A 1125204-nucleotide genomic window follows, 5' to 3' on the forward strand; every position below is an offset into this window, starting at 1 on the left:
ATCAAAGCAGTCTTCCCAAACGAACACCGAACACGTTGGTTCAGACGGTTTCGTACCCTCCTTGCACTCTGTTCTCGTGTGCAAACCCAAACGCTCGAACCTGAACCTTAACCCAAACATGTGTAAAGTGAACATTGGTTCAAACGCCGGTTCGAAAACCGGACCATTTATACCTCGTATGCAATCGTGGTTCAAATTTTGGTGCAAATCTTCGGTTGCATGCAAGGTTCAGAACGATATCCACGCTTAGCAATTTCTACTTATCGTATCTTGTTGTTTGATATAGTAAAATCCTTGGATTTTTCATTAAGTTACCGTCAAATGATATTCAAATTATTGATTTCCGTTGATCTGCTTAAATAAAACTTTTATTCAAGCCTTAAGGTTCTTGCGATTTGATGCAAGAAGTTCCATATATGATCGTAGAAATTTATCCGCGTGTATGTCAACCGTTCCCTGTCTGTCTTCTTTGTGCCATTATTTGAACCTTCATTTGAACCTTCATTTGAACCGAAGTTTGAACCGAAGTACACAGGTACCGGGTTCGGTTTGATACACTGGTGCAGAGACGAAGCGAGTTTTTGGTTCAACACAAGTTGCAAGGTTCAAACCAAAGTTGCACATCGGTTCTGTTCATGGGAAGACTGAATCAAAGGCAAAAATTTACATATAAACGTTTTAGGGGTTTAGGGGTATGCAATTCCCCAAGTACTTTACGTAATCCATTCGATTTTGTTCGAATTATGCACTGCCGTGAATCGCAAGTCAGTCCTATCTGTAAAACGTAGGCATTGAGAAAATGGACTCTGAAATTTTCAAACGCGTTTTTCATACGAATATTCAAAAAAAAAATCCAGGGGATTGGAACATGTTCAAATATTGATAAAACTTTCACAGTTTGCTTTTCATCACAATATCCTTCCAAGAAAAATATAAAGATGATAAAAATACGCATTATTTTTATGTGACACGGTGCGGAAATCTGTAGAGTGACTGATATGCGGTTACTTTTCATTATGGGACAATTTGACTTGCTGTTTTTTTTTTTTTCCTATTTTTGAGAATAAATCATATTATCTCATTAGGGCAGCTGAAATAGCATTAAAACAAAATTAAAAGATATGTTGAAAACTGAACTCAACTCAATTTCAACGAAAATGCAGATGGGACTGACTGCGCAGGTATTTGAAAGAAACAGTTTCGTTAGAAGAGCCTTGGGTAACGTCCATGACTACAGAGCGAGTTTGAAATTATAAATGTATTTAGGAAAACATCTAAACTCTCAGTTTGATTTTCAACAAACGATTTATACCGATTTGATTGTTGCAAGCTAGACTGTCTTTTCTCCGTATAAAGAAAGGGAAAGAACAAAATGCTGAAAATTCTTGAGAAGCCAAATATTTCAAGTCGTTTGCCATATTCCATCCGGATCCGAATGAAATTACAAATTGGGTTCATTCATTTATTTCATAACGCTGAAATTGGCCATTTTGGACACCCACCCACCCCCTCTAGCGTTATGAAATTTGTGAATGGGCCCATTATACAATTCTAAAAACACAATCATAAATTGTATTGCTGCCCACTGTGGTGCACGTTATGTTCTGGTCGCATTGCGAACACTTGTACGGTTCACCGAATTCGTAACGCCTCTCGGCTCGAATCTGACAGCCGAGCGTTATGTTTGAGACGCGACTAAAAACCAGCTGTGCTGTGCAAACGTAAACATCAGAAACTGCATTCAGAATTCAAAAAATAGTCATAGAAATTGCAATTTTTCAAAGCTTAATGCAAAATTAATCGCGTTTAGTTGTGTTTATCGCCTCTCGAGTGTAACTGTGACTAAAAATGGTGCATTACTGAGAATCGTCTTCGTGGGGGAAGGAAAAATCCGCACTACAGTTGGAAAGCAGCTTTTCCTGGTTAACGAAAAGAGCGGAAACCGAAACAGGGCTCCCCAAACAAAACGCACATACCCCGATTTCCGAGATATAGGAATAGGAAATTCAAGAAGCAATACGGATTTACCAATCTCAGACAGCCGAAGATGATTACCCTGACGCGGAAGAAAAAGGAATCCAGCAGCAACTCGATAGCCGATTCGACGAAACGCATTTCGATACGGGAATTTCTACTGGTGAAGGAAGTGCAGGAACTGGAGCAGAACCTACCGAGCACCTGCAAGATCAGCTTTCAGGATCCGAACGTGCTGAGTGATTTCACGCTGGTCATCTCGCCGAACGAGGGCTTCTGGCAGGGTGGCCGGTTCAAGTTCAGTATTCATGTGCCCGAGGAGTATAATATGGCGGTGAGTAATGAGTAGGATAGCTCTTGGAATAGGGACATTGGGTTGAAGGAACTTTGCAACTGATAAGAGCAGTGCTTTGCACTGTTTGCTGTTCTGATCTTAGAAATTCTTTGTTATAGGGTGAATGTACCATTATTGGTGCACCTAAGGGAAAGCAACAAAAATATGTTATGCCAAACACTGTCGAATGCATTTGTCCATGTCTAGAAGAGCAAAACCAGTAGAATAGCCTTCAGATTTGTTGGAACGGATCAAATTTGTTACACGTAAAAGTTGATGAGTGGTCGAATGTCCATGGCGGAATCCGAACTGTTCATTGGCAAAGATTGAATTTTTATTGATGTAGACCATCATTCGGTTCAAAATGACCTTTTCAAAAAATTTACTGATGGAGGGAAGCAAGCTGGTTGGAAAATAGATAAAATCTTCTGCAGGATTTTTGTCTAGTTTTAAAATTGGTACAACTTTGGCATTTTTCCATTTGTCAGGAAATATGCCAACTGAAACCATTTGATAAATGTATTAACCAAGAATGATAAGCTGCTATCTGGAAGTTTTTTGATAAGGATGTAAATAATCCATCATCGCTAGGGGCTTCCATTGTTTTAAATTTTTGAATAATAGTTCTCACTTCTTTCAAATCAGTCTCCCAGGAATTTAATCCTGAGTAACTTGATTTTCTATTGGACTAGTAAGTCCTAAATTGAAATTGTGCGCGCTTTCAAACTACATAGGACACTAACAGCCTTTGTTTTATGAGCCATACGGACCATTTGATTTTGCTGGGAAACGTTTCGTAACATGTTTTTCGTTTCATACCGTTACCTAGCAAAATCAAATGGGGCCGTTGGGCACACTTCTGTTTACTATATGCGCCCTTTAGCATTTGAGCTATTTTTTGCTATTAGTTAGTAATACATAATTTGTTTTCCTCTTTCAATGCCGGAAGTGGCTTCTGAGTTTTTTTTAAATTTTAGATAAGGTACCGTGGGGCAAGTGGGTAATGGAATTCGCATAGTTGAGATTCTTCAAATTCTAGAGACTTTAAATTGAAACAAATGAGGTTGTGTATATTTTTTAGTTTGACTCCCACCAAATATAAGCAGCATGCTGAAATTGATTTTTATGAAAAATTGAAGAAAAAATCAGTGGGGGTTGTGTACAAGACACGACCGCATGACGTTAACTACGCCATGTAATTTGCTGCATTTGTATTATAGTCAAATGTCATAATTGCAACCTTCCTTTAGTTATAATCCAGAATTTATCATAGACATTATGAAACAAGATTATTTTTGCTGCTGTGAAGAAGAAGAATTTACATCTTGTGATATTAGGCAAATTTTTATCTTGGCTTTGGCAATGATGGTGCATCACAACGGAAATTGGAAAAAATGCGTTCAAATATTACGTAACTCAACAGGGGGAGGGAGTGTTAACATAAAAATTTAAAGTCTTTCATTACATGGGGAAAGAAGGGGAACCAAAGCTAGAAAATTTTGCGTTACGTAATATTTGAATCATTCCTTAACAATAGAAAATATATTGCATCCCAACGGCACAGCAGCAGCGTCCTCGGAAACATCCTCAAATTGCCGTATTGTCAATTATTCGTAATAAATCAATTGTTGTATGCTGCTATGAGATGAATTAAGAAATTATAGCAAGTATGTGGTAAACACATTAGGGAATATTACACAATTAACTCTTTAAAACACATTTGTTGGCTCTGGAAAGGGCCGATTGAATTGTTGAATTTGCGTAACACGGACACATTTTGGCGGCTTTGGTCGATTTTCTTCAGCCATCTCGAACAAATTAAGGAATATTACACAATCAACTCTTTAAAACACATTTGTTGGCTCTGGAAAGGGCCGATTGAATTGTTGAATTTGCGTAACACGGACACATTTTGACGGCACACTGGTAGAAATCCTCCTCGCCCAATGAGGTTTGCGGTGGCGATGACGATGGGCGGTTCAACAAGCGGCTTCAGTCGTGGCGGCGTGTTGTTGTTCCATTCACGTTCCATTGAAAACTGAGATGAGAATGCGAAAGGCACTCGAGACTTGCTCGCCGACCATGTTCACAGTCTGACGGCAAAAAGAAGAATGAGCGAAGAAGCAGGAATCGGTCTGCTTTTATAGTGCGAAGCGGAACGCAAAAGAAGCGTGGAAAACTGCTTGTACGTGATTGGTTGCGTAAGAAAGGGGTGGACATTTTCCAAATTTCCAATAGTTTATTGTCGATATTCAATAGTTTTCTCCATTCGAGGAAATTGCTGTATACATCTCCGACCGATTGGTGGGAAAATTTTTAAAATCTATCGATAAATGACTGAGTTATTAGCGTTCAAAATCTTTCATAATTTCGTGACGGTCGCAAAGTTTTAGATTTTCAATTGGGTCCTAAAATGTTTAATGAAATCTTGTTTTTATTTAATGACACGAAAGAGCATGTTACTGCAACTTTTTTAGCAATTTTTCCCGCTCAAATAACGGCTACATCATATTTAAACTTTAATTTAAAAATTTGGTCCATAAATGAACCTTGACACTTTTGATCATGTTTGACGTTCGCTTAATCGACAAAAACACCACATGGCTTTTAGTTTTAACACCGGGGTTGTTCTTCTCTGACATTTTGGAAGGGACACGGAAAGAAAAATACACCCAAAATTTAAGTTTAAGCCAAGGAATGTGACAAAATCTGTAAGGGGGATCCTGGAAGGGCCTCTAAGATCTAGCTTATGCGCCAGATGACATTAGTCATCTGCTAGAACTCAAGATCGGTTTTGCCCTGCTAGCCAAATTTTCCCCAACGCTTCCTATGAATCCGCCTTAATATAATTCCCAACAACCTTCCAGAAAACTCCGTTCCCAAGCAGGTAAAATATCTTCCAAAATTTCAGTAATTCAAATCTACTTATTCCTTAGTATTTCCAAAAGTTTTATTCAACATTTTATACTCGTTTATTGCAAAACCAATTTAAAGTAATTTTATTGCCTTGTTGGCGATTCCTTTAAAAAATAGAGAAATTATTTAAAAACTATTTTCATTTCTAAGCCGAGGTTTTAATTGAGTAAAACAGATTTTGCCTAACGCTATCTGTGAACGGATCCGTTTGTGGAAATAAGTTAAATATATCTAATCTGATCTGAGTAGTGACGTCACTCTTTTGAGTTTTCATAAAATCTTGAGTACGTGAGTTACTTCTCATTAGCCTATACCCTACTAATACAATTCGAGATCATTTCTCCAGAGATTGGTGTAAGGGTGCTCATGCTCAATAAGTTTGGCCAGGTACTTCCAGTCTTGTCTCGGTGAGTTACCTGGTCTACCGGCTAGCCGACGGTCTAGTGGCCGGCAACGGCGTCGATCTTCGTGCTGCGACCGACGGGCTTCTGGATCACAATCGGCTGATGTGATGGTCTTCCTGGTGGTAGTTGACGAGAGCGTAGCTTGACCAATGCCTCCTGAACAGGGATCGGTGCGACGCCGGCGTGGTGTTGGATGCAAAACACGACGCTAACTCTTGTGGTATCTCTCGCGTGTGGAGAGCACGAATAACACCAATGCTGTTTCTCCGATGGTGGGGTGGGAGTAGGAGACGATCGGGCTATTGTTGACCATGGACCCTTTGAACCCGGGACGTGAGTGTGGGGCGAATCTCGCTGGCTGTGGTTTTTCTTCCCCAGGTAGACCTCTCGCGTTCGTACAGAACCACGTGTAGCGATGTGGTTCACGCGAGGCCGAATCCTTCCATCCGTTGACCACGCACTCTGGGGACACCCTTAGCGGCACGAAGCCACGAGACGAAGAGTGCCTCCAGGGGATCGCCCTAGTCCGATCGAATTAGGCACCAATACTGAGAGCGTCAGGTGCAAGAGCTGCTCGTGCACTAAGCGAGGTTGTTTGGCAGCTCTCCTCCTCTCCGAAGCTCCGAGGCTAATCCACAACCCCAATGCTCCACGCGGTCACATGCGGTGACTGTGAAATAAACACTATTAGCACCCCCAACACACCAAATGATTTTCCTGAATTTACCTCACGTTACTGCTTTTCACTTTTCAGCTAGTTTTCTTTAATATTTTTTTAGGTTCACACTCACGTACTTTTCCTACAGAAATTCATAATTAGCTTTCATATTTGTTATTCTGTTTTTTTTTTCAAACAATATGCTTACAATCAATAATTTTCCCGTACAACTTCACTCACGATTTTAAATGAACTGGTTTTAACCCTCAACTTATTTCTGTAAATAGCTTTTAAAATAAATTAAATTAATTAACTTTTCCTTGTTGTTTTCTTTTAAATCTAATATTACTAGCAATCACTTTAAATAGGTTTTAATCACTTGAAATAAGTTCACTTTATAACATTATGCTTCGGCGGTCTGAACTGGAAAGAACTGGTAAAGATCTTGTCCAGACCTTCAGACCTCTGATTTCCAGAAATTTCCTTTTAATTCCGGTCCAAAACTTTCTTGAAAATATTGTTTTTGTTTCCAATTTTCTTCCTATTGATCGGCTGAATAATTTCGGCTATGAAACTTTTTCACGAGACCCTGATTCGAGCACGTACACTAGGTTGCCTACCTAATAGGCGCGAAATTATTTGCAATTTAGGGATGTCTATGAAACGACGATCAGACGCCCGTTTCAAATCTAAATAAATGTTTTTTGGACCTGAACAAAAGAAAAACATTTGAAAAATGAGTAAACATGTGTTTTTAGCCTAAACTTAAGAATTTGGCATTGAAATCTGGACAGGCCTTTAGGACCCTATTGACACCCAGTATATTGCCGTAAGACGTAGTTAACGTCAAAAATATAGAAAAAGTTTTTGAAAAATGTCTCCTTACTTTTCACTTGCCCCTAAAGTGGGGCAAGTGAAAAGTTTACCGCTTTGAACAATAAATTCAAAAACAAAAAGTTATATTCACGATTTCTATTAGCTTTAACATTTGTTAAGGCTTCCCAATGAACAATAACATAAGTAACATGTAAACAAAGAAAATGTTATTCTTTTCACTTGAATTTTCTTCTGTTCAGTTATGTTAGTTGAAATGATTCGACAACATTATGACTGCAACATTTCCAATGTTAGTTCTTACATTATAGGACAGCAATTGCATTTCTGCTCTGTAGAATTTCCACCGCTCGTTATTTGTTTTTGAGAAAGTCGAATATGACGTCGGATAACTCTTCGGGAGAAATCAAATGGAATCCTTCAATAACGTATTTAGAATATTTTTTATGTGGATAGACCTATACCCCATTTTTATGTTTTGAACTAGCTTTACATAGACATTCCACGAGATTTCCGTGTGTTCTCTAATATTGCAACTTTTCAGTCAAAGTCTTCCTTTTGATTGGCTGCCCGAAGTAGACATATTAATATTTTAATGTGTGGCAACATATTTTAGAGAAGTTCCATGATTTCTAACAGCTTTTAACGCTTGAGTATAGTGTTTCTTGAATTATCAGCACGTTATGTTTTTCTATGATAATTGCGAACCATGTTTACTTATGGCTACTTAAAGAGAAAACACAAATTCAATCTCTAATGATAAACTTTTCACTTGCCCCACCTGATTAGAAAATTGACGGTGTTTCAAGTTGGTTATTTTTAAGTCTATGTCGAATTAATTCTAATAAGGTACCGTGGGGTAAGTGGATACAGAAAAATCAATAGTTAGCTTCAATGTTATGTACAGCTAACGTGAATAATGTAACTCAAACTTTTTTTCTGTGGATAACAAATGAGGGACTATTATACTCCAAATCGTCATTTATTCCGATTTTTCTGATTGTTATGTATTGAGTATGAGAGACTTAAAAATTTGCGCCAAATGATCCACTTGTGGGGTGGGGTGGGGTAAGTGGATCACCATTAAAAAAAATCTGTTCTCGAAACAAATGTAGTGTGATTATGTTTAATAAGAATCATATAACCCTCGTTTTTGTTATTAGTGCTAGTAATGTTACATTTTAATACTTTAAAATTAAAAAGTATCTTTATTTTATCAAAATATAACAACAAGTATGTATATATTAGCTCATACAAATTTGAACAAAAAATAATACATTGTAAGTAGAAAAATTGGGAGAAAATACATCCATTTATACGCATAAGTTATACAGAAGTATTGTAAAATAATTCCTAACGATATTTTCGAAAAACATTCTGGGTTTAAAAATATTAGTTACATTTACTTTTGAATAACAAACTGAAATCGTTCTATTTTATTTATGAATATATGTGTATCATCTGTCTAGAACAATTTATATGGTCAAATAAGGTACGATACTATGCTTTCGATTGGAAAATTAGTATATTTTGCTCTTTTACAACTCAACTTAGATAAACCACGTAAAGTTTCGTGTAAATTTTGAAATTATTATTCTTTTTATATTTTTTTTTATACCAGAAAGGTTAAATAAACTTTTAGGTGGATTAATTTAAATTTTCTATGGTCAATTTGACAAATTCAAGCTGGAAATGGAACAAAATGAAGGAAAACAACATATGCAAATATTAAAGGCTAAAATATTAACGTCCCATAAAAAAATAAAATTTCCATAAAAAATGCAAAATTTGCCAGTAAAGAAACAAGGGTAAAATCAACAGAAAAGTTAAAATTTTACATAAAAAAAATAAAGAAGTGCATAGAAATAACAAAATTTTCCATAAATAAAAAAAATTTGAGCAATGAATAGATTCAAAAGTGCAGTAGAATCGACAATAATCTCACTAAAAAATATCGAATTTTACATTTAAAAACCTCAAAATGTCCCTATTGTATTCACAAAAACAAGAAATAATTAAAAATTTTCCACAAAAAAAGCCAAAATTTGCAATAAATAAATAATTATTCGCCCACAATCAATCAAAAATTACCATTCAAAAAATCAAAAAGAGCAATAGCAGTAAATGCAAAGTTGCAATAAACAAACCCAACTGAGCAATTCAAAATGACAATCAATACATGAAAATGATGTAGAAAATTCCAATATTTAAGTAAAACTTACCATAAAAATAACGTAATTTTCCAATAATGAATAATAATGTGTGTAATGGATTTCATAAATTTTCAGTCAAACTGAAGCATTGTTTTCACAACTGGAGCTAATCTGTCGTCGTATGTAGATGTAGTAATTGCATTTTAGAGTTCGATAATTAATTACGTAAGCATTTAGGGGAGGGGTGAGCGGGGAGATTGGCCGGGTTTGAAAAAATATTTCTTGCCATATAGAAAAAAATAATGTTTCATACAACTACTGCACTTTTGAATCTATTTATTGCTCAAATTTTTTTTATTTATGGAAAATTTTGTTTTTTCTATGCACTTCTTTATTTTTTTATGTAAAATTTTAACTTTTCTGTTGATTTTACCCTTGTTTCTTTACTGGCAAATTTTGCATTTTTTATGGAAATTTTATATTTTTTTATGGAACGATTAATTGACTGCCGAATATTAAAGCTTATTAAAATTCTCGTAAGTAGTCTGCCAATAAATGATAATTATTCTTGATCCACTTACCCCACCCCATTAAAAAGTAGGGGTAAGTGTACCATGTCCAATATATTTGTATTTTTTATAAAAATGACATATTTTTCATTGTGATTCATTCAATTAGAACTGAAATGCTCACCATGTGTCGAAAAAAATAATTGAATTCGTTTTTAGATAGAGATACAATGGATGTTTGATTGATGGAAAACAATTTTCAAATTAATTAGTTTTTGCAGCTAACAAGTTTGCTTGTGTTAGTGTACGTGTAGTACCAGTTTTGCAATAGTATCAGTGTGGGCGTAATAATATAACCTAAAACGAAGCAATGGTGCGAAAACATTCAATATATTCAAGTATTTATGCTTTATATTGACAAATGATCCACTTACCCCACTGATACACTTCCCCCACTGTACCTTACTTTTTTTTATTGCAGTTTGTACTAAGTAGTGGTACAGGAAATTATTTTCCGCAACTTTTTTCCACTGAAAATATTAAAATAAGATTGTACGCCGCCAACTTGTTACGGAGTAACAGTTGACAGGTTAACAATTTTTCGCTCTATTATGCAATAATGGCTGAAAAATTTCAGAAATTTCTTACCTATCGTAATGTTCTCAATTGTCTCGAAGGTTTACGCATGAGTTTGAAACGTTAATTCACATATTCAGTAAAATATATCATTTTTTTTTCACTTACCCCATTTACCCACTTGCCCCGCGGTACCTTACAGTTAACTCTCCCTTACTCGATATTCCGTATCTCGATATCGAGTTAGAGAACCATAGTAAAAGTTGCTTTTCGTGGCTAACTCGATGGTTCCTTGGAACGCAATTGCACTGTTTCTGTGTTCTGTAACTCGATACCTCCCTAACTCGATGGTCCCTTCAATAACGAATAAGGGAGAGATGACTGTAATTTCCAAAAGGGCTTAGAGCCAGGGTCCAATTGAGAAATCTGAGTGTAAGATCATCGTCTACAATCACGGATTCAAATTTTACTTCACATTTTGGTATTGCAATGCCCATGGCTTCAAGAATGGAATTTGTTAAAGTTTCAAGAGCATTGTCAATATTAAATTTTGTTTGTAAAGAAATGTTAACATCAAGATAAGAGTCAATATATGTTTCATATATATTCCAGTCGGCTCGAAAATAATCAAAAGTTGAGCTGATTGGATTGAGAATCGCTTCATGGGATATTTGAAATGTAACAGAGACATGATCAGAATCAAAATCAGCATGAGTAACTAATTGCTAACAAAGATGACTAGAGTCGGTTAAGACCCAATCAATCGTAGATGGATTTCTAGAAGAGGAAAAACACGTAGGGCTATCAGGGTATTGAATTGAGAAATATCCTGAAAAGCACTCATCAAATAAAATTCTGCCGTTGGAATTACTTTGAGAATTATTCCATGACCGATGTTTGGCATTAAAGTCACCAATGACAAAAAGTTGACTTATTGCGAGTAAATTTTTGCAAGTCAGTTTGGAGCAAATTATCTTGCTATTCAGAGCATTGAACTGCACATAGGTAGCTATAAAAGTATATTTACCAAGCTGTGTCTCAATAGAAGCACCTAAAGCTTCAAAAATTTCAGTTACAAATGACGAAAAAAGTTTACGTTTTATACGCCTGTGAATGATGAATGAAACTCCCCCACATGCCCCATCAAGTCGATCTGGCTTTGTACATTGCATCAATTATATTCAATTGCTCAGTTAGAAAATTAAAATCAGAGGCAGACATATCACTTGAAGTGGGTACATTATCTGATTATTTTCCGTTAGAACTTTCGGTAGACGAAGAGGCGGAGTGGAAGTTTTATGTGGCGGCAGGGTTTTTTTTCATTTGATTTGAAACAATTGGAACGGTTACTCGTAGTATGGAAAGGCGAGGAGTTCAAATTACCTGCTAAGATATCGGCAAAGGATTTTCCGTGGGTAGATACATTCGAAATCAGAAGAATCGAACAACTACTCGACGGATTAAAATTAGTTTGTGTATGAGCGTGATTATAATCTTCCTGATGGGTATGATTCCTAATCAAGCGATCGTTAACTGACAAATGAGCATTGTTCGATACCCTACTAGGCGAATTCCGGAAACGACCGTTATCGTAACAGATATTATCTTCCATCTGTCTGGCACGAGGCTCGACGATTCTCCTTCGCGAAGGGCAAGCCCAAAAATTGGACTTATGATTGCCCCCGCAATTCGAGCATATAAAATTGGTGGTATCTTCCTTCACTGGACAGACGTCCTTAGCAAGAGAAGAACCTCCGCAAATCATACATTTGGAATCCATGCGGCAATTTTTTGTTCCATGACCCCACTTTTGACAACGACGGCACTGAGTGGGGTTCTGGAAATTTTCTCCAGGTTTCTGGAAATGTTTCCATGTCCAGGGTTGGTAGTAGGTCACTTTTTAGTGACTTAGTCACTTTTTTCAACCTGGACACTAAAAAGTCACTATTTCCAGCAAAAAGTCACTATTTTAATTTTACCACTAATGCAAAAGGTTTCCATATGTCATACAGAAAATTATATTGGACATATGGTTCCGGAGGTATTTCGGGGTAGGTTTTTTTCCCGGATAATGATTCACTTATAAAATGCTTCAGAAACCTGGAATTCGACATGACATTCTTCATAATTTATCAAAAAGTGGTCACTTTGAACCGCTTAGGAACTTTCTAGCCACTTTAGCTGCCTGTCGGTAGTCTTCCGGACACTTGGTTCCCCTGGGGAAGTGGCCATTTACGGACTGGCTATGAAGCAGGGCTTGCGGCATATCAATCTTCAAGATTTTACGAAGCAAGTATGTTGAAGATTATATCAATTGATTTATGCCACATCGGCCACGTTCCGGAAGTCTTCCGGGCAACTGCTCCCTCAGGAAAGTGGCCATGTATGGACCAGTTTAAAAAGCAAGGCTTGCGACATACCAATCTTAAAGATTTTACGAATCAATTATGCTGTGTTAAAGCCAAAATATCAGCTAGTCCGGTCTGTCTGAACACCGACCATTTGCAAATAAAAAACCGAATTTAGTACTATACCATTTAATTCCTCTAGAGTTTGTATCCTTTGACAGATACGCGTATTTCCACCTCAATTGTGAGGCTGAACTGAACAGTTGTCTAGAACACGTGTCCTGTTACATCTCTTCAAAGCTCTATGTGGTCATATTGACCCCAGAAAACAGACAAAGGGCGTTAACTGCTATTCGTGATCAAATGCTTGATATGCTCACTATGTCTCGCATACACCTGTATAAAGTACAAAATCAGATTTTTGTATGGTTATCTTGGTTATTTTAAGGCCCTAGGGTTTTAGAAGCTGTTGCCAAGCCTTCCCTACCTACTCATATGGCATAATTTGAACGATATTATCAGAAAACATTGGAACAGTTGAATATAAGGAGCAGTATCCTGTTCGTGAAATTTTTGATTCACGTCGGCAACGGACTATTTTTTTTATCTATTTCGTTTATTTGAGGCTCAAATGCGTTTAACGCTTTACGGAGCCGAAATTCATTTTTTTGTATTTTTATTACATACAATTAATTGGCTTTTTCAGTTCAACATTAATATGGGATGGGGCCAGGGTACTCGTGGCAACTCGAGGTTAGTGGTCACATTTTTTTTAAGGAAGGACATGGTAGGGATTGGGATCAGGGTTCTCAGCAGCTCATCCGGGAGGTATAACGTGGACTCTTGATTTTCGTTTCATGGCGTTGGTAGCGATTTCTTGCCGGTATTCGACTGCCGGATGGCCAGGATCCTCAATCCAACACAAAGGGGACAAAACACACAAAAAAACTGGGGAAGAGAACACAAGAGAATTAAACTTTTATACAACACAAGCGAAGGAAATCGTAAATTGCGACCATTTAAATAAGATCGCGGGTTCCCAACACATCTCTAACTGGAACATAGGGTTGTCTACCTCGGGCCGCAAGGGTATCCAAAAGTTGCGCTCTGGAGGCGTCCATATCCGAGCACTGCCAAACTACGTGATCGGTGTCATCATAGTTCCGGTTATGAATATTGCTCAGCGCGAGGTTAATTCTGTGTAGATGTGCATCTAGCGAGTAATGGTTAGACATAAGTCTTGACATCACGCGAATGAAATCTCGACTTACGTCCAAGCCTTTCCACCAGGCTCGCAAGGAAACTCTAGGAATTATGGAATGTAACCACCGTCCCAGTTGGCCATTTAGCCAATCGCTTTGCCAACCGTGAAGAGAACTTTGACGTACTAAATGAAAAAATTCATCGTGTGAAATTCGTCTATCATAAATCTCACCTTCCTCAGCGCCCACCTTTGCGAGAGAGTCCGCCTTCTCATTGCCATAAATTAAGCAATGTGAGGGGACCCATACAAAGGTAATCTTATATGATCTTTCGACCAGTGCACACATTTGCTCTCTTATTTTTGTAAGAAAGTAAGATGCATGCTTTACAGGTTTCATCGATCGGAGTGCCTCAATAGAACTGAGACTATCCGAGAAGATGAAGAAGTGGTCTGCGGGCATGTTAGAGATCATCCCCAAAGCGAAGTTGATTGCTGCCAGCTCAGCAACATAAACCGTGCAAGGTTCTTGAAGTTTTCGGAAGGCGGAAGAATTTTCATTGAAGACACCGAAGCCAGTGGATCCATTTATACGTGACCCGTCAGTGAAATATCTCCTGTAGGAATCGACATTCTGGAACTTTGCGTTGAAAATACGTGGAATAGTTATACATCGAAGTTGATCTGGAATTCCATGAATAGCTTGTTTCATGGACAGATCATATTCAACAGAGGAACTGTCATTGGTGAAGCGTACACGTGGAGGGTTATAACATGGAAGGCTAATGTCAGATGACATGTAGTAGAGATAAACTCGCATGAATTTTGACTGAGTATTCAGTTTGAGCAATTCTTCGAAGTTTTCGATGACGAGTGTGTTGCTCACTCCACACTTAATAAGTATTCTTAGCGAGAGCTCCCAGAGTCGGTTCTGTAGCGGTAAAACCCCTGCCAGAACCTCTAGGCTCGCATTATGTGTCGAGTGCATACACCCTAAGGCGATACGCAAACAACGATATTGAATTCGTTCCAATTTGATAAGGTGGCATTTTGCTGCTGAGAGAAAACAGAAAGAGCCATACTCTAGAACAGAGAGAATTGTTGTTTTATAGAGTTTTATGAGGTCTTCCGGGTGAGCACCCCACCATGTTCCGGTAATTGTTCGTAGAAAATAGATCCTTTGTTGGCATTTTTCCGTTACATACCTAATATGGGTTCACCAAGTGCCTTTTGAATCAAACCAGACCCCAAGGTATTTTGAAGTCAAAGACTGGTCGATGTCTATTCCCAAAAGCTTAAGCTTCAGTTGGGCTGGATTCCGCTTCCTTGAAAATACAACCAATTGAGTTTTTTGCGGCGCAAACTCGATCCCTAAATTTCTAGCCCAAGATCTAGATAGATTATCAAGGGAATTTTGCAATGGTCTTTGCAGGATTTCTGCTCGTGGGCCCTTCATAGAGACCACAGCATCATCTGCAAGTTGTCTAAGCGTGCATGGTTCTTCCAAACAGTTGTCAATATCTTTAACATAAAAATTATAAAGCAAGGGACTCAGACATGAGCCTTGGGGAAGGCCCATATAGCTAATTCTGGAAGTTGTCAGTTGACCGAGAGTGAAGCTCATGTGTTTTTCTGACAACAGATTGTACAAGAAATTATTCAATATTCCAGGTAGTCCACTATTGTGCAAGTTTGCTGACAATATTTCTATGGAAACTGAATCAAAAGCGCCCTTAATATCCAAGAAAACCGAAGCCAATTGCTCCTTGTCAGCAAAGGCTAGTTGAATATCTGATGAAAGCAACGCTAGACAATCGTTTGTTCCTTTGCCCTTGCGAAAGCCAAATTGAGTACTGGAAAGCATGTTGTTTGATTCGACCCAGTGATCGAGTCGGGATAGGATCATTTTTTCTAACAATTTCCTTAAACATGATAACATAGCAATCGGGCGGTACGAATTATGATCAGACGCTGGTTTCCCAGGCTTTTGAATAGCTATTACTTTGACCTGTCTCCATTCAGGTGGAACAATGTTGTGTTCCATGAAAGAGTTGAACAGGTCAAGCAACCGTCTTTTAGCGATATCAGGGAGATTTTTAAGAAGATTGAACTTGATCATATCGCGTCCCGGAGAGGAGTTGTTTGATGAAAGAAGAGCCATAGAAAATTCCAGCATAGTGAATGGTCTGTCCAACGCATAGTCTCTCTGGGTTTCCCAGAATGGCGGTTGAGCTGGAACTGAGTCTGGACAGACCTTTTTTGCGAAGTTGAATATCCAACGATTGGAGTATTCGTCACTCTCATTTGAGGATGAGCGGTTTCGCATGTTGCGAGCCACTCTCCAAAGCGTCGTCATTGAAGTTTCTCGTGAGAGGCCATCGATAAAACGTCGCCAATAGCTACGCTTCTTCGCTTTAATAAGATTCTTCAGTCTTTTTTCGAGCTTCGAGTACTCTAAATAAAGTTCTGAGGTACCATATCTATGAAAAGCTTTGAAGGCATTAGATTTTTCTCGATACAACTGAGTGCATTCATCATCCCAACCAGGTGTGGCTGGTCGTCTTTTGAAGGATGCACTTGGAACTCGTTGTTTTTGGGATTCTAATGCACTTTTATAAATCAATTCTGTTAGGAATCGATACTCATCCAACGGTGGGAGTGTGTTGAATGTTTCGATACCAAAAGTTACCGCTGATGCAAATTTTTGCCAATCGATATTCCTAGTGATTCTGATAGACGTTATTATGGGCAAATGATCACTACCATGGGGATCATCAATTACCTTCCACATGCAATCGAATGATAGTGAACTTGAACTCAAAGATAGGTCAATGCGGCTTTCTTTGCCGTCGGATAAAATACGTGTCACTTCACCTGTGTTCAAAATGTTCAAGTTGAAATCGTCGCATAAGTCATAGAAAATAGCCGCTCTATAATCCTCATAAGATTCGCCCCATCCAGTACCATGTGAGTTCATATCACCCAGTATTAAAACTGGGGATGAGAGCATGGAAACTGCATTCCAGAGATGATGGCGGTTTATTGAAACTCTTGGAGGAATATAAACAGAAGCTACGCAAAGATCTTTACCCTTTACGTTTATTTGGCAAGCAACGATTTCTATGCCTGGATGAGTCGGGATGGGGATTCTGTAAAATGAATGGCACTTTTTGATCCCTAAAAGCACACCCCCGTAATTATCATCTCGATCCTGGCGTATAATGTTAAAATCGTAGAAGTTAAGATCATCTTCAGAAGAAAGCCATGTTTCACAGAGTGCAAATATATCACAATCGGAATTGTGAAGCAAAAACTTAAATGTGTCTAATTTAGGTTTTAGACTATGACAGTTCCACTGTAACACAGTGATCATATCTTGTACCTCACTCGATGAATTATCCATCGAAAGATATGATCGAAGCAAGGAGGGGCCACGAGATAGTCAATTTCCTGAGATACTCTTCTATTGTGGGGAGAAAAAGGTCGAGTATGCCTCTGAATGAGTCTGAAACTCCGAGGGCATCAAATATGCGATCCACAAGGGCCGTAAAAGTTATCAGTCCTCGCTTGGCCCGGGGGTTTTTTGAGGAAGAGCAAGGTACTTCAATAGCTTTTTTCTTGCTATCTTGTCTAGAGCTTCTTTTCGAAGTATATTTAATCGGTGGAGGCGGGGGCGGCAGATCTTTGCTGCAACACGGAACGGAAGCATCAAGGACCTGTTTCTTCGGCAATTTCAAATTTGCCTCACCTCCTTTGGAATTAGGCAAACTTTTGAGGGAAGATTCCATTACCTTACGGCGCAGTCCCGGAGAAGATGGAGACTTTCGTTTTCCGGGTGCGTGTACCTCCGAAGAATCTCCCCCATCAGTTTCGTCGTCGTTCGCTTCGTCGGAAGACAACTCTTGAAAAGAGTTACCAACTGGGATGGCTGATGAAGACTCTTTTGCAGGCGGATTTAAAGCTTTCACCATTTCCGCATACGTCTTCTTGGAGCGCTTCACAATGGAGCGACTCTCATTTCGAATGCGCTTTTTGTATGCCGGGCATTTCTGCAAGTCATGAAGATCCTCACGACAGTAGCTGCATTTTTCAGCTTCCTGTGTGCAATCATCTTCCAAGTGAGCTTGGTTGCATTTACCACAACGGGGCTTGTTGTCGCAAAAGCTAGCACTATGACCAAGCTGCTTGCAGTTGGTACAATTAAATACCTTCGGCACGTAAAGGCGCACTGGGTAAAAAACACTATCAATGCAAACAAATTTAGGAAGAACGGAACCAGGAAAAGTTACACGAAACGAGGCTGACGGCGAAAACACTTTCTTATTGCCTTCCATGGAAACTGATTGTAATTGTTTACAATCCAGTATAGCCACATCAGGAATGGACCGGTTCTCAAAAACGCCTTTGCCAGTGTTAATGTCTTCGCATGTCAGACTCGCGTCGATGATTTTTCCTTCCACCTCAACCTCTCTGGCCAAAATATACACATAATATTCCACAGTAAAAGCCTCATGCTGAGCAATTTCATTCGCTGCTTTGTAACTAGGTGCAGTTACACGCAGCTTGGATTGCTTCACTTGGTGAATAACGGTCCCAGGATATTTACGCGTCAGCTCTCTAGAGATCGAGAGCACATTCAAAATCTTATTTTTGCGCCGGAAATAGACAACCCAAGGCCCAGCCGAAGGTTGATAAAACCGCGTTCGAGCAACGAGATCTTTAGGAGGCGTATCGCCTCCATCCGATTCGTCCATGCGGGAAAAAATATAACCGCAACCGAACCGACAATAATAATAATAAAAAAAATGTAAAGAAAAAAAACAAAAAAAAAATAAAGCGATTGGAAAATATTAATCAATAAGTGGACTATTTTGTACACACCTCCCCTATAAAGAAAAAATATAATAAAAATAAAAAAAAACTTTTGAAAAGAAAAAAAAAATCAGTCAGTGGACTATTATGTACACCCTTCCCCTAACCCTGCAAACAAATTTGCATCGGGAGAGAGACAGAGGAGAAGCGAAAAACAACCTTGAACTCAACACTGTTTGTTCGGGAGATGCGAAGGCAATTCAATAGAGTATGGATAGGTATAGAATAAGTATAGGATAAGTAGCAATCCGTTCCCGTTTGATGACGGCACAGCAGCTAGCCTTCCACGTCGAAGGTAGGCAAATATGTCTCGCCGTCCTCGCAGCAGATGTATGCGGGGGAACAATTATCGGTGGTACGATACCCGTTGACCCTTGCCAACCTGGTTCGCTTCCTTCGATGCGCGCGGTTTTAAGCACTAGAGGCACAATTGGTAAAAACCACACGGGCGGTGGAAGAAATAAAAAAAAAAACAAAAAAAGCTGCCGACTGCAAAAAACTGAACTAACTTGTTCAAGCGCACAACAAGGAATGCAACGGACTATTTTGAAAGCATTTGGGCTCATATTTGACCACAATATGCGTTAAAAGAAAACTAATTTCTACATTATCGTTCTTCTGCAGCCCCCGAAGGTGAAATGCCTCACAAAGCTGTGGCATCCGAACATTTCGGTCGAGGGAGACATCTGCCTATCATTGCTCAGACTGAACTCGATAGACGGGCTCGGGTGGGCCCCAACGCGGCGGTTAAAGGACGTCATTTGGGGCCTAAATTCACTATTCACGGTACGTGTTTGATGTTGTTTGTAACAAGCATTTGAATAACATTGATTCCTCCTGACTATATTTTCCCAGGACCTGCTTAACTTTGACGACCCGCTCAACATCGAAGCAGCGGAGCAGTACTCCAAGGACAAGGACAAATTCCAGGCCAAGGTGCGGGAGTATGTTTCGGCGTACGCGCGGAGATAATCCAGCAGAAGCGGTGGGATTCCAGACGAGGAGTGTGTGATAACAAAGCAACATAGACATGCGACGGCGCAACGGTAGTAAGCTAAGAGTACCTACCTACTACACGAACGGGAGAATTGAATGCGATATAACTACGGCAACCAATGGAGAACACAATAGAGAGCCACCAGCAGAAACAGTCAAATTCTATCTCTGTCTTCGATTTTATGATTTACTGGGAAAAAATAGAAATTCTGTGTTTCGTACAGTTTTTTTAGGAAAATTTTATGGATTCATCCAGAACCCTGGTGGGAGATTTTAATTTCATTGGCTTTACAGGAAACAATTTTATCAAAAGTCATTTCCAAATGTGTTGAGCATGTTTTATTTTCATATTGTAATTACGTATACTCATTCTAGCGATCTAACTTAATCGAGAAACTGATATAGATTAATAATAGCTGTAATAAACTATTTCAAAGATCAATCATTCTTGGTAGTAATCGATTCTATCACAGCTCCTTCCCCGACATGAACAAATCTCACTTGTTCGATCGGCAATCGATGCCGGAATTTGGCAAACTTTTCCCCATCCATTTTGAGTGTATAGTGAGATTTCTTCACTTTAATTTCCAGTCGAAATTTTGCCCCCGCCCGGATGCGACATTTACCGTCCCGTTCCTCCTGCTGCCAGGCCCCACCGACGAAGCTATTGCGAACGATTCTCTTATCACCCGGCCGGATACTGATATGCAGTGGTGTGTCATCGCGTGGTTTCACAGCCGCACCCGATTGGAGATTAATGTTAAACCTGTGCCGTTACACCGTTTTCAGTGTGGAAAGAATTTTCAAAATCGTGACTCATTTTACTCACATTTCAGCACCAGTAAGTCGACCCCGAATGAAGAGGCGTTGCTTCACGGAAAGGCCGCCGGGAATCTCGCCGAGAAATGGGGTTGACTGTCGAAAGTTGTCATTGAAAAAACATTTCGATTGGCACAAATTATAGAACCGCAAATTACCGGATTGGACACGGGTATCGTTGCCATCTGGATTCGATCACCTAAAACTTCAACTGTGCAACTGAATGAATGTTTACTCAATAAACGAATGTTAAACACAAACCATTTTTTTATGGAACGAATGATATCTTATCAATTTTTGATAGAAATAAAAGCGCGCTGACTAAAGTATTTTATCAAGAATTTTATGATGCATGTTTAATTTGTTTGCCCTATTTCGTTGTTGAACAAAGATGGCGACTTATCATCTCTTATCCCGACCCATTAGGTATATTTCATGCTGTATCCTGTCTCACCTTATAGCCAATATTTGGCTTGAACTATCATTTTTGGGATTGATCAGAGCAACGATGGATGGTGTGCAAAACTGCGTGAAGATCTCGGGCGACCACTCCAGTTCGTTCGAGGCTCGGCGACGGACAGAGCGACGGACTTAAGGTAAAGATGAATCGAAGCCAAAATTCAAATTTTCAAGAGCACGGATCTGGAGAACCAAACCCCCGTTTAAACTGAAAACCTAATCGATTGGTCACCACCAGCTAGTGACCAATCGATTAAGTTTTCAGCTTAAACGGATGTTTGGTTCTCCAGATCCATGCTCTTGAAAATTTGAAGTTTGGCTTCGATTTATCTTTACCCCTAACAGTCGAGGTACGATTTTCACGAGATCCAGACAATTTGTTTGCTTCGCGGACGACATGGATATTATTAGGAGAAAATTTGAAACGGTGGCCGATTTGTTCACCCGCCTTAAACGCGAAGCAACAAGAGTCGGGCTAATGGTGAATGCGTAGAAAACAAGGTAGGTACATGCTGGTTGGCGGAACTGAGCGCGACAGGGCCCGCCTAGGAAGCAGTGTTACGATAGACGGGGATACGTTCGAGGTGGTGGACGAGTTCGTCTACCTCGGATCTTTGTTGACGGCTGACAACAATGTTAGTCGGGAAATACGAAGGCGCATCATCAGCGGAAGTCGTGCCTACTAGGGGCTCCAGAAGAAACTGCGGTCGAGAAAGATTCACCCCCGCACCAAATGTACCATGTACAAAACGCTAATAAGACCGGTGGTCCTTTATGGACATGAAGCATGGACCATGCTGGAAGAGGACCTGCAAGCACTTGGAGTGTTCGAACGAAGGGTGCTTAGGACGATCTTTGGCGGAGTGCAGGAGAACGGTGTGTGGCGGCGGAGAATGAACCACGAGCTCGCTAGGCTCTACGGCGAACCCAGTATCCAGAAGGTTGCGAAAGCCGGAAGGGTGCGCTGGGTAGGGCAGGGCATGTTGCAAGACTACCGGACAACAATCCTGCAAAGATGGTGTTCGCGTCGAATCCGGTTGGCACAAGAAGGCGGGGAGCACAGCGAGCAAGGTGGCTTGATCAGGTGCAACAAGATCTGGAGAACGTGGGCCAAAATCGAAGTTGGAGAGACACAGCCATGGACCGAGTAAATTGGCGTAACATCGTTAACGAGGTTTTATCAAATTAATTGATGTAACACCAACTAAATAAAATAATAACAAGCCGCTGGCGGTTGATAGATTATATATGTTACGTGTCGCTTGGATATAAACCATGTTCAATAACCATAGAGGGATCACTGGTTACACTTGTAGTTCTGAAGATCTACGTGCTTATTCTGCGCGGCGTGTGAGTCGAGACGACTCGCTCTCACCGCGAGTGACGTGAGACGACTAATGTTAATCAAATGGGAGCGAGTCGACAATTGTCACCTCATTCGACTCGTGTCACCTCACACGCCGCGCAGAATAGGCACGCTAGACTCAACCGTTGAATTCGAAACCTGATAGGATCTATATGATTTGCCCAGTTTAGTTGAAACTCATATTCATTAGTTATATGGGATCCACACATATTGACCTGAAGACTTATATCTAAAAAAGTTCTTGGATAACCTTACCTCAGATTGGCGTTGAAAGCATACAATTAACAGTTAATTTTAGTCCTTTAGTCATGTCCACATTCTGTTACCGTGAATGATGTAGAAACATGTAGATAAACCGAGTAAGCAAATTACAACGAACTCTTTTACTCATATGCACTCATTCACCAATGGTGATTGAGCCTTCCGATTCGTCAACGAATTGATAACTGTTATCGCGATTGTTTATCGTCGATAAAACGAAAGAAGGTTTGCAGTCTATATCAGTAAATTCCGGTCGCTCAATCCTAGTCAGTGTCAGTCGTCGTGGTGCAGCGCGTCCCCAACCTGTTATATTATACTGCAGCTTTAAGAGGCTTAGGTCCCAAATCAATTCAAAATGTCCCAACTGCCAGTGTACAATCCAGTGAGTGTTAAAGTCGACAATTTTTTGAGTAATCCTTGAAGAGTTTTCTAACCGATGACCGTTCGTGTTTGAAATTTTACAGCCATCGCCCTTCCTCGGATTTATGCCAGCCGGGCTTGGCCTGTATCGCAAGGTTGTCATCCGTGGCAAAATGACTCATGACCAGTAAGTATTGAAATTTGAAATCAATCATTGCTTTGCGAGTGGAATTTGGTACAATGCTACAATGATAAGGACTACCTTTATGAAATGACCTTTGTTTACCTTGAGCAATTACTAATCTGGTGAAAATACGATGAAGCATATTTCGAACAGTAACATTGCGCAAAATTAATTACTATGGGATTGGGGCCTTCCTTAGCCGAGTGGTTAGAGTCCGCGGCTACAAAGCAAAGCCATGCTGAAGGTGTCTGGGTTCGATTCCCGGTCGGTACAGGATCTTTTCGTAATGGAAATTTCCTTGACTTCCCTGGGCATACAGTATCATCGTATCTGCCACACGATATACGAATGCGAAAATGGCAACTTTGGCAAAGAAAACTCTCAGTTAATAACTGTGGAAGTGCTCATAAGAACACAAAGCTGAAAAGCAGGCTATGTTCTAGTGAGGACGTTAATGTCAAGAAAAAGAAGAGAAAGAATAAGGGATTAATAATTTTTAATTATGGGAAGTATACACTTCAACAGAAAAATAATCGCCTATCTCAATGCGTGGAAAGTTTCTTACAAGAAATGCTCAAGAAAAGCATATTTCTTTGGTCGCAGTACGCAGTTAAAATGAAATGTCATTTCAAATGGAGCTCACTATAGAAAATTTCTTGACCATTTTTTCCGAAGAAATTTTTACTTTTCTTGAGCGGAACAGCATACTTAGCTTAAAAGTATTAGCATACTTAGGATAGTGGGAATTGGAAAAGCCCAAATTTGACGGCTACGACAAAATTAGTTTCACCCTAAAGAAGACACTAATTCTGTGTAGGTCTGAAAAATTGCCAAATTCGTTTTAAATTTCCTTATAATCAAAAGATGTCAATAGAATTTTGCACATTCAGCTAATTAATAGTTTGCTACAATTTCGATCTTTCTCGCTGGAGCACTCAAATCTGATTCTACCCCATTACCCCGAATGCCCTTTCCCCGAATGACATCACCCCGAATTCCATTACCCCGAATGTACCATTACCCCGAATGCTATTTCCCCGAATTTACAAATATCTTGACATGATGATATTAATGACATTTCCCCATGATATTGGAATTCGGGGTAATGTCATTCGGGGTGATGGGTCGTTCGGGGTTTTGGAATTCAGGGTAATGGCGTTCGGGTTAATGGCATTCGGGGTAGTGGGATTCGGGGTAATGGGGTAGAATCCTCAAATCTACGGTAACGATTTCAAGTTACAGTTTGGAGTTCAACATACCGTTTCGCTTCAAATTCTGGATACTCTATTTTGTATAGGAAAGGTTTCACTTGAAATCGTTCAAATCACCTTACCTTACCTTGATGGCTACGGCGTAGCGTCACGCCATTACCGGGCGTTTTGTAGGTAGAGCTCCAAGTTCGTCGGTCTTAGGCGATATTTCAGCAGTTTAGATCAGTCAAGCCGTTTTATCGGTCAACAAATTCCCATCTCGATCATTGCACATGGCGGGCACCTGAGACGAGACTCGCAAAGACGGTCTTCTTTTTCTGTGATTGCAGAGTTTTTTTCTTATTCCACTTTGTGTTTATACCAATCACCCGTTCAAACTCTCACATGAACCCCTCAGCAAAAAATGATTGCGTTTGCATCACACCGAATCATAAAAAGCCTTTTGAGTAAAATTTCGTGCCAGCAAACGTAGCAGACATTCTAAACAACTAATCTTGTATTTAGATTTATCAGCAACTTTGGAAAAACTGCTCCGACGACTGAAGTTTTTAATAACAGGTTATTTTGAATACAATACTTTTCACTTTTGCAGCCATAAAAACGGCGGGCTGCATTTGACGTTTTGTGACAGCGAAATCTGGACTGCATATGACATTGATATTTTTCCTCTTCGCGAGTCTCTTAGGCGGTATTGTGCCATGCACCGTTGACCGTTGCATAAAATCTCCGCATATCGTTCCGGTACTTGCTATCTTGAGCTTCAGCTACCAGACTTTCCTTTTTTTATGCGGTGGATTCGCTTTTTTTCAGTTCTCGTACTGCTCTCTGTTCTGTCAGGTACCGGCCACAAGCATTTGGCTTCTGTTGATATTCTTCACGTCTGTCAATCTTCATCGAAACAGTCGTTTCGCTTTCGTCGTAGACCAGTGCCATACCGTTGTGGCCACAGCTTCATGGATAGGGTGCTATACCCAGGTAACAAATTCAAGCTGGTCAAGCGCTTTTCAAAACTAATTCAAATCAGCCTTGCTTTGAACAAAAGCTGTTCATAGCCTCCACACTCTCTTGTTCAGCTATTGAACATCTAATTCTGGCGATTTTATTCTGCCTTAAGCTTAATTGAAGCTATATGGAAGGCCGAATAAGGGTTTAGCATGCGGTTATTCAAGTACCTTTCAATAACGTCATTTAAAAAAAAAATATGTAAAAATATTTACAGGTTCATAGTTTTGGGTTTTATTATCGCTGCTAACAATTTCAAACACGTAGTGGAGACGTGTGCTGGAATTTTAAGATGAAGATAAGTAAATATGAAAATTGAGAATTGAACTGGGATTCACTAATTCATAACCACTTACCTTGACATCTGCTCCACATGAATTGAAAATGGACGGCCCTGCTTCCTAGGCGGGCCCTGTCGCGCTCAGTTCCGCCAACCAGCATGTACTTTGTTTTCGACGCATTCACTATCGTGTTGATACGGAGATCAATTGAAGTGAAAGTATCAACGAAAAATATTTGTTTTGCTCACATTTGTGCATGATCTTCATTTGACCACCAACAGTTGTTCATTTTACCGACATTGTGCAGGTAAAATGAACATTTGAATTGTTTTTGCTAGCTACTAAAATATGTGAAAATTGAGCTTTATTAGTCCGAATTCGTGTCGCTGTTATAGATAACACCCATCCTATGTTTGATGTTGAGTGACAGAACAATACAAATTCCTTGTTTTTCTATCAAAAACAAGATGACATCCTTGAGGTGTTCATTTTACAACACTTTCCTGTATTCATGAAATTTAACCGTTAAGCTGGTTGAATCTAGCTGATAATTTTTGCTCCTTTGCACCTATAGTGGTGCATCGGCATCCATAGGGGAGGGTCCCATAAGAAATCAATGGTTTGCGCCATTAAATGAACCATTATCAAAACATACCTTCACTAAAGGAACAGTGTTTCTATAATTGGTGCAAAGCTTTTTGTAGAGAAATTTGAAATCAATCGTGATTTTTGTACATTTGAATGACAGAAGAATTTGAAATCTATATCTGCCGTTAAAGATACATATCTCATGATTTTATCACCATGTTTTAGCAGTTTTCCCTTTGATGCACCATTAATGGTACATTTGCCCTATGTCTATCTAAATATTATGGTTTAACTTTACGTTTTAGACCTTATTAAAATGCACGAAATCAACAAAATAAAGCACTGCGTGTAATCTCGACTGTCATTTACTGTACATTCTTCACTATTCAGGTGTTTATCGAAGCATTGCAGCCATCTTTCGATCACCTCACGTTTGTCCGTCAGGATGCTCCCATACTTATCTTTGCATATCTCGGCTCACGGCATTAAGCCTTTGGGTTCAACTTCTGATTGAACTTACACATTTCTGTTCTATCTCCTTATCTGATATTTCGCTCTATGACGCTCTACATTCTGTTTTGTCTCTTCATGCTTTTCCATATGCGTGCAATCCTTGTCGAACAAATCGTTCCTTCGATTCTGTATCCGACGTTGCTTTCAACTGCACCGTTGATGGCTACTCTCACTATACTCCAGCAGTTCTCAAGATGGACTACATCAAGCTCACCTTCCTCCGGTATTCTCCTAAGTAACCAAAAGTTCAGATAGAAGGGTATTTTGGAAACTAAGCACCCAAGTAACCAAAAGATCGGTTTCCCACGATAGTCTATATTTTCCAATTCAAAAAACGTCCGAGCGGAACTTTCTAGTTGTTTAACAGGCTCAAGTATGCTCTTGCAGAACATCAGGCTACTTTCAAGTTCCGAGGAGCATTTCAACAGCTTTCAAGCTGAATTAGAGCTCCACTGTGAACTTCTCCGGGACTTCGAGGTAAAGTTCCTAAAAAGTTTGCTATGAGCTTCTTAAGGTAAAACAGCTTGAAATCCAAATTCAATTATACACCAGAACTTCGCGAAAAAAGCATCAAGCGACTACAATTTCTTCTTTAGCTTTGTGCACTATCAGAATGTGTAAAATAAGAAGATCGACTTCGTGCCATCGTTATTTCTGGAGATTAGATACTTTGAAATCGTTTCACCCTAGGGGGTGCGGACTCGAACATTTCGGTTGTTCAAATTGAACAGAAACTTTTCTACTTTTTTTTTGTTTGTTTGGTTGTCTCGCAGGAAACCACAGTAAAAGTTCACCCATAAAATACTTCACACAAATCTCCATCATTTCAGTGTAGGCAATAAACCCAATAAATATACTAAATCAGAAAGTTGCTAGCCGTATGTTAGTTAGAAACATATTTCAGAAAAGTTGTAAAAATCTCATGCATAATTTAGACCAAGTACAACTTTTCTTAACAGTTGGTGGTCTTTGTGTTATATAAATTATATAACATTTTTTAGCGTGACGAAATCATGGTCATACATTTCTAGGCACACTCAGATCATATTTACTAAAATTTATGATTCTGCTGTCAACCTGGCTGCTTGTTGCTTTCCATTTCGCATCCCCCAGGTTTCACCTTAAGCAGCTGTCAAGCAGACATCAAGACAAGATCAGCTTGCCATGAGCGCACAAAAATATCCACGCGCTTGGGCACGTGCTATAGTGAGACACATTTTTTTAGATCTCATGTACCACCAGTGCATCACATTCCGCTACAATAGCTACTACTGCAATAAAGAAGGCTGTATACTAAAATCGACATTACTTTAAAATTTTGTTTAACTGGAGTGTTCGCCCGAGATCTTCACGCAGTTTTGCACACCGTCCATCGTTGCTCTGCTCAATGAGCTTCCCGGGAAAGCTGTTCTCGTCCATGATTTTCCATAGCTCTACACGGTCGATACTATCGTATGCCGCCTTGAAATCGATGAACAAATGGTGCGTAGGGACTTGGTACTCACGGCATTTCTGGAGGATTTGCCGCACAGAAAAGATCTGGTCCGTTGTCGAGCGGCCGTCGATGAAACCTGCTTCATTACTTCCCACGAACTCGTTTGCTATAGGTGATAGACGACGGAAGAGAATCTGGGATAGCACTTTGTAGGCGGCGTTTAGGATGGTGGTTGCACGATAATTTTCACACTCCAGTTTGTCGCCCTTTTTGTAGATAGGGCATATAACGCGTTGCTTCCACTCCTCCGGTAGCTGTTCCGTTTCCCAGATTCTGACTATCAGCCGATGCAGACAAACGGCCAACCTGTCCGGGCCGATCTTGATGAGGTCGGCTCCCATACCATCCTTGCCAGCGGCCTTGTTGTTCTTGAGCTGTTGAATCGCATCCTTAACTTCCCCCATCATGGAAGCTGGTTGGTTTTCACTGTCCGCTGTGCTGACGTAGCCATCGCCTTCGCTGTCCTGACCTTTTTTGCCTATGTTCTCTGCGCTATTCAGGTGTTCATCGTAGTAGGGGAAGACGGGGTAAGAGCGCCCGCCGGGGTAAGACGGACCACCTTCAGTTTGGCATGAAAATGGCAATTTTCTTAAAAGTTCATCAAGCACTTTCCATGAACACAAGATTTTTGACATTCCGGAGCATTTAGTGTGATATTTACATCAAATTTTCCATAACAAATGTCAAAAACAAAGTTTCTGCTTGTCGATAGTGAATTTGATCTAAATTTAATAGATGCTCACTTAAGGATTTCGGAAGGGATTTTTTGGAAAAACATAACAAATTACCCGTCCATGCTTTAACAGAAATGTGAAATATGCTTCGGTGAAGTGAAATATGAATTGTAAATATTAAGCTTTAAAATAAGGCCATAGTTGTGAAAATTGCGCAAGCGGGGTAAAACCGACCACTGTTGACGGGGTAAGACCGCCACCCCTGATTTATACCAAATAACTGTGTAAACCATTTTAAAAGTTGTAACTACGTTGTACATTACTGTTCAAGTGAAATGAAATCAATTTTGTAAAAAATACAAGCCAAATCCGCATAATTTTTCCAAAATATGGGTGTTTGAAGGTACTTATAAGTATATATTTAAGTTTATTGAAATAATTAACCCTAGAAATGATTAAATATTCACGTTTATCAATGTAGAATTCATAAAACATTATACTTTTTAGAATCACAGGGAACTGATATATTTTTTTGCAAAATTGTGTACGAAAATCGTGGTGGTCGTTCTTACCCCGTGGGTGGGCGGTTTTACCCCGTCGCTAAAAATAATCGTGATAAGACATCACTTTTTTGGAGCTTCAAGAAATAAATATTTTTTAGGAATACAACACATGTGATATTTTTTGATCATGCCTAAGGCTTCACAATACGATATGCTGCGTCGAAAAAGGATTTATTGATTCTTGATTTTGACATATGAATTAAATTGCTTAGGCGGGCGGTCTTACCCCGTCTTCCCCTACTGCTTTCACCTTTCGATCACCTCGCGTCCGTCCGTCAAGATGCTCCCATCTTTATCCCGGCACATCTCAGCTCGCGGCACGAAGCCTTTGCGGAATGTGTTGAGCTTCTGATAGAACTTCCGCGTTTCTTGAGAACGGTACAGCAACTCCATCTCTTGGCATTCCACCTCTTCCAGGCGGCGCTTTTTGTCCCGGAATAGGCGGGTTTGCGGTTTCCGCTTCAGTCTGTAATCGTTCCACGTTTTGCCGCGTACCATGCTGCAGCATTGCAGCCCGCGCTGCATTCTTCTCCTCTGAAACCTCCAGGCACTCCTCGTTAAACCAATCGTTTCTTGAGCTCCGTTCCACATATCCGACAACGCTTTCGGCAGCGTCGTTAATGGCTGCTTTGACTGTCCTCCAGCAGTCCTCAAGAGGGGCCCTATCGAGTTCGCCCTCATCCAGCAACGCTGCCTCAACATGCTGCGCGTACGCATTGGCGACATCCGGTTGTTTCAGCCGCTCGAGATTGTACCGGGGCGGGCGTCGGTACCATTGATACCATACCATACCACACACTCAATCTTAGTTTATCTGTTCGGTAATATTTTTTACGGTGTCCGAACCGTAAATTACAAAAAATACCGAACTTTCAGCTTTCTCATTCGAACTTTCTGATGTTCAGCAAAAAATTTATCATTTTACTGAATTCGGTAACTATTTTAGCTGATCTTTCAGTGATATTCTAAAAATGCAGTACGAAGTCAGTAAGTTTAAAAAGTCAGTAAAATCAAAGTACCGATTTTCAGTGATAATTATTTTTTACCGAATTTTTCGTTAAAATGCGAAGAAAACAAAAAAGCGCATGGGAGAATTTGACACAAAAACAATTACAGATATAGATTCTGCATCAGAAGTTGGTATGTGCGAAGCTGATGAGCTGCTTCCAAACGAAACGCAGTTTTACCGTTTTACTTTCTGAATGCTGATTCCTGTGGGCTCGGTGCAAGGTAAGGAATCGATTATCGGCAGTATATTGTTTTATATCAAGATAATAGACATCGAATGTATTCAAAAAGTCGTGAATTACGGAATCGAATCACAGCACCAATTTGTTGAGGTTAGGTAAGAAGCCGGAACTATGCACAACCTAAGACAATCAATTTGTTGCCGATATTCAATTCCTTTCAGAAGTAACGAGCTTAAGGAATTCCTCATATAAAATCATAATGTAAATGGTTTGGATGTTCAGGGTGATGAATTGGGATTTGATAAACAAAAATATGGTTTCCAGTCCAGCTCTCATTCAAAAAATCAGCAAATTATGGTAAACAAATAGGTTTAGTTTACCGAAAAATCCAGTAAATGGCTGTAGAAAGTTTTTACTGACTAAACCAGCATTTTTTATGACAGTATGCATACCATTGATGACGGATAGTTTTGGGCGCAGTTTCACCATCACCAGGTAGTGGTCGGAGTCAATGTTAGCGCCACGATCAGGTATCAGAAGGCCGGCTCCTCCTCCTGGCCAACCTGAGCGTTCAAATCTCCTATGATGATCTTGACGTCGTGGCTTGGGCAGCGGTCGTACTCGCGTTCTAGCTGCGCGTAAAATGCGTCCTTGTCATCATCAGTGCTTCCGAAGTGTGGGCTATGCACGTTGATTATGCTGAAGTTAAAGAATCGGCTTTTGATTCTTAACTTTCACATTCGTTCATTGATCGGCCACCACACGATCACTATGAAAGCAGTTCCCAGTTTTTGGCTGCTCTAGCTGCCTCTAAATAACTACACTAACAACCATACACTCAATTTTCTGTTTCACCTGTTCCCTCCCCCTTCTTCCAGGTTCAACATCAATCTCCAGTCCGGCCCTAACGTGAATCCCCGCGACGACGCCCCCCTGCACATCAGTATCCGCCCGAGGGATCAGGTCATCGTGCGCAACACCTACCAGTTCCGCAGCTGGGGCATCGAGGAGCGCCACGGCGGATGCCCGGTCCAGAAGCGGTCCTACTTCGACATCCAGATCACGGTCAAACCGGACACCTACAGCATAGCGGTCAACGGGTGCCACTTTGCCGAGTTTGCCCACCGGCAGCCGTATGCCTCGGTGCGATTCGTCCACATCGGCGAAGGTGCCCAGGTGGATGCCATCGTGATGGAGTGAACCGGCGGGGTCGATAAATTATAAGATGATAAGATTGCCGACACGAGTGTGTAAGCGATAAGCGATAAGAGAATCATGAAAGCCTAATCCCCGTTTGACAGGGACTTTTTTTTAGCAGGTTACAGTATTTTAGCACTTCTTAGAAATTTCAATGATTGATTACGATAACGATTAGGATTTACTACCATGGATATGTCATCGACAATAAAAGCTCTTTGATAAAGTTCGTCTATAAAACTGTTTCAGTGTAATCATTTCATTGTGGTAAATTTTTGTTTTTGCATGTTTCAGAAATCAAAGTATCACCTGTTACGCTACAGAAATAAAGTTCCGTAATTTATCCATGTAATTGTGTCTGTTTATCTTTGATCTCGCTTAATTAGTCGATTTACTTTTCTTTAATCAAAGTGTTCCTGGTGCCCTTTCTTTTTGTGCTTTCAAATTGATGGTAGCTGTGTGATGCAAGTTTATCATTTTGTTATTATCATTTTGTGTTTCTTGCATGATATGGCACTTTTCGTTTACGCCTGTTTTTAAATATTGAAAAATGAATACAAATCTACTAACAAATTTTAATGTTTGGATTAGATAATTCTAATCGAGATGATATTTCGTAACGCAGAGTCTATACCTGTCTACGGGTCATAGTTGGATATCTTTTAATATAAATTTGAAACGCTTTTAAAGACGTTTGACAGTGTAGATGTTGTTTAACAACTTTAAGGGCGAAATTTTGAAAATATTGCATCAATTTAAACTGTGGTAGATTTTGTATGGTATTATTTTATTAACTGTATTCTTTAGGAATTGAGTACTGGAAACACTGTTTTATTTCTTGTGCGATATTGTCATTGGGTAATACTATGCAATGATGATTGCTGGTTTAACTTTGTTTTAACTGGTTCTATTTATAATGGAATTGAACTGAAAGCACTAGAGTTTTGTTTTTTTTACCTGTGGAAGTTACCTGCAATTTAACGAATGGCTCGATGCACTAGAAATCAAAAGAGATTGAAACATTTTGATTCGTCACAGTTTAACGTAAATGATTGTTTTTCTACCTACGAAATAAATAAATCCTTCAAAAGACAAACGTGTTGAATCTCTAATAATGAGTAAATTTTAAAATGCAGATCGTAAGTAACAGCGCTTTCAAATTACGTTCTTTACTGATAGAAATTAAATGTATGAGAGTATCAGCGGATGGAGAGTAATACAGCGGTACGGATATTTTGATGATAATTAACAAAAAAAAAGTCTGGACAAACAATTGGCAACACTGCTATTCTCGTTAGCAAAACAACTTTCCAGAAAAGCCTTGTCTTGTCAGATGTACCGAAGATAACTGGAAGAATTGGCGAATAAATGTATTCGAGAATTACTAGTTGAATCCCTGTAGGTTTGCTTGAAATCTTTCACCAAACTCCTTAAAAATTCTTAAAAATACTTAAAAACATTTTTGGAGTTTTTTCTTAAAAATTCTAGAGAATTTCTCCAACATTTCTTTACAGATTTCTTGGAGGCATTGTTGAATCCATCATATCTTTATACAATTAGACAATTTGAAAATCGCAAGCAACTTACACCGAAAAGACTCCGGACTTAAAAAAAAAAATGGTGCGGAGTGTTTGACAACCATGTTTGGATTCCGACAAGTACCTAAATCAGAGATGCAAATTCATATTCCAGTTAGAATAAAAAAAATAGGAGTTCAAGATAATTCAACATATTTGTCTTCATGTTCAAAAATCGTTCAACGTAAACAGCATGTAGCCATATTGTCAGTGAAAGTTAAAAAACATCATTTGAAATTAAAACCAAACTAACAATTCAATAATTATATTTTTATAAATTGTTCTCAACGATAGACTCATACATTCGATTTGCTACTGTTAATGTGTCCACTTGATAAGGTGTCCGCCAGGGTAGGCGCGTCACGCGAAGCGAAGCGAAAATCCTTTGGAGTTTGACATTTCATTATTGATAATTATTATTCTTCCCATGCGATTTTCGCTTCGCGTTTCGCGTCTACCCTGGCCGCACCCTAATACTTTTATTACACAAAATTAGGTCTCGAAATGTCTTGGATGTTTTATATGCAGCGCTGATTTTTTTGTCCTAATATTCGAGTTTACGTTTAAATTGGATGAACTGATTACAAGTTTGTCATTTAATAATCATCGTTACTCAAATCGGCAGGACGGAACTAAAATTTCACTATTTGTTTCCCGAAGTGGAATCGATCAATCGACATAACTCAGAACTGTCGTATGAGATTGTTGTAAGTATCAATTAAAGCGATTTTTTGGCTTACTAGAACGGTTGATTGACAAACAGTCTTCGAAACAATTGCATTACTATTATTGGATAATTTGTGGCGTTTGAATGTGAAGTCGCTTGGCGATAACTAGTCAAATGTATTTTTTGTTGCGACAGTTGCTGATTAAAACCATCTTGAAGCTTTGATTTCTGTTCTACTTTAATATCTGCTCGCGCAACGAGTTCATTTTAGTCCCATTGAATGTTTACCTAGTTGTTCGGGTGTTTTGCAAAAATCTACACACCCCACCTATTGTCTTCAATAGTACAACTCACTAGCTGAATGCTTCGCGTTTAAAACCCGGTTTGATCTCCTAACAGTTTTATCTAAAACACTCTTTGCTTCATTCATTTCATAATGATGAAACTCCTCTTCATCTAAATTAAGTAACACAGCTGCCTAATAATATCTTCTCACTTTGAACTTACACTCCTAGTAAATTTTTACAACTTTCACTTCCTCAACACGTGAACACCAGATCAACAAAAAGACAGATAAAAAAAACGAACTACGCAATAATGCTACCTAATAATATAAACTTACAAAGAGTAACGAGGAGTACAATCAGATCTTTGAAGGGGAGGAGATTCCGTTCGTTCCGACGACTTTGGTCGGGAGTAGTTTTGGTTTGGGCTTCCTATTCGAAGGTTTTTTCTTTTGTTCACTTACCGCACATCAGCATCACTGCCATGCTACATGGCGACCGTGTTAGCGGCCGGGGTTGTTTGGTTTCATCCTAGCCAATTCGGTAGGATTGACTGTCATCAGCTGTTCTGAAATGGGGAGAAAATCATGAAAATTTAGAAACCTAGAAATGCTGATGATTCTATAACATTGCCCCGAAAATCGTTCACCAGAGTTCTGTTCCCCAGAATGTACACTGCTCACACTATTATGGGTCACCTAGTCACTATTATTAGTTACTTTGTTCCACATGCAATTTAGTTGATATGTCCCATAACATAAAAGTGTATCGTTTTCGCAGAGTTTCGATTCCTAGAAGTAACCAATCCCCAGAAACAGCTATGGTAAAGTAGGGCGATGAAGCCGAATATTGATATCCGGCCAAAGAAAAATACTTTTCTAGTAATCAAACCTTTTCCGACCTCATATAAACCGAACATCATCTTAAAGCATTTTTTGCGCAGTTAACTATTCGGACGAATAATATTCGATCTAGGAGCATGAAGTCAGAATTCTTCGCTCGTTAGAAGCTGTGATCTATTCAAGATCCTTACTCAGCTTTCATGTTCGGTACACCTTTAGTCTAGTCACTAAATGGTCCTTATATCGAATGGTCACTCCATGTTCAATATAATTATAGGAAATGGGTGTGCATCAAACAACTTTATGGCGTGAGGGCTTTCCCTTGGAACATTTGGCCTCTAGCATTAATAAGCTAGGATTGAAATAAAGGTACATCTTTGGATACATCACTATATTGTGTAAAATTGAACATATCGTTTGTTGAAATGTTCGCATTTGACTGAAAAGGGATGTATTATCGTGCTGTGCATAATAGTGATGGAAACCGATTTATTTTGTCAAAATTAACAAAATATAATATAGCTTAGGTATTCGGCCATTTGGTCGAACGCCATTTGAGCAAACGACATTCAGCCAAATGGGCGGATACTACAACGATCTTGATTCGATTCCAGAGCTTAACTGATACAAGGTTTCTACTCTTTTACAGAAATTAAATTCCCTGATATTTCCAGGCTTTTTCTGGCCTTAAAAAATAATTCCAGGATCAAGAAATTCCAAAAAAAAAAAAATGAGAATTACACTCAGACATATTGTATTTTTTTATCATAAATAATATCTTGGGAAAATCAGGACTAATAGTGACTATCCGTCAACTTTAGACTTCTCTTAGCTGAAAACACAAACAAACAAAAAGGAACCTAACAGGAACCACCACATGAGAGCTTGATTCCTCATTTGAACATGCATTTCTTAAAGCATATTTCTACACAGCTAAAAATATGTTGTAAAATTAAGTTTATTTTCATGCACATATTTGAAGCATCAAAATAAACCTAAATTTAAACGACCAATCCATTATTTTTCAATCGAATTCGATTTAAATTTACACGATTATGTAATATTCAACCATTTTTAGTTGAAAATTAAATGTATATTCATTTGAATTTACATGATGCTGTAACAACACACGAATTTGATTTATTTTTACAGTAGACTTCAGTTTACATCACATTGAAAATTAAATATTTTTTTCTGTGTAAGACTTTTTTTTTAATTACTCGTGACATTACAACAAGTATAACTGCTCATTTTGCTGTAGACTTCATTTACATATTACTACCAAGATCTCTTTAGGAGTTGGAATTATTTTTCACGAGCTTTCTAGGTAATTCTTCCATGAATTTCTTTTTAGATACCTTAATGAATTCAAGCTGGAATTTGTCTAAGAAACGGGAATCCCTCCAAAGATCGTTTCATTTTCAAGAAAATACCAAGTTTTCCTGAAACCTATTCATTGATTTCCCTATGTCTTTCTACAACATTTCCATTTAAGGCATATTCAATAATTCGAAATTCCTTCAGGAATTGATTTTTAAATTTATCAAGGAATTCTTCAATGATTTTATCCAGCCCTTCATAAAGTAATATATCCAGAAAATGTGGAGGGAATTTTTCAAATTTTTTAGACAAAATGAAAAAAAAATCCGCGAGGAATTTCTACAGAAAATTCTTGAGTATAAACTCTTAGTATGCCTTGAAGAATTCCTACGATGATCTCTAAAAGAATTGGAATTATGATGAAACTCTTTTTTAGGATTTTCTTAATAAATTAGAAAAAAAAACGGCTGAAAAATCTCAGAATAATGACCTACAAGTTTTTTTTTTTTTAAGAAAATCTTCGACGAAATTCGGACAGAATCGCTGAAGAAATTTATAATTGAATTATTGGAGCAATAACTGTGATATTTGACGTAGTGTTAGCTGACGTGGAACTTTGAATAAAGTTGTAAAGAATTCATTGTGATTTGGAAATTTGATCCGCAGCAATATTATTTTGATGAAATGCTGGAGAAATGCCGATTTTGGAACATTTCCTGAGAGAAATAAATTTGTAAAATAACCTTCATGAAAATACCAGGCATAAAGGAATAAAAAAATGATGCATGGATAATTATAATAATCAGGGTTTCTTAAAGAAATGTCGAAAAAAAGTTAAAAAAAATGAATAGACCTTTGTGGAAGAACTCCTGTAGCATCTGTGGTAAATTTTCTAGAAGTAACAACTAGATAAATCTACGAAAGAGTCTATGAAAAAACATCTGGAAAAAATCCTGGAATAATCGTTAGGGTGTCTGTAGAGTAATATATGTGTAAATTACTAGAGGACGTAGCGTTAACAGGATTTTCTGGACCAAATTCTTAAGAAATTTATCTAAGCATCCCTTGAGAAATCGCTGGTAGTATCCCTGGAAAAGTTCCTGAAAGTATTCGAGAAAGAATATCTAGAGAAATTACTAGAACTCCTGAAGCATTCCTCTGGATTTGAGAAAAATATCATTAAGAACTAGTGGAATAGTTGTATAAAAAAGTCGGGAGGTGTCTCATAGCCTCTAGAGTTTTGTATCAGCATTCACTACAAGCGGAGTAAGGTAATACAATTGAGTAATACCTAGGTAACTAGACTTTTTGAAGACCTTCATGTATAATAGTGATCAAGACTCTAAACAGTGACCAACCTACTTGAGAAATGTATTATTTTTCGTACCTCTTGTAATGTTTGCTCTTTTCCTAAAAGGTTTATTATATTTGTAAAATAGGCGAAAAAACACTTTGGAACTGTACCAACTTGGCAATCTTAAGTTCTACTTCATTGTCCAAAAAAGTTTTATGTTGAATAAATAAATATGATCAAAAAATTAAAGTACACCTTTCCGGTGGCGGAATTTATTTTTTGATTGTAAAGATTTTGTGTCACAAAAAGGACATATTCTGAGTGATTCCAAGCAACAGCACCAAAATTTGGTAAATTTTTTAATTCATTTTTTCTATTGAGCTGAAACTTTGCACAGTTTTTCAGTTCCATCTAAATCGTCATTTTCCGATATCAAATTTTCAAGTTGAGTCACGACTAACTTTTCAAAAGGGTGTATGTGAAAATGGTTCAAAAATATTCAAAAAGCTGCACAGCAAAAACGGTTCGTTCGATTGATAGACAACTAAAGAAACAAAGTTAGACAACTAAATAAAGATTCCAAAAAAAATACACACAGTAAAAATTTTTTTTTTTTGCATTAAAAAACATCATTTTTGTCACAAAAACTCAAATATCTCAAAACCCTATCGGAATACCAACGTAATTTTTTGAGGGAAAACGGTCCATTATATTAGCTATCTACCATAAAAATTTGGTGATGGTAAGCCAATAAACAAAAAAGTTATGACATTTCAAACATGTCACAATTTTCACATTTAGTAGAAAAAACAAAATTTTTTCGGTGTAAATTATTACGGGAACCGCAGTTTGTTGCTGATTTTATTTTTAAGGGCCTTGCGTGAATTAAACAAGTCGCTTTCATGTATTCATTAGTATTATGTATATTATATGTATAAATATTATGTATATGTATAAATATTATATGTATATGTATATATGTATAAATTAAAATGAATTAACAGATTACACGAAAATATTTTTTTTTCTACCAGGATATTTTTTTTAGAGTATGATCGATGAGTTTCTAAATGTTATATATAAACTTTAAAAGTTTTGGATTTGGGTATGCGTTATGAGATCATGAAAACATTTTATTAATACTTATTTATTTATTTATTGTTATTCAATTTTTTTACAATATCGAACACTTTTGCATCATTATCAGTACAGTTCGAGTATAGTTTTGCTTTAATTTTATTTTCTGACAATGGAATGAAACAGTGAAATTTTTGGGTTCCTTGGATCGTTTTCGCGTTATTATATTGCTCGCTGAGCTCTGATGCCGTTAATTCGTACTTTTCAGTAGTAGTAAAACAAAATGATAATTTTGTTAAATCTTCTTCTTTTCTGCGATTCGCCCAATCAAATAGTTCTTTTGCAGTTTTAATTGGATGCTCACGTTCTTTGGCTAAACTTGCTCTTGTGGCCATGCGCTTTATGGTTCCTCCAATAGCATCACAAGGACCTTTGCCATGTGACGTAGCAAAGAAATGCCATTCTGCATCAATTCCGTACTTTGATTTAAATTGACATAGGCTCGAAAAATTCTTACGGTTTTTGTACTGCGATGCTGCTCCATCAGAGATGAAATATATCTTTCTGATTTCTTTATCCTTATCAACGCGTAAAAAGTTAATCATTTTGGCAATGAACAAATTTACAGATACTGAGTCGTGTCTTAAATCTTCGGAAATTACAATAAAACTAAAATGTTCAATTTGCGTACTTCCATTGAAATAAATAACGAATGGATGAATTGTAGCTTGTTGTACGTTCCAGTGATGGGACTGCACTTCATCTTGCAATACAAAGCTATAGTTTTCAGAAAAATCACAAATGACTAAAAATTCACCATCTTGTAATGTATTTTTCGTATTTTTTAAAAAGCGGAATTGCTCTGTTTTAATAAAGTCGTGAGGAATTAAACTTTCTAATTTCAAGCAAAAAAATGACACAAACTCATCTACAGGTTTTACAATAGTTTCTAGGTCACACCTATCCGTGGTCACCCATTGCTCAAATGATAACTGATCAATATAATTTTCTTCAAACTCAGCGAATAAAGTATTTTCCAATGATGAAGAATCTGGACAATCCGAACAAGATCGTAGATAACAATTTGATGTTGTATTTTCACACAAAAGACTACCAGTTAACATTTTAATATCCTTTGATAAATTGATTCTTTTCAAACTATGTAAGATTAGGTTAATATTTTCGTGTGTTGTGCACACACAAACATTATGTGTTCCTGAATTGGATAGAAGCTTGCATTGCCTTGCACGAAGGCTTGCAAATGAGGAAAAACCTACCTTAACATTTTCGTTAATTTCCTTGAAGCGTGTATACGCTTCTTTCAAAGTAGTCATCATTAATCGTTTTTGGATTGCTTGACGCTTTCCATCTTTTTTTACAGATACATAATCTTTTTGGCCAGGCATAGCTCTACTTACTTCATCGTCTTCAAAATATTGAATTATTTTTTCTTTTGTCTCATCTGTTAATGAAGTACTCGACCTAGCATTTTTGGTTGCAAGACAGTTATTTTTGAATTGTTTTGCCTCTTTTGCTGTATTTCTATTGGTTTTGAACTCATCAATGGCGCCTTGAATAGACCACGAGCTTGGCAGCATCGACAAAATCAATAATTTTTCTTTCCTTGTCGTGGCTAGATTCGAGAACCTTTCCTTCATATTCATAATTACCTCATCGTAGTCTGTATTTTCCACATCCTCAGGTTTCAGGTGAAGAGGTTTCTTCGTACAGCTTCGTTGATTTCACGGTATTTTTTCTCGGGATAATTGACGTAACCCATCTTCGTCCATTTAATCGGAGTCACTTTTATTCCAGCTATCCCTTCGTTGAAGCGTTCGATGTTGACCTTCTGGATGCACTCATCTTCTGATTGATTTGTTGAAACAGATGTCGCTGATGGTACCGTGGCAAGACTATCTGCACTTGGTACTTCTGGTAACTCCTCAGTTGTTGTCGGTGCATCTAGTAATTCCTCAGTTGTTGTTGTTTTCGAACTTCCTGCAACCTGATCCACCGATGATGTACAGATTGCCTGTTTGTCAACGTTTAAACGGCAGGACGTACAAATGCGTAAATTTGTATTCAATGTAGACATTGGAGCATAACCAGCCGCTTTCAGTTTATCTATGGTGCTTTCGGTGAGATTTCGTAGCTCTTTCGAACACTTTTTTTCTGCAAACGGCCTGCAACAGTTGAGAAAGCGACTACTCATGTTGCTCGTTAGATTTTAATAAACAAAATCACTTTTAAGTTTTTACTGACTAGTTTGGTGTCGTTTGCTTGACTGAAGAAAAATTTTACAATTAAATCTTTTATAACCATAGTGGTAGTATATTTTTAGCTTTTTCGTGAGTATTTTCATGATATGTACCTATCATGTTTTTGATGTTGTTGAAGTTACTCGCTTTCTCCCAAATATGATTAACAAAGTCTATTCTCTACCAAGGCGGGTCTATACCCAGGTGTAATCAGATTTTAACTTTGTGGAGAAAACCAGCGCCGAGAAAACCGACCTGCTTTACGTATACTAGATCACCTGGGTATAGACTCGCCTTGTTCTCTACGAGGTAAACTTTTTGCAGGTAAACTAGTCGTATACCTGTATAGACAACTTTTTTTGTAGCTTTTGTCTTCAATATTAGATTTCTTATAGGTTTCTTTCATCAAAAGGTTTCAACACTATTGAGAGAATTTTCTTCAGTTACGTACAATAAAAAATATGACACTATCAAGACTTTAGATCACAACACTGGATCGCGTTTAACTTTCTAATAGATGCTATAATAGTTATGAATAATTAAATAAAATATCATGAAAACAACTTGTTAACCTCATGTGGTACTCTTAACAAAAAATTGAGCAACAAACTGCGGTACTAAAAAAATTAACAATGAAAAAAAAATTTCACTAAGTGTCAAATTTGTGAAATATTTGAAATGTCATAACTTTTTTGTTTATTGGCTTACCATCACCAAATTTTTATGGTAGATAGCTAATATAATGGACCGTTTTCCCTCAAAAATTTACGTTGGTATTCCGATAGGGTTTTGAGATATTTGAGTTTTTGTGACAAAAATGATGTTTTTTAATGCAAAAAAAAATTTTTTTTTACTGTGTGTATTTTTTTTGGAATCTTTATTTAGTTGTCTAACTTTGTTTCTTTAGTTGTCTAACAATCGAACGAACCGTTTTTGCTGTGCAGCTTTTTGAATATTTTAAAACCATTTTCACATACACCCTTTTGAAAAGTTAGTCGTGACTCAACTTGAAGATTTGATATCGGAAAATGACGATTTAGATGGAACTGAAAAACTGTGCAAAGTTTCAGATATTTTTGAAATGGTCGATCAGAATCGACTTGCATGCCTCCGTGGAATCCCTCTTCTACATTGTATTACTACTTCAAAATAATATCCCTGATTGTGGCCGAAAACCCAGGTTTTTCTCAGCTTGAAAAAAATTCCCTGATAATTACAGGTTAGTGGACACCCTGTGATATGATAACAAACGACTTTATGCCATTTTCAGAGCTAGTAGCGACTCAGTTTTTGAATAAAAAGGTACTTTAGAGGCCTCTAGCCTGAAGAAAGAGACCAAACAAGAACCAAAGAGAAACCGAAAAGAGACCAAAAACGGATCAAGAATACAAAACGAAACCGAACAGGAACTAGGAGATGAGAGTATGATTTCATAGAATCAGACCAGACATTAACCTTGTATTTACCGTTACGACAAGTAATACTGCTCGTATAAATATGGCATTTTTTATGATTTTCCTAGGATATTTTTTCATAAATTAATTCAGCTATTTGCCCAATCATTCATATATTATTACGAAGATTTGAAGACTCCAGTTCAGAACATCTGAAAATCAACCAGAAACTTCTCTAGCAATGCCTCTAGGTATTTCTTAGAATTTCGTACAAAATTTTCCTTCAGGAATTCTTTAAGATTTCAACTGGGAATCTCTCTAGGGATATATTCAGCAGTTACTCCACAAATTCCTACTATGACTTCTTCAGGAAGTCCCAGTAAATTTTGAAAAAAAAACCCTTGAGGTATTCCCAAAGAAAATTTTAAAGTAACCTCTGATAGAACTTATGAAAGTTCTAAAGACACTTGTATAAGGATTTTTGAAAGAAATATTGGACTATTAAGGAAGTTTCAGAATATTTTCTAGATAAATTACTAAGATAATTGCAAAAAACCCAGAACAATATCCAGCAGGATTTTCTTAAGGAGCAATTGCTAGGGGCAACCTGGATGAAAAGGTGTAGGAATTCTTGTAAAGTTTCTAGGATAAAATCTTGAATATGTTCATCAAAAACTCTGGAATAAACCTTTGAGAGTTGGACAAATTTCTGTAGAGATCTTTAGAAGATCTCCTAGAGCAACAACTGAAGAATTCTGTTGGTTGATTAGTAATGGAATAATATCTCTAGGAAATCGTAGTAATGCCTGGAGATAGTAGCGTTGATATGCTGGAGGAGCATATGGAGAAATTCCTCTAAGCATCCTTTGAAAAATCGCAGGAAGAATTTCTGTGAGAATTGGTAGAAAACCTAGAAGAATTTCTGGAGAGATCTTTGTAGTACCTAGTCAAAAGGTATTTCAGACGAAATCGTTGAAAACACCACTAGGATAATTTATGAAGTTTTTCCTCTAGGAATCTGAGAAAATATTCTAAAAGAATCAATCAAATAGCCGCGTAATAGTCTGATGGTTTCTCTGAAGCTTGTGGAATTTAGTATCACTGCAAGCTGAATGAGGAAAAAAGAGACCAGTTTGGTTCAAAAAGATACTTAAGAGACTTGCATTGCATTGTAATAGAGAGCAAGTCTCTAAAAAAGACCTGATACCAGCCCATTTGGGGTAGCCCCGGTTATTCGACAATAGAAATAGGTGGTAAGCATAAAATGTTCCGGAGGGAGTCCATATGACATACATTTGTTTGGCATAAAGTTATTCGGCATGAGGTTATTTAGCATAAGACGGTTTGGCATGAAGCAAAAATTAAATGATCAAAGGTCATTTGGCATGACATGACGGACAGCCTACTTAAAAAGATCATGACTATGGAAGGGATAGTAAAGACTGAGTGTCTTAAAATAGGAACTTTAGAGATCTCATGCTTGAAAAAAGATACCGATTTGGAACCAGAAAGAGATCATTAAGAAACCAAATAGAGACCATAAAAAGCATAACATACATTTATAGAAAAGCTGGCTAGACATTTCTCTATGGAATTGCAACAAGTATTACTCGTGATTCGACATTCCGACAAACATTAATGCATGCATTTTTTTTAAAGAATTTTCCAGGAACTTTTATCAGAAACTAATTAGGTAAAAACACAGGCGTTAGCTCAAAGTTTCCTCCAGATACTTTTTAAAAGATTTATTAAGGAATTAATTTATTGATTGTTTGATGGCTTTTTTTAATGGAAATCCTCCATGACCTTTCTTTTAAAATAGTTTAAGAATTCAGCGTGGAAATTCTGTAACGATGCTCTAACCTCAAATCTACCTGCTCTGTCAGTCCGCTTTCAGACGGCCGTGATGTTGGACGGATGGGCTCGTGTTGTTATTGAGCGGACTAACGAAATGTTTTGATGAGGGGGCTGGAAATGAAGCCCATGACGATCCGCTTATGAAGCAAACGTGTAGCCAACTACGCCATGTTGCCCCCTTGGCTCGATTTGATGTAAACGTAAAATTTCGTGCGCATTTTCCCACTAATAAAAACTACCGCTATGTTTGCAAAAGAAATTCGAAATATACGTAAAAGTGATAATTCACAACGTTGAGCTGACGTTTTTATGTTCTTGAAAACGATTTTTGAAATTTTTATAAAGCTTCAAATATAAGCTGATATAGTAACATTTTATTTATTTGGATGTATAAAACTTTCAGGGAAATTGTACATACTGGGAAATGACATTCTCGGGAAAGGTTTTCGTGGGAATGGTTTTCTGGTAAATGTTAAACAATCAGTTTTGATGCTAGGACCACTCACCTCTTGTGAAATTTCCACGTGGACCCAGGTGAACAACGGTTTCCGGATCAGATTGATCAGTTTATAATGGAGCGAATTCAGTCCATCACTGTCGAACCGCTTCGCACCGGTAACGAGCTTTTCGTACCTGGGGAGAAACACGAATATGGCGGGTAAAAATCACGTGAATTAATGGTAAACAGTTTAACCCCCTCTGTTTTCGGGTGAACTCCCTAATTATTTTATTTCCCTCGCTGCGGTTTTTACCTTTTGGGGTTGGCCTTTTCCTTTTTGTGGCTCAGCATGGTGTAGCGTGCGATATTGATTGGATAACGTGCAATGTGGAACCCTACGTGTTTCAGCCTGCCGAGAAAGAATAACGTTGTAACAGCCAACAATTAGATAAAATGTTCGTGATTCGGTGCTTTGGGAGGTCTCACCTATTGGACATGTCATCGTCCTCGCCACCCCAGCCCCAGAACGAATTGGAGAAGCCATTCACCGTACGAAACTGCTTGGCAGTCATTGCGGATACACCGCCGAAAATTGTACTATAAGGCAGCTTGAAGCCAAACGTGTCGACGGCTACAGACATGTGCCGCGGTTGATCCGGACAGGTGTACAGATTCCGGTCATCCATTGGCAGTAGATCCACATCGTGGAACACCATGCAGTCCCAGTTTTTCTGCTTCATCGCTTCGGCAAAACCGACGTTCATTAGGGATGCTCGATTGAACTGCGACCCGGCGGCCTGTTCAACAATGTAGATACCGTACTCGATCTGCTGCTTCATCAGGAATGGGTGGAGATTCTTCAGAAATACGGGCAAGTGCTGTTCTCGATCCCGGTAGGGTACAATCACTGCCACCCGGTCGTGAGCTGTGCACTCACGGGGAATATAATGCCCGCCGGGAAGCAGCTTGGTGGCCAGCTTTTGCTCCACGGACGAAAGCGTTTCGAAGGTGGCGTCCACTTCGACGGGACCATCTGGAATATGCATAACAAAATATTGTACCTACACTGAGTTCATGAACGTGGAGGGTTTGACGTGTTTCAATTCAGATGGATTGTACAAAAATGTATAAAATTGAATATCGATTAAATCTATGTTTGATTCTACAATATGCATTTCTATCAGATAGAACCGATTCCGCTCCATGTCGATATGTATTCAAAAGCAGGCAAAAATTTAATTTTCTGATTTCTCGCTAATTCGAAACAGATGTCTTTCTAAAGTTTATCGGCTCTATAAGTTTTCAAGCAGCTTTTTCTTCTATATCTTCGACGTATCGGTGTTTATTTCGCCATTTATACATGTTTTGTGTTATGTTTCATGCTGTAAATAACGTCAGATATCAATTTTAATCAGCTTAAGGTGTTGTTCAGAAACAGAAGAAGTAATCTTCAATTTTTACATGGCAACGAATATTAATTTCGTCATCTATGCGTAAAGGCCGTTTTTGGAAATATGTACTCATATTTTATAGGTATTGAGTAAGTTTCTCAAACAGAAAATCTATTTTGAGCATGAGCATGAGCATTGAAGACCGTAAAAGTCGTAGTTGCTACTCCGTGATTGACCAGAATAATCGAAATTGCACAAAAAACCAACAGATGAAGCTTAAAAACCCAAAATTTTGGTTTAGTTCATAAATGACGCGGATATGACTTTTCTATTAGAAAACAATTATATTCATCATATGAGTTTCATACGTTTCAATTTTTCATTAGAAGAATTCCCTATCTATAGTTCAATGACGAAGCTAAAGTTGACGAACCATCACAGTTATACCAAGAGCATATACACCAAGCGTGCTCAAAGATTTAAAAGATGTGTCCCACCACACTTACCTACATAATAAACGTAAAATAGCGGAATTTGGGGCAAGTGTGCCACCTTAAGCAAATTGTTCTCTAACTTTGCCCAAAGCTTATAAAATAGACCAATTTAGCCTCATGATGTTAGTTTCACATCTTTTCATAACCACTGTGCCATTTGAAAAGAAAATAATTTCAAAAAGTATTAGTTTTGGAGCTTCTCAAATATCATCCAAAATAACCTATTTTTCGACACCATGGGGCAAGTGTGCCACCCACATGGGGCAAGACGGCCACCGAATGAACATCGCATGTAATTCGACTTATCATGAAATTTTCTTTGTTTCCTATTAATATTACATACAAAGCAGACGCTAATCGATAATTTAAAAAATAATTTTAAGTTTACCGTAATAAGATGGTGCTTTATAACAAGGTTCAAAACATGCGTAACTCTCTATTACTCAATTCGAATAACTAAAATTGTTATTTTTGTCTCCATTCAATACAATATAAGTAGTACCCTTATATTACGGCGAATATGTATAATATTACACTAGATCAGCACCAAATAACGGTAAAATATTGATGTAGATATGTAAAACGGTACTTAATAAGTCGAAAAACATGTTATTATTGAATATTTTGAGATAAAATTACTTTGTGGGGCAAACATGTCAGTTATTCCCCTACTTTACTTCAGAAACCACTACCGGTGCCTCATTTTAGTTTATTATTATGATTTTTTTGATGATGTTTACATTTTTATAAATTTCACTTGAACAATTTCTGTTTACCAAATAGGTGGCACACTTGCCCCAATAAATATACATTTCAACCAAACTGGATTTCGTATGTAAAATTAAATACTTTTTTCGTTCAAATGCCACAATAACTTACACATTTGAATAGTTTCACGATGTACAGCACGTTAGAAAAATCTGTTAATAATTTACTTTTTACCATGCTATTTACAAACAACGAAATCTTATAAAAATCCACTCAAATTTGGTTGCATTTGTAAAAGTCGATGTAAAAACGTAAAAAATAGAGCAATTTTCATCATGTTTTGATCATAGTATTGTGAACTATAAAGGAACATATTGTTAAGCTCAAAGAGAAAATATATATTGTAGTTTTTATAAAAAGCAGGAGTGGCACACTTGCCCCTATGGCACACTTGCCCCAAAGTCCGCTACTCTTTGTTTGTCATTGCTCTGAGGAGATTCCAATCCGAAGAGAGCCCTCAATGACTCCTTAGTCTGTTTAATTTTGTCAGCGAACACTCTGAGAATTAAAACAGCGATGTTACATGTATTCCTTCAATATTTGTTCAATATCAACAAAGGGACTGTCCATTAATTATGTAAGACAATTTTGACGATTATAAGAACAAAATTCCATTTATATAAAATTACAGGGGTCTTTTTTTAGCTGACATACTCAAAAATCACTAAGCATATTTCAGCTGGATAAACTCTTATCCAGCTTATAATGTTATTTGGGTATCTTGTCTCGTTTTGCCCTACTATAAAAATGTCCAAAATATAATAGACAAATGTGTTGAATGTTTATTGTTAAACAAAAAATCGGCTCTATGTGGTTCTGGCCTTTTGTGATTCGGCCTTTTGTATGTGTTGGCTTTTTGTGTTTTCGGCCTTCTGTGAATCAGCCTTTTGTGGTAGACCCAATTTGGCCATCTGAATTTGGATCTGGTAGTACTTGCTTGAATTGATGAAATTATTGATTTTCATTAAAATACACATCGCATAAGCAAAATATGCTTACTTTATAAAATGAGCGTCATTTTAAGAAACCATTGTATGGATATTGAGATAACGCCCTATCGAAATTATATTCACATTAGGGTGTTCAAAATGTATGATTGATATTCCTTGAAGAATCATTCCTGAACTTAATTCAGAAGTCTCTTCACTAGCTCCAGGATACTTCTAGAATTACTCTAAAAATCTATCTGAAATTATCTACCAAACCTTATACGATAAGCAACACAATTTTTAGGAACCTGAAAGCTTCTCTGGAAATTTCTCTAAACTCCTTCAAGAAATTCTCCAAGAATTATTTTCAGGAACACCACAAGGAATTCTTCCAAAATTTCTCCATGATTTTTCCCCATAGATTTCTCCAAGAAATCATTTTTCCAAATATTTCTCCCAGAGATTTTTCAACAATTTTCTGCAGGAATTCCTACAAATAGCCTTCCAAGAATTGATTGAAATTCATTTCAAGTCACAGGAATAATTCCAAGAAGCCTTTCTTCCACAATTGTCTCAATGATATGCAGAAATGATTTCACCGACTTTTTCAAACTACTGAACAATGTCTGCAGGAATTCCTTCAAGTAGTCCACCAAGGCTTACACAAGAATTGTAGCCATTTTGGAAATACTATCAAGGATTCTTCTAAGGTTCCATCAGCGATTCTTTCAAAGGATTTCTTTTCGAGTAGGGTAATCAATGGCTTCGACACCACTCGACTATTCAACGTTTCTAGATAATTAAAATTGAACCATTCATTTCACAGTTCTTTTCTGTAAGACACTTCAATAAACACATAGTTTGAAATAAATCGAAAATATTCCCGAAGATGTCCTCGGAACCTGTGGCAGGTGCTCAATAGCGGCCGCATCAACTGATACCGATTTCATTCTTCAATTATTGACATGTTCTTTAGAATCCACGAAGATTGAAACGTCACGTCGAACATAAATCGGAAATGTTTTCAGAAAGGCCCTGGCGAAACCGGCAACAGTATTCCGGAACGGCCCACTTATTCAAAATATGTTTAAATGATAACAATAAATCATTTTCTTGTGTTTTACACAAAAAATACGATTTTGTTATTGTAATACTAGTAAAAAATAATCACATTTATCATATTTGGTACTGCCGTGACCCCAGTGCAAACCTTCATTCAATTCCTCATATTATATAGAATCTGATCATACATTTCTCCTAGAAAAAATCTAATTCTAGAATACCTCATGCCATTACGACAAATATTACTGAGTGTATTTTTTCATTATTTTGTTCAGCAAATTTGTCAGAAAATAATTCAGGTATTTTGCAAATGATTTCTTCATGTATTACTACGAAGATGTATTCAGGCGTTCATTTAGTTATTCCTTTACAGAGAATTCTCCCAAATGTCCATTTAAACAATTCTCAAGAAAGTCCTTAGTCCTCCAGTAATTTGCCCTTCGTTTTCGTTGAGGACATTTTCGAGAATTCAACCAGAATTCCTCCGGAGATGCCTTCACCGATTTCATGGCATTTCTTTAAGATTTCAACCAGGAGTTTTTCTTCGGGAATAATTTGAGATAATCTTCCAAAGATTCCTTCAGGATTTCTTCCAGTTATGTCATGAAGAAATTGTCAAAAAATTGCAAAACTATTGTAGTAATTTCTGATAGAACTGCTGGAGATTCTTGATAAATATTTGTAAATAAATATTTGCAAAAACTGGAGAAATGGAGTTTGAAATACAGGAGAGATTCCTATAGATTTTTGATTATCAAATTAAATTTTTGATTATCAAATTAACGAATTATTTAAGCAATTCGTGGGTTATTTTTCGAGAAAATTTCTATGAAAATCGTTGGAAATTACTAGAACTAAATTACATCGAAAAAACCTAGGAACTACTAGAAAAATCAGCTTGGGAACCTGCTGAAATTCTTGTAAGGGTTGCTGTAAAAATCCAACAGGCATTTCTTTGAAACCGTGTATACATTTCCATACATTTTTTTCCGTCAAAACCTTATTTTTGAATGAAAATGCGTCGAGAAATGGTGTTACTTTTTTTGCACGGTTTTTGAAATTTTGAACCGAAAACTTTTTTTGCACGGTACGCATCCTCCGTGCAAAAACAGAATCGGGTGTAATTGACCTTTAAGGGTTTTCTTGGAAGAACTTCTGCGATACTGTGAAATCGGTTAAAGGATTAGTGGACAAATGTAGAAGAAATGCTGGAATATTTTCTGGGAAAGTTTTCATAGTAATCCCTGTTGAAATAGTAATAAATAAATCACTGGATGTAGTAGCGGTGGAGTGCTCATGGATGGACGAATTTCTGAGATAGTTGGCGAAGGAATGACTAAAGAATTTTCATGAGGCATTTTTAGAACAATCCCTAAAATTTTGCACAAGGATTGACTATAAAAAGTTATTTTTACCTGTTAGACCTTTGGACTTGGTTGATTGGTAAATGCTGGGCATGGCGTACCATTGGTACCTCGTGTACCTGAAGGAATAAAATGACCCTCTCTGTGTAGTCCTTGGGGCCTTCCTTAGCCGAGGGGTTAGAGTCCGCGGCTATAAAGCAAAGCCATGCTGAAGGTGTCTGGGTTCGATTCCCGGTCGGTCCAGAATCTTTTCGTATTGGAAATTTCCTTGACTTCCGTGGACATATAGTACATCGTACCTGCCACACGATGTACGAATGCGAAAATGGCAACTTTGGCAAAGAAAGCTCTCAGTTAATAACTGGAAAAGTGCTCGCAAAGAACACTGAGCTGAGTAGCCGGCTCAGTCCCAGTGGGGACGTTAATGCCAAGAAGAAGAAGAAGTGTGGTCCTTAGCCTCCTGCCCAGCAACACCTATCCCTATTTTCTCGCGGTACTGACCAGGGTACGAGCAACCTTAGGGAAGACCCGCCTAATTCGGGAGAAAAAAACCTCGCCTAGAGGAGACAGAGTGCGAGGAGATGGAACAGCTAAGCCGGTCTCAAGAAACACGTAAGTTCTATCAGAAGCTCAACGCATTCCGCAATGGCTGCGTATCGCTGCAAGCGTCAGGTGATCGAAAGGTGGAAGCGGCACATCGACGAACACCTGAACCTGAACGTTGAGAGCACAGGCAATGAAGGTCAAGACAACGGAATAAATGTCTTCGTCTAATTAGCCCCCACTTTGAGGGAGGTTAAGGATGCCATTCACCAGCTCAAGAACAATAAAGCTGCTGGTAAGGATGGGGTCGGAGCTGAACTCATAAATATGGACCCGGAGATGCTGGCCATTTGTCTGCACCGGCTGACAGCCACAATCTGGGAAACAGAACAGTTACCGGAGTAGTGGATGTCCTGTAGTGCCCCATCTACATGAAAGGCGATAAGTTAGATTGTGAGAACATTCGAGCGATCACAGTTCGAAATGCGGATAACAAAGGATTATTCCAGATCATTTTCCGTCGTCAGTCATCGACAACGAACCAGATCTTCACTGTGCGGCAAATTCTCCAAAAATCTCATGAATACCAGGTCCCAACTCATCACCTCTTCATCGATATCAAGGCGCAACACTTTTTTTTGTGTGAATTATTTGTGGCTTTATTTGTGTGAATTTTAGCTCATCGATAGTATCGACCGCGTAGAGCTATGGAAAATCATGGACGAGAACAACTTTCCCAGGAAGCTTACGTGACTGGCAGGTGTGCAAAATTGTGTTAAGGTTTCAGACGAACATTCCAGTTCGTTTGTATCCCGCCGGGCACTATGATAAGGTGATGGAATTCAGTGCCTATTGTTAAATATTGCGATAGAAGGTGTTATGTGGAGAGCCGGGTTTAATAGCCGAGGTACGATTTTCACGAGATCCAGTCAATTTGTTTGCTTCGCGGATGATAAGGACATTGTCGCCTGAACCTTTGAAAAGGTAGCAGACCTGTACACCTGCCTGAAACGCGAGGCAAAAATTGGACTGGTGGTGAATGCGTCCAAGACAAAGTACATGCTAGTAGGTGAAACCGAGCGCAACAGGGCTCGCCTAGGTAGCAGTACGTTCAAGGTGGTCGACGTCTACTTTGGATCCTTGCTGACTGGTGGTAATAACGTTAACTGTGAGGCGCATCATCAGTGGAAGTCGGGCTTTTTATGGCCTCAACAAGAAGCTACGGTCAAAAAAGATTCACACCCGCACCAAATGTACCATGTACAGAACGCTTATAAGAGTGGTAGTCCTCTACGGGCATGAAACGAGGAGGATCTGCAAGCACTTGGAGTTTTCGAACGCCGAGTGCTAAGGTGTGTAGCGGAGAAGGATGAACCACGAGTTCGCCCATCTCAACGACGAACCCAGTATCGTTATTATTTCTCAATATCCTAATCAATAATCCTTAGGAGAATGCATAATTTGTTGTGATATTCTGAAAAGAATGAATGGAGAAATAATCTCTGGGGGAGAAATACCAGGAGGAATCCTTGAATGATTTTCGCAAGAAAATTATGCAGGAATATATAGAGTATTTTTTAAATATTTCTGAAGGAATTGATTGTACAGTGAAACCTCCATGAGTCGATATTGAAGGGACCATCGACTCATGGAAATATCGAGTCATGGAACAGCAATCCTTTGGAAAGTGGCTTCTAGGGACCATCATAGTAACCATGAAATTCTGTTTTTAGTTTTATGAGTCGATATCGAGTCATGGAACATCAACTCGTATCACTACAATGCACTAACGTTCGCTCAAAAAAATTCGTTCGATATTCGCGTGAACTGTTCGAGGTTCTGTATGAACGAACTGTTCGCCCATATATTACACGGTTCGAACAAACACGTCTGTGGTTCCATGACTGATGGTCGTAGCAACCAATGTGTGGTTTACTTATTGATCGTCAAAATGTCACTGCTGATGTTGCTGTTATCAAAGTATATTATTATAAACGATTTCCCTCAACTAAACTTTTTTTATTTTCAGATATGAATTGAAAATATTTCTCAGGAATTTATAAGTGATGTTAACAGGAGTATTTTAGAGGAATTCTCCCATCATACGAGGAATACAAAACCTACCAAAGATCCTTCCAAAAATCCATGCAAGAATGTCCTGGATTGTCTTCAGGAATCACCCAAGAGAAATGTCAAGGATAAGATTTCATCGGAAACTCAAGAACTTCACGATTTATAGAAATTCCTTGAGGACATCGTCAATGTTGCAACATATCGTTCCATTACCGTATACAGATTGCATGCTCAAATTTATTAGCGCTTCCTTCAAGGTTTTACTGAGGAATTTACATATTTTATGACAATCTTTCATGAATTTTCAGGAATTCAGGAATTCAGGAATCGATTCTTTAGAAATTACTCATTAAACATTTTTCGTATATTTTTAAACATTCTAGCTTTTACTTTAAGATTTTGTATCAGGCTCTATCAGGCTTCTATTCAAAAATGTAATTTGTATCTGGAATAGAGAATCAAGCATTTCTGATACAGATTTGTTACGAAATTATGAAGAAATCTTCCTTGAAGCACTTCTTTATAAATTTGTAAAAGTATTTGTTCTAATACAAAAATTATACTCTATAAATTTCTTAATATATATTTCCCCGAATAAATCTACAATTGTTTCCTGGAAGCCTATAGGGAATTCTTCGTTTCATTAGTTGTTCCAGGAATTCTTCCACCACTTTCTCAACAAATTATTCTATACAATCTTTGAAGATTTTTAAACAGTTTCTCGAGATTCCTCAAGCAATGTTTTCTGGCACATATAAGATGATTTTTTCCAATACTTTTTTTAAATCCTAGATGAATAAATCAGAGTTGGAGAAAGTATTCGCTGGAAGTATTTTAGGAAGGACTCATAATAAATTTCTGGAGTTATCCTTCTAGATTAAAAAAAAACAGGGAAAAATTCTTTTAGAACTGTTGAAACAACTCTAAGATGAATACTATAAGAAATTAAGAGAAAAGGTCCTGGTGGGATTCGTAGTGAATTACCTGAAAACTACCAGCAACCATCAGGATTGTTTTTATTTTCCTTGATTTTGAGTTAATTATTAATGAAATCTGAGAAAAATATTTTGAATGGGTTCTTGCAGTAATACCGGAAAATAATCCATAGGAGAGAAATTTCCTTAAAAATCTTTTTCTTAAAAATGTGCTTTAGAAGGAATATTAAAAAGAAGTTTTGAAGGAAGCCAGTAATTACTTCCTGGAAATTTTCATATTATTTTTTTAAACGAATTATACAATCAAATAATAGAACGGTTTATAATTATAAATCAAACTACCAAATAATTTCATATTTGAACATTGAATATTCTCAGTTCTAGTTTTTTATTGAATGTTTTCGTTGAAAATGTCTACAGGTTTTTTTTTCAAAAAACTATTTCAGACATTGCTTGAGATTTTCTTCAAGAAATTCTTCAATTCTCGCAAACGTATTTCAATATCAGTTTCGATAGGGTTTTTCACTCCAGAGATGTCTGCATGGATTCTTTCAGCAATTTATCGAAATTTCAACAGGAATATTTCCAGAGATTCCTCTTTACAAATTTCTCCAGAGATTACTTCACAAAAATGTCTACATAAGATCCTCCAAAAAATGTTCAAAGGATATTTTAGGAATTCCTCCAGAGAATCCTGCAATTGACTTCCTCAATGAAAATTTACAGGGATTTGGTATTTTTTCTGGAAAAATCTCCCTACAAAAAATACAGGTAGTAATTCCTGTAGCGATTTTCGATTTCGAGAAAATTTCTGGAGGAAACTCTTGGGGAATCCTTTGATGAATTGTTTAAGTAATTTCTAGTAGAATCCCTAGAGGTGGCAAGTATGTTTGGAAAAATTTCTGGAGTAATCATTGGAGGAGTTCCTGGACAAATCAATGGGGACATCATAATAATTTACCAAACATAACCAGAAAAGGAACCTTCCTTTGCCAAGTGGTTACGTCCGTGGTTACAAAGCACAGCCATGCTGAAGGTGTCTGGTTTCGATTCCCGATCGGTCCATGATCTTTTCGTAATGGAAATATCCTTGACTTCCCTGGGCATAGACCTGTACACGATATACAAATGCGAAAATGGCAACTTTGGCAAAGAAAACTCTCAGTCAATAACTGTGGAAGTGCTCATCGAACACTAAGCTGAGAAACAGGCTCTGTCCCAGTGAGTAGGTATTGCCAAGAAGAAGAAGAAGAAGAAGAAGAAGAACCAAATAATTTTAAATTTAAAAATTGTAGGAACGTTTTTCAAATACACATTTTGAATAAACATTCTATGTTTTTTTTTTTGAATGCTTCATGGGTTTCATTTGGAAACGTTCTTTACTTAACATGATATAATTTTCAAAAACTCTTTTAAAAACTCATTGAAATTCAATTAATGAAATGTATCTAGAGATTTTTTCACGAATTCCTCCAAATTTATATTTAGTTTATAATTATGATTTTATCAGGGAATTTTGCATTGTTTAGTAATTCTCCCAAATTATTCCTAATAATTCCGGCAGGGATTTTTCCAGGAACTCTCTCAGATCCCTCCAAATGTTTCTACAGAAACTTATTGTATAACGTTGTATTGCCACCCAGTGGGTCCCCACTGGGACAGAGCCTGCGTCTCAGGTTAGTGTTCTTATGAGCACTTCCACAGTTATTAACTGAGAGCTTTCTATGCCAAAGTTGCCATTTTCGCATTCGTATATCGTGTGGCAGGTACGATGATACTCTATGCCCAGGGAAGTCAAGGAAATTTCCATTACGAAAAGATCCTGGACCTACCGGGAATTGCACCCAGACACCTTCAGCATGGCTTTGCTTTGTAGCCGCGGACTCTAACCACTCGGCTAAGGAAGGCCCATCATTCATAATATTCTCAAAATCTCTACGGTATCTATTTTTCCAAGGACTCTTCAAAGAATTTTACAAGAAATTTTTCTAAAAAAATTCTCTAGGAAAAAAAATTTCTTTTGGAAAAACTTTGGCAATACGCCAAAGGATTATTCCAGGGATTTTTGCAGAAAAATATAGACACAGCATTCTTCAGCAAAACATCTACAGTAATTTTTCCAGAAATTTGTCCAAGGATACTTCAGGCGATTTCTCCAGGGATTTCTACAAAGATGAGCCTAGATATATCTCCAAGGACTTCTTCAGCAATTTATCCAGGCAATGCTTCCGAGATTTTTCCAACAGTTTCTTCAGGAATTTCTCCAGAGGTTACTCCAGAAAACCCTTTTTATGGGTCATCCACAAGTTGTTCTACGGATTTTTTCATTCTCCGTAGATTTTTCCGGGTATTCCTCCAAAAACTCCTGCAAGAATTTCTCCAGGGATTTTTCCAGAGATTTAACCAAATATTCTCAAAGAATTTCCTCTAAGGATTCCTCCATAAAATACTACAGGGATTTCTTAATATTTTTGCTACAGGTTCCTATTGAGTCTACTCCTGGAATTTTTCCAAGTATTTCTGTAGGAATTTATCTACGGATTTTTCCAAAAATATCATCATGGAAGGAGTTACAGGAAAAATGCTTGAAGGAAACCCTGGAAAAATTCTTGGGATTATTTCTGAAGAAATTTCTGGAGGAATTCACGTTGGAATTTGTGGAAGAATTTCTAGAGGAATTCTTGTAAAGATCCCCGAAGGTATTTTTTGAGGCCCAGAACACTCCTCTAGATATACTTCTAGGTGAATCCCTGAAGGACTTGTAAAAACAGTTGTGTAGTTGTTAAAATCCTTAAAGTATTTCCTATAGCGATTTTGCGGAAATTATCTCTAGGAGATTTGCTGGAGAAAACTCTTGAGGAATTCCTTTAGGAATTAGGAAAGTAATTGCTTGAAGAATCCCAGGAGATATTCTTGCTGGAATCCCTACAGGAATTCCTTAGTATTCCCTGGAGAAATCCGTGGAGACATCACTGCAAGAATCCCTCCAGATATTTCTCTGGCGTAATGCTTGGAGAAGTCTCTGAAAGAATGTCAGGAGGAATCTCTCAAGAAGCATCATGAGAAACCGCTTGGAAATACCTTGAAGAATCTATGGACAAATCCTTGAAAAAGTTCATGGAGAAATTTTTAAAGATATTCCAGGAATAATCTTATTAAAAATTTTACCGAAGGATTATATGGAGAAATCACCGGAGGAATTCTTTAAGAAACTCGTTGCGAAATCTCTATAGGAATCCCAGTAGAGATTTTCCTGGAGGAATCCCTGGAATATCCCTTGCAGAAATCCCTGGAAGAATCTCTGGAGGAACTCCAGGCAGAATTTCTGGAGGCATAGCTGAAGGTACACCTGAAGCCCTATCTGATCGGGTCTGAAAATGATCGGGTTGCGATCAAAACTTCCCCGTGAAGGAATCTCTGGCGAAATCGTTGTATGTATCACTGTAGAGATTATCTTGGATAAATTCGTGGGTAAATACATGGAGGAATCTTCAAAATCCTGGAGAAATCTCTGGAAGATCCTTTGGAGAAATCCTCTCCCAACACCAATGTTTTCATTATCAATGTGATTTGCTTTCCTTTCATACTACACAACTTTCTTCAGTTACTATGCAACGCAAGTTCGACGAACCAACATGTTTGAATGCACGAATATGTTCCCACAAAATGTTTGCTAGTAGTTCGTGCATATATTACACAGTTCGCGCAAACATTCGTGCAACTTGCACAAATGTTCGTGCATTGCACGCACTGTGTAATCAAAGCTTGAGAGTTATCCATAACTAAAAGCAAACTGCACTTACGTATGAGATTTTGCTCTTAAGAGCTCAATGCACAATGGCTTCGTTATCACATCCCAATAAAAAATCGATACTCACCTAAATTCGGCGGAATCGGTGGACAGCTATTTCCTGCCAGCTTTCTCACCAGGCTATCGATAAGCCGAGTGCCATTGCCACCACCGCCGCTACCATCAGTCTGTATTGTTTCGTTTGGTTGCTGCTGACGCTGTGCTTCAGGAACAATTTTCTTACCGCTACTATTGGCTACCTGCTCTTTACTACTTACAACTTCTACGAGATTCTCACTGTAGTCGCTAATGCTAGTGGAATTTTTGCTACTTAAGCTAGGGTTAGTATCGTTGCTGCTGCTGCTGCTGCTGTTACCCGCCGTCGTCGGTTGAGATTCGTTGAACTTTTGAGATTTTGACGATTGATTAACAGGAATATCATTATTGTTGAGGGATTTGTTTGGCTGCCGGGGCGCGGACTGATTGTTGTAGTTAGGGTCATGGTTCGCATGCAGCTCACGCTGGTGGGAACCGTTGACGTTGTTGCTGATGTTTCTGCTGTCGATGCTTCGGTTCTGATGTGGCGCGTGGACCTGAACAAACCGATCGGAACTGGTCCTTGTGCGTTTCGGCCATTGGGTTGTTCTGTGAAGCGGAAAGGCAATGAATTTAGTCTAAATGGTAATTGGCAACATGAGTGTGTGTGGTTGAACTTACCCCATTCGTGGCAGACCTATCGGTGCGGAGTCCCATCGAGAGCCGAGCAGATTGAGCAGTATCAGCAGAAATCCAGCCACCAACACCGCATTGATGGCGTGCGCACGGCTACAGGACGCCATGGGGCCATTTAGGGGGTGGTGGGCCTAACCTTGAGGGGGAGAACGTGCTGGGCTACGAAAATTGCACTGCGGGCGCCAGTTTTGCTCGGCCGGTAGCGTGTACTTAAAATTCCTTCCTGCTACGGTTGCCTCTGCGGTTGGACATGGTCTGAAAAGGGAATTCGAAACAAAACATTAGCACCGGTTGGATGAGTACCAGGTCGTGGTAATTTTGTATGTATAAGGGCACCACAAAATGCAGACTAATCAGTGGCGGAGCTAGGGTTTTCAAACTTTGATGAGGAATGAAAATTAAGGGTTCTCAAGATAAGGGTGTGTGCCACTCATCCAAAATAAAACCGAGATGTGACTATTCATGTAATCAATTAACCCGTATCCACCCAGCAAATGATAACAAATGTCCAACTTTGTTCTCTATAAACTCATCTTCCTTATTCATCAACATTTACCCAATTAATTGGAATGAATCTGATTTCAAATACGGTTATTGTTAAAGTATCCAGCACATACACAGTGTGGCCACAGAGAATCAGTCTCTTCGTAAGCCCACTTCAACATTGATTTTGAGAAACTTATTCTAACAGAGAAATTATATAACAAAAAAAAAATAATTATACAAAAAGCTACATTTTTTATTATTAACAGGGTTCCACAGACAATAAAGGTTTTATTCAGAATTCAAAAAAGCCTACATGTCGTTTACATGATAAACTCATCGAGACTTATTGAAATAATAAGGTGCGTTACAAAAAATCGCTTTTTTATCAATTTTTGAGCTCTGCCAAAAAAACCTTCAATGAAATAGAGTACCATTTTCTGCATACGTTACTTTACAATTATGTGCCTGTAGAAACTTTTACAATGAGAAAAAAAGGTTTTGTTCGAATCGGTCGATATTGTCTGTTAATGACATAAAAAAACAAGGTACTCAAAAATGAATTTATTACTTTCGCTGCCAATTGGTAGAAGCCTGATTTTCACTGGTATGAGAATTTCTTACCACGATTTTGGGGCCTCTAGCTACGCTACTTAGACTAACGATGAACGGACGTTGGGGAAAGCGGGAGCTGAACAGGATATGAGAAATTCATTAGTGTCTGGTTGTGAAAATGAATCGACAAAGGGCAACTGTCAGAGCACGCGCCACTGTGTGGGAATAGATTGGTGTGTCCAGTAGGGGGGGAGTAGTTGAAGGACACCAATGAGGGTACGGTAAAAAACAGAACATCGTTCTACACCCACCTTTCAACCATGTGGTGGTATCAGATGTCAACGGAGTTGCTGGTCATCCAATGACTAGTGTCGCCCGCTATGTTATACTGAATGGTAGGAGGCAGCCAAATTAACAAGCTTTTGAAAAAGGCAAACATCCCGCGTTTTATTGAAAAGCTGCCAATAGGACATAATAAGCAAACGTTTGAAAATAATGTACATTATGAAAATTAAACAAGCGCTTATTTTCAACCATAAATCTATAAAACTATATGGAACAAAAAAAAAAAGAAAAAAAAACTAGCAACAATAAAATGAAATTAGCAAAAATAAAAAAAAAAACGATGTTTCTGTAAAACGTTGAAAATTAGCAATAGAAAATGGATCATTGAAGGTTACTCATTTGGCACTCACCGCATCATAGCAGCGGCGCCACAGTATATGGGATTTAACATTGCGACAGAATTGTTGTTCTGTCAAACACACACGTCTACGGTGGCGCTATCTATGCATTTCATAGCGGCCGTTTTGGTTATTTTAATTATCCTTTAAAAACTAGAACCAAAGAATTTGAAATTAGCTTTGTTTTGCTATTTCAAGTATTACAGTTTGGTACGTGGAACTGTAACGATAAATGTAGGTATTCTTAAATGTTGTTTCGAATTATTCAAATGATAATTTATACCAAATACTTGCTTTTCGAATTATCTGATCGGCTGCTTTGGTGCTGATTTTTTTTTAATTTCTTTATTAGTATCATTTCAAACATTACACTCATTTATTAGATCTAGGTGTTCTGTGTTAGACAACACTATCATCCTAATTTGGTAAAACAAATTTAAGATTTTATTAACATTATGATAACAACATATTACATTTCGTTTGCCGTAGCAGTTCAGATTTTTCACAGGTGAGTTGATTTCACGTTTTTAATTTACTTAACCAAACTTAACCTAAATATATAAGGCATTGATCGTGACAATAGAAGATTGTAACGATTTTTGCCTTAAATTATTAATTATTTTATTTGACATTTGTTCCAATGTTTCAACATTGGATATTCTATGTAACTCATTGGTACTATACCAGGGAGGAAGCTTCAGAATCATTTTCAAAATTTTGTTTTGAATTCTCTGCAGAGATTTACACTTTGGTACAGCATACAACAACATGGCTGGCCTGAAAATTTGTTTGAATATAAAAAGCTTGTTCTTAAGACAAAGTTTTGATTTTCTATTAATAAGTGGATAGAGACATTTTACATATTTATTACATTTGGCTTGAATGCCCTCAGTGTGATTTTTGAAATTTAAATTCTTATCTAGGATGAACCCTAGATACTTAACTTCATCTGACCAATTTATTGGATGCTTTTGGTGCTGATGGTTATCTTTATCTTAGGGCATGAAAATATGTTCCCCAATGGTAGGATGCCCACCCTTTTACGATAATTCCAACTACGCACGCAAAACAAATGTGACAAACTGTACGGTAGCTGCTCAATTACCCGGTTGATTACTACAGGCCACTTCTTACCGGTACGTACCAGTACAAAATATTTTATGTTTCAGTGGGAGGTCCAGTCATTACCGGCAGGTGTTCCGATTGATGATGGAATAAACCTTTTCGGTCACTCGTGTAATTTATGTATTTCCTTCTAACGCAATTTGCTACGAGCATCGACGACTGGGAGGCAAACATTTGATTGACGTATGTGTTTGGACAATGTGCTTTTTTTGAATATCCAAAAATATTGGATAGGTACCTAACTAAATACGAATTGTGACGTGTTCGGATGATTGACTGGTAGATTTTATTGGCCTGGTAGATCATTCTGATACAAACATCATCTATTATTTGGATTTTATGCCAAACATAGATCAAGTAGTGTATCCACAAATGGGAAAGCAGTGCGTATGAATGACGCATTTATTTCGTCACCAAGTAGAATTTATTGTTACCATGTCTGACCGGAAGGCCAATAAGAATAACATTTTTACATTTTGTGGAGTCCGACTGCATCTACGCCAGTACATGCGGGAGTGTATATATTGGGAGAAAGGCATGGCAGAGAGGTTTGCCTTTGTGGTTAGCAGGCTGCCTATGTAAGTATTAGGCGTAAGGGAAGGCGTGCTATAATGATGGAAGAATGGAAACGTTAGGGAAACGGTTTCTTGTCCGTCCCTAATTGCTTATATTTGACAGATACGCGTATTTCGACTACTATTTGCACTATTTCTCCTTCAATGTCTGTTACTTGTTTGTTTTTCTATTGAGATTCTGCTCAGAGGATTCAAATATATTAATAAGAACTATATTTTATTGCAAGTCACTAAAAAGTATCTATTTTTAATGGAAGGCCTCTAAAGTATCTATTTTAACCAAAATGATCTCTAAAATATATTTTTTCCTTATTCTGCTTGCGTTGAATCCTGATGCAAAATTGTACAGGCTCCAAAGAAAATATAACAAGTTTCAACAAGCTGTTCAAGAGCTTTGTCTCAGATTCCCCGAGGAAAGGCTTCAAGAATTATAGTGATTTTAATTATAATACTTACAGAGCCACCAACAGGGATCCAGAAATTCTTATAGAGATTTCTCTACCAATTCCTCCAGAATTTCTGGCAATTTTTCAAACAATGCTTTGAAGAATTTTCCAGAATTTGCTCCCGAAAATCCAAAGCTGCTACCTCTAGTAATTTCCTCAGGCATTACTCTGCTTTTTTCTAAAAAAAATCCTAGAAATATCTCCAACTATTTTTACACTAGTCCTGCAATTAAATTCTCCAGTTATTATTCTAGGAGATTTCTACAGAATTTCTTCCGAGGAAATCCACAAAGGGTTTTTGAAAAAAAAAAATAGTTTAAGAGTTCTTGGGGGGTTCTTTGAACAAATCTATTTTTTCTAGGAATTTTCCCACCTTATTATCCAAGTATTACTTCTGCAGTTTTACCCAACATTTCTTTAAAAGTTTCTCAAAAAAATCCCAAGCAATTTTCAAAGGTTTATTTAAGTTTTCACACCAGATTATTCCTATTATTTTTTCCAATAATTCATCCGATCCTTATTACACAAACTTATATAGATTTTCTGTTCAATGTTTTTTCGAGTAAATCCCGAGATTCGAATGATTTTTTTTTGATTATCTTTGCAAATTAGCTAGAAAATCTTCTAAAACTTTCTCAAGAGTCCAAAAGTATTTTCAAACATTCTTGTTCATTAAGAGTGACCTTAAAACTAACACAAGTTTTATATGAGGTTACCTTAGGATTTCCTTCAGGAATACCTTACGAATTTATCTGTCAGAAAAATTCCCCTAGAGACATTCCTAGAAGAATTCCGGAAAAAAATTTCAGGATTTACTTGAGAAAATCTCTAATTACTGGAGGAATTTTTGTAGAAACCTTAGAAGATGAAGAATTGCTGAAGGTATCTCTCGAGAAATCCCTAGTTGAAATCTTAGAAATGTTTGTAAAAAATATTGATTATATTTTGGAAGACGTTTCGATCTGGAATCCCAAGGAAATCGATAGATTAATTACTGGATAAAACCTTGGACGAGTCCAAAATAATGTAATATAGCAAAGAAGTTGAAAGGTTTTGTCCGCTTAAAGTTTGAAACAGCGTCTGCTTGTCGTATACTATGTTGATAATCTTTCCACCTTCGAAAATCACACTTTATTGTTGAAAACAGTAGTTTGTTTGTATCAGAGGATGGAGGAGTTCTTAGAGAACGTGTTTGTCATGGTCACTATAAAATATTTTGCCTAGCTCTTATGTTTGAGGGCATTTGCGTCTTATGGGTTTGATATGTCTTAATTTTTTGTTAAAATTTAACAAAAAATAAATACAGAGGTCTATAACAGTTTTTTGAGGAAGAAATTTGTTCCTTCGGTTAGAGACAACTTATATCAATACAAGCTCATAGGTTTTCAGCAAAACAGAGCCGCTTATCACACGTATACAAAGGTTCAATCATGGCTCTTCAAAATGAGCCGTTTTTTTTCTTCGAAAATAGGTTCATAGGATCCTCATATGAATCTATTCTATCATTTGGTATGAGCGAATGCTGGAAACAAGACCTGCACGCTCAAAAAAGAGTTCTGGAAAACGTGAACTGTCAAAAATACACCATGAACTACCACTAACGGTCACATAAACATGATCTAGTTCATGGTGTATTTTTGCTTGTTGACGTGTTCACGTCTGCTGTTCACGGATACGAGAACGGATTTTTTTCTGTGTGTGAAGAACGTCACCCCGTCGTTGAGGTGTTAGAAGCTTTCATCACAAAGATATTTAACTCGATGACTGCATGATAAATTTGAAGGTATGCTTCCAACTCCTCTCTAGTAAGGAGAAAGTAACAGATAAAAATCATGTTCAAAGTGAAAACCTTTGTTTAAACAGATTGAATAATACAAATAATGAATAATATTTACGTTTCGTTCACATTTTCCTCATAAAAATTACCATAAAACATGATATGACGATTTTCGCATTTTTTTATGGGCCATACTGTACGTGTCGTAAAGTTACAAGGAATTCTCCAAAACAAGTCTTAGATCTTAGAGAAATCTCTGCTCTGAGGCTATGACGAATCAAACTCTTATCTCCTGGCTCACATTAGGCTTCGTTTGTTTTCTTGGTTCCTGTTGGTCTCTTTTCGGCTTCTTTTTTCCTCTTAGGGTTTTTTGCTGGCAATGAGTGTCTAATGTCGTATATTTAAATCACTCAGTCGCTACCAGTCTTGTGGTAACGACTGGCATGAAAATAAGGGTGTTGGAAACAAAGAGATTTGAGTTGAGAAGTTTTGAAAAAATCTCCTTTGAAGTTTTTTCGGTAATTTTTCATTCTAAACTAATTATATGTTAGTCAAAAAACAAGCCAGTCTTCTTATAATTCTGTTATTTTTTTTGTTGTGCGGAAGTTTCACCTGAAAAAGTCGTTAGAACGCTTGAAAAGAATTTCCTCAACTCAATTCAAAGCCGACACCCCTTTGCGTTTGAGCTCCTCAAATAAATAAATATTCAATTTTCCGTCTCGGATTCCATAGGGTTAAAATTTTTCTTAGCTTCGAACGTGAACGCGCCTCTGATTTGAATCAATCGTGTTCATATGAAATAATCTATACACAATCAAAATGTGTGCTCTGAACCGATTTGCATTGGTTTCGAATGACTTTGGTGAATAAAGATCTGTTTTCTTAGAGTTTTGCATAGAACAATCTTATCAAAGCAAACGGGTGCAAACTTACTCTACTTACCTAACCAGTTCGCATTTGTTTGTCATTGCGTTGGTTTACACTTGTGAGCTGCTTCGTGATGCCGAACTTTTCCATCACTGGTCTCCAGAAGAGTTTTAGAGGAAATAATGACACACATTTTTGCTGGACATTTAATTTTGCAGTTGTAAACAAAACTAAATGAAAAGTATGAAATTCTTACATGCCCAATAACGATTGTACTACGCCAAATGCCGTTTCCCTGAATGACCCGTTTCTCCGAAAACAATTTCCCGGAATAACCCGTTTCCCCGAAAAGTGATGCAATTCAAAAAGATGCAAGAATTGTCTTTAGTGACAGGATGTTGAACAAGAAAGAACGATAAGCAACCAAAAGAAGAAAATGTATAATCACTCTCGACGAAATAAATATTGCATCCTAAGCATTTGATGGTGAATCTCGAAAGAACCGCCAATCAATTAAAGAAGGGTGCATATCTCGTGTAACCGGTCACACCTTGAATTGCAAAAAGTTATGACCCTTCTACGCCTACTTGTTGCGTCGAACGGCAGTATGAGTGCTAAACATGTTTCGGGGAACTGGCATTCGGGGAACCGACATTAGGGGAAAAGTAGCACAACCGCCTATAACTCATGGAGTTGGTTTGATGAAAATTTTCTTTTATCGGCTTTCGAAAGGCCATAAATTAGGCAATTTTTGCTGCAACGTAGATTTTTCAAATTGAGATTTTTTTTTTTTTGCTGCAAACGTAGATTTTTCAAATTGAGAAAATTCTCTTCAAAAACACCCTTAAAATCTAGAAAATGGCCTGTAACACACAAGATTTCAAAACTATCGGCGTGCTGGCTTCATCAAAGTTGTAGGTTCTAACTAAATCTACAACTTTCGCATATATAACTTATTAGAGAAGAGTATTAAAAGTTTTAGGAGATCTCCACTGCTACGCACGTTCGTGTGATTTACAATAGCACAACAATTATATTTTTACGTAACATTCACAATGCGAGTGATCTGCAGCGAAAGCAATGTGATAAGTATCACGATTTATTTTGCTATGAACCCCGCAATTCAGTGTGTTATTGTTGGAAAACAATTTAAATCGCAGTTCCTCTTCCTCCCCAAAACCGATTTCAATCTCCAGCCAGCGTAAAAAAACACCAATAAATTACATACCACTTGCAAAACTATCTCCCAGTTGCTGTAATAGTGTGGCAGAATCAATTATTAAATTTCAATTCCATTACCTCCGTATCGTGTCATCGCAGGACGTTCGAATTGCTGTGCACAAGCAGTGCAATCGAGCGCCACCGGCTTGTTCAGTAGGGTGCGGCTTATTTTTCGAAAGTTCTCGAATCCAAACGGTCGTGTGCTGTTCTGAACTTAAATCAGTAAAATTTACGTAACTTTGTAATTTTTAACAAATTTCGATGCCTTCTCTTCGAAATTGAGCTATCAAACAGTTAGTAGAACATCTTATTTGTCTAAAACAATAACTATTAATAAAAAATCTCGATATTTCTCCCTACGTCGATGATTTTTTCGGTTCCTTCATTTTGCATACATTTTCACTTTTCATATCTCGGTATCCTCCTTATCTCAATATCTCCCTATCTCGATGTGATTTTCATTCCCAATTTTCCTTCCGTATGTCGAAATGACCATTATCAAAGGTTTTTTTTTTTTTTACTTATCTCGTTTATTTGGCAGGCTCAGGTGCCGTAGGGCATAACAGAGCCGAAATCTTTTCTTTTTTTACATTATTTACATTTTGAAATTTGAACTTATTTAACTTATTTTAAAAACTATGTTAGTTTGCGGAAGTTTTAAGGTTAGTGGGTACATTTGAAACAGGGAAGGAAAGGATTTTTTGGAATTTCTTAAGCTACTTAGACTACTAAGCTGATGAAGCTTGAAGGGACAGGATGTCCAGATCTGTAATGAAACTAAACAGAAACGGTTTGTGGGAGACACGACGAGAAGAGGACAATTTGAATGGGAAAAAGAAAGACAGGGAACGAACACAATCAAACCCGGATATTGATACGCTTCAAAAACAGATGGATTAAATTCATATATTCTAAATCAAGGCCCGCCAACACCTCCCTGACAGGTTTCTGCTGTTTTCCTCGGATCCGGAGAGTTTCAGTCAGCTCAGATCTGACGCCACGATGCTCAACGCATCCCCACACAACATGTTCGATATCCTGGTAAGCCACGCCGCAAACACAGAGATTGCTTTCTGAGATCCCAATACGGTGAGTATGCGCGCTTAACGAATAGTGATTGGACATAAGCCGACACATGACACGAATGAAATCACGGCTCATGCCCAACCCCTTAAACCATGGCTTTTTCGACACCTGTGGAAATATGGAATGCAGCCATCTACCCATTTCTCCGTCTCTCCATTTCTGTTGCCAGCTGATCAAGGTCTCCCGACGGGCCAATGCAAAAAATTCTTCGAAGGCGATTTGACGCTCGTAAACATCGCCTTCTTTAGCGCCTACCTTAGCCAGAGAGTCCGCTTTCTCATTGCCAGGAATGGAGCAATGCGAAGGGACCCAAGCTAGGGTAATAGTGTAAGAGCGAATTGACAAAGCACTCAATGCCTGGCGTATTCTATTCAGGAAGTACGCTGAGTGCTTCACCGGCTTCATTGACCGAACAGCCTCCAGAGAACTTAAACTGTCGGAAAAAATGAAGAAGTGCTCGGGTGGGAGAGAACTGATGTACTCTAAGGTGTAATGTATAGCTGCTAGTTCAGCAACATATACAGAACATGGTTTTTGAAGCATGAAGGAGGCGCTATGAGAAACGTTGTAAACACCGAAACCAGTGATATCATCCATTTTTGACCCATCAGTGAAGAACTGTCGGCTCTCGCTGACATGCCCGAATTTACTTGCAAACATGGGAGGGATAAACTTTGAACGAAAGTGATCTGGTATACCATGGATATCTTGCTTCATGGACAAATCAAATACTACAGAGGAACAGTCGAATTCTAGGAAGTTATCACGATTGGTGTTAACCGAAGATGGGCTAACCTCCAGCGTCATGTACCAGTAGTACACACTCATGAAACGAGTTTGAGGGTTATGTTCAAGCAGCTTTTCGTAGTTTTCAATAACCAATGGATTGAGAACCTCACAACGGATGAAGAACCTGAGTGTTAACTCCGCGAAACGATCTGTCAGGGGCTGTACTCCTGCAAGTACCTCTAAACTCATTGTGTGAGTCGAGTTCATGCAGCCTAGCGCGATGCGAAGACAGCGGTACTGAATCCGCTGTATCTTCAGCATATGTGTTTTCGCCGCGGATTGAAAGCAAAAGCTACCGTACTCTAAGACCGACAAGATGGTTGTTTGGTACAGCTTGATCAGATCTTCCGGATGGGCTCCCCACCATGTTCCGGTTATAGTTCGCATGAAGTTGATTCGTTTTTGGCATTTCTGTGTCAGATACACAATGTGTTTCCCCCAGGTGCATTTGGCGTCGAACCAGACCCCGAGATATTTAGAAGACAAGCTATGAGTGATTGTCTTACCCATGAGTGTAAGCGGAAACTTGGCAGGTTTGTGTTTCTTTGAAAAGACAACCATCTCAGTTTTCTCCGCAGAGAATTCGATACCCAGCTTTAAGGCCCAAGTAGACAAATTGTCCAGAGTATCTTGTAAGGGTCCTTGTAGTTCGGCTGCTGTTGGTCCTGTGACAGAAACAACACAGTCGTCTGCAAGCTGTCTTAACGAGCAATTTTCCATGAGACAGTCATCAATGTCTCTCACATAAAAATTATAAAGAAGGGGACTCAGACATGATCCCTGGGGGAGACCCATGTAGCTAATTCGTGAAACTGACAAGTTGCCATGAGTAAAACTCATATGCTTCTCGGACAACAAATTGTACAAAAAATTGTTCAAAACTGATGAAAGGCCACTTGCGTGGAGTTTGTCTGAAAGGACATCAACACAAACTGAGTCAAAAGCACCCTTAATATCCAAAAACACTGAACCCATCTGTTCCTTTTGGGCAAAGGCAAGTTGAATTTCTGAAGAAAGCAGCGCAAGACAGTCGTTCGTTCCTTTGGCTCTGCGAAAACCAAACTGTGTATCTGACAGCATGCCATTCGATTCAACCCATTTATCCAGCCGAAAGAGAATCATCTTCTCTAACAACTTGCGAATACACGACAACATCGCAATTGGGCGGTACGAATTATAGTTCGACGCGGGTTTCCCGGGTTTTTGGATGGCTATTACTCTCACCTGCCTCCAGTCATCCGGAACAATGTTACACTCCAGAAAGTGATTAAACAAGTTCAATAGGCGCCTCTTTGCGACGTCAGGTAGGCCCTTAAGCAAATTGAACTTGATTCGATCCATTCCTGGAGCGGAATTGTTACATGAAAGGAGAGCAAGTGAGAATTCAACCATCGAAAAAGGTCTATCCATGGCGTTCCTATCCACCGGAATATCTCGTCGCACGCGATCAACAGGAACGGAATCCGGACAAACTTTCTTAGCGAAATCGATAATCCACCGAGGAGAGCTCTCTCGATCTTCATTAACCGACGATGTATTACGCATTCTTCTTCCGACGGTCCAAAGCGTTCTCAACGAGGTCTCACGTGATAATCCTTCCACAAAATGACGCCAATAACCGCTTTTCTTCGCTTTGACCAAGCTTTTAAACTTGCGTTCAAGGGAAGAATAGCGCTCATAGTTGTCAATTGAACCACGTTTCCGGAAGTCTTTAAACGCGGCGGATTTCTCGCGATAGAGTGCCTTACACTCTTCATCCCACCACGGATTGGGAGGCTTCTTGCGAACCGACGGACCAGGCACAGGACGGCGTTGGGCTTGAAGAGCGCTGTTGAGAATCAACTCGGATAAAAAGCGATACTCTTCCAACGGAGGAAGTACTTCTACCGCTTGTTCTCCATCAATGATCGTTTCCGCGTACTTTCCCCAGTCTATGTGCTTTGTGAGGTCGTAGGCGAGATCGATGGATGAAGACTGTTGTGTTCCATTGGAAATTGAAACTACGATCGGCAAGTGATCGCTACCATGGGGATCCTGGATTACCCTCCATGAACAATCCAGCGATAACGAGCTTGAACATATTGAGAGGTCTAAACGGCTATCCCTAGGACTTCCATCTTGAGCTGGAGGTGCCACTCGTGTAACTTCCCCAGTGTTGAGAATTGTCATATTGAAGTCGTCGCAGAGGTCATATATCAACGTTGATCGGTGGTCGTCATACAGTTCCCCCCAGCCTGTTCCGTGGGAGTTGAAATCCCCAATGAACAACCGTGGTTCAGGCATAACAGAGCAGATGTGAGAGAGATCTCTGCGAGATATCGCCGATCTCGGAGGAAGATATATGGAGGCGACACTGAGGCTTTTGCCTCGGATAGTCACCTGACATGCAACGACTTCAATGCCTGACATCGGCGGCAGATCGACTCTGTAGAACGAGTGATGCTTTTTGATCCCCAAAAGCACTCCTCCATATGAGTCGGATCGATCCAGGCGAATAATATTAAAATCATGGAAAGGAAGGGTCACATCAGGTGTTAGCCATGTTTCTGATAACGCAAAAACATCGCACTGTAAATTACTAACTAAAAATTTAAAACTATCTAATTTAGGCATAATACTACGACAGTTCCAGTGTAGAACAGAAATCATATCTTCGACCTCTGTGGATAATTTATCCATCAAAAGATATGATCGTTGCAAGGAGGGGCATTCTAGAAGCCAGTTGCTTCAAAAGAGGAGTCACACATGGAAGCAATCCTTTGACAATGTTCTTCACTGGGTCAGAAGCATTGAAGAAATTAAGGATGATATCTACAATGCCAGAAAGCGTAAACATTGGAACGCCCTGAGGTTGCCCTAGGGGCTCCGAATGCGAACTTTCTTTTGGCTGAGCAGTTTGAAATTTTGGAATATTTGGGATTTTAGATTTTCCCGGTAGTGGCGGAAAGTCTCTTTCCTCTTGGAGTTTGAATCCAGGAGGTGAAAGCTTTGAGACTTTCGCGACAGGCTTAGTATTTTTCATGGCTGGTGGGTCATCACTGCTAGACAGATTCCGAGGCTTTTTTGTGGGTCTCTGGAGTCTCACACGCTTCCTCGATGAACCCTTGAAAACGAAGGAAATTCCTTCACCAACCTCAGAGTCGGAGCCCTGATCATCAAGAGACAGAGAAGAGTAGATATTTTGGGATTCAGCAGACGGAGCAGCCTTTTTCAACATCTCGGCAAAACTACGCCGAGAGCGCTGCTCTAATGATCGTCGCTGATGTTGCTGCCGGCGTACGTACGTCGGGCAGTTTTCGAGGGCATGTGGTGGACTTTCGTTGCAATAAACGCATTTTGGCGGTATACTACATGCACCATCCACATGTCTCTCCCCGCAAGAAGCACAGCGAGGTTTATTGCAGCAATACTGGGCAGTATGGCCCAGCTGCTTGCAATTTGTGCAATTCATTACCTTCGGTACGTACAGCCGCACAGGTAAACGAAGTTTGCCGATTACAAGAAAATTCGGCAAAGCAGATCCGGAAAAGGTCACACAGAAGGATTCAGAATGTGAATAGATCTTCTTTTCTCCCACCAGGGATACGGAATGCAATTGCTTGCATTCCAGTATGGGGACAGATGGGAGAGAAGGGTTTTTGAAGCGACCACAACCCTGCATCAATTCTTCGCAGGTCATACTGCCTTCGGTGACCACTCCCGCAATCTCAACCCGATGGCTTGGCAGATAAGTTTGGTACTCACGAGTAAAGAGCTCACAGGCCACAATCTCATTGGCCTGTTTACGGTCACTGACGGTGACGCGCAGCTTACCAGAACCCACTGTGTCAATGGCGACAACGGAAGAGAATCGCTTAGTCAGATCCTTACTAATCTGAATAGTGTTCAACCGTTTGCCTTTGGATCGAAAGAAAACAACAAAAGGCCCACCAGAGTCGGGCGGGTAGGCCTTGAGGCGAGGGGACGTCGGAGATGGTAGAATATTGGTGTCCATTTGAGACACATCAGATTGAGGGGACACACATGGATTGGGCATAGAGGTGTTTGTGTTTTGTTGGTTCAACACATTCGAAGACTCAGTGAGGGGATACGACGTTCCCCCGCCATCATCATCTACACCCATTGCGGTAGCTTAACACCGCAAAGGGCGCACGAATAACTCAAACTAACACTATTCACAGAAATGGAAATTGAATCAAACTGAAAAAAAAAAAACACATACAAAGGGGAAAGGGAAGAGGGAAAACTTTCACACGCAGTAAAAACTAATCAAAAAAGACGTGAAGAGGAGAAGAACAACGAGAGGTACTTATCTTTTACTCTATCCACGCTGGCGTCGTCGTTGCTGTAACCGATGGGCGTCTACGCTTGGGGAGAGGTAGCAAGTAACGTACGATCATTCGCTGGGACGCGTAGATGTGTGGTTGATCTCCGCTGTCCACGCTATACGCACACCACAGACGATGCGCACTGATGAACTCTGCACTGCACACAGGTAGCACACGGGACGGGGTGCGAGCTGCCTTCGATGATACACGTGATCAAAATAGGACGGTCTGGTTCCTGGTTCGCTGGTACGGTGTATGTGTGGTTGGTCTCTCACTGCCTGCCACCAACCAACACAGGCGTCGATAACGATGGTGACCACTGTCGGTGTGGAGAGCGCACCGCTGTGCACGCTATATGCACACCACAAACGATGATCACTCAGGTAGCACACGGGACGAGGTGCAAGCTGTCTTCTACGATACACGTGATCGGAAAATAACCACGCAATGGCGAAAACGTTCAATACTTTTGCGCAACACTCGATTAATCGGCAACACAATGGCTTCGCCAAAAGTGTTCCGCTTCCAAGCCGAACTAAGGCTCTTCACTGCCTAAAAACACTTTGCAATAGGCGTCGAAATACCAAAGATTTGGAAAAACGGGGGTGAACCCGGACACACGAGAACTATCGACTGTCTCGCACGGTAGCTCAACAAGGAATCCCATTATCAAAGGTTACTAGACTAGATTTTAGGGATTAAAAACAATTTGCGAAGACGAAATGACGTCTGTTTGTTGTTAATTTTCCTGATAACGGAGTTATTTTCAATCTAGTAATCATTAAGGCTAAGTAGCCCGTCATTCGTTTTGGCAACAATGATGACTTTTCTGCTTGCATTTCAAAGTGATAAAAACAGTCTTGATAGTTTATATTGACTTGAAAAACTATCACTGTGTGTTCAACTTATTTGTTGAACAAAAACAACACACAGGATAAAATTGAAATTCCTAAACTCTTGAAAAGGTCTTAGCAATGATTTTCATTTAATTTTCAAACGAAATTGTTTTTGCATATGATGAAATTAATATCTTATATACTAGTAAAACCATAATTTCGTTCAAAACCATAAAAACTCACAAAATAAAACGATGTTTTAATTATATGATTTATTTACACTGTTTTTAAAACAAACATCTTTCGTTATTTTCAGAAGAATGTATAAAGATTTGGAATCGGTTTTGAATACTAATGGAGTTATGGTTAAACAAAGTTCAATTTTTAAAATGAGATAACATTTTGAGAAAACTACTTTTTTAATATAAGTTACAGTTTTAGACGAACTTGATATTTTGAAGAAAATGGTTATGTAAGATTTACTGAAGATCATATTTTATAAATTGAAGGTCCATTATTTTTGGCTCAAACTTCGAGGTTCAAATCTTAAAGTTCACAGAGAAAAGAAGTTATGAAAAATAAGATGCACCCTAACACTCAGTCATCCGACCGGGTCGTTGTGTCGTGCACCAAAAAGCCTGCTGACCTGCTACCGACCCAAAGCAAGCACTGAAAAATTTATGGATGGCATTTTCGAACACCGATTTAGATGGGACACGTTCCGCCACTCTATCTATCTATACAAGGGCTGGGTCGATTTCACTGGGCACGTATAATCTAATTTACCTACATTGAAACATTTTTCAACCCCTGTTAGACCGTGGATGTAAAACAACGATGTCTACAATGGCGGGGGTCAAAATTCATAATGTGCTGCAGTTGAATGCCTTGGGGGAAGCCTCCGAGAGGGACATTCTGACTGAAAAGCTTTAGATTAACGAAAGTTTTTCAATTGCATGCTCCCTTTTGCTCATACATAACCGTTTTCTCGGATCAAGCATCCACTTCTACTTTACACCGGGGGCGCACAAAGGAGTGACTAGAACAAATTCGTGATAAGTTTTTCAAATTAAAAAAAAGAGAATTTACAAGATGTAAACGCAATGTAAATTCCGCCCATAAAATTCGATTTGATGTTAGAGAAAGTTACAGTCAATTCCCTATAAATCGATATGAAAAGTCTAAATTTTCATCAATTATTTGACCCCTTGATGAAACAGGGGCTTGCCAATTTGTTCCCAACAAAACCGGTATCATCTGTTGTAAGCTATTTTAAATTATTCCTAATTAAGATATAACAATGTTTTAGTCAATATTCGAGCTTAAGGAGACCACTAAACGTAGAAAATATTTTTGGCCTTGATTGACCCAAATTCCTCCTGTGAGCGGCGGTCGTTCGGATAATTTCGATGCTCTTACTATAAGAGATTCCCTCAGTTGAGTCGACATTTCAGTCCTAATGAGCCTGGGCCACTGATGATGTGAGGTGGGATGTGCATTTTTGCGGTGGTATTCATCCTTTCCGTTAGGTTCCATTCATGTCCGTGCTCTTGAATCCACAAAATCAAAAAAAATCCACTTGAGCACGCCTCAATGAGTGGCAAAGTGGGTCAAATCGGATCCATTAGATACAAGGATTCGAAAGTTGAAGAAGGAAACGTGAACACACAAGAATCTTTTGATGGTCGGAGCGAAAGAAAACCGTTTAGTTTTCATAAGTGCTGCTTTTTGAAACTGTTGTGTCAAGCTATTGAGCAATAAATTAATGCAATGCTATTGCACAACATGATAGTAATAAAAACGCTGAAGTTATGGTAATAAAACTTCGAACAGTTTTGTGGAATATCTGTAAGTATTCCCTGGTCAAATTGAAAATCAAGTTTCTCTGAATTTGGAAAGCATTCTCAATCATGAGAACTTTTTCAAAATTTCTGGGAGACTGACTTGAAAGAAGTGAGAATAATTATTAAAAAATCCAAAAAATATGAAAGCCGATGATGGAATTTTTTTCATTTTCGTCAAGAAAGTTGTAGAAAGTAGCTTATCATTCTTAGTTGATATATTTAACAAATGTTTTCAGTTGGCATATTTTCCTGACAAATAGAAAAACCTCGGTTGTAACAATTTTAAAACCGGACAAAAACCTGCTTCTACCTATCGTCCAATCAGCTTGCTTTCCTCCATCAGTAAACTTTTTAAAAACGAACAGAATGATGGTCCACATCAACGAAAATTATTGTTTTGCCAATGAACAGTTCGAGTTCCGACATGTACATTCGACCACTCACCAACTTTTACGTGTAACAAATTTGATTCGTTCCAACAAATCTGATGGTTATTGTATTGATCTTCTGACATTGAAAAAGCATAATACTAAAGGTTTCTGTTCCGTACGAAGTGCAGTAAAAGAGTGAGACTGAAATCATCCACGCAGTTTCCAATTCATCGCAAAAGACACGCCATTTATGATTCAAGATTCGTGACACTCACCCGAGGGCAGCTTCCAACACGACCCACCCTGCCGACGCCTTTGTGGTCGAGAGTTCCCACAGCGAGCGAATGAACCCCGTAAGTTACCGAGTGATCACTCGTGAGTTCCAGTACCCCGAGTGAGTGACCGCGCAAACCGCACAGCGCGACTATTCTACGAGCTTCTAGAACATTCCGCGTACTTTTACAACACGTGGCATGGTGCTATAAATACGCGACACCTTTGCGTGTCGAGCTAGTATTGTATTTTATTAACCGCGTGATTATATCCGAGTGAAAAGTGATCCCAGTGTTAACTTAGCTTAGCTTAGCTTAGACTGACTACACATATCAATGGTTGCTATTCCGTGATTGACCGAAGTCAGTGAAAATGCACAAAGAATCAACTAGAAGTTCAGCTGGGATAGGCCATAATCTTCTTCAGTGTGCATAATTCAGTGCCTCTATTTATACAAGGTTAATAACGGCGCCGGCCACGTCCTTGCAGTCAGGTGGGATTGAGGGAAGGAATGTTAGTGTGTAACCTTTGCTATTTGGAGACCGTGTTTGCCTCTGCATCTCCACAAAGGTTACTGGGAGGGATGTTTGTTAATGGGGAGGATCGTTGGGTCAAAGGATTCACTTTGATAAGCGATTAGACCATGATAAACAATGATTTGTGAGATATATACATGCTTATACGTAAATATAATTGTTCATATAATTTCTATGTAGAGGAAAATTATGCCGACACTTGAGGTGACGAACCATTCAAAGTTTGTTGAACAAATACCTAAATGTAACATTCCTACAGCTGTCAGTACGAAAGCATGTGTTATTATATTTTACTCATTTGAAAAGAAACAAAAGACTCAATTGGTTGGGACATCATAGAACACTCTTATTCTTATGCCGACACTTACAGTGGCGAACCATCCAAAGTTTGTTGAATAAAGTGGACCTTTCGCAAGTCTACACTTGTAGTGTCGAACCATTCAAAGTTTTTTTAATTACAAAAATAAAGGTATATAAGGGGTGTTCTGAAAAAAAAAAAATGTTAAACATAAATAAATCATGAATCAGAGTTTGTGTCGACACTCACAGTGACGAACCATCCATAGTTTGTTGAAACATCATATTTACATCCCACCATTGTAACGATTAAATGTGCAGTCATACATATTTTATAGATTAGAAATAGTAGCATGAAACGAGCTCACCAATTGATCCGTTATCCTTGACTGAGCGGCCACAATCCATTTTCAGCTTCACTCGTTTGCTCGGCTAGCACCCAGAAAAAAAAAAAAAAAAAAAAAAAAAAAAAAAAGGCGCGCGACTCGAAAAAAAACACGGACGACAGCTCGGGCTTTCTTGACGCACTGCCCAGGAGCAAGCGTCAAGGTCGTCGAAAGATCAAAAAGAACGAACCGATCGCGGCACTTTTTAACTTACTCCAACCGAACTCCCCGATCACGCCACTTTTTCACTTACGAGACCGACGCGCGACATGTTTGATCCTGCCCTCGTCGCTCGCTCCGGCAAAAGCAAGCGTCAAGGTCGAAAGATCAAACAGAACTAACCGATCGCGGCACTTTTTCACTTACTCCAACCGAACTCCCCGATCACGCCACTTTTTCACTTACTAGACCGACGCGCGACATGTTTGATCCTGCCCTCGTCGCTCGCTCCGGCAAAAGCAAGCATCAAGGTCGAAAGATCAAACAGAACTCCCGAGTGAAAAGTGATCCCAGTGTTAAGTAGTGAAAGGAAAAGTGGAGGAGTGCAATGAGGAGTGTTGAATTCTTTCATTCGAAAAATACAATCCATCGCGACCCGACCGGAGTTGGCCACGGTTAACGCGCCAACAGTTTCTAAAACCATAATAACAAAATTCAAGGGTTCTCAACTGAGAAGCAAGGAAAATTTTTGTCGACAATATCTACAACTGAATTATCAGCAATTCAATACACAAGTTTTTGAAATATTCAACTCATTATGTCCCGTCAGTTGCCAACAATCGAAATAACCAGACATGTATCGCAAAGGCTACTTATTAAACAACTTTACTGAAAACATCAACATTCTTACTGATCTGCATCGGCAGATATAAAAGTTTAATATTTTCAAATCTCACACGCTCCACTTCCTTGTTAGGTTCAGAATTTGTGACATAATTTCGTAATAACAAATAGAAATGAATCTAACAAACATTTTTTCTGAGAACATAGTCTTTATACCTGTTTTGCATCGTGAGAAATGAGTTAAAAATATTTAATGCTCACTAGCACCTCCTAGCGGTAAAATGTTTAACATGTTAGGCATGCAGTATATAGCCGTTGATCTAACGTACAACTTTACCGAAAACAACAGCCTTATATCGAAACTACATTAGCCAATATTCAAATTTTAAATTTTCAATGCTCACTAGCGCCTCCTAGTTACAGAATTCCTAAGCCTAACGAACTTTGCCGACAACGCCGTCTTTCTATCTGTTCTACATCGTGAGATATGCGACTAGCGCTTCCTAATTGTAGAATGTTGAACTAAGCAAAGATGTAATGTATAGCCTTTAGAATAATGAGCAACTTTGCCGAAGACATCAATAATTCAAATCATCAGCAGTTAGAATCATCGTAAGATCTAGTTACAGATCGTCATAATAGCTTAGGGGAATCAGAAAACCGTTTTTCAGTTAGCGCCATCATGCGGTGAAATTCGCAATGCGAATATAGTAGCTCTTTCTCTTTTCACAGAAAAAAAGTATAATTTTATATAGAACTCCTTCTGAGATATAAGCGTCCAAAATTTAAAAAAAATGTTTTTACCCCTTTTTTACATTTTTTACATTTACATTTATTTTCTTATATTTTTTAGAAAAACTTAATTAATTTTAATTTCCAAAACTGCAGAAAAATTGAAAATCCGTTCGAATTTGGCGAAGTTATCAATATCTGTATTTGGGGGCAATATGACCCAAAAACACAAATAGCGTAACTTTTTTTCGCACAGACATAAGGTTAATAAGACAATATTTTCTAAGTTTTACTTCTGTTTGTTTGCGGAAATGTTTCAAGTCACTGACAGGCCCTTAACTTAAACTCAAAGACTGGTTGACTAAGATATATGGCTTAGAAAATCTTTTTTTTAATTAATCGTGATTTGTTTTCTGATAATTTTACCTAAAAAGACAAACAGGATGGAAATTTAGCATTTCTCGTAGGTTTTCCGATAAAAGAAATTTTGAGTGTAAACCAAAATTTATGTTTTGCTCAAACATGTTCACTGAACACATTAAATATATTTTATGCCGAAAAACTACATGTTATCATTTTGAAATTTGATTTATGTACAAACTGATTAAAAAATTAGGATTTCTTGAAGTTTTTTTTTTTAAGAAAAATAAATTTTGATATGATAAATCGAATTTCTACTTCTAATCAAAAATGTTCTCTGAACTACTGCAATCAAACTGATGTCAAAAAACTACATGGCATATCTTTATATTTGGGCAAACAGTTAAGAAAAAATGTATTTATAACTTCTTTTCTGCAATATATATTTTGAGTGTAATCATAAATTTAGTTTCCTGCTTAAACACGTTGACTGCACTTATACAAGCAAATTTATATCCAAAAAATATCAAAATTGTCTCATTGAACAACATTGCAGAAGGAAATTTTGAATTAGGACGTTCATAATGAGCAATTCTCGCTGAAACCAGGCCACCATCGGCACACATCTTTAGAATTCCAATATTATGTCACTGATCGCTAGTATATGCTAAAACTAAAGGGTGGTCGTTTCGGTTTTCTCAAATTGGCTACATAAATTCGAATTCTAACGATGTGTGCCGATGGCGGCCTGGTTTCAGCGAGAATTGTGAACTTGATTGGTCGCTCGTGGTTGCTATTCCAGTATCGCCAGATCAGCTGCACTTACACAAGGAACCAGATGACTGCTTGGGACTACCAGACAACCTTAGTGTATAACGGTTGGTGATCTATTTTTTGGCGATAATGGCGCCTGCCACGTCAGAATGCAGACCAATGAGGGGAAGGGGGAGGAATTGATGATGCATTAAACTGACTCCCACAGTAGACCGGATTTACCACTGCGTCTACGCCAGTTCATGCGGGAAAGTGTAGGGCTGGTATATTTTCTATGGCAGAGAGGTTGGATGTTTGGTTAGCAGACTGCCTATGTATCAGGTTCTAGCTATGAACTGTGATAGAGCAACTGTGGTATATTAAGAGTGGAAGACAGAGGAAAGGGACGGGCGTGGAATTGAACCCATGAGCTACTGCTTATGAAGCAGAAGCGATAGCCATTGGACCACCAACCCCGTTTATGATTTCAGCGAGAATTTCTCAATAAAACATAAAAATAATCTAGACCAAAACCAAAGGGATAAAAATGTAGCGCAACTTACCCATAATTTGTCCATTTTTTCCACGCATAATGAGTTAATTAATTTAATAACTATGCGGATTGGATTACCGAAAAGCTCAATATAAGCGTCAATTTATATTAGAGTGTTACTGCCTCTCTGTAGTAGTCATGTCGTCACTTGAGTGAGAACGACACGTTGATAGCCTTCCCGCATCTTTACTCTTCCACAATACAGTTCAAGAGGGATTCGCGATAAGAGCCTGTCTGACAAATCAATAACAATGAGAAAATAACCAATGAAATTTTCATGTGCAATTTTTAATCCCAATTGGAGAAAATATACTCCAACTTTAACTATTTCACTTTAATACACATTTCATAAACCTAGTTTTAAAATCCTCATCAATACCACACACATCTCCTTCAGTTTTCCTAGCTATTTCGTAATAAAAAAATATTATAATGTTTCGCCTTAAACGCACTCAAGAATGCCAGTATCGCCCAATGTTATGAGCCTGTAATCGATATTATTTTCAGTGTCGCCTATTACTTTTGCGCCGTGTTTTCATTCTGGTTTCAATTAAGCCCGCCATGTACGCCTTGTTTATTTTTTGTTTCCATTGTCGCCGTTTACTCTCGCCGTGTTTTGATTTCGATTTCAGATTATTATTATCTTTATTAACGAGATTTGCAGTCGATTTCAGATGCGCCCATCACTTTGATAAACAAAAACACAGGCGTAATCAATACAGTGTGTGGTTTTGCATGAGGTGAAGTTTCGTCTTCTACAAATTTTCGTTTTTTGAATAGTAAAATTATCGAAAGGGGAAAAGTTCTAGTGCAGTGAATAGACAATCAAGCTACAATTTCACCGCTATAGTTTCTTAAATTGTGTACATTTTGTCAGTTTCACCTAATTCGCGAATCTTTCTAGAGTTGTTGTGGAAGCGATGTAGGTATGATAGGCAAACAGTTTCAACACCAAACAGCCCAATTGAAGAAACTATTCCTAGGGGTGTTCAAATTTCTCCTAGAGCAATGAAAACAATACATTTTTTTAACTGAAACTACATGAGAATCGTATAAAATCTTTTCGAAAAAGTTACTACTTTAAGTTGAGCAGATTCAAAAAACCGTGAATGATAAGAAGAATAACACATTAGGGCAATTCAAATTTTAAAAATGTTTGAAAATCCAGTCTCCCATATGCTTTCTACTATCCTTACCATAAAAATAGTGTTCTGTGAAATTTGCAGCTTTCTAAGTGGTGATTTAAAGGTGGCCCAAAGACAATATAGGTTTATATGGAAATTACTATGGACAAATTTAGAGAAATGTTCCAAACACTCTAGTACTGTAATGTAAGTAGAAACTTATCATCCCATATTGAAAACTCTTTCTTCAAATCTTAATGAAGGATGTTGCTGAAGAAACAAATCCCTTTTGAGCTAATTTTGTTTGGGATTTTTGTACATGTTTGCAGGGCTATGATCCCATATTAAGCTTAATAATAGCAAACAAACTCGTGGATATCTCTTCTGCTATCCTTCGGATTGAATTTCTTCTCTTCGATATATCAGACATCTGAAATGCTTGATTTGTTCGGAGGATCGTGAACTGCAGTATGTGATAGGGAATGTCTAATAAAATAAAGTATTGTGCAGTCTAGATATTGAAATCGATTCAAAAATGTTTTGTTCAAATTTTATAGGCTAAATACATTAATCTACAAAACTATGAAACAATACTAAGATAAATATGTGAGTAACCTAGAAGATAAGTATATTTAATTGAGATCACAATGTAGGCAACAAATCTTGAAAATTTTATCTAGATTTCGAGTTTTAATATTTTTTATGGAAAAATTCTGTTTTTGAAAATACGTGGGGCGTTAAGGGATTACCTTTTCTACTTTTTTCAAGTTACTAAACTCATTCGATTTATGCTGTAATATATTTCAATATACTTTTGCCTTACTCCGTGAGGTAGAACTACATTGTAAAAGTTAGGGACCCTGTTTTGTTTGTTACTGAATATCTCCAAAAATGTCTAATCTCAAAAATTGGTTAAACTGGTTGGAAAATCTTGTTAACTACGTATTAAAGTAAATGTAGGATTTTTCTAGATATTATTTCCAAAACTTGTTCGAACTTACTGGTAAAATTTTTGACAAGTTAGAAGGATTCTTTCACTTGGAAATGCAAAATGGTTTTGCAGCCGTTGTTTCTATCAGTGGTAATCCTATGAAGTGGTAAACAAAAATAATATTTTGTCATTTCTCAGAGTCTATAAATGAGAAGTTGCGCGAAGAGTTAAAACAAATCTATCGAGCTTTCAAACCGTCCAGCTATCAAACAGATCAGCAAAACAAATAAAGGCTTTTTTTCAAAGACGAAGGAGAACAATCATTCAAAGAAGCATCTTCGCGTTACTCTCTGTACATAGACTCTGTCATTTCTGAGCTCTTTTTGAGAAACTTCGCGGCCTCGTCGGGTACTTAACGTGTTATATAGTGAGCGTTAGATTTCCGCTCCATACTGGAACACTTTTTTTCTTCGGTATTTTTCGACCATGCCACTGGGTGTTGCATACAAAGTATTTATTGTTATATTTTCAGGACAAATTGACCATTTCCCCTATTAAAAATAAAAGCTAGTTGAAATTATCCTCATACTATAGATTATTTAAGAAGTTGCTCTGCATAGCTTACAGGATTCGTAAACTGCAAATATTTAGGTTATGATCCTGTTGCCTATAAGTATAAAAATCATTTCAAGACAATTTTATGATGTTTTGATAGTTCCTGTGAAAACTGTGAAAAATTTAGCAGTTAAAATGAAGCGGTTTGCGTTTGCAGGAGTTCCAAGTTCAATAATATTGATGTATTATCTGATTAAGGTTGAACATAACTTATGAAATTGAATGAAAGCACCAAAGTTATTGACCAAAAAGATTATGTTTTGCTGTTTGAAAAATATTGTTTTATTTACGAAACTCAAATTCATTAACACCCCATTTAGCATTTCCGTCAAAAATCACTCATTTTCATTATTATCTCAGAAATCTGTCATGGGATCCTTATAATTCCATTTGACTTTTGATATACACGACGAGAGAATGGTAGGGCAGTACTTTGTTCAATTATTGACATACTAGAAGTTGCTTGAAATTTTTTTTCATCCCTTAACACCCCATTTACGGTTTGTATTAATGTTACATGTTTGGAACATATCTCAAAATTTCTCCATAGTAATTTCCATACAAACCTATATTGTCTTTGGGCCACCTTTAAATCACCACCTAGAAAGCTGAAAATTTCACAGAACACTATTTTTATGGTAAGGATGGTAAAGAGCATATGGGAGACTGGATTTTCAAACATTTTTAAATTTTGAACCGCCCTAATAACACATGTATTAAAAAAAAAACAAATATTTCGAGCATACCTAAGGAGCCAAATTTGAAGAGGTTGCATATTTCGACAGCTAAACCTATAGTGTTTTGGATCTGTATGTTAGAAATTTGATTTTAACTATTAAACAACCAAAAGTATTTTGATAAAAAAAAAATGTTTCAACTGAGTAACAAACTCTGCTATACTTCTGTTATAATCTACTGGTCGGTCACCGAAAACATTGTACTGGCGTCAAAGCAATAAAATGTGATGATTATTGAGGCTTTCTTCATTTCGCACTGTGCTTCGATATTCTCTAAAACGCAAACAAAGCCGATTTTGTCACCAAGTGGTATAGCAGTTTAGCTCAAATAGTTGAATGCTGGAATCGGTTGAAGTGTTTCGTATGGGTCTGTACTGCTTATAAATACATATAAGTCCCATGTTTGCTACATTTCATAATCACATGGGACAATCTTGAGTTCATAGGCAGTGTATGGATCCATAGCTTCTTATGCCATGCATATTTTTTTCCATTCCTTTTCATGTGGTCAAGCTTATTACATTCCACTTATTACGTAATACAAAAGCATAGTTTCCACGAGGATACAAGGTTGAATTAGTGATTTAAGATAGAACCCAGAGTCTATGAATGAAGAGTTGCGCGAAGAGTGAAACCAAGTCCGCGCAACTCTCTGTATATAGACTCTGATAGAACCCAGTATGGTTAACGTAATTAATGGAAGTCACTTTTGCTGATCATAAGACTCAACATTTCCATCGGTCAAAGTACCTGCTTTCCATGTATTGGTTTGTAAAATGAGTAACTGCAAAGATGCTTACTGTCGCATCAGCTAGGTACCGTTTTGTCTCAAATTCCGAACAGACTCATATTCCGAACACTCAGTTTTTGTATGGCGGTTTGGTTGAAATGTTTCGCTAAAATATGTCACCAAATAACAAGGAAATGGCAGTCAATTGCAATTCAATTTTCACGTCTCCAATATAATTTATACCGCGGCAGTAGTGATGATTCTCTAGTTTGAGACCAATAGAACAAGCTCAGATGAATTTATTTGCGAAATTATCCATTTGGATACGATTTATTCGTGCTGTTCGGAATTTGAATCAAGGTGTTCGGAATATGAGACAGAATGAACACAGTGTTCGGCATTTGAATCAAAATGTTGTTCCATACTTTTGCGTGAAAACAATACTAAAACTAACTAAATCAACATTATTATTGGTACACCCAACAGCTAACAGTTAGGATTTGCGAAGGAATTAAAATTTACACTAATATCAGTCAATTTATGCCAATCAGATGCATTTGAAGTCCCTGTTGGCCTTAAGTGTTCGGAATATGAGTCAAAACGGTATGTAGAGGCACGAAAAATAAGTTCTGTTTTTCTGTGCATCCGAACTACCAGCAGTCAAGTTGGAGTTGTTGAAAGTGCCTGATCAGAAGAGAATTAATCGAAATATCTGCTCATAATAAAAATGAATAGAATACATCCAAGTGAGTATGAATGCCTTGATAGATGACTAAAGAGTGCACATAATTTTAATTCGCTTCTTTTTCAAACAGGGATTACTTGCGATGTTTGCGGCAGGGTCAACATTGTCGGCACTCGATATGCTTGTTTGGTGTGTGAAGAGTACGATATGTGTGAGATGTGCTTCAGCTATCGCTGCCGCAGCCACCAGCATAAGCCCTACCATCCGATGCAGGCGATCCTCCCGGAGGACGAATTCTTCGACAGCCTTCGCAGAGTCGGTCCAAATGAACTTCGCATATACTGCTGCCCTTACTGTGGCGAGAAAGGTCTGAGTGTCACTGGGATGATCAAGCACCTACAGCGGTTCCATCACTTTGGAGGACATCCGGTCCGGTGTCCAATCTGCTTGGTATACAAGATGAGGAATAGACACTTGCTCAAGACTACATTGTTGCAACATTTGCTGGGTCGGCACAAGGAAGAATGTGTCCCCAGGAGGGGTCCACCACAGGCGCAATGTGCTCCGGAGTGTTCAATCTGCATGGATCCAATGACAATGATGAGCAGTGTCAGAAATTTGCAGTGTGGCCATCAGTTTCATTCCGGTTGCATCTCGAACTGGCTGATGAACAGTTCGAACTGTCCACTTTGCCGAGCGAATGTTGGTGCTCGTGGTCACACTATTGCTACCATCGGATATCTAGAAATGTTTTAAATATGGTTTTTATCTAAAATTTCCATTAAAACAGAACTTTAATTCGACGAAATGACCTATTTGTAAACATTTTTTGAAACACAATAAATAAATCCGAATATTTCCCTCCCGATCAAAAGAGCAAAACAGAATAGAAGAACAATGGAACATTGAAATAACCAAAACGGCCACTATGGAAAGCAATGCTGTCACAATGTTAAATCCCATATACAGTGGCGCCTTAATTTTGATGCGGTGAGCACTTGCAAAAACTATCTTCAATGATCCATTTCGCGACAACTCGAACTGATATTGGCAGCATCCTCTCAGATTTAAATGAAACTTTCTGAATGTATAAGAACTTTGATCACAGACAAACAGACGTCACACTCTCATCATTGTCCATCGACCACCTTTTTAACGTTTGATTAAAAAATATGGTAGGTGGCCAATCCGCCGCCCACAGCGCTCGCATCGTTTTTGTTCGCGTTTGACGTTTACACACTAACGCCATCTGTTGGCCTGTCGGTCAAACACACCGATTTTAGCATTGGGCGAACATGTCCTCGTGACTATGATTTTGATCGCGATTTGTTCTAAGTGTTACGTCTGTTTGTCTGTGCTTTGATTTTCCTCCTATTTGTTGGAGTTCTATAGATGACTTGTAGATAACTGTCTAAATTATTGAATAAAAATACTTCAAAAAAATCACATTTGTGCCCTACGCAGAAAAAAAATTGAATTGAAAGTTGATTAAAAATGGCCATTTTTTATTTGAATAAAATTTGTTTCAACACTAAAATCTGTTCCACTTAGAATTTCGCCGCACAAAATGAGTGATTTTTCGAAGAGGCAGAAAGCACAAAAAATCTTAGCGTATCATTTTGTAGCAATTTTGTAAAGTTTCGAGGAAAATATATAAGAAAAAATATTTCCCAGCTTTTCAGTTGACTTTAATACTTTTTGCCGAATCCCATCCATACATTATTGCACAATACCACTGAATTATAAAGCGTACGCCATATCTCTGAAGGTTGCAAACTAGCAGGCTCCTCACGATCAGGAATTGTTCTATGTGACTCCATTCGTAAGAGAGCAAAACGAAGAAGAAATAAAGCAGTATGTCTGTGAAATTTCTAATGTCCACTCTTCTTCAGTTCATGTGATTAATGCGGAAAGAAGATCAACGACCTTTCCTTCGTATCATTCAAAGATTTCACCAGGACTTTTCTCGAAGCGTTGGACTCGTCCTAGGACTCCTTATTAAATTCCACCAGGAGTTGCTTCAGAAATTCCAAAGGCATTTCTTTAGCGAATCTTTCTTGTAATTTTTCTACAGAGTCCTCCGGGGATTTATCCAACAACTTCCCAAGGGATTTCTTCGATGATTCATCCAATGCTTCTTTCAGTCAATCCTCCATAGATTTACTCAGGAAACCCTTCTGGAATTTCTAAACAGATTCTATCAGGATTATTTCCTGCGATTCCACCAGAAATTCTTAAAGAGATTGCTCAATGAATCACTTCCAAGAAATTAATAATTAAATTAAGCAATTAATCCAAACATTCTTGCAAGGATTGCTACATCCTACACGACTTTTGCTAGAAAAAATCCTACAGAAATATATGCAGAGTTTACTCCAGGAACTCTTACAGTGATTCTACCCAAAATTTCTCCAAAGATTCGTCAAGGAATTTCACCAGAAATCCTTCAGGGATTCCACGAGAAAAACTGCAAAGAATAAAAAAAAATCCTACATGGGATTCCACCAGGAATTCCGCTTGCATTTTTTTAAAAGGTTCCCCCAGGCTATTCTCAGGGGATTCTTCTAGGGAATCTTCAATAAATTATTTTATAAATTCTTTCAGTGTTTCATTCAAAGAATCTCCCCTGTATCCCTGAAAGGACCCTACGATGCATTCGACCTGGGAGTTTTGAATTCAAGAATCCCTTCAAAAATTTCTCCGAGGATTCCTAAAGGAATTTATCCATCAATTCCTTCCAGTATTTCTTGAACGATTTCTTCTAAGGAATCCACCAGGAATTACCTTTGACATTCCTGTATGAACTTCTTCAGCGATTGCTCTAAAAGTTCTTGAAGAGATATATATTAAGGAATTTCTTTAGGTAATTCTTTGGGAATTTCTCCAAGGATTTGATGATAAATTGTTCCATGATTTTTTTCAGAAATTTTCCAAAAAAATCTTCCCAGGGATTCAACCTGAAGACGTTCAAAGAAATGCTTTGCTTAATCCTCTGAGTAAATATCAGTGCACTCCCTGGAGGAATAATATTTTGGAATTTTGTAGATACCTTCTTGATGGAATACCTAGAGTAGAGAAAGGAGGAATATCTAGTATTTTCTGGTAGTACTTCTGGCGAAACTCAGGTAGATTATGCCGGTGGAAATTCTAGCGAAACTCTGGTGATATTCCCAGTCTTAAACCTGGAAGAATTCGTGATAAATTTCCTGAAAAAAACTCCTCTCTTGAAGACTTTTAGAAGATTTTTTCCAGAATGTTTTGGAAGAACCTCTGGAGGATTTAATGAGTTCCCGGTAAAATCACCGGAAAAAATATTAGTGCAGTTTGTGCAAGAATTTCTAGTTTAATCCCAATGAGAATCTCAGCTAAAATCTTTGTTTTCCTGATGGAAAACGTGGAGAATTATTTGGTTGAGTTCCAGATGCATTCTATGGAGGAACCTCTGGTGGAAACCTTAGAGGAATTTCTGGAGGATTTTTAGTTGGAATCCTTAGAGAATTTTTAGGGGTATTTGTAGTTGGAACCCTTTGGGGAAATTCTGGCAGAATTCCTTTTTTTAATCCCAGGAGGAACTCGTCATAAAGTCACTGGAGAATATACTGGTGGATTCCCAAATTACTTGTAAAATTCTTGAGAAATTTTTGGTACAATTGCTGGAGGAATTCCTGAATACCCCCAAGAACCTCTGAAGATATTCCGCGAGAAATTTCGGAAGAAATCTTCTGAGTAATTCCGGTAATAAAATCCTTTGAAAAAATTCTGGTATAACCCCAGAAGGAATTCCTGATAACCCTTGGAGATCCTTGGCGATATTAATTCCTTGAAAAACTTCAGAAGGCATCCCTTGATCAATTCCGGGAGGACTCCATGAAGAATTCCTGGAAGAATCCCTTGAAGAATCTCTAGAAAAATCCCTGGAAGGAAATTTTGGTAGAATCTTTTAATGAATTCCTGGAAGGATCCGTAGTAATAGCCTGATGGAACCCAGAATAACCTTAGAGGAATCCCTGATGGAAACTCTAGAATAATTCCTGATCGAATCCCTGACAGAACTTCTGATGGAATCCCAGAAAGTGTTCATAATGGAGTCTCAGGAGGATTATACAATAAAATCTTAGAAGTATTTCAAGCGGAATCCATGAAAGAACTTCTGATGGAATCCCTGCAGGTTTCTTTCCCTAATGAAATCTATTGAAAGACTCCTGATGAAATCCTTAGAGAAACTTCTGAACTTTAAAGAACTTCTGATAGAATTCCTACAGAAATTATTGATAGAATTCATGCAGGAATTCCAGGTAGAATCTCTGAAGGAACTCATAAAGGAATTCCTACAAAAAGTTTATATCCTTGAAGGAACTTCTGATGAAATCATTGGAATGAACTCCCTGATGAATTCCCTAGAAAGACTCCTAATGGAATTCCTAGACGAATTTCTGATCTAATCCCAGGAGGAACTCCTAATGGAATCCTCAGAAGAACTATCAGAGGTACTCTTGATTGAATCCCTATAGAAACTTCTGATGAAATCCCTGGAGGAATTCCTGATGGAATCCTGGGATATTCCTGAAGGAAATCCTGATGAAATTTTTGTAGGAACTTCTGATGAATTTCCTAGAAGAATTCCTGATGGAGTTCTTTTAGGAACTCCTGATGAAATCCCTAGAGGAATTCCCGATAAAATTCCTCATATACACTACCCACCATAAGTATGGAATCGCATAATTTAGTATTGCAACACCCCAATTGAATATTGCAGCACCCCGAAAAGTTTAGCATCACCCGTAACTATAACACTAATAACGCAATATCTTGGAAACCTTACTTTCTAGAAAGCTGCGGTCTTCAGCAAAGTTGTTCAGAAGCCTTACAGCGTTCATCAGCTGAAATTTCTAATGCGCCATTTTGCCGCTACGTGGCGCTAGTGTGCATGTAAATTGGTCATATTTTAGATGGCTCTAGCTCATGAACCTGACCACTTAGAATATTCGTGTCTTCAGCAAAGTTGGTCAGAAGCTTAAAAGCAATGTGAGGCAGCACTGATTGATTAACAATTTAGCCGCTACGTGGCGCTAGTGTGCATGTAAATTGGTCATATTTTAGATGGCTCTAGCTCATGAACCTGACCACTTAGAATATTCGTGTCTTCAGCAAAGTTGTTCAGAAGCATAAGAGCAATGTGAGACAACACTGATTGGTTAGCAATTTTGCCGCTACGTGGCGCTAGTGTGTATGTAATTTGATCATATTCTAGCTGGCTCTAGCTCATGAACCTGACCACTTAGAATATTCGTGTCTTCAGCAAAGTTGTTCAGAAGCTTAGGAGCAATGTGAGACAGCACTGATTGGTTAGCAATTTTTCCGCTACGTGGCGCTAGTGTGTATGTAATTTGATCATATTCTAGCTGGCTCTAGCTCATGAACCTGACCACTCAGAATATTCAGATTGCTTTTAAGCTTCTGAACAACTTTGCTGAAGACACGAACATTCTAAGTAGTCAGGTTCATGAGCTAGAGCCTGCTAGAATATGACCAAATTACATGCACACTAGCGCCACGTAGCGGCAAAATGGCGCATTAAAAATTTCAGCTGATGAACGCCGTAAGGCTTCTGAACAACTTTGCTGAAGACCGCAGCTTTCTAGAAAGTAAGGTTTCCTAGATATTGCGTCATTAGTGTAATAGTTTACGGGTGATGCTAAACATTTTGGGGGGTGCTGCAATATTCAATTGAGGTGTTGCAATACTAGATGATGCGGTTCCATACTTATGGCGGGTAGTGTAACTACTGATATAATCCTTAGAGCAACTCCTTATGATGTCGCTAGAAATAATTCTGATGGAATTCCTCGAAGAACTCCTGATGTAATCTCCGGAGGAACTCCTGATATGATCTCTAAAATAATTTCAGGTCGAATCTGTCAAGGAAGTCTTGATGGAATCCCTGGAGGAACTTTGTTGGAATCCCTATAGAAACTCCGGATGGAACCCCTGGAGGAACTCCTGATGAAATCTCTTAAAGAGATCCTGATGGAATCCCTATAGAAACTCCGTATGAAATCCCTGGAGGAATCCCTGATTAGATTCCTGATGGAACTTCTAATAGAATCCCTTGAGGAACTTCTTATTATATCCCTGGAAGAAATCCTGATGAAGTTCCGTGAGGAACTCCTGATAAAACCTTTAGAGGAATTCCTGATACAATCTCTTGAGGAAGAAACTCTTGATGGAATCCCTGGAGGAACTCCTGGTAAAATCCCCTGAAGGACTCTGATGGCAGCCCTAAAGATACTCCTGATAGGATCCCGATAGGAACTCCTGATGGAATTTCTAGAGGAACTCCTGATAGAATCATTGAAGAAATTCCTAAAGATTTTCTTGAATGAACTCCTAATGAAATCATTGGAGAAACTCTTGATGATAGCTCTATAAGAACTCCTGATGGAATCCTTAGAGAAACTCCTGGTAGAGTCCCTGGAGGAATTCCAGGTGGAATCTCTGAAGGAACTCCTGGTGGAATCCTGATGGAATTCATAGAAGAGTTCCAGGTGGAATCCCTGCAGGAACTTCTGATGGAACCTTGAGAAGATTATCTGATGAACGAACTCATGATGGAATCCCTAGAGAAACTTCCGATGGAGTCCCCAGAGGAAATTCCGATGGAATTTATAGAGAAATTCCTAAAGGATATCCTGATGCAGCTTTGGCAGTACTCCTGATGGAATTCCTGGAGGAAATTTTGATGGAGATCCTGGTGGAATCTCTGATGGAATTCCTGGTGTAATCCTTACAAAAACTTTTGATAGATACTGTCCTGATGGAATCCCTGAAAGAACTTTAAAAGAAATCTCTCCTGGATGAATTCCTGGTGAGGTTGGGGGGCGTGTGAGTTGATGTTGGTCAAACCGTCTGTTCGTCTGTGGGCTGCATTAGCTACTCGTGAGAGCCAACCAACGAAATCCTGGTTGATTCCAAGAGAGAGAAGAGTTCGGTGGAGAAACTCATGAGACCCACGATCCATGTGAAGAGAGATCAATTTATCTCTCTGTTTGCTTGCGATTAGCCGAGCAACATTGGTCGGTATTGGCTCATTCCTGTGCATCGCTCAACATTCGATGAGATCGAAGAATCCGGGCCTTACATCACTGAGGATTTTGTAGTCCACGTTGAGAAGACTGATTGGGCGATATCCTCTCGCTGTACTATCACCACCTTTGTGTTCTATCAGCACGATTAAGCCGTTGGTAAATTCCGGGAGCTAGTCTGTCGTCATAGCTTCATTCATTACGAGATATAGCTCTCTATATATTACGTCGAAAGTTCGATGGTAAACCTCAACCGGTAATCCATCGGAGCCTGGTGATTCCCGTTTTGCGACGTTCCGATAGCGTTTTTTTAATTCACTGATTGTTATCTCTGACATTACAACAGTGTTGAGTTTATCGTGCTCGGGAACCGTTTTTCCGACTTTTAATCTTTCTGCATTCTCTGCTTTTGAAAACAGATTTTGGAAATATCGGAACGTGTGCTGTTCGATCTCCAAACCCTGTAATTCATCTCCTTGATCGTTTTGCATCTTTGTTAGCGTTGTTTTTTTCCGTCGTCTGTCTCCCAATTGAAAGGTGATAGGCTCTCCCCCGCGACAAACGTTTCGTTGATGTGGATGAGATTTGGGGTAAACTGCCGCTGCAGCGTTAACATTTTTACGGTTATATGGTTGATGGATTATCGCAGGGTTTCGATAATAGCTGCCGTATGCATGTTTCAGTTGCGTGTAGCCGTTGGTGCTCTGCGTGGAAAATGTTGAACGCTTCTTTCGATTTCCATCGGAAGAAGGCTTCAATTTTTGGTTTCGCAAACGATATTCAGAATCATGAATGATATGTCGAAATCCTGAAAATTTTCTTCTAGTTAATAAATGAAAACTATTTGGGTTCTACAGAAAAGTTGTCTTTCTTGAACGAGTAGAAAGTAAAAAACTTTTAAAAATAAACATAGGGGAAATGGGGGCAATGTGAACATACGGGCCACCCCGATTTTGACCTCAAAAACAGTGTTTTAATGTCTAGTGTCATTATGATCTGCTAAAGGATGCCTCAATGTAGCCACCACAATAAAAACCGTAAGAAAATTCGTTTGAACACTCAAGAAATTTACAAAAATCTAAAAATTTATCCTTCGTCATGAAAAGCTTATAATTTCTCAAGTTTTTAATTATGTTGAACGTAAGTATCTTTTTACCACAGGGGCGCTGACCCACTGAACTGGAAATAAAGTGTAAACCCACCTTGTGTTATTTCCGTTGTTACCTCTCGTTCTCAATCGATCATTAAAGTGAACACGTTTGTAAACGCAAGTCACGTCGTCGCGAGTTAATTTTTCTCCGAATCACAATTTCCCCACGCAGTAATCGATTCCCTGTGTTATTCTCTGCTCTGGTGGTCAATTCCTTCCCACAGGTTATGTGCCCAGAGAGGAATCGTGGAAATCGGTCGGTTTAATAGTGAAATTCGCGGAAGTTCGTCCGAATAGTTTTGGCGTTGTCGCGTGCATCGAATTCGGCTGGTTGTTGCCTGGTGGTGATTTGCCGGTGGGCACAAAATGGCGGATCCGGGAAAGTTTGCGATCAGCAAACTTGGAAACACCAACTACGCTAGTTGGAAGTTTCAAATGGAGATGTTTTTGATCCGGGAGGATCTTTGGCATGTCGTGGCGGATGCCAAACCGGAGCCAGTAACCGACGCCTGGAACAAAGCTGACCGGAAGGCCCGTGCTACACTAGGACTGTGCATTGGCGAAAGTCAATATGTGTTAATCAAGGATAGTGTTAGTGCAAAGGCGGTATGGGATGCTTTAAAAGCATACCATGAGAAGTCGACAGCATCGTCGCAGTTGTCACTTCTAAACCGGCTATGTGATGCGAAATTGAGTGAAAATGGAGACGTTGAGAAGCACTTGTTGGAATTGGATTCGCATTTCGAGCGCTTAGTGAATGCGGGATTAGAGTTGGCCGAGAAACTGAAAATCGCTATGGTGCTAAGGAGCATGCCAGAATCGTACCATTTCTTGGCATCTGCTCTAGAAGCACGCCCCGATGCGGATGTTACGATGCAGTTGGTGCGGTCCAAGCTCATGGACGAATATCACAAACCGCAGGAGCAGAGCGGAAAATCTTCATCCGGTGAACAAGTGCTAAAAACGCAGAAAGTAAACAAAGAAAAGTTGTGTTTTTTCTGCAAGAAACCGGGACATTTTAAGAACGATTGTCGGAAGTGGCAAAGTGTAAAAGAGAAGAACAGCGGCGAAGGACTATCCGGTGTGAAATCTGGTGGCAGTGGCCAACAACCGGCGAAGGCTAAGCAAGTGAAAAATCCGGAAATCAACAGTGTTTGTTTTTCTGCCCATACTGAGGGTGAAGCCATCTGTGCAGCGGCTAAAGTGGATCGTTTGTGGACGATCGATAGTGGGGCTTCGTGCCACATGACCAGCAGTGAAGGGTTTTTCAATGAGCTGGAGAAGTCGAGTGTTACGGTTGTGATGGCGAATGGAAATTGCTCAGAGTCTGGTGGTATTGGCTACGGTTCGTTGAAAAGTGTTAACGGTGCCGGCGAACCGGTGGATATCAATCTCGATAAAGTTTTGTTCGTGCCAAACCTCGACGGTGGATTGTTATCCGTGAGTAAAATGGCAGATAAGGGTTACAGTGTGCTCTTTACGAAGAACAGTGTTGAAGTGCGTAATGCGTCGGACACGGTCGTTGCCTTGGGTGAGAGGCGCGGCGGACTGTATTTTTTGAAAGAGCCGGAACGTGTTGCGGTTGCAAATATCCAGTGCCATACAGTGAACTGCCAGCATACATGGCACCGAAGATTCGGTCACCGTGATCCGGCGGTGTTTGAGAAGATTCAGAAAGAAGATCTGGCTACTGGTATGAAGCTAGTGAACTGTGGTACCAAGATTGTGTGTGAGCCGTGTATGGAGGGCAAGATGGCTCGGTTGCCATACCCGCAGCAAGCTGAGCGGAAATCAACACAGCCGTTGCAGTTGATCCACACGGATCTGTGCGGTCCAATGAGCAATGTGACACCCGGCGGTAAGAGGTACTTTCTAACCCTCATCGATGACTTCAGCAGGTATGTCATAATGTATTTGCTTACTGATAAATCTGAAGCGAAACACTGCATCATGAGTTTCGTTCGGATGGTTGAGAACAAGTTTGGGAGGAAGCCGCAGATCATACGATCTGATCGTGGCGGCGAGTTCGTCAACCGTGAGCTTGAACAGTTTTATCGGGAAGAGGGCATTCAGATGCAGCTGACGGCAGGATACGCGCCACAACAGAACGGCGTAGCCGAGAGGCGCAATCGCTACCTGCAGGAGATGGCGGTATGCATGCTTCTTGATGCGAACTTGGATAAGAAGTATTGGGGAGAAGCAATAGCTACTGCAGCTTACATTCAGAATCGTTTACCCTCACGGTCAGTAGCGAAGACGCCGATGGAACTATGGTGTGGAGAGAAACCTGATTTAAGCCGCCTGAAAGTGTTTGGGTGTGAGGCATTCGTCTACATTCCGGACGCAAAACGAGTGAAGCTAGACAGCCGAGCGAGTAAGCTCTTGTTCGTTGGATATGCTTGTGGCTCCAAAGCGTATCGTTTTTTGGACAAGCAGACGAATAAGATCGTTATTAGTCGGGATGCCAGGTTCCTTGAACTCGGATCACAACTGCAGGAGGAGTTACCAGCTGGAGCGAAAGATCAAAAGCCTGCGGATTCGGAAGTTGTTCCGCAGAGGAACACGGATCGGCTCGTGTCTATCGAATCGGTTTCCGCAGAGAATGAAAGCATCGACGAAGAATCGGAATGTGAAGGTTTTGTGGAGGAAGATTCCGACGATGATGTTTTCTATGGTGCTGATGCCGAAGACCCCGATGGAGATCAAGCGGAGCCAGGTAGACCTCAGCGCGGAAATGCAGGAGTGCTGCCGGCAAGATATCAGGATTTTGTAGTCGGTGTTGCGAAGATGGACGATCCGGAACCGAAGAACTACCGTGAAGCTGTGAATAGTGCGTGTAGTGATAAGTGGATAAAAGCGATGAACGATGAATATAAATCGCTGTTGTCGAAGGGTACGTGGTCGTTAGTTGAACTACCGAAAGGGCGACAAGCAATAGGGTCAAAATGGGTCTTTAAGAAGAAAAAGGACTCTAGTGGACAGGTGGTGCGCCACAAAGCGAGGCTCGTTGCCCAGGGATTTGGACAACGGTACGGCAGTGACTTTAGTGAAGTGTTTGCGCCGGTTTCAATGCCGTCGACGTTCAGGGTGCTCCTGGCGCTAGCAGGGCACAAGAAGCTTCAAGTTCGTCACATCGATGTGAAAAATGCGTATCTAAATGGAAGACTGAGCGAAGAACTCTATATGCGGCAGCCCCCGGGATACGCGGTACCCGGTAAGGAGGAGCTGGTGTGCAGACTGCACCGAAGTTTGTATGGACTCAAACAGGCAGCCCATGTCTGGAATGCTACCATGAAGAAGGTATTGTTGAGCTTAGGATTTAAGCAATCAGATTCGGACGCTTGCCTGTTTGCGAAACAGTTGGACAATGGTGAGTGGATTTATCTCTTAATATATGTGGATGACATTGTCGTGGTTAGTGGTGATGAGCGTCAGATGGATCTCTTGGAGAATCAATTAAGTAAGCATTTTGAAATCTCGTCGTTGGGGCCGATAAGTCAGTTCCTAGGCATCAAGGTTGAGAAGAGCAGCGATGGATTCTATTCGCTGAGCCAGAGAGCGTTTATCAACGAAATCACGGAACGCCATGGACTGGACAAAGCCAAGACATCGAAATACCCTCTAGACACAGGGTACATGAAGCAGGCTGACAGTGAGCCACTGGCTGATAACGTGCAATACCACAGTCTTGTTGGTGCGTTATTGTACTTAGCCACTAACACCAGACCAGACATTGCTGCAGCCGTGTCGATTCTCAGTCGTAGTAGCAGCCGTCCTACGCAGCGTGATTGGGTCGAACTCAAACGCGTCGTTCGATACCTGATCGGAACGGGAGATTTGGTTTTGCGACTTGGGCTCAAGCGTGGAGATGGATTGACACTGACTGGATACAGCGACGCAGACTGGGCTGGAGATACATCGGATCGTAAGTCCACAAGCGGATTTGTGTTTATGCTAGGTGGTGCGGCGATCAGCTGGGGCAGTAGAAAACAGAATTGCGTATCAATGTCCACCATGGAAGCTGAGTATGTCGCTCTGTCAGAAGCGGCACAGGAAGCAGTGTGGTTGCGACGCTTGTTGTGTGAGTTAGGAGCCGAGCAGCGACAACCGACGAAGATCAACGAAGACAACCGTAGTTGTATCGATTTTGTTTCCCTCGATCGGCAAAACAAACGCAGCAAGCACATCGATACTAGACAACATCATGCGAAGGATTTGTGCTCGAAAGGAGTGATTCAGCTGGGCTAAAGCTGGGCACTGAACTGGAAATAAAGTGTAAACCCACCTTGTGTTATTTCCGTTGTTACCTCTCGTTCTCAATCGATCATTAAAGTGAACACGTTTGTAAACGCAAGTCACGTCGTCGCGAGTTAATTTTTCTCCGAATCACAATTTCCCCACGCAGTAATCGATTCCCTGTGTTACTCTCTGCTCTGGTGGTCAATTCCTTCCCACAAATTAAGCCTATAAGACAATTATGTTCATAATTTTGGTAAATTTTACCAATCCATTGAAACTTCTGATCATAATTAACAGTTCGTGAGCGAAATTAGATTTGTTCGTAAACAAAATTATTGAAAAACAATATATTATTTTTAGTATGAATGGGCGGGGCAAAATGAGCCACATATATTTAAGATCGATTTAAGATTTTCTTTGACGAAATGTGTTGGCTTCGTGGCCGTGCGGTTAGTGGCGTCAGTCGTTTAGGCGTATTGTGTCACGGGGTGTGGGTTCGATTCCCATTCCGGTCGGTGGAAACTTTTCGTCAAACGAAAAATTCATCACTGGGCTACTGGGTGTTATGTGTTGTCCGTTGCCTAATGTTAGTGATCGTTCAGTCTGTGCAGCCTTTGGCTGAAGACGGTGTAAATTGTCTTTTTTTGAAATGACAGTTAGAAATTTTAAATTTTCAGGAAAATTGTTTTTTACATGAAAAAAATCAAAAATTTTCGTTTTTTGAAGGCCTCGGGACCAAAGGGGGCTATTGCTGTTCTCATTTTTCTAGGAAGTTCAAAAAATTTTACGTTTACTGTCAAATTTTCAGCGATGTGTGTTTTTTAGTTTTCAAGAATTATTTGTTTGAAAATAAAAAAAAAACAGTAATTTTTTATCAACACACACTGTAGGTCTCAGCGCATTAGATTTTTTATTTAAAAAAATCATAACTTTTGAACAGCTCAACCGATTACCGATATTTTTTTTTTGAAATAAAAGCGCAAGATTTCAACTTTTCAGAAAAAATATAAACCTCAATAATAATTAATAATAAAAAAAAAATTTCTATATTCTTTCATGTAATTTTTTTTTCAGAGGTTTTATTTTGTGCATTTTACAATAATTTACGAATTCTGCCAGTTCGGGTGGAGGTGCTGTATCCCCATCTCCAGGGAAATAAGCAGAAGCTATATAGGCTTCTGCTTTCCCCCCCGGATGTAGGAATCTCCAATCGAATCACAACTATCCCAAGTAACAATTTCAGTGCTTTTTGATCTTAGATGTTATTTATGGAGGTTTTATTAGAGATGTATCCATTCCTAACAGATTTAATAAAACATTGCAAAGTGCCAAACGTTCTTTTCGGTAAAACCCACTTTAAAATGCTTTGTAGATATCTACAAGAGCTCCTGTTAAAACCTATTTGCTGGCCACATTTTTTGATAATAAATTGTATTTTGAAGGAGCTGTGTAGTGTCTATTAAAACCTATACTTAAAACCTTATCTTGCTTGTCTTGTCAAGGCATAAGTAAAACTTCTAAGACTACGCTAAGTCATGTTACAGCCTTCTTAAATCTCAACTGTCTGATGTATGTTATTGGAATGCAGTCTGCGTGTGGTTATCAATATTATTATGTTGATAATGATAATCACGTAGTGAATAATGGATGACTCAGAACGCAAACATAGAAATAACAAATATTCCTCTCGAAGAATCAACAGAATATCGCATATTTTTCCCACACTTGCCTGAACTTCCCGTTCTAGTGGGACAACTATGCTGCACACAACAGCTGAGCTACACGAAAAAAGCTTTCATTTTTCAGGCTCTTATCACTTACCGTTTTCTGCATCAATACAACCGATCAAGCACGACAGGCTTTATTACAACAATTTATTCCAATAAAACAGTTAGATACATAATCACAAATTTAATAAAATGAATTACATTACAAAATTGTATCTTCCGATTTATTTACCTTTTTGACAGCACTAGCTTTCCTGAGTGCATTAAGTTTAAGTCAAGGATCCCAAAAAACCAACTTGTCTTAATGCAGAACAAATATTCTGATTTAGGAATGTTTTAGCCAGTGAGGGTTTTGCGCACGGGTTCTTAAGATCAAAAGCGTTTATGAATGATTATATTGTTCGGAATAATCACCAATTGATCTTAAACCATCCCAGACAAGACCAGCAAGATTTAACTGAATGGAATCCATTTTTATTGTCGCCGTTTCGGATTGATAATTACAATATGCGTGGGAAATTCCAATTTATGATTGAGATGAGCATGAAATCATTCTGAAAATGGAATGGAGTAAAATATTGGATAGCCAATAATGATGTCGTAATTGTGGCGCGTTGCTGTAAATCGAAAAATTTTATGTCATTCCACCAGTAAATTTTTGTTGGCAGGAATTTCACACGATAGTAAGGAAATTTTCTGCCACGCAAAAAATGATTATTTTAATTTATTATTATGAGTCGGCAGACATCATGATGGGTTCAATATCAAAAAAAGGTTATGGTTTATAAACAAATTATTGGTTGATGTTTGTTCAATCATATGCTCTTAACATTGGTTTTATTCTGTGTATTAGGATATCGTAGAAGATTTAATACCGCTAGTTGAGCTCAATAAGGCTATACAATAGCTCTTATGAATGTTTTATAGCATACTACAAGGGTAGATATATTCTTACGATACAAAACTAAGAAGTTTAGAAACGGTTTTAAGATAAAGTATTAACAACCTCCTGTAGTGTGGGCCTTTTCGGGCTTAACGGAGTTTTATCAAAGGTATATTAAGGTTATTAAGACAAATAAGTTCTAAAATGAGTTTTAACGATATAGTGGTAACAACAGCTTGTAGTAAATTAAAAAACTAAAATGTTACTTGGGATATCTTTGGTAATGAATTGTATTATAGGTACGAATTTGATTCCCCCTTTTATTAAAACTGCTGTTCGCGGTTTGAATTATTTTCGTCATAAATTAGTTTTCCTATCTGACTAGCGATTCTAAGAACTCGGCTTTTATGTGTTTTATATGTTTTTAAATCTTTGACGGAGTCCTTTGTTGCTCCTTTGGCATGGTGAAGGATTATTTGAATAAATTTGATGTTACTATTCATTTTGTTTTTACTTTTATAAGATATATTCAATGTTAAAATTGTCTGTGAATCTGGTCTTTTAATGATCCAGATTGTTCTGATTCGTTCTAGATTCTGCTGAGTTCCGGTTTTTTGATTGCCCAGAACGATTCTGTTCCTTCGACACATTCCCAGGGCTGGTAGCAAGAATTGGTAACAAAAAACAGTTATTTTAGTGACCAAATTTGAGAAATAAGTGACTAAAAAGTGACTATCTATTCTCGAAAAAGTGACTAAAAGTGACTTTAAAAGCAAGCCGTAATCAATTTTATTTCAATTCTAGTATACTGTTTTACGATCAATATCAATCATGAAAGGGAATATTCCATATGATCTTCTGCAGGTAGTAGGTCTAGTTGAGTACCATATTTGGACATTTTTATTGTGCTTCCAAATTTACAAGATATCGCCTAGAATTTTTTAAACAGGTTATTGTATATTTATGTAAATAATCCTTTTTAGTAGATTTTCAATATTTTCAAAATGTTGTGTCTTTTATATTACAAAGTATTTTATATTGTAAATTTTAATGAGAATTTGGAACATTTGTAAAATTAAAATTTTTGTCATTTCACATTTCTATTTAAACTCCAGTAGAAGACTACCTAATAAGGTCAATATTTTTATGCATTAATCGATATTTCAAATAAAAAATGATGACAGAAGATCGAATTTGATTGGAATATTGTTTAAATCGCGTCCTTTAAACGCCGACTAAGGAAGAAATTTGCCATCAGTAAGTTTAATGGAAGGTATTCACATTCTAAGACTTCCTCGTAAAATTACGACAAGTAACTTTTCGTTTTGCCGTAAATTATATACCTTCATGTATTCAATCTGTTTTTTTTTTTCTTAAATCACGAACGAAAAAAAAAATAAAAAAAATCATATTTTTTGTGAGAAATTTTGAAAAATTTACAAGGAATTTCTAAAAAAGATCCTAGAGTAATTTCTGATGAAACTTGTGTGAGTTATAATGATGAATACCTACAAGGATAACTGAAAAATCTCTCGAATTCTTGATGAATATATTTCTTGATAAATTTCTATGATATTAAAAGCATATTAATCCATCAATGGTCGGAATAATAACTGTAATAATTGCTGTAGTATTAACTAGTGTGGAACCTTTAATGAAATTTTAATGCAGGTCTTGTATTTGAAAAAAATATATAATATTTTAATTTTAATATTTTGAAGAAATGCTGGACAAATTTCTAGAGGAATCTAATGAGGAATCCCAGATGCAATTCATCGAGCAATTCTTGGAAAAGATTTTATCCAATAATACCTTAACTATGTTTTGAGAAATTCCGGAGAGTAATTATGGATGAATTTTTGAGATAATCCTTATAAAAAAGGCCTGGATTAAATGAAAAATGCGTAGAAATAAGAAATTTCTTGTAAAAATGTCGATTTTTTTTTTCGAAAACTCTATAATAAACCTTTGGGTAAAAACTTCTGTAGGTCATGCGGGAAGAATCCTAGAAGTAGCGATTGAAGAAATTTGTGAAAGAATCAGTGATCTGGAGGAAATACTGAGATTTTTTCTTCAGAGTAATCTCTGTTTAAATTACTGTTGTAGGTAGTAGCGTGGGAATGCTCTAAATTTTTTAGTATAAAATTGAGAAGAAATTCCTCTGAGCTTCTATTGAAAAATTGCTGGTGGCATTCCTGGTGGAGTTCTTGAAAGTATTCCAGAAGAAATCTCTGGATAAATAGTTACGTAATAGTCTCTGAAGGTTTCTCTGGAGCCTCTAGAATGTTGCACCAGAATTCATTGCAAGCAGATTAACCATCTATTTCCGACGACTTCAATCGACAGTTTCTTTATGAAAAAGCGTTTTTATAAAAGGTAATTCAAAAAACAACATTTCAAAGGGTCTACTTTTTTCAAAATCAGTTTAAAATTTGTTGGTTGTTTTACAATAGTAAACTGATTGACTTTTGGATTAATTTGATAAGTATAGAATCTATCTAGATTATCCGTTAACTCTTCCTTACTCGATATTTCGTATCTCGATATCGAGTTAGAGAACCACAGTAAAAGTTGGTTACTGCGATGGTCCCTCAGACCGCATTTGCACTGGTTTTGTGTTCCATAATTCGATACCTCCCTTACTCGATGGCCCCTTCAATATCGAGTTATGGAGAGTTGACTGTAGAAACTAATGCATAGTATTCCTCTGGTTCGGTTTGCCTCATGTTCGTCAAAAACTAATTGAGCTCTGGAGCTACCATGGGAAAGAGAGGGTTATGGCAAAAAAGTGACTTTAGATACCATATTGATTATAATGTCTTTAGAAACCTTAACTAAAAATAAACACTTTTTAGAGATATGCATTGAAATAGTATCCAAGCCTTTAAAAAAGATCTGCTTACCTGAAAATATACTATTTTTACTAGCTTTAATCTTTTCCTACAAATATTATTTATTTCATATGCTCATGAAAGATACCCAACTAGAACTGGGAATCGTATTTGCCTTTCTCATTTTAGCAATCCTAAGCCCTACTCCTTATTTAAACAAGTTATTCGGAATATTAAAAATAATTTCAAGTGAATTGACTGGATTTCCGGCGCAGCCGAAATTTTTTTTTGATTGAAGAAATGTTGTGTTACAAAAAGGACATATTCTGTCATATTAATTACTGGTTCGAGGTTTTTTTTTCTGCGTATAGCCGAAATCCTCTGATAATTCCAGGTATTTTTCCAGGTTGAATAAAATTCCCGGATAATTCCAGGTTTTCCAGGATTTTTTAGGTAGAAGACACCCTGCTAACTTAAAACTTAGCCTAAATTAAGAAAGCCGATTCAAAATTTTCTCCCGAAAATTTAGCTCAAAATAGTTGAAAAAAGTGACTTATTGACGAAAAAAGTGACTTTAGTTGAAATGGCTTCAAAAAAGAGACTTTAAAGTGACTGGCCTCAAAAAAGTGACCAAGTCACTAAAAAGTGACTCGCTACCAGCCTTGCACATTCCGGACTATTAGAAGCCCAGAAACAGAGCGATCCTTCGAAGGTTCAGATATAATCGGGTCCTTTTTTGACTAAGAGAAGTTCCGATCCCTTGAAAGGTCAGAGACGTCCTGGTACTTTGAAGTCGCAGGACAGTTATGGTTCTTTTGTGGCCCGTTTTATTTTTTCTTTCGCTAGCCCAGAAGTATTTCGGTCTTTTGAACCCTCTGAGGAATTTGGAGTACTGCTGGTCTTTTGAATGCACTTCCCAGTCACTGGATGCTCAAAATAACTTGAGGTCCCTGGATGGTTCTGGCCTTCTGGGATCCCTTGAGGAATTTGATCCTTAGGAGGTCCAGCATTTTGATGAAGATTCCCAGAACACACGCTACTTACCAGCTCTTGCCCTTTGGGATCGTCACTTGATTTAGCCATTCCATCTGAATTATATTTGTACAGTCGACTCTCCACATCTCGATGTTCTATACCTCGGCATCTCTCCCTATGTCGATGATTTCTTAGATGCCTTCACGAAGAAATATGTTTACCTAATTTTTGAGTTTACTTTACCCAAAATTAAGTATATCAATTATAGTTTCAACCCAAAATCTCTCGGTTTTCTCTTTCTCCCACACGAATGTTGTCAAAAATAGAGAGAGCTGCATCTACCCAATGGGGGTACTTTGGCCCAATAAGCCAAATTTGGGTAAATGCAACTTTTCTTATGTTTGGGTCGAAAGAACTCAATTTTGCGTTAAATCAACCCAAAATTGAGTATATTTTTCAAATGGAATTAAAGCCAATCTACCTAGTGGGGACCTTGGAAATTTAGCCAAAATTGAGTTATTGGGCTCAACTACGAAATTGCGTTGAAACAACCCAAAATTGAGTTTAATTCCGTCTCCGTGTTCAATTTCTCTCTCCACATCTCAATATCCTCCTTATCTAGATATCTCTGTTTCTCAATGTTCCAGATTTTCTCTCTGTAGGTAAGTCGATATGCGAAGTATATTGACAGCTATAGAAGGTATGCTATTCACGACTGTGCATTAGTATTAGTAGTTAGTTATGAACTTTTTCGGGATTTGCATAGCGTTCGTTATATTTTAATGCAATTTTAGTAAATCTAGGTATTTAGGATAACAAAATATCGATGGATTAGCAGAATAATTTGTAACGTATCCGATTGGAAGGTTATTCAATGCATTTTTTTCTATTTATTTTGAGTATTTTCCATGTTTCTCGTCAAACCCATTACCTTCCTCAGAAATAACTAGCCGTGCAATTTGTTTTTATTTTACATACAAGAATATATTTACTAAATGTACATAGAAAGGCCTTATTATACGGAATGCAGGAATTGAATTCAGGGTTTCTTCGAATATAATTTGTTCCTGCATGTCGAAACATGACAATTCCACATTATGATGGTGAAATTTAAGCGACGTTATAAATTATTAATGAAGATTTAAATCTCTAGACTCAATGGCATTTCGATTTATATAATGACAGCTCGTCCCGTAGTAACATTTGCCGAGCAATGATTCAAAAGCGATTTCCACACTAGCTTCAAATGTATTTTAATAGTAGTTCCAGGGCACGTAAGAATATGAAATTTTGGGTTCTGTCTCAATTTTTATCGTAGAATCATGATATGTAAAAACCTGGATACCCCTAAACAATCCGATTGAATAAATTGAATTTTTGATCCGATTTCAGTACAAATCTGAAGAATTTTCATAACTATTTTATCTGTGTGAGTATTTTCGTGTAAGATATACAAAAATGCAGCGTACCTTTAGTAGCTGTCAAAATACGTTGTGTCGATATGACCAATATCAAAGGTTACTAGACCAAATTTTTGGGGTTCAAAACAAATTAGGAACGCGCAATGACGTCTGATTGTTTATTATTGTCTTGGTAACGGAGTGTTTTTCAATCTAGTATTCAATAAAACATTGTTCTTTGTCTCGATCTCTCCCTATCTCGATGGTCCCTTCGATATCGAGATGTGGAGAGGCTACTGTACCGTGTGGGAAAGAAATCCGTACACACTTAAATTTTGTTCGCGAGCTCGGCATTTAAAAATGCTGAGTCAACTCGGCTTCTGCATATTTTGCTGAAAACTCAGCTGAAAAAAATGTTAACCGAGGTTCGGCAACTTCTGAAACTGAAATCTCGGTTAATTCTACTTTTTACCCGTATCTCGGCAACTATGTAAGCCGAGCACCAACGTTAACAACGTTTTCACCGAATTCAGTTGTCTCGAATGCTGATTAATCGGTTTCCACCTAAGTTTACCGAGATTCTCAGCATTTTGTTTTACCATCTGCCATCTTGTTTTCATTCACATCGGTTTTGTGTATACGTGGAAAAGTAGTGTAAATATCGTGGAAAAGTTCTTACAATAAACCAAGTGCTGGAAATTATGAAGCAGGAGGGAGTTAGATTATACAAACTCTTAAGTAAGTACGCTCAAAGTTGTTGTTTTCATGAAATTCAGTGCTCAATATTGGATATTACGTGCTTTTTCTGCCGAAAAGTAATTATGGAATAATTAGTCTAATTTTATCAGGGGGGTGAAATGAGCCAATAATTAGCTACCCAACATTGATTCAACATGGCGTCCAGTGTCTTTGTTTTGATTCTTTTGGGACTGACAAAACATGTGATTGTTTGGATAGGAGACATCAATGATGCCTCACTGGCGCGTAAAACATTCAACAAAATGTTGAAGAGGGAAAGCGTCATCAAATACGACGATTCAAAGCAAAATATTCAATTGGCAGAAACTAGCACTAGCAGCACACGAGCCATCTACTCGAAAATCAGGAGCAAGTTAGGGCAAACCGACCAGAAAGTGGGTACCAAAACGCGAATTTACCAAAAACGATGTGAGAAAGAGCCGAAATGTATGCAGGATGACAGCCGTGCCAGTCCTCTGAATTTTATAGACACATCATTAATATTCTGCGTCTAAAAGCGCCTCAACAAAGTTTGTTTTTCATTTTTGCTGAGATTTCAGTTTGTGAGATGCCGAGATTTTCGGTTAAACACGGTAGCTAAAACCTTTCACAGAAACCGAGTTAATTAGTTAAAACTATTAAGGCTAAGTAGCCCGTCATTCGTTTTGGCAACAATGATGACTTTTCAGCTTGCTTTTCAAAGTGATAAAACTTAGTCTTGATAGTTTATATTGACTTGATTATGTATCACTGTACGCACTAACATGCATAAAGTATGCTGATACTTTTTCAGCTGTGTCAGTGCAAAACCAACTGATTTTCTTTGATTCGAAATCGTTAGATGAATTAGCAACAATCATCAACGACGGGTACAAATTTCAATGACGGCCTACTTCGCCTTAAGCCGAGATGACTGCCGAGCGCTCGGCTGTGCGGATCTCGGTTTCCAAAAGCCGAGATTCGGCATATTATTCTAAGTGTGTACACTTTATTGAATTTTCATTATTTTTATATTAAAATGAATAAATACACAGTTTTAAAATTACACATCAAATTACAATAAGTTATAAGTTGTTGTTCATGTTAAGGTGAAGATGAATCGAAGCCAAAGTTCAAATTTTCAAGAGCACGGATCTGGAGAACCAAACATCCGTTTAAGCTGAAAACTTAATCGATTGGTCACTAGCTGGTGGTGACCAATCGATTAGGTTTTCAGCTCAAACGGATTTTTGGTTCTCCAGATCCATGCTCTTGAAAATTTGAACTTTGGCTTCGATTCAATTGATGCCTATAGTTGGTCTGAACATTCTATTCAACGCAACTAGGATTGTCATATGTTTTGAAAAAAAAAACTGAAGTTCGTAGACACAAAAATCAATTTGGACAAATTGAGATGTAAAATTGTGAATAGTTCTGAGTGGGCTTCAATCCCACAACTCCCAATACGCTAGACTGGGCGCGTTCATCAACTATTCTATTCAAAATTAATTCAAAACCCTAGTTCGTGACGTGCCAAAATACATTTAATTCTATATTTAAGGGTTCATTTTATGAGATCAAACCGGGTTCAAAATCCGGCACTGATTTTAATATTCAAGGCTGATATCTACTCACGCTCGAGTGACCTACCATAAATTTTGGTATTTCTTATCGAGGCATATACATGTATAATTCGCAAGAGATAATAGCACAGCAGTAGCCCGATGAAGTAATTCCACTCAGTTTGTATTGAACCGGTCGTACAGGATGAGCCAAAGACATGAAGGTTTGATTTTAAAAGTGGTAAGAGATATGCAGTAATACACAGTTTTATTTTATAGGGATTGAATGTGACGTTTGCAGCACTGGGAACTTTACCAGCAATCGATATGCTTGTCTGGTATGCGAGAACTATGATTTATGTGAAAAGTGCTTCGACCGACGATATTCCAACTTGCATCACAAGCCATACCATCCAATGCAGAAAATTCTATCGGAAGTAGATTTTTTCAAAAAACTTGATGAAAGTGAATCGGGCGAAGTGTACCTATTTTGCTGCCCTTATTGCGGTGAAAACGAATTTACCGCTAGTGGCCTAATAGCGCATTGTGGCATTTATCATCGCATTGGCGGGCACCGAGTGCGATGTCCAATATGCATCCTTTACCAGAGGAATCACGTACCACTTCTGATCGTTACCTTACACCAACATGCACTAAAAATGCATAATGAATACTGCACTCTAACAAACGTGACTACTAAAACTCTAGATACACAGGAGTGTACCATTTGTATAGAGAAAATACAGCCAAATTGTGATATACAATTTTTACCTTGTTCACATACGTTTCATTCAGAATGTATAAAAGCATGGCTGCGAAATAGTGCTACCTGTCCAGTGTGCAGAGTTGAGATAGATAATAAAACTTGAGTCGAATGATCACAGAAATAGCTTTTTCTGACTTTCTGAGATAACCCATATAGGAATACTTAACGGATTTCAATCAATTTTTGTCAGTAGATATATTAGAAATGACCAAAGGATCTCAGAAATATTCCTGTGGCCAGAGTTATTCCGGTGGGTCTTTGGTCGGGTGAAAATGGTGCTGTTCTTTTTTTTCCCCCTAAAGGTAGGCAAATTTCAAGTCACAGATTGTTTTCGGAATAGCTTATAATGTGGCCACCATATCAAAGAATTTTTAGAAAAACGCATCAGTGTTAACCTTTTGAAAAACGATTAATTGGATAACAACACCGCTCATTTGATTTTGAATCAAATTGTAAGTGTCCTCCCAAAGTTTGAACTCATTTGGATGAAAGTTGAGACTGCACAAGCCCTTTAAAGTTTGTATGGAAATTACTATGGGAAAAGCATAGAACATAGAAGTAAGTGATAGATGTGTACACAAGTGTATTCGCAGGCTCAAATTCTGATCGTGTTTTTCAGAGTGAACTTCGATAAGAAAAATAAGTGAATTGTGGTGCAAAAGGCTCTTCTGCTGCTGCTTTTCTGTTTTCTTGCGGGTGTACAGGTAGGAAACCGTGCAAAAGTGTAATTTCCTTGAATTGTTTTTTGACAATAGTGGAAAGTTAAAAGACATAGTAAACGGCCATCATGAATGACGACGATGAAGCTGCAATAATTTTGTTGTAGAGAAAATCGTCATTGCTTGTCTGGAAACTTGCATGAAATATTGCATGTGGATCGCTAACATACAACCGTCCCGAAAGTTGCATCAAAGCAGTGATGCGAGTTTCACAGCAAAACTGCGTGTATGAAGTGAACAACAAACATGAAATGACCTGAAATGAATTTAACTACATATTTCACAAGTCAAAAATAAATAAAATACATGACATTGTTATACGTAACATAATTTACTCTGATACATAATTCAACTTAAGGAACCATTTATTCGAATTACTACTGAATTCGATTATTCAATAATTTATTTGTTTAAATAGTTATAATTATTATTATTCTTGTTGATTTTCTTTTTATTATACTATATTATTATTATTATTATTATTTTCAGTTACTATATCGCTATTTTCAAGAAATTTTCATTCATTCACACTATATCCTGTTCTGAAACCATAATGGATTCCTCCAACAACGCTGAAAACTCAAGTAATCTGCATGGGGTTGAACATATGGACACAGAAGTGACCGACGGTATCGTAGAAGCTGGAGAACAACTTTTTTCGAGCGACTCCGCTACAAAAGTTCAATCATGTTCCTCGTCCATTCTCAATACCCCAAAACACGATGACCCGATGGATAGTGATAGTGATGAAGATGGTATCAACGTCACTATCAAGCCTGTCATCGTCAATTATCCTGTTGAGCCTAGTATTGCAGGTGAGATTGGTACCGAACAATCTCAAAATAAAATGGCGCAAAAATCTCTCAAAAGATCAAAGGAACACAATGAAGAAATGCCTTGAATCCGGGCTAACAAAGCTAGAGGCTCGGAAACAAGTCTTTTCAAATGATGTTCCTCAAACTCCTAGTTCTTCTAAGCGTACCAGAGATGGTAATCAAGGCAGTAGGGAAAAAAATCCGGCTGTTAAGAGGACGAAGGCTAATCTTTGTCCAAAATTGCGCGCTGGATTATTCAATTCTGATAATCAAGCCAAATCGAAGTTGGAGCACGACCGTAAATCCAGAAAAGGTGATGTAGGAACTGGTATTCTGGTGGCTCATCAAATGTTTCTCGGTCAAATGGTCGCTCCTATAGTGATACGGCAAAATTGGTTAAAATTGGAATAATGTTGACAAATTATCCGAAAGTTCAGATGTCGACAGAGCAGCTCGATGCCTTACAAGAGGCTCTTCTATTGAAAATAGAAATGCAAAGAAACGAGGACGTAAAACCAAAGTTTGCAAAATGTAGTTACAAGCAAGGTTATTTGGCCCTTGACTGCAAGGATCAAATTACAGCGAACTGGCTAAAAGATGTAACTGGGTCACTTTCTCCTTGGGACAATGCAGAGCTAATAGCTCTGGACGTAAAAGACATTCCTCGTCCGGACACGTTCCATGCGTTCTTCCCACTAAGTGCTGGTTTCAGCGATGAGCGGCTTAAACAGCAGTATGCGGCGCCGCCATCTTTTCGAATCCAACATGTTCTAAGCAACCGTTGGATACTCAAATGCATTTCAATGCGGATACTCAAATGATCTTGGCTGCTGTCAAATCCATTAGGTTGGATTGGAGTTGCCATATACGTGGGCTTAAAGGACTCATAGAGAGTCAGAATGACGGTTTACTAATACTGAATCGAACAAATGCAAATAAAAATGCTGAATGGTTGCTGAATGTGGATGAAGATTCTTTAGCAATATTATCGAAAAGAAACTTTGTCCTGAACTTCCGGTTTGGTGAAACGCAGCTACGAAAAGTAAAAAATCTTGGGCAGCGTAATTCGGATACTGAGACAAATTCACGACAGAAAACGATCAATCCTTCCGCTAACAAAAAATCACAGGCAACGGAAATTCCTAAAACAAATGGAAAATCGGGCTACAAAGAAAGTCTATCGTCAACAAACGATAGATTGCCAATAAGGTTTCCCGAAAAAGCTACAAGCAGTAAGATTTTCACTTGTGAAGAAAAAGATGGGTCTCTCGCTCCCCGTACAAGCCAAGTAGAGCGCGCCATCAATAGCAATGAAACTCATTAAGTTCCTGCAAGTGAACCTCCATCATGCAAAAGGTGCCTCTGCTGTTATGAGTCGGAGGTTCAAAAAGAAGGGACTAAGCGTGGCACTACTCCAAGAGCCATGGTCTAATAAAGGGAAAATACTAGGTATACAAACGCAGAACTGTAAGTTGTTTTTTGCAATTTCTCATCGTAATAGGCTGTTTTTCATCACGCCAATCTGTCATGAAACGGCCTACTTTCCTACACTGAAGTATGCAGTGCGGGAATAGTCATTACCTAACTGAAACCAGTGCTGTAATGGTTCATTACGCAACGCTTTCTCATTACGCAACTGTTTTGAGTTGCGTAATGACTCATTACCCAACTATTTTCAGAAATTGCAAAATGATGGTGCAAGCATCCAGATGTTATTTCTGATACCCTCCAGTGGTGTTCTACGAAATTGCAAAAAATGTTGTACGCAACTCGTTGCAGAACTTGATTTTTTCAGCACTCGTCGTAGTTATCCAACTCGGCAAGCCTCGTTGGACAAATGTACAACTCGTGCTGTAAAAATCGTCATTCTGCAACTTGTTACGTAAACTACTATTATGATGAGAAGCAGAGTTCACCTAGAACTGCTGTTTTAATAGATAAAACACTAAATTGCTACCCCATTACAAAATTCTTCAAACGGGACATGATTGCGATTGCGAAAACTGAGGTCGTTGTGGCTTCAGCTTACTTTCCGGGTGATACTCCTGAGGTGCCTCCTCCTGAGATCGATTCTCTTGTTCATTACTGCAGAGCAAACAACAAATCATTCATCATTGGCTGTGATGCCAATGCGCATCATACCGTGTGGGGTAGTACAAACATCAACAGACGAGGTGAGTTCTTATTAGAATACCTCTCATCTAACAGTATAGCTATATGCAATAAGGGAAACGAACCAACTTTCTTAAATGCAATTAGACAAGAGGTCTTAGATTTGACACTGTGCAACGGTGCAATTTTTGAACGAATAGCAAATTGGCAAGTCTCTGAGGAGACATCATTGTCAGATCATAGACATATTGTAATTGAATGGAATGGGGGAAATCGTCCAACAAACTTATTCAGAAACCCAAGGAAAACTAACTGGGATCAATATCTCCTACACTTGAATTCGAATTTATTTACAGAAGGTGGAAAGATTGATTCAATTGAGAAATTGAATTTGCTTTCCCAAGAGGTAAATGATCAGATTTAAAACTCTTTCAACTTAAGTTGTCCTATCAAACAATCATCCTCAAATAGGGACGTTCCGTGGTGGAACTCTAAATTGTAAAATCTACGGAAAACTTCTCGTAAGATGTTCAATAAAGCTAAAAGATCAGCAGATTGGACTTCTTATCGGAGAGCACTAAATGAGTACAATAATGAAATAAGAAAATCTAAACGCAGATCTTGGATTCTTACATGTGAAAATATAAGCAACACGCCGGAAGTCGCAAGACTTCAAAGGGCTCTTGCAAAAGATCACACGAGCGAACTTGGAAATCTAAAAAAAGAAGATGGAGCTTTTACAAAAAGAAAAAATCCTAATGAAACGTTAAAATTGATTATGGAAACTCATTTTCCAGGATCGATTTTGTGTGCTGATCCAAAAAACGGTGGATCAGCTGAAGGTGAAAGATGTTTTACACATACACCTCAAGAATCTGATGAAACAGCAAACGCTGGACCAGACCTGGCTGACAAAATCTTTACGAAAGCTAGAGTAGTCAACGCAGTGAGATCTTTTCAGTCTTACAAATCTGCAGGACCGGACGGGATATTTCCAGCAATGCTTCAAAACTGCGAAACTAAGCTGATTCCGCCAATAATTGAAATTTTTAAGGCAAGTCTAAGACTCAACTATTTTCCAAATACGTGGAGACAAGTAAAAGTCAACTTTATTCCCAAAATAGGGAAACGAGATAAAACGCACCCTAAATCATACCGACCTATCAGTCTTTCATCAGTTTTACTGAAGACTATGGAGAAAGGTGCTTTCGACAATGCATCCTATTCGTCTATGGCCCGTGCCATTAAGAAAAGAAACATCAATACAAGTTTTTTTTTTAATTATTAGTATCATTCCAAACATTACATTCATTTCTTATATCTAGGTGTTCTGTGTTATTAGACAACACTATCATCAATTTCGTAAAACAAATTTAAGATTTTATTAACATTTTGTTAACAACATATAACATTTCATTTGCCGTAGCAGTTCAGATTTTTTACAGGTGAGTTGATTTCACCTGCTTTAAATATACTTAACCTAACTTAACCTAAACATATAACGCATTAATCGTGGCAATAGAAGATTGTAACGATTTTTGCCTGAAATTATTGATTATTTTATTTGACATTTATTCCAATGTTTCAACATTGGATATTCTATGTAACTCATTGGTACTATACCACGGAGGAAGCCTCAGAATCATTTTCAAAATTTTATTTTGAATTCTCTGCAGAGCTCTCTTCCTGGTATTACAACAGCTAGTCCATATTGGTACAGCATACAACATGGCTGGCCTGAAAATTTGTTTGAATATCAAAAGCTTGTTCTTAAGACAAAGTTTTGATTTTCTATTAATAAGGGGATAGAGACATTTTACATATTTATTACATTTGACTTGAATGCCCTCAATGTGATTTTTGAAAGTTAAATTCTTATCAAGCATGAGCCCTAGATACTTAACTTCATCTGACCAATTTATTGGAACCCCTCTCATCGTGACAAAATGTCTACTTGAAGGTTTCAAATAAAGAGCTTTTGGTTTATGTGGGAATATTATTAGTTGAGTTTTGGAAGCATTAGGAGAAATCTTCCATTTTTGCAAGTATGAAGAAAAAATATCCAAACTTTTTTGCAATCGACTACAGATGACACGCAGGCTTCGACCTTTGGCGGAGAGGCCTGTGTCATCCGCAAACAATGATTTTTGACATCCCTGAGGTAACTCAGGTAAGTCAGATGTGAAAATATTGTATAATATTGGTCCCAAAATGCTGCCTTGAGGAACTCCAGCTCTTACAGGAAGTCTTTCAGATCTGGAGTTCTGATAATTAACCTGAAGTGTACGATTTGACAGATAACTTTGAATTATTCTAACAATGTAAATTGGAAAATTAAAGTTTTTTAATTTTACAATCAAACCTTCATGCCAAACACTGTCGAATGCTTTTTATATGTCTAGAAGAGCAAGACCAGTAGAATAGCCTTCAGATATGTTGGAACGGATCAAATTTGTTACACGTAAAAGTTGATGAGTGGTCGAATGTCCATGACGGAATCCGAACTGTTCATTGGCAAAAATTGAATTTTCGTTGATGTGGGCCATCATTCTGTTCAAAATAACCTTTTCAAAAAGTTTACTGATGGAGGAAAGCAAACTGATTGGACGATAGCTAGAAGCTTCTGCAGGATTTTTGTCTGGTTTTAAAATTGGAACAACTTTAGCATTTTTCCATTTGTCAGGAAAATATGCTAATTGAAAACATTTGTCAAATATATCAACTAGAAATGATAAGCTACTTTCTGGAAGTTTCTTGATGAGGATGTAGAAAATTCCATCATCGCCAGGAGCTTTCATGTTTTTGAATTTTTTAATAATAGTTCTCACTTCTTCCAAATCAGTCTCCCAGGCATTTTCGAAAACGTTCTCTTGATTGAGAATATTTTCGAACTCCTGAGTAACTTCATTTTCAATTGGACTAGTAAGTCCTAAATTAAAATTGTGCGCACTTTCTAACTGCATAGCAAGTTTTTGAGCTTTTTCACAATTAGTTACTAATAATTTGTTTTCCTCTTTCAATGCCGGTATCGGCTTCTGAGGTTTTTTTCAAAATTTTAGATAATTTCCAAAAGGGCTTAGAGCCAGGGTCCAATTGAGAAATTTTATTTTCAAAATTTTTGTTTCTTAATTGAGCAAAACGTTTCTTGATTTCTTTCTGCAAATCCTGCCATATAATTTTCATAGCAGGATCGCGAGTGCGTTGAAATTGCCTTCTCCTCACGTTTTTAAGACGGATCAAGAGTTTAAGATCATCGTCTATAATCACGGATTCAAATTTTACTTCACATTTTGGAATTGCAATGCTCCTGGCTTCAACAATGGAATTTGTTAAAGTTTCAAGAGCATTGTCAATATCAAGTTTAGTTTCTAAAGAAATGTTAACATCAAGATTAGAGTCAACATACGTTTCATATATGTTCCAGTCGGCTCGTAAATAATTGAAAGTGGAGCTGATAGGATTGAGAATCGCTTCATGGGATATTTGAAATGTAACAGGCACATGATCAGAATCAAAATCAGCATGAGTAACTAATTGGCTACAAAGATGACTAGAGTCTGTTAAGACCAAGTCAATCGTAGATGGATTTCTAGAAGAGGAAAAACATATAGGGCTATCAGGGTATTGAATTGAGAAATATCCTGAAGAGCCGTTGGAATTACTTTGAGAATTATTCCATGACCGATGTTTGGCATTAAAGTCGCCAATGACAAAACATTTTGACTTATTGCGAGTCAATTTTCGCAAGTCAGTTTGGAGCAAATTAACTTGTTGTCCAGAGCATTGAAAAGGCAAATAGGCAGCTATGAAAGTATATTTACCAAACTGTGTTTCAACAGAAACACCTAAAGTTTCAAAAACTTTAGTTTCAAATGATGAAAACAGTTGATGTTTTATACGCCTATGAATGATGATTGCATCTCCCCTACATGTCCCATCAAGTCGATCATTACGATAAACAAAAAAGTTAGGATCTCTTTTGAGTTTAGATCCAGGTTTTAAATACTTTTCGGTAATAACTGCTATATACACGTTATTAACCGTAAGAAAATTAAACATCTCGTCCTCTTTACCATTCAGAGAATGAGCGTTCCAATTTAAAATATTTAAATTATTATTTGGATCCATTAGAAAAACGTAATCCAATAACAATTTGATTTGTAAATTTTACACCTACTTGGACTGCTTCAGTCATAGTGGTGGCTTTGAACATTGCATCAATCATTGAATTCAATTGTTCAGTTAGAAAATTAAAATCAGAGGCATGTGATTTCCCATTAGAATTTCCGGTAGACGAAGATGCGGAATTACCTGTGGCGATAGGGTTTTTTCCATTTGATTTGAAACAAGTAGAATGGGTACCCATGGATCGAACAGGGGAGGAGTTCGAATTTCCTGCTACGATATCGGTAAAGGATTTACCTTGGGTAGATACATTCGAAATTGAAAGATTCGAACGGCTACCCGACGGATTAAAATTAGTTTGTGAATGAGCATGATTATGATCTTCCTGATGGGTATGATTCATGATCAAGCGATCGTTAACTGAAAAATGAGCATTGTTCGATACTCTACCAGGCAAATTCCGGAAACGGCCGTTATCGTAACGGATATTATCCTTCATCTGCCTGGCACGAGCCTCAACGACTCTCTTGCGTGAAGGGCATTCCCAAAAGTTAGCTTATGTTAGCTTAGTTATGAGGGCCCTTGCAATTGGCGCATTCAAACTTTCTGGTATCTTCTTTCACAGGACAGTCGTCCTTAGCGTGAGAAGAACCTCCGCAAATCATGCATTTAGCATCCATGCGACAATTTTTTGTACCATGACCTCACTTTTGGCACCGACGGCACTGAGTGGGGTTCTGGTAATTTCCTCCAGGTTTCTGGAAATGTTCCCATGTCACACAGACATCAAACAAAAGTTTTGCTTTTTCTAAAGCTTTAATATTATTTAGTTCTTTTTTGTTAAAGTGAACTAAATAAAATTCTTGAGAAAGCCCTTTCCGAACAATGCCAGATTGGGTTCTCTTTTTCATAATGATTACTTGAACTGGGGAAAATCCAAGTAAATCATTTATTCCATTTTTGATCTCTTCAGGTGACTTATAGTGACTTGAGAGACCTGACTTTGAACAAACGTTCAGTTTTGTCGTCATAAGTAAAACATTTGTGCTTCTTCTCTTCAAGATGTTTGAGAAGAAGTTCGCGATCTTTAAGAGTTTCCGGCAAAACGCGACAGTCTCCTTTCTTTGCGATTTGGAAGGAAACCTTGATTCTCCTAATGGAGTTCAAGATCTCCTGCCTAAATCCCCCAAATTCGGAACAACTGACCACGATAGGCGGCACTCTTTGCTTCCTCACTTGAATCAAAGAGCCTGGGCTAGAGGCTGCTTCGATTTGGTGTTCGGAAAATTTGTCTAGAGCATCGAACTGATTGCTCATTTCGATACAATTATTCATTTCACCCTTGGAAGATAGTTCGCATTCCGGGGAAACGTCCTTTCTAGTCTTCCATTCTTGCCACGTTTAGTGACAATTTTAAATCCCACTTTTTTGAAAGGAAGTTGTGAATTCAGAGATTCACCCTTCCTTTTGTTTGTTGTTGATACCATGTTTAATTAATAAACGAAAGAAGACGTGACCTTCGAAAGGTTTTTTCCCAAGACGGTGTCCAAGAAGGATTACCACCGCTAGCTTTCGCCAACGGGTCCAACGAAAAATCGAAGGCACGGGTCCAAACAAGGATCGTAAAGGGATCAATAGTAGAAAAAATAGTACTGAAAAGTACTGTTTTAGTAGCACTGAAAAGTACCGTTTTTAATTTTAGCACTGAAAAGTACTGTTTTATTGCTTTAGGTAGTTTTTAAGAAAACTTCCAAGAGCAGAGAGAATTCGTGTACGCACAGCACGAAGGTACGATGCGCACTGCCAACGGGAGTGTTGCTTGAATTGAGCTGTCGGTATTGGTTAATTTCTGTGCATCGCTCAAAATTTGATGAGATCGAAGAATCCGTTCCTAAAGGGCCTTCAAATTCCGAGAGTACAACTTGCAGATTCATCACCTGTTTGTAAATTTCAAAGCAGTGTACGATTCAGTGAAGAGAAAGGAGTTGTGGCAAATTATATCCGAACATGGCTTTCCGGCGAAGCTGATTAGATTAGAAGCTTGATGGATCGAAATCAAGTGTACGGGTGGTGGACGAGATTTCGTTATCGTTCGTACCTCGATGGATTCAAACAGGGTGACGCTTAGATGGATTCAAACAGGGTGACGCTCAACATAGCGCTCGAAGGTGCTATTAGAAGAGCCGGTGTGCAAAGAAGCGGTACCATTGTCACAAGTTCTCATATGCTCCTTGGCTTTGCCGACGATATCGACATCATTGGGATTGATCGTCGGGCAGTGGAAGAGGCCCGGACTAGGCCTTCGACTTCGTGGTAGACCGCGCACACGCAGTTGAGGAGGACTTAACGTTCAGGGCGACTGAAAGCGATTGGCCCAGGACCGAGCCCAGTGGAGAAGACTCATCCATTCGGCGCAGATTCATCGTACAGAATTGTAGCCCATCAAGTATCAAGTAAGTAAAGATCTGCCGTGACCATCATACTTGAAAGAACTGCTGATCAATTAGGGAAGGATGCATAACAGATAACACAGCGTAACAAAAATGACATTTTTGCGTGTCTCAAGGATCAAATTATGTGTCTCTAGTAGATTTGGGGTTGCTGAATCTGGTGCCATTTTCAGAAATGTTCCAGCACGTCACAATTTTTAGCTACAGGTCACCAAAGTTGTATAAAACACTGGTTTTATTCATGTTTACATGAAATTTAAAGTATAATTTATCAATTTTTTTTGTAATCTAATCCACCAAACATGCAAAATAGAACTTAAACTTTCATTTCAGACAAAGTTTGATTGAAATTGTGCGATTAAATTTCGATTAAACCGATTTTTTCAACATGCTTGCAGTCTCCATACAAAATTCTTCGTTTCTTCTATATGGTAAAATACAAAAATTCTCTAAACCATTAAATAATAACATTTCCGCATCGAAAGTATTACAAACTTTGATAATAAGTATTGTTATACACATAAAGTTTGAGTTCTGTGGCAAATTAAGCCAATATATTACCTTACAAGTTGGCAAACTTGCATGCAAGTTGGCTGAAATAGTCATTTTTTGCATTTTAAACAGTCAATATCTCAAAAACTAGACGTGCTATGATATTTATGAAAACGGCAATGGATTCAGCAACCCTTAATTAAGTGAATAGCAGTATTTTGGTGCTGGAGACAAAAACGTGTTCCGCAGTGTAATTGATTAGTTCGGCATCTTGAAAAATTTGAAGCTGTGATAATCATGAGATCTAGAAACCTTTCTGGAATTTGTCTGTTCGGGGAAACGGATTATTATTATTTGGCGTTCGGGTAGAAGTTGCCCGCCTGTCGGAAACAAAGGTGTTGATTTCTTGATAATAACTTCATGATATAAAGTAATCCGTTTCTTCTTCTTAGATGAATTTGAAAGTGGCAATTGTTTATATTATTATTGATTCATGTAGTTGGTCTGAACATTCTATTCAACGCAACTAGGATTGTCATACCTATTACGGCTTAAACCAGCTGACGGTGTTTTGCAAAAAAAAACCTGAAGTTCGTAGACACAAAAATCAATTTGGACAAATTGAGATGTAAAATTGTGAATAGTTCTGGGTGGGCTTCGATCCCACAACTCCTAATACGCTAGACTGGACGCGTTAATCAACTACTCTATTTAAAATTAATTCAATAGCCTAGTTCGTGACGTGGCAAAATACATTTAATTCTATATTTAGGGTTCATTTTATGAGATCTAACCGGGTTCAAAATCCGGCACTGATTTGAAGGTTCAAGGCTGATATCTACTCACGCTCGAGTGACCTACCATAAATGTTGGTATTTCTTATCGAGGCATAATAATTCGCATGTATAATTCGCAAGAGATAATAGCACAGCAGTAGCCTGATGAAGTAATTCCACTCAGTTTGTATTGAACCGGTCGTACAGGATGAGCCAAAGACATGAAGGTTTGATTTTAAAAGTGGTAAGAGATATGCAGTAATACACAGTTTTATTTTACAGGGATTGTATGTGACGTTTGCAACACTGGGAACTTTACCAGCAGTCGATATGCTTGTCTGGTATGCGAGGACTATGATTTATGTGAAAAGTGCTTCGACCGACGATATTCCAACTTGCATCACAAGCCATACCATCCAATGCAGAAGATTCTATGGGAAGTAGATTTTTTCAAAAAACTTGATGAAAGTGAATCGGGTGAAGTGTACACATTTTGCTGCCCTTATTGCGGTGAAAACGAATTTACCGCCAGTGGCCTAATAGCGCATTGTGGCATTTATCATCGCATTGGCGGGCACCGAGTGCGATGTCCAATATGTATCCTTTACCAGAGGAATCACGCACCACTGCTGATCGTTACCTTACACCAGCATGCACTCAAAATGCATAATGAATACTGCACTCTAACAAACGTGACTACTAAAACTCAAGCTACACAGGAGTGTACCATTTGCATAGAAAAAATACAGCCAAATTGTGATATACAATTTTTACCTTGTTCACATACGTTTCATTCAGAATGTATAAAAGCATGGCTGCGAAATAGTGCTACCTGTCCAGTATGCAGAGTTGAGATAGATAATAAAACTTGAGTCGAATGATTACAGAAATAGCTTTTTCTGACTTTCTGAGATAACCCATATAGGAATACTTAACGGATTTCAATTAATTTTTGTCAGTAGATATACTAGAAATGACCAAAGGATATCAGAAAGACTCCTGTGGTCAGAATGATTCCGATGGGTCTTTGATCGGGTGATAACCGTGCTGTGCTTTTGTGCCCCTGAAGGTAGGCAAATTTCAAGTCACAGATTACTTTCGGAATAGCTTATAATGTGGCCACTATATGAAAGAATTAAAAAATCGCATCAGTGTTAAACTTTTGGAAAGCGATTAATTGGATAACCATTAAGGTAGTTCAAAAAATCGTGTTTGCTTCACACCGCTCATTTGATTTTAAATCAAATTGTGAGTGTCCTCCCAAAGTTTGAACTCATTTGGATGAAAGTTGAGACTGCACAACTGTATGGAAATTACTATGGAAAAAGCCAGCAATTCGTTCAATCGGTCGTAGTGTTTGCCCATGTGCTCTTGAGGGTTATAGCTATGCTGATACTGTTAGATACATACATCAGGTACAACTTTGCTGAAGACCGTTTTCCAATCGGACATCTTAGTAATTAGCTATTATTGAGTAATTAGGTAATATTGATCCCGGGACGCCTCAAATTTACTAATGAAGTGGACAATTTGTATCTAAACATCTGTGCCAAGCTTATGGGAATGCATTTTTGTGAACTATTATGTTTGATCTCTATTTTTCGAGAATTGAAACGGTTTAATATCCAACAATCAAACAAAACTCTTCATTTATAATGTTGAATATCAGATCCTAATAATTTATGAAAATTACATATAACTGTTGTCCTTCCTTAGCCGTGTGGTTTGAGTCCGCGGCTACAAAGCAAAGCCATGCTGAAGGTGCCTGGGTTCGATTCCCGGTCGGTCCAGGACCTTTTCGTAAATGAAATTTCCTTGACTTCCCTGGGCATAGAGTATAATCGTACCTGCCACACGATCTACGAATGCAAAAATGGCAACTTTGCCAAAAAAAGATCTCAGTTAATAACTGCGGAAGTGCTGAAAAGCAGGCTCTGTCCCAGTGAGGATCCCAGACAACCAAAATGTACGTATAATGAAATGACCTGGAGGCTTTGTATGTGCATAATTTCACTTATAAGATGTCGCGAAAAGGCATTCTACGTACAAAAGTGGAGGCGATATGCGTGCATTTATTATGTGATGAATAATAACATACAATGCGAGTGTATAAATATTCTACCGAACTAACCTATGATCTTATGCGACTTAACGTATGATAATAAATGTTGATTTGACAGCTGCTACGGATTAATTCAACTTACTTTGTACGAGTGTACGGGACGAAACAAAAGGTACAAATGAACTCAAAAAAAAGTGTTTTGTGCGAGGAAACTCATCAATCTGACGAGTTTATCCACGGTGTTTTGCGGATTTGATGTAATTAGTATGAATAAACGAGTTATAACGTGATCTTTCGTGCGATTTCTGGTTGTCTGGGATGTAATACCAAGAAGAAGAAGAAGATAACTATTGTCACTGCAAAATGAAAAATATTTAATTTGATTACTTGGACTGGGGAAAATCCAAGTCAATCCAAAACATTCTTTTAACTCGTTAACGCCCAAGGTATCCAACAGTGGTCTTAGTCCCATAACACTGCGGAACACGTTTTTGTCTCAAGCACAAAAATACCACTATTTACTAAATTAAGGGTTGCTGAATCCATTGCTGTTTTCAAAAATATCGTAGCACGTCTAGTTTTTGAGACATTTACTGTTGAAAATGCAAAATTTGACTGTTCGAGCCATCTTGCATGCAAGTTTGTCAGCTTGTATGGCCATTTATTTGCTTAATTTGCCACAGAACTCAAACTTTATGTGTATAACAACACTTATCAACAATGTTCATCATACTTTCGATGCTCAAAAACTTTTTTGATTGTTTAGAAAATTATTTCACATTGCCATATAAGAGAAACGAAGAATTTTGTATGGAGACTGCAAGCATGTTGAAAAAAATCGATTTAGGGTAACTGGGTGTAATACGCCCCAACGGGGCAATACGCCCCTCTTCATTTTCACGGGATTGAGGCTTCTTTCACACGTAAATATGATTACATATCTTGAATATTCGCGAAAAAATGATGTTACGCATATATGTTCTTTGAAAAGTATAAACAATCGATAGAAATTCTAAAAATATCGAAAATCAGGTTTTTGGTTTAAAAATTTGCTTTTGATAAGCAAGCCTCAGGGGGGATGAAGCCCATCCTTTAATATTGTACTTAATACCAAAACTTTTACCGGAAGACGACTGCTAATGGACCCTTTTAAGATTAGCAGGTGGTGGAATTCTCCTTGGAAACATTTCTATTACGCTGTGGACCTTTTTTCTACGGGAGGGGCATATTGCCCGGGTTGTTTTGAAACGTAAACATTGGAACCGTTTACAGAAAAACATCTTGTACACTTTTTTTAAGCAACCTGGAAAGAGAAAATTGCGTGCAGAGCATGGCCAACTAAGTAAGCAACACATTGACATAGAAAACTGTAGAAGTGATGCATTTGCTATTGCGATGGGGCAGTTTTTCCTTAAGGGGGGCCTATTACACCTTTTTACCTTAATCTAAATTTAATCATGTAATTTCAACCAAATTATATCTGATATGAAAGTTAAATTCATATACTGCATGCTTGGTGGATTAGATCACAAAAAAGTTTGATAAATCATTCTTTAAATTTCATGTAAACATCAATGAAAACAGTCTTTTATACAACTTTGGCGACCTGTAGCTAACAATTGTAGCGTGCTGGAATATTTCTGAAAAAGATACAGCAACCCTAAGTCTGCTAGAGACACTTATTTTGATCCTTGAGAGACGCAAAAATGCCATTTTTGTTGCGCAGTGTAATTGTTAATAATAGTTGTGTTCCCATAAAATAAACACAGTTTCAGTAAAAACGTAAAGTCTATGGTGAGGATCCAAAAACACAAATCCTGAAAGTGTGTAGTCGATAACTGACAGTCATGCTAGTTGGTTCTTTACTTACTGTGTCTAAAAACTGATTGCGGATAGAAGTTCAGCTTTTATACATCCAATGGGAAGAAAACTTACTTCAAAGGGCCCAAAAATGTGGAAAGTCCAACTTTGACAATGCATATCTCGTTTTCTAAGCGATTTTAATTTTTTTTGCAGTCATGGAATCAGACACTATTTAAGATCAATATCCAATTGAAAGTTATTTTAATAGTTAGTGAATAAAAAATTTGTTAGATAAAGGTACTTTCAAGTTTTATCTGGTACGGATTTCTGGCAGAAATTAAACAATGTTACAATCTGTAAAGGGGTAAGTTATGGTTTTCTTGGTGAAAAATAAGTTCCAAACCCCCAATTAACATGTTTGGATTGAAATATTAATTTTTGATTACACTAAGAGTTTGATTTATTTAAGAAACCCAGAAACTCTATAAATTCTACATTAATTTGATTGTATAAGACCAGCGGAAATGCTTGGGCAGAAATAGAAATTTTTGATTACACTCAAAATATATTGTGATTGAAAACCTACGTAAAACTTTTTTTTCCCGACTGTTTGCCTAAAACGCAAAATTTTAAGCGATAACTGGTGATTTTCCAGACTGAAACATGACTTCTGCAGTCTAGCGAATATGTTTGTGCAGAAATATAAATGATTGATTACACTTTGAATTTATCTCATTTTAAAAACTACGAAAACCCTATTTTTTAAATGTTTATACATAAATCAAAATTCAAAGCTATGACATCAACTTTTTTCGTCATAAATTTAATTATTTAAAACTAGTGAACATGTTTGGGCAGAAATCAAAATTTTTGATTGCATTTAAAACAATTTTTACTAAATCCCTTTTTATTTTTTTTTAGTTGTAATTCAAAAATTGAAAAAAAAGACATGTATATTTTTCAACGTTTAAGCCGTTCTCAGCCGTTTTAAGTCGTTCTAAGCTGTTTCAACCCGTTTTAGACTGTGTTTCGCTGTTTAAAGCCGTTTTCAGACGTTTTAATCCGTTTAAGCCGTTTAAAGACATTTTAAGCTATTTTACATAGTTTCAAGCCGTTTTAACCCTCTAATACCCAACCCCGCCTTTAGACGGGGTACACTTTGAAATTTTGTGCATTTTTTGTAGCTCGGAAATCAAAATGATTTTATTCTTGGCTTAAGCCTTAACTCATAACACGCATATAAAAAAAGTTCTCTATGACTTTTGAAACTTTTTTGTATTTATGAAAATTGTTTGAAAAAATGTATTCTTATATAACCTACAAATGCCTGGGGCTCATTTAACGCGTAATATAAAAAATCATACCTTTTATATTTTTCTACTATCAATCTATCACAGAAGAAGAGCTTGGTGGTATTGAAATAATTTCAAATCTGTTTTTCCGCTAATTACACGGAAAATAAAAATATTTCCAGAGAAATATTAAAAATTTAATATTTTTAAAAGTACCGTAAAAACTTAAATTTTTATTGTTGCCAAAAATCAGTAGCTAGAAGAGGCTTCAAGAAAAAATGAAAAAGGATAGGGATGTTCAAAAATAAAAATTATAAAAATAAAAAAACCAAAATTCATATATTTGCGAATAAAAATAAATCATTGCCCAAAACGTGTTAAGAATGATGTTAGATAACTAAAAATGATATTTAGATCGAAAATAAAAATTTGGGTATTAGAGGGTTAAGCCTTTTTAAGGCGTTTCAAGCTTTTTAAAACCGTTTTATGCGGTTTTGAGCCATTTTGAGCCGTTTTAAGCTGTTATAAGCCGTTTCAAGCCGGTTTAGGCGGATTTGAGCCGTTTTAAGCTGTTTCAAGCGGTTGTAAGCCGTCTTAAGCCGTTTCAAGCCATTTTGAGCCGTTCTAAGCTGTTTCAAGCCGTTTTAGTTTGAGTTTTGCTGTTTTCAGCCGGTTTAAGCGCCGGTTTAAAACATTTTAAGCCGTTTTAAGCTTTTTAAGCTGTTGCAAGCCTTTTTAAGCCGTTTTAAGCCATTTAGCCGATCTCAGCTGTTTTAACTCGTTTTTTGCTGTTTTTTACCCGTTTCAAGCTGTTTTAGGCCATTTTTGGCTGTTTTGCAGTGTTTTAAGCTGTTTTATGCGGTTTAGAGCAGGTTCAAATTAGTTTTAAGCCTTTTCAAGGCGTTCTAAACTGTGTCAAGCCGTTTTAGGCTGTGTTTTGCTGTTTAAAGCCGTTTTAAGGCATTTTAAGCCATTTTACACAGTTTCAAGCCATTTTAAGCCATTTGAGGCCGTTCCAAGCCTTCTATGTATCATCGAAACTTCTCAATGCAGCCAAGCCCTCTTTCTCCGCTGCATGATAGTTGAGCTCATCACCTTTCAACTTCTCTGAGTTATATGCAATGACTCTCTCGACCCCGTTCTGCTCCTGGGTGAGTACACCAGCCAGAGCATTATCACTCGCGTCGGTTTGCACAGAAAACGGTAAGCTGAAATCGGGATTTGCCATCACTGGGGCTACGATGACCCTCACTTTGATAGCTCTAATGCATTTTCTGCTGCCTCGTTCCACCGCACTCTTTTTAGTTTTTTTTTTCAACAAGCTCATCGCACCGCTGAGAGTTCTGTTTGATTTTTCGACCTTGACGCTTGCTCCTGCGGGGGCAGGATCAAACATGTCGAGCGTAGGTCGAGTAGTGAAATGAAAAAAACGCCGCGGATCGTTTGTAGTGTTTGATCTATTGATCAAGTCGCTTGCTCTTGCGTGGGAGTACAGTGCGTTTATCGAATTATTTCGCGAATCCGATTAGGCGTGATTATATCATGGATCGCTTCACCAACCATTGGTGACTCCCACTAACCCAATATCTTTTCCATGACAACTGTGGAGATGCAGAGGTATACTCGGTCTCTAGTAACAACGGTTGTCTAACTAACATTCCTTCCCTTCCCCGATGACCGTAAGGACGTGGCCGGTGCCGTTATTGACTTTTAAAATTTGAGCTCTCGACTTGGGCGGCATCCATTTATTACGTAACGCTAAAATTGGAAATTTTTAATTTCATCTATCTCTATCGTGTCTTTCCGTGTAAACCTGGTCTCTTTTCTCTGGTACATGTGCCATGCCAATTAATAGAGTCAAAATGTTTCCCATAATCTCTCATTTTAGGAATCAAGTCAACGTTTGCCGCCAGCATTGCTATGCGACAGTCTTCTCGGGTGTTACGAAAGAGGACATCAAATTTCCGTTTTTCATACCACGGGGTTGACATGCTACGGAAAATCCGGACCATGTCCAAGTAAAAGTCCTGGAACTTCTCCCTGGCACCTTGCTTACGGTTTCCAACTTGCCGTTCGTAGACATAGTCGATGTCGGCAGGTAAAAACTTTATCTTCAACTCTCTAATCAACTCTCTCCACGATCCTATCTCACAACAGACTTCCATGTACCAAGATCTCGCCTTCAGTGTGAACAAATGGTGAGCACCCTGGAAGAACTCATCTTCTGAAAAACCTTCAGACCTAGCGTTAAATTCCACCTCCTTTAGAAACTCATTTAACTTTCGTCCATTGTCCATTCCATCGTATGTACTGCCCATTTATGAATCGGAAACCTGCTCTCTGATCTGATTTTTCCTATCACATTCTGACTATTTTCGTCCACCTTACACCCTACTCTCTTCAAAGTAGTGTTTTAATAATCAAGGAAGTTTCAAAATTTTCGTCAACAATAGTACGACAACAGTATTTACAACTTGCCCCAAACACCTACCTAGACCTACATTAGCTTTTCCAAGTAGCAGGGTTTTTTTTTATCAGAGCACAACTTTTTGATGTTGATATTTCGGTCAGAGCTGTTTTCTGCAAATATTTGATTAGGGCCAGTCACACTTTTGTACACAGGTGGTGCGCCGCTCACAGTCCGCAGTTTGAGATGGATATAGTGTCCCTTCAGCATCATTATCTCCATCTAGGACCCATATATCATCGGAACAACAGAGCAGAAGCAGACACGTCCAGATATGGTGTTTAATTAGGTCTTCTTTCTAATCTCCTTCCGCCACGTCGTAGACTACCGACTGTATAACTGTGTAACAAAAGAGCGAAGGCTGCTTTCTCCCTGATAAGGAATGATAAATGAGGTTGTCCTACTGGGGAAGCACTCCGGCAAGCTACCGTATGTTGCGGCTTTTCTTTTTGTTGGTGGTACATTTATTCTATATCCTTAAAAAACCGTGACTAGCCTTGGAATTTTTTATTTTTTATTTAATTGTGGATTTCAAAAGGTCTATTTGAACGATTTTGGAAAGAATTCAGCGATAGACTTTGTTTTTTTTTTAAATAGTACCGATCGGAAGTTGAGTTTATTAAACAGAGACCTTGACAAAACAATTTTGTTTTGAAACTTGTCTATCGGGAAAGCTTCAAGTACATGGTTGAATGATATTAATAAGAATGCAGGTCTGATAGCAACTGTGTGTCTAAAAAATAGGGAAATATGGTCAAAGCTTAAAAAAAGAGAAAATCGGAACCATAAAAAAAAAACAAAAGACAAACATAAAGATATGCTGAAACTAGAGTGGTCGTTTTGATTTACTCAAATTGGTGGATCCTTCGTATGCCAGCGAAAAAGTTTATTTTTTTGATAAATCACAGGTATTTCTATACGTGATTTGTATCATATTTCCCTGCGAACACAAAGCAAACTTAGTTGCATCGTAAAGCGGAAAAATGTAGCTTTTATTTGAAGCCTTTTTTAGTCTTTTTCAATTAGGCTACCATTTTGAAATTCGTCAGAAAACCCATTCACCATTGTATCACCATCAGAAAGGTGAGAAAAAAACTGAGTAAGAGCAGTCACACAAACTAGGTGAGCAATGGTATGTATCCTATGAAATGAACGATTTTCTAAATTAGACTCCTTCTGACGTCAGCTAGAGTGAGGGGATGCCAGGAGGGAGCTTGGGACTATTGCCTACTCCAAGCGAAAGTCATCCATACAGACGTACGGAATACCACCTTTTGTACTTCCTCCGGGAGGTGGTCGAGCGTCTGGTCCATCAGACCAGGGGCTCCAGCATGGTCTAACTAGGATGTGGCGGGGGTTCATCGGTGGGCTCTGGTGAATCTCTACAAAATTCCACATATCTGCAAGTAGCCCTGAACAAGCGACCTGGTACCGCTTTCAAAGTATCTTAGCCCTCTGGAGTGGCATATGCCAGTAAAATCCTGATTATGGTATACTGGTCGCAACCAACATGGACACGACTACGGAATACGTGTAGACACCGATGATGCAAAGCTGACAGCCATGCTATTCCACTTTCCTAGTAAGCATGGATGACACCTGCCCGAAACGGCGAGTGGGCTAATAGTGCGGTTGCCCCCGTCCCGTTAAAACTTTGGCAAGTCTCCGAGTACGTTCCAAATCCGCCACCCTAGCTGGTGGAAGTAGGCAATTCGAAGTTAATGAGGAATTCGAAGTTAATGGAGGTCAAAAAGAAGGTCAATGAACTCTACGAGTACATGAAGGACAGGACTAATGTGCATCACAAGATTAGGAATCTAGTAACGAGCATAGAAACCGCCACAAAACGCAGCCGAAAGCGAACAGAAAGTGCTAAAACTGAGAGCCGAGACAGCCTAAAAGGCTCTACAAAATGCTAAGGAACAAACAGTGGCTGACACGCCTAAAACCCCTAAGGCACTTGCCAACAAGCCGTCGAAGAAGCGTGATAGAGACTCGCCAGGAGAAGAAGCTTGCTCGAAAAAACAGAAAAATGAGCAGAGTAACTACCTGTTGAACGGAGCAGAAACGATGAAGAACAGAGGGAAGACACATAGCGAAGGAAGAGAAAAGAAAAAGGAGGGTACGAAGAAAGTGACTAGCCGCCCACGGCGTGAGTGGTCGAAGGGGGACGCCATACTAGTTAAGGCAAACGACCAAACCAGGTACGCAGCGATTTTTCGTAAGATCAGAGATAATTGAGGCGTACTCAGAAAGGAGAAATGCTCTTCGAGCTGAAGAACGATCCGGTGATCAAAAGCTCGGCCTAGCATTGATTGCTGAGTCGTTGAACAACGAGGCAAGCGTAAAAGCCTTAACTCAGGAGGCAGTAATTGAGTGCAGACACCTGGACGAGATCACACCCAATGATGATCTGCAATAGGCCAATAGGAGTTGCGATCACAGTGCGATATTGGAGATGTGGCCATGACAATCCGACTTTCAAAGTCGTACGATGGCACACAGTTAGCGATGATTCGGCTACCAATGGCCGCAGCCAACAAACTATTGGTAAAGGAAAGGGTGAAAATTGGATGCTCGGTTGTCCGCTAAGACTAGTCTCCCGAGCCGAGAGGCCACTGTGGCCAGGTGTTTCAAGTACATGGACTTCGGACATCAGGCGGCAATCTGTAACGGTCCCGACCGATCCGAGTTGTGCAGGAAAATGCGGGGAGAAAGCGCACTTCGGGAAAGATTCCACGAAGCGACCAAAGTATTTACTCTGTAAACCGGAGGAAGGCAACGCCCATGTAACGGGCGGTTTTAAGTGTCCTGCGTATAAGAAGGCGATCGCAACACGACAATAGTGGAAGTAACGCAGATAAACTTGAATCATTGCGACACTACACAGCAACTGTCGTGGCAGTCAACAACGGAAGCAAGGTGCGACGTTGCGAATATTGCTGAGCCGTATCGAGTACCGCTCGATAATGTTGACTGAGTGGCGGACAGCACGGGAATAGCGGCAATACAGGTGATAGGTAGGTTACTCTTCCAAGAAGTGGTTTCTAGCACCAAAGAAGGATTCGTGATCGCGAAAGTCAATGATGTCTACGTAGGCAGCTGCTACGCTTCTCCGAGGTGAACGCTCGACGAATTCAGGCGGATGCTAGAGGAATTGACCAGTGAATCAAATTGTCATCTAAACAGACGAAAAACAAACAGCAAAGCAAGCTCGCTCACAAAACCGTGTGTCCCAACTTTTGCGGATAGGGATACAATCAAAAGCAAAATTGTCATGACAATCACAGGTCGCAACATTGTTGCTACACTTTCAACTCGCGATTAATCAGTAATTTTAAACACAAACCCAAATTTGTTTTACGGATGCTGTTCGATAATGTGTCAATGCTTACCAACACGGAGAAAGTTCTCGAAAATTAAAATGCGAAGCCCAGAAAATCGCTGCGCACGTGGTGAGCGATCATTGTCATATTCTGTTCAAGTGGTGATAAACTGATGTTGCGGAATAAAAATGTTGCAACATGAATAGGAGATGACAATGCATTTGTTGCTCCGTGTTGGGTGACAATTGATTCACTGGAATTAACCGATGAGCTTGTCGGTCGGAAGCCAGTAGAATAAGGTGGGGCAAAAGTTCGACCTTAGTGTTATAATCAAAGTTTCCAGGAAAACAATAGCAGTTAAAACAAAACAAATACCATACAGTGAACCTTCAACATATTGGCTATAATTTTGCTGAACAAACTTGTGTCAAAATATTTACAGATTTTTAGTTATAACAGTTTCAAAATCGATTGTCTTATTCGAACTTTTGCCCCACTGGTGCTTCGAATCTAGTGTGGGGCAAAAGTTCGCTGGCTAAAACACAAAATATCGATCCATTTATGACAGGCATACTTTACACCAGCCGTAAACTTAAGTTTGACGAAAAATACACACTAAATTTTCATCGAAAAATTGCCCAAAACCGGGTTAATTGTAATACACTCAAAAATAACAGTTTTTGCAAAACTAAGTGGAAATGTAAAATTTTGGTGACAATTTTCACACGATCAGACAAATTTAACTAAATTTGAAGATAATATGTGGATTTTAGGCAATTTGCAAATTTTTCTGTGAGTTTATACATGGGTCGAACTTTTGCCCCGCTGATTCGAACTTTTGCCCCACTATGGGCCAAAAATTGTTTTCAAGCATTTATGCAAAAACTAATACACCTCAAAGCAACCTCATGATAGGCCTAAAAACGCCCTTACATAAAATATTGAAAAAGATTTTATCTTCAATTGGTTCAATGCAACGAAAGTTTGACCAAAAATTACAATATTCACGTCGAAAAACATTGGATTGAAAGTCTCTTACTTGAATAGCATTCGAACCACCATGACATTTATAAGATTTGTTTTAAATTGAGCTAGAAATCTTAAAAAGAAACTCTTACCCCACTCGAACTTTTGCCCCACTTTACTCTACTGCTTCGAGGAGACTTCAATGCATGGGCCGTGGAGTGGGGTAACCAATGCCAGGGGTTATAGTCTGCTGGAGGCCCTTACAAAGCAAGATCACCAGCTGTGCAATGAAGGTACCGTTAGCACATATAGGAAAAAAACGGACGAGCATCGATCATCGATCTTACATGGTATAGTCCATCGCTGGCGGGCACAATGGACTGGAGGGTAAGTGAGGAGTGTACCCATAGCAATCACCAGGCAATCCGCTATATTATTGGCCGACGGGACTGCGCGGCAACGCCGAGAACCACAACTATCGTACAGCAGTGGAAGACAAAGGCCTTCGACAAGGACCTTTTCGTCGAAGCACTCCGTTTAGACAGCAATATCACGCATCTCGATGTGGTAGAGCTGACAAGGGCGATGGTCAGGGCGTGTGACATAACAATGCCAAGAAAACGGAAGCCATAAAACTTTCGGCGTCCCGTATACTGCTGGAACGAGGTACTCTGCACTCTTCGCGCCGCTTGTCTTAAAGCCAGGAGACGATGTCAGAGAGCGAGACATGAGGAAGTCCGAGAAAAGCGGAGAATTGTGTCCCAGCAATCCAGAACGGATTTCAAACGTGAGATTAAGCTGAGCAAGTCTAACTGCTTCAAAGAGCTGTGCCGAGCAGCTGACGCTAATCCTTGGGGGGATGCCTACCGAGTAATAATGGCGAAAATCAACGGCCTGTCGACGCCGGCCGAAACATGTGTGGACAAACTGAGAGTCATCGTCGAGGGTCTATTCCCAAAGCATGATCCTACGATGTGGCCGGCTACACCATATGGCAATGAAGAGGTATGAAATGGCGAAGCTCGTCAGATCTCCAACGAGGAGCTTATAGCAGCTGTGAAAGCGCTGAAGCTGAACAAGGCCCAGGGTCCGGACGGAATCCCCAGCGGTCCTTGCGTATCCAGATATGGTAAGGAAGGTTATGTATAAATGTCGGGACGAAGGTCAATTTACAGATATATGGAAAATTCTGAAACTGGTATTGTTGCCGAAGCCAGGATTTTAGTGAACGGATCCGATTCGAATCACTCATTTTAGTAAACCGGATCTTTTGAACTGTTCAGTGGCTAAGCGGCTCGCCAAGGAAGAACGAACTGAACCGAGCGAACGAAAAAAAGAGCGGTTCACTTCTGTTGCGCGACTTACGTATCTCTCGTATCTTATGCTCTCAAACTCTCGATACACACGACCGGTTTCTCCTACCCGAACCGAAAGAAGGAAGCAAAATGTGCTGTGCCATTCACGTGTGTACTTTTTCTCTCATTTTTCATATGCTTATATGAAATGTGCGGGTCAAATTAGTTGTTTGGCTGTGTATGCTGAGAGTGCGAAGCTGCAGCATACTGTACTTGCATGTGTGCCGTGCCATGCAAAGCAATGCACGTGCCAAGCGTTATACTAAAGCCGAGATTCAAACGAAGGAAAATAGGAGAAAATAATCGAATTATTCATTTTCCGGGTCACTTTTTGTCTGATCCATGCTGATCAAATGAACCGACTCTCGCCAAAAAAGAGCCACGGATCACTCGTTCTTTTGAGTGATCCGGATCTTTTGAACGGCTCCGACTCTTTTTGCCCATCTCTAGTTTACGGGATACACTCGATAAACTCTTGGAACGGGTTATCCTCAGCAGGGTGATGCAATGCACAGAGAGCGAGAACGGGCTATCAGAAAGGCAGTTTGGATTCACTTGGTTTCGCAGTTTGCTACAGGATAATCTATGACGAACTACATCCCCGTAACTTCGATATCGTAGCGCTGCAGGAACTTTGTTGGACTGGACAGAAGGTGTGGAAAAGTGGGTATCGAGCGGCTACCTTCTACCAAAGCTGTGGCACCACAAATGAGATCGAGACCAGCTATGGCAGATTATGCACGATTACGTTTTCACGTACATACTGATAAGATTGATCAAGGCGACGATGGAGCTAGTGATGTGCGTAGTCCGAGTATCAGGGACACTCTCAAGTCCCTTCGAATCTCGCAGAGGGTTACGGCAAGGTGATGACCTTTCGTGTTTACTGTTCAACATTGCTTTAAAGGGTGTGATAAGATGAGCGGGGATAGACACGACTGGCACGATTTTCAGAAAGTCGGTCCAGCTACTTGGCTTCGCTGACGACATTGATTTCGTAGCGATGGACCCTACATGCAGTGGATTAACGCGCCCCTGGTGTTTTCGAACGGAATGTGTTGTGGACCATCTACGGCGGAGTGCAGATGGAAGGCGGACCGTGGGGAAGGCGGGTGAACCATGAATTGACAGCTGCTGGGAGAACCTACCATTGACAACCTCGCAAAAAATGGGAGGTCGCGGTGCGCCGGGCATATCACAAGAATGTCGGAAAACCACCCGGTGAAATTAGGTTTTTTTTTAATTTATTTATTAGTATCATTTCAAACATTACATTCATTTCTTATATCTAGTTGTTCTGTGTTATTAGACAACACTATCATCCTAATTTGGTAAAACAAATTTAAGATTTTATTAACAACATGTTACATTTCATTTGCCGTAGCAGTTCAGATTTTTTACAGGTGAGTTGATTTCACCTGCTTATGAGAGAAAAAAAAAACGCTTTGAATAAACTTAACCTAAACATGTGTATAACGCACTAATCGTGGCAATAGAAGATTGCAACGATTTTTGCCTGAAATTATTAATGATTTTTTTTGACATTTGTTTCAAGGTTTCAACATTTGATATTCAATGTAACTCATTGGTACTATACCAGGGAGGAAGCCTCAGAATCATTTTCAAAATTTTATTTTGAATTCTCTGCAGAGCTCTCTTCCTGGTATTACAACAGCTAGTCCATATTGGTACAGCATACAACATGGCTGGCCTGAAAATTTGTTTGAATATCAAAAGCTTGTTCTTACGACAAAGTTTTGATTTTCTATTAATAAGGGGATAGAGACATTTTACATATTTGTTACATTTGGCTTGAATGCCCTCAATGTGATTTTTGAAAGTTGAATTCTTATCTAGCATGAGCCCTAGATACTTAACTTTATCTGACCAATTTATTGGAACCCCTCTCATGGTGACAATATGTCTACTTGAAGGTTTCAAATAACAGGGTGTCTACTCATTTACAGAAATGAAATTCCCTGAGATTTTCATGTTTTTCCAGGTAAAAAAAATGCAGGTTGTATAAACTCTCCAAAATGCATAAATGATTAACGAATAGTTCATTTTACATGACTAAAATTTATTTTTAAAATGTATTTTTCATTTTATTAAACAAAATTTTTATTTTCGGTTTGTTCTAAACGTGTAAACAGCATCAGAAAAACAAAATTAAATTTCGATGATTTTTTTTTATTTCCACAAAAAAAAAACAATTATTTTTATCAAATGATCTAAAAATACCTCAAAAACAGAGATAAAGAAAATCGTCTATCCGAACTTAAGGGAAAAAATCTTTCCCTTGAAATGGGATTTTGAATTATGGACATCAGCGATACACCCAAAATAGTTCTCTAGAGGGCTTTTTGTTTTTTTAGATTTTGTCTTGGGGAAATTGGATCTGGTAGCGTTTGATCGTCTTGGAAATAGAATTTTAAATACCTCTTGCCTGAAAAAAAAACAGACATGAACCAAAAAGAATATAAAACAGTCATGAATCATGAATACGAAAAGAAACCCAACTTGAACAACGTCATGAGATTTTGGTTCCTCATTTGAACGGACAGTCCTCTAAGAATGAATTTAAGATTTTTTTGGGAGTCCTTTGACGTTACGACAAGTTATCCTGCTTGTTTTACTGTGGATTTTTTTCACATCTCACTCCAACAATCTCACGACAACTTTTTCAAGAAATTTCTTAAAAGCTTTTCCAAGAATTTAGTTTTGGATACCTTCAAGAACTCAATCTGGAGCTTTTCTGGGAATAACCATAGAAATTACTTCGGAGATTCCATCAGGACTCCCTCCAAAGACCGTTAGAGGAATTTTCAAAGGAAGTCTGAGGTTCTCAAGAAAAATATTCATTGATTTCCCTAGGACTTTCTTCAACATTCCCGTTTAGAGCATCTTCAAAATTCAAAATTCATTCAGTAATTCTTGTTATTTTTTTTATTTCCCAAAGAAGTCTGTTTTCCAGAAATTTCTCTAGGAAAATGTGAAGGGTTTTAATCAGATTAGTTTGGAAGAAATTTTGAGAAAAATCCGCATGGAATTTCTAAAGAAATTTTTTGTTTGTTTTCTAAGTTGATGAAATTATTCTTAGGATTTTCTAATACGTAACCTTGAATGAAGTTTTGAAGAATCCATGGAGATTGGAAATATTATTTGAAAAATTATTATACAAATGTTTGAACCTCATCAATAATAGTTCATAGAAATGCTGAGAGAAATTTCTGGAGGAACTTAATGAGGAATTCCAGGTCAAATTTTTTGAGGAATTCTTGGAAAAAAATCATATAATATTTCATCAGATAATGTCTGAAAGAAACAATTCTAAGCAATTTTATAGAATACATATGAAAAATGAAAAAATCGGCGTTATTGAAACTATGAAAAAAAAAACTTTGTAGAAGAACTTTATTAAGATATGTGATAAATCTCATAGAAGTAACAACTGAAAAAATCGCTGAATGAATCAGTGGAAAAACCTTTGAAAGAAATCCTGAGATAATCACTGTTATTTTTTTTTTAGAGTGATCTATGTGAAAATTACTAGAGGTAATAATGTTGCAGAGCTCTACGATTTTCTTGACAAAATTTTTGAAGGAATTTATTTGAGCATCCCTTGAAAAATTGCTGATAGCATCACTCGAGAAGTTTATAAAGATATTCCAAAAAATAATTACTAGAGTGCCTGAAGCATTCCTGTAAATTTCCTTCAGAATTTGTGGAATAGTCGAAAAACATTTTTCTGAACAAATTTAGATTGTTTTCAAACAAGTTTCATATGCTCATGAACAAAACCCAACTGTAAATGGGAACTGTACTTGCCTTTCCCAACTTTCTAATCTTAAGTTTGGTTTAGAGGTAAGCAAGAAGTTAAGATAAGGATGCAATTATCTACGCATGTTTGTCGGATAAATAAAAATCGTTAAACAAAATTTGAGGACTGAATATATCTAGTAGCTTCTTGATAGCGGCGCAGCCGAAAATTTTTATGATTGAAAAGATTTTCTTTCACAAAAAGGATATATTCTACCTTGTATCACTGATTCAACCAAATTTCACTGATTATGGCCGAAATTCCCTGAGAATTCCAGGTTTTTCCAGGTTGAAAAAAATTCCCTGATAATTCCAGGTTTTCCAGGTTTTTCCAGGTAGTAGATAACCTGAATAAAGAGCTTTTGGTCTATGTGGGAATATTATTAGTTGAGTTTTGGAAGCATTAGGAGAAATCTTCCATTTTTGCAAGTATGAAGAAAAAATATCCAAACTTTTTTGCAATCGACTACAGATGACACGCAGGCTTCGTCCTTTGGCGGAGAGGCCTTTGTCATCCGCAAACAAAGATTTTTGACATCCCTGAGGTAACTCAGGTAAATCAGATGTGAAAATATTGTATAATATTGGTCCCAAAATGCTGCCTTGGGGAACACCAGCTCTTACAGGAAGTCTTTCAGACCTGGAGTTCTGATAATTAACCTGAAGTGTACGATTTGACATTGACATTTGAATTATTCTAACAATGTATGTTGGAAAATTAAAGTTTTTTTAATTTTACAATCAAACCTTCATATCAAACACTGTCGAATGCTTTTTTTATGTCTAGAAGAGCAAGACCAGTAGAATTGCCTTCAGATTTGTTGGAACGGATCAAATTTGTTACACGTAAAAGTTGATGAGTACTCGAATGTCCATGGTGGAATCCGAACTGTTCATTGGCAAAAATTGAATTTTCGTTAATGTGGGCCATCATTCTGTTCAAAATAACCTTTTCAAAAAGTTTACTGATGGAGGAAAGCAACCTGATTGGACGATAGCTAGAAGCTTCTGCAGGATTTTTGTCTGGTTTTAAAATTGGAACAACCTTAGCATTTTTCCATTTGTCAGGAAAATATGCTAATTGAAAACAATTGTTAAATAACATCAACTAAAAATGATAAGCTACTTTCTGGAAGTTTCTTGATGAGGATGTAGAAAATTCCATCATCGCCAGGAGCTTTCATATTGTTCATTTTTTTAATAATAGTTCTCACTTCTTCCAAATTAGTCTCCCAGGCATTTTCGAAAACGTTCTCTTGATTGAGAATATTTTCGAACTCCTGAGTAACTTGATTTTCAATTGGACTAGTAAGTCCTAAATTAAAATTGTGCGCACTTTCAAACCGCATAGCAAGTTTTTGAGCTTTTTCGCAATTAGTTAGTAATAATTTGTTTTCGTCTTTCAATGGCGGTATTTACTCCTGAGGTTTTTTCTAAATTTCCATGATTTCCAAAAGGGCTTAAAGCCAGGGTCCAATTGAGAAATCTTATTTTCAAAATTTTTGTTTCTTAATTGAGCAAAACGTTTCTTGATTTCTTTCTGCAAATCCTGCCATATAATTTTCATAGCAGGATCGCGAGTGCGTTGGAATTGCCTTCTTCTCACATTTTTAAGACGGATCAAGAGTTACAGATCATCGTCTATAATCACGGATTCAAATTTTACTTCACATTTTAGAATTGCAATGCTCCTGGCTTCAACAATGGAATTTGTTAAACTTTCAAGAGCATTGTCAATATCAAGTTTAGTTTGTAATGAAATTTTAACATTGAGATTAGAGTCAATATACGTTTCCTAAATACTCCAGTCGGCTCGAAAATAATTGAAAGTCGAGCTGAGTAACTAATTGGCTACAAAGATGACTAGAGTCGGTTAAGACTAAGTCAATCGTAGATGTATTTCTAGAGGAGGAAAAACATGTAGGGCTAACAGGGTATTGAATTGAGAAATATCCTGAAGAGACTCGTCAAATGAAATTCTGCCGTTGGAATTACTTTGAGAATTATTCCATGACCGATGTTTGGCATTAAAGTCACCAATGACAAAAAAAATTGACTTATTGCGAGTCAATTTGGAGCAAATGAACTTGCTGTCCAGAGTATTGAAAAGGCAAATAGGCAGCTATGAAAGTATATTTACCAAGCTGTGTTTCAACTAAAACAACTAAAGTTTCAAAAACTTTAGTTTCAAATGACGAAAACAGTTTATGTTTTATACTCCTATGAATGATGATTGCAACTCCTTCACATGCCCCATCAAGTCGATCATTACGATAAACAAAAAAGTTAGGATCTCTTTTGAGTTTAGATCCAGGTTTTAAATATGTTTCGGTAATAACTGCTATATGCACGTTATTAACTGTAAGAAAATTAAACTGCTCGTCCTCTTTACCATTCAGAGAACGAGCATTCCAATTTAAAATATTTAAATTATTATTTGGATCCATTAGAAAAACGTAATCCAATAACAATTTGATTTGTAAATTTTACACAAACTTGGACTGCTTCAGTCATAGTGGTGGCTTTGAACATTGCATCAATCATTAGATTCAATTGTTCAGTTAGAAAATTAAAATCAGAGGCAGACATGTCCCTTGAAGTGGGTACATTATCTGATGATTTCCCATTAGAATTTTCGGTAGACGAAGAAGCGGAGTAGGAGTTACCTGTGGCGGTAGGGTTTTTTTTTTTTTTCATTTGATTTGAAACAAGTAGAATGGGTACTCATAGTACGAATAGGGGAGGAGTTCAAATTACCTGCTGCGATATCGGCAAAGGATTTTCCGTGGGTAGATACATTCGAAATTGAAAGATTCGAACGGCTACCCGACGGATTAAAATTTGTTTGTGAATGAGCATGATTATGATCTTCCTGGTGGGTATGATTCCTAATCAAGCGATCGTTAACTGAAAACTGAGCATTGTTCGATATTCTAACAGGCAAATTCCGGAAACGACCGTTATCGTAACGGATATTATCTTTCATCTGCCTGGCACGAGCCTCAATGACCCTTTTGCGTGAAGGACAATTCCAAAAATTGGACTTATGATTAGCCCCGCAATTAGAGCATATGAACTTTGTGGTATCTTCCTTCACTGGACAGACGTCTTTGGCGTGAGAAGAACGTCCGCAGATCATGCATTTAGCATCCATGCGACAATTTTTTGTACCATGACCCCACTTTTGGCACCGACGGCACTGAGTGGTGTTCTGGTAATTTCCTCCAAGTTTCTGGAAATGTTCCCATGTCACACGGACATCAAACAAAAGTTTTGATTTTTCTAAAGCTTTAATATTATTTAGTTCTTTTTTGTTAAAGTGAACTAAATAAAATTCTTGAGAAAGCCCTTTCCGACCAATGCCAGATTGGGTTCTCTTTTTCATAATGATTACTTGGACTGGGGGCGATCTTTAAGAAATTCCGGCAAAACGCGACAGTCTCCTTTCTTTGCGATTTGGAAGGAAACCTTGATTCCCCTAATGGAATTCAAGATCTCCTGCCTAAATCCCCCAAATTCGGAACAACTGACCACGATAGGCGGCACTCTTTGCTTCCTCACTTGAATCAAAGAGCCTGGGCTAGAGGCTGCTTCGATTTGGTGTTCGGAAAATTTGTCTAGAGCATCGAACTAATTGTTCATTTCGATGCAATTATCAACATTATCCATTTCACCCTTGGAAGAAAGTTCGCATTCCGGGGAAACGTCCTTTCTTCCATTCTTGCCAAGTTTAGTGACAGTTTTAAATCCCACTTTTCAGGAAGGAAGTTGTGAATTCAGAGATTCACCCTTCTATTTGTTCGTGAAAGCAATCATGTTTAGTAAATAATTGAAATAAGAAGTGGCCTGATAAGAGAAAACGACTGTGACATGTATGTATTGAGAAGCTACCGTTGAAGATAGAGGAAAAATGTTGTATTATACAGTAAGTGTAATTCATATTAAAGAAGAATACCACGACATAAATTGTATGTTAAAGCTTTAATCCTTTAACTTCATACCAATGAACTTACGCCATATTAATATAAGCTTCGACAAAAAAACGTAGAAGCAATAATTTACGCCTGATTAGCACTAGATGAGTAATTAATTATCGCCTAATGGTTTTCCTCAGAACGTCGTTGAGGATTACCTTGCTGAAAGGATTGATAATGCCAGTGGTAGCAGGTAAACGCACAAGTGACTGTAAAAGTCGGTCAACTATTTTGCAATCCAGCAGAGTTGCACCTTTCCCCCCATGGCCAGCCCCATCAAAACGCGCCCAGATGAAAATCAATCGCACGTTGCGGTAAGATTACAAGCTGACGGTAAACAGACAAGTGGCAGAAGCACCACCAGGGATGACATAACCGATAATGATGATGTTCTTTTGGAGGGAGGGGATCAGAAGATGGCATCAGGAGAAAACCAGCAGAAAGCGGATTGCTGCATTGGATCGATTTGTATGTTTTTCTATACGCTTTCGTTCCCTTCCCATCTCCATTCGTTTCTGTCTTCAATCTCAAGGTTTTTCATCTTTTTCGGTGTGACATTTGAGTTACAGATTAAAAAGTGACTTACCTAGAGGGAATTATTCCTCAGGATTCGTCCGGATTGCCTTCTTATCCAATCTTGTACTAATCTGTTGATGGAAAATGTTATCCTTTCTTCAGATGAGGCGCAGATTGCAGTTCCGTTCAGCAATTTTCTCGTCACGAGACCGTCCACCAATCAAACTTGATTCACAGCATCCACAACCCTCGATTATTCACACCCACTTCCGTCAGATCCGGATCTCCACCATTTGAGATTCTTGATTACGAGATTCACTTTTGAACTGCACTTCCCGAAGGAAGATATTTTTCCAGAAGACAAGCACTCCTCACAGCTTCAAGGTTTTCCTTTGGATCCAATAAACTCACCCCCCTTTAGTCAGGATCACGAGACAGCTTCCCTCTCTTGATGCACTTCCCGGAGATTCGGATTCGGATGACACGTAGCAAACAAACCAATTTTCAATGTTGGAAAATTTTGTTGGGCCTAAATTATTTTGAGATTCACTCCCGACGAAAACACACCACGTTTCGATACGCGACGGGAAAGTTACTTTAACCGTCCGACCATGACGACGTTTCACCAGTTATTGAGAATACTCGCGAGAAGAGATTGAAGCTGTTTGAATCCTACGCCACTAGAACACAGTGTTTAGGTTCGCGACGAGACGTGATCCGGGCAGCAGAAGTAAGTAGGGAAAAATCTGCTGGTTTTGATATGGCATGATTGTAAACAACGAACTGCTGGCGACTGCGAGCTGAGAGAGGAAACAAACACGCAAGCTGTCAAACTTGAAGGAGAGAGAAACGTCAAAGAATACGGGGGAGTGACCAGTAGCACTGAGCCTTTGCAATGTTCACAGTTGATCGCATAATGAGAGTTTTAAGGTGACACGGGATAAGCAAGATTTTACTGTTTTTTTTTAGTAGAAGCATTAACCTAAGAATGCTAATGTCGCTGCTGTTCGTGTTACCAACATCTAGTTTGCCACGAATTGACAGCCTGAGTACCGGGCATCAAAGTGTCAAATCAATTATAAAAACATAAACAACAACAAGGCATTCATTCCTCGTCGTGCGCTCTATCGAGACGGTCGATATTATTCCGTGCTCTTACCTTTCGTTATTTTGCGGTAGAGTTTTTTCTCCACATGCAAGTTTTCAGATAGTGGAGTTTTTTATATCATACGCTCATCCTACCAGTGAACGAAAATTGGTATTTCGCGCAACACGTGGAAGCAGCTAGTCTTGGCATAGTCCAACGGCTAGACTGTGCATCATCTAAGGGCAAACCGGGGGTCCCCCCTTCCCGGCATCTACCATCGTGCTCATCGCAGTCATACATCAGCGGGCTTTCATCGTAGTACCCAGCTCCAGTAGATCGAACGAGCCAAGGTCATCAACGAGCAAACGCCAGTTGACTACCTACAATAAGCAGATAACACGCGGTGTGTGGTTAGGTAAATTGTTCCTCCTTCCTTTGGTTGCATTGTTTGCCGTCGGTCGGTCAATTTCATATTCTTTGGTCGAATAGTTACACAGTGGTCTCGCAGTATATTTTTTCTCAACTAAAATAGAACCCAATTTTTTTTAATTTTTTTTTTGTTGAATTATTTTTTATTATAAATTGATATTTTCGTGTCGCATTAATAGCGATTAATTCACTTAGCAGTACAAAACCGTATTTTTTTTATTAATTTTTTTTGCATATATATACAGTCTTTTTTTTTTGCACGTTTTTTATTATTATTGATATTGGAGTTTTTCTCGAAGCGTAATACAACGCTACATTTCTTGAGTTTTGTGAGCTAAATTGATAAAAAGCTCCTTGCAAATATTGGTTAGGTAATTGATTTTCCTGCGCATTCTTCCTCTGAACATCAACGGCAAGCGCTCCCCTCCACCTCTGGTAAAGCGAACCCCCGCCAGAAAGCTTACCCGCCTGGATCTATGAGTCCCTTTCTGTTTTTTTCCGGCCCAAAGGTAAACCGTTAAACAAATTGCAAATCGAAAAAGATTTGGCAAAGTCGTTTCGGGGCATCGAGTCTGTAGATGCACTCAGCCGTGACATGCTCCGAATCACTGTCAGTAATCGTGAACAGGCAAATAGAATTGCTTCCTACGAGCTCTTCTCGATGGAGTACAGAGTATACATACCAAGTCGAGACATTGAGATCGCAGGGGTTGTCACCGAACCGCATTTGAGTTGCGCTGACATCAAAGCTGGTGCTGGAGGGTTTAAAAACCGTGCTGTTCCCCCAGTCACTATCCTTGATGTCAGACAAATGAATCAGGTGGCTCCTGATGGCACAAAATAGCCCTCAAATTCCTTTTGCGTCACATTCTCTGGATCGGCGCTTCCGGACTACTTGGTGATCGGGAAACTTCGGTTACCCGTTCGCCTCAATAAACCTACGGTCATGCACTGTGATAAGTGCCAACAGATTGGTCATACCACACCTTTCTGTTGTAACAAACCTCGATGCGCTAAATGTGGTGAGCAACATGTTGAGGGTGCCTGCAGTACAGAACCTAAGTGTACATGTTGTGGTCAAGCTCCACATGAGCTCACCACATGTCCTAGGTATATAGAGAGGGAGAAACATCAAATTCGATCTCTACAGCAGCGATCGAAGCGTTCTTACGCAGAAATGCTGAAGAAGATCGCCCCAGCTGTTGCTCCGCCAGCCCAACCGATAGCTAGCAACAATATCTTCACCTCCCTAGCTGACGATGAGCAAGGTTCTGACTCTGAGGAGGGTGAAGAGTATACTATTGTGCAAACAGGATCAAAGAAAAAGCGAGCTGTTGCTAGACAGCTGCGACATCGTCAGCACATTTCTCAAAACGCACAGCACGAACTCCGACCCTCCCTGAAAAAGTCAAGAAGTGGCGGAAATGCTATTAAAGCGAATCCACCAGGTTTCAGACTTATCCCTGGAGACTTTCCGTCACTTCCGGGATCATCTAAAACCCCAGATATCCCAGTTTTTCGCCCAGAAAGCCAACACGCAAATATTCCTTCGGCTCGACAGGAAAGTGTCGAAATTTCCGACAAACTAACACTTTCTGGGATTGTGGAAATCATCTTCAAAATATTGGAAGTTTCTCCCGCAACAAGAAACCTCATTAACATGACTCTTCCTTTCGTAAAACCTCTTCTGAAACGTCTGTTTTCACAATGGCCGATCCTTGATTCGTTCATATCTCTCGATGGATAATTCAACCAACGAGGTCGGGGATATGATCGAGATCCTACAGTGGAATTGTAGAAGCCTTCTTAAAAATATCGATGCTTTTAAATTTTTAGTCCACAGCACGCGCTGTGACGTATTCGCCCTTAGTGAAACATGGCTCACTTCTGATAAAGATATTTCTTTCCACGATTTTAACATTATCCGCCAGGATCGAGGGGACGGTTATGGAGGGGTGTTATTGGGGATCAGAAAACTCCACTCCTTTTATAGAGTTGACTTCCCTCCGATGACTGGCACCGAAGTAGTCGCATTGCAGGTCACGATACGAGGCAAAAGCTTTAGCATAGCAAGTGTGTACCTGCCGCCGAGCGCCAGGGTATCTCGCAGGGACCTTGCAGCCATCTGCGGCGCCATGCCAGCTCCAAGGTTAGTCGTTGGCGATTTTGATTCGCACGGTACAGCCTGGGGGTCAATGTATGACGATAACCGTTCGTCCTTGATATACGACTTGTGCGACGACTTCAACTTGACAATTTTAAACACTGGGGAAGCAACACGAGTAAAACCTCCAGCTCCACCAAGCATGTTAGACCTCTCAATCTGCTCGAATTCGCTATCATTGGATTGCACGTGGAAAGTGATTCAAGATCCCCATGGTAGTGATCACCTGCCTATCAAAATTTCTATCACCAATGATTCGTGTCAGGCCCGCCAGATCGACTTAGCGTATGACCTCACGAAACATATTGACTGGGGAAAGTATGCTGAGTTGATCATCGATGGCGAGCAGTCGGTCGAATTACTTCCTCCGTTGGAAGAGTATCAGTTCCTATCCGAATTAATCGTAAACAGTGCTCTTCAAGCACAGCGTCGACCAATACCGGGATCGAAAGTTCGACGTCGGCCACCCACCCCGTGGTGGGATGAGGAGTGCACCGCAGTATATCGGGAAAAATCCGCCGCGTTTAAAGACTACCGAAAACGCGGTTCTCGGGAAAACTACGAGCGCTATACCTCTCTTGAACGCAAGTTTGGTAGCCTTGTCAAAGCGAAGAAACGAGGATATTGGCGAAATTTCGTAAACGGTCTTTCGAGGGAAACATCGATGACAGCATTATGGTCCGCCGGGAGAAGAATGCGCAACGCGTCGCCGGTAAATGAAGATAAAGAACATTCTTCTCGGTGGATCTTCCAGTTCGCTAAGAAAGTGTGTCCTGACTCCATTCCCGTGTACAGGACGGTTCGCGCTTGTTTGCCAGAGAGAAACGAAGTTGATAGACCCTTTTCGATGCTTGAGTTCTCACTTGCTCTCCTTTCATGTAACAACTCCGCCCCAGGAATGGATAGGATTAAGTTCAACTTGCTCAAAAACCTCCCAGACGTCGCGAAGAGGCGCTTGTTGGACTTATACAATCAGTTTCTTGAAGGCAACATTGTTCCGGATGATTGGAGACAAGTGAGAGTAATTGCCATCCAAAAGCCCGGAAAACCCGCGTCGGATTACAACTCGTACCGCCCTATCGCGATGCTGCAGTGCTTACGCAAGCTGTTAGAGAAGATGATTCTTTATCGGCTTGACAAATGGGTTGAATCGAACGGCTTTCTCTCAGATACGCAATTTGGTTTCCGCAGAGGCAAAGGAACGAACGACTGTCTTGCGTTACTTTCAACAGAAATCCAACTAGCCTATGCTCAAAAGGAGCAAATGGGCTCAGTATTTTTGGACATTAAGGGGGCTTTTGATTCAGTATGCATAGATGTCCTTCCTGACAAACTCCATGATTGTGGGCTTTCATTATTATTAAACAACTACTTGTATAATTTGTTGTCTGAGAAACGTATGAGCTTTTCTCACGGTACCTCGACAACTTCACGAATAAGTTACATTGGTCTCCCCCAGAGCTCATGTTTAAGTCCCCTTCTTTACAATTTCTATGTCAAAGACATTGATAATTGTCTCGTGGAAAATTGCTCGCTAAGACAGCTTGCGGATGATGCCGTTGTTTCTGTAACAGGACCAGGGGCGGATGATTTGCAAAGACCACTGCAAGATACTCTAGACAATTTGTCTACTTGGGCCTTGAAGCTAGGTATCGAATTCTCCCCGGAGAAAACTGAGTTGGTTGTCTTTTCTAAGAAGCGTGATCCTGCAAAGGTAGAGCTTCAACTCATGGGTAAGGAGCTTGCTCAGGGTATTTCACACATGTATCTAGGGGTCTGGTTCGACTCTAAATGCACCTGGGGAAAGCACATCAAATATTTGTATCATAAATGCCAGCAACGAATCAACTTCATGCGTACCCTCACTGGAACATGATGGGGAGCCCACCCGGAAGATCTGATAAAGCTTTATCGAACAACGATTTTGTCGGTCCTCGAATACGGTAGCTTTTGTTTTCAATCCGCCGCGAAAACACACATCCTGAAGCTGGAGCGTATCCAGTATCGTTGTCTTCGGATCGCGCTAGGATGCATGTCCTCAACTCATACGATGAGTTTAGAAGTTTTAGCAGGAGTACTGCCTTTATCAGATCGTTTCGCGGAATTATCGCTACGCTTCCTCATCCGATGTGAGGTGTTAAATCCATTGGTGATTGGAAATTTTGAAAAGCTAATCGAACGAAATCCTCAAACAAAATTTATGACACTGTACTACTGGTACATGAGTCTGGAGGTTAACCCTTCATTGAATGCTCCAAATCGTAGTTGCTTCCCAGACTTCTCCAGTTCTACTGTAGGTTTTGATCTGTCCATGAAGCAGGAAATCCATGGAATTGCAGATCATCTCCGATCGGAGTATATTCCACTAATTTTTGCAAACAAGTTCGGTCATGTCAGCAGCGACAGAACGTTTTACACTGATGGGTCAAAAACAAATGATTCCACTGGATTTGGTGTTTATAACGAATTTCATAGTGCCGCCCACAAACTTCAAAACCCTTGTTCGGTATACGTCGCAGAATTAGCGGCTATACACTATGCATTAGAGCGAATAACCTCTCTTCCCTCTGATCGATATTTCATTTTTTACGGATAGCCTCAGCTCCATTGAGGCTATACGTTCAATGAGGCCGGTAAAGCACTCCTCGTATTTCCTTCGCGAAATACGATCTTCACGGAGTGCTTTATCGAATCACACCATCACCTTGGTATGGGTCCCTTCACATTGTTCGATACCGGGCAATGAGAAAGCAGATTCACTCGCCAAGTTGGAAGGCTATATTTATGACCGTCAAATCGCCTTCTATGAATTTTTCGCTATTGCTCGTCAGCAAACCCTGCTCAGTTGGCAACAAAAATGGGACAATGGTGACTTGGGTAGGTGGTTGCATTCCATTCTCCCTCGGGTGTCCAGGAAGCCGTGGTATAAAGGGTTAGACATGAGTCGAGACTTTATCAAGGTAATGTGTCGGTTGATGTCCAACCACTACTCTTTGGGATCGCACCTCTATCGAATAGGGCTCTCAGACAGTAACCGTTGCGGTTGTGGTGCAGGATACAGAGACATCAATCACGTGGTGTGGTACTGTTCCGAATACGGCATTGCCAGATCCGATTTATGTGAATCCCTCAGGGCCCGAGAGAAACCAGATAAGGAAGACATTAGAGATGTTCTGGGCAGGCTGGATTTCGATTACATGATGCTTATTTACAAATTTTTGAAGCAAAATGATGTCATTGTTTGATTTCCCATTCTCGCTGTCCACATAGTCCCCTTTTTGGTCTCGTTTGTCCACCTTGTCCCCTCGAAATACGTTTGTTTGTACCGTTACAGGTTGTCGTCATGTCCACTCAACGGTTGACCTGCAGCAACAACGATACTCACTACCACGCTGAACGTCAACATGTAAACCTTAACCCTATCCTCTCCTTCATTTTTTTGTTATCCTTAACCTCGGCCAAACCGCGAGTTTTACGGTTCCCCAAAACTAATATAGATTATTAAGAAGCAATTATGAATTTGTAAAAAAAATAATCAATTGAATTCGGCTCCGTTATGCCTAGTGGCGCTTGAGCCTGTTAAATAAACGTTTAAGTAAAAAAAAACAAGGCATTGAACAAACAATGAAAAACCATAATTAAAGGTAATAATAATTAAAATCAGTTTTGTGACATCAGCGCTACCAGCGTTCTACTACTAATATTTCTATTGTTTTTTTTTTTTCGAGAATGATTAGGGTGATCAAAGTAATTTGGACAGACCGTTACGCGTATATAATTTGGCCATTTACGGCAAAATCAAATGGAGGTGGCCAAATTATATACGCGTAACGCTCTATCCAAAATACATAATACACCCTACTACACATCAAAATAAGTTATTGAATATTACATTGGAACCGCTGCAATAAGTCAATTCGTCGGGCGTGTCATATTACACAACCAAATGTAGTCCACTTTTTGATGTGATGAGAGTGATCGATGTAATAGATAAGTGCAACGTGCACAGATCGATGTAAACCCCAGCGATAGGCCTATTCACGAATTGCATAGGGGACAGACCTGGTGTTATGGTTATAACACACGCCTTTCACGCCGAGGACCTGGGATCGAATCCAATCCCCGAGAGAGTCACTTATGACGTAAAAAGTTGGTTTCGGAAGGGAAGTAAAGCCGTTGGTCCAGAGATGAACTAGCCCAGGGCTTAAAACCTCGTTAATAAAGATAGAAAAAAAATCATTACGCTAAAGGGGGTGATCTAACGGCTTATACAAAATTTGTAGAACATTCATACAAAAAACCGTTACAAAGGGGTGTGTGGGTGTCAAAAATAGCCATTTTCAGCGTTATGAAATATGTGAATGAATCCGATGTAAAAGGATAATATAGACCTAAGACATCTAGACACTCGAAATTTGTGATAAACATAGTTGATTTGTAGTTGAATATTTAACGAAATCTTGTTTTTATTTCATAACACGAAAGAGCATGTCACTGCAACTATTTTAGCTATTTTACAGGCTCAAATAACGGCTATATCATATTTAAACGGATTGACAATTAAAGCTTCGAGCGAATCTCTTTCAATCGATCTGGGCTGCATCTGTTCCTGATCCGAGCGCAACAGGTCCCACTGGTAGTTGCTGCTATCCTGGTTGGTGGAAATCGCGCCATTTCTCATCTGCTCAGCCCGGCGATGTTTTTTACAATTTTCCGGATTCACAAATCCTGATATGCTTCATATCACTGGAAGATTTTCATCCCAAAGCGCGTATTTTGTGTTCCTCTACTTCTTCGTCCATCATTCTGCTGCAAAGAAATAATAAATTATTTAGAATACCTGCTTAAAAATACAAAAACTTTCCTAACACGGCCTGCACCGTGTAAAAATGGCAGCTAATTGCTATGCCGAGCGCAACAATATCGGTGCAACATTGCAAGATTCAATATCGTATTTCAGAAGAATGCGTAAATGGTAATGGCAAATTGAGAATTGTGTGTAATTTCTAAAGGATGTAATTTAGAATCGAACCGATGTGATTGTGTATCTGACAATAGGGTCCTATATGTTGAATGAAATCTTGTTTTATTTAACAACACTAAAGAGCATGTTACTGCAACTACTTTAGCATTTTTTCCCGCGCAAATAACGGCTATAGTGGTTATCACGTTCAATGGTATGGGTGCCCTAGTGTAGATGTAGTTGTGAACCTTAGAGGAAAACAATATGCACTCTGTCTCGAAAAACACCCAGAATCCGGGTATATTTTTTGAAAATTGGGTAATATTTCCATATGCATTTTGATGAGTCTGGAAAGTGTGTGCAAGTTTCTTTGAGGAAAACAAAAACAAACTGTGTATTACGAGCGTATGCTAGTCTTTTTTTTTTTTTTTTTTGTTTTTTTTTTTTTGTTTTTTACAAGGGGGAAATCTGCAAACAGATCCCCTGAGAAGATAACTCAGGGAATGCGGGGATGACGCACCAACGACGACCCGCTAAAACCAGCCTATGCACTGTGCATGAGCAATTCATTTAGAATTGCTCAAGTGGTGAACAGTGCATCGACATGACCCTTGGACTCAGACCCTCATCTCCCCGGAACCACCTTACGGTATTTCTTCGGGAAGGGACCAGTGCATATAGCACAACACGTGTAGCAGAAGTAGCCTAGGCAAACTGCTTCTCCTAGCCGACTTAAACAATGTTACAAGGGACCAGCCTCGGCAGGGCTAATCCTCTGCAGCCAACTCTTGGTCGGCGCGCCATAGACGCTGCAATTCTAACATAATGTGAGTGACAGCCGTAGTTACTGCATTCCAGCACTCGGCATCCGCACACATTCTCTCTATAATATTGTCGGGGGACGTGTCCCCTCCGCATGTAGTGAGCATGCGACCTCTCACAACAATGAAACGGGGGCAATCGAACACGACATGCTCCGCTGTTTCCTCTACACCAGCACAATTGGGGCACGCAGGAGATTCTGAGTGCCCGAACCTATGCAGGTACTGTCTATAGCAACCATGTCCTGACAGAAACTGCGTCAGGTGGAAGTTCACTTCCCCATGGCTTCTACCATACCAATCTGACACATTTGGTATTAGTCGATGGGTCCATCTACCCTTAGTGGAGTTATCCCATTCCTGCTGTCAGCTTCTGAGCGTTTCCTCTTTACACGTGTCGCGGACTCCTCTGGTACCCCTTTGGTTGAAGCATTGAACATCTTCCTTGATGATGAGCCCGATGGGCGTCATCCCGGCTATGATGCACACGGCCTCTTTAGATAACGTCCGGTATGCACTTGCTACTCTTAAGCACATTATCCTGTACGTGCTTTCCAACCGCTTTAGGTTTCTGTTCGTTCTAAGCGCTTTTGACCAGATTGGTCCTCCATACCTTAGTATGGATAGCGCCACGCTTGCCAGCAGCTTGCGTTTGCTGGCAATTACAGCAGAGCTGTTAGACATCATCCTCGAAAGCGCCGCTATAGCCGTAGATGCCCTTTTACAGGCATATTCAACGTGGCTAGCGAAGCTCAGCTTGTCATCGATCATTACCCCAAGATGCCTAAGGGATCGCTTGGACTCTATGGTGCAATCACCTACCGAGATAAGCGCCCGTTGCTCGGACTTGCGGTTGTTGACCACCACCACCTCAGTCTTGTGACGGGCCAGTCCTAGTTTCCTAGACTTCATCCATTCCTCAACCAGGGAAATAGAGTGCGCTGCTGTCAACTCTACTTCCTCCATCGATTCACCATAGACCACTAGGGTGATATCGTCGGCGAAGCCAACAATCTTAACACCCGTCGGAAGGGGCAGCCTCAGTACGTCATCGTACATCGCATTCCATAACAGCGGGCCCAGGATTGAACCTTGAGGTACTCCCGCGGTAATTCGAACGCTTTTCTGCCCCTCCTCTGTGTCATACAGTAGAATCCTACCATCAAAATAGCTTTCTAGAAGCTTACACAACTGCACTGGTACCTTGAGGCGGTGAAGCGCGTGTGCTATTGCTTCCCAGCTTGCGCTGTTGAACGCATTCTTCACATCCAGAGTGACAACCGCGCAGTAACGGATGCCGCTCCTTTTATGCTCGATTGCCACCTCAGCTGTTTGAACGACCGACTGGATGGCGTCCAGAGTAGATTTACCTTTTCTGAATCCAAACTGGTTGTTGGACAGGCCGTCCGCACTCTCCGTATACGGTACTAGTCTGTTGAGAATCAACCTCTCCAATAACTTGCCCGTCGTATCTAGTAGACAGATAGGTCTATACGCCGACGGGTCACCTGGTGGTTTCCCCGCCTTTGGTAGTAGCACCAATTTCTGTCGCTTCCATACATCCGGGAAGATTCCTTGATCAATGCAGCGTTGCATCGTGGTTCTGAACATGTCCGGATCCGTGTTCACTGCCGCTTTTAAGGCAACATTCGGGATACCATCGGGTCCCGGTGCCTTGTTTGACGCGAATGATTTCACGACTTCTGCCAGCTCTTCGTTCGTCACTCTCGCCACTTCTTCTCCTTCATCTGCCGCATACGGCGCTGGGGGCCATGGGCTTATGGGATGGTGCGGGAAGAGTACATCGATTATCGATCGCAGCAACTCGGGCGATTTCTCTTGGGGCGCTATGGCTCCTTTGGTCTTAGCCATTACCACTCTGTAGGCGTCACCCCATGGACTAGAATTGGCACTCTCGCATAGACTTTCAAAGCATGCCCGTTTTCGACTCTTGATTTCCTTTTTGAGAGCCAACTTTGCCTCTCTGAATGCTGCACCGCGTTCCTCTCTTTGTGCTTCTGTGCGTGCGCGTTGCATTCTTCGTCTAGCCCGAAGGCAGATTGCTCGAAGATTTGCAATTGATTCGCACCACCAATACACTGGCGGCCTGTTCTCTCTAGGAGGGGCTTTTCTCGGCATGGAAGCATCACACGCTCGTGATATCATAGCAACTAGCTCTTCACCGTTTAGGTCCAGAGTGTTTCGTTCGCGCCTCAGGGCTTCAGTGAATACTTCGACGTCGAAGCGCGCTGTTTTCCATCCTCGGGCTTGGGTCGAGTTACATCGCGCTGCCTTCTGCCCGCCTGGTATTATACTATAGCGAATCGATTGATGATCGCTATGAGTATAACCGTCATCAACGCGCCAGTTCATGGTACCTAAAAGGTTAGGACTACAAAACTGTTGGAGTATGCAATGATTGTGCCTCGTATGCAAAGCAGCAGCACTGGATGTGTGTTGTTGTATTAGTGAAGAAGGCAGTCGCAGCGGCGGCAGCGAGCGCGCCAAATAGGATGAAGAAAGGGAGAATGGAAAGTTTGCCATTCATCCGTAAAGTGATGTTCAATCCGTTCAGACGTGTTTATTAAAGCTTTCTCGTTGCGTACAGTAGTCAAGTTGTAGTTGTTTCTTTCCTACCGAAATCCTGGTTCCGCGTTCCGCTTCGGTGACCCTGTTCTGCGTTGTGGTGTGTCCACCTCTGCCCAACAGGTTATGGGCCCAGCAGTGCCGAAGGGAAGGTTCCGGATTGCGTAGGAAAAAGGTTCCGAGAGAGCGAAAGTGATCACGCCGTGTGTGAGTGTGTGTGAGTTGTATCTCCGCGGTGGTGATTTTGCGTGGACAAAATGGCGGATGTTAACAAGTTTGCGTTTGCCAGGTTGAGCAACCATAATTGGCAAATATGGAAGTTCCGGATGGAGATGCTCCTGACGAGGGAGGAGCTGTGGTATGTGGTCGGTGATGCGAGGCCGGCTGTAGTGACCGATCAGTGGACGAAAGACGATAGGAAAGCTCGTGCCACTATCGGACTGTGCATAGACGACAATCAGTTCGGTTTGGTGAAAGAAGCGGACAGTGCGAAAGCGTTTTGGGATCAGTTGCGTGCTTATCACGAGAAGAACACGGTAACGTCACGTGTATCTTTGCTGAAGAAACTGTGCTCGTTAAATCTCGCGGAAGAAGGTGACCTTGAGAGTCATCTGGTGGTGTTGGACGATTTGTTCGACCGTTTGACGAATGCAGGCCAACAGCTAGAGGAATCGCTGCGGATTGCGATGATCCTGCGTAGCTTGCCTGATTCATACGGTGGTTTGGTCACGGCATTGGAGAGTCGTGCGGATGTGGACATCACGATGCAGCTTGTGAAGTCGAAGCTGATCGATGAGTTCGAGCGTCGGAGGGAGCGTTCCGGCGAAATGAGTGTAACGAAAGCGATGAAAAGTGTGATAATGCAAAACGAAGTGCAAAGCGTGGGTGGACTCGGCAATAGAGCGCCAGTGAGGAAATGCTACTTTTGTGATAAACCCGGTCATTTGCGTCGCAACTGTCGATTATTTTTGCTAGCGAAGCAGGAGCTAGAACGAGAGTGCGAAGATAAGAAGAAGCCGGACGACAGAGTGCGTGTGAATCAAAATGCGAAACAAGTGAAGGACGAAAATTGTGGTGCCAGTGTGTGTTTTATGGCTGGAGTGGATCAGCAAAAGTGCTGGTACATAGACAGTGGAGCGAGTCGGCACATGACGAATGACAGGAACTTTTTCAAATCGCTGAAAGAAGAGAAAGGCCCAAGTGTAGTGTTAGCGAACGGTAAAGTGGTTACCGCCGCTGGTTGTGGCGAAGGTGTTGTGTATGGTGTGGACGGAAACGGAAGCAAAGTGGAGATTAAGCTCACCGATGTGTTGTACGTTCCGTCGTTGAAGAGTGGACTCGTTTCAGTGGACAGACTGACGGCAAAAGATTTTTCGGTGAAATTTAAGAAGGATGGTTGCGATATTTGTGATGCATCCGGAAAGAAAGTGGTGATCGGAGAAAAGTCGGGTTCGTTGTATCGGCTGAAGCTAACGAAGGTTGAGAAGAAAGTGGAGGGCCAGCGGCCGATAATTGGCGAGAAGAAGACAACGAAGGGAAGAAGTTCACCAGTCGGTGTGGTGAGCTGGTATTCGGAAGTGAAGCCGAATAGAGCCGACGATGATGAAGAAGAATACTTCGATGCGGACACTTCAAGCGAGGAAGTGGAGCCGCTGCATGTGGCGAAGTCCAACATTGGAAGCCCAGATTCGGATGCTGATAACTGGAGGGAAGTTCGGCGATCCAGGAGGAGCAATCGAGTAGTCCGACCAGCCGGTTGGTTGATTACGTTGCTTGAAGCAGGAGGAGATCAACCCGGCAAGAAAGGCAGAGAGGATACGGACGAGTACGAGGACAACATTGAGGAGGAGTGTTGGAGTATGCAATGATTGTGCCTCGTATGCAAAGCAGCAGCACTGGATGTGTGTTGTTGTATTAGTGAAGAAGGCAGTCGCAGCGGCGGCAGCGAGCGCGCCAAATAGGATGAAGAAAGGGAGAATGGAAAGTTTGCCATTCATCCGTAAAGTGATGTTCAATCCGTTCAGACGTGTTTATTAAAGCTTTCTCGTTGCGTACAGTAGTCAAGTTGTAGTTGTTTCTTTCCTACCGAAATCCTGGTTCCGCGTTCCGCTTCGGTGACCCTGTTCTGCGTTGTGGTGTGTCCACCTCTGCCCAACAAAAACGTCACGTCGATGATCGATTCTGCACCATTTCTGCGGAAGGTACTCACTGTACCCACATTTGCCAACTCTACATTTAATGCGGCCAGGGATTCCAACAATAGCTGGCCTCTTTGATTGGTGCAGCGGCTACCCCACTCCACTGCCCATGCATTAAAGTCGCCAGCTATCACTACTGGCTGCCGATTAGCTAGTTCGGCCATCATCCTGTCAACCATGTGGGAAAATTCCTCAATCGACCACCTTGGGGGCGCGTAACAACTGCAATAAAACACGCCGTTGATTTTTGCTATCGCAAAACCGTCATTTGAGCTAGAGACTACTTCTTGGATTGGGTATCGTCCTGTCGTCCCTATAGCTGCCAGCTGTTGAGACCTATCCGCCACCCAGTTCCCGTTGTTGGCTGGTATGCGGTATGGGTCCGATAATAACACCACGTCAGTCTTGGTTTCCGAGACTGACTGCCAAAGCAGCTGCTGGGCTGCATCACAGTGGTTTAAATTTAACTGTGTTACTTCCGTTTTGGCTGCTTTGATACTCCGCTTGTGCCCGGACATTTGGGTCCGCCCGTTAAGTGTCCGTTGTCTGCTCTGTCGACACATATTAGGCACTTAGCGATTTGCTTACAATCGCTTGCCCTATGGCCTTCCGCGCCGCATTTTCTGCACATCTTACTTCTGTCGGGACCATTGCAATTCCACGACTTATGGCCCTTCCCGAAACACTTGAAGCAAACTTCAGGAGGCTGTTGTATGCTCAGCCGGCAAACAGACCAGCCTACCTTGAGTATGCCCAAGTTCTTCGCTTTGTTGGCCTCTGCGACCGACAGCCTGATCGCCGCCACCTGGGTGCCCTGCGGGCCCTTTCTAAGGTGGATGGCCTTACTGGCTACGTCGATGTCACACTGCTCTTTGAGGGCAGCCGAGACCTCCGCTGCATCGGTGACCTCATCCAGATTTTTACACTGGAGAGTCGCTTCAGCAGTAAGGGATCTTACATCAACCTCGTCACCAAGTACTTCTTGTGCCAGTTGCTTATAGACTGCACCCTTTTCCTTGGCGTCCTTCTTTAAGACTAGGATCATTTCACCAATCCTAGTTCGCCTTATGCTTCGCACGTCTGCGCCCAATGGCGATAGCTTCTCTGTGCTTCGCATCGCCTTCAGAACCTCGGCGTATTTTGCTTCCTCCGTTTTGATAACGAGGGCTTCGCCTAAATTCCTACGTTTCGCTGTTTTCGGTTTAGCGCTCTCCTTGGGCTCCGTTTTCGGTTTCCTCTGTTTTTTCTTATTTCCAACTCGTATCCACGGGTTGCTGTTGCCTTGCGCCCGTGGTTCCTGTGGATGCACTGCCTGGTTCCGGTTAACCCGTGGCTCCTTTTTCTTGGCTTTCTTGGCCTTAGGATTGGTGTTGGCCTCTCCTTTGTTGCCATGTCCTCTTGATCGCGGGGCTTGGCTCGTGCCAGCTTTTCCGCTTTGGAGGACGGCCGCGTAGGTTACTTTTCCCTTAGCAACCATACGTCTTTTCGCCACGTATTCATCCCCGGAAGCTTCCCTCTTCCGCATCGCGTATCGAATAATATCATCAGATATATTCGCGTTGCCTGTGAAGGAAAACACTTCGGTCTGACACGACCTAGTGTCTTTTTGGCCTTCTACCTTGCCCAGTTGTTCCTTGGCTTTCTCGTAGTCCTGCTTTGCAGCTAGGACTGATTGTCGCAATTTCAGTAGACTTGTTTTCAAGTCTTTGCTGATATTTGTTTTGCTTTTAACATATTCGATGATGACATCAAGTTGCTCAGCAGCTACCTGCATTTTTGGGAGGTACTCCCTATTGCGATCCATGGCCTCGATTAGTCCCGGGCCATCGGTCACCACACATGTTGCACTGGAGCGGCCAGTGCCTGCCGTCGTCACAGTATCTAGGCTTTTGCCCACACTGTTTTCAATAAAGTTGGTCGCCTCCTTCCTTGGCGGGAACCTTAGCCGGTTACTGATAGGTCCAGAAGCCTCTCCTTCACATTCCGCTAGTTGTTTGTTTTGGTTGATCATCTCTTATGGGTCCCCCTAAGAGCCGCTATCCATCTCCGCTGGAATAGTCGCCTTTATAATCCCATGGTTATCTATGCAAGCAGGGAGGCCATGCTAGGGTTGACATAGTCCTTTATGGGGTACTATGTTCAGAGCCGGATCGGCGCAGGTCAGGTAATGGCATCTGAGCCTACTCCCGCCCAGTTGGAACAACCAGGCGACGGATTTGGAACGTACTCTAAGGCCTGCCACGGTTTTACGGGACGGGGGCAGCCTGCGCCATTAACCCACTCGCCGTTTCGGGCCAGTGTCACCCGACCCTACTAAGGGAGTAGAATGTCGCCGCTGTCAGCCTCAAAGCATATTATCCAGTACATATACCGTTACTTGTCCTTTGTCGTGCGCTGCCAGTATACATAATTGGGGCCGTACTGGCGTTGGTCCCAATGTGCTCGAAGCACTCCTACTCGTAATTCCATGCCTTGTCCGTTTGTATCGCGACCAGTATGCCATAATCAGGATCTCACTGGTATCAATCCTGATGTGCCGGTTGGCACTCCTGTTAGTTTGGGCTAGGGTACTTTAAGCGGCACCGGTCGCTGTGACAGAGTTGCATTCGGATTTTTGTGGTTTTTATGAAGGTTCATCAGAGCCCACTGCGAACTTCACCACATCCTGGGCAACTCCCCAACTCGCAGAGGTCCTGGGGGGGGGTCCGTTAAGCCCCTGGACTGTCGTCCCTGCTGCCCCACGCGTATGCTAGTCTACATGTGTTCAAATGTCACTAAGCTCTATATTGAGCATTTTGCCCCTTATTAGACTACTGTGCAGAAAATTTTTGCACACCTCACACATTAGTTTAGCACTCAATCTGAGCCCGAGTGGGACGTACTAACTCTTTCGTTCTTTGTTTTGATTTGAAATTGACTCATCCATCGGTGAATTAAATTCATTCAGTCCATCAATGGCAATGTTCGGAGCCAGAAACGCTACCGAAAGAATGCTACAGTGTCCAGTGCAGAATGACGAGTTGCAGAAGTTCATTTCTCAACGTGGAGTACTTGGGTGAACCGTTATAGAACGAAGTAGATCAAGTTGCTGAAAGTTCTTCCGTTAAGCTAAGTATGCTGTTCCGCTCAAGAAAAGTAAAAATTTCTGCGGAAGAAATGGTCAAGAAATTTTCTACGGTGAGCTCCATTTGAAAAGACACTTCTTTTCAACTGCGTACTGCGATCTAAAGATAATGCTTTTCTTGATCGTTTCTTGCAAGGAATTATCCACGCATCGAGATAGGCGACTTTTCTGTTGAAGTGCATACTTCACATTAGGAGGAATGCTGGATCGCTAAACGATTACGTCCTGAATCTGCGGGATATAGATCTGATTCTGGAGACGATTTGGATGACTCAATTATTATGGATCCAACAAACTATATCTTCTACATCAATGGGAAGGTTTATGGAACGGCCCACACGAACTCTACACACTTAAATTATTTCACCGACCTCAGTAAAATTTTTTGCCGAGAACCCAACAGCTGAGAATTCGGTAATTTTTAACGCCGAATTTCGGTACTTCCCAAGTAACCAATAAGCCGTAAAGTTTGGCACCAAGTCGGTTCTATAGTCGAATAAAAGACATGGCTATCAGAGCCAATAGGAACTATATCGTAATTAAAGGCTGTTAAAAAGCCACTTTTGGCGAATTATTTGGCTTATATACTGCCTACTCGTACCGAGTATCTGAAGCGAGAGACGTCAAAATTTTATAGCAAGTTGGTTGGAGAAAAGAGAAAAAAAAAGTTTGTTTATCTCCTGTATTTTTCTCTCTTTCTTTGACCTGTTCCAAGTTAATTTTTTTGTTTAGTATCTTAGATTCGAACTGATGTTTTCCAGGCTCCTATTAGATGATTCGGTCCCCTTTTCCATCTGCCCCATCTATGCTTTTCTGAGTTGCTTTGCTCAGCATCGTTCATAAGGCAGAGGATTATTGGAGGCTGGAAATACCAGGCTTTAATTTGGAATAATTTGTACTTCATTGCGAAGGGAGTCCAAAAGGATTTTAAAATGAAGTATGAGGAATGTTTGGGAGAATAAAAACATCGAAAAGACCGTAAAAGTATCAAGAATAATTGCTTGGGGCTTATTCACAACGCTGTAGGGGTGGGTGGGTGGTTGTCCTCGTGTTGTTACGACTCATACAAAATTGGTATAATATTCATGCAAAAAGCGTTACGAGGGGGTGGGTGAGTGTGAATGAACCCTTGCATTAGGCGTCGTAAAGTGGATCACAATTCCTGGAATCCAGATGGCCTCCGGGACCAATACAGCTTGAGTTTCGTATTGTTTCGCCTTCCCGCTCCCGTCGTTTCGGAGACCATCAGGAATCAGAAGATCACGAACATACGCAAGTATTTTTCGATAATCATCCATAGCAACGATTATCCTGCTACTCAATTTGTATCAGCATTTATTTTGTAATTCTGATTGAAAACAATCATCACGGGATTTGTTTTGGGTGAAGCCATATTTGATCCCATTGACATAAACGTCACGTATACCAGCCTTTCAACAGCATTGACAGCCGTTGTATGCGGCTTGTGGGCACAGGGCTTACAAGCACTGCGGTATGGCGTTATATACGCATATACGGCTTATTTCAGTGCTCGAAGGTGACAGTGCCTAAAAGCACTTGAAAATGTTATATGAAGCCTGTTGGCACTGAAAACCTGTTGAGCGGCTCATATGCCGCCTATGATAGTGCTTATTGGTTACCTGGGTTATTTTACCGAGATTTCGGCAATCCGAATTTTTTGCCGAGATCTCGGCGAACGTTACCGTTGGGTTCTCGGCGAAACCGTTTAAGTGTGTAGACAAGACGGGAACTTCGATACGGAGCGTCAACGGTTGTGTACGGGACCCGGATAAAAAATACAATACAAAAACAATATAACGTATTGAAACAGTACCATTCAATATATTGGAAATACAATACAGTATATTGTAAAATGACAATACAATTACAGTACGATATATTGTTTTGAAGAGTTCACTGTATTGTATATGAGATTTTGCCAATATAATGTATGGGTGGTTACCCGGATAAAAAATACAATACAAAAACAATATAACGTATTGAAACAGTACCATTCAATATATTGGAAATACAATACAGTATATTGTAAAATGACAATACAATTACAGTACAATATATTGTTTTGAACAGTTCACTGTATGGTATATGAGATTTTTGCAATATAATGTATGGGTGGTTAAGTATCGTAACAATACAAATATAGATATTTTCTCATACAAACATTTTGAAAATACAATACGATATATTGTTCATGTATTGTCTTGATAAGCAATTCGTGTATTGTTGTACAATACAAAAACAATTCAACGAACTGTATCATGGTTGCATTCGTCGTTACAGCTAATGTCAAGTGACTTCTAAAAAACTACTTATTTTTACTTTTTGAATATTTTTCACCCAACATTTCTTGCTTTCTGAACTTGTTTTGTTTATTTCTTTCAGTAAAGCTACATAGAAAAAAGCAACAGTTGTTTTACGCGAAAATAGGAATTTGACCAAAATTGTAAGGTATAAAACCAATTAAAAACAATACAATGTTCTGTTACAATATATTATATTGTTTTTGAATTGTATATTCAAACAAGAATAATATTGCTTCGACATTCAATTACAATACGCTGTATTGTATCCAATACGTTATATTGTACATTAATGGTTTATTCCATTCACTGAATGATACGTTTTTATCCGGGTAAGTATCGTAACAATACAAATATAGATATTTTCTCATACATGCATTTTGAAAATACAATACGATATATTGTTCATGTATTGTCTTGATTAGCAATTCGTGTATTGTTGTACAATACAAAAACAATTCAACGAACTGTATTTCAATTAGTGGTGAAAAACATAGAATATGTACACGCTAAGAAAATAAAATACTAGATATGATAAATACCATTCTAAAACCATATTCGGTCTATTTACTCATTGTGATGCATTTTAATGTATTAAGCTTAGCTAGTATAAACGTATTTTATATCGCCAAATGATTTTTTGAAAAATATTTATTTAATGCATATAGTTCTAAAATTCCAGAAATTGAATAAAATTAGCCATTTTTATTGGACTTTTGTAAACAAGAGCTAAGAAAAAAGAAAGAAAGTGAACTTTTGCATGTCCTTTATTTATTTTCAGATTAATCATGTTCAGATCTAGTATATAATTCCAAATAGGCTGCCATTGCCGTCCATCATTCAAATGGGTGGCAATACGAGTGAGATTCTTTCCGGTTTCGGTTTCTCCGACGTCACCGATATTTCTTGCTGGCATATCAAAAAATCTGCTGAAAAAAGGTTGAACATTTTGATAATTGTATTCAGTTTAAGATCATATAGAAATTACCTCCTTGTTGTTATCAATGCTGTCTTTGTTTAAATATTACTTTCGCGTATTTTGAGAAACCCGTATGGTGGCAACTTGCCTGCAATTCCAAAGCTTGCAATGAAATACAATTCAGATAGATGATGATGGATTCTCTAACAGGCATCTTTCACATTAAAACGGTTCCGAAAGTTTTATTAGAAAAAATGGAACGCGGAACTAGCTTAACTTAGCGATATATCTTTTAGGAAACACGCCGTTGCTTGTTTCTTAATCTGAATTGGAAACTGTAATGAATCTGTTTGTTAAGTCTCAAGATTAGGTATCGGCTACTCATAAGCATAGTAAAATATTAATCACCGATATGCACTACAATGTATAAAATAAAATAATCCGATGCATATTTGATAAGCATCGCGACGCATACCCGCATAGAAAAACACAGTTCGTCGTACATTGCCAACAATAAATTCCCTCTAACCGTTATAGTCAGCGTACCACAAACAGTCGATATTGTGTTAAACAATATGAAGCAAACAGTTTAGAACGGTTTTAGAAACAAATAGCAAACAATTACAATAAAGAATACTGTACAAACATTGTGAAACAATATTGGGCGGAAATATGATGAGAAATAGTGGAACTGTGTCATCACAATTTGCGGAACGGTCTTTGTTCAAACACACTCATACCTGCGCATTTCAATGTAAAATATCAATAAATAACAGTTTCGCAAATTGTTGCACATGCTAGTGTTTGTAAGATATTCGTGCTTGCAAATTTACATCGTTCTATTTATTTTGTTTGTGATTAAAGGTGAAAATTGATTTGTGAAAAAAATTTTAAAGCAATTTGAACAATGAATTCATTATCATAATCGTCGGCATCGGAAAAAGATGCAGCTGCATTAAACGAGCCGGAATCCGGAACACGTCCAACTACCAATTACGACCCAGTTGTGCTGTAATCTCTGCACTCTAGTATCCGGCAGACGAAATTTTGCCCCCGGAAGCCTGATCGCTGTTAGGACCCGGTTCATTCCCAGCGGGAAGATTAATATGTATGCTGTCACTGTCCGAATGGCAAATACGAGCCACAAGAAAAAACATCCGAAGTGCAAATTGATCCCGCTGTCGAACAGCGGAGGAGCAGTGTTGGATCACGAGAAGAAGCGGTAAGTTGAACAAATTCTTGTGATGTGTATCGAATCTTTTAAAATATATGTGCTTTTTTTCATCAGGATTCGTAACCATCTGGATGTCCAATATTCTCCGTTAAACAAATCCGATTTATAGCATAGCGTCAACAAGAAATCTCGCAGCAACTCCAAACTAGTTATTCTGGATCATAATGTCGCTGGATGGAAGTGTTTGTACTAGAACTAGCTGGAACAGCAAGGACGTATTGAAGAAGCAACGATCGGAGCGAATGAATCTATTTCTCTTTTTTTCCCCATCTGGCTAACTTGTGCAATCCACGTAGGTGGTGAAATAAAGAACTACAGACTAGGAAAGTTATATCGAACCCTCATATGATTTTTTCTAAATTATACATTAAGTGTGATATAATTAAAGTGTGTATATATAACAAGGTGGATTTTGAAATAAAAAATTTTTACATTTACATTCTTAGCTGAATATGAAACAATGAAACAACAACTACGTTTATGAAACATATATTACTTCAGGTAATCATTAGATAACTGTGTTAACTGAAGTAAGATGGTTTACACGAGTTCTTTGTTGCATTGTTTCAAATTAAATGAGGCCAATTATTCGATGATCGAAAAATAACCGAAAAGAATAGTATGTTGTTTAAATACCATAAAGCAATGTAAATCAACCAAATCACAAACGTTATTTATATTTATTACGATTTTATTGTAAAACTGTTTTTGTACTGCTTGCGTTACAGTGGATTGCACAAAAAGTGGATAGTATATCTACCACTTGGCAAACTGTAAACGAAAAATTTTGTTCGAAAAAATTTCGGTTTTTGAATGGTGACATAACTTAACCGCCTATTCCTCATATTGTTATTTTTCCAATAACAGTTCACGAAATTGTTAAAACCGTTTGCGAAAGTGTTGTTTTATTGTTATTTTGGATGATGAACGAAATTATTCATATATTGTCGTAAATGGTTGGGAACAGTTTGTGAAACAGTACACATATAATTCATAATTATGCGGGTATATATTAAATATATCGAGAATATATTAAATATCACACTAAATAGTATTTTCGATTTTTACCGTGTATTTTGAATGGATTCCCAACTAACAATTCAGAGCCACAAACAAGCATGCATGTTTAATTATTGTTCAATAATGGTAATGGCAGCTGAATAAAAAATTTGCTCTATAAAGAGCTGAGAAGGTGCTTTTTTAACACAAACTAAGATCAATGTTCAACGTTATGCATTAGAATGAACAAAAGTTGAATCGCCACTTATTAAACGTTTCCAAAGATTCTCATTCGACTAGTCAAGATTGTTCTACAAATGAGCTGAACAAGACATGTTTCCCCCAATTAAAAAGCCAATATTCCACTAAACAAATGTATATGTATAAAAGGATATTCAGAAGACGAACTAACGTTTTACTTGCATCGCACTTCAGCTATTCCCACATGTTTAACATAAGCATGAATAAGAGCTGAATAAGTATCTTATAAAATCCTAATTCAGCTTCAGTATATTATAAGAACAGTTGATCCAATAGAGGCCAAAATGACGATTAACAAACACATTGTTCAGCAATAAATAAGCCTTGTAAAAGCGATCACACTATAGCTGAATTTCATAAAATGGACAAAACATCCGAAATTCGTGTTGAATTCCAAATGCATTTCAAAGCTCATAAATTATGCTTTCTTAAAATTTTGGAAATAGCTGTTCAGAAAATAAACATGGTCAGTCTCCAGAAATGCAGAATTATTGTGAAAAACAAAAATAAACATTTAAGCTAAGTAGTCCGAGTAAGAGCAAAGTACTGACAAACAAAGCGTGATATTGACTTGATTGACATAAGAGATAAAATATCTGAAGACAATATCAAAATTTTGTTCCTGGAACTTCTAAACCTATGAAAAATTTGATGTACGCAGACCTAATGAATAGCTCGCAGCTATTGGTAAAATCTTGCAGAATCTAAATATGACATGCCAATTCTGTTCTAGCAGTTTATTTTAGATATCATTTCCAGATATTTTATATCATATATCTATCAAGTTAATATCACTTTTAGCTATCCATATTATATTTTCTATTGCTAAGCTTTTTTCGCCTGCTCGGGATGTATTTCCGTACAAGAAAAATGGAAATTTCTTTGACGGAATTGATTTAATAAATTTCTATAGCCAGCTACATTTGAAATGACATTTCTTCACAACTGAATAAATACTGATTTACTTGGCCATTTCCGAAAAAAAATCGCATCAAGATAATCGAATATTTTTCTATTCAGGTGGGTTCTGAGGACTAACCCTTCAAATGATTCAAATATATTCATACAGAGAATTTTTACTTCAATGCATATGTAATAGTTTATGAAAAATACAAATAAAAAAATAATCAAACTATAATTTATAAAATTATTTAAATTAATTAATCAGTTTTGAACAAACTAAAACTTATTATGAAATAACATTAATCATTTCAGACTGTTTTTACTTTGTGTTAATATACATTATTTTGACCAACATCGACATAAATTTTCTCACTGTGCGCTAAAAATAGCCGACTGAACTCAGCTTGGATCAGCACTAAACAGCAGCTGAATAATATGCTTGTTCAGTTGTAGATTAGCGTACCATGTGTTGATGAGAAGTTGTCGAATAGAAGCTCGAACGTGGTCAATATTCAGCTATGAGAAGTTTATATTTTGCACTGGACGGTATAATCATCAATTCTAGGATGGCGCAGATGGCAAGGCATACCGCTGACGATTGGAAGGTCTCGAGTTCGAATCCAGTATTCAGGCGATTTTTAAATAAGATTGATTTACTTTCATAATAATAGTGCACACTACATTTATAAAGTGCCTAGAAAAATATTTTTTTGTTTTTATTAGTCTTTAATTATTTTTAGACCAGCCGTATAAAAGCTGAACTAAATGCTTGTAAAACGTTTTTAAAGCTGAAAAATGAAGTTGGTATTCAACGACATGCTTTAAAGTTTCTCCAAATTTGTGTGAACAATGCTTTAACAAAGGTTGGCCATGGAAATTATTAAAATGTTATAAAACATGATGCTGGATAAAACTGCCATAATGGTGTTTGTTAAATGAGTGAATGTTAGTTGGGTTGTCTCCCAACTTATCGGATATTCGTGCCAACAGTAGTAAAATAATTTAACTCCTATAGAAGTAAAGATATTTACCATGGTTGCATTCGTCGTTACAGCTAATGTCAAGTGATTTCTACAAAACTACTTATTTTTACTTTTTGAATATTTTTCACCCAACATTTCTTGCTTTCTGAACTTGTTTTGTTTACTTCTTTCAGACAAGCTACACAGAAAAAAGCAACAGTTGTTTTACGCGAAAATAGGAATTGGATCAAAAGAATATTACGACCGAAGCACAGATAAACAGACGTTACAATTTTTGTTTAATTCAATTACTAAACGCAAACATTATCACCCAATGCAAAAATAATGTAACGCGATATCCAGACAACGTAATCGAATGAAAAAGATTCCTCTTGCCTAAGTTTGCCTAAACTTTAGTTTTTCGAAAAAGTTGAGAGCCTAAAAATGTATGGAAAACATACATTTTGTTCTACGAGAACCAAAAATTTGTAAATATGCCCAAAAAAGAGTCTTCGGTCTCCATAACCTTCCGAAATTAGCTTTTATGTCCAGTTAAAGCAAAGTATGCACTTCAACAGAAAAGTAATCGCCTATCTCGATGCGTGGGAAATTTCTTGCAAGAAAGGGCCCATTCACAAATTTCATAACGCTAGAGGGGGTGGGTGGGTGTCCCTACGATGTTACGGCCCATACAAAAATTGAATAATATTCATACAAAAAGCGTTACAAGGGGGTGGGTAGGTGTCCAAAAAGGCCAATTTCAGCGTTATGAAATAAATGAATGAGCCCAAATGCTAAAGAAAAGCATTTTACTTTGATCGCAGTACGCAGTTGAAAAGAAATGTCATTTCAAATGGAGTTCACTGTAGGAAATTTCTTGACCATTTCTTGAGCAGAAATTTTTACTTTTCTTGAGCGGAACAGCATACCTAGCTTAACCCTCTAATACCCAACCCCGCCTTTAGACGGGATACACTTTGGAATTTTGTGTACTTTTTCGTAGCTCGGAAATCAAAATGATTTTATTTTTGGCATAAATTTTGACTCATAGCACGCATATAAGAAGTTTTTTATGACTTTTGAAACTTTTTTGTAGTTTTGAAAATTGTTTGAAAAATTGCATTCTTGTATAACCTATGAATGCATTCATATTTCCAGAAAAATATTTAAAATTTAATATTTTTAAAAGTACCGTACGGCTCATACAAAATTTGTAGTATATTCATACAAAAAGCGTTACGAGGGGGTGGGTGTGAGTCAAAAATGACTATTTTCGGCGTTTTGAAATAAATGAATGAACCCTAACGCATTTTATTCGAATATATTTTTTAATTTTTTTTATGAACTGTAACAACCTAACGAGACCAAGGGGGAGGTCACTCTACGCACTTCATTCGGCACAGTTGTGCCCTCAGAGCACCAAGGTGTGCCAAGCGTGCCAAACGTGCTATAATACTACATGTCATAAAAAACAATGAACTGAAATTATGGAAAAACCGTCTCAGCAAGCTTTGACATGTTTAATTGTCTTCTGGTTTGCCTTTCAAATTTTACATTACTTACCCGTCATTGTTTTTCATGGGCGGTAGTTATCCGGGATACATTTTACTAACATTAAGAACCGTCCATAAATGACATAGCAATTTAGGGGGGAGGGAGAATTCTACGATTTTGTAACGAACCATGTAATAGGTATAGGAAATAGGGGCTGCGATAGGGGAGGGGTGTCATAAATCTGCCAAAAATGCTACGTCATTCAAGGACGTTCCCTTATCGCAGGGGAAATAAACGAGAAAGCCAAAACAAGTATACGTAAGACTTCAATGGGAAGGTGTATAAAAAGGCCCATATGAATTCCGAGACAACATGGAAACTGTTGCACGGAGCTTCAACGGTTATGTACAGAATCGTGGGGCAAGGGTGAGGGTGCGAAAAGTTGAGAGATCATTACGGTGAAATCATCCCAAGTAACATTGATAGCTGAAAAACAGTTTACTCAGCTAAAATGTTGTTTATACAGCCTCTTTTCAGCTGAATAGGCTGTTATTCAGCTACCCATGTTACCTGGGATTGCGATGCAGTAAGACGTATGCCATGTGTGGGTATGACCGTGTGGGTTACTGGTATCCTCTGAACACACGACGACGATTATGTCTACGAAGATTCCCAACACGTTTTACCCATTTCTCCGTCTTTGGAAGTGAACCCGAAGCCAACGCAAAAGTTTTATGAATTTCTTGTTTGACAAATAGCAAACAACTCAGAAAACTCAATGGTTGCTAGGACGAAAAATTCAGTTCGTTGTGATTTTTATAGTAACCCACTTCAGCAAGGTGTGCCAGTCAGTGCGCCGAAATGTGCCATAGCTGCGCGAGGCACAGTGCGTAGAGTGACCACCCCCTTGAACGAGAACCACCCACTTCAGCGTTATGAAATATGTGAACAGGTCCTTTATGAATCGGAAACGTTCACCATCGATTTTTTTTTATAGGCGTCTCTAAAGTTCGACATCCAGCTGTTTATTAGCGCTGCTGCGAACAAACTCGATTTTTTGGTAGGGATCAGTTGATTTGACGTTTGGTTTGGGTTTCATATTGAATGGACCCAAACCAAACGGCAAACCGTTTGATCCCTTACAGGAAGCGAGTCTGATTGTGGCAGCCTTTATCGTTCGTAAGAAGCTGGATAAAGAGATGCAGAAATTCAAGGAAATCTCGCATAATTTATGATCTCACCGGCCTTATCAACGTTTCATGAGCGCCCATTCTGCCTTCGTAAAGGGCACGGTTCGTAGACAATGGAAGAACGATGCAGCACCGAGGGTTCGCAACATGAACATGTTTGTCACACTATGCGATATGTTTCAATACAAATTGCAAAAATCTATGTGTAAGATAAATACCAACGATATGAGGAGTGTTATCAGTGTACTTGATTATGTGCAAAGCCCAAATCTCACCCTCTCTATTCACTGTTACATAAACTTCAAAATCTCAATATCTCATACTGTTACATAAACTTCAAATCTCATACAAAATCAAAACAGTGCGGAGGCCTATGGCTTCTAGGGCGTGATCATAAAATAAGCGAGAAATGGTTGGTATTATTTATGTTTCGCCTTTATCGCGAATCACTCCCGAGATAAACTGTGGTACTTTTTAGCTTTCTTCGTTCTCTCGCGAGAGAGGGTTTGTTGACAAATAATGAGAATTTTGACAACCAACGGCGACAGACAGAAAACAACAACAAAACTTTTCTAACAGTGCTTTCGCGTTTTCGGTTGTGTGAATCATCTTTTCTCCGGTAAAAAGTGCAACTGTTCCCAAAATCGAGCATTTTCCGGTGTATTTCTGTTGCATCCCAGTGAATGATGGTGGAATCCGTTGCGGACGACTGCAAAAACCCCGACGATGGACCGCAGAACGTTTTGGACGCGTTCGACAGCCAGGATAAGGCGAGAGTGCTGGAACTGATTCAGCAGTTGAAGGGAACCGGAATAACGGAAGATCGGTTTGAGGAGGCTTACGAAGAGTACTCGGAGCTGCTGGCCAAGTATCAGGAACAGCCCCATTTGCTGGATGGTAGTCTGGAGGAGCTGGTGGGAATGATTCTGGGGTATATCTTGGACGGGGAGGAGACTCAGCTGGTGAAACATCGAGCGGCCAAGTATTTGTATCAGATCAGTAAGGTGCGGACGTTTAAAGCGTTTTTGAAGTATTTGCCCCACGAGATTAGGCACCTGAGCTTCGTGTTGGGGTACCTCGAGCAACAGGACTTCGAGGACTGGAAGAACTGGGAAACGAGATTCGTCTGCTTGCTGTGGCTTTCGATTCTGGTGCTGAATCCATTCGATTTGAGCAGATTGGACAGTAATGAATGGGAGAAAAGTACCATGGAAAGGATTTACGAAGTTTGTAAGGCAAATTGCCTGAAAGACGACAGCTGTACTCCGGTGGGAGCATTCTTGACCTCGAAGTTTCTCATTAGGAATGACGTGAAGAAGGTCTATTTGGGAGAGTTCCTAGATTGGGCGACCTCCTGTGCGGACATAATCGAGGATCCCAAGATTGGTCCCTTGGCAGGAGTGGCCTGCGTTCTGAAGCATGGAAAGCGAGAGGATCTTCTTCCGTATGTCGAGAAACTCGCAGAATGGGTGCTCCACTTAGATTACGACAAAATCTACAAAAATTTCAAAGTCTACAAAATCTGCATAAAAATTAGTCAGAGAATCGGATTGGTCCTGCTGCCCCCCAGAATAGCCAAGTGGCGATATCAGCGAGGAGCTCGATCGCTGCTGGCTAACGTTCAGAAAACCGTTACAACTGCTTCGCTGCAATCAGAAGCGCCAAAACCGGACGAATCTTCGCCGGATGAAGCCGAAGATGAGGACGACGACGAAGTTCCGGCGGAAATCGAAGAAATCATCGAGAAACTCCTCTCCGGATTGAAGAGCAACTCGACGATCGTGCGCTGGAGCTCGGCCAAAGGTAGGTGCTTCGCGAGGCCAGCCCTCCCTTATCACCGTAAATTTATCTAAATTTGTTCAAATTATTCTTTGAGCATCGTACTCTCGTGCTGTGTGTACGCTAATTCTTTGTGCTGTAGGTGTTTCTCTCACCGGAATCAATAAAACTGCGAGAAATTAACTATTATTAACCGAACGTGTTTATTACGATTCATTAACTCTCGACGCGGTGACAATAATAATGGCGAAGACGTTTTCTCTTAGGGTGGTCCAAAAACATATACTGTTTAGGGTTGTGCGACAAGCAAAGGGTGTCTCCACAGTACTCCCCTCCAGTCACACCAGAAATCGGATACGGTGTCCTGATGGAGTGACTTTTGTCTTGCTATCTGTATCTTGATCATGATCCTCGACTAGCACAAACGCAGGTTTTATGCGATCGATGGAAATTCGTTGCTGCTTTCCGGAAATCAACAAGTCGAAAAATTTCTCATGTCGCTTGATGATCAGGTAGGGTCCTTCATACGGTCGTTGCAGTGATTTCTTAACAGCGTCGGTTCGTACGAAAACGAACTTAGTGTCAGTTAATGCAGGTTGCAGAAACACTTTTGGCTTACCATGGTGGTTGACTTTTTTAGCACTCAACTGATCGAAGATCTGATGTAACTGTTGAGAATAATCGCAGTGATTGACATCCTTTATTTGCGCGTCGAAAAATTCTCCAGGAACGGCCAACTGTTGTCCGTATACAAGCTCCGCAACAGAACAGTTGAACTCAGATTTCAATGCCGATCTGATTCCTAGCAATACTAGTGGAAGTTTATCTGCCCAATGTTTCGGATCGTTACACATCAGCGCACTTTTTAGTGTACGATGGAAGCGCTCAACCAACCCGTTGGACTGTGGGTGATAGGCGGTCGTTCGAAGATGTTGTACACCCATGATCCGATTTAGTTCATTAAAGAGTACAGATTCAAACTGCCTCCCTTGATCTGTTGTTATTTGTTGTGGTACACCGAAACGAGATACCCAGGAAGAAACGAAAACACGAGCAACAGTTTCAGCTAGGATATCCGTTAAAGGAATTGCTTCTGGCCATCGTGTAAATCGATCGACCATAGTTAGTAGGTACCGAAATCCATTAGAGGTAGGTAACGGGCCAACAATATCCACATGTACATGTTGGAAACGCTTTTTGGGCAAATCAAAATTACTCAACGGTGATCTAGTATGTCGTGTCACTTTCGATTTCTGACATTCAATGCAATGCTTGACGAATGTGTGAACGTCCTTATTCATAGCACTCCATACAAAACAATCGGCTACTAACTTACGGGTCGCGCGGATACCTGAGTGCGATAATCCGTGCAGAGTATGCAGGACACGTTGACGTTGTTGCACAGGAACGTAAGGACGAATCTTACCTTGAATTGAAACATCGCAGTAAATCGGAGTTGAACAACCCACACAATTTCGCTTTTCCAGTTTAAGGGATGATGATCGCAGTAAACGTTGAAGCTCCATGTCATTTGTTTGATCCACAGAAAAACCGCTGACATCAATATTGAGTTGCGCAATCGATTCCACCCGAGACAAAGCGTCGGCCACCACGTTGTCTTTGCCACTAATATGGCGAATGTCAGTCGTAAACTGAGAAATAAACTGCAAATAGCGTTCCTCATGTGGTAAACGAGATGTTTTTGAAGATAAAGCGTTGGTCAGTGGGTGATGATCGGTGTAAATGGTGAATTGGCGTCCTTCTACTAGATGACGGAAGTACTTTACAGCCATTTTCATGGCCGTTAACTCTCTTCCGAATGTTGAATATGACTGTTGAGATTGCGAAAACTTTTGCGAATAGAATCCAAGAGGACGCCAACCTGCTGCTGTCAGCTGCTGGAGTACGGCACCCGCTGCAGTGTTCGATGCGTCGATCATCAGTCCAAGCGGCTTAGTTGGATCAGGGTAACACAGTAGGGCTGCTTCCGATAGAGATTTTTTGCACAGCTCGAAGGATTCTTTGCCCGTTTTGGTCCATTGCAATCGTCTGCCATCGTTTTTCTTATTTCCAGGAATCATTTGAAGCAATTCAGCTTGAAGGTCGCTTGCTCGTGCAACGAACCGTTTATAACCATTTAATAATGCGAGGAAACGACGTAGCTGCTTCACTGTGGTCGGTAGCTCGTAACGGCAAATTGCTTCTACACGATCCGGCAAGGGAAGAATTCCATCGCTACTCAGCAAGTATCCCAAAAACTTCACCTGTTTCTTGGCGAATCTACACTTGTCTACGTTGATTACCAGGCCATTGTCCTTCAGCCGTTCGAACACGATTTGAACATGCTGCCGGTGCTCCTCTTCTGACGATGACGCAACGCAGATGTCGTCAATGAAGATGATCACGAAATCCAAATCTCCGAACAACCGATGCATGTAGCGCTGAAAGGTTTGGCTGGCGTTGCAGAGTCCATTTTGCATCGTCAAAAACTCGAACAAACCGAATGGAGTAATTACCGCCGTTTTTTCAATGTCGTCTTCGTGGACTGGTATCTGGTGATACGCTCGCTCCAGGTCGATTGTAGTGAAGATCCTTTTTCCCTGAAAAGCATTCAATAAATCATGAATGTGTGGGACAGGATATCGATCTGGAGTGGTTACCTTGTTTAATGCACGGTAATCACCAACGAATCTCCATTGTCCATTCTTTTTTGGCACACAGTGCAGCGGACTAGCCCAGCAGCTACTAGACGGGCAACAAATTCCCAATTCGAACTGAACTGAAACTCTTTTTTTGCTGCATCTAACTTGTCAGGAGCCAATCTTCGTGGTTTGAACGCAACTGGCGGGCCTTTCGTTACGATATGGTGTTTGACCTCTCGTTGTGGAACAGCTGTTCGCATAGTTGATGGTAGGGTTATTTCACGATATTGAAGCAGCAAATCCTTATATGGATGACTCATACCAATGGTTGTTACGCCATAGATATCGGTGGCCGTCAATCCGCCGAAAGAATGCAGTTTTGTTTTAGCGTCGGTCAATTGTCGATGCTGAAGATCAACCAGCACACCGAAGAATGACAAAAAATCTGCACCGATTATCGCTGTTTTCACATCTGCAACGAGGAAATTCCAGCAGAACCGCCGACGTAAGCCCAAATCAGTGGCAACAAGACGAGACTCGTAGGTTTTAATTGTAGTGCCATTAGCTGCATGCAGTCGAAATTATGTAGGCGGTTTACGACGATCCTTAGCCGTTGCCGGAATAATGGAAAAGTCCGATCCCGTATCAATCAAAAAACGAAAGCCACTAGTTCTGTCATAAATATGTAAACGGCGACTTCCAGAGAAAACATCCACCTCCGCCGTTTCAGATGGATGTTCGCTTAGTTTTTTGAAGCGTTGTACGAGCAAGGCTCACGACACTGGTGAGCATTCGATCCGAATTTCCGATGGTACCAGCAGATGGTTGGACCTGAACTGGAACTGCGTCGTGATCGTGAGACGGAACGACTTCTTGGAGCTGCTGTTTTCATTCGACGAATTTCAGCTGTCAGGCAAGCAATTTGCTCTTGCAAACTGCTCATTTCTATTCCTGGCACAACGGATGTAGATACTGCTGCCACGACGTGGGGGGTTATCTCGACCATCTTATCGGCCATCTCCGCCAGCTTAGCAATCGTGCCGTCACTGATCGACAAAATTGGCTTGATTTTATCCGGCATCCGCTGTAGAAACAAAACCTTCATGACGTCATCGCTGATGTTGAGTCCTGCTGCTAGCTCTTGCATACGTGCTAGTAGGTGTGTTGGCCGCATATCCCCGAGGTCACAGGCATTCAACAGACATTCCAGCTTGCCCTGTGCGGAAATTTCGAAGCGAGATATCAGCCGATCCTTCTCCTGTTTATACTTGTCGTTAGCCGGCGGGTTTTGTATTAAATCTGCAACATGGCAGATGACAGACTGGTCTATCTTGCTGATGATGTAGTAGTATTTCGTCTCATCCTTCACAACACCAGCAAGCGCGAACTGGGCTTCCGCCTGGGCAAACCACATAGACGGGTCGCTCTTCCAGAAATCTGGAAGCTTCACGGACACCGAAGCAGTAGTAACAGCAGCAGCCGCTGCATCAGCGAGGTTACGTTCCTCCGTCATGTTCAACAAATATGGCTGCTTTCGGTGGAATGAGTGGAAACAATTTTTCGACTGCGGAAACGATTTTACGACCGGTTTCGCGATAAAACTTCGAAACGATAACTGTCGGAACCGTCGGGGTCACCAATGTAGGTGTTTCTCTCACCGGAATCAATAAAACTGCGAGAAATTAACTATTATTAACCGAACGTGTTTATTACGATTCATTAACTCTCGACGCGGTGACAATAACAATGGCGAAGACGTTTTCTCTTAGGGTGGTCCAAAAACATATACTGTTTAGGGTTGTGCGACAAGCAAAGGGTGTCTCCACAGTGCTCTCGGAACTTTTTAAAACTGCCTAAAGCAATAAAACAGTACTTGTCAGTGCTATTGTTTTCTACCTATCGATACTTTCTAGATCCTGGTGCCTTCGATTTTTTGTTCGACCCGTTAGGGAAAGCTAGCGGTGGTAATATTTTTTGGACACCATCTTGATAAAAAAAACTGTTAGATTTCCCTTCCTCTTTCGTTTATTCACTAAACATGATTGCAATCACGAACAAAAGGAAGGGTGAATCTCTGGATTCACAAAATCCTTCCAAAAAAGTGGGATTTAAAACTATCACTAAACGTGGCAAGAATGGAAGAAAGGACGTTTCTCCGGAATGCGAACTTTCTTCCAACGGTGAAATGGATAATGTTGATAATTGCATCGAAATGAACAATCAGTTCGATGCTCTAGATATATTTTCCGAGCACCAAATCGAAGCAGCCTCTAGTCCAGGCTCTTTGATTCAAGTGAGGAAGCAAAGTGTGCCGCCTATCGTGATCAGTTGTTCCGAATTTGGGGGATTTAGGCAGGAGATCTTGAACTACATTAGGGGAATCAAGGTTTCCTTCCAAATCCCCTCTACCGGCAACTTCATTTTTTACCGCAATAAAAATAGTCAAACCTTAATAAATAATTTAATTTCATCACAAGTTCTCAAAAAACTCTTCTAGTTTAAGAATACACATCGATATCTGTCATTAGTGATCTGGTTTTAAAGATATTCAGATATTCCTTGGGGACCGACATGCTCCATATAAAATGTCATTGGCGGCCATTTTGATTTACGTCAATTTATCTACCCGGCGTGGTATCAGATACATGACTGCTCATTTCTCAAAGACGGCTGCACCAAATTGCTTATTTTTTTCACACCATACCCTCATTAATGTATTGTTCCGAAGAGTGAATATCCGAATACGACGAAAATTCTGTGGCTTGAGATATTTACGTGTACATTTACATGAAAAATCAAAATATTGGTTGACTGAGGAACTTCCAGACATTTGAATAGGTCTAGTGTACATTGAAGAGGATGATCTAGAGATCATACTGGCAGAATTTTTTGATGAGCATTCTGATGGCAATTCATCTTTGACGAGTAAAAGTAATTCGACATTCGCTCAAAAGCTCAAAGCGCTCGAGATGAGGGAGAAGGTACCCATACTTGGAACCTGGGCCGTCGAAAAGCAGTGAAAACTATGATAGTTTTGATCTGCTAAAGTACTGGGAAGTTAAAAAATTCAGTAATCCAGAGCTCTACATAGTAGCAATGATCGCTCTCAGCTTCGGCAACACAGGTTTCGGTCGAACGTAGTTTTAGCGCACTGAAACTGACGTTGAACGATCAAAGGATGCATTTAACATCCCAAGCAGTCGAGAACGCTTTGTTGCTTAGACTAAATGCTGATCTTCTTCCTAAGGTCGTGACAATGATTGGTGGAGATGAACTTTAATTATTGATTATCATTATAGCTTGAATTGTTTTCCACTAATAATCAATGTGAAATAAAAAATATGAATAGATGATGTTTTTTTTCGATTTACATACATAGGGTAATGGTCATACTTATAGTTCGATATTTCTGTAGATTTTTATTGTTTGTACAGTTAACTCTTCCTTACTCGATATTCCGTATCTCGATATCGAGTTAGAGAACCATAGCCATAGCCATTCATGGCTAACTCGACGGTCCCTTCAATATCGAGTTATGGAGAATTGACTGTATGTTATTGTAATATGATGTCAAATGTATCTCGTTAATGAACCATTCTGAACGACTCAAAGCTAGGATTTTCGGGGAGAATGGGATTACATATGGATCAATGAACTTTTATATGGAATTGAAACTTTCATCGAGCTTTAGACCAACTAAACTGTCTTTCACAATGATTACATTTAAAAATAATGTACCCTAAAGAACAAAAAAAATTAAAAAAAAAAATGTTTGGGATCCCTTGGTGGATTTTTTTAAGGAACACGTCAAATGGAAGCTAAAAACCTATGTTTTTGAATGGTGAAAGATTTAGCGATGCCTATTTTTTTGTAATAAACCTTTCCCATATAGGGTCGATGTACCAATAGCCGCATAGCTAAGAACAAAAATTCGTATAAAATCGAAAAATAACGCTATCGTAATTATTTTTTCATCATCTGAAAGCTTTTTATCTTGGTTTTGTGGGAAAAATATGAAAACTACGAAAACCCAAATGTTTGCATTTATTATCGCGTGTGCCACTATAGGAATACATGTGCCTATAGTAGCACTATTTCTAATTTCTGTTCCTATAGTAGCACTAGCATCCCGGCGTTGGCAAAATACTTATCAAAACCGTATGTTTACAAAATTTTTATATTTTTCCTACAAAGTGTGGATCAAAAGCTTTCGTTTGATGTAAAAAAAGTTCTTAATTCATCAATTATTTTGTAAAATAAAAAATAATTTCTCTCAGTAGTGCTACTATAGGAACAATAGGTTTACTATAGGCGCAAGGGATCTCAAATTTTAAGCAAAACTAATTAACTAGACCATTTTTTGAACAAAATCAAGCTGTGTATCAATGGTACTTAGATAAATAGCTCCTGACCTTCATGTCAAAAAGTGTTTTGAAAAGGTTTATAGCAAAACGGCCGTAAAAAGCCACTAGTGCGACTATAGGGGACTGTCCACTAAGGGAACACCGACCCTACACGCCGTGAGGATATTATAGTAATCAAAGCAACATTTTTTAGGCCTTGTTACATTTTTTAAACCTTGTTGAAAGTGACAAGTCTCGGTTTTCCCAGTTGCCGAGAATGATCTTAAGACAAGGAAAAAAATGAATCGAATACTACAATTTGTTTTATTTATTTAGTTCTCTAGTTTGAGGAAAAAAGGACTAGGATTCTGATGCAGGGACAAAATCGGTGTAATTTCTTGGCTTTATTAAGGGATTATTTTATGAATGTTCGAATCCTCTGAGCAGAATCTCAAATAGAGAAACTCTAAAGTAGATGGAGTACCGTGTACCTTTTAATTCCGCTCCTAAATGCTTATCTTTGACAGATACGCGTATTTCGACTACCACTTGCAGTCTTCTTCAGTGTCAGTTACTCGTATCCACTGCAAGTGGTAGTCGAAATACGCGTATCGGTCAAAGATAAGCATTTAGGAGCGGAATTAGAATTAGAATCCTTTCCTGCGATCAAGTTAGGAATTACAACTGTAAGAAAACCGAATACTTTATCACTTCTCAATAGTGATAAGGTAACACGACATGCACTAAACAAAGGACACGGGATATATGTACTACAATAGATCAAATATTGGTCGCAGTGGTTTATGTTCCGAAAAGAAGGAAAGAGTTTGATTTAAGTAAGTTACGACTTTTTCAATATGACCGAACTTTGTTTACATGGGTGATCAATGTTACCCCATATCAGCAAAATCAAAAAATCACTTAAACATACTCAAATCTTTGGAAAACCAAAATACAGTATATAGTCACAAGCGGCGGGTACCAAGACTTGATTTAAAATATGCAACTTACGACATTTGCACTTCGAAATGAGAAATTTAAGAAGTATCTTAAAAAATATCAATGTTACCCCGGATTACGGTAGTGGGATATAATTTCCACTGATTTTAACTAATAATATCCATGTGCCCATGATGTTAACATTGATTGTAATTCCAAGGCTTTTGGTTGAAAAGGCTACTCTTACTTTCAGTCAATCTTAGAAAATGTCTTTATCAAACATTATTTCAGAACGCGTTCTCAAACGTTCACGTGAATTATTTTTCAAAACAGCTTTATTTTTTGTGCGTGAAGAGGAAGTGATTCGGTAGTGCGTGGTATTTTACAACACAAATCATAGCAATAACTACGTGTTTGCATTCAAAAACTGGTAATTTGTGAAAAACACATTATGGAATGCTTTCAGTTAAGAAATCACCCCTCTACAATGAGGTTAGTCACTTCAAGTAATCATTTTTTGTGATCGCTCTCGAAAACCCTGTGAGAAGCGTGGGAGGAGGGAGCGGAAAGTGAAGGGGGGAGTCAGGTGCCATATTAGAGGCCATTTTGGTACTCAAGGAGATATGTCCTTAATGGCCGCAACAATCAGGCTCGCTTTCTGGTAGGGATCAAACGATCTGACATCTGGGTTGGGTGGCTTGACAGCTAATCGATAAGTTTTTGATTGATCTTCGCCTAGTCCTTACCAGAACACGAGCATCTTTGTGGTGGCCATTAGCGCTCGTAAAAAGCTGGATAGGTTTTAAAACAGATACGTCTACCCAAAGTTATTAAACAAAAGGCACTTCCTAGTTTTTTTTAAACGCATTTTTTCACAAATTCTAAATTAAAACTAAATTCAAAGCGATTACGTGTAGGTTTTTCAACATTAAATTGCTTGTTTGAGTGTAGTGAACACTTTTGAGCAAATATTGAAACTCATTTTTTTTTACTTAAAATATTACGACAAACCCTAGTTTTTGGACCCGTTTGCCTGTAACTCAAAATTCAAAGCGATGACGTATAGTTTTTTCGGCATGAAACTGATTGTGAAAGTCAAGTGAACATGTTTGAGTAAAAAATGAATTTCTGATAACACTCAAAACTTCGAAAGTGTGAACTTTTGAACGGCAAAAATTGAAACATTACATGTGAAATGTTTCCCATACAAAGTAGAGTGTCCGGAATAAGAAGCTGTCCGTAATATGATACAAAACGGTATAACTTTTAGCTTAACGATCATCCACCATGCGTTTTTAGTGGAAGAAAGTAATCCTGAAATAAGGCTATTTCTTCTTCCAGTAAAAATTCTAGCCATTGCTGAAGAACTTGCTTCAAGAAATTCCACATAGATTTCTCAGTAATTCCTTTTGAAATTCTTAACACATTTTTCCAAATATTCCTTCAATACTTCTCAATGAAAAACTGACACTTATATTGAGCTATTCGGTAATCCAATCCGCATGTCCATCTTTACCACGCGTAATGAGTTAATTAACTTCTCAATGAATTTTTCTAAGATTTCATCATTCATCTCGAGGATTTTCTAAAAACTGTTGGGGAATTTCTTTCAATCTTGAATTTCTTCAAGAATAGCATTTCGAATTCCTAAGATTATTTTAGAAATACTGTTAAGGATATTTTTAAGAATCACATTCAATTTTTTCATTTTTCCTTAGAATATTTTCAATAATTATTCACGTTGATTCGTAACAGATACTTTTTTTTGGTTAATATTTTAGGATTCCGCTAAAAATTCCCAAGAAATTCTTCTAAGAGCAGATTATTTCAAAGAATATGCCTAAAGTTCAGCTTTTAAAAGATGTTGTGGATTCCCAAAAAAATGAGGAGTTCTGAGAGGTATCCTTAAAATTTCTGAAGAATTTCCTGGGTATATTCTTAGAAAAAAAAACTGGGCATACCTATAAGAAAGCTACTGATAAAAATCGTGAAGGAAGGGTGTATTCTTGTGGAAACTTACAAACAGAAGACACATTGTGTGTTTGTTTACAAATTATAAATTTCCAAAAGTATTCTTCAGATATACCAGCACATTTGTTCTATGCCAATAGGCAAACATTTATTAACGTAAAGGCGGTATTATCTAAAGAAACTGTTCAGAAACAACCTGAAAAAATAATCGGGAAATATTCTGTCCATACCCTCATATCTGAAACATACGTATTTTCGATAACATTTTAGATTTTTTATTTATTTTCTTTTGCTTTTGACTATTTTGCATAAAATATACAAGAAGTGAAACTGTCCAAAACATTCAACCGAAAAATGTACCACCATCAAGGGCACAAATGTAGAAAGCCAAAAAGTGTTCAAAGCTGAAAAAATGATCGATTGATCACCATCCGCGAGTAACCAATTGATTTTTATTTTATTTTAATATAAATGATTATTTGATATATCAAATTTGTACTCTTCAAAATTTGAGATACGGCTTTTATTCGTCTTCACTTAAATAAGAAAATCCTCATTGTTTTTTTTGTGTAAACATAATTTTACCAGTCTTACTTGGACAGTTTAAGCAAAGTTGCAAATACTGACATGATTTAAAGTAGTGAAATCCACATTTTTCAAGAATTTGAGCAAAATGTGCGGAACTAGGCAATGGGTTGATCTAGGAAAACTTAGAACAAAATACTTTAAAGTAATACACGCCAGCTTCAAAGAAGTTTTTCGGAGAGCACTGTTGATGCTTTTTTATTTCAGAAAATTTGACTTCTGAGGATAATTATAGGCAATATGGTACAAGTAGATGAAAAAAACCGAATTTAGTACTATACCATTTAATTCCACTAGAGTTTGTATCCTTTGACAGATACGCGTATTTCGACCTCAACTGTAAGGCCGTCTTCAGTGTTGTGTACTAGACTCGACTCGAAGAAGTCGGAGTCTAGTACACGACACTGAAGACGGCCTTACAGTTGAGGTCGAAATACGCGTATCTGTCAAAGGATACAAACTCTAGTGGAATTAAATGGTATAGTACTAAATTCGGTTTTTTTCATCTACTTATAGGTATTCTACTAAACAGCTCGAAGATTTATTATCAATATGGTACAGTTTAAGAGCATTTTCTCAATGGTGAACTGTTATTTTGAAAGATTGATTACTTATTTTTCTGTATATCATATTGAATGTAAAAATCATGCTTATCAACTGTAGTATTGTATTGCTGACTTAGCTTGATCGATAACTTTGCTGACAATCAACTTGCATGATATTATAGTATTGATACTTTTTCCCTGACCTCAAGTTAAATTCCCTGACTTTTTCTGACTTTCCAGGTCAAAAATTGAATTCCCTGACATTCCCTGACATTCCAGGGTTTTCCAGGTAGTCGACACCCTGGATTGCTGGTATTCGGGAAATTTCGACTAAGATGGAGCCCTGGAATGCGATCGGCGTTAAGCTGACCTGGCCTCAAAGGTTTACGCATGAATTTAAAACGTTAATTCATATATTCAGTAAAATATACCAACTACAGTCGACTCTCCACAACTCGATGTTCTATAACTCGATATACTCTATAACTCGATGGATTTTTCAGTCTCTTCAAATTTCCATACATCGCGCTCTCCATAAGTCGATATTTCTATAACTCGATATCTCCACTAGTCGATGTCACGTGAGAGGAAAATTTGTCTCCATAACTCGATATCTATTTTAAAATCTTTCTTTTTTGGGGAAACGTGGTCTAATTCTTGTTTGGAGATGAAAAAATACTTGCAAGTTGTAATAAAAGTAGAAAAACATTAAAATAAAAAAAAATATTGTCAGTCAAAATAATGAGATTTTTCGAGCATTTCGAAAGATGTTTTCAAATAATAGTTTGTAAAGTACAATCAACAAAATAATATTATTTTCTTACAGAGGTGATCATTTATGCATTAGAAATACATAAATTTGTTCCTGCGATTTTGTGAATTTTTGTTTCGATACATTCTATAACTCGATAATTCTATAAGTCGATGGTCCCTTGAATATCGAGTTATGGAGAATCGACTGTATTTCACTTACCCCATTTACCCACTTGCCCCGCGGTACCATACTGCGGATAATCGAGTCCGACCTGTAATTTGTTTTCCTCCTTCAATGCCAGAATTGGCCTCTGAGTTTTTTTTTAAATTTTAGATAATTTCAAAAAGGGCTTAGATGCAGGGACCAAATGAGAAATTTTATTTTCAAAACTGTTGTTTCTTATTGAGAAACTCGTTTTTTATTTTCTTTTTGAAGAACATGCCATACAATTTTCATAGCAGGATCGCGAATGCGTTGAAATTGCGTTCTCACGTTTTAAGACGAATAAAGAATTTAAGATCATCGATTAAAGACGGATTACAATTTTACTTAACATTTTAACTTAGGTTTTGCAATCAATGTTGGTATACTCACACTCAAATATCAAAAATCAAATCAATATCAAATATCAATCATTGAGTTCTCTCGAGAGAGTAAACTCATTTGAGATCTGCTTCGCGAAACTCACGCATGAGATTTTAATGCAAAATCATTTGCTCAAAAATGATTCAATCATAAAACCCATCGAAAATCTGTCAAAACCAAATGTTATTGTATATATTAGAAAAGTTTGTTATATTTCTAGCAGGAAAACAAGGAATATATGCTTTGCTTTCAAAAACTGTGGAAATACAAACCAATGAGTTAAACGGATGAGCCAAATCAAGCATGATTTTTTGGCTGTTGAGTGAGTGAGTTACAACTATAGCGTGAAAAAACTCATGCATGAGAAATGAGAATTTGAGATTTTCGCAACGCTGTTTACAATGCCCCTTGCTTCTACAAAGGAATTTGTTAAAGTTTCGAGAGCATTGTCAATATCAGGTTTTGTCTGCAATGAAATGTTAACATCAAGATTACTATCGATATATGTTTTATATGTATTCTAGTCGGTTCGAAAATAATTAAATGTGAATCTGATAGGATTGAGAATGGCTCCATGACATATTTTAAATGTAACAGGGACATGATCAGAATCAAAAACAGCTGGCTACAAAGATGAGTAGAATCGATTAAGACCTAATAAGTCGTAAAAAGGTTTCTAGAAGAGGAAAAACAAATAGGACTATCAGGGTATTGAATTGAGAATTTCCTGAAGAGCGCTCGTCAAATAAAATCCTGCCGTTGGAGTTGCTTTGAAAATTGTCCACGTGCGATGTATGGCTTAAAGCCTCCAATGACAAAAAATAGAATTATTTCGAGTCAATTTCTGCAAGTCAATTACAAGCAAATCGACTTGCTGTCCAGTGAATGGAAAAAGGCAAATAAGCAGCTATGAAAGTATATTTGCCAAGCTGTGTTTCAACAGAAACAACCAAAGTTTCATTTGACTTTCACTAATTTGAAGATTATTGAGTAGGTATACGGGCGTATACCTATATAGAACAAAAAAAAAATTAACACTTGAATCTGTAAAATAAAATACTTAAATTTTTTTAGTAAGACGATAAAATTCCGGTAATCTCTAATATTTCACTTATCTTGTATTTTTTCTTTCAAAGGTATTGGCCGCATCACGAATCGCCTCCCGAAGGCATTAGGTGACGAGGTTGTTTCCTCAGTCATCGAACTCATTAACCCTCTGGAGCAGGACGATGCCTGGCATGGGGCTTGCCTGGCGCTGGCTGAACTGGCCAAACGAGGACTTCTTCTTCCGGCACGTCTCCCGGAAATCGTCCCCCTGCTGTTGCAAGCGCTGGTTTACGACGAAATCCAGGGCTACCGGAACGTTGGCCAGAATATTCGCGATGCTGCTTGCTACATGAGTTGGGCCTTTGCCCGAGCTTACCATCCAGCGATTCTGCAACCGTTTGTGGAGCGAATCGCGTCTGCTTTGTTAGTAACGGCCGTTTTCGACAGGGAAATCAACTGTCGGCGAGCGGCATCGGCCGCTTTTCAAGAAAGTGTTGGACGGCTGGGGAACTTTCCCCATGGGATCGATATCCTGACGATGGCGGATTTCTTCTCGGTTGCGGTGAGGAGCAATGCCTTCCTGCAGATCAGCGATTTCATCGCCCAGTTTGAGGAATATCGACGGAAGTTGATAGGTGAGTTCTTTAATTGGATACTGTGACCAGTCGATTTACTCCGTTCACTGCTTGTTTGACATTAGGTCCATAAAGGGTAAATTATACGGAATAACTTTAAGAGGTAAAACCACAAATATACAAAATAGCTAGTAGGGAAGATATAAAATACTATGCAAACCAATTCTACAAATAAATAAATAAAAACTAAGTTGAAGCTAGAACTTATCAAAAGCTAGATAGATGGATGGCATAACGTTTAAATTGAATAAACACCTAGGCATTATATACAGTAGGTAACACTATACATAATGTCAGCACTGGTTGACAGTGTGAACGAGGCTAAACAGTGTTGGCCAAATTTCTCCGTTTGGGAGGTTCCGGGTGGATTACACCTATACAGTCTCAAAGGAACGCCTTCGAATGGGCGGTCGAAGGTCCCAGAGCCAGGAATTGAAAAACCACTCGGTCACTTAGTTCGAGAACGCGAAGCCAATCAGAAGTGTCCGAAAAGGATTATAGAAAACCCAATTTCTGTGTAGAGTGACCACAAATCTCAACCGTAGAACCGGTTGTAGAAGTGTTGTATTCCCGGTATTCTGTCACCATTCCGGATTACCACTTCAAGGCCGGACACCTTGTGTACCGAGAAGGCGCCACACGACACCACGAAGACGGTTGTGTAAGCCGAAGCAAGAAGCCTGCTGTACCGAATACGGGCTAGTTCAACCCAAGGCCGACGACGTGTGCAAGCCCGTTTTGGGAGAGGGTTCCGAGCCGGAAGCCTGAGACCGACCCCTGGTTCCGAGATATCCCTGAAGCGATCCAGAATCCGAAGAAACGTACCATCCAAAATCGCACGAGGGAGGACAGAAGTCCGGACTGACCGACGATCCGCCAACCGGAGTGCAGCGTACGGGCCCCAACGAGACTACACCCACACACACACACCCACACCACGTGAGTACTCTGTACCTGGTAGGTTATAGCTAGGGAATTAGGTGGTTAGGGCCGATAGGGCAATTACCGCAATAAACGTGCCATCACATTATTTCCTGTGGTTTTCCCTCTTAGCCGCGTCTCTTCAACGGCAAGGAATTGAGCCGACCCTGAGTGTTCCTTAAGGTTCATGCGAGCTAGCGGGCCGTGTAAAAAGGCAGTTACAATACTATAACATCCCCCAGAGTTCCTTTTCCCAGAATGAGCCATTCCCCAGAAAGCCAAGTTATTAAAAGTCATTATAAAGACCTCACGGAAAGTCATTGTAATCAGCCTATCCGTTTGAAGAAGCAAATATCAAGTACCACGTACCACTACGACGTTTACAAGAAATCATTATTTTCTTCATTTTAGACCATTTAATCGCGAAGAAGATCAACCACTGGGATACCAACATCCGAGAACTATCCGCCCAGGCCCTAAGCAATCTGGCCAAGCGTGATCCGGTCTATATGAGGGATGTAATTCTCCCCAAACTGTTCGATCTAACTGAAACGACGGATCTGAATGCCCGTCACGGAGCTACGCTGGCCATCGGTGAGATTATTCTGTCGCTCAATCGATTGCAAGATGACCAACGACGAGAGGGGAGCGAAACTTTGATTTCACCTCCGGTGATCGAACGAGCCGGGCAGCTGGTGATTAAGTTTCGACAGCGAGGGCAGTTCAAGGGGATGAGTGGCACCTACATGAAGCATGGCTGCGCAAGTTTTATCAGAAACTGTAGCGAGGCGGAACTGCCGCTGACGCCGGAACAGATTGGTAAGTGGAAGTAGAAAGTTAGTGGACGATTTCCAGAGCACAAATCTTATCATCTTGAAGAACTACAAAGCTGCGTAGGAATGTTATATAATCCAATTTCGTATTGGCATTGAAATGAGGCTAAAAAAGTAGACACCAAAATTCTATAACCCAAGTATTTCGTCATGCTTTCAACCTTTCTTAGCACTTTAGGTTATTTTGACTCAAAATATTGAACAATCCGATCCGGATTTGGTCACTGTGCTTTGATCACCGGGAACCTGCCACATCTGGTAAATGTCAGTTGGAGAACACAACTTTGATCATGAAAAACTTTCGGGAGAATTCTTGAAGTATGGAGTCCAAATTATAATTAGTCTTCTCCCGAAGATCTTATCGGGAATCAAATGTTCCTCTACTAATTATTTAGGGTTTCCTCCATTGATTTCTCCAAAGATCAATCCACAAAAATCCTCAAGTGATTTCTTCAGTCTTTTTTCAGAGCCAAGACTGCCTCCAAGAATTCCTCCAGAGATTGCTATAACAGTTTCTTCAGATACCTTCAGGAATTCCTCTAGAAGTTAGTTCCGAGAATTCCATCATTGCACTATTTCAGATAGTTCTCAAGAAATTTATCACCAGAAATTCCAAGAATTTCATCAGGACTTTTCTCAGGGCTTCCTCCTAGGACTCCTCCTTGAATTCCCCCAGGAGTTGCTTCAGAAAATCCAAAAACGAATTTCATCAGCGATTCTTTCTTGTAGTTTTTTTACATAGTTCTCCAGGGATTTATCCAAAAACTTCCCAAGAGATTTCTTCAGTGATAAATTGCGATTCAAGAATTCCTTCAAAGAACCTTTAAAGATTTATTTAGGAATTCCTCCAGCGAAACTTCAGAAATTTCTAAACAGATTCTAGGTATAAGGATTCTTTTCCTGCGATTCCACCCGGAACTTTTTCTAGAAGTTCTTAAGGCGAAGTAGTCGTCGTTGAAACTTGTATGCGTCGTTGATGATTGTTGCTAAATCATGTCACAATATCGAATTGAAGGAAATCAGTTGGTATTGCACCAACGTAGCTGAAAAAGTATCAGCATACTTGCTACAAGTCAGCGCATATAGTGATACTTTTCCGGATCAATTCTAGCTATGAGACCTGAGTTTTATCACATTGAAATTGCGAGATGGAATGATGATGGTTGTCAAAATAAATGACGGGCTACTTAAAGATATTGCTCAATAAATCCCTCTTAAGAATTTGATACAGGAACTTCATAAAAAAAAAATCACAAGGAACCGTTCCTATCAAAAATCTACCAGTGATTCTTCTACTGATTTCCCTAGGAATACCTCCAAAAAACCCTTCAACTATTAATCCATTAATTCATTGTTCCAGGGATTGCTTCTGGGATTCCTTCACGATTTTTGCTAGGAATTCCTTCAAAAATTCCTACAGAAATACATGCAGAGATTTACTCCAGGAACTCTCACAGTCTCTCTTCTACCCAGAATTTCCCCAAGGATTCTACCCAGAATTTCCCCAAGGAATTCCTCCAGGGATTCCACCAGTAAGCTTTCGGGAATTCCACAAGAAATACTGCAGAAGAATTCCACCAGGAATTCCTATAGAGATTCCGTTTGCATTTTTGAGATGTTCCCCCAGGTTATTCTCAGGGGATTCTTCTAGGGAATCTTCAATAAATTATTTTATAAATTCTTCCAGTACGTTCTAAGATTCGTCCTTGTATCCCTGAAGGGACCTTGCGAGGCGTTCGATCTGGGATTTTTGAAGGGATTACTTCAAAAATCTACCAAAAACTTCTCCGAGGATTCCTAAAGTAATTTATTTAATTCCTTCCAGTATTTCTTGAAAGGATTGTTTACAAGAGATCCATCAGGAATTACCTTAGAAAATCCTGTAGAAACTCATTCAGGGATTGCTTTGAAAGTTCTTCCAGAAATATGTTAAGGAATTTCTCCAGGGAATTCTCTGGGAATTTCTTCAGTGATTTCTGTGGTGATTCCGCCAAGGATTTCACAATAAATTGTTCCATGATTTTTTTCCAGAAATTTCCAAATAATACTTCCATGGATTCAAACTGAAGACATTCAGAGAAATGCTTTGTTCAATCCTCTAAGTAAATATCAGTGTAACCCCTGGAGGAATGATCTTTTGGAATTTTGTAGATGCTTTCCTGATGGAATACCTAGAGTAGAGAAAGGAAGACATTCTAGTTCAATCCTTCGCGGAATTCCTGGTCGATTCTCTCGCGGGAATATTTGTAGTTTTTCAGAAAAAGAATCATAAATCTTGTAAGCTTGTGGAATTTTTTGATTAATTCCCTGAGAAAATTCTCATAACTTTGAAAAATTCTAAGAAGGGAAATCCAAGTAAAACTATTGAAGTATTTTCTGGTGGAGCTTCTAGCGAAACTCTTGTAGATTTTTCTGGTTTTCTCATGTTGAAATTCATAAAAAAATTCCTCTCTCGAAAAATTACTGGTGAAATAACTAGAGAAAATACTGGTGAAGTCTCTTAAGGAATCAGGTGGAATCTGTACAGGAAATTGTGATCAAATCCCCTAAGAAATTCGTTATGGGATACATGGAGATCTTCTTGGCTGAACCCTTGGAGGATGTTTTCCAGAAGGTTTTTCGAAGAACCTCTCGAGGATTTTTTGGATTCCCGGTAAAATCTCCGAAAATATATTGGTGCAGTTTCTGAAAGAATTTCAAGTGGAATCCCTATGAGAATTTCAGCTCTAATTCTTTAAGGTTTTCCTGATGGAAATCATGGAGAATCACCTGGGTGAATTCCAGATGCAATCCATGGAGGGGAGGACCCTCTGGTGGAATCCTTAGGAGAACCCCTGGAGGATTTTTAGTTGAAATCCTTAGAGGATTTTTACTTGGAATCCTCAGAGGACATCCTAACGGAATTTTTGAAGGAACTTATGGTGGAATTACTGAAGGAATTCACAGAGGATTCCTTTTTTGAATCTCAGGAGGAACTCCTCATAGAGCCGCTGGATGATATACTGGTGGAGACCCAAATTACTTGTGAAATCCTTATAATTTTTTTTTGGTATAATTGTTGTTAAAATCTTAGAAGAACTTTTGCAGCAATCCCTAGAAGAACTTCTGATGTAACTAGAGTAACTTCTAATAGAATCTCTGAAGGAACTCCTGACGGGATCCTTATAGGAACTACTGATGAAATTACTGGAGGGATTGCTGATAATATGCCTGGCGGAGCTCCTCATAAAATCCCAAGAAGAAATCCTGATGGAATTTTTCGAGGTAATATAATCTCTTCTCCACATAAATTCCAGCTGCAATCTACGAAGGAACTCTAGAGAAACTTCTGAAAGAACCCTTGTAGGAATACCATGTGGAATCTCTGAAGTAACTTCTGATGGAATTCCTTTTGAAACTTTTGATAGAATCCCTGGAGCAATTCTAGGTGGAATAGTTAAAAGAACTTCTAATGAAATCCCTAAAAGAACTCCTGATTTAATCCCCAGAAGAACTCCTGATGTAATCCTTAGAGGAACTTGTGATGTAATCCCTGGAAGAGTTCCAGGTGGAATCTCTGAAGAAACTTCTGATGTAATCTTTGGAGGAACTCCTGAAGAAATCCCTAATAAGATCCCTGATAGAATCCCAAGATGATCTACTTATGATATACCTAGAAGTAATTCTGATGGAATTTCTCGAGGAACTCCTGATATAATCTCTGCAGGAACTCCTGATAGAATCACTGGAAGAATTCCAGGTGAGATCTCTGAAGGAACTATTGATGGAATCCCTGGAGGAACTCCTGATGAAATCCCCAGAAGAACTCTGATAGAAGCTCTAAAGGTACTCTTGATAGAATCTCAGTAGGAACTCCTGATGGAATCCTTGGAGGAATTCCTAAAGATATTCTTGAAGGAACTCCAGATGGAATTATTGGAGGAACATACAATGTTAAGAACTTCAAAGAATCCTCAAAGAAAATGTCAAGGAAAATGTCTAGGAGCACTTCCAGATTGTTTAGGAAAAACTTCAATTCCTCTAAAGGTTTTTAAGAAGATTCCTTCTGGGAAACTGACACGTTTCCTTCTGGAGAGCTTCAGCCCCAATTGTTGCCACTCAAAGCTATTTTGGAACGTTTCAAGAGCCATCATATTTCGAACTCTAGGAAATCAGAATTATGATTATGAAAAGTATTTAGTACGTACACTGATCAACTTCTCAATATCCTTTCAGAATCATGGCAGTTCCTGTTGGATGAGTCGATCATAGACGAAAAGACAACCACTCGTGAGCTAGCCATCTGCGCCTTCTCCTCGTTCTGTTCCACATACTACCGCAATGAGGACCCGGCCAAACTCGTCTCTCTAATCGATAACTATCTGAAGGATCTGCGGGACACCCAAATGGAGCACAAATCCCAGGGCATTGCAGCCGCCCTCGGATCCTTACCGAAATTTATGCTTCTGCTGCGATTGAAGGAAATCCTCGGAACAATCGACGACAGAACCGTCCTGCCGGAGATGTTCGCCGTTGGGTACAATCATTCCGAAATGAGGCGCGATTGCATCAAGGGTTTGGCGAATATTGTACAGACGGTGGGCTTCGAGAGTGGTGCGTTGGATTTGGACAAGGTTTACAGCATCTATTTGAGAGCCCTGGAGGAGTACGCAATTGATAACCGTGGGGATATCGGATCGTGGGTTCGTGAAGCAGGAGTCAATGCTCTGTTCCAATTTTTAACAACGTGTCCTCCGAACCTGCTGAAACCGGAACAAGTCCAGAGGGCTTTGGTTGCAATTGCCAAGCAATCCGTGGAGCGAATCGACAAAATACGTGCTGTGGCCGGAAAGATATTCGTCTCTTTGATCTACCACGATCCGGAAATTCCACACATCAATCACAGGGAAGAACTCAAAGCAATCTTTCCTCGGGATACCACGGAAATTTTGTGGCTGTTCCCGCACCATACATTCCCGCTGTTGATCCAGCTCCTAAACTTCCCAGAATATTTAACCAGCATAGCTGGAGGACTGATTCTATCGGTAGGCGCTCCAACGGAGTCCCTTCACAGCTGTGCTTCGAAAGTGATGAACGAATATCTCAAAACCCATCAATCGCTTGTCCCCCAATTCGGAGCCACGGTTCAGAAGATCCTTCAGGAGAAATCAACTAAGGACCCTCTCGTCATGTCGTCAACCTTCCAGTTCATCTCGGAACTCCTTTCCTCTTCCACGAACTCGTCCATACTACTCGCGGATGACCCATCCTCCGAATTCCCGGAAGCCATCTTCGCGTTGATGAACGATCTCATAGCGCACAGCAAGAAGCACCTGAACTCCATTCCGGCTTACTGTGCGCTCATTTTGGCCCCGCGGATTTGCAAGCGTGTCCTCAGCAAGCTGGTAATGTACTTGGGCATGCTGTGCGTCAACATTCGGCGCGAAACGGCCCTGAAGATGTACGAGACGCTGCTGGTCTACGGGGACCAGACGTGCATTCCGGAGGATAATCTGGACGAGGTGTTGGCCTGTCTGAGCGAGGAGAAGTGGGATGGAGAGCTGGAGGAGGCCCGGAGGATTCGCAACCAGCTGTGTGTGCTGATGGGGATCAAACCACCGGTGGCACGAGTGAAGAAGTAAAGTGGGGCGGATGTCGATGGAACGTTATCATTTGCACAATGCATTTAGGTATTTATTAACAATTGATTTAATGCTTCTAAAACCTATTAGGTAAATGTTTTCTGTACGGAAAGCGCCTTTCGACACCCAGTGATGATGCATGCTTGAATGAAATATAACCACGCCTAAACAGTTGAACTTTTTCCATGATCTTGAACATATTCGAAAAACCTGTTGTTTTCATAACATAAATTGCGTCATGGTAAAATTGTGCTTGAGGATTTCTTGGAGTAAGGTACCGTGGGGCAAGTGGGTAATGGAATTCGCATAGTTGAGATTCTTCAAATTCTATAGACTTTAAATTGAAACAAATAAGGTCATGTATATTTTTTAGCTTGACTCCCACCAAGTATAAACAGCATGCTGAAATTGATTTTTATGAAAAATTGAAGAAAAAAATACAGAAAATGTTTTTGAAAAATGTCTCCTTACTTTTCACCCCAAAGGTGGGGCAAGTGAAAAGTTTACCATTTTGAACAATAAATTCAAAAACAAACAGTTATATTCACGATTTCTATTAGCTTTAACATTTGTTAAGACTTCCCAATGAACAATAACATAAGTAACATGTAAACACAGAAAATGTTATTCTTTTCATTTTAATTTTCTTCTCTTCAGTTATGTTAGTTGAAATGATTCGACAACATTATAACTGCAACATTTCCAATGTTAGTTCTTACATTATAGGACAGCAATTGCATTTCTGCTCTGTAGAATTTCCACCGCTCGTTATTTTTTTTTTTTTGAAAAAGTCGGATATAACGTCGGATAACTCTTCGGGAGAAATCAAACGGAATCCTTCAATAACGTATTTAGAATATTTTTTATGTGGATAGACCTATATCCCATTTTTATGTTTTGAACTAGCTTTACATAGACATTCCACGAGATTTCCGTGTGTTCTCTAATATTACAACATTTCAGTCAACGTCTTCCTTTTAATTGGCTGCCCGAAGTAGACATATTAATATTGTAATGTTTGGCAACATCTTTTAGAGAATTTCCATGATTTCTAATAGCTTTTTACGCTCGAGTATAGTGTTTCTTGAATTATCAGCACGTTATGTTTTTCTATGATAATTGCGAACCATGTTTACTTATGGCTACTTAAAGAGAAAACACAAATTCAATCTCTAATGATAAACTTTTCACTTGCCCCACCTGATAAGAAAATTGACGGTGTTTAAATTTAGTTATTTTTAGGTCTACGTCAAATTAATTCTAAAACTTTCTTTATTGCAGTTTGAAACTGTCACAGATGACAACTAAGAAGTGGTACAGAAAAATATTTTCCGCAACTTTTTTCCACTGAAAATATTTAATTAAGATTGTACGCTGCCAACTTGTTACGGAGTAACAGTTGACAGGTTAACAATTTTTCGCTCTATTATGCAATAATGGCTGAAAAATCTCAGAAATCTCTTACCTATCGTAATGTTCTCAATGACCTCAAAGGTTTACGCATGAGTTTAAAACGTTAATTCACATATTCAGTAAAATATATCAATTGTTTTCACTTACCCCATTTACCCACTTGCTTCGCGGTAGCGGAATTTGGGGCAAGTGTGCCATAGGGGCAAGTGTGCCACCCCTGATTTTTGTAAAAACTACAAACTATATTTTTTATTTGAGCTTAACAATATGTTCCCTTATAGTCCATAATATAATAGTCAAAATATGACGCAAATTGCTCTATTTTTCACGTATTTACATCGACTTTTGTGAAAACCATAAAATTTCAGTGATTTTTTATAAGATTTCGTTGTTTCTAAATAGCATGGTGAGAGGTAAATAATTAACGAATTTTTCAAACGTACTGTACATTGTGAAGCTATACAAATGTGTAAGTAATTGTGGCATTTGAACGAAAAAAATATTTAGTTTTACATACAAAATCCATTTTGGTTGAAATCTATACTTTTTGGGGCAAGTGTGCCACCTATTTGGTAAACAAAAATAGTTGGGGTGAAATTCATAAAAATGTAAACATCATCAACAAAATCATGATAATGAACCAAAATGAGGCACCGAAGTGTAGAAAAGGAATAGCGAACATTTTTGCTCCCACAAAGATTTTGTTCTCCAAATATTCGATAATAACATGGTTTTAGGCGTTTTAAGAACTATTTTACTTATTTTCATCAATATTTTACCTTTATTTAGTGCTGATCTAGTGTAATATTATACAGATCCTCGATAATGAAAGAGTAATTCATATAACGCATTGAATGGAGACAAAAAAAAACCGCTTTAATTATTCGAATTGACTAGTAGAGAGTTCCACATGTGATGAACCTTGTTATAAAGCATCCCCTCATGACGGTAAACCTAAAAATATTTTTAAAATTGTCAATTAGGCTCTGCTTTGTTAGCAATATTAACAGGAAATAATGAAAATTTCATTACAAGTAGAATTACATGAATGTTCATTCGATGGCCGTCTTGCCCCATAAGGGTGGCACACTTGCCCCATAGTGTTGAAAATCAGGGTATTTTGGATGATATTTGAGGAGCTCCAAAACTAATACTTTTTGAAATTATTTTCTTTTTAAATGGCACAGTGCTTATGAAAAGATGTGAAAATAACATCGTGAGGCTGAATTAGCGGGTTTTTTAAGCTTTAGACAAAGTTAGAGAACAATTTGCTTAAGGTGGCACACTTGCCCGAAATCCCGCTACCTTACACAAAAAAAAATGATTCTTTGATAAAGATCTTAACGGATCTCATTCAGAGGCACCGTCAAGTGCCGTAATTCAGCGCAGGTAACGAATAAAACATTTCAAATGCCTAATTAAAAATTAGTATTGCATCAAAAAAAAAAGCTTTATGGGTGGATCGCTAGCAGATCTGTTTTAGATTATGGCAAAAACATAAACTAGACTGTATTCACACGTTACTATTGTGATTTTTTTGAAATAGTTCACTTGTTGAAATTGCTTAATTCCGCGCATTTTTTTAACGCTTTTCCATATTCCGCGCAGAAGAATGCCTAATTCCGCGCACTTGCAAAACAATCAAATTAACATTAATTTGGTATAAGGCAGCATCCATTCATTACGTAACCCCCTTCCACAACACTTTTTGTATAAAAAAAAAGTAAAGTTTTGTATGAGCCGTAACGTAGACTTTTTTATTTCACATGAAATAAGGATAAACATTTGTTATAGTCTTTTCCTAAGACGAGACTCGAGAAGACGGTCTTCTTATTCTGTCATTGCTTAGTTTTTTACTTATTCCTCTGTGTTTGTATCAATCATGCGCAAACCCTCACATGAACATCCCAGCAAATCTGCAATTGCGATTGCATCACACCGAAACATAAAAAGCCTTTGAAGTGAAATTTTATGCCAGAAAAAGTTGCAGACATTTGAAATAACTATAGTCTTGTGTTTAGATTTATCAGCAGCTTTGGAAAAACTGCTCCGAACACTGAGGTTTTTATAACAGTTTATTTTGAATACAATACTTTTCAATTTTTCAGCATTTGGACGTTTCGCGACTGCGGAGACGTTGATATTTTTTCCTTTTCCTTGTCAGCTTTGGGGTTGCATGTTATTCCAGAAGAAATTTCAAAAAAATATGCAGTTTGACGAAATCGCCCCGACTACCTCTACACACTTAAATTATTTTACTGTAATCCGTGAATTTCACCGTAATCTCAACAGCTGATCAGTTCGGTAAAATAAAACACCGTAATTCCGTCGAAATTCAACGGATTGCGGTGAAATTTTACCGAAAACTTTAAAAATTTACCGTACTCCGTTAATTTATTTCACCGAAATTTTCAGCTGTTGGGATTACGTTGAATTTCACGGATTCCTGTAAAATAATTTAAGTCTGTATATTCGTATTCTGCACTGTTCATACAATAACAAATGTTTATGGACCTTGGTTTTGGACAAACTTTTCCTCCCACCATGAATGACCACGTGGTTTCTGAACGCCCGCTAGTTTCCCTGTAAGTGGGCTTTCCCGATATTCCGGTTGTTTGCGAAAGGTATTTATGCATGAAAATACTTCCTCAGATACAGTTGTGTTCAGAATAATAGTAGTGAAAGCCAATTTTCATACAAAATGCTCAACTTTGGCATGCTGTAACTTTGTTTCCATATGAGCAATCGGCATGAAATTTTGGCAGTGAACTACAAATATACTCAATTACATTATGACAAAATTTGAAAATTTTCACATTACCGGCTAAAAAAGTAAGCACCAGGTGAAATCGCTCAAAATAATAGTAGTTTTTCTTTTGTAAATTTTTGTTCAGCAACAATTTTGTAAAAATTGGCTTGTTTATACATTCATAGCTTGGGTGGAAATGGTTGTAACGATGAATACAAAAATTATCAAAAGCTCAAAATACAGCAGATATTAAAATTATTAAAACTACTATTATTTTGAGCGATTTCACCTGGTGCTTAACTTTTTAGCCGGTAGTGTGAAAATTTTAAAAACTTGTGATAATGAAATTGAGTATATTTGTAGTTCACTGCCAAAATTTCATGCCGATTGCTCATATGGAAACAAAGTTACAGCATGCCAAAGTTGAGCATTATGTATGAAAATCAGCTTTCACTACTATTATTCTGAACACAACTGTCAATATTCAGCTGTGAAGACCTATATAGCATGTTTTACTTTAGTCCATCTAATCCAATTGCAAATTATATGTAATGTTTAGCTTTTCGGTAGTTGTTAAACTTCCACTCGGCTGGTTGGCCGTAAAACCACGATTCATAATTAAAACAAGTATGTTTTACTTGTTTGTTGTTCTGTAAATAGCAGTGCGCGGAATTAGGGACATATGAAAAATGACGTGCCCTAATGCCGCGCAATACTTTTTGGAATAAATCTCAATAATTATGCTAATATTTGATAAGATTTCATAGAAGCATCATGAAACACATCTGTAGCAAGTAGTTTCATAGAATATTGCATAAATAACAAAACATTTTCAATATAGAAATCACGTTTGTTTGTGTCCTACAGTCTTAGAACGGACGCTAAGGAAATTGAAAAAATGGCGTCTACTCAGACGGGCCTCCACTGATTATTTTTTTACGCCGCGAAAAATTGCTCTATTTGCTTTTATTTGTGGTTCAAACTTATTCTAAATCAAAGTAGCATCAAATGGCGTTAAAAGTTGCTGCAGTATTGATGTGTATTTCCATATGTAAATAATTTTGTATGAAATGCGCGGAATTAGGCAATGCGCTGAATTAGGGCACTTTACGGTATATCGAAAAGTATGCGCAACGGTTTTTGTAAAACTCCTTAAAAATTTTCAGAGTGTCTTAAAACAAGGAAGGAATTTCCAAAATCTAAAAAGAATTATCATCAAAATTATTTTGAGAAATTTTCCAAAAATTCTAGCAAATATTCTTTTTAATATATATGGATTCCCAATACATTTTTAAGGACTTATAAGAACCAGTCTAAGAATTCCAATTACATATAGTATTTACAAGGAAAATCTCATCATGTGATCGCAGTAGGCGCTACCCGTGAACGGTCGTGTTTTGTTTTGCTCTACGTTATTTTTTGTGCTCTCGTTTTCCGCGATTTTGCCGATGATTTGGCTGGTGCTGGCGCCATCCGGATTTCAATTCGGAAGTGATTTTTTTTTGGGAAAACATCGATATTAAACAGGTGCGATGTGGATATCGTTTCAGTTGCGTTACGTTTGATGTACTTTTGTCGTTTCTGATTGGATTTGTTAATACTTGTGCATCCACGTGTTTTTTTTATTGCATTTTTATTTTTATGATTATGTTAAGCGGTTACGCTACGTTAAATGCGTGAAAGTAAGAATTAGAAATGGTATACAATAGGGTGATCAAATTATTTTGGACAGACCTTTACGCGTATATAATTTGGCCATTTACGGCAAAATCAAATGAAGGTGGCCAAATTATATACCGTAATCCGGGGTAACATTGATCAGTTTTTAGGATATTTCTTAAATATTTCATTTGAAAATGCAAATGTTGCAAGTATTATATTTTTAAAACAAGTACAGCCACCAATAGCTCGTGACCATATACTGTATTTTGTTTCTTGAAAGATTTAAGCATGTTAAAAAATATGTTTTAGGCGATTTTTTTTTATTTAGTTGATATGGGGTAACATTGATCACTATTGTAAACAACGCTCGGTAATATTGAAAATGTCGTTACTTACTTAAATCATGGCTTCTGAAGCCGATTACGGTGGCCAAACTCTTACAAGTCATTTACTTTTTGAGTTATTTTAAAATTAAAAACACCTCGAACCGCGGAATACGCCTAAAGGTAGGCAATTTCCTAAGGAAATTTTGAATTCCTAACAGTAATTCGTTAATGTTGCCTAATTGAACATTCTTTTGAAAGTTTGGACAACGGAATCGTTTTTGGCGATGCCATTTTTAGCAAGAATAACTATTCCCTTGCTCATATCGTTTGCACAACTTATGTGAGGCATGAATCTTCGGTAGTGTCATCCTTAACCATTGAAATCGTTGTTTCAAAAAGTTGTTAAATTTACGCATGAAGTAAATGCAATTTTCGAAAGAATCTTAATTTTCATTAGCTCATGAATATAAGAAGAAGAAGGGTAATTTATGCTTTGGGAATATTTCATCAATAAATAATGACACGAACTTTTTACGAGATGTGTCATTCCGATCAATGTTACCCCACTGATCAATGATACCCCGGATTACGGTACGCATAACGCTCTGTCCAAAATACATAAAACACCCTATGGTCTAGCAATGACAAATGGTATGTGTCACATAGAGAGAGGGATATAGATATCCAATCGATTGCTGATTAGTTTTGATGACAACGCCGCCTTGAATGGACTTTGCTGAGATTGATTACACAATTAGTTTCATAGTAAAAACAGTTTACACAGTTTAATAATAAATATCACTATCCATTTGATAACGATTATGCCTACATGCGAAACTTGTTGTGGGTGGAAGTGATCTCTGAATGGACGTGTCTCTTCAGCTATTCTGAAATGGGAACCGGATCTGCAATAGAGCTATCGCCGTCCAAATCATGGAGCTTTTTCAAAAATGCTATATCAAAGCAGTTTTGTTGAAAACTTTTTTTCCTTAAGGCCGGTTTGCTACTGACAAGAAAAGGAATCGCCTATCTCGATGCGTGGAAAATTTCTCACAAGAAATGGTCAAGAAAATCACTTTTTTCTGATCGCAGTACGCAGTTGAGAAGAAATGTCACTTCAAAGGGGGCTCTCTGTAGGAAATTTCTTGACCCTTTCAGTCAAGGAATTTCTTTACTTTTCTTGAGCGAAACAGCATACTTAGCTTTAAGCCTGATTTGCTGCTGAACAGGAATCGCTAAAGAAATTTCTCGCCGATTCCTTGCAGAAATTTTCTACAGCGACTCCCATTTGAACTGACATTTCTTTTCAACTGCGTACTGCGATCAGAAAAAAGCAAATTCTTGATCGATTCCCGGCAGAATTTTCCCATGCATCAAGATAGGCCGAGAAATTACTGGTCAGCAGCGAATCAGGCTTTAAGATGGATCACACACACACACACATAAAAGGAATTTTTCCAAAAACTGCTGCGGGGATTTCGTCCAGGAATTCCTCTTGAAATTTCGTCTAGAAATTCCTTTTCTCCAGAAATTCCTTCGGAGACTTTTTCAGACAATTTATCCGAAGATTTCTTCTAGGAAAATCTCTGAGGATTTGTACTAGGAATTTCTAGAATTTTCTGAATTTTACAGGAATTCCTCCGCGAATTTCCAAGATTGCTCCGGCGATATGCCCGGAAACTCCTAGGGGAATTTTGTCCAGGAATTTCTCAGGGGATTTTCAATAGCTATTACTCTAGGGATTTCGCCCAGAAATTTTTCCGGAGATTTGTTCCAGGAATTGCTTCGTGGATTTCCTCAAGAAGCACCTCCGAGGATTTCTCCCACGAACTCCTCCGGTATTTTCTCTAGGAATTTTTAGGGGATTTCCAATAGCAATTCCTCCGGGAATTTCTTCCAGGAATTCCTCTGTGGATTTCATTCAGAAATTCTTCCGGGGATTTACTCTAGAAGCACCTCCAAAGGTTTCTCCAGGGATTTCATTATGAAATTCATTCGGCGATTTTCTTTAGAAATTCGGTTATTTTAGAATTTATCCGGAGATTTCTCTGGGGATTTGCACCAGGAACTTCTCGGGAGATTTCCTCTAGGAGTTCCTGCGGAGATTTCATCAAGAATTTTATCTAGGTATTTCGTCCAGTAATTCATCAACAAATTCCTCTGGGGAAACACAAATTATTTCGGGTAGTTTTCCAGAGAACTTTTAGAAGATTTCCTCCAGGAAGTTCTTTGGGGATCTGCACAAGGAATTGCTCTGGGGATTTCTCCGAGGATATCCCCCAACATTCCGGGGATTTTCTCCAGGAATTCCTCAGGGGATTCACAATAGCAATTCCTCCGGGGATTTCTTCCAGAATTTTTTCCGGGGATTTGCTACAGGAATTCTTTCGGGAATTTCTTACCAGGAATTCCTCCGGAGAATTTTTCCAAGAATTCCTCCGGAAATTCTCCACCAGGAATTCCTTCGGATTTCCTCCATAGTTCGTTCTGGATTTGTTTTCGAAAAATCTCCAGAGTTCCTCAAATACAATTAGACCACCGTGGGTCCATATCTGAAGGGACCATCGACTCATACAAATATTGATTCATGGAACAGAAATCCTTTAGGAAGTTGTGTTTGAGAGGACCATCATAGTAACCATGAAATGTTGTGTTTTGTATGGTCTCTGACGGATTTTCAAATCTTAAAACTAGGTATGCTGTTTCGCTCATGAAAAGTAAATAAATTCCTTGATTGAAAGGGTCAAGAAATTTCCCTTTGGAATGAAATTTCTTCTCAACTGCGTACTGCGATCAGAAAAATGTGATTTTCTGGACCATTTCTCAGAAGAAATTTTCCACGCTTCGAGATAGGCGATTCCTTTTCTTGTCAGTAGCAAACCAGCCTTAAGCCTGGTGAAAAGGAATCGCTAAAGAAATTTCTCGTTGATTCCTTGCAGAAATTTTCCACAGCGACTCCTATTTGAACTGACATTTCTTTTCAAATGCGTACTGCGATCAGAAAAAAGCGTATTCTTGATCAATTCCTTGCAGAAATTTCCCATGCATCAAGATAGGCCGAGAAATTACTGGTCAGCAGCGAATCAGACTTTAAACAACAACCACAATAACTTGATTAATTCAAATCCATTTTTTTCGTGTTTTTTTTTTCGATCACGCACTTTTGAAGCACAACCACCGTCAAACACATCATTCTTCAAACCAAGGTGTGTGCATTTTACTCTGTATCCAGAGTATGATGTTCCGCTCAAGAAAAGTAAAAATTTCTGCCCAAGAAATGGTCAAGAAGTTTCGTACAGTGAGCTCCATTTGAATTGACATTTCTTTTCAACTGCGTACTGCGATCAAAGAAAAATGCTTTTCTTAAGCATTTCTTGCAAGAAATTTCCCACGTATCGAAATAGGCGATTACTTTTCTGTTGAAGTGCATACTTCACTTGAAGCCTGATTTGTTGCTGAACAGGAATCGCTAAAGAAATGTCTCGCCGGAATTTCCTACCAAGATAGGCCAAGAAATTACTTGTCAGCAGCGAATCAGGCTTAAGGTGTTATCACTTGGCGAAAGTGGCTAGGAGGCCATCTTTAACTTGCTGGCCGTTTTGTTTACAAACATTACTGCCTGGCCTGGATGGTGCTGAAACTGAGACTAATCGTGCTGCCAATAGTGCGGACAAAAATGTAAAAAGAGAAAGAAAGGAGTAGAGCACACAAGCAGGAGTAGAAGTAGAGGATTTTTTGGAGAATATCTCCGGAGGAATTTCTGAAGGAAATCGCTGAGGGAAATCCTCGGGCCCTAGAGGAAATCCTTGTGAAAACATTAAAAGGAGTTAAGTGTAGAACTAGCCCTCGTGCGTTAAAATACACTCAAATAAAGTTTAAAAAAAAAAAAAAAAATAAAAATTAAAAGGAGTTCTAGGGAGAAATTTGCACCAGGAATTTCTACAGAGATTTCCTCAAGGAATTCCTCCTTGATTTTTTCAGGAATTCCTCCGGGTATTTCAAGGATTCCTCCGGTACTTCAAGGATTCCTCCGGCGATATCCCCAGAAACTCTCCGGGGAATTTTCTCCAGGAATTTCTCTGGGGGTTTTCAATAGCTATTATTCTAGGGATTTCGTCCAGAAATTCTTCCGGGGATCTCCTCCAGGAATTGATTCGGGGATTTCATCAAGAAAATCCTCCTGGATTTTCTCCAGGAATTTTTGAGGAGACTTCCAGTAGCAAGGCAATTCTTCCGGGGATTTACTCTCGAAGCACCTCTAAATGTTTCTTCAGGGATTTCATTAAGAAATTCATCCGGCGATTTTCTCCAGAAATTTCTTCGAGTATTTTTCAGATAATTTATCCGGAGATTTCCTCTAGGAATTTCTCTGGGGATACCCGGGGCATTTCTGGAGGTAATCCCCGGAGAAATTCATGTCGCAAATCTCCAAAGAACTTCCTGGAGTAAATCTCCGGAAAAAAATTATGAAAAACATCCCCAAAAGAATTTTTTGAGAAAATACTCAGAGGAGGATTTGCTATTGGAAATCTCCGGAGGAATTTCTGGAGCAAATCGCCAGAGAAGTTTTTGTAGGAATTCCTGGACCAATGCTTCTGGAGGAAATTCCCGGAGCAATTGCTGGAGGAAACCTCGGAAAAATTTCTGGACGAAATCCTCGGAGGGATTGCTACGAGACATCCCATGGAGAATTCCTGGAGAATATTCTCGGAGGAGCTCTTGAGGAATATCCCCGGAGGAATCCTTGAAATTCTCCGTGGAATTCCCGGCGGAATTGCTATTTGAAATTCTCGGAGAAATTCCTGGAGGAAAGCCCCGGAAAAATTCCTGTGGAAATCCCCGGAGGAATTTCTGGAACAAATTCCCGGAGAAATTGCTATTGGAGATCTTCTAACGAATTTCTGGAGAAAATACCCGTAGCAATTCTTTGAATAAACCTCCGGATGATTTTCTGGAGCAAATTGCCGGAGGAGTTTCTGTAGGATATCCTCGGCGGAATTCCTGGATACCCGAAGGAATTTCTGGACGAAATCCCCGGAAGAATTTCTGGAGGAATTCCTGCTGCAAATCTCCGTAGGTGTTCCTGCAGCAAATCCCCTGAGGAATTCCTAAAGAAAATCCACGGAGTAATGTTGAGGAGTATCCCTGGAGGAATCCTTGAAATCCACGAAAGAATTCCTGGAGGAAATGTTCGTAGAAATTCCTGGTGCAAATATCCAAAGAGTTTCCCGGAGAAAGTCTCTGAAAAAATCCCTGAAAGAATTTCTGGAGAGGGAAATTCCTCAGAGGAATTTTTTAATGAATTTCTGGATGAAAATCCTGGCCCAAATCCCCGAAGGAATTGCTATCGGAAATCCTCTGAGGAATTCCTGGAGGAAATCTCCGGAGGAATTCCTGGTGCAAATCCCCAGAGAAAATTCTGGACGAAATGCCTGGATTGATGCTATTGAAATTCCCATGAGACATTCCTGACGAAAAACCCGGAGGAGTTCTTGGGGAAAATCTAATGGGGAATTCTTGGAAAAAAATCTCCCGAGGAATCTCCACTGGGAGCTCATCCGGAAATTTATTTAGAGCTCCACAGGGAATTTAAAAAAATCTCCACCGGGAATTCCCCCGGGGGCTCATCCGGAAATTTATTTAGAGCTCCACAGGGAATTTAATTGGAGTTTCTCTGGAAATCCACCAAAAATTCCTCGGAAATTCCTGAAATTCCACGAGGAATCCTTCTGGAGTTACTTCTAGGATTTCCCTAGATTTTCTACGTAAATCCTCCAGAGTTTCTCCAAGAAATTCTCCAAAATATCTCCAGGAATTTTCTTACAAATTTCTCCTAGAATTCTTTCAGAGTTCCACCTGGAATCTCTCCAGATTCCTTACTTCCAAAAACCCTCCGGAGTTCCACTAGCAATTGCTTCAAAGTTCTTAAATAAGTTCCTCCGCAATTTCTTCAGATTTCCTTTATGAAGTTACTCTAGGATTTTTTTAGATATCCTCCAGAAATTCCTTCAGAGTTCCTCCGGGAAATCCTTCGGAGCTGCAACAGTGATTCTCTCATATTTTCTTCATGGTTCTTTCAGCAATACCTCGGGAGTTCCTCTAGTAATTTCTTCGTAGTTTCTTCAGAAATTCTTCCGGGGCTCCTCCAGGAATTCAACTGGAGTCTCTCTTAATATTCATTTAGACTTCCTCCGAGAAATAAAAAAAATATTATTTTTTTCTATAACATATTTTATTTTCCGGCGTGGTAAATGTCTGGGCATGGCGTACGATTGGTACCTCGCGTACCTGCAGGTTCTTAGCCTCTTGCCCAGCAACTCCTATCCCTACCTCCTCGCAGTACTGGCCGGGGTACGAGTACCCTTAGGGAAGATCGGGTAACCAACCCCAGTGGGAACTTATACGACTTATACGATGGTCATCCGGAAATCTAGGGGTTGGTGTCAGGCAAGCCATCCGCACAATTGGCGTACAATTGGCGCAGCCCACAGCGACGTAGAGGGACTAGCGATTGGAAGCTCGGTACGTGGAACTGTAAATCTCTCAACTTCATCGGAAGCACACGCATTCTCGCCGACGTGCTGAGGGACCGTGGATTCGGCTTCGTAGCGTTGCAGGAAGTGTGTTGGAAGGGATCAATGGTGCGAACGTTTAGAGGTAACCATACCATCTACCAGAGCTGCGGCAACATACACGAGCTGGGAACAGCTTTTATAGTGACGGGTGATATGCAGAGGCGCGTGATCGGGTGGTGGCCGATCAATGAGAGAATGTACAAGTTGAGGCTCAAAGGCCGGTTCTTCAACTTCAGCATAACAAACGTGCACAGCCCTCACTCCGGAAGCTCTGATGTTGATAAATACGCTTTTTACGCGCAGCTCGAACGCAACGTCAAAATCGTCATAGGAGATCTAAACGTTCAGGTTGGCCAGGAGGAGGAATTCAGACCGACTATTGGAAAGTTCAGCGCTCACCGACTGACGAACGAAAACAGCCTACGACTAATTGATTTCGCTGCCTCCAAGAATATGGCCATTCGTAGCACCAGCCTTCCATACCGATACACCTGGAGATCACCACAGCAGACAAAATCACAAATCGACCATGTTCTGATTGATGGACGGCACTTCTCCGACATCATCGACGTCAGGACCTATCGTGGCGCTAACATCGACTCAGACCACTATCTGGTGATGGTTAAATTGCGCCCAAAACTATCCATAATTAACAACGTACGGTACCGACGGCCGCCCCGGTAGGACCTAAAGCGGCTTAAGTAACCGGATGTCGCAAATGCGTACGCGCAGCACCTCGAGGCTGCACTACCGGAAGAGGGTGAGCTGGATGAAGCCCCTCTTGTGGACTGCTGGAGAACAGTGAAAGCAGCCATCAACAGCGCAGCTGAGAGCAACGTCGGGTACGTGGGAAGGATTCAACGGAACGATTGGTTCGACGAGGAATGTAGGCAGATCCTGGAGGAGAAGAATGCAGCGCGGGCGGTCATGCTGCAGCAAGAGACTCGACAGAACGTGGAACGTTATAGACGGAAACGACAACAGCAGACCCGCCTCTTTCGGGAGAAAAAACGCCGCCTGGAGGAGACGAAGTGCGAGGAGATGGAACAGCTGTGCCGATCTCAAGAAACACGTCAGTTCTATCAGAAGCTCAACGCATCTCGCGAACTGAGATGTGCAGGGATAAGGATGAGAGCATTTTGACGGGTGAGCGTTAGGTGATCGAAAGGTGGAAGCAGCACTTCGACGAACACCTGAATGGCGCTGAGAGCACATGCAATGAAGGATGGGACAACGAAGGAAATGCCTTCGTTAGTAATGCGGATCAGTAAATCAGTTCACGTAAATCAGTCCCCAGAAGATGCTTCAAGAGAAAATGAAAAAGGACAGGGTTGTCCAAAAATAAAAAAGAAAAACCGAAAATGATATTTAAGTCGAATATAAAAACTTGGGTATTAGAGGGTTAAAGTGCGCGAACCGCGATTTGAATTTGGAGTCAATATGATCTCAAAACACAGACAACGTACTATTTTCAAGAAAATTTCTCCAAAAAAACTATTTTTCTAGATAATTTCGCGAATCAAAAAACTGGAATCGCATCAAAGCGTGGACAAATTGCACAAATCGGTACACTAACAAAAAAGTTAGCCTTTCAAAGTGATTTGAGGTCATATTGATCTCAGAACGCAAACAGAAGGGTCAAATCTCACCAGGGACTACGACAAGATAATGGATTTTCGTGCCTATTGCGCCAGAAGGTGTTTTGCAGTAGGCCTGGTTTAACAATCGGATTACGATTTTCTACAGATCCAGTCATTTTTTTTGCTTCGCGGATGACATGGACATTGTCGGCCGAACATTTGAAAAGTTGGCAAAATTATACAGTGTACACTTGCCTGAAACGTGAAGCAGAACAAATTGGACCTTGGATCCTTGCCTACGGCTGATAAGAACGTTAGTCGTAAAATACGGAGGCGCATCGTTTGTGTAAGCTCCAGAAGAAGCTGCGGTCCAAAAAGAGTTACTCCCGCACCATGTACAAAACGCTTATAGTGGCATGAACTGTGTACCATGCTCGAGAAGGACCTGTAAGTTTTAGGGTCTTAGAGCGCCTTAATGTATATTCACTCATCTGGATGTCATCATTTTGCGTGAAGGAAGAAAACTCTGCATCATAAGAATATAGACAGACTTTTTCGTATAGGGAAAGTGTACCAGTTATGGCCATAGTGGTTCCCTATTTGGCCATATGTGAAATTTCGATGACCTTTACATTTTTAATCTTTTCGAATGTTTCAACATCAAGATACATCTTATATCTTACTGCTAAAACACACGAAACCTTTCAGAATGTGGAGACATTCAAGTTATCCCATATGGCCAAATAGGGAACCACTATGGCCATAACTGGTACACTTACCCTATTTGTTCAAAATAAAAATTCACCAACAAAACAGGTTCACAAATTGCTTAGCATTCAACGGATCAAATAGTGTATCTGATTTCTAATTCGATTGAAAGAAGATTTATTAAGTTTTTTTTTCCGTGCTCGGTCAAGCACTAACATACTTAGGATCTAACTTATCATACTCTATTAAATACTCGAATGTTCCGCTTGATTACAACGATTTTAGTAATCGCACAAAAACAATACTTCTACTGATTCGCGATTCAAAACGATTAAGTTCAAGTAAAAATCCTTCATCACATGCTTCACTCGCACCGTAGGTAACAGTTTCCGTTGCCTTAAAGCTCATTTAGTATAGTTTACCTTCCGGTTTGTTTCGTTTCAATTCAACTTCTTACGGACTAGTTAGGTAGTAGTTTCCACGCAGCTATTCATCAGAGATAGGAAAAAATATTTACAGTTTGTGGCTCGAGTGCCGTGCATTGCATTGCATCGTGCTGTTCTTGAGGTGTTTCGCAATGTAATACCCTGGGAACTAGGGTGAGGCCTATTTTTCGAAAGTTTCCAAAACCAAAAAAGACGTTTGCTGTTCTGAGTCCGAAATTGAGTTCTTTGAAAATGATTTGAATGATAAAGAGTACACGAGTTTTTGATAACGAAAACTTTAGAAACATAAGCCGCACCCTACTATAGTAAGAAGATGCGAGACGGAAAGGTAAGCAGACCCTGGAAAAACTTTATCCAAACGCATTACAGAGTTTCACTGTTTCGCTATAGGTAGATGATTTTTTTCCTACTTTTGCAAAGCAGAAACTGTTGGATGGAGAAATGTGGAAGAAGATACGTATCTAATTAAAACTAGTTTGTCTTACGGTGTCTATACTTAACAACAAGGAGTTTGGTTTTCCTAACAACTGCGGAAATGTACACTATTTACAACACGGTTGATTTGAGAGGCATTATAGCTGTTGTTACGACAAAGTACTCTTATCTGCACATTTTTTTTTCTCAGAAGTCTAGTGATACAAGTATACCCACTGTTTGATTCTGCTTTTTATCCTAGTTTAACTTCTGAGTAGGTCAGATAGCAGCACACGTTCTATCATTGCATTGGGATAAAAAGCAGATCTGACAGTGGAATTCAGTCCGCTGGAAAAGCTGTCGTTTGGGTTCATTTTTATTCTGTCGTCGAACATATTCTTCACAGACAAGCAGACGCTGAAATGCTTTAATTTTTTCAACATTCAACGGACTTATTCATAACTGATGATCGTTAGGGTATTGTGTCTGTTTGTCTGTGAATTTGGTTCAATACTTCTGGTTGTAAACATATATATGTAGTGTTGCGTCATTGACGGTAGGATTGTCCTTTTCTTCCGTTTTGCACGTTTTTAGTTGGTCTAGTTTCCATTGTGTGGAGTTTTCCCAGTAGCAACGAGAGATAGAAAGTAAGCCGATGAAAGGCTTGGCATGCGGTGGACATTTTTGGGAGTATGCTTCGTGGGGTGTATGCATTTCATGTGAGTCTCCGCTACAGTTTTGTTTGAGGTTGAATCTAAAAAAATCACCCGTAAAATATGATAGAATAAATGTACAATGGGTTACATTGATCTAATGTAATCTTTGCATGGAACAAATTGATCAGTTTGGGACCTTCCTTGGCCGAGTGGTTAGAGTCCGCGGCTACAAAGCAAAGTCATGCTGAAGGCGTCTGGGATCTTTTTCGTAATGGAAGGTTTCCAGGATCTTTTCGTAATGGAAATTTCCTTGACTCCTCTGTTTATATAGTATAATCGTACCTGCCATACGATATACGAATGCGAAAATGGCAACCTCGGCAAAGAAAGCCCTCAGTTAATATCTGTGGAAGTGCTCATTGAACACTAAGCTGAGAAGCAGGCTTTGTCCCAGTGAGGACGTAATACCAAGAAGAAATTGATCATTTTCATTATGCATACAACTATTTTAGATATTGCGGCGCTCATTTTAAATCCACATCCAGCGGCGGCGGTAACGCGCAGAAGATATGCGCGCAATTCAATCGCAACGTCTAGTAGGCTTGGATTTTTTCGTTCTTCAAGGACGCAAATGTTTCAAATTTGCTAAATATGAAACATTTGGTGAATTTTATTACCACTGCGACGGTATATCGACATTTTCAGATAAACGCATTACGTGGATTTATCTTGCAGAGCACAATATATAGCCTTTAGACACGAAGGAACAGACGTGATACTTCAAACCAGTTTTATTAAAACCCATCACCCAATAGGGTAACGACTATTTTCATCGTTCTGAAATGCTAACAGTTGGTGTCATCTACCAAAAGTACAGACAACAATCTTTCGAACATTCAATTTCTAACACTGAAAGCTGAGCGGCGACACTGTTGTTTGTATTCCACTCATTCAGCATGCCACACACGATTCTCAAGTTTTTTAAACTTTCAATGCAAGCTATTAGAAGAATGGTAGTCGAGAACTGTTAGAACGTATGCTGCCGTGAATCGCAAGTCAGTCCCATCTGTAAAAAGTAGACATTGAGAAAATGGGCTCTGAAGTTTCCAAACTCGTTTTCCATACAAATATACAAAACATTCCTGAGAATTGGATCATGTTCAAATCTTAATGAGACTTTCACAATTTGCTTTTTACTACGATGTCTTTCCGAGAAAAATATAAAGATGATCAAATACGGTTCATTTTTGTGTTACACAAATCGGAAATCTGTAGTGGGACTGACATGCGGTTCCTTTTCATTATGGGACAATTTGACTTGCTGTTTTTCCTATTTTTTTCCGAACAAATCATATTATCTCATTAGTGCATCTGAAAGAGTATTGGAAGATATAGTGAAAACTGAACTCAACTTAATTTTGACGAAAATGCAGATGGGACTGACTTGCGATTCACGGCAGTATGGAACATATTGAAAACGTAAACTACTTAAAATTAGGAAACTGTATCTTAAAAGGAATGTTGTTTAGAAATCAAGCGTGTTAAGTTCATTTCTTTAGCAAGGTACATTTGAAATGACATTTCTTCTCAACTGAATACTGCGATCTAAGAAAAATTATTCACTTGGCTATTTCTGAAAAAAAAAATCCCACGCATTAAGATATTCGATTATTTTTCTTTTCAGGTGCATAGTCCTCACCTGAGAGAGACTCGCGAAGAGAAAAAATATCAACGTCATATGCAGCCCAGATCCCGCTGTCACGAAACGTCAAATGCAGCCCGTCGTTTTTATGGCTGAAAAAGTGAAAAGTATTGTATTCAAAATAAACTATTATTAAAAACCTAAGTCAGCGGAGCAGATTTTACAAAGATGCTGATAAATCTAGACACAAGACTAGTTATTTATAATGTCTGCTACATATGCTGGCATGGAATTTCACTCAAAATGCCGTTTATGCTTCGGTGTGATGCAAACGCAAAAGTTTTTTTGCTGAGATGGTCATGTGAGAGCTTGAACGGCTCACGCAAGATTGATATACACAATAAGTGGAATAAGAAAAAACTTAGCAATCGTAGAAAAAGAAGACCGTCTCCGCGAGTCTCGTCTCAGGTCCTCACTACTCTTCAAATGATTCAAATATATTGATACAGAGGATTATTTCTTCAATGCTTAATTGGTTCATGAGTACAGTCGACTCTCCACATCTCGATGTTCTACATCTCGATATCTCTCTCTATGTCGATGATTTCATAAATCCCTTCAGTCTGCATACATTTTCACTCTCCATATCTCGATATCCTCCTTATCTCGAAATCTCCATATCTAGATGTGTTTCTGTTGATTGTTTGTTATCAATTTTCTCTCCGTATGTCGATATGACCAATATAGAAGGTTACTAGACCAAAGTTTAGGGATTCAAAACAAATTAGGAGCGCAAAATGACGTCTGTTTGTGTAGTACTTTCTTGGTAACGGAGTGCTTTTCAATCTAGTGGGGGGGCTGGGGGCAAGAAGGACACCTTAAGATATATAGGTTCAAATCATGGTTGATTAGCACAATTTTTGAAGATTATTGCTGTGTAGGGGTAAGCTCACCTCTTGTTCTAAATGATGTTATCGATAGATTTCAAAAATATAAGAAATACATGATGATTTGAGATTTTTGAAAATGTCCCTTCTTATGAGGTTTTTAAACGAGGGACGGGGCCAGAATGCCACTCGTATGGGGCAAGAAGACCACCAGAGCAAAATTCCACAAATTTTGTATATTATTATTTCCCCGCCTTAACGATAAATGCTAGAGTAAGTAAAGATAAAAACTGAGGGATAAAAGTTGACTTATAGTTAAAAAGTAATTTTACGAAATTAATTTAGTTCTCATCTTATTTAACTGTAACAATAATAGTAAAAATTTTCAGAAACCATTTTGAATGTCCAAAATGGTTTATTTTGATTTTATTTAGTAGGAAACATTGATTTAATGCAATATTAAACATGAAAAATAAAAGTTCATTTGATTTTATATGAGAAAATTGCGGTGTCCCTCTTGCTCCATAATACATACTGATTTTATATATGTAAAACTTAATGTCAAAAGGACTTTTTCGAAAAAAATTCCTCACAGCTATATTAAACAATTGAAAATTATCAATACTGTGCGGGAAAATCAATATATTTTGTATTTATTGGGAGTCAAACCTTGTTTTCCAGCTTTACATTCTTATAATATTTCGCATTTTTCGCGTTGGTGAGTTAAAGACATTTTTCTTATATTTTGTACTAAACATTTTTAACTGTAACATTTACACAACCCTCAATTATGTGATGTTCATAAATTACATATTTATGGGATCGAAGCGAGTCTCTTATTACTCGGGTCAAATCGATATCAACTGTGATATCAACACTTATCCAGTGGTCATTACTATTGTTCGTACCCCTATATAAACCGTTGCAATAAAGCATGAGTGATCAGTATTTACAACTAAAGTCTAGACGTGTGCTATTTATTTATCGACTGAGAAAACCCCATATTGGGTACATTATAGTGTCGACGAGGATAAAACGGTATTTTGACTCTCTTTGAAAGTGATACAGTGCCTAGTGTTATCTTTTCACAGCATCTCGTTGATTGTGAGTAACGAACAGATAGGCATAGTGTTGGATACTCTATGTGTATTATTTGCAATAGAGCACACTTTAGTTGGCTTTCGCGAATCGATCTCGTTGGTTGTGCGCGCCGGTACTAAGGTCGATCACGTGGTAGTTGCGGTTGTTAGTAGTGCTAAAATCTGATTCTCGTAAGGTGGTGATCACTTGCCGGAGATAAGTGGAAGATTTCGAAATTGAAATTTGGGAAAGAAATCGTGTTAGGTTGTTGTATTGTGCCGGTCGATTTGCGACGCCGTCCGCCATCTCGCAGTGAGCTACGATTGCGCTTATGTAGCGTCGTTTGTGAGGCAAAAAAGTGCCTGTAGGAAATCTATTGATCGAAAGTGCATGGTGTATAGATTTGATATTTTTGAGCAGTGATATAAAAATAAATTGTGTGGGAGAGAAGATCTACAGCAGTAATTTAGTAAGCATTGTGAGTCCCAAGTGGAGACCCGAATTGACGGCTAGTTGTGGTACTCCGTATACGATCCTGACGTTGCTCCACCGTCCGACCAAGCCATCCACCACGCCACCCGCCCGTCGCCCAACCCCGCCACCCGCCTCGCCGCTCGTCACGACAGCCCAATAGTAGCTTGGAAAGCTCGTTGCAGAATAAAAAGGTACGTGGATTTCATTTTTTTTTGTTCTATCGTCTATTGAGTAGTGATTTGACCTCTGTGCACTCTGTGATTGTATTATCAGGTGCAGTAGCAATGGCGTTAATAGGAACCGTTGATCCGTATGTGCCAGGCTCGTCTTTTACAAATTATGTGGTAATGGTTGAGCATTTTTTCTCATCTAACAATATTGATCCAAATCGTAGAAAAGATATTTTCATCACGCTTGCCGGTTTTTCTGTATTCGAAGAGATAAAGCTTTTATACCCTGCCACAGACCTAAAAACCTTGTCATACGAAGACATTACCAAAAAGTTGAAAGAGAGGTACGACAAAATCGATTCTACCATTGTTCTCCGCTACAAATTTAGATGTAGAAAGCAGAGTCCATCGGAAACGGGTGAAAATTTTGTGCTTGCGGTTAAATTGATGGCTGAATCTTGCGAATTCGGCGCCCATCGCGATGAGGCTATCCGTGATCAGTTGATATTTGGAGTATACGACCGCGAGCTTCAAAAGCGGCTTCTAAATGAAGAGAATTTAACTTCTAAAACTGCTGAACGATTAATTAAAAATAGTGAGATTGCCGTTTCTCAAGCGCGTGCTATTAATTCTGACGTACCAGTAAATTCGGTAAAACATCGGTTAGGTCAAAAGGACAGCCGTAGTGATAGGAACCTTGATAGATTTCAAAATCGCGACAGAGAACGCAGTAGAAGTCGCGATTATCGTGGAGGGCGTAAAATGTATCGAGGAAGGTCACGATCTGGTGATAGGTCATCCAGCCGCGGAAGATATGCAAATTTTACTTGCCATTTTTGTAATATGAAAGGGCACATACAGAAAAACTGCTACCGTTATAAAAACAGCCAGAAAAATGCGGTCAAGTTTGTAGAGGACAGCGCCAAGCCAGCAGAACGAGTTCACGACTATTTCAAGCGACTGAAAATGGATTATAGCGGCGAAAGTGACGATTCAGGTGAATACCCTTGTCTAATGGTGGCGTCCATCAATGGGTGCACGACGTTAGGCATAAATACGTTAGGCATAAAGACGTTAGGCATAAGTACGATAGGCATAAATACGATAGGCATAATGGACGTTTGGCATAATAGATGTTGGGCATAATGGACGTTAGCAATAATGGACAATAGGCATAATATTCAAAATGAAAATAGAAATCGTTTACTGGAAAAGTGTATTGACTTTTTTGATATTATTTTTCCTATCTTCATTAACGAGACTTTTAGCCCTGGGCTAGTTCATCTCGGGACCAACGGCTTTACTTCCCTTCCGAAGGAAGTCGTAACTATGCCTTTCACGTCATAAGTGACTATTTCGGGGTTGGGATTTGATCCCAGGTCCTCGGCGTGAGTGGCGTGAGTTCTAACCATAGAGCAAAGCCATGCTGAAGGTATCTTAGTTCGGTTCCTAGTCGATCCAGGATCTTTTCGTTTTCTTCACTTTCTTGGCCATGAAGCATAATCGTGTATCGTGCACAAATGAGAAAGCCAAGAATAAGAACGACGCTCTACATAATCTGTTGCTCATCTTTTGGGTTTGGTTCTACACATATAACTGGCAAATTTCTCATCAGAGATTATCCCTTCTTTAAATTGAAGGCTGTTCTTTATAGTTTTGATGTCAACAAAATTATTGGAGTAAGTGCTGCTAATGTCTAAATCCGAAAATTTCCCTTCTTCTATAAATAAGCTGTTCTTTCGAGACATTAATTTCATTATTGCTTTTAATATTTCCATCATACATTTTCCCTTCTTTGAATCATAGGCTTTTCTTTATACTTATACGGTTAATTAAATGGTTGGAGGAAAAGACTGTTTGAGAAATCACCTTCTTCCAATATATGTTGTTATTTGTATTTTTATTTTTCTAATAGTTTTTGGAATTGTAGATGTAAATATTTTCATCCGAAATTTTTGTTTCGACTTGCTGTTGATTGATTATGAGTAACACTGGGTAATCAAATAAGTTGTTGGAGTTCAATGCAATAACATTGGGAATATCATTTTTCTCCCAAATGCACGCCATGTTTAATGCTGGATAGTGTGCTATGTTGAATTTGAACTTGACTTTTGTAACGAAAATAAATATCTAATCAAATTTTAATTTTAAAACTCGATGAATATCGAGGAAATTCATTGAAAATCATCGAAAATTGTTTGCACAAGTAGCAAAGGAACCGTTCTCACTACATTTAATTGACGAGCAGACTCGAAGTAGCAATGTAACGCCAAGAAGATAGTTGTCATACTACCAGAAAATTATTGCTGCAGATAATGTCACCTATCATAACATAAATTCTTGACTTGCCTATCGATTATTGTCTTCAAGGTACTAATTTACACTAAAAGTATTAATATTTATATGGAAAATTTCCCTTCTTTAGAATTAACTCAATTATGTATGAGAAATATTACAAAAATGTCATACACTCATTAAAATAAACATCTTTAGAAACAAATAACACTTTGATTGCACATCGCAAATTTAAATTGATACTTACAAAAATGGATTGAGCTGGATTTTAGAATGATAACATTAAAAATGACAACCAATTTTCCTCCATATCTGTCATTCGCTTCATGGTCACATTTCATAGCACCGAAAAAAGTAATTTAATACCAGCCAATCAATCCACCCTTTCGTAACGCTTTTTGTATGAACATCGCACTTTTTTATGAGCTATCACACCTAAAGGACAGATACCCGAAAAATTTTCGATATAAGGTGAGTTTTAAATGATACACGCGCAAGTTATTTTATGCCAAACGTCCATTATGCCTAACGTATATTATGCCTAACATCCATTATGCCTAATGTCTTTATGCCTAACGTCCATTATGCCTAACATCCTTATGCCTAACGTCCTTATGCCTAACGTCTTTATGCCTAATGGGGTATACTCTCCATCAATAATGTTAGTAAGCCTTGTCTCCTTGAAGCCAAAATTGAAGGTAAAAGGGTTCCAATGGGGGTCGACAGCGGTTCGGCCGTATCCGTAATAAGTAAAGTTGAATTTATGAGAAATCTTAGCCATGTCCCATTAAGAACTTGTAAAAAAAAGTTAGTGGTGATCAACGGAACAAATCTTAACGTTTTCGGTAAAGCTTATGTGAGAGTATCTTTAAATGCGAAAACCGTTCCAGCGGAACTCATAATTTTGGATGGCGCCCATAATTTTATTCCATTGATTGGCAGGGATTGGTTGGATGTCTTTTGTACTGGATGGAGAAGTAATTTTTCCATTGGTTTGTCTGTTAATAAAGCTGTTGTTCAAGATAACAAAGACACAATTGTAAGTCAGATAAAAGACAAATATTCTAACGTTTTCAAGCGAGATTTTTCAAAGCCTATCGTTGGTTTCGAAGCAGATTTGGTGCTTCGAGAGGACAGGCCGAATTTCAGAAAAGCCTACGATGTACCGTACCGTTTGCGCGAAAAAGTACTAAATCACTTGGATATGCTAGAAAATGATGGCATTATTACACCAGTGAAGACGAGTTTATGGGCTTCCCCAGTGGTAGTAGTTATAAAAAAAGATAATGATATACGATTAGTCATAGACTGTAAAGTGTCTATCAATAAAGTACTAATTCCAAACACATACCCTCTGCCTACCGCTCAGGATCTTTTCGCTTCCTTAGCGGGGTGCAAGGTGTATTGTGCGCTTGATTTAACTACTGCTTATACTCAGCTTAACCTTTCCGAAAAATCAAGAAAATTTGTAATAATTAACACGATTAAGGGACTATATTCGTATAATAGACTTCCACAGGGGGCTTCATCCAGTGCTGCAATTTTCCAGAAGATCATGGAAACAATATTAAAAGGACTTGACTTTGTCTATTGCTATCTTGACGATGTGTTGATTGCTGGAAAAGATTTCGAGGATTGTTATAAAAAGCTTCTAATTGTGTTGGATCGTTTGAACAAGGTGAACATTAAAGTGAATTACAAAATGTGTAAATTTTTCGTAGAACAATTGCCTTACCTGGGTCATATTCTCACAGAGCAAGGGCTTTTGCCAAACCCTGAAAAAGTTCAAACAATTCAGGAAGCTAAGTCACCAACCAATACAACTGAGTTAAAAGCTTTTCTCGGATTAATTAATTTTTATGGCAAATTTCTCCCAAATCTGTCATCAGTCTTAAGTCCATTGTATAGGTTGTTGAAAAAAGACATAAGGTTCGAATGGAATGTGTCATGTAATGAAGCTTTCAATGAAAGCAAGAAAATGTTACTCAATGCGGACGTTTTAACCCTTTATGATCCCAAAAAACCAATTGTGGTTAGTAGTGATGCATCGTCTTATGGACTTGGAGGAGTGATTTCTCATGTGGTGAATGGAGAAGAGAAGCCTATTAGCTTCACATCATTTTCTCTCAATAATGCTCAAAAGTCGTATCCCATACTTCACCTAGAAGCGTAGGCTGTAGTCTCGACAATTAAAAAGTTCCATAAATTTTTATATGGGCAGAAGTTCACGGTTTTTACGGACCACAAACCATTAATTGGAATCCTTGGGAAACCTGGGCGAAATTCAATTTTTGTGACTAGACTGCAGCGTTATATTATGGAATTGTCCATTTATGATTATGAAATCATTTATCGACCGTCACAAAATATGGGCAACGCAGACTTCTGTTCGCGATTTCCATTAAAGGTTGAGGTCCCAGGTAACTATGAGAAATATTCTATTAAAAGCCTGAACTTTTCTGAGGAGTTTCCATTGAATTTCTCGACGATAGCGCAAGAGACTGTGAACGATTTATTTTTGCAACAAATAATGTTTTTCATAAAAAATGGATGGCCAGAACGCATTGATAAATGCTTTAGAGACATATATTCTCAACAACAACATTTAGAGGAGGTTAATGGATGCCTGCTCTTCCAGGATCGTGTGATCATACCGGGATCTTTGCAAGGAAAACTTTTGAAACTTCTTCACGCAAACCACGATGGAATAGTGAAAATGAAACAGCAGGCTAGACGACATGTGTATTGGTTTGGGATAAATAACGATGTAGAATCTTATGTGAAACGATGTGACATTTGTATGAAAATGGCAGTCATTTCCAAAGACAAATTTCTTACTGAATGGACCGCGACAAATAAAGCTTTTAGCAGAATTCATGCCGGTTTTTTATATTTTGAAAAAAAACTTTCTTGTTAATCGTCGATAATCATTCTAAATGGTTAGAAACTGAGACGAGACTCGCGAAGACGGTCTTCTTTTTCTGTGATTGCTTAGTTTTTTTCTTATTCCACTTTGTGTTTATACCAATTATGCGCATGCGGTTCAAACCCTCACATGTACCTCTCAGCAAAAAAAAATTTAGTTTGCATCACATCGAATCATAAATAGCCGTTTGAGTGAAATTTTATGCCAGCAAACGTAGCAGACATTAGAAATAATTAATCTTCTGCTTAGATTCGTCAGCAACTTTGGAAAAAACTGCTCCGCCGACTGAGGGTTTTAATAACAGTTTACTTTGAACACAATACTTTTCACTTTTTCAGCCATAAAAACGGTGGGCTGCATTTGACGTTTCGTGAGAGGGGAATCTGGGCTGCATATGACGTTGATATTTTTCCTCTTCGCGAGTCTCTCTCAGGTTAGAAATAGACTGGATGAGATTTGGAACAGATGCCGGAAAGGTTATTAAGAAATTCACTACCTAGTTGCCTAACGTCTACGGGGGAATATCCGTCTGAAAAGGTATTAGGGTACAAGCCTAGGACATTATTAGACCTCGTGAATCCTAAAAATGGTTTCAAGCATCAGTCTACAGAAACTTCACACTCTAATGTTTTAATGCCCATAGAGCCTCTAGAGCATGAAAACCTGGACCCTTTTGCGAAGTTGGCAGTTGGGGACAAGGTATATTATAGGAATTTTAGAGATAATGAGTATCAGCGATGGATTGAGTCAAAATACATTAAAAGAATTTCTAAAAATATGTTTCAGATCGCGATCGGATCTCACCCAGTTTCGGCACATGGGGCAACTGAGAGTGCCTGTGAGGACTGAACGGCGCAGAGTGGCGCTTCAGTCGGTACCAAGGCGTGGAACGAAGAGAGGCAGAAATAACTCCGAGGAGGATACGGATCCTCCGATGCTAGACTCTTCCTTCGAAGCTCCTCCACCGTCTAGAAGCGAAGTCCACCCCGAAGCGCTACGTTCGTCACCATTGCAGAGCACAGCTTTCTCAGATCGAAATGATGGATCTATCTTAAGACGATCTACTCGAATTAAGAAGAAAAAATTGGATAGTGATTTTGTGTACCTTTGAATTTGGAAAATCATTTAATAAGCATGAATAGATAATCATAGAAACCATTTAGGATTCAAATAAACAAAAAATGAAATAAGTTTAAGCTTAAGAGGAAAGGTATTGTGATGTTCATAAATTACATATTTATGGGATCGAAGCGAGTCTCTTATTACTCGGGTCAAATCGATATCAACTGTGATATCAACACTTATCCAGTGGTCATTACTATTGTTCGTACCCCTATATAAACCGTTGCAATAAAGCATGAGTGATCAGTATTTACAACTAAAGTCTAGACGTGTGCTATTTATTTATCGACTGAGAAAACCCCATATTGGGTACATTATAAATTATTACTCATTTTTTTCTTATCCTGAGTTTAACATCAAAAAATTGATTTGAACTACGTGAAATTAGAGGTGGCACTATTGCCCCGGGTGTCGCTCTTGCCTCATGCCCCCCTATTCATCAAAAATTTGTTCTTTGTCTCGATATCTCCCAATCTCGATGGTCCCTTCGATATCGAGATGTGGAGAGGCGACTGTATAAGAGAATTAAAAAAATGTAATCAATGTTTCCGGATCCAGATGACCAATAATCAATATCGACACATATTCTTAAACTAGAAGAGTTTTTGAGGGCTGGAGAAAAAATGGTGCAAAAATATCAAGCAACAAAAAAGTTATCGCGATTCGAATATTTTTTTAGCGGTGAAAAATGAAGCTGCCGGTAGAGGGGTCACCTAACGCATTGACGGCCCCCTCGTTGAAAACATAAGTTGTTCGTTTAGCCGATTTACTCGACTCATCATCGGAAGCAAACAGGGAGCGAACCAAATCAAGAGTGAGAGATTGCCCGAGTGCGCATCGTACCTTCGTGCTGTGCGTACACGAATTCTCTCTGCTCTTGGAAGTTTTCTTAAAAACTACCTAAAGCAATAAAACAGTACTTTTCAGTGCTACACAAACAGTACTTTTCAGTGCTAAAATTAAAAACGGTACTTGTCAGTGCTACTTAAACAGTACTTTTCATTACTATTTTTTCTACTATTGATCCCTTTACGATCCTTGTTTGGACCCGTGCCTTCGATTTTTCGTTGGACCCGTTGGCGAAAGCTAGCGGTGGTAATCCTTCTTGGACACCGTCTAGGGAAAAAACCTCTCGAAGGTCACGTCTTTCTCGTTTATTAACTAAACATGGTATCAACAACTAACAAAAGGAAGGGTGAATCTCTGAATTCACTACTTCCTTCCAAAAAAGTGGGTTTTAAAACTGTCACTACACGTGGCAAGAATGGAAGAAAGGACGTTTCCCCGGAATGCGAACTTTCTTCCAAGGGTGAAATGAATAATTGTATCGAAATGAGCAATCAGTTCGATGCTCTAGACAAATTTTCCGAACACCAAATCGAAGCAGCCTCTAGCCCAGGCTCTTTGATTCAAGTGAGGAAGCAAAGAGTGCCGCCTATCGTGGTCAGTTGTTCCAAATTTGGGGGATTTAGGCAGGAGATCTTGAACTCCATTAGGGGAATCAAGGTTTCCTTCCAAATCGCAAAGAAAGGAGACTGTCGCGTTTTGAAACTCTTAAAGATCGTGAGCTTCTTCTCAAACATCTTGAAGAGACGAAGCACAAATTTTTTACTTATGACGACAAAACTGAACGTTTGTTCAAAGTTGTCTTGAAAGGTCTCTCAAGTGACTATAAATCACCTGAAGAGATCAAAAATGGAATAAATGATTTACTTGGATTTTCCCCAGTCCAAGTAATCATTATGAAAAAGAGAACCCAATCTGGCATTGTTCGGAAAGGGCTTTCTCAAGAATTTTATTTAGTTCACTTTAACAAAAAAGAACTAAATAATATTAAAGCTTTAGAAAAAGCTAAACTTATGTTCGATGTCCGTGTGACGTGGGAACATTTCCAGAAACCTGGAGGAAATTACCAGAACCCCACTCAGTGCCGTCGGTGCCAAAAGTGGGGTCATGGTACAAAAAATTGTCGCATGGATGCTAAATGCATGATTTGCGGAGGTTCTTCTCACGCCAAAGACGTCTGTCCAGTGAAGGAAGATACCACCAAATTCATATGTTGTAATTGCGGGGCTAACCATAAGTCCAATTTTTGGAATTGTCCTTCACGCAAAAAGGTCATTGAGGCTCGTGCCAGGCAGATGAAAGATAATATCCGTTACGATAACGGTCGTTTCCGGAATTTGCCTAGTAGAGTATCGAACAATGCTCATTTTTCAGTTAACGATCGCTTGATCATGAATCATACCCATCAGGAAGATCATAATCATGCTCATTCACAAACTAATTTTAATCCGTCGGGTAGCCGTTCGAATCTTTCTATTTCGAATGTATCTACCCACGGTAAATCCTTTGCCGATATCGTAGCAGGAAATTCGAACTCCTCCCCTGTTCGATCCATGGGTACCCATTCCACTTGTTTCAAATCAAATGGAAAAAACCCTACCGCCACAGGTAACTCCGCTTCTTCGTCTACCGAAAATTCCAATGGGAAATCATCAGATGATATGTCTGCCTCTGATTTTAATTTTCTAACTGAACAATTAAATCTAATGATTGATGCAATGTTCAAAGCCACCACTATGACTGAAGCAGTCCAAGTAGGTGTAAAATTTACAAATCAAATTGTTATTGGATTACGTTTTTCTAATGGATCCAAATAATAATTTAAATATTTTAAATTGGAATGCTCGTTCTCTGAATGGTAAAGAGGACGAGCAGTTTAATTTTCTTACAGTTAATAACGTGCATATAGCAGTTATTACCGAAACGTATTTAAAACCTGGATCTAAACTCAAAAGAGATCCTAACTTTTTTGTTTATCGTAATGATCGACTTGATGGGGCATGTGGGGGAGTTGCAATCATCATTCATAGACGTATAAAACATCAACTGTTTTCATCATTTGAAACTAAAGTTTTTGAAACTTTAGGTGTTTCTGTTGAAACACAGTTTGGTAAATATACTTTCATAGCTGCCTATTTGCCTTTTCAATGCTCTGGGCAGCAAGTTAATTTGCTCCAAACTGACTTGCGTAAATTGACTCGCAATAAGTCAAAATTTTTTGTCACGTGTGACTTTAATGCCAAACATCGGTCATGGAATAATTCTCAAAGTAATTCCAACGGCGGAATTTTATTTGATGAGTGCTCTTCAGGATATTTCTCAATTCAATACCCTGATAGCCCCACATGTTTTTCCTCTTCTAGAAACCCATCTACGATTGATTTGGTCTTAACCGACTCTAGTCATCTGTGTAGCCAACTGATTACTCATGCTGATTTTGATTCTGATCATGTCCCTGTTACATTTCAAATATCCCAAGAAGCGATTCTCAATCCTATCAGCTCCACTTTCAATTATTTACGAGCCGACTGGAATATATATAAAACGTATGTTGACTCCAATCTTGATGTTAACATTTCTTTAGAAACTAAACTTGATATTGACAATGCTCTTGAAACTTTAACAAATTCCATTGTTGAAGCCCGAAGCATTGCAATTCCAAAATGTGAAGTAAAATTTGAATCCGTGATTATAGACGATGATCTTAAACTCTTGATCCGTCTTAAAAACGTGAGGAGAAGGCAATTTCAACGCACTCGTGATCCTGCTATGAAAATTATATGGCAGGATTTGCAGAAAGAAATCAAGAAACGTTTTGCTCAATTAAGAAACAAAAATTTTGAAAATAAAATTTCTCAATTGAACCCTGGCTCTAAGCCCTTTTGGAAATTATCCAAAATCTCGAAAAAACCTCAGAAGCCAATACCGGCATTGAAAGAGGAAAACAAATTATTACTAACTAATTGCGAAAAAGCTCAAAAACTTGCTATGCAGTTTGAAAGTGCGCACAATTTTAATTTAGGACTTACTAGTCCAATTGAAAATGAAGTTACTCAGGAGTTCGAAAATATTCTCAATCAAGAGAACGTTTTCGAAAATGCCTGGGAGACTGATTTGGAAGAAGTGAGAACTATTATTAAAAAATTCAAAAACATGAAAGCTCCTGGCGATGATGGAATTTTCTACATCCTCATCAAGAAACTTCCAGAAAGTAGCTTATCATTTTTAGTTGATATATTTAACAAATGTTTTCAATTAGCATATTTTCCTGACAAATGGAAAAAATGCTAAGGTTGTTCCAATTTTAAAACCAGACAAAAATCCTGCAGAAGCTTCTAGCTATCGTCCAATCAGTTTGCTTTCCTCCATCAGTAAACTTTTTGAAAAGGTTATTTTGAACAGAATGATGGCCCACATCAACGAAAATTCAATTTTTGCCAATGAACAGTTCGGATTCCGCCATGGACATTCGACCACTCATCAACTTTTACGTGTAACAAATTTGATCCGTTCCAACAAATCTGAAGGCTATTCTACTGGTCTTGCTCTTCTAGACATAGAAAAAGCATTCGACAGTGTTTGGCATGAAGGTTTGATTGTAAAATTAAAAAACTTTAATTTTCCAACATACATTGTTAGAATAATTCAAAGTTATCTGTCAAATCGTACACTTCAGGTTAATTATCAGAACTCCAGATCTGAAAGACTTCCTGTAAGAGCTGGTGTTTCCCAAGGCAGCATTTTGAGACCAATATTATACAATATTTTCACATCTGACTTACCTGAGTTACCTCAGGGATGTCAAAAATCTTTGTTTGCGGATGACACAGGCCTCTCCGCCAAAGGACGAAGCCTGCGTGTCATCTGTAGTCGATTGCAAAAAAGTTTGGATATTTTTTCTTCATACTTGCAAAAATGGAAAATTTCTCCTAATGCTTCCAAAACTCAATTAATAATATTCCCACATAAACCAAAAGCTCTTTATTTGAAACCTTCAAGTAGACATGTTGTCACGATGAGAGGGGTTCCAATAAATTGGTCAGATGAAGTTAAGTATCTAGGGCTCATGCTAGATAAGAATTTAACTTTCAAAAATCACATTGAGGGCATTCAAGCCAAATGTAATAAATATGTAAAACGTCTCTATCCCCTTATTAATAGAAAATCAAAACTTTGTCTTAAGAACAAGCTGTTGATATTCAAACAAATTTTCAGGCCAGCCATGTTGTATGCTGTACCAATATGGACTAGCTGTTGTAATACCAGGAAGAAAGCTCTGCAGAGAATTCAAAATAAAATTTTGAAAATGATTCTGACGCTTCCTCCCTGGTATAGTACCAATGAGTTACATAGAATATCCAATGTTGAAACATTGGAACAAATGTCAAATACAATCATTAATAATTTCAGGCAAAAATCGTTACAATCTTCTATTGCCACGATTAATGCGTTATATGTTTAGGTTAAGTTAGGTTAAGTATATTAAAAACATTTTTTTTCTCTTATAAGCAGGTGAAATCAACTCACCTGTAAAAAAACTGAACTGCTACGGCAAATGAAATGTAATATGTTGTTAACAAAATGTTAATTAAATCTTAAATTTGTTTTACCAAATTAGGATGATAGTGTTGTCAAATAACACAGAACACCTAGATATAAGAAATGAATGTAATGTTTGGAATAATACTAATAAAGAAATTAAAAGAAAAAAAAAAAAAAAAAAAAAAAGAAGAAGCTTATGACGAACAAAGATAAACCTCTACAATCTGCTGCGCTGTAGTCATTGATGGGCATCCAGGTTGACTCAGTGTTTTTATGAGGAGTTTATAACGGAAATTTTGAAAAAGATTCCAAAGAAAAAATACATTTTGAAATTCCTTGTGAAACGTTTCCAAGAAGTTCATTTTCAATTCAGATTTTTTCAAGTAGAACATTCAAAATTTTGTTTTGAGATGCTACAAGATATGTATTTCCAGTGAATCCATAAGGATTTAATCCCAAAATTACCGAATGTTTCCTTCTAACAGTTAGAAATAGATGTCCTCAAAAACATAACTTACCAGAAACCAAAACATGACTTATTTGTGTTCTCGTTCTAACTTTTCTCAGGAATCTTGTTAGCTCTAAGCGTTCTTTCAAACGTTTCACCAACGATCCCTATAATGGTTGCATGCATTTCTCGATGAATTCAATTCAATTTCTTCATATCTCGATAAACATATGTATTACTTTTCAATCGTCAACCCATTCATCAATCCAACACCTATTGAATTGACCAACGATCAATCTTAATCCGATACGGAAATCCATTAAACGTTGCATTTTCTCTCCCACGCAAGCCACCCACCGACCGTCCACATGCAATCCCCATCGCCTCTGGCAATTACTCATTACTGCCCATCGTTGCAATACTGTTTCCAAAGATAAACGGATGTAACAGTGTAACACATGTATCTTTGAAATCCATCCATGTTGCATGAAATGATCGTTAACTGAATGGCCGATGGAAATTTCGTCAGTGTTACGCCCGTTTGTCTGTGCTGTTTCCTTTAATTACTCTCTGCCCGCAATGGCCGTTCAACCCATTAATTTAACTGCATTCCCACCCGTGGCCCTCCCGTTGGCCGCTCGCTGCACTCGTTGTTGCCGGGGGTGCGATTCTTTCGCCAGGAAACGTGCAGCTTCGCGCGTCAAGTGCCATTAATCTTACAATTGCTCGATTTATTCACAATCATTAGCATGGAACTGGATCCGCCGTTGGTGGGAGGTGCAGTTCCGGTGGTGGTCGCCGGGGCATCCGGTGTCGATCCGTTGCACGCTGGAACGAAGATATACAAGATTGAGTACGGTTCGCTACAAAATCTAGCTCTTCTGGACCAACACATCAGGTGTACCTATGGTTTTAACACATGCTAAAAACCTGCTCTTGGGATGATTTCTTATACTAAGAAGCTCCGTAATATTAAGAGCCAGTTCGCGAGAGCCGCAACCCCCTTTCCAAGGGAAGTTGTATTGATGTTCTCCGATCAGGCTGAAATTTTCAGGGATCGTTATTCTATATAAAAGAGGATGTTTTGCAAAATATTAGATTTTTATATTAGGGGGAAGTGGGACAAAATGACCCCCAATGATTTCATGTCACTAAACATGCAAAATCACAAAAACTGATATAACTTTAGTAAAAGTGCACGGATTATGTTGAAATTTGGCATGATTACTCTACGCCATATAAACTTTAAGATAAGCATGGTATATGAATTTTGAAAGAACTTCAAATCGAGAAAAACAAGTTTTTCATAAAAATTTCAGTGATTTTCAAACCGATTTTTTTCTTACCAACCGAACTAGGTCAAAAAACTAAATATGACGTTTTGTAGGGCAACTCATGGGCTTTCATTTGAGGTATGATTCAAACATGCCGTTCCAAAAAATTTCGAAAAAAAAATTTTTTTCGGGCTAGTGTCTTGAACTTGGGCCATTTTGCGAGTACCGCAACCTCCTTGCCCAGAGAGGTTGTATTGATGTTCTCCGATCGAGCTGAAATTTACAGGAGTTGATTTCCTATATAGAAGAATAGATTGCGCAAAATTTCAGATTTTTATATTAGGGGTAAGTGGTATAAAATAACCACTAATGATTTTTTTTAAATATAAAATCAATTAAACTGCTTATAGCTATAGTAAAAATGTACGGATTTATATGAAATTTGGCATGTTTACTTTACGTTATAGAACTTGAAAATTAACATGGTGTTTGAATAAAAAAAAACGTTTTTTTTTGTACAATAAGATTTTTTTCAAATCGACTTATTTTTTGTCAACCTAACTAGGTCAAAAAATTAAATATGAAATTTTGCAGGGCAACTCAGGGGCTTTCATTTGCGGTGTACCGTGGTGAATAGTAATCCGGACGGTATGAGCAGCGTATGGAGGCCTCTTGTCGGTAGTGGTAATACCGATTATATCATACCGTGTTGCCGCTGCCACATCTGAAAGAAATGTTACTTCCTTGTAAAAGTGATTATGTGGATAACAATAAGGCATTGTGCCAATATTTTTTAGTTAGCAGCCTCGGCGGTTTAGTAATAAACGTAGTTTCATCTCACGCTGTTTGGTTGGGAATCAACTATCGCATTTTTTTTGGGTAATGTTTTGATAGGATCGATTGGGAGGGCCACATGAGTGTGTACCTTATATGATGATATTTTTGCTAGAGATCATTTTATAAATAATTGAGTTTAGCTTAGTTTAGACTGACTGCACATATGGCTGCTATGAGGCACTGTACTGTTTATATCTTGAAAGGAATTTTGACTTTTACCAGCTTTGATGTTTAAAAATTTCACGAAAGAGTGTAAGAGAGAGGAAGATTGTTAAAAATTGCATTTTTCACGAAAATGGTGTATTTTTACAATAGTAAACATATTTTTCAGTAAAATCCGTTTATACGTTACAGTAGTTCTTGTGATTTTGTGTATTTTACGGGTCATTTTGACTCACTTTTTCCTTATGAAAGGTATAGTTCTGCCAAATAGTTTCTTTTTGAATAGTAATAAACACATCTTGCAAAACTATAGATTATTATGAGATAGTTGACAAGGTATAAATTTTTGTTGTTGTTGCTTGATGAGGGGGACTTTAACCCGAGAGTCGTTTGCCCTTAAAACTATAAATTGTGCTAATTGTAACTTGGTTACCTGATTAAGAGAAAAAAAAACTACTAATTGAACTTTAAGACTACACTTTTTGCAAAAGAAAAAATAAAATACTAAAATCACTAGTAAGGCGAGCAAATACCTTTAAACTCTAATATGTTGCTTATCTTGACAGATAGGTCTATTTCGTCTGCGACTTACAGACTTCTTCAGTGTCGAGTGCTCGTATACACTGTATTTACAAGTAGATGAATAACAGAATTTATTACTATACCATTTAATTCCACTATAGTTTGTTTCTTTTGACAGATACGCGTATTTCGACCTCAACTGTAAGGCCGTCTTCAGTGTCGTGTACTAGACTCGACTTATTATTATTATTTACAGCATATTTTTGCAATGTGGTGTGACTAAACTTTTGAACTATAACTTTGTATATTATTATGTTACAATCATTATATAAAAATCATATTTTTCATTCAATAAAGTTGTATATACGTTGTAGGTGTATTCATCGACACTATCACAAATATAAGTTCACCACGGAGAAGGAGGGACGGACCTGGTGTAGTGGTTAGAACACACGCCTCTCGCGCCGAGGACCTGGGATCGAATCCCATCCCCGAGATAGTCACTAAAAATTTCAGTGGCGACTTCCTTCGGAAGAGAAGTAAAGCCGTTGGTCCCGAGATGAACTAGCCCAGGGCTAAAAATCTCGTTAATAAAGAAAGAAAAAAAAACAAAAAAACACGGAGAATAGAAGTCCGTCTGGAGTAACTTTTTTGTTTTTGTAAATTAATTGTCAATGGTAACTGAATTATATATCAAGGAAAGAATTGAAATAAACATAGTAACCTTCAATTAAGCATTTTATTGGTAAATATTATTGTGTATTTCTTTCACCACTGGACTGCGAAGTGCGGCCTCATAAGTGCGAAAAGTGAATAAAAGTGCGGGTATGCATCGAATCACGTTGGTGTCTTCAGAGCACTTATTCTCTGATTTACAAGGAATAAGTCCCCTCACTTTTATTGGCGTTTCCGCAACTTATAAAAACTTCTGCGATAGTCCAGTGGTGAAGAAATGCTCAATATCAGAGTGTCCGGTACACCGTGAATGAAAGCTCTTGAGTTGTGCTACAAAACTTCATAAAGTAGTTTCTCGATTTTATCACTGCTCGTTTTAATATCGCTTCATTATATCACTCTAGATTTTAACATGGTTTTCTGTTCGATTTTATCACGCCACAATAATTGTATGAATTTCATACATTTTAAATTGATAAATAATTCCAAACAACCAACAAATATCTTTTTGATCCATCTCTTACGTGCTTTTCATCTCATTCGCTCTAGTTGCAGAACTTTGAGCTCAAATTTTGATGAAAATTATATGGCAGAAACAACATTTTCATTATATCACGTTTCAATATATCACGCCAAAATTTTTTGGATCCGTGATATAATCGAGAAATTACTGTATTCAGTTTTATTAACCTAGTTCGGTTGACAAAAAATAAGTCGATTTGAATAAAAAACTAATTTTGTATAACAAACAGCTTTTTCCGATTTGAAACATTTTTTTAAATCAAAATACCATGTTCATTTTGAAGTTCATAGAACGTTACTTTACGCAAAATTTTATACAAATTCGTGCATTTTTACTATTGCTATAAGCAGTTTAATTGATATTGTATTTGAGAAAAAAATCATTAGTGGTTATTTTATACCACTTACCCCTAATATAAAAATCTGAAATTTTGCGAAATATATTCTTCTATATAGGAAATCAACTTCTGTAAATTTCAGCTCGATCGGAGAACATCAATACAACCTCTCTGGGCAAGGAGGTTGCGGTACTTGCAAAATGGCTCAAGTTCAAGGCACTAGCCCGAAAAAATTTTTTTTTCGAAATTTTTTGGAACGGCATGTCTGGATCATACCTCAAATGAAAGCCCATGAGTTGCCCTACAAAACGTCATATTTAGTTTTTTGACCTAGTTCGGTTGGTAAGAAAAAAATCGGTTTGAAAATCACTGAAATTTTTATGAAAAACTTTTTTTTTCTCGATTTGAAGTTCTTTCAAAATTCATATACCATGCTTATCTTAAATTTTATATAGCGTAGAGTAATCATGCCAAATTTCAACATAATCCGTGCACTTTTACTAAAGTTATATCAGTTTTTGTGATTTTGCATGTTTAGTGACATGAAATCATTGGGGGTCATTTTGTCCCACTTCCCCCTAATATTAAAATGTAATATTTTGCAAAACATCCTCTTTTATATAGAATAACGATCCCTGAAAATTTCAGCCTGATCGGAGAACATCGATACAAGATGGGGTTGCGGCTCTCGCGAACTGGCTCTTAAGCATCTCTGTGCGCCGTAAAATTTGAGAAAATGAAGCAGAAGTCAGCACAAAATCGATTTTTGAGGAAATGTGACAAAATGGTTGACCGGCATGCTGTGTTGGTCCAGAAGAGCCCGATTTTGTGTAACTTTTTTTTAGAGAGTCCTACCAACGCCATGATGATGCAGATGATGATGATTGGTGTTGCTGTTGGCGCCAACGTGACCACTACTGTTGCCTTCCGCTCGACTGGCAACACTGGTGGCAGTTCCTGCCATGGTGGGGTCACCGCAGCCAATGTTGCCGTCCATGTTCTTGGTAAGGGCCATCCGCTCCTCGAAGGACACCGGGGAGATCTGCGGAGCGCCGGTCAAACTGCCCGGATGATTGATGCTGTTCCGGGCGTGATGATGGCGACTGCCATTGTTGAAGGATGTCTGCTGCGTGTGCTATTGGGAGGAAAAAAGGAAACGGAAAAGGTGCAAACGGTGAGATAAGACGGGCGGGAGTTTTAAATTACTTTTCCGGGTTCGGATCAAGTGTGGGTGAAGCTGAACAACGAAAGCAGATTACAAAAAAGAAACCGACACGGATTTGCAGCGGTTAAATACTATGGTAACATACAGAGCAGAAAAGTGCGAATTGAATCAATAAAAAAGCAAGGCTAGGTGAATGATGCTAATTTAATTGGATTAAATAACTTATACATATAGGGTAGAAGCACCGGTTTTGGCCATACGCCAATTGTAGCCATAGGGGATTATACACTGTTTTACATAGCCAATCAGCATGAAACCTTTTGTGTCCAGTAGATCACATTCACTTGATAAAGCTACATTCATTTACTCGTCCAAATTGATTCAAAACATAAGAAAAACAATTCATTTTCCTTATAATTTTAACTCTTATACACCTAATTTGGCCAGGGCACTCTTAATTTGGCCACTCTCATGAGAAATCAATGCGATTGGCCAATTTAGGAACCGAGGATAAATCTCCGGCTGAAACTGGTTCCGTTGACCTATATTGACCAACGGGATTTTCAAAGCAAAAAAATGGTTATAGCTCAGTTTTGATATTTTACCCACATGATATGGATTGAAAGCTTGCATTTGACATATTTTTAGTATAAATATGGCTTCCCATTTAATTTTTATTGAAATTTTCTCTTAGGCTGGCCAAAACCGGTGCTTTTACCCTACCAGTTTTTTTTTTATTAAGATGAATTTTCGTACGATCATATTTTTATATCAAGTGCACAAATCTGAAGAATCTGACAACAGTACGCGTTGAAAATCAATCAAATTGCTTGCTTGCTGGTGGTGACCAACGGGAGCGTTGCACAGTGGTTCCATTTGTTCTACGAAGCGGTCATAAATTATTTTACTCCATATCCAGTGGCAAATACCATGAGAAATCGCCAAATTAATTATTTTTGACTGTTTAAACTCCGTCGATGTTGATGTCGTAATTCATATCACTTCAAAAATTCTGATTAGGATGCGGAGATCATAATGCGAAGGCTCTGTTATATGAATGATTATATGTGCATAAAACCGACTTTGCAATTATATCTCCTTCCATGTCCAAAATTAACTGAAGTACTGTATATCTTGATAAGGACCATGAAATCTCTACATTGAAAGTAATATATCAGGACTATTTTTATTCCAACTTGAGAAGATTCTCTGCTCAGAGTTGGTTCACATGCTCAAAAGCCTTGTTTTTAGTATGTGGATATAAAAAGCTATCGAACACTATTCTGAGTGCCGGAGATGTAAATACTAAATAAATACTTGAAATATTTATTAATTGATAAAGCCAGTTTCACATCAAATTTCTACCAAAACCATATAATGAACATGCCACCTAATGTAATTAACCTTATGTTTCAAATACTTAAAACTAAGAAATAATTAATGAATTATTTGTTAATATATTGCTGCTTCTTAATATCTTTTTTATTTTCACAGTTTTATTTTTTAGCGCTGGATCTATAGATACTGGAATTTTATTGAAGATCTTGTTTTGATGTACAATATAAAAAAGATTTTATCATTGCCATTATTGGTAAAACTAACAACTTTGAAGGCACGCTGCTAACTTATTTGCAAATATTTGCAGCTAGAACCTTCACAGGTTCATTTTCCTACTCAAACATGATCATGTGATGGCAGAAGTTTGATTAAATGTGATTAAGAACATATTCAAAAACGTACTTCAAAAAAAGTGATGTAGTTACCAAGTGAGTATATTTCTATTCTCATTACTCACATCAATACTGACTCCTAGATGTCACATAACACTCTAAAATGTATTGGAAGTGATAGATATACATCTGTACTAAGGTTCTGTAATCTAAACTGATTGAAAAATCAATTCATTTCGATTTGCGAAGTATGGAGTTGTCAGAAGAAGGGTACTTTTCAGTGACATAAAAATGGGTACTTTAGCCTCATTATGAAGTATCATTCCTGGTAATATTAGTGGGTACATAGTACACATGATATAGTTTGCAAGGCAATAGCGCCATTTTTCATTTTCATTTTTTTAGCGCTCGGTGTTAATGAAAAAAGTCAGGATTTTCTTATTGTTCGACATTCAATTATGGAGGAGAAAATGGATACTTCTCAGTAAGTAGATATTTTAACAATCGGTTTTTCTAATTGTAGATTTTTGGATGACTGCAGCTGAGTTTAATGCCGACTGAAGCGATTTACGTAAAGCCTGGGTTGTCTGCGAAATGATCGTATACGTGTTGAATTTTTGTTTAGTTAAATTATGAAATAAATGTACGTTGTATTTTATTTAGTCCCTTATTTATGCTGATATTCTTTATATGGATTTTTTTTAAACCAAAACTTATGTCATAACCTCAATCCGCTGCATCGCTCATAAAATAATGGGGTTTTATTACTCATGTTCATATGAGCGGTCAAGAGTGAAAAATACCCATTATTTGAAGTTCGATGCGAATACATTTTAATGAGTAAGTCGAGTTTACTCTTTAAATGAGTTAAGCCACTTTACATGGAAATGGGTACTTTTTTACCCATTAATGGGTACTTTCATGTTAGCGTGTAGGTACGATGATACTTAATACCCAGGGAAGTCAAGGAAATTTCCATTACGAAAAAATCCTGGGACCGACCGGGAATCGAACCCACACACCTTCAGCATGTCTTTGCTTTGTAGCCGCGGACTCTACCCGAGCAAAGTCCAACATCAAAAAGAAAGCAAGTAGAAAACATATTCTGTTTCCAGCATCAAGTTGATATCATAATTTGATATAAATTTGTCATTGAAATATTCGATATCATATTTTGTTTTCGTTCTGCTATCATTTCAATTTTTTTGCTAATAGGGTAGGTGTACCAATTATGGATGCAATATGTCAACAGTAGTGATAAAAATCAAGTTGTAGCCGCGTTTCTAAAACGCAAGCATGACTTGTTGGTGTCAATTGCTAGTTTAAAGCCCTGCGAATCTGTTGATTTAAACAGTTTTAGTAATAAATTGACTTCAAGCTTCTAAAAATGGATTTTAAAAAGCGTTGTCTTTGTACCAATTATGGCAATAGGGTTCCTAGCATTCGACATAAAAGTGTACCAATTATGGACTATCGAATATTTGCACGAAATGAACTCAAACGCCATGAAGAGTGAATGATAATGCAACGCTAATATGTAATAAAGATATCGATCATAAAATTTTCCAAAAATGTTGGGTTAAATAGATTTTAAATCAATTTTTTGCAATGGGTTCATAGGAGAAAATTAATTTTCGAAAAAGAAGTCAAAATTTAGTGTAAACGCAAATTATGATACAAAACAGCATTAATGATCTCACATTACCTTTCCAGTGCCAATTTTTAACGGAAAAAGAGAGAAAATTCAAAAATCGAGTGTCGCTGAAAACCCATCTCTACCATGAAATTACCATCTTCCGCTCGCGAACATTTTCGAACGTGTGATTGAAAAATCTTAGTAATTGAGTACAAAACATAAGGATAATGCCTTACCGAACCGTCCCGTCGTGGAAGTCACCCGTAGAATAGCTCCACTTCTTTTATTTCACTGATCAAAAAATGTAAACAAACCGCCTCCAGAGTATTGCCATAATTGGGCTCTCATACACTCTTTGTACCAGTTATCGACATAGTGGAAATAACACGATTTCCAACTTAAAACAGTAGAATTGATTGCATACCAGCTAAATTTATTCATTTGTTCTCACTAGGCAACATACGTTCATCGGTTGAAATAGTTTATCCGGATGAAAACATACATTTCGTAACGGTGGTCCCTTAGCCAACTGCTAAGAAGGTGACAAATATGTGAGGCAAAATTTTCAAATGTTCATTTTTCGAAGCTTATTGCACGAATGTTCTTTTCAAGGTTTAGTTACCATGGCGCGGTAAATGGCTGGGCATGGCTTACCATTGGTACCTCGTGTACCTGCAGGAATAAAATAGACCCCTTTGTGCGGTCCTTAGCCTCTTGCCCAGCAACTCCTATCCCTACCTCCTCGTGGTACTGGCCGGGGTACGAGTAACCTTGGGGAAGATCGGGTAACCAACCCCCGGTGGGAACTTTGGTCGTATGCTGACAGGGAAGGGGGGGTTTGCTTTTGCAAACCTGGAGCGTCTGTACTCCACGTTAGGAGCGGCTCACAACAGCGTCTGTTCCCCATGTCAGGGGCGGCTGATCATCGTCCGAGTGCCAGAGAAGGACTCTAAGCTAAACTGCGCACTATGGCCCTCCGAACATTTAGGGGGAATGGTCCTCCGGAAATCTAGGGGGTTGGTGTCAGGCCCTGCAAGCCAACCGTAAAAACACATAGCACAGGAACGTCAACGAGAGAATACGGACCGGAACAATCGGCAAAGACCACAGCGACGAAAATGGACTAGCGATTGGAAACTCGGTACGTGGAACTGCAAATCTCTCAACTTCATTGGAAGTACTCGCATACTCTCCGATGTACTGAAGACCCGCGGTTTCGACATCGTAGCGCTGCAGGAGGTGTGCTGGACAGGAGCATTGGTGCGAACGTTTAGAGGTAATCATACCATCTACCAGAGCTGCGGCAACACACGCGAGCTGGGAACAGCTTTCATAGTGATGGGTGATATGCAAAGGCGCGTGATCGGGTGGTGGCCGATCAATGAACGAATGTGCAAGTTAAGAATCAAAGGCCGATTCTTTAACTTCAGCATAATCAACGTGCATAGCCCACACTCCGGAAGCACTGATGATGACAAGGACGCATTTTACGCGCAGCTCGAATGCGAGTACGACCGCTGCCCAAGCCACGACGTCAAGATCATCATAGGAGATTTGAACGCTCAGGTTGGCCAGGAGGAGGAGTTCAGACCGACGATTGGAAAGTTCAGCGCCCACCGGCTGACGAACGAGAACGGCCTACGACTGATAGATTTTGCCGCCTCCAAGAATATGGCCATTCGAAGCACCTATTTCCAGCACAGCCTCCCGTATCGGTACACCTGGAGATCACCTCAGCAGACAGAATCGCAAATCGACCACGTTTTGATCGATGGACGGCACTTCTCCGACATAGCCGACGTCAGAACCTATCGTGGCGCCAACATTGACTCCGACCACTACCTGGTGATGGTGAAACTGCGCCCAAAACTATCCGTCATCAACAATGTACGGTACCGACGCCCGCCCCGGTACAATCTCGAGCGGCTGAAACAACCGGATGTCGCCAATGCGTACGCGCAGCATCTTGAGAGGGTCCCTCTTGAGGACTGCTGGAGGACAGTCAAAGCAGCCATTAACGACGCTGCCGAAAGCGTTGTCGGATATGTGGAACGGAGCTCAAGAAACGATTGGTTCGACGAGGAGTGCCAGGAGGTTTTAGAAAAGAAGAATGCAGCGCGGGCTGCAATGCTGCAGCATGGTACGCGGCAAAACGTGTAACGATACAGACTGAAGCGGAAACAGCAAACCCGCCTATTCCGGGACAAAAAGCGCCGCCTGGAAGAGGTGAAATGCCAAGAGATGGAGTTGCTGTACCGTTCTCAAGAAACGCGGAAGTTCTATCAGAAGCTCAACACATCCCGCAAAGGCTTCGTGCCGCGAGCTGAGATGTGCCGCGAGCTAAGGATGGGAGCATCTTGACGGACGGACGCGAGGTGATCGAAAGGTGGAAGCAGCACTACGATGAACACCTGAATGGCGCAGAGAACACAGGCACAGAAGGTCAGGACAGCGAAGGCGATGGCTACGTCAGCACAGCGGACAGCGGAAACCAACCAGCTCCCACGATGGGGGAAGTTAAGGGTGCCATTCAACAGCTCAAGAACAACAAGGCCGCTGGCAAGGATGGTATCGGAGCCGAACTCATCAAGATGGGCCCGGACAGGTTGGCTGCTTGTCTGCATCGGCTGATAGTCAGAATCTGGGAAACGGAACAACTACCGGAGGAGTGGAAGCAAGGCGTTATATGCCCTATCTACAAAAAGGGCGACAAACTGGAGTGTGAAAATTATCGTGCAATCACCATCCTAAACGCCGCCTACAAAGTGCTATCCCAGATTCTCTTCCGTCGTCTATCACCTATAGCAAACGAGTTCGTGGGAAGTTATCAAGCAGGTTTCATCGACGGCCGCTCGACAACGGACCAGATCTTTTCCGTGCGGCAAATCCTCCAGAAATGCCGTGAGTACCAGGTCCCTACACACCATTTGTTCATCGATTTCAAGGCGGCATACGATAGTATCGACCGCGTAGAGCTATGGAAAATCATGGACGAGAACAGCTTTCCCGGGAAGCTCACAAGATTGATCAGAGCAACGATGGACGGTGTGCAAAACTGCGTGAAGATCTCGGGCGAACACTCCAGTTCGTTCGAGTCTCGGCGGGGATTACGACAGGGCGACGGACTTTCGTGCCTGTTGTTCAATATTGCGCTTGAAGGTGTCATGCGGAGAGCCGGACTTAACAGTCGAGGCATGATTTTCACGAGATCCGGACAATTTGTTTGCTTCGCGGACGACATGGATATTATTGGGAGAAAATTTGAAACGGTGGCAGATTTGTTCACCCGCCTGAAACGCGAAGCAACAAGAGTCGGGCTAATGGTGAATGCGTCGAAAACAAAGTACATGCTGGTTGGCGGAACTGAGCGCGACAGGGCCCGCCTAGGAAGCAGTGTTACGATAGACGGGGATACCTTCGAGGTGGTGGACGAGTTCGTCTACCTCGGATCCTTGTTGACGGCTGACAACAATGTTAGTCGGGAAATACGAAGGCGCATCATCAGCGGAAGTCGTACCTACTATGGGCTCCAGAAGAAACTGCGGTCAAGAAAGATTCACCCCCGCACCAAATGCACGATGTACAAAACGCTCATAAGACCGGTAGTCCTCTATGGGCATGAGGCGTGGACTATGCTCAAGGAGGACTTGCAAGCTCTTGGGGTTTTCAAACGCCGAGTGCTAAGAACGATTTTCGGTGGCGTGCAGGAGAACGGCGTGTGGCGGCGAAGCATGAACCACGAGCTCGCTCAACTCTACGGCGAACCCAGTATCGTGAAGGTAGCTAAAGCTGGAAGGATACGCTGGGCAGGGCATGTTGCAAGAATGCCGGACAACAACCCTGTAAAGATGGTGTTCGCCACGAATCCGGTCGGAACATGAAGGCGTGGGACGCAGCGAGCTAGGTGGATTGACCAGGTACACCAGGACCTGGAGAGCGTGGGTCACAGTCGAGGATGGAGAGAAGCGGCCATGAACCGAGGGAATTGGCGAAATATTGTTGGCGAGGCTTTATCAAGATAATTGATGTAAAGCCAAATAAGTAAGTAAGTAATACCTTCCCACCCACGATTTTTTTTAATGTTTTGAATGGCAAGAAACGCTTAAATAAAGTGCTGGAACAAAAGTCAAACCTGAATTTATAGAAATCGTAAAAACATATTTTTATTTAGCGATTTGATTGTTTATCAATAGTTACACGAGCAAAGGATCAAACACCCCTACCTGTTTCGCGATCCGCGACACTATTTTATCATGCCACGCGAGCGACGCGCAACACGATTGATCCTGCTGCGATCAACATTCTTAACGCAGCCTATAAAGTGCTTTTCCAGATCATCTTCCGCCGTCTATCGCCGCTAGCAAGCAGATTCGGAAGAACGTTCCAGGTGGGTTCTGAACAGTATACTAGGTAGGAACGTGAAGCAGAACGGGTTGGATGGAAAGTAAATACTTCGTAGACGGAATATCTGCTGGATAGAGGAACCGAGCGCAATAAAGGACAAGAATGCAAAAAAAATCAATGGTTTCGGACTCTCCCTCCCTACCTACATGATTCGTCACAAAAGTTAGACTCATCCCTCCCCCTAAAACACTACGTCATTTATGGACGGTCCCTAAGATAACTATAGAAGCCGAGATCTAAGCCTCTAAACTTGACCATTTTGTACGAAAAAATACCAATTTGTAGGCACTTTGTTATGTCCAGTACTGTAACAGTGAAAAACTTAAATTCTCTCTACGTAGGATCCATTTTTTTGTCGAAAAATCACACATTATTCCTAAGAAGTACTCAACCTTTGAAGGTTATGCCAACTTGAGTGAGTTTTCAACAACGATAGATCAAAGCATCGAAATTCGCAAGCGAATAATTAAAAGCCAAACATCAAATAGCAATTTTCAGCCACAAGCACAGTCAGGGAAGAACAGTGTTAGAACGACATCAAACAAAGATAAAAGAGAGTGGGAGAGAGAAGAAAGAAAAAAAGTTCATCTACCTTAATGCTAATGTTTCTTACACTGGTCAGGTGGTAGTTGCTTCGACTGCTGGGGCTGGCATTCATACGGGTGGCCGTGTGGTACATCGAACGGTCATCGTAGCCACCGACGCGTCCTCCCAGCCCTCGCGGATTCCGCAGGCAGTGGCACTTTTCCAGCGCATTTTTGAACTCCCGACGGAACTTGCCTGCAACAGAAACGTGCGTGGAAATGTTAAATGTAAATCGAAGATTTAATCTTAATAAAACTGGAACATTCTTGTGTCTATAATTAGGCCGATGGTAGTTCTACCACTATGTAAATTTCAACTTTATATTGTATGGTATAGAAGAATAATAAAAATACGGTTTAACGTTATTATTTCAACTTACATTAATAATTCTTACTACGCTAAAATGCAAAATAAGTGAATATATGACGGTTTTTTTATTATCATATGACATATGGTTTATAACATTATATCATATAGTAATATTATCGTTTTGTATGTTTACAACAAAGATACAAGTTATCATCATTATATCGTAGTTATAAACTTCATTATAATGTTACAAGCGCAATTTTTGTAAGTGATACTGAACGTAAACGTTACGCTAATTTGACTTTAATATAGTCAGGATTATATTTTGACACCCTCATCATTTTGTGTCAAAAAATTCCCATCCTGGCCGTTTCCAATCTGAACTAATGTTGCGACCGACGACGACGACGACGAAGGTTGGGTCGAATGCCCACCAGTAAAGGAGGCCAGAATGTGAAATGTGTTTAATATTCAGCGCGTAGCTTTGTCCCAATTTGCTAGAAATTAGTTCTGGGAAATGGTTGACAAAATTTCAATGGAAGTGGGAACCCACTTGGCATGATGAAATTAGCACACATACCTACCGACCGTTTTTGGGAAGCTCAGTGACTGTAAATTGAATTACCACAGAATGTCTGTTGACGAAGAGTTGGTATCTGCCTTTGAAAATTTGTAGGAATTCAGTGGTGTTGTTGCCGTTTGTTCGAAACACGTGACTTCCGGGAAGGTGTGTCCAAGCGATGAGATGAGCCCGTTTTTCCCCAGATTGCTCATTTTAGACAATTAATAGGTGTTTGTCTACTGTTTATCAAGGCTAAGCAAACGTTACAGAAGGACGATGAAGCAAATTAGTGGAAATGGAAGACTCAGAAGAAATGAGCTATCATGGCAGTCATTAGAACCATTTATCACATTAGAACTGGACGTTAATTTCCATTTTAGATGGGATAAGATGTGCCATTTAAGCCTTTTTCACACGATAATGTGTGACGATCAATCTTTAAGTAATTTTGCTCTGATTTAATTAACACTGTGAAGGAAGATAGAATTTCGGTTTGGAACCATTGGTACAGATTTTAAAGCCACTTCAAACATATTGATTGAGGCTGATATAATCCTACCCTACATCACATGGTTCTGTAAAATCAATTGTATTATGAACGAATAACGAATTGCAAATCCAAATCAATCCAAATCCAATCCAAATCCAATCCAATCCAATCCAAATCCAATCCAAATCCAATCCAAAATCCAATCCAAATCCAATCCAAATCCAATCCAAATCCATCCAAATCCAATCCAAATCCAATCCAAATCCAATCCAAATCCAATCCAAATCCAATCCCAAATCCAATCCAAATCCAATCCCAATCCAATCCAAATCCAATCCAAATCCAATCCAAATCCAATCCAAATCCAATCCAAATCCAATCCAAATCCAATCCAAATCCAATCCAAATCCAATCCAAATCCAATCCAATCCCAATCCAAATCCAATCCAAATCCAATCCAAATCCATCAAATCCAATCCAAATCCAATCCCAAATCCAATCCAAATCCAATCCAAATCCAATCCAAATCCAATCCAAATCCAATCCAAATCCAATCCAAATCCCATCCAAATCATCCAAATCCAATCCAATCCCAATCCAAATCCATCCAAATCCAATCCGAAATCCAATCCAAATCCAATCCAAATCCAATCCAATCCAATCCAAATCCAATCCAAATCCAATCCAAATCCAATCCAATCAATCCAATCCAAATCCAATCCAAATCCAATCCAAATCCAATCCAAATCCAATCCAAATCCAATCCAAATCCAATCCAAATCCAATCCAAATCCAATCCAAATCCAATCCAAAATCCAATCCAAATCCAATCCAAATCCAATCCAAATCCATCCCAATCCATCAAATCCAATCCAACCAATCCAAATCCAATCCAAATCCAATCCAAATCCAATCCAAATCCAATCCAAATCCAATCCAATCCAATCCAAATCCAATCCAAATCCAATCCAAATCCAATCCAAATCCAATCCAAATCCAATCCAAATCCAATCCAAATCCAATCCAAATCCAATCCAAATCCAATCCAAATCCAATCCAAATCCAATCCAAATCCAATCCAAATCCAATCCAAATCCAATCCAAATCCAATCCAAATCCAATCCAAATCCAATCCAAATCCAATCCAAATCCAATCCAAATCCAATCCAAATCCAATCCAAATCCAATCCAAATCCAATCCAAATCCAATCCAAATCCAATCCAAATCCAACCAAATCCAATCCAAATCCATCATCCATCCAAATCCAATCCAAATCCATCCAAATCCAATCCAAATCCAATCCAAATCCAATCCAAATCCATCCAATCCAATCCAAATCCAATCCAAATCCAATCCAAATCCAATCCAAATCCAATCCCAAATCCAATCAAATCCAATCCCAAATCCAATCCAAATCCCAATCCAAATCCAATCCAAATCCAATCAAATCCAATCCAAATCCAATCCAAATCCAATCCAAATCCAATCCAAATCCAATCAAATCCAATCCAAATCCAATCCAAATCCAATCCAAATCCAATCCAAAATCCAATCCAAATCCAATCCAATCAATCCAAATCCAATCCCAAATCCAATCCACAATCCAAATCCAATCCAAATCCAATCCAAATCCAATCCAAATCCAATCCAAATCCAATCCAAATCCAATCTAATCAAAATCACATTGAATGTCTGTTTCACGTTTCTTGCAAATTTGTTCTCAAGCTCAAGGTGGAAAACGAAGCTCTTTGATTGGTATTTTTGTAATCCTTTAAAGGTTTTAACATTCAAGATTTTAATTAGATTCACCCTGAAGCGGGATCCGATTTATTAATAGCACCTGTTTGCAATCTCTTTTCTCGTCGAATGGTTTAACCTTCTGAGAACACTTTTGACGCATCCTCTTTTGGAAGATCCGGATAATGCGGTAGCCTCGAATTACCCCACTGAATGGATAAAGGGTCGGACTCTTGACAAAACAATTCCGTGCAACGTCTTCGAGGAACCTTCGGAAATCAATTCATTCATTAGATTAGAGAAAGGGATCGGACCAGTTTTCCGGAAGGTGGTTGATTGAAATCCACCACTTCAATTAGGCTAATCGGCTCAAGGTAAAGTTTACTTAGGAAAGGTCGAAGCAAAACTTTACTTAGGGAGGCACATTGCCATGGGATGAATTAATTACAGCGCGAAAGGCAAACCGTAATCGTGTTTGGATGAGTAACTAATTTATGGATCAGTCTGAAACAGGGAGCTTTCGTGTTGGAATTCATCGGTGTGCAAAACTGTGACGATGTCAATCAACAGTTGAACCGTGACTTTGTAACTTGTCTGGAATGCCATCGAAACGTACTTTGAAGATTTCGGCGAGATGGTTTCGAATGGTTTTCCGAGGATTGCTAATCTCAGCTAAAAGGAAAGCTTAATTGAATTGAGACGATATCGTCGCGTGTCTCCGTCAGGTCAAACGGCTCTATCCGATGACGTCAATCATTTTTCCGGATGCTGCGAATGTCTGGTCTTTTGAAGTTGAAAGGTTATCAGTAGCGGAACAAGTCAATCAAATCCGGCGATTGATGTATCTCACGGTGGACTGTCGGTCATTTTGAATGGACGCTGTGAGGTAATGATCAGGCAATTGGAATACGTATAATTATAGAAGTTTCATCATTATATCCAAAAATATGCTTCATTTGCATGTTTTCTTTAAGTGGTCATTGTAAGCCATAAATAGCCATAAATTAAATGAAGCTGTATTGTTTTTTTTTTTCGTTTAAGCTAGTAATGAAGTTCAAATCAACGATTTCTGATATATTCTTTCTGGTCGTGATATTTATTGGGCAATCTAATGACTTACGTTCCTTGCCGACAGGGGCCTTCCTTAGCTGAGTAATTAGAACCCGCGGCTATAAAGCAAAGCCATGCTGAAGGTGTCTGAGTTCGATTCCCGGTCAGTCCAAGATCTATTCGTAATGGAAATTTCCTTGACTACCCTGGGCATAGAGTATCATCGTACTTGCCACACGATATACGAATGCGAAAATGGCAACTTTGGCATCGAATGTTTTCAATTTATAACTGTTGAAGTGCTCATAAGAACGCTAAGCTGAGAAGCATGATCTGTTCTAGTGAGGACGTAATGTCAATAAGAGGAAGATGCCTGCCGACAGGCCCTATCAGCGATGAATACGTTAATACATTTCTATCAAAAGTCTTTATTTCGAATGTCTATCGTTCCCATTCCAGCTGACTAACCTACAAATCACTTCTCATATGAAATTACATCCTTAGTGTGAAAACAAAATGATCAACCTCCTGCTGGTTCAATTACATCGAGTTCATCTTCTAGGAAACCCATTTTTAGTTGCCAACAGGTGGTCTGGAAAGTTGGAGAGCTCCGGCCAAAGAACAACGCATCCCCCTTCCTGCAGCGAGACAGATGATAAAGAAGTTTATATTTTTTGTCATCGAAGTTAAGCCTATTGTGGAAAGAAGCTTTCGTTTCTCGGATGTCTAATAATAGGTCCACCTACGTACGGATTTACGCAGGGGAAACAAACAAGGATGAAGAGATTTTTTCTGTAAGCTCTCTGTCGTCAATGAAGTTATTCTTAACCTGCATTTCAGAGCTTTGTAGAATATAGTTTTTAGATCTTCGAGCGTGATCAATGTTTTTTAAAGTACTACGCATCCTGCACTTATGTACCTATACATGTATCCATATAGTTAGATTAACATGTAAAATATGCGAAACACCTTTGAAATCTGATGTTTCTCCCATCCACAGAAAGTACAATTCATATAATTATAGAAAATTGTCACTAATGACATAGAGATTTGACTTTTATCTACCTGTTAGTGCGATAAGTTTACAATAAGGGGCCGTCCATAAATGACGTAGCATTTTTTGACAATTTTTGACCACCCCTCCCCCATCGTAGCCTATTTTCCCATACCTTATGTATGGTTAGTAGCAAAGTCGTAGACTCCACCCCCCACCCTAAAATGCTACGTCGTTTATGGATGGTCCCTAATTGGTCAAAATATACCTGGGGTACACGTGAGCAGCAACGATTTACAAAGTTTATTCGACCCTTTTCAGATGTCTAGATGTCGGGGAATTTTTTTAATGCAGTTCATACTCTGAAGGTTTAAAAGATCATCGGCACAATGAATTGACTACAACGGTTGTTTTCGGTCATCTGAAATATAAACAGGGCATGTTGGTTTGAAAGAAAATTCAATCCCAAAACTCATCCGAGCGGGACAGACTATTTTGTAGGCCGAACAGTGGCGCAGCCAGTAGCGTAGCTAGGGGGTGCGGTGGGTGCGGTCCGCACCGGGCCCCAAGTTCATAGGGGCCCCCAAATTGTGGCAAGAATTTCATTTAACGTTATGATACTGATTCCCAGAGAACTAACACGAAAACAAGCAAATACAAATTCAGTTTGAAAGTGACCTTGATCGACAATGTCTAGGGGCCCCATGATCAATATTATTAGTTATTAGACTAGCCTAAATACCTATTCAGAATTAATTCTCGATAACTCGGTTTAATTTTGTAATTTTGACGGATCTACCAAAAAGTACGGGGCTCATAATTGTATATGGAACTGATTTGGAGGTATGTTACAGACCATGTTCTTAAACTAGCTGATTTTTATTTGAATTATTGTTGGAAAAATAAAATAGTTCCCATCTTCAGGACATGGTTTGCACACAGTAAGGACTGGCAGTGGATCTCGTTTTAGAAGTTTAGTCTCTATTTTAATGCAAGTCTCTATATTTAACGGAAGGTCTTGAAAGTCTCTTTTTAGGCAAAGTTGACTCTAAGTAACTTTTTTCTTTATCTTGCTTGCAGTGAATCTTACTTCTAGAAGTTCCAGAGATACCTTCAGAGACTATTACGCAATTTTTATCACAGGTTTTTCAGGAATTTCTTTTCAGATTAATTCAAAGATCTCTGCGTGTATACTTCTGGGCAGTCTTCTAAGAGCATCCTTTCACTCTCAGATTTAAACAAGCATGCTTTGAATCCATCTTTATGAGCGGGATCGTTTTGAATCCTTATTTTTCGATCTCAGCGTGCGTGATTTGTGCTAGGATTCAATCCAAGGATTGAATCCCTGTCATTTAGCTCATAATCAATCATTCGGATGAAAATAAAATGCTCCTCATCTCGAACATGAACATTTCATAGGGGATTAGGACAAACGAAAACTGCTGAACGTGAAGCGTTAAGGAAGGCAATGTTTCTGTCGTGTGAGATGTCTGAAAATTGTATCCAACCTCTGCAGTGTACTACAAGTTTGATGGCACGTCTGTCAGTCTTGTACACTCATGTTGAAGTAAATTGAGTCAAAGATTTGACCGTCACAGCACTATATTTGCTAAATCTAGACATGCTTTCTCGAGAGTCCATTACAAAATTCCTGATTGCATCTGTTTTAGAGGAAGCATTCTGATAGTCCGTTATAGTTGAGAATTCATTACATACAGGTCAAAATGCTACCAAAATGTATCTACAGACTTCCCGCTCACTGGAACCATTGAAATCTTTTAGAAACTTCCCAAGTGTCAGAAAATTTCTACCGAAGCTAAAGAAAATATCGATGCTAACTCGATTTATCTTACCGACAAACAATCGATCAAGGATTGAATCCTGGGATTAAATCCTCTCATACACGTGGCGTGATTCATTGCATGCCGGGATTTGAACAAAAAATGCGCTCGTAACGAATCTCGGTCTGATGGTTTTGAATCTCAGCAGCTCTTGGAGTGAGATTTTTTGAAGACTGCTTCTGGGATCTCCTTCAAAAATGTCTCTATTGATTCCACCAACTAGCCTTCAGAAAAATATTCCAGCGTTGTTTCAAGGGATGGTTAAAGGATATTTTTCGTAATTTGCTCCAGAAAATCCAACGCTTTTTTTTGACTATTTTGATTTCCCCAGATGTAACTATAAAAGATCTTTCGAAGTTTCCTACAGGAGTTATCTCAAGAAAGAAAAAAAACTCTACAGTCCTTAAAGAAATTTATTTGGGATTTTTCCAGGAAGATCTACGAGAATTCCTATGCCAGTTCATCCAGTTATCCTTTCAGGTATTATATGGATTACTTCAAGCGTTCATCCACATTTGCCCTAGGAGTTGATTCTAAAATTACTCCTGAGATTATCCGAGGATATATAATTCATACCATTCCATAATTTCCGTTCAAATTTTACCTAGGATTCCTTATAAAGCTCCTTCAAAAATTTTATATCTAAAGATTTCTCCCATATTTCATGCAAAATTACTCCTGCAGTTCTTTCAGATAATTTCTCGTGTATTTTTTCAAGTAAAATCTTCACGACTTCTTCAAAAGTTCATCTGAGGTTCCACACTACAGCTAACACAAGTCGGACTGGATTATCCGGAGTATCGATTTTTTTTCACTCCGGGTAATCGATTCACTAAAATAAAAATTGCGATAAAAGAACTTAAATATTATCTTTTTTCGTTGTTTTATTTATATGATGCGGTAGCTGGAAATTATTTCTAGGAGCATAAGGTGTCATGAGAAGAAAAAAAATTGACCAGCATACACAAAAAACCTCTTTTTCAACCCCCCTTCCTTTCTTACCTGCATCCAAAACTGTTAAACCATTCATATAATTATAGATTGCAATACTAAATTATCTAAACTAAATTATTAATGCATAAAAACTGAAAAACAAGAATATAAAAAACATACTCCGGTAATCTAGCCCAAAATTATGGATATTCGAATCCCGGATAATCGAGTTCGACCAGTACTACAGTAAATATTCAAGTAATTACAATCATCTTAGCAATTCACTTACGAAATCCTTCGAGATGTTCTCAAGAGTTCTTTAAGAGAACTTTGTGGGAGTTCATCAAGAGTTACTTTCAAACTAAATCAAGTTTCATCAGATGTTACTGTGAGATTTCACCATTTTTACCAATAATTTCTGAAAAAAAATCCTTGATTTGTTTCCGGAGATATTCCTGAGGAAATTCTTTGAAGACATCTTTGAGAAATTTCTTTATAATTTCTAGACTAATTCCTGAAAAAATATTAACGACAATCACTGGAGTAATTCTTGAAGGAATCCTATAGTTGAAATCTGAACGATAATTTAGAAGGAAGTTATAGAAAATTCCTGAAGAAAATAATAGTTGAAATCTCAAAGATGTTGTAAACGAAAAGCTTGATGGAAGTTTTATGAAAATGATGGTAAAATCATTGGATATATTCCTTAATGACTTAATATTTTCTTGAAAAAATTCTGAAAGGATCTTTGAAAGAATTCATGGTGGAAACTCTGAGGAAACTTCTATGATTACTCTTAGCAAAAATCGTACATACGTGAAACTCTGATCATTTGAGAAAGATAAGGATCTATAATACCATCTAAGAGCTATTCGATTGATCTATGATCAATATCTTTGACTCATTTGATGCTAGTTGAAATCATCCTAACACAGTAATCAGTATGGTTATGGGAAGAAGTTTGGATGACGTCACTGAATGTCAATGAATTTAAAGTGCAAACATGGAGGTAGGAATATTCTAATATCTAACAAAGAGGATAACATTAATAGGAAAACAATCAACGGAAGTAAGTAAACGGAATAGATTGATAAAAAAAGAAGTCCTTCATTTCATTTTTTTTTGCAGGAGTTCCAGCACGTTACAGCAGAGAAAATATGGTTCGATGTGCGTTCTACCCAAAAGTTACGTGTTCATCTTATTTTAAAAAAAAGGGCACACATCCTTGGACATGCAGGACGTTTAATTTGAGATGGATTTTAACCATGCCCCAATAAAATGTTTATTTTTAAGCAAAAACTGCAATGAATTATTTGTTTGTATCGGTAAGCATGTAAGACTCTAGGAAAGGCTTATATTGAGATGAACGCATTGTGGAGGAATATTTCAAGCACCTTTGGCAATTCTACTCACTAAGCTTATATTACGAATTCCGATGAATTTTCACTACAATCTCAACATATGAACAGTTTGGTAGTCCAAATTATCATTGATCCGCAAAATTTCACAGATTCCGCTGAATTTCTCAATTTGCAATACTCATACGATACAACGCTGCCTTACGTGTTCAAGATTATTGCCTTAACAAAAACCCTATGAAATAAGAATTTTCGTTTGACCTGTTTTATAGGAACCAGTCATTTTCGCCACCATAGAGAAGTTTATATTATAGTAATTAAGCGAAACTTCACCTCTTTTTTCACTATTGTTGGCTTTGAAATTCACCAGCATTCACGAATCTTCATTTCGTCATTAGTAAAGTTAGTCAGAAAAAATTGCTTATATCTAATTGCGTTAGAAAATCATCACTCAATCTCACGATATCAATGATCTCAAGATGATCGAAAATTAAATCTTTCCAACACGCTCTTGGATTGATCTTTCCATCATGTGAGGATGATCTCTTTGATCAGATGAGATTGTAAAGCCTGCTTTAGTCATATTACTACATAAGTTGTTCGTTCAATGTTTATTTCAACAGTCGGTTTCAAATTAGCATCTTACATTTATACGGCGTTCACCTTAATTTTGAGGGCCCCAAAATCGAACTCCGCACCGGGCCCCAAAAACCCTAGCTACGCCACTGGGCGCAGCTATTGTTTTAGGGGCCCGGTGAGAAGTCAAATTTGGAGGCACCAAAATAGGAGTGAGTGCCACTACATCATACGGAGGTTCAAGTAATCATAATCATATTATTCTTAGTTTGTTTTGTAATTAAAAAGAATTAACATGTATGCATCTACTGGTGATGCCATTTAGTAGTCCGAAAGTCAATTATTGAAGAGTAACATACCGATCGGTACCTTTAGGCCATTTGGATATGTCGATATTTCTCCGTAATCACAATCACAAAGGCTCTGTATCGTTTGAGGAATTAAATTTAGTCTGAATTTAAACGGAACAGTTCAGAAATTATTTTCCCTATGATTTCGATCTGTCAAAAATAAGTCTGCTCCCGAGTAGACTTATTTTTGACAAATCTGTGCTACCTCATTCGGTCCAAAAATTTTGACTCTAGAGCGGGGTCATGACACGAGCATAAGAAGCGTGCCCCATTCATTTAATTTATTCAGTTAACATCTACACAGATAAAACTGAATCAACAATTTCACGCCACAATACTAGGTTCGTGGCCGCATCTCTCCATCCTCGGTTCTGCCCCACGCTCGCCAAATCGATGCACACTTGATCCGCCCACCTAGCTCGCTGCGCTCCACGCCTTCTTGTACCAACCGGATCCGAAGCGAACACCATCTTTGCAGGCTTGCTGTCCGGCATTCTTGCAACATGCCCTGCCCATCGTATCCTTCCAGCTTTGGCCACCTTCTGGGTTCGCCGTAGAGTTGGGCGAGCTCGTGGTTCATCCTTCGCCGCCACACACCGTTTTCCTGCATACCGCCAAAGATCGTCCTAAGCACCCGACGTTCGAAGACTCCAAGTGCTTGCAGGTCCTCCTCGAGCATCGTCCACGTTTCATGCCCATAGAGGACTACCGGCTTTATGAGCGTTTTGTACATGGTATATTTGGTGCGGACGTGAATCTTTTTCGACCGCAGCTTCTTCTGGAGGCCGTAGTAAGCCCGATTTCCACTGATGATGCACCTCCGTATTTCACGGCTAACGTTATTGTCAGCCGTCAGCAAGGATCCAAGGTAGACGAACTCGTCGACCACTTCGAACGTATCCCTGTCTATCGTAACACTGGTACCTGGGCGAGCCCTGTCGCGCTCGCTTCCACCAGCTAGCATGTACTTTGTCTTGGTCGCATTCACCACCAGCCCTACTTTTGCTGCCTCGCGTTTCAGGCGGGTGTACAGGTCTGCCACCTTTTCAAATGTTCGGCCGACGATGTCCATATCATCCGCGAAGCAAACAAATTGACTGGATCTCGTAAAAATCGTACCCCGGCTGTTAAGCCCGGCTCTTCGCATAACACCTTCTAGCGCAATATTGAACAACAGGCACGAAAGTCCATCACCTTGTCGTAGTCCTCGGTGGGATCCAAACGAACTGGAGTGTTCGCCTGAAACCTTCACACAATTTTGCACGCCTTCCATCGTCGCTCTTATCAGTCTCGTGAGCTTCCCGGGAAAGCTGTTCTCGTACATAATTTTCCATTGCTCTACGCGGTCGATACTGTCGTATGCCGCCTTGATATCGATGAAAAGGTGATGCGTTGGGACCTGGTATTCACGACATTTTTGGAGGATTTGCCGTACAATAAAGATCTGGTCCGTTGTCGATCGGCCGTCAACGAAGCCGGCTTGATAACTTCCCACGAACTTGTTTACTACAGGTGACAGACGACGGAAGATGATCTGGGATAATACTTTGTAGGCCGCATTTAGAATGGTGATCGCTCGAAAGTTCTCACAATCTAACTTGTCGCCTTTCTTGTAGATAGGGCATATTACCCCTTCCTTCCACTCCTCCGGTAGCTGTTCTGTTTCCCAGATTGTGCCTATCAGTCGGTGCAGACAAATGGCCAGCCTCTCCGGACCTATCTTTATGAGTTCAGTTCCGATACCATCCTTACCAGCAGCTTTATTGTTCTTGAGCTGGTGAATGGCATCCTTAACCTCCCTCAAAGTGGGGGCTGGTTGGTTTCCATCTTCCGCAGAACTGACGAAGGCATTTCCTCCGTTGTCCCGTCCTTCATTGCTTGCGCTTTTAGCGTCATTCAGGTGTTCGTCGAAGTGTTGCTTCCACTTTTCAATCACCTTACGCTCGTCCGTCAAAATGCTCCCATCCTTATCCCTGCACATCTCAGCTCGCGGCACGAAGCCGTTGCGGGATGCGTTGAGCTTCTGATAGAACTTACGCGTTCCTTGAGACCGGCACAGCTGTTCCATCTCCTCGCACTCCGTCTCCTCCAGGCGGCGTTTTTTCTCCCAAAAGAGGCGGATCTGCTGTTGCCGTTTCCGTTTATAGCGTTCCACGTTCTGCCGGGTCCCTTGCTGCAGCATGACCGTCCGCGCTGCATTCTTCTCCTCCAAAACCTCCTGGCACTCCTCGTCGAACCAATCGTTCCGTCAACTCCGTCCCACGTACCCGACGTTGCTCTCAGCTGCATCGTTGATGGCTGCTTTTACTGTTCTCCAGCAGTCCTCAAGAGGGGCTTCGTCCAGCTCACCCTCTTCCGGTAATGCAGCCTCGAGGTGCTGCGCGTATGTCGCTGCGACATCCGGTTGCTTGAGCCGCTCTAGGTAATACCGGGGCGGCCGTCGGTACCGTACGTTGTTAACGGCGGAGAGTTTTGGGCGCAGTTTGACCATCACCAGATAGTGGTCAGAGTCGATGTTAGCGCCACGATAGGTCCTGACGTCGATAATGTCGGAGAAGTGCCGTCCATCAATCAGAACGTGGTCGATTTGCTATTCTGTCTGCTGTGGTGATCTCCAGGTGTATCGGTAAGGAAGGCTGTGCTGGAAGTAGGTGCTACGAATGGCCATATTCTTGGAGGCGGCAAAATCTATCAGTCGTAGGCTGTTCTCGTTCGTCAGCCGGTGGGCGCTGAACTTTCCAATCGTCGGTCTGAATTCTTCCTCCTGGTCAATCTGAGCGTTTAGATCTCCTATAATGATTTTGACGTCGTGGCTTGGGCAGCTGTCGTACTCGCGTTCGAACTGCGCGTAAAAAGCGTCTTTATCATCATCAGTGCTTCCGGAGCGAGGGCTGTGCACGTTTATTATGCTGAAGTTGAAGAACCGGCCTTTGATCTTCAACTTGCACATTCTCGCATTGATCGGCCACCACCCGTTCACGCGCCTCTGCATATCACCCATCACTATAAAAGCTGTTCCCAGCTCGTGTGTGTTGCCGCAGCTCTGGTAGATGGTATGGTTACCTCTAAACGTTCGCACCATTGATCTCTTCCAACACACTTCCTGCAACGCTACGATGCCGAATCCGCGGTCCTTCAGCACGTCGGCGTGAATGCGTGTGCTCCCGATGAGGTTGAGAGATTTACAGTTCCACGTACCGAGCTTCCAATCGCTAGTCCCTTTACGTCGCTGTGGTCTTCGACGATTGTTCCGGTTCGTATTCTCTCGTTGATCATTCGTTGCTTGATTTTTTTACGGCTGGCTTGCAGGGCCTGACACCAACCCCCTAGATTTCCGGAGGACCATTCCCCCTAAATGTTCGGAGGACCATAGTGCACAGTTGAGCTTAGAGTCCTTCGCTGGCACTCGGACGATGAGCCGCTCCTAACATGGAGTACAGACGCTCCAGGTTTGCAGAAGCAAAAGCAAACCCCCCTTCCCTGTCAGCATACGACCAAAGTTCCCACCGGGGGTTGGTTACCCGATCTTCCCTAAGGTTACTCGTACCCCGTACTTCAGGTACGCGAGGTACCAATGGTACGCCATGCCCAGCCATTTACCAATCACGCTTTTCGCAAAAATTTTATGTATGCTCCATATGTACAAAAAATCTGATCCAAAAATTTGAAGATATCACGAACGGATTATTTTGATTTTCGATATTTTTTAAATGTGAATCGCATCAACAAAACTAGGAGTCAGCTTAAGCCCATCAGTCTTAAAATTTTAATAAATAATAATAAATAATAATTAATAAAAGTATACGAATATTCTTAAGAATTCTTTCATAATTAGGTGAAAATTTGACAGTATAATTGGGTAAACATTTTACAGTTGGAACAACACCTTTTCCCACGTCTTTGACTATTGTTGGATCGAGTATTGTGAAGATTTTTTTTGCGTTGAAGAATGTTTATTTCTATAAAAATAATGTAAAATTCAGGAATCACGGTACGATATTGACACAAAAACATCCTGAAAGTTTGTTAGGATGCCTAAATTACATCTCCTAACTAGAAAAAACTCACAATAATCGCATTGACAAGTGGTATTTAGTATTTAGTTGTTTGGCATTGTCAACATTAAAAAGAACAGATAACAAACCGGGAATAACTATCCAATTCAATCGAAATTACGATATTTCTGAAAACCTGTGATGTTGCTTCAAACTCTGCATTACATAGTTTTATAGACCTTCCTTAGCCGAGTGGTTATAGTGCGCGGCTACAGAGCAAAGCCATGTTGAACATGTATGAGTTCGAATCTCGGTCGGTTCAGGATCTTTTCGTAATGGAAATTTCCTTGACTTCCCTGGGCACAGAGTATCATCGTACTTGCCTCACAATAAACGAATGCGAAAATGGCAACTTAGCTCTCAGTAAATAACTGTGGAAGTACTCATGGAACACTAAGCTGAGAAGCAAGCTCTGCCTCAGTGACGACGTAATTTCAAGAAGAAGAAGAAGAAGCTCAAAAGACATGGAGTTTTAAACCATAGCACCATTGTGTCTCTTTCAAGGCATTTCTATTTATTTAAAAAAATGCAAAATCTGATTTGGCGAGGTCATGTGTAAAAACTGTGATATACGTTATTTATAACATAAACAACTTTACTTAAGTCAGTTATTCAAATAAAAGAAAAATGTTCAGATTATAATTATCTCGGACATCACATTGAACAAACGCATTAAGAACATGCACTTTAATTGATTAGGGATATAAGGTTATTGAAAAGCGGGCTAAAAACATTCGAAAAAAAAAAATAAACATAATAATTGATATTTTCTAAAGGCTTAAAATTTCAAGTGCGGAAATATGCGGAAGAGTTTTATGCTGTAACTGATAGATTACATATGTATGTTTCACACTATGGTCGAAACTTTGCCGGATATTGCCGTATAAGGTAACTTTTTCAATACCGAAAATTACGAAAAATGACTAAAAGTTTGTTGCGCAAAATTGCCTTGAAAATAAACAAATAAAAATATATATTTTGGAAAACTTTATGCAGAAGCTCTTCTTGTATTCATAAACATAAAGTTCAGTAGAAAATATATGTTTATTTTCAAAAAATGATCACATGGAATCAATAATTCTGATTACATAATATAAAAAAATGAAAACATCATTAAGAAAACTAGTAATCCTATATAAATAAAGGATAAAGGATAACTATAAAGGATCACTAAAAAAACCTGCTTTTTTGAACTCTTCTAACATTTTTTCAAAGTTATTTGACTTCTTTTCAATGTAACCACAACATGCGGCATACTATTAGCTATGTTTAAAAAATATAGGGGGGTCAAAAATCTCAATTTTTTGAGATCGAAATTATGGCCATGGATTTGTTCTATGTGCTCCTCTGTGCGACGTTTCGGCCGCGGATTTTGTTTTTTTTTTCAAGAGAAAAGGCCAAAATCCGTGGCCGAAATATCGGGCAAAATAAAATAAAATCGTGTATAACATTAAGACTGAAATAGCCGAATAAATTGTTAACAACATTAATGTGTATTAATTTACAGCAGATTTTTTGTGCGATTGTGGCATTTTTTAAATTTGAGGTATAAAAATTCAACAAGATTAACCCTTTCTATAGTTAATGGACAAGAATATTGTTTACTGTATTATTTCAAATTTGGACCTTACTAGAACATTAAGGCATGTATATGCTAATTAAATATTATAAAATGAAAAAAACACGTTATTTTTGGTTTTCTGCCATTTTATGTCATTTTGTTCATTACACACAGAAATACAGACCTCCAATCATGATAATTTTGTTTGTAAATCGTATTTTTTTCCCTTTTTAATTTTCATCACTATGTGAGTTGTGTGTGTGAAATTGGTTTCATCAGGGCAGAAGTAGTTCACTAGAAATGTATTTGACCTTTCCTATATTTGCATTAGAATATTAGAATATCATTCGATTCATAGAATCATTCGATATTCCACGTATAAGACATCCTAACAGTTTAATGTACATTGAACAATAAACAAACAATAGAACATTCACGCCATCAACCTATTTTGTCCTAAACCCAAATTGTCTACCTTATGAGCTGCCAGTAAGATTCACATATGGGTATAGAAAACCGGTTGATTCATCTTCCTTTCTATATTTAACACCCGACTCAATCACACATTCTGCAGTGTAACTTACCGAAGGATACCGTTATAGGAAAAATGGCAATCCAATAAAAAGACAGCGAGAGTCTGACTGGCAGACCGGCGAATCAGCAATCATCATCAATCATAATGCGTTTCCATCAATTACGGAGCCATACATTGTGCCTTACGCACAGTTTCCACGGTTCGTATATGGGAAAAATATTATCACACCCTAGGAAAACGATAATTTCAAAATACTACGAAAGAAGCACAAATTAGATACAAATGAGCAATAAAAAAAATTAAAGTTTATTTTTGACGAAAAATTAGCAACAAAAATCGAAAATCAGCATGAAAAAATTAAAAACCTTCCAAGTAAAAACTGAAAACAAGCTGCAATATTAGAATTTTTTCTAATTAAACAATAAAAATTGCACTTAAAACCTTAAAAAAAAGCAATCAGTTTTTACAGTTTATGTTGGTAAGTTTTTGTTATTTTCATTTTTATTTTTCTTCTTCTTCTTGGCATCAACGTCCTCACGGGGACAGAGCCGGCTACTCATCAGCGTAGTGTTCTAAGAGCACTTCCACAGTTATCAACTGAGAGCTTTCTTTGCCAAAGCTGCCATTTTTGCATTCGTATATCGTGTGGCAGGCAGGCTTGATAGAAACTCCTCTGCGATGCAAAGAGGAGGCGATTTTGCCGTTTTTCTGAGGAGAAAAAAATAAACTCAAAATTTTCAACACAGATCTTCAAGCGATTCGAGTGAGAGTGCAGAAAAATGCGAGGATTTTTTCATACACTCTCTCTCTCTCGTTGCGATGCTCACCATCACTCACACTTCAAACGAACTCTCGAGTCTGCCGCCCGAACAGACAGTCCTCGGGGAGTTGTGAGAGCACCCTTTTTTGATGGAATTTAACTCGGTTTTTTTTTTGTGCTGCATCTTCCTCGCTCATTTTTCGTTGCCTCGCTGCTTAGCATTTTTTGGCTCCCTCGCAAAGAGGCACTGGCAGCACGCTGCTCTAGAGTATGTCACCGAACTCTGATGATGTTGAGGAGAATTATCAAGCATGGTGGCAGGTACGATTATACTCTATGCCCAGGGAAGTCAAGGAAATTTCCATTACAAAAAAATCTTCGACCGACCGGGAATCGTACCCAGACACCTTCAGCATGCCTTTGCTTTGTAGCCGCGGACTCTAACCACTCGGCTAAGGAAGGCCCCTCATTTGTATTTTTATTTTGTTTGATTTTATTTTTTTGCTTCTTCTGATTAGAACGTTGAATGTTCCTATTCTTTAAATGCTTGCCAATTCGACTGATGTTCATATATCTTTTCCTTATTTATTTTGCTACACCGCCGTCCATCGTATACCCACCAAGATGAGAAGAGTCAAAGCTACAGTCAGGTCTCCTATTAGACACATGGTTGGGGGGCGTAATAGGAGTCTACGTTATAGGAGACCCAGGGCTTATGGGATTTCATCACTTTGGGGGTGTTGTTGAATATCTCGTATGCCAAAAGAGATGGCGCAGTACTGTCTTCGGCGAAGTTTCAGTGCTAAGTACGATCTACCTTTAGGAGTTGAGGATCATCCTTTTAGTTGAGAACTTGGCCGGTAGGTGCGCTTTTTCTGATTTGCACTATATGAACCATGAGGGATAAGAATGCAAAATTGTGTAACATATGATATCTCTAGATCCTGATGTTTTGGAAGGTTGGTGTCTTCGGAAGAGTTGTTCAGTAGTTCAAGGGCTGACATGCGGTGGTAATTCTGATACGGAATTACGCCACCAGGCGGCGCTAGTGGGCATGAAATTTTTGTTTTGCGCATAGCTCAGTTGCCTGACCACTTAGAAAGATGGCGTCTTCGGCAAAGTTGCTCAGAATCTCAAAGGCTAACATTATTTGAACCGAAAATTTCAAAATTTTGCCACTAGGCGGCGCTAGTGAGCAAAGAATTTTTGTTTTGCGCATAGCTCAGTAGCCTGACCACTTAGAAAGATGGCGTCTTCGGCAAAGTTGCTCAGTATCACAAGGGCTAACATTATTTGAGCCGAAAAATTCCAAATTTTGCCACTAGGCGGCGCTAGTGAGCAAAGAATTTTTGTTTCGCGGATAGCTCAGTAGTCTGACCACTTAGAAAGATGGCGTCTTCAGCAAAGTTGCTCAGTATCACAAGGACTAACATTATTTGAGCCGAAGGTTTCGAAATGTTGCCACTAGGCGGCGCTAGTGAGCAAATACTTTTTGTTTCGCGGATAGCTCAGTAGCCTGACCACTTAGAAAGATGGCGTCTTCGTCAAAGTTGCTCAGTATCACAAGGGCTAACATTATTTGAACCGAAAGTTTCGACATTTTGCCACTAGGCGGCGCTAGTGAGCAAAGAATTTTTGTTTTGCGCATAACTCAGTAGCCTGACTACTTAGAAAGATGGCGTCTTCAGCAAAGTTGCTCAGTATCACAAGGACTAACATTATTTGAGCCGAAGGTTTCGAAATGTTGCCACTAGGCGGCGCTAGTGAGCAAATACTTTTTGTTTCGCGGATAGCTCAGTAGCCTGACCACTTAGAAAGATGGCGTCTTCGTCAAAGTTGCTCAGTATCACAAGGGCTAACATTATTTGAGCCGAAAGTTTCCAAATTTTGCCACTAGGCAGCGCTAGTGAGCAAAGCATTTTTGTTTTACGGATAGCTCAGTAGCCTTACTACTTAGAAAGATGGCGTCTTCCGCAAAGTTGCTCAGTATCACAAGGGCTAACATTATTTGAGCCGAAAGTTTCGAAATGTTGCCACTAGACGGCGCTAGTGAGCAAAGAATTTTTGTTTTGCGCATAGCTCAGTAGCCTGACCACTTAGAAAGATGGCGTCTTCGGCAAAGTTGCTCAGTATCACAAGGGATGATATTATTTGAGCCGAAAGTTTCGACATTTTGCCACTAGGCGGCGCTAGTGAGCAAAGAATTTTTGTTTCGCGGATAGCTCCGTAGCCTGACCACTTAGGAAGATGGCGTCCTCGGCAAAGTTGCTCAGTATCACAAGGGCTAACATTATTTGAGCCGAAGAATTCCAAATTTTGCCACTAGGCGGCGCTAGTGAGCAAAGAATTTTTGTTTCGCGGATAGCTCAGTAGCCTGACCACTTAGAAAGATGGCGTCTTCGGCAAAGTTGCTCAGTATCACAAGGGCTAACATTATTTGAACCGAAATTTTCGACATTTTGCCACTAGGCGGCGCTAGTGAGCAAAGAAGTTTTGTTTTGCGCTTATATCAGTAGCCTTACTACTTAGAAAGATGGCGTCTTCGGCAAAGTTGCTCAGTATCACAAGGGCTAACATTATTTGAGCCGAAGGTTTCGAAATGTTGCCACTAGGCGGCGCTAGTGAGCAAATACTTTTTGTTTCGCGGATAGCTCAGTAGCCTGGCCACTTAGAAAGCTGGCGTCTTCGGCAAAGTTGCTCAGTATCACAAGGGCTAACATTATTTGAGCCGAAAATTTTGACATTTTGCCATTAGGCGGCGCTAGTGAGCAAAGAATTTTTGTTTGGCGCATAGTTCAGTAGCCTGACCATTTAGAAAGATGGCGTCTTCGGTAAAGTTGCTCAGTATCACAAGGGCTAACATTATTTGAGCCGAAAGTTTCCAAATTTTGCCACCAGGTGGCACAAGTTAGCAAAGAATTTTTGTTTGGCGCATAGCTCAGTAGCCTTCAAATTTCCAAATTTTGCCACCAGGCGGCACTAGTGAGCAAATAATTTTTGTTTCGCGGATAGCTCAGTAGCCTGACCACTTAGAAAGATGGCGTCTTTGGCAAAGTTGCTCAGTATCACAAGGGCTAACATTATTTGAGCCGAAAGTTTCGAAATGTTGCCACTAGACGGCGCTAGTGAGCAAATACTTTTTGTTTTGCGCATAGCTCAGTGAATAGAAGTGCCTAGAGAAAAATATATACATTATTCTATACAATCGGATAAAAGTGTGGCTAGTTATCCTAGTATCCTTAGTAGCATGAACTTAGGTTAGGTTGGAATGTCAGTCAATACTAATCAATTGGAAAATCCATTCGCTAACAATCTCAATGAGATAACTAGGATTGGCCTTATCTCTTTAGTTACACGACACTCTTGTTTGAATATTTTTAAAATATAAACCTTCTTTTTTATAACGATAATTCAATCCAATAAAAAAAACTTTTTCTCCCGATTTCTACGTATATATAAAATTTCGAAGCTCTCGGGTCAAATAATGTTAGCCCTTGTGATACTGAGCAACTTTGCAAAATACGCCATCTTTCTAAGTGGTAAGGCTACTGAGCTACACGCAAAACAAAAATTCTTTGCTCACTAGCGCCGCCTAGTGGCATAATTTCGAAACTTTCGGTTCAAATAATGTTAGCCCTTGTGATACTGAGCAACTTTGCGGAAGACGCCATCTTTCCAAGTAGTCAGGCTACTGAGCTATCCGGAAAACAAAAATTCTTTGCTCACTAGCGCCGCCTAGTGGCATAATTTCGAAACTTTCGGTTCAAATAATGTTAGCCCTTGTGATACTGAGCAACTTTGCGGAAGACGCCATCTTCCTAAGTGGTCAGGCTACGGAGCTATCCGCGAAACAAAAATTCTTTGCTCACTAGCGCCGCCTAGTGGCAAAATGTCGAAACTTTCGGCTCAAATAATATCATCCCTTGTGATACTGAGCAACTTTGCCGAAGACGCCATCTTTCTAAGTAGTCAGGCTACTGAACTATCCGGAAAACAAAAATTATTTGCTCACTAGCGTCGCCTAGTGGCAAAATTTGGAAACTTTCGGCTCAAATAATGTTAGCCCTTGTGATACTGAGCAACATTGCGGAAGACGCCATATTTCTAAGTAGTCAGGCTACTGAGTTATCCGTAAAACAAAAATTCTTTGCTCACTAGTGCCGCCTAGTGGCAAAATGTCGAAACTTTCGGCTCAAATAATGTTAGCCCTTGTGATACTGAGCAACTTTGCGGAAGACGCCATCTTTCTAAGTAGTCAGGCTACTGAGCTATCCGGAAAACAAAAATTCTTTGCTCACTAGCGCCGCCTAGTGGCTAAATTTGGAAACTTTCGGCTCAAATAATGTTAGCCCTTGTGATACTGAGCAACTTTGCCGAAGACGCCATCTTTCTAAGTAGTCAGGCTACTGAGCTATCCGGAAAACAAAAATTCTTTGCTCACTAGCGCCGCCTAGTGGCGAAATTTGGAAACTTTCGGTTCAAATAATGTTAGCCCTTGTGATACTGAGCAACTTTGCCGAAGACGCCATCTTTCTAAGTAGTCAGGCTACTGAACTATCCGGAAAACAAAAATTATTTGCTCACTAGCGCCGCCTAGTGGCAAAATTTGGAAACTTTCGGCTCAAATAATGTTAGCCCTTGTGATACTGAGCAACATTGCGGAAGACGCCATATTTCTAAGTAGTCAGGCTACTGAGTTATCCGTAAAACAAAAATTCTTTGCTCACTAGTGCCGCCTAGTGGCAAAATGTCGAAACTTTCGGCTCAAATAATGTTAGCCCTTGTGATACTGAGCAACTTTGCGGAAGACGCCATCTTTCTAAGTAGTCAGGCTACTGAGCTATCCGGAAAACAAAAATTCTTTGCTCACTAGCGCCGCCTAGTGGCTAAATTTGGAAACTTTCGGCTCAAATAATGTTAGCCCTTGTGATACTGAGCAACTTTGCCGAAGACGCCATCTTTCTAAGTAGTCAGGCTACTGAGCTATCCGGAAAACAAAAATTATTTGCTCACTAGCGCCGCCTAGTGGCAAAATTTGGAAACTTTCGGCTCAAATAATGTTAGCCCTTGTGATACTGAGCAACATTGCGGAAGACGCCATATTTCTAAGTAGTCAGGCTACTGAGTTATCCGTAAAACAAAAATTCTTTGCTCACTAGTGCCGCCTAGTGGCAAAATGTCGAAACTTTCGGCTCAAATAATGTTAGCCCTTGTGATACTGAGCAACTTTGCGGAAAACGCCATCTTTCTAAGTAGTCAGGCTACTGAGCTATCCGGAAAACAAAAATTCTTTGCTCACTAGCGCCGCCTAGTGGCTAAATTTGGAAACTTTCGGCTCAAATAATGTTAGCCCTTGTGATACTGAGCAACTTTGCCGAAGACGCCATCTTTCTAAGTAGTCAGGCTACTGAACTATCCGGAAAACAAAAATTATTTGCTCACTAGCGCCGCCTAGTGGCAAAATTTGGAAACTTTCGGCTCAAATAATGTTAGCCCTTGTGATACTGAGCAACATTGCGGAAGACGCCATATTTCTAAGTAGTCAGGCTACTGAGTTATCCGTAAAACAAAAATTCTTTGCTCACTAGTGCCGCCTAGTGGCAAAATGTCGAAACTTTCGGCTCAAATAATGTTAGCCCTTGTGATACTGAGCAACTTTGCGGAAAACGCCATCTTTCTAAGTAGTCAGGCTACTGAGCTATCCGGAAAACAAAAAATTCTTTGCTCACTAGCGCCGCCTAGTGGCAAAATTTGGAAACTTTCGGCTCAAATAATGTTAGCCCTTGTGATACTGAGCAACTTTGCGGAAGACGCCATCTTTCTAAGTAGTCAGGCTACTGAGTTATCCGTAAAACAAAAATTCTTTGCTCACTAGCGCCGCCTAGTGGCAAAATGTCGAAACTTTCGGTTCAAATAATGTTAGCCCTTGTGATACTGAGCAACTTTGCCGAAGACGCCATCTTTCTAAGTAGCCAGGCTACTGAACTATCCGGAAAACAAAAATTATTTGCTCACTAGCGCCGCCTAGTGGCAAAATTTGGAAACTTTCGGCTCAAATAATGTTAGCCCTTGTGATACTGAGCAACATTGCGGAAGACGCCATATTTCTAAGTAGTCAGGCTACTGAGTTATCCGTAAAACAAAAATTCTTTGCTCACTAGTGCCGCCTAGTGGCAAAATGTCGAAACTTTCGGCTCAAATAATGTTAGCCCTTGTGATACTGAGCAACTTTGCGGAAGACGCCATCTTTCTAAGTAGTCAGGCTACTGAGCTATCCGGAAAACAAAAATTCTTTGCTCACTAGCGCCGCCTAGTGGCTAAATTTGGAAACTTTCGGCTCAAATAATGTTAGCCCTTGTGATACTGAGCAACTTTGCCGAAGACGCCATCTTTCTAAGTAGTCAGGCTACTGAGCTATCCGGAAAACAAAAATTCTTTGCTCACTAGCGCCGCCTAGTGGCGAAATTTGGAAACTTTCGGTTCAAATAATGTTAGCCCTTGTGATACTGAGCAACTTTGCCGAAGACGCCATCTTTCTAAGTAGTCAGGCTACTGAACTATCCGGAAAACAAAAATTATTTGCTCACTAGCGCCGCCTAGTGGCAAAATTTGGAAACTTTCGGCTCAAATAATGTTAGCCCTTGTGATACTGAGCAACATTGCGGAAGACGCCATATTTCTAAGTAGTCAGGCTACTGAGTTATCCGTAAAACAAAAATTCTTTGCTCACTAGTGCCGCCTAGTGGCAAAATGTCGAAACTTTCGGCTCAAATAATGTTAGCCCTTGTGATACTGAGCAACTTTGCGGAAGACGCCATCTTTCTAAGTAGTCAGGCTACTGAGCTATCCGGAAAACAAAAATTCTTTGCTCACTAGCGCCGCCTAGTGGCTAAATTTGGAAACTTTCGGCTCAAATAATGTTAGCCCTTGTGATACTGAGCAACTTTGCCGAAGACGCCATCTTTCTAAGTAGTCAGGCTACTGAGCTATCCGGAAAACAAAAATTATTTGCTCACTAGCGCCGCCTAGTGGCAAAATTTGGAAACTTTCGGCTCAAATAATGTTAGCCCTTGTGATACTGAGCAACATTGCGGAAGACGCCATATTTCTAAGTAGTCAGGCTACTGAGTTATCCGTAAAACAAAAATTCTTTGCTCACTAGTGCCGCCTAGTGGCAAAATGTCGAAACTTTCGGCTCAAATAATGTTAGCCCTTGTGATACTGAGCAACTTTGCGGAAAACGCCATCTTTCTAAGTAGTCAGGCTACTGAGCTATCCGGAAAACAAAAATTCTTTGCTCACTAGCGCCGCCTAGTGGCTAAATTTGGAAACTTTCGGCTCAAATAATGTTAGCCCTTGTGATACTGAGCAACTTTGCCGAAGACGCCATCTTTCTAAGTAGTCAGGCTACTGAACTATCCGGAAAACAAAAATTATTTGCTCACTAGCGCCGCCTAGTGGCAAAATTTGGAAACTTTCGGCTCAAATAATGTTAGCCCTTGTGATACTGAGCAACATTGCGGAAGACGCCATATTTCTAAGTAGTCAGGCTACTGAGTTATCCGTAAAACAAAAATTCTTTGCTCACTAGTGCCGCCTAGTGGCAAAATGTCGAAACTTTCGGCTCAAATAATGTTAGCCCTTGTGATACTGAGCAACTTTGCGGAAAACGCCATCTTTCTAAGTAGTCAGGCTACTGAGCTATCCGGAAAACAAAAATTCTTTGCTCACTAGCGCCGCCTAGTGGCAAAATTTGGAAACTTTCGGCTCAAATAATGTTAGCCCTTGTGATACTGAGCAACTTTGCGGAAGACGCCATCTTTCTAAGTAGTCAGGCTACTGAGTTATCCGTAAAACAAAAATTCTTTGCTCACTAGCGCCGCCTAGTGGCAAAATGTCGAAACTTTCGGTTCAAATAATGTTAGCCCTTGTGATACTGAGCAACTTTGCCGAAGACGCCATCTTTCTAAGTAGCCAGGCTACTGAGCTATCCGTTAAACAAAAATTCCTTGCGCACTAGCGCCACCTAGTGGCAAAATGTCGAAACTTTCGGCTCAAATAATGTTAGCCCTTGTGATACTGAGCAACTTTGCGGAAGACGCCATCTTTCTAAGTAGTCAGGCTACTGAGCTATCCGGAAAACAAAAATTCTTTGCTCACTAGCGCCGCCTAGTGGCTAAATTTGGAAACTTTCGGCTCAAATAATGTTAGCCCTTGTGATACTGAGCAACTTTGCCGAAGACGCCATCTTTCTAAGTAGTCAGGCTACTGAGCTATCCGGAAAACAAAAATTATTTGCTCACTAGCGCCGCCTAGTGGCAAAATTTGGAAACTTTCGGCTCAAATAATGTTAGCCCTTGTGATACTGAGCAACATTGCGGAAGACGCCATATTTCTAAGTAGTCAGGCTACTGAGTTATCCGTAAAACAAAAATTCTTTGCTCACTAGTGCCGCCTAGTGGCAAAATGTCGAAACTTTCGGCTCAAATAATGTTAGCCCTTGTGATACTGAGCAACTTTGCGGAAAACGCCATCTTTCTAAGTAGTCAGGCTACTGAGCTATCCGGAAAACAAAAATTCTTTGCTCACTAGCGCCGCCTAGTGGCTAAATTTGGAAACTTTCGGCTCAAATAATGTTAGCCCTTGTGATACTGAGCAACTTTGCCGAAGACGCCATCTTTCTAAGTAGTCAGGCTACTGAACTATCCGGAAAACAAAAATTATTTGCTCACTAGCGCCGCCTAGTGGCAAAATTTGGAAACTTTCGGCTCAAATAATGTTAGCCCTTGTGATACTGAGCAACATTGCGGAAGACGCCATATTTCTAAGTAGTCAGGCTACTGAGTTATCCGTAAAACAAAAATTCTTTGCTCACTAGTGCCGCCTAGTGGCAAAATGTCGAAACTTTCGGCTCAAATAATGTTAGCCCTTGTGATACTGAGCAACTTTGCGGAAAACGCCATCTTTCTAAGTAGTCAGGCTACTGAGCTATCCGGAAAACAAAAATTCTTTGCTCACTAGCGCCGCCTAGTGGCAAAATTTGGAAACTTTCGGCTCAAATAATGTTAGCCCTTGTGATACTGAGCAACTTTGCGGAAGACGCCATCTTTCTAAGTAGTCAGGCTACTGAGTTATCCGTAAAACAAAAATTCTTTGCTCACTAGCGCCGCCTAGTGGCAAAATGTCGAAACTTTCGGTTCAAATAATGTTAGCCCTTGTGATACTGAGCAACTTTGCCGAAGACGCCATCTTTCTAAGTAGCCAGGCTACTGAGCTATCCGTTAAACAAAAATTCCTTGCGCACTAGCGCCACCTAGTGGCAAAATGTCGAAACTTTCGGCTCAAATAATGTTAGCCCTTGTGATACTGAGCAACTTTGCTGAAGACGCCATCTTTCTAAGTAGTCAGGCTACTGAGCTATCCGGAAAACAAAAATTCTTTGCTCACTAGCGCCGCCTAGTGGCAAAATTTGGAAACTTTCGGTTCAAATAATGTTAGCCCTTGTGATACTGAGCAACTTTGCCGAAGACGCCATCTTTCTAAGTAGTCAGGCTACTGAACTATCCGGAAAACAAAAATTATTTGCTCACTAGCGCCGCCTAGTGGCAAAATTTGGAAACTTTCGGCTCAAATAATGTTAGCCCTTGTGATACTGAGCAACTTTGCCGAAGACGCCATCTTTCTAAGTAGTCAGGCTACTGAGCTATCCGGAAAACAAAAATTCTTTGCTCACTAGCGCCGCCTAGTGGCAAAATTTGGAAACTTTCGGTTCAAATAATGTTAGCCCTTGTGATACTGAGCAACTTTGCCGAAGACGCCATCTTTCTAAGTAGTCAGGCTACTGAACTATCCGGAAAACAAAAATTATTTGCTCACTAGCGCCGCCTAGTGGCAAAATTTGGAAACTTTCGGCTCAAATAATGTTAGCCCTTGTGATACTGAGCAACATTGCGGAAGACGCCATCTTTCTAAGTAGTCAGGCTACTGAGCTATCCGGAAAACAAAAATTCTTTGCTCACTAGCGCCGCCTAGTGGCTAAATTTGGAAACTTTCGGCTCAAATAATGTTAGCCCTTGTGATACTGAGCAACTTTGCCGAAGACGCCATCTTTCTAAGTAGTCAGGCTACTGAGCTATCCGGAAAACAAAAATTCTTTGCTCACTAGCGCCGCCTAGTGGCAAAATTTGGAAACTTTCGGTTCAAATAATGTTAGCCCTTGTGATACTGAGCAACTTTGCCGAAGACGCCATCTTTCTAAGTAGTCAGGCTACTGAACTATCCGGAAAACAAAAATTATTTGCTCACTAGCGCCGCCTAGTGGCAAAATTTGGAAACTTTCGGCTCAAATAATGTTAGCCCTTGTGATACTGAGCAACATTGCGGAAGACGCCATATTTCTAAGTAGTCAGGCTACTGAGTTATCCGTAAAACAAAAATTCTTTGCTCACTAGTGCCGCCTAGTGGCAAAATGTCGAAACTTTCGGCTCAAATAATGTTAGCCCTTGTGATACTGAGCAACTTTGCGGAAGACGCCATCTTTCTAAGTAGTCAGGCTACTGAGCTATCCGGAAAACAAAAATTCTTTGCTCACTAGCGCCGCCTAGTGGCAAAATTTGGAAACTTTCGGCTCAAATAATGTTAGCCCTTGTGATACTGAGCAACTTTGCGGAAGACGCCATCTTTCTAAGTAGTCAGGCTACTGAGTTATCCGTAAAACAAAAATTCTTTGCTCACTAGCGCCGCCTAGTGGCAAAATGTCGAAACTTTCGGTTCAAATAATGTTAGCCCTTGTGATACTGAGCAACTTTGCCGAAGACGCCATCTTTCTAAGTAGCCAGGCTACTGAGCTATCCGTTAAACAAAAATTCCTTGCGCACTAGCGCCACCTAGTGGCAAAATGTCGAAACTTTCGGCTCAAATAATGTTAGCCCTTGTGATACTGAGCAACTTTGCTGAAGACGCCATCTTTCTAAGTAGTCAGGCTACTGAGCTATCCGGAAAACAAAAATTCTTTGCTCACTAGCGCCGCCTAGTGGCGAAATTTGGAAACTTTCGGTTCAAATAATGTTAGCCCTTGTGATACTGAGCAACTTTGCCGAAGACGCCATCTTTCTAAGTGGTCAGGCTACTGAGCTATGCGCAAAACAAAAGTTTCATGCCCACTAGCGCCGCCTGGTGGCGTAATTCCGTATCAGAATTACCACCGCATGTCAGCCTTTCAGTTACTGAACAACTCTTCCGAAGACACCAACCTTCCAAAACATCAGGATCTAGAGATATCATATGATACAAAATTTTGCATTCTTATCCCTCATGGTTCATATAGTGCAAATCAGAAAAAGCGCCCCTACCGGCCAAGTTCTCAACTAAAAGGATGATCCTCAACTCCTAATGGTAGATCGTACTTAGCACTGAAACTTCGCCGAAGACAGTACTGTGCCATCTCTTTTGGCATACGAGATATTCAACGACACCCCCAAAGTGATGAAATCCCATAAGCCCTGGGTCTCCTATAACGTTCTGGTGTGTCTAATAGGAGTGAGCGTAATAGGAGTGCACGTTATAGGAATGCGTTTAATAGGAGACCCGACTGTACTTTCCTGTCCCATGGGGACCAATAACGGGCGCTTTCTTGCAGGATCAATATCGGCGTCTGATGGCGCGTCATGTCATTCACGGTGGACGTGACCGAACGGCTCGTAAACTCAAATCAAAACCGTTGACAAATTGATCTTTGTGTAGGGAAAATCCATGACGATATTAAACGTAATTGTCGTTTTCTTAAATATCAATCAAAAAAGTTGTCGTCATCAGAGGGTGGATATTTGTGCACGAATTTGACCGAAGGAACTATGAAAAATATCATTATCGTCCGCCCACCGTTTGCTTGTCGTTAGGGCGAAATGGGATTCTGTATAATGCAATGTTCTTATAATAAGGAGATGTGATAGCTTAGAGCCCACTGACTGAGTATATGCAGATTGAGAGTAGTAGTATACGCAAATTGTAATTATTATCAAAGTTATCAAATGTACTCGCAACCCACCATACCATTATTGAAGATAATCGAAAGGCCAAATGGACGACACCAACTCTCATCTACCTGAAGAGCATTCTTCATGTGGTTGAACAAGATAATAATGCACATACTAAGTAACAAAGTCGTCGAAAAATCCATAAGTTGAAAAACTGCTATTATTAAGTTTTATAAATAGCGTATCTGCTACGAGATTATGTTGATATGGAGTCCCCTTGGATCATGGCCATGATTAACTTCCGCAATTGTTACCGTAATCCGGGGTAACTTTGATCAGTTTTTAGGATATTTCTTAAATATTTAATTAAAAAATGCAAATATTATGAGTTTTATATTTTTAAAACAAGTAACTATATAATGTATTTTGGTTTTTGAAAGATTTAAGTATGTTTACAAAAATGTTTTATGTGATTTTTCTATTTAGCTGATATGGGGTAACATTGATCATCCATGTAAACAACGCTCGGTAATATTGAAAATGTCGTTATTTACTTAAATCATGGCCCCTGAAGCTGAATATGATGATGTCCAAACGCTTACATCCCATTTATTTTTTGATTTTTTTTTTAAATTAAAAACACCTCGAACAGCGGAATACGCCTAAAGGTAGGCAATTTCTTTAGGAAATTCTACATTCTTAACAATAATTCGTTAATGCTGCCTAATTGAACATACTTATAAAAGTTTTGACAGTGGCATCGTTTTTGGCGATGCCATTTTCAGTGAGAACCGCATTTTCCTTGCTCATATCGCTTGCAGAACTTATGTGAGACATGAATCTTCGGTAGTGTCATCCTTAACCATTGAAATCATTGCTTCGCAAAGTTGACAAATTTACGCATAAAGTTAACGCAATTTTTGGAAAAATCTTAATTTTCAATAGCTCATAAATATAAGAAAGAGAAGTGACATTCATGCTTTGGAAATGTTTCATCAATAAATGATGATACCAACTTATTAAGAGATGAGTCATTCCGATCAATGTTACCCCGCTGATCAATGATACCCCGGATTACGGCACCCCGTTATTGCAAGAACCCTCTACTTACACAGGGAATCAACAACCAGACGATACGCAGGATCATTGTGTAAGTTATGGTGCTCCCATTATTATAACAAACAATAACGGCGCCAGCTGCGTCCGAATGAAGGTCAATTTGGGAATGGGAGAGAAACGTTAACGTGTTACATGCTTTATGAAGGCCGAGGAGTCCTCTGCACTTCCTCAAGAAAACGCTGGGAGTTTGGACATGGGAAAGAATTCGTTTTGGTAAACGATAGATACAATTTGAAGTGAACACGTGAATATACACACGGATGACCAATACTGATGGTGCAGTTACTATGCGAATCGAACACGATCTTGATTAAGTTTAGAGATCCACAGGAGCATGCAACCAAGAAGCGTAAAAGTAGGGTAGATGTACCAATAGTGGAGGTACTAAGCACGATTGAACTTTATTTAACCGCCAAAATTCAAGAAGCGCAATTAACGTACATGTTAATGTTGTAACGGGAAGTAACGGTATTTGACTTGATGAGAAAAATGATTTCATCGCAGTAATCCACGGCATGTCAGTGAAAAATAATACCTCCACTATTGGTTCACTGTTCCTATAGTTGCGGTATCCGTTGTTTTCTTATGGGATCCTCCACTATAGGAACACTTTACCGCAACTATTGGTACAAGTAAGAAAAAGTTTAGCAATTTTAGTGATGTTTCATCAGTTTTAAAGAAATTTGAACGCTCTTTTCAACTATTCCGTATATCAACAAGCCAATACATCGATTAGCAGTGTCGGTGCTGTGAATAATATAATAAAATCAGTGAAAATGACACTACCGCAACTATAGGAGCACCCACAACTAAGGGAACACTTACCCTACAGAATACACAGTGTAAGTTGCATTATGCGGCGCCATATAGGAGATTATTCAAGTTGAATAACAGCGTAGTCATAATCCTACTCTTATTTTGCCTTAGTGTTGATGCAGAAGTAGGGCAGCCGATTATTTCTAAGAAACAAGGTTTTTGCAAAATATCGAAGACTTGATCCGATTTATTTGCTAGAAATCCAGCTTATTCAACGCTACATTATCTTGATTGCTGGCTGATCCAATTTCAACCATGAATTCGATTCATCCGACATGTGCCTCAAAAAAAGGTTCGCTTCCGAATTGGGAAAGGAGTGCCTTTAAATATGTAATCACCCTTCAATTCTTACAACTGAAAGAAAAAATCCCAGGACAATTATACATCCCGAACACGTTCTCATACTTACCACTCATAAAATTATAAATCACAGGATTGACGGCGCTGTTGGCGTAGCAAAGCCAATGGGAAAACAGCGACAGCACGGCCACCACGTCGCTCTGCCCGATGTCGAATGTGTATCTGCGGAAGATGGGTTGAGACACGAGAATAAATATTATATGAGAATCAAAAAAATCTGACTGGCTGTATTACATTATTGATATAATGGCAAGGATGTCGTTTTTATTATTTCGATTGTGTGCGGCTTATAATAAGGTTTTGTCTACTTTGCTGTCGTTTGGAATTGGCATTTGCGTGTTTGTTTGCCCGGATTTTGTGGGTGGATCTGCTGCTTGACTCTGAATGGTTATTGTTCCAATCAAATAAAGTGTATCAATACGGGATGATGATGATAATATGACGACAGATAAAACAGCTTTTTTTGTCATAGAAAAGGCGAAGGATGTGCCATAGCGAAGAGCTGTGGAAAAGCCTTTGTGGGATCGGATGAATCATGAGCAAGCCAATTGAAATCAATGGTCGTCCTTTGGGAATTAGTAATTTGATGTGACCTTTAGGATTTCTATGTATGGCTTTCTTAGATGCAATGGAGAAATAACTATTAGGGCAAGAGGGCCATTCTGATTTTTGAAATTCCGGAAAATGAATCTAGAAAGCTGCTTATGTTGCTCATCGAGACTTGATTGGATCTTTTAAGTTCCAAAGAGTTCCTTTAACTTTAATAAGCCTGACATTCAACATGGAAAAGCTTTACTTCTTAATCTTATTGCTTCTTGGCATTACGTCCTCATTGGGACAGAGTCTGCTTCTCAGCTTAGTGTTTTTATGAGCACTTCCACAGTTATTAACTGTGCCAAAGTTGCCATTTTCGCATTCGTATATCGTGTGGCAGGTACACACTTAAAAAAAATTACGGATTACGGTGAAGTTTCACCGTAATCTCAAAAGCTGAAGGTTCGGTGAAAAATCACCGAACAATCTGTAAAATCGTTGAACACAATCATAAAGAAAAACAAGAAAATGGTTCAACCGGGAATCGAACTCCCGACCTGCCGATCAGGAAGCAGGCTTGCTACCACTAAGCCAGCTTACACTGCATATAAGTGGTGTGCAAAAATTGAAACAAAAGGAAGCTCATGCCTGCTAGAGCGGCTGTCACACGATTTCACAGAAGTTCGGTGAAAATAATGCTTTTACCGAACTGTTCGTTAGTATTTCACAGGGTTACAGTAAAATGGTTTGTTTCACGGATTTTTTCCGGTAAAATAGTAGATTTCACGGATTTTCTCCGGTAAAATAGCTGATTTCACGGATTTTGTCGGTAGAATAGTAGATTTCACATGGGGACGGACCTGGTGTAGTGGTTAGAACACTCGCCTCTCACGCCGAGGACCTGGGATCGAATCCCATCCCCGACATAGTCACTTATGACGTAAAAAGTTATAGTGACGACTTCCTTCGGAAGGGAAGTAAAGCCGTTGGTCCCGAGATGAACTAGCCCAGGGCTAAAAATCTCGTTAATAAAGTCAAACCAAACCAACCAACCTAGATTTCACAGGAAAATCTGTATTTTTACTGTTTACAGTTCAATTTCGATGATTTATTTCACAGGATACTGCGATTTATTTTAAGCGTGTACGATGGTACTCTATGCCCAGGGAAATCAAGGAAATTTCCATTACGAAAAGATCCTGGATCAACCAGGAATCGAACACAGTTACCTTCAGTATGGCTTTGCTTTGTAGCCACGGACTCTTACCACTCGGCTAAGGAAGGCCCCTAAGATGCTCTAAGAATCAAATTAGAATCGGTTTTCATTATTTATTCCCATGTAAGATACGAATATGCAGTGCGACGGCTCAAGCTTCTGGTAGAAATTCGCCTAGGGATTCCTCCATAGATTCCCCAGTGATTTCTGCAGAAACTTATCAGGGATCTCTCCAGGAATTTTTCGAAGGAACTTACTCCAGTGATTTCAGGGTTTTTCAGAGATTTCTCCATGAATTCTTTCAAGATTTTTTTTTCATGAAATTACTCCGAGGAATAATACATGAATTCCTCAGGTTTCAATCCAAGAATTCCTTCGTCGATGTTCCAAGGATTTCTCTAGAGTTTCGTCCAAAGATTCATCCATGGAATCCGCAGGAATCCTTTCAAGAATTTCTTCACGGCTTTAAACAGACAATTCTTCTAGCAGTTCCTTTAGAAATCCTAGTCGGAATTTCCCAAGGGATTCCTCCAGGTACTACTTCAGACATTCCTCCACGAGCAGTAAACTGAAGTATCGAGATTCGTACATTTTCCCTAATGAAAAACGATCATTGCGATATGAACGTCACATAATTATTCGTCCCGGAAGTCCTCCAATGATTTCTCCTGGAAGTCCTTTAAAGATTCTTTCAGGCATACCTTCAGGAATTAATGTCCGGATTCCTCCAAGCATTCTTACAGAAAACCTTCCACTGATATAACTTAAAATGTCTCCAAGAATTCCAGGAAGTTTCTCTGGGACTCGTTGAGGAATGCCTGGAGGAAGTTCTAGAGAAATCATCGGAGATGCACTTCTGGAGGAATTCCTGAGAAAATTTCTGAAGCCCTTTTGGAAATGGTTTCAAAAATCCTCCTGTATGAATTTTTGGATGAATTGCTAGAAGCATCCCTCTAAGAATTCCTGGTGGAATCCTTAGGGACCTAGAGAAACCCCTGGAGAAATCACTGGAAAAAATCTGGAGGAACTCTTGAAAGAATCCCTGAACCCAAAAAAAAACCAATTGTAGACAAAAGAATCAAATCTAGTCAGCGGTTTTTATCAGTTATAAAATTATAAACTATGACTCGCCGAAGGATACTTTTGCATTATTTATATAATCATTTTTTACAAATATGGCTGTATCGGGAGCGGTTCAGAGTTATATTTGGATATCGAGCTGTCCGAAACAGGGGGACAGTTACGGGTGCTCAATAAAAAATGGGATTTTTTTCAGTCACATAGTAAAATCATTTTTTTTTCACTGGACGGCACTGACGTCCATATTCCGGATCCTTGTGGTCAACTGCTTGATATCGTTGATACGCCAATTATTTTTGTACACTGCCCTGATCTGCCGTGAATCGCAAGTCAGTCCCATCTGTAAAAGTAGGCATTGAGCAAATAGCCTGAGAAGTATATAAACTCGTTTTCTTCTCGTTTGCTTCACACATCGTTATCTTTTCGAGAAAAAATATAAAAAGACCCATTATTGTGTTACACAGTGCAGAAACCTGTAGTGGGACTGACTTGCGGTTACTTTTCATTATGGGACAATCCGACTTGGTGTTTTTTTTTCCTAATTTTGACGCCATTTTCGATTGAACTGACAGCAACGGATCAAGAAGTAATTCTCATTTTTTAATGAACACTTGTTAGATCAGGGTTCAGATTGGGTACCACTTCTAGTACTGCATTTGGACCCTTGGTACTGCAAAAGGTACCCAAGTTTGACAGATCGAAGTACACTTTTCACGGCATTCTAGATTTTGCTCTATTACCTTATGTGCCATAAAATTTTGTAAAACTGCAAGGGACATGGAGGTTTTAATTTCGTCTTTGGTTAGATGTAAGATCAAAATATTAATTTGTCCAAATTTAGAGCAAAGCATATGCAAAACATATTAAAACTTCCAAAATATGACTGTTTATGTGATCTAAATAATTGCTTAAGATTAAAAATCTATCTTTAAATAAGTTCAAGTCAAGGATAATAGATCTATTTCTTATCGGTTTCCATACATCTCTATTTACAAAAAAAAAAAAAAAGATTTGCATATTTAATTGCTTGTTATTCTACGTAAACACCACTATAACTGCTTTGTGTTCTTCAAATACACTATCTTGATGGAATTATGACTTTTCCTGTTTTTCAACGATGCACACAAGAGTAATTTGAGTAAATCATGGCCAAATTTTTTATCTTTAATGGCCTTTTTATGCCTTTATATAGATTAAAACAGTTTTAGTTTAAGGGGGCCAGATCCGTCATGGATTTCAGACGGTTTTTTTTATTCAAAATCAAGAAAATTTACATGAAAATGTGTTCACTGTATTCTATTCTCCAACCGAAAAACAGTGAACACATTTTCATCGAATAATTTTTAGCTCTGAACAGGAAAACTGCTCTTGAAGTTTCAATGATGACGATAATTACGATGACGGATCCTAGAACCTTAACTATGCTTAATTTGCAATCCCAGTGGATAAGTACCCACTTATCAGTATGAAATTGTTCATATTTAACAGTTCGTTCCATGTCTATGGTATAATTTGTATGTACACCAAATCGAAACATCTTTAAATAAAACATAGATCGATAAATTTCATGATATGCATATCGGATGTTTTTACTTTTTAGGTTTTGCAAATATCAAACACATCGATTCAAACAAGGACCCAGCAATCATATTCAATTTTAGTACCCCGAAGTGTTCAGATAACAAACGCCAATTTTTGCCGAAATGTTTGAGTAAACATAAACATCACTGTTATTCCAAAAGCTATATGCAGCTATGTGTCGACAAATATCAGAGAACCACGTTTATTTATCGTTTGGTTCATATATGGTCTGCGAAAACAGCTACAACTTATTCCCAATATCTTTCATCAGATGTTTTTTTTTGACAAAAAAATGTTATAAAAATTCGTATTCCAAATCTTAAATATTTTTAAGAAAGATTTAAAGAAATAATTATTTATAAGAAAGATATTTTAGAGGAATGATCTGAGAAATAAGTACAACATATTCCGCCAAGAGATTCAATATTTTCTCACCAGGTGGCACAAGTGGGCATTGAATTTTTGTTTTGCGAATAGCTCAGTGGCCTGACCACTAGTGTGGGACAAAATTAAGATTCTCGCTCCAGTCCATTTTTATTATTTTAGCGCCAGTCGTTCAAAGTTTGTATGGGATTTACTATGGGAAAACTTAGTTTTGCAAAGAAAAATCGCCAGAGGGCGCCCATTGACCTCTATAAAAAATCTGAACACAGACCTCGGTATTTTTACGATGAAGAATTTTGCCGAAGACCGCGAAACAATCCGACACTTGTGAAAAAAGTTATTCAATGAAAAACTATTGGCAATGCGACGTTGATTAACACGTAAAGGAATAACAAGAATAACAAAATCGGGCAAAATTTCGGAATAGTTCATGCTTAATAACTTTTTTTACATGCATCGGATTGCTTTGCGGTCGTCGACAATGTTGTTCATCGTGAAAGTACCTATCTTGATTTGTGTTGAGAATTTTTATAGAAGCCAATGGGCGCCCTCTGGCGATTTTTCTTTGCAAAACTAGGTTTTCCCATAGTAAATCCCATACAAACTTTGAACGGCTGGCGCGTAAATATAGTTTCATCGATAGAGCTGAAATTTTGCACAGTTGTTATAGGGCCAAAATGCAATAAAAAAAGTGGACTGGAGCGAGATTCTAAATTTTTCATATAACCGTGTCCCAGGCTACTGAACACTTAGAAAGATGGCGTCTTCAACAAAATTGTTCAGTAGCACAAGTGCTAGAATTATTTGAGTTAAAAGATTCGATATTTTCTCACCAGGTAGCGCTAGTGAACATATTTTAACAAATAAGAAAGTTTGTTGTGGTGGAATTTTATATGAAACTGGCAACACTGAGTGGTAGAAATAGCAAAAGTGAAAAGTAAACTCCAATTGTTGCGAGGCCGCATCTTGGGAAGCGATCAATATATACCAAAATGTATGTATAATATTAAGTTATAAAATAGTATGATATTAATAAATGAATTACAGCATTGAAGTTGCTTAAATTGGTAAAACACTGATTTATCGATGTAATGTGTGATAATGTGATATACGCCATTCATTAAATTTTTGATTTACGAAGGCCAGTTATTCAAACAATACGAATATTTTTTTATAATTATTTTCTGGAACATCTCATCGAATAAACACATTTGAGCATTCACTTTAATTGATTAGGGATTCAAGGTTATTGAAATACACACTACTAAATGATATTTTTAAAAGGGTCTAAACTCCCAGAGCGGAAAAATTCCGGTAGAGTTCTATGCTGTAACTGCTAGACAGCATCTCGAAGTTTCACACTGCTGCCGAAACTTTGCAGGATCAGGCCGTATAAGGCAACTTTTTCGTTATTTTGAAGTTGTTAAAAATTGCGGAGTGTAAACTTTGTTCAAAAGATAAATCGAGATCAATAATTCAAATTTTGAAATTACAAATTATGGCCACGAATTTGTTCTAGTTGCTATTCTGTACGATGTCCAGTGTTGAGCGTAATTTATCGTGCAAAGCTGAACTTCTGGTGACTTGGATAGAATGCATACATATTATTGTCACGTCATGTTTTTAGCTACGCATTGCATATTAACGACAAACCGTTTTTCGGTGCTAAAAAAGATAATTACAAAGGTAAAATCGCATCTCAGCATTCTAAGTCAGTAGAATCCTAATAAGTCTATTTTGGTATGGCAGAGTTTTCCATTTCGGAACTACCTTCCTGGCTGTTGGTACAGACCGTGGCGGCAAGTCCATTCCTGTAGCTATGTGCAACTTAAAGTAAAGGAATAAATTCATTTTCCATTTGTACAGGTGTGTTGCTTTCCCCCCATTCAAGAACGGTGACAGCTGCTGTATAATGGGGAAAACAACGGCCAAGAGTGTACATTTTTTAGCATCAAAACGGAACAAGGCGAACTTTCTCGGATAACGAACGGGATAGTTTGGAAGGACAATTTTGTTTGACATCCAGCTGCTACCGGGACGCTTATGCTCCTCCCGTTTCGTTCTGGAACGTGACTAGCTAAACTGACTACAGATGACAACCTTCGGGGTCAAACATCATGGTTGGTCAAAGACAGAGTAAATGAACAGGTAGAAAGCTTACAAATATTATGCAAACTTTGCTTTTCAGGGAAGTGAATTGCAATATAAAGTTTCTTACTTTTGCATGATATGAGATAAGTGAGAGTTTGCATCACTAAATGGAGATATAAATGTAACGAATGCTCATTAGCATAACAAATTTGACGTCAGACACTAACTAACTACTGTTTTACTTCTTTTACTCGTTGTTCGAACAGAGTAACATTTCAATTCAACAAACTGTTGACTCGACACTAAACATCTAAATTTCAGCATAGGTATATATTTTTCGCTACGATTTTTTATTTTTTCGCTGAATATTTTTTCATTGTCAAATATAAAATCTTTTATCTGTTGTAGCAAATTATACTTGGAACGAAATATAGGGCAAATATAAACGAGTTGCTTGGCATTTAGAGGGAATGCCAATAAAATATTGAAATGCATTATAAATCATCAATGAGTTAATGATTGTCTTACGAAGGAGCATAGAAGCCCTACGCACGGTGTCTTTTTCATGTAACTTTATAGCAAAAAATTCGGCATGTCTCAAATTTTAACCAATGAAAGACAAGACCTTCCTCTTTCATTTGCTGTTAAAATGAAAATAATCCATCGGGGGGTCTAGTGCAATTTTTTTTTTGAGATTTTGTTATTTGTGATATTATTTGAAATGCACCGTGAATTAATAAATTTTGGTGAGGTGAATTGTTGAAACGGATTCAGATGAAAATGTTGCAAAAATCTAGTGTCAATATCTTGTAGATTATATTCTAGACAGCTCTAGACCTAAAAATGTACAGGCCGAGGCCGAAATTTAAATTTTCAAGTTGCCTCTCTTTTGCTTTCATCCATTGTTGAAATTTGCATTGCTTTTAAAACTAAGTATGTCAAACAACCTGTTTTCAATTTTTATTTGTAACTCAAGAGCAATATTCATCTTCCGAGGTCGAAAGGACAATAAGTCGAAAGATAAAAGGAAGACAAGACAAATGGTCGAAAATGCAAAAGTTCAAAACGACCAAAGGTTGAAAATGATTTGCATTAAGGGAAATTAAATAATTTTTGAAAGAAGATTTTTGACCTTTTATCCCCTTTTTATTCCTCCTCGAACTTTTGCCCTTTCGATTTTATGTCATAGATTCTAGAAAATTAACAAGTTCATCTTCTTCTTTCTGGCATTACGTCCCCACTGGAACAGAGCCTGCTTCTCAGCTTAGTGTTCTTATGAGAACTTCCACAGTTATTAACTGAGAGCTTACTGTGCCAATGACCATTTTTGCATGCGTATATCGTAGGGCAGGTACGAAGATACTCTATGCCCTGGCAAGTCGAGAAAATTTCCAACCCGAAAATATCCTCGACCGGTGGGATTCGAACCCACGACCCTCAGCTTGACAAATTCATATTTGTGCCAATGACAGACGCAATATAATATTTCATAAATCCAATATTCTAACCCAATTGCAATAGCAATGCAATGTTGACACTATTGTCCATGTGTTTGTTGTGAGAATTGACAGAACATTGCTTTTGTTTGCAATGGTAAAACAAACAGAATTGCTGACAAATATTCTCAGATTAGCAGCCAGTCTAGGGCTGAAAATCTCTTGAATAAAGATAAGAATATTAAAAATAATGCTGACGAATATACACTTCCTTTTTAAATAATGCAAATAAATTCATACAAACATCGAAGGGTTTTATTCATAACAAATCTATCTGTGTTCAGTTTTAGCTTAGTTTTATTAGAGTTGCACGTAATTCTATAGTAATTCATAAAACAAATACATTAAATCAGCTTTGAAAATGTTACTCAGTAACTTTACGATTTTGCTAGCTTTATAACGAAATCATACGAAGCTTACGCAAAAATATCAGGTGAATCATAAAAGTCTCCGATTACACCAAAAAAAGAGCCTTAAACGGTGATCTTTAGTGTATACAGACTTGTTTGCTATTTATATCCAACAGATCTCAAGAACCATGTTTCGTATAGCTTTCTTGTGTTCAAAACTTCTAAAAGCGCCAGCTCGAACGACTTTTGATACTAATCTTCCATCGAAAGACGTTCGAGATTGAGCTATAATTGAATTAGAAGAGTTATAGGGATTCAAAATCATGAAGTTTGAGCCGTCACATGCCTAGTTTTGGTACTAAAATTTAGTGGTCCCATATTACGGATTTTCCGGTGGTCATTTCGGTACCCAGAAGGACCAGAATAACCACCAATTCATCCTTTGGGAAAATACATTCAAACATAATCAACCGTTATGAATTGGACACAAGTCATTTGGTTTTTTGGCATCAATCCGAGTAATTTCATCGAATTGTCCAGATTGGGTACCTTCCGGGTCTCCAGGAACCAGTTATGTATGGACCATACTGGACCGAGTTTTTCAAGGGATGTGCACCGGTAATTGGTTCCTTATTACAGAGAAATTGTCAAAATATCCATCAACCGAATAGTACCAATGTGAATTACATACACAAAACTACGATGGAAACTTACTTTTCGGATGTTCCGGGTTTCCGGAACCGGGTATGAATAACTAAATGATTTGAGAATCTCTTTTTATAGTCCACGTAAATACCTATTCAACAATATGAGGACGGTTCAGATCACTTGTTTAGTTACGAAACTACAGGTTGTCAAAGTAAGGGTATCTAGAGGGACTTTTTTTTCAGATGTGGCAGGTTCCCGGTGGAAACAGTGACGCAATTCCGGATCTCCGGTTGGTTTTCCGAAAATCAACATGTGTACCTTTCATTTCAGCCCAACAGAAATAAATTCGGTCAACACACTGATTTTTCGAGCTCTTTGAGTTTTTGGGTCAAAAACGACCCTAAGTCACAATTTGTAACTTTTATTTATGGAAGCTCCCTAAGGGGGCCATTCAAAACTTTTGTCTCCGAAAAAATAAATGTTCCCACAAAAAATACCTAATTGTCAGAAAACGTCAAATTGCAAGGTTATTTTAATGAAAAGTTACAATGATTTGAATTTTGAAATGGGTCGAAAACGACCTAGTAAGGACTTACTAAGGTTAAGTTATATACCAAACTCGGTAAAAAAATTGAAAAAAAAAATTGTTCTAGACCCCCCGACCGATTATTTTCGTTTTGGTCGCAAATGAAAGGAGAAAATCATGGCTTTCTTGTGTCAAAATTTCAGACATGCCGAATTTTTTGTTTTGAAATTGCTCTACGAAACACACCGTGCTACGACCTTCAGCTAAGCAATTTTCAATGTAGGCTACTGTCTTAAGAAGTAGCGTCAATTTTGGGAAAGCGATTTGTTTACATCCCTTCAGTTCATAAATCATTCGCAGACTCAATTTGCTGTTGGTGCCAAGGGTTTCGACACTCCCAATTTCAGTTTGGACAAGCATTTGCACTGTTGAAAGCTGTGATGCCACGCATTAAATATTTATCACTCTTCGTTCGGATTTCATCGCTCAGTGAAGGTAAAGGGTGTCAAATACTCTCGTGGAACAAGTTTTCAATTGAATCTGTTAATTTGTGATTTTTGAAATTTAAATTTTTATCTTTAAGATAATTTACTTCATCAGACCAATTTATTGGAACCTCTCTCATCGTGACAACATGTCTACGTGAGGGTTTTAAATAAAGAGCTTTTGGTTTATGTGACTAATATTATTAGTTGAGTTTTAGAAGCATAAGGCGAAATCTTTCATTATTGCAAGTATGAAGAAAAAAATATCCAGACTTTTTTGCAATCTACTAAAGAAGATTCGTTCTTTTGTGGAGAGGCTTGTGTCATCTGCAAACAAAGATTTTTGGCATCCTTGAGGTAACTCAGGTAAGCCGAATGTGAAAATATGTTATAATATTGGTCCCAAAATACTGCCATGAGGAAGACCAGCTCTTACAGGAAGTTTTACAGACCCGGACTGCCGTGAATCGCAAGTCAGTCTCATCTGAATTTTTGTTAAAATTGAGTTGAGTTCAGTTTTAAACGTATCTTCCTATGCTCTTTCAGCTGCACTAATGAGATAACAAAATTTATTTAGAAAAAAATAGGAAAAAAAAAACAACAAATCAAATTGTCTCATAATGAAAGGTTACCGCATATCCAATCCTCTGCAATATTTTGAATATTCGTATAGAAAACGAGTTTGGAAACTTCACAGCTCATTTTCTCATTGCCTACTGTTTACAGATGGGACTGACTTGCAATTCACAGCAGTGGAGTTCTGATAATTAATCTGAAGTGTACGATTTGACAGATAACTTTGGACTATTCTAATTGATGAGTGGTCAATTGTCCATGTCAGAATTGTAACTGTGCTTTAACAAATATTGATTTTTCTTGTATTAAATTTTTGAAGTCACCTTTCTTTGCGATTTGGAAGGAAACTTTGAATCCACTGATGGAGTTCAAAATCTCCTGCCTCCTGACCACGATGAATGACGGGTGCACGACGTTAGGCATAAATACGTTAGGCATAAGGACGTTTGGCATAATGGATGTTTGGCATAATGGATGTTTGGCATAATGGACATTAGGCATAAGGGACGATAGGCATAATTTACAAAAAGAAGCTTGAAATTGTTCGCGTGAAAAGGGAGCTGACTTTTTTGCTAATTGTGGAGGGCTTCAAAGATCAAAAAATGTCATTTGAAATGCGATTGCCTTAGTCTTCCTATAGTAGTGAATCCTATGATGTCAATTTCTTGATAAATGAAAATGCTGTAAATTACCTTTATTAGCTTTGTAATAACTTCTGCGACCATAGAGTTCCAAGTCGATCCAGGATCCTTGGCCATGAAGTATAATCGAGCTCATGCATCATGTAAAAATAAGAATGCAAAATGGAAACTTTGACAAAGCAAACTTTTGGTTAATAACCGATGAAGTGCTCTTGGAACACTAAGCTAAGAACTTGGGTTGGGGCGTAATACCAAGAATAAAAACGACGCGGTAACTGAAACTCATCTTTTGAGTTTGGTTGTACACATATTATTGGTAAATTTTTCATCAGAGGCTTTATAGTTATACTGGCGACAAAATTATTGGAGTTTGTTCTGATAATGGTTTAATCAGCAAATTTTTCTTCTTTTTTAATTAAAGTGTTCCTTCGAGTCATACTTATTCAGTAATCAATGTCATTATTTCTCTTAATACTTCCATCACACATTTTTCCTTCTTTGAATCATAGGTTATTCTTTATACTTATGTGGTCAATTTAATGAGTGGAAGAAAGGAGCCTTCTTCCAATAATATGTTGTTTTGTGGATTCTTGTCGTTCTAATTATTTTTGGAATTGTAAATATTCCCATCAAAAAATGGACGCTATGCTAAATACTATGCTATGTTAAGTTTGAGCGTGACTGATAATTTGACTTTCAAATCAAATTTTACTTTTCAAATATTTTCAAAGTGCTTTCGAAGTTCAAAAATTTTAAAGGTGCTTTCGGCAATGTTTACATATGTGGCTGATCAAAATTTATTGGAAATCATCGAAAATTGTTGGCAGAAGAGGTCATCGAACTGTTTTCACTATATTAAATTGATGAGCAGACTCGGAGTGGGAATGTAATGGTTTTCTTGGCGTCACACTACCAAAATATTATTGTTGAAGATTATGTCACCTATTATAACATGAATTTTTGACTTGATTCTAGATTGTTATCTTTAAGTAAATCATTTGCATTATAAGTACTAATAATTAAACGTAAGATTTTCTTTCTTTATAATTAAAATAATAGTGTAAGAAATACATAACAAAATATGTCATATATTCACCAAACTAAACATCTCTCGAAATGAATAACACTTGCAAATCGCAAACATAAATGGATACTTACAATAATGGATTGAGCTGGACTTTAGAGTGATAATTATGACTATGATAATAATCGTCTTCCATATCTCGCAATAATTTATTTATTGCCTAATTTCATAACACCGAAAATAGAAATTTATAACCAATTAACCCACCCCCTCGTAATGTATGATTTTTTCACTATTTTTTAAGGACACCCATCCACCTCTATCAACGTAATGGCACACATGCAAGTTTGTTTTATGCTAAACGTCCATTATGCCTAACGAATCCCAACACGTCCATTAACGCATAACACCCGTTATGCCTAATGTCTTTATGCATACCGTCCATTATGCCTAACATACTTATGCCTAACGTCCTTATGCCTAACGTCTTTATGCTCAATGGGGTATACTCATGAATGACACCCCTTCAGGAAAAAGAAATGGCATGAAGTTTGCTTTCGCTCGAACATGTTTTGATCTCAGGTCATTTCGAAACTAAATAGTGCATTCTGTACCAACTCCTCTCACAGCAGCAGTTGCTGGACTCCCGCGACTTGACAAAGTGAAACAAAACCCTGCAGTTAATTGACCAAAGCTCCCCGTCCCCACACCACCAGAAGGAGATCCACGGGGTATCGTAGATGTTGATGTCCGGTTTTTATAGTTTTCTTTTTCGGTAACACTTTTACGAGACACGCGATATCATCTGTGCAGCGACGAGTAGGTACAAAACCACATCATCTAAAGCATCTTTTCGTTTGGATTTTACGACTGCCCCGGCCCATCCACTGGCATGGTTTGGGTGGACACTAGGGTGTGACTTATGCTTCGTATGTTCTCAAAACCAAAGTCCTTTTGAATTTAAATCACATTGGATCATAAACCTCAAGGTTAGAGTCAAAAATATTATGATTTAGAGGTGGTACAGTAGGGCGATTCAAATTTTAAAAATGTTTTAAAATCAAATCCATATGCTCCTTAGCATCCTTACCATAAAAATAGTGTTCTGTGAAATTTTCAGCTTTCTAGGTGGTGATTTAAAGATGGCCCAAAGGCAATGTAGGTTTATATGGAAATTATTATGGAGAAATGTTCTAAACACGTTAGTACTGTAATGTAAGTAGAAACTTATCATCCCATATTGAAAACTCATTCTTCAAACTTTAATGAAGGATGTTGCTGAAGAAACAAATCTCTTTTGAGCTAATTTTGTTTTGGATATTTGTGGATGTTTGCAGGGCTATAATCCCATATTAAGCTAAATAATAGCAAACTAATTCATGAATATCTCTTCTGCTATCCGTCGGATTAAATTTCTCTCTTCAGCAAATTTCTTTATCATGGTTTGATGAATGAGTTTTTGCTTTGGGATAACAAGTTTGTACTTACATTACAGTATAAGCGTGTTTGGAACAAATCTCAAAATTTCTCCATAGTAATTTCCATATAAACTTACATTGCCTTTGGGTCACCTTTAAATCACCACCTAGAAAGCTGAAAATTTGACAGAACACTATTTTTATGGTAAGGATGGTAAGTAACATATGGGAGATTGAATTCTCAGACATTTTTAAATTTTGAACCTCCCTAGTGGTAGGGTGCAGAACCACTTTGGCACTTCCATGATTCACTTTGGCATGGGGGGTTTTTCTCGGCCGAATTGCCTGAAACTTTGCAATAAGCAGTACTTCACTACGTCGCATGTTGTGGCCAAATATGAGCTTTGTAGCTTTCAAAAAACCCCACTGCCGAAGTGAATCAAAAGTGCCAAGAATTGGGTCCGGCTCCCTACAGGTTATTTACAGGCGATTTTCCAAGTTAGTAGAGGTAACACAACTTTGTTTTTCAACCATTTTTTAAACTTTTAGCACCCTTGTCTCAAAAATTAAATAATTGTAATGGTTATACATGATTTTTTTTATTTTTTTTTTATTTGATTGTTTTACACCAACAGTCAATTCGTCCTAATGATGTATGGTGAATTTTACATTGATATAGGTCAAGATATACCTATAAAACAAAATATAAATCAAACAGTTCTTTGAGTGAGTATTGCCGCTTAATTAGGGCGGATTGTATGTCTTGGAAGATGAAAGTTGAACGCTGATACTATTCTGTTGAATACGTGTCGCAGTCCATTCATAGCTATATTTTGTCCAAAATTAGTTCGTCGTAAAGGTGGTCGCAACATAGTATTAAATTCCGGTGGCGATACATCTACTTGTCCAAGAATAGCGGGGCATCCCTTGCAACTATGATCGCTCTGTTTATGTCTCGGCGTGACTGTAACGTTTCAAGGTGGATCAATAAGCCTATGCATGCTATAGAACGTTTGACTTTTACTGTGCGCCCTGTTTTCTAGTTTTCCGTGAGAGAGAGCGAGACAGCACCAACACACGGCGCACAGTAAAAGTGAAAAGAACAAAAGAATTTATGGCACGTACAGAGGCTCATCGGTATCTACTATAGGCCTTTTCATGTGACATGTCCGTCTATGCATTTGTTTACATCAGTGGAGGACCGGTGCTAACACGAGGCTGTCATTTCCATAGAAGAACTGTCAAAGTGCTTCCCGATCAGCTGATTCGGAACGTCATGTGAATAGGCCTATGAGCCTATGGTTGCTATAAAACGTTTGACTTTTGCTGTGCGCCCTGTTTTCAAGTTGCCCGTGACAGAGAGCGAGACAGCGCCAACAAACGGTACGCAGTAAAAGTCAAAAGAACAAAGGAATTTATGGCAAGTACGGAGGCTCATGCAGCCTCCTGACACCGCCCACACAGCCCCATTGAAAAGTAACGAGAAAACATATCTTTTTCCCACTGGTAAATGGTTCCCACTGACAGCTCAATGTTTGTAAACAAATAACCGTTTGAGGAATAACAATCGATGATGGCGAAATCTTTTTCTCCGAAAAATGTCTTTTCCCACGTAACAACAGTTATTCGAACAAACAAATGGTTGCAAACTATTGGATTGCAGTACAGGCTGTCAATGGGTTGGGTTGATGTGATTAGCTAGAAACTCATTTTAGTTTTGGAGGAAAAATTCCCTAATATGATTAGGCCAATCTACGTTGTTGCTCTTGAGTTTGATGCTGACCACGAAAACATTGCTGCCTAGCAGCGGGTTGGGCTCATGAGCCTCAAAGCGAGCAGTAGAGAGATTTGAGGCAGTACAGTGGGATTCCGTTTTTGGCATGCTCCGTTTTTGGCATGCTCCGATTTTGGCACCCCCCGATTTTGGCAACAAAATGGATCCGTTTTTGGCAACATTTTTCAATACCATTAAAATTTGTATTTTTTTGTAAATATTATCGTGTCTGTTGCTTAAGTCACTTGAATAGCATGTCAACTCCACACCGATTACATTCCAGATCTCCATTTTCGTCGATGTTTCCCCAAATCTCACCAACTACTAAGGACTCGCGTACGCGCTTATTTACTTCAGAATGGTCATTGGTCATACATAGGCAACGTTTCATGAGACCAATAATCTCCACCAGTATCTCAACTTAGGACCATTCTTTTTTCATAGGCATTCATATTGAGTGACCAGCCCACTTGAGTCTGCCAGTACACAGTTCGAACAAAACGTGTAAATTTCTGAGACATATAATGCACATAATCGGAGCGTGGTATAAAATGGACATTTATATGGTATGTCATGTAAACTTCAATTATATGACATGTAATCCGGCAGGATTCTATGTGGTTACGTGACATATAACACAAATTTACATGATTCAAGACTTAAATTTACATGACGTCGTGTTTACATCACATAAATAAAGTTTACATGACGTGTAATCTTCATTATTTTTAACTATGTAGGTGATACAATAAAAAAAAACACTGTTCTTTAGATTTGGAACAGCTTGTTCGAACAAAGCACCAGCACCGACGTAAGAGCAACGAAAAATCTATGACTCACACAGAGTTACAATCATAAATTTTGTCTCGCTGTCTTTATTATTATGGATTTATATACATTGCGTATGTAAAAACACACCGCAATAATAGATACAAATATGTACAGCAAAATGTCGTGTATCATAACTTTTTTTAAATTTCATCAAATAACATGACAAATGTGACTACAGTCCAAACTACAATTTATTTTCAATAATACCATTGGAGCGTGCGATAAATACGACTGAGAGTGTTTTTACTTTTTGTCTGTGGTATTGGTGTGTATATTGATCTTTCTGCGTCAACTATTTAAAGCTACGTTCTCTCTTTTCTATAGACTCTATAAGGCGTTAGATTTGTTAAGAGACGATCCAGAATTCTCTACAAGATTGTTAATCAAGGATACGGGTCTCAACGTCATCAAAATGTTCCTTACGAGCTGAGTCTATGAGTTTCCTACCTGTACCCTGGAGAATCCTTAAGGGATTCTTCGTTCTTGTGGGACTTTTCAGAAATTTTAACGAATTCATGAGGATATCTGCAGATTCTAAGTGGACACTGAGAGCTTCTTGAGGGATCGTTAGAGTCCTACGGATGCTTGACAAGATGCTTTAGAGCTCAAGCGTTTTTTTCTGTAGATTTCTTATGAGAACGTGAAGATTCCTATAAGGTTCTTGAGGTTTCATAACAGGATCCTGTAAATTTCAGTTGATTTCATTAGGCAGGTGTCAAACATATATCAAGCTGAATTAAAAATTATTTCAAGTAAAAATTAAATTCTACACAATTACAAGACATGTTTATGTTTGCCCTTTTGATACAGTCAACCATTCATTATAAAATGCTTTACTTTATCAGAAACATAAATTTAAGGAGCAATTCTAAACTTACCGAATATTTCAGATTTTATGCTAAAGTCCAAAAGTTAAACTGATTTTAAATGTTCTTTTAATTAGAAAAAAAGGTCATGTCGTTTTGCAATACCCAGCGCTTTTGATTCGCAAATACGTCTTTAAAAGAAAACAGTTTTGTTTTCGTTTTCTCTCATAGTTTTAAGAAAATGTCCAGTTCTTCGATAAAAGTCACTTATGCGATTATTGGTTTTAGAAGGCCCTCTCATACAAAAATTATGCATAGAGCTTCTAAAAAATAATTGAAGACGTTGAGGCGTAAAAACGCGACCAGAAAATCGTTTGCCAGATTATATATTACGGAGCTATAGATTCATAGCATAGTATAACCCTTCGAGAAAATGCATCGAAGTGAACCTTTTCGAAGTTTCAACGCCTTCCATAACAATGATGTATTAACATTGTAATGATGTATTAACATTGTAATGATGTATTAACATTGTAATGATGCTTTCAAAACCAATAGTTGAAAAATAAAATTTGAAATATGGGTTCCGATTTTGGCACGGTTCCGTTTTTGGCAACTGAAAATTTCAACTTTGTTGCCAAAAACGGAATCCCACTGTATACATAGGTGAATTCCTTAGCAACGCGGAAGATAAATCCTAAAGTTCTTGGAGCTTTCGCGATGACGTAGGACATATGATACATGAATGTTAGTTGGGCATCCAGAATGACATCTAAATCCTTCACGTGATCAACTCGTTGAAGTATTTTTCCAAACAACTAGTAGTTGAAATAGACAGGCTTATTTCTCCGTGAGAACGATATAACATTACACCAGGTCCGTCCCACTCGGGCTCAGATTGGGTACCACTTCTAGTACTGCATTTGGTCCCTTGGTAGTGCAAAAGGTACCCAAGTTTGACAGATCGCAGTACACTTTGAACGGCATTCTAGATTACCTTATGAGCCATAAAATTTTGGGCAACTGCAAGGGACATGGGGGTCTTTAATTTGTCTTTGATTACACTTTTCAGGATTCACCACCATGCGGTTCAAACTACACTATTCTGCAAAAGCATCCACATTGTTTTGTAGAGACACAGACACAGACACAGATGTAACGGACACGGAAATACATTTTTAAATCATCGGCATAGCTTAGTTGTGGACCTTTAATTACATAGTTGACATCGTTAAAGTACAATGGTAAAATCACAGAACCCAAATGACTTCCTTGAGGTAATCCAGGAGTAGTCATGGATGTTTCGGAAAAATGTTCTTCCAGTCGGACCGTCAGCTGTCTTTCTTTAAGGTAGTTATTAAACCAACGTAGCATTTGTCCGGTAATTCCAAACCTTCCCAAGCAGTCAGATCCGTATAAACAACATCTGTTTGAGCACGTTCTTTTGCGCCCACTACTTTGACTGAAGGCTTGAATGCTCCAAACCCAGTTCAAATTAATAATTTGACTAACTGTATTATTATTTTTTACCAAAATAAATAGGAAATGATTTGTTAATTCAATTAAATAACAACTTTTTGAATTCTTTTGAACTCTCCACTAATAATGATAACTATACAAATCCCAAGAACGAAAATTCATAGATTTCTCCACTTTTCTATGAATTATAGTTATTTGAATCACATGTGCTTCAACGTTACTGAAAAGCATTGCGTAATGAGTTATAACCATACGCGGTAAAGAAGATCATTCCATGACTGGTTGGCGTGATGATATATTGCAAAAAAAATTAGGTTTCGTCTTGAGGGTTTGCTGAATGTGCTGCTGATATCGCCTTAAACAACGCCGGATTGTGCTTTTAAGTTTGTTGTGTACACTCACATAGTGATTACGAGACTGCGTTCTGTGCTTAGAGTATAGCCTGAGGGCTGCTCTCTTGGAAGTGTTGAAGTGATGGAGATCTTGAGTTTTCCAAGGGGTACAATGGACTTTTTGAGCACATGTCTTTCTATTACATGCCTTAAGATATGCGAGAGAGTTGGGGCAGCATTTTCAACGTCTTTCGTATCTAGAGCTTCAAGCCTGTCTACAGAGGCTAAAAATTCAGGTATTACTTGTTGATTGAGTTGGCACGGTAAATGGCTGGGCATGGCGTACTATTGGTACCTCGCGTACCTGCAGGAATAAAATATCCCCAGTAACACACATGTTATAATGGATCAATGCACGAGTTCACTAATTTGACGTTTGAGCGGTGCCGAATTCACGCGTTGCCATGGTCACGTAAATAACACGGCACCGCTCAAACGTCAGATAGTGAACTCATGCATCGGTCCATTGTGTATTATCAACTGATATATGACCAAAATTAGTCATATATAAGTTGATAATACACAATTATAACATGTGTGTTGCCTGGGATACCTTTGTGCGGTCCTTAGCCTCTTACCCAGCAACTTCTATCCCTACCTCCTCGTGGTACTGGCTGGGGTACGAGTAACCTTCGAGAAAATCGCGTAACCAACCCCCGGTGGGAACTTTGGTCGTATGCTGACAGGGAAGGGGGGTTTGCTTTTGCTTCAGCAAACCTGGAGCGTCAGTAATCCATGTTAGGAGCGGCTCACAACAGCGTCTGTTCCCCATGTCAGAGGCGGCTGATCATCCTCCGGAAATCTAGGGGGTTGGTGCCAGGCCTTGCAAGACAACCGTAAAAATACACCAGCGCAGGAACGTCAACGAGAGAATACGGACCATAAAAATCGGCAAAGTCCACAGCGACGAAAATGGACTAGTGATTGGAAACTCGGAACGTGGAACTGCAAATCTCTCAGCTGGAGGTGTGCTGGACAGGTTCGTTGGTGCGAACGTTTAGAGGTAATCATACCATCTACCAGAGCTGCGGCAACACACGTGAGCTGAGAACAGCTTTCATAGTGATGGGTGATATGCAAAGGCGCGTGATCGGGTGGTGGCCGATCAACGAACGATTGTGCAAGTTGAGAATCAAAGGCCGATTCTTTAACTTCAGCATAATCAACGTGCATAGCCCACATTCCGGAAGCACTAATGAATTTTACGCGCAGCTCGAACGCGAGTACGACCGCTGCCCAAGCCACGACGTCAAGATCATCATAGGAGATTTGAACGCTCAGGTTGGCCAGCAGGAGGAGTTCAGACCGACGATTGGAAAGTTCAGCGCCCACTGGATGACGAACGAGAACGGCCTACGACTGATAGATTTTGCCGCCTCCAAGAACATGTCCATTCGTAGCACCTATTTCCAGCACAGCCTCCCGTATCGGTACACCTGGAGATCACCTCAGCTAACAGAATCGCAAATCGAACACGTTTTGATCGATGGACGTCACTTCTCCGACATAACCGACGTTATATATCGGTTAATTTTTAATTTGAATGTTGGAAATTACAGAACACACCACATTAAACGCCTAAAGGTATGCAATTATCTTTGAAATTAGCAACTCGCGCACAAAAAAGTACATTTTTTACTCAGGAAATGATTGTTTATCAACAATACAAATTCAAAACTGGATTTACAGAATATATCTGCAATGTAAGAAACAGTTTATTTAAATGTAGTATTTATTTGGCCTTGTCAATAGTCGATTGTTTGGAGGAGAACCCTTTAACAGTTCATCAAACATCCCATAAAAAATCTGTTTTCCCATAAATAAATAAATAAATAAATAAATAAATGAATTACGGTACTTGACTGAAGCAGGAATCTACAAGATCTCGTCTCCCAACTCAAATGCAGGACCGGGACGACTGTTGATCGCTGGCTGGAGGGGCTCGACTGTAATAAGAGGGATAGAGACTTCTTACAGCATGTGGCAAGTGTGCGTCCCGGTGTGTTGAACATTTGCTAGCTGCTCACTCCATTTCTATGACTTCGACGATCGGAAAGTTCAGCGGATCGTCGGATACGTGGACAATTTCCAGCCGCCAGTTCCGAGCAATAGCGCTTACTTTACTTTCGGAAATACATCATCTGTCGCGCTGAATAATCTACGACTCTTGGTAAACCATGTATTAGTTCCTATGTGTTTAGAGGACTTCAGAGTGAAAGAGCTAGAGTTGATAAGCCTGGCAAAAGTAGTTCTGATCTCATGCTTAAGTTCATCCATGATTTCTGATTTCAGGGTCTGCATTATATCGCTATGCGAGTTTAGAACCTGATTTTGGCCAGCTTCGTGCGGGAACTTTTTAAAAAGTGAGCCGCACCCTAGTGGACGCTAAGGTCGTGTCCAGGAGAGTCGAGTTCAACAATGAGAAGGGAGAAAGCCAACGGGTGGTGTTGAAATGGTAAATGTGTATTGTCTGCTAACGCCTTGGGGGTAATTTCTGTCAAGGGTCATTTCAGTCGGGCGTCGGGCAAAGTCCGAATCGGAGGAGAAAACTGAAAAGGGTTTCCAGGAATGCTTACCCACGCTAATGGCGCCCAATTAATAAAGGCACCGGACGTCGGTGATGGTGATTTACTGGAAAACGGAATCCTAGTTCGGCGAAAATGATTTTGATGTACAATTTGCAATGGAATGAATGACTGAATGTATTTACTATAATTTAAATTCCAAACGTTAATGGAAGGTAACATGGAGTAGGTGGCCCTTCGCTCAGAACTTTCAATGAGTTTTCAGAAAAGTTCGCTTTGAAATGATTATCCACGCTCGTTTCGATGAGCATTCGCTGGTAATGAACGTTAGAAATGTACTATTCAATCAAACCACGTGGGAGTTGTACGACGCTAGTTGAATTATGTGAAGTGGTGGATTCCTGATTGAAAACTCGGTTGGAGCCATTTCTGAACTAGAGTGAAACTAGCATTACACATCGGCGTACCAATAAATGGATAACACAGCCATTCATTCGCGTGCATTTTCAGCATACACACATTATGGCATTGATAGATGAGTAGTGTCATTACGGAGTATGTGGCCACATACAAACATACTTCAAATTTAGTTAATTCTATAATGCATATGGGGCCTTTCTTAGCCCAGTGGTTAGAGTCCGCGGCTACAAAGCAAAGCCATGCTTATTGTCATATTATATACGAATGTGATAATGGCAACTTTGGCGAAGAAAGCTTTCAGTGGATAACTATGGAAGTGCTCATTGAACACTAAGCTGAAAAGCAGGCTCTATCCCAGTGAGGACGTAATGCCAAGAAGAGGAATAACCCATTACGTAAATGGAGCTTTAAGTGTACATCCGCCAATCTATGAACCCTTCCTCGATTCGGATTGATCAAATTACATCATTCAACCATTATAAAAAAAACATGTACCTACGTCCAGCGAATTCCATCGCAATGAAATCCAACAAATGTGAATGAAACCTGGTCAAAGGGATTACATGGATAGTTGGCTTACCTGGCCACATTCAGCATGTGCACCGGAAAGTAACAGCTGGCGAACATGACAACGACCGCCACCAACATCTTGGCCGCTTTCCGGCGAGCTCGCAGCTGGCCCATGGTGCTCGTGTTCCCAACGCAGTTCAGCGTCGTCCGGGTGCTGTGGACTGTGAGAGGGAAATCGAAACGAGTTACATAAATGCATAAGTGGAGTTGATTTAAAATGGGTTTTGTGTTGATAGAGGAATGTAATCTCTGATTGAGTTATGGATTTATAATGGATTCAATAATATTAAAGGAAGATGATGTAATAAATTAGAGTAAAATGACTGAAGTTGTTACTAAACACAGAAATATGTATATCTTCTTCTTGGTTCTGCTCAGTTTAGCTGATTGTAAGAGCCTTCCTTTGCCGAGTAGTCCACGGCTACCAAGCAAAGCCATGCTGAAGGTGTCTAGGTATTTATTTTCCATTCAATGGCTGATACATACTTCATCAGTTTCGATTCTATCGAAGTTTTTCGCAAACAATACTCTCATCCACCATTGAGCTACTGAAGCTCAATCCAAACTATGTCACATACCACCCATGATAGAAATAAAAAAAAAAAAACTATCGTGATATACTTACTGCCGTAGGGTTGCGTCCGGGATTCCCGATGGCCCGGAATGGTGTCGGACCGCCACAGAACTCGTACAATTTGAAAGTACGCTATCGTCATAAACAGAAGCGGTAACCTGAAATGAAAGAAGAAGAAGCAACAGACCATCATCAGCGATTACCAGAGCCAGACCGTGAAAATCACGAAATAAGCACACGAAAAATTGACAGCCACCGGCGGAGGTGTCACCGAAAGTTCCCATTTTATACAGTATTCCCTTTATTTGGACGGTTGAAGTATAATGCGGGATATTGGGATTCGCTAATCCTTTTCTTGAATGAAGCTTGAATTTATTTAAATTGCTCGAGATTCCATCTTAGAATGTTAAATGCAGAATGTTTGCTAATAGAGTGCGGTTCCCTTCTTCATTCCGTTTGCGCGCGAAATGCTGGTGAAATATGTTGGAACCACTGATGAAGAAGCTGGAACCTGCGTACCACTTTTGGCTATACTTACGAACCGAACACTACAGTCGGACCGTGGACCTTATTCACTAATTGGCAGTGATATAGATTAAAAACCATTTGGTTGGCATTGGTCCGAAGACCTGATAGAACTGCCTTCCTGCTGGTGCAGAAGGCGCTTTTATTCACACATTGTCACCAGCAGTGCTGGGAATGGTAATAGTAGTAGGCTTGAATTTTTGCGAAAATCACGTGGCTCTCCTAATACAGTACTTCAAAATTGTGAATCTCATCAAGTAGCCTATGTTGGGTACATGCATTTTCTAAATCAGGAGTGTCATTGAAGGCTGCAAATGCGGGAAATGCAACGGGCAAGGATGGAAAAAATCAGCTCTAACGACAAACAACACGGTATCTGAATGGTCCAAGAGGGCCGTCGCTCTTGTAGCAACATGATTTCAACACCTCACCACGCGCGATGATCATAGATATATCGAGCATCCGATGAACTGTTTGTCGTAGGACAAAGGGTTTGTCGGATATTGTAACATGTTGCGATTAATGCGAATCAAACCAAAATTCACGGATAAACTTTCTCACATACCACGCACGATTGACTTTCAGATGATAAACGACAAGCTAGGAGACTAATCGTGGAGTGCAATCAGAAAAATCCTCCAAAATTATGACTTTGATTCGCGAACAATTGATCGTCAGCTCACAGGCCGAGCGATTCATTTTTCGCGGAGCAGAGTTTGTTGTGATGGCTTGACGACTAAGGGTTTGTCGTTGTTGCTATGATCGCATGATAAAGAACAACCACGATGCATCATTTGTTTTATCATGATCACTAGATTTCCATCCTTGGCAACGGGAAATAGAACATTTTTCTACAGTAGTTTTGGGTTGCCCTTAGCAACGGGTGTTTTGCTATTTTCAAGGCATTTTGCCTACAGCAGCGATACGCGTGAGTTTCACTGGCTCCGGTGACTGTGATTCGCTACGCTTGCCTACTGTAGTGTGAATATCAGAACTTTTCCCAACTCTGGTCACCAGTCATTACTATCAACAATGATGATACATTTACGAATTTGCCTAGACCTTATGGGCCAAGACCTTTGGACTCGGTTACGATCGATGATGGTTTAATGATTGGCACCGCGCGAAATGCCACTGAACAGTCGCCAACAGGTGCCTGCAGTTCGGCCGGACATTTCGCGTGTGTAATCAAAACAATTTCGTTGATGCTCCAAGTGAGCACCGGATTAATTAAATTTGCATGGGCACGTCTTTGATTGTGCACCACACTGGGCAGTGCTCCGGGGAAAACCCAAGCAAACGTTTTTTTTGTGGCATCATGGGCGCAATTTGCTGTGCGGTGGGGTAACGCGTGGTCCTTTAATTGTGTTCCATGTTCCTGTGCAATCAAGGACAATCGTGACCGGTTCAAGTTGCACGAGTGCGAAAGATGTTCGTGTTCGGTCGAGGATGGATTGCCAACTGGTGAGCTCGTTTCATGCTTATGATTAAACATTTATATTGAGTCAATCTTACGTTTATGTATTTTTCAAACAAACTATGAATGGTTCGTCACCAGAAGTGTCGGCATAAACCCTTATTCTGTTTTAAATAATGTTAATACACATATACCTTTCTCTTTTCGTCATTACTGAAGATAGCTTTTGAAAAGTTCGACATTATGAATGTCGGCGTACTACAAGGTAACGTTTTCTTAAATATGTCATATACGGTTTCTTCTATAAAATATTTATGACTATTTCACTTAGTTTCATCAAATTGTTTTAAATTAAGAAGATTTAATAGTGTTATAAATTACTTTTATTCATACCTTTATCATTAAGGTTCTTGTATTTTTCAAACAAACTCTGCGTGGTTCGTCGTTTTAAGTGTTGGCACAAACCCTTATTCTTATTAAACATAGTTTTATCACACATAGCCCTGTTTTTTCGTCATTACTGAAAAAAACCTTTGAACAGTTCGACATTTTGTATGTCAACGTATTTTCTTAATATTGTACATTAAAATATCTTCACATCGCGAGACAAAATGCAAATATAGTTTTAAGTAAAAATCGTATACTTTCCCCTTATCCATGGATCGCATCATCGACCAAAGATGACTCCTAGATCTGTTTCCTTCCTCACTAATAAATACCCTTCCCGAGGTGATTGTGGAAATGCAGAGGTATTCTCGGTCTCTAGAAGCAACATTACATTACATTAACATTCCTTCCCCATCCCAACTGACTGTAAGAACTTGGCCGGCGCCGTTATGGATCAATAATATGAAATCTGCTAAAATTGCACTTCGAGAGTAGGGTTTTGTTCTACTTCGTCGTAAACGCTACTATTCGTCATATCAAACTTTAAATGCTCCACTACGGAGGATATTCAAACTTACCTGCAACATAGATTCATTATCCAAGTGTAATTTTGTGAAAGCTGATATGGTTTGTACACTTCTACACCAAAAATGCAATAAAACTACTGTATTTCGGTAAATAACTTCAGTTCAATTATCCACTTTGCACTTTTTCACCGAAATCGCATGGACGAACACGATTTGAGAGAAATGCTTAGCGATCGACTGAGCCACAAAAGTTTCTTCCCGCCCCCGTGGGTGACTTACTTCGCCGGGCACTTATTTTCACTATGGAAAACTTTCGTACTTCTTCACTGAAGGATTTCATTCCAATCACACGCCGTAAAACTTCAATAAATCACCAAATTTTACGAAATTTCCTCAACCGCCGCGTATAATTGAGAATGTAAACAAAGTTCAATCCGTTGTACTGAGAAAAAAAAAAGCTTGTGCGCATCAATGTGTGCGCGATGCACGACGTAAAAATACGCTTCCTTTGATTGTGTTGTTTTCGCTGTACTGTGAGCAAATGCCATAATTGTACGGTCAAAAGGAATTGTGTTCATATGTTTGGGCTGAATTTTGATGACAAACAATTGATTTTAAAGGAAATTAGTATATTCCATCATGCTGAAGGAATGGAGGGAGATGCCCGTAGATCTATATATTCTAGTAAAACATTTTATTATAGCGTTGAAATGTTGTGTTTTAACCACTCAATACACACAGTGAGCCGTAAGTTGTGAGACGAATCTGGAAACTGATTGCGACTGAGTTGAAAACGATACGACGGATTGAGAATACGGTGAGATACATTTTCTTTGCATTATTTCCAAAAAGAGATCAAGATTTATCAAAATGTTATTGTACAATGCTAAAGCCGTTTTGAGAAAGATTTGTTTGGCATCGGTTTGTATCAGCATCATTCACTGCAATACTGGGGAAATTGCAGTTCTCACTGATCAATGCTTAATACGATGGCTACTAGCACATCACCCTATGCGGAAACTCTCATCCCATATTCATTTGGATCGAAGTGCAGTTCTTACCAGTTCCGATCAATCACGGATTAGCAACAATTGACAACATTCAGTCTATGCTATGCTATGTTAGAATATTAAATGCAGAATGTTTGCTAATAGTTTTACAATTAAATCAGTGTAAATCAACCGATATTGATTTGTTAGGGCATTACTTGTTCCGTCATTTGTTTTGGCAGCCATGATGACATTGCAGCTCGTAATTTCAATGTAATAAAACGCAGTTCTCGTTGCTTATATTGATTCAGAAAAGTATCACATCATGTGCTTTTGTGAATTAAAGGGTTTATTCACAAATTTCATAACGCCAAAAATGGCCTTTTTCGACACCCACCCACCCCTCGTAACACTTTTTGTATGAATATTTTATAAATTTTGTATGATCCGTAACATCACGAGGACACCCACCTACCCCCTTTAGCGTTATGAAATTTGTGAATGGGCCCAAATGTGCTAGTACATAATGATAAATTTAAAAAAAATGAGGTTTTATATTTTGCAACATTTTGTAAACATAGCTGCCGCATTTTGTGTTTGAATGGAAGAGACGCTAAACAACATTGTAAAAAAAAATTCAATTATTGTTAATCCAGTTTTTATATATTTTTTATTATTGTTATTTTTCGATGAATTTTCTAGAGTTGATGTTATTTGTTTCATTCATTTTAAGTTTATGAATAGAAGAATGGCTTTTGCATAAAGTCTTACACAAAATAATGTTTTATTTGTGTATCTCCAAGATTTTTTTGAATAACAAGAATGACTTATTTATACCACTTTAATATTGAAGAAGTTACCTTATATGACACAATCCGGAAAAAAATCGGTCGCATTGTGAAACATTAAAACTACACCTCTTCAAAGTATTTTTTTTGTAGTTTTCAGCGTGTTTTTCAATAACATTGACTACCTTATGTTTCCGGAAGTTCTTTGATAACTTCTGAAGAAGTTCTGTTGTGTTTATCATGATATTCAAGCAAATTCGTTGAGCTTTCCTGAAAATTATCTAATGGATAAGAAATTTCAAATTCAATGTATAAAATAGTTTTTGGAAGTCTCAGATCGTACACGAACTTTTTTTTACCATTGAATTTTACCTTGATTTCACAAAGTTTACTCAACCCCATAATATGACTATGTACTGCAATACAATATGTCACCTTATATATTTGCAGATATAAAGACATACATTCTTGAAAGTTTTTGTTTGAAAAAAGGGTACACGTTAAACTCAACAATTTATCCACTTTAAACACACTAGCCTACTGAACGTATACCGCTTTTAAAATATATCAAACATTCAATGATGATGCTAGTAGATCTTGTAGATTTGCAGGTATCAGACCGTCAGCTCAAATGACACGTTCCTCTGCAAATATGAGATTTGTGCCTATAGCTTTTATAACGCCTTTCTCATCGTTTACCTGCAGGGAAATGTCGGGGAAAAGGGAAGTAATAGATACATGAAGGTGAAATTTGAAGAAAGGGTGAAGAGTTTGTACAAATTCCTCCGAAAAGGCATCCTATGACGCCGAGGCGTTAACGAATAAAAGCCTAAGGAACTCTAAAAAGATAGAGCAAAAAAAAAAAAACAAATGGTCGGTCTAAAACCAACGCAGTGCGAATGACAACCAAATCCAAATGACAACTCAATCAAGAGAACGTTTTCGAAAATGCCTGGGAGACTGATTTGGAAGAAGTGAGAACTATTATTTAAAAAATTCAAAAATATGAAAGCTCCTGGCGATGATGGAATTTTCTACATCCTCATCAAGAAACTTCCAGAAAGTAGCTTATCATTTTTAGTTGATATATTTAACAAATGTTTTCAATTAGCATATTTTCCTAACAAATGGAAAAATGCTAAGGTTGCTCCAATTTTAAAACCAGACAAAAATCCTGCAGAAGCTTCTAGCTATCGTCCAATCAGTTTGCTTTCCTCAATCAGTAAACTTTTTGAAATGGTTATTTGGAACAGAATGATGGTCCACATCAACGAAAATTCATTTTTTGCCAATGAACAGTTCGGATTCCGCCATGGACATTCGACCACTCATCAACTTTTACGTGTAACAAATTTGATCCGTTCCAACAAATCTGAAGGCTATTCTACTGGTCTTGCTCTTCTAGACATAGAAAAAGCATTCGACAGCGTTTGGCATGAAGGTTTGGTTGTAAAATTAAAGAACTTTAATTTTCCAACATACATTGGTAGAATAATTCAAAGTTATCTGTCAAATCGTACACTTCAGGTTAATTATCAGAATGCCAGATGAGTTACCTCAGGGATGTCAAAAATCCTTGTTTGCGGATGACACAGGTCTCTCCGCCAAAGGACGAAGCCTGCGTGTCATCTGTAGTCGATTGCAAAAAAGATTGGATATTTTTTCTTCATACTTGCAAAAATGGAAGATTTCTCCTAATGCTTCCAAAACTCAACCAATAATATTCTCACATAAACCAAAAGCTCTTTATTTGAAACCTTCAAGTAGGCATGTTGTCACGGTGAGAGGGGTTCCAATAAATTGATCAGATGAAGTTAGGTATCTAGGGCATTCAAGCCAAATGTAACAAATATGTAAAATGTCTCTATCCCCTTATTAACAGAAAATCAAAACTTTGTCTTAAGAACAGACTATTCAAACAAATTTTCAGGTCAGCCATGTTGTATGCTGTACCAATATGGACTAACTGTTATAATACCAGGAAGAAAGCTCTGCAGAGAATTCAAAATAAAATTTTGAAAATGATTCTGAGGTTTCCTCCCAGGTATAGTACCAGTGAGTTACATAGAATATCCAATATTGAAACATTGGAACAAATGTCAAATAAAATAATTAATAACTTCAGGCAAAAATCGTTACAATCTCCTATTGCCACGATTAATGCGTTATACGTTTAGGTTAAGTATATTCAAAACGTTTTTTTTTTCTCTTATAAGCAGGTGAAATCAACTCACCTGTAAAAAATCTGAACTGCTATGGCAGATGAAATGTAATATGTTGTTAACAAAATGTTAATAAAATCTTAGATTTGTTTTACCAAATTAGGATGATAGTGTTGTCCAATAACACAGAACACCTAGATATAAGAAATAATGAATGTAATGTTTGAAATGATACTAATAGAGAAATTAAAAAAAAACAAAGATTAAACAAGCATTGATAATCTTCTAATATTTTCAAAAAAATTAATGGCATTACACTGTTCGACAAAAAATTTTTTTTGGATGGATCAGGGACGCGTTTATATGGGTCTTGAAGTGCAAGAAAAGTATAGAAAGAGGCCGTTTTCAAATGATTTGCAGCACCCCTGGATTATTTTTTGATAAAGCTTGAAAATTTGGCATTTTTAATCACAAAAAGTGTAATAAGCAAAATATCAATATCTTTTTAAATTCAATTATACAACCATTGCATTTTTCAAATCAATATTTTTTAGCACTGGATGACTCCAGGGAAACGTGCACTATTTCAGAAGAATATTGGCATCTATTTTGTATATGAATTTGGAATGTTAACGACCATTAAGCAAGTACGTGAGGATGTGCACCATATAAATACTTCTTTTTTCTATTTCACACATCTGGTTCATTATATAATAATTATTATAGGTTCAAGAAGAAGCTTGATTAGGATTTGATTCTTTGCTCCATTAGATAAAGCAATGAAGAATCCAGTATCATTTGATTTCAATAAGGATACGACCACTACGGAAAATGTATGTGTCTGTTATATTTATATGGGCTGGTTGGTCTAATAAACTTTCGGCAGAAATACAAAATTGATATAGGTTGGACACTGACATGTAAGTGGTCTTACATGCGCTAGCTGGTTTATCAGGAGACGATGTCTGTAAAAAATGTGATAACATTGTTATTTGCGATTTCTAAATATTTCGATAGGTTCTCATTAAAAATAGTTTACTTATCGTGAGATTGATTTTCATCAGAATATCCCTACAAAAATTACAGAATAACAGAAAATAGCAATAAATAATTTAGTGATCAACATTGTCACATTTTTTTTTGCAAAAGCCGCTCAGGCAGGCATGAGCTCTTTATGATTCAGTTTGTGTACAATACTAATCAGTTGTGAAAACTGATTCAGTGGTAACATGCCTGCTTCTTACTTGAAAGATGAAACAATTTCTGGTTAAACCATCTCCGATATTTTTTTTTTTTTGATTCTACATTTCACATATTTTTCGGCAATTTTAATCAAACTCTCAGTTTAGAGATTTAGAATAAATTTCACAAAAAATTGTGATATAATCTACATAAGTAAAACACTTTTTTTATATGTCTTCCTGTTTAAAGAAAGAAAAACATACATTACGTGAAGTTTCGCAAAATTGTTTATCATAAGTGTATTGATAAATTGTTTCTTCACTTAATCGAAAAGCATTTTGACTCATTTAGAGGATATGGCAATGGGGGTTCATAAATGGACACGTTTGGCCTCATAAGGGAAACGAGTTTAAAATTAATTTTAATGGTCGACTTCTTTATGTTTCCAATATGCTTACAACTAAACCCATTTGAAGAAAACATTCCATTGAACAAGAAACCAACGCTCCATTTGAAAGTTTGATTAAAATTGCCGAAAAAATGTAAAATGTGAAACCAAAAAAAAAAAAAAAGATTTGGAAATGGTTTAACCAGATTTTTTTTCATCTTACAAGTAAGAAGCAGGCATGTTACCACTTAACGATCAACGCTCCGTCAGCGTAATCATCGTCATCATCAAAACTCCAGAAGCAGTTTTTTTCAAAACTAAAAATTATTCGATGAAAATGTGTTCACTGTGTTTCGGTTGGAGAATCGAATACAATGAACACATTTTCCTGTAAATTTTCTTGATTTTAAAGAAAAAACTGCTTTTGAAAATTCCGAAATCAATGACGGATCCTGTCCCCTAACCAGTTTTCACAAATGATTAGTATTGTGCACAAACTGAATCAAAAAGATCTCATGCCTGCCTGAGTGGATGTCGAGTGGTGTCACAACAAAGGTGAAATTGTTGATTACTGAATTGTTGGTTGCTATTTTACGTTAGTCTGTAAGGGATATTCTGATAACAAATGGACCTCACGATAGGTAATCTATTTTTAATGAGTACGTATCAAAATCTTTGGAAATCGCAAATAACAATATTGTCACATTTTTCATAGACTTCGCCATCGGTTCCTGATAAACCGACTAGCTCATGTAAGACCACTTACATGTCAGTGTCGAACCTAATTTTGTATTACTGCTAAGAGTTTATTAGACCAACCAGCCCATATAAATATAACAGACACATACATTTTCCGTAGTCGTCGTATCCTTGTTGAAATCAAATGTTACTGGATTGCATTGCTCATTGCTTTATCTAATGGAGCAAAGAATCAAATCCTAATCAAGCTTCTTCTTGAACCTATAATAATTATTATATAATGAACCAGATGTGTGAAATAGAAAAAAGTAGTATTTATATGATGCACATCCTCTCGTACTTGCTTAATGATCGTTAACATTCCAAATTCATATACAAAATAGATGCCAATATTCTTCTGAAATAGTGTACGTTTCCCTGAAGTCATCCAGTGCTTAAAAATATTGATTTGACAAATTCAATGGTTGTATAATTGAATTTAAAAAAATATTGATATTTTGCTTATCACACTTTTTGTGATCAAAAATGCCAAATTTTCAAGCTTTATCAAAAAATAATCCAGGGGTGCTGCAAATCATTTGAAAACGGCCTCTTTCTATACTTTTCTTGCACTTCAAGACCCATATAAACGCGTCCCTGATCCATCCAAAAATTTTTTTTTGTCGAACAGTGTTATTGCAACAGTAGTACAATATTGAAATGACTTTCCATGTCATTAAAATCCTTATCCACAGCGAAACTAAAACTTCAGCATAATTTGGGAATTTAAATAGAAATACAGTCAACTCTCCCTTACTCGATATTCCTTATCTCGATATCGAGTTAGAGAACCATAGTAAAAGTTGGTTTTCATGGCTAACTCGATGGTTTTTTGGAACGCAGTTGCACTGCTTTTGTGTTCTGTAACTCGATACCTCCCTAACTCGAAGGTCCCTTCAATATCGATTAAGGGAGAGATGACTGTACTAGAAAAAATTGCTACTGGAACGTTGAAAATTGCAATGTTTTGAGATAACGAAGAGTTGAAGAAACTTTGGGTTATCGGGCAAAATAAGAAATCGATTAAATTTCCCTTAGTTTGTCGATATCCACATAGGAAAGAAAAAAAATCTGAAGACTAATCGAATGGACCACTACAGAAAAACGTTTGCGAAATTTTACAGAAGATAAATTTTTAACTTCTGAAATCACAACGTCCCGCATGCACTAATTCAATATTCAAAATCACTCCGCGGGCCGCACAAACCTTGGCCTAACTGATTGTTTTGATCATATTGGAGATAGTGGCATTGTGGAATAGTTATATAATCTCTGTGGACTTGCGCTAATCATTGCACCAGGAGCGAGGGATGAGTAGGGTTTGTTGATCGTAGACAGAAGATTAGGGCCGGTATAACCAAGCTAGTACACCCCAACCTCTTTTTACGACCGTTATCGGGGGGTCGTAAAAAAATCGGTCGTAAACAAATCATTGTTGTAATTATGGTTTTGAAAAATGCAACGTCTAGATGCGGAAATACTGATTCGAGATATTCAGCAAAGTTGAAGCATGGTTTGAGAACTTTCCAAAATGGCCGTTCAAGTTTTCATATTTTAGTAATAGATGGCAACACTGCTCGATTGTTATCAAAAGAGCCAATTTTATGGGGGTGTGATATGCAAATACCAAAAAATTTTAAAGATAACGATACCGAATGTTCACCAAAATTGAAGAAAGTGTTGCGTGCCATACAGTCGGCCGAATCACAAATGTTCATGTGGCTGGCAACACTGTTTAAGAAGAATAAAGTAAAGATCAAAACCATTAAACGGAACAGAAAAATATATTGCTTAGCAACATAGCAATATTCTTCAACTGTAATCCAGTTTTTCATGAAGGGTACAACATTTTTTTCGTAGCTGGCAACACTGCTTAAGTGAAATTGCGCCACCAGGCAGTACAAGTGTGCATTAGGCCGTCCCTTATTTTTCGAAAATGCGAAACATTATATGTTCGTCATTGTAAAGTGCTCGTTTTGGTAAGAAAAAAATCAGATAAAAAATTTGAAGTCCGTACGTGGACGCTAAGTGGTCCCCCAACGGCCCCGAAGGTATTAGGTGTAGATGACCCCGTGCGCAAAATCGAGCTCGCTGCTCTAATGCACGCAGCATGAGAACGAAAAACCACCAGTAACAAATAATCCTGCGCGCGTTGATAATCAGCATAGAAGTTTGTTTTCATTGGGATGATTCAAATATTACGTAACGCAAAATTTGTCAATTTTAGACCCCCTCTTTCCCCCACATTGCAGCTTTTGTACGGAAAAAGTTAAAATTTTTGTGTGGACCGTAACACTATGGAAGACCTCCTCCCTCCCCCTGTTGCATTACGTAATATTTGAACGATTCCTTTGTAGTTATGAATCTTATGTCAGCGTGCAGTGTTATGAAGATATTCACAGCGTAAAATATTATTTATCTTAAAGTTCTATGCTGATTATAAATTTGTTACTAGTGGCTTTTCGTACTCATGTAGTGTACACTAGAGCAGCGAGCTCGATTGGGCGCACGGGGGCCATTTACACCAAATACCTCTAGGGTCGTTGGGGGACCACTTAGCGTCCACGTACGGACTTCAAATTTTTACCTGATTTTTTTCTTACAAAAATGAGCACTTTACAATGACGAACTTATAACATTTCGCATTTTCGAGAAATAAGGGACGGCCTAGTGTGCATGCAACTATTGTTTTGCGGATATCTCAGGATCCTGACCACTTAGAACAGTGTTCACCAAACTGCGGCCCGCGGGCCGCATGCGGCCCTCGTGAAGCATTTATGCGGCCCGCGAATGGATTTTAAATATTAATGTGATGCGGCCCGCATGTTATATTTTTTTATATATTAAGGTTCATAATCTTTTGCTCTTGAAACTTTGTTCTTGAAAAGTCAATTTTCGAAATCACACATTTGATAGTATCTGCGTTTATCCATCTCTATGACATAAGGAGTGACATGAAATTGACTTTTTTATCAATTAATTATCAACTCACAATCATTCAAAGATTCAAAGTTTCTAAAATCCTGAGATTTTCTTGAATTTTTAAAGAAGTTCTGGTAAATAGCAGCCTGCAAAAAATCTTTAAATCCCCACTCTTCTGAACATACTTTAGTTTACAAAATTATGCCATTTGTGCTTATTCTGCGCGGCGTGTGAGATGAGACGAGTCGAATGAGGTGACAATTGTCGACTCGCTCCCATTTGATTAGCATTAGTCGTCTCACGTCACTCGAGGTGAGAGCGACTCCTCTCGACTCACACGCTGCGCGGAATAAGCACAATTATCTTAGTCTTTTAGAGGTGTCCACAGAATTATGTTATTCGTAGTATTTCAAGATTAAAGTCTTTTTGAATGTTTCCAACTGTTTCGATCTTCCATAAAAAAATGTCAACTTTGATGAGCTGACTGAGTATACTTATGTTGTATTATATTTTTTTGTACAGAATTTTCAAACTCAAATAATGGCGCGTACATGGTTGGTTTGAGATTTCACAGAATTTTCGTGTTTAAGGGTGAACCCAAACTTTTGCAAGATGACTTGAATGACTGCTTCATTGATTTTGAATAGTTTTTAGATTTTACGCTAAAGTTTTGTGAGTGCTCAAAGAATATATGATTATGATTTTAAAGAGACTTTGATTTAAAATTCTAGTCAATCCAATGCTGAGAAAATCATCCATGTTTTTAGTGTTTTTTGAAAAAATGTCACAACTTTAAGTAAAAATTTAGTACACAAATCTCAAAATGAATTTTCATGAATTCTGTTATATTACCTAACATAATTTATAAAAAAAATGGCCTTGTTTCTCTGACACTTATTTCCTTTGCTTCCAAACCCCTCTGTTTTGATTATGAGGTTCCCAGAAATGTTTATCCATTTTCATCGAAATAGGGATTTTTTTGCAATCACATTAAAAGCTGTTAAAATTAATCCTTACAAATCATGCGGCCCGCGACTCATTTTGAAAGCGGTTAGATGGCCCGTGTAGTCGGTTAGGCTGAGGACCACTGACTTAGAATGATGGCGTCTTCGGCAAAGTTGTTCAGTAGCTCAAGGACTATCATTATTCTAGCCAAGATATTCGAGATTTGGCCACCAGACGGCGATAATGAGCATAGAATATTTGTTTGCCGGATAGCTCAGTGTGGGATATAGAATCCACTGCGTTGGGAAGTGATAATAGGATTGATCACAGCAAGCGGTTTTATATGTTCAAATTTAATGCACACTGTCATGTTGGCGAAATTGGTCTCCCTTAGTAACACGCTCCTGTCACTTGCATACTAGATGCATGCATGCTCTGCCCAGGGTGGGTGTACGGCTGTCAACTTCAAACAAAGCACGCCTAACAATCATCACTCGGGCGGGCCGTCCCAAACAGTATCATCTCTCACGCGGGCCGACCCAAACAGCACAGGTCGAAACGCGGGTCATGCCAAACAGCAAATGCTGATGCATTTCAACACTCAAAAAGCGGGATGCCTAGCAGCGTTGTGAGCCGTTACACCCACAAAACATGAACGGTAGGCGAACCTCGTTGCGTAAACCCCCCCTGGCTCTGCCTCACTTGAGAACTGACACTTGTCCTGGTAAGTTGCGTGAGCATTACGTGGAGGGTGATTCCTTTCCCGGTGATTGTCGAAACTCCACACTCAGGATCCTGCCCACTTAGAAAGATGGCGTCTTCGGCAAAGTTGTTCAGTAGTTCAAGGACTATCATTATAAATGCTATTAGATTCAAAATTTTGCCACCCGGCCGCGCTAGTGATCATGAAACTTTTGTTTTGCGGTTATCTTAGCAAAGTTGTTTAGTAGCTCAAGGAGTATCATTATTCTAGCCAAGAGATTCGAGATTTTGCCACCAGGCGGCGCTAGTGAGCATAGAATGTTTGTTTTCCGGATAGCTCAGGATCCTGACCATTTAGAAAGATGGTGTCTTCGGCAAAGTTGTTCAGTAGCTCAAGCGCTATCATTATAAAAGCTATGAGATTCAAAATTCCGCAACCGCGCAGCCTGACTATCATTATTCTAGTCAAGAGATTCCAAATTTTGCCACCCGGCCGTACTAGTGAGCATGAAACTTTTGTTTTGCGGTTATCTTAGGATCCTAGCCACTTAGAAAGATGGCGCCTTCGGCAAAGTTGTTCAGTAGCTCAAGGACTATCATTATTCTAGCCAAGAGATTCGAGATCTTGCCACCAGGCGGCGCTAGTGAGCATAGAACTTTTGTTTTCCGGATAGCTCAGGATCCTGACCACTTAGAGAGATGGCGTCTTTGACAAAGTTGTGCAGTAGCTCAAGGACTAACGCTATGAGGTTCAAAATTATGCCACCAGGTGGTGGTAGTGAGCATGAAACTTTTGTTTTACGGATATCTCAGGATCCAGGCCACTTAGAAAGATGGCGCCTTCGGCAAAGTTGTTCAGTAGCTCAAGCGCTATCATTATAAAAGCTATGAGATTCACAATTCCACCACCAGGCGGCGCTAGTGAGCATAGAACTTTTGTTTTGCTGATAGCTCAGGGTCCTGGCCACTGAGAAAGATGGCGTCTTCGGAATTTTGAATCTCATAGCTTTTATAATGATAGCGCTTGAGCTAATGAACAACTTTGCCGAAGGCGCCATCTTTCTAAGTGGGTAGTATCACAAGATAACCGCAAAAAAAAAGTTTTATGCTCACTAGCGCTGCCTGGTGGCAAAATTTTGAATCTCATAGCATTTATAATGATAGTCCTTGAGCTACTGAACAACTTTGCCGATGACGCCATCTTTCTATTGTGGCTAGGATCCTGAGTTATCCGGAAAACAAAGGTTCTATGCTCACGAGCGCCGCCTGGTGGCAAAATTTCGAATCTCATAACTTTTATAATGATAGCGCTTGAGCTACTGAACAACTTTGCCGAAGGCGCCATCTTTCTAAGTGGCTAGGATCCTATGATAACCGCAAAACAAAAAAAATCATGCTCACTAGCGCTGCCTGGTGGCAAAATTTTAAATCTCATAGCTCTTATAATGACAGCCCATGAGCTACTGAACAACTTTGCCGAAGGCGCCCTCTCTAAGTGGTCAGGATCCTGAGCTATCCGCAAAACAAAAGTTCTATGCTCACGAGCGCCGCCTGGTGGCAAAATCTCGAATCTCTTGGCTAGAATAATGATAGTCCTTGGGCTATTGAACAACTTTGCCGAAGACGCCATCTTTCTAAGTGGCTAGGATCCTGAGCTATCTGGAAAACAAAAAAAAATCGATGCTCACTAGCGCCGCCTAGTGGCAAAATTTTGAACCTCATAGCGTTTATAATGATGGTCCTTGAGCTACTGAACAACTTTGTCGAAGACGTTATCTTTCTAAATCCGCAAAACAAAATTTCTATGCTCACTAACGCCACCTAGTGGCAGAATTCCGCAATTCAATGACCACCATATGTTAGCCCTTGAACTACTGAACAATTTTGCTGAACATCATGATCCTCTATTTTGAATACTTTTTAAGATAATGATCATTTATAAAAACGGTCGTTAATCTAAATTTCGGTTGTAAAAAAGTGATCGGAAAAAGAACCGTCGGTAAAAAAAGGGTCGTAAAAAGAGGTTGGAGTGTAATACATATACTATTCTATAGGTTAAACATGTCTGGAGTAAATAACAAAGCAATAGGTTAGAATATATCACATTATCTTTGAGATGAAGAAGACAAAAAAAGAGGAAAAAAAAGAATGGGAATAGGAAGAAACGTACGTAAACTTTAGGGGAAAGTGGGGCAGTTTGGCCACTCTAAGGAACAGTCGATAAAAGTGCTGAAAATATTATGAATTTTTCGAATGTTTGTATGATTTCCAACAATTTTCAGATGAATGCACTAGATCCGCATGATTTCCTTTGTCTTATAAAATTCACGGATGAATGATTGATTTTTCAAAATTTCTCATCTTTCGAGTCGATTTTTTACTGATGGGGTGATATGAGCACCCCATTTTTGACTGCAAAATAATCTCATGTAATCTAAAAATTGAATTATTTTGTTACCACAATTGAAAGTTATTAGTATTTATAAATACTCCGTGCAGGAAGATATAATTTTTTAAAAACATTCTAACAGTCAAACATCATAATTCTGAAAATGATGAAATTTAAAAGTGTCATTCGGGGCGATATGGGCAGTTTTTTCGAACATCATTTATTTATTTTTATTTGAGTTTTGAACATTGACTTATAACATGCCTATTGCTTTATTTCCTCATCAGCTTTAGGGTTGCATGTTATTTCAGATGAAATTTAAAGAATTTATGCAGTTTTAAGGGGGTGCTCATTCCACCCCATTGACCAAACCACCCCGTCTACCCCTATATGAAACTAGATCTAACTTTCAATTTAGGAGCTTCCACACGGTAACCATGCGTCTCCATTGAAACCAGATGATTTTCCACATCTTGGTTTTGCAAATAGGGCAGATAAGCCATGCTTTATCCTACAACCAAGATTCATGTCATTCTATGATTATCACAATCCTATTTCGAATGTAGTGTACACTTCTGGCATCCCAAATCGCCTTATTCGAAACCAACCTGTACTGTAGTGTTACATGAACTGTGCTGACTGCGTAACGACAACGTGTCAGGCACTGTGAGAATCATCAGAGCTTCAAAATTCTTAGCTCCCGTGTACAATGTGCTGGAGGAAGGCACTGCCGAATGGAAACATTTTCCAGGACAAACAACAATAGCAATCGCACTTTGGGCCATTATTTCTACTCCCCATAGTAGGGAATGGGAAGCATTGAGCTGACAAATAAAGATATCGTGGGAGGTTGGGGGGTACCACACCGACACTTCTTCTCTAATGATTATTGTCAGGATGGGAAAGGATTCGTTTCTCCGTTAGAGTTTCTGGATGAAGTTGAGTTTCGGAGGTGTGATTGGTGGCTGGTGGGAGAAAATGAGGTGATGATAAAGAAACCTCAGTTGTTTTCGGTGTTGGCAGCGGTTTTGGTAGCTGTTGCTACTACTACTGAAGAGACGATGGTTAGGTACCTATCCTGAAGACAAAATAAGACGATTCATTGAAGCAGCGACGTGAATGGCAAAAGATGGGTGTTATTGTATTGAAGAGTGTTACTTTAAGCTGTTTGGAAACGGTCTATTAATGATTATGACACTGGTAATTATCGTTGCCAGAACATATTGCCAAATTGTGCTCGTGAAAATCTAATTAGCGTAGCAGATTGTAGCATGGTTAGTCATTATTTTGCTTTCAGGAAAATTAGTCGCTGTTTTCTTCTTCGAGGGATTTGAATGTTATTCCCTACCTTTTTATGCAATCGATGGTAATTGTTGTCATTTTCGAGTTTTATATCGGATACGATTTGTTAAGTATACGATAATTGTGGTACGGCTAATTTCAAATATTGTTTTATTGACTTGTATTCCTTATCTGAATTTTTAATCTAATGAAAACTCAAGAGTAGTCTCTTTATGTGACATTTTATTGAAGAGTGTCTTAACCACTGATCCACTTGTAGAAATGATTAAGAAATCGATTGTAAGGGATGAAAATTCATCCCAAGTGCGTCAGCTCAAGTGGAAGCCCAACAAAGTGGAAAAACTCTTGCAATCATCGAGCAGAATGAATTTTCAGATAAATAAGCACCGCTCAAAAGTAGCTGCAGCGTCTGTTTTAATTATACGCACTTGACCACAAAAGTGCACAATTTCTACGATAGCCATCAAGGGAAACGAATGATGATAAAACTGCGTTGGAAAAAGGGTTTATAGATCTCCGTGGAGCTGGTCTTGACCCGACATCGGATGCTCAACAGTGCAATAAAACATAAAATTAAAAGGCGAAGCAGAAATTATTATTGCGAACGAAGATTCAATGTGGTGATGGTTACTTTCAAACTCCTTTGATGAGGTTACTGCTTAACTCGTTGTTGGATTGGTTTCGAGAAGCTGTTGCCGTCGATGATGGGTGGTTAAGCATTAAGCAGTAAGCAGCCCTTGACTCAATTGCTTCTGGCTCAGATCAAAGCACTTGTGAAAGTTGAGTTTGAAAGTTTCATTTCTCAGAAGACACTCCCGCATCCGAATCGAATCAGGGAAAGGGAAATCGATTTTTCAAACTGCCCCAAATGCCATGATATGTCACATTACATGCATTGAGATGACTTTTCTTTTCCGAAAACTGGTTAAGTAAAAAGACCATCACACGACTACGACCACGTTCGTAGCCAGGGATTGTGAAGGGGAAATGGTTTCACGTTGGAGGAATTTTTCACGAATATATTTTGGGATTCTTCGACGACGTGTGCCCTCAGATAGCGTGAGTATGTTTAGAATTCTTCAAATATTTTTTTAAAGATTTCTTCCTCGGATTATTCTAGGTTTTATTCTAGAAATTTTCTTAAGCTGGCATTGCAAAATTCGCTCTCATATGATTTTGGAGCACGATCGAAGCAAGCGAAGAAAACATCACATCTATATTGGTCCATGATCGACTATGTTTCGTAAGTTGTAGCAAGTTTGATAAACAATGACAGTAAACGAGAGCCCAGAAGAAAGAGCAATGATTAAATCCACATTTTACCATTGAGTGTAGGCGTTTCATTTTACTGACAAGATAAACAATCTCATAACATACGATAGCAATACTGTTCCCCACGTTTGGTGCTTCTTTAGATGGGTTTTATCATGCACTGTTATCCTCTGATTTTTTCTGAGCTGTAGCAGAGATCATCTTCTGCTACAGCTCTGAATAAGGTACAGTGGGGGAAGTTTATCAGTGGGGTAAGTGGATCATTTGTCCATATTAAGCATAAATACTTGAATATGTTGAATGTTTTCGCGCCATTGCTTCATTTTAGGTTATATTGTTACGTCCACACTAATACTGTTGCAAAACTGGTAATACGTGTATACTTACACAAGCAAACTTGTTAGCTGCAAAAATCAATTCGTTTCAAAATTGTTTTCTATCAATCAAAAATCCATTGTATCACTGTCTAAAATCGACTACTATTAGTTTTTTCAACACATGGTAAGCATTTCAGTTCTAATTGAGTGAATCACAATGAAAAATATGTGATTTCCATAAATGAATACAGATAAATTGGACATGGTACACTTCCCCCTACTTTTTAATGGGATAGGGTAAGTGGATCAAGCATTATTACCGTATATTAGCAGCCTGCTTATACGAATTGGAATTAGTTTCAATATGTTCAAATGGTGTTTTCCTTTAACTTTTATCATTTCTGTCATCTGTCAAAGTTCCATAGAAAATTTGAATTAATCCGCCTAAAAGTATTTTGAATCATTCTTTCTGGTATAAAAAATATAATAGAATGAATATTGCAAAATTCAAACAAAACTTTTCGTGGTTTATCTAAGCTGAATTACGAAAGAGTAAAATAAACAAATTTTCCAATTAAATGCATATTATCGTACCTTTTTTAACGATATAAATTGTTCTAGACAGATTATTTTTAAACTACGAGTGTTTTGCGAAAACATCATAAGGAATAATCCTACAACACGTCTGTATAACTTATGAGAATAGAATAGGTTAATTTTCTCCAAATTATTTTGGTTACAACATTTTTTTAGTGCGAATTAATGTATAAATATTTTTTAAATATTTTGATAAAATAAAGATTCTTTTTGATTTCAAGAGTATCAAAATGTAACATAACTGGCACTAATAACAAGAACAAGAGTAATATCATTCTTACTAAACATAATTACACCTCATTTGTTTTGAGAATAGATTTGTGAGAAATGATTTGTTTTATTGGTGATCCACTTACCCCACCATGGTGGGGCAAGTGGATTATTTGGCGCAAATTTTCAATTCCCTCATACTCAATACATAACAATAAGAAAAATCAAAATAATTGACGATTTGAAGTATATTTGTCCCTCATTTGTCAATCACAGAAAAAAGTTTGACTAACATTATTAACGTTAGCTGTACATAACAATGAAGTTGACTATTGATTTTTCTGTATCCACTTACCCCACGGTACCTTAAATCAGAGGATAACAGTGCATGATAAAACCCATCTAAACAAGCACCAAACATGGAGAACAATATTGCTATCGTATATTATGAGATTCATGAGATCATGAACAGACTCTCATGATGTGCTGCGGATCGTGATTGTTACAGAGAGTGATAAGAGAGAGAGAGATACTCTCTACAATTTAATTAGCATTCAATCACAGTACAGATTAGTACATTGATCCATTTGCTTATATGAAGATTCTATGGTATATATAAGTATCATCAATATAAAACTACTTGCGTTTGTAGATACTTAGGCCTACATTTCGTGGAGTCCTTGGAAGTCCAAAAACATCGACACAACTCAAAACAATACTTCGTTTGCTAATATGGTAAGTAAGGGACCTTTGAAATATTGTAAACTAACTATTGATAATTGGTTACGCTTGTAGATCTTAATGCCTGTATTCGATAGAAATCTTGGAGGCCTAAAAACATCCACAAACATTAATTAAATACACCGTTTATTCACAGGAATGGTTAGGGCCTTTGTAGTATTTGAAAACTTACCTCTTATCACTTATTAAGGTCGTAGATCCCAAGGCCTATATTCAATGGAGTCCTTGAAGAAGCAAAAACATCCGTACAAACCAATAACCAATTCCGATGACTTAAATGAATGGAGACTGCGCTATATTAAAAAAAAAACTGTCGATAGACCATTGATCACGTTTGTAGATTCAAAGGCCTATATTCGGCGAAGTCTTTGGAGGACCTAGGATATCGGTACAAATCATATCAAAAAAGCATCCATTGATAATTGGTTACGCTTGAAGACCCTATGGCCTATGCGATATAGATCTTGGAGGACCGAGAATCCGCACAATTTAATACAATACACCGTTACTCATAGGAATGTTTGGGGTCCTTTGGAGAAAACTAATTTCTGAACAATTATTACGGTCGTAGATGCCAGGGCCTATATTCTCTAGAGTCCTTGGAGGACCTAGGGCATCCACACATATTATTACAATACACCGTTTACTCACAGGAATGTTTGGGGGCATTTGGAGTATTTGAAAACTAACCTCTGATAACATATTACGGTCGTAGATCCTAAGGATCAATGGAGTTCTTGGAGGAAAAAGGACATCCACAAAAATTATAACAATACTCATTCTACTGCTTTGAATAGATAAGGGCCTGTGCCATATCAAAAACAGCATCCATTGATCATTGATTACGCTTGTCGATCCTAAGGCCTCTTCTTTTTCTTTCTAGCGTTACGTTCCAACTGGGACAAAGCCTGCTTCTCAGCTTAGTGTTCTTATGAGCAGCATTTCCACAGTTACTAACTGAGAGCTTTCTATGCCAATTTATCATGTACGCATGTGTACATCGTGTAGCAGGTACGAAGATACTGTATGCCCTGGGATATCGAGAAAATTTCCAACCCTAAAAGATCCTCGACTGGTGGGATTCGAACCCACAACCCTCAGCTTGGTCTTGCTGATTAGCTGCGCGTTTACCGCTATGGCTATCTGGGCCCCTAAGGCCTATATTCGATATAGATCTTGGAGGACCTAGGACATCCGTACAAATTAATACATTACACCGTTTACTCACAGGAATGGTTGGGGAGGGGTTTGGAGTATTTTAAAACTAACCTCTTATCACTTATTACGGTCGTAGATCTCAAGGCCTATATTCTATGGAGTCCTTGGAGGACCAAAACATCCGTACAAACAAATAAAGTAATCCGGTGACTCAAATGAAGTCCTTGGAGGACCTAGGATATCGGTACAGATTTTAACAATACTCATTTTACTGCATTGAATAGATGAGGCCATAACAAAAAAACATCAAAGGATTGTATTTAGCCAGTACATCGCAGGTATATATTCCAGGAAGTTTTTGGACGAACTAGAACTCCTGTTGTACTCACTTAGTTACCAAACTTGGATCTGAGAATACAAACTCTTTTTCAAAATATAACAATCTTCTAGAGTTTACTATTGTTAAACGAGTTTCTTCATAGAAATGATAAATTGATCTCCGTTAAGGGGATTTTTTTTTATTTCCGTACGGGTTTGGGCCGAAGGGTCTCAGATTTTCATGAAACTTTTTCCACAGGCAGGGCTCATCAATATATGAATAAAAAAAATTGAGAAAAATTCAGGGTCGCCTATTTTCTCAGAAAACTAAGTTGGAAATTATTTGTTTTCCCCTGACACTACTTACTTTGAAAAATCATAACTCAAGAACGAAGCATCATAGAAACAAAGTTTTTTTTTATGAAAATGATAGCAAATATTCTCAGGAATAAAATAAATAAATGGAAAAAGTTTTCCAAAAAATTTTCCACCGTTGAGAAAATTCGTAAAGAAAAGCCGGAAAAAACTAAGTTCCAATTAGTGGAAAACTTTCAAAAATATATTTTTGAGAAGGTGATTTCATAAGCTAAAATAAAAATGCATTTCAAAAATTTCAGCGATTAAAGCTTATGAAATTATCTTCACAAAAATATTTTTTTGAAAATTTTCCACGAGTTGGAGCATAGTTTTTCCGGCCTTTCATTACGAATTTTCTCAACGATGAAAAAATTTGTGGAAAAGTTTTTCAAAGTTAATATTTTTTTTTATTCCTGAGAAAATTTGTTTTCCTTTTCATAAAAAAACTTTGTTTCTATGATGCTTCGTTCTTGAGTTATGATTTTTCAAAGTAAGTAGTGTCAGGGGAAAACAAAAAATTTCCAACTGAGTTTTCCGAGAAAATAGGCGACCCTGAATTTTTCTCATTTCAGTCGTCGCGCTGTTGTATTTTGTACAACAGTGGTGAAAAAACCTCGCTTACCGTACACGGCATCAGCGTGGTGGTTCGGACGGCGTCGAACCGCGCGACGCCTGAAAGGTTAAAGAAACCCAAAACGACAATGTTGATGGAAATTCTTTTGAAGACATCTCTGTAGAGATAACTGGTTAAATTCTTGAAGATGTCCTAGGCAAAATTTCTGCAGGACCTACATTTTTTCCTAGAAATTTAGAAAGGGAAGTTTATGAGGAATTTCTAGTGGAATCTCTGGAGTTTTCCTCAGATAAATGCCGGGATAAATTCATAGAGGTATTTAGAATAAAATTATTGGAAAAATTCCATAGAATCGCTGTTATAGAACTGAGTGAAATTAAGAAACAAACTGAAGGACTATGAACTATGAAACATACCTAAATTAATGAACGATGAAAGTTCTGGAGAAAATAAAGAAAAATATGAATTACGTGATGGCATGGCACCAAACAAAATCATAGTGTCTTTGTAATAGGCTGTCTAATATTCACGTAAGACGAATTTGGTGGTAACTCGACCGCACTCCTCTTATAGCAAGATTCTTTATATGAATTGAATTGAAAACAATTTGTACATGGATTTGTGTAACACGGAATCTGGAACTCGAACCGCTCTCATAAACTGTAACGTAATTAATTGACGGCCCTCAATGGTAGATAGGAGAAAAACATTTTTGTTCGATATTTTGAACAATCTGACAAAATCGGGATGAGACAACATGAAAAGCAAGTTTCTTAGGATTTTGAAAGCATTCTCAATGAAGAAAACGTTTTCGACTATTTCTGGGAGACTGATTGGTAAAATTAGGAAAAAGTGGGGCCTTCCTTAGCCGAGTGGTTAGAGTCCACGGCTACAAAGCAAAGCCATGCTGAAGAAGTCAGGGTTCGATTCCCGGTCGGTCCAGGATCTTTTCGTTATTGAAATTTCCTTGACTTCCCTGGACATAGAGTATAATCGTACCTGCCACACGATATACGAATGCAAAAATCGCAACTTTGGCAAAGAAAGCTCTCAGTTAATAACTGTGGAAGTGCTCTTAGAACACTGAGTAGCCGGTTCTGTCCCAGTGGGGACGTTATTGCCAAGAAGAAGAAGAAGGAGGAGGAGAAGAAGAAGAATAAGTAGAATAATAAGAAGAATAAGAATGATCAATGATTCCGAAGCTCCTTTCCTGATGTGGTACTAATGAACTACAGTCGCCTCTCCACATCTCGATATCGAAGGGACTATCGAGATAGGGAAAGATCGAGACAAAGAACATTAATTTAATGAACACTAGATTGAAAATCACTCCGTTACTAAGAAAATAGTAAACAAACAAACTTCATGTCGTGTTTCCAAATCGTTTCGAATCGCTTAAATCTGGTCTAGTAACCTTTGATAATGTTCATATCGACAAATAGAGAGAAAATTGGGAACGAAAAATCAACAGGGCTACATCGAGATATGGAGATATCGAGATAAGAAGGATATCGAGATATGGACAGTGGACAGGGAGAGATATCGAGATGTAGAACATCGAGATGTGGAGAGTCAACTGTACATAGAATATCTAATATCGAAACATTGGACCAATTCTATATAAATAAAAATGGAGTTGTGTTTGTATGTCACTAAACGGCTTGGAAACGGAAGAACGGGTTGAAGTAAGTTTTTCACTGTTGCACTCGACGTGACGGTGCGATGAGAAAGTTTGAGATAGTCTCAGGATTAAACGGAAAAAACGGGAGAAGACTAATGTGTCATTATGGGGGATTCCATGACGTTTTACAACAGCCTTCTTTATGGCAAAACAAAGTTTGTCGGGACCACTAGTGTCGAATAAAATTATTAATCATATAAGACAAAAACTGTTGCAATCTTCTATTGCCACGACAAATGTTTTATATATTTAGGTTAAGTTCATTGGTTTCGGGTCATTTGGCCGAATGCCATTTGACCGAATGCCGTATGGCCAAACGCCATTAAGCCGAATGCCGTTTGGCCGAATTTGAAAACAGTAGTGAACTACAATTAGCACGAATTTTGTAATTAATTTCAAAGCTGAATTTCAAAGAACAGTTTAGAGGAACATCCTAGATGTAAGCAATTATTCACTTCAATGCTAGCGGAAATAGCCAGCATAGGTTTTCGCATCGCATTTGTAGTCAGCTTTTGCGGTTACTAAAACTGTTTACGACTCATTCGTCCTTCTGTCGGTTTGCTTCAATCATTCTGATCATACTTAGTAAATTAATTAATTCAAAGCAATTACAAGTTAGTATTTACCGAGTCGTCCGGTTTACTGATATACGCAATCAACGGCGCAGATTTCAGTTAACACTTTGTAATATTAATCTTGGTGGAGAATGACATCTCATCTAAGTTATCCCTTGTGCTATAAAATATATGCTCTTAATAAAACGCTTTATGAACGTTATAAGACTTAATTCCAATAACTATGAAAAATATTTAAATATGAAAGAACAGCATATGATCATAAGAAGGAAAAGTCTCTTATACAGTTTTAAGCAAATGTACTGCAAATAATTGTTATATCAGTATTGCCGTGTGCATTTGAAACGCAAATATCAAATGCGGGAACACCAAATGCGGTAAGATTTTCTAAAAGAAATGCGATGTCAAAGATTGATTTTTCATGCTAGGTCGGCGGTGATTTTGGAAAACGTTGCTAGGTGTCCTTTGATTGTTTTGTTTTACCGCATTTGGAGGACGTTTAGTCAAAATTTGCATCTGAAATGCAAACAGCAATATAACTATAAAGAACTGCCGATGATTTAAAGAAGGTAAAATTTCCTTTGAAAATATATGCTTAATTATTGCCAATAATAATGAAACCAGTACAAATCGAAAGAAAACCCTATGTTTGAAAGAAGGAAAAATTTCTGATGAAAATATAAAAAAAAAACATCAAACCCAAGCACACCGTTGGCAATCCAGAGCTTAGAGTCTCGACGCGAGTTCACAACTTCGTCCTGAATAAACGGATCGTATTAATTACATATGCTCTTGGAGCATTTTTATATCGACAAACATGACATCCCGCCTCATCGTAAAGATCAACAAATTAATAAATTGATCAGTTATTGGGCTACACATCAGTGTAAAAAAAGGATTTTTTTGCCCGTAATCCGGCCAAACGGCATTAGAACAATTGACCCGTTCGGCCAAATGGCGTTCGGCCAAACGACGTTCGGCCAAATGGCCGGACACCAAGTTCAATGACAAGCAATTTTTTTTCTCTCAAAAGCAAGTAAATTCAATACACCTGCAAACATTCTGAATTGCTACGGCAAATGAGATGTAGGGGGAGATCCCCCAGTGCCGGACAGCACCCAATACCGGACAAAGTTGAAACATTGAGAAATCATGGTCCAATCAAGATGGTGTATTAGTAGAAAAGAAAGCTATTATGTAGACTAATGTTTGCGTAGAATAACACATCCCGTAATCCGGGGTAACATTGATCAGCGGGGTAGAATTGATCGCAATGACCCTCTTCGTAAAAAGCTCGAATCAACATTTGTTGATGAAATATTTTCAATGCATGAATGGCGATTCTCTTTCTTCTAATCATGAGCTAATAAACAATAAGGTTTTTGCGAAAATAAAGTTGTGTTCATGCTTAAATTTTTCAACTTTTGTAAACAATGATTTTCATGATTATGGATGACACCATAAAAGAATCATGTCTCACATGGGTTCTGTAAACGATATGAGCAAGAGAAATGCGGTTGTTACTAAAAATAACATCGCCGAAAACGACTCCGTTGTCAAAATTTTCATAAATATGTTCAATAAAACATAATTCACAAATTATTATAAAGCGTGAAGAATTTCCTTAGGAAATTGCATACATTTAGGCGTATTCCACAATTCAAGGTGTTTTTAATTTTAAAATAACTCAAAAAGTAAATGACTTATAAGAGTTTGACCTTCATATTCGGCTTCAGGGACCATGATTTTAGTAAGTAATGATATTTTCAATATTACCGAACGATGTTTTCATGGTGTGATCAATGTTACCCCATACAGGTCGGACTCGATTATCCGGAGTATCGATTTTTTTTTCACTCCGGATAATCGAATTTTCCGGATAATCGAATCACTAAGAAAAAAATTGAAATCTTCGATAAAAGAAGTTAAATATTATCTTTTTTCATTGTTTTATTTATATGATGCGGTGGCGTAGCCAAAAATTATTTCTAGGAACAGTAGGGGTCTTCTCAAGAAAAAAAAATACCTTCAAAACTGGAAAACCATTCATATTATATAGTGCAATACCAAATTATCTCAGATTTATGCATAAAAATTTTAAAGCAAGAACATCAAAAAACAAATTCCGCATAATCGAGTCTAAAATTCCGGATAATCGAATCCCGGATAATCGAGTCCCCGGATAATCGAGTCTCCGGATAATCGAGTCCGACCTGTATCAGCAAAATCAAAAACTCACTCAAAACATTTTTTTAAACATGCTTTAAACTTTCAGAAAACAAAATACAGTACATAAACACGAACAATGGGTGGCAGTACTTGTTTTAAAAATATAAAATTTGCAACACATGCATTTTCAAATCAAATGTTTAAGAGAAATTCAAAAAAATGATCAATGTTACCCCGGATTACGGTCCTTGAAATATGCATCCCTTTTTAAAAAAGTAGAAAAGTTTGAAAATCTTTAAAAAATTGACGTATCTTCTTAATTTTGAGCCTATTTAGTAAGTATTTTGAATATGAAAAAATTCTTTGGATCCCGCAAGCATGATCGAACATAATCCTAATTTGATATTATGAATGTGTTTTGTACCATAATTGAAGTAAATATGGACAAATTACAATTTTGGTTAAGCACCTCCTGTCCCTCAGTTTTGGACAGCTTGATTTGTTATATGATATCTTAGTAATTATTGCATCAGTGTCTCAAAATACTTTCATTTTTCATGGGTTCCGTCGACCATGGTATCAAACATGCAATAAAATTAAGAAGAACGAACATTCATAACAACATCGTAAAATGTGCTATTTTTCATCATATATGAAAGAGGTTTTTGATAGGCATCTTGCAAACTAAGAAAAACTCAAATTATTTTTGTAAATGTTGCAATTGCATTGAATATGTAATTATAAACTATTTCTACAGTGTACACATTCAATGATGTTCAAATTTACAGAATTCGAGGCACTTCCAGATCGTGTCCGGTATTGGGTGCCACCTTTCAAGATCGATCAATTTGGTACTTAAACACATCATCAAAACACAATGTCAAAATTCATATTTATATTTTCAAATATCTTTTTGTACACTATAAAAATGATAATATTTATCATAAATGGGTAACACGAGTCCATAAAATCAATATTTTTCGAATTATGAATTCAGTAGCTTAAGTGTCCGGTACTGGGGGATCTCCCACTAAAATGTTGTTAACAAAATGTTGATAACAGCTGATAAGTTTTACCGAAAATCGGACGAGAAAATGTTTTTACAGTCGTCAAAGTGAAAAAAAAAAAATTACCCGTTTCGATATCCAGTTATATACGAATATTAATTTAATATTCGGAAATGTAATAGTGAAAAGTGAAAAATGAAAAAGTGATTTGGTTGATTTGTGTCCTCAGTACTGAGAAACAGTTGGTTTTTGGCTGCCCCGTGTTCACCGAACCATCCGGAAGTTAGTTGAAGTGAAGTTGATTTGAGAGAATCAATCCGGTGAGTTTGTTCCAGTATGATACTTTTTCTTTTGTAAGCCTTCCGGCCCGTTTTTGCGTTCCGGGTCGTGGATCTTCTGGTCGTTTCTTTTGTTCAGATTGCGCGTTCTGCCCGGATAGGTGTTATGCAACTAACAATCGGTTGTGGGTGCTTATTAATCGTTCGATGACCCTGGAGGGATCGATTCTGCTTTTCGTAGAATTCTGTGTGTGTTCAACATCAACATGTGTGTTGGTGCATCATCCGCCAATTTGCAGCCGCTGTCGCAAAAACTTGACCTTGAAAAAAGGGGACACGCAACACAAAACACTGCCTATCGGGTGTAATCGCAATTCCAACACTCACGTATTAAAATTTATACTAGAACATCGAAACGCGAAACCGAAACAAAACGTGGAGCGAATTCAAAAACCATTCTGCTTTTCGTAGAATTCTGAGCAGAAAAAACCGACTGTGTTAACCTCGGGTGTTTAGTTCGAACACGCTTCCTTTCTTTTGAAATGTTTGAAATGTTTATTTTTACAATCTGGAGGGATCAGTTTTACTGGCTATTGAGCAAAAAATATTACTGCAAAATCGACAATCATTACGCGAAATACTATTTATACAATGAATAAACTATTGTTTTCTCTTTTGACTGCCGGCATTCAAAAGATTAAAATGAAAACACTTGAACAACAAATGCTCACGGTCTATCGCCAGCTTTTTAGGCGAATCCTGATCATATACCTTCCCCAACCTCCAACTCCGTAGCACTAAAGAGGGTGTTGTTGAGTCGGTGGCCTCTCATTAAGTAAGTGCTACATAAACAATTCCTTCCCCTATCCCAAGTTATGGTAAAGACGGACGTGGCCGGGAATAGCGATATTCATGCTTTTAGTATTCTTGTTTATGATTTGAACAAGGTATACTCCCCTGGGCCCAGATAGCCGTAGCGGTAAACGCGCAGCTATTCAGCAAGACCAAGCTGTGGGTCGTGGGTTCGAATCCCACCGGTCGACGATCTTTTCGGGTTGGAAATTTTCTCGACTTCCCAGGGCATAAAGTATCATCGTACCTGCCACACGATATACGCATGCAAAAAATGGTCATTGGCATAGTAAGCTCTCAGTTAATAACTGAGGATAATTGTGCTCATAAGAACACAAAGCTGAGATGCAGGCTCTGTCCCAGGGGGGACGTTATTCCAGAAAGAAGAAGATACTCCCCTGCCTTGTTCCTGAAAGCAGTCAGGATGAGATTATTGAAAAGAAACATGAATGTTGCTAGTATCCAATCTACGAAGTATACCTTAACTACGCTAAAGCTAACGCTATAACAGCTTAATTAAGTTTTACCAAACTGTGATGACAGATTGTGCTTAAACAGAACACATAGATAAGATTTTGATGTAATATTTAAATTGATAGTATGAAAGGGCTTAAAAAAACAAGAATCAAATCACGTTGCTGGCTTTTGCTCACTATGAAAAATAAATGTTCTCCATAGTTTAACTTTTCTTTCAAAAATGGTGCATAGGTTGTGTATTATAATCGTTTTTGCATGAAATTCATAAATCAATTTCTAAGGTCACTCGAATATATCTCTCTCCCTGGTGGAAATCCTAGCTACCCCCATGTCTCAAATTGTTGGATTATCGTCGTTGACGATATTGGATCCCAGAAGTTGTATACTGCGGAATTCCATCACTTTGGGAGACACACTCGAGGCGGCACAGAAAAAACTTTCCATTCTTCGATGATACCCTACATTTCTCTCTACATATGTACAAACCATTCGGGCGATTTGATGTGGAAAAATAAAGAAAGCCATACTTACGAGTAAAGGAACACGAACTTGACGATGTAGAAGGTTTTCTCCTTCTCGTTGTCCCAAGTGGACACACACTGTGTGAAGAGCTTGATGTCGAAGCGTAGTTTTTTCCGCCGGGTCGTCAGCACCAGGAACTCCGGAAGGTCTGCAACGAGGGAAAGAATCACACTTGAAGTGTTGCCACAGGGATGAAAACTCGATTCTCGAGTGCCAATGTGTCCGGATGTGGAAAATACTGGGATATAATGTGTCCGGGGGAAAATGGTCAAATCATTGAGCTAACTGTTGTTAGAAGTTATCTGTATGAGTGATCGCGTAAGTACGCTCCGGTGCTGGAGAATGGCTTTCCTGATTGACAATGTTCAGAAACGGAAACGAAAATTCATGCTGATTCGAGTTGATATGGGTTTAATGTAGAGTAAAGTGGGGCAAAAGTACAAGTGGGCAATAGTTTCATTTTAGGATTCCTAGCTCAATTCAAAACATGTTATGGTGCTATCAAGTTAGAAACTACCACTCCATATATTATAGAAATCGATTGATATTTGGCAAAGTGGATGTGAAAATTTTTATTTTCGTCGAACTCTATTGCATAAAAAAATAAAATCTTATTTTATGTTTTATGTAAGTGCTTTTTAATACTTATTATAAGGTGCTTTGAGGTGTATACTCGCTATGTCTAAACCAGCAGATTATGCAAATCGAATATACCTCGGATTTTTTTTGCTAGAGTTCAACAATTGGGTTATATTTTCATAATCGAAAGGTTTTAAAATATTCCATCGGTGAAATTTTGTTTTTTTCCACTTTTTAATTATTTTTCCATATACAGACTATGTAAATCAAGATTGTACCCCGTTTGGCATAAAGTCGTATGGCATAATGATAGACTTAAAATAAATATCGGCATTTTTCAAGCTTTTACCGAGATCAACACCACCGAGCCCATAGCAAAAAAGATTGGTAGGTTCTGAACAAGCGTGGTGTTCACTCAGAGATTTTTCAAGCTAAGAATTTCAAAAATTGTTGTGATGTTAGAGAGCATTACTAAATAAAACTCGTGACGGGTCTCTAACTCTCTACATCTCAGAACAATTTTTGAGCTTGTTGCGATATACATATTTGAAAACAGTAAATTGGCAAAGAAATTTCGCAGTTATTCATCAACGGAACGCTCATAGAATATTTCGCTGCAGTTCAAGCTCTGTTTCAGTTTGGACGTAACACTCGATGAATGAAATGAATGAAAATTACTTGATAAAATATGGATTTTTTTTTTGCAAAATATCAAAAGCTCTAATCCAAAGATCTATCAATGCGACTTAATGCAAAAATATCCTATATACGAGAGCAGATTATTTTTCGTTTTAAATTTTTAAGGTGAAGATGAATCGATGCCACACCTCAAATTTTCAAGAGCACAAATCTGGAGAACCAAACATCTGTTTGAGTTGAAAACTTAATCGAATGGTCACTAGCAGGTTGGGACCAATTGATTAAGTTTTCAGGCCAAACGGGTGTTCGGTTCTCCAGATTTGTGCTCTTGAAAATTTGAGGTTTGGCTTCGATTCATCTTCACTTTAAGGCTCAAACACAAAAATCTTTTCACATCATAGGTCAATTGAACAACACATCTTTAAATGAAAATATTTGTGGCAAAACTTTTCAACGGTTCAATATGAAGTCTAATTTTGGAAGTGTACATCAAAAACACCGTCTATTATCGAGAGAAGGGAAAATTTTTTATAGAAATAATATTTTTTCCAGCATATCTCGGAAGGAGATCGTTTGCCCTAAAAAAAGTATATGTTGTATATTGGCAGGTTCGAAAGTTATAATCAGTCTAACAACACATCTGGCGAGAATTAATAAAACAGCATAATATAAAAATGGTTAACATTTAGCTTCACTAAATAATAACATTTGAAACAGTATAAATATAAAGAACAGCTTATTTTTAAAAGAAGGCAAAATTTATAATTAAACCAATAGAAGAATGGACGCCAAAAATTATTGCGGCATAATAAAACGAAAAGACATAAAAAAGTGCGTTCAGAACCATCGAAGTAATTGTGGTACTTCCCCCCGAATGACTGGTTTCCCCGAAAAGTGGTGACGAGAAAGAACGATAAACAGTCAAAAGAAGGAAGTATTCTACACATGTTCGCAAAAATGCTGAGGAAGGTAAAACTCGGAAGAAACGCCAATTAAATAAAGAAGGGTGCATATTAGATGGTCAGTTCGTTCAACACCCTGATATGCACACTTAAATTATTTTACGGATTCCTGTAAAAATCTCAACAGCTGAACAGTTCGGTGAAATAAATTAACGGAGTACGGTAAATTTTTACAGTATTCGGTGAAAACCCACCGGAATCCGTAAAATTTCGACGGAATTACGGTGTTTTATTTCACCGAACTGTTCAGCTGTTGAGATTACGGTGAAATTCACCGTAAGAGCTTAGTGTGTGTATAAAGTTACGGCAATCATGAGTGCTAAAAACTTTTCGGGGAAGAGGGCTAGTCGGAGAAACGGGATATTTGGGGAACATGCGATCGGGGAAAAGTAGCACAACCCATCGAAGTAACTGCAGTAATCGATTTCTCTTATCACTGATAATTTGAGCAGATCAATGTTATCGATTGCCGCCCTTTTGTCAGTTGGAAGCAAAAAAATACTTAAACAATATAGCTCCAAAGAACAGCCTATGCATAAAAAAGGAGAAATTTATTGAAATTTTGAATCAACAGTTTTCATACCTATGATTATGGTTACATCACATTAAGAAAAAAAAATAGAACAATAAAAAGAAGGGTAAATTAGTGCTGAATATATAAAAATCTTCAATGCAAAATTTTTTTCCCCTAGCGAAATTCAAAAGAAGGGTAATTTCTGGATCAGAAAGTTTCAATAGAGAAGAAAAGAAGCGAAACATTGAGAAATTCTTGGTTTGAGACTCATTATGCCAAACGACTATTATGCCAAACGAACATTATGCCAAACGACTTTATGCCAATTGACCACTATGCCAAACGACTTTATGCCAAATGACCTACCACCGTAAAAATTTACCCCTTTTGGCATAAAGTCGTTTGGCATAAGGTCATTTGGCATAAAGCCGTTTGGCATAAAGTCGTTTGGCATAATGGTTGTTTGGAATAATGGCCGTTTGGAATAATGGTCGTTTGGCATAATGATTGACTTAGAATGAATATAGGCATGTTCGAAGCTTTTATCGAGATCAGCACCACCGAGCCCATAGGAAAACAAATTCGTGGGTTCTCGATAAGCGTGGTGGTTGTTCAAAGTAATTCCAAGCTATGAATGTCAAAAATCGTAGTTTCTTCACATCCCAAAACAGCTTGTTGCGATATACATATTTGAAAATAGTAAATTGGTAAAGAAAGTTTGCAGTTATTAATAAAAGGAACGCTCATAGAATATTTCGCTGCAGATCAAGCTCTGTTCCAGTTTGGACGTAACACTTAATGAAAATTTCTTGGTAAAAAAAAGAGAAAATTTATTTGCAAAATATTAAATCTCCTATCCAAAGATCCATTATTGCAGCATAATGCAAGAAAAGCCTATCAATTTTCGATTGAAATGTTTAAGGCTCTAACGCACAGCATAGCTCAAATGAACAACACATTTTTGATAGAAAATATCTGTGGCAAAACTTTGGAACGATTCAATATAAACTTTAATTTTGGAATTGTACATCAAAACATTATCTACCTACTATCGAAAGAAGGGAAAATTTGTGATTGAAATAATATTTTTTCCAGCATATCTCGAAAGGAAAATATGTTGAATATTGGCAGGTTCTAAATTATTTATCATTCTAACAGAACGTCTTGCAAGAATTGATAAAACTGCAAAATATAAAAAAGTCACCATTTTAAAACAAATTTAAAATAGTATAAATATAAAGAACAGCCTATTTTTAAAAAGAAGGCAAAATTTATGATTAAACCATTAGAAGATTTGACGCCAAAAATTAATGCGGTATAATGAAACGAGAGGACCGTAAGACCCGCCAATCTAATAAATAAGGGTGCATATCAGATGGCCAGTTCGTTCACTACTCTGAAATGTATAAAGTTACAACAATTATGAGTGCACAAAACTTTTCGGGGAAGTGGGCTATTTGGGGAACTGGCATTCAGGGAATAGTAGCACAACCCATCGAAGTAACTGCAGTAATCGATTTCTCTTTTTTGCTGATAACTTGAGCAGATCAATGTTATCGATTGCCGCTCTTTTGTCAGTTGGAAGCAAAAAACAAATTCTAAAAAATATGGCTTCAAAGAACAGCCTATGCATAAAAGAAGGTGAAATTTATTAAAATTCAAATCAATAGTTTTATACCTATAATTATGATTACATAATATTTAGAAAAAAAATAGTTATGCTTTAGTTTATTCAAGAGTATATGATTGTTGAATAAAGTGACATTGACATTGTATCAATTGACTCCACAACAAGCCTGATGTCATCAGATATATTCAATACAAACGTAATAACCAATGTCATCTTAAGAAATTCTTGATTTCAGACTCATTATGCCAAACGACTATTATGCCAAACGATCATTATGCCAAAAGACTTTATGCCAAATGACCATTATGCCAAACGACTTTATGCCGAATGACCTACCACCGTTGAGATGCTTCCAATAAAAGTTCTTGCTGGCTTGTTAATAATATTCACAACAGTACAATGAATGAAGTATTGTTCGAAATCCAATTACTAGACTTGAAAGATTTCTTCAAAATCAAGCTTTCGATCATAATCTTCGACATTTTCGCCAAGATTTTTTCCCAAAGAAAGACAAGCTGCTTAGAATAATTTCATGAACCTGTAATAAGCATTTTAGAAGCCAACTGAAGGCCGTTGCAGTAGTTCGTTAAAATTTCGCCAGTCTATGAAAGTCTTGTCAGATCAAGAATCTTTGCAGAAATCTTTATAGGATCACTACGGCAGTAATTAGTCAAACTTATGCTAATAAATTCGAGAAGATTGGCATGATTATTTATAGGCATAGAAAATTTTCAAATTTCTTCAATTCCCTCAATAGTTCGCTAAGAAACTTTCAAGAAATTTTCCGGGATTCTCGCCAGGTTGCTGAATAACCTGCCAATGGTTAAGCTAAAACTATGTCAGGAATTTTTTTATGAAACGAGATTAGGTTAGTTGTCAGACTTGAAAAAAATATCATGGAAAGTCAGTGAGGTACAATTGGGATTGTAATCTCTTATTGGTAGAAAAACATTGCAAGTATTGATCAGTCATTGTGTACATAAAAAATATGAATAAGTCTATTTTTCATATTCGTTATGCAAAAAATCTGGGGCTAGGCAAAACAAAAGATGTAGAGATTCCTTGAAATTTTTTATCAATCATGAAAAATAACACATGATGGCTTCGCGGACCCCCTGAGAAGTCGACAAGGCCCTCTAGGGGTCTGCGGACCACCGGTTGAGAAACCCTAATTTAGGCCTCGAAATTGAAGATTAACTAAAACATTGCTAGCCCTTGAGCAAGGTTGCGTATCATCACAACGAAACGAAAATCGCTGTGTTGCTCCATCGTCGGAGATGGAGAAGTACTACAAGGTAGCAGTTCTCTTTTCGTACGCAAGAGCTTCTCTCTCGCGAAAGGGAAACCATCATTCTGTTTTTTGCATCTTTCACATTCTCCTGCTGCTCTTTGAGTTACCGCCGTTGGCGAACCGAACATGCGTCACTCAGCGTGCTGCTCGTTATTGCATGATTTTTACTATGACCGATCTACCCGATGACTCCTTATGGAAGAGTTCCGTTTGTCAGGAGTGCAATTTACCACTCGCGACGAGCGTTCACTGATATGCGGCTAGTCGTTCGAATGGTTATAGGTTTGAGGCGTTATATAAGAAGTCAACCAAATGATGTCTGTATGATATGCTGTAAATTTGTTAGTAGAAAATTGGGATGAAATTTTTATCACAAAACAACACATTTCATGGTAAATTTTGTTATACCTTGAAGATAGAAGGACCGGGAAATAAAACGCCAGGTGAATTCGTTTCCGTTTTGAAAATTTTTATTCAGCAACAGTTCCACAAAAATTGGTTTATTGGTTTATACACTTATAGCAGTGACAATGTGGGGTGGTAAGGGGACGGACCTGATATAGTGGTTAGAACACACGCCTCTCACGCCAACTTATATTGATTTGAACAACCGATACCGTCGAATTACATACATTACATTCGTTACCGTCGTTTTTCTTGTCAAGATCGAAACCGCTCGGTTTACTGTATTCCCTAGATATATAGTACATTCTCAAAAATGGTGGTAAGTCATTTGGCCTGATGTCGTTTGGCATAAGGCCATATGCCATGAAGCATATTGGAATAAAGGTCATTTTTCGTAATAGTCGTTTGGCGTAAAGAGTCTAAAAAAAACAGTTTTTTTTAGGTGGAATTCATTTCCACGTTTCTCTTGAACTCTACTGACGATTTCAGGCTTATTTTGGAATGAATTGGTGCAAAAAAGATACCTTATCTCATAATCCTATTCTCTAAAATTATCTAAGGTATGCTTCGGCTTATTTAGTATGCACGGAGATAGGACTCAACTCAATTTTGGGTTGTTTCAACGCAATTCCGTAGTTGAGCCCAATTACTCAGTTTTGGCTAACTTTCCAAGGTCCCAACTAGGTAGCCTTTATTTCCATTAGAAAAATATTCTCAATTTTGTGTTAATTTACCGCAAAATTGAGTTTTTACAACCCAAGCTTGAAAAAAGTTTGTTTTGCTCAAATTTGGCTTACTGGGACAAAGTATCCCTATTGGAAGAAAGAGAATTTTAGGTTTAAGTATCATCGATATACTTAATTTTGGGTAACGTAAACTCAAAATTTAGGTAAACTATTTTTCTACGTGTAAACTGTCCTCGTAATTATAGCTATGGAAGGTTTTAATCTGATTTTTTTATTTCAAACAAACATAAATTGTTCTCTCGAGCTGTTATGCTGCAAACATTATGGTCGGATTTTGTTAAATATTTTAACTGTACACATTCCTTCTTTTATCACATTCAGTATTGTATTCGTATATCGTAACTGTAGTGATCGAAAAGACTTAACCGATTTTCTCTTTGGATAATCACTCGAAGCACAGTCTATTGTTGGATTTCCCAATGCATTATGAATAAATTGTGGTCTTTATTTAACTTCCTTTTGAAATAATGATGACAAATTTACTTGTCCAGTTTATTAGCAAAACAAACTAAATGAAAGAAACCGATAACTTCAGCTACTCCAATGGTTTTAAACATCACATTCGATGTTTTAAGTTTCTTTATGTTGCAATATTTTTGGCGGTCCGTCTTTTACTGTTCAAATTATATATTTTGCCTTCTGTCAAACACAGACTGTTTTTTGTTGTAAAATACCTAATATTTAGTTAAGCTTTGTTGTTAATTTTCATCAATATTGCTGGTCTATAATTTCATTCAAGGCTAGGAAGCGAAAAAAATAAATAAAAACGACACGGAAAAATCCTGACCGTCAAAGCTTTCATAAAATTTTGCATTTAAGCCTGATTTGCTACTGAAAAGGAATCGCTAGAGAAATTTCTCGCCGATTCCTTGCAGAAATTTTCTACAGCGACTCCCATTTGAACTGACATTTCTTTTCAACTGCGTACTGCGATCAGAAAAAAGCGCATTCTTGATCGATTTCTTGCAGAAATTTCCCATGCATCAAGATAGGCCGAGAAATTACTTGTCAGCAGCGAATCGGGCTTTATAGTGAACTGTTTTAAACATTGGTTGTGTTTATGTATTTTCAATTTGGTAAAGTTAAATCATTATCTATGTGGAGCTAGGCATTTGTACCGACTTGTGCTCGACAAATCTCTGAAAATAAACCACGCTTGGAATCTCGTCAGAAATGTATGCGTAGGTGTCAATATCGTCAAAACGCATTGAAAAAGTGTGTTAGTTATTGAAAGTGCAGCATAAATGGTCGGAGTTCAGATAGACACGCCTAGATGATATCACTGCGGAACACGTTTTTGTCTCAAGCACCAAAATACCGCTATTAACTAAATTTAGGGTTGCTACATCCATGGCCGTTTTCAAAAATATCGTAGTACGTCTACTTTTTAAGATACTGATGGTTGAAAATGTGAAATTTGACTATTTCGGCCAACTTGTATGCACTTGTATGTTTTCCAGCTTGTATGACAATTTATTTGCTTTAATTTGTCACAGAACTTCAATTTGATGTGTATGACAATACTTATCAACAAAGTTCATAATATTTTCGATACTCAAAAGCTAGTTTTTGATGATTTTGAAAAGTATTGTATTTTGCAATATGAGAGAAACTAATAGTTTTGTATAAAGACGGCATGTCGAAAAATCGTTTTTTTTTTTTAATTTAATCGTGCAATTTCAACCAAATTAAATCTGGAACGAAAGGTAAAGTTATATCTGGAGTGCTTGGTGGAAAAGATCACTAAAAATCTTATTTTAAATTTCATGTAAACATCAATGAAAACAGTGTTTTATACAACTTTGGCGACCTATAGCATAACATTGTGATGCGCTGGAACATTTCTGAGAACGGCGTCAGATGCAGCAATCTCAAATCTAGAGACACATAATTTGATCCTTGAGACACGCCAAAAATGTCAATTTTGTTGCGCTGTGTATTTTGGCCTTCTAAAGATACGTTCATCTTCTTCTTCTTTCTGGCGTTACGTTCCAACTGAGACAAAGCATGCTTCTCAGATTCGTGTTCTTATGAGCACTTCCATAGTTATTAACTGAGAGCTTTCTTTGCCGATTGACCATTTTTGCATGTGTATATCGTGTGGCAGGTACGAAGATACTCTATGCCCTGGGAATCGAGAAAATTTCCTTTACGAAAAGATCCTCGACTAGCGGGATTTGAACCCACGACCCTCAGCATGGTCATGCTGAATAGCTGCGCGTTTACCGCTACGGCTATATGGGCCCCGTTCATGACTTTATCAATTCTGATTTTTATGATGTTCTTTCGATAAATATGTGTCATCAAATAAGTAAGTTCCATTATCACTGCAAATGATGCAAATATTTAGATATTTCACTTGCCTGGGGTATGTTGTCCTGAAACCTTTAAAAAACACTTAGTCCAGTCTGTCTGAACACCGATCAAATAATTTTTAAATAAGTAAAATATTATGTTTTGATCTGGTGGTGATTTAATAACTCATCATGAAAAACGACCATTATGCCAAACGACCTTATGCCAAATGGTCGTATGCCAAACGACTGTATGTGAAGCGAGATATATTCCACAAAACTTGCTGTCCTTTTCAATCTTCCAATAACACGGCCTTGCAATAAAATCCTGGCTGCGCTACTGTTTATCCTGAGTGTAAAATGAACAAACAATAAAGCGAAGTATGCACTTCAACAGAAAAGTAATCGCCTATCTCGATGCGTGGGAAATTTCTTGCAAGAAATACTCAAGAAAAGCATTTTTCTTCGATCGTAGTACGCAGTTGAAAAGAAATGTCAATTCAAATGGAGCTCACTGTAGGAAATTTCTTGACCATTTCTTGGGCAGAAATTTTTACTTTTCTTGAGCGGAACAGCATACTTAGCTTAAGGGAGGAAATATTGTAAAATGAAAAATATAATAGAAATTGAAATTGAAATTTGTTACAAATGCCATAGTGCAGTGTAGGAGTCTCAAAAACGCTGGTCAAGAAAGAGTCATCATGATTGCTATCGAGGTTGCTACGGTGCATGGTTCACATTGGTACCCCCTCCTATCCCCTATTTATTCATTTTTCATACTAATAATCAAGGAAATACCCATTTTGACGCATTTCACCGATAGAATTTTTGATTTCTTCCGATCATGAAAATATGGCCCATATATTGATCTCTAGCGAGAAAATAATCCGATGTGTGACTAATAAAAGATTGCTGTGAAAAGTAGGACTCAGTATGCCTCATACTGGTTTAACATAATGCTGACTTCTCTCCGCTACATCGTTGAAATGGTGTGCTGTGCACTGATTAAATTCAGACATTTGTTTAGCAGAACCTGTTGAACAAATTGGAGTTTTAGAGGCTAACATTATAATATTATAGAGTGCGGAGCACGCTATGTCTGAGTCAGACGATAATAAAAATCTAATGTACATCGAATTTTTTCTCGCTAGAGATCAGTATTTGGTCTATATTTTCACGATAGGAAGGTTTCAAAATATTCTATCGGTAAATTTGTTTCCATTCATTTTGTATGGGCTGAAATGCGTCTAAAAACGGGATTTCCATGGGTTTTAGCATGCAAAATCACTAAAAAGTGAAAAAAAAAACCGCCGGTGGAATATTTTAAAACTTTTTGATTATGAAAATACAACCCAAACACTGTGCTCTAGTGAGAAAAAAACCGTTGTACGTTCGATTTTTATAATCGAACGGTTTAGACATAGCGTGCGGAGTTGATAAAATTGCGGAATCGCATCGGTTTGGTTTCCTCACCGTACCTATTTGTCATCTCATGTTGAACAAGTGCGGTGAAGACACCAAATCCGACTAGGCGTAATCCCGCACGTTTAATCACATACCAGCATTTCTACCCACACGCAACGTGCGCAACGCGCTATCCTTCATTCCACGGCAGCAACAATTTTTCTTTCCAAGATCCTACTAGCCGGTCCCCAACGACTCGCGGCGAGCGTTAGTCAAAACTCGCAGTGAGCTTTCATTGCTGCTTGCACTCTTCCCCGATCGCAACATTCCCCGAAGAGTTGTTAGAATCGAGCCAGACTGAGTGGCAAAATGCGCAAACACTCTCCCCGCAGAAGGCTCTCACAAGCCTCCCGACGATGCTATCGGTTCATTCATTCGGGAATAATGCTTTGCTCTCGTTTTTCCGAACGCGTTCATAAGCGGCAAGCGATTTCGAGTCGCACGAGGCGAGTATCAGTAACCTTGCCCTTGAGCAACTTCGCCGATGACGCCATTCTTCTAAGTGGTCAGGCTCTTGAGATATCTGCAAAAAAAAAGCTGCATGCTCACTAGCGCTACCTGATGGTAAAATTTTGAATCAACTTGCTCGAAAATCGTTAGCCCTTGAGCTCCCGAGGAGGAACAAATAACTCCCCAATAACTTATGCATACCATATTTTGGTATCATACCATAATTAGGTATTGTTCAGTTGTCAATACCTCATTTTGGTATTATACTGGTATTTGAAAAACAATTAAAAATACTTCATTTTGGTATTCGATAGCTATTGAGGACTGCTGGAGGTATTGAAAAATTTCACTTTTATATGAAAATCCATCAAGTATTATTTAGGTATTACAATACCTGATCTAGTTATCAGCTTGGTATTTGTAGAATATGCATAAGGTATTATTTGAGGTATTTTACCTCTTATGCAGGGCTCATTCATACCTCATTCAGGTTGTAAGTATTGGAAATTGTCTGGTATGGAATACCTCAATTTGGTATTCAGTAGTAATTTTCTTCTGCTCGGGTTTCTGAACAATTTTGTCGAATACGCCATCTTTCTAAATGGACAGGATCCTGAGATATCTGCAAAAGTCAAAGTTTCAAATACACTAGTGCCACCTAGAAGCCAATTCTAATGCGCTGAGACCTACAGTGTGTGCCTGATTTTTTATTTTCAAAAAATATATCTAAAAAAAAAACAACATCGCTGAAAATTTTACAGTTAACGTAAAATTTTCTGAACTTTCTAGAAAAAATAAGAACAGCAACAGCCCCTTTGGTCCCGAGGCCTTCAAAACACGAAAAAAAAACGGAAATTATTTATTTTTTTATGTAAGCAAGTTCAAAAGTTATGATTTTTTGAAAAATAAAAATTTTGGGAATGGTCACACTAATAAAAAAAATCCAAAAACACGCGTATTCTTATTTCGGATAAGGAACAAAATAGCAAATTTTCACGGAAATCGATGATCCACTAGATCGGTTTTTCATGGAATGGCTGTATATCGATTTCAAAATGTAGTCTACTCGAACTGTATGTAGTGCATTCATTATTATGCAACTTCTATGTATATTTGTTGATTATACCGCATTATAAAGAACCATACTGTAAACTAAAGTTGTTGAATATTGTTCTTAAGAAGATTTTTGAGGAATGCATTTTGGTTTGGTGTCGATAGATATCTTTGTTGTAAAATGATTGCATATAAATCACAGCTGTTGTACAAAGTACAACAGCGCGACAGCCCGAAGGTAAAAGAGTTCAACGAAGCTCTTATCGATGGAGTTATTATGACCTTTATAAAACTCCCAAGAACCGCGAATATATCCAATCAGTTTTTAAAATAATACTTGACATGGTAGATATACTGAATCTATGACAAAAGGTCGAAAGACAAAAGGTCGAAAGGACAGAAGGTCGAAAGACAAAAGGTCGAAAGGACAAAAGGTCGAAGAACAAAAAAGAAGGGACAAAAGGTCGAAAATCTTTCTTCAAAGAAGGAAAAATTTCCCACCAAACAAATCACTTTCGACCTTTTGTCCTTTCGACGTTTTGTCTTTCGACCTTTTGTCCTTTCGACCTTTTGTCTTTCGACCTTTTGTCCATAAACCGATATACTACGTATCCGAAAAGCCGAAGTGTGAAATGGCATGAATAAATTTTCTGCGATGCTTGATTTGTTCCGTAGAAGCACGCAATGCACCAGAAAATTTATTCCGAATCCATCAAAATAAGTGTTTGGCGAAAACAAACGCACAGAGATTGGAATCGCACCCTATTTGAACAACCATCATCACAATAGAGACAGTTGTTCGATGCTTGGTAAGATTCACGTCATATAGGGCAAATTTCTATTGTATGATTTACCCTGATGGAGGGTATCCGAAAATGGTAAAAAATATGTCACCCAATTCATCGCTGCAGGGTGCAGAAACTATCAATCGGGCGACACATACGAAAAAAAAACTGAACGAAAACATGTATCTATGCAAATTTATGCAGAAACCGATCTTTGTTTTCACATTCACCAGGTTTTCGTTGGAATCATTGACATGCAGGATCAGAATAAAAAAGAGCCGGACCAATCAATATCGACACGATGGTATGATACTTCGCTAAATTTACTTTTTGGTATCATGGAAACGTGGACGAAAGGTTTTATTTCAGGTTTTTATTGATGTTTAAATGAAGTTTAAACTTTGACACAGTTTGAATAAAATTGCACGATTTGATATTGATTTCATTGAATTTTCGTGCATGATTGTACCATTAGGGCGATTCAACTTTTAAAAATGTTTGAAAATCTAATCTCCCATATGCGCCTTACAATCCTTACCATAAAAATAGTGTCCTGTGAAATTTTCAGCTTTCTAAGTGGTGATTTAGAGGTGGCCCAAAGGCAATGTAGGTTTATATGGAAATTACTATGGAGAAATTTTGATAAATGTTCCAAACACGCTAGTACTGTAATGTAAGTACAAACTTATTATCCTATAGTAAAAATCATTATTCAAACCATAATAAACAAATTTGCTGAAGAGAGAAATTCAATCAGACGGATAGCAGAAGAGATATTCATGAGCCTTGCAAACATCTACAAAAATCTCAAACAAAATTAGCTCAAAAGGGATTTGTTTCTTCAGCAACATCCTTCATTAAGGCTCGAAGATGGAGTTTTCAATATCGAATGATAAGTTTCTACTTACATTACAGTACTAGCGTGTTTGAAACATTTCTCAAAATGTTTCCATAGTAATTTAGCCGAGTGGTTAGCGCCCGCGGCTACAAAGCAAAGTCATGCTGAAGGTTTCTGGGTTCGGTTCCTGGTCGGTCCAGGATCTTTTCGTAATGGAAATTTCCTTGACTTCCCTGGGCCTAGAGTATCATCGTACTTGCACACGATATACAAATGCAAAATGGCAACTTTGGCAAAGAAAGCTTTCAGTTAATAACTGTGGAAGTGCTCATAAGAACTCTAAACTGAGAAGCAGGCTCTGTCTCAGTGAGGACGTAATGCCAAGAACAAGCAGATCGAGAGCAATTCGTCGGACCCTGGGGTACAAAGTAATGGCACTATCATAGTTCTGCACTTCGTTCGTCTGAAGAGGGAGAAAAAGGATTGTTTTATTAAACAATAATTCCACCACCGAAATACATTGTTGCAGATAGAGACAAAGGCAGAGAAAAAATGTGCTAAGATATTGCTTGACGTTAAAGCATTATGATAAAGCAAAGCAAGAACACCCAACGGGTGGATATGTCAAAGTTCGTCAAAGAGCAGCCACGAATGAAAAATCAATCGAAGTTGCTCTGCTGATCTGAACAGAACATCAGGCAGTAGCGGTATTTTTCCACCTCTTACCATCTCTGAAACAATATTGTCCACGTCGATGACGTTCGTCCCAGGATGGCCAAGGCGGATATGCCAAGACTGATGCGCGGTGGCAAAAGTTTTCCAATTTCTGGTCTCGGTTCGGTTGGTTTACTTTTTCCCGGTTGGTGTGTCTTCCTTAAGAGCAAATACCGCACGGAATTTTATTTCTCTTCGAAGGAAAAGCGTTACTACCAGCAGCATCTGCTGGCAGTCCAGCGTGCTTTGGGAAGTGATATAGCTTCTTACACTCGAGATGCTGCTGCTGATGCACTACTTGTTCGAATGGAAAGTGGAAAGACTGGTGAAGTGATTTAGGTGCTTTTTGTCTCGTGCTGGCGATGGCTGAATCTTGAAATGGATACAACAAGAGACAGTGTTTCCACATTCCGCTTCTGATTCGGAAGTAGGTAGGAATAAAAATACTTATAGTAATGGAGGAAGGTGGTATTTGCTAGAACAAAGATATGCGTTCCAGTATTGCTCTCAATTAGAGTTATACAGGGTTTTTGTCGACTGAGAGCATTGGAGATTTTAGCACATTTCTCGTTGAATAGCGCTGTGTATATGTTGGAAAAGAGGTGATATTGCTATTGCTAACACTGAAACGAGATTTTTGTATCGCTTTGATACTTACTGAAGTAGTTCTTTTCAGATCAACCTCTCTTCGAGAAAGGTCTTCTTGGTGTCCATGGTATATATATATTCCTAACTTTGTATGTTGCTTTGATTCACAAAGTAATTAAACTTTTTTATTTGGTCCAGCATTGTGTAACATATGCCGTTTTTTATTGTTGGAAAAAGAAATAGAGTTCAATGAATTCAATTCGAAAAACTTTTGTCTTATCAGAGAAAATAGGGAATTGCGCTTTGCCAGATTGATAATTGTTAATGATTCTTTTTTTTTTTACATTTCAATTAGAACTGCGAACATTGTATGCACTAGTTGGTAAATGGTGGGAAAGGTGTGTTATTGGTAGTTCGCATATCTTAAGGGATTCAAATTAAATAATAAACCAAAACATTGAACACTCAAATCTTGCGAAAGAAACATCATACGTCATTGCAATTTCTATTTTAGCTTTGAACACTAGCAGAGAGTTTAAAACAAGAAGATTGATTTCGAACATTCATTGTTATGTAGATTAGTGCTGCGGTTTCCAGATCGTGCTTCGCGAAGCCTTGGCAGGTAATCCGCGATACTTTTAAACAGTTGTCAGCCGACACAGTCGTCTTTTGCATTGTTCCGTACTGTTAATATCAATTAACAGCGCATCCTGTCGAGGGGGCCCAGATAGCCGTAGCGGTAAACGCGCAGCTATTCAGCAAGACTAAGCTGAGGGTCGTGGGTTCGAATCCCACCGGTCGAGGATCTTTTCGGGTTGGAAATTTTCTCGACTTCCCAGGGCATAGAGTATCTTCGTACCTGCCACACGATATACACATGCAAAAATGGTCATTGGCATAGTAAGCTCTCAGTTAATAACTGTGGAAGTGCTCATTAGAACACTAAGCTGAGAAGCAGGCTCTGTCCCAGTGGGGACGTAACGCTAGAAAGAAGAAGCGCATCCTGTCACTGTATGTCGCCAGTACTCTGCTGGTACTGCAGCTCATCATTCCATAACTCCGAAATATACACTACCCGTCATAAATACGGACTCACTAAAATAAGTAGGTATTGCAACACTTAGCTGAATAATGAATCACCCCCAAAAAGTTTAGCATCACCTCAAAACAGGTTAATTCACATTACTATATCTCGAGATCCTTACGACTTGCAAAGAAGCGATCTTCAGCAAAGTTGTTCAGGGGATCAAGGATATCCGAAAAGCAAACAGTTAGGTTCGCGTTTTTGCCGCTAGGTAGCGCTAGTGAGCATGTAAAACTGAGCATTTTGAACTAGTTCTAGCTTGTGGTCCACAAGAGATAGAAAGTTCGAGTTGTCGGCAAGTAAAGAACAGAAATAAAGTAAAGGACATCCAGATATCAAATTTTTTGGTTCCTAATTTTGCCACTAGGTTGCACTAGTACGCATATTTAATTAAATATATGAAACAAATTCTATCTTTTGAGCTAGATGAGATAGAAAGTTTGAGTCTTCGACAAAGTTGTTCGGAAAGTCAAGGGCATCCAGGAAACAGGATGACTGTACCTAAACATTATGAATTTGATAAGATAGAATTTCCAGAATGCTGTTCAGAAATCCTTTGGCATTTGGAAGTTGAAGTGATTAGGGACGGAATCATATTAAATTAAAGTAATTCAGGTCTGATCAAATGTATATTCAAGTGTATCATAACTGATTCATATCCTAGTGATTCTGGTATGACTTACTCCATGTGCGAGTGACTCAGTCAGGACTCATATTCATCCTATTCAAATTATTAAAGTCAGTGGTTCAAGTTTGATTGACTTTATATCCGAGTGATTGATGCCTGATTCTCTTTATATTCATGTCTTTCGGGTTTGATTCACTCTATATTCAAGAAATTTAGGTTTGACTTGAATATGTAGTAAACAAAAATCATGTCAAATTCACTCCATGTTCAAGTGACTCAGTATTGATTCAATTTATATTCAATAGATTCAAGTTTAGTTTTCTCCATACCCGCAAGTGTTTCACGTCAGATCTTCTTCTTCTTCTTTCTGGTGTTACGTCCTCACTGGGACAGAGCCTGCTTCTCAGCTTAGTGTTCTTATGAGCACTTCCACAGTTATTAACTGAGAGCTTACTATGCCAATGACCATTTTTGCATGCGTATATCGAGTGGCAGGTACGATGATACTTTATGCCCTGGGAAGTCGAGAATATTTCCAACCCGAAAAGATCCTCGACCAGTGGGATTCGAACCCACGACCCTCAGCTTGGTCTTGCTGAATAGCTGCGCGTTTACCGCTACGGCTATCTGGGCCCCACGTCACGTCAGATTCACTCTATTATTAAGTGATTCAGAATTGATCAATTTCATATTCAAGTGATTCAGTTTGCTCCATATCCTAGTGATTCTAATCTGATTCACTCATATTCGACTGTTTTAGGTTTGATTCATTGATGTTTAAATGATTTCAAGTGATTCACTTCATTTTCAATTGTTTCAAGTTTGATTCACTTTATGTACAAGTGATTCAGGTCTGATTGATTTCATATACAAGAGATTTAGGATTTATTTCCAGTGATTTATCTTTGATTCGCTTCATATCCAAGTGATTCTGGTTTGATTCACTTTATATTCAAGTGCTGCAGGTCTGAAGCACTTCATATTCACCTATTTCAAGTATGAATTACTTGATATTCAAGTGGTTCAGGTTTGATTCATCTAGAATTTTCCACTTTTACAGGTATGACTTGATGTTCAAGTAGGTTAGGGCTGGTTTACTTCATTTTCAAGTGATTCATGCTTGAATCACTTTATGCACGTATTTCAGGTTTGATTAGTTCAATATCCAAGTGATTGATGTTCGATTTATGAAGTAAATTTAAGGCATTCAGGTCTCATTCACTTTATATTCAAGTGTCTCAGATTTGATTAGCTCCATATCCAAGAGACTCTTGTTCAATTCACTTCATATTCAAGTGTTTCAGGTGAGAATCACTTCATGTGATTCATGTCTGAATCACTTCATAGTCAAGTGTTTAAGGTAATATTCACTTCATATACAAGTAATTCAGGACCTATTAACTTCTTGTTCAATTTATTCAGATATGATTCGCTTTTATATCCAAATGATTCATGTCATGTGACACTTCATTTTTGAAGAATGCAGTACTGATTCATTTTATATTCAAATGATTCAGGTCCGATTCACTTCATTTTCAAATGTTTCAAATTTGATAAGCTCATATTCAAGTGATTCACATCTATCAGTCCATTCATATTCATCTGATATCAAAATTCATCTTCATATTCAAGTGAGTCAGATGTCATACACCCAGACTACAATTATTCTGGTTTGTTTCGTCTCGTTATTCAATTATTAAGAATTATTTTAGCTCACGTCTCAGTAATTCAGAGCTTATTTACTCATTTTAAAGTGGTTCATGTCTGATTAATTTCATATTCAAGTATTTCAGGTTTGGTTCACTTAATACTCAAGTGATTCAGGTCTGGTTCACTTAATGTTGAACTAGTTTGAAATGCTCACTAGCGCCAAACCAAACTGTTTGTCTTCCGGATGTCCTTGACCTTCTAAACAACTTTGCTGAAGACCCGAGCTTTCTATCTCTTGTGTATCACAAGCTAGAACTAGTTTTAAATGCTCAATTTTAGATTTTACGCCACCTAGCGGCAAAACCGCGAACTAAACTATTTACTTTCCGGATGTCCTTGATCCCCTGAACAACTTAGCCGAAGACCCGAACTTTCTATCTCTTATGGATCACAAGCTAGAACTAGTTTGAAATGCTCACTAGCGCCACCTAGCGGCAAAATCGCGAACTAAACTAAATGTCCTTGATCCCCTGAACAACTTTGCAAAAACTCCGATTCGTTTATTTAATTTAGGGTGATTTGTTTGTTTAATTCATAGTGAGAATATAGCTTGATTTATCTACTGTTAATAATTTCATTTGCTTATAAAATCATAGGTAAAACACTACTACAGGTACTACAGGTACTATTTTGTGACGATTTGGCGCAATGTATTTGTTGGTGATGCCGTCCCTCATTTGGAAACCTTGCCGTCTATTAACAACAGCCGTTTGACAACTGACCAACCGATTTGTCAGAGAAGAGGAGACATTGTCAGATCAAGTGAGAATAAATGAAAACGTGTAATAAACCGCATATGCAGTTTAAGGCGAAGTAGGCCGTCATTGAAATTTGTACGCGTCGTTAATGATTGTTGCTAATTCATCTCACGATTTCGAATCAAAGAAAATCAGTTTGTTTTGCACTGACATAGCTGAAAAAGTATCAGCATACTTTATGCATACTAGCGCGTACAGTGATTCTTTTTCATGTCAATATAAACTATCAAGACTGAGTTTTATCACTTTGAAATGCATGCTGAAAAGTCATCATTGTTGCCAAAACGAATGACGGGCTACTTAGCCTTAATATTTATTCCAAAATTGGGTTCTGATGTGTGTCATTGGATTATTTAGAGAATTGTTATGAGATATATTGAGGATAATTTTTCTTAAGATAAAACTATATATCCACGGTCATCTCAGAAGCATTTAATTGATTGTGACTAATTTTATCTTTTAAACTCTAAGTTTGTGTGAGGTAAACAATTCGTAAACTGTGTTTATTTCCTGACGCTAATTTTATGTTTTTTTCTACGTTATCGTGAACTTTTCCGTGCGATTTTCTACTATCTGGACGCATCTTTTATCGTACCACCGGCGTTATCTGGAGTTCATCAAGTTACGTCCTCATCTTGAGCTATTACCGTCAAAAATTGTTACACCACCGAAACGAAGATAAACTTCAGCAACAATGGAGTCTATTTGCTTTGCTTGTACGCTCACCGTGAAAAATGAAAACGAAATTGTGTGCAATGGCTTCTGTAAGTCATCATTTCATCTGGAGTGTGTGCATCAATCCATCGAAATCCGCAACACCATAGCTAGCAGTTCACAGCTCTTTTGGATGTGCAAAGCCTGTTCGAAAATGATGGCCAACGCTAACTTTCGACAGGCTATCTCGTCCACCAACAACGTACTGGAACTGATGGCTGAGCAATATTCCATTACCCTGAATGAATTGAGGAAAGAGATCGCCCACAACACTACCAAAATAAACACAATCTTGCAGCGTACCCCGTCACAAGCTACCCCGCAAATTCCGAGATCGCAGCTTCCAGTATCGTCTCGAAAACGACCCCGGCTTCTTGTTGATGCGCCTTCCCATCATGATGATGCATCCGTTGGTACCAAAGAAATTGCTCCGGACGAATCAATACCGTTGGCTGCTGCTCAAAAAGAAGATACGTTTTGGTTGTATCTTTCCGGGTTCGACCCGCAAGCCACAACCCAACAGATTGAAAAACTCGTCAAGAGCAATCTTAACACAGACAAGATACTGGACGTCGTTAAATTGGTTCCGAAAGGAAGGACACTGGAAGAACTTACGTTTGTGTCATTCAAAGTGGGTCTGGAACAGCAAATGAAAGAAGCTGCCCTATCTGTATCATCGTGGCAGAAAGGTATCATCTTCCGTGAATTCGACTTCAGTCACACTACATCTTCTCGTCAAATTTTTCGTTTCCAACCATCACCAGGAGATAGTCGTTCACAGTAATCTTCGAGCAACAAACACTACCAAAGTTTTGGCTACGAAAGACGAACGACAAACAACACTGATCCGAAACGCACAACAGCTACTTGTTTCTTCTGTAGACAACCACACTATATCGCAAAATCCAGCAACCACACTCGAAACTTTTACGCTCTACTATCAAAATGTTCGCGGATTACGTACCAAAACAAATGATTTGTTTTTGGCTCTATCCGACAGTGACTACGACGTTATTGCATTCACGGAAACCTGGCTCAACAACGATGTGAACAACTCCGAACTAACACGAAGCTATACTATCTACCGCTGCGATAGAAACGCCAACAACAGCTGTTTTCAGCGTGGTGGTGGTGTATTGATTGGCGTACGAAATGGACTGCAGAGTACATCTGTTTGCCTTGCTAACAGTGATCGGTTGGAACAGATCGCCGTTCGTATTACTCTGCCTGATTTTGAATTGTATGTCTGCACGATCTACCTACCGCCAAACAGTGAAACGATTCTGTATGAACAGCACTCTGCTTGTGTTCAACACTTGCTCGATCTTGCTGGTGATCGCGGGCGTGTAGTAGTCATTGGTGATTATAATCTTCCCCTTTTATGCTGGAAGTACGACGATGAAATAAATTCATTCATACCGGTGAATGCGTCGTCTGAGCAAGAGCTTGCCTTGATTGAGTCTGTGGGATGTTGCGGGCTTCATCAAATTAATGATTTTTCGAATGCGAATGGAAGACTTCTTGATCTAGTGTTTGTCAATGAGGAAAAGTACGTCGAACTATTCGAGCCACCGTTGCCCTTGTTGAAAGTTGACCTCCATCATAAACCTTTCGTTTTGAAATTTGAAATCAATGTAATGTGCGATGATGATAACATTTCAAATCCCCTCGATTTCGATTTTCACCGGTACGACTTTGCATCGATCAACACTGCAATCTCGGAAGTGAATTGGAATGAAGAGCTAAACGAATGCAGCATAGACGAAGCTCTTTCACGTTTCTATCAGCGGGTGTACTCGATTCTTCAAAATGCTGTTCCGATGAAAAAGCGACGTCGAATGTTGGGGAGAAGACAACCATGGTGGAATAATCAGCTGCAGCGACTACGAAACCGTTTACGGAAGGCGAGAAAGCGGTATTTTCGTTCTAGGGATGAACAGCGAAAAGTGGAACTGCGTGTTATTGAGAGCGAATACAACTCTTTGCATGCACAAAGCTTTCGCTGCTACATTCACCGGACGGAAGAGAAAATAAAAAGGGATCCCAAATCATTTTGGTCGTTCGTGAGTAGCCGCAAGCAGGTGAATGGAATTCCTCAGCGAGTTCATTACAACGATGTTGAAGCCGATACTTCGTTCGATTCGGCGAACCTGTTCTCGTCTTTCTTTCGAAGTGTGCTAAGTAATAACCTATCACCTTCGTCTGATGCATACTTGAACAATTTGCCGCAGCATGATTTCAACGTAGCACTTTTCAACTTTTCTCCGGAGGATGTGTTGACTAAAATGCAAGGATTAGACGAGTCTAAAGGCGCTGGACCAGATCGACTTTCTCCGGTTTTCATCAAATACTGTGCCGATTCGCTGGCCGCTCCTACTTCCATTATGATCAATAGATCGATTGCGGAGAGTGTTTTTCCAAGCGCATGGAAAATCGCTTCCATAACTCCCATACACAAAGCTGGTAGTATACACAATGTGGAGAACTACCGTGGCATCTCAATTCTAAGCTGTTTGCCAAAAGTTTTCGAAAGCCTAGTCCACGATTCTCTCTATCCACATGTGCACCACATAATCTCTGAATTTCAGCATGGGTTCGTGAAAAGACGCTCTACAACTACGAATTTGATGACGTATGTATCCACGCTTATTGACGCACTGGAAAAACGGCAGCAAGTTGATGCAATACATATCGACTTCACTAAAGCATTTGACAGAGTACCTCATGTTTTAGCAGTGAACAAATTCAACAAGATGGGCCTGCCTGATTGGCTGACTCGATGGATACACTCTTACCTCACTGAGCGGAGTGCCTATGTGCGAATAAACGGAACCAGCTCAAACCCGTTTGAAATAACGTCTGGTGTGCCTCAAGGAAGTCACTTGGGCCCTTTATTTTTTCTGTTGTTCGTCAACGATCTTTGCGAATCGATCAAATCCCAAAAGCTTATGTTTGCAGACGATTTAAAATTCTTTCGAGTTGTTTCACCGCTAGTGGAGTGCTGTGCCATCCAAACGGATATTGACACGTTACTAAACTGGTGCCTGTTAAACGGAATGGAAGTCAACACCCGAAAATGCAGCGTTATTACTTTCAGTCGAGTGAGAAACCCAACCAACTTTGAGTATAAAATGTCATCAGAGATTATCGCCAGAGTCACCACAGTGAAAGATTTAGGTGTGCTACTCGACAGTAAGCTTAACTTTGCTCAACATATTGCTTCAACAACGGCGAAGGCGTACGCGGTATTGGGCTTCATTAAACGTAATGCACAGCAGTTTGAAGACGTTCATTGTTTGAAAACACTCTACTGTGCTCTGGTACGCAGCATACTAGAATATGGTGTGTTGGTGTGGGCACCCTATCACGCTGCTCAAAGCGCTAGGATCGAGCGAATTCAACGGAATTTCCTGCGATTTGCGCTAAGACGGTTGCCATGGACTGATCCTATCCGACTGCCGCCGTACGAACATCGCTGTAACCTGGTGCACCTGACGACGTTGGCTAGCAGGAGGGTTCTTTTGCAACGGCTTTTCGTTTTCGATATTTTAAAATACAATATTGACTGCTCTATGCTATTGTACAAAGTTAATTTTAATGTTCCAATCAGAATTACTCGACACACTGAATTTCTACGTTTACCTGTTCACCGTACGCTTTATGGTCAGAATAACCCGTTTGATGTTTGTTGTCGTCGTTTTAATGAAGTGTTTGTAAATTTTGATTTTAATGTGTCGAAACCCATGTTTAGAAGTAGAATTAGTTTTTAAGTGTATCTGTCTGTACGGTTAAAATCGAAGACAAGTAAATAAAATAAAAAAAAATAAATATACCCAACAGTAAGATTGTTTGTTCGCGGAATATATAGTCCTTGAGAGTAAACCTATTTTGAGAATTATGATTGATTAAGTGAACTGAACTCATTTCTAAGAAATTTAAACTTTTTTCAAACCATTACGCAAAACAGTCGATGTTTTGTTCACATTGTTTCATTTCCGAACAGTATTCAAGAAGAAGGCAAAGTACATTGCTTCGAAACGTCAGAAAATAGTGACTCGCTGATTTTCCTCTGAATAAATGAGACTGGATGCCAAACCAAAGCAAATAAGATAAAAATGAAGGCTCGTTTTCGATATGGTAGAACTTTCCCAGGCAATACAAACACATTTTATTTTCATTAAACATAAGATAACAGATTGTTAAGTATTGAATAACAATGTGTCTAAGATCAGGAACCGTTCCATAAATCCCATGAAAATTTCAAACGATTCATAAAACCAGCCTTGCTACAGGGTTGATGCTTTTGTTCGAGCATGACGCCAATGTCGTATAAATGCACGTTGATGAAACATCACGTCATTTTCTTCCGGAAATACATTTGAAACGGATTATGACTATACAATAAAAGATTATATTAACAACTTAAGACACTTGGACGAATCAATAGATACCAACCAACAGCTTCAGGAGAATCACTTAGTTCACAAAAGATCGTTCACCATTTAGAGAAGCAGGTATTAGTAGTCTACGGAACAAGTTGTAGAATGATGATTTTTACAGCGCGAGCTAAAATTTCTGTATATGCAACGATCTATCTATGACTATGTCGGGGATGGGATTTGATCCCAGGTCCTCGGCGTGAGAGGCGAGTGTTCTAACCACTACACCAGGTCCGTCCACAATTTTTAGATAAATGATTTCACCGAAATGATTGGAGCAAATCAAAGCCTTGTTGGATTGGAAAATAAGGATCGTGCATTCTCTTTCTCCTTGTTTCTTCTTAATTTATCAATCAAAGCAACGCAATCTTCTTCTTTTTGGCATTAACAATGGATCAATGCACGAGTTCACTAATTTGGCCGAATTCACTCGTTGCCATGGTCACGTAAATAACACGGCACCGCTCAAACGTCAGATAATGAACTCGTGCATCGGTCCATAGAGATTCAAGTACACGCAGCAAACTGGACTATCGAATTTCATACATTTTGCCTTATGAAAGGTGGAACGATTACTGCAATACGAACGCTTTATGTATCGTTTTAGCATCACTCCACATCAGACGTCGATAGGCGCGTGGTGTACGCTCGGGCATATCGATCGCAAGGTTCTTGGTTCGATTCCAGGTTGCCGCGTAAACGTTTTTAGTTTTCAAATTCTGGTTTCATAAGGCAAATTTATGAATTTCAACCCGATTTCTTGTGGCGAATTTTCATAAGGGATTCCTATGTTTATCGATAGTCCATTTGCCTGAGTGTAGTAGAACGCTCCACGCAACCCGAGCCTGTAAGATTTCATTACAATTCTGCATGATTCTAATACAGAAATTGTATTAGATCGTTGCATATACAGAAATTGTAATGGTTGACAATACAAGGCATTGTATAACGAAGAACATGGAAAGAAGCGAAAGAAATAGGAAAAATACGCTTGTGTCCGCGCCGAGTTCGAAATGCATGAGAAAAAGGTTGGCTGCGTAATGACGCAATGAGGCGTTTAAATTATTTAAAAAAGATTTAGATGTCGCGGTCGGGAATCGATCCGGAAGCTTAGCTTTGTCATCCATCATATGGCGCCCCATCTATCACGGCTATATCAGTCTCTTAACGAGAACAAGTTTGAAGACTATTATAAACAACACCCGGCTGCTGTTGGCGAAATCTGAGAGTGGAAGTAACTACAGTCAGGTCTCCAATTAAACACACGGTTGAGGAGCGTAATAAATATCAGCGTTATATATGGGATTTCATCTTCGACAATATTCCCAAAATATCTGATATGTATTAGAAGATAGTTCAGTACTGTCTTTGGCGATGTTTTAGTACACGATGCGACCTACCTTGAAGACTTGAGGATAATCCTTTTAGCTGAGAACTTGGCCAGTAAGAGTGCTGCTTCTAAATAGATTAATATGAACCTTACAGGCGAAGTATTTTCTTCTTTTTTCAGTTTGAAAAATTGCCAAGCACACGGAGTTCCATAGCCCAGCTTAGTGAGTATAGATATTATATGTTACATACATGTCCCATACTGCCCATAACTGCATATTTACAACATTCGATAAAAGTAGGCATGGAGTAAATGGAATACCAAGTGTGCATTATACGGCAGTATGGGAGGAAACTTCAATTCATAAAAATTACCATGAACTCAAAAGTGCTTATTCGAGGCTGAAATGTTGTACATTTCATATCGTATACTAGGTGAATAGTGAAAAAATAATTCTGATTGAATTTTCATTGCTACTACATTATGAGGTTCATTATAATCATGGGCAGCATAAGAATCTTATAAAATCATATAAGGCCAAGTTCTCAACTTAAAGGATGATTTTCACTCTTAAAATTAAAACGTACTGATTATTGAAACTTCTCAGAGATAGTACTGTGCTATTTTATATCACATACGAGTTATTCGATAATGAAACCTCTGAAAACCTCCGAAACGATGAAATCCCAAATTCACTGGTTTTGAAGTTCGCGTTGTGAGAATGCGGTAAATTGGAGGCACGACTGATTTGAAAAGCGGAGCGGAGTTATTTTTAGATATGGATTCGTGCGTTCCACGCTGTAAGGGAATGTTTGCATGTTAGCGATGGACGATTTTGAATCGATGTTCCGAACATCGATTTTTTCGTTTCGATTAATCGATTTTTTGAATCGATGTTAGGATCACTCAAAATCGAATGAATCGATTTTCTTCATACGATTTTTTGTTTCGATTCAACAAATATGAAATTGATTAGAATTTTACAATGAGTTGATAAATCTTAACCCTAGTTTTGAAGCATTGAATGTATAATCTTTAATTTCAAACGTTATTAAACTGAAGGAATTAAATACTCAAATACAATAGCATTTGGTCTTATTTTAGGAGCTTTTTTTGTAGATTTTCATACGAGCTTTAAAATTGAATCGATTTGAAAATATCGATTAAAATGATTCGATTAAATCGGAGAATCGATTCGTCATATCGAATTTGAAACGATTCAGTAACATCGATGTTCTGGTTAAATTTGCCCAACGCTATTGCATGTATTGGATAAAATGGAATAAAACTTCAAATATGAAGAGCTACCGGAGGACACAATACATTTCTTGTGTAATTCTTACACACTAAGGAAAAATTACCGACTTCGGTGATTCGTTTACCGAAATCTCAACAGCTGAACTGTCGGTAATCGTTTCGGTAAACAAAAAAATTACCGACAAGACTGTAAACTAGGACAGGAGCAGCCACTGTCAAATTCACCGACTGATCGGTAACATTTACCGAAAAAATGTGTGGGGTTTGTAATTTATTTTACAGAATAACTGTATTTCTATTGTGAATTATTTCCACGGATTCCTCTTTAGAAGAAACAACAAAAATCATGTTTTCTATTTCAGTTGATATATTTGATTGTTAAAAATCATCCTCGCCTTATTGTAATCTTGCTCTCGTTGATGCTCACGGTATTCCAAAAATCTGGATCCCGTGCCCAATAATCCTTCTGCTCGTGCTTCAGCTGGGATCAAATTTACGTTCTACAGTTGCCTGTTGAATGATTCCGTTTCTGGAGCACGATATGATTTAACGATAGTTGAGTAGGAATCGAGCACTTGAATTTGGTTTTTCATATACGTAACTATGTATTAAGCCAGCGCCTGTCGAGTGCAAGTACCCAACTACTTGCCATCTGAAAAAACATGTTTACTTCGTGTTGGCAACACGGATCAGCGCGTTCAGCACCGCCCTCATAGAGATACCACAGGGAAGCAGACCGAGTGACATACGAATGATGTTGCTCTGATAGGGAGCTTAGGTAGGACAGCTGTCATTAAAAAGTAAGAAGTCATGCTTGCATGATAGCTGGTAGAGTGCATCAATTTGTTACTACTTAAACTACTTACGAAAATCTATAATTTGTTATTCTAAATTAATCCTAACTTTGTTAAATTACATGAATTGTGAGTATGAAATGAATTCCTTAAACTAAATATATTCTAAACACAATTTATAATACATTTAGCCTAAACATAAATTGCAACAAACCCTACTGTTACAAACGACGGACAAACTAAAGTTGAGGACAAATCAATGTAAGTTAACCTATAAAAAGAAATGTACAACATATGAACTAAACTAATGATACAATTACAGCTTAAAGCATACTCAACCTAAAACTACGAGTTTGCTCTGAAGACGTCCGAAACTGGTCCGCTCACGTAACAACAATCTTTAAGATTGATTTACTGAGATCGCTTGCAATCTCGTAGAAACATGCCGAGGTCTCAACACATCCCTCATGAAGCATCTGCTGATGCTCAGTGCATTGCATGTAGGAAACCAAATTCGGCCGAAGCCAAGATGGTCCAGTGTGATGGATGCCACCGATGGTACCACTTTTCGTGCGCCGGCGTCGGCGATAGCATTGAAGCAGAAGATCGTAGCTATCAGTGCGCGCTTTGCCGACCGAGGAGTTCTCGAGCGCCGTTATCGGAAAAATCCACAGCATCGACCAGTGCAAGTGCAATTGAGGCAAGGTTGCAACTGGAAATGCAGCATCTGGTTGAAGAAAAGGAACTACAAGCCAAGTTGATGGCTGAAAAGGCTAAACAGGATCGGGAAATGCAGGAGAAGGCTCTGCAGCTGGAAACCGAAAGGAGGGCAAAAATGATGGACGATCTGATGAAACTGGAAAAGGAGTTTTTGGACCGTAAGTTCCAGTTACTTCACGCCCAGCTGGATGAGGGCGCGAAGACGAGCTCGAGAGCGAGTGTACACAGCGGGGTCAGCGCAGCCGGAAGTGCCGATAAAGTTCGGAGCTGGATCGACAACCACCAAGTGATCCTGAGGGCCAATTCTGGAAAAGATATTTCCACTGGACTCACATCACAGGCCGGTGGCCACGTCGTGGCAACGAGATCGACACTGGTAGATGGCGCAGTAGCTCCAGTCGCAGCAGTTAGCAGCCACGAAGTCAGATCCAGTCAGGCAGTGACCCAACCAGGTGTGTTTTCAAACTCGTTCGACGACGTCATCTCGCCTATAGCGACCGTATACCAAGGAGGTTTCACCAATACCGCCAATCCAGTTCCACCAGTTCTACAATCAACGCCGCGGACGGAATCCATAACGCTGTCGAGTATTCCAGCCGTGCACCCCACTGTATCGTGGCAGACCGATATTCATCCGAGTTCGTGTGCAGTTAGCCAGCCGGCTCCGGTTATTGGTTCAACTGTCGGCGGCAGTTCAATGCTTCCTCGGGTCCCGGCACCGGTATCGTCATTTGGGAGATACGATCAATTACAATACGTCAGGCGCACGTGGATGGATCCTCATGTTGGGCAGCATAATCCGTATGTACTACCTAGTTCGACTGTGGTGAGTACTACAAGTGCAGAAGTCATTGCAGGAAAAATCGGTGAACCAATCACACAAAATTGTGTCCAACCATCTCACGTTTTCCCCTCTACGCTAGGGCAGTTAGGGTACTCTCAAATATCTAGGAACGAAGCTAACATGCCTCCTGATTCCGGTAACTATTTCTTAAGTAGAAACCAGCCCGTAGATTTGAATCCCATAGTGTCACAGAATGCTCCCTTTCCCGTTTATCATATGCAATCCGAACCAATGTCGTCAGGGGGGGAATCTCGACCGCCACTTCGTCCTCCTGTAGTGAGTGTGTCGAGTTATCAAACACCCATACCAGCTGTTCAAAATCCGCAGTTGCAGTATGGGGGCTTCCAATCACCGTACGGTCCGAATGCGCAGCAGCTGGCGGCCCGCCATGTGGTTCCCAAAGACCTTCCGTGCTTTTCTGGGGACCCTACGGAATGGCCCCTGTTCTGGAGCAGCTACCAGACGTCCACGCAGATTTGTGGGTACAACGATTCGGAGAACCTGATGCGATTGCAACGATGCTTGAAAGGGGATGCGAGGAAAGCAGTGAGCAGTTTTCTCCTTCATCCGGCGAACGTTCCTGAGATAATCAACACGTTGCGGATTCTATATGGACGCCCAGAAGCAGTCATCAGTTCTCTGCTGGCTGAAGTGCGCGCAACTCCGACACCGCGACCAGAAAAACTGGGAACGATCATCAGTTTCGGCTTAGCTGTTAGGAATTTCTGTACGCATCTAGTTTCGACTGGACAACAGGTGCATCTGGCTAACCCGATCTTGATCGAGGAGCTAGTTGAAAAACTGCCGGCCAATATCAAGCTAGATTGGGCGATACATAAACAGCGAGTGCAGAACGTAGATTTGAGAACCTTTGCGGACTACATGAACGTGATCGTGACAGCAGCTAGTAGTGTAACACCAACTATCGTCAAACACGAGAAGCCGAAAGGGAAAGTCGAAATACACACGGTGAATACCAAGAATGAGAAACCAGAACCATCCAGCCAAACGAGGACAGAGCGTCCTTGTATGGTTTGTCAGAAACCCGGACACAAACCAAAGGATTGCAGTAGCTTCAAGTCGAGGACCTTGGAAGAAAAGTGGAAGGTGGCCCAAGAAGTGAGCCTATGTAGACGCTGCTTGTATCCGCATGGTAAATGGCCGTGCAAAGCCTCGAACTGCGGAGTAAATGGCTGCCAACAACGACATCATCGGTTGCTTCACCCAGGAGATCCAAGAGAAACAAGACCAGAAGGATCGTCTCAGGTTTCCGGCGTAATCTCCGTTCATCGGCAGCAACAGGAAATCTTATTTCGTATAATTCCGGTTATCCTTCACGCCAACGGTCGATCGGTGCAAACCTTTGCATTCTTGGATAGTGGTTCCGATACCACTTTGTTGGAGCGATCTTTAGCAGAACAGTTGGGTGTGCAGGGTCCAACATCTCCGCTTTGTATGAAATGGACCAATGGAGTTGAGCGAGTGGAAGAGGAATCCCAGAAAATTCAGCTTGATATTTCTGGATTAAGTACGGATAGGAAGTTTACTATACGCAGAGTACAAACCATCGAAGGGCTAGAGCTTCCTCGACAGTCTGTGAATTTCGAGGAGTTGAGGTGCAAATATCCGCATCTGAGGGGTCTTCCAGTGCAAAGCTACAACGACGCAGTTCCAGGTATCCTGATAGGCTTGGACAACACTAGATTGAAGACTACGTTAAAATTGCGGGAAGGCCGAGAACACGAGCCGGTTGTAGCCAAAACTAGACTGGGCTGGGTTCTTTACGGCCGATCTGGTAACGAAGTTGGAAGCTCGTCACCGCGGGTTCTGCATATTTGCACCAAATCGCGCGACGACGAATTGCACGGACTGGTGAAAAGTTTTTTCTCCATGGAAAGTGTCGGCATTTCGGTAACTCAGGTGAAGGAATCAGCAGATGACAAGCGGGCTCAAGAGATTCTCCAAACAACCACCAACAGGACTGATACCGGCAGATTCGAAACCGGTCTCTTGTGGAGATTTGACAACGTTGAGTTTCCCAATAGCAGGCCTATGGCTGAGCGGAGACTAAAATGCTTGGAACGTCGTCTTCTTAAATCACCAGCATTATATGCCAACGTTAGGCAGCAAATCGCAAGCTATGTATCTAAGGGATACGCACACAAAGCCACTCCTCGAGAATTGGAGACGATGGATGCGAAACGTACGTGGTTTTTACCCTTGGGTGTCGTGGTGAACCCAAAAAAGCCCGAGAAAGTCAGGGTCGTTTGGGATGCCGCCGCATCGGTGGAAGGCGTATCGTTAAACTCCGTTCTCCTAAAAGGACCTGATCTGCTAACCTCTCTGCAAGCCGTCTTGTGCCGTTACCGACAGAAAGCAATCGCCATCAGTGGCGATATAATGGAAATGTTCCATCAAGTGCTTATCAGAGTGCAAGATCGAACAGCTCAGTGGTTCATGTGGCGAGAAAATCCATCCGATCCTATTCAAGTATTTGTCATGGACGTTGCAACATTCGGGTCGACGTGTTCGCCAAGTTCAACCCAATATGTGAAAAACCTGAATGCGGAGGAGTATGCGGCGGAGTTCCCGAGGGCGTCCGAGGCGATAAAGGAAAATCACTATGTGGACGACTATCTGGACAGTGTCGATACGGTCGAGGAAGCGGTACAGTTAGCATTGGATGTCAAGGAAGTCCACGAGAAGGCAGGATTCCTTATTCGGCACTGGATGTCCAACTCCCCAGAGGTACTGACACGCATTGGAGAACAAAACACGAAGTCAGTGAAGAGTTTTACAATGGATAAGGGCAGCAACCTGGAACGAGTCTTAGGGATGGTGTGGCGACCACAAGAGGATGTCTTCGTATTTTCGATGGCTTTCCGAGAAGATCTACAACGTCTACTGGATGATTCCGTCGTGCCAACCAAGCGTCAACTACTGAGCCTCGTCATGAGCGTTTTCGATCCATTAGGTATGGTCGCTCCTTTCGTGGTACATGGCAAGACGATCGTTCAGGAAGTGTGGAGATCCGGAATAAGCTGGGACGAGCCACTACCAGCGGATATCGTACACCGATGGGAGCAATATGCCAAATTGCTCGGAACGATGCATACTGTGAAGATACCTAGATGCTATTTTCCCGGATACAATCCTGAAGCGTATGATTCGCTTGAACTACACGTTTTTGTGGATGCTAGCAGCTCAGCATATGCCGCCGTAGCTTATTTCCGGATTGTGGACTGTGGAAAAGTACGCTGTAGCCTGGTATCTGCCAGAACCAAAGTAGCGCCGATCAAATTGCTGTCAGTTCCACGGTTGGAGCTGCAAGCCGCTGTGATCGGAGCACGCCTCGCAAAATCTGTCATTTCAAAGCACTCTTTGAAGATCAAGCGCAAAACCTTGTGGAGTGATTCCTCAACAGTGCTGAACTGGCTACGATCTGATCCACGGAAATTCAAGCAGTTTGTAGCGTTTCGGATAACAGAGATCCTGGAGGAAACAGAAGTCACCGAATGGAGGAAAGTCCCATCGAAGATGAACGTAGCTGATGAAGCCACCAAGTGGGGACATGGGCCATGCTTCGATGAACAGAGCAGGTGGTACAAGGGCCCAGCATTCCTATATGAGCCGGAGGTTGATTGGCCAGAGGAAGTGATCGAACCAATTACAGCGGAAGAATTACGAGTGGTTCATGTGCACCAGCAACTTCCGACGGAACCGATCATCGAGTTTGAACGTTTTTCAAAGTGGGAGAGGCTAACCCGCTCAGTGGCATTTGTTCTGCGCTTTGGTTGCAAGAGGATGCGACGAAACGGAACGAAGGACGGAAAAGCAACCCTAGGCAGCGCGGAATGGAAACGAGCTGAGTCGGCTGTGTTCAAGTTGATTCAAGCGAACGAGTATACAGAGGAATGTAGTATTCTTCAAAGAAACCTTACGTTGCAGCCAGATAAACGTGAAAGAATCCAGAAGAGCAGCCGAGTGTTCAAATTATCTCCGTTTTTGGACCTTGCCGGAGTGATGAGGATGGGATCCCGCATCGCAAACGCGGAATGTGTTTCGGACGAGAGCAAATTTCCCGTCATCCTGCCTAAAGATCACTATGTCACGAAACTAGTGATCGACTGGTATCACAGGAAGTATCGACACGCCAACAATGAAACGGTGGTGAACGAGATTCGCCAGAAGTTCCACGTTTCTGACTTGAGGACATCCGTTAAGAAAGTGGCAAACGGCTGTAACTGGTGCAGAGTTTACAAATGCAAGCCACAGGTTCCTCCAATGGCTCCCTTGCCCTCTGCTCGTCTCACGCCGTATGTCCGGGCCTTCACCTTTACGGGGCTGGACTACTTCGGCCCGATTAATGTTCGCTTTGGACGAGGTAGCGTTAAACGATGGGTAGCACTCTTTACCTGTCTGGGGACCCGAGCTGTGCATTTAGAAATTGCTTATAGCCTATCATCTGAATCGTGCAAAATGGCAATACGCAGGTTCATCGCCCGCCGAGGTGCGCCGCAGGAAATATACTCGGATCAAGGTACCAACTTCCAGGGGGCTAGCGCAGAATTGAGACAACAGATCGAAGCGGTAAACCGAGGTCTAGCGGAGACGTTTACGAACGTCGAAACTCAATGGAAACACAACCCTCCGTACGCCCCCCATATGGGAGGTGTGTGGGAACGGCTAGTACGTTCAGTCAAGTCAGGTTTAGCGTACATGGGGATGCCGAGGATCCCGAAAGAGGAGACGTTCATAACGGCCCTTGCGGAGGTTGAATCTACGGTGAACTCGCGACCTCTAACTTACCTTCCGCTGGAAAGTGAGGAATCTACTGCCCTAACGCCGAACCACTTCCTATTGCTGAGTTCCAGCGGAGTCGTCCAACCATCTGTCCGGCCAACTGAGGAGGGTGCGGCGTTACGGTCGAACTGGAAACTTGCTCAGGTTATGTTGGACCGATTCTGGATGCGATGGATCCGAGAATATCTTCCGGTTATCGCTCGACAGCCGAAGTGGTTTGGAGAGGTTAAGGCGATCAACGTCGGTGATCTGGTCATCGTCGTAAACGAAGGAGTGAGAAACAGCTGGATCAGAGGAAGAATCATCCGGGTGTATCCTGGACGTGATGGACGAGTTCGCAGCGCGGATGTCCAGACTTCTTTTGGTATCATGCGACGACCGGCGACTAAGCTCGCTGTCCTAGATGTAGCCAGGGAAACTGGTACAGCTTAAGGACACTTGAAGCAGTACGGGCGGGGGCGTGTTGGCAACACGGATCAGCGCGTTCAGCACCGCCCTCATAGAGATACCACAGGGAAGCAGACCGAGTGACATACGAATGATGTTGCTCTGATAGGGAGCTTAGGTAGGACAGCTGTCATTAAAAAGTAAGAAGTCATGCTTGCATGATAGCTGGTAGAGTGCATCAATTTGTTACTACTTAAACTACTTACGAAAATCTATAATTTGTTATTCTAAATTAATCCTAACTTTGTTAAATTACATGAATTGTGAGTATGAAATGAATTCCTTAAACTAAATATATTCTAAACACAATTTATAATACATTTAGCCTAAACATAAATTGCAACAAACCCTACTGTTACAAACGACGGACAAACTAAAGTTGAGGACAAATCAATGTAAGTTAACCTATAAAAAGAAATGTACAACATATGAACTAAACTAATGATACAATTACAGCTTAAAGCATACTCAACCTAAAACTACGAGTTTGCTCTGAAGACGTCCGAAACTGGTCCGCTCACGTAACAACACTTCGTGAATATAGGACACCGAATAAATTCTTTCAAGAAATCTTACCTTATAGCGTAGCTACTCATATTTAGCATGTATTCTCATGACCATTTTTATTAAAGTCGCCTCTAACACCTGGTTTTACCACTCAAAAACGTCGAATCGGAACGCAAAAGCTGAATGGAAACATAATATGGCGGAGTTGACGTTTTCGCTGCCCATGTTACCGATCTCGGTAATGACGGACATGATTTACCGAAACTCAGCTAATAGTTTTACGGATTTCGGTAATATAGCTGATTTACGGATTAACCAGTAAAATATTTCACCGTGTTCGTTAAATTTGCGAGAATTCACAGATCGTTCGTCTTTTTATTTACGGATGTCGGTAATTAGGCTTTAAAATACCGAATTATCAATAAATTTCTTGATCACCGATTTATTCCGGTATTTTTTTTTACCGGACTACGAGTGTCTGTTTAAGTGTGTATGCAGGAATTGTAGTAGATAGGACCTTGCATCTTTTGTAAGCTACCGCGAGGCAAGTGGGTAAATGGGGGAATTGACATTGATATTTTACTGAATATGTGAATTAACGTTTTAAAATCATGAGTAGACCTTTGACACCATTTATATAATTACGATAGGTAAGTGATTCTTTAGATTTTTCAACCATTATTGCATATTAAGAAAGAATTGTCTACCTGTCATCTATTACTCCGTAACAAGTTGGCATCGTGCAATCTTATTTTAATATTTTCAGTGGAAAAAGATGTGGAAAATAATTTTCTGTACCACTTTTAAGTTGCCTCTCTGACAGTTTTAAACAGAAATAAAAAAAAGTTTTAGAATTAATTTGACGTTGAACTAAAAATAACTAGATTAAAACACCGTCAATTTTCTAATCACTTGGGGTAAGTGAAAAGTGTAGTATTAGAAATTGAATTTGTGTTTGCTCTTTATGCAGCTATAAGTAAACAAGGTTTGCAATTATCATAGAAAAAAAAGAACGTGCTGATAATCTAAGAAGCACTTTACTCAAGCCTTCAAAGCTTTTAGAAATCATAGAACTTCTCTAAAAGAGGTTGCCAAACATTACGATATTAATGTGTCTACTTCGGACAGCCAATTGAAAAGAAGACGTTGATTGAAAAAATCCAATATAAGAGAACACATGGAAATAACGTAAAGCTGTTTCAAAACATAAAATGGGGTATAGATCTATCAATATAAGAAAGGTTCTAAGTACTTTATTTAATGATTCCGTTCCAAGAAACGAAGAAACGATTTCTTTCAAAGAGTTATCCGACGTCAAATTCAACTTTTGTAAAAACAATTAACAGATAAACAAAAGTTTACAGAGCAGGAATGCAATTGCTGTCTCATGATGTAAGAAATAACATTGAAAATGTTGTATTAATGTTGTCGAATTACTTAAACATACATCATAAAACAGAAGAAAACTTAACTGACAAGAATAACATTACATAACATCTTTGTTTACAAGTTATTAATGTGATTGTTCATTTGGGATTCCTTAACAAATGTTAAAGTTGATAGAAATCGTAAATATAACTGTTAGTATTTAAACTTATTGTTCAAAATGATAAACTTTGAAATTGCTCCATTTATGAGACAAATGAAAAGAAGGGATACATTTTTTAAAAGCTTTGTCTGTATTTTTTTCAATTTTACATAAAAATCAATTTCAGCATACCGCTTTTATTTGGTGATAGTCAAGTTAAAAAATAAACACGACCTTATTTATTTGAACTTCAAGTCTTTAGAATTGGAAGAATCTCAACTATACACTTTCCATTACATCACTGACCCCATGGTACCTTATTAGCTTTTTATTTTGCGTCTACATGTTCCTTTCATTATTTCCTTGCTGACATTACGTCCCTGCTGGGACAAAGCCGGCTTCTCAGCTTAGCGTTCGTATGAGCCCTTTCACTGTTATTAACTGTGGAGGCCCCATACATATATATTATAGTTATATAAATTATGTTGGAAACAGTACCCCAAAAGACCAAGTTCTCAACTAACAGGATGATCATTAACTCTTTAAGATAGATCCAAAGAGTACTGAAACTCCATCGAAGACAGCATTGAGCTATCTCTTAGCACGTACGAGATAAAATTAATTCTCATAAGTTCTAATGTTCGCGTAGTAGTAGTGCGCTTAATTGGAGACCCGACTGTATTCGAATGTCAACGAGACACGAAAGAAGGAAAGCAAACTGTGGAGCTGATGTATCACATAATGCTATGCCACTTCGTCCTGAAGAGAATCGAAGTTATTTTTAGACATGGCTGTGTGCTTTTAAGTTTAATGGGGGATGTTTGTATGTGTTGGATAAAATGAAGTAAAACATTATAATACAATGAGCTGCCGGTAGGCACATTACAATTATTGTATTGTTCTTATGCAGAGGTTGTATTAGGCGGGAGCTTGCAATTTTTGTAAGAAATTTTTATTTTGCGTGTAGAGGCGCTGTTATCACAAAATATAATTATTTTATTAATACTTACTATTGAAGTTTTTGATTGTTTGTTTATTGCCATGTTGTAGAAAATGTTTTATTATGGTTTAAAAATTTGATTTGACACTTATAGACCCGGTACTCAGACTGTCAGAGCGTGGCAAACTAGATGTCTGTCACACGAACAGTCGTGACATTGGCCTTCAACGGCTAATGCTTCTACTGCATTAACGTTCTCACTGGGACAGAGTCTGCTTCACAACTTAGTGTTCTTATGAGCACTTCCACAGTTATTGACTGAGAGCTTTCTTTGTCAAAGTTGTCATTTTTGCATTCCCATTTGGGGCCCAGATAGCCGTAGCGGTAAACGCGCAGCTATTCAGCACGACCAAGCTGAGGGTCGTGGGTTCGAATCCCACCGGTAGAGGATCTTTTCGGGTTGGAAATGTTCTCGACTTCCCAGGGCATAAAAGTATCATCGTGCCTGCCAGACGATATCTTCTTCTTCTTTCTGGCGTTACGTCCCCATTGGGACAGAGCCTGGAAAGGAAATTTCCATTACGAAAAGACCCTGGACCGACCGGGAGTCGAACCCAGACACCTTCAGCATGGCTTTGCTTTGTAGCTGCAGACTCTAACCACACGACTAAGGAAGGTAGCAAGCAACACAATACAAAGGCAATTGCATTTGGCGATTGGCGATTTGGCGAGCGTGGGAGAGAACCAGTGCTGTAAACATTCGACATTTTTCGTGACTTGCTCGGGCTTCCATTGTCAACAGTCAAATCAGGTCCGTCGCACTCGGGCTCAGATTGAGTACCACTTCTAGTACTGCATTTGGTCCCTCGGTAGTGCAAAAGGTACCCAAGTTTGACAGATCGCAGTACACTTTTCACGGCATTCTAGATTACCTTATGAGCCATAAAATTTTGGGCAACTGCAAGGGACATGGAGGTCTTTAATTTGTCTTTGGTCAAATGATTTCTCTATATTCATTCGCTGCCGTTACCTCTCATACATAGCACGAGCGGTAGAATGAAAATCAAGAAAAACAAAAACTGTGTAATGAAAGCCATCTGACATGATGTAATTTTCTTAATTCATGAGTTTAATTTTATTTTTTATGTCGAATGTGATGCATATACAATCAAAGCAGCACTTATTGCGAAAAATGAAAGATAAACCGTACAGTTTTCTTCTGTCGCCGTCGTGGTCAACTGCATTCAATTGACATTTTTCTTTCGATCGTCCATTTGATTACTTGGTATGCAATTGACCATTATCGGGTTTACTTTGCATCTTCTAGTTTTCAAAGTTGCTGATAGTTCGGGGATATCCATAAATTCAAATCGAATACAATATACACGTATAAATCGGTTAATAAAGTCACTAAAGAAGTTACAGTATAGGGAATAACGTAATCCATTGTGATTACAAAGTCCACCTCGATTGCAACCTAGCTTCCAGGCAAGGAGTAGTGTTTGACAATTACAGTGACCATCCTGTTGACTTAAATTTTCCGCTATACACCTGATTCAAGTGCGATCCGGAGACACTTCAGAGTTTTTTTTTATTACAAAGTTCCAGAAATACATCATATGCTAAATGTTTTACCTGATTCAAATGATGCCATGATTCTGGTAACCCTAATACCGATGCATCTGTTTCTGTCACGTACGACTTAGTAACGGGGAAGGAATAGGAAGTCTTTTCGCCGCCGTCGGATGTGCAACTTCCAAGAAACACGCTTCAGCAGTGTATCCCTGATTCAACATCCAAACACCCGTTGATTACGATTGATTCCGCTGGAATGTACAGAAGGCGACAATCTTGCCCAAACTCAAATAAGGTCACAGGGATAAACGACGATTTCATACGTTGCTCGTCCTGAAGCGTTGCAACACAGGCAAACAGACGTAACACTGACGAAATTTCCGTCGATCACTTTTTAAACAATCATTTTAATTTCGCTATGTTACACTATTCCGTGCAAAATGCTCACCAGATGATGATGATAGTGTGAAGTGGGGAATAGATTTTGTCTGTTTATCTGCGGTTGCAATATTCCCATCACGAAAAGACACCGTCTTACCCGCATCAACCGGCGAACGTCGAAGTTTAAATTCAAATATTTTTTTTTTTACTTAAGCGTTTATTTAACAGGCTCAAGCGCCACTAGGCATAACGGAGCCGAATTCAATTGATTTTTTTTACAAATTCATAATTGCTTCTTAATAATCTATATTAGTTTTGGGGAACCGTAAAACTCGCGGTTTGGCCGAGGTTAAGGATAACAAAAAAATGAAGGAGAGGATAGGGTTAAGGTTTACATGTTGACGTTCAGCGTGGTAGTGAGTATCGTTGTTGCTGCAGGTCAACCGTAGAGAGGACATGACGACAACCTGTAACGGTACAAACAAACGTATTTCGAGGGGACAAGATGGACAAACGAAACCAAAAAGTGGACTATGTGGACAGCGAGAATGGGAAATCAAACAATGACATCATTTTGCTTCAAAAATTTGTAAATAAGCATCATGTAATCGAAATCCAGCCTACCTAGAACATCTCTAATGTCTTCCTTATCTGGTTTCCCTCGGGCCCTGAGGGATTCACATAAATCGGATCTGTCAATGCCGTATTCGGAACAGTACCACACCACGTGATTGATGTCTCTGTATCCTGCACCACAACCGCAACGGTTACTGTCTGAGAGCCCTATTCGATAGAGGTGCGATCCCAAAGAGTAGTGGTTGGACATCAGCCGACACATTACCTTGATAAAGTCTCGACTCATGTCTAACCCTTTATACCACGGCTTCCTGGACACCCGAGGGAGAATGGAATGCAACCACCTACCCAAGTCACCATTGTCCCATTTTTGTTGCCAACTGAGCAGGGTTTGCTGACGAGCAATAGCGAAAAATTCATTGAAGGCGATTTGACGGTCATAAATATCGCCTTCCATAGCGCCCACCTTGGCGAGTGAGTCTGCTTTCTCATTGCCCGGTATCGAGCAATGTGAAGGGACCCATACCAAGGTGATGGTGTGATTCGATAAAGCACTCAGTGAAGATCGTATTTCGCGAAGGAAATACGAGGAGTGCTTTACCGGCCTCATTGAACGTATAGCCTCAATGGAGCTGAGGCTATCCGTAAAAATGAAATATCGATCAGAGGGAAGAGAGGCTATTCGCTCTAATGCATAGTGTATAGCCGCTAATTCTGCGACGTATACCGAGCAAGGGTTTTGAAGTTTGTGTGCGGCACTATGAAATTCGTTATAAACACCAAATCCAGTGGAATCATTTGTTTTTGACCCATCAGTGTAAAACGTTCTGTCGCTGCTGACATGACCGAATTTGTTTGCAAAAATTAGTGGAATATACTCCGATCGGAGATGATCTGGAATTCCATGGATTTCCTGCTTCATGGACAGATCAAAACCTACAGTAGAACTGGAGAAGTCTGGGAAGCAACTACGATTTGGAGCATTCAATGAAGGGTTAACCTCCAGACTCATGTACCAGTAGTACAGTGTCATAAATTTTGTTTGAGGATTTCGTTCGATTAGCTTTTCAAAATTTCCAATCACCAATGGATTTAACACCTCACATCGAATGAGGTAGCGTAGCGATAATTCCGCGAAACGATCTGATAAAGGCAGTACTCCTGCTAAAACTTCTAAACTCATCGTATGAGTTGAGGACATGCATCCTAGCGCGATCCGAAGACAACGATACTGGATACGTTCCAGCTTCAGGATGTGTGTTTTCGCGGCGGATTGAAAACAGAAGCTACCGTATTCGAGGACCGACAGAATCGTTGTTCGATATAGCTTTATCAGATCTTCCGGGTGGGCTCCCCACCATGTTCCAGTGAGGGTACGCATGAAGTTGATTCGTTGCTGGCATTTCTGATACAAATATTTGATGTGCTTTCCCCAGGTGCATTTGGAGTCGAACCAGACCCCTAGATACATGTGTGAAATACCCTGAGCAAGCTCCTTACCCATGAGTTGAAGCTCTACCTTTGCAGGATCACGCTTCTTAGAAAAGACAACCAACTCAGTTTTCTCCGGAGAGAATTCGATACCCAGCTTCAAGGCCCAAGTAGACAAATTGTCTAGAGTATCTTGCAGTGGTCTTTGCAAATCATCCGCCCCTGGTCCTGTTACAGAAACAACGGCATCATCCGCAAGCTGTCTTAGCGAGCAATTTTCCACGAGACAATCATCAATGTCTCTGACATAGAAATTGTAAAGAAGGGGACTTAAACATGAGCCCTGGGGGAGACCCATGTAACTTATTCGTGAAGTTGTTGAGGTACCGTGAGAAAAGCTCATACGTTTCTCAGACAACAAGTTATACAAGTAGTTGTTTAATAATAATGAAAGTCCACAATCGTGGAGTTTGTCTGAAAGGACATCTATGCATACTGAATCAAAAGCCCCCTTAATGTCCAAAAATACTGAGCCCATTTGCTCCTTTTGAGCGTAGGCTAGTTGGATTTCTGTTGAAAGTAACGCAAGACAGTCGTTCGTTCCTTTGCCTCTGCGGAAACCAAATTGCGTATCTGAGAGAAAGCCGTTCGCTTCAACCCATTTGTCAAGCCGATAAAGAATCATCTTCTCTAACAGCTTGCGTAAGCACTGCAGCATCGCGATAGGGCGGTACGAGTTGTAATCCGACGCGGGTTTTCCGGGCTTTTGGATGGCAATTACTCTCACTTGTCTCCAATCATCCGGAACAATGTTGCCTTCAAGAAACTGATTGTATAAGTCCAACAAGCGCCTCTTCGCGACGTCTGGGAGGTTTTTGAGCAAGTTGAACTTAATCCTATCCATTCCTGGGGCGGAGTTGTTACATGAAAGGAGAGCAAGTGAGAACTCAAGCATCGAAAAGGGTCTATCAACTTCGTTTCTCTCTGGCAAACAAGCGCGAACCGTTCTGTTCACGGGAACGGAGTCAGGACACACTTTCTTAGCGAACTGGAAGATCCACCGAGAAGAGTGTTCTTTATCTTCATTTACCGACGACGCGTTGCGCATTCTTCTCCCGGCGGACCATAATGCTGTCATCGACGTTTCCCTCGAAAGACCGTTTACGAAATTTCGCCAATATCCTCGTTTCTTTGCTTTGACAAGGCTACCAAACTTGCGTTCAAGAGAGGTATAGCGCTCGTAGTTTTCCCGAGAACCGCGTTTCCGGTATTCTTTAAACGCGGCGGATTTTTCCCGATATACTGCGGTGCACTCCTCATCCCACCACGGTGTGGGTGGCCGACGTCGAACTTTCGATCCCGGTATTGGTCGACGCTGTGCTTGAAGAGCACTGTTGACGATTAATTCGGATAGGAACTGATATTCTTCCATCGGAGGAAGTAACTCGACCGACTGCACGCCATCGATGATCAACTCAGCGTACTTTCCCCAGTCAATATGTTTCGTGAGGTCATACGCTAAGTCGATCTGGCGGGCCTGACACGAATCATTGGTGATAGAAATTTTGATAGGCAGGTGATCACTACCATGGGGATCTTGAATCACTTTCCACGTGCAATCCAATGATAGCGAATTCGAACAGATTGAGAGGTCTAACATGCTTGGTGGAGCTGGAGGTTTTACTCGTGTTGCTTCCCCAGTGTTTAAAATTGTCAAGTTGAAGTCGTCGCACAAGTCGTATATCAAGGACGAACGGTTATCGTCATACATTGACCCCCAGGCTGTACCGTGCGAATTAAAATCGCCAACGACTAACCTTGGAGCTGGCATGGTGCCGCAGATGGCTGCAAGGTCCCTGCGAGATGCCCTGGCGCTCGGCGGCAGGTACACACTTGCTATGCTAAAGCATTTGCCTCGTATCGTGACCTGCAATGCGACTACTTCGGTGCCAGTCATCGGAGGGAAGTCAACTCTATAAAAGGAGTGGAGTTTTCTGATCCCCAATAACACCCCTCCATAACCGTCCCCTCGATCCTGGCGGATAATGTTAAAATCGTGGAAAGAAATATCTTTATCAGAAGAGAGCCATGTTTCACTAAGGGCGAATATGTCACAGCGCGTGCTGTGGACTAAAAATTTAAACGCATCGATATTTTTAAGAATGCTTCTACAATTCCACTGTAGGATTTCGATCATATCCCCGACCTCGTTGGTTGAATTATCCATCGAGAGATATGAACGAATCAAGGATCGGCCATTGTGAAAACAGACGTTTCAGAAGAGGTTTTACGAAAGGAAGAGCCATGTTAATGAGGTTTCTTGTTGCGGGAGAAACTTCCAATATTTTGAAGATGATTTCCACAATCCCAGAAAGTGTTAGTTTGTCGGAAATTTCGACACTTTCCTGTCGAGCCGAAGGAATATTTGCGTGTTGGCTTTCTGGGCGAAAAACTGGGATATCTGGGGTTTTAGATGATCCCGGAAGTGACGGAAAGTCTCCAGGGACAAGTCTGAAACCCGGTGGATTCGCTTTAATAGCATTTCCGCCACTTCTTGACTTTTTCAGGGAGGGTCGGAGTTCCTGCTGTGCGTTTTGAGAAATGTGCTGACGATGTCGCAGCTGTCTAGCAACAGCTCGCTTTCTCTTTGATCCTGTTTGCACAATAGTATACTCTTCACCCTCCTCAGAGTCAGAACCTTGCTCATCGTCAGCTAGGGAGGTGAAGATATTGTTGCTAGCTATCGGTTGGGTTGGCGGAGCAACAGCTGGGGCGATCTTCTTCAGCATTTCTGCGTAAGAACGCTTCGATCGCTGCTGTAGAGATCGGATTTGATGTTTCTCCCTCTCTATATACCTAGGACATGTGGTGAGCTCATGTGGAGCTTGACCACAACATGTACACTTAGGTTCTGTACTGCAGGCACCCTCAACATGTTGCTCACCACATTTAGCGCATCGAGGTTTGTTACAACAGAAAGGTGTGGTATGACCAATCTGTTGGCACTTATCACAGTGCATGACCGTAGGTTTATAGAGGCGAACGGGTAACCGAAGTTTCCCGATCACCAAGTAGTCCGGAAGCGCCGATCCAGAGAATGTGACGCAAAACGAATTTGAGGGCTGTTTTGTGCCATCAGGAGCCACCTGATTCATTTGTCTGACATCAAGGATAGTGACTGGGGGAACAGCACGGTTTTTAAACCCTCCAGCACCAGCTTTGATGTCAGCGCAACTCAAATGCGGTTCGGTGACAACCCCTGCGATCTCAATGTCTCGACTTGGTATGTATACTCTGTACTCCATCGAGAAGAGCTCGTAGGAAGCAATTCTATTTGCCTGTTCACGATCACTGACAGTGATTCGGAGCTTGTCACGGCTGAGGGCATCTACAGACTCGATGCCCCGAAACGACTTTGCCAAATCTTTTTCGATTTGCAATTTGTTTAACGGTTTACCTTTGGGCCGGAAAAAAACCAGAAAGGGACCCTTAGATCCGGGCGGGTAAGCTTTCTGGCGGGGGTTCGCTTTATCAGAGGTGGAGGGGAGTGCTTGCCGTTGATGTTCAGAGGAAGAATGCGCAGAGGATGTTTCCATTGGTACTTGTGTACTGACCAATGTTTCATACGATGGAGATTCTATTGATTCTTCCTCAGAAAGATGGGTAGTGGGCGTATGGTTTTCAGGGAACCTAACTGGAGTTTGTACTTGGAGCGCTGGTGGTAGTGAAGAAGTACTTGTTTCAGCAACTTCGCTGGTCTCCATAGAGGTCCAATTTTGAGCATGATTAGTGTTTGATTCATCTTCGGAAGATATTAGGAACTGCGAATTGCCCCCGCCTTCATCATTTGGATCCATTGTGCAGTAATTTTAGACACAAAGGAAAAATCAATTACCTAAACAATATTTGCAAGGAGCTTTTAATTAATTTAGCTCACAAGACTCAAAAAATATAGCGTTGTATTACGCTTCGAGAAAAACGCCAATATCGATAATAATAAAAAGCGTGCAAAAAAAAAAAAAGGTTTTGTACTGCTAAGTGAATTATTCGATATTAATGCGACACGAAAATATCAAATTAATAATAAAAAATAATTCAAAAAAAAAAAAAATGGGTTTTATTTTAGTTGAGAAAAAATACACTGCGAGACCACTGTGTAACTATTCGACCAAAGAATATGAGATTGACCGACCGACGGCAAACAATGCAACCAAAGGAGGAACAATTTACCTAACCACACACCGCGTGCTATCTGCTTACTGTAGGTAGTCAGCTGGCGTTTGCTCGTGTGATGACCTTGGCTCGTTCGATCTACTGGAGCTGGGTACTATGATGAAAGCCCGCTGATGTATGACTGCGATGAGCACGATGGTAGATGCCGGGAAGGGGGGACCCCCGGTTTGCCCTTAGATGATGCACAGTCTAGCCGTTGGACTATGCCAAGACTAGCTGCTTCCACGTGTTGCGCGAAATACCAATTTTCGTTCACTGGTAGGATGAGCGTAAGATATAAAAAACTCCACTATCTAAAAACTTGCGTGTGGAGAAAAAACTCTACCACAAAATAACGAAAGGTAAGAGCACGGAATAATATCGACCGTCTCGATAGAGCGCACGACGAGGAATGTAAATTCAAATATAATATAAGAAATTGTAGGAACTTATCGGTTCACATGTTCGTGAAGTTTGGTTTGGGGAATTACAAATACGGATCGCTTCGGGGGTGCGCGCGCGAGCAAACGAGCAAAGTTGTGTGCCATCGATTTAGAGCATCAGAGGTGTTCCCCGAAGCCGAGACCAGGAGTTTATCGTCTGTTTGAGATAGATGGGATTTTCTTCTTAAAAAAAGGAAAACATGGAAATGCAAATATGAATGAACTTGGAGAAAACTGGAACGGGAGTATTGGGGATATCAGGTGAACGGTAAGCTAACTTCTTGAGTAAGTTTTTCTTGATTTGATTAACGACTTCTGACGAATTGAGAATTTCTATTGAGAATGTCTGATGAACGGGGATCGCCCATTCAAGAAAGTAGATTATTCTTCCCATAATATTATCATGGATTTCCACGTATCGAAAATAGAGCATTCGGTTTATTGAAACAGCTTCTCATCCTTCCAGATTGAAATGACAAATCAAAACGGTTCGTTAAATATCTGGTTAACACTATGATTTACTATTTTGTTCATCTGTGATTTATGGGACTTGCTCATGGATCAATCCGAGGTTGCTGAATCCATCTCTGTCTTCCAAACTATCATACTACGTCAAGTTTTTGGGATATTGGCTGATGAAGATTCATCATTGGACAATTTGATCCAACTTGGAAGCAAGTTTAACAGCACATCAGCATTAACTCAAAAAGAACTGTTAAGTACTGATAATTCAAGGACTCACAAGAATTCTGGTTACTAAACAAATTTTTTAGCTTGTTTCGGTTTTGCTGCTAGTAAAAAACCCCTTTTTCTAGTACTTTTCTGGGACTAAACTAAACGCAAAACAAGGATGGGACTAGAGTTTCGTTGCATGGTCAAATATCAATAGTACCGATTTGGTTCCTCAGAAATTAAATCGAATATGTTTGCTAAGGGGCGCGCCTTCGCTGAGATGCAAGTCTTTACGAAGGGTGTAAATAGCGGGACCTTTTCATCATATTCTATTTTTATCAATCTCTGAAGAATCAAAACAAGAACTGTACAGAAATCGATGCTTCATTACCTATCAATGGAAATAGAGAAATGCGACATGCACTATACACTAAATATGCGGATGCGGGTAATGCCACAATAGATCCCAAATAATGGTCGCAGTGGCGCATCCGAACAGAGAGAAAAAAAAAAATGGTAAAATTTGTAATGTAACATTTTATTGTATAAAAATTACTTTGAAAATTTTTGAGGAATTTCTAAAGGACTTCCAGAAAATGTAACCTTCCAATTCATTGTGAGTTACAATTATATCCGTTTTGTGCATTTTTTTGTGGTGTGTAATTTACACCTACTTTTACCCATTGTGTTTCCGTGTGTAAATGTCGCACAGTGAAACCTAAGACAAGACGTGTCAGGTCAAAGTACAAAAACTAAACCACTTTCCTGTCAAAAAAGACCACTTCTCATTGGTCGCATTGGCAAAGGCCTACTTTTACATCGTTGAGTTGGATTGCAACAGGGCTCTTTGTTGCTAGCCCGGCCGTGTTGCTAGTTTATAAATTAGTGTTGTTATCAAAAGTTTGGAAATTTTTCATGAAACTTTTTTGCTTCAAATCTAGTTATATTCAATGTTAAGTTTACCGCAAGTGCTCTTACAATGCTGAAATAAATGAAAGACCTTGATTTAGACCAATATAGTGGAAATTGTACCTATTTTCTCTACAATTAACGCCAGTTTTTGATCTTAAAAAAAAATGAACCATGATATTTGAATTTGTTCACAAGATTTGCTTAAAAAGAATACTGGTAGCACTGGCTTCTGCATCGTCAAGGTTAAAAACTGAAAAACAACGGGGAAGTCTTAGTTGAGCTGTCACGTCCTGTCCTAGAGTGAAACCATGTTAGCGTGTTGTGTAAAATGTCAAAATATTTTGGTTTGTTTTCGCATATTTTTGATGTACTAGTTGGCAACATAAACCACCACTGTGTTGTAATTTATTTTAACTTGTTCCTTTTTACATTTATATTTATTTGAATCGTTTATTAAGGGTAGTTAGAATATAGGGAAAAACTTATCGTTTGAAGTGTATCGGTGAGCCGAACACAGATAGGTCTTCATCTCCTCCCGTATAGGGTTACCATATTTGCTCTCACCGGAAAGAGTACATTTTTTCAATTCTTTAAAAGAGTACTAAAGAGTACGCTTACCCTTAATGCTTAAAATTTTGAAAATGTACTTTTTACTTACGTGTTTGCTATAATTTGTGTTTTCATAAATTTTGTGTTTTTTTTTTAATTTTTTGTTGTTTTTCGCATCAACTTTATTGGCGGAAAAATATCTTTTATATATATAGAAATGGAGTGGTGTTTGTATGTCACGAAATGACTTGCGAACGGATGAACGGATTGACTTAAGTTTTTCACTGTTGAACTCGACAAGGTATGCGATGTGATCGCGTGAAGTAAAAGTTTGGGAAAGTCTACGGCATAATAGAATGAACGGGAGAAGACTATCTGTCATTTTGTATGGGAAATACATAACGTTTTATAACAGCCTACTTGATGGCAAGACAAAGTTTGCCGGGACCTGAGAGAGAGGAGACAGCTGGCTTAGATTTCGAGCTCCCAAAAATCGTAGGAACCTGTCACCAATTGTCACTGGAAAACCGCACATTCGAAGGGCAGAGCGTGAAAAACCGTCAAAATTCAAGTAAACCTAATTAAAATTTCTAAGTCTTTTTCGATAATTTCAAATTAAAAAAAGTTGAATTATGGTGATGTGCTAGTATCCATCGTATTAAGCATTGATCAGTGAGAACTGCAATTTTCCCAGTATTGCAGTGAATGATGCTGATACAAACCGATGCCAAACATTTTTTTCTCAAAACGGCCTTAGCATTGTACAATAACATTTTGATAAATCTTGATCTCTTTTTGGGAATAATGCAAAGAAAATGCATCTTACCGTGTTCTCAATCTGTCGTATCGTTTTCAACTCCGTCGCAATCAGTTTCCAGATTCGTCTCACAACTTACGGCTCACTTTGATGTATTGAGTGGCTAAAACACAACACATCAACGCTACAATAAAATGTTTTACTAGAAAATATAGATCTACGGGCATCTCCCTCCATTCCTTCAGCATGATGGAATATACTAATTTCCTTTAAAATTAATTGTTTCTCATCAAAATTCAGCCCAAACATATGAACACAATTACTTTTGAATGTACAATTTTGGCATTTGCTTACAGTACAGCGAAAACAACACAATCAAAGGATCCGTATTTTTACGTAGAGCGTCGTGCACACATTGATGCGCACAAACTTTTTTTTTCTCAGTACGACGCACAGTGCGTTGCTCCATAGACAAAAATCAAATTTCAAGTTATTTTATTCTGCGATAATAAGTATCCACAAGTGTTTATAAATAGCATCCGCTATTGAAACACAAAGCACTAAAACTACTACAACAAGCTTCGAAAGCATTCATTGTCGGAGTAGCAGAAAAACTAAATTTTGTCGCATGTTTTCAGCATTTCTTTCAACTAGTACGGAGAGTTTTGAAACCAATGTATTTAATCAAAATCCAAAAGAGAACATGGCTGGAGGTTGGTAAAGTATATTTGATGGGATAATAACACCAATTTTAACTTTGAATATGAGAAATCGACACGTCGAGTTGGCTATGAAATCAAACTTATGAAATACTAACATGCAACTTTGATAATCGATTCAAAAAAAGTTCCAACGAGTTCCACCGTAAATCACTCACAGACATGTTTTTTAGAGTATCATGTAAAAGGTCTGAAAGATACAGCTGCAACTCCCTGCAACTCTTCGAGATTTTTGACTTTTTTTAGGGGTATTCCTTAACCAGCACATATATGAAAATGAGTTGTTTGTGATGGAAAATCCGAAAATCTTGCAACATTATGTGGTCTCGGCTCAACCAGCCATTACACCAGAGCAAGTTTATGCTTAAAATAAAATATTTCAAATGTAGTTTCCAAGATTTTAATCAAATTTCATATAAAAAACTGAAAAATTAAAAAAAAATGCGATTTTTTGCATAAAGGCGTATAAGCCACTTTTGCAGCTACGAGTGATAAGAGACATATTTGCAAATAACTTCTTACATCATTATGAGCAATAAAAGTACAAATCGCATGGTTTTTCTTGGGAAAAATATGAATTGGCGCTTGGGACAGTTTTGCGATTATGCGTATATTATATGTCATTTATGCAAATTGTAGCTCTTTTGACCAGAAACAACTTTCCCTTCCATACCAAGGTGCTCAAATGGCTTAATCTTCTAGTTTCGATTTTTGTCCCGCAGCTCCATACATTCAACGCACTGTGCGACGGATTAAACTTTGTTTACATTCTAAATTATACGCGGCGGTTGAGGAAATTTCGTGAAATTTGGTGTTTTATTGAAGTTTTACGGCGTGTGATTAGAATGAAATCCTTCAGTGAAGAAGTACGAAGGTTTTCCAATGTGAAAATAAGTGCCCGGCGATGTAAGTCACACAGGGGCGGGAAGAAACTTGTGTTGGAAAGTGGTGTGACTGATGTCGATCGCTAAGCATTTCTCTCAAATCGTGTTCGTCCATGCGATTTCGGTGAAAAAGTGTAAAGTGGATAATTGAACTGAAGTTATTCATCGAAATACAGTAGTTTTATTGCATTTTTGGTGTACAGGTGGACGAATCATAAAAGCTTTTACAAAATTACATTTAGAAAATGAATCTATGTTGCAGGTAAGTTGAAATATCCGCTGTAGTGGAACTTTTTAAGTTTGATACGACGAATAGTAGCTCTTACGACGAATTAGAACGAAACCCTACTGAATATAGCTGTTTGTTGGCAAACCGCTATTGATTTTTTTTATACTCATATCCTTTTTTATAGTGAACAACAAGAAGTGAATGTAATTTTGATCAAAATAACTTCATCTGACCGTTGTGCACAACACAAAAATAAGAGAAAAAGGTCAGAGAAAGCAAGAAACCATGCCAACTGTCTGAGAGCTGTCTCCTCTCTCTCAGGCCGGGACCAGCAGTTTTCAAAAAAATGGAAATATTTCCTAATAACGCCTTTTTACCTGACTAAAGCAAACAATTTCCAGATTCACATTCACAGCCATATTTTGTACATTCCCAGTTAACTTTGTATTATCTTTTTATTATGGATTTCACGAAATATAATTTCAATTTAATTCTCTAATCCTATAATACGCTTTCTTACTAATACAGGGCATTGATTGCCGCTTTCAAAAATATTCTAGCACGTCTAGTTTTTGAGATATTGACTGTTGAAAATGCAATATTTTACTATTTCAGCCAACTTACATGCAAGTTCGCCAGATTCGCTTAATTTGCCACAGAATTCAAACTTCATGTAAATAACAATTGTTATCAACAAAGTTCATAATACTCTCGATGCCCAAAACTATTTTTTCGTTGGTTTCGAAAAGTATTGTATTTTGCCATATAAGGGAAACGAAGAATTTTGTATGGAGACTGCAAGCGTGTTGGAAAAATCGATTTAATCTAAATTAAATCGTTCAATTTCAATCAAATCATATCTGAAATGAAAGGTCAAGTCGTATAGTACAAGATCACACAATCAGTTTAATAAATCAGTTTTAGTTTCATGTAATCATAAATGAAAACAGTGTTTCATACAACTTTGGCGACCTGTAGCTAAAAATTGTGACGTGTAGGGACATATTATTTGATATGTTCGGCAATCGTCAGTAATAACTAGAAAAGAGTACATTTGAGCTTATTTATCAAAAAGAATAGTATACAAATTTCTAAGACAAAAAAGAGTACGTCTGGTAACCCTACTCCCATAGCGGAAATAGCGACAACCAACATAAACAGCATACACAGATAAAAATATTTAAATTTCAATATAGCGTAAACAGAAGAAGATAGTAAAAGTAAACCAAATTCATTTATTGTTACAGCATTTCAAGCATCTTTAGTTGAAATTCAAACGTGATATTTCAACTAAAGATGCTTGAATGTTACATGATCGTGTAAATTTAAAGTGTATTCGATTGAAAACTAAGCGACATTTCAGTTCATTTTGATGCTCCAAATATGTGCATGAAAATAAACTGAAATTTTCAACATATATTTAGCTGTGTAACATGTCGAGCTCAGTGGCACGGGATGGGGGTTTTGTTGTGTGTTTTGGTCGTGGTGATGACGTTAGTGCTTGTGAAAAGTGCTAAAGGGTACGGACCATCACCATATTGGAAAGCTAATCGCAAAGGATATTTCGCTTCCCGGTCTTTTAGTCAAGTGTCTAAAAACCCACCGTCTTCGCTACACCACTACCGCTACACGCTAATCACCAAGGGAGACGAAGACAGGTGTGTATAAAGGGGCGTACCACCTGTGGTAGAACTCTGCGGAATCTACCGGAACTGTCTACGGTGAGTAGGCAGGTCAGTGTTTTGACACCGTCGCTATGGGAGGGTTCGACAAAAGAGTCAATCTCCTCCCGCTAGCTAGTAGTAAAGAATCGTCACTTAGGCCGCGTTTTTTTTCCCATGGAGAAGGAGAAGAGTAATCCGACGATCACCGCTGCTGAAAGTGCCTCAGCAAGTCGACCAGTGCCGTAGCAAGGAGGAGAGGAGAAACTAAGGTCAGAAGTAGATTATAGAGTTTTAAATTTACATATTCTTCCTTTTTCCCCGTAAGTCCAGATTTAGTGTAAGTACCCTGCTCCAGGCCGCCTTGCCGGGTTGTCAAATTCTGACAAAACTCATACCATACGTATAAGAATCCTGCAATTTTCAAAGCTACTAGAATATATTTTTTTAGATTCCTTAATATGTTGCTTTTTCGGGTATTTTTGCACGAAGTTGCTCAAGAAAGCGTCATGTGAAGGAAGGAGAAACAACAAAAAAATGAAGCAAGTAGATAAAACAGATGGAAAATGGAACAACTTGAGATAAGTTATAATTTATAATCTTTTGTCTAGAGATGCACGACTACAAGATAATTAAAAACTGTCCAATGAATTGAAAAAAATCTTAAAAAATTGCGTCGGAATCTTTTTGAGAAACATTTTTTTAAACCTTGAATAATTCCTTCTTTGACTTCTAGATTTCCCAGAATTCTGTCAGATATCCTCTAAGAATTGCACAAGAATTCAATTTCAGAATACGGATTCTGCCAAGAATTTGTAAAACTATTTCTAATGTTATATTTTAAGGAAGATCCTCACAAATTTCTCAATAAATCCCTTCCCAGTTATTTAACTAAATGTTTCTCCATAGATTATTTAAGCGCTATGCTAATTTTGGAACCAAAAGTATGTCTGAGGGTTTCCATCAAATTTGCTCTGAAGAAACGAAGGCAAAAGGCATTCCAAAAATACTTTTTCGTAGTTAATTCCTGCATAATCCGGGGATTTGAAGTAGAATTCAAAGGAAAAAAGACGAGGGGAATTTGTGATTCATTTTGAAAATGTTTCTGAAGGACTTTTAGTGAAATTTGCGAATGAAGTTGTGATACATTTTACTTAAATTTTCAAGAAACATCGAACGGTGGATTCAAGGTTTTTGTTACTATTCTGTTGGAAAAAAGTCAAGTAATTTTTGAAAAAAAAAAAACTGAAGAATATTTTTTCAAACGTATTTAAAAAAAATGAAGCGAAGCTTATAGCGCAAAAATGAAAAACTACGGCCGATTTTGTTGGACTTTCTTAAAAGCTTTGGCCAGGTTGAAATCCCTTGGAAAGATCTGTCTTATATTTCGTCAAAAAATCTTACAACGTTCAGAGTTTTGAGGTTGGAATCCAAGGCATAGAGAATTTTCGATATACGAATGCAAACATGATCTATTGGCAAAGAAAGTACTCAGTTAATAACTGTGGAAGAGCTCAAAAGAAGCCTTAGTTGAGAAGCAGGCTCTGTTACATTTGAGACGTAACGTCAGAAACAAGGAGAAGAATAGTATTTTTGTGTCTGCCATGCAGCTTGTCAGTCTACTAAATCACTGTATGAGTGCTTCTATTTCACCAATTTTAAAACGTACAAAAATCCTGTAGAAACTTCTAGCTATCGTCCTATCAGCTTGCTTCCCTTCATCAGTAAACTTTTTGAAAAGGTTATTTCGAACAGAATGATGGCCCACATCAACGAAAATTCAATTTTTGCCAATGAACAGTTTGGATTCCGCCATAGACATTCGACCACTCATCAACTTTTACGTGTAACAAATTTGATTCGATCCAACAAATCTGAAGGCTGGCCTTGCTCTTCTAGACAAGCATTCGACAGTGTTTGGCATGAAAGCATGATTTTAAAATAATAAAAAAAACTTTAATTTCCCAACATACATTATTAGTATAATCCAAAGTTATCTGTCAAATCGTACACTTCAGGTTAATTATCAGAACTCCAGGTCTGAAAGAGCTCCTGTAAAAGCTGGTGTTCCTCAAGGGAGCATTTTGGGACCAATGTGATACAATATTTCCACATCTGACTTACCTGAGTTACCTCAGGGATGTCAAAATAATTATTTTTCGGATGAGCTTGGATATTTTTTCTTCATATTTGCAAAGATGGAAGATTTCTCCTAATGCTTCCAAAACTCAACTAATAATATTCCCACATAAACCAAAAGCTCTTTTTTTGAAACCTTCCAGTAGACATGTTGTCACGATGAGAGGAGTTCCAATAAATTGTTCAGATGTATCTAGAATTCATGGTAGATAAACATTTAACTTTAAAAAATCACGTTGAGGGCATTCAAGCCAAATGTATCAAACATACAAAATGTCTCTATCCACTTATTAACAGTTTGCGGTTTACAACTACCACGTATCACAATTTATCGATGAATTTGTTGATAACAAACCCTCAATTTCTACCACCCGGGAGACCACAGATTCAGTTTTTTACTTTATGGCCCCTTTCACCTATGACGGGCCATCGAATTGGACATTACACGTACACACAAGATCATTCCAACCCCAACTCAATCCTTTCTTGGAATTCAGTCGGTTTGCGGTGCTTTTGTGTCAGCATTCACAGCCCTTTTTCACTGGATCCTTTTTTCCGAATGCTCTCTATCACACATGACTGCCTATCATCTCCATGTCCTCCGGCATAACCCCCCTTCATCGGGAGGCTTATCTCATTCGATTCGATTTGGAAGGCAGATTCTATTATCGCCATACAATGGGCAGATATGGTGATGAGCCAATATTTTCGAAAGTGGATGTCCATGTGTCCCGAACGAAGGGAAATAACTGTGATTTTTACTACCAAAAATTCGTTAATCCAATCCAATCCAATTTGTACAGCATACAACATGGCTGGCCTGAAAATTTGTTTGAAGATCAAATTCTTGTTCTTAAGACAAAGTTTTGATTTTCTCTTAATAAGGGGATAGAAACATTGTACATATTTATTACATTTGGCTTGAATGCCCTCAATGTGATTTTTGAAAGTTCAATTTTTATCTAGCAAGAGCCCTAGATACTTAACTTCATCTGACCAATTTATTGGAACCTCTCTCATCGTGACAACATGTCTACTTGAAGGATTTAAATAAAGAGCTTTTGGTTTATGTGGGAATATTATAAGTTGTGATTGAGAAGCATAAGGAGAAATCTTCCATTTTTGCAGGAAGGAAGAATATATATTCAAACTTTTTTGGAATCTACTACAGATGACACGCAGGCTTCGTCCTTTGGCGGAGAGGCCTGTGTCATCCGCGAACAAAGTTTTTTGTCATCCGTGAGGTAACTTAGGTAAGTCAGATGTGAAAATATTGTATGATATTTGTCCCAAAATGCTGCCTTGAGGAACATCAGCTCTCACAGGAAGTCTTTCAGATCTGGAGTTCTAATAATTAACCTGAAGTGTACGATTTAACAGATAACTTTGAATTATTCTAACAATGTAGGATGCAGAATCACTTGGGCACTTCCATGATTCACTTTGGCATGGGGGGGTGTTCTTGGCCGAATTGTCTGAAATGTTGCAGTAAGAAGCGCTTCAATATTACGCATATTATGGCCGAATATGAGTTCTGTAGCTTTCAAAAAACCCCACTGCTCAAGTGAATCATGCCAAACACTGCGCCTTCATGCCAAACACTGTCGAATGTTTTTTTCGAATGATACAAAAATTTGACTTATTGCGAGTCAATTTTCGCAAGTCAGTTTGGAGCAAATTAAACTATGAAAGTATATTAACCAAGCTGTGTTTCAACTGAAACACCTAAAGTTTCAAAAACTTTAGCTTCAAATGACGAAAACAGTTGATCTTTTATGCTTTTATGAATGATGATTGCAACTCCCCCACATCGATCATTACGATAAACAAAAAAGTAAGGATTTCTTTTGAGATTGGAATCTGGTTTAAAATACGTTTCTGTAATACCTGCTTTATGCACGTAATTAGCTGTAGGAAATTTAAATAGCTCGTCCCCTTTCGAATTGCAATAGCTCGTCCTCTTTAAAACGAGCATTCCAATTTAAAATATTTAAATTATTATATATTGGATTCATTAGAAAAACGTAATCTCTGGTGAACTCGCCAAGGGCAAAAAGCCACTCAAATAAAGATAAATAAATAATAAAAACGTAACCCAATAACAATTTGATTTGTAAATTTTACACCAACTTGGACAGCTTCAGTCATAGTGGTGGCTTTGAACATTGCATCAATCATTAGATTCAATTGTTCAGTTGGAAAATTAAAATCAGAGGGAGACATATCACTTGAAGTGGGTACATTATCTGATAATTTCCCATTGGAATTTTCGGTACACGAAGAGGCGGAGTAGGAGTTACTTGTGGTGGCAGGGTTTTTCCATTTGATTTGAAACAATTAGAATGGGTACTCATAGTACGGATAGGGGAGGAGTTCAAATTACCTGCAACTGAAAAATGAGCATTGTTCCAAACTCTCCAAACATTACCGTTCATCTGCCTGGCAGGAGCCTCAACGACTCGCCTACGCGAAGGGCAAGCCTAAAAATTTGACTTATGATTGCAACCGCAATTGGCGCATAAGAACTTATCGGTATCTTCCTTCACAGGACAGACGTTCTTAGCGTGAGAAAAATCATGCATTTAGCATCCATGTGGCATTTTTTGTTCCATGACCCCACTTTTGACACCGACAGCACTGAGTGAGGTTCTGGTAATTTCCTCCAGGTTTCTGGAAATGTTCCCATGTCACACGTACATCGAACATAAGTCTAGCTTTTCCAAAAGCTTTTATATTATTTAGATCTTTTTTGTAAAAGTAAACTAAGTAATATTCTTGAGAAAGTCCTTTCCGAACAATGCCAGATTGGGTTCTCTTTTTCATAATGATTACTTTGATTGGGGAAAATCCAAGTAAATCATTTATTCCATTTTTGATCTCTTCAGGTGACTTATAGTCACTTGAGAGACTTTTCAAGACAACTTTGAACAAACGTTCAGTTTTGTCGTCATAAGTAAAAAAAATGTGCTTCTTCTCTTCAAGATGTTTGAGAAGAAGTTCGCGATCTTTAATAGTTTCCGGGAAAACGCGACAGTCTCCTTTCTTTGTAATTTGGAAGGAGACCTTGATTCCCCTAATGGAGTTCAAGATCTCCTGCCTAAATCCTCCAAATTCCAAACAACTGACCACGATAAGCGGTGCTCTTTGTTTCCTCACTTGAATCAAAGAGCCTGGGCTAGAGGCTGCTTCGGTTTGGTGTTTGGAAAATTTGTCTAAAGCACCGAACTGATTGCTCATTTCGATACAATTTTCAACATTATCCATTTCACCCTTGGAAGAAAGCGTGCATTCCGAAGAAACGTCGTTGCTTTCATTCTTGCCACGTTTAGTGACAGTTTTAATTTTCACTCTTTTGGAAGGAAGTTGTGAATTCAGAGATTCGCCCTTCTTTTTATTTGTAGTTACAATCACGTTTAATGAATAAACGTAAGAAGACGAGACCTCCTAAGAGGTTTTTTTTTTTCTCAAGCCGGTGTCCAAGAAGAATTACCACCGCTAGCTTTCGCAAACGGGTCCAACGAAAAATCGAAGGCACGGATCCAAACAAGGATCGTAAAGGGATAAATGGTAGAAAAAATAATTATCAATTTATGTTGCATATGTATTCCAATGGAAACGGAGCTGATAGGATTGAGAATCGCTTCAAATAAACTGCTATGAAATTTTATTTACCAAGCTGGGTTTAAACAGAAACAGGAGATCGCAGCAAGCCATGCGCGCGGGCGGCTGCGTTTTGAATTTTCTGTCACTTTTACTTCGGTTCCGCGTTTTGGACGGTGAAAAATAGATTTGGCTGATGGCGCTATGCCACCTTCAAAATGTTTTGTGTTCTCGTTGTTCCAGAATCCACCGATATTAACAGGTGCAACGTAATCCGGGTTGTAGTGCTTTGTACAATATAACAGCTGCAATAAAACTGGCTGATGGTGCAGTGATTTAAGTGTTATTTTTTATTTGTGAATATTTTAAAGATGGTTAGTGTTACGCCACCCAGATAGTTTTTTTTGTTTGGAATAAGTGTGACTTTGACAAAATAAGATAAAAAAGCATACGGTTGTGAGATTTTCCTCATTTTTAATTTTATGCTTTCTGATAATAAGTTTTGAAAACCTGTGTAAAGTATGAAAGCCGCCTTCGATGATGATTATTGTACTAAGCAGAAATTAGTTCAAACCAAATTCAGAATAGAAACCATTCAGAGGATGTCGATTCAAATTCCCAACATATTAATATTAAAGTTTTTGAGGAAACGTGTTTTTACTCGGCGTTTCGATAAATGGACGGTTTTGGTGAGTTTGTTTTGATTTAACCGCTATTATTAATTGTGGGCTATTTCTGTAGCATGGGGTTGGGTCATTTTATCTTCTCGTTTCAGAGAGCGAGTGACTTTAACTTTCTTAGTAACGTCACTCCCAACGATGATGAAAACATTACATTCACACTTACACTCAATTACAAAAAGTATACTGAACTACACATACACTAAATTTCAATCCGGTCGCATCACTCGCTTATTGTGAATCCTAGACCATTACCCTTCCCATCATCCAACTCCTTGACATCTATGAGGGCGTCGGTGAGTCGCTGGCCTCTCTTCACGTAGGTGTCATATCTTAATTTTCCTTTCCTTTCCTCGTAACGGAGAATGGGCGTGGCCGGCAATGGAAATTATCATGTCTTTGCATCTCTGACTTCCGATTGGATAACTATTTGATCCAAAATAGTTTTCCATGAGCAATTGGAATAAGTGTTGTTAAGTTTATAACATGACAGTTTTCAGTATGCAATCTACGAAATACTCCGTTACCACGCAACGCAACGCAAGTTGTGTTTAAACAGAAACACCCAAAGTTTCAAAAACTTTGTGTAGCATCCACCCTAGCTACACCACTGGCTGTCTGGTACAGCAGTGGAGATCGTTTGAATAAACTATCAGTTTATCTTCTGACTGCACAGCAGTGCTGGAAAAGTTCGCATCACGAAGCAGCTCACGAGTGTATACCAACGCATAACAAACATCACAGACTCGGGAACTGGCTGGGTGTGAGTGAGTCCGCACCCGTCTACTCGGGAGAACATGTCAAAAGAAGTAGCAACAAGCTCGGGAGCGTTTACTCGCGAGTAACCGAGTAAGGTGTGATTTATTATGGTTTTGACAGACAAATTAATTGTATAACCATCAAATCGACAGTAAACTACTAGTTTGTAGTCAAAAGGCCTTGCAAACCATAAATCTCGGAGGGGAAACAGCTTTTTTCCCCTGAACAGCTCCGAACACGTTCGCGAATCACTTTTAGCTTCAGTTACTCGGGAGCCGACAGATGCGAGTAAACCAGCGCTCTGACGCTCGGGAGCGTTTGGTTTTGCTTTTGTTCCAGCTCAGAAGAAATGTTCGCCACTTTCCATCACTGCTGCACAGTGTGCACACCCGAACAGACGCGTGTTTGACTACTTATCATTGCACCGTATCACAGTCTCGGTCATAAGTAATTAATTAGTGTTTAGAACCCAATCTCCCACGAGATATTACAGTGGCGACGAGGTGGAGATTTGTTTTCGCGTCCCGGGAAGTGCAAATCAGTGCGAGTTTTCCGGTTTCCCAGTGATTTTTTGATGGATTTCACCGGGGAGAAACAGTTTGTTTGCTGCTCATTCATCCCGTTGGGCAGTTTTTTGCTGCCGACGGAGGGAAAGCAACAGCTTGCGCCACGCAGTACCTACACTGCAGGAGTTGGTTTGGTTTCGATCACTTAACACAGGTTTGCTGCAAAAACCGTAAGTTTTTCTCGAAAAGTGGAAATAAACGAAGAAAAAGTGTTTCAATTTGCATGCGTAAAGTGTTAAAAGTGAGTTCATGAGCCATTTTCTTCTGCCTAGCAAGCAAAGAATTTGTGTTTCATTTTGTTTTCCCGTACTGTGACCCGGCTTTGTGTGTACATAATAAAAATTAAATCAATCACAGCCGAAGTGTTTGTCACGTACGAGGAGTTTGTTTCGCCAACATTGTAGTGTGTTGCGCCAAAGTTTGTTTGCGACAAAGTTTGTATCGCGAGAAATTGGTTTGTAGCGAGAGATTGTTGCACTTGTATATGCTCATGTTTAATAGCAACCGAAGTTTATGCTAGTGTTGAGCAACAACATTGTTTGGTTTGTTTGTGTGTTTCACGTTTACGTTTCGTTGATAAAGTTTGTCGTTGCATGTTGCATACGATCGTTTCGAAACAGTTGAAAAGTGTTTAGTTTGACACAGTAGCAGTTTATTTTTTGCACTGTGGGGTAAATTGTTTTGAAATTGGACAAAACAAAAGTTTTGCAAAAAAGTTTTTTTAATTTTTGCGTTCGTTTAGTCAACTGTTTGTTTTGATCAAGTTTATTCGATTGTTACACTGAAAGAAATTTATAGGTAAATTTCGTGTTATAGTTTGTCGAATCGTTTTCAGTTTTTCGTCGTTTTTCATCGCTGTCAGTATGCCGTTGGTGAATCATATCGAGCCGTATGTACCCGGCACGATTCCGTTTAGCCAGTACTTGGAGCAGATGGAATGGGTGTTCATCGACAACAAGATGGTGGATGCGAATAAACAGAAAGCATCGTTTCTCGCGGCATTTGGAAAGGAGGTGTACAGCGAATTGAAGCTTCTGTTTCCTGGAAAGGACTTGAAGACGGTGTCATTCAAGGAGATCACCGATTCATTGAAGAAGCGATACGACAAAACTGAAAGCGACATGATCCAACGTTTTAGGTTTTATCAACGAGTTCAAGGCCCTACTGAAAATAAGGGGAGGATTTCATCCTAGCTGTGAAGCGATCCGGATGTGCAACAGCGTTTGTTTGATGAGGAAGCTTTGACACTTGCGAAAGCGGAGAAGATCATTATCAACAGGGAGCTAGCTGGAGCGAACCGAAAGCTAGTTTCTCGTGAATCCGGTCGAGTGAGTGTGTTGAACAGGCTCGGTAAGAGGCAAGAGCCAACAGTTTCACGTGTGAGATCCCGTGGTAGGAGTCGTGAACCAAGTAATCGGTACAGGAGCCGTAGCCAATCAGTTTCGTTTGACAGTAGAAATCGTTCTTCATCACGATCACGGAAGTTTCGCTGCAATTTCTGTGGCAGAGTTGGTCACACGCGTCGTTTCTGCTACGATTTGAAGAGCAAAGAGGAGAAATCCGTGAAGTTTGTCGGTTCTCCAGCAGCAAAGCCGAAGATGACGGAGTTTCACCTTGCGTCGTCGGTTGAACAGATCTGTCTCGGATGACGAGGATATGGAGTGTTTATTGATCTCTTCTATCGGAAACATCAACGAACCGTGTTTCCGATCCGTTTTGATCGAGGGTATCCGTGTCGACATGGAGATAGATTGTGGAGGTACAGTTTCTGTCGTCAGTAAGGAGACGTACGAGGGAGAATTCGACGATATACCATTGCAGAAGTGTACGAGGAAGTTAGCGGTGATCAACGGAAGTCGTTTGGTGGTCGAAGGACAGATTCCAGTGCAGGTGGAGTTGAACGGAAGACGGAAATCCGTTAAACTGGTTGTTTTGCGTTGCGAAAGTTCGTTTACACCGTTATTTGGACGTGATTGGCTGGATATCTTTTTCCCTGAATGGAGGAATGCGTTTGGCAGTGGTACAAACCTGAACCAGCTGTCGTTGCCGACTTCAGAGGAGCGTGTCGTGAATGATATTCAAAGTTTCCGTTGGAGGGAGAGTCTACTCCGCTCACCGAAATCAGCTCAAGCTGATTGGCACCCCAAAGCGCCGAGGTTTGTTCTTGGGGAGGAGCGAGAGGAACCAACGCAGAAAACGTACTAGAGAGGACGATGACGATGACGATAGGTTTAGCGACGACGATGAAGAGGACTTTTACGGTTTTTCTTCGGATTCTTTCATCTATAGTGACGGGGGCGGTCGTGCAGGGGTCGCAAGCCGAGGTCCTGAGGCGGAAATTGGTGTTCCGCGCCGTCGAAGTGCGTCACACGAAGAGGAAAGCCTTCGAAGATCGTCGAGTTTGTCGGCTGAGGAGGTTGAACCGCAGGCTGGTCCGTCGCATCGAGCTGTGTGCCAGTCGTCACCATCGAAGAATCGACAAGAAAATGTCAGGCGTTCTAAGCGACCTAAGCGTCTGAAGAAGGATGTCGATTATGAGTACTACTGGTTGTGTTGTGTTTGTTTTATGCCATGGAGGCGTTTTAATGAACTAGTTTATCGGCAGTCATGTTTTGTAGTTGTTGGTAGTTTTTATCGATCTGATTGTTTAGACGGCAGTGAAGTTTAGCCGTAGTTTTGTTTGAAGTGTCCGGCAGTCAAGTTTTGCCGAAAGTCAGTAGAGTGGCAGTCAGGTTTTGCTGCTTATTCATTGTAAATATGTTTTGAACTAAAAGGGGGAGAACTGTAGCATCCACATTAGCTACACCACTGGCTGTCTGATACAGCAGTGGAGATCGTTTGAATAAACTATCAGTTTATTTTCTGACTGCACACCCGAACAGACGTGCGTTTCTTTACGTATCGATTATCATATCACAGTCTCGGTCGAAAATCGTTAATTACCGTTTAGAACCAAATCTCCCACGTTATATTACACTTTGGTTTCAAATGACGATAAAAGTTGTTGTTTTAAATGCCTATCAATGATGATAGCAACTCCTCAACATGCTCCATCTAGTCGATTATTACGATAAACAAAAAAGTTTGGATCTCTTATGAATTTCGATCCAGGTTTCAAATAAGTTTGAGTAATAACTGCTATTTGTATGATTTTAGTGAACATTTGATATCCTTATTGAATAACGGTCTTCATTAGAAGTAGGAAGGTAATGAAAACTGTTTTAGCAGGATTGTTCAACAATGAGAGTTGATATATTAAAAAAAAATCTTGTATACTCATCGCCAGCTTCTCGAGTTACGCTCACAAAGTCGACCATTCCCCATCGTTCACAGTCTGACACAGCCGAGCAGCAGGTATGTAAAAGGTGTATAGGTTTGGATGATAGTTGTGGGTTGGGTACTCACCTGATAGGAAGCCAATCAACCAGATAACGGCAATGAACCGCCAGGCACGTTCCGGCCGAGGTTTGTACCGTAGCGGAAAGCAAATCGCATACCACCGATCGATCGAGATGTATGTCAGCGTCAGGACCGATACCGTCACCGAAACCGTCTGAAAGGACAGAAAAAAATAAGAAGAGGAAAAGATGAAGGCAAATGGTGACAGGCTTTTGCTTCTGCTAAGGTAGATGTACCAGTATTCACCACCTTGATGAATTTTTACATAACCTTACTTATCCTAGATATATAAGGCATTTATCGTGGCAAAAGATGATTGCAGCGGTTTTTGTCTAAAATCATTAATTATTTTATTCGACATTAGTTCCAATATTTCAACATTGGATATTCTATGTAACTGATTAGTACTTTACCTGGGAGGGAGCATCAGAATCATTTTCAAAATTTTATTGTGAATCCTTTGCAGAGCATTCTTCCTGGTTATACAACAGCTAGTCCATATTGGTACATCATACAACATGGCTGGCCTGAAAATTTGTTCAGAGATCAAAAGCTTGTTCTTGAGACAGTTTTGATTTTCTGTGAAGCAAATTTGGAGATTGCTAGGAATGTTTCTATATAACTTTAAAGCATTAAGATGAAAACTAAACAATATATGTCTATAATCCGTGGTAGTCAATACTGGTGCTATGACGAATACCGGTACTTCTACCCTACAGAGAACTGAGTGGGACGCATGTTTCTGTGGCACATTTCTTCACCAAAATGGTAATAGCCACATTCCTAGGCGGACATGTGTTGACAGCAATGAAAGCGATTATTTTTCCTTACTATGCGGCGATACCAGGCTTGGTTGATGCTACTCTGGAAAAGGGTTTCGAAATGATATTGCTTCTTGGAAACATCGGTAGTCATTAATTTCCCATGGCGATATCATTTTCGAGACATCGATATTTGATGAGGGATCACAGCATGATGTCTTAAATGAAGTGGTTATTATGCCATTTTCAAATCAACTCGAAAAGTATTTCATTCGAACAATATGTATTCTATTTGTTCATCACAATTAACCTTCGGTGGCTTCTGAGCGATTACGCTGGTAGAAAAAATCAATTATTTGTGCTAGCTTATATACACTCCCGTGCAAAAGTTTGGGTTCACCCCCTAAAAAACATACAAAAGTGTTCAGTCCATATCTCTGTGATTACGCGTCCGATTGAAGCTCTCTAAGCCGCATTCGAAAGGCAAAGAGTTATTCTTACTTCGTATGTATTTTTCCAAAAACATTTTTTTAATTTTGTATACTAATTTTTTACTTAAAGTTCCTAAAAATTTGTGTATAAATTCCATTTTCCGTAAACAAATACGTACACTACAAAAATTATGAGAATAGATGCGAAGTCAGCGTATGAAAATCTTTTGATGCCATTGTAAATGACCAAAGTGCGTGGAATTGATGTTGGCTAGTGTTAACCGTCAACCAGTGAGCAAATTACCACAAGCGTCAAACACAGCCACTAATTGCATCGAGAATCGATCGATACGCAAATCCCGCCAGTCATTCCCACGCCGAAAACTGTCCCGAAAACGCCGCAATCCGTATTGAACGTTGACAAGGGTTCGGAAACCCTCAAATCCCCCCACCTATTATATAATATCTCCAACACAATGGAGTGCTGCAATGATTGATTGGAATCTCCACTCTAGATGTTCGTTCAGATTCGGCAGAACACGAGCTCAGCGCCCTGGAACGAGAATCTACTGACCCTTGCCTTGAAGGCATATCCGATTTCTGTGTCCCTGTTCCGAGAGGAAAGTTGTACTTCAACTACAACTACCACGCATTGTTGTTTATAATAGGAAGCGGAAATTGAACAATTCGGTGAAGAGGCGGGAAATTAGTTCTGGTTTAAATTATTAAAGTTGAGTAGAGATAATGAAGAGGAGAATAATATAACATTTGAATTGAAGGATTTCAATGGAGACTATTCATAGGTTCCGTTTTCTATAAATGCTCTAGTGAACAATTGCTATAGAGGAGACGCATGGTGGCGCACTATATATTACGAGGAGACAGAGTTAGCTCGAATCTCATATGGATAGGTTGGTTTACCCATGACTATGTATTCTCTTAAGACCAACATAAATAATAACCTAGATTTAACTTGCAAGCTGACAGGACGTGTATTTTAAGTTCCTGTTTGGTAATATTTTTATTTTTCTATAAATGGGTCATTTTCTTCTTGGCATTACGTCCTCACTGGGACAGAGCCGGCTTCTCAGCTTAGTGTTCTAATGAGCTCTTCCACAGTTATTAACTGAGAGCTTTCTTTGCCAAAGTTTTCATTTTTGCAGTCGTATATCGTGTGGCAGGTACGATGATACTCTATTATTATTATTATTATTATATATTACACCAACAGACAACAATTGTCCCAATGATGCCTTAACCTAAACATAATTTGTTAACAATAAAAAATATAACACAATAAGGATATCACTAATCGTCATTTAAATTGGAAAATAGTACATAGAAATTACGACGAACAGTTTCACGAGACAAATTAAAATCAAACACAGAAGCGGCCCTATTGAACGTCCTTTGCATGCCTATTATTGCGCTGTTCTGTCCGTAATTAGTGCGTTGAAAAGGTAGTCTCAATAACAAATTATTTCGAAGCGTTCTAGGACGAACGTTCAAGTTCACCGCCCGTAGAATATCAGGGCAATCAATCCGGCCTTGTAAAGTATCGGCTACAAATAGAGCTCTCGAAACGTCCCTTCGCACTTGAAGTGTGTCGATATGTATTAAACGACATCGACTGTCATAGCTCGGTAGATGGAATGGATCACGCCAAGGAAGTCGACGAAGGGCGAACCGTATGAAGCGACGTTGTACTGATTCGATCCTCTCTATACCATTCTGATAGTAAGGATGCCATACGACCGAGCAGTATTCGAGATTGGATCGAACTAGCGAACAGTACAACGATTTAACACAATACACATTCGTGAAGTCCTTTGCGATGCGAAAGATAAACCCTAACGTACGGGATGCCTTCTCTACGACATATGAAACATGCCGTTTGAATGTTAACTGGTTGTCTAAAACTACACCTAGATCCTTCACATGATCTACTCGCTGAATTACGGTATCATGCAGCTTGTAGTCAAAAACTACAGGATCGCGAATTCTGGCAAAAGAAATAATGCTGCACTTGTCAGGGTTAACAACCATACAGTTCAGGGTACACCAGTTCTTGAAGTTGTCCAAATCTTGTTGAAGCCGAATTGCATCGGCTTTAGAACGAATCCTCGAATAAATCTTCAAGTCATCAGCATAGGATAAGCGAGGGCCATGGAGCACGTAGTTGACATCATTGAAGTATAATAGGAATATTAGCGGTCCAAGATGACTTCCTTGTGGGATTCCCGATGCGGCGAGAAAATCTTTTGAACGAAAACCTTCTACTGTAACGGAGAGTTTCCGTCCAATCAGGTATGTTTTGAGCCAACGCAATAAATTACCGCTGACACCATATTTTTCCAATTTGGCAATCGTAATGGCGTGATTGATCTTATCGAATGCCGCAGACAAGTCGGTATAGATGACATCCGTTTGACCCTTATTCGCAAAACTCTCTGTGACATGCGACGTAAGGCACAGGAGATTTGTAGTGGTAGATCTTCCCGAGATAAAGCCATGTTGTTCATTGCTCAGATACTGCTTACTGTGAGACATCAATGCATCCAGGACTATGAGTTCAAACAACTTGGAAATGGAGGACAAAGACGAAATGCCACGGTAGTTGTTTACGTCCTTTCGATCTCCTTTTTTGTGGACAGGAAACATGATGGCGGTTTTCCAAATAGACGGGAATACACCACTAGATAGTGACAGGTTGAATACATGTCGAAGTGGTACGATGAGGTTATCGATGTATTTTTTAACGAAAACGGCTGGAATGCCGTCTGGTCCGAGGTTTGTAGATGATTTTAACTGCGAGGCAGCTCTAAATATCACGGCGTCATCGATGTCGACTGAGCTTAGAGTGCTCCCTACCAGCAAAGGAACATTGGATGCAGCTTGGTTGACTTGTTCATCGGAAATTATTTCATCGCAGAAAGTACTCGCAAACTTGTCAGCAAAAAGTTGACTGACTTTTTGTGGCTCTGAGGTAACTTCACCATTAAGAGTCATGGTTGAAGGGAAACCTGACTCCTTCCGTTGAGAATTCACATAACTCCAAAAAGATTTTGGCTTTGCCTGCAGGTTTCGCTGGATTCCGTGTTGGTAATGTCTAAAACTCTCACGAATTCGCAATTTGTATTCGGCGTTCAAACTCCGATATTGATCACGCAACGGAATCGTGCGGTGCTTACAATAATGCCTGAGTGCTGCTCTTTTTGCGGTTTTCAATGAACTAAGCTCACGTGTAATCCATGGTTTCCTAATACCATTGAAAGCTTTCTTGGGCACATGCCGATCAATAACATGCCCAATTATGTTTGAGAGAGTCAAAGCCGCCTCATCAGCATCTCGCCCATCCAGAACGTTTAACCAATCGATGGAGGCAAAATATTCTGCAATTCCACCATGGTCAGCATTCGGAAAGTCGTAGGAAACAGGAACAATTCCTTTCATTTCGATTGTATGGCGGTCGTTCAACGTAAGAATTAACGGAGGGTGATGCCTTGCTTGCTTGACTAACGGCAAGGGGGCGATCGAAACTGTCGGAGCGACATCCTGAGCGCTTACAAAGCAGAGATCAAGGGAACGATTGTTCTCGTTGGTCAAGTGGTTAATTTGACGTAAAGTGGCTGAACAGTAGCAGTCGAGTAGTTTAGTTGCACCAACGTGCATTGTAGAGCGGTCAGGATCGGGGTGAAGGAAACCGTGATGAGATGGTTGCCACGAGATGCCAGGTAGGTTGAAATCCCCAATGACAATGATTTCATCACACGCCGACGTCATTTCGACCACCGACATGATCGATCTAGTATGACGTTCGATCAAATCGTCGTCACGTGTTCGATCAGGAGGGACGTAAATACCGCACAAGAAAACCTTGCGATTCGTGAACTCAATGCACACCCATACCTGTTCGATACTGCTCCACTGGTCGTTTTCAATCACCTTAGATTTGCGCTTCTTGTTAACCGCAACTAGAACACCGCCACCTGTCGATTTACGGCTATTTCTAGGCCCGCGGTCGCATCGAAAAACGTCGTATTCGGAATTGAACACTTGACTGGAGATGGTCCGTGAGTCAAGCCACGTTTCGGTAAGCACAATTACGTCATAGCACTCGTTGGATGTTGCCAGCAGATAATCGTGTGTAGTGCTGTTCATCCCACCAGCATTTTGGTAATAGATGAGAACGTCGTCATTGTCAGCGTGCTGAATTGTCGATGTGCTTGACTGTCCGTTTGAGGTCCTGAAAATTGATTCATCGGGTATCGATATTCCATTACGTGAATTGTACGAATACTCGCCTGTGGTAACGGATTGGAAGACTCCCGCACCACAACCAACCACAGGACCGGGGCGACTATGATGAGCGGTGACTGCGATTTGCTCGACTGGGTTAGAAGGGTCGGGAGCTTCCATGAGGCTTTCCACAGTGCGGCCCGGTAGCGAGGTTGATGATAAGGAAGGTTCGTTGCGTTCAAGATTTACGACGTGAATGGTTTTTGAGGGAACAGAGCTGAAATTGTCGAATTCATCACCGAGGGAAAGTCTTCTACTACACGCATACTTGCCTGAAGGTGCAGGCTGGGAGACTCCTTCCAAACCACCGTTAACAGGACCAGGACGACGATGATGGCAGGAAACGGAATCAAAAGCGTAATTCGATAGATATGCAGGAGATGATGGCTCGACTGTTACGGGGTCAGAAGGAGCTCCCCTAATGCCTCGTTGCGTGCGTCCTGGTGGTCCTACACTGCTTACACTATCATACTCGAAGAAGCTCGCTCGGAAGGATCCTCTGTCCCAGGATGAATCGTGGAAGTTAGACTGACCACCTGGGGCAAGTTTTTTGAACGGTTGTCCTCGAATTGCCGGAATCGGATGTTTTCAGGCCACGAATCACATGAAAGCGCTTTATCCCTGAATTTGTCGCTCAATCCGACTTTGAATGATACGAAATTGAGCGTATTCGGATCTTTTCCCTTAGGAACTAATTTGACCACTTGAGGTTCGATGTTGGTAGGCAACTCCAAGCACTCAGTGACAAATGAGGTGATTTGGCTCTCAGACGTATCTCGGTGAAATGCTGATAAATATATCCAAAACAAATCATCATTGGATCGCGGGGCGAGGCGAACAGATGATAGTGCGTCTAAAGCTTTCGTACCCGTCTTAATGGATCCACTGTCAACTTTAATGGAATTACCGTCAATATCACGGAGGCGTTTTGCGGATTTCACGGAGCGATTGATGCGATGGATAGCGGGCCAAGGGTTTGGAGTAGAGAATGGCGTTGGAGTTGAGGGCATACCATCGACTTTGGCTGATAAATTGTTCAGACAGTTATGAAGCTTTTCGATTTCACCTTTCATGGTCTCGATAGCTGCTGGCATAGCAGAAATCTTGTCATCAAATCCCGTCATCATAGTACGGAAATGCGCATTAGTAAAGAGGTTGGCACATCCATCGCACATCCAAAACACATTGTTACGATAGTGTTTCAGTTGCTTGCGTAGGGGTTCATCAACATTGACGCAAACTGCATGAAACGATGCGCCGCAGTATCCTCGACATACGACAATTTCATCATCGGAAACCTTCTTTTGACAGCGCTTACAGGCCATGTTTGCAAACGATCAATTTGGTGTGCGGCTATCCAACAATAGATGGAGCTTAGAGCAGATAAAATCGGTGTGCGGGGTAGGTGGAAATTTGGTTGCAAATTCGATCGGGCACCGACACTTGTTGTTGCTGCGAGTTGACAAATTATCAAAGTACACGAACTATATCGCGATGAATCGCGCGATTTTTATATTCCAGCGCGAAGGTTCGATTAACTAATCGGTGAATACTAAAACGGTGGTTTAAGGCACTTGACTGCACCACAAAAAAGGATAAAAAGCACGACGAACAATAACAAACTTGGAGCACAAGTAGACAATGTTGCCAGGGAAGTCAAGAAAATTTCCATTACGAAAAGATCCTCGACCAGTGGGATTCAAACCCACGACCCTCAGCTTGGGGCTCTGTCCTGTCTGGGGTTAAAACCCTACTATAAAACGGGTTTCTAAAATCGTGTTTTTGTTTCCTTTTGTCGTGGCGTCGTGTGTGATTCATGTTGTGTGAGTGCGAGATGATATACGTATTCAGTCGAGGATAGATTACCAACTGGTGAGCTCGTTTCATGCTTTTAATAACGCATTTTTTTTTATCGTCACAACGTCACATTAGTGTAATTTTCAAACAAACTATGTCGGCATTAACCCTTTTTTTGTTTGTTTCATATAGTTTTGTTATATATAGCTTCTTATTCTTTTATTACTAAAATAACCTTTGAACAGTTCGATATATTGAATGTCGACGTATTTCTTCATACTTCAACAATTATATCTTCATCACAAGACAAAAATGCAAGTTTTAAGTAAATATCGTATTTTTCCTCCCTATCCATGGATCGCATCACCGACCAAAGGTGACTCCCAGTTTTTTTCCTCTCACTAATAAACACCCTTCCCGAGGTGAATGTGGAGATGCAGAGGTATTCTCGGTCTCTAGAAGCAACAATCATTACGCCCTAGCATCCTCCCCATCCCAAGTGACTTTAAGGACTTGTTCGGCGCCGTTATTGATCAATAATATGAGATCTGCTAACATCGCACTTCGAGAGAAAGCGGGAACTCCCATCCCTTATTCATTTGGATCGAAGTGCAATTCTTACCAGTGCCGATCAATCAGGGAGTAGCAACCATTGACATGTACAGTCAGTCTATCCTATGCTTTGCTATATATTTTAGATAACGTGTATTATTTGTTCAGAAATGTTATCATTTTGTAAACCTTTTTTTAATTCGGATCAAAACTTAAAAAAAAAAACAATACGTTTCCCACTAGGTAGTCAGAAAATAATCAAGTGTACTTTCAAGCTGTACATCTAATTATTTAAACTTAAAACTACTATTGAACAGAAGCTCATACCTGGCTTTTTGTCGAATGACTTTTGGTTGAATGCCGTTTGGTCGAAAGTACATTTGGTCGAATGGACATTTCGTTGAATGGACATTTGGTCGAAAATAATTTAATTGCTCCAAGAAACATATGACATTTAGTTGAAAGGTTAGTCGAAAATTTAGTCGAATTGGAATTTCTCAGAGTGTCACGTTAATACACAGTGATTGAGTCATTTAAAAGGAGGAAAGCATGTACTGGAGGTCGCATATGCTAGAACAACATGTTAGAGTGCAAGAAATCTGCATTGGTGTTTTTTGAACAATTTTCAAGCCTTCTATATGCGACGACTAATATTTTGGGATTCCAGTAACCCAGACTCCCCTGCATAACCAAACTTATTACCAATCGAAGTCATTGACTCCATTATCGAAGCCACATGTTTGTCCAAGGAATGTAATCTAGATGGAAGTCACAATCAAAACAATAATTCACTATGAATAGGAAAACATATCGCATTTACAAACTTTTGATGCACTTCATTTTTTTTTTTTTTTTTTTTTTTAATTTCTTTATTAGTATCATTCCAAACATTACATTCATTATTTCTTATATCTAGGTGTTCTGTGTTATTAGACAACACTATCATCCTAATTTGATAAAACAAATCTAAGATTTTATTAACATTTTGTTAACAACATATTACATTTCATTTGCCGTAGCAGTTCAGATTTTTTACAGGTGAGTTGATTTCACCTGCTTATAAGAGAAAAAAACGCTTTGAATATACTTAACCTAACTTAACCTAAACATATAACGCATTAATCGTGGCAATAGAAGATTGTAACGATTTTCGCCTGAAATTATTTATTATTTTATTTGACATTTGTTCCAATGTTTCAACATTGGATATTCTATGTAACTCATTGGTACTATACCAGGGAGGAAGCCTCAGAATCATTTTCAAAATTTTATTTTGAATTCTCTGCAGAGCTTTCTTCCTGGTATTACAACAGCTAGTCCATATTGGTACAGCATACAACATGGCTGGCCTGAAAATTTGTTTGAATATCAAAAGCTTGTTCTTAAGACAAAGTTTTGATTTTCTATTAATAAGGGGATAGAGACATTTTACATATTTATTACATTTGGCTTGAATGCCCTCAATGTGATTTTTGAAAGTTAAATTCTTATCTAGCATGAGCCCTAGATACTTAACTTCATCTGACCAATTTACTGGAACCCCTCTCATCGTGACAACATGTCTACTTGAAGGTTTCAAATAAAGAGCTTTTGGTTTATGTGGGAATATTATTAGTTGAGTTTTGGAAGCATTAGGAGAAATCTTCCATTTTTGCAAGTATGAAGAAAAAATATCCAAACTTTTTTGCAATCGACTACAGATGACACGCAGGCTTCGTCCTTTGGCGGAGAGGCCTGTGTCATCCGCAAACAAATATTTTTGACATCCCTGAGGTAACTCAGGTAAATCAGATGTAAAAATATTGTATAATATTGGTCCCAAAATGCTGCCTTGAGGAACACCAGCTCTTACAGGAAGTCTTTCAGATCTGGAGTTTTGATAATTAACCTGAAGTGTACGATTTGACAGATAACTTTGAATTATTCTAACAATGTATGTTGGAAAATTAAAGTTTTTTAATTTTACAATCAAACCTTCATGCCAAACACTGTCGAATGCTTTTTCTATGTCTAGAAGAGCAAGACCAGTAGAATAGCCTTCAGATTTGTTGGAACGGATCAAATTTGTTACACGTAAAAGTTGATGAGTGGTCGAATGTCCATGGCGGAATCCGAACTGTTCATTGGCAAAAATTGAATTTTCGTTGATGTGGGCCATCATTCTGTTCAAAATAACCTTTTCAAAAAGTTTACTGATGGAGGAAAGCAAACTGATTGGACGATAGCTAGAAGCTTCTGCAGGATTTTTGTCTGGTTTTAAAATTGGAACAACCTTAGCATTTTTCCATTTGTCAGGAAAATATGCTAATTGAAAACATTTGTTAAATATATCAACTAGAAATGATAAGCTACTTTCTGGAAGTTTCTTGATGAGGATGTAGAAAATTCCATCATCGCCAGGAGCTTTCATATTTTTGATTTTTTTAATAATAGTTCTCACTTCTTCCAAATCAGTCTCCCAGGCATTTTCGAAAACGTTCTCTTGATTGAGAATATTTTCGAACTCCTGAGTAACTTCATTTTCAATTGGACTAGTAAGTCCTAAATTAAAATTGTGCGCACTTTCAAACTGCATAGCTAGTTTTTGAGCTTTTTCGCAATTAGTTAGTAATAATTTGTTTTCCTCTTTCAATGCCGGTATTGGCTTCTGAGGTTTTTTCAAGATTTTAGATAATTTCCAAAAGGGCTTAGAGCCGGGGTCCAATTGAGAAATTTTATTTTCAAAAGTTTTGTTTCTTAAATCTGCAAAACGTTTCTTGATTTCTTTCTGCAAATCCTGCCATATAATTTTCATAGCAGGATCACGAGTGCGTTGAAATTGCCTTCTCCTCACGTTTTTAAGACGGATCAAGAGTTTAAGATCATCGTCTATAATCACGGATTCAAATTTTACTTCATATTTTGGAATTGCAATGTTCCTGGCTTCAACAATGGAATTTGTTAAAGTTTCAAGAGCATTGTCAATATCAATTTTAGTTTCTAAAGAAATGTTAACATCAAGATTAGAGTCAATATATGTTTCATATATATTCCAGTCGGCTCGTAAATAATTGAAAGTGGAGCTGATAGGATTGAAAATCGCTTCATTCGATATTTGAAATGTAACAGGGACATGATCAGAATCAAAATCAGCATGAGTAACTAATTGGCTACAAAGATGACTAGAGTCGGTTAAGACCAAGTCAATCGTAGATGGATTTCTAGAAGAGGAGAAACATGTAGGACTATCAGGGTATTGAATTGAGAAATATCCTGAAGAGCACTCATCAAATAAAATTCTGCCGTTGGAATTACTTTGAGAATTATTCCATGACCGATGTTTGGCATTAAAGTCACCAATGACAAAAAATTTTGACTTATTGCGAGTCAATTTTCGCAAGTCAGTTTGGAGCAAATTAACTTGCTGTCTAGAGCATTGAAAAGGCAAATAGCCAGCTATGAAAGTATATTTACCAAACTGTGTTTCAACAGAAACACCTAAAGTTTCAAAAACTTTAGTTTCAAATGATGAAAACAGTTGATGTTTTATACGCCTATGAATGATGATTGCAACTCCCCCACATGCCCCATCAAGTCGATCATTACGATAAACAAAAAAGTTAGGATCTTTTTTTAGTTTGGATCCAGGTTTTAAATAAGTTTCGGTAATAACTGCTATATGCACGTTATTAGCTGTAAGAAAATTAAACAGCTCGTCCTCTTTACCATTCAAAGAACGAGCATTCCAATTTAAAATATTTAAATTATTATTTGGATCCATTAGAAAAACGTAATCCAATAACAATTTGATTTGTAAATTTTACACCTACTTGGACTGCTTCAGTCATAGTGGTGGCTTTGAACATTGCATCAATCATTAGATTCAATTGTTCAGTTAGAAAATTAAAATCAGAGGCAGACATATCATCTGATGATTTCCTATTGGAATTTTCGGTAGACGAAGAAGCGGGGTAGGAGTTACCTGTGGCGGTAGGGTTTTTTCCATTTGATTTGAAACAAGTAGAATGGGTACTCATGGAACTCAAATTACCTGCTACGATATCGGCAAAGGATTTACCGTGGGTAGATACATTCGAAATTGAAAGATTCGAACGGCTACCCGACGGATTAAAATTTGTTTGTGAATGAGCATGATTATGATCTTCCTGGTGGGTATGATTCCTAATCAAGCGATCGTTAACTGAAAAATGAGCATTGTTCGATACTCTACCAGGCAAATTCCGGAAACGACCGTTATCGTAACGGATATTATCCTTCATCTGCCTGGCACGAGCCTCAATGACTCTTTTGCGTGAAATGCATTCCCAAAAGTTAGCTTTGTGAGGGCCCTTGTAATTGGCGCATTCAAACTTTCTGGTATCTTCTTTCACAGGACAGTCGTCCTTAGCGTGAGAAGAACCTCCGCAAATCATGCATTTAGCATCCATGCGACAATTTTTTGTACCATGACCCCACTTTTGGCACCGACGGCACTGAGTGGGGTTCTGGTAATTTCCTCCAGGTTTCTGGAAATGTTCCCATGTCACACGGACATCAAACAAAAGTTTTGCTTTTTCTAAAGCTTTAATATTATTTAGTTCTTTTTTGTTAAAGTGAACTAAATAAAATTCTTGAGAAAGCCCTTTCCGAACAATGCCAGATTTGGTTCTCTTTTTCATAATGATTACTTGGACTGGGGAAAATCCAAGTAAATCATTTATTCCATTTTTGATCTCTTCAGGTGACTTATAGTCACTTGAGAGACCTTTCAAGACGACTTTGAACAAACGTTCAGTTTTGTCGTCATAAGTAAAAAAATTGTGCTTCTTCTCTTCAAGATATCTGAGAAGAAGTTCGCGATCTTTAAGAGTTTCCGGCAAAACGCGACAGTCTCCTTTCTTTGCGATTTGGAAGGAAACCTTGATTCCCCTAATGGAGTTCAAGATCTCCTGCCTAAATCCCCCAAACTCGGAACAACTGACCACGATAGGCGGCACTCTTTGCTTCCTCACTTGAATCAAAGAGCCTGGGCTAGAGGCTGCTTCGATTTGATGTTCGGAAAATTTGTCTAGAGCATCGAACTGATTGCTCATTTCGGTACAATTATTCATTTCACCCTTGGAAGAAACTTCGCATTCCGGGGAAGCGTCCTTTCTTCCATTCTTGCCACGTGTAGTGACAGTTTTAAAACCCACTTTTTTGGAAGGAAGTAGTGAATTCAGAGATTCACCCTTCCTTTTGTTAGTTGTTGATACCATGTTTAGTTAATAAACGAGAAAGACGTGACCTTCGAGAGGTTTTTTCCCTAGACGGTGTCCAAGAAGGATTACCACCGCTAGCTTTCGCCAACGGGTCCAACGAAAAATCGAAGGCACGGGTCCAAACAAGGATCGTAAAGGGATCAATAGTAGAAAAAATAGTACTGAAAAGTACTGTTTTAGTAGCACTGAAAAGTACCGTTTTTAATTTTAGCACTGAAAAGTACTGTTTGTGTAGCACTGAAAAGTACTGTTTTATTGCTTTAGGTAGTTTTTAAGAAAACTTCCAAGAGCAGAGAGAATTCGTGTACGCACAGCACGAAGGTACGATGCGCACTGTGATGATGCACTTCATCAAAATCCTTTCCTAAAAGCCATGTGCATCAAAATTTGTTTTTTATTCTACGTGAATAGTGTATTAAATGCAGACACTTCAAGGTCATCAAATTATTCTATTCCCAACTGTATCAGGTCTGATTATCGCATTTCTTACAAATTCTTACCCACGGTCATGCTGTAAAACTTGATAGGTAATAAAGGTTCCGAACTCTCACTCTGGAAGATTTCATTGGATACTTTGGATAAAAATCAGCAGATTTATATAAAGAATGTTGAATTTTTGAAAGAATAATAAATCCATCAATGTTTAATATACCCAATAGAGCGACGAAAATATTTAGGAACAAAAAAACCAAAGAATGATGATATTTTGAAAGAATACTAAATTCAACAGATCATTATGTTGCCAACGTTTAGCAATGAAAGATTTTAAACTTCTACGAAATTTTGGTAAAATAAAACGTCCCGTCTTCCAATCCAAAAATGTTTGAAAAATTGATTTTTTTTTTTAGGAATAACTTATCCTAAATAAATTGTAGTACCTATTATAACCAGGGCTTTAGGACATTTCGTCGAATGACATTTGGTCGAATGACGTTTGGTCGAATGACATTTGGTCGAGAGTACATTTGGTCGAAAGGACATTTAGTCGAATGGACATTTGGTCGAATTGCTTTGGTACATTTATTTTGGTCGAATGACGTTTAGTTGAACGTAAATTTGGTTGAAAGCTGTTCTTCAAATGGTTTATCATTTGGTAAAATTTATTATTTTTCAGTAAGTTTTGCAAAGTTGATAAGATAATGTATTCTTTTAAATAATCTGATTCACCCACTGTTGTTGAATAAAAAACGAGACATTTAAAGTACTCTTATTTTTTAATTTCACACATCCTTTTATTTGTAATTTGAAGTTATGTCAAAATCTAGGATTTCAATAATTATTCAATTGAACTTTTTAGAAGTAGTTTTTTGTACATTGACTGAAATTTTTAGCTCTAGTGAATTTATTATTCTTTCAAAATATCCTCATTCTTTGAAAAACTGCTCAACAAGTTATTTTACTATTCAACTGTGTGAACATAATGTTTTTATCATTTATTATTGTTTTGAAATGTCATCGTTCTTCGTAATGAACTGCTGATCTTCATCCGACGGAAGCATGCAAAGAGAGTACTCTGAATCTTTAATCTTTGAATTCCGAGTCTTACAGCTCACGGACGTGGGTAAGATTTTTGAATGCGGAAATCAGAATTAAAATGGCAGGAAAAATTTGCTTCTTGTGAATGTTAGGTGTCGGTAACTTGACTTATGGCCAATTGGCTCATTGTGACTTCCATGTATGTAAGGAAAGACGAGTTGACTGTGGCATCAAAAGTTGGCTTGCTTCCATTTATGATCAGCTTATCTCGAATCGCAGTACATGCCTGAACGAAAAAGTAGCATGAAACAGCTAAAACGCAAAAAGCTGATCAATATGTTGGGAGAGCTTCCATCAAATTGAATAACAAAATTTTGCTAATCGCATAATAGATTGTTTTTGAAATGGCCGATACTTTTTCAATTATTCCATCACTCTTGTATTAGCGAAAAAAGCTACCGTAATTTCGGGTGAAATTGATCACTTTTCAAGGTTTTCCTTGTCTGATATCTATAATGTTGACAATGCCAAACAACTGAATGCAGGAAAACAAGTATGAAGGTGAGCCTCATCGACTCAAGTACCGAAATTTTCTAACAAATGTAATTTTAGTGCTAAAAATATGTCTAAAATAAAAAAATCGGGAGATCTCATTTCGGGGTGAAATTGATCACTTATCAATGCCATTATTGTTTGGTTTCAAAACAACTTTACATAATAAATTTGAGCTCCCTGAATCCGAATATGCTTGCCAAATTCTTAACAATACAATATTTATAGAAATAATGAATGTTTAAATTTCAAGAATAACGCAGAAAACGCCTAAATGTATGCAATATCCTAAGGAATTTCTTGATATATTACAGAAATTCAATTATTTCAACCAAATCAACGAATCGGTACGAGTTTTGGTTATGAAATCTAGTTTGGGGATATATCTTTAGTATCCTCACAAACTTTCAGGATTATACCGTGTCCAAATCCTTGTCTAGAACTAGAACTTTATTGATGTTTGTCAACACTGCACCGTACAAGATTTTGAAATTTCACATTATTTTCATATAAATAAACATTTTTGAACGCAAAAAACTTCACAACACACAATTTGGACATACTTACGACAAACAACGTTCATTCACTGCAGGTTACATTGATATTTGTGCTCCATTAGGAAGAAATAAAATCGTGTGACACAGTGATCAATTTCACCCTACTGATCAATTTCACCCGAATTTACGGTACTCTCGACAATATTCAGGCTGAATGTAAAACTTTGTTCCATACTATTTAGATTCGACCCCTTCCGCGAAATGTAGGTTCGACCAAATATAATATGCATTTTGTTGCAACTAAACCTTTTCGACCAAATGTCCATTCGACTAAATGTCCGTTCGACCAAATGTACTTTCGACCAAATGTCATTCGACTTAATGTCATTCGACCAAATGTTTTTCGACCAAATGTCATAGATTCTATAACCAGCATAGGAAATAATTATTATACAAATAGATTCTATTTTGGTTCTGTTGTTTGCCCAAAATAATCTTTAAGCTCATCCAAAAAATTTTAATTGTTTTTATAGCTGATGAACCGAACGATTTTTCGATCAACTATAACTAAATAATTTTTCGACGATTTTTTTTAGTTATTCGACCAAACGTCCATTCGACTAAATGTCCCTTCGACCAAATGTACTTTCGACCAAATGACATTCGACCAAACGTCATTCAACCAAATGTCCTAAAGCCGTTTACGCCCATGAGAACGTCTCGAATCTCAGAACAAGCCTGAATCAAAAAGCAGCCTGAAAGGTCAAACACCCAAAGAGTTGATCAACATGTTGAGTACGTTTACGTATGGTTTATCTAATGATATTACAAAATATTACTTACCACCTATCAATTATTGGTAAAATTGTTTTTTTTTTTTTTATTATTCAATCTCTCTATGTAGTAGCTACAAAATGCTGCTCTTGACGATAGTAAGATTAAACATAAAACTTTAGTCCATACTATTTATATTCAATCAAATAATCTTTCAAGTAAATGTTGGTTTGACCAAATGTCATACGCTTTCTATTAAAATTAAACGGTTTCGACTGAATGGCATTCGACCAAATGTCATAGATTCGGTCAATTAGGCCAAACTTTGGTTTCTATCGAAGGCACCATCATTTAGATCGTATATCCCAAATTGAATGTCAAACAAGGGTTAAGTATTTATAAGGCCAAAATTTATAGAAAAATTCTCAATTATAATTGATGAATCAAAACAAGTTCAACGAATGTCAAGCAAGTTCAAAAATTTCATTTGTACAAATTTCAGTTTTGAATATCTGAGTATAGATAAACTAAAAACTACCGAAGATATAACAACAAGTCTATAACATTTTAGTTGACTGGATTATTCTCCAAGAAACCCTAAGAAATGATTGATATCCAACATAATGCTCGACGTACTTTCAACAATTAAATTAATTTGGCAGAAATATTTTCCAATAAATCCTTAACTTTCACCAATAAACGGAAGTGTTCTTCAAAGTACATAAAAAATGTGAATATTTTTTGATTATTCATTCTGATCTTTTGCCATTTTTTAATATATCTATAACTTGGAAAAATATGCAAAATGATTGTTAAGATCGCAGTCATTCTCAAATTTTCAAGAGCACAAATCCGGGAATAGAACTTCTGTTTAAATTGAAAACTGCAAGTCACCAATCGCCTTCAGCCTGAACAGATGTTTGGTTCTCCAGACTTATGTTCTTAAGAATTTGAGATTTGACTTCGATTCATCTTCACCTCAAACATAAAACTTTAGAAAAATTGAAATCCTTAGCTTTGTTCAACAGTTTTTGTTTAGTGGGTCGTGAAAAATGAATTTGACGGTTAGATGGGTCGTCCACCCGGAAAGTTTGGCATCCTAACTTGGTAGATTAGTAAAATTAACGTCCAAATGGATCTCATACAATATCCGTTTTAATTGATAATTTATTTACATATCATTAATCATTATATAGTCATAATTATCCTAGTAAATCTCAAGTTAAAAGTTTAAGTCAGTGATTTTGGAAAAAAAAAACAAAAAAATCGAATCTAAATCTGAATGTGTTTAAAGTTTCACACCACACGATCTTTGTTTTCCCCTCAATTTCAGGATTAATGATTCTGTAATAATTTGATTGTTGAAAATCGATTGATTTGATAATAAAAATTTTACTGTAATAAATGTTATAGGGCCCAAACGCGCAGATATGCAGCATGACCATATGAGTCGTGGGTTCGAATTCACTGATCTGGGACAAAATTTACTAAAGAGTTTTAAGTTTCCTTTGACAGATAGGTGTATTTCGACATCAACGGCGTATACAAGACTCGACTTCTTCTATAAGAGAAAATACACCTTAAGTGAATGATGTGGTATTGAATGAGTATGCATTTTTTGAACGGTTGGCTTACAACCTGAAAAAAAAAACTGCGTAACAACTTTCGAGTAATCAGCGATCCGAAAAAAAATCGGCGGCGGCGGCTTGAAGAAAAAAACGGTGGCGGCGCACACCTCTAATTGTAAGCAACATAATGGTCTTTATTTCGTCGTTGGTTCTTATTTTCATTTTGACTTAATCATTCTACAATGAATATAATATAATATAATCACTAAATTTTACATTTGCAGGGGTATGATTTACAATTCCTGATGATGCCCCTCCTTCTTTTTCCTGGCTTCACATCCCAAATGGGAAACAAAACAACAAAACAACGTCTCCTTGGCGTATTCTTTCATTCTACAGTTTCATGATTGCTCTCTTTGCATTCCTAAAAATAAACGCAGAGAAAGCTAAAGTTTTTTTTTTGAATTCAGAAATTGGTACAGGAGTATCAATACGAAGGAGCGTACAAACAAATGTAAATCGTGAAAATTCTTGACAGCTCAATCAACAATCTTAAATCAGACTACTAAGAGCAAGCTATAAAATTTGTACGCAAGAAATGTCAAATTCAATTCACCCCTCGTAGTTTTATGGCTAGCGTGAAAAGCTGGATAGCTTGCTTCTCAGCCTGTGTTCTTATGAGCACTTCCACAGTTATAAACTAGGACGTTTTTCTGTCAATTCATCATTTTAACATGTGTACATCGGATGGACGGTAAGCACGAAGATACTCTATGCTCTGGGAAGTTCAGAAAATTTCCATTACGAAAATATCTCCTACCGATAGGATTCGAACCCACGACCCTTAGCTTGATCTTACTGAATAGCTACGAGTTTACCGCTCCAACTATCTGGTTCCGGGGATGTTGTTTTTTATGCTGCTATTTGCTCTTTGAGTTATTTACCACGAATTGAATTAATTTGATTAACTTTATCGAAGGAGTCCAACAGATTTCTCAGATCACACGGACACATTAACCGGATTAGAAAACATAACCACTGGTCTTCTGATTAACTGGAGTACCGCAATGATTTAATTGCTGTTTGTGTGAAGTTCTCAACAAATAACCACAATAATGTAGCTAATTACCACAGTGGCCACACTTTGACATCTTCCAACATCGAAAGAGCAAAATTCTGGCATCAGCTTATAAATAAGCAGTTTAATGTACGCAAATTGCAAATAGCACCCAACTCTGGCCGAAAATCGATGTATCCGGAGCAGACGGATGTAACTTGGCTCTTGATTGGCTCAAAATTTTCCCTGGCAACACTAATTTCCTAAAAGTCGCAGCGACAAGGCGGATGTGCCTTAATCTACGTTGATTGCTTTAGCACATTTCGGCGATGAAATTAGCAACTCCGTCACGTAGTTCCGTCTTGTGCCACGGTATAAAAATTAATGAAGGAACGGTTTTATTATAATTGTGATGGCTATACATTTTAATTTCTCATTGCAATTTATTTTAAAATTTTGCATTATACATAGTTTTTATTTCTACTGTTTCCCTTCTTTTCGCATTGATTATTCAACTCAATCGTTAACTAGGCCCCGCTATTCCACTGGAAACAACGTTCGACTGAACCAAGGAACTGCATTATCCTTTCAGAGGTGATTGATCGTAAATAATTCCTGCACAATCGATTTACCGTGTAACACTTTCTGAGAAGGCATCGCACAGACGTACCTGCCTGCCTGCCTGTGCTATGAGTGATGGCACACAGCTTATCCTCTTTGAGCAATCTTGTGCTGTTTACCAATCACTTATCGGAATCTACACCCAGATTGGATCTGTACCTTGTGACTGCATTACGGATTTTTCGAGAAGCTTTCCACATTTGGGGGTTGAAATGTTTTTCCAATAACTCATAGATATGTAATTATGTAATTGATTCTAATGCACTGAAAAGCGACGTTATAGGTTTTTGCTTGATGGAAAATATGAATATTAGTTTCATTCAGTTGCCTCTAGCTTCATACCTTAACTAGATTATCCCGAGATTATGCCGTATACACAGATTTTGGTTGAATCCTGGTTTCCGTGTACCTTTCAAAATGTCAAATAGGAACAACCTCAGTGTTGAAAAGAAAAATTTGCAATGTTTTTATGTTGGCGAAGTGAACGTCAAACATAATTAAAAGAGTCAAGCTTGAAATATCAATTTTCTAAAATTGAAGTTCAATTTTGAATTTGAACAGGAAAAAATTACAAAGGAATAGCAAGAACATGTTTTAGGTGTTATTAAATAAAAACAACATTTCATTAAAATAGGATCCCGTTCTGCACATTTTCAAACTCTTGGGTGTACCGAGCTTGATGACGAACTGCCAACGGTGCTCATTCTCGGAGTTCCGCAGCAGTACTTAAGGGGGTAAATTGAAATTTTCTGCTGTATGTAGAGCTACATATACCAAGCGCGAGCATAGATGAAGTTCAAGTGGAAAGTGTGGAGTGACAGTTTTCACCGAGTTTGCCAACAGAAACAGGATGGGGATTATCGGATTGCAATCGCGATACAAAATTGACTCTGTCTGTTTAACCTCGTTTGGTCTTATTGATCACACAAATCGGCGGATTCATTCAATTACTTAATGAGATAAGACACTCATCAGTGTGTTCTGTTTGATAATTTGATGTTTGATTATTGGCTTGGAGAAAAAGGAAAAAACGATAGTTCAAACAAATTGTTCAATAAAATTTTAAAATGTCAATATTTTTCAAATCCAACAACACAATCACGTTTTGGCAACATATTTGCTGGTGTGTGCATGAAACTAATCGAAAAATTTCGAAATTGGGTCCTAAAATTTTTAATGAAATCTTGTTTTTATTTAATAACACGAAAAAGCATGTTACTGTAACTACTCTAGCATTTTTTTCCCGCTCAAATAATGGCTATATCATGTTTAAACTTTAATTTAAAATTTGGTCCATAAATGAACCTTGACACTTTTGATCATGTTTGACGTTTGCTTAGTCGACAAAAACACCACAGGGGTTTTAGTTCGACCACTGGGGTTGTTCCTATCTATACATTTCGTAAGGGACACGGAAAACAAAATACACCCAAAATTTGAGTTTAAGCCAAAGGATGTGACAAAATCTAAAAAAAAAAATGTTTTTTGGGCTTAAACCAACGGAAAACATTAGAAAATTGAGTAAACATGTGTTTTTGGCCTAAACTTAAGCGTTCGGCACTAAAATTGGGACAGGGCTTTAGGACCCTATTGTGAAAACCTTGGAAGAAAGTTTTAGAATGAGCCAATGAACGCAGTTACCTCGCTAAGCGGGGCAAGTGGGACACATCCAGTTTCATGCGTTTGGGCAACATTCGTGCAAGCTACCGCTCTTCGGTGCCTTTGTGGACTTCGTTCGGATCAAGTGGATAATTTGTGCACAGCAGAGGCATTTTCGTGGATGTTGGTGCCGTTTTGTGGAAATTTCGCCGTGGTGAATGCAAAATTGATTTCGACTACATTTGCGAATAGCGGGGACGACACTCGAGCTGCTGCTGGTAGAGGATTTTGATTAACTCTCAAACCCCCAACGTCTGACTTAAAAAAAAAATGAACTTCAAAAAATTATAGCTTGGCCAGTTATGGACCGATGTTGGATCTTTTGGTCTCAAACGAACCGCATACTCTTCAAGATTTATTATGTTTCGGAAGAAATGGGATTGGCCACTTGGTTCCGGAGTTATTCCGGATTTAAATGGGGTATATTCGTTCCGGAAGTGATGGTTCACGTAGTTCTTAGATTAGCGGTAAGAAAATTATTCCTTGTGTACTTTCTAAGAATAAAAAATGCCAGAAAGTCGAATGACAATGGTTCTCATTGATTCTGGCCATTTCGGGTACCCGGTCACTTAGCACCGGTTCCTGAATGTACCATAAGAGGACATTTTCTGAAACTTTAAGAATAGTGGATAGCTTATTTTCGATACACTCCTTAATCGTCGTCACCATAGCCTACTGCACACCGCAGCTTCAGATAATGGTCGTAGATCTTCAAACGGCAATGCAGCGACAGTTTCAACAACATCCACGACGACAGTGATCGATTTCGCTCCGTCTTCTCCAGCAGAGAGATCCGAACAATCTCTGGTCATAGCCTAAGACAAGACGTGTCAGGTCAAAGTACAAAAACGAAACCAATTTGCCTATCAAAAAATACCACTTCTGATTGGTCGTTTTGACAAAGGCCTACTTTCACATCGTTGAGTTGAATTGCAACAGGGCACTTTGTTGCTAGCCTGGCCGTGTTGCTAGTTCATGAAGTAGAGTTTTTATCAAAAGTTTGAAATATTTTCATGATATACATTTGTTTCAAATTTATTTATATTCGATGTTAAGCTTACCCCATGTGCTCCGACAATGCTAAAAAATACTTAATTGAAACCAATATAATGGAAACTGTGACAATTTTCTCAAAAAATATCACCGGTTTTGAATATAAACCCGATTTTTTAAATAAGCGAGTATTCTCTATTGCTCTGGATGAATGGAACATGCCAGAAACAAGCAAATTATGAGCCTTGCTATTTGAAACTGTTCACGAGATTTGCTCAAAAAGGATACTGGTAGCACTGGCTTTTGTATCGTCAAGGTTAATGACTAAAAAACAACGGGGCAGTCTTTGTTGAGCTGTCACGTCCTGTTCTAGATCATAGCAACCGACGTAGCTCCAGTTATTCAAACCAGCGTTCCTCTTCAACAGTCAAAGGAAAATTTATTTTATTTGTAGAAAATCTACTCGTGTGATTAAGAACCCTATTAAAGTTACACACATTAGTTCTGTCAAATCTATTTATTGATTTTATGACACAAACGTCAGCTAAATCAAAATGTCAAATCTGTCATTCACACGTAGGTCATTTTTTATCGTTCATCTGTAACAAACATACGTTCAACCGTATATTACACGCGTGTCCTTGTAGCTGCAATAAAAAGTCCCCATTTCGCTCATTTACGATTGGCCAGCCCCATGGGGCAAATGAAGAGACGCAATAGTCCTTTAAATGGGCAATCGTTCACACCCCCTAAAACCATGCTGCAAATGGCAGTTGCCGTATGATTGGTGATTCCATGTGTTCGAAAGGCCAGACAGATCAGCACTTTCAATGGGATGAGTTTCGGCAGCGCCGCAGGCTCCAATAAAAGTGGCAATATTAATCGCAATTTCATTCTATCCACGAATCTCACAGCCGACCGTCCGGATGGGATCCTGGTCGCTATTTGGAAGGCGTGGACGCGTGTCTGTGCCACCGGTTACTGGGCGACAATATGGTCTCTATAGCCATATTAAGGGGTTGTGCACAAAATAAATGCAAAAATCGGGTGGGCAATTCAACCGTTTGGGAATTTGAGTGGAAATATAAAAGTAACTAACAATTCAATTATTAAAAAAAAAAGAAATATACAGTGAGATTCCGTTTTTGGCACGGCCAGATTTTGGCCACAAAATGGATCGCACCAACTACAAAGAGTACCGTACAAGCTTAATTAATTCTAGGTGGTACAGTCGGGGTCCGAAAACCATAAACTTTATCACATGCGTTTTGTATAGTGTTTTTATTTTTTTAATAGTACTGTTACAATATGCCATATCGTCGTTGTATATTTTGTTTTCGTGTAAGCATCCAAAACTCAAAATTTCGACAATATTGCTTCCGATCACAGCCGTATTGATAATGTTTAACCTCCACCAGAAGGTTTTGTATCGCTTGCACGTGGAACGACCTCCGTTGCCTTCGCTGCGGCGGACACAAAATGATGAATTATTAATCGCAGGCTGATGTGAACTTTATTGGCAAAGTTATTACCATTTATTGCCATTCATCCTGCGACAACAACACACAAAGATAGATTGCGTCCTCGAATGGCTGCTGTCTGCCGCCCCCACTTCTGTCCTGTGTCTGAGTTTCCGTCCCGTCGAAGCCTGCGGGGAGCCGTCGGTCGGAAAATTGGCAGCTATTATTGGGAGCTCCAAATTGAATTAATGAACAAAGCTCAGGAGTTTAGGAAGAAAGCTACCGCCACTACCAACAACACAAGAGGGAGAGTTATACCGAAAACTATTCTTCTTGAGAGAGAAGATTTACTTTCGATTTGGAATTAATTAAGCATAACTCATAGGGTTTAAGTGAGGTTAGATTGAATGGTATGCTGGATGGGAATACAATGGCAAAAGTTTGTCCATTTGTATGGCAAGGAGGGAAGTGTAGGTTGAATTATTCATACGAGCAAGGAAACTGATTTTGGTCTCTATCAACTTCATTGTTGGGAAAATTCATTGCAACAGTATTTGACATGGTACGAAGCGCTTGGAAGAAGTGAACAGATCTAATGTGTGATTCTATTTTTCAAATGTAGGGTAGGGCAGCTCAAAATTTAAAAATGTTTAAAAATCCAATCTCCCATATCTTTCTTACCACCCTAACCATGAGAATAGTGTTCTGTGAAATTTTCAGCTTTCTACGTCGTGATTTAAAGGTGGCTCAAAGACGATGTAGGTTTATATGGAAATTACTATGGAGAAATTTTGAAATATGTAAAACAAACACTACTAGTACTAGAAGTAGATGAAAAAAAAACGAATTTAGTACTATACCATGGTATAGTACTAAATTTGTTTTTTTCATCTACTTATAGGTATTCTACTAAACAGCTCGGAGATTTATTAACGCTAGTACTGTTATGTAAGTACAAACTAATCATTCCATAGTGGAAACTCATTCTTCAAACCGTAAAAAAGAAATTTGCTGAAGAGAGCTATTCAATAGGAATAGGAGAAGAGATATTCATTTGTTTGTTTGTTATTATTTAGCTTCACATGGGAATATAGCCCTAATATTATTTACAAAAACCCCAAACAAAATTTGCTCAAAAAGCATAGGTTTCTTCAACATTGTCCTTCATTGAGGTTTGAATAATGATTTTTCACTATGGAGTGATAACTTCGTGCTTACGTTATAGTACTACCATTTTTGAAACATTTTTCAAAATTTCTCCATAGTAATTTCCATATAAACGTTCAAGGTTATCTTAGGGGTTGTCCATATTCCACGTGGTCATTCTTTAGGATTTACAGAACCACTCCTTTCCCCTCGTGGTCTTTTGTCCATATCCACCTATATGACCACGTGATTAAAAGATAAACTCGTATGAACTGTGATGGTGAATTGGACTGCCAGGAACATATCCAATGATCCCAACGGTTTAAGGTCGGTATCCCTAAAGTCCATGAGATGCAGAGGATTTCTTGGTTTCATTAGCATTCTAATCTGAATTTTGACCCGATGGAAATGAATTTCTTAAACATGTTTTAACTGATTGTACCCCGTTTGGCATAAAGCCGTTTGGCATAAAGCCGTTTGGCATAAAGTCGTTTGGCATATTGGTCGTTTGGCATAACGATTGACTTAGATTGAATATCGGCATTTTCGAAGCTTTTACCGAGATCAACACATAACTAAATAAAACTCGTGACGGGTCTGGTGGAAGATCTTTTTGGAATAAAAGTGGGAATTTTGCCCTCCAATAGATTCACACCTAAAAACATTTATCCCACCAAAATATTCTCACACCGTGTTTGTCATATATTGGATGACATCGTAGCTAGAACAAACAACACGTAACGCATATGTAATCCACACTGATGGATTGTGCATTAAATGCAAGGAGAGTGCTTCTGCTAAATTGTCATAGAAAGTGAAGTGTGAGTATTTTTTTCCCCATGTTGAAAATTTGCATTTTGCAATCTATTCGGCAACAAAGCGAACAATATTTTCATCTACATTCCAGAATATAGAGTATCTTAGAGCTTATTGCGATATACATATTTGAAAACAGTAATTTGGCAAAGAAAGTTCCCAGTTATTAATATAGGAAACGCTAATAGAATATTTCGCTGTAGATCAAACTCTGTCCCAGTTTGAACGTAACATTTGATGAAAATTACTTGATGTATTTAGAGATTATTTTTCGTTTGAAAGATTTAAGGCTCTAACGCAAAAAAAAATCTGCTCGCAGCATAACTCAATAAATATTTGTGGTAAAACTTTCGAACGGTTCAATATAAATTTTAATTTTAGAAGTGAACATCAAAAATACCGTCTACAGTGAAACCTTCATGATTCGATATTGAAGGGACCATCGACTCATGGAAATATCGAGTCATGGAACAGCAATCCTTTGGAAACCTGTTTCAAGGGACCATCATAGTAACCATGAAATGTTGTTTCCAGTATAGTTCCATGAGTCGATATCGAGTCATGGAACATCGACTCATGGAGGTATCACTGTATTATCGAACGAAGGGAAAATTTTTGATTGAAATAATATTTCTACCACCATATCTCGAAAGGGGATCATGTGTTTAAAAAATATATATGTTAAATATTGGCAGGTTCTAAAGTATTATCGTACTAACAGCACGTCTAGCAAGAATTTGTAAAAAAGCAAAATATGAAAATGGTTAACATTTAGCTTAACTAAATAGTAAAATTTGAATTTACTGTTAATATAAAGAACAGCATATTTTTAAAAGAAGGCAAAATTTATGATTAAACCTATAGAAGATTGGACGCCAAAAATTATTATGGCATAATAAAACGTTGCGTTCAGAATCATCGAAGTGATTGTGCTACTTTTCCCCGAATGTCGGTTCCCCGAATGAACGGTTTCCCCGAAAAGTGGTGCAGTTTAAATAGGTGATATAATAGTCTTCAGTGGTTGGATGGTGAACGAGAAAGAACGATAAGTAATTGAAAGAAGGAGGTATTCTGTCATTCCCGGCTATACACATGTTGGCAAAAATGCTGAGGGCGGTAAAACTCGTAAAAACCGCCAAATACATGAAGAAGGGTACTTATTAGATGGCCACTTCGTTCAACACCCTGAAATGTATATAGTAACGACAATTATGAGTGCCAAAAATTTTTCGGGGAAGTGGGCTGTTTAGAAAAAAACGGGAAACTTGTATTCGGGGAACTGGTATTCGGTGAAACGTCATTTATGGAACCGTACATACCAATACACCATATTTAGAAAAAAAATAGAATGTTTAAAAGAAGAGTGAATTTGTGCTAAATATATCAAAATCTTCAGTGCAAAAATTTATTCGGACAGTGAAACTTTTGAGTTAAATTTTTGCACTGAAGATTTTGATATATTTAGCACAAATTCACTCTTCTTTTAAACATTCTATTTTTTTTTCTAAATATGGTGAAGAATCAATATTTTTTAGTTCGGTAATTTCTGTATATATATTAAAAAACTATTGACAACACCTTTCATTATATGCTTCAGTTTATTCAAGAGCATATGATTGTTGAATAAAGAATCATTTTGCATCAATTAACTCCAAAACAAGCCTGATGTCATCAGAAAGATTCAAAAGAAACGTAAAAACGAATGTCATCTTAAGAAATGCTTGGTTTCAGACTCATTATGCCAAAAGACTATTATGCCAAACGACTTTATGCCAAATGATAATTTTGCCAAACGACTTCATGCCAAACGGCATTATGCCAAATGACCTACCTCATACCTAATACGATAACTGCCGTGAATCGCCAGTCAGTCCCATCTGCATTATCGTCAAAATTGAGTTGAGTTCAGTTTTCAACATATCTTCAAAAGCTCTTTCAGCTTTCCTAAGGAGATAATAAGATCTGTTCGGAAAAAGTAGGGAAAACAACAAGTCAAATTGTCACATAATGAAAAGTAATCGCATATCAGTTCCACTACAGATTTTGGCACCATGTAACACAAAAATGAAGCGTATTTTGATCGTTTTTTATGTTTTTCTCAGGCATATATCGTAGTGAAAAGCAAATTGTGAAAGTTTCATTAAGATTTGAACATGTTCCAATCCTCTGGATTTCTTTGAAGATTCGTATGGAAAACAAGTTTAGAAACTTCACACCCCATTTACTCAATGCTTACTTTTTATAGATGGGACTGATTTGCGATTCACGGCTGTTAAGCTGATGCAAATTTATAAATTTTGGCTTTGATGAGCTGAAATGTTATGTATTATGCAGGGCTGGTAGCGACTGAGTACCATAAAACGAGGAATTTTCGATAATGCGGGTAACTTTGATAGAGCTGGACCCGCAACATTTAGAATGAAATAACATAATTTCTGTTAATCAGTTTGCTTAAATATAACAGTCAACAGTAATAGCATAACTTTTTTTTATTCAAATTTAGAGTATTTGAGGCTTTTTATTTAAATATTAAAAATTGATGAGATTTTAGCATTTTTAAAACGTTCACAAACCATCTGTTTTACGTACACTATTTCACTTTTTCTTGATAACGAATCTATGACATTTGGTCGAATGACATTTAGTCGAATGACGTTTGGTCGAAAGTACGTTTGGTCGAACAGACATATCGTGGAAACAAAGTTTTACAAGAGTGATTGAATAATTAAAACAAGTATCAGCCCTTTTATCAACAATCTATATGCAGTTAGTCAATTTGATGGACGCTACTCACCCAACTGTTTTTTTTACGTTTCATTCAAGCATGTTCTGCGAGTCGACATTAACGGCTTTAGGACATTTCGTCGAATGACATTTGGTCGAATGACGTTTGGTCGAATGACATTTGGTCGAAAGTACATTTGGTCGAAAGGACATTTGGTCGAATGGACATTTGGTCGAATGGACATTTGGTCGAAAGCTTATTTTGAAATGGTTTATTGAAAGATCATTTGATAAAACTGATTATTGTTCTCTAAGTTTTGCAAATTTGGTAAAATAACGTATTCTTTTGAATAATCTGAATTCTGAATGCTATTACCTGTTGTTGAATGAAAAAACGGGATATTTATTTGTAGTCATATTTTCAATTCCATACATCTATGTATTATTTAGTGAGTTATATCCCGATATCTAGGATTTCGATGATTTTACTGATGATCTTTTTGGAATTAGTTTTTTGTACATTGACTGCAATATTTAGATCTAGTGAATTTATTATTCTTTTAAAACATCATCATTCTTTGTCAAACTGCTCAACGATGCATGATGATTTGTTAAATTAATTACTCTTTTTAAACGTCATCGTTTTTCGTAATAAACTACTGATAATAAACTTCATTTGATGTACCAAATTTTCTGAATAAGAAAATTGTGTTTATTCTATATATCGGGTAAGGAAAGACGAGTTGGCTGAGGAACAAAAGTTGGCATGTCTTCATTTAAGATCAGCTAATCCCAACTCGCAGATCATGCTTAAATGGAAAAGCAGCAGTGAAATGGCTGATACTTGTTTCAATTATTCAATAACTCTGCATATTAGCGAAAAAATGCTACTCTCGACGATAATGAGACTAAACGTAAAAATTTGCTTCCATCCTGTTTAGATTCGAACACATGTTCTTTCCCCGATATGTCGGTTCAATCAAATGTCTTATGGTTTCTGTTACAATTAAACCTTTTCGACAAAATGTCCATTCGACGAAATGTCCTTTGACCAAATGTACTTTCGACCAAACGTCATTCGACTAAATGTCATTCGACCAAATGTCTTTCGACCAAATGTCATAGATTCGACATTAACTGATCTTGAATGGAACCAAATCAACTCTTGTCACCGCAGTCAACTCAACCCGGGTAGAGGTGAATAAAAAAATAACGGTAAATAAGAACAAATTTTGCAATCATATCTAGTTTAACCATTATTAGGTTATCAATATATGACATTGAATATCTCATCAATAGCAAAACATACAATAATAGCAAAATTTGTCATTGGTCTGTTATTCTTGAAAGTCATGTAATCATCAATAACAAAACATACTGTCATAGTTAAATTTGCTATTTGTGCAAAAATACAAAAAAAAAAACATTAAATATCTTAAGAATAACAAACATCGCCATCACAGTAAAATATGAAATTATTTTGATATTTGAAGACTTTATTTAAATAATTCTTGAAGCTAATATCAAATTTTGCCATAAAGCTCATCTTACTATTCGTATGTATTTTTTAAAGTTAAAAAAGCAAATGGTTTTTGCAGGAAAGCAAAAAGTTTTTTTTCAATCATGCTATATTTAGATATTATAGTCAAAGAACTAAAATTACCATTACTTTGATCTACTGGTGAATAGCTTATTTAGTTATTATTTTGTTATCAATATCTTAATAATAACATATTTTGTTATTTACGGTTGCCTATATTTTTGCTACTATTATGTTATTAAAATGATAAAATACGATATTATTTTGTTTTTATACCATACAAACTTAGTTATTATTTTTGTTATTTTATCTCTGATTTCAAACAAACAAAGAACAAATTTTGCTTTTCAAACATTCTATTTAAATGGTAAATATTGTTATTCTTTTGCAATTCTACTCTACCCGGAAAAGACAACAGCAGCCTTCCCGACTATGGGTACATAACAAAATTATATCAGTTTATATTATTATGATATGAAGATTTTATTGAACATAGGTTGTTAAAATTTTGATGCAGGATGTTGTTAAAATAGCTAAATTTATAACAAAAAGTTCTATGAATTGTAACATAAATATAACAAAATGTGTTTTTAATCTATCAAAAACATATCAAGTCCAGTTATAATTTTTGATACAAAGTATCAAAATTATAATACTGTATGATATACGGGGTAACTCATTAAGTTACGAGCTTTTTGATCAATTATATGAAAATTCTAACAAAACATGATATTCCGTGCAATAGACAGAAACATATATGGCTATAACTAGTTTTTTTTATCAATTACATATATATAAAAATTCTAATTAAACTTCATATTCGGTGCAGTATATAGAAAAAATGTATGTTTTGATATAAAACAAGCAATTTAAAGTCGCAACAAGTCACTTTTTAATCACTTGCAATTAGTCAATAATAAAATTAAGATCATAACATTTTGTTACCGCTTGGTTGGTTTTACAAACCCAAGAGATTTTTCTCTCATTCTTCTCAAATAAAAAATCAGTTGGACTCCAAATATGTTTTAATATGTTTGTTCTAATCTAATCATACTCAAATGAACCTTATTTATAAATCTCCAAAAGATCTCTGGTTACGCCTTCACTCAAAGAAGTTTTTGTATAATCACAATCAGTGGTTGATGTCAAAATTCGATGAAATATATTTTATTGAGGCTATTTCGGTCATTTTTTCATTACGTGACACAGGTTACTGGTTTGTTGTTGGTTGCTGTTGATTTGATGTCATGTACTCAACGGAGAACTTGTAAAATCCTTAAATGACGTTAGACTCCAAACTTTTATCACGTGTTTATTTGAATTATTTGTTTGGGGCTGCTTGGGTATGAAACTTATTCATAAACCTGCGAAAGATCTCTTATACGCGTGTAGATACGACGGCCTTCATCCAAAGGAATTTTTAGAAAAATGTGAATAGCCGTTGATTTCCAACTTCTATAGAACATATTTGGTTTTTTGGATGAGCTTCGACTGAGGTTATGTTATTGAACCAATGTGGGCTCCGTTTCCCAATGTTTCGGTCCGTTTGGGATTGAACCCTTGAAAAAGGTCCCAAACAGACCGAAACGTCGGGAAAAATAAAAATAGCGTTTTCAATTCCCTGAAGACTGCTCTGCCAACATTGGTTCAAGATCATATTTGGTTTAAGGCTCAAGACTCCATCATTCAATTGAAAATTTGACAAACGACCATAATCGTATTTTCCTCTTAACTTGTTTGGGTGTTACGTACGGTCCTGGTTATGCGTGTGGACTTGAATTCCAAAATTCAAAGAAATACTTCGATAATCTTAGATATGCGTTGAACTGAAAACATAATAGATCATTGTTGTTTGATCTTTCGTGTGCTTGAATTTATGTGATTGCTCCTAATAACCACTGGTTACCTTTTTAAATTTGTATTCCTATATTTCAAAAAGTTCATGAGCTCAAGAAGAAAAAAATGTCACAGAATTCTTGTAGGTCGAAAATTAGTGCCTTTTCCCTATCACGTAAATGGAATTTATGTACAAAAGGGGTTTGGGTGTAAACCTTACCAAAAACTGGACACATTGTCACTTACTTCTCTTTTTGCGTTTATTTTGAAAATCTTACTGTTTCATTTCAATCATCAAGTAGAAACTAAGACTTATTTGAACATACCATAAAAAATCTTAAATTAATAAGTAGATGAAAAACCTATTTTAGTACTAGACAATTTAATTCTACTAGAGTTTGCATCTTTTGACAGATACGCGTATTTCGATCTCAACTGTAAGGCCGTCTTCAGTGTCGTGTACTCGACTTGAAGATACCCATCGTAGCTTCGAAGCAAAGCCACGCTGAAGGTGTCTGGGTTCGATTCTCGTCGGTCCAGGATCTAGTTGAGTAGCCGGCTCTGTCCCAGTGGGGACGTTTATGTCAAGAAGAAGAAGATGCACACATTATATATTTAAACTAGGTTTTATTCAAGTCGAGTCTAGTGCACGAGGTCGAGGTTGAGGTCGAAATACGCGTATCTATCAAAAGATACTACCTCTAGTGGAATTAAATGGTGTAGTACTAAAATCGGCTTTTCATCTACTTACAGGTATTCCACTGAACTGCTCGAAGATTTATTATCTTAAATTAATGTTAGTTGAAGTCATCCATGTTGCTCAGATGTTAACCAAGATGTATTTTATATTTTCATTTCAATGAAAATGTAATAAATCTTACCGGAGTTAGGGGTCTATTTTATAAGTCGAGTCGATCAAAATGACTCGACTGGAGTCACTGTCGACCGAAAAATTTGCTCGACTCAGCTCTGTCACTCGAGTTTTTCGACAGTTTTCACTCTATGTGACTGGATTACTATGGGAGTCGACGGGTGACATCTGAAATATGCATGCTTTCTTTGATCGACAATGATTACAGTCGAGTCACATGAATCTGCTCGATTTACAAAATAGGCCCCTTAATGATTACAACGTATCAAACCCCTTTCACTCAACTTGGAAGACGCGTAGTCACTACCGACCCGGAAGTGCATTACGCTTCACCTAGCTTTCGAACATATTATCGTCTAATGAAATCATCTCGAGAGGGATTCGCGATAAGGGCCTATCTGACAAATCAATAACAATGAGAAAAAAACCAATGAAATTCTCATGTGCAATTTTTAATCCCAATTGGAGAAAATATACTCAAACTTTAACATTTCCACTTTAATACACATTTCATACATCTAGTTTTAAAATCCTCATCAATACCACACACATCTCCTACAATTTCCCTAGCTATTTCGTACTAAAAAAAATATTATAAGGTTTCGCCTTAAACGCACTCAAGGATGCCAGTATCGCCCAATGTTATGAGCCTGTAATCGATATTATTTTCAGTGTCGCCTATTACTTTTGCGCCGTGTTTTCATTCTGGTTTCAATTAAGCCCGCCATGTACGCCTTGTTTACTTTTTGTTTGCAGTGTCGCCGTTTACTCTCGCCGTGTTTTGATTTCGATTTCAGATGCGCCCATCACTTTGATAAACAAAAACACAGGCGTAATCAATTAAGTGTGTGGTTTGGCATGAGGTGAAGTTTCGTCTTCTACAAATTTGCGTTTTTTGAATAGTTAAATAATCGATAGGGGAAAAGTTCAAGTGCAGTGAATAGACAATCGAGCTACAATTTCAACGCTATATTTTCTTAAATTGTGTACATTTTGTCAGTTTCGCCTGATTCGCGAATCTTTCTAGACAGTTGTTGTGGAAGCGATGTAGGTATGATAGGCAAACAGTTTCAACACCAAACAGCCCAATTGAAGAAACTATTCCTAGGGGTGTTCAAATTTCTCCTAGAGAGATTCTAAAGAATGTTCGCGCATATACAAGAGAAGATGACTGATCGGAGCTGGAAACTTTCCACTACTATAAACGAGAATTCCTGTTTACAAAAGTCTGGCGCAGGGTGGAAATATTCTGTTGCTTCCACTTCACTTCACTTTCCTTGGGCTAGGGCGCTCACGAAGGGTGTCTCGTTAGTTTGTGAGAATTGCATTATCCATCACCGATATGACAATTTATAATTTATTCATCTTGAATATGCTGTCGGAAAATTGATTTTTATTCCACGGAGGAAATCATCCTGTGATACGTAGAGCTCCCGCAATCAGAAGTTATTTTCATCCGACGAAGTGATTTGCCCGAGTCATAAACTATGATCCTGAAAGTGCATGGACAAAAGGTTGAAAGATAAAACGAAAAATGAAAAATGAAAAAAAAGTCGGAAGGTCGAAAATGATTTGCTTCGAAGGAAATTCTTTTTTGTTCTTCGGCCATTTGTCCTTTCGACCTTTTATCCGTTCGACCTTTTGTTGTAGATTCAATCCGGGAAAACCCCCTCTTCATGAGGGAATCGCAACCATGAAAGACGTTGTTGCATCGAGTCGAAAAGGTGAGCAAGCAAATATGCACACCGATGTTCTTCGGTGCATCTCGTCAGTGCATGCAAGCATACGAGGATTGCACGAAACATGCACATGAGCTCCTTATACTCCCTCATCCATTTGGAAAGTTTGCTCAGCCGATTTATCATCAACGTTCACACCTGTGCGAGCTTTTGGCCTTTTCGTCGTCGTCGTCGACGTCATCTTCATCGCTGGTGTCGTCTTCGTTCGGTTTTTATTCCCGCCCGGAAGCGGAAGTGCAGTGCGGTGCACGCTGAAGCATCACCGTGTGAAAGTCATGGTTAGACTGCGGAAATTAATGTTGCTCTTTGACTGCGTAGGTACACTACCTGTCGTGAGTACGGAATCGACTGAAAATTGCATTCGTTCTGTCAGCGAAGTTATTCAATAGGTAGAACGCAAATAGTTTGGTTTGTAATTTTTGACTGAGTATGTGCACTAGATGGCGTCTGTTTACATATTCAGGGGAACTTACGTATTGTCGGCAGCCCAAGCAGCTGAACTTTTAAGAGGGCAATTTTACGCAACAATAGAGCACAACAATTGGCAGGAGACACCTTAGCTACACTTGAGCACTCTTTTATTATTAAATATTATGCACAAAACACTATTTTATTCTCTTAATCTTCTATTTTTCCTCGCCAAAGTCACGAGGCACTTGTTCTTTTATCGGAAATGCAATTACTATTGTCGGCAATAAAAATGTTCACTTCGGCAATCCAAAACTGCACAAAAACTAGTTTATGTATTGGTAACATTTCGTATTTGTTGACAAATCCCGAAATTTAACGTCACTCATTATGTTCTACTCGTTGAAAGGGCCAATGTAGAATAATACAGACTACACTGAGAACATAATTGCAGTTATAAATAGAATAGCAGAGAGTCAAATTGAATACACAATGCCACTAAATTTATGCAAACTAAGGCGCCGTTCACAAATTACGTAACGCTCTAGGGGGAGGGGGAGTAGGCTGAAATGTTGCGGATCAAACACAAAATTTATTTTTTTCATGGAAAGACCGTTGCGGAGAGGGAATGGTCGAAAATTGTACATTTTAACGTTATGTCATAAATGGACGCTGCCTAATTTCGTTTTCATTTATTTTATCGAATATTTTTTGTATTCAATCTCACTATGGCAGCATTTCGGCTGTAAAAATTGTCATGTCATGGTCTTACAGCAAGTGCGAATCCAGCCTAGAAGTTGCAGCGTGACGTCATGGTTAATTGAGTCATAATATCGTGTTCTGCAAGAAAAATCCACGGAACACGATTATCGGATTACTTGAATTTCAGAGTTTCGTTTGAATGGGTCACATGTATGTCCCTATTCGCTAGGCACACTACTGTTTATTAGGGTGCGGCTTATTTTTCAAAACCTCTCAAAACCAAAAATTTTTGTACTCTTATGAATTCGAATCATATTAGAAGGGAAACCTCAAAGTTTGAGCCAAAAATATTAAGATTTAGAGGGGGGCAAGCGTCTTGAAGGTAAATTTTCAAATTATAAAAAATGGCCTTCAGTGAAGTCACCATAACTTCGGTAATTTCTAACCAATCTTGAAACTTTCAGCACCATTATCTTAAAAACTAAATTTATGCAAGCTTTGTAGAATATCAAATTTATGTTAAATCAAAACTAGTTTCAATAAAAAGTAGATTACTCCAAATGTTTCCTCATTCTACTAAAATAATATCTTTGTTTGACCATACTTCATGAATACTCAAACGATTCCAAATGTTTTTGCATGGTTTAGAAGCTCACTCAATTAATTTTATACTTTTTATTCGACACATTTCACTAAAAAAATGATTTGACCAAGTTATTCTACAAAAACTGCACAAGACCTCATTTCTTAACGAAAAACGTCAGTTTTTTTTTGAATTTTTGTCAGTTAAACAATATTTTTAAAGCTGAAACTGGTTTTCCTGGTTTGCTCGACCGCAAACTCCAAAGGAGATTCGCAGGTTCTTAGGGATGGCGGGATACTACCGCCACTTCATCCCGAATTTCAGCGGTATATCAGCACCTACCTCTGACTTGTTAAAAGGCAAGCCCAAGAGAATTAGGTGGAATGATAAAGCAGAACAGGCATTTATCAAACTAAAAGAATGTTTGATCTCGGAGCCGGTCCTAGCCAACCCAGACTGGACAAAAGAATTTACTATTCAAACCGATGCCAGTGATGTGGCAATAGCTGGCATACTGACGAAGGAGTTGGATGGTAAAGAACACATTATTGTCTATTTTTCACGGAAGCTGAGCTCTTGTGAAAAGAAGTATGGGCCCACCGACAAGGAAGGTTTAGCTGCACTCGAAGCAATCGAGCATTTCAGAAGTTATGTGGAGGGCACGGTGCTCCCCTGACCGTTATTATCAGAAAAAAATCTCCATGGAATCTGTGCTCACCAGTGAATTTATATAGCTTAGCTGCATGTCTGGACAAAATTTAAAAAAATCGTAGGGCCCGTTTTGAAGTTACGCCCTTTTGAAAGTGTAAGTCCACTAATTCTAAGGAAATCTGAGATATTTAAACGAGTTTTCATTGGTCGTGATTATCAGAATAGATATAATATTAACATTTGAATCAAAAATGGTTTATATAGTTTTTTTTTAACTTCTGGGAGGAGTTTTGAATGAGAAGATAGACAAAATTTGGAGTTACGTCCCTTTGGAAGCGTAACCATTGAAAACACTAATTTCCAATAGATTAGTTAGGTATTATTTTAAGCAGGCATTCCGTTAAGCATGTTCAAATGTTTTCAATGACAAATTGCACTTACATGTCGTCAAAGTCTTTCACAATTGATTATTTTTTCAAAGGCTCAAGCGCTGTAAGACATTACGGGGCAATTTTCGTGTCATCATAAAATATTGTTATGGTCCAACTAGCTACCTTAGCCGAGCGGTTAGAGTCCGCGGCTTTAAGGCAAAGCCATGCTGGAGGTGTCTGGGTTCGATTCCCGGTCAGTCCAGGATCTTTTCGTAATGGAAATTTCCTTGACTTTCCTGGGTATAGAGTATGTTCGTAGCTGCCACACGATATACGATGCGAAAATGGCAACTTTGGCAAAGAAAGCTCTTAGTTAATAATTGTGGAAGTGCTCATTGAACACTAAGTAGAAAAGCAGGCTCTGTCCCAGTGGGGACGTAATGCCAATAAGAAGAAGGAGAAGCTACCGGCTATTGTGGCCAATTTTGTACTGCCTCAGAGCATAAACTTCAACTGCTGAGTAATGCACAATTGGCCAAACTATAGAGCTCTAGACCACTGTCCATAGTTTTGTGATCATTTGTAGCATACATTACTAGGTTTATATTTTTCAAAAATCTACAATTTTACCTTTGGGTTTCTCCGGTATTTTCGATTACACAAGCATGTTACACAAGCATGTAAGAGCTCAGACAAATGCAATAGTGAAAGAATTGTATAAATCAATCAATCCATTCTCATGCTAACTCGTGAAGAGAAAGCCTCAGTATTTGAAATACGCTTAAGAAAAGTAAGAAACATACATTATTTGGTTTCATTGAATTTAAAATCATTACACTTTCAGAGCTTCATGTTACATGTCTCCCTTGAAAATCAAACTCTCTTGAGAAGATTCTATATCTTAACTCCGAATTTCATTAACCCGAGTGTCATCACCCTGAACGCACTATTACGCTGAATGCTATTGTCCAAAATATATAATTACCTTGCATGACATTGTCCCGTTATAATGGTGATGCCATTCTAGAAATTGGACCTTGCGGAGATGGTCTTTGGGTATTCGGGGTAATGGAATTAAAAGTCAAGGGGTATAATTTTGAAAAGATATATAAAATATGGTTAAAACAGAGTTGTTCATGGATTTTACGTAAATTGATGACCGGAAAATCGTAAATTGTTCTGAGACCCTGTTGATAACCTGCTGGTCTACCTACCATAATATGGTTTCAATCCTACACAAACTGAGATTTCCATGTAAATTTTTCTTTGTTTTCGATCGCAGACTGTGCTTGTGAGGTAAAGACTCACCAGCTGCTATGACCCATCACAAAAAAATCATACTTTGGGAGCTTCACAAAGTTTTCCAAATTGGCAAAGACGAACATTTTAAATTAAGCTCTGTAAATGCTACAATTTTGAACTCCATTAAATAAAATAACAACGGATATTCTAAACTGCATTGTTTTCTTCCATTTTGTATCGCTGCTTTGTACGTTGTTAATTTATCGTGGACAGGCTTTAAAATAATCTGAATCGTGAGTACATGGCTTCACCAAACTAGCCAGAATATTGTGCTATAAGCAACTAATATGGTTATATGATGAAATTAGCTCCGTAATGCCTTCAAACACTTGAGCCTAAGGAAAATCAGTTGATTGTGAAACACTTTGGCGGCATATAAGTGCAATGTGCCATTAAAAACATTTGAATATGTTCAAAAGTATAAGAATGCCTAATTAATCAATTGGAAATTACTGTTTTCAGTGGTTACGCTACCAAAAGGACCTAACTCCAAATTGCGTCTATCTTCTTATTCAAAACTCCTCCCAGAAGTTAAAAAAAAACTACATAAAGCAACTTTGATTTAAATTTTTATATTATATCTATTCTGATAATCACGGCCAATGAAAACTCGTTTAAATATCTCAGATTTCCTTAGAATTAGTGGACTTACACTTTCAAAAGGGCGTAACTTCAAAACGGGCCCTACGATTTTTTTTAAATTTTGCCCAGACATGCAGCTAAGCTATAGAAATCGACTGGTGAGCACAGATTCGATGGAGATTTTTTTCTGATAATAACGGTCAGGGGAGCACCGTGGAGGGTGCACACTTTACGCTGGTATATTGCCAAAATGATCACCGTATTTGGGACTCTGGGATCCCTGAAATAGAATTTGCGATCAATAATACCAAGCATTCATCGACGGGATTCACATCTTTTTTCCTAGTGCATGGTTATGAATCGATAGTTGATGGAAGGGGACCATCTCCAGGATAGGTACACTTCTGATCCATCATCAGATCAATTCATCCAACGCAGGAATGAAGTTATGGGCACCGTGTATGAAGAGGTAGTTAAAAACAATAAAAAAACAGTTTGAAGAGTATGAAAAGAACTACGACAGCAAACACAAAGGTCTGCCACCCACTTTTACCATTGGTCAAAAAGTTTACAAGACGAATTTCAAAATTTCAAGTGCTGTTGATCACTATTCAGCCAAACTTGGCCTCGTTTATGTCCCTTGTAAAATTATAGCTAGAAGAGGAGCAACATCATATGAGCTAGAAGATGAGGAAGGAAGGAATTTAGGTGTGTTTGCGGCACAAGATTTGATTCCTGAATAGATTGTATGAGAATAAGTTCGAGAAGTATGTCTTACTGAAATTAGTATGTTAGTTCGTGTAATGTCCGAGTAATCGTTGAATAGTTTGTACAAATGAAATTGCGTGCGTTTGAATAATTGAAAAAAAATTGGTAAAGGATGCTCGAGGAATTGGTGATCACCGAGAGTTTGCGTAGTTTAAGCATAAAAAAATTCGTGTAAGTGTAGAAGTTTGAATTGAAAGAATATTTGCGTAGAATAAACCGAGAGTTCGTGTAGCCTAAGCATAGAAAGTTCGTATTTGAGAGTTTGAGTCAATAAGATATTTGCGTAAGCGTAAACGAGATTTCGCGTAGATTTAAGACAGTGTTTGAGGAATGTTAATTTGAGTTGATCTGTTATTTGCGTAAATGTTACTGAGAGTATATGTTTGAGTGAAACTCAATTAGATTGTATGACCGTGTTTGAATTTGTTGTGTTATAATGTATTGATAGGGAAAATGTGTGGATAGTTATGATCAATGAATGGTAGAGTTGCTTGTACGATTTGTATTCTTAATAATTTTCTTTGCCCAATGTTTGAAGCTCCTCAGCTAAGCCAGAAACACCTTCAGTTATCTGTGCAAAACAAAATTAGTTGGAATGTAATCAAACTCTATGTACACACAGCAGTTCATCGCGAATGATCGTTGATCTGTTCTTGGACCAAGAAAGTCCCTGTTCTTAAAGGGCAAGTTGAGCTGAAATCGAGCCAGTAAAAATAAGCATATCTATATACAGCATATATATATCTACACACCAAAATTTATTGATGGAAATCAGCAAATTTTTGCTGATTTTTTTTTGTACTGTAAGTCCAGCAATCCATCCAGCAAAATAATAAATTACTGATCATCCAGCAAAGTGAATTTCGATGAAAGTGACAGTTGTTATGCCTAATATTCAGCAATTCAATTTGCTGATCGATCAGCATTTGATTGTTTTTTTGCTTTCCAGCAATTGAAAATTCAATTCGTTTTTTTATGATAGTAGTTGGTAATTTCCATATAAAATATTGTAAGACGGTTTGTTATTACACATGTAAAACACTTTTATTATTATTCAATAATTGAACACTTACACTCCCGTGCATAAGTTTGGGTTCACCCCCTAAAAAACAGGCAAAAGTGTTCAGTCCATATCTCTGTGATTTCACGTCCAATTGAAACTCTCTAAGCCGCATTCGAAAGGCAAAGAGTTATTCTTACTTCGTATGTATTTTTCCAAAAACATTTTTTTAAATTTTGTATACCAAATTTTTTATTAAAGTTGTTACATTTTTCAAAAAACACCCTGAAAAATCATATCTAATTTCCTCAGCATTGGGTCGACCAAAATTTTAAATCAAAGTGTCATTAGAATCGTAATCTAATATTCTTTGAAGAGACCCCACGAAACATTGGCGGAAAAATCTGGAAAGTATTCAAAATCAATGAAACAGTCAGTCAAGTCATCGTGCAAAAGTTTGGGTTCACCCTTCAGTATGGTGTATCGTGCAAAAGTTTGGGTTCACCTGAACTTACTTAAATCTGTGAAATCTCAAACCAATCATGTACGCGCCATTATTTGCGCTCAAAAAAGCTTTAAGATATTAAAATCGGTTGAAAAATAACCGAGATATTGACAAAAATTATGTGCGTGCGGATCAGGTGAACCCAAACTTTTGCACGATTTGCATCATACTGAGGGGTGAACCCAAACTTTTGCACGATGACTTGACTGGCGGTTTCATTGATTTTGAATACTTTCCAGATTTTTCCGCCAAAATTTCGTGGGGTCTCTTCAACGAATGTAAGATTACGATTCTAAGGACACTTTGATTCAAAATTTTGGTCGACCCAATGCTGAGGAAATTAGATATGAATTTTCATGGTGTTTTTTGGAAAATGTAACAACTTTAATAAAAAATTTAGCATACAAAATTTAAAAAATGTTTTTGGAAAAATACATACGAAGTAAGAATAACTCTTTGCCTTTCAAATGCGGCTTAAAGAGTTTCAATTGGACGTGTAATCACAGAGATATGGACAGAACACTTTTGTATGTTTTTGAGGGGGTGAACCCAAACTTTTGCACGGGAGTGTAAATCGGAACAACAAAAAATCATGCGCTGGGGGAAAGAGATAGAGGCGTTCCAAATATCGCTTGTCCAATACTGTCACCATCCTAGAATACGATTGCAAATTAATATTAAGCATTATTAAAATGTTCCTTACTTACCAGATATCACCTAGAATTTAGATATGTACCACAAACAAATTCAAATAAATAATGGAGTAAATAAATTTCAAACAAGAACGAACAAAAGGAGTGATAGAAAATCTCCGGTTGTGCGTTTGACAGATCGATCTGTTTGCTGGTTTACAGCAAAAAAAAGATTACTGATGTTAAATCAGTAATAATCTTTACTGATTTACGGCAAACATTCAAATCTGTCAAATGAAATACTGTAAATCAGCAAAACTGAAAGCTTTGACAAGTATTCAGCAAATCATATTGCCGAATTTCAGTAAATAAACCGAAAAGTACTGGTTACCAGCAAAACTATGCATTGCTGAAATGATTTCAGCAAACGAAATTGCTGAAACATGGATAGGAAATTTGGTGTGTAGTAAACAAACATCCTTTCACATATGAGAGTTGAAAGTTTTGCCCAGACAAGAATGATCTTCGTGTTGGAAACCAGATAAAACTTGACGACACCTTACACTACTTTACTTTGTCGATATTTGTCGATCGTATGAGTGGATTTGCTCATGGTAAGAAAAGACCACTGCTATACAATAATTCAATCCTTGTATTGCAGTCTGGTGTGGGGGTATTGTAACCTTACACATGACCGTCACTGTTATGTCGCGTGAGTACTTATGGAACTCAAGGTCTACCACAATGAATGAGAGCAAATATTATCTTACCATGTTCAAAACCTCATCACACTCACAACAGAACAACACAACACATCTTCCGATCAGCGATAATCGACCATAGTTGATCATGATCTCCGTCTCCTCTGGACTTCAACACCACTGACTGATCTGTGTAGAGGTAAGGGAGAGCACAGCATCCGAGCCCGATTGTTGTTTGGCTATCACCACACAGCCAACAGATAATCGAACTGTTGTCTATCTACGCTCATATATGGTCTTGAACCGCAGTGTCTCGATCAGTAGCCAGTTAATCCCAAAGCAGGCAAGTCCTAGGCAAAGTCTAAAATAATTACTATTGCGCCTGACTGGCATTTTGTAATTTGTAGTGAGTATTAAGTGACTCTGTGGTGAGAAAATCTAGAAGTGCGGGCTGGAAAGGTAAAACTCGTCGATGAAGTTCTGCAGGTGATACATTAGAAGTGCTTGTTTTCTACAGCCGCCTAAATGCCCAGAGCACCCAAGTTAACTGCATGTCGGTGCATGCCATGATGGAGTAGTTCGTATACGTTGTTTTGAGATCGGTAAGCGTTGAAGAAATTAATTCTACGGCATATCCCGAATTGTGCTTCTAAGCCGAAACTTATGTGCTCCCCTCCTCAACTACCTCTATTCAGGCCTTTCTTTTCAACCCCTAAATCGATGGCGGTGGTGGCCATCAGCCTGGCTCAGTGCTTGGGCATCCCAGACGAACATAGTGGGCTTTGTCGCGGAGTGGTTGCTGTCCTACCGGCAATACGGTTTGTCCGGACAAGCTCCTGGTTCTACGGTCGCCGAAGGATACACCGAACACTGACGCTCACTTCATCTAGGTTTAAGTACACACCCTAACCGTAAGTAATAAAACCATTACTAATTTTACTATGTTAAATTTATGCTTTGATTTTGTCATGGAATTGCTCGTAATGATTTCAGCGGGTTTCCTTGTATTCGAACCCAGTAGTAAGGTTGATTGGTTCATGGGTTTAGGAACCAATGTCTCTGCTTCTCCTTTCTACCATCTTTGTCTCCGTCTCATGCGACCTTTCCCCTGGGGAGGGGACAAACTTTTGGAAAATAAGCCGAACCCTAGTGTATATGCCAAAAAATCGCTAAAAGGTAACGCGAAATTGAAAATTCTACAGGCTATTTTTACATTTTTTTACATTCATATTATTCTCATTGTATGAGAAAATCAGAATAGGCCCTTTGCAAATCAATGCACTTATGACTTGACACAAAAATATCATCCTCTGATTGCCTGTAGAACAACATGAGTGTTGCCAAAATAGTTTACCTATTGAAAGACGTATATTTTATATGTTTCTCTGTATATTAAAGTTTATTCGCTACAATCTTCAGATAAGGAAAGTATTGAAAGGCTCAATTATTATCAATGCATGCTATGTTGCCTAATTCCAATGCATTAATTAGTTCAATGAAATTAAATTGGGGAAAAAAATACACCGCAATTGAATATGGTTTTCTGGCAACCTATTCCCGTAATAATAAGTGATTGCCGAGGAGAGCAAAGTGCATTAATTTTAATTTGTGATTTAAAGCCTAAAAATTCAGTATTTTTGAGTGCTTTATAGACAAATCAAAAGTTTAATAGTACATGAGTGATCGGTGCGTAGCTTTTGTGACAAACTGGTATTGGAGCGGAGAATTGGACCTTTCAAAGTGGTGAGTTTTTCTTAAGCTGTTCTTGTGTTGTTTTATTCGGCAGAATGACGATAATTTCGTAAGCATTTATTTCATTCAATGATAAAACCCATGTTATATAATATTTTTGTGAAAGATGAGGTTTACATGGAACATTATAGTTCAAGGAATATATTGAGTACATTGAAGGTAACTCTTGTTCCGTAGATAAATTTTAACAAGGACGATAAGTTAGTGCTGCCGAAAATACCCTCAGGATGCCGAAGCCATCATTTACCCTAGCAAGATATAAGTTCTCCTTACGTAAATTAGGTTCTTCGGCGATATTCAAAACAGAACAGGCTCTTTCTCAGTGGTAGTACAAACGAAATCCTGAAGCAAAGAAAGTACATGGATGATTAACTGAAAACAAAAAGTTTTCTATTCACATTACGCTTGATTCCAAATCACTACTTTTCCGATCCAGTTTCCTAATTGCTAGTAATTTACGTTTTTCATTATTTTCCATACGTTTTGACAGCTCTCGACTACCATTCTTCCATGCGCTTGTGTTGGAAGTTTGAGAAATTTGAGAACCTTGCGTAGCGCGATCAGTGAGAGGAATACACACATCAGTGTCGCCGCTCGGCGGCCAGTGAGAGAAACTTCATGTTTGAAAGGGTGTTGTCTGTAATTTTTGCCGCTAGCGCCAACTGTTAACGGTTATGAACAAAATAAACAGTCGTTACCCTATTAAAGACACTTGGACTATAGCATTTTGTACTACCCAAGCTAGGTAGGATTGAGCTCTCTGTAATCTCAGCATGAAAAAGACCAGCAGCAAAAAAAAACAGATCGGTATATAATAAAATTAGCCAAAAGCTACTCTAGTCGATATCGAATCACGGAACATTGACTCATAGAGGTTTCTAATGCTAAAGTTCTCATTATAACTGGCACCATCTAGTGGCAAATTTACGAACCAAACGGATTGCTTTTCAGTTGCCCTTGACCTTCTGAACAACTTTGCTGAGGATCGCTTCTTTGAAAACGATCAGAATCCCGAGAGCAATGTGATTTTTTTCTGTTTCAAAGTGATGCTAAACATTTTTGAGGGGCGATTCAATATTCAACTGAGTGTTGCAATATTTTTTGAGTCTGCACTTATGATGGGTAGTGTACCTGCTTGTGCTCGGCGAAGCCATGGAAAGACAACCCGTACCCATCCGCCGAAGACGACGCATCCAGGACGAGGAAGCGGAAATGTATGTTGCTGTTGCTCTTCACTCCAGTTCAGCTGCAGAATACCAAACCAACCACCGACCACTACACACACCGGGTTACTTATGTTTGCAGCGTTGAAAGTAATTTAATTAAATTCCGCGTGCGAAGTTGGTCGACTGTGCGGTAGACGGATGGATAGAGGCTAAACCTGCGAATAGGGTTACCATCCGTATTGATTTAGCAGGACATGTTCTGGTTTTGTGATTTTTATGCTTGTCGATTATCATGAAGTGTTACATGTTACATAGTCTTAAGGTGATTATAAAACGAAGCCAAACTTTGAATTTTCAAATGCACAAGACTGGAGATTCTGACAACAGTTCGCGTTGAAAACCAATCAAATTGCTTGCTTGCTGGTGGTGATCAATGGAATGAATTTGCAACGCAAAGCGCTGTTTCGTTCTCAGGTCTTGTGCTCTTGGAAATTTGAAGTTTGGCTTCGTTCTATAATCACCTTAAAAAAATGTATTGTTACCTTTTCGAATATTCCGAACATGCATCTATAAAAATTTATCAAGAAAATCACTTTAATTTCTCCACAGGATGAACCATTTATTTTCCATCAGAAGTTCTCTACATAAACATTAAAAAATGAAATCGCTGCTGTTCGGAATGTTCGGTATTTCAGACGAAACAGAACTTGCATGTAAGTTGTCAAAATTGCAATTTTTCATCACCACAAGATGGTCACCATATACTGCGAAGACGACGACGATGATGACGGCGAAGTGGTTTTTACGATGATTGCTCGTAAATTGCCTTCTCCACTGTTGTTGGATTTCGTGGTTGGATTGCGGAAATGCATCCTCTTGCCGTGATGTTTGCTGATGTTTTATTACGGTGATGTTGCACATTGATGGGATTAGCGTATCCCATAGCCTCTAACCTTTGCTCCCTACACAAGTATTCGGAGCTTCGATGGAAGCTTCCGGGTTGTTTCTGGAATGATGATGATGAGTCTGGATTGCAATTCAATTAATTTGTCGGTGAAATTGAATAATTTCATTCCTTACTAATTGGATTTCAATGAAAAGTTGGAAGATTGAGGGAAATTTGAATAAGGTGTCTGCTTCAACATAAAAATAGCTTTTACCCCTTATTTTAGAAAAACATATTAGTGTTCTTAGGAATTTATGTTTTCCAATTTTGTTACGTGTCGTTAAATTGAGAATAATTCGTCGATATTTTTCGGAATCCCACGATATTCGAAATTTTGCAAAATATCTAGTAATATTGTAATGCGAGATTAGGCAATTTTATGGTACAATAAGAAAACGTTATATATGCGAGTTTTTTTATTTGGTGATTTGTAGCACAACAAGGTCTAGTTCCCAACTCACGATTTTTTAGCATGAAGATTTCCTCGACTTCCCTAGGCATAGAGTGAAACTGCAAAAAGGATAAATTTGACAAAGAAAGTTCTCATATGATAACTTTGGGAGTGCTCCTAGAACACTAAGAAATGCTTTCGACAAGAGCTCTTCAAAGAAAAAATTTCATTTAAAAACAAGACAAGATTCAAAGTTTACTTTCAATTTATTAAAGCCAACAACCAATCAAAAGTAATGGATAATGCCAAAGTTCTGCTGAAACCCCTTGCGGCAAGGCTTCATCTCACCTTCTTGTCACCAAGAGAGAGCTTTAATCAATGATTCATGTTCCCGTCAATCCTGTCACGCGCCGAATGGTCCTCAGTTCTTCGCCACGTGCCCTCGGAGGAAGATTCAATTGAACGAAAGCAAGCAACACAGTGTGTAAACATTTCTGGTTCTGCTCTCTTTTCGATGAACCACAAAAGTATCGCTTTCATCGCCGGCACCCGAGAAGGCCTATGTCACCGAAGCGGGAAATTCATCACGTCTTTTGCATTATCCGTTTTCCCATTAGATCGAACCATTGTGATAGGTGTGGGTACTCGAGCTGGAAGGTATAACAAGTGGCAATCATAGCATACCATATTTTGGTACTGGCCAGGTATTTACCACATCTCAATTTGGTATTGTAATGGTATCAACATAGTTATTTATGCAACAAGTTGCTATAAGAAGATTTTCTCAGCAGATAATGAAGATTGTACGTATAAGGCCACTTTTGTACGTACGAGGGCGACATTCTACACGTGACATGTTACACGTGAAACTTTGCACGTATAAGCACACGGTGTGCTGAAACACACATATTATCGTATGTTTACCTTAATAAATTTATGTAAAAATGCGACGTCATTAATAAACGGCATACCACCATGGGCTGGTCACATTGTGTGAATGTAGGTAAAAATTATACTCAATCAAGACGTTTCAATCTTGTAATCGATTTGTGATCAATGTATATCAAATAAGTCTTTGAGCTATTGCAATGCATTAAAATTAGTGAAACTCTAATATTCTCCTATGAACTCATATATGGGAGAAGGGTAAAAATACAAAAATCGCCGTTTTTCAATTTTTTGCCGATGAAAGATTTTTTAATATTCCGCAAGCTTTTTTTGACTATCAAGGCTAACTTTTAGTAAAAAAAGATCGGAGGTTCATGCAAGTTCGATAATATGTGTGTTCCAGCACACCATGAAGCATTGCATATCACAAAATGTGATTTCTAGTTGATGAAGGTATGAAACATCTCAAAAATCTATAGTGTAGAAATTTTCTCCCGATCGGGTTGGTAGAAAGGTGAGAAAAGCCTCGACACGGTTGGGATCACTCTGATGAGATGCCCTTCGATGATGGCGCTTGCACGGAAGTCACATTTCTGAGCGCACGCATTTCAAGTTGAGGTTTCTTAAGCTCTGCGACCAGGGCTGATGAGATGGGAAAGTGGAGCTATTCTTTATCCACCCGACAAAGGGTCGGTCGTCACCAGCGTTGCACGACACTATAGGAAAGAAATCCAACTTCTGGTCTTAAAGTCATTTTTTTCTTCTACAAAATTGACTACAGTTCTGATTTAAGTTCCGGACACTGTAGTTTGTACAAGAAACTTTGAACTTGAAATGTTCCCAAGTTTGCAGATCAATTGTTTTCACTTAACCCATTAACGCCTGAATTATTTCACATTTGTAGTAAACACTTGATTCTTTCTGGAGTATCGCAATAGGATAAGAGAATGCTAAAACCGTCATTTAAATGAAAATCTACGGTCACATTTTGTTACAGTACACAGTGGGTCATATGTACGCAAAATATTGAAAAATTAAAAATCTTTGATTATTTTCACAACTGTTTGAAGGTGCATCCAAAAGTGACAAGATATTATGACAAACATAATGTAAACGGTAATAACATGTTACCATTAATATAAATAACAAAAAGAGGTTTATTTGAAAACTACATCACAAAATGATGCTGAATGTGACATGTGTACAAAGCACACACAAGGACATACACGTACATGCACAACACATACTAGTTTGCACATTCAAACATACGAATACACATCACGGAGAAAAAAATGGTTGAAATTCAAACTAAAATTTTTGTTGTTTCGAAACTAACACTTGTTGTTTGTAAACCAAAATTTTGTTTGAAACAAACTATCTACATTATGTGTTTCCAACTTATATTTTTCTGATTGAACAACAATGATCAACGTTGTATCAAACTAATATATTAGTTGTTAGCAAATAAAATTTTGTTTATTTTTACCAAATTTCAGTTTGCACGAATTTCTTGAATCAAACCAAAAAATAAGATTGATTCAAACAACACCACACATCGAAACAAACTGATTTTTTGTTTGTAGAAATAACAACCTAAGAATTAGTTTGAAAAAAAGCAAGATTTTTAGATTGTTTGCGAGCTCAAACTCTGGTTCGAGAGTTAGCCATGTTTTCATTTTGTGTTGTGCCTGAAAATAAACTGTCATGTAAAAATATGAAACTTACTTATAAAATAATGCAACCAGAGTCTAAATATTATAAGATGCTGAATGTTCTGTCAATAATTCATGTTGGTACTGCGCTCAACTATTCGCAGTCCCCTTGACCTCGTAACGGACAGATGAAAGGAAAACTGACTACCCTATTGCTGACCGTCAACGTGACAGCGACGAAAATGTCAAAAGACACGATGATAGAAGAGAAAAGCTTGTTTATCAGTTAAACGTGTGCAGAAATCGTATTGCTAAAATTGAATTACAAAAATATTATTAAAAACTATTGAAATTTGCTTAAACACTAAATGTGAGTACTTATACCTACTATATACATGCAACCTAAACTGAATAATAAAAGTTTACAGCTTAAAGCTAGTTAAACTACGCTAAACAGAGGTGTTTTGATTCCTAACCCTAGTTGCAGCGGCAACATTCTTTAAGATTTACGGAGTCAAGTGGGTTCGATAGTTTACACCGATCAACGAGAATGCCGAAGAATAGATCGTCGACACACGCGCCGGCATGTGGCCTATGCTCGGACTCCGAAAATGATCAAATGGTGGCTTGTGATCTGTGCGATAAATGGTACCATTACAAGTGTGTACATGTAGTAGATTCAGTGGCTGATCAGTCGTGGTCGTGTCCCGCATGTCGAAATGAACTGCTTGCTGCAAGTACTCCAGTCGGTCACGCTGCCAAATCCGTTATCTCTCACCGCTCCGGGATAAGTTCTTCATCGTCTATCCGAGCTGCCAGAGCTGCTCTAGAGTTGCAACAGCTCGAAGAAAGGAAGCAACTGGAGCTTAAGCGTGTCCTGGAAGAAGAAGAGCGTCGAAAGCAAGAAGCAGAACTCGAGAAGGCGCGGATCGAGCAACAGAAACTGCAGTGTGAAATGGAGGCGGAACTAGAGCGCAAAAAACTGGAGAGACAACGACGACAGCATGAAGAAGAACAAGCGTTAGCGAAGAAGAAAATTGAAGATGAGAAGCTTCGTACGGATCTGCTTCGAAGTCTGGAAGAAAAATATCTAGCTGAAAAATACCGAATATTGAATTCGCAGCTAGAGGTTACATCGACCAATCCCAGCTCGAATAGCAGCGTATCTTCGGTACATACAGCAAACATGAAACAGCAGAGGCCTAGTGGAGAAGTTGCGAAAGATGCTGAGGAGGTACGTAATAAACAAACCGATAACCGAGTACAGGATGGAGTTGACACGAACCGTGAACGTCTGAATAAGATGCGGTATGAAGAGGACAAACGTCGAGAAGAATCACGAAGAATGCTGGAACAGATGGGATTCGCGGAGAAGTTCAATATGCTGTACGGACCGCGTATGCAAAATGCTGCGGAATGGGCAATGAATCTTCCATTAGAAGAATCCGTCCCAGGTGGAATGCCGCCATTCCCTGAACCGATGAGTAAATCCGGCCAAGGGAAGTATACCGGTGCGTATCCCAAGGCGAATCAACAAGCAGCTATAGATCGAGATCCTGTTTCGGTATTTCCCAGCGTGAAGAGAGTAGAATGTCCAAACACCCAAGTCAACTGGTCGGGGTCTGGCGTCGACCGATCCAGGCAACAAATTATTCCTCCGTCCAGTTTTCCGTCGCAACCGTTACACCTACCTACAGTTCCTGAAGAAAGTTGTTCATATCCCGGTCAACGAGCCCTGAGGAGTGAACCAAATCCAGGACAAGTTCAGGCAGCTTCACATATCAACCCAGGCTTACCTGGTCTGACGAATTCGCAATTGGCTGCTCGACAGGTGTTGCCGAAGGATCTACCCAGTTTTTCCGGGAATCCGGAAGACTGGCCAGTTTTCATTAGTAATTTCGAGAACTCGACCACCGAATGCGATTACTCCAATGCGGAGAACCTTATCCGCCTGCAACGTTGTTTGCGAGGTGATGCGTTAGCGGCAGTTCGGAGCCGGCTATTACTTCCAACGTCGGTTCCAAGTGTGATCGACACGTTGAGCATGCTGTTTGGTCGGCCCGAAGTTTTAATCAATTCTCTTCTGGAACAAATTCGGTGCACACCTTCTCCAAGAGAAGGAAGACTGGACACTCTTATTGCATATGGAATGGCGGTCCAAAATTACTGCGACCATCTAGTGGCGGCGAAGCAAGAAGTGCATCTTTCCAATCCGACTATGTTACACGAACTGGTTGAAAAGCTGCCATCGGAGATCAAGCTCAAGTGGGTTGATTTCAAAGATACCGCACCTGTAGTAAATCTCGCAACCTTTGGGCGGTTTATGACGCAAATGGTTCGGAAAGCCAGCGAGGTGACGACGTATCGACCAACATCGGCGGTGAAGGCATCAAAAGACGAAATTCGAAAAGGAAGTTCTTCTAAGGCAAAGGGGTACGTGAATCACCATAGCGATCACCGTTCGTCTAGTGATGACAAAATGAAGGCGTGGCCGAAGGTGTGTCCAGCATGCAGTAAGTCGGGCCATGCGTTGGATGGTTGTGGAGCGTTCAAATCGTTTTCCGCGGAGAATCGTTGGAAGGTAATTAGAATGCATAACCTGTGCAGAACGTGTTTGAAAAATCACAATCCGTTTCCCTGCCGGCGACCTAAGGATTGTCCTGTTAGTGGATGTAGGCTACGTCATCATCCTCTTCTTCATGCTTCCGAATCAAAACCCAGTCCACAAAACTACCATTCTGGTCATCATGGCGTAATTTACCGCATTATTCCAGTCACGGTGTATGGTACGCTAGGTTCCATCAATACATTTGCTCTGCTTGATGAGGCATCGGAAGTAACAATGATTGAAAAGAATCTGGCTGACAACTTAGGACTAAAAGGGGCACTTGACCCACTGCATCTTCGCTGGACTGGGAATGTGACCAGAGTTGAAGAGCATTCATGTGTTGTGAAGCTAGAAATATCTGGTACGAGCAACAAACTACGTTTCAACTTGGTTAACGCACGCACCGTTGAGTCAATGGAACTACCTGTTCAGTCTATCAAGATGGATGATCTAATTGAAAGCTTTCCGTACCTCAAAGGGCTCCCCATCGAAGGGTACGAAGAAGCTCGCCCGCAATTGCTTATTGGACTAGAGAATTTGTATTTGGCGGCTCCGCTGAAGATTAGAGAGGGGAATCGTGGCCAGCCAGTCGCCACAAAAACCAGATTAGGATGGTGCGTATACGGCGGTGTGTTAGCTAAATCTGAGCCTACCCGAGCATTTTTTCACATCAGCCGTCCATCGGAAGATCAGCAGCTCCATCAATTGGTAAAGCAGCATATCCTAATGGACAGTCTAGAAACATCGCCTTTGGGAACCAAGCTTGAGTCTACAGAAAACACAAGAGCCAGACAGATTCTGGAATCAACTACTCGGCGTGTACCAGGAGGCTTCAAAACTGGATTTCTTTGGAAGGAAGATGAGGTCAGGTTTCCAAATAGTTACCTCATGGCCTTGAGCCGTTTGAAGAGCATGGAACGAAAGATGCAGAAGTCACCCGGACTGGTTCAACGAGTGCACGATTTAGTGGACGACTATTTGAAAAAGGGGTACGCACGAGCAGCGACAGAGGACGATTTAGGTACCAATGATCAAGATCGGAAATGGTACTTGCCATTGGGCTTGGTGATCAACCCAAAGAAACCACAGAAACTGCGTTTGATTTGGGATGCCGCCGCTCAAGTGAATGGTGTATCACTTAACTCGAAGCTTCTATCAGGCCCTGATATGTTGATGCCTCTAACGAGTGTGCAATATCGATTCAGACAGCGACGGGTGGCAATAACTGGTGACATTAAGGAAATGTATCATCAGTTCAAGATCTTACAACAAGATCAAAAATCACAGATGTTCCTGTACCGTAAAGATCCATCAGAAGAGCCGACCGTTTATTTGATGACCGTGGGAATTTTCGGAGCCGCATGTTCACCATGTTCCGCTCAGTACATCAAAAATCTAAATGCGAAGGAATACGAGCAAGACTTTCCAGACGCAGCCGAAGCAATAATTAAAGGTCACTATGTGGATGATTTTCTAGACAGTCGAGATTCTGTGGAGGAAGTCCTACGTTTGGCAGAAGATGTGCGATATGTTCACCAGCAGGGAGGGTTTGAAATAAGAAACTTTTCCTCCAACCGCCCGGAAGTAATCTCTCGTTTGGGAGAGCAATGTACGTCAGCTGTTAAGATGTGGAGTTCAGAGTCTGATGTGGCAGAATCAGTGTTAGGAATTCGCTGGCTGCCAAAAACCGATGAATTAACTTTCTCTGCATATTTGCCCAGTGCCTTTGTCGATGAGGAAGGATTGGTTCGAATGGATGGTCGTATCGGCACCGCTCCCAATTTGCCGACTGAAGCTAAGTATCCCGTTATACTAGCTCAGAACCATCCAGTAACCTATCTTTTCGTAGATTACTACCATCGCCGATATCTTCATCGAAACCAGGAGACTGTTGTCAACGAACTTCGACAGGTGGTCTACATACCCGGCATTCGACGTTTGGTTCGCAAGGTGGCTGCAAGGTGCCAGACGTGCAAGGTATACAACGCATCGCTGAATTCTCCAAAAATGGGTCCACTTCCGAGGGCCAGAGTTGAAGGATTTGTTCGAGCATTCACCTATACAGGTCTGGATTATTTTGGACCGATGATCGTGAAGGTCGGTTGCAGACATGCGAAGAGATGGGTGGCCCTCTTCACGTGTTTGACAACCCGAGCCATTCACATGGAGGTGGCCCATAGTATGTCAACGGAATCCTGCAAGATGTGTATTCGGAGATTCATCGCGAGGAGAGGTGCTCCGGCGGAAATTTATTCCGATAACGGCACCAATTTTCGCGGTGCCGCTAACGATCTCCAAGAACAAATTCAACGGGCCAACCAGCAATGCGCAGAGACGTTTACGAACACCACAACAAAATGGTATTTCAATCCGCCAGCGGCACCCCATATGGGTGGGGTGTGGGAACGACTCGTACGGTCAGTTAAGGTTGCCCTACAGTCGTTGAACTCCGCGCCAAGAGTACCTGATGATGAAACTTTTGAGACGATGATCCTAGAGGCTGAAAGTATGATCAATTCCAGACCTCTTACCTACATTACATTGGATTGGTCCGGTCAAGAAGCATTAACACCCAACCATTTTTTGTTGGGCAGTTCAAATGGGGTGAAGCAACCACCTGTAGAGCCGACACCGTCATCTGACTGTTTGCGAAGCAACTGGAACTTGATTAGGCATGCCTTGGACGGATTCTGGACCAGATGGGTACGCGAGTATTTGCCAACCATTACCAGACGCACTAAATGGTTCAAAGATACAAAACCAATAGAAGTCGGTGATCTGGTCTTCGTCGCTAACGAGCAGAAACGGAATACCTGGGTTAGAGGGCAAGTCATTGAAGTCATCCGAGGTAAGGACGGGGTTACCAGACAGGCAATGGTGCGTACAGAAGCTGGAGTCATTCGACGTCCGGCAGTGAAGCTAGCCGTAATCGAGGTAACTGGAAACGGTAAGGTAGCAGCCTGTGAAGATGGTCAGTCTCAACCTTACGGGTCGGGGAATGTTGGTACTGCGCTCAACTATTCGCAGTCCCCTTGACCTCGTAACGGACAGATGAAAGGAAAACTGACTACCCTATTGCTGACCGTCAACGTGACAGCGACGAAAATGTCAAAAGACACGATGATAGAAGAGAAAAGCTTGTTTATCAGTTAAACGTGTGCAGAAATCGTATTGCTAAAATTGAATTACAAAAATATTATTAAAAACTATTGAAATTTGCTTAAACACTAAATGTGAGTACTTATATCTACTATATACATGCAACCTAAACTAAATAATAAAAATTTACAGCTTAAAGCTAGTTAAACTACGCTAAACAGAGGTGTTTTGATTCCTAACCCTAGTTGCAGCGGCAACAATTCAGGTAATTAATACTTTGTGTATAAAGCTCAAACAAATTATTTTGTTTGCAGAACTATTCGAATAACATGTACGCGAGCCGACAAATGCTGAGATTTCAAGTTTTTAGAGGTATTTCTTTCATGAGTTTTCGTTTACGTTTTGTAAAATAAATTGGTTTTCCTATAACAGTATTACTGTTGATAAAATGTCTACTAGTAGCGGAAGATTTGGCGTGGAGCTCAGTGGCAAGCATTAGCGGCATTATTGATTAGATGGACGAAGTCGCCGGACGCAATCCCGGAATTCTAGTGAACTTCGATTTTGTCAATGATATTAAATTTGTTTGATATATTATTGTACTTTTTATAAACAAAAGCAAATATATAATATGTAGTTGCGGTTTGGATATTTAAAATTTTTGCTTTAAAATGATTAAAACAAAACATGAAAGAATATAGCCAGAACGTGATTTTAATACATTTGTTGTTTGTTTCAAACTGCACCTCTTGTTTGTTCCAAACTAATTTTTGGTGAATTCAAACTAGAAATAATGCTCGATTCAACTATTTTCTTCATTTGTTTTGAGAACTGTCAAAATCAAACAACCTATAAATTAATTATTTCTAACAAATGTTTGTTGATTTCAACTAAGACGGCGTTAAATATTTAACGTGGAATGTTAGTTTATTTCAAACAACGCGATTAGTTGATTCAAATTGATTTTATGTTTGTGCAAAATTCAACCTAAAGTTTTGGTTGAAACAAACCAAAATTTGTTTGTAATTACTACATTTTTTCTCCGTGATATAGCCGCAGTAGTCGCATTCTCCTCCTATATTTTACGCCAGCCTCGTTAGTATCAAATGGTTACGGGATCTACACTGGAAATGCAAAATACTCACTGGGGCACAAAAATCTACACTGAAATCCAAAAATTGGCACTGAAATCCCAGAATCCTCACGGGATTCCCAGAATCCTCACGGGATTCCCAGGATTCTGCACTGGAAATCCTCGATCAACATTGGCATCCCAAAACATATTCTGAAATCTGCACTCTATAATCCCGGAATCCACACTGACTTTCGGCACAGGATCCATTCTATAATTGTTCAGGAATCTCTGATTTGCAAACCACGCTTATTACAGTATATGACGAGCGTGGTGATGCCGATAAGAGCTGGTGGCAAAACAGATATGTTTTATGCTGACAGCGCAACGTAGTGGAAAAAATCTGAATTAAAAAACTTGTCATTGGACTACCCTTTAGGTCTTGCACAACTTTGCCATAGATACCAACCATCCATTTTGTCTAAAAAATTAACTGTATTCAAAAATGTTACTGATTTCAAAATAGATCACTAGGCGTTCGAGGCATCTGATCTTAAAATAGATCACTGGGCGTTAATGTGTTAAGAAGCTCCGTTTTGATTCAAATTCCGGACTGTTTCAAACTACACTCGAAAACATTCTTATTTGTATGGGAAACATTTTAGAAGAAATATTTCAATATTTGAAGCTTATAAGTTCCCACTTTAGAAGCTCGTTCAACCCATTAACGCCCAAGATATCTTACAAATGGAATTCAGCTCCGTTTTTTGTTAACGATATTTGTATGTATTAATATTTAATATTTTGCTTTTGCTCTTGCTTCTGCAAACCTTGAGCGTCTGTATTTCATGTTAGGAGCGACTAACAACAGGGTCTGTTACCCATGTCAGGGGCGGCTGATCATCGCCCGAGTTCCAGAGAAGGACTCTAAGCTAAACTGCGCACTGTGGCTCTCCGAACATTTAGGGGGAAAGGTCTTCCGGAAATCTAGGGGGTTGGTGTCAGGCCCTGCAAGCCAACCGTAAAAACACATCAGCACAGGAACGTCAACGAGATAATGCGGACCGGAACAATCGGAAAAGACCACAGCGACGGAAATAAACTAGCGATTGGAAACTCGGTACGTGGAACTGCAAATCTCTCAACTTCATCGAAAGTACTCGCATACTCTCCGTTGTACTGAAGACCCACGGTTTCGGCATCGTAGCGCTGCAGGAGGTGTGCTGGACAGAAGCAATGGTGCGAACGTTTAGAGATAATCATACCATCTACCAGAGCTGGGGAAACACACGCGAGCTGGGAACAGCTTTCATAGTTATGGGTGATATCGACTCTGATCACTATCTGGTGATGGTCAAACTGCGCCCAAAACTCTCCATCGTTAACAACGTACGGTACCGACGGTGGCCCCGGAATGACCTAGAGCGGATTAAGCAACCGGATGTCGAAGCTGCACTGGAAGAGGGCATGCTTGATGAAGCCCCTCTTGAGGACTGCTGGAGAACAGTGAAGGCAGCCATCAACAATGCAGCTGAGAGCAACGTCGGGTACGTGGGACGGAGTCGACGGAACGATTGGTTCGACGAGGAATGTCAGAAGCTCAACGGCTTCGTGCCGCGAGCCGAGATGTGCAGGGATAAGGATGGGAGCATTTTGACGGACGAGCGTGAGGTGATCGAAAGGTGGAAGCATCACTTCGACGAACACCTGAATGGCGCTGAGAACACAGGCAATGAAGGTCGGGATTACAACGGAGGAAATGCTTTCGTCGGTACTGCGGAGGATGGAAACCAACCAGCCCCCACTTTGAGGGAGGTTAAGGATGCCATTCACCAGCTCAAGAACAATAAAGCTGCTGGTAAGGATGGTATCAACGCTGAACTCATAAAGATGAGCCTGGAAAGGCTGGTCATTTGTTCGCACCAGCTGATAGGCACAAACTGGGAAACAGAACAGCTACCGGAGGAGTGGAAGGAAGGGGTGATATGCCCCATCTACACGAAAGGCGATAAGTTAGATTGTGAGAACTTTCGAGTGATCACCGTTTTAAATGCGGCCTACAAAGTATTATCCCAGATCATCTTCCGTCGTCTGTCACCTATTGTAAGCGAGTTCGTGGGAATTTATCAAGCCGGCTTCGTTGACGGCCGATCGACAACGTACCATATCTTTACTGTACGGCAAATCCACCAAAAATGTCGTGAATACCAGGTCTCAACGCATCACCTTTGTATCGATTTCAAGGCGGCATACGATAGTATCGACTGCGTAGAGCTATGGAAAATCATGGACGAGAACAGCTTTCCCGGAAAGCTCATTTGACTGATAAGAGCGATGGAAGGTGTGCAAAATTGTGTGAAGGTTTCAGGCGTTCGTTTGGATCCCGCCGGGGACTACGACAAGGTGAGGGACTTTCGTGCCTTTTGTCCAATATTGCGCTAGAAAATGTTTTTGCAGAGAGCCGGGATTAACAGCTGGGGTACGATTTTTACGAGATCCAGTCAATTTGTTTGCTTCGCGGATGATATGGACATCGTCGGCCGAATATATGAAAAGGTGGCAGACCTGTACACCCGCCTGAAACGCAAGGCAGCAAAAGTTGGACTGGTGGAGAATGCGACCAAGACGAAGTACATGCTAACTGGTGGGGCCGAGCGCGACAGGGCTCGCCTAGGTAGCAGTGTTACGATAGACGGGGATACGTTCGAGGTGGTCGACAGGTTCGTCTACCTTGGATCATTGCTGACGGCTGACAATAACGTTAGCCGTGAAATACGGAGGCGCATCATCAGTGGAAGTCGGGCCTACTATGGCCTCCAGAAGAAGCTGCGGTCAAAAAAGATTCACGCCCGCACCAAATGTACCATGTACAAAACGCTCATAAAGCCGGTAGTCCTGTACGGGCATGAAACGTGGACGATGCTCGAGGAGGACCTGCAGCACTTGGAGTCTTCGAACGTCGGGTACTTAGGACGATCTTCGGCGGTGTGCAGGAGAATGGTGTGAGGCGGCGAAGGATGAACCATGAGCTCGCCCAACTCTACGGGGCGAACCTAGTATTTAGAAGGTGGCCAAAGCTGGAAGGATACGATGGGCAGGGCATGTTGCAAGAATGCCGGACAGCAACCCTGCAAAGATGGTGTTCGCATCGGATCCGGTTGGTACAAGAAGGCGTGGAGCGCAGCGAGCGTGGGGCAGAACCGAGGATGGAGAGATGCGGCCACGAACCGAGTAGAGTAAGGTGGGGCAAAAGTTCGACCTTAGTGGTATAATCAAAATTTCCAGGAAAATAATAGCAGATGAAACAAAACAAATACCATACAGCGAACCTTCAACATATTGGCTATAACTTTGCTGAACAAACTTGTGTCAAAATATTTACCCATTTTTAGTTATAACAGTTTCAAAATTGATTGTCTTAAACGAACTTTTGCCCCACCGGTGGGGCAAAAGTTCGAATCTAGTGTGGGGCAAAAGTTCGTTGGCTAAAACACAAAATATCAATACTTTTATGCCAGGCATACTTTATACCAACCGTAAACTTATGTTTGCTGAAAAATACACACTAAATTTTCATCAAAAAATGCCCAAAACAGGGTTAATTGTAATACTCCCAAGAAATAGCAGTTTTTCGCAAAACTAAGTGAAAATGTAAAATTTTTGTGACATTTTTCGCACGAACAGGCAAATTTCGCTGAATTTGTAGATAATATGTAGATTTCAGGAAATTTGAAAAATTTTCCGTGGGTTTATACATGGGTCGAACTTTTGCCCCTCAGATTCGAACTTTTGCCCCGCTATGGGCCAAAAATTGATTCCAATTTTTTATGGAAAAACTAATACACGTCAAAGCATCCTTATGATAGGCCTAGAAACGCCCTTACATAAAATATTGAAAAATATTTTATCTTCATTTGGTTCCATGCATCGAAAGTTTGACCAAATATTACAATATTTACGTCGAAAAACAACAAATTGCCATAACTTTTCCAAATCTCAATCGATTATTATGATATTTGGAGTGAAAGTCTCTTACTTGAATAGCATTCGAACCACCATGACATTTCTAAGTTTTAATTTAATTTGAGCTAGAAATCTTAAAAAGAAACTCTTGCCCCACTCGAACTTTTGCCCCACTTTACTCTATTGTGGCGTGAAATTGTTGATTCAGTGTTATCTGTTTAGATGTTAACTAAATACGTGAATGAATATTTTTAAAACATTACTACATACTTCTGAAAACATTTCCAAGTACATTTTTTTGAACTTTTTTCAGGTTGATATTTGTTCCTCATGTTTTGTCGCGAAATTCTTATTTCTTACCCATAGTGCACGAGGCGAATTTGATGAGTTGTTTTTCTTCATTTTTTGCCTCGGCGCATTACCACACACCGATCCGTTCCGGAGAGATCTGTTTGGATTACCCCGTGGAATTTATTATGCATAACGAGATAAAGAGAAACTGAAGCCCGCGTTCTTTTGTCGTCATCGTCGTCAGAGCGAAGGGAGCGAGGGAAGCAGCATTGTCACCGCTTTTCTCTGATTGTGATGGAATTTTCTTGCACATTCAGTTTTCCGTTCCTATGAGAGGAAAGACGCTTGATGGATTTTCGTTGGTTCTCGAGAATAAGTTAGCAAGTTTCAAACCCGGGGCAAATTGGGATTTGCTGCTATTCAGAACGAGCCCGGGAAATTTGAATTCCAAACAAATAGTTGAGTAAATTGCGCTCTTATTGACTTTTCTGTAAGCGTAAGGTTCACAAAGTTGCAGCAAATTGTTTAGTTGGATTCCATCTACATGATTCCGAAAGTTATCGACGAGATTAAATTAGAGTCAGAAGCTGAAACAATTGTATGGCTATACAGTTGAAATGATTTATTTGCAGTACGCGACTTTGGATACTTTTGCTGATGACAAATAAACTTCAAGTAAGGTGAATTTCAGAATAATTTTCAATATTTTATTTTGTATCCTATGCAGAGCTTGCTTCCTGGTATTACAAGAGATAGTCCATATTGGTACAGCATACAACATGGCTGGCCTGAAAATTTGTTTGTAGATCAATAGCTTGTTCTGAAGACAAAGTTTTGATTTTCTATTATTAAGGGGATAGAGACGTTTTACATATTTATTACATTTGGCTTGAATGACCTCAATGTGATTTTGGAAAGTTAAATTCTTTTCTAGCATGAGCCCTAGATACTTAACTTCATCTGACCAATTTATTGGAACTCCTCTCAACGTGACAATATGTCTACTTGAAGGTTTTAAATAAAGAGCTTTTGGTTTAAGTGGGAATACTATTAGTTGAATTTTGGAATCATTAGGAGAAATCTTCCATTTTTGCAAGCATGAAGAAACAATATCCAAACTTTTTTGCAATTTACTACAGATGACACGCAGGTTTCGTCCTTCGGCGCCTTCTTGTACCTACAGGATCCGAAGCGAACACCATCTTTGTAGGGTTTCTGTCCGTCATTCTTGTAACATGCCCTGTCCATCGTATCCTTTCAGCTTTGGTTACCTTCTGGATATTGGGTTCGCCGTAGAGTTGGGCGAGGTCGTGGTCCATCATTCGTCGCCACACACCATTTTCTTGCACACCACCAAAGATCGTTCTTAGCTTCCGACGTCCGAAGACTCCAAGTGCTTGCAAGTCCTCTTCGAGCATCGTTTACGTTTCTTGCCTGTAGATGGCTACCGGCTTTAATAGCGTTTTGTACATTGTACATTTGGTGCGGGTGTGAATCTTTTTTGACCGCAGCTTCTTGTGGATACCATACTAGGCCCGACTTCTACTGATGCTGCGCTTCCCAATTTCACGGTTAACGTTATTGTCAGCCGTCAGCAAGGATCCAAGGTAGACGAAATCGTCGACCACCTCGAACGTATCCCTATCTATCGTAACCAGCTAGCATGTACCGTGTCTTGGCCGCATTCACCACCAGTCCAACTTTTGCTGCCTCGAGTTTTAGGCGAGTCTACAGTTCTGCCAACTTTTCAAATATTCGGCAAACAATGTCCATCCGCGAAGCAAACAAATTGGCTGAATCTCGTTAAAATCGTACCCCGCCTGTTAATACCGCCTCTCCGCATAACACCGTCCAGCGCTTCCTTATCAGTCAAGAGAGCTTCCCGGGAAAGCTGTTCTCGTCCATGATTTTCCATAACTCTACACGGCCTATCGTATGCCGCCTTGAAATCGATGAAAAGATGTTGCGTTGGGACCTTGTTTTCACGACATTTTTGGAGGATTTGTCGTACAGTAAAGATCTGGTCCGTTGTCGATCGGCCGTCAACGAAGCCGGCTTGATAACTTCCCACGAACTCGTTTACTACAGATGATAGACGACGGAAGATGATCTTGGATAATACTTTGTATGCCGCATTTGTTCTTGCAAGTCCTATTGCAAGACAATCTAACTTGTCGCCTTTCTTGTAGAAGGGGTATATTACCTCTTCCTTCTATTCCTCCGGTAGCAGTTCTGTTTCCCAGATTGTGCCTATCTGCCAGTGCAGACAAATGGCCAACCTCTCCTGGACCATCTTTATGAGTTCAGCTCCGATATTATCCTTACCAGAAGATTAATTGTTCCTGAGCTGGTGAATGGCATCCTCAACCTCCCTCAAAGTGAGGGCAGGTTGGTTTTCATTGCCCGCAGTACTGACAAAGGCATTTCCTTCGTTGTCCCGTACTTCATTTCCTGGACTCTCAGCGCTATTCTGGTGTTCTTCGAAGTGCTGCTTCCACCTTTCGATCACCTCATGCTCGTTCGTTAAAATGCTCCCATCCTTATCCATGCACATCTCGGCTTGCGGCACGAAGCCGTTGCGGGATGCGTTGAGCTTCTGATAGAACTTACGTGTTTCTTGAGACCGGCACAGCTGTTTCATCTCCCCGCACTTCGTCTCCTCTAGGCGGAGTTTTTTCTCCCGAAAAAGGCTGGTCTGCTGTTGCCGTTACCGTTTATAGCATTCCACGTCGCTGTGGTCTTCGCCGATTGTTCCGGTTCGAATTCTCTCGTTGATTATTCGTTGCTTGATTTTTTTTACGGCTGTCTTGCAATCTTCTAGATTTCCGGAAGACCATTCCCCCTAAATGTTTGGAGGACCATAGTGAGCAGTTTAGCTTAGAGTCCTTCTCTGGCACTCGGACGATGATCAGCCGCCCCTGACATGGGGAACAGACGCTGTTGTGAGCCACTCCTAACATGGAGTACAGACGCTCCAGGTTTGTAGAAGCAAAAGCATAAGCAAAAGCAAATCCCCTCCCCCCCCTTCCCTGTCAGCATACGACCAGAGTTCTCACCGAAGTTAGTTACCAGATCTTCCCTAAGGTTACTTGTACCCCGGCCAGTACCACGAGGAGGTAGGGATAGGAGTTGCTGGACAAGAGGCTAAGGACCACACAAAGGGATCTATTTTATTGCTGCAAGTACGCGAGGTACCAGTGCACAGTGGTCCAGGAATCAGTTTTACGCGGAAAGATGCATTTTGAGCTTTAGAATGAAACATTAGACAAAAACGGTCTTCTACAACGTGATTTGTATTAGTTAAGCCCTTTGTTTGGTGTTATTGAAAATTAGGGTGGACCACATTTTCATAGAAATTGAGTAACTAACTTTCTTATTTGTAGAAATTATATTATACATGCTTCAGCAAAGTTATAGACCATTCAATTTCAAGCAACTTTGCCAAAAAAAAATTTTTTGTATCTCTTAAATTGACCGATTTAGAGCTTTTTTCCTGCAGTGACATAGGGTGGTCCGAACAAAACTGGTTTTCTGGCTCTAGAGTTTTCAATTCAAATTTCTCATCAAAGTAGTCTATGAAACACTTTTAGAGCTTTAAAAAATGCGTTATTTGGTTAGTGAAGAAACTAGCTATCTCCTTCCGTTTAGGAGTTATTGTTGTTTTTCTCTCAAAAACATGCCTACTTTGTGAATATTTCTGATTGGGGCAAACATAAAAAATATCTTTTGACGGCATTCAAAAGACAAAATAAAATTGTATATTATGTCAAAAAATTACAGATGTGTTTTTTTTGTAACTCTAATAAAATGCCTTGAAAAACAAAGGATTTTAAGCAGAAAAACTTTAATAACTTATGAACTAAAATAGATATCATCAATATTTTTGCATGCAAATTTGCGTTTTGTTAATTTCTTAAAGTCGTTCATAGAACGCTTTGACGAGAAATCTGAAATAAGAAAGATAGGGCTCTAAAACTATTTTGAAGATTTTCATGGTATGTATTTCTTTATTATTTTGCATTTTGAGCATGAAAATGAAATTTTAGACAAAAATTATCTTCCACAAAATTGTTTCTAAAAATGTAAGCTTTCATACTGTGTGATTTGAAACTAGGGTGGTCCACAATAACACACATATCATATAACCAACTTTTTTATTTGCAAAAATACTGGTATATGCTTTTAAGTAAAGCGGTAGAACTTGAAATTTTGATCAACTTTGCCAAAAAAAGGTGGTCCAACAAAAATAAGTTTTTTAACTCTAGTTTTTTTAATATTATTTTCTCGTCAAAGTCGTCTATGAACGACTTTTAGAACTTATCAAAACGCAAATTTTCATGCAAAAAGATTGTTTACATCTATTTTAGTTCAAAAGTTATTAAAGTTTTTGTGATAAAAAATGTTTGACTTTCAAGCCGTTTTATTAGAGTTACAAAAATAACACATCTGTATTTTTTTTAATAATATACAATTTTATTTTGTCTTTTGAACGCCGTCAAAAGATATTTTTTATGTTTGCCCCAATCAGAGAAATTCACAATCAAAGTAGGCATGTTTTTGAGAGAAAAACAACAATAACTCCTAAAAGGAAGGAGATAGCGAGTTTCTTCACTCATCAAATTACGCATTTTTCAAAGTTCTAAAAGTGTATCATAGACTACTTTGATGAGAAACTTGAAAACTCTAGAGCCAGAAAACCAGTTTTGTTCGGACCACCCTATGTCACCGTAGGAAAAAAGCTCTAAATCGGTCAATTTAAGAGATACAAAAAAACTTCTTTTGGCAAAGTTGCTTGAAATTGAATGGTCTACAACTTTGCTGAAGCATGTATAATATAATTTCTACAAATAAGAAAGTTAGTTACACAATTTCTATGAAAATGTGGTCCTCCCTAATTTTCAATAAAACCAAACAAAGGGCTCAACTAATACAAACAACTTTGTAGAAGACCGTTTTTGTCTAATGTTTCATTCTAAAGCTCAGAATGCATCTTTCCGCATAAAACTGATTCCTGGACCATAGTGCAGTAGTACGCCATTCCCAGCCATTTATCGTACCCCTTCCGTAGAAAGTCGTCACTGAAAATTTTTATAGTGGTTTTCTCGGGGATGCGATTTTATCCCAGGTCCTCGACATGAGAGGTATGTGTGCTAAGCACTTCACCAGGTCCGTCCCCTGATCCTGAGATATTCTTATTACTAAAAAATATTACATTTTTGGTAGTTGTTCATCGGCAAAGTTGTTCGTCACCTAAATGCGAGAGACCTCAAGATTTAAAATTTTTCCAACATATGGCGCTAGTGAGCATTAATATTTTTGATTGCTAATATCTGAGAATCCCGAGTACATAGAAAGATGGAATTTTCAGCTAAATGGTTCAGTCAGGCAAGTACAAACTTAAGATGGGCCACCATTGGTTCGAAATTCATCCACTAGATGGTGCTATTGAATATTGAATTGCTTATTCATGAAAATGAAGTCTTCAACAAAGTCGTTTATTCTGTTCAAGGCTAAAGTATGTTTAACATATAACGATCCATTTGATTTGAAATTATTCCACCAAACGGCGAATTGTTTCACTGAGGTCGGTAATATAATTTAAGTGTGTATGCATCTCCGTTTACCCGGTTCACCGTATGATGGGATCAGCAATCAGCTTCATAAATTGTTTAGAAAATTAAATGCTCTCTGGCGCCAAATATAACTGCCCATAAAATGTCAGCACTTTGCTTACTGAATAACTTTGACAAAGACGTCAAGTTTAAAAAGAAATCGGGAACTCGAGATTGTGTATTTTAAAAACTTGAATCAGGAGCTCTAGCGTAGCCTGGTGAACTTTTTTGAAATCTAGCGACACATTGTGTTTTAAGTTACGGCATTAAGGCGACTACGGTCAGGGCTATCCATAACTTTGATATTTTTTGCGACACTTCAAAGACACGAACACAATAATGCTTCCAGTAGACATAACATTTGAAGGAAGCATCACACTAGACAACAAACTAGCATGCAACGACCAGTGGAACAGTCGGAAAACGTTGCTGACGAAAAGTTTTCGGACTGAAGCTGGAATCGAACCCACACTCCTTGGATCGATACGGCAATATGCTTGGTAACATTAACCGAACGGCTAAGAAGCCCACACGAATACGTTCTTCCGTTATTATGCGAGTCACTGGTCTGCGGTTGTTCCAATTTCTAAGTAATCAAGTGAAGTACAAACCGAGTTTCTTAAAAAAAAAAATGAAATGCATAAAAATACCATAAATTTTTAATTATTAATGAGATACAACACTCTAACTTCAGAAAAACAAATCCTCAGAACTTTCTTTTACTACTAGACTACCACAAAAGTTTTTACAAGTGCGGATACGCTATCAAAAGTTCGCATTGGCATCAAAACGGATAGGTGTCTTCGGGGGACTTATTCTTCGTAAAAATCAGAGAATAAGTGCTCTTAATATACCAAAATGATTCGATGCAATCTCGCACTTTTATTCACACTTTCGTCATAATAAGACCGCACTTCGGAGCCCAGTAGGGAAAGAAATACACAAGACGATTATTGTAATTTCTTCAAACGATTTTAAAAGCTCAATAAAACGATCATTCCGTCAAATTCTTCACCTTGGCAGCAATTCCTATTGAAAAGAGTAGCTTTTTTTGTAGATCAAAATTAAAAATATAGTTTTCGGGAAATTGCACGAACATATGGGTGTTATTCGGTCAAATTTTAAGGTTTCATTTGGCCGAATATTGAGTCATTATTCGGCCTTATGTTCGGCCGAATATTCGTTTGGCCGAATAATATTATTTCAACTATTCGGTATTCGGCCGAAAGCCGAATAGTGCTATTCGGTACATCTCTAGTATTGGCGATTGTCGATGAAGCGATCGCTTTTGAAAACGTTTCCGAACGAACCGCGTCATCGACAATGTTCGTACACCGTGTGTACAAAAGTACAAATCTCGCGGAACATTACTAAAGGACCTATCTAACATTGAGAGGCTCTCTTTGTTTATTTTCTCTTTCATTAATAACTGAGTCACATTAACCTCTTCTGTTGCGTTTTTTGTATGAAACGCTAGTCAAGGAAATTGACTCTCGATCTATAGTAAAAAACTTCTCAAAATCTCTAGTATTCCACTGTTATAATCGAAAGAGAACGAGAGAGGAGAGAATCTCTCATTTGTACATAGGTCCTTTAGTAATGTTCCGCGAGAAATGAACCGTGTACAAACTCAATAGGCCAGGAGAAGTGGATGAACTTGTCATTCATTTTTCTGTCAAATCTCATACAAAATCTACTTTTTCTTTGACAGAAATTCACTCTAGGTGAACCACTTCCCCTGGCCTATGTTCAAACCTGTGTACAAACTTGAGCCACGCTCTTGTGTACAATACAGGTCCATGATGTTTGCGTTCATCTTGTACCTGTGTACAAGCTGGTGTTCAAGTTCGAAATAAACTTGCACACAAAGAACTTGTACTCAAGTTGGACATGGTGCATGTTCACTTGAAGACTGGTTTTAACCCGTATGTCAGCTCCGTAACATACAAATTCGAATTGCTCGAGCATAAATCTCTATATTTATTGACATTTTGAGGATTGGTTCCCTATTAGTTTTAGCTTCATGAGTGATGGGAGTTAAGGGAAGGTATAGTTTTGGGGTATTGTAGACAAAGTTATTCCAGAACATCTCTGGGTCAAGTAAAGTAAAAATCACGCAAACTTCCTTTTAGAATTCATTTATATTTTGGAAACGAAATGTTTTAATACAAAAAGTGAACAGACCCGTTTTTTGTAATAATTTCCGATGGACCAGAATATTATTTTTTTTAATTAACCTAGAGTAAGACTAAGGCCTCCAGAACATTCTGTAAATTTTCCCAAAATCAACACAGGTTCACACATTATTTTCAAGCGACTGATGTCTACATTTGGTGGTTTACAGCACTCACTAAGTTTGGAAGTCTTCCAAATCGTCCTGGAATTCAAGTCCTTATGACATACCAAATCTACCACAGTCTATATTTACCCAATTATCTTGAAACTCTCTCGTTCCTATTCACAAAGCTTCATATGGCTAGAAGAGAATACTGGTATGCATATTGAAGAGTTAGATCAAAATTGTCTTCGACAAAGTTGTTTGAAATGACATTATTTAGAAGTTTGCAAAAGAGCGCAGAAACAAAATTCTTCAAACAGAAAAATTTGAGTCAAAATTTTTACCCAGATAAGGACCACCTTATTAAACTTGTTTCTTAGAAGATGCAAAGGTCAATTGTGAATAACTTCTCTGAAGATATCGAACGACTGAAATCGACGAGAACAGAGAAAACACTTTTTCCTGCTAAATTGTCAATCCGGACCATTATGTTATTTTTAGTACCATGGCCCCATTTTTAGAACCGACAATACTGAGTAGAGTTCTGGAAATGTCCCCATGTCACACAGACATGCCTTGCTTTTTCTGAAGCATCAAAATCATTCAGATCTTTTTTATTTAAGTGATCTTAATAATATTCTTCAGAAAGTTCTTCTTTTTTGATTACGTGGACTGGGGAAAATCCAAATATCATTTATTACATTTTTGAACACTTCAGAGAGCTTTCAAGACGACCTTGAACAAACGTTTAGTTTTGTCGTCATAAGTAAACAAATGTGCTTCTTTTCTTCAAGATGTTTGAAAAAACAGCACGCGATCTTTAAGGATTCCGGCAAAACACGACAGTCTTCTTTCTTTGCAATTTGGAAGGAAACCTTGATTCCCCAAATGAAGTTCAAGATCTCCTGCCCAGTTCCTCCAAATTCGGAACATACTGATCATGATTGGCGACACTCTTTGTTTCCTCACTTGAATGAAAAAGCCTGTGCTAGAGCCTGCTTCGATTTGATGTAAGGAAATTAGTCAAAATCAAGGTTTTTATAATGACAGGTTTACAAATCTAAGCAGTCATTGGGTGCGCGGTGTGATTAGCTGCAGGGGAGATGGAAGTGACAGCTGGCGAGTTGGCTAGCTGGCAAGTGTGTGTACACTGTTTTTCACTCTACCGTTTCTATGGGGTTGTTAGGGAATGTTTACCCTAACAAACATAGATATAGTGAAGTGGATTTTTTTCTCCAGCGTTGATGAGCTGTTTTGTCGCGAATCAAATTTTCGTCAATAATGTAGTATTTCGGTGTTTTGAGTCGTAGAAAAGTTGATTACAATCTTGAAAAGTTGCATGTAATGCATGTAAATGTGGAAATTTCGAATAGTTCGGCGGGTGAGAGCCACAAACAACCAACGGTCCACCGATGAAAGAGAGGATGTGCCACGGTGTTGCCGTTTGACAGTGACGGTTGTATTCTTGTTACTTTAACTCGTAAGTTCATAGTCATTCTACTATCAGTGCATTACACAGTAAAGGAAATTCAGATACTTTGCCGCACAGACATGGGTGTAAAGAAACATTCTATATCTACTTTGTTACGCCATGCACCTAATTCCAAAAAACCAAAACAAACTCGCCAGCTGTCACTTGGCATTTCAAAATGGTGGAATGGGAAATCTGACATATTGGACTATCTCTTTTCTAGATACCTTGGTCTAAATCATCGAATTGAATGCTCATTCGATGCAACTATCAACATTAACCATTTCACCTTTGGTAGAAAGCGTGCATTCTAGAGCATCGTTCTTTCTTCAATTTTTGCCACGAGTGACAATTTGAAAACCCACTTCTTGGAAGCTCTCCTTGCTTCAATCCGTCTAAAGTCACATACGAAGTTGACACTTTGCCTGTTATCCGTGTCGTATGTCCAGTTTACCAAAACATAACTTGATTAACAACAAATGGTAGCTGTCAAGTATCTTATTTTTTAGTTTTAAATGTAAAATCATAGTAGGCTGCTCAACAATACACGTACAATGCCTTAATTATACAGCTTAAGCGATTTCGTTCAGTTTTCTGGTACATGTGAATGAAATCATGTTAATATAAGTTAAGCCGATACATGGAGGGTTGAAAACCTTAGCACCTCCCCCTCTTAGCAGATAAAATGCTTTGCATATAGAACAATAATACGTATCAAATTGCAAGAATTTATGACTTTTCATTGGCTGCCTTGAAATCAACTGATTATGGGTCTGTAATTTATTATCTCGGAATTTATCTAAGATCATTCGTAAGGTTTCCGATTTATCCATATGGGCTAACGACTTTATTTTTGTGTTAGACGCCATTAATTTTCTGTCCTTTTATTGTAGTTCCCCAACAAACCTTTAGTTTTTGTTTTCCCCTCTTTTATCCTATCGACATTTCTTCAACAGCCATCTCATTGCATTGTGTATTTCAAACGCTTTTATTTTCGTTGCTCCGTTTATTGCGAAATTGGGAATTAACAACGCATTCAGAAATCCTCTTCATACCGTTTTGTCTCAAATTCCGAACAGACTCATATTCCAAACACTCTGTTTTTGTATGGCAATTAGGTTGAAATGTTTCGCTGAAATATGTCAACAAATTACCAGGAAATGACAGTCAATTGCAATTCAATTTTAACGTCTTCAAATCAATTTTATACCTCGGGAGTAGTGATGGTTCTCTAGCTCAAGACCACATAAACTAGCTCAGATAAATTTATTCTCGAAATTATTCATTTGAATACGATTTATTCGTGCTGTTCGGAATTTGAATCAAGGTGTTCGGAATATGAGACAGAATGAACGCAGTGTTCGGCATTTGAGTCAAAATTTTGTTCCAAACTTTTACGTAAAAAAATACTAAACAAGTTTAAATAAACATTTTTATCAGTACATCCAACACCTAACGGTTAGACTTTGCGAAGAAATTAAAATGTTCACCTACAGTCGATGCGCGTTATAACGACATTGCAAGGGACCGTCGCAATAGAAAAAAGTCGTTATAGAGAATAGTTATGACATCGAAATGTTTTTCATGGGACCGAAAAATGTCGCTATAGAGAGCTTTTGTCGTTATAACGAGCTTCGACTGTATATCAGCTAATTTATGCCTATCAGATGCTTTTGAAGTCACTGTGAGGCCTTAAGTGTTCGTAATATGAGTCAAAACGGTACTTTCATTGTCTATCAGCTCTACCGATACCCCATGGCGACGTTCGGATTGTTCGTTTTTGGAAAACAATTTCGGAAATTGGAAAAATCAGAAGATCCATCTCTTTTGATCTGACCATTCACCATCTCAGTGCTCCTCCCACGACGACATGACAACAGGCGATTCAAGGAAACTCAACTCCCCTCCCACAATTTCCTCGTCTCGTGGCTATCACAGTAGGATCATCTCGCAAATTGGGCTCCAGTGCGAAGACAGCGACATTCACAACTTTTTGCTGTTACAAGAGAACGTAGGTATATATTTACGTATTCAATTGGTTTTCGTTTCGTGTGCAGTCTAGCAAAAAGCGATATTATTTTTGGATCACACTCTAAGGCACATTTTGGAAGCTGGATGTTTCGCCTTGGCCATGCGATAGACTTCCGATGAGAAGGAACTACTACAGACAGACAGACGTAACATAGGAAAAATTCCCATCGACAACGCTTTAGTCAAATTTTAAATTAGAGTAATTCTAGTTGAAACTATGTAGCCATCGGCATATAACGTTTGAATTGAAGCTTCAAAGTTTGAGCTAGCGGACGTACGAAGGGACCACTCATTTGAGTTATCAAAAACGATTCACTTTTATCAAACCGCGAAAAAAAAGGAATTCTTACTATACGTGCGATGGCGGCCTAGTTTCAGCGAAAAATCTACGGTTTCATACCTCACAACCAGAGGCGCGCGCATTGTTTAACGTTTCACAGTAGCGTCGTCCATAGGCCTTGTTTCACACAATCATAATTTTTAGTGTAACATGGTTAACAGATATTGATTCCAAATGTGACGTCCGTTTGTCTATAGAACTACTATGCAACTGGCTAATCTCCATCTGTACGCCTTGAGCTCGTCCTCGACTTCTTTCGCAATCGGTTGAATGTGACATTGACATTATCCGTTCCAATGAACAGGAGCAGCAGTGAGCGAGGGGTAATCAGAGAAGCGAGACAAACTCGATTCGCAAACAGAACTTAGTTTTCGGTTCTCGGTTGGCGTCGTCGGTCGTCGTCATTTCCGGCATTTAGGTCTGACGAATGCGGGCGCCAACATTTTTCCACGGAATCGAATTCGGCACTTCTGCTCCACACACAGAACGAATCTAATCAAGCTGAGTGTTGGATTTCAGTTCGTTGGTGGCGGTGTGCAACGGAAGAAAAAGAATTGACAAAAGGGAAATTGAAGGAATTACACGGTGTCGATCGCAGTGACGATTGATGTAAATTTTTGTTTGCCTAGGACACGTCAAAAAGGCTAATGATTAGGGAGCTGATTTGTGCCAATATTTGGAATACGATTAAGAATTTGAATATATCCGGCTCGAGAAAAATAAGTACTCAAAGTTCAAAGTGAGGATGAATATTATTCACTGAACAAGGGTTTAGTTGGTAAATGAAGCTTTTTATAACACATACATTTTGTACTCTTCGATGATAAGAATACCTTTCCATGCCATAAGATAGAACGAATCTGGTTTTTAGTCATACAGTGCTGTTCTGAATAATAGCAGCGCATGTCGATTTTCATACAAAATGCTCAACTTTGACATGCTGTAGTTTTGTTCCCTCTCAAGCAATCGAGTTGAAATTTTCTCCACAGAACTACAAATATGCCCAATTTTGTAAACACAAAATTTCAAAATTTTCTAAGCCCCTGCCGGAAAGTGAGATACTAGGTGAAATTGTTAAAAAAAATAGCAGTTTTAAAAATTTGAATTTTGGCTTGACATTATAGTTTTAAATTGTATATCACTTACCATTGGAACAATCTCCTCCTACTTATCAAACCTACACCTAAACCGAAAATGTTTAAAATATTTGTAGAAGAAAATTTTTAAAATGAAAAACTGCTATTTTTTCGAAAAATTTCACCTAGTGTCTCACTTTTCGGCAGGGACTCAGAAAAAACTGAAATTTTTTAGTTACAAAATTGATCATATTTGTAGTTCTGTGGAGAAAATTTCAGCTCGATTGCTTGAAAGAGAACAAAACTACAGCATGCCAAAGTTGAGCATTTTGTATGAAAATCGACATGCGCTGCTATTATTCAGAACAGCACTGTACTTCAAATCTCGTTTGTCGTCAGAGGAAACCACATGTTCCGAAATACGTCTGGCAAAGTGGCCCTTTTTGCGAATCTGAATTTTGCAAACAATAGAAACCGCGAAAAATTACCTTAGTCTAACGAATGTGTCGCACCTGTGAAGTAAAAACCCAATTTAGGAATGGGTAAGTGCTTCTGAAAGCGCTTCATACCGTCTACTACGGAGCCGTCGTCATATTGAAACGTTCCTACAGTCGATTACCTACCAACTTTCCCAGCCTTGAGGCGGCACGTCTGAAGTACCAGAATGGAACCACAATTTGCGTCTTTCCTTTGAGGTTGAAGCAGCTTCATGTTTTCTTCGGAAGCTTTTTGTTGGTCTTGCCAAATCGTGCAGAACTGAAGGCAAGCATTGGCCACGGCATTGAAATGTGACATCGTATGGTTTGATACCAAGCATACGGTTTGGTAGCTCTTTAAATTGTATGAAAAATTAGGTTCTGTCTTTTTTAAGATGAAGAAGACAAATCTTCTGTTCATTTTTCATTACGTATTAGTACAAGTATGTATGCTATGTACATTTCCATCTGGTTCAGGAGAACCATGTAATTGCTTCCCATCTTGGCGTGCTTGTCATAGCTTACAAACAATGCAATCTCTCTCTCCACAAATCGGCACTTAATGGAAATCTTTTTTTTTCCTCAATCCCACCATCATTATCTGCAGGGCGGAGAGTATCTTCCGAGAAATTTTCATTCCTCCGTGGATGCTATCTAAGCATATATGTATGAGCGCAGACATGCGAGTATCAGTGCTTGAGCCCTAAGGATTAAAAACAGTTTAAAAGTGGTTCCGACACGACTGGCACTGTAGATATGAAGGAGGAGTACACTGTCGGAAAAATGTCTGAAATGAGTAGAATGAATTCCCCTAAGCGTATAAACCATATTTATTACGCCACGACAGGGCGCAGAGCTTTGAGAGATGGTACCTTTTATATTGCGGAGAAATATGCTTTACTTTAACCGTGCTCCATAAATCAGCATAAAAGTGAGTCTCAATGATACTGGGTCTGAAGAGATTTCTGACTCACTAACTAACATTACAAGAAAATATCTATGTAGGGCTTTAACTTGTACTTCACTGATAGCACTTTCCGGATAAAATCTTTTGCTCGTCCAAAGCCCCAATTAGTTTTTGGTAATCTTAGTTTTCTACCTCTCAAACACTCTTATTTAAGGAAGTACCCAAAATTGCCTATGGTCGTCACAAACTCCTCGGAGTGTAGGTATTCAGTTTTATAAATGTAACTGATGATCAGCAGTAGCTTTATCATTGCAATTGATACTCTAGCAGGATCACCAACTGTGATATATTATGCTTTGAGTTCAACACTCATCTATCTTAGAATAATTGGAATATTGGCCTTTAGCGCAACACATGTAACAACAGTGACCTTTCTGTCGTTAAAAAATATGGTTTACATAAAAAAAAGCTCAACATTTTCAAGTTTTTGTCGAGGCGTAACTAGCATTTTTTCGGAGGTTTATGAATAAGGTTCATACACAAGCGAACTCAAACATGTTCTATCAAGTTTTGAGTAACTAGAAGTGACAGGTGACTAGAGTTATATCCAATAACTCCGTTGAGTGTTAGTCTTTAGATCAATAAGCGTGATCAATAATTTCTAGAAATTACGTAAGGCTTAGATACAAATATGTTAAACCAAGTATGAGCTCCTAGGTGATCTGGTGTAGTGTTTAGAACACACGTCTCTCACGCTGAGCACCTGGAATCTAGTCCCATTCCAGAGAAAGTCACTTACCTAATAGATTATATTGCCGAGGGGGCAAATGCCCCGGGCCCCCCGATGAAGGGGACCCTCCGAGGGCCGACAAAAGGGAAACATTATTCAATGAATTATTTTTACATTAATTATTTTAAATTTAAAATACAATTCTGATACCATTTCTAGCAGAGATATTATGGCATAAGATTATGTTTTTTTTAAAGTGAGTAGCAAATTCGATACGATGTGTATTTCAATTTTCCAGTTCCAATGAAAATCCTTCTATTGACTGTTTAACGATAAACTTGCGAAGATCGACGCGCCATCATATTTCATATAACGGAGGGTATTAGAACTAACTTGGAGGTTATTTGGCAATTTGAAGGTTAAAATCCCCTCCAAACACTAGCGATTTTGCGGTGGGATGTTGACGTTTGATGACGAATTCGCTAATGAAATTAACCAATGTTATATCAATAACTTTAAAACTTTTCGAGGGTTAATAATTTATTTATTTATTTGTTCATACCTCAACTGATCGATCTCTTCGATCGATCGTTTCGAATCAATCGATGATCGATGCAAACTTTCGCAACTTTTTGGAAAGATACTGCCAAAACTATAGAGCTCTTTGTCCTGGAATGATCTTGAAAAGACGATGATACTCTATAATTAATATATTTTCTTGATTTCACTATCACGATACTGAAGCTACTTTTCTATCAAACACATCTGAAATCCTACCGGAATTTTGATATTTCCATATTTTAGTGTCTTTTCCATTTGTGCCAGATTTTAATAAATTTGTATTAATATTTTCATAATTTTGTTGTAATATAGCAAATTTAACTAGGAGCTTGAAATTTACTACAATTTTGATCCAAATCCACATACAGTCGCCTCTCCACATCTCGATATCGAAGGGACCATCGAGATAGGGAGAGATCGAGACCTAGAACATTTTTTCAATGAATACTAGATTGAAAATCACTCCGTTACTAGGAAACTCAAAAACAAACAGGTGTCATTTCGTCTTCGCAAATTGTTTTGAATCCCTTAAATCTAGTCTAGTAACCTTTGATAATGGGCATATCGATGTACGGAGAGAAAATCGGGGAGAAAATCGGGACCTGAAAAATCATCGACATAGGGAGAGATATCGAGATGTAGAATATCGAGATGTGGAGAGTCGACTGTAATTTGTTTGAATATTGCAATTTTCACTAAGAGTTTAGAATTTAATATTACAGTCGACTCTCCACATCTCGATGTTGTACATCTCGATATCTCTCCCTATGTCGATGATTTCATAAGTCCCTTCAGTCTGCATACATTTTCACTCTCCATATCTCGATATCCTCCTTATCTTGATATCTCCATATCTCGTGTGTTTCTGTTGATTTTTGTTCTCAATTTTCTCTCTGTATGTCGATATGAACACCGCTAGCGCACGACGGCTCACCATAGTAGCATGTCCGAAAGAACTTGAAACTATTGAGAACCAGAGCTACAGGTCCAAAGCTCTGATAAAGGTGGATGGTTGTGATGGCTATGACCGTGGTCATCATGTAAAGAACAAGCGGACGATGCTGTATTGTGTCAGCATCTAGGAGGCAGCCCCTCTAGCACGATGTAGGTAGCGCAACCCTGGTTAGGTGGCCTATCGAAGACTCTTCACCAACCAAGAAAGGCAAAAGTAGAGCAAACGGATTGATTTTACGGCAACAGACCCGGCAACGAATAAAGGACAACGATTGGAAAGTTGGATCTTGGAACGTGAGAACTTTGAATGAACCCGCGCGTGTTGGGCTCCTGGCTCGTGAACTGCGGAATGTCGGCGTGAACGTGGCAGCTATCCAGGAAATACGCTGGCCGAGAACCGGAGAACGTGAATTTCGAGCGGTGGACCCCATCGCCAACACTTCATTCAAGTACCACATCTACTACAGTGGTGGGGACAGAGCAGAACGTGGAGTTGGCTTCATAGTGATTGGGAAGCAGATGAAGCGAATTATTCGGTGGAAACCGGTAAGCGACCGAATCTGTGTGTTGAGAATGAAGGGCAAGTTCTTCAACTACAGCCTGATCAGCACACATGCGCCAACGAGCGATAAGCCCGATGACATGAAGGATGAGTTCTATGAGAGCCTGGATAAGGCCTACGATGAGTGCCCAAAACAAGACGTCAAGATAGTCATCGGGGACGCAAATGCACAGATCGGGAAAGAAGATTTCTTCCGACCCGTCATTGGAACGGAAAGCCTTCATTCCGTTACCAATGATAATGGCCTGGGGCTTGTAACCTTCGCTGCTGCTAGAGGGATGGCAATCAGCAGTACATACTTCGCGCGAAAGAATATCCGCAAACACACCTGGCGACACCCGAGTGGCGATGCCTGCTCCCAAATAGACCACGTGCTGGTTGATGTGCGACATTTCTCAGATGTCATTGATGTCAGGACCTTCCGAGGCCCTAATGTCGACTCGGATCATTATCTCGTTGTAGCTGAAATTCGGGCGCGGTTATCCAGCGTCACGAGTTCCGCAACACACAGAACGCTACGCTTCAATATACAACGCTTGTCGACTAATGGGGTAGCTGCGCAGTACCGTCAGCAACTAGACGAGAAGTTGGGAAGAGTCAACGTTGCTGGAGACGTCGACAGCCTGTGGGACCCTATCCACGAAGCTGCGACAACAACGGCGCGGGAAGTGATCGGCACTGGTCAACGACGAAGACGGAACGACTGGTTCGATGAAGAGTGCCAGAGGGTGATAGACATGAAGAATGTCGCCAGAAGCCGTATACTTGTGGCCGGTACCCGACAGAACAGAGAGCGGTACAGGGCAGCGAGAGCCGAAGAAAAGCGAATCCACCGCAGAAAGAAAAGGCAGCACGAAGAAAGTGTGGTAGCTGACGCACAAGAAAGTATGAACCGGAATGATTTGCGGAGATTTTATGCAACGGTCAATGGTGCGCGGCACAATACCGTAGCAGTGCCCGCCATGTGCAATGACCGAGAAGGGAATTTGCTGACCGATAAAACGGCGGTGGCTGCCAGGTGGAAGGAGCACTTTCAGCAATTGTTGAACGGTGAGAATGGAAATGTAGCGAGAAACAGGATGAACATAGATGATGACGATCAAGCTGTGGACCCACCGACCATAGGAGAGGTTAAAAAGGCTATCAGCGAGCTGAAGAACTGTAAGGCTGCTGGGAAGGACGAGATCCCGGTCGAGCTTCTCAAGCACGGAAGCGAGCAGCTTTACCAGTCGATCCACCGAGTACTTCTGAAGGTATGGTAGGACGAAGAATTGCCCACCGGCTGGTTGGATGGCCTCATCCGCCCTATCTACAAGAAAGGGCACAGACTGGAGTGTGCCAATTACAGAGGAATTACCCTACTGAATTCGGCGTACAAAATTCTGTCGCGCATCCTGTTTAACAGACTGAGACCGCTCGAGGAGTCCTTCGTCGGCGAATACCAAGCTGGTTTTAGTGAGGGCCGTTCGACAACGGACCAGATGTTTAGACCAGATCCTAGACAAATTCCGGGAGTATAACTTGCAGACTCACCATCTGTTTATTGATTTCAAGGCGGCGTACGACTCAGTGAAAAGAAATGAGCTTTGACAGATAATGTATGAAAATGGTTTTCCGGCGAAACTAATTAGGCTGATACGTGCTACGCTGGATGGTTCGAAATCAAGTGTTCGGATCGCAGACGAGGTGTCAACCTCGTTCGTGACGTTAGACGGATTGAAGCAGGGAGACGCACTTTCGAATTTACTGTTCAACATTGCACTTTAGGGTGCTATTAGGAGATCTGGCGTGCAAAGAAATGACACTATTATCATAAGGTCGCACATGCTCCTTGGCTTTGCGGACGATATAGACCTGATTGGAATCGATCGCAGGTCAGTGGAAGAGGCCTTCGTGCTTCTGAAGAGGGAGACAGCGAGGATAGCCCTGACCATCAATTCTACCAAGACGAAGTACATGGTTGCAGGTAGAGATAGAGTCAGGCATGGTGGTGTAAGTGCTGAGGTAGTGTTTGATGGGAATGTGTTTGAAGTTGTTGAAGAATTTGTTTACCTTGAAACACTTGTGACATGTGACAAAGACGTTTCCCGCGAAGTGAAAAGACGTGTTGCGGCTGCGAATAGGGCCTTTTACGGACTACGTAACCAGCTTAGGTCCCGCAGCTTGCAAACGGAATCAAGATTCTTCCGGTGGCTCTCTACGGACACAAAGCGTGGACTTTGAAAGAGTCAGACCGGAAAGCTCTCGGTATTTTTGAGCGTTAAGTGCTGCTGACAATACTCGGTGGGAAACTCGAAAATGGTGTGTGGCGCAGACGCGTGAATCACGAGTTGTATCATGTGTACAAGGATGCGAATATTATCAATCGTGTAAAATACGGCAGACTTCAGTGGGCTGGTCACTTAGTGCGAATGTCGGAAGAAAGAATTGCGAAAATAATATTCAGCATGGAACCTGGTAGAGGTCGGCGGCTTCGGGGAAGACCACGAATACGCTGGCTGTACGCAGTGGAAGAGGACCTGGCAACCCTAAACGTTCCGGGCAACTGGAGAAGTTTCGCCCAAGACCGACGAAGATGGAGCTCTACAATACGCCCGGCAATGGCGTGATGCTACGCTGTAGCCATCAAGGTATCAAGGTAGGTATGTCGATATGACCAATATCGAAGGTTACTAGACCAAAGTTTTGGGATTCAAAACAAATTAGGAGCGCAAAATGACGTCTGTTTGTGTATTATTTTCTTGGCAACGGAGTGTTTCTCAATCTAGTATTCATCAAAAATTTGTTCTTTGTCTCGATCTCTCCTTATCTCGACGGTTCCTTCGATATCGAGATGTGGAGGGGCGACTGTATAACGATTTAAATCTACAGAATTTTTATACAATTATGCTTTCCTCGATTCCTAAATTACAAGCTTAAATGGATAGATTATAGAGGTAATTTTGCAATGGTCTTTACTCAATAGGCTATTTTCAGATACTAGAGCATCATCTGGAAGTTGTCTAAGTGTATATAGTTTTTCCAAACTGTTGTCAATATTGGGAACATTAAAATTAGAAAGCAAGTCCGACTTATCCTTGGGGACGGTTCATATTGTTAATTCTGGAAATTGTAGTTGACAGCGATAGTGTGCTTTTCTGAAAGCAATTGCTTCTTGTCGACAAAGACTAGTTGAATGTCTGATTGAAACCACGCTAGACAATCGTTTGTTCCTTTATATCGCTACGAAAATCAAATTGAGTATTTAAAAGCATATTGTTTCATCCAGTCGCGATAGATATATTTTTTAACAACGATAGTACGAAATCAGAAAATGTCTACAGAACGAAATAAAATACTCAATGATTTGCTTATCGCTTCAATAACGACTGTCGTTCAAGAAAAAAATGTTGCATAACATTATACAAACAACAACATAATCTTTGTTATTGAGTCTCGATGAATCATATAGTCTTTATTTCAACTGGAACATTTTTTATTTTGGACTTGATTGAGGACGATTAAGTCAAAACTCAATCTGAAGAATCCATGACTTCTTGTGTATTTTATACAGATTACGCAAATTATAATATTATAACATTTCCTTAGTTTTCCGAATATCTTACATTCATTATACTAAGCATTTCCGGTAATTTTGTACCAAAGGCCCGGGCCCCCCCAATCTCAAATCCGGCACTGGTTACGCCCCTATGATACTGAACGCGAGATCTTTTCTTTACCTAAAAACTCATTTGACAAAGGATTTCCGATCTTCACGTGTAACTTAAATGAACAAGGAATACATTCAAATAGGCTCAATGAGATTTGACCAATCAAGTTTAGAATTCAAGGTTTGTATCTGGTTAGCCATACATTTCTTTAATCCATGGACATGACCAAAGATTTCTTGGAAAATTTAGGAATCAGGTTCGTACTTAAGTAGCCTCGAGCCAACGCAATCTACAAAGTTCGGAGTTCAACGACTGTCTAGGGTTATCCAACAACTTCGTTAGTTACAAACCTTCGGGTCAACAACTAAACATCTTTAAAGGGCAAACCATCAAGGATTGTACTTATGCATGCTCATACTATCATTTTCATGCTCGTTTTGATTGCAAATACGCTTCCAAGCTATCCATTTTACTTTTTTTATTTTCTTTATTTGTATCATTTCAAACATTACATTTATTTCTTATATCTAGGTATTCTGTGTTATAAGACGACACTATCATCCTAATTTGGTAAAACAAATTTAAGATTTTATCAACATTTTGTTAACAACATATTACATTTCATTTGCCGTAGGAGTTCAGATTTTTTTCAGATGAGTTGATATTACCTGCTTATAAGAGAAAAAAACGCCTTGAATATACTTAACCTATCTTAACCTAAACATATAACGCATTAATCGTGGCAATAGAAGATTGTAACGATTTTTGCCTGAAATTTTTAATTATTTTATTTGACATTTGTTCCAATGTTTCAACATTGGATATTCTATGTAACTCATTGGTACTATACCAGGGAGGAAGCCTCAGAATCATTTTCAAAATTTTATTTTGAATTCTCTGCAGAGCTTTCTTCCTGGTATTACAACAGCTAGTCCATATTGGTACAGCATACAACATGGCTGGCCTGAAAATTTGTTTGAATATCAAAAGCTTGTTCTTAAGACAAAGTTTTGATTTTCTATTAATAAGGGGATAGAGACATTTTACATATTTGTTACATTTGGCTTGAATGCCCTCAATGCGATTTTTGAAAGTTAAATTCTTATCTATTGGCCCTCTCATCGTGACAACATGTCTACTTGAAGGTTTCAAATAAAGAGCTTTGGGTTTATGTGGGAATATTATTAGTTGAGTTTTGGAAGCATTAGGAGCAATCTTCCATTTTTGCAAGTATGAAGAAAAAATATCCAAACCTTTTTGCAATCGACTACAGATGACACGCAGGCTTCGTCCTTTGGCGGAGAGGCCTGTGTCATCCGCAAACAAGGATTTCTGACATCCCTGAGGTAACTCAGGTAAGTCAGATGTGAAAATATTGTATAATATTGGTCCCATAATGCTGCCTTGAAGGAACACCAGCTCTTACAGGAAGTCTTTCAGATTTGGATATTGATTTGGAGATTTGATAATTAACCTGAAGTGTACGATTTGACAGATAACTTTGAATTATTCTAATAATGTGTATTGGAAAATTGAAGTTTTTTTTTTAAATTTTACGATCAAACCTTCATGTCAAACACTGTCGAATGCTTTTTCTATGTCTAGAAGAGCATGACCAGTAGAATAGCCTTCAGATTTGTTGGAACGAATCAAATTTGTTACACGTAAGAGTTGATGAGTGGTCGAATGTCCATGGCGGAATCCGAACTGTTCATTGGCAAAAATTGAATTTTCGTTGATGTGGGCCATCATTCCGTTGAAAATAATCTTTTCAAAAAGTTTACTGATGGAGGAAAGCAAACTGATTGGACGATAGCTAGAAGCTTCTGCAGGATTTGTGTCTGGTTTTTAAATTTGGAACAACCTTAGCATTTTTTCATTTGTCAGGAAAGTATGCTAATTGAAAACATTTGTTGAATATATCAACTAAAAATGATAAACTACTTTCTGGAAGTTTCTTGGTGAGGATGTAGAAAATTCCATCATCGCCAGGAGCTTTCATATTTTTGAATTTTTTAATAATAGTTCTCACTTCTTCCAAATCAGTCTCTCGATTGAGAATATTTTCGAAGTCCTGAGTAACTTGATTTTCAATTGGACTAGTAAGTCTTAAATTAAAATTTTGCGCACTTTCAAACTGCATAGTAAGTTTTTGAGCTTTTTCGCAATTAGTTAGTAATCATTTGTTTTCCTCTTTCAATGCCGGTATTGGCTTCTGAGGTTTTTTCAAAATTTTAGATAATTTCCGAAAGGGCTTAGAGCCAGGGTCCAATTGAGAAATTGTTTCTTAAATCTGCAAAACGTTTCTTGATTTCTTTCTGCAAATTCTGCCATATAATTTTCATAGCAGGATCGCGAGTGCGTTGAAATTGCCTTCTCCTCACGTTTTTAAGACGGATCAAGAGTTTAAGATCATCGTCTATAATCACGGATTCAAATTTTACTTCACATTTTGGAATTGCAATGCTCCTGGCTTCAACAATGGAATTTGTTGAAATTTCAAGAACATTGTCAATATTAAGCTTTGTTTGTAAAGGAATATTAACTTTAAGATTAGAGTCAATAAATGTTTCATATATATTCCAGTCGGCTCGTAAATAATTGAAAGTGGAGCTGAGAGGATTGAGAAACGCATCATGTGATATTTGAAATGTAACAGGGACATGATCAGCATCAAAATCAGCATGAGTAATCAGTTGGCTATAAAGATGACTAGAGTCGGTTAAGATCAAATCAATCGTAGATGGATTTCTAGAAGAGGAAAAACATGTAGGGCTATCAGGGAATAGAATTGAGAAATATCCTGAAGTGTTGCTCAGACTCATTTCCCCGAAAATAACATTTTCCGAACTACGAAGCCACGAACTATTACAACCATGCTCTATCCTCCTAAGATAGAAAAGCAGATGGTTAAGCTTGAGTACTGCACATAAAATCGATCAATTTTGATCCCAGAGAACCACAATTCAAGTTTCGGTGAAATGAAATGAATGAGTGAGTGAGTGCGAATCATTTCACCGAAACTTGAATTGCGGCCCACCGAGATCGAAACTGCCGGATCCCATGTGCAGTACTCAAGCCCAACAACCTCCCTCTCCTTCTCAGGAATACAATGCACAGTTATAACAGTTCATGGCTTCACTATTCGAATTTCGGGGAAATGAGTCTGGTCAACACTGCTGAAGAGCACTCATCAAATAAAATTCTGCCGTTGGAATTACTTTGAGAATTATTCCATGACAGATGTTTGGCATTAAAATCACCAATGACAAACAATTTTGACTTATTGCGAGTCAATTTTCGCAAGTCAGTTTGGAGCAAATTAACTTGCTGCTCAGAGCACTGAAAAGGCAAATAGGCAGCTATGAAAGTATATTTACCAAGCTGTGTTTCAACAGAAACACCTAAAGTTTCAAAAACTTTAGTTTCAAATGACGAAAACAGTTGATGTTTTATACGCCTATGAATGGAGAAATAGAGAACGAGCATTCCAATTTAAAATAATTAAATTATTATTTGGATCCAGTAGAAAAACGTAATCCAATAACAATTTGATTCGTAAATTTTACACCTACTTGGACTGCTTTAGTCATAGTGGTGGCTTTGAACATTGCATCAATCATTAGATTCAATTGTTCAGTTAGAAAATAAAAATCAGAGGTAGACATATCACTTGAAGTGGGTACATTGTCTGATGATTTCCCATTAGAATTTTCGGTAGACGAAGAGGTGGAGTAGGAGTTACCTGTGGCGGTCGGGTTTTTTCCATTTGATTTGAAACAAGTAGAATGGGTACTACTCATGGTACGAATAGGGGAAGAGTTCAAATTACCTGCTACGATATCGGCAAAGGATTTACCGTGGGTAGATACATTCGAAATTGAAAGACGGATTAAAATTAGTTTGTGAATGAGCATGATTATAATCTTCCTGATGGGTATGATTCCTAATCAAGCGATCGTTAACTGAAAAATGAGTATTGTTCGATACTCTACCAGGCGAATTCCGGAAGCGACCATTATCGTTACGGATATTATCTTTCATCTGCCTGGCACGAGCCTCAACGACTCTCTTGCGTGAAGGGCAATTCCAAAAAAATGACTAATGATTAGTCCCGCAATTAGAGCATATGAACATGGTGGTATCTTCCTTCACTGCACAGACGTCCTTGGCGTGTGAAGAACCTCCACAAATCATGCATTTAGCATCCATGCGACAATTTTTTGTACCATGACCCCACTTTTATCACCGGTGGCACTGTGTGGGGTTCTGGTAATTTCCTCCAGGTTTCTGGAAATGTTCCCATGTCACACGGACATCGAACATAATTCTTGCTTTTTCTAAAGCTTTAATATTATTTAGTTTTTTTTGTTAAAGTGAACTAAATAATATTCTTGAGAAAGCCCTTTCCGAACAATGCCAGATTGGGTACAATTATATTTACGTTCACGGCTTTTGATACAAAGAAAACCTGCCTTCAGCGAAAAAAGCTAACTCTCATAAAATTGGATTTCAAAAGTAGAACTCCGCCATGTACCCGCTAAACCACCTCCAAAAGCTTTGATCACAATATTCATAGGTAGTAGATTGGCAATATGGTTTCCCGTTTCCGACGGCAGCCGGCAGATATGAACGGAAAACGTCTTTATGAAGGTATTATCGTTTACCGGAAAACCGACACCGATGACGATGGGAAAATGTCACGCAGGCAGCATATCTCCCACATTGCCGCCTGGTTTGTTCCAAGAAAAGTAAATCCACCTTCTTTTCACCAGAACCGCTCCGAAGTGATTTGCATCCAAACTGCGTATTATTGCAAATTAAGATGACGCGCGCGCGAGTGGCGTGGAGCAAAGATGTTCGTTGACTTTGAAAGGAAAAAAATGTATAAGATTAAGGAAGGGTACGTGGAGGTGAAACGAAATTTATGATATTTATTCGAAAAAGAATTGAAGCAACAGAGGGTACGTTGCAGTAAGACGGTACCGTTTTGATTCATATTACGGACAGCTTCAAATTCCGGACACTCTCGTTTGTATGGGAAACATTTCACACGAAATGTTTCAATTTTCGCCGTCCAAAAGTTCTCATTTTCGAGGCTCGTTTTATTAGGTTTTTTTCCATAAATATCATTGCAAATTCTTAATGCCCAACTACCTTAAACGTCTCTTAAGTGGTTGAACGATTTCAATTGATGATTTGACTGTTCCATTGATGATTATCATGAGCTGTCCGTAATTCGAATCAAAGCGTCCGGAATATGAGGCAAAAGTGAGGGAGCGTCCGGAATAAGAATCATGAAAAGGCCACACGTTTTGATTTATTTAAAATTATTCAAGTTGCGGACGCGTATTCTTTACCCCCCATCCGAAAGTTAAGGGCTTCCGACGCTCGATAACGCTAAAAAATCATACAGAATGATTTATTTTGTATGGTCCATGCTGGGTTATACTTCACTGAGGCCTTAAGTGTCCGTAATATGAATCAAAACGGTACATACAGCAATCGGTATTCACAATCCGAAAAATTATACTCAGAAAAATGTAAATGTGTCAATGATCAGATGTATGATTGATTACACAGTGCGTGTAATGCACGAACATTTGTACAAGATGCACGAATGTTCGCGCGAACTGTGTAATATGTGTACAAACTACTAGCAAACATTTTGTAGGAACATATTCGTGCAGTCAAACATGTTGGTTTGTCGAACTTGCGTTGCATAGCAACCGTAGAAAGTTGTGTAGTAAGGAAACCACATTTTTCGTTCGTCCTGGTCTAGGACAGAACGTGACAGCTCAACTAAGACTGCCTCCTGCCTCGTTATTTTTCAGTCGATTACTTTGACAATACAAAAGCCAGTGCTACCAGTATCCTTTTCAGGTAAATCTAACAAACAAATTCTAACATCAAGGCTCATAATTTGGTTGTTTCTTGCACGCTTCTTTAATTTAGTGCAATAGAGGTTACAGGCTACAGTCGACTCTCCACATCTCGATGTTCTACATCTCGATATCTCTCCCTATGTCGATGATTTTTTCAGTCCCTTCATTCTGCATACATTTTCACTCTCTATAGCTCGATATCCTCCTTATCTCGATATCTCCCTATCTCGTTCCCAATTTTCTCTCCGTATGTCAATATGCCCGTTATCAAAGGTTACTATACTAGATTTTAGAGATTCAAAACAAATTGCGAAGACGGCATGACCCAATTTCCATTATAATGCTCTCAACAAAATATTTTAAATGATTTTAGTACTGTAGGAGAACATGCGATACGTTTAGGATCGAATATAAACAGATTTGAAATAAAAAGATTTCATGAAAAAATTCCAAACTTTTGGTAAATAATCTAATTTATGAACTGGCAACACGGTTGAGCTAGCAACAAAGTACCCTGTTGTAATCCAACTCAACAATGTGAAAGATGGCCTTTGCCAAAAAGTCCAATGAGAAGTGGTCTTTTTTGGAAGGCAATGGTTTCGTTTTTGTACTTTGAACTGACACGTCTTGTCTTAGATCCTGGTCAAATTGATAATGACACATTGGTGTTGAAAGAAAATTTCTCCAAAGACTCTTCATTAGATTTCTCCAGGGTTTTTTTTTTTAAGGAGTTCTCCTAGGGTTTTACCACAAATTCATTCAAGATAATCCCTACAGTGATACATACAAATGTTTCGACAGATATTCCTTCACGAAGAAGTTTTGATTGCAACCAGCTTTTTTTGACCGGCCTCCAGGAGCACCTTCGGCAATACCTTGTAAAAATTCTGCCTGGAATTCCTCCAAAGAATATTCCAGGAATTCCTCTAGAGATTTCGCAACGAATTTCTTCAAGAGTTGTCGTAGGAATACCTCCAGTGATTTTTTCATAAAATCCTTCGGTAATATTTTAAATAAGAATCCTCCAGGATTATCTCCAATAATTCTTTCGATTATTCAAGCGATTCCTCATGATGTTTCTTCAGTGATTTCTCCATAAATTCTGCCAGAGACTTCTCTAAGCATTCATCCATAAAAAAAATCTACTGGGATTCTTGCAGAGATGTCTCCAAGGTTTTCCCAAGGATTCCTCCAGAGGTTACACTAGGACAACTTCTTTTGGGATTACTCCAGATATTTCTCCGGAAATTCCTTCGAGGATGCATTCATTGTATTCCACAGGTAGTCCTCTCGGAATTCCATCAGGAATTATTCCGGAGTTTTTTTTATCAGGGATTCTCAACGGATTGCTCTAGAGATTCTATCAGGAATTCCTGAAGGGATTCCACCAGGAATTTTTCCTAAGAGCTTACAGGTAATTACTTCACGAGTTCCTAAAGGGATTCTTCAAGAGTTTTCTCCACAAATTATTCTAGAAATAGCTTTAGCAAAATCGGTACAGAAAGTAATTTAAGGATTTTTACAACTACCCAACTATTTTAACGAATTCGCCAGAGATATACCTAGAAGTTTAGCTAGAGAATTGTTCTGGGCCCCAAAAAACACCTTCAGGTTTTCTTTTCAAGATTTCGCCTTTAAATCCTTCCAGAGATTCCATCATGAATTCCTCTAGGAATTTCATCAGAAATAATCTCAAGAATTATTTTAGGGATTCATTCAAGGCTTTTTGCAAAAACTCCTTCCATGAAGAAATTTTCGGAGAAATCCGTAAATAAATTCTTGGAGAATTACTTGGAAGGATTCCAGGAGCAATTCCAAGAGGAACCAATGGAAAAAATGTTTAGAAATCTCTGTAGGATTTACGGAGGAATCCATAGAGAAACTTCTGGTAGAAATCATGGAGCAATTTCTGGTTAAATCTCTGGAAAAAATACCAGGAGAAATTCTTGTTGGAGTTTTTGGAGGAACACCCAGAAAAATCTCCGAAGGAACTCCTGAAAAATCAATCTCTTGGACAACTTTTGTAGAAATGGGTTGTCTAGAGTAATATCTGGAGAAATTCCTGAAAAAATTGCTGGAAAAATCTCAGAAGGATCACCTGGATAAATAGTTGAAGGAATCTTTGGAGACATCTTTGGAGAAATCCCTGGAGATAATTCCTGGAGTACCTTTGGAAAATTTTCTAGAAGAATAATTGTAGAGATTTTCGTGGAGAAATCTCTGTATATATTTTACTGGAAAAAATCCCTGGAATAATTCTTCGATGAAGTACCATATTCATGAAGAATTACCTGGAAAAATCTCTGGAGGAATCACCAGTGGAGTCTCTGAAGAAATCTCTAGATAAATTGGTTCAGAAAATACGGTTGTGATTAAAAGTTCTTTCTGAGGGAATTCCTAGAGATTTTTTTTTGTTTTTGAAGAAATTTCTTGCAAAATTATTTGAAAAACCCCTGTAGAAATAGATGTTATAGAGGTTTGGAAAAAATATGAATAGTAAAACGACTTACTGGTTGGCAATACAGTTTTTTTTGTGAAAGTCCTCAATAAGTTTCTGAAGAGACATTGGAAGGGGTCTGAAAGAGTTCCTTAAAAAATCCTTTCGAAATATCTCCAGATACTCTTCCAGAGATGCCTCCAGGAATTCATTCGGAAATTCTTCCAGGGATTTTACCAGAAAATCCTTCAAGATAATCTCTCCCGTAATCTTGATAGGGATTCCATCAGGGCTTTTGTCAGAGATTTTGCCATGGGGCACCAGAGTTACCTGCTGCAATTCCTCAGAAATTACTCCAAGAATTATTCCAGGATTTTTTGCAGGGGTATTTTTACAGGGATTTCCTTATTTAGAGATTTCGTAAGGAGTTCCTGCAGGAATGTCTCCAGGTATTCCTTTATAGATGCCCCCAGCAAAATCTTTACTGGAATTCTTCTGGGAATTTCCCCAACTTAGATAATCGATTCTATAGGAGTTTTCCAGAGACTCCTCCAGGGATTACTCTAGGAAAATCTCTACAAGGATTTCCGCAGATATTTGTTCAGGAATTTTTCTAAGGCTCCAGAAAATCTCTTATTGTTTCCTCTAGAAATTGTTCCAGGGATGAGCTGGTAGAGAATCGACTGTATATTTTTTCATGAAGTCTACGCAGTTCTTATTATAAAAAAAATAAAGACTGCGTAGACGAAAAGCATGTTTTATGTTCCAGAGATTTCGTTGGGGATTCCTTTATAGGGTCATGCAAGAATTTTTCCAGGATTTTTTCAAGCAATTTCACTGGGGATTCTAGAGATAACTCTAGATTTTTCAAGAGGTTCCACCAGGGTTTGCTCCAGAAATCCCTGCAGGAAGATATCCAGGGATTTCACAAAAAAACTTCTTCAGTGAAGAAGTTCCAGGAAGAATCTCTTTAAATAAAATCGGGGTGGAAACCTGGGAACTTCTTATTCTATTTGATTAAATCCCTGGAGAAATTTATGGGTTAATCTCTGTAGGAATTAAAAGAAGAGCTCTTAGAGCAATCCCCGGAGGATTTTTGGAGGCCCAGAACGAATCTCTGGCGAAATTTCAAAGGGAATCCCTTAAGGATAATCTAGAAAAAAATATAATAATAATGCATGCAGTGAATTTCCTGGGAGAATTCCTCTTGAGGAATCTCTACAGGAATGTATGAAGTTGATTCTGGTAGAATCCTTAGAATAATTTTCAGTGGAATCTCTAGAAGAATTCCTAAAGGGATCCCTGGGAGTGATTCCAAGCAAAAGCACCAAAATTTGGTAAATTTTTTAATTCATTTTTTTTCTATTGAGCTGAAACTTTTCACAGTTTTCCAGTTCCATCTAAATCGTCATTTTCCGATATCAAATCTTCAAGTTGAGTCACGACTAACTTTTCAAAAGGGTGTATGTGAAAATGGTTCAAAAATATTCAAAAAGCTGCACAGCAAAAACGGTTCGTTCGATTGTTAGACAACTAAAGAAACAAAGTTAGACAACTAAATAAAGATTCCATAAAAAATACACACAGTAAAAAAAAATTTTTTTTGCATTAAAAAACATAATTTTTGACACAAAAACTCAAATATCTCAAAACCCTATCAGAATACCAACGTAATTTTTTGAGGGAAAACGGTCCATTATATTAGCTATCTACCATAAAAATTTGGTGATGGTAAACCAATAAACAAAAAAGTTATGACATTTCAAACATGTCACAATTTTCACATTTAGTAGAAAAAAAAAAAATTTTCGGTGTAAATTATTACGGGAACCGCAGCTTGTTGCTGATTTTATTGTTAAGGGCCTTGCGTGAATTAAACAAGTCGTTTTCATATATTCATTAGTATTATGTATATTATATGTATAAATATTATATGTATATGTATATATGTATAAATTAAAATGAAATAACAGATTACACGAAAATAAATTTTTTTTTTACCAGGATATTTTTTTTAGAGTATGATCGATGAGTTTCTAAATGTTATATATAAACTTTAAAAGTTTTGGGTTTGGGTATGCGTTATGAGATCATGAAAACATTTTATTAATACTTATTTATGTATTTATTGTTATTCAATTTTTTTACAATATCGAACACTTTTGCATCATTATCAGTACAGTTCGAGTATAGTTTTGCTTTAATTTTATTTTCTGACAATGGAATGAAACAGTGAAATTTTTGGGTTCCTTGGATCGTTTTCGCGTTATTATATTGCTCGCTGAGCTCTGATGCCGTTAATTCGTACTCTTCAGTAGTAGTAAAACAAAATGATAATTTTGTTAAATCTTCTTCTTTTCTGCGATTCGCCCAATCAAATAGTTCTTTTGCAGTTTTAATTGGATGCTCACGTTCTTTGGCTAAACTTGCTCTTGTGGCCATGCGCTTTATGGTTCCTCCAATAGCATCACAAGGACCTTTGCCATGTGACGTAGCAAAGAAATGCCATTCTGCATCAATTCCGTACTTTGATTTAAATTGACATAGGCTGCTCCATCAGACATGAAATATATCTTTCTGATTTCTTTATCCTTATCAACGCGTAAAAAGTTAATCATTTTGGCAATGAACAAATTTACAGATACTGAGTCGTGTCTTAAATCTTCGGAAATTACAATAAAACTAAAATGTTCAATTTGCGTACTTCCATTGAAATAAATAACGAATGGATGAATTGTAGCTTGTTGTACGTTCCAGTGATGGGACTGCACTTCATCTTGCAATACAAAGCTATAGTTTTCAGAAAAATCACAAATGACTAAAAATTCACCATCTTGTAATGTATTTTTCGTATTTTTTAAAAAGCGGGATTGCTCTGTTTTAATAAAGTCGTGAGGAATTAAACTTTCTAATTTCAAGCAAAAAAATGACACAAACTCATCTACAGGTTTTACAATAGTTTCTAGGTCACACCTATCCGTGGTCACCTATTGCTCAAATGATAACTGATCAATATAATTTTCTTCAAACTCAGCGAATAAAGTATTTTCCAATGATGAAGAATCTGGACAATCCGAACAAGATCGTAGATAGCAATTTGATGTTGTATTTTCACACAAAAGACTACCAGTTAACATTTTAATATCCTTTGATAAATTGATTCTTTTCAAACTATGTAAGATTAGGTTAATATTTTCGTGTGTTGTGCACACACAAACATTATGTGTTCCTGAATTGGATAGAAGCTTGCATTGCCTTGGACGAAGGCTTGCAAATGAGGAAAAACCTACCTTAATATTTTCGTTAATTTCCTTGAAGCGTGTATACGCTTCTTTCAAAGTAGTCATCATTAATCGTTTTTGGATTGCTTGACGCTTTCCATCTTTTTTTACAGATACATAATCTTTTTGGCCAGGCATAGCTCTACTTACTTCATCGTCTTCAAAATATTGAATTATTTTTTCGTTTGTCTCATCTGTTAATGAAGTACTCGACCTAGCATTTTTGGTTGCAAGACAGTTATTTTTGAATTGTTTTGCCTCTTTTGCTGTATTTCTATTGGTTTTGAACTCATCAATGGCGTCTTGAATAGACCACGAGCTTGGCAGCATCGACAAAATCAATAATTTTTCTTTCCTTGTCGTGGCTAGATTCGAGAACCTTTCCTTCATATTCATAATTACCTCATCGTAGTCTGTATTTTCCACATCCTCAGGTTCTAATTTGAAGTGGTTTCTTCGTACAGCTTCGTTGATTTCACGGTATTTTTTCTCGGGATAATTGACGTAACCAATCTTCGTCCATTTAATCTTAGTCACTTTTATTCCAGCTATCCCTTCGTTGAAGCGTTCGATGTTGACCTTCTGGATGCACTCATCTTCTGATTGATTTGTTGAAACAGATGTCGCTGATGGTACCGTGGCAAGACTATCTGCACTTGGTACTTCTGGTAACTCCTCAGTTGTTGTCGGTGCATCTAGTAATTCCTCAGTTGTTGTTGTTTTCGAACTTCCTGCAACCTGATCCACCGATGATGTACAGATTGCCCGTTTGTCAACGTTTAAACGGCAGGACGTACAAATGCGTAAATTTGTATTCAATGTAGACATTGGAGCATAACCAGCCGCTTTCAGTTTATCTATGGTGCTTTCGGTGAGATTTCGTAGCTCTTTCGAACACTTTTTTTCTGCAAACGGCCTGCAACAGTTGAGAAAGCGACTACTCATGTTGCTCGTTAGATTTTATTGAACAAAATCACTTTTAAGTTTTTACTGACTAGTTTGGTGTCGTTTGCTTGACTGAAGAAAAATTTTACAATTAAATCTTTTATAACCATAGTGGTAGTATATTTTTAGCTTTTTCGTGAGTATGTTCATGGTATGTACCTATCATGTTTTTGATGTTGTTGAAGTTACTCGCTTTCTCCCAAATATGATTAACAAAGTCTATTCTCTACCAAGGCGGGTCTATACCCAGGTGTAATCAGATTTTAACTTTGTGGAGAAAACCAGCGCCGAGAAAACCGACCTGCTTTACGTATACTAGATCACCTGGGTATAGACCCGCCTTGTTCTCTACGAGGTAAACTTTTTGCAGGTAAACTAGTCGTATACCTGTATAGAAAACTTTTTTTGTAGCTTTTGTCTTCAATATTAGATTTCTTATAGGTTTCTTTTATCAATAGGTTTCAACACTATTGAGAGAATTTTTCTTCTTCTTACGTACAATAAAAAATATGACACTACACTGGATCGCGTCTAACTTTCTAATAGATGCTATAATAGTTATGAATAATTAAATAAAATATCATGAAAACAACTTGTTAACCTCATGTGGTACCCTTGACAAAAAATTCAGCAACAAACTGCGGTCCTAAAAAAAATTAACAATGAAAAAAAAAAATTTCACTATCTGACAGATTTGTGAAATATTTGAAATGTCATAACTTTTTTGTTTATTGGCTTACCATCACCAAATTTTTATGGTAGATAGCTAATATAATGGACCGTTTTCCCTCAAAAAATTACGTTGGTATTCCGATAGGGTTTTGAGATATTTGAGTTTTTGTGACAAAAATGATGTTTTTTAATGCAAAAAAAAATTTTTTTTACTGTGTGTATTTTTTTTTTGAATCTTTATTTAGTTGTCTAACTTTGTTTCTTTAGTTGTCTAACAATCAAACGAACCGTTTTTGCTGTGCAGCTTTTTGAATATTTTTGAACCATTTTCACATACACCCTTTTGAAAAGTTAGTCGTGACTCAACTTGAAGATTTGATATCGGAAAATGATGATTTAGATGGAACTGAAAAACTGTGCAAAGTTTCAGATATTTTTGAAATGGTCGATCAGAATCGACTTGCATGCCTCCGTGGAATCCCTCCTGGAGATCTCGGAAATAATTCCCATAAAATATCGAGACGACTATATGAGGAATTTCTGGAGAAATATCTTAAGTACTATCATAAGTAATATCTGAAGAAATCCTTTCAGAAATTGACCTAATACCCTGGAGAAAGCCACGAGAACATCTCTGCAAAAATTCCTATAGAGGTTTTCTTAGAGGAATTCTTGGGTGCTTCTGGAAGAATTTGTTGGAGGAATATAAGAAGAAAACGCTTGAAAATTTTTTGGAAGAATCTCTAAATGAGTAATAATACTTGGAAAAGTTTTCTGTCCGAATTCTTTACTTCTTTTCTGTCCAATACTGTATTACAATTTATGTTTCGCTGTGAACATGATTCAGAAATAAATATTTTTCACGCAAGTTAAAATTACAAACATAGTTTTCATGGGTTTTGCTATTTGTGAGCATGATTGTGCCCGCTATCAAATCAGACGACATTGCACCGCAGCAACAATTCGAAAGTTTCGAAGCAGCTTTCGGTTGTCATTAGAGTTATCCCCATCAACCGAGTGCCGAAATGAATTCTCAGCCATCGACCAGATCGTTCGGCAGATGGTCGCTCTTTGTCCAAAACTTATCAAATTTTCCAAGCGAAACACATCCACCAATGAAATTCACATTCCGCATCCAAACGAAGTTGATAAACTTTCCCAATGAATTTTGCCTCGAGACCGGATGCGGTTCGAGCGATAAAATGTTTTAATGAGAACGGCGGGGTGTCGTCTTGTTTGAGTTTGAGGAATTTCCAACTATAGTGTATAAAAGCCAAATTGCAAATATTATCTCTCAATTTACACTCTGTAAACTTTTCCAAGAAAAAGCGTGAAATCTTAAATCCATCATCATGAGTGCATGGTTATCGTCGCTGTGCGCCTTTTTTCCATTCGCAGCTCTCATAACCATGCCAACCAACGCCATGAGTGATTAGGTGCCATTTTTTCCCATTTCCCTCCGATCACTAAGCTTTCCAGCTTTACGTCTCGTCAAGCAAGCTTTTCTCGTCTCCTGCTGTCACGGTGCTTGCCAGACCGTTATTATGGGAAAACCATCCTAAAATCGGTGTGAACTGATAATGTCTTCGAATAAGGTTTTTGAGGTGAGATTATTTCTTTTTCAGATTCGTCATTCAAAATTGACTATAAATCAAAAAATGCATGTTGACAACTTAGCATTGTAAATTCATTTTGCCCTCCTTTGCAACTTGTAAATAAACTGTTCACAATAAGCCAAAAATACTTAAATTCTTGGTAAAAACCGAGCTGTAATTATGGTATTTGCCTTTCAATCAGAAAAATTCAGATGTGCAAAAAAAAACTGAAAAAATACTGTGCTCAGAAAACGTTTAGCTAGAAAACAACATTACCTATACAAGTTCTAGAAAAATTCAAAAACACAATTTGTGGATATGGCGTAACTTCAGAACGGGCCCTACCTGGGAGGGAGGCACCGATACTACACACGAAATTTGATACAAAATTTTTCCAAACTGCAAGATAACTCAAGTTTACCAACGACAATCAAGGCAGGCTTGGTGAAAATCGCTAGTTTCCATTTGTTGTGTACCTTAGATCTTTCTGGACAAATATTGAAAAAGGGCCACAGTTTTCGATGCGTTTAATTTTCAGTTTTTATAAAAAAGACCTCATTACAATACGTTATATTCAATTAGAATATACGGTGCTCTCGTGACGTTACTTTTAAATGTGCACGAATTGATTTTAATTCGATTTTTGCTACTTTTGATGAAATGTAAAAATATGCTTTGGCTAATTACGCGCTTTTATCATGTTTGTCCATTGTTTAAGATCCGGGCTCACAGTGACAGCAAAATCTCGGCTCACTGTGACGCAGAGAAATTTTGCATTGGTTTCTCCCTCCCAGGGCCCTACAATTTGCTAGTGGTGAGCACAGATTTAGTGACATTTTTTTCAAATAATAACGGTCTGAGGAGCACCGTGCACTTCATTGCGTCGTGCGTTCACTGCAACAGCCATGATGTCAGATAATCGCTCTCGATCCGGGCCTGAGAAGTGAATGCGGCACCGCTTTCCGCTCATCAAACTCCGTACTTATGGTATGCTCGACTGCCCGCCCGCCCCGTCATGCCAGCATAAATGGAGCCATTTTTCATGGCTTCAGATTTCACCTACCACTCCTCGGAGCTGGCGGAGAAGGAAGTAACCCTGCTTGACTCTTTACAGCTACAGTACTGCTTCGGGAGTGTTTTATGAGAATATTAAATTCATCCGTGCTGTTGTTGCTTCATTTGCATGGTATCGGTGAAATAAAATCAGAATTAACTTATGATAGCAGTAGCATGAAGGATATCTTATTTTGAGTAAAGGTAGAAAATTGAATTCGGGAATCTGGAGATTGATGCTTATTTACGGCAGACTTATGCTGCCGTGAATCGCAAATCAGTCCCATCTGCTTTTTCGTCAAAATTGAGTTCAGTTTAGTTTTCAACATATCTTCCAATGCTCTTTCAGCTGCCCCAATGAGATAATAACACTGCGGAACACGTTTTTGTCTCAAGCTCCAAAATACCGCTTTTTACTTAATTAATGGTTGCTGAATACATTGCCGTTTTCAGAAACATCATAGCACGTCTAGTTTTTGAGATATTGGCTGTTGAAAATACTAAATTTGACTATTTCAGCCAACTTGCATGCAAGTTTGTCAGCTTGTAAGGTAACTTATTTGCCTAATTTGCCTCAGAACTCATACTTCACGTCTATAACAATACTTATCAACGAAGTTCATAATATTTTAGAATTCTCAAAAGTTTTTTTTTTGATAATTTAGAAAAGTATTGTATTTTGCCATATAAAAGAAACGAAGAGTTTTGTATGGAGACTGTTAGTATGTAGAAAAAATCGATTTTATCAAAATTTAATCGTGTGATTTCAACCAAATTATATCTAAAATGATAGTTAAAGATCTATTTTGCATGCTTGATGGATAAGATCACGAAAAATTTTGATAAAACATACTTTAAATTTCATGTAAACATCAATAAAACCAGTGTTTTAAGCAACTTTGGTGACCTGTAGCTAAAAATCCTGACGTGCTGGAACATTTCTGAGAACGGCATTAGATTCAGCAACCCAAAATCTACTAGAGACACATAATTTGATACTTGAGACACGCAAAAATGTCATTTTTGTTGCGCTGTGTAATCAGTCCCATATCCACCGAATATCAATCCCACTACAGATTTCCGCACCATGTAACATAAAAATGAACCGTATTTTGATCATCGTAACATTTTTCTCAAAAATATATTGTAGTGAAAAGCAAAATGTGAAAGTGTCAATAAGATTTGAACAAATTCCAATCCTCTGGAATTTTTTGAGTATTCGTATGTCAAACGAGTTTGGAATCTTCTCATCCCATTTTCTCAATGCCTACTTTTTACAGATGGGACTGATTTGCGATTCACGGCAGTATGATTGTGCACATATACGCACTTTTTTATTTCATTTCATTCATTCATTATATCTAGGTTTTTTGCATTTGGAAACACTATCATTCTAAGCATCACCAAGAGCATGAGCATGGATGACCGTACAATTCGTAGTTGCACTCCGTGCTTTACTAGAGCAATCAAAGTTGCACAGAGATTTAAGTGTGATGATATAATCATGCTAATCCGATTCACGATATTGCTCGATTACGCATTGCATGCCAATTCAGTGTGCTTTCGGTCCCTTCGCTCACTCCTGCAGAAGCTAGCGACACATTAGGGCGATGTTCAAAAAAGACAATAGATGGCTTTTTTTCAGTGGTAGTAAAAACGAAATCCTGAAGCAAAGAAAGCACCACGGAAGATGAACTAAACACTAAAAGTAATGTATTCACATTATGCTTGATTGCTAATAAATACTTTTTTTTGGTCCAGTTTCATAATTGCAAGTAGTTTACGCTTTTCATAATTTTCCATACGTTTTGGCAATTCTCGACTACCATTCTTCCGTTTGTGTTGAAAGATTGAGAAATTTGAGAATCCAGCGTAGCGCGATCGGTGAGTGGAATACAAACAACAGTGTCGCCGCTCGGCGGCCAGTTAGAGAAACTGAGTGTACGAAAGGTTGTTGCCTGTAATTTTTGCCGCTGGCGCCAACTGTACTCATTCTATATGGGACAGCTTTGCGTAAAAGCAGCAGCATAGTATGAACGGTTTGACATTATTTTTTCGACTCGTCACGAAAGTAATACCTGTCAATCAGATTGTAAGCATCTGGGGATTTTTTTTTATTTCCGTACGGGTTTGGGCCGAAGGGTCTCAAATTTTCATGAAACTTTTTCCACAGGCAGGGCTCATCAATATATGAATAAAAAAAATTGAGAAAAATTCAGGGTCGCTTATTTTCCCGGAAAACGCAGTTGGAATTTTTTTGTTTTCCTCTGACACTACTTACTTTGAAAAATCATAACTCATGAACGGAGAATCGTAGAAACAAAGTTTTTTTTATGAAAACGAAAGCAAATACAAAAAAAATAACTGGAAAAAGTTTTCTACAAAATTTTCCACCGTTGAGAAAATTCGTAAAGAAAAGCCGGAAAAGCTATGCTCCAACTCGTGGAAAATTTTCAAACAAATATTTTTGAGAAGATAATTTTATAAGCTTTAATCGCTGAAATTTTTGAAATATACTTTTTTTCGTTTTTGGCCAATTTTGTAAAAAATGTGCAAATGTGCCATTTTGAGCCTTTTCTTTGAAAAATAATAGCTCAAGAAAGAAGCATCGTAGAAAAAAAGTTTTTTTTATGAAAATGAAAGCAAATTTTCTAAGGAATAGAAAAAAATGTTAACTGGAAAATGTTTTCCACGAAATTTTTCACCGTTGAGAAAATTCGTAAAAAAAAATCCGGGAAAAATATGTTCCAACTCGTGTAAGATTTTCAAAGAAATAATTTTGCGAACAGAATTTTATAAATTTCAATCACTGAAATTTTTAAGATGTACTACTTTTTAATTCCTGCGTTTGGTCATAGTTTTGTGAAAAATGCCCAGATTTCTCGTACAAGTCTTTTCGTTCGAAAATCATAACTGAAGATATAAGCGTCACAGAAACATTTTTTTTTGTCAAATCGGAATCAAATTTTCTCAAAACTTTGAGATTTTTTGAAATGGAATAAGTTTCCCAGGACATTTTTCACCGTTAAGGAATATAAATAATGATAACCCGATTAGCTATTCCAGCTTACAAACAAAGTATATTTGAAAACAGCGATCAATAAGATCCAATCGTAAACATTTTTTAAATACGCTCATTTTTCGTCCCTAAAACATGATCAAATATTGCCAAGATGAGCTGTTTACAAATTTATACACTTATAAGTTTATAAAGCTTATTTTCAAATTTATAAGTTTATAAACAAAACTACTTAAGAATGAAACAGCATAGAAACAAAGATTTCTTCAATCATAATGTAGGCATTTTTTCCAGCTACCTGTTAGGTAACTACAAGATTGACAGTTAAATCAATGCGTAGACAATATGGCAATTAGGTATTTACCAATTCTGGTTTAAAGCGTTCAAATGGCTTGAGAATCATAAGTTTACCAAAAAACTAACAAAGAGCAGTGAGAAAGTGCAAGTGTTGTCAGCTGTGTATTACACGTTATTACCGAAGCTGTTGAAATGGACAAAGTTCAATACTACGAATACTATTCGCTATGCTGTAACCCCTTCGGACTGGACGGCCACAAATCAGTAAGGACAAGTTTACGCTCGATTAGCCATGGTCTCATGACCAAGTTTCATTGGAATGGAGCTCGGTGGATTACGGAAAAGATGAAAGTCTGCATGAAGTGCATGATTATGATTAACCAGAAACGAAAATCTTCTGGTGTTAGCAACCAAAGACAATCTTCCTGGTTGAAAAAATAGATAGTATTAAGATGGGAAAGTAACTTATATACTTCATTAAAACCAATCCCATATCTTTTTTTCAGATGTTTTAGAAAATTTTCAATTACTTTGATAAAAAATCTTTGTTTTTCCGAAGCTTCGATCGAAATATGGGTTTTCAAAGTAAAGGCTTATATGGTCATTTTCCACTAAATTGGCCATAACTCAAAAACGAAAAAAAAAGTACATTTCAAAAATTTCAGCGATTAAAAGCTTATGAATTTACCTTTCACAAAAATATATTTTTGAAAGTTTTCCACTAATTGGAACATAGTTCTTCCGGATTTTCTTTACGAATTTTCTCAACGGTGGAAAATTTTGTGGAAAACTTTTTCCAGTTAATATTTTTTTTATTCCTGAGAAAATTTGCTTTCATTTTCATAAAAAAATTTTGCTTCTACGATGCTTCGTTCTTGAGTTATGATTTTTCAAAGTAAGTAGTGTCAGAGGAAAACAAAAAAATTCCAACGGGAAAATAAGCGACCCTGAATTTTTCTCAATTTTTTTTTATTCATATATTGATGAGCCCTGCCTGTGGAAAAAGTTTCATGAAAATCTGAGACCCTTCGGCCCACTTTGTACGGAAATAAAAAAAATCCCCATCTGCTGATCCCCAAGCGTATAAATGGAGGACGCATGGTAGCTTACAATCGCGAGTTCTTCAACACAACGACGGATGCTTATAACCTTAGGGGCCGTCCATAAATGACGTAGCATTTTTTCACTGATCTTTTATACCCCCCTCCTCCCTCGTAGCATTTCGTCACAAATAATGATACCCCCCCCCCTTGGAAAATACGTAGCATATGAAGCACCTCATCCCCCCTCTATATTTTTTTATTTGTTTTCCTCAACAATTGGGCTAAAACGAAATCCAGAAATTTAATAATTACTCTGACTGAAACGTCAGGATAATCTGACGAATAATAGTTTGATATACCGAGGCGCTCAAAGGTCATTTTTTTCATGTTTATTACGATATTTAAGATAGCCTTTTCTTCATGAGTGACTATCTATTGAATGAGAGTCGATCCTAGGTTCTCGGCGTGAGAGGCATGAATTCTAACCACTACACCAGGCACTGCCCAGCCAAAAGTCATTTGGAAAACAGTTTTATACAAACTAATTTCCTGTTTAAGTAACATAATTTTGCTTCCCAATTTCATATAGGTTAAATTTAATTTGTAGTACTTTTGCTGTTGATTGCATGAAAACATAAAACAAGGTTATGGCGAAAAAGATAGAAACAATATGATAATTGAGTGGTTCAGATAATTGATAGGGCAATTTTGAATTTGAATTTGATGTCCTCACTATTCTCCAAGCTATTTCACCAAGAACGATGATATATCAACACAAATTGATGAGTTGCTTGGGCGGAGATCTTCTACGAGGTTGAACACATTATTCACTGAATACATATCTTGTTTTACTGTGATAATATGAATATTTACCTAAATAACATATTTTATTCTTTTGAAGAAATAGAGCTCAAACAGAAAAAAAACGTATAACACTAAAACGGTTCATTTTATGTCTTGATAACAAATGAAAAACAATGTTTTTCACGTCGATAAAGCATTGTTTTATAGTTAACATTAAATTGTTTGTTTTTTAATTGATAAATTTATGCTACGTTTAGACTGGAGCTGATATTACGTTCGATTTTTGCATTTGTTTTCAAAGCTATCTAAAATTTATTTGATTGCATTATATAACGGAAATTTAAAATTTTGAAAAAAAAAACTTAGTATGCGATTTTTTTGAAGCTGAAACATCATATTAAAACCCGTTTAAAAACTCAACTTAAAAAGTGGTAAAAAAACTGTTTGACAATAAGTTTTCAGCGCTACTATTCTTACCGGCATGATTCAAAATGCGACGTCCACTAGTTGGGACCCCTCCCTCCCCCTCGTCACAAATCATCACAAATTCATGAACACACCCTTCCCCCCTAAACGCTACGTCCCTAAAATTTATGGACGACCCCTTAATGGTCGCATCAATACTAAACAGTTTAGTTTGCTGCAGCAGCAGATTTTCTCTAAAATGCCCTCCATGCTGAGAGTCACCAATGAAACTTAAAAAAAAACAAAAGTATGTTACGTACTCTAAATCGGTGTCGATTCATTACTCCATGACTCCACAACCTGGCAGCTAATCTTATGTGCCTGATATGTGTGTGTTCAAACAGCTCCCAGGATTACCTAACGTGGCGAAAGCGAGAGCTTTTCACACCAGCTCACTTGCTTTGACTGCAAGCATAAGTAAAGTTTGCTCTTGCATGACGCAAAACTTATGCCAGCGACTTTGGCGTTGGGTAGGTACCACCTACCTTATTCGACAAAACGTGCGCAAGGACAGTCTTGAAGGGAATGGATCCCTATTGTTACTGCACACATTTGAATATGTGCACGTGATGGTTAGAGCGCTGGGTTTTGTGGCACCAAACTGATGAAGATGAGGAAATTACGTTTACTTAGTTTGAATTTTCCTAACTTATTTATGGAATCAGGAGAGACAGCTGGTTGAATTCATTACTCAAGGGGGGTTTTTGAACGAAATTTACTGGAATAGAGTATCGAAACGGGCTGACTTCGGTTCAGATTGGTTCAATTGAGAATGAAGAACTGTTCGAACAATAAGATTTTGAAATGAGAATTCAATCGTAGGTAACCTTCTGTCTGTGCAAAAAAAGCCATTACAGTACAGGTGTACAATATAGGTAATAAATTAACCAAAGAAATGCAAATGTACCGTTTCACATTGATGCATTCAACACGTCTCTAACAATCTTTTTGATCCCGGGAAAGTCACTCGCGGTGAGATGGGAAGTCATCCTGGTACCAATAATTAAGTTCCTGCATCCCGGCGACTGCTTGACTTGCGACGACTAGCTGATGGTAAATTATCGTCACCAAGGGAAGCGATATAAAATTACGAGAAGGCGCATCTGCCACCGCGACGAGTTAATCATTTTACCATTATGCAACGCGGAGAAGACTGTTCCTAGTTAACGTCATCTGCGTTTTTTTTTCAACTCTAAAGACGTAATAGACGCGATAGGAGTCAACAACATCTTGCAACGGCAGCCAAAATGAGAAGCTTTTAAAGAAGGCATACGATCCAGGTTTTAATAAGAAATAGAAGTAGGTACGTTTTCTGTTAATTTAAACGTATGTACATTCAAATTTAAGGGATTCGAGCGTATTCCCATCGGAAGATAATTAGCTTGTGAATTAGCATGATAAGAGAAATATGATTATGATTATTATGAAAGTGTATGGAATATGATAATTGTTAGAGATTCTGCCTGGGGAATTTCGGAAACGACCGTAACGGACATTACCGTTCATCTGCTTGGCACGAGCCTCGACGACTCGCCTACGCGAAGGACAATCCCAAAAGTTAGATTTATGAGGGCCCCTGCTATTCGAGCATACGAATTTTGTGGTACCTTCATCATCCTTCACTGGACAGACGTCCTTAGCGTGAGGAGAACCTCCGCAAATCATGCTTTTTTCTAAAGCTTCAATATTATTTAGTTCTTTTTTTGTTAAAGTGAACTAAATAATATTCTTGAGAAAGCCCTTTCCGAACAATGCCAGATTGGGTTCTCTTTTTCATAATGATTACTTGGACTGGGGAAAATCCAAGTAAAACATAAATTCCATTTTTGATCTCTTCAGGTGACTTATAGTCACTTGAGAGACCTTTCAATGGAGTTCAAGATCTCCTGCCTAAATCCCACAAATTCGGAACAACTAATCACGATGGGCGGCACTTATTGTTTTCTCACGTTAATCAAAGAGCCTGGACAAGAGGCTGCTTCGATTTGCTGGTTGAAAAATTCATCTAAAGCATCAAACTGATTGCTCATTTCGATGCAATTACTAACATTAACCATTTCACCCTTGGAAGAAAGCGCACATTCCGGAGAAACGTCCTTTCTTCCATTTTTGCCACGTTTGGTGACAGTTTTAAAATCCACTTTTTTTGAAGGATGTTGCGAATTCAGATGTTCAACCATGTTTTTTATTGGTTGTTTTTGGATAAACCACTGACAGTTATTCTTTTCTCAGTGCATCAAAATATTTTCCCCATTTTTTAACACTGGTGAGCGTATCACGTCAAGTCAGTCAAGCTCTGCCGTATATGAAACGAGAAACGAGAGGATTTTCCCGATGATAAACGGCGGGGCGGTCACGGGAAACCATCAATTGCGAGCTGCGATCACATGCTATCTATTGAAAACTTTTTTCATTACTATCACAATTGAAATTTCCGTTCATCGTGTGGTGACAGACGACGACACACGATGATGCTGCTGCTATTTGCCGGAAGCTGATCCATCATTGTTTCGAAAGCATTGGTAACGGTTGCACAAATGCAACCTTGTATGATAGGTATGTATTGTCGTCGCCATCGTCATTGCGATTGTATAACAGTTACGCTGTTCCGTGTTGACATGAGTGGGATGCCTGTTTTCAATCAATGATTTCAGCGGAAATATTTTATTAATTTTAAAAAAGCGGATTCTGCGATTCTGTTTCCACATGGAAGTGAAGTGCATTCATACGCAGAAAGTTATCGGAAGTAATGCACTTTCATGATAAATTAATGGACATGAAACAAAATTGAATGATTGGAAAAGAGCTTTACACCTCTTTTTACGTAAATTCCATTTGAGTAAATTTCTTCTTCTCGACCTCACGGAATAATATGGGTTCATTCATTTATTTAGTTAACATCTACACAGATAACACTGAATCAACAATTTCACGCCACAATAATCGGTTCGTGGCCGCATCTCTCCATCCTCGGATCTGCCCACGCTCGCCAAATCGATACGCACTTGATCCTCGTACCTAACTCGTTGAGCACCACGCCTTCTTGTACCAACCGGATCCGAAGCGAACACCATCTTTGCAGAGTTGCTGTCCGGCATTCTTGCAACATGCCCTGCCCATCGTATCCTTCCAGCTTTGGCCACCTTCTGGATACTGGGTTCGCCGTAGAGTTGGGTGAGCTCATGGTTCATCCTTCGCCGCCACACCGCCGAAAATCGTTAATTATGTTAAGCACCCGACGATGGAAGACTCCAAGTGCTTGCAGGTCCTCCTCGAGCATCGTCCACGTATCATGCCCGTAGAGGACTACCGGCCTTATGAGAGTTTTGTACATGGTACATTTGGTGCGGGTGTGAATCTTTTTTGACCGCAGCTTCTTCTGGAGGCCATAGTAGGCCCGACTTCCACTGATGATGCGCCTCCGTATTTCACGGCTAACTTTATTGTCAGCCGTCAGCAAGGATCCAAGGTAGACGAACTCGTCCACCACCTCGAACGTATCCCCGTCTATCGTAACACTGCTACCTAGGCAAGCCCTGTCGCGCTCGGCCCCACCAGCTAACATGTACTTTGTCTTGGCCGCATTCACCACCAGTCCAACTTTTGCTGCCTCGCGTTTCAGGCGGGTGTACAGGTCTGCCACCTTTTCAAATGTTCGGCCGACAATGTCCATATCATCCGCGAAGCAAACAAATTGACTGGATCTCGCAAAAATCGTACCCCGGCTGTTAAGCCCGGCTCTCCGCATAACACCTTCTAGCGCTATATTGAACAACAGGCACGAAAGTCCATCACCTTGTCGTAGTCCCCGGTGGGATCCAAAGAACTGGAGTGTTCGCCTGAAATCTTCACACAATTTTGCACACCTTGCATCGTCACTATTATCAGTCTCGTGAGCTTCCCGGGAAAGCTGTTCTGGTCTATGATTTTCCATAGCTCTACGCGGTCGATACTATCGTATGCCGCCTTGAAATCGATGAAAAGGTGATGCTTTGGGACCAGGTAATCACGACATTTTTGGAAGATTTGCCGTACAGTAAAGATCTGGTCTGTTGTCGATTGGCCGTCAACGTAGCCGACTTGATAACTTCCCACGAACTCGCTTACTATAGGTGACAGACGACGGAAGATGATCTGGGATAATACTTTGTAGGCCGCATTTAGAATGGTGATCGCTCGAAAGTTCTCACAAACTAACTTGTCACCTTTCTTGTAGATGACGAAGGCAATGTTCCGTTGTCCCGTCATTCATTGCCTGTGCTTTCAGTGCCATTCAGGTGTTCGTCGAAGTGCTACTTCCACCTTTCGATCACCTTACGCTCGTCCGTCAAAATGCTCCCATCCTTATCCTTGCATATCTCGGCTCGCGGCACAAAGCCGTTACGGGATGTGTTGGGCTTCTGATAGAACTTACGTGGTTCTTGAGACCGGCACAGCTGTTCCATCTCCTCGCATTCCGTCTCTTCCAGGCAGAGTTTTTGTTCTCCCGAAAGAGGCGGGTCTGCTGTTGCCGTTTCCGTCTATAACGTTCCACGTTCTGTCGGGTCCCTTGCTGCAGCATGACCACCTGCTGCATTCTTCTCCTCCAAAACCTCCCGGCACTCCTCGTCGAACCAATCGTTCCGTCGACTCCGTCCCACGTACTCGACGTTGCTCTCAGCTGCATAGTTGATGGCTGCTTTCACTGTCCTCCAGCAGTCCTCAAGTAAGGCTTCATCCAGCTTGTGATTTTGTCTGCTGTGGTGATCTCCAGGTGTAGCGGTATGGAAGGTTGTGCTGGAAGTAGGTGCTACGAATGGTCATATTCTTGGAGGCGGCGAAATCAATTAGTCGTAAGCCGTACTCGTTTGTCAGCCGGTGGGCGCTGAACTTCCCAATCGTCGGTCTGAACTCCTCCTCCTGGCCAACCTGAGCGTTTAGATCTCCTACGATGATTTTAACGTCATGGCTTGGGCCGCTGTCACCTATCATCATTAAAGCTGTTCCTAGCTCGTGTGTATTGCCGCAGCACTGGTAGATGGTATGGTTACCTCTAAACGTTCGCACCATTGATCCCTTCCAACACACTTCCTGCAACGCTACGATGGCGAATCCATGGTCCTTCAGCACGTCGGCGAAAATACGTGTGCTCCCGATGAAGTTGAGAGCTTCCAATCGCTAGTCCCTTTACGTCATTGTGGTCTTCGCCGATTGTTCCGGTTCGTATTCTCTCTTTGATTATTCGTTGCTTGGTTTTTTTACGGCTGGCTTGCAGGGCCTGACACCAACCTTCTTGATTCCCGGAGGACCATTCCCCCTAAATGTTCGGAGGACCACAGTGTGCAGTTTAGCTTAGAGTCCTTCTCTGGCACTCGGACGATAATTAGCCGCTCCTAACATGGAGCACAGACGCTCCAGGTTTTCAGGAGCAAACCTCCCCCCCTTCCCTGTCAGTATACGACCAAAGTTCCCACTGGGGTTGGTTACCCGATCTTCCCCAAGGTTACTCGTAGCCCGGCCAGTATCACGAGGAGGTAGGGATAGGAGTTGCTGGGCAAGAGGCTAAGGACCACACATAGGGGTCTATTTTATTCCTGCAGGTACGCGGGGTACCGATGGTACACCATGCCTAGTCAGTTACCGTGGCACCGAACCTTTATACTCACTTCAATAAAAACTATCCTTCTTATCGCCTAGGTAAAACAAAACTTGAAAAAAAAATATTTTTCACAAAAAACACTGTTTTATAACACAAGTTTAAATGGGGTAAATCGCTCTACCAAGGTAACAATGAATCTGTATGTTCACTGTCAGTTCTGGCAGATTTGCCATTTATTTATTTTTGCTACTCGAAGATGTACTATTTATCAACAACAAATTATCGTTCTTGAAACTCACTTAATTCATCAAACTATCAATATAGAGTGATATAACAGCATGTATCTTGTCCAACCATGTCCGAGAAATTAAACATTAAAATTTATCTGAACATTGAAGAAAATAAAACAATGTCTTGAATAGCCAGCAAATCTGCTAGCACTGCATCTAGACGTCTCTGCAGGAAACCATGTAAACAAACAAAGTTGAAATAAAAGTTCGTCAGTGCGGTATCCAAAAAGCCTCGAAAATACATCCGGAAGTCCACTAGGCGTTCCTGGTCCGTCGGAAAAATGTCGGATGCTGCGAGAGCAGTCTAACAAGGACTGCCCAAACGTAAGGTATCAGAAATATACGGAATTCCACGGAAAACTCTCTCACGGTACATGCCTGGAATATTCCGTGCTTGGAAGCTTCCCTTCGATTCCCAAGAACAGGAGCTGGTCAAGCACATTACGGACATGAGTAGTTATGGTACCGGCTTGTTCAGACACGACGTTAGAAATCTTTCCTGCTAGTTGGCGGAGAGAAAACACATCAAACATCGTTTCTGTCACGAAACCGAACTGGCAGGACACGACTGGCTTGATGGGTTTTTGAAGAGGCACCCAGAATTGTCGCTCAGGAAGCTGGAAACTACTTGTCTTGCTCGCCCATAAGGATTCAATCGTAGCAGCGTTGGATGTTTTTTAGAACTTCTTACTACGAACAACGGCAGCTGTCAATACCCACCAAGTCGGATTTGGAACGCCGATGAAACGGGTTTCAGCACGGTGAGTCAATTTTGAACTTCGAATAAACTTATTTTACTTTTTTTCATAAACAAAACATTTCAGGTGCCTACCAGAAGTGTGAAAGCATTGGCGAAAATAGTAGTATGACAGGCTCCCGGAGTTTCATTCGGTGATCCAAGTAATCATTATGACCCACGGTAAATCCTTTGCCGATATCGTAGCAGGTAATATGAAACTCCTCCCCTATTCATACTATGAGTAACCATTCTACTTGTTTCAAATCAAATGGAAAAAAACCCTACCGCCACAGGTAACATCTACTCCGTCTCTTAGTCTACCGAAAATTCTAACCGAAAATCATCAAATGTACCCACTTCAAGTGATATGTCTGCCTCTGATTTTAATTTTCTAACTGAAAAATTGAATCTAATGATTGATGCAATGTTCAAAGCCATGACTGAAGCAGTCCAAGTTGGTGTAAAATTTAAGAATCAAATTGTTATTGGATTACGTTTTTCTAATGGATACAAATAATAATTTAAATATGTTAAATTGGAATGCTCGTTCTCTGAATGGTAAAGAGGACGAGCTGTTTAATTTTCTTACAGTTAATAACGTTCATATAGCAGTTATTACTGAAACGTATTTGAAACCTGGATCTAAACTCAAATGAGATCCTAACTTTTTTGTTTATCGTAATGATCGACTTGATGGGGCATGTGGGGGAGTTGCAATCATCATTCATAGGCGTATAAAACATCAACTGTTTTCGTCATTTGAAACTAAAGTTTTTAAAACTTTAGGTGTGTCAGTTGAAACACAACTTGGTAAATATACTTTCATCGCTGCCTATTTGCCTTTCCAATGCTCTGGATAGCAAGATAATTTGCTCCAAACTGACTTGCGAAAATTGACTCGCAATAAGTCAAATTTTTTTGTCATTGGTGATTTTAATGCCAAACATCGGTCATGGAATAATTGTCCGACGGCAGAATTTTATTTGATGAGTGGTCTTCAGGATATTTCTCAATTCAATACCCTGATAGCCCTACATGTTTTTCCTCTTCTAGAAATCCATCTACGATTGACTTGGTCTTAACCGACTCTAGTCATCTTTGTAGCCAACTGATTACTCATGCTGATTTTGATTCTGATCATGTCCCTGTTACATTTCAAATATCCCATGAAGCGGTTCTGAATCCTATCAGCTCCACTTTAAATTATTTTCGAGCTGACTGGAATATATATGAAACATTTATTGACTCTAATCTCAATGTTAATATTCCTTTACAAACAAAGCTTAATATTGACAATGCTCTTGAAACTTTAACAAATTCCATTGTTGAAGCCAGAAGCATTGCAATTCCAAAATGTGAAGTAAAATTTGAATTCGTGATTATAGACGATGATCTTAAACTCTTGATCCGTCCTAAAAACGTGAGGAGAAGGCAATTTCAACGCACTCGCGATCCTGCTATGAAAATTATATGCAGAATTGCAGAAAGAAATCAAGAAACGTTTTGCACAATTAAGAAACCAAAATTTTGAAAAAAAAAAAGATTTCTCAATTGGACCCTGGCTCTAAGCCCTTTTAGAATTTATCTAAAATCTTGAAAAAACCTCAGGAGCCAATACCGGCATTGAAAGAGGAAAACAAATTATTACTAACTAATTGCGAAAAAGCTCAAAAACTTGCTATGCAGTTTGAAAGTGCGCACAATTTTAATTTAGGTCTTACAAGTCCTATATTCTCAATCAAGAGAACGTTTTCGAAAATGCCTGGGAGACTGGTTTGGAAGAAGTGAGAACTATTATTAAAATTCAAAAATATGAGAGCTCCTGGCGATGATGGAATTTTCTACATCCTCATTAAGAAACTTCCAGAAAGTAGCTTATCATTTTAAGTTGATATATTTAACAAATGTTTTCAGTTAGCATATTTTCCTGACAATTCGAAAAATGCTAATGTTGTTCCAATTTATAAACCAGACAAAAATCCTGAAGAAGCTTCTAGTTATCGTCCAATCAGTTTGCTTTCCTCCATCAGTAAACTTTTTGAAAAGGTTATTTTGAACAGAATGATGGCCCACATCAACGAAAATTCATTTTTTGCCAATGAACAGTTCGGATTCCGCCATGGACATTCGACCACTCATCAACTTGTACGTGTGACAAATTTGATCCTTTCCCTCAAATCTGACGGCTATTCTACTGGTCTTGCTCTTCTAGACATAGAAAAAGCATTCGACAGTGTTTGGCATGAAGGTTTGATCGTAAAATTAAAAAAAAAAAACTTTAATTATCCAACATACATTGTTAGAATAATTCAAAGTTATCTGTCAAATCGTACACTTCAGGTTTATTATCAGAACTCCAAATCTGAAAGACTTTCTGTAAGAGCTGGTGTTCCTCAAGGCAGCATTTTGGGACCAATGTCATACAATATTCTCACATCTGACTTACCTGAGTTACCTCAGGGATGTCAAAAATCTTCGTTTGCATATGACACAGGCCTCTCCGAAGCCTGCGTGTCATCTGTAGTCGATTGCAAAAAAGTTTGGATATTTTTTCTTCATACTTGCAAAAATGGAAGATTTCTCCTAATGCTTCCAAAACTCAATTGCCACATAAACCAAAAGCTCTTTATTTGACACCTTCAAGTAGACATGTTGTCACGATGAGAGGGGTTCCAATAAATTGGCCAGATGAAGTTAAGTGTTGTGTCGAAGTAGTAACAAGCGTTACAAGAGAATACTTAAGAACAACAGGGCATACATTGTGTGGTTGGATGTAAGCGAGCGAAATGAAGAAATCACTTTTGTACCGACGAGCAAGTAAGCTAGACGCGTGTTCCTGATTTATTGCGAGTTCCGATCCTACATTTTGGCGACTCGAGGAAATAATTTGGAGTGAGTTTTCTTTCGAGGTTCCGGGAGGGCAAATTTATTTCAAGCAAAGGTTCTGCATTATTTTCAGATGTGAGTTATTTTCTTGATGAAATAATGCCGTTTGATGCCATCACACGAGGAAGAAAATGGCGGAGCGGATTAATCTATAGTATAAAAGAAAAACAAGCATTTGGAATGGATTCGCGATCCGCAGTGCTGTTATGGAGGACGGTCAACTATTAGTGAAAAATATGGAAATTTTGTGCTATAAACGGAAACCATATTCACAGGAGTGGAAAGTAACTTGAAACGCGGAATGTGTTGTAGTGTATGTGAGCATTAGCCCCTCAAACATGATGGTATACTAGAGCACAATTTATTTTGATGGTGTTGTGTGAGTGTGATACAACCATGAGACATGGTCAGTGGTACATGATAAAGAGCTGAATATGAATTCGTGGGACTGTGGTTTATGTGAGGCTGTATAGTGGTTATCACGCTCAATGGTATGGGTGCCCAAGTGTAGGTGTAGTTGTGAACCTTTGAGGAAAACAATATGCACTCTGTCTCGAAAAATACCCAGAATCCGGGTATAAATTTTAAAAATTGGGTAATATTTTCATATGCAATTTGATGAGTTTGGAAAGCGTGTGCAAGTTTCTTTGAGGAAAACAAAAACAAACTGAGTATAAAGAACGTATGCTAGTCTACGTTTGTTCAAATGTCACTAAGCTCTATGGATAAAACAAGTAAAAAAGCTCAAGGGGGAGTCGGCTGTGTTGGATACGACGAATGTGATGCGTTGCAAATAAAAGTACACAGTGTGTGTAGGTAGGTGAATGGGAAATGGAAATGTTATGGTGAGGTGGGTGTCGGCTAGTTTTGTAGTATGTGTGAATTCTTGGAAAATACATTCAACGATGCATGTAATAATTTGCAACTGAGTGCAAAGATGTGGCAACCGTTTGCCTAAATGAAGGTTGTGTGTGTATGTACCAATATAATTACCACTATTCGACAGCAACTGGTGGTAATGGAGTACAATGTGAAATGCTCGACAGTGCTTTGAACATAAAAGGTATCTGCTTGTCAAGGTAGGTTGCATGCATGGGATTAAAAAGTCAATAAAACAAAAGAAAAGGATAACAAATGTATCACTTGAACAAATTTTGAATGTATGGCAACTGTGTGCCCAGCTATATTCTACGAAGAGCCTCTGGATAAAATAACGGCAACTGTTTGCCTGAGTGAGTTTTGCAACTGGGTGTATAAAAGAATACATGATATCAGTGTAACTGAATATGAAAATTGTGAATTAAAATTAGAGCATAATAATTCGTGGTTGGAATTGCGGCAACTGTGTGCCTTAATGATATTTGCAACTGGGTGCAAAGAAAAATACGTGGTATTTGTGAACATGTACAACGAAAACGCTGTTTTGAAATTTTGGCAACTGTGTGCCTAAATGATTTATGCAACTGGGTGGAAGAAGACATACACTAAGTGAAACATAAGGATACTATTAGATGCATTCGAACAAAATATTCAGCTGCAGCGGAGTATTATATCTCAACGCAGCACATACACCAGCACATATTCCAGGTTATATTTGATGGCTCAGGTAAGCAACCTTTTGACGTTAACTACGTCTTACGGCAATATACTGGGTGTCAATTGAAAATCCATGCTTTCTACGTCAGATTCGGTTTCATTCCATTTTCGCTTTCGAGCTGGTAAGTGCTCCGAACCTGCTCAGCGAGGAGTACCTCGCTGCCAGAAGCCTGCTGAGATGTAGATTTTCAAGTTGCCAATCCAGCGTCTGGTTTGTGAAATCGAACAAGATTTCTAGATTGGCTCGCGCTTTGAAAATTGGACCTGCAGGAATCAGTGTGCGCTAATGCAAGATTTGTACGAGATGACTGAAGAAAATCAGCCAAAACCGCCTGTAGAAGCGTTCATCGTCATCGCCACCGCAAATCTCTTCGGGCGAGGAGAATTTTAGTCTGTGCGCCGTCAAAATGTGTCTGTGTTACTCGAATCTAACAATTCAATCGGCCCTTTCCAGGGCCAACAAATGTGTGCTAAAGAATTAATTGTGTAATATTTCCTAATACCACATACTTGCTATAATCACTTAATTCTTCTCGTAACATCATAATTTCAAATAAGAGCCTTCCTTAGCCGAGTGGTTAGAGTCCGCGGCTACAAAGCAAAATCATGCTGAATGTGTCTGGGTTTGATTCCCGGTCGGTAATTTCGTAATGAAAATTTCTTAATTTCCCTGGGCATAAAGTATCATCGTACCTGCCACACGATGTACGAATGCGAAAATCGCAATTTTGGCAAAGAAAGCTCTTAGTTAATAACTGTGGAAGTGCTCATTGAACACTAAGCTGAGATGTAGGCTCTGTCACAGTGGGGATGTTATGCCAAGAAGAAGAATAATTGACAATATGACAAATTGAAATTTACGTTGGCGATGATGATATCGATAACTGGAGCACTTTTCCGAACGAAGAGCTTCTCACTGTTCTTAAATTCACAAACCGTTACATTCTGGAAGGTTGCTAATATGACAATTGACTTAAACTCAAATGCAGCAAATCACATGGCGTAGTTAACGTCATGCGGTCGTGTCTTGTACACAACCCCCTCTGATTTTTTTTTGAACTATTTTGAACAAATGAAAATTCCATTTGTATTAGCGACGTGTACTTGCTGGTAACAAACTTCAGGTAACAAAATAGTAACACTAGTATACATAATATTAGAATTAAGAGTGGAACATGACATTTATGTGGCATAGTACTCAAATGAGTTCAGTTCATATATTTTAATGTTTTAATTCGTTGATATGGCAAAAGTTTTTGTGGAAAATAAGGTGAACCATCCATTCCATTCACTTCTTATAGCATAATATAGTTGAGTATTGCAAAATTAGTGTTATCATTGATTTATACAGGATGGATTCTATGCGTCACATTCGGCCGTTTGAGATGTCGGCAGATAGATCTCGGCTACCAACGGATTGACAAAAATGGAAAAGGGAGTTGGAGAGATACTTGGACCTGCAGGAATCAGTGTGCGCTAATGCAAGATTTGTACGAGATGACTGAAGAAAATCAGCCAAAACCGCCTGTAGAAGCGTTCATCGTCATCGCCACCGCAAATCTCTTCGGGCGAGGAGAATTTTAGTCTGTGCGCCGTCAAAATGTGTCTGTGTTACTCGAATCTAACAATTCAATCGGCCCTTTCCAGGGCCAACAAATGTGTGCTAAAGAATTAATTGTGTAATATTTCCTAATACCACATACTTGCTATAATCACTTAATTCTTCTCGTAACATCATAATTTCAAATAAGAGCCTTCCTTAGCCGAGTGGTTAGAGTCCGCGGCTACAAAGCAAAATCATGCTGAATGTGTCTGGGTTTGATTCCCGGTCGGTAATTTCGTAATGAAAATTTCTTAATTTCCCTGGGCATAAAGTATCATCGTACCTGCCACACGATGTACGAATGCGAAAATCGCAATTTTGGCAAAGAAAGCTCTTAGTTAATAAATGTGGAAGTGCTCATTGAACACTAAGCTGAGATGTAGGCTCTGTCACAGTGGGGATGTTATGCCAAGAAGAAGAATAATTGACAATATGACAAATTGAAATTTACGTTGGCGATGATGATATCGATAACTGGAGCACTTTTCCGAACGAAGAGCTTCTCACTGTTCTTAAATTCACAAACCGTTACATTCTGGAAGGTTGCTAATATGACAATTGACTTAAACTCAAATGCAGCAAATCACATGGCGTAGTTAACGTCATGCGGTCGTGTCTTGTACACAACCCCCTCTGATTTTTTTTTGAACTATTTTGAACAAATGAAAATTCCATTTGTATTAGCGACGTGTACTTGCTGGTAACAAACTTCAGGTAACAAAATAGTAACACTAGTATACATAATATTAGAATTAAGAGTGGAACATGACATTTATGTGGCATAGTACTCAAATGAGTTCAGTTCATATATTTTAATGTTTTAATTCGTTGATATGGCAAAAGTTTTTGTGGAAAATAAGGTGAACCATCCATTCCATTCACTTCTTATAGCATAATATAGTTGAGTATTGCAAAATTAGTGTTATCATTGATTTATACAGGATGGATTCTATGCGTCACATTCGGCCGTTTGAGATGTCGGCAGATAGATCTCGGCTACCAACGGATTGACAAAAATGGAAAAGGGAGTTGGAGAGATACTTCGACGCTTGTGGGGTTACATCACAGTGGGAAAAGCGATCACAGTTATTGCATTTGGCGGGTTCAGAAATTCAAGAAATTTTTGATCATCTACCCGGTGTTGATCAAATTCCGCATGTGGTGGCAGATCCTCCTTATTACGAGGTGGCCATTCAAAATTTAGATGAACATTTTGAGCCGATGAGAAGACGTAATTACGAGCGTCATTTGTTCAGACAGATTGTTCAGAAACAGGATGAGAGGTTTGCTGACTATGTATTGAGACTACGCATCCAAGCGAAGAGATGCGAATTTGATCGCTTCGATCCAAGAGAGATTGAAGACCGCATTATCGAGCAAATTGTGGATACCTGCAAATAAAATGAACTTCGGCGGCAAATATTGGCAAAAGATCTGGATCTTGAGGAAATCGTTACTCTGGGAACGATGTTGGCTGATGTTCAGCTGCAGATGGGAGAACTTGATCGTTCGCATGTTGAGACCAAACCGGCAGAGATGGTGAGCAAAATTTCGAAGCGCCTGGTCTCAGAAAGACAGAGGCAAAATTTTACCCCATTCAACACATACAGCAGATCCTGTTTTGCGTGTGGCCGAAAGGGACACTTAAAAGGTGACAATTTCTGCCGAGCACGGAACGGAAAATGTCTCAAATGTGGTGAAATTGGACATTTCATAAACCGATGTCTAAAACGTACTAGCCGTTTTGAACCGGAAGCTACTAAACCGAAGCGAATCAGACAGATTGCAGATACGTCGGACAATCATGCAGAGCTTCAGAAAGATGATTCGATTTTTTATACGATGGGAAAGAACGTTTTTGATTTTGTTGTACGGGGAATAAAGATTCCAATGGTTATCGACTCGGGCGCGGATGCCAATATTATTGATGAGCAAACTTGGAAGCGTGTACGGGAAGCCGGCATAAAAATTACCAAGATGTCCCAAGATGTTGATCGTAAATTGGTTGCCTATGCCACAGACAACCCAATGAAGATCAAAATTATGTTCTGGGCTGTCGTGGAAGCGGGACCAAATTCAGTGAATGCAAAATTTTACGTCGTAGAGGGTGGACAACAGAACCTACTCGGCGATGCCACAGCAAAAGCGCTAAAAGTCCTTAAGATTGGATTCAACATCGGAACAGTAAATGCTTCACTTCCAAGCGTTTTCCCAAAGATAAAAGGCATCATTTTGGAGATCCCCATCGACAAAACAGTACAGCCAATCCAACAAGCATACCGAAGAGCTCCGATTGCCTTGGAAGAACGTATCCATGACAAATTGAAGTACTTGCTCGAAATGGATATCATTGAAAAAGTAAGCGGTCCGTCTCCCTGGGTTTCTCCGGTTGTTCCTATTCTGAAGCAATCTGGAGACTTGAGGCTCTATGTCGACATGCGACAAGCCAATCAGGCAATATTGCGTGAAACTCACCCGTTGCCTGTGATCGAAGAGCTGCTTTCGGATGTAGAAGGAGCGATCAAATTTTCAAAACTGGATGTGAAAGATGTGTTCCACCAGCTCGAGTTATCGGAAGATTCCAGAGTTATCACGACGTTCATAACAAAGTATGGACTCTTCAGGTAAAGAGTTTGGAGTAATTTTACAAAGAAAAGATGAATAAAATTATTTGATTATTGAAATATTTTCTTTGTTTTCATTAAATTTCATTTAACTAGATACAAAAGATTAATGTTCGGGATCAGTTGCGCGCCAGAGCTGTTCCAGAAAATAATGGATACAATCGTTGCTGGATTAGATAGAGTAATAGTTTACTTAGACGATGTTGTTGTTTCTGGACGCACTCAAGAGGAATATGATTCTCGCGTGAACAAACTCTTGCAGCGGTTCCAGGAATATTGGTGTGATTTTAAATAGCGATAAATGTCAATTCAATGTTGATAAGCTTGAATTTGTCGGTCATGAGTTATCCACAAGCGGTGTTAAACCAACAGCTAATCGGTTTCAGGCTGTAAATCAGTTCAGGAAACCAAATAATGCATCTGAACTCAGAAGCTTCCTGGGTTTGGTAACCTACGTAGGAAGATTTATACCGCATCTTGCAAGTAAAACGGATTCTCTAAGAGCGCTTCTAAAAAAGAGAATAGATTCGTTTGGTTAGAACAGCACCAACAGGCATTCGATGAAATCAAGCGAGCTGTCAGTGATATCAAACAATTGGGATTCTTCAACGTTCGTGATAAAACCATTCTTGTTGCGGATGCAAGTCCATTCGGACTAGGGGCTGTATTGCTGCAGGAAAACGTTCAGGGCCGAAGAAGAATAATCGCTTATGCCAGTAAATCTTTGACTCACCTAGAAATGAAGTACTGCCAAACAGAGAAGGAGGCTTTGGCACAGATGCAAGATTCACGCTAATCACGGACTGTAAACCATTGAAATTTTTGTTCAGCCCAAAATCTAAGCCTTGTGCTCGAATAGAACGCTGGGTTTTACGACTTCAATCGTACAGTTATGATGTTGTATATCAACCAGGGGCGACCAACGTTGCAGACGTACTATCTAGGCTTTCTGAATCGAGTCCAGAGACGTTCGATCCGGACAATGAATACTACGTTCAGATGTTGCTCACTCTCGCAGCACCAGTAGCTGTAACCGTTCAGGAGATTCAAGAAGACACTAGGAAAGATGAAGTAATTCAGGAAGTCTACGAAGCGTTGGAAACTGGAATATGGTCTGAAAAGGCAAAACCATTCAAGGCATATGCAACAGAACTATGTCTAGCGTCGAGCGTGCTTCTGCGAGGAGAAAGAATTGTGGCCCCAAAATCTTTGCGAAACAGAACATTGGAAATCGCGCACGAGGGACATCCGGGAGTCGTGGTAATGAAAAGACGTCTAAGACAGAAGGTATGGTGGCCGGGTATGGATGCAGAAACTGAGCGTTTTGTCAGAAGTTGCAAAGAATGTACCCTAGTATCCTCCCCAGCGGCACCAGAACCATTGTTAACAACAAAAATTCCAGATAAACCTTGGGTTCATATTGCAGTTGATTTCATGGGCCCATTACCTTCAGGCCACAATCTACTAGTCCTGATTGACTATTATAGTAGGTTTGTTGAGGTCATCATTATGAGAGAGATTTCGGCTAAAAATACGATACAAGCATTGCACGAAACCTTCTGCAGATACGGAATTCCGGAATCCATCAGATCAGATAATGGTCCCGAATTCGTAAGTGAATCGCTGCAAAGCTTCTGTAAGGAATTCGGAATTGAATTGCGAAAGACGACGCCATAATGGCCACAGGCCAACGGTGAAGTGGAACGGGCGAACAGGTCATTGAAAAAGCGGCTACAGATCAGCCAGGAGTCATCCAAGGTGGATTGGAGGTGGGATCTGCGTATGTACTTGCTAATGTACAATTCCACTCCTCATTCCCCCACGGGAGTTGCACCATCAGCATTCATGTTCAGTAGGATACTTCGTGATAAACTTCCAGCTTTTCCAATGAATCCAGCGAAGAATATTGAAGAGATACAGGACAAAGATTGTGAAAAGAAGTTAAAAGGAGCGGAGTACACGAACATAAGGCGCAAGGCTCGCCCAAGCTTGAAAGAAGGAGACGTTGTTGTCGCGAAAAGGATGACAAAGGATAACAAGCTTTCGACTAACTTCAATCCCGAAGAAATTATAATCCTTAAGCGCAATGGAGCAGACGCAACCATACAATCGAAGGCTAGTGGAAAAATATTCCATCGTAATGTATCGCATTTAAAGCCAATCATCCCGAGAACCGAGATAAGAGCAGAACTTCCAAATGAAGAACCATCCACTTCGCATCGCAGCCTTGAACAAAGTGAGCAGCCCGATAACAACAACAGTAACCAACAATGTAACTTTCGAGCCACTATGTCGATCACGTCATGAATTGAAGAAACCGAAATATCTCGAGGATTTTCAACTGGGTATAGTTCAGGACTACCGAGAAAGTGGGGAAGTGTAGTGTCAAAGTAGTAACAAGCGTTACAAGAGAATACTAAAGAACAACAGGGCATACATTGTATGGTTGGATGTAAGCGAGCGAAATAAAGAAATCACTTTTGTACCGACGAGCAAGTAAGCTAGACGCGTGTTCCTCATTTATTGCGAGTTCCGATCCTACATTAAGTATCTAGGATTTATGCTAGAAAAGAGTTAAACTTTCAAAAATCACATTGAGGGCATTCAAGCCAAATGTAATAAATATGTAAAATGTCTCTATCTCCTTGTTAGTAATTAATATTAATTCTGTACCAATATGGACTAGCTGTTGTGATACCAGGAAGAGAGCTCTGCAGAGAATTCAAAATAAAATTTTGAAAATGATTCTGAAGCTTTCTCCCTGGTATAGTACCAATGAGTTACATAGAATATCCAATGTTGAAACATTGGAACAAATATCAAATAGAATAATTAATAATTTCAGGCAAAAATCGTTACAATCTTCTATTGCCACGATTAATGTGTTATATGTTTAGGTTAAGTTAGGTTAATTATATTCGGAGCGTTTTTCTTTTCTCTTATAAGCAGGTGAAATCAACTCACCTGTAAACAATGTGAACTGCTACGGCAAATGAAATGTAATATGTTGTTAACAAAATGTTAATGTCATCGGGGGAAGGATAGGAATGTAAGTTAGACAACCATTGTTACTAGAGACCGAAGAATGCTCTGCATCTCCACAGTTGTAATGGGAAGGATGTTGGGTTAGTGAGATATGGTAAAGATCTGGGAGTCACCTCTGGTTGGTGATGCGATCCATGATATATTCACGCCTAACCATATTTGCGATATTTCATGCGAAATTGTTCGAATATCGAAGAGGACCTGTAACCTTAAACGTTTTGGGAAAGTAAAGAAGCTACGCCCATGACCAACGAAGTTGAACCTCTACAATACTGCTGCGTTGTAATCATTGACGGGCATCCTGGATGCCACATGTTTCTATGAGGAGTTTCTCACAAAACTTTTGGAAAAGATTTCAAGAAAATAATTTATTTATCGTTTTATGTGAGAAAACTTATCAATTTGATAAAATGATGTGATTTCATGTAATCATGATCTTTTATGCGAATTCTGGATATCTGGGGAGCATCCTGACTGATGATGATGGACAATGCATTATAAGCCAATGTATTCTAGGTGTTTTGTCTATTTGTCTGTGTCCAAAAGTATGCAAATTGTTACCAAACCAATCATAATGATATTGTTTATTTTCGGAAGTGAATACCGTTGGCTTCCGAACCACAAATAATGTGACAGTTGAACTTCCTGAGCCTTTTACCACACAGGAAACCATTCCGCGTTAACAACTTTGTTGCCGCCACAATAATTTACATAGGTTGTATCGAATCAACAATATTATTTTTCCGCCACATCATAAATAAACATCGACCAACATTGAATCCACAATGGGATTAACTGAAAGCACATATACAATTATAGGTGTTTTATGAAAATAGTCTACACACAGCTTCTATTGAAGCGAAGTTGATGTTTGAAAAGCCATATGATTATACACATGAAGCTAACAAATTTTTAGGGCAATTTGCATAGATCTCTCGTCGGGATCTTAAACTGATGGTTTTACAATGTAAAGTTTCAGAAAACGTTACAAAGTCTGTTAAGTAGTAGAATAGTTTTCAATTGTTGTCAAGTGCCCTTTCCATGATTACTGACGCGCAACGAATACCTGATTCACATTTGAAAATGTAAATTTTATCTAATCAAGCTTGGTGTGTGAGCTGTTGGACGTGGTTCACCGTAAACATGCACCGTTGCAACCACAGCGCAAATAACAAGGTGCGAGGATTTGGTTTTGGCTCGTTCCAGTAAACTGTAATGAGGTGTTAGGTAAATTCATTAGGTCAATAAAATGTGCTGGCACCCGATTTGCGTTGATTAATGGGGCGAGTTTGATTCTAATGAGTTTAATTGTCTGTTCAGGGTCAGATGCCACCAAAAAACAATCTACAATGTTTATCACTTTCTACGGGAATTCGCACTCACCTGAAAGTAGATGACGACCTTGCACATGGCTTTGCCCATGAACCACGTTTCGGTCACATCCCAGACGACGGTCGGCGGAAGGCAGAACAGGATCACGAAAAAGTCCGCCACCGCCAGGTTCACGATGAAGATGTTGGTCACGGTGCGCATCGAATGGTTGGTATAGACTGCGATACAGACCAGTGCGTTGCCGACCTGGAAGATAACAAGAAACAAAGTAAATTAATTAACTCATTACGCGTGGTAAGGATGGACAAATAATGAAAAAAATCCACGAGCTCGGCTGGGATTTGAACCCAGGACTGTTGTATGCTAGACGAGCGCTTTACCAACTAAGCTAACGAGCCACTTGGTGACCCAATAACTGAGTTGGGTACATATTTAGAACTCAAATCCCCACAGACCACGCAGACCCCTTTTCTTCACCCACATCCATCCATCTCATGTTACTACACACGTGCGAAGAGCGAATGCGATTTGTTTAGCGTAGAAACTGTTTGCCTATCATACCTACATCGCTTCCACAATAGGGTCAAATGGTCCAAAATGCCACTTTAAGAATCTGTATCGTTTTCTCCTGATGAGAACCACATTTTAACGCCATTCGAAGTCCTAACATTTACTTTACTAACTTTACTACCATCATTAAAACATTTCCAAAATTTGAGTTTTTTAACGGGTTTAAATCGTGTAGAAAAGTTGGTTGAAAAATGGGGGTGGTTCAAAATGACCGAAAGCCATTTAGTATGGAGAACTAGTAGTGTTCCCGAAGGGAAACCAAAATTTTCCAAAGCAGCTGACTGGTTTTCAGCAACGCTCAAAAATAAATTGGTTTCGTCTTGCCGTTCAATTTCTTTCGATCCGTGGTATTGGTGTCCAACTATGGTCCAACTACCCTAACTGTTTCAGCGGATTTCAATCGGTATTTTTGAGTCTGGACAATTTGGTTTCACCGAGCGGATTCCGCTTTGCACTCTAACCGTCGCACAGTGAGAAAATCGGGCTCCAAAACGCGACTAAATGCAATATCTCAGCTGGGTAACGGTTCCAGGAAATGATTTTGGCCATTCTAGATCGGAAAAAGGCTGCTGAATCGATTGGTGGCGGTCCCATTGACCGGAGACTCCGCCCTGGCCACCTAGAGCCCTGGAATCATCCTGAGTTCCTTACAGCAAGTAGAATTAATGGAACTGAAATAAACTGTCATGATTATGTTTTGCTGTGAAGCCGCACACGAAAATATTCTTACATGGGGGATTTAGTGAAATGAAGGATTGACCGTTATGGCCATTTTATGGTTCCGGAGCAAACCCGGAACATCCGTAAAATTGTAAATATTAAGAAAATATATTCTGATAGTTCCTTTGTCACTTATTTGTTAGAAATAAGTATTCTTACAATTACTTGCCCATTACGGCCGTTTTATGGTTCCGGAACTAACCCGGAACATCCGAAAAAATGGAAATACTGAAAAAAAATTCTTTTAGTTCCTTTGTCTCTTGTTTGTTAGAAAGAAGTACTCTTACAATTCGTATTTAGTGATCTGAATGTTTGACCATTACGGCCATTTTATGGTTCCGGAACTAACCCGGAACATCTGTAAAATATTTCATATTGAAAAAAAAAGATTATTCATACAGTATTGGACAAAACATTTGCAACTTTTTCGATTTTCCATACAAAATGACTAACTTTGGTAAGCTATATCTCAGTTATTAATAGACCGATTTGAATGAAATTTTGAAAGAACATCAGACATAACTTGAATGTTAACATATATTTTTGAGTAATTTTTCCTATCACAAGTTCGAAAGCAGTAACGGTTTGACTAAAGTCAATTTTTTGACGATTTTTTATAAATGACATAACTAAACATATTGAAGGAATAGCTTTATGGTATCTTCAGCAAAGTTGTAGATTTTAACGAGGTTAACAAGTTTGCTGAAGACAGTTTTTGTGTAGGGCTATCAGATTTTGAGATAAATAGTTTTGAATTTTTCGTCGAAAATTACACTTCAGATAAACCGTTATAATTTATAAACCTATGATTGGAAAAATCACTCAAAAATATATGTTAAAATTCAAGTTATATCTGATGTTCTGTGAAAATTTCATTCAAATCGGACGATAAATAACTGAGATCTAGTTTACCAAAGTTGGTCGTTTTGTATGGAAAATCGAAAAAGTTGCAAATGTTTTGTCCAATACTGTATGTTCCTTGTTGATTAAAATTAAGTATTCTAACATATTGGATTTAGTGATATGAATGTTTGATCACTTTGACCATCTTATGGTTCCGTAATTAACCCGGAACATCCGTAAAATTGAAAAAAATGTTCTGATAGTTTCTATGTTCCATGTTAGTTTTAATTAAGTATTCTTAAATGTCGAAATAAGTTATTTGAATGTTTTACCATTATGGTCATTTTATGATTCCTAAACTAACCCGGAACAACCGTAAATACTCCATATTGGAAAAAAATCTGATAGTTCAGGAAGAATGCTAAGAGAAATCTTTGAAAGAACTCCTGGAAGTATTCCTGGAATAATTCCTGAAGAAACTTCAGGAGAATCCCTGAAGGAACCCCTAGAAAAACAACTGGAGAAATCCATAAAATAAAATCTCTGGAGGAACTTGAAGAAATCCTTTAAGGGATTCAAGGAAGAATTCCTGGAAGAACTCCTATGGGATCTCTAGCGGAACTCCTTTAAGAATCTCTCGTGAAACGCTTGGAGGAATCGCTGGAGAAGTTCCTGGAGGAATTTCTTGAGGGACTCCTGGAGTAATTCCCGAAGTAAACCCTGAAGGAAAATAATCTGAAGGAATTCCCGAAGGAACTCCTGGAGGAATTTTTGGAGTAATATTCAAAAGAATACTTGGAGGAACTCCTGGAGGAATTTTCGAAGAACCTCCTGGAGGAATTCCTAAAAGAACTCCAGGAGGAATTCCTGAAGGAGAAATTCATGAAAGAATTTTTGGAGGTATTACTGAAGGAATTCCTGGACAAAATCACGGAGATACTCCTGGAGGAAACTCCAGAAGGAACTCTAGAAAAAAACCTGAAGGAACTTCTGAGGGAATTTCTTGAGGAACTGGATGAATTCCTGAAAGAACTCTTGGAAAAATTCCTGAAGGATATATATATTTTTTTATGATTTGAACTCCTGGATGAATTCCTTAAGGAACTCTTGGACGTATTACCGGAGAAACACCTGGAGGAATTCCTTAAAGAACTCTTGGTAAAATTCCTGAAGGAACTCCTGAAACCCTGTAGAAATCACGTGGAGGAATTTCTGAATGCACTCTTAAAGAAATTCCTGAAGGATTATCCTAAACGAGCTCCTGAAGTAATTCCTGAAGAAACTCCTAGAGGAATCCCATAAGGGTTTCCTAGTGGAACTCTTGTAGGAATTACTGAAGGAACTTCTAGAACAATTCCTAAAGGAACTTCGGAAAAAATTCCTGAAAGAACCCCTGCAGAAATTCCTGGGAAATACCTGAAGAAACTCCAGTAGAAATTCCTGAAGCTACTACGGGAGGAATTCCTGAAAATAACCCTGAAGAAATTCCCGAAGGAACTCCAGCAGGAATATTTGGAGTAAAATTTGAAGGAATATCTGGAGGAATTTCCAAACAACCTCCAGACGGAATTCCTGAAAGAACTCCTGGAAAAAATCCTGAAGAATTCCTGGAGGAATCCCTAGGAAACATCCGGAGGAATTCCCGAAGGGTTTCCTACAGGAAGTCTTGGAGGAATTCTTGATGGAATTCCCTGATGGAATACGTGTAGGATGTCCTGAAGTAAATCATCGAAGATTTCCTGGAGTAAATCCAAAAGGAACTCCTGGAAAAATTCTTGAAGGAAATCATGGATGAATTCCTGGAGGAATTGTTGAAGGAAACCCTGAATGATTTCCTGAAAGATCTTCTGGAGGAATTCCTGAAGGAACTTTTGGAAGTATATTTGGAGGAATTCCTGGATGAATACCTGGAGGAACTCCTGGACTAATCTCAGAAGAAACTCTTTCAGGAATTCTTGGAGGAACTACTGAAGGTATAACTGAAGGATCTCCGCGATGATTTCCTGGAGATACTCCTGGAAAGGCTCCTGAAGGTACTCTTGGAATAATTCCTGAAGGAACTTCTTAAGGAATTCCTGTAGAAACTTCTTATGTAATTCTTGAGGTATTACAGAAAAAACACCTGGAGAAATTCCTGAAGATTCTCTTGGAGTAATTCTTGAACGAACTCTTGGTAAAATTACTGAAGGAAGTTTTTTTTAGGATTCCTCCAAGAGTTCATTCAAGAAAATCATCCAGGAGTATCTTCAAGAATTCCTCCATGAGCGTTTTCAGAAAATCCTCTAGCAGATCTTTCAGGAAATCCTCCAGAGTTTCCTTCAAAAACTCCTTCAGGAATTCCGCCATGAATTCCTTCGATAATTCTTCCAGGAGTTCCTTCAGGAATTACTCCAGGAAATCTTTCAGGAAATCTTCAAGGATTTACTTCAGGAATTCTTTCAGGAATTACTCCAGGATTTTCTTCCGGAATACCCCCAGAAATTCTTTTAGGAGTTCCTTCAGGAATTACTCCAAGAGTTTCTCTAGGAAACCCTTTAGGAATTGCTCCAGGAATATCTTAGGGATATCTCCAGGAATTCTTAAGGGATTTCTCCAGGAATTCTGCAGGAAGTGCTTTCAGGAATTCCTCCAGGAAATTCTATAGAAATTCCTCCATAAATCTTTCTATGAGTTCTTTCGGGAAAATACTACAGGTATATCTTCAGGAATTCCTCTAACAATTTCTTCATAAATTACTTTTGGGGATCTATAAAGATTTCCTCCTTCATGCATTGCCCCAGGAGTTCCTTCAGGAATTTTACCAAGAGTTCATTCAAGAATTACTCCAAGAGAATCTTCAGGAATTTCTCCAGGTGTTTCTTCTGTAATACCTCAAGAGTTACATCAGAAGTTTCTACAGGAATTCCTTAAGAAGTTCCTTCAGGAATTATTCCAAGAGCACCTTCAGGAGCCTTTCCAGGAATATCTCCAGGAATTCATCACGGAGTTCCTTCAGTTATACCTTCAGTAGTTCCTCCAAGAATTCCTGAAAGAGTTTCTTCTGAGATTAGTCCAGGAGTTCCTCCAGGTATTCACCCAGGAATTCCTCCAAATATACTTCCAGAAGTTCCTTCAGGAATTCTTCCAGAAGATCTTTAAGGAAATCATCCAGGGTTTCCTTCAACAATTCCTCCAGGAATTCATCCATAATTTCCTTCAAGAATTTTTCCAGGAGTTCCTTCAGGATTTACTCCAGGAAATCTTTCAGGAAATCTTCGATGATTTACTTCAGGACTTCCTACACGTATTCCATCAGGGAGTTCCTTCAAGAATTCCTCCAAGACTTCCTGTAGGAAACCCTTCGGGAATTCCTCCGGAAGTTTCCTAGGGATTCCTCCAGGAATTCTTCAGGATTTTTTACGGGAGTTCTTTCAGGAATTCCGTCTGGAGGTTGTTCGGAAATTCCTCCAGGAGTTCCTCCAGATATTCCTTCAAATTTACTCCAAATATTCCTGCAGGAGTTCCTTCGGGAATTTCTTCAGGGTTATTTTCAGGAATTCCTCCCGTAGTAGCTTCAGGAATTTCTACTGGAGTTTCTTCAGGTATTTCTCAGGAATTTCTGCAGGGGTTCTTTCAGGAATTTTTTCAAAAGTTCCTTTAGGAATTGTTCTAGAAGTTCCTTCAGGAATTCCTACAAGAGTTCCACTAGGAAACCCTTATGGGATTCCTCCAGGAGTTTCTTCAGGAATTACTTCAGGAGCTCGTTTAGGATAATCCTTCAGGAATTTCTTTAAGAGTGCATTCAGAAATTCCTTCACGAGATTTCTACAGGGTTTCAGGAGTTCCTTCAGGAATTTTACCAAGAGTTCTACCAAGTTTCTCCGGTAATACATCCAAGAGTTCCTTAAGGAATTCCTCCAGGTGTTCATATCAAATATATATATATATATATATATATATATATATATATATATATATATATATATATATATATATATATATATATATATATATATGTATATATATATATATCCTTCAGGAATTTTTCCAAGAGTTCTTCCAGGAATTCATCCAGTTCCTCAAAAAATTCCCTCAGAAGTTCCTTCAGGTTTTTTTTTCTAGAGTTCTTTCTGGAGTTTCCTCCAGGAGTATCTCCATGATTTTGTCCAGGAATTCTTTCAGTAATACCTCCAGAAATTCTTTCATGAATTTCTCTAGGAGTTCCTTCAGGAATTCCTCCTGGAGTTCTTTCAGGAATTCCTCCAGGAGGTTCTTCGAAAATTCCTCCAGGAGTTTCTCTAAGTATTCTTTTGAATATAACTCCAAATATTGCTCCAGGAGTTCCTTCGGGAATTTCTTAAGAGTTATTTTCCTTCAGGATTTACTTCGGGAATTACTCCAGGAGTCCCTTAAAAAATTCCTCCAGGAACTTCTCCAGCGATTCCTCCAAGCGTTTCATGAGAGATTCTTAAAGGAGTTCCACTAGAGATCCCATAGGAGTTCTTCCAACAATTCTTCCTTGAATCCTTCATAGGATTTCTTCAAGTTCCTCCAGAGATTTTACTTTATGGATTTCTCCAGTTGTTTTTCTAGGGGTTCCTTCAGGGATTCTCCTGAAGTTTCTTCAGGAATTATTCCAGGAATACTTCCAGGAGTTCTTTCAAAGATTTCTCATAGCATTCTTCCTGAACTATCAGATTTTTTTTCCAATATGGAGTATTTACGGTTGTTCCGGGTTAGTTTAGGAATCATAAAATGACCATAATGATGAAACATTCAAATAACTTGTTTCGACATCTAAGAATGCTTCATTAAAACTAACATGGAACATAGAAACTATCAAAACATTTTTTTCAATTTTACGGATGTTCCGGGATAATTACGGAACCATAAGATGGTCAAAGTGATCAAACATTCATATCACTAAATCCAATATGAAAAAATACTTAATTTTAATCAACAAGGAACATATGAATAATCTTTTTTTTTCAATATGGAAAATTTTACAGATGTTCCGGGTTAGTTCCGGAACCATAAAATGGCCGTAATGGTCAAACATTCAGATCACTAAATACGAATTGTAAGAGTACTTCTTTCTAACAAACAAGAGACAAAGGAACTATAAGAATTTTTTTTTCAGTATTTCCATTTTTTCGGATGTTCCGGGTTAGTTCCGGAACCATAAAATGGTCGTAATGGGCAAACATTCAGATTATTAACTACGAATTGTAAGAATATTTATTTCTAACAAACAAGAGACAAAGGAACTATCAGAATATATTTTTTTAATATTTCCAATTTTACGGATGTTCCGGGTTTGCTCCGGAACCATAAAATGGCCATAACGGTCAATCCTTCATTTCACTAAATCCCCCATGTAAGAATATTTTCGTGTGCGGCTTCACAGCAAAACATAATCATGACAGTTTATTTCAGTTCCATTAATTCTACTTGCTGTAAGGAACTCAGGATGATTCCAGGGCTCTAGGTGGCCAGGGCGAAGTCTCCGGTCAATGGGACAGCCACCAATCGATTCAGCAGCCCTTTTCCGATCTAGAATGGCCAAAATCATTTCCTGGAACCGTTACCCAGCTGAGATATTGCATTTGGTCGCGTTTTGGAGCCCGATTTTCTCACTGTGCGTCGATTTATCCAACTTAGACACTATTCAATTTTTGAAAATACTAAGTTTTTGGAAAATAAAACTTTCTTCGCAAATAATCTGCTTTTCCTTCAATTTGCAATGGCGAGATTCTTCTATTTACCTATGCTCTTTATTTACTTTCTACCATCGACAGGTTTGTTCGCCATCTCTCTCCTTCGCCTACCACTACAACTATGCGAACTGTCATGTTGCGGTTATGCTCGCTACTAGACCAGTTCAATTCTTAGGCTGGTCCAAAACGCGTCACAACACCCCGGCCCGTAACATCCGGCATTCCCGGATTTACCTTACCTCCAGTGTCGCCAGGTTTACTACGCCCCGTCTCTGTACCTTACCGTCAGCCATCCTCACGTCCGCTTGCCGGACTCGGCCATCCGAGCCCTTGATCACCGCTTCGACGATGCCCCGTCTCCAGGACTTCCGATTCTTTCCGTCGACTACGAAGACCAAATCGCCCACTTCGAGCGGTTTCTGATCGTCGAACCATTTCGACCGCTGATTGATCGTCGGAAGGTACTCCTTCGTCCATCTCTCCCACATTCGGTCTGCTAGGAACTGCGACCGCCTGTATACGTTCCGCAGTGCCTCTGCGGAAGCCGTCGATCCTCCGTCCACCTTCAGGTCTGCACCGGACACCGTTCCTCGAAGGAAGTGGTTCGGCGTCAGTGCTTCGCATTCGCTCGAATCCTGTGGCAAGTAGGTCAGCGGGCGCGTGTTGATCATGTCTTCCGCTTCAGCCAGAGTTGTCACCAGGATCTCGTCGGTCAATTTTCGTCCGTCGTCGAGTGCCCGCATCGCTTCTTTCACCGACCGCACCATCCGCTCCCAGACACCACCCATATGTGGGGTTCCAGGCGGAATAAAGTGCCAGGCGGTAGTTGAACTGCATACAGCTTCTGCGCATTCCTGGTTTATCTTCTCCATTCTTACCATCTCGTTACTCGCTCCTTTGAAGCAAGTGGCATTGTCGGAGAATATTTGCTCTGGTTTGCCAAACTTGCAATGAAAACGAACGATGGCCATCAGACACGACTCTGTGGTAAGGCTGTGCACGACTTCCAGGTGCACCGCTCGCACGGCCAAACAGGTGAAAACCGCCACCCAACGCTTCTCCTTTCGACGCCCTACCGTGACTTCCACCGGACCAAGGTAATCCAGACCGACGGAACTGAAGGGCCGATGTTGCGTGGTGACTCGTTCGACTGGAAGGGGAGCCATTCTCGGTGATCTCGGTCGACACTTGTTGATTTTGCACCAGACGCAATGTTTCACCACCTGCTGTATCGCCGGACGCATTTTCGGAATTTGAAACCGCTGCCTCATCTCGTTGAACACGGTTTCCGAATTGGCGTGTCCGAACACTTCGTGGTAGTGCTGTATCAACCTTTGCGTGATTTCGTGAGCCCGCGACATAATAATTGGATGCTTCTTGTCGAAGGAGCTCTCCTTCGAATTGGCAAGTCTGCCATCCATGCGCAGCACTCCCTCGTCGTCCAGTACCGGAGAACTTTTGTAGATCGGGCTACTCTTCTTGATGTTCTCCACCGGTTTGCCCGGCTGGCGCTTGAGGTTGTTGGTGAGCGCGCTCATCTCGTCGGGAAAGCTGTCCCACTGTGCCTGACGCCAGAGCAAGGTTTCTGCTCGCTGAAGCTCTTCTCGCTTGCAGCGCCGCGTAATTCGCAGCTGTCGCCTCGATCATCTGCCGCTGCTTTGCCGTAGCACGTGTAGCAATGATCGGCTCTCCTCATTTCTTCCGTCGGCAGTTGGCGATAAAGCGCACTACGCTGGCTGTGACCCGCAACAACTTCGTCCAGCGTGATATCGGTTCGACGTCAATCACTCCGTGGAACAATACCATGCCTCTCGCTTCTTCGTTGGTCTCTTCGATCGTCGCTTCTTGTGTTGGCCACTGCTCTTCCGGCCGGTACAGGAACGATGGTCCGTTGAACCACTCGCCGTCATTTTGCAGTGGAGGGCCTTGTCCCCACTTCGTCAGCACGTCCGCAACGTTGAGCTTCGTTGGTATCCACCGCCAATCCGTTACGTTTGTCAGCTCTTGGATCTCGCCGACGCGGAAGGCAACAAATTGCTTGTAGCGGTGTTGATCGGAGTGCAGCCAACTATAAACAGTGCGGGAATCCGTCCAGAAGACAGTACGGCAAATCCGGTACGAATGCATGTCGAGTACAGTTTGGCTTATTCGCGCTCCCTGGACTGCGCCCATCAGTTCCAACCGGGGAATCGACTGTCGTTTTATTGGCGCCACCTTCGCCCGAGACATCATCAAACTACAATGGACCGCTCCGTTGATAACCGCTCGCAAATATGCCACACATCCGTATCCATGTTCGCTGGCATCAGTGAAGATGTGGACTTCCAGCGAATCAACTTCGGCAGATTTAGTGCCACCGATGTAACAGCGGGGAATCCGGATAGCTTCAACTATCGGTAACAGGGCTGTCCACCGCTTCCACAGCTCTCCTGGCAGCTGTTGATCAGACAGTGTTGGATCTGGCAGTGTTGATCAGACTCATTTCCCCGAAATTCTAATTGTGAAGCCATGAACTGTTATAACTGTGCGTTGTATTCCTGAGATGGAGGGGGAGGTGGTTGGGCTTGAGTGTTGCACATGGGATCCGACAGTTTCGACCTCGGTAGGCCGCAATTCAAGTTTCGGTGAAATGATTCGCACTCACTCACTCACTCATTTCATTTCACCGAAACTTAAATTGTGGCTCTCTGGGATCAAAATTGATCGATTTTGTGTGCAGTACTCAAGCTTAACCATCTGCTTTTCTATCTTAGGAGGATAGAGCATGGTTATAGTAGTTCGTGGCTTCGTAGTTCGGAAAATGTTATTTTCGGGGAAATGAGTCTGAACACCACTGGCCAGGAGTCGGGATCGATCTCCTGGTCCCAATCGCAGCCGGATCGCCACAGATACTGTATGACGATTTTTCCGTGGATGGTAAACGGCGACAGCAGTCCAAGCGGATCGAAAAATCCCATCACGCAGCTGGCGACAAGTCTTTTCGTCGGCCGTTTGCCTTCGTAGAGATACGGCAATAACTCCTCGCGGTGGGTCGTTGAAAAGGCAAACTGGTCCATGTCCGGATCCCAGATGACTCCCAACACTCTCTCATTCGACGTTTGCTTGTCACGGCCGAAATGAACCGGCGCCGCCGGTTTCTCCTCTCCCAGACTCCGCAGCACTTCTGGTGAATTCGACACCCAGTTCCGGATCTCGAATCCTCCTTTTTGGTGGACCAGTCGTACCTCCTGAGCTCGCTTGACAGCTTCTTCCTCCGTATCCACGCTATCGAAGTAGTCGTCGACGTAGTGTCGGTGAATGATCGCCGCTGATGCTTCTGGGTATTGTGAGGCGAACTCTTCAGCGTTTCGATTCTTCACGAATTGGGCCGAGCAGGGAGAGCTCGTCGACCCGAACGTCGCTACGTCCATGACGTAGATACTCGGTGGCTCCTCCGAATGTTTTCGGAAAATGAACCGCTGCTTTTGTTTGTCTTCGGCGCGAATCTTCAGCTGGTGGAACATTTCCTTCAAGTCGCCTCCGAAAGCGATGCTCCATTCGCGGAAACCAGCAAGAACTTTTACCAGCGGAACTAGCATGTCCGGTCCTGCTAGCAGATGCGAGTTCAGGGAAATTCCTTGTACCGTAGCCGCGGCGTCCCAGACGAGGCGAACCTTTTCAGGTTTCTTTGGGTTTTGGACGACGTTGAGCGGGAGGTACCAGACCTGATCGGCAGCAGTACCGTTCAGCTCTTCCGCGGTGGCGAGGTGTGCATATCCCTTTTGCTGGTACTCGTCGATCTGTCTGCAGACGTTTTCCCGCAACTTCTCGTTTTTCTCGAGTCGCTTCTCCAGCTGCTTCATCCTTCGCAGGGCCATTGGGTAACTGTCCGGGAATCGTGGGTCATCCGTTTTCCACAGCAATCCGGTCTCGGAGCGATCGCCAACGCGTTTGGTGGTGCGTTCCAATATTTCCCGGGCACGTTTCTCCTCTGCTGTTTCCTGCGGAATCGCCACGACGGACTCTTCCAACGCGTAGTGGCTTTTCAGCAGCTCGTGCAGATCATCGTTGGTGATTCTCTGGTGGTAGCCAAGAAAGTTGCCCGATGCAACCGTGGTGCTTTGCCTCGGCCCGTACACCGTCCATCCGAGGTTAGTTCGGACTGCGATTGGCTCCATTGTAGTGCCTATCTTTGCCTCCATCGGAGCAAACGAATGGATGTTATTCGCACCGATGAGCAATTGCGGCTGTCCGTCGTAGGACTCGATAGGCAAGCCTCGCATGTGCCCGTATTCAGCGGCGAGCTCTTCGCTGTCCAGCTTCTGATGTGGTAGCATCAATTTACCAACCGTATGAACCGTGTGCAGGAGCATCTTGTCGTTGGCACCGGCGTTTGTGCTCGATATCCACAAGCTGGTTCTGCGGGTTTCCTCCACTCTCGATACGTTTCCCGTCCACCTGATGGTGAGTCGCTCTTGTATTCCGAAAGCACCCAGGCGATCGGCGAGCTTTTTCTCCACCAGCGTGACGGAGGCACCTTCGTCGAGAAATGCGAGCACCGTAGCGGTTTTTCCACCGCAGTGGAGTTGTACCGGTACGATTCGGAATAGAACCGTGCAGTTGGTCCTGATGTGTGCACTTAATCCGACCGTGTTTTCGACCGGGTGCATCAGCGGGTTGTGCGGTTCTCTGCATTCGCCGACATTACAGCGAATTCTAAATTTGCACTGCCCGTCGTGCTCGTTGAGGCAAACATGGCACAGCTTCTCTCGAGTCACCAGTCTCAACCGGTTAACGTATCGCAGCTTCTTGAAGTCCGCACAGTGTCGCAGTCGGTGATTGGTTCCCTGACACATTTTGCACGGTTTGAGCTTTTTCACTTCGCTGGACGTAGCGGCTGGATTACTGGCTTCGTTGTGGAGGTATAGTCCACCCTTCTCCTTGTGCAGCTTCTTCCTGGATTGGGGAACTGCCTTCGGCTGCTGCAGCGGCTTGAATTCGACGTCAACGTTGGCCTCGCAAGCATCTGCCACGATGTCCATCAAAAAGTCCGTCAGCGTCCGCAACGTCGTTTCGCCACGGCCTCTTCGGAAGTGGATCCACTCACGCTTCTCGCGATCCGGCAGCTTATCGACCAGTGACTTGATCAGCAGTGGGTTGACAAGGTGTTGATGAAGTTCCGCGGCCTCCAGATGACTACAGAGTTGCTCCACCGTGTTTCCGAATGGAACGAAGCTCCGGAGATTATCCGCCTTCAGAGATTGCAGACGATTCACCTTATCCAGCAGACTCTCGAGTAGTTGTTCTGGGCGGCCGAAATGCCGACGCATCTTCTCGATGACCCTCGGGATTGATTGAGGGAGCAGTAATTGCCCGGAAACTAGCTCGAGGGCATCGCCTTCCAGCGCTTCATGCAGTCGCATAAGGTTTTCGTGGTTCATGTAACCACAGGCCTCGTTAGAAGCTTTGTAGGCGGCGTAGAACAGAGGCCACTGCGCTGGTTTGCCCGAGAATTTTGGGAGTTTGTAGGTTAGTCCCTTCCTCGCGGCTAGCTGCGCCTTGGTCGGTCCAGTCCGCTGTTGCTCCAGCCCGTTTTGGCTTATTTCATCCACCTTCTCCATGCCTTTCCGCTTGAGGTGCCTAGATGGCGGAATGGGACATTCCTCGTCCGACGATTCGGAAGATTGGCTCGACACTTCGGATTCTTCGTCGTCCTCGCTATCCTCGTCCAAGTCATCGTCGTCTGCCGCTAGCTTCTTGACGTTCTCCTTGCTCAGCTTCAACACCTTTTCGTTGACTTTGCTGGCACGACCGTCGCCACCGAGTTTTGATGCCGATGTTGGCCCCTTTTGGATCGAAAACTCCGCCAACTGTTTATCCATGGCCTCAATCTTCTTCTCGAACGACTCCTGGTTCGCCTTCATCCGCTCGATCTGTTCCGCCTTCTTTCGGAGCATTTCCGCTTGCCAAGCCCTTTGCTCCTCTTCTTCTTCGGCACGCATCTGCAGCTCCAACTCCATCTTCTTTCGCTCGAAGGCACGCTGCATCTCCCTTTCTCTTTTCCGCAGCTGTAGCTCCGCTTCCATCTCCTCATACTGCCGCTTTTGACGTTCCTCTAGCGCTCGGACCTTTGCTTCAACGCTAGATGCGCCTAAACGTGAGTTGACGCTGGATTTGTCCGACTCGTCGACTTCCTTGCGGCTGCGCTGCTGCTTCCTGGCTTCTCGTTGCTTCCGGTACTCCTCAGCTTTCACCTGGCAGTCTGCGTTTTGGCAGAACCACTTTTTCGGCAACTTTCCGGACACCACATTGACACAACGAGAATGAAACCACGCGGAACAACCATCACAACCAATCATTTCTTCGTCCTGAGTCGACGGACCGCAGATACCGCACGGAGTTTCCGTGAAATCAAGGACGCGTTGGTTGACGGATTCGGAATCGGAAGCCATATTTGGGGCAAGATTGGCTTCTCACAAGAACACAATCGTATGTCAATTTATTTTTGAGAATGTTCCCGAAGGGAAACCAAAATTTTCCAAAGCAGCTGACTGGTTTTCAGCAACGCTCAAAAATAAATTGATTTCGTCTTGCCGTTCAATTTCTTTCGATCCGTGGTATTGGTGTCCAACTATGGTCCAACTACCCTAACTGTTGGCGGATTTCAATCGGTATTTTTGAGTCTAATTTGCAAAAACGGCAGTTTTAGCACGGGTTTTCGTGGTGGTCAATTTGGTTTCACCGAGCGGATTCCCCTTTGCACTCTAACCGTCGATTTATCCAACTTAGACACTATTCAATTTTTGAAAATACTAAGTTTTTGGAAAATAAAACTTTCTTCGCAAATAATCTGCTTTTCCTTCAATTTGCAATGGCGAGATTCTTCTATTTACCTATGCTCTTTGTTTACTTTCTACCATCGACAGGTTTGTTCGCCATCTCTCTCCTTCGCCTACCACTACAACTATGCGAACTGTCATGTTGCGGTTATGCTCGCTACTAGACCAGTTCAATTCTTAGGCTGGTCCAAAACACGTCGCAACAAGTAGTTAGCAACCATGTTTCTCCATGAGTTTACTCTGTGGTATGGAAACGCTTATTCCTTAAGGTGAAGATGAAACGAAGCCAAAGTTCAAATTTTCATGAGTACGGATCTGGAGAACCAACAACCCGTTCGAGCTGAAAACCTAATCGATTGGCCACCACCAATCCAGCGACCAGTGATCAATCGATTAAGTTTTCAGCTTAAACGAATGTTTGGTTCTCCAGATCCGTGCTCTTAAAAATTTGAACGTTGGCTTCGATTCATCTTCACCTTGATGAAATCATCGGAAAACCTTAATATTCAAGCAAAAATGGGAAAAATGTTGAATTTCGCTGGAAAATTAAGGAAAAATCTTTGAGTTTCTGCCGAAGGGTTGTGGCGGCAACTTTCGGGTAAACATATGTTAACATCGTTTGGCAAAGAATACGAATCGAAACGTTCTAGGAAGGATTTAATGAGATGAGCCATATTGTGGAAGATTAAAGATGCGGAAAGGCTTTCATCGTGTCGTTCTCACTCAAGTGACGATATGACTACCGTAATCCGGGGGCAAATTGATCACTATTTTACAACTTTCTGTTGTGTTATCTTTCGGAATTCAAATATTGTCGAATAAATTTTGAAAAAAAAAAACAGTGCTCCATCGATCTTTATCAGTTTATAAAACCGGTTATTAATGGAATAATATTTAACATATCATAAAAATAGTTTCAATATCAAAAAATAATATGACACATTGGGACGAATTTGATCATCATATCACAAAGCAGGTTTTATGATAAAAAATTTCCCTTTCTCCTAAATTTGGGTCTTCTGAATACGAAAATGATGTCAAAGTATCTGAACAGTTAATTGCAAAATAAACTTTGAAAATCCGCTTAATACGCCTAAATGTATGCAATTGCCCTAGAAATAAGCACATAATTCGAGATCAAACGGTTTTATCAGCAAAAATATTATATTTGCTATGCTGTATGGTATCAAAAATAAGTTCAGTAGTTCATATTTAAACTTACATATTTTTTAAACACTCAAAGTTAACATGTAGGCATAGCACCAGTGTATTGTTTAGCACAGACATTTCCAACTGTATTCCCGGATAAAACCGTACCATTCAGTAAATGGAATAAATCATTAACGTACAATATAACGTATTGGATACAATACAGCGTATTGGAATTGAATACACAGCGTAACAAAAATGACATTTTTGAGTGTCTCTAGATTTTGTGTCGCTGAATCTGATGCCGTTGTGAGAAATGCTCCAGCACGTCACAATTTTTAACTACAGGTCGCCAAAGTTGTACAAATCACTGGTTTTATTGATGTTTACATGAAATTTAATGTATGATTTATCAAACTTTTTGTAATATAATCTACCAAACATGCTAAATAGGACTTGAACTTTCAATTTAGATATAATTTAGTTGAAATTTCACAATAAAGTTTAGTTTAAATCGATTTTTTTTTCAACATGCTTGCAGTTTTCATGTAAAATTCTTCGTTTCTCTTATATGGCAAAATACAATACTTTTCTGAACCACCAAAAAATAACATTTAACCTTCGAAAATATTATGAACTTTGATGATAATTATTGTTTTATAAATGAAGTTTGAATTCTGTTGCAAATAAAGTAAATAAATTGTCATACAAGTTGGAAAACTTGCATGTAAGTTGGCTGAATTAGTCAAATTTTACGTTTTCAACATTCAATATCTCAAAAACTAGACGTGTCATGATATTTCGGAAAACGGCAATAGACTCAGCTACCCTTAATTTAGTAAATAGCGGTATTTTAGTGCTTGAGACAAAAACGTGTTCCACAGTGATATTGAAGCAGAGCGGTTCCACAGAAAATGACGAGTTTTTTTTCCCAAATTTTATTTTTATATTTTTTAAATTGGATGAAATTTTGCACATGCTTTCTTTATGCCCAAAAATGCCTTTTTACATCATCGGTTCGCCATTTTGACTCTAGCCTTACTTTTGAGAAGGGACAAGAAAAAATTCCTTAAAAATTTTCAAACAAATAGTAAACAAAAAATGAAGTCTTTTGCACAGTGGGTCAAGATGGAGAAATCATGGACAAAAAAGTTATGATTTTAAAAAAGAGGCGAATTTTTGAAAATGGTCATATCAACTTTTTAAATGTTTTTCAACTCGATTTTATGAAAGTACACAAAATTTACAACAAAAAAGGTATACGGGAAAATCAGGCTTACTTTTACCGTTTTAAAGATACAGCGATTATAATACAAAATTATGATGTAATTTTCAATTTTCGATGATTTATTTATTTTTTTAACGAAACACAACTTCAACATTCAACATTGTGACATTTTGATATGTAATTATCAAGAAAATATGGAACAAAATGGTAAAAGTTAAAAAATAACAAAATAACGAATATAAAGCAATCAATACGTGAAATGCATTTATATCGATTTGAGATAATGAAATATTTCCATTCGAAAACAAAAGCTTTATGAGTAGAGGAGTAACGTGCCCAGTTGTCTCACACAAATATACCTGATATTTTCTTAAAGTACAGCACGTTAGTATATTTTTGTGGTCGGACAGAAACGTACCTAATAGTTGATTCAAGTGCTCATGTTGGTATAAAAAAGAGCTGATGCAGCAATGACCCAAGCAAGTGATAAACAAGCAAGTGATAAACAAGCAAGTGATAAACAAGCAAGTGATAAACAAGCAAGTGATAATCAAGTGAATAGTAAAAGATAGCTTAGAACAATGAAGTATAAAATAAACACCATCAACAAAGGTTGTGTAAATGTGTTTTCAAAAAAGTGTTCAAAAAGTTACCGAAATCTCACGGAAAGTAATATTGCCAAATTAGTTGAACTAGGATTTGCAGATGAAAATCAGCTTAATAAACAATTTAAAATTTGCGATTCGTGTCGTTTACAATTGGCCAAAAGAACAGCATTATCAAGCAGTGATGACTTATCAAGTAGTGAAGAGGAAGATGTTTGCATGGAAGAGGAAACAATAGAAGTATCAGAATCAGCAACTTCAATACAGTCAACGGATTCCAACTTGAATATTCCTAGTCAGGAGTCATTGGAAGCAACGTCAGCAACTACAATAGAATCAACGAACTCCAACTTGAATGTTTCTAGTAAGGAGACATTAGAAGCAACGTCAGCAACATCGATTGAGACAACGGATTCCAACGTCCCTGAATACATCCAAAAAGTGAATATCGATATTTTCAATGAGTCAATATCAAGTATACTCGTAGCACCGATCGATAAGACAAAAATTAGTTCTACTAAATATGTCACGAAAAAAATATCACGAGATAGTCAACAGCATTAGACAAACCATCTTTGCGCTAAATAAGGAAGCTAAATTGGATGAAAATAGAACTGGCAAAATCTATGAAATAATTGAGCAGCTCAAAGAAAAGTTTACAAGTGAAGGGATGACAAGGGCAGAGCAATTTCGACTCTTAACTGTACTACTTAATTTTCAAACTGTAATGATAGTAAAAAAATTGTAAACATTATGAAAAAGTAAGAAATCTGTATCAAAATGGGACGCTCCATCATTGTATAAGAACATGAAATAAAATGCTTTCAGAAAAAAAATATTCTTTATTTTTTCAACTCGAAAAACATCCGAAAACAACCAAAAGTTGGGAATTTTCAGTAAATTTAATTTTAAAATCGCTGTATCTCGGAAACGATAGCAATTAGCAAAATTTTCTCATGTACCTTTTTTGTTGCAAATTTTGCGTACTTTTCGGGTCGAAAAGCATTCAAAAAATTTATTTAGACCATATTGAAAAAACAACATTTTTTTAAAAAGTCATAACTTTTTTGTCCATGATTTCTCCATCTTGACTCACTGTGCAAAAGAATCAATTTTTGTCTACTTTAAAATATAAAAAAATAAAAAAAAAAACGATTTTTGAGAAAATAGATTTTTAAGCTTTATTTTCGAAATAAAAAAAATATATTTTTTCTAGATAGTCCCAACAATAACCTAAAACTTTGCGGAAGACACCAAACCGATCAGACAAATAGTTTCTGAGTTTTAATTCTTTTAAAATTGTTAATGCTTTTTTTCTTAGGCCCTTTTCAAAAGTAACGGTAGGGTAAAAATGGCGAACCGATGATGCAAATAGGCATTTTTGGGTATAAAGAAAGCATATGCCAAATTTCAGCCAAATCAAAAAATACAAAAGTAAACCGACACTCGAATTCAAATGGAACCGCTCTACTTTAAAAGGTCCAATTCTCCGCTCCAATGCACTATTGTCCAGGAATCAGTTTTACGCGGAAAGATGCTTTTCGAGCTTTAGACAAAAACGGTCTTCTACAAAGTTGTTTATATTAGTTGAGCCCTTTGTTTGGTTTTATTGAAAATTAGGGTGGACCACATTTTCATAGAAATTGTGTAACTAACTTTCTTATTTGTAGAAATTATATTATACATGCTTCAGCAAAGTTGTAGACCATTCAATTTCAAGCAACATTGACAAAAAAGTTTTTTTGTATCTCTTAAATTGACCGATTTAGAGCTTTTTTCCTACGGTGACATAGGGTGGTCCGAACAAAACTGGTTTTCTGGCTCTAAAGTTTTCAATTCAAATTTCTCATCAAAGTAGTCTATTGAACACTTTTAGAGCTTTGAAAAATGCGTAATTTGGTGAGTGAAGAAACTCGCTTTCTCCTTCCGTTTAGGAGTTATTGTTGTTTTTCTCTCAAAAACATGGCTACTTTGATTGTGAATATCTCTGATTGAGACAAACATAAAAGATATCTTTTGACGGCGTTCAAAAGACACAATTAAATTGTATATTATATCAAAAAATTACAGATGTGTTATTTTTGTAACTCTAATAAAACGTCTTGAAAGTCAAATACTTTTTATCACAAAAACTTTAATAACTTTTGAACTAAAATAGATATCATCAATATTTTTGCATGAAAATTTGCGTTTTGTTAAGTTCTAAAAGTCGTTCATAGACGACTTTGACGAGAAAATAATATTCAAAAAACTAGAGTTGAAAAACTTATTTTTGTTGGACCACCCTGCGATGATTAGGAAAACATGATCTAGATTGGTCAAATTTTGAGCTACAGAAAAACTTTTTTGGGCAAAGTTGATCTAAATTTCAAGCTCTACCGCTTTGCCAAAGAGTATATACCAGTATTTTTGCAAATGAAAAAGTTGATGATATGATATGTGTGATATTGTGGTCTACCCTAGTTTCAAATGACACAGTATGTAAGATTACATTTTAAGAAACAATTTTGTTGAAGATCATTTTTGTCTAAAATTTCATTTTCATGCCCAAAATGCAAAATTATAAAGAAATACATACCGTCAAGCTACCATTCACCGTGCATTTAAGAAAAATTTGCACTTCAAAAAATTATATTACTTTTCCAAATAATTTGAAGCGTATTAAAATACCACTACGTAGCGTACAATTATATAATAATTCAGGGAAAAATCTAAAACTAGTGATAAATAACTAAAAATTACTCAAAAATTATGTTTGAAATTCTCATGTTAAGGTTGCCTCGTACCGTTCTATGTCACCATTTACCGTGCACACTAGTGCACCATTCACCGTGCGTATAGATTTCGTCATGATTTAATTTTGTTTCTTGAAGAAACGTTGTTGATGGAGCAACTATGTTGCTAATAGTGAGCGCACTCATTTTTAAGACTGTTCAAATCTTCATTTACAATAAAATCCATAAAAAGTTTAAAAATTGGCTAAATAATTATTTTTTCATTAAAATCGTTATAGCAGGTTTGACTGTATTATCCAAATCATTCTATATTCACTCAAAAACTAAATATGAAGTAGTTTAATGACGATATAACAATAAATCTAATATTACCGAATAAATTCAAGCCTTTTACACTAATGCACGGTAATAGGAACCATACATACTGAGAGGGATCCATTCACCGTGTATTTTGGTTTCGACTGAAAAACAATATAAAATTCTAATTTGCATACGATGAAATACATCTTACTAATAGTATCCACAATGAAAACTTGTTGAAATTTTGAAAAAAATCATACTCTATCGTTAAAATGAAAAATGTGAATTTTTGGTGTTTCTACTAAGAGTGTTGAAAAATCTTATTATCAAACAGAATTCACATGATTTTTACTACATAAACTAGGTTTTTCAAAATGCTTTGTAACAAAAACTACTTCATTTCATCAGTTTTATCTTATTTTGCTGACAAAAAAATAATTTGTGAAAATTGTATGAATATTCTGTAGGAATTTGTATATGTGCACGGTGAATGGAGGCCGCACGGTGACTGGTGACTTAACGGTACTATGAAGATTTTCAAAATAGTTTTAGAGCCCTATCTTTCTTATTTCAGATTTCTCGTCAAAGCGGTCTATGAACGACTTTAAGAACTTAACAAAACGCAAATTTTCATGCAAAAATATTGATGATATCTATTTTAGTTCAAAAGTTATTAAAGTTTTTCTGCTTAAAATCCTTTGTTTGTCAAGGCATTTTATTAGAGCTCATTAATCACCTTAAGGACCATTGACACACGAGTCATAATTTCATCCCATTTATCCGCCTTGCATTCACACAACACGCATGATATTTATCGTTCGTGGAATATTACGAGCCACGAAAGAAAACAAGACAGATACACACCACCCACCGTTTGGCGCCGATCACTGTATGTCACCACACGCTAAACTTCATCCGCTCAGAAATGAGTGCCGAGTACACAAAATCGGCCTCTCTTCATGCAGCACAGATTCTGTGCAAAGGGGGCTGTACACAGTTTTGTGCAAACGGTGGTAAACAAACCGAATGAGTGAAATGCGCACAGAGGAGGAACGCTTGGAATGCGGAATTCGCTTCCATGTTTGTTTTGCTTCTGAAAACATTAAAAAACATTCCGATTTTAAAGTTTTTCAGAGATTTTTTCATTCGAATTGCCGAAGCGGAAGCAAATGGGGGAAAAACTTTCTCATTTGCGACCAGCTTCCGGCTTTTCGCTGGAAAAAATCCCTGAAAACTCCCCATCTTACCAACGGCCAACTGTTTGCTGCCGCGCGGGAGATGACTGACAGTTCCATTTCCATCGATCCGCGCACAGCCAATGGCCAACACATCGGTTACACATACACTGAACGAAATCCCCCGCCTCGAAATGAATGATTATTGACTCATCCGAGCCCCATACCTATTTTCAAACACAATCAAGATGATTTTCATCTTCGCGAAAATCATCTGTTTACAAACCACTCCGAATGAAAATCATCCAGTCTTGGAATGATTTTTATCCTTCAAATAGATGCCTCTAATTGAATGATTATCATACATGCATGTAAACAATCCCTTTTCCATGTTAGTTATTAATTAAAAATAAATCAAATCAAAAGTTAAGCACTACAAAACGTTGTTGACATTGCTTTATATTTCTTAAATGGGATTTAAACTCATTATTCTACGCCTTCAGTTTTCATGAACAGATGCCGTCTTGTAACGAACGAACCATAGAACCTAAATACTCGGATGTTAGCGACCTGTGGTTAGTAGGCACTCTTAAGAAGTCTGAAAAGAAAACCAGAAATGGGGATAAAATAAGATTCCAAGTCAAATTACCTGTAATTTCCACGCAGCAATGTTTTTCAATCCACGCTGCCGCTACCATGATGTTTACGTTAAGATTTACAAGATTAATTTGACGTTTAGGAGCATTCCCTTTTCATCTGATATATCAGACAGTAATTGAATGATTTTCGGTATGGGGCATGGGAGAACTAATAATCCGTCATAAATTGCATGATAATCATTTGTGTTATCATCATTCGATTATCTGCAGAATTTCATTCTATTATGTTCTAATATTCATCTCTAATTTGGATGATTTTTGTTCAATAAATAGTGGATGCATCATATTCTTTCATAGTCATTCAAAATGAGGAATATGAAGTTTTATAATCATGTGAATTACAAATCATTCAATGTGCGACCGAAGGTTTCGTTCAGTGTAGCATGAGTGCGACTTACCACTATTTGGTTACCAATACATATGCAAATCATGGTCTTCTCCACCTGTACTGTAGCTCATTGGGATAAAACGACGTACGCGTTTGCAGCAGGCTTCTGGCACCACTACACTACCCCAAGGGAAAAAAAACGAGCCACCATCTTCGGTTCCCACTGGGAAGTGGTTCCCCAAGACAGTTCAATGTTAGTAAACAAATACTCGTTTCGGGACAAACAATCTAAAATGGCAAAAAAACAATGTATGGGGGAAATGTGTTTAGTACTACTTTATACTGGTTTTAAGAGACACACAGTTGTAAACGCTTGAAACATTTGATTCTGAACAAAAACGTTTTTTTATGGTGAGCTTCGAAAACAGTTTGATGAAATGGAAAATTATTATAGATTCGATTTGGCCAAAGTGAGTAATTACTCTTGAGTTTGATGCTCACTACAAAAACATGGCTACTTAGCAGTGGGCTGGTTTGCAGTTGACAAAACTTAGAAATTAATCAACAAGTCTCCACTAGCCAACTTTTGAATTTCAATCTTCAGCAAATGTACAGATAATTTGAACGAAATTGTTGATAAATTCAAGAATGCAGCTGGAATAATAAAAACGTATTTTCCCAGCAAAGATTGTGCAGGTGGTTACGTCGACCATGCAAACATGAACAGTTAGGGAACCGGCCATAACTGTTACACTTTCCCTAGCCATTCATGTACTGTTTCATGACGTAATTTTTCATCGTGTCAATCTGAAGAAAAACTGCATATCGTCCGTGACCCTTAAATCTTATGCTCGGTGTGGCAATCCATCCGCCTGCCACCAGCTAGATAATAACGTTATAAAGTGCAAAGCCACTTGCAATCCATCCGTTTGGTGTGGTTTCTCGCTCTCCGGAAGCGTGCCAATGTTGGGTGCCTTCTCAACAAGCTATTGGAACGTGCTTCGGATGCTTTCCCGTCAATTTGAAAGGCCACCACTGACTGACTGACAGATACCGCGTGGGAATCTGTCTTCGACTATGCTGCAACGAGACACAAGTGGATTGCAGGTTCCGTAAAACGAGGTAACTTTGATAGTTTTTTTTTGAAGAAAATCTTATTATTTTTGCATTTATTTAAATCTGTTTGCGGAAATGAGCATTTCGATGTCTTCTTCTTCTTAGCATTACGTCCTCACTGGACAGAGTACACTCCTTAGCTTAGAGTTCTTATGAGCACTTCCACAGTTATTAACTGAGAGCTTTCTTTGCCAAAGTTGCCATTTTGCATTCGTATATCGTGTTACGATGATACTCTATGCTCAGGGAAGTCAAATAAATTTCCATTACGAAAAGATCTTGGACCGACCGGGAATCGAATCCAGACATCTTCAGTATGCCTTTGCTTTGTAGCAGCGGACTCTAACTACGGGGCTAAGCAAGACTCCATGATATAATCTCCTTACCCTCAAAAATCCGGTTTGCTCATTTTATGGAAATATTTTAATTTATGTTAGATGTTAATGTTACTTGTTGCATTCAGTTTTGAGACATTTGTAACATCCAGTCGAAAACAGACATAGAAAGTGATCAATTCCACCCTAAACTACGGTACAGATTTCCCCAGAGATATTCTTGATTCCGGAGGACCGAGAACTACGACCAACAGATGTTTATTTGTCGGGAACATAAACATCCACTTATCTACTGGAGTTGGATTTGAGCGGAAGGGTGTCCGTGACCTGATTGACTACGAGAAATGGAGTATTCCCGACAAGATACCCGACAAGATACCCGACCTACTTGATTGACGGAAAGTCAAGAATGGAATTTTGTGGAAATTCCAGCGGAATCATAAGTGTTTGCTTAGGGAAATTTCGTATCCATACGGGAATGTTTCCGCCCAAGGAGCCCACGGAGCAAGAAAAATAGTCTGGGGTTGCTCCCAACAGATCGCTTAATAAATCATGCACCCTAAATGTAAATCATTCCTTGGAATTGCGGTACACCGAAAAAGTCACCTCTAGAAAGGTTTGCTTGTTTTGCATTTGGCCTTTTTGTTCGGAAGACATGCGACGGTACCTGGCTTATGGGAAACCTATTGCCCAAAAAAAAAACTGTCGGAAACAGATTTGGTATGTCAAGTGGGAAAGTGATCCAGGAACCTAACCCAAGCCATCGCAGATGTTCGGTATACCACTTTGGGCAATGCGTGCAAAGTGTTTATTTATTAAGAAGGAAATAAAATTTCTACTGTCAAAAGTGTTGATTGTGAACGTAAATCAACTCTTTTGACAGTTGATATGTTTTGTGTTGTTTTCGGGGGCATCTGGGATCTAGCTTGAGTTGTTCGGGCATGTATGGACTGCTAAAAGAAGCAACAATCCATGTTAAGCTCTTTTCTAGGAGTGGAGCTGTGTAGTTTCGGAAGCACTTGTTTTAATTGTCTCCGAATACCACTATGCCCCCTCACCCCGTTCCGGTGTTCAAAGTCTATCTAAAGTCTACGATATGCTATTGATATGAAGAATCCGGACAAAATTATCCTAGCTCCAATTGATGTCACAATTGCTTGTAACTTTCCTTATAGGAAGTTTCCCACAATTCAAACTTGTCTGCAAGAGTGGGCGGCGGAAAAAAGTACCGTGAATCAGAGCGTTAATGATTAAATGATTAATGATTAATGATTATGATTATTAAAAAATTTAAATCATTAATCACAAAAAACAAGAGTTAATCATTAATCACTAATCATAATCATTGCAATATTATGTTTTAATCATTAATCATCAATCATCACATTTTCTAAGTATATCAATTATATCAAAAAAGATTTCAATCCGTAAGCTCAAAGACATTTCAATTTAAACAATGACAGCTCGCTCGAAGTTAAATTTGCCTGGGGTAATTCAAAATTGATTTCCATATTAACATCGAACGCGTAATTAAAAAAGTTTCAGGACACGGACAACTTTGAAATTTTGGGTTCTGGTTCAAACTTTAATGTAGATTCAGAAAATACAAAAAACTGGATGCTCCCAAACAAGCCAATTCTTCCGAAAAATATAATACCTAATTCTTTAATATTTCCCTTGAGAATGAATTCAATGGCTTGGTTTGCAAAATTCATGAAGTTTAATATATGGAAAGCTAGGTTTCAGAACTACCAAAATAGTGCTTCACTTTCATTTTGGAGGATTTTTTGGAGTATGAATAAACAACTTATTAAATTTGAACATTTCGCTTTACAAAAAGAATACTAAAAATCACTAGGAAGGCGAGCAAATACCATTAAACTTTTATATGTATAATAATAATATAACAACAATATAAGCAGTATATTAGAGTTTACCGGGGTTTGCTCGCCTTACTAATTTTTTCAACACCAATATTTTGAATACTTTCCCCGGGAAATCGACAATCCTTCACAACCCGGCATATGTTCAAGTTTATGAATAACGCTTGAAACTTCCGTTTAAAACTTAATAATTCATGAAGTTGGATGTGTCGCAAGCTACGCTTCACAGAGCCAATATATTGAACCACTACCTCCAGGATACTTGCTCTTGAACCAGAGCAATTAATCACGATTTGTGATTGAAAACTGTGATTAATTTGCCATAACGAAGTTCAAAAGATTTTTAAATAAAATTGTTTCATTATCTAGTGTTAGTATATTACCCACTGGTTGCACACTTCAAGTCATTTAGTGCATCTTTTCGGGCATTTAATCATCCGTTATTGAATGATTATTGATTAATCAAAGATTAAACATAAAAACAATAAATAAATGACATGAGATGCCCGAAAAACCTTTAAGTATGCAACGAATGCATCACACTCTTTAAAATTTATCGGTGCACTTATGCTTAGCTTAGCTTAGAAAGTAGAGATTCGCTAAACTGTAAACTAAAAAGAACAGCTTATTTTTGAAAGAAGGTGGAATTTATAATAGAGTAATTCGTCAATTTTTGAATGCCTAAAATGCTCGCTAATTGTAGAACACGTAAAACGGAATACACGTACTGTTCAACATAGGCGAAGTACTGTACTGAATTAAAAACAGTGTATCAACTGGTTTTTATAGTATTTGAGCCAAATAATATTTTTTGAGACTATCCTTCTTTAGAACATTGAATTTTCTTCATATTTAATTTCTGCGCCCTCTAAAATAAAAATAAATAAATTTCATTATAATTTTAAGGCTTGACTAAATGGTTTCATGTGACTGTGTTTCCAGCTACGAAAAAATCGTGAAACCCAAGCCACGGTCAAAAAGAGCATCATAAAATTGATTGAAGCGAGCTCACTCTATGAGGCCAAATTTTATACTTCTCATATTACTCTTCCATGAAACGATACGAATAAGTACTCACAGCTATAAGTGTGGCTTGGAAGGCACCGGTCAGAATTCAAAAGAGATTCAATTATATTGTTAAGAGTCGAAGATGGCATGCATTGGATTTATCGAGTTCAAAGTTGAGAAAAACAATTTGTGGAAATATATTCTTCAAATTATGCCAAATGGCCGTTATGCCAAATGGCCATTATGCCACATGGCGTTATGCTAATGGTATTATGGCTTTATGCCAAATGGGGTAGATCCAAACTAAACATTATCATTTGTACAACGGCCAATAACATACATATAACAGTTAAAGCCCAAACGCAATGCACATTGGACCGAATCGACAATTTAGCCGGAAAAAAAGTGTTATCTCTGTTCTCGTCGAATTTAGACGTTCGATGTCTTCAGAGAAGTTATTCGTAATTGAGTTTTGCATCTTTTAAGGAAAAAGTTAAATAGGGTGGCCCATATTTAAGCTAAAATTTTGACTCAAACTTTTTTGTTTGACGAAATTTGTGGCTGCGCTCTTCTGCAAACTTTTAGAAAATATTATTTTGAACAACTTTGTCGAAGACACTTTTGATCTAACTCTTCATTTGAGCTAAGTAAATTGATTTTGAAAGTATTAACTTAGGGTGGACCCAAAAAATCAGTTATTTTGATCTAACTTTTTGTTTTCAGTTTTACGTGAATGTGGTCTTTAGAAGAGTTGTAGAGGAAGTAAAGATACACGTTTTTGCTGAACATAGCAAGTTTGTAATTCTTGTGATTTTGAAGTTATAAGCAAATTTAAGTGAAAAACTATGAAATCTTTAGATGCCCATAACTCATGGAGTTGGTTCGATAAAATTTTTCTTCAAGTGGCATTCGAAAGGCCATACAATAGGCAACTTTTGCTGCAAAAACTGTGAGAACGTATTTTTTGTAAATTAAGAAAATTCACTTCAAAGACACACTTAAAAAACACGTAATTCGCTTGTAACTCACAAGATTTCAAAGTTAACGGCGTGCTATCTTCAGCAAAGTTGAAGACTTTCATTAGATCTACAACTTTCCCATACAAGCATGTGATCGTGTATTCTTATATTAATATGTAACCCTATATATTGCAATTCACAATGAATTTCAATTCGTTTACAGATACATCCTCTCTATCATTTGCAATAGCATACCTTAAAAATTCTAAAAACATTTTCGATGCGATCTTTCTTTCTAACTGATTGCAAGTTCTCATAACTGGAAATTTTAAATAATCAAAACTAATATTTCTAAATTTACGCCTGTTTAACAATTTAATTTGTGTTACAGTAAACCACCAACAGTTTCTAATTTTGGGGCATGTAGAAAACCTATGCTTCAAATCCTGAATTTCTTGAGGACAATAAACACAGTTTGGTGATGCTCGACTGCCAAACCGAAACTGTTTTTCAACACAAATGATTTTCTCATTGATTAAGAGAAACCATATTACTTGATGGTCTGAAGAAATCTGTCTACTGAATACATTCTTCCAAATAATGTCCCATCTGATTTGTGGATATTTCTCCGTTATATGTGGTTTAGGAAAGTTAGAACATGGTTATACATGCTGCGAGATGTTGGATTATTTTTTATGTTTTCGGAAATATACGCTAGTTTGAAATAAACAGTTTTGAGAACCGTGCATTGCACGGTAATTCTTTCATGTTCGGAGGATTTTCAATTCGATCAGAATAATTATGTAAAAAAGGTGAAGATTGGCGCAGTCGAAGAAATCTGTTGATTAGCAACGATTTACACTTATGTTCTGGTGAAATGAGACCTAAACCTCCTCTTTTCCTTGGCAAAAACAGTTGATTGAAAGAAATTCTTAAAGAAGATTTTATTTTAGTTAGAGTTTTCTTATGGACCGAAATCGTTGATGCCGTATACCACAAACGCGATGACGCATAAATGTTCAGGAAAATGGTTTTTTTAATTAAATTCAAATTTCTGAATTGACTATTCCAAAGCATATACCTCAAATTTTGTAAAATTTCGTCTAAGTTCTTTTGAATCATCGCATTGCTATTATTTTTGAACCAAATTTCTAAAATCTTCAAATACTCTTCGTGCTCCAGCCAATCAGGTAAAATAAAATTATTATTTGATCCTACCCAACTAACAATTCAGAGCCACAAACAAGCATGCATGTTCAATTATTGTTCAATAATGGTAATGACAGCTGAATACAAATTTTGCTCTATAAAGAGCTGAGAAGGTGCTTTTTTAACACAAAATTAGGTCAATGTTCAACGTTATGCATTAGAATGAACAAAAGTTGAATCACCACTTATTAAACATTTCCAAAGATTCTCATTCGACTAGTCAATATTGTTTTACTAATGAGCTGAACAAGACATGTTTCCCCCAATTAAAAAGCCAATATACCACTAAGCACTTCAGCTATTTCCACATGTTTAACATAAGCATGAATAAGAGCTGTATAAGTATCTTATAAATTCCTAATTCAGCTTCGGTATATTATAAGAACAGTTGATCCAATAGTGGCCAAAATGACGATTAACAAACACATTGTTCAGTAATAAATAAGCCTTGTAAAAGCGATCACACTATAGCTAAATTTCATAAAATGGACAAAATATCCGAAATGCGTGCTGAGTTCCGAATGCATTTCAAAGCTTATAACTTATGCTTTCTCAAAACTTTTTGAATAGTCGTTCAGAAAATAAACATGGTCAGCCTCCAAAAATGTAGGATTATTTTGAAAAACAAACATTTGAGCTGGTAGGAGCGAAGTACTGACAAACAAAGCGTGATATTGACTTAATTGACATAAAAGATCTGAAGACAACATCAAAATATTGTTTGATTTTTGTATGTAGTTAATTTTAGATATCGTTTCCAGATCTTTTACATATTATATCTCTCAGGTTATTATCACTTTCTGCTATCTAATTATAATTAGCTATTGCTAAGTTTTTTTCGCCTGCTCGGGATGTTGTTCCTTACACGAAAAGTGGACATTTCTTTGACAGAATTGATTAAATAAATATCTATAGCGAGCTACATTTAAAATGACATTTCTTCCCAACTGAATAGTGCAATCTAAGAAAAATGATTTACTTGGCCATTTCTGAAAAAAAAATCCCACGCGTCAAGATATTCGAACATTTTTCTATTCAGGCGCATAGTCTTCAGAACACTTCAAATGATTTAAATATATTCATAATAGGTTTATGAAAAATACAAATCAATAATATAATTAATAAATATAAATATAATTTATAAAATAAATGAATTTGAATTTAAGTTAATGAATCATTAAAATTGAAGTTTTGAACAAACTAAAAATTATTATGAAATTAGATTAAGGTGAATATGCATCGAAGCCAAACCTCAAAATTTCAAGAACTTAAATCTAGAGAACTAAACATCCGTTCAAGCTGAAAACTTAATCGACTGGTCACCACCAGCGTGTGACCAATCGATTAGGTTTTCAGCTCGAACCGCTGCGCAGTCTGGTTCTCTAGATTTGTGCTCTTGAAAATTTGAGGTTTGGCTTCGATGCATATTCACCTTAATCATTTCAGACTGATTTCACTTTGTGTAAATAAACATTATTTTTGACCATCATTGACATAAATTTTCTCACTGTGCGCTAAAAATAGCCGACTGAACTCAGCTTGGATCAGTACTAAACAGCAGCTGAATAATATGCTTGTTCAGTTGTAGATTAGCGTACCATGTGTTGATTAGACGTTGTCGAATAGAAGCTCGAACATGGTCAATATTCAGCTATGAGAAGTTTATATTTTGCACTGGATGGTACAATCATCAATTCTAGGATGGCGCAGATGGCAAGACATACCGCTGACGATTGGAAGGTCTCGAGTTCGAATCCAGCATACAGGCGATTTTTAAATATGGTTGTCATATCATGATGATTGTGTACACTACATTTCAATTGAAGCGCCTGAAAAATATTTTTTTTGGTTTTTAATTATTTTTGGACCAGTCGTATGAAAGCTGAACTAAATGCTTGTAAAACCTTTTAAAAGCTGAAAAATAAAGTTGGAATTCGACAACATGCTTTAAAGTTTCTCCAAATTTGTGTGAACAACGCCTGAACAAAGGTTGGCCATGAAAATTATTAAAATGTTATTAAACATGATGCTGAATAAAACTGCCATAATGGTGTTTCTTAAATGAGTGAATGTTAGTTGGGTATCCTCATTGCTTTCGTTTTATTGTAATTAACCTTCGCCCCAGCAACTAATTCAAAATTATCGAAAATTTGTTTCACTCTTCTCAGTTTTCTCACATCAAAAATGATTAGACTTATGTCATCTGCATAACCTACAAGTAAGTCCAATTTTTTTCGAAAGTCGAAATTTTGCGTGACATAATTTGTGTACCATCCGTATGACTGTGAATGTGTAATGTGAACTGTATGAACATGAACGTATTCTGATTAAGTAAGTGAATTAAACATTTTCCCAATATGTGCCATAGAACTTTTCAGCGGAATGGTCTTCTGGAGAATGGTTTGCGGAGTACATGGCCATGAAGGAGATTCCAAAGTTCATGCAAATGAATCATTAGTAATGGCTCCCAACAACAACTTGTAATTTATGTATGGCCCAGCAAGAAACAATGCTCCCTTTGTCCCGGGTCAATTGCTTGCCATTATAATCTTCTCGTTCTAATTCGGTTCCATTTGGCAAACTTTCTCGCCATCATCATCAGTGGCCATAACAATGCAAATTATTCTCGTCCCGCGCAACAGACAAAACCTAGCAGCAGTGAATAATTCAGCATCAGGATTAAATCTCCTTGATCCGACCTCTCCCTTCGCACAACGCTCTTTTAAAACGGCCGGCGTGGCGACTAAACAAAAACAGGGACAAAAAAAACCCAGCAAATCCACTTGTCAGATAGAGGAATTCAACACCATTACTTCTCGTGATGAGCTTAGCTTTATGCGACCGACAACGATTCCGTTCGTTTTAGGTACCTACTTGCTTCTTCCACGAAATTAGCACCGGGGGACGTTCGCCGAACTTGGACCCCTATAATTACCGAGAGAAAATGGAAATTTCGGAGCTCCGCTTTCGGCTGAAAGCGGGACAATTGCCTGGAAGGACATTTATTCCGATTTTCATTCGAACAATCAGCGGAAGCAACTGTGTTGCTTTTGAGCCTGTATCCTTTTCCGGTTCCTGGGTAATTCACTCGAGAGAAAACCAATTTGCGAAGGTAATCGTCTTTAATGTATTATGAAATTGCAATTGGCTCGATTTTTGCCTTACCTTGATGATGAACGAAGGAGTATGGCATTCCTTAGAATGGAAATGTTCATGCATTCTGTAATATGCTAACTTTCTGTTGGGGATGCCTGGAGCAATAACACTGAGTCAGAATTGTCGCCTTCATTAGTGTTTCTGTACATAGTCGAGTTTCTGGTCGATACCTCAAAACATTGATAGAATGATTCCTATTGTATTGTTTTGTTATTAATTTTTGGAATTTTGATTACTTTTCAATGCAAAATATTTTGACAAATCCGGAAATTCTCCTTTTGACTCTCGATTTGTATTGGTTTAAAAAGATTTGCAAATTTCAATCAATTTTTTCTTTTTTTTCGGGCTCAAAATACTGGGGAAGTGGTTTACCAACCCGAATGACAAATGAAAAATGAATGAAATGATATAAGCTCCATTGCCTGCACATCTCACTGGATTAAGCGAAACATTTTGATTTAAATATCACTGAATAGATCGTTGAAACCAGAAAAAAGGGCTCAGGTTTACATTTCATCGTTTTTCGAAAAAAAAAATTGCGGTAAGTGACAAACAGTTATTCATCCATACGGCAGTGCAGTGCAAACAACAAAATTTGCTACCCATTTTCAGCTGCTGCTGCAAGCGGAAAACAGAGAGGACTTCCACCCGCCCAGTCGTCATCGACGTTCAAAGTCGCGGAAGCGGAAAAAGCTTTTCGTTTCGCATCACTTGAGGCTAATTGGATTTTGTGCAATATGATTTTGAGTACCTTCCTACCTCTGGGTGCGAGGTGCACTTCGTTCGGTGACTGTGATAGTTTTTATACTCTTCACACATATGAGACGAACGATACATTCAATGGGTTTATTTTGGGATCGTATGACTATCAATTTGTCTTCAATAACTGCACACTTTGGATGCCATTTGTTCTCAACAAATCAATTACATTGGGTAAGAGTAAAGTGATCGAACAGATGGCAAATCATACACAAGGGAGTTCCGCAAGCCTATATTGGCAATATTCTCTTTCGAGCTCAAGGTGTAGATGCCAGCGCCTGAGGTGACTCACCTTTCACAACGAAATCAAAGGTTTTATCCCAAGGGGGTTTGATCCACTTCGGTGCACTGGATGGAAAAAGGTATTGATTTTTTTCTCCACTTCATTTTCCAGTTGAATCAAACAATCCTGTGTTATTGGTTGGCCTGATTGAGGACGATGAAGTGGCTGGGTTTGAACTCTGGTGAGATTTATGGATGCGAATAAGGAAATTGGATTGAGAGTTATTGACCATCATAAGGAGTGCCAATTTGAGTTTGATGTTATGAATAGCACGGTGGTTGGTAATTGTTTTCATTTGTTCAGATCAAGGTTTTTTCGATTCCATTTTGGATCCCAAACAACTGGTAAAAAATTGAGTGCGATTGTTTTCGTTTTTTACAAGGAAGTGTCGCTGAATTGCTCAAGTGGTATACATAATGCACAGACATTACCCTTGGCCTCAGACCCTTATCTTCCCGGAACCACCTTACGGTATTTCTTGGGGGAGGGGCCAGTGCATATAGCACAACACATGTAGCAGAAGTAGCCTAGGCAAACTGCTTCTCCTAGCCGACTTAAATAATTTTGCAAGGGACCAGCCTCGGCAGGGCTCTTGGTTGGCACGCCATGCCATAGGCCCTGCAATTCTTGCATAATCTGAGTGACAGCCGTAGTTGCTGCATTCCAGCACTCGGCATCCGCACACATTCTCGGGATTATATTGTCTGGGAACCAGTCCCCTCCGCATATAGCGAGCATGCGATCTCTCACAACAATGAAATGGGGGCAATCGAACGCGACATGCTCCGCTGTGTCCTCCACACCAGCACAGTTGGGGCACGCAGAAGAATCTGAGTGCCCGAACCTCTGCAGGTACTGCCTATAGCAACCATGTCCTGAGAGAAACTGAGTCAGATGGAAGTTTACTTCCCATGGTTTCTATTACACTGTTCGCTAAAAAATTTTTTTTTGGATGGATGGATCAGGGACGCGTTTATATGGGTCTTGAAGTGCAACTTGTTTTTTGACTCCCATTTATTTTTCCATTTTCATTAAAACATAAATTATAAAGTACAATAAACATTCTCCAAGATTCAAACACCAACCAATATTAAATCAGAGCAATTCAAGCACTGAATGCAGTCATACATCGATATCGAGTGAGATATAGGGGCCTATTTTGTAAATCGAGCAGATTCATGTGACTCGTCTGTTTTCATTGTCGATCAAAGCAAGCATGCATATTTCAGATGTCACCCGTCGACTCCTATAAGCCATTTTACGAAGCCTGGTCAAATGACAGGAGACCTGGGATTTTTCAATCATCGGCGTCAGTTTTCGCGATGATGATGGTTGATGACTGTGCGCATTTCTAGCGTAGCTTTTCATCCAGGCGAAAACTTAAATGGAGAAAAATTATTAAAATATTTCTGATCACAAAAGTGCTTTTTTATGTGCAATATGGGTAACAAAGAAATAGCTGATACAATAACTAGGTGTAATGTTGCAGTAACGAACATTTTTGGATCTCATTTTTGTCATTTTCTCATGTCCTCGTTTGGTAAGATGAGGCGTTATTGAAAATCACGCTGGATTTAATCCCAGGTCTCCTGTCAATTGACGCGGTTGTGGCGATCAGCTGTTCAGAAACGTCTCGTAAGATGGCTTATAGGATAGTAATAGTAATAACTCCTATGTATAGTAATCCAGTCACATACACGCTAACTTCAAAGCACCCTTTAAATGAGTTCCATGTACCCATTTTTATAACCAGTATGGGAATGTCAGAAAAAGAGTATTTTTCAATGACATAAAAAGGGTACTTTAGCCCCATTTCGAACTATCCCCTCTCGTGAAAATAATGGGTGAATTGTACACATGCTAGTTTGGTATCATCAAATCCGCCATTGTTCGATTTTGTTTCGTTGCCAACCCGAATTAATGAAAAACAAATTGAGCCAAGTGGAAATCCCGCGTTTTTTTTTTATTTTTCAAACAAAATCAAGTGACCAGTTTTGTTTCATACGATGCTTTTTAGACACGTAAGTAATATTAACAATCCTCTCTAGAATATCCTCAAAAAATGACGATCTTTATAAATCGCTCTTGTGTTACAGACACTTCAACATCCGTTTTGATTCTCCCAAACGGTTTGGGCCGGCTCAAAGGACGAAGTATTGGAAGTGACCCAGATCTTCACTTCAAAAGCGCCGTTTGATTGGGAACTTCCGCAAACAGAAACAAATGATATAATTTCGAGAGTTTGAAGATTAGTACAATAAAAAATGATTAATATATAAAACTTTTGAATGGTCTTTTAATATTCGTAACATTTTTTCTTTATCCCTAATCTCAATCTGCGGCAAGATTCATATAAAAAATGAGGTTTTAATACCCATTTTCAATGTGAAGACCAAGAGTGAAAAATACCCATAATTTGAAGTTCAAAGCGAATACTCTTTAATGAGTAAGTCGACTTTACTCTTTTAATGAGTTAAACCACTTTTCTTTGAAATGGGTACTATTTTACCCATTAATGGGTACTTCCATGTTAGCGTGTAGAGTGTCAACTGTCGAAAATCTCGAGTGACAGAGCTAAGTCGAGCGAATTTTTCGGTCGACAGTGACTCCAGACGAGTCATTTTGATCGACTCGACCTATATAATAGACCCCATAAGTTCAATGTGGAAACCAACATTTTGTCATTGCTGTACATTTGTATACATCATTCTTCTTTATTTTTGTTGCATTTACGCTCCCACTGGAACCAAGCCTGCTACATATTTCAATTTTCTATGTTAACTTTGATAATTATTCATTTAGACTTTGCATTCAAAAGACTAAATCAAACTCGGATTGGACTTGTGTGTTGATGGGCCACGCTGCCATCGCCAAACCATTTAACGTATATTTGATACATTCTTTTTTTTTCTAAAAATGCGTTAGGAAATATTTAGCTAGGGATAGGGATCCCCAAAAATTCCTCCAGTTTGCCTCCTGGTATTCATGTATAAATACTTCTGAGTTTTTCTTCAGAAGTTATTCCAGGGATTCTACCAGATGTTTTTTAAAGCGACTTCAGGGATTCCTCCAAGAGTTTTTAGGGACATTTTATCAGTAATGACTTAACGAAAAATCTGAAAAATCTCATTGAATTCCACCAGTAAATTGTTCAAATATTCCTCCAGAAATTTATATAGAATATGTCCAAGGAATTGTGATCATTTTGAATTTAATCAAGAATTTCACCAAATAATTTCTCCAAGATATAAAGTGGATTTAACTATGAGTTTCTCAAAACATTCCGCCTACGATACTTTTTTCCTCCGGAGTCTTCATAATAAATTCCAGCATTTTTTCATCATTTTTTCCAGCGGCCCTTTTGAAGGACAATCCAATAATATTCTTGGAATGCTTTAAAGTTACTCCAAATAAACGTAAAGGTTTTCGTCTAAAAACGTGAAAAACAATCTTCTCGATATATATCTAGCAATTTCATCATGAGTTTCTGCAGATTTTTTTTTTAAATTTTTATGCAAAAACCATTCTATGTACCACTTGAGTTTCTTTCAAAAACTTATCAAATTCCCCAGATCCCCAACAAAGTTCTTCTAGAATATTGCCGATATTCTCACCATCTGTATTGGTTCAGAAACTTTTCATAGAAAATCCCTCAAGAATAGTTCTTGTTTTTAATGAAGTTTTCTAATGTTCTCTTCATGAAATCTCTTCTTCGTTTAGGAAATTTGTTCTAGAGGTCTGTCAAGAAATTATGAAATGATTTGTTTTAAGAGTTTTACCACGAGTTCCACATTCCATTCCACCATTTCACATCCAGCTTTGCTACATCGTCTGGAGTTCCCCAAGGAAGCCATTTGGGACCGTTATTATTCATCCTCTATCTGTACGATGTACATAAGCGTTTGGAAGGACCTCGCCTATCATACGCAGACGATTTCAAAATTTTCTTGAAAATTGCCAAACCAAACGATGCGAGTTTTTTAAAAAAGCTGTTACTCATATTTGCAAATTGGTGTGATCTGAATAGGATGGTTTTGAATGCTAAGAAATGCGCTGTAGTTTCCTTCTCTAGAAGTCAGAACCCAGTTTTCTACGATTACAGTTTGTTTGGCGAAAGGTTAAGCAGAGAAAGCTGTATGAAAGATCTTGGTGTGATACTGGACTTCAAAATGACTTTCAGGCAACATGTATCCTACACAACTAAGAAGGCGTCAAGGAATCTAGGACTCATCTTTCGGATAGGGAAGGAATTTAGAGACGTGTATTGCCTGAAATCCCTGTATTATGCCCTAGTCCGTTCAGTGCTAGAATACGGTTCAGCTGTTTGGAACCCTTGCTATCTGAACGGATCTGATAGGATTGAAAGAGTTTAACGCAGATTTATTCGTTGGGCTTTGCGAAATCTACCGTGGCAAAACCGTTTTGAACTCCCACCCTACGAGAACGTCGCCAGTTAATTGGATTGGACACTTTAAGCTGCCGAAGAAGCGTTACGTGTGCTCTGTGTATTTCTGATGTATTGTCGGTGCGTATAGATTGTCCTGCTATTCTGAGATATCTACCGTTTCCAGCGAGAATCCGAAATTTGCGAAACACTTCACTTTTTAGGATTCAGTTCCGCCGCACAAACTACAGTTTAAATTGTGGAATCACCGGTCTGCTGAGAATTTTCAACCGCGTAGCATCCGTTTTCGATTTTCACTATTCTAGAGCTACTTTAAAGCAATTATTTGTCACGACGTTTAAACGATTTATGTAAACCTAGATTGAGTTTTATCATTGCGACTACCATAAGGTCTGTTGAAAATAAATAAATAAATTACACCACAAAACATTTTTAGAGATTTCAGAAAGATTTCATTCATGAATTTCATTTAAGGATTCTGAGTGTTCAAGGATTCCTCCAAAGATTTTTCCGGACTACATTTTTTTAAAGGATTACTGCAATAGAGACGTAAAAATAAAAAAAAATTAAAATAAGAAGAAAAAAAATAAACACGGAAAAATATCGAAAAATGTAAGAGAGAGTGAAAATGCCTGCTAGGTCAATAACACCAATTTTAGATCCATTTTCTCATCAAACAATGCATGTTGAACGAAATTTAGAAAAGAAAATATTTTGCTTCGATATAACGTAACGAAAATAAAAATCGAGTTACGTTATATCGAGGTATCACTGTATAATAATTATTATAGGTTCAAGAAGACGCTTGATTAGCATTTGATTCTTTGCTCCATTAGATAAAGCAATGAGCAATGTAATCCAGTAGCATTTGATTTCAACAAGGATACGACTACGAAAAATTGATATGTCTGTTATGTTTATATGAGCTGGTTGGTCTAATAAACTCTTATCAGTAATACAAAATTAGGTTGGACACTAACATGTAAGTGATCTTCCATGAGCTAGCCGGTTTATCAGGAGCCGATGGCGAAGTCTGTGAAAAATGTGATAATATTGTTATTTGCGATTTTCAAAGAATTTGATAGGTACTCGCTAAGAATAGATTGCCTATCATGAGGTCCATAATAATAGGACATTTGGATTCATCTCTTTTAGATTTTAGGGGTAACACATCTCCAGTATGACTAGCGGCCCTCAGGAAAAACGTCTCTGAAAAAAATAAATGTGTCTATCTCAGTGACAAGCAATCATTTCGAAATTATTTATAGTTGTATTTTGCGTTAACACATAGATGTATTATAAAAGGTACATGGACATAGATTTTTCAATGTTTTCAATGCGAGATCATCTTTCCAATATTTTGCTGTTCGGATAATTTGCGGACACCCTGTACCTAGTGACGGTTAAAGTGCGCCAACGACTCTCCGTTGTGAACAACATTCGGTACCGACGCCCGCCACGGTACAATCTGGAACGACTCAAGCTACCCGAAGTCGCAATTGATTACGCGCAAAGCCTTGAAGCAGCGTTGCCGGAAGAGGGAGAGCTCACCGAAGCCCCTCTTGAGGACTGCTGGAATAGTCTCAAAGCACCTATAAACAACGCAGCGGAAGGTGCCATTGGGTTCGTGGAAGCAAATCGACGGAACGGTTGGTTCGACGAGGAGTGTCAGACGGTTTTGGGCGAGAAGAATGCAGCGCGGGCGATGATGCTGCAGCAAGGCACCCGTCAAAACGTGGAACGATACAAACAGAAGCGAAGACAGCAAACCCATCTATTCCAGGATAAAAAGCGCCGCCTGGAAGAGTTGGAGTGCGATGAGATGGAGCAGCTGTATCGTTCTCAAGAAACACGAAAGTTCTACAAGAAACTAAATGCATCCCGCAAAGGCTTTGTGCCGCGAGCCGAAATGTGCCGGGATAAGGACGGACGGACGAACGTGAGGTGATTGAAAGGTGGAAGCAGCACTACGATGAACACCAAAACGGCGCAGAGGAGTTTAGTATCCGACCGGGGAACAAACAGCAGTAGACGAAAGCAGCAGAGTAGAGTAAGGGTGAACCAAGATTAATTGTCTTTTTTAGACTCGATTAAAACACTTTAAGTACTTGATAGCTGAAAGCCAAAAGAGACCACTCCGATGGCAGCTTTTATCTTTTATAGTTTTCATGATCGATACAAGGCGTTATTAATTTCACATTTGATATCTGATTGATTGTATTGGTGATCAGAGGTTTACATAATTTATAGCAAGCTACACTGAACGAATTCTATTCGATGAAGTCATTACATTACAACTCCTTCACCTTTTAGATATTTCTTATCCTAGTATTGAAAAAATAAAAATAAAATAATTCTGATCTGTTTTTACTTGACAAAAAATTTGAAATTATTGTGAATTCGATGGAAATGTTTTTTTCTTAAATATTCATTCTGATAGGGTATTTACCTCACTTAGTGTACACAAATGCATTATCTCTTTTTGCTTTTCTTTCTCTTTTCGAACGCCGAAGTGGTTCGTCCACCCAGTCGGCAGGTTTTTTCCTTTTCTTAGAAGAATTTTCTTCTTGCTGGTGGTATATATCACTATTGCACTCATTCATTTCAAAATCTACAGGGTCGGAAACTTGATCTCTCGGCCTCTCGTCCACGTTCATAGATTTTTGCTTGGATACCACCACGTTCGGCCTTATCTCTCCTCGCGTTACTCCAGTAGTCCTAATCTGTGCCCTGTGTGCCGTGACCACAACGCTTCCAATTAGCACCTTCGTCCATATCGTCGTCTTCGGAATCTGAATCATTTGCAGTCATCCTGTTCATTAGCTCCTGCAGGTCCTCATCTACCGTTGGAATAGGGTTCAGGTTCTGCACCATGTTGACGGCATTTCTTTTCAAATTCTTCAGTTTGAAGCAGCGTTTGTGCCCCTTAATTCCGCAGTAGTCACCCGTGAAGTTAGCAAACCGTGATGGCCTTCTGTATTCCTGGTTTCGCCATTTTTCTAGCTGCAGCGGCCTAGGTCTACCCCATTCATCACGCCGTCGCTCAAAATGTCCATGACGCTCCGTCCATTGTCTGTGACCTAAACGGCTTTTAACAGGACCTCTAGAGTGCTCACCTTGCTTTGCAAATTCAAAAGTACGAGCTATTTTTCCCATGGCGGCTCCAACTGTGTTGGGGTCTGCCATTTTCAAAGAGGCAATTTGATCCCAGCTGTTTTCCCTGTTTCCCAAAGCTTTGGCATTGCTTTCGGCAATTTGCCACGTCGTAATAATCTTTTCAGCCGACTCCAACGTCAGGTTTTCTTCATTGAGTAGCCTTTGTTGGAGGGCCTTGTCATTTACACCAGCTACAATGCGATCTCGTATCGCCATGTTCTTAAAATCGTCAAAACCGCAAAACTCGGCTTGGAGTTTAAGGGCTAATACGAAATCTTCTAAAGTTTCTCCATTTTGCCTGATCCGAGAATTGAATTGAGCACGTTGTATCACATCGGGCTCAATTTTATCAAGTCTAGCTTTCAACTTTGCTACGATGTCCGCATAGACAGCAGTAGCCAAGGCACCATTTGGATATAATAATTTGAGTTCTGAATACATAACTGGTCTTCCTAATGTTATCAAGTGTGCCTTTTTCATTTCATCGGTAACCTCGTTAGCTTCAAAGCAATAGGCAAGTCGCTCTACCCAGTCACAAAACGATGAGCCCTTTCTATATGGTTCAATCATTGTAGCAATTCCATTTAATGCCATTGTCTCAAAATCAAATTCTATTGAGATGTATAGAAATAATTTTAAAAGAGCCAAACAATAATCCACGGGTTGAAAAAATTACAAAGAAAAAGGCAGCGAAAAATATTGTGGAAAATGGGTGTTTTTCAATCAGTTTGCCGATACGTGCAGTAAAGAATCAAAATATAAAATTCCAATAAGAATTCCGTTAGATTGGCAAGGAAAAAAAAATCGTAAAAACTCACCAGATTACTGTTCACTCACACACTGTTACGTCGGCCGGTCGTTGATCCAGTGAAGTACGATGACCTCGTTTGTTGCTTGGCTCATTATTCTTAGCGATGCCACTCGCAACGACGCTAGAGCGAGCACCGATCACTTTGCCGGGTGTGTCGAATTTCACTGAATCTGCGTTGACGCTATGGTTTTTCACTATGCACATAAACCGGATTGTGATTGCCGGCCCTCTAGCGTTGCCAATCCTATGTGGAACGGAAGGGATTTCACGAACTCCTCGAACTTTTCGGACTCCGATAGACACTCGTAGGATTTTTTTTACGCCACCAGACCAATGCACTGGTGCGTTGATGTCCGGTTGCCTCGTCGTCAAGTTTTAGTATCCGACCGGGGAACAAACAGCAGTAGACGAAAGCAGCAGAGTAGAGTAAGGGTGAACCAAGATTAATTGTCTTTCTTAGACTCGATTAAAACACTTTAAGTACTTGATAGCTGAAAGCCAAAAGAGACCACTCCGATGGCAGCTTTTATCTTTTATAGTTTTCATGATCGATACAAGGCGTTATTAATTTCACATTTGATATCTGATTGATTGTATTGGTGATCAGAGGTTTACATAATTTATAGCAAGCTACACTGAACGAATTCTATTCGATGAAGTCATTACATTACAAGGAGGAAGATCAAGATAGCAGGAGGAATGGCTTCATCAGTATGGCGGATGTAGGAGACGTGCCAACTCCCACAATTGATGAAGTTAAGGATGCTATCAAACAGCTCAACAATAACAAAGCAGCTGGGAAGGATGGTATTGGAGTGGTCAGTCACTTGTCTGCACCGATTGATAGCCAGGATCTGAGATACAGAACAGCTACCGGAGGAGTGGAAGGAGGGAATAATATACCCAATATACAAAAAGGGTGACAAGTTAGAATGTGAGAACTATCGAGCGATCACCATTCTTAACGCAGCATATAAAGTGCTTTCAAAGATCACCTTCCGCCGTCTATCGCCACTGGCAAGCAGATTTGTGGAAAGTTATCAAGCCGGTTTTGTGGACGGGCGATCGACGACAGACCAAATCTTTATGTTGCGGCAGATCCTCCAAAAGTTTCGCGAATATCAAATCCCCACGCACCACCTATTCATCGATTTCAAAGCGGCCTATGATACCATCGACCGCGAAGAGCTATGGAAGATTATGGACGAGAATGGTATTCCCGGGAAACTGACTAGACTGATCAAAGCAACGATGGATAGTGTACAGTGCTGTGGAAAGATATCGGGTGCATTATCGGACACGTTTGAAACACGCAAAGGACTTCGACAAGGCGATGGTCTTTCCTGTCTCCTATTCAATATTGCGCTAGAAGGTGTTATGAAACGGGCGGGCTTCAACATGCGGGGCACGATCTTCAATAAATCCAGCCAGTTCATTTGTCTCGCTGACGACGTGGACATTGTCGGAAGAACGTTCCAGGTGGTTGCTGAACAGTATACCAAGCTGAAACGTGAAACAGATCGGGTTGGATTGAAGGTAAATACGTCGAAGACAAAATATCTGCTGGCTGGAGGAACCGAGCGCGATAGAGCTCGCATAGGCAGACGCGTGACGATCGACGGGGATGAGTTCGAGGTGGTGGACGAATTTGTCTACCTCGGATCATTGATAACGTCGGATAACAACTGCAGCAGAGAAATTCGAAGACGTAGCATTGCCGGAAGTCGTGCTTACTATGGACTCCACAAGACCTTGCGGTCTGGTAAACTTCACTTCCGTACTTCCGTACGTCTTGTACCATATACAAGACGCTAATAAGACCGGTAGTCCTCTACGGGCATGGACGTGGACAATGCTCGAAGAGGACCTGCAAGCGTTAGGAGTTTTTGAACGACGTGTGCTCAGGACGATCTTCGGCGGAGTATGTGAGAACGGCGTATGGAGGAGAAGAATGAACCACGAGCTTGCGCAACTCTACGGTGAACCCAGTTTCACGAAAGTCGCCAAAGCTGGAAGGGTACGATGGGCGGGACACGTTGTAAGAATGCCGGACAACAATCCCGCAAAAATGATGTCCAACTCAAATTCGGCCGGTACAAGATGAAGGGGAGCGCAACGAGCTAGGTGGTTTGACCAAGTGGAGCAGGATCTTGGAAGTGTGGGGTGTTGTCACGTCGAAGTAGGAATACAGATTCACGGAACTTTTAGCTGTTCAAAGGTTTTATTAAACGGCGCTTTAAAGCTAAAATATTCAAACAATTAGTTATCAACCTAGCGAGTATAAGAAAAATCTTACAATTCCGGTGACCTGTCGAATTCACCCTACTTCTAGTCGACACAATAAGAACAATAGCAAATATCGTTTTGTAGTTCAACCTATAATTTGATGCTCACGGTTACAATTCAGCGCAATAAATTCATTAAATTTTATATACTCACAATGGATATGTTGTAGAACTTCCGAATTTCTATACTCAATAATTATTTCTAAATATTAATTGCAACTATGCCAACAAACAGTGCGAGAACTATAGCATACGTAGCCTTCTGCTTCTCCCTATACTGCTGACTCATATCGATCTAGTTCTCACATTCTCTCACGACGGCTCGTTTCATTCGGCAGCCTCCTCGCTACCGGGTGACCGTTCCTGCATATGGCAACTTTCAGCACGTTCAGCTGTGTGCGCTACGCTTCTGCCAACATTCCCCGCTCCGTAAAGCTGCTCTTGTTCTTCAGCTTTGCTCTCCGGAAGAATGTCTATGACCGCCAGTTTGGCGACGGGCCTGCGAAATGTTCCTGTACTAGTCCGGACCGTTGCTTGCCTAATACGTCCATCTTTTCCCGGCAAAACAGCTGTTATCACACCTCGAGTCCAGCGGTTCCTTACACTTCCGTCTACGAGGAAGACAACATCACCGACTGCTATCGCTTTAGCTTCTGCAACCCACTTGGTCCGTCTCGTAATGGCTGGTAGATACTCATGGATCCATCTGCACCAGAACTGATCTAGAATGTGCTGACAAAGTTTCCAGTCACTTCGTTGAATTGTCCTCATCTCCGTTGGTATCTTTTCAGTTTGCTTCACTCCGTCTGAGCTAAGAAGAATAAAGTGATTAGGAGTGAGTGCTTCCTGCTCCGAATGTTCCAATGGCATGTAGGTTAATGGTCGTGAATTGACCATGGACTCAGCTTCACACAGAACGGTCAGGAACACTTCTTCAGTAGGGGTTCTTGGATGGTTCATTGAGTTCATGGCAGCTTTAACCGCCCTGACCATTCTCTCCCACGCACCGCCCATGTGCGGGGAAGCAGGAGGGATAAAAATCCATTTAGTGTTTCTATTGGTGAAACTTTCAGATAGCTTCAGGTTCACGTCCTTCAGTTGTTTCGCTAGCTGCCGCTCTGCGCCAACAAAATTCGTACCGTTGTCGGTGAAAATCTTCTCCGGTGCTCCTCGTCTAGCGATAAATCGACGGAGTGCCAGCATACACGACTCCGTTGACAGAGATGCCGCGGCCTCGAGATGCACAGCTCTAACTGCAAGGCAAGTGTAAAGTTCTACCCATCGCTTGACGAGACTCCTACCGATCTTAATGGAATACGGGCCAAAATAGTCTATCCCGACACTTGAAAACGGTCTAACAAATGGCGTAACACGCTCCTTTGGAAGCGGAGCCATTCGCGGGATCTGCGGTTCTGCTTTGTAAGTGCGGCACCACTGACAATTCCTAGCAACCCTGCGAACTTCAGCGCGCAAGTTCGAAACGTGGTATTTCTGCCTTAGTTCGTTTACCACAGTTTCACCATTCTGATGCCCGTACCTCCGATGGTACTTGTCGATGATGAGATCGGTAACTTTATGTCTTTTGGGCAATATGACAGGAAATTTTGCATCGTATGTAGCAAATGGCGAAGCTCCTATGCGACCGCCCATGCGCAGCACACCACCTTCATCGATGAACGGCGATAGCTTCCTCAACGGACTATTTTTTTGCACTTCGCTGATCGCTTCGTTTTCATTTCCTGATCTTATCTGCTCCAAAGCTTTTAACTCGTTTGAATACGCATCCTTTTGCGCGCTTCTCCACAATACACGCTCCGCTTTCTGGAAATCTTCTTGATCCAGCCTTCCAGATGCCTCACCAGTACTTCTTGTGCCACGACACTGACGAATGAACAGAAAAACATACGCAGTTGATCGCAGAAGACGTTCCCATTTCGAGAATCGGCTGCATTCAATGAAAACTTCGTTGATGACTTCACTGTGCACATGTACCGCTGCTGCCCGTAACTCTGCCGGATCTTCGACGTACTCAATCCCTTGCTGTGGCCATTCACTCTCCATCTTATACAAAAAATCCGGACCCCTGAACCAGCGGTTGGTTGGATTCAGATCTGGCGCGCCTTTCCATTTCGTCGCATCATCGGCAACATCGAGGATTTCACCTATTCGCACGGCAACATACTGACGATATCTCCTGGCATCAGACCGTATCCACAGTAGCACGGTTCTGGAATCAGTCCAGAAGTATCGCTTCTTGATCTCCAGGGAATGACTGTCGGTAATGGACTTCGCTAAACGACTCCCTATTAGCGCAGCATTCAACTCCAGTCGCGGAATCGATAATGGCTTAAGCGGTGCTACTTTCGCCTTCGAAGCCACCAACGAACACCGTACCTGCCCTCGATCAATAATGCGGAAGAACGCCACACACGAAAACGCTGACAAACTTGCATCGGCAAACATATGGAGCTCCAAAGTATCATAGCTGTTCCTGTCGTATTCGGGAAAGTAACAGCGCGGCACTTGCATCTGGTTCAGCCTATCGAAAACGTCTACAAACCTTCTCCAATCTCTATCGACTTCTTCAGAAATAGGATCATCCCATCCGACTTTACTCCGCCACAGATCTTGAATGATGATCTTTCCATGTATGAGGACGTGAGATATAAGCCCAAGGGGATCAAACAGGCTCATGATGAATCGTAAAATCCTCCTTTTCGTAGGCGCAGAATCTCCCGACACGAGTCGCTGTAAGTCCTCCGGTAATGTTAGAATAAAGGTGAATACGTCCTCGCTAGGAAGCCAAGCCATCCCTAGTACGCGCTCAACATGGCTGGTCTTATTACTGGTGAAGTCTTTCCGCTGAGCTGTGAGTTTCTCACCTAGCTTTTCCAACACCTGCTGCGAATTCGACTGCCAATTCCTGATTTCGAACCCGGCTTTGGCATGCACCGTTCGAACGTCCGTAGCTAGTTTCGCCATCTCTGCTGCTGTATCCCTACTGTCCAAATAGTCGTCCACATAGTGGTTTTCTACCAGTGCTACGGCTGCTTCCGGGAACTCGTTGGTCCAGTTTTTCGCGTTCAGATTTTTAATAAACTGAGCCTGACACGGAGAGCACGTCGAACCGAAGGTTGCTGCATCCATTACGAAAATCTCCGGGGTTTGCGACGGATCCGGGCTCCAAAGGAAACATTGTGCAGAACGATCAGCTTGCCGGATGAAAAATTGGTGGTACATCTCCCGCACATCTCCTACCACCGCTACCTGTCGCTGGCGAAAGTGGTACAACACCTTTGGCAGTGGCGATAGAAGATCTGGACCCTTCAGTAGCATTCCGTTGAACGAAATGCCATTAACTTTGGCAGCTGCGTCCCAGATCATGCGGATCTTCCCGGGTTTCCGTGGATTAATGACAACTCCCAACGGCAAAAACCAGGTGCGTTTGGGTTCAAACTCCTCAATTTCTTGCTTCGACGCTTTGTGTGCATATCCCTTTTGTTGGTAGTCTGCAATTTGGGCATTTAAGTTCGCTAGCAACTCGGGACTCGATTTCAGTCGACGGTGCAGGCAGGCTAGTCTTCTCTCCGCCATGGCATAACTTCGTGGAAATTGTACTTCGTCATAACGCCACAGTAATCCAGTCTCGAAACGACCATCTACACGTTGCACCGTTGTGCTTTCCAAAAGCTCCCTTGCACGGCGTTCTTCCTCACCCTCCAATGTACGTGGCGCCACAATGCCCAGACTCTCCTCCGTGAAGAAACTTTCCACCAGCTCATGGATTCCATTTAGTTCCTCACACTCGCAAATGTGAAACGACGGCGATTCGTTCATCTTCGCTGGATCTCCTACGCAGCCGAATACAGTCCAACCTAATTTCGTTTTCGTAGCGACAGGTTCTCGTGCACCGCGCTCCCTTCTTCTCAAAGAAAGAGAGAGATGAATGTTGTCCATCCCTATAAGGATCTTTGGAACCGCCTTCTTGTAGTCCTGGATTGGAAGTCCTTCCAAATACGGATACTGCCTTGTCAGCTCGCTGTACTGAAGGGTCTGCGTCGGTAGAGCTAAACCTTCTACCGTGCGAACTTCGTCCAACACGAATTTCGCATCACTCAATGAACCAGAGATTTGCAAACTAACTTGCTGTGATGCGGCCTCTCGTCGTTTGATGTTTGCTGTCCAAGTGAGGCACAGCGGACGTACTTCTCCGACGATATTCAGCTGATCTGCGATGTCGGCATCCATCAGGGTCAGTTGTGAACCCTCATCGAGAAATGCGAAGGTTGATACGTGTGTCTCTTTGCCGTAGAGCGTGACCGGGATAATGCGAAATAGGATCGTACTCTGAAGATGGCGATGCACAGAAACGACCGCCGGTGCACTGGCTCCGGAACGTGAAGACTCTTCAGGCTGACCCGGATGTAACAAAGTATTATGCCCTTTGGAACAGCCTCCAACTTCACACACTTTATTGGACTTACATGACCACTTGCCGTGCGGCACTAAGCAAATTTTACACAGTAGATGCGTACTGACCAATTTCCAGCGATCCCCCACAGCTAATGTTTTAAATCTAGGACAGTCCCTGATTCTATGCTTCAAGCTCTGACAAACATAACACGGTCTTGCCTTATCGTCTACTAGCTTACCTCCGACAATCCCTGACTTACGAACATCTGATGTGGAATGCGTGTTCATGAAAACCTTCTCCTTGGGACGCTGCCTATCGCTTCGGTTGGCTCGGTGGACGTCTTGGTCGCTGAACTGCGTAACATCGCTGGCTGCTGAAGTTATCGCCATCATGTATTCGCTGAAGGTTCCCAGATCTACGAATCCAGCACGCTGCTTGTGGAGTGCCCAGTCTAAACGGATATTGGCTGGCAACTTCTCCACTAGCTCGTTCAACAGCGAAGGGTTCATCAGATGGGCCTGCTGGTTCGCTCCTTTCAGGTGTCCTACTAGATTTTGCACGGTTATGCCGAAGTTGACCAATGTTTCCAACCGTTCTGCCTTCGGTGCCGGAACATTTCGCACCTTGTTCAACATGGTCTGCAGCAGTCGGTCGGGGCTTCCAAACAGCGTCTCTAGTGTCGCCATGACTTGAGGGACTGACGCAGGCAACAGTAAATTGCTTCGAACAGCCTCCAGCGCGCTGCCTTTGAGGCACCTCTGCAGCCTCATGAGGTTTTCTGCATCTGAATAGCCACACATTTCCGTTGAGTTTCGGTAGCTACTCACGAAAAGCGGCCAGTCCCCGGGGTTTCCCGAGAACACCGGTAGCTCCTTCGGAACTACTTGCCTTGCTGCCAGCTGCTGCTGAAATTGGCCCCATGCAGCTTGGGACTGATCGGGTTGAAACGATAGCGATCTGCTTAGTGGATTCGGAAATCCAGGAGGCGGTCGAGGGGGTGGCACCACCGGCACACCTTCGGCGTGTTGTGAGACAGATTGCTGCCATGGTGGGAATGACGTCGAGGTGGGCTGTCGTGTTTGCTGGCCCAGCGGAAGTAGTACTGATTGCTGACTCGGGGGCACTAATGGTGGTTTCGAAGAAAATAGCCACGGCTCCGATTGCTGATTCGGTGGCCATGCTGCAGATCGTGGAACTTGCTGCTGTACCGACTGGAAAACTGGTTGGTGGATTTGATGGGGCAGCAGTGGTCCTGATTTCAAAGCGTGCTGCTTCGGAACCGGCGGATCTTCCTGGTTCGATGGTCGTTCGGGTGCTTGTTGCATCTGCAAAAACGATTCTGGTGGTCCCAAACGATTTGGCTGATTGGGCGTCGATGTGGTGGCTCCTTGTTTCAGTACTTCCGTTGCTTTAGATTTGCCGACATTTTCGCCCAACGACGTAAGTGGGGTTTCAAGGCGCTTTGCTCCTTCTTCCACCCTATTTGCTGGTTTCGCTGGGGGGTCCCTAGATCCTGATTTTCCACCAACCGGATAAGGTTGACCGTCGCTGTCTTCTAACATGCCAACGTGATCCTTTATCCACCGGTTAACTTTATCCTTACTGCTCACTCGACTTTTCTGACTCGCAATGCTTTCGTCGTCATCTTCGTTCGCTTCAGCCATCAGAAGGGCGTATTTTTCATCTCGAAACCGCTTTTCCATGGCTGCTTTCTCCTGCAAAGCTTTTTCCTGGCGTTCCTTTTCTAGCTGTTGTCGCTCCAACATCAGCTTTTCTTCGGCCTTACGCTCTTCCTCAATCTTCATCAGTTGAAGTTGAATCCTCATCGACCGACTGCTCCGGCTGGATTTGCCGGATTTTCCGGATTTCGACACGTCGTCCACGTTAATGGCAGAGGCACATTTGCTGCATGACCAACATTTCTCTCGGATACCGTCGTCTACCGAAGCGCATGAGAAATGGTACCGATCCTTACAGGCATCACAGGCTACCAAATTCTCCTCCCGGTCCGGCATATTGCATGCAATGCAATTCTGCAAATCCGAGCTCGTTGCCATCGTCAAACAGCCTCTCCTATGGTGGTTCTGCTGGAAATCCGTCTTCGACCAACGCCTCGGTCGGAATTCTTTAAAGAATGTTGTCACGTCGAAGTAGGAATACAGATTCACGGAACTTTTAGCTGTTCAAAGGTTTTATTAAACGGCGCTTTAAAGCTAAAATATTCAAACAATTAGTTATCAACCTAGCGAGTATAAGAAAAATCTTACAATTCCGGTGACCTGTCGAATTCACCCTACTTCTAGTCGACACAATAAGAACAATAGCAAATATCGTTTTGTAGTTCAACCTATAATTTGATGTTCACGGTTACAATTCAGCGCAATAAATTCATTAAATTTTATATACTCACAATGGATATGTTGTAGAACTTCCGTATTTCTATACTCAATAATTATTTCTAAATATTAATTGCAACTATGCCAACAAACAGTGCGAGAACTATAGCATACGTAGCCTTCTGCTTCTCCCTATACTGCTGACTCATATCGATCTAGTTCTCACATTCTCTCACGACGGCTCGTTTCATTCGGCAGCCTCCTCGCTACCGGGTGACCGTTCCTGCATATGGCAACTTTCAGCACGTTCAGCTGTGTGCGCTACGCTTCTGCCAACAGTGGGGCGATCGAGGAATTGGAGGTTAACAGCCATGGACCGAGTTAGTTGGCGTAACATTGTGGCGCAGGTCATGTCTTGAAGGACGTAGAGCCATCAAAAGTAAGTATTGTTGTTGGTGCTCTTCTTTTAGGGATGGGACACAAGTATTCCTTCCATATGTCCTGGCTCGAAAGCCTAGGCTAAAGCGCCGTTACTCGCTCTCTGAAACGAGAAGAAAATATTGAAGTTGACTCCCCCACCCCTCTTTTATTTGCTGAACGTATCCAATCATATAAATATTCATAAATGGTTTATAGATTTCAAGCACTCTTAGAGCTTGGAAACCGAAGTTTTGTAATCGTAAATATTTAAATATGCAGTAAAAATCTTGAGTACCGCACAAAATATACTTTATGCCCTGGGAAGTCGAGCAAATTTCCAACCCGAAAAGATTCTCGACCAGTGGGATTCGAACACACAACCCTCAGCATGGTCTTGCTGAATAGCTGTGCGTTTACCGCTACGGCTATCTGGGCCCCAAATTTAGTTCTGTTGGGCTTAAATGAAGGGCACACATGTCTAGTTTCAGAAACACTCCCGGAGATCCGGATTTGGTCACTGTGGACACCGGGAACCTGCTACATATGAAAAAAGTCCCTTTAGAGACCCTTACTTTGACGACCTGTAGTTTCGTAACTAAACAAGTAATCTGAACCGTCTTCATATTGTTGAACAGGTATTCACGTGGACTGTGAATAGAGATTCTCAAATCACTTAGTTATTCATACCCGGTTTCGGAAACCCATTCTGTAATAAGGAACCAATTACCGGCGCACATTCCATGAAAAATTCGGTCCGGTATGGTCCATGTGGAGCCGGTTCCTGGAGTCCCGGGAGGTGGACAATCTGGACAATTCGATGAAATTACTCAGATTTGAACCCCAAAACCAAATGAATTGTGTCCAATTCTTTACGATTTTTTTATGTTTGGATGTATTTTGCCAAAAGAATGAATGGATGGTTATTCTGGTCCTTTTGGAGCACTGAAATGGCCACCGGGAAACCCGTAATATGGGACCACAAAGTTTTAGCACCAAAAGTAGGCATGTGGCGTCTCAATCTTCATGATTTTGAATTTGTACCTTTTTTTATGGAAGCTCCCCCAGGGGTCATTTAAAACTTCTGTTTCCGCAAAAACAAAATTTCCCACAAAAAAATAATTGTCAGAAAGTTTCAAATTGCTAGGTTATTTTAATCAAAAGTTACATTGATTTAAATTTTGAAATGGGTCGAAAAAGACCCAAGGTCCTTACTAAGGTTAAAGAAAAAATCATTCATATTCAAGAAAAAAAACCGAAGAGGTTGAATACACGTTATTGTATGTTATGGCCCATATCTTGTTCTTCTGTTACGTTTCAATTTAAACAAAGCCTGATGTTTAGCTTATTTTTCCGAGCCCATTTTTCGACAATTTTTCAGATACATACATTGTGTGGCAAAAATGAAGAAACTCCGTGCTTAATTCTGTCCGTTTACTCTGGATTTTTCTAGGAGGTCAAGATATGGGTTTCCACGATCGGCAGAACCGTACCACTTTAACAAATTGATATTCTACAAACGTTCACATCAGCAATTGTCAATTATGTTTACCGATCGCATCAATTCCACAGGTTTTGATTAATAGCTAAACGCCAGGTGCTCGCTTGATATGCTCCATAGTCTAATCTGAAAAGAAAGGAAGAGAAGACACGCCAACGTGACAATGCCCGACACGTGCCTGAATGACAGCCTTTTGCTATAGTTGCGATGGTCATTGTGTGAACAGTGTGAAATGTGTGATTGCTCGATTTACTTACGCTTATATGTGCGCTAGGGTGATGCAATAGTTGAGGTAGGACGGTAAATGTGGTGTTTGTTAGATGAATTGGAAATGCTGGTACCTTTAGTCTGTGAATAGTAAAGTAACCAATTTTTAACAACAAACTGAACATGTCTGATTTAACAGATGTAGCTAAAGAGAAGCGTCCCATCTTCAATGTACTCTTCTGAGAACTCTAAACATTATAAAGTCCACAACGGCACCGGTCACATAATCATCGGTTATCGGGAAAAGGAAGGATTATAAGTGTGACATCCAGATGTGGGTGTGGGGCCAGATAGCCGTAGCGGTAAACGCGCAGCTATTCAGCAAGACCAAGCTGAGGGTCGTGGGTTCGAATCCCACCGGTCGAGGATCTTTTCGGGTTGGAAATTTTCTCGACTTTCCAGTATCACACGATATACGCATGCAAAAATGGTCATTGGCATAGTAAGCTCTCAGTTAATAACTGTGAAAATGCTCATAAGAACACTAAGCTGAGAAGCAGGCTCTGTCCCAGTGGGGACGTAACGCCAGAAAGAATAAGAAGAAGATCCATTGTTGTTAGAGACCGAAATCACCTCTCCCTCTCCATGGTTGTCACAGGAAGAAATATGTTAGTGTGATGGACTCAAAAGCTACATAATCAGGATTCACCTGGGTAAGTGATGCGATCGATGCAGCCTCAGTTCAAAAAGTTACCTAAAAGTCACTAAAGACAACGTGAACCTATGGTAAGTAGACATTTTCAGTATCGAACCATTCAAAGATTTTTCTGTGATGACAAAAACAAGGTAAAAGGAAAGTTGTTGAAAAGTAAGAGCATGAAACGAGCTCACCAAATTGATCACTCATCCTTGATTTAGCAGCCATTAACTACTTCATCAACATGCTCAATACACCTAAAAAACCGCTTAATACACACAAAACACATCGAGTTCGCGCTTGGGCCTTCGAAATGGACTCTGCAATAAATTAACCTGAAATGTTTTTGAAACCAAACTTTTTTTTCCAGTCTACCTTTTTTACATTTTGATTATTATGGGTCACCCTTACTTCCGTCTCCGGTTCGCCTGTCGTCCCACAACCGTTACAGTGCAATGTGCCACCCACTGGAAGGTACACAAACAAGTGAGGCATACAGTGCCAAGAGCTCTTGAGAGGATGATGTCCGTTTTCCTGCCACGGGAGTGTTGGGGGGTTTATGTTTCCGTATGATAATCAGTTTCGATGTACGGCTGATGCATGTGAACTGCATTGCTTTGCAGCTATTGTCATAGTTCAAAAACACACTACGACGAATGTGCCATTGAACTATGTGTCCTCATGAGCGAACTGTGGGTGTTTGTTTCTCATGACTTTACATGCCAAATGGAGTTGAATTTTCTCTCACAATTCATTGTTACGATTGTTTGGATCGCACAAAGCTTTGATCTCGAGGATTGCGTTAATTCATTAGGGATTAAATCATTCCTTCTGCAATGTTCCTCTTATCTAATACTTGGGTGCTCGGATAGGTGCTTGGGAGCACTTCAACCTAAACGTATAATGCGTGATTAGAATGGATATTATTGCAGTTACGACGAGGCAAGAGTCAACATTGACGTAACAGTTGAGAATAATTCAATCATAATATGTAATCAACTGAGCAAACAGATTCCAGTGACACCTTTGATAGCTCCATCGTATTCCGGTAACTGTAATTGAGTAAGCTGTTGTGTAATTTTGCATCAGGATAAGAGATTTGCAATGGTTTCGACTTAATCGGAATGAAAACTTTGGATTTTTACTGAATCTATACTGAGTAGTCGATGAACAAAGAATATTCGAAGAATTTTTAACAATTTAAAAAATGTTTGCTAGCTGAACTATTTTTACTTTAAGTAGGGAGTCGATGCCGGTTATGGACCCTTTGCGTATTATGGACCCCCTACAGAAAAACATAAAATTAACACTCAAAGCAACTTTATTCCTATGAAAATCCACCGGGGGAACTTCGATTACATTGTTAGTCAGCAGTTTCAGACAAAATATTTGGTTTGAGACGCATAAATACAGATATTTGAACAGTTTTGTAAATGAAACCACACAAGAGGGTCCATAATACGCATTTCCAGGTGGGTCCATAATAGGCTCGTCGGCAGCGAGCCGGATTACATGGGAATCAAATGGAGGGTCCATAATACGCAACGTCAAATTTGTAAACAATCCTATTATGGACCCCGGGAGGGTCCATAATAGGCATTCGGACAACAGTTTTTCAAATGCATATTTCGTTGGAAAAATCGAATGATTTTGTATGTTTCATAGACGTACTATGAAGTAAAGACATTGAATTTATTGTTAGACTCCACAAAACGTATATGCGTTTGAGATATCATTGCGGAAAAGCGTCTAGAATGAATTTCAGCTACTAAGGGGTCCATTACTAGCATTGAAACCCTAGGTATGCATGGATAAACCAAAAACAATATTTTCATTAATATCATATGGAAACAATTGTCCTCTAGCAACAAGTGGGATGAAATCACGAGAAAAGTCTTCATATCCCGGTACAGGCTTTGCACCATTTCCAAATCACCATTGAGATAGAGAAATCGCCCCTGGCGTCGATTCTATTACCGTTTGTTATCAATAATGACGTTACTCATTACGGCTGTTATTCGTTCCGGAATGCCCCGTACCTATTGATTTATGGCCGGATCCACCGTGTTCCATCAATTTACCATCGGCCATGTCGCTAATGCCGCATCTAGATAAACAAATTACCCATTTGCCACGCAACCAATCCAGACACACACAGCACGTGTCAGTTCCGCCCCGTTCAATGCAACTCCAACGGCGTGTTGGAGGAACCGTTAAGCTCACCAGAAGCTATTAAACTAATTAAGGTTTTCCCCAAGTCAATTCCGGTTCCAATAATTCCCACACATAAGTGCAAGACTCCTTCAATCATCGCACTGTGGGATGTTTGGACATTCTAGTCGGCCAACAGTGTTTTGAGACGTTTTTCGTAAATACTTTGAATATTGAATGCAAATTAGTTAAGTCTTTTTAGAAAACCGGTAAAGAAATATTTGAAACATTTGCGCCATGTTGGCAGCAACCTATCAGATATCAATGGAACTTTCTGGATGTGTAGACCTTGACTTTGTAAGCCACTTTGCATACCGTAATTTCGGGTGAAATTGATCATTTTTCACGGTTTTTCTAGTCTGTTTTCTATAATGTTAACAATGCTAAACAACTTAATGCAGGAAAACAAGTACAAAGATGAATCTCATCGACTCATATACCAAAATTTTCTAACAAATGTCATTTTAGTGTTAACAAATATCTCTAAAATAAAAAATCAGGTTATCTCATTTCGGGGTGAAATTGATCACTTGTCGATGCCATTATTGTTAGTTTTCAAAACAACTCTGCATAATAAATTTGAGCTCCCTGAATCCGAATATGCTTGTCAAATTCTTAACAATGCAAAATTTATATAAATAACGAATAGTCAAATTTCAAGAATTACGCGGAAAACGCCCAAATGTATGCAATTTCCCAAGGAAATCAATGATATATAACAGAAATTCAATTATTTTAACCATATGAGCTAATTGGTACGAGTTTTGGTGATGAAATCTGGTTTGGGGATATATCTCAAGCATTCTCACAAACTTTCAGGCTTATACCATGTTCAAATCCTTGCTTAGAAATAGAAGTTGATAGGTGTTTGTCAATACTGCAACGTGCATGATTTTGAAATTTTACATTATTTTCATAGTAATAAACATTCTTTAACGCAAAAAACTCCACAACACGCAATGCGACAATAGTTACGACACACAACGTTCATTTACTTCAGCTTACATAGATATTTGTGCTCCATTAAGCATAAATAAAATCGTGTGATACGATGATCAATTTCACCCTTCTGATCAATTACACCCGATTTTACGGTACTTAGTTTTTCCAAAATTTATCGTGCATATCTTTTGGAAAGGGCCAAACTTTTTACCAGAGTTTTTAATGTGATAAAAAATGGCAACTCCTCCAAAAAAAAAGTGGTATAGATGACTTGTAGACAGTTATTTGTCAACATTTTGTGAATAAACTTATAATGACTGAGTTTGCTGCAAAATCAACATGGTTTCCAAAACGAATGACGGGCTACTTAGCCTTAAATAAATTTTTTGAGTGTCATTTTCAAACAAAACTAGACAAGTTAAATCCATAATTTTCTCATAATTTAATGAAACTCAATAAGCGAGTCAATTTGGTATAATAAGTTTACTTGAACTTATCGAAAATTTCTTAAAAAAATGTTTGTCTCATTTGTGACTTTTACTTAAAACAATATGATATTCAAAATTTTAAGTCGTTTCAAAAGAATAGTCATTTTTTATTTGGGCGATTTTTTTTTTCTCGAAATAAGTAATTGTGTTAACCACCAACCGTACATACATTGCAAGATGGGGACTTTTGAGGAAAAAAAAAAGTTTTACCAAAAAAAAAAATATCTAGTCTTACATACATTTTTAGCGTGTCATTTATAAACAAAACTAAACAAGTGAAAGTCGCAATCATCTAAAAATTCAATAAAGTTCAATAATATAGTCAATTTTTTAATCAGTTTACTTTAAACTAACTATCGAGAAAAAGAACTCATAACACGCTTCTCGTTATATTGCTGTGTGTGTTTGAAATGCAAATATCAAATGCGGAACACCAAACGCGGTTAGATTTTTCATAACTAAAGCGAAGTCAGAGATAGCTTTTCTTTGCTATGTTGGCGGTGATATGGATCACGGTTGCTAAGCGTCCTTTGATTAGTTCGTGTTACCGCATTTGGAACGCATGTGAATAAGATTTGCACGTTAAACACAAACAGCAATATTATTGCAATATAATTGGCAGCAATCTATTAGAATACAAAAAAATGGATAAGAGGCCTTATCGGAAATATTATATAATACAATAAAGGTCTTGTCTAGTACCGAGGGCAAATTTGGTAACATATGAGAGAAATATATGATTTCCCAGCCCGACCAGCGGATTACAACAGAGTTGTATCCGATTTTGTTACTCAGTTAGCGCGTTTTTGGTATCAAAATATGTTATAATTTTGGCTGTAACTGAATTATAACAAAATTTACTATAAGCAATAGCTCTCAATGTTTTACAACAAATCGTATTATAATTATGTTTTCAAGAGAAACAAATTTGAAACAGCTTTTGTGATTATAATCGATTTTGTTTAAATTATGTTATAATTTCCTCCATCAACTCGATGTGCTTTAAACAAAAATAAAACAAAATTTGTTATCTGTAACAAATCTTGATAAAATTATGCTGCAATTTTGTTGTAATTCACTGGTCGGGATATTTTACAAATTTCTTAGATTCTATGTATTACCATTATATAAATCTCAGGACTGGTAGCTGGTCTCTTTTTTGAATTGGAATCTATTATGATGCAGGTCCCTAAAAATAACCATCTTGAATAAAAGATCTCTAAGTTGTTTTTTAAATCTAATCTTCCGAGACACCATTTTCTCCAATTCTCGATGTAATTGTTTGTAATTCTCGGTAGACAAATTAATCAAATACCCAAATTCCCTGCAGCTCGTAATTGTCTGAATCGACAGTTTACCAAGGAGAGGGTGTTTTTTCAGTTCTCGTTGATTTAAGAGAAGTTAAAAAGGATGATGTTTATGAGTGTTTAAAGTTTGAATCAAACTTTTTCGTTAGTTTGCCGTTGCGTTCTTCAGAAAACATTTTTAAAAGCGCTACTGTCACCCGAAATCATCCTCGTCGTGAATAGTGCCACCGCGGCCGTCACCAATCGTTACCGGAAGAACTACGTAAGCGACTAATCCCGTCGTAGAGCACCAAGAAGTAAAACCCATTTAAGACCGAATAAACCATTGTACAACGTGAGTACAACGCTATAGTAAGGTTCCCATACTCCGAAAGCTTCCCCTCGTCAGCACGCCCTGTGACCCGGAATCCAAAAGAGGACTTGAGAGCCTAAGCCGCGGGCAGCCGTTGGCTCAAGATCAGCATCCTGGGGTTTCCGTCAGTTCCTGACTGGAGCTTGGCTAAGATTTTCACCTGGTTTTTCCGTCATTACTAAAAATAACCTTTGTATGGTTCGATATTATGAATGTCGACGTACTGTTTGAATCTTCTACCAATACGTGATACCGTAATTCAAAACTAAACTATGTAAGAGGAATGTTTTTTTCCCTTATCCATCACCGATGAAAGGTGTCTCTAAAATCTGTTTCTTCCCTCACTAATAAACACCTTTCCCGTGTGATTGAATGTAGAGGTATTCTCGGTCTCTAGAAGCAATAATCATTACTCACTAATATTCCCTCCCTTCCCAATTGGCTGTTAAGATTTTGACGGCGCCGTTCTTGATCAATAATATGAGCTCTGTTAAAATGTGCGCTTTGAGAATGAGCGAAAAGTTCCCTTCTCTTATTCATTTGGATTGAAGTTCAATTCTTACCATTTCCAATCAAGCACGAAGTAGCAAATAGTTAGTCTATGCCATGCTATAATTTGAAGATTTTAAGCGAAATCATAAGTTTTTCTTAAATTTGCTATCACGTGGGTGGTCCCATTCCCATGGGCTGAGGGGTGGCCTGATTAATATAAAAGTTGGGGTTTTTTGCCTGGGTAGGACAGTCATATTTTTGATCAATACAGTTTGTTTTGGTACGTTTTAAGTAGTTTGTACTTTTGTCTATGAATCTTATTTCGTATGAAATCCATTATAAGAGTTTTGTTTAAAATTCTTTCATATGATACATTGTAATTATCTAATTACTTCGTGATGAGAAAAAAAAAGTTTTTGATCAATAACTCATAAAAATATTTCTTAGGATAGGAACAAGTTATTTATTGTAACATTGGCATAGTAAAAGTATACAACTCACACATTAGAAAATTTATTTTATGTGCGTTCAATTTTCCGATTATATGTTTCTACGTTTCTTAACAGATTGGACTCGGTGTTGCTTCAAGTTTCTCTAAATTGGCTTTATTCTCATAACTTAGCCGGTTTAGTAGTAGACTTTCTTAAGGCTTCTTTTGATTTCTTGATCATTCATCGAAGTAAGCTCTGATGTTTGAAAAATATCTGAAACTTTATTTTTAAACTAATAAAGAATTCCTGCAGGAATCCTGAAAATATCCACGGAGAATCATGAGAAGGCAAAAGAGAATTACGCCAAAATGCTAACTTCAGGACAATTTTTTGCCAAGAAACATCTCAAGAAAACTGGTTGTTAACATTTTAGAGCAATAGAGAAAAATAATGTTTCTAATACTCACCATCATGCACAGGTAATTTATATTTATTTTAATAACAAAATATCATCAAAATGCGTGAAATGAGTTTTAACGCCTAATAAACACTTTACAGTAATAAAACACTTGAATGAATTATTGAAATGCATTTGGAAAGCATCACTTGGAAGAGAAATAAGTCTTCACGAAACATTTCAAACATTTTATAAATACTCAATATACCGTTGTTTGATCAAATTTTGAATAAAATTGTTCCGTTTGTGCAGCTTTGAACGTGACCGCAGTTCTGCAAGTCCCAGCAATGGCTGCTTAACATATTTAATAGAGTAAAGTGGGGCAAAAGTTCGAGTGGGGCAAGAGTTTCATTTTAAGATTTCTAGCTCAAATCAAATCAAAACTTAGAAATGTCATGGTGGTTCGAATGCTATTCAAGTAAGAGACTTTCACTCCAAATATCATAAAAATCGATTGAGATTTGGAAAAGTTATGGCTATTTGTTGTTTTCCGACGTAAATATTTTTTTTTTTTTTTAAATCTTTATTTGAGTGTATTTTAACGCACGAGGGCTAGTTCTACACTTCGACGTAAATATTGTAATATATAGTCAAACTTTCGATGCATGGAACCAAATGAAGATAAAATATTTTTCAATTTTTTATGTAAGGATACTTTGACGTGTATTAGTTTGTCCATAAAAAGTTGGAATCAATTTTTGGCCCATAGCGGGGCAAAAGTTCGAATCTGCGGGGCAAAAGTTCGACCCATGTTTAAGTCCACGGAAAATTTTTCAAATCTCCTGAAATCTACATATTATCTTCAAATTTAGCGAAATTTGCCTGATCGTGCGAAAAATGTCACAAAAATTTTACATTTTCACTTAGTTTTGCGAAAAACTGCTATTTTTTGGGTGTATTACAATTAACCCTGTTTTGGGCATTTTTTGATGAAAATTTAGTGTGTATTTTTCGGCAAACATAAGTTTACGGCTGGTATAAAGTATGCCTGGCATAAAAGTATTGATATTTTGTGTTTTAGCCAACGAACTTTTCCCCACACATTTTGCCCCACCGGTGGGGCAAAAGTTCGTTTAAGACAATCAATTTTGAAACTGTTATAACTAAAAATGGGTAAATATTTTGACACAAGTTTGTTCAGCAAAGTTATAGCCAATATATTGAAGGTTCGCTGTATAGTATTTGTTTTGTTTCATCCGCTGTTATTTTCCTGGAAACTTTGATTATACCACTAAGGTCGAACTTTTGCCCCACCTTACTCTACATTAGATTCATTGCAACATCGAAAAAAATTCTGTTCGATTGCGAGCAGTTAATCGATACATTCTTGCTTAATGGAAGAAAATTAATCAAATTCAATGTTTTATACAATTATTCCAAACAGCTATTATGCCGAACGGGGAGACCCTTCTGAAATCAGATTTTTTGTGTCTCACAATAAATGTTTGTCATTTAATTTCATTTGCAGCATTAAATAGGGGGAAGTCCTCTATGCCCGGACAGTGTGAATTTTCCAAGAACGAATAATGATATTAAGATTTCAGTATTCCAGGATTATACTAAAACACATTTTTGCAGTGTATACAAACTATGACGTTTTCATGTCCAAACGTAAACAAACAGTAGTTGTTAAAAGATCCATTTTGATACAATCTACCAAAAAAAATGTGAAACGATAAAATTTCATACAAGTGTAGCCGCAAAGGATTCTTATGATTTTATCAGAATTGTCTCCGTACGTTGACTTCAGTAAGTTTTGCATCAATCACAATGCAAAATTTATTAGAAAATGTAGACTTTCAAAGAAAAGCAACCTTTTTTTGAAAACCATTGCAGGTCCTCTATGGCCGGACAGTGAAAATGTTAACCTAATAACTGATATCTAATTTTTCATTCACTTTTTCATAATTGTAGGGTACAAAAGACAAACAGCAACAAAAATAAAGCATAAAAAAATAAGGCAAATGAGCGCACGAGAAGTAGCCACAAGATATAATGTACAGTCAGCTCTCCATAATTCGATAATGTAGGGACCATCGAGTTAGGGAGATATCGTGTTACAGAATACTAAACCAGTGCCAATATGCGACTCAAGGGACCATCGAGGTAGCCATGAACATAAAATTTCACTATGGTTCTCTAACTAGATATTGAGATAAGGAGGTCGAGTAAGGGAGAGTTGACTGTACCTAAGAGCACACTTCAACCTTCGAGCTGACAAAGGATTTGTGAAGAACTATAAACGCATTGAATTTCCGAGAACATTTTCATCTGAATACAAGCAACCGCTAATACAACATAGACTGATATGGCGAATCGATCTATGGTGCTGATCAAAAAGGATTTTTCGGAACTGACATATGATATCGCAGATCATGCAGATTGAACCCACAAGGCATGTACTGACATACGAAGCACCCTTTGGCATTTCTGTGGGTTTGGTGAAAATTTTGATGGTGAAAATCATAGTGTCCGGCATAGAGGACACATTTTACATCCACCATGAAAATCAATTGTAAAGGTTTATGTTTGTTCTCCTGTGAGTTTTTACTTACAATAATGTTAATTTTTTATACCAAAAAGTGTCCGGGCATAGAGGACTTCCCTCTACTTCCGAATGCCTATTTCAAGACAGCCAATCCGAAATTATATAAACTATTAAATAGAGGCTGCAAATTGTAGACTCATTAGTTTTAATCCATCATTAAAAAAAAAAACAAAGGCTACAAAAACAATAATGGATCATAAAAAGGTAAAGTTCTTCGCGACACACATTAGTTACCCCGAAATCTTACGTTATTTTATAACAAATGTGTAACTATACTGAAACTACTATTAAATTATACTGCTCTCAATTTGACACATGGTAACCAAGCACAAACACCATGCTGTTACATACATAAGACTTAACAATCTAATTGTGACCTAGTTTTTATTCGTTTCTTTGCAAACAAATATTCACCTTCAATGCAACTCATTCATTTTGACAGTTCTAGGCTAAGTTACATTCGAGGCACAATGCAACAGCTATGAGGCGATCCATTAATTACGTAAGACAATTTTCAGGGTTTTTCAACCTCCCCTTCCCCCATGGTAAGATTTTTTCTATGAAAATTAAAAATAAATTGTATGGCGCGTGAGAAATCTCAAACCCCACTCTCCCCCCATAAACCCTTACATAATTAATGGACAGCCCCTATGCAGTGCCAATACAACTTCAAATCACAAAGGAACAGCTTAGTTATCATCAATAAGACAACCCAGACACCTTTAGCATAAGATATATAATAAATCATCCAAAATGCAACGGCAATGTAATTAGGTTTTTTTTAAGATTTCCATTTGTAACCAGTGCTATTTGGGTTGATATGGAATGATTAATAATGTATTATCTTTTGTCATTTAAAGTGAAATAACAGTAACACGGTGTGCCAGAAATCGTTATTAACAGAAAAAAAATGTCCAAGAATTTGGCACCTACCCTTCGAAAGATATAGTATTCAAGCATCTTCTACGTGAATTTGAAAATATTCTAACGATGGAATCGAAAGTTATCGTGATTTGAAGGTTTTGATCTATTTTGCATGGGATATTCACATGCTTATTAATATTCCTCAACGGTGCATCATTATTAACTTGTCAACCACCAGCTTTGCAATAAGCATTCAAAACATGTGATATCCAAGCATTTTCCTTGTAAATTTGAAATCATTTCGTCGAGAAAATCAGAAGTTACAGTGATTTGTATAGTTACCATTATTTCTAGTTAGAGCTTTTTTATGGCTTTGTTATATTAATGCACAGATTTTATAAATAAAAATGTCCATACGACTGACACTCGGCATTCAATAGATGTATTATTCAAGCATCCTCGCAGCTAGTTCGAGAATACTTTATCTAGTGACAACATAACTAAAGTACTTTGAAGTTTCGGAAGTATATTTTGAATGATTATTAAATTACCATGTTCAATGCTTTTACCACTACTAATTGCAACAAATTTTGTCGATATGTAGATCAATGTGATTTAATAGTGTGATTGACCGCCTACTGTTGGTTCTCCGTAATTACAAAAGCAATACATGCACAAGAAACCGACTAATGCTACTTAGGATTAACCGCAGCACTCTTAGTGTGTAAGTAATGGAGTTCTCATTCCTTGTACTAAGCAACACCGCGTCCTGCTGCTTCCGAATACAGGTCAATTGGGGTTATGGAATAAATATTTATGTGTTACTATCTTTGAGGAAATCGTTGGATTCCTCTGCACTTCCACGAGAAGTCAATGGGAGTTTGGAAAATTGGAAGGGGTTATATTACAGATTCGTCTTGGTAAACAACACACTTAATTACAATATAGTCCTAGGGATCATCACATCATTTTCATTGGTTATACCTTGTTATACCTCCCTCAAAACAAGATGAAGTCATAAACACAATGAATAAAATAAAATAAAAAGTTGGGAGACCAATGAATTGTATTTTAAAGCCTCTTCAATATATATTTATATGCACAAAACATGACTGAAGAACCAATATAACGATACCTTTGATGACGAACCATTCAAAGATTTTGCATGATGCAAATCATGCAGCATCAATCCAAAAAAGTAATCTATCAGTATCTAAAGGAAAGTCGACACTCATACACAGGTAACCATAAGCCGTATATCGGGCCCAATCCCCCATTTACGGCTTATTAGCATTATATAAGCCGTAAATCAACATTTTGGCCAAAAATACGGCTTATTGGTTACCTGGGTTGTATCGAATAATTCAAGGAACTAAACAAAATATAAGGCTTGTTGCATTCACATATTTTGCAAAACGTGAAACAATGTTAATTTATACAATAAAATCCTACTGACTTTTAATTGAACAAACACATATATAAACGTATCCCCTTTGCTGTCATGAATAATATGTGAACCATCATATTTAGCTTATTTAAAATACTAGCCTATAACGATCTCACCAGTTGATAATCCAAACTCGACTGAGCAACAAGGTGCCACTTTCAAATTATTCAGTTTCACCAATATGCTTATTTGGGCCATAACGAAACACTGCCCCGCAAAACGCTGAAAATGAAACAAAATTTACAAAAACGAATCCATTTGCTTGTGATTTAACGAAGCACTGGATTTCTTCAATGAAAGATACAAGTTGAATGCAAATCTGTTATGTTAATTTGTGTCGCAATTATCAAATGCGTGTTGCAAACACTATTTTAGACGATTGAACAAAAAAATCTTAATGACTCCAAAACTTCGAAGTACTCTAGTTATGTTGTATTTTTATAAAATACTAGTGGTCTCGGCAAACTTCGTCTTGCCATCAAGTAGGCTGTTGAAAAACGCTATTGATCGTCCCATACAAAATGACAGATTCGTTCACGCTCGTTTTTTCAACTTTCCCGGTGAATATCCTGGGGTTTTTATAGACACAAACACGTCGGGACCCTTGACGAACAAAACGGAGATAGAATCATTTAAATCCGTTGAGCCGTTTGTAAGCCATTTCGTGACATACAAACACCACTCCATTTTTATTCATATAGATTCTCAAACTAACTGCGGAGATAATTGACTACTGTATCTTTTGTATGCTGAGGGTCAGTCGTATAGTCAAGACGGGGTTGGTGGTCTGATGGCTACCGCTTCTGCTTCATATGCAGAAGGTCAAAGGTTCAATCCCAGGCCCGTCCCTTTCCTGGTACTTTGTAGTTGTATATCTCTCACTTGCTTCTATCTTCCATTCTAAATATATCACACTCAAAACTATTCGTTCATAGCAAAACGCTAGAACCAGAGACGGACAAGAAACCGTTTCCCTAACGCTTCCTACTTCCACGCGCACGCCTTTCTTACGCCTGATATATAGGCAGTCTGCTAACCACAAAAGCAAACCTTTCTGCCATGCCTTTCCCCCAATCCATACACTCCCGCATGAACTGACGTGGATGCAGTGGAATATACGGTCTACGTGGGAGTCAGTTCAATGCATCATCAATTCCTCCCCCTTCCCCTCATTGGTCTGCATTCTGACGTGGCAGGTGCCATTGTTGCCTAAAAATAGAAGATTACCAGCACTTATACACTGAGGATGCCTGTTAGTCCCAAGCAGTCATTCGGTTGGTTCCTTGTGTAAGTGCAGCTGATCTGGCGATACTGGAGTGCATCCACGGGCGGCCAATCAAGCTCAAGCTCAAGCTGAGGGTCAGTCGTATAGTCATTTTTATTTGTAAATTATGTACACTTTCATAACAAAGGCATATAAATAAGCTCTAATTTAAGGTGAAGCGGCGTGTAACTCAAAGAATCATTAGAATCATCATTGATGTAATAGTAGTAGTGTCGCCTTTCCATGTATATTTTCAAAACAAACAAACAAAAAATATAACATTTGTGTTTAGCATATTTTTATGTAAACACATGGGAAATTTAGTAGATTGACGAGTATTGGAAATCAAAATCAACTCTTCAATCGTACATATCAAAAGAAAACATTACAATTTAATGAAGGGCAACGGAATTTCTCTGTTTTTAATATAATTTATCGCATATTTTTGTTATGCATCGGTTCGGTTTATGTTTGCAAGGGATGACGGTGTTGCCAGGTGATTGGTGACAGATTTTTCTAGCAATTGTTATATGCTTGTTTTCGGAACATTTGCTGCATATTATAAAAACTTATCATTTTGCAAATAGTTTTCCATCACAAGATCACTGATTTAATAAAATTTCAATGATTTTTGTGATCAATTCACATTAAATGCTATGATTTTACAGATAGCAACTCTGACATCACTGCGCTCAACGATCGCGATGGTTGTGCACACACGATAGACGCGTCCCGACGCATCCCGACGCATCGCACTGTGGAGCTTTTCAATTATTTTGGGTGGTCGAAATTGATAAACTCTTGGTATGATTTTATGCTTCGTAGAGATGTTTTTTTTGTAATTTGAGAGAATCGAAAAACAAACAACGTATGAGTTTCAAGTTTCTATGCTTTGTCCAACTTTTCCGTACTGAAAATTAATACAACAGGAAAAAAGTTGGATATTTTAGACTATAAACACAGGCATGTCTCAGTGTGCGGTGGCGGCGTCGATTCGCAGCAAGTGAAAACCACCGCCATAATAGTTTTGAGTGTTGCGGTGGATTAAACTTTATAAATACTTGTTTCCCGTTTGAAATGTGTTCCTTTAAGGAAAGTGAATGAAAGATTTGTTTACTGGAAGTGTAGTGAACGCAATATAAAATCTAAAATACAAATGTTTGCTGCAGAATTACAATGGAAAAGGTAAGCACCTTCTATTCACAAGTGCAGTTGTGTGAGGCAATGAAATGCGGCATAAAATCGGAGATTTTTTTCGAGAATATAAATCTCATGTATATTGTCGCTAAATTGATGATGCTGCATCTGAAAGTGTTGTTTATATATTGAAATACCACCTGAAGCATTTTTCTTCGCATAAATTATCCATTAAGTCAGGTGATAAGCAGTTATATTTCATCGATGCTGCCAATACCAATACTATCATAACAATATGTTAATGATTTTGGAAGAAGCCATTTTGTGATGACGCACCAAAAGGCCTTAAGGTGAAGACGAATCGAAGCCAAACCTTAAAATTTCAAGAGCACAAATCACAAATATCCGTTTAAGCTGAAAATTTAATCGATTAGTGGTGGTGGTGACCAATCGATTAAGTTTTCAGCTCAAACGATTGCACGGTTTTCTAGATTTGTGGTCTTGAAAATGTTAAGTTTGGCTTCGATTCATATTCACCTTGAACTTCATATAAATAATCATAAAAATACAAATCACTGTAACTTCAGATTTTCTCGACCAAATGATTTCAAATTTGTAGAGAAGGTGCTTGGATATCACATGTTTTGAATGCTTAATGCAAAGCTGGTGAGTACTTGGCTGGTTTACAAGTTAATAATGATGCACCGTTGGGGAATGTTTATAAGCATGTGAATTTCCCTTCCAAAATAGCTCAAAACTTTCAAATCACGATAACTTTCGATTCCCTCGTTAAAATATTTTCAAATTCACGGAGAAGATGCTTGAGTGATATATCTTTTGAATGGTGGGTGCCAAATTCTTGGACATTTTTTTTCTGTTAATAACGGTTTCTGGCACACCGTGAGTTATATAGCTGAAAGCTGTTAAGGCCAAATAAAAAATCAGCTAAAATCGCAAAATATTCAAATGCATATGTTGAGGTGACAGTGCTAACTAATATTTGAACAAGGGAAAACTTATACAAAACATTATTTAAGGTACCGCGGGGCAAGTGGGAACGAAAAAAACGATAGTTCAAACAAATTGTTCAATAAAATTTTCAAATGGCAATATTTTCCAATTCCAACAACACAATCACATTTTGGCAACATATTTGGTGGTGTGTGCATGAAACTGATCGAATAATTTCGAAATTGGGAAAACCTTAGAAGAAAGTTTTAGAATGAGCCATTGGACGCACTTACCTCGCTAAACGGGGCAAGTGGGACACATCCATTTTCATGCGTCAATCCGCATCAGTAAGTCAACCATTACAATAATAGGATTGAGAAATCATAGATTTTTTATTTTAAGTACATATATGATGTACATAAGGGATCAACCATAAAATACGTAACGTTTTAGGAAGAAAACCATTAATTAATAGTATGTCACCTCACATTCAATATTTAATGAAAAATCCTCAATAAAAGCTTAAAGAGGAATTAAACATGTTCAAAATATATCATTTATAAGTTGTTAATTAAAATGTAGCACATAAACAATCAATAATTGACGAAATTATAAATATGTTTTATTATTATTTATATGCATGGCAGATAACCACTTAATGGGGTGGAATTGTTTTCCATCACTACTTAATTTGGTAGAAATAACAAATAAAGTTCAAATAAAATAGAAAAGTAATCGTTCTAATGATGCATTTCAAATTTCATTTTTGTGTTTGTTCAATTTTTAAATCGTATTTCAAAAATAAAAAATAATAAAAAAAAAGAAGAATAATTACACTTTTCTGCTCCCTCTCATGCAATTATGTAATTTGAGATTGATCTTTTTTGATGAAAATCATTTGTTTGAATGTTTTAGTGCTACTCTCTAAGAAAATGTATGAAACGTATACGAAAAGTTTTGACTCTGGTTTTTATTTTAACAGGTCCCACTTACCCCGGGTACAAACATATTTTAGGGTAAGATAGACCATCTAAAACTTCATATGAAATGAAAACAAAATACTGGTTTACCGTTAGCAGCATGTAATAATACTTAAAATTGTAGCTTACAGATGGAAATTCGATTAATAACACATTTAGTTTTTATGAGTCAATGCAAGACGTGAAACGTGTCACAATTTATTATGCAAGTTGAAAATGGCGCTGAACCGACAACTGTTACATGAACCACATGGTAAAAAAATAACAATATGTTTAGTACTAAATACATTCCTAGTCATTGTATCTTCGACTTTCTAGAAGAATACCACATGAAAATCTTTTCCTAAGTGAGCTATGACGAAACGCCCCACTTACCCCGGATTCTCACTTGCCCCGGGGTACCTTAAATTTCAAAAACAAGTTTTGGCCATCTCGATGCACCAAACACCCCTTAGTGCATCGGATACAGGTACTCACCAGCCCCATTATGAACACGACCGAGTGCGATGCAATCAGGATCCATTCGGCCGTCGACGGGTAGATATAGTCCATCAATAGCTGCCGGTACTCGTCGTACGTAAGATTGCAGTACAGGGGGTCGCCCACGCAGGTCACATTATGATCGATGAAACAGTTCTCGTTGTACTCCTCGGTGTCGTACTCCTCGTCGCACAGGACGTCATTATGGTTGTCCAGGTTGACGATGGTGTAGTACGGCGTGACGACGGTCTGGTTTCCGTCCAGACCTGCGGCGAGGGGTGATTTAGTGCCGTTGTTGACCAGGGCACAGCTTCCGGAGCCTTGCTCCGCCTCTGTCCCGACGTTGTTTCCGTCACGACAAATTGCGCCATTAAAATTTGACGTCGTCATCGCTGGTGGCTTTCCCTCGGAACTGGGTTCTAAAGACCGGTCGATTCTCACACTCATCGTCGAAGCTGACAACGACTTCAACGATGGCGATGATGATGATGATAATGATAATAATGGAGATTCTTGCACTTTAATTACATCGCGCTTCACCAGAACAGCCAGTCTGGGTCCAGAGGGGCCACCTTCGAAGCTGGGACCGGTCGGAGTCGATGATAGGTTTTTCAGGACACCGATGGTTGCTGGCAATGATGGTCCTGATGCTGAACTTAACGAGTTTGTTGTTCTAGGATAAACCATGGATCGATTCGCCCATCTGACGGCATCCTCGTCCAGGGGGATGAGAAGGTTCTGTGTCCTTGGCGTCCACCAGGGTCGGTAGGAGTTGACTCGGAGCTGGTGCAACGGGGACTGTTGAGCACTGTTGTCCTGCTGGGTGTCGCCCACACTCAGGAAGGTGAACAGTGCCAAAAGGAATAATTGCGAGGATGCTAGTGCTGATGGTATCGCTCTTGCCATGGTGATGATGACGATGGGTTTGTGGTGGAAGCTGGGAAACTGCAAAAGAAGAGAAGAGATAATCAATTTATGTGCAGATTCGTATTTATTGATATTTAATTGAAGATAATATTATTTCCATTTCAATTTCCAACGGGTTATCAAACCACGCAAATTATCGTTCCCTTTTACTGCGATGTCGAAAATATTTTCAGAGTCTGAAACGTGATATAATTTGGAATACTTGCACTCATTTCAACATTGACATATAATATATAAAGTCTGTTCCACTTAGAATATGGCCAAAATGAGTTATTTTTGCAATAGGGTATAAAGTTACAAAAAATCTGAGCGCGTCTTTTACTATTATGTACCTTTTCATTGATCATAAAACATAAACGAAAATAATTTATCAGCTTTCTGGTTCAGTTTTCATTTTTTTTTCAAATTTACATCTTCAAACTCTCATTATCAGTTCTTATGCCTATAATTATGGTTACATAATATTTGCAAAAAAATCATAGAATGTTTGAAAGAAGGGTAAATTTTTGCTAAATACATCAAAATCTTCAGCGTAAAAACTTATTCCAATAGCGGAACTCAAAAGACGAATTAATATTTGAAAGAAGGGTTATATCTGGATAAATAATAGAATACTATTGGCCATATCTTTTTTAATATGCTTAAGTTTATTCAAGAGCATATGATTGTTGAATAAAATGACATTTTGTGTCAATTGACTCCACAACAAGTCTGATGTCATCAGAAAGATTCGATAGAAACGTAAGAACGAATGTCATCTTAAGAAATTCTTGGTTTCAGACTCATTATGCTAAACGACTTTATGCCAAATGACCTACCACCATTCATATTCATCAAGTGAACCAGTAATCAGTAGCTTATGCTTATGCAAGATCAAACAATAATGAACTATTGTGTCGTGAGTTCAACGCCTGTCTATGATTATTCAAGTATTCCTTTGACTTTAGAACTTCCAATCTTCATGCCTGATCAGTGACCTGTCTAACGTTTATGAATAAGATTTACACTCAAATTTGGTCAATAAAATATGTACTATCAATGTTTCAAGATCAACGATTGTTTGCGGTCACCCACATCATTTTATCAAAGGTCAAAGTTTTACAGGCGTAACCTGAGTTCTTTCGTAGGTCCATGTATAAAACTCATACTCAGGCAGACTCAAACAAACATACTTCAGGATTGTTCAGGAACTCCATTGAGTACAGAAAGACTTTTCAGGTAGAATTTCTGCAATAGTTTTTAGGAGAATTTCAAATGAAATTGCTATGCACTTGCTGAAAATCAAATTATTTCCTGATTAAAATCCAAGATAAAACTTCGAAGAAAATATTTAGGAAACATCTTCTTCTTGGCATTAACGTCCTCACTGGGACAGAGCCTGCTTATCAGCTTTGTGTTCTTATGAGCACTTCCACAGTTATAAACTGAGAGCTTCTTTGTCAAAGTTGCCATTTTCGCATTCGTATATCGTGTAGCAGGTACGATTATACTCTATGCCCAGAGAAGTCAAGGAAATTTTCATTACGAAAAGATCCTGAACCGACCGGGATTCGAACCCAGACACCTTCATCATGGCTTTGCTTTGTAGCTGCCGACTCTAACGAGTATACCCCATTAGGCATAAAGACGTTAGGCATAAGGACGTTAGGCATAAGTATGTTAGGCATAATGGACGTTAGGCATAAAGACATTAGGCATAATGGACGTTTAGCATAAAATAACTTGCGTGTGTGTCATTCAAAAACTCTTCTCATATCGAAAATTGTTCGGGTCCATTTACAAAATCCATTATGTTGATGGGGGTGGGTGGGTGTCTTTAAGATGTAACAGCTCATAAAAATAGTGGGTTGATTGGTTGATTGTAAATTGCAATTTCCGGTGTTATGGAATTCGACAATAAAACGATTATCGCAAGATATGGAAGAAGATTGTTATCATGGTCATTGTTATCATTCTAAAGTCCATTTTTGTAAGTTTTCATTTTTATTTGCAACTAGTGGTCCCGGCAAACTTCGTCTTGCCATCAAGTAGGCTGTTGAAAAACGTCATGGAACGCCCCGTGCAAAATGGAAGTTCCGTTCACTCCTGTTTTTTTTCAACTTTCCCGTTAAATATCCTTTGCTTTTTATATACACAAACACGTCGGAACACTTCAGGAACATAACTATGGAAGAATTTTCAAAATCCGTTAGCCCGTTCTCAAGCCATTTCGTGACATACAAACATCATTCCATTTTCATTTATATAGATGAGCAAGTGTTATTTATTTCTTTAGATGTTTAGTTTGGTGAGTATATGCCATTTTCTACATATCTCTTACATGTTTGCGTTAATTCTAAAGAAGGGAAATCATCCATATAATTATTAGTACTTATAATGCAAATAACTAACTTGAAGACAGCAATCTAGAGTCAAGTCAAAAAATCATGTTATGATAGGTGACATTATCTTGAACAATAATATTCTGGTAGTGTGACGCCAATAAGAGCGTAACATTCCCACTCCGAGTCTGCTCGTCAATTTAATGTGGTGAAAACAGTTCTTTTGCCTCTTCTGCCAACAATTTTTGATGGTTATCAAACAATTTTGATCAGCCATATTTGAAAGCATTGCCAAAAGCACCTTGAAAATATTTGAAATTAAACTTGATTTCAAGACAATTTAACGGTCAAGCTCAATTTTAACATAACATAGCGTTCAGCATTAAGCATGGCGTTCATTTTATAAGGTACCGTGGGGTAAGTGGATACAGAAAAATCAATAGTCAACTTCATTTTTATGTACAGCTAACGTTCCCAAGTAACACCGAAAACATAAATCCAAATTTAAATATACACAGTTTGTCCTACAATGATTGCTAGAAAGTTTTTGAAACATGTCATGTCTCACGTAAGTCGCTATTTTGTTTTGTTAAACCTTTCAATATTGAACTTGAATGGAGATGTTCTACTAAGGCATATAATTTGTTTTGCAATACAAATCTACCATTTTGCTGAAAATGTTCTAATTATGTTTAGCATGTTTCAACCATATTATGTTTTATGTTTGTCTTTTTATGTTTATCAAAACATGTGTTTGGTTATATGTCTTATTTCGGTTGTTTTAGACATGTACGACAAATAAACAGTCTCAATATGTCATATTCATGTTACATGTATGTCATAATATATACTCTTTTCAAACATGTTCTGAATAAACAAATAATGTTTATTTTCAGTCACATATAAGTTTTTCTAGTTGTCTATAAAACAAATGCAACAAAAGTGACATTTAATACTTTTGATAGCATGGATGATACACTGCCGGCCAAGAAATTCATCATATGGTGTTCACTTTTTGTGAAAAATTGTAGGAAAAATATACAAATACTTACAAAACACTTCATAGTCATTTGGTATGGGAGTTTTCCGTCAACAAAATTGTTCTTCGAAAGCATCATACTGATTATACTATTTTATTTTGGGTACAAATCAACAACGGTTCGTGAGATTTGAGAAGCAACTTCCATGCTGCAACTTCCATTTATGCTGTCATAGTCTAGTGATTAATCAAACTTATATCACACTGTAAATTTATGATCATACTAGTTGTCTCTGAAAACTTTTCACTGCCTTGAATGAAACAATAGCAAATGATTGGCAATGAAATGTTTGTCTTTTCCCAAAGCATAAGTCATGCAGTGTGTCTAAGGGGACCATCTTTAATTTTTTAATTTAATTTTGAATATTTACAATAACGATGAGATTTTTGTTCTAAAGCTTTGAAAAAAGTAATAATAGTTCAGTAAGAGTTCAGTGTATTAGTAGAAAAAAAATAATGAACTAATTTGCAAAATGTGATGATTCCTTTTTGGAAATATTTACTTGGCTTGATGTCGAAAAATGTATATTGAACGATTTTTAAGGGCAAGGGAATTGATTTTTGCAAAGCAAAAGTGCATATTTCACCATAATTTTTGATTCGCATATTAATTTAGTGTTAAATAACAGTTATGCAATCAAAAATAAAGGCTTGTCATTGTTTGCACTTTTTCATTTTTCATTGTCGACCATCCAATGCATTTCCACTACCAAATGTTCTCAGTATTTTGTTGCGTTAATGGTTTGTTGGACAAACTATAATACATAATTATGTATACCTAAACCCATATAATACATAATTTTGACAACAAAAATATGTAGCACAAGCTCCACCTTCTGCGCTTTTCCAGTCATATATAAGTATGAATTCTAGTTTTTTCGCTATGAAACAGAACATTCTCATTAGTCATATTGAAGTCATTGTGATTTATATGAGACATGTTGTGTTACTTGGGTTAATAATGTAATTCAAACTTTTTTCTGTCGATGACAAATGAAGGACTATTATACTTTAAATTGACAATTATTTTAATTTTTCTGATTGTTATGTATGGAGCATGAGGGACTTGAATATTTACGCCAAATGATCCACACTATGGTGGGGTAAGTGGATCACCTATAAAAAAAACTCTATTCCCAAAACAAATGTGATGTAATCATGTATAGTAAGAATGATATTACTGCCATTCTTGTTATATTTGCCATGTTATGTATTTTGATAACTTTATAATAAAAAAAATCTTTATTTTATCAAAATATTATGAAAAATATTTGTACATTAGTTTACGCTTATTCGAACAAAAACAAACACTGTAACTAGAATATTTTGGAGAAAATTCATCCAGTTTATATACCTGAGTTATACAAAAGAATTGAGGACTATTCCTAACGATGTTTTCGAAAGACACTCGTAGTTTAAAAGTATTAATTACATTTACTTTTGTTTAACATACTGAAATCTTTTTATTTTATTAATGGACATATTTATTTAATCTGTCTAGAACAATCGATATGGTCAAAAAACGTACGATACTATGCTTTCATCTGTAGGATATGTACATTTTGCGCTTATGCATTTTAGCTAAGAAAAATCACGGAAAGTTTTGTTTGAATTTTTCATTTTTATTTTTTTTTGTAGTAGAAAGACTGTACAACACTTTTAGGTGAATTAATTGAAATTTTCTCAGGTCAATTTGGCAAATTCAATCTAGGAATGAAACATGTAAAAGGAAAACAACACTTGATGGCACTAAAGCTTATTCAAATCCGCGAAAGTAGCCTGCCAATATTTGATAACAATAGTTGATCCACTTACCCCATCCCATTAAAAAATGCGGGTAAGTGTACCATGACCAATTTATCTGTATTTATTTACAAAAAATACATTATTTTCATTGTGATTCATACAATAAGAACTGAAATGTTCACCATGTGTTGAAAAAACTAATAGTATTCGATTTCAGGCACAGATACAATGGATTTTTTATCGACAGAAAACAACTTTAAAATGAATTGTTATTTGCAGTCAGTAAGTTTACTTGTATTAGTGCACGTGTAGTATCAGTTTTGCTGTAGTATTAGTGTATACGTGAGAATATAACCTAAAATGAAGCAAAGGTATGAAAATATTCGAAATATTAAAGTATTTTTTCTTATTACGGACAAATGATCCACTTACCCCACTGCTACACTTCCCCCACGGTACCTTAATGGAAATATTTACATATACAATTCCAATAACTATTAGAACAGAAAGAATCCACAAAATAGCATATTATTGGAAGACGGTGCTTTTCTTACAGTCATTAAAACCGTAAAAGTATAAAGAACAGCCTGTGATTTAAAGAAGGGAAAATGTATGATGGAAGTATTAAGAGCAAAAGTGTTAATAAATTTTGAATAAGTAAGTCTCGAAAGAATAGTTTAATTATAAAAGAAGAAAGATTCACAACTATGGGACGACTGCAAGGCAATCGTATTTCAAAGGACACAATTTTGATCTTTGAAGCCCTCCACAATTACCAAAAAAAGGTCAGCTCACTTTTCACACACATAATTTCATTTTTTGAATATTGAGAATTAGGCCCATCGTCCATTATGCCTAATGTCTATTATGCCAAACATCCATTATGCCAAACGTCCATTATGCCTATCGTATTTATGCCTATCGTACTTATGCCTAACGTCGTGCACCCGACTCTAACCACTCGGCTAAAGAAAGCCCATTCAGGAAATATCATGGAAAAAAAAAATACTAGGAGATGAAATTAGCAATAACGATTTTCAGCAGGTTGTGAGCCATATATTTGATTATGAATGTGGTACACTATGGATCAGGGTTCTGAATTTTCGTATCAATGATGCGAAATCTACGATTTTTCGCACGTAAGAAGAATGCTTTTTTCGCTTCCTCGCGTGAACATCTTTTATCGCTCACACTAATTTTCCCTGGAGCTACGATGGAGGATAACCGAAAATCACTCCACTCTGTGGATAATTTGTTTTTCACTCCATCATATTTTTCGCTCACCAACTGCTCCCGATAATTATCAATATGTAGATAAACAAAAACTAGTGCCGGCGACGGGATTTGAACCTAGAACATTGCTAAAAACAACCGCGATGCGTGCACGCTACCATGCTACCACACCAACTTGACGAAAGGGGTGGTTAATTTGGTGCATAAAAGCAACTGCTGCTCGTGGCGATGGATACAGGATAAATTCTCCATGGATCGGAGAAAGAGAAAACAAAACTTCTCACAGCTGCGGAAATGAGCAATTATCTATTTTCGCTTTGTTTTGTGGACGGATAAAATCGCAAGGCAGCTGATCGCTGAAAATTGCTGTGAGGGATAAATCCATTATCGTGAGAGTGAGTGAGAATTCGGAAGCCTGCTATGGATACATTGAATATCACACTATGAAGTTGGATAGTGTTAAATTAGCTCCATCCCATTACCCTGAACGCCATTACCCCGAACGCCACTACCCCGAACGCCACTACCCCGAATGGGTCACTACCCCGAAAGCCATTACCCCGAATGGGTCATTACCCCGAACGCCACTGCCCCGAATGAGCCATTGCCCCGAATAGTATGAGATACAGTACAGTATCTTGTTTTGCGTGCAAAAATGCGTCTCTAATGAAGGCTGGTAATTAATGGCACGTAAAATTCGTCGGTAAAATGTTCATCATATTCATTATTATTATTTTCCCTTCTTTTATATGCCAGCTATTCTTTCGAAATATCTTGATGGCAACTATATTCTTTCCATTCTTTCTGAGACAGTGCCTGTTTATCAGCTAAGTGGGCACCTTCGCAATTCAAGGATTCATTCACAAATTTCATTTCGCCAAAAATTGCCATTTTTAACACCTACCCACCCCCTCGTACTTTTTTTTTTGTATGGAAATTCTACATATTGTGAATGGGCTGTAACATTTTGAGGACAACCGCCCACAAACTTTTTTGCTCCCTTCAGCGTTACGAAATTTGTGAATTGGCTTTAATAAAATAAGCCTTTTATTGACTGAAAGGAAATCAAATCTATTACCCTCAATATGGTGTTGCTTAACAGATACGTAATCACCGGTATTTGGACTTGTTGGTGGTGTTCATATTTCAATTTTGTTTTTGAACAAATATTTTTCTTTCTTTTGAATATAGGTTGTGTCATAGCATCACGTTGTTACAGTGATCATTCACGTCATAGCTGCAAACATTTCACCAGAAATTTGCCCTTCTTTTTTAAATAGGCTGTTCTTTCACGATTTTGTTGGATAATTCATTAATATTTCCATATAGAACAGCTTTTTATAAAGGAATATATCTTGAAGGCATTCACTAAAGTGATTCCTGCTATAATTCTAATCGGAAATTTTCCCTTTCTTTTATCTTCTTGTATTAAAACAGACAGGTCTCTTATGGATTTACTCACCACTTTTCTGCCATCATCATTTCTTCATTATCTTGAATCAAAAAAATATTTTTTGTGGTTGTCTCACAGAAATTCAAATTATTGATCCCACAAATCAACAAAAGTTCTTACTGTAGCGTCAATCAGAGGCCGCCGATTTTTCTAACATGTACAAGTGTACAAGTGCGATAGCGGAACGGTCTTCTATTAGAACAACACTTACAGTGACTATCTCAGGGTGAACTTCCATTACCATCGTTTACGAAACAAAATGTTTAAGAAGATGTTAATCTTAATGCCCGACACCTATAAAAATGAGTAAAGGAAGTGGATACCGACGTCCAATAACAGACTTTACTACATCCTAATTTTGTGCATATTAAAGCTATCCTTCTCATAATAAATAGGGTCCTAAAGCCCTGTCCCAATTTTAGTATCAAACGCTTAAGTTTAGGGCAGAAACACATGTTTACTCAATTTTTAAATGATTTTCATTGATATGAGTACATAAAACATTTTTCTATGATTTTTGAGATTTTGTCACGCCCCTTGGTTTAAACTCAAATTTTGGGTATATTTTGTTTTCCGTGTCCCTTCCGAAATGTCAGATAGGAACAACCCCAGTGTTAAAACTATAAGCCCTGTGGCAATTTTGTCGAAAAAGTGAATGTCAAACATGATCACAATTGTCAAGGTTCATATTTGGAACTATTTTTAAAATTGAATTTTAAATAGGTTATAGCCGTTATTTGAGCTGGAAAAATTGCTAAAGTAGTTGCAAGAACATGCTCTTTTGTATTATTAAATAAAAACAAGAATTCATTAAACATTTTAGGACCCAATTCACCCTTCTTTTCGAAATAGGCTGTTCTTCAGAGCATTGCAATGTGGCTGTGTGAATCTTCCCAAAATTAGAGGACAAAGCTTAGTGTGTAAAAATTATTTGCTGAACAACTAGCTGCTTTTTTTATCTTCTAATATTTGAAAAATACATTTTTGACCCAAACTCGTGAAATACTCAAAAGGAATCGTACAATTATCTCCCCACTCTCTAACTAGAATATGTCTCAAAATGTTATCCATTCGGGGTAATGGCGTTCGGGGTAGTGACCCATTCGGGGGTAATGGCTTTCGGGGTAATGGCGTTCGGGGTAGTGGCATTCGGGGTAGTGGCGTTCGGGGTAGTGTCATAGAATCGTTAAATTTGTTACACCACGCATTAAACTTTACTAACTGCCCTCATGAAAACCAAATCAAATTTATTCAGAGCAGATAAATTTCATGAATTTCATTACACCAACTTACACACCCTCGACAACAGTCCATTCTAACGCAAAACCATCCCAAACATCAATATAACAACAGCGCTTCCTCGCCACGGCACTCGGCTGGATAAAAATGCATCTTATGCCGGTCAAGCTCCCCAAAATCCATCCTGACAAAAACAATCTGCCGACAAGCCATAAATCAGCATCCCTCCCAGAAAACTTAATACTGCTTAGCTTAGCGCTTTGGAAATGGACTGAATCGGGACGGACCTGCTTTCCATGGACCTACACTTAGTTGTAAAATATCCTAGCATCACAGTATGAACAAATTCTAAATATAGGCATATCTACATGGCCGTCCTTGTTCTCCTCCTTCGAAATTTACCGCAAAGATGAGTTCGAGTCCTGGTCCTGACAGTTCGATACCGGCAGCGCACGTAGGAGTTACAATGCCAATGGGTTATATTCTTTTGAACAATGTTTAAGATAGATATAATCGTCATGTTTTATAATTGAGCAATTCTCGTTGAAACCAGGCCGCCATCGGCACCCATCATTAAAATTCCAATTTTATGTCACTGATCGCTAGTTTTCGATATAACTTAAGGGTGGTCCTTTCGGTTTTCTCAAATTGGTGGACCCCTCGTACGCCAGCTAGCTAAACAGTTTGCGAAAAAGCCCATTTTTTGATAAATCTTTGGTATTTCTTCACGTGATATGTCTCATATTTCCCTTGGAATACATAGGAAACTTAGTGGCATCGTATAGAGAAAGGATATAGCTTTCGTTTGAAGTTAAAAAAAATTTGAGTGCTATCAAGGTGAAAACTCAATCTACTACTTAAAACCAAGATGGCGTCAAAATCCAAGATGGCCGCCAAATTTTTCACTCAATAATACTCCTATCCTTCATCTCACACTCGAGCAATACACCAACTATTGAAAATTTGTTTTATTGTTGTACAAAAAATGATGTTTGCATTGATTGCGTTGCGTCAAAATCGTAGAACATGACTTAGAAAATCGTTCATTTCATAGGGTAAATACCATTGCTCACCTAGTTTCTGTAGCCTATCTTACGCAATTTTTCATCAGCTTTTTGATGATGATCTCAGAATTGAAAACTAGCGGTGCGCTAATGGTGAAAAAACGATTTTTCTAACAAAATCAAAAATGGCGGCCAAATTCAAAATGGTCGCCAATTTTTTTTTAACTTCAAATGAAAGCTATATCCTTCTCTATACGATGCCACTAAGTTTGCTATGTGTTCCAAGCGAAATATGAGACATATCCCGTGAAGAAACACCCAAGATTTATCGAAAAATGGGCTTTTTCGCAAACTGTTCAGCTAGCTGGCGTACGAGGGGTCCACCAATTTGAGAAAACCGAAAGGACCACCCTTAAGTTTTATCGAAAACTAGCGATCAGTGACATAAAATTGGAATTCTAACGATGGGCAGGCTTGATAATTCTCCTCAACATCATCAGAGTTCGGTGACATACTCTAGAGCAGCGTGCTACCTTTGCCTCTTTGCGAGGGAGCGAAAAAAAGCTAAGCAGAGAGGCAACGAAAAATGAGCGAGGGAGATGCAGCACAAAAAAAACGAGTAAAATTCCATCAAAAAAGGGTGCTCTCATAACTCCCCGAGGACTGTCTGTTCGGGCGGCAGACTCGAGAGTTCGTTTGAAGAGTGAGTGATGGTGAGCATCGCAACGAGAGAGAGAGAGTGGCTGAAAAAATCCTTGCATTTTTCTGCACTCTCACTCGAATCGCTTGAGGATCTGTGTTGAAAATTTTGAGTTGGGCGCCTTATTTTTGAGAAGGGCGTATAGGAAAATGCATAGCAAATCTTTAAAAAACTGTAACTCGAAAACGGTTTGTCCGATCGATTTGAGATCTTCTACAAAGTTTTAGGTATTGCTTAGGACTATATGGAGAAAAATATGCACGGTAGAAAAGAGCTACAGATTATTTTTATTTCAAAAACAACATTTTAAAATCGATATTCTCCAGAAACGCAGTTTCGATTTTTTTTTATTTTTGAATATGTTTTAGGGGACAACTTATGTGATTTATTGCACAATGTTTCAAAATCGAAGAATTATGGACAAAAAAGTTATGATTTTTTAAAACATTACAGATTTTGAAAAAAAATCGAAATAGAGGTAAACAATATTTTGTTATGTGATTATTTGAAAGTACAGAAAAATTGCAATCGAAAAGTACTTGAGTAAATTTTTACTAGGTTGCATCAATTTCAAGATATACTCATATTTATATAAAATTTTCAAATAAAAAAAGTAAAATAGGCCCTTTTCAAACATATTTCGTGTTTCTCCATTCCAGAAATATTTTATTTTGATTTAGTGAATCGTAACTGAATTGTTTATTGTTTGATCAAAACCTTTATACTAAAGTATTTAAAAAAGTATGCACGGTAAAAAAATATAAACGAAATTTTCAAATGAAAATTTGAAGTTCATTGTTCTTAAAAAACCGCAAAATTGATGTTTTTAATTTTTGGATATGTTTTGCAGCATATTGTTTGTAATTTCTTGCACAATCCTTCAAAACGGAATTTTTTTGGATAAAAAATAAATTATTTAAAAAAATAAATAAAACGAATTTATGTAAAACGATATTTTTGGTGCGTTTTTTTGAGTACAGAAAAATAACTATATATTTTTAAATATGAAAAATTTCTATCGAAAAATACTCAAGTAAAATTAAGCTGAGATGCATCACTTCCGAGATATACACGGTATATCTAAACGTGGCATTAAAAATGTGATTCTATCACAACGGTGTACTTTTGGTCCCCAGGGCTAAGCCAGGCTAATGGCCCTCTCATCGCGGCAAGATCGTACAACCATGGAGGAGGAGTTTGTTTTTTTTTGTTTTTTTTTTTTTATATATATACTGCAATTTTATTTCTAACTTAAATTTGTGTTTCAGAGATAGGGATAAACGAGTGATATTTCTAAGTACCTTGAACTGTTTTTACACTTGAAAATAGTTGGTTAAGTTCTTGTGCAATGATATCATATTCCTCAGTTGTTGAATAACAAAAGAAGATTTGTGTAAGCTGCTCTTCTTTCCGATTTTGAGCCCAATCATATAGTTCCTTAGCATTTTTTATCGGACTGGCTCTGGTAGCCATACGTTTTAGTGTCCCTCCTATGGCATCGCATGGCCCTTTTCCATGTGATGTTGCAAAAAAAAAATGCTATTCAACTTCTATATCATATTTGATTTTAAACTGCCAAAGAGTTGAAAAGTTCTTCCTATTTTTATACTGTGGTGCAGCTCCGTCAGACATAAAATATATCTTGTTGACAGTTAATTTGTGATCCAATCGCAAAAAATCTATCATTTTAGATATGAATAAGTTGACAGATACAGAATCGTGGCGCAAATCTTCTGAAATTACAACAAAACTTAAATGATTGACTTTGCCATCTTGACCATAATATATTACAAACGGATGCAAAGTAGCTTGATAAGCATTCCAATGATGGCTTTGAACTTTATATTGAAGAATAAATGTGTAGTTTTCCGTGTTTTACCGTGCACTCTTTTTTCAATACTTAAGCATAAATGTTTTGATCAAACGATAAACGATTTAGCTACGATTCGCTCAATCAAAATATTTTTTTTCTGGAATGGAGAAACACGAAATATGCTTGAAAAGGGCCTTTTTTTATTTGAAAGTTCTATATAAATATGAGTATATCTCGAAATTGATGCAACCTAGAAAAAATTTACTCAAGTACTTTTCGATTTCAATTTTTCTGTACTTTCAAATAATCACATAAAAAATTATTTTTTTCCTCTATTTCGATTTTTTTTAAATCTGTAATGTTTTAAAAAATCATAACTTTTTCGACCATAATTCTTCCATTTTGAAACATTGTTTAATAATTCACATAAGTTTTTATTCATATTCAAAAATAAAAAAAAATCGAAACTGCGTTTCTGGAGAAAATCGATTTTAAAATTTTGTTTTTGAAATCAAAAATAATCTGTAGCTTTTTTCTACCGTGCATATTTTTCTCCATATAGTCCTAAGCAATACCTACAACTTTGTAGAAGATCTCAAATCGATCGGACAAACCGTTTTCGAATTACAGTTTTTTGAAGATTTGCCCTGCATTTTCCGATACGCCCTTCTCAAAAATAAGGCGAGGATCAAAATGGCGGTCTGAAAGTGCATAATGGCATTTTTGGTCATAAAGAATCTGTATGCAAATTTTCAGGCGATTCAAAAATACAAAAATAATCGGGTTTGCGAAACGGCGTGGAACCGCTCAGAATTTTAAAAATTCGATAGCCCGTCTCAAGTGATTTCGTGACATATAGATAGATAAAAATAATCCAACGATATACCCTAGTAATGAAATTTCGCGTAACTTTTCAAAAGAACCTGTGTTACTAGGAGAGATTCTCTCCTCTTTCGCTTTCTATTAATTTTGACATTGCACTAAAACTTTTGGAAAGTTGCAACAGAAGGGGATAATGTGACTTAGTTATTGATTAAAGAGAAACTAAACAAAAAGAGCCTCTCAATGTAAGATTGGTCCTTTTGAAAAGTTACGCGAAAAATGTACGTCACATAAGAAGCACAACTTTAGTGTCACTATGATCAAAACAATAAGAAGGCCGTTCGTGGGTTTTAAGAATGTTCGGCAAATTTGCTTCTGTTAAGAGCCAAAAAATGTGAAACACTGTGATTTTTTTTTTGTAGTTTTCAAACCAAAACAATACGAAGACGAAGAAAACATCAAGCTGAAAAAATAAAAAATGACATGACTTCAAATTTCGAACAAATCTTTCAAACCCCAAATAGGGGTTTGCTAGTATGGGTCTGTAATATGAAGAACTGCAGTCAGAATGTTGTTCAAAGTGTGATGCTGATTTTAAGGTGACCCAAAGACAACGTTCGTTTATATGGAGTTTACTATGTGAAAATTTTGAAAAAAGATACAACACGTTGAACATACTGAGTTTGTTTTTATCTAGCTACAAGTGGGATTTTAGTATGACAAACTTCTTATAGAATCCCAAATAAAATTAGATCAAAAATGGTTTGTTTTGTCAGCAACTTTCTTTTTTATGGTTTGGTTATGGTTATTTATGGTTTTGGAAAGTGTTGAAAATTTGACAGAACACTATTTTTATCGTAAGGATAGTAAAGAAAATATGGGAGCTTGCATTTTCATACTTTTATTTTGTTTTTAATTTTAAGCCTCCCTAATGTAGCATACCTTCAACAGTATCTCAAAAATATAAATGGCATATGAAAACTCTAAACACAAATTTCGACTTATGGCCATGAATTTGGTCCAATTACCCCTCTGTGCATCGCATCGCCCCGATCTCGGATGGTAATATTTCATAAATAATTCATTTTCCAACGCGTTGCCCGAACGAACTCCATCGTTCTCGAACATCCTCGGTGGCTGATTTCCACCCCTTGGCTGCGGCGTTTGGCTACCAGAGAGATATCCAATATGTACCACCGCGGTTCGGGGTTTTTACGGTGGTCTGGACTTTTTCCCAATATTGACAACTACTGGTGCCCGGGAAATCGACGATACCTATAGATAAGATGGGTTTTCGTTCTGACATGATTGAAGAAATTGGTTTACCGGCGAAGGCCCTTTGCCCACAAATATTTACCTTCCTGGTATCGTTTCCAATTTTGCGCTGTCTTGTTTACAGGACAGTAATGCGAGTGAATCATCATCATCTGGCCAATTGACAAACTGGGTAGAATTAATAAGTCGTCACAGGCAATGACAATCCATCTTGTTCAAGGAAAGAGCATGTCGGAATGTGACGGAAAATTTTCATAATTCACAACCTATTGATAAAGGACAGATTTAATTAGCAAATTTTGGTAAAATACCTAGAAAATTTTCTGGAATTCTTGAAGGAACTCCTGAAAGAATCACTGGAATAACTGCAGGAGAAAATTCTAGAAGAACTCTAGGAGCATTCCTGGGAGATTCCATAGAGGAATACCAGGAGGAATCCCAACAGCAAACATCGGAGAAATTCCTTAAGAAACTCCTGAGGTAATTTCTGAAGCAGGCCTCTAAATAATCGGAATCCCTGAAAGAATGTTCAAAGCAATTGCTGAAGAATTATTTTGAAAAAAAATCGAATAGACTCCCAGAGTATCATTTACAGGAACACATAAAATCAAGAAATAAACTCCCGGAAAAATATCGGGAAGAAATTCCAGAGAAATATCTAGAGGACTTCCTCATCAGGAATACCTAGAGGAATCACTGGAGAAATCCCACAAAAAAAACTGATAATTTTTTGTCATTCTATAAATTATAAAATAATAGGATATATATTCATACGACTATTGGAAGCTACATGCATAAAGGCTATAACAATATATTAATAAAGCGTTTATCTTGTTACAGATTTATTTTGCAATCAAATTCAAAAATGTTCTCAATTTACTTTCAATGATAGCAGAAACAGTTTTCAGTTCACTGACAGAAAAAAATAGTTTTCAATTTGATCATGGAAACATTTTTCTATACCAAAACATATGTTCGGTAATCCCATCCGCATGGTTAATATATTCATCACCTCATTACGCGTCATAAAGATGGATAAATTGTGAGTGAAATTATGAAAAAAAAAATCCACAAGAGTCCTGGGTTTAAATCCCAGCCGAGCACGTGGATTTTTTTCAAAAATTCACCCATAATTTATCCATTTTTACGACGTGTAATGAGTTAATTAATTTAATATTATTTCTCTGCTCTCAGTTTTGATATTTTAAGCGTTAAAACAAATGACAAAAACTGAATTATCAAATTCCGCAACAACACAATACCAAAATAAGTTTTCAATACTATCTCAAGCTTTGGTAGGCTAGCAGAAATACTTGAAAAATCTCTAGAAAAAACGTTTGGGAAATTCCTGTAGACATACATGGATGCATTCCTAGAAAAATTTCAAGAATTCCTGAAGGTAGGAATCCATGGAGAAGTTTCTGTCGGAGTCCCTGCAGCAAAAGTCTGAGGAATTTCAGGTACACCTGAAGAAACTCCTAGAGAAAACTGTGGAGAAAACCCTGCAGGAAAACCTGGAGGAATCTCCAGAAAAATAACTGGAGAAAATTAAGGTGGCATTCTTGGAGACATACCTGAAGGCATTATTGGAGACATCCCTATAAGAATCTGTGTAGGAATTTCTGAGGGAATCCTCGTAGCAAGTGTCTGAGGAATTTGTAGAGGAATTTTACGAATTGAATTTCAGAGGAATCTTTGAATGAACTTTCAAAGAAATTGCTGAATAAATGCTCTGACAAATTTTCGACTGAAATTTCGTTGAATTATTTTCCGGAAAAAAATCCTGGATTTGTGCTTTAAAGAATTTTGTCAGAAGAAATTCATGAATGCATTCTAAACAAAACACCTGAAGATATTCATAGGGTAATCCTTGAAGGAATTATTGGAGGCATCATTGTAGGAATTTCTGATAAAATTTGTGGTGGAGTACTTTTGGAGGAATTCTGCTTTAGGAATTCTAAAAAAAAAACTTCGAAAGATTTCTGAAGTAATTCCTGGAATGATTCTTAAACGAATCCCTACAGAAAATCTAGGAAAGAATCAGAAAAAATAACAAAAGAAACCTTGGAGGAACTACAGAGGGAATCCATGGAGAAATCGCTGGAAAAAAATTGGAAGCATACATGAATTATTTCCATAAGTACTCCCCAAATCACCTTTGGAAGAATTCCGGAAGTTTTATCTCAACAAATTTCTGGTAGAATTCCTAGGTTTTTCCTATAAGAAAACCTGGAGGAGTTCCTAGGCCCTAGAAGAACCACTGGAGAAAATCCTGGAAGAATTCTTGGTGGAATACCAGAAAGCATTCCTGGAGGAATCCCCGGTAGAAGTCCTGGCAGAATCCCTGGATAAATACTTGTAGGAATTCCTGGAGGAATCGTTGGAGCAAGAGTCTAGGAATTCAGAGAAGAGCATGAGCATGATTGACCGCCCGCAGATGCTACTCCGTTATTGCAAGAACAGCTGTACTTACACAAGGAACCAATAGTCACTAATCGGGATCAGTAGCATCCGCAATGTGTAAGTACTGGTGCTCTCATTATTATAACAAACAATAACGGCGCCGGCTGCGCCCGAATGCAGGTCAATTAGGGAATGGGAGGGAAATGTTGACGTGTTACTTGCTTTATGGAAGCCGAGGAGTCTTCTGCACTTCCACAAGTCGACACTGGGAGTTTGGATATGGGAAATGTTTGGGTAAAGGATTCGTTTTGGTAAACGATAAATATATAATTTGAAATGAGTGCGCCTAACCGGATTCGCGACATATCTCGATAAAAGCATTGAACGCCGAACAAGTGTTCGTCGCTTGCCCCACAGGAGCAAGCAACAAGATCAAATGACCAAACACTACTAACGCGATCCGCGATACTATTCCACCGTGGTACGCGAACGACACGCGACATGTTTGTTCCTACCCTTATCGCCCGCCCCCGCAGAGGCAAGCGTCAAGGTCGAAAGATCAAACATTACTAACCAGAGTCGTAGGAATTCAGAGAAGTATTTAAAAAATACGGAACAATCCTTGGATGAATATTTTTAAAAGTTTCTGAAGAAATGCTTAGAAAAACTTCGATTTAACTGTCGAATAATTATTTACAAGAATATTTGAAGAAATTTGCGGAAGAATTCTTGTAGGAGAAATCCATGAGAGAATCCCTAATGGATTCTCTGAAGGCCTGTAGGATTTTCCGGGAAAATCCATAGAGAAAATCCTGGAGTAATCTTTGCAGAAATTCCTGTAGTAATACTTGGAGGAGTTTGTTGGAGAATTTTTGGAAGAATCCCTGGTGGAATTTCTGAAGGTGTTCTTTGAAACATTTCTGAAAGAACATACAAAAGATTATTGAGGAATCGTTGAAAAATCTTTAAGAAATCCCTGTAAAAGAAGGAATTCCAGGAAGAATCCTTGGTGAAATCACGGTAAATCTCAGGAAGAATTTCATGAACTTTTTTTCGAAGGAACCCTGGAATAGTCCCAGGAGTAATTTGAAGTGGAAATCAAATATATTACTTAAGGAAATACTCGTAAAAAAAAATAAAAAATCCTCCGAGGAATTCTTTGGGAAAATTTCTGGAGCAATTCCCGAAAGAATTGGTGGAATAATTCCAGCAAGAATGCCAGGAAGAATTCAGATGGATTTATTTTAGAAATCTAAGAAGGAATTTTTGAAGAAATCCCTAGAGGAATTTTTGATGGAATCTTTAAAGAATGGTTAAGAAATTTTGGAGGAATCGGTAGAAGAATTTCGAAGGTTTCGTGGATGAATCAGTGAGAAAATTGTTGAGGAACATCTGAAGAAATTTCAAACAGAATTCTTGTAAAGACTCCTGGAGATATTTCTAAAAGAATTCTCGAAAGATTTCTGAAGAAATTCGGCAAAGATTCTTGAAGAAATCTTTGGAAAATTTTTAGACTAATCCTAGGAACCTAGGAATTATTAGCGGAGTTCTTGGAAGAATTTTTGGAGGCATTGATGAAAATTAATCCTGCATCAATTTACGGAGAAGAATCCATAAACGAATCATTGAAAAATGTTCACGTCTACGGGAGAACAAGGCGTGTATCGAAAAGTAGTCGCAAACATTCATAACGGTATATCTACGAGCACAGTTAGTCTTTTGAAAAGATTTTTTCAAGCTAATTTTCAATATTGATTGTCATGTAGAAAAAAAAATAAAAAGACGAGCTCCTCAAAATCCGCCATTTTCGTTTTCTGAATTTGTCTCAAGTGCCTAATAATTAATTTTCAATATGTTTTGTCACACTATGTCATAAAAATCGTGACACATAACATATTAGCATGAACAAAGAACTTTTTTTTCATTTAAATTATTTTAAGAGTTGTGCTAGATTTTCTTCGACATCTTTAAGTAATTTGAAGCAAATAGCATACAAAATGCCATTTTATTGAAACAATATCACCACCACATCATTTTAAAATCCATTGTAAAGTATTTCTGATCATAAAATGTGCTCTTATGATTTTAATACACATGAGAAGAGAAACCTTAAACCAACAATATTTAGATTAAGAGGTGGCGCAAGCGATTTCAAGGTGAGCTTTCGAGCTATAAAATACGACGTTCAGTGAAGTTTTGAATTTTTTTTTTTAAATATTCGAAATATTATTATTTCATTACTCACAAATGCGTGGATCTAATATATGTGTTATAAAAAAGTAAATATAAGTATAATTTTTTTTTATACAACCAACATGTCACAGAAAAAGAGCCTGGTTATATTTATACAATGGCAAACCTGTTTCTCCGATCGTAACACGAAAAATAAAATATGTTCCAGAAATAAAAATAAAAATATTAAACAACCCAGTCAACATTTCGGTTGGTATATTTTTTGCTATACATCATTATATATGAATCAAATCACTCGTATAAAATGCATGAAAACGCTATATACACACCAAAGTGGAGGCCATATACGCACTTCCCACAACTTTTTCAGACTTTCCATGGTCAGCAATACGATGCCACAAAATTCCGATAAAAATAAAAAACAGTTTCCAGTGAGACTCGAACACCGGACCTTTGGGTCCCTATACCGGTACCATACCACTACACCACAAATCGCAACATGAATAAGGCGTGATTATTTGCCAACATTAAAGGAAGTTTACTATACTGCCCATAACTGCAAAACAGTCACATTCGACATTTTTGACAAAATGGAGTTAATACCATGGAGAGTCATCAAATGATAAATACTTTCGATCAACTTACTGAAATCTGTGAGATTGTTCTAGAAAATTCGAAAAAAATACCAAGTTGTTTTGTCACAATGGCAATTGTAACCGCATAACAGTCACATTGAGATTATTCATAAGCCTCATAATGCATTAGAAACGAAATTTCTATCAGAATTATTTTCTGACTATTCATTCAATATGCGATATGAGTTGTACAAAATTTCAGCCTCAAATAAGCAATTTTGAATTCTTAGCGATTTTTTGAAATTTTAGTTTCATTCCATACTGCAATAAAATGCAAACCTGCTATCCCATTTACTCAATGCCTACTTTTGTCGAATGTTACAAATATGCAGTTATGGGCAGTATACAGCACACACGCTTTGTTGTTCTTTGAAGCCCACCACCAGAAGATACCAACCTCGGGTGGCAAATTTTGCTAAGTTATTACGATTTAATTTGATGTTAATCTGCATTGATATATGATCTGTAAGTTTATACATCTTGATGCGATTCTAGATTATACTATTTACGGCATGGTTTGTTGTCAACAAAGTTTGTCGACAATGAATCGTAGTGGAGAATTATATACAATTTGTGTTAACATTTATTCGTTTTGATTTGACATATTGTGCGATTCTGATTTTTGACGTATGAATATGAGATTTTTGGCGCACATCCTTATACGATACGTGGTTCACTGGGAACTGCCGAAAGCTAAACATTACATATATTTTGCAATTGGATTAAATGGACAAATTGATGTGAAGTTTTGCGATAAAGTTACACGTCTTGTCAGTGAGAATTGAACTCACGACTCCCTGAACTCTAGTTAGGGCGCGTTACCCCTACGCCATGAGAGGTCTCATGAACGCAGAAGTTAACCTGAATTCGATTTCTGCTCAATAATCACGTGGTCCTTTTTCGCAAAGTGCACCTCTTTCGGAAGAATTAGATGCCCATCCAAACACAACGCTTTCTATATATATATATATATTATGTATCTAAAGCCTAGCCCGAGTGCGCATTATTTTTTAGGTATTGAAATAGCACACTACACTACCCGCTCTCGGGCTAGGCATTGGATATATATATATAGAAAGCGTTGTGTTTGGATGGGCATCTAATTCTTCCGAAAGAGGTGCACCAAGCGAAAAAGGACCACGTGATTATTGAGCTGAAATCGAATTCAGGTTAACTTCTGCGTTCATGAGTCCTCTCATGGCGTAGGGGTAACGCGCCCTAACTAAGGATCAGGGAGTCGTGAGTTCGATTCTCACTGAGAAGACGTGTAACTTTTTCGCAAATCTTCACTTCAATTTGTCCATTTAATCCAATTGCAAAATATATATAATGTTTAGCTTTCGGTAGTTGTTAAACTTCCACTCGGCTGGTTAGCCGTAAACCACGATTCATAATTAAAAACAAGTAAAAATATTCAAATTTTCAAAAGAACCGTCAAAATACCATTTTATATTTTTGGAAAAATTGATAATCAGCAGAGACTTGAAGTCCAAAAAAATAAAAAAGGATAAGAATGATCAAAAATAAAATTGGAAACATTAAAAACTAAAACTCGTTAATTCGCGAATAAATAATTACTCAAAACGTGCTTGGATCGATTTTAGATAACGAAAAATGTTATAAAGATCAAAAATAAAAATTTGGGTCTCAGAAACTACTTTTCATAAATTTCATAACAAAAATATGTTTGCAATTAAGAAAAAAAAATGTTAAATTTCCAACTCATAGCTGTCACTAAATGCTTTATAAATATCAGTAGAATAGTAAAAATGTATTTTCAGGCTTAACAAATCTAGCAGTGCAAAGAAATTTGGATTTTTTTAATTACAAAAGGGTGGTTATTGACTGGAAAATGCGTACCAATGGTATTTCGTATGCTGACAGGAAAGGGGGGCTCGTCTCTTCTGAGGGTGTAGCTTATCAGAGCGTTTGTTCTCCATGTTAGGGGTGGCTCAAAACAACAGAGCTCTGTTCTACATATTAGGAGCGGCTGATCATCATCCTAGTGCCAGCGTGGGACTCTAAACAGTGCTGGGCACGATGGTCCTCCGGTGAGACAGGGGGTTGGTGCAGGCCTTACAAGCCAGCCGTAAAAATCATCAGTACAGGAAGCATACAATGTAAATTCGTACAGGAATAATCGGCATAGACCCAGGCATCGAAAACGGACTAACGATTGGAAACTCGGATCATGGAACTGTAAGTCTCCAAAGTTTTTTGGGAAATACCCACAATCATTAAGAATTATTGAGGGTCCGCAAGTTCGACATCGTAGCGCTGCAAGAGGTTTGCTGGAAAGGGGCGACGGTACATACTTATAGGGATGGTTATACCATCTACCAGAGCTGCGGCAACAGACATGAGCTGGGCACAGCTTTTATCGTGATGGGCGAAATGTAGAGGCGCGTGGTTGGGTAGCCAATCGACACCAGAATGTGCAAGTTGAGGATCAAAGGCCGTTTCTTCAATATCAGTAAAATCAACGTGCACAGCCCTCACCTAGCAAGTGACGATGACGATAAGGACGCTTTCTACGCGCAGCTGGAACGTGAATACGACAGCTGCCCAAGCCATAATGTCAAAATCGTTATCGAACATCTCAACGCTCAGTTTGGCCAGGAGGAGGAATTTAGACCGATTGTAGGGTAGTTCAGCGCTCACCAGCTTACGAATGAAAACGGCCTTAGACTGATTGATTTCGCCGCCTCCAAAAACATGGATATATATAGTATCTACTTCCAGCACAGCCACCTGGAGATCACATCAACAGACTGAATCGCAAATCGACCACGTTTTGATTGATGACACTTTTCGGACATTATCGACGTCAGAACCTATCGCGGCGCAAACATCGATTCGGACCACTACCTACCCAAGTAACAATTCAACAGCAACTTAGCTTTCGTGTGGATTTGTTAATGTTTTATGACAGTTACGTGATTGCTACAATACTTAGAGGCGACATTTAACGTTGCCAAAAGATGATATTTTGTAATTCGGCTCTTGACTGTTTTTAAAACCTTTTAGAGCCAAAACATAAAGTCAAAATTTTGTGGCTACAAAACCAGCTTTATTGCAGCATACAATACCTTATTTCAACTGCTTGCCGTGACTGAACGACTCTTATTTGTTACGGCTTTGATATAAGACTCATATAATACACCTTGTTGTCATAAAATCTGCTTTTAAACTACATGACTTCCACTTGGTTTCTGATGACTTACCTTATTTACACCTCCCAAATCAGTATTTGGGCTCATAAGATGCGAAAACACCATTAGCATTGCAAATTTAATACTTGTCACTACAATATAACGTCACTTATATTGCGTTATCACTAAGGAACAATTATTCCTGATAAGAAAATGCAAACCGTTTTTAATTTTTTTTCATCTTCTTCAAAACACCCGAAATGTCAAACTTTGTTGAATGCTGCTTAGTTACCATAAAAAGCGGAAAAAAGCTGAATCATCTTCAATCAGCATTTGTAAAGGCAATTTTATATCCACAAATGCCGAATCATAACAAGGTGCCCTTATTTGTGTATTCATGATGACAAAAGAGCATTTGTCGATGGCAATCTATCAATTATGGTTCCGCCATATTAATTTCACTCCTGTTGCCACAATTTCACTATTTTCAAATCAAATTATTTCCGTGAATTCGCTCATAAGATGCTATGGTATGATGATTAAACTGACCTGATATAATTTGAAGCACAATTACTGCCCAAACAAACCAAGAAATATTGAATATGATTTATTCTTCTCCTGGCGATTCCTTTTAGCAAATGCTAAATAACTTGAAATATAACACTTTCAGAGGAGGGACACGCAATTTTGCTTCTTTTTAATCACATTTCACAGTAAATCTCACTCGGCACTAGAGATTTAAGCACTATATCAAAAAAAAATCACTTCGAATATTTAACACGCACTACGAAACAATTTACTACAGTCGTGTTTTCAATCTTATTTTGTTTTGTTTACGTTGGAATAAATCCGGCAAGATCGACGTTATGATAAAATCATTTTCAAGATGAAGCGACATTCATCTAGAACAGGCGGCCTCTAAATAGCTACCATAAATGCGATTTTGCTTTATTCGTGTGACATAACTATACACTTCATAGCCTCTTTCAGAGTGGGCCAACTAGTAACGTTCTAATCTACAAGAGGTTATGGGGGATGCTATGAAGGCAACAGTGCCTTGACCGTGGTTTTATGGGCGTTTATTTATAGCACCCTGGAAGTAATTCGTAAAACTAAAATTGTTACTTGGGTAGTGACGGTTAAAGTGCGAAAACGACTCTCCGTTGTGAACAACATTCGATACCGACGCCCGCCACGGTACAATCTGGATCGACTCAAGCTACCCGAGCTCGCAACTGATTACGCGCAAAGCCTTGAAGCAGCGTTGGCGGAAGAGGGAGAGCTCACCGAAGCCCTTCGTGAGGACTGCTGGAGTAGTCTCAAAGCAGCCACCAACAACGCAGCGGAAGGTGCCATTGGGTTCGTGGAAGGAAATAGACGGAACGGTTGGTTCGACGAGGAGTGTCAGACGGTTTTGGACGAGAAGCATGCAGCGCGGGCGATGATGCTGCAGCAAGGCACCCGTCAAAACGTGGCACGATACAAACAGAAGCAAAGACAGCAAACCCATCTATTCCGGGATAAAAAGCGCCGCATGGAAGAGTTGGAGTGCGAAGAGATGGAGCAGCTGTATCGTTCTCAAGAAACACGTAAGTTCTACAAGAAACTCAATGCATTCCGCAAAGGCTTTGTGTCGCGAGCCGAAATGTGCCGGGATAAGTATGGAGGTATCTTAACGGACGAACGTGAGGTGATCGAAAGGTGGAAGCAGCACTACGATGAACACCTAAACGGCGCAGAGGAGGAAGACCAAGACAGTAAGAGGAATGGCTTCATCAGAACGGCGGTTGAGAGAGACGTGTCAACTTCCACAATAAGTGAAGTTAAGGAAGCTATCAAACAGCTCAAGAACAACAAAGCAGCTGAGAAAGATGGTATTGGAGCGGAAATTATTAAAATGCGCCCGGACAGGTTGGCCACTTGTCTGCACCGATTGATAGCCAGGATCTGAGATACAGAATAGCTACCGGGGGAGTAGAAGGAGAGAATCATATACCCAATATACAAAAAGGGTATCAAGTTAGAATGTGAGAACTATCGAGCGATCACCATTCTTAACGCAGCCTATAAAGTGCTTTCCCAGATCATCTTCCGTCGTCTATCGCCACTGGCAAGCAGATTTGTGGGAAGTTATCAAGCCGGTTTTGTGGACGGGTGATGGACGACAGACCAAATCTTTACGTTGCGGCTGATCCTCCAAAAGTGTCGCGAATATCAAGCCCTACACACCACCTATTCATCGATTTCAAAGCGGCCTATTATACCATCGACCGCGAAGAGCAATGGATGATTATGGACGAGAATGGTTTTCCAGGGAAACTGAGTAGACTGAGCAAGGCAACAATGGATAGTGTACAGTACTGTGTGAAGATAACGGGTGTATTATCGGACCCGTTTGAAACACGCTAAGGACTCCGACAAGGCGGTGATCTTTTCTGCCTCCTGTTCAATATTGCGCTAGAAGGTGTTATGAAACGGGCAGGTTTCAACATGCGGGGCACGATCTTCAATTAATCCAGCCAGTTCATCTGTTTCCCTGACGACGTGCACATTGTCGGAAGAACGTTAGAGGTGGTTTCCGAAAAGTATACCAGGCTGAAACGTCGAAGACGAAATACCTGCTGGCTGAAGGAACCGAACGCGATAGAGTTCGCATTGGCAGACGCGTGATGATCGACGGAGATGAGTTGTGGACGAATTTGTCTACCTCGGATCATTGATAACGTCGGATAACAACTGCAGCAGAGAAATTCTTAGACGTATCATTGTCGGAAGTCGTGCTTACTACGGACTCTATAAGACTTTGCGGTCTGATAAACTTCACTTCCGTAAGGACTGTTCATTTAAGAAAGTGGACACGTGTTTTTTACAGTAAACTGTTTATTTTCGAACAAATTCATGAGTTTACCTAAAATACATGGAAATCAACGTAATTTCGATCAAATTCACATAAATTTGAACATTTATTGAGCATTGCTTTTCTTTTGATACCTCCCGTAAAATTCTGCACAACTTTTTTCGGAACTTTTCGAACTGCTTTTTGAACTGCTGACCACATTTTCTTGAAAAAATCGATGGAGCTTAATCGATAGTAGCTTCTCTTCCATCCTTCTTAAGATGCCGTTTGATTATTGCCCAATATGTTTCAATGAGGCGTAGTTCTGAGCAATTTGATGGATTCGATCATTTTTCTACAAATTCGACTTATTCCTACTTGAGCATCTCCAAAGTAGCTGAAGCATAGTGAGCCGATGCTAGGTCTGGCAAAAACAATGGAGGCATGGTATGCTTTCAGTAGATGGGCAGAAGCCATTTTTTAATGCATTCAGTTCTGTAATTTTCGCCGTTGATTGAACCCGTCGTGAAATATGTAGTACTTTCATACCGCAGGAGCAAATTGCTTGCCATATCAAATCATTTTTCCCAAATTTTTCTGTTGGGATGTATCGTACGTCGTCAGGAATATCTGTTTTGGCCACAGCGTTGAAAAAATTCAATTTGGACACTTCGCGATTTACGCCAAATCTCGGAACGGCAGTTTTTCTGTACACCATTTGGGCAGAAAAAAATTGAGAGTCGCCATGTCAATTCGGCCCATCGTTTAGAATTAATAATTTTTTTATGTCAACTTTTGTCTGCTGTCAAAATAAGCACTTGAGATCACACTGAAACAAAATTTTATTTGTTTTTATGGAATTTTTACACCAAAATGCTAATATTTAGGTGTCCACTTTCTTAAATGAACAGTCCTTACTAAGTGTACCATGTGCAAGACGCTGATAAGACTGGTAGTCCTCTACGGGCATGAGACGTGGACAATGCTCGAAGAGGACCTGCAAGCGCTAGGAGTTTTTGAACGACGTGTGCTTAGGACGATCTTCGGCGGAGTATGTGAGAACGGCATATGGAGGAGAAGAATGAACCACGAGCTTGCGCAACTCTACGATGAATCCAGTATCCAGTAAGTCGCCAAAGCTGGAAGGGTACGATGGGCGGGACACGTTGTGAGAATGCCGAACAACAATCCCGCAAAAAAGGTGTTCACCTCAAATCCGGCCGGTACAAGACGAAGGGCAGCGCAACGAGATAGGTGATTTGACCAAGTGGAGCAGGATCTTGGAAGTGTGGGGCGATTGAGAAACTGGAGGTTGGCAGCCACGGACCGAGTTAGTTGGCGTAACATTGTGGCACATATCATGTCTTGAAGGACGTAGAGCTAGCAAAAGTAAAAGTAAAGTAAATATTAAAATAAAACATGTTATTGGGTAGTTTTTGTTGTATACAGCATACACAATTGAAAAAATAATTTAAAAAAACATGTGCGAAGACTTGAAATCGGTTAAATATTCATGCAGTTATGGTCAAACAAAGATGAACTTTAAGTAAAAGAGGAAAAAAAATTGGAGCAAACTACTACTAACTAAATCTAGTTTCGATTTCAAACAAATTTGATGTTATGCAACAGACAAATTCAAGACTTCACTGTACGTCGTTTTTTATAGCTTGAAAATTCACTTTGTCGCTTGCGCTACTTCTCAATATTTTTGGCTCATATTTTGATGTTTCTCATTTTATGTGATTTGAAGTCAGAAGAGCATACAAATATTCAGCTATTGAGAACTTAAATAAAAAAATATTCAAGTTTTGATCATTTTTTAGCAAAATGTGGCAACTGAAAACGTTTGATAAATTCCTCAGAGCAGTGCAGAGTTGCAAAAAAGCACTGTCCACAAACTACGTAATGCTCTAGAAGAAGCGATAGAGTAGGGCCAAGCATTGGGGCTCGAACATATTTTTCATACAAAAACCATTATGATGGTGACGGTTTTTTTCTAAATAGGAGGACTTTTAGGGTTCCGGATTTCCGATATTTCTATTTGCGGATTTTAGATATTTCTATTTTATCTTAGAGTTACTTATTTTGTTTTACTTTTAGCTACTCAAATACTGATAAAGTTTTTTCTATGCAGTGGCGCAACCAAGGGCGGGTCAAACCACCCCCTCCCCCTTCCCAGAGCAGAAAAAAATATATGGCTTACCATACTGCAATTTACAAACACCGGAGCAGTAGTTTGTAGTAAGGTACCGTGGGGTAAGTGGATACAGAAAAATCAATAGTCAACTTCATAATTATGCTCAGCTAACGTTAATAATGCAATTCAAACTTTTTACTGTGGATGACATATGAGGGACTAATATACTTCAAATCTTCAATTATTTTGATTTTTCTGATAGTTATGTATAAAGTATGACGGACTTGAAAATTTGCGCCAAATGATCAACTTGCCCCACCATGGTGGGGTAAGTGGATCACCAACAATAAAATCTATTCTCAAAGCAAATGAGGTGTAATTATGTATAGTAAGAATAATATTACTCTCGTTCTTGTTATTAGTGCTAGTTATGTTACATTTTGACACATTTGGAATTAAAAAGTATCTTTATTTTATCAAAATATTATGAAAAATATTTATACATTAATTCACACTAAAAAATATTGTTACTAGAATAATTTGGAGAAATATCATTTATTTTATTTTCGTATTTTTTACAGACGTATTGTTGGACTTTTCCTAATAATGTTCTCGGAAAACACTAGTTACATTTACTAGCTTAGCTCAGCTTAGCTTAGACTGACTACACATATCAATGGTTGCTATTCCGTGATTGACCGGAGTCAGTGAAAATGCACAAAGAATCAACTAGAAGATCGGCTGGGATTGGCCATAATCTTCTTCAGTGTGCATGATTCAGTGCCTTTATTTATACATGGTCAATAACGGCGCCGGCCACGTCCTTGCAGTCAGGTGGGATTGGGGGAAGGAATGTTAGTGTGTAACCTTTGCTATTTGGAGACCGTGTTTGCCTCTGCATCTCCACAAAGGTTACTGGGAGGGATGTTTGTTAATGGGGAGGATCGTTGGGTCACAGAATTCACTTTGATAAGCGATTAGACCATGATAAATAATTATTGGTGAGATATAAACAAATATTATTTTTTCATTTGATATGAACTATATCTATGTAGAGAAAAATTATGCCGACACTTGACGTGACGAACCTTTCAAAGTTTGTTGAATAAAGTGAACCTTTCGCAAGTCTACACTCGTAGTGTCGAACCATTCAAAGTTTTTTTTTTAATTACAAAAATAAAGGTAAAAGGAAAAAGGTGTTTTGAAAAAAAAAAATTAGACATTAATAATTTATGAATCAGAGTTTATGTCGACACTCACAGTGACGAACCTTTCATAGTTTGTTGAAAAATCATATTTACGTCTCACCGTTGTAACGATTAAAGGTGCAGTCATACATATTTTATAGATTAAAAATAGTAGCATGAAACGAGCTCACCAATTGATCCGTCATCCTTGAGCAGCAACAATCCACTTTCAGCTTCACTCATTTGATCGGCTATATAAAAGCACTCAGAGAAAATAGGCGCACGACCCGAGAGGGAAAACAACTGACGACTGCTCGGGCTTTCTTGCTGCACTGCCCAGGAGCAAGTGTCAACTTCGAAAGATCAAAAAGAACTAATCGAACGCGCCACTTTTTCACTTTACCCGACCGATCGCGCGACATGTTTGATCCTGCCCTCATCGCCGGCTCCCGTAGGAGCAAGCGTCAAGGTCGAAGGATCAAACACAACTCAGAAAACACTAGTTACATTTACTTTTGCTTAACAAGCTGAAATCTTTTTGTTCTATTTATATATTCATGACTACTACCTGTCTAGAACAATTTATATCGTCAAATAAGGTACGATAGTATGCGTTCAATTGGAAAATTCTTTTATTTTGCTCTTTTGCAATTCAGCTTCGATAAAACACGATAAGTTTTGTATGAATTTTGCAATATTCATTCTTTTATATTTTTTTTATACCAGAAAAATTCAAAATACTTTTAGGTGGATTAATTCAAATATTCTATGGAACTTTGACAAATTTAAGCTAGGAATCAAAAAAAGTTAAAGGATAACAACGTTTGACGATATTCAAACTTATTCAAATTCGCATAAGCAGTCTGCCAATATGCGATAATAATGCTTGATCCACTTACCCCATCCCATCAAAAAGTAGGGGGAAGTGTACCATGTCCAATATACCTGTATTTATTTATAAAAATAAGATATTTTTGATTGTGATTCACTTAATTAGAACTGAAATGCTCACCACGTGTTGAAAAAAACTTATAGTATTCGCTTTTAGACAAAAAAAAAACAATGGATTTTTGATTGATAGAAAACAATTTTGAAAATAATTGATTTTTGCAGCTAACAAGTTTGCTTGTGTTAGTGTACGTGTATTACCAGTTTTGCAATAGTATTAGTGGGGACGTAAGAATATAACCTAATACGAAGCAATGGTGCGAAAACATTCAACATATTCAAGTATTTAAGCTTAATATGGACAAATGGGGCCCTGATAGCCGTAGCGGTAAACGCGCAGCTATTCAGCAAGACCAAGCTGAGGGTCGTGGGTTCGAATCCCACCGGTCGAGGATCTTTTCGGGTTGGAAATTTTCTCGACTTCCCAGGGCATAGAGTATATTCGTACCTGCCACACGATATACACATGCAAAAATGGTCATTATCTTAGTAAGCTCCCAGTTAATAGCTGTGGAAGTGCTCATAAGAACACTAAGCTGAGAAGCAGGCTCTGTCCCAGTAGGGACGTAACGCCAGAAAGAAGAAGAAGAAGATGGACCAATGATCCACTTACCCCACTGATACACTTTCCCCACTGTACCTTATCAGTTTTATTCTTCTAAGTTGTTACTTAGTTTTTAATTGACCTCGAAGAGTTTCATAAGAACATAATTTTATTTTTTTCTGGGGCTTTTGATGAGCTGTTTTTCAAACATACAAGTAGGTGTATGGGAATTCTCAACAGTTGATTGATGCAACATCCGAAGCTTCAAAAATTTCGTAGTTAACGGAGCATTTAGTCAAATTTTCCATCCTTCAGGGTTCGTGAATTGTTGTAGAAGCATTTCATTTGTTTTCAATGGTAACGAATGAAATCTTAGTCCTAGAAAAGCTCAAAGGGGTAGTCGGTTCCGTTCCTAAGCCTACGACCAAACGCTATTAATACTCGCAACGTTTCCTACTGTAACTTGATACTCTGAAAGATCATTCTTGTCGTTAAAAACTTGAAACGTATTTAAGGAACGAAATAGGCGAAGAGTGAAAGATCGCTATTACCTTTATGTACAGTGCTGTTCTGAATAATAGCAGCGCATGTCGATTTTCATACAAAATGCTCAACTTTGACATGCTGTAGTTTTGTTCCCTTTCAAGCAATCGAGCTGAAATTTTCTCCACAGAACTACAAATATGATCAATTTTGTAACTACAAAATTTCAGTTTTTTCTGAGTCCCTGCCGAAAAGTGAGACACTAGGTGAAATTTTTCAAAAAATAGCAGTTTTTCATTTTAAAATTTTTTTTCTACAAATATCTTAAACATTTTCGGTTTAGGTGTAGGTTTGATAAGTAGGAGGAGATTGTTCCAATGGTAAGTGATATACAATTTAAAACTATAATGTCAAGCCGAAATTCAAATTTTTAAAACTGCTATTTTTTCGAACAATTTCACCTAGTATCTCACTTTCCGGCAGGAGCTTAGAAAATTTTGAAATTTTGTGTTTACAAAATTGGGCATATTTGTAGTTCTGTGGAGAAAATTTCAACTCGATTGCTTGAAAGGGAACAAAACTACAGCATGTCAAAGTTGAGCATTTTGTATGAAAATCGACATGCGCTGCTATTATTCAGAACAGCACTGTATATGCTTCCAAATATAACTATAAGAGAAGGAACAGTTATAGATGAACTTCCGAACAAATGGATTAAGATTTGAATCATTATCAGAATATTTAATTTTCATATAAACTTTATAACCATTCATTTCTAAACGAACTCTTTTTCACTAACGGTGTATGTTTATATAAAAAGGTATGCTTGAAGCCGCTAGAGAAACTTAAATTTGCAAATGTTGTTCCGTCCTTTGCGAAGACAAAATAAAGACCTCATGGCTCATAAGGTAATAGAGCAAAATTCAGAATGCCGTGAAAAGTATACTGCGATCTGTCAAACTTGGGTACCTTTTGCAGTACCAAGGGACCAAAGGTAGTACTTGAAGTGGTACCCAATCTGAACCCGTGTGGGACGCACCTGTCCTTTGTCAATGTTAGACAAAAAACATATTAAAATTTTTCTACTTTGATTTTCGTTTTATCGTCCAAATCTAAATTCCCTTTTCACGTCAGCTTTTTTTTTTCAGGGGGTTCTAGAAAATTAAACTACAATGATGATTCTAGAATGTATTCGTATGAAACACCTAGCACATTTTCATCTAATCCTTGGAAGACTTCCTATTGAGCTCTTCTTAAAATTTCTGGTAAACTATTGGTGGAATGCAAAATAAAGGAAATTCTTCGTTGTTTCCACCCAATTTATTCACAAAATCCTATCTAATCCATCAGTAGGATGTTTGTAGAGATTTTTGATTGATATTTAAAGTGGTAGTCTTCTGGAAAAATTGGCTGAATATACAACAAGAGTTTATAGTGTTTACTTTTACGGCCTCCTGACAAACCCATTTTCAAATCTCTCAAAATATTCCTAGCAGCTAACAATATCTTATGTTTTTTTTTGTTCTTGGAAGATACCTAAGGAAATCTCTCAAATTATTCTACATGATTCCATGATATATCTTCAACGAACTTCTTGGAATACATTTGACGAATTGCCGAATATTATGTCTAAGCATTTGTCCTGCAAGATATTTCGTAGGATTTTGGCAAGATCTGTTTCTGAAAGTCCCTTGTTAGTTGTTGTTGCAAAAATATCTGGTGCACTTCTTGCTAGACTTCAAGCAGACTTTTCCAAACATTGATAACAGGATTCTTGCTTTGTCTGTGGTGAACAACAAACTTAAGGTCCCTGTCAATCATATTTAAAGATTGCTTCAGAGACATTCGGCAGGTTTCCATTAACATTGATTTCAAGAAGATCAGTTTGTAGGGGCCTGCGAAATGTTTGTAAAACAACAAAGGGGGTCGCAGTTTCAAAAAGTTTGGGAGCCACTAAGCTGAGGTCAAGATTTCTCCTTAGATCTTACAGTTACACCCGATTATTTTTCTACACGGGGGATGCGTATCGTGCAAAATTTGCTAAAACGACACTATTTTTTAAAGTCAAATACCATACTTCCTCTTTCGGGCAGAATTAAAAGGTACAAAATAATAGATTGAAGATCTTTTCAAAGCGACATTTTTCTTTTGAACAATGTCTCTATATTTGACTTTTGTGCAATAACCAACACTGGATCAAAAGACTTGCCTTCTAGCTGTCTTCATATTTTAATACTTCCAAAGGTTCGCACTTCCACTACAGTTCACACGTTTTCAATTCCTTTGATTATGAACAGAAAGCTTTCAAGAAATCATTCTAGCGAATTGCCCTTTGCTAGAACTATAAACGCTTTTAATGCACGTGGCAAACGAAAAACAATGTTTGATTTTTGGGGCATTCTATAGAACATCGATATGGTCGGAAAAAAAAACAATGTCCTTTGGTTGTTGGTTGGTTTCTGACATTATTGCGCAAAAATTTCTTTCATAACTGTCATACAAAAACGCACAATCAAAAGCAAAAATGGTGTTATTGCAGAATGAATTTCACACTGGATCACTTTAAATTTACTCGAGCATGTCACGTACAACCTAGGATGTAATGCCAATAAGAAGAAATCCTTGTTGATGTGATTCCCCAGACTCTCAGCCTTCACGCTCCGGCTGAAACCCTTCCTTTTTCGCCAAGATAATCTTTCACTCCATTCGAGACAGCTTTGATAGAGCATCCGTACCGATGAAATGTTGTCTTAATTATAACCCAAGCTGTCGGCGAGAAGCTTTCTAACGCGCAAAATAATCGTAACCCATCCATCCTTCTCGGAGCTTTCTCTGAGGCAGCAGAATACAGAAAGTGGTATTTTCAAAGCGATTTTCACTAATGCTATGCTGTCTGGGAAAAGGCCTTGGCCCAACTAAGCCGACCAAAGATACACTAGGTTCCACGAATCGTGAGGACTGTATCGAAAAGTAATTAGCAACATTTTACGGGGCCTTCCTTAGCCGAGTGGTTAGAGTCCGCGGCTACAAAGCAAAACCAAGCTGAAGGTGTCTGGGTTCGATTACCGGTCGGTCCGGGATTTTTTCGAAATGGAAATTTCCTTATCTTCTCTGGGCATAGAGTATAGTCGTCGTACCTGCCAAACGATACGCGATGCGAAAAATGGCAACTTTGGCAAAGAAAGCTCTCAGTTAATAATTGTGGAAGTCCTCATAAGAACACTAAGCTGAGGAGCAGGCTCTGTCCCAGTGAAGACGTAATGCCAAGAAGAAGAACATTTTAACTGTCCTTCCCAAAATTGTGCTTGGTTTGCGTTGTGCGAGTGCGAAAATATATTCGTGTTAAGTCGACCAAGAATTGCCAACTGGTGAGCTCGTTCCATGCTTATGATAACACATTTTTATCGCGGTAACGTCACGTTTATTTAATTTTCAAACTAACTATGAATGGTTCGTCACCATAGGTGTCGTCATAAACCTTTATTTCTGTTTCATAAAAATAATATTTCAATGGTTCCACATTATAGAAGTCGTCGTACGTTTTTTATCTGCTGTCAATACCAATCAATTTTTGCCTGTAATTTTGACAAATAAAGATGCATAAAGCTTGCAGAACAAACATATTGAATGTTACTAATTTCTTTTCGATACCGCCTTTATTCTGCCATGATATTTTTTCCACATTTCGAGAAACACATAGTAGAACGTGGATGTAAGTAAGCGTTCCATTTAACCCACGTGGTTCTCATTATTCCACCAGCTAAACCCCTGCCGACAGAATCAAGAATCAACCGCCTTCAGAGGACAAAAGCAAGTGTATTCTACGCGAGAGGGAGGCTTTCGAAATGATTTAATTATTGCAGAAGCGGAAGAAATCAGCTACAGAAAAGTTACGAAGTGGTTTTTCGCTATGATGGAAGATGTTTGCCGGTGGAAAATGGAAAGCATAATGCGGTTGTTTACAGTTGAAATGGTGTCGGCATCAGATGGGAATGATAAAGGGATGGTTTGAAAGGAATATTCGTTATCAGCGGGTACGTTAGCCAACAAATTGTCAGAGAGTTAGAGCTTGGTTTATATTATACGGCTTGAGTAGATCAAATTTCTCGGTATTGATGCAGACAATAGCACATAGACTTATATTTTACGCAATGTTTGAAATAACGCCGTGAAATGTGTGGATATAGATTCGAATTCAGTTTCAGATTCAGACTCAAACATAGATTTAGTTTCAGATTCAGATTATTATTGAGACTAAGATTATGACACAGAATCAGATTCAAACTAGATTTGGATTTAAATTCAGAATCAGATTCAGACTCATACTCAGATTCAGAACGGGATCTAGATTCTGATTCTGATCCTGATTCTGATTCTGATTCTGATTCTGATTCTGATTCTGATTCTGATTCTGATTCTGATTCTGATTCTGATTCTGATTCTGATTCTGATTTTGATTCTGATTCTGATTTTGATTCTGATTCTGATTCTGATTCTGATCCTGATTCTGATTCTGATTCTGATTCTGATTCTGATTCTGATTCTGATTCTGATTATGATTCTGATTCATACTTCAGTTTACATTCTGATTCAGATTAAAATTTATTAGGAAGAAACTTAAATTGGAGAAAAACGAATATTTCACGACCTTAAACTGATTGGCATACGATTTTGACTTGCATAAGATTTTTCGGTATTTCAAGGTTTCTCACTGCATATCAAAATTATATTCATGATGATGAATAAGGAAAGATTTTCTGCCTCATTGCCTCCATGTCGAACGAACGAAATTTCTCTGGGCGGCGGTAAGTAGCAGTTTAAATTCCGAAACGGTAGCAGCCAAGAAACAGAAGATGAATAATGTTTGCATTATTTAGTACGGTAGAACGAATAGTCTTCTAGACCAAACGGCGTAACAAAAGGCTATTGTGTGGTTTCCATGGGATTGTAATGAATATGCTCCATTGTACGCCTCCGTCTTTGTATGTAATTGCATTCCGCAATTGTATCTTTGAAGCTAGGTAAACCGGTTACCATTGTTGCATATTTGAAGTGCAATTGTAGAGGGGATTCTGACGGACGACAAATGACGTGCTGCAAAATTCTTGCTATACCTGGTAATGATGGGGAGCTTTCCGGCTAGAAAGTCAATGCCAATCTCGATGGATCTTCATACACTACCCACCATAAGTATGGAATCGCGTATTGCAACACTCATACTGAATATTGCAGCACCTTGAAAAGTTTAGCATCACCTAAAATGAATATTATCTCGTGATTCTTAAATGCTAGATCAATGTATTTTTGAGGACATCTAAAAAAATATGTCTTTAAGCCCCTGATTTTTTTTATTTTTGTTGAAAAAACTTTTATTACTGGATTTTGGGTGATGCTAAACATAAAAGTGCTGCAATACTCAGTATTGCAACGATTCCATACTTATGGCGGGTAAATCACGTTCTGAATGGATCCTAACACATCATTCGCCTCCGAGCTAAACGGATAGAGTTAACTTCCTTCCTCACATGTGCTTCCATTAGGTACACTTGAATGCATCATCGTTATCGTCATCGTTTGACAGCTAAAGCCATCCTGCCGAACCTACGCCGATGGATGCTTTATTCCCGGTTCCGAGCTGCTTACCTTCCGCCATTCCCGGCATCCATGCCGCACAAAATGCCTGCTATTTATAGTGGCTTCTTTCTTCGGGGTCTAACAATCCACAACGCACATGTTCCGAACCGGAATGGAGTCACGAAAGCTTCCGTTCCGTTCCAAGTTTACAAGCATGATGTGATAGCTGCCGCAAAGAGCTTCTTCAATGACTAAACTACACTTGGGTAAAGGGATACCATTTCCTCCCCCTTGACGCTGAGTGGAAAACTAGTTGGGTATACATTCTTGTTCAACATCGTAGAATAACGAGTTACTATGCTTGTGGAGGGCATGGAGAACTCTTTGAAAACTGTTCAACCGGTTGGCAGCAGAAAGTGTGTTATCTATGTCTTTAACTACATAATCTGGATTAGATTAGATTATCCATTTGACATATCACAGGTTCGAAACATCAGTTTTGCAATTAAAACGACATTCATGGAGACGGGATTCAACTAAATTTTTGGTTGTTTAAACGCAATTCCATAGTTGAACCGAATTACTCAATTTTGGCTAAATTTCTAAGGTCCCCACTAGGTTGTTTTTCCTTACTTCTATTAGAAAAATTATCTCGAACTTGGGTTGATTTTAGGCAAAATTGAGTTCTTTCAATCTAAACAAAAGAAAATAATTAATTTTAAGTAAATAAATTTCAAAAATTAAGTAAGTCTCGTGTTATAGAACTGCGTTGTAAGAGATCTTTATGATAAATTCAAGACCTGGAAATCAGTATCCAAAACAAACTACTACTCCATAGATGAGTGCACATTGCACATTGGTTCCAAAGCTATATCTAGGAAGACAAAAATGATTGCGCCTAAACCGTCAATTTTAGATATATGGTGTCTTCGGCAAAGTTTCTCCATATTTTTCAGACATTTTTTTTCAGAGATGTGAAACTAGGGTGGCCCACATGGTTTACGAGATCAGCACATAAACTTTTTTGCTAACGCATTTAGGACTACACAATGTTCTACAATGTTTTAGAACAATCGATTTGGAGCAACTTTGCCGAAGAACCCAAATTTCTATCTCTTATGGTTCGCGAGTCATGATTTTTTTAACAAAAATGTTAGGGTGGTACTGAAAAATCAGTTTTTTTCTTGATAACTTTTTAAACCATCATTTCTCGCAAAAACTTTGTTCCAAGCACTTTTAGAACTTTTGATTGCGCAACTTTTTGCCGAAGAAACTATTGTTCTATCTCTTATGGTTACAGAGTTATCAGAAATTTTCTTCGAAAAAATTGTTGTTTTCAAATGCCGATATCTCCGAAAGGCGCAAACGGATTTTCGATCTTTTGTCGGCATTAGAAAGATTATTTCTTTCTCTGTTTATGGTGAAAAAACTGTGAGGACGTTTTTTGTTTGAAAAGTTTGATAAAATTTTGAAAATAATATGTTTTTAACCAAAAATTGTCCATAACTTGAAACACAGCACTTTCAGAACTTTCAATTTTGCACATTTTTTCTGAAGGCACCAAAGAGCTATCTCGAATATGTTTCAAGTTATGGACAATTTTCGGTTGAAAAACATATCATTTTCAAAATTTTTTCAAACTTTTCAAACAAAAAACGTCCTCACAGTTTTTTCACCATAAATAGAGAAAGAAATAATCTTTCTATTGCCGACAAAAGATTGAAAATCCGTTTGCGCCTTTCGGAGATATCGGCATTTGAAAACAACCATTTTTTCGAAGAAAATTTCTGATAACTCTGTAACCATAAGAGATAGAACAGTAGTTTCTTCGGCAAAAAGTTGCGCAATCAAAAGTTCTAAAAGTGCTTGTAACAAAGTTTTTGCGAGAAATGATCGTATAAAAAGTTATCAAGAAAAAAACTGATTTTTCAGTACCACCCTAACTTTTTTGTTAAAAAAAATCATAACTCGCGAACCATAAGAGATAAGAGAGAAATTTGGGTTCTTCGGCAAAGTTGCTCCAAATCGGTTGTTCTAAAACATTGTAGAACATTGTGTAGTCCTAAATGCGTCAGCAAAAAAGTTTATGTGCTGATCTCGTAAAACATGTGGGCCACCCTAGTTTCACATCTCTGAAAAAAAAATGTCTGAAAAATATGGAGAAACTTTGCCGAAGACACCATACATCTAAAATTGACGGTATAGGCGCAATCATTTTTGTCTTCCTAGATATGGCTTTGGGACCAATGTGCATTGAACTCGCGCGCTGTACTCTACACAAATACTTTGTTCAGACGATTGTTTTGAAACTACTGGAGGCAAAAAAAGTGCTACAAAAACACGACTTTTCAGTGCTTTTTTTATACCTACTGATACCTTTTCGATCCTTGTTTGGGCCCGTGCATTCAGCTTTTGTTAGACCCGTTGATGGAAGAGAAATTCCGTTAAAGGTGGTATCCTTCAGGGAAACCGTCTTCAGTGAAAACCTCTGAATATCGGTTCTAAATCTCTGCACAACTCTAGGGTTTCACTACACTTTTTTTTATTAAATTTAGGGGAGGGATTATTAGAGTATGTTTAAGAGGAAAAAAAAACTATTAATTGAACTTAGCACTTCACTCTTGCAGAAAAAAATCAAATAATGAAATCATCAGTAAGGCAAGCATATACCTTTAAACTCTAATAAGTTGCTTATCTTGACAGACAGACCTATTTCGTCTGCGACTTACAGACTTCTTCAGTGTCGAGTGCTCGCCTAGGGTTTCGTTCTACTTCGTCGTAAGCGCTATTATTCGTCGTATCAAACTTAAAATGCTCCACTACGGCGCATATTCCAACTTACCTGCAACGCAGATTCATTTTCCACGTGTAATTCTGTGAAAGCTGTCATGGTTCGAACACTGTACACCAAAAAGGCAATAAAACTACTGTATTTCGATAAATAACTTCCCTTCAATTATCGATTTTGCACTTTTTCACCGAAATCGCCTGGACGAACACGATTTGAGAGAAATCTCGCGAAACATTACTAAAGGACTTATGAACAAATGAGAGAATCTCTCCTCTCTCGTTCTCTTTCGATTATAACAGTGGAACACTAAAGATTTTGGGAAGTTTTTCACTATAGATCGAAAGTCAATTTTCTTGACTAGCGTTTCATACAAAAACGCAACAGAAGAGGTTAATGTGACTCAGTTATTAATGAATGAGAAAGTAAACAAAGAGAGCCACTCAATGTTCGATAGGTCCTTTAGTAATGTTCCGCGAGAAATGCTTTGCGATCGACACCAGTCACACCACTTTATGACACACGTTTCTTCCCGCCCCTTTGTGTGTCTTACTTCGCCGAGCACTAATTTTTATTATGGAAAACCTTCGTACTTTTTCACTTATGGATTTCATTCCAATCACACGCCGTAAAAGTTCTATAATTCACGGAATTTTATGAAATTTCCTCAACGGCCGCGTATAATTGAGAATGTAAACACAGTTCAATCCGTCGTGCTGAGAAAAAAAAGCTTGTGCGCATCAATGTGTGCGCGATGCTCGGCGTAGAAAACGAATCCTTTGATTGTGTTGATTTCGCTGCACTGTGAGCAGCTGCCATGATTATTCGGTCAAAAGGAATTGTGTATATATGTTTGAGCTGAATTTTGATGGCGAACAATAAATTTTAGATGCAATTAATACATTCCATCATGCTGAAGTAGGCTGACCATAAGCTAATCGGATAAAAACGGGACAAATGAAAAGAAAAATGGGACAATTTTAAAAGACGAAAATAATGCTCTCCTAAAGAAACCTCTACGTGATTAAAAAAAAAATTCCTAAAACTGTGTTCAATGGTTTCTGGAAAATATCTTTCCTCAGGAGTTTTACTTAAAACTCGTTACAATTTTCAATGCGAAAAATTTGGATAAGTAGAATTTGCCTCTCAATTGCAAAGTTACGCAAGTATGTTATCATTAGGCTGATCAAATCATAAACGTAAATTGTTCTTATATCTACTTCATGATTTCATTGAAAAATACACTCTTTCCAAACCAATTGCATAAATATAAATCGCCAAAGTATCTCTACATGATTAAAAAAACTTGGAAACTGCCTAGCAATTTGTTTGATGATTTCTGAGAAGTATCGATCCTCAAAAAATTCAATCTTGAGAATTTAAATGGTTTAGTCCTAAATCCAGTTTTCATTAACATATAGGTATTCCGCTAAACGGTTCAAAGATTTCATATCTTAAAAGTTTGTTATAATTTTCTCCGTAAAAAATATTATTCTTGGTTAGTGGAATTTGCCGTTAGGAAAAGGAAATGTTATGTTATGATGATCAAATCATAAAACGTATGTTTTCCTTAAATGTTATATAGTTTTAAATACACTCTTTTCTAAAGGTACTATAATCAATCGCGTATCACTAGTAAAAATAGAATTGTTTTTCATTAAAATCCCTATGAAGTTTAGACTATTGATTTTAAGCATGTATTAAAAACAGATAATTTCCTCCTATTTTCAATATTTGTTCCTTCATGTTTATTTGAAGCATTTAAGTAATACATGATATTGATGAGTGATCTCAAACTTTGGTCAAAAATATAAATAAGCATATCAAGAAAGGTTTAAAAGTAAGTTTCGTATAAAAATGGAAGGAGAACCCAGTAAAGATTGATAACAAAATGATAAGAAATTGTGTTAACTGGTTATCATTATTTGATAACTGATTTTGTTATTATTTTGGCTGAGTTAACAGCCAACATAAACAAAATGAGAACACAAATTCGTTCGTCGAATAACAAAGTAACAATAAATTCTGTTATCACTAAATTCAAGTTGGTAACTAAATTTGTATTATCATATATTTTCTTGAATAATTATCATAAATAATAGAGATTTTTGAAAAATGAGTGTTCTGACTAAAACTTACGCTCCAAACAATTCCACAAAAGGTTGTGTGATAAAAAGTCTACTTTGTTTATTGACACACGCTTTATAAAAATGTTATGGGAAAGATGTGTGATAACATACTTTGTTATCTACCTGTTATCAAACTTGTCTGACACGGATACAATGATAACAAATGTTATTATCATTCTGCTATCATTAATAACAGAATACCAAAATGATAACAGCGATGTTTAAAGTTGTTATCAATTTGATATATTCTAGTTATTCGACTGCTCGGGCGATATAAAATAGGTTTGATTGCTGGACTTATCTCCAAAACTCTCAATTTCCAAAAAACGGGACAATTTGAACATTTTCAATAAAACGACGGGACAGCTCGCCAAGTGTATGAAAACGGTACTGTCCCGTTAAATACGGGACGTATGGTCAGCCTATGCTGAAGGAATGGAGGGAAATGCCATTAGATCTTTAAATTCTAGTAAAACATTTTATAATAGCGTCGATATGTTGTATTTTGACCACTTACTATATCACAGTGAGCCGTAAGCTGTGAGACGAATCTGAAAACTGTTTGCAACAGAAATGCAAACGATACGACGAATTGAGAATACGGCAAGATGCATTTTCTTTGCAGCATCTCCAAAAAGACGATCGGGTGCTACCGATACCGGGCCTTCCGAGCTTATCTGGGCTTTGCGAGAACTGCTTCAGCTAGTGGTCGATAATTTCCGGCTTGATTCCATAGTTTTACAGTTGTAAATACAGAAAATCGATCATTCTATTTTTTGTAATAATTTTGCATCAAAGGTTTTCTTCCCGCGGGAAGATGCAGCGTGGTGTCATCGTTAGTTCATTCCACGAAATGTTACAGAGAACAAAGAATGGTTTCATGGAGCAAACGATCAGTTTCATAATAGGGAGTCGATGCCGGTTATGTACCCTTTGCGTATTATGGACCCCCTACAGAAAAACATAAAATTAACACTCAAAGCAACTTTATTCCTATGAAAATCCACCGGGGGAACTTCGATTACATTGTTAGTCAGCAGGTTCAGACAAAATATTTGGTTTGAGACGCATAAATACAGATATTTGAACAGTTTTGTAAATGAAACCACACAAGAGGGTCCATAATACGCATTTCCAGGTGGGTCCATAATAGGCTCGTCGGCAGCGAGCCGGATTACATGGGAATCAAATGGAGGGTCCATAATACGCAACGTCAAATTTGTAAACAATCCTATTATGGACCCCGGGAGGGTCCATAATAGGCATTCGGACAACAGTTTTTCAAATGCATATTTCGCTGGAGAAATCGAATGATTTTGTATGTTTCATAGACGTACTATGAAGTAAAGACATTGAATTTGTTGTTAGACTCCACAAAACATATTTGCGTCTGAGATATCATTGCGGAAAAGCGTCTAGAATGAATTTCAGCTTACTAGCATTGAAACCCTACTTAACAATTCCCGATTACTTCTTCAAATCGACGTTAGTAACTTTCCCACGGATTGGAGAAAAAAATGATTGAGAGGTTACTTTTTCTTAATTTATTTTAAACATTAAATTTTTTCATTACGTGTAAGCAGCACTCGTTCAATTAGGATTTTCTATCATTTTCCCAATATAAAAAAAAAACCATTGACAAAATGATACATAGATTTCTTCAATAACTGACAACGTTATTGTACTAGTGCACTATGGTTCAGAAAGCATACAAACACGAAAGAGGCATTTAGAGCTTTGGAAGAAACATTATACGAAAACAATTTTCTACAAAGTTGTTTTAAAACTTGTTTTCTACAACTAAGTATGATGTTATTCAAAATAAGGGTGGTCTACATTTTCATAGAATTGAAATAATCAACGTTTTTATTTATAATTATGGTATACAGTAGTTTCTCGATTTTATCACTGCTCGTTCTAATATCGCTTCATTATATCACTCTCGATTTTAGCACGGTTTTATGCTCGATTTTATCACACCATAATAATTGTTTGAAATTCATACATTTTATAACGAAAAATAACACTAATCAGTCAACATATATCTTTTAGGTTTTTTTTCATTCAATTTGCTCGATTTCCACAAAATAAAGCTCATATTTTGATGAAAAACATATGGAAGAAAAAGCATTTTCATTATATCACGCTTGGATATATCACTCCAAAAATTTTTGATCCGTGATATAATCGAAAAATTACTGTACATGCTTCTGCTAAGTTGTACACAGTACAAATAAAAAAAATACTGCCAAAAAAGATTTTTTTTGAGCTCTGTTTTTCACCGATTAATATTTTTTTTCCTGTGTTCAACAATTTTGACGAAGACTGTTTTTGTTTTTAATTTGATTTTAATGCTCAAGATGCAAAGTAATAAAAAATATAAAGAATTTAATTATTTTGAATACTTTTTTCCATATCGTTTTTATTACACATTTCTCATCGAAGTAAATGAATTTTCATGCTTAAAATTTTTGATATCTACTTCAGTTCGAAAGTCATTTTGTCTTTTGAATGCCGTAAGCACGGTGCTCCCCTGATCGTTATTATCAGAAAAAAAAATCTCCATCACATCTGTGCTCACCAGTCGATTTCTATAGCTAAGCTGTATGCCTGGGCAAAATTTGAAAAAAAATTGGTCATGATTATCAGAATAGGTATAATATTAAAATTTGAATCAAAATTGGTTTATACAGTTATTTGTAACGTCTGGGAGGAGTTTTGAATGGGAAGATAAACGAAATTTGGAGTTACGTCCTTTTGGAATCGTAACCATTGAAAACACTAATTTCTAATAGATTAATTAGGCATTCTTATACATTTGAGCATACTCAAATGTTTTCAATGGCATATTGCACTTAAATGCCGTCGAAGTATTTCACAATCAATTGATTTTCCATAAGCTCAAGTGTTTTAAGGCATTACGGAGCGAATTTCAACATGTAACCAAATTAGTTCTTGTAGCACTATATTCTGGCAAGCTATTTTTGTAAATTTTCTTGAAATTGATTGGTTGATAACTTTGCTGAGGTATGTATACCATATTTCCTACAAATATGAAAGTTGAATGTTTCAATTCTATGAACTCTTATTTTAAATCACATCAAACAAAGGGCGTAACCAGCACAAAGAACTTTGTAGAAGACTATTTGCATTCCAAACCTTGAAATGTATCTTACCGCTTAAAATTGTTTTCGGGTCCACAGTACAATGTAAGATTGGCTCAAGTATTGTTGTGATTCCGAAATTTACGTTGGGTGAGAGTGAAATCTAAATTTGTTTACTCCTCCGACTTACGGTTGTTTGCATAGGTATTCGAGAATTTTCATCCAGTGCGAGTAGCGTAAATGAAAGACAAACTCAAAAGCTCTCAAATTTCATAAAGTAACTGAATCGCGAAATTCTGACAAGTACAAATAGTACGATGAATAAAATAGCGTAATATGTACCGTAAAATCGGGTGTAATTGATCAGAAGGGTGAAATTGATCATCATGTCCCACGATTTTATTTATTCGTAATGGAGCACAAATATCAATGTAAGCTGCAGTAAATGAACGTTGCTTGTCGTAACTATTGTCGAATTGTGTGTTGTGAAGTTTTTTGCGTTTAAGAATGTTTATTACTATGAAAATAACGTAAAATTTTAAAATCATGCACGATGCAGTATTGACAAACACCTATGAACTTCTATTTATAAGCAAGGATTTGAACATGGTATAAACCTGAAAGTTTGTGACGATGCTTGAGATATATCCCTAAACCAGATTTCATCACCAAAACTCGTACCAATTAGTTAAAATGGTTGAAATAATTGAATTTCTGTTAGATATCATTGAATTTCTTAGGAAATTGCTTACATTTAGGCGTTTTCCGCGAAATTCTGTAAATTTAACTATTCGTTATTTATATAAATATTGCATTGTTAAGAATTTTACAAGCATATTCGGATTCAGGTAGCTCAAATTTATCATATAGAGTTGTTTTGGAAACTAACAATAGGGGCATTGACCAGTGATCAATTTCACCCCGATATGAGATTCTCTGATTTTTTATTTTAGAGGAATTTGTTAACACTAAAATGACATTTGTTAGAAAATGTCGGTACATAAGTCGATGCGGCTCACCTTCGTACTTGTTTTCCTGCATTTAGTTGTTTGGCATTGTTAACATTATAGAAAATAGACTAGGAAAACCGTGAAAAATGATCAATTTCACCCGAAATTACGGTACGAAATATTGTTTTACGAAATGGATTTTGGATCAAATACGAAGAGATATTCTCAGTGCAAGTGGATGAGTCTTCTCCAGTGGGTTCGGTCCTGGGCCAACCACTTCCAGTCGCTTTGCACGTTAAGTGCCCTTAAATCCTCCTCAACTACAAAAAGCCATCGTGTGCGTGGTCTACCACGATGTCGGAGGCCTGGTCCGGGTTTTTTGTTGAATACAGTCGCCTCACCATATCTCGATATCGAAGGGAATACCGAGATGGGGAGATCTCGAGACATAGAATAAGTTTTTATAGAATACTAGATTGAAAATCACTCCGTTACCAGGAAAATCAAAAACAAACAGACGTCATTTTGTCTTCGCAAATTGATTTGAATCCCTGAAATCCAGTCAAGTTACCTTTGGTAATGGGTATATCGACATACGAGGATAAAATCGGGAATGAAAAGATAGGGAGATATCGAGATAAGAAAGATATCGAGATATGGAGAGTGGAAATATATGCAGAACGGAGGGACCGAAGCAATCATCGATGTAGGGAGAGATATCGAGATGTAGAACATCGAGATGTGGAGAGCCGACTGTATTATCTTTGCTTGTCGTTCTTCCGGCGTACGGGCAACGTCACCAGCCCAACGAATCCTGTCGTGTTTTATGCGCTTGACAAGATCCACCTCTTCATACACTTGATACAACTCGTGATTCATGCGACGTCACAAGATGCCGTAATTTACCGCAGAGTACTGTTTGCAACACTTTTTGCTCAACCACCCCGCAAGCTCCCCGGCCGACTTTCTTCAATGTCTATGATTTATGGCTGTATAGAGCAACCGGTAGAATAAATTTCTTATATAGCGCAAAATTTGTCTTCGTCTACAGGCTATGAGACTTAAGCTGGTTACGGAACTCATAAAAAGCTTTATTCACAGCTGCAAGACGTCTTTTCACCTCACCGGTAACATCATTATCGTACGTCACTAAAGTACCAAGATACACCAATTCTTCTACTACAGCGGGGATTCGCTGGTTGGAACACGACTGCCTTCCATCTAGCGAATCCGACCCGTTAGTTGGAACGACTGATAGCTGTTGAAAATGATCCACACTAACGCATCTGGAGAGCAAATCGTCACGAGCAGAAGAAAATAACTACTGAATACCAAATTGAGGTATTCCATACCAGATAATTTCCAATACTACATACCTGAATGAGGTATGAATTAGCCCTGCATAAGAGGTAAAATACCTCAAATAATATCTCAAGCATATTCTACGAACACCAAACTGATAACTAGATCAGGTATTGTAATACCTCAATAATACTTGATGGATTTTCATATAAAAATGAAATTTTTCAATTGTAGTTCAATACCTCCAGCAGACTTCAATAGCTGTTTAATACCTCAATGAAGTATTTTTAATTGTTTTAAAGATTTTTTTCAATACCATTATAATACCAAATTGAGGTATTGACAACTGAACAATACCTAATTTTGGTATGATACCAAACAATGGTATGCATAAGTTATTGGGGAGTTATTTGTTCCTCCTCGGGTACATACGCATTTGTTCTATATATGAAGACTTCAATGCGACGGTACTCAGAAGTCAAAGTCAGTTTGACATTTTCTGTTGACTTTTGAATGCTTTTTCGTTGGAATATTTTCCAACTAGCGAACATCCAACCATCGAGTCATTCCATGCAGCGGACCTCCAACGAGCGAATTCCCACTGTACTTCAAATTTTTCACTACCCAGCACCACTTGGCTACCAACATCACGATTGGAACCACGCTGTGTACCGACGATCTTCTACTTTGTTTTGCTGGTGTTGACGGTTAGTCCAATCCTCGCTGTCTCCCTTTTAAAAGGCACGAATGCCTCTTCCACGGCTCGACGATCGATTCCTATTATGTTGATATCGTCCGCAAAACCCAGGAGCATATGCGACCCGGTGACGATGGTATCACTTCTTTGCACGCCCGCTCTCCCAATAGCTCCTTCGAGAGCAATGTTGAACAAAAGGTTCGAAAGCACAGCTCCTTGTTTCAATCCATCTTGATTTCGATCCATCTAGCGTAGCACGAATCAGTCTAATCAGTTTCGTCGGAAAAACGTGTTCTATCATTATCTACCATAACTCATTTCTCTTTACTGAATTGTACGCCGCCTTGAAATCAATAAACAGTTGGTGAGTCTGCAATACCAAGCATTTGTCGCAAGGTAAACATTTGATCCGTCGTTGATCGGCCCTCACGAAAACCAGCATTCGCCGACGAAGGACTCCTCCAGCGGTCTCAATCTGTTCAACAGATCACGCGACATTATTTTGTACGCCGAATAGGGTAACGACTGTTTATTTCGTTCTTGATCGCTAACATTTGGCGCCAGCGGCAAAAAGTACAGGCAACAACCTTTCGAACATTCAGTTTCTTTCACCGGCCGCCGAGCAACGACACTGTTGTTTGTATTCCTCCCACTGATCACGCTACGCTGGATTCTCGAATTTCTCAAACATTCAACACTAGCGCATGGAAGAATGGTAGTCGGAGAACTGTCAAAACGTATGGAAAATAATGAAAAATGTAAATCACTTGCAATTTGGAAAATGTATCAAAAAAGTAGTGATTAGAAATCAAGTGTAAAGTGAATACATAACATTTTGTGTTTAGTTCATATTCCGTAGAGCTTTCTTTGCTTCAGGATTTCGTTTTTACTACCACTGAAGAAGAGCCATCTATTGCCTTTTCAGTTTTGAATATCGCCCAATTGAGGAGCGTTATTTCTCGGTAATTGGCGCACTCCAGTCTGTGTCCCTTCTTATACAGAGGGCAGATGAGCCCTCCAGCCAGCTAGTAGGCAATTCTTCTTCCTGCCATATCCTTAACAGAGTACGGTGCAGTATTTCTTACAGCTGCTCACTACCGTGCTTGAAAAGTTCGGCCGGGAGCTTGTCTTTTCCAGCAGCCTTACAGTTCTTCGACTCCTTGATCGCTATACTAACCTCATCTAGCGTCGGGGGCTCCACAGCTAGTCTATTGTTGCTGATGGTTAATCTGTTCTCAGACGCACTCGTTCAACAAATGCGCAAAGTACTCTTTCCATCTGGCAGTTACCAAGTTTTGTCTGTCAGCAAGTTACCTTCACGATCATTGCGTATCCCGTCGGCGCTGTTTTTCTCCGTACGTCATTGACAGTTTGGTAAAACCTCCGCATATCATTCTGTTTCATGCTGTTTTGCGCCCCGTAATGATATTTTCTTCCTATTGGCTTTTTCTCTCTGCGATGAATTCTTTTCTCGGCTGCTCTCGCTTGCTTGTACCGCTCTATATTCTGTCGGGTACCAGACACTTACATCCGGCTTCTGGCAACATTCTTCTCATCCGTCATATTTTGGCACTTCTCATTGAACCAACCATTTCTGAGTCGTCTGTGAGCAGTACCTATCACCTCTCGCGCTGCTTTTGGATGTCTTTGCGTGCAAAGTAGGTGCTGCTGATGGCCAGCCCTCTAGCTGCAGCGAAAGTTATTAGTCTTACGCCGTTATCATTGGTGGCGGAGTGAAGGTTCTTCGTTCCAATTATTGGAGGGAAAAAACCTCTCTTCTGACCTGAGCGTTGGCATCCCCGATAACAATTTTTACGTTATGTTTTGAGCATTCTCCATAGATCGCAGATTTTTTAAAAACTTTTTGACGTTTTGTAAGAACGATAAGTGTTATGTCTTGTCTCCGTCGCGTCTCGTGAACACTCTCCATAGGTCTTGTCGAGATAATCATAAAATGCATCCTTCGTGTCGTCAGATTTATCGTTTGTTGGCGCAAAGATGTTGATCAGACTGTAGTTGAAAAATTTGCCCCATATCCTTAATACGCAGATTCGTTCATTAACCCTTAACTTCCCGAGACGAACCTTGAATTTTCAAATGGCGACTATTCGGAGACTAGTAAGACAATTCATTTGAAATGAGTTGGAAAAATTGTGTCCAGGGGTTAAAAATTGTCCTCTAACGGATATTCCAACATCTAAATAAGCTAGAAGGGTTTTGTCTTCGGCAAGTTGTTCAGCAGATCAAGAGCTATCTGACGGTGAAGATTCTGATTGCAAAATTTTCCGCTAGATTGAGATAGTGACAAATTTTCTTCAATTGTCCATATCTCAAAATCCTTATCCGCCAGAAAGTTGATATCTTCGACAAAGTTGTGCAGCAGATCAAGGGCTACCTGGCTGTGAAAAGTCTGGTTGGAAATTCATTTGCTAGACGTCGCTAATGACAAATTTTATTCGAATATCTGTATTTTAAAAGATCCTTGCTGCCGTGGATCGCAAGTCAGTCCCATCTGCATTTTCGTTAAAATTGAGTTGAGTTCAGTTTTCAACATATCTTCCAATGCTCTTTCAGCTGCCTTAATGAGATAATAAGATTTGTTCGGCAAATGTGGGAAAAACAGCAAGTCAAATTGTCCCATAATGAAAAGTAACCGCATATCAGTCCCACTACAGAATTCCGCACCGTGTAACACAAAAATGATTCGTGTTTTAATCACCTTTATATTTTTCTCAGAAAGATATCATAGTGATATGCAAATTGTAAAAGTTTCATTAAGATTTGAATATGTTCCAATCTTCTGGATTTTTTTGAATATTCGTATTTTCCATACGTTTGCACACCCTATTTTCTCAATGCCTACTTTTTACAGATGAGACTGACTTGCGATTCACGGCAGCTTACCAGTTAGAAGGTTCGTGTCTTCGACAAAGTTGTGCAGCAGATTGAGGGCTTTCTAATTAAGATTGTATCCGCTAGGTGGTGCTAGTGATAAATTTTCTTCAATAGTATGCATCTCAAAATCCTTATTAGTTAGAAAGTTGGTGTGTTCGGCAAAGTTGTTCAGCCGAAAAAGGGCTATCTGGCGGTACACAATCTGTACTTTTTTCCAACATTTTTTTATCCCTAGATCTTGATATGCTAGAAGATTGGTGTCGTGTACTCGGAATTTGGTTGACCGTTTCGTTTAGCAAACGTTGTTTGGTTGTTTCACAAGCTCCGCCAGTCAGAACGCCTGTATAAGTTCCGCCTGTTCTTTTTCAGTCGATCATTCACTGAAATCATTTTTGGCCAGTCCATACCGATATCCGACACAGGATATTCTGTGTCCGGTCCATACTGCTCGTGGATGAGCTGATGATTTTTTCCATACCTGCACAAGGCGTCCGTCGCGTGCTTGTCTTCAACCTCAATCGGAATACCGAAAAGTCGGATGTACTTAAAGTTGCCATTGAAAACGAAACTGGCGTGGTTTGTCCGTCATCATACGTGTAAACGTCCGTTGGTGGACATTTTAGCAGCTCGGCCTTTATAATTTCTTCGCTATGAAACTTCACGTGAACACTATACTCTCTTGGTTCCCGGAACATCGCTGTAAGCATATCCGGTTTCCACCCTTCCTTCTAGTTCCGTAGTTTATCAGGGAAACAGGTAGAGGTCATCAACTTCGTGGAAGGCCACGAATACGGATGGCGACTTTGGAAAGATAACTCCTTATTTACAAATTGATATCGGTGGAAGTGATTTAAGAATAATTAACTGAAAGGCAGTCCCTATCCCTACAGGGATGTTAATTTAATAAAAAAAAAAGTCACATCACTGATCCCTCAAAACCAACAAACAACACAACTTTCGCAATAAACTTAATCCTGGAAAAATCGTCAACTGCAAGTCCGGTTAAACCATTTCGTAGAAGTTCCAGTCAAGCTGCATGGCGAGCTACAAAGCATACCAAGCTACAGTATCACACAGTCGGGCAATTATTGTATCCATGATGAGTACTGATGTGATTTACCCGCTCCTAACGAGAATAGGGACCGGGAATACGTACTTTTATTTTATGACTGGAGACAGCTCCAGATTGCCATCGGACACTGCAGAGCTCGTCCGCAGGTCAACTTTGTCACATGTGCTTAGAGCTATGGTTGCCTCATGTCCGATGACAGTTACAGTGACGAGTTGTGATGAGATTTTGCTGTACTGCTGCTGCTGTTGTGGTTTGTGGTTCTGATTTAATGTGAAATGTGATACTTGCTTGAAGTTTGCTGATGTGGTCTGCCAGGGGATGGGCATGTGACATGGAAATAGCAGTGACGGATGGGATTTTTTAAATTGAGCTGCAAACCAAATAGAAAACTTTGAAAGCTGTCATTGGAAGGCTAGTCGGATGAATAAACTTTTATTGGATTAAACATACCGTTCTGTGATATATTACTGGTAATGAACGGCAACAATAAATGTCTCTTCTTGATAGGCACTAGGTTTCACCAGTGGAGTAATAAAGGATAAATTATGTGAGTTACCTTGCTCTAGACAAAAAGGCCTAATATCCATTTCATTGCAGAATTAATTACATCTACGCAAACATTTCGCCTTCTGTTGGATCGCAATAAGGGGTGAATGAATCGACCCTTTAGAACCATTTCGCGACTAATAAATCAGCGTTCATAAGCAGGTGCCTCGAATGGATGGATGTTGATCATACACAACAGCTTGTATAAATTACACTGCGGAACATGTTTTTGTCTCCAGCACCAAAATACCGCTATTCACTTAATTAAGGGTTGCTGAATCCATTGCCGTTTTCAGAAATATCATAGCACGTCTAGTTTTTGAGATATTGACTGTTGAAAATGCAAAAAATGACTATTTCAGCCAACTTGCATGCAAGTCTGCCAGCTTGTAAGGTAATATATTGGCTTAATTTGCCACAGAATTCAAACTTTATGTGTATAACAATACTTATCATCAAAGTTTGTATTACTTTCGATACGGAAAAGTTATTTTTTGATGGTTTAGAGAATTGTTGTATTTTGCCATATAGAAGAAACGAAGAATTTTATATGGAGACTGCAAGCATGTTGAAAAAATCGGTATAATCGAAATTTAATCGCGCAATTTCAATCAAATTATGTCTGAAATGAAAGTTTAAGTTCTATTTGCATGTTTGGTGGATTAGATTACAAAAAAGTATGATAAATTGTACTTTAAATTTCATGTAAACATCAATAAAACCAATGTTTTATACAACTTTGGTGACCTGTAGCTAAAAATTGTGACGTGCTGGAACATTTCTGAGAACGGCACCAGATTCAGCAACCCCAAATCTATTAGAGACACATAATTTAATCCTTGAGACACGCAAAAATGTCATTTTTGTTACGCTGTGTTAGCGAGCATGAAAAAAGGTTTTGTTTTAGTTATTTTTTGGAGATACAAGTAGGATGTTTATGTTATAGGTTATGGTTTCGTCCGACGTTTCTGCCACATTTATTATGCCCTTATCGAGGAGCCCTTTAAAAAATGGTTGATCATTTTTTTTTTGTTGAAATCTCAGTAGGAACCTAAAGAAGATTTCTTCGTTCAACCATTGGTTCCTAATTTTTATGAAGGATCTTATTAAAAGGATCTACTCGAACTGAGATTTTTTCAAAACCTTCCAAAGATCGCGTAAATAATCAACAGATATTCTTGGCTGACACACCCAAAAGTCACGTCTGAAATCTACTACAGATCTACGTATTCCACTATAACCTTGATGGAAACTACCAAATAAGATTCCAAAAATCCGAAAAAAAATGCTTTCACCACAAATAGTATAATAAAGATTCGTGAACATTATCCTTTTATCCAAAAATTTTTCTCGGATCTATATAAAAAATCCTAATGGAGTTTCAGAGATTCTGGCAGGATTTTCTACAGGTACTCTTTTAGTTATTCTTCAGAAAATTGTCCAGGGTTTTCTTCAGATTTTCAGTCAAGGATTGCCCCAGGAGTTCCTATAGGAATTCTACTAAGAATTTCTGCAAGAGTTCCTCCAAGGATTCCTCCAGAAATTCTTTCAGAGATTTATTTAGGGGTTCATCTAAGAATTATTTCAGTAATTCACTCAGAGATTCCTTTACGAATTTCTTCAGGAAGGCGATTTCCTTCAAAAATGTCTCCATGAATTGTTGTACGAGTTTCTCAAGAAAATCATAGAGGAATTCTTCAGGAATTCCTCCATAAATTGCTGTAGGACTTTTTTTTTCAATTTGCTCCGGGTATTGCTACAAGAATTACTCCAGGAATTATTTTATAGATTTCTCTAGAAATCATCCTTAAGTTCTTCTAGGAATTTCTCCTGATTTCGATTTGGCATTCCTCTACGAATTCCTTCAGGGATACTTCAAGAGATTCCTTCAGAGACTTCTCCAGGGATTCCTCTAGCAATTCTTTTTGAAATTCTTTCATTGATTCCTCCTGGAATTTCTCCAGGGAATACTTCAGTGAATATTCCAGGGATTCCTCCAGGGATTTATCTAGGAATTCCTCCAGGCATTTCTTAAGGAATTCCGCCAGAAATTCCCCATGGAATTCCTCCAGGAATTCTTTCAGGAATTTCACTAGGTATTCCTCCAGGAATTACTCTACAATTTCCACCAGGAATTACTCCCAAATTTCCTCATGGAATTTCTCCAGGGATTTCTTTAAGAATTCTTTTAGGAATTCCCCGGGATTTTTCTCTAGGTGTCCCTACAGGGATTCCTCTAGGAACTCATTCAGAAATTACTCTAGGGAAAATTTCCTCCAGGAATTCCTCCCGGAATTTCGCTCTGAGGATTTCGCAAGGATTTTTTTTTTCAGGAATTCCTTTAGGAATTCCTCTAGGGATTCCAATTCCATTGAGAATTCTTTCAGGGATTCCTCCTGAAATTTCTTCATGAATTCCTACAGGAATTTCTTCATGAATTCCTTCATGAATTCCTAAAAGAATTCCTTAAAAATTACTCTAGGAATTCCTCCAGAGATTCCCCAGGAATTCTGCCAGGAATTTCTCTAGGAATTCCTACGAGAATTCCTCTGGGAATTTTTCCAGTAATTCCTCTAGGAGCTTCTCCTCTAGGAATAGATTTCCTCCAGAAATTCCTCTAGGAATTCCTCCAGAAATTCCTCCTGAAATTCCTCTAGGAATTACTCATGGAACTCTTTCAGCATTTCATCTAGGAAATTATCTAGGAATTCCTTTAGGTATTACTCTAGGAATTCTTCTATGAATTACTTCACGAATTCTTTCAGGAATCTCTAGGAATTCCTCCAGTAATTACCATAGGAATTCCTCCAGGATACAAAATCGTTCATTTAACGTATTCCTCCAGGAGTTTCTCCAGGAATCATTCTAGGAATTCCTCCGGAAACAAGTCTAAAAATTCTTTGAGGATATACTCTTGGAATTTTCTTGGAATCACTCAAGGAATATTCCAGGAATTACTCTAGGAATTCCTTCAGGAAATTCCTCTAGGCATTTCTCAAGGAATTACTCCAGGAATTTCTCCAGGAATATCTCTAGGAATCCATCCAAGGATGACTCTTGAAAATCCTCCAAGGTTTACTCTAGAAATACCTACTGGAATCACTCTAGGCATTCTCCCAGCAAATACACTAGGAATTCTTTCAGGTGCTTCCTATCTCCAGGAATAACCCAAAGAATACCTCCAGGAATGACTCCATATACTTCTCCAAAAGTTCCTCTAAAATCCTCAAGGAATTCCTCCGGGAATTACTACAAGAATTCCTCGAGGAATTGATCCACATACTCTTCTAGAATTTCCTCAGAGAATTCTTCTAAGAATTCATCCGGGAATTCCTCTAGGAGTTCCTCTAGAAATTCCTCTAGGATTTCCCTAAAAATTTCTATAGGAATTGCATCAAAATATCCTCTAGGAACTCCTCTAGAAGTTGCTCCATGAATTACTCTAGGAATTTTTCTAGGAATTACTTAAGGAATTAAAGCAGGAATTTCTCTAGGAATTCAAAATTCCCTCTAGGAATTCCTCTAGAAATTCCTCTAAGAATAACTCTAGCAATTTCTAGGAATCCCTTCAAAATTTCTTTCAGGGTTTCCTTCAAAAAGTGTTTTAGGAATTACTCTAAGATTTTTTTCAGGAATTAATCTAGGAATTCCTTTAAGAGTTACCCAAGAAATTCCTCCTGGAATGACATAAGAAATTCCTCCAAGAATTACTCTAAGAATTCGTTTAGGAATGACTCTAGGAATTTTCCAGGAATTACTATAAGAATTCCTAAGTAATAACTATAAAGATTCCGCTATGAACTACTCTATGAATTTCTCTAGGAATTATTTTGGGAGTTCCTCCAGGAATTACTCATAGAATTCCTCCAGAAATTACTCTAGGAATTCCTCCAGAAATTACTCTGAGAGTTTCTGAAGGAATTCCATCAAAATATCCTCTAGAAATTCCTCAAGATGTTCCTCCAAAAATTACACTAGGAAATTCTCCAGGAATTGTTCTAGAAATTCCTCCACAAATTTCTCTAGGCATTCCTTCAACATTTCATCTAAAATTTCTTCAGGAAAAACTCTAGGAATTTCTTTAGGAATTCCTCCAGGAATTTTTCTAGGAATCTCTTCAAAATTTCCTTCAAGTATTCCTTCAAGAATTGCTGTAGGAATCCCTCCAGGAATTTCTCTAGGAAATTCCCAGGAAATACTCTAGGAATTCTATTAACAATTACTCTTGTACTTCTTACAGGAATAACTCTCAAAATTCATTCAGGAATTACTCGAGGCATCCTTTCAGGTATTACTATGGGAATTTTTCCAGGAATTACTCATGGAATAAAATGCAATAAATCTAGGAATTCTTTCAGTAATTACTCCGAGAATTCCTCCAGAAGTTTCTCTAGGGATTCCTTCAAATTATCCTCTAGAAATTTCTCTAGAAGGTTCTCTAAAAATTACACTAGAAAATCCTCCAAGAATTGCTCTGGAAATTCCCCAAGGAATTACTTGGGAATTGCTTCAGGAACTTCTCTTGGAATTCCTTCAAAATTTCTACTAGGAATTCCTCCAAAAATTGCTTTAGGAATTCGTACAAGAATTACTCTAGGAATTTATCTAAGCATCCCTGCAAATTTTTTTTCATTAATTCCTCTAGGAAATCCTCTAGGAATACCTTCAAGAATTGCTGTAGGAATTTTTAACTCTAGGAATTACTCCAGGAATAACTCTGGGAATTCCTCCAGGAAATACTCTAGGAGTTCTTCCAGGAATTACTCTAGTACTTCTTCCAGGAATTACTCTTGAAATTGATTCAGGAATTACTCTAGGATATCGTTCAGGTATTACTCTGGGAATTCCTCCAGGAATTGCTCATGAAATTCCTCCAGCAATTACTCTTGGTATTCCTTCAGGAATTACTCTGAGAATTCCTCCAGAAGCTTCTCTAGGAAAATTATCTTTTAGAAATTTCTCTAAAAGTTCCTCCAAAAATTACACTTGGAAATCCGCCAGGAATTGCTCTAGACATTTCTCTAGGAATTACTGTGGGAATTCCTTCAGGAAATTCCATCTAGGAATTCCTCCAAGAATTGCTCCAGGAATTTCTATAGGAATTAATCTAGGAACTACACCTGAAATTTCTCTAGGAATCTCGTAAAAATTTCCTTAAGGAATTTCTCTAGAAAATCCTCAAAGAATTCTTTCAAATATTGTTCTAGGAATTTTTCCAGAAATTACTCTTAGAATTCCTTGTGGAATTACTCTAGGATTTGCTCCAAGAAATACCTTAGAATTCTTCCAGGAATTACTCTTGAAATTCATTCAGGAATTATTCTAGGAATTCTTTCAGATATTACTCTGGGCATTCCTCCAGGAATTACTCATGAAATTCCTCCAGCAATTACTCTAGGAATTTCTTCACTACTCTGAGAGTTTCTCGAGAATTTTCTCAAAGAATTCTTTCAAAATATCCTCTAGGAATTTCTCTAGAAGTTCCTCCAAAAATTACACTAGGAAATCCTCCAGGAATTGCTCTGGAATTTCCTCGAGGAATAACTGTAGGAATTCCTCCAGGAATTTCTCAAGGAATTCCTTCAAAATTTCTACTAGGAATTTTGCAAAAAAATGCTTTGTGAATTCGTACAGGAATTACTCTAGGAATACCTCCAGGAATTTCTCTAGGAATCCCTTCAGAATTTCCTTCAGAAATTCCTCTAGAAAATCCTCTAAGAATACCTTCAAGAATTGCTTTAGAATTTTTCCAGGAATAACTTCAGGAAGTACTCTAGGAATTTCTCCAGGAATTACTCAAGGAATTCCTCCATGAATTACTCTATACATTCATCGAGGAATAACTGTCAGAATTATTCTAAGAAATGCCCCGGGAATTAGTCAGGAAATTTGCAGGAACTACTGTAGGTATTCCTCCGGGCACAACTCTAGAGATTTCTCCAGGGATTTCTCTAAGAATTCTTTTCTGGAATGACTTTTGGAATTCTTGCAGGAACTACTCTTGAAATTCCTCCAGGAATTACTTTAGAAATTCTTCCAAGAATGATTTTAGAACTTCTCCAGGAATAACGTTAAGAATTCCTCCAGGAATTACTATACGAATTCTTTGAGGAATTACACTAGCAATTCTTCCAGGAATTACTGTTTGAATTCCTCCAATAATTACTCTAGAACTATTTTCAGGAATTACTCCAACAATTCATTCAGGAATTACTTTAGGAATTTTTCGGGAATAAGTATGAAAATTCCTCCAGGAATAACTCTTGAAATTCCTCCAGGAATTAACCAAGAAATTCCTACATAAATTTTTCTAGAAACTCCTCCAAGAATGACTCTAGGAATACTTCCTGGAATTACTGTAGAATTTGTTCCTATAAATTCCTGCAGAAATTACTCTAAAAATTTCCCTAGGAATTCCACTAGGAATAACTCTAGAAATCCCTCCAGGAATTATTCTAGGAATTTCTCCAGAAATGACTCTGGGAATTCCTCCAGTAAATACTCTAGCAATTTCATCAGGAAATAATCAAGGAGTTCCTTCAGGAATTTCTTTAGGGACTCCTCCAGGAATTACTCCAGGAATTCCTCAAGGAATTCTTTTAGGAGTTACTCTGGGAATTCCTCCAGGAATTACTCAGAGAATTCCACCAGGAAAAACCATAGAAGTTCCTCAAGGAATTCCTTGAGGACTTACTCTAGAAGTTCCTTCAGGAATTTCTCTAGGAACTCCTCCAGGAGTTACTCTAGGAATTCCTTCAGGAATCGCTCTGGATATTCTTCCGGGAATTTCTCTAGGTATTCGCCCAGGATTTACTCTAGAAATTCATTTAGGAATATCTCTAGGAACTACTCCAGGAGTTGTCCATGAATTACTATAGAAATTTCTTCAGGAATTACTCTACACGGGTAGAAATCAGAATCCAAAAACAAGATTATGACTCATGATATCATGATTCCAGCGTGTTTTCGTCTTATGAAAATACACCATGATTTGGACTCATGATATCATGAGTCAGATTGCCGTAATGCAACACACGCGTTAGGTTTTTGTAGCTGATTGCTCGGAATCATGATTCAAATGCCAAAAATGCTGAGTCGCGCATCCGTTTATGATCGACAAAATAAAAAAAAAAAGTTAAAAATAGCATACATTGAGATTCGAGCCAAGAACCTTCCGATTATAAGCCACATACTCTACCACTCAACCGCTTCGTCATGTTGAATTGAGAGTGATCAATACGAATGAGATGAAGCAAAGTGCGCCGCTTAGTGTTTTCACACTGGATGTTACGCTTATGAGGAATCATTATTATGACTCCAGGAACCATGATTTGTGATCCTGATATTATGACCTAACCAATTTATGAATTTCATGATTTGTAAATTATGGTGTGGGGATCAGATTTTTATTCGTGTAAGAATTCCTCACTCTAGAAATTTCTTCAGGGATTCCTTTGGGAATTTCTAGATATATTCTTCTAGTTATTCCTGGAATGATTTTTTCAAGGATTCCTCCAGGGATTCTTTCAGGCATTCTTCGAGTTATTCGTTCAGATATTCTTTAAGAGATTCTTCCATGGATTTCTCCACCAATTCTTTCAGGGAATCTTTCATGAGTTTTTCTTGAAAATCTTGATAGATTATTCGAACATAATGTCCTTCGGAAGCTCTGATAAAGCATAATTGAGGTAGTAGCTATTCGATGGTGTATCTAGTTCGTGGAAAATAATGCTTTGAAGAAGCCTTGTTGTGCATTTTGCTGGCATCTGCTGAAGGTCATTTGAAAAATGACTTCTTATTCTTGACTTCTGTTCATAATACGATCTTTAGGACTAACTTTTTCCGCCAGGCTGCCTTTCCATATTGGTAAATTTTTCAGCTTAACGACCATTTCTAATGGTTTTTGGTCTGACGGCCAGCTTTTATGAAATTTAAGAAACGGAGGTTACTGCAAATACATATTGATATTACGATAGATTCACAATAGGAGTTGCAATTTAGTTTCCCAATTTGAAAATGAAACGTTACATTCTTAAAACCACAACTAGGATGATTTTCGTTCCGAATGCATTGCAATTGGTCGCAACTCAAACTCAAACACAAACTAATTCAATTTGTCACTTTCGTTCCGGATTTGCGAGTTCCACCTCCCCCCCACTTGGGGACCAAGAACAAATCCTGATTCCTATCGAACCTTGACGGAGTGACGGGATTGAAAGCATTGCTCTTTCTTGCCGTTGCACTTGGCGAAGCACGGCAGAAGATTTCCACCCACGCGCTTCCAAACACCACAATCTGCTATCTCTGTCGAAGCCCCGGAGGAGTTTAACCAACGATTGTTCCTCCGAGATGAGCGCGCTTTTTACCATGGGCGTAGTCAGGATTCTTCAATGCAAATTCTCGTACCAACAACCAGCTTATGGAAGAGAAGCTTACCACCCGAGGAGGAAATAATAACTTGCAATAACTTATGCATACCATATTTTGGTATCATACCATTATTAGGTATTGTTCAGTTGTCAATACCTCATTTTGGTATTATAATGGTATTTAAAAAATGTTTAAAAACAATTAAAAATACTTCATTTTGGTATTCGATAGCTATTGAGGACTGCTACCTCCAGCACTAACTACTATTGAAAAATTTCACTTTTTTATGAAAATCCATCAAGTATTATTTAGGTATTACAATACCAATCTAGTTATCAGCTTGGTATTTGTAGAATATACATAAGGTATTATTTGAGGTATTTTACCTCTTATGCAGGGCTCATACATACCTCATTCAGCTTGTAAGTATTGGAAATTATCTGGTATGGAATACCACAATTTGGTATTCAGTAGTTATTTTCTTCTGCTCGGGCAGCTTCTGCCAGAGGAGCTTTCTAGAAAAGAAGCTTTCCAGCTTCTAGAAAAGAAGCTTTCCAGCTTCTGGAAGAGATGCTTTCCAGCTTCTAGAAAAGAAGCTTTCCAGCTTCTGGAAGAGAAGCTTTTCAGCTTCTGGACGAGAAGCTTTCCAGCTTCTGGGAGAGAAGCGTTCCATCTACTGGAAAAAGAGCTTTCCAGCTTCTAGAAGGGAAGCTTTCCAGTTTCTGGAAGAGAATCTTTCCAGCTTCTGGAAGAGAAGCTTTCCAGCTCCTAGAAAAAAGCTTTCCAGCTTCTGTAAGAGAAGCATTCCAGCTTCTGGAAGAGAAGCTTTCCAGCTTCTAGGAGAGAAGCGTTCCAGCTTATGGAAGAGAAGCTCTCTAGCTTTTGAGAGAGAAGCGTTCCAGCTACTGGAAAAGAAGCTTTCCAGCTTCTAGAAGGAAAGCTTTCCAGTTTCTGGAAGAGAAGTTCTCCAGCGACTAGAAAAGAAGCTTTCCAGCTTCTAGAAGGGAAGGTTTCCAGTTTCTGGAAGAGAAGCTTTCCAGCTTCTTGAAAAAAAGCTTTACAGCTTCTGGAAGAGAAGCTTTCCAGCATCTGGAAGCTTTCCAGCTTCTAAGAGAGAAGCGGTCCAGCTTATGGAAGAGAAGCTTTCCAGCTTCTGGGAGAGAAGTTTTCAAGCCTCTGGAAAAGAAGCTTTCCAGCTTCTATAAAAGAAGCTTTCCAGCTTCTGGAAGAGAAGCTTTTCAGTTTCTGGAAGAGAAGCTTTCCAGCTTCTGGAAGAGAGGCATTCCAGATTCTGGAAGAGAAGCTACCCAGCTTGTGGGAGAGAAATTCTCAAGCCTCTGGAAAAGAAGCTTTCCAGCTTCTAGAAAAAAAAAGCTTCTCAGCTTCTGGAAGAGACGCTTTTCAGTTTCTGGAAGAGAAGCTTTCCAGCTTCTGGAAGAAAAGCAATTCCAGATTCTGGAAGAGAAGCTTTTGGGAGAGAAGCTTTCCAGCTACTGGAAAAGAAGCTTTCCAGCTTCTAAAAGGGAAGGTTTCCAGCTTCTGGAAGATAAGCTTTCCAGCTCCTAGAAAAAAAGCTTTCCAGCTTCTGGAAGAGAAGCTTTCCAGCTTCTGGGAGAGAAGCTCTCCAGCTTCTAGAAAAAAAAGCTTTTCAGCTTCTGGAAGAGAAGCTTTTCAGCTTCTGGAAGAGAAGCTTTCCAGCTTCTGGAAGAGAAGGTTTCCGGCTTCTAGAAAAAAGCTTTCCAGCTTCTGGAAGACTTCTAGGAGAGAAGCGTTCCAGCTTATGGAAGAGAAGCTTTCCAACTTCTGGGAGAGAAGTTTCCAAGCCTCTGGAAAAGAAGCTTTCCAGCTTCTAGAAAAAAAAGCTTCTCAGCTTCTGGAAGAGAAGTTTTTCAGTTTCTGGAAGAGAAGCTTTCCAGATTCTGGAAGAGAAGCTACTCAGCTTCTGGGAGAGAAGTTCTCAAGCCTCTGGAAAAGAAGCTTTCCAGCTTCTAGAAAAAAAAAGCTTTCCGGCTTCTGGAAGAGAAGTTTTTCATTTTCTGGAAGAGATGCTTTCCAGCTTCTGGATGGGAGACATTCCAGATTCTGTAACAGATGCTGCCCAGCTTCTGGGAGAGAAGCTTTTCAGTTTCTGGAAGAGAAACTTTCCAGCTTCTGGAAGAGAAGATTTCTAGCTTCTGACTACGCCCATGTCATTTACTATGTCTTGTTTGCGGAGAAAAGCACTCTGAAAATCAACTAAACTGAAGCACTGGCTCCGGTTGGTTAGTGCTAAGGGATGCGATGCAGTTGAGACGATCTGCTTGTGGGACGACACGTGGCACTGATAAAGTACAATCTTCGGATGCGATGAAGTCAACGAATAAATTCTTGCACAGCAAGTAACTCAAAGGATAAAAAGGTCATCAGTTGTTTCTCTTCTGGCGATTCATTTCGTCGTTTGGTTACCGTCAGTGGTGACTTTGAATTGAGTTAGACGACACAAGTGCATTCAGCATGTCGATAACTGAATTACGCTTATTTACATACTTTCATCCGCTACGCGTACGGAATTCTTGAGGACGCAATTGCTCATGGGTCCAATTATGTATACGCGTGTTGTTCTCAATTTTTAATTAAATTCTATCCACCACCGGAAAACGAACAATTTTACATTGGCTCAGCAATTAAAAGCTTTACTGCGATGTTAATTCCGAGAATAGCCGTGTGACGCTTTATGGATTTTCCTCCACGAATTCGAAATTCAGGCTTCGGTATCGTTGTCATGTGTCCTGGCAGGGAAAAAAAATCCTGACGCACTCTGCTCACTCACCCAAGAAAGCACATTAATATGACGACATAATAATTTTTCAAAATTATTATTCCATAAAGCGAGCGCAAAAAAGTTTACGATTGTTTTCTATAAATAAATAGGGTAGAAGGTCGCGTTCTCGACTTTCGTCGAATAGATTGTGACTGACTCAATATCCCTTGCATTGATCGACTTAAGTTATCTTATTATTATCTTGAGTAGAATCCTTTCTGTTGAGCAAAAAATTTGGCCTTGAAGGTTCAAGAAAGGACTCCTCCAACATATGCCTGCATCTTGGCAACTGGTGTGTATTATTAAATCCCAGTCATAAAATTGCGGTGCGGTACGTCTTTTATGGTGCGGTTATGTATATGGTGCTGGTTGACTCGTTTATAATGCCAGTTTTGTTGGAGCGGTAAGAGAAATGCTGAACCCTATCTTGCCACAATTTTTAAACACTTTAATAAATGCAGAACAAGTCAAGTCAAACAAAATATTAGCTAACTTTGGAGCAATTGTTCTAATATTGAATTGTCTCTGTTGTAAGAACTATCACAACGTAAAAATATGCGTTGATACTGACGACGTTGATTTTTTCCAGGATAATCTGAGGACATTATTCAGTATCATGTCTGAGGGATGGGATTGAGGATAGGGTGCCTGTAAACAAGAGTGACGTCATGTTCCAACTTTGGCAGGTGTCCTGCTCAATTGAACGTGGATTTGTATGGAAATGATAGTTCGCCGCTGTTCCTATTTTTACATTGACGCCACTCTTATTTAAATCCACTCTGGTATCACCAATGGGTAGAGTTTGCAATTTTCCCGGGAAACTTTCAAAAACGAGAAAATGAGGCAAATTTGATGAAATTTTCTTTTGAGTTAGGGCCCATTCACAAAATTCATAACGCTGGAGGGGGTGGGTGGGTGTCCAGACAATGTTACGGCACATACAAAATCTGAATAATATTCATACAAAAAGCGTTACAAGGGGGTGGGTGGGTGTCCAAAAGGGCCAATTTCAGCGTTATGAAATAAATGAATGAACCCTTATTCGTATTTTATGTATATATACTTTATACCAGTAAATTTGTATGGTTACTTTTCATTTTTTGTGAGTTTGTGTTTCTAAAAAAAATCTGTTGGCTTCGTTTTAATCATCAGGCTTCAAATGAAATTCAAATCATACATACTTACCAACATTGAAGCAATCCTTTCAAGCACTAGAATAAAAACAAACTAGAGTCTTATGTTAAAAACTGTGACTGTTACATCCATGAAAACTTTATAAGTCCTCTCAACTCATGAAAAAAAATCCTTTGTTTACTATAGCTTATAATCATTTTTCGGAAAAAAACATATACATTTTATCAACAACTTTTTGATTTCGGAAAACAACAAACCAACATCAAATTATAACTAGTTATCTAGTGAACTTATTGCTTATTATAATTCTCTTCTTCTTGGCATTACATTCTCATTGGGACAGAGCCTGCTTTTCGGCTTAGTGTTTAATGAGCATTTCCACTGTTATTAAATGAGAGCTTTTTTGTCAAAGTTTTAATTTTCGCATTCGTATATCGTGTGGCAGGTACGATGAGTACGATGATATTTTCCATTACCAAAAGATCCTGGACCGACCGGGAATCGAACCCAAACACCTTTAGTATGGTCCCTGGTTAGAATGATTCTTGTTTCTGGCGTTACGTCCCAGCTGGGACAAAGCCTGCTTCTCAGATTAGTGTTCTTATGAGCACTTCCACAGTTATTAACTGAGAGCTTTCTTTGCCGATTGACCATTTTTGCATGTGTATATCGTATGGCAAGTACGAAGATACTCTGTGCCCAGGGAATCGAGAAAATTTCCTTTACGAAAAGATCCTCGACCAGTGGGATTCGAACCCACGACCCTCAGCATGGTCATGCTGAATAGCTGGTTAGAATGATATGACAAGTAAATTGTGCGAAGGTTTTTGTTTGAAAATAGATGGTCAATCCTTTTTTTTAGCAGAACTACCCGGGAAATATGGAAATCTCGGGAAACAGAAAATCATTTCCCGGGAAACGGGAAGCCCGGGAAATGTTCCCGGGGTTGCAAACTCTACCTATGGGGTTTCCCGTTATGCGTCTTACGCAATGTATTCTGTTCTATTTCACCTTTGACGTCCTTCAACAGATATCGATCCGTTTGTTTTTATTTTTCGTGCTGTGATTGCAAAAAGCATAACCCTGCCTTTTTTATGTAGTAGCTACGATGAGGACGATCAATATTTTTAGATAAATGCATAACTGAACAGCCAAGCAACGCTAGTTAAAGAACCTTGCTTTCGCGAGGGAGTCTTCTGCCAAGGTAATCTTGTGGATCTAGTTTTGGCGAATTTCAGCAAACATGGAATGGCAAAATTATGCGTGCTTCTTAATAACGCCTTAGAGACTTCCTGGATATGGGAGTCACTAAAGAGTTGCACCGGCTTGTGATTCAATCTTCTCCGGCCGAATGTCGCTAGGCCGAAAGGACATTGACAAGTCGTAGACAAAAAATTAGCTGCCGTCGTCTGCCACTTCATGAGTTATTCAAGATTTTGTGAAACACTGTTTTTGGAATGTTTTTGCCAAAACTATAATTAAATCTGGAAACCTAGCTAGTAAATGATTTAAACTTTCTATGTTATTGTAAAGGTTCAAAAACTAGATGATTATTTATTTTTTACCAATTTTTTAGTATGAAAAAATGGTCAAAATCTATTTTGTGGCGCCATCCACGTCGGTGATAAGTGGCTTTGGAAGAAATGCCAAAAATCCCTCAATGGACAACTTTGCAGAAGAAAGTTTTTTTTTCTAGGGCGCTTCTATGAAGAGATAAAACTGATCTAGATCAGTTTTTACTTATTTAGATCAATTCCGAAGGAGTCAAAACGTAGTAGAAATTATTCGAAATTACTTTGTCGAAGACACCAAACCTCTAGGACTAGCGCATGAGAGTTCTAATGGAGCGTTATCCACGTCTCGTACCAGTAGAATACTACCTACTTATTTCGAATTTTCATACTGCAGGGTGTTGACTTCTACCCAGTGAACCACGTATCGTATAAGAATGTGCATCTAAAATCACATATTAGTACGTCCAAAATCAGAATCGCACAAGATGCCACATTAAGCGCTATCAATGTCAACACAAGTTGTATATAAATCCCCAATACGATTCATAAACGACAATCTGTGTTGACAGCAAAACATGTCGTAAATAGTGCAACATAGAATCGCGTTAAGTTGTATAAACTGACAGATCGTATATCAATCTAGAAAGCATCATATGAAATCGCTATAACTTAGAAAAAAATGAAACCCAAACTTGGTGGGGAGACTTACGGCTTCGGCACCATTCGACTATTATCGGTAACCAAATTTCAAACGCCAAATTCACAGTATTATTCTATCAAAATACATCAATGAAAACATTCAGATGATTCTTTGTTCTGTCCGCTTTCCACTGACGAAATTTCCGAGACTGAACAAACAATACCGCCAGGGATGTCATCAATTCAAAAGAACACGCCTCAAAATGCGACTGATTTGAAGCTGCCGAAGTGATTCACCAGCAGTTCTTATGGGAAAGTTGCCGAACAGAATGAGGATGCCGACAATAGTCACACTGACAAGAGATGTTTGCAGCGTTGTAAAAACGTTTCCAAAAGCATTTTGACAAGTCTGTCGGTGTGAATCGATAGAGGATTGAGCAACGCATAAATATAAACAGACAAACACGGAATTTATCTGCTGATGTCCGAGAATATTACAAAAGAAGCGCGGCATCGGCTTAGACTGCCGAGAATACGTAAGTTCCCCTATCTGCTGACGATCGATGTCGCTGAACATGAAACATGCATTAATATTGGCAAATAATCGCGTGGCTTTTATGTAGCCCTTGGTGGTACGGTGGTAAGGCGTCCGATTCCTAATTCAGAGGATCCGTGTTCGAGACTTGCTGGAAACTCTTTATTTTTATTTTCATCCAAGTTTGTTAGCATCGTATATCTGATCGCAGAAAGTCTGAAAAAGTCGTGCCAAGTACGCATATTGCCTCCACCTTGGTAGGTATATAGCCTTTTCATGCATTCTATGCGATTGAATTGATTCATATTGAATGATGTATAACAAAAGTTATACCAACCAAAATGATGACTGGGTAGCCGATGGTTTATCCACAGACAAAGAGACGTCATACTCTCATCACTGTCCATTGACCTCCTTTTTAACGATCGATTCGAATATGGTCGGTGTTCAGACAGACTGGACCAAGTGCTTTTTAATGGTTTCAAGAAAACGTACCCCAGGCATTTGAAATATCAGAATACTTGCTTTTTTTGTCTGTAATAATGGAACTTTACTATTTGATGATGCATATATCAGGGTTCCTCAACCGGTGGTTCGCGGACCCCTAGGGGGCCGCGACGAGCTCTCAGGGGGTCCGCGAAGCCATTGAGGATAAGTTTCGTTTCTCTTGATTGATGAATAAATGTGAGGAATCTGTTCCTATTGTATTTTTACCCAGTTGCAAATTTTGCGTCATTCAAATATTTTGAGCCGTAACCTTTTTTGTTTCTGGCAAATGTGATAATACTGGGAAATTACCTTCAATGTCATTCGTCTGTTTAAAATAGCAAGCCAGAGATAATTATTTAACGCGGATCCGCTCTTATTCAATTCAGAGTAATCCTGAAAATTATTTCTTGGCAGATTTTGCAAGCTTCCTAGCAAGATCCTACAAAAATTTCTCAGATCTTTGGTGGCAAGATTTTTCACCGCTTTTGCAAAAAACATTCGCGGAAGTCTTTTGAATCTATCATTGAGTTTTAAAGTAAAATTTTCGATCATTTTTGTGGCATAGATTGGTAGATTCCTGCGAAGATTCCTAACGGATATCTGACAAAGTTTTCGAAGATTTCCTGTCGACATTTTGGATAAATTCTCCGCAAAGGAATATGGACAAAAGGTCGAAAGACAAAAGGTCGAAAGGTCGAAAATGATTTGCATGGTGGGAAATTTTTCCTTCTTTGAAAAGACATTTTCAACCTTTTGTCCCTTTTATTTTGTTCTTCGACCTTTTGTCCTTTCGATCTTTTGTCTTTCGACCTTTTGTCCCTTCGACCTTTTGTCATAGATTCCTCCCCAAAGCATATAATCGGCTTCATTGAAGCCCATAAGCAAGTGTCTAGAAATATTAAATACTTAGCATCCAGAGCTAATTATTTCTGAAGATATCTTCAATTGACTCCTGGGAATATTTTTGTCGAGAATTGACCCCAATTCAGCCCGATTTAGAGAGTTTGGGCTATTATGAAGCGGAAGCGAAGAGTGAATGGAACTATCGCCAAAACATCGACGAACTGTACATTAAATGGGATGAACTTGTCAGAAAGATGGATGAAAATACTGTGCGCCGGTTTTTGAACCGTATTTCGTGAAAAATCTGAAAGTTTCTTGAAAATGGGAATGAGTATTTTTTAATTAATTTTCCTTGTGAGTTAAAAAAGAATTAATTTTTGTGGATTTTTCAAATTATTACAATTTGTGTATGTTTGTTGTATTTGCAATGTTTCGGACGAGAAAAATTCACCATCTAAAAGTGAATTGTTGTTGGCTCAAGTTGCTTTTTACGCTATTCTAAAACGAGACATGAATGCGATTTACTGCAGAGTTTCAGACCTTTGGATGGAGAAAAATCCACAATGTTAAAGTAAATGATGAAGGTGCTCAAGTGGTTTATCCTACTTGCCATACTTTTTTTTTTTTGGATTTTGTCAACATTGTTTATGGAGGTTTCTTGACATACTTTTGAAAATATGCTAGTAGCCAGAAATCTACATTCCTGGCTCAATTATTAGAGGCCTTCTCCAAAGGATCATAGCAGCATTCTTCCATTTCGTTGATTTGTTTGTAAAGCTTCAAAGGGGGTCGCAGCACCGAAAAGGTTGAGAACCACTGCTACATCAAAATATAACCGAAAAAAATCAGAATTGATGGAGTTCTTAACGTATCTTCAGAACACCAAAATATCATCTAGTCCGCTCGGTCTAAACACCGACCATATATGATAGGTGGTTAGTGTTTGACGTTTACTCACTACCGCCACCTGTTGGTCCATCGGCATAAGCACGGCCAGTGATTTTAGCATTGGGCGTACATGTTCTCGCGACTATGATTTTAATTGAAATTTGTGCTGTGTTTCGTCTGTTCTTCTGTGGTTGATCGTTTCTGAATTATCTGAATTGTCAATCATCTACACTGAAAAAACCTATCACGTTAACGTCGCGTGTTTTATTTACAGATTTGCGCAATAGGAAAACCACATGACACAAGTGTGGTAGCCATATGGATTTCGTCATTGAGTTCGCGGTATAATTACATGTGTTTTAACATTAGATTGTCGTGTGAAGCAAAACATGAATATCGTAATTTTTAATAATGAAAACCGAATTTGCTTATTGAATACGAAACACTACATTCAGATTAGTTAGATAGTTATGTGTTTTTTTTTTTAATAAATACCGTGAAAACCGTGAAAAAAACGAAATAATTTTCTTAGTCAAAATATTTTACAAATCTGACTAGAAAATGATAGTTTTAACATGAAAGTACACTTTTTCATAACATACATGCAAAATACTGATATTTGGGGGCTGTGAGGAACCTTTTGATCGTTCACTCGTTTAAGTTCATGAAGTAATTTGATTGTAGTCTCCTATCAATAAGTATGATTTTGCGATAAGTCCTTAATAGTTATAGTTTTACTTTTGGTCAGAATGTCATTAGATGTATTATGGAATATTCAAACGATAATCACATAAATGTACTATGAACTATGAGATGTATGACTCATGCAACAATCGCGAATACAAAAGTGCCAATCTGATTATTATTAAATAATAAAAAAAAATAATTAATAAATTTTGTTGTGATGAAAAATCCAAAAATTTCCTCTTTTCTTCCTTTACTTCTGATCCTTTCTTCTCTCATTTATAGCATTAATATCAACTGGGAAAGAGCCTGCTTCTTAACTTACTGTTTTTGTAAACACTTCAACGGATCAACTAACATGGTCTCATGTACACTTTTTGCATTTGGAATGGTACACAAACTATGTAACGCTAAATTTCAACTGTTTCGACTCCTCCCCCCTTTGTCACGTTTTTTTGTATAAGTCCTCCGACATTGTTGTAAGGCTTGTCACGATTTGCAAGACACTCTCTCCCCCTTAGAGCGTGACATAATTTGTACATAACCCCTTTTTTAGTCACACGAAGATATTCTATTCCATGGAAAGTCGAGAAAACTTCCAACCCGAAAACATCGTCACCATGCTGCGATTTGAAACCCCCATCAACGAGAAATATTTTTGAACTATAAACTTTACTATTGTTCTTATTGTTTTTTTTTCAGTAAAACTTATAATGAATAGGTTCGAATCGAATCGAATACATATAAGTGTACATGCTCAACAACAACTATCTCTATTTTGAAGCTTTTCGGTTGCAAAATCCCAAGAAACATTTGCCTATTTTATAATCATTTATTAAGCAATTTTTCACAACTACATACTGAATAGTTCCTTTATTATATTACTTTGCAGCTGCTACGCACACATTGTTCAAGCATATCTGGCGAAATTATTAGGCAACCTATCATTTAGTGACTGTAATTATATATTGAAATGATGTTTATTCAGGTTTCACTTGGCCTAATAAGGATTGATGATTTAACAACGCTAATTTAACAAACAACATTATTGCAGTTCAATTCAGCATTATGTTTAACAACAATTTAATTATTTCCATGTGAAAACTTTGTTCAGGCGTTGTTCACACAAATTTGGAGAAGTTATAAAGCGTGTCGTTGTATATTGACTTTATTCTACAACTTCAAAATCGCTTTATAAGCATTTATTGCAGCTTTTATTCAACTGCCACAAAATTAATTGAAAACAAATAAATGACTAAAAATCGACAACACCGTATACATCAAATGCAGTGTATACTTTTACCATGAATTAATAACCACTTTCAATAATTACCTGGCTACTGGATTCAAACTCGAGACCTTCCCATCCTTGCCATCTGCGCCATCCTTGAATTCATATATCAGCCTTCCAGTGCCCAATATAAACCTCTTGTAGCTGAACATTGATCATGCTTGAGCTTCGGTTCAACAATGTCTAATCAACACGTGCTATGCTGATCAACAACTGAACAAGCGCATTACTTTTGCTGCTGTTTAGTACTGATGCAAGCTGAATTCAGTCGGCTATTTATAGCGCACAGTGAGAAAATTTATGTCAATGCTGGTCAAAAATAAAGTTTGTTCACAAAGTAAGGCGTTCATCTAACTATAATAAAATTCATTTATTTCATATATAATATTTTTATTACAGTATGACCCATAAAAAAATGCGAAAAATTTTTGAACGTGAATATAGCATCGACAAGCGTTATTTTCATAGTTTTTGTGAGTGAATGTAATTTCTGATTACTGTAGTATATTCTGACATTACTTCGCTATCTAGGACATTTTTTCAGATTTTTGTTACTGTCCTAAATAATGTAGTAAAGCAAAGAAGTTTAAAGGTTTTGTCCGCTCAAAGTTAGAAATAGCGTCTGATTGTCGTATACTCTGGCGATAAGCTTTCCACCTTCGAAAATCACACTTTATTGTTGAAAATTCTAGTTTGTTTGGTATCAGAGGATGGAGGAGTTCTTAGAGAACGTGTTTTTCATGATCATAACAAAATATTTTGCCAGGGGCATAGTTTTGAGGGCATTTGCGTCTTATAAGTTTGATATGCCTTTATTTTTGTATATGTAGAAGTCCAATAAATAATAAATATTGATGTCTATAACAGTTTTTTGAGACTGAATTTTGTTCCTTCGGTTAGAGACAACTTATATCAATACTAGCTCATAGGTTTCGAGCGAAACAGAGCCGCATATCAAATTTATATGAAGCTTCAACCACGGCTCTCCAAAATGAACCGTTTTTTCGAAAATATGTTTAAGTCTTCAATGACCCAGATATGAACCAATTCTATCATTTGATATGGGCGAATGCTTGAGACAAGCCCTGTGAAGAATCTCACGCCATCGTTGATGTTTTAGAAGCTTTTATCACAAAGATATCGAACTCGATGACCGCATGGTAAAATTTAAAGGTATGCTTCACATTCCTCTGTAGTAAGGTGAAAGTAACAGATAAAAGCATGTCCAAAGCAAAATTATGAGTCTAAATAGATTGAACAATACAAATGATGAATAACATTTATGTTTCGTTCGCATTTTCTATATAAAGACTACCATAAAACATGATATGACGATTTTCGCATTTTTTTTATGGGCCATACTGTAGATTAATATTTTAAGTATTTTTCGCACTTTTCCATACATTAAGCATTATAGAAATATAAAGTATATTTCAACGATGTGTATGTTAAATGTGCTCTTTTTGTTTTCCAAAATAATCCTATATCAGAAGACTGATTCAATATATTTTCAAAATATAATTGAATAATTGTATTGAGAAAGCATCAGTTATTATTGTATCCAATATGTTTTATATGTTAAAAAGTTAGTGACAAATTCGCCAAGGAAAAAAATCCACTCAAATAGAGATAAATAATAATAATATTAGTAAGTTGTACATTGTAATACATTAGGAATACAACGCAATTTTAAAATATTTTGTCCATTTTTTCAAAAATTTGGCTATGGTGTGACTTCTTTTGTAAGGTTTATTTGTTGCTGAACAATGCGTTTATTAATCGTTATTTTGGCCTTCTTTGGATTAACTGCTCGGATGATATATCTATGTTGTATTAGGATATAATAAGACACTGAATCTTTTGTACAATTTGTTGTTAATCAAATGTTCAATATTTTACTAAAATGATGGCTACTATAGAAGCTTTTAATCAGTCAATTGTTAAACTTCTTATGTGTTGTAGAACAAAAGCTAATATATTTGCATTTTTGGAGGTTTATTCAGCTCTTATTTAAAACACAAACTTCAAGTGGAATAACAGCTTTTTTATAAGCGAAAATTAATTTTATTCAATTAGGCTGATACAAATATTAAATTTCTTTAATGTCCAAGACCACTTGGAAGGCACGAGGGGGGGGGATAAAAATAAATAAGGAACAAAAAAATAAAAATGAAAAAAAGTTATTTTTTTGAATTTTTATTTTTAATGATAGTTGTTAAACTGTTTTTAATCGTCCTCTGGTTCATTATTTTACTTGTTTACTTTGTAAGTTGAAAAAACCTAACTGATGTCAAAAAAATGATAAATCTTTTTTTTTCTCCCCTTAAACATTTTCGGATTTTCGAAGGGGGGGTGACATAAAATAAAATCAATATTTGTATCAGCCTTAACGATTCAATCAAAAATTTGTTCAGCAATGGTTGCTGCTATGCAGCTTGTATTAAACACGTAAGTATCTCAAAAGCTACCAATTGTTCTTGGGATAGTTTCAATAAGTTGGCAGTATGAACAATCTTATGGTAGTATAAGACTCTTCAAAAATCTCGTGATCTCCAAGTTGAGAAAAGATGCGTGTCTTCTCGAAGATTAGGATCCAACAAATTAATAATGAGAAAGTGAGTGGCGTGGTAACGTCAGGTATCAAGAGATTCTTAAATTTTCAATCATTTCAGCCCTATTTCCACTCTCTCGATGTAAACTTATTGTATGGAGATTCCGAAACTATCAATAGATTGTTAAGTTTTGCTGATCCTCGTCCCCTCTCCCTTGAAGTAGGACTCTGTGAAATTTTGACATGTTTGATTCAAAAGAGGTAAAACAATAATGATGATTTTTTGTACCGAAATATAACGAGGTCGATAGTCTTTTCAAATACGAAATAACCTTAACCTTGTTCCGTGCACCGTTGCCTAAACATCTTTGACACTTGAGGCACTTCAGCAAAAGCAAAGTACTGAGAAAAGTGTACTGTAATCAGCCAAACCTGGGTAATGAATTCCTTACTAGAGCAGATACCCAGTTTGAGCTTCATTATAACTTCTTTATTCCCTGGTCCATCCCTAATAACTAATGATTGAACATTGTCTGAACGAATATGTCTCGCATAACTTGTGATCTCGCCCTAAAAGTCATTAGTAACCGAGTGTGTAGCTCCTTGTTTCTAAGCAATGGCCCAGGATGAAAACTATCACCACTGGGAGATAGAGGAGAACCTTCTCTTCATCGTAGCATTGTTAAATAATGTGTAAATCCATTCATTTGATCGGTAACAACAAGCTACACACTCGGTTACCAATGGCTTTTAGGGCGAGATCACAGGTTATGCGAATATTCTATGATGCCATGTCTTATAAGAATAAAAAGATGTCTACAGCTCTATACGTACTTCATTAAACTACAATGATAAAATCGGAATAATTTGTTGAAGAAATCGGAGCGTGACAAAAACGGAACATCCCTGTAGTAGCATACATAAAACCTACAAAAGCCTGGCCTGTTGTGTGTGCTTAACCACTAAAAACTTTCCCTACGGCTCCTGTGCCTTGATCTCCCCAGGAACTACATCACGCTACTTCACCGGGGGAGGGCTGTGCTTAAGCACTTCGTCAGTCTTAGCATCTAACTGTTCTGCTTGTTCGCTTCCGGTTGACCTCCGGTTTACTGGCGGGCGTCCCGACGACCCAAAACTGGTTTGTGTCGATCGATGCTCCTCGGCCTAGTCCCAGACGGTGAAGCTTGCCTACTCCGGCTACCCGCTTTGATACTGGCCGGTAGAGTGGCGAAGTCGCTCCAGCGATTCCGGCCGTGGGAAGTTTCTGGTTCACAGGCGCCCCGACGATCATTTTCCGGGGCAACAACGCGATCTACTCAACTCAACCGGCCATTTGGCTGAATGCCGTTTAGTTTCGTTTTTTTTTATTTCGTTCAGTAAGTTGTAGGACTCGCAATATTAAAGTTATCGCAAATATTGACTAAATGTAATATTTAAAAGGGATAAGTTATTTTGATACGATTTTGTTTATTCAACAATGTGGAGACCCCAAAAATGTGGCTAGACAATCTTTGTCATAATGTCAATATAAACTTACCGTCTTTAATTTGCGTGTTAGAGATAAGTAGGTACTTTAACAGAAAGATATGTGACCATCCTTTGTGGCAGATAAACCAACGGAAATCTTCATTTCTATCACATGTAGACGAGAAACTTTTCGCCATCGTTTTCGGTCGATTAATCAAGAAACTTACGACCCCGCGTCCCGCTCCTTAACCCCTCCCATCTGTCGCATAACTTTTCCACCACACAAGTGGTTTCAGTGATTCGTATTCATCTGAAATCCCAACTCATCTTGCCTCGTAAGCATTCAATTTACCATGAAAAAATAACCCTTAAGGGGGGGCGGGGTTAGCAGAAAACTTTTCCCGTTAGGCCGCTTTAGTTCGCGACGTGGTCTCACCCCAACTTCTTGGAATGTCTCCAACAAACAGCGCTATATCGCGCTGTTACGTACATAAAAAAAACTTGCCAAGTCCATCAAGCATTCAACCGGGAGACCCACGTTTTAACATCCGATGGCCGGTATCACTGGCTGTCAGTTTGTCAACTTTATCCAGTGACAAAGCAGCAACGCTCATCTCACGCGCGCGCTTGTATACAGGCTTCGGACGGATGACGGAGGATACAATATACCTTCACAGTGCTCTGCAGACCGTTATTATCGCAAAGAAATCTACATCAAATCTGGACTCACTAATCGGTTTTCTATGGCTAAGCTACATCACCGTGATTACTAGAAGAAATACACCATCAAACCTTGGTTCGGAATTAGCTAGTTCAGTTGTTTTTCAGCTCTGGTGGGAGATGAAGAAATTTTAAGAATTTTGTACAATATCCACAAAAGTTTTGAATTACAATCTTTTTGAGGCGTAACATTAATTTCAAATAGATTAAAGATGCATTTCTCAATAATTTTTTCATCAGCTCAAGTGCTATAAGACATTATGAAGCCAATTTTCTTTTCATAATTTTCCTAGCACGAAAATCATAATACCTAGGCCAAATAAGCTTTTAAAATATAAAATTTTTCCTTGTTTATTTTTTTTAATTCAATGAATGTTTTCAAAGCTTTAACTAAGCTGCCATCCGTCCTTCTTTCCTGAATCGCCATTTCCGATTTTGAACATATCAATCTAACTAGAATTTTCTTCTTGCTTGCATAACTGGGGTAAAGCCTGTCAACTAAGTGTTTTTATGAGCACTTTCACAATCTTTGCGAATTGATCGTTTTTCATGTGTGTTTTCCGCGTCTTTCGATACAAATGCCCAGGAAAGCCAAATTTCCAACCAAAAAAGATACTCGACCGGTGGGATTCTTACCCAAGATCCGCTTGCTGAAAAGTTGCTCGCTTACCGCTACGGCTATATGAGCCCCCAATCTAAAAAAATGTACACCATTGAAAAGTTTCACTAAATCGGGCTCTTATGGACCAACACACCATGTGTGTTCTTTTTACAAATCGAGTTTTAGCTAGGTAACTCATCTTTTCTTAAACTCCGCGGCACACATAGATGTTTAGTATTGCGAAGCTTCTTTATGTGTCATTACCTCACAAAAATGAAGAAAAAACCATTCCAGCAGCAAAAGTTTCAGCATGTGTCAAAATTGCATATTCCTAAGGGCTTGTTCATATATTTCATAACGCTTAAAATGGCCATTTTGGACACCCACCCACCCCCTCGTGACGCTTTTTGTATTCATACTCTAAATTTTTTGTATGAGCTGTAACAACGTTTGGACACCCACCCACCCCCTAAAGCGTTATGAAATTTGTGGCCCATTCACAGCATTAGTTTCAAGGTATGAGCTAATGTTTTCACCAAACTTCAATGGGGGAGATAGGGGGTTTGAAAAACCTCGAAAATTGTCTAGTGTAATTAATGAACAGCCCCTAACAAAGTTTGATCGTTAGTTGCTCACTATCGGAATCATAAAGTTAGGAAGTATTCTTTGAGATTACTAGATCAATTATAGAGATCAATGCTTTCAATGGTTTCGCTACTAAAAGGGCCTTACTCAAAATTTTGTACAATTACTATTTCAAATATTCACCGAGAAGTTATAAACAACTAAACAAAGCAACTTTAAACCAATTTTTCATGCTTTGATTTGATAATATGGGTGAATGAAAATCTGTTCAAACTTATTTGAAATTGAATTTTGAATTTGTGTACTTATACCATCAAAAGGAAGTAACTTCCAAAGGGATTCTACGGTTTTTATTCTTATTTTGCAAAGAAATGCAGCTTAGCCAGAGAAAACGACCTTTTTATTAAGTGTAGTTAGGGTAAAACTAATACTGTGAGTAAAACCGGAAATCTTTGTTTTTAATTTTTTGATTAGATTTCCATGCACTTTTTACAACTAACGCTATCGATAAACTGCCAAAATGAACATGCTGAACATCTAAAAACAGCAATTGCAAGAATTCGCTATAATTCTTTAACTACTTTACTTTAATTTTTGACTTCAACCAAATAGCTTTTCGGTTTGAAAATTGATGCATTTAGATGAACTAAAACAATCTGGTCTACCTGAAGTGAACTTCTGAAGGAAACTAACCTAATTAGCACTAGCATAAGCATTAAGGTGAAACATCTCGGAATACAAACATGGCAGGTACAATGGCCGGCTTGTGCCCCTACTCACGATTTTGAAGGCACAAATCTTCTGAAATGATGAACGTCCAAAGCCAATCTTCTTATTTTAAGCTTCCTGCTAGTGCACAAAGCTATAATATAAATTACACTGTAGTTTGATGCTTCTTTCGTGAGATTTGTGTCTTCAAAGTTTTACAAAGCAAAGGTTTGCTCTTTGTTTAGCAGACTGCCTAAGTATCAGGCGTAAGGAAAGGCTTGTCATAATAATGATAGAGCGGAAGCGTAGGGAAACGGTTCATTGTCTGTCTCTGGTTCTATGAACAAATAGGGTGTGAGTGTGATGGATTGTGAGTGGAAGATGGAAGCAAGTGAAAGATACAACTACAGAGTACCAAACAAAGGGACGTGCTTGTGATTGAAGAAGCGGTAGCCATTAGACCGGTTCTATCCCGTTTGGTCAAATTCCGTCAGGCCACTACCGTTAGGCCAAAGGGCATTAGGCCGAATGCCGTTAGGCTGAAAGGGTCATTAGGGCCAAAATGGCCGATAGCTCTAATGCACCGTAACGTCGAATGGGTGATTAACAGCGACAGGTCAGGATAATTTGCATCACCTAGAAGTCGTCGGATGAATTTTTAGGTCGAATGGATTGTAAGTTGTTAGAGCAGGATACCTAGAAGGCGTTACCTAGAAGCTCACAATAACCACTGTGAAATATAACTAGAAAGACATCCTATGATTAAAAGAACGAACAAACACTGATGTTAGTCATTTGGAATAGCAGTAAATGATCAAATGTTATTTCGGCCTAATGACCCTTTCGGCCTAACGGCCTTTTCGGCCACCGGTTTTCTGGGTCTCAGGAAAGAATATCGATACAAAGGTCCAAACAACACAAAATCGTTTTGGTACACCTTTGAAACTCAGACAAATTGGCTCAAAACCAACTTTGATAAATTAGTTCGGAATTTGATATGGCCAGAGAATCTTAAAAAAGTGAACAGTTAAAATCTTCAGGGAATTTTTCAAAGTCACAAGAAAATCTCTGTAAGTCTCATCTTTCGAATTCCAAGACAGGTCACGGATCGCGAATTTATAAACATGCAAAATAATAAAGGTATGACTTTTAAGTCACGTTTTTTTAAGCTGATTTGATTTAGCTTGAACAACTTTTTCTCTTCAAAAACTTTGGATTTGAAATTGTTATCGTATTTTATTTTAAACTTAATTTGTGGAAATTATTTCGTTAATTTGATAATATAAAACTGTAATTATTGTCACACCATTCATTCACTACAACTTTAACCTCATAAACATTCCACGAAGACAAGTGAATCATACGTGGAGATCAATTATATTGCTTTATAATTTTTGGATTAAGCATTTGAAAATTTCACATATATTTTGTGAAACTGTTTCCTTTTCTTAATAGTACCGTGATATGTGCATAACCATGAAGGAAGGGGTCATAAAAGTTGAATGTGATGTTTAATGCTTCTTCTTCTTTTTATTGGCATTACGTCCCCACTGGGACCAAGCCTGCTTCTCGCTTAAAGGAAATTAAAGGAAACCCAGACACTTTCAGCATGGCTTTGCTTTGTAGCCGCGGACTCTAATAACTCGGCTAAGGAAGGTGCCCATGTTTAAGGCTAAGGAAGGTCATGTCTAAAGCATTCTTTTCAATATTCCATGCGATGTCGATGGTTTCAACATGTTTAACGAGTTCCAGAGTGCATGTGTCGATTTTACCCGCACTTTCAATTATTTTGCCTAATATGATGAAACACCTTTTATATTTAAATCATGATTTAATCTTAATATATAGATTAACTAGATTTATTACCAGTATGCGATTCTGCTACGATTTTAGGTTAGTTTACCAAGCAAGCACATTTTATCAAATAAGCTCAGGGTGTGCGTTTTATCCCGATTTCCCCTACAGTCACTTTAACCACAGCAGGTTATTCTCGTATGAGATATACAACGACTGGTGAGCACAAATTTGATAATGATATATTTTTTCTGATAATTATGATCTGGGAAGCACCGTGACCGTACTTCTCCCGCTTTTGTAGACTCGCAATGGACATGGTGCGTCCATAAATTGCGTGATATGATGAAGAAACTTGTTTTAAAAATAAGACATCTTTAAGGGAAGAAAATTTAAGAAAATTGACGTACTTTTAGAATCATTATGATAGTACCACGTAGCTCATGGGCGACCCCCGGAAGCTCAAGTCAATTTAGAAGCCATCATCGTCACGGCCACGTCATTTTGGCTGGCCGCCATCCATCGGATTCACTGAACGTTTGTATGGGTTCGTTTACTTACCAAACACCAGCCAACAACTGACCGCAACGTAGAGAGGGCTCGACCTAAAGAGACCGTGTCCCGAAGGCTGGGTATCATCTCGTAAAGTGCGGTGCAAATTAGCGAGGTTGGACCTTGGGAGGTTGAAAAAAGGAGCTCAATTCATTTAGCTTCCCGTCACTTCACGACGCGTAAGGTGATGCCGTCAGAGCGTCAATAGGAGGCGTCTAATTATAATGGTTGGCCAAGTCCTTGCTCGTCATCAGATGGTGCACTTCTTCAGATCTTTGTTCCCTTAACTAGCCTGGTGTTCCCAAGCCTCGGAGGCCGGATTACTTTTTGCACTTCCAACTAGCCTCTGGTTCATGGGCGTATACAAAGAGAGATGCATTCGTTTATTATTTTAAAACATGCTTCTTCAGGTTTTTCTCTAGGAAGCTCTGTTGAAACTCCTTTAGGAAATTTCTCCATGATCTCCAATGGTTCTATCTTCTATAAGTTTTCAAGGAATCATTCCAGAGGAGGTTTCTCCAGAACAACCTTTGAAATGATTCACTCCAGCTTTTATAGCAGAAAGACACAAACAATAATAATAATAATGAAATGTAACTGTAATTTCATTAATAATCCGGGAATCCCCGAAGAAATCCATTCAAAAATACTTCAAAAATTGTCTTTTTGGGTTCCTTGTGAAATTATTCAAGGTTTTCAAAAAGTATTTCATTCAGAGTATTTAGATTGCCTACAGGAATGATATCAAAAACTATCTTAGGCAGACGTTCCGAAAGAGATCGTGGATTTTTTCACAAAATAGTCCTCATGGGGCCTTCCCTAGCCGAGTAGTTAGAGTCCGCGGCTACAAAACGAAGCCATGCTGAAGGTGTCTGGGTTCGATTCCCAGTCGGTCCAGGATCTTTTTGTAATGGAAATTTCCTTGACTTCCTTAGGCTCTCAGTTAATAACTGTAAAAGTGCTCAAAAGAATACTTAGCTGAAAAGCAGGCTCTGTCTTAATGAGGACGTTATGCCAGATGGAACCGTTGTATCATTCTCAAGAAACGCGTCAGTTCTACAAGAAACTCAATGCATCCCGCAGAGGCTTTGTGCCGCGAGCCAAAATGTGCCGAGATAAGGATGGAAATATCTTGATGGACGAACGTGAGTTAATTGAAAGGTGGAAGTAGCACAACGATGAACACCTGAAAGATACAGAGGAGGAAGACCAAGGCAGTAGGACGAATGGCTTCATCAGAAAAAAATATAAGCTCAAGACGGAGGGTTTTTCTTAGTTTTTCATATGAAATAATGCGATCACAAATTTCCATTTTTTCTTTAGCATATTTACTCAACCTCTACAATCAATTTGATGTAAAACAAAAAATGTTTCAATTATTTCTTTTGAAGCAAAAATTGTCCATTGCACTAGGTTTCACGTTGTTTTTTGGGTAAAATATTAATACAGTCATACCTTGATATAACGTAACCTTTTCATAATGTAACTCGATATAACGTGACTTTTACCTTGATGTAACGTAACTTTTTTTTTGGCTCCCATTTATTTGCCTAATTATCATTAAAATCATGATTTATGAACTACAATAAACTTTCTTCAAGATTCTAACACCAATCAATTCTAATCGCTGGTTTACTACTGACAAGAAAAGGAGTCGCCTATCAGGATGCGTGGAAAATTTCTTCCCAGAAATGGTCCAGAAAATCACATTGTTCTGATCGCTGTAGGGAACCTATTCAGTCAAGGAATGTCTTTACTTTTCTTGAGCGAAACAGCATGCTTAGCTTAAATCAGAGCAGTGCAAACGTTTACTATCACATATTACAGTCATAAATTGATAACGAGTGAGCTACCAGCTCAATGTTAAAACTAACATTTTGCAATTGCTGTGTATTTGTATACATCAATTCTCTTTATTAAGGTTGCAGTTACGTTCCCACTGGAACCAAACCCGCTAATCACTTCAATTTCTATGAAAGCTTTACTAATTATTGATTCAGACTTTGCATTAACAAAAGACTATATCGAACTCATATTAGACTTGTGTATCGCCGGGCATTGCCGATCCATCGTGTTTGACTTTTTTTCTAAAAATGGTAACGAAAATGTTTGGCTATTGCTCTAAGAATTACTACAGATTTTCTTCAAAATGATTTTGACAAGAATTATATGTTTCTCCTGAAATTTCTCTCTGGATTTCAACTAACATCATTCCGAGGATGCCTCCAATAATTTCTCCAACTTATCCTCAGCTTTCTTGATGTTCATGTATAAAACATACAACATATTCTCCCAGAAATTCCACAAGTTGACCCTCCTAATATTAATGTATAACCATTGATGAGATTTTCTTCAGAAATGATTCCAGTGATTACACCAGATTTTTTTTCCAAAGGATTCCTTGAGGAATTTCATCAAAAATTCTCATTGAATTTCACCAATTCGAATATTCCTTCAGGAATAGTTAAAAAATTACCTTTGCCTTCGATCAAAAACTACACCAAGAAATTTCTCCAGGATATAAAATGGATTCAACTATGAATTCTTCAAACCATTTCGCCTATAATACTTTATTTTTTCCGGAGTAATAGTTTTTGGAATGATCTTCTTCTTTCTGACGTTACACTGGGACAGAGCCTGCTTCTCAGCTTAGTGTTCTTATGAGCACTTCCACAGTTATTAACTGAGAGCTTACTATGTCAATGACCATTTTTGCATGCGTATATCGTGTGGCAGGTACGCTGATACTTTATGCCCTGGGAAGTCGAGAAAATTTCCCACCCGAAGAGATCCTCGACCGGTGGGATTCAAACCCACGACCCTCAGCTTGGTCTTGCTAGATAGCTGCGCGTTTACCGTCACGGCTATATGGGCCCCTAAATGAATGATCTAGAATCTATAATAAACCCCCCCGAGAGAATTCTCCTTGAATACTAACGATAATCCCACCACGTATTTCTTCAGAATCTTTTGCATGGATAATCTCTCAAGGATAGCTCTTGCTTTAAATAGAGTGTTCTAGTGATTCCTTCATAAATTATACATTTTTAAAAGAATTATTGGGAACTTTATGCTAAAATTTTGTTAAGAAATTACAAACGTATTTGTGTTGAGAATTTAACCACGAATTCCTAAAAAAAAAAAAAATTCTCGAAGTTCCATAATTGCTTGCTAGAAATATTCATGGACTGCTCAACATTTAATTTTCTTTAGGATTTCTGGATTTTTCAATTTCTTTTAGAGTTTTTCCTAGTGTTCGAGAATACCTGCAAAGATTTCTCCAGAATACATGTTTAAAGATTACTGCAGTAGAGACCTAAAAAGAAAAAATGAAAAATTTAAAAAAACCACAAAAAAAATAAGATATATGTAAAACAGTGAAAATGCTAGGTCAGGCACTAATTAATTAAGATGCTAGGTCAATTACACTAATTAAGATCCATTTTCTCATCAAAAAATTCACGTTGAACGATATTCAGATTTTTTTTTTGCTTCGATATAACGTAACGAAAATAAAAATCGAGTTACGTTATATCGAGGTATTACTGTATTGAGTGCAATCAAAAATTTGTACTACTTCCCAAACATATTTACTTCACTTCTACAATCAATTTTATGTTGAAAAACTATGAACTATCGATTTGAGTTTTTATTTACAAGCATATAAGTTAATTTAACAGGCTTTAACGTGGTCCATTAGGGGAAAATTTTGAGTGTAAACAGAAATCTCTATATCTACTTAAACATGGTCACATAACTACTATTAGCAAGTTTATTCCGAAAAAGCTTCGCTTTGAATTTTGATTTACAGGCAACCTAGCTCATGAGATATGGTTTCTCGTAGTTTCTAAGGTTAAATAAATTTGAAGTGTTATAAGAAAATATATTACTTCTCAAACAAGTTCACTTAACTTTTGTAAGCAATTTCATGCCGAAAAAACTACTTGTCATTGCTAAAAGTTTCGATTTACGTACAAACAGACTTATGAAAAAAGGTTTTTTTCTGTTTCTAAGTTACAGTGAAACCTCAATGAGTCGATGTTTCATGACTCGATATCGACTCACGGAACCGAACTAAGAACAAAATTTCATTGTTACTATGATGGTCCCCTCAAACAATTTTCCTGTTCCATTACTCGATATTTCCTTAAGTCGATGATCCCTTCACATATGCACTTATGGAGGTTTGACTGTAATATCAATTTTGAGTGTTATCACAAATTTGTATTTCTACTCAATTATGTTCACTTGACTTCTTAAATCAAATATGTATGTATGTATGTATGTATGTAGGTAGCCACCAATCCTTGCTTGAGTCTTGCTCTGCATGCGGCTCCACTCAACAGTAAGGTCAAATTTTATTACCAATCTGCATTCAACATATCGATGTATGAAGGGCCAAAAAGGGGGGTGGCGGACCCGTAAGTAGAAACACTTACGCGAAACACGCGGGAAATAGAGAATCTCCTTCCAGCCATATGATCCAACAGATTGAGTATTAGAATTTGCAAAACTTGTCGAGCTTTCCACGGAAAGGTTTGTTAGAAGAAGGGCGCGTCAAATCTTTTACAACTGTTGGAGAGAAAAGTACTAGACGCTAACGACTAACACTTTTCCTCCTGACTCCGATTGGCACTCCACTTCATTGTCCAGTTGTAAATTCAATGATGCCGTGATGCTCCCTCCCTCCCCAAAACATGAGAAATTTAATTATAATGATATGTTATATAGTATATAAGATTATAATATATATAATAATATGATAATAAAATATGAAAATAAAATGGTAGTAACAATAAAATATGACGCAGTGAAACAGCATGCAGTATTACATCGGCCGACATATATTTTTCTTTTGAAAATTTGTGCTACTTATGGTATTAGGCTGGTCAAGGGAAGAATGATAAAAATTAACAAAATATTTAAATAAAAATGAAAAATCAGCGATTTGTTAATAAAGTTTCCGGATACATCAAAAACAAAATTCCAGCTTATGTTTAGGGAGGACAAACAAAATAATATTACATCCGACGCTTCGTTTCATTCGCTGTAGCCTACTGTAGTAAACAAAGACAATTACATTAAAGTCATTTATAAGTAGCAGCATGTAGTGCAAGCATGTTACGGCACATTCTCCTAGATTCCGGCTGACATCCTACTACATCGTCCATCTGTGACTTCTCTGATGCCCTAATGCACCCTCTCAATACCCCGCATATAATAAATGAAATAATTATAATAAAATATATAAAATTAATTTATAGTTGCATATGATATGAATATAGATGTTTCAGAATTGACATTCTTTAATTGTGGTGAATTGAACTTCGTTAGGTAGTCTCCAAAATAAGGACGAATTACAATTTCCGGAACAGAACGACATGCTGAAATATTAATAGCATTGATTATGTTAGTATGACTCCATGATGCTTCTGGAAATTATGCCAATGAATTAGTATAACAAACCAATCATAAATAAGTAATTCGTGCACCTCTACTGGACTAGTAGCTATAAGGAATAAGATTGAAAACTTGTTTCTTTGTATGTATGTATATATGTATGTAGGTATTGCATGCGGTTCCACTTTACAGTAAAAACAACCTTCATTATCAAACTGAATTCCACATACTATTGTTTGAAGGGCCAAAAGGGGGTATGGCGGACCCGTAAGTCAAAGCACTTACGCGAAACCCGCGGGAAATAGAAAATCTCCTTCCAATAATATGATCCAACAGAAAGTATAATGAAATTTGCAATATCTGCCAAGTTATCCACGGGATGGTTTGTTATAAGAAGGGCGCGTCAAATCCATTACAACTGTTGGGATAGAAAAATCCATCTACAAGGATGTTACGGTTACTTCAACCCTTGAATCCAGCTGGCACTCCACTCTATTGTCCAGCTGTAACTTCAATGATGCCCTGATGCACCCTCCCAATATCACCCATGTTATATGATTCGATTACATGATTGTTATGTAATAAAATTAAATACAATAATTTAAAATACAATAATTTAAATATGAAATATATAAGAAATCATGCAAAAACTCGATGATTTGACCTGTAATGATTTAGCCTGTTGAATGAAAGATGATTAATATGAAATAGATAATAAAATATTGTTCCAACTAGCTTGAAAAAAAAAATACAATGACGATATTTATACTAAAGACGGCTTCCTGCAGTTATATATTGCTGATATATCCTGGAAAAAAATACATGAATTAAAAATATCATTAGCAGGTCCTTTACAATGATCATAGAAAATGGTGCAGAAAATTTGTAATCAATTTTTGAATTAATGGCTAAAATTAGCAATTTAGCCAATGACTGTCATTTTATATATAATTATGATGTGCAACTGAATTGTATGTACCTAAAAGTGATTTAATACGATGTATAATATGAATAAAATAATATATAAATATGACTTTTTTAAATATTAACACATAATCAGTTCATATGACAACATTTAAACACAGGCACTCATATGTATACTAAATGCTATGGATTTGAGTGGGCGTGTTATATCTGCTAGTCTGTGGTACAAATATAAATGTAATAAATGAATAGAATATAATATAATAAAACTGAAAATGTTGAAAGAACGATACTATTCATGTAGTAGCTAATAAATAAAACAAATAAAAGCCAAACAACACTTCGTGCTCTGTAATGAAAATAAATCAAACGTTCACATATGAAACTAAAGTCGTTCGCTAAAAAAATAAAAATAATACTGCTTTTTCCCAGCAAACCTAAAAGAAAATCTAGAAAGTGAGAACATATTGAGTTGTGATCCACAATGAAGCGAAAAAAACAGCGTGTACAGTGATGAAAAATCATCTATACGCTGTATCGACTTGTGCCCTTTGCCTGTCGCTCAGCTCAACTAAAGCTAAAGATACAAAATGAAAGGAACAAAAGTGTGGTTGTTACCCGCGTATCAGAATGCTCTACGCAACGTGGCATGTCTGTACACGCCTGTCATATTGTCGTTCATATGAGCTTGCAAACTTACAACCACATACTCATCGGCTTCACATCACAATACATCCTAACACATAAAAAATCAACACTACTACTACTACTAGCCGCCGTTCATTCTTGTCTTCCTCCATGCCATGAAATAGATTCCTGACAAAAGATAAAAATAGAGGCGCATCGTCAGCGTACGAATTGCAATTTGTTGAAAGTAGGCTCAGCGTACTGCAGGGCACCATACACAGTTTGATAACAGAATGAATCACACACAAATCCTCCTTTTTCATGCCGCACTCGCATATTTCATTACTGACCTAAATACATGCATAAAAAATTTGCGAATCAGAACAAACTCACCGGATTCGTCAAACTGCCATTCCACCCCATCAAGGGAAGCGCTCGCCGTCTTCGTTTTTCTACCGACGCTACAACATGATGCAACAGCCCGGTACATTTTTCACTTTCGCCGTGCCACTAACACAATCAACCGACTTCTTTCGTATTCTGTTCAGTTTGTCTTTCACTCACACTTTGAAAATAACGGAGAGGAATCTAAATTTCTTCGCAATTAACTACGCGAAGCAGCACTAAAATCCGTATTTTCATTTAGATAAACTGAACCAAAATATATACAATAAAATCTCCCAGATTATTAACACTTTTCACACCAATCACTAATTCCTCACCGTCGGCCAAAGAATTGGCTGAAGGGTGACAATCACTATAACTCATGGAGAAAACAACGGACACGTCTGCTCGTGACGGAGTAACAAACCGATCTGGCATAATATCAATTTTGAGTGTTATCACAAATTTGTATTTCTACTCAATTATGTTCACTTGACTTCTTAAATCAAATATATGCAAAAAAAAAACACATATCATTGCCTGAGATTTCGATTAAGCGGTATATAATTGTTTTTTTTTTCTCAGTATTATAAGTATAATATATTTTGAGTGCGTTCAAAAATTATATTTTCAACCCAAACATGCTGATATAAACTCTATAAGTAAACTTATAACGAAAAAAATAAATATCATCGCCTTCAAATATGATTCACAGGCTAACAGGCAGATAGGGTTCTTTTTTCTTAATTTCTCGTGTGAAATAAATTTCGAATGTAATCAAAAATTTGCATTACTTTACAAACATGTTTACTTAAGTTGAAGACGAAAATATATGTTTGATTGATTATTTCTTGACAAGCATAAATGTCTATTGCACTAGGTTTCACGTTGTATAAATTTTGAGTGTAACCAAAAAATGGTATTACTTCTCAAAATGGCATACAATCAGTTGAAATTTTTATTTACAACCATATATGTTTATTAAACAGAGTTTTACGTAGTTTCTTGGGTAAAATTAATTTTGAGTGTAATCAGAAACTTCTATTACTACTTAAGCATGTTCATCTTACTTCTATAAGCTAGTTTATTCCGAAAAATCTACGTGTCATCGCTTTGAATTTTGATGTTCAAACTAACATGCTGATGAGGTAGGGTTTCTCGTAGTTTCTTAGGTAAAATAAATTTGATGTGTTAGAAAATGTCTATTTCTTCTCAAACCTATTCACTTAACTTCTATAAGCAATTTCATGACAAAAAAATACTTGTCATTCCTTTGAAATTCGATTTACACACAAACAGAATCATAACATGGGATTTTAAGCAGTTTTTAAGGTAAAATAAAATTTGAGAGTAATCAGAAGCTTCTTTTCGTATTCAAACAGCTTTATTGGCTTCTACAATTGATTTCATATCGAAAAAACTACATATAATTGCCTTGCATTTTGAACTACGGACAACCAGGTAAAAAAGGGGCTTCCGTAATTTTTAGGTTAAACAAATTATGAGTGTTTTCAAAAACATAGGCTGCACAGACTGAACGTGAACATTAGACAACGGACAAAACGAAACACCCAGTAGCACAGCGATGAATTTTTCGTTTGACGAAAAGTTTTCACCGACTGGAGCGGAAATCGAACCCACACCCCGTGGCACAATACAATCAATCTACCATCAATTTTTTGGAAAATTGTTTTTTATTGATACCACTTTGAATTTTAATTTACAGGCAAATGAGACCAAGAAATAGAGCATACCGCTTACAAACCTTATATGTTACTACGTCTATGAGCAATATGATTTTTTCTGAAAGGCATAACTTTCAGCATTCAAATGGTAAAATAAAATTCAAAATCGGATTGTTCATCATAAAGTTATGATTTTTTGATAATTTAGGGTGATTGTTCAATAAAAGCTCCTTACTTCTGTGTTTCCTAGCTACGACCATATTTAGAATTTTTCTATTGAAGATCTGCACTAGAAGTGTCAAATCGTGAAAGAAAATCAAAAATTGGTTACATAACAGCACCGAAACATTTTTTTATAGGTTTGGTAAACATTCCAAAAGGGGGACCCCCATTCTGCCTATGCGTTGCTAATATTTTTCCCTGCTATGCTGGTCTTGAATGTTTCCAACGGTGAAATAAAATTATAATATTTCTGTCTGAGCTCTGACCCATTGTAACGCTGTTTTTTCTGAGGTTGACCATCTTTGCTCAGCCTCGTACGGACCGTCTACCTTGCTACGACCCTGTGTGTTATTTTTTTATAAGCCTTTGACCACAATGTTTTCGTTAGTGAAAAACTTTCAGCATATGGACAAATACTTGTAAAGTTATGATTTTTTTTAAAACTCCTGTAACGCTGTTTTGGGGTCACCGTCGTCTATGGTTTTTTTTCTCACAGTAGCGTGACAGTTAATGCGAAATAGCTTGAAGAATGAAGCAAAAAGAAAGAAATAATTAACTGCTGGAATCAAAACTTAGACTTATTCACACCAGTAAAATTGTTGCCTTCCATCTGAAGAAAATTTCGCCAGGTTGAAATTCCTTGAAAAGATTTTTTATGAATAATGCATAAATTTTTCACCAACACTTCCCGCTAACTACTGATTAAGAAATTCCTTTAGTAATTTTGCTTATTTTTTCAATTATTGTTGAATTTATTTAGTCAATTCTTATTGAGGAAATCGTCATCACCGGAAGCCTCGAGCAGGGCATCCTCCAGAACCATGGTGTTACGCAAATTTGCATACTTTAAGTTATAATACACTTTTTTTATCATCCCAAGAAACTTATTCTATCCAGCTATAGCTATAAACTAGTAAATGACGTGCAAGAAGAAATATAATAGTAAGCTTAGTGTGGAGGTTTGATAGTTGGAATGGAAGCATTTCCCCTCTATATGTGAAATTGTGAGTAGATTCTATGTTTCAGATACAGTTTTGCTAATAAACATGTTTTAGCTTTCAGCTGGTCAAAGACCATATAATTGTCTTTTCCTGCCTGATATCCAACGCCTCCCGTAACATATCATCAATCATAACACAGTGGGGTGCAGGTCGTTAGGCCGAATGCCGTTAGGCCGAAAGGGCCGTTAGGCCGAAAGGGCCGTTAGGCCGAAAGGGTAGTTAGGTCAATATATTACATTTGATACATTTGATCATTTATTACTATTTTAAATGTCTAACACATTCATCAGAGTTTTTTCCTTCTCTTAGTCAAAGGCTATTCTCTCTAGTTATATTTCACAGCGGTTATTGTGTGCTTCTAGGTATTGCAAACCATCTCGACCTAATTACTAACAATCCATTCGACCTAAAAATTCATCCAGCGGCTTCTAGGTGAATCTCACCTATCCTTGTTAATTACCCAGTCGACTTTACGGTTCATTATAACTATCAGCCATTTTTGGCCTAATGACTCTTTCGGCCTAACGACCCTTTCGGCCTAACGACATTCAGCCTAACGGCATTCGGCCTAGCGGAATAGAACCATCAAATTAAGAATAATAACGCAATTGCATACACTCAAAAAAAATCCAAACGTCATTGCTACGTGAATAATCACGTAGATCATTCCAAATTCATTTTGCCTAAGTTCATTTTGACATCTTCACGTTGTACGTACATTCGGTGTTGAGCACAAATCCTAAGATGGCGCCTGCTTGATTTTTGAGGAACTCCAGAAGCTGCTGAACTTTAAACCCTGTGTTAGATTGATTTCAAGGTAAATATGCTTTGAATACCGAAGAATCCCTGCATTACTTCATATTTTATACCTGATTTATAACCTCTATCAATTATAGCACGCGAATGCGAAGGCTACAACAAGACAGAACAAACTCACAACATTTGGGAAACAGGATTCACAATGCTCAGATTGAATATAAAAATATTACAATCTTTTAGGTCTGTTTACATTTTCCAATTGGGAATTAGTTTTCTTCCAAAGCCTATTAGAGATAAGGTTGGTCTTTATTCCAGTTAAATTTAATTCAAAACCATCTAAGTCCTATTGAAACGCTTCGTAAAGGCTACCGGAAAATCCACGTAGCTCTTACGTGTAGCGCCGGTGGAATGGACGAAGTTCAAAAGTTCATGCGTTCATTCTGGGCTACCTATGATTAACGTAAGAGCTACGTGGAAAGTGCGATGGAAAAAAACCACGTATGTTTTCACGTAACAATGACGTTTGGATTATTTTGAGTGTACCATGGTATTTTTTTGCAATGGAAACATTGCGCGTATCTCAAAACAATAAGCTGGTTTTCCCACTATTGTTGTACAAAATAAAAGAACCTAATTACTTAAAAGTTCTTTTAAATAACGATAGCCATGTGAATTGTTTCATAAGGTTTATATTTACGTTAGAATCATTTAAATTGTTTTTTTTTATGTATTATATTTTTTTAGCATCCAAAATAGGGCGAGGAGGTCTGGATTGTTCTGGAGGGAGGATCTTCTAACCCCTTTGTTCCTACGCCAATGAATACGCTCCAGCTCTTGTTGAGTTCGACTAAATTTCGTGGCACCAGACGAAAGCTCTGAGGTGGACTGTGTAGTACAGCCTTTCTTCTTTTGTTCTTAAAATTCATCCGGACCCGTCCGTCCCTGTGCCTTGTGGGTGTGGGCTACCAACCAGCAAATTCATACTGGTGCGTGTTTCTGTCACGATCCTAGAGATGACAGCGAAAAAAAGTTCATGGATTTCGTCGTTCCGGACGTCGTCGTTGTCGTTGAGATGGAAATCGAGTTAGGATAGTAGGGTGATGTGCTAGTATCCATCGTATTAAGCATTGATCAGTGAAAACTGCAATTTTCCCAGTATTGCAGTGAATGATGCTGATTCAAACCGATACCAAACAATTCTTTCTCAAAACGGCTTTAGCATTGTACAACAACATTTTGATAAATCTTGATCTCTTTTTGGAAATTATGCAAAGAAAATGCATCTTACCATATTCTCCATCCGTCGTATCGTTTTCAACTCCGTCGCAATCAGTTTCCAGATTCGTCTCACAACTTACGGCTCACTGTGTGTATTGAATGGTTAAAACACAACATATCAACGCTATAATAAAATGTTTTACTAGAATATATAGATCTACGGGCATCTCCCTCCATTCCTTCAGCATGATGGAATATACTAATTTCCTTTAAAATTCATTGTTCGTCATCAAAATTCAGCCCAAACATATGAACACAATTCCTTATGACCGTACAATTATGGCATTTGCTCACAGTACAGCGAAAACAACACAATCAAAGGAACCGTATTTTTACATCGAGCGTCGCCCACACATTGATGCGCACAAGCTTTTTTTTCTCAGTACGACGGATTGAACTTTGTTTACATTCTCAATTATACGCGGCGGTTGAGGAAATTTCGTGAAATTTGGTGCTTTATTGAAGTTTTACGGCGTGTGATTGGAATGTAATCCTTCAGTGAAGAACTACGAAGGTTTTCCATAGTGAAAATAAGTGCCCGGCGAAGTAAGTCACCCACGGGGGCGGTAAGAAACTTGTGTTGGAAAGTGGTGTGGCTCAGTCGATCGCTAAGCATTTCTCTCAAATCGTATTCGTCCATGAGATTTCGGTGAAAAAGTGAAAAGTGAATAATTGAACTGAAGTTATTTACCGAAATACAGTAGTTTTATTGCATTTTTGGTGTACAAGTGTACAAACCATAACAGCTTTCATAAAATTACACTTAAATAATGAATCTATGTTGCAGGTAAGTTTGAATATCCCCCGTAGTGGAACATTTAAAGTTTGATACGACGAATTGTAGCGCTTACGACGAAGAAGAACAAAACCCTAGTTATCTCACATCGCGTGCCCTTCATTCGGTTGGGCTTGGTCAACGGTTGGTTGTCGGTTCACAAGACTGCGTGAAAGAGCTCGCTCCGATGTGAAGTTTCCGACAGCGAGCAATCACGTTTAGACGAAAGGAAGTGGGAGAAGTTTCCGGTCGAATTGGCCACTTGCTTATCGCTGCGTCTTACATTGTGGGAAACAAAATCGATGAACATTTCTCGTCAATGCAATCAGGACTAATGATATCGAATCACCAAAGTTCAGAATGTGTGTGAAGAAATTTTTTCAAGTATAACATTCTGAAGTTTAATTTTGTTTCGAAAAATTGCATAAATCATCGGAAAGTCTTGGCACAGCTTAGCACGCCCCATAAATCCCACTCGCCTGGTAAGTCTTCCGGCGCGTCCTGCCACTTTCGTTTAAAGTTACCAACCGTATTATCCGGTCGTCGACGACGTCATCCGGATGGCACCCAGTATCTGTGCGAGTGAGGCTGACCCATCTCGGTCGAGGTGCGATAGGGATCATTTTTCACTGCCAGCCAGCCATACACTGATAGGCAAAATAAAGTGCCCACCTTACCAGTTTTCGAATTTCTCTCATTGATTTGGTTCAAATTAAAGTTATTGAGTTGTGTTTGATCCTTCGACCTTGACGCTTGCTCCTACGGGAGCCGGCGATGAGGGCAGGATCAAACATGTCGCGCGATCGGTCGGGTGAAGTGAAAAAGTGGCGCGTTCGATTAGTTCTTTTTGATCTTTCGAAGTTGACACTTGCTCCTGGGCAGTGCAGCAAGAAAGCCCGAGCAGTCATCAGTTGTTTTCCCTCTCGGGTCGTGCGCCTATTTTCTCTGAGTGCTTTTATATAGCCGATCAAATGAGTGAAGCTGAAAGTGGATTGTTGCTGCTCAAGGATGACGGATCAATTGGTGAGCTCGTTTCATGCTACTATTTCTAATTTATAAAATATGTATGACTGCAACTTTAATCGTTACAACGGTGAGACGTAAATATGATTTTTCAACAAACTATGAAAGGTTCGTCACTGTGAGTGTCGACATAAACTCTGATTCATAAATTATTAATGTCTAATTTTTTTTTTCAAAACACCTTTTTCCTTTAACCTTTATTTTTGTAATTAAAAAAAAACTTTGAATGGTTCGACACTACGAGTGTAGACTTGCGAAGGGTTCATTTTATTTAACAAACTTTGAAAGGTTCGTCACGTCAAGTGTCGGCATAATTTTTCTCTACATGATATTGTTCATATCAAATGAAAATATAATATTTACATATAAGCATGTTTATATCTCACCAATAATTATTTATCATGGTCTAATCGCTTATCAAAGTGAATCCTGTGACCCAACGATCCTCCCCATTAACAAACATCCCTCCCAGTAACCTTTGTGGAGATGCAGAGGCAAACACGGTCTCCAAATAGCAAAGGTTACACACTAACATTCCTTCCCCCAATCCCACCTGACTGCAAGGACGTGGCCGGCGCCGTTATTGACCATGTATAAATAGAGGCACTGAATTATGCACACTGAAGAAGATTATGGCCAATCCCAGCCGATCTTCTAGTTGATTCTTTGTGCATTTTCACTGACTCCGGTCAATCACGGAATAGCAACCATTGATATGTGTAGTCAGTCTAAGCTAAGCTAAGCTAAGCTTGATTTGGTTCAAATTAAAGTTAACACACTTAAATCTTTTTTGATAGTTTATTTTTGATATTCTTTTAAAGTTGCACTTACAAAAATTTGATGAAAAAAAGAGTTTTACTTAAAGAAAAAGAAAATTAAATTGTTTTGAAAAAAAATAGTGACAAAATAAAGTGCCCACTTCCTTCTTGGCCCCAGAAAAGATGATTTAAGAAAATAAAAAGCAATTTAATAGTTATGTGTCCTCCTTTGGCCTTATGAACTTGCTGGAGGCGTTCGGCATGCTTTTCACCAGGTTTTGTAGGTGTTGTGGTTCTAGTTCTTCCCAGGCGCTCTCCAAGGCCTCAAAATAATTATTTTTGGTGGTAACACCAGTTTTGTCGACCCTGGCATCCAGAATCGCCCACAAATTCTCGATGGGGTCGAGGTCTGGGCTTTGTGGAGGCCATTCCTGCGGTTTAATCCGGCAAGACCGGAAGAAAGACTTGGTCTTCTTGGCAGTATGCTTCGGGTCGTTGTTCTAGAGAAATATGAATTCCTCTTCAAGGCCCTGCCATACTGTCAAAAAGACCAAGTCTTTCTTCCGGTCTTGTCGGATTAAACCGCTGGAATGGCCTCCACAAAGCCCAGACCTCAACCTCATCGAGAATTTGTGGGCAATTCTCGATGCCAGGGTTGACAAAACTGGTGTTACCAACAAAAATAATTATTTCCTGGCCTTGGAGTGCGCCTGGGAAGAACTAGAACCACAACACCTACAAAACCTGGTGAAAAGCATGCGAAGCGCCTCCAGCAAGTCCTTAAGGCCAAAGGAGGACACATTGACTATTAAATTGCTTTTTATTTTTCTTAAATCATCTTTTCTGGGGCCAAGAAGGAAGTGGGCACTTTATTTTGTCACTATTTTTTTTTTTTTTCAATACAAATTAATATTCTTTGTTTATCAAAATTTCGCAAGTGCAACTTCAAAAGAATATCAAAAATAAACTATCAAAAAAGATTTAAATGTGTTAACTTTAATTTGAACCAAATCAATGAGAGAAATTCGAAAACTGGTGAGGTGGGCACTTTATTTTGCCTATCAGTGTAGCTCAGAGGACGACGACGACGTTGACAACGACAAGTGGTGTTAAAATATTCCAAGCGGAAAAGCCTCCTCTTCCTGTGCGACACGATTCAATTTATGTATCTTTAGACCACCAACGCGAACTGCTTCTGATACCATCTGGCCCGTTGGCTGGCTGCTGGAAAGTGTATTTGCGTGGTGGTCTATTATGCCAAGTTGGACAGTGCACGGCCAATGTCATATTGGATTAGTGCAGTGATGAGGATCAGTTCGCTGAATAATGCGCTGTAATTGAAAGTAGATGTGAAAAGCTAATGCCGATTAAGGTCACATGAATTATCTGCAGATAAAGCCTTGAGGTCCTTAAAAGTTTTAAGATTCAGGTAATATTTGAGCTAGCACCACAGATATGTAAATAAATTGTGATTTTTTTTTTTTCGTTTTTTGCACCATTTTTCCGCAAATTCTCAAAAACTTTCCCGAGTATTGGAATCTGTGCATATTTTGATCATTAGTTAGTTGGTTTTAAAGATATTCCGATGTTTCTTCGAAGACCTACATTCTTATTTAAAAATTCTTTGACCGCCAATGTTGATTTAGTCAATTATGCAGGTATTAATAAGCTCCTCTAAAAAAATCTCGCAAATCTGATGAGTTTTATCCAAGAAATTTAAGTTTTATAAAACGATGTATTTCGAAGACTTCGAGATCTTCATTCGGACGGTTCGATGCATAAGCAGTTCAAACTCGCAGAAACTCCCATTAAGTTAAGCGATTTTGAACATCTCCTTCGAAGAAACAATTTCTTCCAATAGGTCAAAGTTAATGCTCCACATACGAAGATAAACAAACCATTCGCATTTGGTTTATTTGTTTGCAATTTCAAAAATAGCAGAACTCCATAAACGAGCTCACAAGGCAGTTCTGATAAAAGCAGCACCGAAACCAACATAAAACCCTCTCCGCCCCTCTTGCCACAATTCCGACCAAACTCAGCAAAGTTTTCGTTCTTCTAGTTTGCTCGCACGTTGGTCGGCTGGTATGAGCAAGAAAAATGTTTACCTTTCAACTTCATTCAACAGTACATTTTCAACTGGCTCATTTTTTTTATTGGCCTCTCGGTCGGCTTCAGTTCGCACTCATTTGGCTCGTCCCACGATACCGCCGCACTATGTTGCGGATAATAAAAACGTGTTGAAAATATTATACACAAAATAATAGAACAGAAACATATTACAGAATTATATTTTGGAGGAATTTACATATCCTCGACAGTCAAGACAGTAGGGTCGCACGCTTATTTTTCAAAAATTCTCAAAACCAAAAATTATGGTGTATTTATAAATTAAAATAACATATGAAGAGTAACTTCAAATTTCGAGTTTAGAGGTGGCGCAAGCAAATTGGAAGTGAGTTTTCAATTTATAAAATATGATCTTCAGTGAAGTCTTCATAACTTTGTTATTTTCTAACCAGTTTCGAAGCTTTTAACATCATTCTCATCAAAATTCAACTTATGAAAAGTTTTCTTGACGTCAAATTTGCCTTAAATTGAAACTAGTCTTAATTAGAAGTAGTTTACTGGCCTTGTTGTTTTTGAGGGAGAGTAAAAAAGAGGAAGGAATTTTTATGCAGATCCATATATGAGCAAGGCAGTGTTGCCAGATTGTCGGTTTCCCATGTATTCGGTTTTTAATTGAAATAATCATCACAGTAGTCACAACAAAGATTGCCGGCTGACATACTTTAAAACGGAACATCCGGTTTGCACCGTTTACAACCTGCTTGGTATCTGGTATTAATTACAAATGATTAGTTTTTACGCAAGGAAGGTTTATGAGACACAAAATTTGGTACCGTTAAATGGTTTGACAATTGACAATTTTTGAGCGGTTCTGTTCTATAATATCAGGTATGATGCATGTATTATCATCCAAATGAATCTTAAACCTGTACTGGTAGGATGTATCTCGAACTACGTATGCGAAATTTTAATAAAATGTTATAACAAAACCATTCTTAAGAAAAAAAGTGAAGTTTTTGATTATGGGGTGAAGTTGATCAATTACTGCGATAGGTCTCCGAAAATAAAGAGAAATGCTTCTCACTAAATTTGGGATCACTAAAAATGAATCAAGTCTAAAAAATGATAAAACTTGTTGATAAATCGGTCCATTTTTTCACAGAATTTTGTGAATTACAGAATAAACCACAGGAAACGCCTAAAGGTAAGCAATTTTCTTTGAAATTGGCAACATATTTAAAAAGAGAACAATATATTATCTCATTTTAAATTTTTAATTTAAACATCTCAATACACAAGAAAGTACCGTAAATTCGGGTGAAATTGATCACCGTGTCACTCGATTTTTTGTTTCCTAATTGAGTATGATCGAGGTTATCCGAGATCCAGCTCATGGTTGAATCGCTGACACCTTGCGTCATGGCGCTCCAAGAGGCCATGCTCAAGGTAGCTGACCTACCCCGGGGTTACGTTGGAAGTAGGTAATAGGGTGTATATTAAGCCTCACAAAAATGCATGTGTTCATGAGGTTGGATTACCTATCAGAGAAAATGTACCACATAAGGTAGCTTAACTGGATACCGATTTGGAAGCCTGCACGGTTACCATTCAATTTCCGACCGATCTTACCGTGCTTAGCATTTACATGGCACCGGGGAATAAGGTTGGCAAAGAAAACCACGTCATCGGCAAACTGCAAGACCTAGTCACGCACTCTTTTGGATACTATGAACTAGGTATGGCGTTCCTGTGTCAATCCTGCGAAGTGGAAAGAAGGGTTAGTTATTCCTATCCCCAAACCAGGAGGGGTTAAGACGCTTGCCAGCCTTGGTATGGACAGCAGCTTTAATGGTGCCACCTTTGTCTTTGCCGACACCAGGGAACATCGTACCCGGGATCCTTCGACGATGCGCAGGTACGCTACCGCAGCAAATGCTTCTTCGGATGCGTCCATAAAAATGTGCAGCTGTACGGCACGGTAGTCTTCAAAAGAGAAGCCAGGAGAGTAGCATCGCGGGATTTCAACATGATCCAGCTGCTGCAACAACTTGGTCCAGCGCTTCCATTGCTCGAGCACTGTGGCTGGTATACGCTCGTCCCATCCAAGCCCAGAGCGCCAGATGTGCTGAACGAGCACCTTTCCGTGGACGACAAAAACAGCTACTAGTCCGATGGGGTCGAAGATGCTCATTACGACACGCAAAACTTCCCTCTTCGTCGGAATCGAGTCATCCTGTAGAAGCACTTGATACACCTTGGAAGACAAACACATCATGTTCTGGCTTCCAGATCATGCCCAGGACACGTTCGTATGCGGCCGACCTATCGACAAGAAGTTTCTTCGAGGTGGTGTACAACCTGACCACGGAGTTCTGCAAGATGGCGGTTAGGCGATTCATTGCACGGAGGGGGGCGCCGAAAGAAATATTCAGTGATCGGGGCACCAACTTTGTGGGGGCTAGCCGGGACTTAAAAGAGGAGATACAGCGGATCACTACCAATCTCGCAAGTACGTTCACCAACACCGATACCCAGTGGCGTTTGAATCCACCTTCACGCCGCATATGGGAGGGTCTTGGAAACGCATGGTCCGGTCAGTGACAAGCGTGTTGGCCTCGTTGTCTACCGGCGGGAATCCGGACGATGAAACTCTTCGCACACACCTGATCGAAACAGAATCCATCGTGAATTCGAGGCCACTTACGTACCTGCCGATAGGTTCTCAGGAGCAGGAAGCACTTACCCCGAACTGTTTCTTGATGCTGAGCACCAGCGGAGTCAACCAGCCGGCTAGAGAGCCGATCAAAGAGCGAGCAATAGCTTGCTGTAACTAGGACTAGTGCAAAGTCCTACTGGACAAGTTCTGGGCGCGCTGGATCAAGGAATATCTCCCAACCATCACCAAGCGCACGAAGTGGTTCAAGGATCGCAAGCCCATAGAAGTTGAAGATTTGGTGGTTGTGGTGGAGGACCGGATCCGGAATGGATAGCTAAGAGGACGAGTGCTTCGTGTGTTTCCAGGACGTGATGGCCGCGTACGGAATGTGGAAGTCCTGGCAGCCAGTGCAGGAGTGCTGGTTCGGTCAGTTGCAAAACTCGCCGTTCTAGAAGTTGGTGGTACAGCTGAAATAGATTTCGAGCAATACGGGTCGGGGGATGTTCCGAACGACGAATATCCAGCACCGCGGTGCGAAAGGGTCACTCGATCCACGGCAAATTTATCGTGTTGTTATTTGCACGTATTTAGGTAGACTAATTCAATATTGGAATAACATTTTATTCCGCATCGTCGTATGTGTTAGCGTCTTGTCGCGGTGCTGGATATTCGTCGTTCGGAACAGATATAGTCCGATCACGTTGCTTAGTTGCATGGGTAAGACACGCGAACGTATGGTTAATCGACGCTTGTCAACAGAGTTAGAGATGCATGAATTAATTTACCCACAGCAACACGCATTTCGGTTCGGCTACGGGTCGGAGATGTTCTTCGCAGAGCTCGATCGTTTATTGGACAAGGCCTCGTCAGACGATTTGCATTAGGGTATATAGGGTAGTTATTTGATGCCTGACAGCTTTATATATGCTTATAATGCTCTTAAAATACCAGAGAAGGCGAAATAGTGGGCAAATATAATGCAAAGATATAATCGTGATTCTCTGCACAACTAATGCCAATATTAGACCATATGAGAAACGTCAACTGTTTTAGCCCGACTTTCGGGGCGAATTGTTTGTGCTCTCGCATACGCAGCCAGAGAGCTTTTGTGTACGCTGCCAAGCAGCTGAATCAATGAATGAAGCAAAACAGATATCTCAAAAATCAAAAACAGGTTTAGGGTAGGTGTACCAATTATGAATGCAATATGTCAACAGGATGGATAAAAATCGAGTTTTAACTGCGTTTCTAAAACGTTAGCATGACTTGTTGGTGTTAATTACTAGTTTGAAGCCTTGCAAAACAGTTGGAATAAACAGTTTTAGTACTACATTTACTTTAAGCTTCTAAAAAATGTGTTTTAAAAAGTGTTGTCTTTGTACCAATTATGGTAATAGCGTTCCTAGCATTCGACATAAAAGTGTACCAATTATGAACTATCGAATATTTGCACGAAATGATCTCAAACGCCATCCAGAGTGAATGATAATACAACGCTTATATGTAATGAAGTGATTGCTCATAAATTATTCCAAAAAAATTATGTTAAGTAGATGTTAAATCAATTTATTGCAATGGATTCATGGGAGCAAATTAATTTTCGAAAAGGAGTCAAACTGTAGTGAAAATGCAAATTATGATACCAAACAGCATTAATGAGCTCACGTTACCTTTTCAGTGCATAGTTTTAACGAAAAAAGAGGGAAAATTGAAAAATCGAGTGTCGCTGAAAATCCCTCTCTACCATGAATAATCGAAAATATGTAAACAAACCGCCTTCAGAGTATTGCCATAATTGGGCTCTCATACACTCTTTGTACCAGTTATCGACATAGTGGAAATAACAAGATTTCCAACTTAAAACAGTAGATTTGATTGATCACTAGCTAAATTTATTCATTTGTTCTCACTAGGCAACATACATTTATCGGGTGAAGCAGTTTTTCGGGATGAAAACATACATTTCGTAACGGGTGTTCTTTAGCAAACTGCTTAGAAGGTACCATATGTGTGAGGCAAAATTTTCAAATGTTCATTTTTCGAAGTTTATTGCACGAATGGTCTCATTAAGGTTTAGTTACCATCAAATACAAATACACGTGGCATGATTCATTGCATGCCTGGATTTGAGCGAAAAATGCGCGCGGAATAAATCCTGTTCTGGTGATTTTGAATCTCAGCAGCTCTTGGAGTGAGATTTTTTGAAGACTGCCCGCCAGGAGCACCACTGTTGCCTGTCGAGCAGTTGGTTAAGCCACGGTGTACTACATTTAGAAGGTGGTATATTCTGTAAACTGACAGCTACTTGACGACGTCATTCCTATCCAGCTCGAACAAATTTGCGAAAAAATGATCTTGTCGTCTGGAAGGTATATGGTACGATAGGAGTGACGTCACATGTTTACAATAAAACTTGATATTTACATCAGTAAAAAGCCTGCCTTGTTAATTTTTATGCCGTGGATTAAGCATGCAAAATGCAAACCCGCTTTATGATTTCACATGAGAAAATTTTGTTCACTTTTCCATAAAATATTATGTCGACGAGATGAAGGGCTGAACACAAAAGGTGGCGTTTTCCATAGTAATCTCCATATAAACTTCAAATGGCGTGTGCACAGTCAAATTTCTTCCGAATCACTTCAAACTTTGGGAGGATGCTATTTACCATAATAAAAATCGTTTGAGCATAGGGGAGCTAAAATGTCAAAATTTGCATCACTCTAATGAATATTGTTGTGGAGAAAAAGGACCAATTTAAACCATCACATTTCCCCTAAATAAAATTTACGATTGTGATAGTGAGAAGCTTTATGTTTTGTTTTCTCCTACCAATACATGCAAACACTGAGCACATTGTATATCTGCTAAAACACAGGGTAGCATTGAAACATGCGCTCAATGCAACTATAGAGTCAATATAGTGCTTATTTAATACATATATGCATCAGGTTTACAAGCATTAATGATGCAGTAATAGGGATCCAAATATTTGTTCCTTTTTGAAACAATGATATATTTAATATTTTAAGCACTACTCAGATCTGCATTGATGAATATGAAACGGAAATGAAATTATTCAAATTGTCGGTACGCCTCCTGCGCTCAAGCCTCAAAATCAAAGTGGATGGTAGTTAGCCTACGGAATGCGTTAAGAAATGGAGGGGAGGTTGATTAAATACCCGACCTGGCGTCTTGGATTTACCCGGTTCCTTCAAATCCATTCAGTATTGAACACGTACAACACATAGTTTCCTTAAACACTACATGATTCACATACATCTACAATTAAATTACAGTCCACAATTACAAAAAACATAGTGGGATACATAAACCTTCCCTGACCGCATGTTACAACGGGCTGCGCCGCAGTTATGAAAGATCTGTTTCGGGATGAGTTTACACTCATCACTCCTATCATCCTTAAGCTACTCCCTAGGCTACCCCTTTTCATGAATTGGAAGAGAATGAGTATTTTATAAGACTCGTCTTTTCCATCACAGGCGTATGAATGTTGTTAGGGTAATGCAAGTCCCAAACACAAGTGTATTTCGATTTGTTGGACAGTTCAATACCCTTGGAATAATTCTTCTTATTATTGGGATTCATTGAATTCATTCCCGTGCAAGAGTGTAGGTTTACCCCATAAAAAACATACACAAATATTTGGTTCATATCTCTGTGATTACCCGTCCAATTTCAACTCTCAATGGCGCATTCGAAAGGCAATGAGTTATTCTTATTTGTATGTATTTTTTCAAAAAACATATTTTGAATTTTGTATAGGTACTAAATTTTTACTTAATGTCGTGATTATTTTCAAAAAACTCACTGAACAAAAACATGGCTAATTTACTCAGCATTGGATTGACCGAAATTTTAAATTAATGTGTCATTAGAATCGTCATCTTATATTCTCTCAAAAGCATTCACGAAATTTTAGTAAAAAAATCTGAAAACTATTTAAAATCAATGAAACAGTCATTCAAGTCGTCGTGTAAAAATTTGGGTACCCCTTATATATTGTGCAAAAGTTTGGGATCACCTGAGATGCACGCAAATCATTTTTGTCAATATCTGTGCCACTTTTCGACTGATTTTAATAGTTCATAGCTTTTCCAAACGCAAATAATGTCGCGTACATGATTGGTTTGAGATTTCACAGAATATTCGTGTTTTAAGAAAGTTCAGGTGAACTCAAACGTTTGCACGATGACTTGAATGACTGTTTCAGATTTTTCCGCCAAAATTCCGTGAGTTCGCTTCAAAAAATGTAAGACTACGATTCTAATGACACATTAATTTAAAATTTCCTTCGATCCATTGCTGAGAAACTAAGCCATGTTTTCAAGTGTTTTTTTAAATGTCCCAACTGCGAGTAAAAATTTAGTACAAAATTCAAAAAACGATGCTTGTCAAAATACCTACGACATAAAAATAACTCATTGCCATTCGAATTCGAGCTACAATTGGACGTGTTATCACAGAGATATGGACAAAACACTTCTGTATGTTGAGACGATGAACCTAAACTTTTGCACGGGAGTGTACATCGAATTCAAAAAAAAAAAAAAAATTACGAAAAGATTCTGGACCGACTGGGTATCGAACTCAGACTTTTGATTAGGCTTTTCTTTGTAGCCATTACCACTAGGACAATATTTGGGACAAGAATTAGTAGAAAACGCAAATATAAATATTCGCAAATGTAAATTATTCGTCGAACTGATACTTTCATTTAATAGCAGGTATAGTACGAAGATTCTTTACCGAAGACACTATAATACGAAAATCGTGTTTTCAGAATTTCGATCTAATTTTTCATCATCCGCAACAGTGTGCACCGCCCGGTTGGTGGTAGGAGGTGTCGGTGCTTAGGATTCGGCCGGAACAACTAGACAGAGCTGTACACCCATTAATATTTGAATGGAGATAATATGCAAATATAGTAGGGTTATTAGCAGCATTCCAGTGCTCCACAGGTGCCGTTGCAGAAACAAGTTTGGCAGCTGTAGGTATTTGCACTCATTTGGTCAGAAGCCCCAAAAAAAAAAAGAAATGTGGGGGAAGTGCGAGAATTTCGGCAATCAGAGCATGTTTATCAACAAATAAATTTATTGAACGAACTTCCAGAGTCGGTGTTTACCGTGACGATCGCGTGTCTGTCGTCGACTCGCCTTCGGTCCCTTGCATGAGGTTATTTTCGGGGGGGGGGGGGGGGGGGAGAACGTGCCACGTGTGCCAAGCAAGCGCTCATCAGATATCGCAGCACGACTACTGTTTGTAATCAGTGAGTGCAATTAGGGAGCCGCCAATCAGGCTTTTGGGATATTAATTATTTCACTTTGGAGTAATTGTATTTACATAGCGAATTGGTATGAGCGATGGGAAAATTGGTTCCAAAAAATATTTTACTTTAACTCATGCTGTAACGAGCGCTTCTGTTAATTATTATGGGACAGATGCAATAATGTCAGAAGCTTTCTTGCATCATTTCCTCAGAATCACCAGCAGTTCTGTTCGAAATAATAGCAGCGCATGTCAATTTCCACCAACTTTATATGCCTTAAGGACTGTTTTTTAGCCGAGTGGCTAGAGTCCGCGACTACAAAGCAAAGCCATGCTGAAGGTGTCTGGGTTCGAATCCCGGTCGGTCCAGGATCTTTTCATAATGGAAATTTCCTTGACTTCCCTGGTCATAGAATATAATCGTACCTGCCACACGTTATACGAATGCGAAAATGGCAACTTTCGCAAAGAAAGCTCTCAGTTAGTAACTGTGGAAGTGCTCATAAGAACACTAAGCTGAGAAGTAGGCTCTGTCCCGGTGATGAAGTAATGCCAAGAAAAAGAAGAAGAATATGTTTTGATAACGAATACAACACTCTTAAGGTGAAGATAAATCGAAGCCAAACCTCAAATTTTCAAGAGCACGGATCTGGAGAACCAAGCATCTGTTTGAGTTGAAAACTTATTCGATTGATCACTCGCTGGTGGTGACCAATCAATTAAGTTTTCAGCTCAAACGGGTGTTCGGTTCTCCAGATTTGTGCTCTTGAAAATTTGAGGTTTGGCTTCGATTTATCTTCAACTAAAAACGCAATAAACTTCAGACTCTTAAAGGTCTTCCAAAACCGTCGATAATTAATTTACATCAAGCAAACAGTTTCCACCAATCTCGTCGTAATTAAATTCTTGATCTTTTTTTCGGCCAACCAACCGCATACCACGAAATTCATGTGCGTGCGGAAATCAATCGGATGACCTCAATCGTCGCTGGCTACATTTACATTCGCGGTGCACCGCCAAACCATCTGGAAGACAGATTCGCCGGCTCCAGCAGCGAATTCCGTCCGACATCCGGCTGTGAAAATCGAATTGCAATTAATTGAATCGATACATTAAATAACTTTTCCGCTTCCCCGAACGTTGCCGGAGCTTCTCTATAGGGTAGATGAAGAAATATTTACCATAGTACCAGTATTGGCCACCCCTCGAATTACACGGAACATAATTTGACGACTGGCGAATACTGGTACACCTACCCTGTAGATGCAAACGAAATTCCGCTTTGCGTGCCGTGGAATTCTGATCACATATTTTTCTGATGCAGAATTCTTCTTCCATCGATAATGTTAAACGCAATCAATTATCGGACGCATTTCGTAGTGCAATTGGCACGTTACCGATGATGTGTAAATATAATGATGCTAATTGAAAATTGGTTGCCCATTTTTTCCGTATTGATGACAACATGGCTTACACCACAAATGAGACATATTTGAGAATGATGCTCAAGATGTGCACATCGTGCCAAAGCAAAGGTCATATGGACGAAGTTTATTTTATATTTTCAAATTGATGTTCACAGGTGAATATCGAAGTATTAGAGTTTCCAATTTTCCCGGGAAATGACTTCCGGGGAAACGGGAAATAAAATTGTCATTTCCAGGGAATTCCCGGGATCCCGGGAAATTCTTAAAAACGTGGGAAACAAGCTAATTTAATGGAGTTTTTTAACTATCCATATTTTAAGTATTATTGGTTATTTCTCTTCTCTGCGAGTAATTTATTTATGTTTCTCAAAAAAATCTGTTGCCTTAGTTTTTTGGTAGGCTTTTAAACTAAAAAGTTTATAAAATTAAGCAAAAGTTCATGTGAAGATCATTATTAACGGATCGTAAGAAGTTCAATTAATATTTGCCAACATTTAAGGTGAAGATGAGGCGAAGCCATATCTCATATTTTCAAGAGCACAAATCTGGAGAACCAAACATCCGTTCAAGCTGAAAACTTAATCGGTTGGTCACTGACTGGCTGTGATCAATCGATTGAGTTTTTGTAAGTAGAAGAAAAAGCGAATTTAGTACTATACCATTTAATTCCACTAGAGTTTGTATCCTTTGACATATACGCGTATTTCGAACTCAACTCTAAGACCGTCTTCAGTGTCGTGTACTAAACTCGACTTCTAGTACACGACACTGAAAGCGGCCTTACAGTTTAGGTCAAAATACGCGAATCTGTCAATTTATACAAACTCTAGTGGGATTGAATCGTGCACACTCAATTTGTTCGGTAAAAATAACTGGGTTTTTGAACTACCGAAAAAGTCAGTAAACTAAAAAATATGCCAGAAATAGAAAAACATAGATTTTTCACTGAAATTTTGCAGAGAGCTTTCTTTTTATATCTTATACCATGACCCCACAGTTATGGATCAAATAGTGTGGAGTCCAACCTATAAAATTCAATGAAACATGGAAAACGTAAAATTGTAATTTAAAAGCACGAATTGAATCGTTTTAAATTGGAACTTCAATTAGTAAACTGTTAGTAGTGTAATATTTACATAGGATTGCATAAAAATTAAAAATTGTATCGGTTTCTGAAAACCATATTATAGATCAATTTTCATATTATGGATCAAATTATGACATATTACGGATCAGTGCGCAAAATCAAGATATTTTCAATTTAATGCATCTGTATTGCATGATTTGGCGAAAGTTAACAATGTGTTACATATTACTGCAAAAAATAGCAGTGTTAAAGCTGGAAACAAGGGTAAAATGCCCTTTTTTGTGATACTGCCTTGTAGTAACTGAGACATGAACTGTTTTCGCTCTACACCAAGCTTTCCCCCAATTTTGTCTGCTAAAAATGAAATTTACAAATCTTGATGTTTTATTAGTTTCATCCTTAGTGGTATTGGGCGAAAATATCGAATCTAATGCTTAAAATGGCAGAAATCTACATTCTTTGGAAGTGATCCATAACCGTGGTAAAAAATCATTTCCTGGTCCATATTATGGATCACTAGTTAGAAGTGCTAATATTCGGTATTTAGAATCAACAATCAAGAAAAATGTTTTCCAAAGATGAATTCATACTATATCGAAACGACCGAGCATGTTTTATGCTATAACATTTGAATTTTACCGCCTATGGGAGCTTATGAATGCTGACGGCACTTCTTACAGAAAACGTCCATATAATGATAGCTGTGTGGTACCAACTAAACATTTGTCAAAAACACCGCTATTTAGCGGTTTAACGTGGTGCTTGACATTACAAATGGTAGAAGACAAATAGTATGACATGGGAAAAATATGTTTTACGCCAACCTTTATGTTTTGAGTGAGTTATCCGATGTTAAACGTTAAAGTGATCCGTAACTGTGGGTGATCCGTAACTGTGTGGGCATGGTATCGATAAAAAATAAAACATGGTGAAATTTGCTTTTCAATTACGCGTGGCAGTTTTCATTTTACTGACTTTTTCGGTAGTTCCAAAACCCAGTAAAATTTTACCGACCCTAGTAATTTAATCTAAGGGTGTATAGTACTAAATTCGGTTTTCCATGTACTTATAGGTATTCCACTAAATAGCTCGAAGATTTATTACCGTGATTTTTCATTTCAAACGGGTGTTTGGTTCTCCAGATTTGTGTTCTTGAAAATTTTAAGTTTGGCTTCGATGCATCTTCATTTCAATGGGGACGGACCTGGTGTAGTGATTAGAACACACGCCTCTCACGCCGAGGACCTGGGATCGAATCCCATCCCCGAGATAGTCACTAAAAAGTGACGACTTCCTTCGGAAAAGAAGTAAAGCTGTTGGTCCCGAGATAAACTAGCCCAGGGCTAAAAATCTCGTTAATAAAGAAAGAAAAAAAAATCATTTCAATCTCTCTTTTTGAAGACTAGAAAAAACAACTGAAATCCATGAATGAACAATAGCCCTACCAAATCAGGAAAAAGATCTTTCGAAAGTTCCTTTTTATTGTATTGCATATAAACTTTCTTGGAACAAAAATATGTATATGCATTTTTCAATAAGTGTTCGATTGCGGAAACAACCAATAAACATGAAAATGATAGGTATGATTTGAAAAATAAATTGTGCGATGGTTTTTATTTGAATGTAGATGGTTAATTCTTTATTGAAATACAACTTCCCGGGAAATACGGGAATCCCGGGAAACAGAAAATCATTTCCCGGGAAACGGGAATCCCGGGAAATGATCCCGGGATTGGAAACTCTACGAAGTATCGATTCTAAGTTTTCATAATCAAAATTTGATCTATCGAAGATTTTATTTCATTCAAACATTTGGCATCTATAATTCGGATATTTCCAAGAAATCCTATGGATTCACAAAAACAATCAGATTAGTCGAAGCGGGAAGGAAGCGCGATTTCTGTAATACGAACTAAGACAGGAATTCTCAAATTTTGGCTTTCCTTGCTTCGGCAATATAGGTTCTTCGTGATTTAAAAGTAATTTGGAAGAATCCCTAGGACGCCTAGAGTTTTTTTTAGTTTTCAAAAGTTTTAACGGTTATTTGAAGATATATTTGTAATGCACAGAGTATTCCAGATATTTTCACAAGAATTCTCAAGGGCTTCTTAGAAGTTCTTTAAAGTTCCCAAGAACAATCCAAAAGTTCATTCATTCATTTATTTAGTTAACATCTACACAGATAACACTGAATCAACAATTTCACGCACAATACTCGGTTCGTTGCCGCATCTTTCCATACTCGGTTCTGCTGTACGCTCGCCAAATCGATACGCATTTGATACGCCCACCTAGCTCGCTGTGTTCCACGCCTTATTGTACCAACCGGATCCGACGCGAACACCTTCTTTGCAGGGTTGCTGTCCGGCATTCTTGCAACATGCTCTGCCCATCGTATCTTTCCAGCTTTGGCCACCTTCTGGATACTGGGTTCGTCGCAGAGTTGGGCGGGCTCGTGGTTCATTCTTCGCCGCCATACACCGTTTTCTTGCACACCGCCAAAGATCGTCCTAAGCACCCGACGTTCGAAGACTCCAAGTGCTTGCAAGTCCTTCTCGAGCATCGTCCACGTTTCATGCCCGTAGAGGACTACCGGCCTTATGAGCGTTTTGTACATGGTATACAGTCCAACCTCTTTTTACGACCGTTTTTTTACCGACGGTTCTTTTTCCGACCACTTTTTTACGACCGAAATTCAGATTAACGACCGTTTTTATAAATGATCATTATCTTAAAAAGTATTCAAAATAGAGGATCATGATGTTCAGCAAAATTGTTCAGAAGATCAAGGGCTAACATATGGTGGTAATTCAATTGCGGAATTCTGCCACTAGGCGGCGCTATTGAGCATAGAATCTTGTTTTGCGGATAGCTCAGAATCCTGACCACTTAGAAAGATGGCGTCTTCGACTAAGTTGTTCAGTAGCTCAAGGACTATCATTATAAACGCTATGAGGTTCAAAATTTTGCCACCAGGCGGCGCTAGTGAGCATGAAACTTTTGTTTTGCAGATATCTCAGGATCCAGGCCACTTAGAAAGATGGCGTCTTCGGCAAAGTTGTTCACTAGCTCAAGGACTATCATTATTCTAGCCAAGAGATTCGAGATTTTGCCACCAGGCGGCGCTAGTGAGTATAGATTTTTTTGTTTTCCGGATAGCTCAGGATCCTGACCACTTAGAAAGATGGCGTCTTCGACAAAGTTATTCAGTAGCTCAAGGACTATCATTATTGTAGCTAAGAGATTCGAGATTTTGCCACCAGGCGGCGCTAGTGAGCATAGATTTTTTGTTTTCCTGATAGCTGAGGATCCTGACCACTTAGAAAGATGTCGGCTTCGGCAAAGTTGTTCAGTAGCTCAAGGACTATCATTATAAAAGCTATAAGATTCAGAATTTTGCCACCAGGCGGCGATATTGAGCATAGAATTTTTGTTTTGCGGATATCTCAGGATCCTGACCACTAAGAGAGATGGCGTTTTCGACAAAGCTGTTCAGTAGCTCAAGGACTATCATTATAAACGCTATGAGGTTCAGAATTTTGCCACCAGGCGGCGCTAGTAAGCATGAAACTTTTGTTTTGCGGATAGCTCAGGATCCTGGCCACTTAGAAAGATGGCGCCTTCGGCAAAGTTTTTCAGAAGCTCAAGCGCTATCATTATAGAAGCTATTAGATTCAAAATTCCGCCACCAGGCGGCGCTTGTGAGCATAGAAGTTTTGTTTTGCGAATAGCTCCGAATCCTGACCAATTAGAAAGATAGCGTCTTCGGCAGAACTGTTCAGTAGCTCAAGGCCTATCATTATAAAAGCTATGAGATTCAAAATTTTGTCACCAGGCGGCGCTAGTGAGCATGAATCTTTTGTTTTTTAGGTATATCAGGATTCGCTCACTAGCGCCGCCTGGTGGCCAAATCTCGAATCTCTTGGCGAGAATAATGATAGTCCTTGAGCTACTGAACAACTTTGCCGAAGACGCCATCTTTCTAAGTGGCCAGGATCCTGAGCTATCCGCAAAACAAAAAATCTATGCTCACTAGCGCCGCCTGGTGGCCAAATCTCGAATCTCTTGGCTAGAATAATGATAGTCCTTGAGCTATTGAACAACTTTGCCGAAGACGCCATCTTTCTAAGTGGAAAGGTTCCTGAGCTATCCGCAAAACAAAAATTCTACGCTCACTAGCACCGCCTGGTGGCAAAATTTAGAATCTCATAACCTTTATTATGATAGCGCTTGAGCTACTGAACAACTTTGCCGAAGACGCCATCTTTCTAAGTGGTCAGGATCCTGAGCTATTCGCAAAACAAAAATTCTATGCTCACTAGCGCCGCCTGGTTGCAAAATCTCGAATCTCTTGGCAAGAATAATAATAGTCCTTGAGCTACTGAACAACTTTGCCGAAGACGCCATCTTTCTAAGTGGCTAGGATCCTGAGCTATCCGGAAAAGAAAAATTCTATGCTCACTAGCGCCGCCTGGTGGCAAAATTTCGAATCTCATAACCTTTATAATGATAGCGCTTGAGCTACTGAACAACTTTGCCGAAGACGCCATCTCTCTAAGTGGTCAGGATCCTGAGCTACCCGCAAAACAAAAATTCGATGCCCACTAGCGCCGCCTGGTGGCCAAATCTCGAATCTCTTGGCTAGAATAATGATAGTCCTTGAGCTACTGAACAACTTTGCCGAAGACGCCATCTTTCTAAGTGGAAAGGTTCCTGAGCTATCCGCAAAACAAAAATTCTACGCTCACTAGCACCGCCTGGTGGCAAAATTTCGAATCTCATAACCTTTATAATGATAGCGCTTGAGCTACTGAACAACTTTGCCGAAGACGCCATCTTTCTAAGTGGCTAGGATCCTGAGCTATCCGGAAAAGAAAAATTCTATGCTCACTAGCGCCGCCTGGTGGCAAAATTTCGAATCTTATAACCTTTATAATGATAGCGCTTGAGCTACTGAACAACTTTGCCGAAGACGCCATCCCTCTAAGTGGTCAGGATCCTGAGCTATCCGCAAAACAAAAATTCTATGCTTACTAGCGCCGCCTGGTAGCCAAATCTCGAATCTCTTGGCAAGAATAATAATAGTCCTTGAGCTACTGAACAACTTTGCCGAAGACGCCATCTTTCTAAGTGGCTAGGATCCTGAGCTATCCGGAAAAGAAAAATTCTATGCTCACTAGCGCCGCCTGGTGGCCAAATTTCGAATCTCATAACTTTTATAATGATAGCGCTTAAGCTACTGAAAAACTTTGCCGAAGGCGCCATCTTTCTAAGTGGCTAGGATCCTGAGATATCCGCAAAACAAAAGTTTCATGCTCACTAGCGCCGCCTGGTGGAAAAATTTTGAATCTCATAGCTTTGATAATAAAAGTCCTTGAGCTACTGAACAACTTTGCCGAAGACGCCATCTTTCTAAGTGGTCAGGATCCTGAGATATCCGCAACTGCCTGGTAGCGCAATTTCACTTAAGCAGTGTTGCCAGCTACGAAAAAAATTTTGAACCCTTCATGAAAAACTGGATTACAGATGAAGAGTATTGCTATGTTGCTAAGCATTATATTTTTCTGTTCCGCTCAAGTTTGATGGTTTTGATCTTTACTTTATTCTTCCTAAACAGTGTTGCCAGCCACATGAATATTTGTGATTCGGCCGACTGTATGGCACGCAACACTTCCTTCAACTTTGGTGAACATTCGGGATCGTTATCTTTAAATTTGTTTGGTATTTGCATATCACACCCCCATAAAATTGGCTCTTTTGATAACAATCGAGCAGTGTTGCCATCTATTACCAAAATATGAAAACTTGAACGGCCATTTTGGAAAGTTCTCAAACCATGCTTCAACTTTGCCGAATATGTCGAATCAGTATTTCCACATCTAGACGTTGCATTTTTCAAAAACATAATTATAACCCTGATTTTTTTACGACCGATTATTTTTACGACCCCCCGATAACGGTCGTAAAAAGAGGTTGGGGTGTATTTGGTGCGGGCGTGAATCTTTTTTGATCGCAGCTTCTTGTGGAGGCCATAGTAGGCCCGACTACCACTGATGATGCCCCTCCGTATTTCACGGCTAACGTTATTGTCAGCCGTCAGCAAGGATTCAAGGCGGTCGACAACACCTCGAACGTATCCCCGTATATCGAAACACTGCTACCTAGGCGAGCCCTGTTGCGCTCGGCCCCACCAGCTAGCATGTACTTTGTCTTGGTCGCATTCATCACCAATCCAATTTTTGCTGCCTCGCGTTTCAGACGAGTGTTCAGGTCAGGCACCTTTTCAAATGTTCGGCTGACAATATCCATGTCATCCGCGAAGCAAATAAATTGACTGAATATCGTAAAAATCGTACCTCGGCTGTTGAGCCCGGCTCTCCGCATAACTCCTTCTAGCGCAATATTGAACAACAGGCACGAAAGTCCATCACCTTGTCCTAGTCCCCGGCGGGATTCATACGAACTGGAGTGTTCGCCTGAAACCTTAACACAATTTTGCATACCTTTCATCGTCGCTCTTATCAGTCTCGTGAGTTTCCCGGGAAAGCTGTTCTCGTCCATGATTTTCCATAGCTCTACGAAGTCGATACTGTCGTATGCCGCCTTAACATCGATGAAGAGGTGATGCGTTAGGACCTGCTATTCACAACATTTTTGGAGTACAGTAAAGGTCTGGTCCGTTGTAGATCGGCCGTCAACGAAGCCGGCTTGATAACTTCCCACGAACTCGCTTATTATAGGTGACTGACGACGGAAGATGATCTGGGATAATGCTTTGTAGGCCGCATTTAGAATGGTGATCGCTCGAAAGTTCTCACAATCTAACTTATCGCCTTTCTTGTAGATGGGGCATATTACCCCTTCCTTCCACTCCTCCGGTAGCTGTTCTGTTTCCCAATTTTATAGTTTCAGCAATTTTATATTATTATTATTACCTAACTGCGAAAAGTCGTAATACTTTCCAAGCTTTTTCAGGATCCGCTAGTTTAATTGAAAATCGAGTTGCTCATAATTTTGAGAGCATTCTCAATTAAGAAAATTTATTCGACAATTTATGGGGGACTGTCATTGGACAAGTGATAACTATATTATAAAAAAACATCCAAAATAATCCAAAAACATCCTGGTGATGATAGAATTATCTACATTATTATCAAGAAACTTCCAGAGAGTAGCTTATCATTCTGGGTAATATATTCAGAAAATGTTTTCAGTTGGCATATTTTCCTGAAAAAAGAAGTACAAAACTTTAGCTGAAATTTTAACAGAAAATCAAACCTTCGAACAAACTTTTGATATTCAAACAAATGTTAGTAAAAAAACCAAATGCCGAATTATTCGCTCACAGTCAAAGAGCAAACCATAACATCTATCCCATTATCATTTGCCGAAATGTTCCAATCACGATAAATATTCATGTTCCATACCATTATTGCAATTGTGTACGGTTCGATTTTCCTACGCATCGATGCGATTTCCTCGTATGAGACGACAAACAGTAGGTTGCAATCATAAATCAAATCACCCCGTAATAACGATAACAATGCCGACAGCGACACCAATTCGCCGGAACCACAAACCAAAACCGCCGGTGCGCGACCTAAGGAGGCTCATGCTTGTCCGAATATCACGTTTTAACTACGGGCATCAGCCGATCTGCTGCTCCCGAAGGCCATAAATTGTGTCCTGTTTTGCCGGTGACAGACACGTCACTGACTGACTCCCCGAGCAGTGGATTACAACAGAATTGTAACAGAGTTTTGAATTCAGTTGGCACGTTTTTCTAACAATTATTAAAATTTGTTGAATCGTTTTCAGGCCAACTCGTGACACACAAACGCCATTCCATTTTTTTTAGGTAGCTCAGTGCTTTCCATTTTTTTTTACTTTCGTTCCCTTGTTGCCAATATATTTTGGAACTACCTACATATATACTGCTTTGAATGTACATTAGGGTGCGGCTAATTAAAATTTTATTTTCAATCGTTTGTAAAAAAATGTTTTTAAAAAGAGAAAAAAGTTTTTTAATTCCTTTTTGCAGATCCTACCATATGAATTTTATAGCAGGATCGCGAGTGCGTTGAAATTGTTTTCTCCTCTTGTTTAGCGGACGGATCAATAGTTCAAGATCATCGTCTATAATCACGGATTCGAACTTAACTTCACATTTTGGTATTCAATGCCCCTTGCTTCTACAATGAAATTTGTTAAAGTTTCGAGAACATTGCCAATATCAAGTTTTGTTTGCAAAGAACAAAACTTTTTGCTTGTAACAATGATATAGGTAATTAATCGAGATACAATTTTGTTGTAATCGAGTTGTCGGGTCCTCAAACCAGCACCGTCAATCCACGCCGAAGGGACTAACCTGTTGATAGGTGATAAATGAATAAAGCCAACTGGGCACTGGAGGAAGTCGCGTCGTCGTCAGCAAATCGTAGCGCAGCGTAATTCGTCTACGTCTACTGTATCATGATTTTACAAATTCAGCTCACGGCCAAACAACCAGGCTGACGTTGCTCGTATAAGCTGGTGGTCGATTATCGACGACCACGCTGGTAATTTTGGGGAAACCTTATTTCCGCGATAACGTCACGCGTTTGGTCATGTCTGTGGGAGGATGTGTGTGCTTGCTGCTACGCGTAGATAATTGAGGGGTTTTAGCTGACTGTGCTGACGTAGGCGAAGTCGTGGCGTTTTTCAGCGTGCTTGAGCTTCAATGGAGATTCTGCGTAGTTTAAATGCTAGTAAAAGTATGAATCAATTTTGATTTGGCTATATTTTGATAGCGCAAAACAAATTGATGCTCTCTGCTGACATTTCTCAGTATCAAATGAATGTTTTTGTCAATACACACTTTTATTCGTTTGACCATTCGACCTGTTGTCTTGGCTACTTTTCAACAATCCAGCCTTTTGTCTCTAAAGCTCAGTATTGTAGGCAGGCACGATGCCAATTGAATTCTGTTCTAGACGTTGATATATGTACAATCTTGATTTCTGTTCAGTAATACGAACCTTCAAAGTAGTCAATTCGTTGGTATCATTGCATCAATCTGAAACGAAAGAGTTCATTAGTTTTGTATAACGTTCAAAACAGAAGAATAAATAAATGTAAAGAGTCCGATCCTTTTCTTGGAACTATGGCAAGGTATCTTTTAAAACTTCTGTGTTCATAATTAACCACAATATTTATCATATTGAAGTGTTCCTTGTTGCAAAGTTTAAAGCATTTTGTTCCAAGTAATTCATTACCCTATTTAACCCGTATCCGCCCAGCAAAAAGAAACAAGTTCAAATTGCTGCCATTTTGGCAATTCTTTACGGATTGTCTTCGTTTTAGTTCGACTGAATCACTTGGATGTCTAATGTTTCAATCATTAGTAAAATTTTTGGGAATTCTCACCGGTTTGGAGTTAAAACGGTGGGTCACTGGATCAAGTCGGCTAAAAATGACCCCAACTTGCTTCTCAATCATCTTTTGCCCAACTCATCAGTATAAATCTGACTTCAACTCAACTTGTTTTATAATGTTGACTACGGACGTCATGTGAAAACTAAATAAGTCACTGAGACCAGGTTTGGTCTTGGGTATTTCCCAGTAATATATATGGGACTTCCCCAGAACCTCGCCGATGATAGGCCAATTTTATGATTGTTCTAAACCGTCCAAATTCGATTATTAAACTTCATCATTTGCAAAAGCTAACGCAGGCAGGTCGTGGAAAATCATTTTAAGAATATTGGCCACTTAGATAATAGGTCCAAATGTCCCATTTTTAACAAAATGGGAAAATTTCGAGCTTAGTGAAAATTGTCAACTATTCTTCTATTTCTATGTGGACGATACCGTTGAAATGATCTTTTTTCGTTCAGGTCTGAGTTGCTTTCACAAAACGATAATGTTCAATACCCAAATATGCCATTTCAGAAAAAAAACTAAACTTGGCCTATTTGGGTTCACTTCCACGGAGGTCCTATATATAACCGAAAAAATACCCGAGGCCAAAGATGGTCCCATTGCCTAATTTAGTTCTAACATGACGTCCGTAGTCAAAAGTATACATTGAAATTGAGTCAAATTTATATCAATTAGTTGACTTGACCCATTCCAAACCGGTGGACATTTCCAAAAATTCCAATGATGATTGAAATACCAAAAATCCAGGCGATTCCATTCGAACTAAAATGAAGACAATCTGTCAAGAATGGCCAAAATGGTAGCAATCTGAACTTGTTTCCATTTGATGGGTGGAACGGGTTAAAAAGAATTAAATGGATTTCATCGGTCCGTTTTGCTTTTATGTCTTCAGTTTGTATAACGGTTAAGGTTTTAAGTCACCAATTTGGAAAAGATGATGAAACCCAAATTCATGTGAGAACCAGGCTGTCTATTAATATCTGCTGAATTGTCCATAAAATCACTCAGTTAAAATTAGTGCTGTTTTACATTTGTTTCAATTTGAAATATAATTAGAACATAATTTGTTATAAAAATCTGGGTGCAGTTTCTCATACATGTGCGCTTTTATTCATTCAAAGCAGGCTTTTGAAAATTTAACGATCATTGACACACGAGCCATAATTTTATCTTATTTATTCGTCTGCATTCACACAACCAGGGTTGAGAATAAATCTGAAATTGACTCTACAGTAGTCAAACAAAACCAATCACAGTCAGTGAAGCCAGTGAAACTCACGCCCATCGCTGCTGTAGGCAAAGAGCCTTGAAAATTGCAAAACACTCGTTGCTATGGGCAACCCAAAATTTCTGTAGAAAAATGTTCTATTTCCCGCTGCATTTCCCGCATTTACAGCCTTCAATGACACTACTGATTTAGAGAAATTCATGTACCCAATATAGGCTACTTGATGAGATTCACGATTTTAAACTACTGTAGTGAGAGAGCCACGTGATTTTCGCGAAATTCAAGCCTACTACTATTACCATTCCCAGCACTGCACACAACACGCATGACATTTATCGTTCATGGAAAGTAACGAGCCAAGAAAGGAAAAAAAAACAGAAATACACCACCCACTGTTTATGCAAAACATAAATCACCGGAATAGCTAGATACCGTTGTAGTCTGTGAGGTTGCTGCTCTTGAACGCTCTCTCACCACATAACAAACGAGAAAGAGTATAGCATATTCATAGGGCTCTTCGATTGCGATGTGGCACGAACTGTTATGGTTAACGAGCTGTTACATTTTTCGAATGTGATTCGAAAATAGCAATATGAGTAATAATTTGTTTTAAATGAAACTTGTAACTCATCACATTTTTGCTTAAATTATAAAATATGTTGTTTCAGAGGGTTTGATCCGTTGAATCTGTTGCATGCTCCTTTGAGGGCGAGCGACGGAATCCGGATCAATTGTGTCCGGTTCGCGTTTTTTGAAAAAAAAAAACGAAACAAAGTGTGCGTGTGAAAAAAAGTATCGACGCGTCAGTAGTGTTTGATCCATTGAATCTGTTGCATGCTCCTTTGTGGGTGAGCGACGGAATTCAGATCGTGTCCGGTTCGCTTAGCAATCGCACTATCGGTATCGATCATTCGTGTATATGTTCACGTATTCATTTAAAAATATATCTTTATCGTTTACCAAAACGAATCCTTGCCCATATCCAAACTCCCAGTGTTTTCTTGTGGAAGTGAAGAGGACTCCTCGGCTTCCATAAAGCAAGTAACACGTCAACATTTCCCTCCCATTCCCAAATTGACCTGCATTCGAACGCAGCCGGCGCCGGTATTGTTTGCTATAATAATGAGAGCACCAGTACTTACACATTGAAGATGTTACTGATCCTGAGTAGTATCTATTGGTTCCCTGTGTAAGTACAGCTGTTCTTGCAATAACGTAGTAGCAACTGCGGGCGGTCAATCATGCTCATGCTCATGCTCAAATTATATAATATGTTGTTTCAGTTTTGTTCAGTGAAGAGGAAATATTGTAGTGCTATTTTATTTACTAATCAGCCAAAATAACAATATATTTTATTAGAAAAAATGCGCTAACTGAGAAACAAAACTTGCCACAATATACAAAGAAATATTTTAGAAGGAAAGTTTCGGAACAACTCGAAACCGCTGCATGTACATTGAAAGATTGTCTAATGAGGCACCTAAGGGAAAATTTCTAACAAAATACATCCCTAAATGAAAATCTCGAAGCTTGTGACGGAATTCTGAAGGACTTAATTTGAAAAACACGTTTGCATTTTTATAACAAACAAATACAGGTCGGACTCGATTATCCGGAGTGTAGATTTTGTTGTCACTCCAAATAATCGAATCACGAAAAGAAAAATGTAAATCTGCGATAAAAGAACTTAAATAGTTTTTTTTTTGTTGATCTATTTATATTTATTATTTATTTATTATTTATTTATTATTTATTTATTATTTATTTATTATTTATTATTAGGTATTCTGTTTATCGGACTTTATAGTCTACATAAACTTAACTGGTTAAACTTACAAAATTAAATACAAACACAATTAGACATCATATCACAATACATCTCATCACAAAACATTACAAAACATGTCAAATAATAAAATAAACTATTACAAAGAGTCAAAAGAGTCTTGAGCGGTTGATTTTTCCAGCAAATTTATCAATATTCTCATCGAAATCGAAAAGATATTCCACTATGCTAAACGTTCGAATACATGCTGCCATCGGTTCATTGTAACCAAACAGGGTTCTGTGAAATCTTTGTTCGAGCAGGGTTGTATTCCGCAGCGATCTGCTCGGGACACGGAAGTTGAGCATTCCACGCAGCTCTGGGGAATCAATTTCTCTATTGATGAGTTTTGCAATTATCAACGCTTGTTGAATTTTCCGTCGACGTTGCAACGTGTCCAATCCTAACAATTGACACCTCTCCGGATATGGTGGCAGGTTAAGGTGAAACATCTCCGAATCCAAAAATGGCCGGCACAATGGCCGACTTGTGCCCCTACTCACGATTTCAAAGGCACAAAACTGGACAAATAGTTGGCAAACGTTTCTGATCTTCTTATTTTAAGCTTTCTGATAGTGCACAAAGCCAAAATAAAAAGTGCACGGTTGTTGGATGCTTTCTTTGTGAGATTTGTGCATTTGAAGTTTTAGTGTAATCTTAGAAGTTGATTCAAAACTGTTTCACCTTAACTGGATCTCGCCACGGTAAATTCCGTAACGCCATGCGGACAAAACGTTTCTGCACTCGTTCGATTCTCAAACACCATGAGACTTGATGCGGACACCATACCACCGAAGCATTCTCGAGAATCGGACGGACGAGTGAACAATATAATGCCTTCAGGCAATGTGGATCATTGAAGTCCTTGGCTATCTTAAAGATGAATCCCAACCGTTGCGTAGCTTTAAAGATTACCATCGATCGTTGGCAATCAAACATGAGTTTCGCATCCAACTGGACGCCCAAATCGTGCACTTCACTGACTCTTGTCAGAATAGTTCCGCCAATCTTGTAGTCAAATACAATAGGACGTTGCGTACGATGGAACGTGATTACGTAGCATTTTGCAACACTGATGACGAGTTTGTTTTTCGTACACCATGCAACAAAAACTTGCAGTTTACTTTGCAGTTGCAAACAGTCATCGATAGATCGTACCTCGAGGAACAATTTGAAATCGTCCGCATAAACTAGCTTGCTGCCATCTTCAAAAAACAGTGCAACGTCATTGAAAAATAGTGCGAATAGTAGCGGTCCCAAATTACTTCCTTGCGGAACACCCGATTTATTCGAGAACGGTGTCGACACGGCGTTATCAAGTTTCACTCGTAGAACTCTCCCAAAAAGATATGAGTTCAACCAGCATACCAGTTGCGACGAAAAGCCGAGACGAGATAACTTGCATAGAAGGATAGTATGATCAATTTTGTCGAACGCAGCTTTGAGATCCGTATATATTACATCCATTTGCGTTCTTGCTTCCATGCTAGCTATGCATTTGGATGCGAAGCTCAGCAAGTTCGTTGTGACGGATCTCCCTGGCATAAACCCATGCTGATCAAAGGAGATATAGTTCTTGGTGCGTTCCAATATTGCGCCGCTAACGATTATCTCAAACACCTTCGAAGAAGCTGACAAACTGGTTATGCCACGGTAGTTTACTACGTTTCGTCTATCACCATTCTTGAAGATGGGACACATAAATGATTGCTTCCATATGTCTGGAAACTTAGCTTGTTCAAACGATCGATTAAAAATATCACTCAACGGTCTTGCCAAAACAGTGATGCAACGGCGAATGACAACTGCAGGCAATCCGTCAGGTCCATGAGAAAAAGTACTCTTTAATTTCTTTGCCGCTTTTACGACCATTTCCGGAGTGATGACGAAAATACCGAAATAAACCAAATCACAGGGTACGTTTGACGCTACATTCTCCGCCTCTTGTTGCGAAGTGACATGGCTCGAACAAACGCTTGCAAAGTGCCTCGCAAATAGCTCGCAAGACTCCAAAGACGACGAAGCGGTCGCATTACCAAAATATACGTTTGATGGTATCGATGACGTTTTCCGTTTTGAATTAACGAAATTCCAAAAACCTCGGGGATTGCTGCGTAGACTGGATTGCATTCTGAGCACATACGATTTATATAGGCTAGCATTTAGATGACGATATGCATTAACAGCGCGATGGAAGATACGAGCATTGGCATTGATTCGCCGCCGTTGCAGTTTACGTTGACATGCGTTTCGTTCCCGTTTCAACTGGCGAAGCCGTGAAGAGCTCCATGCTAGAGTGAAGGATGGTCTTACACGGGGTACATTCGTTTCAAGCCACCGATTGATTTCGCCACAAAAACATTCCGCCATATCGTCAACTTCCTTCGATGCAAACAATGATGTCCAGTCAATATTGTTGAGATGATCAGATAGACCAGGAAAATCTATCAATCGATAATTAAGTGGGCGAACCGCTATTCTATCACCAACCGTAGACGAGAGGGCTTCATCAACATCTGTGTGAAGAGAAATGGCAAGCGGCGGATGATGAGAATCCACTGGCAGCATTGGCATCGAACAACCACCGACTGTAGCTTCACATTCCAACGGACAAAAAACAAGGTCAAGTGTACGACCGAGCAAATTGGTCTCGAGATTGCGTTGTCCTAAACCAAGGAATTACATGCCGTCCAATAATGTATGGCTAGTCGGTGGCAAGAGTGAACCACCACAAATTATTCCCGTGTCATTTCTAACCCAGCGCATGCGTGGTTGATTGAAATCACCACAAATGAGCACAGTTTCGTTTGCCGAACAGTTGTTGCACAATTCTTGCACGGATGCGATATGCTCGTTGATGACGCTCAGATCCTGGCTACGATCAGGTGGGATGTAAACAGCGCATAAGGATAACTTTTTGCCTTTTATATTCGTCGAGACAGAAATTTGTTCCAAATTCTGTGCACTCGTTGTATCGATTTTACAGCTAGTGTACTGCTCAGGCACAGCAATCAAAACGCCACCAAACCGAGATTTATTGCTGTTCCGAGGGCAACGATCGCAGCGAAAAACGTTGTAAGTCGTTCCAAACAGTTGCAACGAGGTGATGCAGTCGTCTAGTCCAGTTTCCGTGAATATTACCACATCAAATTCGCAGTCATGGGCAGCCAGAAAAACATCGTCAATCTTCATCCGCAATCCTCGTACATTTTGGTAATAAACCATAATATTGGAGTCGTGGTCAGGGATTCGCTGCAATGTACATTGATTTAATGCAGGTGAAGACGTAAAAACATCAAAATACTCGCCTCTGGTGAGAGCCCTTGGGCTCCCACCTTCCTCCAAGCATCGCGGTGTGTTCAAACAATAGTTTCTGGATTCCCCGTTGGTTGCTCCTGAGTAGGGGTAACTGCTGGCGGCTCGCGGGCGAAGGATAGTGGACGTCTGTTTTTTGAAAAATCCACAAACTCTCTGAACATCAAGCCGGTAGGGCGTGTTGCATCGAGGGCTTGCTGTTTGAGAGCTAGTTCAAGGCCGATTTTGAACGAGATGACACTCATGTTCTTGGTATCTGCACCTTTCGGTACTGGATCTCTCAAATCCAGACATCGCGCAACAATCTTTTGCACGTCATCGTCACTGATTTTTGGTTGAAATCCCGAGAGATACAGCCAGAACTTAGGAGGTGAAGCGGCAGGTGTGATAAAGGGAATGGATAGATCACTGAAGTCCATGGCGCCAGTGCCTCGATCAGCAGCAGGAGCCAACGATTGGCCGTTTTCCCCACGGCGGCGCTTCATGCCTAACCCCGGCCAAACGGGCGTTCTCATTTCACGGACAACAGGAAGTTTTGGTGTAGAGATGTTCGCAATGTTATCTACTTTCCTGCTTAGCTCCGCAACAATACCAGACAGCTGCTGTATATGTGTATTGATATCATCTGCACTTGCGGTTGGAGATACATTGCGATGGGCTTGATCGGCAATGTACGCACGAATGCTTCTGCCGTTTAGCTCATCCCTGCATTTTGTGCAAACAAACACGGCCTTGCCTTGAGCAAAAACATCTTTTCATGACCGAAGGTTGAAGCCACAACAATTTTGGCTAATGTGGAAAGGAGATTCACATAAACCACAACGTACGGGCTCCAAATCGTTGATTTCGAGGTGGCACTCTCCGCAATGTTTTTTCTCCATCTTCGTTTTTATCCTTAGTTTCGTAAGCAAGGAAAGCAGAACCAGCTTCGTTCGCTTCGTTGAACCACAACGACGTCGAATTCTAAACAGATGTGACTGGTGCTAACGGTTGGATGGCGCCAAAAATATCCAATTTGGTCGGGTAATGGTCAGCAAAAACAGTACGATGAGGGCTATTTCGACTAAAACTCCAGTATGTAACTGATTTTACGATACAGTCGAATACAACGTATATAAACCGAAACAGATAATATGCGTATTACACGATCAAAATCGTAATAAAAATCCCATTCCTCAAAACACGATAAAACGGAAATTATTGATTTTTTCATGTAAGAAAACAATTTTTGTGAAGTTCCATATTTTACCTGAAAAGTTAAAATCTTTAGCTTTCATTTCGTCCAAAAAGATTGAAAATCGGTCGAACGGTTCAAAAGTTAGAATTTTTTTAGGAATAAAAATTTGGCAAAATTGCGATTTTTCTGGTCACCCTATTTCGGAAATGAGCACCCTAATAAAAAAAAATCCAAAGACACGTGTATCCTTATTTCGGATGAGGAGCAAAATAGCAAACTTTCACGGAATTTGGTGACCCACTAGATCGTTTTTTCATGGAATGGCTGAAGGAAAAAAAACATCCTTCTCCTACCTACGTTTTACCTAAATCTACTAAACCATTCATATAGTGTATTGCAATAACAAATTACACCCGATTCTGTTTTTGCACGGATTTTTTTTACACGACCGTGCAAAAAAAGTTTCCATACATTTTTTTCCGCCAAAACCTTATTTTTGCATGAAACGTCGAGAAATGATGTTACTTTTTTTGCACGGTTTTTGAAATTTTGAACTGAAAACTTTTTTTGCACGGTACGCATCTCCCGTGCAAAAACAGAATCGGGTGTATTTTATGCATAAAAACAGATAAACAAGAGTTTCAAAAAACATACTCCGGATAATCGAGTCTATAATTCCGGAAAATTGAGTCTCCGGGCAATCAAGGCCGTCATGTACCATCCAGAATTAGTCTTAATATCAGGGAAAAACTTATATATGAAATGAATGTATGAAAAAAATTAGCTTCGAAGCTTTGGATTTCAAAGAAAAAGATACTACATGAAATACAGCTAAAAAATATATAACACACTGTTATGTTGATCATTGCATTGTCTCATCAAGCATTTGTAGAGCTTTCGGAGAAATTTCTCGGTACAGCAAACCGCATCTTTTGGGGCGCTCTGTCCACCTAGCAGAGAGATAGAAAAACTATTCTATATAACGTTCAGATAGACATATGGTGTCTCCGACAAAGTTGTAGAAGTGGCAATTTGAAACAACTTTGTCCAAGACTCAATTTTTCTATCTCTACTAATGACTCCAATCATATTTTTAATCATAATTTTTCCAAGATTTTCAACATATTTAGCTTTCTACGAAGTCTTTTGCCATGCAAATCCGTGTTTTTGCTCAATATGTTATCACGCTATCATTGGAAATAACAAAGGAACTCATGAATAACTCTTTTTATAGGGTAGTTTAGGCCCCCAGGAACCATTTTCCACGACCATCGCAGATTTTTCCTCCCCCTGAATTAACAGTATCCTTATGATAACCACAGACTTTTTGCCAAAGTTCAGCTCAATCTATACAAATTTCAAGCATCGCAAGGAGTTTTTAGAAATAATGGGCGGTATGAATAAAAAGCGTTGAACTTTACTACATGTAGCATCTACTTAAAAACAAAATCCACAAAGTGCTCTCTAACCATCCCCTGAAACAAGGCTGGAAGATTTTTAGGAGGCTTTATGGAATCAATAGATAAATTTCTAAAGAAGATCCCAGAAGTATTCCACAAGAAATCTTTGTAGAAATACCAAAAAAAAACTTGATGGATTTGTGAAAAAAAAATTACGTAACAGTTTCTGAAGGTCTCTTTGGAACCTCTTGAAGCAGTATTCAGTGCAAGCATAATAAAGAAAAAAAAATCAAAATTTAACGACCATTTCGCTTAACCTTTCATCAAAAATAAAGACTTGAATTTAAATAGAGAAAAGAGATTTGTTACCAGCTTTTATTGTGTGTAAAATTGGTCCCGAAATGGTAAGTGATTTATTGTTTTCAATTATAATTGAAATGAAAATCGGTTTGTTTAAGAATATGGTCTGTAACATATAAACCTCAAAATCAGTTCCACATACGATTGGGCCCCGCATATATAGGCAGATTCGTCTGAATTACAAAATTACACCGAGTTATCGAGAATGAATTTTGATTTGCTTGTTAACGTGTTGCTTTTCTAGAAATCAAATTCATAATATTAAATGAAATTTTTACCTCGATTTTGGGGCCCCTATCAACTCGGGGCCCGGTGCGGGCCGCACCCACCGCACAGTGGGACGAAATCAAAAAAAGTGGGACATGTGTGTTTGTGCTGAAACCATTGGGTTTAGCGTTTCGACATGTTCTACAAAGTTCCATCATTTGTTGAGTACTTAATTCAGACACTGAAAAAAAATTCACTTAAAGTGATATACACTGAGAAAAAAAATTAACTTTTTTAATTATTGTCAAAATTGAAAACTGTCTAAGGAAGTATTGTAGGCGACATCATTTCATGAAAGTTTGTCGAAGACAGGAAAGCTTTATCTCCTACACTGACGAAGTTAGGGGGTAAAAATGATGGGTACCCCCTTAAAACTCATATTTTCTCCATAACTTCTAAATTTGAATTTTTACATTTTTACAATGTTCTACAATGTTTAAGGTGCTGTAAAAATACACATTTTTGCCGAAGACACTGAAGCGCTAGCTCTCCATTTTGAAGATTTACGAACGATTTTCTGATTTTTTCACATCAAATTTAAGTGTGCATATCTTGTAATGTTGCAAGTAGTAGCAGCTAATTTTAGCATCATGCTGTTCCTCAACCTTTACTCTTTTAATATTTGTACGAATGATTGTGGGGTCAAGCGGGGCTCATCGCATTTTGTTTAATTGAAAATTGTATTTCCCATAATTAAATATTATATTTTTTTTAAATATTATATATTTTTTGCAGTTTTTTATGTATGTGGTATAGTTTTTAAGTATTGTTTTCATTTTGCTATGGAATTTTTAATGTTTGCCCATTTTAAACGATGATAAAATGTTATGTTTTACAGTTTTTTGTCAAAATTTGAACAGAAATATTATTTTAAGTAATATTTATTTTTTCATGTATCTGACAACATTTTTGTAAGTGTATCAAAGAGTTAAATACCACTATAAGAATAAAATCAACTGATTCAAATGTATAATAGAAAGATACAAATTTGTTTTGATAGCTATCAATGACATTGCCTGGATATCTATTATAGTGCTGTATATCTGTGTATGTATTGATTTCCTAGATTTGCAAAATTACAAAAAGTGACAGACGGTATCTAGCATAGCCTAATACACTTGAAAAAATTAAATAATTTTCACGAAAACAACAACTTTTCCTCTATAGCCGTGTGAAATTCAAACTTGAACAGTAAACATTATAAATTTGTCGTTTGTAAAATGGGCCAAGAGTTAAATATTATAACAAAACATAAAAAAATAGCAGATAGAAAAAAAAAATTAATAAAATTTAGAAAACATACATTTATTCATAGGAAATACAATTTTCAATTAAATAAACTGCGATGAGCCCCACTTGACCCCGCAATTATTCGTACATATATTAAAAGGATATAGGTTGAGGAACAGCATGATGCTAAAATTAGCTGCTACTACTTGCAACTTTACAAGATATGCACACTTAAATTTGATGTGAAAAAATCAGAAAATCGTTCGTAAATCTTCAAAATGGAGAGCTAGCGCTTCAGTGTCTTCGGCAAAAATGTGTATTTTTACAGCACCTTAAACATTGTAGAACATTGTAAAAATGTAAAAATTCAAATTTAGAAGTTGTGAATCAAACAAGAGTTTTAAGGGGGTGCCCATCATTTTTACCCCCTAACTTCGTCAGTGTAGGAGATAAAGCTTTCCTGTCTTCGACAAACTTTCATGAAATGATGTCGCCTACAATACTTTCTTAGACAGTTTTCAATTTTGACAATAATTAAAAAAGTTAATTTTTTTTCTCAGTGTATATCACTTTAAGTGAATTTTTTTTCAGTGTCTGAATTAAGTACTCAACAAATGATGAAACTTTGTAGAACATGTCGAAACGCTAAACCCAATGGTTTCAGCACAAACACACATGTCCCACTTTTTTTGATTTCGTCCCACTGTGCACCGCACCCCTGTAGCTACGCTACTGCGTTCAAAACAAAAAATGTCACGGCTCTTCCAAACTGTAATCTTCTTCTTCCCAACGTTTTTTCAAACCCGAATGCGAAAAGACTCGAGCACAGAGGTGACACGATTTTTCCGGTTTTCGGGGTTTTGCATTTTTGCTCGATAAAGGCAGCATGAAGTTGAACTTGTTTATATGTATCGCAACGGAATGATTGTGCTCTTGCTATTAGCGCTAATAGATATAAATTAGTTGAAAGCACAAGCGAAATATTAGCGATTGAATTATTTAACATTTTTTTCAACCACTCACCTCGAGATGGCTGCCCGAAAATGATCATAAGCCATTTTACGAGACGTTCGAATGACGTTTTCCGGCGGGCCGCTAATTGTTATTGTTCAAAAAACTAGCATGACATGTGAATGCCGCTGGTAACATTTTTGTTGGTTATGGCATTCCCGTCTCTTTTGAAGCATTATTCTACCCAGTTACCATGTTTTGTGTTACCAGCAGATGAAATAAATTGCTCCCTTCCTGCTGATTTGGTTTAACATGGAAAGATTGAAAAGTTTATTAAAGCGCCATTGTTGAATGAGCTCCTTCCAAATGTAACGCTAGAAGAAACGTAAATAAATGGGCCCGCCAGCAACTTTCAAAGCTTGTAAACAAACGGAAAACATATGATTCGAAACGTCTCATAAAATGGCTTATAGTGGAGAGACAAAAACATTCAAGCAGTGTGTGAACTGTTGGCAGCGCAACGCCTGATGGTATTGATGCTGCTGCTACTTTGTGTTTTGGTTGACTGGCAGAATCGATGAACTGTGGTCACAGTTCCCAAGCCTGATCACTATTCAAACCGCTGCTTCACCTGAATCACCTAACTGACATCAATAGTTGGCAAAAATGTGTGTAGACCAAACAAAACGAAAGCTAAAAGCCCTGACAACATCCAGCCAGGCCCCGTTCGAATCTGCTCTAAATCAAACATCAAACACTGTCCCGGCCGTCAAATGTAAACAGCCCGGGGTTTTTGCCCCGACCAGTCAATCTGGACACAATCTGCCATTGAACTACATGTGTGCGGTAGGTGATGGACGCTTTAATCCTGTATTCCAAAATCGCGGTGATGCTGAATGTTTTTTTTCGCAAGCGACTCAAACGTTTGTTTGAAGAATTAACCATTTATCAACTTGCTTTCAAATGAGGAATCCAAATGCAAAGGGGCGTATGTGACATTTTGGTCAGTTGCACTAAAATAAACTCTACAATTTACGAACATTCCAACGAAATTTTTATATTTTTTGCCTAATAGTAAAAAAAAACACAGGAGATTGGGTTGTTTGTTTGATTCCCATAAAGTTTGTATGGAATGAAAAATTGTGTCTTCAAAGTCAGATACCAAAATTTGGTCACTTGCTTCTTTCCCTTCGAAAATGATTGGAAAGATGTTTGGAGCAGTATGCTTCAAATGGAGTGATGAGTCGACAAATAAAACGATATTCACAATTGAATCAAACGTATGGAATATTGAACACTTGAGAAGCTGTTGGTAATAAAAACGACAATCAATATGGCCAATGTCCATTCGCACTAGTGTCAGATGAAGTGGAAACATGAATCGAATGTTAGTTTTCGGAACAAAATCACAATCCTATCGCTTTGGTGACACGCTAAAACGCGCACCAGATAGGCAATCGCTCAAAAATTCATCACTTGTTATTCGCCGGATCGAGAGAAAGTCAACTGCAAGTGTTTATAGCAAATGTTTCAAGCGTTTGAAGCAAAATTTTCACCAGAACGTACGAAACACGCATGGACACAGCACAAAGGCCATACCCGGAACGTTTGGTCACTATTCGCTACACTTGTTGTCGCCCTGGGTGTCATGTTCGGTGATGCAATCTATCCAATCCCTCGTATCACACCCCCATTCCTCGCTAAACCATGTGTCGAACCAGGCCTGTCGACGGGTGAGTTCACAGCAAAGCGGCCGCATGTTTGCCATCTGTGTTAACTGTCGTAGAAAACAATTTTCCCGTATTCCCTTTTTGACCATTCAGGCGACGACGACGACGACGAGGTCCATTTGCCAGGAGGAAAACAATTTCCAGACCGGTACACCGACCGGAATGACTGACGATTGATTTAGTGACAGTTGAGATTGGATTTCCCGAGAAAATGGCAGTCACGAGTGCCGTTGCAAATGTATAATACTGCGCTGATGCATTGGCAGCTGACCAATAATGAAGTAAATTCTCGCTAAAGTTTTCGAAAGTTCCTGATAAGCAATTAACAGTGATTTTGTTCGTTCGATGTTCGAATGTTTCAACATTGGCATATTCTATATAAATCATTAGTACTAATTAGGTAACTCAGGTAAGTCAGATGTGAAAATATCGCTGTTTGCGTTTAAGTTGCAAATCCAGACTGGCTGAGCTTCAAACGTGGTAACACAAAGTAGCCAAGGGATACTTAGCAACCATGATCCATATCACCGCCAACCTAGCAAAGAAAACCAATGGTTGACGTCGCCTTCCATGTTGAAAAATCTTACCGCGTTTTGTGTTCTCGCATTTGATATTTGCATTTCAAACGCACACAGCAATATTGTGTAATATTGGTTCCAAAATGCTGCCTTGAGGAACACCAGCTCTTACAGGAAACCTTCCAGACCTGGAAGTCTGATAATTAACCTGAAGTGTACGACTTGACAGATAACTTTGAATTATTCAATCAATGTACATATGTTGGAATTTTTTTTTTAATTTTACGATCAAGCCTTCATGCCAAACACTATCAATGCCAAACAATGAATTATTAATTGTAGTGATATCAGCGTTATCAGCTAAAATATTTCATAAATCATAATTTTCCGTTTTGACCCAATCTCACCCCCTAGACCCATTGTCACCCCCATCGACAGTAGTCGAATGTCCATATCGGAATCCAAACTGTTTATTGACAAACATTGAATTTGGTGTTGGTGTAGCCCATCATTCTGTTCAAAATGATCCTTTCAGAAATTTCACCGATGGAGGAAAGCAAGCAGATTGGATAAATGGAAGCTTCTGCAGAATTTTTGTCTTGGTCTTAAATTGGTACAACCTTGGTATTTTTCCATTTGTCAGGAAAATATGCCAACTGAAAACATTTGTTAAATATATCAACCGAAAAAAAAAACTAATAAGTGATCCCTAAGCCACTTTGAAAAAAAAAGTGAATTTCACTTGTTTTTGTCTTCGACTAATACAGTGTAAATTAAGTATGCACGTCATTGTCATTTCCATCCAAATGAATAACTTCCGTGTTTATCCAACTACGTATTGCTGTTTGCGTTTGACGTGCAAATCTAGTCTAACTGAGCTTGAAATGTGGTAACACAAAGTAACCAAAGGATACTTAGCAACCATGGTGCATATCACCGCCAACCTAGCATAGAAAATCAAATTTTGACTTCGCCTTCCTTGTTGAAAATCTTACCACATTTGGTGTTCCCGCATTTGATATTTGCATTTCAAACGCACACAGCAATATCTTCTACAAGACTAGAAAGCGGTGAAGCTGAAAGGAATGAGGGCAAAAAATCAAGACCATCTCAATGAGCCAGGAAACACAGCAACGAAGCAGCAACTTTCCAGATTAAGTTTTATGCAATAAACACTTTGTTGTTGTGCTTCACTCTGTTCTTAAGGGCGGCAAATCATTTAAAACTCTTCCTGTTAGCGCCGAGAGACCCGGCAAAAAATAATGGTGCCTTTAAGTTATTTTTTCTCTATTTTTTTTTTTCAAGAATAGACAACAATTAATCTGGCATAACTTATAATATGGACTCAATTTAAACAACAGTTTATGCCAATAATGCAAAGAAATTCCACATTGAAATATTTTGGCTCAAAACATTTTTTTTTTACTAATTTCAACATGCAACAGTTGTCATTTCAGCGCCATTTTTAACTTTCATGATAAATTGTGGCACATTTTACGTCTTGCATTGACTCGCAATAAAATAATTGTGTTATAAATCGAACTATCATCAGAAAACTAGGACCTTCCTTAGTCGCGGCTACAAAGCAAAGCCATGCTGAAGGTGTCTGGATTCAATTCCCGGTCGGTCCAGGATCTTTCCGTAATGGAAATTTGCTTGACTTCCCAGGGCATAAAGAATCGCCGTACTTGCCACACAATGTACGGATGCGAAAATGGCAACTTTGGTAAAAAAAAAAGCTCTCAGTTAAGGGGGCAGGATCCATCATCGATTTCGTAATTTGCGAAAGCAGTTTTTTTTTTTGTTCAAAATCAAGAAAATTTACCTAAAATTTTTTCATTATATTCTATTCTCCAACCGAAACACAGTGAACACATTTTCATCGAATGATCTTTAGTGTTGAACAGAAAAACTGCTCTTGAAGCTTCGATAATGACGATGATTACAATGACGCATCGTTGAACGTTAATAACTGTGGAAGTGCTCATAAGAACACAAAGCTGAGAAGCAGTTTTTGTCCCAGTGAGGACGTAATGTCATGAAAAAGAAGAAGAACTGTAAAATATATCGGCTGCGTTGGGAAACTAAGCCAACAAACAGCACCAAAACATTTTAACAGTATACTGAAAGTTTGAAAAAGAAACTAGGAAAATATCATATAGGGGAGGTGTACCAGTTTTGACCACCCTAAGGAAAAATATTGTTTACACATAAAACAAAAGACCTTTGATTACTGTGAATACGTTAAAAAAAAGCTTTTAATCCATGCTCAGCAGGAAAAAAATATAAAAACTAATCAGAAACTTTTTGTTTGTATCAAAAATTGGGGTGGCCAATACTGGACCACTTGCACGAATATTCGTCACGTTTCTAATTTCGGTTTCTGAATTCGCCACCTACCTTGATTTCTTATGGAGGGTGGTGAATCAGGAACATGATGGCGAAAAAAAGGTGCAAAGGAGCAAACATTTTAAGGAAAATGATTTTTTGTGTATTATATTATGAGCAAATTTTGAGGTTTCTAAGAATGTTTACGTATCATCTTAAAGCAATTTAGCAAAAACTAAACAATTAGCAACCATATATTTCATAGAACGGTATATAATCCGGAGTGGCGATTAACTGGTACATGGCGAATACCGATGGACCTTCCCTACAATGTAAATCAATTGTAGTTTTAGACAATTTTGATTGCATTCAAAGAGGTTGAGTTACAGCGTCAAAATCCGTGGATAGACTTTAGGTATATTTTAGGAGGAATACTTAAGAAACCCAGTAACAAACGTCTTAGAATATATTTTATGGGAAAACTATCGAACATTCTTGGAGGGATTTCGAATCGAGATTTCGTGGAAGAATCCCGAAGAAATCTCTTGAACGAAGTTCCTACAAAAAAACTAGGAAGAATACTTGAAGGATGTACTGGAAGCCTTCCTTGGATAATTACAAAAATACTTACAGAAATCATTGAAGATTTATCCTTAGGAATAGGGGGAAATCCCATATTTTCGAACTGCAGGATTTCAGTACCAATTATCGCACTTTGATACAAAGTAGGCAATTTTTTATAAGTGGGTCGGAAACAAATGATGGCTGTGCTCTTACCACACTTTTAAAAACGATTTCAGGAAGAAGTTTCTAGATTAATGATTGACTGAAAATCTTTATTAACTTAATAATTATAAATAAGCAAAAAAAATGATAACATAGGAAATCTGGAGCAATTTAAAGAAATAGATGCAAAATAGGTTAGATATCCTGTTTTGAGATAAAACTGCTTATCTTATCAGCATTTTTTAATAGGTTTCAATCAGATCAGCTGCACTTACACATGGGACCAACCAGACGACTGCTTGGGACTAACAGACATCCTCAGTATGAAATCTTCTTTTTTTAGGCAAAAATGGCACTTGTCGCTTCAGAATGCAGACCAATGAGGGAAGGAGGAGAAATTGATTTTGCGTTTAAAACTGGACCACAGTAGACCGGATATACCCCTGCATCTACACTGGTACATGCGGGAAGTTATGAAGGTAAGGAAAATTTATGGAAGAGAGGCTTTCTGTTGATAAGCGACTTTCTATGCATCAGGCGTAAGGAAAGACGAGCTATAAAGATGTAAGAATGGAAGCGTAGGGAAATATTTTCTTGTCCGTCTCTTGTTCTAGTGATAATTAAAAACCTTAGCTGAATAGTTGAAGTGTGATAGATTAGGAGTAGAAGATTGAACCAAGTGGAAGATACAACTACAGAGTACGAGGGAAGGAACAAGCCTGTGTTTGCTTATGAAGCAAAAGCGGTAGCCATTAGACCATCAACCCCGTCATCTTATCAGCATTTTATATTCCGCTCTATTTAAAAAGAACCAAAAAAATTGTCAAATATCCACATATAATGTTGTTTCTACTGATGGACTGAAAAAAATTTCTGAAATTATTTTGTAAAATTTGATACCAGGATTTTTTCAGTATACTGTACTCAAAACCGACGAAAATGTCACTCAGAACCTCAATTCCAAGGAAAATCCCCGAAAACGTGTAAAAGAATTCCTCGTTTAAAATCCCCAAAAAACAGAATAAATATCTTGAAGAATTGCAGTCAACAGTGTTGAAAGGGTTCTTGAAGGAAATCATAGACGTATCTATATAGAGCCATTCCATGAAAAACCGATCTAGTGGGTCACCGAATTCCGTGAAAATTTGCTATTTTGTTCTTTATCCAAAATAAGGATACACGTGTTTTTGGATTTTTTTTTCATAAGGGTGACCATTTCCGAAACAGGGTGACTAGAAAAATCGCGATTTTGCTTAATTTAAAAAAAATATAACTTTTGAACCGTTCGACTGATTTTCAATCTTTTTGGATGAAATGAAAGCTGAAGAGTTTAACTTTTGAAGAAAAATATGAAACTTCATAAAAATTATTTTTTTACATGAAAAGAATCAATAATATCCGTTTTTTCGTGTTTTGAAGGCATCGGGACCAAAGGGGCTATTGCTGTTCTCATTTTTTCTTGAAAGTTCAGAAAATTTTACGTTTACTGTCAAATTTTCAGCGTTGTATGTTTTTTAGTTTTTGAGACATATTTTTTTTTAAATAAAAAAACAGTCATTTTTTATCGGCACACACTGTAGGTCTCAGCGCATTAGATTTTCTATTTTTCAAAAAATCATAACTTTTGAACAGCTAAACTGATTTTCAATCTTTTTTATGTAATGAAAGCTTAAGAAAAAACGAAAATAATTGATTTTTTCATGTAAAAAAATAATTAAAAATATAGAGACAATGGAAATTTATATTTCGCGGAAGAATTAGTGAATTTTGGAGAATTCATATGAAAATCACAGTGAATTTTAGTATTTTGCTTACGAAAATGGAATATTCGTCTTGAAGTCGAAGTTCCATCAAACATTTTAGAACTAAACGGTTTTATTTTGGAAATATTTCTGTCTTGCTATTTTCGTTTTTTTTTTTTCAATACCACTCAGATATAAAATTTTACACAGATAAAGGCTATTTTCACTGAAAATGTTAATTTTTGTGAAAAATATATGGACATAAGTATGACACCGCGACAATGCCGCGAAATTTTGAATTTACCGCCATTGTCCCTAACAATGAATATTAAAAAACATTGATCGCAATGACCCTCCTCGTAAAAAGTTCGAACTGACATTTATTGTTGAATAAATTTCAATGCATGAATGGTGATTCTCCTTCTTCGAATAATAAGCTAAAAAACATTGAGGTTTTAGCTGTGTTCAAACGTATTTTTTTTTTTTTCAATATTTGGGAACAATGATTTTCATGATGACATGATAAAAGAACTATGAAAACGATATGAGCAAGAGAAATGCGGTTGTTTGTTAAGATTACACCACCGAAAACGATTCCATTGTAAAAACTTTCTTAATTATGTTTAGTTAAACATAATACACAATACATAATACATAATTATGTTTAGTTAAACATAATACTGAGATATTACCTGTTGAAAATGCAAAATTTGACTATACCAGCAAAATTGTGTGCAAGTTTGCCACAGAATTCAAACTTCATGCGTCATACAACACTTATCATAAGAGTTCATAATATTGTCGATGCTTAAAAGTTAGTTTTTTGATGTTTTAGAAAAGTATTGAATTTTTCCATTTTGTATGGAGACTGCAAGCATGTAGAAAAATTGGCTTTCATCTAAATTAATCGTTCAACTTCAACCAAATTATATCTAAAATGAAAGATTAAGTCCTTTTATGCATGCTTGGTGGATTTGAAGTTTGTTAAATCATACTTTAAATTTTATTTAATCTTCAATAAAACCAGTGTTTTATACAACTTTGGCGACCTGCTGGAATATTTCTGAGAGCGGCATCAGATTCAGCAACCCCAAATCTACTAGAGACACATAATTTGGTTCTTTTGACACGCAAAAATGCACTTTTGTTACGCTGTGTAATTTACAAATTACTATGAATAATGCATAATTTCTTTAAGTAATTGCATACCTTTAGGCGCATTCCACAATTCAAGGTGTTTTTAATTTCGAAATAACTCAAAAAGTAAATGACTTGTAAGAGTTTGGCCTTCATATTTGACACCAGGGATCATGATTTTAATAGGGAATGATATTTTCAATATTACCGAATGTTGTTTTCATGGGTGATCAATGTTATCCCATATCAGCTAAATCAAAAAATCTCACAAAACATTGTTTCCAACACGCATTGAGCTATCAGAATACAATATACAGTGTATAGACATGAGCAATATACAATTTGCAACATATACATTTTAAAACAACATTTTTAGGCTATATAAAAAAGGACCAATGTTACCCCGGACTACGGTATACTTTACTTAAAACCGATCAAAATATCACTTACATTTCATGGCTTGGCTTTCGATTGTTTTTAATCTAAAAATCCGCTCTCAACTAGGCAAATGTTTGTCTCGGGTTGTCTCAAAGCTCCATAATGATAATTTTAATGAGCAAAATCCTTCAAAGTGAACTCAAAGCTGCTCAACCATCGAGTGTTTCTTCTCTTTGCGTGCTGATCTCGCAGAGTTAAGACGAAAGACGTGCAGAGGAACATCAACGAGCATAACTTAAAACCGTCTTTCAAGAACCAAGCTTCTAATCAAGTCGAAAAGTTTGTATTGCGTAAAACGGCGTAACATCTCGGAGGAACAACTTCTTTTGCATGCTGCTTGTTTCCTTGCTAATGATTTAGAAGGGTTAAATGACTCACAAGATAAGAACGTATACCGATACACTTTTCAGAAAATGTGGTTATTGTATTACGAAAAATTCCCGATGAAATGATGAACTCTGCCTGTACAAATCCTAAAAACGACAAATTGTCATCAGTGGAAACCATTCAAGTGGTAAGACAGACCATGCACGTGTCAATAAATTCCGCAAGCTTGGCGGTGATTCATTGGCACTTGGCTTGAAATGACATCGCCACTCATCGCCTGCATGGAAAAGCCATCTGCACCACATTGTCATCGCTCATCAGCCTCGAGGGGCCTGTCATCAATGCTTCTGTTTCAACTGAATGCAACTATGTGTGCGATGCTTGGTTTTGCCTTCGGGACGACCAATGAATTCCCAAAATATGCACAATCAACCATTGCACAATGGAAAATAAAGTTTGGCAAAAACTAGTTTTATCGAGGTATCTTGAGATTCTTTTGTGAAATCGATTTATTTATTTTTTTTTTTTTTGAAGAATTTATTTCAAAAACAATACATATGCTTGACAAAAAACTTAAATAATAAATCTTCGAGCTGTCGAGTCTATTACACGACACTGAAGACGGCTTAACAGTTGAGTAATGTCATTCAATGTCAATTGCGCCCCTTCGATTGTTGAATTAAGTGGTTTTCCCGCCCGCTTCCGCTTCTTAATTTTAATCACATGATGGAAATTGTGCCTTTATGATTCTGGAATTCTGACATGTTTTTTATTCACTACCCAAAATTCTTCGCCCATAATCTCATTGAATAATATCATGCAAATCAAATAACACACCTTAATTCAGAAACTGTTTCAAATTTTGTCTTTACTTTCCAAAAGGTATTATCATGTTTTCAAAATTGCGCCCTATTATTCAGTGTTTGTGATAATTCTTTCGCCCACTTACCATTATTCAATAGAATAATTTATTGAAAATTAAGCCCTTCTGTTTCTGAAATTAACTTCTCAAAAGGTTTCTATCATTCAATGAAAAATGCGCCCTCAAGATCTAGGAATAATGATATTTTTCTGCTCACCTCCTAATTGTTTAAAATCATGCGAGAAAATTGCGCCACAAAAGGTAAGGAGTTCTGAAGATTTATTTCACTCACTTCTCAAACAGTGTACTGAGAGAAACGCCGCTATGATTCAGCAATTATGACTTTTTTCCGGCCACCCTTTCCCTTATTACTTGTATCATAAATTGAAATTGCGCCCTACTGAATCTGTATTTATAACCATTTATTGCATCCCACATATAAAACGGCGCCCCTATGATTCAGGTATAATAAGTAATTTTCGTCCGCCTTTTCATTCAATAGTATCATGCGCCCATTACCCAGGAAGTTTGGCATTCTTTTCGCTCACTCTCTCAATGAGTAATTTTGTGTAATGAAATGGTTCAGATAATATGACAATTTTTCAGGTCACCTTCACTTACTGAAAATTATCATTTAATGAAAATGTCATGACTGAAGCAGTATAACAACTATCAGCCCACCTTAAAGAGTACTATCATATCGTAAAATTTGTGCTCCTTTGATTTAGACAAATTGACAAATGCCCTATTATCCCATTGAATAATATCATGTGATGAAAATTGCGCCCCTTCAGTTAAAATCACACTTTTTTACTACTCTTTCAAAAGATTTCTATCATCTAATGAGAATTGGGCCCCTATGATTCTCTACTCAACAGGTAACTGAAATCTTACGAAAATTGCGTCAAAATTATCCACAATTTTGACAATTTTTCCGCCCACTTTCTCATATAAAAATATCATTTATTGAAAAATGCGCCCCCATCATTCATAAATTGTGACAATTTTTCCACCCATCTCCACACATTTAGTATTGTAATCCAATAAAAATATATGAATTATAACTATTTTCCGCCCATTTTTTCTTATTAATTTTGATTATACAATGGATGATGCACCTCTCTGAATCTGGAACCCTGGCCTGTTTTTATCCATCTATATAAATAAAAATGGAGTGGTGTTTGTATGTCACGAAATGGCTTATGAACGGATCAGCGCATTTGAATGATAATTGTTCCGTTTTGTTCCTCAAGGGTTCCGACGTGTACGTATGTATAAAAATCCCAGGCTATTCATCGGAAAAGTAGGGAAAACGAGAATAAACGGAACTGTCATTTTGTATAGGACAATCCATAGCGTTTTTCAACAGCCTACTTGATGGCAAGACGAAGTTTGCCGGGACCACTAGTATATAATAAATATTGCGCCCCTTAGGGAACCGTAGATTTTTTTTCCAAATTTGTCATTCTTTTCTCATATGAATTCTATCGTTTAATGAAAATATCGTTAAATTGACGCCACTTTGAATAAAGGATAATTACAAATGCCCCTAATATCCAAGAACAATTAATCTATTTTCCGCTCATCTCTTCAATTAGATTAAATATATCATGTAATGAAATTTGCGCCCCTTTGCTTCAGTAATTATGAAAATTTCTTAATTAAATTTTTAGAATTATTCTACCATACATTAATGAATGTTTGCCCTATAGGGTAACCAATATATTTTGGACCCCTATATATTTTGGACCCCCTTGGCCATTTTCCTGCAAATTTCCCAGTTCAAAACGAAAGACCAACTCAATTTGAATGCCATTTGGAAAGATAGAACTATTCCACACTTGCATCAACCGTTTGTACAAAGAAAATGTGTTTATTTTATCTGAAATAAATTTAATTTAATCGGTGAATCCATGCAACCGTTACAACACGTTACACACAGAAATTGAAGCCGTCAGAAATTTTTCAAATATAAAAAAAAAAACTTTTTTCAAATTTCAGGACAAAAAGCACAGAATTTGTTCGGTTTTCCATTGTCGATCGATTGATTGGACTATGGGCAAGCATATTATACATCCAGTGTCATGGACTTTGTCGCCAAACGATAAAAAATGCCGGGGGTCCAAAATATATACTTTGAGGGTCCAAAATATATTGGTGCGTAAAAAATAATGAAAAACAGTGCTTCACAATTCAATTATTTTCGACGTTTTCTGGATCCTACGTGGCCGTTTGGGCATTTTTATCTCGTAGAGGAAGTTTTTCTCTACATTTTGACATGTTCTTTGACTTGGTTACGCTGTGCAATTCATTAATTGGAACACAAAACTAAAATCACTTCCTTAGGGGGTCCAAAATACGACCGTTACCCTATACCAGATTTGCTAGTATGTACGAAACATAGTTTTGGAAACTTGTAATCAGAAGACACAGTGTGTTTGTTTGACAAATTGAGACATGAATTTGTGAAAAAATACACGTTCTAGTGAGACTCGAACTCACGACTCCGTGTACGCTAGACCGGCGCTTTCGCACATACTAACAAATCTGGTATATGCCAGTAGAGGCCAAACATTTATTAATGTATCCCGAGTTGCGTCCTCCTGGCGCAGTTGGTCGTAGAGCGTGCGACCGCACTGAGAGCTCAACGCATACTGAATTTTGTACCGGCAAGTGTTCGGCTTATAGGTATGCGGCTGTAGAGCATAAGAACTCAGCATTCATAAACAATTCGCTCTCACTTGCGATCGGGAGATACAAACGTGAGCGTGTTGGGGGTTTGGCATCTAAGTCCGAAAGAGACATGGATTTGCGAAAAGAGATGTGTTCATAGTTAGTACTCGGATTCAGTTTGGCTTTTTATTCCCCAGAATCATAAGGTGCTCTGTAGCTTAGTTGGTTAAAGCGCCGGTCTAGCGTACACGGAGTCGTGTGTTCGAGTCTCACTAGAACGCGTATTTTTTCACAAATTCATGTCTCAATTTGTCAAACAAACACACTGTGTCTTCTGATTACAAGTTCACAAAAAAATGATTCTATCATCTAATCAAAATTGCGCTCTTCTGATGTTATCCTCGACTCAACGAGACACCTTTATTGAATATTATCATGTAAAGAAAAAATAAAAAGCTCCCTGTGATTGAGGAAACGTGACAATTTTTCCGCCCACATTAAGAAGTAACAATTGTATCCTTTTAGATTTAGGGATAATGATAAATTGTATCAACCACTTCTTCAATAGTTTCCATTTTCTAATAAAAAATATATGAATTTATTTTTACGTTCACTACCTCTATTGAATTATAGCATATTATGAAAGTTGCTTTCTTTCAATTTAATTATTATGGCGTTTTTTATAAACTTTTCAAAGAATGTCAATATTATAATATGAATTGCGCTCCTATGAACCCATCCTCTGGCCAACAATTCACTGTAATCTAATGAAAATGTTGCCCTTATTATCCCGAAATAATGACAATTTTCCGCCCTCCTTATTGTAAAATATAATCAAATGCATTTGGCGTAAGGAAGCCAGGAACATTATTGACACGAATACGAATACTACACGAATTGAAACTTTTTTGTGTCCGCTTGTCCTTTTGAATATTGATCATATAATGAATATTGCGCTTTTATGATTCTGGAAATCTAACTAATTTTTTACCCACTACTGTAAATTATTTGCCAACCCAAAAATTGAATAATATCATGTAAAATTGCGCTCCAAGGGGCATCAAAGTTCAGACAGAGTTTCAATTGTTTCATTCATTTCTTCTAGGAGTTTTATCGCGTTATGAAAATTGCACCTCTCTTAAGCTAAGTATGCTGTTCCACTCAAGAAAAGTAAAAATTTCTGCCCAAGAAATGCACAAGAGATTTCCTACAGTGAGCTTCATTTGAATTGACATTTCTTTTCAACTGCGTACTGTGATCAAAGAAACATGCTTTTCTTGAGCATTTCTTGCAAGAAATTTGCCACGCATCTAGATAGGCATTACTTTTCTGTTGAAGTGCATACCTTGCTTTATTCAGGAATTATATCATTTTTTTTCCGCCCACCTTCCCATATTACTTGTATCATAAAAATGGAATTGTGCCCTTTTGATTCTATATTAATGACTTTAAATATTATCAAATATACGGAATGACGCCCCTATGAACTAGGTATTATAACAAGTGAATTTCGTCCATCTCTTCATTAAATAATTGAATATTATTACAATTGCGCTCATCTAATCCAGGAACTATGGTAATTTTTCGCCCACTTCATCATTGAGCAATATGGTGCAATGAAAATCACGCTCCTATGGTTCAGAAATTAAGCCAATTTTTCAGGTCACCTCCACTTATTGAAAATTATCATGTAATGAAAATTCCGTGACTGAGGCAGTATAACAATTTTTGGACCATCATAAAAAGTAATATCATATCGTAAAATTTGCGTCTTTTTGGTTTGAGGATTTGGGGAAGAACGACCCTATTATCCAAAAATAATGAATTTATTATGTCACCCATTTCCCCCATTGAAAAATATCATGTGATGAAAATTGTGCCCCTTTGCATCAGTAATTATGACAATTTATTCTTCAGGTATTCAAAATATATTTTTTCAATTTTATGAACGATAAGTTTTAATATGGCACTTATTGTACTTTTTGTTGATAAATAGGTTTTCCTGCATTTTGGTGGGACAAAATTATTCAGGTGTTAGTCTATTGAAGGGCAAAACCCTCAATAACTTCACCATAGGCCAAACTTCAAATTTTCAAGAGCACGGATCTGGAGAACCAAACTCCCGTTTAAGCTGAAAACTTAATCGATTGGTCACTAGCTGGTGGTGACCAATCGATTAGGTTTTCAGCTCAAATGGATGTTTGGTTCTCCAGATCCGTGCACTTGAAAATTTGAACTTTGGCTTCGATTTATCTTCACCTTAAATGAAACATGTCATTCCTTGCTTCGTGCTACATATTAATATTATATTTATTTAATCATTTATTTATTTATTTTTCTTCTTATTGTTTCTGGCATTACGTCCCAACTGGGACAAAGCCTGCTTCTCATATTAGTGTTCTTATGAGCACTTCCACAGTTATTGAATGAGAGCTTTCTTTGCCGATTGACCATTTTTGCATGTGTATATCATGTGGCAGGTACGAAGATACTCTATGCCCTGGGAATCGAGAAAATTTCCTTTACGAAAAGATCCTCGACCGGGATTCGGGATTCGAACCCACGAACCTCAGCATGGTCATGCTAAATAGCTGCGCGTTTACCGCTACGGCTACCTGGGCCCCCTTATTTATTTTTACTGAAGTCAATTTGCGACATAAAATTCAAAGCAATTGAAGGTGTACCGTAATCCGGGGTAACATTGATCAGCGGGGTAACATTGATCGCAATGACCCTCCTTGTAAAAATTTCGAATCTATATTTTTCGATAAACATTGAGGTTTTTGCGAAAATTGAGTTGGGTTTATGCATAAATTTTACAATTTTTGGTAACAATGATGTTCATGCTTATGGACGACACGATCAAAAAATCATATCTTACATGAGTTCTGGAAAAGATGGGGGAACTGGGGGTACAATGAACACCCTGAGCAATTTTCATGTTTTCTTGCTTATGAAGCTGTCAGATTCTTTTTCAATTGCTCAGAATTGAAGAAGGATGTTTATGCAATGTAACAAGTTGAAATATCGTGATGGAAATAGAATTTTATCAACATTATTATATTTTTGAAAATTTCTTTCCACAAAGTCAATGTTTCAAACAAGTGGGTAAAATGAACATATAAAAGGGGTAAAATAAACATATATTTGGGGGTAAAATGAACATACAATGAGGGTAATATGAACATATACTGGGGGTAAAATGAACAATTGCTGGGGGTAAAATGAACACCATTCAAATTGAACAGGTTGCGGCATGATTCTCGGCATCTAGTACATGATCAATGCATATCTCACAGACATTCCGGATCGATGGAACGTTTAGCCGTGACCATTTTGATGGCTGTCCATGTTTGTCTTCGTATTTTCTTCGGATAACTCTCGGCATCTGAAATAAAATCCGGAAGCATTCTCCCTGCCATGGTGTTCATATTACCCCCATCTCGAGTGGTTCATTTTACCCCCAAAGAATCAACATATACAAATTATTTGTTCTAAGAACTTAAAAGATAAAAATACTTTCAATTTCCATCTACTTATCATAAATACTTTAAAGATATGGTGTGCAACGCAATTCAATACAGTTTGGATGGTTTTAGTCATAAAAACCTTAAGTTCCACGAGTGAAAATTTACATCATATGAGAAAACGGAGAGGCGTACTTTGTTTTTGTTTACTTTTCCAGCGTTTGACAGTTCTAGATCGCTCTAGAGTTGTCGAAATAGTTCCTTAGTCTGAGGATTAAGGATGGTGCTATATTTCGCATAGATTTATAGCATAATTACCGTAAAACACAAACCTGTTCATTTTACCCCCCCTGTACATTTTACCCACAGTTCCCCTATGAGTAAAAGAAATGCGATTGTTACTTAGAATGACATCGCTTAAAATGATTCCGTTGTCAAAACTTATATAAATATGTTCAGTTAAGCATAGTTCATAAATTACAATAAAGAATGCCGAATTTCCTTAGGACATTGCCTACCTTTAGGCGTATTCTACAATTCAAAGTGTTTTTAATTTTGAAATAACTCAAAAAGTAAAAGACTTGTAAGAGTTTGGCCTTCATATTCGGTTTCAGGGACCATGATTTTAGTAAGTAATGACATTTTCAATATTACCGATCGTTGTTTTCATGGGTGATCAATGTTACCCCATATCAGCTAAATAAAAAAATCACCTAAAACATTGTTTTAAACATACTCAAATCTGTTTATGTTTTAAACGTCTCAAAATGACGTATTTAGTCACGTGCGATGGGTCCCAGTACTGGTTTTAAAAATTTATAACATGCAACATTTTCAATTTCGAATGATTTTTTAGAGATATATCGAAAAAACTGATCAATGTTACCCCGGATTACGGTAGTACTATTTAAATCGTGAACCATGAAAATATAACGCAACAATAAAAAATATGAAACATTTCAAAATCATTTTCGGTAGTTTTGACCACCAGTTTTGGAGCCAATCATTGTCCCTTGATGCAAACAATCGACCTACTTGCATGGCGCCCAGTCCACGTGCAGCCACAGTACTGGACTCTGTGTCCAGCCGCCGGAATAATTTGATTTATGGTTGCATCGGAAACTGGCGACATTCTATCTAGCTCTAGGTACTAGTGTGGTGGTGTGCAACAGCCAATAGGCTTCGAAACGAAAGTCGGAATGTTTTCATGAATTTTTGGGTCACAGATTTACGAGACGTGGTTAGTGCTCTGGTTCAAGGTCAGTTTGTTGATTGCCAAAACGAGCGTGAATCCGTTGAACCGAGCGGTAATTGGTATAACGATAGCTTGGTATTTGAATTTATGGCGTTGACACTTGGCGTCATCTTCTGCTTGACATTACATCCTCACTGGGACAGAGCCTGCATCTCAGCTTAGTGTTCAATAAGCACTTCCAAAGTTATTAACTGAGAGCTTTCTATGCCAAAGTTGCCTTTTTCGCATTCGTGTATCGTGAGGCAGGTACGATGATACTCTATGCCCAGCAAATCAAGGAAGGCCTGACTTGGCGTCATGTTGTCCCATTTATGTATTAATTTATTCGTATTCGATTCGTAATGTTTTGTAGGATGAAGTATAAGAATCGGAAACTATATTGAAAGATTTCGTTTTGAGTTATTCATGAAGTCACTTTATGTGATTCATCATAACTTGGATGATCTTTTAAGACAACGTTGAAAATATGTTCAGTTTTTCTTCTATTTAAGTTAAAAATTTATGACTGTAATATTTTTGAGAAGTAGTTTGCGATCTTTAAAGGTTTCCTGTCTTCAGCTTTCAGAAGACAATCCCTAAGGAATTTCAAGTCCTCATACCAAAATACAGCATATTCGGGAATACTGACGACAGTTGGCGAACCCTTTGCTTTCTCATTCGAATCGAAATGCCAGGCTTATAGGCTGCTCCGATTTGCTACTCGCAAAAATTCCTTATGCGTCCAATCGATTGTCCATTTGAAACAATTATCAAAATAAATATGAATTTCGATTTTGGAATGAACTTTTGGACTCAGGTGGATCTCTAAGCTTATGAAACTTAAATGATTTTAAAAGAGGACCTACGCTGCCCATAACTGCATATTCGTAACATTCGACAAAAGTAGGCATTGAGTAAATAGAATTCCAAGTTTGCATTTTATTGCAGTATGGGAGGAAACTAAAATTTCAAAATAAATACCAGGAACTCAAAAGCGTTTATATGAGGCTGATATTTTGTACAACTCATATCTCATACTAGGTGAGTAGTCAGAAAATAATTCTGATAGAAATGTCATTGCTATTACATTACGAGGCACATTTATAATCTCAATGTGACTGTTATGCGGTTATAATTACCAATGTGACAAAAAAAACTTGGTATTTTTTCGAATTTTCTAGAACAATCTCATAGATTTCATTAAGTTGATCGAAAGTATTTATGATTTGATGACTCTCCATGGTATTAACTCCAATTTGTCAAAAATGTCGAATGTGACTGTTATGCAGTTATGGGCAGTACGTAATTAAGTTCAATTAAGTACATAACCAACTATTTTGAAGTATTATTATGAAAAGCTATGTAAATGACGTCTATCACTTGAGCTATGCCTTCTTGTTCACATTATCTCGTAAACCTATTATCCTCGCAAAAGCCACACGATTTATGTAAATCCACCATTGACTGGGTCCACCAGCCAAACGGTTCTAGGTGAGGAGAGCGCTCCTCAATGGTAGTAATTTAACCAAATTGGTTGTTGAATAATTAATCGTTTGCACCAAGGGGATAGGGTTGCACGAGGTGGGAGCGTATCATGCAAAATTTATGATTGAACGGGTCGTTAATAATGATCGTTAATCGGCTGTGGTTTTTCAGAACTATCGTTTTATCGTTATGGTGCATCAATCGCACAAACCATATTATTGATATTTTGAATTTTCACCTCATTAAACTTGGTTTATGATTCAAGTTTATCCGCTGCCTACATGAATGGCACTATATGTGCTCTATGAACCAACGTAAATCAATCTCCCGTGTATTATGTCAAAACATACCAAAGAGAATGATGATGGATAAGGTGCTGACATCAATTAAATCAATGGAAGAGACTAAAGTGCTTCGATATGATTATCAAAAGCGAGTTTTGCTTTCAGTCAAATGATTGATTAATTATAGCTGTAAAGCAACCTGTAATGTCTCTAATGTATAGAATTCGACAGGCAATTGCTTCCTGAATTAAAAATTGTTAAAATAACATGTATAAAACGACGTATAGATGGATTCAGTTCATTTCATTTATTTAATAACAACTATTCTATTCTTTAATGAATGTTCGAATCCTCTGAGCAGAATTTCAAATAAGTATTCTATTGAGTTATCCAATAATGCCGAGTGGTGTGAAATGAAATAGACCTAATATTACAATCCGAAAATTTCGTGGATGTTTCATACCATAATAATGAAGAAAACCAAAAACAAAATCAGACCAACTAACATAATTTGCAAAACGATTACATCGCACACAAAAAAAATCGAGAATTCGATTGCTCAGTACACAGAAACAAGGCGGATCCACATTTCCTTTTTTGCACTTCCGCTTCCCCCGTGAAGCATCGATATTTATCTTGTTGATTAACCTCTCCTTCAAACAATCCACACCCGCAGTTCTTTTCTTGTTTTCTATACTCGAGATTGGATACATTTTTCTGTCCTCCATCATACTTCGGGATGTTCGGGCAAACTTTTCCCTGTTTCCACATTGCTGAGCACACTTCCTACCTTCCAAGATTCTCCGAGATTGGGACTAGGTAAGGGCACAAAACTCGAAACCAATTTATCAGCAAAGATCGATCCGAACGTGACGGACGGAGACAGCTGGCGGTTTACAAAGGCAGCAGGTTGAAGTGCTCTCAGGGGGGAAATTAGGTGGTAAATGTTGTTTGCTGTCTTGTACGAGATGTTGCACAGTGATTTTACACGATTTCATCGCTATTGATATATCAAAACGCTCGATTGGTTGGAGTATATTTTGAATGAAGTTCGTGTAACTGTTTGAAACACATTGCTGAATGGTGAAAACTTTTCGCCTCCATCCTCAAGTACCTACATAGGGGTCCTATCATCGAAAAGTAGGGCCTTTCAAAACTTACAGCATAAAACTTCCCCTCGTACCTATGTATACACAGTATAACTGGCGAAAGGTAGATATTTTTTGAAAGTTCCAAACAAGTCGGTAGTTGCACCGCGGTGCAACGGAAAGGCAGATGAAAAAATAAACTTCCGAAGTCCTCCATTAGGTAATGTTGAAGAGTTGAAAATGAATATGAAAATTATTATTGATGTTAGAAGCTGGATGGAAAACTTTTAGCCTGGTAGATTTTATTTTTGCTTTCTGCTATTTTGGATTGATATAGGCAGCGACCATTCCTGAAAAGTTCGTAATTAAGGGATGCCAAAACAAGATTTGAATCAAAGATTATCTGAACCTTAAGGTTTTTGTTTTGGAAAATGGAGTTTGATGGGAAAACAATCAACAAACATCAATTTGGTTGGGCTCCAATAAAAAATGTTCGAATGGTAATTTCAATATTGCACAAAAAAATGAATTTAGTAAGCCAGTTTTTTTGTGTTACTTAATAAGAAGAACAAAATTTCAACTCACTCGCGATCTTGCTATGGAAATTTTATCGCAGGATCTACAAACAGAAATTAAAAACGTTTTTCTCAAATGAGAATCAAACATTTTTAAAATAAAAAACTCAATTGGAACCTGATACTGAGCTCTTTCGGAAATTTTGAAAAAAAAAATATCAGGAGTCAATTCCGGCTTTGAAAGAGGAAAACAAATTATTACTCACTAATTGCATAAAGCACAAAACCTTGCTATGCAGTTTGAAAGCGCGCACAATTTTAATTTAGGACTTACTAATCCAATTGAAAATCAAGTTACTCAGGACTTCAAAAATATGCTCAATCAAGAGAACGTTTTCGAAAATTCCTGGGAGACTGATTTGGAAGAAGTGAGAACTATTATTTAGAAAATCAAAAATATGAAAGACCGATGATGGAATTTTTTACATCTCCATCAAGAAACTTCTAGAAATAAGGTAATCATTCTTATTTGATATATATTTGACAAATGTTTTCAGTTACCAAATTTTCCTGGCGAATGGAAAAATCCCAAGGTTGTACCAATTTTAAAATCAGACAAAAATCCTGAAGAACCTTCTAGCTATCGTCCAATCAGTTTGCTTTTCTCCATCAGTAAACATTTTGAAAGGTTCATTTTGAAAAGAATGATGGTCCACATCAACGAAAATTCAAATTTTTCCAATGAACAATTTGGATTCCACCATGGACATTCGACCACTCATCAACTTTTACGGGTAACAAACATGATTCGTTCCAACAAATCAGAAATAGCCTTCTGGTCTTGCTTTTCTAGACATAGAAAAGCATTCAACAGTGTTTGGCATAAAGGCTTGATTGTAAAATTAAAAAACTTTAATTTTTCAACATACATTGTTAGAATAATCCAAAGCAGGGAATCAAATTGTCATCAAAACAGACGAAAAACATATTCGTAATGGAAATTTCCTTGCCTTCCCTGGGCATAGAGTATAATCGTACCTGCCACACGATATACGAATGCGAAAATGGCAACATTGGCAAAGAAAGCTCTCAGTTAATAACTGTGGAAGTGCTCTTAGAACACCACGCTAAGTAGCCGTCTTTTTCCCAGTGGGGATGTTAATGCCAAGAAGAAGAAGAAATTGACTGATTTAGAGCTTTTTTCCTACGGTGGGTCGAAAAAAACTCGTTTTCTGGCTATAACGTTTTCAATTCAAATCTCTCATCAAAGTAGTCTATGAAACACTTTTAGAGCTTTCAAAAATGCGTAATTTGGTGAGAGAAGAAACTCGCTATCTCTTTCCGTTTGGGAGTTATTGTTGTTTTTCTCACAAAAACAGACCTTCTTTAATTGTGAATATCTCTGATTGAGGCAAACTCAAAAGATATCTTTTGACGGCATTCAAAAGACAAAATAAAATTGTATATTATATCAAAAAATAACAGATGTTTTATTTTTGTAACTCTTATAAAGTCAATAGCTTCTTTTTATATTTTTTTCTCAAATCCCTGTCAGGTTGATCGAAGGTTTAAAAAAATCCAAAGGAAGTATTGGCGATATATCTTGGAGAATTTTTGACGAAATTTCTACTGATATTTATTGCACAATTTCGGGCAATCCATTATTGCTGGAATTCAGGAAGGAGCCAACATAAAAACCTCACAAATTTTTTAGTAAAACATTTTTAACATTGCTGATGAATTATTAGGAATCTTTAAATAAAATCTACTGAAGCCTTTGGAAATTTCACTAAATTATTAGTAAAGTCAATAGATTTTTTTAAAGAAGTTTATGTTTAATCCAGGAGACTTTATAGGTATTTTTGCCAAATCCATGTAAATTATACTTTAAAAAATTCTTGAGAAATTTGAAGGAACGATTTCAGGATCCTCTACATTATTTAGCAGGAGATTTTTTTTAATATTTTGTGGCAATTATGGGTTGTGGAAATTTCATATGGTAAAAATACACCAAATTTAGACAGCTGTCTGTAATGAAATCCCCGTTTCTTGTACATCAAATTTTAAAAACATATCTTAGAAAGGCTAAATAAATTAAAATTCCTAAGAATCTCCAACAAATTTGTATAAGAAATCTGATTTGATTATCTTGAGATAGTATGCAGTACTCCTTTATGGGCTGTGTTGGTGTTTTCATATGAAGTATCTCTTTGATCAGTTCTACCAAACATTACCAAACATTAGCCCAAATTACTGAAATTACTATGCTTTTTGAATTCTACCAAGAAATCTGCAAAAAAAAACCTTCACTGAGCTTCGAGATGCTCCATGGATGAAAGAATTCTGCCAATGAATTGCACTTAAACGTTATCCCAGAGAGTCCTGCCAAAAATCCAGAGAAAACTGAAGAGAAATTTAGTTTAGCTTTAAGAGAAATTTCAGTCGTAGGGTACTGAACCACTTGGGCACTTACATGATTCACTTTGGCATGGGGGATTTTACTTGACTGAATTGTCTGCTTTGTAGCTTCCAAAAAAACCCCACTGTCGAAGTGAATCAAAAGAGTTAAGAATAGGATCCGGCTCCCTATCTCCTGATAAAATTAATTAAAATTATTGAAAAAAAGTTAGATCCATCGTATTTTTTTTTACAAAATTAAAGACGTTATTTATAGTGAAATTTCTGCAACAATTTTCCGAAGAAAAACCTTGAAGATTTTGTTGGGATTACCTGCGATTTACCTTGCGAATACCATTGTACATTCAAATTCCGAACAGCACGAATAAATCACTTCCTCAAATGACTCTATACGTTCAAAATAGAGGCGATATATGTGCATATTGCTGAACGCAGAGATTAGCATTTTATGCGAGGAAACTAGGCATTGATACGATTTCGTTCACCGTGTTGTACGGGTATAATGAATGTAATGTAATTCCTGCAATCTAACGATTTTTTACAGTTTCTTGAAGTCGTCGATATTTAGTGACGTAGCTAGGGTTTCAGGGCCCGGTGGTGTGGAGTCAAATTTGGGGCCCTTCAAAATAGAAGTGTGTGCCACTAAGCCAACATACAATCAACATTGGACTTGTTAATGAATCTAAATAATTCTGTTTAGTCTTTATTTTGTTTGTTCTCAGTTATTTGATGTAGATTTATTGTTTAGAGGGAATAGGCAAAATTGTATGGAGTTTAGTACACAGACGACTCATACATCATTTGAAAGATCTAAATGAGACAAGAAAAAGTTGATATGGGGTCAAAAATATTGGTCATGGGAGAAAAAAATTATGTGTGCTTGAACGATGTACGAAAGGGAGTGTTTCAACAGTTTTATACTAACATATTTTCTTGCAGGCATGGTCGGGATTCTGGGGTCTTATGTATGTTTATTTTTTATTGTATTTTCCTGTTCCAATGTGTTAGGAATATGATTGTATAATCTGCCGGTTTATCCACGAAGGAACTCCCAGATGCAGATAAAGGAGCAACGCTAATGATGACAAGGACACATTTCAAACGCAGCTGGAACGCGAGTACGACCGCTGTCCAAACCATGACGACAAGATCATTATAGGATAATAAAACGCTCAGACGGACGATTGGAAATATTCAGACCCTCCGACTGACGAACATGAATGACCTACGACTTTTAGATTTTGCCACCTCCAAGAATATAGCCTCTCTTAGCACCAACTTCCTCCTGTAATGATACATTTGGAGATCATCATAGCATACGCAATCTGAAATCAATTCGGTTTTGATTGATGCATTGCACTTCTCCGACATAATAGACGTCAATGGTGCTATAAACGACTCTGACCACCATCTGGTAATGATAAAACTGCTCTTGAAATTCTCTGACGTGAAAACGAATGGTACCGACGCCCAACTCGGTATAACCTTCAGTGATTGAAGCAGATGGATGTCGCCACAGCCTAAGCCCCGCAACTCGAGCATACATTGCCAGAACAGGCTTTGAATGCTAAAGCCCCATTTGTGGGCTGTTGGAGCACAGTCATACCAGCCATCAACATCGCAGGTGAGAACAATGCACGTTGGACAGAAAGTACAGCAATCGTTCTGTTCGACGAAGGATTGTTCGGAATCGATCGAGATAAAAACTTCTTTTTTGCATCAGTCGTTTTACGCTCAGCTCAAACTAAAAATATTTTATTTTAATTACACAGTCCACCCTAATTGATTTTAAACTAACAATGAATAGTTCACTCTCTTCCCCTCTTGCAACGATGCGGTACTGATTTTGATTACAAGTCCATCCTGTTATACATAAATTATAATTACTTACAAATAAATCGTTTCGGATAGTTACCGATTTCACCTACTTCTTTTTCGTGATATATTCACACAGAAAACTAATTAATCGGCTTCACACAGAAAAACTAATTAATTTGCTCAAACTCCACATCAACTATCTTCCGACAAGTTTGTTTTTGTTTATGTTTGGTACTTTTCGTTTGACAACACATCATCATCAACGACCTTCCACCGCAGTTGACCGGTCGCGCGTATCGCTTCTCACTTCTTACTCTCATTGCTGAGTTTGGGGTAGAGCTCGGCGCCGTCAACAAAGGGTGTAGAATTAAATCTGAAGGAGAAGAACGAGGAGCATCACAGACAGTAGTGGCAGCAGCAGATCCGTCTGTTCCAAGTATATGCACCCATTGTTTGGACGGAGACGATCATACTTGTCGATTTACTTGTCGATCATATTTTCAAACTATTCAAACTAATCAAACTCTTGTTTATCGAATAAAGCTCATTTTTTGTTTGAAGTTTAGTTGTAGTATAAGCTTATTGTCGACAAATAATATCATATAAATCGGCTTCAAAACAATTGAGCAATTGTGGTTGGTGCAATGTGGGTGGCAGGGTCTGGTCATGAATTTGTATATGTATTCTTCACGACTTTTCAATGTATTGCCGTCTAGGACCACTATGTAATATGTTCAAATACGAATCAAAGTCTTAATTTACACAAATAAAGCGCTTTTCATTATTATTGAGGTGCACAATAAAATTTATTTTTTTCATTGTTAATCAATTAAAAATGTAGCAAAGATTAATCAAAAACATCGAAAATTCATCTCAAACTGCGAAATAACTTTTTTCTTCTATGACGGATATTTTTGGCCCTACACCAACTTTTTTTTGTTTCATTTAGATTTTTTAAATGATGTATGAGTCATCTGTGGACATTCCATGCCCAGATTTGACCAATCTCCTTTGTCGTGTTGCCTATGGCTGAGAAAAGAGTGTCCACTACCAGGGGGCTCATTTTGGAGCTTTTTGGTGTGGAAAATAGCAGAGGTTCACTCAAAAAAAAAAACAAAAAAAAACAAACAAACAAACATTTGGATTTGTGATTGAAAATAATTATCCTTGTGTACATCTATTGTTGCAGTCGTTTTTAACTTAAGTAATAAATTATTGAAGAGTAATAAGCCGATACGACTTAAGGGATGATAGCGGCTAAGTGTGGTTCATGTCTGGAAAGTGAAACTAAAAATAGACTGAAACGTGAATCCTCGTTCAAATAAGGATTATTCAAAGTATCTGACAAGACATTTTTCAAAGCGTCCTTCTAAAAGTTTCATCAGAATGTTATTCAGATATTGGTTAAAGTTTCCTTCATATTATTTTTCCAATGATACCATCCGAAAATTTCTCAAAGGAATCCTCATATAATTCTTACAGGATTATTTTAGGAATTCGTCCCATGGGCTAAGGAATTTTTTCAGAAATAATTGGTAGAAATTCCTAAGAATTCGAATATTCCTAAACAAATCATATGGACAATACTGATGATATACATGATAAGATCCTACAAGAGAGAAGTTTTCATTTCAATGAGAAATTTTCTTGGAAATGTTGTAAGAAATTCTGGGAGAATTTTCGTAGATCTTGCGAAATCTTTTGAAGAATTTCAAGACAAATTCGTGGGATAATTGTTTGAGGAAACTGTATAATCTTTTCTGGAGTTGTTGTACGTATTCTTGAAGAAATGAATGAATCACTAGAAGAATTCCTGAAGATTTTCCACGATGAATCTACAAAATATGCAATAGGCGCGTAATATCTCTAGAACCTCAAGATTTATTGCATTGCAAAAAAAAGGAAACCGGAACTTTAGATACTGTTTGCATAAAAAGATACTTTAGAGACCTTTTCTTCACCTTTGTTCGAACTTTGCTACTTTTCAAGAACGTATCAAATATGTACAAACATTCAATTCGGCTTTTTGGCTGTGTTCAGGATATGGCTCATAATAAATGTTTCTTACTATGTTTCTGACTTTTTCAGGCTCAAGTTATAGAGGGCCCCTGGAAATTCGATGATAACAATACAATGTATTTTTGAATCATAAAAAGTATTGTTCTATTACATCGAAATAAACGCTTCTTTTTAACATAATCGATGTTGGAGGGCCCTCACATTAGGGTGGATCAAAAGAGCTTGAATCTTCAATCTCTCACATCTGTCTTACAATCCTTATGATAAAAATAGTATTTTGTAAAATTTTCAGCTTTTTTGGTAGTAATTTAAAAGTGGCCCAAAGACAATGTTTTGGGTCAAATAACAATTTTGAAATAACTATGAACAAATTTTGAGAAATCTTCCCAATATGCAAGAACTGGAATGTAAGTACAAATATATCATCTTATAGTTTTTTTTTTTTTTTTTTTTATTAAAGACACTTTACACCTTTTGGTGCATTCGTGTCTGTAAAAGTACAACATTAACATGTACAATTCAATTTACTTTGCTTCACTCTCATTTTTCCTTCTCGATCGCGTCTGGTACACCTTCCATTCTGCATTTGTTCTTTGTTCGTCTATTTGTCTATTCCGGCTACAAGATCGCTTTGGCTCATTCTCGACTGTCGTTCCGCTATGAGATGTTTCTGTTGACAACCGTCTCTTCCCGCTAGACTCCACTGTTGTTTCTTCTCGGTTATCGTGTTCGTTGCTGCTTCCATCGTCATCGTTGTCGCCGCCGTCGTCGTCGTTGTCGTCATCGCCAGTATCATCGTCACTTGAGTCGGAATGAACCGACTGTGGTGCGCGTTGGTTTTCGTTTCTCTTCTGCTCACTGCTAGGGCCGGGAAGTGCTTGCTTTTCGGTTACATTCGACGAAGTTCGTAGTGGTTCCTTCGGGTAGCTGGCGTAGCTGTCAACGGTAATGTATACTGGCAGCGGTTTCTCCATCCTCATACGAACCACGCGAACGCCATTCGGAACCCCCGAGAAATAGTTTTTCCAAACATCGTTTTGGATGGAAAGTACCTTGCCGTACTGTTGCAGATTCTTAGTGATGAGCGAATTAGGCATCTGCGGCGGCAGATCGTGGATTTTGACAGTAGTGGTGGGTCCGTCCACATACACCGGGACGAAATAATCCACTCCTTCGTAGATAAACGAATGCCGTAGATGGTGCTGCTTATGTAGCCGTGGTGCTACGCTCGCATTGTTCATTTCAATGAACACACAATTGTCGAGGTGATGTAATTGGATGCTCTTGACATCGGCCATGTCAAGCTTGAGTTTTTTCTTGAGGAATTCCTCCACCTGGTCCAAAACTGGTCGCTTTGGCAGGGTGCTGAAATCCACAACTAGGGTATTCTTCCTATGCGCAGGCATTTTGCGTTAGATGCAAAATTCAGTCGCACAAGAAACCGTAAAAAATCGAATAACTGGAGCTTAGGATGAACACGTATATCACTCACGAAGAGCGGTTGCCAACTGAACCATCATCTTATAGTGAATACTCATTCTTCAAACCATAATGAAGAAAGTGTTCGAAGAAAGTAATTCTATCCGACAGATGGGAGAAGATATATTGTAGCCCATAACACCCCTAGCTACGCTACTGTTGATAATTCCGCGAGTTGATATTACTCAATCTGTTCTTTAATCTCCTTAAAAATTAATTCTGCACTGTCCAATATAAAAGGTTGAGTTACCCGGGGTAAAAATCAAGAATTTATCTGATAACTCGAAGAAAATGTTCTATATCAGAAGTCAGAAAAGAACGTTCCGAAAACCATCGTTACGATCCCCCATTCGTGTATCTCACGTGGGTAGTTTAGCTTAGAGGGAAGCAATTAGTCGGAAAACAAATTGTTACATTCTGGTGTAGCTATTTTGAGCTGAAAGCAAAAACAAGAAAACAAGCTAAAAGTTTTCTTCTACATTCTCAGCTCTACCTCAAGCAGAAACCGTGATAAGGAAAAATCCTCCTTCCCAATTATCAGACAGACTTGTATTGTCGGTATAATGGGAAATCGGAAACAAACGGGTATTTGCGCCATTTTTTCGCCATTATTCGCACTATCTGCATTTGGCGGGAAACACCCAATAGAAGGTTTTCAGCTGGAAGCGTTTTGAACTTCCGCACTAACGCATCGACAATACCTACCATTCCGAAGTAGCAACACGAGCCTTCTCAACTCACCAAGAACAATTCATAAATCAGGAAAAATATAACGAGAAAAGCAGCTAGGCTTCATTTATTGCGCTTAGCAACTGATGCCTAGCTCTTTCGTTCGCCATTCGCGGCGTCTAGAAAACCGTCTTCAGGACCATCGCCAGCAAATCAAGGCCAGTGATGCCACCGGCGAAGACGCAAACACTGAAATATTGGCTCACATTGTACTTGAACATTTCATCGTTGTTTATTGTGGGGGGCTCTTCATTGCCCAGCACACCGTTTCCACAAAGAACCGTTGAGCTCATAATACAGGACAATTTGGTAGGTTGTTACCTACCTGTCTTCCACGAGAAGGCGACTTCCTGAATCACCGTCCTAAACCAGCCGGAAAAGAATGATTGTTTCGGTGGTTTGCTGTTTCGAAGCGGGAAAATCTGCGAGGGGGGGGTGGTGTTTTAACTTTCAAGCACCCGAAAAAAAAACTTGTTGAATTTTATCGCTCGGGTGTGCTACGGAATGACAGATAAAGCAGTTAATAAACTGTTTGTCGTGAAAAATGAGGCAGATTTTTGGATGGCTCATTACACGCCATTGTTGGCGGCAACAGTTGCTCTCGAATAACCTGTAACTTCCCAGGGAGATGATTGATTGTTTTCTTCTGAGAGATGACACTGGTTTGGATGATACAAATTGCTTTGTGGAAACGTCAAAAGGGAATTTCATTGTTTCGAGAATCATGACTGAAATTGTTTCTTCGGAAGGCATGGAGGATGATCCGATTCGTTAGAGTTAGATGAAAAAAATGAAACCGTAATTCATTTATACTTCTGGCATCGTTGGTCATGGACATAGCCAAGTTTCTCTCCTGTTCTCTGGAACAGAATTGAACTATGATACAAAAATAGAAGTGATGCTTAAATTTTTTGAAGATTTTTTTTAACTGAAACATTTCATGATCCTTCATTCAACATTCGCCAATATTGCATGCTTTCTTGCATCTTGAAAGTGAAATTGCAAACAAGAATACTCGGTTTACACGATTTAACGCTGAATATTCTGTCAAAACTAACCCCTCTACCGGCAGCTTCATTTTTTTTTACCGCAAGAAAAAAATCAAATCGCGATATAGTTATTTATGCAACAAGTTGCCAAATGATGATTTTTTCAGCATGAGTTGTACATTTATCCAACGAGGCTCGCCGAGTTGGATAAATACAACGAGTGCTGAAAAAATCGAGTTTTGCAACGAGTTGCATACAACATTTTTTGCTATTTCGAAAAATGCCGTTTCAACTCGATGAACTCTAAAAGCACAAACAAACATTGAGACAAAGAACCCACATGGGCATACAGCCATGCGTAGTTTCAATTCAGTATTTTTCAATCACGTAGGCTGTGACACAGTAGTACCCATGAATGTCACAATTCTTCTCGTTCCCATCGGTATCATGCAGATCTATATTCCCTATTAGAGGAATGAACAGGTAAGAAAGCACAGTGACTACAAATGGTGGACAATCCGACCCCTCATCAGTATCGCCAACCTGTGTCGGAGCCTGATCGCACAACGGATGTAGACTCTAGTGAAGTGACTCGCCGTGTAAACCAAATGGAAAATCACTCCGCTCGACTCGAGAATTGTCACCTCGCTATAGGACACCGACAATTCTCACCTCGCGCCAGACAACAACTCAACAAACTCAAGAATCAGATGCAATTGTGCTTTTTCTGTGCGGCATGTAAGGCAAGACGAGTCGGTGAGGTGTCGACTCGCTACCATTTGATTACCATTAGTCGCATCACGTCATACGAGGTGAGAACGACTCGTCTCGACTCACACGCCGCGCACAATAAGCATGGCATGAAGAGACTAGGACACTGGGTTGTTTGGTTGACGCCTACCAAAACAGTACTGAAAAGTGCTACTTTTCAGCACCGAAAAGAGTGTTGAAAAGTAGCACTTTTCAGCACTGTTTTATTTGGTAGGAAAAGTAGGCCGTTATGTTGATCAACTTCTCAATGAAAAGTTGATTGATTTGCAACGGAATTGCAAAAACTCATTTTTTCTCTGTATTATTGCACCATTTTTTCACAAGCTCTCAAAAAACTCTTCTAGTTTTAGAATATCTGTCTACGACAGTCTTGGGAACTGTGACCACAATTCACCACAGTTCATCGATTCTGCCATTCAACCAAAACACAAAGCAGCAGCAGCATCGATACCATCAGGCGTTGCGCTGCCAACGGTTCACACACTGCTTGACTGTTTTTGTCTCTCCACTATGTCCGTTTTTGGGCAGCCATTCCAAGGTGAATGATTGAAAAAAGTGTTAAATCATTCAATCGCTAATATTTCGCTAGTGTTTTCAACTAATTGAAATCTATTAGCTCTAACAGAAAGAGCACAATCATTCCGTTGCGATACATATAAACAAGTTCAATTTCATGCTACCTTTATCGAGCAAAAATTCAAAACCCCGAAAACCGCAAAAATCGTGTCACCACTGTGCTCGAGTCATTTCGCATTCGGGGTTGAAAAACGTTAGGAAGAAGGTGATTACAGTTTTGAAGAGCCGTGACATTTTTTGGTTTTGAACGGTCATGGTTTGCTTTGGATTTTGATGTTCGTGTAGAAAGATGTAAATGTAGAGGCGGTAAATGTTTGCTCCAGTACTTTTCTCATCACTGGTCTACGATGATCATTGGTCATCTTGATCCAGATATAGCGGACTTTGGGGCAAGTGTGCCATAGTAGACTGGCCCTTAAACAAAAAAGTTGTAAAATTTAACGGGATTTAAGCTCAATTTCATTAAGCTTACAGTTGTTGAAAAATAGGCTTAGATCAGCACTCCCGTACAATCACACATGGGCATGCACCTTGTGCCGCAGTTCGCCCAGCGTCATAGGTGGCTATGATGCGCTTAGTGGCTATCACCCAGCTAAGTTAAAGGAATACTAAGCAATATTGCAAATCTACTTCAGATAGTTAAAACACCAACTTTATCAATTTTAATCATCATACAACCTTCTACAATATTGTTTGCTATAGTATCAAGTAGTATTTTTGACATTCTGGGTTCAATTGAACGCGATCAACAATTTTCCTGACTCAAACAGGAGATGATGTGCTGTTTCCTATATGTTGGAGCTGAAAATCCCATATTAACTTCAATTCAATTGCGCCAGCTCATGGAACGACCAAATGAGCTGAAACTTTCAGGAAGTCTTCCTCTAACCATAAAGAATAATCCTAGCGGGTGCCCCGTGGAATTATACAACTTTATTTTTCTCCCATACTAAGGTGGGCCAGTCTAGTGCCATAGGGGCAAGTGTGCCACCCCTGCTTTTAATAAAAACTACAATATATATTTTCTATTTGAGCTTAGCAATATGTTCCCTTATAGTTCACAATACAATAATCAAAATATGATGAAATTTGCTTTATTTTTCACGTATTTACATCGACTTTTGCAATAACAACCAAATTTGAGTGGATTTTTATAAGATTTCGTTGTTTCTAAATAGCATGCTTAAAGGTAAATTATTAACAGATTTTTTTATGTACTGTAGATCGTGAAACTATTCAAATGTGTAAGTTATTGTGGCATTTGAACGAAAAAAGTATTTAGTTCTACATACGAAATCCAGTTTGGTTGAAATCTATACTTATTGGGGCAAGTGTGCCACCTATTTGGTAAACGAAAATTGTTGGAGTGAAATTTATAAAAATGTAATCATCATCATTAAAATCATAATAATAAACCAAAATGAGGCACCAGTAGTGGTTTCTGAAGTATAGTAGGGGGATAACTGACATTTTTGTCCCTAAAGTGATTTTTTCTCCAAATATTCAAAAATTACTTGTTTTTCGGCTTATTGAGTACCGTTTTACATATCTACATCAATATTTTACCGTTATATAGTGCTGATCTAGTGTAGTATTATACATATTCGCCGTAATATATGGGTAATACATATATTCTATTGAATGGAGACAAAAACAACCATTTAAGTTATTCGAATTGAGTAATAGAGAGCTAGGCATATTTTGAACCTTGTTATAAATCATCCCCTTGTTACAGCGTATGCTTTGTAAGTAATTTTATTAGGAAATAAAGAAAATTTTATTACAAGTAGAATTACATGCGATGTTCATTCGGTGGCCATCTTGCCCCATATGGGTGGCACACTTGCCCCATAGTGTCGAAAAATATGTTATTTTGGATGGTATTTGAGAAGCTCCAAAACTAATACTTTTTGAAGTTATTTACTTTTTGAATGATACAGTGGTTATGAAAAGATGTGAAACTAACATCATGAGGCTAAATAATATGTTGATGCTTTCGACTGATTATAGTTAACACCGGGGGATTTTTCGGCTTTCAGTCTAGTGATAGCGATTAAAACGTAATGTTTTTTCTACGCCCGACGTATCACTAGACTGAAAGCCGAAACATCCCCCGGTGAGGCTAAATAAGTTGGAGATCAATTTGCTTAAGGTGGCACACTTGCCCCAAATTCCGCTATTCCAAAATCCCTTGGGGGATCGACGCATAACCATAATCCACGTGCATATCTCAGGTTACAGAATTTTTATCGTATTCGGATGTACACTCTTCGGAACAATACATTAATGAGAGTATGCTGTGAAAAAATGAAGCAATTTGGTGCAGCCGTCCTTGAGTAATGAGCATTTATATGTCTGGTACCGCGCTGGCCAAATAAAGATATTGAAAACTTCAAAAAACCTCATTTCGTAATTTTTAGATATCTCTAAGAATACTCAACCAATTTGTATGATTTTTTCAGAGTAGCTCCTTATAACATGGCATTATATAGCCCACATTTTATTTTTTCGATAAGTTGACGTAAAACAAAATGGCCGCCTAAGACATTTGATATGGAAAATGTCGGTCCCCCAAGGAATATTGGAATATCTTTAAAACCAGATCACCAATCATCAATATTGATACAGATTCGCAAACTAGAAAAGTTTTTTGAGAGCTTGTGAAAAAATGGTGCAAAAATACCGAGAAACAAAAAAGTTATCCGGGTTTAAATTTTTTTCTTGTGGTAAAAAGTGAAGCTGCCGGTAGAGGGGCTAATACACATGGATGGATCGACGGGTTGTCATTCCATGTGCATTATTTATGATTGAATTTTAAGCGTGTAAATCATGTAATCATGTTGGCATGTTGGCACGGTGAATGGCTGGGCATGGCGTACTATTGGTACCTTATGTACCTGCAAGAATAAAATAGACCCCTCTGTGCGGTCCTTAGCCTCTTGCCCAGGAACTCCTATCCCTACCACCTCGTGGTACTGGCCGGGGTACGAGTAACCTTGGGGAAGATCGGGTAACCAACCCCCGGTGGAAACTTTGGTCGTATGCTGACAGGGAAGGGGGGGGTTTGCTTTTGCTTTTGCTTCTGCAAACCTTGAGCGTCTGTACTCCATGTTAGGAGCGGCGCACAACAGCGTCTGTTCCCCATGTCAGGGGCGGCTGATCATCGTCCGAGTGCCAGAGAAGGACTCTAAGCTAAACTGCGCGATTGTCCGACATTTCCCCGAATGCAATTTCGTCGAATGACGTTTTCCCGAATGAACTATTTCCCCGAAAATTATTTTCCCGAATGTATCATTTCCCCGAAAAAATCATAATGTAAATGACATACTGAAAGCTATCCATGTTCCTGCTGCCAAGAAGTATCTAACATGTTAGCTGATGTAAGATTAGACGAAAATTCATTAATTTGTTATGAAAATCCATGTATTTAAAGTTACAGATGTTCAAAATAATATGCCACGAGCATTTGGCTCAAAACAACTCAGATCAATTTTTGTGATACCCTGATGCAAAAGCGAGCACATGATAGGCAGTTTCATTTGAAGCGGTATCTTTGGAGTATAGATATTTGGCTTATGAACATTTGGACGAATAAACATTCGGCTTAGTTTTGCCTTCTTAGAATAATAGGCTGTTCTTTATATTTATACTGTTCCAATATTCAGTGACACTTAGTTGATAATCTTAAATTTCCCTTCTTTTAATAATAGGCTGTTCTTTCACATTGTTTCGCATTATTACACAAAGATGCCTAATTTGGCCAAACGTCTTCGTGCCATATGTCCACTAGGTTAAATGTAAATTCATTATACTTATTGGTTGGAGGCGAATGACTTTGTAGTTAAAACATCCTTAATAAATAATAATAATAAATTACACTTAGTGACTAGCTAAAGTGAAACCACTGATCCTTAGAATCTATTATATCTTGCACTACATAATTAAACCTTGAGTCTTTTTTCTCCCCCTGACAATCAATATTAGTTTTCCAGATAAAAATCTTTTTTATGTCTTGAATAGAAACAATTTTCCCGAACGTCAAGTTTAACAAATCGTTCCTAAATGGGCCATCTAGTCGAATACGTTAAATATAGAGAACATGTTAGTATTGAATACTAAAAATACAAATAATCACTAATTAAACAGAAAAAAATCGCCTATTTGAAAAAAAAACTCTAAATTAGATTGAGTAATGAAGAATAATTAATTAAGTAGATCGAAAGCATTGAAAATGTTTAATCAAAATATTAGTATCTGCAGTATTCGTTCTCACAATGACATTTGAACTAATAGCATGTAATTACCAGAAATAATCTGATTAAAGTTGCAGTAGCTCTATTAATTTATATTGATATATTTATCTATGAAGAACAGCCTTCAAATAAAAGAAGGGCTACTGATGAAATCAGTAGCAGCTGCAAGCAGAACAATGTCAAACCAGCAAAACTTTAAGGAACTGCCTACGATGAGAAGAAGGTGAAAGTTTTAAAATTATCAACTATTTTGATGCCAATGATTATAAGACAGGTAATATAAAAAAGAACAACCTATGTTCTAAAGAAGGAATTTTTATAAAATTGAAAACAAGCCTTTTACGTTCTCAATTGTAGTTAAAAAAAAACATCTGCTTATGTTTTAAGAAACACAATCTACACAGCGGAAATAATGATCGAATGATAGCCTGGACACGGTGTGCCGGACTGTCAAATGCGTCCCAAATAAACTAATGTCGAATTCGTTTTTGAACCAAGGTTGGAACTGGCAAAACTTGGAACTGGTCGCTCTGACTCACAGTTACAACTCCAACCCTCAGTTGACAGCTTTTACTCATTGCATACAGACGTGTCTTCGCTTTGCTCCCGTGCTCTGTGCTTCGTACTGCTTTCGATATGAGTAGTGTTCGGAAAAATACTATTGTCGTCGATTTCAACGTTCTTCCGGTCCGACCCGATATTGGCAAAGTCCAGCATTTCCTGGAGAACGAAATTGGCCTGAATCTCGCTGATGTCAACAGTATTCAATTACACCACACCCGCAACTGTGTGTACATTGAAGTGAAAGATTATGACATTGCGTTGCGATACGAGAAAGCGAACAACCTCAAACGCACTCTGGTCTATAAGGACAAACCGTTCAAGATCCCCGTGTATGTGGACAGCGGGGCAGTCACTGTTAGAGTTTGCGATCTGCCACCTTCCATGCCTCATTCAACCGTCGGAAACTATATGATGCGGTTTGGATTCTCTCCATACAAAATGAGCGCTGGAAAAACTATTTTGGCGGAGTGTACAACGGAGTACGGGTTTTGCAGATGAGGATTAAAACTTCGATACCATCCTTCATATCCATCGAAAACCAGACCGCTACGGTTCTGCATCCAAATCAGACCAAAACATGTAAGTACTGCTCAAAAGCAGTACATCCCAACCAAAAATGTTTGGATGTAACTGCATCCGAAAACGCGACCAAAACAACTACAGCAGCAACTACATTAACCGCGGCCGAAACAAATTTCAGCGAGAACGAATTCCCATCGATGCATAATAGTCATCCCACTTCTTCTTCCCGTGATACGTTCAGTGAAATTCTGGCAAAAGGCAAACGTGCGCTTGCGGAAGACAAGAGCAAGCCAAAAACAATACCTGAGGACCGACCAAAGCAAGCTACACACAACACTGATGACGATGACGACGACGACGACAATGGCAATGAAGACAGCTCATCCTCGCCATGCGAAAGCTACGATGGTAACAACAAGCGACGGCTGTCAACCAAACGTGGTACAGAGACGAAAAAAAAGTGTGCTATGCAGGGATCCCAACATGATTGCGATTCCCACTCACCTGTTATTTTCAATTTGAAAAAATAGTATAAATCGGCCCCGTGAAGCTTTTGGGCGTTTGGGCCTTCCAAATAAATAAATTTGAAAAAAAAACTCCAACCCGAATCAGGTTTGACCGAGCTACAATAGGGTGTTTTTCATCGCTTGCTTTGTTCGTGCTTCAATATCAAAAGAGAAGAATTCTGCAATGCAACTTAATCATGTTACAAAAATTTGATATTGAACTACCCACCAAAAAAGTCTTAGATTTACACGTACCGTAATTTCAGCTTCAATTATGCAAAGCCATTTCTCATGTATTATTCAATGATAAAACCTATGAACACATCGGTTTACATGATTTACTTACTTACTTATTTGGCTTTACATCAATTATCTTGTTAAAGCCTCACCAACAATATTTCGCCAATTCACTCGGTTCATGGCCGCTTCTCTCCATCCTCGACTGTGACCTACGCTCTCAACGTCCTGGTGCACCTGGTCAACCGGACTACCGGTCTTATGAGCGTTTTGTACATCGTGCATTTGGTGCGGGGGTGAATCTTTCTTGACCGCAGTTTCTTCTGGAGCCCATAGTAGGCACGACTTCCGCTGATGATGCGCCTTCGTATTTCCCGACTAACATTGTTGTCAGCCGTCAACAAGGATCCGAGATAAACGAACTCGTCCACCACCTCGAAGGTACCTCCGTCTATCGTAACACTGCTTCCTAGGCAGGTCCTGTCGCGCTCAGTTCCGCCTACCAGCATGTATTTTGTTTTCGACGCATTCACCATTAGCCCTTGTTGCTTTGCGTTTTAGGCGAGTGAACAAATCTGCTACCGTTTCAAATTTTCTCCCAATAATATCCATGTCGTTCGCGAAGCAAACAAATTGTCCGGATATCGTGAACATCGTGCCTCGACTGATAAGTCCGGCTCTCCGCATGACACCTTCAAGCGCAATATTGAACAACAGGCACGAAAGTCCGTCGCCCTGTCGTAGTACCCGCCGAGACTCGAACGAACTGGAGTGTTCGCCCGAGATCTTCACGCAGTTTTGCACACCGTCCATCGTTACTCTGATCAATTTTGTGAGCTTCCCGGGAAAGCTGTTCTCGTCCATGATTTTCCATATCTCTACGCGGTTGATACTATCGTATGCCGCCTTGAAATCGATGAACAAATGGTGCGTAGGGATCTGGTACTCACGGCATTTCTGGAGGATTGTTCGTTTAACACAAAGAGTAGTTATGCAAACAAAAGTGTTTTTCCGCTTTCAACACCATACATATGTGAATGACGTCAATAGATGATTATAATTTGACAAACTTATCATGCCTTGTGGTTAGATTAGAACAGTCAATTAATCCCCGCAGTCGGCGCACAATGCCTCAATCATGACGAGCTGTTGGCGCCATCTCTGACTCTGCTTCACCAACGGCGACTCGCTGTCAAGTCAAAGCTCACGGAGACGGATTGCCTGTTTTGAGTTTATTAATGGGTTATTATATCAAATTACCAGCTCCTCCCACGCGCGTCATATCCACACTCATCATATTTCACCAACGAATGTGGCGGCATCCAGTTCCGATGCGTTGACTCACAACGCCTTGGTGGAACGTGGCATGCAAATTTTCCCGGAATATACCGAGTGACTTTGAGGTATCAATTTGACACCGTAACTAGCACCAACCTCCGACCGGGTTTGGACTGCTTGTGGAAGGGCGATGTCGGTGTCGACGTTTATTTGCGATTTTGAGACATGAGTAAGGCTGCGATGGAAAGGCGACTGATATTTTAGCGCATCATTTACTTTTGGATAGGGCAACGTTTTCCCTGCCAATTTGCGATAATCAGGCCTCCATAGAAACATCAATAAATAATTAGAGCACAGGTTTGATGCCGGTGGCAAATTATTATAGCTGTAATTGAACGTGATTCAGCTTAAGCTAGAGTTTCCCAGATTTCCTATTTCCAGTATCCGTGGGAGAAAACATCCCTACTAAATAAAAGCTTTGACCCTCCTTTTTTATTTGGTGCCAGAATGGAAATTTTCTATCGAGGGTCTGAAATATTTACTCTTATGTGCAGAGTGCAATCAGCACTTCAACAGCACGTAATGAGCATTCTTCTGCAGGAAGAATTAGTATACGCACAGCACGACAGTACGGTGATTAAAGGGGACCTGGTGTAGTGGTTAGAACACACGCCTCTCATGCCGAGGACCTGGGATCGAACCCCATCCCCGAGATAGTCACTAAAAAAATCAGTGACGACTTCCTTCGGAAGGGAAGTAAAGCCGTTGGTCCCGAGATGAACTAGCCCAGGGCTAAAAATCTCGTTAATAAAGATAAAAAAAGTACGGTGATTACTGTAGGATTTCTTTTATTTCCAGTATATCTTTTTCGAAGCCACTGCCGGGCGAGAGATTTTCCAGAAAATCGGGGCTAATAGCCCATTTGCACTATTTTCGCTGTCGTCTGCCGGATTGTATTGGAAAATAGAAGTAAAAGTACCGATTTCTATTTCCGAACGAATATCCAGCAAATTGCATCGAATAGAGTCACGTCTCAGCCGTTAGTCATGCACAAGAAACGCATTTCGGTCAACAAACTGCGACGGTGGATATGTAATACGTAACGTTTTGGAGCGTAGTCGTGGGGTAACCATTTAACAGCCACTTAAAGGGGGAAAGGCGCTTGCCCTGGACTATTTTCATTCTCTGCGGGGGGTTAAACGTTGCAAATGCACTTCGCTCGCCAGGGAACAAATTTTTGCCGGGCCAGAAATAAGCAGAGATGCATTTTTTTCCTCAGCACGGAAATAATTCCAGCAGAACTTTGACGTTGCGCTAACGACAACGGGGGAGGAATTTATATATTCATTGCACATTCTCTTCCCGATTTGCCCTCACAGATATGACCTCGCAAAAATTCGTAATGAAAATGACGATGTCGTGTAGGGATCCGCATGGGGCCAGATCGCAAAATTATGAAAGAAAAAAGCGCTTTTGGCAAAATTGTTATAAATATAACAAGTTTACACTTTGATGTGTGATATAAGAGTAATCCCACTCAACATGAAAATATGTTTCCTAACTTTTTTTTTTCTTTATACGTTTGCGGATAGACATGTTGTAGAAAGTAGTTTTTTGTTTAACTTTGAACAACTTCGCCAAAAACACCAAATTTTTAAATCTATTGCAGCCCTTGCTAATACGTTCTCATTGATTCCGTTATAGGCTAGTCCATGAAATAGTAGTTTTTGGCAATTTCTCATCGTAATAGGCTGTTTTTCATCACGCCAATTTGTCATGTAACGGCCTACTTTCCTGCACTGAAGTATGCAGTGTGGGAATAGTCATTACGTAACTGAAATCAGTGCTGTAATGATTCACTTTTGAGTTGCGTAATGAATCATCACACAACAATTTTTCAGAAATTGTAGAACAAAGGTGATTGCATTCCGATATCATTTCTGATATCCTCAAGTGGTCGTCTACGAAATAGCCAAAAAAGTTGTACGTAACTCGTTACAGAACTCGATTTTTACAGCACTCGTCGTAATTATCCTACTCGGCATGCCTCGTAGGATGAATTTACGGCTCGTGCTGTAAAAATCATCATTCTGCAACTTATTCCGTAAACTTCTATTACGCAACAAATCTGCTGTAAAAATCGAGTTCTGCAACGAGTTACGTACAACATTTTTTGCAATTTCGTAGAAAGCCACTTGAGAGTATCAGAAATTATGTCGGAATGCATTCAACATTATTTTACAATTTCTGAAATATTGTTGTGTAATGATTCATTACTCAACTAAAACAGTTGCGTAATGAGAAAGCATTGCGTTATGAATCATTACAGCACTGGTTTCAGTTGCGTGATTACTATTCCCGCACTGCATACTTCAGAGTAGGAAAGGAGGCCGTTTCATGACAGATTAGCGTGATGAAGAACAGCCTACTACGATAATAAATTGCAAAAATGTAATTTTATCCATATAGTAAGTTGAGGCAAAAGATCGAACTTAGTGGTATAATAAATATTTTTAGCAAAAAAAAACGGTAACAATTAAAAAGTAATACATAACACACAGTGAACCTTCAACATGAAGGCTAATATGTTGCTGAACAAACTTGTGTCACAATATTTATCCATTTTTAGTTATAACAGTTTCAAAATTGATTGTATTAAATGCACTTCTGTCACACCGGTGGGGCAAGAGTTTAAATCAAGTGTGTGGCAAAAGTTTGCTTTCACTCAGCACAAAATATCGATACTTTTGTAACAAGATATCTTTTACTCACCATAGAATATTGTTTGTCGGAAAATACACTCTAACTTTGGGTAAGAAATTCACACAACAGGACAACTAGGAATTTTCTAAAAAAAAAACAGTTTCTCGCAAAACTGAGGTAAAATGTGAAATTTTTGAGACAATTTTCAGGCGGGCAGGCATGTTAAATTTAAAGGTAATATGCAAGTTTTAGGCAATTTACAAGTTTGTTTTTCGTGATACAAATACAAACACAAATACAAACAATACATACAATACATGGCTCGAACTTTTACCAAACTATGGATTAAAATTGGTTTCCAAATATTTATACAAAAACTTTCAACGCATTGAGTCACCATAACATTTATATATTTTTTTATTGATCTAGAAATCTTGACAAGAAATTTTTGTCCCATTTTACTTTAAGTTTCTTTGTTTTATATTATACAAAGGACACGTTTTATTTGAAGTTTTGAAACAAGTTAAAACGCGCATTTTTATGAAAAAAATGAATTCAGTCGTTTGGGGAGCGTACATAAATGACGTAGCATTTTTTGCTAAATTTTGATACACCCTATACCTTATACATGGCTCGTTTCAAAATCATAAACTACCCCCCTAAAATGCTACGTCATTTATGGATAATCCCTTATGAGATATGATCATTTCACATTTTTTTTTCAATTGTCGACATCATAGAAAGGGGGAAATTCAATGCAAATGATGTGCGTACACGATTCGATTTACACAAAACGTGTAATGTTCTTACCAGCGTTGTGATCAATTACGGAAGTCGAAACATTTTCGTTGACGTTTGGCAACCAACCCTCAGCATTCACAATTGGTCAAACGAACGTACGAAAGAAAAATTATTGCAGCTTCGCCAGACAACGTTACGATTTTTGTATATTTCTATCTTTTTTTTCGTAATAAGTGCTGCCCTCACTGAATGTGAGTCACATTTGACATAACAAGCAATTTTAAACTATTCTTGCTGTTCATGATCGGACATTTAGGAAATTTATGCAAAATTTATGGTTTATGAAAATGTCATCGTGTCAGACGACATTCATTTAATAGTTTTTGTATTTCTCGATGATCATTCAACCGCGCGTGCTGTATGTGACAGTTGACGGTAGCGGATGAGTGCACAAAAATCATTGGACTGCTGTACCTGTAAGCGAAACAAACGTTTCGAGATATGTTGAATGTTTACAAAACTAGTTCTGAGACATAAAATGTACATAATTGGAGCCTGAAATACAGTTGTGTTTAGAATAATAGTAGTTAAAAATGATGCTCAATGCTCAAATGCTCAACTTTGGCATGGTTTGAAATTGTACCCCTTTAAGCAATCAAAAGCAGTTTTGACAGAGAACTTCAAACATACTCAATTTCATAATCATAAAAATTAAAATTTTTGAATCGCGGGTTTAAAAGCTAAGCGCCAGATGGAATCGCTCAAAACAACAGAAGATATTTAATCTGCTGTATTCTGAGTTCAAATTTTTTTCTTTACTCATCGATCCAACAATTTCAACCCAAGCTACAAACGTATAAACAAACCATTTTTACAAAACTTAGCAAAACATTTCACTGAGAGATCTACTAAAAATTCCTCAAAAAAATCCCAAATATTTGATTATAAATTCATCCACGAAGTTCGTTCAAAGCCCATATATACATCAGAAATTCTTCTGTTATTTTGCTAGAAACTTTGCCTCAAATCCTCAGCTAATATTAGCGTTATCTACGAGAAGTGTTTTTGAAATTTGTCTTGTCTTCGAATCAGAAGTCACCAGAAATCATTTGTTGAAAGACCCCAGAAATACTTTTGCTTCTGAAATAAGCATAGCGGTAAAGGAAACTGTAAACAAACATTTAGAAAAATGATTGGAAAGGAAATAGGGATTTTTTTAATATTTGAAAAGAAATTTGAAAGAATCCTCTCTAAAACTGTTTCTTTAGGAATAGTTTTAACAGTTATTGACAGAATCCGTGTTCTGGAATTGAATTATTGTGCAATTCCAGGGCGGAATACCTAGATGTTCTGGTAGAGTGTTTACTAATCTGCTATGTTTCCTGGATAATTTATAAAAAAAAATCCTAAGAAACTTCTTGAAAAAAATGTTCTTTTTCATTCATTGGAGGCTTTATAAGATATAGGATTAATCATTTGTGAAGAGACTATAAATAATTACTTATCTTTCGTTGTTCCGACACTTTATACAAAAAGATTTTCATACCCCAAAAAGAAACAATTTAAAGAATAAGAAAGGTAAATTCAAGGAATTAAGGAAAATTGCAGAATTCTTACACGTATGGTTCAGAATTGAATGGATCGACGGCTCGGTCATTTTACCTGCATCATTTATGATTTATTTATCAGCGTAAAAAGTTTGCTCATGTAAACCGAGCGGTTTCGCTTGCAACATTCTTTGAGAGTAGACGTTTTGTGTAGAATTTTTAGGGTGGGGTTGCAACCTTCAATGTAATAGTTGTGTTTGTAGGATTTATCATTGAATTATACATTACAAATGGCTTTACATGATTGAAACCAAAAATACGTAACGTGTAAATCTTAGATTTTTTTGATGTGCAATTCAAAAGGAAACACGTTGAAAAACGGTCCATTTGAACATATTTGTGCATATGATTTTCTTTAGCAACTTCGAACCTTCCAATTTCCTTGGAACTATATCTTAACTTGGGGTTTTAAACTATTTTTAGGATATTTGAAATGATTTTCAACAATTTTAATTATTCAGCAAGCATATTTTAGTTTGTTGTACATTTCCTGAGGATTAATCATGGCTGGCTTGTTTGAATCTTATTGCATTAGCTGTAATCAATAAAATTTGGATTATGTAATTAATTGTGAATAATCAGCATTACACTGAGGAACACATTTTGTCTCTAACACTAAAATACCGCTTTTAACTAAATAAAAGGATGATGAGTCCATTGCCGTTTTCAAAAATATCATAGCACGTCCAGTTTTTGAGATATTGGCTGTTGAAAATGCATAATTTGACTATTTCAACCAACTTGCATGCAAGTTTGGCAGCTTGTATGGCAATATGTTTGCTCAATTTGTCACAGAACTCAAACTTTATATATTTAACAATATTGTATTTACTTATCAACGAAGTTCATAGTCCTTTTGATGCTCCAAAGTTATTTTTGATGGTTAGTGTTGTATTTTGCCATATAAGAGAAACGAAGAATTGACTGCCAGAATGTTGAAAAAATATATTTTTTCTAAATTTTATCGTGCAATTTCAACCAAATTATATCTGAAATGAAAGGTAAAGCCCTATTTTGCATGCTTGGTGATTTCGATCACAAAGAAGTTTGATAAATCATAATTTAAAATTCATGCAAACATCAATGGAACCCGCGTTTCATACAACTTTGGCGACCTGCAGCTAAAAATTGTGACGTGCTGGAAAATTTATGAAAAAGGCAGCAGATTCAGCGATCCCAAATCTTGAATTGGTTCGTAATCAATTGAGTTTGAGCTTGAGCTTGATTGGCCGCCCGTAGATGCTACTCCAGTATCGCCAGATCAGCTGCACTTACACATGGAACCAACCGAATGACTGCTTGGAACTAACCCTCAGTGTATAAGTGCTGGTGATCTTCTATGTTTAGGCAACAATGGCGCCTGCCACGTCAGAATGCAGACCAATGTGGGGAAGGGGGAGGAAATGATGTTGCACTTATACTGGCCCACTGTAGACCGTGGATTCCGACTGCATCTACGCCAGCTCATGCGGAAGTGTATGGATTAGGAGAAAGGCATGACAGAGAGGTTTGCTTTTGTGGTTAGCAGACTGCCTATGAATCAGGCGTAAGGAAAGGCATGCGCATGGAAGAATGGAAGCGTTAGGGAGACGGTTTCTCGTCCGTCTCTGGTTCTAGCGTTTGCTATGAACGAATAGTTTGAGTGTGATAGATTAAGGTGAATATGAATCGAAGCCAAACCTCAAATTTTCAAGAGCACGGATCTGGAGAACCGATCACCCGTTTGAGCTGAAAACTTAATCGATTGGTCACCACCAATCGATTAAGTTTTCAGCTTAAACGGATGTTTGGTTCTCCAGATCCTTGCTCTTGAAAATTTGAGGTTTGGCTTCGATTCATCTTCACCTTAAGAATGAAAGTTAGAAGCAAGTGAGAGATATACAACTACAAAGTACGAGGAAAGGGACGGGCCTGGGATTGAACCCATGACCTTCTGCTTATGGAACAGTAGCGGTAGCCATTAGACCACCAACCCCGTCTTACCTTGAATTGGTTCGTAATCAATTAAATATAAACTCTCAACTGAGCAGTTTCTTAAGGGGTTTGGCTTTGTTTTGAACCGTATTATTATTTCAAATAAAATCATTGAATTAAAATGACTGGATTTATTTTACCAAAATATGCATATAAAATAGTTCTAAAGCTTTGTAATTAATTAGGCTTAGTAGAAATTGAATGAAAAAAGTTATGGAATATAACTATTCATGGATGATCTTGCTACTCTGAATCAACAGCGAAAAACTAGCCGGCTGAGTATGGCCATCCTAATGCCATGTCAACATGTAGTACCTTTTACGAGTAACAGTTTTGCTGAAGACACATCATCTTTATAGTTAAAATATTTTTTTCCTCCAAATTTCACGATCTGGCCCACTGTAGATTGGCTGGATGGTAATTTTTACCGAAAGCTCATTTTTCCCAACACCAACTTACTCGCTTCGTCATGATGGATATATATTTTTTTTATTTCGGATCACAATGGTGCGTTGTTTGTATTTACAATCAAAGGGAACAACTCAAGTGGGAGCTCATTACTACATAGAGTGTGCAGTGTGTGCTGAGGTCGGTCTTTTTTTTTTTTGTTTCTTGTTGTTCAGCTTTGCAGCTGACTGCGATTTTCTGCTTTCTCGCTTGCGGTGCTCGAATGCAAACTTTGATGTTGACGTTCTGCGGAACTGACCTGGATACAAGAGTGGCAAGTGGGTCTCTGCAACACTGCACGACGTGTGTCATGTGCTGTTCTGGTTAATATCCAGTACGATGGGTAGAAGGGTAATTTTGAAGGAAGTAGAGAAGGTTATGTTGTGGAATATTCATTTCACTATTAACATATTAAACGGTGTAGAAAATCTGGTTTTAACAATCAATGCTAAATATAACTAGTCCAAATAAAAGAAAAAAAACGTTAAAATAATACGTCATTTATTGCTAGGAGACTCCTGATATTAACCACAGATTATGATGGTTAATATTTCAAAAAAGTTCAAAAACCATTCCCCCATGGCCTAGAGACGAACTTCTTTGGAATGCAGCACAATGCTCATTCTAATATTCATCAGTATCCTTACCCAGTTAGCAGTTCGCAATCAGTGAAATACTTTGCTCTTGTTGGCATCTTGAACCAGTGAATTTCGAACCATATGCATGGATTTCTGCTTAAGTAATATAACTGGAATTTCAACAAACGACCTCAATCATCTTCCCGCAGTAACCAGCAATGGATGGTATTCTGGAACAGCTTCTGACTATCCCAGATCCTTCATGCGAGCACATCTGCAAACCTTCCACAGATTACGGCCACTAATATAATTTATATCGTATCATAATTCTCATTGCCATCAGCACCAGCTCGCACGCAAACATCTCATCAGCACATTGCTGTTCGGGAAAACACTCCTCGGCAGAGATAATCACAGCCTGGGAATGTCTAACCAAACCTGCTTTTCCATAACTATGCAATACATAAATCTTCGTTGTAGCGATTGCCTTCGGTGGTGGTGGATCAGCTGTTGGATTGGTGGGAAAAGGAAGAGTGGCCACAATCTGCTCACTTGTGCATTCGTTTCTATTGTGTGAATGATTTAATGAGTGCAATGTAGAGAGGTGGGTGAGCCGAGTTGAATGGTGAGTACGTGCCAGCATTCGACTTGGCACAACACCAAAGTTCCAAGGCACATACCAAGACCTCCAGCTAGAAGAGGATGAAGTCACCGATGTGATGCAAAAGAGGGTACAACGATGGAGCGAAAATTTCCCTACTCGAGAGGAGAACCTCTTGCTGCAATTAGATACCGACATTCAGTCATATTCTCGTGTTGCCTGACCTGTGCCGCATATGTGGTAGGGTGTCCCAGAGAAAAAAAAATCGATGTTTGAAATCATTCAGAATGTTTTGAAATATCAATGCTATAATAAATGTATAAAATGTAAATTAAAAACTTTCATTCAACCATACTAGGTCCAAAAAGCTCCATTTCAACAGCATAAACGGTAACCAAGATATCGTAGGTTCTCCAGATTGTTTTGGAGTTCAAATCCTTCAACTTCCGTAAGTTTTAAAACCGGAAACAAATCCATTGTGACATCTTTATATCATAACACAATCAAGGGATATTTTTAATGTAACAGGGACATTAGAATCAAAGTCAACGTGGCTAACCAGTTGGCTACACAAACTGGCTAGAGTTGGTTAAGACCAAAGCAATAGTAGATGGATTTCTAGAAGAGGAAAAACAAGTAGGGCTATTAGGGTATTGAATTGAGAAATACCCTGAAGAGCACTCCTCAAATAAAATTCTGCCGTTGAAATTACTCACCAATGACAAAAAAATTTGACTTACTGCGAGTCAATTTCCGCAAGTCATTTTAAAGCAAACCTAACTTGCAGCCCAGTGCAATGAAAAGCCAAATAGGCAGCTATGAAAGTAGATTTACCAAGTTCAAAAGCTTTGGTTTCAAATGACGGAAAAAGTTTGTTTTATACTCCTATGAAAGATGAACGCAACTCCACCACATGCTCCATCCCGCCGGTCATTTCGATAAACAAAAAAAATTGGATCTCTTTTGAGTTTGGATCCAGGTTTCAAATAAGTTTCAGTTATAACTACTTAATGTATGTTATTAGCCAACAGCTCATCCTCTTTACCATTCAAAGAACGATGATTTGTCAATTCAAAACATGCCAAAAATATGTGTGTTTCCGGTAGTTGTTTTATCTTTCATTCGACGGATATTTACAATAACCTTGAGAACATTGTATTTTTTTTTTCTCTGGGACACCCTAACAGACACTCATATGCTGTGAAACAAGGACGAAACACGAACGAAGCAGATCCTGTGAGGTCGTGTTGCGAACGATGTTTCAAAGAAGTAGGTAGAGTTTATGCTTGGCTTGTTTCACGTTCCTGAACAGGCGAGACGACGACGTCGACCGATGGCGATAATTTCAGGCAGTTATTTCTACAGCATTGGGCGTGCGAACGCTGAGCAGGGTCTTCATAATCGTGGCAGTGGATAACAGAGAGAGACATTCTAGCTAGGGATAGTGTTTTGTGCAACTATATATCTTTACTTGAATTGGGGCTAGTTTCGTGTGTAGAAGCAAAGGAGCATCTTTGACGGGGTAAATTAATTCATTCGTCACGTTATTCATCAAGCAGTTGTTTAATTGCAATGGGAAAATGCACAAACATTGTACTTACACGTACAGGAATACCAGATGGTGTACAGAGATTCAGAGGGAACTCAGATAACACAGAGCTTGAAATGAGATTCAATTATGAACAACACTATGTTGAGGTAACTGCCTCTCGTCATATGACCAAAAAGAGCTGTGCTAATTGTTATGCTTTGAAATCTAATTATTTCATGGAATTTGAGTTGATTTAACGCCTCTACTAGCAGCTTAATTTTTTTCCGCAATAAAAATATTCAAATCGTGATAACTTTTTTGTGTCTCGATATTTTTGCTCTATTTTTCAACAAGCTCTAAAGAAACTGTTCGAGTTGTACAATCTGTGTTGATATAGATCATTGGTCATCTGGATCCAGAGATATTCCAAAACTCCTTGGGGGACCGACGCGTAGCCATAACCCCCGTAAATTTCTCAAGCTACAGATTTTGAACGTATTCAGATATTCACTCTTCGGAACAATAAATTAATGAGAGTATGTTGTGAAAAAATGAAGTACAGTGAAACCTCCATGAGTCGATATTGAAGGGACCATCGATTTATGGAAATATCGAGTAATGGAACAGTAGAAGCATTAACCTAAGAATGCTAATGTCGCTGCAGTTCGTGTTACCAACATCTAGTTTGCCACGAACTGACAGCTTGAGCAACGGGCCTCAAAGTGTCAGATTAATTTTAAGAACTAAAACAACATCATGGTATAGAACAAACAATGAAAAACCATAATTTAAGGTAATAAAAATTGAAATCAGTTTTGTGACAACTGCGCCATTAGCGTTCTACTACTAATATTTCTATTAATGGAACAGAAGTCCTTTGAGAAGCTATTTCAAGGGACTATCATCGTAGCCATGAAATTTGGGTTCCAAAACCAAAATGGCCGCCAAAGATATTTTGCATAAAAAATGTCGGTCCCCCAAAGAACATCGGAATACCTTCGAAACTAGATCACCAATGATTAATATCGACACGGATTCTTAAACTACAACAGTATTATGAGATTTTGCAATAGTGCAAAAACATTGAGAAACAAAACAAGTTATCACGATTTGATTTTGTTTTTTAACGGTAGAAAATAAAACTGCCGGTAGAGGGGTTAATCAGCATATTTTAAGCATGTTAGCGCGTACAGTGATACTTTTTCAAGTCAATATAAACCAACCCGGGAGCATCATGACAGCTGCAGTACAACGTCAATGTACCGAAAAATTTTGGTCCGTGGTACTGTCAAACTCAATGAAATCATGGAGTGTTCTCAAAATTGGGCGTTAACTAGAATTATGCTTGATGGACATAAAAAAAGTTTTACATTTTTTGTTTGGCATTTGTAACATCATTATAAACGAGTGATCACCAAATAGCGATTCTCTAAAAGGATTTGTACGGTCATCGGGAAGATTTTGTATGGCCCACGAGCGAGTTTTGAATAGTGGTGTGATGTGGTCCGCATGCTGTAAGTTGCTTATAGTAACCGTTCCTTTGTTTACGAAATTGTTTTTTCACCACTTGGCAATTCAAAGCAAGACAAATTTGTTAGGGATCGTTCAAATATTACGTTAAAACACAACAAGGAGAGGTAAGGGATATTTTGTAGTGTTTCGGTCCATACAATAAATTGAAATTTTCCATATAAAACCTGTTACTTCAGGGTAGGAGGGGGTTTGAATTGGCAATTTTTTTTCGTTACGTAATATTTGAATAATCCCTTAGATATTTACGATAATCATTAATTTATGGGAAATTGACTGTAGTTATAAGCTTGAAATCAATCTGAGATTATATCAACTCGCAGTACATTTTCTTTTGCGGATTTGAACACTTTTTTTTCTCATACTTACCACCAGATGTCTAAGTTTCAATCAGATAAGGGCCCATTCACAAATTTCATAACGCTAGAGGAGGTGGGTGGGTGTCGTGAGGCTGTTACGGCTCATACAAAATTTGCAAAATATTCATACAAAATGCGTTACGAGGGGGTGGGTGGGTATCGAAAATAACCATTTTCAGCGTTATGAAATGTGTGAACAAACCACAAGCTTATTGGATGAAGTATCCCGCTTTTACGAACGCTAATATCACCAAAAAATAGCCCACTTTTACAAAAAGGGATCCAGTGATCTGGCGTTTGACTTGGGTCGCTTGATATGGACTTATCCACCGGTGCACTAAATTTACTCAGTCCAAGAATTTTGACACTTGACCGAAACACGTGGGAAGCATCTACGTGACCCGCTGAAACGTCAAAATTCTTTAACCGAGTGAATTTATCACAGCGGTGGACAAGTCAATAGGCTAATATTTTCAAAGCTGAACGATCACTTCGACATCTGGTGGCTAGTAGGAGAACCGTCATAAAAGAGGTTGGGTTGAGACCGCACCGTGTGCAGCATAGGAAAGAGCAAACATTTACACGGAATAGTTATGTTGTAAACGATCAGAGAGCATTGAAAAACCTGATAAACTTTTTTTCCTTCGAAAATGTACAAATCCTACAGTGCTCATGTACGATTAGTGGGATGAAATCGGAAAATTGGTGTTTGGCTACATAGGTTATAAACTTCCGGATTCTTTGTTTGTGGTTAAATTTGTTATGTTTCGCAAGAATATATGGTCGAAATGATTATGCCAATGGGAAATAGTTTAATAATTAATTGATTATGAGCTAATTTTTGGGTCAAAAAAAAAATGAATTTTGGACGTGAACAAACATTTTCAATGACATTTCTCTCCTTCTTCCCTAGCGACCAATGAGAATATATACCGAGGTGAGGAAGAAGACATTTAGTGTGCGTGACATCCGTGTACGGTGCAAAATGTTTCACTACTACAAGCGAGCGAGCTCCCATAAGAAGCCATGTAAATTAGTGACGTAGTTATTTTTGTTTACGTTTTTTCTCTTTACTAATACATAGCCTTTGCTTCTTCCACACCTTAGTATATATTCTCATTGCCTAGCGACCTCTATGATGGTGGCGCATTAAATTTGCTCATAGGCCTATTCACATGACGTCTCAAATTAGCTGATCGGGAAGCACTTTGACAGTTCTTCTATGAAAATGACAGGCCCGTGTTAGCACCGGTCCTCCACCGATGTAAACAAATGCATTACCGCTTTTAAAAAGCTGGATAGTTCATTCAATGGACTTATCCGTGGATGAATGTGCAACGAAATCGTTTATTTTTCTGTATACATCGCCCGCTGTAAAGGTTTTCTTCACGCTGAAAGTTGCAGCGTGACGTCATCGTATATTAGTTCATAGGCTTATTTGATTGAAACTTAGACCTCTGGTGGTAAGTATGAGAAAAAGTGTTCTAATCCGCATAGAAAAAAAAACTGCAAATTAAAAAATACCACTTTTCGACTTGATTCGATCTCCAATAAAAAGATAAGGACACCGTCTTCAGCCATTTAGCTGCACGGAATGTAACTTAACACTAGACAATGGATAAGGATGCTCCAGTGGCACAGTTGAGAAACATTCCTGACGAAAAGTTTCAATGGCTGAAGCGGAAATCGAACCCACACTCAATGACACGATGCGCTTAAATGCCTAACGACACTAACCGCACGGCCACGAGGCCCACAATATTTTATTTTATTTTATGTTACGGCCAGCGCTTTCTTTTGAGGGCATAAAAGCGATCCACAAATCAGTTAGGCTGTATTGTAAGTAATTTCTTATAGATTACTTTTCCGCAAAACAAAGCACTCACACGTCATTTAATCTTTTCATCGAACGAATTGGTACGCTCTTAAGTTTGTTTGGTGCTTAAACTTGGTGATTTTATTAAATATATTTCCATTGGCAGACGAAAATATCAGACTCGCCCTTATTTCACTTCATTCCATTCGTTGTTTTGCGCCCGTCAACAACGAAACAAAATTCCGATCTGCCATAGTGCAAAATTGTGCCGGCAGCGGTGGATGGCCCCATTGTTTACGTTGAAAGTAGGTACGTGAAAATTGCGTTATCTGTCACTTCGCGGGGGGGTTGATATAAACTATCAAGACTGATTTTTATCACTTTGAAATGCAAGCTTAAAAATCATCATTGTTGCCAAAACGAATGACGGACTACTTAGCCTTTAAGCATCAAAAGTATTAATCAATGATCATTGTAATAGCCTAGTTCAAAAGTAGGGGGAGATCCCCCAGTGCCGGACAGCACCCAATACCGGACAAAGTCGAAACATTGAGAAATCATGGTCCAATCAAGATGGTGTATTAGTATAAAAGAAAGCTATTATGTAGACTAATATTTGAGGAGAATAACACATCCTTAAAATATGCATGCCTTTTTAAAAAATTAGAAAAGTTTGAAAATCTTAAAAAATTGACGTATCCTCTTAATTTTGAGCCTATTCAATAAATATTCTGAATACGAAAAAATACTTTGGATCCCGCTAGCATGATCGAACATAATCCTAATTTGATAGTATGAATGTATTTTGTACCATAATTGAACTAAAAATGGATAAATTACAATTTTGGTTAAGCACCTCCTGTCCCTCAGTTTCGGACAGCTTGATTTGTTATATGTTATCTTTGTAATTATTGCATCAGTGTCTCAAAATACTTTCATTTTTCATGGGTTCCGTCGATCATGGTATCACACATGCAATAAAATTAAGAAGAATGAGCATTCAGAACAACATCGTAAAATGTGCTACTTTTCATCATATATGAAAGAGGTTTTTGATAGGCATCTTTCAATCTAAGGAAAACTCAAATTATTCTTGTAAATGTTGCAAATGCATTGAATTGGTAATTATAAACTATTCCTATAGTGTACACATTCAATGATGTTCAAATTTACAGAATTAGAGGCATTTCCAGATCGTGTCCGGTATTGGGTGCCTCCTTTCATGATCAATCAATTTGGTACTGAAATTCATTATCAAAATGCAATGTCAAAATTCATATTTATATTTTCAAATTTATTTTTGTACACTATAAAAATGATAATATTTATCGTAAATGAGTAACACGAGCCCATAAAATCAATATTTTTCGAATTATGAATTTAGTGGCTTAAGTGTCCGGTACTGGGGGATCTCCCCCTACAGCTTGTATTTGAAAGAAGAATTAATATACGAGAAAAATTAATACCGTCGATGGTGGTGACAATGGTTCTAGGGGATGAGATTGGGTCAAAACGGAAAAATATGATTTATGAAATATTCCAGCTAATAACGCTGATATAACTTAAACTAATAAATTATATGTTAAAGAACATATTATTACACATAATTAATCACAATATACATTTTTAGAAATAGTAGTTTTTGTTTAACAGATCAACAAACTTGCATCTTAAAACTAGAGAAAATTTACAAAATTAAATGTATGCAGTGCAAAGTATAAGTCTTTTCAATTCACTACACTCGTTTTATCCGGAACATATTTGATTCTTCCCCAAAAATTTTATATTTTTCGATACGGTGTCTAAGAAATTAAAAATGGAGGTGAGATAGGGTCATGCAAGAACATTGTGAATGAAACCATAAGGCTACATTTTTGTCGTTTTACGGTGCCGTGTGTACTATTTCATCATAGAGATGTGTTTATTCTTTCTAAATACACCATCGCTGAAACATCAAACAAGTCCACTAGAGGATTCCATACATTGAATAGCAATGCAACGCATTTTGACAACTTCTCAAACCAGCAACTGTTTTTCGTGCGCAGCAACATTGTAAAATTTTATCAAATGGATTTTTTTTTTCATATTTAATTATTAATTATTATTTTCATATCATAGAATCTCACGGAAGTCCAAATGAGTTGGATCGCTGAAATGCCATTATTAAGATATCAACAACTTTTGATCGTGGAATGTCGCACCGAAATTTATCTATCTGCACAGGTTTGAAATAATCACTGTCTAAGTACACCTTTGGGGAAACTAAATAGGTTTTATGGCAATGAGGATGAGACTTCGAATGTGAAGATAAAATAATAAGAAAATTTATGTAAACTTAACGAGAAATGCTGAGTTAACATTTTTTTTTCATAGTTTTTCAATTTTTTGGTATAATCGTACTTTTAAGTAGGTTCATAATACAGACGAAAAAATTTAGATGTCTTTTCGTCTTGCTTGCATCATATTTCATCAATATTTTTGAGCTGTGAAAGGTTTTGCAACCATATTCTCAAAAACAAGTCACCCTCTATGGGGTGAGATTGGGTCATTTTTCATTCACTTTTAGTGCGGTAGTGAATGAATATTTTTCTTTTATTTCATGAGCAGTTGTTAATGTACCATCAAAGTACATACACATCAAATTTGAAGTTTACTGGAGTTAAATTGCGATAGTTATTCAATAAATTATTCATACAAATCCTTTTTGACCCATTCTCACCCCCATCGACGGTATACAAGTTTTCATCAGTAAAGCTAATATTACGGCAATTCCTTAGAATGATATAATGAATGATAACATAAAAGCTTTTCTATAGCACTCACAAGAAAAACGTGCGTAAGAAAATGAAGTTTGACAGCTTTGAAAACAATGTTTTTTGATAACTTCATAAAGCAGCATAGCGTGAAAAAATAGCCTTCAGTGGTTTTGAGATCGTGCTCCGCGGAGCACTTGGTGCTCCGCGAAGCCTTGGCTGGTGCTCCGCGAACGTCTTGGATATTTGTACCAATGACTTGAAATATTTCATTTTTGTGCTTTCAAATAGGGCAGATTGCCAATTATTACACAGGCGCTTTAGTTTTATCAAATCAAGCCATACTTATAATTTTCAAGAGCAAAAATTTAGAGAACAAACAATCGATCGTACTGCAAAAAATGACCAATTGATTGATTTTTCATTTAAGACCACTGTTTCGTTCTTTAAATTTGTGTTCGCGGCAAAATTCTTGAAATTTTGGGGGTTTCCAATACTATAAAACCAAATTTGGTGGCTTGGTCGCGGTTCGGTTTTTTATGTTTAAATTTCACAAACCGTCATTGTTTTTTTTTACAAATTGAAATGATAAGTTTAATATCATTGTCAATGTAAAATTTAAAACAAAACAAGCAAGCTACAAAGACGTCCAACATGAAACTTAACGATAAGAACATGCTTGATGGAATCCCTACCCAAAAATGAATAAAAAATGCCATAAGCAAAAATCCAAAATTCTCAAAAATTAACAAATTTCGTGTCGAAGGCCAAATTTCGCGCCAAAGATTGAAAATAATCTGCCGGCAAAAATTTGCCCATACATTTTATATGGAACGGTTTAAGCTGCAAAATTGGATTTTCTTGAATAGGTATGGAAAACAAGCCTTAAAGTTGAAGAATTCAAACTTTCCCCGGCAGAATTTTTTGAAATTTCATGGTGTAAAGATGCGAGTTCCATCAATATTATGAATATTTCCGTGAGTTTTGTACTTGTAGTTATTACATTCAAACACGCTAATAAAGGGTTAAAAACAAATATTTCGCTTTAGGAACTCGCTCAGTTCTTAGAACTCAAAACAAAACTGAAACAAAATTTCTTAGCGAAAGCAATTTTGCGTTTTCAAGCCATGAATTATTAATTTTTTGACGAAAAACCAAATCTAGTTTCTTGTAGATGCCTTATTGTCACATATTAAGTCTGTGATTAAAAAACTTGCTTAATTTTATACAATAAATCTTCTTAAATTAGAATTTAAAGTTAACATAAACTTAAAATCATTGAAAAATCGACCAACATAAATCTCACTTCAAGATTTAAGTAGAAATTATAGGGTAGAACGACCTTGTAAAACATCCAGTTTATAAACAAAGTAGGGTAAGTGTTCCCTTAGTTGTGGGTGTTCCTATAGTTGCGGTAGTGCCGTTTTCACTGAGTTTATTACATTAGCCACAAAACCGACACTGAAAAATTGCTTTAAAACTGATGAAATATCACTTAAACGCTAAAACTTTTCTAACTATAGTGGAGGATCACATAAGAAAATAACGGATACCGCAACTATAGGAACACAAATTAAAAATATACCGCAACTAAAGGAACAGTGTTCCTCAATAGTTGAGGTAATATTTTTCACTGACATGCTGTGGATTACTGCGATGAAATCATTTTTCTCATTAAGTCAATGGGCATTACTTCTTGTTACAACATTAACGTGTACATTAATTGCAATTCTTGAATTTAGGCTGTTAAATGAAGTTCAATCGTGCTTAGTACCTTCACTATTGGTACATCTACCCTAATGACAAAGAACAGGTGCTCCGAGCAAGAATTTTATTTCAAAAAGTGCTCCGCGAGCCATGTAACCCGCCAGCCCGTCGCGCTTCCCGTTCGAAAGTGGATGACTTCAGCGCCACTGAAAATCCCTCACAAGACACTAATTTCTTCAACTGACTACATCAAACAATTTAGATTGGGAACCACTGACACATTTATTGCACACAAAACTTAGCTATAAAAGCTCAGAGCAAAGCTCTAACGAATAACGCATATGGTTTACTATAATATATATTTACAAAATGCTCTTCCCTCTACATGTTTGCCTAGGCCTTCTGTTCCCTTTCCTCTACTATCTTTCTACTCTAGCGTGCGTTTATCTCCTTCCTACTCCATTCTTTCTATTCGACGGCGCTGGCCGTGCACGGACTTTTCTCCTGCGTGTATGTTTGGTGGCTACAGGTGTGGGTTTCAGTGTATGGGTTGGCGAAAAATGTGCTCAACGACTCATTGATAAGAACCGAGACGGATCTCATGCGCATGGACGACACAACGAATAAACATGCATGCTTGGTACTTACTCTACCATGGTTTAACGAGTAGCGGGTGGATTACGGATGGTGGGGGTGGACTAGCGGTGGACACGGAGCTGCGTTGGCATCTACTCCGGCCTGAACACGATCGCGGATGCGATCAACGGTCCATTCCGTTGGTCCTCACTGGATCCGCGGACTTACGCGCAAACGCGGCACGTGCGTTCTCGTCTCTCTCCTTCTTGGCGGTTGGGTTGATGTCACTGATGAAATTGCTGACGCTGACGATAATGCGATGGCGGCTTGCCTATCTAGGGCGCGCAGAATGGCGCGGCGCAACCCTCTTCCGGTCACTTGTGCTCCGGGAATCCTCCGAAATCGAACGGTGGGGTCAAGAGCGGGTTTCTGGTGGATGGTGGTGTGCCGGCAATGGCCACTGCTGCCACGAATCCTATCACACAAAAACGTCACAACGCACATGTTTCACTACAAACCCACAATATAGCAAAGTAGCTTCTTACCCGGAATATTGGTTTAAACACACGCACTTTTCACCAATCTAGAAGAACTCCTACTAGTCTTAAGCAGTTGAACTAGCACTACTGGAAAGGGAACTAATATTAGTAATCCTACTAAGAACTCTCATGTAGTAAAACTTCACCTAATTAAGCACACCACGACGCGAAAAAAAGTACTTTAACCACTCTTGCCTCTTCCACAGTTCGAAACGAAGTGGACGATCAAGGCTGGGAATTGTCCTCAGATACCCGCTAAATTGTGACCTTCGGCTTCGAGGTCGCGAAATGGGACGAAGTCCAATTTCGCGAGTGCAAAAATTCTCAAAATTTGGACCCGAAACTTCAATGGCATTGCGACCTCTCTTTCCAACGGCCGCATTAGCACGTTAAGGCAAATTCTCTCCCCAAGTTCGGTAGGAGTGTGCCAAGCCGAACGGGAAAGGTCATTGGATCCTGAAAGGATTTTGGGCAGGTCGATGTCCGCCGAGAGACATCGCAAATATGCGCGCGTTGACAATTTGGGCTGGCTTGGGTTCTTTTCTTAGGCGCGTGTAACTGCTGTAGGGAACTCATTTCGTCCCCTTGATGCTAAAACTAGATAACTCGAAATTTGAATTTTTTGACTTCAATATGTCAAAACATTTTTCTTAATTAGATCTGCAAAATATCCACAGGTCTTAAGCGTGTGATTCAAAATACACAAGTTAAAGATTATTTTTCAATAATAATCTCTGCGATTAACCATCACTTTGTTAAACGGTCATACTTTCAAAGTTGCACATCTTAAAATTTTGATTTTCGAGTTATCTAGTTGTAGCATTAAGGGGACGATTTGTGCAAGCGTATGCCATTTGCAACTCTACAGAAGGGACGATCTAATGCGGTGAATTTATATATGAATAAATGATAAAAACGAATGGACATGCGATAACTATTTAATGGAAAACATTTAACGAATATAATACATGGATAAATGTTAAATTAGAAAGCGTACTTGTTACAGCCAAGAAGGCTGAAAAGCCCTGACGTATGTTTAAAACAAGGTAAAATTTACGACGGTACGCTTCAAAGATCAAAACTTTTTAAAACGTCGTGACATAAAAAAAACTGTATTAGAATACATAAGAAATTAAAATACTGAAAGTTTTAAAATAATTACTGTCAAGAACATACTATGTTTAAAAGAAAGGAAATGTGCTGGTTAAGTTGTTGAAAGATCGAACGCCAATCATAATAGTGAAAGAATAAAAATGTATAGAACAAAACATGTTTGAAAAAAGGGAAATTTCCTAACTAAAGTCAACATATTCAGTGTCAATAATCATTGCAACATAATAACTCAAAGAACAGCCATTATTTGTAAGAAGATAGAAATATGATTGGAACATTATGAGCATCAATATGCATAATTATCTTGAGAGCTTGGCTGAAAAGTTCAGTCTATGTTTGGAAGAAGGTTAAAATTGTAATTTGAATACTATCAGCTAGATTTTTTTTTTCTAACAGCGCGACTTAAAAGTATCACTTGCATTTAAAAGAAGGTAATTCTCTGATCAAATATGAAAATATTAATTGTAACATTTTACCTTTCGTCGTTAGCAACACACGTTGATGTGTCGTTTGTTCAGAATGAAGAGAATATGGAGGGATTCCACGGAGGCATGCAAGTCGATTCTGATCGACCATTTCAAAAATATCTGAAACTTTGCACAGTTTTTCAGTTCCATCTAAATCATCATTTTCCGATATCAAATCTTCAAGTTGAGTCACGACTAACTTTTCAAAAGGGTGTATGTGAAAATGGTTCAAAAATATTCAAAAAGCTGCACAGCAAAAACGGTTCGTTCGATTGTTAGACAACTAAAGAAACAAAGTTAGACAACTAAATAAAGATTCCAAAAAAATACATACAGTAAAAAAAATTTTTTTTGCATTAAAAAACATCATTTTTGTCACAAAAAATCAACCTCGAAATTTTTTGAGGGAAAACGGTCCATTATATTAGCTATCTACCATAAAAATTTGGTGATGGTAAGCCAATAAACAAACAAGTTATGACATTTCAAATATTTCACAAATTTGACACTTAGTGAAATTTTTTTTTTCATTGTTATTTTTTTTAGGACCGCAGTTTGTTGCTGAATTTTTTGTTAAGGGTACCACATGAGGTTAACAAGTTGTTTTCATGATATTTTATTTAATTATTCATAACTATTATAGCATCTATTAGAAAGTTAGACGCGATCCAGTGTTGTGATCTAAAGTCTTGATAGTGTCATTATTTTTTATTGTACGTAACTGAAGAAAAATTCTCTCAATAGTGTTGAAACCTTTTGATAAAAGAAACCTATAAGAAATCTAATATTGAAGACAAAAGCTACAAAAAAGTTTTCTATACAGGTATACGACTAGTTTACCTGCAAAAAGTTTACCTCGTAGAGAACAAGGCGGGTCTATACCCAGGTGATCTAGTATACGTAAAGCAGGTCGGTTTTCTCGGCGCTGGTTTTCCACAAAGTTAAAATCTGATTACACCTGGGTATAGACCCGCCTTGGTAGAGAATAGACTTTGTTAATCATATTTGGGAGAAAGCGAGTAACTTCAACAACATCAAAAACATGATAGGTACAAACCATGAACATACTCACGAAAAAGCTAAAAATATACTATCACTATGGTTATAAAAGATTTAATTGTAAATTTTTTCTTCAGTCAAGCAAACGACACCAAACTAGTCAGTAAAAACTTAAAAGTGATTTTGTTTATTAAAATCTAACGAGCAACATGAGTAGTCGCTTTCTCAACTGTTGCAGGCCGTTTGCAGAAAAAAAGTGTTCGAAAGAGCTACGAAATCTCACCGAAAGCACCATAGATAAACTGAAAGCGGCTGGTTATGCTCCAATGTCTACATTGAATACAAATTTACGCATTTGTACGTCCTGCCGTTTAAACGTTGACAAAGGGGCAATCTGTACATCATCGGTGGATCAGGTTGCAGGAAGTTCGAAAACAACAACAACTGAGGGATTACTAGATGCACCGACAACAACTGAGGAGTTACCAAAAGTACCAAGTGCAGATAGTCTTGCCACGGTACCATCAGCGACATCTGTTTCAACAAATCAATCAGAAGATGAGTGCATCCAGAAGGTCAACATCGAACGCTTCAACGAAGGGATAGCTGGAATAAGAGTGACTCCGATTAAATGGACGAAGATGGGTTACGTCAATTATCCCGAGAAAAAATACCGTGAAATCAACGAAGCTGTACGAAGATACCTCTTCAAATTAGGACCTGAGGATGTGGAAAATACAGACTACGATGAGGTAATTATGAATATGAAGGAAAGGTTCTCGAATCTAGCCACGACAAGGAAAGAAAAATTATTGATTTTGTCGATGCTGCCAAGCTCGTGGTCTATTCAAGACGCCATTGATGAGTTCAAAACCAATAGAAATACAGCAAAAGAGGCAAAACAATTCAAAAATAACTGTCTTGCAACCAAAAATGCTAGGTCGAGTACTTCATTAACAGATGAGACAAAAGTAAAAATAATTCAATATTTTGAAGACGATGAAGTTAGTAGAGCTATGCCTGGCCAAAAAGATTATGTATCTGTAAAAAAAGATGGAAAGCGTCAAGCAATCCAAAAACGATTAATGATGACTACTTTGAAAGAAGCGTATACACGCTTCAAGGAAATTAACGAAAATATTAAGGTAGGTTTTTCCTCATTTGCAAGCCTTCGTCCAAGGCAATGCAAGCTTCTATCCAATTCAGGAACACATAATGTTTGTGTGTGCACAACACACGAAAATATTAACCTAATCTTACATAGTTTGAAAAGAATCAATTTATCAAAGGATATTAAAATGTTAACTGGTAGTCTTTTGTGTGAAAATACAACATCAAATTGCTATCTACGATCTTGTTCGGATTGTCCAGATTCTTCATCATTGGAAAATACTTTATTCGCTGAGTTTGAAGAAAATTATATTGATCAGTTATCATTTGAGCAATGGGTGACCACGGATAGGTGTGACCTAGAAACTATTGTAAAACCTGTAGATGAGTTTGTGTCATTTTTTTTGCTTGAAATTAGAAAGTTTAATTCCTCACGACTTTATTAAAACAGAGCAATCCCGCTTTTTAAAAAATACGAAAAATACATTACAAGATGGTGAATTTTTAGTCATTTGTGATTTTTCTGAAAACTATAGCTTTGTATTGCAAGATGAAGTGCAGTCCCATCACTGGAACGTACAACAAGCTTCAATTCATCCATTCGTTATTTATTTCAATGGAAGTACGCAAATTGAACATTTTAGTTTTATTGTAATTTCCGAAGATTTAAGACACGACTCAGTATCTGTAAATTTGTTCATTGCCAAAATGATTAACTTTTTACGCGTTGATAAGGATAAAGAAATCAGAAAGATATATTTCATGTCTGATGGAGTAGCATCGCAGTACAAAAACCGTAAGAATTTTTCGAGCCTATGTCATTTTAAATCAAAGTACGGAATTGATGCAGAATGGCATTTCTTTGCTACGTCACATGGCAAAGGTCCTTGTGATGCTATTGGAGGAACCATAAAGCGCATGGCCACAAGAGCAAGTTTAGCCAAAGAACGTGAGCATCCAATTAAAACTGCAAAAGAACTATTTGATTGGACGAATCGCAGAAAAGAAGAAGATTTAACAAAATTATCATTTTGTTTTACTACTACTGAAGAGTACGAATTAACGGCATCAGAGCTCAGCGAGCAATATAATAACGCGAAAACGATCCAAGGAACCCAAAAATTTCACTAATTCATTCCATTGTCAGAAAATAAAATTAAAGCAAAACTATACTCGAACTGTACTGATAATGATGCAAAAGTGTTCGATATTGTAAACAAATTGAATAACAATAAATAAATAAATAAGTATTAATAAAATGTTTTCATGATCTCATAACGCATACCCAAATCCAAAACTTTTAAAGTTTATATATAACATTTAGAAACTCATCGATCATACTCTAAAAAAAATATCTTGGTAAAAAAAAAATTTATTTTCGTGTAATCTGTTAATTCATTTTAATTTATACATATATACATATACATATAATATTTATACATATAATATACATAATACTAATGAATACATGAAAAATTTCACGCAAGGCCCTTAACAATAAAATCAGCAACAAACTGCGGTTCCCGTAATAATTTACACCGAAAAAAAAACTTTTTTTCTACTAAATATGAAAATTGTGACATGTTTGAAATGTCATAACTTTTTTGTTTATTGGTTTACTATCACCAAATTTTTATGGTAGATAGCTAATATAATGGACCGTTTTCCCTCAAAAAATTACGTTGGTATTCCGATAGGGTTTTGAGATATTTGAGTTTTTGTGTCAAAAATTATGTTTTTGAATGCAAAAAAAAAAATTTTTTTTACGGTGTGTATTTTTTTTTCGAATCTTTATTTAGTTGTCTAACTTTGTTTCTTTAGTTGTCTAACAATCGAACGAACCGTTTTTGCTGTGCAGCTTTTTGAATATTTTTGAACCATTTTCACATACACCCTTTTGAAAAGTTAGTCGTGACTCAACTTGAAGATTTGATATCGGAAAATGACGATTTAGATGGAACTGGAAAACTGTGCAAAGTTTTAGCTCAATAGAAAAAAATGAATTAAAAAATTTACCAAATTTTGGTGCTGTTGCTTGGAATCACTCTATGGGTTTATGTACTTTTTTGTTTCAATACATTCTAAAATGACCCAGAAAATGTCAGTGGAATTGGAAATAAATATTGAAAAAGGGCTGTTCACAAGTCACGTGGTCATATATAGGGGAGATAGAAGAGTGCCTGACCCAAGACCACATTTTGTATGGGAAAACAGCATTTGGTTACTAACTTATGTCACTGACAGTATTAGATTTAGAACGCTAGAGGCACTGTTTGCTCCATATAATGGTTGTGATGAGTAGTGTTGATAGACTCACACTCAAATCTCAATCAATACGCTCTCCCGTGAGAGCAAACTCATTAGAGATCTGCTTCGCAAATCTCACGCTTGAGATTTTGACACAAAATCACTCAATCAACTCAATCCGTAAATAAATGATTCAGTCCCAAAACCCGTCAAAAACTCGTGAGAGCCGAATGTTGTAGTTTACGTTAGAACGAATTATTATAACATTACCAGACTAACAAGAAATTATTGCGTTGTGCGAGTAAACTGTGGAAATGCGAGACAATGAGTCAAAAAGGTGAGCCAACTCATCCATGATTTTTTGACTGCTGAGTTGCGTGATTGACAACTCACGCATAAAAAATCTCAAGCGTGAGTTATGAGAAATTGAGTTTTTCACAACACTGGTGATGAGAATGAATTGACAACAGTAGCCTGGATTCCCATTTGGCTCTATGGACCGATGCACGTGTTCACTAATTTGACGTTTAAGCGATGCCAAATTCACTGGTTACCATGGCCACTTAAGTAACACGGCACCGCTCAAAAGTCAAATAGTGAACTCGTGCATTGATCCATTCAACTACGAGTACCAGTGTCAAACGGATTGTTTTGTTTTTATTAGACGTGAAAAAGGAAATTGAGACGAATGGAATAAGTTTAGCTGATAAAAGGCAATCACAATCGTCAAAAAGAATGGAAAGTCCACAATATGAGATGAACTTCGATAAATTCCATTGAACGGTATTTGTTTCATCGAGAAGCTATTGTGTGACCAACGAATGCAAGCAATACAAGTCCTCAGTTCAGCTTATGACTAAGTGGTGCTAGTTTCATCATTTATATTATGCAAGCCGACATGTTTAATAAGAAATCACAAAAAAAATACTTCATATCATGTCGTAAACTGTTCGGATTAACGTATACATAATTAAATAAATTGTATAAGGTTTCGTTTGAATGAAACAACATTGCGTCATCTTTTATTGATGTTGCGACGCCCTTTGAACAGCTCTAAGAAGATGAACAGTTCTAACCGTGAGTATAAACTCGGCATAACAGATCGTCTGTATTGGTAGTGGTAGAGTTGAAAAAGACGTAAAATAAATATTGTAGTAGTATAAAAGATTAATATAAACATAAACCTATAGGAAGGAAAGAGTAAACAAGTTGATTGTTCGTGTAGCATAACAAATTAGTTGCTAGTTAATTTAGTTTATTCGAAGTGTATTGGAAGCAGAATCAGAACAAATAATACTTCATACATTCCAAAATCCGTGAGTAGAGCATGTAAATTAAGGAGTGCAATTAGTAAAACCTCAATTTTGTTTTAATTACTTCTAGATGCTGATTGCTTCGGATAAGGTGGATAGCAACGATCTATTCGTTGATCCACTTTGGATAGTAAGTACTCATTACAATAACAAATTGTAAAGAATATTGATTATAAAATGTTGAGCAGTTAAACGATCTAGATAGCCGAGCAGTAAAACTAGGGTAGATGTACCATAAATCGGCACCATCAAAATTGGAATCCCGAACAATATATAGTGGATAGACGGAAACCACTTAGGGGCCCAGATAGCCGTAGCGGTAAACGCGCAGCTATTCAGCAAGACCAAGCTGAGGGTCGTGGGTTCGAATCCCACCGGTCGAGGATCTTTTCGGGTTGGAAATTTTCTCGACTTCCCAGGGCATAGAGTATCTTCGTACCTGCCACACGATATACGCATGCAAAAATGGTCATTGGCATAGTAAGCTCTCAGTTAATAACTGTGGAAGTGCTCATAAGAACACTAAGCTGAGAAGCAGGCTCTGTCCCAGTGGGGACGTAACACCAGAAAAGAAGAAGAACGGAAACCACTTGTTGTTAGTATAGTTTTAATTTAGACCATAAGTTTGTAGTAATAATTAATAAATATTACAGTCTGAGCGTTACTGAAAAACACTCAGTTGCTGCAAAAATTTGGTTTCCCTTCGATACCAATTGAACTTTCCTTAATATTTCTATTGCTAAAATCATAGGACAATAATGATAACTGTTCGTTGGAAGCCATATCACTAAGAAGCAATAGAATAATAATAATTTAGTAACTGGAAATATACATTTCCCTTTATAGTTTTCATATACGTTGCTTCCCAAAATACCGTAGTACGCGGTCGAACCACAACAGGGAGAATTCCTCTTCAATCGTAATGAAGCACTACGTTCAAAAATACCCGTTAATCTCTATTTGTTGTCAAATCTGGATCATGTTACCAAGCTTACCATCGTACACCTAGAATTAAAAGTAGCCCGTTCGTGTATTTGTGTTGTTGTGGATATAGAAGAATTCTCGCTGAACCTTACTAAAGGACCTATGTACAAATGAGAGATTCTCTCCTCACTCGCTCTCTTTCGATTATTACAGTGGAATACTAATGCTTTTGGGAAGTTTTTCACTTTAGATCGAAAGGCAGTTTCCTTGACTAGCGTTTGATACAAAAAACGCAACAGAATAGGATAAGGCCGCACGGGACGTCATCATAATCATCCTATTCATTTCAAGAATCAAATCCCAAGAACGACTCCATATATCGATGCGAAAATGTATCACTATGATTCTGTATATGTAGTGCATAACCCGATAAATTTTCAGCTTTATCGGTTCATTAAAACTCGAGATTTGCTTCCACAAAGTTTTGATGATAATTGTTAGAGTGAGACGAAAGATAGGGAAAATAAAACGGTCTCCCGTGTCCCCTTAATCTGACTCAGTTATTGATTAAAGAGAAAGTAAACAAAGAGAGCCTCTCAATGTTAGATAGGTCCTTTAGTAAAATTTCGCGAGAATTAATCACCTGAGAAACAACACATTCAGATTAGACTTTCAGGTGTATGTAGAACACGATAGCTCATTTTTTTTTTCAATCAAACAAAACACGCGACTATGGACACAACACAGGTTGCTTTGTATAAGTGAAACAAATATTTGACACTTTGAGTATCACTTCCAATATATGCATACTAGATGTTAGTCACAAGATTTACAGCGACATTAGCGGTCTAATTCTTATATGTCTATTGGCTCTTCCCAGTACAGTAGTTCAAAAACGTGAGTCTCATCAAGTAGCCTATGTTGGGTGCATTAATTTTCTAAATCAAAATTGAAGGTTCTAAATGCGGGAAATAAAACATTTTTCTACGGTAATTTTGGTAACCGTTTGGTTACAAATTGTTGATTTTTTTTTTTTTGTATTTTTTGAAGTTTTTTAGACAATTCACGTTTCTTGTGCAAAAACAGAAGGAAAATACCACAGGAGTGATAGGGTTAAGTACCACTGTAAATGTCTTCGTCGTTCGTTTGCTACCAATTATTAATCATGGCGATGATGCATAAGAAGCGAAATGGCATGCTGAAAGATGCACTTTGATGAAAGTGGGAAATCTTTAAAAGAACGGCCATTGCCCAAATTCGGGCTCTTTTAGTACAGTGAAACCTACATGAGTCGATATTGAAGAGGCCATCGACTCATGGAAATATCGAGTCATGGAACAGCAATCCTTTAGAAAGATGTTTCAAGGGACCATCATAGTCACCATGAAACATTGTTTCTAATATTGTTTCTGACCTTGAATAGGTTCCGCCGTCCAGCACACAGCTCGGCTTGAGAAGCCATTAGGCTTCCGAGCCTAAATGTTAAGGACCCTGTCCTCTAGAAGGACCAATAGTTCCGTTTTGTTAGTTTTTGTATCGCGAAAAGCCCTTGATTACCAAGTAACTAGCCGACCCTGGGATTGCCGGAGAGTCTCTTGTGTCCTGAGTTGGCCTGGCACTATAAGTTTAACCGCTTAGTTTTAAACTTTAGCAACGGGTGCTGCTTTGCTTGGCTTCTGTAGAGTGAATTTCCAGATTTTTCCCAACCCTGATTACCAAGGTTCCGAATTCTCACTCACTCTTACTCCATCAAGAAAATCCTTCCAAATTGAACGGCCTATCGTGTTTTGCCGACAACCCTTAAAGATCGCGAACTGCTTCTCAAACATTTTGAAGAGAAGAACCACAAATTGTCGCAGAGAAAAAAATATATTTTGCCCACTTTGGGCCACTTTGCGAGAGTTCCTTCAACATTGAGTTTAAGAAAGTTCACCGTTAAATTAAATTGGATTTTTCATTCAAAAATGTTGATCTCACGAGCAAACAAAAAGCAATCATGAACTCAATCTGAAGCCCTTCTCAAAATAGAATCAACTATCAAAACGTATCGAAATTCATTTTTGAAGTTTGCTTGCCATGTCCATCCTAAGCACATCATTCGGTAGAAAGCAAAAAACCAAATCTCGCAGCCAGTATGAGGATTATCTCTCTCCATGCATAATTTTATCTAAGCTTACTTACCATATAACTATGTATAACCCTAGAACCGTTTGGTGGCGGAATCCCTCCGGATTGAGATTGATAGCGGTGAACTTTATTAATAGCCTGTGGAGTGGAAGGATAGGAAGGGCCGTTTTTCCATTACCCAATCCAAAGAAGGAGCATTCCCGAAACTGGCAAAAGGTCAGTTTGGCATGGGAAAGCTATATGTTTTCCTTTCATCGGCTCTCTCCCATCTCGGAGGTCCACGGATTAAGGTGTGTGCAGTGATTGTGGTTGCCTTTCGTGGGAAATTGATAGATGGTTTCGACAGCCGTTTGACGGCGGCAGGTTGGCAAAAGTGAGCGTTTACTGCAGCAATCAACCCATCCGCTCCTCGGGAATCGGTAGCTTGATTGATGCTTTGTGAAGTTTATGGATTTTTCACCTGGTTAGCGGTCCTGGTTGATTCTGAAGGGATTGGAACAGTTGGTAGTCACTGCCAAAGTGAATGGAACTGTAAAATCTATAACTTCATCATTTCAAGAAAGCGTTTCTTGCCAAACAGGATACGAATCAATTGGCCACCTGTTGAGAACAGGTCACTCATTAAAGCACTTTTTGCACCGACACATCTCTGTTTTGGAAATTGGGGAGATGAAAACTTGCAACAGTTGAGTGGTTGTAAAAGTTTTCAATTAGTTCCCACCGAGCAGTCGTAAACCATTTTCTTCCTGTTTATGAGCAACCATTTGATTGCACGCTGAGTTTCGCAATGGAGTGCCTTCAGTACCCTTCAGGTACCCCTTGAAGTAGAACTCTTACATGGCTCTCGTTTCAATGAGCTTGCCGTAGAGCTTCATTAGAATTTTCACCGTGCGAGCTATTACGTTGACATCATTATGGAGCTCCTTAATATCAGATTTCGTTCCAAGTATTCATCATGCACCCAAAAATCCATCGTCATTAAATGATGACTTTAAATTTCAGTCATCTTGTTATACCTTGACATAAAACACACGCTTTAAAATGGAACTTCTACAGTAACGTGCATCTTGTGCCATCATCAGCTATACGGGTTTTCGATCTGGAAGCTCCAAAATCTGTTTCTGAATCTTCTGTAGCTGAGCTTATCATCATCCCACATGGATAATGCTATTATTTCTCTGCAAGGCTTGTAACATGTTGCTAACCATAATGGCACAACTCAATATTAGACGATTGTGTTCGATTTGGTGACTGTCGTACCTTCTTTAAAATTCAAAATCAGTGTCCTAAAAACCTCTTCTTACGTAATGGATTTGAAAAGGTGGCAGACCTGTACACCCGCCTGAAACGAGAGGCAGCAAAAGTTGGACTGGTGGTGAAAACCAAGACAAAGTACAATAAAAATAAATTTACGTAATATTACGCAAATGAAATTTAAACAAAAAATAAGTAACATGAATTGAGTAATATCTTATAAAAAAAATTAATCAACTGCAAAAATTTCACTCACTCTCTTGTGTCACTATGACCGACAACAAGCTACGATATCATTCTGCAAGGAGACCCTTCATCAGAGCCATTTCACTGCCAGTAACAGAGTAACAGAGCAGTCAATGTGGAGCCCTCGGGCCCCAACTCTACTGACACAGATCAACATCCAGCAGATTTTGGGCAATCCAGGACACTCTCCTCCCCTCGAAACTCAGTTACGTCGTTATCCACAGTGTCGTTCTTTCGATCCGTAACCGGAGCTTAATTTTCGGTGCCATTTTCGACATGCAATCCAATCACTGCACTGAAACTGGTGAGGCACTTACTGACTGCGTTCGAACCCGAGCAGAAAAAAATAGCAAACGAATACCATATCATGGTATTAAAATAAATTTAAAAAATAAGAAAAACGGAGGTATTGAATAACAAGTGAACATCAAATTCTGTTATGATGGCTTAACCTGATATTCATCAGGTACAGTCACTCTCCCTTACTAGATTTTCGGTATCTCGATATCGAGTTAGAGAACTATAGTTAAGCCTGATTTGCTACTGAAAAGGAATCGCTAAAGAAATGTCTCGCCGATTCCTTGCAGAAATTTTCTACAGCGACTCCCATTTGAACTGACAGTTCTTTTCAACTGCGTACTGCGATCAGAAAAAAGCGCATTCTTGATCGATTCCTTGCAGAAATTTCCCATGCATCAAGATAGGCCGAGAAATTACTTGTCAGCAGCGAATCAGGCTTTAAAGTTGGAATGCATGGCTACCTCGATGGTTTTGTATTCTATAACTTGATAGCTCCCTAACTCGAGAGTTGACTGTATTCATAGGTATGCATATAATAGCAAATCAAAAATATGTCCAGGTATTATAGCTGATTCTGGCATGAGATTTTTATAGGCTTATTATTTTCTCCTGTTCGGGAATGGTTCGCATTTGTCATTGTCGTTATTGTCCTGTTGTCGGTCTCCAATGTCTTTGTTTGGCTTGAAGGGGCATTTCGAAAGCAATCGAAACGATGCTACGACGGAACGTTGGTCGCTTAATTTCCCGATGAATTTGCATTTCAAATGAAGTTTTGGGATAAAATTACGAAAGCTTTTCAATTTTGGCACTGTAATTCTGCTTGCCTTTAATTTCATTCACGGTGCTCCCCTGACCGTTATTTTCAGAAAAAAAATCTCCATCAAATCTGTGCTCACCAGTCGTTTTCTATAGCAAAGCTGCATATCTGGGCAAAATTTTTAAAAAATCGTAGGGCCCGTTTTGAAGTAACGCCCTTTTGATTGTATAAGTCCACAAATTCCAAGAAGATCTAAGATATTTGAACGGATTTTTATTGGTCGTGATTATCAGAAGTACTAAACCATCAAAATTTGGTTCGAAGTAGGTGTTTTTAGTTATTTGTAACCTCTGGGCGGAGTTTTGAATGAGAATGTTGTCGAAATTTTGAGTTACGCCCATTTTTAAGTGTAACTATTAAAATCACTAATTTTAAATAGATTAATTAGCCATTCTATTACCGGTAAGCATTTTCAAATATTTTCAATGGCACATTGGAATTACATGCCGTCAAAGTCTTTCACAATTGATCAATTTTCCATAGGCTCAAGCGATCAATGCATTACGGAGCCAATTTTGTATTGTTATCGATAGTCATAAAATATTGTTATATCCCAATAAGCTGCCTCCGGCTATTCTGGCTAACTTTGAACTGCCCCAGAACTTGAACCTCAATTACTGAGTAATGCAGTATTGGCCAAACTATGGCACTCAAGACGATTGACAATACTTCAGTCACAGACAAACAGACGTAACACTTCTATTGTTTTCATCGTACAGTCGAATAGTGCCCAATTTTAATATTTGTTAGCTGGCCGACGTGCTACTCTTGGCGCTCGCATCGCTTTTGTTCGAGTTTGACGTTTGCTCACTACCGCCACCTAGTTCGCGGTTGGCCAAATGGAGTAGTTTTAGCAAGCGCGTGGCATACATTACAACATTCAGATAATCTTTAATTTTATCTGTTGCCGGTCTTTTCGATCACGAAAACACGTAAGATTCCTGGATAAATGCAATAGTGAAAGAATTGTATGAATCAATCAACCCATTCTGCTGAAACATCAAACATGCTTCACAAACCAGCAACAATTTTTCGTATGGAGCAACATCGCACAATAATCAAACAGTTTATTTTTATTCAAATTATTATTAGTATACCATCTCATAGAAACATCTAACGGAAATACAAGAGAGTTGATGGATCTCGAAATTACCGGGATTATGACTTTAACAACTTGGCAAACTGCCTGAAATCTGTTAATAGCGGAATGTCGCTCCGCAAATAAACTATTTCCGAAGGTGTAAAATAATCACGTTTTCAATGCACTTTAGGGGAAACTGAATAGACAATATTTTAATGAAGATAAGGTTTTAAAAACAATTCGATTAAAAACAACAAGAGAAATTATGTAAGCTCGATGATAAATGCTGGTTTTACATGCTATTTACTTAGCTATTCTATGTTTTGTACAATCATTCTTTTAAAAGGGTTTGTCATGCTTGTGAAACATCTTAGGGGCCGTCCATAAATGACGTAGCATTTGTTCACTGATTTTTTACACCCCCTCGTAGCATTTAGTAACAAATGATGATACCCCCTTGGAAAATACGTAGCATATCAAGTACCCCCCCCCCCCTTTAATTTTTAATTTGTTCTCCTCAGCGATTGGGCTAAAATGAAACATAAAAATCCAGAAATTTCTACACAAAAAATAGAGATTAATTGACAACACTGAAACATCAGGATAATCTGACGAATGAGAGTTTGATATACCGTAACGCTAAAAAATCCTTTGGAAAATAAAAGAATATAATTTTAATTACATTTAAAATTTTGATTCCCAGTAATTTAATTTGTAGTACTTTTGCTGTTGTCAAAACTTTAGCAGTTTACAGCTGAAAATGTAGGAAAAAAGCTGAAAATCTTGCTCAATCCCTCAGTTAAAGTTCATTAATTTTTATAACACATTGAACAGAAATTTTGTTATATAAAAGGCTTTTTTTAATTGTTCGTGGTTGAGAAACAGATTTCAGTGAATATGATCAATATAATAATTTAATTTGGAATAGATCTACGTCATTATTCTCTAAATTCAAATCCATTCAGGCCACTGAGATAGAGAAAAATAACAATTGTAATATTTGGAATGTTTCGAAAAATTAGCTATTTTATGCAACCACCTTTATTAAAATCACTAGAAGATCAGAAGATCGGGCGGAGGAGTCGTCGTTGCAATATCATCAAATTTCAGTTCTGAAATCATTGCTACACCTAAATTTAAAGAATTTGAGCATGTGTGGATTAAATCAAATATTGGTAATGAAACTCATATTTTTGTATCAGTTTACTTTCCCCCAGATCAGGCTTGTAAGTCAACATACGAGAGTTTTTTCCTGATAGCAGAAGAAATCATAACGCAACTTCCTCCCGAAAACAAGGTGCATATTTATGGCGATTTCAATCAACGTAATGCAGATTTCATTCCTGATTTTGAAAACGAGAGTATTCTACTCCCTGTTGTTGGCGATAATGAAACTTTGCAATTTATTTTTGACAAAACTGCATCCTTAGGCCTTAATTAAATAAATCACGTAAAAAATAAACAAAACTGTTACTTAGATTTTTTATTGACAAATATGCATGAAGATTTCTGTGTAAGTGAGTCAATTTCACCATTATGGAAAAATGAAGCGTTTCACACGGCAATAGAATATTCTATGTTTATGCATATTTATCATACTCCTCACGAATATGTGTATGAGAATATTTTCGATTATAGTAGAGCCAATTATACTAATATTAGATTAAAATTAGATAACGCAAACTGGCAATCTGTTTTGAGAAATCAAAATAATATTGAATGTGCAATAGAGATCTTTTACAATTTATTGTGGGAAACCATTAGGGAGGAAGTACCTGTTAAGAAGAGACGAAGGAATCACAACTCAAAAAATCCAATTTGGTTCAACAAGCCAATCATAAATTTGAAAAATCGAAAACAAAAAGCTCACAAAGTTTACAGAAGATATAAAAAAACAGACGATTTAGAAAAATGTAGAAAGTGTATGTAAAATTAAGTATTAGATTAAGCTACGTCTTTGTATCATTTGGAATTGTGTTCTGTTGATATGAAAAGACGGGTAGGTTTTGTGCCTATTTGAGAAAGAGGTTCAAATGTTGGTCTCTACTCAAACGGGTTTTTCCCTACTCCTAAAAAATAAATGAAATGAAATGAAATGAAATGAAAAAATATTTGGTTATTTGCGACCAACTCAATTTAGCCATTTCTGCAGCACTTACCGAGTACAACATAAAAACTGAAAATGAAATAAAGTCATGTCCAAAGAATTTTTTCAATTACGTTAAAACTAAACTCAAATCGTGCAACTTTCCATCAACAATGACTTTGGATGAAAAAGTAGGAAATAATTCTGAAGATATTTGCAATCTTTTCGCAAAATTTTTTTCAAGAAAATTATTCTACATTTTCGGAAAATGATCGAGATTATTCTTACTTTTCACATTTTGCTGACTTTCCGAGTGATGTTGGCGTTAATTCTATAAATGTTCTAGACATTTTGTTTGGTCTTAAAAATTTGGACGCCACTAAAGGATCAGGGCCAGATGAAATTCCACCCAGATTCATTAAAAACTTAGCAAGTGAACTCACAACTCCATTATTTTGGTTATTCAATATGTCTCTTCAAACTGGCCAATTTCCAAAGGTATGGAAAAAATCATTCCTCATACCAATATATAAATCAGGTAAGAAATCGGACATTCGAAATTATCGCGGTATTGCTATTATGTCATGTATTCCAAAACTTTTCGAGTCAATTGTAAACAAAAATATGTTTACCCAAATAAAAAATCGTATAACAAACGCTCAACACGGCTTTTTCAAAGGTCGTTCGACCACTACGAACCTTCTGGAATTTGTAAGTTACTCACTGAGTGCAATGGATAAAGGTTACTTCGTAGAAGCTCTTTACACTGACTTTAGTAAAGCATTTGATAAACTTGACATTCCAATGTTGACTTTCAAGCTTGAAAAAATGGGAATCGAAATGAGTCTCCTTAAGTGGATCAAGTCCTATCAATACATGTTACATCTGGAGTACCTCAAGGCTCACACTTAGGCCCTCTTCTTTTTATTTTATATGTTAATGACGTTTCTTATATTCTAAACAAACTGAGGGTCCTTATATATGCTGACGACATGAAGCTATTTTTAAAAATAAAGAATGATGACGATCATAATGTTTTTAAGAATGAGATACAAATTTTCTACACGTGGTGTTGCAAAAGTTTATTGGAATTGAATATAAAAAAAATGTAACCTCATAAGTTATAGCGGAAAACTAACCACACCAAATATGTCTATTGTTTTAGGAAACGAACATGTAAAAAAATGTGATAAAATAAGAGACTTAGGAGTTATCTTAGACTCAAAACTATCATTTGTAGATCACTATAATGCAATAATTCATAGAGCAGGAAATATGCTCAATTTCATAAAACGATTTGGCCAACACTTTCGTGATCCTTACACATTAAAAATACTTTATGTTGCATATGTAAGATCAATATTAGAATATTGTAGTATTGTTTGGTCACCTTACACAAAAAAACATGAAGAACGTATAGAATCGATATAAAAGCAGTTTTTATTATACGCACTACGTAATTTAGGCTGGTCAGTACTTCCTCTACCATCATATGAATCACGATGCATGCTTATCAATATGAAATCACTGAAAGTGCGTCGTGATTATGCTATGGTTTCTTTTGTTAACGATATTGTTTCACAGCGCATTGATTCTGCTGATATAGGGGGAGATCCCCCAGTACCGGACACTTAAGCCACTAAATTCATAATTCGAAAAATATTGATTTCATGGGCTCGTGTTACCCATTTATGATAAATATTATCATTTTTATAGTGTACAAAAATAAATTTGAAAATTTAAATATGAATTTTGACACAGCATTTTGATGATGAATTTTAGTACCAAATTGATCGATCTCGAAAGGTGGCACCCAATACCGGACACGATCTGGAAATGCCTCGAATTCTGTAAATTTGAACATCATTGAATGTGTACACTATAGAAATAGTTTATAATTACCAATTCAATGCAATTGCAACATTTACAAGAATAATTTGAGTTTTTCTTAGTTTGCAAGATGCCCATCAAAAACCTCTTTCATATATGATGAAAAATAGCACATTTTACGATGATGTTCTGAATGTTCATTCTTCTTAGTTTTATTGCATGTTCGATACCATGATCGACAGAACCCATGAAAAATGAAGGTATTCTGAGACACTGATGCAATAATTACAAAGATATCATATCATATTATTAAGTGGATACGTCAATTTTTTAAAGATTTTCAAACTTTTCGACTTTTTAAAAAAGGCATGCATATTTTAAGGATGTGTTATTCTACGCAAATATTAGTCTACATAAAAGCTTTCTTTTCTACTAATACACCATCTTGATTGGACCATGATTTCTCAATATTTCGACTTTGTCCGGTATTGGGTGCTGTCCGGCACTGGGGGATCTCCCCCTACTTTCAAAACTGAATTTTTATACTCCAACTCGTCACTTACGCAATCGTTACTTGTTCACAGTAGGTCATCATCGCACGAACTACGCTAAATTTAGTCCGTTGAATCAGATGATGACTATATATAATCAGCATTGTGAAATGATTGATGTTAACATGTCTCGAACTAAACTGAAAAAATACTTTTTTGATATACAAAACAATAGTAACTGAGGAATGTATTATGAATCGAGTATACTCAACAAATTTATAATATATAAACACATAGATATTAAGAACACAATGTAATTTAGAATGGTCTACAAAATGCTTGACGTCAAATAAATAAATAAATAAATAGTTCAGTTAAAATTCATCATCGTTCCCCATACTGAAATATTCCTACTCAACTCATAATGAAACAATGAAATAATAAAAATACTCTTTCGTTGAATTACCGAGTGATTCAGAAATCTGAACGATAGGACAACTTTGATAAAACTCGAATTTGATGTCCTCATTATTATCCAGGCTGTTCCATCAAGAGCATTGATATATTGAAACAAATCGATGATATGACTGAGTGGAAATCTCCTGCAACATTTAATGCACTGAATAAAATTCATGTTTTACTATAATAACGTTAGTATTTGCCTAAATGAGCATATTGTATTCTTTTGAAGAATTAAAGCTTCAACAGAAAATATGAATAAAACCAAAAACGGCTGATTCTATGTCTTGTAAATGGTAAAACAATATTTTCCAAGTCGAAAAGCTTTTAATTTGTTTGTTAATAAATAAATTAGTTTAGACAAGAATACAATATAATATTCACATAACTATTTGAAGCTTCATAAAATCTGTTTGATTGTATTGATCAGGAAAATTTGAAATTTCTTAGAATTTTTCAACCTGTTTAGAAGTTAAATCATCTTTCCATAACCCAAGTTTGATAAGTCAGACAAAGAAGATTGAGAGAAAAAAAAGCTACTCTTTTTACCAAAATGATTCAAAATGCTACGTCCACTAGTTGGGACCCCTCCCTCCCCCTCGTCACACATCGTCACAAATCCGTGAATACCCCCTCAAATTACGCAAAATTGGGTCTAACAGACGGTAGCTCAGTAAAAAGTAAAAACTATTACTGAACCTCACAAGTTTTCAATCAAAATGCTGAAAGTTCGGTATTTTTTATGATTTTCAATTCATACCCAGTATACAAAATTAACGAACAAGCAAATCGTGATTAACCTTCCAGCGGCCAAAAAAGAACTGATATAGATAAACATTTAATTCTAACGGGAGGTGAAACATTAAGCTTAATCTTGTTTTTTGATGGACCGGTTCAATTTACCGGTTCACTTTCGAACCGGTAAAATCTATTTTTTATTTCAGGAGATAACCGCTGAAGCTTGCTGCTATAATTTGGTAGCAGTTTAATCGTAAGCTCAAATATGTAACTATTTGAACCGTTTCATTCTACCGATTCACTTTTGAACCGGTTGAAAAATTTATTTTTATTTCAAAAAACATTCCGTGACAGTTAACTAACATTTGATAGAAGATTAATCCTACAAATGTAATGTGTAACTTATTGCACCGGTTCATTTTACCGATTCATTATTGAACCGGTAAAATATTTTATGCAAGATAATTTGAAAAAAATGCTGTTTTATTTTGATGGATGAAAAGTCGTTCGACTGAAATGTGTCATATTTTGAACCGGTTCATTTTATCGTTTCATTTTTGAGCCATCATATAAGGAAACTTATGCAGTTAGTGATTCTTCTTCAGTTGGACGTATTTTTGAAATAATGAGAATCAACCTATAATGCTATATCTTGTTATTTGATGAGCCTGTTCAATAAACATGTCGATTTAATCAAAATTTAATTTCAATGTTTTGTGAAATAATAAATCTTGTTTTTTTTTTTTTAACCGCTTCGGTTTACCGGTTCACTTTCGAACCGATAAAATCAATAATTTTTATTTCAGAAGATTACCGCTAAAGTGTGCTGCTATAATTTGTAACTTTGTGAACCGATTCATTTCATAGATGCACTTGTGAACCAGTAAAATCATTTAATTCCATTTCAGAAAATAACCCTTGAAATTTACTGTTAACAATTGATAGCAGATTATTCGAACAACTGAAATGTGTTGTTTTTAAACCGGTTCATTGTACCGATTCACTTTTAAGCTGGCATATAAGAAAACTTGTGCAATTAGTAATTCTTCAGATAGACGATAAGGATGAAATATGTTTATAATGATGAAAATCGAAGTATAATGTTAAATCTTGTTATTACATGAAGCGTTTCAGGAGGTGAAAAGTTAAGAAAAATCTTTCTTTTTAAATCGGTTTACTTTTAAAGCGGAGTTGGTAGGTTAAGCGGATTAGCCAACTCATCCATGATGTTTTACGTTTTGGCTTTTGAGTTGCGTGAGCCACAATCCATTCGTGAAAAATCTCAAGTGAGAAGTATGAGCATTTGAGATTTTTGCAATGCTGTTTAGACGTTAATCGCTGTAGCTAGCTGCTATAATTTAGTATACGTTTTATCGTACAACTGAAATGTGTAACTTTTGAACCGGTTCATTTTACCAATTCACTTTTGAACCAGTAAAATAACAATATTGGCATTAAACGGAAGTTGTGCAGTTTGTGAGTCTATTTCGGTTGAACGTATTTTTATAACAATAAACATCGTAGTGTAATAACACTACGTGCACAGTGCAGGGGCCCAGATAGCCGTAGCGGGAAAACGCGCAGCTATTCAGCATGACCATGCTGAGGGTCGTGGGTTCGAATCTCGCTGGTCGAGGATCTTTTCGTAAAGGAAATTTTCTCGACTCCCAGGGCATAGAGATACGATTGGTTGCTGTTTTTTTGGATCTCAAACGCGCTTTTGAAACGATTTCTCGGCCCTTGTTGTTAAGAAAAATCAAGCGCTTTGGATTTTCGGGTTCTGCATATAGATGGTTTGAAAGCTATTTAACTGATAGAACCCAACGGACTGCTTTCAATGATTCTGTTTCGAGCCCCGTGGTGAACAGCCTTGGCGTACCACAGGGAAGTGTATTAGGGCCTGTTTTATTCATTATGTATATAAATGACATGCGACGAGTTTTACGTTTTTGTGACATTAATCTTTTTGCAGATGATACCGTGATATTCATTGCGGCTAAAATTCTTGATGATGCCGTTGCACATATGAATGCAGATTTACGTTCTCTAATTTTGGTGTTGGAACCGATCCTGGATTTCGATTAACTGGCTTCACTTAAGCGCCAAGCAAGCCGACGAAGTCGCTTGCATGTGAAGCAGCAAGTTCTATTACCCGGCGAGACTCAGGGCGAGTCCTTCAAAGTCTCGAAATTCCTGACCGAACCGACCCAATTCAAACGCAATTACTGAAACTCAAACAACCCTATTTAGTCCGATATAACTCGGAAAGCTAATCCAACCCCGAACCAATCAATTTCTCTTTCCTCATCAAAGACAACTCCGAGACCGCTATTTAGTTGCGAGTGTATTGATCCAAACAAACAACTCCTCTACTCCTACTATTACTTTTCAAACGCACGGCCGTGCTTCGTTTTGTCCCTTGCCAGCTGGTACATAAACAATTTCCAGACTGACTCTACTCTAACCGTTCTATTTTTAGCAGAAAATACATAGAAAATGGGTGGATCTAACCTTGTGTGTGCGGCTCCAGCTCGAGCTCCGGCGATCCAACGGCGATCGTGATGATGGTAGTACAGATGCTCGATGGTGACGGTAGTAGTGGTGGTTGATGTGGCAATAGTCGTGATGGTAGTGGTGTGGTACGCACGAATCCAACCTATGCTGTCAGCTGGATTGAGTCTCGGCTGCGCTGATGCTGATCTGCGCTGCGATGCGATTCGAGCAGTTGATGTTGGCTCGATTCGCCAGCTTACTCGAGGCCAATTGAGTTTGGGGAAATTTGTCCAGTAATTGGCTGCTGGTGACAATTCCCGGGAGTCGTGGGGGTTCTCCCTGGCCCGTAGGTGCACTGGCGTATCACTGGCCGGACGATGAGGCCTAAAGCCTACAAACCGCCAAGCTTCTGGATCCGCTTAAAGAATCCGGAGCGTTCGAATCCTCTGGCGACCTACTGTCCGGTTCTAGACACGGCAGAAACACCTTCGCGTGAAGGATTTAAGTTCCTTCACGAAAGAAAAAGACAAAAACCACAGACATGTCCATTAAAATCACTTCACCAGAAACCTCGACATTTGACAGCACACCACAGAAGATTTTCCTCCAGTCTTACCTGAGCCTCGAGCAGCCACTTCTTAAATTTGTTAATAATCTAAGTCACAGATTCTAACGAAAGACTATAACAAAAATTGCAACATTAAACCACGTTCTACAAACAACTAGTACAAGCAACTCACAATGGAAATTCGTGTTTCCATACACATGGGCCTATTAGCTATTCCACTGATTTATCCTATATTTCTCCGATAACTGTAAGTAGTTTTAAAACATTCTATATAACATTTAAAGAACAATCACTCGACTATTAAAACTCACTATAACGTGGTTGAACGATTTTCTAACAATTCTATACAAAACTTCCACTGCTTAGGGACAACGTCCTCTTTGTAAGTCGTTCAACTCGGAAAAGAGCTATTGATTGGCGTTTCTTTTTCTTTTATAATTCTTACGCAATTATTTTAAATAAAAGATTGGTCAAATTTCTCTCATCTACTCATCAGTTTTTTAAGAAAAACGGCGAGTGACTTAAAATTGCGCTTGAAAGGGGTTTTGGAGTGATTCTAAAACCGACCACTTGAGGCGCTACCGATGCAAAAGGGATAATTCAATCTTATTGCTTACGACTATAAAACGATTTCACTCAACTTTTCGAGACGAAAAGTGAACCAATCGAATATAAAGAAAACGGTTACAACTATGTAACAACGTTACACTACACCCATTCCGACCAAAAAAAATATATTTACGCAGAAAATATTTTTTTTTCTGCAGTTCTTGGGCAAAATCCAATTGTTTTAATTAAGGTTCATGCGAAAATATAGGATATATACAAAAATAATAAATTATACAACCGATCAAATTCAAGATGTCTTCCATCTTACCTTATTTCCACAAGTATCTCATCTGCGTAATCCAAAGGCTTCAATGCATGCAATTCCTGCACGATATCTAGATGATGATTCCAATTCCAACGATAACTACTTTTTTTGAGCAAAACACTAAACAATGGCTACAAACTATTCCACTATAAACACTTTTAATATCTATTTTCTTCATTACTGCTATACTTATATCTTCGACTTTATGAAATTTTCTACTTCATCTTGATCTTCGACTATTCACGGAACTCTTCCACTCTTTCCTTTTTTTGCGGATCATCACCCCTTCTTCATTTTCATTATCCCCACTGATTCCTTTTTTCGCCTTCAACGGCCTACTCAGATATCAATCTGAGCATAAAGCACTTAACCGAATACCGAATTATAACTTCGATGTCAAGTATCTACTCGACTGAATACCGCGACGCTCGCACTGCAACTGAAGACTATTGCTTCTACTTTCAGATAACCATCCGAAAAAATTTGCTACGTGACGTCCATAAATTACTCCTACGCTTTCCCCCATGTACAAATTCTTAGTAATGATCCGGTAATCTAACCGCGACGGTAGTATCTTTAATACTTGTAGCTTCACCACTACAATCTCCTCTCTCCTACAATGTCCGAACTAACTTTATGCTGTCAGTCAGTTCTACGTCGCGAGCCAATATGGCGTGTTGAAGTCCGTCGTGAATGTTCCGAAAATCGCGTGAAATAGTTAGTGAAATGTGAATTGGGTGGGCTTGCATACGAGAAGTGATCGTGAAAATTTATGTGGCTTTAGTGTATTATGGAATGGCTTCGAAAAAGGTCATGGAAAGAACTGTATTTTTTTTTGAAAATGTTGGGCCTAAATTGGTTTTTCTTTGTGTGTATTTGTTTTTTATTTCAGTGAATTTGGAAGGCTGGAAATGGCATTGGAAGCTGGAAAATTATTGCTTTATAATGAAGTAAGTGTCTAAATTCTGATAATTAACAAGAAAATGTAGTGAAATTTTATGATGAATTCAGTGCTATCCTTATCTTAATAATATGTACAACGTTATTTACCAATTTCAACGAAACCGAAAGTAATTTATATACATGTATTGATAATCGAATGATCTCTCTACCGAATCCATACTGTGTTAGTGTTCTATGTACAGCTGTATGTACAATTTTTCAAGGTCTCTCCTGACCTTAGTCTGAGTCTGGAATCTTATTTCTCGACAACGGAGGCAACAACTTTGTGACATCTCGACGTTGGAGTTATATACCTCATAGAGTGTTTGCTTAATAGTTGGTTTATGTGTACCGTAGAAGCACGGCACACCGTCATAGCTGGATCACGTAGTGTTTTGCTTTGGTTTAGACCTCCGAGCAATCTAAGAGAGTACTTGCTCGTGTATGTGTTTATGTTCTCGACAACGGAGGAAACAGTGAACCGACATCTCGACGTTGGAGTTTGATAGTGTGCCTCGAAGAGTTTTTTTTTTTTTTTTTAATTTTGATTTGTTTATGCGCACTCCAAAGTATAGTGCGCCGACATAGCAGGAATTTCTACAGTGTTTACTAGTGAAACTTTTTTTTTTCCTGCGATCTATAATTACGTTTGCTAGTATATGAGTTCTCGTATCTCGACAACGGAGGAAACAGCTGGCTGACATCTCGACGTTGGAGTTACGATTGTGTGCCTCTACGAGTGTTTAATTTCGTTTCGTTTATGTGCACCTGCAGGGAGGGTACACCGACATAGCTTTACATACAGTGTCCTATTTACGTTGCAGATCTGCTGAACGGAATACTCCTAGCCGATTTCCTGACAAATCTTCAAGCTCGTAGCAGTGGGTTCCACGCTTTGCGATGACTTTAGCGGGTGAATACGTGTCAGCTAACTTTGCATTGAAGTGCTTCGCTTTGTTAGATAAGAAGAAATTCTTCTTGAGAACTATTTCCCCAATTTTAAAATCTGAATGAACAGCTCGTGACCGTAGATTATAATACCTGCTATATTTATCGTACGCCTTCTTCAAGTTTGTTCTGACTTGTTCATAGACCTGCTTCATTTCGTCATTTAATGCCTTAGTGTCATAGTCAAGTTCTCCAGATCCTTCTCTTATATAAGCGTATTCATCTCCAGATCCAACATAGTTTCTGCCGTGGTTTGTGAAATACGGCGTAAACTCCGTAGATTCATGAACGGCAGTTCTTATGGCCATAGCGACCTCTTGTAGATTGCTGTCCCACAACTTCTGGTCCCCTCCTTTCAAATATGCTCGAATTGCGGCTACAATCACCCGGTTAACCCTTTCCGTGGGATTGTTTGCTGGGTGATAGTTAGCATTCTTCCAGTGACTTATCTTGTACTTTGAAAGCAATGCCTCGAACAACATAGACTTAAATTGTGGTCCATTGTCGGAGATGAGGATCTCAGGCACGCCAAAGAGAAGAAAAACCATAGATTCAAGGAATTTTACCAATGTTTGAGTTTTGGCCTCTCTCATGGGTTGAATTAAAACAAATTTGGAGAAATGATCCGTTACCACTAGGAGTGTAGTGTTTCCCAATTTCGATCTGGGAAACGGACCCACGAAATCCACAGAAATCATTTGCCATGGCATGCTGGCAATTTTGGGTCGTCCCATCGGCGGAACCCTAGCACTATTTGGAAATTTTGATGTTTTGCAGGTGTCACAGCCTCGACAATAACGCTTTACGTCTATGGCCATCCCTGGCCAATAATATTTTTCCTGGATCTTTCGCAAGGTTTTATAAAATCCAAAGTGGGCTATATTGTGCTCCGCTTCAAGGATCTTCATTCGATCTGCTTTTGTTGGGATTAGTTTCCATTCGTACCGAGAATCTTCTAAACGACCTGTGGGCACGTATTTATAGATTTTGCCGTTTACGGTTTTGAAATCTTTGTACTTTTCCGGCTTCGCCTCAATATTAGTTTTCAACTGTTGGAGATCTAGATCGGCCGAAAGTACATCAACCTCGATCGCTCTAGATAGTGCGTCAGCGATAACGTTAAGTTTTCCTTTTCGGTATTCTAAAATAATGTCGTGCTGTTGCAGTTTTAACGCCCACCTTGCCAAACGAGCGGAGTTACCCTCAACGCTGATCTGGTTGAGCCACTTAAGAGACTGCGCATCGGTAACAACACGGAATTGCGTTCCTTCCACGAAGTGTCGAAATTTCTCGATTGCCAGTATTACAGCGAGACATTCACGCTCCGTCGCTGAGTATTTCATCTGCGTTGCGGAAAATTTTCGCGAGAAAAACGCTATGGGACGACGTACACCTTCCTGGTATTGCACCAACACTGCTCCGGCAGCAACCGCGGATGCATCGGACTCAATGACGAATTGCTGACTAAAATCCGGATTAGCGAGAATGGGTGGCGAGGTGAGTATTCCCTTTATGTTATTTAAAGCTTGTTCCGATTCCTCATTCCATATTAATTTGCTTTTACTTTTTTTAAGAAGATTTGTAATGGGAGCTAATATGGTTGAATAATTTGGAATGAATTGCTTATAAAATCCAATCATTCCCAACATTCTTCTCACTTCTTTCAAAGTTTTGGGTGATGGGTAGTTGAGAATGGGATCTAGCTTTCCACTGTCAATAGACAATCCTTCTTCAGATAAGATATATCCTAAATACGATATTCGCTTTTGACAGAATCTTGATTTTTCGACACTTATTGACAAGTTGGCCGCCCTTAATCGATCAGCTATGGTTCTCAGGAGCCTGAAATGCTCTTCCAAAGTTTTGGAGGCAACCACGATATCATCTAGGTATACAAATACCTGTGGTTCTAAGTCGAACCCTAAGACACGGTTCATGAGCTTAGTTTGAGTAACTGGTGCTCCGGTCAATCCAAAAGGCATCACCTTGAATCGGTAAAGATGCTTTCCGGCCCGAAATGAAGTATAATCTCGGCTTTCTGGAGCTAAAGGAATTTGCCAGTATGCTTTGGACAAGTCGATTATCGAAAAGTACTTAGCCTTTTCAATTCGACCTAATATCACTTGCATGTCTGGGAACGGGTAGGCTTCTTTTTTGGTAACCTCGTTTATCCGTCGACAATCGAGACAAAGTCGCCATTCGCCCGAAGATTTCTTCACCGGCAAGAGCGGATTACACCAATCTGAGGTGGATTCCTCTATGACATCAAGTTCTTTCATACGGTTTATTTCTCGTTCCATCTCTTTCTCAATTGCGGGTGACCATCTATATCTAGGAGGCTTTTTAGGTTTTTCTCCCTGCAAGATCTCAATTCTGTGCTGTAAAACTGACGTTCGGCCTAATTTCCCATCTCCCTTCAAGTGATTCACAATTCTAAGAAGTTCGTTTCGTTCGTCTTTGGACAAATCGTGTTCGGTGACAACTTCGCCGATGGTGGAGCTATCCGGGGATTCAACTGACGGCAAATCCAAGCTAATATCTTCCTCAGGGCGTTCGGTCTTGAGGATCTCTGTCGAACGTTCCAAGACCAAGTTGATTTCGACTCCATCTTCTGCAAAATATCGGTCTATGCAATTCACGTCAACTGATCCGATTCCAATGCAATTTGTTTCTAAACGCGTGAGTTGCCCATTATTCTCAAACGCAGGAGTTATTCGGAAGCTCTTCCAGAAATCGTTGCCTAAAATCAACTTTTTCGCAAGATTTGGGACGAATAAGGTAGGAATTACTTTTGTTATTCCCTTGAACGTAAATGGAATGTGGATCAACGAGACACATTGATGTGGTGTTCCATCTGCCGTTCGAATTTGAATATTGGTAGCAGTTTTCGGAAAATTATGCTTGTCCAAAATTCCCTGATCGCTAAGAATACTAGCTGCAGCACCTGAGTCTAGTAGTCCTTTAATTTCAGTTCCAAATATAGTAACCGTGATGTACGGACATCGGTTTTCTTTGACATGAATCGTCATAATTGGCGGAAACTTGTCGTAAACGATTGAACAGGGAGTCGTTTGTTCGATTGGAGAAGAGTTACTCCCTAGTGTCTCTCCGGCATCTCGTTTTTTGACTCCTGCCGAGGATTTCGGTGATTACTGGGACAATTCAATACAACCACTTCAGGTTGACCGCAAATGTGGCAGAACAATTTCTTATTCTTCGAGCAATCCCTCCAATAATGCCCGAATTGGCGACAATTCCAACATAGAATTGAATTTGGTTGTTCGCTCACTTGTTCTTTCGGCACATCGTTCCTTACCTCTTCTGCTTGTCTACTCCTCTGTCTACCTCGGGTAATAGCGTTAATTTCGGGGTCTTCGAAATTCTGCTCTTCGTCGTAGTCATGGCCATCTATACAATGGACATTGTATGGTCTGGTACGCTGTGCATACGAGCGATATACCGATTTATCCAGCTCATAACACAAGTTACATAGAGTTTCAATGTCTAGAGTATCGGTATCGATAAATGCTAGGTGTGGCCTGTACCAGTCGCGCATATTGTCTATCAGAATACTTCGTTTGATTCTCTCAGACATTGGTTTTGATAGTTGCTGACAAAGACGTTCGATTTCCCCCATAAAAGTAACAAAAGTCTCGTTCGGTAATTGTTTCCGATCACGTATCTCCCTTTCAATAACTTTGTCCTTGTTTGGTACTTCAAAACGCAAACGAAGGTAATATTTTAAAGTTTGCCAATTGGTAAATTTGTTACTAAAAGTGTAATACCAAATTTCGGCTGGAGATTCAGGCCGAAATAAGAAATTCGCCTTACTCAACAGTTCTTGCTCTGACACCTGATTGTTTCTGGCCAGAACATCAACCCTTTTCAAGAATTCCTCGACTGACATTCCCTTCGGTTCCCCACTAAATCTGATTGGCCATTTATTAATAGGTATTTTGTGTGAATTGCTCCTGTCATAGCTTAAATGGTCAATTGGACGCGCAGAATTTTGTACTTCATTCCTTGGAGCATCAGCTACTAATGGTGGACGTGTATCGACTCTACCGCTCATTTGAATTGGCGTTGAAGTCTGATTTTCTACGCGATTGTGTCTAAATCCGGAGGTGGGTATCGCCGGTTGAGGCTCTCCTCTGATATGATGAAATCCACGTTCTGGAAGATTATGGTTCGCTTCCGAGTACAAGTCCTGATACACATTCTCCCTTCTAGTCACGTTTTCTACATGTTGTGTTCCAGCTCTTCGTTGCATTTCTTGCATTCCCTGGGAAATCCGAACCATCATATTTTCTAATTGAGAAGACAATACATCCTCAACAATTCTACTGACTTCGGCCCTAAGGCGATGGTGTTCTTCGATGGTCGGAGTCTCTGGACTCCACTCCTCAGGGGCACCTGTTGATGGTGGAGGATATGACGGTGGTGGAGGAATTGTGAGTGGAGGTGTTCTGAGAGGATTTGTCGATGGTGGACCGGATGATGGCGGTGGTACTAGAGGTGGTGGTAGGTTTGCAGATGTGGGCAGCAATGTCGGCATCAGTGACGGGAGCAAAGTCGAAGTCGGGGGTAATGTGTGAGTGCCTTGGAAAAGGTGATTAAACGAGTCATTGGAATGCGTTGATTGATTACTAGTTAAATTTTCCCTTCTATTCGAATCAGACAGAAAACCAACCCTGGGACGTCTCAATCCACTAATGGTCTCCCTTGCGACTTCGGTGGGATTATCTCTTAAAACCGCCAAAGATGCGGCTCCATCCTCTGCAGAGTTTGGAAGTGGAAATTCTAGTGCTGGATTTCTGGGAATCGCTCCAGTACTTCGCTGTTTAGTTCCTCGTTCGTTCAACGTTGAAGTCATTGGTGTTTTATCCTCAGGGTGACCAAATGTATCAAAAAGGAATTCAATCTCGTCAAGAAGTTCCTCCTTCAAATTGGTTTGTCTCTCGTTAACTGCGTTCAACCGAATCACTCTCAATCGAAGGTGACGTAACCGCGAAATCAACCTTTCCCTTCCCCCATGGGCTTCAAAGTCCTGTCTGATCATGACCAACTTAACCTGGATGACCGAAAGTTCATCTTCGATGGTCTTATTGGTCTTTAATACTTTCGGACTTCGTAGCTCATCCAACTGCAAGCTCCTCAACTTTACTCTCTGTTCTTCAAGGGGAGCATGGGTCATATTTATGTTTCGTAATTCCAATTCATACAACACTTCGTCGGGTAACAGATCGTTCGGATTAATATACGACCCGAGGCCGATTTGATTCGAGGCATACGCCATTATATGCAAAATTCAAAAATAACAAGAAATAATTCAATGAAATAACAAGAAAAAAATATTTAAAAGAATTCAATTGCCTTATAAACTAGAAGAAACAAATCCAAATCCAATTCACTAACTAAATCCAATTCACTAATCTTATTCTTTATTTTAGGTTCGACGCGACCGATTAATTCAACGTAATCGACTAAAAAAATCCGAACGAGGACGAAGAAGAATTCCTAACGTATCCCAATTCAATAAGTTTTACGTGAGTACTTATCCTAAGAAAGAGTTCCAAAAATAATCAAGCTCAAAATTCCAAAACTTTTCGAAACAATTGCAATTGATGCAAAATTTTAATATCCTATAATTTGTTCGCACGCCCTAATTTTCTCAAATAGCCCCACGTTGGGCGCCAAAATGTAACAGTTCGAATTTTGGTGTTGGAACCGATCCTGGATTTCGATTAACTGGCTTCACTTAAGCGCCAAGCAAGCCGACGAAGTCGCTTGCATGTGAAGCAGCAAGTTCTATTACCCGGCGAGACTCAGGGCGAGTCCTTCAAAGTCTCGAAATTCCTGACCGAACCGACCCAATTCAAACGCAATTACTGAAACTCAAACAACCCTATTTAGTCCGATATAACTCGGAAAGCTAATCCAACCCCGAACCAATCAATTTCTCTTTCCTCATCAAAGACAACTCCGAGACCGCTATTTAGTTGCGAGTGTATTGATCCAAACAAACAACTCCTCTACTCCTACTATTACTTTTCAAACGCACGGCCGTGCTTCGTTTTGTCCCTTGCCAGCTGGTACATAAACAATTTCCAGACTGACTCTACTCTAACCGTTCTATTTTTAGCAGAAAATACATAGAAAATGGGTGGATCTAACCTTGTGTGTGCGGCTCCAGCTCGAGCTCCGGCGATCCAACGGCGATCGTGATGATGGTAGTACAGATGCTCGATGGTGACGGTAGTAGTGGTGGTTGATGTGGCAATAGTCGTGATGGTAGTGGTGTGGTACGCACGAATCCAACCTATGCTGTCAGCTGGATTGAGTCTCGGCTGCGCTGATGCTGATCTGCGCTGCGATGCGATTCGAGCAGTTGATGTTGGCTCGATTCGCCAGCTTACTCGAGGCCAATTGAGTTTGGGGAAATTTGTCCAGTAATTGGCTGCTGGTGACAATTCCCGGGAGTCGTGGGGGTTCTCCCTGGCCCGTAGGTGCACTGGCGTATCACTGGCCGGACGATGAGGCCTAAAGCCTACAAACCGCCAAGCTTCTGGATCCGCTTAAAGAATCCGGAGCGTTCGAATCCTCTGGCGACCTACTGTCCGGTTCTAGACACGGCAGAAACACCTTCGCGTGAAGGATTTAAGTTCCTTCACGAAAGAAAAAGACAAAAACCACAGACATGTCCATTAAAATCACTTCACCAGAAACCTCGACATTTGACAGCACACCACAGAAGATTTTCCTCCAGTCTTACCTGAGCCTCCAGCAGCCACTTCTTAAATTTGTTAATAATCTAAGTCACAGATTCTAACGAAAGACTATAACAAAAATTGCAACATTAAACCACGTTCTACAAACAACTAGTACAAGCAACTCACAATGGAAATTCGTGTTTCCATACACATGGGCCTATTAGCTATTCCACTGATTTATCCTATATTTCTCCGATAACTGTAAGTAGTTTTAAAACATTCTATATAACATTTAAAGAACAATCACTCGACTATTAAAACTCACTATAACGTGGTTGAACGATTTTCTAACAATTCTATACAAAACTTCCACTGCTTAGGGACAACGTCCTCTTTGTAAGTCGTTCAACTCGGAAAAGAGCTATTGATTGGCGTTTCTTTTTCTTTTATAATTCTTACGCAATTATTTTAAATAAAAGATTGGTCAAATTTCTCTCATCTACTCATCAGTTTTTTAAGAAAAACGGCGAGTGACTTAAAATTGCGCTTGAAAGGGGTTTTGGAGTGATTCTAAAACCGACCACTTGAGGCGCTACCGATGCAAAAGGGATAATTCAATCTTATTGCTTACGACTATAAAACGATTTCACTCAACTTTTCGAGACGAAAAGTGAACCAATCGAATATAAAGAAAACGGTTACAACTATGTAACAACGTTACAGATGGTGGAAGTACAAACAGTTGAAATTGAATATAAGTAAAACTAAATTTATGTTGATATCGCGGAATCGAACAAATATAGACGTCTCAATACAAATTGATGTTGAGACAATTGATCGCGTGCGCGAAATTAAATATCTTGGCGTGATTATTGATGACAGATTAAAGTTCGACGCTCACATCGACAATGTTATCAAGAAAATAGCCAAGAAGTATGGAATACTCTGCCGATTAAAAAACAGCCCTGTCGTCCTGCTTAGTCGCGCTTAGTCGACGACTAAGAAGCTTTCTCAGTTTTTTTTTTAATTTTCGCCCAGATTCATGGAAAATATAGGAAGAGTTTCAAGCTATATCAACGCCCTGGAGTAATTTGACTTTATTATACGTAAACCAGGAGCATCTGAACGCCCTGTAAGGCATGAGCCCTGGAATAAGCTCACTATATACGTAGGTAAGAAGCACTGTATCAACACCCGAGAATAATTCAACCTTACCCTTCGTAGATCAGGTACATCTTGGCGTCCTTTAAGATATCAATGAAATCATAAGCCGCATTAACGCCCTAAAGTAATTCGACATTATCCCAAAAAGACCATATATACTTAACGCCCTGTATGACATCAATCGAAATCAACGCCCTGGAGTTATTTGGTTTTGACTCACGTAGATCAGGTGCATCTGAATCCCCTGAGGACATTAATTGAACATTGCAAGCTGCATCAACTCTCAGGAGTAATTAATCCTAAGTATATCCGGTGCATCTTAACGCCCTGTAAGACATCAATAGAAAATTCCAAGCTGCATCAATGCTCTAGATTAATTGGACATTGTTCCTCCAAGATCAGATGCATCTTGACGCCCTGTAGGGCATCAGTTGCGAATTATAAGTTTGTATCAACGTCCTGGAGTAATCTGACCTTGTTTTAAGAATTTCAGCTGCATCTTAACCCCCCCCCCCCCAAGGAAATTAATTGAATGTCCAAGTTGTATCAACGCCCTGCAGTGATTTGACCTTATCTTAAGTAGATCAGGTACATCTTGGCACCCTGCATAAACTGTATAAACTTACAGCTGTATAAACGCCTTGTAGTTATTCGGCCTTATCCCTCATAGATCAGGTGCATCTTGACGCCCTGTTTGATATCAGATCGAAATCATAAACTGCATGAACGCCCTAGAGTTTTCCAACCGTATCCCACATAGACTAGGTGTAAATAACCCCCTGTATGACATCAATGGAAATTTCCTAGTTGTATCCACGGCCTGGAGTAATTTGACCTTTTCTCACGTAGATCAAATACAACTCAACCCCCTGAAGACAACATTAGCAAATTTCAAGCTGTATAAACGCCATGCAGCAATTTGTCCTAAGTAGATTATATGCATCTTAATGTCCTGTTAGCCATCAATTTAGATTTCCTAGTTGTGTTAACGCTCTTGAGTAATTTAATCTTATGCTTTATGGATCAGATGCATCTTGACGCCCTGTAGGACGTCAAATTGAAATTATGTGATATCTCAACGCCCTGTAAGATATCAGCTTTGGAATCATTTGACCAGATATCACGTAGAGCAGATGCACCACAACGCCCTGAGGACGTTACTTGAAAATTCCTACTTGTGCCCTTGAGTCATTTGGGTTTATCCTTTGTAGATCACAAGTAACTTGACGCCATCAGTTGAACATTATAAGTTGTATCAACGCCCTGGAGTAATTTTACTTCGACTCATATAGATCAGATACATCTAAACCCCCTGAGGACAATAATTGAAAATTGGAAGCTGTATCAGTGCCTTGGAGTAGTTTGTCCTAAATAGATTAAGTTGTATCAACAATGGAGCAATACAGTAATCAGGAGTAATTTGACCTTATCCCACGAAGATCTGGCGCCTTTTGAAACCCTGTACGACATCAGATGAAAATTATAAGCTATATTAACGCCCTGGAGTAATTTGAACTTATCCCACGTAGCTTAACTGCATCTCAACCCCCTGTAGATATTGATTAAATGTTCAAGTTGTATCGACACCCTGGAGTAGTTTGCCCTTATACTAAGTACATCAGGTACATCATTATGTCCTAAGGACAACTATTGAAAATTCTAAGCTGTATTAACGCCCTGGAGTTAAACAAGGATTTATTATTCCAGTGCGCTGATATAGCTGAATATCTGATTGTTTGTTGGGCAACAGAATGCACCTGATCCCTCGAATTTATCATAATCATTTAATAAATTTACGGTTCAATTATCTGGATAGATATTTAGAAGAAAATCACGTAGTCATTAATACTACAGTTGAAAAATGTGTGGACAAGAACGCAGTAGACAATAAACTACTGAGTATGAGTTGCTCTTATATCTCGTTTGATTTGTGATCAAATTGTGGAATGTAATTCAATATTGTATTGACGAAAATTAAATAGAATTAATTTGCAGAATGTGTCATGAAATCTGGAGCCTCCTTGAGGTAGATATGCATTTTACTAACAAATTGTTGTATGGCGCTAAGTTAAATAAAGGCGTTCGGAAATTACAACGGTGTAATCTTTATAAAAGGGTTTCGGGGATTAGTATTACGAAAATATACGATCTCTTTAAAAATTCGCTAAACAACTTAACTGGAATGATAATTGATAGTTATCATCTCAGTATTATAACAATATTGTTCAAGTAAAATATTGTCCATATAGTGTTGAAAGATTCAGTGCCTACTGAAATTGACTGTTAAAGAGGAATTAAAATTTTAAGTGTTTTACCTCAATATGTTTGCTATTCTTGGTATGTTTGGGCAGCTCTTGTGATTCAAATAAAATTAAATCCCTTTCTCTCTATAGGTACTATCATAGATTTGTATGGACAAAATAACTGAATTGGCATAATTTGAAAATACTAAAAAATTTACAAGCTGGAGGAGACAACATGGTGGAGGTAAAATTTTCATTTTATTTTATTGACGAATGCTATTTTTTCCATCATGAAAATATTAATAAAAGCATTACGATGCAATTCTGTTTGGCATTGTCTTTTGTGCAGAAATTTTCTTGAAAAAACTCTGCACAATGAAATCATGAAAATTAGTATGATAAGATATCGAAATGATATTTGAATTAAAAAAAAAGATTAGAGATGTGACTTGACCCAGTATAACTTTGATCAAATTTTGTTTGTTGTTTACCTGTTTAGAATTTTGTTTAATACTAATCAGAGAAAGCATAAAAGTACAGAAAGATGTTCTAATCAGTTTTAGTTATGTTTAACAAGTTCAACCAACCATGTTTTGATTAGTTAACACCAGTCACGTAGCAGCCTTATTAAAATCATCGAATTATTTTTGAAACCAGAAGATTTAAACAAGATTAAGTTACAACAATTGCAGAGGACGAGAGACTTCGGTCTCCCCATCTCCAGAATATAGAAAGGGAGATTGGTAGATTAGAAAATAACAAGGCCGCTGGATATTCATCGATCTCAAATCGGCCTACGATACATAGGATCGAGACCAGTTATGGCAGATTATGCAAAAATACAGTATTTCTGGGCAAACTGATAATATTGATAATAATAGGTAAATAAGTAAGTTGCAACGCATCGATTTGATTGAATTTTTAATTGAACAAATAATCAATTACAATTGTACACATAAAATTATTTCTCTGTCCTAGGAGGGACGATGCGCTAGAAGGATAAATTAATTATTTTATCTGTTTGATTAAGTTAAGGTGAAACAGTTTTGAATCAACTTCTAAGATTGCAATAAAACTTCAAAGGCACAAATCTTGCAAAGAAAGCATCCAACAACCGTGCACTTTGTATTTTGGCTTTGTGCACTAGCAGAAAGCTTAAAATAAGAAGATCAGGAACGTTTGCCAACTATTTCTCCAGTTTTGTGCCCTTTAAATCGTGAATAGGGCACAAGTCGGCCATTGTGCCGGCCATCTTTGGATTCTGAGATGTTTCACCTTAAACAGCTTAATGATTCTTGATCTGAAATTGGACATTAGAAACGACCTCATACACGCCTGAGAGTAGTAGCGCCCTCTGAGCTATAGTAACGCCCCCCAAAAAAACGGGCGACTAAGTAGCTCAAATTTTACGACGACAGGGCTGTTAAAAAACGATTTAACGATTGCTAGTAAAATACATTTGTACAAATCAATCATCTCTCCACATCTGGAGTTTTACGCTTCCATTTTGTTTTTAGCAAATTTTTTATATATTGACGTAGCTATAGTTTATTCCTTTTTATGTGTAGTCTACGGAGGTTTGAGTCCCGCGCGCGGTACACAGGTATAAACGACTGTTTGATTACTTATCATTTGAATTGACAATTTAGGCTGTTGGTGGATGCCATGCATTAGTAGTACAGAAAACTTACTTGAATGTCGGAAATTTCTTGAAAATGCAAATGTTTTCGATAGTTTTGACATCATCGGCGGGGTTATCAATTCTGGCAATGTTTTGAATTTTGTTTAACTTTCTTGATCACTATTAAAACTTATGAAAAGTGTGGTTGAGACCAACAGATTTTTTACCATTTTTATTTTGCTGTATAGTATGGGAACTTGTAATGTTGTTTATATCTTTTGAAATAATTAGACCGTTTATTGTTTGCAAATCTGGTTAACATTGATCATAATTATTTATCTTAAAGATATATCGTCTCGCTCAAACCTTTGTAGGGGTATGTGGAGGGACCATCATCATCATCATCATCATCATCATCAAGATTCTATGGTGATAATTAAAAAATATTAAAAAAAAAAGGTTTTGTGTAATTTAAAATTTAAGTTTTTTTTTTATTTTTTTTATGAAAATAAATAAACTATTTTTTTCAGTGTATATATTTTTCTTATAATCCCAACGGTTCACTACAACTTCTTCATAGAACATTTTTCTCTAAAATCAACATTTTCGAAGTTAGAATTTTTCAAATCATTTGCTTGCAGAAAATTATAGGCCATTTTCAAAAGTTATTCTTGAGTCAAAATGATCAATTTTTCTATGGAAAACACTTATTCCACCATAGCAAAAACATGTGCAAAATCTAATCAAAATCGAAGGCACGATTTTTATTTTTTTTTTTTTCGACTCATTCTGGTTTTGGGACTCTGAGGTGCTTCCCAAAACAGGTTCTGGGTACCATAATTAAGACCGCAGTGACCGTTTCTGATTTTTCTCGACATCTTACAACTATTATTCATTGCTTCTTACAGTTACTTTCTGAATATTTATGTAATCCATTGCCATGTTAACTGCATAGACGAAAATTTGTCAGAGATGACAAAATCGGAATAAAAAGAACATACTGTGTCCAAAAACTTAATACCTCAAATTTATTCGAAGCACAGTTGAAACCAATGCAAACCACGTTTGTTTTGAAATAAAATGTCGTTTTGATTTCCTGTTATAATCGAAAACAGAAAATGGACTTTTTCTGCTTGCAGTCGATTCCCGGTGGCCGCTCCGGATTGATGTGGATCACTCTAAGCAAAAATCAAACTAGATAAGTATAGCTTTCATTTGCAACTAATTTCATGGAAATCAAAGAAGAATTAGATTTTTGACAAGCAAAACATAACAGGTGTCACCTAGAGGTGACACTGGGCGTTGGGGGGTTAAGTGTGCACATATGACGCCACATAACGTATTATTTATTGTCAACAGAATCCTTGGAAAATGCCCAATAGACCAATCCAATTACCAGCGTAGTAGTGCAATGTTGACAAAATGTTTTTTGTTTGCTGTCAGAACTGTCACAACATTGCTTTTGTTTGCTGTGAGAATGAAAACATAAACAGAATTGCTGCCGAGCATTCACCTCTTTGTTGGACTGTCGTTAATCGAAAGTTCGAATGACGTCAAACAAACATCGATACGTTTTCATTCTGAGGAAATCGTCTTGTGTAAGATTGATCGTGCGTTGGTATTCGTGGCAGTTTGTTTGTTGACCTCTATACATGTGCGAGAAACGTCCGATGTAAATTAAAGTAACTTTTCGAATTTTATTGAAAGCTGATGGGCATAACCTCAAATACCAATAGCACTCTCCAGAAAGCTTATCGTTATGACACTTTGGAACAGTCAGCCCCTCCTATAAATTTCTAAAGGCAAATTCATAAATCCGGATTATCCTGCCGGCCGAAATACGGTTAAAATCAAAGGCTATCATCATAGTGGCCCTGAAAACTCACACTTCTCCAAAAACACAATGTTACATGGCAGACACTACCCCAACTGTGAAGTCCACAATGCCAAGAATGAAAAAAAAAACAAAACCTTTCAAACCACGGTAACGCATAATGAACCCATCTATAGGCCACGAGTTCCTTGCAGATTGCCCACAGTCTGCCAGTCGAATCCTCAGAGGAAAAAAAAAACTCCGAGACGACGCGACGGCGGAGCAGAGCTTGTCAGACCAGAATCCAATAAAAAGTGCAAACCAAATCCAATTGATAACGTCATTTACTTTCCATAGAACCCTTCGCTCAGTACGAAAGAAAAGGTGTTTTATCAACCAGAAGCCACACCAGTCAATGCTTTGGGGCCCTTCGTCTCAGCTACGTTTCGTTTGGTGGATCATTACTCTTTCCAGCTCCGGTCGAGGATGAGGTCCTGAGCGGAAAATTGAAACCATGATTTTTCCATCTTCCAATGCAGCCGGCGAAAAAGGAAATTCATTTTTCTATTCGAATCAGACTGTTTCTGCTGCGATTGTGATTTTGCCGATATTGGAGAGGCTATATATTTCCACTTAGTCGTAACTGTCTTTGGTTGGATCGGATGGGAAGAGTTGCTGTTCAACATAGACATCTGAAGTGTAGCTTCAACTTGTGCATTGCTTTAGATAGTGTTCAAACCGATGACAAGACGAACGTTATTCGGAAAGGACATTTTCCTATATATTAGAGCTTCTCCAGAAGAGGAATGATAGATGGCTTGCGGTACTTTTAAGTGCTACTTTTTCTACTATTGATCCCTTTACGATCCTAGTTTGGACCCGTGCCTAATCCTTCTTGGACACCGTCTTGAGAAAAAAAACTTCTCGAAGGTCACGTCTTCTTTTGTTTAGGGTAAGTGTTCCCTTAGTTGTGGGTGTTCCTATAGTTGCGGTAGTGCCGCTTTCATTGTTTTTAATACATAAGCCACCGAACCGACACTGCCAATGGACGTGTTGGCTTGTTGATACACGGAATAGTTGAAAAGAGCGTTGAAATTGCATTAAAACTGATAAAATATCGCTTAAATTGTTAAAACTTTTCTTGCTTGTACCAATAGTTGCGGTAAAGTTACGTTTTAAATATCCCATGAAGCGATTCTGAATCCAATCAGCTCCACTTTATTTTTGAGCCGACTGGAATACACATATATGAAACATTTATTGACTCTAATCTTGATGTTAGCATTTCTTTAGAAACTAAACTTGATATTGACAATGCTCTTGAAACTTTAACAAATTCCATTGTTGAAGCCAGGAGCATTGCAATTCCAAAATGTGAAGTAAAATTTGAATCCGTGATTATAGACGATGATCTTAAACTCTTGATCCGTCTTAAAAACGTGAGGAGAAGGCAATTTCAACGCATTCGTGATCCTGCTATGAAAATTATATGGCAGGATTTGCAGAAAGAAATCAAGAAACGTTTTTCACATTTAAGAAACAAAAATTTAGAAAATAAGATTTCTCAATTGGACCCTGGCTCTAAGCCCTTTTGGAAATTATCTAAAATTTTGAAAAAACCTCAGAAGCCAATACCAGCATTGAAAGAGGAAAACAAATTATAACTAACTAATTGAAAAAAAGCTCAAAAACTTGCTATGCAGTTTGAAAGTGCGCACAATTTTCAAGTTACTCAGGACATCGAAAATATTCTCAATCAAAAGAACGTTTTCGATAGAGACTGATTTGGAAGAAGTGAGAACTGTTATTAAAAAATCAAGAATATGAAAGCTCCTGGCGAGGACGGAATTTTCTACATCCTCATCAAGAAACTTCCAGAAAGTAGCTTATCGTTTTTTGTTGATATAGGTATTAACAAATGTTTTCAATTAGAATATTTTCCTGACAAATGGAAAAATGCTAAGGTTGTTCCAATTTTAAAACCAGACAAAAATCCTGCAGAAGCATTTAGCTATCGTCCAATCAGTTTGCTTTCCTCCATCAGCAAACTTTTTGAGAAGGTCATTTTGAACAGAATTTAGGCCAACATCATCGAAAATTCAATTTTTGCCAATGAACACTCATCAACTTTTACGTGTAACAAATTTGATCCGTTCCAATAAATCTGAAGGTTATTCTTCTGGTCTTGCTCTTCTAGACATAGAAAAAGCATTCGACAATGTTTGGCATGAAGGCTTGATAATAAAATTAAAAAACTTTGATTTTTCAACATAAATTGTTAGAATAATTCAAAGTTATTGTCAAATCGTACACTTCAGGTTAATTATCAGAACTCCAGATCCGAAAGACTTCCTGTAAGACCTGGTGTTCCGCAAGACAGCATTTTGGGACCAATATTATACAATATTTTCACATCTGGCTTACCTGAGTTACCTCAGGGATGTCAAAAATCTTTGTTTGCGGTCTCTCCGCCAAAGGACGAAGCCTGCGTGTCATCTGCAGTAGATTGCAAAAAAGCTTGGATATTTTTTCTTCATACTTGCAAAAATGGAAGATTTCTCCTAATGCTTCCAAAACTCAACTAATAATATTCCCACATAAACCAAAAGCTCTTTATTTGAAACCTTCAAGTAGACATTGTTGTACCAGATAGAGTATCAGTAATAATAGTTAATAAGATATTCAGAATAATAAATCTAATATATATAGATGACAAAGAAAATAGAAATAAAATATACTTAGTGAAAAGATAAAATTTTTTTGAATTTCATACAAAACAAAGAAGCCTGAGAAAATAGGAATCAATCAAGGATGCTTTGAAGAATCGAATGTTTCACCTAAAGTCAGTCTTACAACGAATCTGGAAGAGTACTGACGGATAATTTAAAGCAGACAATTTTGGAGAAGAAGAGAAGACGAGCATAAAATAGTAGAAATGGATGATTTGGATACCCCTGGACTCAACAATGGCGCAGCCGAGTCTTCCGGTCGTGGGTGAGTATCCAGTGGAACTGAGAAAGTGGAAACCTTTTCTTAGCTGCTTGTTACTGCGAAGCAGATCTGGATATTCGATGAAAAAGGCGAATATCCTGTAAACTGTGATAAAAAAATGCTTATTTATAAACTCCGATAGAGAAGGCGGATGTTTAGTAATTTAAAAATTAAACACCGATAGAGAAGGCGGATGTTTAAAAAAAATCAAATTTGAACTCCGATATAGAGAAGGCGGCAGTTCCAAAAAAAAAGAACTCCGATAGAGAAGGCGGAAGTTTAAAAGTTTGAATTCCGATAGAGAAGGCGGAGATTCATAAATTAGGATTCTTTTTGAGAAGGCAGAGTTTTGTAGAACGCTATGAATGATAGATAATTGAAACGCATAACGATTCGATTTATTCGGATGAAAATTTTCTGTTTGAATTCCTAACAATTACCATGACAACAGTAGTATTTTTTTGATGTAGGACTACGTCTTTATTTTCTATATTGGGGTGCACTTTAAAAGTACGGAAAATGAGACATGTAATGAAATTAGGGGAGATTTTGAACGTTAATAATTCAGTTCTTTATGAACCAATTATTATGATTTTAGTATCATTCGATCAGAAATGTATCTACGCATCGATAATAATACTTCTGGTAAGTAAATTTTGTTGTTAAACTATTGAAACTTTGATAAATGTTGACCCCTTTCTTATCCAACCAATCACGTTCGAGTATTTTTCGACGGTATCGCTTCCCAATATGAAAGCAAACGGGTCCCTGCTTCTTCCCTCAGTCTTCTTTTTGCGATCGGCCTGTGAACACGGTTGGGCGAGTCATTCTCGCTTTGCGTTTGCACCCGCGTCACAGTCAAATTTGTGTCGTCGGAAGAGGAAGCGCCCAAGCCATCGTTAGCGCCGCCGCAAATACCAGATACCAGAAGCCCCCGCGCTCTCAGATTTCGACTCGTGATAAATTCAGCATCGGTGGTCAAGAAGGAAGCCCGTTAGGAACCAGATACCAGAAGCCCCCAGAGTTGCTGATCCGAGAAACTGCTTCTAATCTAGCGTCGGAATTCCTCGAGATTTCAAGAGTGAGCATCGTTTCCAGATTTCGACTTTTGCCCGGGGATCCACTACCCGTTGCTGTTGCTGTTTGCGTTGAGGATTTCTCGTTTGACCATGGCAATCAACTAATAACATCCCGCAGTGCTGTTTATCTGTCATAGGCCCTTGGCAGGGCCATCAAATTTGTAGAAAAGAGTTGAAGGAATAATATTTCCGACCTTATTATATCTTATATTCCTCAATCAATCTCGCAGCTTCGTACAAAATTTAATTTGTTTTGAATAACACAGCGTAACAAAAATCACATTTTTGCGTGTCTCAAGTATCATATTATGTGTTTCTAGTAGATTTGGGGTTGCTGAATTTGATGCCATTCTCAGAAATGTTCCAGCACGTCACAATTTTTAGCAACAGGTCGCCAAAGTTGTATGAAACTTTGTTTCTATTGATGTTTACGTTAAATTTAAGGTATAATTTATCTAACTTTTTGGTGATCTAATCCACCAAGCATGCAGAATAGGACTTGAAATTTCATTTTAGATATAATTTGGTTAAAATTACACGATTGAATTTAGATTAAACCGATATTTTCAACATGCTTGCTGTCTCCATACAAAATTCTTATTTCCTCTTGTATGAGAAAATACAATACTTTTTTAAATCATCAAAAAATAACTTTTCCGCATCGAAAGTATTCTAAATTTTGTTAATAAATATTGATGTAGGGAAAGTGTACCAGTTATGGCCATAGTGGTTCCCTATTTGGCCATATGTACAATTTCGATAACTCAAACATTTTTTATCTTTTCAAATGTTTTAACATCAAGTGGAATAGTATATCTAACTGCTTAAATACACAAAACCTTTTGAAATGTAGAATTATTAAAATTAACACGTATGGCGAAATAGGGAACCACTATGGCCATAACTGGTACACCTACCCTATACATAAACTTTGAATTCTGTGGCAAATTAAGCAAATAAACTGGCTGAAATAGTCAATTTTTGCATTAACAATAGCCAAAATCTCAAAAACTAGACGTGCTATGATATTTTTGAAAACGGCAATGGATTCAGCAACCCTTAATTGATTGAATAGCGGTATTTTGGTGCTTGAGACAAAAACGTGTTCCGCAGTGTAATTGATGGCACGACAATTTGAGACTATTCGTGGACGCTGCTGTAGTGCCGTCGGGGTGATTGCTCAACATTTCACAACGTTTGTAAAATAGAGTGGCATTTCCAACGGTGTCTTCGATTTGCCATATTTTAGCTAAGTATGCTGTTTCGCTCAAGAAAAGTAAAAATTTCTGCGGAACAAATGGTCAAGAAATTTTCTAGAGTGAGCTCCATTTGAAATAACATTTCTTTTCAACTGCGTACTGCGATCAAACAAAAATGCTTTTCTTGACCATTTCTTGGAAGAAATTTTCCACGCATCGAGATAGGCGATTATTTTTCTGTTGAGGTGCATACTTCGCCTTTATTAGAACACTTTGATTACGAAAATTAACTCATGTGCCAAATTGCGACATGTTTAGAATGCTTTTGAAAAGAAATTCTCATTGAACAATTTTCATCATTTTGGCACCCATGTATCAGAAATTTACCGTCATACTAAAGATAACTATTAATTATCAATAGCTAACTATTAAATATTTAGTAAATGTCAACCATTCCAACAATTCATATTCGACTAATTTCTCACGCATTATCATTTTCCGAAATTTTCAAGTAATTCTAAGCCCAACTCATTATTGGCCCATACCCATTTCCCAAATTGCTCGACTAGAAAGAAAAGAGCACGAAAGGGAGGAGCATTATCTGCTAATCTAAGGGTTTAAAACATGCTTCCTTCGCCGGATTCGGTTTCATTCCATTTTCGCTTTCGAGCTGGTAAGAGCTCCTCCGGACCTGCTTAGCGAGGAGCACCTCGCAGCCAAAAGCCTTCTGAGCTGTTAATCAGCGTCTGGTTTGTGAAATCGCTCAAGATTTCTGATTGACCTGCGCTTCCACATTTCGGCTCGTAATAAACTCATCATCTGTGGTATCGCACAAGATTTCAGACTTAAGCTACGTTTTCAGATTTCGACTTCAGCTGTGTGATCCAATACCTGTTGCTGATGTGTGCCATCAACACCACGAATCATTCAGCTGGTTCGTCTTATAAGCAGAGAACTGATTCAAATTTATACACTTGCGTTGAGGATTCTTCGTTTAGCCATGGCAATCAACTGATAACATCCTGTAGTGCGATTCATCTATGACATCATCCGAGATAACAAAGCCTTTGGCTCTTTTCAGGGCCACCAAATGTGCGTAAAAGAGTTAACAGAGTAATATTTCCGACTTTATTTATCACATTGTCAAGCAATGAATAATATTTCTCTAAAACCATAATTTTAATTAGAATTACTTAGATTTTACTTCAGCATGCTGAACAAGCCTCAATTACTACTGTTCTTTCCAATGCTACCATATATTTCATAAGAGGTCATTAATATATGTAATTTCAAAATGATCATACAATATGAAGTAAAATTTCACATTTTCATAGATAAATATGACGAATTCATTGGATAAAGATAATATATATTTGAGACATGATTAAACGTACACTTGGCTGCAAATTGTTATATGCATATATATTTATGAAAGATTCAAGCACTGAAAACAGTATGAAGTCAAAACGAGCAACATGAACGATTTCGAATTCAGTTAAATTAATCATCGTGGTCCTACGTCACCAGTCCATACAACCCCATAGGGATGTACCCTTATAGTTTTTTTTTTCTTATGATTATTTCTCAGCAACTTGAAGATGACGGAAATTGAATTATTGATAGAACTGAAAACGCTACAAAATGAAAATAATAAATTGAAATCGAAATTGATTCAGACGACGTTGGCAGAGGATGTTCAAGGGGAACCATCAGTGCCATCGGAGAATTTCAAAGAAACTCGGCCGAGTACGGATAGTAACAAATCCCTGGAAAAGTCATCATTTTCTACCGGTGGCCTGTCGCTTGGAGCCTTGAATATTCCAGAATGCCTACCGTCGGATGGAGAAATAGAAATCGATAGAAAAGCATACGAGCATTGGAAAAAGATTTTGGAGGCCTCCATGGATCTTATGGAATCGACGGACGAAAAAACCCGGATTGGTATTTTCAAGATTAAGGCTGGAGCAAAGCTGTTGGAAGTGTTGGACAGTACTAAAACGGCTCCTGGAATGCCTGATGAAACTTCGGAGCCGTATGGTAACGCGATTGCTCGATTGAACGAATACTTTGGATCAAGAACATATATGATGTCGCAGAGAAGCAGGCTCCTTAACATGTTACAAAAGAAAGACGAAAGCAGCGTACAATTTGTAAGAAGGGTCGGAGCAGCCACCAAGCTCTGTGGTTACCAGGATAACGAGGAAATGGAATCTGTAATGCGAACAATAACCAAGGGTGCACTGGACAGTCGAGTTCGTAAACTAGCTCATAGGAACTGGGTTCGCCAAGGATCCCTTAAAGATCTGATTGACGCGGTTCAAGATTCTGAAATAGAGAGATTAAACGAAGAGGAATTCATGAGAACACAACAACGTAATTCAACATCACCATCTGGAGCAGCAGTCATTGCAGCAGTCGAGAGATATTCAAATCTGACGAATTATCGACAAGAAAGATTTAATGGTATGAATAATATTTTTTGCTTACAAATGATTTAGTTGAAAGTAAGTAATGATTAATATTAGGTGGCAGACCAAGCTGGAACTCTAACGGTAGACGTGGCGCACACAGAGGAAGAAGAGGAGGAAATTCAAGAGCAGCACCGCGCTTTTATACCGCGGTAGAGACGCGCCAATGCTAGAGGTGTAGTAGCGTGTATCATCCACCTTCGGAGTGTCCTGTGATTGATAAGGTTCGTCACAAATGTCAAACAAAAGACCACATTGCTCGTATGTGTACCACCGATATTGGCCATCGAGGCATTAAGAGACGACTTCAAAGCACAGGTTCGCTTCCCAATCAAACAATACTCGACGAATTTCTCTGGTTAATCAACGTGATGAGGAGTTAGATGAAAAGGAAGAAAAGGTATTTTCCGACACTGATTCCAATAATTAGATTAGAAATTCACTTTACTTTACTTTTGCTGGCTCTACGTCCTTCAAGACATGACCTGCGCCACAACGTTACGCCAACTAACTCGGTCCATGGATGCTAACCTCCAATTCCTCGATCGCCCCACACTTCCAAGATCCTGCTCCACTTGGTCAAACCACCTAGCTCGTTGCGCTTCCCTTCGTCTTGTACCGGTCGGATTTGAGTTGAACACCATTTTTGCGGGATTGTTGTCCGGCATTCTCACAACGTGTCCCGCCCATCGTATCCTTCCAGCTTTGGCGACTTTCGTGATACTGGGTTCACCGTAGAGTTGCGCAAGCTCGTGGTTCATTCTTCTCCTCCATACGCCGTTCTCACATACTCCGCCGAAGATCGTCCTAAGCACACGTCGTTCAAAAACTCCTAGCGCTTGCAGGTCCTCTTCGAGCATTGTCCACGTCTCATGCCCGTAGAGGACTACCGGTCTTATTAGCGTCTTGTACATGGTACACTTAGTACGGAAGTGAAGTTTACCAGACCGCAAGGTCTTGTGGAGTCCATAGTAAGCATGACTTCCGGCGATGATACGTCTTCGAATTTCTCTGCTGCAGTTGTTTTCCGACGATATCAATGATCCGAGGTAGACGAATTCGTCCACTACCTCGAACTCATCCCCGTCGATCGTCACGCGTCTGCCTATGCGAGCTCTATCGCGCTCGGTTCCTCCAGCCAGCAGATATTTCGTCTTCGACGTATTTACCTTCAATCCAACCCGATCTGCTTCACGTTTCAGCCTGGTATACTGTTCAGCAACCACCTGGAACGTTCTTCCGACAATGTCCACGTCGTCAGCGAAACAAATGAACTGGCTGGATTTATTGAAGATCGTGCCCCGCATGTTGAAGCCCGCCCGTTTCATAACACCTTCTAGCGCAATATTGAACAGGAGGCAGGAAAGACCATCGCCTTGTCGAAGTCCTTTGCGTGTTTCAAACGGATCTGATAATGCACCCGATATCTTCACACAGTACTGTACACTATCCATCGTTGTCTTGATCAGTCTAGTCAGCTTCCCGGTAAAACCATTCTCGTCTAATCTTCCGTAGCTTTCCGCGGTCGATGGTATCATAGGCCGCTTTGAAATCGATGAATAGGGACTTGATATTCGCGACACTTTTGGAGGATCTTCCGCAACATAAAAATTTGGTCTGTCGTCAATCGTCCGTCCACAAAACCGGCTTGATAACTTCCCACAAATCTGCTTGCCAGTGGCGATAGACGGCGGAAGATGATCTGGGAAAGCACTTTATAGGCTGCATTAAGAATGGTGATCGCTCGATAGTTCTCACATTCTAACTTGTCACCCTTTTTGTATATTGGGTATATTATTCCCTCCTTCCACTCCTCCGGTAGCTGTTCTGTATCCCAGATCCTGGCTATCAATCGGTGCAGACAAGTGGCCAACCTGTCCGGGCCCATTTTAATAAGTTCCGCTCCAATACCATCCTTTCCAGCTGCTTTGTTGTTCTTGAGCTGTTTGATAGCATCCTTAACTTCACCTATTGTGGGAGTTGGCACGTCTCCCTCGTCCGCCGTACTGATGAAGCCATTAGAAATTCAACAATGAACATTTTTTGTTTATTTCATTTTATAAGAATGTATAAACGACGTAGTTTTGTTTGTTAAAATACTTTTAATAAACGATCAGTTCAGAATCGTGAATAAACATTCTTAATTATTGGTAATATATGATGAAAATGAATTGTAGATTCCAAAGTTAAATGGAAATATGGGTCCAATGAACATCTCGAAAGTGGACAAGAAACTGGAGTAGAATTCTTTCTAGATTCAGGAGCTCAAGTTAATACCGTTACAAAACCGATGTTTGATTTAATTTTGACAAACGAACCTGCGAAGAAATTAATATATGATGTGCGTTTCCAGTCTGATAGACCACTCAAAGGATATGGATCCAATAAAAATATTGATGTTCTGGCAACATTTTCTGCAGAACTGTATATCACAGAAGATAGACCAATGTTCATGGAAAAATTTTATGTTGTTGATGAAACCAGAGCTTTATTGGGATATAATACAGCGCTATGCTATAGTATTCTAGCCATTGGACTTGACGTACCCATAAAAGATGTTGGTGCATGCCCATGTGAACTAACGCTATCGGACTATATATGGATATAAGTATGATCGCTGCATCTGAAGAATTCCCTAGATTCAATGTTCCTCCAGTTTCATTAAAATATGATAAGAATATGCCTCCATCCCGTAATGTATATACTCACATACCGCCACCTTTTAAAGATCTAGTGGGCCTCGTGGCCGTGCGGTTAGAGTCGTCAGGCATTTAAGCGCATCGTGTCATCGGGTGTGGGGTCGATTCCCGCTTCAGCCATTGAAACTTTTCGTCAGAAATGTTTCTCGGCTGAGCCACTGGAGCATGCTTGTCCATTGTCTAGTGTTAAGTTACAGTCTGTGCAGCTAAATGGCTGAAGACGGTGTCCGTGTCTTTAAAAAAAGGAAGATCGATGATTTGCTTGTGTCAGGTAAATGAATAAATCAGATGAGTACTCATTTTTTTATTGATGAATGATTTTTTGGTAGGAATAATCGAAGAAGTCAACGAGTCTATGGATAGATCATTCTGTTCATCACTATTGGTGGTTCCAAAAGGAAAGCATGACATTCGTTTGGTTATAGATCTGAGAGGCCCGAATAAGTGTATTTTTAGAACGCCATTTAAGATGCCTACGTTTGATTTGATACTTACGGAATTGCATGGGTCAACCTACTTTTCAACGATTGATTTATCGAGTGCATATTTCCATGTCGAACTTGATGGAGATTCAAGACATCTAACAAATTTTTTTGCTGGTGATGCCTTGTATAGATACTGCAGATTGCCTTTTGGGTTATGCAATGCCCCAGACATTTTTCAAGAAATTCTTCAATCAATCAATCAAAGGAACGGTAAATTACTTAGATGATGTTTTAATTCACGGAAAAACAAAACAAGAGCATGACGAAAATTTAGCAGAGGTGATGAAACGGCTAGAGAATCATAACGTAAGGATCAATCTATCAAAATGTGCTATTGGACAAAAATCTGTCAGATTTTTGGGTTTCCGGCTTTCTGAAAATGGTTGGCAAATTGAAGACGACAAAATTAGAGCAATACAAAATTTTCGGGCTCCCCAATCCTTGGCGGAAGTCAAAATTTTTCTCGGATTAATCACTTTCGTTGAAAAGTTCATCCATCAAAGAGCGGATAAGACAAGGCGTCTACGCGAACTGGCAAATACTGGAATCAAGAATTGGAGGATGAATTTCAAAATCTAAAGCATAAGGCATGGAAAGGAACCAATACGCTGGAATATTTCAGTAAGGAAGATCGCACTGAAATGTATGTTGATGCATCTCCGTATGGTTTAGGTAATTATATATATTTATACAGTTTGTTTAATTAATTTTAAAAGAATAACTGCATCACAGGAGCCGTTCTCGTTCAGTTTGATGGTGAATAAAAACCTCGGGTTATAGCCTGTGCCTCCAAATCTCTAACGAACGCAGAGAAAAAGTATCCACACACCCAAAAGGAAGCCTTGGCTATGGTATGGGGTGTGGAAAGATTTTCTATGTATTTACTTGGAAAATTCTTTACCATACGATCAGACGCAGTTGCCAATGAATTCATTTTCAATAGCAGGCACAGAATAGGCAGACGTGCTGTTTCGCGGGCAGAAAGTTGGGCTTTGCGACTTCAGCCGTACGATTTTGAAGTTGAGTGTATTCCAGGATTATTGAATATAGCTAACGCATTGTCAGGATTAGTTGAAGAAAGTAGCCCAGCAGAGCCTTTCGACGATTCATTCGAGAAACATCTATTGTACAAATTGGATGCCGGAATCATGGATTTATCATGGGATGAGATCGAGAGAATTTCAGAAACTGATATGGAGTTGTCCAAAGTACGTTGTTCCCTGGATGTTGGAGTGTGGCAGTCTGGTTTACAACGTTATGAGGTACAAGCAGCAAACTTACGTTCTTTAGGAAGCTTAGCTTTCAAAGATGATCGTATAATAGTACCTGAGCAACTGAGGTTCAAAGTTCTACAATCAGCACATCAAAGCCACGTTGGTATAGCGTCAACAAAGAGGATTCTTAGAGAATATTTTTGGTGGCCGGGTATGGGCACCGAGGCAGAAAATTTTGTGGAGAAATGCTCAACATGCTTACAAATTTCAAGAAAAAATCCACCCATTCCATTGTCCACCAGGAAGCTGCCACAGGGGCCTTGGAAAATATAACAAATAGATTTTTTTACTGCTAAAGACTTTGGACAAGGTGAATTCCTAGTTATCGTTGATACATATTCAAGGTAATACTATTTCATTGGAATAATTAAGGATGTTACTGTAGAGAATATGTACAACTTATGAATTTGTTTTAGATATCTACATGTGATAGAAATGGACAAAATGGATGCTGATCGGACTAATGAAGCACTGAACAAAGTATTTCTGGTGTGGGGATACCCTCTTGTCATCCAAAGTGACAATGGTCCGCCTTTTCAAAGCGAAAAATTTATTTCGAACTGGGAAAACAGAGGAGTCAAAATAACGAAATCGATACCATTAAGTCCTCAATCCAATGGAGCACTAGAGCGGCAAAACAAAGGAATCAAAGAAGCTTTGGTAGCAGCAAAGTTGGATAATGTTAACTGGAGAAGTGCATTGGACAAATACGTTCATATTCATAACAAAGTTAGACCCATTGCAAACCTTGGTGTTACGCCGTTCGAACTACTGGTTGGATGGAAGTTTAGGGGAACATACCCCTGCCTCTGGGACAGCTCTTCACGAACTCCAATTGACAGAGCGGAAATCAAAGAGAAAGACGATTTATACAAATTTAAAACTAAACAGTATGCAGATTGGAAAAGAGGAGTGAAAGATTCAGATGTTACAGTCGGAGACAATGTGTTGTTGGCACTTCATAAAAAGGTCAAATCGGATCCAACTTTTGGTGCTGAAAAGTACACGGTAATTGCGAGAGAAGGAGCAAAAGTGGTGATCAGGAGTGACCGTGGAGTGCAATTTTCAAGAAACGTCCAGGATGTGAAAAAAATCTTTCAAGAGACACTGTTACAAGAAAACGATTCACACATTACAGAGAACTCAAGTAGCAAACCTACCGACAGCAAAAAGGATGTCATTATGGGAAGTGGTCCAGCAAATTTAAGAGAAAGGTCATTTCTGTTGTTAAACCAAATGGATTTAAAGATATGCATTTATATACCATTTTGAGTAAGAGTGGAGATGGCAGCAATGTTGTACCAGATAGAGTATCAGTAATAATAATTAATAAGATATTCAGAATAATAAATCTAATCAGGGTGTCGACTGAATTTTGAAAATTAAATTCCCTGACTTTCCCTGACCTTCCAGTCGGTTTCCAGAGAAATTCCAGACCACTGAGTTGGTTTATTTGAACCGAAATAAGTACGATTTGTACAAGAAGATACATATTCGACGATTTACATGATGTTCATGTTATATACCGTATGAATAAACTGAGCGAAAGCTTTACTTTACTGAGATATGTGTATGTGGGAGTAATATCATAGACAACCCTATGTGCCCTCCTAACAACGCACTGCAACACAATCACCATCAAATCCAGCAGGCAGCTAGGCTGCGACGACAGTGTCAGTATTGAACAGTGAGAACAAGCGTTCGGTCGTGTTCGCTTATGAGTTATATATTTTAATTCAATCAAGAAGTTAATCTAAAAGAAATTGCGATATCCGAAGTTATCGTCCAGAACGCGTATTCCCCTATTTCCAGGTTGAAACGTGCAGTGAAATAATCAAGATTACTACATGTATCTGTCAGATAACATTCTTGAGCGTTTATTCAAGTTACCAGGATAAAACTGAACCAATGAGAACCTATTTACTTTTCAAACTTGAAAATCCGTATGAACAAAGATGTTCTTAGATCTAATTCCACAAATTTCAGACATAAACGACAATGTTGGACTTCTTCCTGATTAAACCTGATTATAACTTTTTTGTGCAGGACGCAACACTAATAAGATCGTCCACCATCCTTTTTTTTAGTGAAACAAAGTTATCCTAAAATTTGGCTATTTCTTTGTCCAGGTAAAATACTAGCCATTGCCAAAGAACTTTCTAGGAGAGTTGCTCCAAGAAATCCCACATAGATTTCCAGAAATTCCTCTCCTTTCCTTTTGGAATTCCTAGGATTATTTTAGGAATACATATAAAAATATGTCCCAATATCGCATAGATTTTTTTCCCAAAATGCTTTCATTTTTTTTTAGAATAACTTTAATAATTTTACACGATGACGCGTTACAGGTATTTTTTTAGTTGATATTTTAAGATTCCGAAATTAATTACGCTTAGCTTTCCTCCCCGAGGAATTTATCTAAATATTCTTGACGGAAAGCAATCAGGGATTGAATAATGTGCTAATAATAAGTTTTCTGATGTTTCTCTTGAACTTGTCGTAGAATGATCCAAGGAAATTCTCCAAGAAATCTTCTATGAGTACCTCCAAGTAATCTTACAAATTGTCGATAGATTATCAATCAGATTCTTAATAATAATATTCCTGAAATTTCTGCTTCCTAACGTTGTTCTGGAGTCCCAAAAAATAATTGAGGAATTTTAAGAGGCATCCTCAGAATTTCTGGGGAATTTCCTAAGTATATTTTTAGAAACAAAAAACTAGGCGGATCTATAAGAAAGATCCTGATAAAAATTCTGAAGAAAGGCGGTATTATATGAATAAACTGTTTTCAGAAACAACCTGAAAAAAATCAGGAAATATCCTGAAAAAATACGTATTTTCGACAAAATTTTTGATTTTCTATTTAGTTTCTCATGCTGCAATTTTACATCAAAATAGTGAAACTGTCCAAAACATTCAACCGAAAATACCACCACCAAAGGCACAAATCTAGAAAACCAAACATTGTTCAGAACTGAAAAAATGATCGATTGATCACCTCCAGTGTCTTTCGATCTCTCTTTTTTTTATGATTGATTGAATCACCAGATATCAGGCCTGGTAGCGAGTCTCTTTTTAGTGACTTGGTCACTATTTTCGACCTGGTCACTAAAAAGCCACTATTTGCAACAAAAAGTCACTTTTTTCATAAAACTGGTCACTTAAAAAGTCACTTTTTTATTTGAAACCTCTTTCTATCGATCAGCATATTGAAGTGTCTAGAAAGCAAGAGATTCTGAGATTACTTTCTGGAAGAATTAAGATGAATAATGCGCAAAAATTTCTGACAGAATAATTGAAAATTATTGTTGGGTTTTGTGACAAAAGTTCTGGTTTAATTTTGAAATCTTAATATCGACATAATTCCTTATAGATCTTCTGAGTTCATTTCGAGTAAATTTATCTAAAAAATCATCGGAAAATAATCTGAAGGGATCTTTGATCGACCTTTTGAAGGAAACTCAACAAATAAAGAACCTGAAAATTCTACCAAATTTATTTATTGTATTCGTCAGAAATATGTTAAGGACTTAGGCCCATTGTAGTTCAGAAAATTATTAAGAAATGGATGCGAGATTTTTTTTAAATTTTAACAAATATCTCAGACGTTAATTCAAGGATTAAGCCAAACCCCTCTTAACGCACGATTTCGATTGATTTTTTCTAACGCTTAGGCGAATGGTACTGAGATATTTCGAGTACTTCGATGCTTCGATACTTCGAGTACTGAATAATATCTGTATTATTGTATTACGTATAAAATCATTCTCCAACTACCATAGCACAATTATCTCCTCCTTTAGTTCTTCGCGAATCTCCTTCGAATAAAGATAATGCTTTGAAAAGTGAGAGCAAAATTTTATATTAATTCTTACAGGGATTTATTCCTCTTTTATTTGCGAGAAACCCCGCGAGAGCATCTAGAAATTTATCTACAATTTTTGTAAGAATTTCGTTAAACAATCTTCTTTTATCATTGTAAATTTATTCTCGAACTCTTCCTAAAATTTTCCCAGAAACGCATAAATCATTTTTTTTCTTTTCAGAAATTCTTTTCGTACTCTGCAAAAGTTTTAATAAGGTAAGTTCGCCATTAATGATAAAGAATGTTGTCATAATTTATTTCTAAGGATTTGATGAATTTTAAATTTCAAGGAGCTTCTCTCTACTGACTGGGATTCGAGATTCAAAGTTGTAGCGTTAGTAGAGAAATTCAAAACATCGGGTTTGGTCCACACTGCTCTTTCAATTCTAGATCAAATTGTAAATGTCCTCTCAAAAATTGAGCTCATTATAATGAAAACTAAGACTGCACAATCATTTCAAAGTCTGTATGAAAATTACTATTAGAAAAGCAAGGAATTCATTCAATCGGGCATAGTTTATGTGTTCTTTAGATACTGCCTAAGTGTTCTTTAGATATTGTCAGATACATTAGTTACAACTTTGCCCAAGACCGTTTTTAAATCGGACGTCTCAGCAATTACCCATTATAAATTCCCATACACATTTTAAAGGGCTTGTGCAGTCTCAGTCTCATCCAAATTAGCTAAAATTTTGGGAGGTCACTCAAAAGTTGATCTTGAATCGAATGACCGGTGTGAAGCAGAAACTATTCTTTGAAGCACCCTAACGCCAAACTTTTATATGTCCGTACAAGATTAAGATTATAATGTGTAGGCTGGCTTGGTAACATTCTTGATTATGAGCACCAAAATTTTTTTCCTGAACTTTTATTTAAGAATAATGTTTGTAGGTTTGAAATCCATTTTTAGTCACTATTTGGTCACTTTTTCGATAATTTTAGTCATCAAAGTCACTATGATATTGCTGTCTGACCGCTACCTGCCCTGAGATATGTGCTCTTTAAATTTAGAGATACTATTCATCTGCACTCAAATACGAAAATCCTGATTGGTTTATAGTTTTACTTGGATATTTTGAGCAAACTTGTAAAGATTGGCATGAACTCCATTTTTTCTTCCAAGATTTTGAGCAAAATGCATGGAACAAGCAATGATCAAGGAAACTTTAGAATAACATATTTTTAAAGCAATCCACGCCAACTTCGAAGAAGTTGTTCAGGATTGAAAAATAAATTACCCATTTTTTTTAATATCATATTGAATGTAAACATCATGATCATTAACTATTGTATTGCTGACTTAGCCTGATCGATAATGTTGAAAACGTATGATGTTGTAGTATTGATATTTTTCCCCTGACCTCAAGTAAAATTCCCTGATTTTCCCTGACTTTCCAGGTCAAAAATTGAATTCCCTGACATTCCCTGACTTTCCAGGGTTTTCCAGGTAGTCGACACCCTGCTAATATATATAGATGACAAAGAAAATAGAAATGAAATAGACTTAGTGAAATGATAAAATTACTTTGAATTTCATACAAAACAAAGAAGCCTGAGAAAATAGGAATCAATCAAGGATGCTTTGAAGAATCGAATGTTTCACCCTGAGAGAGACTCGCGAAGAGGAAAAATATCAACGTCATATGCAGCCCAGTTTCCCCTCTCACGAAACGTCAAATGCAGCCCACCGTTTTTATGTCTGAAAAAGTGAAAAGTATTGTGTTCAAAGTAAACTGTTATTAAAAACCTCAGTCGGCGGAGCATTTTTGTCCAAAGTTGCTGATAAATCTAAGCAGAAGATTAATTATTTCTAATGTCCGCTACATTTGCTGGCATGAAAATTTTTTTTCATCTACTTATAGGTATTCTACTAAACAGCTCGAAGATTTATTATCATGAAAATTCACTCAAACGGCTATCTATGATTCGATGTGATGCAAACTCAATCATTTTTTGCTGAGAAGTTCATGTGAGGATTTGAACAGCATGCGCATAATTGGTATAAACACAAAGTGGAATAAGAAAAAAACTCAGCAATCACAGAAAAAGAAGACCGTCTTCGCGAGTCTCGTCTCAGGTTTCACCTAAAGTCAGTCTTACAACGAATCTTGAAGAGTTCTGACGGATAATTTGAAGCAGACATTTTTTTTTAGAAATGGAATATTTGGATACCCCCGGACTCAACAGACATGTTGTCACGTTGAGAGGAGTTCCGATAAAATGGTCAGATGAAGTTAAGTATCTAGGGCTCATGCAAGATAAAAATTCAACTTTCGATAATCACATTGAAGGCATTCAAGCCAAATGTAACTAATATGTAAAATGTCTCTATCTCCTTATTAATAGAAAATCGAAACTTTGTCTAAAGAACACGCTTTTGACCTTCAAACAATGTTTCAGGTTAGTCATGTCCCAAGTAGCACGCGAAACATCTTTCAAAGAAATGCTTGCCAAAAATGGTTTCAAAAATGTATCAATAAAAGTATCTGTAACTTACCTAGTTCTAGTTCCGTTGCATATTATTCAAAAACTCATAAGGTTACATTGTCGTTCCAATGACCTTGCATTTCACCTCGTGTTTGACGTCTAACATCATTGAAACGACGAGATTTGTTGCAAATGTCCTCTGCAAGCATCAATGAAGTCAAGTTTATCAAGATGTGTCCTGTAACTTTTAAAATAAACTCTTGAAACTTCTCCAAAAATGCCAATTTTAATGTTATGTTTCAATACGCTTTCATTTAGAGCATCCGCAACATAACTTCATTGCATGCAAGCTGCGTTTCAATACCCACAACTCAAGAAGATTCATCCCAGTTGCGTGAAAGTTGCACTGAACTACGTGTTTGACAGCTAGAAGTTTGTTTGTTTCAATCAAGTTGCAGTATAGTTTAGTTGCACCTTACGTATCATGAAACAACGAAAACATGTTCTAGCTACAGTTTGTTTGTTTTCATGGTGTTTCTTATATGTTGCGCGAAAGTTTTTGTAAAAACTTTAACTTTGTAGTGCATTTCCATATTTTTCCAGTAACGAACTTGTATTCCGAATGGTGCAGTAAAGTATTAAGCAACAAAGCAATGTGGTCGCTTATGTAGTGCATTGGTGAGGCAGTTTTTCGAAGAGCTGGTGAAGTAGTGAGTAGAGGAGAAGATTAATGATCTAGAAGTCGGAAATTCGATTCTCGTTTATATTTTTGTTTTCATTTTTTTCCTCTTAAGTATTTTGCTACAAATATGCATTTTCTCTATAACATAAATATGTTGCAAACTGGCTCCGCCTCTTGCGCTTTTTGCGTTGCTGTTCAGTGCAATTGTAAGTCATATTTTCAACGATTTTCAACTCTGATTAGTTTCAAGAGATATGTTTATTCTTGAGTTGAAACAAACTGTGTTGCTTGGGGTTGTATTCTGTACCAGTCTTCAAAATTGCCTTTGCTTTGTGTTGCTTTGATTCATAAAACAAGGAGAAAGAGAATGCACGATCCTTATTTTGCAATCCAACAAGGCTTTGATTTGATCCTATCATTTCGGTAAAATACTGAATCATTTATCTGAATCATTTGTGGCTCATTCAACAAAGTGGACTATGCTGTAGATGGGTAACAAACATTGTTAGTAGGCCTAGCAACCAATACTGTTGTCTTTTCATCGCGATTTTACGAAGAGTGCGTCAATGGTTTACAAGTGAAATTTCTCGAAATGGTCTTTTGTGAACAGAGTGATTCTTCTAAAACATATAAATATTCGGAATTCATCTAGGGTTGTTGCTCTACGCTGTGTTGTGTATCAATTGAAGTCATGTGTATTAAATGGACATTAATGTTCTCTTCTTGTTACAGCCACAATCAGTTTCAGTTGTCTTTTCTGAAGAAAAAGGCATGATGTTTTATCAAATATGCTGCTCATGACATTGGCGTTATGCTCGAACATGAACACCACCTCTGTAGCACTGTTGGAGTCATGGATCATTTCACGAAGCCCAAATATTCTTGCCACGTTCAGAACAAGTTTCTATGGAACGGACCCTGATCTTCGACACACTGCAATTCAATTCTTCACAATATGTTATTCTATGTTTTGAGCCAATAAAAAATCTCTTAAAATATCTGTAAAAAATCTACCACATGAAAAATCGTTGAAAAAGTTGTTTTGAAATATGCGCTTTTAATCTCACCCCATATTGAACAAACACAATTTCGATAATGCCCGGATGGTCTAGTTGGACCAATAACGTTTTAACATATAAATTATACATTTTTAGCCAAACTATTTTTTCATAGATATAGCTAATCTTTTAACGATTTCTTTTACTCAAAGAAATTATTAGTTTTTACTCATGATAGGTATACCAACCTCTTCTTCTCCTTCTGTTCTCCTTGATATTACGTCCTCACTGAAACAGAGTCTGCTTATCAGCTTAGTGTTCTAAGAGGACTTCTACAGTTATTGACTAATAAGTTTATTTGTCAGGGTTCCTTTTTTTAGCCGTATATTGCAGGTACGATCATATTCCCCTATTCTTGTTGGCGTTCGAATTCAATTTAGATCAAAAATCGTTCCATATTCCCGTTTACGTTAGCAAAATTATATACGACATGTATTCGAATGAATAAAAGTTGGTTCAAAGTTGGATACGTCGTGAATATCTATGGGAGATTCTTCGCCCAGGGACGTCAAGAAATCGACAGGAGGCTCGATCCCAGACACCTCCAGCTGAGAAACGTTATTGTACACTGTGAATCATTTTCTATGCTTACCGAGGTCTATAGAGTATGCAGTTAGCATTGAAATGATTTGAATCAATGATGCATTAGTCGACATTTGATCTAGTGAGCACAGGAGCAATTAAATGCAAAAAGCGCGAATCCAACGCGAAGCATTGATTTTTTCAAAGCATGCTTTTCAATGTATCTGTGCAGCAATGATGATCTTGGAAGACTGTTCTGTACTACTATGGACAAGCTGTTGTAATACCAGAAAGAAAGCTCTGCAGAGGATTCAAAATAAAACTTTACTAGTAAAAAATATAAGCGAAACGTTCTACATTCCTTGAGATATTGTTCAAAGAGATGAGAAAAACGAAACATTTTTAGAGGCTACATTTGCTTATTTATCAAAGTTTCTCTAGAAAAGGATTGCAACGTTTCTGACAGGTGGCTTTCTATGCAAAATATTTGCATATTGTACGGATATAAGTGCACTATTACACCCTGATCCACAATGAACCTACGACGAACATTTTTTTGTACAATTTTACATAAAACCTTACAAATCCTGTACTAGATTGTTTGGTTTTTATGGAATATGAAGTTCTTATTCAAAATTGCCTTATAATTTTGTCAATCTAGTATATATTTTTTTCTGGGTGCACCACAGCAAAAGGACCCAAAGGATAGAAACCACTGCAGTGACAGTGATGAATCCGGAGTGAATTCCGGCAAATCCTCACTTACCCCCCCAAGCGTTATTTTCCAATCCTGTCCTCACTAAATTTGTTTGAGGAAAATATGTGGAAACAGAAGCGATCCTCTCGTATGGCTGCTGAGAAGATGGGAAGCACGGATAGTGGAATAGAATAAAAGCTTCACAACACTTCCGATGAAAGATGACCCTCATCGTTTATCCGCTTTTTGTCGGAAATGGTTTTGTAGTTACTGGTGTCCTGTGTGACCGTTTCTCGTACCCATACCCATAAAAAACTCATCCGATCACAAATAAGTGCTCGTTCTGTGAATCGCTCTTGGATTGTAATGGGAATAGATGAGTATTTTCAATAGTGGGTTTCTCCTTCCATTGTGTGGAACTTTGTTGGCGTGGAATGAAGAGCGATGATTGTGTGAAGAACTCCGACTGGCGGCATGGTGAGATAAACAGTGCACTTTGACAGATTAGAGGGATGGGGGGTGTGAATCAAATGGTTATTGCCTTTTGTCATCACGCCAATTGTCTGTGAGTAAGTTGAAATTGAAGCTAATCAATTGTAAAAAATATGATAGATTATGTTTCATATGACTAAATTGCTTAAGTATACTGACATTGCCGTTCAAAGATAACCTATTCCAGGCTGCATTCCCGAAAGGTGGTGAACTCACTGAAATACCTCTTGAGGACTGTTAGAATGGGAATGGTGAGAGCACAAACAAATAGACGTTACACTGGCAAAAGTACCATCGATCATGTTTTGAATGATCCATCCAAGTTTCTTGTATTTCAACATGGCCACTCGATCATGATAGAGTGAAATGGGCGATGGGTTTTAAAGAAAATTGTTGTAAGTGTTACGTCTGTTTGTATGAAGTGAAAGCATGCTTTGCGACGATGAAGCTGCTGTATTAGTCTGAAGAAACACACAAGATCTATCAGAAGCTTAACGCATCCCAAAAAGCCCGCTTTCCTTAAGTTGAAATATAATTGAAATATGGAAACACCACTCCAATGCACACCTGAATGGTGCTGAGAGCGCAGGCAATGAGGATTAAGACAACATAGATAACACTGCGGAACATTTTTTTTTTTGCCTCAAGCACCAACATATCGCTATACGCTAAATTTAGGGCGATTTAATCCTTTGCCGTACCATAGCACGTCTAGTTTTTTGACGTTGTATGACGTCTTACGGCAACATACTGGGGTACAATTTTGAAAATCGAAAATCACTCGCGTCACGAAAAGTGGTTAGATTTTGACTGATAATAACATACTAACGCCCGGATAGATTTTCGAGATTCTTGCACCAATCGATTGGAAATCTTTCTACGAATCGACTCCAATAATGAAAACTATCCAGCTTTTTACGCTCGCCATAAAAACAATATGCTATAAAATATTTGACAGATGTTGACTATCAGCATTGAACTGAAACTTGGAAATATATCCTCAGCATGCCTTGACGAACCGTCAAATTTCATTGTTTTTCTTTCTGTCAATCAAACGAAAGTTTTGTTTGAATTTGCGGAAATAATCTTATTTGTTATTGGCCCTTTCTTTTAGTTCAGAAAGGGGTATGGACCGATGTACGAGTTCACTAATTTGACGTTTGAGCGGTGCCGAATTCACTCGTTGCCATGGTCAAATAAATAACACGGCACCGCTCAAACGTCAAATAGTGAACTTGTGCATCGGTCCATGGGCGCGTTCTGCCAACTGGGTCGAGGCAGATTTCTTGTGTGAACAAGTTACAACATGGACGTTCTAAAGTGCCAGAATGAAGTGTTGTGCTCAGTGTTGTAAGCAATCACGGTAGTCGACACGTTTTCGCTGATATTCGGCAGCGCTTCGCTTAAACATTCACAACACAAGCGATCAAACGAATGTCGAAAAGAAAAATGTCAATTGAATGCCACTGACCACGATAGCAATGTTAGGAAGCGTTATGGTGTTGTTTGTTTCTGATCTGCTTTCACTGTATGTGTGTCACGTTCGACATAACAGAAAAGATCAAATTATCCATGTTGTTTATGATCCGATGTCTGAATTCTATGCAAAACTTATGATTTATGCAAATTTTCTCGTATCAGACAACATTCAATTCACACTTTTTTGTGTTTGTCGACGTTCATTCTACCGCTCTTGCTGTGACTGCTGACCATGGCAACGAAACGAACGTCGCTCAAAGTGTCGAATGTTTACAGCACTGGTTGTGCTTGTGGGGAGCACTTGAAGATGGGATGGAAGGTCATTACTTCGTGTTCGTGCTCTACTCCTGCTTATCTAAAAAGTTATATGCAATAACCGACCTTTAGCTTAACTATCCAAATTAACAGTTGCAAATACAATAACCCATAGCTTCCCAAACTCGATTTTCGCGGCGCACCAGCCGTTCGTCGGATCGCTTTTTTATTCATCTTCAAGCGAGCTCGCAACAATCTGGTGCGCTGCGAAAAGCGAGTTTGGAAAGCGCGGCAATAATCGTTCTGGGCTTACTAACATGTCGTCGCGTTAATTCTATGATAATGATCTTTTATCTACTTCAGTCGAACCATTCTGAAGTTCGAACTACATGCAGCAAATGGTTCGCGTAACAAAGTGTACGACAAGAGAATAGTGACGACCGATTTGGGACTAGTACCAAAACGACGATTAACCATGACATTACGCACCACATTCGAACAAGAGGGCCGCCAACAGCCAGCAAATGCCGTCGGCTTGCACCGGACAAGCTGGAAGTCACCAAGAAAGAGTTCCAGGTTATGAGCGAGTTAGGAATATGTCGCCCTTCCAGCAGCAGTTGGGCCAGTCCACACTGTGTGCAGAAGAAGAACGGTCAATGGAGATTCGTAGGAGATTATCGATACCTAAACTAGGTGACTTTGCCAGATCGTTACCCTATCCCGCATATCCTCGATCTGTTGAATGCATTCCAGGGAAAATCAGTTTTCACCACACTTGATCTGGAGATGGCGTACCATCAGATTCCGGTTGAAGAGGCGGATATTTCGAAGACGGTCGTTGTAACTCCGTTCGGAGTCTTTGAATTCACGCGAATGCAGTTCGGTTAATCTAAATGAAACCTACAAAAAATAAAAGCATTATCTATGCAAATCGAAATTAGATTTTAGTTTGAATGACAGAAAAGCAACGAAATTCTATTTCAGTGAGTGATGGGTTACTAAGGATTTATTTTCTAGTTTCAGTTCAGTGGTGATAGTCAGTTTCTGTCAAAGATTTTATAGCATGACTAGCGTAAAAAGCTGGATTGATTTTCATGACTAAACTATTGATAACTGGGTAAATATTAAGGCATGTCTTATATTCCATAGAAAAGCACATTTTTCTTGCTGTTATAAGGTTTTGGCGTTTTGAAGATTATGTGTACCGTAATTTCGGGTGAAATTTATCATTTTTCATGGTCTGTTTTCAATAATGTTAAAAATGTCAAACAACTGAATGCAGGAAAACAAGTACGACGGTCAGCCTCTATGGCTCATGTGCCAAAATTTTCTAACAAATGTGTTTTAGTGCTAAAAATCATCCCTTAAATAGAAAATCCGGGATCCCATTTCGGGGTGAAATTTATCACTTGTCAATGCGATTATTGTTATTTTTTAAACGACTCTACATAATGAATATTAGCTCCCTGAATCCGACTAATTGATAAATAAACTAAAACTAATGAACCGAAATTATAATTGATAAATAATTAAATTAATTAATCAATTAATAGTAATAGATGAAATGTCTCTGGTCGTAACTCTTTCAGACAGCGTCCATTTATTACGTAAATTACGTAAACTGGAAATTTTTGACTACTTCCTCCCCCCCTGCGTTACGCTTTTAAGGTGCAAGTAAAAATGAGGCAAATGTCAAAAATGAAAAAGCAGTTTTCGGTCTTGAAATGAACAAATTGAAAAAAAAATAAAAACACACAGCCTTTTTATTTTGGATATAAAACAGCTCTGTGTTTTTATTTTTTTCGATTTGTCGATTTTCACGGCGAAAACTGCTTTTTCACTTTTGACATTTGTTCCATTTTTACTTGGGCCTTAAGCGAACGTGACGGTCTTAAGCCAGGAAATAGAAGAAGCTAACGTTATCCAACGTCAACTTGGCGGTTGTATCTCGCAAACAACCTCTTACTTTTTTTTTTAATATTGGCTATCGAAAATGCTGGATTTTTGTCGATTTGAACCAACTTACTTGCAAGTTTACCAGCTTATATCGCTATTCATTTGCTTCATTTGCAACAGAATTCAAACTTTATGTAATAACGAATACATATCAACAAAGTTCATAATTGTTTCGATGCTTAAAAGTCATTTGCCGATGATTTAGTGTCTTGCCATCAGGCAATGGACATGCCCTATATCAACTGCAGCGATTTGCAGTAGACAGGATGTCCCGGGCCCGATCTATCTGACAAGCCAATCGAGCCCTCTGTCACCATTGACTGTTTAACGATAAACTTGCGACGATCGACGCGCCACCATATTTCATATAACGGAGGTTATTAGAACTAACTTGGAGGTGATGTTTTGGAGGTTATTTGGCAATTTGGAGGTTAAAATCACCTCCAAACACTAGCGATTTTGCGGTGGAATGTTGACGTTTGATCACGAATAGAAGATGGTGTCTCCATCATGTCGATAGCCTGCTTGCCATCAACCCCCCCGCGAAGTGACAGATAACGCAATTTTCACGTACCTACTTGTAACGTAAACAATGGAGCCATCCACCGCTGCCGGCACGATTTTTCACTATGGCAAATCGGAATGCAAAACAACGAATGGAATGAAATGAAATAAGGGCGAGTCTGATATTTTCGTCTGCCAATGGAAATGAATTTAATAAAATCACCAAGTTTAAGTACCAAATGAACATAAAAGCGCACCAACTCGTTCGGTGAAATGATTAAATGACCTGTTAGCAGGCTTGATAGAAACTCCTCTCCGATGCAAAGAGGAGGCAATTTTGCCGTATTTCTGAGGAGAAAAAATTGACTCGAAGGATTTGAATGAGAGTGCAAAAAAATGCGAGGATTTTTTCTGGTACTCTCTTTCTCTTGTTGCGATGCTCACCTTTACTCACGCTTCAAAAGTACTCTTGAGCCCGAACAAGGCAGTCCTCGGGAAGTTGTAACAGCATTCTTTTTTGATGTATTTTTACTCTGGTGTGTTTTGTGCTACATCTTCCTCGCTCAATTTTCGTTGCCTCTCTGCTTAGCATTTTTTCGCTCCCTCGCAAAGAGGCAAATGCAGCACGCTGCACTAGAGTATGTCACCGAACTTTGATGATGTTGAGTAGTATTATCAAGCCTGCCTGTTAGTACTTTGTTTTGCGGGAAAGTATTGTAATTTTCACGAATGATTAGACTTTCTTGACGAAATTGAGAAGCTGGCAATAATGTTCTGATGGTACATTTTCGAACACTATTTACCTTTCATCCTTGATTTCAGCCACTACCAGCTGATTTTGACACGAAAACACGATCAGCTGGAGCATGAGCACAATGACGATGATTGTAAACATCGGAGAATCAGCTGGTTTTGTTGTGTACACAAGACCAGCTGGTGAGTCGAGAACAAAGAAAAAATGGTAAACATTGAGCCGGCCGGAGAAAACGAAATTCAAATCACTTAAGTCTAAGTGGTGAAAAAAATCGCAATAATCCATAAAAAAAATACTTACAATTCAGCCTAACTGATTTTGAGGATCGCTTTTATGCCTTTAAAAGAAAGCGCTGGCCATAACATAAAATAAAATAAAATATTTTGGGCCTCGTGGCCGTGTGGTTAGTGCCATCAGGCATTTAAGCGTATCGAGCCATGGGGTGTGGGTTCGATTCCGGCTTCAGCCATCGAAACTTTTCGTCAGGAATGTTTCTCGGCTGTGCCACTGGAGAATGCTTGTCCGTTCTCTATTGTTAAATTACAGTTTGTGCAGCTAAATGGTTGTCTTTTTATTTGAACGGCTTTCAATAAGATCGAATCAAGTCAAAAAGTGATATTTTTTTATTTGGGCTTATTCATAAATTTCATAACGCTTAAGGGGGTGGGTGGGTGTCCTCGCGATGTTACGGCTCATACAAAATTTGTAGAATATTCATACAAAAAGCGTTACGAAGGGGTGGGTGGTCATTTTCAGCGTTATGAAATAAATGAATGAGCCCTTTGCAGATTTTTTTTCTAAGCGGATTTGAACACTTTTTCTCATACTCACCACCAGAGGTCCAAGTTTCAATCAAATAAGCCTATGAACTTATATACGCTGACGTCACGCTGCAACTTCCAGCAAGAAGAAAACCGATGTATACAGAAAAATAAAAGATTTCGTTGCACATTCATCCACGCATTATTCATCCAGTGAACATTCGTGTTGGTGCGGATGTCATTTTATGTAAACATATTTAGATCGGAAAAATATCGACAAGAAAAGAAAACCGTGGATAAGTCCATTTGATGAACTATCAAGCTTTTTAAAAGCGGTAATGGCCGCCAAAAGTTAGCTTACTTTCTGGTAGGGATCCAACATATTGACGTTTGACTTGGGTCCATTGACTTGTCCACCGTGTGATAAATTCACTCGGTCCAAGAATTTTGACACGGGTCACGCTTCTCAATGCTTCCCACGTGTTTCAATCAAGTGTCAAAATTATTGGATTGAGTAAATTTAGTGCACCGGTGGATAAATCAATATCAAGCGACCCAAGTCGAACGTCAGATCCAAGGTATCTAGAAGGGAGGTAATTCAATGTGTCATTTAGCACAATCCGCCATTTTGGGAAACAATCTGACAGCTGGCGAGTTTATGTTGCTCCATCAGGCTAGCAAGCCTTGAGATCCAAGCAACCTTTTCCCCTCATTTTTTATTTCGTTTCGAAAACGTCATTCAACAACCAAGTGTGAAATTTTATGTTAATCGGTGACGACATTTATCCAAAGAAAATGGGTTTGAAATGGGTTTGAACCAGTTTACCCGTAAAAACAAAGGCAAATTGTTGGCGACGGTAATAATTTGAGAATTACATTGGGAAAAGACGCATGCGATTTAAATGGAAATAAATGGTTTTATAGCTGTACTTTTGTCCATTGTACCGCGAAAAATAACATAGAGGGATGAAAGATCTTTTATCAACTTCTTGCCTTTGAAGAATGTAGAATTGAACACAATACCAGAATCTTCTAGTTTATTTCTCTCCAAACATACACATATTAATATAAATTGAATATCGTAGAAATAACACAATCCTCCATGATATCAAAAACTTCATTCGATTCAATTCCCATCTTTGAAAAGTTCGCTGTAAAGAAGAGTCTGAAATCGACAAATTCAGTTATTTTTCTGCTATACATAATATCATCCACAGCTCAAATTGACCTTATCAAGACAAAAATGTAGGCAGAGCAGTCTTGAGATATGTTACACAAACCATATGTTTTCACTTTAAAATGGGCAATTTAATTGGTTTCCAATATTAGATCTCATTGATGAATAACGGCATCCTGAAACGGAACTACTGAAATTATGTTTTAAACTTATCTAAGAAACACATTTATTTTGTACCTGTACTCTCAAACTGTCGTTTGTGTCCAAAAATTTTTCTACTCCTTTTCACTTTTCAAACCGTAATAATAAACACTATGGAAACGATAGCAACCATCGGAGGGGAGAATTGCATCAACAAACTCGCCAGCTCGCCGACTCGCCAGCTGTCGTTTTCCTCCCCCTGCTGTCCATGACTCCCCGCATCCACTGACTGCTTAGATTGCTGTACCTGTCTTCAATATACCTTGGTCAGATCACTAGATTCTTTTTTTGTAAAAGTGGGCTAATTTTTGGTGATATTAGCGCTCGTCAAAAGCTATCCAGCTCCATCCAATAAGCTTATCTGATTGAAACTTAGACATCTGGTGGAGAGTGTGAGAAAAAAAAGTGTTCAAATCCGCAAAAGAAAATGTACTGCTAGTTTAAAGCTGAATATGATCTCAGATTGATTTCAAGCCTATCACTACAGTCAATTTTCCATAAATTAATGATCATCGCAAATATCTAAGGGATGATTCAAATATTACGTATTAACAAAGAAATTTGCCAATTTAAACCCCCTCCCTCCCTGAAGTATGGGAAATTTAAATTTATTGTATGGACGGTAACACTATAAAAGACCCCTTCCCTTCCATGTTGTGTTATGTAATATTTAAACGATCCCTAACAAATTGGTCCTGCTTTGAATTGACAAGTGGTCAAAACATAATTTCTTAAACAATCGGTTACTATAAGCAACTTACAGCATGCGGACCACATCACACCATTTTTCAAAACTCGCTCGTGGGCCATACAAAATCTTCCCGATGACCGTACAAATCCTTTCAGAGAATCGTAATTTGGTGATCACTCGTTCATAACGATATTACAAATGCCAAACAAAAATTGTAAAATTTTTATGTCCGTCAAGCATAATTCTACTAAATAGGAACAAAACGAACATTTTATTTTATAAAGAAGACCTCTTGAGGGTATCAGGAATTATATCGGAATGCATTCACTATTATTTTACAATTTCTGAAAAATTGTTGTGTTATGATTCATTACGCAACTCAAAACTATTGCATATTGAGAAAGTGTTGCGTATTCAATCATTACGGCACTGGTTTCAGTTGCGTAATGACTATTCTCGCACTATATACTTCAGTGCAGGAAAGTAGGCCGTTTCATGACAGATTGGCGTGATGAAATACCGCCTATTACGATGAGAAATTGCAAAAATGTTATTTTTGCGATTCCATTATATATGAGCCTACTTTTCCTACCAGATAAACAATGCTTCTACTTTTCAGTACTGTTAACGGTGCCGAAAAGTAGCACTCGGAGTCGTCAACTATTGAATAAGTCTTAACACACGTCTCTTATCCAAGTGCTCTGGATTATCCAAAAACTTATTCAACCTGTTTCCGATTCTACATCCGTTGGGCGATCCAAATCAGATATAGGAAAATTATTCTGATTAAGAATCGGTTCGTCTAGCGGACGTAGAAGATGTATTAAAGTTAGTAGGTAGCCACATAAAAATCCGGATCTTTCTGCGGCGGTTTGTGGGAACCTCATCTGCCAACATGAGGAACAACCAGAGACAAATAAAGACCTCCATGTCCCTTGCAATTGCCTTGCAATTTTATGGCACATAATGTAATAGAGCAAAATCTAGAATGCCGTGAAAAGTGTACTGCGATCTGTCAAATTTGGGTACCTTTTGCAGTACCAAGGGATCAAATGCAGTACTAGAAGTGGTACCAAATCTGAGCCCGAGTGGGACGGACCTGGAACAACTGTGAGTAAAATATGGCAGAATTTGCATGTGAATTCAGCGTCATACCTATTCCGAATGTAGTTCAAAAGTGATACCGATGAAAGAGCGAAAATTTGTGACAGTCCTGTGCGAACAGTATCATAACCTACCTGATTGATAACTTTGAGTCGATAGTACACGTGGATGTTTGTCCACGTCTTGTCCTTCTGTTTCTAGAAATAATCCAACTACAATGGCATTTTACGTAATTACAAAAAATGTTGTATGCTATTCGTTGCAAAACTCGATTTTCTCGACGTAATTATCCAACTCGGCAAGCCTCGATAAATGTACAACTCGTGCTGAAAAAATCATCATTTTGCAAATTGTTGCTTAAATAACTATTTTGTAGCACTGTGTAATCTCAACATCAGTTCAATGAACGATTGAATCCAACAAGTACCCTTTTTGAGAATAGTTGATAATACCATTTGACAGCTTGAAGAACTATAAAACATCTGATAAGAATGGCATCGGCTTGTTTATCACCTGTAGTAAACGAGTTCATGGAAAGTTTAGAAGCGGCATCCGTTGACAGTCGACAGGATATGGACCAGTTCTGTGAATAAATGCTTCCAAAATGGCCAAATAGCAGGACTCCATACATCATGATCAGAGCAACAATGCATGGTGTGCGAAAGATCCAGTCATTTTGTTGCTTATCGGATGATATGGAAATTGTAAGTCGAACACATCAAAACATTGTTGCTGTACATTCGTCTGATACGAGAAAAAATTCAATTCGGGGGGCAAATCATCACAGGAGTGAAATTGGCCAGTTAGTAACAGAACAACAATCCCTCTTAACTATGCCAATCATTCCGTTCGCATCACAGACATTCAATTCAAAACTTAGGCCCAAGCTCTGTCCCAGTAGAGACATAACCCAAGAAACATTTTTGACTGAATAGAAGTTTATTCAGCGGATGTATGCTTGAAAGTGATCTGTTAAGCTATTATTCAGCAAAAATGTTGGTTGGGAACACCTGAAAAGAAATTGAAAAGGTCTCCATTTACTGTAATAAAAATAATAGTAAAGTATTACTGCCAGATTTGTGCCAATGAACTCATTTAAATGTTTCTTGTTCCACTACCAGATGATTTGATTTCCCCTCGACTCGAGTGATGCTCGCTTAAAATTAGAACTTCGAAATCACACTTCACCAGATTGCGTTGACAAACCCATAACCTAAACTTCCTCTTCGACGACCAGTAAAATCACCGAGTAAAATACTACAACACGTACTTCCGTGCGCCAAATGGTGCCTCGTAAGAAGGCGGGAGAAAGTTTTTCACACCCCACTCCAATCGGCACGCAATCCTCAACAGGCCTTGAGGGAAAAATTTCCCCAGTTGAGGAAGTTCATTATTAATTCAACCATTTTCCCGGCTCATGCCGTTTGCTCAAAACAGCCGCTGCCGCTGCCTCTGCCCACGGGATCATTCTACTCGATGACGATGACGACGACAACAACGCTGCTTGTTTGCCACTTGAAGCCAGAGAGGGTGCTCGACATTCGTCTTAGGCGCTTACCGACCGAGGCAACAAGCTAATCCCGACCGAACCACAGTGGTTTGGTCTAAACCAAATGTCGGGATGAGCCTCAAACGCTAGCTAAAAAGGAGTAAGTGTAATTTTACTGTGCTACATTTTCGATGACATAGAATGTAAGCAAAATTCTGTCTTTAGATCCTGAAAGTACACACCCATACTAGAGCTGTAGCGGTAGACGATAAACAGACTCTCATGATGTGCTGCGGTTCATGATTGTTACAGAGAGCGATACTCTCAATTTTGTCAGAATTCAACTCCTGATCAAAACCCAATCAATCATGGAGGCTCTGAACCACTGCGAAACCGTTCGTCCCACGCTGCCCAGGCAAGTTATTGGCAAATTAGTTCGAGCTACAGGAGTGTGACGGTTGCACTGTGGCGAAGATTAATGTCAATTGGTACCAGGGAGGGGCATGAGCCAATAATTACCAACCCAACATTGATTCAACATGGCGTCTAGTGTTTTTGTTTTGATTGTTTTGGAAGGGGCAACATATAAGGTACAGTGGGGGAAGTGTATCAGTGGGGTAAGTGGATCATTTGTCAATATAAAACCTAAACACTTGGATATGTTGAATGTTTTCGCACCATTGCTTCGTTTTAGGTTATATTCTTACGCCCACACTGATACTATTGCAAAACTGGTACTACACGTACACTAACACAAGCAAATTTGTTCGCTGTAAAAAGTAATTAATTTGAAAATTGTTTTCCATCAATCAAAAATCCATTGTATCTCTGTCTAAAATCAAATTCTATTATTTTTTTCGACACATGGTGAGCATTTCAGTTCTAATTGAATGAATCACAATGAAAAATATGTCATTTTTATGAATAAATACAAATATATTGGACATAGTACACTTACCCCTACTTTTTAGTGGGGTGGGGTAAGTGGATCAAGAATAATTATCATTTATTGGCAGACTGCTTAGAAGAGTTTTAATAAGCTTCAATACCCGCAAATGTTGTTTTCCTTTATTTTGTTCCATTCCCAGCTTGAATTTGTTAAATTGGCCATAGAAAATTTGAATTAATCCACCTAAAAGTTTTTTTAACCTGTCTGGTATAAAAAAATATAAAAAGAATAATAATTTCAAAATTCACACGAAACTTTTCGTGGTTTATCTAAGCTGAGTTGTAAAAGAGCAAAATATACTAATTTTCCAATCGAAAGCATAGTCTCATACATGATTTGACCATATAAATTGTTCTAGACAGATGATACACATATATTCATAAATAAAACAGAAGGATTTCAGTTTGTTATTCAAAAGTGACTGTAACTAATATTTTTAAACCAAGAGTGCTTTTTGAAAATATCGTTAGGAATAATCCTACAATACTTCTGTATAACTTTTGCGTATAAATGGATGAATTTTCTCCAAACTTTTCTTTGTTTTTTTTTGTTTTTTTTTTGTTCTAATTAGTATGAACTAGTATATACATACTTTTTATTATATTTTGATTGAATAAAGATACTTTTTAATTTTAAAGTTATAAAATGTAACATTATTAGCACTACTAACAAGTGCGAGGGTAATATCATTCTTAATAAACATAATCATACTACATTTGTTTCGAGAACAGATTTTTTTTAATGGTGATCCACTTACCCCACCATGGTGCAGCAAGTGGATCATTTGGCGCAAATTTTTAAGTCTCTCATTCTCAAAACATAACAATCAGAAAAATCAAAATAAATGATGATTTGAAGTATAATAGTCCCTTATTTGTTATCCACAGAAAAAAGTTTGAGTTAAACTATTCACGTTAGCTGTACATAACAATGAAGTTAACTAATGATTTTTCTGTATCCACTCACCCCACGGTACCTTATGTTTTTATGGATAGGAGACATCAATGATGCTTCGCTGAAGAATAAAGCATCAAACAAAATGATGAACAAATGAAAGGCGTCATCAAATACGACGATTCAATGCGATATGTTTAATTGCCAGAATTTAACACTAGCGGCGTATGAGCCGTATACTCGAAAATCGGGAGCAAGTTTAGGGCAAACCGACCAGAAAGTGGGTACCAAACGTGAAGTACCAAAAAGATGTGAGGAAGAGCCGAAATGTATGCAAGATGACAGCCGTGTCAGTCCCCTGATTGGTACGCTCAATTGATTTAGCAAGCTAGTACTAGGAGAGGCGATTAGTTTGCTGCCATAATTGTCACACAAGGATCAATGGATTGGTAGTCGTTGAAAAGATTTCGACTCGATTTGACATCTCGATCTATGACTCTTAAGGTGAATAAAGATGGATGCCATTCCTTAAATTTTTATAATGCATCTGATGCATCTAGATCCTAAAACTTCAATTTTTGGCAAAACATCATTCGTAAACTTAACACGAAGAGAGCGTTCTTCTTTTCCAAATATGTAATGTTTTCTAATCATTTGCATAAGCCGAGTTCGAATCAACATTCAACAGCTTCAGGTCCAACAGTATTGTTTGTGCCGCATTCCATGCGTACCTATCTACATACTAAAGATAAAATGCAAATAAAGCCACACAAAAACGCTTATCGTCATCTCCACTGTGGAAGTGGTTTAGCGGAGGAAAACGGTTTCCGCACACTTCCCATAAAATGGGGAAAATATTTTCGAGATAAAAGTGTAGTCTGCCTTTCGCATTGTTGGATTGTATTTGGATTTCGATGTGGATTTGGATGTGAACTGGATAGAAATAGATTGGTCAGAGTTGGGTTTGGAGATTAAAATTGCGAGATTTGGAATTGAAGATTTGGATTTGGAGATTTACATTTGGAGATTTGGATTTGAAGATTTGGAGATTCAATTTGGACTATTGAATTTCGAAATTTGCATTTGGAGATTTAGATTGAGATTTGGATTTGAAGATTTCGATTGTTTTGATTTGGAGACTTGGATTTAATTATTGTAATTTTGATATTTGGATTTGAAGATTCGGATTTGGAGATTTGTATTTGGAGATTTGCAATTGAAGATTTGGAGATTTGGGTTTGGAGGCATGAATTTTGAGATTCGGATTTGATGATCCGAATGCGGAGATTTGGATTTGGAAAATTGGATTTGGAAAATTGGATTTGGAAAATTGGATTTGGAGTTTTAGATTTGGAGATTTAAATTTAAAGATTTAAACTAGGAGATTTTGATTTGGAGATTAGAATTTGGATTTTTGAATTTGGAGATTCTTATTTGGAGATTTAGATATGAATATTTGGATTTGGAGATTTAATTTGGATTATTGAATTTGGAGATTTGCATTTGGAGTTTTGGATTTGCAGATTTGAATTTGGAGATTGTGATTTGGAGATTTTGATTAGAGTATTTTAATTTGGAGATCTGGATTTGGAAATTTGAATTAAAAGATTGGTATTTAAGGGTTTGAATTTGGATTTAGAGATTTGGATTTAAAGATTTTAATTTGGGGATTTGAATTTTGTGATACGAATTTGAATATTCTGATTTGGAGATTGAAATTTTAAGATTTGGATTTGAAGATTCTGATTTATAGATTTTGATATGAAGATTTGGAGATTTGAATTTTGAAAACTGAATTTAAAGATTCTGATTTGGAGATTTTATTTTGGAAATATTGATTTGGAGATTTGAATTTTGAGATTCTGATTTGAGGATTTGAATTTGGAGATTTGGATTTGGAAATTTGCAAATTTACATATGGAGATTTAGATTTGGAGATTTCGATTTGAAGATTTGCATTTGGAAATTTGGATTTGGAGATATGTTTATAAAGATTTGAACTTAGATTTTTTGTTTTGGAGATTTGGAAATGGAGGTTTCGATTCAGAGATTTGAATATGGATTTTTGGGTTTGAAGATTTAGATTTGGAGAATTTGATTTGGAGTATTGAATTCGAAAAAAAATGAATTTGAAGTTTTCGATTTGGAGGCATGAATTTTGAGATTTTGATTTGATGATCCGGATTTGAAGAATTGGATTTGGAAATTTGGTTTGGAGATTTAATATGAACTATTGAATTGCGAGATTTGCATTTCGAGATTTGGATTTAGAGATTTGGATTTGAAGATTTCGATTTGGAGATTTGGATTTGGATTTTAATTTTGAAGATTTGGATATGAAGATTATGATTTGAAGATTTGAATTTGGAGATTCGGATTCAGAGATTTAAATTAAAAGATTTTGATTTCGAGATTTGAATTTGGATTTTAGGATTTGGAGATTCAAATTTGGAAATTTGGACTTGGAAATTTGGATTTGAAGTTAGAGATTTAAATTTAAAGATTTTAATTTGGAGATTAGATTTTGGATTTTTGTATTTACAGATTCTAAATTGGAGATTTGGATTTAAAGATTTGAATTTGGAGATTTTGATTTGGAGATTTTGATTTGGAGATTTTGATTTGGAGATTTTGATTTGGAGATTTTGATTTGGAGATTTTGATTTGGAGATTTTGATTTGGAGATTTTGATTTGGAGATTTAGTTTGGTATTTAAGTATTTGGATTATGATTTTTAGATTTGGAGATTTGGATTTAGAGTTTTGGAACTGAAGATTTCGATTTGAAGATTTGGATTCGGAGATTTAAATTTGGAGAGTTGGATATGGACATTTAGATTTGAATTTGGAGATTTTAATTCAGAATTCAAATTAAAGATTTTGATTTGGAGATTTGAATTTAGATTTTTGGGTTTGGAGATTGAGATTTGAAGATTTGGATTTGGAGATTTGGGTTTGGAGATATGGATTTGGCGATTTAAATTTGGAGATTCTTATTTGGAGATTTGAATTTTGCGATACGGATTTGGAGATTTGGATTTGGAGATTTGAATTTGGAGATTTAAATTTTGAAATTTGGATTTGAAAATTCTGATTTGCAGATTTTGATTTGGAGATTTGAACTTTAAGGTTTGGATTTAAAGATTCTGAGATTTGGAGGTTTGTATTTAAAGAATTTTATTTGGAGATTTAATTTTGGAAATATGGATTTGGAGATTTGAGTTTTGAGATTCTGATTTAAGGATTTAGAGATTTGGTTATGAAGATTTGGATTTGGAGTTTTGGATCCGGAGATTTAATTTTGGAGATAAGAATTTGGAGATTTTGATTTAAGGATTTTAATTTGGATTTGGATATTTTCAGATTTTCATATGGAGATTTCGATTTGGAGATTTTGATTTAGATTATTGAATTTGGAGATTTGGATTCGGAGATTTAAATTTGGAAATTTGTTTATTAGTGATTTGAATTTGGAGTTTTGGTTTAGAGATTTGAATGCGGATATTTGGATTTGAAGATTTGGTTTTAAAGATTTGGATTTAGAGATTAAGATGAGAAGATTTGGATTTGAAGATTCTGATTTGAAGATTTGGATATTTGGATTTAGAGATTTGGAGTTATGGATCTGAAGATTTGGATTTGGAGATTTGAAATCAGAGAATCGGATTTGAAGATTTGGATTCGAAGATTTGAAGTTGAATTTTTGGATTCGGTGATTCGGATTTGGAGATATGGATTTGGAGATTTGGATTTGAAGATTTAAATTTGAGGATTTAGATTTGGAATTTTGGATTTGAAGATTTGTATTTGGAGATTTGGGTTTGCAAATTTTGATTTTAATATTAGAATTTTGAGATTTGGATTTTTAGATTTGCATTCTAAGATTTGAATTTGGAGATTTAAATTTGAAAATTTAGATTCGGAGATTTAATTTTGGAGATAAGGATTTGGAGATTTTGATTTAAGGATTTTAATTTATATTTGGAGATTTGCAGATTTTCATATGGAGATTTCGATTTGGAGATTTTGATTTAGATTATTGAATTTGGAGATTTGCATTTGGAGATTTGGATTCGGAGATTTAAATTTGGAAATTTGTTTATTAGTGATTTGAATTTGGAGTTTTGGTTTGGAGATTTGAATGCGGATATTTGGATTTGATGATTTGGATTCAGAGATTTAGATAAGAAGATATGAATTTTGAGATTTGGATTTGAAGATTCAGATTTGAAGATTTGGATATTTGGATTTTGAGATTTGGAGTTTTGGATCTGAAGATTTGGATTTGGAGATTTGAAATCAGAGAATCGGATTTGAAGATTTGGATTCGGAGATTTGAAGTTGAATTTTTGGATTTGGTGATTCGGATTTGGGGATATGGATTTGGAGATTTGGATTTGAAGATTTGAATTTGGAGATTTGGATTTGGAGATTTGGGTTTGGAAATTTTGATTTGAATATTAGAATTTGGAGATTTGGATTTTTAGATTTGCATTCTAAGATTTGAATTTGGAGATTTGAATTTAAAAATTTGGATTCGGAGATTTGGATTTGAAGATTTGAATTTGAAAATTTAAATTTGGAGATTTAAATTTGGAGATTTGAATTTGTTAATTTGAATTTTGAAATTTGGTTTTGAAGATTTGGATTTGGAGATTTTGGTTTAAAGATTTGGATTTTGAGATTATGTGAGATTATTGGATTATGAGATTTTGATTGAGACATTTGTATTGTATGATTTGAGTTTGTAGATTTGGACTTGTAGATTTACATTTGAAGATTTGGACTATGCTATTAGAGCTATGAGATTTGGATACTTTAATTTGGAGAATTGGATTTGGATATTTGGATTATGATTGATTTTGGATAAGGATATTTGGATTTAAAGATTTGCATTTGGAGATTTTAGTTTGGAGATTTGAATTTAAAGATTTTGATTTGGAGATTTGGATTTACAGATTTCGGATTTGGAGATTAGGATTTGGCGATTTAAATTTGGAGATTTCAATTTTGAAATTTGAATTTGATGATTTCAATTTAGAGATTTGGATTTTCAGATTTAAATTTGGAGATTTCGATTTGGAAATTTGGATATGGAGATCGGTATTTGGAAAATTGGATTTGGAGATTTGTTATTAAGATTTTTTTTTTTTAATTTTTGGATTTGTTAATTTTGATTCAGAGTTTTGGATGTAGAAATTTGAATTTGGATTGTAGATTTCGATTTCGCGATTGAGATTAGGAGATTTGGAGATTTGGATTTAGAGATTTGGATTTAGAGATTTGGATTTGGATTTGGATTTGGAGTTAAGGATTTGGAGATTTCAATTTGGAGATTTGAACTTGGAGGTTTGGATTTGAAGATTTGAATTTCAAGATTTGGATTGAATATTGATATTTTCCGTGAAAATTTGCTATTTTGTTCCTTATCCGAAATAAGGATACACGTGTTTTTGGATTGTTTGATTAGGGTGACCAATAGCCGTGTTTTCGTCATTTGAAACTGAAATCGAAAAATTACGATAGCGTCATTATTTTTACACTATCTGAAAGCTTTTTATCTTGGTTTTGTGGTAAAAATATGAAAACTATAAAAACTCATATGTTTGTATTTATTATCGCTAGGAATACATGTGCCTATAGTAGCACTATTTCTAATTTCTGTGCCTATAGTAGCACTAGCATCACAGCGTTGGCAAAATACTAATCATAACCGTATTTTTACAAAGCTTTTATATTTTTCCTTCAAAATGTGGATCAAAAGCATTCGTTTGATGTAAAAAAGTACTTAATTCAATAATTATTTCGTATAATAAAAAATAGTTTCTCTCTGTAGTGCTACTATAGGAACAATAGGTTTACTATAGGCGCAAGGGAGCTCAAATTTCAAGCAAAACTAATTTTTTGATCATTTTTTGAACAAAATCAAGCTGTGTATCAACGGTACTTAGATAAATAGCTCCTGACCTTCATGTCAAAAAATATTTTGAAAAGGTTTACAGCAAAACAGCCGTAAAAAGCCACTAGTGCGGCTATAGGGACTGACCCTATCGTGTGGCAAGTACGATTATACTTTTTGCCCTGGGAAGGAAATTTCCTTTACAAAAAGATCCTGGACCGACCGGGACTCGAACCCTCAGCATGGCTTTGCTTGGTACCCGCAGACTTTACCATTAGATTAAGGAAGCCTCTAAGGTTTTGGGTTGAAGTTGATTTTCGATAAAGTTTCTATTGGCTTTTGAATGGCTTTAAATTGACATTCAATCCTCTGGGTTGTCTTTGGATTGGCTTTGATTTGGCTTTGGGATTACTTTGAAATACTTTGTATTGGGACTGGAAATTCATTCAATCTTGGGTTTGATATCACAATGAAAAATAAAGTGTAATTAACTCACCTTCAATTCAGTTGTGATCCGGGAAAGCCGTTACATGTAGCCCATTTCCTGCTTTTTTTTACACAAGTTTCCGCTTGTCGAAGTATTCCGCTCAGGAACGCAATCCGCCGACCGAAACAGATATCGCAACTACCCCAATTACCGTTGAAAAAACTCTGTAATTGAATCATTCACTGACACCTTCGACACTTCCCGGCAGTTTTCGAACGCATCAATTCTTCGGAAACAGCACCTGCCAGTTAACCACTGTGCACTTTCCGCAACGTTGCGATGATTATTTGTCGAGTATCAATTTTCACCAGCACGAAAATCGTTGAACTTTTTTTTTAAGTTGTTTGGAGAATTTAATTAACGATTTCATTAATTATAATTCCGCACGGTACACAAACTGTTGGCTTATTAACACACGTTGCAATGGATGGTAATTTTCAAAAGAACTTTTTGACCTGTGGAGGAAAACAAAAAATATATTATTACCGGATGTGATTGATGTATTATTACTGGGAAAAAATTGTAGCAAACTGTTTGCTGTTTCGGGGATTCTATATGAATGTCAACTCTCGATCGAGGGTGAACGATTTTACAAACAGGAAGCGACTCGACATTGTTGTAAAAATAATTGTATAATTTTATCTCAATTACATTGTCGCTGCTCCATTCTGCGATGAGTATGGAAATATCATTATGTTTTGAACAGCACAGGGTTAAATGTTTCATGTGAATTATATGAGGAAGATCTTTTCATCAGTTTTTATCATTTATGAAAGGCACAGGCTCACTGGAATGCATCAATTACACTGCGGAACACGTTTTTGTCTCCAGCACCAAAATACCGCTATTCACTTAATTAAGGGTTGCTGAATCCATTGCCGTTTTCAGAAATATCATAGCACGTCTAGTTTTTGAGATATTGACTGTTGAAAATGCAAAAAAAGACTATTTCAGCCAACTTGCATGCAAGCTTGCCAGCTTGTAAGGTAATATATTGGCTTAATTTGCGACAGAACTCAAACTTTATGTGTATACCAGTACTTATCATCAAAGTTTGTAATACTTTCAATGCGTAAAAGTAATTGTTTAATGGTATAGAGAATTTTTGTATTTTGCCATATAGAATTCTAGAAGAAACGAAGAATTTTGTATGGAGACTGCAAGCATGTTGAAAAAATCGGTTTAATCGAAATTTAATCGCGAAATTTCAATCAAATTATATCTGAAATGAAAGTTCAAGTTCTATTTTGCATGTTTGGTGGATTAGATTACAAAAAAATTGATAAATTTCATATAAACATGAATAAAACCAGTGTTTCATACAACTTTGCCGACCTGTAGCTAAAAATTGTGACGTGCTGGAACATTTCTGAGAATGGCACCAGATTCAGCAACCCCAAATCTACTAGAGACACATAATTTGATCCTTGAGACACGCAAAAATGTCATTTTTGTTACGCTGTGTACAGAAACGCGAGGCTTCATGCATAGTTCCAGCTCCACTTTCAATTAATTATATTCCAACTTAAACAGAGCCTGTTTCTCAGCTAAATTTTTTTTTGAGCACTTCCACGTGTGATCGTTTTTAAGAGTTAAATAATTTATTGAATAGGTATTGAACATAAAATTTGAATCAAATGATTGATGCAATGTTCAAAACCACCAATATGGCTATGGATCGCATGGTTAGAAAGGAAGGGGAAAATATGAAATGTATTTAATTACTGATTAAGTCTTCGACCCGAATGATCGGAAACGATTAAAGGGTCGTTAATGAAAGAAACAAACAAACCACTGTGGCTGAAACTGCCAAGTTGCTGTGAAATTTACTAATAAAAATGTTATTGATTTTGTCATTTGCAACCAAAGTTTTTGAAACTTTGGGTGTTTCTGTTGAAACACAGCTTGGTAAATATACTTCCATAGCTGCCTATTTGCCTTTTTGATGCACTGGACTGCAAGTAATTTTGCCTCAGACCGACTTGCGGAAATTGACTCGCAATAAGTCAGCATCTTATTAAATGAGTGCTCTTAAGGATATTTTTCAATTCAATACCCTGATAGCCCTACTTGTTTTCCTTTTCTAGGAAACCTTCTACGATTGATTTGATCTTAACCGACTCATGTCACCTCACGCTGATTTTGATTCTGATCATGTTTCTGTTACATACCAAATATCCCATGAAGTGACAGGGTTGGTGGTCTAATGGCTTCCGCTTCTGCTCCATAAGCAAAAGGTCATGGGTTCAATCCCAGGCCCGTCCCTTTCCTCGCACTTTGTAGTTTATATCTCTCACTTGCTTCTATCTTCCATCACACTCAAACTATTCGTTCATGGCAAACGCTAGAACCAGAGAAGGACGTGCAACCGTTTCCCTAACGCTTCCATTCTTCCACGCGCAAGCCTTTCCTTACGCCTGATACATAGGCTATCTGCTGACCACAAAAGCAAACCTCTCTGCCATGCCTTTCCCCCAATCCATACACTTCCGCATGAACTGGCGTAGATGCAGTCGGACTCCACGGTCTACAGTGGGCCAGTATAAGTGCAGTATCATTTCTCCTTCCCCTTCCCCACATTGGTCTGCATTCTGACGTGGCAGGCGCCATTATAGCCTAAAAATAGAAGTTAGCCAGCACTTATACACTGAGGGTGTCTGTTAGTCCCAAACAGTCATTCGGTTGGTTCCTTGTGTAAGTGCAGTTGATCTGGTGATACTTTAGTAGCATCCACGGGCGGCCAATCAAGCTCAAGCAATCATATCAAATATCCCATGAAGCGATTCTCAATCAAATCAGCTCCACTTTCAATTATATACAAGCCAACTAGAATACATATAAAGCATGCATTGATAGCAATCTTGATGTGAGCATTTCTTGGCAAACAAAACTTGATGTTGACAATGTTCTCGAAACTTTAACAAATTCCATTGTTGAAGCCAGGAGCATTGCAATACCAAAATGTGAAGTAAAATTCAAATCCGTGATTATAGGTGATTATGTTAATCTCTAGATTCGCCTTTTAAACGTGAGGAGAAGGCAATTTCAACGCACTTGCGCTGTGTGCAATCATGTGGCGCTTACATTCGATCGGCCGTGATAATACTCACGAGAATGATATCGATCTCTTATCAGAGAATGAGTGCAACGATACTAGGGTTCCTGACCCCGGAGCCTGGTTTTTATGGCAAGCTGCCTCTTGGCAGAATCGGGTGGTATGGTAAGGTGTGTTTAGGTGATGTGGATTTGGTCGTAGAATGAAGGCAAGAGAGGCATGCGCCCAGCGGAGCATTCATCTGAGGCATGCGGCGCGATCGACCGACACTTGATAACGATCGATCCGATGATAATGTTCTGTTGTGAGTGTTGTATCAGTGTGATGATTTGACATGGTAGTATCTGACCGGAACTCTTGTATTGATTGGCATGGCTATGGGCACTCAGAGGGACCCAGTGTGCGCGAGCAATGATAACTCACCACAGCAATCCAGTAAGAGGAACAGGTTACAAGCAAACATGGGAAAATTCACTCACTCACCCGAACGCTACCGATAAAATATCTGCAAAGTATCTGCTGCCACCGAATGTTCAATGACTGCCGAACGCTACTAGGGTGAGCGCAATCCCGACGAATCGTAAACGATTGAGATAAACCGAAAATGATACGATATACGGAGCGGAGAGAGCACCTTTCCTCTCTTAAATTGGAGACACGAAAGATTCTCTCCAAAGTAAGCAAGCCCCCCATATTTGGATGATGCATCTACAAATTTAACCAAAAACATTATTTGTTTCTAATGAAATGAAAAATTTTCTGAATCAATTTACATAATTCTTCTTTTTGGCCAAAAAATCTTTAGTATACTTTCGTTTCTTTTGTACAACAAAAGTGATAAAACTTCGTTTGTCTGATTTCGGTGAGTCACGCGGAACACTTATAACTTAACTATACACTACAGTTTTCCAAGAATATAATAATAAGTTTATGTTTTTACTTCCTAAGAGATTTCAATAAAATATTTGACTAAACTTATTAATTCTATCAATTATTAAGGTGATTATAAAACGAAGCCAAACTTCGAATTTTCAAGTGCACAAGACTGGAGAATCTGACAACAGTTTGCGTTGAAAATCAATCAAATTACTTGCTTACTGGGTGTGACCTATGGGATAAATTTTCAACACGGAGCGCTGTTTGATTCTCAAGTCTTGTGCTCTTGAAAATTTGAGGAGTGGCTTCGTTTTATAATCACCTTAAAGTGCGTTCTATCACCGAAAGTTCTATTAGAAATTCCTCTACAAATAGTTTTCCCAAAAATCCTATCGCAAAATTCCTCAAAAGTCCTTAAAAAACATAAAAAATACATAAAAACTGCGTCATAAACTCTTCTATGGCACGGTGTGCTGAAACACACATATCATCGAACTTGCATGAACCTCCGATCTTTTTTCACAAAAATTAGCCTTTGTAGTCAAAAAAAACATGCGGCATATTACAAAATCTTTCATCGGCGAAAATTTGAAAAAGTCGATTTTTGCATATTTGCCCTTTCCCCATATAAGGGTTCTTAGAAGAATATTAGAGTTATACTTATTTTGATGATTTTTTAACGGTTAAAGAACATTCTGACATATCTTGAACACGAATGAATTATCAGATGTTTCAAATTGAGCATCATTTCTACCCGCACTCACGCAATATGACCAGCCCATGGTAGTATGTCGTTTTATAACGACTTCACTTTTTGACATAACCTCATATAAATTTAAAGTGAACACACTACAACTCATCAATCCAATCCAGGCCTGCCTAATCTTTTTGATTCATTTTAGACATAAATAGTTGATGCGTTCGCAATAGTAGTCCGACCAGAGAAATTATTACCTTTAATGAAAGCTTGGTATTATATCTGATAAATCCATGTATTAAAAATCGATATCATATCATACTCTTCGCTAGTGATGCAGATAAATCGAGAAATGGGTGCGGCCCGCGGGCCGGATTGATTTTTGACTGGATCGCTAGCAAAGAGTTTATTTAAAATGTATATAATCAGATATGATACGATCATGTCGAAAAAGAATCGAAAAAGTTGGGCAGAAAAACAATTAATTGAACTCAACACTTCACTTCACTTTTGTAAAAGAAAAAATAAAGTGCTAAAAATAACTAGTAAGGCGAGCAAATACCTTTAAACTCTAATATGTTTCTTATCTTGACAGATAGGCCTATTTCTTCTGCGACTTACAGACTTTTTCAGTGTCAAGTGCTCGACTTTGGGCAGGTCTGATCTAATCCATGATCGCAATTCTACTGATTAATTGGAATCATTGGAAAATATTATTAAACATGAAGCTTTCTTAAGATAGTAGAAATGTCAATAAAATTAAACTACTACATAAATCCATAAAAATAAACAGATGTACAAATATTTATTTATTTATTTATTTATTTACTTGTTCATATCAATGTAGCATAAGGAAAATTCCTTTTAAAGCGCTACAATTAGCTATTTTTGAAGGAATACATTTAACTTAATATTATGTTTCTGATACTCCGTAGTTATTAATTTTGTTGATTCCCCCTGTTGAACCATTTGACGCATTCTTGCTGGAAGCTTTTGAAAGTATTTAAGTTTTTGGTTTCATTTGGTAATTGATTCCAGAATACTATGCCTCTTACAAATAAGGTATTCGCAAAGTGTGCTGTATTATATCGCGGTATTATAAAGTTTCTAGTGCGATAGCTTTGGAAAGGGTTTAAGTTTTCGTACAAGTATGAAGGTGTTGCAAATCGAATAATCTTGAACAAAGTTAGACATGATCGCATTTTGAAAAAATCATAAAATGGACATCCAATCAACTTGGGATGAAAACGTGACACATGAGAAAATCTTGACAAATTATAAACATAACGTACACAACAATTTAATGCTATTCTGAGTCTGTCTATAGCTCTGGCAGAAGCATTTATAAGTAATACATCACCGTACATGAAATGCGGAAGCAGCAATGATTTGAAAAGTTGTAATTTTACTGAAGTTGGTAACATATTTGATGAAATTCTCAACAATCTCAATCCGCTATAAATTTTGCTGCACATATTATTGACGTGACTGTCCCATTCAAGATTATTTTGAATTATGAAACCTAGATTTGATGCCTTATTAACGTACTCCAAAAGATCATTGCCTAGACGAAACAATGGCAAGGAGTAGTTATGAGTGCTTCTTGAAATAAACATCACTTTTGTTTTAGAAGCGTTGATTTGCAAAAGATTTTCATCCGCCCAACGTATGATGCGAGACAAGTCATCATTAATTAGCTGATACATAAGTGACAAATCAACTTCTTCTAGAGCCAGATAGAGTTGCACATCATCGGCGAACATGTGGATCTTACAATGTTTTAGAATGTTAGGTAAATCATTGATGAAGCAAGAAAATAAAAGAGGCCCAAGGATTGAGCCTTGCGGTACTCCAGACAAAATAGAACAGGTCTTGGAAAAGCACCAGCAAAAACTGATTGACTTCGATTTGATAAATATGATTGCATAAGATTTACTGCTGGTCTAGAAAATAAAAAATCATAGGATAGTTTTTTTAGTATTTTGGTATGTGAAACCCTATCGAATGCTTTAGAAAAGTCTAAAAGGAAAAGAAATGCTACACCTTTTCTATCGATAACTGAAAGAATGTCATTGTGACATTAGAAAAGCGGATGTTGTACTGTGACCACGTCGAAACCCTGACTGGAAAGTATGCATGAGGTCAAAGTTTTCGATATGCTCTTGAATTTGATATTTCAAAATCCGCTCAAAGACTTTTGATAAACCACATAAAATGCTAATAGGACGGAGATTTTCTAAGTTTAACGTTTTTGCCTTCTTTTTTATAGGAATTATTTTTGAATGTTTCCATGCTTGAGGAAATTTTGACGAAGATACAATTAAGTTGAAAATATAATGTATGATTGGACAAATGGAAGGAAACAAAAGTTTAATAAAACGTAGGGGAATTTCGTCCAAGCCTACTGCGTTAGATTTCATAGAATTGATAGAAATTATAATATCATTCTCAGAAATTTCGGAAAATCTGAAACCATATACATTTTCAGGTGGCACAGATGGTAAATCCTCATCGAAGGTGAAGTTTGAGCTGAAATAATCGTTGATTTCGTCAATGCTGTTATCGAATTTATCATTACGTTCAGAAGTCTTGGAAATATTTAAATTTTTAATTCTCTTCCACAAATCTTTGCTTGTACTAGAAGCTGAAAGGTTATCTGACACATAATTTGCCTTAGCATTATTAATTAAAGTAGTAGTTCTGTTACGAAGACGTTTAAATTGGTTATGATTGAAAGTAGATCTATTAGCAATCCAAAGACGATAAGCGATATTGCGTTCGACTATTGCATTTGCAATTTCTTGATTGAACCACGGATTTTTCTTAGGCTTTGTTGTACGAACAGGTACAAATTCATTAAACAATCTTAGTAGTTGAAGGTTGACGAAGTTTAAGGCTAAATCACTATCACTCATACTATAAAGAAGGTTCCAATTAATGCCATTAAACGCATTTATTAGGTGAGGCCCGTTAATGCTACTATAATCACGATATGTACGAGTAGTTTCTTCATTAGATTTACTTATATTGATTGAGCAAAAAAAGTACGTCGTGTTTCGAAAAAGCAGGTGCCGAAACTTGATTTAAGTTCAATACAAACTCTGGATTATTGGTCAAAACGAGATCTAATAAAGAACTACCATTATGATGGAAATGGGTGTTCATTGAATTTAAGCATTTTAAGCCGTAATTGTCTAAGCAACTTTTAAATCGTTCCGTTTTACTATCCGTTTTGTTCCAGTTAGTATTAAAATCACCTAATAATAAAACATTGCGGCACTGCAGAGAAAGATCACCCAATTTATCGAATAGGAGTTCCGAACAATCTGTTCCTGGAGGATTGTAGCATACGCATAGCAAAAATTTATCATAATTATGCGTATTCTCTAAAAACATAAATTCATTGCGGCTCATGTGACCATTTCCAACCATAGCTTCTGAAACAGAAAGAAGTTTACATTTTAAAAAACTTTTATAATATATACAAACACCCCCACCACGACTGTGAATTCGATCATTTCTAACAATGTTATACCCTTCTATTTCAATGAGTGAATCAGGAATATTATCCGTGAGCCAGGTTTCACTTAAGCAGATTACATCAGCTTTACTATTATGAAAACACAATTTGAATTCTTCAAACTTACTTAATTCACGTGCACAAATACTTTGAATGTTTGCATGACAAATATTGAGGTAGTCTGAATCCAGCGCGCAATTCATCACAACTCGTGGAATACACACATTTGTAGAGGCATTACTAAAATTTTCACCCGGCATCGTAGTAAAGTAACAATCGATCAAACCAGCATAAACACGTCGTGTAACCCAACCCTGAGGAATCAACAATCAAAAAGAGCAATGAGTAATCATTCATTTTACAATAATTCAATAGTTCAATCATCATATTCAACACATTCATAGTGAATCAACCGAAGATCAGCATCAAATTAATTTCTTAATGGCGATAGAAAAGCATCCAAGCAGCAATCAATAACGATATCTAACAGCAACAGCAGCAACAGTATCTTCAACAACAGCAGCAGCATTCATCCCGAGCAGGTCCCCCATTTCCAACAGCAGGTCAAGACTTTTAGGAAAGAAGATTGGAAGGAAAACTCAAGGATGGGAGCCACGGACTAGCTAGGCAGGATTATACAAAAGCTTAAAAGGAAAGGTTGTTTCAAATTTGACTTTCAGGCATGGATGGAGTCATGGAATAAAGGATAGAATACTTGGATGAATGGGGAGGATAAGAAAAACTAAGCGGAAGGGTTATAAGCATCTAACTCATCCAATGAACGGATCAGAATAGCGGCATCCTCCGGAGTAGGCTTTATGAATACACAACCGTCCTTGGTGAAAACAGCGTACAATTTGCCTGTGCGTCTCAAGTTGATTGCTTTTCCTTTGATACGACGTGTTTGGTCCGTCAAATTTTCATTCAGGAAGATGCGTTTATCTACGTTGAACCCGATGTGAATCAACGACAGATTACGTACTGTATTACTATTGGTGGAGTGGCACCGTTTGCAATAGGGATTTTAGCTAAACGCTTTGAGAACATCAGTGGTGTGTTCTGTTCCGAGAAACCTAGAGCAATCGCGATCCTCTGAACGATTTGGCCCACATCTTCGTTAGCAACGTATGGAACACCAGATAATATCAAATCGTTCGATTTCTCGACAGCACTGATTCGTTCCTTGTTTTGATGAACTGAGGTGCGCATTTCGGCCAACGAATCGGATAGTTTGTTGATATTAGACGTACATTCCTCTTTGAACTGGTGAACATCTTCTCTCAGCGTCGATATCTCCGTTTGCAGATCAGTCTTACACACATCTATTTTGGCGTTGGTGGTCTGGAACATATTTTGCATCCGAACGAAGAGATCATTCAAATTCTCGATTTCATCTCCTTCTGATTTATCGAGATCGTCCCTGGAGCGCTTGACATTGTTACCATCATTATTTCTTCCCAGCGGCCCAGATAAGTTGGTTTTGCCTTTTACCATTGTGTTGGGTACCACTCAAACAGCAACAGATGTGAAACAATAGCGTAGTGAGTTCTTGAATGTTTGAGGCGTTGTATCAACTTCACAAACAACCGTATCAAAGTGACGGAGATACGGTCACAAAAAATGTCTTGGAAGGGAGAACTAGTAGTTTGGCGACTAATATTTTATACACCAGGCATCCACAATACTAGAAGATGAGGCCAGTTACACAGAAAGCTTTTATAGAGTTGGAAAAACAGCAGAAATCTTCCGTAGAATCACAGCCACAGGTTCACTACACACTACTCTCGCTCATCCCTTCAGAAACTTTGTTTCGATTTTGTATGGCAGTTTCACTCCTACTAACCTTGTTATTCACAATAATTTTGAAAGAGTGAAAAATGGAGGAAGATATTTACGAAGAGCTTTATACGGTATGACTACATTCAAAACTAGAGCTTATACAAATATAGTAAAATATCTTTACATATACAGAACATGTAGGGGTAGGGGTGGTAAAATGAACACCTTAAGGAAATCATCTTGTTTCTGCTAGAAAAACGAGGAATTTGTATAATTATATCCCACATCATCAAAAACAGGGATGTTATTTATAGCAGTGACACGAATTCATACTAAAATAGCTGAGTTTTCACATAGTTTTGTCGCTAGCAAAAAACGATGTAAATGTTCATTTTACCTGCACTATGTTGGTAAAATGAACAGCTGTTGGTGGTAAAATGAACATCATGCAAAAAACCTGAGCAAAACAAATATTTCTGAAAAATATTATTGTTTTACCGAAAATATATCCATTGATGATTGTAACCCATTCAAAAAGAATTCTAAAGGTATCAGGTTTGACCTCATATCATAACGATATTCACCTCTCTGAAAAATCTTAAGCCTTTCGAGCAAAAAGTTACGTCAGTTCCAATTTTCAAAATTGGATTTCTAAAATCTCAGTTTTCGTTGATATTTTCACTTCAATTGACCTACGTATCAACTCGAACACTCTGATTTACGCTATAAATCGTTTCACGCGTGATAAAAACTCATCGAAATTTGTTTTTCCTCGATAAAAGACAAGGTGTTCATTTTACCAGCACTTCCCCTAAGGGATTAATGCAGAAACATTGGAATTTCATAACAAAAAATCTCTGAAAGCCTTACATTTCATGTAAGTGTAATAATATAATGTGAATTTGTGAAGTTTTTATGCATAATTGTATTGAAATCATGCAGCCGCTCGTATCCTTAGTTCCATTCACCTGTCTATATCTAAATACTTAAATTTATGTTTTCATGTCATACTCAATTATCCAAACCTCGATATTAAGGGAGGTATCGAGTTACAGAACACAAAACCAGTACAAATACAATCCAAGGGACCATCGAGGTACTCAGTATGGTTCTCAAGCTCGATATCGTGATACGAAATATCAAGTAAGGGAGAGTTGACTATAATAGTTATTGAAATTTTTATATCTATTTTGCAAACTATCCCCTCCATGAGTTCGAAATAGTAAATAAAAGTGAGGGATTATGTTGGATCGATTTGCTACGTGTATCCATGCATCAGATTTCCTATTCTAATTGGAAAACTCTGCCGCATACGTCAATATACAAGTACTGATTTGATTCAGCTATTTTTATCAACTTCTTAGGTATGGAAACAGTGTAGACATCTGATATAAAAAACTTGCATAAGTTCACAGTCTCTGTTCAACTTGGAACATTTTTCCAGAATGAAAAATACATAGCGTTCGCATGAATAGCTAACTATCCAGAAAAGAATAGTGATTTTTTATTATATTTAATGCGGCATAGCACCATGGGCTGGTCATATTGTATGAGTGTACGTAGGAAATGATGCTCAGTTTGAAACATCTGATAATTAATTCGTGTTCAACGTATGTCAAATTGGTCGTTAATCGTTAGCAATTCATTAAAATTAGTGTAACTCTAATATTCTTCTATAAACCCTTATATGGGGAAAGGGCAAAAATACAAAAATTGACTTTTTTCAAATTTTTGCCGATGAAAGATTTTGTAATATGCCGCAAGCATTTTTTTATTACCAAGGCTAACTTTTAGTAAAAAAAAGATCGGAGGTTCATGCAAGTTCGATACTATGTATGTTTCAGCACACCGGTCTTCTGTGGAAGTTCCCTGGATTATATATACAAGAGTTTTCTACGAAAAGTGTTTTTGAAATGTCTCTTGACTTCGATTCCTCAGATGAAATTTGTTGAAAAAAACCCATGGAATACTTTTGCTTCCGAAATTGTCATAGTGGTAAAGGAATCTGTGGAGAATCATCTAGCAACTGGGAAGGGGGAAGGGATTGTTTTGACAATTATTGACAAAATCCATATTCCAGGATTTAATTCTTTTGCAATTTCAGGATGCAGAGACTTTCTTGCGGATTTCTGAGGAATCAAAAAGTCGAGGAAGGGATGCTGCTAGGTTTCAAGGAAAATTTTAAAAAAAGATTCTGATGTTTCAATTATTCTGTAATTATTAATCTCTAGAGAGAAAATTATGAATAATCACTGTCGTTGTTCAGTTGTCCATCTTTTTTTTCTACCAGCATTTGATGGTTTCTTTGCATGACGTTTTCATGATGAACTTCACACAAAAATCTTTTAATATTCCAAAACGCAAAAATAAACAGTAAAAATTCCACCCGTGTAACGCCAATAATTGTCGATTATAATAAGACGAACAACCAAAGCTTTTCTGCAAGGCCAGGAATTTTGTACAAAAAAGTTTCGAAAATTAAAACTGTAAATTCTTGAGTTTTCCAACCGAATTTCAGTTTATTTTTTTCGAATTCAATTTAATCTTCCAGTCGTCGCGCGGTTTGCCTCCGTTAGAACCATCACGCTGCTGTTGCGAATGAGAAGCGAGGTTTTTTCAACAGTGTTGTACAAAATACAACAGCGCGACGACTGAAGTGTTAAGCTCAAATTATTCGACAAACTTCTTACGATCTTTTTCCATTTTTTGTTTATTTGTTTGTGTTACTCAATAAAGCTGACATAAGTTGAGTATGGTGTGATTTGTATAGTATTACTCTACAAATCCCTTAAAAATTATAGATTTGTAAATGATACTTGTGTAAGAACTCCAGGTTTTATATTCGGAAAAATATGCAATAATTTCTAGAACCTAAAATAATACCTGAAGGAAATTTTTAAGATTTTTTTTTTGAGGAGTTCAAGAATGGAACGCAAAAAAACCTTTAGTAAATGTGTTGAAAAATTGTTACACCTCCAGCAAAACTGTTTCCAGAAGTGGTTAGAGTCCGCGACTACAAAGCAAAGCTATGCTGAAGGTGTCTGAGTTCGATTCCCGGTCGGTCCAGGATCTTTTCGTAAAGGATTTCCTTGACTTCCCTGGGCAAAGAGTATCATCGTGCCTGCCATACGATATACGAATGCGAAAAAGACCACATTGGCAAAGAAAGCTTTCAGTTAATAACTGTGGAAGTGCTCATAAAACACTAAGCTGAGAAGTAGGCCCTCTCCCAGTGAAAACGCAAATGCCAAGAAGAATAAGAAGAAAAAGAAAAATAATCGCTTCTCTTCTTCTTCTGTTTGGTGTTACGTCCCAACTGGGACAAAGCCTGCTTCTCAGATTAATGTTCTTATGAGCACTTCCACAGTTATTAACTGAGAGCTTTCTTTGCCGATTGACCATTTTTGCATGTGTATATCGTGTGGCAGGTACGAAGATACTCTATGCCCTGGGAATCGAGAAAATTTCCTTTACGAAAAGATCCTCGACCAGCGGGATTCGAACCCACGACCCTCAGCATGGTCATGCTGAATAGCTGCACGTTTACCGCTACGGCTATCTGCCCCCCCCCCCCCCTATTGTAGTTTAAAAAAAATTCCTATAAAATACTTGGATGAATCTCTGTTGATGTTTTCAGAAGAATACTAGGACGACATCCAAGAGGAAAGAATAACATAATTCTCTAAAGACACTTATAATCGGATATTTTTTGAGTATTTTCTTAGAAAATTTGCTTAAGAACAAATGAATATATTTTGCTAGAAACGTTATAGGAATGTTTGGATTTCATAACATTTTCATAGGTAGGCATTTTTAAAGACATTTCAAAGCATTATTTTCGAGAAAATTTTGAAAGAAAGCGGGAGCAACATCAAATTTGTATAAAGAGAATTCCAAAAAATCAGATTCAGATTGATGAACTATTCTGAGAAATCGCTGAGCACATTTTCCACCTCAATCCTGTTTAATTGTTTATGAAAATCTCGTCGAATATTAGGAGGAATCTTTCGAGTAACATTTGGATAACTTATTTAATGTTTTTCACTGGAAACCCTGGATAATTTATGCATCGAATTGTGCAAGCAATCCTTGAAGAAATACTGAGAGATTTTCTGAAAGTTTCGTTGAAGGAATCTGAAGAGATCATTTAAGTAGAGCCACAAAGGTAAAGTTGGAAATAAATGCTGAATAGTTGCTTGGTGATCTTAAATACAATTTTGCTGAGCTGTTCCTAAGAAAAATCCTCCGTAATTCGAGTAAATTCTCAATAAATTATTATTGAATAACTGAATGATATTTTAAACTAACAAATGAAATATATATGTAATGAGTACGAAGAGGACCTTCCTTGAGAAATGCTTCAACGAATTTCTAAAGCGTTCTCTGGCAGAATTCTATAAAATATTTGTTAAATCAATTTGGCAGAGATTTTTCGAGACATTTTCTGATATGATCAAATAGCCCGAAGAAGCGTAAGAAAAAATCTGTTGAATAGTACCGTCAAACGGGGTAACTTGCAACAGGGGTGAAACATGCAACACAACGACATGTAACTGAATTGACGATTTTTAAAAGCATTAAGTTTTTTTTTTCTTATTTGTTACACCGGTTAATGAAATCATATCACACGTTTGATCGCATGAAAACAAGACTGAAAATCGTTCCCAGTACCACACAAACGGGATATAAATGTTATTCTAGGTATTTTCTATCCGTTACAGTATTTAATAGTTTACAAAAGGACAATGTAAAAGTTTTGTTGTTTTCACGTTTAAATACTGAAAATAATGAAAAACGTTTTTGACTACCCTTGTGGGGTAACTTGCAACAGCAATTTAAATCTCAATGGCAAGATGTTTTCTGCCATTTGTCATCGAAAACACATGAGAAGGCAGGATTGACCATTTATTTGTATAATTATATTAAAATTATTGTACCTCAACCGACATATTACACGTTTGGTTTAAAATACTATAAAAGTTACATTGATTGTATTATTATTGAAATTTATTATTTTTTCTACGTGAAAACTAAGATTAATTTGAAAAATCTGTTTCAAATGTAACTTGCAGATGTGTCATTGTGAACTTGTTGCATTAAATATAAAGATAGCTATTTTCAATCACCAACAGACGCCATTTCAAGACATGCTATCAATATATGATACGTTGCTTTGGTTAAAATATGAATACAAAATAAGATATGTGAGGCAAAACCTAAAAACCATTGCATTTGAATAAAAAAGTTGCACTAAATCTCTTGAATGGCTTTTCACTAGCCGTCAAGAATTGCTATTTGCTAGAATTTCCACTTGCTGAACCAATAAATTATAAAATCAATTGATTTATTATTTGGATAGAGCAAATACTCATAATTCAATTAATAATAATAATTTTTCAAAAGTATGTTACCTAGTTTATGTTTATTGTCATGATTTTACTGCAGTTAATTATTCAATGATAAAAACACGGTATTGATAAAATTTTTGATAGTAAACTTTAGTCAGCATTGTGTGTTGCATGTTACCCCACATCAGGGGTAGCATGAAAAATGCATATTTTCAGCCTCTCCTGATCCCAGGAAACCAAATTATATTAAAATAAATACCACATGGTATTTTTTACATGGCGATTAGGATACCAGATTGTATTTGGTTCCTCTGAGTCCTTAAAATTTTCAACCAAATAGATTTGAAGTTGAAAAGTGTTGCAAGTTACCCCGTTTGACGGTAACTACTTATCCAGGGAATGATTTCCCGACTAGAGGCTTGTAACAAAAATATAATAAAATTTTATCTGAATATGATATGCATATCATATTATGATATCATTTTGTTAGGCTCCGTTATCCACAGAACATATTAAAACAAAAATATAACATATTGTGTTTTATTTTCTTTTAAGATATTTTTTTGTTCAATTTTAACAACTTTGTATCAAAATTAAATAGATACTTATGCATTTCAATAATATACAATATTATCGTATATCGAACAGTATTATAATTTTGATACTTTGTATCAAACATTATAACTTGGTTTGATATGTTTTTGATATAATTAAAACACATTTGGTTATGTTTATGTTACTATTCATACACTTTTTGTTATAATTTTAGTTATTTTAACAACATCCTGCATCAAGTTTATAACAACCTATGTTCGAAAAAACCTTCTAACATAATAAAATATGCTGATATAATTTTGTTATGTACCTTTAGTCGGGTTTCCACGAAGAAACTCTGTAAAAACTGAAAAAGGAGTTCTTGATGAAATCCCCGTGTGAGTTCTTAGAAGAATATCTTACAGGCACATGGTTGAATACCTGAAAAGTGGAAGAATCATAAGGTATATTCCTCGTGAGTTCTATGGAAGAATTCTTGTATTACTGATGCCCAGCCCTATGAGATAAAATCACAGATAAATAAAATCAATACAAATCTAAGCACACTACGCAATTTGTGAAAATCGTGATTATTGCGACTGACGGTACTTCTCTTAAACAAGAATTTGATAGACCCCAACTAGGCCCCTCAGAAAAAATATCCTAGCTACGGCAATGATGGTAAGGGACAAAGTCAACGGATGCAGAGGTCATTGATTTGAAGAAATCAGAAAAAAAAACTTTTAAACACTGTGTTCGTTAATGTTTCTGAAACGCGTGTACTCTGGTTGACAGTTGCGTTAAAAGTGAAAGAGTGAAACATCTTCGCCTACTAGATCGTGTTGCCTAGTTGCGGTAGAGAGTAGACACATTAGAAATAGAGTGCTAATGTCACGAGTATTCACGTTGCAGTTAATTATTGTTCTGCTCAGGTATTATGAGGTGTTACGCAGAGAGTTTACTTATAATTGATCTCAGACTCGGAAGCGATCAATCCTGAACACACTGTCAATTTGCATTTTAGGTTAAAAAAGTTTTCCTATGAGCCCAAAAACTGTTCCACAATATTAACTTTAACTAAAGTAACGCTTTTCAGAATTTTTAAGTTGTACCCAAGTAACCACTAGCCCGCTAATTCGCCTTTTTGGGCTAATAGGGCTGTTATAGGCTAATATAGGGCATGCCAGCTCTATAAAAGTTCTATATTAGCACTGAGAGCGAATTAAAGTGCTATTTGGTTACTTGTGTATCCCATTCATTCTTCTTCTTCTTTTCTGGCGTCACGTCCCAACTGGAACAAAGCCTGCTTCTCAGATTAGTGTTATGAGCACTTCCACAGTTATTAACTGAGAGCTTTCTTTGCCGATTGACCATTTTTGCATGTGTATATCGTGTGGCAGGTACGAAGATACTCTATGCCCTAGGAATCGAGAAAATTTCCTTCGCGAAAAGATCCTCGACCAGCCGGACTCAAACCCACGACCCTCAGCATGGTCATGCTGAATAGCTGCGCGTTTACCGCTACGGCTATCTGGACCCCTGTATCCCATTTATATGCTTTTATGTTCAAGCTCATTGTTCGATCAGATTTACTCCGAAATCAGTTTTTTAAGAAAATTTTAATGGTTTTCAGGTTTTTGTATATAATGTTAAATATTTTTTCTCCATTCTCAAGGTCAATGACAGTAAAAAATAAACTTACTTGAAATAGTTGTCATGGCTTAATATTAGCTCGATTATCTATTGTTAATCCTTGTTATATTTTTACACTAAATTCTTTCATCTCTACGTTAATACACAATCACTTCGAAATCTCCACAAACTAATCACATATATTTTCGGTTTCAACTGTATTTCTTCTCTTGCTCCCGGAATCTCCTTAACTCTCACAATTAAAACTATAAATCTACTATTTCTATGATTCGTTGATAATCTTAACAGACAACACCGAACGCACTACAATTAGGGAGGCATAACTTCAACTGTATAACTACGTTACACCTTATTTGCATGTAATAATACACCGTCTTCGCTTCTTCTGTACGATCACCCAACACGCGATAAAACACCGTTTGTGTTTCCGCAAAGCAGAAGAATGCAAAATCTCCACGATAAACTACTCCTCAACAAGCAACTCGCTCGCTAAATCACTCACAATAGCGCCCCCAATCACTCCAGATTAAGGGTCATCTGTGATTGTGACCCCTTCGTCTCCATTCTCCGGCAAACGGCGAAACGCAACGACGATACGACAAAACGAGCGCAATTATCTTTACATCGCAAATCCCCCGACAAAAAGCCCGACAACAACAACAACGACACCCGGCCACATGGTCACCACACAATAATCATATCGGATTGAGCCATCAATTCTCCAAAACGGCCGGAGTTCACGAAACCGTCAAACTACACAACTGACTGAACTTCACACTCCGCCGACAAACACCCAAAGGAGCAATCTTCCCGAAATCGCGTCCGTTTCGCATCGCGTCAAGATGCAGACTGAATCCCGGACAACCGAGAACCTAGTTGGTGTAGACAAAAAACGGCCGTTTCGTAGACGATACCGAGTTAATCGATGAACCTGACCTAGAGCTCTCGCGAGATGTAACCCGTAGTCAGCATCCTTCCCGTTGGTGCGCTTCACGGTGACTGATATCGCGGCAACGAAACGTCTCCGATGATCCCTTCGACACATCCGACTGGGTTCGAAATCGCGCGCCAAAAGTTCTGGAGTTGTAACTTGGCATACACCATTTGCCGGTTTGTCGTCTCCGGGAATGGGAAAGCGCATGCTCACCTTTTGGCTATAAGGGGAGATTTGTTGTTGCTCTCGCTTGGAATTAATGAATGACTAAGCTGGAGTAAAAGCTGAACGCACGTGGAAAGTGGAAATGATACTCTCGTGGTCGCTTGGACAATGCGAGTGGAAGATAATAGGCCACTTGTTGCTGTACACATGTGTGATTTAGAATGGGAATGCTGTTTTTCAATGAATAGCGTATAACTTTAGCCAAAATGCTTAGTGTTTGGGACATACACACTTAATTTAGAATGCCTAATCTAGGCTAATTTTAAACGAATCTCCTGAGATCTCAGGAAATAAAAGCCGAGTATCAGTAAATCGTGCTTCGTTGTTAAGCAACTGGACAATTTGTTAGCTGAATCTTGATTAAAATTGGAATACCGAGATTCGAACAGCCGAGCTCGTGAAAAAAATCTAAGTGTGTTCATATTAAGGACGAAGGTTTCGTTGGCACCACAGACATTCCATGGTTTCTAGTTTATAGATGTTGATGATTTTGAACTATTACATTTTTTATTAGAGTCAGTTGTGCATAGAAATATTCACACTTTTTAAAGGCGTAAACAATACAGTTGGAAATGTCGGTGCTAAACAATCCACTGGTTCTATGTCTACATTTTTACTTTGAGTTTTTAAAATTTTGTGTAAGCTTAATTATGAACTACAGAACTTATTTTTGATATCATACTGCATAGCAAATATAGGTTTTTGCTCATAAAACCGTTGTTTCTCAAAAAATGTGCTTATTTCAAGGTAAATTGCCTACATTAAGGTGTATAAGGCAGATCTTCAAAGATTAATTTGTCAATAAAATGATCAAATACTCGAGTTGTAAGAATGTTGACATGATTTTCGGATTCAGAAGACCAGAATTTAGTTGATAGGGATTTTTTTTTATTCCTAAGCCTGCTTTGTTATATGGTGATCAATTTCGCCCCAGTGTGTGATTTCAATTTTTTGACATTAAAACTTTTTTTTTTTTTTTTGATATGTTTAATATTATTGCATGAAAATTCGATTACATAAACTAATAAAGATCAATGGAGTACTGATTTTGCCGAAATTTATTTGACAATATTTGAATTCAGAAGGATAACACAACAAAAAGTTGTAAAATAGTGATCGATTCGCCCCCGGATAACGGTACCAGAGTAAGAGAAAAATGCTGTCAAACACCAAATTATGGTATGTCATACCATGCCATATCGAATCTTACAATGAAAAATAATATCTTATACACACCCTACGCACACCAAACTGATAAATGGGTTAGGGAAAAGATGCAATGAATTTTCATATGAAAATAATAGGAGTATTCCATCTGGTTCAACGTAAATATATCATCCCAAGCAGCACACATTGTAACAAGTAAGTAACAGCAACGACTACTTAACATGTTCAATAGTTACACTAGGAAAAATTGTCACATGGAAAAATACTGCTATGTAACCGAAAAAGCGCAAAAAGTCTTATGTAACCTGTTGGTCGTTACATAAGAAGTTTACTGGCGACGGATATGCAATTTGTTGATTATGCTTGGGTTTTCCTGCGACAAAATAATAGGAACGGCATTGAACTTATAGTTTCATTGTGATAGTTTTGAAACCGAACAACCATTTTAGAATTGAATGTCAACAAATATTATGCCTATGATCTTGGAACGCATAATTATTCACAAGTACATATTAAATTGACGCGCTCATGAAATATCTTATAATTTTCAATTGAATAATACATGATACGTGGATTGCTTAGATAATATGCTATTGTAAATGCCATAAACAATGGAAATTTACACTGTTACTCAAATCAGTAGTGTTTCTCATTTGTATTTCATTGTTCATTTTTTCGTATCCTGCTGTTGGATTTTCTTGTTGCCTATCATAAACCGCAATTTAATCTCATCTGGCTGCATATACACTTCCGAATAACTGTTTGAAGACAGCCAATCTAAAATGATGACAACTATTAAAAAGTTGTTAGAAAGGCTGCATATTGTGAATCCAACAATTTTAATTCATCACTGGAAAAATATCTATGAAAACAATAACTGATCATAATATATCATAATATATTATACTAGTCAAATTCTTGTATCAAAATTCACGATACGTATGAACATTTTTGGTCTGTGATGTTGACCACTGTCAGCAAGTTACTCGTTTGTTACACATCAGTTACCCAGAAATCTTATGTTATTATGAAACTGATGTGTAACTATACTGAAACTGCCATTAAATTACACTGCTGTCAATAGGGGAAGGGGTGTTAAAATGAACACCTTAAAGAATTCGTCTTGCTTCTAATGGGATAATGATGCATTTGCGATTAATCACTAAATTAAGTGCAAAAATCCCCAAGCCAATTGACTGGAACGTTATTGTTAAATAATGCCGAGGCGAAAAATGTACATTTGTAAGGTTCCAATTTGTGCGTTACTTCAGCGTGGCATTACGTTTGGTAGAGTTTGAATTCAACGATTTTGGGGTTTAGCCCCCACGAGTTCATTCAACTTTAGCTCCTTCGAAAAGTTTTTTAACGACAAATTTAACACATTTTTTGCACGTAATACAAACTACGACAGTGCACAAATGGACCTATGATAAATTTTAACAACGAAGACTGATCTGCTGTCGACTAAAAGTCATCGAGCTTAACAAAATACAAACATTTACGGGATTAAGGTGAAACAGTTTGGAATCAACTTCTAAGATTGCACTAAAACTTCAAAGGTACAAATCTCGCGAAGAAAGCATCCCACAACAGTGCACTTTTTATTTTGGCTTTGTGGACCAGCAGAAAGCTTAAAATAAGAAGATCAGGAACGTTTGCCAACTGTTTCTCCAGTTTTGTGCCTTTGAAAACGTTAGTAGGGTGAGAAGTCGGCCATTGTGCCGGCCATCTTTGGATTCCGAGATGTTTCACCTTAACTAGAGGACATTTTAACGTTCAAGGATACGTCATCGTCATCATCGAAACTTCAACAACAATTTTTCTGTTCAAAGCTGGAATTTACTCGTCGAAAATGTGTTCACTGTGTTTCGGTTGGAGAATAAAATACAGTGACCACATTTTCATGAAAATATTCATTATGTTGAACGAAAAACCTGAAAACTATCATGTTGAAGTCGGATCCTGCCTCCGTAAACAAAACCTCGTCATCCCGTGGGGCTCAAAAATTGACGTTCCCCATAAAAGTAGAAAGCAGAACATTACAAATGTAACTCAATGCTCTGTGATATGTCTACTCGCGAAATTTTCCCTAATTTATTGATTTGTTTATTTATTATATTCAGTTCTATCCCACAATATCAAAAATAGAGATTTTTATTAACGCAGCGACACGAATTAAGACTAAGATAGATGAGTTTTCACATATTTTTATCGTCATAAAAATCATTGAAATTTGTTTTTCATGCGTAACAAGGTCGGTGTTCATTTCACCACCCTGTTCATTTTTTCACCTCTTCCCCTATGACACATTGTAACCAAACATACAATTTCATCAACTACCAAAAGCTAAACATTACATATATTTTGCAATTGGATTAAATGGAAAAATTGATGTGAAGTTTTGCGAAAAACTTACACGTCTTCTCAGTGAGAATCGAACTCACGACTCCCTGATCTCTAGTTAGAGCGCGTTACCCCTACGCCATGAGAGGACTCATGAACGCAAAAGTTAACCTGAATTCGATTTCAGCTCAATAATCACGTGGTTCTTTTTCGCAAGGTGCACCTCTTTCGGAAGAAATAGATGCCCATCCAAACACAACGCTTTCTATATATACCCAATGCACATGTCACATAACATATGTGGAACTCAGAAGTGAAAGCGAGTTGAAAAGTTGTACCCACTTCCAGCTGCTGGCAAGTGGTATATATAGTAAAGAAGACATCGAACTGTCATTACCAATAGTAAACAAAAAACATATGATTCGAGCAGTAGACCAGTTGCTGCGAAGATTACAGACATTAAGATCGGGGGACGGTCGACAACGTTGGGAAGCAATGTCTAAAGATAAAACATGTTATGTTTATTTTTTCATAACATGTGTTTTTTTCTGTCATACTATATAATATTCATGTTTCATAACAACAGAATGTGATCGTTTCGGAAATATTATTTCCTATCAAAAAACTTCCTGTTTCATAACGTGAAAAAGCTTTTGCTTTCCAAAATCCTTCCATTCATTCACTTAAAAAATACAATATGCTAGAAACAACACAGATATCTAATAGATTGACTGAATTATCTCGGATACGAGTGATGTAAATCTAATTCTAAACTTGTACCATAAAAAGTTATTTTCATTCCCTTCGTTGCCACTCTGGATATATGTTATCTTTGATTCATTTCAATACAATGCCACATTGGGCCAGACCGCAAAATTAGATGAAAAAAAATATTTTGATTATGAAAATGATTTTTTAGAACAAAAATGGCTGAGGAAAAAATGTTACATATGATGAGGACTACATTTTGACATTAAAAAAGACAATTTACACCGTCTTCAGCTATAGGCTGCACAGACTGAACATAACTAACATTAGACAACGGACACACGGAACGACCAGTGGACTAGTGAAGAGTTTTTCGTTTGACGTAAAGTTTTCTTCGGCTGGGGGGGAATCGAACCCACACTCCGTAGCACAATACGCCTAAACGACTGACGCCGCTAACCGCACGGCTACGAAGCCCACATTAAGTGACATTAGGGTGGTCCAACAAAATACGGAAATATTTTTCCAACTTTTATGCTTTGCAATTTAACGCTTTTAAGTGTTCTATCAAGCTAATCTTTGTTTAATTTTGAACAACTTTGCCGAAGACGCCAATCTACTGTAGCCGTTGCTATGGCGTTTTCAATGATGCAGAGTAGGGTGGTCCATGAAAATTTGATATTTTGCTCAATACTTTTTTATTTAAAATTCTACCAAAATTACGCCTTCTACAAAGATTTAGAACTAATTGAAACGCGTATTTTTGTGAAAGAATTAAGTTATTCTATTCATTCGTTTATGAGATATGACCACTTTTAGTCCAATAAATAATATTTTTCGAACTTCAATATCTTAAAAAGGGGGAAAAACGGGGATGCACAGGATTTGAAATGTATAACTTAGAGGTTCAAATGGTATATGGTATCTCCGGAGGATATTGGAGGATTTACAGTATAATTTTGATGTGAAAACAAATAGTTTTTACAAATTCATGATTTTAGTTGAAGTATTCAACATTACGGCAAAGTTCTAAACATAATTTGGGTGAAAACTGTTCAACTGAATATTTTTTAGCATATGATACTTATTTATATAATGTTTAGATTCATATTTCGAACACTTGCGGTTTACGCTGACTTGAAATGCACCTTACAGGTGAAAATCAGCCTGAGTTGATGATAAAAATATTAATATCTTCTTCTTCTTCTTTTTGACAATAACGTCCCCAATGGGACAGAGCCGGCTTCTCAGCTTAGTGTTCTTATGAGCACTTCCACAGTTATTAACTGAGAGCTTTCTTTGCCAAAGTTGCCATTTTCGCATTCGTATATCGTGTAGCAGGTACGATGATAATCTATGCCCAGGGAAGTCAAGGAAATTTTCTTTTCGTCATAACTACTCCCAGGGTATAAAATAGGTTCAAACACAATAAATTTGAGTTGCAATTGACTACCACTTCCTGGAAATTTGATGACATATATCGGTGAAAAATTTCAACCAACACGCCATACAAAATCCGCGTGTTTGGAATATGATACTGTTTGTTTAATGTTTTAAATCGTCAACGAAAATGTTTTGATTCGTTGTATATTTCCAATGAACAGGCTGTGTATGGTTGGAAGTGATTAAATTTTATTTAAAAAAAATGGACTATGAAATTGGTAATGATTTTTGGTTTTGTAGAAAAATTACTTTGCAATGGATTACCTACTTCGCTCTTGTCCATAGTTAATCAGTTATTTTGTATGGGGAAAGGCATTTAACTTCAAATTTCTCGTAAATGAAATCATTAGTCAAGAAATATTTGGTAGGCGTGATCACCATCACCATCACACACAATCGGTACCAAATATTTTTTCGAAAATAGTTTCCAATTTGGAGAAATAATTCGTTCGCCATACAAATATTTTAAAATTATACGGTAAATCCTTAAATATTCTCCAGCGATACAATATACCATTTGAACCTCCAAGTTATACCTTTCAGATCCTGTGCAAATTGCATCCCCGTTGTTCCCCCTTTTTGAGATACTGACGTTTGAAAAATATGATTTTCGGATTAAAATGGTATATCTCATAAACGAATGAATAGAATAACTTAACTCTTTCCCTAAAATACGCGTTTCAACTAGTTCTAAATCTTTGTAGAATGCGTAATTTTGATAGAATTTCAAATAAAAAAGTTATGGGCAAAATATCAATTTTCATTGACCACCCTACTCTGCATCATTGGAAACGCCATAGCAACGGCTACAGTAGACTTACAAGATTAGCGTCTTCGGAAAAGTTGTTCAAAATTAAACAAAGATCAACTTGATAGAACACTTCACAGTGTTAAATTGCAAAGCATAAAAGTTGGCAAAAATATTTCCGTATTTTGTTGTACTACCCTAATGTCACTTAATGTCAAAATGTAGTCTTCATGCTACAATGTAATAGCCTAGTAACCAAAATTGAAAACCGTCAACAAGACATGCTACAAATTATCTTAAATGCAACTGCAACGTAATTTGTTTTATTTTTCTAAAATATTGCATATGTTACCAGTGCTACTTGGGATGACTTGCATCAACAACAATAAGTGACTCATAGATCCTTACCTATCCCACTAATTCAATACCCTTACCATGACAGCTGCGGAGTAGACCTGAGGGCCGAAATACTTTTAATCGGCGACGGCGCTAGGGCATATTTGCATCGGCGTGGGGAAAATTTATCATAAAACTGGTTGGGTAACAAAACGTCGAAAGACAAAATGTCGAATGAAACGTTGAATGCCAAAACGTCAAGAGGACAAAACGTCAAAAAGTGCTTGATAAAAAAAAATCAGGTTATAAAATATTTGTTGGTGTCTCTCAACAAAGTACTACTTGTAGTCAAATATTGAAAGGGGGATGCGAGGGGCTTATTTTGAAATAAAGTCATCAATTGAAACTTGCACAGTTCTTACTCCCAGGATCATAATATTTGGTGTTTATACGCTATGACTATAAACATACTCTAGGCAAAAAATAACAAAGCTGTCAAAAGTATGGAAGTTTATTCAATAGAACATGTTATAAAACTTTCTGGATATCCTGATGATGGATTCAATTGTTCATATTCGATAACAGAATGTATATTATTTTAAAGAATAAAGAATTTGCTAATTATCTAAAATTCAGATGTACTTATTTTGAAATTGACATCACTATTTTGTTGAATGAATTAGTGTATTTAAAAAGAATAAATAATTCACTATTTATCAATAAATAGTTTAACCAGTAGCAATTCCAATTACTCTTTTAACAGTTGCTGCATCGTTTTTTAAGAGTACATTAAATTGAAATATAAAATAAAATAAATGAAAACAAATAATGTTTACGTTCCAAATATTCAAAATTTAAGGAACTTCCACATTCTAAATCTTCTAGCTGAAAAAAAAATCTGTTTATCCACGAGGAATATCTGGAGTAATGCACCCCCGGGTCAAAACTGAATGAAACTAAAACGAAACAATTTTCAAAATTACTTCGAAAATAACTTCAAACAGCATCCCGTTTTGCCTCAAGGATGCATTTTCCCTGATTCCAATCGTTTTTTTTTTTTAATAAATGCTTTCGACATTTTGTTCCTTTCGATGGTTTGGGAAACGACCGTCTCGCATTCGACATTTTGGGTTTCGACGTTTTGTCTTTTGACATTTTGTCCCTAAACCCATAGAGCGGTTCCATTTGAATTCGAATATCGGTTTACTTTTGTATTTTTAGATTTGGTAAAATTTGACATATGCTTTCTTTATACCCAAAAATGCCTATTTGCATCATCAGTTCGCCATTTTTACCCTAGCGTTACTTTTGAGAAGGGCCTAAGAAAAAAAGCCTTAACAATTTTCAAAAAATTAAAACTCAGGAACTATTTGTCCGATCAGTTTGGTGTCTTCCGCAATGTTTTAGGTTATTGTTGGGACTATCTGAAAAAAAAAATATTCACTGTTAAAAACATATTGTAATTTTTTATATATCGAAAATAAAGCTTAAAAATCAATTTTCTCAAAAATCGTATTTTTGATTTTTTTTTTTTTTTTTATATGTTAAAGTAGACAAAAAATGAAGTCTTTTGCACAGTGGGTCAAGATGGAGAAATCATAGACAAAAAAGTTATGATTTTTTAAAAAAGGTGAATTTTTGAAAATGGTCATAATAAACTTTTTAAATATTTTTAAACTCGATTTTATGAAAGTACGCAAAATTTACAACAAAAAAGGTATACGGAAAAATCAGGCTTACTTTTACCGTTATAAAGATACAGCGATTTTAATACAAAATTATGATATAATTTTCAATTTTCGGTCATTATAATATAGAGTAAGGTGGGGCAAAAGTTCGCATATTCTTCTTAAAAAAAAACCTGAAGTTCGTAGACACAAAAGTCAATTTGGATAAATTGAGATGTAAAATTGTGAAATATAATGGAATCGTTCTGGTGGGCTTCGATCTCACGACTTCCAATACGCTAGACTGGGTGCGTTAACCAACTACTATTTTTCTTAATAGCCTAAATAATGCACTAACGCAAAAAAAGTTTGAAGGTTTTGTTCACTAAAAGTTAGAAATAGCATTTGATCGTCGTATACTCTGGTGATCAACTTTCTATCTTCAAACATCACACTTAATTGTTGCAAATATTAGTTTGTTCGGTATCAGAAGATGGAGGAGGTCTTAGAGAACGTGTTTTTCAAGGTCACTATGAAATACTTTTCCAGGATGATTTCATCATTTGATATTGGCGAATATTCAAGACAAGGCCGGTCAAGAATTTCAATCCATCGTTGGTGTTTTACAAGCTTCCATCGCAAAGATAATGAGTTCGATGACTGAATGATAAAAATTGAAGGTATTTGTGTTACCGTCGGACGGGGCTACTTTTGATTCCAGGGGCTACTTTCGGCACTAACCTTTTGTATTTATTAGCAGCGTAAATATTAATCTGAGCAATTTTGTGTCTTCAGCACTTTTATTAACCAATGTATACTCTACCACTAGGCATGATTTTTTTTTAACAGCATCAACAATAACAGGATAAACAAGATAACATTTAAAAAAGGACCGAATAAATATTCACAAGGTATAAATCATTGGCTATGCAAACATTATTTGAATTTCACCCATGTCGTGGAAACTTATTAGGAGCATCACAAAACTATCAAATCGTCATGTTTCATGAAAATCTTGTGATTTGTTTTGCTTAAAACTGTTGTTTTATTAAAATAATTGATCAAAAGTCTTATTTTTATAACTTTTAATTTATTATAATGTTTTGGTTTGTATATTTTACAACATAAAAAAATAATATAAATGTTTGTAAAAGTGAATAGACATAAACACATATATTTCATAACGTACCCATGACAAGTCCACAACATAATCTCTAAAAAAATATTTTCTGTCATATTTTACATGAATTTGCAGTACAAAACAATTGCATCCTTCAAATGCTTAAAATGAACTACTCTTAAGCCATCTCTTAACTGCTAAGCAGCTAAGAGCAACAAAAGCAAGCTTACTTCTTTACGATCTTGCAAAACTTTATTTCATAGATTGCGTTTTTAATGAAAATGTCTTACTGGTATTAAATTAGTTACTGGTATCAATGTGATCCTTCTTCATATCGTTCATATAACAGTGAGAATAGAAAAAAAACAGTTTTTGTACATAACTCATTAATCATCGCAGTACCTAGTAGTTACATCGTTCGTTTATGCCAACTTAAAAATCAAGCATTCGTAACTGATAGTTCCATTTAAAAGGAAGTTGAAAGTTCAAGTTTCATACTGCTAACTGAGAGTAGTGAATGGAATGTTTCGTTGAAATTTGTTATATGTGTGTAATAGTTTCTAGCTTTGCAATTTACTAAATTATGTTTATCAATGAAAAACGTTCCATAACATCACAGTGAACGATAATCTATAGAATCAGTTTGAAAGTTATAAGGAAAAAACATTTCATTATCAAATTGTGAAAATGTCCAAAGTAGCCCCTTTTTTGTCTTGAAGGATACACTTTTTTGCTATTCAAGCATTTTTGTTGTTTGTTGATGAATTTGCCTCATATTTTGTACATTTGTTACATATATATACAACTTAAATATAGGCAAGAATTATCAATATCTATCCATAATTTCTGGGGGTCATGGAAAAATCTATTCAACAATTCCAGAATTATTTGAAAAAATATCTTTATAAATTTAAGATGAATCTAAGGTTTATATCTAAATTATGAAAAAAATATCGGAAGGATTTGATTGAAAAACTTATGTGTCACTAGAAAAAAAAAACCCTGAAAAAACTTAAAAGTTTTGAATGATTTCCAGGAGTTTTCAGTATGAACTATTATGGGTATTTCTGATAAAACTCTGCCCCACGTCATGGTTTTTCTGACACATTTGATTCCCAAAGTACGATCTTGTCTAGGTACAAGCAAACGACATCCACCATTATGTATTTTGAAATTTTCAGACCCAATAGCATAGTGCCCTATTTGACAAGGATTTAAGTTTTTCATCTTTACTTTTACTTTGTATTAGATATTTGTATAATTTCCAGCTCATAGAAAGTATGCTCTGGTAATTAACGTGTAGTCATTTTCGGCGCATATTTATTCATGCAAAAGTCTTTCAGTCTATACTGCACGTTTTTTCATCATTTTTTATGGAAAACTTTGCCAAAAAGTGATACATCATTGCCCCACATGACATTGATAGAAAAGCTAAAGCTTCAAAATCTTCACTCATTGCGAATCATATAAAAAAAGCGCCAAGTACGCTGTTTCCTATTGAGGAAAAATTGCAGTATACATTGAAATATCCGTATATCTGCATTTGCGCTTTTATCACATATTTTAAGAAAAAACAAACCTTTCTCTTAATATAACTCGTAGGTATACTGAAAACTGAGATACACCAAAAAACTCCATCTTCATTGCAATCTTCCACTCCCTTTGCTATGGCTCGACGCTAATTAGAATCAACTGCAACGGATGAATTATTTGCATTTATGCGACAAACTTTGCCCAGTGATGAAACTGGAAACCTTCGTATGACACCAAACTGAACGAAGTTAGTCGCATAACATTCGGTGGATATTTTGGAATCACTTCCAAGCACTTTAATAAGGTCCGGAACAATAATCAAGAGAAGCCATTACTGAGAAATTTTGATTGTTCAGATGGTCGAAAGTTGTAACACCGAAATTAAAGTACAGCTACTGTGATGTAAATTCAGCTCAGATCACAACAGAAGTTCCTTTAACATAAGCATCCAGAAAACGATTTGGACTCTCTTGATTTTTCCATCGGAACCTTCTCACTGCACAAATTCACTAGAATGGCTAGCACAGCAAATGACGACTACGACGACGACGAAGACTGGCAAAGTGCAAAGTTGGTAGGTAACTACTGCTGTGATATGCTATCCAATTGTAACTTCGAATATCACACCGGGAGTTCCTTCGAACTTCGATCACTCTCGGGACACTGTAGATTCGCACTTTTTTATCACAAATTGCACTTTCGAACGACGAACTTGGTCCCGTAAAGGCCTGGGATACGAGTGTTCGGTCTAGTCACTAGCGAAGAACTGCACAGCAGTTGAAATGATACAGCGACTAAGCCGACAATCGCCCCAGGACTTGGACTTCTTTGTGTGGCTTTGCAGCGTAGGCACTTTGGGGGCCGACGACACCTGCTCCGGACGTGCGATGAACTCATCGAACACAACTGCGGCCACTGGACGACTACGGCAATTGGACGATCACTGTGAGGGCCTCTGAGCCCTCCGACTTCAGTACTGATAGGATAAGCACATTCCGGCATGGATCTTATATACGTGACAATACTATTTGTCGTGGCAGAATTCTACCTACCGCACGATCGAGTCGAAGAGATTCGCACCTTGACAAAAGTAGGTTAGTGGTGTGGTCAGGTAGTGCAGATGGACGTTTGTTGGGGTAGATTTTTTTTTACGGAAACTACCCAGCTGAAAACACAGTGCACAGTGGTGCGAAATGCAGGATTTTGTGAGCTGAAGAGGTATGATAGGTAGTGTGGGATAAAATAGAATCATAGGGGTAACGTTTCTATTTTTAATGCGCTATATGCATGGTTGACATAATTCTTTTCAGGATATGTTAAGGTAATCGAAAAAAAATGATTGATTTACTGCTTAGAAATAATTTAAGGGTTTTTCTGCTTGACGTCACGATATTTGACTGTTAAAACAGCGCAACAAAAATGACATTTTTGCGTGTCTCAAAGATCAAATAATGGGTCTCTATTAGATTTGGGGTTGCTGAATCTAAAAAAAGACAATTTACACCGTCTTCAGCCAATGGCTGCACAGACTGAACAATCACGAACATTAGGCAACGGACAACACGAAACACCCAGTAGCCCAGTGATGAATTTTCCGTTTGACGAAAAGTTTTCACCGACTGGAGCGGGAATCGAACCCACACTTCGTGGCATTCACAATACGCCTAAACAGCTGACGCCGCTAACCGTACGGCCACGACGCCCACAAATCCCGTTCTCAGAAATTTTCCAGCACGTCACCATTTTGAGCTACAATTCGCAAAAGTTACATATAACATTGGATTCAATAATGTTTACATGAAATTTAATGTATGATATATCAAACTTTTTAATGATCTAAATCACCAAACATGCAAAATAGGACTTCAAGGTTTATTTTAGATGTAATTTAAATCCCAGATAGCCGTAGCGGTAAACGCGCAGCTATTCAGCATGACCATGCTGAGGGTCGTGGGTTCGAATCCCGCTGGTCGAGGATCTTTTCGTAAAGGAAATTTTCTCCACTTCCCAGGGCATAGAGTATCTTCGTACCTGCCACACGATATACGCATGCAAAAATGGTCATTGGCACAGTAAGCTCTCAGTTAATAACTGTGGAAGTGCTCATAAGAACACTAAGCTGAGAAGCAGGCTCTGTCCCAGTTGGGACGTAACGCCAGAAAGAAGAAGAAGTAATTTAAATCAAATTTCACGATTAAATTTGGATTAAATCGTTTTTTTTTAACATGGTTAAAGTCTCCATACAAAGTTGTTTGTTTCTCATACGTGGCAAAAAACAATACATTTCTAAACCATTACAAAAATTTTAAGCATCGAAAGTATTATGAACTATGTTAATAGTGTTGTTCAACAAATGCAGCTTAAATTCTGTGGCAAATTAAGCAAATAAATTGCCATACAAGCTGACAAACTTGCACGCATCAAATTCTGCTTCAACAACTAGACGTGCTATGATATTTTTGAAAACGACAACGGATTCAGAAACCCAGCAAAAATCAAACTATTAGTGGTATTTTGGTGCTTGAGACATAAAAGTGTTCCGCAGTGTACCGTTTTGTCTCAAATTCCGAACTGACTCATATTCCGAACACTCGGTTTTTGTATGGCTATGAGGTTGAAATGTTTCGCTGAAGTATATCATCTAATTACCAGGAAATGGCAGTCAATTACAATCCAATTTAATCATCTTCCAATCTATTTTATACCTCGGGAGTAGTGATCATTCTCTTGTTTGAGATTAGTAAAACTAGCTCAGATAAATTGATTTGCGAAATTATTCCTTTGAATACGATTTATTCGTGCTGTTCGGAATTTGAATCAAGGTGTTCGGAATATGAGACAGAATAAACACAGTGTTCGGCATTTGAATCAAAATGTTGTTCCATACTTTTACATAAAAAGAATACAAAACAAGCTTAAATCATTATTTTTATCAGTACACCCAACAACTAAGAGTAAGACATTGCGAAGAAACCAAAATTATCATAAATATCAGCTAATTTATGCCCACCAGATGCATTTGAAGATACTGTTGACCTTAAGTGTTCGGAATATGAGTCAAAACGGTAATCTTCTGTTATTTTCATTTTGGCGATTTTTATATTACAACATATGTAGAATGAAGACTCTGACCCAATGTCAACATTACAAGAATACCATAAAAATCCATACTTCACACCAAAACTTTATTTCAGATGGCTTGATGTGATAGGGTAAAACAAGGGAGTAGCCAGGATTTCCATCATGGGGAGGGCAAGCGACTTTACACAACCTCTGCACATATATTTTTTTTTTTTTGTATGAAACGTGAACCTATGATGGACATCTTTCCACTTTTTACTCTCACAGTGCCCCCTCAAATGGAGTTCAAAACACGTCTTGGTTCAATTTATTGACCATTCAGCGACTTGGAAAATTCATGATGGAAAAAGTTAAAAAAATTCGATTGGTGAAGTTCCTGTTACCCAGAAAATGTCGGTTTTGTCAATTTTTGAAACGTAATATAAAGATTTCATTCAGTTTATCTAAGAATTCCCTAAAACTGGTTCCACTTCCACCAGCATTTTTCCAGGTGAAATTCCTGAATTTCCCCAGGCATTTAGCAAATATTCCTAAAAAGAACTCGACAAAAAATCCCACAGGAAAATGCCTAGGCCCGTAATGATTTTCTAGGATTTATTCTTAGTTTACCCTCTGGATAATTTGCTTTGCCTCAACAGATGTTATGAAGTAATTCTTCTTAACTTCCTTCAGGAATTAAACTCTGAATTTCTCTAAGGATTTATTCAAAAATACTCTCAATGTGTTTTCTTGAATCAATGCAATATTTTTTCAAAGAATTCTTTCAAATTTCATCTAACTTTTTGCTTGAGACATCATCATGATATTTCTTCAGACATTACTCCTGTTATCTGTTACTCTGCATTTTCATTTAGGTTTCTTCCATCGATCTCTTCCTTGAAGTATTTCTCTCGATTAAATTCATACAAGAATATTACCGAAACTTCTTTCGCTGAATAATACATAACGGAATATGTCTTTGAGAAAAGCTTTTTTAGTATTTCTTATAATATTTATTTTTGGCACATCTTCTAGGACTCATTTTCAATTTTAACCAACATCTACATTAAGAAACAATGGGCTTCTTTCAGATCATCATCATTCCTACAATGATTCCTATAACAATTTTTTCACGGATTTCTCTGAAACTCCTCCAATATAGTAACATTTAATTCCAAAGGAGCTCTTCTTGAAAACTATTTAGTAATATTTTGAAAAAAAATCTGCGGAATTTTATCTAGAGATTTCTACATGTATTTTCGTAATAAAGCATTGAAAATATACCCTATTGTTTCTTAAGGCATTTCTTCTCCTTGTAGAAGCTTATGGTATCCAAGAAAAAAATTCCTTTGAATTCTGCAGTTGTTATTTTTTTTTTGGTTTTACTGAACGAATTTATAAATAAATGTTGTAAAACTTGAAGTAATAATTAGATGATGTCCTGAAAAAATCTCTGATTTTTTTCCTAATGCATGTGTGCAATAATTACCGTTCAAATATTTTGAGGGGTCGCGAGAAGAATCGTTAGTTTGATCCTAGGGAAACCACAAGATCAGTATATAGACAAATCATTACCATACGTTTTAAAAAGGTAATTCCTATTCGAAATCAAACACTTTATCTACTCTGATGGAATTCTAAAAATATTTTTTTTTTCGGAAAAACTCTTGGAAGTTTCTGAATTTTATACGACATTTTTCGGGAAACTTTTTGAGAATTTCTCACTCAAGAAATGGAGGCGAAAACCTGAAAGGATTTCGTAGATTAATTTTTTGATAAAAATCACTAAAAGAATCCCAAATAATTGCCTAGATAAATTTTCGCATGAATTGTCATATGATATTTTGATGCAATATCTAGAGTAATTTCAAATATAGAACGATCCAGAAATAAATTCTTAAAAAAATACTAGAGAATTATCTTAAATTTCTAAGCAAATCACAATTATCGGAGATAGTCTGTAAACTTGTTTTTGATTAAGCTTAAAAGGTATTTAAGGGTAAATTTTTGGATAGTATCAAAAAACTACTCTAGGCAAATTACCGCAAAGAATTCTTATAGCAATTTCTGAGGGAAACCCTCTCTAAGACTTATAATACTTAAAATCTTTAAAAATTCAGAAAGAGAATATGTAAAATTTCTGTTTTAATCTCTGAGAAGTAATATTATAACAAAAAGCAAAAAAAAATAATATTCAACAAATACATGGAGTAATCCATATAATATCCAATTTGCTTGAAATCTTGAAGCGATCAATGAAGGGATTCATTATGTTTTGAAGAAATTCTTGGCAGGTTTCCAAAAATTCATCCAAAAAATACCTGAAGGTATGCGTTGAAAAAATTGAAGGTATTTCGAAAAACTATTCTGTTCAAAACATTCCTTGAAGAGTGCAAAAAAAACAGACATCTAGAGAAATTCCAGGGGATCTTATCAAATTATTTGATGTATCGATGCCCAGTACAAATTTCAATGACGGCCTACTTCGCCTGATCTGTACTGATGTTCATGAATTTACTTCGTTAAACAAGTGACGTCAATTGAATTTGCGTAAAAACAGACTTCGCTGTTTGAGGTTTTGGTGAATTGAATTTAAAAATGGCGTCAGACATCGACTTTTGTCAACAATATTCTCCAAACGTTGGTCGCCATCTTGGATTCCAAAATGACGTCGGACATCGATTTTCGTTGTCCCCTCATCGTGCCTGTTCCGAAAATACCCATATTGTATTGGTTTCCAACGGTTTTCCCCAACCGGAGATCAATAATTTCCCACAGAATTGTCAAAACTCAATTTACGCACTACGTAATAAAGTGACGTAAATTGAGTTTACTTCGTAAAAAAGTGACTTAAATTGAGGTAGCGTAAAAAAAAACTTCGTAAATTGAGGTTTTAGTGTACTGGGTTCGCCGTAGAGTGCAGCGAGCTCGTGGTTCATCCTTCGCCGCCACACAACGTTTTCCTGCACACCACCAAAAATTATCCGGAATTCGATTATCTGGAATTTTAGACTCAATTATCCGGAATTTGTATTTTTATTTTTTTTTTGTTTTTCAATTTTTATGCATAAATCTGAAATAATTTGGTATTGCAATTTACAATATGAATGGTTTTGCAGTTTTCAACGTATGTATTTAAAAAAAGGGGGGTTCGAAAAAGTGTTTTTTTTTTGTGTATGCTGGTCAAACTTTTTTTTCTTGTAAAGACCCCTACTGTTCCAAGAAATAATTTCTGGCTACGCCACCGCATCATATACATAAAACAACGAAAAAAAGATAATATTTAAGTTCTTTTATCGAAGATTTCAATTTTTTCTTAGTGATTCGATTATCCGGAGGATTCGATTATCCGGAGTGAAAAAAATCGATACTCCGGATAATCGAGTCCGACCTGTATACAGGAAACTGAAATCAGTACAATGCTAAAATTTAATTCACTAATATAGTTATTAGTGATATTATAAATTATAATATAGTTTTCTAATGAACAACTACCTACAACTTCACAGACTTTCTTATTTAACCCTCAAGTCATATATGGAACACAACTGAGAAAAGTCCTTTCAAAGCACAATGAAAATTAACAAAATTGCAGCACTGCTATACAGCCATTCCACGAGAAACCGATCTAGTGAGTCACCGAATTCCGTGAAAATTTGCTATTTTGTTCCTTATCCAAAATGAGGAAACACGTGTTTTTGGATTTTTTGATTAAAAACCCAAAAAACTAGAAATTTTTATATTTTTCTTGTATTTTTTTTCAGTGTTTTATATTTTTTCTGAAAAGTTGAAATCTATAGCTTTCATTCCACAAAAAAGATTGCAAAATGGTTAAGCTGTTCAAAAGTAATATTTTTTTTTAAATAAAAAATCTAATGCGCTGAGACCTTCAGTGTGCACTGTTGAAAAATTACTGTTTTTTTTATTTCCAAAAAAAAATATATCTCATAAACTGAAAAACATACATCGCTGAAAATTTGACAGTTAACGTAAAATTTGATTGAATTAATTTAATAACTGAACTGTCAAGATAAAATGAGAACAGCAATAGCCCTTTTGGTCTCGATGCCTTCACAAAACAACAAAAGCAATTTTTGTGAAATTTTATATCTTTCTTGAAAAGTCATAATCTTTACCTTTCATCTCGTTCAAGAAAATTGAAAATCGGTCAAACGGCTCAAAAGTTATGATTTTCTATTAAACAACAAAATTGCAAAGTCGCGATTTTTCTGGTCACCCTATTTTGGAAATGGTCACCCTAATCAAAAAATCCAAAAACACGTGTACCCTTATTTCGGATAAGGAACAAAATAGCAAATTTTCACTGTATTCGGTGAACCACTAGATCGGTTTTTAATGGAATGGCTGTATAATGAAATTGAATTTATTTTCCATGGGTTCGAACCCACGACCCCCAGCTTGGTCTGCGCGTTTACCGCTTCGGCTATCTGAGCCCCGCATTTGAATTGGATGTTCGGTACAAATCAGTGATGAGAAAAGTACTGGAGCAAACATTTACCGCCTCTACATTTACATCTTTCTACACGACCATCAAAATCCAAAGCAAACCATGACCGTTCAAAACCAAAAAATGTCACGGCTCTTCAAAACTGTAATCTTCTTCTTCCTAACGTTTTTCAACCCCGAATGCGAAATGACTCGAGCACAGTGGTGACACGATGTTTGCGGTTTTCGGGGTTTTGCATTTTTGCTCGATAAAGGTAGCATGAAATAGAACTTGTTTATATGTAACGCAACGGAATGATTGTGCTCTTTCTGTTAGAGCTAATAGATTTCAATTAGTTGAAAACACTAGCGAAATATTAGCGATTGAATGATTTAACACTTTTTTCAATCATTCACCTTGAAATGGGTGCCCGAAAACGGTCATAGTGGAGAGACAAAAACAGTCAAGCAGTGTGTGAACCGTTGGCAGCGCAACGTCTGATGGTATTGATGCTGCTGCTGCTTTGTGTTTTGGTTGAATGGCAGAATCGATGAACTGTGGTGAATTGTGGTCACAGTTCCCAAGACTGGTACAAATATAAGGTAAATGGACCTCTTTCACTATACGTAAATATTTAAATAAATCAAATGATCACTGTTTCACTACTTTTTGTAATAGTATTCTTAGCAATAAAGATATTGTCAACCTAACATTCAAAAACTCTATGCTTCGTTGATATTCAACAGTGTATGCATTGTTTTATGGAATTTATAATGCGCCAAAATAAAGGCAATTAGAAAAAAACACGTTTTCTAAAGTAATCGATTTCATGATTGTAAAGCTATCCATGGTTTCTGGCATTACATGGTTTCAAAAAAAAAGTTAATTTTACTAAATTGAACATTTTTATGAAAGTTTGACAACGGAATCATATTAAGCGATGCCATATTTAGTAACAACTTTTCGTAAGTGTCATCAATAGCCATGGCAACCATTGTTTCGAAAAGTTGGTAAATTTTCGCATGAACAAAACTCAATTTTCGTGAAAGCCTTAAATTTTATTAGCTCTTGAATATACAAAGTATAAGCGCCATTCATACATTGAAAAATGTCGACTTTTTACGAGGGGGGTCATTCTGGTAGGTGTTAACCCGTTTTACGGTTCTGACTTTTCCAACAGTTTTAGTTACACTTTAGACAATCGTGAATATTTCTATACAACTAAACTTTTTTGATAATTAAATGGTTTAAACCTGGGAGGGAGAAACCAATAGAAAATTTCGGTGCGTCACAGTGAGCCGAGATTTTGCTGTCACGAACTGTCACTGTGAGCCCGGATCTTAAACAATGGACAAACATGAAAAAAGCGCCTAATTAGCCAAAGCATATTTTTGCATTTCATCAAAAGTAGCACAAATCGAATTAGAATCAATTCATGCAAATTCAAAAGTAACGTCACGAGAGCACCGTTTATTCTTATTGAATATAACGTTTTGGAATGAAGCTCTTTTTACTGTTTTCAATAAAACTGAAAATTAAACGCATAGTAAACTGTGACCCTTTTTCAATGTTTGTCCAGAAAGATCAAAGGTACACAACAAATGAAAACTAGCTATTTTTACCAAGCCTGCCTTGATTGTCGTTGGCAAACTGGAGTTATCTTGCAGTTTGGAAACATTTTGTATCAAATTTCGTGTGTAGTATCTGTGCCTCCCTCCCAGGTTTAAACTTATCATCAGACATCTACTAACTGGGGCCTTCCTTACCCGAGTGGTAAGAGTCCGCGGCTAGTCCAGGATCTTTTCGTGTCCCAGTGAGGACGTGATGTCAAAAAGAAGTAGACATTTACTAATTAGAAAACATGGAAGTTCAGTAATGTCAACGAGACATCCGGCTTACTAGGTAGAAATTGCTATTTGGTACTGGCCAGGTACTGCTGATGTCATTTAGATTAACATGATGGTGTAATAATTCATGAATTTGATTTAATTTTACAGTAGTCTTTAGTTTACACAACATTGAAATTTAAATATTTTTTTCTGTGTATCCTAACACAGCGCAACACACAAAGTGTGAACAAAATTTTGCCTTCAGATCCTGTTAATACAGACCCTCACTAGCAAAATTCTATATGGTTTGGGTTTTGTTAGACTATTTTGAAACTTGGAGTTACGCCCTTTTCAATTTTTCAGCTTGATTTTTCTTTGATACGACTATATTTCACAACTTTTAGAAATTTCTCAACGCTACCTTCGGTCAAAATGTTCTTCACACAAGAAGACACAACTTCTGCGAACATTGTGTGGCACTATTCTCATTTTTGTAGAGCTTTGGTACAAAAAATTAAAAAAAAAATAACATAATAACGTTTACATTTTAGCATGATTGTCTTCCATAATACTTGCAGCTTTGCTGAACATTTTGACAGGCTACAAACGATTCTTCTTCTTGGATTGGTCATATTAACACTTCAGTTTTTTATTATATAAAATTTTCGCACTTCAAGCAAAGCCAGAAACTTTCACCTAATCTATCTGGGGAACACATGGGGTTTAGGCTCTGTGGTTCTCACTTAACGGTCTATTACGGTCTACTGCGGATGCACGTCTAACAGAGAAAAAAGGGGGAAACAACTCTGTACCACGTCACTTTTCTTTGGTTTGGGCTACAAGTCCGATGACTTCCGAGGGTGACTTCCGGTTCTACTCGATCTAGTCCCCGACGGAGGATCTAGCCTACTCCGATCGCGCCCGATGGTCTCCTTTCATCAAGCACTCCAGTGCTTGTGTTGTGTATTTTGTACACAAGCGCCCTCCTATCATCTATCGCATATAATATCGGACAACCTCAACGAAGGATTCAGCGAAGGACGCTACCACTACTAGGAAGCTATCGCTGGATTTAATACCATTAACCACTATGTACTCTTGCTATAGATATGTCATCAGTGGGAACAACGTGCCATTGAATTCGTGCTTGAATTCCGTAATACAGATACTTTCATATGAATTCATTTATATTACAATAAACTCATTTTTTTTTCTAAACCGAGTCTCGTTTTGAAATAAACTGAAAGCCGAGTTGATGTTCCCTTCACATTTTTCTTGTTAAAGGTTTAAATATATTCTATTCACATATATACATATTACACTCAATATTGTATTCAACTCTTACTTCAATAACATTTTTACAAAACATTTAATATGTGAGTCATGATAATAATGCTTTTGGATAAGAATGACACCATGTTTCAAAAGACAAGATTTTTAGTGGTACAGTCGAATTTCGTTCGTTGCACTACGTTTAATTGCACTTCGTTTTAATCGGGCTCCCGTTAAGTGGGCTATAGCCCACCTAAAACGAAGACAAGCGTCACATTCTGACATAAACCGCAATTTGTCAATGTTGGTAGCCCTGAATTTCTATTGTAATCGGTGTTTTGACAGCTCAAATCTTAGCCCGATTAGTGAAAGTCTTTCATTAATCGGGCCACGGGTTTAGTGCAACGAACGAAAGTTGACTGTACAACAATAGGCCACGAATCCACCGCCAGCCCCCTGAAACATTTTCACTGGTTCTAAAAAACTCTTGACGGATTTTCAATAACCAGTCCAGCTCATCTTTTAGTGGACAAATCATTTTCATAAATAGTATTCAACAAATATGATGTTACACATTCGGTCTATCAAAGGTACTGTGAAATCGTCTTTTTAGCGGTATTTTTGGACGTTTTTTTCGCTTGAGATCTTTAAATATGACAACTTCTACATGCTGAATTCATAAAAGTTGACGAAATAATAAGTTTTGGGTGAATAAATGCCGGTGTTAGAGCGTCTAAGCGTCTGGGTAATTCGAATAAAAACGGTATGATGATCATTTTATGCACAAGATGAATCACTCCAATGCGATGTGCTCTTGTATTAGGGATAATATCTCTTCAAAAGTGGCAGTGGCAGACACTAAGATAAGCCGGGCATTACAATCTCATTTGATCGTAGTGATCATCTGTGCATATTGAAAAGATATTATCTTTTATCTAAGAACACATTGGAATCAGTCTTCCGAAATCGTCACTGCACAAGAGAGATTTAAAAAGCATGCCTTGACAAATTTCAATGGGGCTCTGCACTGTTATGATTTTGCAAGAGATTTTGACGTTTACTGGCCTTGTTGTTTACTAATTTCATGAAGGAGGAAAAGAGAGAGGCAGATTTTTTGTGCAGAGCCCCATCTAATGAAGAATTTGAATCCTTGCATTTCATTGCCCTTCGATCACTTGATCTAAAATATCTTATCTTGTACCAGTGCACAAGTTCACTAGCTGACGTTTGAGCGGTGTCGTGTTATTTACGTGACCATGACGACGAGTGAACTGGGCACCGCTCAAACGTCAAATTATTGAACTCGTGCATTGATCCATCGATGCAAATCATTTCAGCTGCTGCAGATTCGAATATTCCTGATGTTGGAATACATATCGCACAAAATAATTTAAAGTGATCAATTTAAGAAATGAATGCTATGGAAATTTACTGATGTCCGTATAACATTCCCATATAATAAATAAATGATTTTTTCAACAGAATTTGACCTCCCGGAAGATTATAGCGACCTAGTTATCTTTAGAAAGGCGCCGTCCATAAATTGCGGAACGCTCTAGGCGGCGGGGGGAAATAGACTCAAGCGTTACGGATCATACAAAATTTTAGCATTTTCTATACACGGAAGGGGGTAAGAGGTCAAAAATAGTCAATTTTATCGTAACGTAATAATTGAACGCAGCCAAATGTGCAATTTTTTGAATATCTATGTATAAGATGTTGATAAAGACTCAAAGGAAAGCATCCAGTCGAGTTCAACATGTGATCTTACAATCAGTGTATCAATTTATCAACCGACACGCATCGACAAAGACATTTTCCTCTCCTATTGTTGCAACAACTTTACTCCGCAACAAAAATTTATCACCACTTGAACAGAATATGACAATGATCGCTCACTGCGTGCCCAGCAATTTTTTATGCTTTGCATTGGAATTTTCTAGAATTTCCTCAGTGTTGGTAAAAAACAAATATCAAAATCATTTCACGAATTGAAAAAAAAAATCAGATTTCTCATCTCAATCTGATATAACCTCTAATAGAAACAAGTAGCCTCAGACAGGACAGGCGAATGAGTAGCATATCTGTGTATAGATCTGAAAGGCGAATGTCCTTTTGCTTTTTCTACGTCTGTCTGATCACTTTTTTGAACATTTTTTTTTTTAGTTTGAAAATCTAACTTATCCACCATATTTGGGTCCCCTGAATCTGAAAAAGTTGTCCAAATTGTCTCAGTGGCTAAGTTCGTTAACGTTCCCTCTCTAGCGTACTGGTGAGTCGTGGGATCGAAACCTACCAGAACGATTCCATTACTTTTCATCATTTTGTCCAAATTGACTCTTGTGTCTATGTACTTCGAGTTAACAAAAAAAAAAGGCTGTGTCATAGAACGGTCTTTTATTATTTATTGCCCATTAGGTAAAAACCTTATTTTACATGCTACACACTTAGAACAAATCACCGAATTCGGTATTCCATTTACCAAAATCTCAACAGCTGAACGGTTGGTAATCCGTTCGGTAAACGAATAAATTACAGACCTTTCGGTAATTCGCATTTTCAATCTCAGTTGTCAAATCGTTTACCGAAGAACTGTAAACACGGGGCACCTATTTTTGTTCCTCGGAACCCAATTTTTAGACAAAAAAGAACAATGTTGATAATTTTAGCTCATGGCCTTTTATTAATAAGTTATTGCTTTTTATAAATATTGAGATATATGTTCCTGGATCCAGCATACTTAATATTTTGACGAGACAACAGATGTGAGAAATGACGTGACGGATGTGATGTCACATTTTCAATTTCCTCGATGCGCCGGAAACAAAGAGAGAGCAGCGGAGGCTGATGGCCGGACTGCAAATAATTATGTTAGAGATCGATAAAACGTACAGTTCATATTACTCACCTTAATCATAACAAAGTGTCCCTAGAATCTATCGGATGCTGAGAATAAGCGATACACCAAATAGATTCGTTGCAACGGGGAAACAAAAATATACAATGAGAATTCATGCTGTCATTCAGTCAAATCACAGAACTCGGTAACCTAATAGTCCGTTTACCGAAACATCAGTAAAATGTTTTACAGTTTTCGGTAAAACTAACGATTCACAGATCTTTCGGTATTTTTTTTTTTGACAGATCTTCAACAGTTCACCGTAGTTCGGTAATTTTGTCTTTAGCACACTGTCAAAAACTGCTTGATTACTGAAACATCGGTAATATCGTGAATTACCTATTTGTTTCGGTGATTTTATTTACCGAACTCGCATACTCTGTTTAAGCGTGTACGGCGGTTATCAGACGAATTCGGAATTAATCCATGTATTATAGAAATTCAATAGATTGATTCACTAAGATTTTGAAACCACTGAAATATTATAGATTTCATTTTGAATTTTTACCTCTTCAGTTACGGTAAATTTCTTTTATCGTTTGTGAAATTCTTCCGTTCATGTCAACCACTGTGCACTATTTTCCAAACACCGACCAGGTGAGGCTCATTGGTTACGTTTTGGTTAGCTCTTCAAAACACACAAACAAGGATGACCGCCGCACCCAAGGACCGAAAGAGACCCTAAAACTGTACGTGCGGTAAGTGTGTCATATCAAGAAGGTGAGAAAATAGGGGCAAAAATCTACCCTCCGCAGCCGAAACGGGGTCATCCGAAACGGTTCACGTTCCAAGGTACTGATGGCAAACGGTTATGTTTCTTAGAATTTCAACTGACTCTGCGGATGGAATTTCCATGGCAAAGGCCATGGAAGTATGAATCATTTGGTTCTTTTGTTTCGGGGTGCAAAACAAGTGGAGTGCAATTAGAAGGCCACTGCAATTATTCGGGTTTGGCCTGGGGCTGTAGACAAGGGCGTAGTAAGGATTTGCTTCTGTAGTGATCTCAAAAGTAATCTTGTACACTCCCGTGCAAAAGCTTGGAAAACTCAAATTTTCGCACGACACACCATACTAAGACATAAACCCAAACTTTTGCACGATGACTTGAATGAATATTTTCGTAATAATAAATAGTATTCAGATTTTACCCAAAATTTTCCAAGTGTACTGAATACGGTTCTAATGACGCGTCAATTTATAATTTTTATCGATCTAATGCTGAGAAAGTGTCACAAATTTAAGTAAAAATTTAATGAACAAACTTCAAAAATATTCATGTCATGACCTACAGAGTAAGAATAACTCATTGTCTCTCGATTGAGCCGTAGAGACTTAAAATTAGACGTGCAATGACAGAGATATGGACAAAATACTTTTGTTTGTTTTTGAGGGAGTGAACATAAATTTTTGCAGAAGAGTGAATGTTGGATAACAAACTATGATAACTATGCTGACCATAACTGCATATTTGTAACATTCGACAAAAGTAGGCATTGAGTAAATGGAATAACAAGTGTGCATTTTATGGCAGCATGGGAGGAAGCTAAAATTTCTAAAAATTACCAGGAACTCAGGATAAATTGTTATTCATCATCATAAAGTTGGTTTATATATAGCATGCTTCACCAACTGCAGGCAACAGTGGTTCTCCTGGCGGGAAGAATAGATCAAAGTAATCCAGGCTACTATGTTCTACAGCAAAAAAGCAGTGTTGCTCTGAAAGTAATTGAATAATCATCTCAGCATTATCAAATAACAAATTATCCTTACGTCCCATCGAAATGTGGTCTTCGGCAAAGTTGTAGCTGGGAAGTTTTCACATGAGATGAGTGTGTTCACTTTTCCATAGATTATTATGACGAGCAGCTAGAGGACTGAACACAAAAGGTTTGCCTTTTCCATAGTAATTTCCATATAAACTTCAAATAGCGTGTGCACAACCCAATTTCTTCCGTATCACTTCAAATTTTGGGAGGATCATTTTCATCATAATTAACATCGTTTAAGTATAGGGGTGCAAAAACTTCAAAATTTGCATCAGTCTAATATCGCATACTAGGTGAATTGTCAGAAAGTAATTCTTATAGAAATTTAATTGTTATTACATTACGAGGCTCATTTATAATCTCAGTGTGACTATTATGCGGTTGTAATTACTAATGTGACAAAAGAACTTGGTATTTTTTTTCGAAATTTCTAGAACAATCTCACATGTTTCAGTAAGTTGATCGAAAGTATTTATCATTCGATGACTCTCCATGGTATTATCTCCAATTTATCAAAAATGTCGAATGTGACTATTTTGCAGTTATGGGCAGTATGATAATGATAGCGTTCCTTCCAGGAATAACTCCAGGATTTCTCTGGACACAGTACAATGATTTTTTCAAAGAATGTTTCAAAAAGGCCAATTCTATTCTTAAAATTTTTGCAGATGTTCTTCCTGTAATTCTTTTAAATTGTTCTTTCAGTAACTTACGATTAGGCATTTCTCAAAGTATTACATTTAAAAGACAATTAGTACTCATGAGCTTTAACAAGGAATTTTCCGGGCAACCAGGCTACGTCCATGGCCATACAAATAAATCAAAAGGCGTTTCCAACGAACATTTTGGGAATTTTCCTTCACTGGAAGATAGGATGATAGTTGGATTAACTTCTCGCTCTGTTCGTCGAGCTGTGTCGAGTGGTACATGCAAGAGACCTGATCCTTCGATCCTTCCATGGAAATTTCGCTCTTCGAGTACATACGAGTATAATGGTGCATTGGTACGTTGCACGATAAACCCAAAAACTATATGCAATTTGAAACTGGAGCACATGTTCCACCAGTTCCCATCAAATCCCGATATCCTATCCATCATCACCGCCCTGCCTGCAGCTTATTCAAAACCAAAACTTTCAAATTCAATATTTGCCCTTCTTTGTTTCAACAAAAACATCCGTCTCAACTCTCTCTCCGGAGCACTTCTTGCAGATCACCATTTCCGCTCCCCCCAGAGGACATACGGAACCAGCGTGCCATGTTGCTGTAATGGTTTTGAATTGAAATTTCCGGTCCAGAAGCGGAAGTACGTGTGCATCCTATATACACTCTGCGGAATTAAAATAGCACTATCTTCTCTTTCTATATTATAAAAAAATATCTTATCTTTGTGAAAATTGTATTCGATTCATACTCCATTATCAAAGTTACCCCAAAACAGAAAACCGACTTTCGATTATATGGAAAATTATATATTCATTCAAAATAGATCTTTAGGCAACATATCAAATGCAATCGATAGCTAGAATGCCAGTACTTGTTTTAAAAATATAAATTATGATTCTTTGAAACAGCATGCACAAATATTCAAGTTTTCGTCGAACAAACTATCAAAGTTACCCCGTTTTACATATCTAACGATCTACAGCAATTTGTAAACGTTTTTGTCCAAATATTTCTATCGATGATCTCAGAATAATATATTATGAAAATAATGCAAGGATTATAAATTCATTTTCGTTACAACAGTGTTGCCAGTTTGATGATTTTCAATGTGCTCTGTAAGATCTTCTGAAAATAACGCATAGTTGTCTCTATTGTGTTTTAAATATGGCGTGGAAAATGAATAAGTAACTCTATGAAGGCGAAAGTTAAAAGACCGTATTAGTACTTCCATCAAGACGTACTGTATACCTAAAAATTTAGTTTCCTTTAAATTTAATATATTTTTCTCAAAAACAATCAATGAAAATTTGTTTTTATGAAACCCGGTAAATCATTGCTCCAAAAATAACTTGATTTTTTTAGAAGGCTTCTTATTGATGATACTTTTAAAGAATTAGTACTTTGCGAAAATAAAAAAATATAAATTGTAAATTTTTTAAAGTAAATTTCTCATAACCATTTGTGGAGTTTGGAATTGCAGCAAGCAAACGGGAGTTCCACTAAAAGCAAGACGTTACTAGAAGAGTGTGACGTCGATGATTTGCCATGCCTATTAGATCGTTTGTTGTGCGATCCGATGTTACATTCTAGGAGTTCTGCTAATAGGCTTTTGGTTATCAACTATCAAGGAGCATGAAAAAATGGCACAAAAGTTAGAACTGAAAAAGCAGTGATCTCCTTTTAAAACAACAAATTGATTAAAATAAAAACACACAGCCTTTTTATTTGGCAAATAAAAGAGCTGTGTGTTTTTATTTTATTCGATTTGTTTATTGCATTAGGGTGCGGCTTATTTTTCAAAAGTTCTCAAAACCATAAATTCGTGTGCTCTACTGAATTCAAATCACATTGAAAGAGAAACCTCAAAATCTGAGCCAAAAATATTAACATATAGGGGTGGCGCAAGCGTCTTGAAGGTGAATTTTAAGTTATAAAACATAACTTTCAGTGAAGTAAACATAACTTTGTTAGTTTTCAAGCAATTTTAAAACTTTTAGCATTAATACCTTCAAAATTTAATTTAAAACAACTTTGTAGAACATCAAATTTGTCTAAAAACAAAACAAGTTCAAGTTAAAAGTTTTGAAAAAGTTCCAAATTTTTCCTCATTTTACTAAAAATGTCAACTTTGTTTGACCATAACTTCATGATTACTCAACCAATTCTAAATATTTTTAAATGTTTCAGAAGCTATTTCAATTGTTTTCAAACCTTTCATACAACACATTTCACTAAAAAAATGTCTTGACCAAGTTATTCAGCAAAAACTGCACAATAGAAGATTTTTTAACGAAAAATGCCAGTTTTTTCAAATTTTTGCCAGTTAAATATTATCTCTAAAGCTGACACTGGTTTTTCTCATTCGGTAAACTTTTGAGAAGGACTTTGCAACAATTTTTAAATAATTTTGAAACAAAAATATGTTTGCATATATTGAAATATATATATGCACGTTGAATAGTAGTAAAGGTAAGATGCTTTATAAATTAAAATTTTATAGAAAAAATAAATTTCCGGCGAAAAAACTTAAAAAACCAGAAGTAATTTGATTTTTGCATTGAAAAATCCTGTTTTTGGATAGTTTTTGGTAAAAAAAAAAACTTAGTCAAAACCATTTTTTAGAAAAATGTGTTGTATGAAAGGTTTGAAAACAACTAAATTTGCTTCAAAAACATGTAAAAAGATTCGGAATCAATTGAGTATTCAAGAAGTTATGGTCCAACTAAGTTGGAATTTTTAGTAAAATGAGAAAAAAAATAGTATAAAACTATTTTAAACTAAGACTAGTTTTGATTTTAGACAAATTAGATGTTCTACAAAGTTTTCAAAAATTTAATTTTGAAGATAACGGTGCTAAAATTTTTGAAATTGGTTGGAAAATAACAAAGTTATACTTACTTCATTGAAGGTCATATTTTATAACTTGAAAATTATCCTTCAAGACGCCTGCGCCACCTCTAAATGTTAATATTTTTGGCTCAGATTTTGAGGTTTCTGTTTTAATGTAATTTGAATTCAGTAGAGCATACGAATTTTTGGTTTTGAGAACTTTTGAAAAATAAGCCGCACCCTAATGTGCATTCACTGTCACACACCATTGATATTGATAATCTACAAAAAATGAAAGTTCTAAACGTTGTTTTTAACTCGTATGAATATTAATCATTGTGGGGGCTATCTTATTATCACCACAAGAAACCGATAGTGATTTCATTTATAAATTAAGAAGATGCCCAAAGTGTCCACTTTATAAAATGAACAGTCCTTACTATCTGGGACACCCTATATTACCGAATAAATCGAACCAGACATAACATTAAGCGGTTTTAATCAGCAGTATCATGCCAAACAAAGATAGAGATAAATAAAATGCACAGTTGATCAATGATCATGTAGGCCAGCGGTTTTCATATCGTGCTCCGCGGAGCACTAGCTGTTCCGCGAAACCTTGAAAGGTACTCCGCGACAGTTGTGAAAATTTGTACTAATGTCTTGTTACATCTCATTGTTTTTCTTTAAATACGCTTTTAATATTTTATTTAAATTATATCTGGAATTTTCCAAAGTATAAGTTTAAAAAACAAAACAACTGATTGCGCAGAAAATTTTAACCATTTGTAAATCTTGCGACCAATCGATAGAATGGTTTTTTAAAGCTCACTGTTTTGTTCTCTAGATTTGTGTTCTAAAAATTAAGATGTTTTAACTCACCTACAACACATGATGTTTTTGACGTTATGGTGGACGACGAAACACAGTGCTTAAGAGTCTTAAAACTCATAATGTTCAAATCTCGATCATTATTGAACTTTCATGTACCGTAAATGGGGTGAAGTTAATCACTTTTGAGCGATTCTGTTCTATAATATCTGGTAGGGTACATGTATGATCATCCAAATATTTTTAAAACCTGTACTGGTTGGATGTCTATTGATTTATGTAAACTAAATTTTGACAAAATGTTATCAAAATGATAAAAACCATGTTTAAGAAATTAAAAAGTGGAGGTTTTGAGGCCACGGTTAAGGCGGTCAGTTACTGCGATAGGTTTCCAAAAATAAAGAGATATACTGCCCATAACTGCAAAACAGTCACATTCGACATTATTGACAAATTGGAGTTAATACCATGGAGAGTCATCAAATGACAAATACTTTCGAAAGGCGCCATCTCTCTAAGTGGCCAGGATCCTGAGATATCCGCAAACAAAAGTTTCATGCTCACTAGCGCCGCCTGGTGGCAAAATTTTGAATCTCATAGCTTTGATAATGATAGTCCTTGAGCTACTGAACAACTTTGCCGAAGACGCCATCTTTCTAAGTGGTCAGGATCCTGAGATATCCGCAAAACAATAGATGCATGCACACTTGTACTGCCTGGTGGCGCAATTTCACTTAAGCAGTGTTGCCAGCTACGAAAAAAATTTTGAACCCTTCATGAAAAACTGGATTACAGTTGAAGAGTATTGCTATGTTGCTAAGCATCATATTTTTCTGTTCCGCTCAGGTTTGATGGTTTTAATCTTTACTTTATTCTTTTTAAACAGTGTTGCCAGCCACACGAACATTCGTGGTTCGGCTGACTATATGGCACGCAACACTTCCTTCAACTTTGGTGTACATTCGGTATCGTTAAATTTTTTTGGTATTTGCATATCACACCCCCATAAAATTGGCTCTTTTGATAACAATCGAGCAGTGTTGCCATCTATTCCCAAAATACGAAAACTTGAACGGCCATTTTGGAAAGCTCTCAACCCATGCTTCAACTTTGCCGAATATGTCGAATCAGTATTTCCGCATCTAGACGCATATAATCCTGATTTTTTTTACGACCGATTTTTTTTACGACCCCCCGATAACGGTCGTAAAAAGAGGTTGGGGTGTAGCTGGAAAATTGGGGTTTCTTACATTTAATATGAAAAACTATACTTAAAGTTGAAGAAATCCAATTTTGCACCGAAAATATATTTTGAAATTTTCAGAAGTGTGGCAGTTTTGTTGGAATATCCTTGTAGAGAAAACATCTGAGGAATCATGCAACTTCGATAATAATCAAAATTTTTACATCGTGAGAAAGTCTAACTTGTGGCAGTGTCGTAAAAATTCAGCCGAATGATACCCGATCAGTGCGAAAACGAACAAAAACAAACTCCGCTAGCAAGAAGCCAATCTGACTTCGAGTGCGAATGCGACGAGAAAGAGAGTGGGTGCAACACACGCACACATTCAGTTTCATCCACTGTTGGTGTCATTTCAAAATTCAGTTTCACCTAGAGGCACTGAAATTGAAAATTGAATATAAAAAATTACAAATGAAATTTATGTTACTGGTGTAAGAAAACGGCAATGTGATGCCTCCAGTTGATGAATCATGATTGTCTTTTAATAAAAAAAATACAACTTTTGCAATTTGCGGATGTTTTGTGGGGTATTCTGACGGAAATGATTTTTTTCACTAGTGAAATTGAATTTGAATGTCAGTAGTGGATGAGAATTAGTGTAGCAAAAGTAATTGAAAAACTGAATGCACTTTCTACCAGATTCGTGCATGTATTGTCAAACAAACATTCACACAAAGAAGAATAATTCTTGAATTATTCAACGATGACGGAGCCTACTGAGGATCGGCGTTGTTGACTGTATATTGAAATATGCAGACACTGACTTGTGGTTAGCTCATTTAGACAAACTAATAAAGACCTAAAACGAAATATTTCGCTGCAGAAACTCGTCACAGAATTACTGAAGTTTATGCATTAATGACTATTTTCTATCTGCCTCTCTTTCATTCTGCTGTGAATATTTACACTAACTGTCATTTCGACTGGGTTGGAGCGTAGCGATAATAGAAATTTTAGTAGTAGAACGCTAATGGCGCTGTTCTCACAAAACTGAATTAGTTTATTATCACCTTCAACTGTATCTTTTCATTGTTTGTTCGATGCCATGTTGTAGTGGATGATTTTGAAATTTATTTGACACTTTGAGGACCGGTACTCAAGCTGTCAGCGCGTGGCAAACTAGATGTTGGTAACACGAACAGTAGCGACATTAGCATTCTTAGGTTAATGCTTCTACTGTAGCGATGCTTCAACCCAGGCGAATTGACAAACAGGAAAAAAATTCCCTACAGAATGAAAGAGAGGCAGATAGAGAATAGTCATCATTTTCTAAAATTTAGTAATTCTGTGACTACTCGTGTTTCTGAGCGTACATAAAAAAAATATAACAATTCATTCTGTAGGTTTAAACCTCTTAAAACTCCATAAAACCAATAGGATATAACAGAAGCTATATTTTATTTATTGTAAAATGTTTCAGCGAAGTTTTTACCGTAAATTAAAAAAAAAAATCATTGTGTGAATGAATTTTCCTATGTTTTTCTTGTATTGAAGAACGTTTTATGGTTGAGTGGAAACGCAATATACGTTCAAGGTTTGCTAATCTTAAATGGTATTATGGATACCAAGAAGTAAACCAAGTAACATTAGTAGCTGAACAACAGTTTATTCAGCAAAAATCAAAAATCATCGATAACTTTTTTGTTTCTCAATATTTTTGCACCAATCTTTCACAAGTTCTTAAAAACTCTTCTAGTTTCAAAATATGTGTCGATACTGATAATTGGTCATCTGGATCCGGTGATATTCCATGATTCCCAGGGGACCAACGCGTAGCCATGCCCCACTTAAATATCCCAGGCTATAGAATTTTTATCATATTCGGATATTCACTCCTCGGAATGATACATTAAAGAAGCAATTTGGTACAGCCGGCTTTGAGTAATAAGCATTTATGTTTACCACACAAATAAAGATCTTGAAAACTCTAAAAAACTCCAATAATACTAAATCGATTTGTAAGATTTTTTTCAGAGTACCTCCTTATCATCTGACATTGTATAGTACACATTTTATTTTTTTGATAAATTGACCAAAAACAAAACGGCCGCCAAAGACATTTTATATGGAGTATGTCGGTCCCCCATGAACATCAGAATATCTTCTAAACTAGATCACCAATCATTAATATCGACATGGATTCTCAAACTAAAAGAGTTTTTTTGAGATCTTGAGAAAAAAAGCGCAAAAATATCGAGAAACAAAAAAGTTATCGCGATTCGAATATAGTTTTGGCGTTAAAAAAAGAAACTGCCGGTGAAGGGATAAAAGGGCCAAACTAGGGCTACATTTTTAGCTTGCAATTGAAAGAGTAACTTACAGCTATCGAATCCATGGTAACTAACACTGGGCATTAAATCAAAATATTTGGCGGCCATATTGAATTTGGATTTTATCAGAACTAAATTTACATGGTGTTCGCAACCACCGATTTTAAAAGTTTTGACATCATTGGAAAGCTGAGCTAATTATACACAAAATATAAAAAAACGAGATGTTTTTTTTTTATCAAAAATGGATCATTAAAATAACCAAAACGGCCGCTATGGAAAGCATAGATAGCGCCACCGTAGCCTTGTGTGTTTGACAGAACAGCAATGCTGTCACAACGTTAAATCCCATATACAGTGGCGCCTTTGCTTTGAGCGATGAGCACTGACAAAAACTACATTCAATAATCCATTATGTGCAAATTTGTAGAAAATTTTAATTTTTTTTTTTTTTCGGGCCAACACATACTTTGTTGTTCTTAGTCTAGATACTTCATAAGGGTCACACGCAAATCATGTCACGCCCCATGGATCCTCACTCCTGAAATTCATTATGGCGGCAAAATTCAATATGGCCACCATTTTTTTTTGCGATTGAAGCTTCTATGTTTTCTCTTTCTAAAACCATGTTATTGTGAAAGGGTTGATGAAAATCTTCTGAGTTATGGCATTTTGATTTTTTTTCCAAAGTTTAATCACCGCATGACTTTATTATTATAGGCTTTTATTGGCTTTTATCGGTGAAAGCGATACTACTCAAAGTGGAAGGGAGCACGGAAAGTAATGAATGAATATGATGGATAGAATCGCAAGCGAGCGATGAAAAAAATGAATAGAAGTTGAAAACTAACAGAGGACCATATATGAACAACACAATCGAAGCTACAAAATTTAATATCAAATACAATAGACCATTTCCGTCAGACCTTACCCCCAATTTTTATATTTTTCTTCGAAAGGCGATACTTTTTAATGATTATTGGCGCTTTCAGATATTTTTTGTATGCACTCCTGATTTTCTTACAATTTTTTGAAAATTTGGGAATTTGAGGTGAAATTCGTCGTGCGGCACAGTTGTTTCAACCCTGGGTGTAGAAAGTGGAGCTTCTCAAAATGTTTACAACATCCCTGCATTGAATGTTTGTAGACACAACAAAATGTCAAATCCAGCAACAACAAAATTGACTCGCTCGTTGGTTTGTTGTTTATCAACCTCACGCTAAACTTGTTCCGCTCAAAAATAAGTAGCGGGTGCACAAAATTGGCCCCTTCACATCCCGGATAAAAACGTACCATTCAGTGAATGGAATAAACCATTAATATACAATATAACGTATTGAATACAATACAGCGTATTGTAATTGAATGTCGAAGCAACATTATTCTTGTTTGAATAAACAATTCAAAAACAATATAATATATTGTAACAGAACACTGTATTGTTTTTTATTGGTTTTATACCTTACAATTTTGGTCAAATTCTTATTTTTGCGTAAAACAACTGTTGCTTTTTTCTGTGTAGCTTGTCTGAAAGAAGTAAACAGAACAAATTCAGAAAGCAAGAAATGTTGGGTGAAAAATATTCAAAAAGTAAAAATAAGTAGTTTTGTAGAAGTCACTTGACATTAGCTATAACGACGAATGCAACCATGATAAATATCTTTACTACTATAGGAGTTAAATTATTTTACTACTGTTGGCACGAATATCCGGTAAGTTGGGGGACAATCCTCGAAAACTTATTCATACAGACTCAAGTCAAAAAAGTATACAAACTTACTTTATCGATCCTACGTGTTAAGCAGGCGGAATTCTACACGTACCGCTCTGTACCAACTCAACTTTTCACTTTTAGAACGTTTAATTTTCGGATTTACAAAACGACGAAAGTAACATTTTCAACTTTCACAACCTAACCACTACTTTCGCCGCCCCGCTGTATGGAGAGACAAAGTGACTTAACCACGAATCAAAACAAAACACAACTTGAGCCGATTTTACACTGGTAGAAAAACGTCGAAAGTAACTGAATGAAACGGCTTATCATTTTCTTATAATTTTTTTTGTGGGAATTAATAGAAACTACCTAGTTTTTGAACGTGAGCTGAGTGTATGCAAAATTTGAGCGAAGTACACGGCAAAAAAATGTTAAAAAAGTGATTCATTTTAAAACAGTTTTAGAAGATAGATTGTGATTTTTCCTAATTAATTTTCTCAAAACCGTATAAAAGTTACTTACGTCGATTTGAAAAAGTAATCGAGAATCCATTCAAAATACATATTCTATGCTTTTCACCACTAATTGAAATACAGTTCGTTGGATTGTTTTTGTATTGTACAACAATACACGAATTGCTAATCAAGACAATACATGAACAATATATCGTATTGTATTTTCAAAATTTATGTATGAGAAAATATCTATATTTGTATTGTTACGATACTTAACCACCCATACATTATATTGGCAAAATCTCATATACAATACAGTGATCTGTTCAAAACAATATATTGTACTGTAATTGTATTGTCATTTTACAACATACTGTATTGTATTTCCAATATATTGAATGGCACTGTTTCAATACGTTATATTGTTTTTGTATTGTATTTTTTATCCGGGATGCAGCACCCGGATAAAAACGTATCATTCAGTGAATGGAATAAACCATTAATGTACAATATAACGTATTGGATACAATACAGCGTATTGTAATTGAATGTCGAAGCAATATTATTCTTGTTTGGATATACAATTCAAAAACAATATAATATATTGTAACAGAACATTGTATTGTTTTTAATTGGTTTTATACCTTACAATTTTGGCCAAATTCCTATTTTTGCGTAAAACAACTGTTGCTTTTTTCTATGTAGCTTTGCTGAAAGAAATAAACAAAACAAGTTCAGAAAGCAAGAAATGTTGGGTGAAAAATATTCAAAAAGTGAAAATAAGTAGTTTTTTAGAAGTCACTTGACATTAGCTGTAACGACGAATGTAACCATGATACAGTTCGTTCAATTGTTTTTAAATTGTACAACAATACACGAATTGCTAATCAAGACAATACATGAACATTATATCGTATTGTATTTTCAAAATGTTTGTATGAGAAAATATCTATATTTGTATTGTTACGATACTTAACCACCCATACATTATATTGCAAAAATCTCATATACCATACAGTGAACTGTTCAAAACAATATATTGTACTGTAATTGTATTGTCATTTTACATATACTGTATTGTATTTCCAATATATTGAATGGTACTGTTACAATACGTTATATTGTTTTTGTATTGTATTTTTTATTCGGGCACGTTTCCTGTGAAAATAGGTTGTATTCATTATTGAGCAATGTCTTGTAAACCAAAATCAATGAGTAAATTACGCACAGCGAAAGAACGCTCGAAATTCGGAATTCGCTTCCGTTTTTCTTTTGATTATGAAAACATGACAATGTTTAAGTTTTTCAGTTTTTTTTTTTCTATTTTAATATCTAAAGCGGAAGTAAATGGGGAAACAAATTTCGTGAATGTGACCATCTTTCAGCTTTTCGATGAAAAAATTCCCGGTAAGAAATCATCTTACCAACAGTCAACTGTTTGCTGTCACATGGGTGATGACTGACAGTTCTATTTTCAGTGATTTGCATATAGCCAATGGCCAACATGTTTACGTATAGGCTCAAAGAATGTGTGCGAATTGCACAGATTTTTCACTTATTCAGACATTTTTGCATTCATTGCCTTATTTTATGCAGATCGAACTCATGCGATGCGTGAATCTGGTTTAGCGTGCTGCTTCTATGCCCTCAAACAGTCACCGAAATCACAAGAACTCCACGAAAAATGGCCGTCCTTGTAGTTGGAATTTAATGATATTCTCAACTTTGAAATCCTTCAGGACCACAACAAATAACCCGCTGAAGCTGCTGTGGTGCACCGGATGATCCGCGATAGGTTCCTGCTCTTTTGTGGTTTTATGGCCGGCGGCAAACTGGCAACGAGGATTTGGCATTGTTACGGATCTCGAATTAGGATCAAATAGCTTAAAAGGGTTTATTCACAAATTTCATAACGCCAAAAATAATCATTTTCAACACCCACCCACCCCCTCATAACGCATTTTGTAAGAATATTTTCCGAATTTTGTATGACTTGTAACATCTTGAAGACACCCACCCACCCCCTTCAGCGTTATGAAATATGTGAATGGGCCCAAAGATGTTATGCTGCCACGCTGTGAAATTTTTTGTCGCCTATTTTCCAGTGGCCTTAAAACCAGGAGTGAGTAGCACTCTTTTCGAGAATTAATTAGCTGGAGCACCACAGCAACTTCATGCGAAGGATAAGAAGGGGATCTTTCATCTGTCCATGAAGAATTTCATCGCGACGGCTCTTCCTGATGGTCCCAGTTTCCATTTGTTTGGGGTCTTGGTAGTGCATCCAAACCCGAATATCAACAAAGTTGAGACCAATGTTCTGAATTTACTTTGGTGGCGCAAATCATTGTTGTGTGCCACTTTTCCTTTCTTTTATTTTCCGGCTGACGTCACTATTTGCTCTGCATAAGAATAGCGAAAGAATAAAAGAGAGAACTAGTGTCACGCATCAATGATCTGCGCCACCTGAGTAAATCTTGATCGTTGCAGTAAATCCAGAAGCTTGAGTGGAGACCGCAGAGGAACAGCTGATCAAAATTCACCACAACGTGGAGATAAAATCATAGGGGAAAAAGGGGCCTGATAAAAATTGGAGAGAAATAATAGGCACGGGACCGTGGGGCGAATTGTCGTGCCGCCAGTTTTTCATTGTTTTTCACTAGTTAGGGGCTTCAAAATATATGGGTTCCTTAGGAAAGTTTGTCCAGTAAATTGAAAGAAAGCTCATGAGCAAATAAATTTTTTTGACGGAAATGGTCTATTATCATTTCTTGCTGAGCAGTTCATGTGAGGGTTTGAACGGCTTGCACATGATTGGTATAAATGCAAAGTGGAATAAGAAAAAAACTCAGCAATCACAGAAAAAGAACACCGTCTTCACGAGTCTCGTCTCAGGGTGCCACTAACTTACAAAAAAAACTGATCATCGTACCACACTACATGTGAAACTATTGTTTGCTCTTTTACAGTGGACATCAAAATGATTTACCAAACATTTTTTTACGTAGGATTGGAACAACAGGGTGGTATCATTTAAATTTCGCTGGGTTTAAAACTAGAACTACCTACAGTGGCCTCGGGCAACGCTTCGGAACTAAGCAGGAAACATTTGTATTGTGCCATCCTCCTCGGCACCGACGGTTTACAAACTTGGTTTGGTCCAGGAAGCTGGCTAGCTGGCTGTCTGACTGGCCATTATAAATTGGTGTTTCAAAAGCAAAATAAAATGTTCGTCCAACTTTGCCGGTCCTTTTTCGTTGGTGGGTTTGAGATTCCTTTGTATCTAGGCTACGCGTGCACATCACCAACACGGCCCCGATGGGAATTTGGCGAGGAATGTTGATTGAAGATATTGTTGCATTCGTTGCTGCAGAATTTCGTTGCTTTCGCCTTGTTTTGGTGGTAAAAAGTCTCCCAGTTCTGCTCTGCTCGAAAACCGATAGTTGTCCCAAGTCACAGACATATGAGACATAACTCTTAAGTATTGTTTATTTTTGCAAAAATCCCTAAATGTGTTCTTTAGAAAAATCTTTGAGGAATCTTTCTCTAGCGGAATTTCTGGGGAAGCCTCTAGGATTTACTTCAGGATTATTTGAAAAAAAATGCAACGTTTTGGGTAGCGTCATTCATCCAAAGGTTTCTTTGGGATTTTATTTAAGGGTTCGTTGTATTGCCAAAAGTAAAAAAAAACTCATCAAATCATCTAGGAAATTTTGGACGTTTATGCGTGAAACATCTCAGCACCACTTATTCCATTGCGAGTGAAAAAGTTTTGCACGCTTCTAGACTCGGTGGTAAAACGAACAAATTGGGAATTGTGGCTAAACGATGGACGATGCAAGTTGCCACGAAAACGGAAATATTTAAGTTTCATCGTGCCCATCCCTTGACATACAACTTTCGCTCTATGATAAGTGAACTTTGTTTTATGGTTTGTTGTTTTTCTAGAAATGCTGCAAATAAAGATCGAAATAGAGACAAATTAAACAAAGCATTAGGTTTATTTGAGATCTTCATATACGAGTTCAATATAAATCAAAACTATCAAGAGCAATATTTATTCTACAATACACTCGTTGAAGATGCATTTTATGATGAGATGGGAAGAAGTGGCACGTTTTCTGTCATGCCTTATTGCTATTCCTGATGTGTTTCTGGATTGGCGACTTTATTGTTTTGTGCAATGTTAGCCAAATGCTTGTGGCTTAGTGCAACGAAAAGCAACTCGGACCACGATGTTCCCATTTCTCTAGCGTGTTTTTATTGTCTATAATAAATGGTTGAGTATTTGGCTTAGAAAAATAACTCCCTTGCATATGGAGAGAAAATATTGAGCATTTTGAATGGACGATAATAATAGACGTAAGTCAAATCGAACGATTATGATAACGTAAGTAGAGATAAATAGTGCAGCGAGCAGAGAAGCTACAGTCTCTGAAAAACGTTTTTCGTTTTTCTACAAGAAAGGCGACAAGTTAGATTGTGAGAACTTTCGAGCAATCACCATTCTAAATGCGGCCTACAAAGTATTATCCCAGATCATTTTCCTTGTCTGTCACTTATAGTAAGCGAGCTCGTGCGAAGTTATCAAGCCGGCTTCGTTGACGGCCGATCGACAACGGGCCAGATCTTTACTGTACGGCAAATCCTCCAAAAATGTCGTGAATACCAAGTCCCAACGCATCACCTTTTCATCGATTTTAAGACGGCATACGACCATACATATCGACCGCGTAGAGCTATGGAATATCATGGACGATAACAGCTTCCCCGGGAAGCTCACGAGACTGATAAGAACGATGATGGAAGGAGTGCAAAATTGTGTGAAGGTTTCAGGCGAACATTCCAATTCGTTTGGATCCCGCCGGAGACTACGACAAGGTGATGGACTTTCGTGCCTGTTGTTCAATATTGCGCTAGAAGGTGTTATGCGGAGAGCCGGGCTCAACAGCAAGGATACGATTTTTACGAGATCCAGTCAATTTGTTTGCTTCGCGGATGATATGGACATTGTCGGCCAAACATTTGAAAAGGTGGCAGACCTGTACACCCGCCTGAAACGCGAGACAGGAAAGGTTGGACTGGCCAATACAAAGTACATGCTAGCTGGTGGGGCCGAGCGCGATAGGGCTCGCCTAGGCATTAGTGTTACGATAGACGGGGATACGTTTGAGGTAGTCGACGAGTTCGTCTACCTTGGATCCTTGCTGACGGCTAACAACAACGTTAGCCGAGAAATACGGAGGCACATCATCAGTGGAAATCGGGCCTACTATGGCCTCAACAAGAAGCTGCGGTCAAAAAAGATTCACGCCCGCACCAAATGTACCATGTACAAAACGCTCATAAGGCCGGTAGTCCTCTACAGGCATGAAACGTGGACAATGCTCGAGGAGGACTTGCAAGCGTGGAGTCTTCGAACGTCGGGTGCTTAAAACGATCTTTGGCGGTGTGCAGGAAAACGGTGTGTGGCGGCGAAGAATGAACCACGAGCTCGCTAGGCTCTACGGCAAACCCAATATCCAGAAGGTAGCGAAAGCCGGAAGGGTGCGCTGCAAAAATGGTGTTTGCGTCGAATTCGGATGGCACAAGAAGGCGGGGAGCACAGCGAGCGAGGTGGCTTGATCAGGTGCAACAAGATCTGGAGAGCGTGGGCCAAAATCGATGTTGGAGAGACACAGCCATGGACCGAGTAAATTGTTAACGTTAACGTTAACGTTAAGATTTTATCAAACTAATTGATGTACCACCAACTAAATAAATAATAATTCCTTATCCGAAATAAGGATACACGTGTTTTTGGATTTTTTGATTAGGGTGACCATTTCCAAAATAGGATGACCAAAAAAAGCGACAATTTTTTTTTTCAAATCATAACTTTTGAACCGCTTGATCGATTTTCAATTTTCTTGGAGGAAATGAAAGCTAAAAACTTTGACTTTTCAAGAAAAATATAGTATTTTACAAAAATTGTTTTTTACATGAGAAAAATAACAAAAAAAATCCGTTTATTCGTGTTTTGAAGGCCTCGGGACCAAAGAGGCTACCCAAGAAACAATTTTTGCTTTAAGAAAAGTTTCTCAGAGCTGTTTGATTAAGCTGTTAGTTGCTTAACGATTGAGTTAGTTACCATTAAACTATTATTCAAGCCTTATTCGCCCAGAAATGGAGAATCTATTCAACATCAACCATTTCATCAACGTAATATAGTACATGTTTATTCAATGACCTTACTTCGGCTGTTAAACACTAATAACAATATAAATAGACTTTACAATGTTTATTCAACATTTAATCCACCAGGTATACGGCGAACATTCAGAGATGCTTATTAGGCGTGTGTTCGACAGGATTGAACGACGTGTTATTTCTAAGTTGTCGAAGAAAAGTTTCAGGTGCCATTATTACTTATGATAACAAGTGTACAAAAAAGTAGGCTTTATTCGGCATTAGTTCAACAAAAACACATGCTGAATACAGTAAAAGTGTTTGCTTCAACTGAACTAGACATCATATTTATTTATAGAATTAATTTTATAAACGTACAAAAAGAGGTTTGTTCGATGTTTCTTCAACATTTATTTTATAATGGAATCAGTGAAAACATTGCAAGTTATTTGCGCACTTCGTTAAATACTCATATCTGGATGCCCAGGAATTTGACGCTTCATTATTAAATTTCAATTAATCAAACATTGTTGCGATGTAGAGGATCGAACTCAGGACCTTCCGATTTACAGGCGCATGCTTCTCATCTGCACCAACCTAGGTTATATACACACTCAATCACGATTTTCTTGTTCGGTAATTTTTAATACTGGGTACGAATTGTAAATCATAAAAAATACCGAACTTTCAGCTTTTTGATTGAAAATTTCTGATGTTCAGTAATAATTTTTACTTTTTACTGAACTACGGTAGCTGTCAGACCCAATTTTGCAACATTACCGAACAGGCCGAAAAGTCAGTAAAAACAATTACCGACTATTCAGTAGTTGATGTTTTTTACTGACTTGTCGTTAAAATCAAATCAAAACAAACTGATGCGCATGCGAGCAAGTGTCAAATCAGAATCTCTTGCTGTAAAATCGTCCGGCGCCGGGAGACACGGCTATGGCAACCAAACGTTTCCTGCACCTATTTTGCGCTTTCTCGTGGTAAGTAGTCGAAATTTAGTGAGAAATTCAACCATTTTAAGCAACCAAAAAGGCTCAGGACGATTTAACTGCTTACGTTGGTAAATTCGGTTGGTTTCCTTACAAGAGGTAATTTCATCTGCATCATTGAGTTTGCCTCTTGTATGCAAACCAACCAAATAATGATTTTGTCACACATTTTTCGATTACTTCCACTGAGATATGAGCATACCGTAGATGTTGATTCGCATGAAAAATGTATGTCGATGTCCATATGCCGATTGGGTTTTAATTTGTATTGATTTCTGAAAAAAAACAGTATCCGGAGAAGCAAAGTATGAAGCATGGGAAACTGGAAAGCCAGTCAAAACGCTCTACAATTTTACTGAATAAGTCAGTATTTTCCATCAATCAAAACATATTTTGATTTACTGGGTTTTTTCGGTAATCGTAAAAATTACCGAAAAAACCATAGTTCCAAAACCCAGTAAAATTTTACTGGGGTCGGTAATCTGAATTGGCTGTGTAGATCTGCAGAAAAAGAGCAGTATTTAAAGATATAACAAGATAATCGAACAGATTATCGTACATATGTTGTTTAAACATTGTCTAAGTATTTTGCTTGACTGTATGTGACGGTGTATGTAAACATCATTGTTGAACATTGCTTGTTGAAAGGTCTCAAACGCAAGACTTATTCAAGCTATCAGCTTTATAACAGTTTAATAACAAATGAATAATTACCTTATGAAAACATGTTGTTGAATTAACACTGTACAAAGGCCATTTTTGGAATGACGGTGATCATAAGTAATAAGGACTTCTTCAACTTTTCTTCCTCAATTTAGTTATTATTCGTTAGACAAACGCTGAACAAGCATTTCTGAATGTTCGATGGATAACTGGTGGTTTAATTGTCGAATACATGGTGTAGAGCATATTTATAATGTTATTAATGTTTAACAGCCAAGGTAAAGTCATTGAATAAACATGTACTATATTACGTTAATAAAATGGTTTATTATTGAATACATTCTCCATTTCTGGGCGAATTAAACTTGAATAATAATTTTATTTTTACCAAGGCAATTATTTAACAACCAAGAGCTGAATAAAACATCTCTCAGAAACATTTCTCAAGGAAGAAATTGTTTCTTGGGAAGTTGAACAATACTTGTGATTGGGAATTTTAATCTTAATCGGTAATAATGGTTACAACCACACTTCTGCAATTATTGAACAATGATTTACCTACAACTTTGTTTGAAAGCTTTTATATTATGTACTTTTCAACAGAAAAGTTGAATTCAAAGCTTTTCAAAGTAAACATATCTTCACTGCCGTTTTGACCCGTTAAAGTATTGTTGAAAAAGTGACGAAACAAATGTTGCTAAAAATTGTAAAAGCTTGTCATTCAATAGTACGTCGCATATGGAACAACAGAGTCTGGATATGGAGAAACAGCTCATCTTCAATTATTATAGAGAGGCTCTTAGACAACGAAACTAAATTATCAACCAACGTTGCTTTAACTTTGGTTCTACTTGCCATTAAAATATCATGAAAGTGAGGAACAAAAGCGCTGCTAAGAATATATGCAACATTTGATCATCACTTTATACAACTTATACTTTTGTTCGACTACCACGGCTGCTGTAAAGCTTTTGTTAAGCAGGCAAGTTTATCAATCACCTACAATTGTTTCTTGGGTGGACAACGAAACGAGTCATGGAAGTTCCAAGGAAAGTGTAACCGGTGTCACAAAAAGGGACATAAGGCCAAAGACTGCAGATATGAACTCGAATCCGAAGCCAATATTGCAAGTGGTGGAAAAGCTGTTGCGTTTATGACTGGTACGTCAACGAATTATAGAGACGGAAGGAAAGTTTCTTTCAAGCTGGACTCCGGTGCTAGTCATCATCTTGTGAATCGGAAAGTATACTTCATTTCTATGGAGAATTTGAAGTATCTAATTGAAATTTGTGTGGCAAAAAACGATAAATCCATTTTTGCTTTGCAGAAAAGGAAGAATTGTATGAACCAATAGTCTGGGTGTTGTGTGCACTGTAGAACATGTTCTGTATGTCCCAGATCAACGAGCAAATTTACTATCGGTCAAAAAGCTGACTGAAGCAGACGTTAACGATTTCTTTGAAGCAACGACAGCTAAGATGAACTATGATGGCGATATGATAGGTATATGTCCCATGAGAGGAAGTTTTTACGAATTGTACATTTTCTACCTCAGGCCGTAGCAAATTTGTGAAAACACTCAGGCAGTAGCAAATTTGTGAAATCACTGAAAACGCTAAAAACCGAAGTTTGAATCAACATACTATTGGAAGACTTAACAAGAGAGGGAGAAGCAAGGAATTAAAGATGGAGAGATTTCAATTTGTGATATTGAAGAAGCTGCTTAAGACGCTCCTTGCGGAACTCATTCACAAACTGTGACTAGAACACGTATCGAATGGCGTATCGGCACATGTTTCCCGATCAACATTTTGAAATGCAACACAGAGAATACGAACTGACCGATTCAACCGCCGATTCTGCAAGATGTTGGAAAGTAGATTGCATACCTTGAGATGATCACAAGAATTTTGGCCGACCTTATGAAGCAAGCTGGATGAAAGCGGTAAATCAGAAAACAAAATCATTACATTCGAATAGCGTTTGGCAACAGGTGAAGCGTCCTCCTGACATTAAAATTTATGATTTAATCATTGTAGTCAAATGCTAGCATCTGTCCGTCCCGTAAAATGAGAGAGCATAAAGGATTGGCTGATTAAGAGAGGGTGTTGGAGATCGAGTAATCGAGTATTCAATAAGCTATCTCAATAACCCGATCAAGACATAGCCTGATAACCCGATTGTTTGGAAGTATCAACATGTGAAAAAAAATATGTTCACCTGATCAGTTGATCATTAGTTTAGTTTCAATTAACCTCCTCCTCCTTTCTGGCGTTACGTCCCAGCTGGGACAATGCCTGCTTCTCAGATTAGTATTCTTATGAGCACTTCCACAGTTATTAACTGAGAGCTTTCTTTGCCGATTGACCATTTTTGCATGTGTATATCGTGTGGCAAGTACGAAGATACTCTATGCCCTGGGAATCGAGAAAATTTCCTTTACGAAAAGATCCTTGACCAGCGGGATTCGAACCCACGACCCTCAGCATGGTCATGCTGAATAGCTGCGCGTTTACCGCTACGGCTATCTGGGCCCCCAATTAACCTCCGTTCAGTGAAGATCAATTTGTTCCTTAATTTAACCACTGTCTTTCAATACTCTCAAGAAGAACTGTGACCTAGATTATGTAATTTAGTCCAGTTTTTTTTAGACAATCTTTCCCTGAATTTAATGGTAAAGAAGTCCAAGATTTTATAAGAAACCATTTAAAATTCTGCAAAAAAAATCACATAACATTTCGTCAGAACTCCACCTGATCCTGAAAACCCAGGATTCTCAAAAAACTATATCCTGGATTTTGTGAGAATACTGCCAAAGATTTTGAGATATTCTTTCCTATGATTTAATCCTTTATGCTATGATTCAATTATTTATCCTTAAAAATAAATCATGCTCAGGGTACTGTGGAAATTGTGCATAGGATTTTGGTTTCATATATATGATTCTGAGAGTGACCTCCGCAAGATTGTTTGAGGAGTTTGCTTAATGGATCATTGAAGGTAGTTTTTGCAAGTGCTCACCGCATCAAAATAAAGGCGCCACTGTATATGGGATTTAACATTGTGACAGCATTGCTGTTCTGTCAAACACACAAGACTACGGTAGCGCTATCTATGCTTTTCATAGCGGCCGTTTTGGTTATTTTAATGATCCATTCCTTCCCAGAATTGTGCAAAACTAACGTCCAGGGTTTTGTCAGAATCCTGTCTATAATTAAGTGAGATGTTCTTTCACCAAATCGACCTACATTTTATGTTCAAGTTGGTAGAACAATCAATGGGCCACGAGTCTTCGAAGTCTTCGTGGGCCGTACGTCGTAGGGCAGCCCTGATCTAGAGCGCCCTGTGAGACACGCGCATCACGTGCATATTATTTCCGGTGCTACCCACCAGACTGCGCGCAATCGATGTTCGAAATTCGAACCTGTGAGAGAAGGGAAAGAGAGAGTACCGTTTTGACATTCCGCCTCCCCCGCAATTTCGCAAAACAACCGTACGGTCGCCACCGTCGCCACTGCCATCGTCTATCGTGACGTCGTCGTCGTGCAGGGAGATCTACCACAGTGTCGCCCAAGTGCGCGGTGCAAAGAAACCTTCAAACTTGATCTTGTGCGAAGTGCTCTGTTTGTTTATCGCTTTTATCTGTCCAAAATGCTTTCGAACGTCGTAAAATCCGTCACTCAGCGTGCCCTGTTTGGAAATGTGGTAAGTTTGTGTCTAGTTTATAAGTCGGCTTTTCCCTTCATTCCCCCGTTTGCATTATTTTCCGGTGACGTTTCCCATCGAACCCCTCTCTCCGGGAATGACGATTTCTTGATTATGAATTTTTGCTTCCAATGAAGAAAAGTCGACCGAGGGATGGACAAGCGCGTAAAGTGGTTGCATAACAGAGTTTAACTCTAAAAGAACAGTGGTGTTTCGAAGGTTTGAATTGCCCTTGGTCATTACCATCGGCACCAGCTGCTATCTTGTACTCTATCGAATATCGCCCAAGGTCAAACAGATTATTGGGAAAATATTAATTTAGGCAATTAGTGCGCGGACCATGGGGCTGTCCAAGTGGGTGAAGACGATTTTTCGCTTCGGATCGGAAGCTGGAGTCAAAGTGAAGCCGGTGCCACAGACTGCGACGCCCAAATCGGCGGCCACAGAGAGCACTGAGTCGGCTAAGGTGTTTTGCTTGCTTTATTTTTAGAAGTTCTTCATCTCGATTATTGAATTTTCTTTTACATACTGACCGCTATAAGCTTGAGCTTATCAATACCTACTTACGTATTTTGTTTGTTTTTCTTTACAGAAAATTCTTTCGGCACAGCCACAGCAATGCGGATATGCGACGGAGGCTTCATTTGAAACCAGGGTGAGTTTGTCGCAATGTTCCTTAGATGTGTTTTATTTCAATTTAGAGTCGCTGCAAAGTTATGGATCAGTGAGGAATTGAACATGAAACTTGTCATAAAATAGTTACCAAATTGAGAGATATAAATTATTCGGTTAAGATTTGATAAAAGGTCAAACTATCTGATAGCCACCCCCTTGAAGAGAGGCACAGATACTACACACGAAATATAAAACAAAGTGTTACAAACTGCAAGGTAACTCTAGCTTGCCAACGACAATAGGCCTTTTCACGTGACAGTCCGCATTTTTTTTACCTCGATGGAGGACCGGTGATAACACCGGCGCATATTTTATAAATTGATACAATTTTACCGGTGAATTATAAACATTTTTCGTTTGAAACACAATCATTAGTTTTTCACATGTCGATATAGTTGAGGCCTGAGAGAGACTCGCGAAGAGGAAAAATATCAACGTCATATGCAGCCCAGATTCCCCTCTCACGAAACGTCAAATGCAGCCCACCGCTGAAAAAGTGAAAAGTATTGTGTTCAAAGTAAACTGTTATTAAAAACCACAGTCGGCGGAGCAGTTTTTACCAAAGTTGCTGATAAATCTAAGCAGAAGATTAATTATTTCTAATGTCTGCTACGTTTGCTGGCATGAAAATTCACTCAAATGGCTATTTATAATTCGATGTGATGCAAACTCAATCATTTTTTGCTGAGAGGTTCATGTGAGGATTTGAACAGCATGCGTATAATTGGTATAAACACAAAGTGGAATAAGAAAAAAACTCAGCAATCACAGAAAAAGAAGACCGTCTTCGCGAGTCTCGTCTCAGGTTGAGGCAAGCAAAAAGATTTTGGCATGACAATAATTTTCTTTCGGCTTCAAACGTGAATAAAAACGTATTTTGATTAATATTATTTTATAAAAACAGTGAGGATTCGCTCGTTGGGGTTTCGCTACATGGAATGACTCGATGTTTGGGTATTCGCTGGTTGGAAAAAAAACAACTAAAAGCACTCGAATGTTATGAGAAGATGTCAAACTGACTTTGACGTCTGAGTACCGTCGCATTGAAGTCTCCATATATAGAATATATGTGTATTTATATGTGCGTTTCGTGATGATTTGCTCTCCAGATGCGTTAGGGCCCATTTGAATAATATTAATACAAAATACGTAACGAGGGGGTGTATGGGTGTTTAAAAATAAGCATTTTTAGCGTTATGAAATTTATGAATAAACCCTTAGTCTGGACCATTTTCACCAACTGTCAGTCGTTCCAACTAACGAGTCGGATTCGCTCAGCAGTATGCGGCGCCGCCATCTTTTCGAATCCAACATGTTCTAAGCTGAGAGAGACTCGCAAAGAGGATAAATATCAACGTCATATGCAGCCCAGATTCTGCTGTCACGAAACGTCAAATGCAGCCTGTCGTTTTCATGGCTGAAAAAGATGAAAGTATTGTGTTCAAAATAAACTGTTATTTAAATCCTCAGTCAGCGGAGCAGTTTTTCCAAAGATGTATTGGGGTTTCCATATACGTGGATTCGCTAGACGGAAGGCAGTCATTCAATTCTTAATTACCGAAAATCGATGTACAAGTAATGTATGCACCGTAGGAGATGTAGCGTATCTAAAACGGTAGTTTTTAAAGTATTCCATCTGAATATAGAGCTGACTTTCCAGTCTATATGAAAAAAAAATCCTGTAAGTATCATTTGATCACGTAAAGATGTTTTGATTATTTAAGGCTACAGTTTAGGAATAGCCACGTCAGAAAATTCAACCTTGAAGTAAATTTGGGAGATGTTTTCAAACAATGTTATTAACAGTTATTAACCTAGATCCGGTGATATTACAGATTCGCAGAAGTGGAATACGATTTTTATTCGCATTTTAAACAGACAGTCACTATCGTCATATGAACAAACTTCATTGTAGGAGTTCCAAATGTTTTGAAATTTAAAAAAAAAATTAGTTTAGATGTTTACATTCTATAAAAAAAAAGTCTACAACTCTTTTGAGCATGAGTATGAGCATAGATGACCTACAATTCGTAGTTTGTTACTCTGTGATTGACCAGAACAATCGAAGTTGCACAGGGAATTTATGAATGGGGCTTGGGATTAGCTTACTATTCTACAATGTGCACAAATCGAGAGCTCAAATTTAAAAAGTCAATAACGGTGCCGGCCACGTCCTTACGGTCATCGGGGAAGGGAAGGAATGTTAGTTAAACAACCGGTGTTACTAGAGACCGAGTATACCTCTGCATCTCCACAGTTGTCAAGGAAAGGATATTGGGTTAGTGGGATAAGGTAAAGATCTGGGAGTCACCAATGGTTGGTGATTAGAGTGATGCAAATTTTGAAATTTTGGCTCCCCTATGCTTAAACGATTTATATTTTAGGAAATAGCATCCTCCCTAAGTTTGAAATTATTCGGAAAAAAATTTGCAGTGAACACGCCATTTGAAGTGTATATGGAGATTACTATGAAAAGCGCCAACCTTTCATGTTTAGCCCATCTCTTCTTAAAGTTTTATGGAAAAGTGAACAAACTCTATTCATGCGAAATCTTCCCAGCTACAACTTTGCCGAAGACCGCATTTTGATTGGACGTCCGGATAAATTGCTGTTCATTATTATACACTGGGTTTGTATTTTGCATGCTTAACCAACTACTCAGCAGGAAACAGTGGTGCTCCTGACGGGTAGAATAGATCAAATTAATCCAGGCTACTATGTTCCACAGCAAAAAAACAGTTTTGCTCTGAAAGTAATTCAATGATCATCTCAGCATGATTTAGACTTTGTTATCAATAATAACAATTTTTCCTCACGTCCCATCAAAATGTGGTCTTCGGCAAAGTTGTAGCTGGGAAAATTTCGCATGAGTAGATTTTTTTCACTTTTCAATAGATTGTTATTACGAGCATTTAGAGGACTGAACACAAAAGGTTTGCCTTTTCCATAGAAATTTCCATATAAACTTCAAATGGCGTGTGCACATCCAAATTTTATCCAAATCACTTCAAATTTTGGGAGGATGAGTTTCATCATAAATAACACCGTTTAAGCATAGGAGAGCAAAAACTTCAAAATTTGCATCAGTCTATTGGTGATGCGATCCATGATATAATCACGCCTAATCGGATTCGCGATATAATTCGATAAACGCATTGTACCCCGAACAAGTGTTCATCACTCGCCCACGCAAGAGCAAGCGACTCGATCAATAGATCAAACGCGGCGCTTTTTCATTTCACTTTTGTTTGATCCTGCCCTCGTCACCCGCTCCCGCAGGAGCAAGCGTCAAGGTCGAAGGATCAAACAGATCTCCATAAAAAAAAGTCTACAACTCTTTATCGGAAAAATGCATCAATCTTCTTTTTCTTCTTTTCTCTTGGCATTACATTCTCGCTGCGACAGAGCATGCTCCTCAGTTTATTGTTCTTTTTTATGAGCACTCCACAGTTATTACCTGAGAGCTTTATTTGCCAAAGTTGTCATTTTGCATTCGTAGATCGTGGGGCAAGTAATATGTTACTCTATGTGTAAGAAAGTCAATAAAAGTTCCTTCATGAAAAGATCCTTGTTCCAACTACACATACAGGCTTCAAAATATGCGTTTTAAGTAGCTCTTAAGGTGATAGGAAATCAACTTCGCTGAGAAAATTGTAATTAAAAAATAAACACAAAACCAATTTTTCATGGGCCACCTTACATCAATTTGTGAAAAATGCTTTAAAATGGTCAATTTTAGAGCCAGATTTTTTTTTGTGAAACCAGCTTAAAATTTTTTGATTTTTTGAGCTTAAAATTTTCTAATTATCTTTTTTTACAGAGAGCCACCCTAATTTCCGTTCCGATCAAAAAAATGGTTTCTCAAATAGGAACAACTTTGTAGAACATCACTTTTACGTTAAATACCAAATGAAGGCGTGAGTTCCATCTTTCCTCATAGGACCCCAATCTGTCCCACTGAGCATTGCTTGAGATCCCGGCTTACAGTGACAGTTCGTGACAGCAGAATCTGGCCTCACCTTTACTTACTTTTGAGGGTGCTACGTCCTCCAAGACATAGCCTGCGCCACAATGTTACGCCAAATAGCTCGGCTGGCTGCCAGCCTCCAGTTTCTCGATCGCCCCACACTTTTAAGATCCTGCTACACTTGGTCAAACCACCTAGCTCGTTGGCTCTTCGTCTTGTACCGGCAAGATTAAAGGCCTTCCGGCTTTGACGACTTTCTGGAACCCAGACCGTAGAGTTGCGCAAGCTCGTGGTTCATTCTTCTTTTCCATACGCTGTTCTCACAAACTCTGCCGAAGATCGTCCTAAGCACACGTCGTTCAAACACTCCTAGTGCTTGCAGGTCCTCTTCTAGGATTGTCGACGCCCTTGGTAGTCCTCTACTACCGGTCTTATCAGCGTCTTGTACATGGTACACTTGTGGAGTCCGTAGTAAGCACGACTTCCGGCAATGATACATCTTCGAATTTCTCTGCCGCAGTTGTTATCCGACGTTATCAATGATCCGAGGTAGACAAATTCGTCCGAACTCATCCCCGTCGTAAGCAGTGTAAAGAATAAACAATATCTTTTGAAATACTTATTGCTTTTTTGTTGGAAGCCTAACTAGTGGTCCCGGTAAACTTCGTCTTGCCATCAAGAACGCTGTTGAAAACGCCATGGAACGTCTCATTCAAAATGACATTTCCGTTTTAAAATTTATTTTGTCAATTTAATAAACAAGGATTCTCAAACTAACAATGTTGTCATTCCATTCAACAAACAGTTTTGTTGAAGTTGGGCAAATACAGTGGTTGTTCGGTTTCAGCATCACCCATTTTAATCGCTACTCGCTAATTTCACGCTCGATTTTATCATGGTCTTCATTTCGATTTAATCACGCTTCTTGTGAGAATTGGTCTCAGCGTGTTGAAAATTCATTTTATTTGCCCTTATCAACGCTTTCTAGCGCTATATGAGTTAAGTTTCTTCTAAAAAGCAGAATAGTCTTCGATTGAAGAAGAAGAATAGACACCAAGTATGTAATGGAGAAATCTGATAAGTTAGAGGGGCTTAGAAATCTAAACTATCTTGTGTTAATCATAGATTGCCTCTATGAGGAAGAATATTATGAACCAATGACTTTTTGTTCCATTTTATTTCTAATAATATAACAAACCACTAAACACTCATTGAGACATGATAAATTATTCATTTTGTTTCTATTATCACAGATGTTATCAATTTTATATAAAAGTAATACATTTATTTTTTTCGCCAAACTCACGGTTCAAATTCAAGGTTTTTTTTAGGGACGTGATCAAACCGAAAAACTACTGTATTTGGAAGTGTGTAGAATAAATGCACAATGTAACCATCTTGGCGTTGGATTGGCTTGACAAATATAAAAACTGTTATTTTATTTTATCCAACGTTTCGGTCCGTTTGAGACCTTCCTTAGGGACTCAATTGTTACAGTCAATAACAATTGAGACCCTGAGAAAGGTCTAACCAAAACGTTGTACAAAATAAAATAACAGTTCTAATTATACTACATGCGAGAAATATCGTAATTGTAGATCTAACAAACATTTCGACAAAAAAGTTTGTTACCCCTGAGATGACAAACAAGTATGTTATTAAGTCACGCTATTATTTAGCGTGATCGAATACATATTGACCCGATTTTGTCTACCCCCGATTTTGTCAGTTTTTTGACCCGATTTTGTCAGCCTATTTTAAACTTGTCAAAAAATTGTTATCGTCATGTTTTACCACGTTTACATTGAAATTGATGATGATGTTTGATGTCATGAACGCATGGGTGTAGCCAGAAGGGGCAATGGCAATGCTTTTTATTCAGTGTTATAAATTGATATTACCAATATAAGGGAGGGGGGAGCCCCTGATAAAAAAAAACTGGCTACGCCCATGTCCATTGCCCTCTTAAAAGTCCATGTAACCATGTAACACGTCAAAATTTGAGAAACAGGAACAAAATAAAGTGACCCGATTTTTTCAGGTTCCCCATTTTGTCAGCCTAAAATTCATCGAGGGGCTGACAAAATCGGGTTTTTACTGTATTATGACAAAAAAAATCTATTTTTGAATTTTCCGCTTCCCGGTCGGTTCAGGATCTATTCGTAATGGAAATTTCCTTGACTTCCCTGGGCATAAAGTATCATCGTACCTGCCACACGATATACGAATGCGAAAATGGCAACTTTGGCGAAGAAAGCTTTCAGTTAATAACTGTGGAAGTGCTCATAAGCATAGCATAGCATAGCATAGACTGACTGTACATGTCAATGGTTGCTACTCCGTGATTGATCGGAACTGGTAAGAATTGCACTACGATCCAAATGAATAAGGGATGGGAGTTTTTGCTTACTCTCGAAGTGCAATTTTAGCAGATCTAATTTTATTGATCAATAACGGCGCCGGCCAAGTCCTTACAGTCAGTTGGGATGTGGATTGTTTGGGGTGTAATGATTGTTGCTTCTAGAGACCGAGAATACCTCTGCATCTCCACAATCACCACAGGAAGGGTGTTTATTTGTGAGAGAGGAAAAGATCTGGGAGTCACCTCTGGTCGGTGATGCGATCCATGGACAAGGGGGAAATATATGGCTTATATTTAAAGCTAGTTTTGTATTTTTGTCTCGAGAAGTTTTTAGTAGAAGTTTTAAAAAATACGTCAACATCTAAAATGCTGAACAATTCAAAAAACGTTTTTATTAATGATGAAAACTGAAAATTACATGTATATATTTTAAATTATATGAAACAGGAATAATGCCGACACTTGTAGTGACGAACCATACATAGTTTGTTTGAAAATTACATATGAGTAGAAGTTTTAGAAAATACGTCAACATTCACAATGTCGAACAATTCAAAAGATAATTTGGGATCATGCACAAAAAAAGTCACGCTCCAAGGGGGGGGGGGTTGATCCAAGCGTGACATGCCTTACAAAATTTTCGCAGGACTCATACAAAAAGTGTGACAAAGGGGGGGGGGGGAGGTGGTCGAAAAAGTTGAAATTTAGCGTGACATAATTTGTGTACCATCCCTTTTTAATAATGTCAAAAAGAGAAAAATATATGTATATTGAAATTGTATAAGAAAAAAGCATAATGCCGACACTTATAGTGACGAACCATACAAAGTTTGTTTTAATATTACATAAAAATTACGCTTTCAAGAAAAAATGTGCTATCATAAGCATGAAACGAACTCACCAGTTGGTAATCCATTCTCGACTGAACACAAAACTGACACTGACAGCAAAACTTCTTGGCGTCCCGAAAACAAACCGTCTTGCTTGGGCCTTCCCAAGCGCGAAACCGTGAGCAAAATCTATCGGACGACGCAAAACCGAACTGTCCTGCTTGGGCTTCACGAAGCACTACCCAGCAAGACGCTCCAAAACAGGAAAAAAAAAATCTCCGGCCTTAATAACTGTGGAAGTGCTCATAAGAACACTAAGCTGAGAAGCAGGCTTTGTCCCAGAGAGGGCGTAATGTCAAGAAGAAGAAGAAGAAGGGTCGCAAGTAATGGACGTAGCATTTTGAATCATGTCGGTGAAAAAGAAGCGCCGAAAAAGTTAGAAAACCAGATATTTTTGTATTGACTTTTTTAAGTTTGAGTCATTGAACTTAAAATTAAAATATTTTTTTGCGTTATAAATAGAATATAAATAGAAATTTAAGTTTAATAAATTTAATAAAAATCGCTAAAACGACTTGCAAAACCATTTGTTAAGAAGACATATAATCAATCGTTTCAGTTTTATTTAAATTTTTAGTTGAAGCTCTATTTCTTACATAGAATAAAATATGCTCATTTGAAAAATATTACCAATATCATAGTTCAACAGTATATTTAATATTTATTTAGTGAGTTACATCAATGCTTTTGATTAAATCAGGATTATAATTGCGAATTTTAACAAAATCCATGCAAATCATTAAATTTTTAAATGACTCAGTAATTTGAAAATGAGCATTTGTATTATTTCATTATTTCATTACGAGTTTTGCAAGAATATTTCAGTATGGGGAAGAATAACTAAATTAAGTTAAAAAAATAATAAAAAATATTTTATTGTATAAAACTTTAAATATAACAATCGAGACTTTTTCTTTATCTTATCCCAGTTACCTGGACGGTTTTGAATTTGGATAATAATGACAAAGGTCCAAACCAAATTACGATATTTGGTTAATCCTATTTACTGAAATTTGTTGTCTTAGTTAAAAATGTACAACCCACTTATATGACAAAAATTATGTTCTGTATGTTATGACATATTTTGTATCATGCCATTAATCTACTCCATTAACAACGCTCATTACTGTTATTAATCTAAACACAGATTTTGATTATTTCTTTTCACATGTTCAGCTGTAAACATGTTTTATGTTTACATGGTTACAATAGCAAAACCACTTAACATTAAATTTGACCTGTATGAAACTGGAAACCAAAATTATTTAATTTGAACAAAAAATAAGTTTGCTTAACCCCTCAACCTGAAGAACACATTCATCCTTCGTCACTATTGGACGTTGACTGAGACACACTGACCCTCTTTGTAGGCTGTTGCCTCACACGACACATAAACATGGCAAAATGAATCACTGCACACCAATGGATTTCGATATGGATATGGATTGGACCAACGACAGCACTCTCCTCTTCCTGCTCGGTATGAGAGAAATAGAAATAAGAACTATAAATAGATTCTGTATATGATACTCGGCATAGTAGTGGCCAAGTGCACGGAGTGCCTAACAAATAAAAAGTAAGGGAAAAAAAACCCTCGACCGGCAGCTTTATATAATTTTGCAAAAATAATATTCAAACAAAACTAATTAACTCATTACGCGTCGTAAAGATTGACAAATTATGGGTGAAATTATAATAAAAATTCACTTGCTCGGCTGGGATTTGAACCCAGGACTCGGTGCTATCCCGTTAGGCCGAATGCCGTTAGGCCGAATGTCGTTAGGCCGAAAGGGTCGTTAGGCCGAAAGGGTCATTAGGCCGAAAATGGCCGATAGCTCTAATGAACCGTAAGGTCGAATGGGTAGTTTAACAGGATAATTCCGGATAATTTGCATTTCCTAGAAACCGCCGAAATAATTTTCAAGTCGATTGTTGTTAGATCAGGATAATTTGCATTACCTAGAAGCCCACAATATCCGCTGTGAAATATACCTAGAAAGAAAAGCCTTTAATTAAAAGAAGGAAAAAACACTGATGAATGCGTTAGCCATTTGACATAGTAGTAATTGATCAAATCTTATTTCGGCCTAACGACCCTTTCGGCCTAACGGCATTCGGCCTAATGGCCTTCGGCCTAACGGCATTCGGCCTAACGACCTGCACCCTCATTGGCCAACTAGATCCTGAGATATTCCGAAATTCTGAAGAGGTAAATCGTAGGAGCAGTTGATTATATCCCCACCTTGATTACCAACAAGTTGTATAAACGTTATCAACTATTGTGAAACTTAGTGAGTAATAACACAACCATGCTATAGGCCTCTGCACTGTTTTGATTTTGTATGGGGTTTTGACGTTTACTGGCCTTGTTGTTTACAAATTTTATGTAAGTGTAAAAGAGAGAGAATGATTTTTGTGTAGAGCCCCTTAGAACCCACGTAAACATCTCAGGCCACAGAATTCCTATCGTGTTCGGATATTCACTCTTAGGAACAATACATTAATGATAGTATGTTGTGAAAAAATGAAGCAATTTGGTGCAGTCGTCTTGAAGTAATGAGCATTTTTGTGTCTGGTACCACGCTGGCCAATTAAAGATCTTAAAAACTTCAAAAAACATCATATTGTAGTTTTCAGATATCTCCTAGAACACTCAACCGATTTGCATGATTTTTTCAGAGTAGCTTCTTATCACCTAGTTTTGTATAGCTCATATTTATTTATTTTTTGATAAATTGACGTGAAACTAAATGACCGCCAAAGACATTCTATATGGAGAATGTCGGTCCCCCAAGGAACATAGGAATATCTTTAGAACCAGATCATCAATGACAGATTTCGATATAGATTCATAAACTAGAAGAGATTTTTGAGAACTTGTGAAAAAATGTCAAGAAACAAAAAAGTTATCAAGAAGGTCAAGAGAGGTTAAGACTGTTTTCCATATTATTTTTGAGCACTACACAGTTAGAAAATTCCATGTAATGTTCCGCCAATTCTAATGCACATGAAGGGAATGCGAAGAATAGCGTAAATTTACACAATGTTAAAAATTCATTTAAATACTTTTTCCATCCATGTAAATTTTAAACAACGCGCAACGCTTTGATTGTTTTGATTTGGTTCTCCCTACTGAAGTGAGAAGAAGAACGGCAAAATGAGGAAACTTAAGCAACGAAGTGACGATATGTTTTCAGATGCACAAATAACGAGACGTTTTTCTCCAGAATATTATTTTATTTCTGAATTGTTACACATAGATCCTTCAAGAAAAACGTAGAACATCAAACAGTACTGGATCCAAATCATTGGCTGTCAAAAGCGGGCAAACAGCAACGAGGACATGGATTGCTGGCTCCTGTCGAATGATTCAAGGTTGCAGAAATCACATAAACAGCAGTTCCACTCAAAGTAATCCTGATTTCGAACAACTAGCTATCCTTTCGGTTGATATCAGCACTGTAGTTTGAATTATTTTCACACCAATTTCAATTTTAACACAGATTGTTAGCCGTCTAGCAGTCGATATGGCGGAGACTGCTGCTTCCAACTTGTACTGCCGAAGCTGCGTCAACCTCAGTCAGTACGTATCGTGTAATTTTGTGCTATTTATGCTAGAATAGTAATGCGGCTAGTGCGATTTTAATTCGTTTCTACGGTACCATGCATGTGCATTATGCATAGCATAAATTCACAATAGAATCAAGAAAACGCGTCGCAACATTACACGATTGATCAAATTACACTTCTGTTAATATTCAAAACTTTTTTCTGTATACTTTGTTTGAAACAATTACTCGTTAGATTATTCTTACATTTCTGCCAGTAATTAATATAAATCGTGAAGGAAGGGCGGATGCTTGAAATGCTACGTATTTTCCAGGGGGTATCAGTATTTGTGACAAAATGCAAAGAGGGGGAAGTAAAAAAAAAAATCGGTCATTTATGGACGGTTCCTTTCCAATAGCAACAGTCCAAATCCACTTCAGCAGTCCCGTTGGGGTCCTTCCTCAGCCGAGTGGTTAGAGTCCGCGGCTGCAAAGCAAAGCCATGCTGAAGGTGTCTGGGTTCGATTCCCGATCGATCCAGGATCTTTTAGTAATGTAAATTTCCTTGACTTCCCTGGGGATATAGTATCATCGTACTTGCCACACGATATACGAATGAGAAAACGGCAACTTTCGCAAAGAAAGCTCTCTGTGGAAGTGTTTAATGATCACTAAGCTGTGAGGACATAATGCCAAGAAGAGAAGAAGAAGAAGAAGAAGAAGAAGAAGAAGAAGAAGAGGAAGCAGTCCAAAGTGTTTTCAGCAGTGTTGCATATTTCAGCAGTCCAAAAATCATATGCAACATGTGCATAACGTGAACAAATCTATAATAATGTTGAATTCTCGGAACAAGAGATTCTTCTAAGTTGATAGAAATTTAATCATGTGTTCAAGGCGCTTCCATGTTTCATTCCAAAAGATCTATCAGTCGATTCTTCCGGATTGCAATTTTACACAAAACCAAGAATATCGGGACATCTGCCTCTTATCTCATCTCTACTTTTTTAATTCTTTTATTAGTATCATTCCAAACAGTAAAACACATATTTTTTTATATCTAGGTGTTCTGTGTTAGAAAACACTGTCATCCTAAATTGGTAAAACAAAATTTAGCTTTTAATAACATTTTGACAACAACATAACAACATATTACATTTCATTTGCTGTAGCTGATTAGTCTCATCTCTAATTAAAATAGTACGATTCCTATCACCATATTCAAAGAAGGGTTCCATTAACTTCCGAATATTTGCAGACACAATCAGAAGCTATTGAAAATCATTAACCGAAATCGTCTGTTCTTTTAACTCACCAGGCCTTCAAGTTGCACAACCTGGACCAGGGTCCGGCGACGAGCGTCACCGTGACCAAGGACGATGCGCTGAAGTACTACAGCCAGATGTACGCGATCCGTCGGATGGAAACGGCCGCCGGTAATCTGTACAAGGAGAAAATCATCCGAGGTTTCTGTCATCTGTACTCCGGCCAAGAAGCGTGTGCCGTGGGAATGCGTGCCGCCATGCGTCCGGAAGATTCCTGCATCACGGCGTACCGTTGCCACGGGTGGACCTACTTGATGGGCGTTTCGATGCAGGGGGTGCTGGCCGAACTGACCGGAAGACAGAGCGGTTGTGCTCGTGGAAAGGGCGGCAGCATGCACATGTACTCGCACAACTTCTACGGCGGAAACGGAATCGTGGGCGCTCAGGTTCCTTTGGGCGTTGGAATCGCCTTTGCTGCCAAGTACAAAGGAACGAAGGGAGTTTGCATTGCTGCGTATGGAGATGGTGCTGCCAATCAGGGACAGCTGTTCGAGGTCTACAATATGGCCAAGCTGTGGAACACTCCGGTGATTTTCGTTTGCGAGAACAACGGTTATGGTATGGGAACCAGCGCTGAACGTGCTTCAGCTAATGTTAACTATTACACTCGAGGAGATACCGTCCCCGGAATTTGGGTCGATGGCATGGATGTGTTGGCCGTTCGTGAAGCTACGAAATTCGCTATTGATCATTGCAACAGCGGCAAGGGACCGATTCTGCTGGAAACGGCCACCTATCGCTACTCGGGTCATTCAATGTCCGATCCTGGTACCAGCTACCGTTCCCGTGATGAAATCGCCGAAGTCCGCCAGACACGTGATCCAATCACATCGCTGCGGGAGAAGATTTTGACTAATGAGCTGGCTACCACCGAAGAACTGAAGGAAATCGAATCAAAGATCCGCGGGGAAGTGGACTCTGCTACGAAGGTGGCCAAGGCCGATCGGGAAATTCCTGTGGATGAACTGTGCACGGATATCTACGCTAAACCGGATAACACTGGAGCCATCCGAAACGTTATGCCAGCTTGCGAACTTTCCCACAAGCGCCTAGGCAAGGCAGTCAACATGTAAGGTTGGTCAGGAACAATGTTGAGAACAACATTCGATTGTATTCCCGCAAACTGCCACCAGCATCAGTTATATAATAATGATATTGTACTACTAGAAGAAAGTATGGAAGCAGGCGATACCGTTTAATCTCCTAGGTTGGTTTTAATTTAGCTCAAAGCGAACTCCATTACCCATTTGCGCATTTGGTAGAACGAAAGACACACCGATAACGTTTTTAATAACTTCAACGAAAATCAAACATTCTGTCTCATTACGAACACCACTACACAACACGGGTTTCCAGGCATTTAAGTTTTCTGCTTCTGTTTCATGTGTTCCTTACTCCTTGAAAAAGGAAAAGTTCGAAATAAAAATGAATATACACTTTAATGGAACAAATACGCTTCAAATTATGTTTTTATTAAAACACTCACAGTCCCTCGTTTTCCCCCCATCTCCCTTTATCGGCTATGCCTTACCAGCTGCGTTTCCAAGTTGTGAAAAATCGAGCTCCGCCACAGCAGATATAGGACCAGCAGGGCGAAGCCTGCCTTCACTATCCGATCGATCAGGATGAGCCGGTTCATCTTTTTGATGGCCTTGGGCAGCGTTTCGTCCGGATCGTTCAGCAGGTACCGCCGGACGCCCAGCCAGCAGTCGAAATAGAACTGGTCGACCTTCTCTTCCGACAGGTGCCAGCTGAAGGTTGAACTGTGGAAAAAAAATAAAGGGCGGGTTAGAAGTAGTTTGCATTTGGTAAAATTTTTGAATTGAAGTATAGTAGAAACAGAACAAATAATCGAAAGGTGAAAGCAATACTAAGATGAACACGTGAATAGCAAAGACACAGCACTTAATGTCAGAACAGCGAGCGGATAATTACAGCGAAATTTATCACTTTGACCCAGTGGCGCAACCAAGGGGGGGTTTTGGGGATCAAAACCCCCCCCAGAGCCGGCTTATCTTGTATATTTCTGTAGTTCATTAACATTCTACAATTATGGATCAGTAATTTAGGCTCGTATTAACACTCTGAGTTTCAGTGGTTTTAACAGTAACATTCTTATTCTATGTTTTCTTTAAATTCTTAGACCCCTGAAGAGGTTAATAAAACAAAAATATTTGCAAGCTTGTACTATAATATGGTACTGAACAAAATATAGTACAAGTTGGTCATTTTATCAAAACAAAATGGTCGAGTTTGGACGATTGGATCTTGGCTTCTAGTACTTGGATTTACTTAAAATTTACATCCTAACTTGAAAATACATAGGTTAGCCGGAAATTCGTAGCTTTAAAATCAATCTTTTTAGTAATAATAAATCTCCAAATTTAACAAAAACACAAAAATAAAACTTAGTTTTTAGAACTATATTATTTAGTGAAAATTTTGTATTCAAATAAAATCAAAGTGAAAGTTAAGACATTTTTTACACGATACGATGACAAAAAAGTTTGTGTTTGAAATATCATGAATTTTCTGCTGAGTGAAATTATGTGAAGTGAGTGAAAGCTTATTTATGAATTTCAGTGCAAATTACAAAAAGCCCACTATAAGCCAAGACCCAGGTCTCCAAGTTTGATCTTTTAATATGAAAAACGACCCGCGGGCAATTAATTCTGTTCAGTGCTGTAAGGCTATAATATTGTTTTGCCTTTTCTGAAAACTTAACTGAAGCATTTGTGTCAGAAGTTGGTCATCCATTTAAATCTATTGGGAAAAAGGTCCCATCCTCAGCATAAATAATCTTTCAATTTGCTCATTACATTGCAAACTTTCCCGACCTTCAGAGCATGGAATTTCCAGAGAATCGTTTCTTCAGTTTTAAAAAATTACGCAGATAATGTTTTCTCCTTCTGCATATCTAATACTGTAACATGGGACGACATCGAATGCTATGGTGAATATTCAACGAACACAGATAAGTAAATGCTGATTGAGCATTATCACGCGTTATGTATTTTAATCTTGTTCAATGAGTTTAACCAAGTATGCACATTCAAAACAAAATATACTAAAACTCTACAACCCATTTTTTGTTAAAACATAGGGTGCAGAACCATTTGGGAACTTCCTTGATTCACTTTGGCATGGGGGGTTTTTCTCGGTAGAATTGTCTGAAACTTTGGTGTAAGATGCATATTGTGGCCAAATATGATCGCTCTAGCTTTTAAAAAAAAAAACCCACTGCCGAAGTGAGCCAAGAATGGGGTCTGGCTTCCTACTTTCCCAAAAATTATTAACTTCAAGATATCAAAACCCCCCCAGAACCAAATCCTGGTTGCGCTACTGCCTTGACCGTCTCATCTTACCTGACTCACAATTTAGACCTCAATATGTCAATGGTCAAAATACTCCCTGAGCTTGGAATTATGTTTTCCAGGGAGCGATGATTTTAGATATATGATCGCTGTATCATATAGTGTTGATTACAGGTTGCATGAACTTCAAAACAATGACAAAGTTTTTGTTACAATATTCCGATTTACTGGATATTATTCTGCCTTTCGGTTTAGAAAGGGGTATATCCTGAAATCCGTTCATGGCGTATAGAGATCATTGCCATGGAGTTTCTCAAAGCTGCATGAGAATTGTTGTCGTCGAAAACCAAAGAGCGAATTTTGTAACGGAATTTGGGGCAAGTGTGCCACCTTAAGCAAATTGTTCTCTAACTTTGCCCGAAGCTTATAAAATCCATCAATTTAGCCTCATGATGTAAGTTTCACATCTTTTTGTAACCACTGAGCCATTTAAAAAGAAAATAACTTCAAAAAGTATTAGTTTTGGAGCTTCTCAAATATCATCCAAAATAACCTATTTTTCGACACTATGGGGCAAGTGTGCCACCCATATGGGGCAAGACGGCCACCTAATGAACATCGCATGTAATTCTACTTGTAATAAAATTTTATTTATTTCCTATTAATATTACTTACCAAGCAGACGCTAATCGATAATTTAAAAAATAATTTTAAGTTTACCGTAATAAGGGGATACTTTATAACAAGGTTCAAAACATGCGTAATTCCCTATTAATCAATTCGTATAACTAAAATGGTTTTTTTTTGTCTCCATTCAATACAATATATGTATTACCCTTATATTACGGCGAATATGTATAATAATAAACTAAAACACCACTAAATAACGGTAAAATGTTGAAGTAGATATGTAAAAGGGTACTTAATAAGCCGAAAATCATGTTATTATTGAATATTTTGAGAAAAAGTCACTTTGGGGGGCAAACATGTAAGTTATTCCCCTACTATACTTCAGAAACTACTACTGGTGTCTCATTTTGGTTTATTATTATGATTTTGTTGATAATGTTCACATTTTTATAAATTTCACTCCAACAATTTTTGTTTACCAAATAGGTGGCAAACTTGCCCCAATAAGATACATTTCAACCAAACTGGATTTCGTATGTAAAACAAAATACTTTTTTCGTTCAAATGCCACAATTACTTACACATTTGAATAGTTTCACGATGTACTGTACGTTAGAAAAATCTGTCAATAATTTACCTTTCACCATGCTATTTAGAAACAACGAAATATTATAAAAATCCACTCAAATTTCGTTGTCTTTGCACAAGTCGATGTAAGTACGTGAAAAATAGAGCAATTTTCATCATATTTTGATCATTGTATTGTGAACTATAAGGGAACATATTGTTTAGCTCAAAGAGAAAATATATATTGTAGTTTTTATAAAAAGCAGGGGTGGCACACTTGCCCCAAAGTCCGCTATGCATTCAGTGTAGGTCGATGCTGCAATGAAGTACCCAAGGAACAATTAGTAGCTTTTAAGATACTTACGTGTTTAATACAAGCTGCATAGCAGCAACCATTGCTGAACAAATTTTTAGTTGAATCATTAATTGAATACAATTAATTTCCGCTTATAAAAAAGCTGTTATTCCACTTGCAGTTTGTGTTTTGAATAATAGCTGAATAAACCTCCGAAAATGCAAATATAGTAGCTTTTGTTCTACAACACATAAGAAGTTTAACAATTGACTGATTAAAAGCTTCTATAGGTTGTAGCCATCATTTTAGTAGCATATTGAAAATTTGATTAACAACAAATCGTACAAAAGTTTCAGTGTCTAATACTTAAAATGTTGACCAGCATGATTAGTAAAACTTATAAACAATGTGAATAACAGTATATGAGTATGCTCTTATTCAAGCAAAACATATTATGTCTTTTTATGTTATTTTCAAATGTTTCAAATGTTTTTTCAAATCAAATCCCAGACGTGTATGCGATGGATGGATTAACGTAATGACGACGTAATGGATCAACGAGGGTAAAGTTCGAATCACATTGGATTAAAAATATCAAAATTTATTTTTTCCAAATGTAGTGATCATCATCTGTGACGTTATTGATATCGGAAAAAGTTACTAATCATAACATTTTTAGTGATAATCGAAGTATAAATAATAATTTAACGATAGTTACATGAAAGTGGTTACCCAACTTACAGTCAAGTGTCACAAATAAACATACATAGTTAATTATTGTTGAATAATGGTGACAGCTGAAAAAATGCCCTTCAAAGAGCTGAGAAGATGGTATTTAGATCCAAATTTAAGTCAATGTTCAACATGTTTCATTTGAATGAATAATAGTAGAATCAACACTTATTAAACTTCTCCAATGAATCTCTGCCGACTTGTCAAGATTGTTTTACTAATGAGCTGAACAAGTCATTTTTCCTTCTATTAAAGAGCCAATATTCCACCAAACAAATATAGTTGTGTAAACAGATGTACAGGAGACGAACTAACGTCTTGGCTGTTTCGCACTTCAGCTGTTTCCATGTTTAACATGAACATGATTAAAAGCTGAATAGGTATTTTATAAAATCCTAATACAACATAGATATATCATCCGAGCAGGTCATCCAAAGAAGTCCAAAATAACGATTACTAAACACATTGTTCAGCAACAAAGAAGCTTTACAAAAGAGGTCACACCATAGCCAAATTTTTAAAAAATGGACAAAATATCTAAAAATTGCGTTGTATTCCTAATATATTGCAATGTTCAGCTTACTAATATTATTATTATTTATTTTTATTTGAGTGGCTTTTCGCCCTTGGCGAATTCGCCACTAACTAACTAATATATAAAAACATGTTGGATACAATAATAACTGATGCTTTCTCAATACAATATTCAATTATGTTTAGAAAATATTTTGAATCATTCTTCTGACATAGGGTTATTGATTGAAATATATTTTATATTTGTATAATGTTTAATAGATGGAAAAAGTACGACACATAATTAAAATATTGACCTAGTAGAAATATTATACATTTAATAAATGAATTTTAGTATAGTTAGATGAACAATTCAATTAAAGTTTTAACAAGTTAAAACTTATTACGAAATTCGGTTAATCATTTCAGACTGTTTTTACTTTGTGAATAAACTTTATTTTTGACCGGCATTGAAATAATTTTTCTCACTGTGCGATATAAATAGCAGACTGAGTTCAGCTCGCATCAGTACTGAACAGCAGCAGAAGTAATGCGCTTATTCAGTTGTTGATAAGCATAGCACGTGTTGATTAGTTATTGTTGAATAGAAGCTCAAGCATGATCAATAATCAGCTACAAGAGGTTTATATTGGGCACTGGAAGGCTGATATATGAATTCAAGGATGGCGCAGATGGCAAGGTATACCGCTGACGATGTGAAGGTCTCGAGTTTGAATCCAGTATTCAGGTAATTATTAAAAGTGTGGTTATTAATTCATGGTAAACGTATACACTGCATATGATGTATACAAGTTAGCTATTTTAGTCATTTATTTGTTTTCAATCAATTTTGTGGCAGTTGAATAAAAGCTGAGATGAATGCTTATAAAGCGATTTTGAAGTTGTAGAATAAAGTCAATATACAACGATACGCTTTATAACCTCTCCAAATGTGTGTGAACAACGCCTGAACAAAGGCTTCACTTGAAAATAATTAAAATGTTGTTAAACATGATGCTGAATTAAACTGCAATAATGTAGTTTGTTAAACTAGCGTTGTTAAATCATCAATCCTTATTAAGCTATGTGAAAACTGAATAAACATCATTACAATATATGATTACAGTCACTAAATGATAAGAAGCTTAATAATTTCGCCAGATTTGCTTGAACAATGTGTGCGTAGCAGCTGCAAAGTAATATAATAAAGCAACTATTCAGTATGTAGTTGTGAAAAATTGCTTAATAAATGATTATAAAATAGGTAAATGTTTCTTGGGTATGTAACAATCACTAAAATTTCTTCTCCCCTTATCCGTTTGAAGGCGTTTCCAAAAATTTCCAAATAAATTCAACCTTGGATTTCTCTAAAATGGCTCAAAAATTTTGCCCAGGAATTTCTCCAGCATTTTATTCATGGATAATTTCTGCAGTTTTTCCAAACATTTTTCGAGTAATTTCTGTAGAAAAAAAAATACATGAATCAAAAAAATTTTCACTAATATTTCAAACCACATTCAACCCCTCATTCCTCCGCTCATTCCTGCACATTATTTTCGGGAATCTGTCAAATGCTTTCCAAGTATTTCCTTCAGAAAAACTACTGGCTGAATTCTCGACAATATCTAAACGGACATCTTGGCCGAAGTCCAAAGGAAATCAATGCAAGAACTTCTGTATAAATACCTGGAGTGACCCTTGAGAAATTACTAAATGAATATTTGGATGGGTTCTGTAAAACATTTCAGGGTTTATCCTTAGAAAAGTCCCGATTGAATTCTTAAAGATCTTGAGCTACTTTTTTGGAGGAGTTTGTTAGGAAGTAAATCATTAAATGAATTCCTGTAGAAATTAACGCATCCGAAAAAAAGCTTTGAGCAAATACCTGAAATAATATAAAATGAAATGTTTGACGAAAAACACAGAAAAACGAGCAGTAATACTTGCCCTAATGTTACGAGGAGTTCAAATAAAATCAAATATCTTAGAATCATCAAAGGTGTGTAGATGGTCAAAAGTGTGTATATGGATTTAGACCTGTGCACCGCCGCGCTAAGCCGACGCCGGCGATCCATTTTGCATTACGCCGACGCCGATTGATGCATCGGCGGCGCGCCATATGTCGATCAACGTCACGCCGCCGATTTCGGGTTTTCACGCCGATAATTATTGCAGCTCAACGAATTTATTAATATTTTTTATAAATACCCTCGGAAATGTTTAAACATTACTTTGGAATGCGTCAATGGGTTTCTCCAAAAAAATCTCCAGGGAGTTATCCAGTATAATTTCTAGGAATTATACTACGAATTCTTTCAAGAATCATATCAAAAAATCTTCTGAGGATAGTTTTCTAAGATTATTCAAGAATTCCTGTATAAATGTGAATGTTTCCCTAGATAAAAATCTTTGGTTTTCCAAGAAATTTTTCAAATATATGTCCAGTAATTTCTGCATATGTTACATTAGAAGTAATCCAAGAATTCCTTCGAGTTTGTTACCAGAAACTGTTTCCAGGGAATCTTTTCAGGGATTTCTTCGATATGTTTTTTTATCAATCCCACTTATGATTTCTTAATGAATTACTTCAATATTTAAAAAAAAAGAATTTCTTAAAACGTTTCTTCAGGCATTCAAGGATTACTAAGGATTTAAATATGAAATCTCTGATGAACTCCTTGTAGACTTACTACATTCTTTTCCGGGACTTATGCATTTTATCGGATCTCTCTTCATATTTTTTTTTTCTTGATAGGTATTTCTTCATGCATTCTTTCTAAAACATTAAAAAAATATTCCTTGCATTTCTCAAATAAAAATAAACTCTCGCATAACTTATGATCTCGCCCTAAAAGCCATTGGTAAACATGTGTGTAGTTCGTTGTTTCTGAGCATTTGAATGGATTTACACGTTATATAACAACTCTATGGTGAAGAAAGAATCATTCTCTACCTACCAGTGGTATTGGTTTGTATGCTTATTCATTCATTTGCTCAGAAACAACCAGCTAAACACGTGGTTACCAATGGCTTTTGGAGCGTTATCTCACATTATGCTAGAACTGTTACAATACTTCCAAAAACAAAGGGTTTCTTCAGAAATAGGTTTAGGATTATGCAATGCATGCAATTATCTTATAATCACTCTAAGAATTCTTTCAGAATTAACTTCATATGTACGTGCCTGTTTGGATGCAACCAGAAATTACACAAAGGAATCCATCCTGAGATTCCTTAAGGGATCTCTTCAGTCATTTTTCCAAAAGTTATCCATTGTTTTTTCATTTCCCAATAGATTTTTCGATAGATTATCTCTATATATAGGATACTTGAAATCCTGCAAGGAATTCATGTGGAAGGAAATCCACCATAGATACGTTTAGAAATCTAAAGAAAATTTAAACCGATTTTTCCAGGAGTTTCCGCACGGATTTAAACAAATATTTCTTCAGTGACTAGCCCAAGAAATTGTTAAAGTAGTCTTCAGGAATTATGCCTAGGATTCTTTCTGAACTCCCACCATGCACTCAATCTTTTCCTTCTTTGTATAATATACGATATACTATTTAACCCAGGACCTGGGATCGAATCCCATCCCCTAGATAGTCACTCATGACAACGATGTTATAGTGACAACTTCCTTCGGAAGGGAAGTAAAGCCGTTGGTCCCGAGATGAATTAGCCCAGGGCTAAAAATCTCGTTAATAATAGAAAAAAAAATATTTAACCCAAGCAATCAATGGTTGGTATTTTACTTGAGCAGTGAACTAAAAAGTTCACTTTTAGTAGTTTTTGAGTTCCAATGACACTGTAACACTGATGAAAGAATCCTAACACACATTCTATTCCACTAGACTCGTATCGAGCTTTTTATGATAAATGAAATTCTATATGTTACTCATGTCATGTCATGTGCCCTTTATGTTAAATGGTGTTCGGTTTATTACCTACTTATAAAGTGAGTTGCAATAGCCAAAACATGCCGTTTTATTTGAACTTTTGATTCCTTGGGTTAGCCTTAGAGATACTTCTAAGAATTCTACAGGATTTATTTCAAGAAACTTTTAGATAATTATTTCTTGCGTTTAGTATCATACAGGCATATCTATAGTGATAGATTTCTCTCCGTAGATTTTCTCTTTGGATTATTACATGAAATTCATCCGATTTTCATAAGATTTAACGATGCAGTATGATAAAGTACGATGAGAAGATTCTATTGAATCAAAAGCAGTCGCACGGCCAAGTTAGCAGCCAAAGATAAAATCGATGAAGAGAAAACGAACATTGCAGTTACGCCCTTATGATACTGAACGCGAGATTTTAAAGAATTTTACTCTGAATTCTTTATAATACAATTGCCCAAAGATGACCACAATGAACTAAGACGGTTAGAGGATTAATACATAAAATTTTGTTAAAAATATCTGAAAAAAAATCTCTAGATATATCTTAAAAAGTTCTTCCAGTAGTATTTTTATAAGAAATCTTTTCCGGAATTGTTCAAGAGATTCTCTCAAGAGTCACTTCAGAAATTTCTCAAAGTATTTCTATGGAAATCTTTGCGGAATTTCTCCATATATTCCTTATATATTTTATATATTTTTAAAAATTTTCTAAAATGACTGCAGAGCTTCCATCCGGGTTTTTTTTTTCGAACATTCATTCGCACAATTATTCCTACAGGATATTCTGCAATTATTTTTCCGAAGATTTTCAAGGAAACTCGTTGATAGATAGTTCTCGGGTTTCTGAGAAGATCCTTCCATATATTCCAGCAACTATTTCTCTTGGCTTTATACAAATAATATTAAAAGAGTTTCGAATACAACTATTTTAAATAATTTCTACAAGAATTCCTCAAGAGCAAACATCAGAAATCCTTATAGACATTTTTCATAGTGTTTTTTCTGGATGTTTTGAGAAATTTATCCAAAATTTTCTTTCATAAGATCTCCTTAAAACTTCTCACAGGGATTGCCAGCAACTTCAACATGTATTCTTTCAGGGTTTGTCTCTGAGATTTACTTCCCAGGAAAAATACTTTTAGGAATTCTTATAAAGAGCACTGTATCTGGCATTATTCTTCTTTTTCAGGTTATACTTTGTTTGTAAAAGCTTGATTAATAAGGTATGGTAATGTATCTTGGCATAAATGTGAATAATTATCAATTTGGAAAATATCACTTTAATTTTATTCACATGAATTTTCCTAATATTCTACATATTAGGACAACCTTTGATTCCTTACTACAATGGATAAAAATTTAACTAAACTCTGTTTTATCATAAATAATATAAAGTAGATTTGGGGCCTTCCTTAGCCGACTGATTGGAGTTCGCGGCTACAAAGTAAAGCAATGCTGAAGGTGTCTGGGTTCGATTTCCAGTCAGTCCAGGATCTTTTCGTAAATAAAGTATGCTTGACTTCCCTTGGCATATAGTATCATCGTATGAATGTGAAAATGGCAACTTTGGCCAAAGAAAGCTTTTAGTTAATAAATGTGGGAGTGCTAATTGAATACTAAGCTGAGAAGCAGGTCCCAGTGAGGACGTAATGCCAATAAGAAGAAGAATGTAAAGTAGATATGAAAAATGGGATTTTCAAAACTTTTTACTGTTTAAACCGTGTGTACATACAGTTTCATCATTTATATGTTCAAACATTTTTATGCTCAATTTTCCCCACGCCGATGTACGCCGCCGCCGAATATAGCCAACGGCGCGACGCCGATGACGCCGCCGCCGCCACCGCTCAAAAACTTCCTGACGCCGCCGCCGATTGAAAATATGTCGGCGCACAAGTCTACAGGGTGATTACTATATCCTGGCAGTAAAATAAGTAATCATGGAAAAAAAATGGTTAAATGAATTTTAATTACCGGTGCATATCCAGTTTAGGACATCTATAACATTTGTCTTTGCTATACATAGATAACAAATTAATTTTTTTATCTCAATTTCCAGCCACAAGCATTGTTTTAGAAGCATTACAGTTAACACGCACGTTATTCAAAAGCATATATTTTAACCAAAAAAACATATATTTTTGCTAAAATTTTCCATAATCAGTCTCATTCTATTCCCTAGTGAGTCTAAAAGATTGTGGTAACATGCTGTTTCAATCAGGCAATTTTTTCAGCGAAGTTTAGTCAAATATACATATCTGTGGAAAACGTGCGTGCCAGGTGCAATGCCTTTAAAACAACACATATGATTAAAAACTAAGGTAAATGAAAAAAGATTTAATTTTTACTTTGTCAAAACAAACTTTTTAGATATGCAAAACAGGATGTACACCGGAAATTAAAATTCATACATACATCTTTTATCTACGAACATTTACTTTACTGACAGGAATTAGTAATCACCCTGTAGATGGATTGCCTGAGTGATTCTCAATGGCGTAGGAACAGGGGGGCCAGGTGGGGCCTGCCCCCTCCAGAAACATCCAGCACCCCCTCCCCCCCCCAGAATTTTTGATGATAAAAATAAAAATTTAAATAAAACATGACATGACATGAAGCAAAATTTTCTGATTCAATGTTCATGACTCTTGTTATAGACAAAAATCTCTTCAGTAGGTCAGTTATTTTATGTTGAAAATCTCCCTTGTCTTACACAGCTTCAGTGTAGTGGTTCTGACTTCGGGGAATCGCACGACAGCCGAAAGCTTAACCATCCGGCCGTCGATCGTATGTTTTTTTGTTAGTTTCTTGTTGTATGTCGCAATTTTTCAACATCTCCGTTGCAAAAAATACCTTGGTACAAAATAGCGTCAATATCCTGGAAATTGGATTCCCAAAATTGTTTTTTTTTTTTTTCAATAATCCAAATAATGCTGTTTCAGCATAAAGCAGCATATTCACTGCATTCTCATTTATCATGCTTTTGGGGGATACCCTGCTCGAGGTGTCCGGTGATGAATTAACTAATGTATTGCTGTTTGCATTTGAGATGCAAATCTTGGCCAAACGTCCTCCAAATGCGGTAACACAAAACAATCAAAGGACACCTAGCAACGATTCTATAAATCATCGCCGCCCTAGCAAGAAAAATCTATCTTTGACATCGCATTTCTTGTGAAAAATCTTACCGCGTTTGGTGTTCCCGCATTTGATATTTGCATTTCAAACGCACACAGCAATAATACAATTATAATGTATATGTTACAACTTCAACTCATATAAAGTCCGAAAAAATAGACAAAATTACCAAAGAAATTGCTCAGACAGTACATAGCGGGAATTTTGTCGAAAAATATGGCTTGACTTTCAAAAAATTTCAGCATGGCAAAGTTTTCTTCAAATGAAACAGAATTTCAACCTAGTGTAAAATAATGTAACAAAATCGACCATAGTGTTTTCGCATGAATTTATTTATTGCTTAAACTATGTTTTTCCAAGAATTGATTCCGAAATATGTTCCCGGATTTACCTAAAAAATGTTACTTATGGGGATAAGGGGCATAATGGACACATTGAGCAAATACTTAGGTTAGGATCATAAAATGGCAATATTTTTCAGTTATTCTCGGCTGGTTCACACGTTCCTAATCAGTACAACAAGCTGCTTACATTCCTGGTGCGACAAATAAAACAGAATTAAAAAAAAAAACGACATTGAAAATAAGGCTGGTAAAAGGTATCAAGGCAAAATGAACACTTTCGTAGATTTTAGTGAAAACATTATTAATAATGGGTGTCTAACGTTCTAATAGGTAAAAAGAACCCCCCACTATTAAATAAGCAAGAAAAACAAGTTAGTATGCTCAAAAATTAGATTCTTACACCGCCTTGCTTATAAAGCAATTTGGAGCTGAGAAAAAAAATTAAAGTCAAAGTTCAGGAGATTATTGAAACAAACAATATTTTTTAACCGTCAAACTGTTCATATACAATACAGATATCATACAATGTATGAAATTTTAATGAAATATGCATATGTATGCTAATTATGCCCCTAATCCTCCTAAGCTTTCAAAAGTTCAGTTTTCCCTCGCAAATCCTCAAAAAACAAAAATCGATTCTGTTAAATCTTATACTGATATTTCGCTGAAAGTTCCACAAGAATAGTTTTACCAAACATATTATTACAAATTCTTCCGCTAAGTACATCAAAAGCCCTTAAGAAATAATTCTAAAATACATAGAAAATGCGTCAAAAATTCTTCTATGTTGTCTATTTCTAGAAATTTTGCTTCAAATCCCTGGATTATTCAAGAATCGAAAAGAACAGTGTTTTTGGAATGTCTCTTGCCTTCGAATCTTCAAAGGAAATTTGTTGAACAATCCCAGGAAAACTTTTGCTTCCAAAATAAATATATCGGTAAGAGAATCTGTAGGGAAACAAATTGCAAAATAACAGGGCAGTTAGAAAAGATTTATTAAGATAATAATAAAGAAATTTGTATTGATCTTCCTTAAAACATTTCTTCAGAAATAATTTTACTTATTATTTGCAGAATCCATATTCTTGGTTCGAATTTTTGTGCGATACGAATTTTAGAGGCTTTTTGGCAGAATTCCAGAAACCCAAAATACAAGGAAGGATAGAATTCAAGGACAATTTGTAAGGAAGATTCTGATGGAACTTCTTGAGAAATTTGTTTTATTTGTAAATTCATTAGACATTAACTATCCTGTAGTTTACCTCTAAAGAAAAGGTTATAAATAATCACTTAACTTTCATTGTATCGTTGGCCATCTATCGCTTTACCAGCTTCAACATTTTGTCGTTTCTCGTTCCTACGCATGACACTTTGAGGAACTTCGTACAAAAATCTTTCCATACTCATAAACGCAACATTTCAAAGAATCTATAAAAAGGTAAATTGTAAAAGTTTTGAGAAAAAAAATGCAGAATTCTTATACGTATAGTTTTTGATCTCGGAAGGCCATCAGGAATTCCTGAACGAATTTTCAAAGTAATGCAAAAGTTTTCCTCAAGATTAAAGTTCATTAAAATCGTACACTACGAATTTCACCACGTAATGTTCTTAAAAAATATCGGCAATATTTCTGCGTTAAACTTCTACTTTAATCGATAATAGACCCTTCAAAAAAGTTTGTTCAATATGTTCACCATAGTATCATGAATCTGTCGAGTTCATAAAAAATAATATCAAAGATTTTGTTTACAAATATTTTCAGTAAAAATTCCATCCAATTTAACACCAATCATTTTCTATTATAAAAGACGAAGGAAAAAGAGCATGAATTTTTGAAGTAAATCCTACATGGACCACTTACGCTTTTCCCTGAGGTAAATTGTCAACAAGTTTCATACTACGATATAATTCTTGAATTTTGATTTCTTGAACAGGAATTTAGTATTTTTTTCCTCAATTATATTTAAGCTGCAATTGAACCAAAATAGTTCTTTCAATTTTTTGTATATATTTTATGGAGTGGTTTTCGAACCAAAAAATGGAGAGTGGATACGTTTTTAAATGTTATTCATGCAAGAATTCTGAGATTATCTTTCGGAAAAATTGGAGTTATTTCCAGAGCCCGAAGAAATGCTTGATGAAACTGCAACTCTGATAAAAAATTTGTTTGTTGAATTTCCAATCGTTGAAAAAAAATTAAAGAAAAAAATCTCTGGAAAATACTTAGATGAGTCTCTGGTATTTTTTCGGAAATCTTAGGGAAGCTATAACATAATTCTCTAGGAAATCCCTGAACAAATTGCTCGGGAAATCTTTGAGTATTTTCGCGGAAGAGTGAAAGAACAGTTGAACTTATTCCGTTAGGAACTACATAGGAATGTTAGAGTTTTTTAAACATTTCTTAGTTGGGCATTTTTGAATAAGTAAACAAAATTTGTTTTGAGAGAATTAAGAAGAATTCGTGGAATGAATTTTTGTACTATTATTTGGAGAAATCCTCATTAATTCCTGAAAATTCTAAACAAATTATTAATGAACTTCTGGAGGATAATTAAAATTTACAATTAGAATTTAAACATAATAAGTACGTAGATGACCTTCCAGTAGAAATCATTAAAAGAATTTCTAATGCAAACTATGGTGGAATTCTTCAAGAAATTTTTTAAGCAATTGGATTCTTAGAGAAATTTTCTGATATCAGAAAGTCTGGGAATGATTTTTCGTGGGAATCCCAGGACGAACGCAAACTACGAAACTAATTCATGAAGAAATCCCCGAGGAAATTCTCAGAGGAATTTCTTCAAAGCACATGTTTGAAGACCTGAAAAGTTCGTGAAAGAATCACTAATGACATTCCTTGTGAGTTTTTTTTTTCAAGAATTCTTGAAGGATTTTTGACTGGATCATGAAAAGAATGAATCTTTTCCGTAGTGAAAAATGGAATTTACAAATATCATTGATGTGCCACGAAATGAAACAAGATAACATGTAAATAAAATCAGTACAAATCAGTTAAAATTATGAAATTTGTTAAAATCGTGATTATTGCTATCGACATTACTTTTGTAAAACAAGTATTTGCTAGGCCCCCTCCAGAAAAATATCCTAGCTACGCCAATGGTGATTCTCACAAAAAAAAGTTTGCTGATTCCTGTTCCATTAACTTAGGATAAAATTTATGTTAATAAAAATGGAATGGTGTTTGTATGTTACGAATTGGCTTGAGAACCGATCAATGGATTTGAATATTTATTTCACTGTTGCATTTGTTCAGGACTTCGACATGTTCGTGTAAACGAAAAGTTTAGGAACTTCCACGGAATAGCCGAAAATACGAGATAAAATTATGTTGTTGTTGTTGGCATGTTCAACAGCTTTTGATGGCAAGATGAAGTTTGCCAGAACCACTAGTATTAGAATATTAGAAATAAATGTGTTTTAAAATAGAATATATCTTACATGTCATCGCCTTGCAGCTCATTCCGTAACGATCGAAACCGTTTGGTTTCGAAAATCCACTGGTTGTATACAAAGTAACGCAGAGAGGCCTGCGCCAGGAACACCTTCCTCTGTATTTTCATTAAGCTGAAACGAAATATTCATAAATCATGACCCGAAAACCCACATCCCAACCATACTCACAAAGGCTTCTTCCCAGTCAGCAAACACAGCGCATCGATCAACAAAGCCGGCAGGATATGGGTAAACAGCACCATCACATAATACTTGAGCCGCCACGTGGTCACGCTACCCCCCGGGACCCACAGCAGCCTCGTAAAGGACAACTTGGTCATGTTCGCCTTGCCACAGTCCAGCATCTTTTTGTACTGCCACGAGTGTTCGTACTCGGCTGCGCTGTTGTACACCGGGAGGAAGTCCTCCCGCAGGGTTTGCTCTTTGGTTCCACGCTGCCAGGCGGCCAGCAGCAGTGCCTTGATGGAAATGTCCGCCGGAATTGTGTTGACGCGGTTTTCCATAGGGAGGAGGTCGGTCCGGACGATTCCGGTGCCTGCTCCGAGCAACATGCCCGAAGGCCCATTGAGGTTATCTATCCAGCCTACCAGAGGCTCGTCGATGGTGTTGACTACTACTGAAGGCCGGAAGATGACCAACGGGAGCTGGTCCTGGTAGTCTAAGCATATCTGCTCTGCAAGACCTTTGGTGAAGGTGTACGTGTTGGGGGCGGAGTTTGTGACTCTGAATTGAAATGGCGCAGAGTTAATATGGATTGACCTGGAAGGTTGCCTACAGAAGTGCATACTTATCTGTTAAAATATTAAGAACCTGATGATCGAACTGCAGGGCACATTCTAGCATCTTTTTCCAATCGGCTTTCGGTGGGTATATCTGTGAAAGACAATTATTATTTAAAAATTATAGGCTTAAAAATTATATTGTAGATATGTAAAAATCGTTTGGTCAATTTCAAAGTTTTGATTTTCTGCAATAATTTTGTTTATTTTTAAATAAATTGCCGAAGACACAGTTGAGCTATTTAAACAAGATTATCACTGAAATTAAGACAGAAATTTCCAAATTTGAAAAACAATTTTTGAATTCCATATCTGTTTCACAGAAATCCTGAAATTCTGTTTAGGATTGATAATAATATTGATAAGCATGTTTGTATCTCACAAAAAATGTTTATCATGATCTAATCACTTATCAAAGTGAATCCCGTGATCCAACGATCCTTCCCATTAACAAACATCCCTCCCAGGAACCTATGTGGAGATGCAGAGGTAAACATGGTACCGTAATTTCGGGTTAAATTGATCATTTTTCACGATTTTTCAGGTCTGCTTTCTAAAATGTTATCAAAACTATACAACTAAATGGAGGAAAACAAGTACAACGGTGAACTTCATTGGCTTATGTACTTAAATTTTCTATCAAAAGTGATGTTAGTACTAAAAATAAACTTTAAAATAAAAATATCGGGGGATTCCATTTCGGGGTGAAATTGATCACTTGTCAAAATGATTATTGTTAGTTTTGGATTCAACTCTACATACTTAATTTGGGCCTCCTGAATCCGAATATGATTGCCAAATTCTTAACAATACAATATTTATGGTAAAAATCCTTAATTAAATTTCAAGAACACCACGGAAAACGCCTAAAAGTAGGCAATTACTGAAGGATTTTCCTAACATTCAGCAGAAATTAAATTTTTCCAACAAAACGAGCAAATTGGTACGAATTTTGATGATAAAATCTGTTTTGGGGATATATTTTAAGCATCCTCACAACCCTTCAGGCTGACACTATGTCCAAATCCTTGTTTAGAACTAGAAGTTTGTGGATGTCTATCATTATCACACCAAACATAATTCTGGAATTTTACATTATTTTCGTAGAAATAGACATTCTGTGACACAAAAACCTTCACTACACACAATTCGACAATATTTAAGACAAACAACGTTCATTTACAATAGGTCGTATTGACTTTGGTGCACTATTAGTAAGATTGAAAATAGCATGACACGGTGATCAACTTCACCCTACTGATCAATTACACCTCAATTTACGGTTTCCAAATAGCAGGAGTTTCACACTAATATTCCTTTCCCCAATCCCACCTGACTGTAAGGACGTGGCCGGCGCTGTTGTTGGCCCTGTATAAATAGAGGCACTGAATTACTTATGCACACTGAAGAAAATTATGGCCAATCCTAGCCGAACTTCTAGTTGATTCTTTGGGCATCTTCATTGACTTCGGTCAATCACGGAATAGCAACCATTGATATGTGTAGTCAGTCTAAGCTAATCTAAGCTAAACTATAATTCCTATGCAATTGATTGCTAAATTTATAATTGTTTTTGGGGTCTCACATGATGTCTGAAATGCCTAGATTTAAAAAAATGTCTCAATCACTCATGCTAATAATAATAAACTTACCCTTTCTTCCATGTGTTTATGTTCCGGATTGCTGTAAGCCGTCGATACGTGAACCACCGCTTTCAACGCGGGCAACCCTTTGCAAATCTCGAAAATTTCCCTCGTCGACAGCACGTTGGTCAGTATGGCATCCTTCAGGGGATCATTAAACCGAACACTGGCAGCCAGGTGAAACACAACCGACACATTTCGCAGCTGGTCGATGTCCCGTTCGGACATTCCCAGCCGCAACTGCATGCAGTCGCCAAATATCGGCACCAGCTTGTTCAACGCATCAGGATTTTTCATTTTCAGCGTTTCGAATAGCTGCAACGAATCGAACAACACAATTAACACAGTTAATCGTTTATTCGCAAGAAGGAGTTCCACGGTGTGTCTGAAAACGGTATTAACGGAAAAAGATCACTGATTCTGCACGTACCACTCTCGAAATATACGGCATTCTAGCATCTTCTCCGTGAATTTGAAAATGTTTCATTTAGGGGAAAGGAAGTTATAGAGATTTGCAGATTAAGGTCTAAGTTAGAGGGATATTCTCGAATTTGAAATATGATAGGCAATCCTACAATAATTAGTGAAAAAATGCAATGAAATTATCAATTCAAGGGCTAGAATTTTAATTGTCATATCTGCTTAAAATTTTCTAATCAACAACTTTGAGGAACAAAATATACCAATATTTCCTCAAATAAAAAAGTTTTATTAATAATCTTTGTTTTTACAAGAGGCTACTTTAACTTCTGTCCCGACCAAAAGCATTGTTTTTGAAATTGGAACAACTTAGTAAAACTCCACTTTTAGGTAAAATCGCAAATGAAGGCGTAAGTTCCATCTTTCCTTCAAAAACCCCAATCCGTCACACTGTGCGTTGAGTAATCATAAAGCCGTTGGATTTTTAAACACATTTTGCAGGCTTTACGTGGCAATTAGAACGCCTGGACGTATTCCCTGAAAACTTTTTATCCATGATACTGGAAACTCCAGAAAGATTGCCAACAGATTGTATATATAAAGAATCTCGAACAATGTTCCTCAAAAATATTGATTAATTTTAAGCTTGATATAAGAATTAAAAGTGAAAGATAGAAAAAGTTTTAAGCGAAATATCTGATTTCATTTCAAACGCGCTGATATTTTTAAAAACTGGCATCCTCTATTGTACTGATTGAATGAAGCGTACAAGAAATAATCAAAATATGATCCTTGATATTTGAATTTGATCACAAGATTTGCTCAAAATGATACTGGTAGCACTGCACAGGTAACCAATAAGCACTGTTATAAGTAGTATATATGCCATCTACCGGTTTTTCAGTGCCTATTATCTTCATAAAACATGTTCAAATGCTTATAGGCCCTGTAACCCTCAGACACTGATATTGGCCGTACATGAGCTTTATTTTAGTGCTTGTAAGCCCTGTGCCAATAAGCCGTATACAACGGCTGTCAATGCTGTTGAACGGCCAAGTGTCATGATGTTAGTCAACCAAAACAAAACTGAATCGGTGACTACGAACCCTAAGAAAGATAATAAAGCAAAACACATTTTTCTGCCAATGTATCAGTATCTTCAATGTCGCGAAATTCAACCAAAATGAACGACGATATTTTGATATCAGCAGCACTTCTAATTAGCAACCGTCTGATGCTGGAGATTTTTAATTACACATGAAAATATATACTTAATCAATTATTTAAAACTGAAAGAGGGGTAGGAACCAACTGCAGTCCATTCGCGATTTTTTTTTAAATTTGGTTTCGCTACGCTGCTTTGTGGTAAAAAATAATTTTAGATAAATTCCATCAGGATCTCGCTGGCATTACTAACATCGGTCATGATTCAGCAGGATAAAACTGCACACTGGTCTCATTTAAATATGAAGTTAATTACACAAATATACTTGTGCAGCGATAAAGCAGATGGGAAACAAGCCGGGAATCTTCAATACAAACTTCGACAACTGCAGTGTGAGCCTAGGTCACGCAGCAAAAAAACAACATCTCCAAAGGAAGCATGAGATATATGAAAGAAAACGAAGATAAACAAAACTTTTTTTTTCTTTTTTTGAGACGTGCTATAAAATTTTGACAGCTCTCATTTCAGAGACTCGGAGCGAATGAGCCTATGAGCCTATGCATGCTATAAAACGTTTGACTTTTACTGTGCGCCCTGTTTTCAAATTGCCCGTGAGAGAGAGCGAGACAGCACCAACACACGGCGCACAGTAAAAGTCAAAAGAACAAAAGGATTTATGGCACGTACAGAGGCTCATGCATGCTATAAAACGTTTGACCTTTACTGTGCGCCCCGTTTTCAAGTTTCCCGTGAAAGAGAACGAGACAGCACCAACACACGGCGCACAGTAAAAGTCAAATGAACAAAAGAATTTATGGCACGTACAGAGGCTCATAGGCTGTTTATCAGCCAAATAATACGCCAAAAGGGGTTTTTTAACAGCCCATAATAACGATACAGTTCCTGTTAGCCCTGTTGGCAATGCCTTTTATTGGACTACACTGAAATGAATTTTATTGTAGAAACAACTGAATCCATGGTAAAATTAAGAACTGTACCAACGATTTTCAACCGACTACATTAATCTGTTAACTCTACCATAACATAGTCAACAAGAAAATATATTCTGTTTATTTAACCAGAGTTGTAGTATTTATGACTAGAAACATTCTAGATTTGACAAGTTTGGCATTGTACTTTTCACCATACTGTGTTGTACGGTGAGTGTCACGGATTGAAATACAATGCTTTGTAGTCGCGGCTACTATGGACATAGTCACATTTACTACACGACTCAGTGATTTTTATCAGATTATAGTAAACTTAACAGATTTTTGTAGTCGGTTGAAAATCGTTGGTGCGGTTCTTAATTCTACCATGGATTCGGTAGATTATACAACAAAATTTGTTTGCGTGTATAGAACCGTTTTGGTGCCAGTTTTTACTGCTTATTAGTTACTTGGGTGGTGTTTGTAGCATCAAGGTTATCGACTAAAAAACAACGGGGTAGTCTTAGTTGAGCTGTCACGCCCTATCATAGTTCTAAATAACATATCATTCTAATTTTTGAATCTTATGTTTTACAATTCTAGGATAATAAGCAGTTGAAGCTAAAATGTAATAGCCGGAATAATAAAAATTGCATAGAAATTGGACTTACTCTATGAATATTTTTCAGTGATCAATGGGTTACTATTGACGAATTCCATCCAGAATGTGTCGAAAAAAAAATAAAAATCGTGCTCGATAGTCTTCGATTTGGATTAAATTTTGCACTTGTTTTTTGTATGGTAGAATAAGTATTTTCCACAGAAAAAAATATCATTTTGACTCAAGTGTAACTTTTGAAAATAGCCTATAAAATTTTGCTTGCAACTTATTTGAAAAATTCTAACTCCGAAACTGTTGATTTTAGAGAAAAATGTTCTATGAAGAAGTTGTAGTGAACCGTTTGGACTATAAGAAAAAATGTACACTGAAAAAATATGTCATTTATTATCATAAAAAAAAAATCAAAAATAAAACTTAAATTTTAAACTAAACAAAAACCCCACTTTTAATATTTTTTAATTTTTTCCATAGAATCTTGATAGTGAACAGATGTTTGAGACAAACTTTCATGATGGAGAAATTTTTGATAAAAAAGTTTTTTCTAAGTCGATTTTCAAAATTTTGATTTTTTGTCAAAATAAATACGTTCTGATGATATAGTAAGCATCTTGAAATGATTCTAAGTCATGATGATTATATGAATAATTTCTCCATTTTCAAATTATATCGAGTCTAAAGCAAACAATATTATTTAAATATTCAAATAGGCCATTTTCATTAGTTATTCGCGATTTTCCATCAAGAAAAATAAGTAAGTAAATATGGTCTTAACTCTCAAAAACGTATTAGGCCGGAACAAATCTTAAAATTTTCTTTTGTCACCTTCCATCAAAATGTGTCGAGGGGGAGGAACAATAAATAATAAAATGGAAATTTCGAAAAATTCATTTTTTATACTTATATGCCGCAAAACCATGTTTTTGCCACATATGATCGTCAAATCAAAATGTTTCGAACAATAATTCTTGAGTTTTGGTGAGAGAAAATATTAAACTTTAAAATTGTTTTAACTATTTACAATTTTAGGAACATTGCAGTAATGTTGCATTTGGATGCAACTTTAAATTAAATTTAGATTTTAATTTGATTTAACATATATGTAACATTTTGTTTGTAAAAATATTTCACTAGATTTGAATAAAATTGAAGAAAATTTTCTCTGTGAAATATATTGTTCTTCTATGCCCTCTTGTGCCATGTTTTTTGCAAACCTAAGCGACTGTGAGATAAATATGCATAGGATGGCAGTATAATAGGTTGCAAGTAGGGACAATGGAAATTCGCAGTATTTTTTTTTAATTTCACGGCTGACGAAGGTAATTAAACTAAAATTTCACGGTTTTGTCGAGGCCCCATACTTTAGCACAACAGTACATATTCTCAGTGAAAATACATTTCAAATGTGTAAACTCAGCGGTGTGTTAATAATTGTAACAAATCAAGATAATAAGTTTATTATCAGAGTAGCAATTAAAAAATTAAATCATAACATGCAATCAGAAGAAAGTCAAGATAAACTAACAGATACGAAAATTGTTGGAGGAACCTTGACTCAAATATAAATAAACCATTTTCATAGGCAACAAACTGAAAAAAAAATTGCGTTCTTCATATGAATTAAAACGATCAAACGAATTTCGCGTCGAAGGCCAAATTTTGTGGCTTCCGCGAAATCGCGAATTTCCATTGTCCCTAGTTGTAAATGTCCTGAAAAGCAGCACTTTTTCTAAATACGGTTTTATATGTATAGAACGATTTCTCCCATAAATATAGTTTTATTCTCCAATTAAAAAAAATCATAACGTTTACACAAACACAATGAAGACACGGACAAGGACATTTCATCACGATATAATCCAGAAGGAGGATCTGCTAAGAAAACATGTACTCAAATAAATTTTAAGAGCCAATTGCTGAATTGATTTGACTAATTGATTGTTCATTGAAAGTTTATATAAATAATAATTCATGAAAATCCCTAAAATATTTTATTTTCAAAGACTACACTGTTACAGTAAAAGTGGCGTAAACTTTATTCTAAGAGAAAAAACGTTCAATGGAAAATCCCACACCTATGAGCATTAACGAAATGATTTAGGACTTATAATGCACTAACACCTGTTATCTTATGTAATATCGTAAGGACGAATTAAAGAACTAGCTAAAACCTCAAAAAACAATGAAAACCAACACTGGAAATAAGACATTTTATTTATTTCCCACTCTGACTTTTAGAAAAATTTGAAGGGATGGGGGGGGGTGACAAAAGTAAAATTTCAAATTTGTTCCGGCCTTATTATAAATGAAGAAACACGAATAACTTATGAAAATGGCCTATTTTAATATTTAAACAAATTGTTTGCATTGAACTTGATATAGTTCGAAAATGGCTACTTCTAGAGAAATTATTCATATAATCGTTATGGCTAAGAATCATTTCAGGATGCTTACTGTATGAACAAAACGTATTTATTTTGACAAAAATCAAAATTTTGAAAATCGACCAAAAGTTTCTCTTAGAAAAACTTTTTCATTAAAAATTTCTCCATCATGAAACTTTGTCCCAAACATCTGTTTACTTTCAAGATTCTATGGTGAAAATTTAGAAAATATTAAAAATGGGGTTTTTGTGTAGTTTAAAATTTAAGTTTTATTTTTGATTTTTTCATGAATCTTAATAAAATATTTTTTCAGTGTATATTTTTTTCTTATATATAGTCCTAACAGTTCACTACAACTTCTTCATAGAACATTTTTCTCTAAAATCAACAGTTTCGGAGTTAGAATTTTTAAAATAAGTCGCATGCAAAAAATTATACACCCTTTTCAGAAGGGTTCCGGGTCATTTGGCCGAATGCCATTTGGCCGAATGCCGTTTGGCCGAACGCCATTTGGCCGAAAGGGTCATTTGGCCGAACGCCATTTGGCCGAAAGGGTCATTTGGCCGAACGCCATTTGGCCGAATGCCGTTTGGCCGAAATTGAAAACAAAAGTGAACTACAGTTAACATGGCTTTATTATGAATTTCAAAGAACTTAACCCGTATAGGCCTGAGTGAAACCAAAAATAGTAAAATCCTTACCGCTCAGCGAATTCTTAATGGATTTAAATGATTTTTTGTCAGTATACTGGCCCACATATCTAGTCTCTAGAAGTGGACAGAGGAACGCGGAAATATTCATGTGGCCGGAGTTATTCCGGTGGGTCACTGGGTCAGGTCGGGTGATAAGGTTAGTGTCCATTTGTACTCCTGGAGGTAGGCAAATTTCAAGTCACAGATAATATTTCCAGAATCGGCTATAATGTGGCCACTATATCACGGGATTTTAAGAAAATGGCATCAGTGTAAACCTTTTGAGAAACGATTTAATTGGATAACTGTGAGTCCTGCATTTGAATGATCCTACAATGACCATTTTTGGGTCCCCGAAACGCCTCAAATTTACAATAAAGAGATCAATTTGTATCTTAACATCTGTGCCAAGCCTATGGGAACGCATTTTAGTGCACAATTATGCTTGATTTCTACTTTTCGAGAATTGAAACGGTTTAGTATCCATCAAATCTATAGCCAGTTCTTCCAAGGGGTAAGTCCGAGTGGCCACTTTCGGTATATTTTAAACGGCGCAAAACACTTCATTTATAATGTTGAATATCAGATCTAAATGATTTATGCAAATTAAAATTATTGTCATTGCAAATAAATGAAGGTAACTTGGCATGTCCCAAAAAATAGCCCTTTTTTACCCGACTTGACCCAGTGACCCACCGAATAACTCCGGCCACAGGAATATTTCCGACTTTCTTTGGCCACTTCTAGAAACTAGATATGTAGGCCAGTATACTGACAAAAAACCATTTGAATCCGTTAAGAATTCGCTGAGTGGTGAGGATTTTAGAGTGTTTGTTTTCACTCAGGCCTATACGGGTTAATCAGCTTATTAATAAAAATAGGAAATATAATCATTGATATACATAAGCTTTTTAGTGTTAGTTGAAAAAACAGTCAGAGCTGAAAAAAGAACATCCTAAATGTAAGCAGTTGTTCAATGCTATGTTAGTGGTAATAGCCACAAGCAGATCTTTTGGCATCGCGTTTGTAGTTAACTTTTGACAGTAACTGAAACAGTTTAAAACTTATTCGTCCTTCTGCTGGATCGACCCTCGAATCGTACTAAGTAATATATGTCATAGTGCTGACATCAACAAGTCTTGGCTTCTTCTTTTCACAACGGAGAAACAGTGTACTTCTTTGACGTAAGTGTTCATCGAGTCGTTTATTGCTATATTCAAGAAACGGTGCAGTGTTCAGTTCCCAAGTTGTAATTTTAATCTTGGAGGAGAATGACATCTCATCTACACTCTTAAAAATAATGAAAATCACTCCGGACGTAATTCACATTATGACTGAATGGCACATTATGTAAGTGATGAAATGACGTAAAAATGGATTCTGAAAGAAAAATGTAATTTTACATGATGAAGGACATGAAACGATGGTATGATTGACATTTCTCGAATCAGAAACCATCGTATTTAAAATGAGACACAAATTCACGTCATTTGGCTCATTTCTTTTATGTCCATCCAAAAGACGTAAAATCGCATGATTTTTTTTCGGAGTGTGTAAGTTGAGCTAAATAAATATGTTTTGAAAAGAACGTATTTTAAGCATTATTTAAATTAATTATGAAAAATATTTCCCTCTTGAAAGAACAGCTTATGAACAAAAGAGGGATAAATCTCTTATGGAAATTAAAACAAGTGCAATGCATATAATAATTTATTTCACCAGTACAACAACAAAGAATTGCCGATGATTTAAAGAAGGAAAAATTCCCAAATAACATATAAGGTCAATCATTGCCGATAGTAATGGAACCAGTATAACTAGACAGAAAAGCCTATATTTAAAAGAAGGAAAAAATTCTGATGAAATCATTAAAAATACTTGAGACCTTATTACACCATTGGTAATCCAGTGGCGAATCAATCATCACCTCAGAGTCTTAACGTGAAGTGTGGAGTTCACAACTTCGTCCTGAATAAAAGGGTCGATGTTATCATTCTTTTGGAGCTCTTATATAGTGACAAACATGACGTCCCGTCACATCATAAATATCAACAAATTAATTTGCTTATCAGTTATTGGGTCACACTTATGAATCCTGATGAATTTGATTTTTTTGTTCATGATTCGGCCAAACGGCATTCGGCCAAATGACCCTTTCGGCCAAATGGCATTCGGCCAAATGGCGTTCGGCCAAACGGCATTCGGCCAAACGGCGTTCGGCCAAATGGCCGGACACCTTCAGAAGTTATACTTGAGTCAAAATGATCAATACCACTCATTCTACCATACCAAAAACATGTGCAAAATTTAATCCAAATCGAAGATGGTCGAGTTCTGTGACTGACCGATTTGACATGGAATTCGTCTATTATTGAAAGGCTAACTGGTAATGCTCTTTAAATAATCGGTTACAGATTGTAAAAAAATAGACGGAAAGTTAATTCCTCTAGGGAAAAAGCACTAATTTTCAACTTATTCATACGGTTTTGGCCTACTTTGATAGAAAATCCGAAAATTGTTACAGATTTTTTGTAGGTCGAAAATTAGACATAACTTTTCAATTTTCAATGGAATTATAATTTTTCTTATCCATATCAGATTTCTACAACTCACTGGACGGCTAATTTTATGTGAAGGGTAGGATTTTATTTTTGAGGATATCGGTGGGTAGCCTCCAGCTCTTTTTGTTACCAGCTTTTATATTGATCGGACACAATATGCGACGCCTAAGTGAATCATGGAAGTGTCCAAGTATCTCAGCACCCTACACATTATTAAACAGCAACTGTAGTTTGTAATTCCCACAATTAACACTTCAAGGCACTTCATTTCAAACGTTAGAATATCCCTCTGAAATAGACCTAAATCGTCAAATCACTATAACTTTCATTTCCTTTGATGAAACATGCTCAAAATCACTGATAGGATGCTAGTACAACATATATTGCAAGAGGTTGATACAGAATTTGGTGTACATCTTTTCGTTAATTCCTGGGTTTAGACACACCGTGAGGAGTTCAACACAAACGCACTGGATTGTTGGTCAGCTCTCGCACGCGGGTTTCGGGCGTTTTGCCTTGTTTGCAACGCATCAGCACAAACACGCGGCCAACGTCCGGGCAGGATCGCAACAGCTTCTCGATCAGCACTTTGCCCATGAACCCGGTTCCACCGGTGAGGAACACTTCGGCCCCGGTGTAGAACTCCGGCACCGAACAGTAATAACCGCCCCCACCGTCCATACTACTTCCACTATTCTTATTCGCGGACATCGCAGTCTTGAACAAACGAACTCTCTTGCTCTTCTTTCAACGACCGAATCTTCCGGACTGGTTCCGGAAGTGGGCGAATATTGTCGTATTTATAGATTTCCTTTCACTGCTGCAGCATCAATCCCGCAAGCCCTCGTCAAGCATTAAGACGCCAAGAGCACGCACGACCGATGGATCATCGCGACCGGGGAGTTCTCTTTAGTGATGGAGCTGCTACTGCTGAAGCTGGGATACCGTCATTGCACTGTAGATGGATGGTTTAACTTATCAGTTTGGTGCGAAAAGCATTAAGCCTCTTACGAAAATGAGATTTCATCTCTAATTAGGTTCTACAGTTAGGTCATTCCATATCAAGTGTCCAAAGCACGTGATCGATCATCACCGATTTCAACCAAATTTTGTTCAAAGTTTTTAACGCGCCGTCCAAAAATTACGTAACGTTGGAAAAGGGAGGAGATAGGCTAAAGCGTTGTAGAGGGGGGAGGTGGATGAAAATTGAAAGTCATGAAAATTGAGAGATGTGTTTTTTTTTTTTCAGTTGAAGTGCAATGGAGTTCAGGATGTTGACATGATAATGCTGGTGAAATTGAATAGTATCTTAAGCATTCTAAAGAAATCACTGCTTCGTTGCTACAAACACCAAACATTATGAATTATGTTCATTTTGCTTGATGAAAATATATCATACGACATTGCGGTGGTATCGATACATTGATGCGATAATCTTATCGAATCAAATATCGATATATTGCAATATTAGAACTACCCTAGTAGAAACTGTGTTAAGAATTATGCCAAAAATCTTTGGAATATCATGATAATAATGTTGTCAATGAAGTTGAATAGTGGCCGTTCATTAATAAAGTAAACGTTTATTGGGTGGGACGAACAACCGGAAAAACCTGGAAACATTTGCGAATTTCCATTACTACCATGAAAATGCATTATTTTGCTTTATTTAAAAAAAAAAATGGTTTTGCACTTTTTAATTATCTCAAGCATTGGTCTTTGGATTTGAACTGGATATAATCACTGGATATAACTTATAAATCAGTAAGATAATGATAAATTGACTCTGACTCTCTAAACCCTTACGGTTATAACATACGGCAACCAAGGTTTGTAAAATCCAACAGCCGGTATAACAACAGTAATGAGTAAGGTCTTGATATGGTAGGCGAACAAAATTACTATGGGGAAATTGCGATTTTGAAATGGTAAACATTCTTAACAACCTATTTTTCGTATGGTCGATTGTTTGAAAACTGTATCCATTAAGGTCGAAACAATATCCCAGTAATATCCTTCTATGATTCATAAAACCATATTCATTACAGTTATAAGAGGAACATACACCGTAATTCATGTGCTTCTATTATAGTTTTGGTTTATGCGGGATGGCTGTTGATTTTTCTTAGCTGCCAGACTGGAATCGAAAACGAACATCAATCGTTATGGTTCTTATATGTCTACTGATATGTCTACTCATAGTGGGATCATTTTGAAGAATAATTGGACAATAATTTGTATGGTGACGATATCACCAACCATTCATATTGACCTTTTATCATAACAAATACACCATACACAGAATTCACGATAAATAGGTAACAACAAGAGTAATGGTTACAGAATGGTTCAACCCATTCTGGATGCAGTAAACTTCAATGCGGGATGTTATCCAGCATTTTACGCTTGCTATAAAACGAAAAGTGGTGATTCGATTTTGACATTTCTTGCGTTTCTACGTTTTTTATAGCAAAGTAGCATGAATTGAGTTTTGTGATTGGATTGTCAACAATTTTCACAATATTTGTGTTGAATTTTTCCATATTAAACCTGTACAATTAGTTTTTTTTTGCTATTTCAAGCACCTTATTTTTTTTTTTTGTGTTTTAGGTACCGTCGTTGGGGGTGACAATGGGTCAAAAAGGGATGTGTACGAATTATTTATTGAATAACTATCGATATTTAACTCCAATAAATTTCAAATTTGGTGTGTATGTACTTTGATGGTACATTAACAACTGTTCAAAACATTAAAGAAAAATATTTATTCACAGCGGCACCACAAGTGAATGAAAAATGACCCAATCTCACCCCATAGAGGGGGTGACATTGGGTCACTGTAATTGAAATAACTTGTTTTTGATAATATGGTTGCAAAACGATTCACAGCTGAAGAATATCGATGAAATACGATGCAAACAAGATGAAAAGATATCTGAGATGTTTCACAAGTATGATAAACCCACTTAAAAGAACGATTATACCAAAAAATTGAAGACCTATGAGAAAAAATATGTAAACACAACATTCATCGTCAAGTTTACATAAATTTTCTATTTTTTTCCTTCAAATTGTATTCAAAGTCTCATCCCCATTGCCATGAAGCCTATTCAGTTTCCCCAAATGTATACTGAAACAGTGATTATTTTAATTCTTCGCAAATAGTTAAATTTCGGAGCGACATTCCACGATCAATACATTTCAGGCAGATGTTGACGTCATAATCACGATATTTCAGTGTTCCAACTCATTTGTACTTCCAGGAGATGTTTCTATAATATGAAAACACTGATAAACAATTAAATAATAAAAAAAACAATCCATTTGATAAAATTTTACGATGTTGCTGCGCACGAAACACAGTTGCTGGATTGAGAAGTTGTCAAAATGCGTTGCATTGTTATTCAGTGTACGGAATCCTCACGTAGACTAGTTTGATATTTCAGAGATGCTGTATTTAGAAAGAATAAACACATCTTAATGAAAAAGAGAACTACCGGCACCGTAAAATGTCAAAAAAGTGGACTTGCAATTTCATTTACTGTCGTTCCTGCTTGACCCAATCTTACCCCCATTTTTGATGTTTAAGACACCGTACCGAAAAAAATAAAATTTTTGTTGAAAAATCAAATAGATTCCGGAAAATACGTGTGAAGAATGAAAAGACTTTAAACCTTCTACTAATATAACGGTAGAGGTTAAAGTACATGCGTGATATTTTGCACAGGAGAAATTTAATGTTGTAAATTTTATCTAATTTCAACATACAAGTTTATTGATATAGTAAACAAAAACTACTATTTTTAAAAATGTGTATTGTGATGAATTATGTGAAATAATATGCTCCCTAACATATGAATTATTAATTTTAGTAATGTCACCGTTATAAGCTGAAATATTTCATAAATCTTATTTTTACGTTTTGACCCAATCTCACCCCCCAGACCCATTGTCACCCCCATCGACGGTAATCAGAAGTTCAAATCTACAGCTAATGATGATAAATGTACGAAAATGGGATATTTGAATCAGAAGACTTTTAAATGCTGATTATTTTTGGAGAACCCATTTTTATTTCCAAAAACAGATTTTGCAGTTTACAAATTTTCTGGTGTTAATGCAGAGGCTATGTACAAAAGATGAAGCATAACATTAGCTCAAAAGCCAGACTGCAAAATAAACAATGATTACACACAACACCGAGCTTCGTGGAATTCACAAAGACAACAACTTTTAACTTAACAATATTACAAATCTGTGTAGATCGCTGTGCAAAGCCGATAAAATTTGATGAAAATTTTATTGTTTGTATCACCTTGAGCAGCTATGGACTTTTTTGGTAGATCCGAGATGACTATATCTACAGACTAAATTGGCCATCGCGAATTCTAAACGTCCAATGAATATGTAATAATTATTATGCTGGAGACAATGAGTGACAAGAAAATATAGCTGTCTATATCCTTTTGAACCATTCACAATGGTTGAAATGATGAACGGAGATCAACGGTTTGCCTTGGAAAAAAAATGGAAATCTTTTTTTTTTTGCTAATATTGCAACTTTTGTACAAATTTAAACTAACCCCAAATTTCTTATTATCACAGTCGAATATCGCATACAATTTCGCAGTGAAAATGTATACAAGCAAGGTCTGTCATAAAATAGGTTGTTTCAGTTTTTTTGACAGTTGGCCAGTTAGCCTACCTTGCTAAAAAGATCTTGCTGTGTGCAATTGAGTGATGGGTGCGCAACAAACCGTACTGTGGTAATCGTTGAGTCTAATCGGGGGAAATGTCGCAGTGAAATCATGCTTGAAGGGATCAATAAAATCATCACTGAAATCTAAAAATTCGTGAAAGACCGTGAGAAATCGCATGACGAACAGGCTTATGGAGACTATGCTGCCGTGAATCTCAAGTCAGTCCCATCTGTAAAAAGTTAGGATTGAGAAAATGGACTGAGAAGTTTCCAAACTCGTTTCCCATACGAATATTCAAAAAATTCCAGAAGATTGAAACATGTTTAAATCTCAATGGAATTATCACAACTTGCTTATCACACCGTTACCTTTCCGAAATTATGATTGGCTTTATTTGCGAGACTTTCAGCCCGTGGCTGGTTCGTCTCCGATTACCTTTCCGTGAAAAATATAAAGATGACCAAAAAATGGTTAATTTTGTGTTACACGTGGCAAAATTCGGAAACTGGCTCGTTAGTGCAGCTAAGAGAGCATAGGAATATATGTTGAAAACTGATGTCACCTCAAATATCTCTGCCGTTTGTCAACCGATTTAAACACTTTTAGCTCTAAAAGAAAGCTACAACATTCCCATAGAACGCTATTGAATTTCATTGCGATCGGACATTTCGTTACAGAGTTATGACTCAAACAGTATCGTGAAGTACTAGAAAAAGCATATTTTAATACTTTCAACTGTCTGCATTTTGAACCATTTCTCAGCCATTTTCGGGTAATGAAAGCTCTGGCATTTATTTATAACCCTTCAAATTTTCATTGAAATCGGATTACTAGTTTCAGAGATATCAATGGAAAAATTTCATTCGGTACTGAAAAAAAAATTCTCTAAAATATTCAACTTTTCACATTTTGCTTAATTTCTCAGCTATTTTTAATCCGAATTAAGCTCTGACATCATTCACAAGCATATTGCAATCGAATTATAAATTACAGAGATGAAAATCATTTTTTCAAAAATTTCTAAAATTTCCCTTTTTCTTATTTAAACCTGCATATAAATCTTAAAAAGTCACTGGTAAAACCATTTTAGGACATCATTTTTTCATTTTTCGATATTATTTTACAGGATTTCAACATGGGTTTATAGACCCTCTTAAACTATGATAAATAGCGTATGAAAAGTAATAAAGTTTGATATCCGCCTTTTGACGTGCAGTTTTAGTGCAGATAGAACATAGTCCCAACATTCTGAAGTTTAGTTATACTGGTACAAGGTTCCAAATGAATGATGAATAATAATTATCTCAAACCTGTATGGAAATGTAAATAGGGTCCAGTCTCACCATCGGTGGGTAAAGTCAGGTTTTATATTTCTAAACACTCTCTCCCTAATCGTGGTCTTTTTCCCAAAAAAAAAAAAACAAAATAAAAAAAATGTGTGGACTGTGGACTGGACCTCCTCCCTCTTTCCCACGTGACGACGTGGATTATGGATTATCATAGTATTCATACCGCGTGTCTTCCCCAGGTATTACTGACTTAGAATAAGTCACTTATAATTCCATCACATTCCTCCGTACAATAATCGCACCCCACACGGTAAACTCGCAAAACAATTTCTGGTTATCTCGCAAGGCCTTACGAGCGGATTGGATTGTTGTTCTTTTTTAGTTGCAAACAATTGTAATTTAAGTAACCTGACCAAGACCTTGACGCAGATCGACGGATTCCCCTTTCGTATGCACCAACCATACAACAACGATCAAGTACAACAAGCTTCGATTTGAGCACTTGCGTCGCCTTGCACACCCTGGGCTATGCCCAATGCAATGCAGAACTGCAGTCAGATGCAGTTTTTACTTTCACTTTTTTGTTCGTTGAACTTGCTCCACGGTAAGGAAATCGCAAAGGGTATAAGGTATAGGATAATCACAGAACTGCACTACGAGAACACATTCATAATAAAAATCATGTTTAAGTCACATTCGTTGCGGATTGAAATGAGTCTGCTGCTGGTGACGATGTACGACGCATATGGGTTTGCAAGGCGCTATATTGTCATTACAGCTGCGAGGTGCATTGAACTTCTGTCGCGATCGGAAATGCAACTAGATCACCGTTCACAATTGGAAAAAAAAAACTTGAGTATTTTAACCGCACTTCAAACTTTTAGTCACGAGGCCCGAAAATATGCTTTACCACACGATCCGCACAGTTTTGCGAGTACCCGAAAACTAATTCGAATATGGGCCAAGGCATGGTGAGGCTCGAGATTCGCTTGATCGGTTGTTCTAACCTGGCCGCTAATTCCCACTCTAATTGATAACTCTCTCCTTTTGCTGTAATCGATATGGGGGCTTTTTCGTAATCCATGCGGTATCGAAGAAAGAGACAACTCTGATTTGAATGATCGCATGCAAGGTGAAATAAATTAACGTCGAAGTCTCGGCACAAGGATGGTTTGCTGGACGGAAAAGATTGACGTATTTCATGACTTCAATAAATCAGAGCAGCACTGTTACAGCTCTTCAGAAGGGCAAGGTCTTCTAGTTCGGGTTTCCAGAATAGATCATTCCTTCTTTTACATCACTCGTGTGAATGTGTGCTAGACATGGCCTCAGTTTTTTTTGTTTCCTTATTTTCAACGGTTTCAGTACCTTCCATTTCCTTTTTATAAGTTTAATTACATTATATTGCCCTTTATTGCATTTTATTGCTTATTATTGCCTTTTTTTATCCTCTCACTACCTTTCGCGTTCTTTTATAGCATTTTAGTAGCTTATACTGCCTTCTATTACCTTTCGTTACATTTTGTCATTTTGTTAACTTTTATTGCCTTTTATTACCTTTTATTTCCTTTTATTGCCTTTTGTTCACGTTAATTACATTTTATTACGTTATTCTCTTTCATTGCGTTCTACTTGTATTGTATTGCTGTTAAATTTCAAATTTCTTGCCTATTACTACCATTTATTTCTTTTTTCTACCTTCTTTTGCCATTTATTAAATTTTGTTGCCTTCCAATACTGATAGTTACCTTTTATTGCGTTTTAGTTGCAATTCATTCATGTTTTTTTCACTTTTTATTTCTTTTTATTTTTTATAACTCTTTAGCTGAGTTGCACTATTGCCTAAAAGTCTTACCATTTATTACTTTTGAATACCTTCTTTTGCCTTTGTTTTGCTTTTAATTGCCATTTATTGCCCTTTTACTGTCTTTTATTGACTATTATTGCCTTTTTACCTTTTCTTGACTGTTTTTATTGTTATTACTGTTATTACCTCATTGCCTTAGTGCCTTTTATTGATTTTAACTGCAATTATTGCGTTACATTGCATCTAACTGCATTTTATTGCTTATTATTTCCTATGTTTAGTCGTTTTATAGCATTTTAGTAGCTTTTACTGCCTTTTATTGCCTGTTATTGTCTTTTATTGCTTTTTATTGGCTTTTATTGCCATTCATTGCCATCAATTTCCATTTATTTCGTTATTGTCTTCTATTACGTTTTAGTTCCATTTTTTTCCTATTTTTCCATTTTGTTGCTGATTTTTTGCAAGAGGCTTATATTGTTTTTTGTTGCCTTTTATTGCTGCCATTTTCAATTTATTTCATTTTATTACTTTTTTTCATTTTGATGCCTTTAATTATTACCTCTTATTGTTTTTATTGTCTTCTATTACCATTTATTTCCTTTCAATGACAATAATTGCCTTCTATTGCGTTTTAGTTCCATTTTTTTTTCGACTTCCATTTTGTTCCCGTTTTTGTTTTTTCTTGTATTTCACTGCATTTTATTGCCTTACTTTGTCTTTTACTGCATTTTATTGCTTATTACTGCCTATGTTGCCTAGCCTTTTAAAGCATTTAAGTAGCTTTCACTTCCTTTATTACCTGTTATTGTATTGCCCTTCGTTGCCTTTATTGCGTTTTAGTTCCATAATTCCGTTTTTTTCGTTTTGTTGCCGTTTTTAGCCTCATCTTGCCTTATATTGCTTTTAAATGCATTTTATTGCCTTTCGGTGATTTTTTTTCATTTATTTCTATTGACTACATTATTTTGCCTTTAATTGTCTTTAGTTGTCTTTTATTGCCTTCTATTGCCTTTCTGCTTTTTAATGTCTCTTATTATTGCTTTTTACTGTCTTTTATTACTGATTATTTTCTTTTATTGCTTTTCAATGTCGATAATTGCCTTTAATCAGGTCCGTCACACTCGGGCTCAGATTGGGTACCACTTCTAGTACTGCATTTGGTCCCTCGGTAGTAATAAAGGTACCCAAGTTTGACAGATCGCAGTACACTTTTCACGGCATTCTAGATTACCTTATGAGCCATAAAATTTTGGGCAATTGCAAGGGACATGGAGGTCTTTAATTTGTCTTTGCTTTAATTGCATTCGAGTTCTATTTTATTACTGCTTAATTTCCGTTTTTTTCCGTTTTTGACATTTTCTGGTATTGCCTTTTATATTTTCTTATTAATGTATTGCTGTATTATTTTATTTCCTAATGGCCTTAAGGCTGTTCATTGCTTTTTATTAAGTTTAGTTGCTTCTTATTATTAGCTTTCATTTACTTTTACTTTATTTTGTTACTTATTATTGCCTACCTTTAATACCTTTTGTGTCCTTTTATAGCTTTCAATTCCCTTTATTACCTTTTTCTGCCTTTCATTACCTTTTATTGTCTGTTATTGACTTTCATTGGCTTTTATTACCATTTATTGTTTTTTTGTCGCGAAAGACAACAATGCGTTTTACTTATACTGTATTGTTGATTAATGTCCAATTAGTGAACGTTTCATTCAAGTAACAGGCAAGATTACTTGTAACTACTATTTATTTCGTTTCAATATCTTATTTTATTTTAAATGCCGATAGTAACCTTTTATTGTATTTTAGTTCCATTTTATTCCTGTTTTATTTCCGTTTTATTGCCGTTTTTGGGAAGACTCTTTTGTAGACTTTTATTTATTTTTATTACTTTATTGCTGTATTGACATATTGTCTAACGGCCTTAGTGCGTTTCATTACATTTTCTTAAGTTTATTTGGTTTTTATTTATCTTTCATTGTCTTTTACTTCATTTCATTGCTTATGTTTACATCTTGTTATCTTTTGTGTCCTTTTATAGCACATTTTATTGCCGAGGTAGATTTTGCCATTTATTGCCTTTCATTGGCTTTTTGTGCCATTTATTGCTTATCGTTGCCGATAATACGTACATTGAGTTATTGACTTTTATTGCGTTTTACTTCTATTCTATTGCTGTTTAATTTCCAATTCGTTGCCGTTATATTGCCAATGTGTTGCCTATTACTACAATTTATTTAATTTTACTATCTTCTTTTGCCTTTTCAAGGCAAAATTTGTATTTTATTGCGTTTTAGTTCTTTTTTATTCTTGTTTTATTTCCGGTTGGTTGCCATTTTATTGCCGTTTTTTAATTTTCTTGCCTTTTTATGACCTGTTATAACCTTTTATTGCCTGTTGTTGTCTTTACATGCCGTTTATTTCTTTTGATTACTTAATTATTGCTGTATTATTTTATTGCCTAACGGAAATAGTGCCTTTCAATTTTGCATTTTATTGCCTTTTATTGCTTATTATTGCCTATTTTTGCCTTTTTATTTTATTACCTTTAGTGTAATTTTAAAGCATTTTGGTAGCTTTTACTGCCTCTTATCACCTTCTATTACCTTTTATTACCTTTAATTGCCTTTCATTGGGTTTTATTGCCATTTGTTGCCGTCGATTTCCTCTTATAGCTCTTTTGTCATTTATTGCATTTTACTTCTACAGTTAACTCTCCCTTACTCGTTATTCCGTATTCCGATATTGAGTTGGAGAACTATAGTAAAAGTTGGTTGTCATGGCTAACTCTATGGTCCCTTAAATCGCAATTGCACTGGTTTTATGTTCTATAACTCGATGTCTCCCTAAGTCGATGTCTCCCTAACTCGATGGTCCCCCCAATATCGAGATAGGGAGAGTTTACTGTATTCCATTTATTTTTTTTCTTGCGACTTCTTTGGAGTTCAATGCCATTTGTTTTGTTTTAAGTGCCGACAATTCTCTTTTAATTCATTTTAGTTCAATTTTATTCCTTTTTCGTTTTGTTGCCGTTTTTTTGCATTTTCTTGCTTTTGATTGGTATTTATTTTATTTCTTTACCCTGTTGCCTAACGGAATTAGCGCCTTCCATTGTCTTTTATTGCATTTTATTACCTTCTATTGCCTTTTGTTTCCATATTATTGTATTGGCCTATGTGACTAAAACATAGCCGCGAGATCCACTGTAATCTCTCAGGAATCAACGACCAGAATTCTTCCAAGAACTCAAAGTCATCGTACATAAATTTATTGATATTGTTGTTCTTACCTTCTATTTGCTTTTATTGCTATGTATTGCCATATGTTGTCGTTATTTGCCTTTTATTGCGTTTTATTTCTATTGTATTGCTGTTTTATTTTCCTTTGATTCGTTTTATGGTCAATTTCTCGTCTTTCATTTCTTCTTACTACCATTTTCTTGTCTTTTATTGCCTTTAATCACCTTTTGTAGCTTTTTATTGCCTTTTATTGCCGTTAATGCCTTTAAAACGTTTTATTCTCATTTTTTTCTGTTTTATTTCCTTCTTGTTGCCTTTTTGTTGCCTTTTGTTTTCTTTTGTTCCCTTTTTTTATTTGAATTAGCTTTTTCCCCTCTTATTGTCTTTTATTACATTCTTGCCATTTATTTCTTTCTGTTGCCTTTTATTTCTTTTTATTAGATTATTGTCTCTTATTTTTGCATTTTATTGCCTTATTGCGTGTTCTTTCATTGCCTTATTGCCTTTTATAACGTTTTATTTTCATGTTTTTTCTGTGTTTTTTTTCCTTTTTGTTGCCGTTTTCTTGCCTTTTGTTTTGTTTTGTTCCCTTTTATTTATTTGAATTGGCGTCCTTTCCCTCTTAATGTATTTTATTGTCGTTTATTGCATTTTTGCCATTTATTTCTTTTTACAGTGATACCTCCATGAGTCGATGTTCCATGACTCGATATCGACTCATGGAATCATACTAAAAACAAAATTTCATGGTTACTATGATGGTCCCTAGAAGCAGCTTTCCAAGGGATTGCTGTTCCATGACTCGATATTTCTATGAGTCGATGGTCCCTTCAATATCGACTCATGGAGGTTTCACTGTATTAGGTTATTGTCTCTTTTATTGTATTGTATTGCCTTATTGCCTTATTGCCTTATTGTCTTATTGCCTTTTTGCCTTTTTGCCTTTTTGCCTTTTTGCCTTTTTGCCTGTAGCATGCATATTAGAAACATGCTCTGATGAACGCAAAGCAAAAAAAAGAAGAATTTATACAAGAAATCAAAATTAATTTTCTTTGGGAGCTAACTGAAAATTGCATAAAGTGCTTCATATATTATTTCAAGGATTACCCTAGGTAACAACTCATATACAATATGCTCAAAACTCCTCCAAAAGTGACCCAAGGTTTTAACCAATAAAAATTGTATCTGAAAATCCACTTAACTAATTAACTGAAATCTCTCAGGAATCAACAAATAAATATCAAAATTATTTCAAGAATTCAAATGTTTATATACAGTCGCCTCTTCACATCTCGATATCGAAGGGATCATTGAGATAGAGAAAGATCGAGACAAAGAACAATAATTTAATGAACACTAGATAGAAAATCACTCCGTAACTAGGAAAATGAAAAACAAACAAACATCATTTCGAATTTCCAAAATGTTCTGGATCGCTTAAATCTGGTCTAGTAACCTTATACAATGTTCATATCGACATATAGAGAGAAAGTTGGGAACATAAAATTAACAGGAACGCATCGAGATCTGGAGATATCGAGATGGAGATAAGAAGGATTTAGAGACATGGAGAGAGAGATCGTATGCAGAATGGAGAGACCGAAGCAATCATCGACATAGGGAGACATATCGAGATGTAGAACATCGAGATGTGGAGAGTCGACTGTATTAATGTTACTGGTAGAGTAGAGTAGAGCAGAGCAGAGAGCAGAGCAAACCAGAAAGCAGAGTAGAGAACAGAGCAGAGAGCAAAGCAAAGAGCAGAGCAGAGAGCAGAGCAGAGCAGAAAGTGTAAGAAACGACAGCCCGGCAGGGCGGCCTAGAGCAGGGTACTTACACTATTCTTGGATTTCGGATGGAATTAATTGTAAAAAGGGGAAATATTTCAATTTAAAAATTCTATATTCTAATCTGACCTTCTTTCTCCTCCCTTACTACGGCACTGGTCTCGTTGGTCGACTCGTTGGGGCCCTTCGATGAACAGCAGCAGTGGCTGGGAGTCGTTCACTTCTATCGCTCCGCACGGACTGTGCGAAGCTCCTTCTTCTTCTTCTTTTTCTCCTTCTTCTTCAACACTTCACTGGGCTCTAAAACGCCGCCGAAGCGACGGTCCTTAACGATTAGCTAGGGGGAGGAGATGGACTCCTTTGTCGGACCCCCCCTAGCGACGCTGGTGATAAACACCGAACTGCCCACTCGCCGTAGACAGTCCCGACAGATTCCGCAGAATTCTGCCACAGGTGGTACGCCCCTTTGTACGCACCTGTCTTCGTTCTCCTTGGCTTTTAACTGTAGGGGCGAGAAACTCTATTGGCTGAGCCCCCAACAGTGAGAGCGGCGGGTGTTTAGGGGATCGTTTGCGAGACCGCCAGGAAGCGATTTTCTCCTTTGCGATGAGCTTCCCGCAATGGCGGTGATCCACACCCTTAGTACGGCACAACACTTTTACCGCACTTTTATTTCGTTCCCGAACCACGGGGCCGGCACTTTCCGACGGAAAATCACACACGGATCACTTCCGACGGTGCTGGGAATATCTTCCAGCAGACGCACTCCAAAAACGGCACTACACGGACTTTTCCGGACAAATTCTTAACCGACGGAGTAAATACGCGTCATTCACTTTCCGTGGCTCGTAACAATCCCCTCTCTACGTCATCGTCACGACCAAAACACACACCACACAAACGTCACCATCTCCTGCCAGTTATGCTGATTTATGTTGCCGTCGCTTTCCTTGCAACGGGAGGAGATGGAGGCCTAATCTTATTTAGCTCACCGAGACACTACACACGATAATTATTTCCCTACATTATAAAAATACTAACTACACATTCTGAATAAAAATAAATGAGAAAACCGAACGAAACAAAATTAATCACAACACAGTGGTGATTTATGTTGCCAACTAATACGTCAACAATATGTCAAAACAAATCAACATATTTTGACATTTTACACAACACGCTAAAATTGTTTCACTGTGGGACATTTACGCACGGAAACAAAATGGGTAAAAATAGGTGTAAATTACACACTACAAAAATATTACACAAAACAGCTTAATTGTAACCACAGGTTACAATCTCGCCCACACCGAGGATAAAAAAAATTGGCAACAATGTTTTTTTTGCTAACCCTAACACCTGACACCGGATAACAATAATAAATAACGAATTAAAAGAATAAATAAATAAATAAATGTAAATAAAAAATCTGCCTAACCTAACCAAAGACATTTTCCACAAATTCGGATTAAAAATAAGTATAAAACAATCAGGGAAACGACCGAACAAAACAAAATCTAAATCGGTACATCGTCTCATGGTTTTGTCTGCAGACAAGGACTGGGACCCGTCGCTATTAACGGCACCAGACCACCCTCGACACATCCGGTTCTCAATGGGAGAGCTAAAGATCCTCAACTCCCCCAGACCAATTCAGGACAACACCCGAAACAACCCAACTTCCCAAAACCCTGCTAGCCTCCGGTCAAGGATTGTTAAGCATAGCAGAGGAACCGTTGTCGTGGTTTTTGTTTTTTTCTTGTTATGTTTTTTTGACGTCCAATGTTCCCGTCCTGACGGTATTCATATTAACCAAACAGAAGGGGTTTCAATTCAATCCACATTCATCCAAAATGTGCCACTCATTCATCCCATTCACTGGCCTACACGCTCACACGATCAAACAAGATAACTGAATGAACCCCCGCCATTTCACAATCACACTCATTCATTTTAACCATTCATTCTTATACATTCATTCAATATTTCAATTCACATAAAACATTTGCTCATTCATACCACACACAAAATACCGAAAACGACTAGACAATAAGGACACAAGGTATAGTCTTTTACGCATCAAGTATTTCTTTTACAGATATACTTGAGCAAGACACCGAATGCGAATACAAGGTAATTCCGAACTGATTCCATGCGGAATCAGTTGAATTTCCCTGGTTCTGACAGATTAAAACAACGAAGAAACAAACGAATTAAAAAAAAGGTTTAAAAAGTGTTGCCATCTATGCGCGGGAATTTTACATAGAAATAACATTTATTATACAAAGGCGCATACATAAATGACCTCCTGCATGAATCGGAATAAAATACGTAAATGCGGATTTACTCGCCACACCCGCATAACTGTCAGCAAAAGGAAAGCTGGTGATTCCTTTTTGACGTCGTCATGCGACTGCGGGGAAGGAAGATGTTGATTTGGAATGTAAGTAACCAATCCGGTCGCATCGTCAAGCGATTTCGCGAAACGTGATTGTTGAAGGTTTTCGAGGTTTTGATGCTTTCGAACGAAAAGCATCACGATCGTGGTGTTTTAGTCCTTCCGTGTGGAAGAAAATGTAAATAACCCAGGGCTCAAAGAGACCCGACACAAATGGGAGGTGCCCGAAAGGTTTTATGGGGCCAGCTCCAGAGGAAAGAGGGATGATTTCCAGCGTGATTGGCGAGAATGAATCCGCCCTCGATTCTGCTCGTACTTCGGAAGCTCCCAAGTGAGCAACCGTATGAAGCCGATTGTGCAGAATCGATGGGAGGAAAATGGAAGTTTTCACGCTGGTTCAAGAAAGATCACCGACCCATACCAACGGGTCAACCAAGTTGTAAGCGATGAAATTCGATTTTGGGTGAGTATTGTGATTTAGGTAGTGTAATTGCTAGCGATCGTGTCCATGATGTAACGACATTATCCTTGTTGCCTCACTTCTGAGGGTTCGACAAACTTGGATTGTCACATAATGCACGAGAGATAGACACTTTAACTAGCGTTCCAGCTGCCTACCTTACAATCTCACCCAAAACTTGATGTTTTACTTGCAGGTCATCGTAGAAATGATCATCATTCAACGGATGCCTGGATCAAAATAATGGATACCAAGTTTTTGAAGGAAAAAATCACTCGCGGTGTACCAATGAAAGAGTTTAACAGGAAAATTTTTAAGGAGAATAATTTGAAAAATTGGTACCGTCCGGAGCTACGGGAAATTTTATTTTGAAATTTTTGGGGATTATAGTACCAATATTCTTAATTGGACCTAATCCCATGTTTCAAACAATAAGGGCAGTGAGAAGCTTCAAATCCCTTGAATCCACACAATATGCAGAAGACACGCTTGGGTTTGAAGCACTCATCGTGTTCATGCCCTTTAGTTCCACAGTTGTAGCACACTCCTAGATTTGGTGGACGGTGTTTGTCCACCAAGGAGGGTAAGCAAAATGCGCCTTCCTGCGATTGTGTGGATTTGGGACTTGTGGCAGTCTTCTCTTGGAGATTTCTTTGACTTTGTCCTTGACTTTGTTTGGTTGAAACGAAGAGGAGGAGGTCTGTTACGTTTCGGTGAAGATGGAGGACTATTCTTGTTGTAGAATACCCTCGGTCTGTACCCATTTGAATTTTCATTGGATTGTTGCTGCTGCTGGCTCTGCCGAGAACCATTGAAGGCAGGCTGACTTGAAATAGTTGATACCTCCTTGTAATTTCCAAATACTTTTTGGTAAATGGAAATCTTGGAAGCATCAATTGTTTTTTCCGATGAGCATCAACTCGGGCAATGTGTTCACCGGTTTAAATATTAGGACCTGCTTGTAATCAGGCCTCATATTTCGCTTGATAATATCCAGTTTCTCACTTGGACTAAGCGGTGTGGACATAGCACGGAAGATTTTCTCTATCTCAAGATAGAAATCTTGGAAAGACTCATTCCTCTGCTGGCGTCGCTGGGATGCCTTCATCCTCAGCGCGGCGTCGAGTTCTGGGTGAACAAAGTTCGCCTTTAACTCGCAAACCAGGTGGTTCCAGTTATAAAACCGTTTCTGGGAACGCATTGCTTGGAACCAAGCTAAGGCATTCCCGGTAAACAAATGCATTGCCGAGTTGAACAGTTCTTCTTCGGAAATTTGTTCAGACTCCGCATAATGGTGGACAGATTCTAGAAATTCGTTAAGCCCCATACCTTCGTCATTCCCAGCATACTTTCGAATTTTCCAATCGGCAACCCGTTGGGGCCGACGATGGTAACCGGTGATCTCCGCCGATGCTACACTTTCCGGTTTACGCGGAAGCGTGAAGTTTGGAAATGTAGGCTGTTTAAAGAAATTTTGAGAATACAACGAAGGCCCAAGCTTCTCGAAAATTTTAGAATTGTCTACATTATCGGAGTCGAGATGTCTTTGAAAATTATGATTTGATAATCCAGAGTTCTGGCCGTGCATGGGCGCTCGCCTTTTCAGGTTCTGTTGATTACCAAATCCTTCTAATGTTTCCTGATCGAAATCAGGTAAATCCGGTAGATTGGGAATTGTTTGATACTGAAGATTGGGTGTATCTACCGGCAAACTCTGGGAGTTTACATTAGGCATTATATTGTCAACGATGGCCTGTAAATCAGAAACTTTGTCACGAAGTGTTTGCACTTCGTGATTAGTTTTCTGCAGTTCGGACGCAATCGTACTAATAGACGCCAGACCACTACCGAGCTTTTTGACTACATTTTCAAGTGAGTCCACTCTAGATGCAGTCCGAGTCTCGCTGAGCTTGATCTGTTCTTGCGTCTTTTTAATCTCCGCCATTATGTCAAGTAAGACATCGCGGATTTCTTCTCCCACAACTTGATTGTCGGAAGCTTTATCATCAAGAAGTTGGTTATTTCCATCCGATAAAACTTCCTTTCCCGCGGCAATTTGGACCAATAAATCTTCCTCTTCATCCCCTTTTTCTTCCTCATGTGGCGTAAAAGGAGGCGCCACAGTACTCGCGAAGTGGTAGTTATGGAGGGCAACCACATCGCCTAAAAGGTCTACAAAAGCCTTGTTAACCTCTCCTACGGCGTAATTTTTAACGATTTGGAGCCGGACACCCAGATGAAGCAATCTGCTTCGGTAAACCTCCTTATTCGGACACCTGTACCCCAAATCTTCCTTCATGGACTCAAACTTGCCACGACAGAGTTCTAATTCCGCTTCAACATCCCCTTGATAAGAGCGGACAGCTGTTTCCGAGCTATTCAGCTCGCTGACCAACAACCCCCGCAATCGACGACGCCTTCTTGAACCAGATTGATCCGATTCAGGAGGGACGACAACACTGCGGGAGTTCAATTCAAATTCAATTTCATCTTGCTGTAAGTGATCGGGGCGCAAATGAAAATAAGCGACGTTGAACTCCCCCAACGTCAAAGTATGGAACGGCATTTTGATGAAAAAGCAACACAAGTCTTCAAAATATGGACAAATTCAAACTTACCAACTGTTTAGTAAAACATAAATACGGTAAGGAACTATTTTTCGCTTACTGACGGTTCCAAAATGATTTTAGGTCACCAGATTGAATCAAATGCCACCCCAAATCGGCCCAGGAAAATCAAAAATCCCGCCCTGAGAACAAGGAGACCCAAAATGCCCCAATTCGTTCCGCAGACGAGACGATTTACCGATTTAGGTTATGACAAACACAAAATAAATAAATTAAACGACCACGCGATTGTGGAAAAAGTCCCCACCACTGTGTTTATTCCACCCAAAATCCAAATTTTGGTGGAAGTACCCCTCGCTCAGTGGAGAAAATCGCAGATTTTCTCGCAAAATTTACGTTGGGCGCCAATTGTAAGAAACGACAGCCCGGCAGGGCGGCCTAGAGCAGGGTACTTACACTATTCTTGGATTTCGGATGGAATTAATTGTAAAAAGGGGAAATATTTCAATTTAAAAATTCTATATTCTAATCTGACCTTCTTTCTCCTCCCTTACTACGGCACTGGTCTCGTTGGTCGACTCGTTGGGGCCCTTCAATGAACAGCAGCAGTGGCTGGGAGTCGTTCACTTCTATCGCTCCGCACGGACTGTGCGAAGCTCCTTCTTCTTCTTCTTTTTCTCCTTCTTCTTCAACACTTCACTGGGCTCTAAAACGCCGCCGAAGCGACGGTCCTTAACGATTAGCTAGGGGGAGGAGATGGACTCCTTTGTCGGACCCCCCCTAGCGACGCTGGTGATAAACACCGAACTGCCCACTCGCCGTAGACAGTCCCGACAGATTCCGCAGAATTCTGCCACAGGTGGTACGCCCCTTTGTACGCACCTGTCTTCGTTCTCCTTGGCTTTTAACTGTAGGGGCGAGAAACTCTATTGGCTGAGCCCCCAACAGTGAGAGCGGCGGGTGTTTAGGGGATCGTTTGCGAGACCGCCAGGAAGCGATTTTCTCCTTTGCGATGAGCTTCCCGCAATGGCGGTGATCCACACCCTTAGTACGGCACAACACTTTTACCGCACTTTTATTTCGTTCCCGAACCACGGGGCCGGCACTTTCCGACGGAAAATCACACACGGATCACTTCCGACGGTGCTGGGAATATCTTCCAGCAGACGCACTCCAAAAACGGCACTACACGGACTTTTCCGGACAAATTCTTAACCGACGGAGTAAATACGCGTCATTCACTTTCCGTGGCTCGTAACAATCCCCTCTCTACGTCATCGTCACGACCAAAACACACACCACACAAACGTCACCATCTCCTGCCAGTTATGCTGATTTATGTTGCCGTCGCTTTCCTTGCAACGGGAGGAGATGGAGGCCTAATCTTATTTAGCTCACCGAGACACTACACACGATAATTATTTCCCTACATTATAAAAATACTAACTACACATTCTGAATAAAAATAAATGAGAAAACCGAACGAAACAAAATTAATCACAACACAGTGCACGGAGAAATATTTTTACCTAATTTTTGAGTTTACTTTATCCAAAATTAAGTATATCGATTATAGTTTCAACCCAAAATCTCTCGGATTTCTCTTTCTCCCACACGAATGTTGTCAAAAATAGAGAGAGCTGCATCTACCCAATGGGGGTACTTTGGCCCAATAAGCCAAATTTGGGTAAATGCAACTTTTCTTATGTTTGGGTCGAAAGAACTCAATTTTGCGTCAAATCAACTTAAAATTGAGTATATTTTTCTAATGGAACTAAAGCCAAACTACCTAGTGGGGACCTTGGAAATTTAGCCAAAATTGAGTTATTGGGCTCAACTACGGAATTGCGTTGAAACAACCCAAAATTGAGTTGAATTGCGTCTCCGTGTGGTGATTTATGTTGCCAACTAATACGTCAACAATATGTCAAAACAAATCAACATATTTTGACATTTTACACAACACGCTAAAATTGTTTCACTGTGGGACATTTACACACGGAAACAAAATGGGTAAAAATAGGTGTAAATTACACACTACAAAAAAAATTACACAAAACAGCTTAATTGTAACCACAGGTTACAAAAGCAGAGCAGAGCAGAGAGAAGAGCAGAGCAGACATCAGAGCAAAGAACAGTGCAGAGAGCAAAGCAGAGAGCTGAGCAGAGAGCAGAGCAGAATGCAGAGCAGAGAGCAGAGCAGAGAGCAGAGCAGAGAGCAGAGCAGAGAGCAGAGCAGAGCAGAGAGCAGAGCAGACAGCAGAGCAGAGCAGAGAGCAGAGCAAATAGCAGAGCAGAGAGCAGAGAGCAAAGAGCAGAGCAGAGCATAGCAGAGAGCAGAGCAGAAAGCAATGCTGAGCAGAGAGCAGAGTGCAGAGCAGAGAGCAGTGCAGAAAGCATAGCAAAGCAGAGGTATTTACCCTGTGAAATCATTTTCCACGATTTTGACGTATACGGCGAGTGCAATCAATGCAAACATAATTGATTGTACAGCGAAGTAACAATTTTTCAATCGTTTGTGTTTTTATCGAGTAAAGTGAAGAATAAGAGATTAATTTAACTGAGAAAAAACTTGCGGCCATCTTGGATTTTGACGCCATCTTGATTTTAAGTAGTAGAATGAGGTTTTCACCATGATAGCACTCAACATGTTGAATTTTGAAGTTACCACTAGAAACAGTAAAGGTCCGACTCGATTATCCGGAGTATCGATTTTTTTCACATCGAATAATCGAATCCTTCGGATAATCAAATCAAAAATTAAAATTTACGTTTAAAGAGGTTAAATATTTACTTTGGAGCCGTCCATTAATTACGTAAGGGGTTTTAGGGGGAGAGTTGGTTTTGAGATATCTTACCTGCTACACATTTTATTTTTGGTTTTCATACAAAAAATCTTACCATGGTGGGAGGGAGGGTTGAAAAACCCCAAAAATTGTCTTACGTAATTAATGGACAGCCCTTTTTTTCGTTGTTTTATTTATAGGATGCCGTGGCGTTGACAGAATTTATTTCTAGGAATATTAGGGAACTGTAGAAGAAAAATAAATGTTTGACCAGCATACACAAAAAAAATAGTAGTTTACGGAACAAGTTGCAGAATGATGATTTTTATAGCACGAGTCGTAAATTTATCGTAGGAGGCTTGCCGAGTATGATAATTATGACGAGTGCTGTAAAAATCGAGTTCTGCATCGAGTTACGTACAATTTTTTTTGCAATTTCGTAGAAGACCACTTGAGGGTATCAGAAATTATGTCGGAATGCATTCACCATTATTTTACAATTTCTGAAAAATTGCTGTTTAATGATTCATTATGCAACTCAAAACAGTTGCGTAATGAGAAATCGTTGCGTAATGAATCATTACAGCACTGGTATCAGTTGCGTAATGACTATTCTCGCACTGCATTCTTTAGTGCAAGAAAGTAGGCCGTTTCATGACAGATTGGCGTGATGAAAAACAGCCTATTACGATGACAAATTGCAAATAAACATTTTCAAACCCCTCTTACCTACGTTCAAAACTGCAAAACCATTCATGTTTTATATTGCAATACCAAATTATCTCAAATTAATGGATAAATCTGAAAAACAAGAATAACAAACAATAAACTTCGGATAATCGAGTCTATAATTCCGGATAATTAAATCCCGGATAATCGACTCTCCGGATGATCGAGTCCGACCTGTATAAGAATACTATTATTCTTCTAATTATCCTTTTTTCTAGCGTTACTTCCCTGCTGGAACTGAACCTTTTCCTCAGCTTGGTTATTTATAAAAAGAGGTTATTAAATAGTAATTTTCATCTCCAATGCTTTTTTTGATAAAATAATGATTCTTCGACGTATCTTTGAATTCATAAATAATGAATAAATAATTCAATAAATGAAATTTTTCTAGATGGCGGCCTGGTTTCAGCGAGAATTCTACTCTACTCTAGTAGAGTAAAGTAGAGTAGTGTAGAGTAGAGGTTGTTTTTTTTCCGCTGCCAGCGATCATGAATTCATCAGTTTTTGAATATGAGAGAATGCAACGATGTCATTTTTCAGAAGTCGTGACATGGATAAAAACGACTGCACCTAATTTCGTTTGTAAGAAACAAAGAATGTGGCTTGTTGATAAAAAAAGAAATGCTAATTGAAATCACACATGATGGCGAACCGGGTCAGTAAACACATCTCGAAGCAATAAACACAATCAAATTTAGTGAAACCGTTGCAGATTTTGCCGTTGATCCACTGTTTCACTGGGATCTGATCGTTGCCACCACAAAATAGTCCCGTCTTTCGCTGGTTGTTGTTCTTGCAACCACAGTCTAGAAACGAAACGACAACATTATATGCGATTTGTTTTATCACACCAACGGACATGTTCTGCTGCTAGATAATGTGGCCCTTGCCTCCCGTTTTATATCGAGCAAATATAACAGTAGTGCAGCAAAAGCTTAGCCGAAGAGATTCCTTTGCCATCCTTTGATGCTCCAATTGACCTGACAATCGTGTGCGAGCTTTGCATGGAGCAATGCAAAAAGTTTTGGAAATAAAATTAAGTTCTTATTGCGCTGTGATTCTGTCCCTGTGTCTGGGAAGCCACTTAGACGCTTGTTTTGAAACGTGGGAAAATCCTCCTTGGGTGGATTGGGATTCTGCCAGCAACGGTTCAACGTTCAAAGTACGTATGTGATGACAGCTCTATGAATTGGCTCTTGAGACGTGACCGAATTGTTGATACGGTTTTAGGTCAAGGTATTTTAGTTTTCTTTGGCGGACTTGCATTACAAGGTAAGTAGTAATTCCTCACGGTGTCATGGAAGTGCAGGTCTCTCCCAAACTTATTATTGAATTTTAGTTTCACGAGCATTGTCAATATCAAGTTTTGTTTGCCATGAAATGTTAACATCAAGATAACTATCGAAGTATGTTTCATATGGAATCCAGTCGGCTCGAAAATAATTAAAAGTGGATCAGATAGGATTGAGAATCGGTAAATACCAAATCAATCGTAGAAGGGTTTCTAGAAGAGGAAAAACAAGTAGTGTATCAGGGTGTATTGAACTGAGAAATATCCTGAAGAGCACTAATCAAATAGAATTCTGTCGTTGGAATTACTTTGCGAATTATTCCATGAGCGATGTAACAAAAGTGACAGTATCGAAACGTGCTATCTTTCAGCACTGTTAACGATGCTGAAAAGTAACACTTTTCAGTTCTGGTTTTGGTGTCGTCAGTAATATATTTTATCCTCTTCATTTCTTCGCGATTGCTCTATGTTTATGGATTTCTATTTAACGTAGTTCATTAGCTTCAGATTATAAATTCGCTGGGCGATTGGGACCTTAATACTCATTATGATATTGAATCAGAACATTCAGTGGACGTAGTGAAGGCAGTAATCAAATAAGTCTGATGCTTCACGCGACGGTTTGGTAAGCATTTGAGCGCATGAAAAGCAACAGAACAATATGTTTAAAGTTACTTTTGGCTACTTACCTGGTCTGTCATCGAATACTATGGCTAGTATGGCTTCGATGCAAATATGAAAATTGATGATAGTCATACCACTGCACTGTATCACAGCCTACGAGATTTAAAAAAATACTGAGACGACACTACGCAAGGATATCCACTTGGGTGCTCTTGGAATATGTTTGTGCTAATAGAAAAAATCCAATTGAAACGGCATTTTTCGGATTACCAAAAAAAATGGTGCAACTCGTTGCAAAACTCGATTCTTCAGTACTTGTCGTATAAATGTACGACACGTGCTGAAAAAATCTTCATTCTGCAACTTGTTGCTTAAATACCTATTACCAAGCTGTGTTTCAACAGAAACACCCAAAATTTCAAAAACTTTGGTTTCAAATGACTAGTTGATGGTTTTATTTTTTCCCCCACATGCCCTATCAAGTGAATCATTACGATAATCAAAAAAGTTTGAATCTCTTTTGAGTTCGGATCCATTTCATTCATTTATTTAGTTAACATCTAAATAGATAACCAAGAATCAACAATTTCACGCCACAATACTGTTCGTGACCGCATCTCTCCATCCTCGGTTCTGCCCCACGCTCGCCAAATCAGTACCCACTTGATTCGCCCACCTAGATCGCTGCGCTCCACGCTGGCCGGCTTTCTTGCAACATGCCCTGCCCATCGTATCCTTCCAGCTTTGGCCACTTTCTGGATACTGGGTTCGCTGTAGAGTTGGGCGAGCTCATGGTTCATCCTTCACCGCCACACACCGTTTTCCTGCACACCGCCAAAGATCGTCCTAAGCACCCGACGTTCGAAGACTCCAAGTGCTTGCAAGTCCTCCTCGACCATCGTCCACGTATCATGCCCGTAGAGTATGTACCAGCCTTATGAGCGTTCTGTACATGGTACATTTGGTGCTGGTGTGAAACTTTTTGGACCGCACTAGCACTGATGATGCGCCTACGTATTTCACGGCTAACGTTATTGTATGCCGTCCTCTAACGTATGCCCGTCTATCGTAACACTGGAACCTAGGCGAGCCCTGCCGCGCTCGGCCCCACCAGCTAGCATGTACTTTGTCTTGGACGCATTCAACCGCGAAGCAAACAAATTGACTGGATCTCGTAAAAATCGTACCCCGGTTGTTAAGATCGGCTCTCCGCATAACACCTTCTAGCGCAATATTGAACAACAGGCACGAAAGTCCATCACCTTGTCGTAGTCCCCGGTGGGATCCGAACGAACTGGAGTGTTCGCCTGGAACCTTCAAACAATTTTGCACACCTTCTATCGTCGATCTTATCAGTCTCGTGAGCTTCCCGGGAAAGCTGTTCTCGTCTATGATTTTCCATAGCTCTACGCGGTCGATACTGTCGTATGCCGCCTTCACAACATTTTTGGAGGATTTGCCGTACAGTAAAGATCTGGTCCGTTGTCGATCGGCCGTCAACAAAGCCGGCTTGATAACTTCCCACGAACTCGTTTACTACAGGTGACAGACGACGGAAGATGATCTGGGATAATACTTTGTAGGCCGCATTTAGAATGGTGATCGCTCGAAAGTCCTCACAATCTAACTTGTCGCCTTTCTGGTAGATGGGGCATATCACCCCTTCCTTCCATTCCTTCGGTAGCTGTTCTGTTTCCCAGATTGTGCCTATCAGCCGGTGCAGACAAATGGCCAGCCTCTCCGGGCCTATCTTTATGAGATCAGCTCCGATGCCATCCTTACCAGCAGCTTTATTGTTCTTGAGCTGGTGAATGGCATTCTTAACCTCCCTCAAAGTGGGGGCTGGTTGGTTTCCATCCTCCGCAGTACCGACGAAGGCATTTCCTCCGTTGTCCCGCCCTTCATTGCCTGTGCTCTCAGCGCCATGATGTTCGTAGAAGTGCTGCTTCCACCTTTCGATTACTTCACGCTCGCCGTCAAAATGCTCCCATCCTTATCCTTGAACATCTCGGCTCGCGGCACGAAACCGTTGCGGGATGCATTGAGCTTCTGATAGAATTCTTGAGACCGGCACAGCTGTTCCATCTCCTCACACTCCGTCTCCTCCTAGCGGTGTTTTTTTTTCTCCCGAAAGAGGTGAAAAGTGCCGGATCCCTTGCTGCAGCATGATCGCCCGCGCTGCGTTCTTCTCCTCAAGAATCTGGCTACATTCCTCGTCGAACATCGTTCCGTCGACTCCATCCCACGTACCCGACGTTGCTCTCAGTTGCATTGTCGATGGCTGCCTTAACTGTTCTCTAGCAGTACTCAAGAGGGGCTTCATCCAGCTCACCCTCTTCCGGTAATGCAGCCTCGAGTTACTGCGCGTATGCCGCTGCGACATCCGGTTGCTTAACCCTCTAATACCCAACCCCGCCTTTAGACAGGGTACACTTTGGAATTTTGTGTATTTTTTCGTAGCTCGGAAATCAAAATGATTTTATTTTTGGCTTAAACCTTTACTCATAACACGCATATGAGAAAAGTTTTTTATGACTTTTGAAACTTTTTTGTATTTTTGAAAATTGTTTGAAAAATTGTATTCTCATATAACCTACAAATGCCTGGGGTTTATTTAACGTGTAATATAAAAAATCGTACCTTTTATATTTTTCTACTATTAACCTATAACAGAAGAAGGGCTTGGTGGTATTAAAATAATTCCAAACCTGTGTTTCCGTTAATTACACGGAAAATAAAAATATTTTCAGAAAAATATTTGAAATTTATTATTTTTAAAAGTACCGTGAAAAATTGAATTTTTATTGTTTGTCAAAAATCAGTAACTAGAAGAGGCTTCAAGAAAAAATGAAAAAGGATAGGGATGTTCAAAAATAAAAATTATAAAAATCAAAAACCAAAATTCATAGATTTGCGAATAAAAATAAATCATTGCCCAAAACGTGTTTAGAACGATTTTAGTTAACTAAAAATGACATTTAGATCGAAAATAAAAATTTGGGTATTAGAGGGTTAAGCCGCTCTAGGTCATACAGGAGCGGCCGTCGGTACCGTACGTTATTAACGACAGAGAGTTTTGTGCGCAGTTTCACCATCACCAGATAGTGGTCAGAGTCGATGTTAGCGCCACGGTAGGTCCTGGCGTCGATTATGTCGGAGAAGTGTCATCAGAAAATGGTCGATTTGTGATTCTGTCTGCTGTGGGGATCTCCAGGTGTATCGGTATGGAAGGCTGTGCTGGAAGTAGGTGCTACGGATGGCCATGGAGGCGGCGAAATCAATTAGTCGTAGGCCGTTTTCGTTCGTCAGCCGGTGGGCGCTGAACTTTCCAATCGTCGGTTTGAACTCCTCCTCCTGGCCAATCTGAGCGTTCAAATCTTCTATGATGATTTTGATGCCGTGGCTTGAGCAGCTGTCGAGCTCGCGTTCGAGCTGCGCGTAAAAAGCGTCTTTGTCATCATCAGTGCTTCCGGAGTGAGGGCTGTGCACATTTATTATGCTGAAGTTGAAGAACCGGCCTTTGAGCCTCAACTTGCACATACTCTCATTGATCGGCCACCACCCGAACACGCGCCTCTGCATTTCACTCATTACTATAAAAGCTGTTCCCAGCTCGTGTGTGTTGCTGCAGCTGGTAGATGGTATGGTTACCTCTAAACGTTCGCACGATTGCTCCCTTCCAACACACTTCCTGCAAAGCTATGATGCCGAATTCGCGGTCCTTCAGCACGTCGGCGAGTATGCGTGTGCTCCCGGTGAAGTAGAGAGATTTACAGTTCCACGTACCGAGCTTCCAATCGCTAGTCCCTTTACGTCGATGTGGTCTTCGCCGATTGTCCCGGTTCGCATTCTTTCGTTGATTATTCGTTGCTTGATATTTTTAACGGCTGGCTTGTAGGGCCTGACACCAACCCCCTAGATTTCCGGAGGACCATTCCCAGGGTGGGTGTACGGCTGTCAATTACAAACAAAGCTCGCCTAACAATCATCTCTCGGGCGGGCCGACCCAAACAGCATCATCTCTCACGCGGGTCGGTCCAAACAGCACAGGTCGAAACGCGGGCCATGCCAGGCAGCAAATGCTGATGCATTTAAACACTCAAACAGCGAGATGCCTAGCAGAGTTGTGGGCCAAACGAATACACCCACAAAACATGAACGGTAGGCGCACCTCGTTGCGTATACCCCCCCTGACCATTCCCCCTAAATGTTCGGAGGACCATAGCGCGTAGTTTAGCTTAGAGTCCTTCTCTGGCACTCGGACGATGATCAGCCACCCCTGACATGGGGAACAGACGCTCTAGGTTTGTTGAAGCAAAAGCTAAAGCAAACAACCCCCCCTCCCCCCACTTCCCTGTCAGCATGCGACCAAAGTTCCCACTGGGGTTGGTTACCAGATTTTCCCTATGGTTACTCGTACCCGGCCAGTACCACGAGGAGGTAGGGATAGGAGTTGCTGGGCAATAGGCTAAGGACCACTCAAAGGGGTCTATTCCTCCAGGTACGCGAGGTACCAATGGTACGCCATGCCCAGCAATTTTAGGCATTTGAGTTTGGATCCAGGTTTCTAATAAGTTTCTTATTACTGAAGCTACTACTAATGTATATTATTAGCTGTTAGAAAATTAAACAGCTCGTCCTTTTTACCACGAACGGGCATTCTAATATATTTAAAACATTATTTGGATCCATTAGAGAAAAGTAATCCGATGACAATTTTATTTGTAGGGGGACACGGGGCAGTATGGACACCCTAAGGAATATGCCTATCTTACCTGTAAAGACATCAATATCATACTGTTTTTTATGTGCAGTATGCTTTTTAGAGTTCTTAAGCATTTGTTAAACATGGTTGCATAATTAGGAAAAAAATATTTTGTATTCAAAAAAAGGTTTTAAAAAAGCTTATATTTGGTAGTCGCCATCAAGCTAGCGGGGCAAAGTGGACACCCCCATGGGTCAGTATGGACACCTTAATGTTTATAGAAAATTTGTATAGCGATCGTTTTCAAAACCTCGAAAAAAGAAGTACATATTCAGGAAACCATAGTGACAGCTCACTGTCCACTGAAAACAATATTAAAATCAATTTACGACAGTTTTAATCAAGAATTGACGATTTTCAACCGATTTGTGGTTCTGCTTCATAATCATTGCATAGAATGCTAAATATTTTTGGATAATTTTGTGTTTGAAGTTATATTTCTTTCTTTTTGAAGTTTCATCTCTACTTTGTCACCCGGTGTTCATATTGCCCCAACAGTATAAGAAATTTTCATATAAGTTTTTCAATGTCTTAAAGTAATAGAAAAAAATTAATAAATTTTTGAATATAGCACAAATAATTGAAGATTCAATCAAGAGCTACATTATCGGTCAACTTGCAGTCATTTGCCTCTGAAACCTTATTTTATGAGGTGTGAATGTTATAATTTTCGAACCAAATAAAATCATGCTCAATTTTTCGATTTAAAATCAATATTTTGAACATTTTTTCTTAAATTTTAGTAAATAATTTACTCTTCCGACAGGCAACTGAGATATTGTTTGCATTGAAAGTGTAAAAGTATTCGCTTATGCAAAGATACAGGGGGTGTCCATTCTGCCCCGGGTGTCCATACTGCCCCCGGTACCCCTATATTTTACACCAACTTGGAATGCTTCAGTCATAGTGGTGGTTATGAATTGCATCAATAATTTGATTCAATTGTTCCATTAGTAAAACAAAATCAGAGGACGACATTTTACTAGAAGTAGGTGCGTTTCCAAATATTTTTTTTGTTGAGATTATCCTTTGATAAAGAGGCGGAATAGGAGTTGCCTGCAGCGGCAGGGGGTTTACCATATGATTTGAAACCATTAGAACGGTTAGATTGTCCGACATTTCCCCGAATAACGTTTTCGAGAATGGACAATTTTCCCGAAAATTATTTTCCAGAATGTAAGGGAATTAGGGGCATAATGGACACGTTAAGCAAATGTTCTTTTTAAGACCATAAAATAACAATGTTTTTAATTTACTCCCGGCTAGTTTTCAAGTTTTATGTTAGTACGACGTGCTACATTCATTCATGGTAATAAAAATTATATCATGTGTCAGAAAAACGAGATAGAAAATTGGGTCGAAAACAAGGCTGGCTATCGGAGCAAAATGAACACTTGCGTGAAATTTAGTGACTCCAATATATATATAATGACTGTCAATCGTTCCGATGTTTAGAAGGGCTCCCCGTCAATCATAATAGCTAAGAAGAACCTCTCTGGGTTCGTTATTTTGCTCAAAAATTAGATTCTTCAACCGCCTTGCTCATATGAAAATTTGAAACTGAGAAAAACTCAAAGTCAAATTTCAAAAGACAATTGAAGTAAAAAAAAAAACAAACTTTTATACCGTCAAACATTCCAAATGCAATACAGATCTCATACAGTGTTGATGAAGTATTCATATACTCAGAGATAAAGGGGGTGTCCTGTCATGTCTACCTATCTCGAGTGATATTCATTATTTTACCTTATGACTCTGGTACCTTTTACTTGTTCGTACCTACGGGATTTCTGAGCTATAAATACTAGCTGCTGTAGGCGCAGAGGTGAGACTTCCCAGACTGTGGAATGAATAACATATTATTTTATTCTTTATTTACAGGATATAAGAGTGGCGACGAGAATCATGGAAACGTGTGCTGGAGAAAACCTTTTTTCTTTGGGGTGGCGAAATGCCAATTTTATTTGTTTTTGAAAAAATTGCCGATTTGAGTTGAACCAAATTGTTCTTTAGAGCTGACGAAATTGTCGTTTATTGTGAACATAGTTGTTCTTTTGTGAAGCGATTGCTGTATTGAGAAGAATTGTTCTTTAGTGTTGATGAATTTGTCAAATATAATGTTGAGCAACATGAATTGAATGATTTGAAAGTTTTGTTGTAGTCAAGAAAAAATTGTGGAATTTTCTGGTTATATTTTCGATTTTCCCTTGCATGAGTTGTTGTAATGTGAAGGTGTCTTTTTAAAGAGTTATTAGATAGTTTCTAAATGGGAAAGGACTGTCATGTCTACCTATCTCGAGTGATATTCATTATTTTACCTTATGACTCTGGTACCTTTTACTTGTTCGTACCTACGGGATTTCTGAGCTATAAATACTGCTGGTAAGACTTCCCGGACTGTGGAATGATTAACATATTATTTTATTCTTTATTTATATAATAAAGTCCATTTCGCACCATGTGTTCATTATGCCCTACCATTTCCCTGAAAAAATCGTAATATATGCTACCTACTGAAAGATATTGATGATTCTGCTGCCAAAAAGTGTTTAACGCGCTAAGTAGTGTAAGTCAAGGTACAAAAATGTTAAATTTGTTTTGAAATGCATATGTAAAAAAAGTACCGTAAAACGGGGTTACTTTGATAATGCGGGTAACTTTGATAGTGCGTAACCCACCGCATACTAAATGAAATATCATAATTTCTGTTAATCAGTTAAGCAAAACGAATGCAAAACTAAAGAATACTAGTATGACACTTCATGTAAGAGCGGTTTTCATTTGAATCAAGAACATTTTAGGCTTTTTATACGAATTTACACAATTTTAGCATTTTCAAAACGCTTACAAACAATCTGTTCTACGATCACTATTTAATGTAGTTTTGAATAGTTGGTCACTTATCTTTGATAGCCTAGGTATCATAGAACTTGAATACGGTCTCAAATCTCTTAGCGAAAAGCATATTCACAAACTGGGACCATTTTTGTAATCTAAGTCAGAAATTTCCATATAACGTTAAACGCCTAGAGGTATGCAATGCCCTACAAATGTTCGTTATTCATTCAATTTTGTTCGAATCATACTCCATTATCAAAGTTACCCCAAAACAGAAAACCAACTTTCGATTATATGAAAAATTATATATCCATTCAAAATAAATCTTTTGCCAATTTATCGACTGTAATCGATAGCTAGGATGCCAGTACTTGTTTTAAAAATATAAATTGTAAATCTTTGAAACAGCATGCAAAAATATTCAAGTTTTCTTCGAAAAAAACTATCAAAGTTACCCCGTTTTACGGTAACTGATGTTCAATGTAGTGTGCACGTGCATTAAACTCAAAACAACTTAAAAATTGTTCTTGTAATAGCCTGACATGAAAACGAGGCATTTGATTTCATTGGAAGCGGCATGTTTGGCATAAATGTGGATATTTGGCTTATGTACATTTGGCTGATTGGACGTATGGTCGAATTTTGAATTGTTAGATTAATAGGCTATTCTTTTAAGTAACACTTGTCCAATGATTATTTGGAATAAGCTGATAATATTTTAATTAGCATTTTCTTTAATTCCTTCTTTTAATTATAGACCATTCTTTAAAATGTATTGACATTATTTCGCAGAGATGCATTATTCGTCCATCCAATAGTTCTCATACCATATGTCCATTAGGTCATACTATTTTTTATTTTACTAAGTGTGACATAAAGACTATAGTAAGTCCATTATGCATTAGTGAATTATGTTAGAAATAGAATCTTCTCAGACTTGTCGTACATATATTGAAACTTCAGAGTTTTACTTTTAGATAAAAAAGCGACATCATGCTTCTACATTAATTTTCCGACAATCAATATCAGTTTTCATGATATGTTTTGACAAGACACATTTTTTTAGGTCATCTAGGCTTAAAAGTCAAATAAAATAAGAACATCAGTAATGAGTAATCGAAATGCTAATAATCACTACGCAGATAGGAAAAATAGCGTATTTTTAGATCGAAAGCTTTGAAAACATTGGATTAAATCATAAGAATTGAAAATAATATCTTTTACAATTAAGGTGAAGATGAATCGAAGCCAAAGTTAAAATTTTCAAGAGCACGGATCTGGAGAACTGAACATCCGTTCAAGCTGAAAACTTAATCGATTGGTCACTAGCTGGTGGTGACCAATCGATTAGGTTTTCAGCTTAAACGGTTGTTTGGTTCTCCATATCCGTGCTCTTGAAAATTTGAGCTTTGGCTTCGATTCATCTTCATCTTCATCTTCACCTTAAACTTGAAGGAATATCGTACACTTAACAAAAAGAAATATTGACAAATTTCAGTAGCTCTGTTATTTTTCATTAGTGTATTTACCTATGAAGAACAGCCTCTATTAAAAGGAGGGAAAATGATTATTAGATCAATCAAATATGGAAGAAAAACCTATGCTATGAAGAAGGGATATTCGTGAGCTAAAAAACACTAGCAACTTTTACGTTATCAGTTATTGTTACAGAAAAAAATACTGAAACATCTGCTTATGTTTTATGAAACACAAATTTCTAATAAGAAGGTAGTGATCGAATAATAGCCTCGACACAATGTGCTTATCTCTCAAATGCGTCCCAAACAAAGTAAAAATCTCATTCATTTTCTTGAAATTCTTATGCGGTAATCAAGATGTCCTTAATTTTTTTTTTTAGATTTTTATTTTGTCTGTGTTTCAACCGTTTATCAATGCTGAGGCAGAGCAATCGGGAAAAACTCATTCGGGTTTTCAAGGAAATGTCGGCCATCTGCCTGCTGCAAAATCGGCATTTGAGTTATCTTGGGTAAATCCATTCAAAATTTAAAAGATTCGAATGGCTACCCCGGCTACCTCACGTAAGAAAATTAGCTTGTAAATGAGCATGATTACACGGAGAACAAAATAAAGTGTTCGTAATCATTTTTCCGGTGAAGTTAACTATACGTTTAGGTTAATTTACAGATAACTATAAATATAGTTGTTTAGACAGTATTGTTCGTTTTATTGAGGAATAGATTCTCGTGCACATTTTGAACGTGGAAAAATAAATACTCACACGTCCGTTTCTATGGCACTTTAATAGAAGCACGCAACTTGCATTCAATGTACAATCCAACATAATGCGTTACATGTGCGTTACTTGTTGGTTTTGTTAGCTACGACGCCATCCAATATATGGCAAACATGGTGGGAGAATATTTTGGTGTGACAAAATTATTTAGGTGTGAGTCTATTAGAGGGCAAAATCCTCAATATATTGTTAAAAACAATAATACCGTATAATTGTTGACAACTAAATTTCGATTGAATTTACATACGTCAAAGTAAATTTAATTGAGTTTAGAATATTTTGCAATGTTTACTCCGCATTTTGTTCTGCTTTATCAACATATCTGGAAAGATTCGCTGCTGCTTTATCGACCTTAAAAACATAGCAACAATCAAAATAAAGTGCGCGTCGGCCAACTTGCTCCGTGGTCTCCTGCGTGAGAGGTTATCACCTACACTATTCCTTGCATGTTAAAAGTATCTTAGGTTAAAAGTAAGTAGATTTGTGAGCATGACTTGAAGTCTACCCAAGTAACCGGTAAGCACTTAAAACAGCTTTCAATTAGCATTATATGCGTTAGTACGACAGAGCAATAAATGCTGATTGAACGTATAGCTGCCAGTAGGGCTTCTTAAAAGCTGGTTTTGGCGAAATATCAGGCTGCTTCAATGCTGCGCCTTCAGGAACGTCGCATTTCACTGTCAAAAAACGTAACGCCTCAGCGAAGAGCAAACCAAAACAAAATATTTTTCCACCCTCTCTCGCATCTCTCCAATGATGGTGGCTGCTTGTATTGTTATGGATATTTCTCGTAGCGGATAATTTATTGCTGATTTTTGACGTTTTGCGATACGAACTGACGGTCTGGTGATTGTGAACGATGGTGATGCTCCACGCTACAGAGTATGCTGCAGTTGATGTTGGTCGGGCGTTGATTTTTTGCCCAATATAAGGCACGCTTTGCTCGAAGGTACATTCAATTATCTACGAGCTAATTATAAATGTCTTTAGGAGGTAATGATTCTTGATTTGTATTGCAAGAATGCATGGATGCAATTGGATTCTATTGAAGCTAATAAGGGTAGGTAAATTATTATCCTCATGCAGGAAGGATTATCTGGTGATATTTTGGAACAAGTGCTATCGTTCCAATTAAACAAGCATTCGATAATTCGTTTCTCCCACGGCAATCATGTTTGACAGTAATTGCCTTTGAGATCGTTTCCATCAGATGCAAGAATCGAGACATAGGTGTGAAAGAGACACAACATAGAGTCAGATATGTAACGTTCAACCTGTACCGCTCTTTCGTTGCATTCTTACTGCAATGAAAAAGCATTTCGTTTGCTAAGAATCGAAAATAGCACGTGCAGTGGAAATGCTTATTAAGAACCGAAAGGAATTGAATAGCAGTGGTTGTGCTGGTTTATGTCAGCTTAGCTATGAACATGTTTTCATAGGACAGCAAGCAGATCTAATGCTGTAAGCAGTCCACTACGAGGCTTATCTCAATGCTTATTGGTTACCTGGGTAGGGATGTGAATGTTTTCGGATAGTGGTAGTTGTTCAAATTATAATTGATATAGGTACATGTAGATAACTGAATTAATAAAGTGTGTGTTTATAATTTAACGTTAATTAAGAGTTGGCGTAGGTAAATTTTACTTCGAAACAACTAGTTGTACGTAAGTAAGAGTAATTAACGGGATAGTAATCTCGCAGACAGATGTTTAAGCAGGAACAAATTTATACAAATTGCCTGTGTAAATTCTACCGTGGTGCTACCTAGGGAGCAAATAGGCCTTTTCATGTGACAGATCCGTCTATGCATTTGTTTACATCGCTGGAGGACCGGTGCTAACACGGGCCTGTCATTTTCATAGAAGAAATGTCAAAGTGCTTCCCGATCAGCTGATTTGAGTCGTCATTTGAATAGGCCTATTACTACAGTACAGTGACAGTTCGTAAAACCAAGGCTTCGACTTCTCGCTTACCACCCAGTCCATCGCCCACTGAACAAAAATATGAAAACAATCACTTTAAAAATTATTCACACAATTGTGATACTTTCACGCCAATTTATTTCACATGAGTAACGATCATTCAAGGGTATCATATAAGCATGAATCTGTGAGTAAATTAAATGCCAACATTTTTTGTAATATTTTGTTGAAATTTTAGTGTGTATTTTTCTGCTAATACAAGTTTATGGCTGGTATAAAGTATGCCCGACATAAGAGTATCGACATTTTGTGTTTCAGTAAGCGAACTTTTGCCCCATTGGGTAAATATTTTGACAATAGGTTCAGTAAAATTGTACCCAATATGTTGAGGTTTACTCTGTGGTATTTATTTCTTTAACTGTTGTACATTTTCTAGAAATATAGATTTTGCCACTACGGTAGAACTTTGCCCCCACTTTACTCTATTATCTTTTCAATCATTTACGGAATCACATCACATCACCGGAAAAGAGGATGGGCGTTTGCCTTCCTAATATTAAGCTGGTCAGTCATGGGTTACATACTGTACCAAATGCATGCTACGTGATGCCAATTTGACGTTGCCCTTGAACTCGTAGCTCACCGAGGTTACAAAACAGTCCCACGAAAATTTAACAGTACTGTACAGTACAGTACCTAACTTAACTACACGCATTTAGAAAGTTTTTCTAGACAAATCATTATTTGATTTTGCAGCAATTGTAAAACTGTCCGATAAGTTCATTCAACATGATCCAAACCGAAAACAAGAGGCACCCGTTGTGTAGGTATCTGATTTGCAATCCATATATAATACGATTTCAAAAAGTATAGAACTTCTAAGCAAAGCTACATTTGGAATCATTACTGTTCTAATGCATAATACATAAGCCCGTAATTCGTACGAACGTCAGTCCCGAATTAGTCACCTTGTTTTCGAAACAATTAAAACCGGTGTCTTTCCGCCAAATGATGGCTAGTAGTCGGAAGGTACGGTACGGTTCCATAACATTGTCTATGAAAAGTTCGAAAAAATTTAGTGCTCAAACAGATTGACCATGGATTGTATGCCGCGGCAAAGCATCCCGGAGACATTTGCCGAAGCAGATGTTTTCATAACCGGTGGTTCCGGATTCATGGGCAAGGTGTTGATCGAGAAGCTGCTGCGATCTTGTCCCCAGATAGGGAATGTGTTTGTACTGCTGAGGCCACGAAGGGGAAAATTGGCCAAGGAACGAGTCGCTGAGTTGGTTCAAGTGCCGGTAAGGACATGTGTTTGCGAAAGAGATGAATTGAAGGCTCTACAAATTGTTTGGGATTTCAGTTGTTCAACAAGTTACGTGAAGAACGTCCTGATTCGTTTCAAAAAATTGTCCCAATAGATGGAGATTGTTCTCAGCTACGTCTTGGACTAGACGATGAGAGTATCAGGCGGATGTCCGGTGTTCAGTTCGTATTTCACGCAGCTGCCAGTGTACGATTCGACGATCCGCTGGACAAGGCTTTACTTTTGAATACCCGAGGAACACACGAAGTCTTACGATGGGCTAAGACTTTGAGTAACCTGAAGGCAATAGTGCACATTTCTACCACTTACTCTAACCCGGAAGTACCTCATGTTGAAGAGCGGATATATCCAGCAAAAATGAATTGGAGAAAGGCTATCGAAATGGTAGAGAAGATAGATCCTGAGGTACTGAACACTCTATCAGACAAGTAAGATCTATTGTACATGGTACGTAGACATAAATTTCAAACTCCACTTTCATTGCAGATTATCAGGTTTTGCACCCAACACATATACTTTCACGAAAGGTCTTGCGGAACAGATCTGCTACGATTACCGCCACGAATTACCGTTGGTAATATTCCGACCTTCGATTGTGATCAACACCGAAAACGAACCGATGCCTGGTTGGATCGAAAACTATAATGGACCGGCCGGAATCCTTTCAGCGCACGCTGCTGGAATAGTGCGAACTTTTTTCGTCAGCATAGATTGTAATATGAATTGCATCCCAGTAGATGTCAGTATAAAAGCCATAATCGTAGCTGCATGGAAGAAGTCGTTTAGTTCTAGGGACGACTTACCCATCTACAATAGCGCTGCTGAACCCGACAAGGCCTTGAGCAATCAATTCCTGTATGAAGAATCTGACTACTTTTCTCATAGAATACCGATGATGAAGATGATGTGGGCTCCAAAAGGACATATCACAACGAACAGGACATTGTTCTTTGTGCTGTTCTTTCTGTACCAGGTCATTCCGGCTTTTTGCATCGATACAGTGCTAAGGTTTTGTAAAATAAAACCTTTGTAAGTATTGCTTTTTTAAGCCAGTAAATAATCCAAATAACGATCCTTAATACGTTCTCCAGCCTCCTAAAACTGCAGCGTTCGATTTTCCACGCCCAAAACTCGCTGATGTACTTCACCACGCATGACTGGGTGTTCGATACCGACAACTTCCGCAGCCTATCCAAGGGCCTTGGCGAGACGGACAAAATCCATTTCAACATAGCCTACATCACGCAGGGTCTGCTGGAGTACTGTAGTCTGTGCCTGTTGGGCTGCCGACGGTACCTGTTCAAGGAAAGTGACGACTCCATTATGATTGCTTTCAAAAGGCTCAAACTATTCGAACTGGCCGATTGGATGCTGAAATTGAGCATGTTCATGGGAGTTGCCTACGGCTTGCGAAGTTATTTGCCAGAGGAATGGATCAGGCAAGAATAAACAATAAGCTGTAAGTTTCTTCAATACATTTTTGATAGTTCCTTATGAAATGTATATGTTACCTGAATAAATTGGATGAATGAATAATCTTTTTATGACAATTAGGTACATGCATTTTTATTTGCTATCTTGTGAAAGTACCGTAAAACGGGGTAACTTTGATAGTTTTTTCGAAGAAAACTTCAATATTTATGCATGCTGTTTCAAAGAATTATAATTTATATTTTCAAAACAAGTACTGGCATCCTAGCTATCGATTGCAGTCGATAGATTGCCAAAACATTTATTCTGAATGGATATATAATTTTTAATATGATCGAAAGTAGGTTTTCTGTTCTGGGGTAACTTTGATAATGGAGTTTGAATCGAACAAAATTGAATGAATAATGTGCATTTGTAGGGCATCGCATACCTCTAGGCGTTTAACGTTATATGGAAATTTTTGACTTAGATTACAAAAATGGTCCCAGTTTGTGAAAATGCTTTTCGCTAAAAGATTTGAGACCGTATTCAAGCTCTATGATAACTAGGCTATCAAAAATAAGTGGCCAACTATTCAAAACTACATCGAATAGTGATTGTAGAACAGATTGTTTGTAAGCGTTTTGAAAATGCGAAAATTGTGTCAATTTTTAATATTCGTATAAAAAGCTTCAAATGTTCTTGATTCAAATGAAAACCGCTGGTACATGAAGTGTCATACCAATATTCTTTAGTTTTGCATTCGTTTTGCTTAACAGATTAACAGAAATTATGATATATCGTTTAGTATGTGGTGGGTTACGCACTATCAAAGTTACCCGCATTATCAAAGATACCCCGTTTTACGGTACCGTAAAATCGGGTGTAATTGATCAGAAGGGTGAAATTGATCATTGTATCACACGATTTTATTTCTTCGTAATGGAGCATAAATATCAATGTAAGCTGCAGTAAATGAACGTTGTTTGTCGTAACCAGGGATTGAATCCTGAGAAAATTGAGAAAATCTCTCACGTATCGTTCTCTGTAACTATCATAACATGCTGCACATTATGAGAGACTGTTTATCGTATACTGCTACAACTTTGATCAGATTGGGTGGATAGTAGTGCATGATAAAACACCTCTAAACATGCTCCAAGCCTGGGGGACACTATTGATGTTGGAAGTTCGTGGATTGTTTATCGTGCCCGTAAAGAAAAACCCCTATCCCCAACGGTAAACAAGCGAGAAAAATTTCTTTTATCATCGCTCTCTCTTTGGGGCTCTCGCTCGCTGCTTCCATTTATCAGACTTGTTACACCTTGCGATACAATGACGATCGTGGACCACAACAGATGGGATGTTTTTCTTTACTTGCTTTGATCGTGCTTCATACTCAAATGAGAGCGAATTCTGCAATGCCTGGTCGTAACTATTGTCGAACTGTGTGTTGTGAAGTTTTTTGCGTTGAAGAATGTTTATTACTATGAAAATAATGTAAAATTTCAAAATCATGCACGGTGCAGTATTGACAAACACCTATAAACTTCTATTTCTAACCAAGGATTTAAACATAGTATAAACCTGAAAGTTTGTGAGGATGCTAGAGATATATCCGCAAACCTGATTTCATCACCAAAACTCGTACCAATTAGCTCAAATGGTTGAAATAATTGAATTTCTGTTAGATATCATTGATTTCCTTAGGAAATTGCATACATTTGGGCGTTTTCCGCGTAATTCGTGAAATTTAACTATTCGTTATTTATATAAATACTAGTGGTCCCGGCAAACTTCGTCTTGCCATCAAGTAGGCTGCTGAAACATGTCATGGAACCTCCCATACAATATGACAGTCCCGTTCACGCTCGTTTACCCGACTTTCCCGGTGAATATCCTGGGATTTTTATACACACAAACACGTCGGAACACTTGACGAACAAAACGTAATTATAATCATTCAAATCCGTTGACCCGTTTGGATGCCATTTCGTGACATACAAACATCATTCCATTTTTATTTATATAGATTGCATTGTTAAGATTTAGACAAGCATATTCGGATTCAGGGAGCTCAAGTTTATCATGTAGAGTTGTTTTGAAAACTAACAATAATGGCATTGGCAAGTGATCAATTTCATCCCGAAATGAGATTCCCTGATTTTTTATTTTAGAGATATTTGTTAACACTAAAATAACATTTGATAGAAAATTTCGGTACATGAGTCGATGAGGCTCACCTTCGTACTTGTTTTCCTGCATTTAGTTGTTTGGCATTGTTAACATTATAGAAAACAGACTAGAAAAACCGTGAAAAATGATCAATTTCACCCGAAATTACGGTACTGCATTGAAGATTGGAAATTGAACGTATCTGAGGTAATGACGTTGAAGACTGCTCGTCTCCATTGCTCATATTTTTGCTCCAATAGTCATCACATCATTTTAGCGCTTTATTTCCCAGCGTTTTTGAACTAATCCCGTTCTACCTCATTCTAGCGAGCCTAGACAACTCGACGCTGTACAGGTGTTCATCAAAATACTGCATACATTCTATATTATGCCTTGAATTCTACCTATTCTTAGTGAAACATACCCAGAGATTCATCTGAAAACTCATCGAGATGAAACACTTTAAATATCTCCATGATCTCTTTCAGGCATTCCCCCAGATTATCTAGCGGGCATTCCTACTGGAACTTTCTACACAAGCAACTATGGACCTATGCACGAGTTCACTAATTTGACGTTTTAGCGATGCCGATGATGGTTTCCATGGTCACATAAATAACCACTAAAACGTCAAATAATAAACTTGTGCATTAATCCATTCCTGATTTTTTTTTCCAGTGGTTTCTTGGATAATCTTTAGGATTCTGTGAGATATTTTACCAGACACCAGGTTTTTTCAGTAGTTAACTTGCCTAGAGTAAAAAACTTCCCTGGGCATAGAGTATAATCGTACCTGCCACACGATATACGAATGTGAAAATGGCAACTTTGGCAAAGAAAGCTCTCAGTTAATAAATGTGGAAGAGCTGATAAGAACACTAAGCTGAGAAGCAGGCTCTGTCTAAGTGAGGACGTTAATGCCAAAAAGAAGAAGAAGAGTAAAAAACCATTTTGATAAAGCTACTAATAGTTTTCTAAACGATCCTCTTTGAATCACTCTTTAACTCATCGATCGATTTCCCAATAAATTATGTTTCACAGATCCCAGATTTTTTTCAATGATTCAACCAGAGCTCTATCAAGACATCTATAAAAGTTCCTACAAGAATATTTCCACAATTTTGTCAAGGATTCAATCAGGAAATCCACTAAGAATATATTCAAGCTTCATTTCCCAAGGATTCCTTTGTAAAATCAAGTAAATGATAATTCTCCAGGAAATTATTTCTGGGATTCTTCGAAGAAATTAGCAAGTATTATTCAGATACTTAACAAACCTTTATGCATATATTCTGAAAGTTTCCCAAGCAACAAAAATTTCGGATAAAAGGAAATGTTTTGGCTTAATCAGCTCACTTTTAAAGTAATTAACCCGAACTTCACAGTTTATATAAAGTTCGTTTAAGTTTGATCTTTACCTTCAAGTACAAAATAAGTTCAATTCAAACTTGTTCTGAACTTTCAAGTTTTTGATGAGTTCATGAGTTACTCATCTGATAATCAAGTTCATTTAATATCCGTAGTGTTCTCTTAATCAGCGAAAAAGTTTCACTCAAACTAAATTTATACCAAAAGTGAACTATGGAGTTCACTGCTTAAGTACAATCCGAACTATTGGTTGCTTGGGTTCCCAGCATTACTTCTCGAATTCATCCTTAATTTACCATAAATCCACAAAGAATTCATACATTGATTTATTATTACAGTTTTTTGTATTTTCTTCTCTTTTCAGGAAGATTTGCTTTTTTGTTTATGATAGTTTACACAACACATTTTGGAACCTCAAAGTGGACCTCCGGCATTTACATTCGACTGGAGTCAAAGTCGAAGATACTATTTGTTTAATATGCTTACACATAGTCCAATAAGCCGATTGACAATGAAAAACATATCTAAATGGCATGCGAACTGAGTTGGTCGTTTGATTTAAGCTGAGAAATTTGTTGAAAAATGGCCCAGAGGGTATGTTGGACCAACCCGTCATAAATACAGACTCGCTTGAAAAAGTATTGCAACACACAGCTGAATATTGAATCATTCAGAAAAGTTTAGCATCACCTAAAAACAGTAACATTCATGATGCTATATCTCGAGATACTGATGATCTATAATGGTGCGGTTTTAGCAAAATTGTTCAGCAGATCAAGCATATTCGGAAATCAAATTGTTTGGTTCGCAATTTAGCCGCTAGGAAACGCTAGTGAGTATGTACAATGGACCAATCCACGAGTCACTAATTTGACGTTTGAACGGTGCCGAATTCACTGGTTGCTATGGTAGCATAAATAACACGGCACTGCTCAAACGTCAACGAATGAACGCGTGCATTGGTCCATTGAGCATTTGAGGCAAGTTCTATCTTGTGATCCACATGAGATAGAAAGTTCGAATCTTCGGCAAAGTTGTTCAGAAAGTAAAGGACATCCGGAAAATACACAATTTGATTTAAAATCTTGCCGCTAGGTAGCGCAAGTATACATGTGAAATTGAACATTTTATGCAAGTTCATTGTGATTCATCTTCTTCTTTTTGGCATCAACGTCCTCACTGGGACAGAGCCTGCTTCTAAGCTTATTGTTCTTATGAGCAATTCCACAGTTATTAACTGAGAGCTTTCTTTGCCAAACTTGCCATTTTCGCATTCGCATATCATGTCCCAGTGAAGTTAAGGAAATTTTCTTTACGAAAAGATTTTGGACCGACCGGGAATCGAGCCCAGACACCTTCAGCATGGCTTTGCTTTGTAGCCGCGGACTCTAACCACTCGGCTAAGGAAGGCAAAGTTGTTGAAAATGTCAATTATATCCGGAAGAAACTTCATAACTTTGCCGCTAGATGGCGCAAATCAGCACATACAAATGAGCATCTATCCCATCATCCAGACAAGATAGAAAGTTGGGGTCTTATATACAGTTGTTGAGAAGGTCCAAGATATTCGAAATGCAAACAGTTTTGTTCAAACTTTTGCCGCTAGGTGGTGCTAGTGAGAATATGAAATTGGGCATTCTTAACACTTTATCTAGTAATCCGAATAAGATAGAAAGATCGAGTCTTTCACGCAGAAAATTCTTGCACGATTGACATAACTTTTCCGATAGTTGCTTTAACATGCCTGGATACAATTGTTACAAGCATATTATCGGTGTTTCTAAACTGACAGTATGGTTTGCCCAATCGTTTTTGCTTTTGTTTCTGTCTTCCATCACATGAATATTTCAATTATATTATTGTTGAATCAGCTTTCCGCACATTATTACCTTGAAACGTTATAAGTTTACCACAAAAAAACCACTGAATACCAACAAGCGATGTTGGAGTAGATGTAAGTTAATGCGCTCTCACTCTAAAGATAGTGGTTTAAATTCCTGCTCCCATATTTATTTACATATTGTCGCATTTTTGCAATGTCGATAAAAAGATTCGTACCGGTTTTGACAACACAACATCAACAATAATACCATTGTCATGATTGTATATTAATATTAAGTCAATTATATCATATCTATGGTTGATGCAATTATTTTGAGTAGTTGAACCAATCATACCAAATAGTTAAACCAACCATAGATATTGTTGATACAATTTTAATGTATGGTTGACTGAAATTCAATGTAAAATATGATTGATCTACCAGCAAATATGATTGACTGGACAATTCTTTTTTCTCCGTGTTGGCAAAGTTTTTCAGAAAGTATAGAGCATCCGATAGGCAAATCGTTTGGTTTCTAATTTTGCCGCTAGGTTTTTAAAAAAAAGACACCGACATTATTTAATCAAATATATGGAACAAATTCTATCTTGTGAACCAGTGAGATTGAAAGTTTGAGTGTTCGGCAAAGTTGTTCGGAAAGTCAAGGACATCCGGGAAAGTTCAGTTGTTCAGTTGTTAGTCTGTATGCTTTAAGTAAAGCTGTGGCTGCACAATCGAGTAAGAAGGATCAATTGGTGAGCTCGTTTCATGCTTTCATTACAAATCTGTAAAATATAATCATACGCACATTTTATCGTTCAACGATGGGACGTAAATATGATTTTTCAATAAACTATAAATAACTCGTCACTGTCAGTGTCCACAAAAACTTTAATTTATAAATTATTTATGTTTAACTGATTATTTTTCTTTGTTATAAGAAAGTAATAATTTCTTTTTAAATAAAAAAAAAATGGTTCGCCACTGTAAGTGTCGGCATAAGAGTGTTCTATGATATTCCAGGTAGTCGAGCTTTTTTTCTTTGTTATGTTCAGCTATTTGTTCAACATGCTATGAATCGTTAGTCACTTTAAGTGTCGACATTATTTTCTTCTACTTTTGAATTTTTCTACCTCACAAATAATTGTATATTACCCAAGTAACCACAAGCATTATAACATTGCACGTATTCTACTGCATATCAACAACATTTATACAACTTTGTTTTTATTCGACAAATTTCAAGAGCTGTCAAGCAATAAAGCATTAACCCTACTTTACAAATGTACCAATGCACTAATATCACTTTATAAATTGCATTGCTGCGCTAATGTTACTTTATAAACTGCTTGATTGCTTTGGCGTCGTTTTTGCATTAGTTCAACTGTATAAGTGCCCATTTCCACTTTTAAGCTATTTGAATGGTAGGCTTACGGCAATGCAGCTGCATTATATATACAATGATATAATGCTCCATTGTTACTTGGGTATGGTCTAATCGCTTATCAAAGTGAATCCTGTGACCCAACGATCTTCCCCATTAACAAACATCGCTCCCAGTAACCTTTGTGGAGATGCAGAGGCAAACAAGGTCTCCAAATAGCAAAGGCACTACGCACTAACATTCCTTCTCCCAATTCTACCTGCCTGCAAGGACGTGGCCGGCACTGTTTTTGACCCTGCATAAATAGAGGCACTGAAGAAGGTTATGGCCAATCCCAGCCAAACTTCAAGTTGATTCTTTGTGCATCTTCACTGATTTCGGCCAATCACGTAATAGCAACCATTGATATGTGTAGTCAATCTAAGCTAAGCTATGTTCAATTCCATTTGAATTTTGTCTGATGCTTTTACTATTCAAACGATTTAGGTTGAAATCTCGTCATACTCGAGGCTGATTCGCTTTATATTCAAGTGTTTCAGGTCTTTTATGCTTCATGTTTAAAAGATTCAGGTCAGATTCACTTCATATTTGAATAATACAGGTCTGATTCATTTAGAGCTTATGTTATTTTTTTGTTCATTCAATTAGTTTAGTATTGATAAGCTTCATTTTCTAATTATTAGTCTGATCCACTTCATGTTCAAATAGTTTAAGACTGATGACTCCTATTTTAAGAGATTCTGGATTGGTCTATTTAGATTTTAGCAAATCATGTCCGAGTCACCTCTTAATTAAGTAATTCAGGTCTGAAATCATATTCAAGTAAATTGACTCTTATATTGAGCTGTTCGGTAATCCAATCCGCATGGTTATTAAATTAATTAACTCATTACGCGTGGTAAAGATGGACAAATTATGGGTGAAATTATGAAAAAAATCCTAGCCTTCCCACATCTTTACTCTTCCATAATACAGTTGTTGTGGAAGCGATGTAGGTACGATAGGCAAACAGTTTCCACACTAAATAAATCGCACTCGCTCTTTCCACATTCTTAAGAAGTTGTATTGGCTCTGTTGGCAGGCGCATGCTATCGATAATCCAATGGTTTTTTGTTCAACTCCGGAAGCGCTCTGATGTTTTTTTTTGCAAGTGCCTTTTTTGGTCGGCTATTAAATTGGCACCGATTAGTTGACTGCCTTTCTATTGAAGAGCTGAACGTGTTCAACGAAAACACAGGTAGAGAGATACGGCAAAGATTTTTCGTCGTGACGAGAAGCTTGGTTGCTGGTAGTTGAGCGTCGCTGATTGCGCTGAACTAGTCTGTCAAATCCGGCGACTAATAACAACTCTGGGAATTGATGTATCCTGTCAAATGACAGCTCTGAAAAAGAGACAACATCAACTGCTACACATCAAGCTATCTCATTATAAAGCTTTCCTGAAAATAAAAAGAGCTATGAGCCGGTAGTTCTATTTCGGCTATCAACCAGACAACAACTCTCTACAAACCCTCCCTAATCCGAAGTGCCCCTAAACCAGGACATTACAGTTTGGCGACGAAGATAAATTTTCCTCTGTAGTTTTTCCTCAAGTGGCCGAAGATTCATAGTGGCAGCCACACAAGTGAACTTGGTGTGGATATAATCACGTTTTTCATCTAGAAAACGCACGGCCAAAGCCGACAGTGATTTTGTTTATCATTGATCAATGCGCATAAAGTGTGATCTGAATTTTCAAAATGAATTTTCTGAATAGTTAGTCTTAAGTTTAAACTTTGGATTGTTTTATTAGTTTAAGTCAATAGCATGCATAGAATTCTAAATGGAATTTTCTGAAATATATCCCTTTCCTTAAAGGGGAAGAACTGATGTATCCTGTCAAATGACAGCTCTGAAAAAGAGACAACATCAACTGCTACACATCAAGCTATCTCATTATAAAGCTTTCCTGAAAATAAAAAGAGCTATGAGCCGGTAGTTCTATTTCGGCTATCAACCAGACAACAACTCTCTACAAACCCTCCCTAATCCGAAGTGCCCCTAAACCAGGACATTACAGGAATCAGAAGATTATAAAAATAAAATGTATATCAGACTTTTTTAGCAAAAAAAAAAACAATATTCGGTCCATATATTCATAATCAGTAAGTTTTAAAATATTATTTTTGTGATTCCGTTGCAAATCAATCAACTTTTCATTGATAAGATGCACTACTGTTTGGGATGCGTCAGCCAAATATCCCAGTCTGTTTTGCCATAGCATCTAATTTAATATGTGATGTGCGATCCAGATACAAGACTGGTGATATTGTCGGCGCGATAAAAAGTGAGAATAAGTTTCTCGCCGAAGTTAGATGTTTCTCAGAATCTATGCGAAAAACCTACCTAACTTCGGAAGTGGTGCATTCGATTTGCATCCGGATGCGCTCTTATAGGTACGCCAGGGTACGCCCTACTTCCGAAACAGGGTATCTTGCATGGATACCGAGAAAAATCCATTTTAGGCGAACTGCATTTCCAGACCAATCTGACAATACTTGTTTGGGAACGGATCGTCCAGCATTCGTAAAGGTGGCAGCAGTACCCGCTACTGCACGCACCTGTTCTGTCCTCCAATAGGGAATATGGGTCTATAGGTTAACGGTCGTATTTTGGACCTCCTAAGGAAGTGATTTTAGTTTTTTGTCCTAATTAATTAAATGCACAGCGTGACCAAGTCAAAGAACATGCCAAAATGTAGAGAAAAACTTCCTCTACGAGATAAAAATGCCCATACGGTCATGTAGGATCCAAAAAACGTCGAAAATAATTGAATTGTGAAGCACTGTTTTTCATTATTTTAGACACACCAATACATTTTGGACCCTCAAAGTATATATTTTGGACCCCCGGCATTTTTTATCGTTTGACGACAAAGCCCACGACACTGGTTGTATAATATGCTCGCCCATAGTCTAATCAATCGATTGACAATGGAAAACTGTAGACATTCTACGGTTTCAGTTAAGAAATTTGAAAAAAGTTTTTGTTTGCATTTGAAAAATTTCCGACGGCTTCAATTTATGTGTGTAACGTGTTGTAACGGTTGCATGGATGAACCAATTAAATTAAATCAATTTCAGATGAAATAAACACAGTTTCTATGTACAAACGGTTGATGCAAGTGCGGAATAGTCCTATATTTCCAAATGCCATGCGAATTGAGTTGGTCTTTCGATTAAAACTGAGAATTATGCAGGAAAACGGCCCAGGGGGTCCAAAATATATAGAGATCCAAAATATATTGGTAACCCTATTATGTGTACGAAAAATTTGTGACATTCGTAGATGTCGCAGCATAATACTGAATTGATAATACACATGGATGTACACCCACGTGGTTTCTGTTGAAATTTGTGTTTGTGCTTTTGGAAATGATCCAGCTCAAACGGAATTTTTCGTAATAGCAAAAAATGTTGTATGCAACTCGCTGCAAAACTCGATTTTTCATAATCATAATTTTGCAACTTGTTGCATAAATAACTATTAGGTATAACTTTGATTTATTCCTTTTATATCTATTTTTCATACGAAAACCTACGGAAAGCCCGTCTTGTGTCCAATTTCTTGCCATACAAAATGTATGGAAAAAAAATCATCGATAGAATATTTTGAAACACTCCGATTATGAAAATATGGAGCAAATACTGATCTCAGCGAGAAAAAAAATCTGATGTACATTAGATTTTTATTTATTTTATACTTTATTATTTATATAAACAATCCGATATTCGATTATTATTTAATTGCCTGTTCAATGCGTGGTCGATGGAGATTTCGTCAGTGATACGTCTATTAGTCTGTGGTCTAACTGTACCAAAACATTTTGAATTCATCGACGAGTGTACTGAATTTTTCTATAAAATTAGAACATTACCCAGACAGTATGAAGCAAGTTGAAATCAAAACTACGCATACCTCGTGATGCCAATTCGACATTGCCCTTGAACTCGAGGAGCCTCGAGTTTCAAACACAGTGAAATCGAGTTGAGTCAATACGGCACGCAAGTTTTCAACCCTACACGCACTTTCAGATTTCAGATACTATTACATACTATCCATACTATCCAAGTACATTACAGGTCTTTGACCTCCTTACCCAAATGCTAAGTCACTGTTTCACGATCGTTCTCTACTATCATCGAAAAAGGTTTAACTTACCAAATCTGCATTTAGAACCACTTTTGTCTAATCTAATGCATATTACATGAGGCCGTAATTCGTGTAGACGGTAGAGCTCCAAATTAGTCACCCTATTTTCGGGTCATTTCAAACTGGTGACTACCAGCAGTTGGATGGTCGCCAAAAGTTAGAAGGCTCAGTACGATTCCATAGCTTAGTCGAGGTGAGCTGAAACAAAGTTTGAGCTGCAACCGTCTCAACATGGATTCGATTCCACGGAAAAGCATCCCGGAGACATTCGCCGGGGCAGATGTGTTCATAACCGGTGGTTCCGGATTCATGGGCAAGGTGCTGATCGAGAAGCTGCTGCGATCTTGTCCTCAAATTGGAAACGTGTTTGTACTGCTGAGGCCACGAAGAGGAAAATTGGCCAAGGAACGGGTCGCGGATTTGGTTCAAGTGCCGGTAAGGACATGTGTTTGTGAAAGAGATGAATTGAAGACTGTAAAAAGTGTTTGGGATTTCAGTTGTTCAACAAATTACGTGAAGAACGACCGGATTCGTTCCAAAAAATTGTCCCGTTAGATGGAGATTGTTCTCAGCTGAGATTGGGATTGGAAGATGAGAGTATCAGACGGATGGTCGACGTTCAATTCGTGTTTCACGCAGCTGCCAGTGTTCGATTCGACGATCCGCTGGACAAGGCTTTATTGTTGAATACCCGAGGAACACACGAAGTCTTACGATGGGCTAAGACTTTGAGTAACCTGAAGGCGATAGTGCACATTTCTACCACATACTCTAACCCGGAGGTTCCTCATGTTGAGGAGCGGATATATCCAGCAAAAATGGATTGGAGAAAGGCTATCGAAATGGTGGAGAAGGTCGAACCTGAAGCGCTGAACGCGTTAGCCGAGAAGTAAGCTCTATTTTTTCATGGTACTTAAGCATAACTTTCAAATTCCGCTTCGATTGCAGATTATCAGGTTTTGCTCCCAATACCTACACGTTCACGAAAGGTCTAGCGGAACAGATCTGCTACGATTATCACCATGAACTTCCTCTGGTAATCTTTCGGCCTTCGATTGTGATCAACACCGAGACGGAACCCATGCCAGGCTGGATCGAAAACTACAATGGTCCTGCTGGCATACTTTCAGCTCACGCGGCCGGCATTCTACGGACTTTATTCGTCAGCATGGATTGCCATATGAATTGCATCCCAGCAGATGTCAGTATAAAGGCGATTATTGTAGCGGCATGGAAGAAGTCCTTCAGCGCCAAAAATGACCTAGTGATCTACAATAGTGCTGCTGAACCCGACAAGGCAATGGGATATAAATTTCTGTACGAGGAGTCTGATTACTTCTCCCATCGAATTCCGATGTTGAAGATGATGTGGGCTCCTACAGGACAAGCCACAACCAACAGTACGTTGTTCTATTTGTTGTTCTTTTTGTACCAGGTTATTCCGGCATTTTTCGTTGATGTAGTGCTGAGGCTTTGCAATATGAAACCATTGTAAGTATTATATAGTTAGACATTTCCTTTATAAATCCAACTCATGAGCATTGTCCTGTTTTCAGCCTCCTGAAACTGCAGCGTTCGATCTTCCATGCCCAAAACTCGCTGATGTACTTCACCACGCATGACTGGGTGTTCGATACCGACAACTTCCGCAGCCTATCCAAGGATCTTGGCGAGATGGACAAAATTCACTTCAACATTGCTTACATTACGCAGGGTCTGCTGGAGTACTGCAGTCTGTGTATGCTGGGCGGGCGCCGGTACCTGTTTAAAGAAAGCGACGACTCCATCATGGTCGCTTTCAAGAGATTGAAGCGATTCGAACTGGCCGACAAACTGCTGAAATTGGCTATGTTCGTTGGATTCGCATACGTGCTACGGAGTTATCTGCCTGATAGCTGGCTGCAACGCGAAGCGGTTGATGGTAGATTAAACGAAATTTTATCAGATTGACAAATGTCAGCTTTCATCTGAAGCAAAAGATTGAATGAAAAAAAGCAAAAGATTTTATGAATTCCATTTTTCCTTTGATCAACACTGTTTCGAATATAGATTTCTACTATGCATAGGCGTTAGCCACTAAGGGATGATTCGAATATGACGTCCATCGTTTTTCGAGATTTCTAGAGCCCCCCTCCTCTGTCACGCTTTTTCAATACCTTATACATGCGATGTCACACTTTCGTATACCCCTCCCCCCTCTACCAAAGAATGGCTTTTTCGGATAATCCACACTGAGCGCTGTAGAAACTTTACCTTGACCACTGGCATTCCAATACGACAAAGTGCAAATATAAAAGAATACGAGGCTATCAATCTAAAATTCTTGATTCGAAACCATTTCACAATTTGTTCTTCATTAGGGTTGCCTCTAAAAAAAACCCGAAAAGTAAACTAAAAAATATATGGTCAAACCTCACAGGAGCCCCTGGGGATTTTGAGGAATAAATTCTGGAAAATATGTTGAGAGGATTAATTGAAGGAGTTGTTGGAAGAATTTTCAATGATCCGGAAGAATCCCAGTAGGAAAGCTGGAATGAACGTATAAATTCTTGGATAAATTTCCACAGGAATTCACGGAGGAACTTTTTCGGAATTATTGGCAGAATTTGTCAAACAAAATCAAAAATAATCCGCAGAGGAAACCTAGAGCATTCCTTGAAAATCCCTTGGATGAAAAATCCCTAGATGAATTCCCGGAAGAGAACATACTGGAGAATAATATACTGAAGAAGTATATTCTGCAGGAGTATATACTGGAGAAATTGTTAGGGGTACTTGTAGAGGAATTAAAGCGAGAGTAGAAGAAATGCAATGTCTGCCGAAATTATGAGAGATATCCCTGGAGGCATTATCTGGACGAAAAGCGTTACAAGGTGTGAGTGTGTTTAAAAAACGACATTTTTTTGTAGTTCCGTCTCTGCGTTATTCAGGTGTTCATCGTAGTGCTGATTCCACCTTTCATTCACTCCACGTTCGTCCACATCAAGGCTGGTTCATTGTACTCTGTAGCCAGAGTAAGGTTATCTGACTTGGCAAAAGTGGCTAGGAGGCCATCTTTAACTTGCTGACCGTTTTTTTTTTACAAACATTACTGCCTGGCCTGGATAACGCTCAAACTGAAACTAACTATGCTGCCAATAGTGCGAACGAAATAGTTTAAACGAGAGATAAAAATAGAGTACGCTACGCGCAGATGCGGCTGCATTAGAGTATTTTCTGACATCATTTTTTCTCCAACCAATCAGAAGTCATTACTGCCTGGCCCGCAAGATGCTGAAACTAAAACTAACCGTGCTGCCATGAGTGTGGACGAAATTGTAGAAAAGAGAGAAAGAAGTATAGAGCACACATGGAGCAGGTGCGACCGTATTAGAATAATTCACACCACTGTTTCCCCAACCAATCAGAAGTCAATTGTCCGACTACCTGTCTCAGATGGTTGTAAATAAAACGGCCAGCCCTTCCTCACCTACCCTTTCTGGTTTTCTCCACAAAGTGAGCATAATGTATCACCTTAGGAGGAGCTGGACCCGGCTTGGTCCACATCGTTCCACATTTTGAAATACAAAACATATTGATTTTTCCGCAAAGTATTGATGATTTTCAATTGTTTAATATAGCTGTGAGGAAATTTTTACGAAAAAGTTCTTTTGACATTAAGTTTTACATATATAAAAACAGTATGTCTTATGGGGCAAGACGGACACCGCAATTTTCTCATATAAAATCACATGAACTTTTATTTTTCTTGTTTAATATTGCATTAAATCAATGTTTCCTACTAAATAAAATCAAAATAAACCATTTTGGACATTCAAAATGGTGTCTGAAAATGTTTACTATTATTATTACAGTCAAATAAAATGAGAACTAAATTAATTTCGTAAAATTACTTATTAACTATAAGTCAACTTTTATCCCTCAGTTTTTATCTTTACTTATTCTAGAATTTATCGTTTAGGCGGGGAAATAATAATATACAAATTTGGTGGAATTTTGCTCTGGTGGCTTCTTGCCCCATACGAGTGGCACTCTTGCCTCGTGCCTCGTTTAAAACCCTCATAAGAAAGGACATTTTCAAAAATCTCAAATCATCATGTGTTTCTTATATTTTTGAAATCTATCGATAACATCATTTAGAACAAGAGGTGAGCTCGCCCCTTCACTAGAATAATCTTCAAAAATTGTGCTAATCAACCATGATTTGAACCTATATATCTTAAAGTGTCCTTCTTGCCCCCAGCCTTTAGCGAAATCTGCCTGATCGTGCGAAAAATGTAACCAAAATTTAACATTTTCACTTAGTTTTGCGAAAAACTGCTTTTTTTGGGCATATTACAGTTAACCCTGTTTTGGGCAATTTTTTGATGAAAATTTAGTGTGTATTTTTCAGCAAACATAAGTTTACGGCTGTTATGAAGTATGCCTGTTATAAAAGTATTGATATTTTGCGTTCTAGTCAGCGATCTTATGCCCCACACTTGATTCGAACCCCACCGGTGGGGCAAAAGTTCGTTTAAGACAATCAATTTTGAAACTGTTATAACTAAAAGGGGGTAACTATTTTGATACAAGTTTGTTCAGCAAAATTATAGCCAATATGCTGAAGGTTCACTGTATGGTATTTAATTTGTTTCAACTGTTATTGTTTTTCAGGAAACATTGATTATATCACTAAAGTCGAACTTTTGCCCCACCTTACTCAATACAATTTTTTTAACAATATCCCAACATAAATGAAACTTCTTGACTTACAAATCAGTATTCGCTTAGTTTATAAATATAATCTGACTGCAATTGGATTTTTGCATTCGAGTGAGCTTTTTGCTGGGTTGTTATAAAAAATATAGTTTAACTTCAATCACAAATAACAATTTACCAACCATATCCGTATGAGGACTTTTCTCACACTCCTTGAACCGAACCGATTCGTTTTAACTAGATTTAATAAGAGTTTTAGGTTTAATTATTCAATATAAATTCAAGATTCTACTCAGTTGTTAAGCGTGACTTCACAATATTTCATTGTATATGAATTTGACTATTATCCAAGAGGGATTCCACATTTGGGGGCCTATTTTGTAAATCGAGCAGGTTCATGTGACTCGTCTGTTTTCATTGTCGATCAAAGCAAGCACGCATATTTCAGATGTCACCCGTTGACTCCCATTGAGCTATCGCCGAGCGGTGTCACGAACACGTGCGCAAATTTGCTGGTTGAAAATACTGCCGTTTGATTTTGCTGGGAACAGCTGATCTTTGTTTATATTTTCCACCAGCACTCTTTAAGTAGTGTTGGTGACTTATAAAATAGACCCCTTGGTTTCACGTTCACCTTGGCAGTGTTTCCGATCCACCGGAACAAATGGAGTAAATGTTGAAAATCTTCTAAAAGTGTTATTGATTTTCAATCATTTCAATATTTGTTATGCTAAAACGCATTCGAGAATGTCAGTATCGCTCAAAATTGTGAGCCTGTTAACGATATCATTAATACTTTTGAGCTGTGTTTATATTTTAATTTTAATTAAGCCCACCAATTTCTCCTTGTTTATTTTTGATTGCAATGTAGCCGTTTACTATCACTATTTTGATTTCGTTTTTAGATTCGTCCATCGCTTCGATAAACAACAACACAAGCGTAATCAATGAAATGTGTTGTTTTGCATGAAGTTTAAGTTTTGTCCTTAATAAATTTCGATTTTCCAACTACAGTCATCTCTCCCTTACTCGATACTTCGCATCTCGATATCGAGTTAGAGAACCATAGTAAAAGTTGGTTTTCATGGCTACCTCAATGGTCTCTTGGATCGCAGTTGCACTGATTTTGTGTTCTATATCTCGATACCTCCCTAACTCGATGGTCCCTTCAATATCGAGTTATAGAGAGTTGACTGTAGTTAAATGTTGAACTGTTTGACGTATTATTAGATTAAAGTAGTAAATGGTGAAAGGCACATTTGTATATGTATTGCACGAATAGTGAGGAAAACTGTTTTATGAAAGGTAATTTTATGTTGTGATTGTATCTCGCAACTTTGCCTCTTATACACACTCAATCGCGATTTGCTTGTTCGGTAATTTTTAATACTGGGTACGAATTGTATATCATAAAAAACACCGAACTTTCAGCTTTTTGATTGAAAACTTCTGACGTTCAGTAATATTTTTTACTTTTTACTGAACTACGGTAGCTGTCAGACGCAATTTTGCAACATTACCGAACAGGTCGAAAATTCAGTAATAGTAGTTTACGGAACAAGTTGCAGAATGATGATTTTTACAGCACGAGTCGTAAATTTATCCTACGAGGCTTGCCGAGTAGGATAATTACGACGAGTGCTGTAAAAATCGAGTTTTGCAACGAGTTACGTACGTTCGTAGAAGACCACTTGATGGTATCAGAAATTATATCGGAATGCATTCACCATTATTTTACAATTTCTGAGGAATTGTTGTGTTATGATTCATTACGCAACTCAAAACAGTTGCGTAATGAGAAAGCGTTGCGTAATGAATCATTACAGCACTGGTTTCAGTTAGGTAATGAATATTCCCGCACTGCGTACTCCAGTGCAGGAAAGTAGGCCGTTTCATGACAGATTGGCGTGATGGAAAACAGCCTATTACGATGAGAAATTGCAAAAAACAATTACCGACTATTCAGTAGTTGATGATTTTTTACTGACTTGTCGTCAAAATCAAATCAAAACAAACTGATGCGCATGCGGGAAAGTGTCAAATGAGAATCTCCTGCTGTAAAATCGTCCGGCGCCGGGAGACACGGCTTTGGCAACCAAACTTTTCCTGCACCTATTTTGCGCTTTCTCGTGGTAATAGGGCGATATTCAAAACTGAAAAGGCAATAGATGGCTCTTTTTCAGTGGTAGTAAAAACGAAATCCTGAAGCAAAGAAAGCTCTACGGAAGATGAACTAAACACAAAAAGTTATATATTCACTTTACACTTGATTTCTAATCACTACTTTTTTGATCCAGTTTCCAAATTGCAAGTAATTTACGTTTTTCATTATTTTCCATATGTTTTGACAGTTCTCCGACTACCATTCTTCCATGCGCTTGTGTTGAAAGTTTGAAAAATTTGAGAATCCAGCGTAGCGTGATCAGTGGGAGGAATACAAACAACAGTGTCGTCGCTCGGCGGCCGGTGACAGAAACTGAATGTACGAAAGGTTGTTGCCTGTACTTTTTGCCGCTGGCGCCAACTGTTAGCGGTTATGAACGAAATAAACAGTCGTTACCCTATTAGTCGAAATTTAGTGAGAAACTCAACCATTTTAAGCAACCAAAAAGGCTCAGCACGATTTAACTGCTTACGTTGGTAAATTCGGTTGGTTTCCATACAAGAGGTAAATTCATCTGCATCATTGAGTTTGCCTCTTGTATTTAACCAACCAAATAATGATTTTGTCACACATTTTTCGATTACTTCCACTGAGATATGAGCATACCGTAGATATTTATTCTCACGAAGAATGCATGTCGATGTCCATGTCCATGTCGATTGGGGTTTAACTTGTATTGATTTATGAAAAAAAAGTATCCGGAGAAGCAAAGAATGAAGCATGGGAAACTGGTAAGCCAGTAAAAACGCGAGAATCGTAAAAATTACCGAAAAAACCGTAATTCCAAAACCCAGTAAAATTTCACTGGGGTCGGTAATCTGAGTTGGCTGTGTATTGTTGAACAATGTAAGCACAATTCAATATAATGTCACTATTTGGCTCAAAACGTTTTTAGTTGTTGAATGTTTTGGGGCACATACTGTACAACATTAACCCAACTGTTTATGGTACATTAACCATTACGGTTAGTTGCAACTTACTGTTTCAAATATAAGGCAAATTGTATTTTTCTATGCGGGTCATCATTTACAAACATTTTATTTCACTGCATACTTCATACACTGAAATGAATGTTATAGTAGAAACTACCAAATCTATGGTAAAATTAAGAACTGCACCAACGATTTTCAACCGACTACACTAATCTGTTAACTCTACCAGAACATAGTCAACATCACCAAACAAGAAAATATTATCGGTTTAATTAACCACAGTTCCAGCATTTATAACTAGAAACATTCTTGATTTGACAAGTTTGGCATTGTACTTTTGACCACACTGTGTTGTAAGGTGAGTGTCACGGATTGAAATACAATGCTATGTAGTCGAGACTACTATGGACATGGTCACATTTACTGCACTGGTCAGTGATTTTTACCAGATTATGTTTACTATAGATTTTTGTAGACGGTTGAAAATCGTTGGTGCAGTTCTTAATTCTACCATGGATTCAGTAGATTATACTACAGAATTTGTTTGCGTGTACCGTTGCTATGGTTTTCGCACTTTGTTAGTATTTTTCACAAATCACCGGGTCTTGTAACAGTTTGGGAGGGAGAAACCAATACAAAATTTCTGTGCGTCATAGTGAGCCGGGATTCCGCTGTAACGAACTGTTACTGTGAGCCCAGATCTCAAACATTGGACTAACATAGAAAAGGCCGTGAACGATTAAAACACATTTTCGCATTTCATCAAAAGTGACAAAAATCGAATGAAAATCAGTTCCTGCACATAATGCAAGTAATGTCGCGTGAGTACCTTTCAATCTGATTGAATATACAGCATTGAAAAACGCATCCTTTTACTTTTTCCAATGAAAATGAATAATTAGTGCATAGAAAACTGTGGCCCTTTTTCCATGTTTGTCAGGAAAGATCGAAAGTACACAACAAAAGAAAACTAACAATTTCCCCCAAGCCTGCCTTGATTGTTGTTGGCAAGCTGGAGTTATCTTGCAGTTCAAACAAACGTTGTTCTATATTTAGTGTGTAGTATCTGTGCCTCCCTCCCAGGGGGGTGAAATGAGCCAATAATACCCAACATTGATTCAACATGGCGTCCAGTGTCTTTGTATTGATACTGTTGGGACTGGCAAAACCTATGTTTTTTTTTCGGATAGGAGACATCAATGATACCTCACTGATGCGTAAAACATTCAACAAAATGTTGAAAAGAGGAAAAGCGTAATCAAGTACGAAGATTCAACGCAATATATCTAATTGCCGTAAACTAGCACTAGCAGCACATGAGCCGTATACTCGAAAATCAGGAGCACGTTAGGGCAAACCGACCAGAAAGTGGGTACCAAAACGCTAAGTACCAAAAACGATGTGAGGAAGAGCCGAAATGTATGCAGGATGACAGCCGTATCAGTCCTCTGCTCCCTCCCAGGTAACAGTTATCTTAACAAGTATCATCCCTAAATGATTTTTCCTATCTTCCCCGGGTCGCAAATGCAAAACCGGCTAATTATAAACATCACATTCATAAAACTGCCTGAAAACTCTGGGGTTACACGCAGTCAAGACATCCCTAAGAATTTTGGATGAATTGTACGTACCATCCCTTAGGGAATAAATCTGTTCTCTGAGAACTTTCTGGTTTGGTATTACTCACCATACACCAGGCCATTTCAATGAAGGGTAGATAATGGTCAGCTTGAACTTTTTTATCACTCGTCTTCAAAATGTAAAGACGTTTGCTCCAGTCTAAGTGTCAACTAATAATGATCGTTTTATTCTGTTCAGCAAAATACAATATAAATCACAGATTGCTTAGATCCTACACGGGAAAAAATTCTGTGGTAAAAATAATTATTTTAGCTGACTACGCCCATTCTTAAATCTACCATGGAAATTCAGACCAATTTACTATGTTTACGGTACACCCCACCGCATTACTGGTATATTTGACAGAAATAATTTACAACAATCTGATTCCAACTATAGACATGGTAAAATCAAGCACATTTCTGGTCTGCTGAAAATTGCCGGTGCGAGCGCTTAAGTTAACCCCCTAAAATGGTAGTTTTTACCGCACAATTGTTTTGCGTGTACAATTGCTCAAGCTGTTTTCAAGATAGGCTTCAGTAAATTCATCCGGCAACGCTGCTTCAAGGCTTTGCGCGTAGGGTAGATGTAATTCATGATGCGCAATTCATGTACATGTTAATGTTGTAACGGGAAGTAACGATCATTGACTTAATGAGAAAAATGATTTCATCGCAATAATCCACGACATGTCAGTGAAAATTAATACCTCCACTATTGGTACACTATTCCTTTGGTTGCAGTACATTTTTAATTTGTGTTCCTATAGTTGCGGTATCCGTTGTTTTCTTATGGAATCCTCCACTATAGGAACACTTTACCGCAACTATTGGTACAAGTATGTAAAGTTATTTTAGTGATATTTCATCAGTTTTAAAGCAATTTGAACGCTCTTTTCAACTATTCCGTGTATCAACAAGCCAATATGTCGATTATTGGCAGCGTCAGTTCTGTGGTTAATGTAATAAAATTAGTGAAAACGGCACTACCGCTACTATAGGAACACCCACAACTAAGGGAACACTTACCCTAATCATTAGCGACTTCAGGTATACGTATAAGATTGCCCACGGTGCACAAAATGAGAAGCTGACAGAAAGTGCAGGTATTCTAATCTCGGACTCTTATTATATCAGGCCTGCCCAACCTTTTTCAATCGCGGAGAATTTCCAAAATTTCTGGTGAAATCAAATAAAAGTTATACAAGAATTAAGGATGAATTTAAAATAGATACCTTGTTTACTACTGTGATAATCTTGCAAAAGGTTATTTAATAATTGTGCGCATGAGTTCCTACGTATGAATCAATTTATTCTTTTATTAGAAAATTCCGCCATCTAATATTGTTTGAAAATCCTGTCACCAGTTTTCTACGATTGAAGTCCCCGATTTTGTGGAAATCTAGCGCAGGATTCTGTGAAAATTATCCTTGGGATTGCTTTAGAACGCGATTCTAAACTCATACAAAATCCTGTTTTACAATCTGAGGAATTCTGTCCTGCTCAGAATTCCGTAAGAAATTCATTATGGATTGTGTAAGTATCTCTCCAAGGATAATCCTGTATTCAGTGAAATTCATGGCTAGGATTCTGTATTATCTTGGTAGGAGTCTGTGACCATCCTGGTGAACATTTTGTGGGAATCAAGTTGACTGTGAAGTTCAGCGAAATTTGGGCAAGTGTGCTACCTTAAGCAAATAGGGTCCTAAAGGCCTGTCCCGATTTCAATGCCAAACGCTTAAGTTTAGGCTAAAAACACATGTCTACTCAATTTTTTAATGTTTTTCTTTTGATTAGGTTTAAAAAACATTTTTTTAGATTTTGTCACATTCCTTGGCTTAAACTCAAATTTTGGGTGTATTTTGCTTTCCGTGTCCCTTCCAAAATGTCAGATAGGAACAACCCCGGTGTTAAAACTAAAAGCCCTGTGGTGTTTTTGTCGATTAAGCGAACGTCAAACATGATCAAAAGTGTCAAGGTTCATTTATGGACCAAATTTTCAAATTAAAGTTTAAATATGATGTAGCCGTTATTTGAGCGGGAAAAATTGCTAAAATAGTTACAGTAACATGCTCTTTCGTGTCATTAAATAAAAACAAGATTTCATTAAACAATTTAGGACCCAATTGTTCTCTAGCTTTGCCCAAAGATTATCAAACCCACCGATTTAGCCTCAAGATGGTATTTTCTCATCTTTTCAAAAGCACTATGCTATGTAAGAAGAATATATCCTAAAAAACTATTAGTTTTGGAGCTTCTCCAAGGCAAGACGGCCACTGAAGCATCGCATTGAATATTGGGTGTAATGAAAATTTCTTTATTTCTTATTTATGTCACTTTCAAAGGCGAGGCAAATTTAATTTTAAACATATTTTCAAGTTTACCATCATGAGGGGATGCTTTATAACAAGAGTTATCACAATCGACACTAAATAACGATAAAATCTTGATGTAAACTTGAAACGCCAAAAAAAAGTTATTATAGAACAGTTGGTGAAAAAACACTTTGAGAGCAAAACTGTCTGCTATTCCCCTTATACATTTCAAAAGCCACTACCGGTGTCTCGTTTTGGTTTATTATTACGATTTTGTTGATGTTTTCATTTACATATTTTATTGCAACCATTTTCGTTTACCAAATATGTGGCACAACCGGAAAGTCATGATCTCTACTGTCATCATCTTGAATTTTGATTACCATAACGCCAAAACAATGTAAGACTTTTAGGTAAAGTGATTGTAAAACACAAAGTATATGAGAAAATTGTTTATTGACAACATTTACAACTAGGCAACTGGTAAGAAAAATTTAGAGAAAATCATGTACCCAATGAACAAGAAGAAGGCATATTTGATCGTCCCATGGATCCACATGAGACGGCGCATTTTTTTCTTCGCCGCCGGGATGGTGTCGTCCTTTTCCTTGAACAAATAACGCCGTGCTCCAATGATACAAACCGCGAAGTACGTCGACAGCCCATTCGTGATGTAGTTGATATCGAACGTTTCCCTAAAACGTGAAAAGTGTCACTGTTAACTTTAAAGAGTCGAGTTGAACGTATCATCTTACCTGTCCTGCTCCAGTAACTCCGATTGCAGTGCACGGAAATTGTCAGTCTTGAACACCCACTCATTTTCGGTGAAGTACATAAGCGAAATGGTTGCGTCGAAAATTCTCCGCTGCAGTCGTAACAACCTAAAAATAGCTTTTATGAGTAATTCTCGCTGAACCCTGGCCGTGATCGGCACATATCGTTGGGATTCATTTTTTTTTCGCTGTACGTTAGAATATGCTAAATCTAGAAGAGAAGCGTTTGGTTTTACTACAATTGGTGGACCCCTCGTTAGGCAGTGAGCTAAACAGTTTGCAAAAAACTTAATTTTTTTGGTATATTTCTGGCAATATTAGGTATTTCATCTCTTTTCCTTCAAATACATAGGAAACCTACCTTAGCCGAGTGGTTAGCTGCCCATAACTGCATGTTTGTCACATTCGACATTTTTGACAATTTCGAGTTAATACCGGGGAGAGTCATTAAATGACAAATATTTTCGATCAACTTACTGAAATTTGTGAGTTTGTTCTAGAAAATTCGAAAAAAATACCAAGTTGTTTTGTCACATTGGCAATTGTAACCGCATAACAGTCACATTGAGATTATACATGAGCGTCATAATGCAATGGCAACGAAATTTCTATCAGAATTATTTTCTGACTATTCATCCAATATGCGATATGAGTTGTACAAAATTTCTGCCTCAAATAAGCACTTTTGAATTCTTAGTGATTTTTTGAAATTTTAGTTCCCTCCCATACTGCAATAAAATGCAAACTTGTAATCCCATTTACTCAATGCCTACTTTTGTCGAATGTTACAAATACATCATCGTACCTGCCACACGATATACGAATACGAAAATAACATCTTTGGCAAAGAAAGCTCTCAGTTAATAACTGTGGAAGTGCTTATTCTAGTTTTAGCACATTCTATCGAACCGTGACAAACAATTTGAATTCTAGCACGGCATGGTTTTAGCGAAGATTAGGTACTCAAATCCGATTATTGTGGTCTTAGGAATTTTACACTTACATGGGCTTCCGTCCACTAAGCTTCAGTAACGCATCCAGGATCATCGAAGGGATGATTTGAAAGAAAAAGAACAAAACATAGTAGAGTAACTTGAACGGTGCGTTCAGCCCTCCCGGAAACCATAGCATCTGCGTTGCCGGTGTTTTGTAGTACAGATCCTCTCCGTCACGCACCAAAAATCTGTAGTCGGCCGTTTTGTGCACCTCAGCTGCACTGTTGTAGATCGTCAGGGGCAGTGACTGAACAGAATTGGCACGCTTCCACGCAGCGATTATGATGGCTTTGATGCTTACGTCCACCGGAATACAGTTGATGTGGTTGTTCAACTTGATGCATCCGGATCGCACGACACCGGTACCCATACCCACCAACAGTCCGGTTGGGCCATTGAAGTTATCGATCCATCCGGGAAGTGGTTCCCTTTCCGCATTGGTAACGATCGAGGGCCGGAAAATGACCACCGGAAGTTCCTGCTGATAGTCGTAGCAGATTTGCTCCGCCAGCCCTTTGGTGAAAGTGTACGTGTTGGGCGAGAAACCGGTCAGTCTGAAACAAAGCTATAAGATCAGCACAATTGATTGTCGAGCAACTATCTTTCGAAATGATGAAAAAACTGAATAAGGACTGTCCAAAAAAATATATGAGATACATTGAATAGTTTGTAACAGCTAGTAAAATACATGTACCAAATCTAAACCATTACTAAACAACGCCCGAACAAACCATGAAAATGTTGTTAAAAAATGCATTATTGTTTTTCGACTAAAGTAACAAAAATTGATGGAGACATAATTTATTCTATAGTTTCTAATTCGTACCTGCCACACGATATACGAAAATGGCAACTTTGGCAAAGAAAGCTCTCATTTAATAACTATGGAAGTGCTTATTGAACACTATGCTGAGAAGCAGGCTTCGTCCCAATGAGGACATAATGTCAAGAAGAAGAAGAAGAAGAAGAGAGATTTACAAGTGTAACCAATGTTCTAGCAATAGTTTTTAGTTATGTCATATAATCTTGATTCTTTATATATGTAAGCGTAGTATTGTACTGATTCATACGCATGTTCTTGGTACCCCAAGAACTACACGGAATATAAGCCTTAGGATGTACAAGTGTAAGCAGTTGTTTATTTATGGTATTTAGATATGGCCTAAAATCTCTATTAGTAAACGGAGTATTTCATTGATTTGTACGGATATTTGGTTCTCTGAGGACTCCATGTAATACATGCCTCAGCATCTACAAGCGTAACCAGTGCTCTAGTAATAGTTTTTATTTATGTCATAAAATCTTGATCCTTTATATAATTAAACGGAGTATTGTACCGTTTTATACGCATGTTTTTGGTCCTCCAAGGACTCCATGGAATATGAAGCTAACGATCTACAAACATAAGCAGTTGTGTATTTATGGTTATGGTCTAATATCTGAACCCGTTATATAGAAAATACTTCATTAATTTGTACTGATGTTCTATAGGATTTATAGGCGTAACCAGTGGTCCACAGGTAGTTTTTAATTATTGCAACGATCTCTTTGATGGGTTCAGATATTCTTCGACCTTCAATGACTTCATGAAACATAAAGAACTCCATCGAATTAAGGCCTAATCCGCGAAGATCCACGTTGGCGAAGGTCTGTTAAGATGCGTGAAGTTTTACGAAGATCTTCGAAAGACCACGATCATCCGTAAAAGTAGACGAAAGTGGGTTCAGGTCCGCAAAGAACGGCTAACCTCAGCGAAGGTCTGCTGTATCAGCAAAACTCCCAAACGAAATTTCTCATTAGCCTATGGAAATAAGGACAAATAAGAGATGGTACACAAATTATGTTACGCTAAATTTCAACTTTTTCGACCACCTCCCCCCCCCCTTTGTCACACTTGGTGTATGAGTCCTCCGAAAATTGTGTAAGGCTTGTCACGTTTGGCTTGACCCTCCCCCCCTTAGAGCGTGACGTAACTTGTGCATGACCCCTAATCGAAGTACCGCGATCATCTGCGATGTTTTGCGGAGGTCTGCAATGCTTCGCCAAGATTCACGAAGATCTGCCAAAGTCAGCGAAAGTCCCTAAATAGATAATGAAAATACTAAAAGGCTCGTAGAGGTAAGTGAAGGTTCACAATGGTCTATGAAGGTCCCAAAGGATCGCTTAGATTCTTCCCAGAAAACCTAAATGTACGTAAAACGAAATCACCTGGAGGCTTTGTATGTGCAAAATTTCACTTATAAGATGTCGCGAAATGGCCTTCTACGTATAAAAGTGGAGGCGATATACGTGCATATATTATGTGATGAATAATAGCATACAATGCGAGTGTATACATTTTCTTCCGAAGTATACAGTGATCTTATGCGACTCAACGTATGATAACAAATGTTGATTTGACAGCTGCTACGGATTGATTCGACTTACTTTGTACGAGTGTACGGGACGAAACAAAATGTACAAATGAACTCAGGAAAAATGCGTTTTATGCGAGGAAACTCATCAATCTGACGATTTTATCCATCGTGTTTTGCGGGTTTGATGTAATTTGAATGAATTAAGGAGTTATGACGTGAAATTTCATGCGACTTCTGGTTGTCTGGGTTGGATGACCAAGAACGTTTACAATGGCATGGGAAAGTTCTCGAATTCCACGGAAATTGATTATGCATATCGCTTTACATGTATTGTAGAATATAATTAAACTAAAAGAAGGTCTTTTGATCTACATCATAACTAGTTATCTTCCGATGCTATTATGAACGCATTACATATCCAATATAAGTGCGCTAAAGGACAGTTGTATTCTTCAGGTGCATTGGACCAAACACATACTCGTTTCAACTATAGCTTTCAGATTTACACTTCTGAACAAAACATTTTTACGTTTAAACATTTTACATAGCATAAAAACATCCTCATTACGTATGTAGATTCAAAGAATTATGTTCCATAAATTCATGTGATAAAAATAAAAATCTGCTTAGAATTCAACAATTTATTCAAATTAAAAACATGAGCCTTTTGAATTTACACGTTTATTTAAATATCAAACAATAAGTTGTAAGGCTATAAAAAAATATAATTTGTATCGTCAACAGCGAAAGACTGCATAGACTGTACGATCATTACTCAAGGGACAACACGGAACACCCAGTAGCCCCGTTATAAATTTTTTGTTTTGATGAAATGTTTCCACCGACTGGAGTGGGAATCCAACCTTCGAGCTCTTGGATGACCCAGATTGTACACTAACGTTTTAGGCTAAACATTATGCCCAGCTTTCATGAAATTTACTCCACTACACGGGTAGAAATCATAATCCAAAAACAAGATTATGACTCATGATATCATGATTCCAGTGTGTTTTCTTCTTATGAAAATACACCATGATTTGGACTCATGACATCATGAGTCAGATTGCCGAAACGCAACACACGCGTTAGATTTTTGTTGCTGATTGCTCGGAATCATGATTCAAATGCCAAAAATGCTGATTCCCGCATCCGTTTATGATCGACAAAATAAAAAAAAAGCATACACTGAGATTTGAACCAAGAAGTTTGTCTGATACACTAAAACCTCAATTTACGAAGTCTTTTTTTACGCTACCTCAATTTAAGTCACTTTTTTTACGAAGTAAACTCAATTTACGTCACTTTTTTTACGCAATGCGTAAATTGAGTTTTGACAATTCTGTGGGAAATTATTGATCTCCGGTTGGGGAAAACCGTAGGAAACCCATACAATATGGGTATTTTCGGAACGGGCACGACGAGCGGATAACGAAAAACGATGTCCGACCCCATTTTGGAATCCAAGATGGCGACCTCTGGTTTGGGGAACCCATACAATATGAGTATTTTCGGAATGGGCACCATGAGAGGATGACAAAAATCTATGTCCGACGCCATTTTGGAATCCAAGATGGCGACATCTGGTTTGAGAAAATCGTTGGAAACTCATGCAATATGAGTATTTTCGGAACGGGCACGACGAGGGGATAACGAAAAACGATGTCCGACGCCATTTTGCAATCCAAGATGGCGACCTCTGGTTCGGGAAAACCGTTTGAAAATCGTTGGAAACATATACAATATGGATATTTTCGGAACGGGCACGACGAGGGGATAACGAAAAACGATGTCCGACGCCATTTTGAAATCCAAGATGGTGACCTCTGGTTTGGAAAAACCCATACAATATGAGTATTTTCGGAATGAGCACGATGAGAGGATGACAAAAATCGATGTCTGACGCCATTTTGGAATCCAAGATGGCGACATCTGGTTTGGGAAAATAGTTGGAAACTCATGCAATATGAGTATTTTCGGAACGGGCACGACGAGGGGATAACGAAAAACGATGTCCGACGTCATTTTGCAATCCAAGATGGCGACCTCTGGTTTGAGAAAACCGTTGGAAAATCGTTGGATACCCATACAATATGGGTATTTTCGGAATGGGCACGACGAAGGGATGACAAAAATCGATGTCCAACGCCATTTTGGAATCCAAGATGGCGACCTCCGGTTGGAGAAAATAGTTGGAAACACATGTAATATGGGTATTTTCGGAACGGGCACGACAAGGGGGTGACCAAAATCGATGTTCGACGCAATTTTGGAATTCAAGATAGCGACCTACGTTTGGAGAATATTTTTGATGAAAATTGATGTCTGACGCCATTCAAATTCATTCACCAGAACCTCAATCAACGAAGTCTGTTTTTACGCAAATTCAATTGACGTCACTTGTTTAACGAAGTAAATTCATAAACATCAGTACAGATCAGTACATTGATCCATTTGCTTATATTAAGGCGAAGTAGGCCGTCATTGAAAATTGTAGTGGACATCGACACAAATTATAAAAATCACATCGGCACAAATTATAAAAATACCTCATTTTACTACTATGAACAGATAAGGGCCTGTGCCATATCAAAAAAACATCAAAGGATCGCTAAATATGCCAGTACATTGCAGGTATATATTCCAGGAATTTTTTGGATGAACTAGAACACCTGTTGTACTCACTTAATTACCAAAACATGGATCTGACAATACAAACGCTTCCTAAAAATATAACAATCTTCTAGGGTCCAGTATTGTGAGACATTCTTCTACATAGAAATGATAAATTGATCTCCGTTAACTCATGTAGAATCACATGCCCAAACTCAAAGAGATCTTGGAAGACCTTAACTTGCAGACATTCTAGCCTAATTTAGAACCTAATGTATTAATAATATGTCAATAGTGCTAAAAGAACATATTTTTTCTAATTAATATAAATTAATTTCATACAAGTAGACTCCAAACGGCAAAACCTCGTTTTACGAACTGAGCTCCCTCGTTTTACGCACTGATTCAATTTACGCACCAACTCAATTTACGCACCCCCGATTTAGTTCCTAAATTGAGGTTATAGTGTACCTCACTTTTCGTCTTGGTGAATTTTTTATGTCAAAATTCAACCTATCTGTAACTTTTGAATCAATATTTTTCACACAACTTTTACATTAGTTTTTGAAAATTGAGGAAATTTGCAGTTCATCACAGAAAAAATGAAAAGAATCGGTTGAGAAACGGCGGAGATGTAGCTATCTGAACTTGACCATTTTGTATGGGAAAACGGCTTTGGTGCATTTTAAGGACTGTTCATTTTATAAAGTGGACACCTTGTTTATGCTATATCTTTTATATTTATTGATGAAATCGTAAACGGTTTTCTGTGTATCGTTCAACTATTATTCTACAATGTTATAAAAATACAGAAACTTACAAAATGCTTTCGGTTGAAGAACTAAATAGTTTTTGCAAAAACTCCTAAGAAAAACTGTTCGTCAAGTTTAAGCATTATTTTTCGCATGAAAAAAATCCTAAATTTAATAAACAAATTGTATGTTGGTATCCTTTACTATTCAACTTAAGGTAGAGCTTTTAAAAACATCAATAATATTCCATCAGTTCCTGACGCTGAGTCACTTTAGTGATCTATTCCTTATGGTCAAATTTGCTGATACACCATCTTTTTACTACCAGCAAAAAAGTAAAGTAATAAGCGTGTTCAAAACTGGTTTAGATTACTAAAGAAACTATATATGTATAAAAAAAAGCAAAATCTTGAGTTTAAACCGCATTCTTGGGTACCAAATTTACTCTTTATGGTCGTTTTATTGAAAAATCCCATACTTTTAAAATTATATACGCATGTTTATCGATCTAGAGCAAACTGTAAGCGTTTTTCTCAAAATATTTTGATAGGTAGTCTCAGAATAACACATTCTGAATATAAAACATGCAAAATAAATTTGATTCAATTCAAGCAGTGTTCCCAATCTTGATGATTGTCATTGTGCTTTGAGTGGTCTTCTGAAAATAAATTATTTTTTTTTATTGTGCTTAAAATATGACGTGGGGACTAAATCAGCAACTCTATGAAGGCGTAAGTTATTTTTATTATAAATACTATATTATTACTTCCGTCTGGAAGTACTTTAAACCTTAAAATTCTACTCATATCAGTTCCATTTAAATTTAAGATATTTTTCTTTAAAAAAAATTGATAAAAAATGATTTTATGATATCTGCAAAATTGCTTCTCCAAAAATAACTTGATATTTTTTAGCAAGCTTCTAATTGATGATGTTTTCTAAATACAACCATTTTTTGAAAATAAAAAATATAAATTGTCGAATTTTCCTGCCGATTTTTAATAATCCTTGATTTTGATAACCTTCAAAAATCGACCGTTCTAAACGTTGTGCCTTATTAGTGTGAAATCATATTATTTTGGTAACTTTTTTATTACCACAGCATTGTACAATATTAGTCGAACGATGTACAGAAAACCGATTTCGATTTCATTGATAAATTAAAAAGATATTGCATGTCCAAAGTGTCCACTTTATAAAATGAACAGTCCTTATATGTCCGATACTGTACTCATTACATATAAATTCCAATTGTTGGTGTAAAGTATCCTCCAGATGTTAATTAATAATATGTTGAGGATTTTCAGGAATGTCTGAGGATTTCTCCATAAAATTGAGCTAAAAAATCTGGGACTCTCACCAAAAATGTCTTCAAGATCATCACGCAAGGATGCATTCCACGAATTCTTCAGAGAGTTCGTCAACAGTTTTTTCGAATTTGCTTTTGAAGTCTCTTAACGATTGCTTGAATAAATCTCTGCAAAAAATTATCCTGGCTTCCTGCAAACAAAAAACTGATTCCTCCAGGCGTAACTCGTGGTATTCCTTGTAATATTCCACAAGAATTTCATGAGCAATTGAAGAGAATTCAATTGGGATTGATGATTTCTGAGAGAAGTTCTCCGCAGATCTATCTGTATTTTTTTCATAGATAATATATTTTTAAGATTTCTCTGAAATCAAGGAGCAACATCTCGCATTCCTTCAAATCTTTCTCGAAAACCTTCTTTTTTTTTCAAAAATGTCAACCAATGAAATATTTAAAGAATTCGAACATTCCTATATACGTAATACGTTCATCTGTTCTTTCAAAAACTCTTCCGTGAAAATAGATTGAATGACTCTTTAATACAGGGAAAGGCTGGTTCATCCCCAGGTTCCGTGAAATAGTCAGAGATTTGTCCAGTAATTTGTTCAGGGACTTCTTAGAGAATTATTTTAAGATATTTTTTTCCCCAAGATTCTTCCGAAAAATTTATTAGAGATTCATCTAGGTATTTTCCAAACTTTTTTTCTGCAGACCGCACAAACAATGGCAATTTTGGAAGAAACTTTTCATCAGATTTTGCAATTTATTCTTGAAATTCTCAAAAAAAAACTTCAGAAATTCCTTCAAGTATTCTTTTTTTTTCATTTAAAAATTTATCCACATTCATTTTTTGGTTCACAAACTACTCCAGGGAAATCTTAATATTTTTTAGGGCTTGCTTTACAAAATCAGCTACGAATCACTCCATATTCGTTTTTTTATCAGATTTCTTAAGAAGCACATACAATAATGATTTGAGTTGATATTTTATTGAATAATTGCCGCCTATATACTATTCGGAATAATTTACTAAATTGCTGAGTGAAATTCAAGAATTATACCGTAGATTTTCTGAAACTTCTCTGAACCTGAGCTTGAGTAGTCGTTATAGATTTACTATAAAAATTCTTGTTCCTTTTTTTCATCTTTTGTAGTAGAAATTGATTGGTGTTAGAACGGATGGATTTTTTACTGAAAGTATTTGTAACTAAAATCTAAGATAATATTTTGTATGAATTCCAGAATTTTCATGATACTATGGTGAACATATTAATATTGAACCCATTTTTCCTGCCTTTATTTTTCAGTACATTACCGAAGATGTATTGTGGTTAAAATGTAATATTTTAATGAGTTTAAATCTTAGGGAGTTACTTTGAAAATTTGTTGAGGAATTCCTGATGGACTTTCAAAAGTAAGGAACCATACGTATGAGAATTCTGATTTTTTCAAAACTCCTACAACACAAATAATGTAATATTTTTAGATTCTTTAAAATATTGCTTTCTGGAGTATGGAATTTTTTTGTAGAATGTTCCTCAAAGCGTCATGGCAAGGAATGACAAACTACAAAATGTTGAAGCAGGTAGAACAAAAGATGGGCAATGGAACAATGAAAGATAAGTGATTTTTTATAATCTTTTCTCAAGAAATAATTTGCAGGATGACTAAAACCTCCCTAAATGAATTTATAAATAAAACAAATTATTCATGAAATTGGCTTCCGGATTTCCTAGAATTCAGCCAGAAAGCCTCTAGAAATTCCACCCTCGTACCGCACAAAAATTCAAACCAAGAATATAGATAAATACTGTGATGTATTTTGGATATATATTTTTAAGGACTTTTGGACACGAAGTTCAGAGGAATAGTTTGTAATAAAATGTTTGGAAAAAACTATTTGAAGGAATTCACAGAAGTGTTTCTAGTAGAACTTTCAGCGAAATATCTCAGTACTAGATTTTTAAAAAAGACACCGACACGTTAATGCTTCCAGTGGACGATTTGCCCTTTGAAAGAAGCACCTCACTAGACAACGGACTAGCATGCAACGCCCAGTGGCACAGTCGAAAAACTTTCCTGACGAAAAATTTTCCGGACTGAAGCGGGAATCGAACCCACACCCCTTGACTCGATGCGGCTAAATGCTTGGTAACAAAAACCGCACGGCCACGAAGCCCACCGAAGCCAGAAGCCAGATTTGACAAAACTAATGAGGAATTGCGAGACTGAACTTTTGAAAGATTTTTTAGGTAAATCCGGGAACATATTCAGGAGTCAATTTGCTAATAAAAAGTAGACATAGAAGGAATGGATGTCTACTAAAATGAATTCACTATGAATGTATGAATGAGCCCCACAATATTATGTGATCAATTTCCAACAGATTGGCAACAGTTTTGAAGCCACCCTTCAATATTACTTGACGAATTTGTTTATACTAAAATCGAAATGCTTTTTTTTTGCGAAAGTTTACTACAAATTTGGAAATTATTGAAATAATTTATGAAATAATAAGTTTTCTTGGCAAAATTAAGTTTAAGCAATAAATTTATTCATGCGGAAATACTTTGAAAAATATTAAAAATCAGGGAGAGAATTTATTGCTGGAATAACACTTTGGTCGATTTGGCCATGTCGAAATTCCTTGAAAGCTAAGCCTTATTTTTCGACAAAAATTCCCGCTATGTATGGTCTAAAAATTCCGTTAGTACTTTGTCTATTTTTCAATTATTTGTTTCGGACATTATTGTGATTTTCACAAATTATTAGACTTTCATGACGAAATTGAGAAGCAGCCAATAATGTACTGATGGTACATTTTCAAACACCATTCACCTTTCATCCTTGATTTCAGTCACTACCAGCTGATTTTGACACGAACGCACGACCAGCTGGAGCATGAGAACAATGACGATGAATATAAACATGGTTTTGTTGTAAACAAGACCAGCTAGTGAGTCAAGAACAAAGAGAAAATGGTAATCATTGAGCCGGCCGGAGAAAACTGTCATGAACATCAGAAAACTGAAATTGCGGTGATCAAAAAGGGGCATCGAAGGCGAAATCTGAGAAAGACGAAATTCAGATCACTAAAGTCTAAGTGGTGAAAAAATCGCAATATACGAGTTGAAGTTAATGTATGGGTTTCTTTAGTGAATTCTCTTTAGGGAAATCATCATCACCGGACACCTCGAGCAAGATGTTCTCCAAAAACATGAGAAATCAGATTGCAGTAAATATGCTGCTTTATGCTAAAACTTTTGAAACAGCATTATTTGGGGATTATTCAGAAAAAAACGAATTTTGGAAATCAAATTTCCAGGGTAATGACGTTTTTTATACTACGGTATTTTATGCAACGGAGATGTCTAAAAATTGCGATTAGAGTAAAGTGGGGCAAAAGTTCGAGTGGGGCAAGAGTTTCTTTTTAGGATTTCTAGCTCAAATCAAATCAAAACTTAGAAATGTTATGGTGGTTCGAATGCTATTCAAGTAAGAGACTTTCACTCCAAATATCATAAAAATCGATTGAGATTTGGAAAAGTTATGGCTATTTGTTGTTTTTCGACGTAAATATTGTCATATTTGGTCAAACTTTCGATACATGGAACGAAATGAAGATAAAATATTTTCCAATATTTTATGTAAGGGCGTTTCTAGACCTATCATAAGGATGCTTTGACGTGTATTAGTTTTTCCATAAATAGTTGGAATCAATTTTTGGCCCATAGCGGGGCAAAAGTTCGAATCTGCGGGGCAAAAGTTCGACCCATGTATAAACCCACGGAAAATTTTTCAAATTTCCTGAAATCTACAAATTATCTTCAAATTTAGCGAAATTTGCCTGATCGTGCGAAAAATGTCACAAAAATTTTACATTTTCTCTTAGTTTTGCGAAAAACTGCTATTTTTTGGGTGTATTACAACTAACCCTGTTTTGGGCATTTTTCGATGAAAATTTAGTGTGTATTTTTCGGCAAACATAAGTTTACGGCTGGTATAAAGTATGCCTGGCATAAAAAAATTGATATTGTGTGTTTTAGCCAACGAACTTTTGTCCCACACTAGATTCGAAGTTCGATTAAGACAATCAATTTTGAAACTGTTATAACTAAAAATGGGTAAATATTTTGACACAAGTTTGTTCAGCAAAGTTATAGTCAATATGTTGAAGGTTCGCTGTATGGTATTTGTTTTGTTTCATCTGCTATTATTCTCCTGGAAACTTTGATTATACCACTATGGTCGAACTTTTGCCCCACCTTACTCTATATATTATACTAAAAATTTCGATAATATATTACCATTCGATCGACAACCGGGCGTTTAAACTTACGGTTGTCGCGCGATTCATTGAAGTCAGAACCGCCACGCTGATGCTGTGTAAGACAAGCAAGGTTTTCTCACTATTGTTGTACAACATAAAATATCGTAGCTACTGAAGAGATTTTTATCGATAACGAGAGTCATGAACATTAATTACAAAAAAATGCTCCATGTTAAATCCTTTTTTTTTACTATCACCAAAAACTCTGAGGGGGGCCTGGATGATTCTGGAGGGAGGCAGGTTCCCCAGGCTCCTCTAACCACCCACCTGTTCCTGTTATTTCAATAAAAAGACACGGTTAAACTAAACTATAACGAAGAAGTTGAAAATACTGCAAATTATTTCAGCGAATCTTATCATTCTAATACATAACTTCTCATTCAATCGGTCTGACTAAATTCACGAACTTCGTTAAAAAAAAGTAACGTAAATTGAATTCACGTAAAAATACTTCATAAATTGAGGTTCAAGTGTACTAATATTCTGAATATAACTTTAGGTTCTAGAATCAGATCAACAAGCGTATTACACACTTTTTTGAATGATTATGCACTTTTATACACACTTAAATAAATTCAAAGAAATTACTTGCATACGGTGATGAGTTCACGGAAAAAAATCAGGGCCATCCTAAATTAAAGGACCTGGAATGCACAGTGGGAGATCAAAATCTGTACAGGCTCTAAATTCCACACTTTCTACAAATGAACGGATTTAGGTTCATTTCTTAGGTACCGTAATTTCGGGTGAAATTGATCACTTTTCACTGTTTTCATGTCTGTTTCCGATGATGTTGCCAATTCCAAATAACATAATGCAGGAAAACAAGAACGATGGTCAGCCTCATTGGTTTATATACTCAAATTTTCATACAGTTGTGATTTTAGTGCTGAAAATCGTCTCTAAAATAATAAATCAAGGAATTCCATTTCGGGGTGAAATTGATCACCTGTCAAAACAATTATTGTTAGTTTTGAAAACAACTTTACTTATTTAATTTGGGCCTCCTGAATCCAAATATGCTTGCCAAATTCTTAACAATGCAAAATTTATGGAAATAATAAACATTTAAGTTTCAAAAATACCGCAGAATACGCCTAAATGTAGGCAATTTCCGAAGGAATCTTCTGATATCTATAAACAATTCAATTATTACAACAAAATGAACAAATTAGTACGAATTTTGATAATAAATTTTCAGGTTGACACCATGTCCAAATCCTTGTTTGAAACTATAAGTTTATTGATGTCTGCCAATACCACACTGAACACGATTATGGAATTTTCTATTATTTTCATAGAAATAAACATTTTTTAACACAAAAAGCTTCACAACATGCAATTCGACAATAGTTAAGACAAACAACGTTCATTTACATAGGTTGCATTGATTTCTGTGCTCTATATGAGGGAAATAAAATCGTGTGACACAGTGATCAATTTCACCCTACTGATCAATTTCACCCGAATTTACGGTACCTATACAGATTTCAATCCTGCACGGTATAGGCCATACGATCTTTTTTGAAATGCAGTTATTCAATCTAAAAACTCGCGGAGTTAAGTTGGATAAAAAATGGTCACGGACTGAAATATTTAAATCAAACGTCAATTGTCAAACATACTAAAATCAACTGTCTGCTGGACAATTATGATCACATGCTGGTTCAGAAAAAAATGAACTGTGTAATTTATTCGTTTTGATATTTAATGGAAATTTTATGAGATTTCAGGGGTTCCAAGTGGTTTATAACGAGTTTCTAGAGGTTCCTACTTTTTTCCTAAGAATCTATTTGAAGTCTCTTTGACACTTTTGGGATCCTCTAGGAACTTCTTCGAAGTCCATAGTACATCGAAAAATTAAACTTTCGCCCCTATATATTGTCTCCTCAGCTTGTACACCTTCACCAATACAGCCATTCACTACAGCTACACTACTTTCCAATGTACAACGCAGACACCATCATGCTTACTTAACAAAAAAAAAGAGCTCAATCACTTACTTCTGTGACAACGTTTCCACCACTTCCGGTTCCATCCGCTCGGCAATCTCGATTGCCTTCTGCCAGTCCATCTTGGCTGGGTAGATGCGCTCCTCGATATCGAAGATCTCTGGATTGCAGTAGGTCGTTGAAATGTGCACAAGGGCTCGCAGGTTTTTCAGTGTCTTGGCCCATCGAAAAACCTCACGCGTTCCACGAGTATTCAGTAGAATGGCTTTACATAGGGGATCATCAAATCGAACACTGGCTGCCGCGTGGAACACAAATTGAACATCCTTCAATTTTTCTTGACTGTCCTCGTTTAATCCCATTTTCAGTAGAGAACAGTCTCCGGGAATTGGCACTATCTTCTGGATACTATCTGGATGTGTTTCGCGTATCTTGTCGAACAACTGAAAACATTTAAAGCACACGTCATCAAATAGTTCCCCCGATGCACAACAATATCTCGACGACCTACCGGAATTTTGACCAATTCCTGAACACGTTCACCGCTGGATTTGCCTTTCTTCTCGCGCAACAGCACAAACACCTGGCCAATGTCGGGACATGACCGCAGAAGCTTCTCTATCAGCACCTTTCCCATGAAACCGGAACCACCGGTAATGAACACATCCACCCCGGCAAACGTTTCCGGAATGGATTTCAACGGTTCCGAACGCATGGCTTCAAACGTGCTCATCGACAAATTACACGAATTGCCCCACCCGTGCCCAGGGAATGACTGTGACACGGACCCAAATGATAGCAATCATTTATAAACTTTACATTTGGTACTTTTCCGCCGCTCATTTAGTGATTGTCGCGGACCAAGAATCAATTAGCGATTCTATTTATTGTATTCCGATTGCAGGAGCCATTCCCATTGACGGCAATGACACAAACTGCTGAGTACCTACCTTATGAAACATTCATGAATCTTATGCTTATTAGAAGGGTGGAACACGGCCAGAAATGTACGGGGTTTGATTATATTTGTTCAAATGTGCATTATCTAATTGAGCACATTTTAAGCAATTTATAATTCTATGGATAACAAACACTGAAAACCTTACATAGGTTTTTCCGATAAAACAATCCTAATTAAGAATATTAAAAAAACATTTTAAATATTTTTTTCCCGTGTAACTACAATTTAAAACCTGGCTGTACATAAGGTAATTGCACAGATAATAAGACGTTTTACATATTCTATTAGTTTAGTTAAGAACATGTTTCTTCATTCTGAGAAGCAATCTCCGAGAAGTTGGGAAGAATAAGCGAATTTTAGAAGATGATTACAAGTAAAACGGATACAAATTTCTCCTGCGGTACGTCTGATTTTCTGTGATCCTAAACTATCACAGCGAAAAATTTTCGCCAGTACAAACTGATGTGTGTGTGAACTGGGGTTCAGCGAACTGACCACTTCAGACTGTGGAAAATTAGCAATTGTTTGTTGGAGCAGACTTCTACGGTTGTTGATAGGAGGATAAAAATACGACAGCCTCGTTAGTCGACAATTTGTGCCATTTGGAATTGTTACGAGCAAATGGGTGCTTCCAGAACATGTGACTTCTTGCCACTTTCGCATTGCTCAAGGACTGCTGTTGCTGATAGGCTATGTCTGCTTGATTGTATTTTAGAGCGGCAGGATAGCATTATTTCAATGATGTGTGGCGGCAAGACAAACGTATTGATACCTTCCTTAGCCTTGTAGTAAACATTCGCGAATAGTCGCATGATTGCAGACATGCCGGAGGTTTCTATGTTAGAAGTCCCGAACAGTCCAGGATCTCTTCGTACTGATAATTCCCTAGACTTTCCCAAGCATACAGTACCTATCATCGTGGCTATCAGTGCGAATACGAGTCGCTCCATAGCTTACAAGTTCCTATGGCAAGATTGCGCCGACTTGCTTTGTAGTGATCATTATCCGATTCAGATTTCTGCAGCGGTCACGTCCCCGCCAATCACCAGACTCCCCAGGTGGTGTTACGATCTGGCGGACTGGCAAATCTACCAATCAAACATCCAGCTTTAACCAGCTTTTCCAATGTTATTACAAAGGCAGCTGTCTCAGTCATCCCCAAAAGCAGCAGCAGACCAGGAAGGAAAGCTCTTCGCTGGTGGTTTGATGACACCCGCTCCATTGTTAAAGCACGCCGGAAAGCCCTGAAAGCACTTAAAAGGCTTCCCAACGACCATCCGGAGAAAGAAGATAAACTCAGGATTTACCGACCCATCAACATAAAATGTCGTTCCACCATATGGACAGCCAAGCGGTTATCATGGGAAGAATTTCTTGGTTCCATGAATTCTTCCCAAAACTCGGCAGATTTATGGGGGAAGATTAACGCCCTAAGTGGTAAAAGGAAAATCACGCTGATTTCCCGGGACATCCAAGGGTCAACGATCACCGAGCCTTCTGCGGTTGCCATTGGCGTAGGAACAGGGGGGGGGACAGCACCCCCAGGCCCATCCAGGCCCCCTCCAGAATTTTGGATGATAATATATATTAAAATAAAAAAAAAATTACATAATTATAGAGTGAAGAAAAATCTTCTGATACAATTGACAAATATTCAGTAGTTACGTTCTTTTATTCTGTTAAACAATAGTGGGAAAACCTCGCTTGTCATACACAGCATCAGTGTGACGGTTCTGTCTTCGGTGAAACGTGCGACCATCGAAAGATTAATCGTCCGGCTGTCGCTCGACAACTTCGTTGAAAAAAAAAATACTGTGATACTAAAGACCGTCAGTATGCAGGAAATGCAGTTCCTTTAATTCTTATTTTTTGAATAGTACAAAAAATGCTATTTCAAATGTTTTAGCATAGAGCAGCATTCGACCTGCAATATGATTTCTTATGTTCTTGAAAATGCCCTGAATAATTACAACTTGGAGGGTCCATACATAATTACAACTCGTATAAAATAATAGAACTGAACAAAATTAATAGATATTAAAGCTGACGGTAAATAAATAGGCAAAATTACTAAAGGAACTTCTTAAACATAAGATAGCTGGAATTATTGACAAAAAACAAAACCTTATTCATAACACATATCTTCAAGGAATTTCAACCTGGTTAAGGCTTGTACCAAAAGTTTGAAAAAAAAATCGGCCATAGATTTTTAATCCAACAATATGTTCTTTCTTTGTTTTCGCTTTGATTTTCTTTTAATAATTTCTTGAATTTAATTCAATTGCTTATGTTCTATACTACGTTTTACCTAGAAAAAAATGTACAGTCTCAAGAATTTTGGTTTAATCAAATTCGTTAAGGTATATCAAAGAGTGGCTTTAGACCTTTTGCTACAAATCTCTTAGAAATTAGTCAAAAAATATTGTGATTTTTTTTCAGGTTCAAATTGATCCCGAAATGTGTTCCCAGATTTAACTAAAATATTTATACTTAACCTTTCAAAAGCTCAAACTTTGCCTTAGCCAATTTTCCAAAAAAAAATCATTGATTCTGTCAAACTTCTTCATATAGTTTTCCCAAAAATGTTATTAAAAACTTTATCGCAAAGTTCATCAAAAGTTCTTCAGAAATCACACAAATTCTCCTTTTTTTCTGTAAATTCTTCTTCAAATCCTCGGATTATATAGGAATTATCTACAAAAATTATTTTTGGAATGCCTTTCTGCTTCGAAACTTAAGAGAAAATTTATTGAAAACTGCCAGGAATACTTTTGCTCCCAAAATAAGCATAGCGGTAAAGTAAATCTGTGGAGAAACATGTAGAATAATAACTAAGCAGGGAATAATTAAGAAATTTAAAAAGATATTACTTGAAAGATTACTTTAGGAATACCTTTATAATTCTGCAAAAAATCCATATTCTGGAATTGAATTCTTGTGTAATTTCAAGGCGGAATACTTAAAGGCTTTTTGGTAGAATTATGGGGAATCCAGAAGTCAAAGAAGGAATTCTTCTTGATTTCAAGAATAATTTCTAAAGAAGAATCCGATGGAGCTCCTAGAGAAGTTTATTTTTTAATTCATTAGAGAGGTTTCAATTATCCTGCAGTTATTCATCTCCAGAAGAAGAAATATAGATAATCATTTATCTATGGTTGTTTTGTTATCCATCTGTTGTTTCAATCTGCTTTAACATTTTGTTGTTTCTCCTTCTTTGGCATGACGCTTTCTCGAGAAACTTTGTTAAAAATCTTTTTCCAAAAGCAACATTTTAAAGAATCCAAAGGAAAAAAATAATTCTAGGGGTATTGAATAAAATCAGGATTTTTATACGTATGGTTCCTGATTTCTTAAAGTCCATCAGGAATTCCTCAACGAATTTCCAAAGTAATGCACAAATTTCCTCTAAATTTAAAAATATTCCCTCAAAACAGTTTATTGGAATTTCTGCAAGTAGAAAAAGATAATTTTCAGATTTATCAGTAAGCCATACTACCATGATGTTTCGGAGTTCATGCAAAACATTTGCTAACATGTTAGAAACAAACACTTTCAGTAAAAATTCCATCCGTTTTAACATCATTGCCCATTACAAAAGACGATAAAAATGAACAAGATTTTTTGTAGTTAATCTTACACAAGAAACCACAAAAGCTGTTTCTGTGAGGTACATCGTCAGGAATTTCACCAAAAAGTATCAAAAATTCTATGGTGAACTCATGAAATTCCTGACAAGAATTCAGATTTTTTTCCAAATTCAATTTGTATTTCAATTAAAAAAATTAGAAAACAATGAAAAGATTCATAGAGCAATTTGTAAAGATTTTGAGGCATTTCTGGAGAAGTTTAAAATCCTTTTGTAAATCTATTAAAACAAATCTATTTTAAAATTTCCAGAACAATCGATAATGCTGTTTAAAATAGAAAATCTTTGGAAAATTATTGGGTGGATCTCTGGTGAATTTTTCGAAATAATCGACGACATCCCAGGGGAAGCAATACTATAACTCTCTAAAGAAATCTCTGAACAAATTTCCCGGGAATTTTTGGAGTATTTTTACGGAAGAGTTTATAAAAGAATAGCTGAATGTATTCCGCTAAAAATTTTGGAAAGATTGAATTAAAAAATAGGTAGGCGTGATTGAACAAATTTTAAATTATTAGAAAGGAGTCTGCGAGAGAGAATTTTGAAGGAATTCGGGGATCAATTTCAAATTGATTTTCATACAAATCTTAAATTTTCTGTGAAAATAAAGCAGATAGATTTGTGGAGAACTTCTCTGACAAACCACTAAGGACATTTTCCCAATTGAATCTTATGAAAATCTGGTAGATTATTATAAACTTGAATTAGTCATCCAACTTTTTTTTTTCAAGAAGTCCTGGATAATATTTGCTGCGAATTTTTCGAGCAAACCTTTAAGAATTTCTGAGGGATTTTATGAGAGATTTTCTGAAAGATTTGGTGAATGAATCTGAAGAGAAACTTTAAGAAGAATCACGAAGGCAAAGTTTGAAAAACCTTTAAGTGCACTCTCTGGGAAGAGTCCAGTTTTGGTGATCTTGAAGACAGTTTTGGTAGTATTTATTGTACTATTTTCTGGAGAAATCCTCAATATATCCAGAAAATCCTCAACAAATTATTAGTGAACAACTGGATTATATTTTCAACCAAAAAATTAAATTTTATGTGTAATAAGTACGTAGTTTACCTTCATGGCGAAATGTTCAAAATATGGAATTCTCCAAGAGCAAATTGATACAGATTCTTCGAAAAAAAATTATGGTAAGATTAGAAAGCCTAAAGAAACTCCAAGAAAAAATCTGTTAAATAATAACTTCTAATCCCGGAAATGATTTTCCGTGAGAGTTTCAGCAGGAGCTTAGTGAAAACTGGTAGGGGTAAGTCCAGGATGCTCGGACACTTTTCAAAATTCATAATTCTAAAAGTACATCACTTTTGGCGTGAATTTTGTTGCTAATTGAAAGATCTACGATTGAACAAGAGGAATAAAATATGTGTGGCTCGTTAAACCGTCACAATATGTTTTTGAAAGCTGTCACACTTTTTGTAAAAATTTGCAAAAATTTGTAGGTGTCCTCTATGCCCGGATACTAAATTCAGTTAACTCGTTCAAGTGAATCACTTGATGAAAATTCAAACCAATACCATAGACTGAAGATATAACATTTGTTTTTTCTGCTTCATATAAATTGATTATTGTTTTATACACTTTTATTGACAAAATCAGTGTTTTTAAGGGGTCCAAAATTAAGCTTAAAACTTCCATATAGGGTAGAAACACCGGTTTTGGCCATACGCCAGTTATAGCCATAGTGGATTATACACCGTTTTACATAGCTAATCAGCATGAAACCTTTTGTGTTCAGTAGATTACATTCACATGATAGAGCTACATTCATTTAATCGTCCAAATTAATTCAAAACATAAGAAAAACAATTCATTTTCCTTATAATTTTAACTCTCATACACCTAATTTGGCCAGGGTACTCCTAATTTGGCCACTGTCATAAGAAATCAATGTGATTGGCCAATTTAGGAACCGAAGTTAAGTCTCTGGCCAAAACTGGTTCTGGTGGCCTATACTGACCAACGATATTTTCGACGCATAACGATGGTTTTAGCTCAGTTTCGATATTAACACACATAATATAGATTGAAAACTTGCATTTGTAATATAAATACGGCTTTTCATATAATTTGTATTGACATTTTCTCTTAGACTGGCCAAAACCGGTGCTTTTACCCTAAGTGTCCGGCATTTAAAACACATGTCTCTGATTTCATAATCTCTGAAGACAGAAACGTCATATTCTGTGTAACCAAATAACTTCCCAATAGGTATTGTATTATGATGTTAAACTTTTTAAATTACTCTTGATTTCTGAAAAAAACGGCTAGTGTCCGGGTATAGAGGCTGTCCGGTCATACAGAACTCTCCCCTAAACGCGTTCTGGGAGAATGTAATGGAAAGGCTCGGAAATAATTCATGAAGAGATCCCCGATATCTGAAAAGTTCCTGCAAGAATTATAAAGAGATATTCCTCGTGAGTTCTTTGGAAGAATTCTTGAAGGATTTTTTACTGGATTAGACATAGATTGAATATTTTCCGTTATGAAAATTGAAATTAACAAGTAACGATATACAGGATGTGAGACAAAATTACAAATATATAAAATTTATGCAAACTACGAAATTTGTGATCATTGCGAGCGTAAGTCGTAAGTTTGGTAAGTTAACAAATTTGCTAGGCCCTCCCTAGGCCCCCTCCAGGAAAAAATCCTAGCTAAGCCAATGGCGGTTGCCGAAGCCCTGGGCAATTACTTTGGTAGTCATCGATGCATACGATCCAGTTTTCCGCCAAAGAATCACTAACAACCAATCTAGTTCATCCAACCTCGTGATTCCGGAGGATCATGGCACCTCTCAGTTGGATTGCTCCTTCTCCATGCGAGAACTCAACTTTGCCCTCGGGTCTAGTACTGGTAAATCCGCCGGCCCCGACGGTATTGGCTACCCCCTCATAAAAAACCTCCCTCTCGGAGGTAAAACGAAACTGTTAGAGCTACCCGACTAGAGGCTTGTAACAAAAATATAATAAAATTTTATCAGAATTAGATATGCATATCATTTTATGATATAATTTTGTTAGGCTCCGTTATCCATAGAACATAATAAAACAGAAATTTAACATAATGTGTTTTATTTCCCTTTAAGTTTTTTTTGTTTATTTTTAACAACTTTATAACAAAATAAATAGATAGTTATGCATTTCAATAATATACAACATTATCGTATATCGAACAGTATTATAATTTTGGTACTTTGTATCAAACATTATAACTTGGTTTGATATGTTTTTGATAGAATTAAAACACATTTTGTTATGTTTATGTTACTATTCATACACTTTTTGTTATAATTTTAGTTATTTTAACAACATCCTGCATCAAGTTTGTAACAACCTATGTTCGAAAAAACCTTATATTATAATAACATATGCTGATATAATTTTGTTATGTACCCTTTGTCGGGTAATCAATAGTATGTGGCACCAGCGCTGATTCCCGGACGAATGGAGAGAAAGTCTCGTTATCCCTATTCCCAAAACCAACGTGGCCTGTCGGGACACACCATCTCGTCCCATATCTCTAACGTGGTGCCTCTCGAAGGTGATCGAGAGAATAGTTAACCGACGATTAAAAGAGCAACTCGAAGCGGATGGTCGCCTCGGACATCGACAGCATGCCTTCAGGCCGGGATACGGCACTGACTCTTACTTCGCCTCCCTTGGAGACCTCCTTCATGACGCGCATCCTGGTGGATATTGTAAGAGTTCCTTTATAAATTTTGTGATAATCTTGTCCAGATTATTTTGATGAATTTACCCCAGAAATTTTGGAACCTGTTAGAATAATGCCCCAGATTTTATAAAAATCATACTCCGCATTCTGTCAGAATCCGACCTAGTATTATTGGAATGATCCGGGATATGTTTAAATCCTGAAAAAACTTTAATGATAATCATGGTCAGAATGTCCAGAATTTTATAAGAATTGTGACTAGGATTCCTTCAGAATCTCACACAATAATCATTTCGTAATTCTTCCCTGAAATCCTTGAGAATGCTAACCAGTATTTCAAAAAACAAAACCTTCTCAAAATCCTACAAAGAGTAATATTGTAACGGTGTCCAGGATTTTAGAAAATTACGTTGAAAAAAATTCCGGCAAGAAGCTCATGGAATTATGTTGAAGATTCTGTGCGAATCTTGCCCATTTTATCTGTGAAGGTCGTCTCCAGAATTCTCAAAGAACCAACTCAAGATTTTGTTAAAAACTTGTCTCGTTTTTTTTATAATCCAGCCAAGGGTACTATGTCAATCACAGCCACGTGTTAGGGAAACTTATTTCCAGGATTCTGTGAGAGTATTAGCCCATAATTCAGTAAAATTAAGTTGGAAAATTGAGCCAGCAATGGCAATTAGTTTTGTTCAGGCTTCATTTATTGAGTGTTGAAAGAAGTCATGGTAGAAGCATTTTTGTCGTAATCCCAATGATATCTTATCTTGATCTTATATTTGTAACTTTTTATTTCTCAACTCAGATTTGACAATCCAGACAACTGGAGATGGCTGCTAACCTCCAGTTTCTCGATCGCCCCAGACTTCCAAGATCCTGCTCCACTTGGTCAAACCACCTAGCTCGTTGCGCTCCCCTTCGTCTTATACCGGCCGGATTTGAGGTGAATACCATTTTTGCGGGATTGTTGTCCGGCATTCTCACAACGTGTCCCGCCCATCGTACCCTTCCAGCTTTGACGGCTTTCTGGATACTGGGTTCACCGTAGAGTTGCGCAAGCTCGTGGTTCATTCTTCTCCTCCATATGCCGTTCTCACATACTCCGCCGAAGATCGTCGTTCAAAAACTCCTAGCGCTTGCAGGTCCTCTTCGAGCATTGTCCACGTCTCATGCCCGTAGAGGACTACCGGTCTTATCAGCGTCTTGTACATGGTACACTTAGTACGGAAGTGAAGTTTACCAGACCGCAAGGTCATGTGGAGTCCGTAGTAAGCACGACTTCCGGCAATGATACGTCTTCGAATTTCTCTGCTGCAGTTGTTATCCGACGTTATCAATGATCCGAGGTAGACAAATTCGTCCACCACCTCGAACTCATCCCCGTCGATCATCACGCATTTCAGCCTGGTATACTGTTCAGAAACCACCTGGAACGTTCTTCCGACAATGTCCACGTCGTCAGCAAAGCAGATGAACTGGCTGGATTTATTGAAGATCGTGCCCCGCATGTTGAAGCCCGCCCGTTTCATAACACATTCTAGCGCAATATTGAACAGGAGGCAGGAAAGACCATCGCCTTGTCGAAGTCCTTTGCGTGTTTCAAACGGGTCCGATAATGCACCCGATATCTTCACACAGCACTGTACACTATCCATCGTTGCGTTAATCAGTCTAGTCGGTTTCCCGGGAAAACCATTCTCATCCATAATCTTCCATAGCTCTTCGCGGTCGATGGTATCATAGGCCGCTTTGAAATCGATGAATAGGTGGTGCGTAGGGACTTGATATTCGCGACACTTTTGGAGGATCTGCCGCAACGATTCGGTCTGTCGTCGATCGCCCGTCCACAAAACCGGCTTGATAACTACCCACAAATCTGCTTGCCAGTGGCGATAGACGACGGAAGATGATCTGGGAAGCACTTTATAGGCTGCGTTAAGAATGGTGATCGCTCGATAGTTCTCACATTCTAACTTGTCACCCTTTTTGTATATTGGGTATATTATTCCCTCCTTCCACTCCTCCGGTAGCTGTTCTGTATCCCAGAACCTGGCTATCAATCGGTGCAGACAAGTGGCCAACCTGTCCGGGCCCATTTTAATAAGTTCCGCTCCAATACCATCCTTTCCAGCTGCTTTGTTGTTCTTGAGCTGTTTGATAGCATCCTTAACTTCACCTATTGTGGGAGTTGGCACGTCTCCTTCAACCGCCGTACTGATGAAGCCATTCCTCCTGCTATCATGATCTTCCTCCTCTACGCCGTTTAGGTGTTCATCGTAGTGCTGCTTCCACCTGTCAATCACCTCACGTTCGTCCGTCAAGATACCTCCATCCTTATCCCGGCACATTTCGGCTCGCGGCACAAAGCCTTTGCGGGATGCATTGAGTTTCTTGTGTATCTTGAGAACGATACAGCTGCTCCATCTCTTCGCACTCCAACTCTTCCAGGCAACACATTTTATCCCGGAATAGATGGATTTGCTGTCTTCGCTTATGTTTGTATCGTTCAACGTTTTGACGGGTGCCTTGCTGCAGCATCATCGCCCGCGCTGCATTCTTCTCGTACAAAACCGTCCGACACTCCTCGTCGAACCAACCATTCCGTCGATTTCCTTCATCGAACCCAACGGCACCTTCCGCTGCGTTGTTAATGGCTGCTTTGAGACTACTCCAGCAGTCCTCAAGAGGGGCTTCGGTGAGCCCTCCCTCTTTCGGCAACGCAGCTTCAAGGCTTTGCGCGTAATCAGTTGCGACTTCGGGTAGCTTGAGTCGTTCCAGGTTGTACCGTGGCGATCGTCGGTACCGAATGTTGTTCACAACGGAGAGTCGTTGGCGCACTTTAACCGTCACTAGGTAGTGGTCCGAATCGATGTTTGCGCCGCGATAGGTTCTGACGTCGATAATGTCCGAGAAGTGTCTTCCATCAATCAAAACGTGGTCGATTTTCGATTCAGTCTGTTGGGGTGATCTCCAGGTGTACCGATACGGGAGGCTGTGCTGGAAGTAGGTACTACGTATGGCCATGTTTTTGGAGGCGGCGAAATCAATCAGTCTACGGCCGTTTTCGTTCGTAAGCTGGTGAGCGCTGAATCGGTCTAAAATCCTCCTCCTGGCCAACCTGAGCGTTGAGATCTCCGATAACGATTTTGACATCATGGCTTGGGCAGCCGGCGTATTCACGTTCCAGCTGCGCGTAGAATGCGTCCTTATCGTTATCGTCACTTGCTAGGTGAGGGCTGTGCACGTTGATTATGCTGATATTGAAGAAAGGGCCTTTTATCCTCAACTTGCACGTTCTGTTGTCGATTGGCCACCACCCAATCACGCGCCTCTGCATTTCGCCCATCACGATAAAAGCTGTGCCCAGCTCATGTCTGTTGCCGCAGCTCTGGTAGATGGTATAACCATCCCTAAACGTATGTACCGTCGACCCTTTCCAGCAAACCTCCTGCAACGCTACGATGTCGAACTTGCGGACCCTCAATAATTCGGAAAGAATGCGGGTACTTCCCAAGAAATTGAGAGACTTACAGTTCCATGATCCGAGTTTCCAATCGTTAGTCCGTTTTCGATGCCTGGGTCTATGACGATTGTTCCGGTCCGAATTTACATTGTATGCTTCCTGTACTGATGGTTTTTACGGCTGGCTTGTAAGGCCTGCACCAACCCCCTGTCTCGCCGGAGGATCATCGTGCACAGCACTGTTTAGAGTCTCACGCTGGCACTAGGACGATGATCAGCCGCTCCTAACATGGAGAACAGACGCTGTTTTGAGCCGTCCCTGACATGGAGAACAGACGCTCTGATACGCTACACCCTCAGAAGAGAGGAGCCCCCTTCCCTGTCAGCATACGACCATGGTCCCACCAGGGTTGGTTACCCGATCTTCCCTACGGTTACTCGTACCCCAGGTGGCACCACGGGGAGGTAGGGATAGGAGTTACTGGACAAGAGGCTAAGGACCACAAGGCACTTTGCCCCATCTAACTATATTATTTCGAAAATTTTGTCTTTCGAAGTTTAATTGCTAATAAATGTGTAAACAGACTTCATATGCTATTGGAGTTTCATTATATTGGAAAAATACCCATTCAAGGTTATTTAATCTTCCAGAAACTCCTTTTAAAATAGCTGATTATTAATGCCGATAATATAGCCAATGAACTTTTTTTTCATATTTTTCACGAAGTATACACGTCTTTCGTTTAAAATTTCACTTTCATTGCTAGTATTAATTATACTGAACCAACTAGAATTTAATTTGAAATTATTGAAAGGGAAATTACTGTGATAATGCAGAGTACTCACTATTCCCCACCTACTTATATTCTATCGCTCTAATACCCCAAGTATCAATCCCTTTCGAATATTGGTAGTATCTGAATGGCTCCTTGGCAAAACTCGATAACTTTAAAATAAATTATTATCATGTAATGTTGTTATTATAGAGACTTTCAGACTTCATATTTTCAGGTTCGTCTTCATATATTACAATAAAAAGTTTTGTAAACGGCAGCTTTCTGTGATAAATGTGATAAAACCAGTTTCCGTGATCCGGAGTAACATTAATCACTTTTTTGGGTATTTCTTCAAAACTTCATTCAAAAATGTAAATGTTGCATGTTTTATATTTATATTTTTAAAACCTTGGCTGTGAAGTGTATTTTGTTTTTCTTAAAGTTTTGAGCATGTTTGAAAAATTGTTTTAAGCGCCACTAAATTTGTGACCCTTGCAGTGCCGGATTTGGACTTCGGGGGGCCCGGGTCAGATCTCTTCACGGGGGCCCTTGATACAAAATGAGCGGGAAGGCATAGGAAAGCTTAGTATTATAAAAATAAGATACTCAGAAAACTCCAAAAAATTTTGATTGTAATTGTAATTTAGCAAATTTGACTGTACCAACATCACCTTCTTTGAAAGTAAATCATCTGTATATAATACTTCGAAAAGTGTACATAAGAGATGATGAGATTCAATTATGACCGAAACGTTCTCAATTAAATCCAAAATTGAAAATGTCAGTTGAAATCAACACTATATGATTCATCGAGTTTTAAATAACTAAAGAAAAGATTTAATTAACTTTTTTCCATTTTGCTGCAGATTTTTCCATTTCATGAACGACTGTTTTGCAAAGTCGTTATTGGAGCAATATGCAAATCGATTACCTATTTTATTTCATTGTGTAGAAGTTTTCTGAATTCTTACCTTTATTGTAACACAGAATGATCCCAACGCGACTGGACAAAACTATATGATTTTTAAATGCATAATTTGGTTTTCGTCACGGTAAAGAAAAAAAAAGATTGTCTAGCGTTTCTTTAACCAGATAATCAACTAGGCTTTGTGGAAAAGAAGCAATAGCTTTCAGAAAAGCACATAAGCTTCAATATCGGTCAATTAACAACTTCCAGAATAAGCTATATGAGCCTTCTCCAAGACTGAAGTCTTAGTTCCTTGCTTTATTATTTCAATGTTCTAAAAATAGATAGCAGTATGGAAAAACTTTTCACGCTTAGACAACTTGCAGATAATGCTATAGTCTCTGCAAGTAGCCCTCGAGCGGAAATCTTACAAAGACCATAGCCAAATTACATAAATCCACTTAGGCTAGTAATTTAGAGATCGGGGAAAATATAATTGAATTTAACTTCTGTAGATTTGCGTAAAAATTATGGTAAATTCTAAGCTCTCAGTGTTTTGCAATATTTAATGAACTCTGTAAATTTGTGTCGAAATTTTAGAAAATTCTAAGCTCTTAGTAAAATTGCAATATTTTAACAAAACCATGAGAATATTCATTCTAAATTATTGAAATCTGTTCACAAATCGAAAAAAAATGGAAATATCTAAATTCCGGTAGAATCTCAGATATATTTGATAGATTAATAGGTTCAGTACTCTGAAAGTAAAATCTGGAAAATCTATGAATTACTGAATATCTTCGTCTTTCCATGATCATTCCAGGACATATAGCACTGTAGTTTTGACAGTATTTATCTAGAAATTTGTAACAATTTGCTGTTATTAACCCGAAAAGAATGTTGTAGTTTATTATATAACCTTGATACGAATAGAAGGTTTTTCATCGATACTTAAAAATACAGACAATATTCGTATTGAATTTTCTACTAATATAAAATAATCTCATGTCATAATATCTGTGTAAAAGATTCCATCGGATTTGTATTTTCAATTTAAAATCGTTAGCATAAAAAACAATTTATTGAATTGTGTTTCATTTTTTTCTTCAATTCTCAATTTTCAATTCATTTGCCCAAGAACAAAACTCAATTTTCTTAAAAACATCGAATTTTACGAGCTTATAAACATAAAAAACAAAGGCACTATTCATGCATTTAACATGTTTCAACGAAAAATGTAGATTCGAACTTTTAACTAGGAGGATCATTTCAATCAATGTTACCTGGATTACGGTACTAATTTGCAGAAGCCCATTACTTGCTCACACCTATTTTGTAGGAGGTATAATCTAAATATTATATTTTAAAACGTAGCAAATGTATACAATCACCTTTACTACAATGTAAATTTCTGTTGATTGAAGTCATGGAAATTGAGTTCTTTATTTGAAACCTGAACGAATGAACGTAGAATAATATTGTCGACTTTAACTCACCCGGTGGCAGTTATGTACATTGTGTCGCCAAATCACGGCGCTCGCTCGCTAGTCGAAAAGGAGCATGTGTGTATTGTGCACTGAACTCCGAAAACGTGACCTTTGTATTGGGCACGATTCAACGCGTCCACATGCATGGCATGGCTTATAACGGTGCTGCAAGTATGGTGATATTGCACATACCAATCTGCAATGTAGCACGAGGTTGAGGTTTTCAGGCTATAGCAGGCACAGAATAGAATGTAGAACAATGCATTTCGTTCAAAACTGTTCGGGGTTAGATTGGATCCATAGTGTCTTACATTGGAATGCTATATGCAGGCGAAACTTGAAAACAACGTTCAGTTATTTAATTTATTGAAGATTGAATTAAAAACTTTTGCTAATTTGAATTAACATACACAGTGTTGATATATTGTGCTCTGCAAGATAAATCCACGTAATGCGTTTATCTGAAAATGCCAATAAACCGTCGCAGTAATAATACAAATCACCTAATGTTTCTGATTAGGCAAATTTGAATCATTTGCTTCCTTGAAGAACAAAAAAATCCAAGCCTACTGGAATCTTGACGTTGCGTTTGAATTGCGCGCATATTATCTGCGCGTTACCGCCGCCGCTGGATGTGGATTTAAAATGAGCGTCGCAATAAATGGACAAAATGACGCGATGAAATAGCCGTAGCGATAAAAGCGCAGCTTTTCAGCACGCTCATGCTGAGAATGGTCGAATCAAATTCACCTGTCGAGTATCTTTTTGGTAAGGGCAACTTCACCGGTGGTCCAAATCACGGCTTGGTTCCAAATTTTTGGAACATGTTTGAAATTGGAGCTTGCACCGGTGTTGCAAATAATGTTCCAATTTTATTTTATACCAGTTTTCTGGTCTATTTTTTTGGAACAGGCTAGCTTCGTGGTCCATTTTTGGTCGGATTTGGACCAAGATTTGAACTGTTCCAAAACTGGTTTGACACATGTTTGTTTACCAGTTCGGATTTTTCTCGCTGAACAGTCTCAAATTACCGTCTCTAGTTCCCACTTTTGAGGTAAGTAAAAAAGGAACAACATTTAACTGCTGCTGTTTTTAAACAATTATTCCTCTTCCCGAGCAGCGATACGATCTCTGATCTGATCTGATCTGATTGGGGAATGCGTGTTCCGGGAGCGCCGAGATGACCAACGCGGCGGTACACAGTTCGAACGAAACGTGTAAATTTCTGAGACATATGATGCACATAATTGGAGCGTGGAAAATCATGGATATTTACATAATATGTCATGTAAACTTCAATTATATGTCATGTAACCCATCAGGATTCTGTGTGGTTACATGACATATAACACATTTTTACATGATTTCAGACTAAAATTTACATGACGTCATGTTTACATCGCATAAATGAAGTTTACATGAGGTGTAATCTTCATTATTTTTAACTGTGTAGTCAACAGAAGCAAGCGGTCACTTCACGGCTGTCGTCAATTATTGATGAGTTCAAGCTAGTGATGGTACTGTGTGATTTTGTATTCTGGCGATTTGTATTCTGGCGATTTGCTCCAGGAATTATTCCGGAGATTTTTTCCAACATTTCCTCCGGGGAATTTCTTCAGGTAATTCTCAGAGGATTTCCAATACCAATTACTCCAATTGGTATTAAGAAATTCTTCCGAGGATTTTTTCTAGAAATTCATATTTCCTTGGAGAGTTGAACCAGTAATTTCTCCGGAAATTTACTCCAGGAATTTCTTCAGAATTTCCTCCGGGAGTTTTCTCCAGAAATTCCTTCGGTGATATTTCCAGAGAATTTATCTGGAGTCTTTCTCCAGAAGTTTCTCCGAAACTTGCTCAAGGAATTCATCCGGAGATTTCTACCAGGGATTTATTTCAGGAATTTCTCTAGAGGCCATTTGTATTCTGGTGATTTGCTCCAGGAATTATTCCGGAGATTTTTTCCAAGATTCCCTTCGGGGAATTTCTTCAGGAATTTCTCAGGTGATTTCCAATAGCTATTCCTTCAGGGCTATAAAGAAATTCCTAGGAGGATTTTCCCTAGAAATTCCTATTTCCCTGGAGAGTTGAACCAGGAATGTCTCCGGAAATTAACTCTAGGAGTTTCTTCAGGATTTCCTCCGGGGGTTTTCTCCAGAAATTCCTCCGAGGATTCCCTCCGGAAATTTCAAGAACTTTACCGGGGATTTTTCTGGTTATCCCTCAGGGGATTTTGTCCAAGAATTTCTTTGGGAATTTCTTCCAGAAATTCTTCTGGGGATTTTCTACAGGAATTTCTCCGGAGATTTCATTAAGAAATTCATTCGAGGATTTTCTCTAGAAATTCCTTCGTATTTTTTTAATAGATTCAATACGGAGATTTCCTCCAGAATTTCCCTGATGAATTGAACCAGTAATTCCTCCGGAAATTTACTCCAGGAATTTCTTCAAGATTTCCTCCTGGAGTTTTCTCCAGAAATTCCTCCGGGGATTTTCTCCAGAAATTTCTTCGGTGTTATTTCCAGAGAATTTATCTGGAGTCTTTCTCCAGGAGTTTCTCCGAAACTTCTAGGAATTCCTCCGGAGATTTCTTCCAGGGATTTCTTTCAGGAATTTCTCTAGAGGCCATTTGTATTCTGGCGATTTGCTCCAAGAATTATTCCGGAGATTTTTTCCAAGATTCCCTCCGGGGAATTTCTTCAGGAATTTCTCAGGGGATTTCCAATAGCAATTCCTCCAGGGATATAAAGAAATTCCTACGAGGATTTTCTCTAGAAATTCCTATTTCCCTGGAGAGTTGAACCAGGAATGTCTCCGGAAATTTACTCCAGGAATTTCTTCAGGAGTTCCTCCGGGAGTTTTCTCCAGAAATTCCTCCGAGGATTTCCTCTGGAAATTTCAAGAACTTTACCGGGGATATTCTCTTGTAATCCCTCAAGGGATTTCGTCCAAGAATTCCTCCGGAGGTTTCATTAAGATATTCCTTCGGTGATTTTTCCAGAGAATTTATCTGGAGTTTTTCTCTAGGAGCTTCTCCGATACTTCCTCCAGGAATTCTTTCAGAGATTTCTTCCAGGGATTTCTTGCAGGAAAAGAACTCCTCTAGAGGCCTTTAATATTCTGGCAATTTGCTCCAGTAATTATTCCGGAGAATTTTTTTTTTCAAGGTTTCCTCCGTGGAATTTCGTCAAAAAATCCTCAGGGGATTTCCAAAAGCAATTCCTCCAGGGATATGAAGAAATTTCTCCAAGGATTTCTTTAGAAATTTTTTCATTTTATTTTTTCAAAGATTTTATCTGGAGATTTCCTCCAGAATTTCCCTGGAGAGTTGAACCAGGAATTCCTCCCGAAATTTATGCCAGAAATTTCTTCAGGATTTCTTTCAAGGGTTTCTCTAGAAATTCTTTCGTACTTTTTTTTTCAATAGATTTTATACGGAGATTTCCTCCAGAATTTCTATGGAGAGTTGAACCAGAAATTTCTCCGGAAATTTACTCCAGGAATTTCTTTAGGATTTCCTCAATGGGTTTTCTCCAGAAATTCTTCTAGGGATTTTCTTCGGAAATTTCAAGAACTTTACCGGGAATTTTCTCTGGCAATCCCTCAGAGAATTTTGTCCAAGAATTCCTCTGGGAATTTAGTCCAGAAATTATTCCGGGGATTTTTTACAGGAATTCCTCTGGAGATTTCATTAAGAAATTCCTCCGAGGATTTTTTCTAGAAATTCCTTCGTATTTTTTTCATAGATTTTATCCGGAGATTTCTTCCAGAATTTCTCTGGAGAGTTGAACCAGGAATTTCTCCGAAAATTTACTCCAGGAATTTCTTCAGGATTCCCTCCGGGGATTTTCTCCAGAAATTCCTCTGTGGATTTCCTTAGGAAATTTCAAGAACTTTACCGGGGATTTTCTCTAATAATTCCTCAGGATATTTCGTCCAAAAATTCCTCTGGGGATTGTGTCCAGAAATTCTTCCGGGGGTTTCCTACAGGAATTCCTCCTTCCTACAGGAAATATTCCTGAGATTTCCTTTTGAAATTCCTCCGGGAATTTTCTCCAGATATTCCCTCGGTGATTTTTCCAGAGAATTGCTGCAAAAAATCCATCGTCGATTTTTTTGTAAAATTTATTCGGAGATTCCCTTAGCCGATTGCTTAGAATCCGCGACTGGAAAGCAAAGTCATGCTGAAGGTCGGTCGGTCCAGGATCTTTTCGTAATGAAAATTTCCTTGACTTCTCTGGGCATTGGGTTCATTCACAAATTTCATAACGCTGAATGGGGTAGGTGGGTGCCCTTGCAATGTTACGACTCATAAAAAATTGTAGAATATTCATACAAAAAGCGTTACGAAAGGGTAGGTGGGTGTCAAAAATGGCCATTTTCGGCGTTATAAAATATGTTAATCTATAGAGTATCATCGTATTTGCCACACAATATACGATGCAAAAATGGCAACTTTGGCAAAGAAAGTTTTTAGTTTATAACTGTGAAAGTGCTCATAATAACACTAAGCTGAGAAGCGGATTCTGTCCCAGTGAGGACGTAATACCAAGAAGAAGAAGAAGAAGATCCAGGATCTCTTCTGGGGATTTCATTAGAAGTTTTTCCAGAGTATTAATCCGGAGATTTCCTCCAGGATTTTCTCCGGGAATTTCAAGGATTCCTCCGGGGGTATCACCCATGAACTGCTTCGATGATTTTCTCCAGGAATTCCTCAGGAGATTTCTTCCAAAATTTGCTACAGGAATTTCTTCGGAGTTTCTATAAAAATATTGCTGGTGGAATTAGCAAATGCTCCGGAGTCTCTGTAGGAATTCCTTTGTAGATTCTTCAAAAATTCCTCATGGAATTTCTCCGTAGTTCATCCATTCAAATTTCCTCCAACAATTCTTTTTTACCGCCACCGGTATATTTCCTATTTCCTCTGTAGCTCCTCCAGGATTTTTTTTTTTTGAATTTCTCTAGGAATTCTTCTGAGTTCCTCCATTAATTCTTTTGGAATCCTCCGGATTTCAATTAGGAATTTTCTAGGAGTCACTTCTGAAAATTCTATACATTTTCTCCTGGTAATCATCCAGAGTTCCTTAGGCAATTTCTCATGAATTTCTCAGGAAATTCCTCAAGACGTCCTCCTGTGATTCCTTCGGAGTTCCTCCTGGATTTTTTTAAAGTTCTTCCAGAAATTCCTCAGGATTTCATTGTGCAATTCCTTGGAACTTCCTCCGTATTTCGACCGAAAATTCTTCCACGAATTCTTCTGGAGTTCTTGCAGAAACTTCTCTGGAATTTTTCCAGCGATTCCTCTGGATTTCATCCGGTAATACCTGGAAAGTTCCTCTGCAGCTCCACCGGGAATTCCTTCGTATTTTGTTTTTAGTTTTTGCAGGAATTTATTCGGTGTTCCTCTAGAATCGCCTTTGGAGTTCCTACAGAAACGCACCCGGAGTTTCTTCAGAAACGCATCCGGAGTTCCTCTAGGAACAGCTTTAGAGTTTCTATAGGATTTTGTCCACAATTCCTCCGAAAATTTCTTCAGAGTTCCTTCAATTCCTCTGGAGCTACACCGGGAATTTCCTAGTAGTTCTTCTAGAAAAGTCTCCGGAGCTCCATCTAGAATTCCTTCGGAGTTCCGCCGCGAAATCCTTCGGAATTCCTCCGGGATTTTTTTTGGGGTTCATTCGGGGGTACGCCTTCGGAGGATTTTTACCTTGAAATTTTTCGGGATTTTGCAACAAAAGCTTCTCCAGGAATTTCTTTGGGGAATTTCCAAAGGATTCCCCCAATGATTTTTTTTTTCAAGAATACATCCAGAGATTTTACCCCAAAAAACATTCAAGGATTCTCTGCAAGAATTTCTCTGGGGATCTCGTTCAGAAAATCTTTCGGGGATTTCCTAAGAGAATTTTCGCTAGACATTCCTTTGGGATGTTTTCAGAGAATTCATCCTGAGTTTTCCTTTGGAAATTTCGCTGGGGATTTACACTAGGAATTTCTCCGGAGATTTCCTCCAAGAGTTCCTACGGTTGAAATCTTCGGTTCGCTTCCTCAGGGGAATTCCAGTAGCAATTCCTCCGGATATTTTCGCCAGGAATTCCTCAGGGGATTACCAACAGCTATTCTTTTGAGAATTCCTCGGGAAATTTCGTTAAGAAATGCCTTCGGTATTTCCTCCGGGGATTTCCTCTTCTCTGGGATTTCCTATGGGAATTCCAAGGATTCCTCCGAAGATATCCCCTAAGAACTCCTTCGGACATTTTCTCCGGGAATGCCTCAGAGGAATTACAGTAGAAATACCTCCTGGGATTTCGTTCAGAGCTCCGCCTGGAATGCTTTTAGAGCTCCGCCGTGAATGCCTCGAAGAGATCCTCCAAAAAATCCACCGTACTTCCTTCAGGAATTTCCCCCATGAGTTGTTCCAAGAATCCCGGGAATTCTACCGGAGTTCCTCCAGGAATCCCGCCAGGCGTTCCTCCAGGAATGCTCTGAGGAATTTTACACGATCCTTCCAGGAGTTATTCAGAAATTCCCCCTCCTTTAATTGCTCTAGGAGATCCTCCAAGAATTTCTGAGTTCCCGGTTGGTTTTTACGTGAATTTCTACAATTTTGATTTGTTTTGTTTTCTTTTGTTTTTTTTATCACGTTCGAAATGGATCGGGAAAATAAAACAACCGGTGCATGCACGTGCAGTTTGGTCTATTTTTACTGGTCTAATAAATTTTGACAGGTCCATTTTTGGAATAAATTTGGACCAAAAAATGGACCACCGGTGAAGTTGCCCTAAGGGGAATTATTCCCACTTCCCAAAGAAGGTATATAATACAAATTGAAAATTGTCGAAACAAGCTCCAGTTTTAATTGTGGAAGTTCTAAAAATACTACACTAAGAAGCACTAAGCAGGCTTTGTCGTATATAGGACAGACATGCTAAGCAAAAAAAAATGAAATTCGGATTCATTCATCTCATTTCATTTATTTCGTAAGCATCTAAATTCTTGTTTCGTAGCCGCAACTCTCGATCCTCGGTTCTGCCTCACGTTTGCCAAACTGTTGTGCACCTGATCCTTGATACGTCAGTTTCATCACCGCTTTTGAGATTTTGTAGATGTTTTCATCGGCTTTTTTCGGTGAAATTAAAGTTAAGACTTAGCATTTAGCGAACGTTTCGACCTACTTATGGATTCGGTCATCCTCAGCGGTTCCTTAAATATTTATTTCTATAGCAAATTATAAAATAATCATTTTTAAAAACTTACATGCTATAGAGCAAGTCCTACACCACCATCTACCTGTTTACTTCTGTTTTTATATTTTTTTTTTATTTTTATTTTTTTTAATTTCTTTATTAGTATCATTCCAAACATTACATTCATTTCTTATATCTAGGTGTTCTGTGTTATTAGACAACACTATCATCCTAATTTGGTAAAACAAATTTAAGATTTAATTAACATTTTGTTAACAACATGTTACATTTCATTTGCCGTAGCAGTTCAGATTTTTTACAGGTGAGTTGAATTCACCTGCTTATAAGAGAAAAAAAAAGTTTTTTAATATACTTAACCTAACTTAACCTAAACATATAACGCATTAATCGTGGCAATAGAAGATTGTAACGATTTTTGCCTGAAATTATTGATTATTTTATTTGACATTTGTTCCAATGTTTCAACATTGGATATTCTATGTAACTCATTGGTATTATACCAGGGAGGAAGCTTCAGAATCATTTTTAAAATTTTATTTTGAATTCTCTGCAGAGCTTTCTTCCTGGTATTACAACAGCTAGTCCATATTGGTACAGCATACAACATGGCTGGCCTGAAAATTTGTTTGAATATCAAAAGCTTGTTCTTAAGACAAAGCTTCGATTTTCTATTAATAAGGGGATAGAGACATTTTACATATTTATTACATTTGGCTTGAATGCCCTCAATGTGATTTTTGAAAGTTAAATTCTTATCTAGCATGAGCCCTAGATACTTAACTTCATCTGACCAATTTATTGGAACCCCTCTCATCGCGACAACATGTCTACTTGAAGGTTTCAAATAAAGAGCTTTTGGTTTATGTGGGAATATTATTAGTTGAGTTTTGGAAGCATTAGGTGAAATCTTCCATTTTTGCAAGTATGAAGAAAAAATATCCAAACTTTTTTGCAATCCATTACAGATGACACGCAGGCTTCGTCCTGTGGCGGAGAGGCCTGTGTCATCTGCAAACAAGGATTTTTGACATCCCTGAGGTAACTCAGGTAAGTCAGATGTGAAAATATTGTATAATATTGGTCCCAAAATGCTGCCTTGGGGAACACCAGCTCTTACAGGAAGTCTTTCAGATCTGGAGTTCTGATAATTAACCTGAAGTGTACGATTTGACAGATAACTTTGAATTATTCTAACAATGTATGTTGGAAAATTAAAGTTTTTTAATTTTACTATCCAACCTTCATGCCATCATTCTGTTCAAAATAACCTTTTCAAAAAGTTTACTGATGGAGGAAAGCAAACTGATTGGACGATAGCTAGAAGCTTCTGCAGGATTTTTGTCTGGTTTTAAAATTGGAACAACCTTAGCATTTTTCCATTTGTCAGGAAAATATGCTAATTGAAAACATTTGTTAAATATATCAACTAAAAATGATAAGCTACTTTCCGGAAGTTTCTTGATGAGGATGTAGAAAATTCCATCATCGCCAGGAGCTTTCATATTTTTGAAATTTTTAATAATAGTTCTCACTTCTTCCAAATCTGTCTCCCAGGCATTTTCGAAAACGTTCTCTTGATTGAGAATATTTTCGAAGTCCTGAGTAACTTCATTTTCAATTGGACTAGTAAGTCCTAAATTAAAATTGTGCGCACTTTCAAACTGCATAGCAAGTTTTTGAGCTTTTTCACAATTAGTTAGTAATAATTTGTTTTCCTCTTTCAATGTCGGTATTGGCTTCTGAGGTTTTTTCAAGATTTTAGATAATTTCCAAAAGGGCTTAGAGCCAGGGTCCAATTGAGAAATCTTATTTTCAAAATTTTTGTTTCTTAATTGAGCAAAACGTTTCTTGATTTCTTTCTGCAAATCCTGCCATATAATTTTCATAGCAGGATCACGAGTGCGTTGAAATTGCCTTCTCCTCACGTTTTTAAGACGGATCAAGAGTTTAAGATCATCGTCTATAATCACGGATTCAAATTTTACTTCACATTTTGGAATTGCAATGCTCCTGGCTTCAACAATGGAATTTGTTAAAGTTTCAAGAGCATTGTCAATATCAAGTTTTGTTTGTAAGGGAATATTAACATCAAGATTAGAGTCAATAAATGTTTCATATATATATTCCAGTCGGCTCGAAAATAATTGAAAATGGAGCTGATAGGATTGAGAATCGCTTCTTGAGATATTTGAAATGTAACAGGGACATGATCAGAATCAAAATCAGCATGAGTAATCAGTTGGCTACAAAGATGACTAGAGTCTGTTAAGACCAAATCAATCGTAGATGGATTTCTAGAAATGGAAAATCATGTAGGGCTATCAGGGTATTCAATTGAGAAATATCCTGAAGAGCACTCATCAAATAAAATTATGCCGTTGGAATTACTTTGAGAATTATTCCATGACCGATGTTTGGCATTAAAGTCACCAATGACAAAAAATTTTGACTTATTGCGAGTCAATTTTCGCAAGTCAGTTTGAGCAAATTAACTTGCTGTCCAGAGCATTGAAAAGGCAAATAGGCAGCTATGAAAGTATAGTTACCAAACTGTGTTTCAACAAAAACACCTAAAGTTTCAAAAACTTTAGTTTCAAATGACGAAAACAGTTGATGTTTTATACGCCTATGAATGATGATTGCAACTCCCCCACATGCACCATCAAGTCGATCATTACGATAAACAAAAAAGTTAGGATCTCTTTTGAGTTTAGATCCAGGTTTTAAATAAGTTTCGGTAATAACTGCTATATGCACGTTATTAACTGTAAGAAAATTAAACAGCTCGTCCTCTTTACCATTCAGAGAACGAGCATTCCAATTTAAAATATTTAAATTATTATTTGGATCCATTAGAAAAACGTAATCCAATAACAATTTGATTTGTAAATTTTACACCTACTTGGACTGCTTCAGTCATAGTGGTGGCTTTGAACATTGCATCAATCATTAGATTCAATTGTTCAGTTAGAAAATTAAAATCTGAGGCAGACATATCACTTGAAGTGGGTCCATTTGATGATTTTCCATAAGATTTTTCGGTAGACGAAGAAGCTGAGTAAGAGTTACCTGTGGCGGTAGGGTTTTTTTTTTCCATTTGATTTGAAACAAGTTGTATGGGTACTCATGGAACGAACAGGGGAGGAGTTCAAATTTCCTGCTACGATATCGGCAAAGGATTTTCCTTGGGTAGATACATTCGACATTGAAAGATTCGAACGGCTACCCGACGGATTAAAATTAGTTTGTGAATGAGCATGATTATGATCTTCCTGATGGGTATGATTTATGATCAAGCGATCGTTAACTGAAAAATGAGTATTGTTCGATACTCTACCAGGGAAATTCCGGAAACGACCGTTATCGTAACGGATATTATCTTTCATCTGCCTGGCACGAGCCTCAATGACTCTATTGCGCGAAGGGCAAGACCAATAATTGGACTTATGATTTCCCTTGCAATTGACGCAAAAAAAATTATCGGTATCTTCCTTCACTGGACAGACGTCCTTGTCGTGAGAAGAATCTCCGCAAATCATGCATTTAGAATCCATGCGACAATTTTTTGTACCATGACCCCACTTTTGGCACTGACGGCACTGAGTGGGGTTCTGGTAATTTCCTCCAGGTTTCTGGAAATGTTCCCATGTCACACGGACATCGAACATAAGTTTTGCTTTTTCTAAAGCTTTAATATTATTTAGATCTTTTTTGTTAAAGTGAACTAAATAATATTCTTGAGAAAGCCCTTTCCGACCAATGCCAGATTGGGTTCTCTTTTTCATAATGATTACTTGGACTGGGGAAAATCCAAGTAAATCATTTATTCCATTTTTGATCTCTTCAGGTGATTTATAGTCACTTGAGAGACCTTTCAAGACAACTTTGAACAAACGTTCAGTTTTGTCGTCATAAGTAAACAATTTGTGCTTCTTCTCTTCAAGATGTCTGAGAAGAAGTTCACGATCTTTAAGAGTTTCCAGCAAAACGCGACAGTCTCCTTTCTTTGCGATTTGGAAGGAAACCTTGATTCCCCTAATGGAGTTCAAGATCTCCTGCCTAAATCCCACAAATTCGGAACAACTGACCACGATAGGCGGCACTCTTTGCTTCCTCACTTGAATCAAAGAGCCTGGGCTAGAGGCTGCTTCGATTTGGTGTTCGGAAAATTTGTCTAGAGCATCGAACTGATTGCTCATTTCGATACAATTATCATTATTATTCATTTCACCCTTGGAAGAAACTTCGCATTCCGGGGAAGCGTCCTTTCTTCCATTCTTGCCACGTGTAGTGACAGTTTTAAAACCCACTTTTTTGGAAGGAAGTAGTGAATTCAGAGATTCACCCTTCCTTTTGTTTGTTGTTGATACCATGTTTAATTAATAAACGAAAGAAGACGTGACCTTCGAGAGGTTTTTTTCCCAAGACGGTGTCCAAGAAGGATTACCACCGCTAGCTTTCGCCAACGGGTCCAACGAAAAATCGAAGGCACGGGTCCAAACAAGGATCGTAAAGGGATCAATAGTAGAAAATAGTACTGAAAAGTACTGTTTTAGTAGCACTGAAAAGTACCGTTTTTAATTTTAGCACTGAAAAGTACTGTTTATGTAGCACTGAAAAGTACTGTTTTATTGCTTTAGGTAGTTTTTAAGAAAACTTCCAAGAGCAGAGAGAATTCGTGTACGCACAGCACGAAGGTACGATGCGCACTGTTTTTATCAATCATTCGTTTTGTGTTGTGAGTATGCTGGTGTTTTGTACTTTTTGTTTTCCTACTTTCAACTTATCTATTAGACCATTGTATGCGGACCTGAACTTGATGGAGTCTCTTTGTAAATTAACAGTATTCCCTTCTCCTTTAATTTTAATGTAGAATGTTTCCGCTATTAATCGTGTGTCTGTTCTCGGTATTTCGTTTAGTATATTGGTCCTATCAAAATTGAAGCAATGTTCTTCATTAATTGTATGTTGAACTAATCCAGTGCTTCCAATTTTTTTAGTTTTAACATCATTTTTGTGTTGTTCTAATCGTTTACTTAAAAATTGACTTGTTTGACCAATAGGTATATGTTTTGTTTTCACACACTCCACAAGGGATTTCATATACTACATTTGTTCGTTTTTGTTTATCAATTTTGGCTTTTAGTTTGGTAAATACATGGTCTTTAATTTTATCTATAGGTTTAAAAGCAAGTGTAATGTTAAATTGTCTTAAATATCTAGTTATTTTTTTCTCCCAGTCCTGGTACATAAGGTGTTGATATGAATTTGTATTCTAGAGTTACGTCTACAGTTGTACATATTATGAGTTCTCTCTTTAATTGTCCCTTCAACTAATGCTTTTGGGTAGTTATTGTTATTTAAAATTTGTCTAACCGTATCAAGAGAGTCAGGTCTGTAAAGTGAGTCACTAAGTTTAATAGCCCAATCTACAGTGTTCTTTTTGTGCGTAAAAGGACTCACTGATTTAAAATCAGGAAGAAATCGATGTACCAACGATGCAGCGCAAAAGGAATAACGAAATTGGAACGCTTAAAAACAACAACAATCCGCAATCTTCGAAAACAGGAATCATGGGTCGTTAACTACTCGAATTCGGAGCTTTCAGATTTCCTGATTCGCACTCTGCGACTAGGAGGGAACTTCAACATTCCGGACCGAAGAAACGCACCATACGTACGGATGTTGTCTGAATCGAGAACTGTATCCAATGGGACCCACAAGCAGAAACGATTCGAAACGGGTTGTGTAACGCGTTCATAAACCATATAAACTATACCAGACAGCTGTTTAGTGATGAGAACGCATGGATAAGGAAAGAGATGGAGATGAGCAAAAAGTTTCTGAATGAACGCACGGATTTGGTAGTAACGAGAACCGATAAGGGGAAATAAGTCGTCGTTATCACAAGAGAAGAATACAACCGAAAGATGAATGAACTAGTCAATGATGAGGATACGTACGAGAAGATCAATAGGGACCCAACGATTAAAACGCTAAGAAAAATCAACACAATGTTGGATGAGTGGAGCAGAGAAGATTGGATCGCTGTAGCAACTAAACGTCGACTCAAAGTCTACCATTGACCCTCCACGCATATATGGACTTCCGAAAACCCACAAGGAAGATAGACCGCTTCGAATAATTTGTTCCACGATTGGCACGGTTACATACAACTGTGCGAAATATGTCTCGTCAGAACAACATTGGTGGGAAATCTGCGTGTCACATCGTCAATAGCTTCGACTTTGTGACAGAAATGCGAAAAGTATCAATGACAAGCGAATCTATTTTAGTATCACTGGATGTTGTATCTCTCTTTACAAACATTCCTGTTGACTTTGCCGTGGAAAGTGTCATGCTAAGATGGGAAGAAGTTCAGGAATTTACGAATATTCCAAAGGAACATTTCGAACGAATGCTCGTGTTATTGCTGTCGTCAACGTTCTTTCAATTTCAGTTCTTCAACCAAAAGTTCGGAGTACCGATGGGATCACCGCTTTCACCAGTGGTAGCGAACATCACGTTAGAACGAATCGAAACCAACGCTCTAATGCGGCTTACACACGAAAACATATATTTTCAAAAGATACGTGGACGATTGTCTATTGGGTATACGACATCAAGACATCGATAGAGTTGTCGAAGTGTTCAACAGCTACCATCCTCGACTTCAATTTACAGTGGAGATTGAAGAAAATTGCCGCTTGAAATTTTTGGACACAATTGTACGAAGGACCGAAGAAAGACTAACATTAGAATGGACTCCTAAAGACATAAATGGAAGGTACCTTGATTTTAAATCAGTGAGTCCTTTTACGCACAAAACAAGCACTGTTATTGCACTAGTAGATAGGGCTATTAAACTTAGTGACTCACTATACAGACCTGACTCCCTTGATACGGTTAGACAAATTTTAAATAACAATAACTACCCAAAAGCATTAGTTGAAGGGACAATTAAAGAGAGAACTCATAATATGTACAACTCATTGCAGAAAGTACAGGGTGATTACTAATTCCTGTCAGTAAAGTAACTGATCCTAGATAAAATATGTATGTATGAATTTTAATTTCCAGTGTACATTCGGTTTTTTACATCTATAAAGTTTGTTTTGACGAAGTAAAGATTAAATCTTTTCTCATTTACCTTAGTTTTTAGTCATATGTGTTGTTTCAAAGGCATAACACCTGGCACGCACGTTTTCCACAGATATGTATTTTTGACTAAACTCCGCTGTAAAATTTGCCTGATAAAAACAGTATGTTACCACAATCTTTCAGACTTACTATGGAATAGCATAAGTCAGATTATGGAAAATTTAAGCGAAAAAAATGTGGCCTTTTTGATTGAAATATATGTTTCTGAATAACGTTCGTGTTAACTGTAATGCTTCTGAAACAATGTATGTGGCTGGAAATTAATGTAAAAAAATAAATATGTTATCTATGTACAGTGAAGACAAATGTTAAAGATGTTCAAAACTGGATATGCACTGGTTATTAAAATTCATACAACCATCTTTTTTCTATGAATACTGATTTTACTGACAGGAAATAGTAATCACCCTGTAGACGTAACTCTAGAATACAAATTCATATCAACACCTTATGTACCAGGACTGGGAGAAAAAATAGCTAGATATTTAAGACAATTTAACATTACACTTGCTTTTAAACCTATAGATAAAATTAAAGACAATGTATTTACCAAACTAAAAGACAAAATTGATAAACAAAAACGAACAAATGTAGTATATGAAATCCCTTGTGGAGTGTGTGAATACAAAACATATATTAGTCAAACAAGTAAATTTTTAAGTAAACGATTAGAACAACACAAAAATGATGTTAAAACTAAAAAAATAGGAAGCACTGGATTAGTTCAACATACAATTAACGAAGGATATTGCTTCAATTTTGATAGGACCAATATACTAAATGAAATACCGAAAATAGACACACGATTAATAGCAGAAACATTCTACATTAAAATTAAAGGTAAAGGGAATACTGTTAATTTACAAAGAGACTCCATCAAGTTCAGGTCCGCATACAATGGTCGGATAGATAAGTTGAAAGTAGGAAAACAAAATGAACAAAACACCAGCATACAGTATGGCCCATAAAAAAATGCGAAAGTTTTTGAAGCCTGTTTTTGGATACATTCTAATGCATTTTTACCTATATTTGGATGTGTGTGTGATCTCTAGGCATCGACCTATCAAGTGATGTAAACAAAACAGAGATATTTTGAAACAAACGTTTGTAAGATGTTCGCAAAGGAAGTAGTGACCAGTTTGCTCCTCGCGGGAAAATCGGTGAACAAATTGCGGAGACTGTGGGTTGTCACTTGGTCACTGTTTACCGCATCAAACGTGCTCTCCATGATGGTACAAGCCCACCGAAGCCGGGAAGTGGGCGTCCGCGGTCGGCACGTTCTCTAACGGTGATAAGATCAGTGAAAGAAAAGTTGAAGCGGAATCCAATAAGATCGATCCGAAAATTGGCTAAAGATGCTGATATCTCGAAAACCACCATGCAGCGATTTGTCAAAGATGGCTTGGATTCAAAGTCCAGGGCAAGAGTTAAACGTCACCTGGTAACGGATCGGATTAAAGCACTACGGCTGGAGCGTTCGAAGATTTTATTGTCTGTGTTCAAGAAGAAACGTCCGATTGTCGTGTTCTCTGATGAGAAACTTTTTACCGTCGATCCGGTGTGCAACTTACGTACAAACAGGTTTATTTCGCCACAGAAGATGGAGGACGTCCCAGAGAACCAGGCATTGCATTTAATCTCATCTTTCGATCTTCTGAGCAAGATACGGATCAAATCTTAGGATATTATCTTGGAGTTCTTTGATCGAATTTTGATCTTCATCTTTGACTCTCTTGTTTCAAGATGAAATCTTATCATCTGAGCAATCCGTGCATCAGAAAGATTCGAAACAGCCCGGCTGTCACGACCGGGAATTTTCTGACCTAATAGATGTGAAAATTATCTGAAGATGTCAACCAACGGAAGTAAGTAGATAATTCGTTCCTTGAGGAAATCAAATTTCATTTTTTATATTTTTATAGGTTTGGATGGATTCTATTGCGGCCACGCACATAATGTGTTCGTATTTCCTTCGAAGACCACAAACGCAACTTTCAAGCATTAGGGTCAGGGAATCGAGCGCTTGAGCAGAAATCTTGAGTAATGAAGAAAATATAGGATGAGTCTGGATTGTGAAAAATAAGATCTTCCATATAAAATAAAATAAAAGTTTCCTTCGTAATACATTCATAATGAAATGATTCTCTCATTGCTTTGCTCCTCTTACTTGCACCTTAGCAGATATTGTCTGTAAATCACGTCACAAGTTATAAAAGCTTAGATAAAAAACTGATATTTTCCCATGAAATTGAACGCATTTCATGTTGAAGGGGAATTTAGGAATTCCTGTTGAATCTTCTGGCCCAAGCAATATTCATCTAGCAGGTACGGTGGTGGCGGGAGAAGCTTTAATTTCATTTGGCATGAGTTTCAGAATTACTAATTGTTCTGTTCTACAATTTTCCACCGAGGATGTGTTTCTGTAATACTTGTAGGTAGAAAAATCCCGACTTTGCAAAATACAAGGGCTCATTAGAATAATTTAAAATCAAAATTCAATCAAAGTTCAGTCAGTTTCAGCACTATTTTTCATATTTTTTCACTTCCAACCTCAGCGGTTCATCAACGGATCTAACTTATTCAGCATAGCATTCTAATCTAGTTTAAAACAGAAATATACCCATATGTTACCGAATAAGCTTCAAGATCATCATCTGATAGAGATATGGTATCATATCAAAGCGCTCTTGGATTGCTGATAATATCTTTCACCATCCGAAGATGATCAAAGTAATCAGATGAGATTGTAATGCCTGCAGAGAACGTGAAATTCGCATTTACCACAAAACATCCAGCCGGAGTCATGGTGTTTGGAGCAGTCGCGACGAATGGGTTGAAAATGCCTCCAGTTTTTATGAAAGCTGGTTTAAAAGTGAACACCGAAGACTACATGAACATTTTGGAGGAAAATGTGCTTCCATGGATGAAAGACAACTCCGGAGAACACGAACACGTTGTTTTTCAACAAGATGGAGCGCCATGTCATACTTCCAAAAGGACTCAAATGTGGCTGAAGGAAAATATGGAATTTTGGCCGAAGCATGTTTCGCCTCCTAGCAGTCTAGATTTGAATCCCCTGGATGATTCCATATGGGCGTATGTTCAAGCCAAAGCCTGTGAAAGGTCCCATCCCAGTGTTGAAGCTCTGAAGGCTTCCATCACGAAGGCATGGAACTCGATGTCTGCTTCTTACATACAGAAGGTATGCTCCCGTTTCCGCTCACGCCTGGAGAAAGTAATCGAACAAAACGGTGGACACATCGAATAATGCAATCTTGACATGTTCAATAAATGCATTTTCAAACTAAATACAAGATTTTACTTTTATTATGTATCAAAAAGATGAAGCAAAAGTGGAATACAGATTTTCGCATTTTTTATGGGCCATACTGTACTCACAACACAAAACGAATGATTGATAAAAAAAAGAAGTAAATAGGTAGATGGTGGTGTAGGACTTGCTCTGTAGCATGTAAGTTTCAAAAAATGATTATTTTATAATTTGCTAAAGAAATAAATATTTAAGGAACCGCTGAGGATGACCGAATCCATAATTTGGTCGAAACGTTCGGTAAATGCTAAGTTTTAACTTTAATTTCACCGAAAAAAGCCGATGAAAACATCTACAAAAGCACTTGATCCTTCCACCAAGCTCGCTGCGCTCCACGCCTTATTGTTCCAACCGAATTTGAAGCATCTTTGTAAGGTTGCTGTCCGGAATTCTTGCAACACGCCCTGCCCATCGTTTTCTTGCGACTTTGGACACATTCTAGGTACTGGATTCTTTTTAGAGTTATGCTAGCTAGTGGTTCATGTTTCGCCTTCACACACTGTTCTCCTGCACGCCACCGGGAAACTCAAGAGTCCCTACAGGTCCTCCTCGAGCATATCTTCGTAAAGGAATACTGGTGTTATGAGCGTTTTGCACATAGCTCATTTGGTACAAGGACGAATCTGTTTAGACTGCCTCTGGAGCCCGTAGTACGACTTCCACAAATGACACGCCTCCGTATTTCTTGGCTAACGTTATATCAACCGTCAGCAATGATCCAAGGTAGACGAACTCATGAAAGTATCCCCGTCTATCGTCACCATGTTTCGTAGGCGTACCCTGTTGCACTCGGCGCCTCATTTTAACCTGTACCTACCTTGTCTTTGATGCACCACCAGTCCGACTTATGATTCCTCGCGTTTCGGGCGAGTGTACAGTGTACAGGTCTACCACTTTTTCAAATAATGCCTATATAATCTAGAAAGCAATAAGCCATAGCTATAAGCGGTTGATACTATCGTCTGTTACCTTGAAAATGATGAAGAGGTCATGAAATGTGTGGTGATGTGTGAATCTAAATATCGATGCAAGAAAGTGAGAGGATAATAAAAACAGTAATGGCGAGCAACACGTTTGTGTTTATATTTTACTGGACTGTAAATATCACAAATTGACGACGAGGCTGGCTGTTTATCGGGAAAATAAGAGTTCTTGTGGTTTAATAAATTCGTTAACATTCGAGGTAAGTTGGATTTATGCGGAATAATTCACGATAATCATCAAAACTGATGGTTTGTATAGATTGTTTTGAGTACCGCGACGTGAAAGCGGAGATTGGCTACCACGACGAGAGAGTGGCATAGGGCTATCGCGACGTGGAAGCGACGATTGACTACCGCGACGTGGAAGCGGATGTTGGCTACCGCGATAAGACAGCGGCGAACGGCTACCGTGACGTGATAACGGGTATTGCGAAGTCGTAGGTGATTGATTGAGATTTTGGTTACAAAAGGTATGTTGAAACTTGTTACATCAAACATAAAATTACGACTTGGGAATTTCGTAGGATGGATGGAAGTAAAGCGTTTTCAAACCTCCCCCCGTTCTCCTTCGCTGGAGTTGAACTCACTGATCGAAGGCAGAAATGGCATACCTGGAAGAGAGGTTTTGAAATTTGCCTCCGAACGGCAAAGATAAAGGATGCTACTGAGAAAAAAGATATTTTGCTGGGTCAAGGCGGCTTCGAACTTCAGGAGATTTTCTTTAACATCCCTGGGGCAGACGTCAGTGAGGACAAGGAGAATAATATCGATCCTTACGATGCACAGTGCTTCGAACGTATGGCACTTGGGGACAAAAGTCAGAACTGGATGTTTTATGCGGTTTTGCCCTACGAAGTTGAGGAGAAAGTCGTTATACACAATAAATCTCATTATTGGCATGAATGACACATATTACATCAGTAATGGCATAAGTGGCTTATACGCCACGTTTTACATTTGACACCATAGAACAGTGCTCGATTTTGAATAAATGTTTAAAATAAAAACGCATGAAAAAGTACTTGAGTCGTTTGCATAAACGATGTATGTGGTATGCGTAAATGTAAAAGTGTCTCAATAACCAAATTTTTATAAACATATTAAAGCACGGATTATTCCAACGACTAAAATCAAACCCAATAAAAAAGGTTATATAAAATTTATTTTTATTAGCAATACAATTCATTTACCAGCTATTTATCATCCAAAAACATATCAATCGAATCATTACCTTCTTTTCTATAAAGAAAGTTGAAATGTCGTGGGTTTCTGTTTCATGATTATTAGAAACAGTTTGATACATAGGCTACGAACGCGAACTCTTCAGGTTCATTTGTGTTGATAAGATATATATAGGTTTTTCATGAACATTCATCGAACGGTATGAAAGGCCTTTCCATGCCAGCCTTTACAGCCGAATTGGAAAACTCTGCATCGTCAATTTTCTGTTTGCGCGGAAGCAAAACTGGCTTTGCTAATCAGTCGGAGTTTTGCTTCACAAAAATATCGTATGGTCTTCTATATTTAGCCCATTTTTGGTGTATTTTGCAGCAATAAAATTTGCTAAACGTATTTAGCTTGTTTTCAAATATCTGGGAGAAAGAATCAGTGCTATAACAACCGTACATGAAATCCACAACATGATTTTTTCGAATACGTGGATTGGCAGAATACCATTGCTTGAAACAATTTTTATTGATGATTGTGGCAGCATAACCTAAAAATCATAAAATGACATACAATCGGCAAACATATGCAGCTGGAATCACTTTCAGAATTTGAAAAATACTTCAACTTTTATTTTAAAGTGGATTTCAGAAAGGTACTTTGAGGTACTTTTTTGTATGGGCTAGAAGAAGATAGGAGTTTTAATTTTCTTCTGTTTTAAAGAGCTTATTGTTCAGAAGCATCTTTTTCTACTTTTTTTAAAATATATCACAGAAAATTAAACGGAACGACTCCTACTTACTAGTTTCAACACGATCCTTAACGGCTTTCACTTTGAAAATGTGATTAGTATGGGAATAAAGGGAATTAAAAAGGGATTTGATTGACACAAAAACAATGAATTAATTATAACGATGAAACAACTTGTCAACACGTGGTGTTTTGGTTTGTTTTGATAAGCGCACGAACTTTCTAGTATCTGTAATACACGCTCAAAACATATGTCAACATCATGGCCTACTTGATTCTTTCGAATATGAAAGTTGATTTTTTGACTTTTGTCCAAGGGACGAAGCACTGTGCGATGTGGCTATCAGCAAACTCGATGATTATTTTGCTCCACAGCGTCATGAGGTTCACGAAAGGTACATCTTTTGGGCTATGAAGCCAGAGCAAGGTGAAACACTGTCGAAGTTCATAATGCGAACTCAAATCCATGCGAGTAAGTGCGATTTCGGAAAAAGTGCATCTGAAAGCGCAGATAAAGCTGTCGTCGATAAAACACTGCAATTCGCTCCTGCTCATTTGAGGGAGAAGCTACTTCAAGAGGCTGATCTTACCTTAGAGGAGGCTATCAAACAAGTGAATGCTTACGAAACAAGCCAAGCCGCTAGTGATCAAATAAGTGGGCAAAGTGTGCCTAATCAGCAGGTGAAAACTGAATATGTTCAGCGAGTTGCAGCTCGATGTCGTTTTTGTGGCAAATCTCATGGTCCGCAACAGCAGTGTCCTGCTTGGAACAGATCTTGTTCGTTTTGCGGAAAGCGTGGCCATTTCCAAGCGATTTGTTTTGATAAGCCAAGTACCAGCAGTGGAACGCCACCTGGAGGCATTGCAAAGGTCGCTCCAAAACGTACGATGCCAGTTTATGTCAAAAGGATGATAAACACTCATCTACGCAACCGAAACCGTTTGCCAAACATCCACGTAAACCAGTATACCGTCAGCTGAATGCGATTGAGGATAGCAGCATGGAGGAGGATCAGATAGAATATGTGGAAATGGTGTGGTCTGAAAAGGAACGAGATGAGCTGCTGTGGGCCGAAGTCGGAGGTGTTCTGATTGAGATGCAAATCGATTCCGGCGTTCAATCGAACATCATTGATGACGTGGAAAATAATGACTACGAATGGAGTTCAGACGGTCGGAGATACTCAACGTGCGGATCGGAAATTCAAAGCATATGCATAGAAAGACTGTTTGAAGGTACCCCACATGTTTGAGGCGGAAATAGTCGTTCATGACAAACAGAAGGTGTTGAAGGCTATGGCACGGTTCTATGTCGTGAAAGACAGGCCACAACCTCTTTTGGGGAAGCGAACTGCCATTGAACTCGGAGTTTTGATAGTTGGCCTCCCGAGCCAGCACGAATGAATAAATAGTGTGAAAGTTGGTCAGCCGTTTCCAAGTGTTCGAGGAATAAAAATTCACATGCCTGTCGATAACTCGGTAACGCCCGTTGCACAGCGATTGCGAAGGCTTCCTTTTGCAACACTTGAACGAGTTGAGGAACGAGTTGGACGAGCTGCTATCGAAAGATGTCATTGAGGAGGTTTCGGGACCCAGTAAGTGGGTATCACCAATGGTTATTGTGGTGAAGGATAGCGGGGATATACGGCTGTGCATTGATATGCGACAAGTTAACAAGGCCGTCCTCCGCGAAACACACCCATTGCCTACTCTCGAAGATATTCGCTGGAAGCTGAATGGTGCAACATACTTTTCGAGGCTAGATATCAGAGAAGCCTTCCACCAGCTGGAACTGGATGAGGAAAGCAGGCCGAAAACCACTTTCATAACTCATAAGGGTGAGTAAGTTTTAACGTTTTGTTTTGCTTAATATTTTGAATTGGAAATAAATATTCACATAAATGAATTCCTCAAATAGTAATTGAGAATTGTTCTTTAATTATTCAAGGGTTGTATCGATACAAGCGCCTGGTTTTTGGAATATCCTGTGCTCCAGAGATGTTCCAAAAAGTCATGGAACAAATCTTGGCTGACTGCGAATGTGCAGTCAATTTCATTGACGATATAATCGTGTTCGGGAAAACTGAAAAAGAACACGACGAATCGCTTGAAAAAGTTTTGAGCAAAATGCGTGATTATGGAATATTACTGAATCATGAAAAGTGTGCTTTTAAACTGAACGAGATTGACTTCTTGGGTCATCACTTTGATGCAAACGGGATGATTCCTGCTCATTCTAAAGTTGAAGCCATTAAAACCTTTCGGACGCCTGCTAATGCAGAAGAAGTACGCAGTTATTTGGGACTGGTGAACTACGTTGGCGCTTTTATACCAGATCTGGCAACGATTTCGTTTCCTTTGAGAGAGTTGACGAAAAACAAGGCTGAATTCAAGTGGGGTAAAGATGAGCAAAAAGCTTTCGAACAGCTGATTAACTCGATAAGCAATGTGGAAACACTATCCCATTTCGACCCAAATTTGAAAACGAGAGTAGTAGCTGATGCGTTCCCAGTTGGTTTGGGAGCTGTTCTTCTGCAGTTCCCTGATGAAAATCCTAGGGTCGTTATGTACGCTAGCAAAAGCCTTACAGAAACAGAACAACGATATGCCCAGACCGAGAAAGAAGCCTTAGCGCTTGTCTGGGCAGTCGAAAGGTTCCAGATATACCTTATTGGTATTCGGTTTGACCTTGAGACCGACCACAAGCCCTTAGAGGCAATATTTTCACCAGATTCCACACCTTGTTTACGCATAGAACGATGGGTATTGAGACTGCAGGCGTTCAGTTATGATGTAGTATATATAAAGGGTAAATCTAACATCGCCGACCCGTTGTCTCGGCTTTCTCAGTCAACAGAAATTGAACCGTTCGACCCTGACTCAGAAGTATACATACGGAATGTTGTAGAACTAGCAGCTGTGGACATAGATGAGTTGGAAAACGCCTCTGCTAAGGATATTGAAATTTGTGAGTTGCGGGAGTTTCTCGACCGTGGCGTTTGGAACTATACCTCTGAGATTATCAAGCCATACCATTTTTTGCGGAACGAACTTGGGAAAGTACACTCAAGATAATGTCCTCATTTGATTCATGTGCCAACCCATATGGATTTTTGCAATGTGGGATTACAAATGGAAAGTATGTGCGACATCAATGGACTGTCGCCAATCTTTATTTCCATTGAATGTATGATTACTTCTTATCTTATCCATAAACCAGACACATACTTTACATGGGCGCCTTCAATGGAGTATATTGATCGAACACATCGTTTTAATGAACTTTTTGGATTTACTTGTTTTCAAATCCAATAATAAGTGAAAATAAAGAAAAGTTTATTTTGCAGATGGATATAAACATTACTCAATATTTATTTGTGGTAGGATAAAACAATGAATCAGAGAAAGCAGTAGAAGCAAATGATCCAGAAATTACCATCTTTTTGGGCAATATTGGTATGCATTTCATCTCTGTGGGCAGCGAGGTGGACGGTTCATCGATCGGTAATTATCCATGACTGTATCATTAATCTGATGAAATCCATTATCTCCATCTGTATAGAAGTAAATATAAGTCAAAACCACATTACAGTACTGATTTTGTTTTGCAATATTACCAATATTACCTTCAGATACAAAATAAAAATGCAGTTTATCAAGATCACTACCACGAAACTTGTAACGGATGCCATATTTGTTTGCACAATGTGCTTCAGAAGAATGTATAACTTGCACATAATTTGAAAATGTTTCAAATGACTTATATGTGCTGCAAATAGAAGGTATTTAATAGGATCATAGTGAGTATGTGGCACAAATAAAACTAATGATTTTGGAAATTTGAGCAATGTATGTGCAAATCCTCATGAATCCAAAGGAGCTATTTTCTTGAGTGTAGGTGACTTGGTTGTCCGTGGCTCACGATTAATAGTGCCAAAATGTTTGTTTTTCTTTCTAAACATTTGGCATTAACAGCAACTTTTATCAAACTTGTTTACTACATATTATAGAATTTAGAATAGTGTTCGCTAAAAAGTTCTAACAATCCAACTTGTAGCTTTTCTTTTAGATAGGACGTATTTCCCCTTTCTTCACCTTTTTCGGTAGCTACTGGTAAAACAGCTGTTCTGTTTCCCAGGTTGTGCCTATCAGCCGTTGCTAACAAATGGCCAGCTTTTCCAGGCTCCTCTTTAAGCACCGTCTACAAATAATGTAACACCGTTCAGGTGTTCGACGAAATGCTGTTTCCATCATTCAATCACCTCACATTTCTCGCGGAACATTACTAAAGGACCTATCTAACATTGAGAGGCTCTCTTTGTTTACTTTCTCTTCCATTAATAGCTGAGTCACATTAACTTCTTCTGTTGCGTTTTTTGTATGAAACGCTAGTCAAGGAAATTGACTTTCGATCTATAGTGTAAAACTTCCCAAAATCTTTAGTATTCCACTGTTATAATCGAAAGAGAATGAGAGAGGAGAGAATCTCTCATTTGTACATAGGTCCTTTACCCAGACAACCAGAATGTACGCATAACGAAATCACCTTTTGCGTTATGCGATGTTTATATGCGCAAAGTTTCACGTATAAGATGTTGCGAAATGGCCTTATACGTACAAAAGTGGAGGCGATATACGTGCATATTTTATATGATGAAAAATAACATGCAATGCGAGTGTGTAAATTTTATTGCGAACTAGTCTGTACTCTTATGCGACTTAATTTGTGATAACAATGTTGATTTGACAGCTGCTACGGATTGACCCGACTTACTTTGTACGAGTATACGGAACGAAAGGAAATGTACGTATGAACTCATAAAACAGCGTTTTATGCGAGGAAACTCATCGGTCGAACGATAGCATCCACCATGTAATGCGGGTGTGATGAAATTTGTGTAACTAAACGACTTTGTTCGTTAACTGTTATGCGACTTCTGGTTGTCTGGGTAGTAATGTTCCGCGAGATTTGATCATCGAGATGCTCCCATTCTTATCCCTGCACATTTCGGCTCGCTGCAAAAAGCCATTACGGAATGCATTGAGGTTCTGGTAGTACTTCCGCGTACAGCTGTTCCATATCAGTCACACTCCGCTTCCTCCATGGGACGTTTTGTTTTCTCCCGGAAGAAACGGATCTGCTTTTGCTGTTTCCATCTAAAGCGGTAACCGTCCCTTACTGCTGCATGACCCCCGCTGCATTCTTCTTCTCCAGAATTTGTCCAACCAATCGCTCGGTAGAGTCCGTGCGGCATAGCACACGACACTGAAGATCAAGACGGCCTTACAGTTAAGGTCGAAATACGCGTATCTATCAAAGGATACAAACTCTAGTAGAATTAAATAGTATATATTTATATATAGTACTTAAGAAGATTTTCATTTTGTATAGATATTACACTAAATAACTCGAAAATTTGTTACCAATCCTACAAATTCCTAATACACACAGTATTAAGCTGTAGTACAAACATCTTGCAGCATCATTCTCATTCAATGAATGAACCGGCACATAAACCCATTTGGCATACTACACTTCAGTTTGCAATACGCATACTCACCACGGGTTCCCCTCTTTCACTGAGAGAAAATTTCAATCTATAGAGTATACTCTCAACGTTAACTTCCCGATTTAACTCGGAATCCTTTCACATCGACTTGGGAACAACATGCCGTGTGCTCTGAACCAAATCCTATGGATATTTCCAACTCTACGGCCGACCTTAACCTTGAAAGAAGCATTTTAGAGTATTGCTTTTGTGTCGGTATTCTGGAATGCCCGCTCAGATGATGAAGCATATTGTTTTTCCTGTGGCACTATATCCGTTCTATTTGTATGAGGTAGATAGGTTCATATATGTACATCGTTGTACAGTTGGATTTATTCGCAAATGGTTGGTGTACCCTTAATAGACAGTCTTCTATAGTCGCACTAGTGGCTTTCTACGGTCGTTTTGCTATAAACGGTGCAAAATATGAATTGACATGAATATATTTGGAGGTCTGGAGCTATCAATCTAAGTGCAATTGATTCTCAGCTCGATTTTGTCCAAAAAATGGTCGAAATTAAAAGTCTTGATCAGAATTTAGCTCCCTTGCACCTACAGTACAATTACTAAGAGAAACTATTTTTTTTTCTTAAACAAAACAAAGGAAGAATTAATAATTTTTTGACGTCAATCGATCCGTTTCTCGCGTAACCTGTGATCTCGCCCTAAAAGCCATTAGTAGCCGAATATATAGCTTCTAATTTCTAAGAAAATGAATGGACCAGAATGAAAACTATCACCACTGGGAGATAGAGAAGTATCTTCTCTCCATCGTAGCATTGTTGAATAACGTGTAAATCCATTCGATATGGCAATGTAGTATAAAGCCCTAGTCATATGGCAATGTAGTATAAAGCCTATAGGTTATAACCAGCAGATACGTACAATGCGATGTGGGACAAGGTTGAGATACATTATTTTATATTTCTTTCGTTTGGATTATACTTGTTTCCATTGTTGTGGTATTTTATGTGATGTTTGTTGACAAATGAGATAATGGATAGAGAAGAATTTCACCTCGGCTTTGTTTGAATGCAATGAATGCTTCGGTCAATTGAAGATATTTCTGCTCTTAGGCAGGTACATTTTTTAGGGAGTTTTCAATTTAGTCAAATGTCCTGCGCGCAGAATTCAATCATATTTTGTAGATTTGCACACTAGTAGCTTTTTATTCTGGTCATGTCACTGTTGCATTTCAAATCTCAAATTGAACAATTTTTAATTCTTGAAGTTCCATCTTCAATTATTTGAGAGCTGACTGAAATATACATAAAATATTAATCGCTAGTAATCTTCACGTTCACAAAATCCAAGGGACACTGCAATACCAAAATATCAAGCGAAATTCTAATCCGCTGTTACAGGCACTAATGTCAAAATCTTGATCAGTTTAAAAAAGGGGTGGAGAAGGCAATATTAACGTACTCAGGAACATATGACATCCCTGTTTTTCAGGGCATTTTATTAGAGTTACACAAATAACACATCTGTAATTTTTTGATATAATCAAAAGATATTTTTTATGTTTGCTCCAATCAGAGATATTCACAATCAAAGTAGGCATGTTTTACGCAATTCAAAACAGTTGCGTAATGAGAAAGCGTTGCATAATGAATCATTACAGCACTGGTTTCAGTTGCGTAATGACTATTCCCGCACTGCATACTTTAGTGCAGGAAAGTAGGCAGTTTCATGATAGATTGGTGTGATGAAAAACAGTCTATTACGATGAGAAATTGCAAAATAGTAGTTTACGGAACAAGTTGCAGAATGATTATTTTCACAGCACGAGTGGTAAATTTATCCTACGAGGCTTGCCGAGTAGGATAATTACGACGAGTGCTGTAAAAATCGAGTTCTGCAACGAGTTCCGTACAACATTTTTTGCAATTTCGTGGAAGACCACTTGAGGGTATCAGAAATTATATCGGAATGCATTCACCATTATTTTACAATTTCTGAGAAATTGTTGTGTTATGATTCATTACGCAACTCAAAACAGTTGCGTAATGAGAATGCGTTGCGTAATGAATCATTACAGCACTGCTTTCAGTTAGGTAATGACTATTCCCGCACTGCATACTTTAGTGCAGGAAAGTAGGCCGTTTCATGACAGATTGGCGTGATGAAAAACAGCCTATTACGATGAGAAATTGCAAACAGTATTGCTGTGTGCGTTTGAAATGCAAATATCAAATGCGGGAACACTAAACGCGGTAAGATTTTTCACAAGTAATGCGATGTCAAAGATAGATTTTTCTTGCTAGGGCGGCGGTGATTTATGTGAACGTTGCTAGGTGTCCTTTGATTATTTTGTGTTACCGCATTTGGAGGACGTTTACTCAACATTTGCATCTCAAATGCAAACAGCAATATTTTACATTTTGAAGGTCGAGACATGTTAAAGAATGCTTTGAGTTAGACTTAATTTTTTTTTGATTTTTTGTAACTGTTCTTCTTCTTCTTTCTGGCGTTACGTCCCCACTGGGACAGAGCCTGCTTCTCAGCTTAGTGTTCTTATGAGCACTTCCACAGTTATTAACTGAGAGCTTACTTTGCCAATGACCATTTTTGCATGTGTATATCGTGTGGCAGGTACGAAGATACTCTATGCCCTGGGAAGTCGAGAAAATTTCCAACCCGAAAAGATCCTCGACCGGTGGGATTTGAACCCACGACCCTCAGCATGGTCTTGCTGAATAGCTGCGCGTTTACCGCTACGGCTATCTGGGCCCCCTGTTTTGTAACTGTAAAGTTCGCAGTTTCAAAGATTTTTATTTTATATTTTTAAAACAAGTACTGATATCTTAGCTATCGATTGCGGTTGATAAATTGCATTTTGATTCATTTTCCGTATAATCAAAAGTCGGTTTTCTGTTCTGGGATGATTTTGATAACGGGCATGTAAACACTTGTAAATCCATAACTAAACTACTGTTCGACATCATTGTATTTGGCACTGAATAGGAGAATGTTAATAAAGAACATTGTATACATTTTATTCAATAAAGTACAGCATTTATAATAAAATCACATTCAAATTGCTTTGAGTTAAAACATATTGACAGTAATCAAAGGTGTTTTGATTTATTTATGAACAATATTTTTCCTTAGGGTGGCGAAAACCGGTACACCTTCCCTACGAGTTTTCTTATTTTTTTCTGAATATTTATTTTTATTTATTTATTTATTTATTTATCAATACAATAACAGCATAAATAATCACATACTGATTTTCAAAGCATATGCTACCATGATGATTTAAAATAAGTTATACCTAAGAGCAATGTACATTCTGTTCATTAGAAAAGAAAATAGTAACTTCACTTTTAAAAGAAAAAAAGTTCCTTTCATTTCTGCAACTTCTTGGCAATTCATTCAAGTATCTTATGGCTCGATGTCGAAACGATTCTTTCAGATAGTTTGTAGAGCATCGCGGCACATTCAGCAATGATGTTCGTGAAGATCTAGCAAAATTGAAGAAGTGTTGCAAATATTGCGGAGGATTATTTATAATCTTGTAAGTTTGAAGGCAGATTCTGAGTTTAAGGTGGCTAAAGAAATCACACCCAAGAATCGCATTTTTGTAACTAGAAATATGTTCATACTTTTTTAGATTAAACGCGTATCTGGTGGCAGCATTAATTGCTTTAAGTTTTTCTTAGAAATGGTTCCAAACAAAATGTCACCGTAATCAAATAGGGGAACTCTAAGTGATCTGATGAGTTGAATTCGGGTACCGTTTTGTCTCAAATTCCAAACAGACTCATATTCCGAACACTCGGTTTTTGTATGGCAATTTGGTTGAAATGTTTCGTTGAAATATGTCACCAAATATCAAGGAAACGGTAGTCAATTGCAATTCAATTTTAACGTCTCCAATATCATTTGTACCGCGGGAGTAGTGATGATTCTCAAGTTTGAGACTAGTAGAACAAGCTCAGATACATTTATTTGCGAAATTATTCATTTGAATACGATTTATTCGTGCTGTTCGGAATTTGAATCAAGGTGTTCGGAATATGAGACAGAATGAGCACAGTGTTCGGCATTTGAATCAAAATGTTGTTCCATACTTTAACGTAAAAACAATACTAAACCTAATTAAATTAACATTATTATCGGTACACCCAACAGCCAACAGTTAGACTTTGCGAAGAAATGAAAATTTACACAAATATCCTCCAATTTATGTCAATCAGATGCATTTGAAGTCACTGTTGGCCTTAAGTGTTCGGAATATGAGGCAAAACGGTATGCTGTGGTGTGATACGTCTTAGAGTGACAAGGGAGTGCAAAGCATTAAAAACTTTATTGCATACAGACGTTACTTGAGCATTCCAGTTTAAGTTTGAATCCATGAGTAGGCCTAGGTTTTTAACCACTTCCGAATAAACTATTTTATCTTCTCCGACTTGAACCAGAGGAAGATTCGGCAATTTTGTGCGTTTTGTTCTAAAAACTATAGTTTGCGTTTTTTCGCATTCAGGGTCAATCCGTTTTGCTCACACCATTGCAATATGTTGTGTATATCGGAGTTGATGTTGCTTACGATATCAGAAATATCCATGAGAGCTCCAGAGATGTATAACTGACAATCATCAGCATATAAATGGAACTTACAGAACGATAACACTAGAGGTAAGTCATTGATATACATTGAAAATAGTAACGGTCCAAGAATTGAACCTTGCGGCACACCACTGAAAATAGAAATCAAATCAGATTTTCGATTGTTAAATTCAACATATTGTAACCGTTGCTCCAAATAGGATTCTATTAATTTAACAGACAGATGGTGTAGATGAAAATATTGTTTTAGTTTGGCACACAAAAGTCTATGGTCTATGGTATCAAATGCCTTACTAAAATCCAGTAATGCCATGATAGTTTCTTGTCTAGACTCTCCCGAATATCATTATCAATTTTTATCAAGGCAGTCACTGTGCTGCAGGTTTTACGGTAGCCTGATTGTAAAGGACATAAAAGGTTTTGCTGTGTCAGATATTCATTAAGTTGATTTGAAATGATCGACTCGAAAATTTTCGAGAGAGCGCAGAGAATACTAATGGGTCGGTAATCTTTTTCTGTTAAAGGATTATCGATCTTTCCGATTGGTATGAGTTGCTAATTTCCAGTCGGTGGGGAATTCAGATGTAGTAATAATGCAATTAAAAATGTCAGTGATATACGGAAGCGTACTAAGGAAGATTTCAGAATGCTTAATGGAAAATTGTCATTTCCAACAGCATCACATGAAGCTGTTGTAAACTCTTTAAGGACTTCATCAGAAGTAACACATCGGAAAGAAAAATGTGGTTCTATTTCTGTTAGATTTGCATTTGGATTGAAAGAGACTGGAACATTATGTGAAACGAAAAATGTTGTTAATGAATCAGCACAGACATCGCCTCCACCCATTGTCGTGTTGGCTTGTTTCAATCCGAGGCGTTTGATATTTTTCCAGAGCTGTCTAGCAGGAAGATCGCATCTTAATTTTGAGGCGAAAAATTCCCGTTTTGTACGCTTCACTTCTCGATTGGCAACGTTGCGAAGACATTTAAAATTATTCAATTTTTGAGTATTATTTTTATCTCTCTTCCAGCATTCATAAGCCTCCGACCGATTCCTAAATAATCGATCAATTTGATTGTTAATCCAAGGACTATTCGGATTAATGATCGTTTTCTTTCTCAGAGGAGCGTGTTTGTCAACAATAGAATAAAGCAGTTCATTAAAGCAACGGAGTTTGTCATTGACATTTGTGCATTGGTACTTATAGTTGAAATCAATATTACGAAGATCTGAAATGAAAGACATGGGTGCAATTTTATGGTACTCTCGTGTCCAATAGTTTTCAGGATTTGCTTTAAGGACTGTTCATTTTATAAAGGGGACACTTTGGACATGCAATATCTTTTTAATTTATCAATGAAATCGAAATCGATTTTCTGTACATCGTTCGACTAATATTGTACAATGATGTGATAATAAAAAAGTTTCCAAAATAATATGATTTCACACTAATAGAACGGTCGATTTTTGGAGGTTATCAAAATCAAGGATTATTAAAAATCGGGTGGAAAATTCTACAATTTATATTTTTTATTTTCAAAAAATGCTTGTACTTAGAAAGCATCATCAATTAGAAGCTTGCTAAAAAATATCAAGTTATTTTTGGAGAAGCAATTTTGCAGATATCATAAAATCATTTTTTATCATTTTTTTTTTAAAGAAAAATATCTTAAATTTAAATGGAACTAATATGAGTAGAGTTTTAAAGTTTAAAGTACGTCCAGACGGAAGTAATAATATAGTATTAATATTAAAAATAACTTACGCCTTCATAGAGTTGCTGATTTAGTCCCCATCTCATATTTTAAGCACAATAGAAAAACAAATGCTTTATTTTCAGAAGACCACTCAAAGCACAATGACAATCATCAAGATTGGGAACACTGCTTGAATTAAATCAAATTTATTTTGCATGTATTATTTTCAGAATGTGTTATTCTGAGACTACCTACCAAAATATTTTGAGAAAAACGTTTACAATTTGCTCTAGATCGATAAACATGCGTATATAATTTTAAAAGTATGGGATTTTTCAATAAAACGACCATAAAGAGTAAATTTGGTACCGTAATTCGGGGTGTAGTTGATCAGTGGGGAGAAGTTGATCATTCCCGTACCCACATATATAAACTGCCAGGAGAGCTCTTATCCGTTTTCAATTATCTCAAGTTTTGTCACATAATATAACCTGATAGCTGCTCTTGATGTTTCTAAATTCGGTTCGTCGTTCAAGATAGTTATACCATGGAAAAAACAGATTGTTAAGGAAATGTTCGATGAACTGTTGAAGGGTTCTACCCCAAACATTCGACTATTGCCAAGGCTATATAAAGACACCATTTAAATGAACTGTTTTGTACATTCCATATGTGTTCTGCGAACCTAGTTTTATGTTTGCATTGAGGAAAAAAAGTCATTTTCAAAGATAAAAATGTTCTTTTTGTGAGCGAGTTGCTAATTTCAAAGAAAATTGCATACCTTTAGGCGCTTTATTTGGTTCATTCTGGATTTCACAACATTCAATTCTAAAATTGACCGATTTATCAACAAGTTGTAAGATTTTTGAGACTTGATTCGGGATCAGTGATCCCAAATTTAGTAAATAGCATATCTCTTTATTTTAGGAAACGTTTCACAGTAATTGATCAACTTCTACCCGGAATCAAAAATTCCATTTTTTGATTTCTAAAAAATGTTTTTGTTATTATGATAACAATTCGTAAAAAAAATCGTTTGTATAATTCGATAAACAGCCAATCAGTACAGGTTTTAAAAATATTTGGATGAGAATACATGCATCCTACTAGAAATTATAGAACAAAATCGCTCAAAAGTGATCAACTTCATTACGGTACCTAAGAATGCGGTTAAAACTCAAGATTTCGCTCTTTTTTTTATACATATATAGTTTCTTTAGTAATCTAAACCAGTTTTGAACACGCTTATTACTTTACTTTTTTGCTGGGAGTAAAAAGATGGTGTATCAGCAAATTTGACCATAAGGAATAGATCACTAAAGTGACACAGCGTCAGAGACTGATGGAATATTATTGATGTTTTTAAAGTTCTACCTTTAGTTGAATAGTAAAGGATACTAACATACAATTTGTTCATTAAATTTAGGATTTTTATCATGTGAAAAATAATGCTTAAACTTGACGAACAGTTTTTCTTAGGAGTTTTTGCAAAAACTATTTAGTTCTTCAACCAAAAGCATTTTGTAAGTTTCTGTATTTTCATAACATTGTAGAATAATAGTTTAACGATACACAGAAAACCGATTACGATTTCATCAATAAATAAAAAAGATATAGCATAAATAAGGTGTCCACTTTATAAAATGAACAGTCCTTAGGAGCTTTAAATTTATAATCAAGACAAATGAAATCGTGATCACTAATTCCACCTATAGATGATTGATAAACATCATTAACATTGTTCGTACAGTTGCCAGAAAAAATGTCAATTGTTGACGAAGAATCGGGTTTGTGACATGTTGGGTGAGTAGCAATCAACTTGAAAGATAATGCAGTTAAATGGTCACAAAACTTTAACGTTTTAGATGATACAGATGCATTTAGGTTTATATTAAGATCGCCCATTATCATAATATTAGGCTCGGTGGAGGAAATTTCAGACAAAAGCGTGAAAAATTCATCTAATTTTGAAAAAGTTACGTCTGGAGGCTTATACACAACACCACAAACTAAGTTTGCCTGCTTTAGTTTAAGGAATAAGTAATCAATCTCGGTATTTTTGTCTGATTTAGCAACAACTGAATATTTAACACTCTTTAACACTCAAATAGAATGCAACACCTCCACCTCTTGACTTTGTTTTACTTCGTCGATCAGATCTAACTATAATGTAGTCCCCCAGTTCAACTGTTTTATTAGTGGGTGTTGATTTCAGCCAAGTTTCAACAACAGCCATCACATTCAATTTCGAATTTTCAAAAAATTATTCTTATTATAAATTTCCATTTGGCAGGTCTAACAATCTCAACTGTGCTGCCATTAAAAAAGAAGGATCAATCAGGAATCATACTCCTCCGAGCAGTGCTGCTATATTCAAACAAAAAGCAAACAAAAGCTGTGCTAATTCAATTTCAAACTGTCTGCATTTGGAAACCGGTACTTCGTTACCCTGCAATTTTCGAAGGTACACCGGACATTTTACTCTCGGTAGCTAGTACTTTACCAACCGAGAGAGACAACTGCTTTTGCCAGGAAGAGATGAATCTTCAACTGGTTTGCTAATTAAATAATCACGAAACTTTATCTTGTTGTCTTGGTCTGACAGAGAATGGCCGGTGTCGAAAATGCCCCGTTCCAAAAGCATTTGCAGCAGCACAATGCACAAGTCTAAGAGCTCTGGCATCCTAGATGCATTCCGATGAGTCCCTAGCACTATAGGAATGGGCTACCGGAAACCATTATTCCATGCTTAAGATGGATGAAAGGGAGGAGTTTAGCCTAGACGGTAGACACTCAGCTATACAATACGATAAACTTTTATTGGTGCATAAAACGGTGAAAATTTAACCAAGCAAAAGTCAAAGTCGTTACCGAAGAATTATTTAATATGCTTTCACGGAAATGCTTTCTTGCTATATTCAACGAGATATGTTAATTAAGATTCAATCACAGACAAACAGACGTAACACTTAGAACAAATCCCGATCAAAATCATAGTCACAATGACATGTACGCCCAATGCTAAAATCGGTGTGTTTGGCCGATGGACCAACAGATGGCGGTAGTGTGTAAACGTCAAACGCGAACAAAAACGATGCGAGCGCTGCGGGTGGTGTATTGGGCCCCTACCATATATTTGAATCGGCCGTTAAAAAGGTGGTCGATGGAGATCGGTGAGAGTGTGACGTCTGTTTGTCTGTGATTCAATGTTAAGTTCAGACTATAGAGTTCTAACGTGATTTCTGTAGATTATTTCTTTTGCTTTCTTGCGTTACGTTCTACATTCTTACGTTTTTTCGCAATCAGTTTCGAGGATTTAAAACAAATATTTCTTAATTCACATTTCTTTCTTTAGATCTTGTCGTGGGGCCTTCGTTACCCGTGTGATTAAAGTCCGCGACTACAAAGCAAAACCATTCTGAAGGTGTCTGGGTTTGATTTCCGGTCGATCCAGGATCTTTTCTTAATGGAAATTTCTTGATTTCCCTGGGCATAGAGTATCATTGTACCTGCCACACGATATACGAATGCGAAAATGGAAACTTTGACGAGGAAAGCTCTTAGTTAATAACTGTGGTAGTACTCATAAGAACACTACGCAGAGAAGCTTTTGCAGGAAATCCTTGAAAATGATCGAAGAAGTTTGCGTGGAAATGATCGAATGAATTACTGGTAAAATTACTGTAGTATAAGTTTGTGTAAAACCTTAAAAGAACTAAGGAAGCCCTGAAGATTTTACTAGCATGTGAGAAATTCTTGGTGATATTCTCACAACGGCCGTTCAGAATGGTTCGACGGATGTAAATACAAGATCATTATGACAAAATTGACGCGACGACATGTTAGTAAGCTCAGAACGATCATTGTATTTGCAACTGTTGGTTTAGATAGTTAAGCTAAGGGTCGATTATTGCATATAACTTTTAAGAGAAACAGAAGTAAAGCGCGAACGCGAAGTAATGACCTTCCATCCCATCTTCAAGTGCGCCCCACAAACACAACACTTCATTCTGTAACTTTAGAAAGTTCATGTTGTAACTTGCTCACACAAGACATCTGTCTCGACCTAGGGACGTTCCGATACTTCCGATATATCGGAATATCGATATTTTGCTTTCGATATTCGATATTTTGGTATCGATATTTACTATTCAATATATCATCGGTGATATCGATATTTCCTTCCAATATATCGTAAATTGGGGGCCCAGATAGCCGTAGCGGTAAACGCGCAGCTATTCAGCATGACTAAGCTGAGGGTCGTGGGTTTAGGGAATACCATGGGATAGGACACTCATTAATACTGATATTAATATCGATTAATATATATTAATACCCGTAGTATCATCAATTTACATCAAGGTGGCTGTGACTTTTTCATACAAGAAAAAAACTGACATAGGGTAGATGTACCAATAGTGGAGGTACTAAGCACGATTGAACTTCATTTAATCGCCTAAATTCAAGAAGCGCAATTAATGTACATGTTAATGTTGTAACGGGAAGCAACGACCATTGACTTAATGAGAAAAAATATTTCATCGCAGTAATCCACGACATGTCAGTGAAAAATAATACCTCCACTATTAGTACACTGTTCCTTTAGTTGCGGTATATTTTTAATTTGTGTTCCTATAGTTGCGGTATCCGTTGTTTTTTTATGGGATCCTCCACTATAGGAACACTTTACCGCAACTATTGGTACAAGCAAGAACAGTTTTAGCAAATTTAGTGATATTTCATCAGTTTCAAAGCAATTTGAACGTTCTTTTTAACTATTCCGTGTATCAACATGCCAATACGTCGATTGGCAGTGTCGGTTCTGTGACTAATACAATAAAATCAGTGAAAACGGCACTACCGCAACTACAGGAACACCCACAACTAAGGGAACACTTACCCTATTTTAAGTTAAGACACCCAATATTTATTACTATTATTAACAAAAGTGACTGTAGTATAGATCGTTTTGCTCAAATAGGAGATTTTAGAGACCTTCGATTGTAGACATTTTTAAACTTTTTAAAAAATTGACTCTAAAAGGAAATCTGCTTCCCTCCAAACAGTTACATAATGTATATTGGTCAATGTTCTGATTGGGCCCAAAAAGCCGTAGCTCAATTCTTCAGCGAAACCATAGATCCTTTCTTCATTACTAAAGACGGGTCTTGCTGGCATACAGCATTTCAATATAAGGACTGTGACAAACTAAACTTGGAAATCCAAAGTTCTGTATAGCTTTTTGAATATTTGTATTTCCATTCTTAGTGTTGATTTTTTTTATCTTTATTAACGAGATTTTTAGCCCTGGGCGGCTAGTTCATCTCGGGTTCAACGACTTTACTTCCCGAACGAAGTCGTCCTGTAACTTGTTTGTCACAAGTGACTATCTCGGGGATGGGATTCGCCCCAGACAGATAGTTCCTTAGCGTGAGAGGCGTGTTTTCATTTTTTATTGTAGCTCTAAAAAATGGTCCAGAATTAGTTTTATTTGCACTTACTACTTAATTGTTGACTAAACAGCGTACAAACCTCTGCCATGAAGTTCATAACAAGTTTTAATGACCATTTACAACGAAAGTCAAAACAAAAATCAGCCAACTATTTCGATGATATCCATTTGCCCAATTTATGCCAACATTCCAAAAATATGAAACAATTAGACATGAATACAAACAGCATGCTATAACTTTCCAGGAATTTCAGTTTTTTCAATGAAAAATTTTATCGCGAAATACAATCATTTTGCGATTTTCTATTCATTTGGTGAACTAGGGTAACGTCGAAAATAATTGAATTGTGAAGCTCTGTTTTTTATTATTTATAACACACCAATACATTTTGGACCCTCAAACTATATATTTTGAACCCCCGGCATTTTTTATCGTTTGGCGACAAAATCCACGACACTAGTTGTATAGTATGCTTGCCCATAGTCTAATCAATCGATTGACAATAGAAAACCGAAGAAATTCTACGCTTTCAGAAATTTGAAAAACGTTTCTGTTAACATTTGAAAAAAATCTGACGGCTTCAATTTTTGTGTAACGTGTTGTAACGGTTGCATGAATGAACCGATTAAATTTAATTAATTTCAGATAAACCAAACACATTTTCTATGTACAAACGGTTGATGCAAGTGCGGAATAGTCCTATCTTTCCAAATGGCATGCGAATTGAGTTGGTCTTTTGATTTAAACTGGAAAATTTGCAGGAAAATGGCCCAGGGGTCCAAAATATATTGGTTACCCTATTCTTTCAACGCTCTTTTCGATCTATTGTTACAGATAAGCTAAAAAGAGTTGCATTTACACGTTTTACATATTTTTGATACTATTGCCTATTAAATAGAACAAATCTGAAGTGTATACATATATAGGTTTAGAAGTTATCATTGATTGAATTTTGCTTATTGACTTAGTCACAGTCCTTATGTTTAAGCGATTGATTCGCTTAAGCGAATTGTTAATGATCTAGTAGCTGGAAGACTCAAAAAGAATTTACATCTTTGATTATAAGATAAATATATTTTTTATATTTTCCAGCAGTTAATGAGTATAATCTGAGATATAATCTCATAATATAAAATTTAAGAAATTGCATTTCATAATGGGTTATCCAATTATTGGAGAATTATCCACTTTGGAGCATTAAGTCCACAACGACCCGACGAAAAACTACCCTGCATTAACTTGCGGAGCTCACCACGAGATGGCACCTTCCGATATTCGAAAACTCGCTTGAAAGCGATTTATCACAGGTAAATTATTCCTGTCAATTTCTTTGCGGGTGTTATGTAACCTAACCTCAAACTGCCTGGAACTCTTGACACTTTACCTTCAAGTTGCTGAAGACGAACAATCCCTTCTGTTAGTTCTTTAATAACAGTCCGTAAATTCTTAACCAAAGTAAGGGAAAAATTGCTCAACTAGGCATAATTTTCAAACTAAGCGATTATACTATTGCAGAATGGCCGGCGGAGATCATATCGATGAAACTAAGCTAAAGGGATTGTCCCGCTACTTCAATGGCGAAACCATCAAGGGCCGAGCCAATGTAAGCATTCTTAATCGGGTTTCCTGATCGCGATAACTTATATGTTTGCCCAATTTCAGGTTGCAAAGGCCACCTACGCCGGCATCGGACTGCTCATCCTGTACTTTTCCCTGAAACCGTCGAAGAAGTAAAAGATGTAGCCAACTTCGTTTTTAGGATTAGGCCACATAATATAAAAAATACATCTTGTCGCTCTAGAGTCGGAAAACAGTGAAAAATATATATTATGCAACAGTGCTGAAGATGAAAGTTGAATAGTTCGATGTAAATTGGTTGGAAATTGAGAAGGAATGCCCTGGAAGTGAAGTTGATGCGCTAAAGTATTCAATGTTGAAATTAGTGATGCTCTAAACATTAAATAATTGACGAAATCTATGGGTATTTCACTACACTAATGCAGATGAACTGATGATTTGGTTACCATGCAATTGGCGTGTATAATAAGTTGTATGGGATACGATTCTCAAAAATTTTCTTCACACGAAATTTGTTCCCAACTATATTATATACTATATATTTGTATATTGTAGTGTTTTATCTAAATTTGAATTTGAGAACGTCAATATTCAATGATAATCATATTGATTAACTTAATCTGAATTATTTTGAATCGATATTCACAGTTCTACATAGCTATGGATGTTATTAAAATTGCAATTTTTTGGCTATGATTATTGGGGTGCTGTTTATGCAGTACTGGATTTACAGTATTGAAGAATACATTTGTAACTTTTTCGATTTTGCATACCTACGAGTTTTAAGAGTTGGAACTGAGTTATTTATGGATCGATTTCAATGAAATTTTCATAAAACTTCAAACATATATTCTGCCCATAAAAGCATAACTGTCCCATATTGATTTGCGAACCAACACCTTTTTTCATTGGAACATTCATGTTTGAATATGCACTTCACTAGGCATATGCAAATGTATACATTTTGTTTGAAAATGTTGTGGAAAAATATGAAGTTGGTGCAGTCCCATATTGAAAAATAAAGGCATAACAGTCTCTATATGAACTTTGAACACCAACTTTATATTTTTTACTGATTAATATTAGCAAATTGAGTACTCTGTGGGGTGAAGCTAAATGAATATTGCATTCAAAACTTTACTAGAAAATTATAAACATTTGTAGGAAAATGAAAATTCAAACTTTGAGCGCTGTTTCCTCAATGCCTACTAATTCCATATGGGACAGTTATGCCTTTATGGGCAGTATTGAACTTGTATCATTCTTGTTTTTGTTTCTTTCATTGTTTCAAAAGCAAAAACGGTTTATTCAAGTGAATTATTGAACAAGTTTTCATAATTGACATAGCTCAAAATAAATAAAGAAATTCATAAATAGTACCTTCAGGTAAGTTATACATTTGGACGAGACTAACAAGTTTGTCACAAAAAATCGTCAAGAATTTCAATTCAGTCAATTTTATATTACATACTTTTGAACTCTCAAACTGGTAGGTACTAGTAAATATGTTAAAAATTAAAATTCAGTCAAATAGGTCCAGAAAAAACTGAGGTATAACCCACCAAAGTTGACCATTTTGTATGGGAAATGCAAATGTGTTGTCCGAAACTTTATGCAGTGGAATATAGTAGCCTTGATTTGTGCAATATTTTACGCCAGATGTACTAATATTGCAAGCGCATATAGGACGGAAAGATGTGTACAGAATGAAATGCTCACATAATAACCTCTAAATGTATCTCTGGAGCATCTAGAATTTTGCACCAAAATTTTATCTATCTATCTAAGCGCTTACACCGCCAATAATGAAAAGCATCCTGGAAATACTGGAATTTTTTCTAGTATTTTCTTGCCAGCATTATTTTTTTCTTAACATATTTCATTGATTCGAAATAGTGAGATGAATTAGCAACAATCATCAACGACGCGTACAAATTTCAATTACGGCCTACTTCGCCTTAACGGAATGCGGTTTTCACTATGAGACTTCATGACAGTGGGGTTTTAACCGCAAGTTCAGATCGGGACTTGTTTTTCAATCGGAAACATGTGTTACCTAGTCACATTTTTATAACTATAGCAATGAAACCAATGTTTAAGGGGACACGGGAGACCGTGTTATTTTCCCTATCTTTTGTCTCACTCTAACAATTATCATCAAAACTTTGCCGAAGCAAATCTCGAGTTTTAGTGAACCGATGAAGCTGAAAATTTAATCGATTGTGCACCACATATATAGAATATAGTGATAAATTTTTCACATCCATATATGGAGTGGTACTTGAGATCTGCTTCTTCAAATGGATAGAATGATTATAATGACGTCCCGTGCGGCCCTAACGATAGGTTTTAGCCAGTTTTAGACTTTAACGATCACTCCGTCATCGTAATCATCGTCATCATCGAAACTGCAAAAGCAGTTTTTCTGCTCAAAACAGAAAATTATTCGATGAAAATGTCTTCACTGTGTTTCGGTTGGAGAATAGATTACAGTGAACACATTTTCCTGTAAATTTACTTGATTTTGAACGAAAAAAACTGCTTTCGAAAATTCCGAAATCAATGACGGATCCTACCCCCTTAAGGTGATTATAGAACGAAGCCACACCTCAAATTGTCAAGAGCACAAGACTTGAACAGCGCTCCGCGTTGAAAATTCCCATTGGAATCCACCAGCAAGCAAGTCATTTGATTGATTTTCAACGCGAACTGTTGTCAGATTCTCCAGTCTTGTGCAGTTGAAAATTCAAAGTTTCCCAAGTAACCACAAGCATCATATCATTGCATTAATTTGATCGAAAGTCAACATTTTTTGCATTAATAATGTTAATAATAATCATGCATTTATTCAATAACTGTCAAGCAATGATCCACGGTGTGCTTTTGTCTTTTGTATTTTTTGTCCTCTTCCCATATATTGGGATAATAGGAGAATAGTGAGTGAAACTAATTTCGATGAATTTCAACCGCTCAAAGAACCGCTAATTTGGCACATCATAAACCCGAATGAATTATAAGGCTTTCCATATTTAGCTGAATTTCACATACATCTACACAATATAACCAGCCCATGACAACATGCCGAATTTTACCAACTTCACATTCACTGACCACACATAAATATTATCGATGTTCTCGATCTCTCTAAATAATTGGAATCATTGGGATTCGTTATTCTAAAAGGTTAGGAATTTTCTTGAGATAATAGAAATATTATACAAATATATAATTGCATACAGGCATTAGAACATTATAGAGCACTGCACTGTTTAAATTTAGTCTGTGAGATTGAATTTTAATTGCCGGGTTGTTTTCAGATTTTATGAAAGACTGTTAGATAGAGGACATTTTTTGGTATACCTTCTAGAATATCACAGCATTAATGCATCCTCATAGACAATTCATCCACCTAAAACTCAAAACTAGAATTTATATTTTTATGTTAGTTATTTGCGCCAGTAAAATTATTTTTATTTATATAACTTTTATTTCTTTTATACATTTTGAGAGTAAGATATATAAGGGTTTTTGCTGGATAAGTTTAATCAGATTGCATTGGCTTCCAGTGTTGACTGTAGCTGTAAATTGATTTGCTCGGGGAATTTTGAATACTAAAAATAAACAATACGAAATAAATTTCTTAAAAAAAAGACCCCAAACTGGTTGAAACGTCGGGAAAAATTGAAAACCTTGTTTTCAATCCTTACCAAGACTGCTAAGCTAATTTTCCTTAAAGATTAAATTGGCGGTCTTCAGCAATGTTCTTCATCGTAAAAGTATCATTTTAGGTCTGCGTTTATATTTTTATAGATGTCAATGGATAACCTATGGTGATTTTTTATTGCATAAGCAAGTCATTCCATACAATATTCCTTTGGTATAAACATTGAACGGCTGGCGCAAAATTTAATTTTCTCCATTTGAGCTGTAAACTTGAACAGTTCTTCTCGAATCCAAAGAGTGTACTGAAGCGAGTATTTGAATCTGATGTTCCTGTAGTGGTAGTTATTGTTTCACTGATGGAAGCCATATGTCAAATAGATGTATTAAATTAAAGATACGACGAAGCCACACCTCAAATTTTCAAAAGCACAAATATAGAAAACGAGTCAGGGGTTTGAATTAAAAACTTGATCGATTGATTACTCGCTGGTGGTGATCAACCGATCAAATTTTCAGATAAAACGGTTTTCTGGTTTTCTAGATTTGTGCTCCTGAAAATTTGAGGTGTGGCTTCATTGCATCTTCACCACCAAATGAAGTTCTAGAGATTATTTGTACGCAACATTCAAAACATTTAAATTGCTGCTACTACAAAAATGTTGAAAGGAACTTGCAAATTTATTACTTTATTTGGAACCTCTTTCACCATTTCCGAAAGTCTTTTACTGGAGCACTATCCAAACTATTAGAACACGTGCACAAGTACTAATTGATGTTCGCTCTCTTCTTCTTCTTGGCATTAACGTCCTCACTGGGACAGAGCTTGCTCTTCAGCTTAGTGTTCTTATGACCACATCCACAGTTATTAACTGAGAGCTTTCTCGTATCTAAGAAAAATTTAAATAAACTAAATCTAGTTTTAATGCGGTCACCAGATATGCATACAACCTGCAAAAATACGATCATATATCAAACTTTAGGAAGGCAATACTTGGATGTGAATTCACAACTCATCTAAAGTTGAGAATGTGCATTCAAACTTACAAAATATTGAATAATCCTCCACCTTATTTACAAAACTTATTTACTTATGCTCGATCATCACGTGTATCTTTACTGTCAGTTCCTCATTGTTCCACCATTTTTTTTCCAAATTTTCCACCAATTTTTTTTCGTTATCGCGCTGTGAAAATTTGGAATGAATTGCCAAGAGATTGTAGAACTGAATTAGGATTCTTTTCATTTAGACGAAAAACTAAAATTTACATGAATTCTGTTTAATATTACATTGGTATTAGAGGTTACTTAGATTAAAATACAGGCATATACTTTGAAAATCAATAGATGATTATTTGTGCTACTGTAGTTAATATAATTAAATAAATAAATAATAGATTCCAGCTTTCTTTGCCAATGTTGTCATTTTCGCTTTCGTATATCGTGTGGCAGGTACGATGATACTCTATGCCCAGGGAAGTCAAGGAAATTTCCATTCCGAAAAGATCCTGGACCGACCGGGAATCGAACCCAGACACCTTCAGCTTGGCTTTGCTCTGTAGCCACGGACTCTAACCACTCGGCTAAGGAAGGCCCCAATTTATAATTTATTATTAATGTTGGTACGGTATTTTAGCTGCTGCAATGTGGTTAGTGAAATTTTTAATTACATAAAATGCGGCATACTGCCATGGGCTGGTCATATTGTGTTGGTGTATGTAAAAATTACGCTAAATTTAGAACCTCTTATATATTATTTGGGTACATGATGTGTGAAATTGGACTTTAAGCGATGAAATGGATCGAAATTAGTGTAACTCTATTACTGTTCAATGAACCCCATATATGGGGAGAGGACAAAAACTCAAAAATCGACTTTTTTTTAAATGAAAGATTTTTTAATATGCCGCATGCTTTTCTTGTCTACTGAGGCAAACTTTTAGTGGAAAAAGATCGGGGTTCATAAAAGTTGTAAAAAAATGTGTGTTCCAGTACACCGTGTAATCCATTTGATTAACATTTTAAATGCTTTGTAGCATTTAAATCACAAGATATATGCAACTTATTTTCAAATTTTTTTCAAGAAGTATACACAACATACTCTGAAGCTGATCGTGATTATGAATATTTCGATTTCCATCCTGAATTTCCTAACGATGTTGGTATCAGTCATATAAATGTTCATGAAATATTGAATGGTTTGAAAAACTTGGATGCAACCAAAGGAAATGGACCGGATGGAGTTCCACCAATCTTCATGAAGACTTTAGCAATTGAATTAACTACTCCCTTATTTTGGCTCTTTAATATGTCACTGGAGTCTGGAGTCTTTCCAAAGATGTGGAAAAGCTCATACCTTGTTCCCATTTTCAAATCTGGCAAAAAATCTGATATTATTAACTATCGTGGCATTTCCCTTATTTCATACATTCCGAAGCTCTTTGAGGCTATCATCAATGAAAAAGTATTCATCCAAATCAAAAACAGAATAACTACAGCGCAGCACGGCTTTTGACGTAGGACTACGTCTTTGTTTTCTATATTGGGGTGCACTTTAAAAGTACGGAAAATGAGACATGTAACGAAATTAGGGGAGATTTTGAACGTTAATAACTCAGTTGCTTATGAACCAATTATTACGATTTTAGTATCATTCGATCAGAAATGTATCTACGCATCGTTAGTAATATATCCGATAAGTGAATTTTGTTGTTAAACTATTGAAAATTTGATAAATGTTGACCCCTTTCTTATCCAACCAATCACGTTCGAGCACTTTTCGACGGTGTCGCTTCCCACTATAAAAGCAAACGGGTCCCTGCTTCTTCCCTCAGTCTTCTTTTTGCGGTCGGACTGTGAACACGGTCGGGCGAGTCATTCTCGCTTTGCTTTTGCACCCGCGTCACAGTCCAATTTGTGTCGTCGGAAGAGGAAGACGCAAGATTGATTTGCGGCGGCGATGACAATGGCTTGGGCGCTTCTCCGAGCGGCAAACTACTGCTGCTCGGAGAAACGTCCAAGCCATCGTCGTCGCCGCCGCAAATTTATCCGCGCTCCCAGATTTCGAGCCGTGATAAATTCAGCATCGGCGGTCAAGAAGCAAGCCCGTTAGGAGCCAATTACCAGAAGCCCCCAGAGTTGCTGATCCGAGGAGTTGCTGCTAATCGAGCGTCGGAATCGCTCGAGATTCCAATAGTGAGCATCGTTTCCAGATTTCGACTTGTGCCCGGGGATCCACTACCCGTTGCTGTTGCTGTTTGCGTTGAGGATTTCCCGTTTGACCATGGCAATCAAGTGATAACTTCCCGCAGTGCTATTTATCTGCCATCGGACCTTGTCAGGACCATCCAATTTGTGGAAAAGAGTTGAAGGAATAATATTTCCGATCTTATTAGATCTTATATTTCTCAATCAATCTCGCAGCTTCATACAAAATTTAATTTGTTATGAATAATTGACTATTCGTGGACGCTGCTGCAGTGCCGTCGGGGTGAGTGCTCAACATTTCACAACGATTCTAAACTAGAGTGGAATTTCCGACAGTGTCTTTGATTTGCCATATTTTATGAGAACACTTCAATTATGAAAATGATCACATGTTACAAAATTCTGACATGTTTAGAATGCTTTTGAAAAGAAATTCTTATTGAACAATTTTCATAATTTTGGCACCATGGATCAGAAATTTACCTTCATATTAAAGAAAACATCATTTTGGCACCCATTTATTAGAAATTCTCCTTCATACTAAAGAAAACTATTGATTATCAATAGCTAACTAGAGAATATTAAGTACAGTGCTGTTCTGAATAATAGCAGCGCATGTCGATTTTCATACAAAATACTCAACTTTGACATGCTGTAGTTTTGTTCCCTTTCAAGCAATCGAGTTGAAATTTTCTCCACAGAACTACAAATATGCCCAATTTTGTAAACACAAAATTTCAAAATTTTCTAAGCCCCTGCCGGAAAGTGAGATACTAGGTGAAATTGTTCGAAAAAATAGCAGTTTTAAAAATTTTAATTTCGGCTTGACATTATAGTTTTAAATTGTATATCACTTACCATTGGAACAATCTCCTCCTACTTATCAAACCTACACCTAAACCGAAAATGTTTAAAATATTTGTAGAAGAAAAATTTTAAAATGAAAAACTGCTATTTTTTCGAAAAATTTCACCTAGTGTCTCACTTTTCGGCAGGGACTCGAAAAAAACTGAAATTTTGTAGTTACAAAATTGATCATATTTGTAGTTCTGTGGAGAAAATTTCAGCTCGATTGCTTGAAAGGGAACAAAACAACAGCATGTCAAAGTTGAGCATTTTGTATGAAAATCGACATGCGCTGCTATTATTCAGAACAGCACTGTAAATGTCAATTCTTCCAACTATTCATGTTCGATCAATTTCTCACGCGTTATCATTTTCCGCAATTTTCCAGTTATTCTTAGCCCAACAGTTTATTGGCACATACCCATTTTCCAGATTGGTCGACTAGAAAGAGAAGAGCACGAATGGGAGGAGCATAATCTGCTACTCTAAGGGTATATAGCATGCTTCCTTCGTCGGATTCGGTTTCATTCCGTTTCGACTTCCGAGCTGGCAAGAGCTCCTCCTATCCTGTGCAGTGACGTCCGCTCCTGCTCTGACCTTCAAGCTAGCGATCCAGCGTCTGGTGATCGGTGGTCAAGAAGCAAGCCTGTTAGGAGCCAAATACCAGAAGCCCCCAGAATTGCTGATCCGAAGAGCTGTTGCGAATCAAGCGTCGGTCTTATGAAATCGTTCAAGATTTCAAGAGTGAGCATCGTTTCCAGATTTCGCCTTGTGCTCGATGGTCCACTACCCGTTGCTGTTGTGCGCCATCCACGGACCATGGCAATCAACTGATCAATTCCGCAGTGCTATTTATCTGTGACCGCATCGAGGCTAAGAAAGCCATCGGCCCTTGTCAAGGCCATCAAATTTGTGGAAAAGAGTTGAAAGAATAATATTTCCGACCTTATCACATCTTATATTCCTCAATCAATCTCACAGCTTCGTACAAAATTTAATTTGTCATGAATAATTGATGGCACGACAATTTGAGACTATTCTTGGACGCTGCTGCTGTGTCGTCGCCGTCAACATTTCACAACGATTGTAAACTAGAGTGGCATTTCCAACAGTGTCTTTGATTTGCCATATTTTATGGGAGCATTTCGATTGTGAAAATTATCACATGTAACAAAATTGCGTCATATTAAGAATGGTTTTGAAGAGAAATTCTGATAGAACAATTTTCATCATTTTGGCACGCATCAATCAGAAATTCACCTTCATACTAAGGAAAACTATTGATTATCAATAGCTATCTATAGAATATTTAGTAAATGTCAACCCTTCCAACTATTCATGTTCGATCAATTTCTCACGCATTATCATTTTCCGCAATTTTCAAGTAATTCTTAGCCCAACAGTTTATTGGCACATACCCATTTTCCAGATTGGTCGACTAGAAAGAGAAGAGCACGAATGGGAGGAGCATAATCTGCTACTCTAAGGGTATATAGCATGCTTCCTTCGTCGGATTCGGTTTCATTCCGTTTCGACTTCCGAGCTGGCAAGAGCTCCTCCGATCTTGTGCAGCGACGTCCGCACCTGCTGACCTCCAAGCTAGCGTTCCAGCGTCTGGTGATCGGTGGTCAAGAAGCAAGCCTGTTAGGAGCTAAATTCCAGAAGCTGATCCGAAGAGAAAAGAGCAGCGAATCAAGCGTCGGACTTATGAAATCGCTCAAGATTTCAGGAGTGAGCACCGTTTCCAGATTTCGCCTTGTGCCCGGTGATCCACTACCCGTTGCTGTTGTGCGCCATCCACGGACCATGACAATCAACTGATCAATCCCGCAGTGCTATTTATCTGTGACCGCATCGAGGCTTAGAAAGCCATCGGCCCTTGTCAGGGCTATCAAATTTGTGGAAAAGAGTTGAAAGAATAATATTTCCGACCTTATCACATCTTATATTCCTCAATCAATCTCACAGCTTCGTACAAAATTTAATTTGTCATGAATAATTGATGGCACGACAATTTGAGACTATTCTTGGACGCTGCTGCTGTGTCGTCGCCGTCAACATTTCACAACGATTGTAAACTAGAGACAACAGTGTCTTTGATTTGCCATATTTTATGGGAGCATTTCGATTATGAAGATTATCACATGTAACAAAATCGCGACATACTTAGAATGGTTTTCAAGAGAAATTCTGATTGAACAATTTTCATCATTTTGGCACCCATTAATCAGAAATTCACCTTCATACTAAAGACATTTATTGATTATCAATAGCTAACTAGAGAATATTTAGTAAATGTCAAGCATTCCTACTATTCATATTTGATCAATTTCTCACGCATTACCATTTTTCGCAATTTTAAAGTAATTCTAAGCCCAACACATTATTGGCACATACCCATTTTCCAGATTGGTCGACTAGAAGAGAAGAGCACGAATGGGAGGAGCATCATCTGCTAATCTAAGGGTTTAAAGCATGCTTCCTTCACCGGATTCGGTTTCATTCCATTTTCGCTTTCGAGCTGGTAAGAGCTCCCCGAACCTGCTTAGCGAGGAGCACCTCGTAGCCAGAAGCCTGCTGAGCTGTTGATCAGCATCTGGTTTATGAGATTTCGGCTCGTGATAAACTCAGTCAAGAATCAAGCCCGTTAGGCATCATTACTACTTTTATTAGACAAATCGAGCGTCCGGCTTGTGGTATCGCTCAAGATTTCAAACTTAGACTACGTTTTCAGATTTCGACTTCAGCCGTGTGATCTAATAGCTGTTGCCAAGCAATGAATAATATTTCTCTCAAACCATAAGATCAACAAAGCGATGACTGAAGCTTTCATTATAATCCTCGAATAACATCCTATACACATTGCTGTTAAATACTTTAATTAGAATTACTTATATTTTGCTTCAGCATACTGAACAAGCCTCAATCACTACTGTTCTTTCCAATGCTACCATATATTTCATAGGAGGTTACTAATATAATTTCAAAATGATTATACAACCTGAAGTGAATTTTCATATTTTCATAGATAAATATGACGAATTCATCGAATAAAGATAAAGTATATTTGGGACATGATTAAACGTACACTTGGCTGCAAATCGTTATATGCATAAATATTTACGAATGTTTCGAGCATCAAATTCAGTTAAATTAACCATCGTGGTCCTACGTCACCAGTTCGTACAACCCCATAGGGATGTACCCTTAAAGTTTTTTAAAGGGCGTTCGACAGCCACTAATTTGCTCGAATTTGTAAACTATTCATTGAGTGCTATGGAAAATGGAAATCATGTAGAAGCTTTATACACAGATTTTAGTAAAGCATTTCACCGTGTTGATATACCCATGCTTATATTTAAACTACAAAAAATTGGTATTGAAGCCAAATTGCTGAAATGGATTGAATCATATTTAACCACTCGCGAGCTAATAGTGAAATTCAAAGGAAAAAAGTCAACTCCAATACATGCCACTTCAGGGGTTCCACAAGGCTCTCATTTAGGTCCGCTTTTGTTTATACTGTTTGTGAACGATTTGTCGTTTATTCTTGACAAAATAAAAGTATTAATCTATGCTGACGATATGAAACTTTATTTGGAAATAAAAACTGCACAGGACATACATACTTTTAAACACGAAGTACAAATCTTCCACACGTGGTGTCAGAAAAGCCTACTACAACTGAATGTAAAAAAATGTAACCTGATATCTTTTAACAGGAAAAAAAAACATTCCCAATGTAACAATAACTTTAGGCAATCAAAATGTTGAAAAATGTAATAAAATCAGAGACTTAGGCATAATTTTAGACTCAAAACTTACTTTCATTGATCACTATAACACTATGATAAATAAAGCTAATAATATGTTAGGCTTCATTAAACGCTTCGCTTATAACTTCAATGATCCATACACAATAAAAACATTGTTGATTGCCTATGTTAGATCAATACTTGAATATTGCAGCATAATTTGGTCACCTTTTTCAACAGTACATGATGAAAGGATAGAGTCGGTGCAAAAACAATTTTTATTATATGTTCTTCGCAAATTAGGTTGGACAGAATTTCCATTACCATCTTACAAAGCTAGATGTATGTTGATTAATATTCAAACACTAAGAGAGCGTCGTGAATATGCCATGTTTTCATTTATAAACGATATTGTATCCCATAAGTTGATTCACCAGAATTATTATCTAAATTAAACTTGTATGTACCATCCAGACGTTTACGCCATCGAGAACTATTTGCAATCAACTATCACCGTACTAATTATGCAAAATTTGGGCCAATGAACCAAATGATGACTACTTATAATAAACATTACAATTCAATCGACTTAACTTGGTCCAAAGCGAAGCTAAAACAATACTTCCGCACATTATCTTAAGAAGAAAAGTTAGGTAATTGAATGTAGAAGTGTAACTAGCGCATAAAAAACTCTCTCTGTAACGGTCTACAAACATGATTGACGACAATAAATAAATAAATTATTTTAATTCAGCATTATGCTAAGCGTTTAGAGTGAATATACAGTTATGCTGTCATACAAGATTACATAACCTCATTAAACGTACTCGAATTTGTAATAAATAAAACGATCGAGCACATCACACTCGCTCACTACGTTTTGTGGGATATGGAAGAATAATGAAATGACTTTCTTTCATCTCGAACCCCCATTTCATGATCTAAGGATAAGTGTATTCATTCAGAATTGTTGTGTTTTATCTATGAGACTCTTTTATTCATAAGGAGCGAGAAGAAAAGTCGATCAATCTCTCTCCCCCGAAATCTTTTCAATGCGCTAGAGGACTTTGTTTGTGAGGTAAGTGTTATTTCCTCTACGAGGAAGAATGGTGATCAAATTCTTTCTATTGATGTTTCATTTGGTGAGGAAAGGAACTCACTGTTGTTCAATCGCCAAAGAAAATTCTTTCTATTCGTAATAACTGGACGAAGAGTAATGGATAACACACACAGTGGCTTCGTTTATACACGGAGAAAACGGAAAACCCATATTTGAGTACTTTTTTAACTTACTTTTGAGTTATTTTTCTCTCCCTATTTCATTCGCTCCTTCTATTGTTGTCAGAGAGCGAAGAGTCAAACAACCCAAAAACCGAACCTTTGTGCGTTACCTCAAATTTGAGTAAGTGGCATAGTACTGGAAGTTGAGTTATTTGATCTGCCGGTTGAGTGGAAAGAACTTAGCCAGTAGGTATTTTTTCGCATGGCTGCAAATGAAAACAACTTCTACCCCATCAACTCAAAATTAGGTTAACGCACGAACCCCCGGAATTGAGTGGAATGAACTCACTTTTGAGTACTTCATTTTCTCCGTGTAAGGAACTTTTATCCTACCTTATTACATCAGCAGCTTTAGCACAGGACACCAACGCACCAGGCATCCAGCACATCATCATCCTAGTTGAAGGTTCGAATCCTGATTCCAACAAAAAAAATCATAGAGATGGTAAAGAAAACCATTGGAAGGTAGCCAATGGATTCATTGTTTTGTTTACTTTTAACGCACGCCCTAAATATACATTATTTTAAGCTTATATATCTTCTTCTTTCTAGCGTTACGTCCCCACTGGGACAGAGCCTGCTTCTCAGCTTAGTGTTCTTATGAGCACTTCCACAGTTATTAACTGAGAGCTTACTATGCCAATGACCATTTTTGCATGCGTATATCGTGTGGCAGGTACGAAGATACTCTATGCCCTGGGAAGTCGAGAAAATTTCCAACCCGAAAAGATCCTCGACCGGTGGGATTCGAACCCACGACCCTCAGCTTGGTCTTGCTGAATAGCTGCGCGTTTACCGCTACGGCTATCTAGGCCCCTAAGCTTATATATCATGAACCCTAAAAACACATACTTAAATGCTTTAGTAAGGTTTATGCATTAATACTGCTTTACCAAGTATCGTATTAATTTGGTTATTGTGGGACCCTTTCCCACTTTAATTATGCTTTATAAAGCTCTTAAAGATTATGTCACTTTAAAACAAAATCTTATAGCACACTATAGAGCAAACATAAAGTATTCATATATAGCTTCGTGATTACTTGGGCTGCTACTGCTTCACGGAGAAAAAAATATGGTAAATATAACCAAATTTTGATTAATTTTGAACTAAAGTTTAGGTTGAATTTTGCACAACCAAAATTTTAGTTTGATTCAGCCTCGTAAGTTGGTTGAAACAAACCATTTTTTCAAGTTGTTTTTAGGATGGTTCTTCACTTAAAATCAACAAAAGTTTGTTTGGAACAAACTAGAAATTGTTTGTTTATTTTCACGGAGAAAAATGGCTTTAGTTTGAAACAACCATTTCGATGGTTGAAATTCAAAGTCAAGTTTTTGTTGTTCCAAACTGCATTTTTGTTGATTCAAATCCACAATTTTTGTTGAAACAAATTCGATTCATAGTTGATGTCAACCTAAGAAATAAGTTAGTTTTCAATAAAAAATTGTTTGTTTAGAACTAATAATTTACATGTATTCAACAAATGTTTGCTTTATTATCAACAACATGTAGGTTGTTAATTTTTACCACCTCCAAACTAAGTCATTAGTTTGCTTGCTCCAAGTCAACAAAGCTCGGTTTGTTAAATTACTGCTACTCGAGCAGATTTTGTCAAAATTCTTAAACAGGTAATATTAAACTCAAATTGGCTGCTTTTTGGTTCCAACTAAATGAATAACATTTACGAAATTACAGGATTCAAATGGAGTTTTGCCAATCCAGCAAACAAATACCTGGCCCATCATCAAAAGATTCCCGTTTAAATTTGACCCCTCGTGGAGAAAAGTTTTTTTTTTGCATTATTTAACATTTGATAGCAAAAACATTTATACTCATATTATGTATACAGAAAAGGCATCGATATTACGATTCAACATTGAAACATATCTTTAAACACAAATAAGCTCGATCCTGTTGCGCAAAAAATCTTGCGGCTAGGGAAAGAGTCAGCGCCGGAAGTTAGTTTACATTATTAATATTTCAATATCTATTGCAATAAGCATGTAAACCGTTTTTTAATCAAATAAAAAACAAAATAAAATGTGTCATTATGCAGCTTTTCTGTTTTTCATCATCAATAAATATGAAGAAAAAAACAAGTAAACCAAACAACTAACAATAATTTGTTTATTTCAAACAATAACTTTGTTTGCAACAAACTAAAGATTGGCAACTTCAAACGAATTTTCTTTGTTTGAAACAACCTAAATCGTTGGTTGTTTTTACTTCTGTCAAAATAAACAAACAATTACTAGTTTGTTCCAAACAAACTTTTGTTGATTTTGAATGAAGAACCATCCTAAAAACAACTTGAAAAAATGGTTTGTTTCAACCAACTCACGAGGCTGAATCAAACTAAAATTTTGGTTCTGCAAAATTCAACCTAAACTTTAGTTCAAAATTAACTAAAATTTGGTTATATTTACCATATTTTTTTCTCCGTGATTGACAGAATAACAAACAATTTTTTATTAAAAACTAACCTATTTCTTAGGTTGACATCAACAATGAATCGAATTTGTTTCAACAAAAATTGTGGATTTGAATCAACAAAAATGCAGTTTGGAACAACAAATACTTAACTTTGAATTTCAACCAACGAAATGGTTGTTTCAAACTAAAGCCATTTTTCTCCGTGTTCGTATGTCGTCAACCCTTCACCGACCAAAGGTCACACCTGAAGAGAAGTTCACGGGAATGCGTCCCGATTTGTCGCACCTACGTGTTTTTGGAAGCGAGGTCATGGTGCATGTTCCTAAGGAAAAGAGGCGGAAATGGGACGAGAAATCAGACCGTTTCATCTTCATGGGTTACAGTGAGATCTCGAAAGCGTACAGAGTGTACAACTTCAAGACGCAGGACGTAAAGGGTGTTCACGATGAAATTGCCACACTATGAAATTGCTCTAACTTTTTAACCGTTGGGTAGAATTTAATGAAAATTTGGGTGGATTTAGTTCATAGTGCATTATTTACATCCTGCAAGATTTGAAGTCCTGTGATCAAAACTCGCGGAAATGGAGTGGAAAGAACAGCTCGTGCGTGATGAAATCTTGCACATTCATCACGAGAACAAGGATCTCTCGCATCGTTCCATCGCTAAAACGTTGGGAATCGCGAATTCCACGGTGTCGCGCGCGAGTGATTAAGCGGTTCGAGGAACGATTGACCTCCGATCGGAAGCCCACAAGTGAAGGAAAAAGTATTCCGTACAACGCCAAAAATCACAACCGCGTAGTTGGGGCCTTCAACCGAAACCCGAACGCCTCCGTTCGGGATGTGGCTAAGAACCTGCACCTAAGCCGAAGTTTTGTCCAGAAGGTCAAAACTAAGGCTGGGTTTCGAACGTTCAAGGTACAAAAGGCCCCTAATTGCAACGAGAAGCAGAACAAGTCCGCCAAAACCCGTGCCAGGAAGTTGTACCTCAACATGCTGACGAAAATTGAATGCTGCATCATGGACGATAAAACATATGTGGAGGCCGACTTCAAACAGATCCCCGGCAACCTGTTATTCACGGCCAAGGATAAGTTCAGCGTTCCGGAGCATGTCCGCACTCAGAAGATGTCCAAATTTGGGAAGAAATTCCTGGTTTGGCAAGCCATCTGCACGTGCGGGAAGCGGAGTGCACCTTTCGTGACCCAGGACACGATGAACGGACAGGTGTACATGAAAGAGTGCCTTCAGAAGCGGCTGCTTCCTCTCCTGAAGGCCAACAACGTCCCAACCTTCTGGCCGGATTTGGCCTCATGCCACTACTCCAAGGACGTGCTGAAGTGGTATGCGGACAATAAGGTCAATTTCGTGCCGAAAATGTTCAACCCTCCCAACACTCCGGAGCTTCGCCCCATCGAGAAGTACTGGGCGATTATGAAGCAGCACCTTCTTAAACGACCTAAGGTAGTGAAGACAGTCGATGAACTGAAGAAAGTATGGGTTTACATGCAAAAAACGGTTGATTCACAGGTTGTGCAGAATCTTATAGCCAAGGTGCGGGCATTTGCGTATGGACTGTAAATAAAATACGAGTAAAATGAAGTTTAATAGTAATTTTTCAATCCCTGAAAATTGGATGGCAATCGGATGAAAACTCGAATTTTGCGAATCAATTTTGTGTGTGGCAATTTCATCGTGGACACCCTTTAGCAGTTAGTCGTGACGTGATATTCCTGATGGAAGGTCAAGTTACACCGAGAGAGGAAGATCCCACCCAAGAGGCACCTTTCGAAATGGTTGTGCAGAATTAGATGGAAGTTGCAGAGGAACAAGTCGTTGAAGGTGAAGAAGATCTGGAGGCGCACGATGACGAGCTCAGTGAACCCGAGTTCGAGGAATCAGAAGACGCCGACAAGACGCTGCAGTCATGATTGACTCCGAACTGCAACCTGCTGCGCTCAATGCGCATCGTACCTTCGTGCTGTGCGTACACGAATTCTCTCTGCTCTTGGAAGTTTTATAAAAACTATCTAAAGCAATAAAACAGTACGTTTCAGAGCTACAAAAACAGTAATTTTCAGTGCTAAAATTAAAAACGGTACTTTTCAGTACTATTTTTTCTACTATTGATCCCTTTACGATCCTTGTTTGGACTCGTGCCTTCGATTTTTCGTTGGACCCGTTGGCGAAAGCTAGCGGTGGTAATCCTTCTTGGACACCGTCTTAAGAAAAAACCTCTTAGGAGGTCACGTCTTCTTTTGTTTTATTTTTCACTAAACATGGTTACAACTACAAATAAAAGGAAGGGTGAATGTCTGAATTCACAATTTCCTTCAAAAAAAGTGGGATTAAAACTGTCACTAAACGTGGCAAGAATGGAAGAAAGGACGTTTCTCCGGAATGCGAACTTTCTTCCAAGAGTGAAATGAATAATTGTATCGAAATGGGCAATCAGTTCGATCCTCTAGACAAATTTTCCGAACACCGAATCGAAGCAGCCTCTAACCCAGGCTCTTTGATTCAAGTGAGGAAGCAAAGAGTGCCGCCTATCGTGGTCAGTTGTTCCGAATTTGGGGGATTTAGGCAGGAGATCTTGAACTCCATTAGGGGAATCAAGGTTTCCTTCCAAATCGCAAAGAAAGGAGACTGTCGCGTTTTGCCGGAAACTCTTAAAGATCGTGAGCTTCTTCTCAAACATCTTGAAGAGAAGAAGCACAAATTTTTTACTTATGACGACAAAACTGAACGTTTGTTCAAAGTTGTCTTAAAAGGTCTCTCAAGTGACTATAAATCACCTGAAGAGATCAAAAATGGAATAAATGATTTACTTGGATTTTCCCCAGTCCAAGTAATCATTATGAAAAAGAGAACCCAATCTGGCATTCTTCAGAAAGGGCTTTCTCAAGAATATTATTTAGTTCACTTTAACAAAAAAGAACTAAATAACATTAAAGCTTTAGAAAAAGCAAAACTTATGTTCGATGTCCGTGTGACATGGGAACATTTCCAGGAACCTGGAGGAAATTACCAGAACCCCAATCAGTGCCGTCGGTGCCAAAAGTGGGGTCATGGTACAAAAACTTGCCGCATGAATGCTAAATGCATGATTTGCGGAGGTTCTTCTAACGCTAAGGACGCCTGTCCAGTGAAGGAAGATACCACCAAGTTCATATGCTCAAATTGCGGGAACAAACATAAGTCCAATTTTTGGGATTGTCCTTCGCGAAGGAGAGTCATTGAGGCTCGTGACAGGCAGATGAAAGATAATATCCGTTACGATAACGGTCGTCTCCGGAATTCGCCTGGTAGAGTTTCGAACAATACTCATTTTTCAGTTAACGATCGCTTGATTAGGAATCATACCCATCAGGAAGATCATAATCATGCTCATTCACAAACTAATTTTAATCCGTCGGGTAGCCGTTCGAATCTTTCAATTTCGAATGTATCTACCCACGGAAAATCCTTTGCCAATATCGTAGCAGGTAATTTGAACTCCTTCCCTGTTCCTACTATGAGTACCCATTCTACTTGTTTCAAATCAAATGGAAAAAAAACCCTACCGCCACAGTTAACTCCTACTCCGCTTCTTCGTCTACCGAAAATTCTAATGGGAAATCATCAGATAATGTACCCACTTCAAGTGATATGTCTGCCTCTGATTTTAATTTTCTAACTGAACAATTGAACCTAATTATTGATGCAATGTTCAAAGCCACCACTACGACTGAATCAGTCCAAGTTGGTGTAAAATTTACAAATCAAATTGTTATTGGATTACGTTTTTCTAATGGATCCAAATAATAATTTAAATATTTTAAATTGGAATGCTCGTTCTCTGAATGGTAAAGAGGTAAAGAGCTGTTTAATTTTCTTACAACTAATAACGTGCATATAGCAGTTATTACTGAAACGTATTTGAAACCTGGATCTAAACTCAAAAGAGATCCTAACTTTTTTTGTTTATCGTAATGATCGACTTGATGGGGCATGTGGGGGAGTTGCAATCATCATTCATAGGCGTATAAAACATCTGTTTTCTGTCATTTGAAACTAAAGTTTTTGAAACTTTAGGTGTTTCTGTTGAAACACAGTTTGGTAAATATACTTTCATAACTGCTTATTTGCCTTTTCAAAGCTCTGGACAGCAAGTTAATTTGCTCCAAACTGACTTGCGAAAATTGACTCGCAATAAGTCAAATTTTTTTTGTCATTGGTGACTTTAATGCCAAACATCGGTCATGGAATAATTCTCAAAGTAATTCCAACGGCAGAATTTTATTTGATGAGTGCTCTTCAGGATATTTCTCAATTCAATACCCTGATAGCCCTACATGTTTTTCCTCTTCTAGAAACCCATCTACGATTGACTTGGTCTTAACTGACTCTAGTCATCTTTGCAAAGATGATACAAAGCTTTGTAGCCAATTGATTACTCATGCTGATTTTATTCTGATCATGTCCCTGTTACATTTCAAATATCCCATGAAGCGATTCTCAATCCTATCAGCTCCACTTTCAATTATTTATGAGCCGACTGGAATATATATGAAACGTTTATTGACTCTAATCTTGAAGTTAACATTTCATTACAAACTTAACTTGATATTCCCTGGCCACGATCACAGGGTTTGACGGTGCCAAAGTAGAAGGTGCATCATAATAATACCCGTCTGTGAAACATATCACCTTCCCAATACTTTGGCACACCTCCAACGGTTCATGATTTATCATGAAACGGCTGCATTCAGGCGGAGGATCTGTTAATATGTTTCGGCATATTATCAGGTCCTCTTCGAACGGAGGGACCGCCAGGGCTCATTAGTTACTTATAAACCAGTGCTGGTTGTTTGATGTTTCAATTCGTTTACACGAGCTGTAGCATCCTTTGTACTAATCAGCAATGGTGGTTAAGTTTCGAAGCCAACGTGTGATCAATCGTTTTATAATGCAACATAAGAATGGATGTTTGGTGGAACTGTGCGTTACACTCGTCGTTATTAAATTTAGTGATTGTGAAGGTGCTAATAGTGATTTTATATTAAATCTATAGTGATGAAAATTTGAAAATTAAGTGATTCTGATAGTTTTGTTAAAAATATAATAATAATGATGTGAACTCTACTAATTTAATAATGGCCATAATACATTGTGCAATCATTTCTCTGAATATAAACATAATTGCCTAGTTCTTCAAACGTGCATGATAAAAGTGTTAATATGTAATGACAGCGAGTGCAGAAGAATGGATCGAAGTGATTTTTTTTTAATGTCTACAGCAACAAAAATAATGATACATTTAAATTGAATACCTTTAATTACTTGGTAATGCTAACAGATGGTAATGCTAACAGATTTATATAAAAATGGTGTGATGTGAAAAGTGATATAATAGAAAGTATATCTGAAGTGTATTACGAAAGTTGATGAGTGATAATCGGTGATATACGTGATAGTGTCGAAAATAAAATTGACGATAGTGAGTGATGAAATGAAATGGGGAATGAGGACCTTTAAATAAAACTATTTCGTTCTTCACTTTAACCACTCTAGTAGCATTTCAGGCCTTATCATAGTTTGATAGTAGTCTGAACTACTAGACTGCAAAACTACGGCAAGGGCTGATTGCTGCTAGCGTACACAGTGACCATTTGAGCAACATTGCTTAGGAACGTCTGTGTGATGAACGCAATAGAGGCTTATAAAAGCAAATGCTGGGAAGGAGCTTAGGGCAGATTAAGAGTGCCAGTACTACCCCTATCGCTACCGACAAAAAAAAAAAAAAAAAAAAAAAAACTTAACTTGATATTGACAATGCTCTTGAAACTTCAACAAATTCCATTGTTGAAGCCAGGAGCATTGCAATTCCAAAATGTGAAGTAAAATTTGAATCCGTGATTATAGACGATGATCTTAAACTCTTGATCCGTCTTAAAAACGTGAGGAGAAGGCAATTTCAACGCACTCGCGATCCTGCTATGAAAATTATATGGCAGGATTTGCAGAAAGAAATCAGGAAACGTTTTGCTCAATTAAGAAACAAAAATTTTGAAAATAAGATTTCTCAATTGGACCCTGGCTCTAAGCCTTTTTGGAAATTATCTAAAATTTTGAAAAAACCTCAGAAGCCAATACCGGCATTGAAAGAGGAAAACAAATTATTACTAACTAATTGCGAAAAAGCTCAAAAACTTGAAAGTAAGGTACCGTGGGGCAAGTGGGTAATGGAATTCGCGTAGTTGAGATTCTTCAAATTCTAGAGACTTTAAATTGATACAAATGAGGTTGTGTATATTTTTTAACTTGACTACCACCAAATATAAGCAGCATGATGAAATTGATTTTTATAAAAAATTGAAGAAAAAAATACAGAAAAAGTTTTTGAAAAATGTCTCCTTACTTTTCACTTGCCGCAAAAGTGGGGCAAGTGAAAAGTTTACCGTTTTGAACAAGTAATTCAAAAACAAACAGTTATATTCACGATTTCTATTAGCTTTAACATTTGTTAAGGCTTCCCAATGAACAATAACATAAGTAACATGTAAACAAAGAAAATGTTATTCTTTTCACATGAATTTTCTTCTGTTCAGTTATGTTAGTTGAAATGATTCGACAACATTATAACTGCAACATTTCCAATGTTAGTTCTTACATCATAGGACAGCAATTGCATTTCTGCTCTGTAGAATTTCCACCGCTCGTTTTTTTTGTTTTTGAGAAAGTCGGATATGACGTCGGATAACTCTTCGGGAGAAATCAAACGGAAACCTTCAATAACGTATTTAGAATCTTTTTTATGTGGATAGACCTATACCCTATTTTAATGTTTTGAACTAGCTTTACATAGACATTCCACGAGATTTCCGTGTGTTCTCTAATATTGCAACTTTTCAGTCAACGTATTCCTTTTAATTGGCTGCCCGAAGTAGACATATTAATATTGTAATGTTTGGCAACATCTTTTAGAGAAGTTCCATGATTTCTAATAGCTTTTAACGCTTGAGTATAGTGTTTCTTGAATTATCAGCACGTTATGTTTTTCTATGATAATTGCGAACCATGTTTACTTATGGCTACTTAAAGAGAAAACACAAATTGTAATTGTAATTGTAATTGCTCAATCCACACCCTGGCAGACAAATATCCGCCAATCTAGACACGGGCTGGGTGAGGACCTACCAAGCCTCCCCCGTTAACATGTCCTATACCGTTTAGCACACCGGGTTCTTCCACAAGCAGGCGCCGGAATTAAAGCGGTCCCACAAGTTTCAGATACATTAAATAGATATAGTCCCTCTGGCACTAAACCGAATAGCTCCCTCCACCTCTTCACCAGCACTGCCCATCCCGCACGCCAAACAAAATGCCGGAAGTGGCGTGTCGTGTAGCACATCAAATGTTCTACACAGCACACCACCTCCGACACCATGCTCAACGTACAGCAAAGACAGCGCTAATAAAAGCGGAATGCGCCATTCGATTCAGTACCAGAGGGACTATAAATGTAACGAAGAGGAAATGAAAAGATAGTAGAAATGGTTTGGTTGTTGGATTGCTGAAACGAGAAGAAAGAAATAAAGTTATTACGTTAAAACGTGGTTTTCATGGTTGAATAAATGTATCGATAGTTTCTCATCTGTTTCTTTTCCGTATCGTAGTTCCGTCGATTCTATCCACCTCGAGTTTTGTCGACTCCGCTCGGGCAATGAGGACCGCGATGAAATGAAACATATAAAAATATGTGCATTAGTGTTTATCTATTATTTAATGTGGTTCTTATTTGCTTTCAAATACCTAAGTAACATGTGAACTCTGCCTCTATCAGAAAATTCTAATAAATCATAATTTATTCTCCTACACTTTCCCTAACACAAAGTATTCCTATTTAATAAGACAAGTGCAAAAGCACAAATAAAAGTGTGGGATTGCATCGAATCATGTTGATGCCCTCAGAGCATTCTTCGATTTGCGAAATATGAGTCCGCTGAAAACACCGACCCGACTCGACGCAATCGCGCACCTCTACCGGCACCTCCGCACATGTAAAAACTTCTGCGATAATCCTGTGGTGTGAAAGAAATGCACAATATTATTTTGAATGCAATCCTAACGTCATGACCCGTATGCTCTACGCGTATGATTGTTCATTATTTAGGCTAAATATACCTGTTTATACCTGTACATAAGAAAAAAAGAAAAACGACTACGAATATCTTGCAGCGTAAAGTTCAAGTGATCAAATATTCATCCTCTCTTCGACCCTGCACTATAATAACCTCCTAATATAACGCAGAGCTAAAGATTCCTTCTTGCGTTACACAATCTGAACAAAAAAACATTTCCAAATACTTCCCATAATTTATTTCTACGTAATGTAACCCAGCATAAACAGCTGACCAACTCACCAGACCTGCGCCCTCCAAGATCCAAGGTGCTGCTGCCTTACGTTCAAAACTTCTTTCCTCAAAGTCTGTCTATCAATTCCGAACTCTATTGCATACTACAATACCAATCAGACCCTATTCCTGACAAGACACAGAGTCACAACCCCAATGTGATGGATTTACCCACAACCTTGTCATAACCCCTCATACGTTTCGCTATCCTCGGAAGTCACCCATATTGATGCTTGGCAAAAAATATCAGTATTCAATCCACAAATCCCAAATTACACCACATTACGTTGGTCCGTTTGGCGTCGCCGGTGGATACCTGTTCTGACATTCTTTTCTTTCAAACTCCATTTCAAGCCTGTCCCCCCACTTTATCAATAAGAATGTTGACGAATCACGATAATCTGAAGATCGTGACCAGAACGGAGGTAGGATTTATCACTAGGGACCAACCACCACCTACTTAAAGAGAAAACACAAATTCAATCAATAATGATAAACTTTTCTCTTGCCCCACCTGACAAGAAAATTGACGGTGTTTGAATTTAGTTATTTTTAGGTCTACGTCGGATTTATTCTAAAACATTTTTTTTTGCAGTTTGAAACTGTCACAGAGGACAACTAAGAAGTGGTACAGGAAATTATTTTCCGCAACTTTTTTCCACTGAAAATATTAAAATAAGATTGTACGCCGCCAACTCGTTACGGAGTAACAGTTGACAGGTTAACAATTTTTCGCTCTATTATGCAATAATGGCTGAAAAATCTCAGAAATCTCTTACCTATCCTAATGTTCTCAATGGCCTCAAAGGTTTACGCATGAGTTTAAAACGTTAATACACATATTCAGTAAAATATATCAATTGTTTTCGATTACCCCATTTACCCACTTGCCCCGCGGTACCTTATACACAATTTTAATTTAGGACTGACTAGTCCAATTGAAAATCAAGTTACTCAGGACTTCGAAAATATTCTAAATCAAGAGAACGTTTTCGAAAATTCCTGGGAGACTGATTTGGAAGAAGTGAGAACTATTATTAAAAAAATCAAAAATATGAAAGCTCCTGGCGATGATAGAATTTTCTACATCCTCATCCTTGACAAATGGAAAAATTCTAAGGTTGTTCCAATTTTAAAACCAGACAAAAATCCTGCAGAAGCTTCTAGCTATCGTCCAATCAGTTTGCTTTCCTCCATCAGTAAACTTTTTGAAAAGGTTATTTTGAACAGAATGATGGCCCACATCAACGAAAATTCAATTTTTGCCAATGAACAGTTCGGATTCCGCCATGGACATTCGACCACTCATCAACTTTTACGTGTGACAAATTTGATTCGTTCCAACAAATCTGAAGGCTATTCTACTGGTCTTGCTTTTCTAGACATAGAAAAAGCATTCGACAGTGTTTAGCATGAAGGTTTGATCGTAAAATTAAAAACCTTTAATAATAAGAATAATTCAAAGTTATCTGTCAATTCGTACACTTCAGGCTAATTATCAGAACTCCAGATCTGAAAGACTTCCTGTAAGAGCTGGTGTTCCCCAAGGCAGCATTTTAGGACCAATATTATATCATTTTTTCACATCTGACTTACCTGAGTTACCTCAGGCATGTCAAAAATCCTTGTTTGCGGATGACACAGGCCTCTCCGCCAGAGGACGAGTCTTCGTGTCATCTGTAGTCGATTGCAAAAAAATTTGGATATGTTTTCTTCATACTTGCAAACATGGAAGATTTCTCCTAATGCTTCCAAAACTCAACTAATAATATTCCCACATAAACCAAAAGCTCTTTATTTGAAACCTTCAAGTAGACATGTTGTCACGATGACAGAAATTCCAATAAATTGGTCAGATGAAGTTAAGTATCTAGGGCTCATGCTAGATAAAAATTTAACATTCAAAAATCACATTGAGGGCTTTCAAAAATCTGAACTGTTACGGCAAATGAAATGTAATATGTTGTTAACAAAATGTTAATAAAATCTTAAATTTGTTTTATCAAATTAGGATGATAGTGTTGTCTAATAACACAGAACACCTAGATATAAGAAATGAATGTAATGTTTGGAATGATACTAATAAAGAAATTAAAAAAAATGGAGTTTGCCTCTTTCAAACTAGACTCGCCAATGTTCGCCTTGCCTTCTCCACGAGTTTCGATCGTAAGCTTGTTAAGTCCGTGTAGTGCAACCACTCTCAAATATCGGAAGAAACCTTCGTTTATCTTTTTCACTAGTGATCCTTTATAGAGAGATAAGCGGAAGTAAAATGGAATGATTTGGCAACAGACCAGCAGTGCTGATTTTTCTCGGCGTCGAGAATAATATTGTAACACGGACATGACTTCCTCATTGCTATAAAGTGTATTCTGTTTCGTTATAATTCTTTGAACTTTCCACCACCAAATCCAAATATTCCTTTGGATTATGCGGTTTCCGTTCAAGGAGGGATTCCAGTGAGTACTTCACATTTCGACCCTTTTGTGTCGCAAGGGAATTATGCTCCGGTTAATTCTTATGCTTCACAACATCCCTTTGAAATGCATCCGGGAAATGTCACCCCTGCGAGGCATCCCACCCAGCCAAATATAAATGGGAGAAGCAGAATTCGTGATCAAACGTCAACATCCCACCGCAAAATCGCTAGTGTTTGGAGGTGATTTTAACCTCCAAATTACGAAATCATCACCTCCAAGTTAGTTCTAATACTCTCCGTTATATGAATTATGGTGGCGCGTCGATCGTCACAAGTTTCTCGTTTACCAGTCAATACCGACATCGGACTGGCTAGGCGGTAGCTTTCGAGCACCGACAGCTCCAGCTCCTAGCATAAATCCATTCGAGGATTTCGATTTCGATCCTCTCCAAAATCGGGTGAAAACTGTACCAGTGGTAAAGTGGCCAATGAAATACGCCGGTGAGGATCGAGGTATGGGTCTGAATGACTTCTTATGGGAAGTGAGTGACTGGACCAAATCTGAACAGATTTCCGAAAATGAACTTCTACGTTCATTCGGCAATTTGTTGACGGGTCGAGCTAAAATGTGGTTTACCAGCAATAAACACAGGTTTGCCACCTACTCGGAATTGATAGAAAACTTGAAGCTGACTTTTAGACATCCAGATTTGGATCACTTTGTGCTGATGGATATCTACCAAAAAAGGCAGCAAAAGAACGAGACCTTCCTAGAATTTTTCCTCGATGTTGAAAAAAAATTCAAAAGTTTAACAGTCCAGATTCCGGAAATAGAGATTGTGCAAGCCGTGAAAAGGAACCTGCGTCCGGAATACAAGCGGGCTCTGATTGGAAGGGAGTTGCATGATTTGTACTCTCTACAAATCGCAGGACAAGAGATAGATGCCACAAACACCTATCTGTTTGTCAAGCCCCAAGTACCCTCACAAAGCCATGCTGTACAAGTAGCCGAGAACCGTGGGGGAAATAACGGCAACCAATCTCGAGACAACCGACCAACGAAGTTTGGGGGAAAGTGGCAAGCCAACAACCCCAAATTTATCCCTAGGTCAAATCAGAATCAGGTGGGCTCAGGAGGCAAACAGATGAACCCAAAAGAACCGGATTCAGGGCCTCAGCAACCGAAGAAAAACGGTAAACCTAAGCCGGATAAAAAACCCTGTCAACCTTCTGACGAAAGCGAGGAAAAAATACAGGATTTTGTTCCCCTAAATGATAAGTTTATCTGCTTGACCTGTCGTAGTCAGGAACATTTAACCTATCAATGTACCCGGCCTTACAAGGTTCACTGCCAGGTTTGCGGGTTTAAAGGCCATCCCACTCACCGGTGCCCCTTTTGTGCAAAAAACTCTGCGCGCCGGAGGGAGTCCGGCCAACCGAAAACCAATTAACAGATGTAACAGATATTTTGTTTGCACTTGGTTACGAACCAAGGTCGAATAACGATAACTTATCTAAATTTGACATCAATCAAACGTCAGTCTTGTCCGTTCTCACGGATAATAGACCGTTTATCGATGTCTCCATTTTCGGTCGGACCATTAAAGCCCTACTGGATAGTGGCAGTCAGAAAACTTTGCTTTCGAACTCCACCTCTCCTATTTGGAGAGTAAACAACACGAAAATTTTCCCATCCAATTTGAATCTTACCAGCGCTTCTGGTGACCCATTAAAGGTGTCTGGTCGAGTATACCTTCCCTTCACAGTACAGGGAAAATCAAGGGTCATGGAAGCAACGATAGTCGACGATCTACCAGTAGAATGTATTGCGGGAATCGACTTCTTCGATGCTTTCGATGTACACATTTCCATGGATAATGCCTATCTATTCCAAATAAACACAGAAGAGTGTCCAACATCCTCTCCTGAACTCGTTGAGCTTAGCTCCGAGCAGGATCGAGAGATAAACCGGGTAAAGAGACTCTTCAAGCCAGCTATGTCCGACCAGCTAGAGGTAACCTCACTGGTTCAACACACCATAGAACTGAAAGACGAATTCAAGAGCGCCGCTCCAATTCGTCTAACACCCTTCCCTTATTCACCCGCCATTCATAGAGCGTTGAATGAAGAGATCGATCGGCTTCTTGCTCTCGGTATTATTGAGGAGTCGAATTCTGATTGGGCCCTGAATGCGGTACCGATCAAGAAACCGAACGGTTCGATTCGCTTATGCCTTGACGCGCGTAAGTTGAACGCCCGAACGAAACGTGATGCGTATCCTCTCGCGCACGTAGGGAGAATATTGGGTCGGCTGGGGAAAACGCGTTACCTGAGCACCATTGACCTTAAAGACGCATTCCTTCAAATTCCTCTTAGCCCAGAGTCAAAACCGTTGACCGCATTTTGCGTTCAGGGACGAGGTATGTTCCAATACACTCGCCTACCCTTTGGCCTAACCAACAGTCCTGCGACTCTTTCAAGGCTCATGGACAAAATCTTGGGAGCGGGTGCACTGGAGCCTCAAATTTTCGTCTATTTGGACGATATAATCGTCGCTAGCGAAACCTTCGAAGAGCACATCAGGCTCCTCGAGGAATTAGCTAGTAGGTTACGGAAGGCGAATTTATCTATAAACTTACAGAAGTCCCAGTTTTGTCGCTCAGAAGTACCGTTTTTAGGGTACCTGTTGTCAAACGAAGGTCTCAAGCCCGACCCATCCAAGGTTCAGGCCATTCTAGACTTTGAAGCCCCTAAAACTGTTCGACAAATCCGTCGTTTTTTAGGGATGGTAAATTATTACCGCCGCTTCATCGGCGACTTCAGTACCATCACTGCCCCGATTTCAGACCTTCTGGCCGGGAAACTGAAGGTTGTAAGATGGACAAAGGCGGCTGAGCAAGCCTTCCGAACCATAAAAGAACGATTAATAACAGCCCCCATTCTCTCGAATCCCGACTTCGACAAGGAGTTCTCTGTTCAAACCGATGCCAGCGATCGCGCAGTGGCTGGAGTTTTGACTCAGCTCCAAGGCGGGTCGGAGAGAGTTATCAGCTTTTTCTCTCAAAAGCTAAATTCCGCTCAGCAAAACTATTCCGCTACAGAAAAGGAAGCGCTGGCGGCTCTTTTGGCGATCGACAAATTTCGTGGATATATTGAAGGATCACATTTCACGTTGATCACTGACGCGTCAGCACTTCAATATATCCGAAACAATAAATGGCGCCCATCATCAAGGTTGAGCAGATGGAGCTTAGACCTTCAACACCTAGACATGACAATAGTACATCGGCGAGGATTAGATAATATAGTGCCTGATGCACTATCGCGTAGTATTTGCGCGGTAGGATCTTCCAACTCCAAAACTTCCTACGAAGAACTCGTACAAAACGTTCAAGCAGATCCCGAACAATATTCCGATTTCCGGTTCGAGGATAACCAACTGTGGAAATATGTTGCAGTCGATGATGAACCATTCGACGTGAGATTTGAGTGGAAGCTGGTTCCTCCCCCAGAAAATCGGAACAGAATTATCGAGAAGGAGCATCTAGACAGTTTCCATCTCGGAGTAGAAAAAACGGTGTCTCGTTTAAGGCTACGATACTATTGGCCATATCTAGCTTCCGACACCAGGAAGTGGATTCAAAAGTGTGCAGTTTGCAAGGAGTGCAAACCAGCATACGTACCAACTGTACCCGTCATGGGGAAACAGAAGTTGGCCGACCATCCGTGGCAAATCGTTGCCATGGATTACGTGGGACCACTACCCAAAAGCAGAGCCGGATATATGCACATTCTTGTAGTCCAGGACCTGTTTAGTAATCATCAAGCACGGAAGTAGATCGTACGAGTTAGAAGACGAGGAGGGCAAAAATATAGGCGTGTGGCCTGCTGAGCATCTCAAACCGTAAGCACGTGGCGTATTCTCTTGCGTATTCTCCCGTTTCTGTTTTGCGTACGTATCACTGTTTCTTTTCTTCTTTCGGATTGGTTATTTTGTTAGTCTCCGGAGAAGGCTCTTCGGATCACCTTCTCAGAAATCCACCAGTAAATTTCTCTCTCAGTGCACGGAGAGGGTAAAATTGCATGATGTGGTTGTGTTGATTCTATCTTGTAGCGTCCAGTGTCCCTCTCACGTGGAGTAGGGTGAATAGGAACAGCGTCAGAAGATCGACATTCATTGAGTAGGATACATTACCATTCATAAAAAAAATCTTTAAATACAAGGCCGGCCAAATATCTCTAAAAAGGAGATAAGTTTAGGTGGATAGGAACTAGATAAATCTTTCAAGAGGAAAGATGTTTGACTAGAATAACCTATTGACCTTCAGTAATGATCAGTGGGATGATTAGCATTTCTCTCCGGTAGATAAGTTATGAGAACCAATCGCGTTAGATAGAATATGTTGTGGTCCACCTGTCAGACTCAGTAAGTAATAAGAAGATGGAAGTGATGTGATTTGCTGGAGTCGGTTAGATGGGACGGAAAATAAATAGTTAACCAGCAAGTCTCTAGCAAAATGCAGAGATGTACGAGTGTTCGACGAGTTCGAATTAATTTCCTTTGGACTCACCGTGATGGCGTGCCAGATCACGGGGGTCCCCCAAATGCGTGAATCCGACTCGAGCACTCTTTAATTAATCAATTATTTCTTTGTTATTCAACCTACTTGTAGTTGCTAGTATTTTGTTGTTAAAATTATTTGTTATATTACGTTAACTAATATGTTTTGTTTGATTGAATTATTATTTCGCAAAAAAATATATTTCATACATTTTTTTTATTGAGCCCCAGGGGAAATGTAACATTGACATGTCCCATTAAATTAGATTAAATAATAAAATTATGTAAATTGACTGCAAATAGGAGTTAGGAAAAAAACTGTATATTTTTCTTTATAAATTTGCCCCGAGAAGCACCGTCACTTAATCCTCGCTCATCAAAGCACACTCCTTACCTCGGCTAAGCTGGAGAATTAGACGAGAATGGGATAAGCGAGAAGATTAGCCGAGTCGCAGAATCCCCATCCGGGATCAAGTCCCCGAGATCGCTCTCTTTTGTGCCAACCTTCAAAGCGAGTATATGGTGAAATAGTCGGATTGGGAGATAACCTTCGAGCCGCGATAATTTCCGGGTGCCAAGAAGTCCATACCGCGAGTGAGATTCATTTTTATAACCGCCTCGGTGTGATTTGGGGAGAAGAAAACGTAAATCCCCGGGTGTGGGTGACCGCGAGTGCGATAACGATTTGTGGAGACCGAACGGTTCCGAAAATCTACCCGCGTGTGTGCTAGATCAGTGTGCGATCCTGGAGTGTCCTAAAACCCAGAACAACCGCATCAGGAGGCCCAAAAGTGTGGCCAATTGTTGGTCTCCGCTTTATAAAAGTCCTTAAAAGGTGAAACCCAAAATATATCCCAACCGCGTGGGCCGGGCCCGAGCAATCTTTAAGACCCCAGTGTGTGTGCGCGAGTGAGTGTGCCTATCAACACCAAGGAAGCATCCCACAGCGACGTGACGGTCTAGGGCCACCCTAACGTTAAACTCTCAACAGCTAGAAGCCCCTGGGATGAGACTAAAAGGTAAGTCGCATGCTTCATCTTATTAGTCGACCAAAACTCGAACTTACAAATGTAAGTAGGAACTCATCATCCCATATCAAAAACTCATTCTTCAAACCTTAATAAAGGATGTTGCTGAAGAAACAAATCCCTTATGAGCTAATTTTGTTTGGGATTTTTGTACATGTTTGCAGGGCTATAATTCCATATTAAGCTTAATAATAGCAAACAAACTCATGAATATCTCTTCTGCTATCCGTCGAATTGAGTTTCTCTTTTCAACAAATTTCTTTATTATGGTTTGAAGAATGAGTTGTTACTATGGGATAATAATTTTCTACTTACATTACAGTACTAGCGTGTTTGGAACATACCTCAAAATTTCCACATAGTAATTTCCATACAAACCTACATTGTCTTTGGGCCACCTTTAAATAACCACCTAGAAAGCTGAAAATTTCACAGAATACTATTTTTATGAAAAGGATGGTAAGGAACATATGGGAGATTGGATTCCTAAACATTTTTATATTTTGAACCGCCCTAATGCTGTACCAATATGGACTAGCTGTTGTAATACCAGGAAGAAAGCTCTGCAGAGAATTCAAAATTAAATTTTGAAAATGATTCTGAGGCTTCCTCCCTGGTATAGTACCAATGAGTTACATAGAATATCCAATGTTGAAGCATTGGAACAATTGTCAAATAAAATAATAAATAATTTCATGCAAAAATCGTTACAATCTTCTATTTCCACGATTAATGCGTCATATGTTTAGGTTAAGTTAGGTTAAGTATATTCGAAGCGTTTTTTTTTTCTCTTATAAGTAGGTGAAATCAACTCACCTGTAAAAAATCTGAACTGTTACGGCAAATGAAATGTAATATGTTGTTAACAAAATGTTAATAAAATCTTAAATTTGTTTTACCAAATTAGGATGATAATGTTGTCTAATAACACAGAACACCTAGATATAAGAAATGAATGTAATGTTTGGAATGATACTAATGAAGAAATTAAAAAAAAATGAGTTTGCCTCTTTCAAACTAGAATCGCCAATGTTCGCCTTGCCTTCTCCATGAGTTTCGATCGTAAGCTTGTTAAGTCCGGGTAGTGCAACCACTCTCAAATATCGGAAGAAACCTTCGTTTATCTTTTTCACTAGTGATCCTTTATAGAGAGATAAGCGGAAGTAAAATGGAATGATTTGGCAACAGACCAGCAGTGCTGATTTTTCTCGGCGTCGAGAATAATATTGTAACACGGACATGACTTCCTCATTGCTATAAAGTGTATTCTGTTTCGTTATAAATCTTTGAGCTACATAACCAAACTAATAAACAGCCGAAAAAATCAATAACTAAGAATCGCATTGACAAAAATTTAAAAAAGAAAAACATTTCATTTTTTTGCTTCATGCAAAATTACTTTTACCGAAATAATTTCAAGCGGATTACATTACTCCTCAAGAAAAGTTCAAAACAAACATAACGCATGTTCGTTTGGCTCACACTTTGACAGCTATTGCTGCTCGATTGGCTCACACTTTGACAGAAATGTCAGCATCCGCAAATCTCTCTTATAAAGGATTACTATTTTTCACCATTTGCTCGTCATAATCCGTCTTGTCCATGATGACGACCGTAATTTCTTTGACCGCATTGAAGAGATCCATCGTAAGCACACAAAAAAGAGACTTCAGAGGCCTTCCATGAACAGAAGGGACTTTTTGGAGACTTGCATTAAAATAGTGACCAAGATTCTACAAAATAGACCTGCGACCTGCCCTGGGAATTACGAAAAAACGTAATTGACGGGAGCTTCGAAAAAATGTTTATCGCTTTCCAAGAACGGTAGCCAACTGTCTTAGCCTAGCTTAGATTCTGAGTCACTTTGAGTTTTGCTTTGTGAAACTTACCATTTTTGGCCTTGCCTTCTAGTTGCGAACAATCCCAAGGCTAAGGAGTTGTCCTTAATTAATTTTTAGGTTGTTAAAACCGGAAATATACCAAAGTAAACAGCATAATACTAGTGCATATGAGCGCAACGGACGTTTCGGACCAGTCATTACAACGCCACATAACTTTACGCATCTATTCTAGATATATTCGATACAGTTCGACCACGAGACCAGTTGGCGAATGTCAAATGACAAAGAAAAATTACAACAAACTAAAATCCGAATGGCTTACAACATAAACTTGCATTGCTACACTGCACCCACTCCAGCACAACCAATACTTGGCTCTTTCTCTTACGTGGCCAAACTCTGCAGATCCAGCTTCCGGATGATATCCTTAGCCTTGTTCAACGCGTGTCCATGGCTGTTCGATTTGGCCATCTGGTGCAATTCACCCATGTACTTGTCGATATTGTCCACCGTGGCGCCTTCCTTTCCAGATCCGATCGGCAGCCCCGCCAACGCCCCGGCCAGAACCGTTTTGAGCTTCTGTAGGTAACTTTGCAGAACCGCATTCCGCGTCTTCAAGCTGTTCGTTTCGTTTTCCAACTTCTGGATTCCGTTGTCCATGTTCTCGACGTGCTTCTCCAGCACCGAGTTCTGCTGTTCGTAGTCAATGTTCGACTTGCGCAGCATTCTCAGCTCCGAATCGATAACCTTGTTGTGCTCTAGGAAATCTTCGGTGAAAATCGGTATCTCGTAGTCCCCGACACGAATCTCCCGCTGCCTTTCCTCCTTGCCGTTGAGATAGGGCACCTCCTTGCCGGGATCCGAATCGCTTCCATTGGTTTTGGGCTTTTTGTTGGTCGAGGAGGTTTCGTTATTTTGCTTGTAGACTGTGACCTCCCGGTGGTAACGAACGCGATCGGCTTCAGCTGCTTCCAGGAATGGTTTCTTTACCTCGTCCGAAAGTGTTCCCCACTCTTCGGCGAGTAGCTTCGTAATTTCAACGGCCGACAGTGAAGGATGTTTCAACCGGATGGCGTCACGCTTCTCGTTCATGTAGCGAACGTATCCTGGAAGGGGAAATTGAATTTGAATTCAAATATTAGACGTTAATATCAGAGTGTCCAGTGCTGCGAATGCTAAGAATAGTATTGCCATAATTGGGTACCGTAAAACGGGGTAACTTTGATAGTTTTTTCGAAGAAAACTTGAATATTTATGCATGCTGTTTCAAAGAATTATAATTTATATTTTTAAAACAAGTACTGGCATCCTACCTATCGATTGCTGTTGATAGATTGCCAAAAGATTTATTTTGAATTAATATATAATTTTTCATATAATCGAAAGTCGGTTTTCTGTTTTGGGGTAACTTTGATAATGGAGTGTGCATCGAACAAAATTGAATGAATTACGAACATTTGTATTGCATTGCATACCTATAGGCGTTTAACGTTATATGGAAATTTCTGACTTAGATTACAAAAATGGTCCCAGTTTGTGCAAATGCTTTTCGCTAAGAGATTTGAGACCGTATTCAAGTTCTATAATAACTAGGCTGCCAAATATAAGTGGCCAACTATTCAAAAGTACATCAAATAGTGATCGTAGAACAGATTGTTTGTAAGCGTTTCAAAAATGCTAAAATTGTGTCAATTTTTAATATTCGTGTAAAAAGCCTCAAATGGTCTAGATTCAAATGAAAACAGCTTTTATATGGAGTGTCATACTAATATTCTTCAATTTTGCATTCGTTTTGCTTAACCGATTAACAGAAATTATGATATTTCGTTTAGTATGTGGTGGACTACGCACTATCAAAGTTACCCGCATTATCAAAGATACCCCGTTTTACGGTACAAAGAAAACGTCTCTTCCGCAAGGCCTCAAAACAGTAATTAACATCAACGAGTCATGCTTAATATTTTAGTAAATCGGTTAAAATCTGATTTTTATCTATACTGTTAGCAGATTGCATCTATAGTTGGTGCACCTACCCTACCTCCTAAAAAAGCGTTCACCCTAGAAAATTTGAAAATTCCTAAATAAAGATGTTGGGTGCACAAAGGTTTAAAGAAAAGACGGCAATTTAAAGAGCCAGGTAGTTACTTACCGGTGAGTGGATGTTTGGGAGCATTGGCATCCTTGACGCGCTTCCGCTTCCGTTTGACGATCGGTTTTCCAGATGACGAAGATGCCTGTTGCGAAGATGACTGCTTTTCCGGCTGAGGAACTTTGCCTTTATCCTTGCCGTTGCCATTCTTCGTCGATTTTCCTCCAGAAGGAGCGATATTTTCGCTTTCTGCTTGTTTGTCCATTCGGTGGCAGTGATTTCACGTTAAATTGAACACAAATAGGAAGAAATCTTGCTGTTTTGCAGGCGGAAAATTACAAAACAGATTCTAAATTTCTTCAGCTGGACCAAAGCGACAGCAAACACACTTTTCTTCGTTTGTTTTCTTTCGGCGGCGCCCGCTTCGACGTCTGGTTACCAAGCTGCTTGTGGTGCCTTCGTCGCGTCGCGGTTCGATGCACTTTTTGGAGAGTTTGTGTGTAGAGTTTTGTACGAGCGCGCGATAAAACACTGAACAAAATCTCCTGCCATTGATTCAATGAAATTTTTTTAACTTTATTTATATCGATTATTCTTTCAACCCGAAATCTCTCGGTATTCTCTTTTTTACACACAAATATTGTCAAAAACTGGGTGCTGTGGTCTGACTCAATTTGCTTGTCAAACAGGAGCCTGATTGTCGGAGCCAAACATTCCAGATTGTGGTTATGTTACTTGTGAGAAAGTAATGTGATCTCTTGAGAAAGTATTGTAATCTCAGAGATAAAAAATATATTTATTTTTGTTATTTTCTTCATATTGCAACAAATTGTTTAATAGTCTAAATAATATTTAAGACTTATTTTAACAACAGTGTACCTAATATTCACACAAGAATAAATACTTGACACTACATGCGCAACATTTTGTCGGTTGAGTATTTCTTCTCCTTTTGGCTTTTAGCCACCCAAATAATCTTTAAAATCAAAGCGTTCGAGATGCTGACGCCATCGGTGTTTCTGAAATTGATTAATCAGAATAGGGGACGGACCCGGTATAGTGGTTAGAACACACGCCTCTCACGCCGAGGTCCCGAGATGAACTAGCCCAGGGCTAAAAATCTCGTTAATAAAGATAAAAAAAAAAAAATTAATCAGAAATCGTCGTTTTCGATGTTATTCGGTTTGATGCTAGGAATCGAGTTAATACCCCAAGGAACAATTGGTAGCTTTTAAGATACTTACGTGTTTAATACAAGCTGCATAGCAGCAACCATTGCTGAACAAATTTTTAGTTGAATCATTAATTGAATAAAATTAATTTCCGCTTATAAAAAAGCTGTTATTCCACTTGCAGTTTGTGTTTTGAATAAGAGCTGAATAAACCTCCGAAAATGCAAATATAGTAGCGTTTGTTCTACAACACATAAGAAGTTCAACAATTGACTGATTAAAAGCTTCTATAGGTTGTAGCCATCATTTTAGTAGAATATTGAACACTTGATTAACAAAAAATCGTACAAAAGTTTCAGTGTCTAATACTTAAAATGTTGACCAGCATGATTAGTAAAACTTATAAACAATGTGAATAACAGTATATGAGTATGCTCTTATACAAGCAAAACATATTATGTCTTTTTATGTTATTTTCAAATGTTTCAAATGTTTTTCAAATCAAATCCAAGACGTGTATGCAATGTATGGATTAACGTAATGGACGTAATGGCGACGTAATGGATCAACGAGGGTAAAGTTCGAATCTCATTGGATTAAAAATATCAAAATTTAAATTTTCTTAATGTAGTGATCATCATCTGCGACGTTATTGATTTTGGAAAAAGTTACTAATCATAACATTTTTAATGATAATCGAAGTATAAATAATAATTTAACAATAGTTACATGAAAGTGGTTACCCAACTTACAGTCAAGTGTCACAAATAAACATACATAGTTAATTATTGTTGAATGATGGTGATAGCTGAAAAAATGCCCTACAAAGAGCTGAGAAGATGGTATTTAGATCCAAATTTAAGTCAATGTTCAACATTTTTCATTGGAATGAATAATAGTAGAATCAACACTTATTAAACTTCTCCAAAGAATCTCTGCCGACTTGTCTAGATTGTTTTACTAATGAGTTGAACAAGTCATTTTTCCTTCTATTAAAGAGCCAATATTCCACCAAACAAATATAATTGTGTAAACAGATGTACAGGAGACGAACTAACGTTTTGGTTGCTTCGCACTTCAGCTGTTTCCATGTTTAACATGAACATGATTAAAAGCTGAATAGGTATTTTATAAAATCCTAATACAACATTGATATATCATCCGAGCAGGTCATCCAAAGAAGTCCAAAATATTACTAAACACATTGTTCAGCAACAAAGAAGCCTTACAAAAGAGGTCACACCATAGCCAAATTTTTGAAAAATGGACAAAATATCTAAAAATTGCGTTGTATTCCTAATGCATTGCAATGTTCAACTTACTAATATTATTATTATTTATCTTTATTTGAGTGGCTTTTTGCTCTTGGCCAATTCGCCACTAACTTACTAATATATAAAAACATGTTAGATACAATAATAACTGATGCTTTCTCAATACAATATTCAATTATGTTTAGAAAATATTTTGAATCAGTCTTCTGACATAGGATTATTGATTGAAATATATTTTATATTTGTATAATGTTTAATAGATGGAAAAAGTACGACAAATAATTAAAATATTAACCTAGTAGAAATATTATACATTTAATAAATGAATTTTAGTATAGTTAGATGAACAATTCAATTGAAGTTTTAATAAGTTAAAACTTATTATGAAATTCGAATAATCATTTCAGACTGTTTTTACTTTGTGAATAAACTTTATTTTTGACCAGCATTGAAATAAATTTTCTCACTGTGCGCTATAAATAGCCGACTGAGTTCAGCTCGCATCAGTACTGAACAGTAGCAGAAGTAATGCACTTATTCAGTTGTTGATCAGCATAGCACGTGTTGATTAGTTATTGTTGAATAGAAGCTCAAGCATGATCAATAATCAGCTACAAGAGGTTTATATTGGGCACTGGAAGGCTGATATATGAATTCAAGGATGGCGCAGATGGCAAGGTATGCCGATGACGATGGAAAGGTCTCGAGTTTGAATCCAATATCCAGGTAATTATTAAAAGTGGTTATTAATTCATGGGAAAAGTATACACTGCATTCGATGCATACAGTGTTGGCTATTTTTAGTCATTTATTTGTTTTTTTGTGGCAGTTGAATAAAAGCTGAGATGAATGCTTATAAAGCGATTTTGAAGTTGTAGAATAAAGTCAATATACAACGACACGCTTCATAACTTCTCCAAATTTGTGTGAACAACGCCTGAACAAAGGCTTCACTTGGAAATAATTAAAATGTTGTTAAACATGATGCTGAATTAAACTGCAATAATGTAGTTTATTAAACTAGCGTTGTTAAATCATCAATCCTTATTAGGCTAAGTGAAACCTGAATAAACATCATTACAATATATGATTACAGTCACTAAATGATAAGAAGCTTAATAATTTCGCCAGATTTGCTTGAACATTGTGTGCGTAGCAGCTGCAAAGTAATATAATAAAGCAACTGTTCAGTATGTAGTTGTGAAAAATTGCTTAATAAATGATTACAAAATAGGCAAATGT

The 1125204-nt window shown here is 38.0% G+C and overlaps 13 protein-coding genes and 4 long non-coding RNA genes across 21 annotated transcripts; 11 read left to right on the forward strand and 6 right to left on the reverse strand.

Moving 5' to 3' along the window:
- The first annotated feature begins 1686 nt into the window (after positions 1-1686).
- On the forward strand, positions 1687-20179 carry LOC5575693 (NEDD8-conjugating enzyme UBE2F). Its single transcript, XM_001662094.2, has 3 exons — positions 1687-2308; positions 19404-19565; positions 19635-20179. Exons 1-3 carry the CDS (start codon positions 2048-2050, stop codon positions 19749-19751), a joined length of 540 nt encoding a protein of 179 aa, XP_001662144.1. The 5' UTR covers positions 1687-2047; the 3' UTR covers positions 19752-20179.
- Positions 20097-20861, reverse strand: LOC5575692 (galectin-4). Its single transcript, XM_001662095.3, has 3 exons — positions 20753-20861; positions 20605-20690; positions 20097-20541 (listed from the first exon to the last, which is right to left on the reverse strand). Exons 1-3 carry the CDS (start codon positions 20777-20779, stop codon positions 20214-20216), a joined length of 441 nt encoding a protein of 146 aa, XP_001662145.2. The 5' UTR covers positions 20780-20861; the 3' UTR covers positions 20097-20213.
- Positions 20862-22901: 2040 nt separating this feature from the next.
- On the forward strand, positions 22902-32290 carry LOC5566301 (galectin-4). Its single transcript, XM_001650655.3, has 3 exons — positions 22902-23062; positions 23145-23227; positions 31620-32290. The coding sequence occupies exons 1-3, from the start codon at positions 23036-23038 to the stop codon at positions 31939-31941; spliced, it is 432 nt and encodes a 143-aa protein (XP_001650705.1). The 5' UTR covers positions 22902-23035; the 3' UTR covers positions 31942-32290.
- Positions 32291-32484: 194 nt separating this feature from the next.
- On the reverse strand, positions 32485-142707 carry LOC5575690 (beta-1,4-N-acetylgalactosaminyltransferase bre-4). Of its 3 annotated transcripts, XM_021851590.1 has the most exons (8): positions 84258-84374; positions 84104-84164; positions 59014-59283; positions 58385-58941; positions 45434-45980; positions 45261-45356; positions 45015-45141; positions 32485-35034 (listed from the first exon to the last, which is right to left on the reverse strand). In XM_021851590.1, exons 3-8 carry the CDS (start codon positions 59133-59135, stop codon positions 35026-35028), a joined length of 1458 nt encoding a protein of 485 aa, XP_021707282.1. In that variant the 5' UTR covers positions 59136-59283; positions 84104-84164; positions 84258-84374; the 3' UTR covers positions 32485-35025. The 3 variants fall into 3 exon arrangements, with proteins under 3 accessions (XP_021707282.1, XP_021707280.1, XP_021707281.1); XM_021851588.1 differs by lacking the exons at positions 84104-84164; positions 84258-84374 and adding an exon at positions 141981-142707; XM_021851589.1 differs by having other exon boundaries at positions 84104-84374.
- Positions 85393-86317, forward strand: LOC5566318 (E3 ubiquitin-protein ligase KCMF1). The gene is made up of 2 exons (XM_001650651.2): positions 85393-85570; positions 85640-86317. Exons 1-2 carry the CDS (start codon positions 85552-85554, stop codon positions 86263-86265), a joined length of 645 nt encoding a protein of 214 aa, XP_001650701.1. The 5' UTR covers positions 85393-85551; the 3' UTR covers positions 86266-86317.
- Positions 108201-108962, forward strand: LOC110678565. Its single transcript, XR_002501741.1, has 2 exons — positions 108201-108299; positions 108355-108962. It is a non-coding gene; the product is annotated as an uncharacterized LOC110678565 (long non-coding RNA).
- LOC110678566 lies at positions 120190-121216 on the forward strand. The gene is made up of 2 exons (XR_002501742.1): positions 120190-120557; positions 120613-121216. It is a non-coding gene; the product is annotated as an uncharacterized LOC110678566 (long non-coding RNA).
- Positions 142708-163117: 20410 nt separating the features above from the next.
- Positions 163118-164157, forward strand: LOC5566320. The gene is made up of 2 exons (XR_002501516.1): positions 163118-163744; positions 163811-164157. It is a non-coding gene; the product is annotated as an uncharacterized LOC5566320 (long non-coding RNA).
- Positions 164158-170102: 5945 nt separating this feature from the next.
- LOC5566305 (tubulin-specific chaperone D) lies at positions 170103-192936 on the forward strand. Its single transcript, XM_001650649.2, has 4 exons — positions 170103-171368; positions 184845-185390; positions 186723-187130; positions 191360-192936. The coding sequence occupies exons 1-4, from the start codon at positions 170249-170251 to the stop codon at positions 192763-192765; spliced, it is 3480 nt and encodes a 1159-aa protein (XP_001650699.1). The 5' UTR covers positions 170103-170248; the 3' UTR covers positions 192766-192936.
- A 32506-nt stretch (positions 192937-225442) lies between these two features.
- LOC5575216 (orexin receptor type 2) lies at positions 225443-866803 on the reverse strand. Of its 2 annotated transcripts, none has more exons than XM_021850013.1 (13): positions 865834-866803; positions 848332-848777; positions 698474-698511; positions 580777-581724; positions 510717-510911; positions 388393-388540; positions 324797-324935; positions 294371-294477; positions 293756-293906; positions 270948-271060; positions 239545-239711; positions 230912-231191; positions 225443-226554 (listed from the first exon to the last, which is right to left on the reverse strand). In XM_021850013.1, the coding sequence occupies exons 4-13, from the start codon at positions 581683-581685 to the stop codon at positions 226427-226429; spliced, it is 2337 nt and encodes a 778-aa protein (XP_021705705.1). In that variant the 5' UTR covers positions 581686-581724; positions 698474-698511; positions 848332-848777; positions 865834-866803; the 3' UTR covers positions 225443-226426. The 2 variants fall into 2 exon arrangements, with proteins under 2 accessions (XP_021705705.1, XP_021705704.1); XM_021850012.1 differs by having other exon boundaries at positions 225837-226554; positions 239524-239711.
- LOC110677945 lies at positions 827193-827994 on the forward strand. The gene is made up of 2 exons (XR_002501316.1): positions 827193-827625; positions 827687-827994. It is a non-coding gene; the product is annotated as an uncharacterized LOC110677945 (long non-coding RNA).
- A 47801-nt stretch (positions 866804-914604) lies between the features above and the next one.
- On the forward strand, positions 914605-929037 carry LOC5566309 (probable pyruvate dehydrogenase E1 component subunit alpha, mitochondrial). 2 transcript variants are annotated; one of them, XM_001650645.2, is made up of 3 exons: positions 914605-914822; positions 915415-915477; positions 927580-929037. In XM_001650645.2, the coding sequence occupies exons 1-3, from the start codon at positions 914769-914771 to the stop codon at positions 928657-928659; spliced, it is 1197 nt and encodes a 398-aa protein (XP_001650695.2). In that variant the 5' UTR covers positions 914605-914768; the 3' UTR covers positions 928660-929037. The 2 variants fall into 2 exon arrangements, with proteins under 2 accessions (XP_001650695.2, XP_001650696.2); XM_001650646.2 differs by lacking the exon at positions 914605-914822 and adding an exon at positions 914934-915288.
- Positions 928914-956784, reverse strand: LOC5566313 (fatty acyl-CoA reductase 1). The gene is made up of 6 exons (XM_021854908.1): positions 956165-956784; positions 946933-947238; positions 945289-945374; positions 944670-945224; positions 944487-944612; positions 928914-929349 (listed from the first exon to the last, which is right to left on the reverse strand). The coding sequence occupies exons 1-6, from the start codon at positions 956402-956404 to the stop codon at positions 929100-929102; spliced, it is 1563 nt and encodes a 520-aa protein (XP_021710600.1). The 5' UTR covers positions 956405-956784; the 3' UTR covers positions 928914-929099.
- Positions 956785-991667: 34883 nt separating this feature from the next.
- On the forward strand, positions 991668-994017 carry LOC5566299 (fatty acyl-CoA reductase wat). Its single transcript, XM_001664066.2, has 4 exons — positions 991668-992449; positions 992512-992903; positions 992962-993504; positions 993567-994017. The coding sequence occupies exons 1-4, from the start codon at positions 992246-992248 to the stop codon at positions 993922-993924; spliced, it is 1497 nt and encodes a 498-aa protein (XP_001664116.2). The 5' UTR covers positions 991668-992245; the 3' UTR covers positions 993925-994017.
- Positions 994018-1004941: 10924 nt separating this feature from the next.
- On the forward strand, positions 1004942-1006841 carry LOC5578908 (putative fatty acyl-CoA reductase CG5065). The gene is made up of 4 exons (XM_001664068.2): positions 1004942-1005260; positions 1005323-1005714; positions 1005774-1006316; positions 1006382-1006841. The coding sequence occupies exons 1-4, from the start codon at positions 1005057-1005059 to the stop codon at positions 1006773-1006775; spliced, it is 1533 nt and encodes a 510-aa protein (XP_001664118.2). The 5' UTR covers positions 1004942-1005056; the 3' UTR covers positions 1006776-1006841.
- Positions 1006842-1016993: 10152 nt separating this feature from the next.
- Positions 1016994-1032512, reverse strand: LOC5578909 (fatty acyl-CoA reductase wat). The gene is made up of 5 exons (XM_021852785.1): positions 1032146-1032512; positions 1031686-1032077; positions 1018333-1018878; positions 1017312-1017437; positions 1016994-1017251 (listed from the first exon to the last, which is right to left on the reverse strand). The coding sequence occupies exons 1-5, from the start codon at positions 1032365-1032367 to the stop codon at positions 1017029-1017031; spliced, it is 1509 nt and encodes a 502-aa protein (XP_021708477.1). The 5' UTR covers positions 1032368-1032512; the 3' UTR covers positions 1016994-1017028.
- An 87125-nt stretch (positions 1032513-1119637) lies between these two features.
- On the reverse strand, positions 1119638-1121985 carry LOC5566300 (high mobility group protein 20A). The gene is made up of 2 exons (XM_001650639.2): positions 1121577-1121985; positions 1119638-1120533 (listed from the first exon to the last, which is right to left on the reverse strand). The coding sequence occupies exons 1-2, from the start codon at positions 1121779-1121781 to the stop codon at positions 1119812-1119814; spliced, it is 927 nt and encodes a 308-aa protein (XP_001650689.2). The 5' UTR covers positions 1121782-1121985; the 3' UTR covers positions 1119638-1119811.
- Positions 1121986-1125204: the final 3219 nt, after the last annotated feature.

This window comes from Aedes aegypti, chromosome 3 (assembly GCF_002204515.2).
Source record: "Aedes aegypti strain LVP_AGWG chromosome 3, AaegL5.0 Primary Assembly, whole genome shotgun sequence".
In the NCBI taxonomy this organism is placed as follows: domain Eukaryota; kingdom Metazoa; phylum Arthropoda; class Insecta; order Diptera; family Culicidae; genus Aedes; species Aedes aegypti.

What these genes read in the sequence shown, in the direction of transcription:
- LOC5566313 (XM_021854908.1), bottom strand. Translation starts at nt 956,404, where the DNA reads ATGTCCGCGAATAAGAATAGTGGAAGTAGTATGGACGGTGGGGGCGGT. An exon ending in GAGAGCTGACCAACAATCCA is followed by an intron (nt 947,239 to 956,164) that starts GTGCGTTTGTGT and finishes GATTCGTTGCAG; the next exon opens with CTATTCGAAACGCTGAAAAT. An exon ending in GAGCTGCAAGGCGATGACAT is followed by an intron (nt 929,350 to 944,486) that starts GTAAGATATATT and finishes TTTTTTCCACAG; the next exon opens with TTCAACCTTCAGCTGGCACC.
- LOC5575693 (XM_001662094.2), top strand. Translation starts at nt 2,048, where the DNA reads ATGATTACCCTGACGCGGAAGAAAAAGGAATCCAGCAGCAACTCGATA. An exon ending in CCGAGGAGTATAATATGGCG is followed by an intron (nt 2,309 to 19,403) that starts GTGAGTAATGAG and finishes GTTCTTCTGCAG; the next exon opens with CCCCCGAAGGTGAAATGCCT. An exon ending in GCCTAAATTCACTATTCACG is followed by an intron (nt 19,566 to 19,634) that starts GTACGTGTTTGA and finishes ATATTTTCCCAG; the next exon opens with GACCTGCTTAACTTTGACGA.
- LOC5575216 (XM_021850012.1), bottom strand. Translation starts at nt 581,685, where the DNA reads ATGGCAAGAGCGATACCATCAGCACTAGCATCCTCGCAATTATTCCTT. An exon ending in AGGTCGTCATCTACTTTCAG is followed by an intron (nt 388,541 to 510,716) that starts GTGAGTGCGAAT and finishes CTGTCCTTTCAG; the next exon opens with ACGGTTTCGGTGACGGTATC. An exon ending in GATTTATAATTTTATGAGTG is followed by an intron (nt 239,712 to 270,947) that starts GTAAGTATGAGA and finishes TTTCTGTTGCAG; the next exon opens with GCAAGTTCCGTCGGGAGTTC.
- LOC5575690 (XM_021851588.1), bottom strand. Translation starts at nt 59,135, where the DNA reads ATGGCGTCCTGTAGCCGTGCGCACGCCATCAATGCGGTGTTGGTGGCT. An exon ending in ATAGGTCTGCCACGAATGGG is followed by an intron (nt 58,942 to 59,013) that starts GTAAGTTCAACC and finishes TCCGCTTCACAG; the next exon opens with AACAACCCAATGGCCGAAAC. An exon ending in GACGATGACATGTCCAATAG is followed by an intron (nt 45,357 to 45,433) that starts GTGAGACCTCCC and finishes CTTTCTCGGCAG; the next exon opens with GCTGAAACACGTAGGGTTCC.
- LOC5566300 (XM_001650639.2), bottom strand. Translation starts at nt 1,121,781, where the DNA reads ATGGACAAACAAGCAGAAAGCGAAAATATCGCTCCTTCTGGAGGAAAA. An exon ending in TCCCAAACATCCACTCACCG is followed by an intron (nt 1,120,534 to 1,121,576) that starts GTAAGTAACTAC and finishes TTCCCCTTCCAG; the next exon opens with GATACGTTCGCTACATGAAC.
- LOC5566309 (XM_001650646.2), top strand. Translation starts at nt 915,163, where the DNA reads ATGGGGCTGTCCAAGTGGGTGAAGACGATTTTTCGCTTCGGATCGGAA. An exon ending in AGAGCACTGAGTCGGCTAAG is followed by an intron (nt 915,289 to 915,414) that starts GTGTTTTGCTTG and finishes TTTTCTTTACAG; the next exon opens with AAAATTCTTTCGGCACAGCC. An exon ending in AGGCTTCATTTGAAACCAGG is followed by an intron (nt 915,478 to 927,579) that starts GTGAGTTTGTCG and finishes TTAACTCACCAG; the next exon opens with GCCTTCAAGTTGCACAACCT.
- LOC5575692 (XM_001662095.3), bottom strand. Translation starts at nt 20,779, where the DNA reads ATGGCAACGATACCCGTGTCCAATCCG. An exon ending in CGATACCCGTGTCCAATCCG is followed by an intron (nt 20,691 to 20,752) that starts GTAATTTGCGGT and finishes AACTTTCGACAG; the next exon opens with TCAACCCCATTTCTCGGCGA. An exon ending in CGACTTACTGGTGCTGAAAT is followed by an intron (nt 20,542 to 20,604) that starts GTGAGTAAAATG and finishes GTAACGGCACAG; the next exon opens with GTTTAACATTAATCTCCAAT.
- LOC5578908 (XM_001664068.2), top strand. Translation starts at nt 1,005,057, where the DNA reads ATGGATTCGATTCCACGGAAAAGCATCCCGGAGACATTCGCCGGGGCA. An exon ending in CTGAACGCGTTAGCCGAGAA is followed by an intron (nt 1,005,715 to 1,005,773) that starts GTAAGCTCTATT and finishes CTTCGATTGCAG; the next exon opens with ATTATCAGGTTTTGCTCCCA. An exon ending in CTTTGCAATATGAAACCATT is followed by an intron (nt 1,006,317 to 1,006,381) that starts GTAAGTATTATA and finishes TCCTGTTTTCAG; the next exon opens with CCTCCTGAAACTGCAGCGTT.
- LOC5566301 (XM_001650655.3), top strand. Translation starts at nt 23,036, where the DNA reads ATGTCCCAACTGCCAGTGTACAATCCA. An exon ending in AACTGCCAGTGTACAATCCA is followed by an intron (nt 23,063 to 23,144) that starts GTGAGTGTTAAA and finishes GAAATTTTACAG; the next exon opens with CCATCGCCCTTCCTCGGATT. An exon ending in GGCAAAATGACTCATGACCA is followed by an intron (nt 23,228 to 31,619) that starts GTAAGTATTGAA and finishes CCCTTCTTCCAG; the next exon opens with GTTCAACATCAATCTCCAGT.
- LOC5566299 (XM_001664066.2), top strand. Translation starts at nt 992,246, where the DNA reads ATGGATTGTATGCCGCGGCAAAGCATCCCGGAGACATTTGCCGAAGCA. An exon ending in CTGAACACTCTATCAGACAA is followed by an intron (nt 992,904 to 992,961) that starts GTAAGATCTATT and finishes CTTTCATTGCAG; the next exon opens with ATTATCAGGTTTTGCACCCA. An exon ending in TTTTGTAAAATAAAACCTTT is followed by an intron (nt 993,505 to 993,566) that starts GTAAGTATTGCT and finishes TACGTTCTCCAG; the next exon opens with CCTCCTAAAACTGCAGCGTT.
- LOC5566305 (XM_001650649.2), top strand. Translation starts at nt 170,249, where the DNA reads ATGATGGTGGAATCCGTTGCGGACGACTGCAAAAACCCCGACGATGGA. An exon ending in ATATCGACGGAAGTTGATAG is followed by an intron (nt 185,391 to 186,722) that starts GTGAGTTCTTTA and finishes TCTTCATTTTAG; the next exon opens with ACCATTTAATCGCGAAGAAG. An exon ending in GCTGACGCCGGAACAGATTG is followed by an intron (nt 187,131 to 191,359) that starts GTAAGTGGAAGT and finishes ATATCCTTTCAG; the next exon opens with AATCATGGCAGTTCCTGTTG.
- LOC5578909 (XM_021852785.1), bottom strand. Translation starts at nt 1,032,367, where the DNA reads ATGAGCACGTTTGAAGCCATGCGTTCGGAACCGTTGAAATCCATTCCG. An exon ending in GTGGAAACGTTGTCACAGAA is followed by an intron (nt 1,018,879 to 1,031,685) that starts GTAAGTGATTGA and finishes GCTTTGTTTCAG; the next exon opens with ACTGACCGGTTTCTCGCCCA. An exon ending in GAGTTACTGGAGCAGGACAG is followed by an intron (nt 1,017,252 to 1,017,311) that starts GTAAGATGATAC and finishes TTCACGTTTTAG; the next exon opens with GGAAACGTTCGATATCAACT.